The sequence below is a fragment of the Scyliorhinus torazame genome, chromosome 13, assembly GCF_047496885.1.
Source record: "Scyliorhinus torazame isolate Kashiwa2021f chromosome 13, sScyTor2.1, whole genome shotgun sequence".
Classification (NCBI taxonomy): domain Eukaryota; kingdom Metazoa; phylum Chordata; class Chondrichthyes; order Carcharhiniformes; family Scyliorhinidae; genus Scyliorhinus; species Scyliorhinus torazame.
Genome location: NC_092719.1, coordinates 82,569,368 through 83,722,800, shown reverse-complemented (window position 1 = coordinate 83,722,800; position 1,153,433 = coordinate 82,569,368). Strand labels below are relative to the sequence as shown.

Genomic DNA, 1,153,433 nt, shown 5'->3' with positions numbered 1-1,153,433 from the left:
ATCCACGCAGACACGGGGAGAACGCACAAACTCCACACAGACAGTGACCCAAGCCGAGAATCTAATCTGGGACCCTGGAGCTGTGACACAACAGTGTGAAGCAACTGTGCTACGGTGCTGCCCAGAAGGCTAAAGATCCGACAGAATGTGGGTCGTATAGGCCCATATCACTTTTGAATGTGGACGCAAAAGTATTGGCGAAGGTATTGGCGGGTAGGTTGGTGGAGTGCCCCCCGAAGGTGATAGGGGAAGCAGCTCTTTTCGAACATTAGGAGGGTATTGAACGTGGTTATGGCGCCAGTTGAGGGGTGGGGACAGAGGTGGTTGTGGCATTGGATGCTGAGAAGTAGAGTGGGGGTATTTGATGGCAGTTCTGGAGTGGTTTGGGATTGGCCCACAATTTGTAGATTGGGTAAGAAGGCTACTGCACAGGGAGCCGAGAGCGAGTATCCACACGAATAACATGAATTTGGGTTATTTTGTTCTGCACCATGGGAATGGTGCAGGGATGGACACAGGGATGTCCTATGTCCCCCCTGTAGTTCGCGCTTGCAATTGAGCCATTGGCCATCGCATTGAGGAGTTCGGAGGTGTGGAAGGGGATAGTGTGGGGGGTGGGGTTAGAGCATAGGGTATCTTTGTATGCGGAAGACTTGCTGTTGTATGTAGCGGAACGGAGTGTGTCAATGGGGGGCATATTGGAGCTGCTTCGAGTATTTGGATATTTTTCGGGATATAAACTAAATTTAGACAAGAGGAATATTGTGTGGTGTCTTGGCCATGGGTGGGGGCAGGGGTGGTGGTGGGGCGGGGGGGGGGGGCTGTGGGGAGTGGTGCTACCATTCCGTAGGGCGGGGACTCACTTTAGATATCTGGGCGTGCAAATGGCACGGGATTGGGGTGGGCTCCATAGGTATAACATTACTAGTCTGGTGGGAAGGGTGAAAGCGGATTTGGCGAGGTGGGATGGTCTCCCTCTGTCGCTGGCAGGTCGGGTACAGGCAATTAAAATGAGCGAATTGCCGCGATTCTTGCTTATTTTTCAGTGCCTGCCGATCTTCCTGCCAAAGACATTTTTCAAGGAGGTCAAAAAGATGATTACTTAGTTTATATGGGGGGGTGGAAGCTGGCTAGGATTAGGAGGTTGCTGTTGCAGAGAGGACGGCAGTCAGGGGGGTTGGGTCTTCCGAATTTACTGTATTATTACTGGGCTGCAAACGCGGAGAACCCAGTGAGTTAGAATGGAGGAGAGTCTGTGTAGGGGGTCGGGGCTGAGGGCGTTGGCAACAGCGGCACTCCCGATGGTCCCGAGGAAATACTCAGGGAGTCCGGTAGTAGTAGCGACATTGAAAATCTGGAGGCAGCACTTTAGGCTGGGGGGTGGGGGTCAAGGGAAATGACGATTCGGGGGAATCACAGATTTGTGCCAGGGTAGTGGGATGGGACTTTTTGGAGATGGGAGGTGAAGGGAGTCAGGGCATTAAAGGATTTCTTTCTAGGGGGCCAGTTTGCGGGATTGAAGGAGCTGGTGGCGAAATATGGGTTGGGGCAGGGGGAAATGTTTAGGTTTGTGCAGGTCCGAGATTTCGGTAAGAAGGAGTTACTGAGCTTTCTAGTGGCGTCAACCTCCACATTGTTGGAGGAGGTGCTGACGGCAGGGGGAATGGAGAAGGGGGTGGTGTCGGCGATTTATGGGGGAATTCTTGGAGAAGAGAAGGCACCGCTGCAGAGTATTAAGGCAAAGTGGGAGGAAGAGTTGGGAGAGAGCATGGAGGAGGGGTTGTGGTGTGAGGTGCTCTGGAGGGTAAATGCCTCAACTTTGTGCATGGGGTTGGGGCTGTGATATGCCATCAATCAAGATGGAGAACGCAGAGTGAATTAACTATGGCTTTAATTGGCTTACAACAGAACTGGCAGTGTGCCCCAGAATGAGGCAGTGTGAGAGGTCGGCAGCTTATATACACAGGCCCTGGGGGAGGAGCCACGGGCAGAGCCAAAACCGTACAACATGTAATATAGTGGCAATACTGTACAACACGTAATACTGTGGCAGCACAATACAACACAGTGGTTTCACCACAGGCTGATACAGCTGAAGGTGATGTATAGGGCGCACCTGACAAAGGCGAGGATGAGCCGACTCTTTGAGGGGGTGGAGGATGTTTGTGAGGGGGCCCGCAAACCACGTTCATATGTTTTGGTCCTGTCCAAAGCTGGGGGCGTAGGCAGCACTGTGGCGTAGTGGTTAGCATTGCAGCCTCATAGTGCCGAGGTCCCAGGTTCGATCCCGGCTCTGGGTCACTGTCCGTGTGGAGTTTGCACATTCTCCCCGTGTTTGCGTGGGTTTCACCCCCACAACCCGAAGATGTGCAGGTTAGGTCGATTGGACACGCTAAATTGTCCCTTAATTGGAAAAATGAATTGGGTACTCTAAATTTTTTTTAAAAGCTGGGGGGGGGGGGGGGGGGGGGGGTGGCGGGGTATTGGAGGGAGGTGTTCAGGGTAATTTCGAAGGTGGTACATGTGAGGCTTGAGCCGGGTCCTCTGAAGGCCATATTCGGAGTATCGGATCGGCTGGGGTTGGAAGCGGAGGCAGATGTTTTAACCTTCGCCTTGCTGATCGCCGGAAGGCTAATCCTGTTGGGTGGTGGTCAGTTGCTCCACCCTGTGCCCTGGCATGGCGGGGGGATCTGTTGGAGCTTTTAACACTCAAGAAGGTGAAGTTTAAGTTGAGGGGAAGGATGGAAGGGTTCTACAATTCATGGGTTTGTTTATTATGCACTTTCAAGAATTGGATGACATCGAACATTGGGCGGGGTTGGGCGTGGGGGGGAGGGGGCGGGTTGGACTGTGTATGTTGTTGGTGACTATGTATGGGTGGATGGTGGATTCCTGAATCATTTTCTTTGATGTTTGTATTTAAAATGTTGAGGGTTGTTTGGGGGTTGGTGGGAGGGAGGAATTGTTGGCCTGGGGATTTGACATTGTATTTGTTACCGTTGATTGTTTGTTCGTGGGTGTAAGTTCGGATGAAAATGTGAAAAAGGAGAATAAAAGTATTTTTTAAAAAACGTCTGGACCGCCCTTTCCGCCAAGCCATTGGATGAGGGCTGGTACGAATATAGTATTATAGAATTATAGAAAAGTTACAGCACAGAAGGAGGCCATTCAGCCCAGCATGTACATGTATAATATAACCTTTATTGTCACAAGTAGGCTTATATTAACACTGCAATGAAGTTACTGTGAAAATCCCCAAGTCGCGCCAGTTCGGGTACACAGAGGGAGAATTCAGAATGTCCAATTCACCTAACAGCACGTCTTTCGGGACTCGTGGAAGGAAACCGGAGCACCCGGAGGAAACCCACGCAGACACAGGGAGAACGTGCAGACTCCACACAGACAGTGACCCAAGCCGGGAATCGAACCCGAGACCCTCTAGCTGTGAAGCCACAGTGCTGACCACTGTGCTACCGTGCCGCCCATGCCAGCCCAAGGACACCCAGGTGTCCTTTCTATTATCGGTCCTTCCTGCACTCGGTCCATAGTCCTGTAGCTTACAGCACTTAAGGTGCAGATCCAGATACTTTTTAAAAGAGTTTAGGGTCTCTGTCTCCACCACCAACTCAGGCAGCGAATTCCAGACCCCCATTACCCTTGTGTAAAAACGTTGTTCCTCATATCCCTTCCACACCTTCTGCCACTTATCTTAAATCGATGTGCGGTATGCTGTTCCGTTTTGTAAACGTGGTGAACTCCTCACTCGTGAGGAGCTTCCCATTGTCCGTCACCAGGGTCTCAGGGATCCTATAGGTGTTGAATGGGCACCTGACCTTTTTTACAGTGGCCCAGGACATCATTGAGACCATCTTGTATATGTCAAGCAACTTTGAGTGGCCATTCTCAATGACAAGGAACAACGACCCCATGAAAGGCTCTCCGAAGTCCGCATGCAGCCGCACCCATGATGTCCCGTGGATGAAGGGAGCTTCTGATGCTCCTGGCATGCTGGGCAGCTGCTCAATGTCCCCATCAATGCCAGGCCACCAGATATAACTACAGCCAACACCTTCATCTAAGAGGTGCCCGGGTGATCACTTTGTAGGTCTCTCATTGGGGACCCCTGACCCTGCGGCGGCGGAATGACTACACAAGCTCCCCACAACATGACACCGTCCTCCACACTGAGCTCCGAGAGCTTCTGGGCAAAAGGCTATCGGGCTACAGGAAGGGTCCCCTCCATTCCACCGCTCAAATGTTCATGTGGTGGAGTTTCACCGGTCTTGAACCCCGCTGTGTCCAAGCTCGCAACGGAGTAGCCGTCACTGGCAAGATATCCATAAAATTAAGAATTGCAACTACTTCTTCCACCACTGGCAGGGATGGGGAACTCATGGGCGATGGTAGATGACTGAGAGCGTTGGCATTGTCAATTTGTGTAACCGGTCAGTGTTGAAACGAATATTCATAGGTGCTGAGTAGAAACACCTTAGGCTGAATCCTGGCTGATGCAATGGGTGGGATCCCTTTATCTTCCCTAAAAAAGTTGAGTAAGAGCTTGTGATCAGTCACAATGGAGAAGCACCTCCCTAAACATATTGGTGGAACTCTTGATCCCAAATATTACCCCAAGCCCTCCTTCTCGATTGGAGCATATTGTCGTTCTGCATTCGCCAGGGTCATTCAGGCAAAACGTTGGGGCGTTCCGTGCCATTGTCCCATCTGTGGGTCAGCACCGCCTCAATGCAGTAGGGGGAGGCATTGCATGTTAGGACTAGAGCTGGTTCATCATGCGTGAGGAGTTGTGTGGATGACAGACACTCTTATACCCGGGCAAAAGCTTTGCCTTGCATGCACCCCAAAAGTACTTCTGGTCCTTCTTCAACAGTATGTAGAGTGGAGCCAATATGGTGTCTGGTCCTTCTTCAACAGTATGTAGGGTGGAGCTGATATGGTGGCCAGGTTGGTGATGAAGTTTCTATAATAATTTACTAAGTCTAGGAATGACCAGAGTTCAGTGGCGTTCTTTGGGGTTGGGCCTCTTTTAGGCCCAAACCTTATCTTCCACTGGGTGTAGACCACTCCTGTTCACCCTGTATCCCAAGTAAGTCACCGCTCTACCGCGGAACACACACTTACATAGATACATAGATACATAGAATTTACAGTGCAGAAGGAGGCCATTCGGCCCATCGAGTCTGCACCGGCTCTTGGAAAGAGCACCCTACCCAAGTCCACACCTCCACCCCATCCCCATAACCCAGAAACCCCACCCAGCACTAAGGGCAATTTTGGACACTAAGGGCAATTTAGCATAGCCAATCCACCTAACCTGCACATCTTTGGACTGTGGGAGGAAACCGGAACACCCGGAGGAAACCCACGCAGACACGGGGAGAACGTGCAAACTCCGCACAGACAGTGACCCAGTGGGGAATCGAACCTGGGACCCTGGAGCTGTGAAGCAATTGTGCTAACCACCATGCTACCGTGCTGCCCTTTAGCCCACAAGGGGACAGCACCTGCACTCCTTGCAGGTTGTCCATATGGTCTTTCTCGGTGGCGCCCGTGATGAGCACGTCATCTAGTTAGACGGCCACCTTTGGCAGACCCTACAGGATACTTTCCATTACACGCTGGATCATCGCTGGAGCAAATGAGACCCCAAAAGAGACACGGGTATATTCAAATAACCCTCTATGGGTATTTATGGTCGCAAATTTCCTGGACGCTGGGTCTAGCTCCAGCTGTAAATAAACATGGTTCATGTCAAGCTTCGTAAAGGAACCTCCACTCTAGGCATTGGATACCGGTCCAGACGTGAAGCTCTGGTTAAAGTGACCTTGTAATCCCTGCAGAGTCAGACAGATTTGTTGGGCTTCATCCCCAGCACCATTGCTGCGGCCCACACTGCAAATTGTACATGGCATATAATCCCCAGATCCTTCAGGCATTAGAGCTCAGTGTCAATCTTGGCAAGCTTGGACTCGCCCGAAAGCATCAGGATCCATGTAGATATGGGCCTTGGCACCTTTTATCCTGCCTAGACCCTCCTGGAACACTTTGGGTATTTGCCAAGTACAAATTCCAACTGTACAGTTGATCCATAGTCAGAGGGACCTTTTTAGGATGGGTTTAACTTCAGAACACCATTTAACATTGGCCGTAAGACACCCCGCTAAGGCAAAGCAAATAGGAGAACTGATGAAAGAGGCCAAAGGGAAAAAAAGTAATGCATGAGATTTATATTGAAATAGATGGACAAAATTGCCTGATAGAATTTTATGGCAAACAGGAGGGCAGAGTGACTTGGGAAGAGGAGCAATGGCCCGCTACATTTGAAAGACAACAACCGCCCCGAAAGAGCCATCATTTATCATAGATTATCATAGAATTTACAGTGCAGAAGGAGGCCATTCGGCCCATCGAGTCTGCACCAGCTCTTGGAAAGAGCACCCTACCCAAGGTCAACACCTCCACCCTATCCCCATAACCCAGTAACCCTACCCAACACTAAGGACAATTTTGGACACTAAGGGCAATTTATCATGGCCAATCCACCTAACCTGCACATCTTTGGACTGTGGGAGGAAACCAGAGCACCCGGAGGAAACCCACGCACACACGGGGAGGATGTGCAGACTCCGCACAGACAGTGACCCAAGCCGGAATCGAACCTGGGACCCTGGAGCAGTGAAGCAATTGTGCTATCCACAATGCTACCATGCTGCCCATCAATCCCATTACTCCCTTCAATCCTGTCCCAGGTACTGGCACATCTATAGGCCCAACATAAAATTCATGTTGGAAAAGTACATTCTGCCCCAGTGCATAGGGTGCAGTTAAGAACATTGCCCTGCCTTGCTTAAAACAATACAGGTTGGCACCGGAAGCAGAAAAAGGGATAGATGGAGTGATCAATGCACTATTACAGCAAGGGGTGCTGAAGACAATACAAAGCCCCTGTAACACCTCTACTCCCCATTCAAAGGTAGGAAGACCCAACGAGCGGCGGTTTGTGCAAGATCTCAGAGCCATCAATAAAATAGCTATCCCTATTGCTCCATTTGTGCCGGACACAAATGTCATTTTGTCTTCTATACCACCAACAGTGGATACTTTCTCAGTCTTTTTGTCCATACCATTGCACCCGGAAAGTCAATATCTATTTGCCTTTACATATCGGAATCAACAGTATTTAATAGAGACTTGGACGAGTGCCAGTTGTCTGCAGGCTCAACATTCCCTCAATATGCTGACGACTTACTGATAGCCTCAGAGAGAGGGCTAGTTTGTCAACAGAATACCCTGTTGTTATTATCACATCTGGCAGAGAGAGGGCATAGAGTCTCAATGGACAAACTAAAACCAACTTTACCTACAAGCGAGCACCAGCTGTCAGCCCTGCTACACTCTTGCCCGCCCTCTCGGAAGTAGAGCATGTGTATGATCATGTCTGTTTATAATTGGTTGATGCCACCACAACCCCTCGACCCGATTTATTGAGCCATCCACTAGAAGTTCCAGAAATCATCTTTTTCACCGATGGCTGAGCAAACCGACCAAATGATATGACCCTTCTGACCGGCTACGCAATAGTAACTCCATTCGAGATAGTGGAAGTTTTTGCTCTGCCTTCGGGAAAGACTGCTCAAGCGGCCAAATAGTTTATCCTTCTAGCTGAAAGTAAAACAGTCAATATTTATACTGATTCTCGATATGCTTTTGGGGTAGTACATGATTTTGGCCAATTATGGAAAAACAGGGGATTCATAACTTCCTCCATCCAACCTATTAAACATGCTAAATTGGTTTTAAATTTACTCGATGCCATTCAGCTGCCCAGCAAGATAGCCGTTTTAAAGTGTGAAGCGCATACTACCGCAGACGATGAAGTCTCATGCGGCAATAGAATTGCTGATAGAATTGCGAAGGAAGTGGCTCTCAAACAGCAGCCACAACTGCAAGCGGCTGCAGTTGAACTTACGTCCACCATAACAGAACCAAAGTTAAAACAGGCACAGGAGCAAGCCTCCCTACAGGAGCATCGTTCTTGGCTAAAAGTGGGTTGCTATTAAGACAAACATCAAATGTGGATCCAGCCAGATACCCGAGCAGTATGCCCCAGAAGTCTGTTCTTGCCACTATGTCGCCTTGCCCATGGGCAGGCTCATGTGGGCAAAGGAGGGATGACACATGCCATATGTCAACACTGGTATGCTCCAGGTATTACGGTAACAATTGAAAAAGCAGCCTGCACATGTATGATTTGTCATAGGAATAATCGGGATAAAAACACCCGCTGTCTTTGGTCATTTACCACAACCCAAAATGCCTTTGGAAAATTTGCAGGTAGATTTTGCACACATGCCAATGGCTAAAGGATTCAAATACATGCTGGTGATAGTGGACATGTTTTCACGGTGGGTAGAGGCTTTTCCAACCAAAAGAGATGATGCTAGAGCAGTGGTAAATATTCTGTTAAAGGAAATACTGCTTAGTATTTTGGACTCGGCCTTATTAAGATAATAAGTTGTTCTTCCGAAGGACAACAAAATGTATACTCGAATTGTTTTTAAATCAAGGGCAAAACATTCATATTTCCTCTTGCGTATGTTCCCAAGGTTTATCTCTTCAAAGTTGTTTATTTCACACTATAAATATAATGGTTTTCTAGTGTATAACAGAGTGCTGTGGAATGGCTATGCAGCCAGACCACTCCCCCTCCGCAAATATTTGTGTCATAAGAACTAGGAGCAGGAGTAGGCCATCTGGCCCCTCGAGCCTGCTCCACCATTCAATGAGATCATGGCTGATCTTTTGTGGACTCAGCTCCACTTTCCAGCCCGAACACCATAACCCTTAATCCCTTTATTCTTAAAAAAACTATCTATGTTTATCTTAAAAACATTTAATGAAGGAGCCTCTACTGCTTCACTGGGCAAGGAATTCCATAGATTCACAACCCTTTGGGTGAAGAAGTTCCTCCTAAACTCAGTCCTAAATCTACTTCCCCTTATTTTGAGGCTATGCCCCCTAGTTCTGCTTTCACCCGCCAGTGGAAACAACCTGCCCGCATCTATCCTATCTATTCCCTTCATAATCTTATATGTTTCTATAAGATCCCCCCTCATCCTTCTAAATTCCAACGAGTACAGTCCCAGTCTACTCAACCTCTCCTCGTAATCCAACCCCTTCAGCTCTGGGATTAACCTAGTGAATTTCCTCTGCACACCCTCCAGTGCCAGTACGTCCTTTCTCAAGTAAGGAGACCAAAACTGAACACAATACTCCAGGTGTGGCCTCACTAACACCTTATACAATTGCAGCAGAACCTCACTAGTCTTAAACTCCACCCCTCTAACAATGAAGGACAAAATTCCATTTGCCTTCTTAATCACCTGTTGCACCTGAAAACCAACTTTTTGCGTCTCATGCACTAGCACACCCAGGTCTCTCTGCACAGCAGCATGTTTTAATATTTTATCATTTAAATAATAATCCCTTTTGCTGTTATTCCTACCAAAATAGATAACCTCACATTTGTCAACATTGTATTCCATCTGCCAGACCCTAGCCCATTCACTTAGCCTATCCAAATCCCTCTGCAGACTTCCAGTATCCTCTGCACTTTTTGCTTTACCACTTATCTTAGTGTCGTCTGCAAACTTGGACACATTGCCCTTGGTCCCCAACTCCAAATCATCCATGTAAATTGTGAACAGTTGTGGGCCCAACACTGATCCCTGAGGAACACCACTAGCTACTGATTGCCAACCAGAGAAACACCCATTAATCCCCACTCTTTGCTTTCTATTAATTAACCAATCCTCTATCCATGCTACTACTTTCCCCTTAATGCCATGCATCTTTATCTTATGCATCAACCTTTTGTGTGGCTCCTTGTCAAAGGCTTTCTGGAAATCCAGATATACCACATCCATTGGCTCCCCGTTATCTACCGCACTGTTAATGTCCTCAAAAAATTCCACTAAATTAGTTAGGCACGACCTGCCCTTTATGAACCCATGCTGCGTCTGTCCAATGGGACAATTTCCATCCAGATGCCTCGCTATTTCTTCCTTGATGATAGATTCCAGCATCTTCCCTACTACTGAAGTTAAGCTCACTGGCCTATAATTACCCGCTTTCTGCCTACCTCCTTTTTTAAACAGTGGTGTCACGTTTGCTAATTTCCAATCCTCCTGGACCACCCCAGAGTCTAGTGAATTTTGGTAAATTATCACTAATGCATTTGCAATTTCCATAGCCATCTCTTTTAGCACACTGGGATGCATTCCATCAGGTCCAGGAGACTTGTCTACCTTTAGCCCCATTAGCTTGCCCATCACTACCTCCTTGGTGATAACAATCCTCTCAAGGTCCTCACCTGTCAGAGCCTCATTTCCATCAGTCACTGGCATGTTATTTGTGTCTTCCACTGTGAAGACCGACCCAAAACACCTGTTCAGTTCCTCAGCCATTTCCTCATCTCCCATTATTAAATCTCCCTTCTCATCCTCTAAAGGACCAATATTTACCTTAGCCATTCTTTTTTGTTTTATGTATTTGTAGAAACTTTTACTATCTGTTTTTATATTCTGAGCAAGTTTACTCTCATAATCTATCTTACTCTTCTTTATAGCTTTTTTAGTAGCTTTCTGTTGCCCCCTATAGATTTCCCAGTCCTCTAGCCTCCCACTAATCTTTGCTACTTTGTATGTTTTTTCCTTCAATTTGATACTCTCCCTTATTTCCTTAGATATCCACGGTCGATTTTCCCTCTTTTTACCGTCCTTCCTTTTTGTTGGTATAAACCTTTGCTGAGCACTGTGAAAAATCACTTGGAAGGTTCTCCACTGTTCCTCAACTGTTTCACCATAAAGTCTTTGCTCCCAGTCTACCTTAGCTAGTTCTTCTCTCATCCCATTGTAATCTCCTTTGTTTAAGCACAAAACACTAGTGCTTGATTTTACCTTCTCACCCTCCATCTGTATTTTAAATTCCACCATATTGTGATCGCTCCTTCCGAGAGGATCCCTAACTATGAGATCCTGAATCAATCCTGTCTCATTACACAGGACCAGATCTAGGACCGCTTGTTCCCTCGTAGGTTCCATTACATACTGTTCTAGGAAACTATTGCGGATACATTCTATAAACACCTCCTCAAGGCTGCCTTGACCGACCTGGTTAAACCAATCAACATGTAGATTAAAATCCCCATGATAACTGCTGTACCATTTCTACATGCATCTGTTATTTCTTTGTTTATTGCCTGCCCCACCATAATGTTACTGTTTGGTGGCCTATAGATTACTCCTATCAGTGACTTTTTCACCTTACTATTCCTGATTTCCACCCAAATGGATTCAACCTTATCCTCCATAGCACCGATGTCATCCCTTACTGTAGCCCAGATGTCATCCTTAAATAACAGAGCTACACCACCTCCCTTACCATCCACTCTGTCCTTCCGAAAAGTTTGATACCCTCGGATATTTAACTCCCAGTCGTGACCATCCTTTAACCATGTTTCAGTAATGGCCACTAAATCATAGTCATTCACGATGATTTGCGTCATCAACTCATTTACCTTATTCCGAATACTACGAGCATTCAGGTAAAGTACACTTATGTTGGCTTTTTTTACCTCTGTTCTTAATCTTAACACCTCGATCAGTAACCTCTCCTAAGTTATATTTCCTCTTAACCTTTCTCCTAATTTTCCTTGTCGTCGAACCCATATCTTCCTGTAACAACCTGCCGCTTACCATTAATGTTTTCACTTCCCGTTTTATTTCTTTTAGTATTCCTGGTCCTATTCACTGAGCTCCCCTCAGTCACTGTACCTTGTACTGTCGCCCTTTTTGATTTTTGACTGTGGCTTCTCTGCCTTACACTTTCCCCCTTACTGCCTTTTATTTCTGTCCCTGTTTTACTACCTTCCAACTTCCTGCATCGGTTCCCATCCCCCTGCCACATTAGTTTAAATTCTCCCCCACAGCTCTAGCAAACACCCCCCCAGGACATCGGTTCCAGTCCTGCCCAGGTGCAGACCGTCCGATTTGTACTGGTCCCACCTCCCCCAGAACCGGTTCCAATGTCCCAGGAATTTGAATCCCTCCCTCTTGCACCATCTCTCGAGCCACGTATTCATCCTCTCTATCCTGACATTCCTACTCTGACTAGCCCGTGGCACTGGTAGAAATCCTGAGATTACTACCTTTGAGGTCCTACTTTTTAGTTTAACTCCTAGCTCCCTAAATTCAGCTTGTAGGACCTCATCCCGTTTTTTACCTATATCGTTGGTACCTATGTGCACCACGACAGCTGGCTGTTCACCCTCCCCCACCAGAATGTCCTGCAGCCGCTCCGAGACATCCTTGACCCTTGCACCAGGGAGGCAACATACCATCCTGGTGTCTCGATTGCGTCCGCAGAACCGCCTGTCTATTCCCCTTACAATTGAGTCCCCTATCACTATAGCCCTGCCATTCTTCTTCCTGCCCAGCTGCGCAGCAGAGCCAGCCACGGTGCCATGAACCTGGCTGCTGCTGCCTTCCCCTGGTGAGCCATCTCCCTCAACAGTATCCAAAGCGGTATATCTGTTTTGCAGGGAGATGACCGCAGAGGACACCTGCACTGCCTTCCTACTCTTGCTCTGTCTTTTGGTCACCCATTTACTATCTCCCTCAGTACCTTTCACCTGCGGTGTGACCAACTCGCTAAACGTGCTATCCACGACGTCCTCAGCATCGCGGATGCTCCAAAGTGAGTCCATCCGCAGCTCCAGAGCCGTCAAGCGTCAGGAGCTGCAACTGGACACACTTCTTGCACGCGAAGGAGCCAGGGACAGTGGACGTGTCCCTGAGCTCCCACATCGCACACGAGGAGCATGACACGGGTCTGAGATCTCCTGCCATGTCTTAAACCTTTGGTTAACTTCAACAATTTCAATTTCCCCCCCAAAAAATTTAAATAAATAAATAAACAACGAAGAAAAAAAAAAATAAATATACCAATGCAAAGAAACAGAAAAACAGAAACACTACTTACCAGTCACAAAAAGCACTTCCTCCCCACCCAGCTTCCAATTCCCACCTCGATTCAAATTCCCAAACTCACTCTTTGCTGTCTCACTCCTGGCTGTCTCCTCTCTGGCTCACTGGGAGAACTCACTGGGCGTGAGTTTACAAGTGGCTCTTTTTAAACTGTCCTGAATTGACTCCCCTCCCCCACCTGCTTTTAGATCAAATAAATTTCCTTAATCGAACCTTGAAGAATTTGTCTTTATTATAATTTCCACAACGAAATGTCCTGCATCCATCCTTTGCCTTCATAATTCATATGGAACCTTCGCCAGCATCTTGGCATCTACGTTTAGCAACATAATCGGCCTGTAAGACCCACACTGCAGGGGATCTTTGTCCCGCTTCAGGATCAGGGAAATCAGTGCCCGGTACATCGTCGGGAGCAAAGCCCCCCCCCCCCCCTCCATTGCCTCATTGAAGGTCCTAACTGTCAACGGGCCCAACAGGTCCATATATTTTTTATAGAATTCCTCCGGGAAACCGTCTGGCCCCGGTGCCTTCCCCGCCTGCATGCTCCCTATCCCTTTGGCCAGCTCCTCCAGCCCAATCGGGGCCCCCAATCCCGCCACCCGTCCCTCCTCCACCTTCGGAAACCTCAATTGGTCCAGAAAGCGGCCCAACCCTCCCTCCTCCAGTGGGGGCTCGGACCGATACAATTCCTCATGAAAGTCCCCGAAGACCCTATTGATGCCAACCCCACTCCGCACCATACTCCCTCCCCTGTCCTTAACTCCCCCAATCTCCCGAGCTGCGTCCCGCTTCCGAAGCTGATGCGCCAGCATCCGGCTTGCCTTGTCCCCATACTCGTAAATCGCCCCCTGGGCCTTCCTCCACTGCACCACCGCCTTCCTCATGGCCACCAGGTCGAATTCGGCCTGGAGGCTGGGCCTCTTCCTCAACAGTCCTTCCTCGGGCACCTCCGCATACCTCCTGTCTACCCTCACCATCTCCCCCACCAGCCTCTCCCTCGACTCCCTCCTCTCCTTGTGGGCCCTAATGGACATCAGCTCTCCCCTAACCACCGCCTTCAGCGCCTCCCATACCATCCCCACTCGGACCTCCCCAGCATTGTTGGCCTCCAGGTACCTCTCTATGCTTCCTCGGACCCGCTCACTCACCTCCTCATCCGCCAACAGCCCCACCTCCAAGCGCCACAACGGGCGCTGGTCCCTCTCCTCCCCCAGCTCTAAGTCCACCCAATGCAGGGCGTGATCCTAAATGGCTATCGCTGAGTACTCGGTTTCCTCTACTCTCGCTATCAGCGCCCTGCTCAAAGTAAAAACGTCGTTCCGGGAATAAGCCTTATAGACATGTGAGAAGAATGAAAATTCCCTAGCCCCAGGCCCTGCAAATCTCCAAGGGTCCACCCCTCCCATCTGGTCCATAAACCCCCTCAGCACTTTAGCCGCCGCTGGCTTCCTACCCGTCCTAGACCTGGAGCGATCCAGTGCCAGATCCAACACCGTGTTAAAGTCTCCCCCCATTATCAGGCCCCACACTTCCAAGTCTGGGATCCGACCTAACATGCGCCGCATAAAACCCGCATTGTCCCAGTTCGGGGCATACACATTGACCAGTACCACCCTCTCTCCCTGTAACTTACCACTTACCATTACGTACCTACCGCCATTGTCTGCCACAATGCTCGACGCCTCGAATGACACCTTCTTTCCCACCAAGATCGCCACCCCTCGATTTTTGGCATCCAGCCCCGAATGAAACACCTGACCTACCCACCCTTTCCTCAATCTTACCTGGTCTGCCACCTTCAGGTGTGTCTCCTGGAGCATAACCACATCCGCCTTGAGCCCCTTCAGGTGCGCGAACATGCGGGCCCCCTTAACCGGCCCGTTCAGTCCCCTTACATTCCAGGTTATCAGCCGGATCAGGGGTCTACCCGCCCCCCTCCCCCACCGACTAGCCATAACCCCTCCTCGGCCAGCCACGCGCCCGCACCCCACGCCCAGCCCGTTCCCCACGGCGGCAGACCCCCGTCTCGACTCCCCCCCACTCGTCCAGCTTCCCCTTGACCATAGCAGCAGCAACTCGATCCCCCCCCGGCTAGGACCCATCCTAGCTGCTTTACTCCCCCCATTGCACTCCCGCAAGTTAGCTGACACCTGCTGACCCCGGCCACTCCCGCCTCTCCTTCGACTCCTCCCATTGTGTGACACACCCTCCTCTTCCATTCCCCATCCGCAGGCTCTCCACCTCCCCCTTCCATCCCGAGCGCGGGAAACAACCCTCGCTTCTCTGCCCCGGCCCCACCCCCTCCAGTCTTCAGCGCGGGAAAAAGCCCGCGCTTTCCACCTACCCGGCCTCGCCACCTCTGACACAGCTCCTTTTACAGGCCCAGTCCTCTCACCCCCGACTCGGGCCTCCCCCTCCCTCGCGGGGCCCCATCTCACTGCCGGCCATCCACCCCTGTTCCATTTGCTTACCCCCTCCAAGAGCCCCCCCCGACCAACCCAACCAAAACAGTGCCCAACCCGCCCTGACCACCCTCACCCAACCAGAAAGAGAAAAAATAAAAAATAAAAATAATTCATATGGATATATTAACAGAAGAAGCCATTTCTCACTTCCAGAATCAGAGGAGGTACCATCAGTGTTGCTGTTCTCACTCTTGTGATCACTGGAATTTCTTGTTTGCGGATGTTGACTGCTCGTGCCATGATCCTGTGATGATTGAAGTGACAGATTATAGCAGCATTGCTGCTCTCCTTGTTGGATTTAAAGGATGCCAGTGCCAATAAAGATCCATAATCATCACCCAATGATTTGAACTCCAGTGATGTTAAGAGGGCTTTTCACTCATGGACTATCTGGAGACTTCAAATATTCCACATCAAAATGACCTTCTCTCAATGGTGGCACTAAAACTAGCTAGCATCACCACTCCAGTTACTCCAATCACAAGAACCCTCAGTCTAGCCCTTGCTGCTCCTGCAATCATAGATTCTGGGCTGGATTCTCTGTTTCTGAGGATTAGTGCCGATGCCAACAGAGAATCTGTGGTGTTCCATGGGGGGAAAATCGGCGTGAATCCTTCACCGATTCCAGTACCGGTGAGGAACTAGCACCGGCACCGTGTGGAACACCCCCGTATTGCGTGAAGAATGGCCGGCCAATTGCCGGAAAAGCTACAGCCGTGCATGTCTTTTCCCCCACCGATCGCGCCGGCAAACATGGCGCCAGCCGTGCTGGACCATGTACCCGCCCACCCCCACCCCATCCCCTGGCCACCCTCCACCACTCCCCCGGGCTTAGCAAAAGCCCCCCGGGCAGAGGCACAGATGTCGGCTGAGTGTGGCAGCGCCGGGCACTGTCTGCAGCCGGCATGCCAGGCTCCCAACAGCTGGGTCCACAAATGGCCAGCGCTGTCAGGAGCAAGGCCCACCAGAAGCGGAGCATCACAGGTGGGCCGGCTGATTACGCACCAACGGCATTGCGGCTGCGAGCAGCGCGCGTCCTGATGATGCCGATTTGGAGGTGGCAGAGCATTGCGAAGCAGCGTCAAACTGGCACCTGCCCTGATTCTGTGCAGAAGCCATTCTACGCCCAATCGCCGTTCCTGATTTCAGCATTGGGCTACGGAGAATCCAACCTTCTATCTCTGGAGGAGAACAAGTGTGATCGAAAGAGAGCCTGTGATGGGAAAAGCCAGAGCAGTGAGCATGAGGTGACTTTTCTCTCATTGGATGCCCCCAAGAATGATTTGTTTGTGCGTTTCTTGGGGTTTTCGAAGGTGAATTCACTCACTACCCCTGTGTATTTCTAACCCTGGCCTGTATACCCAATTGTCGTAGCGCCACCCACTGCAGAGACAGGCCCAGTCAGAGGGTCATACAGGAAACAAGAGGCCCTTCGGCCCATCGAGCCTGCACCCAAAAAAACTACACTGAATCAACACTAATCCCACTTTCCAGCACTTGGCTGTAGCCACCTGGGTTGGGCAACTCCCGACGTAAAATGGATAACAGCAAAGGCTGAAGGGAAATTCAGCCAACACAGGCAGAAACTAGCAGGTGCAGGTTTACTGTGTATTAAACTCTGCAAAATCCCAGACAGCATCGATACAAGCAGCCACCTGCATAATAATGTAGCAGCCATCTACATACTAATGAGCGATCCCCGGGAACAATCGAAACATTTGAGATAAACAAGGCCAAGACAAACTCCTCGGCGCCAGCAGGAGCCAACACAAAAGAGATTAACGGACACCTCAAGACCGCCCATCGATCAGGAACCGCTCCAGTATTGGAGAAATCGAACCAAGCGATTGGAACAAAGTCCAATCACTTGAAACTAGGTACGGTGTCCGCCCCGAAAGGTGGGAAGCACCTGGGGACTATAAAGTAAGGCCCCCAAGTTCAAATCATCCTTCTTGACAGGGTCACTCAGCAACGCGAACCAACCCTTGACAGTGACCTGTTCAGCTGCGGCCAAAAGACCATAAGTCTCAAGTCAACGCACGCTACGAGATAGGCACTCCTAGCTACCAGTCCATACCAGCTTTTGAATCCCGCAGACTCAGGACCTGAACGAAAGGCCATTTGTTCCCCTGACCTGGTGGGCCAGTCTGAAGCTAAGTATAGGCCTGTTAGTTGTAGAAATAGCTTAGAAGTAGAGTTTATGCATGAGTAGATTTGACTGTGTGTAAATAAATGTGCTTTGATTTGAATCTTACTAATTGGTGTATTGAGTTATTGATCATTACTTGAACTTGAACCTCATGGCGGTATCATAAAGATACCTGGTGACTCGAGAGCAAAGGTTATAAAACAGAGCCAATTGAAACAACCAAAAGTTAGCAACATATTACTGGCGACATCTGACGGGACCCGATCTAGAAGTGGCTTAACCACTCCGGGAGAACCCAAAAATTTGAATTAGGGCAGTGTTACAAAAGAACAGGACAGCATTCGCGACCCACAAACACGACTGTGGCCGGATGACTGGTTCAGTACAAATCACAGGACCTGACTCTAGACCCCAAAAGCAATATGGATTTTCCCAAGAGGCAGAGGGAGAAAACGCAAAAGTAATCGACAGCTTATTAGAGCAGGGCGTACTCAGATCAGTAGCCTCCACTAATAATGCCCCGATTTGGCCAGTGAGAAAGCCCGATGGATCATTACCGGGAACTCAACAAAATCACCCCCGCAGCAGCCCCCACAGTAGCCACAAGTCCCGAGACCATGCTCAAGCAGAGACTCAATTCCCGATACTTTACGGTTTTGGATATCAGTAATGGATTCTGGGACATTCCATTGGCAAAGGCGTGCCAGTACAAATTTGCCTTCACCTTCAAAAACCAACAGTACACGTGGACATGCCTTCCACAAGGATTCCACAACCCCCCCCCCATTTTCCACCGACAGCTGGCAAATGGTTTAGCCAAATTCTCTCGCCCCGAATGTCTGGTCCAGTACGCAGACGACCTACGACTGCAGACAGACACCAAGGAAGAGCACATCAAGCTTCTGACCGAACTCCTGGAACTCCTACAAGCAATTGGATGTAAAGTTAACCCTAAAAAGGCCCAGATTTTGGAAAACAAGGGATATATTTGGAAACAATTATCACGCACGGTAAGCGCGAGATCGAGCATAAAATGATTGACTCGATTGCTAAATTGCCCCTTCCCCAGAATGTTTCAGCCCTCCGGTCGTTTTTAGGACTGGTTGGCTACTGCCGAAACCACATTGACGGTTTCGCCAGCAAGGCAGCGCCCCTCTCGGAACTCCTAAAGAAAAGAGCCCCCTGGGAATGGCTTCCTCAGCATACGGATGCTGTGGACTCGTTGAAAAGAGCACTCATAGCAGCCCCGCACTACAAGTTCCAGACCCGCTTTCCCCTTACGCTATAGAGGTAGCACGCACAGACCGCACCCTTTCGGCTGTGCTCCTCCAGGAACGGCACGAACTGTTAAGGCCCGTAGCTTACGCCTCCAGAGTTTTAGATGCTGTGCAGCAGGGATTTTCAGCCTGTGAAAGGCACCTGCTCGCAGTTTTTTGGGCAGTACAGTATTTTTCTTACATTACCGGACTAAACCCCATCACAATCCTGACGGAACACACCCTCACCCAACTTTTACTGGACGGACGACTCAAGGACGGTACAGTTAGTCAGATAAGAGCAGCCAGATGGACCCTTCTTTTGCAGGGACGGGATATCACTGTTAAAAGGACAAAGACCCACACTTTTTTAGCCGATAACCTACAGTATCCTGGAGCCCCCCATGAATGTGAAATTATCTCTCCACACCACAACACAGGCCCCTTTATTGCTAAAACACCCCCCAGAAAGATAGGTAGTTCAACCCAGAGCCCCAAGCACACAGACACGTGCGAACCCATTAGGATATATGTGGATGGTTCTTGCACAGTATTAGAAGGGAAGCTCATAACAGGATGCGGCATTTACGTTGAGGACGCGCAGGGACGCGCCCTAGAAGAAATAGCAATAAAACTTCCAGGACACTTAGGCGCACAGGCAGCAGAACTTGCGGCCATCGCATACATAGTGGAACACCCAGATTCCTTCCCCAGCCCAGCAGACATATATTCGGACAGCCTCTATGTCTACAACAGCCTTACGGAATTCCTACCCCTGTGGAAAGCAAGAGGATTTGTTTCCGCAGACGGAAAACCCCTCCCCTCAGCCCCATTACTCCGCCACATTTTAGAAAGAGCACAGAACAGGACCTTTGGAATCATCAAAGTTCGTAGTCACCATCGTTCCTCCCCCCCAGGAAATGTAAAAGCCGACGCACTGGCAAAAGCAGGTTCCAGGCACAGATATTTTTGGACACCCCCTGAAAGCGCACCAGTGAATGCAGTTCAGGTCTCGCAGACTAATATTGAGGATTTAGTGCAGGCCCAGAAGCAGGATAGCAATCTCAGGGAGATTTTAAAAGGAAACTATCCAGCCCCCTATGATAGATTTAAAAATGCTCTGACCACACATGACGGTGTGGTGTTAAAAGACACCCTTTATGTGGTTCCTGAACAGGACAGGAATCAGCTCATTTATTTGTTCCATGACAGTCATGGACATCAGGGAATTGATCCCACTACAGCCCACCTCAGGCAGTCTGTTGGTGGCCAAGTTTAAAAGACGATGTAACTCACTACATTGAGAATTGCCTTATCTGTGCCCAGAACAACCCGGACAGATACACCAAAAAGGCTCAGCTCAGTCACACCCGACCCGTTAATGGCCCCTGGACTAACCTCCAGATTGACTTTATAGGACCATTGCCCTCTTGCAGGAATGGTTATAAATATGTACTCGTGGTGATAGACACGTTTACAAAATGGGTGGAAGCATTCCCATCCAGAACAAACACGGCAAAGACCACAGCCAAGATTTTAACCCACCACATCTTTACGAGATGGGGACTCCCCCGCAGCATTGAATCCGACCAAGGTTCCCATTTTACGGGACGTGTCATGAAGAACATCCTCACGATATTTGGCATTACCCAAAAATTCCACATTGCATACCACCCACAGTCGAGTGGTATCGTGGAGCGTAAGAATCGGACCCTAAAATCCACCCTCAGAAAAATGGTCCAGCAGAACAACACCACTTGGGATTCAGTCTTCCCTTTGCGCTGATGCTTTTGCGAAAAACAGTTTCAACATCCACAGGTTACACCCCACACACTTTCATGACTAGACACTCCATGAAAGGCACAGAATTTTTATTAGGATTAGATTTGACCAGCCCCGAAGTGACAGCCCTCACACACGAGAAAGCAGTAGAACAATTAATGGAGAATGTTAAAACGGCTCAGCTAGCAGCCACAGTGAAATTGGGCACAAGAAAGAAACAGAGCAAGGCCTGTTTCGATAAGACAGTGCATGCGACTGAGTTCAGTGTAGGACAGCAAGTCATGCACTCTGTATACAACCCCAGTACACTCCTGTCACCTAAGTATTCGGGTCCGTACTCCATTGTGGACAAAGTAAGCCCTTCCGTCTACAAAATAAAGTACCCCAATGGAAAGACTGCGTGGTTCCATATCAACCAGCTGAAGGCATATGGAACACAGTCTAACCACGCACATCACGTCATGCTCGACGCAGCAGACCATGCCCCGCCCACAGCCAACATAACCCTACCCTCCCCCAACACGTCCAGCCCAGCCACGGACTCAAACTCGACTCCACCCCTGAAATATACACACTGCCCCGGAACGCCCAGACAACAGCAGCAGCAACAACGACTGTGACTCGGACAATAGCCACAGCACACCTCCCTACTATCCCCATGCAACAGGACCCACACCCAGCGAATCTGACCACGATTCGAGTGATCCCTTCATGATCACTTTCCTAAATAAACCCCACCACCGACCACCGACCTACAATGACGACCCCGATTCCGTCCCCACAGAACTAGACACCACCTTTTGGCACCGAGATAATTCATACAGACTCGTCCGGAATGACGAGAGCGATCCCAAATCACACCATGCAGCCCTATCAGCCCTGATACACTCGAGAGTCTGGCATCCGGGTGAAGATGACGACTTTGAGTCTGACTCCCAAAACAAGAACCCCTTTGCGACCCTGTTCGCAACCGATAACTGAGGTGTCCAGATGATGTTTTTAAAGGAACCGCTTGGGAGAAAATGGTATCCTTTCTGATGGAACCTGCAGCATGTTTAATGTTGTTTGTACTAGTACTGTTAAATGTTGTATGTTAGCCTGGAAATTTTTTTCCACGGCCCCACGCTACCACCCTTCCGATGCCCACTGGCAATCAGAGAAACTAATTTGTCCAGACGCTAGTTCAGAGGAACTAGTTTGTCCGCAGAGACTTGTTAATGTCCCAGACGCCAATTCAGAGGAACCCGTCTGTCGACAGATACAAAGACCCCCGTTCATAACTGCCCTTCTAGTTCAAAGGAAGAACCAATTCGGCAGCCCCCCACGATGATTACATTTCTTGCCCGTTCTTGTTGGTTGCTCAGGCAGTGGAGAAACGGCATTGGGACCCGCCCTGCCTGGGAACCCCCCCTCTGGTCAGCTACGCTCGGGTAGGGCACACTCGGCATTGGTCGCCATCCTACCCGGGGACTCCACCCAAATCTTACCCATCGCGGCCCATACGCACCTCATTTCGGCAAGTTTTGTTCAAAAAGTTTTGTTTTGTTTTCAGGTAACCCTTAGGTTGCCAACCCTCTGCTATTTACATCCTGAAACATTTGGATGGTAAATCGCACAGTCTGCGAGACGGCTCGCACTGGTTCAGTATTTGTAAGTGTGTCTTGTCGTGAAATTCAGTTTTGGGGGAAAAGAAAAATGAGGGAGTCACACATAGTGACCAATTATAAAGGGAGTAATTGGCACTAAAGGACAGACAGGCTATCGTACGAGATATTAAACCAAGATAGTAACAGACACTATGCTTGATCTCATAGAACCCCAGAAGCTCCAGGACCAGAGAAGAGAAAAGAGAGAAGAAGAACCATGAGGACATCCTCCGTGTTGCTCATCACCATAATGAACATTTGGTTGCGCGCGAATGCGAACCCCCTGACCTCAACCCCCCCCCCTCCCCCAGCCGTTAATGATTCACTTCCCCACAGCACCCAGAGCCCAGTCACAAGCGTCACCACACCATCTTGGTGTGACAGGTTTATGACCTGGTACTCCCTGTCCTACTTGATAGAATCCCTATTGATATTGCTGCATCGTGCAGACTATTCGTCTGAGGAAATGGAGAAGGAGAGCCTACCGCGCTCGCACCCTGGTATATAGGATAAGATCCCCTATTTTCGGATATGACCAGACCCCCGACCCCCGTGATCTATAATAAAGAACATTCTTTGCGTTTTTTGTGAATAAAGAAATGTTTCATGAGCGATTGTACAATCCTGAGCTTGACTGCCAAGCCAGAAAAAAAAATGTGTATAATGCTGCTATGATTTTGTGTGTATTATTTAGGAAGTTAGTAGGATTGAATGTTTGAGTGAGTGTAGTTTATTGAGGAAACTTAGAGGTACCGTTTTTCTTATTTTGTAATGCATGTCCCTGTTTTGACATAGCACCAGTTAGAATTGTCAGTTAAAAATTTCTTGCATAGTTATGGTCAGTGTAGAGGCCACAAAAGAGTGCTCGCCGGGTCAGGGAATGAAGAACAACGCAGTTATGTGATCCTTCACGCTTCGCGTTAGGATCACAAGGAAGGAGTGTAGCCACCTGGGTTGGCCAACTCCTGACATAAAATGGAGAACAGCAAAGGCTGAAGGGAAATTCAGCCAACACAGGCAGAAATTAGCAGGTGCAAGTTTGCTGTGTATTAAACTCTACAAAAGCCCAGACAGCATCGATACAAGCAGCCATCTGCATAGTAATGTAGCAGCCATCTACATACTAATGAGCGATCCCCGGGAACAATCGAAACATTTGAGATAAATAAGGCCAAGCCAGACTCCTCGCTGCCAGCAGGAGCCAACACAAAAGAGGTTAACGGACACCTCAAGACCGCCCATTGATCAGGGAACCGCTCCAGTATTGGAGAAATCGAACCAAGCGATTGGAACAAAGTCCAATCACTTGAAACCAGGTACGGGGTCTGCCCCGAAAGGCGGGAAGCCCCTGGGGAGGCCACCAAGTTCAAATCATCCTTCTTGACAGGGTCACTCAGCAACGCGAACCAACCCTTGACAGTAAACTGTTCAGCTGCCACCAAAAGACCGTAAGTCTCAAGTCAACGCTCGCTATGAGATAGGCACTCCTAGTTACCAGTCCATACCAGCTTTTGAATCCCGCAGACTCAGAACCCAAACGAAAGGCCATTTGTTCCCCTGACCTGGTGGGCCAGTCCGAAGCTAAGTATTGGCCCGTTAGTTGTAGAAATAGCTTAGAAGTAGATTTTATGCATGAGTAGATTTGACTGCGTGTAAATAAATGTGCTTTGATTTGAATCTTACTAATTGGTGTATTGAGTCATTGTTCATTACTTGAACTTGAACCTCGTGGCGGTATCATAAAGATACCCGGCGACTCGAGAGCAAAGGTTAAACAAACAGTGCAAATTACAAATTAAGAGCAAAGGTTATAAAACAGAGCCAATTGAACCAACCAAAAGTTAGCAACATGGCCCGTAGCCTTAAATGTTTTGACATTTCAAGTGCTCATCCACGTACTTTTTAAAGGTTGTGAGGTTTCCCGTCTCTCCTACCCTCCCAGGCATTGCATTCCACCCTCTGGGTAAAAAAATGTCTCCTCAAATCCCCTCTAAACTTCCTGCCCCTCACAAATGCTCCTACATTTCACCCCAAAGGGAACATGTTGGGCCTATACTCTCCCGATTTCCTTTATGAATGCCCCCCCGCCACTGCTCTGCTGTAGATTTTCCCACAAGAAGCTGTTCCCAGTCTACCTTGACCAAATCCTGCCTTATTTTAATAAAATCTGCTCCCACAATCAAAAACTGCTTTTTTGCAGACCATCTTTTTCCTTTTCCAGAACAAACTTAAATTGTACTGTGTTGTGGTCGCTATTACTAAAATGCTCCCCCACTACCACCTCGAACGTCTGTCCAGCTTTGTTCCCCAGAATTTCATCCAGCACTGCACCGTCCCTTGTTGGGCCTTCTACATATTTTCATAAAATCTCTCCCAAATACATTTCAAGAAATCTACCCCCTCTAAACACTTTGCACAATGACTATCCCAATTAATGTTGGGGAAGTTGAAATCCCCTAATATAATTGCCCTATTATTATTATTTTTATGCACCTCAGTGAATTGTCTACATAACTGCTCCTCTATTGCCCACTGACTGTTTGGGGTGTAGCCACCTGGGTTGGCTACTTCCCGACTTAAAATGGAGAACCGCAAAGGCTGAAGGGAAATTCAGCCAACACAGGCAAAGACTAGCAAGCACAGAAATCATGTGTATTGAAACCTGCAAAAAAACAGACAGCACTGAAATCAGCAGCCATCTGAATAGTAATGAGCAATTCCAAGGCACAATTGCAACAGTTAAGGTGAATAAAGCCAAGCCAGACTCCTCAGCGCCAGCAGGAGCCAAGACAAAGGAAGGCCAACGGACATTTAGGGACTGCCCAGCTATCAGGGAACCGCTCCAGCATTGGAGAAATCGATCCAAGTGATTGGAAAGTAGTCTTATCACTTGGAACCAGGTACGGGGTCCGCCCCGAAGGACGGGAAGCCCCTGGGGACTATAAAGTATAGCCCCCAAGCTCAAATCGTCCTTCTTGGCAGGGTCACTCAGCAACGCGAAGCAACCCTTGACAGTGACCTATCCAGCTGCCATACCAAGTAAGTAAGTCTCCAGTCAACGCTCCTAGCTACAAGTCCATACCAGCTTTTGAATCCTGCAGACTCAGGACCTGAACAAAATGCCATTTGTTCCCCTGACCCGGTGGGCCAGTCCGAAGCTAAGTATAGGCCTTTTAGTGATAGAAATAGCCTAGAAAGTAGAGTTATATTAATAAGTAGGGACTTACTGTATATAATAAATGTTATAGCTAGTGACATCGAAACAAACCTGTTGGACTTTAACCTGGTGTTGTAAGACTTCGTACTGTGCTCACCCCAGTCCAACGCCGGCATCTCCACATCATTATAATAAATGTGTTTTAATTTGAATCTTACTAATTGGTGTGTTAGGTTATTGATCATTACTTGAACTTGAACCTCGTGGCGGTATCATAAAGATACCTGGCGACTCTAGAGCAAAGGTTAAACAAACAGTGCAAATTACAAATTAAGAGCCAACCAAAAGTTAGCAACATATTACTGGCGACATCCTGACGGGACCCGACTTAGAAGTGGCTTAACCACTCAGGGAGAACCCAAAATTTGAATTAGAAATCCAATTGGGAACAGAAAAACCACAAGTGTTCAAGCAGTTCTGATCAATCCTCATAATTCGTAAGTGTGTTAATGCATGCGTAACTAACAGGGCTATAAGGTAACACTGATAGATTTTGTTGCGAAAAACTGTCGGGAGTTTGTAGTTCGGAAAATAGTGAAAGCCGTACCCGTAATTACAGCACCGCCTTAGTACCCCTCGTTCCAAATTTTAAGAGAAGTATTTAGAGAGGAAAGATAGCAATGCAGACAATGCAACGCCTCATGAACCCTGAGGAATTTGTGGTCGCAGCGACCAACAGCAGAGTAGGACAATGTCCCGTTTGGAAGAGGAAATCAGAAAGTACCTCAAAGGGAAAGGATGGCCCCTTTGGAGCAAATTCTGTGACAATGAGGAAACAGGACCCGGAGTATAGGACAAACCAGGTGGGAGAATCTGTCAGAAATTCATAAGAAAAGCTTGGGAAAAGCTCGCAAGCCGATGGCAATCGTGTCCAGAGGAGGTCGTTCAGACGCTCCGTAAAGAGATAGAAGGAGTACATCGAATGAGCAAGGTCGATGTAAGTGAGGTTGAGAAAGAGAACGTAGAACTAAGAAGGAAGTTAGCAGCAAAGGACTGAGAGGTGGATGATGCCAAGATGGCACACCAGTCTTGTCTGGCGCATTTAAGCAGCTTCCAGACACAGTATGAAAAGGCCTATCAGGACACGCAACGTGCAGTCCTGGTAAGAGAGGAAACAGAGAAACATGTAGAGGCATTGCAAAGGCAGTGTAGCGACCTGAAAGCAGCATTACGAGCACTCCATGCTACCACCACGGAGCAGAGAAAAAGCTCATTAGATAATGCGAAGTGCAGGAAGCAGATTGCAGAACTGCAGTCTTTGCTTTCAGTTCAGAATGGATTCCAGAGCACCTTTGGATCCTAGTTAGATACAGAAGACGGCCCGGATTGGGAAGAATTAAATGAGACCGCGCATAGATATGTTCAGGGAACATGTGCGCAAGGAAAGCCCCAGAAGAGAAAAGCTCCCCAACCCCCCACAGAGCAGATAGTTCAGGCACCAATGAATCCAGTAACCACCAGTAACCACAGTCACATCGGATGGAGATACAGAATTTCTTTATACCACCCCCTTAACCGTGACCCAATTACGGGACGCGTGCGAGAAAATCACACCGTTCCTCCCCACCTCAGACCCCCACCACTTCTTTGCAGCAGGCGACTATGTACAGCCTGGATGAGCGTGAGCACATGAAACTCACAGTTTTGAGTTTAGACCCTTCGGTCGTAGCAGCCCTTCCCGACCCACAAAATGTAGGAGGAGGCACCCTTGCAGAAATGCACGCAGCGATCCTCGATGTGATCGGCTACAACAGAGGTGGCCCGGTAGAAGGCCTGAATAAGTGCAGGCAGAAAAAGACGGAACACCCCACAGCGTTTGCTGGACGCCTGAGGATCCATTTCACAGCAGTTTTCGGAAATTTAGAACGCGCCCATTTGTCCCAAGACGGTATGGCCAAATGGACCCGCACCCTTATCTCCCATGCCACAGAGGCAGGACAAAAAGCCTGTACGAATTATGACCCCTCAGAGGAAGCCCACAATGAGAAATGGGTTTTAAAAAGATTGTTCCGCGCCTGGGAGCGGTCTGTACAAAACAAACCCGCAGTTAGGAAACCCGAGGAACAGCAGGCAGAAGCAGACATCCACGCAGTGAGGACGCACCGAACCCCGCATGGGTAAATGAGGGAAATAGCCCACAGCAGCCTAAATCCCAGGAATGCTACAATTGTGGACAGTTAGGACGTCACGCACGAGAATGTCAAGCCCCCCTGGAACAGCAACGGAATCAGCCCACCAATGCCCCCCGAACCAGCAAAGACACCAACAGCCCCCACCCCCCACCCAGGGAACCATACCCAAGGGAGCAATACCCCAGATAGCCTGCTCCACCTTACGTGCCCCAGGGGTCATGTTACAACTGTGGGCAGTCAGGATACTTCGCCCGAGATTGCAGGAGACCCCCACCAGCTAGACTAGCCCCCAGATATGAAAGAGAACACCACCCACAGCAGCTACAAGGTCCCAGCTGCCCCATGCAAACTGTGAGCGCTTACCCACCACTTCCCCTGGCAGGGACACCTCAGCAAGGCCACTTCATTTTTGTTTCACTCCTCCTTCCACTCTTCTTCGGCCACACTACACTGCCTCCATATGCTAGTTACACCCTAGTCCAAATGTGATTTACGATGTCCTTTCTGATGGAACCTGCAGCATGTTGTTTAATGTTGTTTGTTACTGTGATTGTTAAGTGTTGTATGTAAGATCGGAATTTTTTTTTTCCATGGCCCCACGCCTTATTTGTCTGCAGAAACCTATGAGAACTTGCCAGCATGCTCATCGGCAGAAACCGCTGAGAGCTTGCCAGACCCCCGTTCATAACTGCTCTTCTGGTTCGAAGGTAGGACCAATACGGCAACCCCCCACAATTACTACATTTCTTGCCCGTTCTTGCCGGTTGCTCAGGCAGTGGAGAAAGGGCATTCGTCACCGCCCTGCCTGAGGACCTCCCTCTGGTCAACTACGCTCGGGTAGAGCGCATACGGCATTGATCACTGTCCTACCCAGGGATTCCATCCAATTCTTACCCGTCGTGGCCCATACACACCTCATTTCGGCACTTTTGGTTCAAAAAGTTTTGATTTGTTTTCAGGCGACCCTTAGGTTGCCATCCCTATGCTATTTACATCCTCAAACATTCGGATGGTAAATCGCACAGCCTGTGAGACGGCTCGCACTGTTTCAGTGTTTTTAAGGGTGTCATGTCCTGAGTATTCAGTTAAAAATAAATAAATGAGGGAGTCACACATGGTGACAAATTATAAAGGGAGAATTGGCACTAAAGGACAGACATACTAACAGACGAGATATTAACCAAGATAGTAACAGACACTATGTTTGATCCCACAGAACTCCAGAAGCCCCAAGGAAAGAAAAGAAGAGAAGAGAAAGAAGAACAATGAGGACATCCTCCGTGTTGATCACCACCATTATAATATGTATTTGGTTGCTCGCGAACGTGAACCCCCCTGACCCCAACCCACCCGGCCGTAAATGATTCACTTCCGCATAGCACCCAGAGCCCAGTAACAGGCAACACCACACCATCATGGTGTGATAAGCTCATAACATGGTACTCCCTTTCCTACGTAGTTGAATCCCTATTAGTGTTGGCGATACTCTGCAGCATCGTGCAGACTATCCGCATGAGGAAATGGAGGAGAGCCTACCGCGCTCGCACCCCGGTATACAGGATAAAATCTCTTATGTTCAGTTATCCCCAGGACCCCGAATCCCTCGATCTATAATAAAGGACATTCGTTTGCGTTCTTTTGTAAATAAAGAAATGAAAATATTGTACACCCCTGTGCTTGACTGCCAAGCCAGGAAAAATGTGAATGCTGCATTTATTTTTGTACTGATAGTGTGAAGATTTTGTGTGTATTATTTAGGAAGTTAGTAGGATTGAATGTTTTAGTGAGTGTAGTGTATTGAGGACAGTTAGAGGTACCGTTCTTTTAAATTTTGTAATGCATGCCCCTTTATGACATAGCGCCACTTAGAAAATGTTAGTTAAAGTTTTTACTGCATAGTTATGGTCATGAAAGAGTGCTCGCCGGGTCAGGGAATGAAGACAACGCAGTTATGTGATCCTTCACGCTTCACGTTAGGGATCACAAGGAGGGTGTGTAGCCACCTGGGTTGGCCACTTCCCGACATAAAATGGAGAACCGCAAAGGCTGAAGGGAAATTCAGCCAACACAGGCAAAGACTAATAAGTACAGAAATCATGTGTATTGAAACCTGCAAAAAACCAGACAGCACTGAAACCAGCAGCCATCTGCATAGTAATGAGCAATTGCAACAGTTAAGGTGAATGAAGCCAAGCCAGACTCCTCAGCGCCAGCAGGAGCCAAGACAAAGGAAGGCCAACGGACATTTAGGGACCGTCCAGCTATCAGGGAACCGCTCCAGCATTGGAGAAATCGATCCAAGTGATTGGAAAGTAGTCTTATCACTTGGAACCAGGTACGGGGTCCGCCCCGAAGGACGGGAAGCCCCTGGGGACTATAAAGTAAAGCCCCCAAGTTCAAATCGTCCTTCTTGGCAGGGTCACTCAGCAACGCGAAGCAACCCTTGACAGTGACCTATCCAGCTGCCATACCAAGTAAGTAAGTCTCCAGTCAACGCTCCTAGCTACAAGTCCATACCAGCTTTTGAATCATGCAGACTCAGGACCTGAACAAAATGCCATTTGTTCCCCTGACCCGGTGGGCCAGTCCGAAGCTAAGTATAGGCCTTTTAGTGATAGAAATAGCCTGGAAAGTAGAGTTATATGCATAAGTAAGGACTTACTGTATATAATAAATGCGTTTTGATTTGAATCTTACTAATTGGTGTGTTGAGTTATTGATCATTACTTGAACTTGAACCTCGTGGCGGTATCATAAAGATACCTGGCGACTCTAGAGCAAAGGTTAAACAAACAGAGCAAATTACAAATTAAGAACCAACCAAAAGTTAGCAACAGGGGGCCTATAATACACTTCCAGCAATGTCACTGCCAGCAATGTCACTGCCCCCATGTTATTCCTATGTTCCATCCACAAAGCCTCATTTGGAGACCCTTCCAAGATATCATCCCTTGTTACTGCAGTAACTGACTCCTTAATTTATAATGTGACACCACCTCTTCTTTTGCAACCTACCCTCTCTCACCTGAAGATCCTACACCCCAGAAATTTGAGTTGCCAGTCCTGCCTCTCCCTCACCCAAATCACTGTGATGGCAACAATATCATAATTCCACGTGCCAATCCATGCCCTTAACTCATCAGTCTTGCCTGTAATGCTCCTCGCATTAAAGTAGAGGCCATGCAGCCTTACCTTACTCCCTTGGAACTCAACAGGGCTGAACTCTCTCCGCTTTGTTTCCTTCACTATAGTATGCTGTGTCCCTATTATACAAACATTCTATGTCCCCTCCATCTACCAAACTAGCTTAAACTCCTCCCAACAGCACTAGCAAACCCAGCCGCAAGGATGTCGGTCCCATTCTGGTTCAGATGCAGACCGTCCCCCACTTGTACATGTCGCACCTTCCCCAGAAATGGTCCCAGTGATCCATGAATCTAAAACCCTCCCTCCTGCACCAGCTCTTGAGCCATGCATTCAGCGGCCCTATTCGGTACTCGCTAGCACGTGGCACCATGAATAATCTAGAGCAGTGGTTCCCAACCTTTTACATGTCATTGCACACCTCTATGCGATAAAAAAAATGTTAATGCACATCTCCAATTTTATCTGCCTTCTACCCTTAACTGGGCACTTCATTTTTAACTTCTCCCTGTCCTCTCTCCTGTTGCTTTTTGTGCCCTTTTTGAACTTTTGCTTTTTGTGGAGCCGCATGGGACCTTTTTCTTCAGCTCCAAGTCCTGTTGGCCATGCGCATGGGCGTGACCAACTAATAAGATCTAAACCACACATGTGCGGCTCTCTCCCAGCTGGAGCATGTGCGGGAGGCCCAAGATTTATCGGGTCTTGGAGATGCCAACCACAGAGCTGAAGAGAGTGGTTAGTTTTAGTTTAGTTAGATGAATTTTGAATCATTTTTACTCTTTTTTTTCCTCAGCACACTTGGGGGTTCTTCACAGCACACGCGGTTCACTGGTTGGGAAAGACTGATATAGAGATCACAACCTTTGAGGTCCTGCTTTTTAATCTGCTGCCCAGCTCCTTGAATTGTGGATACAAGACCTCACCCTTCACAACACAGTGCTGTGAGGGACATGCTGCTATCCACCCTCAGGTTTATGGTAGGGGTGGGAAGGTCCTCCATGAGCCTTCCCATCATGGACTGAATTGATGCCTTTTCGCCCCCCCCCCCCCCACCTGACTAAAGGGAGGAAGGTGGTGGTTGGTCCAGGGCTGGTGACCATTTGCTGTCTTTAGCTCACACTTTGTGAAATTTGACCATTGCCAGCTGCTAGCAGCCAGCACCGAGAGGTCAACATGGGTCAGCCTGGCGGCAGAGCAGCCTTCCCTCAGTGGGACAGAGCATGCTTCATCATCAGCAGCAGCAGCACACAACACCTGTTAAGCCAGCCCAGTCCAGCCGGGTCAGCCTTGGAACTGGAACTAAAACACACTGTCACCCGGGCAACAGGGAGACGCCGCGACACTGCGGGAGAGTCCGCCTCAGAGCCGACTCCCAGCAACATGAGCCGGAGCTGTTGCGACAATCCCCAGCCCAGCCCTCACTGAGACCATCCCCTGGCCGGCAGCACACATCCCAGAAGGGGGAAAGCCCAGCACCCAGCTCCGGCCTTTATGTCCTTTGAGGTTTGAAACGGGGCGGAGGAGGGAGGGGGGTGTCAAACCTGGCAAACTTTTTTTTACAGTACCTCCTGGTACAGCTCCTTCATTTCTGGTGGGAACGCTCAGCGCAGACCCGAGGGAGTTCTGATGAAAACTCACAGACCCGAGTAGTTAACTCACTGTCTCTCTGTCTGGAGCTGAGTGTTGTTGCAGCATTTTCTGTGTTTATTTCAGATTCCCATCATTTACAGAATTGCTTGTGTGTGTGTATGTATGGGGAGGGAGGGAGTTGTATAAATGTGATTGTGTGTTCATGTGTGATTGCGCAAGTGTGTATTTGAGTGTGTGTTTGTGTTTGCCACCAACTGTGTTAGGTGGTTATTATTCATTGTTTGCTTTTAGGTATCTATGTGTGTGTGTGCTTGTGTGCGTTGGTCCATTGAGTCAGTGTGTGTTTCTATTTATTCCTTCTTGAGATGTGCATCGCTGATAAAACCAGAATTTATTGCCCATCCCTAATTGCCCTCAGAAGGTGGTGGGGTGGCGGCCTTTGGGGGGGGGGGGGGGGGAGAGAGAGGTGGGTCCGACCCCGGAAGGGGCCTCCGATGTGGCCTGGCGTGCGATCGGGGACCACCGATCGACGGGCCGGCCTCTGTGGCTGGGGGCCTCCTTTCCTACGCGCCGGCCCCTGTAGTCCTGCGCCATGTTGTGCCGGGGCCGGCGCACTGAAGGAGGCCACTGCGCATGCATGCGTTGGTGCGGCACCACTGCGCATGCCCGCAGCTGGAAGGGGTCATGCCACATGACTCCCATCTCTCCCCTTTGGCTTTGACAAAGGATGTGTGCCCTTTTGTTTGGGCTTCTGAGATTGTTAATGTTCCAACTATTAAGTCTTAAAGGGAGGTTGAGGGTTCTTTGTCCTAGCAGGCAAATCGGCCCCCATTGGCCAAACCTGGCTTATGAAATGTAGGTGGCCGTTGTATAGTTCACATGGAATTTGGTCTCTTCAACCCCCAGGGAGCTGTTAAGAGCTTCTTCAGAGATAACAATATTAGCTAGTGTTGTTCAAGTGACACAAACAGACATAGCTTCAGCCATTTTAAAAAGAATATTTGACTGTTTCTCAAAAAAAATTGAAATTAACCATGTATAGCTTATATATTTTGATTGAAAATGTGATGTCTTACTTCCCCCAGTTACCGTCGAGCTTGGTCTTATTTCTTGTTCCTTATTTCAATCAGGATTTGAATTGCAAGTCCAAGTTTCAATTGACCTCTTTCTAAGGCCATTAAGGCTCTGCAGTTTCTCCTTTTAGTCCTGGCCTGTCTCAATCCTGTACAATCTTGGTTGTTGAGCTTTTTGGATTAATAATAATAATAATAATAATACATTGTTTCTGTAGATTTTGTACCCATTCCCTCTTCCCGAGCTTCAGTACGGATAAATCTTGTGCTCTAAGCCTGAAGTTAAAGCAATTAGTCCTGTTTGTGTCTCTGTTCTTCCCAGTACTGTTTTACCCACTCATTCAGGGTAATATTAGCTTTTAGTTTCTGTTGCAGAGCTGGCAGTTGTGTGCTCAATCATCTTCTTATTAACAACCCTAATGGTGAGAAACCATTCTGTAGCAGTGAGGTTCGATAACTCAGAAGGGCTAAATGAAGATATTTATTCTTCTTCATCAAGTCTTTGATGATTCGCACACTTCTCTCAGCTTTTCCATTTCCTTGAGGATAATGAGGTGAGCTGGTTACGTGAATAAATCCATATTGCATAGGAACATTTTGGACTAATTCGTTAGTCGATTACGGACCATTGTCTGACACAACAATGTCTGGAATGCCATGTGTTGCACGAGTTCTCTACAGTAATTGAACAACTGCTTCTGCTGTGATGCTGTGTATTCTTTTCACTTCAATCTACCTTCGGTAGTAACAAATGACAACAAGGAATATCGTGTTTTAAAAATAAAATCAATACATTTCCAGGCGCTACCACAGCTTTGATGGAAAAGTAGAAGGTTCCAATTACTCTTAGCTGTTTACTGTACATGTAAGAAAACTAGAAATAAGTTATTCTATAGATTGAGTGATGTCTGGCCACCAGACTGTTTTCTGGGCATTCACTCAAGATTTTGCTATGCCTGAGTGACCTCGGTGAAGTATTTGAAGAATATCAAGCCAAAGTGTTCTTGGAATGACGATTCTGTCATTAAACGCTAGATCATCAATGACTGTGAGATGCTTTCTCTGTTTGAAATGCTGCTATAGTACTGGATTGTTTGAAGTTTAGTGTGACCACAAGTCAGGAGTCGCAAAAAGTTGGTTTACAGGTGTAACAGGTGATTAAGAAGGCAAATGGAATTTTGTCCTTCATTGCTAGAGGGATGGAGTTTAAGACAAGGGAGGTTATGCTGCAATTGTATAAGGTGTTACTGAGGCCACACCTGGAGTATTGTGTTCAGTTTTGGTCTCCTTACTTGAGAAAGACGTACTGGCACTGGAGGGTGTGCAGAGGAGATTCACTAGGTTAATCCCAGAGCTGAAGGGGTTGGATTACGAGGAGAGGTTGAGTAGACTGGAACTGTGCTCGTTGGAATTTAGAAGGATGAGGGGGGATCTTATAGAAACATATAAAATTATGAAGGGAATAGATAGGATAGATGCGGGCAGGTTGTTTCCACTGGCGGGTGAAAGCAGAACTAGGGGGCATAGCCTCAAAATAAGGGGAAGTAGATTTAGGACTGAGTTTAGGAGGAATTTCTTCACCCAAAGGGTTGTGAATCTATGGAATTCCTTGCCCAGTGAAGCAGTAGAGGCTCCTTCATTAAATGTTTTTAAGATAAAGATAGATAGTTTTTTGAAGAATAAAGGGATTAAGGGTTATGGTGTTCGGGCCGGAAAGTGGAGCTGAGTCCACAAAAGATCAGCCATGATCTCATTGAATGGCGGAGCAGGCTCAAGGGGCCAGATGGCCTACTCCTAATTCTTATGTTCTTATATCCTTCCAGACAGTATTCCTTTATCTGGACGCATTTGTCATCTTGCTGCTGTGCTTATTATAGCTCCTGCAACTTCTTTACAGTAGCTAGGTGTTGAGTAATGAGAGAAAAAATGCTTCCACCTCCTCAATGACATGCCAATCCTCTAGATTGTTTTCTTCAATAAGGATTCGTGATTCTGCTATCATCTGGTACTATCCTTGAATGTACTCTGTTATGGATTCATATCTCATTAATCTTAATCTGAACTGTTGGAACCTTGGAGACATCTTTGCAACCCCTTTCAGATTCAGAAGAGTGTCTCAGAGTCTATATTATTTTTCAATTTTGAACTGTAATCCCATCATGCCCAAGAATTTCTCATACACCCTTATTGCTGCTGATGGTTCCCTCGCAATTGCAGAATACCTTTTCTCTGTGGTCAGAATTTTACCCTCTCCAGCAGGTGAAAAATAGGACTATAAATAGAGACAGCTGCAACAGTTGGGTGTGGAGAAGCATTAGGAAGTTGTCATGCTACTGAGCTGTGCAAAGAATAAACTTGCTGAAGGTAAAGAGAAGCTCCTGAATTGTCCCTCCACCATGTACTACTATTAGAATTAACAGCCCTTGCCCCTAAATGTCAATTCCCCTTTTGTGTTGCCTGCCCTCCAAAGTCTGACCCCCCCCCCCCCCCCCCACCCCCCACCCCCACCCCCACCCACCCACCCACCCGAACCACCACCATGCTTCTCTGGTCTCCAGGATCTTTACCTGCCCTATAACCCCAGGACTTACCTTTCTGGGAGAGCCACTCATCTTCATTGTCCTTTCTGCAGTCCTGGTAGAACCCACAACTGAATTCTGGGACTTCTGGAGCTGCTGTTTAATCAGATTGGTTGGCAGGTCTTGAGGGCAGGACTTCCTCTCACTGAGCAGTGGGAATCCCGCTTTCAAGCCTCAACCACTTTAGTAGACGAAGCAGCCCTCCCATCTGAGAAAAAACAGACCTACATGTCTAGGTCTGAAGAGTAGGATTTTTAAACTGCAAAATGACTGGCAGTATAGAACAGAGAGTGCTACCACTGAATCAAAGGTGTACTCTCAAAACCACAAACCCATACAAGAAACGCCAAGGCTAGCACCAGAGCCCAAGCGACAGGTGTAAATCCCTCACAGGAGCATGTTAAGTGTAATTGCATTTTTTCTGAACCTGCCTACACAGAGTTTCCTTGGGGTAGAATAGGATTAATAGTGAGTGGAAAGAACGGGATCCATGGTATTCAAGTTGGTGCAGAGGCCAGTGCTGGTTCGGGGGAGGGTTGTGTATTTGGCAGCAGAAAGAAGAGAGTGATAATTGGATGGAGAGGGGCACATGGGCCAAGTATCAGTCAGCCAATTTGTAACAAGTCCTAAGTTTCTGGCTTTTCATTTTGATGAGTGAAAGGTGAGTTTCCTGCCAATCGACACTCCAATTCACACTCCTGCCAAAGCAAGATCCCACAGTGGGAATAGAAGCTCTGCAATTAAAGGTCTTTCTTGTCTCGTGTGTCAAGAAAACTTAAATAGGGTTTTTATGAGCATAATAAAATATGAATTGACTGGTTTTGACATGTGTTTTGTCTGAACAGGTGACTGCAGTGCATTCAGGCAATCTTAAACAATGCCTCTGATTGCACAGGATTTGTATTTTTTTGATCAGGTAAGGAAATGGCAGCTTCTTTAAATTCAATTAAACAATCAATAGAGAATCGATAGTAAGAATTCAATTCAATTCTATCTCAACAGGCAAGTTTTAGAAACTTTAAAAAACCACGGAAGCAGATACCAGAAAGCACAGGTCCTCAACTGGCTTCTCCAGGCAAGGGTCCACAAGTGGTTAAATCAGCTCTTAGGTAAGATAACCAATGATCACTAGTCAATGCATTCATTCAATACATCCAGTTTCAGCGCACAGAAAAGCAGTACAGCATTAAGGATCCAAACTTGTTTAGATCTCCTTTATCTGAACCGTGAACGTCTGACATTGCACATGTCAGTGGTTGGTGATGCAATGACTTTCCCCGGAATTTTCCAAGTCCCTCCTGTGACGGGGCTGGCTTGCCATTAAAATCTCCGTCCACATAGGCGGGAATAGAAGATCCTGCTGGCATGAGGGGCTGGAAGATTCCGCCCTTTGAGCGCAGATCATCCTGACAAATGTCCCCTCTCAGCTGTGTGGGTGCACAGCAACTGGAATGTAACACACACGGGGCAGACGGACCACAAACAACTGGGGCGGGATTCTTTGACCCCTCTGCCGGGTGGGAGAATCGCCGGGGGTCGGCGTGAATCCCACCCCTGCCGTCTTCCCAATTCTCCCGCACCCCCAAAAACCGGCCCGGCGTGAGTCACGCCGCCCGCCTCGGAGAATGGCGGGGTCCGGTGCGACTCAATGGGCGCCGGGGCTGCCTGAATTCTCCGGCCCGCGATGGGCCGAAGTCCCGCCCTCCTGTAGCCAGTCCCGCCGGCGTAAATCAGAGTAGGTCCCTTACCGGCGGGACCTGGCGGAAATTTGGAAAATCACATTTGAAAAATCATAATCTAACCAAGCAGAGTAAGCATGGCTTCATGAAAGCAAAATTGTGTCTGACTAATTCATCAGAGTTTTTCGTGGAAGTAAATCAGAGTATATCCCTTACCGGCAGGACCTGGCGGCGTGGCGGTCTCCGGGGTTCCTGGGGGGTCGCAGGGGGATCTTGCCCCGGGAGGTGCTCCCACGGTGGCTTGGCCCGCGGTTGGGGCCCACCGATCCGCGGGCGGGCCTGTGCCGTGGGGGCACTCTATTCCTTCCGCATCGGCCGTTGTGGTCCTCCGCGATGGCCGATACGCAAGTGAATCCCTGTGCGCATGCACGGGGATGACGGCAGCATGCGCTGGCGCTCCCGCACATGCGCCGACTCGCGCCGGCCGGCGGAGGCCCTTCGGCGCCAGTTGGCGTGGCGCCAGGCCCCTATCCCGCACCTTTTGGGGCGGCCCGATGTCGAGTGGTTCACGCCACTCCGTCCTGCCGGGATCCCCTGCCCCGCCAGGTACGGGAGAATCCCGCCCCTGATGTTCCCTTTCAGATGCATACAGGCACACACAAGCAGCAATCTTAAAGGGTCGAGGCAAGCTGGCCATCCATAATGAAGGGAAATTATAGGGAATTTTTACTCCTTCCAGATTTGTTTTTATTCATTTGTAGCAGGCAATTGTTTAGTGAGGGATTGCCAGAGTCCAAAACCATAAATATAGAGAATCACCAATAAACAATTTGTGGGAAATGTATTTAGTCTGAGATAGTTTAGAATGAGGAACCTGTGAGGTGAAGATGATTGTTTTTTTCCTTACTTGTTTGGTAGAACTTTAGTGTTGCTGAGAAAATACATTTTGTTGAAGCTTTAGGTCTTGCACTCATCGGGACAATCATAAGAATACCAATGTCAGGGGAAACAACAACCTCTGTGAGAAGAGAGCGCTGATTAGTTCGCAGGTAGACTCTGATTAGCCTAACATCTATGGTTGGAAAAATGTTGAAATCGATTATGAAGGAAATTTGGAAAATCACATTTGGAAAATCATAATCTAACCAAGCAGAGTAAACATGGCTTCATGAAAGGAAAATTGTGTCTGACTAATTCATCAGTTTTTCGAGGAAGTCTGAACAAGAGTGGAGAGAGGGGAACCAGTAGATGTGTTGTATTTGGACTTCCTGAAGACGTTTGACAAAGTAGCTCAAAAAAAGGTTAAGTCATAAGATAAGAGGTGTTGGAGGTAGTATATTAGATAGAAAATTGGCTAATGGGCAGCAAGCAGCGAGTGGGGATAAGGGATTATTTTTCACGTTGGCCACCTGTAACGAGTGGGATCCCACAGTCCTTACAACTGTTTACAATATACATTATTGATTTGGCAGAAGGAAGCAAATGTACTGTAGCCAAATTTGTAGATGACACAAAAAAGATGGAAAGGCAAATTACAAGTGGGATACAAACAGTTTGCAAAAATATATTGATAGGTTAGGTAAGCGAGCAAAAAGTTGGCAAATGATGTATAATGTGGGAAAATGTGAAGTTGTTCATTTTGGAAGGGAGACCAAAGTAGAGTATTGTTTAAATGGAGAAAAACTGCAGAAGGCTGCAACACAAAAGGAGGCGATTCAGAGATGGTTCACGAGGATGATCCCCAGTATGGAGGGATTGTCTTCTGAGCAAAGGTTAAACAGGCTGGCTTTCTATACTCATTGGAATTTAGAAGAATGAGAAGTGATCCCATTCAATCATACAGGATTCTTCAATGGCTTGACAGGGTAAATGCTGAGAGGATGTTTCACCTCATAGGAGAGTCTGAGATGAGGAGGAATTTCTTCTCAGAGGATTGTGAGTCCTTGGAACTCCTTGCCACAGAGAGCAGTAAGGGCAGAGTCTGAGATAAGGCTGAGATAGATAAATTTTTGATCAGTGAGGAGATCAATGGTTACAGGGAACGGGCAGGAAAGTGGACACGAGGAATGTCTGATCAGCCATGATCCTAAGGAATGGTGGAACAGGCCCGTGGGGCCGAATGGCCGACTCCTGTTTCTGTTTCTTATGGTCTTATGGTCTTATGGTGGAGGCATTGCCATGGAGAGTGCACCAGTTGTTGATGACAGACAGTTAACTGCGAAGCATTGTTTGAAAATTTAAACCTGGCAGCTTAATTCTGATTGGTTAAGGCATTGCCCTGAGGAAAAAAACTAGTGAATGATTATCACCTATTTTATTCAGCTGAAACAGGCGCAATCTGTATGTGTCTTTTCTGTCCGCAAAGAACATGGCCCTGTGTCTCAATATCTGCAGTTTCTGGTACACGTAACTGCGCCACACTGCAATCCTGACTGACCATCTTAAATTGGTTGTCAGTGTAATATTTTTTTTAAATAAATTTAGAGTACCCAATTCATTTTTTCCAATTAAGGGGCAATTTAGCATGGCCAATCCACCTACGCTGCACATCTTTGGGTTGTGGAAGCGAAACTCACACAAACACGGGGAGAATGTGCAAACTCCACACAGACAGTGACCCAGAGCCGGGATCGAACCTGGGACCTCGGCGCCGTGAGGCAGCAGTGCTAACCACCGCCACCGTATTACCCTTGTCAGTGTAATATTTAGCCCACTGAGGATTTTTCTTTATTTTTTTCATGGGTTATGTATGTTGCTGATAAGGACAGCATTTATTGCTCATCCCAAATTGTCCTTGAACTGAGTTACCATTTCAGAGGAGCAATTAAGTGTCAACCACATTTCTGTGGCTCTGGAGTGACATGTAGGCCAGACCAGGTAAGCACAGCAGATTTTCATCCATAAAGGACATCAGTGACCCACATGGGTTTTTACAACAATCGATGATCGTTTCATGGTTACCATCGCTGAGATTAACCTTTAATTCCAGATTTTATTAATTGAATTTAAATTCCACCAGCTGCCTTGAGTATTAATAATAATAATAATAATAACCTTTTATTGTCCTAAGTATGAAGTTACTGTGAAAACCCCTAGTCGCCACATTCCGGCGCCTGTTTGGGTAAGCTGGTATGGGAATTGAACCCGCGCTGCTGGTCTTGTTCTGCATTACAAACCAGCTGTCTAGCCCACTGAGCTAAACCAGCTAGCCTGGGCCTCTGGCAGTCTAGCAGCATTGCCACTGCACCACCATTAAGCATGTAGGTCCAGCGGGCGGGAAAGAAGGCAAATAGTATGTTGGCTTTCATTGCGAGAGGATTTGAATACAGGAGCAGGGATGTCTTGCTACAGTTATACAGGGTGAGATCACACTTGGAATATTGTGTGCAGTTTTGGTCTCCTTACCTGAGGAAACATGTTCTTGCTATAGAGGGAGTGCAGCAAGGTTGACCAGACGGATTCTGGGATGTCGGACTGACATATGAGGAGAGATTGAGTCAATTAGGATTATTTTTGCTGGAATTTTGAGGAATGAAGAAGGATCTCCTAGAAACCTATAAAATTCTAACAGGACTAGACAGGGTAGATGCAGGAAGGATGTTTCCGAAGATGGGGGAGTTCAGAACCAGGAGCCACAGTCTGAGGATACAGGGCAGACTATTTAGGACAGAGATGAGGAGAAAATTCTTCGCCCAGAGAGTGGCGAGCCTGTGGAATTTGCTACCACAGAAAGCAGTTGAGGCCAAAACATTGTGGGCGTGATCTACCAGCAACATCGCGCCCAGACGGGAGGGTGACGTGGCCGGTAGATGCTGGGTGAAGCCTCCCGCAGGCTTCCTCGCAGCCACTATGCCTCGCGGGATTCATCCAAGTCCTGCGAGGCGGCACGACCAGAATCCAACCCACAATGGGCGGGACCAAGCCCTACTCGCTTAAGGAGGTGTTAAAACTACTAAGGCCTACTCACACAGGATTTACAGGCCTCCTGGCATCTAACCCCATCCCCCACCGCCCAGATCACTGAGTTCAGCTCCCCATGATGAAAATCATTCGAAGTGTGGGCTAAACCAGTGAGAAACTCGACAGGGCCCCAAAAAGGGACTAATGGGTATAATCTACCAGCCTCATCGCACTTTTGCTTAAGCGCAATGCGGTCGTTAAAATTATGGGAGAGGACTTCCGGTTGCGGCATGCACAGCTAAGCCGCACGTTTCGGCACCTCCCGTTTCAACGGACTTTTGGGCTCTTATCGGGAGCCCCAACGGAAATTTTTTATGGCCAAACCTAGTGTGAGGTGACAAAGGAAGGAGTCCCCCCGGGTGTGGATGGAAAGGAGCGACAGTAGTGGCCAGATTGCGGAGGATCCTCTGGAGCAGCGGCAGAGAAGAGAAGGGAGAAGCAAGATGGCGGCCGAGGGAGCCCAGATGGTATGGGGCCCAGAACAGCAGGAGTTCCTCCGACGATGTGTGGAGGAGCTCAAGAAAGAGGTGCTGGCGCCGATGTTACTGGCAATCGAGGGATTAAAGGAAACACAAAAGGTCCAGGCGACGGAGCTCGGTGGAGTGAAGGCAAAGGCAGCCGAGAACGAAGACGAGATACAGGGCCTGGTGGTAAAAACGGAGACGCACGAGGCACTACATAAGAGGTGCATAGAAAGGCTGGAAGCCCTGGAGAACAGGTCGAGGAGGAAGAACCTAAGGATTTTAGGTCTCCCCGAAGGAACAGAGGGAGCTGATGCTGGGGCGTAAGTGAGTATGATGCTCCATACTCTAATGGGAGCTGAGGCCCCAACGGGCTCCCTGGAAGTGGAGGGCGCGTACCGGGTCCTCGTGAGAAGACCAAAGGCAGGGGAAACACCAAGAGCAATAGTGGTGATGTTCCATCGCTACAGGAACAGGGAGATGGTCCTGAGTTGGGCTAAGAAGACACGGAGTAGCAAGTGGGAGAACGCGGTGATACGCGTATATCAAGACTGGAGTGCGGAGGTGGCGAGAAGGAGGGCGAGTTTCAAACGGGCCAAGGCGGTGCTCCATAGGAAGAAAGTCAAATTTGGGATGCTGCAGCCGGCGAGATTGTGGGTCACACATTAGGGCAAACACCACTACTTCGAGACGGCGGAGGAGGCATGGACATTCATTCAGGAAGAGAAATTGGACTAGACTTGAGAAATTGATGTCCGGAGCGAGGTGGTGGCACAGAAATGTAAAGTGGGGAGAGGGGAGGGCTAATATATAATAATGTTTGACGGGGAATTTTTCTCTCCCCCCCCCCCCCCCCCCCCCGAGGGGGAGGACACGAAGAAATGTGGGCGCTGGTGGAAAAGGGGACAGGGGAGGGGAATGAGGGAACTGCGCCATTAGGGGCGGGGCCGAGAGGAAAGCGCGGGTTTTTTCCCGCGCTATGGAAATTATGGCGGGAAAAAGGGCGCAGGAAGGAAGGGAGCCTCACACGCAGGGAGGTCAAAGGATGAACGGGGGAAGCCGAGGTCAGCCAGAGTTAGCTGACTCCCGGAAGCAATATGGGGGGAGTAATCAAGCTAGAGGGGGATCTAGCGGGGGAGGGGGGGGATTAACTGGGTTGCTGCTGCTGAGGGTAAGGGGGAGCTGATACGAGACAAGGTGGTCGGGACGGGAGGGCGCCGTCTGGGGGACAGACGGGTGCATGAGACCTGGGTGAGGAGATGGCTTAAAAAAGGGGATGGCTAGTCGACGAGGGGGGGGGGGTAAATGGCCCCCAACCCGGCTGATCACGTGGAATGTGAGAGGTTTAAATGGGCCGATTAAGAGGGCAAGGGTGTTTGCGCACTTAAAGAGACTGAAGACGGATGTAGTTATGCTCCAGGAGACGCACCTGAAGTTGGCGGATCAGGTTGGACTAAGGAAAGGATGGGTGGGACAGGTATTCCACTCAGGGTTAGATGCGAAAAACAGAGGGGTGGCAATACTGGTGGGGAAACGTGTATCGTTCGAGGCTAAGACCATAGTGGTGGATAGTGGGGGCAGGTATGTGATTGGTGAGTGGCAGATTGCAGGGTGAGGCGGTTGTGCTGGTGAACGTATATGCCCCGAACTGGGATGACGCGGGATTCATGAAGCGAATGCTGGGACGTATCCCGGACCTGGAGGTGGGAAACCTGTTAATGGGGGAGGGCTTTAACACAGTGCTTGACCCAGGGCTGGACCGGTCCAGATCCAGGACCGGGAGAAGGCCGGCAGCGGCCAAGGTGCTTAAGGGATTCATGGAGCAGATGGGGGGAGTAGATCCGTGGAGATTTGCCAGACCGATGGGTAAAGAGTTTTCCTTTTTCTCCCACGTCCATAAGGTATACTCCCGGATAGACTTTTTTGTCTTGGGAAGGGCGCTGATCCCGAAAGTGGCAGGAACGGAGTACTCGGCCCAAGCCGTTTCAGATCACGCCCCGCATTGGGTGGATCTGGAACTAGGAGAGGAAAGGGAGCAGCACTCTGGCGATTAGACATGGGACTACTGGCGGACGAGGGGGTATGCGGAAGGGTGAGGGGATGTATCGAAAGATACCTGGAGGTCAATGATGATGGGGAGGTCAAGGTGGGGGTAGTATGGGAAGCGCTGAAGGCGGTGGTTAGAGGAGAGCTGATTTCCATCAGAGCCCACAAGGGGAAACAAGAGGGTAAAGAAAGAGAGATTAGTTGGGGAAATTCTGAGGGTGGATAGGAAGTATGCGGAGGCCCCAGACGAAGGGCTATACAGGGAAAGACGAAGATTACAGACGGAGTTTGACCTGCTGACCATGGGAAAGGCAGAGACACAGTGGAGGAAGGCACAGGGGATACAATATGAATATGGGGAAAAGGCGAGCCGGCTGCTGGCCCAACAACTTCGGAAGAGGGGAGCGGCGAGAGAGATCGGAGGAGTTAGGGACGAAATGGGAAAGATGGAGCAGAGAGCAGGGAAAGTGAACGAGGTGTTTAAGACATTTTATGAGAGGCTGTATAAGTCCCAACCCCCGGAGGGGAAAGAGGGAATGTTACACTTTTTGGACCAGCTGGAGGTCCCGAGGGTGGATGAGCAGGAGGTGGCAGGTCTGGGGGCGCAGATTGAGGTGGAGGAGGTGATCAAAGGAATTGGGAACATGCAAGCAGGGAAGGCCCCGGGACCAGATGGGTTCCCGGTGGAATTTTATAGGAAGTATATGGACCTGCTGGCCCCGCTTCTGGCGAGAACCTTTAATGAGGCTAAGGAAAGGGGGACATTACCCCCGACAATGTCGGAGGCGACGATATCGTTAATTCTGAAACGAGACAAAGACCCGCTGCAGTGCGGGTCATACAGGCCCATCTCCCTCCTAAACGTAGACGCCAAGCTGCTGGCCAAAGTGATGGCGACAAGGATAGAGGATTGTGTCCCAGGGGTGGTACATGACGACCAGACAGGGTTTGTTAAAGGGAGACAATTGAATGCCAATATACAAAGGTTGCTGGGGGTGATGATGATGTCCCCACTGGAGGGGGAGGCAGAGATAGTGGTGGCGATGGATGCAGAGAAGGCATTCGATAGGGTGGAGTGGGACTATCTGTGGGAGGTGCTGAAGAGATTTGGGTTCGGGGAGGGGTTCATTAGATGGGTTAGATTCCTGTACGGGGCCCCGGTGGCAAGCGTCGTTACAAACAGGCAAAGATCGGGATACTTTCGATTACATAGGGCTACAAGAGAGGGGTGCCCCCTGTCCCCGTTACTGTTCGCGTTGGCAATTGAACCATTGGCCATAGCGCTGAGGGACTCTAAGAAGTGGAGGGCGGTGCTTAGAGGGGGAGAGGAACATCGAGTGTCATTATATGCAGACGATTTACTGCTATATGTGGCGGACCCGGTAGAGGGGATGCCAGAGGTAATGCAGATACTCAGGGAGTTTGGAGAGTTCTCGGGATACAAATTAAATATGGGAAAGAGCGAACTTTTTGTGATGCACCCCGGGGAACAGGGCAGGGGGATAGATGCTCTGCCGCTGAGGAGAGTAGCAAGGAATTTTCGATACCTGGGGATTCAGGTGGCCAGGAACTAGGGAACCCTACATAAACTTAACTTGACGCGACTGGTAGAGCAGATGGAGGAGGACTTTAAGAGGTGGGATATGGTGCCCCTGTCATTGGCGGGCAGAGTACAGGCAGTTAAAATGGTGGTCCTCCCGAGGTTTCTTTTCGTGTTTCAGTGCCTCCCCATCCTGATTACAAAGGCCTTTTTCAAAAAAATAGACAGGAGCATTATGAGCTTTGTGTGGGCGGGAAAGACCCCGAGGGTAAAGAGGGGGTTCCTGCAGCGCAGTAGGGACAGAGGGGGATTGGCACTGCCGAGTCTGAGTGACTACTATTGGGCCGCCAATGTGTCGATGGTCTGTAAGTGGATGAGGGAAGAAGAAGGTGCGGCGTGGAAAAGGCTGGAGATGGCGTCCTGTAAGGGAACGAGCCTAAAAGCGCTGGCGACGGCGCCGCTACCGTTCTCCCCGAAAAGGTACACCACAAACACAGTGGTGGTGGCGACCTTGAAGATCTGGGGGCAGTGGAGACGACACAGGGGAGTGACGGGTGCCTCGGTGTGGTCCCCAATAAGGAATAACCACAGGTTCGTTCCGGGGAGGATAGATGGGGGATTTCAATGTTGGCAGCGAGCAGGAATTAAGAAGCTGAAGGACCTGTTTGTGGACGGGACGTTTGCGAGTCTGGGAGCATTGGAAGAAAAATATAAGTTGCCACCAGGGAATGCTTTCCGATACATGCAAGTGAGGGCATTTACGAGGCAACAGGTGAGGGAATTTCCGCAGCTCCCGACGCAGGGGATCCAGGATAGAGTGATTTCGGGGGCATGGGTTGGAGAAGACAAAGTGTCCGAAATATACAGGGAGATGAGAGATGAGGGGGAGGCGATGGTAGAGGAGCTGAAGGGAAAATGGGAAGAGGAGCTGGGGGAAGAGATTGAGGAGGGGCTGTGGGCAGATGCCCTAAGTAGGGTAAATTCTTCGTCCTCGTGTGCCAGGCTTAGCCTGATTCAATATAAGGTTCTACACAGAGCGCATATGACGGGAGCAAGACTGAGCAGGTTTTTTGGGGTGGAGGACAGGTGTGGGAGGTGCTCGGGAAGCTCGGCGAACCACACTCACATGTTCTGGTCGTGTCCGGCACTGCATGAGTTCTGGGAGGGTGTGGCAAGAGTGATCTCAAAGGTGGTGGGGGTCCGGGTCAAACCAAGCTGGGGGTTAGCTATATTTGGGGTTGCAGAAGAACCGGGAGTGCAGGAGGCGAAAGAGGCCGACGTCTTGGCCTTTGCGTCCCTAGTAGCCCGGCGAAGGATTCTACTTATGTGGAAAAAAGCGAAGCCCCCGGGCGTGGAGACCTGGATAAACGACATGGCAGGGTTCATAAGACTGGAACGAATAAAATATGCGTTAAGAGGATCGGCTCAGGGGTTCACCAGGCGGTGGCAACCGTTCCTTGACTATCTCGCAGAACGATAATGGAAAAACAGAAAAGACAGCAGCAGCAACCCAGGGGGGAGGGGGGAGAGGGGGGGGGTGGGGGTACCATTCCGTGTTTTTGTTTTTTCTTTGCTAGTTGTTGATATTTGCTTCTTATTTATTTCTTTTTTTTTCATGTTGTTGTTAGTTTAATATATTATTTAAATACCGTTTAATGTATATTTCTTTATTAAGTTGTAAAAACTGAAAATTTTTGTTTGAAAAACTTCAATAAAATATATTTTAAAAATTTTTTTAAAAAATGATGGGAGAGGCCAACATTGGGAACCGTGCTGGGCGCCGATCAGTTTGCAATCTAACCTGCCCGCTCCTGTTGGCAAAATCAGGATCGTGCCACGGCCTGGCAAGAAATCAATTATCACCAACTAAAGCCAATCTCCATAGAATGTATGGGAACAAACCCATGGGGGGGTGGTGCCCTGGTGCCTGTGGATCCACCATGTCACCCACTGGATTGTCTGTACCCATAACGGGGGGGCAACTCTGGCTACTGCCTATCTGTCCCACTGATCACCCATGACCCCCACTGACTGTGGTGACCTCCGGGAGGCCCACAGCTGAAGGCCATTGCTAATAAAGAATTGGCAATTGTTGTAATGTGAGCACTTTGCAGCCCCAAGTGGATTCCAGTGGGTACATGTGCCATGTAGCAGGAGAGAATTACTGCCTCGCATCCCAACCAGACTGTCAGGCCTGGACACTTTGCCTGAACACCGGAGGCTTCAACACCACAGAGCAGAAGGCAACATCCAAATACCCAAGAGCTGGGCCTCAGCACTGGGGACGTGCCTGCAACCAGAGGGTGGGTGGGTGTGTGCACTGGGGAGCTAATCAGTGCCCGGTTCAGGCTACGTTACCAGAGGGTGTCTGGGGTGCAAACACGGCACCCGTGGCTTCACAGATGAACTTATGGGCTGTTGGGAGATGCCACACAAATCCTCGCTTGAGCCCTGGAATGATCCTGAGGCGTAAAAGTTCAGTGCTGTGGTGACTTTGACGACCACCGGGAGGGGGTATCCTCCTTCATGTGGGGCCAAGTCCACAAGGAGCTGGGCCCCAGCACTGGGGATATCCCCACACCCAGAGGGTGGGTATGTGTACCAGGGAGGTAACCGGTGCCCGGGTCAGGTAACGTTACCAGGGGTGCCTGGGGTGCAGGCTCTAGTGCCCAGGGGCACCCACTGTGGCAAGGGTGCGTATGCATGGTGTGTTGGGTACCGGGCTGTAAGCCATCGCTGATTAACTGTCCCTCACTCTTGTCAATTCCTTACAAATATTACATGGGATGGATGATTTCTTGGATCCTGCGAAAGCTGGACTCAAAGTCCAGGCAGCCAGAGGCCGGAGAAGGCAGCGGCAGCAGCGTTGACAGAGGCTCGAGGTGGCAGCCCATGTGCAGGGCCCTGCCCCACACCCTGGGGACCCGGCTGCCCACCAGGCCAGGAAAGGACCCAGAGGGGGAGGCCAATGACGGCACAAGGTGTACAGACGTCGCTGAATGTTCAAATAGATGACGGACAGTGTGTGCCGCAGGAGGCTCTGCCTCAACAAGGGGTTGCTGTGGCACCTGAGCCATGTCCTTGAGGACATGGCATCACATGGACGAGGATACCTGCTCCCGGTGGTCGTCAAGGTCAATGCAGCATTGAACCTTTACGCCTCAGGATCATTCCAGGACTCAAGCGAGGATTTGTGTGGCAACAGATGCCCTGTTTGCCTGGGCAGTGAACTGTATAAACTTTGACCTGGACCAAGCCCAAAAGGTTGCCCGGGCAGCAGGATTCTCTGCCATCGCTGGATGCCCCAGGTCCAGGGGGTAATAGATGGCACAAATGTCACCTTGCATGCACCGGGACATCAGGGAGGGGTTCCACTCCCTGAACGTCCAACTTGCGTGCGACCACCACATGAAGATCATGTGCGTGTGCGCATGCTTCCCAGGGAGTGTGCGCATGCTTCCCAGCTACATCCTGGTACACTCGGAGATCCCCGGCATCTTCGAGGGGCACCCCAGGGTGGCTCTTGGGGGATTAGGGATACCCGCTTAGGACCTGGCTAATGACACCAGTACAGAGGCCGGTGACTGATGCCAAGACCCGATATAATGGGGCCCATGAGGTGAGCACCATTGCTGGGCATGGATTGGGTGGAACGTGGCATGGTGCTGGATGTGGGCGGTGCTAGGCACATGGTTGTTGTGGGGGTGGGGGGGATGGGGAGAGCAGGGATGACAGGCAGGACCAGTGCCAGGGGCCGATGCCAACTCACCCGTGCGGCCTGGTGGGTGGTCATTTGTCTTTTGTAGCACTGTGTGACGATCCTCCAGGTTGCGCTCCCCGTGCTGATGGCCGCTGCCACTTCCTCCCAGGTGGTACTGGCTGTTCTGTGGCTGACCTGCCAAGCCCCTTGGGGTATCAGGTACAATGTTGAGACTCCACCACGTCCAGCAGGTGGGTCCAGGTCGGTATGGGTGTCACGGTAGCACAGTGGTTAGCACAGTTGCTTCACAGTGCCAGGGTGCTGGGTTTGATTCCCAGTTTGGGTCACTGTCTGTGTGGAGTCTGCACCTTCTCCCCGTGTCTGCGTGGGTTTCCTCCGGGTGCTCCGGTTTCCTCCCATAGTCCAAAGATGTGCACGTTAGGTGGATTGGCCTTGCTAAATTGCACTTCGTGTCTAAAAAGGTTGGGAGGGTTACTGGGTTACGGGAATATGGTGGCTGGTCCAAAGGCTGGTGCAGACCCGATGGGCCGAATGGCCTCACTCTGCACTGTAAATCCAATGAATTCTATACCCGAATCTTGGAGCCGGTCTCCTTGGTGGCATGGCTGCGGCTGTAGGATTACTTCTGCGGTAACAGTTTAAGTGCTGCTCCCCTTCGTTAGCGGGGGGGCAGTGAGCACGGTCCCAGCGAATCAGCCTGTGGGACAGTCATTTGCGGTGTGAAGCCTGTGGGGCCTCGTTAAGTGGACCAATTAACGTTTGATAGTGGTAACGACCCCTCCGGGTCGACCGTTGGGGAGCTGGTGGCAGTACCCGCTCGCTACCATACTTAGAAGATTTTCTGTTAAATCGCGCCCGAAGTGTCGTTAGATAGCGGTGGGGAACTTGCCGGCAGAGCCGGTGGGAAGCTCCTAGCAAAATCCGCCACAAATGACACTTAGAAACCTTTCTGTTGGATCTCGGCCTGTATGTTTTCAAGAAGGAGTTAGATATAGCTCTTGGGCTTAAAGGGATCAAAGGATATGAAATGAAAATCACTTATTGTCACAAGTAGGCTTCAAATGAAGTTACTGTGAAAAGCCCCCAGTCATCATATTCCGGCGTCTGTTCGGAAGCGGGAATTCCCTCACCTGCCGCCTCACAAATGCCCTCACTTGCATGTACCTGAAAGCATTTCCCGGGGGTAGCCCAAACTTCTCCTCCAGCGCCCCTAGGCTCGCAAACGTCCCATCGATGAACAGGTCCCCCATTCTTCTAATCCCTGGCCGATGCCAGCTCCGAAACCCCCCATCCATCCTTCCCGGGATGAACCGATGGTTCTCCCGAATCGGGGATCAAACTGAGGCTCCCACCTCACCCCTGTGTTGCCTCCAATGCCCCCAGATCTTCAGCATCGCCGCCACCACCGGACCCGTGGTGTACCTTGTCGGCGAGAGCGGCAGCGATGCTGTCACCAGCGCCCTCAGGCTCGTGGCCACACAGGACGCCATGTCTAGCCGCTAGCCTCGCCCCCTCTCCCTCCATTACCCACTTACGGATCATCGCCACATTGGCTGCCCAATAATAGCCACACAAATTCAGCAGCGCCAGCCCCCCACTGTCCCTGCCACGCTCCAGAAACACCCTCTTTACCCTCGGGGTCTTATTCGCCCACACAAATCCTATGATGCTCCTGCTTACCCGTTTGAAAAAGTCCTTGGGGATCAAAATGGGAAGGCACTGGAACACAAAGAGAAACCTCGGAAGGACCGTCATTTTGACCGACTGCACCCTACCCGCTAGTGAGAGTGGCAGCATATCCCATCTTTTAAAATTCTCCTCCACCTGCTCCACCAACCACGTCAAATTGAGCTTGTGCAGGGCCCCCCAACTTCTAGCTACTTGGATCCCCAGGTTCCGAAAGCTCCTTTCCGCCCTCTTCAGCGGTAGCTCGTCTATCCCCCTTCCCTGGTCCCCTGAATGCACCACAAAGAGCTCACTCTTCCCCACGTTGAGTTTATACCCCGAAAAGTCCCCAAACTTCCGAAGGATCCGCATGACCTCCGCCATCCCCTCCACTGGATCCGCAACATACAACAGGTCATCGGCATACAACGACACCCGGTGTTCCTCTCCCCCCCGAACCAATCCCCTCCACTTCCTGAACTCCCTCAGTGCCATGGCCAGTGGCTCAATTGCCAGTGCAAACAACAAGGGGGATAAGGGACACCCCTGCCTCGTCCCCCGGTACAGCCGAAAGTACTCCGACCTCCGCCGGTTCGTAGCCACACTCGCCACCGGGGCTCTATACAGCAGCCTGACCCAACTGATGAACCCCTCCCCGAACCCAAACCTCCGCAACATTTCCCAAAGATACTCCCACTCCACCCGATCAAAGGCCTTCTCCGCGTCCATAGCTGCCACTACCACCGCTTCCCCCTCCACCGAGGGCATCATAATCACATTGAGGAGCCTCCGCACATTTGTATTTAACTGCCTACCCTTCACAAATCCCGTCAGGACCTCATGAATCACCCCCGGGACACAGTCCTCAATTCTTGTAGCCAGCACCTTCGCCAGCAACTTAGCATCAACATTGAGGAACGAGATCGGTCTATACGACCCACATTACAATGGATCCTTGTCCCGCTTCAAGATCAAAGAAATCAGTGCCCTGGACATTGTCGGGGGCAAGGTCCCCCCTCCTTCGCCTTATTAAAAGTCCTCACTAGCAACGGGCCAAGCAGGTCCACGTATTTCCTGTAAAATTCAACCGGGAACCCATCTGGCCCCGGGGCCTTCCCCGCCAGCATGTTCCCCAATCCTTTAACCAGCTCCTCCAGCCCAATCGGCGCCCCCAAACCAGCCACCTGCTCCTCCTCCACCCTCAGGAACCTCAGCTGATCTAGGAATCGTCGCATCCCCTCCTCCCCCGCTGGGGGCTCAGACCTGTACAGATCCCCATAGAAGTCCCTAAATACCTCGTTTATTCTCACCGCACTCCTCACCGTATTCCCCCCTCTATCCCTAACACCACCAATCTCCCTCGCTGCCTCCCTCTTACGAAGCTGATTTGCCAGCATTCGACTCGCCTTCTCCCCATACTCATACGTCGCCCCCTGCGCTTTCCTCCACTGTGCCTCTGCTTTCGCCGTGGCCAACAGGTCGAATTCCGTCTGGAGGTTATGTCGATCCCTAAGCAGCCCCTCCTCGGGGGCCTCTGTATACCTCCTGTCTACCCTTAAAATCCCCCCCCACCAACCTCTCCCTCTCCCTCCTCTCTCTCCTCTCCCTGTGGGCCCTAATGTAGATTAGCTCTCCCCTGACCACCGCCTTCAACGCCTCCCAGACTACCCCCACCTGCACCTCCCCATTGTCGTTGGCCTCCAAATATCTTTCAATACATCCCTGCACACCCCCACATCCGCCAACAGTCCCACATCCAGGCGCCACAGTGGCCGCTGGTCCCTCCCCTCCCCCAACTCCAGCTCCACCCAATGCGGGGCTTGGTCCGAAATGGTTATGGACGAATATTCCGTTCCCTCCACTTTCGGGATTAGCGCCCTACTCAAAATGAAAAAATCTATCCGGGAGTAGGCTCTATGGAGTTGGGAAAAGAAGGAAAATTCCCTGGCCTGCGGCCTGGCAAACCTCCATGGGTCCACTCCTCCCATCTGGTCCATAAACCCCCTGAGCACCTTGGCCGCAGCCGGCCTCTTACCCGTCCTGGACCTAGAACGGTCCAGTGCTGGGTCCAGCACCGTGTTGAAGTCCCCCCCCATTATCAAGCTTCCTACCTCCTGATCCGGAATCCGACCCAGATGTGTTTCATAAATCCGGCATCATCCCAATTTGGGGCATATAGGTTCACCAGTACCGCCCGCACCCCCTGCAACCTACCACTCACCATCACATATCGACCTCCATTATCCTCTACAATATTCTGTGCCTCGAAAGACACCCGCTTCCCCACCAATATTGCAGCCCCTCTGTTCTTCGCATCCAGCCCTGAATGAAAGACCTGCCCTACCCATCCCTTTCTCAGCCTAACCTGATCTGCCACCTTCAGATGTGTCTCCTGGAGCATAACCACGTCTGCCTTCAGTCCCTTTAAGTGCGCGAACACCCGGGCCCTCTTGACTGGCCCATTCAGGCCCCTCACATTCCACGTTATCAGCCGGATCAGGGGGCTACTCGCCGCCCCCCTCCCCATGCCGACTAGCCATCTCCTTTTCTAGGCCAGCCACGTGTCCGCGCCTCTCGCACCCTCCAGTCCCCCAGGCGGCGGACCCCCGCCCCGACTACCTCTCCTACTTCCAGCTCCCCTTTGGCCAATGCAGCAGCAACCCAGTACCGCCCCCCCCCCCCCCCCCCCCCCCCACCAGCTAGATCCTCATCTAGCCATTTTGCTCCCCCCCATGACACTCCCGTAAGTCAGCTGACTCCTGCTGACCCCGGCCTCCCCCGCCATTCCATCGGCCCCCCAGTGTGAGAATCCCCCCACCCGTTGGCAGTCAGTGTGCGCTCCTCTCCAGCACCGCCCTTCCCTCCCGGCCTCACCCCCATCCTTCCCTAACGTCTGAGCCGGCCCCGCCCCCTCTGTCGCAGCTCCTTTTTGCGGCCTTACCCCAACCCCCCATCCTCGGGCCTCCAACCCCCCTCTTCCTCCGCGGGGCCCTGCCCCTCCAACACCGACGCCCACACTCTCCCACAGCCCCCACATCAAATCCATTCACCCATCCCCACCCAGCACGAAAACAAAAAGAACATTCCCCAAACGCAGTAAACACAGTAAACATCCCCCCACGACAAACCCTCAGTTTGAGACCAACTTTTCAGACTGGATAAAGTTCCATGCCTCATCAGGCGTTTCAAAATAGTGGTGCCGATCTTGGAACGTGACCCACAATCACGTTGGCTGCAGCATCCCAAACTTCACCCCCTTCCAATGGAGAACTGCCTTAGCCCGGTTAAAACCAGCCCTCTTCTTAGCCATCTCCGCACTCCAGTCCTGGTAAATTCGGATCTCCGTGTTCTCCCACCTGCTGCTCCGTTCTTTTTTGACCCATCTCAGGACACACTCTCTGTCCATAAAGCGGTGGAACCTCACCACTACAGCCCTTGGTGGCTCGTTGGCCTTGGGTCTCCTTGCCAGGACCCGATGAGCCCCATCCAGCTCCAGGGGCCTCGGGAAAGCTCCCGCGCCCATCAGCGAATTGAGCATCGTGCTCATATATGCCCTGGCATCGGGCCCCTCCACTCCTTCAGGGAGACCCAGAATCCGAAGATTCTTCCTCCTCGACCTATTCGCCAGGTCCTCAAATTTTTCCTGCCACCTCTCGTGCGCCTCCACCTTCACCGCCAGGCCCAAGATCTCGTCCTCGTTCTCCGAGGCTTTTTGCTGCACCTCCCGGATTGCTGCCTCTTGGGCCTTCTGTGTCTCCACAAGCTTCTCAATCGCCGCCTTCATTGGCGCCAGCATTTCTGTCCTCAGCTCCGCAAAACAGCGTTTAAGGAACTCCTGCTGCTCCTGCGACCACGCTGCTTGGTCTCCACCCGCCCTCATCTTGCTTTTCCTCCCTCGCACTGTCCGCTGCTCCAGTATCACTTTTTATCCCCCCCCCGTAACAAAGAAAGAAAGAAAGCTCGCATAGCAAGACATGAACATGGCAAGTCAATATGATACAGAACTTTGTACATTGGATTCCTCCCGTACATGTCAGTTGTCCGGGTCATTCATGTGTTTGCTTGCTCAAATGCCCCCCAGAAAAAAACACCCTTCCCCCCGCCCACCCCCCCCCCCCCGGCCCCAACTAAAGATATTCCCCCCCCTCCCCCCCTGGGTTGCTGTTGCTGCTGTCCGACCTTCATCTAACTCTCCGCGAGATAGTCTAGGAACGGTTGCCACCACCTGTAGAACCCCTGCGCAGACCCTCTCAAGGCAAACTTTATCCTCTCCAACTTGATAATCCCTGCCATATCATTTATCCAGGCCTCCACGCTGGGGGGCTTCGCCTCTTTCCACATTAACAAGCTCCTTCGCCGGGTTACTAGGGACGCAAGGGCCAGAATGCCGGCCTCTTTCGCCTCCTGCACTCCCGGCTCGTCCACTACTCCAAATAGTGCTAGCCCCCAGCTTGGCTTGACCCGGACTTTCACCACCTTAGATACTGTTCCCGCAACTCCCCTCCAGAAACCCTCCAGTGCCGGGCATGACCAAATCATATGGACATGATTCGCCGGACTTCCTGAGCACCTCCCACATCTGTCCTCCACCCCAAAGAACCTACTCAGCCTCGCCTCCGTCATATGCGCTCTGTGAACTACCTTAAACTTCCTCGTGTGCTAAGCCTGGCACACGAGGAAGAGGAATTAACCCTACCTAGGGCATCAGCCCACAGCCCCTCCTCAATCTCCTCCCCTAGCTCCTCTTCCCATTTACCTTTCAGCTCCTCTTCCAAAGCCTCCCCCTCTTCTTTCATCTCCTGGTATATCGTCGACACCTTGCCCTCCCCGACCCATATGACCGAAATCACCCTGTCTTGAATCCCCTGTGCCGTGAGCAGTGGGAATTCTCTCACCTGCCGCCTCACAAACGCCCTCACTTGCATGTACCTGAAGGCATTTCCCGGGGGTAGTCCAAATTTCTCCTCCAGCGCCCCTAAGCTCGCAAACGTCCCATCGATGAACAGGTCCCCCATTCTTCTAATCCCTGCCCGATGCCAGCTCTGAAACCCCCCGTCCATCCTTCCTGGGACAAACCGATGGTTATCCCTGATCGAGGACCACACCGAGGCTCCCATCGCTCCCCTGTGTCGTTCCACTGCCCCCAGATCTTTAGCGTTGCCGCCACCACCGGGCTCGTGGTGTACCTTGTCGGCGAGAGCGGCAGCGGTGCCATCACCAGCGCCCCCAGGCTCGTTCCTTTGCAGGACGCCATCTCCAACCTCTTCCACGCCGCCCCCTCTCCCTCCATCACCCACTTACGGATCATCGCCACGTTGGCTGCCCAGTAGTAGCCACCCAAATTCGGCAACGCCAACCCTCCTCTATCTCTGCTACGCTCCAGGAACCCCCTCATTGCCCTCGGGGTCTTGCTCGCCCACACAAATCCCATAATGCTCCTGCTTACCCTCTTAAAGAAGGCCTTTGTAATCATAATTGGGAGGCATTGGAATACAAAACGAAACCTCGGGAAGACCACCATTTTAATGGAGTGTACCCTGCCCGCCAGCAAGAGTGGCAACATGTCCCACCTTTTAAAATCCTCCTCCGTCTGTTCCACCAGCCGCGACAAATTAAGTTTGTGCAGTGCCCCCCAGCTCCTAGCTACCTGAATCCAGTATCACTTTTTTAACCGCTCCACTCCTGGTCCAATCCTTTAGTGTCGGGGGAACCTTGCTGTCACCTTCCCACACTGGGAGCCGTCGAACAATTGACGTTGGGGCCCCTCTGAAGTGCCCAAAAGTCCGTTCCCGGCGGGAGCTGTCGAACGTGCGACCTACCTAGGCATAGCCGCAACCAGAAGTCCCTGTTTGGTCACCTTCTCAAAGAACTCAATAAGGTTTGTGAGGCACGACCTACCCTTCACAAAACCGTGTTGACTATCCCTAATCAAATTATTCCTTTCTAGATGATTATAAATCCTATCTCTTATAAACCTTTCCAAGACTTTGCCCACAACAGAAGTAAGGCTCACTGGTCTATAGTTACCGGGGTTGTCTCTACTCCCCTTCTTGAACAAGGGGACAATATTTGCTATCCTCCAGTCTTCTGGCACTATTCCTGTAGACAATGACGACACAAAGATCAAAGCCAAAGGCTCAGCAATCTCCTCCCTAGCTTCCCAGAGAATCCTAGGATAAATCCCATCCGGCCCAGGGGACTTATCTATTTTCACACTTTCCAGAATTGCTAACACCTCCTCCTTATGAACCTCAAGCCCGTCTAGTCTAGTAGCCTGTATCTCAGTATTCTCCTCAACAATATTGTCTTTTTCCTGTGTGAATACTGACGAAAAATATTCATTTAGCTCCTCTCCTATCTCCTCAGACTCGACGCACAACTTCCCACTACTGTCCTTGACTGGCCCTACTCTTACCCTAGTCATTCTTTTATTCCTGACATACCTATAGAAAGCTTTAGGGTTATCCTTGATCCTACCTGCCAAAGACTTCTCATGTCCCCTCCTGGCTCTTCTTAGCTCTCTCTTTAGGTCCTTCCTAGCTAACTTGTAACTCTCGAGCACCCTAACTGAACCTTCACGTCTCACCTTTACAAAAGCCTCCTTCTTCCTCTTGACAAGTGATTCAACTACTTTAGTAAACCACTGTTCCCTCGCTCGACCACTTCCTCCCTGCCTGACAGGTACATACTTATCAAGGACACGCAGTAGCTGTTCCTTGAACAAGCTCCACACTTCAATTGTGCCCATCCCCTGCAGTTTCCTTCCCCATGCTATGCATCCTAAGTCTTGCCTCATCGCATCATAATTGCCTTTCCCCCAGCTATAACTCTTGTCCTGCTGTACATACCAATCCCTTTCCATCGCTAAAGTAAACGTAACCGAATTGTGGTCACTATCACCAAAGTGTTCACCTACCTCCAAATCCAACACCTGGCCTGGTTCATGACCCAGTACCAAATCCAATGTGGCCTCGCCTCTTGTTGGCCTATCTACATACTGTGTCAGGAAACCCTCCTGCACACATTGGACAAAAACAGACCCATTTAAAGCACTCGGACTATAGCGTTTCCAGTCAATATTTGGAAAGTTAAAGTCCCCCATAACAACTACCCTGTTACTTTCGCTCCTATCCAGAATCATCTTTGCAATCCTTTCCTCCACATCTCTGGAACTTTTCGGAGGCCTATAAAAAACTCCCAACAGAGTGACCTCTCCTTTCCTGTTTCTAACCTCAGCCCATACTACCTCAGTAGACGAGTCCTCATCAAACGTCCTTTCTGCCACCATAATACTGTCCTTGACTAACAATGCCACACCTCCCCCTCTTTTGCCACCTTCCCTGAGCTTACTGAAATATCTAAACCCCGGAACTTGCAACAACCATTCCTGTCCCTGCTCTATCCATGTCTCTGAAATGGCCACAACATCGAAGTCCCAGGTACAAACCCATGCTGCAAGTTCACCCACCTTATTCCGGATGCTCCTGGCATTGAAGTAGACACACTTTAAACCACCTTCCTGCCTGCCAGTACCCTCCTGCAACCTTGAAACCTTACTCATGACCTCACTACTCTTAGCCTCCTGCATACTGGAGCTACAATTCAGGTTCCCAACCCCCTGCTGAATTAGTTTAAACCCTCCCGAAGAGCATTAGCAAATTTCCCCCCCAGGATATTGGTACCCCTCTGGTCCAGGTGTAGACCATCCTGTTTGTAGAGGTCCCACCTGCCCCAGAATGAGCCCCAATTATCCAGGTATGTGAAACCCTCCCTCCTGCACCATCCCTGTAGCCACGTGTTCAACTGTTCTCTCTCCCTATTCCTCATCTCGCTAGCACGTGGCACGGGTAACAACCCAGAGATAATAACTCTGTTTGTTCTAGCTCTAAGTTTCCACCCGAGCTCCCTGAATTCCTGCCTTACATCCCTATCCCTTTCCCTACCTATGTCGTTGGTGCTTATGTGGACCACAACTTGGGGCTGCTCCCCCTCCCCCTTAAAGATCCCGAAAACACGATCCGAGACATCACGGACCCTGGTACCTGGGAGGCAACACACCAACCGCGAGTCTCTCTCGTTCCCACAGAATCTCCTATTGATCCCCCTAACTATTGAGTCTCCAATGACTAATACTCTACTCCTCTCCCCCCTTCCCTTCTGAGCAACAGGGACAGACTCTGTGCCAGAGACCTGTACCCCATGGCTTAACCCTGGTAAGTCGATCCCCCCACCAGTATCCAAAGCGGTATATTTGTTAGTAAGGGGAACGACCATAGGGGATCCCTGTACTGACTGCTTCCTCCTAGCCCCTCTCAATGTCACCCATCTATCTTCATTCTTCGGAGTAACTACATCCCTGAAGCTTCTACTTATGACCACCTCTGCCTCCCAAATGATCCGAAGTTTATCCAACTCCAGCTCCAGTTCCCTAACGCGGTTTCTGAGGTGCTGGAGATGGGTGCACTTCCCACAGGTGAAATCAGCAGGGACACTGACGGCGTCCCTCAGGGCGGTGAGTGACTTGGAGAGGAACCTCCAGCTGGTGTGGTTCCCAGGTATCTGATGCTCTTGTTCTTCGAGATGGCAGTAGTCGTCGGTTTGGAAGGTGTTGTCTGCTGTTTTAAATCTGGGACATTAATTTATTCCAGTTTGTCTCTTCCATTATTTTCAGGCGACCTAAGAGAAAAAGGCTATCCTCGTCCATCATTGCTAAACATAGGAGATCCGTTACTACTGAGTTATCCGAGCGACATGGTGCAGCTGTCGTTGGGCTTAATGTCTTTATTTCTGCATATGCTGATGAAATCGAGCATATGTATTATTTTGAGAAACTGAAAAATTCTGCCTCTTCTCTGCTGACCGAGATTGATGGGATGATTCTTCACTGTAAGGTTGCTGGAATCCCATTTCCGCGGGGTCTGGAGAACATTTTGAACTACTGCTGGAAGGATTTCGTCAATGAGGTGTCCTATAGCAGGAAGAGATGGCCAACTGCAGCCTGCCGATACATTTGTGAGTCAAGGAGAGCCTCGTCAAAAATGGCTAGGCCTGCTGGTAATCTGTCACCTGAAAGCGCTGAATCCGACAAGACCAGAAACAGGTCCAAGTCTGTCTCGATGTCAGATGAGGTGACAGAAACCGTAACTGTGAAAGTAGAGCAGGAACCCGTTTCACTTACTGCAGTCAATCGTAAGTAAATCTCAGGCAATGATTCACCTGCCTATTGTACTACTTCAGAGACTTGCATTTGTAGAGCGCAGTTCACAGCCTCCGAGCATCCCAAAGTGCTTCACTGCCAATGACGTACCTTTTAAAATGTAGGAAACGTGACAGCCAATTTTGACACAGCAAGCTCCCACAAACAGCAACTAAATAAATGACCAAGTCTTCTGTTTAGGTGCTGGTTGAGGAAGAAATATTGGGCAAGAGGCGAGGGAGAATTCCAGTGTTCTTCAAAATAGTGCCGGAGGGGATCTTTTATGTCCATGTGAGGGAGCAGACGGGGCCTCTAATTCATATCTCACCCAAAAAGCGACACAACCAACAGTCCTCAGTTTCCAGCCTCACCGTCGGGGATGCAGCGGATCAGCCAACAGTCCATTGACTTTCGATGGGACTGGAAGATCCCCAGTGGGTTTGGGGGAGGTGGGGGACGGTGTGTGCGTGTGTGTGGGGGGGGGGGGGGGGGGGGGAGGGGGGGGGGGGGGGAGATGGAGATGGTGCTGGTAGGCAGAGCTGAAAAATCCTGGCCATAGATAGGAAAATTAGACAGAAAGGAGAGATTTCTTCAATGATTGAGGTGAGAAAGAAAGTTGAACATGTGTATATTTGGGGAGGGAGGGTGGGCAGAGAGAGAGAGAGAAAGGAAAGGAGAGAGAAAGAGTCAGAAGACTGTTGGATTGTTAATTTCTTGACTCCACAGGAGATCAATAATTTTGATGTTCTCTTCTAATATATTCCAATATTTACAAACTCCTGTATTCTTAGGGTTCTGTTCGCTTTTCATGTACCAGTAAAAAAATTGAAGGAATGTGCAAAGTCAGCAAATGTCCAATACCTCCCTATCTCTTGAACCAAATGTCATAAGTTCAACTCTATATTACCTTTCATCCTGCTATTACTGTGTATGACTGGCTTCATGTTCAATGTCTTGGATTTAGCATTTAGAGTAACTAGAACTCCCTCCCTAACAGCACTATGGTGTAGTTAGACACAGATTGCAGTAGTTTAAGAAGGTGCCTCATCACCAGTTCTTCTAGGGCAACCAGGGATGGGTACTAAATACTGGCCTTACAAGTGATATGCTTGCATCCCATGCAAGAGTTAGAAGAAAATGTTTTCTGTGCATAATTTAGAATTGCTGCTTTATATGTCCTGGTTTAGACTTTGAGGGGGGATTTTATATTCAGAAATCGGGTGCGCTGCCCTCCCAAGCATGCATAAAGTCCGGTGTGATGACATCGGGTCACTAACCTTATCAGTGTTCCCTGTTATGGTGTACATTGAACAACAACTTCCACAGTCTGCACACACAAAGTTAAGCATAGAAATCTGGAAGTTCCTGTCTGAGTTAACCTGTTAAGCTATAACAATGCCCTGCTGATAGATTCACCATCAAAATCAATGTACAGGTGTGAAGTTGCTGTACTCCTTATCCATTACCAAATAGAAAAGATTAGGTCTGGTGCATTCAGATGTAAATGAAATTAATTTTAATGGTGTGATAAGTCATAATCACCGCCACGTAACCTCTCTGGCCCTGAAAGTGTAATGGTATTGGTATTGGTGTGTCCTGTCTTCCAAACTTGCGTAGTCGCCGGAGCACAGCTGCCTTTTGATTTGAGGATTATGTCTACTCGTGTTTGCGAGTTTCTACCATGGGTTTTCATGTGACTGAACAGGCCGATTCTCAACCCACACATCTTAAGGCAGATGGGGCAGGATGTCCCATGGGGCAGGCAGTGGGATCTGGAGTGCAGGATTTGCTTCTTTTTCTTTCCTTCTCGATCGTCGCTCTGCCTCATCATTGAGACCCGGTGACTCAGCACAGTGCAACTTGATGGACAAGTTGTTGCCATTTTAAAAAATTAATTAAAAAAAAATGTTTTTATTGGGTTTTCACATCTTATATTTCACAACTCATAAGTTACATATTACAAAACTGCACAGGAAAGGAAAATAAAGAAGACAAACAGAAACCAGGAGGTGGGGCAGAAAATAAATCAGGAGATAGAAAAGGCATGTAAAAAAAGGCAATATTACAATGATCACGGGGAACTTCAATATGCAGGTGGACTGGGAAAATCAGGTTGGTAGTGGATCCCAAGAAAAGGAAATTGTGGAATGTCTAAGAGATGTTTTTTTGGAGCAGCTTGTGACAGAGCCTACTAGGGAACAGGCAATTCTGGATTTAGTGATGTGTAATGAGGCAGACATGATTAGGGAACTTAAGGTGAAGGAACCCTTAGGGAGCAGTGACCACAATATAATAGAATTTACCCTGCAGTTTGAGAGGGAGATGGTATTACAATTAAATAAGGGTAACTACAAAGACATGAGGGAGGAGCTGATCAGAGTTGATTGGAAAAGGAGCCTAGCAGGGAAGACAGTGGAACAGCAATGGCAGGAGATTTTGGGGGTTATTAGGGAGGCACTACAGAAATTTTACCCAAGGAGGAGGAAACATGCTAAGGGTAGGACAAGGCATCCATGGCTGACAAGGGAAGTCAAGGACAGCATAAAAGCTAAAGTAAAAGCATACAAAGTGGCGAGAATTAGTGGGAAGCCAGAGGATTGGGAAGCCTTTAAAAGCGAGCAGAGGACATCTAAAAAGCAATAACGGGGGAGAAGATGAAGTATGAGTGCAAGCTAGCTAGTAAAAGAAAGGAAGATAGGAAGAGTTTTTTTCAATACACAAAAGGTAAGAGAGAGGCAAAAATAGACATTGGACCACTGGAAAATGTGGCTGGAGAAGTAATAATAGGAAACAAAGAAATGGCAGAGGAACTAAACAGTTACTTTGCATCAGTCTTCACGGTGGAAGACACCAGTGGGATGCCAGAGCTCCAGGAGAACCAGAGGGCAGAAGTGAGTGCAGTGACCATTACTAAGGAGAAGGTTCTGGGGAAACTGAAAGGTCTGAAGGTGGATAAATCACCTGGACCGGATGGACTACACCCCAGGGTTCTAAAAGAGATGGCTCAGAAGATTGTGGAGGCATGGGTGATGATCTTTCAGGAATCACTGGAGGCAGGAAGGGCCCCAGAGGACTGGACAGTGGCTAATGTGACACCGCTGTTTAAGAAGGGAGGGAGGCAGAAGATGGGAAATTATAGACTGGTTCACCTGACTTCGGTCATTGGTAAGATTTTAGAGTCCATTATTAAAGATGAGATTGCAGAGTACTTGGAAGTGCATGATAAATAGGACTGAGTCAGCACGCCTTCGTCAAGGGGAGGTCATGTCTGACAAATCTGTTAGATTTCTTTGAGGTTGTAACAAGGAAGTTAGACAAAGGAGAACCAGTGAACGTGATTTATTTAGATTTCCAGACGCCTTTGACAAGGTGCCGCATAGGAGACTGTTAAATAAGTTAAGAGCCCATGGAGTTAAGGGTAGGATCCTGGTATGGATAGAGGATTGGCTGACTGGCAGAAGGCAGAGAGTGGGGATAAAGGGGTCTTTTTCAGGATGGCAGCCGGTGACTAGTGGTGTACCTCAGGGGTCGGTACTGGGACCACAACATTTTACAATATACATTAATGACCTGGAAGAAGGAACTGAAGGCACTGTTGCTAAGTTTGCAGATGATACAAAGATCTGTAGAGGGGCAGGTAGTATTGAGGAAGCAGGCAGGCATCAGAAGGACTTGGACAGGCTAGGAGAGTGGGCAAAGAAGTGGCAGATGGAATACAATGTGGAAAAGTATGAGGTTATGCACTTTGGAAGGAGAAATGGAGGCATAGACTATTTTCTAAATAGTAAGATGCTTAGGAAATCTGAAGCAGAAAGGGACTTGGGAGTCCTTGTTCACGATTCTCTTACGGTTAACGTGCAGATTCAGCGGCAGTTAGGAAGGCAAATGCAATGTTAGCATTCATGCCGAGAGGGCTAGCGTACAGGAGCAGGGATGTACTTCTGAGGTAATATAATGTTCTGGTCAGACCCCATTTGGAGTATTGTGAGCAGTTTTGGGCCCCGTATCTAAGAAAGGATGTGCTGACCTTGGAAAGGGTCCAAAGGAGGTTCACAAGAATGATCCCTGGAATGTAGAGCTTGTCGTATGAGGAACAGTTGAGGACTCTGGGTCTGTATTCGTTGGAATTTAGAAGGATGAGGGAGGATCATATTGAAACTTACAGGATACTACATGGCCTGGATAGCGTGGACGTGGAGAGAATGAAAGGGGCTTTGGGCTGGGTGTCCAAGGCGCAGCTGGAATTTTGTGTACAGTCCTGGTCACCACATTACAGGAAGGACTTCAATGCTCTGGATAGAACGCAGAGGAGATTCACAAGAATGTTGGCAGGGCTTGAAAATTGCAGCGACGAGGAGAGATTGGATAGGCTAGGAATGTTTTCTTTAGAACATAGCAGGCTGAGGGGGTGACCTTGAGGTGTACAAAATTATGAGAGGCCTAGATAGGGTAGACAAGAAAGATGTGTTTTCCTTAGCTAAGGGGTCGATTACCAAGGAGCACAGATTAAAGTGATTGGTGGAAGGATTAGAGGGGACATGAGGAAAAACTTTCAACCCAAAGGGCGATGGATGTCACTGTCTAAATTGGTGGTTGAGGCTGAAATGCTCAGCTTATTTAAAAGGTACCTGGATCTGTATCTAAAATGCTGTAATCTGAAAGGCTATAGACCAGGTGCTGGAAAATGGGATTTAAATGAGTGGCTAGTTTCTTCTTTCTCTTTTCTGGCTGGTGCAGACATGATGGGGTGAATTGCCGCCTTCTGCACAGTGACGTTTCTATAGTTCACCTGTTAAGTTTCAGGCGATAGGTTATTGGAATCTGACCCTGATCGCTATTTAAGATTGGACGGACTGGAACCTGCACCATGCTTACTCCATCCAGTTTCACAAGTGATGGAGCCGAAATGACCAGAAACTGGACACTAAATAAAATGTTACTCAGCTGGGGTGAAACAATTGTTATTCATTGCATGAAAAAGTGGTGACCGAGTTGAGGCAATTAGAGGATTTGGGCATCATCAAGCTCATACAATTTACAGAGTAGGCAGCACCCTTTGTACCTGTAGTCAAAGCTGACAAGACCATTTGTATCTGCGGAGACTGCAAGTTGACCAGGCAGCGAAATTAGACAGCTATACAATTTCCAAAATAATAATAATCTTTATTGTCACAAGTAGGCTTACATTAACACTGCAATGAAGTTACTGTGAAAGTCCCCAGTTGCCACATTCCGGCGCCTGCTCGGATACACAGAGGGAGAATTCAGAATGTCCAAATTACCTAACAGCATGTCTTTCAGGACTTGTAGGAGGAAATCAGAGCACCTGGAGGAAACCCACGCAGCCACGGGGAGAACATGCAGACTCTGCACGGACAGTGACCTAAGCCGGGAATTGAACCTGGGACCCATGAATCATGCATACCAGCATCTGAACTGGATGATGCTTCCAGAGAATTTGTTACCATTAATACGCACAAGGGGCTATATCATTATATTCGTTCACCATTTGGGGTCTCGCTGGTTTGTGCCATTTTTAATGTACTATGGACAGTCTGCTGCAAGATTTACCAAAAGTAATCATTTACTTTGTCAACGTATTGATAACGGGAGCCACAGAAGAGAACCAGTTATCCAACCTGGAGGAAGTTGTATAAAGATTCCAGAAAGCTGGAGTGTGGTCGAAGAGAGAGAAGTGCACCTTTCAAGTGAATGAGGTGGCTTATCTAGGTTATAGAGTGGATGCACAAGGCTTACATCCAACAGGAGATAAAGTAAGACCTATCAAGTAAGCACCAGCCCAAGGAATACATCCGAGCTAAATTCTTTTCTCAGAATTGTAAATTACTATGGGCAGTTCATTCCCAATTTCTTAACAATGCTAGCACCCCTGCATGCACTATTTAAAAAACACCAGAAATGGTACTGGAAATAATAATTTTAAAAAATCTTCACTTGCAATGTGCCTCCATATGGCGTTGGCGTTGTTTTGTCACATACAATGAATGATGGGACAGAACGATCCATTGGGCTGGATTCTCTGTTTTTGGGACTATGTCCCCATGCCGTCGTAAAAACTGTGGCCTTTCACGCCAGAAAAACTGGCGTGAAATGAATGAAATGAAATGAAAATCGCTTATTGTCACAAATAGGCTTCAAATGAAGTTACTGTGAAAAGCCCCTAGTCACCACATTCCAGCGCCTGTTCAGGGAGGCCAGTACGGGAATTGAACGGTGCTGCTGGCCTGCCTTGGTCTGCTTTCAAAGCCAGCGATTTAGCCCTGGGCCACATATTCATAGCCCTGCAGGGGGCCAGCAGTGAACCTTTGTGAAACTAACAGCTTTTACTGCAGGTACGGGCCCCCACACTTCCAGGTCGGAGGCCGCACATGCGCACGGCGGCAGCCTCCAGCGACCGCGCCATGCTCCATGGCAGACTCAGACCGGCAGAGCTGGACCCTCCAAATAGTGCCCCGATCAGCCGCACGCCCGACCTGGACTCTTCGCCCAAAATTAGCCCGGTGCTGTATAAGGCACCCCCCCTCCTGCCCTCCGACCGGCCCGCCCCAGACCAGGGCTACCGCAGACTGAGTTTGCAGCCGCCACGCTAGTATCCTGACCGGCAGGACCATGTTAGATCTCCGCCATCGGGACTTCAGCCGGTCGGAGGCTGAGAATGGCCGCAGGTAGGCGATACGCAGCATACTCTCCAAGTACGCCGCTTTTCGGGGCCCACAGAATCGGTGAACCGGTGGCGGTCCCGATTCCATGTGGGAAACTGGAATCTCAGCACCGGCAGCGAATTTGGAGTTGGGGTGCGGAGTATTCAGCCCCTTGTCTTTGTTTCAAGGACCCTGACTGATGCAGACAGGATAGTCACAAATCGAGGAGGGCCTAGGCGTCATCTTTGGTATCAGAAAGTTTTGCCAGTACGTTTATAGAAGGCACTTCACATTCATCACCTTTACTTTGCCTTTTCAAGGAAGATAAATTAATCGGCCCAATCGCTTCTGTAAGGATTCAGCATTGGGCTTTATCATTGGCTGTTTACAAATACAATGTCCAACACCGACCAGGGCACAAATCTTCCATTCCCAGAAAGTATGCCATCCCCATCAGTGCCTCAGGAAATCGTCTTAAATTTTCTTGTTACATTATCTGTATCTGCACAACAGATAAAGTACTCGACCCAGAGAGAGATCCGATATTGTCAAAAGTCAAGCATATGACTCTACATGGCTGGCGTTACGCCAGGATGTCACAACATAAGACCATAAGACATAGGAGCAGAATTAGGCCAATTGGCCCATCGAGTCTGCACCGCCATTCATGGCTGATATTTTCTCATCCCCATTCTCCTACCTTCTCCCCATAACCCCTGATCCCCTTATTAATCAAGAACCTATCTATCTCTGTCTTGAAGACACTCAATGATTTGGCCCCCACAGCCTTCTGCGGCAAAGAGTTCCACAGATTCACCACCCTCTGGTTGAAACAATTCCTCCTCAGCTCTGTTTTATAGGATCGTCCCTTTAATCTGAGATGGTGTCCTCTGGTTCTAGATTTTCTTACAAGTGGAAACATCCTCTCCACGTCCACTCCATCCAGGCCTCGCAGTATCTTGTATGTTTCAATAAGATCCCCTCTCATCCTTCTAAACTTCAACGAGTACAGACCCAGAGTCCTCAAACGTTCCTCATACGACAAGTTCTTCATTCCAGGGATCATTCTTGTGAACCTCCTCTGGACCCTTTCCAAGGCCAGCACATCCTTCCTTAGATATGGGGCCCACAACTGCTCACAATACTCCAAATGGGGTCTGACCAGAGCCTTATACAGCCTCAGAAGTGCATTCCTGGCCTTGTATTCTAGCCCTCTTGACATGAATGCTAACATTGCATTTGCCTTCTTAACTGCCGACTGAACCTGCACATTATCCTTAAGAGAATCGTGAACAAGGACTCCCAAGTCCCTTTGTGTTTCTGCTTTCCGAAGCATTTCCCCATTTAGAAAATAGTCAATGCTTAGATTCCTCCTTCCAGAGTGCATAACCTCACACTTTTTCACATTGTATTTCATTTGTCACTTCATTGCTCACTATCCTAGCCTGTCCAAGTCCTTCTGCAGCCCCCTTGCTTCCTCAATACTATCCATCCCCCTACAGATCTGCAAACTTAGCAACAGTGCCTTCAGTACTTTCTTCCATATCATTAATGTATATTGTAAAAAGTTGTGGTCCCAGCACAGACCCCCGAGGCACACCAGCTGCCATCCTGAAATAGACCCCTTTATCCCCACTCTTTGCCTTCTGCCAATCAGCCAATCCTCTGTCCATGCCAGGATCTTACCCTTAACACCATGGGCTTTTAACTTATTTAACAGTCTCCTATGCGGCACCTTGTCAAAAGCCTTCTGGAAATCTAAATAAATCACGTCCACTGATTCTCCTTTGTCTAACTTGCTTGTTACCTCCTCAAAGAACTCTAACAGATTTGTTAGACACGACCTTCGACAAAGCCAATTCTGACTCAGTCCTATTTTACCATGCACTTCCGAGTGCTTCGCGATCTCATCTTTAATAATGGACTCTAAAATCTTACCAATGACCGAAGTCAGGCTAACCGGCCTATAATTTCCTGTCTTCAGCCTCCCTCCCTTCTTAAACAGTGGTGTTACATTAGCCACCTTCCAGTCCTCTGGGACCCTTCCAGCCTCCAGTTATTCCTGAAGGATCATCACTAATACCTCCACAATTTCCTCAGCTATCTCTTTTAGGACCCTGGGGTGTAGTCCATCCGGTCCAGGTGACTTATCCACCTTCAGACCTTTCAGTTTCCCCAGAAACTTCTCCTTAATAATGGTCACTGCACTCACCCCTGCCCTTGGTTCTCCTGGAGCTCTGGCATCCCACTGGTGTCTTCCACTGTGAAGACTGATGCAAAGTAACTATTCAGTTCGTCTGCCATTTCTTTGTTTACTATTATTACTTCTCCAACCACATTTTCTAGTGGTCCAATGTCTATTTTTGCCTCTCTCTTACCTTTTATATGTTGAAAAAAATCTCTTCTTATCTGCCTTTATATTACTAGCTAGCTTGCTCTCCTACTTCATCTTCTCCCCCGTTATTTATTTTTTAGTTGTCCTCTGCTCACTTTTAAAGGCTTCCCAATCCTCTGGTTTCCCACTAATTCTCACCACTTTGTATTCTTTTTCCTTAGCCTTTATGCTGTCCTTGACATCCCTCATCAGCCATGGATGCCTTGTCCTCCACTTAGTATGTTTCCTCCTCCTTGGGATGAATTTCTGTTGTGCCTCCCTAATAACTCCCAAAAACTCCTGCCATTGCTGTTGCACTGTCTTCCCTGCTACGCTCCTTCTCCAATCAACTCTGGCCAGCTCCTCCCTCATGTCTTTGTAGTTGCCCTTATTTTAGTGTAATACTGTTACATCTGATTGCAGCTTCTCCCTCTCAAACCTCAGAGTAAATTCTATCATATAGAATCATAGAATTTACAGTACAGAAGGAGGCCATTCGGCCCATCGACTTTGCACTGGCTCTTGGAAAGAGCACCCTACCCAGGCCCACATCTCCACCCTATCCCCATAACCCAGGAACCCCACCCAACACTAAGGGCAATTTTGGACACTAAGGGCAATTTAGCATGGCCAATCCACCTAACCAGCACATCTTTGGACTATGGGAAAAAACCGGAGCACACAGATGAAACCCACGCACACACGGGGAGAACGTGCAGACACAGAACAGAATAATAGCTTGTCACAAGTAGGCTTCAATGAAGTTACTGTGAAAAGCCCCTAGTCGCCACATTCCGGCTCCTGTTCGGGGAGGCTGATATGGGAATTGAACCCGCGCTGCTGGCCTTGTTCTGCATTACAAGCCAGCGGTTTAGCCCAATGTGGTGAGTGTTGTGGTCACTGCTCCCTAAGGGTTCCTTCACCTTAAGTTCCCTAATCAAATCTGCCTCATTACACATCACCAAATCCAGAATTGCCTGTTCCCTATGTTATGGGGGAGGCGTTTCAAGAACCCCAAAATGTATCATGGAGTTCAACCAACCTTTCCCTTTAATGGATTTGTTGCTTTTCCGAGGACACGGATTTTTCCCTAGGTGTGGAATTACAATTATGGACATGTGGGTTTTTAAACACAAAACACTGTTTATTCCATGAACTCAACTTAACATCTTAAATAAACATTGCTTCTCTTAACACCCCTTACTTCAAAGATAACACAGAAAATATTGCAACAGTAAATAACTCCTTAAAATGTTCCTTCAAACTTCCAAGAGACTTAACACCTTTAAACAGTATCACATCAGGTTAAATATATATTTTCTGTAGAATGGCAGAGATTTATTAGCTTGGTTGATTTCAGCTCCAGCACCTTTCTTTCTTCTTGCAGCTCTCTGGACACACACAGACACACACAAACTGCTTTTTCCATCTGGCTTTCTCCCTCCAAGCAACTCACAGAAAACCAGAACTTCTCAAGCTGCTGTCTCCAACTGGCTTTCTCCTTTTAATCAGTTCATAGCAAAACAGCCAGGCACTTTTAAACTGCTCTCAACAAAACCAGCCAGGCATTTTTCAAAACTGAAACTAAAAACCTGCAAAATGGTTGACCTGAGCTGAGCTCCACCCACTCTATGACATCCCTGTTTTCTTAAAGGTACATTGCTTAAACATCCAGTTCTTAAAGGCACTCTTGCATGACACCTAGTAGGCTTTGTCACAAGCTGCTCCCAAAAAACATCTCTTAGACATTCCACAAATTCCATTTCTTGGGATCCACTACCAACCTGATTTTCCCAGTCCACCTGCATATTGAAGTCCCCCATGATTATTGTAATATTGCCTTTTTTACATGCCTTTTCTATCTCCTGATTTATTTTCTGCCCTGCATCCTGACCACTGCTAGGGGGCCTGTACATAACTCACACCAGGGTCTTTTTACCTCTGTGATTCCTCAACTCTACCCACAGAGATTCTATGCCTTCTGATCCTATATCGCTCCTTGCTATCGATTTAACTTAATTCCTTACTAACAATGCAACCCCTCCCCCTTTGCCCATCTGCCTGTCCTTTCGATAGGACATATATCCTTGGATATTTAGATCCCAGCCCAGATCCCCTTGCAGCAACGTCTCTGTGATGCCCACAACATCGTACCGGCCAATTTCAATGTGCGCAACAAGCTCATTTACCTTGTTCCGTATACTGCGCGTATTTACGTACAACGCCCTCAATCCTGCATTAGCCACCTCCCTTTTCACACTCTCCTCAGGCACTGTACCCTGTACTGTGGCCCTTTTTGATTTTTGACTATGGCTTCTCTGCCTTACACTTTCCCCCTTACTGCTTTTTGTTTCTGGCCCTGTTTTACATCTGTCCGACTTCCTACATTGGATCCCATCCCCCTGCCACATTAGTTTAAACCATCCCCAACAGCTCTAGCAAACCCCCCCCCTAGGATATTGGTTCCAGTCCTGCCCAGGTGCAGACCGTCCGGTTTGTACTGGTCCCACCTCCCCAGAACCGGTTCCAATGCCCCAGGAACTTGAATCCCTCCCTCTTGCACCATCTCGCGAGCCACGCATTCATCCTGACATTTGAAGTTTGACGTTTTATCAAACAAGGAGATGTACTTAGCTGCAAGGACGGTATCCTCCTGTGGAGAGTGAGCATGGTCATCTCCATACCTGGAAGAAAGCTATTACTTGATGGGTTGCACAGTGGCCACCCTGGAATGTCAAAGATGAAACTGTTGGCTTGTAGTTACATTTGGTGGTTCGGGGTAGACACAGATATCGAAGGAATGGTAAAACAGTGCATCCAATGCCAACTGCAGCAGAAATTACTAACTGCAGCCACAATGCATCTTTGGGAATGGTTAGGTTAGCCTTCGGTGAGAACCATGTTGATTATGTAGGCCCATTCATGAGTACAATGTTCCTACTATTAGTGGACGCGCATTCAGAGTGGTTGGACATTTCCGAGGTGATGTCTACCACTGCCTGTGCTATAGTGGAGAAGCTACATCACTGCTTTGTTCTTCAGGGTCTTCCAGAGGTACTAGCAGACAATGGGACAACATTTATCAGTGCTCAGTTCCAACACTTCATGTCACCAAATGGGATCAAACACATACGTACCGCGCCATAGCACCACTCCTCGAATGGACTCACTGAATGTGCTGTACAGACCTTTAAAGCAGCCATGAAAAAAAACACCATCAACATTTCCTCATTACTTACAGAACCATGCCACCCATGACCACTGGACTAACGCCTGCTGAGTAAATTATAGGTTGTCTGTTAAGAACCAGGTTGGATCTGGTGTTTCCAACTTTGGCAGGGAGGGTCGAGACAAAGTGTTCAGAAGAAGAATGGCGATGCATCAAGTGGTGAGAGGGCATTCGAAGTAGACGATCCAGTGTTTGCCAAAGATTTTGGAAGTGGAACACGTTGGGTCCCAGGTGTTGTGGTGGCCAGAACGGACCCGGTATCATCTGATATGGAGGTAAAGGACAAAATCCAGAAAAAGCATGTGGATTATTTGAGGAGACGGGAGTCACTTTGAGAACCGGTCGGGCAGTCCGCTCTGAGTGTACCTGCCAGTAATGTGGCTGTTAATGAATTGAAGAGGTGGGTCAGCCTGAAGAAGGCCCAATACTGTTCCAGTGGGAAGAAATAAGGAGTACTACTGCATCCGGGCAAGAAAAAAGCCAGGTTTCTGAGAATTTCTGAGGCGACCTCTACTCTGAGACATGACCTATTCAGCTACTTTGCTCCCAGAGGAAGGGTAAATCACCAGATAAACTGAGTTTATAATGAACTGTATTATTAATATTGTCCTGTAAATAATTTAAATTTTTATTGTTATGTTGTAGGACGAGACTTCGGGGGGGGGGGGGGGCGGGTGGAGGGGGGGGGGCGGGTGGAGGGGGGGGGGGTGGAGGGGGGGGGTGGAGGGGGGGTGGTGGTGGAGGGGGGTGGTGGTGGAGGGGGGGGGGGGTGGAGGGGGGGGGGGGGTGTAGTCGTGGGCTCCTTGACGGCTGAGCTTTCAAAGTTTCATGTGACCCAATCGGCCATTTGGGCCATAACGCGCGGATCCTAGGGGCTGAGTGCAGGCTTTCCCAGTCAAAATCAATCCTGGAGCTGTAGAAGCCGGTCGCACATCCTGTTGCTCTGCATGTAATGGACGGGATTCTCTAATCCTGAGGCTAAGTGTTGACGCCGTCGTAAACGCCGTCGCATTTTACAACGGTGACAACAGGCCCCTAGGAGCAGCGATCCTGCGCCACACAGTGCCGCACGACACTGGAGAGCCTCACGCTGCTCCAGCTGCCAATACCGGTGTCAGAATGGGCGCAGCGGGTCCACGCATGCCCGCTATGGCCGGCGCGAGCTCGCACATGTGTGTTGTGTTGGGTGCTCTGCTACACAGACGAACCAACACGGTTGCAGATGGTACAACTCTGTTTTATTACTAACAATAACAACATCTGTAAACTGGTTACTGCGGTTCGTTCATTACCCTCTAACCTGTGGACCCAGCCCTAACACTATCTTAGAGAGGCACTCAGCACATGGTGAATGTCTGAGTGGCTTGCTGTGAGCTCTGTACCCTGAGCTGTCTCCTGCTGGAATGAGCGGGAAGTGTGGTGTTCCCCGTTTTATAATGTGTCTGCTCTTGCTTGTGATTGGCTGTGATGTTGCGTGTGTGTTGATTGGTCCGTTGATCTGTCCATCAGTGTGTATGTGTGTTTGCACCATGATGTTTATCTGAATATCATGACATCCCCCCCTTTTTTACAAGAAAATGTGCCTATGTGGTAATAAATATAGATGTGTACTGAGTGCAGCTGAGTGTGTGTGTGCAATATCTACAACATGTACATGAGGCTAAACTATATACATAGGAAGTATGCAACATAGCAACGAGGTTGTACCATAAACAAAACAAGTGTAAACATCAAGCATCAAAACGAACTCCTGTAACGACAAAAAGAGAAACATATTAACATTGTGGCATAATACTTCAGTGAATCCAATGTTCAAACAGGCTCATAAGTCCAGCCTAGGAGGTGGGCGACGAATTCAGGTTGACCGCCTCAAGGGTGGGTCAGGATCCATCGGCTGAGGAATGGGCCTGGCCACAGGCGACAGAGGAATGGGCATGGTGGCAGGAAGCTCCACAAAGTCGACATCAGGAACAACAGGAGGGCGTGGCACCGGTGTATGATCACGTAGCGAGCGCGGAAGCAGGCGAAGAGCCCGGCGATTGCGCCGGTGAATGGAGCCATCAGGCATGCGAACCAGGAACGAGCGGAGAGCCACGCGTCGGAGAACTTCGGCAGTTGCCGACCAGCCACCTTCTGGTAGGTGGATGCGGACGGTGTCTCCAGGCGCCAAAGCAGGAAGATCAGTTCCCGAGTGTCATGTGCCACCTTCTGCAGAGCACGCTGCTGTCGCATCCTTTGCAGTACTGGAGCATAGTTGAGTGTAGGGACAAGAATGGATGGCACAGTGGTCCTGAGGGCGCGACCCATCAACAGCTGGGCTGGTGAGAGGCCAGTGGCTAGTGGGGCCGAGCGATAGGCCAGCAGGGCTAAGCAGAAATCCGATCCGGCATCAGCAGCCTTGCAGAGGAGCCGCTTGACGATATGAACGCCCTTTTCCGCCTTGCCATTTGACTGGGGATGCAGAGGGCTGGACGTCACGTGTGTGAAGCCATACGAAGCAGCAAAAGAAGAGATACCTCGCGAAGCTCTCATTTACCTCGACGCTGAAGTGTTGTTCGAGTTTAAGAAGGACTGTCTTGTACTTCGTCTTGTCCTCACCTTCCGCGAACACCAGGGAGTTGTAGATGTGGATGTCGTGTTGCCCTGCCGTGGAGAGGAGGAGGGCGATTTTCCTGGTTTCCGAAGCATTCTCCCTCCCTGTGGCTTCTAGGAAGAACTGGAAGTGCTGTTTAAACAGCTTCCAGCTGACGCCGAGGTTTCCAGCGATTTGGAGCGGCTGCGGCGGGATGATGGTGTCCATGACGCAGGATGGCGGATTCCTGAAGATGTGTAGGTAGGTCTCACAGTTGCTGGGTTCCAAACCTGGTACTATGTTGTGTTGGGTGCTCTGCCCAACACGGTTGTAGATGGTACAACTCTGTTTTATTACTAACAATAAAACATCTGTAAACTGGTTACTGTGGTTCGCTCATTACCCTTTAACCTGTGGACCCAGCCCTCACACTATCTTAGAGAGGCACTCAGCACATGGTGAATGTCTGAGTGGCTTGCTGTGAGCTCTGTGCCCTGAGCTCACTCTGTGTCCATCAGCGTGTATGTGTTTGCACCATGATGTTTATCTGAATATCATGACAATGTGCACTAGTTGCCTTCTCCGCGCCAACCCCGACGCAACATGGCAGAGAGCTACAGGGGCCCGGCGCGGTGGAACATGTGTCCCCACCAGGATAAGCCCGCCCGCCGATCGGTAGGCCCCGATCACAGCCAGGCCTTCATGGAGGGCACCCCCCCGGGGTCGGATCCCCCTACCCTCCATCAGGCCGCCTCCCGCAACATGAACGCCGAGGTCCCGCCGGGTAGGACCACACGTGAACGGCACTGGCGGGGCTCGCCTAACCCGGCAGGCACCCGCCCCATCGCGCACAGAGAATCGTCGAGGGTCTGCGAAGAGCCGCCCCCGACCTGTGCCGCGCCGGCGCCAAAGGCTCTGATTCTCCAGTTACCGGAGTATCGGCGGACCGGCATCGGAGCAGCGTCATGTGAATCGTGCCCGCCCTCAGCGATTCTCCGACCCGACACGGGGTCGGAGAATCCCGCCCAATAATCTTATAATAATCGTTCATTAGTGTCACAAGTAGGTTTACATTAACACTGCAATGAAGTTACTGTGAAAATCCCCTAGTCGCCACATTCCAGCGCCTGTTCGGGTACACTGAGGGAGAATTCAGAATAGTCCAATTCACCCAACAAGCACCTCTTTCGGGATTTGTGGGACGAAACAGGAGCACCCAAAGGAAACCCACACAGACATGGGGAGAGCATGCAAACTTCATCAGACAGTGACCCAAGCGGGAATCAAACCCGGGACCCTTGTGCTGTGAAGCAACAGTGCTAACCACTGTGCTATCATGCGTTATAGTTATTCTAATAAATTGTTGGTTGTTTAAACCGGTTGGTTACCAATCACACCGATATGACACCAAATATTACATTTGCCAATGAAGTTATTTGCAAATAAATGAGATCCTATTTTAACGCATACGTCATCATGTGCGACGGGTTCCAAAGGTTAACAGCTAGGCCTCGCTTTATGACACTGGGTGCACAGGCCTGCAGCATGTAAACCCGAGAGAAAGAAACTAACTTGAAGCTGAAGTCCAATCAGAGACACTTGCATCATCCCTCAGTAATGCAGCACAAACTGTGCAGGAATCTAGAGCTGTCGTCCTTTAACCATCCAAAGAGTGAGAGGTGGGAAAATGACAGGATACTATAGTGAATACCAGCTGCTTCCTAAATTTTATACTGACAGTAATGCCAGCTCTCGAAGTAGTCATCGAGTCCCAGAGGGAGATTTGTATTGAAACCTGCAGCACTAGGTTAGTGGTGCAACAATCAACTTTATGTTGCAGCATTGTGGCTGGTGATGGTTCTTGGAGTATTGTAGCACTGGATTAATGTTTTCCTGTACAAGAGGACACCTGGGGTAACTGCCCATTCTGGGCTGCTATACTTCCTGACCACAGACAGGCTAGATTATGTTTCAGGAGTGACTTTCACAGCACTGGGATGAGTGGGACCTATCCTAGTCAGCAAGGAAGATCCATGGACAGATACCATTTTTAAAAATTCCCAATTCCAACTTTTAACCCATTCTGCATTGACAGTTATGAGCAAATGCAACGTCAGTGCACTGAGATTCATTTTGCAACGTAGATGGGATGGTTTGCAGAGAAACCAGACCCAGTACGTGACAAGTGCTGGATTCAGGGAACGAGATAGAGGGAACAGTCAGCTCCGCTCTCGGTAACACTCTAGTCTAGGTTTTCAATTGGACCATAGCAGTCTGTCTGAATCAACTGTTTCTGCAAAAATCACCACTCAACAATTTTTTCAACAGTGAAACTCCAAATCGAAATAAGTAATGGAATACAGTCTGTGTGGTGTTTGCATGTTCTCCCCGTGTCTGCGTGTGTTTCCTCTGAGTGCTCCAGTTTCCTCCCATAGTGCAAAGGTGTGCAGGTTAGGTGGATTGGCTATGCTAAATTGCCTCTAGATGGGGCTCTGGGGATAGGGTGGGGGATTGGGCCTAGATAGGATGCTCTTTCAGAAGGTCGGTGTAGACTCGACGGGCCAAATGGCCTCCTTCTGCACTGTAGAGATTCTATGAAAGAAAAGATATAAATTGCATTTGTAAAGTGCTTTTCACAACCTCTAGACTCCAAAGACCTTCACGGTACTCCTGAAGTGGAGTTCTTGTTGTAAGCTGGGCAACCATGGCAGCCAAATTTCACACAGCAAGATCCCACAAAACAGTAATGAGTTCAATGACCGGTCGATCGAATTGGTGTTATTGGCTGAGGGATAAATAATGGTCATGACAGTGGGAGAACTCTCCTGCTCTTCAATAATGTAATGGCATCATTTGTGATATATGTACCTGAGCGACAACACTCCCACAGTGCAGCACTGATGCTGGATTATGTGCTCAAGTGTCTGGAGTGGGACTTGAACACATAACCTTCTGCCTGAGGGGTGAATGTGCAACCCACTGAACCATGACTAACACCTATAATGACCATAGAAGATACTATTGTATTAATCGATAGATTTAAATATTTTCTATCTAGTGGGCATTGTGGTGTCAATACTGTTAATGGTATTGTGGTGATGTGTATCACTGTAAATAGACAAGGGATTAACATAAAGACACTACACCTAGCTAGACACTCGAGGGAGCACCAGAATCATGACACACAGACATTCAATCAATAGGTCAGTAAGATAGGGCACGACCAATGGGCAGTCAAGACACACCCAGAGGTGACACTACCACAAGGGGGCTACCCATATAAAAGGACACAGCACACATGATCTTTCTCTTTCCACTGGAGACACTTAGTGAGTACAGACAGGGTTGATTGAAACACATCACACCACCACGCAGACTGGTCAGTTAGTCTGAGTAGCTATAGCAGGATTAACAGGAGAGTCGAATCCAAGTAGGAGAATCGTTAACAGTTTAATAAATGTGTTAAAGCTATCTCCAAGTCTGAACCTTCCTTTGTCAGAAGCAGCTTATACTACTCCAAGAGCATAACAAAACAGGTGTCACACCTTGGAGGTATTACACATTGCGGGGCAAACTACTGTGCTTGGCAAACCAAGTAATTTAGTCCCACAATTTTCTTTTAATTCGGCTATTCATGAACTGCAAATAAGAAAAACAAAACTGACCAACCGATGCTTCAGATAGTTTCATTTTACTGTTTAGGATCATCATTTTCGAACAGGCCAGTGAACAGGGTTTGCCGCTTTGTAATTGTACAAATATAAAAGTTGCTTATTGTTTGTTTCACAGACTAATGGTCTGTGATGGATGTAGGAATTTCAGACATATTGTATTATAGGTATTTGGTGCAGTAAGGGTTAAAGCCTGGGTTAGTGTGTGCGTGTGTGACTGCTGCAATCATGTTTTAAAATAAATCCTAGTTTGAAAAGCAAGTATATATTGGGAGCCAGGGGTGCAATTAAACCATTGTAAAAGACTTGGACTAATGCAGTTTTGTTTGGATTAAGGGGATTCCATGTGGAGCTAACTAGATTTCAGCTTGGTAAGATGATGTAATTACAGGGTGGAGCAAAGGTATCAGGCATTTTGCAGGGAAAGCAGGTCAGTGGAGTTTTAGATGAAGCTGTGAACAGAAATCAAGCAGTTTGCTCTCTGCAGTTCAGTTAAAGATAAGTCTGTAGACTGATTAGCAATGTGTTTGGAAAGGTGAACAAACCAGCTGAAACAGTGTCTGAAGAAATACAGTCAGAGTTTCTGCATGTGTCTGACAGGTCGGATCTTTTCTGTAAAGAACATCTCTGAAAAGCTAGTATTCCTGAGTGCCAGTGGTATTTAATAATGGATTGAGAGCTGAGATGTTTTTTTCTCTCTTGTTATTTGAGTGGGAATAAAGATAGCAGTCAAGGGGGTTGCATTCATTATATTGAGTAGTATTGCTTAAGGGATATTCTGGTGCCCAACGTGGTGCATCAACAGATGACACAGACAAATTTAATACTCACTGCCAATTGAATTAATACAATTTTATTATTTCTCTAAGACTTTCGGTATGTGTTTATTTAAACGATCAAATAAGTGTCAAGACTCACAACTTGAACAAAAATACTACCCGCTAGAGAGAACCTGGCCAGGCTCGCTCTGGAGGGTATGAGCTTCAAACTCGGGTCTGTCTTGGGAATGTTGACCCCGGAGTTATCATCCTCTCAAATCTCAGAAGTGCATGCTTTTAAAAGTTTTTAGATTGTTGTTTGTAGTTCATTCATATAAACAATCCGTTAGCACACATAGGCCTTACTCGTCCTTGAAAGAGCCTTGTTCTCGCTGTACCTAAACAAAGTGTTGTCAGCAAAATGCCTGGTTGTAAGCCGCCGTTCTGTCTGTTCCCATGAAAGTCATTCTGCTTACCTGCAGTTTCCACACACACAAATCTGTTGGCTTTTTTTACCATCATGCCTCACGGCACAATGTTAGCCATCTTTCCTACTTTGATCCACTGAATTGAGCAAATTGGGCAGACATTCAAGTCCAAGCTCTGTTACAACTGTTCATAACTACTTAAAGCAATTACATGAGTGTGCATATGTATATAATTATTCATTGGCATATAATTTTCTCATCAATCGTTCTTGTTTTTCCAAAAACAATTCCATGTCTAATTTCTTTTCCATCTTAACTTTCCAGTACTTTAACATATTCATAATATACGTTTGATACAATAAAATAATAAGCATGGCTATTATTATTAAATGAGATATAATTTTGTTTCCATGGGTAAACCTGGACATTTGTTCCCCAGTTCCAAATATCACCAACTAAATTCATAATTTCATTTATGTCAGTTTTGATTACACTTACTTCTTGTGATACTTTCTGATATATTATATGAGCATATATAAGGCACTTTTTAATATTTCTTAAAATTTCTGGCAGCAGTTGTGTATTTGTCACATTATTTTCCCAATAACCCTTGAATTCAGATTTAATTTATTTCGTGACATCTATTCTCTCTTTTTTTCATTCATGAATAACAACCAACTTAATTTCACTAATTCTAGGTGAAACCTGGGGTTTTATGCAAAATGTGTATTTCTCAACAGGGCACATTCTAGTCCCATACCAATATCTTCTCAGTGAGGTGGTAACACAATACTCTCCTTTACCCACATGAGCCACCCTTGTGATCTCTGCTTCTAGGTCTCTAACTTTTAGGGTACAAGTTATATTCTCATTTGTCTTAAATCCACACTCTGCTTGATTGGAGGAGTATATTGGATATGGAACGATTATAATTTCGCTGGTGTTGCTAACTTTGCCTTGGTTCAATTACTCTGTTTTATTACCTTTGCTCATGAGTTGCCAGGTATCTTTATGATACCGCCACGTGGTTCCAAGTCTGAGTAATGATCCAATAATCCAATACACCGATTAGTAAGATTTAAATCAAAGCATATTTATTATACACAGTAATCGCTACTCACGCACAAATTCTACGTCTAAGCTACTTCTACAACTAACAGGCCTATACTTAACTTGGAACTGGCCCACCAGGTCACGGAAGCAAATGGCCTTTCGTTCGGGTTCTGAGCACCTATCTCGTAGCGAGCGTTGAATTAAGACTTACAGGTTCGATCAGCTGCTGAAGTGTGAAGAGCTGGAGGCGAGCGGTGGAGAAGAGCTAGAGAAGAGCTGGAGAAGAGCTGGAGAAGAGAGCGATTTAAACTTGGGGCTCAATTCTTATAGTCCCCAGGGGCTTCCCGCTTTTCAGGGCAGACCCTGTACCTGGTCCCAAGTGATTGGACTTTGTCCCAATCGCTTGGTTTGATTTTCTCCAATACTGGAGCGATTCCCTGATCGATGGGCGGTCTTGAGGTGCTCGTTCACCTCCCTTTTGTGTAGGCTCCTGCTGGCGCCGAAGAGTCTGGTTTTGCTTTGTGTGTCTAAATGTTGCTTATTGTTCCTGGGGGTTGCTCATTAGTATGCAGATGGCTGGTGTTTTGTTATGCTGATGGTTGCCGGTATCGATCTTGTCTGGCCTTTCCAGAGGTAAATACACAGCCAACCTGCAGCTGCTCGTTTTTGTCTGTTGGCTGACTTTCCCATCAGCCTTTGCCGCCCCCCGTCATTCCCTACTGGGCCTAACAATATTTTAGTCTGTCGATTATATAATCTCTTGATCTGGGGAGAACACCAATTCTGGAGTCCTAATTTTGCAATATTTATAACTACTGGTACTAATCCATGGTGTACATCATCATGTTTCAAACTATGTTTCTCCAATATTCTTCAGGACAATACCATTTTCAGATCCTTTACAGTTCTCAGGGTCTATTAATTTTTGTTGAAGTTTCCCCATTGGACACTGTTTCATGCTTTCCTGGTTACCGCTTCGGGAGTTCCGGATATCGTGACCAAATTTTCATAGATGTCTATCTCTGTTAATACTATGGGTCTGCCAGTCCCAAGAGTCACAACACTTTTAATCACCAAGTATGTTTTCCAGTCCATCTTTATGTACCTGTTAGTGAGATCAAGATAGTATATGCTCTTATTTATAGTTTCAATCTTGCTAGCCACTCGGCACAAGTTTCTTCTTCACTAGGATCTCATCGGAAGAATTATTTTGTTGCGCAGATTTCCAAATCATGCTTTTCAGAGTTAGTTTCATTCTTTCCACTAAACTGCTCGACTCTGGAGGATAGGCTATTTGGACAAGGAGGCCCCATCTAGTGAACACCTGCACATTGGCTGCTACTTTTGTCATGTTCGTCCTGGTAGGGAATACTTCAACCCATTTACTAAAGATATCAATGATGACAAAAAGGTATTTGTAAAACCCCTGTTACATGGGGCCCACGTCAGGTGCGAATCTCCCAAAAGTCTCCTCGCGAGCGAGTTTAGCTACGTGATTTATGGCGGTCGCAGTGGTTATTCAGCGCGACTCGTGTTGCATAAGGGGCCTGAATGGGGATCGCATGGCCGAGGCCGCACATAGCCCCATTTTGTACAGTGGGGAGCTCCGCTCACCGGAACTCCCCAGTGTAGTTAGCGATTGGGATGCCATATTTAAATGGTGTCCCGATATCCGAGGCCCCCCCCACCCCCAGGGTCTCCCGGCTTTTATTGGCCACGCTGTGCTGCGGCAGGCTGCTTTTTGGGGGCAGCGCGACCGTTGGATCATGCCCATAGAGTATTTGTAAATTCTTCCATGGCCCATTTACCGTCCTGGTGTGTCTAATCCCTCCATTCTAAGCATAGTGCTCTGGATACCCGTCCTTTACCTCTGTATTAGTTTTTCATTAGTTATAAAATGCCAGAAACACTCCATCTCTGATCTGTTCTAAACCCTCATCTGCCTTCTGTGTCTTGAAAATAAATTTTAAGAGTGGGGCAAGCAGCTCTGGCCGGCCCGGGCCTTGGTGCTCCAGGCTTCACGCCTTTTTGTTTTGCGATGAACGGCCCCTTGGGATCATTCGCTGTCAAGACCTGACGTTCATGCTGTTCCCCTTCGTAACTGGGATTGTCTGCGAGAGGGTAGGTGTTCTGATGCTCTTAACTGTAGTGTCATAGCCTTAGAATGTTGGAATGTTAGTGTTCACAGGCGGTTAGCAAAGGACTCCTTTCTCCGATCCTTTGCTTGCACTTATTCGGAATTTCTACGGATCCTCTCTGCTGTATCCCACATAGAGGATAACCGTTTTGATTTCCTCATGTTTCCCAAAGTCATCTGGTTCTTTTGCACCTCTGTAAATAAATCTGATTTTGCAGCTTTCAACTCTTGTTTTAATTTTTTTAATCTCCATGTCTTTATTATGTTCTTTTTAAGTTTACTTTAAAACTCTGGGTCGGTTTATTATCAAAGCTTGTTTGTAACCTAGCTAGAAATTGTCTGTTCTTTTAAAAGGCAAATAACCTTGGCTGGGGAGTTTTATTGAATGAAATGCCTGTCCCAAGCATGGTAATCCCATGTACAATTTAGTACAAGTGCCTGTTTTGGGGGCTGTGTGAGATAGTTCTTGTTCCTCACCCCATTCTAGATGGTCTAGTGAAGCTTTCCCCCCTTTGGTTAAGGCAAAAGCAACACATTCACACATCTGTAAATTTCAAACTGTTGATTCTCTAGTATCTAGAGGACCTTAAAGACAGAACACTGCAAACTCACAACCCCTTACTACCAAATTTAGGCAATTTCCAATGTTTGCTACTTTGTCCTACGAACAAAATCCCGTACCTGGAAGTACCTAAACGTATCTACCCCCCACCAGTCCTGCTTTCTCCTCCATGGGATGTGGGTGTGGCTGGCAAGTCCAGCTTTTGTTGCCCATCCCTAATTGCCCTTGAGCTAAGTGACTTTCTTGGCTATTTCAGAGGGCAGTTCAGAATCACCATAAAAGTTAAATTTTTGGGAAGTGTGGGTATTGCGTGGGTCTGGAGTTACATGTAGGCCAGGCCAGGTAAGGATGGCTGATTTCCTTCCCTAAAGCTGAACCAGATGCACATGTGTTCATCTTACTCAGTGCAATATACAACACAAAGACGATGATGAAGATTGGATGGAATTCTTTTTTACATTTTATTTGCGAAATTAAGGACTGCTGAACATTGTGACACACATTTGGAAGTTCTGAACGAATAAATAAGAATTTTTGAGGACCTTTGAGAGATTTAAAAGCTTTGCTCCATGTGTGCACATTGCATTCAGTCACACAGTGGGTCAGCTGATATATAATTGGAAAAATGGCACTGACACCCATTTGGGGACAATGGGGGAATTCAACCCAAATAAAGAGGACTGATGTAATTACGAGTGAAGGTTATACATTCTGCTGAAAGTAAATAAAGTCAGAGATAACGATAAGAGTAAGTATTTTCCTCACCATGATGGGGCCAGATGCTTTTGAGTCGGTGTCTATTCAGTGTTTCTCATGAGACCCCAGGACTATGGACTATTTTAAAATTAATGAGATTGTGGCTCAACTAAGAACGAGGTGAGACTGAAAGTTGTATTCCATGAGAGGAAGCATTTGCCGAGTGATACTACTGCCAATTACATTCTCAAATTAAAGAAACTCTCTCCTCATGGTGGGTATGGCGCAAATGTAGAAATCAGCTTCAGAAAAATGTTCCTGTGGGTTGAAGAATGATCAAATACAGGCCAGGCGTTTGAGAAAATTCAATAAGCTGACATGGGAAGGGACTGTGATGAGACCACAGCCAAGGAAATTGCAGAAACAGTTAGCTTCAAATTACAAGGGAGTTCCTTTCCTGAGCTGGTGGTGGGGGGGGGGGGGGCGATTTCAGTGAGATCCAGGCAGTAGGCAGGTTCTCAGTCTCAGAGCCAGAAATGTAGATGCTACTGTTGCTATGGTAGCCACCAACCATTTAAATGCCCCCTCTGCAGTCAAAGGACTTCATGCCTTTGGGAAAGTCAGTCATATTCAGAGAAAATAGTCGTGCTCCAGATCGCGGTAAAGCTCCAGGTTAATAGCCATGCACAAGGTTGCGGCCACAGAATTTCACAGAATTTACAGTGCAGAGGGAGGCCATTCGGCCCATCGAGTCTGCACCGGCTTTTGGAAAGAGCACTCTACCCAAGGTCAACACCTCCACCCTATCCCCATAACCCAGTAACCCCACCCAACACTAAGGGCAATTTTGGACACCAAGGGCAATTTATCATGGCCAATCCACCTAACCTGCACATCTTTGGCCTGTGGGAGGAAACCGGAGCACCCGGAGGAAACCCACGCACACACGGGGAGGATGTGCAGACTCCGCATAGACAGTGACCCAAGCCGGAATCGAATCTGGGACCCTGGAGCTGTGATCATTAGCTCAACTTCATTTCCCAGCCTTTGATTCATATCCCTTGATACTCAGTATGTAGATTGTCCGACCAGAGGAGGGGCAATATTGGATTTAGTACTTGGTAATGAACCAGGGCAAGTGATAGATTTGTTAGTGGGGGAGCATTTTGGAGATAGTGACCACAATTCTGTGACTTTCACTTTAGTAATGGAGAGGGATAGGTGCGTGCAACAGGGCAAGGTTTACAATTGGGGGAAGGGTAAATAAAATGTTGTCAGACAAGAATTGAAGTGCATAAGTTGGGAACATAGGCTGTCAGGGAAGGACACAAGTGAAATGTGGAACTTGTTCAAGGAACAGGTACTACGTGTCCTTGATATGTATGTCCCTGTCAGGCAGGGAAGAGATGGTCGAGTGAGGGAACCATGGTTGACAAGAGAGGTTGAATGTCTTGTTAAGAGGAAAGAGGAGACTTATGTAAGGCTGAGGAAACAAGGTTCAGACAGGGCATTGGAGGGATACAAGATAGCCAGGAGGGAACTGAAGAAAGGGATTAGGAGAGCTAAGAGAGGGCATGAACAATCTTTGGCGGGTAGGATCAAGGAAAACCCCAAGGCCTTTTACACATATGTGAGAAATATGAGAATGACTAGAGCGAGGGTAGGTCCGATCAAGGACAGTAGCGGGAGATTGTGTATTGAGTCTGAAGAGATAGGAGAGGTCTTGAACGAGTACTTTTCTTCAGTATTTACAAATGAGAGGGGCCATATTGTTGGAGAGGACAGTGTGAAACAGACTGGTAAGCTCGAGGAAATACTTGTTAGGAAGGAAGATGTGTTGGGCATTTTGAAAAACTTGAGGATAGACAAGTCCCCCGGGCCTGACGGGATATATCCAAGGATTCTATGGGAAGCAAGAGATGAAATTGCAGAGCCGTTGGCAATGATCTTTTCGTCCTCACTGTCAACAGGGGTGGTACCCGGGGATTGGAGAGTGGCGAATGTCGTGCCCCTGTTCAAAAAAGGGGCTAGGGATAACCCTGGGAATTACAGGCTTACTTCGGTGGTAGGCAAAGTAATGGAAAGGGTACTGAAGGATAGGATTTCTGAGCATCTGGAAAGACACTGCTTGATTAGGGATAGTCAGCACGGATTTGTGAGGGGTAGGTCTTGCCTTACAAATCTTATTGAATTCTTTGAGGAGGTGACCAAGCATGTGGATGAAGGTAAAGCAGTGGATGTAGTGTACATGGATTTTAGTAAGGCATTTGATAAGGTTCCCCATGGTAGGCTTATGCAGAAAGTAAGGAGGCATGGGATAGTGGGAAATTTGGCCAGTTGGATAACAAACTGGCTAACCGATAGAAGTCAGAGAGTGGTGGTGGATGGCAAATATTCAGCCTGGATCCCAGTTACCAGTGGCGTACCGCAGGGATCAGTTCTGGGTCCTCTGCTGTTTGTGATTTTCATTAATGACTTGGATGAGGGAGTTGAAGGGTGGGTCAGTAAATTTGCAGACGATACGAAGATTGGTGGAGTTGTGGATAGTAAGGAGGGCTGTTGTCGGCTGCAAAGAGACATAGATAGGATGCAGAGCTGGGCTGAGAAGTGGCAGATGGAGTTTAACCCTGAAAAGTGTGAGGTTGTCCATTTTGGAAGGACAAATATGAATGCGGAATACAGGGTTAACGGTAGCGTTCTTGGCAATGTGGAGGAGCAGAGAGATCTTGGGGTCTACGTTCATACATCTTTGAAAGTTGCCACTCAAGTGGATAGAGCTGTGAAGAAGGCCTATGGTGTGCTCGCGTTCATTAACAGAGGGATTGAATTTAAGAGCCGTGAGGTGATGATGCAGCTGTACAAAACTTTGGTAAGGCCACATTTGGAGTACTGTGTACAGTTCTGGTCACCACATTTTAGGAAGGATGTGGAAGCTTTGGAAAAGGTGCAAAGAAGATTTACCAGGATGTTGCCTGGAATGGAGAGTAGGTCTTACGAGGAAAGGTTGAGGGTGCTAGGCCTTTTCTCATTAGAACGGAGAAGGATGAGGGGCGACTTGATAGAGGTTTATCAGATGATCAGGGGAATAGATAGAGTAGACAGTCAGAGACTTTTTCCCCGGGTGGAACAAACCATTACAAGGGGACATAAATTTAAGGTGAAAGGTGGAAGATATAGGAGGGATATCAGAGGTAGGTTCTTTACCCAGAGAGTAGTGGGGGCATGGAATGCACTGCCTGTGGAAGTAGTTGAGTCGGAAACATTAGGGACCTTCAAGCAGCTATTGGATAGGTACATGGATTACAGTAAAATGATATAGTGTAGATTTATTTGTTCTTAAGGGCAGCACGGTAGCATTGTGGATAGCACAATTGCTTCACAGCTCCAGGGTCCCAGGTTCGATTCCGGCTTGGGTCACTGTCTGTGCGGAGTCTGCACGTCCTCCCCGTGTCTGCGTGGGTTTCCTCCGGGTGCTCCGGTTTCCTCCCACAGTCCAAAGATGTGCAGGGTAGGTGGATTGGCCATGATAAATTGCCCTTAGTGTCCAAAATTGCCCTTGGTGTTGGGTGGAGGTGTTGAGTTTGGATGGGGTGCTCTTTCCAAGAGCCGATGCAGACTCAGGGGGCCGAATGGCCTCCTTCTGCACTGTAAATTCAATGATAATTTATGATTAATCTAGGACAAAGGTTCGGCACAACATCGTGGGCCGAAGGGCCTGTTCTGTGCTGTATTTTCTATGTTCTATGTTCTCTTAATGAATAAAAGATGGTTCCCAGTCCTTAAAAAAAATCAGTTGTGCCCAGCATCCTCAATCCTTTGAAGGAGACAGTTCCTGATTTCCATTACCCGAGTGTGAAAAGTGTTTCCTGGTTTCACTCTTAAATGGTTGTGCTCGCCTTAGAAAAGGTGAGTGTCTCTTTTGAGACATGGACCTGTATTTCATAAATGCAAAACAAAGACGCTCAAAGAAAGCTACCAATAAAGATCTAGCTACCTCTATGATGTGGATTACCTGTTTCTCAATGTCAGTTTGAATATGGTGCTATGTCAAGATCTCAAAGGTATCCAACTGTGATGTCATCAAACCGCATAAGCAGCTAATTACATCGACATATTCTCACAGAACGCAAACCAGGAAGTAAAATGAATTGAATGTTTTCATTTTAAATTAAACCTTCCCATAGAGTGAAATAATTGTGACATACACTTGGGATGAAGGTAGAATCTGAAATATCAAACAAGCTATATTTTGTAATATAAACTTGAAAGTAGAATTTTAAATATCATCAGTTTCTGCAAAGAAGTCGAAGAACGGTTGCCACCTCTGGGCGAACCCTAACAGTGAACCTCTCAAGGCGAACTTGATTTTCTCCAAACAGAGAAAGCTAGCCATGTCCGATAGCCAGTCCTCCAACTTCGGCGGCTTTGAGTCCCTCCAAGCTAATAATATCCGTCTCCGGCCCACCAGGGGAGCAAAGGCCAGAACGTTTGCCTCTTTCTCCTCCTGGATTCCCGGACCTTCCGACACCCCAAAAATCGCCACCTCCGGACTCGGTGCCACCCTTGTTTTTAACACTGTGGACATGACGTCTGCAAACCCCTGCCAGAATCCCCTGAGCTTTGAGCATGTCCAAAACATGTGGACATGGTTCGCTTGCCCCCCCGCACACCTTGCACATCTAGCTTCTACACCAAAGAAATTGCTCATCCGGGCCACTGTCATGTGAGCCCGGTGAACGACCTTGAACTGTATCAGGCTGAGCCTGGCGCATGTTGTGGACGCGTTGACTACTCAACGCTTCCGCCCAGAGACCATCCTCTATCTCTCCTCCTAACTCCTCCTCCCACTTGCGCTTCAGCTCCTCAGTCTGCATGTCCTCTGACCGCATGAGCTCCTTCTCGATGTCGGGAACCTTCCCTTCTGCCACCTACTCTCTGGAAACTACCCTATCCTGAATCTCCCTTGGTGGTAGGAGCGGGAAGGTTGAGACCTGTCTACGTAGGAAGTCCTGCACCTGCAGGTACGTAAATTCGTTTCCTCCCGTCAATCCAAATTTCTCCTCCAGCTCCCTCAAGCTAGGAAGGCTCCCTTCTATAAACATATCCCCCATCCTCTCAATTCCTGCTCTCTGCCATCTCCAAAACCCCCCTTCCATCCCTCCCGCGGCAAACCGGTGATTATTACAAATTGGAGACCAGACCGAAGCTCCCTCCGCTCCCACATGCTTCCTCCATTGCCCCCAGACTCTGAGGGCTGCCACCACCACGGGGCTGGTGGGGTACCGTGCCGACAGGGTCGGCAGAGGCGCCGTTATCAATGCCCCCAAACTAGTGCCCTTACATGAGGCCGCCTCCATACGCTCCCATGCCTACACTCCCCCCACCACCCACTTCCTGATCATGGCTATATTCGCCACCCAATAATAGTTACTGAAGTTTGGCAGCGCCAGCCCACCCTCTCCCCGGCTCCGCTCAATCATCCCCTTTTTTACTCGCCCACCCATACGGAGCTCGTGATAACTTTGTTAACTCGTTTAAAAAAGGTCCGCGGAATAAAGATGGGGAGACACTGGAACACAAACAGGAATCTCGGAAGGACCGTCATCTTCACCGTCTGGACCCTCCCATCTAGCGACAACGGGAGCGCGTTCCACCTCCGAAAATCGTCCTTCATTTGGTCCACCAGACGGGCCAGATTAAGTTTGTGCAATCGTTCCCATTCCCGCGCCACTTGGATGCCGAGATACCTAAACCTTCCTCCTACCACTCTAAACGGCAGTTCCCCCAGTCGTCTCTCCTGTCCCCTTGCCCGAATTGCAAACATCGCACTTTTCCCCATATTTAGTTTGTACCCCGAAAACCGACCAAATTCCCCCAGAATCCTCATGATTTCTTCCATCCCCTCCACTGGGTCCGATATATACAGGAGCAGGTCGTCTGCGTAAAGTGAGACTCTGTGTTCCACTCCCCCCAGACCAACCCCTTCCAGCCCCTTGAGGCTCTCAGTTTGCAAAGATGATTCTGGATTGGAGCGAAAGCAACAGGGTAGTTATGACTTTAACTTTCCAAATATTGACTGGAAACGCTATAGTCCAATGTGTGCAGGAGGGTTTCCTGACACAGTATGGAGATAGGCCAACGAGAGGCAAGGCCATATTGGATTTGGTACTGGGTAATGAACCAGGACAGGTGTTAGATTTGGAGGTAGGTGAGCACTTTGGTGATAGTGACCACAATTCGATTAAGTTTACTTTAGTGATGGAAAGGGATAGGTATATACCGCAGGGCAAGACTTATATATGGGGGAAAGGCAATTATGATGCGATGAGGCATGACTTAGGATGCATCGGATGGAGAGGAAAACTGCAGGGGATGGGCACAATGGAAATGTGGAGCTTGTTCAAGGAACAGCTACTGCGTGTCCTTGATAAGTATGTACCTGTCAGGCAGGGAGGAAGTGGTCGAGCGAGGGAACCGTGGTTTATTAAAGCAGTCGAAACATTTGTCAAGAGGAAGAAGGAGGCTTATGTAAAGATGAGACATGAAGGTTCAGTTAGGGCGATCGAGAGTTACAAGTTAGCTAGGAAGGACCTAAAGAGAGAGCTAAGAAGAGCCAGGAGGGGACATGAGAAGCCTTTGGCAGGTAGGATCAAGGATAACCCTAAAGTTTTCTATAGGTATGTCAGGAATAAAAGAATGACTAGGGTAAGAGTAGGGCCAGTCAAGGACAGTAGTGGGAAGTTGTGCTTGGAGTCTGAGGAGATAGGAGTGGTGCTAAATGAATATTTTTCGTCAGTATTCACACAGGAAAAAGACAATGTTGTCGAGGAGAATACTTAGATTCAGGCTACTAGACTAGCAGGGCTTGAGGTTCATAAGGAGAAAGTGTTAGCAATTCTGGAAAGTGTGAAAATAGATAAGTCCCCTGGGCTGGATGGGATTTATCCTAGGATTCTCTGGGAAGCTAGGGAGGAGATTGCTGAGCCTTTGGCTTTGATCTTTAAGTCATCTTTGTCTACAGGAATAGTCGGTAGATCTAAAGTTATTTCAGTGGCCTGGAAATCGTCAAATGCCCACATGATAGATCTGGAAACAGAAGGTGATGTAATTGAGCAGTGCGCCCGGCAGAGAAACAGGGAAAGCAGCTCATGGAGTATGAGAGTAAAACGGCTGAAAATAAAATTCCAGCGGCCACAGTAGAAATGAGAGTCAGAGACCCATAACTTACTTTTGTTGTTGTTACAGCTGCAGCAGTGTCTGACATCGCGGAAGGAGAGTACAAGAAATACCCAAGTCACACTGCCCTACTCAAAACTGGTGTGAAACTGACTGGTTCTTCCAAAAACAGTGGTAGGAGAAGTTAGACTTAGAGTGGAACATAATGATCCACCCTATTACTTGCTATTGGCGGTAGTTGGAGGGAATAGAGATTCCTTGATGGGGAGGAATTGGTTTAAGAAAATAAAGTAAAGTCGCCATAGTCCCAAAGGCTGCTTTCCTCTTTGGCGGGGGAGAGCTGTCTGGTGGTGATTTAATCTGAGAATCGCGACATCTCAGGCAGAAAGCAAGGTTGAGAATCCCGTGCAGGTGTTACTGTTAACCAGCACACTGGTTAGCACTGCTGCCTCATAGCGCCAGGGATCGGGTTCAATTCCGGCATTGGGTAACTGTCTATGTGGAGTTTGCACATTCTCCCTGTGTCTTCGTGGGTTTGCTCTGCGTGCTCCAGTTTTCTCCCACAGTCCAAAGATGTGCAGGTTAGATTGATTGGACATGCCCCTTTGTGTCCAAAAAAGTTTTAAAAATAAATTTAGAGTACCCAATTCTTTCTTTCCAATTAAGGGGCACTTTAGCATGGCCAATCTACCTACCCTGCACACCTTCGGGTTTACGGGGTTGAGACCCTCACAGCCACTGAGAGAATGTGCAAATTCCACTCGGGCAGTGACCCAGGCCAGGATCGAACCCAGGTCCTCAGCACCATGAGGCAGCAGTGATGACCATTGTGCCGTCCACCAAAAAAGGGGTTACGGGGATAGGATGGGGGTGTGGGCCTAAGTAGGATGCCCAAGCACAGGGTTTCGCCATTGCTATATATTTCGGACCCATTGAGGGGCATTGGCAGAATTATGGGGATTTTGGAGGACTTTGGTCGGCTTCTCCATTACAAGTTGAACATGGGAAAGAACGAGGTGTTCCTGATTGAGACCAGAGGGCAGGAAAGGAGGTTGGGGGAGCAGCTGTTCAAGGTGGTGGGTGCGAGTTTCAGGTATTTGGGCATTCAGGTGGTGCGGGGTTGGGCACAGCTGCTTAAGTTGAATTTGGCTCGTTGGTGCATCCCACAGGTCAAGAGGGTGATTTTGGAGTGGGGCGAGGAGGGAGTGCGGGGGCCGGCACTGCCGAACATATTGAATTATTACTGGGCGGCTTACATTGCTATGGTTAGGAAATAGGCAGTGGGGGAAGGGTCGGTATGGGAGCGGATGGAGGCAGCGTCTTGCAGGTGTTATGGGCCACGGTTTAGAGAACCCCAAAGTGTATCATGGAGTTCACCTGACCCACAACTTTTAATAGATTGTGGTATGGGGAGCACACGGCTCACTCTACAGGTATGGTACAGCAGAAAATAGACCAGTGGTTTTTAAAACAAAACAATGTTTATTCTATGAACTCAAGTTAACCTTTTTAAAACAAACAGTGAATATCTTAGCAACCAGTAAATCAAATACACCCCCCACAAAGAATACAGCACTAAGTAATCTGTATGCTGTCCTTTTAACATCCAAAAGGCTTAACAAACCTTCAAACAGGAGCACATTAGGGTTTACATTCAAGGCTGAAAACATTTACAATTCTTCTAAATTCACCAAATGATCCATAGATAGTCTTTTGATGGCAGAGATCAACAGCAGTGCAGCTCACTTTTAACTTCAGATTCAGCTCACTGGAAAACACAGATACACTCAAGCTTTCTCAAACTGAAACTAAAAAGCAGAACCAGAGCTCAGCTCCACCCACACTCTGACATCACTCCAGTAACACGAGCAGCTCCATTTCTTAGAGGTACATTTCTTAAACACCCATTTCTTAAAGGGTACTCTCACATGACACCGCCCCCCAAGAAAAAAAATAATCCATCAACTTCAAGATGGTTTCATTTTTCACCTTTTCACCATCCTTTAAGAAATGCACACAGTAAATATACTTTTCGTTTAAAAAAAACACGCAAAAACACACGCAAACAGGTACAATAATATAGTCCATTTTTTCCTTCTTCCTCCAACTGAAATTCGTCTCGATTAACAGTCTCTTTGCACAAGAAGGTCTCTGCATGATCTGTCCATTGCTCTACACCTCGGCATTTCTCTTTAAAGTCAGATAATTTAGTTCAATCTGATCATAGAGTCCCTTGAAATTCTCCAACACAGGAGCATTGGTTATCACAGTTTTCAGGCAGTCAAATGCCTGTTGAAAGTCCGCTGTCCATTGAAATTTTCGACAATTCTTATGCAAGTCCATCAGTGGAGCAATCACGCTACAAAACCTTTGCACAAATATTCGATCAAATCCACTCGTGCCAAGAAATCGCATGATTTTCCTTCGTCTCGAGGGTATCGAAAACTCTTCAAGGAAAGTGATTTGGGCTTTTCCAAATTCACTTTTGGCTAGATTTATCGCCAAACCCGCCTCCTGAAGTCGATCGAATAACTCCATCAGATGTTTTAACTGTTCTTTCTATGTTGGGCTGAAAATTATCAGATCGTCGATGTATACCGCACAATTGGGTAATCCTGAAACAACTTTGTTCGTTAACCGTTGAAATGTGGCTGGGGGGCTTTTCATGCCAAATGGCATAACTTTGAATTGGTATATACCATCTGGAGTCACAAAAACTGAAAACTCCTTCGCCCTTTCAGATAAAGGTACCTGCCAGTAACCTTTAAGTAAATCCAGTTTGAAAATAAAAACTGATTGTCCCACTTTCTCAATGCAATCCTCCAAACATGGGATAGGATAAGAGTCCGTTCTTGTAACAGCATTAACCTTTCTATAGTACACACACAACCGTTGGGTACCGTCTGGTTTTGGTACCATCACTATGGGTGAGCTCCATTGGCTGCAACCCACTTCAATTATGCCATTTTTAAGCAAAATCTCAATCTCTTTGTTAACCTGTGCCAATTTTAAAGGGTTCAGTCTATATGGATGTTGTTTGAGCGGAACAGCATTTCCCACATCTACATCATGTATAGTTATTTTAGTACTTCCCAATTTATCTCCACAAACATGCCCATGTGATATCAATGTGATATCTTTCAGGCCAGTTCGTTTTTCCTCTGGAAGGTAACTCAACAATTTATCTCAATTTTTAAGAACATCCTCATTTTCCAATTTAATTTGAGGTATGTCGAAATCACAGTCATCTGGATTTGGTTCGTCACTTTGAGTGAGAATCATTAAAACCTCCTTTTTCTCTCCTTCCTTGTCAGAGTACCTTTTAAGCATATTCAGATGACACACTTGGTGAGTCTTCCTTCTATCTGATGTTTTTACCACATAATTTACCTCACTTAATTTCCTTTCAATCTGATAAGGTCCACAAGTCCTTGCTTTTAAAGGTTCACCTACCACTGGTAACAATACTAAAACTTTATCTCCACTGGCAAAACTACGAACTTTGGATTTCTTGTCCACTACCCGTTTCATCACATTTTGTGCAACTTTCAAATGTTGTCTAGCCAATTCACCTGCTCTATTTTATCATTCCTAAAATTTGACACGTAATCCAATAATGTGATTTCCGATTTCTCACTCACCAATTTTTCCTTAATCAATTTAAGTGGTCCTCTTACCTCATGACCAAAGATTAGTTCAAAAGGACTAAATTTGGTTGACTCATTCGGTGCATCCCTAATTGCAAACAGTACGAATGGAATTCCTTTATCCCAATCCTCTGGATAATCTTGACAATACGCCCTCAACATTGTCTTTAATGTCTGATGCCACCTTTCTAACGCTCCCTGCGATTCTGGATGTTGCGCAGTTGATTTAAATTGTTTTATTCTGAAGCTATCCATTACTTCTTTGAATAACCTCGAGGTAAAATTTGATCCTTGATCCGATTGTATTTCTGTGGGTAGTCCATATATAGTAAAGAATTTAAGTAACTCCTCCACAATCTTTTTAGCTGTAATATTACGTACTGGAATGGCCTCTGGTAACCTAGTAGACACATCCATTATAGTCAAAAGATATTGATTCCCAATTTTTGTTTTCGGAAGCGGTCCTACGCAATCAATTAGGACCCTTGCAGAAGGTTCTTCAAATGCTGGAATGGGTATTAAGGGTGCTGGTTTTATCACTGCCTGAGGTTTCCCTATCACTTGATATGTGTGACATGATTGACAAAATTTAACTACATCTTTATGTAGTCCAGGCCAATAAAAATGTTTCTGGATTTTAGCTTGAGTTTTCCTTATCCCCAAATGACCTCATGTGCAACACCTCCTTTCTATACTGTAAAAGTAATGTCTTGATGAACTTCTGCCCACTTTTCATCCGCCTGCATATGTAAAGGTCTCCATTTTCTCATCAAGACCTTACTTTTACCGTAATAACACTCTGGTATACACTCAGATTCCTCTTCCTTGTACGCTTTCTGATCCATCCGTTTTATTTCTATATCTTTTTGTTGCAACTCCGCCAATTATCCTGAAGTAAAAATATCCGTCTCATCCTCCACCTGTTCTTGTTTTTCAACCATCTGATCAAAAATCGTTTCTGATAATTGCACTTCAACTTCATCTTCACTCTTTGATTTCTCCACTTGTCTTAACCTGTGACTTTGCGACCTTGTTACTACACAATCCGGAAGAATCACAGGATATTCGTCCTTCAACACTTCAGTTGTTTGATTTCCCACTGGCTTAGCATCCACACGAAGCATCACTCCCACCTGCGATCCAGCTATATCATTACCCAAGATAAAACTGTATTCCTGGACAAGATAGTTTCTCTATTAATCCTACTACCACTTCACCACTCTTCACTGGACTTTCCAACCTTACCTTATATAATGGAACGCTACTCCTCTCACCCTGAATTCCACATATTACCACCTTTTCTGGCACCATTCTTCCCAACCTGCATAACTCCTCATCTCTTACCATTAAAGATTGACTAGCTCCCGTATCTCTTAAAATTGTGACTTCGTTACCTACTCCTCCTGATACACATGAGTAAACTTTACCCACACAAATAAATTCTTTAATGTGATCTGGCACCTTCTTATCAATCACCTCTTGATCAGGCTGTACAATCTTTTGCACTTCCTTCGCTTCACTTGGGCTTTCCTTTACCACTCTAACAAACCCCACTGTCTTATCCTGTTTTACCACATCAGCCTTCTCAGTGCTTTTCTTCAACCACCAACTCTGTGACTTTACATGGCCTAGTTTATTACAGTGAAAACATTTGAAACTTTTCATTCCTTTTCCACCCTCCTGGATTTCTTTTTTAATTGGAGATGCACTCTCCTTATTATCATCCATCAGATCACCTTTACCTTTACCACTTGAGTATTTCTCATGTCCCCAGTTTCTATCCCTCACAGGCGGAAACTGATGTCGGAAACCAAGCTTTGATTTATGAACTAATTCACAATCATCTGCCATTTCTGCTGCTAATCTCGCAGTTTTAACCCTCTGCTCTTCTATATGAGTTCTCACTACATCAGGAATTGAAATTTTAAACTCCTCCAAAAGTATAATTTCTCTGAGAGCTTCATACGTTTGGTCTATTTTCAAAGCCCTTATCCACCTATCAAAATTACTCTGTTTGATCCTTTCAAACTCCATGTATGTTTGACCAAATTCTTGCCTTAAATTTCTAAACCTTTGTCTGTAGGCTTCAGGCACTAGTTCATATGCACCCAAGGTGGATTTTTCACCTCCTCATACGTCCCAGATACCTCCTCTGATAGTGATGCAAAGACTTCACTAGCTCTACCTACCAACGTTGTTTGAATCAGTAATACCCACATGTCCTGTGGCCATTTCATTTGTTTAGCTACCTTCTCAAATGAAATGAAAAAGGCTTCCACTTCCTTCTCGTCAAACCGTGGCAATGCTTGGACATATTTAAATAGATTCCCACCAAGCCTTTGCCTTTGACGCTCTTTCTCACTATCCTCATCACTATCTTCCAACTGTACGTTTCTCTTTACGTCTGCCAATTTTAACTGACTGTCATGTTTCATGGCCGTTTTCTGAAGTTCAAACTCTCTCTCCTTATCTTTTTCCCTGATCTGTATCTCCCTTTCTCTCTCTTTTCGTTCTGCTAGGGCTATTCTTTCTTTTCTCCTTTCTTCTCTCTCCTTTTCTTTTTCCTCTCTCTCTCTTTTTCCTCTCTCTCTCTTTCTTTTTCCTCTCTATCTCTTTTGTATTCAAGCTGCTTTGGTTCTTTTTCATATTCAAGTTGCTCAATCTGCAACTGGATCTTTGCCATTTCTAATGAGTCAGACTGTATCTCGGGAAACTTTAAATGCTTAGCCACCGCCATAATTACCTCATCTTTTCGCATTTTGTCAGGTAATGTTAACTGCAGTGTTTTTGCCAAATCTAACAGTCTGCTTTTAGTCTCTGTCCATAAGGAACTGCATGTGACTGTCTCCACCCCCAAAGAATTCTGAGCCTCTGAAAGAGCCATTGTCCACAACACACTCCCCACTTAAACTAAAATACCACACCTGAAAAGCAACCACAATATGCTCACCCCTCACTGTCTTTAAGTTCACTAAGCCAATCCAATAGATCAACTTTTATCCCTCTCGAGCCCCCAATTGTTATGGGCCAGGGTTTAGAGAACCCCAAAGTGTATCATGGAGTTCACCTGACACACAACTTTTACTAGATTGTGGTATGGGGAGCACATGGCTCACTCTACAGGTATGGTACAGCAGAAAATGGACCAGTGGTCTTTAAAACAAAACAATGTTTATTCTATGAACTCAAGTTAACCTTTTTAAAACAAACAGTGAATATCTTAGCAACCAGTAAATCAAATACACCCCCCAAAGAATACAACACCAAGTAATCTGTATGCTGTCCTTTTAACATCCAAAAGGCTTAACAAACCTTCAAACAGGAGCACATTAGGGTTTACATTCAAGACTGAAAACATTTATAATTCTTCTAAATTCACCAAATGATCCATAGATAGTCTTTTGATGGCAGAGATCAACAGCAGTGTAGCTCACTTTTAACTTCAGATTCAGCTCACTGAAAAACAGACACACCCAAGCTCTCTCAAACTGAAACCCAAAAAGCAGAACTAGAGGTCAGCTCCACCCACACTCTGACATCACTCCAGTAACACGAGCAGCTCCATTTCTTAAAGGTACATTTCTTAAACACCCATTTCGTAAAGGGTACTCTCACATGACACAGCAAAACGAGTTTAGGGGCATTGTTGACTGACCCTCTGCCATTCTCACCGGCCAGGTACTCCGAGAGCCCAGTGGTGGTGTTGGCCTTGAGGGCAGTGGAGGCAGCATTTGAGATTGGAGGGTGCCTCGGTGTTGGCACTGATGTGTGACAACCATAGGTTTGCACCAGGGGGGCTGGACGCATGATTTCAGGGGTGGCGGCAGGTGGGGATTGAGCAGTTTGAGGAATTGTTCGTAGGGGGCAGTTTTGAGAGCTTAGAGGACCTGGAGGAAGAATATGAGTTGCTCAGCGGGAATGGGTTTTGGTACTTACAGGTCCGGGACTTTGTGACAAGGCAGGTGCCACCTTTCCTGGGTTGCCGCCCAGGGGCTGCAAGATAAGGTGCTGTTGAGAGAGGGAGTAGGGGAGGGAAGGTGTCCGAGTTGTATAAGGAGCTGTTGGAATGGGTGGGAGCCCCGATCGGAGATGTTAGGTGGAAATGGGAGGAGGAGCTACGGGGGAGGTGGAGGCCGGGATGTGGGAAGAAGCCCTGCGGAGGGTGAATGCATTCTTGTGTGTAAGGCTCAGCCTTGTTCAGTTTAAAGTTGTTCACAGGGCGCATAAGACGGTGGCGAGGATGAGTAGGTTCTTTGAGGGAGTGGAGGACAGGTGTGGATGGTGCGCGGGCAGGCCTGTGAACCATGTCCATGTTTTGGGCATGTCCGAAACTGAAGGAGTTCTGGCAGGGGTTTATGGAAGTTATGTCCAAGGTGTTGGGGTAAAGGTGGTCCTGAGCCCAGAGATAACGATATTTGGGGTGTCGGAAGACCCGGTAGTCCAGGGGGCGAGAGAGGCCGATGGTATTGGCCTTTGCCTCCCTGATAGCCTGGGGACGGATTTTGCTTTGGTGGAGGGACTCAAAGTCACCAAAAGCGGGGTGGTGGGTGACTGACCTGGCCAAATTCCTGAGGTTGGAAAAGATTAAAATCATCTTGAAAAGGTCAGTTGATGGGTTCGCATGGGGTGGAAACCGTTCATTGATTTCTTTAAGGAAGATTGAGGTGTCAGCAGAGGAGAGGGAGAAGGGGGGGAGGGGGGATAAGGGGGTTTAAATGGGGAAGGCAGGACGGCAGGAGGGGAAGGGCGGGGGGGGTGTTATTTATTATACTGTACACATTTACATTTGCTCTTATTTGTGTGTTTGTTGTGTGTTTGTTCATATAAATGTTTCAATAAAATATTTGAAAAAGATAGGGTGCTCCTTCGGAGAGTCGAGGCAGACTTGATGGGCTGAACGGCCTCCTTCTTCACTTCAGGTATTCTATGATTTATGAATAACCTCAGCCTATACGGGAATTGGCCTCGCTCTGCATCATAAACCAGCTGTCCAGCCAACTGAGCTAATGTAGTCCCCAGTCAGATAAATCTAGACAAGTTATTTACAATAGGGTTTAGAAAGGAAATGCCTGTCACTGAGGAAATGCTAAGCGAGAGCACAAAGCGGTCTCTGAACAAGGAGGATAAAATGATAAAACTTAAGGCATTGTTGCTCTTTTTAGCCTTAGTTTTATTAGCTCTGATTATGTCACCTTTGCTCACGAGTCGGCAGGTATCTTTCTGATACCGCCACGTGGTTCAAGCTCGAGTTATGATTAATAAGTCAGCACACCGCTTAGTAAGATTGAAATCAACGGTCATTTATTATGTACAGCAATCAATACTTACACAATAATCCTACTATCTATATCAAAACCTACCACTACTGGCCAATACTTAACTTTAGGAGATGGCCCACCAGGTCAGGGAAACGAATAGTTTATCGAATTGGATCTGGCCTACGGGATTCAAAAGGCTGATACGGGTCGATGGCTAGGAATCTCTATTGGGTAGCGATCGCTGGATTCAGACTTACGGTTCTTTGTTGAAGGTTCTTGCGAAGGTTGCGAGCAGGTGACGAAGAGAGAGAGAGAGAGATCTGAATTTGGCCCCTCACTTTATAGGGCCCAGGGGCTTCCTGCCTCTCGGGGCGGCCCTTGACCCTGAGTCCCAAGTGATTGGACTTGTTCCCAATCACTGGGTTCGATATGCTCCAATAACGGGACGATTCCTCGATCGGGGGGTGGTCGTTCACCTGTCTTTGTTTCGGCCACTGCAGGCGCCGACAGGTCTGGCCCGGCATTCAATTGCTAATATGTTGCAATTGTTCCCGGGGATAGCCGAATAAACGGCAGATGTCTGTGTTGATGTGCTGCTAATAGTCTTGAGTATCGATCTGGGCCGACTTCCCCAGAGCCGAATACGCTATTCTGTCTGCAGCTGTCCGTTTGTGTCCTGTTGGCTGCTTCCCCCATCAGCCTTTTCGGTTAGCCATTTTAAATCGGGTTTTGGCCAAATTAATAGGGAATCAGCCATTTTAGGTGGCTACAGACCCTCCTTGTGATCCTTACGCGAAGCGTGAAGGATCACATAAATTTTGTCCTTTCCGGTCCCTAACCGGGCGGGGGGGGGGGGGACTCCTCCTACATGGCCACTACTCTGACCCTAGCTATGCACAAAAATTTACCAAAACAATTCTTGAGGGCGCTATGTCAGGCAGGGGCATGCATCTAAAAAAATAAAAACTTGGAACCTCTAAATTTACCTAAATACACTCATCAAGCATTGCATCATCCTATCTCACTAAAACATACAACAACAATCATAACATTCCATATATTCTTTCCTGGCTTGGCAGTCAAGCTCAGGATCATACATTTTTTGTTACTGGCAGTTTGTACATCTTTTATTTACAGAAAAACGCTAATAGTGTTTCAATGACGTACGACAGGGAGTACCAGGTTATGAACTTGGCACACCAGGATAATGCAGCGTGGCTGGTGACTGGGCCCTCGGTACTGCGGGGCAGTGAAACATTAACGGCAGAGGGGTTTGGAGTAATGGGGTCCGCGTTCCCGCGCAACCAAATGTTCAGTATAAAAATCTTGATCACGATGAAAGAAGTCCTCATGGCTGTCCTCTTTCTTTTTCTTGCTTTGTGTTCTCTGTTTTCTCCGGTCCTGGAGCTTCTGGAGTTCTGTAAAACAAGCATAGTCTCTGTAACTACCTTGGTATAATATCCGGTATGTTAGTGTGTCTGTCCTTCTTGGGGCCAATTAAACCCTTATAATTGGTCACTACATTTTTGCCCGTTCTTGTCAGTTGCTCAGGCAGTGGAGAAACGGCGTGAGACCCGCCCTGCCTGGGGACCCCCCCCGCTGGTCAAAAACGCTCGGGTAGGGGACATACGGTATTGGTAGCTGTCCTACCCGGGGACTCCATCCAAATCTTACCCATCTTCCCCCCCCATTCTTCACCCACCCATGTGACTTCCCCCCCATTTTTTTTTTCTCAAAACAAATGTTAGGACACGGCACACTTCCCAATGGTGAACCAGTGCTAAGTTTATCATCCAAATGTTCCTGGATGTAAATAGCATGAGGCAGCAACCCAAGGGTCGCCTAAATAAATAAAACTGTTTTGAAAGGAAAAGGTCGAATGAGGTGCGTATGGGCCGCGACGGGTAAGATTTGGATGGAGTCCCCGGGTTGGACGGCTACCAATACCGTATGTCCCCTACCCGAGCATTTTTGACCAGCGGGGGGTCCCCAGGCAGGGCGGGTCTCACGCCGTTTCTCCATTGCCTGAGCAACCGACAAGAACAGGCAAAAATGTAGTCATCATGGTGGGGTTGCTGCTGTGATTCTCCCGTCAAATCAGAACAGGCGTCTGTCCTTGAACCAGTACCAGCTGAAAAGCGCGTGCTGTGCTTCTACCCTCGAATCAGAACGGGCGTCTGGCACTTGGACCAGTACCAGCTGAAAAGCTAGTTCCTCTGAACGAGCGTGTGGTCTGCTGACCAGGTATCTGCAGATAAGTTGGTACCATTGTGGTATCTGTGGACAAGTTGGTACCGCTGAACAAGCGTCTGGCCGCGGTGGGGGATTTGGAAAGAGCTAAAAAGTTTCAGGTGAATGGGTGTGTGGCGGTGAGAAAATTCTCCTGTCGGACGAACAACATTTAAACAAACATACAAACAACGCAAAACATCCTGCAGGTTCCATCAGGAAGGACAACACTTTTCACCAAGTGTCTCCCTTAAATCATCATGTGGACACCTCAGTTCTCTGTTGTGAACAGGGTCGCAAAGGGGTTGGCGGATTGGGGGTCTGACTCGGGGTTGTCCCCTTCTCCCGGGTGCCAAATTCTGGAGTGAATTAATGTTGAGAGGGCTGCGTGGTATGAGTTGGGGTTGCTCTCGTCGTTGCGGACGAGTCTGTAGGAGTTGTCGTGGTGCCAATGGCGTTTGTCAAGTTGTGTGGGGATAAAGTCGGGATCGTCCGTGTGGTTCGGTGGTCGGTGGTGTGGTTTGTTTAAGAAAGTGATGAGGAAGGGATCACTGGAGTCGAACTCGTAGTCGCTGGGTGTGGGTCTAGGATAGTAGGGAGGTGTGCTGTGGCTGCCGTCACAGTCACAGTCGCTGTCTCTGCTGCTGCAGTCTGTGGGCGTTTCGGGGCGGAGTGTAAAGTTTGTGGGTGGAGTCGGGGGCGAGTCCGTGTCTGGGCTGGACGTGGAGGGGGTTGGTGTGGTCACGTTGGCTGTGGGCGGGGTTTGGTCTGCTGCGTCAAGCATGGCGTGGTGGGCGTGGTTTGACTGTGCTCCATAAGCCTTTAGCTGGTTTCTGTGAAACCACGCAGTCTTACCATTTTGGTATTTGATTTTGTATACCGATGGGCTTACTTTATCCGTAATGGAGTACGGACCCGAGTATTTCGGAGACAGAAATGTGCTGGGGTTATACACAGACAACATCACTTGTTGTCCTATATTCTACTCGGTTGCATGTACTGCCTTATCAAAACAGGCCTTGCTCTGTTTCTTTTTAATGCCCAATTTAACAGCGGCTGCTAACTGAGCCGTTTTTACATTTACAAGTAATTGTTCAACGGCTTTCTCGTGGGTGAGTGCCGTAACTTCAGGGCTGGTCAGGTCCAAACCCAACAAGTACTCTGTCCCTTTCATGGGGCGTCCGGTCATGAGGGTGTGTGGGGTGTAGCCTGTGGAGGTGGAAACAGTGTTACGCAAAAACATCAGCGCAAAGGGGAGGACAGAATCCCAAGTGGTGTTGTTTTGCTGGACCATTTTTCTAAGGGTGGTTTTTAGGGTCCGATTCATGCGCTCCACTATACCACTCGATTGAGGGTGGTACGCAATATGAAATTTTTGGGTTATGCCAAATATCGTGAGGACGTTCTGCATGACCCGTCCCGTAAAGTGAGAACCTTGGTCCGATTCAATACTGCGGGGGAGTCCCCATCTTGTAAAAATGTGGTGGGTTAGGATTTTGGCTGTGGTTTTCGCGGTGTTGGTGCGGGCTGGAAATGCTTCCACCCACTTTGTAAAAGTGTCTATGACCACCAGAACATATTTACAGCCATTCCTGCAAGGGGGTAATGGACCTATAAAATCGATCTGGAGGTTAGTCCAGGGGCCGTTAACGGGTCGGGTGTGGCTGAGATGTGCCTTTTTGGCATACCTATCTGGGTTGTTCTGTGCGCAGATGAGGCAATTCTTAATGTAATGGGATACATCCTCTTTGAGATTTGGCCACCAACAAAGCTGTTTGAGGTGGGCTGCGGTGGGATCGATTCCCTGGTGTCCATGACCATCATGGAATAAACAGATTAGTTGGTTCCGATCCTGCTTCGGAACTATATAAAGGGTGTCTTTCAACACCACACCGTCATGTGTGGTTATCATATTTCTGTACCTCTCATATGAGGCTGGGAACTTCCCTTTCACAATCTCAGTGAGAGCGCTATCCTGCTTCTGGGCCTCTACTAGATCTTCGATCCTAGTCTGCGTGACCTGAACTGCACTCACTGGCACACTCACTGGGGCGCTTTCGGGGGGCTTCCAAAAATACCCATGCCTGGATCCTGCCTTAGCCAGTGCGTCGGCTTTAACATTTCCAGGGGGGGAGGAACGATGGTGGCTGCGGACTTTTATGATGCCAAAAGTCCTGTTCTTGGCTTTTTCCAGAATATGGCGGAGTAATGGGGCTGAGGGGAGGGGTTTCCCATCCGCGGAAACAAAACCTCTTGTTTCCCAGAGGGGTAGAAATTCGGTGAGGCTGTTGCAAACGTATAGACTGTCCGAATATATGTCTGCTGGGCTGGGGAAGGAATCTGGGTGCTCTATAATGTAAGCGATGGCCGCAATCTCTGCTGCCTGCGCGCCTAAGTGTCCGGGTCATTTTAATGCGATTTCCTCGAGGGCGCGTCCCTGCGCGTCCTCCACATAAATCCCACAACCTGTTATGCGTTGCCCATCCAGGACTGTGGAAGATCCATCCACATAAATCCTAATGGGGTCACACATGTCCGGGTGAGGGGGGCTTTGAGATGGAGTGGCTAGTTTTCTGGGGGGTGTTTTCACGATAAAGGGGCCTGTATTATGATGGGGTGAGATGATTTCGCACTCATGGGGGGTTCCGGGGTACTGTAGATTGTCCGCTAAGTATGTGTGTGTTTTGGTCCGTTTGACTGTGATGTCCCGTCCTCGTAAGAGAAGGGTCCATCTAGCAGCGCGGATTTGGCTGACGGTACCGTCTTTAAGTCGTCCGTCCAGTAAAAGTTGGGTGGGGGTGTGCTCGGTCAAAATGGTGATGGGGTTCAGTCCGGTAATGTATGAAAAGTACTGGACTGCCCAGAAAACTGCGAGCAGGTGCCTCTCACAGGCTGAAAATCCCTGCTCCACAGCATCTAAAAGTCGGGAGGCATAAGCCACGGGTCTTAGATGGTCGTGCCGTTCCTGCAGGAGCACGGCTGAAAGGGTGCGGTCTGTGGTCGCTATCTCTATTGCGTAAGGGGAAAGCGGGTTGGGAACTTGTAGTGCGGGGGCGGCTATGAGCGCCTGTTTTAATGATTCCACAGCCTCCGTATGCTGGGGAAGCCATTCCCAGGGGGCTCCTTTCTTTAGGAGGTCTGAGAGGGGCGCTGCCTTGCTGGCGAAACCGTCGATGTGGTTGCGGCAGTAGCCAACCAGTCCTAAAAATGACCGGAGGGCTGAAACGTTTTGGGGAAGGGGCAATTTAGCGATCGAGTCAATTCTTTTGTGCTCGATCTCGCATTTGCCGTGTGTGATGATAGTACCCAAATATATCACCTTATCTTACAATATCTGGGCCTTTTTGGGGTTGACTTTACAGCCAATGGAATGTAGTAATTCCAGGAGTTCGGACAGAAGCTCAATGTGCTCTTCCTTTCTGTCTGTCTGCAGTAGTAGATCATCTACATACTGTACCAGACATTCGGGGCGAGATATTTCGCTAGTCCATTTGCCAGCTGTCGGTGGAAAATGGAGGGGGAGTTGTGGAAGCCTTGTGAAGGGGAGGTCGTGTCTCACTAACTTGATAGAGTTTTTCGAGGAGGTCACTAAGATGATTGATGCAGGTAGGGCAGTGGATGTTGTCTATATGGACTTCAGTAAGGCCTTTGACAAGGTCACTCATGGTAGACTAGTACAAAAGGTGAAGTCACACGGGATCAGGGGTGAGCTGGCAAGGTGGATACAGAACTGGCTAGGCCATAGAAGGCAGAGAGTAGCAATGGAAGGATGCTTTTCTAATTGGAGGGCTGTGACCAGTGGTGTTCCACAGAGATCAGTGCTGGGACCTTTGCTCTTTGTAGTATATATAAATGATTTGGAGGAAAATGTAACTGGTCTGATTAGTAAGTTTGCAGACGACACAAAGGTTGGTGGAATTGCGGATAGCAATGAGGACTGTCGGAGGATACAGCAGGATTTAGATTGTTTGGAGACTTGGGCAGAGAGATGGCAGATGGAGTTTAATCCGGACAAATGTGAGGTAATGCATTTTGGAAGGTCTAATGCAGGCAGGGAATATACAGTGAATGGTAGAACCCTCAAGAGTATTGAAAGTCAAAGAGATCTAGGAGTACAGGTACACAGGTCATTGAAAGGGGCAACACAGGTGGAGAAGGTAGTCAAGAAGGCATACGGCATGCTTGCCTTCATTGGCCGGGGCATTGAGTATAAGAATTGGCAAGTCATGTTGCAGCTGTATAGAACCTTAGTTAGGCCACACTTGGAGTATAGTGTTCAATTCTGGTCGCCACACTACCAGAAGGATGTGGAGGCTTTAGAGAGGGTGCAGAAGAGATTTACCAGAATGTTGCCTGGTATGGAGGGCATTAGCTATGAGGAGCGGTTGAATAAACTCGGTTTGTTCTCACTGGAACGAAGGAGGTTGAGGGGAGACCTGATAGAGGTATACAAAATTATGAGGGGCATAGACAGAGTGGATAGTCAGAGGCTTTTCCCCAGGGTAGAGGGGTCAATTACTAGGGGGCATAGGTTTAAGGTGAGAGGGGCAAGGTTTAGAGTAGATGTACGAGGCAAGTTTTTTACGCAGAGGGTAGTGGGTGCCTGGAACTCGCTACCGGAGGAGGTGGTGGAAGCAGGGACGATAGTGACATTTAAGGGGCATCTTGACAAATACATGAATAGGATGGGAATAGAGGGATACGGACCCAGGAAGTGTAGAAGATTGTAGTTTAGTCGGGCAGCATGGTCGGCACGGGCTTGGAGGGCCGAAGGGCCTGTTCCTGTGCTGTACATTTCTTTGTTCTTTGTTCTTGTTCTTTGTTGTGGCAGGCATGTCCACGTGTATTGCTGCGCTCGGAAAGTGAAGGCAAATTTGTAGTGGCACGCCTTTGCCAATGGAATGGACCAGAATCCATTACTGACGACCAAAACTGTGAACTATTGGGCATGGAGTCCCTGTTTGAGCATGGTCTCGGGACTTGTTGCAACAGTGGGTGCTGCTACGGGGGTGACTTTATTGAGCTCCCGATAATCTATGGTCAAGCGCCATGATCTGTCGGGCTTCCTTACTGGCCAAATCGGGGCATTATTAGTTGAGGCTACCGATCTTAGGACGCCCTGCTCTAATAAACTTTCTATAACCTTGAGGATTTCTCCCTCTGCTCCTAGGGGAAATCCGTACTGCTTTTGGGGTCTAGGGTCCGGTCCTGTTATTTGTACGGAACAAGTCATCCGTCCACAGTCGTGTTTGTGGGTCGCGAATGCGGCCCTGTTTTTTTGCAGGACTGCCCTAACCCGTCGGTCCGTGCTGAGTGTGGTGGGGTTGAACCAAAACTCGCCTACTGCGCTAATATTGTTCATATAATCCCCTATTGAGGCTCTAGCGGGGCTCTAGCGGATTTCGCCATCTTCCAGACACACTGGTTGACTGGATCGAAAGAGAGGTGGTGAGAATTCATGAAGTCGATCCCCAGAATGTGCTCTGCTGTTGGGGGCAGGTCGACTAAAACTACGGGGTGTTTTGTGTTTATGGTTCCGATTTGGATGGGTACAGGGGTTGTGATGTGTCCCTGCTGTGAGTGGCCTGTAAAGCCGCTGAGGGTGATAGTGGCTGTAGTGGGCCACGTGTCCTTACCAAGGGTGGAGGAATTTAAGGTGGTGCGGGACCCTCCTGTGTCCCAGAGAAGCTCGATCGGCTGTCCCCTAACTTTCGCTGCGACTACGGGTCGTCCTGACCTATCCCAAAGGGTATCGCAGACCCAACTGGGGGAGCCTGTACACCGTCAGTCCGTTCCGGTCAAGTCTGTCTGATCCGACTGGGCGCTAACGCTATGTATGGGCTCTGCCTTTTTCTTATTGAGAGTGCCTGTCTGTTGGGCTCTCTGTGGCTTTTTAGGGCCATTGCATTCTTTGGCAAAATGTCCCAACTGTCTGCAATTGTAGCATTCTTGCGGTTTTGCTGGGGGGCTGCTCTTTCCCTCGTTTACCCAGGCGGGGTTGTGAAGAGTGGTTCTTACTGCCTGCACGTCTGCGGCGGCTTGTTTTTCCTCGGGGGTTCTAGCGGCGGGTTTATTGTGAGCCGACTGTTCCCAAATGCGGGACAATCTTTTGACTACCCACTTCTCATAATTACTACGGGCATTCTGTCCTGCTTCCGTGGCATGGGAGATAAGGGTGCGGGTCCATTTGGCCACATTGTCTGCGGACAAATGGGCACGGCCTACGTTTCCGAAAACCGCTTCAAAGTAAATCCACAAGCGTCCTGCGAACGCTGTGGGGTGCTCAGACTTTTTCTGTCTGCACTTATTTAGGCCATCTATGGGGTCGACCCGGTTATACCCGATCGCATCCAGGATTGCGGTATGCATTTCTGCAAGGGTGCCTCCTCCTACATTCTGTGGGTCGGGAAGGGCTGCTGCGACCGATGGGTCTAAGCTGAGGACCGTGAGTTTTACCTGCTCTTTCTCATCCAGGCCGTACAAGGTCGCCTGGTGTTTGACGGTGGCAAAGAAATGGTGTGGGTCTGAAGCGGGGAGGAACGGTGTGATTTTAGCACACGCGTCCCGTAATTGGGTCACTGTGAGGGGGGTGGAATATAAGACTTCCGCCTCGTCTGCTGTGGCTGTGCGGTGGGTTGTTACAGGGTTCATGGGAGCCTGTATTACCTGCTGTGTGGGGGGGTGGGGGTGCTTTCCTCCTTTGGGGCTTTCTCTGCGCACATGTTCCCTGAACATATCCCTGCGCTGTCTCTTGCAGTTCTTCCCAATCAGGGCCGTCTTCCTGTTCTAAACTTTCCCCAAAGGTGTCTTGGAATCCCTTTTGGACAGAAAGCATTGATTGCAGGTCTGCAATTTGCTTTCGGCACTTCGCATGGTCTAAGGTACTCTGCCTTTGTTCCGTGGTTGCAGCGTGGAGCGCTCTCAAGGCTGCCTTGAGATCACTACATTGCTTCTGTAGCATCTCCACCTGCTTCTCTGTCTCTTTCTTAACCTGGACTGCACGCTGCGCGTCTTGATAAGCCTTCTCATACTGGGATTGAAAACTGCTTAAATGCGCCAGACAAGACTGGTGACCCCGTTTGGCGTCAGCCACCTCTTCGTCCTTGGCTTCTAGCTGCCTTTTCAATTCCAGGTTCTCTTTTTCCATCTCGCATACATCGATTTTATTCATTCGATGTATGCCTTCTATTTCTTTTCGGAGCGTCCTGACGACCTCCTCTGTGCCTCGCAATTGTGCCATGCAGGACACGATTGCCATCGGCTTGCGCGCTTTTGCTAAGCTTTTCTTATGAATTTCACTCATGTTCTCCCACTAAGTATGCCCTATATTTCCGGGACCTGAGTCGTCATTATTACAGAAACCGCTCCACACGGATCCTTTGCCTTGTAGAAATTTCCGAATTTCCACTTCCCAAATGGGACACTGTCCCACTTTAATGCTGCTGATCGGTGCGACCGCAAATTCTTCGGGGTTCATGAGGCGTTGCATTGCCTGCATTGCCATCTCTCTTATCTGCTCGCTACGTTCAAATTTGGAACAGGGGGCTAAGGTGGTGTCGTAGATGCGGGTACGGCTTGCGCTAATTTCCGAAAATACCGACTTCCGACAGTTTTGACGCAACAAAAATCTATCAGTTTTATCTTATAACCCTGTTAGTTACGCATGCATACACACACTTCCGAATTGTGAATTATTAACCAGAACCGCTTGAACACTTGTGGGTTTTTTTGTTTTTGTTTCCAATTGGATTCTATTCAAATTTCTGGGGTTCTCCCAGAGTGGTTTGCCACTTCTATGTCGGGTCCCACCAGAGTCGCCAATTATGTTGCTCTTTTTAGCCTTAGTTTTATTAGCTCTGATTTTGTCACCTTTGCTCACGAGTCGCCAGGTATCTTTCTGATAGCGCCACGTGGTTCAAGCTCGAGTTATGATTAATAAGTCAACACACCGCTTAGTAAGATTGAAATCAACGGTCATTTATTATATACAACAATTAATGCTTACACAATAATCCTACTATCTATATCGAAACCTACCACTACTGGCCAATACTTAACTTTAGGAAGGGCCCACCAGGTCAGGGAAACGAATGGCTTATCGAATCGGACCTGGCCCACGGGATTCAAAAGGCTGATACGGGTCGTTGGCTAGGAGTCTTTATCGGGTAGCGATCGCTGGAGTCAAACTTACAGTTTCTGGTCGATGTTCTTGCGAAGGTCGCGAGCAGGAGAAGAAGGTAGAGAGAGAGAGATCTGAACTTGGCCCCTCACTTTATAGGGCCCAGGGGCTTCCTGCCTCTCGGGGCGGCCCTTGACCCTGAGTCCCAAGTGATTGGACTTGTTCCCAATCACTGGGTTCGATATGTCCAATAACGGGGCGATTCCTCGATCAGGGGGTGGTCGTTCACCTGTCTTTGTTTCGGCCACTGCAGGCGCCGACAGGTCTGGCCCGGCATTCAATTGCTAATATGTTGCAATTGTTCCCGGGGATAGCCAATTAAACTGCAGATGTCTGGGTTGATGTGCTGCTAATAGTCTTGAGTATCGATCTGTGCCGACTTCCCCAGAGCCGAATACGCTATTCTGTCTGCAGCTGTCCGTTTGTGTCCTGTTGGCTGCTTTTCCCATCAGCCTTTTCGGTTAGCCATTTTAAATCGGGTTTTGGCCAAATTAATAGGGAATCAGCCATTTTAGGTGGCTACAACATGAAGAGGCCAAAGTCAAGATAAAGGGCAATGTACAGGTGACATTTTGCAAGATTAGGTCTGTACTTTATGCACAGTTAGAAGCAGTCAGTAAATAGATGGTGATTCTAAACTAATGGTAAATAAGGTGATCGAGAATGATACTTAACCACTGCCTACCAGTGAAGATTTGTTTTCTAATTGAGCCAATGGGAAAGTGTTCAGTAAGATAGATTTGCCAAATGTATATCTACAATTCAATTTCATCAAATTAGAATTGACCTTTGGGGTGGTGACTGCTCTCTGTTCCAGAGTATCATGGATCAGGCACTAAGTGGGATGAAGGGAGTGTGCTGCTTCTTGGGTAACATTCTGACCTCTAAGAGAGAGAACACATTGTAAGGTTGAACAAAGCCCTAAATCAACTTGAAGAGTGTGGCATCAAAGCTAGAAAGCACAAGTGTTACTTCATGGGGTCAAGTGTAACATTCCAGGGTCACCAAATAGATAGCGAAGGTATTCATCAGGAGGAGCTTGAAGGGATTTTGAAAGCCAAGAGATGCGAGAACAAAGCAGAACTTAGAACATTCACAGGAATTGTTGTGTGCTATTTCAAGTTCATCCCCAACTTGGCCAATACACTTACTCCACTGTATCAACTGCTCAAAGATGGACTAGATCGGGAGCAGCTTGGGAGTGTCAGAAAGCATTTGAAGAAGCAAAGAAGGTACTGACTAGTGATGCTATTTAGACCAAACAATTGTTTTTTGAGTGAAATGAATCACCACAAGGTGTTATTAACTCACACAATGGAAGACAATGGCGAGGTTAGTAGCATATTCTTCATGCACTTTAACAAAGAGTAAAATTACTCATATGAAACAAGAGACAGCGGTGATTAAATATGGTGTTACTAAACTAAGGGTACGATCTACCGACTGTTCATGTTGGTGAGATATTCCGGTCCCATGCCAGTGCACGGGTGCAGTCAATGGGGTGGAGTCCCTGGAAAATCCCATTAACAACGGTGGGGTCGGTAAACCATGCTGGTGGGCTGCCTCCGCCACCGAAAAACAGGTGGCAGGTTAGTCGGTAAATCCTGCCCTAAGTTTCACAAATATTTGTACAGTAGGAAGTTCACTTTGTTAACTGACCACCTAAGGGAGGTCTTTGGGTTTACAACCATCATTCATCTGATGAACACGTCCGAACCAACACGGACATTGACTTAGCAATGAGTGATTACTGATGGAATTAGCAGGCTCCAGGACCTCTGAGTTGGTGACCTTGCCTGCCAGGAGATATCTTTATTAGTCTTTATTAGTGTCACAAGTAGGCTTACATTAACAGTGCAACAAAGTCATTGTGAAAATCCCCGAGTCTCCACACTCCGACACCTGTTCGGGTAAACAGAGGGAGAATTCAGAATGTCCAATTCTTTTGAGACTTGTGGGAGGAAACCGGAGCACACGGAGGAAACCCATGCAGACACTCAAGCTGAGAATTGAACCCGGGAACTTGGCACTGTGAAGCAACAGTGCTAACCACTGTGCTACCGTGCTGCCCGAGGATGTGTCTGAGACAGTGAAGGTGGAAACTGTTCAGCCTTTTCTTCGGCCTAGCGTATGTTGTCAGGATCTCCCCATTATGGAGGAGCACACTGAGGGCACAGGCTTTATAGACTCTCAGTTTGGTGTTCTAAGTCAGGTTGCTGTTGTTCCATAATCTCTTACTCAGCTTGGACAGAACAGCTGCAACTTTTGTGATGTGTGTTTTGATTTCAGCATCAAGTGACAGATTACTGGTGATTGTGGAGCCGAAATATGTGAAGCTGTCAATAACCTCCATTGTGACATTGTTAATTCTGATAGATAGCGGTACGTCAACATCCTGGACCATGACATTTATCTACCCACCGAACCCCTCAATTAGATTCCAGTCTGTAACTCACTCTTGGGTATCTGTTATTCTGCATATAAACCTCCCGAACCCTTTGATTAAATTCCAGTCTGATACTGGTGATCAAACCAAACTCTTTACAGGTGTGAGAAAATCTGTCCATTTGCGGCTACAGGTGTTCCTCAGTATAGAATGCTAGTATTGCATCATCAGCGTACAGCAACACTCTGATGAGGACTTAGCATACCCTTGTCTGGGATCTCAGATGAGCAAAGTTGACCAGCTTTCCGTCAGTTCTGGTATGTAAATAGATAACTGTCGATAACCTGAAAGCATCTGACGGTAGCAACAAGAAGAATACGCCAAAAAATGTTGGTGCCAGAACACAGCCCTGTTTCACCCAACTGCGGATCTCAAAGCTGACCATATCATTGGCTGATATGTTTACACACCACAGTACACAGTGAGCAGCTCTTGCACAATGGGTAAACCCTATGCTCCACCTTCATTCTATCACCCTGTGGTCTTACCTTCACTGCAACTGCCAAGGATTGAGAGGTTGTGCCTTTCTCAGCAATTCTCAGGTTAGTTTATCACAGGATTGTTACAGTTCCAAAGGAAGCCATTAGGCCCATCACGTCTGCGCCGGTTCACGAGTGAGAAATTTACTTAGTGCCATTTAAATAGTGCGAGGTATCACTGGGAAGGCTTCTTGTATAGCAGAAGGGTTTATTGGAAACAACATTGAGGTTTAACTATATATATCTCATACAGGTCTTTACTCCTTGACACACACGCCCACTCTGCCCCTGCTCCCAGGGCCCTGTGCTTTTACCCCATTGGTCGAGGTTTGCACGCTCCCACGTGATAGGCCTCATGCGGGTCATGTGGCCTGTGAAAAATCGCTACATTACCAAGCCATCCTCCTGCCTTCTCCCACGGTAACCCTACACATTCTTTCTTTTGAAACAAGTCTAATTCTCTTTTGAATGTTTGATTCCTCCACCACACTCTCGAGTAGCGTATCATAGAACCATGGAGTTTTACAGCACAAAAAGAGGCCCCTCAGCCCATCGTGTCGGCACGGCCATCAAGCACCTATCAATTTGAATCCTATTTTCCAGCACTTGGTCCGTAGCCTTGTATGCTACGGCATTTCAAGTGCTCATCTAAATGCTTCATAAATATTGTGAGGGTCCTGCTACCACCACTCTTTCAGGCAGTGAGTTCCAGACTGCCACCACCCTCGAGGTAATGCCCCCTGATTATTAATCCCTCTATTATGTCCCTAAAAATATTGTACACGTCGATCAGATCCTCCCTCAGCCTTCTCTGCCCTAAGTAATACAATCCCAGCCTAACAAGCCTCCCTTCATAGCTGAAACGCTCCAGCTCCAGCTGTGGCCTAACAACCTTCCATGCTCTTATATTCTATGCCTTGTCTAATAAAGGCAAGCATCCCATATTCCTTCTTAACCACTTTATTTACCTGTCCTGCTGCCTTCAATGATCTATGGACATGTAGTCCATGTAGACTACATCAGTTGCACAACCCTCACCTACACACCTAGTCACCTCTTCAAAAAATGTAATCAAATTTAGTTAGACACGATCTCCCCATGAAAAAGCCATGCTGACTATTCTTGAGACACAAACGCTAAGATATTAGTTGGAACTTCCATGCTCCCAAATCATTAGTAACCAATCAAATTGAATTTTAACCTCTGCTGCCCGACATGAATGGGCATCCTGTTCCTGCTGGAGTTGCCCATCCGTCAATATCTCAACTTTGACTTTGATAGTCATGATCCCCTCCTGCCTCAAGTGACAACCTCATCAGTGTGTACTATTGGAGGTCCGATGATATCCTGAGACCCCTGTGGCATTTTAATGGCCTATTTCCAGGGAAGAAGAGGTGGCTCCTCCAAGGTAAGTCCAAAAATGTTTTTGTTGGAACCAGGAGCTCCTCCAGACCCCAGGTTCCACAAACCCATCCTCTCCTTGGCCACCGCCTGTTTGAAGTTGGTCAGCTCCCTCTTTCTGCATGTTTCGGTTGAGCAGCTTGTTACGAGAATAGAAAGGAAGACTGGCTGCTAAAATCGGTCGGGATCTGTTACAGAGGCTCTCGAGTGGGAAGGCAGGTTTCTCCACTGATGCTTCCCCTCCCATTGTCATTAAAGCCCCTCCACCCTAACCATTCCTTGCTGTGTACAGATACTGACTGGGCTGCTGTGTATGCCCAACATTTGTACTTCTCCATGGAATCCATTCTTATTTGACAACCCCACTAATTGATTACCTGCTGAATTCCATGATTTTAAAATTAATTAAAATACTTGTTGCCCGGGCTGAGGACCTGGGTTAGATCCTGGTCCTGGGTCACTGTCCATATGGCGTTTGCACATTCTCCTCGTGTCTGCATGGGTTTCACCCCCACAACCCAAAGATGTGCAGGTTAGGTGGATTGGCCATGCTAAATTGCCCCTTAATTGGAAAAAAATAATTGGATACTCAAAAACTTTTTAAAAAAAAATCCTTGTTGCCCTTAAAATTAGTTTAACGTTCCATGTTTTGAAACTATTTTTAAACATAGCTCGTTCTCAGGTCATGAATGTTGGCAACAAGGCCACATTTAATGTTGTCCTTAGTAACTTAGTAACTTTATTCTTGAAACCCTATTTACACTGGCGGTCATGATTGATCGATTTACTCATTGATGGCTTCTCAAGGTCTGAATAGTTTTTCTTTTACTTGACTTTTTTTTATTTGCCACAAACCCATCGATGATTGTTTCCAGACCGAATCCCTGCCAATTGTTTCCTCTGGCCCAAATTCTTGTTGATAATTGTTTCCTTTTTATTTTCCACATTTGCATCAAACAAATAACAAAGGAAAAACAAACAAAGCAACAACCCCCCCAAAAACAGCCCCATCAATATAGAGTTTGATACATCAACTCATACATTCCAAACATCATTTTACAACAGAACAGAGAAAAATAAATCCAATCCCTCCCCTTCCACCCCCCCCCCCCCCCCCCCACTGTTCAATGGGAACAAGTTCCCGAAAGTGCATGATAAACAATCCCCATGAATTGTAGAACTCCTCATTTGCCCCTCTTTGCTCAAATTTCACCTTCACCAGGGTCAAGAATTCCAGTAGGTTCCCCCACCATGCCAAGGCGCAGTGTGGAGAAGCTGACCTCCACCCCAACCCGCCTTCGGGCGAAGGCTAAAACATCTGCCCCCGCACCTGCCTGCAGCTCGGGCTGGTCCGACACTCCGAAAATAGCCTCTAAAGGACCCGGTTCCAAGTCCACATGTAGTACCCCCGAGATGATGCTAAATACCTCCCTCCACTACCTCTCCAGCTTCGGGCAGGACCACAACATATGTACATGGTTTGCCGGGTCCTCCCACACCGCTTACAGACATCCTCCACCCTCTCAAAGAGCCATCTCATCCTCACCCTCGTGAGGTGCGCCCTATACATGACCTTCGGTTGTATCAGCCCCAGCCTAGCGCATGAGGTTGAGGCATTCACCTTTTGTAGCACCTCACACCACATACCTTCTTCCATTACCTCCCCCAACTCTTCTTCCCATTTGGCTTAAATCCCTTCCATGGGAACCCTCCAGAATCTTCCCGTAATTCAGCTACACCACTCCTTTCTCCAATCCCCCTGCCGACAATACCTCCTCCAACAACGAGGGGGCCGGGAAGTTCGGAAACACCTTCCTTACAAAGCCTCGGAGCGGCAGATACCTAAACCCTTCCCCTTGCTCCAACCCATTATTCGTCCCCAACTCCTCCAATCTCGCAAAATGTCCCCCCAGGAACAGGTCTTTTAATACCCTGATACCCCTCACCTCCCATCTCCAAAACGTCCCATCTAACCTCCCCGGCTCAAACCTATGATTCCCCCTGCTCGGCATCTCCCTTGACCCTTCCCCCAAGTGCTGCCTCAACTGCCTCCAAATCTTCAGTGTTGCCACCACCACCAGACTCCCAGTGTTCTTGCCTGGCGCTATCGGGAGTGGCACCTTTGCCAGGACCCTCAACCCTGGCTTCCTGCACAAACCTTCCTCCATCCTAACCACCGGGACCCCCTCAACGAGCCAACCCTGCACCTTCTCCACGTTTGCCACCTAGGGCCCCCTGCTTTTTGCCCTCTTTGCAGGACCATCTTCCTGACCCTGGCTACCTTTCCCCTCCAGATGAACGAAGTGACCACTTTTCCACTTCCTTAAAAAAATGACTTGGGTAAAAAGACCGGCTGGCACTGGAACAGAAACAAAAATCGAGCAACACATTCATTTTAATCGCCTGCATCCGGCCCGCCAGTGACAAAGGGAGATTGCCCCACCTTGCCAAGTCGGCCTTCACCCTTTCCACCAAGCTAATGAGATTGTACCTGTGGAGCAGCCCCCGCCCCCCCCCCCCCCCCCCCCCCCCCCCATTCCCTCGACACCTGCATCCCAAATACTTGAAGTGGGTTGCCGCCCTGTGAAATACCAGACCCCCCACACCCACCCCCACTCCTGGCTGGGACACCATAAAATACTCACTCTTCTCTAAATTCAGTTTACACTGTGAAAACAACCCGAATCTTTGGACAGCCCCATTATGTTCCCCACCGACGTACTCGGCTCTGAAATGTACAGCAATAAATCGTCGTGTACAAAGATACCCTATCCCCCCACGCACTATTCCTTTCCACAGTCCCAAACTCCTTAGAGCGATGGCCAATGGCTCTATCACTAATGTAAATAGCAGGGGGGACATAGGACACCCCTGCCTAGTACCCAGGTGCAGAGCAAAGTATCTCAATCTCATATTATTTGTGCGGACACTCACCATCGGTTCCCTATACAGTGGCCGTGCCCGTTCCGTTAATCTCAGTCTAATCCCAAATCTCTCTATGATCACTCTACCCGATCAAACACCTTTCCGCCTCGAATGCCATCACTACCTCCATCTCCTTTCCCTCTGCCAGCGTCATGATCACGTTTAATAACCTTTTGACATTCAAAAATAGTTGCCTTCCTTTCACAAACCCTGATTGGTCCTCCCCTATCACCTTCGGGAGGCACCCCTCCAGCCTAGTCTCCAGCACCTTCACCAGTATCTTGGCGTCTACATTCAATAAAGGGTCAGCACGATAGCATATTGGTTAGCACAATTGCTTCACAGCTCCAGGTTCCCAGGTTCGATTCCCGGCTTGGGTCACTGTCTGTGCGGAGTCTGCGTGTGTGCGTGGGTTTTCTCCGGGTGCTCCGGTTTCCTCCCACTGTCCAAAGATGTGCAGGTTAGTTGGATTGGCCATGTTAAATTGCCCTTTGTGTCCAAAATTGCCCTTAGTGTTGGGTGGGGTTACTGGATTATGGGGATAGGGTGGAGGTGTGGGCTTGGGTAGGGTGCTCTTTCCAAGAGTCGGTGCAGACTTGATGGGCCGAATGGCCTCCTTCTGCACTGTAAATTCTATGAAATCTATGAAATAAATATATGGGCCTATACGACCCACACTCCTTCGGGTCCTTGTCTTCTTTAACAGCAGGGAGATCGAAGCCTGTCCCGCACCTGGACTATCTCCCTCGCCGCCACCTCCCTCTGAAGCTGGCCTGCCAACATACACCCTGCCTTCTTCCCATGTTCATAAACCGCTCCCCTTACCCGCCTCAGTTGGCGCACCATCCTTCCCATAGACAACCGGTCAAAACTAACCGGGAGCTCCTTCCTCCTGTCCATTAGGGTTGGATTTGCATCTCCTGCATATTTCCTGTCCACCTCTAACATCTCCTCCGCCAACCTTTGACACTCCTTCCTCTCCTCTTTATCCAACTTGGCCTGAAACAATATGACCTCCCCCCTCACTACGCCTTTTGGGCCTCCCACACTACCGCCTGTGATTATTCCCCTGTACATCCCCTAATCCCACCCAGTAATGCCTTCCCTACCACAAAAAAGTCTATCCTCAAATATACTTTGTCTACCGGGGAAAAAAACGAATACTCCCACTCCCTTGGACGCAAAAGCCTCCAGGGGTCCACCCCTCCCATCTCCTTCATAAACCCGGTCAGCACTTTCATTCTCCCAACTGGGCCAGAGAGCGAGGCTGTGACCTGTCCATCCTCGGCTCATGTACCATATTCAAATCCCCTCCCACTATTAGCTTGTGTGTGTCCAAGTCTGGGAAGGCCCCCCCAGCACCTTCCTCACAAACCCTGCATCAAAGAACAAAGAACAAAGAAATGTACAGCACAGGAACAGGCCCTTCTGCCCTCCAAGCCCATGCCGACCATGCTGCCCGACTAAGCTACAATCTTCTCCACTTCCTGGGTCCGTATCCCTCTATTCCCATCCTATTCATGTATTTGTCAAGATGCCCCATAAATGTCACTATCGTCCCTGCTTCCACCACCTCCTCCGGTAGTGAGTTCCAGGCACCCACTACCCGCTGCGTAAAAAACTTGCCTCGTACATCTACTCTAAACCTTGCCTCTCTCACCTTAAACCTATGCCCCCTAGTAATTGACCCCTCTACCCCGGGGAAAAGCCTCTGACTATCCACTCTGTCTATGCCCCTCATAATTTTGTAGACCTCTATCAGGTCGCCCCGCAACCTCCTTCGTTCCAGTGAGAACAAACCGAGTTTATTCAACCGCTCCTCATAGCTAATGCCCTCCATACCAGGCAACATTCTGGTAAATCTCTTCTGCACCCTCTCTAAAGCCTCCACATCCTTCTGGTAGTGTGGCGACCAGAATTGAACACTATACTCCAAGTGTGGCCTAACTAAGGTTCTATACAGCTGCAACATGACTTGCCAATTCTTATACTCAATGCCCCGGCCAATCAAGGCAAGCATGCCGTTTGCCTTCTTGACTACCTTCTCCACCTGTGTTGCCCCTTTCAGTGACCTGTGGACCTGTACTCCTAGATCTCTTTGACTTTCAATACTCTTGAGGGTTCTACCATTCACTGTATATTCCCTACCTGCATTAGACCTTCCAAAATGCATTACCTCACATTTGTCCGGATTAAACTCCATCTGCCATCTCTCCGCCCAAGTCTCCAAACAATCTAAATCCTGCTGTATCCTCTGACAGTCCTCATCGCTATCCGCAATTCCACCAACCTTTGTGATGTCTGCAAACTTACTAATCAGACCAGTTACATTTTCCTCCAAATCATTTATATATACTACAAAGAGCAAAGGTCCCAGCACTGATCCCTGTGGAACACCACTGGTCACAAACCTCCAATTAGAAAAGCATCCTTCCATTGTTACTCTCTGCCTTCTATGACCTAGCCAGTTCTGTATCCACCTTGCCAGCTCACCCCTGATCCCGTGTGACATCACCTTTTGTACTAGTCTACCATGAGGGACCTTGTCAAAGGCCTTACTGAAGTCCATATAGACAACATCCACTGCCCTACCTGCATCAATCATCTTAGTGACCTCCTCGAAAAACTCTATCAAGTTAGTGAGACACGACCTCCCCTTCACAAAACCATGCTGCCTCTCACTAATACGTCCATTTGCTTCCAAATGGGAGTAGATCCTATCTCGAAGAATTCTCTCCAGTAATTTCCCTACCACTGAAGTAAGGCTCACCAGCCTGTAGTTCCCTGGATTATCCTTGCTACCCTTCTTAAACAGAGGAACAACATTGGCTATTCTCCAGACCTCCAGGACATCACCTGAAGACAGTGAGGATCCAAAGATTTCTGTCAAGGCCTCAGCAATTTCCTCTCCAGCCTCCTTCAGTATTCTGGGGTAGATCCCATCAGGCCCTGGGGACTTGTCTACCTTAATATTTTTTAAGACACCCAACACCTCGTCTTTTTGGATCTCAGTGTGACCCAGGCTATCTACACACCCTTCTCCAGACTCAACATCTACCAATTTCTTCCCTTTGGTGAATACTGATGCATAGTATTAATTTAGTACCTCGCCCATTTCCTCTGGCTCCACACATAGATTCCCTTGCCTATCCTTCAGTGGGCCAACCCTTTCCCTGGCTACCCTCTTGCTTTTTATGTACATGTAAAAAGCCTTGGGATTTTCCTTAACCCTATTTGCCAATGACTTTTCGTGACGCCTTCTAGCCCTCCTGACTCCTTGCTTAAGTTCCTTCCTACTTTCCTTATGTTCCACACAGGCTTCGTCTGTTCCCAGCCTTTTAGCCCTGACAAATGCCTCCTTTTTCTTTTTGACGAGGCCTACAATATCTCTCGTTATCCAAGGTTCCCGAAAATTGCCGTATTTATCCTTCTTCCTCACAGGAACATGCCGGTCCTGAATTCCTTTCAACTGACACTTGAAAGCCTCCCACATGTCAGATGTTGATTTGGCCTCAAACATCTACCCCCAATCTATGTTATTCAATTCCCACCTAATATTGTTACAATTAGCCTTCCCCCAATTTAGCACATTCATCCTAGGACCACTCTTATCCTTGTCCACCAGCACTTTAAAACTTACTGAATTGTGGTCACTGTTCCCGAAATGCTCCCCCACTGAAACATCTACCACCTGGCCAGGCTCATTCCCCAATACCAGGTCCAGTACCGCCCCTTCCCTAGTTGGACTGTCCACATATTGTTTTAAGAAGCCCTCCTGGATGCTCCTTACAAACTCCGCCCTGTCTAAGCCCCTGGCACGAAGTGAGTCCCAGTCAATATTGGGGAAGTTGAAGTCTCCCATCACCACAACCCTGTTGCTTTTACTCTTTTCCAAAATCTGTCTACCTATCTGCTCCTCTATCTCCCGCTGGCTGTTGGGAGGCCTGTAGTAAACCCCCAACATTGTGACTGCACCCTTCTTATTCATGGTCTCTACCCATATAGCCTCACTGCCCTCTGAGGTGTCCTCCCGCAGTACGGCTGTGATATTCTCCCTAACCAGTAGCGCAACTCCGCCACCCCTTTTACATCCCCCTCTATCCCGCCTGAAACATCTAAATCCTGGAACGTTTAGCTGCCAATCCGGCCCTTCTCTCAACCAGGTCTGTGTAATGGCAACAACATCATAGTTCCAAGTACTAATCCAAGCTCTAAGTTCATCTGCCTTACCCTTAATACTTCTTGCATTAAAACATATGCACTTCAGGCCACCAGACCCGCTGTGTTCAGCAACTTCTCCCTGTCTGCTCTGCCTCAGAGCTCCACTGTCCCTATTCCCTAGTTCTCCCTCAATGCTCTCACCTTCTGACCTATTGCTCCCGTGCCCACCCCCCTGCCATACTAGTTTAAACCCTCCCGTGTGACACTAGCAAACCTCGCGGCCAGGATATTTATGCCTCTCCGGTTTAGATGCAACCCGTCCTTCTTATATAGGTCACACCTGCCCCGGAAGAGCTCCCAGTGGTCCAGATAACGGAAACCGTCCCTCCTACACCAGCTGTTTAGCCACGTGTTTAGCTGCTCTATCTTCCTATTTCTAGCCTCACTGGCACGTGGCACAGGGAGTAATCCCGAGATTACAACCCTAGAGGTCCTGTCTTTTAGCTTTCTGCCTAGCTCCCTGAACTCCTGCTGCAGGACCTCTTGCCCCTTCCTGCCTATGTCGTTAGTACCAATATGTACAACGACCTCTGCCTGTTTGCCCTCCCCCTTCAGGATGCCCTCTACCTGTTCAGAGACATCCTGGACCCTGGCACCAGGGAGGCAACATACCATCCTGGAGTCTCTTTCACGTCCACAGAAGCACCTATCTGTGCCCCTGACTATAGAGTCCCCTATTATTATTGCTCTTCTGTGCTTTGACCCTCCCTTTTGAACATCAGAGCCAGCCGTGGTGCCACTGCTCTGGCTGTTGCTGTTTTCCCCTGATAGGCTATCCCCCCCGACAGTACCCAAAGGGGTATACCTGTTCGAGAGGGGGACAACTACAGGGGATTCCTGCACTGACTGCCTGCCCTTTCTGGTGGTCACCCATTTCTCTGCCTGCACCTTGGGTGTGACCACATTTATATAACTGCGATCTATGACGCTTTCCACCACCTGCATGCTCCTAAGTGCATCCAATTTGAGTCGATTTCGGCGGGAGAACAGCTGGTGAGTGGTGAGTCAGTTTCAGCGGGAGCATTGCGGAAGGAGGTTGCTGGGAGGTAAGTCAACCTTTAAAAGCACTTGTCTTTGCAGGGGCAGGCCAGTCGATTTCGGCGGCGTGAGAACAGCTGGTGAGTGGTGAGTCAGTTTCAGCGGGAGCATTGCGGAAGGAGGTTGCTGGGAGGTAAGTCAACCTTTAAAAGCACTTGTCTTTGCAGGGGCAGGCCAGTCGATTTCGGCGGCGTGAGAACAGCTGGTGAGTGGTGAGTCAGTTTCAGCGGGAGCATTGCGGAAGGAGGTTGCTGGGAGGTAAGTCAACCTTTAAAAGCACTTGTCTTTGCAGGGGCAGGCCAGTCGATTTCGGCGGCGTGAGAACAGCTGGTGAGTGGTGAGTCAGTTTCAGCGGGAGCATTGCGGAAGGAGGTTGCTGGGAGGTAAGTCAACCTTTAAAAGCACTTGTCTTTGCAGGGGCAGGCCAGTCGATTTCGGCGGGAGAACAGCTGGTGAGTGGTGAGTCAGTTTCAGCGGGAGCATTGCGGAAGGAGGTTGCTGGGAGGTAAGTCAACCTTTAAAAGCACTTGTCTTTGCAGGGGCAGGCCAGTCGATTTCGGCGGCGTGAGAACAGCTGGTGAGTGGTGAGTCAGTTTCAGCGGGAGCATTGCGGAAGGAGGTTGCTGGGAGGTAAGTCAACCTTTAAAAGCACTTGTCTTTGCAGGGGCAGGCCAGTCGATTTCGGCGGCGTGAGAACAGCTGGTGAGTGGTGAGTCAGTTTCAGCGGGAGCATTGCGGAAGGAGGTTGCTGGGAGGTAAGTCAACCTTTAAAAGCACTTGTCTTTGCAGGGGCAGGCCAGTCGATTTCGGCGGGAGAACAGCTGGTGAGTGGTGAGTCAGTTTCAGCGGGAGCATTGCGGAAGGAGGTTGCTGGGAGGTAAGTCAACCTTTAAAAGCACTTGTCTTTGCAGGGGCAGGCCAGTCGATTTCGGCGGGAGAACAGCTGGTGAGTGGTGAGTCAGTTTCAGCGGGAGCATTGCGGAAGGAGGTTGCTGGGAGGTAAGTCAACCTTTAAAAGCACTTGTCTTTGCAGGGGCAGGCCAGTCGATTTCGGCGGCGTGAGAACAGCTGGCTGGTTAGTCAATTTCAGCAGGAGCTGAGAATTTTTATTTTTTTTTATTTTAAATTAGTTTTTTAGGCGGGAACAGGAAGTCGACCCGCGGACGTCTGGGAAGACCCTCCCCAATAAATTCTGGTGGAGAGGAAACCCGAGACACTACACGTGTAGTGTCTCCCACCCGCCCTCCTCCTCTAACCTAATAATAAAACCCATTGGTCTGAGGTAAGTACCATATTTTATTATATTATTATTATTTTTTAGCCAGATCTTGGTAGAAAGTTAGAGGAATGGCAGGGAAGGGAGTGCAATGTTCCTCCTGCAGGATGTTTGAGGTGAGGGATGCAGTTAGTGTCCCTGCTGATTTTACCTGCAGGAAGTGCTGCCATCTCCAGCTCCTCCAAGACCGAGTTAGGGAACTGGAGCTGGAGTTGGAAGAACTTCGGATCATTCGGGAGGCAGAAGGGGTCATAGATAGCAGCTTCAGGGAATTAGTTACACCAAAGATTGGAGATAGGTGGGTAACTGTAAGAGGGACTGGGAAAAAACAGTCAGTGCAGGGATCCCCTGCGGTCGTACCCCTGAGAAACAAGTATACCGCTTTGGATACTTGTGGGGGGGACGACTTACCAGGGGTAAGCCATGGGGTACGGGCCTCTGGCACGGAGTCTGTCCCTGTTGCTCAGAAGGGAAGGGGGGAGAGGAGCAGAGCATTAGTAATTGGGGACTCTATAGTCAGGGGCACAGATAGGAGATTTTGTGGGAGCGTGAGAGACTCACGTTTGGTATGTTGCCTCCCAGGTGCAAGGGTACGTGATGTCTCGGATCGTGTTTTCCGGGTCCTTAGGGGGGAGGGGGAGCAGCCCCAAGTCGTGGTCCACATTGGCACCAACGACATAGGTAGGAAAGGGGACAAGGATGTCAGGCAGGCTTTCAGGGAGCTAGGATGGAAGCTCAGAACTAGAACAAACAGAGTTGTTATCTCTGGGTTGTTGCCCGTGCCACGTGATAGTGAGATGAGGAATAAGGAGAGAGAGCATTTAAACACGTGGCTACAGGGATGGTGCAGGCGAGAGGGATTCAGATTTTTGGATAACTGGGGCTCTTTCTGGGGAAGGTGGGACCTCTACAGACAGGATGGTCTACATCTGAACCTGAGGGGCACAAATATCCTGGGGGGGAGATTTGTTAGTGCTCTTTGGGGGGGTTTAAACTAATGCAGCAGGGGCATGGGAACCTGGATTGTAGTTTTAGGGTAAGGGAGAATGAGAGTATAGAGGTCAGGAGCACAGATTTGACGTCGCAGGAGGGGGCCAGTGTTCAGGTAGGTGGTTTGAAGTGTGTCTACTTCAATGCCAGGAGTATACGAAACAAGGTAGGGGAACTGGCAGCGTGGGTTGGTACCTGGGACTTCGATGTTGTGGCCATTTCGGAGACATGGATAGAGCAGGGACAGGAATGGATGTTGCAGGTTCCGGGGTTTAGGTGTTTTAGTAAGCTCAGAGAAGGAGGCAAAAGAGGGGGAGGTGTGGCGCTGCTAGTCAAGAGCAGTATTACGGTGGCGGAGAGGATGCTAGATGGGGACTCTTCTGCCGAGGTAGTATGGGCTGAAGTTAGAAACAGGAAAGGAGAGGTCACCCTGTTGGGAGTTTTTTATAGGCCTCCTAATAGTTCTAGGGATGTAGAGGAAAGGATGGCGAAGATGATTCTGGATATGAGCGAAAGTAACAGGGTAGTTATTATGGGAGATTTTAACTTTCCAAATATTGACTGGAAAAGATATAGTTTGAGTACAATAGATGGGTCGTTTTTTGTACAGTGTGTGCAGGAGGGTTTCCTGAAACAATATGTTGACAGGCCAACAAGAGGCGAGGCCACGTTGGATTTGGTTTTGGGTAATGAACCAGGCCAGGTGTTGGATTTGGAGGTAGGAGAGCACTTTGGGGACAGTGACCACAATTCGGTGACGTTTACGTTAATGATGGAAAGGGATAAGTATACACCGCAGGGCAAGAGTTATAGCTGGGGGAAGGGCAATTATGATGCCATTAGACGTGACTTGGGGGGGATAAGGTGGAGAGGTAGGCTGCAAGTGTTGGGCACACTGGATAAGTGGGGCTTGTTCAAGGATCAGCTACTGCGTGTTCTTGATAAGTATGTACCGGTCAGACAGGGAGGAAGGCGTCGAGCGAGGGAACCGTGGTTTACCAAGGAAGTGGAATCTCTTGTTAAGAGGAAGAAGGAGGCCTATGTGAAGATGAAGTGTGAAGTTTTGGTTGGGGCGATGGATAGTTACAAGGTAGCGAGGAAGGATCTAAAGAGAGAGCTAAGATGAGCAAGGAGGGGACATGAGAAGTATTTGGCAGGAAGGATCAAGGAAAACCCAAAAGCTTTCTATAGGTATGTCAGGAATAAGCGAATGACTAGGGAAAGAGTAGGACCAGTCAAGGACAGGGATGGGAAATTGTGTGTGGAGTCTGAAGAGATAGGCGAGATACTAAATGAATATTTTTCGTCAGTATTCACTCAGGAAAAAGATAATGTTGTGGAGGAGAATGCTGAGCCCCAGGCTAATAGAATAGATGGCATTGAGGTACGTAGGGAAGAGGTGTTGGCAATTCTGGACAGGCTGAAAATAGATAAGTCCCCGGGACCTGATGGGATTTATCCTAGGATTCTATGGGAGGCCAGGGAAGAGATTGCTGGACCTTTGGCTTTGATTTTTATGTCATCATTGGCTACAGGAATAGTGCCAGAGGACTGGAGGACAGCAAATGTGGTCCCTTTGTTCAAAAAGGGGAGCAGAGACAACCCCGGCAACTATAGGCCGGTGAGCCTCACGTCTGTAGTGGGTAAAGTCTTGGAGGGGATTATAAGAGACAAGATTTATAATCATCTAGATAGGAATAATATGATCAGGGATAGTCAGCATGGCTTTGTGAAGGGTAGGTCATGCCTCACAAACCTTATTGAGTTCTTTGAGAAGGTGACTGAACAGGTAGACGAGGGTAGAGCAGTTGATGTGGTGTATGTGGATTTCAGCAAAGCGTTTGATAAGGTTCCCCACGGTAGGCTATTGCAAAAAATACGGAGGCTGGGGATTGAGGGTGATTTAGAGATGTGGATCAGAAATTGGCTAGCTGAAAGAAGACAGAGGGTGGTGGTTGATGGGAAATGTTCAGAATGGAGTACAGTCACAAGTGGAGTACCACAAGGATCTGTTCTGGGGCCGTTGCTGTTTGTCATTTTTATCAATGATCTAGAGGAAGGCGCAGAAGGGTGGGTGAGTAAATTTGCAGACGATACTAAAGTCGGTGGTGTTGTCGATAGTGTGGAAGGATGTAGCAGATTACAGAGGGATATAGATAAGCTGCAGAGCTGGGCCGAGAGGTGGCAAATGGAGTTTAACGTAGAGAAGTGTGAGGTGATTCACTTTGGAAGGAATAACAGGAATGCGGAATATTTGGCTAATGGTAAAGTTCTTGAAAGTGTGGATGAGCAGAGGGATCTAGGTGTCCATGTACATAGATCCCTGAAAGTTGCCACCCAGGTTGATAGGGTTGTGAAGAAGGCCTATGGAGTGTTGGCCTTTATTGGTAGAGGGATTGAGTTCCGGAGTCGGGAGGTCATGTTGCAGCTGTACAGAACTCTGGTACGGCCGCATTTGGAGTATTGCGTACAGTTCTGGTCACCGCATTATAGGAAGGACGTGGAGGCTTTGGAGCGGGTGCGGAGGAGATTTACCAGGATGTTGCCTGGTATGGAGGGAAAATCTTATGAGGAAAGGCTGATGGACTTGAGGTTGTTTTCGTTGGAGAGAAGAAGGTTAAGAGGAGACTTAATAGAGGCATACAAAATGATCAGGGGGTTGGATAGGGTGGACAGTGAGAGCCTTCTCCCGCGGATGGATATGGCTGGCACGAGGGGACATAACTTTAAACTGAGGGGTAATAGATATAGGACAGAGGTCAGAGGTAGGTTCTTTACGCAAAGAGTAGTGAGGCTGTGGAATGCCCTACCTGCTACAGTGGTGAACTCGCCAACATTGAGGGCATTTAAAAGTTTATTGGATAAACATATGGATGATAATGGCATAGTGTAGGTTGGATGGCTTTTGTTTCGGTGCAACATCGTGGGCCGAAGGGCCTGTACTGCGCTGTATTGTTCTATGTTCTATGTTCAATTGCTGCTCCAACCGAACGATGCGGTCTGTGAGGAGCTCCAGTTGGGTGCACTTTCTGCAGATGAAGCCATCCGGGATGCTAGAAGCCTCCCGGACCTGCCACATCTCACAGTCAGAGCACTGCACCCCTCTAACTGATATTGCGTCAATTAATTAAAATTAAAAGTTTAAATTTTTAAAAAATATATTTACATTTTTTTTTTTTAAAGTTACTGTTAACTATCTGTTTCCTAGCACTAGATTTCTAATATAAATGCGAAAGCTAAATATAGTACTCTCTGATCTCTGGCTTAGATACCCCTCTAAATTATAATTAAGTAATTATGTTTAATTAGTTACCAATGCTTAATTTTTTTAATTTAGTGTAGATTCCCAACCAGCCACTCACGTCACAGCTTTTCTGTGATGTCACTTCAGTTTCCCCCCAACACACACAATTTGAAAAAGGTATAAAAGTAAAAATGTGTAAAAATCACTTACTTACCTTCTTACCTTCTGATGGTCTTAGATGTTCTCAGATTCTCCCCCTGACAGAGACTGCTCCTCCTCCTCCGAACGGCTCCCGAAACTAGGCCGCGATCTTTTAAAATCTCATCATCCTAGTTAGGGTCATATACACTCGCCAGTGCCACCAACCTCCCCTCCAATGCCCCTGTTACAATCACATAACTACCCCCCTGGTCCACTACCACCTTCTCCACCTGGAACCTCATCCTCGCCCACCAACATTGCTACCCCCGAGCCCTACTATCGAATCCAGAATGGAACACCTGACTCACCAGCCCTTCCTGGGCCTCACCTGGTCCTTCACCCTCAGTTGGGTCTCCCGCAACATAAGTAAATCGGGCTTTAAGCTTTTTAGGTACGCAAGCACCCTCAACCTCTTCACCGGCCCCTCCAAACCCCTCACGTTCCACATTACTATTGTGACCGGCGTCTCTCACGCCGCATCCCCCCCGCCCCTCCTATCCGCCACCATCATAACTCTGGGCTCTGCCGAATAGGCCTGGCCCGCCTCGTCCCCTTGTTACCACCCCCCACCCCCAGAAACTCTCATCCACGTCCTCTCAAAAACACCTCTCCCAGTATCGATCCCAGCACTCCACTTTTCACACCTCCCTGGCCCATCAAAACCTATTCGACCAGGTTCCATTGTCAGTGGCCCCTCCCCCACCACACTGCCTTTCACTAGCCAGCTTGCTAGTGTGAAGGTCCCTGCCCAGGCCCCCCTCCTCTCAATCCCTTCCCCATGCCAAGTCCCTGAAAACAAAATACCCATCAGATAAACAGCTAAACTAACCCAGTGCAAACACACAAACCCTAGAAAACTGCCATCGTGAAAAATCCCAACTCCTACCCTTCCCAAACAGGCAACTTAACACCCTTATGCCACTAATAAAAAACAAGAAACAAAACCAAACACAACCTTCCACCACCCTACCCTCAGTCCAAGACAAGATCGCAGTCCCATTTCTCATTTCTGCCCCATTCCTTCAGCCTTCACAAAAGCCTCCACCGCCTCCACCGTCTTAAAGTAAAAATTCTTTGAGTTGCAGGTCACCCTCAACTTCGCTGGATACACCACTGCTGTACAGTGCCGCCTTCACTCAGCCGAAGGCCGCCCGCCTTCTCGCTAGCTCCACGATTAAGTTCTGGTATATACGTATACCACCTCCTGTCCATTGCACCTCCCGCTTCTGTTTTGCCCAACTCAGGACCTTCTCCTTCTCATGGTTCCTGTGGAAACAAATTATTACCGCCCTTGGCAATTCATTTGTCTTCAGTTTAGGCTTCAACGTCCGATGAGCCCGATCCAGTTCATACCAGGAGGGATCTTCCCCCTTCCCCAGCAGCTCCACCAACATCTTGGCAAAGTACTCAGTCAGCCTCGGGCTCTCCACCCCTTCAAGCAGATCCACAATTCTTACGTTCTGCCACCTAGATCTATTCTCCAGGCCCTCCACCTTCGCTCTCAGTCCTTTGTTGGCCTCCATCACCCTCCGCAGCTTTCACTCACTGAGGTGAACTGGTCACTATGCTGCGACAAAGCCTCCTCCACCCCTTCAGCTTTTCTCCTTGCTCCCACAGCTCGGCCAATGTCTTCAACACCGCCACCTTCACCGGGGCAATCGCCTCCTCCACCAATACTGTCATTGCTGCCATCATTTCCTACCTCATCACCTCCTTGTGTTTGGTGAAATGCTTCTCAAACTCTCGGCCATCACCTCGGTCATCTTCTCTACTGTGAAGGGCGCAGACCCCACCCAGCGATTCAGCATCCGCCATCTTTCCTGCTGCCGGGCTGACATGTTCGCTCAACGGCTTTCTTCTGGTTTTTAGACATCCTCCTACTCCCTTTTGTCTTCCTGCACCTGCTCATTCAAAAATTGCCCCTGGGACTGGGCATTAAATTCCAAAAAACCAAGCCTCGAGCAGGAGCTAGCCAATATGCGACTTCCACCTACGTGCCGCGACCGGAAGTCTTTGATGATTGTTTCTGGCTCGAATCTTCATTGATGGTTTTCTCTGGCCCAAATCTTCATCGATGGTTGTTTATGCTCTGAATCCTCATTGCCAGATTTCTCTTCAGTTATATATTTGTTGCTGCTGCAAAGAGAAAAAGATGTAGAGGTGTCACGCTCTAAGTTCATAAACACAGCGCAGGGTTTATGAAGAGAGTTACTTCTACAGGGTAAGATGGTGAACACTCCAAAGTCCATGCAAATGCTCCGCTAATATCATTACAGATCACGTAATGTTTCACCAGTAGGCAGTGGCACTTGAATACATAACACTTTTTTAAACAGTTCTTGTCCTGATCAATAAACTCCCATCATACAAAAGTACAGTGAGGTGCCTCCTCCCCCCCCCTCCCCAAAAAGGTTGGCTTGAGTTTTCAGTGCTGTCAATTCTTCAAATGTACACATCCTGCGAGTTGCTCAGTCACAATAAACATGGTGTAAAACTTCTCAACAGTCCTATCTCCCGCCAGTGGCAGATCTCTGGTTTCACCAGTTTGTGGGGCCATTTGAAATTACTCTCCTTCCTGCCTTCATCTGCCATTTGGAAAACAAGGTTAATGTCTCACAAGTTGACGTTAACAGCAAGTTTTCCAAAATAACTTTTCCCCCACTGTTTTCCCCTACCATGGTAGGGAGAAACAGCTTGTTCCATTTAGCAGCTTCATCTTCAGCCAGCTCAGAATTTTTATATCTACAAGATATAAGGTTTAACCCTCTGCCCAGTCTTCCACGTTTTAAGGAAAAAAAATGCAAAGATATAGGGGAAAAGTGAAGAAGCGGGATTAAATAGATTGCTCTTTGAAAGATCAAGTGTGGATTTGAGGAGTTGAATGGCCTCTTTCTGCCTGTGATTCAATCAACTGAGTGGCTTGCTAGGCCACTTCAAAGAGCAGTTTCGAGCTAACCACATTAATATTGAAGTCACATACAGTCCACCTTCAGCCTTCTTTGGCGGTCCTGCGGGATTGAGGATAAATTGCTTTCACCCCTGTTTGACGCGTTCTGAGATAGCTGATGTTGTGTTTGGTCCTTTGTGCTTCACGAAGGAACTCACCAAACACTTCGACTTGTCCAAACCAGAATCTTTTATTGAGTCTCATGTGGTAAGATAGCAATCTGATACAGAGCACATTATCATGGCGTCTGCTAACTACTCTGGAACTTGCACCTAGCACTGACCGTTCACATGTATGTCTTATTACCCTCTCAATCTTCCTCTGAGGATGTGTCTCCCCTTATATCGGGGTCGTGGGTCACATGACCTTAGTCTAGAGACCGCATGGTGTTTCTGTACCACCACCTGCTGGTTGGAGGTCGCACACCTTCCAATTATGATAGAGCCCATAGGCATATCACCACAGCTGATAAGTCCAATGTGCGATTGGTAGATTCTGTCACATGTAGGGCAGTTGGTGCTTGAATGGTTTCGTAGATGGGTGTTCGGAGGTTTGTGCACTTCCCTCCGATAGCTCTATCTTGCCTCTGCAGGTTTCCCGATATAGTCTCTCAATGTGTTAAGCGCCCTCCCGGATTAGCTTACACCATTTTGGTCGGTCCCAAGCCAAGGACTCCCGGTGAGGTGTTGAGGATGTTTGACCTCCTCAAAGATGTCTTGAGGATATCCCTAAAGCATTTCCACTGTCTTCCTTGGTGTCTTGCTATAATTAGCTTTCAAGTAGAAAGTTTGCTTCAGGAGTCTGGTGTCAGGTCTATGAACAACATACCTGCCCAATGGAGCAGATTTTGAGTGATTTGAGCTGTAATAGTCGGCAATGGGCCTACGGGGTGGGAATGATTATCTCCCTCATGGTCCTTGCAGAGTCCGAGCACCCCCAGGGGTGGGGGATCTCTATTAACTGCTGTATAAAAGGTTGGCCAGTAAGGCACCAACCAGAATAGGGACCTGGTAGGGATCTACCAGGTAGTGTATATCATGTTGTAAATAAACCTAAGTTTCTTTATTTTACTTGGTGTGAATTCCCTGTGTCCCTATTAAAAGCAACACGGTGGCACAGTGGTGAGCACTGCTGCCTCACAGCGCCAGGGACCCGGGTTCAATTCCAACCTAGGGTGATTGTCTGTGTGGAGTTTGCACTTTCTCCCAGTGTCTGCTTGGGTTTCCTCCAGGTCCTCCGGTTTCGTCCCACAGTCCAAAGATGTGCAGGTTAGGTGAAGTTACGGGATAGGGCGGAGGAGTGGGCCTAGGTAGGGTGCTCTTTCAGAGGGTCGGTGCAGAATCGACGGCTAAATGGCCTCATTCTGCACTGTAGGGATTCGACTCTATTCTATAATGCTGGGAATGTTGTCCAGGTAAGGATGGCTGTCTGCCTCCTGTGAAGCATATTAGTGAACCAGTGAGGTTTTTACAACAATCTGACATCTTTCATGGGCACCTTGTTAGGTGCATGGTGTTTATTTACAAAACATTTTAAAACTGGAATTAAATTCTGAAACTGCTGTGATAGGATTCGAGCTCCAATTCTCTAGACTACGGGTCCAGGAGCAGAACTAAGACATCCCACCCCATTGCCTTCCGTATCCGTTCTGCTGTCTTTCCTTGACTGTATTATGTCCATGATGTGGAGATGCCGGCGTTGGACTGGGGTGAGCACAGTACGAAGTCTTACAACAGCAGGTTAAAGTCCAACAGGTTTGTTTCGATGTCACTAGCTTTCGGAGCGCTGCTCCTTCCTCAGGTGAATGAAGAGGTATGTTCCAGAAACACATATATAGACAAATTCAAAGATGCCAAACAATGCTTGGAATGTGACCATTAGCAGGTGATTAAATCTTTACAGATCCAGAGATGGGGTAACCCCAGGTTAAAGAGGTGTGAATTGTATCAAGCCAGGACAGTTGGTAGGATTTCGCAGGCCAGATGGTGGGGGATGAATGTAATGCGACATGAATCCCAGGTCCCGGTTGAGGTATTATGTCCCAGTGTTGAACAATTGAGTGTTGTTCTGGCAAAATGTCATGTTTATTCTGCCCCTTCTGTTTATAGTCAGCAACATGAAGAGCTTTGCAGCCCGAGGAACACCTGGGGCTGGATTCTCCAGTCCCCCAGATGCATGTTTCTCACTGGCGCGCCGCTTGCTAACGACGGAATTCTCTCTTCCCACCGCCTCTCAATTGGATTTCCCATTAAAGCCATCCCACACCACCGGGAAACCAGACCATCATACTACAGACAGGACCTCACTTTAATGTCTATCTAAAAGTTGGCACTACTGACATCGGAGCACCCACTGAGTGCAGCACTAAAGTGCCAGCCTAGATTTAATGCCCAAATCCCTGGAGCGAGGTCCATGTTGCCGTCTCAAGAGGCGAGAGTGTGAACAACTAGCCACAGCAGACAGTGAATGAGACAGACAAGTGGAGAAGATCAAGAGATAAGAGGGACAAAGAGGGTTGGACGGGTTATGATGTTTCTGATTTACACTGTTCCTGCCAATTCTTCTTTTTTGACCATTCAATGAATTGTGATTGTTTTTGTGCTACTTAAGCTGTGAAGAAATCTAAATCTCCGGAAAAGACTGCACTGAGTAAACTTCGACGTTTAGCAGGTACAGAGTTCCTTCATATTAATACAGTGTTCAGACGGGCATTTTGTTATCCTGTTAATTAATTACTATTTTATAGTTTGTTTTATATATTTCTAAAAATTAATTACTGTTTTATACATCATGACAAATGGACGAGGGATTTTCTTTGTAATATCTGTAGGCTTGTAGACATCCCATAATGACACAAAGCCAATTAATTATTTCTGAACTGTAGTTACTCTTATAAACATGGCAGCTATTTCACACAAAGCAAGATCCCTCAGACAGGAAGTGAGATGATTGACACATTGCATTTTTTTTGGTATGTTGGTTGAGGGAGGAATGTGAAGCACACCAGTAGACCCTCTGTCACTGTGTTTTTAACACCCACCTGCACAGATATACAAGGCAGGGACAGCCTGACTTTCACATCTCATGTAAAGGACATTACCTCCAATGGTGGCGCACCCGCTTAGTACTGCACTGGGGTTAATGTCTGAACCCATAAACTTCTAACACTGAAACAAGAGTGTGGTCCACTGAAGCAAACAATGGCTTTTGCTCAGTTTTAATCCTTGTTATGCATCAATATTGTCGTGCTATTTGAAATAAAGAAGAACCAGAACAAGTATTTTATTGTCAATCAATATCTATAATAGCAATGTGGGGCATTGAAACCCTCCTCCCCCCAGGCCAGACAGGAGAAAGGTACAAAGGGGATAAAAATTCAAAAATGGAAAATAAGACCCCAACTTGTCTCAAAAGAAGCTATTTAATATTTAACTGGATGCAGGATGGATGCAGAAGGTGGGGGGGGGGGGGGGGGGGGGGGGGGGGACTTGGTTTGAAGCCATTTGGGGGTGTTGGATTGAGGGACCACATTGGGGTCGGGGTTCACCTAGGGCTGGATTGGGGTATGGGAGACTAGTCTGCTCTCCAGTGGTGCTCCCACTGTTAGTTATTTTAATGAGACCACATATTTCAAATCTTAGGGCAGTTTTACATATAACAGAAATCCGGCAGCTGGAGGGAGGTGGGAATGGCTGATCCAACAGGCAAGTGCTTTTCTGGCACTACTCTGGGCCAGGACTGTTTCTCCCCACATCGCCCCCATACCAAAGCTACCCTTCTCACTCTACTCTCTGTTGCAGCTTGGTATCACAGGTCTACTCATCAAATGAGCCTCTCAATCCTGCTGGTCACTGACTGAGAAACAGAGGAAATGAATTTAGATGTGGAGTTCCCATTACATCATACCATAACTGTAATTCCAGATTTCCTTGCCATCTCATTGTGGAAATGTCGGGGCTGATCACAAAGGAATGAACTTCATGGTTGGATTTTAACTGGTTGGCTTTGTGTGAAACTTGATGTTGGCGATTACTCAGTGCACAGCACCAAATTTTGTTTTCAATTGATTTCAATAATCCTCACCTCCAGATTACAGTGGGATTGCCAACCCTCCCAAATCGTCCCCGGAGGGCTCCTAAAATTAAAGATTAATCTGCAGGATGTACTGTGGGGAAACCCAGGACAAGAATCAGGAAGATTTGAGCAGAATTCTATTTATTTTTTAACCCTTCCATTTGTTAATTGTGGAAATATGGGGCTGGATTTTATTTTATTTATTTTTTTTTAAAAATAAATTTAGAGTAGCCAATTATTATTTTTTCCAATTTAGGGGCAATTTAGCATGGCCAATCCACCTAACCTGCACATCTTTGGGTTGTGGGGGTGAAACCCACACAGACATGGGGAAAATGTGCAAACTCCACACGGACAGTGACCCAGGGCCAGGATTCGAACCCGGGTCCTCAGTGCTGCAGTCCAAGTACTAACCACTGCGCCACATGCCGCCGACCTATTGAAGCCCATGGACACAGGCAAGGGCTTCATCTCACCCTAGCTGCTATTTTACCCTTGGCTGAGGGAGGCTCATGACAGGTGGGTAGCCTGCCACATTTTACGTCATTTTGTGTCAGGCAAGAAGGGAGGGAGGACCTCCTTTGAGGGAGGAGGGGCGGCTCTATCAATAGCTTGGATTATCGTACGTCCGGCTTCCATAACCTCTCATCTTTGGGTTCTGGCTGCAGTCCCAGCAGTGATCACCACTCGAACCTGGCGCTGCTGGGACTACAGAGCTGCCGGCCAATCGGATTGGGTGACAATTCTATAAGATGGGACCCCCCCTCCTCAGAGGAGGTCTGAGCCAATTAACAGCCTTCCGACTATAAAATGGCTGCGAGGCAGCCAGCTGTTTTGTGGGTGGGATCCTGACTGACATTTGAGTTGGTGACGGGAGGGGGCGGGGAATACTAAGCTCCCTAAACTCTACCACACAGATATGGGGAAGACGTTTCCTGAGACAGCCAAGGTTAGTCCAGAGAGAGTTAGTTTTCCAATTGCCAATGAGAAGGCAATGTGCCTTGAGGATGGAGCAGTGGTGGGAATATGGGGGAGTGGTGAAGTGGTTGAAACCTCTTGGCATATACCCGACTAGAATTGGCAAACGTGTCGGTGAAAATTACTCCCAGTGTAACAATAATCTAACCTACCTTGAGACCAATTCCCTTCTGTCAAATTATTCCATAAATCCAAAGGTGTGCGGGTTAAATGGAGTGGCCATGCTAAATTGCCCCTAAGTGTCCAAAGGATATCAGCGGCTACGAGGATAGGGTGGGACATTGGGCTTGGTCGGGTGCAGACCCGATGGACCATATGGCCTCCTTCTGCACTGTTGAGATTCTATGATTCTAAGTTTCACATTATTAATCCTTCCATGAGTCAAGATCCCCATTTTAGGATTTTGGGGATTTGAATTAGAAGTTAGAAAGCAGCCTGTTCTTTTAATGTTGATCTTCATCAATATTACTTTATAGCTTTAAAACCTGGGCCAAGGTGTGACTTGCTGGTGTGATCTCGATATACATCAACCAACAACAACTTGTAGCAAGTTCAGAGAAAGCATAGAATGGGAACCCATCTAAGAACTTAGGAACAGGAGGATACCATTCAGCCCCTCCAATCTTGATCTCGTTTGTAAAGGGCAAAGGTGGAATGAATTATTGAAATAAAAACAAAATGCTGGAAAATCTCAGCAGATCTGACAGTATCTGTGGAGAGACAAACAGAGTTACCGTTTTGAGCCGGAATTGGACTATTGTTTGGGATTCCTGGGCCAATATTTTACACTCCCACCCCCCCTCTCCCTGACCCGACTACAAACACTTACCTTTTCTTCTCCCATTCCCAGAACTTCGGCTCAGGAAGGTTCGTGGAGCTCTTCCGGCCAGTGCAGCACTGTTCCTGGAGGGACTGGAGAGCTGCTGAATAATCAGATTGGGCGGGAGCTCCCCAAGGCGGGACTTGTGCCTGAGTGAGGGGTGGAAGTCCTACCTAATGCAAATCAACAGGGCAGGGCTGTACAAGTCGGCGGGAATGTGTTCCCCACCAACTCTTCGGGTGGCAGGGGCCAAGCTCACGACATCCTCAAAATTCAGGCCCGGAATTCCTGAAATGTATTCTCGAAAAATTTCTTGATCTGTGTGTTTCCAGCCGAACAAGGAAGGAAGCAGCACTGGATCTAACACTGGAGAATGAAGTGGGGCAAATGAACACATTTAGTGGAGAGCATTTGGGACATATTGAGCACAGTCTAATCAGGATCAGAAAAGTAATGGATAAGGACGAGAAAAATTCAAATGTGAAGATGCTGAACTGGAGCCGAGCAATCTTGAATTGTAAAGGAATCTGACCAGGGTGGATTGAAATGAAAGGTATTAGCCCCAAAATAATCCATCTATAATAAAATCAGAAAAATCTAGAAATACTCAGCAGGTCAGACAAGTCAGAAGAACAGGTTCTTCCCCAGGTCCTGCGAAATTTAACATGTTTTTGTCGAATGTTTGGTCATACAGGACTTAAATATTGTTGAAAAAAGAAACATGCTGTAGAAGTTTTTCATCTTGCACTCATCAGGACAGACACAAGAATGCCAATTTTCAAAGGGAGCACCAATTTATACTGCACGAGAAAAGGATGCTGATTGGTTGACAAGTGGGCTCTGATTGGTTGAGGCATTGACATGGAGAATGCACAGGGCAGCTATTGTCCCTCACGATTTTGGTTAATTCAATAAATCACAATGCCTAGGAAGACCGGCCAGCCATAGTTAAATTCAAAATGTTGGTTAAATATGGGGCACACAGCCTCATTATAATATTTAAATTGCCAACCCTCCTCCTGCAAGCAGGTTGGTTGACACACACGCCTGAAAATGAGTGAGTTGGAGGTGGATTGGTCAGGATTCAGATTTTTAGAATGTTTATATTTCACCAGACCCAAATTCCCCCATTCTGGAGTTAAAGCTCCCCCAGAGTTAACATTTCAGGTCAAATTACCAGATTTCACGATCTCAGACTTGAAGACTTTCTCCCAGCACCAGAACCTTTTGGGAGAGAACATTCCAGATTTCCATTATCCTTTGGGTGTTAAGGGCTTCTGGATTTCTCTCCCGATCGGGCTCGCTCTCAGTTTAAAATTGTGCTTCCTGGTTCTGAGAGGAAGGCAGCAACAGTCAGTCCGGAATGCACTGGGTTTGAAATGTTGTTTCTGTTTGATTACTAGGATTTACAATAAATTTTGCAGTGTCATCAAAAGCCTGTTTGGACCAAGGTAAGACTTTTTGTTAAAGAGTAAGAGAGCTCTCACAGATTATTTTATCCTTTGTTTTGAATCAGTGAAGCAGAATGGACTTTTTGTTGTCGAGATGATTTGGCAACAGTGAGAGGCCTCTCCGTGTCATGACCTCCCATTGCATATCAGTTAGATAGTTGCCTAGCTGCGACATTTGGAGTGATTCCACTCCCCAAGCATTGGGGGAGGGGCAGGTACAATCACTCAGGTTACCTGGAGTCTCCTGGAGCTGAACGTTTCCGTTTTTCACCTGGTCAACGGAGCAGGCAGCGGGAACATCTGCCTAAACCCTTCACAGATGCACGTTGGGTTCTGATGATGCCGCTGGGAAATGGCAACTGCGATTTTAACTCAATGATATGGCCATTGGGGCTTTCCCTGCCAGATGGATGAGGACCAAGACCCAAAAAGATCCAAGCAGGTAACTGAGAGCCGGTGCAGATATGAACATTACAAACAAGGAGCAGGAGTAGGCCATTCATCAAGCCTGCTCCACCATTTAATAAGATCATGGCTGATCTGATAGTAACCTCAAATCTGGATCCTACCTACCCTGGACCACCTATCACCCCCTGGTTTACCAAGAATCTATCCACCTCTGCCTTAAAAATGTTCAAAGTAAGAGGGTAGCCAGGGAAAGGGTTGGCCCACTGAAGGATAGGCAAGGGAATCTATGTGTGGAGCCAGAGGAAATGGGCGAGGTACTAAATGAATACTTTGCATCAGTATTCACCAAAGAGAAGAAATTGGTAGATGTTGACTCTGGAGAAGGGTGTGTAGATAGCCTGGGCCACATTGAGATCCAAAAAGACGAGGTGTTGGGTGTCTTAAAAAATATTAAGGTAGATATGTCCCCAGGGCCTGATGGGATCTACCCCAGAATACTGAAGGAGGCTGGAGAGGAAATTGCTGAGGCCTTGACAGAAATCTTTGGATCCTCACTGTCTTCAGGGGATGTCCCGGAGGACTGGAGAATAGCCAATGTTGTTCCTCTGTTTAAGAAGGGTAGCAAGGATAATCCAGGGAACTACAGGCCGGTGAGCCTTACTTCAGTGGTAGGGAAATTACTGGAAAGAATTCTTCGAGACTGGATCTACTCCAATTTGGAAGCAAATGGACGTATTAGTGAGAGGCAGCATGGTTTTATGAAGGGGAGGTCGTGTCTCACTAACTTGATAGAGTTTTTCGAGGAGGTCACTAAGATGATTGATGCAGGTAGGGCAGTGGATGTTGTCTATATGGACTTCAGTAAGGCCTTTGACAAGGTCCCTCATGGTAGACTAGTACAAAAGGTGAAGTCACACGGGATCAGGGGTGAGCTGGCAAGGTGGATACAGAACTGGCTAGGCCATAGAAGGCAGAGAGTGGCAATGGAAGGATGCTTTTCTAATTGGAGGGCTGTGACCAGTGGTGTTCCACAGGGATCAGTGCTGGGACCTTTGCTCTTTGTAGTATATATAAATGATTTGGAGGAAAATGTAACTGGTCTGATTAGTAAGTTTGCAGACGACACAAAGGTTGGCGGAATTGCGGATAGCGATGAGGACTGTCAGAGGATACAGCAGGATTTAGATTGTTTGGAGACTTGGGCGGAGAGATGGCAGATGGAATGTTCACTGTATATTTTTCATGAACTCTATAATGTAAAAGCCATTCTTTTAAAAAATATATTTTATAGAATTTTTTTTCCAAACAACAATTTTTCCCTCTTACAAAGCAAACGAAACAATAACAAAACAGAAATGTTTAACAATACACAGGTAACAAAACCCCATTGTCTATTGACCTAAACTAAACTAAACCCCCCACCCCGCCGCCGCCCCCCCCCCCGGGTTGCTGCTGCTGGTCATCTGTCTTCCCTCTAACGTTCCCCTGGTAGTCGAGAAATGGCTGCCACCGCCTGGTGAACCCTTGGTAAAAGCCATTCTAAACGACACATTGGACATACCAATATAATGTGAATCACGGTGTTTATTTGTGCTATCCACAAATAATCAATGCAATAGGAGCAGTTAAATCATTCTTAGGTGCTGGTTTAGCACAGCAGGCTAAACAGCTGGCTTGTAATGCAGAACAATGCAGCAGTGCAGGTTCAATTCTCGTACCAGCAGCCCTGACAGGTGCTGGAATGTGGCGACTAGGGGCTTTTCACAGTAACTTAATTGAAGCCTACTTGTGACAATAAGCGATTATTATTATCTTTGGTGAACACTTCTCCCAACGTCATAGCATGTCTGCCGGAGAAAATAGGTAGACTTGTGTATTGGTCAGGCAGCAATGTTGCGGATGTAGAATTACAGACTAGTCCGTGTGGTGAAAGTGTGTGAGGATTTATCCATAGAATCCCAAAATGCAGAAGGAGGCCATTCAGCCCATCGAGTCTGCACCGATCCTTTGATCGCTCTACCTAGGCTCACATCTCCTTCCGTATCCCCATAACCCCATGTATTTGTCATGACCAATCCACCTAACCTACATGTCTTTGGACTGTGGAAGGAAACCAGACCACCCAGAGGAAGCCCACATCGACTCAAGGAGAATGTGCAAACTCCACACAGTCATCCAAGATCGGAATCAAACCCAGGTCACTGTGAGGCCGCAGTGTGCCACCATCCCGCCCCAACTGAAGATCCAGATGGGATTTCATTGGAAGCTACATTTTGTATCCTTAAATGATGATGAAACGTAGAAGACAATTTAAAAAAAAAAAATATTTTATTGAGGTATTTGAAAATTTTTATAACTGTAACATAAACAATGACATCAACGTGGTTAAAAAAAACATTTTCCTCCCCAGCCCAATCTTCACACACCTCAACCATACAACAACAATCCTCCCCTCCTTGGAATACTGCATCTGCTGACATTTTAATTTTCCCCGAGAAAGTCAACGAACGGCTGCCACCTCCGGATGAACCCTAATATTGACCCTCTTAAGGCTTTATTTTCTCGAGACTGAGAAACCCAGCCATGTCACTAACCCAGGTCTCTACACTCGGGGGCTTCGAGTCCCTCCACATTAACAAGATCCGTCTCCGGGCTACCAGGGAGGCAAAGGCCAAGATGTTGGCCTCTTTCGCCCCCTGAACTCCCGGATCTTCCGACACTCCAAAGATCGCTACCTCCGGACTCGGCACCACCTGTGTTTTTATCACCTTGGACATTGCCTTAGCAAAATCCTGCCAAAACCCTCTAAGCTTCGGGCATGCCCAAAACATGTGGACATGATTTGCTGGGCTTCCCGCGCACCTCGCACACCAATCCTCTACCCCGAAGAACTTATTCATCCTAGCCGCAGTCATGTGTGCCCAGTACCTTAAATTGTATCAGGCTAAGCCTGGCACATGATGAGGAGGTACTAACCCTGCTTAGGGCATCCGCCCATAGACCCGCCTCTATTCTGCTCCTAGCTCGTCCTCCCACTTGCCCTTAAGCTCCTCCACTGGGATTTCCTCCGCCTCCGAAAACTCCTGGTAAATATACAATACCTTCCCCTCTCCCACCCAGGTACTGGAAACTACTCTATCCTGTATCCCCCATGACGGCAGCAGCGGAAAGGCCAACACCAGTTTCCTCAGGAAGTATCGCACCTGCAAATACCTAAAACCATTCCCTACTGGTCATTTAAATATATCCTCCAAGGCTTTCAAGCTGGGAAAGCTCCCGTCTATCAATAGATCCCCATCCTTCTAATTCATGCCCTCTGCCAACTCCGGAACCCGCCATCTAGCCTACCCGGTACAAACCTGTGGTTATTATAAATCGGGGTCCAAATCGATGCTCCCTCCACTCTCTTGTATCTCCTCCATTGCCCCCAAATCCTCAGAGCACCACTACCACCGGACTTGTGGAGTATCGGGCCGGCGAGAATGGCAGAGGTGCCATTAGCGGTGCTCCCAAACCGGTGTCTTTACATGACGCCGCCTCCATCTGCTCCCATGCCGACCCCACCCCCACTACCCACTTCCTAATCATGGCTATATTAGCCACCCAGTAGTAATTGCAGAAGTTCAGCAGCGCCAACCCACCCTCCCCCTGACTGCGCTCCAGAAACACTTTCTTCACTCGCAGGGTTTTACTCGCCCACACAAAGCCCAAAATAACCTTATTCACCCGCTTGTAAAAGGCCTTAGGGATGAAGATGGGGACGCACTGAAAGACAAACAGAAATCAAGGAAGAACCGTCATTTTCACGGTCCGTACCCTCCCTGCCAATGATAGCGGGAGCATGTCCTACCTCTTAAAGTCCCCTTACATTTGTTCTACCAATCGGGATAGGTTTAACTTGTGCAGTACCTCCCATTCCCGGGCCACCTGGATTCCCAGATATCGAAAGCTCTTCCCTACCATTCTAAGCGGCAGCTCTCCCAGTCTCTTCTCCTGTCCTCCTGCCTGGATCGCAAACATCTCGCTTTTCCCCATGTTCAATTTATACCCCAAAAAATTGCCAAATTCCCCCAAGATTCGCATTACTTCCCCCATCCCCTCCAGCAGGTCTGAAATGTACAAGAGCAGGTCATCTGCGTAGAGCGAGACCCGGTGTCCCCCCCACCCGAACCAGCCCTTTCCAGTTCCTAGAGGCTCTTAACGCCATGGCCAATGGTTCTACGGCCCAAGGAAACAGTAACAGGGAGAGGGGGCACCCTTGCTTCGTCCCTCGGTGTAGTTTAAAATACCCCGACCTCAGCCGGTTCGTACGCACACTCGCTACTGGTGCCTGACAGAGCAACCGCACCCAGTCAATAAAGCCCTCACCAAACCCAAACCTTCCCAGCGCCTCCCAAAGGTAATTCCATTTCACCAATTCAAAAGCCTTCTCCGCATCCATCGCTACCACCACCTCTGCCTCCTCTCCTTCTGAGGGCATCATAATAACATTTAGAAGCCTTCGAGCATTGGCCTTGAGTTGCCTGCCCTTAACAAATCCCGCCTGATCTTCCCCTATCACCCCCAGGACACAGTCCTCTATCCTCGTGGCCAGTATCTTAGCCAGCAGTTTGGCATCCACATTCAGTAGAGAAATCAGCTTGTATGACCCGCATTGCTCCGGATCCTTCTCCCATTTCAGGATCAATGAAATCGAGGCCTGCGACATTGTTGGTGGGAGGACTCCCTTTTCTCTTGTTTCATTAAATGTCCTCACCAGCAGTGAGCTCAATGTCTCTGAAAACTTCTTATAGAATTCCACCGGGTAGCCGTCAGGCCCAGGGGCCTTGCCCGACTGCATGGCATCTAGCCCCTTGATTATTTCCTCAATCTCAGTTGGAGCTCACAGCCATTCCACCAGGTCCTCCTCCACCGTCAGGAACCTCAACTGACTCAAAAACTGCCTCATCCCCTCCACCCCAGCCGGGGGTTCCAACTCATATAATTTACTGTAAAAGTCCTTAAACACCTCGTTTACCCCCGCTGGGTCCAGGACAGTATTACCGTCTCTACTCTTTACTTTACCTATCTCCCTGGCCGCCTCTCTTTTCCTGAGCTGGTGCGCCAACATTCTGCTTGCCTTTTCCCCGTACTCACAGATCGCACCCCTTGCCTTCCTCAACTGTTGCCCAAACTCCACCTGTAACCTCCGCCGCTCCCTCGGTAGCCCCACTTCCGGGGCCTCCGAGTATCTCCTGTCCACCTGGGAGTATCTCCTCCACTAATCTATCTGTGTCGTCTCCCCACGGCCCTGCTGCCCCGCCATGCTCTCCCGTGTTACCAGCTCTGCTTGCGTCTCCCTTATAGGACTTTGTCTTCTCACACGGCCACTTCTGGTCCAATTCTCCATACACTGGAGGGGGATTTCTCCTCACTGTCTCACTCTTCACCGGTTTATCCCATAAAATCCGGAAAATACCGGGGGAAAAAGGTCCAAAAGTCCGTTACAGGTGGGAGCTATCAAATATACGACCTACTCCTCCATGGCTGCCACCGGAAGTCTGAATCTGGAAGACAATTGATAATGAATTGAATACATGAGACTCGGAGAAGGATAGATACAGCATATATTTACAAAGGTGTAAAGTATATACACTGAGTGAACATCCATGCCACTAGTGTGCATTGGATAGGTCTTAATTTTCCGAACCCCACCACTACATCTAGGTGCAGCCCTGATAGCCACAACAGAGATGGAGGCAGTCTGCTGACTGCTCTGCCCTGTTGGGAGAAGGCAGCCCTCCCTGATTACACCGGCATGGGAGGAGATCGCAGGGTCGGCCTTATCAAGCACGGTAGATGGGGTAAAGGGTGGTGGGTACACATGTTTGAGGAGAAAGACACTTTTGTGAAAGATTGCTGATATGATGGAGACAGAGAAACTGGAAGAACAGATTGGAGTCCCTACAGGAAGCAGGGTGTGAGGAAGTGTCGTTGGGGTAACTGTGAGAGTCTCTGGTGAATATTTATTGATAACCTATCCCCAGAAATGGAGACAGAGAAGGTGAGGAAGGGAAGGGACGAGTTGGAGACGTACCACGGGAAGGTGAGAGAAGGGTAGAAATTGGAAACAAAGGCTGGGATTTTCCGTTGCGAGTCCGCCCCGCTACCGCTGCTAGCGAGAAGGGAGAATTTGGCTCTCAGCCAAATCTCCCATTTACTGCAGCGGAACCGGAGAATCCCGCTGCCGTGAACTGATGGGGAATCCCGCCCAAAGTTAATGAGATTTTCCAGGTCTGGCAAAGAGCAGGAGGCAGCACGAATACAGCCATCAATGTACTAGAAAATAGAGATGAGGGAGGGGGCCTGAGTAGAACTGGAACAAGGAATATTCCACATATACCACAATAAGGCCGGCATAGCGAGGACCTGTATGGGGGGATCTTATTGAAACTTACAGAATACTGCGAGGCCTGGATAGAGTAGATGTGGAGAGGATGTTTCCACTTGTAGGAGAAACTAGAACCAGAGGACACAATCTCAGACTAAAGGGACGATCCTTTAAAACAGAGATGAGGGGCTGGTTTAGTACAGTGGGCTAAACAGCTGACTAACAATGCCAGCAGTGCGGGTTCAATTCCCGTACCGGCCTCCCCGAACAGGAGCCGGAATGTGAGGACTAGGGGCTTTTCACAGTAACTTAATTGAAGCCTACTTGTGACAGTAAGCGATTGTTATTACTATTAGGAGGAATTAGTTTTCAGCCGGAGGATGGTGAATCTGGAATTCTTTGCCGCAGAAGGCTGTGGAGGCCAAATCACTGAGTGTCTTTAAGACAGAGATAGATAGGTTCTTGATTAATAAGGGGATCAAGGGTTATGGGGAAAAGGGAGGAGAATGGGAATGAGAAAAATATCAGCCATAATTGAATGGCGGAGCAGATTCGATGGGCCTAATTGTGCTCCTATGTCTTATGGTCACTAGAGCAACACCTTTTAATTGGAGGCAATGAGGGGAGTTAAAGGAGAAGTTGTTCAATGTGAGAACAAACTCAGCCAAAGAGAAGGATGGTGGACAGGGACCGGTTGGGAGATGGGGGTGTAAAGAGATCGGGCATCCATAGTGAAAGAAGTCAGTTTGGGCCAGGGATCTGGAAACTGGACAAAGGGGATCAGAAGAGAAACAGGTATAGGTGAGGAGAGACTGGACAAAGAGGGGAAAAAATAAGAGTTGAGATTGGAAGAGATGAGTTCAGTGGGGCAGGAGCAGACTAAAATAATAAGTCCACCAGGACAGTCCTGTTTGTGGATGTTGGGAAGGAGGTTGAAGCAAATTGTGCAGGGTTGGAGGGCTGAGGTTGGAAGCTGCAGAGGGAAGATCTACAGAACAGATGATGTTAGTGGCAGACCTGGAAATGATGGCTTGATGTTTGGTGGTGGAGTCATGGTCCGGGGGAGGGAGGATATAGTGATTGACTCCGAATTGACCGAGTGTGGTGGTATGTATTAAGGGTAATAAGGTACACCATGAATGCCGAGGAGCCATTGGAGGACAGATGCTGGATCCCGATTGGATCCGCCGCCTACTGGGCTCCACCCAGATAGGTGGGGTATAAGAACCTGGGTTAATCCCCGCAGCTGCATTCTGTGACTGAGCTGCTGGGGAACGAGTCTGAACAAGTCTGCTCAATAAAGCCTCGATTGAAGTTCTTTACGTCTCGCCTCGTGTGTGATCGATGGTGCTACACCGAGCAAGCCATTCAGTCACATTAAATCGCTACCATCTGCACGTTACAAAAGCCCCTCATACCCACCACTTCAGGAGCATCTGGGACCGGCTGGTTTAGCTCACTGGGATAAATCGCTGGCTTTTAAAGCAGACCAAGGCAGGCCAGCAGCACGGTTCAATTCCTGTACCAGCCTCCCCGAACAGGCGCCGGAATGTGGCGACTAGGGGCTTTTCACAGTAACTTAATTGAAGCCTACTTGTGACAATAAGCGATTTTCATTTCATTTCATTTCAATAAATGTCAGCCTGGACCGAGCCACTCTTATCCAGTGAATTAATTTTTTAAAACGCTTACTGCCACCACATTAACTATCTTCCTTTGGTTGTTTACTAGGATGGATCATTAAGCCACGCGATGAAACTATTGAAAATCTGAACTGGGAGGAGGTCTGCATTATGGTGTTGGATAGAATTCAAGCTGAAAACGCAAGGATGTAAATATTTAAAATGGAATCATTTCTTAACATTATAATATGTAACCAGATGTCATGGGAGATTTAACAGAAGGGTATGGAGTGGAGGCGTGGCGAGGTTTGAGAGACTTCTGTCTTGTGGAGAGACTGGAGAAACTGAGCTTTTATCCTTGCAGCAAGGATAATGGGGGTGTTCAAAATGATGTGGGGTTTTGATAGAGTCAGCAAAGACAAAATTCTGTCCATTGGCAGACAGTCAGTAACCGCAGGACTCGGGTTTAAAATAATTAATTAGCCTAACAACCAGAGTCTGAATGAGGAGCAATGTTTAGACTCGAGGGTCAGGGGAGGGGGGAGGGTGAATGTGGGGGTTAGGGAGCAAGGGGACATGGGCTTAGTCACCTGCCCTGACTTAAATCCCCTGTGAGGCCAGGTGAGGATCCTAGCATTGTCCTGCCCACTTCTGGGTCTCACCCCGGTAGATTTGTATGCGTACAGGGAGCTGTGAAGTAAGGTATTTAGATATTGAAATAGATCTCTAACTGCTGCTTTGATGACCCATTCTGGCTTTAATCGAATTGTGGGGAAATCACCAGGGTCACTGAAGGGAGTGCACAGTGGCAGCACGATAGCACAATGGTCATCACAGTTGCTTCACAGCTCCAGAGTCCCAGGTTCGATTCCCGGCTGGGTCACTGTCTGTGCGGAGTCTGCACGTTCTCCCCGTGTCTGCGTGGGTTTCCCCCGGGTGCTCCGGCGTCCTCCCACAGTCCAAAGATGTGCAGGTTAGGTGGATTGGCTATACTAAATTGCCCTTAGTGTCCAAAAAGATTAGCTGGGGTTACTGGATTACGGGGATAGGGTGGCGGCGTGGGCTTAAGTGGGGTGTTCTTTCAAAGGGCCGGTGCAGACTCGATGGGCCGAATGGCCTCCTTCTGCACTGTAAGTGTTATAATTCTTATGATTCTCTGATTCAGTGAAACTGACAGACTGGGGCGTCTTTGATCAGTGAAACTGAAGAGCTGCAGCCAAGGCCAGAATCCGACGTCTCTCGGGACTTCGGAGAATCTTGCGAGGCGTGGAGCTTGTCAGGAGCCTCACTGTAGACCTCTCCCAGCATTCTCCGGCCGCGTTGTGCTCTCGTTTGAGTGCAACACGCCCGGAGAATTGCGCCCTATAGGTGAGTGAAGTACAGAGGGATCTCAGTGTTCTAGTGCATGAATCACAAAATGATAGCAGGCAGGTCCAACAAGTAGTTAAGAAGGCAACCGGTATTTTGGCCTTTATTGCAAAGGGGTTGGAGGTGTTTTCATGAGTGAGGTCATATAAAACTGAGGTGTATAGCAATTTCTTCTCGTAGAGGGTGGTGAATCTCTGGAATTCTCTAGCCCGGGAGGGTGATCATTAGAAGTATTTAAAGTGGAGGTGGATAAATATTTGATGGATTGAGGAATAGAGGGCTATGGGGGAATGGCACAGAAAAGCGGATGAGGCCAGCATAGATCAGCAATTATCATATTAAATTGGGGGGCAGGCTTGAAGGCTACTCCTTCTATTTCTTGTGTTCTTGTATGTTCATGTGGAGCTGTAAGGGGTGTTGTTCTGAGAACTGCTGTGCTGGAGAATGCTGAGGAAGTCAGAGTGTGGGGCTTGGCACCTGCTAACATGATTCGACTTTCCTGCTGCCTTGCTGAGATCCTGGATCCTCATTGCATTTTCTCCAAGCTAGAGGAGCACACTCCTACTGCTGACTTCCTCAGAGCTTCCATCCACCCGTGCTTGGTTGGAGAGGCCTTGGTAGATCCCTCAGACCCCAGCACCAGGAGCCCGAGGAAAGATTGAGAGACCGGGGGGGGGGGGGGGGATTCGATGGGAGCCAGGTGTGGGGTGGGAGCGTGGAGAGCAGCCAGTCCAGGTCTCCTCTGGTCCCATTCCAGTGGTTGCTGTAGTCTCAAAGATCCATGTCCAATGGACCCATTCTGACCCAGGTCACATTCCCTGCATTAAAAAAATCCTTCCTTTGTCAGAATCATCATCTAATTGGCCAGAGAGGGGGATGCCCATGTCATGGTTCAGTCAAAGAGCCACCGAGTGCACCGGGTTTGCACGCTGCTAATTGTCCTGCGGTTTCAGCAGAGAGCTAGTTGAACAATCTGCCCAAAGAGTTGTTGTGATCTGGGAGGCAATGCTGAAAGGGTGCTGGAAGCAGATTCAATAATAACTTTCAAAAGACAACTGGACAGATACTTGAAAAGGAGATACAGGGGGGGGAAGAGCTATGAACGAGAATAATTGAATAGCTATTTCAAAGAACCAAACAGGCACAATGGGCCGAATGGCCTCCTTTAATGCTATAACATTCGATGATTCGATATTTTTAGAGCTGGTTCTTTTCCACTCACTTAAACTGTCTCTCTTTTGGCTTTGTGTTGACTGATTCCCAGGGAAGCTGACATTCAAGCAGTCCACACTAATCCAGAGTGGGATCCTGACAGGATTACTGGGTGCTGCAATGGATGAATCTCCTGGAACAATAGACCATTGCCTGGTTGATCCTGGGTACAAGTATTTGCCGCACCCCCCCCCGCCCGCTTTATAATTGATGCAAACTCATAAAAGTTATTTTCAAATATTGTTCAGTACATATTAAGTACAGATTCCCCAAACCTTTTAAAAAACAACAAATGTTTCTTTTTATACTGCATCTGGGTCAAAGGTCACCACAGGATCTGGATTCTGCAACAACTATAGGGAACTTGTGGTGAATGTATTCACCATAATGCATGCATGATACCATAACCTGTGACCTATGACCTGGAAGTGGTGATATGAACTGCTTCCGGGTACTGTTCTGTAACCCCGGTATGGCTCCGCCTCTGGCTCCGCCCACACTGGGGCATATATAGGCCGGCCTCTTGTGGGCGGCATTCATCTGTACTACTGACTCTGGCTAGGCAAGTTCATGACTAATAAAGCCTCAAGTTCACTCGCTCTTGCTGCCTCTCTGTGGATTGAAGGTACATCAGAACCTATTCCAACACACAAAGCATTCAAACCCTTCCCACCCCCACAATAACAACCAATTTTCCCTTTTACTCTCCATTCAGAAACTTTGAAAAAATGAATATGATGAAATATGGATTTGACAAGCCAGTTATTCTCCTGCATTATGAAGAAGCCAAAATAGAACCTACATCCAAGTTCAGGAAGTTCATCCTCGTGCCTGAGGTGCCAACTGTAAAAGACGGGAAGCCTCATATCCCAAACCTAAAGGTGGAGAACCCGGCATTGAGTAAAATGTATTATGCATTGACTGATGGATCCGGCATCATTTAGTATCCTTGAAACATCAATCCCAGTATATTTACCTAAGATGCAGTGACACTGGGCATTGTGCCATGTCTGAAAAGGGGATGTTCATATATAATGAAGGGAGTGACTAGGCTGCACAATGAATTGGCCACCACGAGCCTGGGTTCAGGTCCTGCCCATACTGCAAAGCATAATATTAAGATAGTCAGGGAATAGATCGAAAGGTCAACTTTAACTCCAGCTGTCCAACAGGTGGGCAGTTAAAGTTGAGCAGGTAATGTGACCAATGATGGTGGTGGGAGGGAGATGTGGAGGATAAGGGTGACGGTGAGAGTGAGTGTGATATGGGCTGTGAGGGTGATGGGGTGTGTGACGGTGATGAGGAGGGTGAGGGTGATGGGGAGGGTGATGGGGAGGGTGATGGGAAGGGTGAGGGTGATGGGGAGGGTGATGGGGAGGGTGAGGGTGATGGGGAGGGTGAGGGTGATGGGGAGTATGAGGGTGATGGGGAGGGAGATGGGAAGGGTGATGGGGAGGGTGAGGGTGATGGGGAGGGTGATGGGGAGGGTGATGGTGAGGGTGAGGGTGATGGGGAGGGTGAGGGTGATGGGGAGGGTGATGGGGAGGGTGATGGGGAGGGTGAGGGTGATGGGGAGGGTGATGGAGAGGGGGAGGGTGATGGGGAGGGTGAGGGTGATGGGGAGGGTGAGGGTGATGGGGAGGGTGAGGGTGATGGGGAGGGTGATGGGGAGGGTGAGGGTGATGGGAAGGGTGATGGGGAGGGTGAGGGTGATGGGGAGGGTGATGGGGAGGGTGAGGGTGATGGGAAGGGTGATGGGGAGGGTGAGGGTGATGGGGAGGGTGATGGGAAGGGTGAGGGTGATGGGGAGGGTGAGGGTGATGGTGAGGGTGGTGGGGAGGGTGTTGGGGAGGGTGAGGGTGATGGGGATGGTGATGGGGAGGGTGAGGGTGATGGGGAGGGTGAGGGTGATGGGGAGGGTGATGGGGAGGGGGAGGGTGATGGGGAGGGTGAGGGTGATGGGGAGGGTGAGGGTGATGGGGAGGGTGATGGGGAGGGTGAGGGTGATGGGGAGGGTGAGGGTGATGGGGAGGGTGATGGGGTGTGTGAGGGTGATGGGGAGGGTGATGGGGAGGGTGATGGAGCGGGTGAGGGTGATGGGTAGGATGATGGGTGAGGGTGATGGGGAGGGTGATGGGAAGGGTGAGGGTGATGGGGAGGGTGAGGGTGATGGGGAGGGTAAGGGTGATGGGGAGGATGATGGGGAGGGTGAGAGTGATGGGGAGGGTGATGGGGAGGGTGATGGGGAGGGTGATGGGAGGGTGATGGGGAGGGTGATGGGGAGGGTGAGGGTGATGGGGAGGGTGAGGGTGATGGGGAGGGTGATGGGGAGGGTGATGGGGAGGGTGAGGGTGACGGGGAGGGTGATGGGGAGTGTGAGGGTGATGGGGAGGGTTCGGGTGTTGGGGAGGGTGAGGGTGATGGGGAGGGTGATGGGGAGGGTGAGGGTGATGGGGAGGGTGATGGGGAGGGTGAGGATGATGGGGAGGGTGAGAGTGTAGGGAGGGTGATGGGGAGGGTGATGGGGAGGGTGATGGGGAGAGTGAGGGTGATGGGGAGTGTGAGGGTGATGGGGAGGGTGATGGGGAGTGTGAGGGTGATGGGGAGGGTTCGGGTGTTGGGGAGGGTGAGGGTGATGGGGAGGGTGATGGGGAGGGTGAGGGTGATGGGGAGGGTGATGGGGAGGGTGAGGATGATGGGGAGGGTGAGAGTGATGGGGCGGGTGATGGGGAGGGTGATGGGGAGGGTGATGGGGAGGGTGAGGGTGATGTGGAGGGTGATGGGGAGAGTGAGGGTGATGGGGAGGGTGATGGGGAGGGTGAGGGTGATGGGGAGGGTGGTGGGGAGGGTGGTGGGGAGGGTGAGGGCGATGGGAAGGGGTAGGGTGATGGGGAGGGCGATGGCGAGGGTGAGGTGGAGGGTGAGGGTGATGGGGAGGGTGAGTGTGATGGGGAGGGTGAGGGTGATGGGGAAGGTGATGGGGAGGGTGAGGGGGAAGGTGATGGGGAGGGTGAGGGGGGTGGGTGAGGGTGATGGGGAGGGCGATGGGGAGGATGAGGGTGATGGGGAGGGTGAGGGTGATGGGGAGGGAGAGGGTGATGGGGAGTGCGAGGGTGATGGGGAGGGTGATGGGAAGGGTGAGGGTGATGGGGAGGGTGATGGGGAGGGTGAGGCTGATTGGGAGGGTGAGGGTGATGGGGAGGGTGATGGGGAGGGTGAGGGTGATGGGGAGGGTGAGGGGGAGGGTGATGGGGAGGGTGAGGGTGATGGGGAGGGTGAGGGTGATGGGGAGGGTGAGGGTGATGGGGAAGGCGATGGGGAGGGTGATGGGGAGGTTGAGGGTGATGGGGAGGGTGACGGGGAGGGTGATGGGGAGGGTGAGGGTGATGGGGAGGGTGAGGGGGAGGGTGAGGGCGATGGGGAGCGTAAGGGGGAGGGTGATGGGGAGGGTGAGGGTGATGGGGAGGGTGAGGGTGATGGGAAGGGTGATGGGGAGGGTGAGGGTGATGGGGAGGGTGATGGGGAGGGTGATTGGGAGGGTGAGGGTGATGGGGAGGGTGATGGGGAGGGTGAGGGCGATGGGGAGGGTGATGGGAAGGGTGAGGGTGATGGGGAGGGTGAGGGTGATGGGGAGGGGGAGGGTGATGGGGAGGGTGTTGGGGAGGGTGAGGGTGATGGGGATGGTGATGGGGAGGGTGAGGTTGATGGGGAGGTGAGGGTGATGGGGAGGGTGATGGGGAGGGGGAGGGTGATGGGGAGGGTGAGGGTGATGCGGAGGGTGAGGGTGATGGGGAGGGTGATGGGGAGGGTGAGGGTGATGGGGAGGGTGAGGGTGATGGGGAGGGTGATGGGGTGTGTGAGGGTGATGGGGAGGGTGATGGGGAGGGTGATGGGGAGGGTGAGGGTGATGGGTAGGATGATGGGGAGGGTGATGGGAAGGGTGAGGGTGATGGGGAGGGTGAGGGTGATGGGGAGGGTGAGGGTGATGGGGAGGATGATGGGGAGGGTGAGAGTGATGGGGAGGGTGATGGGGAGGGTGATGGGAGGGTGATGGGGAGGGTGATGGGGAGGGTGATGGGGAGGGTGAGGGTGATGGGGAGGGTGAGGGTGATGGGGAGAGTGATGGGGAGGGTGATGGGGAGGGTGATGGGGAGGGTGATGGGGAGGGTGAGGGTGACGGGGAGGGTGATGGGGAAGGTGATGGGGAGGGTGATGGGGAGGGTGATGGGGAGAGTGAGGGTGATGGGGAGTGTGAGGGTGATGGGGAGGGTGATGGGGAGTGTGAGGGTGATGGGGAGGGTTCGGGTGTTGGGGAGGGTGAGGTTGATGGGGAGGGTGATGGGGAGGGTGAGGGTGATGGGGAGGGTGATGGGGAGGGTGAGGGTGATGGGGAGGGTGAGGATGATGGGGAGGGTGAGAGTGATGGGGAGGGTGATGGGGAGGGTGATGGGGAGGGTGATGGGGAGGGTGAGGGGGAGGGAGAGGGTGATGGGGAGGGTGAGGGTGATGGGGAGGGTGATGGGGAAGGTGATGGGGAGGGTGATGGTGAGGGTGATGGGGAGGGTGATGGGGAGGGTGAGGGTGATGGGGAGGGTGATGGGGAGAGTGAGGGTGATGGGGAGGGTGATGGGGAGGGTGAGGATGATGGGGAGGGTGGTGGGGAGGGTGGTGGGGAGGGTGAGGGCGATGGGAAGGGGGAGGGTGATGGGGAGGGCGATGGCGAGGGTGATGGGGAGGGTGAGGGTGATGGGGAGGGTGAGGGTGATGGGGAGGGTGAGGGTGATGGGGAAGGTGATGGGGAGGGTGAGGGGGAAGGTGATGGGGAGGGTGAGGGTGATGGGGAGGGCGATGGGGTGGGTGAGAGTGATGGGGAGGGCGAGGGTGATGGGGAGGGAGAGGGTGATGGGGAGGGCGAGGGTGATGGGGAGGGTGAGGGTGATGGGGAGGGTGAGGGTGATGGGGAAGGTGATGGGGAGGGTGAGGGGGAGGGTGATGGGGAGGGTGAGGGTGATGGGGAGGGTGAGGCTGATGGGGAGGGTGAGGGTGATGGGGAGGGTGATGGGGAGGGTGAGGGTGATGGGGAGGGTGAGGGGGAGGGTGATGGGGAGGGTGAGGGTGATGGGGAGGGTGAGGGTGATGGGGAGGGTGAGAGTGATGGGGAGGGCGAGGGTGATGGGGAGGGAGAGGGTGTTGGGGAGGGCGAGGGTGATGGGGAGGGTGAGGGGGAGGGTGATGGGGAGGGTGAGGGTGATGGGGAGGGTGAGGCTGATGGGGAGGGTGAGGGTGATGGGGAGGGTGATGGGGAGGGTGAGGGTGATGGGGAGGGTGAGGGGGAGGGTGATGGGGAGGGTGAGGGTGATGGGGAGGGTGAGGGTGATGGGGAGGGTGAGGGTGATGGGGAAGGCGATGGGGAGGGTGATGGGGAGGGTGAGGGTGATGGGGAGGGTGACGGGGAGGGTGATGGGGAGGGTGAGGGTGATGGGGAGGGTGAGGGGGAGGGTGAGGGCGATGGGGAGCGTGAGGGTGAGGGGGAGGGTGATGGGGAGGGTGATGGGGAGAGTGAGAGTGATGGGGAGGGTGATGGGGAGGGTGAGGGTGATGGGGAGGGTGGTGGGGAGGGAGATGGGGAGGGTGATGGTGAGGGTGAGGGTGATGGGGAGGGCGATGGGGAGGGTGAGGGGGAGGGTGAGGGGGAGGGTGATGGGGAGGGCGATGGGGAGGGTGACGGGGAGGGTGAGGGTGATGCGGAGGGTGATGGGGCAGGTGAGGGTGATGGTGAGGGTGAGGATGATGGGGAGGGTGATGGGGAGGGTGATGGGGAGGGTGAGGGTGATGGTGAGGGTGATGGGGAGGGTGATGGGGAGTGCGATGGGGAGGGTGATGGGGAGGGTGAGGGTGATGGGGAGGGTGAGCGGGAGGGTGATGGGGGGTGAGGGTGATGGGGAGGGTGAGGGTGATGGGGAGGGTGAGGGGGGGGTGACGGGGAGGAGGTGGGTGATGGGGATGGTGAGGGTGAGGGTGAGGTTGATGGGGAGGGTGATGGGTAGAGTGAGAGTGATGGGGAGGGTGATGGGGAGGGTGAGGGTGATGGGGAGGGTGATGGAGAGGGTGAGGGTGATGGGGAGGGTGAGGGTGATGGGGAGGGTGATGGTGAGGGTGATGGGGAGGGTGATGGGAGGGTGAGGGTGATGGGGAGGGTGATGGGGAGGGTGATGGGGAGGGTGAGGGTGATGGGGAGGGTGATGGGGAGGGTGATGGGGAGGTTGAGGGAGAAGGGGAGAGTGAGGGTGATGGGGAGTGTGATGGGGAGGGTGATGGGGAGGGTGAGGGTGATGGGGAGTGTGAGGGTGATGGGGAGGGTGAGGGTGATGGGGAGGTTGATGGGGAGGGTGAGGGTGATGGGGAGGGTAATGGTGAGGGCGAGGGGGAGGGTGATGTGGTGGGTGATGGGGAGGGAGAGTGATGGGGAGGGAGGGTGATGGGGAGGGGGAGGGAGAGTGATGGGGAGGGAGGGTGATGGGGAGGGACGGTGATGGGGAGGGAGGGTTATGGGGAGGGTGAGGGGGAGGGAGAGTGATGGGGAGGGAGAGTGATGGGGAGGGAGGGTGCTGGGGAGGGAGGGTGATGGGGAGGGAGAGTGATGGGGAGGGAGAGTGATGGGGAGGGAGAGGGGGAGGGAGAGTGATGGGGAGGGAGGGTGATGGGGAGGGTGAGGGGTAGGGTGATGTGGAAAGTGAGGGTGATGGGGAGTGAGAGTGATGGGGAGGGAGAGTGATGGGGAGGGTGAGGGGGAGGGAGAGTGATGGGGAGGGAGGGTGATGGGGAGGGTGAGGGGGAGGGAGCGTGATGGGGAGGGAGGGTGATGGGGAGGGTGAGGGGTAGGGTGATGTGGAGAGTGAGGGTGATGGGGAGGGAGAGTGATGGGGAGGGTGAGGGTGAGGGAGAGTGATGGGGAAGGAGGCTGATGGGGAGGGTGAGGGGGAGGGTGATGTGGGGAGTGAGGGTGATGGGGAGTGAGAGTGATGGGGAGGGAGAGTGATGGGGAGGGGGAGGGTGATGGGGAGGGTGAGGGTGAGGGTGATGGGGAGGGTGAGGGGGAGGGTGAGGGGAGTGTGAGGGTAATTGGGAGGGTGATGGGGAGGGGGTGGGTGACAGCAGGGATGAAAAGTGACTTCCCTAGACTCGTGGCGGGGGTGTGGTGGGGATGTGGCTGTGGGCGAGGTACACCAGACCGCCTGAACACAATTGTGTTCTTGAGTGTCAACAACACTCAAGAAACTCACCTCACCAGTCTGATGGTGGTCCTCCAAGACAAAAAAACAGAGACATGGTGCGATCTTGGGAAGGAGTGGTTTGGGGGAGAGGGGTGACTCACTGCCAGAGGGACATCATTTTGGATTAAGTGCTCACTGGATGGATGCATGTCAACCTCCACCTTGGAGATAGCTCTCTCCTTGATCTCTCCGGTTAACTCTAGTGCCCTTTGCTCCATGAGGGACAGTGGCTCCGAGGTCCAGGACACCCTCTCTCCGGTTTTCTCTCGCTCCCCTTGATTATGGGCTGCCTTTTCCTAGGGGACACATAAAGGGCATGGTGAGACGCATGGAGGCGAGTTTTACCGGAGCGGGGGTGGGGGGGTGGGGGGGGGCGGGGGGTGGGCGTTGTAGCTGGTAGCATGTGTGTAGAAGGCACCTGGCCAAAGAGGACAGTACAGGTTTTGGGGTTTAGTGCAGGGTGGGATGTGAGGGAAATACAAACAGGTGGGTTTTGGTTGGCCTCTAGGGAAGTGGGGTTGAGTGGAGTGTGGGTCTGGAGTGATGCCAGGGGAACAGAGATGGTGACTCACCAGAGCTATTCTAAGGAGGTTGTTTATCTTCTGACACTGTGTGATGGTCCTCCTGGTCAAGCTGCCAGGACTGACTGCCTCTACCACCTACTCCCAGTTCAGGGTGACAGATTTGAGCCCCCTGCATACCCTGGGAAAGAGGGTGTCCCGCCTCTCCTCCACTGCGCCCAGCATCCTGACACTATCTAGCTCACTCTCAAGAAAGCGGGGGGAGGGGGGCTGGGGGGGGCGGGTGACAGGTCTCTTTGCCATCTTCTTGGCTGGAATCAGAGTGTATGGAGAGTGGAGTGCTTATAAGCAGCTCTAGCTTGCCAAGCTCTCCAGCACCAATTCCGGCCCCAGCGAACCAGTCGCTGGCGGGAATGGGAATTGGTCTAGATTCACATGGGCAGTGTTGGCCCCTTAGCATGTCCTGAATTACTCCTTGATTAGTGCCCCCAACGGGAACACAAAACTGCAGCTCCAACAACACTCAAGAAGCTTGACACCATCCAGGACAAAGCCGCCCACTTGTTTGCTACCCTTTCCACAAAATTCAATCCCTCCACCACTGACACACAGTGACAGCTGTGTGTACCATCTGTAAGATACAGTGCAGGAACTCACCAAGGCTCCTTAGGCAGCACCTTCCAAACCCACAACTGCTACCATCTAGAAGTACAATGGCAGCAGATACCTGGGAACACTACCACCTAGAAACTCCTCGCCAAGCTACCCGCTGTCCTGACTTGGAAATACATAGTTGTTCCTTAACTGTCACTGAGTCAAAATCCTGGAAATTCCTCCCTGACAGCATATTGGGTGTATCTGCACCTCATGGACTGCAGCGGTTCAAGAAGACGGCTTACCACCACCTTCTCAAGGGCAATTAGGGATGGGCAATAAATGCTGGCCTAGTCAGCGACGCCCACATCCAACGAATGAATAAAAAAATGTTCCCACCACAAAATATATTCCTTCACCACCAACTCCATCTCTCTCGTAACAGTCTGAAGCTGAACCAGATGGTTCATACCTTTCAGTGTTAAGTTCAATGAGCCTCTGACCCACTCCACCACCAAGACTGCTTTTTCCACCTTTATTACTCAACTCTGCTCCTGTCGCCACTCACTGGCTGCTGAAGCCCTGATCTTTGTCTTTCTCATCTCTTGACTATTTGTACTCTCCCTGACCAGCTTCCCATCCAAATCTCTGCTGCCCGTATCCTACCTCTCACTAGGGCCTGTGCCCCCATCACTCCTATGTTCACTGACCTACACTCGCACCCAGTTCAACAACACCTCCATTTTAATATCTTCATCCTTGTTTTCAAATCTCTCTGCGGCCTCAACCACTCCCAATCTCCGTAATCTCTTCCAGCGCGAAACACTCTGAGATCTTTGCAAGTCACTCACCGTCCTGACTTGGAAATATATCGGCTGTTCCTTCACTGTCGCTGGGTCCAAATCCTGGAACTCCCTCCCTATCAGCACAGTGGGTGTACCTACACCACATGGACTGCAGTGGTTCAAGAAGGCAGCTCACCACCACCTTCTTAAAAGCAATCAGGGATGGGCAATAAATGCTGGACTAACCAATGACTCCCACACCCGTTAAATTAATAATATTCAAAGATCTCAATTCTGGCATCATATATATCCCCAACTTTTATCGTGTTACCGTTTGTAGTTGTACCTTTAGTTGCCCGGGCCCTAGGCTCTGAAATACTCTCCTTACACCTCTTCATCTCTCTGCCTCACTTTAAGACGCTTCTTAAAACCTACATCTTTGACCAAGCGTGTGGTCATTTGCCCAAATCTCTCTTTATGTGGCTCAGTGTGAATTTTATTTGATTGGCAATGGCCTTTCTTGTTAAGTGCCTTTAACTGCATTAAAGATGATATATATATATATATATACACACACAAGTCATTGTTGTGAGGTTGAGGGTGAGTTTGATGGTGAGGTTAAGGTTAGGGAGGTGGGGAGACGGTTTGTGTAGGTAGGGATGAGGATGCAGTGGGAGTGAGGTTTATCGCTGAAGGTTAGGGTTAGGGGTGAGGGTGGTGGGTGAGGGTGCGGAGAGGTTGACAACTAACCAACGATATTGTGCGACATTTTGAACTATTCCTGTGTGAGAGTGATAACGTTATCAATGAAATCTTTCCCTCTGAGTTACTCCTTAACTTTAGGTTCAGTTACCCTTCAGGTAATATTGCCGTCTCTCGCAGTCACGCTGGACTTTCCTGTCGAGGCGCGTTTTACACCAATATCTTCAATGATTCAGCACTACAACCTGTTTTACTGGCCAGTTTCACACCATTTGGTCATGGAAGTGTTTTCTTAACGGGCGAGTAAGTCAAGTAGTAAAAAATGTGAGAATATTGCTAAACTTGAACTTAGTTAAGTAACTTTAATTCTCTAAACACACTGAGTGGTGTCAAGTTTGGCCCCTCATGTTTATGAAATTATAATTTTGAAATTATAGTTTTGCTCATCCTAACACGGCTGAAAAGTATCTTTTAAAGGTGCGATATAAACAGGAATTTGAATATTGCTAAAAATGGAAACATGTTGCCGAATCTTTTCATCTTGCACACATCCGGACAAACTTAAGAATGACAAATTTAAATGATCACAATAATTTATACCACAGATGAAACGGGTGCTGATTGGTTGGCAGGTGGACTCTGATTGGCTGTGGTGTTGCCATGGAGAAAGCAACTGGGATCTTTAGGCTCCCCAAACTCCCTGAGTAATTCAATAGAGGTTCAAGGCTTGAACATATTCCTTTTGTCTGCAGAGTCTGTGTCCCTGTGTATGAATGTAAATGAGCCAAGTACGAGCTCAACTAATCATCTTATATTGGTTAGTAGTCCAGCTGTTATCACACTCAGTATTGTTGAACAAGTGCTGCCAGTCACAGAATCACATCGAACTGTGGACATTTTGTTTTAGGTTTTGTGAGGGTGAGCTGGTTGAGTATGATCTGTACTCCACCTATTACGAACGACATGCCATTTGATTCGATCAGCCTATCGTAAGTTATTGTTGTTGATTGCCTACACTTCTGTTGCTCAATTGGATACTGTTTCGTTTGAGCAGGGTCTCACTCCCAGTAACACACAGTTAAGCACTGGGAAAACTTTTTACAAAGTTTCTATTTACAGTCCTGAAAGCATTCACTGTTGCCAGGAGACCACAGGAAGTGACACCCCTCCACCCTGCCCCCCACCCCCAGCCCCCAAACCCCAGTATATTTCCAAAGTGATGCTTGGCTCTGTGGTAACATGCTTGTTGCTGAATGAGAAGGGTGCGGTTCCACACAAAATCCAGGCTGACATTCCAGTGGAGCACTTTTCGGGCAAGGGGCTGGATTCTTCGCTGGCGGAATTCTCCGTTGCGTCAGCAGTGAGCCTACACCCGGGGATTTCCCAACGGTATGGGGCTGCCCACAATGGGAAATCCGATTGGCTGGCCGGCGAGAAGGAGAATCCCACCGCTGGCGGGGGCGTGTGCACCGGAACACTGGTGCAGCAGGATGGAGATTCCCGCCCAAGATGTTTAACAGAGGCCGCATCTACTTGCTCTGGTAGATGTAAAAGACACCATGGCCATTATTCTGAAGAACAGCAAGGGTGTTCATCCTGGTGACCTGGCCAATATTTATGTCACAGAAACAAATTAAGTTGTCCTCATCACATCGCTGATGTGGGTTCTTGCTGTGCACAAATTTGTCGTTGCGTTTCCTACATGACAGCAGAGACTACATTTCAAATCTACTTCATTAACTATAAAGTGCTTTGGAATGATTTGTGGTTTGAAAGACGCTGTAGAAATGTAAGTCTTTCTTCACGAGATGTTGGACCTATCCCACTGTTGAAGTGGCTATAAATCATTCCGCAGCCTCTACTGAAGAAAAGCGAGGGCAGCAAGAGGATTTGGCCAACATTCATCCCTCAGTCCACATTCAGCCTAACACTCATGACACCTCTGGCAGTGCAGCACTCCTCAGGCACTGCACTGGATGATGTGCTCAAGTCTCTGCTGCCCATGTTAATACAGTAAGAAGTCTTACAACACCAGGTTAAAGTCCAACAGGTTTGTTTCAATGTCACTAGCTTTCGGAGCGCTGCTCCTTCCTCACCTGAGTGTTGTAAGACTTCTTACTGTGCTCACCCCAGTCCAACGCTGGCATCTCCACATCATGTTAATACAGGTAAACAAAGACGGGAGGCAGATGACCCACTTGATTGGCCAGGTGCAGTTGGGCTCCTACCTAAGAGCTGCTGTCACAATTCATTCAATCAGCCCTCTTTATAAAAGGTCATCGAGCCCACATCACTGCTCCCTCCTTTCTGGGTACCTTGATGGCCCTGGGATCAAGTATATTAAAGCATCCAGATCGGTTTGTAGGGTAGGAACACCATACTTCATCAGAATATCTTCTGCACTGTAAATTCTGTGATTCTATGACACTGACACCTGGGCTTTACTTGCTTTTTCATCTAACCACTGCAGTCCCTTGATGGCCTGTGGTTTGTGACACAAATGTTCAAACTTTATACAATTCACAGGGAAAAGACAGTTACTGAGGTTTTCCGCTCGCACCCACTGCAGGACCGGAAAATCCCATCCTCTGTTTACATTTTACAATCGTGTGTTCTGTGTTTGAACTTCATCAAACGGTTTTTCCTATCAGAGGCATGGTTATATGTGAGAAGCCTGGGCCTTGAGTTGGTAGTCCACTCTCATTGCTATTGGTGGTGTAAAAGCAGGCAGTGACAGACACCCAGGTGAGCCAATCAACATACAGAACAGAACACAATCAATCACCAGACAGAACACCAGAGGGGGGCTTCCAACTATAAAACACACAAGGCATCAGCACTCTGCCTATTTCCACTGGTGACAACCATAGTGACAGTCAGGGTGTACAAATCATTCAACACCTTCTACATGTGGATCAGAGCTAGCCTGGTCTAGATAGTTAGAGTTAGTTTACTTAGAGTAGTAGAGTCAACTCACAGGCAGCTGTGTGCTTTGTTACTGAAGTTCAATAAATCTTATTGAACCAACGCCTACGTTTGGTGTATGCTTTATCGTTTATCTGCATCGTGTTGCAGTCCGTGTTACCCCAGGGTGAATAACACAACATGATACCAGGAGTGGCTACTTCTTCTAAGTAATTTACCGTCGGAAATTCACTGATGACTAGCAACTGCCTTCCAGCGGCATGGAAAAGATCCAGGCACCGCCACAGCTCCAGATCTCCGGAAATCTTGGAGCCAACTGGCGGGTCTTCAAGCAGAAATTCAGTCTATACATTGAGGCCTTGGGCCTCGAAAGTGTGATGATGCCCGAAAAAGTGCGCTGCTACTATCGACTGCGGGGGACCAGGCCATCCAAATCTTTAATTCGCTCACTTTTGCCGATGGTGAGGACAAGACCAAGCTCCAGACCATCTTAGCCAAATTCGACAGTCATTGTGAAGTCGAAACGAACGAAAGCTTCGAGCGTTATGTCATCCAGCAGCACCTTCAGGGTAAGGATGAGCCTTTCCAGTCTTTTCTCACTCATCTTTGCATTCTAGCGCAATTCTGCAACTACGGTGACACCGCTGACTCCCTCATCAGGGATCAGATCGTGTTTGGCGTCCACTCCGCACCCTGCTGGAGCAGCTCCTAAAAATAAAAAATATGACCCTGCCAGTAGCCATCGAGACGTGCAAAGTCAATGAACAAGCGAAAAGTCGCTATTCCCGCCTTATGTCGGCAGAGCAGGACCAACTTGCCTCCCACGAGGCTGAGAGTGTACAGACCATCGCCCGAATGCGGCACCTGAGCATCGACGAAGGCGGCCATTTCGCGCGCTTTTCCAGAGGTCCCACGCATGCGCACCACGGTCGGGAGAACAAAGCGCCGGCTGACCGCACTGCGCATGTGCAACGACGCATGGAGCGTCACAACATCGATGTGATGACGTGCCCCAACTGCGGCACCGCCCATTTAAAGCGGCAATGCCCTGCAAGTAGCAGGCGATGTCTCAACTGCAAGAAGCCTGGTCATTATGCGGCTTTGTGCAGGTCTGCACCTCCGATAGGGGGCCAGCGATCCCAGTTCCAACGCAGACGCAAGGGCTGCTGGATTTGGAACCTGATCCCGCCACGGATCCAGCGGACGACTGCCCGGAGTCCCCATATTGAGTGGGCATCATCACCATGCATGACAAGGCCTCCTCGAATTCAGCAACACACACACCCATCCTCAATGTGGATTATGCGGACGAGTGGCGTGCCACAGTACAAGTCAACGATTGTAGCATCCGGTTCAAGCTGGACACCGGTGCTTCGGCCAATCTAATATCCCAAGCAGATCTTGCTCGTATCCAAAGGCAGCCAACAATTCTTCCGCCGGCCTGCCAGCTGCTTGACTATAATGGCAATGCCATCACTGCGTTAGGGTCCTGTCACCTGCATGTGTCTAACAAGGCCATCAAGGCCACTTTGCGGTTTGAGATCGTCAAGCGTGGCAAGGCTTCTCTGCTTGGTGCCCATGCATGCAAGCTACTCCATCTGGTCCAGCGTGTACATGCCATGTCCTCTGCCCAACACCACTCTTCAGGCCGACATTGATGAGCTACTATTGCAATACCCAGATGTGTTCAGTGGGATGGGCACACTGCCCTACCGCTATATAATTTTACTCAGGCTTGATGCCACGCCTGTAATCCATGCGCCACGCCGGGTGCCGGTGCCTCTAAAGGACCGTCTAAAGGTGCAGCTGCAGGAGCTCCAAGATCAAGGTATAATATCCAAGATGCCGGAACCAACTGACTGTGTCAGCTTGATGGTCTGTGTCAAGAAGCCCTCTGGAGAACTGCGCATTTGTATCGATCCCAAGGATCTGAACCGTAACATTATGCGGGAACACTACCCGATCCCGAAGCGGGAGGAGCTGACAAGTGAGATGGCACATGCCAAATTCTTTACAAAGCTGGATGCATTGCGTGGCTTCTGGCAGATACAACTGGACGAGTCCAGCAGGAAGCTCTGCACATTTAATACACCTTTCGGAAGGTATTGCTACAACCGCATGCCGTTTGGTATTGTTTCGGCCTCTGAAATCTTTCACAGAATAATGGAACAAATGCTAGAGGGCATTGAGGGTGTGCGGGTTTATGTTGATGATGTCATCATCTGGTCCACGACCCCGGAAGAACATATTTCTCGTCTGCAACAAGTCTTCAGACGCATACATGCCAACGGCCTGAAGCTAAACAAAACCAAATGCTCCTTTGGCATGTCGTCAATTAAATTTTTGGGTGATCAGATATCCCAGCAGGGCGTGCAACCGGACTCGGACAAAGTAAAGGCCATCAACACAATGAAGACCCCAGAGGACAAAAAGGCGGTCCTCCGCTTCCTGGGTATGGTAATTTTTGGGGGAAGTTCATTCCCAACCTCACCTCACACACCACGTCTCTCAGGCATCTGGTGAAGAAGTCCACCACTTTCCAGTGGCTACCCGCACATCAAGCAGAGTGGCTTGAGTTGAAAGCGAAGCTAACCACCGCTCCTGTTCTAGCATTTTTTGACCCAGCGAGGGAGACTAAAATCTCCACAGATGCCAGCTAGGACAGCATTGGGACAATGCCCCTTCAGAAGGACAACACCTCGTCCTGGGTTCCAGTGGCCTACGCATCAAGGGCCATGACCCCCACTGAGTAACGATATGCTCATATAGAGAAAGAATGCCTGGGCCTTCTCACGGAAATTGTGAAATTCCATGATTATGTCTATGGTCTCCCAACCTTTACAGTAGAGACGGACCACAGACCCCGAGTGCACATTATACACAAGGACTTAAATGACATGACGCCCAGGCTCCAGCGCATTCTCCTTCGACTCCGCAGGGATGATTTCGAACTGGTTTACTCACCTGGAAAGGAGCTGATCATCGCAGATGCCCTGTCACGCGCCATCACCTCGCCATGTGAGCAGGTAGACTTCATACATGACATTGAGGCACAGGTGCAACTGTGTGCCAGCACCCTCCCGACATCTGACGAACGTCTTGTCATCATTCGAGAAGAGACCGCCAAGGACCCTCTTCTGCTGCGGGTCATACATCACCTCACGAATGGCTGGCAGAAAGGGCAATGCCCCCAGGACTATAATGTAAAGGATGACCTAACAGTTGTCGAGGGGATCCGCCTTAAATTGGATCGCATCGTCATTCCTCGCAGCATCCAGAGCTTGGTGCTCACGAGGGACACCTCGGTATTGAGAAGTGCAGGCGCAGGGCCCAGCAGGCTATCTATTGGTCCGGCATCAATGAGGATATATCAAACGTCGTCCTCAATTGCGCGACCGGCCAGCGCTTCCAGCCTGCTCAGCCCAAAGAAACGCTCCAGCAGCACGAGATTGTGACCTCCCCATGGTCTAAGGTAGGAGTTGACCTCTTTCATGCCAATGGGCGTGACTAAGTCCTTATAATTGATTACTTCTCCAGTTACCCTGAGGTAGTGAAACTGTCCGACCTAACAACCAGGACTGTCATAAAGGTCTGCAAGGAGACATTTGCCAGGCATGGTATCCCGCTCACGGTTATGAGCGACAACGGTCCCTGTTTTTATAGTCAAGAATAAGAACATAAGAACATAAGACCTAGAAGCAGGAGTAGGCCTTCTGGCCCCTCGAGCCTGCTCCACCATTCAATGAGATCATGACTGATCTTTTGTGGACTCAGCTCCACTTTCCGGCCCGAACGCCATAACCCTTAATCCCTTTATTCTTCAAAAAACTATCTATCTTTATCTTAAAAACATTTAATGAAGGAGCCTCTACTGCTTTCCTGGGCAAGGAATTCCATAGATTCACAACCCTATAGGTGAAGAAGTTCCTCCTAAACTCAGTCCTAAATCTACTTCCCCTTATTTTGAGGCTATGCCCCCTAGCTTTGCTTTCACCCGCCAGTGGAAACAACCTGCCCGCATCTATCCTATCTATTCCCTTCATAATTTTATATGTTTCAATAAGATCCTCCCTCATCCTTCTAAATTCCAACGAGTACAGTCCCAGTCTACTCAACCTCTCCTCGTAATCCAACCCCTTCAGCTCTGGGATTAACCTAGTGAATCTCCTCTGCACACCCTCCAGTGCCAGTACGTCCTTTCTCAAGTAAGGAGACCAAAACTGAACACAATACTCCAGGTGTGGCCTCACTAACACCTGATACAATTGCAGCATAACCTCCCTAGTCTTAAACTCCATCCCTCTAGCAATGAAGGACAAAATTCCATTTGCCTTCTTAATCACCTGTTGTACCTGTAAACCAACTTTTTGTGACTCATGCACTAGCACACCCAGGTCTCTCTGCACAGCAGCATGTTTCAATATTTTATCATTTAAATAATAATCCCTTTTGCTGTTATTCCTACCAAAATGGATAACCTCACATTTGTCAACATTGTATTCCATCTGCCAGACCCAAGCCCATTCACTTAGCCTATCCAAATCCCTCTGCAGACTGCCGGTATCCTCTGCACTTTTTGCTTTACCACTTGTCTTAGTGTCGTCTGCAAACGTGGACACAGTGCCCTTGGTCCCCAACTCCAAATCATCTATGTAAATTGTGAACAGTTGTGGGCCCAACACTGATCCCTGACGGACACCACTAGCTACTGATTTCCAACCAGAGAAACATTCATTAATCCCCACTCTTTGCTTTCTATTAATTAACCAATCCTCTATCCATGCTACTACTTTCCCCTTAATGCCATGCATCTTTATCTTATGCAGCAACCTTTTGTGTGGCACCTTGTCAAAAGCTTTCTGGAAATCCAGATATACCACATCCATTGGCTCCCCGTTATCTACCGCACTGGTAATGTCCTCAAAAAATTCCACTAAATTAGTTAGGCACGACCTGCCCTTTATGGACCCATGCTGCGTCTGCCCAATGGGACAATTTCCATCCAGATGCCTCGCTATTTCTTCCTTGATGATAGATTCCAGCATCTTCCCTACTACCGAAGTTAAGCTCACTGGCCTATAATTACCCGCTTTCTGCCTACCTCCTTTTTTAAACAGTGGTGTCACGTTTGCTAATTTCCAATCCGCCGGGACCACCCCAGAGTCGAGTGAATTTTGGTAAATTATCACTAATGCATTTGCAATTTCCCTAGCCATCTCTTTTAGAACTCTGGGATGCATTCCATCAGGTCCAGGAGACTTGTCTACCTTTAGCCCCATTAGCTTGCCCATCACTACCTCCTTGGTGATAACAATCCTCTCAAGGTCCTCATCTGTCATAGCCTCATTTCCATCAGTCATTGGCATGTTATTTGTGTCTTCCACTGTGAAGACCGACCCAAAAAATCTGTTCAGTTCCTCAGCCATTTCCTCATCTCCCATTATTAAATCTCCCTTCTGATCCTCTAAAGGACCAATATTTACCTTAGCCACTCTTTTTTGTTTTATATATTTGTAGAAACTTTTACTATCTGTTTTTATATTCAGAGCAAGTTTACTCTCATAATCTACCTTACTCTTCTTTTTAGCTTTTTTAGTAGCTTTCTGTTACCCCCTAAAGATTTCCCAGTCCTCTAGTCTCCCACTAATCTTTGCTACTTTGTATGCTTTTTCCTTCAATTTGATACTCTCCCTTATTTCCTTAGATATCCACGGTCGATTTTCCCTTTTTCTACCGTCCTTCCTTTTTGTTGGTATAAACCTTTGCTGAGCACTGTGAAAAATTGCTTGGAAGGTTCTCCACTGTTCCTCAACTGTTTCACCAGAAAGTCTTTGCTCCCAGTCTACCTTAGTTAGTTCTTCTCTCATCCCATTGTAATCTCCTTTGTTTAAGCACAAAACACTAGTGCTTGATTTTACCTTCTCACCCTCCATCTGTATTTTAAATTCCACCATATTGTGATCGCTCCTTCCGACAGGATCCCTAACTATGAGATCCTGAATCAATCCTATCTCATTACACAGGACCAGATCTAGGACCGCTTGTTCCCTCGTAGGTTCCATTACATACTGTTCTAGGAAACTATCGCGGATACATTCTATAAACTCCTCCTCAAGGCTGCCTTGACCGACCTGGTTAAACCAATCGACATGTAGGTTAAAATCCCCCATGATAACTGCTGTACCATTTCTACATGCATCAGTTATTTCTTTGTTTATTGCCTGCCCCACCATAATGTTACTATTTGGTGGCCTATAGACTACTCCTATCAGTGACTTTTTCGCCTTACTATTCCTGATTTCCACCCAAATGGATTCAACCTTATCCTCCATAGCACCGATGTTATCCCTTACTGTTGCCCGGATGTCATCCTTAAATAACAGCGCTACACCACCTCCCTTACCATCCACTCTGTCCTTCCGAATAGTTTGATACCCTCGGATATTTAACTCCCAGTCATGACCATCCTTTAACCATGTTTCAGTAATGGCCACTAAATCATAGTCATTCACGATGATTTGCGCCATCAACTCATTTACCTTATTCCGAATACTACGAGCATTCAGGTAAAGTACACTTATGTTGGCTTTTTTACCTCTGTTCTGAATCTTAACACCTCGATCAGTAACCTCTCCTAAGTTATATTTCCTCTTAACCTTTCTCCTAATTTTCCTTCTCATTGAACCCGTATCTTCATGTAATAACCTGCCGCGTCGCTTACCATTAATGTTTTCACTTCCCATTTTATTCCTTTTAGTATTCCTGGCCCTATTCCCTGAGCTCCCCTCAGTCACTGTACCTTGTACTGTCGCCCTTTTTGATTTTTGACTATGACCTCTCTGCCTTACACTTTCCCCCTTACTGCCTTTTGTTTCTGTCCCTGTTTTACTACCTTCCAACTTCCTGCATCGGGTCCCATCCCCCTGCCACATTAGTTTAAACTCTCCCCAACAGCTCTAGCAAACAACCCCCCCCCAGGACATCGGTTCCAGTCCTGCCCAGCTGCAGACTGTCCGGTTTGTACTGGTCCCACCTCCCCCAGAACCGGTTCCAATGCCCCAGAAATTTGAATCCCTCCCTCTTGCACCATCTCTCGAGCCACGCATTCATCCTATCTATCCTGACATTCCTACTCTGACTAGCTCGTGGCACTGGTAGCAATCCTGAGATTACTACCTTTGAGGTCCTCCTTTTTAGTTTAACTCCTAACTCCCTGAATTCAGCTTGTAGAACCTCATCCCGTTTTTTACCGATATCATTGGTGCCTATGTGCACCACGACAGCTGGCTGTTCACCCTCCCCCCCCAGAATGTCCTGCAGCCGCTCCGAGACATCCTTGACCCTTGCACCAGGGAGGCAACATACCATCCTGGAGTCTCGATTGCGTCCGCAGAACCGCCTGTCTATTCCCCTGACAATTGAGTCCCTTATCACTAAAGCCCTGCCATTCTTCTTCCTGCCCAGCTGTGCAGCAGAGCCAGCCACGGTGCCATGAACCTGGCTGCTGCTGCCTTCCCCTGGTGAGCCATCTCCCTCAACAGTATCCAAAGCGGTATATCTGTTTTGCAGGGAGATGACCGCAGTGGACACCTGCCCTGCCTTCCTACTCTTGCTCTGTCTTTTGGTCACCCATTTTCTATCTCCCTCAGTACCTTTACCTGTGGTGTGACCAACTCGCTAAACGTGCTATCCACGACGTCCTCAGCATCGCGGATGCTCCAAAGTGAGTCCATCCGCAGCTCCAGAGCCGTCAAGCGGTCTAACAGGAGCTGCAACTGGACACACTTCTTGCACGTGAAGGAGCCAGGGACAGTGGACGTGTCCCTGAGCTCCCACATCGCACACGAGGAGCATGACACGGGTCTGAGATCTCCTGCCATGTCTTAAACCTTCGGTTAACTTCAACAATTACAATTTCCCAAAAAATAAATAAATAAATAAACAACGAAGAAAAAAATAAATAAATATACCAATGAAAAGAAAAAGAAAACAGAAACACTATTTACCAGTCACTTACCAGGGATAAAAAGCACTTCCTCCCCACCTAGATTCAAATTCCCAAACTCACTCTTGGTTCTGTCTCACTCTAGCTGTGTCCTCTCTGGATCACTGGGAGAACTCACTGGGAGTGAGTTACAAGTTGCTCTTTTTAAATTGTCCTGAGTTGACTCCCCTCCCCCACCTGCTTTTAGATCAAGGTAAATTTAAGTGACTGACACTTAACTGCCAACCAGTTATGTGAGTGGGTGGAGTAGCCCTTATTAACCCACACTGCACAATTCTAGCTTAATTTAAATTAATTTAAACTCCTGAAATTTGAAAGGAACTGCCTTACTGATTTGATTCAATTCCCACCCAGATTCAAATTCCCAAACTCACTCTTGGTTCTGTCTCACTCTGGCTGTGTCTTCTCTGGCTCACTGGGAGAACTTAGCAAGGCAATACCAGTTCCAGCACACATCACCTCGAGCCCGCATTACCCGTAATCTAATGGGAAGGTCGAAAAAGGGGTCCATATCGTGAAGCAAATGCTCTGCAAGGCTGCGGACTCAACTTCTCACTTTAACCTTGCGCTGCTGGCATACAGGGCAACCCCTCTGTCCAGCGGTATGTCCCTGGCACAGCTCCTTATGAATCGTAACTTGCGGACGACTGTCCCGGCCATTCATTTACCTGACCTGGATCACCTTCCAGTGCTGCAAAAGATGCAGCAAATCAGAACCCAGCAAAAGCTGACATATGATGCTCATGCTACTGATCTGTCCGTGCTCTCTCCGAAGGATGCTTTTCGCATCAAGTTGGCAGGTGGAGGCTGGTCAGCTCCAGCTGTTGTTTTTAAAAAAGATTTAGAGTACCCAATTTATTTTTTCCAATTAAGGGGCAATTTAGCATGGCCAATCCACCTAGCTTGCACATTTTTGGGTTGTGGGGGTGAAATCCACGCAAACACGGGGAGAATGTGCAAACTCCACACGGACAGTGACCCAGAGCCGGGATCGAACCTGGGACCTCGGCACCGTGAGGTCGCAGTGCTAACCCACTGCGCCACCATGCTGCCCTTGCTCCAGCTGTTGTTGTTTGACAGTCTGCTCCCAGATAGTTTGCAGTTCGCATGGCTGATGGATCATTTATCAGGCGCAACAGAAGGGCACTACGCAAACTTGCCTGCCCACCACCGTATCTCACGTTCCCAGATGTCGTTATGCCTTATCCAGACACCTCGCTCCACGAGGCCACCAATCTGGCTGCGTGCCAGCCTGTCAAGATGCCATCATCCCCACCTCCACCTCTCAGGCGGTCCACAAGAATCCGACGACAGCTCCAACGACTGGACTTATAAATAATTCCTTTGTATATATACTGTTATGTTTCTGCACGCTAGACACCTTACATATACATATGTATTCACTCACCAATTGCTGTAAATAGTTACTTCTGTAAGTATGTCGTATATGCTATAAGCAACCAACAATTTTTTTTTAAAAGGGGGGGATGTCATAATATGCGCCCATGCATATCATGAGGTAAAAGCAGGCAGTGACAGACACCCAGGGAGCCAATCAACATACAGAACAGAACACAATCAATCACCAGACAGAACACCAGAGGGGGGCTTCCAACTATAAAACACACAAGGCATCAGCACTCTGCCTCTTTCCACTGGTGACAACTGTAGTGACAGTCAGGGTGTACAAATCATTCAACACCTTCTACATGTGGATCAGAGCTAGCCTGGTCTGGATAGTTAGAGTTAGTTTACTTAGAGTAGTAGAGTCAACTCACAGGCAGCTGTGTGCTTTGTTACTGAAGTTCAATAAATCTTTTTTTTTTTAGAACAATACAGCGCAGTACAGGCCCTTCGGCCCACGATGTTGCACCGAAACAAAAGCCATCTAACCTACACTATGCCATTATCATCCATATGTTTATCCAATAAACTTTTAAATGCCCTCAATGTTGGCGAGTTCACTACTGTAGCAGGTAGGCCATTCCACGGCCTCACTACTCTTTGCGTAAAGAACCTACCTCTGACCTCTGTCCTATATCTATTACCCCTCAGTTTAAAGTTATGTCCCCTCGTGCCAGCCATATCCATCCGCGGGAGAAGGCTCTCACTGTCTACCCTATCCAACCCCCTGATCATTTTGTATGCCTCTATTAAGTCTCCTCTTAACCTTCTTCTCTCCAACAAAAACAACCTCAAGTCCATCAGCCTTTCCTCATAAGATTTTCCCTCCATACCAGGCAACATCCTGGTAAATCTCCTCTGCACCCGCTCCAAAGCCTCCACGTCCTTCCTATAATGCGGTGACCAGAACTGTACGCAATACTCCAAATGCGGCCGTACCAGAGTTCTGTACAGCTGCAACATGACCTCCCGACTCCGGAACTCAATCCCTCTACCAATAAAGGCCAACACTCCATAGGCCTTCTTCACAACCCTATCAACCTCGGTGGCAACTTTCAGGGATCTATGTACATGGACACCTAGATCCCTCTGCTCATCCACACTTTCAAGAACTTTACCATTAGCCAAATATTCCGCATTCCTGTTATTCCTTCCAAAGTGAATCACCTCACACTTCTCTACATTAAACTCCATTTGCCACCTCTCAGCCCAGCTCTGCAGCTTATCTATATCCCTCTGTAACCTGCTACATCCTTCCACACTATCGACAACACCACCGACTTTAGTATCGTCTGCAAATTTACTCACCCACCCTTCTGCGCCTTCCTCTAGGTCATTGATAAAAATGACAAACAGCAACGGCCCCAGAACAGATCCTTGTGGTACTCCACTTGTGACTGTACTCCATTCTGAACATTTCCCATCAACCACCACCCTCTGTCTTCTTTCAGCTAGCCAATTTCTGATCCACATCTCTAAATCACCCTCAATCCCCAGCCTCCGTATTTTTTGCAATAGCCTACCGTGGGGAACCTTATCAAACGCTTTGCTGAAATCCATATACACCACATCAACTGCTCTACCCTCGTCTACCTGTTCAGTCACCTTCTCAAAGAACTCAATAAGGTTTGTGAGGCATGACCTACCCTTCACAAAGCCATGCTGACTATCCCTGATCATATTATTCCTATCTAGATGATTATAAATCTTGTCTCTTATAATCCCCTCCAAGACTTTACCCACTACAGACGTGAGGCTCACCGGTCTATAGTTGCCGGGGTTGTCTCTGCTCCCCTTTTTGAACAAAGGGACCACATTTGCTGTCCTCCAGTCTCCTGTAGCCAATGATGACATAAAAATCAAAGCCAAAGGTCCAGCAATCTCTTCCCTGGCCTCCCAGAGAATCCTAGGATAAATCCCATCAGGTCCCGGGGACTTATCTATTTTCAGCCCGTCCAGAATTGCCAACACCTCTTCCCTACGTACCTCAATGCCATCTATTCTATTAGCCTGGGGCTCAGCATTCTCCTCCACAACATTATCTTTTTCCTGAGTGAATACTGACGAAAAATATTCATTTAGTATCTCGCCTATCTCTTCAGACTCCACACACAATTTCCCATCCCTGTCCTTGACTGATCCTACTCTTTCCCTAGTCATTCGCTTATTCCTGACATACCTATAGAAAGCTTTTGGGTTTTCCTTGATCCTTCCCGCCAAATACTTCTCATGTCCCCTCCTTGCTCGTCTTAGCTCTCTCTTTAGATCCTTCCTCGCTACCTTGTAACTATCCATCGCCCCAACCGAAACTTCACACTTCATCTTCACATAGGCCTCCTTCTTCCTCTTAACAAGAGATTCCACTTCCTTGGTAAACCACGGTTCCCTCGTTCGACGCCTTCCTCCCTGTCTGACCGGTACATACTTATCAAGAACATGCAGTAGCTGATCCTTGAACAAGCCCCACTTATCCAGTGTGCCCAACACTTGCAGCCTACTTCTCCACCTTATCCCCCCCAAGTCACGTCTAATGGCATCATAATTGCCCTTCCCCCAGCTATAACTCTTGCCCTGCGGTGTATACTTATCCCTTTCCATCATTAACGTAAACGTCACCGAATTGTGGTCACTGTCCCCAAAGTGCTCTCCTACCTCCAAATCCAACACCTGGCCTGGTTCATTACCCAAAACCAAATCCAACGTGGCCTCGCCTCTTGTTGGCCTGTCAACATATTGTTTCAGGAAACCCTCCTGCACACACTGTACAAAAAACGACCCATCTATTGTACTCGAACTATATATTTTCCAGTCAATATTTGGAAAGTTAAAGTCTCCCATAATAACTACCCTGTTACTTTCGCTCATATCCAGAATCATCTTCGCCATCCTTTCCTCTACATCCCTAGAACTATTAGGAGGCCTATAAAAAACTCCCAACAGGGTGACCTCTCCTTTCCTGTTTCTAACTTCAGCCCATACTACCTCGGAAGAAGAGTCCCCATCTAGCATCCTCTCCGCCACCGTAATACTGCTCTTGACTAGCAGCACCACACCTCCCCCTCTTTTGCCTCCTTCTCTGAGCTTACTAAAACACCTAAACCCCGGAACCTGCAACATCCATTCCTGTCCCTGCTCTATCCATGTCTCCGAAATGGCCACAACATCGAAGTCCCAGGTACCAACCCATGCTGCCAGTTCCCCTACCTTGTTTCGTATACCCCTGGCATTGACGTAGACACACTTCAAACCACCTACCTGAACACTGGCCCCCTCCTGCGACGTCAAATCTGTGCTCCTGACCTCTATACTCTCATTCTCCCTTACCCTAAAACTACAATCCAGGTTCCCATGCCCCTGCTGCATTAGTTTAAACCCCCCCAAAGAGCACTAACAAATCTCCCCCCCAGGATATTTGTGCCCCGCAGGTTCAGATGTAGACCATCCTGTCTGTAGAGGTCCCACCTTCCCCAGAAAGAGCCCCAGTTATCCAGAAATCTGAATCCCTCCCGCCTGCACCATCCCTGTAGCCACGTGTTTAAATGCTCTCTCTCCCTATTCCTCATCTCACTATCACGTGGCACGGGCAACAACCCAGAGATAACAACTCTGTTTGTTCTAGTTCTGAGCTTCCATCCTAGCTCCCTGAAAGCCTGCCTGACATCCTTGTCCCCTTTCCTACCTATGTCGTTAGTGCCAATGTGGACCACGACTTGGGGCTGCTCCCCCTCCCCCTAAGGACCCGGAAAACACGATCCGAGACATCACGTACCCTTGCACCTGGGAGGCAACATACCAAACGTGAGTCTCTCACGCTCCCACAAAATCTCCTATCTGTGCCCCTGACTATAGAGTCCCCAATTACTAATGCTCTGCTCCTCTCCCCCCTTCCCTTCTGAGCAACAGGGACAGACTCCGTGCCAGAGGCCCGTACCCCATGGCTTACCCCTGGTAAGTCCCCCCCCCCCACAAGTATCCAAAACGGTATACTTGTTTCTCAGGGGAACGACTGCAGGGGATCCCTGCACTGACTGCTTCTTCCCAGTCCCTCTTACAGTTACCCATCTATCTCCAATCTTTGGTGTAACTAATTCCCTGAAGCTGCTATCTATGACCCCTTCTGCCTCCCGAATGATCCGAAGTTCTTCCAACTCCAGCTCCAGTTCTCTAACTCGGTCTTGGAGGAGCTGGAGATGGCAGCACTTCCTGCAGGTAAAATCAGCAGGGACACTAACTGCATCCCTCACCTCAAACATCCTGCAGGAGGAACATTGCACTCCCTTCCCTGCCATTCCTCTAACTTTCTACCAAGATCTGGCTAACAACTAAATTAAATTTTTATAAAAAATAATAATAATATAATAAAATATGGTACTTACCTCAGACCAATGGGTTTAATTATTAGGTTAGAGGAGGAGGGCGGGTGGGAGACACTACACGTGTAGTGTCTCGGGTTTCCTCTCCACCAGAATCTATTGGTGAGGGTCTTCCCAGACGTCCGCGGGTCGACTTCCTGTTCCCGCCTAAAAAACTAATTTAAAAAAATGAAAAATTCTCAGCTCCTGCTGAAATTGACTAACCAGCCAGCTCCACTCCCGCCGAAATCGACTGGCCTGCCCCTGCAAAGACAAGTGCTTTTAAAGGACAGACGTACCTCCCAGCAACCACTTCCGCAATGCTTCCGCTGAAACTGACTCACCAGCTGTTATCACGCCGAAATCAACTGGCCTGCCCCTGCAAAGACAAGTGCTTTTAAAGGACAGACTTACCTCCCAGCAACCACTTCCGCAATGCTCCCGCTGAAACTGACTCACCAGCTGTTCTCACGCCAAAATCGACTGGCCTGCCCCTGCAAAGACAAGTGCTTTTAAAGGTTGACTTACCTCCCAGCAGCCACTTCCGCAATGCTCCCGCTGAAACTGACTCACCAGCTGTTTTCCCGCCGAAATCGACTGGCCTGCCCCTGCAAAGACAAGTGCTTTTAAAGGACAGACTTACCTCCCAGCAACCACTTCCGCAATGCTCCCGCTGAAACTGACTCACCAGCTGTTCTCCCGCCGAAATCGACTGGCCTGCCCCTGCAAAGACAAGTGCTTTTAAAGGACAGACTTACCTCCCAGCAACCACTTCCGCAATGCTCCCGCTGAAACTGACTCACCAGCTGTTCTCATGCCGAAATCGACTGGCCTGCCCCTGCAAAGACAAGTGCTTTTAAAGGACAGACTTACCTCCCAGCAACCACTTCCGCAATGCTCCCGCTGAAACTGACTCACCAGCTGTTCTCCCGCCGAAATCGACTGGCCTGCCCCTGCAAAGACAAGTGCTTTTAAAGGACAGACTTACCTCCCAGCAACCACTTCCGCAATGCTCCCGCTGAAACTGACTCACCAGCTGTTCTCCCGCCGAAATCGACTGGCCTGCCCCTGCAAAGACAAGTGCTTTTAAAGGACTGACTTACCTCCCAGCAACCACTTCCGCAATGCTCCCGCTGAAACTGACTCACCAGCTGTTCTCACGCCGAAATCTTATTGAACCAACGCCTACGTTTGGTGTATGCTTTATCGTTTATCTGCATCGTGTTGCAGTCCATGTTACCCCAGGGTGAATAACACAACATGATACCAGGTGGATCATACCAGGGAGCCATTTAAGAGTGAGCCACATTGCTGGGGTCTGGGGTCACATCTCGGCCAGAGGTCACATCTCGGCCAGACCGGGTGAGGATGACAGATTTCCCTCCCTAAAGGACATTCCTGAACCAGATGGATTATTACGACAATCAGAGATAGTCTTATGGTCACCATTACTGAGGCTATCATTAAATATGAATTCATAGATTTCATAGAATTTACAGTGCAGAAGGAGGCCATTCGGCCCATCGAGACTGCACCGGCTCTTGGAAAGAGCACCCTACCCAAGGTCAACACCTCCACCCTATCCCCATAACCCAGTAACCCCACCCAACACTAAGGGCAATTTTGGACACTAATGGGCAATTTATCATGGCCAATCCACCTAACCTGCATATCTTTGGACTGTGGGAGGAAACCGGAGCACCCGGAGGAAACCCACGGACACACGGGGAGGATGTGCAGACTCCGCATAGACAGTGGCCCAAGCCGGAATCGAACCTGGGACCCTGGAGCTGTGAAGCAATTGTGCTATCCACAATGCTACCATGCTGCCCTAATTAAAAAGTCTAGTAATGACCATGAAACCATTGGCAGTAGGTTGTAAAAACCCAACTGGTTCACTATATCTGCCATTGTTACCTGGTCTGGTGGCACGGTGGCACAGTGGTTAGCACTATTGCTTCACACCCCCAGAGACCCAGGTTCGATTCCTGGCTTGGGTCACAATCTGTGCGGAGTCTGCGCGTTCTCCCTGTGTCTGCATGGGTTTCCTCCGAGTCACCCGGTTTCCTCCCACAAGTGCCGAAAGACATGCTGTTAGATGAATTGGACATTCTGAAATCTCCCTCAGTGTACCTGAACAGGCGCCGGAATATGGCGATTAGGGGCTTTTCACAGGAGCTTCATTGCAGCGTTAATGTAAGCCTACTTGTGACACTAATATAGATTATTACATGTGTCTCCAGACACACAGCAATATGGTTGACCCCTAAATGCTCTCTGAAATGCCCTAGCAAGCCACCCTGTTCGGGGGCAATTAGGGATGGAAACAATTGCTGGTCTTGCCAGCGATGCCCACATCCCATGAATAATTTTTTTTTTCCCAGAATAATTAACTGAATTCAAATTCCATCAGCTGCCATGGTGGGATTTGAACCCGTGTCTCCAGAGCCTGGGCCTTTGGATGACTACTCCAGCAACAGAATCATAGAATAATACAGTGCAGAAGAGGCCCTTTGGCACATTGAGTCTGCACTGATGCATGAAAGACATATGACCTGCCTACCTAATCCCATTTGCCGGCACTTGGCCTTGAACATTATGCCAAGTGCTCATCCAGGTACTTTTTAAAGGATGTGAGGCAACCCACCTTTACCACCCTCCCAGGCAGTGCATAAACCTCCTGCCCCTTACCTTGACCTTGTGTCCCCTCGTAACTGACCCTTCAACTAAGGGGAACAGCTGCTCCCTATCCACCCTGTCTATGTCCTTTATAATCCTGTACATCTCAATCAGGTCCCCCCCACCCCCAGTCTTCTCTGCTCCAGCAAAAACCACCCAAGCCTATCCAACCTTTCTTTATAACTTAAATGTTCCATCCCAGGCAACATCCTGGTGAATCGCCTCTGGACCCCCTCCAGTGCAATCACATCCTTCCTATAATGTGGTGACTAGAGCTGCACACAGTACTCTAGCTGTGGCCTGATCAAAGTTAACATAAGAACATAAGAACAGGAGTGGGCCATCTGGCCCCTCAAGCCTGCTCCACCATTCAATAAGATCATGGCTGATCTTTTTGTGGACTCAGCTCCAGTTACTCGCCCGCTCACCATAACCCTTAATTCCTTTGCTGTTCAAAAATCTATCCATCCTTGCCTTCAAAACATTCAACGAGGTGGCCCCAACTGCTTCACTGGCCAGAGAATGCCACAGATTCACAATCCTTGGGTGAAGAACTTCCTCCTCAACTCAGCCCTAAATCTGCTCCCTCTTACTTTGAGGCTATGCATCATGGCCACAACTTTCCTGCTCTGGTCCTTGGCCGTTACATAAGACTTATTGAGAGCACAAAGGGTGTTTTTCAAATTTAAATTTCACTTGTAAATATTTCACAAACATTGGTTTCATTTTATACATGTGTACATCATCATTATTTGTAAGACTAGCTTAGTCAAAGAGCTAAATGTACTGGCACACATTGATCACAAGGGAGTTAATGACATTTCTTTATTGTGGAAGAAACAATGTTGTGTTTTTTTGTTCACTCTTTATTGAATGTTCATGTCAGTGTCCAGTGATGTGTTGCTCTGTGGGACATGGCTGAACTTGCCGGCTCAGCTGGTCCTCCCTTCTCTGCATTGTAAAGGACATTTTCCGAGATTACTATCAGTGGGAATATCACCTCCCCATCACACCCAGGACACCAGACCATTTCCATTTCTCTCTTCTGTGCCGCTGATCACACTCTCTGCCTACTCTTTCATACACCCAATCTCCAACCTTTCAAACTCGATCCCACTCCTGCTTTATCCATGACTCACTCTTGCCAGTCCCAAGACGCTATACAAGCTGGCATGCTCCTGCTCCCCTCTCTGTGCCACAGAGTTCAACCAAGAAAACTGCTGACTTCAGTGACAACTGCACAAAGCCGACTGGTACATACCACCTTTAAATCAATGTGAACCGGGGCTGTGAGAGTCTCGCGTGCCTCTGACCTTCTCTCAAAGGTAGTATTTTGATCCCAGACCAGACCCCAACAGTTGCTAGAATACGGACAGAAAGTCAAATAATTTATTTAATTTGTAAGAAAAGGATACTTCACTCCAAGAGTGATTCCATGCACAAATAGAGATATGGCATATTCATACAAATTTTATTATTAACACAGGATTAAACTGACTTTAACATCATAAAATAAATAGCTTACAATTACCAGTTAAACAATGCCTAACAATAAAATGAAACACTTTAACTCCTAACTGAAGTCTTTTTATCTCCAATCAAGCAAAACACATTTCAGGTCAAAGTCCACTTTTAACTAGAGGAAGCAAACACAGGATTAATACTAAACATTGGATAAAGATCTTTTGAGATTGCCTGAGGAGAGAGACCTGACACATGTCAGAACAATGCAGAATCTCTGGCTGTATTCTTCACAAACTGCTTGTCAGCTTGCCTTCCAGCCAAAAACTCAAACTGAAAACGCCACACCTGGCTGCTTCAATCCCTGGCTCCATCCATCAACTCTACCATCTCTAGTCCACTAACTGGGTTATGGCCATCTTACTAAGGCTAAACACAATGGGCGCGATTCTCCGCAACAATTTCTAAGTGTAGTAGCGAGCGGGAAGTGCCATGAGCTTCCTGGCACTTGTCCCGGCGAGGCAGGGACCGCCATTCAATGTTAATTGCTCCCGTTAACGAGGCTCCATAGGCTTCACATCGCAAATGAAGGCCCGCCAGCTGATTCGTCGGGACAGTGCACGCCAGAAACCCCTATAACAAGGTCGCAAAGCACTTAAACAACTTTTGCACAGCCAACCCCACTCAGCTCACAGCCATGGCACTGAGACAAATGACCATAACGTTTGGAGATGCAGACTCCTAGATGCGGTCGAGGCCAGGAAGGATGTTCTGTTCCACCGAGGGTCTCGGAGGATGAGCCACAGAGCACCCAGTGCCGCCTGGGACGAAGTGACTGTCATAATATCCACTCATGTATATAATGAGATGCAGACAGGCAGTGATTGAAGCACAGGATGACCAGTAAGCACACACAGTGCAGCCAATCACCAGACAGGACACTACCACTATAAAGCCAGAGGGCACTAGGTTTCCCGCTCTCTCGGGACCCAGCCACTGAGACAGTCAGAGTCCACGAACTAGCAAGTGCAAGCACCATGCGTTAGCTAGTAAGTCTGGTCAGGCTACTACAAGGTCTCCAGTCAGTTCAGTATAGTGTCGACCCACAGCTGAATATATATATCAGTTCTATCATTGAATAAAACAGTGTTGGATCTTCTCCAGTGTTAGACGTCTGTTTCTAGCTTCCCTGTTTCGAGTGCAGTCCACATCGAACCTACCTGCCTAACACATCATGGTACCAGAGTGATACTGATCTTGACGGACCTACCTCGAGTGAATCAGCATTGACCAGCAAGCAGCCATCTGGTGAAATGGAAAACATCCAGCCTCCTCCGCAGCTCCGCATCTCTGGCAACCTCGGCGCCAATTGGAAAATTTTCAAGCAAAAGTTCCTCTTGTACATCGAGGCCTCCGACCTTGAAGCAGCATCGGATGCCAGGAAGATCGCGCTATTTCTCTCCACTGAAGGCGAAGACAAAACAAAATTCAAAACAATCCTGCTGAAATTCGACAGCCACTGCGACATTGAGGTGAATGAGAGCTTTGAAATGTACGTTTTCCAGCAGAGGCTTCAGGGTAAGGATGAACCTTTTCAGTCCTTCGCGACCCATTTCCGCATCCTCGCGCAGTCATGTAACTATGACTCGACGGCTGATTCCATGATCCGGGATCAGATCGTTTTCGGGGTCCACTCCGACTCCCTTTGGCAGCAGCTCCTGAAAGTCAAACAGTTGACCCTTTCTGTCGCTATCAAGACGTGCGTTGTCCATGAGCATGCTAAGAATCGTTACTCGCACATCAGGGCGGCAGAAACTGCAAAGCTGGCCTCCCACGAGGCGGAATGGGTGCAGGCCATTGCACAAATGCAGGGCCTGAGCATCGAGGAGAGTGGCCATTTTGCGCACTTTTCCCGGGTCCCTGCGCATGCGCGCCACGACTGCGCAGGTGTGTACGTCGACCGACCGCACAGGTGCATCGTCGACCGACCGCACTGCGCATGTGCGATGGCGCAGGGAATATGCTGAAGTCGGCGTCATGACGTGTCCGAATTGTGGCTCCACCCATTTAAAGCGGCAATGTCCGGCAAAAGGACACCGATGTCTACAGTGTGGCAAGTTTGACCACCACGCAGCCCTTTGCAGATCCGCTCCACCGCTCAGCAGCCAGCGATCCCAGCTGCGACGCAGAAGTGTCCGCTCGATACAAGGCATGCCAGATTCCGATCCCGACAGCCCAACAGACCCTGATGCTGAGTGCCTCAAGTCCCCATACCGGGTGGGCATCATAACTACACATGCGCTGCCTTCCACCATACCTACGCGACGCCTCTCGATCCTCAGTGTGGATCCCGACGACGAGTGGTGTGTTGTCCTCACAGTTAACAAGGCTCGCATCCGATTTAAACTGGATACCGGCGGATCAGCAAACCTCATCTCAAAATCCGACCTCGACACCATCCGCGCCAGACCAAGCATTCTTCCACCGGCCTGCCAGCTCTTTGACTACAATGGCAGTGCCATAGCTGCCAGTGGCCCCTGTCAAGTAGGGGTATCCAACAAGGCGATCAAGGCAACACTGCAGTTTGAAATCGTCGGGCCTGACAGAGCGTCCCTGCTCGGTGCTCGAGCCTGCAAGCTCCTGAACCTGGTTCAGCGAATCCACACCATGTCATCATCACCAGCGACGGCCTCGCCTGATGGGAACTTGCAAGCCGACATAGATGACATTATCACGCAGTACCACAGTGTATTCTATGGAATGGGCACACTCCCATACCGATATAAAATCCTGCTCAAGCCGAGCGCCACCCCAGTAAGTCATGCACCACGCCGGGTGCCGGAACCCCTCAAGGATCATCTGAAGAAGCAATTACAGGACCTCCAAGACCAGGGCATCATATCAAAGGTCACAGAGCCAACAGTCTGGGTCAGCTCCATGGTCTGCGTAAAGAAGCCGTAGGGGAGCTTCGCATTTGCATTGACCCTAAGGATCTAAACCACAACATCATGCGGGAGCATTTCCTGATACCAAAACGTGAAGAGTTGACCAGTGAGATGGCTCATGCCAAAATCTCTAAGCTGGACACCTCCAAGGGTTTTTGGCAAATACAGCTGGTCGCGTCCAGTCTCAAGCTGTGCACGTTCAACACCCCGTTCGGCCGCTACTGCTACAACCGGATGCCTTTTGGGATCATATCTGCCTCCGAAGTATTTCACCGCATCATGGAGCAGATGATGGAGGGCATCGAGGGGGTGCGAGTATACATTGACGACGTAATTATCTGGTCCACAGTGCCCCAGGAACACATCGCTCGCCTCAAGAAGGTATTCCAGAGAATTCATGAACATGGTCTCCAGCTCAACAGGGCCAAGTGCTCATTTGGTAAATCGGATATAAAGTTCCTGGGTGACCACATCTCGCAGCAGGGCGTGCAGCCAGATGCCGACAAGGTCTCGGCGATCAACACCATGAAGACTCCGGAGGACTAGAAGGCGGTCCTCCGCTTCCTCGGGATGGTCAACTTCCTCGGGAAATTCATTCCCCATATGGCATCCCACACCACGGCCCTCCGCCATCTCGTCAAGAAGTCAACGGAATTCCAGTGGCTGCCCATGCATGAAGAGGAATGGCATGAGCTGAAAGCAAAGCTCACCACAGCCCGGTTCTAGCGTTCTTCGACCCAACCAAGGAAACCAAGATATCGACTGATGCAAGCCAGGACGGAATTGGGGCGGTGCTCCTTCAGCGAGATGACTCCTCGTCCTTTGCTCCAGTGGCGTATGCCTCCAGGGCCATGACGCCCACTGAGCAACGGTACGCTCAGATTGAGAAGGAGTGTCTGGGCCTCCTGACAGGGATAGTCAAGTTTCACGACCATTTTTACGGCCTGCTAAAATTCACGGTAGAAACGGACCACAGGCCTCTAGTCCATATAATCCAGAAGGATTTAAATGACATGACACCTCGGTTACAGCGAATTCTTCTTAAGGTACGCCGCTACGACTTCGAACTTGTCTACACGCCAGGCAAAGAGCTGATCGTTGCAGATGCCCTATCCAGGTCCATTACGACAACATGTGAACAAAATGACTTCATCTGCCACATAGAAGCGCAAGTGCAGTTGTGTGCCACCAATCTTCCGGCCTCTGACGACCGGGTGGTCCACATTTGTGAGGAGACGGCCAAGGATCCTCTGCTGCAGCGTGTGATGCAGCACCTTACCAATGGCTGGCAGAAGGGACAATGTCCCCAGTTCTATAACGTAATGGACGACCACGGTGGTGGAGGGAATCCTTCTGAAACTCGACAGGATCGTAATTCCTCAGAGTATGCGTGCTATGGTGCTGGGCCAACTCCATGAGGGTCACCTTGGGGTCGAGAAATGCTGACGCAGAGCTCGGGAGGCGGTCTATTGGCCGGGCATCAGCCAGAACATTGCCGACACAGTTCTCAACTTACCTACCTGTCAGAAATTTCAACCAGCTCAACCCAAGGAAACGCTGCAACAACACGAGATCGTGACCTCTCCGTGGTCCAAAGTAGGTGTAGACCTTTTCCACGCCAAGGGGTGTGACTACGTACTCCTGGTCGACTACTTCTCCAGTTACCCAGAAGTGGTGAAACTGTCCGACCTCACGTCGAAGGCGGTAATTAAAGCCTGCAAAGAACCGTTCGCCAGGCATGGGATTCCGCTCACGCTAATGAGCGACAATGGTCCTTGCTTTTACAGCCAGGAATGGTCTGATTTTGCACAGTCCTACAACTTCCGTTGTAACCCCCAGTCCCCACAACCCGCAGTCAAACGGGAAGGCCGAGAAAGGGGTCCATATTGTAAAGCAGTTGCTGTGCAAAGCTGCAGACTCAGGCTCCGACTTCAACCTGGCGATGCTGGCATACAGAGCAACCCCACTGTCCACTGGGTTGTCTCCAGCGCAGATGCTCATGAATCGCACTCTGAGGACCACAGTTCCAGCCATCCATGTTCCAGACCTTACCACCTCACGGTCTTACAGAAAATGCAGCAGTCACGGGCCCAACAGAAGGCCACATACGATGCTCATGCCACGGATCTACCCGAGCTGGCCCCAACTGATCCTGAGGGCGGCTGGTCAGCCACAGCTGTTGTGATCAAACAAGTGGCCCCAAGATCGTTCCTTGTCCGCATGGCTGATGGCTCCCTGCTACGGCGCAATAGACGGGCACTGCGAAGAGTTCCACGCCCGCTACCTGACCGAAGTGCCCTGCTGCCTATGATGCTTCCTCCGGACGTACCCTGCCACGAGGCCACCGATCTACCAGCAATCCTGCCGGCCCATGCGACCACCGCGATGGCAGCGATCCCGCCTATCCACGCGCAGGCGGCTCCAGATCCACCTCTGCGGCGACCGCAGGGGAGATGTCATAATATCCACTCATGTATATAATGAGATGCAGACAGGCAGTGATTGACACACAGGATGACCAGTAGGCACACAACACAGTGCAGCCAATCACCAGACAGGACACTACCACTATAAAGCCAGAGGGCACTAGGTTTCCCACTCTCTCGGGACCCAACCACTGAGTCCACGAGCTAGCAAGTGCACAAGCACCATGCGTTAGCTAGTAAGTCTGGTCAGGCTACTACAAGGTCTCCAGTCAGTTCAGTATAGTGTCGACCCACAGCTGATTATGTATATCAGTTCTATCATTGAATAAAACAGTGTTGGTTCTTCTCCAGTGTTACACGTCTGTTTCTAGTTTCTCTGCATCGAGTGCAGTCCACATCGAACCTACCTGCCTAACACATCAGTGACGGCGGCCGTCAGCTGACCAGGAGGACTGGCCTCCAGGACCGCAAGAAGGTCAGCGGCCTCCTCTGGGCAGCATGGGTGAGTTGACTGACCCATCCCTCCCACTGACCTCGGGTGTTCATTCTCCCGCAGGTTCTCCAGCCGATGGCGCCGGCCCATCAGGGGTGGCCCCCTCCCCTGCTTCCCATGAGACCTCCTCAGAGGAGAGCTCCTAGGCTGCCACAATCAACATGTCACAGCTGTCATTCCCACCCTCCACCAGTGCAGAGACACAGACCTTGGTGGGAAACATAATGGTCAGGCTTCTGGGACACAATCTAGTGAGCACCAGACCGTTGCTGATGTACATCAGCTGGAAGCGGTAACGCCGAGGTGAGACAGCAGTTGCAGGCCTGCTGGATCCCAGGACCCAGCTGGGTCCCAGCCAGATGCTTCGCCTATGGACCAGGCTATTCCAGGGAGCAGCCGGGACATTCAAAGGGAGATGTCACCAATACTCCAGCGGGTCCATAGCTGATTGGAAGAGTCCCAGAGGCTAAGGCGCAGGAGATGTTGCCGGCAATGCGAGGCAACACTGCTTGGGAGGCGACCACAGTGGAGAGCCTGGTGCACGACATCAGCAGCATTAGTGAAAGTGTCCAAGGCATGGCACAGTCAGTGACGGCCACAACTGAGAACATCGGCAGAATGTCTGACTTGCTGGGGGCCATGATCCAGTACCAGGCCGACCTCGATGCGGTTCTGCGGGTCATGTCCCACTCTCAGATGGGCATAGCTGAGGCACTGTGGAGCTTGTCCCAGTCGCAGGTAGGCATTGCCGCCGCACTGCAGAGCATGGCCCAGTCATTGAGGAGCATCGCCAAGGTTGTCAACATGATGGTGCAGACATCGGGGAGCCGCAAGGGTTGGCAGAGCCAGATGATGTAGGAGCAGCCGGGGCTTGAACCAGCTGCCCATTCGCCCTGAGGTGACCCCAGGATCCTATGGGTGCCAACCCAGCTCCGTCCCATGGAGTGGCGTGTTGGCCACCAGCTCCCCCCTCTGATGAGCCCGGGCGCAGGCAGCACATGGGACAGGGCGGCACAGTTGTGCATGTGATGCCGACAAGTGTGCTGGGCTCTCCGGCCTCAGAGACCCTGAGAACTCCCGCCAGGGGCATCGAAAGCCATGGGATGTGGTAAGCAGCTGGCAGCCTCCACCTCAGATGTGCATCCTGGAGAGACACCTAGAAATAGCTGTCGAGCAAGGAAGGTAAAGCACATCGAGGAACACTGAGGAAGTGGGGAGAGGGCAGGGGGAATGGAGGGGCAAGGGATGATAGGGGATGAGGGGGTGGTGTAGAGCGTGGCGTGGCACCATCGGGAGAGTGAGCATTGTTGGACACCTGTGGAACATTAAAAACCCTTCACCACAATCAGTATGATGCCTCCATCACTTTCTTCCTCAATGCAGGTCGACTGCCAAACCCTTGGCCTATTTCCTCCGGAATGCACCCCGGGCACACTGCGTGCAGGGATGGGTGTGAGTGAGCATTCCAGTGAGTGGATTATCATCACCCCCTGCCCTCGATAGTGATCCACTGACGGTGCCGACACAGTCCCAGCACCCTGGAGTGATGTGACACATACCGGGGGGGGGGGAGTGATGGCGGACCAGGCCACGTCCTAAGTGAAGTTGGCGAGTATGAGGGCCTCCCTGGCCCTTCGGGCTTGCTGGACCCTCGCTGCTGCCGCCTGTCCTGCATTCTCTGGCTGGTCCTCCGGTTCATCCCCAGGATCAGTCTCCAGTCCCTGCTGGTCTGTCGCCCTCCTCATCATCCTGGTCCTCAGTCCTCCTCCTCTTCCTCGGAGATGGCCACATTTTCCTCATCCCCCACCTCCAGCACATCACCCTGCTGCTATGCCAGATTGTTGAGAAGGAACGTCCTGTGGCACGCTCTGTTTTTCATTTGTTCCAATGACCAGCGACGCCTGTAGACTCTGGGCCTTTGTGGGCCTCCCCTCTGTGTCTCACCCTGGCCTGATGGGCAGCCAGTTCCTCGGTGTGGGGCGGGATCTGGCACTTGGGCCACCCCCTCCATTCCCCCATTGATCCCTCCGCCCCCCCCCCCCTCCCCCACAACCAGCAGGCCCTGCCCAAGGAGCGGGCCACCCTTAATGGACCCCAGACCCTGTACCTCAGGCACCCACATTTAACTTCACCTGGACCAGGGGATGGTCCCCTCCCCATAGCGCTAACCCACCCTCCAGGCGTGGACATATCCCCGGAGCTGTGTCCCATCCCCTGGTTTTTCGGATGTTGGCTGCTGCGTGTGTTGTGTTGCCTCCCGCAGTGTAAGTGTGAAGTGCTCACTTAACTACGATTGTCAGTTCAGCAATAGCCTTCAGCCGCATGGCCAGAGGTCTCGGCAGTCGGTGGGGTTTATGGGTGGTCGGTGGGGCAGACGGATAGGGACATGGGTTGCCCCTGGAAAGGGTACACATGATCCAGGGGTTGGCATGGTGGAGCCGCGCGCGGCTGCCTTCCCAGTGGCCTCCCCCTCCACCTTCCCATGGCGGCCCACCCCAGCCGACTGTGCCCCCGAGCCCCCGCTGAGCACTGGGACAGCAAGATCAGTGCCCCCAGGCTCTTTGCCTGTGAGCAAAGATGGCTACTCACCTGGGCTCCCAGCAGAAGCCCTTCTGCCAGTTTCATGTTTTTAAAAAGGAGTACTAATTGGCACCAGCGTGACTACTTGATGGGGAGGCCGCTGAATCACGGGAGGCCGTTGGTATGGGGTGGCTCCCATTAATTGTATGGAAGTGGGGCTTAAGTGATATACTTGGCTTCTCGTGACGGGATCCTGATTGCAACTACAGGAGCAGATCGGTTGCATCACAAACTGTTTGACGCCTAGCAATGTTCTCCTTTTCAGCCTCTCCCGCTATTCACCGGCCTCGTTGCACTCGAACGAAAGCACAACGAGGCCAGAGATTCATGCTCAATGTCTCTAATTAGCTACTTCCCAGGAAACCTTCTTTCTATAAACAAAAATCCATTAAGCCTATTTTGGTAAACAATATACATGATTGAAATGAATTTATGATCTTACTTTTACGACCACTTAATTACCTTCAGCAGCCACATTGTCTGTCTGTCTTTTAAACCAGGATTTTAAAAAACATTGCTGCAGCAGATACATACATAAACAACTAACTCAGGCTTTTACCCATTACTGCACCAGGTACATATAATACAACATATATCTGAAATTCTTACATTAATTACAGTAGGATGTAATTTATTTAAAATTACTTTAATGACCGTTTGTGACGTGCAAATGTATGCCGAACATGAACCTCCATCCCCACAAGCTGGCATGAGGGCCGACATGCCACAGGCACGCCTCTTACTTTATCTGTGCATCTCAACCTATCCCGTCTCATTCAGTCACACCGTGTTTCGTATCCTTGTGGATTCCATTAAAATCCCCGCCAATTATTCTGAGTTTAAAGGGTAATTGTCTTTAATTGATTGCTCTGTTATTAGAGATGGAATAGTCCTGCAGTTCCATGAGGAGGGTGGCGTAATGATAGATGAGAAGGAAACTACAATGAAGAAATGGCAATGGCCAAGACGGGGAAAGCTTGCTGAACCGATTTGGGTCAAGGTTTGTGTCTACACACTCTCAATCAATCAGGGCTATGAATAGTTATGAATCCTGGCTTGGGGTTGGAAAGGGACCACCACCTGTCACTCCAAGCAAACTGTCAGGTGGGGCATTAAAGTTGCCAACTGCATGAGGAAGCATTGCTGGAGATTTGATCATGTGATGTTTTGAGTACATGACCTCTGACCAGGTGATGCCTTGATCTTTGCATGATTTCTAAAACTGTCATTGCATTTGCCATTTAAAGATTTGCTCCCCTGTAGTGGAGAATCTATACTGATGGGTTCACATTCACACTTGCTCTGAGTGAGGTTCCTGGAATAAGGAGGCCACAGGAAAGCAAAAGATGAGGGGAGACCGAGGGCAGGGGACGAGGGGAGACCAAGGCTGGGAGAGGGGGGAAACAGAGGTGAGGGGAGGAGATGAAATGAAGGGAGGCAAGAGGAGGAACAGAAGATAAGGGGAAATGTATGTTAGTGGAGGAAGGGAATGAAGAGGGAAAACTGAGGGCAGGGCAGGGTAATGTAATGAACATGGATGTTTAAAGTGATTTTGCAACTCATTGATACTCTACATGTAACTGGTAGTAATAAATATAAACTTGTATATCATATCTTTTAACTAGAAGTAATCTGTTAACTGCAGATGTTCACTCTGATATTCTCTCCAAAACGACCTAGTTTTCATTTCTCTTGTTCTAATTCCTGCTCCAGAGGGAATTTATTTTAATTTGCAGGTCATTTGGAACCACAAGAACGGGTGGGTAGGAAGGTAATACATTTAAAATTCTCAAATTCAACTCTTATCCACCTCTAACAAAAGTTGTTTGAATGAGACCAACCCCCTCTCAGGAGGCCCGTTGGCAACTGAAATGTTTTCAAAGAGGCTGCGTGTCTCAAATTTAACAATATTTTGATCTTTAACAAGTTGAGCCTGGGTTTCCTGGTTCTCAGGAATCTCAGCAAGTTAAAGAAGGTGAGGAAGGCCAGGCCCATGACAAACATGCCTTTAGTCCCGGACCAACAAGAATATGACCGTGCCTCCCCATCCCCACCCCCACCTCCCGATGTCCAAAAGTCCCACCTTAATATTCGCAGCCCTCACATCCCCACCCCCAATGACACTCCCATCCCAATATTCACACCCCTCCCATTCCCCCCCCGATGTCCAACACCCTCATCCCCAATATTCACACCCCACCCTCACATCCCCACCTCCACGATGTCCAACACCCCCACCCCAATATCCATACCCCTCCCATCACCACCCCCTGATGACCGAAACCTCCACCACCAATATTCACACCGTTCCCACCTCCACCCTCGATGTCTGACATCCCCTGCCCCCTGATGTCAATCAAGCTGGTTTGGCAGGGGTAGGAGACCTGTTGAATAAATGTTTTACTTGATTTAGGTTTTAAATTGAATGGTTAATTGCTATCTGGGAAATCTGCAAGTTGGCAAACTGTAACTAGTGGAGTGTCAGCGGGATCAGTGCTGGGGCCTCAACTTTACTATCTATAAACATGACTTGAATAAATGGAAAGGCTGTATTGAAGTCTAAGCCCACGCCTCCACCCTATCCCCGTAACCCAGAAAACCTTTTGCTCACTAAGGGACAATTTAACATGGCCAATCCACCTAATCTCCACATCTTTAGACTGTGGGAGGTAAGCAAAGCACCCAGAAAAACCCACACAGACACAGGGAGTAAGTACAAACGCCACACAGACAGTCACCTGAGGCAGGAATTGAACACGGGACCCTGGAGGTGCGAGGCAGCAATGCTAACCACTGCGCCACCGTGCAGCCTCAAAATGCCGTCCTATAAAATCCTATTAAATCATTTGTAGTCTTCAATTCGATCCCCTCTCAATTCTCAGAACAAGAGTCTGCAGCCCAAGTTTATGCAATCTGTCCTGCTATCCTAGCTAACCTGTTACTACTGTGATGTATGATTTGCATTCCATGTCTCCAGATAAATGAATACATCACTATCCGGATTGTAGGCCAGTATTCCATCTACTTCACCTTCAAGTGGAACTATGAGATCATTCGCTTTCCTCTCTCCCCTTTGCCAGATATTGTTCCACCCAAGGCAGGTGAAATGGTAAGTGCTGATCATCGTGTGTGATGCTCAGCGATAGTCAGTATCGTCTCTGTCTGAAGTTCCTTTGTCTGTGAATGAATGTGTTTGCAAGCCTTCAAACAATATAGTAAGCATTGCAGAGTCTTATAGGGACTTAGGAAGAGGTGGAAGCCATTCAGCCTCTTAAGCCCTCTCCAGTTGGTTGCAGCAGTCTCTTTGACTTCTGGTAACCCCACCCCACCAGTCCAGGGAAAACCTGCAGCCTTGGCAACCAAGGGTGAAAAATGAAGCAAGTGATGAAAACCACTTGCCCATCTCCCTCCTCACAAGCGGAAGCATTTTTTCTGTCAGCGTGGCTCAGTGGGGAGGTAGCACATTCACTTCTGAGGCAGAAGTTCAGGCCCCACTGCAGAGACTTGAGCACAAAAATCTAGGTTGGCACTTGAGTGCACTACTGAGGGAGTGCTTCACTGTCAGAGAGGAGATGTAAAACTGAGGCCTCGTCGGGTCTCTCAGGCAGATCTACATCCATCCATGGCGTGGTTCTGGTGGAATTCTCCCCAGTGTCCTGGCCAATACTTACCCTAAACCAATATTACCAAACTAAAGTGCCAGACTATTATCATGTTGCTGTCCCTGGGATCTTGCCATGACCAAGTTGGCTCCTGCGTTTCCTACATTATAGCAGTGACTACAACCTTTTGATGTGCGTCATTGACTATAAACTCGATGGAACCTTCAGAGGATGTGAACAGCACTATATAAATGCAGGATTTTCACTATTTATAAGTGCTAAATTCAACAATTGGGCACTATGTTCGGTGCTCAGGGGGTTAAAGGTTTGGGAGCTCTGTTTTCAGCCATTACCATATATGGTTATACTGCCCCTTTCACAAACGAACGAACATGGGCATAAAATGAAAGGAGTAAACGTATATAATGATCAGCCCACTCTCCCTCTTAAATTAATGTTGATCGATCTAATCCAATTAATTCAATGATTTAGTGCAATAAAAACTCTGATTGAATGATTGGGAAGTGTCTGAATGACAGGATGATGGGAGCTGAACAGATAATCAGCTCACAGCCAACAGAGTAAACGAGGGAGATTCAGTGTCCGTGGATCTCGTGCTGTGTTAATGTGAGCCGACTTGTGACAATAAAAATTATTTAATTTTAATTTCATTAACTTGTTTCCTATTTTGGATAAATCAGATAGCCAATTAAATGAAATCAAATAAACTGAGGGACAAATTAAAGGGGCAGCCTCTTAACGGAATACTGCCTTAAACAAAAATGAATCACAAATAAAACTGTGCCCACGATGCCCACCGGGCAGAGATGGCCTCGGTGGTGCCTGTAGACACCGCATGCTCTTTCTCCAGCCATGATGGAACTTGTTTCAGACTAGCAGAAGATTGATACTAAACCTGAAGATAAATTATCCCTCCGGTGTCATCATTTAAAGATTGATGATCACTCATTTATCTGGTTTAGATAACATAATATAATAATCTTTATTGTCTTACATTAACACTGCAATGAAGTTACCGTGAAAAGCCCCTAGTCGCCACATTCTTTTTTTTAAATTTAGAGTACCCAATTATTTTTTTTCAATTGAAGACAATTCAACGTGGCCAATCTACCTAATCTGCACACCTTTGGGTTGTGGGGGGGAAACCCACGCAGACATGGGGATAGTCGCCACATTCTTGCGCCTGTTCGGGTACACGGAAGGAGAATTGAGAATGTCCAAATTACCTTATGGCACGTCTTTCGGGACCTGTGGGAGGAAACTGGAGCATCCGGAGGAAATCCACGCAGACACAAGAGAACGTGCAGAGTCCGCACTGATAGTGACCCAAGCCGGGAATCGAACCTGGGACCCTGGAGCTGTGAAGCAACTGTGCAAACCACTGTGCTACTGTGCCACCCATGTTAACCAGTGTTAGCCAGTAAAGAAAACCACTGACTCCTCACTGGTGTGCTACTGGTGACACAGTTATTACCACATGCAGTCATTTTAGTCAAAAACACCTCGCACAACACAAGAAAACATTTGTATGTTTACTTTTTTAAAAAGGTCTTGTGGAGAGTATTCCTGCCTCTGAGCTGGAAGCTCCAGGTTCATGTCCTGTCCCAGACCTGATGGTTGAGGAAGGTACGTTCGCAACATGGCCAAACAGAGTAAAAGTACACCAAAAGTAAAACTTTCCAACAGGTGCCACTGGTAGACATTAAAGGGTTGGTGAGATTCCTGGTGCACCATGTGATAGAAAGAAGGTTGTAGGCTGTACCATTCCTCTCGCAACTCTGACTAATCGAGGGAACTGTGGCACTCAAACATATTTACTTAATAGTATCTCCCACCATTCAGTGACCAAGGAAGTAAATCACTCACACTAATTATAAACACACCAACAATCTGCTTTTCCCCTCAGCAGTTTGCAGACATTTACATGACAAGGTTAAAGATCACTTACTTCTGTCATGCAAATATGGTTATTGAGATCACATGACCGACGGCGGTATACATTACTCACATCTAGATTCCCAATCAGCCACATGTTAGGGGTGGCTGAAGGAGTGTACAGCATCATGTTAGTGCTGTGGTAAGTCAAGGAAGGAACTAATATCTGGTGAACATTGGACCGTGACTCATCGTTAGCGGATACCAGTCAGTTGTAGCACAGAGTTAGACGTACCAGGAGTGCAGCCTTTGACCTGTGCCTCAATTAGCTGGGAGTGGTCCAATTGCCCCCATATGCCTCATTACTTAATGGCTTGTTTTTACAGTGTCCATTGTGTGACACCCAAAGCAATGCAGTCCTGTTACTGCTGGGAATTACTTCAGTATTTTCTTGCTTAATGCCAATGTTAAAATATAACAATAGATGAGGTTATATCCATACTGAGATGTAAATGAGGAGTGCTTTTCAATATTTTAGGCCCAATAAATTCCATATTAATGCAATATTTTAGGGTGAGCTACAGACTCAAATGGCATTTACATCGGCAACAGCCAAGCTTTTCGTGAAAGTGAGAGGATCAAAGCTAAAGAATAGAGAAGGGCTCAGAAAGACCAGCAAACCAGGATCAGTAAGTAGTTACCTAACACTGGAGGAGGAAAGGAGATGATACACAATGCTCCATGTGTGCGCAATGTCCAGTGGAGAGTAAACACACACTTGACACAGGAACATAGGACTTAAATGGAGGAGTTGACCACTCGGCCCTTCGAGCTTGCTCCTCCATTCAAGATCAGGACTGATCTGGTTGTGGTCTCAATTCAACTTCCTGTCCCCTTTCTCACTGCTCCCCTTTCTCACTGTTTCCCCTTTCTCATTGTGCCAATTTGTCTTTTACATTTCTCACTGCTCCCCATTTCTCACTGCCCCCTTTCTCCTGCTCCCCTTTCTCACCGCTCCCCCCTTCTCACCGCTCCCCCTTTCTCACTGCTCCCCCTTTCTCACCGCTCCCCCTTTCTCACTGCTCCCCCTTTCTCCTGCTCCCCTTTCTCACCGCTCCCCCCTTCTCACCGCTCCCCCTTTCTCACTGCTCCCCCTTTCTCCTGCTCCCCTTTCTCACCGCTCCCCCCTTCTCACCGCTCCCCTTTCTCACTGTTTCCCCTTTCTCATTGTGCCAATTTGTCTTTTACATTTCTCACTGCTCCCCATTTCTCACTGCCCCCTTTCTCCTGCTCCCCTTTCTCACCGCTCCCCCCTTCTCACCGCTCCCCCTTTCTCACTGCTCCCCCTTTCTCACCGCTCCCCCTTTCTCACTGCTCCCCCTTTCTCCTGCTCCCCTTTCTCACCGCTCCCCCCTTCTCACCGCTCCCCCTTTCTCACAGCTCCCCCTTTCTCACTGCTCCCCTTTCTCACCATCCCCTTTCTCACTGCCCCCCTTTTCACCACACTCCCTTTCTCACCGTGCCTCCTTTCTCACTGCCCCCTTTCTCACTGCTCCCCCTTTCTCACCGCACCCCCATTCTCACTGCCCCCCTTTCTCACTGCTCCTCATTTCTCATTGTTCCCCCTTTCTCACTGCCCCCCTTTCTCACTGCTCCCCCTTTCTCACCGCTCCCCCTTTCTCACCACACCCCCTTCTCACTGCCCCTCTTTCTCACTGCCCCTCTTTCTCACTGCTCCTCATTTCTCACTGCCCCCTTTCTCACTGCCCCCCTTTCTCACCGTGCCTCTTTTCTCACTGCCCCCTTTCTCACTGCTTCCCCTTTCTCACCGCACCCCCTTTCTCACTGCTCCTCATTTGTCACTGCCCCCTTTTCTCACTGCTCCCCCTTTCTCACTGCCCCTCTTTCTCACTGCTCCCCATTTCTCACTGTTCCCCCTTTCTCACTGCCTCTCTTTCTCACTGCTCCCCATTTCTCACTGTTCCCCCTTTCTCACTGCCTCTCTTTCTCACTGCTCCCCATTTCTCACTGCCTCTCTTTCTCACTGCTCCCCATTTCTCACTGCCTCTCTTTCTCCCTGCTCCCCATTTCTCACTGCCTCTCTTTCTCACTGTTCCCCCTTTCTCACTGCCTCTCTTTCTCACTGCTCCCCATTTCTCACTGTTCCCCCTTTCTCACTGCCCCTCTTTCTCACTGCTCCCCATTTCTCACTGCTCCCCCTTTCTCACTGCCTCTCTTTCTCACTGCTCCCCATTTCTCACTGTTCCCCCTTCCTCACTGTTTGCCCTTTCTCACCATCCCCTTTCTCACTGCTCTCCTAGCTCACGGCACCGCCTTTTTCATTGTTCCCCCTTTCTCACTGCTCCCCATCTCTCATAGCTCCCCATCTCTCACAGCTCCCCCTTTCTCACTACACCCATTTTGTCTTTTCCATTAACTTCAAGGAGTTTGGGTTTTTAAAACAAATTTTTGTTAATTTTTTCCAATTAAGGAGCAATTTAGCATACCAATCCACCTATCCTGCACATCTTTGTGGGGTGAGACCCACACAGACACAGGGAGAATGTCCAAACTCCACGCAGACAGTGACCCGGGATCGAACACGGGTTCTTGGCGCCATTAGGCAGCAGTGCTAACCACTGCGCCATGTGTCACCCGTATTTTGCCATCTCTTAAAAACAATTTTACTCCCACAATCATTCAGCATTTCCATTGATAAAGCCATTTTTGAGCACGGGTCTGATGTGGGGCCAATGTATTGCAGACCCTGATGCTCCAAAATAATGGGAGGCAAGAGCATATAGCCACAATGTTGAGACCATTTAACCCTTTGAACCTGTTCTGCCGATAAATGAAATAATCGCTGATTTGTGACCTAACCCCATATTCATTTTTAAAAACAATTTTCAATTAAGGGCAATTTAGTGTGGCAAATTTACCTACCCTGCACATATTTTTGGGTTGTGGGGGTGAGACCCATGCAGACACAGGGGGCGGAATTCTCCCCCCCTCCCCACGCCGGATGGGAGATTCGCGGGGGCGCCGCGCGTGACCCGCCACGCCGCCCCGACACCCGCACTCGATTCTCCCACCCCCCCTCAAACCGGCACGGCAAGAATCATGGCTGGCCGCTGGGAGAATCGCCGCTCGCTGTTTGCAACGGGCGATTCTCCTGCCCGGATGGGCCGAGCAGCCTGCCCAATACGACGGGTTCCCGCCGGCGCCGTCCACACCTGGTCACTGCCGGCGGGAACGCTGGGGGGGGGGAGGCCTGTGGGGGGGAGGGAGGGGGATTCCTGCACCGGGGGGGGGGGGGGGGGGCCTCAAATGGGGTCTGGCCCGCGATCAGTGCCCCGCAAGATCCATCCGACATCTTCTTGCGGGGCGGCCTCGGGGAGGACGGCAACCGCGCATGCGTGGGTGACGTCATTTACGCGGCACCGCTTTTACGCGGAGCCAAGGCCCGGCGCGCGTAAATGATGCGACGCCGCTCCTAGCTCCCCCGGGGCAGGAGAATAGGCGACTGGGAGCGGGCTCCGTCGCCGGGGTGAAACACTCCGGTTTTCACTCCGGCGTCGGCACTTAGACTCCCGATGGGAGAATTGTGCCCAGGGAGAATGTGCAACTAACCCCATCTTCCTGCCCTTTTCCCAGATCCCTTAATGCCTTTGGGTAACCAGATTTAAAATTAACCCAACATTCATTGTCACCTGAGAGAGTAGCGAATTCTATACTTCCACCACCTTTTTTTGTGTAGAAGTATTTCTTAATTTCATAACTGAAAGGTCTGGATATAAATTTTAACCTAATTGATTTTAATCTTTGTTGGGATGTGGGCGTCGCTGGCAAGACCAATGTTTGTTGCCCATCCACAATTGCCCTTGAAATGTGTAGTTTGCTAAGCTATTTCAGAGGGCAGTTAAGACACACCCACATTGCTGTGGGTCTGGAGTCACATGTAGGCCAGACCAGATAAGGACGATAGATTTCCTTCCCGAAAGGGGCATTAGTGACGCAATGGGTTTTGCAACAACTGTGCCATGGTCATGGTCACCATTATTGAGACTAGCTTCATCTTCCAGATTTATTAATTGAATTTAAATTCCACCAGCTGCTGTGGTGAGATTTGAACCCTTGTGTCAGAGTGTTAACCTGGGCCTTTAGATTACAAGTTTCATGACATTACCATTATGCCACCAATTATTTCCTCAGCTTGGTCTTAACCCAAGTTTCCCGACCAGTGGAAATAATTTCTCTCGCTATCTTATCAGTTCCCGTTAGTGTGATGATAACTTTAATTTAATCACTTACTAACTTTCTAAATCCGGAGCCTACAACCCTAGTTTGTGTAATCTCTCCTTGTACCTTAAACCCTGGAGTCCAGCTATTATTTTAGTAAACCTTCTATCCACTCCCTCTATCCTTTCTAAAGGGTGGTACATGGAACTGCTCCTAGTAACTCCACGTGTGGTTTAACCAGGGCTTGGTACCAGCTGCTGAGGAAATAATTGGTGGCATAATGGTAATGTCATGAAACTTGCAATCTAGAGGCCCAGGTTAACACTCTGACACAAAGGTTCAAATTTCACCACAGCAGCTGGTGAGAGTGTCAAATTGAAGGAAAAAGCATACAAAGTGGCAAAAATTAGTGGGAGACTAGAGGACTGGGAAATCTTTAGGGGGCAACAGAAAGCTACTAAATAAGCTATAAAGAAGAGTAAGATAGATTATGAGAGTAAACTTGCTCAGAATATAATAGTAAAAGTTTCTACAAATATATAAAACAAAAAAGAGTGGCTAAGGTAAATATTGGTCCTTTAGAGGATCAGAAGGGAGATTTAATAATGGGAGATGAGGAAATGGCTGAGGAACTGAACAGGTTTTTTGGGTCGGTCTTCACAGTGGAAGACACAAATAACATGCCAGTGACTGATGGAAATGAGGCTATGACAGGTGAGGACCTTGAGACGATTGTTATCACTAAGGAGGTAGTGATGGGCAAGCTAATGGGCTAATGGTAGACAAGTCTCCTGGCCCTGATGGAATGCATCCCAGAGTGCTAAAAGAGATGGCTAGGGTAATTGCAAATGCACTAGTGATAATTTACCAAAATTCACTAGACTCTAGGGTGGTCCCAGCGGATTGGAAATTAGCAAACGTGACACCATGGTTTAAAAAAGGAGGTAGGCAGACAGCGGGTAATTATAGGCCAGTTAGCTTAACTTCGGTAGTAAGGAAGATGCTGGAATCTATCACCAAGGAAGAAATAGCGAGGCATTTGGACGGAAATTGACCCATTGGGCAGACGCAGCATGGGTTCATAAAGGGCAGGTCGTGCCTAACTAATTTAGTGGAATTTTTGAGGACATTACCAGTTCAGTAGATAATGGGGAGCCAATGGATGTAGTATATCTGGATTTCCAGAAAGCTTTTGACAAGGTGCCACACAAAAGGTTGCTGCATAAGATAAAGATGCATGGCATTAAGGGTAAAGTAGCAGCTTGGATAGAGGATTGGTTAATTAATAGAAAGCAAAGAGTGGGGATTAATGGGCATTTCTCTGGTTGGCAATCAGTAGCTAGTGGTGTCCCTCAGGGATCAGTGTTGGGCCCACAATTGTTCACAATTTACATCGATGATTTGGAGTTGGGGACCAAGTGCAATGTGTCCAAGTTTGCAGACGACACTAAGATGAGTGGTAAAGCAAAAAGTGCAGAGGATACCGGACGTCTGCAGAGGGATTTGGATAGGTTAAGTGAATGGGCTAGGGTCTGGCAGATGGAATACAATGTTGACAAATGTTAGGTTATCCATTTTGGTAGGAATAACAGCAAAAGGGATTATTATTTAAATGATAAAATATGAAAACATGCTGCTGTGCAGAGAGACCTGGGTGTGCTAGTGCATGAGTCGCAAAAAGTTGGTTTACAGGTGCAACAGGTGATGAAGAAGGCAAATGGAATTTTGTCCTTCATTGCTAGAGGGATGGACTTCAAGACTAGGGAGGTGATGCTGCAATTGTATAAGGTGTTAGTGAGGCCACACCTGGAGTATTGTGTTCAGTTTTGGTCTCCTTACCTGAGAAAGGAAGTACTGGTGCTGGAGAGTGTGCAGAGGAGATTCACGAGGTTAATCCCAGAGTTGAGGGGGTTGGATTACGAGGAGCGGTTGAGTAGACTGGGACTGTACTCGTTGGAATTTAGAAGGATGCAGGGGACCTTATAGAAACATATATAATTATGAAGGGAATATATAGGATAGATGCGGGCAGGTTGTTTCCACTGGCGGATGAAAGCAGAACTAGGGGGCATAGCCTCAAAATAAAAGGAAGTAGATTTGGGACTGAGCTTAGGAGGAACTTCTTCACCCAAAGGGTTGTGAATCTATGGAATTCCTTGCCCAGTAAAGCAGTTGAGGCTCCTTCATTAAATGTTTTTAAGATATAGATAGATAGTTTTTTTGAAGAATAAAGGGATTAAGGGTTATGGTGTTCGGGCCGGAAAGTGGAGCTGAGTCCACAAAAGATCAGCCATGATCTCATTGAATGGCAGGGCAGGCTCAAGGGGCCAGATGGCCTACTCCTGCTCCTAGTTCTTATGTCCTTATGGTACAGCTGAAGTGCGACTCTTACTGTCTTAGTCCTCTTGATATAAAGGCCAGCATTCCATTTACCTTTTTCATCAATTTCTCGATCTGTCCGTGCCACTTCTATAATGATAAGCCTCTCTGATCAGCTGAGAATTTCACACTTTCAACCTAGTCTTAACCACATCTAGGGCGAACACTTTAAACATCTTGTTGTGGGATGAGCAAATATGTAATTCCACGTTGGAGTCTGGCACTCAGACAGACATTTTGGAGGAAATGTGAGGTGCTGTGAAACATCTGGCAAGAGAGTAATGGAACAAGAGACTTGTTTGCCTGAGTGGCTGTGAGAGTAGTCTCCTTGCACTCATGTCAGTCTTGGTTCAGCTGCTAATCCTCTTGCCTCATAATTGGAAGGTTCTGGCTTGAGGTCCCATCCGAAGGCTGGAGCACATAATTCAAGCTAACACTTCCAGGGCGACCCTATGGGAGGTGTCGTCATTTGGATGGGATGTGCCCTCTCAGGTGGATGTAGAAGATTCCACAGCACTTTCAGAGAAGAACAGTGCAGTTATCCCCGGGTGTCCTGGCCCTCAACTAAATAAAACAGGCCATCTGCTCTTTTAGCTTATTGTTGTTTGTTTGTGAAATCTTGCCATGTGCAGATCTCCCACCACACAGCCAACACTACAATGGTGACAACCCTTCAAAAGTACTTCATCCGGCTATAAGGACATTTTGTGATAGGCGCTATTTAAATGCAAGTCCTTTGCTTTCTCATAGACAGCTCAAGAGCATCAGGTGTCAACTATTGAGGCTATGCATCCTCCTATAGATTTTGCCATTGATATTAATGATGGAAATGGGAATACTTGGATCCTGATTCCATCCCGCCATCCCAACCCCCAAGCCAACCCCTCCAACCTAACAAGTAATTGGACTTGAAAAGCATAAGACCATAAGAAATTGGACCAGGAGTAGTCCATTCATCCCATCGAGCCTGCTCCGCTATTCAGTACGAACGTGGCTGATCTTGGGCTTCATCTCCATTTTCCTGGCCACTCCCATTTCCTTTAATTCCCTGAGGCACCAGGGAAGTCGACCCCAGTCTTAAATGCACTCATCAATGGAGCATCCACAACCCTCTGGGGTAGAGAATTCCAAAGGTTCACAACACTTTGAAGTAATTTCTCCTGTCTCCCAATGTTTTCAACTCCCCAAGTTGAAACAGTCTCCCAGCATCCATCCTGTCGGGACCCCTCAGAATCTTGTGTGTTTCAATGAGGTCACCTCTCACTCTTCAGCCTCTCATCATCGGACAGCCCCCTCATTCCAGGGACCAATCTAGGGAACCTTGCTGTACCAACTCCAGGATTTTTACCCAGTGACAGTGAAGGAATGGTGACATATTTCCAAGTCAGGGTGGTGTGTTTTGCGGGGAGGGGGAACTTGCGGGTGGTGGTGTTCCCATGTGCCTGCTGCCATTATCCCTCTAAGTGGTGCAGTGGAGACTGCAAATTGAGGGAGGGGAAAGAGGGGGATGTAGATGAATAAAAACTCATTCTACTTTCTGTCTTCGTAGTTTCGTAGTCAGCGTTCCAGTATACAGAAAACAGTGATTTCTGCTGAGTCTTCGCAGGTTTTTAAGGAAATCACCATTCAGTCGCTGCAGCAGTTGCACAAGAAGATAAAGACCATCACCAATAAATGGATGGAGTATTACAGAAGTGAAACTGGTAAGTTATTAGCAGGTAAACCCCAGACACAATTGCGTTTAAACTATGTTGTCTCTACATTGCTGTAGGCTGCTTTTGTGGGCTGGATTGTGACTTTCATAGAATTTACAGTGCAGAAGGAGGCCATTCGGCCCATCGAGTCTGCACCGGCTCTTGGAAAGAGCACCCTACCCAAGTTCAGCACCTCCACCCTATCCCCATAACCCAGTAACCCCACCCAACACTAAGGGCAATTTTGGACACTAAGGGCAATTTATCATGACCAATCCACCTAACCCGCACATCTTTGGACTGTGGGAGGAAACCGGAGCACCCGGAGGAAACACACGCACACACGGGGAGGATGTGCAGACTCCGCACAGACAGTGACCCAAGCCGGAATCGAACCTGGGACCCTGGAGCTGTGAAGCAATTGTGCTATCCACAATGCTACCGTGCTGCCCACTTTGTGTGATGGTCTACTATGGGTGATGCCCTGTTTCACTACTCACCCCTTTGAAGTCAATGGAAGTAATGGCATTAAGAAATAGGAGCACGATTCGGCCATTTGGCCCATTGATACTGCCCTGTCACTCAATAAATCATGGCTGATCACATCTGATGAGAGATGTAACCTGTGCTGCCAACTCACCATTGCCTGTTTCGCATGGTTGCGCAAAGTTATGCATCTGTATAACAAACAAAATGGTGCGGATGCTGAAACCTGAAGAAAGAACAGAGAATTCTGTAAAAACCTAGCAGGTCTCTGGCAGTATCTGTAAGGAGACAGAAAGAGTCAACATTTCAAGTTATTTTGTTCTGACGAAGAACTAAAAGGATTCAAAACGTTAATTCTGCTTTCTCTCATGGCTGATCGGTGAAGGGGGAGGGCAACGAGCCCCCCAACTAGGCTGATCGCCTGGAATGTTCGAGGGTTAAATGGGCCGGTCAAGAGGGCACGTGTGTTCACGCATCTTAGTGGACTGAAGGCGGACGTGGTAATGTTGTAGAAGACGCATCTTAGAGTAATGGACCAGGCTAGACTGAGGAACGGCTGGGTCAGTCAGGTCTTTCACTCGGGACTAGACTCAAAGACTAGAGGGGTCGCGATCCTGATCAATAAGCGGGTAGAATAGTCTCGGACGTGGGAGGTCGGTACATTATAGTCAGTGGGAAGCTGGAGGGGGAGCAGGTGGTATTAGTAAATGTGTATGCGCCAAATTGGGATGATGTGGAGTTTATAAAGAGGATGGTGGGGAAGATACCGTACCTGGGCTCGCACAGGTTGGTCATGGGAGGGGACTTCAACACAGTTATTGACCCTGGCTTGGACTGGTCAAGCTCGAAAACGGGCAGGGTGCCAGCAATGGCCAAGGAACTAAAAGGGTTCATGGAGCAGATGGGGGGGGGGGTGAACCCATGGAGATTTGGGCAGCCGAGGGTGAAGGAGTTCTCCTTCTACTCACATGTGCATAAAGTGTATTCCTGGATTGATTTCTTTATTTTGAGCAGGGCCTTACTGACGGGGGTGGTGGACACGGGGTACTCGGCGATTACAATCTCAGACCATGTTCCGCACTGGGTTGACCTGCAGGTTAGTAAAGACAGTAACAAGTGCCCGCACTGGAGGTTAGATGTGGGACTTTTGGCTGACGAAGGGGTGTGCAAGCGGCTGAGGAAATGTATTCAGAACTACCTGGAAGTCAACGACACGGGGAAATTTCAGCAGCGATAGTCTGGGAAGCACTGAAGGTGGTGGTCAGAGGGGAGCTGATCTCGATACGGACCCAAAGGGAGAAGGTGGACAGGGCAGAGACGAACCGACTGGTAAAGGAGATACTACAGATCGATAGGAGGTGTATAGAGACCCCACAGGCAGGGCTTTTAAGTGAGTGGCGGAGGCTACAGGCGGAGTTCGGTTTGTTAACCACAGGGAGGGCACTGGAGCAGCTGAGAAAGACGAGGGGGGGGATCTATGATCCTAGAGAGGAGGCCAGCAGAATGCTTGCACAGCAGCTTAGAAAGAGGGAGGCAGCCAGGAAGATAGGGAAAGTAAATGACGGAGATGGGAACTGGTTGGAGATTCAGCAGGGGTGAATAAGGCGCTTAGGGATTTCTACAGTAGGCTGTATAGGTCGGAACCCCCTACGGGACTGGAGGGGATGAGGCACTTCTTGGAGGGGCTGAATTTCCCAAAGGTGGATGGGGAGCTGGTAGAAGGGCTGGGGGCCCGGATCGAGTTGGAAGAGATAGTGAAGGCCATATAGTCGGGTAAAGCCCCGGGGCCGGACGGGTACCCAGTGGAGTTTTATAAAACTTTCTCTGGGATATTGGTACCGGTGTTGATGAGGATGTTCAATGAGGCAAGGGAAAGAGGAGTGCTGCCCCCGACGATGTCACAGGCCACGATTTCGCTGATTCTGAAGCGGGACAAGAACCCGGAGCTTTGTGCGTCCTACAGGTCGATATCCCTGTTGAATGTGGATTCCAAATTGCTGGCCAAAATTTTGTGCTCCAGGATTGAGGTTTGTGTTCCGGACGTTATTGGGGAGGACCAGACGGAGTTTGTTAAGGGTAGGCAGTTGGAGGCCAATGTAAGAAAGTTGTCAAACGTGATCATGATGCCCCTGGAAGGTAGGGAGGTGGAGGTAGTGATCGCAATGGATGCAGAAAAGGCTTTTGATCGGGTAGAATGGGATTATCTGTGGGAGGTACTGGGACGGTTCGGAAGGACAGTTCGGGTTTGGGCGGGAGCTTTATTGACTGGGTTAGGTTGCTGTATCAGGCTCTTGTGGCAAGCATACGGACGAATAGGACAACATAGGGCTATTTTAGACTGTACCGGGGCACAAGACAGGGATGACCCACTGTTGTTCGCGCTAGCTATAGAGCCGTTGGCAATTGCTCTGAGAGCCTCAAGGGGCTGGAAGGGGCTGGTCTGGGGTGGGGGGAGGGGGGTGGGGCGGTGGAGCACAGAGTCTCGCTCTATGCAAACGACCTGCTTCTGTATGTATTGGACCAAATAGAGGAGATGGAAGAAATCATGAGGATTTTAAGGGAATTTGGCCGGTTTTCGGGGTATAAGCTAAATATGGGGAAAAGTGAGATGTTTGCGGTCCAGGCGAGGGGACAGGAGAGGCGATTGGGGGTGCTGCCGTTTAGATTAATAGGGGGACGCTTTAGGTACCTAGGCATTCAAGTGGCGCGGGAATGGGACCGGCTGCATAAATTCAATCTGGCCCGACTAGTAGACCAAATGAAGGACTATTTTCGGAGATGCGCTTCCGTTGTCACTGGCTGGGAGGGTACAGACGGTGAAGATGACGGTCCTCCCGAGATTCCTGTTTGTATTTCAGTGTCTCGCCATCTTTATTCCGCGGTCCTTTTTTAAACCGGTCAACAAAGTGATCACTGGCTTTGTTTGGGCGGGCAAGACCCCACAAGTAAGGAAGGTAATGCTTGAGCGGAGTCGGGGAGAGTGCGGGCTGACCCTGCCAAATTTTAGTAACTATTACTGGGCGGAAAATATAGCCATGATCAGGAAGTGGGTGGTGGGGGAGGGGTTGGCGTGGGAGCGTTTGGAGACGGTTTCATGCAAGGGCACCAGTCTGGAGGCGTTGGTAACTGCGCCTCTGCCGTTCCCGCCGGCACGGTACTCCACCAGCCCCATGGTGGTGGCGGTCCTGAGAGTCTGGGGGCAATGGAGGAGACACGTGGGAGCAGAGGGAGCATCGGTCTGGTCCCCAATCTGTAATAATCACCGGATGGGGGGGGTATGGATGGGGGGTTCCGGATATGGTGGAGAGCAGGGATTGAGAGGATGGGGGACATGTTTATAGAGGGGAGCTTTCCGAGTATGAGGGCGCTGGAGGAGAAGTTTGGGTTGGCGAGGGGAAACAAATTCAGGTATCTGCAGGTGCGTGACTTCCTATGTAAACAAGTGTCATCCTTCCCGCTCCTACTGCTAAGGGGCATTCAGGACAGGGTAGTTTCCAGAGGGTGGGTAGGAGAAGGGAGCGTCTCTGACGTTTACAAGGAACTTATGGGGTCAGAGGAGACGCAGATGGAGGAGCTGAAGCGCAAGTGGGAGGAGGAGCTGGGAGAAGAGATAGAGGATGGTCTATGGGCAGACGCGTTAAGTAGAGTCAATGCGTCTGCAACATGTGCCAGGCTCAGCCTGATACAATTTAAGGTCGTTCACCGGGCTCACATGACAGTGTCCCGGATGAGCAGATTCTTTGGGGTGGAGGACAGGTGCGCAAAATGTGCGGGAGGACCAGCGAACCATGTCCACATGTTCTGGGCATGTCCGAAGCTTAGGGGATTTTGGCAGGGGTTTGTGGACATCATGTCCACGATATTAAAAACAAAGGTGGCACTGAGTCCAGAGGTGGCGATTTTCGGGGTGTCGGAAGACCCAGGAATCCAGGAGGAGAAAGAGGCAGACGTTCTAGCCTTTGCTTCCCTGGTAGCCCGGAGACAGATACTACTAGCTTGGAGGGACTCAAAGCCCCCGAAGTCGGAGACCTGGCTATCGGACATGGCTAGCTTTCTTTGTTTAAAGAAAATCAAGATCGAATTAAGAGGGTCACTGTTAGGGTTCGCCCGGAGGTGGCAACCGTTCGTCGACTTCTTCGCGGAAAATTAATCATCAGCAGAAGGGGGGGGGGATTAGTTTAGCTTAGAACAGGGGGTTAATAAAGGTGGGACCTGTAAGGAAGGGAGACGGCTTTTGCACTATGTTCATAGTTTCATGTACATTGTTTATTTTGTTGTTGTTGCAATACCAAAAATACCACAATAAAATGTTTATTAAAAAAAAACTCTGCTTTCTCTCTCCTTTCAGATGCTGCCAGAGACCCGCTGAGTTTTCCCAAAATTCTTTATTCTTGTTTATGGGGCAATTCTCTGGAGCCGTTAGCCCCAGGCGGGTATCGTGATGGCCCGTTGAATCGGGCGTGAGGGCCAAAACAGGATTCTCGCCGGACGTCAAACTCATTGCGAGTACCCTGACCCATTCTGCCGGCCCCAATCAGGTTCTCACCCACAGCGGGCGAAACACACTAACCACTCACTTTCATTTAAATTGTAATTATTGGGCAAGAAGCCCAATCACCGGCTCCCTTGGATGTTCTAGCCCCTCCAGCCGGGGGTCCCATGGGCATGAATTGCAGCTGGTCCTGACAAGCAGGGAGCTATGCCTTGGACTCTGGGGGCCTGTGCAACGATGTGAATACCCTCTCTACACTTATCTCCAAGGTGCTGAGGGAGAGGTGGGGTTGGGTGGGTCTTGGGCTAGGCTGAAGAGGGTCAGATTGGGGGAAATTCCCTGGATGGGGGTCGTGTGGTAGGTCTTCCCACTGTAGCTTTAAAAGTCTTTAAACTTTCAGCATGGCAAGTTGTATTTTTAAAAATTCGCTCTGATGTGTTGGAAACTGTTGCTGTCTCTCCCAACATGTCAAATTCAAAGACCTGTCAGATGAAGGTGAAAGTGCTCCCTTTCATTTGTTGGAAACATTTGAATTGCTTTTTTCACAGTTGCTTTCATTCCTTTTTAAGGTTTTCAAATCTCTGGGTATGCTGATAAGCCCAAAAGATTTGAACTGCATTTTTAACATTCAATTTCACAGTCCATTATCTTTTACAAGCCTCTTGATTGACAAGTGCAGGATATTTCCAAGGAGGGCTTTGTGGTTTTTTTATGTCTCTTCATGGTCCATTAACTCTAAAGTACTTCCTCCTTGAGCAGGTGTTCTTTCTGACTGCATCTTTTTTAGTGGCTGGTTTAGCACACTGGGCTAAATCGCTGGCTTTTAAAGCAGACCAAGGCAGGCCAGCAGCACGGTTCAATTCCCGTCCCAGCCTCCCCGAACAGGCGCGGGGCGATCTGACCCCGGGGGGTGCCCCCACGGTGGCCTGGCCCGCGATCGGGGCCCACCGATCCGCGGGCGGGCCTGTGCCGTGGGGGCACTCTTTCCCTTCCTCCTCCGCAACGGTCTCCACCATGGCGGAGGCGGAAGAGACTCTCCCCACTGCGCATGCGCGGGAAACTGTCAGCGGCCGCTGACGCTCCCGCGCATGCGCCACCCCGACATGTCATTTCCGCGCCAGCTGGCGGGGCAACAAAGGCCGTTTCCGCCAGCTGGCGGGGCGGAAATCCCTCCGGCGCCGGCCTAGCCCCTCAATGTTGGGGCTCGGCCCCCAAAGATGCGGAGCATTCCGCACCTTTGGGGCGGCGCGATGCCCGTCTGATTGGCGCTGCTTTGGGCGCCAGTTGGCGGACATCGCGCCGTTTGGGGAGAATTTCGCCCCTTATAACCAAAAGCTGCACTCAGCAATAACTTGCTCACCAATGCTCATTTTGGTTGCACCAGGGCCATTGAACTTTAAACTTCATTACAGCCTTGGTCCAAACATGGGCAGAAGAGTTGAATGTGGTGAGAGCGATGGCCCTTGACATTTATGTGTTGCATCAAGGAGCCCTGGTAGAATTGAAGTCAGTGGGAATTAAGGGGAAAAGCTCTCTGCTGGTTGGAGTCATACTAGCACAAAGGAAGATGGTTGTGATTGTCGGAGGTCAAGCTGCTTAATCCCAGAACATTGCTGCAACATTTTCAGTGAAGCGGGATCAAATCTTACTCCAAAACGCCATCCAGACTGATGCAGCCCAAGGTGCTCCCCACCTGTCCCTCCCTTCATACAGAACCCGAACCACCAATCCACCACTTTCCATTGCATTATGGAGGGTCAACTGATTGAACGTGATATGGGAATACATTTTTAAGAAAAGCATCTGTGTGGTGGGAAGTGGGAGGGGGCGGGATGGAATCAATAAACGCTGACAAGAAATTATGGTTTAATTAAACAAAACTTTTAGAGGTGTTCGGCAACACTCTGCTCTTCTGCGTTCTCTTCATACATCCTTGTTCTGATCAGATTTCCTTGCTACTTATTTACACAGGCCTCAGCAAATATAACCCAGGCAAGACTCTTGAGACTGAAAAGGTTATCAAAAATGTGCACCTGGGGATAGAACAAATAGATTCCCGTGTCCCCGCAAACCGAATTATTTCACAGCCGTCAGATTATATTCGCTTCCTATCGGCTCAAGAAAAGACCAAGTGTCTGCCTCAGAGTTGCACCTTTACCAGGTAAGCCAGTGATGGGTTGCTTCAGATCTTGAAAATACACACCAGGTCTAAAAGGTATGCGAGTTATTCAGATCAATTTATCCAGTATAGGATGGCAAGTTGGTAGGAGTTGTATGAGGTAACAGCATAGTCGGAATGATCCCGCTCCACTGGGTGTCCAACTGAATTAGGGGCAAGTATACCCTTTTTAAAAAATAGTATTTTTATTGAAGTTTTTCATTGTAACAAAATAACGCAACAAAACCGCAGGAATGATACAGCTCGGCGAGATAAAAGAAGTGTTAACATACGTGGATACCTGGGAGAAATTGGAAAACAGCAATATAATTGTCTCAATATCAGCATGAGACTCAACTTGTCGCCTCCATAGGCATCACCAAATAACAAGGGAGAAAAGGATAAGGCCATAAAAACATGGTAAAATGGTGCACACTTTTCCACACAGTGACTGCTCACACTGGCCACAAGAGTTCAAAATAAATATTTCAGGCCATGTTCAGGCACGCACCACCACGTAGGAACATAAGAACATAGGAACAGGAGTAGGCCATTCAGCCCCTCGAGCCTGTCCCACCATTTAATGGGCTCATGGCTGATCTGTGGCTTAACTCCATATACCTTAACATCTTTGCTTAACAAAAACCTATCTATCTCAGAATTAAAATTAACAACTGTTCCGGCTTCAACTGCTGTTTGTGAGATGGATTCCAAACCTCTATCACCCTTTGAGTGAAGAAGTTCTTCCTAACAGCTCTCTTGAATGGTCTAGTCCTAATTTTTGGACTATGCCCCTAGTGCTAGAATCTTCAACTCGTGGAAATAGTTTATCGTTATCTACCCTGTCTTTTCCTGTTAATATCGTGATTACTTGAATCAGATCACCCCTTAACCTTCTACCATCTCCCTCAACCCAGCAGCACCAGAGGCATCAATGACCTATTGTGCCCCCTCCCTCTGATGTCAGACTCGTCTGTACCCCTGCAGGAGCCAATCACGGATTCTTAAACCCCACCCTAACAGAAATAGTAAAATACAAAGAAAATCTGCAAGAATTCCAATTCTAACCCTAACTCTAACATAATCCCAACCTCAGGCACAGTACAGAACGATCATCATTCCACATATTTATTCGGATTATGGCCAGTGTCATCAGCACTTCCCAACATATTAAAAGTTTCCCGATTTTAATAAAATAAAATGGATTTTGCTGCTGAATCTGAATCATGCCTTAACTCCCACATCGAACATGATTTATATCTGACTTGTTTCCCTGTAATTAAAAAATCCACACTTGTAGACTCACATTTGCACACATTGGCTCGCATAGCCGACTCACAGAAAGGCAGCCAATTACTTTTGAGTAAATAGTATTGAACAATTAAAATGGGTAGGATTCAGCCGGAGCAAGGAGCAATCCAGAGCAACCAACAACTAGGCATAGACACTGCTGGGAGGGTGGCGAACCAAAGGATGCAGATTTAAGATCATTGGCAGAAGAAGCAATGGCGACATGAGGAAAAACCTTTTCCACACAGCAGGAGGTTAGGATCCAGAATAAGACCAAAAGACATAAGAGCGGAATGAGGCCATTCGGCCCATCGACTCTTCTCCTCCGTTCAAGCATGGCTGACATAATGCGCTGCCAGAGAGGGTGGTGAAAGCAGGTTCAAGCGATGTAATCAAGAGGATTTGGGATTATTACATGAAAGAGGGAGTGGCACTAGGTTCCTTGCTCATTCAGGGAGCCGGAGCAGAAATGATGGGCCGAATGGCCTCCTTCTGTGCTGTAAGAATTCTGTGAATGCAATCCAAATGGTAAAATTGCTCAAAATACATTCTTCAAAAGCACTTTCTACCATACTGTCAGGTGCCAAAAAAAAATTCTAATTTACCAACAGAACATTGATATTCACAGCAGCCTCATTAAATGTACCTGCAAATTGTGTTAGGCAATTGTGTTTTGGAAGCGAGTGGCAGTGTCCCACAGCACTCTAATCTGGGTACCCCACTTCTGTTCACTGCGAACTGCAACGAGAACTGTGGGGGAGGAGTGATGTCCGAGTTTGCGGATGATATTTTTAAAAAATTAAATAGGGGACAAGATAACTAATTCTGAGAAGAAAAAGAAGCTGTACGGAGCTACTGATGCTCAATAAGAATGGTCAAAAAACTAGCAGGTAGAATTCAGCATCAGTAAATGTGAGGTGGCAGAGTGGTTAGCTGCTCCATCACAGCGCCAGGGACCCAGGTTTGATTCCGATCTCGGGTGACTGTGTGGTATTTGCTTTTCTCCCCATGTCTGCGTGGGTTTCCTCCGGTGCTCCGGTTTCCTCCCACAGTCCAAAGATGTGAAGGTTAGGTGGATTGGCCATGCTAAATTGCCCCTTAGTGTCCAGGTTAGGTTGTGGGGATAGGCGGAGGTGGACGGTGTGTGGCCTGGGTGGGGTGCTCTTTCAGAGGGTCGGTGCAGACTCGATGAGCCAAATGGCCTTCTTCTGTGCCCAAGGAATTCTATGATTCTTTCTAAAGTAATGGAATCTTGGATTTTGTGATCGGTGGAGAATATAAAAGTTAAAATGTAATACTAAATCTGTATAAAATATAAGTAATCCCATAGATTTGGGCTCTGCATTATAGGATGAAGAATACCACCAGGTATTTGCAAATACAAATTCAAAGGGGTGCATTTTTGCAGAGTCAAGATGACTCTGGAGCCATTTTAAAATGTATGATGAGGCCTAATTCCAGGATTCCCACATCCATTCCCAATGCAGATAAGGGTGCACTTCTGACCTGGCTGGCTCCATTGCTGGGTGGGCATCTCTTAGGCCCCTGTAATTTTCATGGAGTTGGGTCATTGCCTTCATGGCTCCCTTCAGAGGAGCTGTGAACTATAATCTGGTTATGGGAACTTGCTTAAAAGTTTGGTTCAAAAGATCATAGGGGCTGATTTAGCACACTGGGCTAAATCGCTGGCTTTTAAAGCAGACCAAGGCAGGCCAGCAGCACGGATCGATTCCCGTACCAGCCTCCCTGAACAGGCGCCGGAATGTAGCGACTAGGGGCTTTTCACAGTAACTTCATTGAAGCCTTCTTGTGACAATAAGCGATTTTCTTTTCATTTCATTTCATACCCACCCCATGGCTCCTCAAATCCTCTGTGCCAACTCCATGTTTTAACTAATGAGCCATATCACAAAGGCAAGTGTGAAATTGCTAAGAAAAGAACACCCATTGAGAAATATTCTTTGAAAAAGTACTGATGTTCCTGCAATCCCACAAATGTCAATCTAGCAAAGTTCTGAAGAAGTCATACGAACTTGAAATATTAATTCTATTTCTCTCTCCACACATTTGACACACCTGCTGAGTTTTTTTTAAAGCAGTTTCTGATTTATTTCCTATAAAAGTGTCAATCAGGAAGACCGTCAAAGCATCAGTAACAGTAGCTTCAACTAATTCACATCTCTTAATCTTGTCCGGATAAACAATGAGCCTTTTACAAAAGGGATCACAGAAAGAACAATTTATTACAACCACTTAAAACTGTCAATCAAGCAAAGTCAACAGTTCTCTTCACTTGTCAAAATAGAACTCCTTCTGAGCTCATATTGGGTTTGGCTCTCAGCCAAGCATACATAATAAGGACAAGGCCACTTGGGTTTCCATCTAATACAATAGCATCAACAAATTATTTATATTGCATCTTTAATTGAATAAAACATCCCAAAACACTTCACAGGAGTATCATTAAACAAAGTATGACACCAAGCCGCACATTAGGTCAGGTGACCAAAATCTTGATTGAAATGTATTTTATTCTAAACTTATTAAAACAGTTACAAAACATAAACAATCTGGGGAACATACTCCCCAACACAGTTATGCAGTTTGTACAAATGTTTTCCTCATTTTCACCCCTCCCCCTCCACAACAAACTCCTCAAACATGGCCACGAACATCCCCCACCTTGCCTCAAAGTGCTCCGCTGAACCCCTCAGTTCGTATTTAATCTTTTCCAGACGAAGAACATTTCTATAAGTCTCCCAGCTAGGCTGCTACCCTTGGTGGCATTGCCTACCGCCATTCCAATAAGATCCTTTGGTGGGCAATCAGAGAGGCGAAGGCCATGACATGTCTTTCTTCCCTCCATCATATCCGGCTTCTCCCATACCCCGAATATCGCCACCAAAGGGTCTCGCCCAAACGCCTCCCCCGTGATCCTTGTTAGTGTCGCAAACACTCCCGCCCTGTATCTCTCTAGCTTCTCGCAGCCCCAAAACATATATGTGTGGTTTGCTGATTCCTGCCCACACTTCTTGCACTCACCTGCCACTCCCTGGAAGGACCTGCTCATTCTTGCCCGATCCATACGCACCCTATGTACCACCTTGAACTATATCAGGTTCATCCCCGGGCACGAGGAAGTGGCGTTTACCCTGCGTAGCCCCTCACTCCACACTCCCCAATTTATCTTCCCTCCTAGCTCCTCCTCCCACTTCTCCTTAATCTTCATCTCGCCTCCCTGCTACCCATATATGTCTCTGATCCTGCCCTTTCCTTCCACGTCCAGAAGCAGCAGTCACTCCAGCAGGGCATACTTCGTTAGCTTGGAGAACTTTTCCCAAACCTTCCAAAAGAAGTCCCTTACCTGTTCCTCTATACTGGCAAACCTCTCTTCCAGGTACAGATCCCTCACCTTAACCAGCCCCACTTCTCTCCACTTCCTATACATACCGTCTGTCCCTGTGGTTTTCGCACAGCGGCGTTAACATCGACATTCCCTCTTTTCTAAAGTACCTACTCAACTGGTTCTAAACCTTCACTGTGGATTGCACCACTGGGCTCTCCGTGTATTTCCTTGGCGCCAGTGGCAATGCCGCCATCATCATAGCCATCAGGCTGGACCCCTTACAGGATTCTTCCTCCATCCTAACCCATTCTGCCCCCTCTCCTTCCCACCACCACCTCACATTCCCCACGTTTGCCACCCAATAATAATGCAGCACGTTTGGCAATGCCAACCCCCCCTTCTGCCTTTGCCTCTTTACCCTTGGTACCCATCCTGCCCACACAAACTCTGAGATAATCGTATCCGGCTTCCGGAAAAAGGCATTTGGTATGAAAATGGGCACCGTCTGGAATATGAATAGAAACTTTAGCAGGACATTCATCTTCACCACTTGGACCTTCCCTGTTAGAGTCAGATGCAGCATTTCCCACCTCTTCAGATCCTCCCTAACCTCCTCCACCAACTTTGTTAAATTCCATTTATGCAACGTCACCCACTCTCCTGCTACCTGAATCCCCAGGAATCTGAACCTATCTCTGGCTACTTTGAAGGGTAGCCCCCCCCAGGTTGCCTCTCTGATCCAACTCGTTCACCGGGAACACTTCACTTTTCCCAACGTTCAACTTGTATCCTGAGATTGCCCCAAACTCCCCTCAAAGGCCCATAATCCTCCCCATGCTCTCCAGAGGGTCCGACACATACAGTGACAGGTCGTCCACATGTAGCGACACCCGATGCTCCCTACTCCCCCTCGAAATCCCTTGCCACTCTGCCGGCCCCTTGAGGGCCATTGACAGAGGCTCTATAGCCAGCGCAAACAGCAGCGGCGACAGCGGGCACCCCTGCCTTGTTCGCCTGTGTAACCCGAATCTAGACCAGAAAGCAATGATAATGGCAATGCGACCTTCGGCAGTGCGTGCCGCATCATGTAGGTGTTCCAGCAACAGGTATCCTCCACTTTAAAGGTGCCACACAGTCGAATTAGGGGGAATTACACTGATCCCATAAATCACTCGCAATGCTTTCTCAAAATCTTTTCATTTGCTTTTTTTCCTCAGAAACTGAAATTCTAAAATCCATAATAATGGTTATAATTAATATGAAATTATATTTTGAACAACAAAGTGATTTATTTTATCTGTTGAATATTCCTCATCGCCCTTTAATAACTTCAATACGTTTATGGTTGAAATTGTGCATTCTGAACGTGTTCAGTGTATCTGTCTCACAGAGCGTAAAACCAGCTAAACAAAGGGATTTTTCTCTATTTCTGATCACATCACGTCCAATAAATCATCTTAAAATCATTTGAAAGTAGGGACCGAGAAGGGTTGGCGCTGCCAAACCTGGGGAGCTACTACTGGGCAGCAAATGTGGCGATGATCCGCAAGTGGGTTATGGAGGGAGAGGGGGCGGCATGGAAGAGGATGGAGATGGCGTCCTGTAAAGGAACGAGCCTGGGGGCATTGGTGGCGGCACCGCTGCCGCTCTCGCCAACAAAGTATACCACGAGCCCGGTGGTGGCGGCAACGCTAAGGATCTGGGGCCAGTGGAGATGGCACCGGGGTGCAATGGGAGCATCGGTGTGGTCCCCGATCAGGGGTAACCACCGGTTTGTCCCGGGGAAGGTGGACGGGGGGTTCCAGAGCTGGCATCGGGCGGGGATTGGAAGAATGGGGGACCTGTTCATCGATGGGACGTTAGCGAGCCTAGGGGCACTGGAGGAGAAGTTCGAGTTACCCCCGGGAAATGCCTTTAGAACATAGAACATAGAAAATACAGCACAGCACAGGCCCTTCGGCCCACGATGTTGTGCCGAACCTTTGTCCTAGATTAATCATAGATTATCATTGAATCCACAGTGCAGAAGGAGGCCATTCGGCTCCCCGAGTCTGCACCGGCTCCCGGAAAGAGCACCCCACCCAAACCCAACACCTCCACCCAACACCAAGGGCAATTTTGGACACTAAGGGCAATTTATCATGGCCAATCCACCTAACCTGCACATCTTTGGACTGTGGGAGGAAACCGGAGCACCCGGAGGAAACCCACGCAGACACAGGGAGGACGTGCAGACTCCGCACAGACAGTGACCCAAGCCGGAATCGAACCTGGGACCCTGGAGCTGTGAAGCAATTGTGCTATCCACAATGCTACCGTGCTGCCCTTAAGAACAAATAAATCGACACTATATCATTTTACCGTAATCCATGTACCTATCCAATAGCTGCTTGAAGGTCCCTAATGTTTCCGACTCAACTACTTCCACAGGCAGTGCATTCCATGCCCCCACTACTCTCTGTGTAAAGGACCTACCTCTGATATCCCTCCTACATCTTCCACCTTTCACCTTAAATTTATGTCCCCTTGTAATGGTTTGTTCCACCCGGGGAAAAAGTCTCTGACTGTCTACTCTATCTATTCCCCTGATCATCTGATAAACCTCTATCAAGTTGCCCCTCATCCTTCTCCGTTCTAATGAGAAAAGGCCTAGCACCCTCAACCTTTCCTCGTAAGACCTACTCTCCATTCCAGGCAACATCCTGGTAAATCTTCTTTGCACCTTTTCCAAAGCTTCCACATCCTTCCTAAAATGAGGCGACCAGAACTGTACACAGTACTCCAAATGTGGCCTTACCAAAGTTTTGTACAGCTGCATCATCACCTCACGGCTCTTAAATTCAATCCCTCTGTTAATGAACACGAGTACACCATAGGCCTTCTTCACAGCTCTATCCATTTGAGTGGCAACTTTCAAAGATGTATGAACATAGACCCCAAGATCTCTCTGCTCCTCCACATTGCCAAGAACTCTACTGTTAACCCTGTATTCTGCATTCATATTTGTCCTTCCAAAATGGACAACCTCACACTTTTCAGGGTTAAACTCCATCTGCCACTTCTCAGCCCAGCTCTGCATCCTATCTATGTCTCGTTGCAGCCGACAACAGCCCTCCTTACTATCCACAACTCCACCAATCTTCGTATCGTCTGCAAATTTACTGACCCACCCTACAACTCCCTCATCCAAGTCATTAATGAAAATCACAAACAGCAGAGGACCCAGAACTGATCCCTGCGGTACGCCATTGGTAACTGGGATCCAGGCTGAATATTTGCCATCCACCACCACTCTCTGACTTCTATCGGTTAGCCAGTTCGTTATCCAACTGGCCAAATTTCCCACTATCCCATGCCTCCTTACTTTCTGCAGAAGCCTACCATGGGGAACCTTCTCAAATGCCTTACTAAAATCCATGTACACTACATCCACTGCTTTACCTTCATCCACATGCTTGGTCACCACCTCAAAAAATTCAATAAGACTTGTAAGGCAAGACCTACCCCTCACAAATTAGGGATAGGGCAGCACGGTAGCATAGCGGTTAGCGCAATTGCTTCACAGCTCCAGGGTCCCAGGTTCGATTCCCGGCTGGGTCACTGTCTGTGCGGAGTCTGCACGTTCTCCCCGTGCGTGTGTGCGTGGGTTTCCTCCGGGTGCTCCGGTTTCCTCCCACAGTCCAAAGATGTGCAGGTTAGGTGGATTGGCCATGCTAAATTGCCCTTAGTGTCCAAAATTGCCCTTAGTGTTGGTTGAGTGGGGTTACTGGGTTATGGGGATAGGGTGGTGTGGGCTTGGGTAGGGTGCTCTTTCCAAGAGCCGGTGCAGACTCGATGGGCCGAATGGCCTCCTTCTGCACTGTAAATTCTATGAAATCTATGAAATCCGTGCTGACTATCCCTAATCAAGCAGTGTCTTTCCAGATGCTCAGAAATCCTATCCTTCAGTACCCTTCCATTACTTTGCCTACCACCGAAGTAAGACTAACTGGCCTGTAATTCCCAGGGTTACCCTAGTCCCTTTTTTGAACAGGGGCACGACATTCGCCACTCTCCAATCCCCTAGTATCACCCCTGTTGACAGTGAGGACGAAAAGATCATTTCCAACGGCTCTGCAATTTCATCTCTTGCTTCCCATAGAATCCTTGGATATATCCCGTCAGGCCCGGGGGACTTGTCTATCCTCAAGTTTTTCAAAATGCCAACACATCTTCCTTCCTAACAAGTATTTCCTCGAGCTTACCAATCTGTTTCACACTGTCCTCTCCAACAATATGGCCCCTCTCATTTGTAAATACTGAAGAAAAGTATTCGTTCAAGACCTCTCCTATCTCTTCAGACTCAATACACAATCTCCCGCTACTGTCCTTGATCGGACCTACCCTCGCTCTAGTCATTCTCATATTTCTCACATATGTGTAAAAGGCCTTGGGGTTTTCCTTGATCCTACCCGCCAAAGATTGTTCATGCCCTCTCTTAGCTCTCCTAATCCCTTTCTTCAGTTCCCTCCTGGCTATCTTGTATCCCTCCAATGCCCTGTCTGAACCTTGTTTCCTCAGCCATAAGTCTCATTTTTCCTCTTTTAAAAAAAAAATATATTTTATTCAAATTTTTTCTGGTCAAACAAAACAATACAAAGGTTTACCTTTTTACAACAATAAAACAATATAAATAACAGTGACCGTTTTAACAAATAAATAAATAATATATAAACTAAATGGCAACTGCCATAACAAAAATAATAACTCTCCAGAGATAAAATCAAACAATCCAATATACATAACCAAGTACAAATATCTATACAAAAAACACCCCTGAGGACCTGCCCAAGCCCTCCCCGCCCCCCCCCCCTCCCCCCTGGGTTGCTGCTGTTGCCTTCCCATTTCCTTTATCGTTCTGCGAGGTAGTCAATGAACGCTTGCCACCGCCTGGTGAACCCTTGAGCCGAACCCCTTAGTGCGAACTTTATCCTTTCCAGTTTTATAAACCCTGCCATGTCATTTATCCAGGTCTCCACGCCCGGGGGTTTGGCTTCCTTCCACATAAGCAATATCCTTCACCGGGCTACTAGGGACGCAAAGGCCAAGACATCAGCCTCTTTCGCCTCCTGCACTCCCGGCTCTTCTGCAACCCCAAATATAGCCAACCCCCAGCCTGGCTCGACCCGGACCCCCACCACCTTCGAAAGCACCTTTGCCACCCCCACCCAGAACCCCTGCAGTGCCGGGCATCCTTTTTCCTCTTAACAAGACACTCAACCTCTCTCGTCAACCATGGTTCCATCACTCGACCATCTCTTCCCTGCCTGACAGGGACATACATATCAAGGACATGTAGTACCTGTTCCTTGAACAAGTTCCACATTTCACTTGTGTCCTTCCCTGACAGCCTATGTTCCCAACTTATGCACTTCAATTCTTGTCTGACAACATCGTATTTACCCTTCCCCCAATTGTAAACCTTGCCCTGTTGCACGCACCTATCCCTCTCCATTACTAAAGTGAAAGTCACAGAATTGTGGTCACTATCTCCAAAATGCTCCCCCACTAACAAATCTATCACTTGCCCTGGTTCATTACCAAGTACTATATCCAATATTGCCCCTCCTCTGGTCGGACAATCTACATACTGTGTTAGAAAAGCTTCCTGGACACTCTGCACAAACACCACCCCATCCAAACTATTTGATCTAAAGAGTTTCCACTCGATATTTGGGAAGTTAACGTCACCCATGACCACTACCCTGTGACTTCTGCACCTTTCCAAAATCTGTTTCCCAATCTGTTCCTCCACATCTCTGCTACTATTGGGGGGGCCTATAGAAAACTCCTAACAAGGCGACTGCTCCTTTCCTATTTCTGACTTCAACCCATACTACCTCATGAGGGTGATACTCCTCGAACTGCCTTTCTGCAGCTGTTATACTATCTCTAATTAACAATGCCACCTCCCCACCTCTTTTACCACCCTCCCTAATCTTATTGAAACATCTATAACCAGGGACCTCCAACACCATTTCTGCCCCTCTTCTATCCAAGTTTCCGTGATGGCCACCACATCGTAGTCCCAAGTACCGATCCATGCCTTAGGTTCACCCACCTTATTCCTGATGCTTCTTGTGTTGAAGTATACACACTTCAACCCATCTCCGTGCCTGCAAGTACTCTCCTGTGTCAGTGTTCCCTTCCCCACTGCCTCATTACACGCTTTGGCATCCTGAATATCGGCTACCTTAGTTGCTGGACTACAAATCCGGTTCCTATTCCCCTGCCAAATTAGTTTAAACCCTCCCGAAGAGTACTAGAAAACCTCCCTCCCAGGATATTGGTGCCCCTCTGGTTCAGATGCAACCCGTCCTGCTTGTACAGGTGCCACCTTCCCCAGAATGCGCTCCAATTATCCAAATACCTGAAGCCCTCCCTCCTACACCATTCCTGCAGCCACGTGTTCAACTGCACTCTCTCCCTATTCCTAGCCTCGCTATCACGTGGCACCGGCAACAAACCAGAGATGACAACTCTGTCTGTCCTGGCTTTTAACTTCCAGCCTAACTCTCTAAATTTGTTTATTACCTCCACACCCCTTTTCCTACCTATGTCGTTGGTACCAATGTGCACCACGACTTCTGGCTGCTCACCCTCCTTAAGGATCCTGAAGACACGATCCGAGACATCCCTGGCCCTGGCACCCGGGAGGCAACATACCTTCCGGGAGTCTCGCTCGCGACCACAGAATCTCCTATCTATTCCCCTAACCATATTCTCCTACTACTATTGCTTTTCTATTCTCCCCCCTTCCCTTCTGAGCCCCAGAGCCAGGCTCAGTGCCAGAGACATGGCCGCTAGGGCCTTCCCCCGGTAGGTCAACCCCCCAACAGCATCCAAAATGGTATACTTGTTTTGAAGATATATGCAGGTGAGGGCTTTTATGAGGCGACAGGTGAGGGAATTCCCGTTGCTCCCGGCACAAGAAGTTCAAGATAGGGTGATCTCGGGTGTATGGGTCGGGGAGGGCAAGGTGTCGGAAATACACCAGGAGTTGAAAGAAGAGGGGGAAGCGCTGGTAGAAGAGTTGAAGGGTAAATGGGAGGAGGAGCTGGGGGAGGAGATCGAGGAAGGCTGATGCCCTAGGTAGGGTTAATTCCTCCTCCTCGTGTGCCAGGCTCAGCCTGATACAATTTAAGGTGGTCCACAGAACGCACTTGACGGGGGCGAGGTTGAGTAGGTTCTTTGGGGTAGAGGACAGATGTGGAAGGTGCTCAGGGAACCCGGCGAACCATGTCCATATGTTTTGGTCATGCCCGGCACTGGAGGGGTTCTGGAGAGGAGTGGCGGGAGCAATATCTCAGGTGGTGAAAGTCCGGGTCAAGCCAAGCTGGGGGCTAGCAATATTTGGAATAGTGGACGAACCGGGAGTGCAGGAGGCGAAAGAGGCCGGCATTCTGGCCTTTGCGTCCCTAGTAACCCGGCGAAGGATCTTGCTAATGTGGAAGGAGGCGAAGCCCCCCAGCGTGGAGGCCTGGATAAACGACATGGCTGGGTTCATAAAGTTGGAGAGGATTAAGTTCACCTTGAGAGGGTCTGCGCAGGGGTTCTACAGGCGGTGGCAACCGTTCCTAGACTATCTTGCATTGCGTTAGAGGAAGGTCGGTCAGCAGCAGCAACCTTGGGGGGGGGGGGGGGGGGGGGGTGTCCTGGGGGGGGGGGGCGGGAAAGGGGGGACTGCCTGGGAGGGTGGATGAGCAAGAGATAACATGAAGTGTTGGGGAAACTGGCACGTACGGGTGAGGGCCAGTGTACAAAGCTGTGTAAATATGTTACGAGGTGGGGGGGGTGGGGGGGGGGTGGTTATTGTTTGTAAGGGAGAAAAATTGTGTTAAAAAACTTTAATAAATATATATTTTTTTAAAAATCATTTGAAAGGCAAAAAGGCAATTTGAAAAGACTTGCTGAGTTTAAAGAAACAGAAAAGTTATTTTGCAGTATGTGCGTACCTCTATCAGAGCATACCCTCAATCTGAGTTGCTCCAATGAAACATGTTGCAAGGTTGTTTAGTCTCTCATTAAGGGGTCTGGGGGCCTGTCTGGATGAACATGAATGGTGGAATCTTACCAGTATTTGGTAAAGTGTCAGGCTCAGACTGAAAACTGGCGTGTAGCTCTCCAGTTACACAAACTGATTTTATCTCCAGATCTTGAGCCACTTTAAAGAAGAAAAATCAGTGGTCACTCTGGTGGGGTGGGGCCTGATAGAGATGGCAACCAGCTCCACCAAGATTGGGGCATCATCTTTAAAGGGTGTCCTGGTCTGCACTAAAACCTAACGACCCCCAGCCCCCACAACGGAGGTACCCTCCTCACCACTGACAATCATTGCCAGCATTCCCCCCCCCTCCCCCACCCTCCTCCCCCTGCGCCACCACCATTTAGTGAGGGGGGGGATGACCGCAAGGGGCCCGTTTATGATATTTGCATCCATTAAAATCTATTTAAATGAGATTCATGTCCTTTGTGGGCATAAACATCGCGATGCCTCTGGCGAGGGGTTGGGAAAAATCAAGAAACGCAATCTCCCCGGAGGGAATAATTTTTCCTGATTCTCTCCGGATTTTCCGCCCGTGTCGCTGATCCCTCGCACAGCCAGTGCAGGCTCAGAATTGTCCCCAAACTGTTTAATGGTAACTAATAATTATATACATCTCCAAGATGCAGCCCTGCCCAGGTGCTGTCTCCATGCTGACTCCTTCCAGACTCTTCTACACACAAGGTCTACCATCATGTGACTCTCGACATCACACTGTGGGCAGTACTGTTTCCCAGCCCCACATTAACCTCTGCTCTATCCAAACACCCTTCTGCTACAAAAACTGTCCAAACTTTTTAAAACTCTGTGTATTTGTATTTATATCAGTAATGTCGCTGGCTTAGTAATACAGAGGCCCAGGCTTCAGGGACACGGGTTCAAATCCCACCACGGCAACAGGTGGAAATTCAATTCAATTTAGTAAATCTGGAATATAAATATGATGATCATGAAACTATTATCGATTGTTGTAAAAACTCATCTGGTTCACTAATGCACTTTAGGGAAAGACATCTGCTGTCCTTACCTGGTCTGGCCCACATGTGACGCCAGACCCACTCTTAACAGCCCTGTCTATCTGCTCTAAGGTGAGTGAAGTGAAATACAGCCTCTCACAGGTTCTCACCTGTGGTGCTGGGAGGAATCCAGTATTGAGCGTATTGTTGAAGCACAACAATTTGACCATATGCATGCCTCTCTTAATGGAGTGGACAGACTAACCTGTCTTACAAACACGTGGGTGAGGTGGATTATTACTGACCGGGGCCCCCCACCTCTTCTGCCGTTGACAGTGATAGTTTTCATTTCTAATTTAATTTGTTTCCCTTGTTAAAATGGACCTTGGTGTGTTTCCCAAACCTGGAATTATGAGGTTGAATGTTAAAAATAACCCCACAGAAAATTCCTTAAGGTGAAATAAAACTAGAATTTATTAACACAATGAAAAACCGAGAGATGGATCACGAGTATACAAGGTAGAAAGGCAGAGAAAGAAAGGGAAAGAGTTTAGAGGGGTCACCCTTATAGCACAGAGATGAGGAGAATTTGTTTCCCTGAGAGGGTTGTGTGACTTTGGAACTCTCTGCCTCAGAAGGGGTGGAGGCAGGGGGCGGGATTCTCCACTCCCACGCCGAAGTGGCCGCGCCGTCGTGAACGGCGTTGAGGTTCACGACGGCGCGGAACGGCCCCGGTCCCGACCGATTCAGGCCCTGACAATGGGCCAGTATCGGGGCCGCGTCTTCTACGCGTAAAAGCGGCGCCGCATAGATGACGCGGCCGGCGCCGCATAACGGACATCATCCGCGCATGCGTGGTTGCCGTCCTCTCTAAGTCCGCCCCGCAAGAAGATGGGGGACGGATCTTGCGGGGCCGCAGAAGGAAGGAGGTACCACATCTGAGGTACCCCCCGGTGCAGGATCCCCCCCTCGCCCCCCCACAGGCCGTCCCCCCAGCGTTCACGCACCGCCCACGACTGCAGCGACCAGGTGTGGACGGTGCCGGGGGGAACCCGCCGTTTTGGCCTGGCCGCTCGGCCCATCCGGGCCTCAGAATAGTGGGGGTGCTGGAGAATCGCCATTTTGGGTGTCTCCGGCGATTCTACGGCCTGCAGCCCGCGAAACTCGACCGGGCCGTTCCCGCCGCTTGGGAGAATCGCGGGAGGGCGTCGGACCGGCGTCACCGGAAATTTTGGCGGCCCAGGCGATTCTCCCAACCGGCGTGGGAGTGGAGAATCGCGCCCAGGGTCACTGAATATTTTTAAGACAGGAGTAGATAGATTCTTGTTCGGCAAGGAGATCAAAGGCAAAAGGGGGAAGAAGGGGATTTGGAACTCAAAGCACAAATAAATCAGCCATGATCTCATTGATTGGCGGAGCAGGCTTGAGGAGCCGAATGGCCTACTTCTCCTCCTATTTCATATGTTAGAAGTTAAAGACAGGGCTGTAAGGTACAGACCTGGAATAACATGGGCAGGCGAGAGGCCAAAAATCCAATGAGGCCCGAAGACTCTTTACTACGGAGCTGTGAAGCTGTGGTGTTCTGTTGGCATGGCTAGGCATCAGAGCAGAGAGATTCCATGCAAGGCAAAGCTTGAATGCCCATGATGACCCAGGGCAGAGGAACATCAGAAGGAGAGGTTGAAACCCTGGAGATGGATCCTTGGTAAAATAATCCAGGAGAAAGTGTTGTTTGGGATTCCAAGACGTGCTCTTCGAGAGCGGAATTTGGAAACCCTCCTGTGAAAGAAATAGTTCCAGTGAGACCAGTTGGTTCACAGTGTAACAAGCATCTGGAGAGAATTGATGAGAAATCTGCAGAAGTTGTTTAAGTGACATCTGCCACATATTCTCTGAGTTTGATGTGTCTAACCGCAATTTGCCTGTTGGGTTACATGGCCTGTGTATTTACTGAGAACATTAGCATATAAGATAGATCTTGTAACTTGTGTTAGACTTACAAATATGTAAATATCTGTAAATGTGTCATTGGGGTAAAGGAGTCATGTAATACAGGGCTTTTCAAGTCACGGGAGGGTGTCAGGAGAGTTACGGAGTGATCAGTCGGGGCATTCCCGATCACGGGAGAAAGGGCCGCCGGCCATGGCCGGCTTTTAAATGTGAACAATGCAGTCTACCCGCTAGAAGCAGCGGCAGAGAGAAGGCCAGACGCCCGGCACCTACACTGACGTCACGCGCCCAGTACATCCATGCTTTTGGTGTGAAATCACGAGGAAGAGATTCCCCATTTTCTAGCTGCGAGCAAGCAAGGCAACAGGACTGTGTAGAACTGAAGATAGATCGTTTTGTTATAAGGAAGAGAGAGCCAGAGATACAAGCAGGCCAGGAACTCAGAACTGAATCTGTTGGAGAGACTGCCCAGGAGAGTCCAGCGCAGGACAAAGCAGTGCTAGTACGAGCTATATACAGAGCTCCAGGGCCTCTGGTGAACAGTCGACTGAGAAGAATCTGAAATCAGGAACAAAGCAGTATAAAGATGACTTCTTGAGATATGACTCTGTTATTGTGCCAATGGAGGATGCAAAGCACCTGGGCTGGATTCTCCGGTCGCCGACGGCAAAATCGCGTTCGGTGATCGGCCGGAGAATCAAAGTTCCCGACCGAATAGGAGGCGGCGCTTTCGCGATGCTCCACCCCCTCCATATTGACTGCCTCAGGACATTGCCTGCCCCCCGATGCTCCGCCCCCAACCGGCCGAGCTCCCGACTGCATCGGTCGCGTGTGGTCTCATCTGTTGGGAACACGGCGTAGCGGCTGCAGACTCAGTCCAGCGCCACCACAGTCAGGGGAGTGCCGATCCATGGGCAGGGGGGTACTTTATCAGGGACTAGGGGCACTGTGAGGGGGGTTGTCTGGGGCATGCGAGCCGGCCAAAGGGGAGCTCTATTTTACGGGCAGGGTCCACGAGGGGCCTCCGGCCCAGCTCAGTGGGCTAGGCAGCTGGTTTGTGATGCAGAACAAGGCCAGCAGCGCGGGTTCAATTCCCGTACCAGCTGAGAATTCTGAATTCTCCCTCTGTGTACCCGAACAGGCGCCGGAATGTGGTGACTAGGGGCGTTTCACAGTAACTTCATTGCAGTGTTAATGTGAGCCTACTTGTGACAATAAAAGATTATTATTTTGTAGCATGGCGCGACTGCTGCAGGCCGCCGCTGTGCGCATGCGTGGCCACGGACCCGGCAATTCTCCAGGCATTATCAGCAGCTAGAGCCGGGTGCTCTACGCTGCCGGCATGCTAGCCCCCAGCCAAACGGAGGATCGGTGGCCGTTTTAAGCCAGTTGTTCTGGCATAAAACACCACTGTTTTCATGTCAGCGTGGGGACATAGCCTCAAAATTGGAGAATCCAATGTTATATGCAGGGCTGTACTGGCAAATGAGAGTTGGATGCTAACTATGTCTTACCTTGCAGACATCTTTTCAATTCTAAACAAATTGAACCTCAAATTGCAAGGGAAGGATGATGATTGCTTTCAGCACTGTAAAGAAATAGATGCTTTCCAAAAGTCATTCAAAGTTTGGCAAGTGTGAATACAAAGTCAAAACACACTGCTACAACACATTGAAGAAAACAGTGTCAGTATGGGAACTGTAATTAGACTGGCAAGCCTTATTCAGTCGCATCTGGCTCCGCTGATCAACAGTTTTGTCACTTCTTTCCAGAAGATAAGTTTCAGATTTTGAAACAGAAGAGGTGGGTGAAAAATCCTTTGGAGTTCGAAACTCCAGAGTCAATTATTAACTTACAGCTGACTCTAAATGAAGAGACTGAACATCTGCACCTCACCTGTGACAGCATATTAATAACATGCCACAATTCCATGAGGGTCAGTATTCTGGAGTAGCGTCTCCGAGGAGTATCCAGTGCAGAACTCTGAACTCTGCACCTGATATGTGCATAGCCCTCTCCTCCTGCCAACCTGATTGGAGTGAGATCATGACGGCCAAGTAGGATCAGCATGGGTCGCGAAGGTTGGCTGGTTGGTAAAATGGAGTCCCGGGAAAAAAGTTTGGAAAACACTGATGTGATATAGTTCTTTTCTTGTTTCATAAATGTTTTATTCGATTGTTAAAAGTACATCAGCAGACTCCTGGGACTTTGTTTATTCGCTGTTCTCCATGTTTCTAAACAAAATATAAGAGTTAGGATCTATCAGGCCCTGTTTCACTCTGGGATCTGAATTTGTAGGAGTAACATCAACTGGGATCATAGGGCAATTAGGGATGGGCAATAAATGCTGTCTAGCCACTGACGCCCACATCCCATGAAAGACGAACAAAATTAGACCTGTAGCAGTTTAGGAAAAGATGTTTGAGCTCTATCAGAAACAGGTTCAACTGCTCTTTATACACATATTGCCCTGAGATTCTTGCTGTTTTGAAAGCTGTGCAAATTCACTAATATTTTAAAATGCAACAATTAAATATAACTCTATCTCAAAACCTGTCCCACCAAGAGGGAAGAAAATGATGAACAATTTTTAAATGTGGCAGGCTGACATGTAAATTCACTATGGTTCCTTAGACTTTGCTATTTTGTTATTAATTATCAATCCTCTCATTCTAGGGATTTGGCTTCGATAATTGCCAGAGAAGGCAATATCAGCTTGCTTTTGGCCAGCAGACGTGGATCTTTCATCCATGCCGATGTCAAACAGGGGTAAGTGGGAGCCTAAACACACACTGAATTTGAATGAATTTAAATGCTAATGAACACATGGATATTGTTTGACACTTTTTAAATGCCAGTCCTGTAGAACTGCTTGAACTATCACATGTTTGCATCTTAACAAGCACCAAAATTCAGGATATCTGCCCAAGGACTGGATAGGTGCTGCAATTAGCCTGTACACCAGAGGAGAGCGCTGCAGAATGGACTTACCCATCAGGCTTCTCTGTGAAGCTGGCTTTAACTCTGGGATCAGAGGGACAAGTGTTTCCCCACAAAGTGGAGGGTACACATGAGAACTAAGTGAAGTATTCGGGGATTCCCACCGGAAGGTCAAATTCTCTGAAGGTTGAAACCCTTTTGGATTCTGAGAAAGTGTGTTGTGTTTCAATTTCTGGAATGTCATTGTTTGAATTCTGTGGAGCACAGACAGGGCTGAGTATTCTGAACAAAGTAAAGGATGTGGCAAGATGTGGTGCAGGTCTCCAATGCAGAGAGAATGGAAAATGAAACTCCTGACAATCATCTTACTGCTACAACTTGCTGCCTTCCAATTCCAGTTCTCCTCCCGTACCTAGTGATGCACTAAGGCAGACATTCGTCTGTCTCCATAGTTAGTAATTCCTAGAACAGTTCACTAGTCTGTCACCAGGGGCTTATAGCTTGAGGGGGCGCCTGTCCACATCAAACGTGGCTGACCAGGAGTCTCCCCCACTCTTACCGCCAGCCATTAGCGTGTTTGGAAGGATTTGCAGGTTTAGACACTCAACCTGTTTCGCTGCATTATGAGCGCACCTAACTTTTTGCATATAAAAGAGCGGTACGGTAGCACAGTGGTTAGCACTGTTGCATCATAATGCCAGGGTCCCAGGTTCAATTCCCAGCTTGGGTCACTGTCTGTGGGGAGTCTGCACGTTCTCCCCATGTCTGCTTGCGTTTCCTCCGGGTGCTCCGGTTTCCTCCCACAAGCCCCAAAATACATGCTTGTTAGGTGAATTGGACATTCTGACTTCTCCCTCAGTGTACCCGAACAGGCGCTGGAGTGTGGCGACTCGGGGCTTTTCACAGTAACTTCATTGCAGTGTTAATGTAAGCCTACTTGTGACATTAATAAAGATTATTATTATTATTATTATTTTTATTAAATAAGCTTTTGGACATTGAAAACCTCCACTCTCCCTCCTCCAGAGAGTTTCACTGATCTCTAGAGGACAATGTGATGTAAATTGACTTGTCTTGCTCTTCAGTACTGAGACAGCTTCGCAGTGTGGTTGCTGGGAGATGATTCTGTCAATGTGGAACATTACTGGATGTGAGGGATGTACAAAATTGTGCCATATCTGAGCCTTTGCACTGAGAGTGGATCCCTTGCCAATTCTTTCATTTAAATTGTTTTTTAAAGTGTCTTTTTATTAGAGTTCTTCCATTTTTACAAACAATACAACACACCCTCAAAACTGGTGCAGCGTGATCAATGTCAGGAGGAAACGAACGCAGTTGGTTCAGTAAACCCCGCGCTTCTCCATTTACAAAACGTAGAGAGGTCAAGTAATGGGGTTGGGGGAGAAAGGATGAAAACATTGCAAAGTGGTGCACACCCTCGCGCATACGACATTAGAGGCAGAATTACATAACGTACAGGGTGACTGGGGTGACCCCTTGTAGGAGGACCTCAGATGCTACGGAGCATGAGTATTTGAGATGGGGGCCCCATACTTTTTGGAATGTATCCGATTTGGATCAGAGTATACAGATTAGGAATTCTATTGAGATGCAATTCATAATAATTTTATACCACTTCTGGAGAGAAGGAGGCTTATCGCTAATCCAGAAACAAAGGATATCCTTCTGTGCTGCAAATGTAAGGATATTGTACAGTCTTTTCTCATTGGCGTCAATTATCTTTTTTGTCTGGGAGCCCCAGAGCCAAGGACAAAGGATCAACCTCTAAGGCCGTCTCAAATATCTTCTCAAGCTCTTTAAGTATGTTCAACCAGTAGGATTCCGTTTTGACACAAGACCAGACACAATGGGCGGGATTCTCCGTTAGCCGATGGCGAAATTGGGAAATGCGATTGGGTGGAGAATAGCTTCCGATCCCAAAATCGCGGCAGGTGCCAATTTGGCGCCAAATTGTGTTCTTTGTCACCTCGAAAAGGCATCAATGCGTTTCACTCCGCACGTACAGTAGACACTGGCTGCATATCTGAGGGCGGGGGGGGAGGGGAACAGGCCGAGTGACTGGTGTGACCCTTCCCCCAGGGGACGGGCGATGCCCAGGCATGGGCCGCCATTACGGCGGTCACCTTGCTGCGCACCCACTGACTACCCACCTTGGTCCTTGGTTCTGACCTGTGTCCGCCACCACCCACCGGCAGCCCATCCAGGGCAACACCCACAGTAGCCTCTGGTGAGGGCAGTGCCAGCCAACGCTACCCCTGCCATCAGGGATGGGCCACCGATGGGGCCAGGGGTGAGGGGATTGGGGGGGGGGGGGGGGGAAGATGCGAGGCGGATCCCGCAGTGCCAACCGAGGCCACCATGTAGCCTGGTGGACCTGGTTGGCCACGGAGGTATACACCATGCTAACACGTCGACCTTTCACCCCCTGCAGACAATGGATATCTGAATTCAACCAGCAATGGTGGCCTTTCTGCTAGTCGCTGTAGCCCTGGGGGGTGCTCTGCGGCTGTACGAGCTGCAGCTGCTTGAAGAGGAGGAGGTGGAAGCTGCAGCAGCGGTGTGAGCAGCGACATAAAGGTTCAGGGCGACCGTCACCTTGGCAGTCACTGGGAGCGGGTGTCCTCCCCCATAACCCCGTAGTGCCAGGTGTGCCATATCTGGCAGATGTGGCGCACTGTCTCTCTGCTCAGCCGGAGACTTCGATGCCATGCCAGATCAATACATCTACTTTGATTGTGGACCGAGCCCACCAGGCTGCCCGGGCAGCGGGGTTCGCCGCATCGCCGGGATGTCCCGAGTCCAGGGGGTGATTGACGGGATGCATGTCCCCCACGAGCACCTGCACAAACCTAAAGGGGTTCCACTTGATGAACATGCAGCTGGTGTGTGACCATCAACCGCGCATCATACACGCCTGAGCCCGAAACTCGGGCAGTGTGCATTACGTCTTCACCCTGGCACACTCAACGATTCCTGACATGTTTCAGACGCATCCCCGGCTGAGGGGTTGGCTCCTGGGTGACAGGGGCTATCTGCTGCAGTCATGGCTGCGACCAGGGGTGTGATCGAATGGTGCTTCGGCCTCCTGAAGATGCGGTTCAGGTCCCTGGACCGCTCTGGAGGGGCCCTCCACTATGATGCTGAGAGAGCCACCCGCATCGTGGTGGCCTGCTGCATCCTCCACAACATTGCACAGCAGAGGAGTGATGTGTTGGAGAAGGAGGATGAACGGCAAGCCTCGTCCAACGAGGAGGATGCCGGGGGGGGGAGGGTGGTCAGGACATGGAGTTCATCAGGCACGGGAGGCCGCATGACGTGTGCATCAGGGCCGACGTGCACGGGACGTGCTGATCACGTCCAGGTTCACTGACCCGGGGGGGGGGGGGGATTGACCAGTGGCAAGGACACTGCATTACAACCCCACACCCCCTCATTTCCCATCCAGGCCACCCCCCGTCCTGCAACACCCTCTGTGATACATACCTGCCACATCACGGGGTGGGGGCCCTGGGTTGGCAGTAACACTGGGTCTGGTCCATGGGATGGAGGATGATGTCAGCCTGCTCTGCGATGAGCTCTGCTGGTCCGCATCGTTTGACACCGTCTGAGTCCTGACACGGTAGCACTTCCCACCGTCCACCTGGGTGATCCCTGCATGCGAACTGCCCATTCCATCATTCGGTCCCATCAAATCCCTGGGGTGGCAGTGGTGGGGAAGGCCGGGAGGTGGGAGGAGGATGCGGAGCACGGGCGACCCACAGGGTCCGCACCATGCACCTGCCTCCCTCCCCGCAACGTCCGCCCATTCCCCCCCGGCCAGCCCAGATCCAGCCCACCCCTCACATCCATCAGACGGAGCGCCGAGGCAGGTTGTAACAGTGGTAACATGCATTTATTGTGAACAAATACATTCAGGTTTGCACCCTAGCCCCTATAACTAAACTGTGCCCTGAGGAGGGCGTGCAGTTTATTCCGGCACTGCTGGCCAGTGTGGACCACGTTGCCCACAGCGCTGATCAGCTCTGCCACCTGCGTCCATACACAGAAATTGGCGGCGGCTGGCAGCCTCCTTTCCGGGTCAGGGTACAGGGTCATCCTCCTTTCCTCTACGGTGCCCTAGAGGGTCTTTAGCTCTGCGTCTGCGAATATTGGTACCGTCTCCTTACAGCCATCTTGTTGGCTGGGATGTGGTGGTGAGAGGGGGGGGGAGAATTGTTTATATATGGCTGCAGCTTGTAAGCCTTTGAATGTCAATCACGGATCCAGCGAATCTGGCACCATTTCCCATTAGGATCGATTGTGTTCCACGTGGCGCCGGTGCTAGGCCCTTAACGGTAGCGGAAAAGTCCACGGATTCTCCATTAGCGTCAACACTTAGTCTCAGAAACAGAGAATCCCGCCCATTGTGTATAACCTCCACTCACTAGTTTGCTTTTCACAGTGAGGATGTAGCAGGGTCTGTCCTGTGTCTTACAATTGGTGTAACATGCAGCTCGTACAATATTTTAAGTCGGGTCTCCTTCGTTCCCTTACAGACTGAGATTCTATGACATTTTCCCATATAGTGCCCAGGTCTCCTCATCAATATTCACTGCCAGATCTTTTTCCCAAGACCACAGAGTCACTAACACATTTGTACAGGGTCTAGACTATAACGTGTCACTAAACCTGGTAATTTACTGCTTTGGTTCCATAGATATCAGGATTCTTTCCACTGGGGAGACACTAGCATCATGTTGCAAAGATCTCTCACATTTCTAAGTTATAGATGTCTGGAAAAGGGGTATTTCGGTACATCTTGTGACACAGTTGCTCAAAAGATAACAAGGAATACCCCAAAACATTTCTGCTCGCTTAATAGGTCCACTAATCTTCCAAATATCAAAACCATGGTCTATAACACCTGGTGGGAAATCTGGGTTACCCTGAATGGGAGAGAGCGTGGAAGTCAAATTACGTCTACCTTCAACTCACAGGCCGTCCTCCATGCTCTCAGAAAGTTGATGATAATTGGATTCTCACACTTCTTCGGCACAGCCCTAAAATCCTGAAGAAACAGTGCTTGGAAAGAGTATTCAGACTGGCAAGTTTCAATATCAAGCCAAATAGAGGTGTGGTCCACTCCTACACATTCTCGCATAAACTTGAGGTGGAGCTAATTGATAAATCTTAATATTCGGCACCCCCAGACCCCTCTTTGAGCTAGAAAGCTGCAAATTGGATGATTTTAAGCGAGATCTCTTTTTGTTCCACATAAAGGAGCTAAGGAGCCCATTAATTAATTTCCCTTAAGACCTTACAGAAAGTAAAATTGGTAGAAACTGTAAAGTATATAACAACCTAGGCAACATATTCATCTTAATCAATTTCCCTCCTGCCCAGCCACGATATCGGTAAGGAGGACCAACAATGCGGGTGCCACTTTAAAAACGCGAGTAAGTGGGGGGGAGAAGTTTGCCTTATATAGCTGCTGAAATAAAGGGGGAATAGAAATACCCAAAAACGGCTCTTTAGGCTGGGGGTGGCGTCAAGGAAATGGCCGATTCGGGAGAAACAGATTTGAGCCAGGGAAGTGAGATGGGAGCTTTTGGAGATGGGAGGAGAAGGGAGTCAGGGCATTAAAGAATTTGGTTCTAGGGGGCCGGTTTGCAGGATTGAAGGAGCATGGGGCGAAATATGGGTTGGGGCAAGGGGAAATGCTTCGGCTATGCAGGCCCAAGATTTCGCTAAGAAGGAGATATAGAGCTTTCCGGTGGCGCCAGTCCCCACACTGTAGGAGGAGGTGCTGACGGCAGGGGGAATGGAGAAGGGGGTAGTGCCCGCGATTTAAAAGTCGATTCTGGGAGAAGAGAAGGCATCTGAAAGGAGATGAAGGCAAAGTGGGAGGAAGAGTTGGGAGAGAGCATGGAGGAGGGTTTGTGGTGTGAGGTGCTCCGGAGGGTAAATGCCTCAACTTTGTGCGTGAGGTTGGGGCTGATACAGCTGAAGGTGATGTATAGGGCGCACGTCACAAAGGCAAGAATGAGCCGACTCTTTGAGGGGGTAGAGGATGTTTGTGAACGTTGTGGGGGGGCCACAAACCACGTTCATATGTTTTGGTCCTGTCCAAAGCTGGAGGGGTATTGGAGGGAGGTGTTCGGGGTAATTTAGAAGGTGGTACATGTGAGGTTTGAGCCGGGTCCTCTGGAGGCCATAATCGGGGTATTGGATCAGCCGGGGTTGGAAGCGGGTGCGGAGGCAGAAGTTTTAGCCTTCGCCTCACTGATCGCCCAATGACGGATCCTGTTGGGGTGGAGGTCAGTTGCTCCACCCTGTTCCCTGGCATGGCGGGGGGGGATCTGTTGGACTTTTTAACACTTGAGAAGGTGAAGTTTGATTTGAGGGGAAGGATGGAAGGGTTCTGCAATTCATGGGCTTTGTTTATTATGCACTTTCAAGAATTAGATGACATCTAAATAATATTTAATAATTTCCTCACATTATTACATGGATTTCAGACTTTTATGAACCCAGCCTAATCACCGCGGATAATCAGGGGCAGGATTTATTCTAGACGCAACACCAGTATTTTAGACAACAATCTCAAGTCAACATTCAAGAATGAAATCAGCCTATAGGATGCACACTCCTTGGGGTTTTTGTCTGCCTTCAAAATGAAGGAGATATTCGCTCCTCGAAGCAACTGAGGCAACTTGCTTCGAATGAATAATTATTCAGACCAATCAGAGGATCTATTCGCAAGTCTTAAAATTCTTTATTAATTTCACTTCCCAAACCATCAGGCCCTGGAGTCCGACCAGGCCTACCCTCAAGGCAAATATCACTTCTCCATGGAACTAGGAGCACTTAGGATCCACCTTTGATCCTCAGAAATTGTTGGGAAGAAGGAAGAGAGAAAAACACTCCTAGAGCAAAGTAAAATAAGAGTCCCAGATGACCATAGGTTGCTTTCCCTTTTGAGGGGGCAAGCTGACTGAACAAAGAACAATACAGCACAGGAACAGGCCCTTCGGCCCTCCAAGCCTGTACCGGTCATGATACCAATCTTTGCCAAAACCCTCAGCACTTCCTTGTGCCGTATCCCTCTATACCCATCCTATCCATGTGTTTGTCAAGATGCCTTTTGAACGCCATTAATGTATCTGCTTCCACAACCTACCCTGGCACTCACATCTCCTCTAAACTTTGCCCCACGGACCTTAAACCTATGCCCCCTGTTGACTGACCCCTCCACCCTGGGAAAGAATGCCTGCTCATCCACTCTATCCATGCCCCTCATAATCTTGTAGATCTCTATCAGGTCACTCCTCAACCTCCGTATTTCTAATGAAAACATTCCGAGTCTTCAGCCTCTCCACATAGCTACTGCAGATCAGGCAATATGCTGGTTAACCTCCTCTGCACCCTCTCCAAAGCCTCCACATCCTTCTGGTAGTGTGACGACCAGAATTGTGCGCAATATCCCAAGTGCGGCCTTACCAAGATTCTATATAACTGTAGCATGACATGCCAGTTTTTATAATCAATGCCCCGTCCAATGAAGGCAAGCATTCCGTATGCTTTCTTGACTACCTTGTCCACTTGTGTTGCCACCTTCAAAGATCTGTGGACCTGCACGCTCAGATCTCTCTGACTTTCTATATTCCAAAGAATTTTACCATTTACAGTATATTTTCCCTCCATGTTAGACCTACCAAAATGCATCACCTCACATTTGTCCACATTAAACTGGTGGTGATTTAACCTGAGGATCAGCACACCTCAAGCGAGGAGCAAGGTTGAGAAGGTGGAGCCTTCATGAATAACCTCAGCCTCTGTGGGAATTGAACCCACGCTGTTGGCCTTGCTCTGCGTCACAAGCCAGCCATCTAGAGCAAGGCCCCACTACTTCTAGTTGCGTCCAATACTCTTTAGCAATCCTTGAAGTCATGAAAACAGATAATTACAGGCCGGGGTCGGTGGATTGTCCCTCGGCCTCAGAGACAGTATACAATGTTCCCTTTCTAATTTAATGGCCCCACCTTTTGTTTCTAAATTAAGAAGATGTGTTTGCCAGCTCTCAAAGGATTTAACTGGGAGCTTACCCTCAGCTGCTTCTGGCAAACCGACAATCCAGACATTCTTACTCTGGCCTCGGTTTTCCAGGTCGGCAAGGAATTCTGACAGACAACGCAGCTGCTTTTCCAAGGATTGTAAGTGGGCCTCTACTGAGGAAGCATTTTCAACAGTACTAATTTTCTCCTCCGCTCAGTCAAGCCTTTTACCCATATTCTGTAGCTCTATAGTATGAGCACTGATATTTTGTGCTAACAGACCTGGTTTCTTGTCAATGATCTTGATAATATTAGCAGCCATCAGTTATAATGCCTTTGAGGGTGCCGGAACGAGAGCCTGTTCACTCACTAAGTCACCATGTTGAGCAGGCGGTTCCAAACCAGTCACTTCTGGCTGCTCTTTTTTGCCAAGGATTTTCTTAATATTTCTTGACATTTTGTCACCAACGTTTAGCCAGAAATCTTCCAGGGACATAATATGGAGTTCTCACTCCCTGATTATTAAAAAATAAATAAATAGAATAACCAGTTCTTTTTTTTCCAATTAAGGGGCAATTTAGCGTGCCCAATCCACCTAGCCTGCACACCTCTCTGGGTTGTGGGGCTGAGACCCACGCAGACACTGGGAGAATGTGCAAACTCCACGCGGACAGTGACCTGGGGCCGGCATCGAACCCGGGTCCTCAGCGCGAAGAGGCAGCTGTGCTAACCACCGTGCCACCAGTATTCCCGGATTAGTTAAGCACGAGCTGTGTGAGCACGATAAATGAAAGGATTCTCGGCTGAGTAGTGCCTGAGCTCACGGAAACACAGCTATTCCGGCACTTGCATCAGTGATCTCCCTCCCCCTATTTGAAATGTAATCGTGAGGTGTGGGTGTTGTTAGTGCTGTTGGCATGCATTGTACATCCCATGTGTTTTAATGGGTGTGTGATCCTTTTCATCGTGAACCTCAATCCTGCCAACTTTCAGGTGACTGCTTTGTAGCCCTCACTATCATGGTGAAGTAGCGATGAGGAGGAGGTTGTTGATGGAGGGAAACAGTATCGTCAGAATTGAACACTTGACTCCTGAACGGTTAAATTTGGAAGGTTACAAAGCAGAAGTTTGGAACACGAGAAGTTGTTTTGAGCCATCAAGGCTGTTTGTGCTCCAGGTTGTGTACCTCCAATTTTATTCTGGCACCAGTTGAATCTCTTGAGGAATATTTTCCACATTGGGAGAGGTAGTGAGGGGTTACATCCTGGGCTTGTTACTGGTTTGCTTTCTGTTGGAGGTAAAGGAGCAAACAAGTAGGCAAGGGCGGGTGGATGTTGGGTCGATTTGAAGTTGGATTAGCCAGGAGACTGTGCACTAACTGTCGGGGAAGGAGGAAGTTCAGAGACTGCTCATGGTTAGTCGCTCGGCATCTGCTGAGCTTTATGTGTCCTCAAGTGACTCTGCTCACCAATCCTTTGGTTACAGTAGCAGGAGTTGCCCTGAGGGTATGGGGAAAGTTCTCTGGAGTTAAGGGCCTCTTCTTTCTCCTTCCACTTTTGTCATTTCTCCGCAGCAGAGTTTACACAGTCACTTTGCGACTGTATTGTGGCTTGTTGGGTGCATGACATGCTGCTGCCTGACAAGGTTAGCGGCAAGCAGCACTGATGTTAATTTGTCCCCTTCTCAATGGGCCTTCAGAGTCCTTAAACCATTTGCCCTGTCCCCCTTGGGATCGGGATCCATCCTTAAGTTGTGCAAAGAGGATCTGCCTCAAGAGCTGATTATGTGACATTTCCATACAGTGTCCAGAGTTTTCAGTGAGGATGCTGACATTCATTTGAGTTTGAATACCCTGCGGAGACTCTGCTGGTGGAAGTTCCCCAGTGACTGAACGTGCCTTTGGTCAGTGTCTCACGTCTCAAATGTCTCAATCTACAGACTGGAATAAATTATTAGAGTACGAATGCCTGGAGGAGAAGGGATTCCTTTTCAATGCAGGAATTCGAAAGTCAAATGGTGACACAGAATAGGAATAAGGGACGAAATTCTCCGGTATCGGCGCGATGTCCGCCGACTGGCGCCCCAAATGGCGCAAACCAGTCGGGCATCGCGCCGCCCCAAAGGTGCGGAATCCTCTGCACCTTTGGGGGCCGAGCCCCAACCTTAAGGGGCTAGGCCCGCGCCAGATGAATTTTCAGCTGGCGGAAAAGGCCTTTGGTGCCCCGCCAGCTGGCGCGGAAATGACATCTCCGGGCGGCGCATGCGCGGGAGCGTTAGCGGCCGCTGACGGCATTCCTGCGCATGCGCAGTGGAGGGAGTCTCTTCCGCCTCCACCATGGTGGAGACCGTGGCGAAGGCGGAAGGGAAAGAGTGCCCCCATGGCACAGGCCCGCCCGCGGATCGGTGGGCCCCGATCGCGGGCCAGATCGCCCAGTGCCCCCCCCCAGGACCCCGGAGGCCGCCCGCGCCACCCTGTCCCGCCGGTAAGGTAGGTGGTTTAATCTACGCCGGCGGGACAGGCATTTTAGCAGCGGGACTTCGGCCCATCCGGGCCGGAGAATCGCGGGGGTGGGGGGGGGGACCCACAAACCAGCGCGGCACGATTCCCGCCCCCGCCGAATATCCGGTGCCGGAGAATTCGGCAACCAGCGGGGGCGGGATTCACGCCAGCCCCGGCGATTCTCCAACCGTCGGAGAATCTCGCCCAAGGTGTTGATCACGTAAGATGGAGAATTGTTGAAGTCTGCAGGCCCAGTAGGAGACACATACTGGATAAATATGGGGCGAAATTCTCCCCCAACGGCAGGGTGTCCGCCGACTGGCGCCAAAGCCGGCGCCAATCAGACGGGCATTGCGCCGGCCCAAAGGTGCGGAAGGCTCCGCATCTTTGGCGGCCTAGCCCCAACATTGAGGGGCTAGGCCGACGCCGGAGGGATTTCCGCCCCACCAGCTGGCGGAAATGGCGTTTGTTTCCCCGCCAGCTGGCGCGGAAATGCGGCGCATGCGCGGGAGCGTCAGCGGCCGCTGTCAGTTTCCCAGCGCATGCGCGGGAGCGTCAGCGGCCGCTGTCAGTTTCCCGCGCATGCGCAGTGGGGAGAGTCTCTTCCGCCTCCGCCATGGTGGAGGCCGTAGCGGAGGCGGAAGGGAAAGAGTGCCCCCACGGCACAGGCCCGCCCGCGGATCGGTGGGCCCCGATCGCGGGCCAGGCCACCGTGGGGGCACCCCCCGGGGTCAGATCGTCCCGCGCCCCCCCCCAGGACCCCGGAGCCTGCCCACGCCGCCTGGTCCCGCCGGTAAATACCAGGTTTGATTTACGTCGGCGGGACAGGCAATTCCTGGGCGGGACTTCGGCCCATCCGGGCCGGAGAATCCAGCAGGGGGTCCCGCCAACCGGCGCGGCCGGATTCCCGCCCCCGCCCAATCTCCGGGAGCGGAGACTTCGGCGGGGGCGGGGGCGGGATTCACGGCGGCCAACGGACATTCTCCTATATGGAGAATGACGCCCATGATGCTAAGACTAGTTTGACATGTAGACTAAAGTTTGGGATTATGGATTCATGGAACATGAAAACAACATACCGACCTCATCATTTACAATATCCTTGCTTAGCACATTGAGTTGCTTCCATAGGGCAAATAGCTCACTAACCATCAATTGCAAAGGTGCCTCCTTTAAGTGCACCAAATATATCAGGCATTTCTTTTTTTTAAATTTAAAGTACCCAATTTTTTTTTTCTCCCAATTAAGGGGCAATTTAGCGTGGCTAATTCACCTACCCTGCACATCTTTGGGTTGTGGCGGTGAGACCCACACAGACACGGGGAGAATGTCCACACGGACAGTGACCCGGGGCCGTGAAGCAGCAGTGCTAGCCACTGTGCCACCGTGCCACCCCATATATCAGGCATTTCTTGAATTTAACCCTCTACTTACCCATTTAAACTTGATGGATTCTTCCATCACTTTGATCGATGAGTGTTCAGCAAAAAAAGACGGTTTAGAGTTTACATTAATGTCATCTTGTGTGATGTTAGAGCAAGTCTCGATTTGCATAACTGATTGTAAAGACTGCACATGAAGTCAGAGTTGGAGGGATGGATGGAGTCATTGGCTTTGTGTAGCACTCACTAGTCCAGAGGGTGCGCTGAGAGGACGGATCTGTCACCCAGCCCTTCAATAGTTCCATGCACAGCTGACCCTTCTGACCCATCTCTATGTATTGCTGCCTTGTCATCATGCATTTCTGCCCACCTCCATGCATTGCTGCCCACCTCCATGCATTGCTGTCCCACCTGATACCACCCATGCATTGTTGCCCCATCTGGAAGCAGATCCATGCACTGTTGCCCCCTCTGCCACAGTTCCATGCATTGCTGCCACATTATGCGACAGCTCCATGCATTCTACTCCATCTCACACAGTTCCACACTTGCTGCCCCTGTGACAGAGATCCATGCATTGCTGTCCCTGTGGTGATATGCATCACTGCATATACACAAGGGGTTAATGTAAATACACTACAACTAAATAAACACTAGAGGGAGCACCAGAGATGTCATGATATGCAAACATGCAGCTAATGAACACTTAGAATAGGACACAACCAATGAGCAGTCAAGACACACAGAGGTGGCATTACCACAAGGGGGCATTACACAGCCCATATAAAAGGACAGGGCACACATGCTCTATCTCTTTCCACAGACAAACATGTAGAGAGTACATCAGGGTTGATCAGAAGCATCACACCCAGCACGTGGCTTAGAGCAGACTGGTTAGTTAGACTGAGTTACTACAGTTAGATTAGCAGGAGAGTCGAACTCAAGTAGGAGAATTGTTAACTGTTCAATAAATGTGTTAAATCTATCTCCGAGTCGGGAGCTTCCTTTGTCAAAGTATACATCAAGGAAGCAGCTTATGCTACACGAAGAAGCATTACACAACAGTCCCCTTCGACATAGTTCCATGCATTGCTCCCCCCGACAGCTTCTTGCATTGCTGACCCCATCCCATAGCTCCATCTATAATGGCCTCCTCTGACACAGCTCCATACATCAGTAACAGCCTGCTGCAGTGGAGCTACTTTAAAGCACTCACAGTATAGGCTCACACAGTTAGAATAGCCATTTGTCTAGGGTGCAGAGGAGTGGGGCGGGAGATGGGGCTGATGATCAAGGACAGAGGGGCACAATCAAAAGGGGGAAATATATACAAATGGAAGATGTAGATATATGTAATGTGGGTGCTTGGATATGTATATAAAACCTAGATATCTATATTCACTGTGGTTTTGTGTGTGTGTATATACATATGGAAAGGTGGATGATGTACTTTCCCTTGACTTGTTCCGGTCATTGCCTCCTTCCTATAGGTTCCGGTTTCCTAGAGTTCAGAAGGAGGACAAACCTTGGCTCCATATGCACACTCCCTGTCCAGTCGCACTGCGGAATGCAATGCTTGGTGAAGATTTGAAATCCTGTAGGTGTAGCACAAAAAAGGTCCCCAATATCACAGATCTGGAATTCGACACCTTCATCCAGAGGTCAAGAGCGGACTGTCAGCACGTCATCGTTGTCTGTGTGGTGATATCCCAGCAGCAGAAGCTCCCAGCCTACGAGACGATGATTCAGGACTTTTATGAGCAGAATAACAGAAACAGAAACCAGCCATGTTTGGAGGTAGGGTCATCCATTGTCCTTCCCCCATCTCGGGCGAGGATTTCTGGTTGTAGGATAAAGCCCATGCTCCCACTGAAGCCAGCAGCTCCCTGTGGTAGTCTAACGCACTGTGCTTATTAATCCATTGCGTAGTCTTTTGTGACCTCCCATTTCCTGAGAACAGGGCAATGGACATCAAAAAAACTATGAGGGAGATCTTTACAGCCCTTTCCTGCCTTTACTATGGCTTTTGTCGGGGAACTCCCAAAACTAGACCGCCACCTGAAGCAAGGGCATGGCCAATTTAAGCATTTAAAACAGGGCTCCCCCATGCCATTTTAGGATTCAACTGGACATGGGGCTGCCAAGCAGTATTAATTGGAGGTTTCCTCACGTGACTTGCCCCCACGCTCCAACCAATAGTCTGCTAAAAACCATCCTGTGAAGAACGGCATTCCTATGGCAGTTGGAAAGCAATAAAACCAAATTATCCAATTGAATGATGCTTCACTCTCAGCCAAACAGCCTCTTTTACCTCCCATTTAAAATATTGTTTATAACTGGTAAAGAGAGATGTTGACAGTGTGTGCCAAGCACACTGTGTCCATGCCACCACTCCCGGGTGTCCAATTCTCACAGAGAAAAGGAAGTGGCACTGGCCTAGGGTTGCCACCCTTCCAATTTATTATGTGATAATAAACATTGTGTTGGCCTCCAGTGAATATGGTTAGGATTTACTGCCTCTTTTGTCTCAGCCTCATGGGTAAAGCATGTAAAAATAGCGAAGGAAAGACAATTTCTGCAAACAGAAACCTTCTTTTACTTTAAAAAAAAATGTTTTTATTCTCCATTTTAACATTTTCCTTCAAACTTTACACCCCACCCACGGGACAGTAAACGGTAACAAGTACAAAATCAATCCCCTTAACTATAACAACGATCCCATCCTCCCACCACCCCAAACGACGGCCCACCTGTCCAATAAAACAAACCCTCCCACGGTGGAAACAAAAAACAAAGGAGAAAAAGAAAAAGGAGTAAACCCCCCCGAACTTGTAAAAAAAATAAAATGGATAAAATAAATGAAAAAAAGGAATAAAACTCCCCCGAACTTGTAAAAAAAATAAAGTGAATTAAATAAATGAAAAAAAAAATTAAATGAATAAAATAAATGAATAAAAACCATGACAGAACTTGTAAAACAAAAAGCTGCAACCGTTTAAAAAAATAGCGGCCGCACTGCGCATGCGTGCCCGATTATCGGCGCGCATGCGCATGTGCGATCATCGTGCGTGCTTGCGCAATGCGGGCAATTTTTTTTTTAACATCTCGCGGCCGCTTGCAGCCGGCGTTATGAAAAGCCGGCTGCTGCGTGGGGATTTGCGCGATCGGGAGCGCCGGGGACAACGGCTCCGCGGCCCTCCCGACACCCGCCCGCGACCCACCCGCGGGTCGCGCCCCCGACTTTGAAGAACACTGCCGTACATGATACCCAAGAGTTGTAAATCCCCCCCCCCTCTCCAACTCCTCCCGTCCACTGCCTCTTGTAAAACCCCTCCCCCAACCTCGGTTCCTTCCCCCCAACTTTCCACCCCGGCTAGACCACTCGGACCCCGTTCTGCCAGGCTCCGATGGCCGCAGCCCCTCCCCCACCTCACTCCCGTTCACTGGCCGGCTTAAACCGGCCAACGTGGAGGCCCCCGCCCTGGTCCCTTTCCCCCTTGCCCGGCCCTAGGAAAGCCCAGAAATCCCCCTTTTAGCACACAAACCCCGCATATCCACCTACACCCCAAAGAGCCCTCATTTCGAGTGAAAGTCCCATCACTTCCCTTGTCCAAATATATCCAACATTGGCTCCTTTAGCCCATACACCCGCACGCAGTGAAACAAAAAAGAAGAAAATACAGTCATGAGGTTACATCAGCACATGGCCATTTCTCATTTTCTCAGTTCTGCCACAGTCCTTCTGCCTTCGCAAACTCCTCCGCTGCTTCCGCCGTTCCAAAATAAAAGTCTTTGAGCTTTTAAATCACCCTCAGCTTCGCTGGATATACAATGCCGCACTGCACCTTGCTAATATACAGTGCCCTCTTCATCCGGTTGAAGGCAGCCCGCCTCCTCGCCAGCTCCACCGTAAAGTCCTGGTATACATGTATACCAGCTCCAGCCCACTGCACCACCCGCTTCTGCTTGGCCCAGCTCAGGACCTTCTCCTTCACACTGTACCTACGGAAGCACAGTGTCACTACCCTTGGCCTTTAGTACAGGCCTCCACGACCGATGAGCCCGATCCAGGTCATTTCGGGAGGGATCCTCCCCCTCCCCCAATAGTTTCGCCAGCATTGTGGCAAAATACTCAGTCAGCCTCGGTCCTGCAACTCCTTCGGGCAGCCCCACAATCCTCAAATTCTGTCACCTGGATCTGTTTTCCAGGTCTTCCATTTTTCCTCGCAGATCCTTGTTAACCTCCATCACCTTCCGCATCTCCTTCCCCATTGAGGTAAGTTGATCACTGTGCTGCAATAATGTCTCCTCCACTTCCTTCAGCGCCTCCCCTTGCTCTCGCACCTCCGCCTCTGCTCTCGCCACCTCCGTCCTCACCGGGGAAACCGCCTCCTCCACCAGCACACTCAAAACCTCCCTCATCTCCTTCCTCATTGTCTCCATGTATCTTGTAAACTGCCTTTCGAATTCCGCAGCCATCACCTTAGTTATTTCTTTAGCCATAAGCAATGCGGCCTCCCCTGATGCTCCAGCCTCCATTTTCCTTGGTGACCCCGCGGTGACCTTTCCACTCCCCGATGGACCTTCAGCTTTTATTTTACTGCCGTTTTTTTGCTCACCCTCAACATTTTCCTTTACTGTGCTTTCACTGTGCCTTCTCCCTGCTTATACCACCTCTGTGGACCCTGGGACCGGACTTAAAGCCCCGTAAATGCCGTTCCCGAACGGGAGCCCTCATTGTGCGGCTGCCTCCCGCCTGGTGTCACCGGAAGTCAACCTTCTTTTACTTAATAGTTCTGTAAGAAGTTGTTCCCTCACCATTCCAACTCCCTTTGTTCTCTTTTTTTTTTAAATAATATTTTATTGAAAATTTTTGGTCAACCAACACAGTACATTGTGCATCCTTTACACAACATTGTAACAATACAGATGATAATGACCTTTTTAAATTTAAACAAAAACAACAACAAATAAATAAATATTAAATAACAAAAAATAAAAACTAGCCCTAATTGGCAACTGCCTTGTCTCAGGCCACACCCCCCCCCCACCCCCCCCCCCCCACCCCCATCCCTCCCCCCCCCCCCCCCCCAAGTCCTGGGCCACTGCTGCTGCCTTCTTTGTTCTCCCCTATCTATCTTTCCGCAAGATATTCGACGAACGGTTGCCACCGCCTAGTGAACCCTTGAGCCGACCCCCTTAGGACGAACTTAATCCGCTCTAACTTTATGAACCCCGCCATATCATTTATCCAGGTCTCCACCCCCGGGGGCTTGGCTTCTTTCCACATTAGCAATATTCTGCGCCGGGCTACTAGGGACGCAAAGGCCAAAACATCGGCCTCTTTCGCCTCCTGCACTCCCGGCTCTTGTGCAACCCCAAATATAGCCAGCCCCCAGCTTGGTTCGACCCGGACTCCTACTACTTTCGAAAGCACCTTTGTCACCCCCATCCAAAACCCCTGTAGTGCCGGGCATGACCAAAACATATGGGTATGATTCGCTGGGCTTCTCGAGCACCTCGCACACCTATCCTCCACCCCAAAAAATTTACTGAGCCGTGTTCCAGTCATATGTGCCCTGTGTAATACCTTAAACTGAATCAGGCTTAGCCTGGCGCACGAGGACGACGAGTTTACCCTGTTTAGGGCATCTGCCCACATCCCCTCCTCAATCTCCTCCCCTAGCTCTTCTTCCCATTTCCCTTTTAGTTCGTCCATCATAGTCTCCCCTTCGTCTCTCATTTCCCTATATATATCCGACACCTTACCGTCCCCCACCCATTTCTTTGAGATGACTCTGTCCTGCACCTCTTGTGTCGGGAGCTGCGGGAACTCCCTCACCTGTTGCCTCGCAAAAGCCCTCAATTGCATGTACCTGAATGCATTCCCTTGGGGCAACCCATATTTCTCGGTCAGCGCTCCCAGACTCGCGAACTTCCCATCCACAAATAGATCTTTCAGTTGCGTTATTCCTGCTCTTTGCTACATTCCATATCCCCCATCCATTCCCCCCGGGGCAAACCTATGGTTGTTTCTTATCGGGGACCCCCCCAGTGCTCCGGTCTTTCCCCTATGTCGTCTCCACTGTCCCCAAATCTTCAGTGTAGCTACCACCACCGGACTCGTGGTATAGTTCCTTGGTGAGAACGGCAATGGGGCTGTCACCATAGCCTGCAGGCTGGTCCCCCTACAGGACGCCCTCTCTAATCTCTTCCACGCCGCTCCTTCCTCCTCTCCCATCCACTTACTCACCATTGAAATATTAGCGGCCCAATAATACTCACTTAGGCTCGGTAGTGCCAGCCCCCCCCTATCTCTACTACGCTGTAAGAATCCCTTCCTCACTCTCGGAGTCTTCCCGGCCCAAACAAAACCCATGATACTCTTTTCTATCCTTTTGAAAAAAGCCTTCGTGATCACCACCGGGAGACACTGAAACACAAAGAGGAATCTCGGGAGGACCACCATCTTAACCGCCTGTACCCTCCCTGCCATTGACAATGCTACCATATCCCATCTCTTGAAATCTTCCTCCATCTGTTCCACCAACCGCGTCAAATTTAGCCTGTGCAATGTGCCCCAATTCTTAGCTATCTGGATCCCCAGGTAACGAAAGTCTCTTGTTACCTTCCTCAACGGTAGGTCTTCTATTTCTCTACTCTGCTCCCCTGGATGCACCACAAACAGCTCACTCTTCCCCATGTTCAATTTATACCCTGAAAAATCCCCAAACTCCCCAAGTATCCGCATTATTTCTGGCATCCCCTCCGCTGGATCCGCCACATATAGTAGCAGATCATCCGCATATAAAGATACCCGGTGTTCTTCTCCTCCCCTAAGTATTCCCCTCCATCCCTTGGAACCTCTCAGCGCTATCGCCAGGGGCTCAATCGCCAGTGCAAACAGTAATGGGGACAGAGGACATCCCTGCCTTGTCCCTCTATGGAGCCGAAAATATGCCGATCCCCGTCCATTCGTGACCACACTCGCCACTGGGGCCCTATACAACAGCTGCACCCATCTAACATACCCCTCTCCGAACCCAAATCTCCTCAACACCTCCCACAGATAATCCCACTCCACTCTATCAAATGCTTTCTCGGCATCCATCGCCACTACTATCTCCGTTTCACCCTCTGGTGGGGCCATCATCATTACCCCTAACAACCTCCGTATGTTCGTGTTCAGCTGTCTCCCCTTCACAAACCCAGTTTGGTCCTCATGAACCACCCCCGGGACACATTCCTCTATTCTCATTGCCATTACCTTGGCCAAGACCTTGGCATCTACATTGAGGAGGGAGATTGGTCTGTAGGACCCGCATTGTAGCGGATCCTTTTCCTTCTTTAAAAGAAGCGATATCGTTGCTTCTGACATAGTCGGGGGCAGTTGTCCCCTTTCCTTTGCCTCGTTAAAGGTCCTCGTCAGTAGCGGGGCGAGCAAGTCCAAATATTTTCTGTAAAATTCAACTGGGAACCCGTCCGGTCCCGGGGCCTTTCCCGTCTGCATGTTCCTAATTCCTTTCACCACTTCTTCTACCGTGATCTGTGCTCCCAATCCCATCCTTTCCTGCTCTTCCACCTTGGGAATTTCCAGCCGATCCAAAAACTCCATCATTCTCTCCCTCCCATCCGGGGGTTGAGCTTCATACAATTTTTTATAAAATGTCTTAAACACTTCATTCACTCTCTCCGCTCCCCGCTCCGTCTCTCCATCTTCGTCTCTCACCCCCCCTATTTCCCTCGCTGCTCCCATTTTCCTCAATTGGTGTACCAGCAATCTGCTCGCCTTCTCTCCATATTCATACTGTACACCCTGCGCCTTCCTCCATTGTGCCTCTGCAGTGCCTGTGGTCAGCAAGTCAAATTCCACATGCAGCCTTTGCCTTTCCCTATACAGTCCCTCCTCCGGTGCTTCCGCATACTGTCTGTCCACCCTCAAAAGTTCTTGCAACAACCGCTCCCGTTCCTTACTCTCCTGCTTCCCTTTATGTGTCCTTATTGATATCAGCTCCCCCCTAACCACCGCCTTCAACGCCTCCCAGACCACTCCCACCTGAACCTCCCCATTGTCATTGAGTTCCAAGTACTTTTCAATGCATCCCCTCACCCTTAAGCACACCCCCTCATCCGCCATTAGTCCCATGTCCATTCTCCAGGGTGGACGCCCTCTTGTTTCCTCCCCTATCTCCAAGTCTACCCAGTGTGGGGCATGATCCGAAATGGCTATAGCCGTATATTCCGTTCCCCTCACCCTCGGGATCAATGCCCTACCCAACACAAAAAAGTCTATGCGTGAATAGACTTTATGGACATAGGAGAAAAACGAGAACTCCTTACTCCTAGGTCTACTGAATCTCCACGGGTCCACCCCTCCCATCTGCTCCATAAAATCCTTAAGCACCTTGGCTGCTGCCGGCCTCCTACCAGTCCTGGACTTCGACCTATCCAGCCTTGGTTCCAACACCGTGTTAAAGTCTCCCCCCATTATCAGCTTTCCGGTCTCTAGGTCTGGGATGCGTCCTAGCATTCGCCTCATAAAATTGGCATCGTCCCAATTCGGGGCATACACGTTTACCAACACCACCATCTCTCCCTGTAATTTGCCACTCACCATCACGTATCTGCCCCCATTATCCGCCACTATAGTCTTTGCCTCGAACATTACCCGCTTCCCCACTAATATAGCCACCCCCCCTGTTTTTCGCATCCAGCCCCGAATGGAACACCTGCCCTACCCATCCTTTGCGCAACCTAACCTGATCTATCAGTTTCAGGTGCGTTTCCTGTAACATGACCACATCTGCTTTAAGTTTCTTAAGGTGTGCGAGTACTCGTGCCCTCTTTATCGGCCCGTTAAGCCCCCTCACGTTCCACGTGATCAGCCGAGTTGGGGGGCTTCCCACCCCCCCTTGCCGGTTAGCCATCATCTTTTTCCAGATTCTCGCCCAGTTCCCACGCAGCTGTATTTCTCCCAGACGGTGCCCCCCCGCCCATCCTTTCACGTACCCACTCCCCCCTTTCCCCAGCAGCAGCAACCCAGTAATTCCCCCCTCCCCCCCCCCCCCCCCCGCTAGACCCCCCGCTAGCGTAATTACTCCCCCCATGTTGCTCCCAGAAGTCAGCAAACTCTGGCTGACCTCGGCTTCCCCCCGTGATCACGGCTCGCCCCGTGCGGCGCCCCCTCCTTCCTGCTTCTCTATTCCCGCCATAATTATCATAGCGCGGGAACCAAGCCCGCGCCTCTCCCTCGGCCCCGCCTCCCATGACCAACGCCCCATCTCCTCTCCCTCCCCACCTCCCCCCATCACCACCTGTGGGAGAAAGAAAAGTTACCATACCGCAGGATTAATCATACAATCCCTCTTCGCCCCCCCCCCCACTCGTCCCACCACTTTGTCCAAACGTTCATTTTCGTAGTCCAATCATTCCAATTTTTCTTCTACAATAAAAGTCCACGCTTCATCCGCCGTCTCAAAGTAGTGGTGCCTCCCTTGATATGTGACCCACAGTCTTGCCGGTTGCAGCATTCCAAACTTTATCTTTTTTTTGTGAAGTACCGCTTTGGCCCGATTAAAGCTCGCCCTCCTTCTCGCCACCTCCGCACTCCAATCTTGATAGACGCGGATCACCGCGTTCTCCCATTTACTACACCGAGTTTTCTTCGCCCATCTAAGGACCATTTCTCTATCCTTAAAACGGAGAAATCTCACCACTATGGCTCTGGGAGCTTCTCCTGCTCTCGATCCTCGCACCATAACTCGGTATGCTCCCTCCACCTCCAACGGACCGGTCGGGGCCTCCACTCCCATTAACGAGTGCAACATCGTGCTCACATATGCCCCGACGTCCACCCCCTCCACACCTTCAGGAAGGCCAAGAATCCTCAAGTTGTTCCTCCTTGCGTTATTTTCCAGTGCCTCCAACCTCTCCACAGATCGTTTCTGGTGTGCCTCCTGTATCTCCGACTTCACCACCAGGCCCTGTATATCGTTTTCATTCTCTGCTGCTTTCGCCTTCACGACCCGAAGCTCCTGCTCCTGGGTCTTTTGTTCCTCTTTCAGCCCTTCAATCGCCTGTAATATCGGGGCCAACAACTCTTTCTTCATTTCCTTTTTTATCTCCTCCACGCAGCGTTTCAAAAACTCTTGTTGTTCAGGGCCCCATATGAAACTGCCACCTTCCGACGCCATCTTGGTTTCTGCTTGCCTTCCTTGCCGTTGTTCCAAAGGATCCGCTGCAATCCGGCCACTTTCCTCTCCTTTTTCCATCCGTGTCCAGGGGGAACACCCTTCTGGTTTACCGCACGGTGTTTTCAGCCGTTAAAATTGCCGTTGGGGCTCCTATCAAGAGCCCAAAAGTCCGTTTCACAGGGAGCTGCCGAAACGTGCGACTCAGCTGGTCATCGCCGCACCCGGAAGTCCTCCCTTTGTTCTCTTAAACACCAAGAAGGATTGAAGCATTCACAGAGTTTAACAGATTAATCACATCAGTAAGCCAATTCCTGGTCGTAAATCAGTGCAGTTCAAATCCCTTGATTGTTCCCCTAATTGTTTAAATGTGAGTTATCAATCAGATTGCAATTGGCTGAAGGAAGGGTGAGGGGTCTGGACGGAGAACGGGTTGGAACGATGAGGGGTCGGGGAAAGGTGAGAGGTCTTGGAAATGTGAGAGGTCACAGGTGGGGATGAGGGAGAAGAGTGAGGAGTCAGGGGGAGGCGTCGGGATGGGTGAAGGGTTATAGAAGGGTCAGGGAGAAGGATGAGAGGTCGGACATACGGCTCAGGGAAGGGTCAGGGACTAGAGTGAGAGGTCGGGCATAAGGGTGGAGGGCAGGGGAAGGGTGTGGGGATGGGGAGAACGGTGAGACGTCAGGCGTAAGGACAAGGGGTCAGGGGGAGGGTGCGAGGGAAGTGAGCCTCTTTGAGGGAAGGAAAATCCTCTTCATTCTCCCTCTTCACATATTCGAGCATATTCAGGAAGCTACAGGCCAGTCAGTCTAACCTCAGTGGTGGGGAAACTATTAGAAGCAATTCTGGGAGAAAGAATTAATCTGCATTTGAGAAGCAAGGATTAATCAAGAACAGTCAGCATGGTTACTAATGACCATAGCCCCTAGATTGGTCAAACACAACTCATGTATCTCCACTTCTCCTCCCTTCCCAGTCACATGGACAGGATGTTTACTCACTATTACCCTAATCTCTGAACGTCCTTCCCTAAACCTCCCAACCTCTTCTCCATCTTTAAGAACTTCCTGAAACCTCATCTCTTTAATCCAACCTCTTCTTCCTTAGCTTTGTGTCCATTTCCTTTAGCTAAAGGTCCCAGGGCTGTTTGTCAAGATCTTATGTAAATGCAAATTGCTGTTGATAATATTATCATCCCAGGATGTCCAGCTGTTTAACTCCTGCACTGTTGGAAGATGCTGTATATTTACTGACAAACAGCGAGGCTAATGGTATTTCCTGTTTACAATTAGTCTCAAAGAGACTCATTCCGGCTACTAAAGTACAACATCAGCACAGCCAACGAATACACAGCTCAAAGCCCAGCGCTACTGGTGGAGCGACACAACGCAACTCCCGGCATGTTCCTGGTAAGAGAGAAAGTTTGGTGCGTGGCAACTGAAAGAATGAAACTATCAAATAGTTGTACAAAAATTGAACATTGTTAAATAGAGACGTGCTGTTGAAGCTTTTCATCTTGCACTTGTCAGGACAGATTTGTAAGAGTACCAACTCTCAAAAGGAAAAACTATTTATAGTGCCTAAGAAAAGAAGGGGTGATTGCTTAATTTATTCATTGACCAATCAGAGCCCACCTGCCAGCCAATCAGCACCCATTTTCTCATGCAGTATAAATGATTGTTTCTGTTGAGATTTGGTATTCTTTCACCTGCCCTGATGAGTGCAAGAGGAAAAGCTTTGACAGGATGTCTGTTTTTCAGCAATAATGAATTTATCAGAAAATCTCTGCTTATTCTGAACTAAAAATGCAAATACTACTCCATGGAGGTTTCTCAGCACTTTTGACTGCACTGTGAATGGAGGAGAACTGGTCTGCAATCACCAACTCTGGATGTATTCTACAAGGGTTCATCAGGTGACCACCATTTACCACACCCCTCACACTTCCACAATTGGTTGACTGACATGTCAATCATTGTAGGTCAATTAGATAATTCTTTGTTCCCAAACTCCAACATTGTAATGAACAAAGAAGATTAAAACAAAAAGCATTTTTTAAGTCTCTCCTGTGATTTTTCTCTTGGTGTTGCTTGACTGGGAATTGGGAATTAATCTTTAATTCCTGGAGAGTCTGAAACAACTCTGGAGGGTTGGAAACTACCGCATTGTCTTTAGTTAATGTCAGCACCTTGTATATTTGAACTCATTCTGTGATTGGACCATGACTCTTGCTGTAGGACAGTCATATTAATGCATATGGGGGACACAGCAACAGGAGGAGGCCATTTAACTCCTTGAGCCTGTTCCATTGGTAAGTGAGGTCATGGCTGATCTGTCACCAAACTCCACATATACCCCAGCCCTTAATACCTTTGGTTAACAAAAAATATATCAATCTCAGATTTAAAGTTAACAATTGACCCTTCATCTCCAGTTCCAATATATCCTTCCAAAGGTTGTGTTTCCCAGAACTGCTCTCTCTGCTCCATGTGTGGTTTGTATCGTTGAAGAATGACCACTTTTATTCTAGTTCTCTTGATATAAAAGCCAGTGTTCCATTAGCCTTTTTGATTATCTTCTGAACTTGTTCTTGACATTTTAATAATCCTTGTACCTGGACTTCCCAAGTCTCTTTCGACCTCCACTGTTTCTAGTTTTTCACCATTGACACGAGTAAACGTTTTCTTTCCTTTTTAGAAACAGTGGATGATCTCACATTTTCTGATAGTGAACCCAATTTGCTAGTTTTGCCCATTGATTTAATTGATAAATGTCGCTTTGAAATTTTACATTCCTTACAGTTCTACTTTCTTTGTGTCATCAGCACATTTGGATATGTGTCTATCTCTTCATCTAAGTTATTACTACAGATATTGGATCTCCAGCTCTCTTACAATCTGTATGTGGTTCTGGAATTTATGTTTGAAAATTATATTTTTCATGGCCAATTACATTTATCTAGAACATAGAACATAGAACAATACAGCGCAGTACAGGCCCTTCGGCCCACGATGTTGCATCGAAACAAAAGCCATCTAACCTACACTATACCATTATCATCCATATGTTTATCCAATAAACTTTTAAATGCCCTCAATGTTGGCGAGTTCACTACTGTAGCAGGTAGGGCATTCCACGGCCTCACTACTCTTTGCGTAAAGAACCTACCTCTGACCTCTGTCCTATATCTATTACCCCTCAGTTTAAAGTTATGTCCCCTCGTGCCAGCCATTTCCATCCGCGGGAGAAGGCTCTCACTGTCCACCCTATCCAACCCCCTAATCATTTTGTATGCCTCTATTAAGTCTCCTCTTAACCTTCTTCTCTCCAACGAAAACAACCTCGAGTCCATCAGCCTTTCCTCATAAGATTTTCCCTCCATACCAGGCAACATCCTGGTAAATCTCCTCTGCACCCGCTCCAAAGCCTCCACGTCCTTCCTATAATGCGGTGACCAGAACTGTACGCAATACTCCAAATGCGGCCGTACCAGAGTTCTGTACAGCTGCAACATGACCTCCGGAACTCAATCCCTCTACCAATAAAGGCCAACACTCCATAGGCCTTCTTCACCATCCTATCAACCTGGGTGGCAACTTTCAGGGATCTATGTACATGGACACCTAGATCCCTCTGCTCATCCACACTTTCAAGAACTTTTCCATTAGCCAAATATTCCACATTCCTGTTATTCCTTCCAAAGTGAATCACCTCACACTTCTCTACATTAAACTCCATTTGCCACCTCTCAGCCCAGCTCTGCAGCTTATCTATATCCCTCTGTAACCTGCTACTTCCTTCCACACTATCGACAACACCACCGACTTTAGTATCGTCTGCAAATTTACTCACCCACCCTTCTGCGCCTTCCTCTAGGTCATTGATAAAAATGACAAACAGCAACGGCCCCAGAACAGATCCTTGTGGTACTCCACTTGTGACTGAACTCCATTCTGAACATTTCCCATCAACCACCACCCTCTGTCTTCTTTCAGCTAGCCAATTTCTGATCCACATCTCTAAATCACCCTCAATCCCCAGCCGTATTTTCTGCAATAGCCTACCGTGGGGAACCTTATCAAACGCTTTGCTGAAATCCATATACACCACATCAACTGCTCTACCCTCGTCTACCTGTTCAGTCACCTTCTCAAAGAACTCAATAAGGTTTGTGAGGCATGACCTACCCTTCACAAAGCCATGCTGACTATCCCTGATCATATTATTCCTATCTAGATGATTATAAATCTTGTCTCTTATAATCCCCTCCAAGACTTTACCCACTACAGACGTGAGGCTCACCGGTCTATAGTTGCCGGGGTTGTCTCTGCTCCCCTTTTTGAACAAAGGGACCACATTTGCTATCCTCCAGTCCTCTGGCACTATTCCTGTAGCCAATGATGACATAAAAATCAAAGCCAATGGTCCAGCAATCTCTTCCCTGGCCTCCCAGAGAATCCTAGGATAAATCCCATCAGGTCCCGGGGACTTATCTATTTTCAGCCCGTCCAGAATTGCCAACACCTCTTCCCTACGTACCTCAATGCCATCTAATCTATTTACCTGGAGCTCAGCATTCTCCTCCACAACATTATCTTTTTCCTGAGTGAATACTGACGAAAAATATTCATTTAGTATCTCGCCTATCTCTTCAGACTCTACACACAACTTCCCATCCCTGTCCTTGACTGATCCTACTCTTTCCCTAGTCATTCGCTTATTCCTGACATACCTATAGAAAGCTTTTGGGTTTTCCTTGATCCTTTCTGCCAAATACTTCTCATGTCCCCTCCTTGCTCGTCTTAGCTCTCTCTTTAGATCCTTCCTCGCTACCTTGTAACTATCCATCGCCCCAACTGAAACTTCACACCTCATCTTCACATATGCCTCCTTCTTCCTCTTAACAAGAGATTCCACTTCTTTGGTAAACCACGGTTCCCTCGCTCGGCACCTTCCTCCCTGCCTGACCGGTACATACTTATCAAGAACACGCAGTAGCTGATCCTTGAACAAGCTCCACTTATCCAGTGTGTCCAACACTTGCAGCCTACTTCTCCACCTTAACCCCCCAAGTCACGTCTAATGGCATCATAATTTCCCTTCCCCCAGCTATAACTCTTGCCCTGCGGTGTATACTTATCCCTTTCTATCCTTAACGTAAACGTCACCGAATTGTGGTCACTGTCCCCAAAGTGCTCACCTACCTCCAAATCCAACACCTGGCCTGGTTCATTACCCAAAACCAAATCCAATGTGGCCTCGCCTCTTGTTGGCCTGTCAACAAACTGTGTCAGGAAACCCTCCTGCACACACTGTACAAAAAACGACCCATCTAATGTACTCGAACTATATCTTTTCCAGTCAATATTTGGAAAGTTAAAGTCTCCCATAATAACTACCCTGTTACTTTCGCTCTTATCCAGGATCATCCTCGCCATCCTTTCCTCTACATCCCTAGAACTATTTGGAGGCCTATAGAAGACTCCCAACAGTGTGACCTCTCCTTTCATGTTTCTAACCTCAGCCCATACTACCTCGGAAGATGAGTCCCCATCTAGCATCCTCTCCGCCACCGTAATACTGCTCTTGACTAGCAGCGCCACACCTCCCCCTCTTTTGCCTTCTTCTCTGAGCTTACTGAAACACCTAAACCCCGGAACCTGCAACATCCATTCCTGTCCCTGCTCTATCCATGTCTCCGAAATGGCCACAACATCGAAGTCCCAGGTACCAACCCATGCTGCCAGTTCCCCTACCTTATTTCGTATACTCCTGGCATTGAAGTAGACACACTTCAAACCACCTACCTGAACACTGGCTCCCTCCTGCGACGTCAAATCTGAGCTCCTGACCTCTATACTCTCATTCTCCCTTACCCTAAAACTACAATCCAGGTTCCCATGCCCCTGCTGCATTAGTTTAAACCCCCCCAAAGAGCACTAACAAATCTCCCCCCCAGGATATTTGTGCCCCGCAGGTTCAGATGTAGACCATCCTGTCTGTAGAGGTCCCACCTTCCCCAGAAAGAGCCCCAGTTATCCAGAAATCTGAATCCCTCCCGCCTGCACCATCCCTGTAGCCATGTGTTTAATTGCTCTCTCTCCCTATTCCTCATCTCACTATCATGTGGTACGGGCAACAACCCAGAGATAACAACTCTGTTTGTTCTAGTTCTGAGCTTCCATCCTAGCTCCCTGAAAGCCTGCCTGACATCCTTATCCCCTTTCCTACCTATGTCGTTAGTGCCAATGTGGACCACGACTTGGGGCTGCTCCCCCTCCCCCTTAAGGTCCCGGAAAACACGATCCGAGACATCACGTACCCTTGCACCTGGGAGGCAACATACCAAATGTGAGTCTCTCACGCTCCCACAAAATCTCCTATCTGTGCCCCTGACTATCGAGTCCCCAATTACTAATGCTCTGCTCCTCTCCCCCCTTCCCTTCTGAGCAACAGGGACAGACTCCGTGCCAGAGGCCCGTACCCCATGGCTTACCCCTGGTAAGTCCCCCCCCCCACAAGTATCCAAAGCGGTATACTTGTTTCTCAGGGGAACGACCGCGGGGGATCCCTGCACTGACTGTTTTTTCCCAGTCCCTCTTACAGTTACCCATCTATCTCCAATCTTTGGTGTAACTAATTCCCTGAAGCTGCTATCTATGACCCCCTCTGCCTCCCGAATGATCCAAAGTTCTTCCAACTCCAGCTCCAGTTCCCTAACTCGGTCTTGGAGGAGCTGGAGATGGCAGCACTTCCTGCAGCCATTGAGAAGCCTCAGCCATTGAGTATACTGAGGGGTAGTGAGGTATCTGCTTTCTAATTTAGGATAGTGAGGGAGATGCTATCCAACTGAGGATATTGAGGGAACTGCTTTCTAATTGAGGATAGCGAGGGAGATGCTATCTAACTGAAGATAGTGAAGGATAGTGGGTGGCACGATAGCACAGTGGGTAGCAATTGCTTTAAAGCTCCAGGGTCCCAGGTTCGATTCCCGGCTTGGGTCACAGTCTGTGCGGAGTCTGCACGTTCTTCCCGTGTCTGCGTGGGTTTCCTCCGGGTGCTTTGGTTTCCTCCCACAAGTCCCGAAAAACGCGCTGTTAGGTGAATTGGACATTCTGAATTCTCCAAAGAGAAAATGCTGGAAAATCTCAGCAGGCCTGGCAGCAACTATAGGGAGAGAAAAGAGCTAACATTTCGAGTCCAGGTGACCCTTTGTCAAAGCTCGAAATGTTAACTCTTTTCTCTCCCTACAGATGCTGCCAGACCTGCTGAGATTTTCCTGCATTTTCTCTTTTGTTTCAGATTCCAGCATCCGCAGTAATCTGCTTTCATCATTCTGAATTCTCCCTCTGTCTACCTGAACATACGCCGGAATGTGGCGGCTAGGGGCATTTCACAGTAACTTCATTGCAGTCTTAATGTAAGCCTACTTGTGACAATAAAGATTTATTTTTAAAAAAAAGATTATTATTATAACTGAGGATAGTGAGGGTCCTGCTTTCTAATTGACGGATAGTGAGGAAGCTGCTTTCTAATTGAGGATAGTGAGAGAGCTGTTTGAAACTTGAGGGATAGTGAGGGAGCTTCTTTCTAATTGAGGGATTGTGAGGGTTCGGGATAGTGACTCTTAAATGCCCTGTGAAATTACTTAGCAAGCCACCCAGTTGCATTCAATGTAGTGAATGTAGAATGTAGCTGTGATGAATGTAGGAATTCTTGTATAATATTTTATATTCTGTTGCAGTAATGCTATTAAAAGTCTGGATTAAGATAAATATTTGTTGTAGTGATACTATTAACGAGCCAAGGTTAAGGTATCCAGACTGTGTGCCTGCTAAAGCTGCAACTAAGGAGTCATAAAAGAGTAAGGTGATTATTGACTTTAACCACTTATTTGGTTACAGATAAAGGGCTCATGGAATTGCAGTTTAATTGCTGGAGATTCCCTGGAGTATAGATAATTTATGGGGAGAGTGGTGTTTAGTCCCAGCTAAGCTGGTCATGGAACGTAGTGGGATACAGATACTGTAATTAATGGAAAGAGCCAGTTCTGTTATAGGATTTTAAACTGAACAGCAGTTTTGCCAAATGCTGTAAGGTTGAGTAGAAGTGTACTGAATCTGCTCTTGAAAGGAACGATCTACAAAGGTCTGCACAGATAAGCAAGTAAACATGTTTTGTTAACTGTATTTATAAGTGGCATTTGAACTGTATTGGGTTGCATAATTGGAGTTAGTAGAAGGTACAAATAGTAAGTTTAAGTATTTTCTTGTGTTAACTGAAAATTGTAACGCTATTTCTTTGATTTTTAAAACATGTATTTTATTCCAAACATATTCAAAAGTACAAAAACATGAATAGTAACATTATCAACATCCCCACAGTTCACAGTTTGTGCAGTTTTACCCCTTTTCACCCTCCCCCCTCCCGCGATAAACAATTCCCCAAACATTGTCATGAACAGTTTCTACCATGTCTCAAAGCCCTCCGCTGATCCCTTCAACTTGAACTTGGCGCAAACCTATGGCCACGCTCCACCAGAAAAGCAATTCGCTGCGGCGCAACGTGGCCATTGAAAGCCGGGAGACCTGGTCTACCCGGCTCGTAACGCCTTGCGGAATTCAACGTTATGAGGTGAATCCTGTCCACAATGGCGGTCCAATTTAAAAATGTCGTCCCGATCTCTCGCTACAATGGGGAGATCCGGCGAGCGGAGCTCCCCATTGTAAAAAACGGGGCTTTGTGCAGCCTCAACCGTGCGTTCCCCATTCAGGCCCCTTATTCAAAGTGAGTCGCGTTGAATAGTCATGTATTTTTCGGCACTGGCTAAACGCGTCCGCCCAGGGACCTTGTTCACTTTTGGGAAGACCGAGCCCTTGATCTTTTCCAGCCGAAGGAAGTCATATGGTCCCCCAACCAGGCTGCCACTCCTGATGTCGTTGCCAATCGCAAATCCAACAATATCCTTTGCCGGGTAATCAGAAAGGCGAAGGTCACGACATCAGCCCTCCTCCTCTCCATCAGCAGCGGCATTTCCGATGCCCCAAAGATTGCCACCATTATGTCCAGCCCAACCTGTACACCCATAACCTTTGAGGGGCAGCACGGTAGCCTTGTGGATAGCACAATTGCTTCACAGCTCCAGGGTCCCAGGTTCAATTCTGGCTTGGGTCACTGTCTGTGCGGAGTCTGCACATCCTCCCCGTGTGTGCGTGGGTTTCCTCTGGGTGCTCCGGTTTCCTCCCACAGTCCAAAGATGTGCGGGTTAGGTGGATTGGCCATGATAAATTGCCCTTAGTGTCCAAAATTGCCCTTAGTGTTGGGTGGGGTTACTGGGTTATGGGGATAGGGTGGCGGTCTTGACCTTGGGTAGGGTGCTCTTTCCAAGAGCCGGTGCAGACTCGATGGGCTGAATGGCCTCCTTCTGCTCTGTAAATTCTGTGATAATCTATGATAACATCCCAAATACCACCTCCCAGTATCTCTCCAACTTCTCATAGCCTCACAACATGTGCATGTGATTTGCTGGTCCTCGTCCACACTTCTCACACTCGTCATCCATCCCCTGAAAAACCCATACATCCTTGCTGAATTATGTGCATCCTGTGCACCACCTTCAATTGAATCAAACTCATCCTCGTGCACAAGGTCGAATTTGCTCCACGCATCACCTCACGCCACACTCCCCATCCTATCTCCCCCCCCCCCCCCCCCCAGCTCCTCCTCCCATTTAGTCTTGATCCTCACCACCTGCGCTCCCCCTTGCTCCCAGCCAACCATATATATCACCAATCCTGCCCGTCCCCTTCACATCTAGGAGCAGCAACCGCTCCAACAGGGTATACTCCGGCAGCTTGGGAACCCCTCTTCATTCCTTCCATGCAAAGTCCCTCAGATGCTCTTCCAGACAATCCTAAGTGGCACGGTAGCACAGAGGTAGCACTGTTGCTTCACAGTTCCAGGGACCCGGGTTTAATTCCCGGCTTGGGTCACTGTCTGTGCGTAGTCTGCACGTTCTCCCCGTGTCTGCGTGGGTTTCCTCCGGGTGCTCCGGTTTCCTCCTACAAGTTCCGAAAGATGAGCTGTTAGATAATTTGGACATTCTGAATTCTCCCTCTGTGTACCCGAACAGGCGCCGGAGTGTGGCGACTAGGGGCTTATTACAGTAACTTCATTGCAGTGTTAATGTAAGCCTACTTGTGAAAATAAAGATTATTATTATTATAATCAAGTGTCTCCTCAACTGTTTCCACACCCTAATCATGGACTGCACCACCGTGTACCTCACTGGTGCTAGCGGAAGCAAAGTCTGTCACCTTGGCCTTCAGGCTGGACCCTCTGTAGGACTCCTCCTTCATCCTCACCCTTCTCCTTCCCACCACTGTCTCACCTTCTCCACATTTGCTATCCAGTAGTAATGCAGCAGGTTTGGTAGTGCCAACCCCCCTTTCTGCCTCTTTAACAGGGCCCTCTTTACCCTTGGTACCTTCCCCACCCATATAAACTCCTGAGATTGCTGTGCCCAATTTCCGGAAAAAGGCCTTCGGGATAAAGAATACCAACAAGAAACTTGGTAACATGTTCATCTTAACCACCTGGACCCCCCCACCCCCGCCAATGTCAGGTGCAGAGTATCCCACCTCCTAAAATCCCCCTAACCTCCTCCACCAACGTTGTCAGGTTCCACTTGTGCATCGGCAACCACTCCACCGTCACCTGGACCCCCAGGAACCTGTCCCTGGCTACTTTAAATGGCGACATCCCCAGATTGGCTCCCTGATCCGTGTCATTCACCGGAAACACCTCACTCTTTCCGGTATTCAACTTATATCCCGAGAAGGCCCCGAACCTCTCCAGTATGCCCATAATTCTCCACATACTCTGCAGCGGGTCCGACACGAACACCAACAGGTCGTCTGCATATGGCGACACCTGGTGTTCCCAACATAATCCCCAGCCACTCTACTGACCGACTAAAGGCAATCGCCAGGGGCTCTATCGCCAGTGCGAACAGCAGCAGCGACAAAGGACAACCCTGCCTCGTTCCCCTGTGCAACCTAAAACTCCGTGAACTCATCTCATTTGTCCATACACTCGCCACTGGTGCCACGTACAACAGACACACCCATGCCACAAACTTCAGGCCAAATAGGTACCGCTACTCTGCCCAGCCGAAAGCCTTCTCCACATCCTTAGATATCGCTACTTGTGGTATCCGTCCATTTGACGGGGTCATAATCACGTTTAATAGCCTCCTGATGTTACTGGACCTGCCCTTTCCAAAACTTGTTTGGTCCTTGGCAATCACTCCTCGAACACAACCCATTTAAAGTGGCCATTGACAGGTTCCTGGGGGTCCAGGTGATGGTGGAGTGGTTGCCGATGCACAAGTGGATGCACAACCCTCTACCCTCCCCGTCACCAACTTGGCCAACACTTTCATAGAATCATACGTGTTTAGCAGTGAAATGTGCCTATATGACCCACACTCCAACAGATCCTTCCCCCTTCTTCGGGTTTAGCATGACCGATGCCTGAGCCAATGGGCACGATTCGCCAGAAAGATTTCCAAGTGTTGTAACGAGCGGGAATTGCCGCGAGCTTCTCGGCGCTCGGCCCTGCGAGGCCGACAATGCTATTCAGCGTTAATTGGTCCACTTAACGGGGCCTCACGGGCTTCTTGTCGCAAATTAAGGCTCGCCAGCTGCTTAGCGGGCACCGCGCTCGGCAGCCCGCCACGCTAACCAGGTCGAGCAGCACTTGCTCAGCCAACGTCAGCCAGCTCGCATCAATGGCGCCAAGGAAACCAGCCCCAAGATTCGGGGTGCTGACCTGGGCAGGCTCCTATACACACTGGAGGCCAGGATGGATGTCCTGTTTCCTCCTAGTATCCCGGAGGGTGAGCCACAAGGCAGCCAGTGCTGCCTGGGATGAGGTGGCGGCAGCTGTGAGCGCTGGGAGTGTGACCAGGAGAACTGGTCTCCAGTGCCGACAAAAGGTCAATGGCCTACACCGGGCAGCACGAGTGAGTAGACACCAATGCCCCCCCACCTCCCCCAAGGGAGCATCCACCCCCATCTCCCATGCGACCCTCCAATCCTCCCTCTATCCCGTCCCCATTCAACCCCACCCCAACCCTCCCTTCACACCGCACCTCCCAGCACTGTGAACTACTCGAGTGGCTAACAATGCCTCCTCTGTGTCTCCTTAGGAAAAGCTCTTCCATAATCGTTGGGAGAGGGCTCAGACTGGCGGAGGAGTGGGCCCTGGAGGTGACCAGTGTGGCTGAGGCCAGGGTGGTCATCAACGCGGAGGCTGGCGGATGCCGCAGAGGTGAGGAACCACCAGGCTCCACCCGGAGGACCTGTCAAACGTGAGTTGTTATTACCGTACTGGCTGACCCATTCCTACCACTGACCACATGTCTATTTTTCATTAGTTCCGCCAGCCAACGGTGCCGGCCCATCCCGGGCGGCCCCCCTCTCCCGCCTCCCAGGAGAACACCTCGGAGGAGAGCTCCGAGGATGCAACCATTATAGTTGCGGCACAGCTGTCATCCCCACCCTACACCAGCGCAGATACACACACCTTGGTGGGACATGTTAGTGAACAAGCTTCTGGGGCACAATCTGGTGAGCACCACACTGCTGCTGATGTACATCATGTGGAGGTAGGAACATCCAGCTGAGACAGCACTCGGAGGTCTGCTGGATCCCAGAACCCAGCTGGGTCCCAACCTGATGCTGAGCCTGTAGTACAGGGTTACCCGGAGCTGATGGAGACGATAGGGAGAAGCCGGGATATTCAGAAGCAGATGTCAGCGTCACTCCGGCAGATCCATAGCCACTTGGAGGAGTCCCAGAGGGTACGGGCACAGGAGATGGCGTCGGCAATGAGTGAGACCGAGGCCAACACTGCTAGGCAGGCGACTGCAGTGGAGAGCCTGGTGCACGACGTCGGCACGATTAGTGAACGTATCCAAGGCGTCACGCAGTCGGTGTCTCGAGGGTCCGAGGGTCTCGACAGAATGTCCGCCTCGCTGGGGGATGTCACCCAGTACCAGGCTCATCTTGATGAGGCTGTGCGGGACATGTCCCACCCTCAGATGTGCATTGCCGAGGCGCTGCACAGCTTGTCCCAGTTGCAGGTGGACACTGCCGAAGCGCTGCAGAGCATGTCCCAGTCACTGAGGAGCATCGGCGAGCGCATTGACACAAGGGTGCAGAATTTGGGGAACCGCCAGATGAAGGGGCAGCCGGAGCTTGAACCAGCTGCCCCTCCATCCCAAGGTGAATCTCAGGGCTTTATGGGCACCGAGAGGGAGGAGTGAGTCCCATGGAGTGGCGACGGTGGCCACAAGCTCCCCAGAGTTCCACCCCTCTGATGAGGCCAAGTCTTGAAGTCAGCACACAGGACAGGGTGGCACGGTTGGTGGGGGTGGTGGCACATCCTTGCTTGACTCCAGTCTTGACCTCGAAGACTTCTGTCTTATTTCTATTGCTGTGGACTGTCACCGACGTCTTTTTGTGGAGAAATCGAAAGATGTTGCTGAATTTCTCTGGACAGCCGGCCTCTGACAGAGTCTTCCATAGCACTTCCCAATTGACCAAGTTGAAAGCCTTGGTTAGATTGATAAAGGCCATGTAGAGTGGTTGATGTTGCTCCTGGCATTTCTCTTAGACATTGCTGAGCAGTGAAAATCATGTTCGCTATTCCACAGTTTGGTCGGAAATCACACTGGCTTTTCAGAAGGATTTCTTCAGAGACTGGGAGAAGGCGGCTAACGAGGATTTGGGCGATGATCTTCCCAGCGATGGTGAGTCGGGAAATTCCTCGATAGTTCCCACAGTCTGCTTTGATGCCTTGCTTGAAGAAGGCGGTGATGAGGTCGGCAGGAATTTCTTCTTTGTCCCAGATTTTCAGCAACAGCTGATGGAGATGACGGGTGATCTCATCTCCTCCAAGATTGAAAATCTCCGCTGGGATCCCAACCATCATTGCGTTTTTTCCATTCTTCATGTGTTTAATGGTGGCTTCAGCTTTGGCCACGCTTGGTGGAAGTCCAAGGTCATCTTTGATGGGGCGTTGGGAGATTTCCTCAAACATGTCCTCATCTATGGCTGTATCACAGTTCTTTGAAGTATTCTCTCCATCAAAGGCCAATGTTTTCTCTGTCTCTCAAGAGGGTTCCATCCTTACTGCACATTGGTTTGAAGCCTAGGGTATTGGGACCATGTATTGCCCTGGTGGCACTGAAGAAGCCCCTGATGTCATGCTTGTCAGTGAGGAGTTGCAGCTCCTTAACTTTCTCTGTCCACCATTGGTTCTTGATTTCTCTAGTTCTTGTATGTACCTCCACCTTGGCTAAGTGATGAGCTCTCCTCTTTGCCTTGCCGGTTATGTTGTTTTGCCAGATGAAGAAAGCTTTCCTCTACTTGTCTCTGAGATCTTTGAAGGTGTGGTCGTTCTCGCTGATGCAATATATAACAGTGACAGTCAGATTACCAGTACAGGTTCTCATACCAGCCAAAGTATTACAATCCTGGACAGACCTCAACAGTTGCTAGGATTAGACAGAAATCCCAAAGTTTTATTCAATTTGTAAGATTGTGAGAAAAGGATACTTCGCTCCAGTGATATGTCATATTAAAACAAACTTTATTATTAACATTAACATCATACCAGGAATAGTTTACAATTACCAGTTAAACAATACTTTTTTTAACTTAGAGTACCCAATTATATTTTTTTCCAATTTAGCGTGGCCAACCCACCTAGCCTGCACATCTTTGGGTTGTGGGGCTGAGAGCCACGCAAACACAGGGAGAATGTGCAAACTCAACACAGACAGTGAACCAAGGCAAGGATCGAACCCAGGTCCTCAGCCCCGTGAGACAGCAGTGCTAACCACTGTGCCACCAGTCCAGTTAAACAATACTTAACAATAAAATGAAACACTATCTCCTAATTGCTATCTTTTCATCTCCAATCAAGCAATCTCCATCTCAGGTCAAAGCCCACATTTAAATACAGTTAGCAGGCCCAGGAATACTTGCTGTATAGAGAGGTTTTGGAGAAACTGCTTTGAGAGAGAGATAGATCCTTCAGGAATCAGCTTGCGGATTCTTGCCTGTGTCAAACTACTGTTTAACTTCCCAGCATCTGGCAAAAAGCTGCTAGTCTGTTCACATCCCAATCTAAACTAAACTCAACACCTGACTGCTTCAGCCCCTCTCTCCACCAATTAACCAGATCATCTCTAACTCTTTGAGGCCGCATTCACCTTGTGCCAGGGAGTCACCGGCCGCATCGGCATGGCCTCAACCGAGCGCTGATTAGTACTGGTCTATATAAGCGGAGACCATGTGTGATGGCCACTTCAGGGTTCTCCCAGGCCATTAGAGCCCCCTGGGTATCAGGGGCAGGGCAGTACCCTGAATGGGCTAAATAAAGATTTGGAAGGGTTGGTGGAGCCTGAAAGGGGGGTTCCCTTAGTGACCCCATAGTGGGGTGCACTCACCTGGGGGGGGGGGGGTATTGCCCATCTCAGCAGGAAGTGCCATTGTCCATGGGTAGGGGGGGGGAGGGGTGAGGGACCCTCAAGCTCACTTAGGGATCGAGCACCCTTTCAAAACGGCGGCCCGATCTCTGAGGAGCCAATCTTGCCGGCGGGTTCAGTTCCCCACTGCTGAAAAAAAAATTCTAAGTGTGGGCTAGACCCCATAGCTCAAATTAATGACTGAGTGTGGGTGAATCCAGATCTGGATCTCCCCCAAAAAGACGACTGGAAACACCCTGCCAAACGCGCTCAAAATTACACTTAATTATTTTGGGGGGAAATCGCGCCCAGAGTCTCTAATTATCTTCTCCCCAGGGAACCTTCTTTCTATAAACAAAATTCCATTATTCCTACTTTGGCAAACAAACAATATCCATGACTGGAATGAATCTGTGGAATTCGCTACCGCAGAGTGCAATGGATGGTGGGATAGTGAGTAAATCTAAGGAGTTAGACAGATTTTTAATTGGTGATGGGTTGAAGGGTTATGGAGAACGGGCAGCAGGGTGGAGTTGAGGCCAGGATGAGATCAGCCATGATCGAATGGCGGAGCGGGCTCAATGGGCTGCTCCTATATCTTATGACTTTTAAAATATTTTTTTTAAATCCTGGTTTGAAAGGCAGCTAGACTTTGGGGCTACAAAGGTGCAATTAAAATACTGTAAAAGTAAAATCCTAATTGCACCTTTGTAGCCCCAAAGTCTAGCTGCCTTTCAAACCAGGATTTAAAAAAATATTTCTGAAGCAGTCAGATAGATACACACCCTAACCCAAACATTTAACCATTACTGCACCAGATACATATAATAGAATATATATCTGAAATTCCTACATCTATCACAAAAGTCTAATCCAAATCATGATTTTCGTAGAGTCCTAGGTCAGCAACAAATGCACACAGCAAATTCTTTACTCTCCAAGGCGCCTTCCTTGGATTCACCAAGTTGCCCCCCCCCCCCCCCGCCCTAGCAGGCCTCAGCGCTCTACCTATCTAGCAAGTCTAGCAGAGCCACACAACTGAACCCCCATGCACTGATTCCTGATAGGGATTTTCAATCGGTCTACCATGTGACTTCCGGGTTGACTTCCTGTGGCCTTCTTGGTCGGGAAAACCACTGTCAAGAAACTGAAGAATCTTATGAGAAAAGCACCAGTCTTCCAGCACACAGCCCCGGTGACACCACAATGTATAATACGTGTATCTATCTGGCAGGATTATTGGCTTTCAAATCTGTGGAATTCGCTACGAATACACTAAGACATTCGCAACAGACACCAAAGGAAGTAGAATGAACATTGGAAAAACTAGCTTTATAAAGCATAGGCTACAGTTTCCCACAGGTTTCTGGTAGGAATCGTTTTTATTATGGGAAGGAAAAACTGCTCCCATAATCACCAGCTCAGAGCCAGGCGGCTATTGTTGCTGTTGAGTGCCACACCCTAAACCCATTGCAAGATAGAGTTTCTCCCAGCTGTTTGAACCTTGTTCCCAGCAGCTCGAGAGATCGGCAGCAAATCCAAAGTAGCAAAAGATTTTTCTCTTCTGTAAGTTTCATGTTTTTGTTTTACTCCGGACTTTTTGTGCTCAAAGTCAGGAACGTAGGTGTGTCCTGGGAATTGGACATTCTTCCACGTTGGCACAACTCTCAAAGCTCTCTGTCCTACATATGGACGAAGCACATTGTAAAAATACCACCTCCTGCAGCATCAGCATGACTAATCCCATTCCCACTCAGCAATTTGGCTCCCTGACCAACACTTTGTTCAATTCTGGGTAGCTTCGAACTTTAACGAGCTAGAGGATATTGTACGAGCGTGAGGGTGATGTTCTAGCTCCGTCTCTCACACAATCACCCTCACACACATCCATCTCACACAAATGCACCCTCATTCAGACACATGCACCCTATCACACACACATACCCTGTTGTGCATGCACCGCCACGCACAACCTGTCACAAACACACACTCCCTTACACACATGCACTCACATATGCACCCTATCTCACATACACTTTCTCTCACACATACGCACATGTGCTCCCTCACATGCATTCTTACACACACGCTCACACACACATGCATGCTCTCACACACATACACACACACACACGTGCTCCACACACCCACTCTCACACACTGCACTCTCACTCACACACATCTTCTCTTACACACACTCTCTCACACTCATGCATGCACGCACCCTTCCTCACACAAACACTCATTGAAATGAGGTCTTGGGTGAACATTGACTTTATTCATTGACAGGGGAAGGACTGCATATTTAAGAGGAATGATTGTCGGGGGCGTCAGGATCATAGCGATGCAGCTGGTTTACAAAGGTCAGCTGCTACTGTAGACATTGCAATTGCTTCCTGCCATATGTGAAGTCCAGCTTCTTTCAGTGGCTTTGGCAGTCCTTCAGCTGGTGAGTAAACAGAACCTCAGCTCCACACTGAGGAAAACAAGTTTCAAATGACAGCCTTGTACATGTGTTTCCGTTCTGTGCGAAAATAATCAGAAGTAAGTGGGTTTATATTCAGCAGTTCACCAGTAACACACAGGACAGCAATCAAATCCTACAGTTGACAAAGGTCAGAACACAGCCTGATCCCAGAGAGTGGAACTGGGCTGAGCTACTGTTCATTTTTCACAATACAATTATAATCTTAATCTGAGACCCATGTTAGTAGAACAACACATAGAGCTTTGTACAGGAGGTGGGACCTGTATAAACTGGACAGGTTACACCTGGGCAGGACTGGAACTGATGTCCTAGGGGGACTATTTGCAAGAGCAGTTGGAGAGGGTTCAAACTAATATGCCAGGGGGTGGGAACCTACGCAAGGAGTCAAAGAAAGAGGGAGCAAGGACAAAATCAAAATGTAGAAAAGTGAATAAGAAAAGTGATAGGTGGAGAATCCAAGGACAAAATTCAAACAGGGCAGTAGAGAAAAATATTGGGAGCAACACAAACATTGTGAAAAAGACAAACTTAAAGGCTCTGTGCCTTAATGCATGGAGCATTTGCAATAAAATGGATGAATTAATCACGCAGATAGATATAAATGGGTACGATATAATTGGGATTACGGAGACATGGCTGCAGGGTGACCAGGGATGGGAACTCAATGTCCCAGGGTTCTCAGTATTTAGGAAGGACTGGCATAAAAGAAAAGGTGGTGGCGTGGCACTGCTGGTTAAAGAGGAAATTAACACAGTAGTGGGAAAGGATATTAGCTCTGACAATGTGGAATCTGTATGGGTAGAGTTGAGAAATACCAAGGGGCAAAAAACATTAGTGGGTGTCATTAGAGGGTGACCCCCAAACTGCACTGGTGAGGTTGGGAATGGCATTAAACACAAAATTAGAGATGCATGTAATAAGGGAATATCGGTGATCATGGGTGATTTTAATCTTCACATAGATTGGGCAAATCAAATTAGCCACAATGCCGTAGAGAAGGAATTCCTGGAGTGTATACGGATGGGTTTTTTGACCAATATGTGGAGGAACCAACTAGAGAGCAGGCCATCTTAGACTGGGTACTGTGTAATGAGAAGGGAATCATTGCCAATCTGGCTGCACGAGACCCGTTGGGGATGAGCGACCATAACATGATAGAATTTTTTATCAAGATGGAGCGTGAAGTAGTTGATTCGGAAACTAGGGTGCTGAATCTTAATAACGGGAACTATGAAGCTATGAGGCATGAGTTGGCCTTGATAGTTTGTGGAGAGTTACTTGAAGGGATGACAGTGGATAGACAATAGCAAATATTCAAGGAATTTATGGGGGAATTACAGCAACTGTTCATTCCTGTCTGGCAGCAAAGCAAAGGGGTAAGAGGGCCAATCCATGGCTTACAAAGGAAATTAGAAATAGTATCCGATCCAAGGAAGAAGCATACAGATTGGCCAAGAAAAATAGTAGGTCTGAGGATTGAGAGCAGTTTTTGGGGGGTTGGATTTTAACACGGTTCTTGAGCCGAAATTGGATCGGTCAAGTCCGAGTTCGGGGAGGGTATCAGCGGTGGTGAGGGAACTGAAAGGGTTTATGGAGCGTATGGGAGGAGTGGACTAGTGGAGGTTTGGGAGGTCGAGGGCACAGGAATTTACGTTTTTCTCCCATTGTACATACGGTGTACTTCCGGATCGACTATTTTGTGATGGATAGGATGTTGTTGACGGGGGTGGTCGGTTCGGAGTACTCGGCGATCGCGGTTTCAGATCACGCGCTGCATTGGGTGGACGTGCAGGTGAATCAGGGGATTGGGGGGCGGGTGGAATGACGAGGTTAGTGGATGAGATTCTGCAGGTGGATAGGAGGTATTCGGGGTTGTTGAGGGAGCGACAGAAACTTCAGATGGAGTTTGGACTGATGTTCACTTGTAAGGCGGTAAGGCAGAGGAGGACTAGGATAGGCGGTCTATGAATATGGGCACATCAATTGAGGCGGCGAGGGAGATTGGAAAGGTGAAGGATAGAAGGGAGAATACCGTCTTGGACCCGGTGGCAGTGAATGGGGTGTTCGGGGAATTTTATAAGGGACTGCATGAGTCAGAACCCCCTGCCGGGGTGGAGGGAATAAGGTGTTTTTTGGATGGGTTTGAGTTCCCTAGGGTGGCGGAGAACCTGGTGGATGGACTGGGAGCCCCCATTGGGCTGGTGGAGGTCTTGGAAGGTATGGGGGCGATGCAGGCGGGGAAGGCCCCAGACCCGAACGGGTTCCCGGTGGAATTATACAAGATATTTTCTGGGGACTTGGGGCCCCTGCTGTTAAGGGCGTTCAATGAGGCAAGGGAGCAGGGGGTGCTCCTCCCTCAATTCTCACAAGCCTCGATCTCCTTAATTTTAAAAAGGGATAAGGATTCCCACAGTCCAAAGATGTGCAGGGGTAGGTGGATTGGCTATGCTAAATTGCCCTTAGTGTCCAAAAAAGGTAAGGTGGGGTTACGGGTTAGGGTGGGGATAGGGTGAAGGTGTGGGCTTAGGTAGGGTGTTCTTTTCAAGGACTGGTGCAGACTCGATGGGCCGAATGGCCTCCTTCTGCACTGTAAATTCTGTGAAATTCATCAAAGAAGGACGAAAGGATTAATTAAGAAGGGGAAAGTACAGTACAAAAGGAAGCTTGCAGGAAACATTAAGACTGACACTAAGAGTTTCTCTGGATATGTGAAGAGAAAGAGATTGGTAAAGAGAAATGTAGGCCCCCTAAAGACAGAAACAGGGGAATGCATAATAAGGGACAAAGAAATGGCTGAGAAATTGAATACATACTTTGGTTCTGTCTTCACAAAAGAGGACACAAATCAGATACCAGAAATGCTGGAAAATGAAAGGTTTAGTGAGAGGGAAGAACTGAGGGAGATCAACATTAGTAGAGAAATGGTGCTGGGAAAATTGATGGGATTGAAAGGGGATAAATCCCCAGGGCCTGAGAATTTGTATCCCAGAGTGCTTAAGGAAGTGGCTCTAGACATATTGGACGCATTGGTGGTCATCTTCCGGGATTCTATAGACTCTGGAACAGTCCCTGCAGATTGAGGGTAGCTCACGTCACTCTGATATTCAAAAAGTGAGATAGAGAGAATGCAGGGAATTATAGACCAGTAAGCCTAACATCGGCAATCTCTTCTTTTCGGGGTGTGGAAAGCGGAATACTTGGCTACAGACGTCTCAGACTATGTTCCTCATTTTGTAGACTTAGTGCTGGAGGAGGGCCCAATGCAGCACACAGGATGGAGGTTTCGAGAGCATAAATAAATACTTGGAGTTCAATGCGAACGGGATGGTTTCACCCCCTATTCTATGGGAGGCATCAAAGGCAGTGATGAGGGAAGATTATATCGCCCAAGGCACATATGGACAGGAAGTCTAGGAAGGAGCACTAGAAGTTAATTGATGACATTTTGGAAGTGGATGGTAGACACTCGAGTGTCCCAACCCTGGAACTCATGGCAAGCAGGAAAAAGCTGCAAATAAAGTTTGACCTGCTGTTTACTGATAGGGCAGTGTTCCAGTTGCGGTGCCTGACGGGGGTTACCTATGAATATGGGGAGAAAGCCAGCCGTCTCTTGGCTCACCAGCTAAGGTGGCAGGCGGCCTCTCGGGAGATTATCCAGATTAGGAACTCGGGAGGCAGGCTGGTTCTGCCCCCGATAAAGTGAACAGGACATTTCAGACCTTTTATGAGAGGCGTTACCGGTTGGAGCCGCCAGAGGAAGAGACAGAGAAGATAGAGTTTTAGAGGGCTTGGAATTCCCCGAGTTGGAGGAGGAAATGCGGGAAGGGCTGGAGGCACCATTGGGTCCGGAGGAGACCCAAACAGCGATAGGACAGATGCAAGCAGGGAAGACACTGTGGCCTAACAGGTTCCCAGTGGAATTTTACAAGAGGTTCACGGACCATCTGGTTCCGCTACTGATGGCGATATTCAATGACTCTTTTGCCTGGAGTTCCCTTCCTGCAACTCTTGGGCAGGCATTATCTCCCTTCTCCTGAAAAAGGACAAGGATCCCACAGAATGCGGATCGCACTGTGCTATATCACTGCTTAACGTAGACGCTAAGCTGTTAGCTAATGCTGTAGCATTTAGGTTGAAACCTTGTCTCCCAGAGGTAGTTGGGGAGGACCAGATGGGGTTTGTAAAGGGATGAAGACTCATCCAATGTGCGGCGACTGCTCAATGTGGTTTTCCCCCCAGCGGCCGGCAATAACTGCGTCATTACAAAGAATGTTTGTTATCGTTCATGTCTTTTATATTCTTTTGTATGAAAGGTTAAAACTTTAATAAAAATCATTTCCCCCCAAAAAATTGTGTCATTAGATGCAGAAAAGGCTTTTGATAAGGTAAAGGAATTTTATAAGTTTGGTTTGTGTCGTAGGTATGTCTGCTGTTCAAGGCCCCTTTGGCCATTGTTCCTACAAATCCCATGAGTTCGGGATTTTTTTCAGTTGCACAGGGGGACAAGGCAGGGGTGTCCTATGTCTCCCCTCCTGTTTGCATTAGCGATTGAACCATCGGCCATTCCCCTGAGGGCTTCGGACAAGTAGAGAGGGATAGTTAGGATGTGGAGTGGACCATAAGGTGTCCCTGTATGCAGATGATCTTTAGTTATCTGTGAAGGACCCGGTGCCCACAATGGGGGACATAATGAAGATACTAAAGAGCTTTGGGTCCTTTTCCAGATACAAATTAAATCTGGAGAAGAGCAAGTATTTTCTGGTCAGCACCCCGGGGAATGGAACCGGTCTGGGGGTACTTTCCTTTCGCTTGGCCAGGTCCAGCTTCCAGTATCTGGGGGTCCAGGTGGCTCGAGATTGGGCCTGACTCCGTAAACTGAATTATACCAGCCTGGTGAATAGGGTAAAATCTGACCTTAGTTTGAGGTCACGTACCAACCGACTCAGGAACAGCTTCCTCCCTGCTGCCATCAGACTTCTGAATGGACCTACCTCGTATTAAGTTGATCTTTTCTCTACACCCAGTTATGTAACATTACATTCTGTAGTCTCTCCTTCCTTCCCTATGTACGGTATGCGTCATCTGTACAGCATGCAAGAAACAACTTTTCACTGTATATTAATACATGTGACAATAATAAATCAAATCAAATCAAATCAAAACCTCTCAAAGGCAGGTAGGGTCCAGTCAATTAAGATCAATATTTTGCCAAAATTTCTGTTTCTATTCCAATGTCTTCCAGTCTTTCTTTCCAAATAATTCCTTGGGAGGGTGGAACGGTTAAGATCAGCAGGCAAATCTACGATAATTTGGAGGGTTGTTCTTCAGAGGGATAGACAATTGGGGGTGGGGGGGGGGGGGGGGGGGGGGGGGGTTTGCACTGCCAAACCGGATATTTAATTGCTGGGCTGCTAATGCAGAGAAGGTGTTGGGATGGTGTGGGGACCTGGGGTCTACCTAGGTGCAAATGGAGTCTGAGTCATTCAGAGGGTTCCAGTTTGGATGCACTGGTGATAGTTTCTCTTCCGTTCACGGAGATAAAGTACTCGTCACACCCGGTGGTTGCCTCCACTTTAAAAATATAGAGGAAACTCCATCAGCATTTCAAACTGGGGTCGGTGTCTAGGCTGGCCGCCATTTGTGCTAACCACCTGATCAAGCTGGCAAGGTTGGATGCCACATTTGCAGTGTGGAAGGGGAAGGGACCTATTCCTGGAGGGGCGGTTTGCCACCCTGGAGGAATTGAAAGAGAGGTTTGGACTCTCAGGCTTGGATTCATTTAGGTGCCTTCAGGTACGACATTTTGTTAGACGAGCATTCCCGGCATTCCCAGAGGAGCCACCATCTTCCTTGATAGAGAGGATCCTTTTGTGCGTAGCATCGGAAGATAGTACGATCGTGTATATGGGCGGTTTCTGGCGGAGGACTCTGTCTCAGTGGTGGGGGTGAATGCCAAGTGGGAGGAGGAGCTGGGGTCTGCCTTGGAGGAGGAGGTGTGGAGTGAGGCCCTTCGCAGAGTGAGCGTTACGTCCTCGTGTGCGAGGCTGAGCTTGATTCAGCTTAAGATGGCGTTTAGGGTGCACCTGACCAGAGCTAGAATGAGTCACTTCTTTGCAGAGGTTGTGGACAAATGTGAGCACTGTTCAAGGAGGCCAGTTAACCACACGCACATGTTTTGGTCTTGTTCTAAACATGTGGGTTTTTGGGTCTCCCTTTTCAACATCATTTCAGCGATTCTGAACATTGAGTGGGAACCCTGTCCCTTAGTGGCCATATTCAGGGTATAGGATCTCCCGGAGTGGGAGGAAACCGGAGCACCCGGAGGAAACCCACGCAGACACGGGGAGAACGTGCAGACTCCGCACAGACAGTGACCCAGCAGGGAATCGAACCTGGGACCCTGGCGCTGTGAAGCTATCCACTTGTGCTACCCCGTGTGGTAAGATAGCAATCTGATACGTAGCACGTAATCATGGAATCTGCTGACTTTCTCCTCTGGAACTTGCACCTAGCACTGACCATTCACATGTACATCTTATTACACTCTCAATCTTTTTCTCCAGATGGCTGGATGTGTCTCACTTTATATCCCAATCACAGGTCACATGACCTTGGTCTAGAGACCGCATGGTGTGCCTGTACCATCACCTGCTGGTTGGACGTCACACACCATCCAACTATGATATAGCCCATAGGCATATCACCACAGATGTGTTTTTCTCTACATTGAGAGACCAGACACAGACCCCTTTGTAGAACACCTCCACTCAGTCTGCAAGCATGACCCTGAGTTTCTGGGTGCTTGTCATTTCGATTCTCCACCTTGCTCCCACTCTGACCTTTCACTCCTCAGCCTGCTACATTGTTCCAATGGGGTCAATGCAAGCTAGAGGACAGCAGGGTGTCTTTCGACTGGACACTTTACAGCCTCTGGACACAGCACTGAGTTCAATCATTTTCGATCATAAACTTGGCCCCCATTTTAGTTTGTGTGTGTTTTTTCTTCCTTACTGAATTACCTTGTGTTCAGACGGGTTATGCTGCCAGTCACACCTCCTCTAGATGCATTACTTGTCGCATTGCCACTCCCTTTGCACGATGACAATCTGTGTTATTTCATATCTCCTCCACTACCCCCCCCCCCCAACAATTCCTTGGGCGGGATTCTCCATCAGCTGACACTGAAATCGGGAAACATGATTGGACGGAGAGAATCAGTTCCGACACCGAAATTGCAGCAGGCACGATTTGATGCCAAATCGCATTTTTCTCCGTCACCTCAAAACAGTGTCAATGTGTTCCGGAATGCCTGTGTAGTAAACCACGTTTGCATATCATTAGCGGGCCCCACACGGCATTCTCCGGGGTCTCCGCGATTCTCAGCCTCCAATGGGCTGAATTCACGATGGCATAGTTCACTTAAAAATCATGAAACCGGCGTTGTAGCTGATGAGGGAGAGCGATAGTGTAGGACATTGATTTGTTCTGTTCTAGGTGTAACATAAGCGGCTTCCTTGTGGCGCACTTGACAAAGGAAGGTTCAGGCGTGGAGATAACTTCAACACATTTATTAAACTATTTACACTTCTATTACTCGGGTTCGACACTACTGCTAATCCTACTATAGCTACCCAGACTGACTAACCAGTTGCTGCAATCCACGTGGTGGGAGTGATATTGAATCAGCCTTGTGTCTATACTCACTGACTGTCTCCACTGGAAAGAGGCAGGTCATGTGTGTGGTGTCCTTTATATATGGGTTGATATAATGCCCTCCTGTGGTGGTGTCACCTTTGTGTGTATCGTGAATGTCCATTAGTCGTGTCCTATCTAACTGATCTATTGGCTGAGTGTGTGTGTGTGATGTCTCTTGTGCTCCCTCTAGTGTATAGCTAGCCTACATGCATTTACATTGATGCACATCACCACAGACATGGAGAGGCGCAACTGTGGGCTACCGGGGCGGGGCGGGGGGGTGCGGAGTGCCTGCCAGGGCCGGGGGGCGTAACGGGAGAACAGACCATGTGGCCGGGTCGACCCCCCAAGGAACTGGGGCGGTGTCCAGGCATGGAATGCCATTGCCACGATCTGCAAGGCAGCCATCTTGCTGCGCACCCCACTGACCACCCACTTTGGCCCTTGATTCTGCAGACAGCCACCGGCGGTATGGGTGTTCCCATCCTCTGCCATATCCCCACCACCCAACTAGCCGCCACATATCAGCGGGACATCAGGCGGCCCATCCAAGGATAGCATCCACTGTAGCCCTTACGGGCGGCAAGTGGGCCACTGAGCAAGGGCAGCATCAGCTGACAGAACCTCTGGCAGCAGGAATGGGCACCAGGGCTAGAGTCCCCATGGTGCCAGACATCAAGAGGGCCAGTGGTGCGGGGATGAGGGGGGCAGATATGCGGGGGTAGAACTGCAGTGCCAACCGGGGACACCGCGTAGCCCATTGGACCTGGTTGGGCACGAGGGACGCACCATGCTAACATGTCGGCATTTCACCCCCTGCAGACAATGGATATCGGATTTCAACCAGCAATGGTGGCCTGCCTGCTAGTCGCCACCGCCCTGGCTGTGGGATGCCCTGCTGCTGTAAGAGCTGGAGATGCTCGAGGAGGAGGACCCTGCAGCAGAGCATGCAGCAGCAGAGCATGCCCCAGGGGAATAGGAGGCAGCCACCCAGGATTCAGGGCCGGAGGTGCAAAGGAGCCGCCGTATGAGTCCTTATGTGATGGTCGCCCTGAACCTTTACGCCACAGGGTCTTTCCAGGCGCCTAGTGGGGACCTGTCCGGGATCTCACACAGCTCGGTGCACAGGTGCATTCGTGCCGTCACAGAGGCCCTATATGCCCAGTCAGCACAATACAATGTGGATCGAGCCCATTGATATGCCAATGGAATGCATGTTCCCCTACGAGCACCTGCAGATGAAAGGTGGCTCTACACAAACCGAAAGGGGTTCCACTCGATGAACCTGCGGCTGATTTGTGACCATAAGATGTGCATCATGCATGTCTGCGGCTGATAGCCGGGCAGTGTGCACGACACCGTCATCCTTGCACACTCAACGCTTCCTGACATGTTGGAGACCCCCCCCCCCCCCGACTGGGAGGTTGGGCACCTGCGTGACAGGGGTTATTCATTGTGGTCGTGGCTGATGACGACTATCCGGAGGCCACAGAAAGACGCTGAGAGCCGCTACAAAGACGCCCATACAGCAACGAGGGGTGTGATCAAGCAATGCCTAAACATTCTGAAGATGCGGTTTAGGTGCCTGGACCGCTCTGGAGGGGCCCTCCAGTACAAGGCTGAGAGGGTCGCCCGCATCATTGCAGACTGCTGCGTCCTCCATAACATCACGCAGCAGAGGGGTGACATGCTGGAGGAGGAGGATGAACACCAGTCTAACTGGTGTCTAACTTTGTGGCCTTACGGACTCTAACGCTGCGTCAAGGTAGATCCCAGGACAGTACATCAGGATTGGAGGCAGCCCTGCTGTGCTTCCCTTCCTGTGACCTGAGTCCCCATTGGTGGCTGTCTTCTGGGACAACCGGGCCTGGATGGGCCCAGCTGCTGCTCGGGTGTGGTGCGCCCTGTTCGACCTCCTGTGCCTCGGACAGGAGGGAGGGGGGGAGGGGCGGAGTGGTATTATGGGCCAGGGTTTAGAGAACCCCAAAGTGTATCATGGAGTTCACCTGACCCACAACCTTTAATAGATTATGGTATGGGGAGCACACGGCCCACTCTACAGCTGTGGTACAGCAGAAATGGAAAAGTATTTTTAAAGCAAAACAATGTTTATTCTATGAACTCAAGTTAACCTTTTAAAAACATACAGTGAACATCTTAGCAACCATCAATTCAAATACAACCCCCAAAGAATACAACACTAAGTAATCCTGAATAACTTCCCAAACAACATCCAGAAGACAAAAGAAACACCTTTTAACAGAACCACATTAGGTTTACATTCACTACTGAGAACATTTATAATTCTGAATTCACCAAATGATCAAGAGATAGTCTTTTCATGCAGAGAGATCAACAATACACCTGCTCTGTCTGGCTTCAGCTCCAACACTAAAAATGAAACTAAAACACACCCTGCAGCAAACAGTCTAAAACGAAAGTACAAAGCTGACAGACAGCCCAGTTCCACCCACACTCTGACATCACTGATAAACACCCATTTCTGAAAGGTACATTTCTTAAACACACATTTCTTAAAGGTACTCTCATATGACACCTCTCCCCCAAGAAAAAAAAATAAACCATCAACTTCAAGATGGTTTCATTTTTCACCTTTTCACTATCCTTTAAGAAATGCCTCTTTAAAGTCAGATACTTTAGTTCAATCTGATCACAGAGTGCCGTGTAATTTTCCAACACAGGAGCATTGGTTTGCACAGCTTTCAGGCCGTCAAATGTCTGTTGAAACTCCGCTGTCCATTGAAACTTTTGACTTTTCTTCAGCAAATCCATCAGTGGAGCAATCACGCTACAAAACGTTTGCACAAATATTCGATGAAATCCACTCATGCCAAGAAATCGCATTATTTCCCTTTGTCTTGAGGGTATTGAAAACTCCTCAATAACTGTTGGTTTCACATCCCGTGGGACCATTCGACCCTGTCCGATTCTATGGCCAAGGAAAGTGACTTGGGCTTTTCCAAATTCACTTTTGGTTAGGTTTATCACTAAACCAGCCTCCTGAAGTCGATCGAATAACTCCATCAGATGTTTTAAATGTTCTGTCCATGTCTGGCTGAAAATGACCAGATCGTCGATGTATACCGCATAATTGGGTAATCCTGAAACAAATTTGTTAGTTAACCGTTGAAATGTGGCTGGTGCGTTTTTCATGCCAAATGGCATAACTTTGAATTGGTATATACCATCTGGAGTCACAAAAGCTGAAATCGCCTTCGCCCTTTCAGATAAAAGTACCTGCCAGTAACCTTAAAGTAAATCCAGTTTGGAAATAAAAGCTGATTGTCCCACTTTCGCAATGCAATCCGCCAAACGTGGGACAGGATAAGAGTCCGTTCTTGTAACTGCATTAACCTTTCTATAGTCCACACACAACCATTGGGTACCATCTGGTTTAGGTACCAGCACTATTGGTGAGCTCCATTGGCTGCAACCCACTTCAATTATGCCATTCTTAAGCATATTCTCAATCTCTATGTTAACCTGTGCCAATTTTAAAGGGTTAAGTCTGTATGGATGTTGTTTGATTGAAACAGCATTTCCCACATCCTGTATCATGTATAGCCATTTTAGTATTTCGCAATTTATCTCTACAAACTTGCCCACGTGATATCAATAACTCTTTCAGGTCAGTTCGTTTTTCCTCTGGAAGGTAACTCAACAATTTATCACAATTTTTAAGAACATCCTCATTTTCCAATTTAATTTGAGGTATGTCAAATTCACAGTCATTTGGATTTGGTTCGTCACTTTGAGTTACAATCATTAAAACCTCCTTTTTCTCTCCTTCCTTACAAAGTACCTTTTAAGCATATTCACATGACACACTCGATGAGTCTTCTGGTGTTTTTACCACATAATTAACCTCACTTAATTTCCTTTCAATCTGATAAGGTCCACAAAACCTTGCTTTTAAAGGTTCACCTACCACTGGTAACAATACTAAAATTTTATCTCCACTGGCAAAACTACAAACTTTGGATTTCTTGTCCGCTACCCGTTTCATCACATTTTGTGCAACTTTTAAATGTTGTCTAGCCAATTCACCTGCTCTAATTAATCGTTCCCTAAAATTTGACACGTAATCCAATAATGGAATTTGTGATTTCTCACTCAACAATTTTTCCTTCAATTTAAGTGGTCCTCTTACCTCATGACCAAAAATTAGTTCAAAAGGACTGAATTTAGTTGACTCATTAGGTGCATCCCTAATTGAAAACAGTACGAATGGAATCCCTTTATCCGAATCCTCTGGATAATCTTGACAATAAGCCCTCAACGTTGTCTTTAATGTCTGATGCCACCTTTCTAACGCTCCCTGCGATTCTGGATGGTACGCAGTTGATATAAATTGTTTTATTCCTAAGCTGTCCATAACTTCTTTGAATAACCTTAAGGTAAAATTTGATCCGATTGAATTTCTGTGGGTAGTCCATATCTAGTAAAGAATTTAAGTAACTCCTCCACAATCTTTTGAGTTGTAATATTACATACTGGAATGGCCTTTGGAAACCTAGTAGACACATCCATTATCGTCAAAAGGTATTGATTCCCATTTTTTGTTTTAGGAAGTGGTCCTACGCAATCAATTAGGATCCTTGTAAAAGGTTCCTCAAATGCTGGATTGGGCATTAAAGGCACTGGTTTTATCACTGCTGCAGGTTTCCCTATCACTTGACATGTGTGACATGATTGACAAAATTTAACTACATCTTTTGTAGTCCAGGCCAATAAAAATGTTTTTGTATTTTAGCTTGAATTTTCCTTATTCCCAAATGACCTCCCACTGGTACCTCATGTGCAACTCGCAACATCTCCTTTCTATACCCTACTGGCAATACTACTTGATAAACTTCTGCCCACTTTTCATCCGCCTGCATATGTAAAGGTCTCCATTTTCTCATCAAGACATTACTTTTATGGTAATAACAGTCTGGTGTACATTCAGATTCCTCTTCCGTATATGCTTTCTGATACATCCGTTTTATTTCTATATCTTTCTGTTGCAACTCCACCAATTTTCCTGAACTAAAAGTATCCGCCTCATCCTCCACCTGTTCTTGTTCTTTTTCAACCATCTGATCAAAAATCGTTTCTGATACTGGGGAAGATTTTAAGGGTGGACAGGGAATTTGCAGAGACCCCGGAGGAGGAGCTGTACAGGGAGAGGAGACGACTCCAGACCGAGTTTGACCTTCTGACCACCAGAAAGGCGGAGGTACTGTGGAGGAAGGCACAGGGGAGGAGGTATGAATATGGGGAAAAGGCTAGTCGCCTGTTGGCACACCAACTGCGAAAGAGGGCAGCAGCGAGGGAGATAGGAGGAATTAGGGATGAAAGGGGAGACACTGTGCGAGGGGCAGGAAAGATAAATGAGGTGTTTAAGACCTTTAATGAGGAACTGTATAGGTCTCAGCCCCCAGAGGGAGAGGAGGGGATGCGGCAGTTCCTGGACCAATTGAGGTTCCCGAAAGTGGAGGAGCAGGCGGTGGCAGGCCTCGGGGCGCTGATTGAGGTGGACGAGGTTATTAAGGGACTGGGAAGCATGCAAGCAGGGAAGGCCCTGGGGCCGGACGGGTTCCCGGTGGAATTCTACAGAAAATATGTGGACTTGTTGGCCCCGTTGTTGGCGAGGACGTTCAATGAGGCCAGGGAAGGGGGGACTCTACCCCCGACGATGTCGGAGGCGACGATATCGCTAATTTTGAAGAGGGACAAAGATCCGTTGCAGTGTGGGTCCTATAGACCTATTTCACTATTGAACGTGGACGCCAAATTGCTGGCAAAGGTGCTGGCATCGAGGATAGAGGACTGTGTCCCGGGGGTGGTGCACGAAGACCAGACAAGGTTCGTAAAAGGGAGACAATTGAATGTTAACGTGCGACGACTATTAGGGGTGATAATGATGCCCTCAGTGGAGGGGGAGGCAGAGATAGTGGCGGCAATGGACGCAGAGAAGGCATTTGATAGGGTGGAGTGGGAGTATTTATGGGAAGTGTTAAGGAGGTTTGGGTTTGGGAACGGGTTTATTCGCTGGGTTAGACTACTTTATGGGGCACCAACGGCAAGCGTAGTTACAGGTCGACATAGATCGGAGTATTTCCGATTATATAGGGGAACAAGACAGGGATGCCCGCTGTCTCCATTGTTGTTTGCATTGGCAATTGAACCTCTGGCCATGGCGTTGAGAGACTCCAGGAAATGGAGAGGGGTGACTAGAGGGGGAGAAGAACACCGAGTCTCGTTATACGCGGATGACCTATTGTTATACGTGTCGGACCCAGCGGGGGGGGGGGGGGGGGATGATAGAGGTTATGCGAATTTTGAGGAGGTTCGGGGAATTTTCGGGGTATAGGTTAAACATGGGGAAGAGTGAATTATATGTGATACATCCAGGGGACCAGAGTAGAGAGATAGAAGGCTTACCGCTAAGGAAAGTGGAAAGAAACTTCCGATACTTGGGGATTCAGATCGCTAGGAGCTGGGGAACCTTGCACAGACTTAATCTGACACGGCTGGTAGAACAAATGGAGGAGGACTTTAAGAGGTGGGACATGCAGCCTTTATCGCTGGCGGGCAGGGTGCAAGCAATTAAGATGATGGTCCTCCCGAGGTTCTTATTTGTATTTCAATGTCTCCCTATTTTAATCACCAGGACCTTTTTTAATAAAATAGATAGGAGCATTACGAGCTTTGTGTGGGCAGGGAAAGTTCCGAGAGTAAGGAGGGGGTTCCTTCAGCGCAGTAGGGACAGAGGAGGACTGGCACTACCGAACTTGGGAGATTATTATTGGGCCGCCAATGTGGCAATGATACGTAGATGGATGATGGAGGGTGAGGGAGCGGCGTGGAAAAGGCTGGAGAGAAGGTCCTGTAAAGGGACGAGTCTAGAGGCGCTGGTGACGGCACCGCTACCGCTCTCACCTAAAAGGTACACCACGAACCCGGTGGTGGCGGCAACACTGAACATATGGGGACAGTGGAGGCGACAGAGAGGGGTGCGGGGAGCCCTGGTGGGGTCCCCTATCAGGAACAACCATAGGTTCGCCCCAGGAAGAATGGATGGAGGATTTCAGAGCTGGTACCAGTTGGGAATTAGGAAGGTGGGAGATTTATTCATAGACGGGACTTTTGCGAGCTTGAGAGCACTGGAGGAAAAGTATAAGTTACCCGGGAAATTTCTTGAGATATATGCAGGTGAGGGCGTTTACTAGACAACAGGTGAGGAATTTCCGCGGCTCCCGACACAGGGGATACAGGACAGGGTGCTTTCAGGGGTGTGGGTCGGAGAGGGCAAGGTGTCAGAGATTTACAGAGAGATGAGGGAAGAGGGGGAGGAGTCGGTGGGCAAACTAAAAGGAAAGTGGGAAGAAGAACTAGGGGAGGAGATAGAGGAGGGTGTGTGGGCTGATGCCCTAAGCAGGGTAAACTCCTCTTCCTCATGCGCCAGGCTTAGCCTGATTCAATTTAAGGTGCTACATAGAGCACACATAACGGGGGCAAGATTGAGCAGGTTCTTTGGAGTGGAGGACAAATGTGGGAGGTGTGGCGGGAGCCCGGCAAACCATGCACATATGTTTTGGGCGTGCCCGGCACTGGAAGGGTATTGGAAGGGAGTGACGGGAGTGATCTCGCAGGTGGTGAATGCCCGGGTCAAACCAAGCTGGGGGTTAGCTCTATTTGGAGTTGCGGAAGAGCCGGGAGTGCAGGAGGCGAAAGAGGCCAATGTCGTGGCCTTTGCGTCCCTCGTAGCCCGGCGCAGGATCCTACTCATGTGGAAGGAGGCGAAACCCCCCGGACTGGAGGCCTGGGTAAACGATATGGCGGGGTTTATTAAACTGGAGCAGATAAAGTTTGCCCTGAGAGGATCGGCTCAAGGGTTCACCAGGCGGTGGCAGCCATTTCTCGACTACCTAGGGGAACGTTAGAGGGAAGACAGATGACCAGCAGCAGCAACCCAGGGGGGAGGGGGGGGGGGAGGAGGGGGGGGAGGAGGTTTAGTTGAGAATAGGTCAATAGAGTATGAGGTTTTGTTACTTGTGTATTATTATTATTATTATTATTGTTAAAAAGTTAAAAATTTCTGTTTTGTTATGGTTATCGTTTCGTTTGTTTTGTAAGTGGGAAAAATGTTGCTCAGAGGAAAAAAAATTTCAATAAAATATATATTTTTTTAAAAATCGTTTCTGATAATTGCACTTCAACTTCATCTTCACTCTTTGATTTCCCCTCTTGTCTTAACCTGTGACTTTGCGACCTTGTTACCACACAATCCGGAAAAATCCCAGGCTTTTCGTCCTTCAACACTTCAGTTGTCTGATTTTCCACTGGCTTATCAACCACAGTAGGCATCACTCCCACCTGCGATCCCACGATATCATTGCTCAAGATAAAATGTATTCCTGGACAAGATAGTTTCTCTAATACTCCTACGACCACTTCACCACTCTTCACTGGACTTTCCAACCTTACCTTATATAATGGAACACTACTCCTCTCACCCTGAATTCCACATATTACCACCTTTTCTGGCAACATTCTTCCCAAACTACATAACTCCTCATCTCTTACCATTAAGGATTGACTAGCTCCCGTTTCTCTTAAAATTGTGACTTCTTTACCTGCTCCCCCTGATACACATGAGTAAACTTTACCCACACAAGTAAATTCTTTAAAGAGATCTGGCACCTTTTTGTCAATCACCTCTTGATCAATCTTTTGCACCTCCTTCGCTTCACTTGGGCTTTCCTTTCCCACTTTAACAAACCCCACTGTCTTATCCTGTTTTACCACACCAGCCTTCCCAGTGCTTTTCTTCAACCACCAACACTGTGACTTTCCATGGCCTAGTTTATGACAGTGAAAACATTTGAAACTTTTCATTTCTTTTCCACCATCCTGGATTTCTTTTTTAATCTGAGGTACACTCTCCTTATTATCTCCCATCAGTTCACCTTTGCCTCTACCACGTGAGTATTTCTCATGTCCCCAGTTTCTATCCCTCACAGGCTGAAACTGGTGTCGGAAACCAAGCTTTGATTTATGAACTAATTCATAACCATCTGCCATTTCTGCTGCTAACCTCGCAGTCTTAACCCTCTGCTCTTCAACATGAGTTCCACTACATCAGGAATTGAATTTTTAAACTCCTCCAAAAGTATAATTTGTCTGAGAGCTTCATACGTTTGGTCTATTTTCAAAGCCCTTATCCACCTGTCAAAATTACTCTGTTTGAGCCTTTCAAACTCCATGTACGTTTGACCAAATTCTTGCCTTAAATTTCTAAACCTGTGTCTGTAGGCTTCATGCACCAGTTCATATGCACCTACGGTGGATTTTTTCACCTCCTCATACGTCCCAGATACCTCCTCCGGTAGTGATGCAAACACTTCACTAGCCCTACCAGTAATTGAATCAGTAATACCAACATTCCTGTGGCCATTTCATTTGTTGAGCTACCTTCACAAATGAAATGAAAAAGGCTTCTCGTCAATGGCAATGCTTGGACATATTTAAATAGATCCACACCAAGCCTTCGACTATGACGCTCTTTCTCACTATCCTCATCACTGTCATCCAACTGTACGTTTCCCTTTACATAGAACATAGAAAAATACAGCACAGAACAGGCCCTTCGGTCCACGATGTTGTGCCGAACCTTTGTCCTAGATTAATCAGAGAATTTACAGTGCAGAAAGAGGCCATTCGGCCCATCGCGTCTGCACCGGCTCTTGGAAAGAGCACCCTACCCAAGGTCAACACCTCCACCCTATCCCCATAACCCAGTAACCCCACCCAATACTAAGGGCAATTTTGGACACTGAGGGCAATTTATCATGGCCAATCCACCTAACCTGCACATCTTTGGACTGTGGGAGGAAACCGGAGCACCCGGAGGAAACCCACGCACACACGGGGAGGATGTGCAGATTCCGCACAGACAGTGACCCAAGCCAGAATCAAACCTGAGACCCTGGAGCTGTGAAGCAATTGTGTTATCCAATATGCTACCGTGCTGCCCTTAAGAACAAATTAATCTACACTATATCATTCTACCGTAATTCATGTACCTATCCAATAGCTGCTTGAAGGTCCCTAATGTTTCCGACTCAACTACTTCCACAGGCAGTGCATTCCATGCCCTCACTACTCTCTGGGTAAAGAGCCTACCTCTGACATCCCCCCTATATCTTCCATCATTCACCTTAAATTTATGTCCCGTGGTAATGGTTTGTTCCACTCGGGGAAAAAGCCTCTGACTGTCTACTCTATCTATTCCCCTGATCATCTTATAAACCTCTATCAAGTCGCCCCTCATCCTTCTCTGTTCTAATGAGAAAAGGCCTAGCACCCTCAACCTTTCCTCATAAGACCTACTCTCCATTCCAGGCAACATTGTGGTAAATCTCCTTTGCACCTTTTCCAAAGCTTCCACGTCCTTCCTAAAACGAGGCGACCAGAACTGCACACAGTACTCCAAATGTGGCCTTACCAAGGTTTTGTACAGCTGCATCATCACCTCACGGCTCTTAAATTCAATCCCTCTGTTAATGAACGCTAGCACACCATAGGTCTTCTTTAGAGCTCTATCCAGTTGAGTGGCAACTTTCAAAGATGTATGAACATAGACCCCAAGATCTCTCTGCTCCTCCACATTGCCAAGAACCCAACCGTTAACTCTGTATTCCGCATTCATATTTGTCCTTCCAAAATGGACAACCTCACACTTTTCAGGGTTAAACTCCATCTGCCACTTCTCAGCCCAGCTCCGCATCCTATCTATGTCTCTTTGCAGCCGACAACAGCCCTCCTCACTATCCACAACTCCACCAATCTTCGTATCATCTGCAAATTTACTGACCCACCCTTCAATTCCCTCATCCAAGTCATTCATGAAAATCACAAACAGCAGAGGACCCAGAACTGATCCCTGCGGTACGCCACTGGTAACTGGGATCCAGGCTGAATATTTGCCATCCTCCACCACTCTCTGATTTCTATCGGTTAGCCAGTTCTTTATCCAACTGGCCAAATTCCCCACAATCCCATGCCTCCTTACTTTCTGCATAAGCCTACCATGGGGAACCTTATCAAATACCTTACTAAAATCCATGTACACTACATCCACTGCTTTACCTTCATCCGCATGCTTGGTCACCTCCTCAAAGAATTCAATAAAACTTGTAAGGCAAGACCTACCCCTCACAAAGCCGTGCTAACTATCTCTAATCAAGCAGTGTCTTTCCAGATGTTCAGAAATCCTATCCCTCAGTACCCTTTCTATTACTTTGCCTACCACCGAAGTAAGACCTGTAATTCCCAGGGTTATCCCTATTCCCTTTTTTGAACAGGGGCACGACATTCGCCACTCTCCAATCCCCTGGTACCACCCCTGTTGACTGTGAAGACGAAAAGATCATTGCCAACGGCTCTACAATTTCATCTCTTGCTTCCCATAGAATCTTTGGATATATCCCGTCAGGCCCGGGGGACTTGTCTATCCTCAAGTTTTTCAAAATGCCTAACACATCTTCCTTCCTAACAAGTATTTCCTCGAGCTTATCAGTCTGTTTCACACTGTCCTCTCCAACAATATGGCCCCTCTCATTTGTAAATACTGAAGAAAAGTATTTGTTCAAGACCTTTCCTATCTCTTCAGACTCAATACACAATCTACCGCTACTGTCCTTGATCAGACCTACCCTCGCTCTAGTCATTCTCATATTTCTCACATATTTGTAAAAGGCCTTGGGGTTTTCCTTGATCCTACCTGCCAAAGATTGTTCATGCCCTCTCTTCACTCTCCCAATCCCTTTCTTCAGTTCCCTCCTGGCTATCTTGTATCCCTCCAGCGCCCTGTCTGAACCTTGTTTCCTCAGCTTTACATGAGTCTCCTTCTTCCTCTTAACAAGACATTCAACCTCTCTTGTCAACCATGGTTCCCTCACTCGACCATCTCTTCCCTGCCTGACAGGGACATACATATCAAGGACATGTTGTACCTGTTCCTTGAACAAGTTCCACATTTCACTTGTGTCCTTCCCTGACAGCCTATGTTCCCAACTTATGCACTTCAATTCTTGTCTGACAACATCGTATTTACCCTTCCCCCAATTGTAAACCTTGCCCTGTTGCACGCACCTATCCCTCTCCATTACTAAAGTGAAAGTCACAGAATTGTGGTCACTATCTCCAAAATGCTCCCCCACTAACAAATCTATCACTTGCCCTGGTTCATTACCAAGTACGAAATCCAATATGGCCTCCCCTCTGGTCAGACAATCTACATACTGTGTTAGAAAAGCTTCCTGGACACACTGCACAAACACCACCCCATCCAAACTATTTGATCTAAAGAGTTTCTACTCACTGTTTGGGAAGTTGAAGTCACCCATGACTACTATCCTGTGACTTCTGCACATTTTCAAAATCTGTTTCCCAATCTGTTCCTCCACATCTCTGCTACTATTGGGGGGTCTATAGAAAACTCCCAACAAGGTGACTGCTCCTTTCCTATTTCTGACTTCAACCCATACTACCTCAGTAGGCATATACTCCTCGAACTGCCTTTCTGCAGCTGTTATATTATCTCTAATTAACAATGCCACCCCCCCCCCACCTCTTTTACCACCCTCCCTAATCTTATTGAAACATCTATAACCAGGGACCTCCAACAACCATTTCTGCCCCTCTTCTCTCCAAATTTCCGTGATGGCCACCACATCGTAGTCCCAAGTACCGATCCATGCCTTAAGTTCACCCACCTTATTCCTGATGCTTCTTGTGTTGAAGTATACACACTTCAACCCATCTCCGTGCCTGCAAGTACTCTCCTTTGTCAGTGTTCCCTTCCCCACTGCCTCACTACACGCTTTGGCGTCCTGAATATCGGCTACCTTAGTTGCTGGACTACAAATCCGGTTCCCATTCCCCTGCCAAATTAGTTTAAACCCTCCCGAAGAGTACTAGAAAACCTCCCTCCCAGGATATTGGTTCCCCTCTGGTTCAGATGCAACCCGTCCTGCTTGTACAGGTCCCACCTTCCCCAGAATGCGCTACAATTATCCAAATACCTGAAGCCTTCCCTCCTACACCATTCCTGCAGCCACGTGTTCAACTGCACTCTCTCCCTATTCCTAGCTTTGCTATCACGTGGCACCGGCAACAAACCAGAGATGACAACTCTGTCTGTCCTGGCTTTTAACTTCCAGCCAAACACCCTAAACTCGTTTGTTACCTCCACACCCCTTTTCCTACCTACGTCGTTGGTACCAATGTGCACCACGACTTCTGGCTGCTCCCCCTCCCCCTTAAGGATCCTGAAGACACGATCCGAGACATCCCTGGCCCTGGCACCCGGGAGGCAACATCCCTTCCGGGAGTCTCGCTCGCGACCACAGAATCTCCTATCTGTTCCCCTAACCTTTGAATCTCCTATTACTATTGCTTTTCTATTCTCCCCCCTTCCCTTCTGAGCCCCAGAGCCAGACTCAGTGCCAGAGGCCTGGCCGCTAGGGCCTTCCCCCGGTAGGTCATCCCCTCCAACAGCATCCAAAACGGTATACTTGTTTTGAAGGGGAACGGCCACGAGGGATTCCTGCACTGCCTGCCTGTTTGTTTTCTTTCCCCTGACTGTAACCCAGCTACTCTTGTCCTGTACCTTGGGTGTGGTTACCTCCCTGTAACTCTCCTCTATAACCCCCTATGCCTCCCGGATGATCCGAAGTTCATCCAGCTGCAGCTCCAGTTCCCTAACACGGTCTCTGAGGAGCTGGATTTGGGTGCACTTCCCACAGGTATAGTCAGCGGGGACACCGGTGGTATCCCTCACCACCCACATCCTACAGGAGGAGCATGCAACTGGCATAGTCTTACCTTACAGAATATAGCCGCCCTGTGGACCAACTGGACCTCCGCCCTCCGACTCTGCTCCCAGTCAGCTGTACTCTCTGTAAACTCCTGGCTCCCTTCTCGCTCTTTTCGGAAATGAAAGGAGCACCTTGCTCCCTCCTCACCTAACTCCCTCAGTCACCAAACTCTCACTATAGCACTTAAATGCACCAAATTCAGCACTCCCTCAGTCACCAAACTCTCACTACAGCACTTAAATGCACCAAATTCAGCACTCCCTCAGTCACCAAACTCTCACTATAACACTCAAATGCACCAAATTCAGCACTCCCTCAGTCACCAAACTCTCACTATAGCACTGAAATGCACCAAATTCAGCACTCCCTCAGTCACCAAACTCTCACTATAGCACTCAAATGCACCAAATTCAGCACTCAGTGCAGACAAAGTATGCCAACTTTAACTGACTGTTATGTTTCATGACCATTTTCCGAAGTTCAAACTCTCTCACTTTATCTTTCCCTGATCTGTATCTCCCTTTCTCTTTCTTTTTGTTCTGCTAGCGCTATTCCTTCTTTTCTTCTTGCTCCTTTCCTTTTTCCTCTCTATCTCTTTCTCTTTCCGCTCTCTCTCTTTCTTTATCCTCTCTTTCGTATTCAAGCTGCTTTAATTCTTTCTCATGTTCAAGTTGCTTAATCTGTACCTGGATCTTTGCCATTTCTAATGAGTCAGACTGTATCTCAGGCAACTTTAAATGCTTAGCCACTGCCATAATTACCTCATCTTTTTGCATTTTGTCAGGTAATGTTAACTGCAATGTTTTTGCCAAATCTAACAGTCTGCTTTTAGTCTCTGTTCGTAAGGCAGTGTGTGTGACCTTCTCCACCCCCAAAAACTTCAGAGCCTCTGAAAGAGTTATATCTGGGGGAAAGGCAATTATGATGCGATGAGGCATGACTTAGGATGCATCGGATGGAGAGAAAAACTGCAGGGGATGGGCACAATGGAAATGTGGAGCTTGTTCAAGGAACAGCTACTGCGTGTCCTTGATAAGTATGTACCTGTCAGGCAGGGAGGAAGTGGTCGAGCAAGGGAACCGTGGTTTACTAAAGCAGTCGAAACACTTGTCAAGAGGAAGAAGGAGGCTTATGTAAAGATGAGACATGAAGGTTCAGTTAGGGCGCTCGAGAGTTACAAGTTAGCTAGGAAGGACCTAAAGAGAGAGCTAAGAAGAGCCAGGAGGGGACATGAGAAGTCTTTGGCAGGTAGGATCAAGGATAACCCTAAAGCTTTCTATAGATATGTCAGGAATAAAAGAATGACTAGGGTAAGAGTAGGGCCAGTCAAGGACAGTAGTGGGAAGTTGTGCTTAGAGTCCGAGGAGATAGGAGAGGTGCTAAATGAATATTTTTCGTCAGTATTCACACAGGAAAAAGACAATGTTGTCGAGGAGAATACTGAGATTCAGGCTACTAGACTAGAAGGGCTTGAGGTTCATAAGGAGGAGGTGTTAGCAATTCTGGAAAGTGTGAAAATAGATAAGTCCCCTGGGCCGGATGGGATTTATCCTAGGATTCTCTGAGAAGCTAGCGAGGAGATTGCTGAGCCTTTGGCTTTGATCTTTAAGTCATCTTTGTCTACAGGAATAGTGCCAGAAGACTGGAGGATAACAAATGTTGTCCCCTTGTTCAAGAAGGGGAGTAGAGACAACCCCGGTAACTATAGACCAGTGAGCCTTACTTCTGTTGTGGGCAAAATCTTGGAAAGGTTTATAAGAGATAGGGTGTATAATCATCTGGAAAGGAATAATTTGATTAGAGATAGTCAACACGGTTTTGTGAAGGGTAGGTCGTGCCTCACAAACCTTATTAAGTTCTTTGAGAAGGTGACCAAACAGGTGGATGAGGGTAAAGCGTTTTGAGGGTAAAGATGTGGTGTATATGGATTTCAGTAAAGCGTTTGATAAGGTTCCCCACGGTAGGCTACTGCAGAAAATACGGAGGCATGGGATTCAGAGAGATTTAGCAATTTGGATCAGAAATTGACTAGCTGGGAGACTTCCGGTGACGGCGGGCGGGAGGCGGCCGCACAGTGGAGGGCTCCCGTTCGGGAACGGCATTTTCGGGGCTTTAAGCCCGGTCCCAGGGTCCACGGAGGCGGCAGAAGCAGGGAGAAGGCACGGAGGAGGCACAGTGTAGACACAGGAGGAAAAAAAAACAAAGAAAAATGTCGAGGGTGAGCAAAAAAACTGCCGGAAAAAAAACAGCTGAAGGTCCGTCGCGGAGTGGAAAGGTCACCGCGGGGTCACCAGGGAAAATGGAGGCTGGAGCACCAGGGAAGGCCGCACTGCTTACGGCTGAAGAAACAACTAAGGTGATGGCTGCGGAATTTGAAAAGCAGTTGGCGCAGATTGCGAAATGCATGGAGAGGGTGAGGAAGGAGATGAGGGAGGTTTTGAGTGTGCTGGTGGAGGGGGCGGTTTCCCCGGTGAGGACGGAGGTGGCGAGCGCAGTGACGGAGGTGCGAGAGCAAGGGGAGGCGCTGAAGGAAGTGGAGGAGACGTTATTGCAGCACGGTGATCAACTTGCCTCGATGGGGAAAGAGATGCGGAAGGTGATGGACACTAACAAGGATCTGCGAGGAAAAATGGAAGGCCTGGAAAACAGACTTTTATTTTGGAACGGCGGAAGCAGCGGAGGAGTTTGCGAAAGCAGAAGGATTGTGGCAGAACTGACAAATTGAGGAATGGCCATGTGCCGATGTAACCTCATAACTGTATTTTCTTCTATTTTGTATCACTGCGCGCGGGTGTAGAGGCTAAAGGAGCCAATGTGGTATATATTTGGACAAGGGAAGGGATGGGACTTTCACTCGAAATGAGAGTTCTTTGGGGTGTAGGTGGATATGCGGGGTTTGTGTGCTAAAAGGGGATCTTTGGGCTTTCCTAGGGCCGGGCAAGTGGGAAAGGGACCCGGGCGGGGGCCTCCAGAGCCGGCCAGTGAACGGGAGTGAGGTGGGGGGAGGGGCTGCGACCATCGGAGCCTGGCAAAACAGGGTCCGAGTGGTCTAGCCGGGGTGGAAAGTTGGGGGGAAGGAACCGAGGTTGGGACGAGGAGTTTTACAAGAGGCAGTGGACGGGAGGAGCTGGAGACCTGGGGTGGGGGGGGGGGGGGGGGGGCGGGGAGCTGTGTAAGATTAAGGGTGACTACGGGTAATCCCTGATTCCTTTTTGTCATTTATTTATGTAAACATGCGGGTTGAGGTTCGGGGGTTGGTGTTGTAGATGGGATCGTTGTTATTATGGGGACTGATATAGACAAAGGGTGGTGGTTGATGGGAAGTGTTCAGACTGGAGTCCAGTTACTAGTGGTGTACCACAAGGATCTGTTTTGGGTCCACTGCTGTTTGTCATTTTTATAAATGACCTGGAGGAGGGCGTAGAATGATGGGCGAGTAAATTTGCAGATGACACTAACGTCGGTGGAGTTGTGGACAGTGCGGAAGGATGTTACAAGTTACAGAGGGACATAGATAAGCTGCAGCGCTGGGCTGAGAGGTGGCAAATGGAGTTTAATGCAGATAAGTGAGGTGATTGTACGTAGATCCTTGAAAGTTGCCACTCAGGTTGAGTGGGTTGTTAAGAAGGCGTACGGTGTGTTAGCTTTTATTGGTAGAGGGATTGAGTTTCGGAGCCATGAGGTCATGTTGCAGCTGTACAAAACTCTGGTGCGGCCGCATTTGGAGTATTGCGTGCAATTCTGGTCGCCGCATTATAGGAAGGATATGGAAGCATTGGAAAGGGTGCAGAGGAGATTTACCAGAATGTTGCCTGGTATGGAGGGAAGATCTTATGAGGAAAGGCTGAGGGACTTGAGGCTGTTTTCGTTAGAGAGAAGGTTAAGAGGTGACTTAATTGAGGCATACAAGATGATCAGAGGATTGGATAGGGTGGACAGTGAGAGCCTTTTTCCTCAGATGGTGATGTCTGGCACGAGGGGACATAGCTTTAAATTGAGGGGAGATAGACATAAGACAAATGTCAGAGGTAGGTTCTTTACTCAGAGAGTAGTAAGGGCGTGGAATGCCCTGCCTGCAACAGTAGTGGACTCACCAACACTAAGGGCATTCAAATGGTCATTGGATAGACATATGGACGATAAGGGAATAGTGTAGATGGGCTTTAGAGTGGTTTCACAGGTCGGCGCAACATCGAGGGCCGAACGGCCTGTACTGCGCTGTAATGTTCTATGTTCTATATATGGGGAGCACACGGCCCACTCTGCAGGTGTGGTACAGCAGAAATGGAAAAGTATTTTTTGAAGCAAAACAATGTTTATTCTATGAACTCAAGTTAACCTTTTTAAAACATACAGTGAACATCTTAGCAACCATCAATTCAAATACAACCCCTAAAGAATACAACACAAAGTAATCCTTAATATCTTCCCAACAACATCCAGAAGACAAAAGAAACACCTTTTAACAGAAGCACATTAGGTTTACATTCGCTACTGAGAACATTTATAATTCTGAATTCACCAAATGATCAAGAGATAGTCTTTTCATGGCAGAGAGAACAGCAGTACAGCTGCTCTGTCTGGCTTCAGCTCCAACACTGAAAATGAAACTACAACACACCCTGCAGCAAACAGCCTAAAACAAAAGTAAAAAGCTGACAGACAGCCCAGCTCCACCCACACTCTGACATCACTGATAAACACCCATTTCTTAAAGGTACATTTCTTAAGCACCCATTTCTTAAAGGTGCTCTCACATGACAGTGGTAGGGAGTTCAAGGTGCTGCGGTGTACCGGCACCTCCCCTGCGGGAGTCCCCGGCACGGGCCCCATCCCCTCCTCCCTCGTGGTGCCTGACTGCCCCCTGGCTTTTCCATGGGATGGGGGTGCGAGCGTAGATATCCCCTGAGGCTTCCCCACCACCTGGTGCTGCCAGTCTTGGAGGCCCGCTCCGGTCTCGACCAGGGTCTGCATGCTTGTGGGCCATGGAGCACAGGAAGTGGACCATAACCTCTGGGTCTGTGTCACCTCAGCCAGTACTGCACCATCTCCCTCTAGAATTGGGCCACCTCCCTTTGTGTCTGCGCCACGTCAGCAAGCGTCAGGGCATTGCGACTTTCCCAGCCACGGCATGCTGTGACTGTGCCATGCTCAGAAGCGCCGCTGCAATTTCCAGGTGGCTCTGGCACAGGGCAGCATGGTTGTACAGTGGTTAGCACTGTTGCTTCACAGCGCTTTGGAGGTGTACCTATGGGCTATATCGAAGATGGACGGTGTGCGTCCTCCAACCAGCAGATGGCGGTGCAGACAAACTGGGCTGGATTCACTGCTTTTGAGACTAAATGTTGACGCCAGCAGAGGAACTGTGCCGTTTTACGATGGAAAAATTGGTGCCGAACCCTCACCCATCTTGCGACTGGGTGAGGGGCTGGCAGCTGGGGTGAGTAAAACTCCCAGCTCCCATGACAGAAACGGCTGGAGAATGTCCGATTTGGAATCAAACCGGCACTGCTGTTGGAGGCTATTCTCCGCCCAATCGCGTTTTGCGATTTTAGGATTCTAATGTGAATCCAGCCCATTATGTGGTCTCTAGATCAAGGTCATGCGACCAGTGACTCCCATATAAGGGAAGACACATACAGCCATCTACAGAAGAAGATTGAGGGTGTAATAAGACATACAAGTGAATGGTCGGTGCTAGGTGCAGATTCCAGAGCAGTAATAAGCTATATTCCCACACGAGACTCAATAAAAGATTCTGGTTTGGACAAGGCAATGTGTTTGGTGGACTCCTTCGTATGGTATAAAGGTCCAAACACAACAAGCGCCAGGGTCCCAGGTTCGATTCCCACTTGGGTCACTGACAGTGTGGAGTCTGCACGTTCTCCCTATGTCTGCATGGGTTTCCTCCGGGTGCTCCGGTTTCCTCCCACAAGTCCCGAAGATGTGATTGTTCGGTGAATTGGTCATTTTTAAATTTTTTGAAAAATATGTGTATTCAAAGTTTTTCCAACAAAAATGTTCAACCAATTAAACCCCCCCCCCCCGTAACAGAAAAGAAAAAGAGAAGGAACCGAACAAGACATAAACATATCAATCCAACATAATACAGAACTTGTACAATGGGTTCCTCCCGCACATATTGACTCTCCCATATGTTTATGTTTTTCCTTTTTCAAGTGCCCTTAGGAAAACCGTCTTCCCCGCCCACCCATATACCCCCCCCACCCCCCGAAAGAGACCCCCCCCCTCCCCTCTCCACCACTCCCCCCCCCCCCCCCCCCCCCCCCACCCCCCTCCCTCCCTGGGTTGCTGCTGCTGCTGACCGACCTCCTTCTAACGCTCCGCGAGATAATCTAGGAACAGTTGCCACCGCCTGAAGAACCCCTGCGCAGACCCTCTCAAGGCAAACTTTATCCTCTCCAGCTTCACGAACCCTGCCATGTCATTTATCCAGGCTTGCACACTGGGGGGCTTTGCGTCTTTCCATAATAGCAAGATCCTCCGCCGGGCTACCAGGGACGCAAAGGCCAGAATACAGGCCTTTTTCACTTCCTGCACTCCCGGCTCGTCCGCCACCCCAAATAATGCCAGCTCCCAACTTGGCTTGACCTGGACTTTCACCACCTTAGACATAGTCCTCGCGAAACCCCTCCAGAACCCATCCAGTGCCGGGCACGACCAGAACATATGGCCGTGATTCGCCGGGCTTCCTGAGCACCTCCCACATCTGTCCTCCACCCCAAAGAACCTACTCAGCCTCGCCCCTGTCATATGCGCTCTGTGAATAACCTTAAACTGTATCAGGCTAAGCCTGGCACACAAGGAAGAAGAATTAACCCTACTCAGGGCATCAGCCCACAGACCCTCTTCAATCTCCTCCCCCAATTCCTCCTCCCATTTGCCCTTCAGCTCCTCTACCAAAGCCTCCTCCTCTTCTTTCATCTCCTGATATATCGCCGAAACCTTGCCTTCTCCGACCCATACACCCGAATTGGACATTTTAAATTCTTCCTCTGTCTACTCAAAGTGGCGCTGGAGTGTGGCGACTGGGGATTTTTACAGTAACTTCATTGCAGTGTTTTTTTTAATCAAATATTTTATTGAAAATTTTTGGTCAACCAACACAGCACATTGTGCATCCTTTACACAACATTATAACCACACAAATAACAATGACCTATTTTATAAACAAAAAAAAAAAATGAATAAATAATAAATAACAAAAATGAAAACTAGCCCTAATTGGCAACTGCCTTGTCACAAGTAACACTCTCCAAAAATACAATTCAACAGTCCAACATACAATTATCCGTAGCAAAGACCCATACATACCATACAGTATACACTAACAACCCTGAGAGTCCTTCTGGTTCCTCCTCCCCCATCCCCCCCACCCCTCCCCTCCCCCCCCCTCCCCCCCCACCCCTCCCCGCCCCCACCCCCACCCCTCCCCCCCCCCCCCGATCCTGGGCTGCTGCTGCTGCCTTCTTTTTCCCATTCCGTCTATCTTTCTGCGAGGTATTCGACGAACGGTTGCCACCGCCTGGTGAACCCTTGAGCCGACCCCCTTAGGACGAACTTAATCCGCTCTAGCTTTATAAACCCCGCCATGTCATTTATCCAGGTCTCCACCCCCGGGGGCTTGGCTTCTTTCCACATTAGCAATATCCTGCGCCGGGCTACTAGGGACGCAAAGGCCAAAACATCGGCCTCTCTCGCCTCCTGCACTCCCGGCTCTTGTGCAACCCCAAATATAGCCAACCCCCAGCTTGGTTCGACCCGGACTCCTACTACTTTTGAAAGCACCTTTGTCACCCCCATCCAAAACCTCTGTAGTGCCGGGCATGACCAAAACATATGGGTATGATTCGCTGGGCTTCTCGAGCACCTCGCACACCTATCCTCCACCCCAAAAAATTTACTGAGCCGTGCTCCAGTCATATGTGCCCTGTGTAATACCTTAAACTGAATCAGGCTTAGCCTGGCACACGAGGACGACGAGTTTACCCTGCTTAGGGCATCTGCCCACAGCCCCTCCTCGATCTCCTCCCCCAGCTCTTCTTCCCATTTCCCTTTTAGTTCATCTACCATAGTCTCCCCTTCGTCCCTCATTTCCCTATATATATCTGACACCTTACCATCCCCCACCCATGTCTTTGAGATCACTCTGTCCTGCACCTCTTGTGTCGGGAGCTGCGGGAATTCCCTCACCTGTTGCCTCGCAAAAGCCCTCAGTTGCATATACCTGAATGCATTCCCTTGGGGCAACCCATATTTCTCGGTCAGCGCTCCCAGACTCGCGAACTTCCCATCCACAAACAGATCTTTCAGTTGCGTTATTCCTGCTCTTTGCCACATTCCATATCCCCCATCCATTCCCCCCGGGGCAAACCTATGGTTGTTTCTTATCGGGGACCCCCCCAAGGCTCCAGTCTTTCCCCTATGCCGTCTCCACTGTCCCCAAATCTTCAGTGTAGCCACCACCACCGGGCTTGTGGTGTAGTTCCTCGGTGAGAACGGCAATGGGGCTGTCACCATAGCCTGTAGGCTAGTCCCCCTACAGGACGCCCTCTCTAATCTCTTCCACGCCGCTCCCTCCTCCTCTCCCATCCACTTACTCACCATTGAAATATTAGCGGCCCAATAATACTCACTTAGGCTCGGTAGTGCCAGCCCCCCCCTATCCCTGCTACGCTGTAAGAATCCCTTCCTCACTCTCGGGGTCTTCCCGGCCCACACAAAACCCATGATGCTCTTTTCAATCCTTTTAAAAAAAGCCTTCGTGATCACCACCGGGAGGCACTGAAACACAAAGAGGAATCTCGGGAGGACCACCATCTTAACCGCCTGCACCCTCCCTGCCATTGACAGGGATACCATATCCCATCTCTTGAAATCCTCCTCCATCTGTTCCACCAACCGCGTTAAATTTAACCTATGCAATGTGCCCCAATTCTTAGCTATCTGGATCCCCAGGTAACGAAAGTCCCTTGTTACCTTCCTCAACGGTAGGTCCTCTATTTCTCTACTCTGCTCCCCTGGATGCACCACAAACAACTCACTTTTCCCCATGTTCAATTTATACCCTGAAAAATCCCCAAACTCCCCAAGTATCCGCATTATTTCTGGCATCCCCTCCGCCGGGTCCGCCACGTATAGTAGCAAATCGTCCGCATACAAAGATACCCGGTGCTCTTCTCCTCCCCTAAGTACTCCCCTCCACTTCTTGGAACCCCTCAACGCTATCGCCAGGGGCTCAATCGCCAGTGCAAACAATAATGGGGACAGAGGGCATCCCTGCCTTGTCCCTCTATGGAGCCGAAAATATGCAGATCCCCGTCCATTCGTGACCACGCTCGCCACTGGGGCCCTATACAACAGCTGCACCCATCTAACATACCCCTCTCCAAAGCCAAATCTCCTCAACACCTCCCACAAATAATCCCACTCCACTCTATCAAATGCTTTCTCGGCATCCATCGCCACTACTATCTCCGTTTCTCCCTCTGGTGGGGCCATCATCATTACCCCTAGCAACCTCCGTATATTCGTGTTCAGCTGTCTCCCCTTCACAAACCCAGTTTGGTCCTCGTGGACCACCCCCGGGACACATTCCTCTATTCTCATTGCTATTACCTTGGCCAGGACCTTGGCATCTACATTTAGGAGGGAAATAGGTCTATAGGACCCGCATTGTAGCGGGTCCTTTTCCTTCTTTAAGAGAAGCGATATCGTTGCTTCAGACATAGTCGGGGGCAGTTGTCCCCTTTCCTTTGCCTCATTAAAGGTCCTCGTCAGTACCGGGGCGAGCAAGTCCACATATTTTCTATAGAATTCGACTGGGAATCCATCCGGTCCCGGGGTCTTTCCCGCCTGCATGCTCCTAATTCCTTTCACCACTTCTTCTACCTCGATCTGTGCTCCCAGTCCCACTCTTTCCTGCTCTTCCACCTTGGGAAATTCCAGCCGATCCAAGAAGCCCATCATTCTCTCCCTCCCATCCGGGGGTTGAGCTTCATATAATTTTTTATAAAATGTCTTGAACACTCCATTCACTCTCTCCGCTCCCCGCTCCATCTCTCCTTCCTCATCCCTCACTCCCCCTATTTCCCTCGCTGCTCCCCTTTTCCTCAATTGGTGTGCCAGCAACCTGCTCGCCTTCTCCCCATATTCGTACTGTACACCCTGTGCCTTCCTCCATTGTGCCTCTGCAGTGCCTGTAGTCAGCAAGTCAAATTCTACATGTAGCCTTTGCCTTTCCCTGTACAGTCCCTCCTCCGGTGCTTCCGCATATTGTCTGTCCACCCTCAAAAGTTCTTGCAGCAACCGCTCCCGTTCCTTACTCTCCTGCTTCCCTTTATGTGCCCTTATTGATATCAGCTCCCCTCTAACCACCGCCTTCAACGCCTCCCAGACCACTCCCACCTGGACCTCCCCATTATCATTGAGTTCCAAGTACTTTTCAATGCACCCCCTCACCCTTAGACACACCCCCTCATCTGCCATTAGTCCCATGTCCATTCTCCAGGGTGGGCGCCCTCCTGTTTCCTCCCCTATCTCCAAGTCCACCCAGTGTGGAGCGTGATCCGAAATGGCTATAGCCGTATACTCCGTTCCCCTCACCTTCGGGATCAATGCCCTACCCAGCACAAAAAAGTCTATTCGCGAGTAGACTTTATGGACATAGGAGAAAAACGAGAACTCCTTACTCCTAGGTCTGCTAAATCTCCACGGGTCTACACCTCCCATCTGCTCCATAAAATCTTTAAGTACCTTGGCTGCTGCCGGCCTCCTTCCAGTCCTGGACTTCGACCTATCCAGCCCTGGTTCCAACACCGTATTAAAATCTCCCCCCATTATCAGCTTTCCCATCTCTAGGTCCGGAATGCGTCCTAGCATCCGCCTCATAAAATTGGCATCATCCCAGTTCGGGGCATATACGTTTACCAAAACCACCGTCTCCCCCTGTAGTTTGCCACTCACCATCACGTATCTGCCCCCGTTATCCGCCACTATAGTCTTTGCCTCGAACATTACCCGCTTCCCCACTAATATAGCCACCCCCCTGTTTTTCGCATCTAGCCCCGAATGGAACACCTGCCCCACCCATCCTTTGCGTAGCCTAACCTGGTCTATCAGTTTCAGGTGCGTTTCCTGTAACATAACCACATCTGCCTTAAGTTTCTTAAGGTGTGCGAGTACCCGTGCCCTCTTTATCGGCCCGTTCAGCCCTCTCACGTTCCACGTGATCAGCCGAGTTGGGGGGCTTCCTACCCCCCCCCCCCCCTTGTCGATTAGCCATCACCTTTTTCCAGCTCCTCACCCGGTTCCCACGCAGCTGTATCTCCCCCAGGCGGTGCCCCCCCGCCCATCCTCTCCCATACCAGCTCCCCCCTCTCCCCAGCAGCAGCAACCCAGTAATTCCCCCCTCCCACCCCCCCGCTAGCGTAATTACTCCCCCCATGTTGCTCCCAGAAGTCAGCAAACTCTGGCTGACCTCGGCTTCCCCCCGTGACCTCGGCTCGCACCGTGCGACGCCCCCTCCTTCCTGCTTCTCTATTCCCGCCATGAATATCATAGCGCGGGAACCAAGCCCGCGCTTCTCCCTTGGCCCCGCCCCCAATGGCCAACGCCCCATCTCCTCCACCTCCCCTCCCCCCCCCATCACCACCTGTGGGAGAGAGAAAAGTTACCACATCGCAGGATTAGTACATAAAACCCCTCTTTGCCCCCCACATTCGCCCCACCACTTTGTTCGAACGTTCTTTTTAATAACCCGCTCATTCCAGTTTTTCTTCCACAATAAAAGTCCATGCTTCATCCGCCGTCTCAAAGTAGTGGTGCCTCCCTCGATATGTGACCCACAGTCTTGCCGGTTGCAGCATTCCAAATTTTATCTTCTTTTTATGAAGCACCGCCTTGGCCCGATTAAAGCTCGCCCTCCTTCTCGCCACCTCCGCACTCCAGTCTTGATAAACGTGGATCACCGCGTTCTCCCATTTACTGCTCCGAGTTTTCTTCGCCCATCTAAGGACCATTTCTCTATCCTTAAAACGGAGGAATCTCACCACTATGGCTCTGGGAATTTCTCCTGCTCTCGGTCCTCGCGCCATCACTCGGTATGCTCCCTCCACCTCCAACGGACCCGCCGGGGCCTCCGCTCCCATTAACGAGTGCAGCATCGTGCTCACATATGCCCCGACGTCCGCTCCCTCCACACCTTCAGGAAGACCAAGAATCCTCAGGTTGTTCCTCCTTGCGTTGTTTTCCAGTGCCTCCAACCTTTCCACACATCGTTTCTGATGTGCCTCCTGCGTCTCCGTCTTCACCACCAGGCCCTGTATATCGTCCTCATTCTCGGCTGCCTTTGCCTTCACGACCCGAAGCTCCCGCTCCTGGGTCTTTTGTTCCTCCTTTAGCCCTTCGATCGCCTGTAGTATCGGGGCCAACAGCTCTTTCTTCATTTCCTTTTTGATCTCTTCCACACAGCATTTCAAGAACTCTTGTTGTTCAGGGCCCCATGTTAAACTGCCACCTTCCGACGCCATCTTGGTTTTTGCTTGCCTTCCTTGCCGCTGTTCTAAAGGATCCACTGCAATCTGGCCACTCTCTCCTCCTTTTTCCATCCGTATCCAGGGTGGATTCCCTTCTGGTTTACCGCACAGTGTTTTTAGCCGTCAAAATTGCCGTTGGGGCTCCTATCAAGAGCCCAAAAGTCCGTTTCACAGGGAGCTGCCGAAACGTGCGACTTAGCTGGTCATCGCCGCACCCGGAAGTCGTCCATTGCAGTGTTAATGGACGCCTACTTGTGACAATAATGGTTAATATATATTATTATTATACTTCCAGAATGCACAGTGAGAAAAAACTGATTATAGAATCACTCAGTGTGTGTCATAATTTAAAAAAATAATATGTATATATATTTTTTTTAATGTTTTCATTCAAGGTTTTTCAATAATTTTTACAAAACACTCCAAAAAGGAAAATAATACAAAGAAAACAGGGCAATATGCCAGCAAAACAAAACAACTTAACCCTCTAAACGATTAACAATTTAACACCCATCTCAAAGCAAAATGGGGCATGCGGCCCTTCCAAAAAGAAAAATAAATCAGCCCCCCTCCCTCCCCCTCCCTCCCTCCCTCACCCCCTCCTCCCTCCTCCCTCCCCCCTCCCTCCCCCCTCCCTCCCTTCTCCTCCCCCTCCCCCTTCTTCTCCCCCCCCTCCAAATCTCTTGAGTGTAATGAAGATTAAATATTCATAGATCACAATAAAACTTTGTTACTTACTGTTTTATCTGCAGTAAAAGTAATTGGTGAATAAATAATTTTCTTAAGTTAAAGAAATATTTCATTGTGTAACTGCTTGTGCACCTTGCCATTCAAAACAGAAGGAAAATCTGCAGAGTTCCCAATGCCACGATTACAGGAACAGGGGCCAGCACAACTCACAGATGTGATTTGTCATCTGAAGTACAGTGAAAAATATGCTTTGAAATGTTTGCATTCTGCAGCTTTCCAGTCTGCATCTATTAGGTTACACCGAGTAGCTGGGGACATATTTGGGAGGTTAAGGAATACAAGATCACGGTGCAGATAGGAAAATGGTAATGTCATTGACTAGTAATTGAGATGCCCAAACTAATGCTCTGGGGACATGGGTTAGAAGCCTCTCATGATAGCTTGTGGGATTTAAATTCAATTAATAAATGTAATGAATTAATGAAAAAGAACGTGAAATTGGAAACTAAACTGCAATGGGAACTATCATTGTATGTCATAAAAACCCATCTGGTTCACTCATGTCCTTTAGGGAAGGAAATCTCCCGTCCTTACCTGGTTTGGCCTACATGTGACTCCAGATCCACAGCAATGTGGCTGACTCTTAACTGCTTTCCAGGGCAATTAGGGCTGGCAGAAAATTCTGGCCTTGCCAGTGATGCCACATTCCATAAAAATATGAAATAAAATCATGTCCAGAGTCAACAACATTTGCCTTCTCGTCCCTCGCTGCTGACTGACAGACAAACCCTCTCCTTGTTGCCAACAGATGTACATTGGAGGCAAGTTGCTGTTTGCAGACCACATTTTTAATGGGTACAGTAACACCATAAAGAATCTGAAGAAGCAAATTGCCATGACATATGATGACTACCTAATGGGCCGCCACCTGCTGTATGACTTCAGGTTCAGGTATTTTATTCCCTGTCTTATGTCAACTCTCATTTATGATACTCACTGTTCCTAGATGACCTTTGATACTCTCATTTATGATACTCACTGTTCCTAGATGACCTTTGCATCTGTCACATTGAAAAAAAAATGAAGCACCTGATTGAATATTAACTTCTGTCAGACACCCATTTGGTAATAATGCCACCACATAGGAATTCTGAAAAGATTTGTATAGGTAGCATAACAAATGCAGCAATTCCTGTAGTTACGTCAGCAGTTCCCAGAGATACAGCACTGCACTCCAATCACTGACTGTTCCAGAGGACCCAGAGATTCATCGTTGCTCACTAAGGATACACTGGCAATTCCAGGAGTTCCATTGATACAACGCTGCTGACTTAGACACAATCTGGCTGTTCCAGGGACCCAGGATTACAGTGCTACTCACTAACACACTCACTGGCTGTTCCAGGGACCCAGCATTACAGTGCTACTCACCAACACACTCACTGGCTGTTCCAGGGACCCAGCATTACATTGCTACTCACCAACACACTCACTGGCTGTTCCAGGGACCCAGCATTACATTGCTACTCACTAACACACTCACTGGCTGTTCCAGGGACCCAGCATTACAGTGCTACTCACTAACACACTCACTGGCTGTTCCAGGGACCCAGCATTACATTGCTACTCACTAACACACTCACTGGCTGTACCAGGGAACCCAGCTATACAGCGCAACTCACCAACACACTCACTGGCTGTTCCAGGGACCCAGCATTACATTGCTACTCACTAACACACTCACTGGCTGTTCCAGGGACCCAGCATTACAGTGCTACTCACTAACGCACTCACTGGCTGTTCCAGGGACCCAGCATTACATTGCTACTCACTAACACACTCACTGGCTGTACCAGGGAACCCAGCTATACAGCGCAACTCACCAACACACTCACTGGCTGTTCCAGGGGTCCCAGTGATACAGCACTGCTCTCTAACTCACTCACTGGCTGTACCAGGGGTCCCAGTGATACAGCACTGCTCTCTAACTCACTCACTGGCTGTACCAGGGGTCCCAGTGATACAGCACTGCTCTCCAACTCACTCACTGGCTGTACCAGGGGTCCCAGTGATACAGCACTGCTCCCTAACACACTCACTGGCTGTTCCATGGGTCCCAGTGATACAGTGCTACTCACCAACACACTCACTGGCTGTTCCAGGGGTCCCAGTGATACAGTGCTGGTCTCTAATACACTCACTGGCTGTTTCAGCGGTCCCAGTGATACAACACTGCTCTCTAGCTCACTCACTGGCTGTTCCAGGGGTCCCAGTGATACACCACTGCTCTCTAACACACTTACTGGCTGTTCCAGGGGTCCCAGTGATACAGCACTGCTCCCTAACACACTCACGGGCTGTTCCAGGGGTCCCAGTGATACAGCACTGCTCCCTAACACACTCACGGCTATTCCAGGGGTCCCAGTGATACAGCACTGCTCTCTAACACACTCACTGGCTGTACCAGGGGTCCCAGTGATACAGTGCTGCTCTCTAACACACTCACTGGCTGTTCCAGGGGTCCCAGTGATACGGCAGGGCTCTCTAACACACTCACTGGCTGTTCCAAAGAACAAAGAACAAAGAAATGTACAGCACAGGAACAGGCCCTTCGGCCCTCCAAGCCCGTGCCGACCATGCTGCCCGACTAAACTACAATCTTCTCCACTTCCTGGGTCCGTATCCCTCTATTCCCATCCTATTCATGTATTTGTCAAGATGCCCCTTAAATGTCACTATCGTCCCTGCTTCCACCACCTCCTCCGGTAGCGAGTTCCAGGCACCCACTACCCTCTGCGTAAAAAACTTGCCTCGTACATCTACTCTAAACCTTGCCCCTCTCACCTTAAACCTATGCCCCCTAGTAATTGACCCCTCAACCCTGGGGAAAAGCCTCTGATTATCCACTCTGTCTATGCCCCTCATAATTTTGTATACCTCTATCAGGTCTCCCCTCAACCTCCTTCGTTCCAGTGAGAACAAACCGAGTTTATTCAACCGCTCCTCATAGCTAATGCCCTCCATACCAGGCAACATTCTGGTAAATCTCTTCTGCACCCTCTCTAAAGCCTCCACATCCTTCTGGTAGTGTGGCGACCAGAATTGAACACTATACTCCAAGTGTGGCCTAACTAAGATTCTATACAGCTGTAACATGACTTGCCAATTCTTATACTCAATGCCCCGGCCAATGAAGGCAAGCATGCCGTATGCCTTCTTGACTACCTTCTCCACCTGTGTTGCCCCTTTCAATGACCTGTGGACCTGTACTCCTAGATCTCTTTGACTTTTAATACTCTTGAGGGTTCTACCATTCACTGTATATTCCCTACCTGCATTAGACCTTCCAAAATGCATTACCTCACATTTGTCCAGATTAAACTCCATCTGCCATCTCTCCGCCCAAGTCTCCAAACAATCTAAATCCTGCTGTATCCTCTGACAGTCCTCATCGCTATCCGCAATTCCACCAACCTTTGTGTCGTCTGCAAACTTACTAATCAGGCCAGTTACATTTTCCTCCAAATCATTTATATATACTACAAAGAGCAAAGGTCCCAGCACTGATCCCTGTGGAACACCACTGGTCACAGCCCTCCAATTAGAAAAGCATCCTTCCATTGCTACTCTCTGCCTTCTATGACCTAGCCAGTTCTGTATCCACCTTGCCAGCTCACCCCTGATCCCGTGTGACTTCACCTTTTGTACTAGTCTACCATGAGGGACCTTGTCAAAGGCCTTACTTAAGTCCATATAGACAACATCCACTGCCCTACCTGCATCAATCATCTTAGTGACCTCCTCGAAAAACTCTATCAAGTTAGTGAGACACGACCTTCCCTTCACAAAACCGTGCTGCCTCTCACTAATACGTCCATTTCCTTCCAAATGGGAGTAGATCCTGTCTCGAAGAATTCTCTCCAGTAATTTCCGTACCACTGAAGTAAGGCTCACTGGCCTGTAGTTCCCGGGATTATCCTTGCTACCCTTCTTAAACAGAGGAACAACATTGGCTATTCTCCAGTCCTCCGGGACATCCCCTGAAGACAGTGAGGATCCAAAGATTTCTGTCAAGGCCTCAGCAATTTCCTCTCCAGCCTCCTTCAGTATTCTGGGGTAGATCCCATCAGGCCCTGGGGACTTATCTACCTTAATATTTTTTAAGACACCCAATACCTCGTCTTTTTGGATCTCAATGTGACCCAGGCTATCTACACACCCTTCTCCAGACTCAACATCTACCAATTCCTTCTCTTTGGTGAATACTGATGCAAAGTATTCATTTAGTACCTCGCCCATTTCCTCTGGCTTCCCACATAGATTCCCTTGCCTATCCTTCAGTGGGCCAACCCTTTCCCTGGCTACCCTCTTGCTTTTTATGTACATGTAAAAAGCCTTGGGATTTTCCTTAACCCTATTTGCCAATGACTTTTCGTGACCCCTTCTAGCCCTCCTGACTCCTTGCTTAAGTTCCTTCCTACTTTCCTTATATTCAACGCAGGCTTCGTCTGTTCCCAGCCTTTTAGCCCTGACAAATGCCTCCTTTTTCTTTTTGACGAGGCCTACAATATCTCTCGTTATCCAAGGTTCCCGAAAATTGCCGTATTTATCCTTCTTCCTCACATGCCGGTCCTGAATTCCTTTCAACTGCCACTTGAAAGCCTCCCACATGTCAGATGTTGATTTGCCCTCAAACATCCGCCCCCAATCTATGTTCTTCAGTTCCCGCCTAATATTGTTATAATTAGCCTTCCCCCAATTTAGCACATTCATCCTAGGGCCACTCTTATCCTTGTCCACCAGTACTTTAAAACTTACTGAATTGTGGTCACTGTTACCGAAATGCTCCCCTACTGAAACATCTACCACCTGGCCGGGCTCATTCCCCAATACCAGGTCCAGTACCACCCCTTCCCTAGTTGGACTGTCTACATATTGTTTTAAGAAGCCCTCCTGGATGTTACTTACAAACTCCGCCTCGTCTAAGCCCCTGGCACTAAGTGAGTCCCAGTCAATATTGGGGAAGTTGAAGTCTCCCATCACCACAACCCTGTTGTTTTTACTCTTTTCCAAAATCTGTCTACCTATCTGCTCCTCTATCTCCCGCTGGCTGTTGGGAGGCCTGTAGTAAACCCCCAACATTGTGACTGCACCCTTCTTATTCCTGATCTCTACCCATATAGCCTCACTGCCCTCTGAGGTGTCCTCCCGCAGTACAGCTGTGATATTCTCCCGAACCAGTAGCGCAACTCCGCCTCCCCTTTTACATCCCCCTCTATCCTGCCTGAAACATATAAATCCTGGAACGTTTAGCTGCCAATCCTGCCCTTCCCTCAACCAGGTCTCTGTAATGGCAACAACATCATAGTTCCAAGTACTAATCCAAGCTCTAAGTTCATCTGCCTTACCCATAATACTTCTTGCATTAAAACATATGCACTTCAGGCCACCAGACCCGCTGTGTTCAGCAACTTCTCCCTGTCTGCTCTGCCTCAGAGCCACTGTCCCTATTCCCTAGTTCTCCCTCAATGCTCTCACCTTCTGACCTATTGCTCCCGTGCCCACCCCCCTGCCATACTAGTTTAAACCCTCCCGTGTGACACTAGCAAACCTCGCGGCCAGGATATTTATGCCTCTCCGGTTTAGATGCAACCTGTCCTTCTTATACAGGTCACACCTGCCCCGGAAGAGCTCCCAGTGGTCCAGATAACAGAAACCCTCCCTCCTACACCAGCTGTTTAGCCACGTGTTTAGCTGCTCTATCTTCCTATTTCTAGCCTCACTGGCACGTGGCACAGGGAGTAATCCCGAGATTACAACCCTCGAGGTCCTGCCTTTTAACTTTCTGCCTAGCTCCCTGAACTCCTGCTGCAGGACCTCATGCCCCTTCCTGCCTATGTCGTTAGTACCAATATGTACAACGACCTCTGCCTGTTTGCCCTCCCCCTTCAGGATGCCCTCTACCCGTTCGGAGACATCCTGGACCCTGGCACCAGGGAGGCAACATACCATCCTGGAGTCTCTTTCACGTCCACAGAAGCGCCTATCTGTGCCCCTGACTATAGAGTCCCCTATTACTATTACTCTTCTGCGCTTTGACCCTCCCTTCTGAACATCAGAGCCAGCTGTGGTGCCACTGCTCTGGCTGCTGCTGTTTTCCCCTGATAGGCTATCCCCCCGACAGTATCCAAAGGGGTATACCTGTTCGAGAGGGGGACAACCACAGGGGATTCCTGCACTGACTGCCTGCCCTTTCTGGTGGTCACCCATTTCTCTGCCTGCACCTTGGGTGTGACCACATTTATATAACTGCGATCTATGACGCTTTCCGCCACCTGCATGCTCCTAAGTGCATCCAATTGCTGCTCCAACTGAACCATGCGGTCTGTGAGGAGCTCCAGTTGGGTGCACTTTCTGCAGATGAAGCCATCCGGGACGCTGGAAGCCTCCCGGACCTGCCACATCTCACAGACAGAGCACTGCACCCCTCTAACTGACATTGCGTCAATTAATTAAAATTAAAATTAAAATTTTTAAAAAAATATATATATATATTTTTTTTTTAAATTCAAAGTTACTGTTAACTATCTGTTTCCTAGCACTCGATTTCTAATAGAAATGCGAAAGCTAAATATAGTACTCTCCGATCTCTGGCTTAGATATCCCTCTAAATTATAATTAAGTAATTATGTTTAATTAGTTACCAATGCTTAATTTTTAAATTTAGTGTAGATTCCCAACCAGCCACTCAGGCCACAGCTTTTCTGTGATGTCACTTCAGTTTCCTCCCGACACACACAATTTGAAAAAGGTATAAAAGTAAAAATGAGTAAAAATCACTTACTTACCTTCTTACCCTCTGAGTGTCTTAGATGTTCTCAGGTTCTCTCCCTGACAGAGACTGCTCCTCCTCCTCCAAACGGCTCCCGAAACTAGACCGCGATCTTTTAAAATCCAGGGGTCCCAGTGATACAGTGCGGCTCTCTAAAACACTCACTGGCTGTTCCAGGGCTCCCAGTGATGCAGTGCTGCTCTCTAACACACTCACTGGCTGTTCCAGCAGTCCCAGTGATACGACACTGCTCTCTAACTCACTCACTGGCTGTACCAGGGGTCCCAGTGATACAGCACTGCTCTCTAACTCACTCACTGGCTGTACCAGGGGTCCCAGTGATACAGCACTGCTCTTTAACTCACTCACTGGTTGTTCCAGGGGTCCCAGTGATATGGCACTGCTCTCTAACACACTCACTGGCTGTTCCAGGGGTCCCAGTGATACAGCACTGCTCTCTAACACACTCACTGGCTGTTCCAGCGGTCCCAGTGATAGGGCACTGCTCTCTAACACACTCACTGGCTGTTCCAGGGGTCCCAGTGATACAGTGCGGCTCTCTAAAACACTCACTGGCTGTTCCAGGGGTCCCAGTGATACAGCACTGCTCTCTAACACACTCACTGGCTGTTCCAGCGGTGCCAGTGATACAGCACTGTTCTCTAACACACTCACTGGCTGTTCCAGGGGTCCCAGTGATACGGCACTGCTCTCTAACACACTCACTGGCTGTTCCAGCGGTCCCAGTGATACGGCACTGCTCTCTAACTCACTCACTGGCTGTTCCAGGGGTCCCAGTGATACAGCACTGCTCTCTAACACACATATTGGCTGTACCAGGGGTCCCAGTGATACAGCGCTGCTCTCTAACACACTCACTGGCTGTTCCAGGGGTCCCAGTGATGCAGTGCTGCTCTCTAACTCACTCACTGGCTGTACCAGGGGTCCCAGTGATACAGCACTGCTCCCTAACACACTCACTGGCTGTTCCAGGGGTCCCAGTGATACAGCACTGCTCTCTAACACACTCACTGGCATTTCCAGCAGTCCCAGTGATACGGCACTGCTCTCTAACTCACTCACTGGCTGTACCAGGGGTCCCAGTGATACAGCACTGCTCTCTAACTCACTCACTGGCTGTACCAGGGGTCCCAGTGATACAGCACTGCTCTCTAACTCACTCACTGGCTGTTCCAGTGGTCCCAGCATTACAGTGCTACTCACTAACACACTCACTGGCTGTACCAGGGTACCCAGCTATACAGTGCTACTCACCAACACACTCACTGGCTGTACCAGGGGTCCCAGTGATACAGCGCTGCTCTCTAACACACTCACTGGCTGTTCCAGGGCTCCCAGTGATACGGTGCTGCTCTCTAACACACTCACTGGCTGTTCCAGGGGTCCCAGTGATACAGCACTGCTCTCTAACTCACTCACTGGCTGTTCAAGGAGTCCCAGTGATACGGCACTGCTCCCTAACACACTCACTGGCTGTTCCAGGGGTCCCAGTGATGCAGTGCTGCTCTCTAACTCACTCACTGGCTGTACCAGGGGTCCCAGTGATAGAGCACTGCTCCCTAACACACTCACTGGCTGTTCCAGGGGTCCCAGTGGTACAGCACTGCTCTCTAACTCACTCACTGGCTGTACCAGGGGTCCCATTATACAGCACTGCTCTCTAACACACTCACTTGCTGTTCCAGCGGTCCCAGTGATACAGCACTGCTCTCTAACACACTCACTGGCTGTTCCAGGGGTCCCAGTGATACAGCACAGCTCTCTAACACACTCACCCGCTGTTCCAGGGGTCCCAGTGATACAGCACTGCTCTCTAACACATTCACTGGCTGTTCCAGCGGTCCCAGTGATACAGCACTGCTCTCTAACACACCCACTGGCTGTTCCAGGGGTCCCAGTGATGCAGTGCAGCTCTCTAACTCACTCACTGGCTGTTCCAGTGGTCCAAGTGATACAGTGCTACTCACCAACACACTCACTGGCTGTTCCAGGGACCCAGCATTACAGTGCTACTCACTAACACACTCACTGGCTGTTCCAGGGGTCCCAGTGATACAGCACTGCTCTCTAACTCACTCACTGGCTGTTCCAGGGGTCCCAGTGATACAGCACAGCTCCCTAACACACTCACTGGCTGTTCCAGGGGTCCCAGTGATACAATGCTACTCACCTACACACTCACTGGCTGTTCCAGGGGTCCCAGTGATACAGTGCTACTCACCAACACACTCACTGGCTGTTCCAGGGGTCCCAGTGATACAGCACTGCTCCCTAACACACTCACGGGCTGTTCCAGGGGTCCCAGTGATACAGCACTGTTCTCTAACACACTCACTGGCTGTTCCAGGGGTCCCAGTGATACAGCACTGCTCTCTAATACACTCACTGGCTATTTCCGCGGTCCCAGTGATACGACACTGCTCTCTAACTCACTCACTGCCTGTTCCAGGGGTCCCAGTGATATGGCACTGCTCTCTACTACACTCACTGGCTGTTCCAGGGGTCCCAGTGATACAGCGCTGCTCTCTAACACACTCACTGGCTGTTCCAGGGGTCCCAGTGATACAGCACTGCTCTCTAACTCACTCACTGGCTGTTCCAGGGGTCCCAGTGATAGGGCACTGCTCTCTAACACACTCACTGGCTGTTCCAGCGGTCCCAGTGATACAGCGCTGCTCTCTAACACACTCACTGGCTGTTCCAGGGGTCCCAGTGATACAGCGCTGCTCTCTAACACACTCACTGGCTGTTCCAGGGGTCCCAGTGATACGGCACTGCTCTCTAACACACTCACTGGCTGTTCCAGCGGTCCCAGTGATACAGCACTGCTCTCTACCACACTCACTGGCTGTTCCAGGGGTCCCAGTGATACAGCGCTGCTCTCTAACACACTCACTGGCTGTTCCAGGGGTCCCAGTGATACGGCACTGCTCTCTAACACACTTACTGGCTGTTCCAGGGGTCCCAGTGATACAGCACTGCTCTCTAACTCACTCACTGGCTGTTCCAGGGGTCCCAGTGATGCAGTGCTGCTCTCTAACTCACTCACTGGCTGTACCAGGGGTCCCAGTGATACAGCACTGCTCTCTAACTCACTCACTGGCTGTTCCAGAGGTCCCAATGATACAGTGCTGCTCTCTAACACACTCACTGGCTGTTCCAGGTGTCCCAGTGATGCAGTGCTGCTCGCTAACACACTCACTGGCTGTTCCAGGGGTCCCAGTGATACAGTGCTGCTCTCTAACACACTCACAGGCTGTTCCAGGGCTCCCAGTGATGCAGTGCTGCTCTCTAACACACTCACTGGCTGTTCCAGCAGTCCAAGTGATACGACACTGCTCTCTAACACACTCACTGGCTGTACCAGGGGTCCCAGTGATACAGCACTGCTCTCTAACACACTCACTGGCTGTTCCAGGGGTCCCAGTGATACAGCACTGCTCTCTAACACACTCACTGGCTGTTCCAGCGGTCCCAGTGATACAGCACTGCTCTCTAACTCACTCACTGGCTGTACCAGGGGTCCCAGTGATACAGTGCTGCTCTCTAACACACTCACTGGCTGTTCCAGGGGTCCCAGTGATACAGCACTGCTCTCTAACACACTCACTGGCTGTTCCAGCGGTCCCAGTGATACAGCACTGCTCTCTAACTCACTCACTGGCTGTACCAGGGGTCCCAGTGATACAGTGCTGCTCTCTAACACACTCACTGGCTGTTCCAGGGGTCTCAGTGATACAGCACTGCTCTCTCACTCACTCACTGGCTGTACCAGGGGTCCCAGTGATACAGCACTGCTCTCTAACACACTCACTGGCTGTTCCAGGGGTCCCAGTGATACAGTGCTGCTCTCTAACACACTCACTGGCTGTACCAGGGGTCCCAGTGATACAGTGCTGCTCTCTAACACACTCACTGGCTGTACTAGGGGTCCCAGTGATACAGTGCTGCTCTCTAACACATTCACTGGCTGTTCCAGGGGTCCCAGTGATACAGCACTGCTCTCTAACTCACTCACTGGCTGTACCAGGGGTCCCAGTGATACAGCACTGCTCTCTAACACACATACTGGCTGTACTAGGGGTCCCAGTGATGCACTGCTGCTCTCTAACACACTCACTGGCTGTTCCAGGGGTCCCAGTGATACAGTGCTGCTCTCCAACTCACTCACTGGCTGTTCCAGGGGTCCCAGTGATACGGCACTGCTCTCTAACACACTCACTGGCTGTTCTAGCGGTCCCAGTGATACAGCACTGATCTCTAACACACTCACTGGCTGTTCCAGGGGTCCCAGTGATACAGCACTGCTCTCTAACACACTCACTGGCTGTTCCAGGGGTCCCAGTGATACAGCACTGCTCTCTAACACACTCACTGGCTGTTCCAGGGGTCCCAGTGATACAGCACTGCTCTCTAACTCACTCACTGGCTGTTCCAGGGGTCCCATTGATACAGCACTGCTCTCTAACTCACACACTGGCTGTTCCAGGGGTCCCAGTGATACAGCACTGCTCTCTAACTCACTCACTGGCTGTTCCAGGGGTCCCAGTGATACAGCACTGCTCTGTAACTCACTCACTGGCTGTACCAGGGGTCCCAGTGATACAGCACTGCTCTCTAACACACTCACTGGCTGTTCCAGCGGTGCCAGTGATACAGTGCTGCTCTGTAACACAGTCACTGGCTATTCAAGTGGTCCCAGTTATAAAGAACAAAGAACAAAGAAAAGTACAGCACAGGAACAGGCCCTTTGACCCTCCAAGCCTGCGCTGACCATGCTGCCGGTCTGAACTAAAATCTTCTACACTTCCAGGGTCCGTATCCCTCTCTTCCCATCCTACTCATGTATTTGTCAAGATGCCCCTTAAATGTCACTATCGTCCCTGCTTCCACCACCTCCTCCGGCAGCGAGTTCCAGGCACCCACTACCCTCTGTGTAAATAAACTTGCCTCGCACATCTCCTCTAAACCTTGCCCCTCGCACCTTAAACCTATGCCCTCTAGTAATTGACCCCTCCACCCTGGGGAAAAGCCTCTGACTATCCACTCTGTCTATGCCCCTCATAATTTTGTAGACCTCTATCAGGTCGCCCCTCAACCTTCTTCATTCCAGTGAGAACAAACCGAGTTTATTCGACCTCTCCTCATAGCTAATGCCCTCCATACCAGGCAACATCCTGGTAAATCTCTTCTGCACCCTCTCTAAAACCTCCACATCCTTCTGGTAGTGTGGCGACCAGAATTGAACACTATACTCCAAGTGTGGCTTAATTAAGGTTCTATACAGCTGCAACATGACTTGCCAATTTTTATACTCAATGCCCCGGCCAATGAAGGCAAGCATGCCGTTTGCCTTCTTGACTACCTTCTCCACCTGTGTTTCCTCTTTCAGCGACCTGTGGACCTGTACACCAAGATCTCTCTCTCTGTCAATGCTCTTGAGGGTTCTACCATTCACTGTATATTCCCTACCTGCATTAGACCTTCCAAAATGCATTACCTCACATTTGTCCGAATCAAACTCCATCTGCCATCTCGCTGGCCAACTCTCCAAACGATCTAAATCCTGCTGTATCCTCGGACAGTCCTCATCGCTATCCGCAATTGTCGTCCGCAAACTTACTAATCAGACCAGTTACATTTTCCTCCAAATCATTTATATATACAACAAACAGCAAAGGTCCCAGCACTGATCCCTGCGGAACACCACTAGTCACAGCCCTCCAATCAGAAAAGCATCCTTCCATTGGTACTCTCTGCCTTCTATGACCTAGCCAGTTCTGTATCCATCTTGCCAACTCACCTCCGATCCCGTGTGACTTCACCTTTTGTACCAATCTGCCATGAGGGACCTTGTCAAAGGCCTTACTGAAGTCCATATAGACAACATCCACTGCCCTACCTGCATCAATCATCTTTGTGACCTCCTCGAAAAACTCTATCAAGTTAGTAAGACACGACCTCCCGTTCACAAAACCGTGCTGCCTCTCGCTAATACGACCCCTTGCTTCCAAATGGGAGTAGACCCTGTCTCGAAGAATTCTCTCCAATAATTTCCCTACCACTGATGTAAGGCTCACCGGCCTGTAGTTCCCTGGATTATCCTTGCTACCCTTCTTAAACAGAGGAACAACATTGGCTATTCTCCAGTCCTCCGGGACATTACCTGAAGACAGTGAGAATCTAAGGTAAACCCTAACCCCAACCCTTGACCATTCAAGGCCCTCAGGTTACATGGTCACCCTGAGTTGTACAGTTGCGCCACCCTTTCCCCCTCCCCCAGCCCTTCGAGATGATGTAGCCCACACTGCACCCCTGTCACCATCAGTGAATGGCACATTGTCTGTGATATGGGGAGCCTCTATCCTCACCACTCATCCCTGCCAACTGGGATTTGTGGGGCTGCCGCAACCAGTGTTAGCAATGGGCTGCATGGTCCCTGTCCTCTTTCTCCCAGCAGGGTCTACTGTGAGTCTCCTTACTGGGTGAGCCTTGTGCTGTCCCGCCAGAAGGGTGGCAACTGGTTGTATGGTGGAGATGTGCATACTATGCAAGCATGCGGTTCAATGCTAAGATCCTGGTGTGCGGGCAGTTCCTATGAATGGGGTGAGCGAGGGATGTGTGCGTTTTCTGGGACCTTAACTGCAGTGTGATGTGGCGCCTGGTTTTACACACAGGTTGTTCAGGTTTCCTGGCTGGGGGCGGGATGGATGGGGTGAGGGGCGCGGTGGCAGGGAGGACTTGAAGACACATTGTGATCCTCAGGGATGGGCTAGCTGATGGTATTACTGGCAAGTCTTTTACTCTGAGAGGGGCTGCATACCAGGGAGGGCTCCAGCGGCAATAGTGCATGTGTCCGTTGTTTGGAGTGAGCTCAGCTAATCCCTTCCTCTGTGCTTCTAAGGAATGCACTGAGGAGTGCCAGCACTTGGTGGGCCGGCGATTGAGCAGGCAAATCGTGGTTTTGCATGGTGCCGCCGGCATGGGGTGGGTGGGTAACTTGCTGCCACTGGCGTCGAACTGGAGCATTGCAACGGGTTTGACGCCTGATGCCAATCCCATTTTTCAGGTGCCACTCCATTGTCTGACCGTTCAGGAATCCAGATACTGGCGTCAGGCAATTGAGAATCCACCCTTTTGGAAGAAAACTAGGCCACACTAGTCTTCAATAAATGGTGCTGGAGTAACTAGAAATGAAGACGAAACAGACTCAATGCTCAGAAATCCAATCGCTGTAGTGCAGCGGTCAACAAAGCAAACTGCACGCTGATGTAGCCAAGTCAGGAGCAAACATGTTAGAAGGAGCACGCACTGTAGAGTTTTGGTCAGACCTCACTCCAATTATCTGCTGCAAGGTCTGATCTATAATAGAACCATTCAAACCCTGAAGGTGGTGCAGACGAATATACTCATCCTTAAATGTCATACAAGTAAATTGCGAGGAAAATACTGGAGAAATTTGACTATTTCAGTCCTGCTTTTAGAGGTGACATTGCTGAGATTATACAGAATGGAAAATGGTAAAGATAAGATAGATCTGAACATGACTTCAAAACAATAGAGACTATGGTTTCTGGGTAGTTAAAGGCACACGTAGAAGGAAGTGTTGCAAGGAATAACCGGCACATGGAATTGCCAGGTCAGGGCTGGGAGGACCAATCCTGTTCCTCCTCACTCAGAAATGCCATTGTGTAAACGTGCCTTGCCTTTTCTGTTAAGTCAGCTTCTCCCTTTGGTTTTGGATGTGCATCCAGCTCCAAGCCAGACACCCTCCTGCACCATGTTAGGATCATGCTGACAGCAGTGGCCACCTGCTCTATACTGGAGGCTCGGCTGAGCAGATGAAATGGAACGACAGGGAGGGGGAGGGGGAGGCACAGGGAGCAGAGTGACCTCAGGCTAGAATGAACATTCACCACTCACCTCACTGCCCCCAACCTTGCCACTCAACCTCGCCCACCCTTTTGACCCCCCCAACCTCGCCATTCCATCTCCCGATCCCCCCCACCCCCCGGTCTGGTCCCTCCATCAGGACCCCCCCCCCGGGGGTCTGGTCCCTGCGTTCCCACTGAATTCTGGGGAAAATTTAAATCACATTACCAACTTTAGGTGAAAGAACTAAAGTGAGAACCTCCATCTAAAGAACAGCCAGTGGGTGTGTTAGAGAGCAGTGCTGTATAAGGCGGGAACTGAAGAACATAGATTGGGGGCGGATGTTTGAGGGTAAATCAACATCTGACATGTGGGAGGCTTTCAAATGTCAGTTGAAAGGAATTCAGGATCGGCATGTTCCTGTGAGGAAGAAGTATAAATATGGCAAATTTCATGATCCTTGGATAACAAGAGATATTGTAGGCCTCATCCAAAAGAATAAGGAGGCATTTGTCAGGGCTAAAAGGCTGGGAACAGACAAAATCTGTGTGGAATATAAGGAAAGTAGGAAGGAACTTAAGCAAGGAGTCAGGAGGGCTAAAAGGGGTCACGAAAAGTCATTGGCAAATAGGGTTAAGGAAAATCCCAAGATTTTTACATGTACATAAAAAGCAAGAGGGTAGCCAGGGAAAGGGTTGGCCCACTGAAGGATAGGCAAGGGAATCTATGTGTGGAGCCAGAGGAAATGGGCGAGGTACTAAATGAATACTTTGTATCAGTACTCACCAAAGAGATGGAATTAGTGGATGTTGAGTCTGGCGAAGGGTGTGTAGATAACCTGGGTCACATTGAGATCCAAAAAGACGAGGTGTTGGGCGTCTTGAAAAATATTAAGGTGGATAAGTCCCCAGGGCCTAATGGGATCTACCTCAGAATGCTGACGGAAGCTGGAGAGGAAATTGCTGAGGCCTTGACAGAAATCTTTGGACCTGACATTCTCGCAGCGGAATTCACCGTAGGTGGGATCCTCCGTTCCTCCGGCAGTGCACCAACACCCGCCTGTTTCCAGACAGCGTGAGGTGGCCACAATACAAAACCCCTCTGGGCGGCTGCGGGAACGGAGAATCCCACTGCTGGCAGGGGCGCGACTTGTCGGTAAACGCGGCTGGTGGACCGGAGAATCCCGCCCTGTCTCTCCGTCCCTCCCCTCCGCAGAGCCATGGATTTCAGATTACACCCAGCAGTGCTCATTATCTATGTGGCCGCTGCTGCTGCTGTTCCAGATGGACAAGGCAAGAGCACCAGGGCCAATCCAGGAAGCACCCTGCGCAAGAGGAGCCTGCCCATGAACAACAGGGGCCAGCCGGTGAGGCTCAAGTGCTGTATGTCCACCAGGCCGAGGAAGAGGTGCGATGGTGGCGCCACATCAGGCCACGTGCATAGCATCGGCACCTGTCCTTCAAGGAGCTGCCAGACCACGTCAACTCTGGCTCACCAGAGAGACCGTGCCAGATGGTCGCGCACTCCCCCCCTCCCCCCCACTTCAACACCCAATTCCCCCCACCCAAAATCCACCTTCCTCTGAGCCTCTCTTCCTCAGCCTTTCCACCCCGTCTGGCTCTGCTTCTGGATCTGAACATCTTTTCCAGAAACGCAACATCTGACTGGGCAACAGCTGTTTCCTGGGATCAGCTGCCCTCTGACCGTCTGCTCTCTTTACAGTCCCTGCCTCCACTTGATGTACTTCAGCATGCGTGTGGTGCTCACCAGAGGGTGACCCAGGAGCCTGTTTGCTAACATTATTCACCGAGGTGATAGTCTCTGTGATGGTAGATGGTGCAAGTGAAAGCAGTGCTGAGACGTCGGTGCCCGGGTGTTCTGAGGGTCTGGATGGGGGACAGCGACCCTGGACAGCCTCGCTTCGTGTGCCACCTCATTCTAGCCCTCATTCAGTATAGCGGGTTTGTGTCTCCTGCCTACCCTGGGGAAGAGGGTGTTCCTCTTCTCCTCAACAGTGTCCAGCATGTGTCCAATGTCAGCATCCAGGAACGTTGGTGCTCGTCTTTTAGCAGTCTCCACCACATTTTCCGAACCACTCATTGTGTGAATAATTTTTTTCTCACATCACATTTGCTTATTTTGCACTTCACTTTAAATCTGTGCCCTCTCGTTCTTAATCCTTTTTACGAGGGGGAACAGTTTCTCCCCGTCTACTCTGTCATGTCTACTCATTGCCCCTTTTTCAACTGAACCAAAGCTGAGTGAACAGTCATTCCCTGGTTCATTCCGGTGGGGAATGACTTCATAGATCATAGAATTTACAGTGCAGAAGGAGGCCATTCGGCCCATCGAGTCTGCACCAGCCCATGGAAAGATCACCCTATCTAAGCCCACATCTCCACCCTATCCCGGAACGATTTAACCCCATCTAACCTATTTGGACACGGAGGGCAATTTGGCATGGCCAATCCACCTAACCTGCACATCTTTGGACTGTGGGAGGAAACCAGAGCACCCGGAGGAAACCCACGCAGACACAGGGAGAACGTGCGGACTTCGCACAGACAGTGATCCAAGCCGGGAATCGAACCTGGGACCCTGGAGCTGTGAAGCAACTGTTTTAACCACTGTGTTACTGTGCCGCCGTGACCAGTCAACTTGCCTGGTTTGAATTTGAACAAAGCTGGACAGTCACTGTTCCATGCTGCCTTCTCCATGACAATACCGCCATCAGAGTCCACTTGCCAACCAATCAGCAGTCTCTTATGCAGCATAATTGTTGTTACCATGCTACAGTTAGTAATTTCTTGTGAGCAATCTGATGAGTGAAAGAATGAAAGCTTTGATAGCTGAACTCTTTGTTCAGCAATACTCAAGCTCTGTATTACCAACAACCATTTTGATTATATTGCTCCACCTCATTCTTCAATCCAAAATACATTACATTATACATTAAATTTCATCTGCCCCAGGCTCTCTCGTCCTCTGAAGTCTGTTATGTTGGTTAGCACATGGACGGCTGGTTCGTGATGCGGAGCCATGTCATCAGTCCGGGTTCCAGTACCAACTGAGGTTATTCATGAAGGCACCGCCTTCCCAACCTTTCCCCCCTGCCGGAGGTGTGGTGACCCTCAGGTTAAATTACCACCGGTCAACTCCCTCTTTCAAAAAGGAGGGGGCAGCCTATTGTCCATGGGGACTATGGCGACTTTCATTTCAATCATTCATTCATTTGCTATCCACAACAACAGCAACATATTTATTGAGCCCATTAATGCAGTAAAATGTCTAATGGTGCTTCACAGGAGTGACCATCAAACAATACAATTTGAAAGTGAACCACAAAATATTAGATTGGCCAAACAGGTAGATTTCAGGAAGGGCCATTAAAGAAGAAAGTGAGGTAGAGAGGCGGAGTGATTTAGGTAGGGAATTCCAGAGCTTCGGACTTCTGTAGCTTAAGGCACAGCAACCAATGACGAAGCGATTGAAATTAAGGATGTACGCTTGGACCCTTGTGGAGTTTTATGTATGGAACTCTATCAAATGGTTTTTGTGAGTCAAAGTACATCAATTCTGTAAGACTTTGCATGAATCACTTGAGATGTCATATCCTCAATTGCAACAGTTGCCGTTAATGTTGCTCCAAGACTGGTGTCATGAAGGGGTTCCTTTATGCAGTGTAAAACTGATCTAGACAGGTTCGTCTTTGCCCATTTTGGAACGTTTCCCCACCATGCAGTGCTGTATAATACTACAACTAAGAAGCAACCAGCATGGCTCAACAATTACTTTTAGGTTGTTGACTCTCTTGACAGCTCTTTGACTGGGTTCTTAACATTTTGTAAGCACAACTAGCAACTGCTCTTAAAGTTAGCAGCACTCAGGATATCAACCACGCAAGTCTCTGTAATGATAATGAACAACGCGCCTAAAACAAGTGTCAAAACCCTGGAAGATGTGGAGTTGAGAGGAAGACCAGCTCGGAGCAATGGCAAAATAACAATCCAGATAGAGAAGGGACTTGGGAGCTATCCAATTGCAGAACAGTGGAAAACTGGTTCATTGTGGCCTGATGTTAATCAACCAATGTGAAGGTGAATTTCTCAGGCAGTAGCAACACTGAACAAAGCAGGAGGAAGTGGCAAAGGAGGAATTTTTGAAAGCATCAAACAAACAACTGGGCAAAGGAATAGAAACACAGAGGAGATATTTAACAGAAGGTCAGATATTGAAGAGCTCACTCTCACAGCCATCAACTGATGTGAGAGACCCTCACATAGCCCCTGACTGTACAACATCATCAATTCCTCCCATCTGGTTAGTTAGAGGATGTTAACATTATATATTTAATACGAGGGAATTATTTGCTGAGGAGGCAGTAGGGGCCTTGGTTTAACATCCCATCCAAATGATGGCACCATTGACAGCGCAGAACTCCCTCAGTCCTGCACTGACGTGTCATCCTAGATTTAGTTATCAAGTGGGACTTGAACCCTCAACCGTTTAAATCAGAGATGCGAATGCTACTAACGTGAGCTCCAGCTGACACACTATGTGACATGTGGTATCTATGAGGGAAATATCTGTTTAATGTACTGTGAAATTGCCACTGAATGGATAGAATGACCAATCCATAAGGTATGTGATTGATCAGAATTCAGAATCAATTCTGAAATTTGGGGCTAAGTGTTTTAACATTTATAAATCCTTCTGCAATTTTTTTCACAATTCAGAATAGTCGTTCACATGGCAATAATTAATTGTCCAACCAGTCTTAAATTAACTGAGGAGAATGTCAGTTTATTGTTTGTAACATGAAATATGGCACCACTTTTCAAAGACTTGCTGAATCAAATCATTAACCTGTTTCAAATTATTGAAAAGCCTTTCTACTTTCCCCAGTACCCTTGAATCTGAGCTGCCAAGCACTGCGCAGGGTGAGAGGTCCTGGAAAAGTCTGCCTGAGTGGAGTGCGAGACCCAAATCTGAAGCCTCTATTCAGCCGGGCACATGCATCGTTAAGTCTTCCAACAGGTGAGAAGAATAAAACCCAGGGGTAGGTCAATATGTATACACACTGCCTGCTGCAGTATTGAGCGTGGCAGATCGGTCTCAGCATTGGTTCCTGGTCTCCTGAATTAGTTATGTCAGCTATGCAGATTAATGGCGAGGTTCGACGTAATTAGTTTCATTACCTTATGTTCACCAAGGGAAAGATCATGACGTTCCCTGACTGTTAGCCATCTAATGACTTTGACAGCTCACGTGGAAAATAGAACCAGAGATTTACAGCAAAAAGGGAGACCATTTGACTCATCATGTGCAGGCTCTTCTCCAGCACAATTCAAAACCAATCCCATTGCTCTGCATTCTCACTATGATCCTGCCCCACAGCGCCAGGTACCCAGGTTCAATTATGGCCTTGGGTGACTATCTGTGTGGAGTTTTCACGCTCCCCCAGTGTCTGTTTGAGTTTCCTCCAGGTGCTCTGATTTCCTCCCACAGTCCAAAGATGTGCAAGTTATGTGGGGCTACGGGGATAAGGTGGGGAAATGGGCCTGGGTAGGATGCTCTTTCAGAGGGTCGGTGCAGACCCGATGGGCCGAATGGCCTTCTTCTGCACTGTAGGGATTTTCTGAATCTGCCTCACCAGTTCACTGTAGCAAAAATTCCCAGGCCCAACAACCTTCTACATAACCCTCTCTCCTCATGCACAGTAACAATTTTAACCTGATATCACCTTTGTTACGAAAATCCCAACCACAGGATACAACCTTTCCCTCTGAACTCAGTCCTAAATATTTTAAAATAATTTTTAAAATATTTCTTACATTTCCTCAGATGTCTGTGCTCCATTAGGAATAACCCCAGTATAGAACATAGAAGAATACAGCACAGAACAGGCCCTTTGGCCTACGATGTTGTGCTGAACTTTTGTCCCAGATTAAGAACAAATTAATCTACACCCCATCATTCTACCGTAATCCATGTACCTAACCAATAGCTGCTTGAAGGTCCCTAATGTTTCTGACTCAACTACTTCCACAGGCTGTGCATTCCATGCCCCCACTACTCTCTGTGTAAAGGACCTACCTCTGACATCCCCCCTATATCTTCCAACATTCACCTTAAATTTATGTCCCCTTGTAATGGTTTGTTCCACCCGGGTGGTATCTCAGGTCTCTCCTCATAACAATAGCTCCCATCCCTGAATTTATAGTTAATTGATGCTGTACCCTCTTCAGTGGCTTTTTTGTCCTTTCTATAATCAATGCACCAAACTGCTGTGCTGTAACTGCGATCTAACCTATATTTTGCATTAATTTACTTACGGTTTTATAAAGTGGGGAAAAAGTACCAAAGTGCTCACTTCATTTTACTGGCTCTTGCACTTTGGGAGAATAAATTGGGGAAATGTTATCCTTATAATCCACCCTTGGAAACAATTGAAGTGTTCTACATACTGCTGACTTCCTTGCCCATTCCTTCTCCCATCCTCGTTTTTTCTATTTGTTTATTTTTTAAATTTATTTTTTATTTTTTAATAAATTTAGAGTGTCCAATTCTTACTTTTATCCAACCAAGGGTCAATTTAGCATGGGCAATCCACCTACCCTGCACATCTTTGGGTTGTGGGGGTGAGACCCATGCAGACACAGGAAGAATGTGCAAACTCTACATGGACAGTGACCCAGGGCCAGGATTGACCCGGGTCCTCGGCGCCGTGAGGCAGCAGTGCTAACCACTGCGCCACCGTGCCGCCCCTTTTCTATTCATTTATGGGATATTGGAGTCACTGGCTTTCCCACCCCCAGTTTTCCTTGAGAAGGCGGTCAGTTGCTTCCTTGGATCGCTGCAGTGCATGTGGTGTAGGTACATAAGGGGCGAGAGTCTCCACTCCCACGCCGGATGGGAGATAGCCTGGGCCGCTAACATTTCCCGGGACGCCGGTCTGAAGCCCTCCCGCGATTCTCCCAAGCGGCGGGAACGGCCCCGTCGAGTTCCGCAGGCCGGAGAACTGCCGGAGACACCCAAAATGGCGATTCTCCGGCATCCCCGCTATTCTCAGGCCCGGATGGACCGAGCGGCCAGGCCAAAACGGCGGGTTCCCCCCGGCGCTGTCCACACCTGGTCGCTGCCGTCGGGAACAGCGCGTGAACGCTGGGGGGGCGGCCTGCGGGGGGGGATCCTGCACCAGGGGGTACCTCAAATGTGGCATGGCCCGCGATCGGTGCCCACTGATCGTCGGGTCGTCCTCTCTGAAGGAGGACCTCCTTCCTTCCGCGGCCCCGCAAGATCCGTCCGCCATCTTCTTGCAGGGTGGACTCAGAGAGGACGGCAACCACGCATGCGCCGGTGACGTCAGTTATGCGGCACCGGCCGCGTCATCTATGCGATGCCGCCTTTACGCGGCGACAAGGCCTGCGCATGTAGATGACGTGGCCCCGATCCTAGCCCATTGTCGGGGCCTGAATCGGTCGGGATCGGGGCCGTCACGACGGCGTGGGCACTTCGGCGCGGGAGTGGAGAATCCCGCCCAAGGTTAGGGAGGGTGTTCCAGTATTTTGACTCAGTGACAGTGAAGGAATAATGCTATATTTCCAAGTCAGGATGGTGAGTGTCTTGGAGGGGAAAGTCCAGGTTTCTGCTACCCCTGTCCTTCCAGATGGTAGTGTTGTAGGTTTGGAAAGTGCTGTCTCAGGAGTCTTGGTGAGTTTAGCTTCCCAATCCTGAGACTTCTGTGGGAACGTTACAAGATGCATCAGGTTTATCTTTGAATAGCTGGTCCACGCCAATTAGGCAGCTTGGGGGCTAATCCGTGCTCTGCTCCATGAGCAAATATGGACTTGGACTAGTGGTTCAAATGGGTATCTGCCATGGGATAGGGAAGAGGAAGTGTGTGTGTTGTTACCAGGTGAGTACTGAGATAGCCCTGCCCCAACCACCATTCCCCCCTACCCATCCTCCATCCCCATTAATGACAAGTGGATCGTCGACTCCAACGCACCCCTCCCTGATGAGCTCAATGCATTCTATGCCCGCTTTGGGCAAGAGATCAGCGAGAGTGAGCCCGCCACCCCAGAAGCCGCGGATGAACTTGTATCTGAGATTACCTCTGCAGACGTCAGAGCAGCCTTCTCGAAGGTCAACCCATGGAAAGCCACTGGCCCGGATGGGGTACCAGGACGAGCACTCAGGTCTTGCGCGGATCAGCTGGCGGGGGTATTCGCAGACATCTTCAACCTCCCTTTACAACAATCTGAGGTCCCTATCTGCTTCAAGAAGACGACCATCATCCCTGTACCAAAAAAAGTCCAGCAGCGTGCCTTAATGACCATCGTCCAGTGGCTCTGACATCCATCATCATGAAGTGCTTCGAAAGGTTAGTCATGGCACGAACCAACTCCAGCCTCCCGGATTGCCTTGATCCACTACAGTTCGCCTACCGCTGCAACAGGTCCACAGCAGGCGCCATCTCCATGGCCCTGCACTCTACCCTGGAACACCTAGATAACAAAGACACCTATATCAGACTCCTACTTATTGACTGCAGCTCAGCCTTCAACACCATCGTTCCTACGAAACTCATCTCCAAACTCCGTGGCCTTGGCCTCGGCTCCTCCCTCTGAAATGAAATGAAATGAAAATCGCTTATTGTCACAAGTAGGCTTCAAATGAAGTTACTGTGAAAAACCCCTAGTCGCCACATTCCGGCGCCTGTTTGGGGAGGCTGTTACGGGAATTGAACCGTGCTGCTGGCCTGCCTTGGTCTGCTTTCAAAGCCAGCGATTTAGCCCTGTGCTAAACAGCCTCTGCGACTGGATCCTGAACTTTCTAACCCACAGGCCACAATCAGTAAAGAAAGGCAACAACAACACCTCCACGATCATCCTCAACACCGGTGCCCCACAAGGCTGTGTCCTCAGCCCCCTACAATACTCCTTATACACCTATAACTGTGTAGCCAAATTCCCCTCCAACTCGATTTTCAAATTTGTGATGACACCACCATAGTGGGTCAGATTTAAAACAATGACGAGACAGAGTAATGCGATAGAGAATCTGGTGAACTGGTGCAACGACAATAATCTCTCCCTCGATGTCAACAAAACGAAGGAGATTGTCATCGACTTCAGGAAGCGTAGTGGAGAACATGCCCCTGTTCTCAATCAATGGGAACGAAGTAGAATGGGTTGAGAGCTTCAAGGTGTCCAGATTACCAACAACCTGACCTGGTCCCCCCATGCCGACACCATAGTTAAGAAAGCCCACCAACGACTCTACCTTCCCAGAAGACTAAGGAAATTTGGCATGTCAGCTACGACCCGCACCAACTTCTACAGATGCGCCATAGAAAGCATTCTTTCTGGTTGTATCGCAGCTTGGTATGGAGCCTGCTCTGCCCAAGACCTCAGGAAACTACAAAAGGTCTTGAATGTAGCCCAGTCCATCACGCAAACCAGCCTCCCATCCATTGACTCTATCTATAATTCCTGCTGCCTCAGAAAGGCAGCCAGCATAATTAAGGAGCCCACGCACCCCGGACATACTCTCTTCCACCTTTTTCCGTCAGGAAAAAGATACCAACGTTTGAGGTCACGTACCAACCGACTCAAGAACAGCTTCTTCCCTGCTGCCATCAGACTTTTGAATGGACCTACCTCATATTAAGTTGATCTTTTCTCTACACCTTGCTATAACTGTAACATTATATTCTGCAGTCTCTCCTTCCTTATGTACGGTATGCATTGTTTGTACAGCATGCACGAAACAATACTTTTCACTGTATAATAATACATATGACAATAAATCAAATCAAAAAAGGGTACCCTATACTCCAAGTTAGTTGTTCAAGTGGAGGTAGATGGGTGACTGGTAGTAACAAGAGTGTGCAGTAATGGCCCAGAATAAGACACAATCTTTCTTTTCTTTTCCAGAGCTGCGACCATTCAGGAATACATCGCATTTAGCTTGGCCCAAAGAAATGTCTGTTGTACCAAAAGCATAACTCAAGCGGAACTTGTATCTTTGGAAACCTTTGCGAAAAGCTGTGCCTCTAAACCTGACTGATAGCCACAAGGGGCAGGAGCAGTGTATATTGTATATTGTAGATAGACTATGCCATGCTAGTGTAATTTCTACAGCTGATGAAAGCCACTGTATAACATTGTTAGTAAGCTGTAAGAAAGGATCATGTTATACTTTCAAATGCTTTCAAGATTGCTGTGACCACTTTCAAAATCCAGGAGCTGAGGGAGCAGCTAAAGTTGGCTTTTCCAGGGAACTGCCTGAGAACCGGCATTAAAAATGCATTTGCCTACAGATCGTCACTTAATATATATGCACCCAAGGACTGTGATTAAGTTTATTTGGATTTCTGCAGCTTTAATTCAGAATACATTGGTGTTAGAGCAATGCATTTCACTGGACCACAAACCATTAATGGCCACTCCAGGATTCTTGGTACGGGCATGTACATGTATACTGTTTTATTCTATATTAATACATGCCAAATTACTTCCATAGTCATAATGTAATCTGCTAAATCCAATGATCCCTATGACAGTCCTGGAACATATTTGTCTCACGTCATACTCTCACTTACAGGTTTTCTCCTCATCACAGCATTAAAACCACAAAGTGTAAAGTCACTGATGATGTGTCTGACACTCACCATCCTTCCTCCATCTCACCTCTGCCTCCGACATAAGTCAACCGCACTCCCTTCCTGCCTTACACCACAAATGGCTTCTCTTCCTCTGTTGGCTGCCGTTATTATCCATCCAGTCTACTATATATGTTGCTCGAGACTTGGTCCCCGACAGTAAGGAGACAAAACGCAGACTGGGTGGCTGCTTTGCAGTTCACAAGCGTGAACCTGAGTTTCCAGTTACCATCTTAATGCTCTACCCCACTTCCATTCTGACCTCGGATTCCTGTTCTGTAACTCAATTTACGCTCAAGAAACATTACCTGTACCTCATCTTTTTCACCTGATGAAGGAGCTGCGCTCTGAAAGCTAGTGATTTGAAACAAACCTGTTGGACTTTAAACTGGTGTTGTAAGACTTCTTACTGTGCCCATTCCCAGTCCAATGCCGGCATCTCCACATCATTACCTAATCTTTTGATTCGGCACTTCGCAGTCTTCTGGACCCAGCACAGTCCAATACTTTCAGAATGTAAACTCTGTAAAATGGTTTCCCTTTTTTTGTAGTTCTTGATGTTACCTTTTTTTTGCTTTCTGACAGCAGCTGTTAGTTATTCGGCCATTTGCACCTCCTTCTAGACGCATCTTTTGTTTCTTTACTTAACCCATTACCACTCTCTTTGGCCTTGCGCCACCAACACGTTTTCATTTTATCTCTCCTGTTGCTTTTACCATTTGCCCCCCTTTCACTAGCTTAAAACCAAGGGCATTGCTAACTTTTCCCAGTTCTAATGAAGTTATTGACTCCACCGATGCTGCCTGGTCTTCTGAGAATTTCCAGTATTTTCTGTTATTATTTTAGATTTTCAGCATCTGCAGTATTTTTTTTTTGTATCATCGTTGGCCTTCTCCTCTTCATTAACTACACACTAACTCAAAGCAATGTTATGCAGAATCAGATTAGCACATCAACTGAAAAGAAAGAATTTGCATTCATATAATACCTTCCAATGTCCTCAGAATGTATCATCACTAAAACTACCTTGTTCCATCACTAAAACTACCCAGTTCCATCGCTGTAACATTGCCTGACTCCAACACTGCCTCAGCTCATCTGTTACAGAAACTCCTATTCATATCTTTGCTATCTCTCGACTTGACTATTCAAAAACTGTACTGGGTAGAATCCCATCTTCCATAAAACTCTATTTAAAGCTCTACTTACTCACACCGTCCCATTCACCCATCACCTTGCGCTTTCCCAGTTAAACAACGCCTCAATTAAAACATTTTCATCCTTGTTTCCAAATCCCTCCATGGTCTCACCTCTCTCTATCTCTATGAACTCTTTCAGGCCTGACAGCCCCCTTAGATTTCTGCATTCCTCCAATTCTAGCCTCTTGAAGTATCACCGATTTGAATCATTTCACCATTGGTGATTGTGCCAAGGCCCTAAGTTCTAGAATTCCTTTCCTGCACTTCTCTAGCGGCTGCTGTAAATGATTTGTAAACATAGACTCCGAGATCTCTCTGTTCCTGCACCCCCTTTAAAATTGCACAGTGAAGTCTCTTCCGCTTTCTTCCTACCAAAATGTACCACTTCTCATCTGTGTTAAATTACAGCTGTTAGGTTTCTGACCAGTTCACCAGTTTATCTAGGTTCTCCTCAAGTTTGTTCTTATCTACTTCATTGTTTGCTACATTCTTGGATTCTGTGTCATCTGCAAACTTTAAAATTATGTTCTGTATACCCAAGTTCAAGACATTAATATATATCAAAAACATCTTCCGAACAGGAGCCCTGGGGAACAACACGATATACTTCCAGCCAGTCTGAAAACAACCATTTGCCACTACTCTATCCTTTTTAGGTCCAAAGTGGATGATCTCACAATTGCCTCCACAAAATCCACAGCTTTGCCCATTCACTTTATCTGTTAATATTATCTCTGTGTTTTGAAGCTTCCATCTATATTGCTCACATGGACCCTGATTGTGGCTGAAGTCTCTGGAATTTTCACCCTTCCTGCAGTAAACCAGGATGGATTCCACCCAAACAAGGTTGACATTTGTACTTTGAAGCCTGCCAACCTTTTAAGTGCATCACAGAATCGTTATAGCACAGATGGAGGCCATTCAGCCCAGAATGCCTGTGCCGGCTCTCTTGCAAGAGCCGCTTATCTAGTCCCACTACCCTGCCTTTTCCCCCTGGGCAAAATTTATTCTATACACCAAGGCCCTGTACAATTGCAGAATTCCTTTTGAAAGCCACAATTGAATTGGCCTCCACCACACTCTCAGGCAGTACATCCCAGATCCTAAACATTCATTGTGTCAAAGTTTTTCCTCATATTGCCATTGGGTTTTTTGCAAGTCACCTTAAATCAGTGCCCTCTAGTTCGCGATCCTTCTTCTGATGGGAATATTTTCTCCCAATCCGCTTTCTCCAGCCCCCCCATGATTTTGAATACCTGCATCAAACCTCCTCTCAACCCTCTCCCTATTTTGATCTTATCGGGACTTCCGGTGGCGGCCATGGTGTGAGTGGTTGCACATTTGGTGGCTCCCGCTTGTGGCGGTTTTTTCAGACCTTGTCCTGGTTAACAGGTGGATGTGAGGTGGAAAAAGGTGCAGGAGAATGAGTGGAAGAGATTGACCCTCTGGTGTATGGAGCTGAGGGCCAGAAGCGGTCAAAAAAGAGGGAATCAGTTGGTTGGAGCTGGTGCAGCGCCTGCAACACACGTGGAGATGGCGGAGGGGCAGGGAACGGCCCTGCCGGCTCAGTGGTCGACGGACCAGCTGGTGAGCTTCCTGAAAGAGAAGTTCACCCAACAACGGAAGGAGAGTCTGGGGAACCTGGCCCGGGTGATGGATTTGATCAAGGCGGTGGTCGACCGTGTGGAAATGAAGCTGGCGGCCCAGGGTCAGGCGATCCACAAGATGGAGGAGGTGGTGGTGGGGGAACACGAGGAGCAGTTCGCCTCGACGGCAGCGGAGGTGGGGCTGATGTGAGATCAGCAGAGGCGGCTCCAGGAGAAAGTCATGTAGCGATTCTGGCCCGCAAAAGAAGCCAGCACCGGCGCGGCGAGAAGTGGGGTGGGAGCGGCCCCAGACCGGCGCCAGATGGGCACGAAGCATCAATGACGCCGGAAAAGTGTCGCTAAAGGTGCGCGAGCGGCGTGGAGTCTCGAGACACGCAATATGGCCGCCGCCCGCCGTGCCGCCGCGAGGTTCAGGGACCACGACCTGGACACGCTGCTGGACGCGGTCGAGCAGAGGAGGGTGATCCTGTGCCCCAGGCATGGACACCACCTCCCGCGCAGCACCGTCCGGCGTATGTGGAGGGAGGTGGGCAATGCCGTCAGCGTGTGGGGCACACCCCACGTACCGGCGACCAGTGCTGCAATAAGATGCACGACCTCACGTGGGCATGCAGGGTGAGTACACCGTGACGTGCCCCTGGCACCACCCCCGCATACCACCCCCCAGGGGGACGGCACAACCCCCTACCTGACACACATGTGCTGCACCCACCCATGCCAGGCGCTTTGGCCGGGTGCCCCGAGCTGCCATGCTATCATATACCCAACACCTAAGCTGCCTGCATCGGACCGCCGAACACTGATGTTTATTTCCGCTCCCCCCCCCCGCCCCGGAGAAGACTGCCCACAACCACAGGGAGCGGGAGAGAACCGGAGGGGGTCAACCTGTACTGCACCCGCTCATCATCCATGACCAGAGGACATTGGACCTCGCAGGCGGAGCCGAGGACTGGGATGTTGCCGGCTGTCAGGTCGGAGGCGAACCAGCAAGTAAGACTCTCCCGCCTGTCTCCATCCCCCCCATCACCCCCCATGCCCCACTGCACTCCATGCTCCACTGCACCCCTCACCCCATGCCCCACTGCACTTAACATCGGTAGTGGGGAAAATACTTGAATCCATTATCAAGGACTTTATAGCGGAACATTTAGAAAGCAGTGACAGGATCAGTCAGAGTCAGCGTGGATTTATGAAGGGAAAATCATGCTTGACAAATCTGTTGGAATTCTTTGAAGAGGCAACCAATACAGTCGACAAGGGGGAGCCAGTCGATGTGGTATATTTGCATTTTCAGAAGGCGTTTGACAAAGTCCCGCATAAGAGATTATTGTGCAAAATTTAAGCGCATGGGATTGGGGGAAATGTATTGATGTGGATAGAAAACGGATTGGCAGAGAGGAAACAAAGAGTAGGGATTAATGGGTCTTTTTCAAATTGGCAGGCAGTAACCAGTGGGGTACCACAGGGATCGGTGCTGGGACCCCAGCTATTAGCAATATATATTAATGATTTTGATGAGGGAACAAAATGTAACATCTCAAAGTTTGCAGATGATACCAAATTAGGTGGGAGGGTGAATTGTGATGAGGCTGCAGAGATCCTACAGCAAGATCTAGACAGGTTGGGCGAGTGGGCAAACCAATGGCAGATGCAGTATAATTTAGATAAGTGCGAGGTTACTCATTTTGGAAGCAAAAACAGGAAGGCAGATTACTAACTGAATGGTTGTAAATTGGGAGAGGGGAGTGTGCAGCGGGACCTGGGTGTCCTTGTGCACCATTCGCTGAAGGTAAGCATGCAGGTGGTAAAGAAGGCTAATGGTATGTTGGCCTTCATTGCAAGAGGTTTTGAGTATAGATGCAGGGATGTGTTGCTGCAATTGTACAGGGCCTTGGTGAGGCCACACTTGGAGTATTGTGTGCAGTTTTGGTCTCCTTCTCTGAGGAAGGATGTTCTTGCTCTCGAGGGAGTGAAACAAAGGTTTACCAGACTGATTACAGGGATGGCGGGATTGTCATATGAGGAGAGATTGACTAGGTTGGGATTGTTCTCGCTGGATTTCAGAAGAATGAGGGGGGATCTTACAGAGACTTATAAAATTCTAACAGGATTAGACAGGGTAGATGCAGGGAAGATGTTACCAATAATGGGTGTCCAGAACAAGGGGTCACAGATTGAGGATTCAGGGTAAATCATTTCGGACAGAGAAGAGGAGACATTTCTTCACCCAAAGAGTGGTGAGCCTGTGGAATTCATTACCACAGGAAGTAGATGATGCTAAAACATTGAATATATTCAAGAGGCGGCTGGATATAGCACTTGGGGAGAATGGGATCAAAGGTTATGGGGAGAAAGCAGGATTAGGCCATTGAGTTGGATGATCAGCCATGATCGGGATGAATGGCGGAGCAGGCTCGAATGGCCAAAAGGCCTCCTCCTGTTCCTAGCTTCTATGTATCTATGTATATGTATGCACCCCCTCATCCCTTGCCCCACTGCACCCCCACCCCATGCCCCATTACACCCCCCTCACTCCCATGCCCCACTGCACCCCCTCACCTTCACCCTATGCCCCGCTGCACCCCCCTCACCCCATGCTCCACTGCACTCCCTCACCCCCACCCCATGCACCACTGCACCCCCTCACCCCATGCCCCACTGCATCCCCTCTCCCCCACCCCATGCCCCAATGCACACCCTCATCCCATACCCCACTGCACCCCCTCACCCCATGCCCCACTGCATCCCCTCTCCCCCACCCCATGCCCCAATGCACACCCTCATCCCATACCCCACTGCACCCCCTCGCTCCCACCCGATACCCCACTGCACCCCGTCACCCCATGCCCCACTGCAACCCTCTCCCCGCCGGCCACCTGTCTAATGATACATGCTGTCTTGTGTCTTAGAGGAGCAACCCCCTCACCCCCACCCATGCCCCACTGCACCCCCACCCCATGCCCCATTACACCCCCCTCACTCCCATGCCCCACTGCACCCCCTCACCCCCACCCCATGCCCCACTGCACCCCCACCCCATGCCCCATTACACCCCCCTCACTCCATGCCCCACTGCACCCCCCTCACTCCATGTCTCACTGCACCCCTCACCCCTTGCCCCACTGCACCCCTCACCCCATGCCCCACTGCACCCCCCTCACCCCATGCCCCACTGCACCCTCTCACCCCATGCCCCACTGCACCCCTCGCCCCACTGCACCCCTCTCACCCCATGCCCCACTGCACCCCCCTCACCCCATGCCCCACTGCACCCCCCTCACACCATGCCCCACTGCACCCCTCTCACCCTATGCCCCACTGCACCCACCTCACCCCATGCCCCACTGCACCCTCCTCACCCCATGCCCCACTGCACCCACCTCACCCCATGCCCCACTGCACCCCCTCACCTTCACCCCACGCCCCACTGCACCCCCTCACCCCATGCCCCACTGCACTCCCTCACCCCCACCCCATGCACCACTGCACCCCCTCACCCCATGCCCCACTGCATCCCCTCTCCCCCACCCCATGCCCCAATGCACACCCTCATCCCATACCCCACTGCACCCCCTCGCTCCCATCCGATACCCCACTGCACCCCGTCACCCCATGCCCCACTGCAACCCTCTCTCCGCCGGCCACCTGTCTAATGATACATGCTGTCTTGTGTCTTAGAGGAGCAGCCGCCAGCGTTCCACGCCTACGGCCTGTGCCAGGCCCAGTGGCCCCCAGGGACGCAGGCCATGGCGGGGAGGCCAGACGCTATGGAAGCCCGTCCACTAACACGGAGACCCAGGAGACAGAGACACAGAGGACAGACACCGAAGGCCAGGATACGGGCACCCAGTTCCCAGATGCACATGACACCGAGGACACTGACACCCAGGACACTGACACACAGAGGACTGACACCAAGGACACTGACACACAGAGGACTGACACCAAGGACACTGACACACAGAGGACCAACACACAGAGGACGGCAACCTAGAGGACTGACAGACCTGACAGTGACACGCAGACGGGTGCGACTCAGGGCCCATCGGGCCAGGAGGCGACGCAGGAGACCCCGGACTTTGGCTCCGATGGCGACCTTGACTTCTCAGCATTGCTGTCTCCCAAATCCTCCACCATCGCAAAGACTATCACCTCGGTTGGGCACTTTAGTGATGAGGCTTCTGGGACACTGACTGGTGCGCACCACACAGCCGTACCGGAGGTAGGGGCAGCCGAGGGGCCGGACAGTCGGAGGGCAGCCCAGACCCAGCAACCAGCTGCCGCCCAGATGGTTCCCGAGTTCCTGGACTTACCAGACCCACCCATACACCTGATGCAGTTAGACACCCAGGGACTAGACAACGGGATGACGGTCGGCTTCCAGCAGCTGAAGACGCAGGTGGAGGAGTCCATCCGTGTCCAGGAGCAGGGAGTGGTGCCGGTCATGGCTGACAGCCAGGCCGACACCGCACGGGTGGCATCCGCGGTGGATGCAATGGGGGCAACGGTGTCGGCCATGGGTCAGGTTATGCAAGGCTTGGGGCTTCATGTGCACCCGTCATCAGTGGCCCAGGACAGGGCTGCCCTCTCATCCATGTGCCAGAGCCAGCTGGGCATTGCAGCCGCACTCCTCAGTCTTGCCGAGTCTCAGCAGGCCATGGCCCAGTCTCAGCAGGCCATAGCTCAGTCTCAGCAGACCATCGCTGAGAGCACGGCGGCCTTGCTCACGTGTTGGATGGCGTTGCACAGGCCCAGAGGGAGGTGGCGCAGTCCCAGAAGGAGATGGCCCACTCCCTGAGCTCCATCGTTCAGACCCTGGTTGATACCACAGCGGGCCTCCAGGACTGGGGCTCGCGCTCAGCCAGTGCCCAGAGTCGGTGCCCATCAGCCTGGCCGTCGTAATGGTGGACGTGGCGTAGGTACTGCCATGGCAGCCCGTTCCCCACCGGCGGTGCTGTCCTGCCCATTCCCCCCCCAAACCTGTAGGCCGTCCCCCTGTTGCCCCCCCAGCCATGCCTGTGCGCGTCCTGCCACCCGCAGGTCCCCCCACGCCGACCCCCTCATAGAACATAGAAAATACAGCACAGAACTGGCCCTTCGGCCCACGATGTTGTTCCGAACTTTTGTTCTAGATTAAGAACAAATTAATCAACTCCCCATCATTCTACCGTAATCCATGTACCTATCCAATAGCCGCTTGAAGTTCCCTAATATTTCTGACTCAACTACTTCTACAGGCAGTGCATTCCATGCCCCCACTACTCTTTGGGTAAAGAACCTACCTCTGACATCCCCCCTACATCTTCCACCATTCACCTTAAATTTATGTCCCCTTGTAATCGTTTGTTCTACCCGGGGAAAAAGTCTCTGACTGTCTACTCTTATCTATTCCCCTGATCATCTTATAAACCTCTATCAAGTCGCCCCTCATCCTTCTCCGTTCTAATGAGAAAAAGCCGAGCACCCTCAACCTTTCCTCGTAAGACCAACTCTCCATTCCAGGCAACATCCTGATAAATCTCCTTTGCACCTTTTCCAAAGCTTCCACATCCTTCCTAAAATGAGGTGACCAGAACTGCACACAGTGCTCCAAATGTGGCTTTACCAAGGCTTTGTACAGCTGCATCATCACCTCACGGCATTTAAATTCAATCCCTCTGTTAATGAACGCGAGCACACCAAAGGCCTTCTTCACAGCTCTATCCACTTGAGTGGCAACTTTCAAAGATGTATGAACATAGACCCCAAGATCTCTCTGCTCCTCCACATTGCCAAGAACTCTACCGTTAACCCTGTATTCCGCATTCATATTTGTCCTTCCAAAATGGACAACCTCACACTTTTCAGGGTTAAACTCCGTCTCCCAATTCTCAGCCTAGCGGGCATCCTATCTATGTCTCTTTGCAGCCGACAACAGCCCTCCTCACTATCCACAACTCCTCCAATCTTCATATCGTCTGCAAATTTACTGATCCAGGGGCTGGTTTAGCACACAGTTAAATCGCTGGCTTTGAAAGCAGACCAAGGCAAGCCAGCAGCATGGTTCAATTCCCGTACCAGCCTCCCCGAACAGGCGCCAGAATGTGGTGACTAGGGGCTTTTCACAGTAACTTCATTGAAGCCTACTTGTGACAATAAGCAATTTTCATTTTCATTTCAACTCCCTCATCCAAGTCATTAATGAAAATCACAAACAGCAGAGGACCCAGAACTGACCCCTGCAGTACGCCACTGGTAACTGGGCTCCAGGCTGAATATTTGCCATCCACCACCACTCTCTGACTTCTATCGGTTAGCCAGTTCGTTATCCAACTGGCCAAATTTCCCACTATCCCATGCCTCCTTACGTTTTGCATAAGCCTACCATGGGGAACCTTATCAAACGCCTGACTAAAATCCATATACACTACATCCACTGATTTACCTTCATCCACGTGCTTGGTCACCTCCTCAAAGAATTCAATAAGACTTGTGAGGCAAGATCTACCCCTCACAAATCCATGCTGACTATCCCTAATCAAGCAGTGTCTTTCCAGATGCTCAGAAATCCTATCCCTCAGTACCCTTTCCATTACTTTGCCTACCACCGAAGAAAGACTAACTGGCCTGTAATTCCCAGGGTTATCCCTATTCCCTTTTTTGAACAGGGGCACGACATTCACCACTCTCCAATCCCCTGGTACCACCCCTGTTGACAGTGAGGATGAAAAGATCATTGCCAACGGCTCTGCAATTTCATCTCTTGCTTCCCATAGAATCCTTGGATATATCCAGTCAGGCCCGGGGGACTTGTCTATCCTCAAGTTTTTCAAAATGCCCAACACTTCGTCCTTTCTAACAAGTATCTCCTCGAGCTTACTAGTCTGTTTCACACTGTCCTTTCCAACAATATGGCCCCTCTCATTCGTAAATACTGAAGAAAAGTACTCGTTCAAGACTTCTCCTATCTCTTCAGACTCAATACACAATCTCCCGCTACTGTCCTTGATCGGACCTACCCTCGGTCTAGTCATTCTCATATTTCTCACATATGTGTAAAAGGCCTTGGGGTTTTCCTTGATCCTACCCGCCAAAGATTGTTCATGCCCTCCCGTAGCTCTCCTAATCCCTTTCTTCAGTTTCTTCCTGGCTATCTTGTATCTCTCCAGCGTCCTGTCTGAACCTCCTCTCACTTCCTGCTTCCGGACTGGCTCACGATTTTTAAAGGCAGGTTAGAACGGCACCGGCGTGACCGGGGGTCATGCCGTCGGGAATTCAGCCCATGCGGGCCGCAGAATCGTCGGGGCCCCGGAGAATCGCTAAACGGAGCTTATCCGGTGATTCTCTGGGCCGCTCGGCGGCGATCACGACTGCGCCTTTGGGCGTGTTGGCAGAATCGCGAAACGGCGTCGCGCAAAAACCGGCGGGAACGGGGATTCTCCCAACCGACGGGCTCAGAGAATTCCGCCCAAGGATCGTGGGCCTCCAGGAGGGATGTGAAGGAGCCGATGCTGGTGCTTATGTGGGAAGGGTGCTGGAGAAGTTGCTCGGAGATGTTGTGTTTGCACGGCCTTTGGAGGTGGACTGACGCACAGGGCGCTAATGAGGAAGTCCCAGGGGAACGAGCGGTCAAGGGCGATGGTGGTGTGATTGTACCGGTTCCTGAACAAGGAGCAAATTCTGAGGTGGGCCAGGCAGCCGAGGTGCTGCACCTGGGAGGGCAGGGAAATCTGAGTGTACCAGGACCTGGGTGCAGAGCTGGCCAAGAGAGCGAGTTACAAGGTCAAGGCAATCAAGGTACAAGAACAGTACCCAGCACGTCTGTGGGTGACCTACGAAGGCTGGGAATTGTACTTTGGTTCAGCGGAGGAATTTGTCTAAGACAATGGACTGGAAAGAGAAGGTGGACTTTGAACTTTGGTGGAGATGCTGTGATGATGCTGCTGTTAACTTATGTTTGGGGCCATTTCTTTCTTTCTCGGCTTCAGGTTTGTTCTTTGTTGGGGATGGGGGCGTTTGTCGCTTTGTTTGGGCTTGTGGAGGGGTTGTTTTTGCTTGTTTGCACTAATGTTCGAGTGGGGGAGGGGAACCATGGGATGCTAGGCACCATGGGCGGGCGCTGCCAGGCTAGCTGGGCGGACTAGTTCATGGAAGCGCAATGGGGATGAGTGGAAGGTCAGTGGGGGGGATGGGGGAAGTACTGCTGACAAGGGTAGGCTTTTAAAGTGTAAGGGGAGGAGGCTAGATGATGGCCTGAGGGCGGGCCTGGGGAGGTGCAGGACAAGGGCCAGAGGCTGGCCCAAGAGGAACTATGGTTGATCGTCGGGGGGGGGGGGGGGGGGAGAGCATAGTAGGGTGCCTCCCGACCAAGTTGGTCACGTGGAACGTGGGAGGATTGAATGGGCCAGACAAGAGGGCCGTGTGTTTGCATACGGTTATGGGCCAGGGTTTAGAGAACCCTAAAGTCTATCATGGGGTTCACCTGACCCACAACTTTTAATAGATTGTGGTATGGGGAGCACACGCCCACTCTACAGGTGTGGTACAGCAGAAATGGAAAAGTAGTTTTTAAAGCAAAACAATGTTTAGTCTATGAACTCAAGTTAACCTTTTTAAAACATTCAGTGAACATCTTAGCAACCATTAATTCAAATACAACCCCCAAAGACTACAACACTAAGTAATCCTTTAAGCTTTCCTTTTAACATCCAAAAGACTTAAAACACCTTTTACCAGAAGCACATCAGGTTAACATCACTACGGTTATTAGTTTTAATTCACCAGGATCGATTTACAGTCTTTAGATTACAGAGAGAGATTCATACACCTTCTGGCTGTGACTGCAGCATTCCAGCTCTGAAAACGAAACTAAAACACACCCTGCACCCTAAAACACTGCCTAAAACAAAAGTAAAAAGCTGACAGACAGCCCAGCTCCACCCACTCTCTGACATCACTGCAGTAGTAAACACCCATTTCTAAAAGGTACTCTCACTACAGATATTTATATACATAACCATTTATAAAAACCCATTTCTTAAAGGTACTCTCACATAAGAACATAAGAACTAGGAACAGGAGTAGGCCATCTGGCCCCTCGAGCCTGCTCCGTCATTTAATGAGATCATGGCTGATCTTTGTGGACTCAGGTCCACTCTCCGGCCCGTACACCATATCCCCAAATCCCTTTATTCTTTAGAAAGGCATCTATCTTTTTCTTAAAAATGTTTAAAGAAGTAGCCTCAACTGCTTCACTGGGCAAGGAATTCCAGAGATTCACAACCCCTTGGGTGAAGAAGTTCCTCCTACACTCCGTCCTAAATCTACCTCTTATTTTGAGGCTATGCCCCCTAGTTCTGCTTTCCCCGACCAGTTGAAGCAACCTATCTATCTATTCCCTATCAATCCTATCTATTCCCTTCATAATTTTATATGTCTCAATAAGATCCCCCCGCATCCTTCTAAACTCCAATGAGTACAGTCCCAGTCTACTCAACCGCTCGTCATAATCTAATCCCCTCAACTCTGGGATCAACCTAGTGAATCTCCTCTGCACTCCCTCCAGTGCCAATATGTCCTTTCTCAGGTAAGGAGACCAAAACTGAACACAATACACTTGCAGCATAACCTCACTAGTCTTGAACTCCATCCCTCTAGCAATGAAAGACAAAACTCGATTAGCCTTCTTAATCACCTGTTGCACCTGCACACCAACTTTTTGCGACTCGTGCACCAGCACACCCAGGTCCCTCTGCATAGCAGCATGTTTTAACATCTTACCGTTTAAATAATAATCCATTCTGCTGTTATTCCTCCCAAAATGGATAGCCTCACACTTGGCAACATTGAATTCCATCTGCCAGACCCTCGCCCATTCACCTAACCTATCCAAATCCTTCTGCAGACTTCCGGTATCCTCTGCCCTTTTTGCTTTACCACTCATCTTAGTGTCGTCTGCAAACATGACACCTCCCCCAAGAAAAAAAAAACCCAGCAACTTCAAGATTGATACTTATATACATACCCATTTATAAACACCCATTTCTTAAAGGTACTCTCACATGACACCTCCCCCCAAGAAAAATAAATAAACCAGCAACTTCAAGTTGGTTTCGTTTTTCACCTTTTCACCATCCTTTAAGAAATGCACATAGTAAATATACTTTTTCGTTCCAAAAAAAAAAACCAACACACGCAAACAGGTACAACAATATTGTCCATTTTATGTTTTTCCTCCAACTGGAATCTTTCTCAATTGACAGTCTCTTTGAACAAGAAGGTCTCTGCACAATCCGTCCGTTCCTCTACGCCTTGGCATTTCTCTTTAAGATCAGATACTTTTGTTCAATCTGATCGCAGAGTCCCTTGTAATTCTCCAACACAGGAGCATTGGTTATCACAGCTATCAGGCCGTCAAATGCCTGTTGAAAGTCCGCTGTCCACTTAAATTTTCGACGTTTCATCACCAAGTCCATCAGTGGAGCAATCATGCTATAAAATCTTTGCACAAATGTTCGATCAAATCCACTCATGCCAAGAAATCGCACTATTTCCCTTTGTCTTGAGGGTATCGGAAACTCCTCAATAACTGTTGGTTTCACATCCCGTGTGACCATTCGACCCTGTCCGATTGTATGGCCAAGGAAAGTGACTTGGGCTTTTCCAAATTCATTTTTCACCAGGTTTATCACCAAACCCGCCTCCTGAAGTCGATCGAATAACCCCATCAGATGTTTTAAATGTTCTGTCCATGTCTGGCTGAAAATTACCAAATTGTCGATGTATACCGCACAATTGGGCAATCTTGAAACAAATTTGTTAGTTAACCGTTGAAATGTGGCTGGTGCGTTTTTCATGCCAAATGGCATAACTTTGAATTGGCATATACCATCTGGAGTCACAAAAGCTGAAATCCCCCTCGCCCTTTCAGATAAAGGTACCTGCCAGTAATCTTTAAGTAAATCCAGTTTGGAATTAAAAGCTGATTGTCCCACTTTCTCAATGCAATCCCCCATACGTGGGATAGGGTAAGAGTCCGTTCTTGTAACTGCATTAACCTTTTTGTAGTCCACACACAACCGTTGGGTACCATCTGGTTTTGGTACCATCACTATGGGAGAGCTCCATTGGCTGCAACCCACTTCAATGATGCCATTTTTAAGCATACTCTCAATCACTTTGTGCCAATTTTAAAGAGTTAAGTCTGTATGGATGTTGTTTGATTGGAACAGCATTTCCCACATCTACATCATGTCTAGCCATATTAGTACTTCCCAATTCATCTCCACAAACTTGCCCATGTAATATCAATAACTCTTTCAGATAAGTCCGTTTTTCCTCTGGAAGGTAACTCAATAATTTATCCCAATTTTTAAGAACATTCTCGTTTTCCAATTTAATTTGAGGTATGTCAAATTCACAGTCATCTGGATTTGGTTCGTCACTTTCAGTTAGAATCCTTAAAACGTCCTCCTTTTTCTCTCCTTCCCTTTCAAAGTACCTTTTAAGCATATTCACATGACACACTCAGTGAGTCTTCCTTCTATCTGGTGTTTTTACCACATAATTAACCTCACTTAATTTCCGTTCAATCTGATACGGTCCACAAAACCTAGCTTTAAAAGTTTCACCTACCACTGGTAACAACACTAAAACTGTATCTCCACTGGCAAAACTACGAACTTTGGATTTCTTGTCCGCTACCCGTTTCATCACATTTTGTGCAACATTTAAATGTTGTCTAGCCAATTCACCTGCTCTATTTAATCGTTCCCTAAAATTTGACACGTAATCCAATAATATAATTTGTGATTTCTCACTCACCAATTTTTCCTTAATCAATTTAAGTGGTCCTCTTACCATGACCAAAAATTAGTTCAAAAGGACTAAATTTGGTTGACTCTTTCGGTGCATTCCTAATTGCATACAGTACGAATGGAATTCCTTTATCCCAATCCTCTGGATAATCGTGACAATAAGCCCTCAATATTGTCTTTAATGTCTGATGTCACCTTTCTAACGTTCCCTGCAATTCTGGATGGTACGCAGTTGATATAAATTGTTTTATTCCGAAGCTATCCATAACTTCTTTGAATAACCTTGAGATAAAATTCGATCCTTGATCCGATTGTATTTGTGTGGGTAGTCCATATCTAGTGAAGAATTTAAGTAACTCCTCCACAATCTTTTTAGCTGTAATATTACGTACTGGAATGGCCTTTGGAAACCTAGTAGACACATCCATTATCGTCAAAAGATATTGATTCCCACTTTTTGTTTTAGGAAGCGGTCCTACGCAATCAATTAGGACCCTTGTAAAAGGTTCCTCAAATGCTGGAATGGGTATTAAGGGCGCTGGTTTTATCACTGCTTGAGGTTTCCCTATCACTTGACATGTGTGTCATGATTGACAACATTTAAGTACATCTTTATGTAGTCCAGGCCAATAAAAATGTTTCTGGATTTTAGCTTGAGTTTTTTTATTCCCAAATGACCTCCCACTGGTACCTCATGTGCAACACCACCTTTCTGTACCCTACCGGCAATACTACTTGATGAACTTCTGCCCACTTTTCAGCCGCCTGCATATGTAAAGGTCTCCATTTTTTCATCAAGACATTACTTTTACAGTGATAACACTGGTATACACACAGATTCCTCTTCTGTATATGCTTTCTGATACATACATTTTATTTCTATATCTTTTTGTTGCAACTCCGCCAATTTTCCTGAACTAAAAATATCCGCCTCATCCTCCACCTGTTCTTGTTCTTTTTCAACCATCTGATCAAAAATTGTTTCTGATAATTGCACTTCAACTTCACTCTTTGATTTCTCCTCTTGTCTTAACCTGTGACTTTGCGACCTTGTTACCACATAATCTGGAAAAATCCCAGGATATTCATTCTTCAACACTTCAATTGTCTGATTTTCCACTGGTTTATCAACCACCATAGGCATCACTCCCACCTGCGATCCAGCTATATCATTACCCAAGATAAACTGTATTGCTGGACAAGATAGTTTCTCTATTACTCCTACTACCACTTCACCATTCTTCACTGGACTTTCCAATCTTACCTTATATAATTGAACACTACTCCTCTCACCCTTAATTCCACATATTACCACCTTTTCTGGCAACATTCTTCCCAAACTACAGAACTCCTCATCTCGTACCATTAAAGATTGACTAGCTCCCGTATCTCTTAAAATTGTGACTTCTTTACCGCTCCTCCTGATACACGAGTAAACTTTACCCACAGAAGTAAATTCATTAAAGAGATCTGGCACCTTCTTATCAATCACCTCTTGATTAGGCTGTACAATCTTTTGCCCTCCTTCGCTTCACTTCGGCTTTCCTTTACCACTTTAACAAACCCCATTGCCTTATCCTGTTTTACCACATCAGCCTTCCCAGTGCTTTTCTTCAACCACCAACACTGTGACGTTACATGGCCTAGTTTATTACAGTGAAAACATTTGAAACTTTTCTTTTCCACCCTCCTGGATTTCTTTTTTAGTCTGATGTGCACTCTCCTTATTATCTCCCATCAGATCACCTTTACCTTACCACTTGAGTATTTCTCATATCCCCAGTTTCTATCCCTCACAGGCTAAAACTGATGTCGGAAACCAAGCTTTGATTTATGAACCAATTCATAATCATCTGCCATTTCTGCTGCTAATCTCGCAGTCTTAACTCTCTGCTCTTCCACAGGAGTTCTCACTACATCAGGAATTGAATTTTTAAACTCCTCCAAAAGCATAATTAGCTGTGGTGTTTCATGGCCATTTTCTGAAGTTCAAACTCTCTCTCTTTATCTTTTTCCCTGATCTGTATCTCCCTCTCTCTTTCTTTCTTTTTCTTCTGCTAGGACTATTCTTTCTGTTTTCCTTTCTTCTCTCTCTTTTTCCACTCTCTCTCTTTCTCTTTCCCCTCTCTCTCTTTCCATCTGTCTCTTTCGTATTCAAGCTGCTTTAATTCTTTCTCATGTTCCATTTGTTTAATTTGCAACTGAATTTGTGCTATTTCCAATGAGTCAAACTGTATCTCAGGCAACTTTAAATGCTTTGCCACCGCCACAATTACCTCATCTTTTCGCATTTTGTCAGGTAATGTTAACTGCAATGTTTCTGCCAAATCTAACAGTCTGCTTTTAGTCTCTGTCCGTAAGGTACTGCGTGTGACCGTCTCCACCCCCAAAATCTTCTGAGTCTCTGAAAGAGCCATTGTCCACAACACACTCCCTACTTAAACTAAAATATCAAACCTGAAAAGCAACCACAATATTCTCACCCCTCACTGTCTTTAAGTTCACAAAGTCAATCCAATAGACTTTTATCCCCCTCGAGCCCCCAATTTGTTATGGGCCAGGGTTTAGAGAACCCCAAAGTGTATCATGGAGTTCACCTGACCCACCACTTCTAATAGATTGTGGTAAGGGGAGCACACGGCCCACTCTACAGGTGTGATACAGCAGAAATGGAAAAGTATTTTTTAAAGTAAAACAATGTTTATTCTATGAACTCAAGTTAACCTTTTTAAAACACACAGTGAACATCTCAAATACAACCCCCAAAGACTACAACACTAAGCAATCCTTTAAGCTTTCCTTTTAACATCCATAACACTTAAAACACCTTTTACCAGAAGCACATGAGGTTAAAGGCACTACGGTTATTAGTTTTAAATCACCAGGATTGATTTACAGTCTTTAGATTACAGAAAGAAATTCATACACCTTCTGGCTGTGACTGCAGCTATCCAGCTCTGAAAATGAAACGAAAACACACCCTGCAGCAAACAACCTAAAACGAAAGTAAAAAGCTGACAGACAGCCCAGCTCCACCCACTCTCTTACATCACTGCAATAGTAAACACCCATTTCTTAAAGGTACTCTCACTGCAGATACATATTATACACACCCATTTATAACCATCCATTTCTTAAAGGTACTCTCACATGACAATACTTAAAGTGATTGAAGGCAGATGTAGCCATGCTACAAGAGACTCACCTGAAGGTGGGGGTTGAGCAAGTATTTCATTTGGGATTGGACTTTAAAACAAAGGGGGGTAGCGAGTTTGGTCAATAAGCGGGTGACATTCGAGGTGGGAAATATAGTGGCTGACTCTAGGGAAAGGTATTGGAAGCGGGAAACTGGAGGGGTTGCTGGTGGTGTTAGTAAACATCTATGCCCCGAACTGGGACAATGTGGAATTTATGAGGCGGGTACTGGGGAGGATTCCTGACCTGGAATCTCATCGGCTGATTATGGGGGGCAGACTTTAATACGGTCCCAGATCCGAGGCTGGACCGGTCAAGCTTGAGGGTGTTAGCTACAGCTAAGGAGCTTCAAGGGTGGGGGGTGGATCCGTGGAGCACATGGTGGGGGGTGGATCCGTGGAGATTTGGGAGGCCGAAGGTAAAAGAATTCTCGCTTTGCTCCCATGTGCTCCCGAATTGATTTCTTTGTGGTGGCTAAGACGTTGTTGGTAGGGGTGGTGGATGTTGAATATTCGGCAATAGTGGTGTCGGACCCGCACTGCGTGGATCTACAAGTGAACAAAGTGGGGGTGTCCAGTGCCCGCAATGGAGGCTGCTGAAGCAGACTGGGGGGGGGGGGGGGGGGGGGGCTCTGGCTCTTCCAAATTTCATTAATTATTACTGTGCGGCGAATATTGTGATTGTCAGGAAGTGGGTTGTGGGGGAGGGGTCGGTATGGGAGCAGGTGGAGGCGGCTTCATGTAAGGACACAAGTTTGGGGTCATTGTTAACTGCATCTCTGCTGTTCTCGCCGGCTCAGTACTCCACAAGCTTGGTGGTAGTGGCAGCCCCGAGGGTGCGGGGACAGTGGAGGTAGCACATGGGGTTGGAGGAGGCGTTGGTGTGGACACTGATATGTGATAACCACCGGTTCGCCATGGGGGGCTGGATGGGGGGCTTCGGAGGTGGCAACGCACAGGGACCAAGAGATTTGGGGATCGGTTTGTTGCTACTTGGAAGGGGGTGGTCCTGAAAGTGTGGGGGGAGAGAGATCTGGGTAGTTGATCAAAATGGCGTTGCAATTTGCATTCAGCCTCTAAATGCACCCTCGGCGGTATTACGGACGCCAGGCCAGCTCTCAACAGAGGCTATGGACTGGACCTGATGCCATGCTTTTTTAGGTTTTAAGGCGGTGCGGAAAGATCGATTCGTTCCAGGAATGATGATAAGAAATAGGGCTTGGTTATTTTATGAATAAAAGTAAAGAAAACAATATTTAAACCTTTATTGCAGTTCTAACTCTAACAGATTACATGCAGTTTCTTCACCTTAGCACATTAGTTTATGTTAGACAACACGTCTAATAAACATACAGCTCTCGTTCCACTTATATAGACAGGCAAAGATGATACTTGTATTTACAAAGCAATTCTCTGCTGTAAGTCAAGTTCTTTTAGAATCCTTTTAGAAAGTCTGTATCTGGAGCAGCTTCGTTCATGATCTCTCTGGGTAACCTTGACTGTCTTCTGCTGTAATTATTCAAAAAAAGCAATTCTTCCTTTCTCTCTCTCAAAGCTCCACCCACCCCCTCAAACAAAGGTTCTCCCCCGAGGTGGACAGACTTGGGTCCCTTATCTGATCTTGGTTGATTGCCTACTCCTGTTTATACAAAAGAACAGAGCTATGCTAGTCATATGCAACTAACCTTCCATTGATGGACAAATAGGTCATCAGATTCTGTGATAGGCTGAATACTGTTCAAACAAGGTTGCCCCGAATGACAATGAATCTTTAGTGGATCATCCTGGATGAACTGGGATGTCTTGTGTATTCTCAGACTTAATGAGGTTAAGTCTGAATGGAAGAAGATAACTCAGGCTGTAGGCGTATCCCTCCAACTGTTGACAGCAGTCTTTTTACCCCCTAAATTGCCTGCTTCATCTTGGACGACATTCCGGGACTCAGGTTCTTAATATCCCCCTATCATGATAGCGCAGATAAACTCCCTGAGGCCCCAAAAAAAGGGCAAAGTGCCATTCAATAGCAGGGTGTTTCTTAGCGCTGCAGCCTCCCGGAAACACCCCGTTAAACGTGCCTTACAGCAGACTTAGTTTGAAGTTTGCTAGATCACGCCTATGGTTTTTTTATCCCAGTTGGAAAATGGGATGTTGTTGTTTATTGCAAAGGAAACAGAATGTAAGTAAGGATGTTTTGCTATAGTTGCACAGGGCGTTGGTGAGGCCACATCTGGAGTACTGTGGATAGTTTTGGTCTCTTCATTTAAGAAAGGATACAAGGGAATTACAAGCAGTTCAATGAAGGTTCACTTGACTGATACCTGGGATTGAGTGGGGAGGGGTGTTATGTTATGAGAGAAGTTTGGACAGGCTACACCTGTATCCATTGGAGTTTAGAAGATCGAGAGGTGATGTTATAGAAATATATAAGATCCTGAGGGGACTTGACAGGGTGGATGCTGAAAGGATGTTTCCTCTTGTTGGAGAGACTAGAACTCGGGGACATCATTTAAAAACAAGGGATTTCCCATTTCAGATGGTGACGAGGACAATATTTTCCCTGAAGGTCTTAAATCTTTGGAACTCTCTTCCCCAGAAAATGGTGAAGCCAGGGTCAGTGAGTATTTTTAAGACAGAGGTAGATAGATTCCTGACTATCAAGGGAGACAGAAGTTATTGGGGCTAGGCAGGAACGTAGAGTTGATCATCAGCCATGATCTTATTGAGCTGAGTAGGCTTGAGGGGTTGAATGGCCTACTACTCCTAATTCACAGGTTTGTGCATATACATATAATTATAGTAACTTTAATTCCAGTAACTAAATTGCTATGCAAGCTGCATTGAATCTAGTTCAACAAGATCTAGTTAACACCTTTCGCACTGTATGCTGCTAAGCACTGCTTTTTATTTTAAATTATTTCATATCGCAAATCCAGCTTGAGCCAACTGCAGAAGAGCAGTTAAAAACTTAAATGACAGATACAAAGGCAGTAATAATAAAGGAAGAATACTGATGCTATTATTAAATTCACATCTGTCAGCGCAGCAGCAACAATGACAAAGGAAAGGAAATAATAGGCTTGATGGTTTGGTAAAACTGGATCATTACATGTTATGCATGAAAACTCACCATAACTCACCTCATGGAAAATTTTGGAAACGTGGGTGTTCCAGATGAATTACTAAGCATGGTACTTTGTTGAAAGCATCAATCAAAATATGTTGTTGGAACAACACACATTTAAAATTTCTAGGATGCCAGCTCTGCAAATAAATTGGGCTCTTAGCATTGGACTATTTGATTGTGGCATCGGATGATGACCTCTCTCCTTTAAGGCCCTATTTAAAATCTACTTTTTTGATTAAACAATTTTTTGTTGCTCCTGATATCTCCTCCATTGGCAACGATTGTCTGGTTACTCTCTGACGCCTCACCTCGGGATATTTTCCCATGTTATAGGTGATGCATGAATGCAAGTTGATGTGGAAAACACATATCGATTTGTTGTCCCAAAACAAAGTGAAAGTGAAACTAAGGCTATAAGATCTCACTGAGTGAACATCTCAAGGTGCTGTATAAGCAATATAAATACAAGATGGGTTTAGTAGTAAGGGGAACTTGTACCTTCCCTTCGGCTTTTTATGTATGGTATTGACCTGCTTTTCAGTGGGCCCAAGTGTTGGGTCACTATTTTTGGGAGTTCAGAGAAGATGGTCATTGTCTGACACTTGTGTGGCGTGAATGTCACTTGTCAGCTCAAGCCTGGATATTTTCCAGGTCTTGCTGCATTTGGACATCGACTTCTTAAGTATTGTGAATAGTGCCGAACATTGTTCAGTCATCAGCGAAAATCAATACTTCTGACTTTATAATGGAAGGAAGGTCATAGATGAAGCAGCTGAAGATGGTTGGGCTTAAACACTATCCTGAGGAACTCCTGCAGTGATGTCCGACAGCTGAGATGATTGACTCCAACCAGAACCATCTTTTTTTGTGCCAGGTATGACTCCAATCAGCGGATGGTTTTTCCCGATTCCCATTGACTCCAGTTTTTCTAGGGTTCCTTGATGCCATACTGCTCAAGTGCTACCTTGATGTCAAAGGCGGCCACTCTCACCTCACTGCTGGAGTTTGGCCCTTTTGTCCATGTTGGATTGATTCCAGTGGAACCCAAATTGAATATGTATGAGCAAGTTAGTGCTAAGTGCTGCTTGATAGCACTACTAATGACCTCTTCCATCACTTTACTGATGATCAAGAGTAAACTGATCAAGAGTGATAATTGGCTGGGTTGAATTTGTCCTGCTTTTGGTGTACAGGACACACCTGTGCAATTTTCCACATTGCCGGGTGGATGCCAGTTGTAGGTGTACTAGAACAGCTTTGGTAAGGGTGCGGCAAGTTCTGGAGTACAAGTCTTCAGTACTATTACTGGAATATTGTCAGTGCCCCTTCATTCCATGAGCTATAACTTTGCTTCCTAGTCTGTTGTGCAGCACAGAGTCAAGTGCCTTTTGCAAGTTCAAGTACACCACAGCAACAGCATTGCTCTCACCAACCCTCTGTTACCTCATCAAAACATTTCACCAAGTTTGTTAACCACAATTGCTTTTAACAAATCTGTGTTGGCTTTCCTTAATTAACCCATATGTACCCAAGTGACCATTAATTTTGTCCCAGGTTATCTTTTCTAAAAGCTTCCTCACTACTGAGGTTAAATTGACTGGCCTGTAGTACATGGGCTTATCTTTACATCCCTTTTTGAACAAGGCTATAAAGTTTGCAATACTCCAGTCCTCAGGCAGCATCCCTGAGTCTAAGGTGGGCTGAAATATTATGAGTGCCTCTGCAATTTCCACTCTCACTTCCCTCAGTATCCTTGGATATATCTTATCCGGTCCTCATACGTCATCAACTTACAGTACAGACAGCCAGCCTATCCAATTCCTGCTCATCAATTTTAAACCGTTCAGGTGTCTGAATTACCTCTTTTTTTCACCATGATCTGCACAGCATTTTCTTCTTTGGTAAAGACAGATGCAAAGTATTCATTTTATACCCCAGCCGTGACCCCTTCCTCCATGTGTAAATCACTTTAGATTCCTAGTCGGCCCTATTCCTTTTACGATTTATATGCCTACAGTAGACTTTAGGATTCCCTTTTATATTAGCTGCCAGTCTCTTTTCATGCTCCCTCATTTGCTTTTTTAATTTCTCCTTAAAATCCTCTATATTTAGCCTAGTTTTCAGTTGCATTATCTACCCGAGGTCTGTCAAAAGCACCTTTTTTCTTCTTCACTTTAATCCATATATTTTGTCATCCAGGGAGCTCTGGATTGGCTTGCCCTACCTTACCCCTTTGTGGGAACATACCTTGATTGTGCCCAAACTATCTTTACTTTAAAGATAGCCCAAGGTTCAGTTATTACCTTGCCTGCCGACCTTTGATTCCAATTTATCTGGATTAGATCCCTTCTTACCTCATTGAAATTGGCTTTCCGCCAGTTAAGTATTTTTATTCTGGATCATTCCTTGTCCTTTACCATTGCCATCTTAAACATTATGAGACAATGATCTCTGTCCCCTAAATGTTCCTCTACTGATACTTGGGCCGCTTGGCCCACCTCATTTAGAAGAATCAGGTCTAACAGTTCTTATTGAACTGGAAACATATTGCTGCAGAAAGTTCTCCTGAATACACTCTTGCCTCTCTCTGCCCTTTAAAATACTATTATTCCAGTCTTATTTTGGATAATTAAACTCCTCCATTACAACTACTTTATAATTCTTGTACCTCTAATTTCCTTGTAAATTTGTCACTTTCTGGAACATTCCATGGTGAATTACACTTGACCAACTAGTCCAAGAGAACTTAATGTTACACCTTTTTCAGACAGAGATACTTCAAAGTAAGAATTGCAATGCACAATATTGAACTGAATCTCCTGTGGTGATAATGGAGGCTATTTACCATCTCAGCAGAGACTATCTCCTGAGAGTTATATCAGAGACTGCGGGCATGATGTAAGTAGAAAGAAAGCAGTTTCTGGCCGAAAGACATGTTTGCGTTTTTCCCTTTCTAGGAATACACAAGAAAAGGGGTTAAAAGCACAGTAGCACAGTCGCTTCACAGCTCCAGGGTCCCAGGTTTGATTCCCGGCTTGGGTCACTGTCAGTGCGGAGTCTGCACATTCTCCCCGTGTGTGCGTGGGTTTCCTTCGGGTGCTCTGGTTACCTCCCACAGTCCAAAGATGTGCAGGTTAGGTGGATTGGACATGCTAAATTGCCCTTATGGGCGAAAAGGGTTAAGTGGGGTTATTGGGTTATGGGGTTAGGGTGGAGGTGTGGGTGCTCTTTCCAAGGGCGGATGCAGGCTCAATGGAACCAATGGTCTCCTCCTCCACTGTAAATTCTATGATTCTATGAAAAGCCAACTGCAACTGTGTGCTTCTCTGGTGTGCTAGTTCCACTGTGCTAGTATGTGATGTGAAGGTCACAGCTGAGGAACATCCACTAGACATCCCTGTGCTTACAGGTAAAATAGTTTCTCTCTGTTGGAAACAAGTCACAAGTAAGCAAAGCCACAGTCGCAAAGGGAACAGGACAACTCATTTCAGCTAGCGTGCAGGACCAAGAATCTCCAAACCAGCTGCTCAAATCAGAGCTACTGGAATCACCTAACTTAACGGCCAAAACCTTTCACCATCTACTCCTCATGTGCAACCCAAAGACAAATTCATATATAGAACATAGAGTGCAGGAGGAGGCCATTTGGCCCATCGAGTCTGCTTAAGCCCTCACTTCCACCCTATCCCCGTAACCCAATAACCACATCTAACTTTTTTGTGTCACTAAGGGCAATTTACCATGGCCAATCCACCTAACCTGCACGTCTTTGACCTGAAAGTATCGCTGAGCTCCGGGGTTACAGTTAACATTCCACTCAATGTGCAATGGAATAGGCCCAGCATTGAACCCCTTGTACAATTTCATTCATAAAGCACCTTCCAGATAAACAGATGGGTGTGAATTGTCCTCCCACTTCCTGGTGACATAATTAGAAATCTGGATAATTAAATTGGGCAGTGTTTTTAAATGTAAATATTGAAGATTCTGAGTGAAGGGCTTGAATGATACTCAAGAACCAGCCAATGGACTTCTGGTTGCGGCTATGCCTAGGTAGGTCGCACATTTGGCAGCTCCCGCCGGGAACGGACTTTTGGTCTCTTCAGAGGGGCCCCAACAGCAATTGTTCGACGGCTTCCAGTGTGGGAAGGTGACAGCAAGGTCCCCCCGACATTATATGGATTGGACCAGGAGTGGAGCGGTTAGAAAAGGGATCCTGGTGCAGCGAAAAGTACGAGGGAGGAAAAGCAAGATGGCAGCGGGTGGAGGCCGAGCAGCGTGGGTGCAGTGGTCGCAGGAGCAGCAGGAGTTTCTTAAACGCTGCTTTGAGGAGCTGAGGACAGAAATGCTGGCGCCAATGAAGGCGGTGATTGAGAAGCTTGTGGAGACCCAGAAGGCCCAAGGGGCGGCGATCCGGGAGGTGCGGCAAAAAGCTTCGGAGAACGAGGACGAGATCTTGGGCGTGGCGGTGAAGGTGGAGGCGCATGAGGCGCTGCACAAGAGGTGGGCGTAAAAATTTGAGGACCTGGAGAATAGGTCGAGGAGGAAGAATCTTCCGATTCTGGGTCTCCCTGATGGAGAGGAGGGGCCCGATGCCGGGGCATATATGAGCATGATGCTCAATTCGCTGATGGGCGCGGGAGCTTTCCCGAGGCCCCTGGAGCTGGATGGGGCTCATCGGGTCCTGGCAAGGAGACCCAAAGCCAACGAGCCGTCAAGGGCTGTAGTGGTGAGGTTCCACCGCTTTATGGACAGAGTGTGTCCTGAGATGGGCCAAAAAAGAGCGGAGCAGCAGTTGGGAGAACATGGAGATCCTGGATTTATCAGGACTGGAGTGTGGAGGTGGCTAAGAAGAGGGCTAAGGCGGTGCTCCATCGGAAGGTGGTGAAGTTCGGGATGCTGCAGCCAGCGTGATTGTGGGTCACGTTCCAAGATCGGCACCACTATTTTGAAACACCTGGTGAGGCATGGAACTTTATCCAGTCTGAAAAATTGGACTCAAATTGAGGGTTTGTCGTGGGGGGATGTTTACTGTGTTTACCGCGTTTGGGGAATGTTCTTTTTGTTTGAGTGCTGGGTGAGGATGGGTGAATGGATTTGATATGGGGGCTGTGGGAGAGTGTGGGCGTCGGTGTTGGAGGGGCAGGGCCCCACGGAGGAAGAGGGGGGGTGGAGGCCCGGGGATGGGAGTTGGGGTAAGGCCGCAAAAAGGAGCTGCGCCAGAGGGGGCGGGGCTGGCTCAGGAAAGCGCGGGCTTTTTCCCGTGTGAGGGAAGGGCGGTGCTGGAGAGGAGCGCACACTGACTGCCAAGGTGTGGGGGGATTCTCACACTGGGGGGGTCGATGGAATGGCGGGAGACGCCGGGGTCAGCAGGAGTCAGCTGACTTACGGGAGTGTCATGGGGGGAGCTAAATGGCTAGATGAGGATCTAGCCGGGGGGAAAGGGGGGGGGGGGAGGAGGAGGGGGGAACTGGGTTGCTGCTGCATTGGTCAAAGGGGAGCTGGAAGTAGGAGAGGTAGTTGGGGCGGGAGTCCACCGCCTGGGGGACTGGAGGGTGCGGGAGGCGTGGGCACGTGGCTGGCCTAGAAAAGGAGATGGCTAGTCGGCAGGGGGAGGGGGGACGAGTAGCCCCCCCCATCCGGCTGATAACTTGGAATGTGAGGGGCCTGAATGGGCCGGTCAAGAGGGCCCGGGTGTTCGCGCACTTAAAGGGACTGAAGGCAGACGTGGTTATGCTCCAGGAGACACATCTGAAGGTGGCAGATCAGGTTAGGCTGAGGAAGGGATGGGTAGGGCAGGTCTTTCATTCAGGGCTGGATGCGAAGAACAGAGGGGCTGCAATACTGGAGGGGAAGCGAGTGTCGTTCGAGGCACTGAATATTGTAGTGGATAATGGAGGTCGATATGTGATGGTGAGTGGTAGGTTGCAGGGGGTGCGGGTATACTGGTGAACGTATATGCCCCAAATTGGGATGATGCCGGATTTATGAAACGCATGCTGGGTCGGATTCCGGATCTGGAGGTAGGACGCTTGATAAGGGGTGGGGGGGGTTACTTCAACACGGTGCTGGACCCAGCACTGGACTGTTCTAGGTGTAGGACGGGTAAGAGGCCAGCTGCGGCCAAGGTGCTCAGGAGGTTTATGGACCAGATGCGGGGAGTGGATCCATGGGGGGTTGCCAGGCCACTGGCCAGGGAAATTTCCTTTTTTTCCCACGTCCATAGGGCCTACTCCCGGATAGATTTTTTCATTTTGAGTAGGGCGCTAATCCTGAAAGTGGAGGGAATGGAATATTTGGCCATAGCCATCTCGGACCACGCCCCGCACTGGGTGGAGCTGGAGTTGGGGGAGGAGAGGGACCAGCGCCCGCTGTGGCACCTCGATGTGGGACTGTTGGCGGATGAGGGGGTGTATTGAAAGATATTTGGAGGCCAACGACAATGGGGAGGTGCAGGTGGGGGTAGTCTGGGAGACGTTGAAGGCGGTGGTCAGGGGAGAGCTAATCTCCATTAGGGCCCATAGGGAGAAGAGAGAGGGGAGGGAGAGGGAGAGGTTGGTGGGGGAGATTTTAAGGGTAGACAGGAGGTATGCAGAGGCCCCCGAGGAGGGGCTACTTAGGGATTGATAGAACCTCCAGACGGAATTCGACCTGTTGGCCACGGCGAAAGCAGAGGCACAGTGGAGGAAAGCGCAGGGGGCGACATATGAGTATGGGGAGAAGGCGAGTCGGATGCTGGCAAATCTGCTTCGTAAGAGGGAGGCAGCGAGGGAGATTGGTGGAGTTAAGGATAGAGGGGGGAATACGGTGCGGAGTGCGGTGAGAATAAATGAGGTATTTAGGGACTTCTATGGGGATCTGTACAGGTCTGAGCCCCCAGCAGGGGAGGAGGGGATGCGACGATTCCTAGATCAGCTGAGGTTCCTGAGGGTGGAGGAGAAGGAGGTGGCTGGTTTGGGGGGCGCCGATTGGGCTGGAGGAGCTGGTTAAAGGATTGGGGAGCATGCAGGTGGGGAAGGCCCCGGGGCCGAATGGGTTCCCGGTTGAATTCTACAGGAAATACGTGGACCTGCTGGGCCCGTTGCTAGTGAGGACTTTTAATAAGGCAAGGGAGGGGGGGGACCTTGCCCCCGACAATGTCCAGGGCGCTGATTTCTTGATCTTGAAGCGGGACAAGGATCCATTGCAATGTGGGTCGTATAGACTGATCTGGTCATCTGATGGTTTAGCTGGTTTAGGGGGCTGGTTCAGCACACTGGGCTAAATCGCTGGCTTTTAAAGCAGACCAAGGCAGGCCAGCAGCACGGTTCGATTCCCGTACCAGCCTCCCCGAACAGGCGCCGGAATGTGGCGACTCGGGCTTTTCACAGTATCTTCATTTGAAGCCTACTTGTGAAAAGCGATTTTCATTTCATTTTCATTTCATTCATCTCGCTCCTCAATGTTGACGCTAAGTTGCCGGCGAAGGTGCTGGCTACGAGAATTGAGGACTGTGTCCCGGGGGTGATTCATGAGGACCAGAAGGGATTTGTGAAGGGTAGGCAGCTGAACACAAATGTGTGGAGGCTCCTCAATGTGATTATGATGCCCTCGGTGGAGGGGGAAGTGGAGGTAGTGGCTATGGACGCAGAGAAGGCCTTTGATCGGGTGGAGTGGGAGTATCTTTGGGAAGTGTTGCGGAGGTTTTGGTTGGGGGAGGGGTTCATCAGCTGGGTCAGGCTGCTATATAGAGCTCCAGTGGCGAGTGTGGCTACGAACCGGCGGAGGTCGGAGTACTTTCGGCTGTAACAGGGGACGAGGCAGTGGTGCCCCTTATCCCCCTTGTTGTTTGGCAATTGAGCCGCTGGCCATGGCACTGAGGGAGTCCAAGAAATGGAGGGGACTGGTCCGGTGGGGGGGGGGGGGGGGGGGGGGAAAGAGAGGGACACCGGGTGTCATTGTATGCCGACGACCTGTTGATGTATATGGCGCATCCAGTGGAGGAGATGGCAGAGGTCATGCGGATCCTCAGGGAGTTTGGGAACTTTTTGGGGTATAAACTCAACGTAGGGAAGAGGAGCTTTCGGTACCTAGGGATCCAAGTAGCTAGGAGTTGGGGGGCCCTGCACAAGCTCAATTTGACGCGGTTGGTGGAGCAGGATTTTAAATGATGGGATATGCTGCCACTCTCACTAGCGGGTAGGGTGCAGTCGGTCAAAATGACGGTCCTCCCGAGGTTTCTCTTTGTGTTCCAGTGCCTTCCCATTATGATCCCCAAGGCCTTTTTCAAACGGATAAGCAGGAGCATCATGGGATTTGTGTGGGCGAATAAGACCCCGAGGGTGAAGAGAGTGTTTCTGGAGTGTAGCAGGGGCAGGGACAGGGGGGGGGGGGGGGGGGGGGATGGCGCTGCTGAATTTGTGTGGCTATTATTGGGCAGCCAATGTGGTGATGATCCGTAAGTGGGTAATGGAGGGAGAGGGGGCGGCATGGAAGAGGCTAGAGATGGCATCCTGTGTGGGCACGAGCCTGAGGGCGCTGGTCATGGCACCGCTGCCGCTCTCGCCGACAAGGTACACCACGAGTCCGGTGGTGGCGGCGATGCTGAAGATCTGGGGGCAGTGGAGGCGACACAGGGGTGAGGTGGGAGTCTCAGTTTGGTCCCCGATTCGGGAGAATCATCGGTTCGTCCCGGGAAGGATGGATGGGGGGTTTCGGAGCTGGCATCGGGCAGGGATTAGAAGAATGGGGGACCTGTTCATCGATGGGACGTTTGCGAGCCTAGGGGTGTTTGGGCGAGAAGTTTGGGCTACCCCCGGGAAACACTTTCAGGTACATGCAAGTGAGGGCGTTTGTGAGGTGGTAGGTGAGGGAATTCCCGCTGCTTCCGGTACGTGGGATTCAGGACAGGGTGATTTCGGGTGTATACGTTGGAGAAGGCAAGGTTTTGGCGATTTACCAGGAGCTGCAGGAAGAGGCGGCGGCCTCGGTGGAGGAGTTAAAGGGCAAGTGGGAGGAGGAGCTGGGGGAGGAGATAGATGAGGGTCTGTGGGCTGATGCCCTGAGTAGGGTTAGCTCTTCCTCCTCTTGCGCCAGGCTCAGACTCATACAGTTCAAAGTTACTCACAGAGCGCATATGACAGGGGCGAGGTTGAGTAGGTTCTTTGGGGCGGAGGACAGATGTGGGAGGTGCTCGGGGAGCCCGGCAAATCACGTCCATATGTTCTGCTCATGCCCGGCGCTGGATGGGTTTTGGAGGGTTTTGCGAGGACTATGTCCAAGGTGGTGTACGCCCGGGTCAAGCCGAGCTGGGGATTGGCATTATTTGGGGTATCGGACGAGCCGGGAGTGCAGGAGGTGAAAGGGGCCGGTATTCTGGCCTTTGCGTCCCTGGTAGCCTGGCAGAGGATTTTGCTACTATGGAAAGATGCGAAGCCCCCTAGTGTGGAAGCTTGGATCAATGACATGGCAGGGTTCATCAAGCTGGAGAGGATAAAGTTTGCCTTGCGAGGGTCTGTGCAAGGGTTCCTCAGGCGGTGGCAACCGTTCCTAGACTATCGCGCGGAGTGTTAGGAGGAGGTCAGCAGCAGCAGCAGCCCAAGGGCAGGGGGGGGGGGGGGGGGGGGAAGAGGGAGGGGTTCTTTTGGGGTGGCGTTTGGGTGAAGGTGTTTTTTTTTTCCCCCTATCTGTGTTTTTAAATGTTATATGGGAGGGTTATTGTATATGGGGGAAATCCAATGTATAATTTCTGATTGTTGTGTTCTTGTTTCTTTCTTTTTGTTGGGGGGGGGGGGGTTGTTGAAAATTTGTTGAAAAATTTGAATAAATATATATTTTTTAAAAACAGCCAATCGGTGCAGTTTCCCAATCAGTGTGGCAAGACAGTGCCCCACAAGGATGTCAGCTGTGCAGTGGCAGAAGCAGAGGTGTCGGGTGACTGGAGGTGGGAGGATAATGTGATGATTTCCTTCAGAAATGTTTCAGACAAGAGTTGACAACCCAATGGGTGGGCACACTGGTTGCTTTGCTGCATTCTGACTCGGGAAGTATTGGAAGCCCACATGTGCTTCCTGATGGAGGCATTCAGTGAGGCCTCCACTGTCATCAACAAACCCTTAAGAAAGCAGGGACATCTATTCAACAACTCTCCTTATTGGAGAATCAACAAAATGGAGTGTGGCAGGGAAGAGCGACAAAATCCACCCCTGCACGTGTTGCCCTGTTTGCTTCACTTCAGTAAGACTCGAGGAGAAATCATTTACTCCTGAAAATAAACAAATGATAGGAGTGTAATTTATTATTTTCTCAAATTTCAGCAATCAGAAATCTCAAGCAATTTTCCCTTTCCATAACTGTTGTTGCTGTGCCAGTGACGAATTGAATGGCAGTGGGTCTCTTGTTGGGTGGCATGATAGCACAGTGGTTATCACTGTTGCTTCACAGCGCCAGCGGCCCGGGTTCGATTCCAGACCTGGGTCACTGTCTGTGCGGAATCTGCACATTCTCCCCGTGTCTGCGTGGGTCTCCCTCAGGTCCTCCGGTCTCCTCCCACAAGTCTGAAAGATTTGTTAGGTGAATTGAACATTCTGAATTCTCCCTCCCTGAATATGGCAACTATGGCTTTTCACAGTAACTTCACTGCAGTGTTAATGTAAGTGTACTTGTGACACTATTAAAGATTATTATTCTTTGAGGTGGTGATTGGCAGGGCATCAATGTGGTTTGTCAATTAGGCTCAGAGTGCTGCCACCCACTGTAATGAGATTTCAGGAGCCAGAGGTGCTTTAAGTTGTGTGTGCCACAACACCAAGTCTACTTTGCTCCCTATCTTAATTTCTCTCCCAGGGGCACTGCCAGAGTGCCAGACTGCACTGCCAAAGTGCCAAGCTGGCATTTTTAGCGGTGGGGATCAGGTTGGGAGGGAGGGGGGGGGAAGGTGCTCTGCACGAGTGTGGGGGGATCCCAAGGATCCCCTCATAGTGAGATGGAGCTTGGAGGGGCCTCAGGAGTCGCATCGTGGGCTCAAGAGATTGGGACACCACTTCCTGCACTGAGGAGTTCCGGCGAGCAGAGCTCTTCAATGCAGGGAACGGTGCTAAGTGAGGCCTCGGCCACACATTCCCCGCTGAAGCTCCCTATCTACCCGGATAGGCGTCAGATAGCAACACCCGACTAGTCGTGCACTGTGGGACTCTGTCCCTATTTGGGGAGATTGCGTCCTTCAAGTGTCATTTCAGGCGGGTTTGATTGGGAGTTTCTCCCCGGCTCTGTTGGCGATTTCCCATCGCTATCTAACCACACGTAGTCATTTTTTGAAGCCCTAGGAGCTAGTCCTCACTTATGGGGCAAGATACAGCGACCACCCCGCCGTGTGTTTGTGGCAGCGGAGGTGACCTGCCAGCAGGATTTACGGTCTGCACACCTCGTTGCCGGGAAACCCGCGTGCCGGCGGTGGGCCCAGAATAAATCGCCAGTGTGAACAGCTGGTAAATTCCGCCCAGAATATTTTTAATCACTGGGGAGCAGACCTCGCTGGCCAGACCGACTCCTCAGAGATTGGGCCACCATTTTGAAAGAGTGTCCCGATCACTAAGTAAGCTTGAGGTTCCTCCACACCCCCCCACCCATGGACAATGTCACTCTCCACACATATAACCCTCACACACAGTACCCCCCCAAGTGAGGGTGGCTGAGGGCCCCCTTTTCAGGCCTTCATAAGCCCCAATTCAGACCTCCCCACTTCCAGGACCCTCACCCTTCACCCCCCCAATCTTCTGGAGGCCCCTTCATACCCCCCCTCACCACCACACCCTTCATACCCCCCATACCATCCTTTTCATGGGCATGGCCCCCTTGGGCCCTGACTCTTAGCCTTGTCACCCTGACGCACGGGCAGCCTGGCACCGCCACCCTGGTGCCCTGGCAGTGCACCTACCTGTTGTGTTATGTACTCTGGGATAACACAGGCTGCAACGCGATGCAGCTTTGACCAAAAGATACTCCAGCCTTTGAAGTAAGTTCAATGTGATTTATTGAACCATTAGCACAGTTCTCTATGAGTTCGACTCTCCTGCTAATCTTGCTATAGTAACTCAGTCTAACTAACCAGTCTGCTCTAAGCCACGTGGTGGGTGTATGCTTCTGATCTGCCCCTGTCCTACTCTCTAAGTGTTGCCTGTGGAAAGAGCCAGAGTGTGAGTGCCTCGTGCCTTCCATAGTGAGATACCACCCCTGAGTGTCCTGCCTGCCCATTGGTCATGTCCTGTTCCCCATGTTCATTAGCTGCATGTCTATGCCTGTCTGCATATCACTATACCTGCATGTCTGCATATCATGACACTACCAGCCTGACAGTGTTGCCCAGACACCTTGGCAGTGCCATTCTGGGACTGTGAAGGTGCCAGTCTGGCAGTGCGAAGGTGCCAGTGTGCCACCCTGCCCTGTCCCCAGGTGCCGCTCCAAATGGTGTACATTTATGTGGACCAGTACTAATCGGCGCCTGGCTGGTGTCTCCTTGGGGAGGCCGATAGATTCCGGGAGCAGATTAGATTGGCATTAGCAAGGTTAAGTGGGTGCTGTCGGGGATCCTAGGATAGGCCTCTCTCAGCATTTACCGGCCATCTTGAAAAATATTAAGGTGATAAGTCCCCACGGCCTGATGGGATCTACCTCAGAATACTGAAGGAGGCTAGAGAGGAAATTGCTGAGGCCTTGACAGAAATCTTTGAATCCTCACTGTCTTCAGATGATGTCCTGGAGGACCGGAGAATAGCCAATGTTGTTCCTTTGTTTAAGAAGGGTAGCAAGGATAATCCAGGGAACTATAGGCCGGTGAGCCTTACGTCAGTGGTAGGGAAATTACTGGAGAGAATTCTTCGAGCCAGGATCTACTCCCATTTGGAAGCAAATGGACGTATTAATGAGAGGAAGCATGGTTTTGTGAAGGGGAGGTCGTGTCTCACTAACTTGATAAGAGTTTTTCGAGGAGGTCACAAAGATGATTGATGCAGGGAGGGCAGTGGATGTTGTCTATATGGACTTCAGTAAGGCCTATGACAAGGTCCCTCATGGTAGACTAGTACAAAAGGTGAAGTCACACGGGATCAGGGGTGAGCTGGCAAGGTGGATACAGAACTGGCCAGGTCATAGAAGGCAAAGAGTAGCAATGGAAGGGTGCTTTTCTAATTGGAGGGCTGTGACTAGTGGTGTTCCGCAGGGATCAGTGGTGGGACCTTTGCTGTTCGTAGTATATATAAATGATTTGGTGGAAAATGTAACTGGTCTGTTTAGTAAGTTTGCAGACGACACAAAGGTTGGTGGAATTGCGGATAGCGATGAGGACTGTCAGGATTTAGATTGTTTGGAGACTTGGGCGGAGAGATGGCAGATGGAGTTTAATCCGGACAAATGTGAGGTAATGCATTTTGGAAGGTCTAATGCAGGTAGGGAATATACAGTGAATGGTAGAACCCTCAAGAGTATTGAAAGTCAGAGAGGTCTAGGTGTACAGGTCCACAGGTCGCTGAAAGAGGCAACACAGGGGGAGAAGGTAGTCAAGAAGGCATACGGTATGCTTGCCTTCATTGGCCGGGGCATTGAGTATAAAAATTGGCAAGTCATGTTGCAGCTGTATAGAACCTTAATTAGGCCACACTTGGAGTATAGTGTTCAATTCTGGTCGCCCCACTACCAGAAGGATGTGGAGGCTTTAGAGAGGGTGCAGAAGAGATTCACCAGAATGTTGCCTGGTATGGAGGGCATTAGCTATGAGGAGCGGTTGAATAAACTCGGTTTGTTCTCACTGGAACGACGGAGGTTGAGGGGCGACCTCATAGAGGTCTACAAAATTATGAGGGGCATAGACAGAGTGGATAATCAGAGGCTTTTCCCCAGGGTTGAGGGGTCAATTACTAGGGGGCATAGGTTTAAGGTGCGAGGGACAAGGTTGAGGAAATGTACGAGGCAAGTTTTTTTTTTTACACAGAGGGTAGTGGGTGTCTGGAACTCGCTGGCGGAGGAGGTGGTGGAAGCAGGGACAATAGTGACATTTAAGGGGCATCTTGACAAATACATGAATAGGATGGGAATAGAGGGATACAGACCCAGGAAGTGTAGAAGATTATAGTTTAGTCGGGCAGCATGGTCGGCACGGGCTTGGAGGGCCTGTGCTGTACTTTTCTTTGTTCTTTGTTATTCTTCAAACGAAGGAAGATCCACCCCTTGAGAAAGCCACCCAGATTGTAGGCAATCTGAAATCCATTTACACTACAAATCTATATCAAGGGGAGAAAGTAAACTGTGGTACAAAGTAAACCTCAGTGTTCAGTTAGTGAAACAATACAGAAACAGGGACACTCCAGGCTCAGGGAGCAATACCCTAACTGATCGGTATAGTGACAATGCCAGAGCTGTGGCGTAAAGGGCCCTGACAGGCATGATCAATATTTGGCAATTTCGGCCCAATGCTTTGAGTGTTATCGACTAAACACTTTGGGAAACTGTGCAAAGTCAAAACATCGAGAAGATCCCAAGAGGATTCTCAATCAAGACAGCACACTAAGAGCACCCACAGCCATGCTTCTTGGGTGAGGTCAAAGATTCTGGATTTTCATTCAAAATGTGGATAACTCAGCTAATGGCCATTTCACAAACTTTAAGTTGGACACTGGAGCCAGTGTTATTGCCTTTGGATGTGGAACCGTGGCTGAGACATATCTGGCAATGAGCACCAGACACCCAACTCCACGGGCCCGAGGAAAGTGAATTCCAGTCGGCTATGAACAACAGATACACAACTCCATGGGCCTGGAGGAAAGCAACTTGCAGACATAGTCATGAACCTGGAGCCATTGAGGAATGGCAGCAAACAAATCTTCGAGCTGATTTACAGTATCCGTAACTAGTCTTTTTCTCTCATGTGTAGCTCTGAATCTCCCGAAAACGTCAGAAATGTCAAGACAACCACTTTCGTAAATTATACATACTGCAAGTTCCCTAGAGCTCAAAAAAGAAAGATTCCTGTGACTGGGACTTCAGCTCTAAATTCACTTCTCTCTCTCTGCAGAGCAGGTTTGCCACTCAGGTGGTTACCATGACACCTTGAGTCGATGACAGTTAAGAAAGAAACCAGCAATGAAGGCAACCTTCACCTTTGGCTCTGACCTTTGTCAGAGAGATAAACCCCAATTCCTGGGGCATTGGAACCGGTTCTGGGGGAGGTGGGACCAGTACAAATCGGACGGTCTGCACCTGGGCAGGACTGGAGCCGATGTCCTGGGGGGGGGGGGGGTTGCTAGAGCTGTTGGGGAGGGTTTAAACTAATGTGGCAGGGGGATGGGAACTGATGCAGGAAGTTGGAAGGTAGTAAAACAGGGACAGAAATAAAAGGCAGTAAGGGGGAAAGTGTAAGGCAGAGAAGCCATAGTCAAAAATCAAAAAGGGTGACATTACAAGGTACAGTGACTGAGGGGTGCTCAGTGAATAGGACCAGGAATACTAAAAGGAATAAAACGGGAAGTAAAAACATTAATGGTAAGCAACGCGGCAGGTTGTTACATGAACATATGGGTTCAACGACAAGGAAAACTAGGAGAAAGGTTAAGAGGAAATATAACTTAGGAGAGGTTACTGATCGAGGTGTTAAGATTCAGAACAGAGGTAAAAAAACCAAGTGTACTTTACCTGAATGCTCATAGTATTCGGAATAAGGTAAATGAGTTGATGGCGCATATCATCGTGAATGACTATGATTTAGTGGCCATTACTGAAACATGGTTAAAGGATGGTCACGACTGGGAGTTAAATATCCGAGGGTATCAAACTATTCGAAAGGACAGAGTGGATGGTAAGGGAGGTGGTGTAGCTCTGTTAATTAAGGATGACATCCGGGCAACAGTAAGGGATGACATCAGTGCTATGGAGGATAAGGTTGAATCCATTTGGGTGGAAATCAGGAATAGTAAGGCGAAAAAGTCACTGATAGGAGTAGTCTATAGGCCACCAAATAGTAACATTATGGTGGGGCAGGCAATAAACAAAGAAATCACTGATGCATGTAGAAATGGTACAGCAGTTATCATGGGGGATTTTAATCTACATGTCGATTGGTTTAACCAGGTCGGCCAGGGCAGCCTTGAGGAGGAGTTTATAGAATGTATCCGCGATAGTTTCCTAGAACAGTATGTAATGGAACCTACGAGTGAACAAGCGGTCCTAGATCTGGTCCTGTGTAATGAGACAGGATTGATTAATGATCTCATAGTTAGGGATCCTCTCGGAAGGAGCGATCACAATATGGTGGAATTTAAAATACAGATGGAGGGTGAGAAGGTAAAATCAAACACTAGTGTTTTGTGCTGAAACAAAGGAGATTACGATGGGATGAGAGAAGAACTAGCTAAGGTAGACTGGGAGCAAAGACTTTATGGTGAAACAGTTGAGGAACAGTGGAGAGCCTTCCAAGCGATTTTTCACAGTGCTCAGCAAAGGTTTATACCAACAAAAAGGAAGGACGGTAGAAGGAGGGAAAATCGACCGTGGATATCTAAGGAAATAAGGGAGAGTATCAAATTGAAGGAAAAAGCATACAAAGTAGCAAAGATTAGTGGGAGACTAGATGACTGGGAAATCTTTAGGGGGCAACAGAAAGCTACTAAAAAAGCTATAAAGAAGAGTAAGATAGATTATGAGAGTAAACTTGCTCAGAATATAAAAACAGATAGTAAAAGTTTCCACAAATATATAAAGCAAAAAAGAGTGGCTCAGGTAAATATTGGTCCTTTAGAGGACGAGAAGGGAGATTTAATAATGGGAGATGAGGAAATGGCTGAGGAACTGAACAGGTTTTTTGGGTCGGTCTTCACAGTGGAAGACACAAATAACATGCCAGTGACTGATGGAAATGGGGCTATGACAGGTGAGGACCTTGAGAGGATTGTTATCACTAAGGAGGTAGTAATGGGCAAGCTAATGGGGCTAAAGGTAGACAAGTCTCCTGGCCCTGGTGGAATGCATCCCAGAGTGCTAAAAGAGATGGCTAGGGAAATTGCAAATGCACTCGTGATAATTTACCAAAATTCACTAGACTCTGGGGTGGTCCCGCGGATTGGAAATTAGCAAACGTGACACAACGGTTTAAAAAAGGAGGTTGGCAGAAAGCGTGTAATTATAGGCCAGTGAGCTTAACTTCGGTAGTAGGGAAGATGCTGGAATCTATAATCAAGGAAGAAATAGCGAGGCATCTGGATGGAAATTGTCCCATTGGGCAGACGCAGCATGGGTTCATAAAGGGCAGGTCGTGCCTAAGTAATTTAGTGGAATTTCTTGAGGACATTACCATTGCGGTAGATAATGGGGAGCCAATGGATGTGGTATATCTGGATTTCCAGAAAGCCTTTGACAAGGTGCCACACAAAAGGTTGCTGCATAAGATAAAGATCCATGGCATTAAGGGGAAAGTAGTAGCATGGATAGAGGATTGGTTAATTAATAGAAAGCAGAGTGGGGATTAATGGGTGTTTCTCTGGTTGGCAATCAGTAGCTAGTGGTGTCCCTCAGGGATCAGTGTTGGGCCCACAATTGTTCACAATTTACATAGATGATTTGGAGTTGGGGACCAAGGGCAATGTGTCCAAGTTTGCAGATGACACTAAGATGAGTGGTAAAGCAAAAAGTGCAGAGGATACTGGAAGTCTGCAGAGGGATTTGGATAGGCTAAGTGAATGGGCTAGGGTCTGGCAGATGGAATACAATGTTGACAAATGTGATGTGGAGATGCCGGCGTTGGACTGGGGTGAGCACAGTACGAAGTCTTACAACACCAGGTTAAAGTCCAACAGGTTTGTTTCGATGTCACTAGCTTTCGGAGCGCTGCTCCTTCCTCAGGTGAATGAAGAGGTGTGTTCCAGAAACACATATAAAGCCAGATTCAAAGATGCCAAACAATGCTTGGAATGCAACCATTAGCAGGTGATTAAATCTTTACAGATCCAGAGATGGGGTAACCCCAGGTTAAAGAGGTGTGAATTGTGTCAAGCCAGGACAGTTGGTAGGATTTCGCAGGCCAGATGGTGGGGGATGAATGTAATGCGACATGAATCCCAGGTCCCGGTTGAGGCCGCACTCATGTGTGCGGAACTTGGCTATAAGTTTCTGCTCGGCGATTCTGCGTTGTCGCGCGTCAACAAATGTGAGGTTATCGATTTTGGTAGGAATAACAGCAAAAGAGATTATTATTTAAATGATAAAATATTAAAACATGCTGCTGTGCAGAGAGACCTGGGTGTGCTAGTGCATGAGTCGCAAAAAGTTGGTTTACAGGTGCAACAGGTGATTAAGAAGACAAATGGAATTTTGTCCTTCATTGCTAGAGGGATGGAGTTTAAGACTAGGGAGGTTATGCTGCAATTGTATAAGGTGTTAGTGAGGCCACACCTGGAGTATTGTGTTCAGTTTTGGTCTCCTTACTTGAGAAAGGACGTACTGGCACTGGAGGGTGTGCAGAAGAGATTCACTAGGTTAATCCCAGAGCTGAAGGGGTTGGATTACGAGGAGAGGTTGAGTAGACTGGGACTGTACTCGTTGGAATTTAGAAGGATGAGGGGGGATCTTATAGAAACATCTAAAATTATGAAGGGAATAGATAGGATAGATGCAGGCAGGTTGTTTCCACTGGTGGATGAAAGCAGAACTAGGGGGCATAGCCTCAAAATAAGGGGAAGTAGATTTAGGACTGAGTTTAGGAGGAACGTCTTCACCCAAAGGGTTGTGAATCTATGGAATTCCTTGCCCAGTGAAGCAGTAGAGGCTCCTTCATTAAATGTTTTTAAGATAAAGATAGATAGTTTTTTGAAGAATAAAGGGATTAAGGGTTATGGTGTTCGGGCCGGAAAGTGGAGCTGAGTCCACAAAAGATAAGCCATGATCTCATTGAATGGTGGGGCAGGCTCGAGGGGCCAGATGGCCTACTCCTGCTCCTAGTTCTTATGTTATGTTCTTATTACAGAGCTGACACTGCAGTCCCCAGCCAGCATGACAGTGCCACCAACGATGCTGGAACCAAGTAACAGCCATCCTTTGACAACAGCATAACACACAGTCAAACGCAAAGGTGAGCGGACTACCAGTCACACCCCCACACAACAGGAACTTCCATCCCAGCGTGTGTCATGCGAGCTGCATGAAGGAAGAAGAGATGAAAAACACTAGAGACAAGCCCAGAGTTCCCCTGCTCTGTAAAGAGCAAGCTTATCCGATGATATTGAGAACAGGATATGAAAGGATTATAAGCCTTGACTTGGGGCCCCCAGCATCTACATCTGTCGCAGCTTATCCTCTGATTTTAGTTTCTCTGCTGTTTGGCCTTTCACACCTTTTATTCTCTCTGGGGATTGCTATTAGCTCTCTTTTCCATTGGTTTCTGTAGCTATGACTCATTTTTCATTCCTTCACCCCGACAGTATAAATATCTCCCACTTTCTATGCCTTTTAACTTTGACAAAGGGTCACCTGGACTCAAAACATTAGCTTTTTTCTCTCCTTACAGATGCTGCCAGTCCTGCCTAGATTTTCCAGCATTTTCTCTTTTGGTTTCAGATTCCAGCATCCGCAATAATTTGCTTTTATCCAATACATCCTGGTACCTGTCACCCGTTAGTGTGACATGTGATCCTTGGAATTGTAAGTTACAAAATCTCTTCTCTGCTATGTGAGTAAAGTTATTTAATGTGTGCTTTTAGATATAGATTAGCTGAAGATGAACTTGAAATTAAGGATCACTCTTTATACTGTATATAGATGGCAAATTTGCCCAGCTGGTTGCATAAATAGCATAATCTTCATTTTCCCTCAAGACTAAAAAGTAGCTATTATGAACAATTCAAGGACAATGTGTGACTACAATGTGTAGCAAGATGCCTGAAGCCATTTATTAGAACCAAATTTTCATAGCCACAGAATGTAAAGCACTTTAAAATACTTTTGAAATGCAGTCACTGTAATAATGTAGGAAAGTTGCAGCCAATTTGCACGCAATAAGCTCCCACAAACAGCAATAAACTAATGACCATATACCTGTTTTAGGGGTGTTGGTTGAGCAACAAATATTGTCCAGGACATGACAGAGATTGCGTTTGTTCTTCTTCAAACACTGCGGTACGATGTTTTACATCTGCCCGAGCATGCAGCTTGGAGTTTCAGCCTAGATTTTTGTGCTCTAGTCTTTGGAGTGGGACTTGGAACCTATGACATTCTGACTCAGTGGCGAGAGTGCTATCTACTGTGCCACACCAGAAGACACTGAAGTCACAGTTTACCTCCACGATGGTTTGGCTCAGATGAGATCAGGAGTTTGGGAACTGTGGGCACGTACTGATGGAGTGAGCTGCAATGTGTAGAGCTGAGGGCTCCGAAAGGGCTGATGGGTTGGGGAATGATTGCGGACAGGAAGTGGAAGACAAGAGGGAAAAGAGGAGCAAAGGGAGCGGAGAGGGTATAAAGGACTGGAGGAGGTCATAAAGTTAGGGATTTGTACAAGATTTTAAAAGTGGATGCATTTGCGTAGAGGGAGCCGCTAGGGTTCAGCGTGGATTGGAATAATGGACGAGCATTCAGTGGCAGTTCCACTTTAAACAAGTTCAGAATTTATTAAGAATTTATGGAAGAGCAGCAAGGAGGCACTGGAGGAAAGGAGTCAAGAGATGAGAAAACCAATAGTGCTAATCCTTTGCCCCTATCCCTGCAGCTTAAGAGGGCACAATTTTTTGATGATTCCTGTCACCCCACAAACATACACACAAGCACACCAACCTTCAAGCACACTTCGCTGCAGAGTGCTCAGGAGTAGAAATCCTGACTGATTTATTTTTAAAACAATCTCTTGCCGAGGGACAATGAGGTCAATTGTGAAACCTCATCAAACACTACACTGAGTGAAGTCAATTAGCTCCGCAGACACCATGGGTTAAAAATATTCCTATTCATTCCATTCCTATTCAGTATTGTCTCGTACCACATCAGACTATACAATACAGTGGGCCATGAAATTGGAAACTCTACGAAAACTATCTGTAGCCCAGACAGCATTATCATTCAATTTCAGTTTGTTGTAATGGGATATATGAGTTCTCAAACTCTTCTGGGGGTTCAACTGAGAACCATCTTTAACACACTGATTAGGCTTGTGTAAATTCCCCGCACATGCTATTTAAAGAATCATTAACCAATTTACTTGTGAGGGAAAGATGTTATAAATAACACCCAGCGGAATTTTAGACATAAATGGCACTTAGTGGAATTCAATCCCCTGTTCTGTATAAGCAGAAACATATTGCCCCTGAAACTAAAAGTTAATTTACTTGCTTATTTTACAGGGGCCTTGGTGTGTTGTTGCAGTGAAACTTTTAGATGGTACAAACTGCTGCCACTGCGTGTCAGTGGTGTTTCTTTTTGTATTTTTAAAAACTCTTTCAGTATGGTCGACCTAAACAGAGTTGGTATACTGGGTGACGGCTTTTGTGCCCTCGGAGATGGCGTGTGTGTGGCCAGTTCTCCCATGAGGCGGATGGTACTCTTGGTCTCCTAGGCCGAGATGGTGTGCCACTTGTAGTAAATCAGGTGCAAGGCCTTGGACGCAATGTACTCCAAAATGTCGACCACAAAGGAGATCATTGTGCTCTTGGCATTGGACGAGATCCAAGTGGAAGGGTGCACCTGGGTCAGCACCAGGTACACGAAGGTGGAGTATCTCTGCTTGCGGCTTTTCCTCCGCTTCTTTGGCAGCTTCTTGGTGACTTTAGACAGCAACTGCTTGGATGCCTTGAAAGACTCCACGCCCTTAGGCACAGCTGCCAGCTCAGGCATTCCAGTCCAGGAAGGAGTGAATGTTTAAGGTGTGTGTAATCTGCCAATTAAGCAGGGCTGCTTTGCCCTGGATGGTGTTGAGCTGCTTAAGCATTGTGGGAGCTGCACTTATCCAGAGAAGTGGAGAGCATTCCATCACACTGCTGACTGGTGCCTCGTAGATGGTGGACAAGATTTGGGGAGTCAGAAGGTGGGTTATTTGCTGCAAAATGACCAATCTTTGACCTGGCTCTTGTAGCTAGTCCAGTTCAATTTCTGGACAATGGTAACCCCCAGGATGTTGATAGAAGGAGTCAGTGATGGTAATGCTGTTGAATGTCAAGGGGCGATGGTTAGATACTCTCTTGCTAGAGATGGATCAAATGTTACTTGTCACTAATCAGCCCAAGCCAGGATATAGTCCAGGTCTTGCTGGTCTGCAGTATCTGAGGAGTCACAAATGTTGTTGAACATGGTGCAATCATCAGCGACCATTCCCACTTCTGCTCTTATGACGGAGGGAAGGTAATTGATGAAGCAGCTGAAGGTGGTTGGGCCTATGGCCCTACCCTGAGGAACTCCTGCAGTGATGTCCTCGGCTATGATGAATAGCTTCCACCAACTACTACAAGGGCGGGCTGGCCCTAGTTGCGTCCTTTGAGAAAACCATAGTCAAAGTCACAGATTGTGATCAAAAGAAGCTAATGGGACTCTAAAAGTCGAGCTCTACTGTGATAAGGGTCCAGTGGGTTTTGGAGATTTGTCAGAGGAAAGAGGTGGCGATAATGGCTGCAAGATTGTCTTTCCTTAGGCTTGGGGCTCTAACAGCTGAGCTCCTGTAAAATGTCATTGTTCCATGTTTGCCCAGCTGATGTTCTGCCTTCGAGCAGTAGTGAGCGAGATGGGGTGGGGAGAGGGGGGAACCACACAGGGGACTGTGATTACAGAGTGTGCTCACATTCATAAGTACAGTGCACAGAGTGAAGCCCGCAGGCCTTCAATCTGGCTGAGAGAATTGATGAGGTACTTTGTGACTTTAAAACAGTAAACAGTGCAATGCTGGAGGCCAAATCAGTTCATACTTATTTTTGAAAAGGATAAAACTAAACAAAGCTTTTATAATCATAGAATCATAGATAATCTTGATGGTGAGAAGGTAAGATGAAGCAGAATCATCTTTTAAAAAAAATATATATTCTTGGGATTGTTCACTGGTGTGACTTGCAGTTATTCCCATCATGTAACCAACTCTTTCAGAAAGCACAGCAATACGTTCACTTTCACAGTCACTTTTACTGATACCTGATTTTGATTTTATTTCCAGAGTTTTAAAATGGAATTCAAACCCTCAAACTGCCAGAGTGGTCTTTGAATTAGCCTGGGTAAGTCATCCAGTAACATAATTACTCTTAGAGGTATTGTGGTGTCAGCTGCTGTACTCAACACTTTTTTCACTTGGTACACCATCACTTTTCAAATGCAGCGTGATGAGGAGTATTTTGTATCATTGGGATTATGTAGAGTAGCGTGCCTGCCCCTTAGGAGGCTCATACATCGGTCCAAAGGAATTATAACTTACTTCTCTAGAATCTGTCAGTCAAATCCTTCACTGGAAGTAGGGGCACAGGGACTAAGGAGAAACAATGCAAGTAGTTGCTGAACAGGTCATTCTATGTTTCAGTAGCAGCCAAGTGTTCCATTCACCATAGAGAACCCTCATTGTTTAGAGTGAAAATTCACACAGCGCAGTAGAAGTTATACACTTTGCTAAACAAAATGTTTCACTGCCCTTGTTACAGCGAGTACTTTCTGCATCACAGCACTGACCTGCTTTTAAATAATAAATAAGGCTTTCCGTGCTCCAGTCACTCTGTATTTACTGAGTTCCAGGATTTACACTTTCAATGTCTTTATCTGTAGTAGCATCATCATCCTCTTCTCCCTCCTCATCATCATCCCCAAAAGTCTGTTCTGGTAAGCAAACAAAGCTGTGTGAAAGAGCGGCAACCTGTGCTGCCAGCGCTGAGGTAAGGTGGAGGGAGACTGTCTCATGTCCTTCGGTAAGTCTCAGTTTAACAGTTGTCTGCAGCTGCTCAGACACAGCTGAATGTGAATTTTCTTGCTCTTCTACGGAACGGTCTGCTGTCTCTGAGCAGCAAGCCAATCTACCGACCCCAGCAATTCCAGTTGCGTCACTTGAATCGGTGTCTTTGCTATGATTCGGAAGTACATCTATGCAGTCCGGTCCTATTGATGGGCAACACTCTTTGCTCTCCTTGAAGATGTGTACCCGATTGACATCTGTCTGATGGAAGCTGTCTTCACAAGCCTTCTGACCTTGCTCATTTGCATTCACCTCCTGCCATTCCACTGGGACTCTCTCCAGCTGTGTTAAGTCCACAGATGAAATAGTTTTCAGGGCAGCTATAAAAAAAGTTTTGAAGCGCGACACGGTTAGATAGATTATCAGGTTAAAAGATGACAAAGCCCATTCTTAATGAACACAGCATGTTGGTTATTTTATGTTAACTCTGAAAAATGCAGCTGTCTTGTTCATTTGTCACATCCCTTTCCTTCTTTTTAATTATTCACATTACAACCCTCGCATTCTTTTAGCTTAAGCAATGACAGCTTTAGAAATGACTGGAGCCTACTGCTAGAAATGGAAATTAGATCCCAAATAACAGAATTGAGAGCTGGTAAAACAGCTTATCCACCTGCTTGGGTTTTCTTCACTATTCAAATGAAACAACATCAGCTGTGGCTCAGGGGGAAGACACTCTTGCCTCTGAACCCGAGGGTCAAGGGTTCAAGCCCCACCCCCGAAAGTTGAGCACGCACTCCAGGTTGCCACTTCACCGCAATATTGAGAGTGTGCAGCACTATCCAAAATGCTATTGTTTGGATCCAAACATACTAGTTTGGAGCAAGAGTAGGCCATTTGGCCTCTCGAGTCTGCTCTGCCGTTCAATAAGATCATGGCTGATCTGATTGTAATCTCAACCCCACGTTTCTGCCCACCCCCGATAAACTTTCACTCCCTTGTTAATCAAGAATCTATCCAGCTCTGCCTTAAAAATATTCAAAGATTCTGCTCCCACTGCCGTTTGAGGCAGAGTTCCAGAGACTCACGACCTCAGAGAAAAAAACATTTCTCATCGCTGTCTGAAATGGGTTATTTTTAAACAGTGACCCCCTCACACTTGATTCTCCCACAAGAAGAAATATTCTTTACACATCCACCCTGTCAAGACCCCATAGGGCTTTAATCAAATCGCCTCTTTCTCTTCTCAACTCCAGCGGCTACCAGCCTGGTCTGTCCAACCTTCCTGAATAAAACAACCCCCCCCCTTTCCAGGAGTTAATCCGGTAAATCTGAAACACTAAACCCTTTTTTTCATTCATGGGCTGTGGGCATTGCTAGCTAGACCAGCATTTATTGCCCAACCCCAAGTGCCCTTGGGAAGGTGGTGGTGAGCTGTCTTCTTGAACCGCTGCAGTTCCTGTGGTGTAAGTACATCCAGAATCAGAAACTGGGGGATTCTGATCACCCAGTGACAATGAACTAACAGTGATGTATCCTGATACAGGATGAGACACTAAATCAAGGATATCCCCTCTCAGATGCAAGGATCCCACAGAAGAGTTCTCCCTAGCGTCTCACAGCTAACCTTACTAAAAGTGAAGATAAATAAATTAACTTGGGCTGGGGGCAGTGGAGAGTCCTGCGTGGGTGGGGGGTGTTCCAGTCTAGGTCTTTCCAACAGTTACCCAGAAGTTAGAAGAGGTTTAATTCTTCTAACTTTTTCTGAGTAACTATTTGTGTAACCCTGTCAGAATCATCTGAAGTTTGCAACTTAAATCGCATTTTCGGCTGGTTCCCAGCACAGCGCAATTGTCCAGAGAAAGTTTGCACTTCTGGGCGATTGGTGTACATAACCTTACCTGTGAAGTTCCAAGGTGGTGGGGTCCCAACTGTATATTTGGGGTAACCCGGGTACTGGGGAACTCGGAAGTTACGGTTCATTGTTACTCACACTTGCATTAGAATGATATAGCACTGGGGGTCATAGAGGATCCTGTTTACTCTGGCTTTTTGAATGATAAATTCTATTTGTCCTATTCTCTGCTCATTCCTCACTACTTTCCTTTCCTGTCATAATGCTAGTTGCTCCAATACTACATTTTTCTATCAAAAAGGGCATTTGCCTAGTTCCCAGGTGGGAGCACCATCACAAGGACCGCGGTTAGTGGAGGAGGCTCACCATCACCTTCTCAGGGCAAAGTAGTGGCAGTAACTGCAGCTGTGCCAGCATCATCTGTGACTAATTATTATGATCCCAGTTGATGTTATAACTGCGGGACGATCCCAGAAGGGACCCCTGGCTCAAATAACTTTAAAAAAATAAAACATGGAGGAAGATAGTCACAGGACCGCTAATTAGTTTTAACAACAAGAAAAAAAAACATTAAACATGAAAAAAGTGGATGATTCAATATGCTTTTACTCATCCCCCCCACAAGTTTAACAATTACACACAGGTTTTGGGATTAACGTGGATTGCAAAGTATATCTTAAGTCCCTTTTAAGCACACAAGATGACTGTGGGCAAATACCCAAGTGATCCCCAAGTGTATGTTTGTGGGTGGCTCCTCAGAACCCCCAAGATGATTGTCATGTGAAAGTTTCCAAACTCCACTCTCAAAAACATGCTTTAAAATCTTTGCTCTTAATTATGCTTTCCCTTAGTGGTTTATATTCCAAAATCCAGACCACATTTTCCAAATTACACTGTTAAACCAAGCTTCCGCACCACTTCTAACAGCTAATCTAGTCCAGGATTTTACACCAACCTCTTTAAGATTTATTTGTCTTTACTGCTGTGCAAACTGCTCACAATTGCTTTAACTCTCGATTCCCAGACTGTATTAAAATGGCAGCAGGCATTTGATTTAACTTTGAAGGCTGCCGTCCCACTTAAAATCTGCTTACTACAATTGTCCCTATAACTCAGAACACTGTGTTTATTCTTCCTTTAATTCTTTTTTAAAAAAAAAATATTTTTATTAAGATGTTTGAACATTTTTATAAAAATAACATAAAACAATGACATCAACATGGTATAATAAACATTCCCCCCCCCATCTCAATCTTCCCACACCCCAACCATAAAACATCAATCTGCCCCCCCCCACCCCCCCCGCAATACTGCATCTGCTGACATTTTAATTTCCCCCGAGAAAGTCGACAAACGGCTGCCACGTCCGGGTGAACCCGACCATTGACCCTCTAAAGGCAAACTTTATTTTCTCGAGACTGAGAAATCCAGGTATGTCACTAACCCAGGTCTCTACACTCAGGGGCTTCGAGTCCCTCCACATTAACAAGATCCATCTCCGGGCTACCAGGGAGGCAAAGGCCAAGACGGCAGCCTCTTTTGCCCCCTGAACTCCCGGCTCTTCCGACATTCCAAAGATCGCTACCTCCGGACTCGGCACCACCCGTGTTTTTAGCTCCGTGGACATTGCCTTAGCAAAACCCTGCCAAAACCCTCTAAGCTTCGGGCATGCCCAAAACATGTGGACATGATTTGCTGGGCTTCCACTGCACCTCGCACACCTATCTTCTACCCCGAAAAACCTGCCGCTGTCATGTGTGCCCTGTGGACTACCTTAAATTGTATCAGGCTGAGCCTGGCACATGATGAGGAGGTATTAACCCTGCTGAGAGCTTGCGCCCATAGACCCGCCTCTATCTCTCCACCTAGCTCATCCTCCCACTTGCCCTTAAGCTCCTCCACCGGAGTTTCCTCCGCCTCCGGAAGCTGCTGGTAAATATCTGAAACCTTCCCCTCTCCCACCCAGGTACTGGAGACTACTCTATCCTGTATCCCCCGTGGCAGCAGCAGCGGAAAGGCCAGCACCTGTTTTCTCAGGAAGTTTCGCACCTGCAAATACCTAAACCCTTTCCCTCCTGGCAATTCAAATTTATCCTCCAAGGCTTTCAAGCTGCGAAAGCTCCCATCTATAAATAGATCCCCAATCCTTCTAATTCCTGTCCTTTGCCATCTCCGGAACCCACCATCCAGCCTACCTGGTACAAACCGATGATTATTATAAATCGGGGTCCAAACCGATGCTCCCTACACTCTCTTATATCTCCTCCATTGCCCCCAGATTCTCAGAGCCGCCACCACCACCGGACTTGTGGAATATCGGGCCGGCGAGAATGGAAGAGGTGCCGTTATCAGTGCTCCCAAACTGGTATCTTTGCATCCGCCCCCATGCCGACCCCTCCCCCACTACCCGCTTCCTAATCATGGCTATATTAGCCGCCCAGTAGTAATTGCAGAAGTTCGGCAGCGCCAACCCACCCTCCCCCCCGACTGCACTCCAACAACACTTTCTTCACTCGCAGGGTTTTACCCGCCCACACAAAGCCCGAAATAACCTTATTCACCCGCTTGAAAAAGGCTTTTGGGATGAAGATGGTGAGGCACTGAAAGACAAACAGAAATCTGGGGAGGGTCTGTACCCTCCACGCCAGTGATAGCGGGAGCATGTCCCATCTCTCAAAGTCTCCTTCCATTTGTTCTACCAACCGGGATAGGTTTAACTTGTGCAATGCCTCTCATTCCCGGGCCACCTGAATTCCCAGATATCGAAAGCTCTTCCCTACCATTCTAAGTGGCAGCTCTCCCAGTCTCTTCTCCTGTCCTCTTGCCTGGATCGCGAACATCTCGCTTTTCCCCATGTTCAATGTATACCCTGAAAAATTGCCAAATTCCCCCAGGATTCGCATTACTTCCCCCATGTCCACAAACGGGTCTGAAATATACAAGAGCAGGTCATCCATGTAAAGCGAGACCCGGTGCTCCACCCCCCCCCGACCCAGCCCTTTCCAGTTCCTAGAGGCTCTTAACGCCATGGCCAATGGCACTATGGGCATTGGCACAATAGCACAAACAATAATGGGGAGAGGGGGCACCCTTGCCTCGTCCCTCGGTGTAGTTTCAAATACCCCAACCTCAGCTGGTTCGTACGCACACTCGCTACTGGTGCCTGATTAGAGCAACCGCACCCAGTCAATAAAGTCCTCACCAAATCCAAACCTTCCCTGCGCCTCCCACAGGTAATTTCACTCCACCCAATCAAAAGCCTTCTCCGCATCCATCGCTACCACCACTTCCACCTCCTCTCCTTCTGAGGGCATCATCATAACATTTAAAAGCCTTCGAACATTGGCCTTGAGTTACCTTTAATTCTTTTGATCAATAACTTGGTCTCTGTTCTCTTAACACCAATAGTCCTAAACATTATTTTTGTCCTTATTCCCAGGTTCTCTGGACTGTAACTTGTACTTTAGGGAACCTGCCTCTTTGTAGCTCCTGTCCTGCCCAGTCTTTCTTCTGGCAGAGTTGAAAGATGTTCACTCCCTGAGGTCCTGACTCCAGCTGCTCACAAATTCAGCTAAAGCTTAAAAGCTTCTGTACCTTACAAGGCCCCAGTTGCGAATCAACACCCACATGCTTATGCCTTTTATTCATTCTTCATATTGTAGCCTTCTCGAAGCACAATAAAAACACAGTTGGAACTTAACCAATCTCCACACACACATACACAAACACCTTTGTCCTGCATGAATCTAACTATAGGTTTACCCTTCCAGTCACAGAAACATTAAATTAACCCACTCAGAACTATACCTTCTTTCTAATGTTTACCAAATATAAATCCCTTAAAACTATCTTTGTTTTCCTAACATTATCGTAGAGTCAAAATCCCCCGCATTCTCTCCCTAACAGCACTGTGTGTGCACCTACACCAGATGGGCTGCAACAGTTCAAGAAGGCAGCTGCTACCACCTTCTCAAGGCAATTAGGGATAGGCAATAAATGCGATCCCTAGAACCTAGGGAGTGATGCCGACATCCCTTAAATTAATTTTTTTAAAATCTCATAAACACTGATAAAAGCCTACCAACTCGACAGGGGTAACGCTATTGCTCACCGTGGTCATTGAACAGTAGCTGTTTCCACTTTTGCCTCTCCAGCTCGGAGGCTTTGAATCCCAACACACTTTTCAGTTCCTGAAGCATTCTCCTGGATTCCTCCTTCTCTCGCTTATCCTTTTCTCGTGCTTCTGGTGACAAGTAGTTAAAGATGCCCCCTCCGAACTCTCCACCCGAGTCAGATTCTTCGACGTAAGCCTCAAGTTCCTAGAGAGAGAGAGAGAGAGAGAAATCAACAGTATGTCTCAGCTGGCAGATTTAAACATGATGTAATATCAACCAGACTAGCCACAGTTTAGTAAAATAAAATATATATTCCATCTTCACTGGCCTAGGTGTTGGGAAGAAATTTGGCTCTTGTCTGCAAATGTAAAAGTTGCAAATCTAGAGAAATTGGCATATGAAAGATGGCAGGTTTAGTCTGCTCTGAAATTTCCTGATTGTGGACTGTAGGTAGCAAAGATACTGCCAGGATCCAATGTATGAAAATGGAATTACATTGCTGTTCCCAGTCTGCTTGCCTCCTGTTTTTCTGGTTGACTTGCCTTCTCTTCAGCTGTTCTAAAAATAATCTACAATGAGCTGGGGCAAGAGTTTGAAAGAAACGCCACATGTACTGGCACATAACATGCAGTGCATATTGAGATATCTGTCCGTTTACTACTCCAGAAAGATTCTAGGTTCACACCATGAAGGGAAGTTTCTGATCCGGGGTTCTTCAAGCTGCGAGTGCCTCACCTGACAACTGGCAAGCAAAATCAAAATAAATACTCTCACTTCAGAGTATTTTTGTACATTCGGAATTTGTATTTGTATATCTGTCCTACTCTTGCTCCTAAGTCTCCATACATTAGAGGTAAAAGCAATATGATTTGTGTCTAGTTGAGTTGCTGGTGATGAGATATTAATTGTATTCTTTAAAGTTGCCAACAAAGCAACTTATAATTAACAACATCAGATTTCACTTTCAGCTATAGCAGAGATCCGGATATGAATAAACAAACTTTGAATCAAAATTCCATAATTCAAACTTTGGACAGGAATGTCCTTCGAGTCCCTCTGCACCATAATCCACAGGATGGGAGATGTAAGCAGAGTTTCCACTACACTTTCAGAACAGTGACAGTAGTGGCGTAGGCATCTGATCTTCAGGAAATGAGTCTGTGCATACATGTTCTTACCTGCTCTTCAGGGATTGGATCCTGATCTTCTATTTGCACAACAGATTTTGCTGAGGCTTTCCAGGTTGGAGGCAAATTACAGTCTTGTGCCACAGGTTTGCCTACAACAGCAACAAAATAAATATCAGTGGAAAAAACTAGTACTTGCTATGACACCCTGGGAAAGTGTGTGGTTAATTCCAGCCCCACTCGGCCTGGAGTCACAACACAAGTAAATTAACCAATAATTCTTATAAAAATACCCAAAGTCTTTGGCCCTTGGCTGCCCAATAATTACAGTCACCAGGTTTGTTCGTTTAAACACAATTACTGTTTATTTATAACAGGAGCTATCATGAAATATGCAATAAATACAACTGCATAACAACAAGCTAATACCGACTACCCACTTTAACTGCCTTACCCTCTATCCACACACAAGGCAGACAAACAGAGGTGGGTGGAAAGGGATAAAAATAATAAGGATGATAGTCAAAAGAGAAGTCTTTGCTTCAGATGATGGATCTTCAGCACACTTTCTTCACAGCATATTTACTGGTTTACGTCTCTGGTTTGCAGCCGGTATTAGTCTTCTTTGTAGAGTCATTCATTCAGGGTCCTTGTAGTTTGGAAAATGCAGTACACACAGGCAGCAGGCTTTCTGGAGAGACACTTTATTTCTCATTAAACTGGGCCTTCAGCTTGAGATTCGCCTTATGGCCTATATCTTTATGGGGAGACACTTTATTTTATATTAAACCTGGCTTTCAGCTCATGGTTTGACTTCAGCCTCTGCAGTATCAAGAGTACATCACCCAGACTTGCTTGAGCCCCACAGTGACCTTCTGGAGAGGATTAGTTAGATCCTTTTGGCGAGAGCTAGTTAGATTTCTTCGTACAGACTGCCAGAATCAAAACTGAAACCAAATTGGAAGCTTGTGACTCTGAAAACATTCCAGTGGGATCAGATCCAATCACCACCCGTTAACGGGCAGAGCACAGCCTTTTGGGCCAATTGATTGGCCACCAGCCAAATCTAACAAACCGGGTCATCACTGAGGACACAGAGGACACAATCACAGACTAAAGGGACGATCCTTTAAAACAGAGATGAGGAGGAATTTCTTCAGCCAGAGAGTGGTGAATCTGTGGAACTCTTTGCCGCAGAAGGCTGTAGAGGCCAAATCGCTGACTGTCTTTAAGACAGAGATAGATAGGTTATTGATTAATAAGGGCATCTGGGGTTATGGGTAGAAGGCAGGAGAATGGGGATGAGAAAATTATCAGCCATGATTGAATGGCGGAGCAGACTCGGTGGGCCGAGTGGCCGAATTCTGCTCCTATATCTTATGGTTTTATGATGCCGGCCAGCCCTCAATCATCAGTCTAAATCAGCATAGCCTTCTGGATTCTTCTGTTTGAATTAAAGGCACACGCCACGGCTTCCTTCTGCTTGAATTAAAGATACAGGCTGTCTAAAAGACACATGCCCATAAATCAAATGTAACAGCAAAAATAAAAGAAAGGGGAAATAAAGAGAATAAACAAGAACCACCCTTACATACTTTTTAACATTTCATCAGCACCCAGATTTGCAGAAGGCCATGTTAAGAAATGATTGCAAAACCATAGCATGTTGAGTTTTAGATTGTATGATTTTACATTGCCTTTTAAAAAAAAAGTATTAAGTTTATGTCAGTTAAAATAGATCAGTGACGCCTCCAGTTAAGCATTGTTAATGAAACTGCATCTACAAAGTGTTGGTGATCACATTCAACAGGAGGGCAATGAGAAACCTCAGAACTCCATACTGCTTTAATACTGAACATAAACAAATACCAGAATGTTAAATATTTGTGATAATACTTTTTACAGTTTCCTATATATAATACATTCAGGTAAAGTCATAAAATTCTAAGACTAAACATGACCGTCCAAGATTTTTAACATACTGACTATGTAGCCTAGAAAACATACTACTGAGAACAAAGAGTGTACTGTACAGACGGATAGGCACTGATCTTCTGGTTTAGTTTGCTTTTAGTGGGCACCAAATGGGGAGTACTGATGAAACACAGATGAGTGTCTGCAGAGGAAATGTAAAACTCGGTTCATACTACACTGCTCTTGCTGTTAGCGGATTGAAAAAAATAACATACAAACATACTTGAAGGATAAATATTTCACTTCGCATTCCAGAAGCAATGTAGTTCTGTAATTTAAAAAAATTCCATGTGGACACTGCAAGGCCAGCATCCCTAGTTGCTCCGAGAAGCAGCTGATGCAGCGGAGTATTTCCAGTTGGCTTTACCCTATTTTATGCACCACTCTGTATACCTCATGTCCAACACTGCACATAGATAAGACTGACATGTTGTGTGCATTTTACATCTCACACATACTCCTGAAAACAAAATTATACTTTATACATCATTATTACTGTGGATGCTGACACTCCAATTATTTGTTATATTGCCAGACAGAATCCAGAGGCATAACTACCAGCATTTGCCAATTTAAGGCAGAAGACAAACCCAAACAAAGCAGGATCTTTAATTAGTTGAGTGTAACTGCTGCCCCAGACAATAAATCTTAAACAACACTTCCAATTGTCCATTATCCTTCAGCACAGACTGGGTACTTATCTTTCTCACAGTTTCCTCTGTACAGTATTCTTTATTGTTGATTTCCTTAAGAGACTTACAAATAGGGAATGTCTGGGGAAAATGATTGCCCTTTCACCTCTGGAGACCAAGGTTCAAATCCAGCCCAGACTTCTGGGATGAAAGTTTTCCCTCTCTTGAAAACTCTAAAGATTTTAAGTGAACATGGGACAGCCTCAACCCAGTTCCTGTCGGGTGCAAGTCTAAGGAATGCATAGATATTTGCCAACAAACTATTAGTCTCATTCAGATACACTGAAGAGATGTGGGCACAGAAGAATCGCACTGCTTCTTATAGGATAGCCTTCTGAGACTGGTGTTGAGATATCATGAAGGGACAACCCAACTTTACCACCAGTACTAGATGAAGAAACTGACTTACAAATGCGAAAGGGTGCTTCATTCCCCAAACACTGACTCCTCCCATCTCAATAAACATGAAAGTCACCCAAATGATTACTACTAATTTCAGGGGTTGGATACTCCGCCACGCCACATTTCTGTTTTACCCCGCCAGTGGGATGCTCCATTAGCCGGCTGATCAATGGGGTTTCCCATTGTGGGGCAGCCCCACACCGCCAGGAAACCCCCGGGCTGCTGGCAAAATGGAGCACCCCACTGGCGGAGAATCCAGCCCCCAATATCCAAGTGAGATAAATCCAACATTGGATTCAAAAGACCCTATTCTAACTCATCATGATGGTTCTACAAGTTTGCCCAAAAGGTTAAAAACTCCTAGCATTAATTTAACTTAAAACTGTAAGAGCAGAACATTGTCTCAAGTTCAAACTGGCAGAAGGCCAATTTAGGAGTAGACAATCCAGAGTGATCAACCCATGTACCGGAATCCCCAAGATGGTGGTGGTGAAAACCTTGGATTCTTTTAAGATCAATTTGGATACTTTACTGGTTGGGGGAGGGTGTTGGGGGAGGGTGAAGAGGACTTTTGGGAATATAATAGATGTATTAGTTTCTCAGTGGTTGACATCTTAACTTAAAGATCCCGTAGATTTCAGCAAAGCCTTTGACAAGGTCCCACATGGGAGACTTAAAAGGCAAATGCACATGGGATACAGGGTAATTTGAGAAGGTGGATTCAAAATTGGCTTAGTTTAGGAGATAGAGGATGGTGGCTGACGGCTGTTTTAGTGACTGAAAACCTGTGACCAGTGGTATACCACAGGGACCTGGGCTGGGTCACCTATTATTCGTCATTATATCAATGACATAAATGACTATGTGGGACGTAGGATCAGTAAGTTTGACACAAAGACTGGCCGAGTGGTTAACAGTGAGGTTAACCACTCACTGTGTCTTGGGTGACAGGAAGATATTAATGGGATGGGCAAATGGGCAGAAAGGTGGCAGCTGAAATTTAACCCTAATAAATGTGAGGTTATATACTTTGGAAGGAGTAATCTGACAAGGAAGTATTCAATGAACGGCATGACACTAGGACATTCTGAGGAACAAAGGGACCTTGGCATGATGGTCCATAGATCTCTGGAGGCAGAAGGGCAGGGTAAAAGACATATGGGACACTTGCCATTATCAATTGAGGCACAGATTACAAAAACAGCAAAAACATGTTGGAGTTGTATAGAACTTTGGTACTGTGTGCAGCTCTGGTCGCCACATTATAGGAAGGATGTGATTGCACTAGAGGGGGTGAAGAGGTGGTTCACCAGGCTGTTGCCTGGAATGGAACATTTAAGTTATGAAGAGAGGTTGGATGGGCTTGGGTTGCTTTCATTGGAGCAGAGAAGACTGAGGGGTGACCTGATCGAGGTGTACAAGATTATGTGGGGCATGGACAGGATGGATAAGGAGTAGCTGTTCCCCTTGGTTGAATGGTCAGTCACAAGGGGACACAGGTTCAAGGTGAGGGGCAGGAGGGATGGAGGAATTTGAGGTAAAACCTTTTTACCCAGAGGGTGATGACGGTCTGGAATGTACTGCCTGGGAGGGTGGTAGAGGCGGATTGCCGTATATCTTTTAAAAAGTACCTGGGTGAGCACTTGGCACATCCTAACATTCAAGGCTATAGGCCAAGTGTTGGTAAATGGGATTAGGTAGGTAGGTCAGGTGTTTTTCACGTGCCAGAGCAGACTCAGTGGGCCTCTTCTGCACTGTGATTCTGTGAATTGCATTCAGAAGCAACCTAGTAAGCTACTCAGTTATATAAAATCATTTGCAGACTGTGGCAGTTCAAGAAGGCGACTCAGCACCACTTTCCCAGGGCAACACATTAAGTGCTGGCCTTGCCAATAACGCCCACATCCCGAGAATATATATATATATTTTTAAATCAACCTCTCTTTAAACAATGTAGCACATTCTTCCCCCAGTTCCGAAAAAAAATTCTTATCATTTTGACATGTATGCATCAACGGAGGCAAGATAAACAAAACAGTACTCACACAACACCATTGGGAGAACTGGGTGGAAGTTTGCCAACATTTTTTTGAAAGGCTTTCCCTTGCCAACATTTGCAATTGAGAAAATGGGTTGCTTTAAGTCTGGTGGGAAAAGTCTGAAAAGTCCCATATTCATTCTCTGTACAAATGCCTCAGTACAAATATTCCGCTCAGGTTGTGGATTTTCTTCTGCTTCTTGCTATTCATTAGAAATGTCATGTTTATACAGGTTTACTGCTCTATGACCCAGAAGTTGACAAAATTGAATCCAGCAGCCAAACTGTGTCTACATGTCTCTGAATTGGGCCCAGCTGGAAACCACACTGTAAGCGTCACAGTGACCCAAGCCACTTATGGGTGGCCTGTTCAGGTTGTTTCCCAATGGAAACAGGGAATAGAATATTTTGACTGTTTCCACTTCTGTTTGTCATTATAAACTAGATAAGGCCTCCTCCATGCCATGCCTTGATTCTGGCCCACACATTAATAAATGAGGGAAAACAAATACACAAACAAAGCATGTGCCAGAAAGAAATCTAGGGGGATAGATAGGAACACAAGAACAGGAGGCCATTCAGCTCCCAAGCTAACATGAGATCATTGTTGTTCTTATCTCAACTTAATTCACCACATGATTAAATATCTGTTGAAATCCTTGCCTAAGAAAATCTACTAATCTTCAGTGAGAACATTTTCTACTGACTCCCAACCTCAACTGTACTTTTTGGGAGTTGGGTGGGAGATGGAAAAGAGAGGTCCAGACAAGTGCGAAATGTTACCTGGCATCATTTCTGAATGACCGTGTTCTAATTTTAAGGTTTAGCCCAACCAAAGGAAATAGTTCCCCTTTGTCTACCATATCAAATCCATTATCAACTTAAGTACAAGTCGAGTCAATGCAAACTGTCTTCATAATTTAACGTTGGCAGCATCATTCTGCTGAACCACTACGGCACGGTAGCACAGTGGGTAGCACTGTTGCTTCACAGCTCCAGGGTCCCAGGTTTGATTCCCGGCTTGGGTCACTGGCTGTGCGGAGTTTGCACGTTCTCTCTGTGTTGTGGGTTTTCTCCAGATGCTCCCGTTTCCTCCCAGAAGTCCCGAAACACACTCTATTAGATAAATTGGACATTCTGAATTCTCCCTCTGTGTACTCGAACAGGCGCCGGAATGTGGCGACTAGGGCTTTTCACAGTAACTTCATTGCAGGCTTATATTAATGTAAGCCTACTTGTGACAATAAAGATTATTCTTATGTATTTTCGACATATTGGGGATGACTGTCGGGTGTTACCAACTCTTCACCAGACTTACAAGCCACTCTTGGTCTGTTCAATTCTGCATACAAGAATTCTGATCTTGAGTGTTGCCTAAACAAAACTCATAGTAACCCACACCCGGCCAGACAAATATTCCACCTCCCATCCATGTTGAAGGAGACACTCTGGAATGTGATGAACACTTTCCATACCTCTCTCAGAAAGTCACCAATGGCCAACCGTGGTAGTTCAGTCTACTAAAAACTACAGCAGTATTTGATAACAAAGACAAGTCAACTAAGGTCCTTGAGTACAGAACAGTTGTCTTCAGCACACTCCTGTACTGCAGTGAGACCTGGACTGTGAACTAGCGACACAGAGCACTGGAGAAATTCTATCAGCAATGACCTATGGGTCGAGAATCAGCCTGTTCAGTCATGTGAAGATCCATGGCAGAAACCAATGTACCTGACTGAATATCATCCTCAATTCGAGCAACAATGACGACCCAGAACTGAACACAATTGGGAAGACAGATCAAGTCTAACCAGAGCTTTGGAGAACAGATAAAGGAGGAAGTGGATGAGACACAAGGAAAAGTTAATCAAGACATTATAAGGTAAAAGAGTGGTGACATAGATTCAGAAAACAGTTGGAGGGAACTAATAGGAGAAAGAACAATAATATAGAAGCACTAGTTTTTATAATTTTTAAAAAACCTTTTAACCAATTCTGCTTCCATTCAACATCTATATTTCTTCCAAAAAATTTCTTCTGCTTACTATTTACACAATAATGGTCTGTACACGATTATATTTTATTGACCAACCAGTTGTATTCAATCAAAGCCATTGAAAGCGGCACACCATTGGTGAGCCCCTGGACAAAGCAAATGGCTGTTGGAGATTTAAGGGTGCTTTACCAGTTTTCTGTACATCAATTCTGGCCGACGTAAAGCATTGTCATCACCAGCATGCAAAGCTAATGGATTAGTGAGCAGGTATGATTCACCAACATGGGACATGGTTGTATTTTTTCTCAAGGTTTTTTAGCCTATAAATCCCCATAGTTGAAGAATTGAGGTATAGTGTCCATGTCCAGTTTGAAAGTGGTTGAAACGTTCTCAACCACAATTTGGGCAGCTAAATTCTGGTTGGCAGGTTGTAGAGTTGGAGATGATAGAGTAATTTATTGAAGCAAGGCTGCCCAGGCTTCATGTCATCAGATTGGAAAGGAAGAAGCCAAAGGAATCAGGAAAGATTGATCATATTGGTTGTCTCACAGGGAGATGCCCTATTTTGGACAGAACAAACCAAGTGGTTCCAGAGTGTTGTCACTAATGGATAGAAAAGTGCACGCACAGTACCCGTGATTCTCCTCTGAGTCTCCCGTTTCATCCAAGATCCTACCTGATGCAGTGGAGTCTATTATTAGCATGTGATTAACTTAAATAGGTTTTCAGAATTTAAAGAGGAATTCAGAACAACGAGGAGAGAATATGTTTATTGGTATTTTTCAACTGCTGCTATGATTTTTTAAAATCCTTCGAAAAATCCTTGTTTCCAATTTTGCTAATTTGTCTCTAATTAACTTTAACAATGGGAGACGAGAAAGGAACTGTGACAGACAGGGCAGTTGCAATGAAGTGGTGCCCAGACACAGGGTGAGGATGAAGATAGTTTCAACTTTTAAAATGTGGAAGCTTCTTTCAGACAGTCGCTTTCCAATGATTTGAGTTCATGCTGAATGTTAAAGTACTTTACAACTGAAATGCCTTTAGTTCAATAAAAATCTAACTTAGGGGCTGCACCTCACTGGCACTGAAAGAACTATCAGTAGCTGAAGTGGTATGACGTGAATTCTGTTGTTTAACAGACAAGCAAGGATCATGACACATGCTGCAGTCACACATGCCTAGTATTGTAATTTTAAATTAACCATCAAGGAGATTAAATGGGATTTCAGTCAAAGTTCATTTGGAAGCCATCATTCATTCCTATTAACTTGGCAAACACATTACATGCTCTATTGTAGAATATTACAAATGGTTTAGAAAAAATTGCAAGTTACTCATTCTAAACATCAGCTTCCTGCTCTGTTTCACTCTGTGCAGAAACACTTTCCTATTTCAGGAACAATTTGCATTTATACAGTGCCTTCAACAAAGAAAAGCCCCAAAACGAACTGCACAAATAGGCAGAAGGAAATGTATAGTGAGCCAGGAAGGGAGAAATCAAGATGGTAATTGAATTTTGATTGAGGAGGTGTGCTTTGAGAAGGTTTATTAGTGGAGAGGGGGGAGCAGTTTTGGCAGGAAGTGTCCGAGTGCTGAGACTTCTGCCTTATTCTACACATATTAAATACATAGCCACCCTTGCAGTTCAGGCTTCTTTTTGTAATATTACCTTTGTTGCCGACAGTCTTGTGCATTAGTTTGTCCACGAGATTCCTTGTCTCATCCCAGCAGTTCATACTTGCCTCCATGTGTGGCTGGATCGATTTGAGCTTCTGATCCAAACCACTGCACACTTCCTGTGTTGTTTCATGCTGTTCCTGGGATTCAAAGAGTTTTTCCAGATAATCCTCTAAAGTAATGACCCTGTGTGTCAAGAAGGCATTGGATGTATTTTGTTACATATTTACAAATCACAAAACAGCTCATGAGATAATAAAACAATTAACTATTATGTTGTTGAGTAAAGAAACTTGGTTTACAGGCAGCTTGTTTCTTATTTTGAATTGTTTAAGATACCAGCATATATGAACTGAACTAATAGTTGCAAGCTTACTCTTTCCTAATATGTTTTAAATCCTGATCAAACAATAATTTTAAAGAAACAACAACTTTAGAGTGCCCAATTCATTTTTTCCAATTAAGGGCCAATTTAGCGTGGCAAATCCATCTACCCTACACATCTTTGGGTTGTGGGGGCAAAACCCACGCAAACATGGGGAGAATGTGCAAACTCCACACGGACAGTGACCCAGAGCCGGGATCGAACCTGGGACCTCGGTGCCGTGAGAACATAAGAACATAAGAACTAGGAGCAGGAGTAGGCCATCAAGCCCCTCGAGCCTGCTCCACCATTCAATGAGATCATGGCTGATCTTTTTTGGACTCAGCTCCACTTTCCGGCCCGAAAACCATAACCCTTAATCCCTTTATTCTTCAAAAAACTATCTATCTTTATCTTAAAAACATTTAATGAAGGAGCCTCTACTGCTTCACTGGGCAAGGAATTCCATAGATTCACAACCCTTTGGGTGAAGAAGTTCCGCCTAAGCTCAGTCCTAAATCTACTTCTCCTTATTTTGAGGCTATGCCCCTAGTTCTGCTTTCACCCGCCAGTGGAAACAACCTGCCTGCATCTATCCTATCTATTCCCTTCATAATTGTATAAGTTTCTATAAGATCCCCCCCGCATCCTTCTAAATTCCAACGAGTACAGTCCCAGTCTACTCAACCTCTCCTCATAATCCAACCACTTCAGCTCTGGGATTAACCTAGTGAATCTCCTCTGCACACCCTCCAGCGCCAGTACGTCCGTTCTCAGGTAAGGAGACCAAAACTGAACACAATACTCCCGGTGTGGCCTGACTAACACCTTATACAATTGCAGCATAACCTCCCTAGTCTTAAACTCCATCCCTCTAGCGATGAAGGACAAGATTCCATTTGCCTTCTTAATCACCTGTTGCACCTGTAAACCAACTTTTTGCGACTCTTGCTCTAGCACACACAGGTCTCTCTGCACAGCAGCATGTTTTAATATTTTATCATTTAAATAATAATCCCGTTTGCTATTATTCCTACCAAAATGGATAACCTCACATTTGTCAACATTGTATTCCATCTGCCAGACCCTAGCCCATTCACTTAGCCTATCCAAATCCCTCTGCAGACTTCCAGTATCCTCTGCACTTTTTGCTTTACCACTCATCTTAGTGTCATCTGCAAACTTGGACACATTGCCCTTGGTCCCCAACTCCAAATCATCTATGTAAATTGTGAACAATTGTGGGCCCAACACTGATCCCTGAGGGACACCACTAGCTACTGATTGCCAACCAGAGAAGCACCCATTAATCCCCACTCTTTGCTTTCTATTAATTAACCAATCCTCTATCCATGCTGCTACTTTACCCTTAATGCCATGCATCTTTATCTTATGCAGCAATCTTTTGTGTGGCACCTTGTCAAAAGCTTTCTGGAAATCCAGATATACCACATCCATTGGCTCCCCGTTATCTACTGCACTGATAATGCCCTCAAAAAATTCCACGAAATTAGTTAGGCATGACCTGCCCTTTATGAACCCATGCTGCGTCTGCCCAATGGGACAATTTCCATCCAGATGCCTCGCTATTTCTTCCTTGATGATAGATTCCAGCATCTTTCCTACTACCGAAGTCAAGCTAACTGGCCTATAATTACCTGCTTTCTGCCTACCTCCTTTTTTAAATAGTGGTGTCAAGTTTGCTAATTTCCAATCCGCCGGGACCACCCCAGGGTCTAGTGAATTTTGGTAAATTATCACTAGTGCATTTGCAATTTCCCTAGCCATCTCTTTTAGCACTCTGGGATGCATTCCATCAGGTCCAGGAGACTTGTCTACCTTTAGCCCCATTAGCTTGCCCATCTACTTCCTTAGTGATAACAATCATCTCAAGACTTCTGGTTGCGGCTATGCGGAGCTAAGCAGCACGATTCGGCAGCTCCTGCGATCCCGGACTTTCGGGCTCGCTAGAGGAGCCCCAACGGAATTTGTTTCACAGACAACCCGTGGGGAAGAGAAGAGAGAGTTCCCCTACCAACTTTTATGGACCGGACCCAAGTGCAACGGCCAAAAAAGCGGCATTGGAGAAGCGAGGGAAAAAAAGCAAAATGGCGGCGGCTGGGGACAAAGAGGAGATGCAGGAATTCATCAAGCGCTGCTTCGAGGAGCTGCATAAGGAGATGCTGGCGCCTATGGTGGCGGTAATTGAAGGACTAGGGATAACCCAGAAGGCCCACGAGGTGAAGATCCAGGAGGTCCAGAAAAGAGTGAGTGAGAATGAGGACGAGCTCTTGGGCCTGGCGGTGAGAGTGGAGCGGCACGAGGCACTACACAAGAAGTGGGCGGGAAGACTCGAAGACCTGGAGAACAGGTCGAGGAGGAATAATCTGAGAATCCTGGGTCTCCCAGAAGGAGTGGAGGGGTCCGATGCCGCGGCATACGTGGGCACGAAGATCGGGGCGATGATGGGCGTGGAGGCCCCTTCGAGGTCGCTGGAACTGGACGGGGTGCACCGGGTGCTGGCGAGGAAGCCCAAGGCAAATGAGCCGCCAAGGGCGATGGTGGTGAGATTTCACCGGTTTACGGACATAGAGAGGGTCCTGAAATGGGGCAAGAAGGAGCGGAGCAGCAGGTGGGACAATGCAGAGATCCGAATATACCCGGACTGGAGTATGGAGGTTACTAAGCAAAGAGCGGGTTTCAACCGGGCCAAAGCGATGCTGCATCGGAAAGGAGTGAAATTTGGAATGCTGCAGCCAGCGCGACTGTGGGTTACATACAAGGACCAACACTACTACTTTATACAAACTGAAAAGTTGGACTCTAACTGAGGGTTTGTGAGGGTGGGGGGTGTTTGAGGGTTGAAGTATGATGGTTGTTGTATATAGAAGGTCAATCACGCGCAGGAAATGTTATATGGGCTGGGGGAGAGAGACAAGGCCGCGACAGGAGCTGCGGCAGAGGGGGCGGGGCAGGCTTTGGAAAGCGCGGGTTTTTTTCCCCGCGCGCGGGAAGGGGAACAAAGGAACGTATATTGATTGGGAGACTCCCACACGGGGGGGTCAAAGGGACAGCGGGGGAAGCCGGGGTCAGCAGGTGTCAGCTGACTTACGGAAGTGATATGGGCGGAGCAAAAAAGCTAGACAGGGGGCTAGCGGGGGGAGGGGAGGGGGGGAAGGGGGTGGAAAAAGGGTTGCTGCTGCACTGGCCGAAAGGGAATGGGACACAGAAGAGGTGGTCGGGACGGAGGACTCCCGGCTGGGGGACTGGAGGGCGAGGGAGACGCGGACACGGGACTGGCCCAGAAAAGGAGATGGCTAGTCGGCGGGAGGCGAACTGGGATGATGCTGGATTCATGAAGCGCATGTTGGGGCGCATTCCGGACCTGGAGGTAGGAGGCCTGATAATGGGAGGGGACTTCAATACAGTGCTGGACCCAGCACTGGACCGCTCCAGATCAAGGACGGGAAAGAGGCCGGCGGCGGCCAAGGTGCTCAGGGGGTTTATGGATCAGATGGGGGGAGTGGACCCATGGAGGTTTGCAAGACCGCAGGCCAGAGAATTTTCTTTCTTCTCCCACATGCACAAAGCCTACTCTCGGATAGATTTCTTTGTTCTGGGCAGGGCGCTCATCCCGAGGGTGGAGGGGACGGATTATTCGGCCATTGCCGTTTCGGACCACGCCCTGTACTGGGTGGAAATGGGGCTGGGAGAGGAGAGGGACCAACGCCCGCTGTGGCGGCTGGATGTGGGACTGCTGGCAGATGGGTGGTGTGTGGGAAGGTGAGGGGGTGTATCGAAAGGTACTTGGTGGCCAACGACAACGGGGAGGTGCGAGTGGGGGTGGTATGGGAGGCGTTGAAGGCGGTGATCAGGGGAGAGCTAATCTCCATCAGGGCTCATAGGGAGAAGACAGAGGGCATGGAAAGGGAGAGGTTAGTGGAGGTTTGAGAGTGGACAGGAGATACGCAGAGGCCCCGGAGGAAAGATTACTGGGGGAAAGATGACGGCTCCAGACGGAGTTTGACCTGTTGACCACGGGGAAGGCGGAGGCACAGTGGAGGAAGGCGCAGGGGGCGACCTACGAGTATGGGGAAAAGGCTAGTCGGGTGCTGGCACATCAGCTCCGTAAGAGGACGGCATTGAGGGAAATAGGGGGAATCAAAGATGGAAGGGGAGTCACGTTTCGGAGTGTAACGAAAATAAACAAGGTATTCAAGGCCTTCTATGAAGAGCTGTACAGATCCCAGCCCCCAGGGGGGGGAAAGAGGGGATGAGACGATTCCTAGACCAACTAAGGTTCCCGAGGGTGGAGGAGCAAGAGGTGGCTGGTTTGGGGGCACCAATCGGATTGGAGGAGCTGACCAAGGGTTTGGGGAGTATGCAGGCGGGGAAGGCCCCGGGGCTGGACGGGTTCCCGGTGGAGTTCTACAGAAAGTACGTAGACCTGTTGGCCCCGCTACTAGTGAGGACCTTTAACGAGGCAAGAGAGGAGGGGACCCTGCCCCCGACAATGTCGGAGGCGACAATTTCCTTGATTCTAAAGCGATACAAGGACCCACTGCAATGTGGATCGTACAGGCCGATTTCGCTCCTCAATGTGGACGCTAAGTTATTGGCAAAAGTGCTGGCCACGAGGATTGAGGACTGTGTCCCGGGGGTGATTCATGAGGACCAGACTGGATTCGAAAAGGGCAGGCAATTAAACACTAATGTGCTGCGGCTCTTAAACGTGATAATGATGCCATCGGAGGAGGGAGAGGCGGAGATAGTGGCAGCTATGGACGCGGAAAAGGCCTTTGATCAAGTAGAGTGGGAGTACCTCTGGGAGGTGCTGCGTAGGTTTGGGTTCGGGGGAGGGTTTATCAGCTGGGTTAAGCTCCTTTACAGAGCCGCGGTGGCGAGTGTAGTGACGAACCGGCGGAGGTCGGAGTACTTTCGGCTGTACTGAGGAACAAGGCAGGGGTGCCCCCTGTCCCCCCTGTTGTTTGCATTGGCGATCGAACCCTTGGCCATATCACTGAGGGAGTCTAATAAATGGAGGGGGTGGTCCGAGGGGGAGAAGAGCATCGGGTGTCGCTATACGCGGATGACCTGTTGCTGTATGTGGCGGACCCAATGGAGGGGATGGTAGAGGTCATGCAGACTCTGAGGGAGTTTGTGGGAGTTCTCGGGCTATAAGCTCAATGAAGGGAAGAGTGAGCTTTTTGTATTACAGGCAGGGGACCAAGAAAGAGGGATAGGGGACCTACCGCTGAGGGGGGCGGTGGGGAGTTTTTGGTATCTGGGGATCCAGATAGCCAGGAGTTGGGGGGCCCTACATAAACTGAATCTGACGAGGTTGGTGGACCAAATGAAGGAGGACTTCAAAAGATGGGACATGTTACCGCTCTCGCTGGCGGGTAGAGTGCAGTCGGTCAAAATGGTGGTCCTTCCGAGGTTTTTGTTTGTGTTTCAGTGCCTTCCCATCGTGATCACCAAGGGCTTTTTTAAGAGAGTAGGTAGGAGTATTATGAGGTTTGTGTGGGCGAATAAGACCCCGAGGGTAAGGAGAGGGTTCCTGGAACGCAGTAGGGACCGAGGAGGGTTGACGCTGCCAAACCTAGGGAGCTACTACTGGGCAGCAAATGTGGCGATGATCCGCAAATGGGTTATGGAGGGAGAGGAGGCGGCATGGAAGAGGATGGAGATGGCGTCCTGTAAAGGAACGAGCTTTGGGGAGTTTGTGACGGCACCGCTGCCGTTCTCGCCATCAAAGTATACCACGAGCCCGGTGGTGGCGGCAACATTAAGGGTCTGGGGCCAGTGGAGACGGCACAGGGGTACAGTGGGAGCCTCGGTGTGGTCCCCGATCAGGGGTAACCACCGGTTTGTCCCGGGGAAGCTGGACGGGGGGGGTTCCAGGGCTGGCATCGGGCGGGGATTAGAAGAATGGGGGACCTGTTCATTGACGGGACATTTGCGAGCCTCGGGGCACTGGAGAAGTTTGAGTTACCCCCGGGAAATGCATTTAGATATATGCAGGCGAGGGCTTTTGTGAGGCGACAGGTCAGGGAATTCCTGTTGCTCCCGGTACAAGAAATTCAAGACAGGGTGATCTCGGGTGTATGGGTCGGGGAGGGCAAGGTTTCGGCAATACACCAAGAGATGAAAGAAGAGGGGGAAGCGCTAACAGAAGAGTTGAAGGGTAAATGGGCGGAGGAGCTGGGGGAGGAGATCGAGGAAGGTTTGTGGGCTGATGCCCTGGGTAGGGTTAATTCCTCCTCCTCATGTGCCAGGCTCAGCCTGATACAATTTAAGGTGGTTCACAGAGCGCACGTGACGGGGGCGAGGTTGAGTAGGTTCTTTGGGGTAGAGGACAGATGTGGAAGGTGTTCAGGGAGTCCGGTGAACCATGTCCATATGTTTTGGTCATGCCCGGCATTGGAGGGGTTCTGGAGAGGAGTGGCGGGAGCAATATCTCAGGTGGTGAAAGTCCGGGTCAAGCCAAGCTGGGGGCTAGCAATATTTGGAGTAGTGGACGAGCCGGGAGTGCAGGAGGCGAAAGAGGCCGGCATTCTGGCCTTTGCGTCCCTAGTAGCCCGGCGAAGGATCTTGCTAATGTGGAAAGAGGCGAAGCCCCCTAGCCTGGAGGCCTGGATAAACGACATGGCTGGGTTCATAAAGCTGGAGAGGATTAAGTTTGCCTTGAGGGGTGTAGCGCACAAAGACTCCGAGAGACGAATAGAGTGAAGTCGATGAGGCTTTATTAAGCGTGACTGTTTCCCCCGCAGTTCAGTAGTAGACTGCCTGCGGGGGAGGGCTCCAGGTACTTATACTCCGCCTTCAGGGCGGAGCTAGAGGTCAACGTCCAACCAGGACCCGGGATCTGTCAGCCAATGACATCATGGCTTCACAGTCCCACATGACCCCTAATGCATACTACCACATTCACCCCTTGTTAAAAATGAACCCGGCGGGGTGATGCTTCGCATGGTGGTAAGGGTTTACAAGGCTGGTACTGGGAGGGAAACTTTCAAATGTTATAACAGTATGTACAAGGTTTTTTTTTGTTTCAAACTATTTATAGTAATCGTCAGGAAAAGACAAAATGTTCTCGTTAAAAGTCCACATTGTACTGTTAGATCGACGCCACGAGTCGGTCGGGCGGTCTGGTCGTCCGTGTCGATCGCCTCGGCCCCGGTGGTGGTGGTGGTGCTTGTTCCGGTGTTGTCTTCTCCGGGAGCCTTACGGTTTCAGATTGGGCTTCATTCCTGGTCGGGCCTGGGAGGACTGATCCTCCTGGGAAGGGGGCGGTCGCGGGGTGCGGCGGTGGCAGGAAGGGGGGGGGGGGGTGGGTTGGGTGATTGGTGTCGGGGGGTGTGTGTGTTGCCGGCGGGCGCCAGATCTCGCAGAGAGACCGTGCCCTGTCGGCCGTCGGGGTACTCCACGTAAGCGTACTGCGGGTTCGCGTGAAGGAGGTGAACCCTTTCGACCAACGGGTCCGACTTGTGCGCCCGCACGTGCTTTCGGAGCAAGATGGGTCCTGGGGCTGCCAGCCAGGTCGGCAGCGACGTTCCAGAGGACGACTTCCTGGGGAAGACAAGGAGGCGCTCATGAGGCGTTTGGTTAGTGCTAGTACACAGTAGTGACCGGATGGAGTGGAGGGCGTCCGGAAGGACCTCCTGCCACCGTGAAACTGGGAGGTCCCTGGACCGTAGGGCCAGTAGGACGGTCTTCCAGACCGTGCCGTTCTCCCTCTCTACTTGCCTGTTCCCCCGGGGGTTGTAGCTGGTCGTCCTGCTCGAGGCTATCCCGTTGCTGAGCAGGAACTGGCGCAGCTCGTCACTCATGAAGGAGGACCCCCTGTCGCTGTGGACGTATGCGGGGCAACCGAACAGTGTGAATATGGTGTTCAGGGCTTTAATGACTGTGGCCGCGGTCATGTCAGAACAGGGGATGGCGAATGGGAAGCGGGAGTACTCGTCCACCACATTAAGGAAGTATATGTTGCGGTCGGTGGAGGGGAGGGGTCCTTTGAAATCCAGACTAAGGCGTTCAAAGGGGCGGGAAGCCTTAATCAGGTGCGCACCATCCGGCCTGACAAAATGCGGTTTGCACTCTGCGCAGATGTGGCAGTTCCTTGTGACTGTACGGACCTCCTCTAAGGAGTATGGGAGGTTGCGGGACTTGATAAAGTGGTAAAACCGAGTGACCCCCGGGTGGCAGAGGTCCTCGTGGAGGGTTTGGAGGCGGTTAATTTGTGCGTTGGCACATGTGCCGCGGGATAGGGCATCGGGCGGCTTGTTCAGCTTTCCGGGACGATACAAGATCTCGTAGTTGAAGGTGGAGAGCTTGATCCTCCACCTTAAGATCTTGTCGTTTTTGATTTTGCCCCGCTGTGCATTATCGAACATGAAGGCTACCGACCGTTGGTCCGTGAGGAGAGTGAATCTCCTGCCGGCCAGGTAATGCCTCCAATGTCGCACAGCTTCCACTATGGCTTGGGCTTCCTTTTCCACTGAGGAGTGGCGGATTTCTTAAGCGTGGAGGGTTCGGGAGAAAAAGGCCACGGGTCTGCCCGCTTGGTTAAGGGTGGCCGCTAGGGCTACAATAGAGGCGTCGCTCTCGACCTGGAAGGGTAGGGACTCGTCGATGGCGCGCATCGTGGCCTTTGCGATATCCACTTTGATGCGGCTGAAGGCCTGGCAAGCCTCTGTCGACAGAGGGAAGGTCGTGGTCTGTATTAGGGGGCGGGCCTTGTCTGCGTACTGGGGGACCCACTGGGCGTAGTATGAAAAAAACCCCAGGAAGCGTTTCAGGGCTTTTGAGCAGTGCGGGAGGGGAAATTCCATGAGGGCGCGCATACGTTCGGGGTCGGGGCCTATTATCCCATTGCGCACTACGTAGCCCAGGATGGCTAGCCGGTTGGTGCTAAAAACGCACTTGTCCTCGTTGTACGTGAGGTTCAAGGCTTTAGCGGTCTGGAGGAATTTTTGGAGGTTGGCGTCGTGGTCCTGCTGATCGTGGCCGCAGATGGTTACATTGTCGAGATACGGGAACGTGGCCCGCAACCCGTGTTGATCAACCATGCGATCCATCTCTCGTTGGAAGACCGAGACCCCGTTTGTGACGCCAAATGGGACCCTTAGGAAATGGTATAATCGCCCGTCTGCCTCGAAGGCTGTGTACTTGCGGTCACTTGGGCGGATGGGGAGCTGGTGGTAGGCGGACTTGAGGTCCACGGTGGAGAAGACTTTATATTGGGCAATCCGATTGACCATGTCGGATATGCGGGGGAGAGGGTACGCGTCTAGTTGTGTGTACCTGTTGATGGTCTGGCTATAGTCTATGACCATCCTTTGCTTCTCCCCTGTCTTTACTACTACCACCTGTGCTCTCCAGGGACTATTGCTGGCCTGGATTATGCCTTCCTTTAGTAGCCGCTGGACTTCGGACCGAATGAAGGTCCGGTCCTGGGCGCTGTACCGTCTGCTCCTAGTGGCGACGGGTTTGCAATCCGGGGTGAGGTTTGCAAACAAGGACGGGGGTTGCACCTTGAGGGTTGCGAGGCCGCAAATAGTGAGTGGGGGTATTGGGCCGCCGAATTTGAAGGTAAGGCTCTGTAGATTGCACTGGAAGTCTAATCCCAGTAATGTGGAGGCGCCGAGTTGGGGAAGGACGTAGAGCCTGTAGTTTTTGAACTCCCTCCCCTGCACCGTTAGGGTAACTATGCAGAAGCCTTTGATCTGTACGGAGTGGGATCCTGCAGCTAGGGAAATCTTTTGTGCGCTGGGATGGGTGGTCAAATAACAGCGTCTTACCGTGTCAGGGTGGATAAAGCTCTCCGTGCTCCCGGAGTCGACTAGGCATGGTGTCTCGTGCCCGTTTATCAGCACCGTTGTCGTCGTCGTCTGGAGTGTCCGGGGCCGAGCTTGGTCCAGCGTTATTGAAGCGAGACGTGGTTGTAGTAGTTGAGCGTCTTCTTCGAACCCCGTGGAGCCGTCGACACTGGGGTCCGTTGTTGCCGTCCAAGATGGCGTCGGGGTGAACAAAATGGCTGCCCCCATGCATCGCACATGGCTGGGGGGTCACAAGATGGCGGCGGGGGTGGACAAAATGGCCACCCCCATGCGTCGTACAGGTCTGAGGTGGTCCAAGATGGCGGCGCCCTTCCTCCCCTCGTGGTGGCCGGGACCCAAAATGGCTGCGCCTGCGGGTCGCACATGGGTGCTGGGGGGGTTGGGGAGCGTTAGGAACGCGCGGGGCTCCCTCATCTCTGGGGACAGCGGTGGTCGGGACCCAAATTGGTAGCTCCGGCGGGTCATACGTGGGGCACGGGGGGGGGGGGGTTTGGGGGGCGTTGGAGCCGCGCAGAACTCCCTCTTCTCCGGGGAGAGCGGTGGTCGGGACCCAAAGTGGTAGCGCCGGCGGGTCATACATGGGGCGGGGGGGGGAGGGGGTTGGGGAGCGTAAGCGGCATGCAGGGCTCCCTGTTCTCCCGGGACCGCGGTGGTCGGGACCCAGAGTGGCTGCGCCTGCGGGTCGTACATGGGGCGCAGGGGGGGTTGGGGAGCGTAAGCGGCGTGCAGGGCTCCCTGTTCTCCCGGGACAGCGGCGACCTCGCGGGACCGGCACACAACCGCGAAATGGCCCTTTTTCCCGCAGCTCCAGGGCAGCGCTGCCGGGGGTGTTTCGCCTGGCCGCAGAAATAGCAGCGGGTGCCCCCGGTGCGACTTGGTGTTTGGACCGCGCAAGCCTGTGGGGTGTCCGGGGGGGGGGTGTGGGTTTGTCGCGACGGGTACGTACGGAGCCCAATGGGCTGCCGCGCGGTCGGGGCCGTAGGCGCGGGTATTTCGCGCGGCCACGTCTAGGGAGGCTGCTGGGGCCCGTGCCTCTGAGAGTCCTAGCGACTCTTTTTCTAGATGTCTTTGGTGGATTTGGGAGGAGATCATACCTGCCACAAAAGCATCGCGCATTAACATGTCCGTGTGTTCATTTGCGTTCACCGATGGGCAGCTGCAGGCTCGTCCCAAAATTAGTAGCGCGGCGTAGAATTCATCTATCGATTCTCCGGGACTTTGCCGTCTCGTTGCGAGTTGATAGCGAGCGTAGATCTGGTTTACTGGGCGGACATAGAGACTTTTTAGTGCTGCGAACGCCGTCTGGAAATCCTCTGCGTCTTCGATGAAAGAGAAAATCTCCGTGCTTAACCTCGAGTGCAGGACCTGTAGTTTTTGGTCTTCTGTGACCCGGCCGGTGGCCGTTCTGAGGTAGGCCTCAAAACAAGTCTGCCAATGCTTGAAAGCTGCTGCCGCGTTCACTGCGTGGGGGCTGATCCTCAGGCATTCCGGGATGATCCTGAGCTCCATAGTCCTTTTTAGTCACGCTTAATAAATTGTAGCGCACAAAGACTCCGAGAGACGAATAGAGTGAAGTCGATGAGGCTTTATTAAGCGTGACTGTTTCCCCCGCAGTTCAGTAGTAGACTGCCTGCGGGGGAGGACTCCAGGTACTTATACTCCGCCTTCAGGGCGGAGCTAGAGGTCAACGTCCAACCAGGACCCGGGATCTGTCAGCCAATGACATCATGGCTTCACAGTCCCACATGACCCCTAATGCATACTACCACAAGGGGGTCTGCGCAGGGGTTCTACAGGCGGTGGCAACCGTTCCTCGACTATCTCGCGGAGCGTTAGAGGAAGATCGGTCAGCAGCAGCAGCAGCAACCCTGGGGGGGGGGGGGGATGGGGGATTGCTTGGGGGGATGGATGAGCAGGAGATAACATGAAGGGCGGGGGAAACTGGTACGTGCGGGAGAGCCAGCGTATAAAGCTATGTAAATATACCATTTTGCCATGTATATATCTTGCTCAGTGCGATTTTGTGTTATTTTGTTACGGGGGGGGGGGGGGGTTATTGTTTGTAAGGAGAAAAAATTGTGTTGGTAAAAAACTTTAATAAATATATATATTTTTTAAAACAATCATTTCAAGGTCCTCATTTCCACCAGCCACTGGCATGTTATTTGTGTCTTCCACTGAGAAGATCGACCCAAAAAACCTGTTCAGTTCCTCAGCCATTTCCTCATCTCCCATTATTAAATCTCCTTTCTCATCCTCTAAAGGACCAATATTTACCTTAGCCACTCTTTTTTGTTTTATATATTTGTCGAAACTTTTACTGTCTATTTTAAGATTCTGAGCAAGTTTACTCTCATAATCTATCTTGCTCTTCTTTATAGCTTTTTTAGTAGCTTTCTGTTGCCCCCAAAGATTTCCCAGTCCTCTAGTCCCCCACTTATCTTTGCCACGTTGTATGCTTTTTCCTTCAATTTGATAGTCTCCCTTATTTTCTTAGATATCCACGGTCAATTTTCCCTCTTTCTATCGTCCTTCATTTTTGTTGGTGTAAACCTTTGCTGAGCACTGTGAAAAATCGCTTGGAAGGTTCTCCACTGTTCCTCAACTGTTTCACCATAAAGTCTTTGCTCCCAGTCGACCTTAGCTAGCTCTTCTCTCATCCCATTGTAATCTCCTTTAAGCACAAAACACTAGTGTTTGATTTTACCTTCTCACCCTCCATCTGTATTTTAAGTTCCACCATATTATGATCGCTCCTTCAGAGAGGATCCCTAACTATGAGATCATTAATCAATCCTGTCTCATTACATAGGACCAGATCTAGGACCGCTTGTTCCCTCATAGGTTCCATTACATACTGTTCTAGGACACTATCGCGGATACATTCTATAAACTCCTCCTCAAGGCTGCCTTGATCGACCTGGTTAAACCAATCGACATGTAGATTAAAATCCCCCATTATAACTGCTGTACCATTTCTACATGCATCAGTTATTTCTTTGCTTATTGCCTGCCCCACCATAATGTTACTATTTGGTGGCCTATAGACTGCTCCTATCAGTGACTTTTTCGCCTTACTATTCCTGATTTCCACCCAAATGGATTCAACCTTATCCTCCATAGCACCGATGTCATCCCTTACTATTGCCCGGATGTCATCCTTAAATAAGAGCTACAACACCTCCTTTTGCAGCAGTACTAACCACTGCACCGCCGTGCTGCCCTCAAACAATTTTTAATGTTGAATCACCTGAGATTCTATTATTGTTGCATTATACTGCTTCAAGTTAATCAGCACAGACCTGTAATCAGACATAGTGATACCAAATAATAATAGCACAAGAGTATTTCTGTTAAATGCATGTACTTACTCGTTTAATAGTGCTTTAAGGTGGAGCTGCAGACTCCGCACTACAGTATATACATTCTTCATCTCCCTTGATTGTTGTTTGGTCTTAGTTGGGACTTCCAAATTAGAATGGTGCTGTGCCTGCAAGTATCTATGGAAGTCATAGCTGCGTTTCAACTCTTCAAGGCAAGTAGTGAGAACATGGGGTACATCGTGGGTTACTTCTGCAAACACATGATGTGCCAAGTGCTCTGGATTAATATGAGGCCTGTGTGGGGCCTGGGTTGGAGACAGTAACAAAGCCAGGCGTCTGAAGAACTCTGAGCTTTGACCCACCCAAAGCTGAAACAGTACCTGTATGCAGAAAGAATTGTACCTTTGTGATAAACTTTTATTAAACATGAAAGGACCCATTAAAATTAATATTATTTCCTGGTCTGTATATCCAAATTATTTTTCCAAGGACTCTCATACAACAGGGGATAATCGTTTAAACAGGGCAGTCGTCTCATAATCACTAGAAGAGTTTTTGTCTATCCCCTATTTCTTCCAATTGCAAATCGGTCCTGCACCATCATGTATTTAAAACATTTCATTAATAATGAAAATAAGGAAGGGTTGAGCTTATCCCATTTGTGGCCTTTATAATTCATCTTCTGCACATATATAAAGCATCCATACAAAATGGTTCATCAGGAAATGCACTGCTGCTTCCCATCCTTTATTATACTTGTGGGAAGTTATTTTATGGTGTTTTTCTCCTTCTCTTTCCTCTCTGAGTGGATGACAGAAAGATTGAGCATGTGTGCCTCCTCTTCTGATTCTCCCTTCCTACAGGTTAATTACTTGCCCTTTTATTGGCTTTTTTTATTGTTGTCACCAGGGAAACTTGGGACAGACAAACCTCTGCTTTGCAACTTTACAGCACAGGCTGCTGGGAGCTCCACTGTAGCCTTCAAGGCATTTATATATGAGTAGATGGGAACGTCACTTGCTGAAATCACACACAGTTGGTTGTGCAGAAAGATAAGTGCAACTGAAAGCAGTGCCTGTGGGGGAAGGAGTACCACTGATAAAGCCCTATCTGCGGTATTAAAGATGCTTCCACTTTGGGAATAAAATGCTCAATTCTCCATTAAAGTTCATCTATTTAGAAATATTAGATGGCACATTATGTTGTTTTCATGAACCTTTGATTGGAAGACACATCTCCATATTACATTGTGTACACAGCACAGGAAAACCATTTGGATTCTGGAGTTTATCTCCACATGAGCCTTACTTAATCTAACTTCACCAGCGTATCCTTCTGTTCCTTTCTCCCTCATGTACTTACACAAAATCTCCTAAAATGCAGAATTTGCATTTAATAAACGTTAATTTCTAAATGTTCTATTTTGCTCAAGTACAAATTCCCTTTTCTATCTTGTATTGCAATGCTCCACACCTTTAAGGGTCTGAGACGGTAACCATCAGTCAGTTCCTGAATCTCCTCATCAGATACGACTTCCTCGCCGAGTCCCATGCCAAGCTCTTTTAATGGGATTGCGGAAAGGTAATTGGTCACATTATCAACTTCAGAGTTCAGAGGATAGGTTTAACAATAATTAAGGCATCATAATATTGAGTCAATGGCAGGCTGTTTGCATGCAACAGTGCTTTCTCTGAACTATATTCATGTCATACCAGATTAAAGAAACAAATCATAGCAACATATTCTGATTTAGCTCATATAGATCGATTTATATACGATGCTTTATTTGAAAAAACATGCAAGTATAATGGGCGGGATGCTCTGTCCAGCGACGCCGGAATTGCGAAATGCAATGGAGAATGGTGCGTGAGCCGAATATCAAGGCCGGTGCCAGGTGTCCAACGGAATGCCATGCTCCAGTGCCTCAACAGCAACGTGGGCATCCAAATTGTACAGTAAACAGTGTTGGCATATTAACGGGCATGCCCCGGTATTCTCCGGGCCTCCCACGAATACTCCACCTTCGCCAGAAGTAAATATCGAGGGCGAAGTTCACTTGTGATATTTAAAATTGGGAAACAGGTGCTGTGGCTGCTGAGAAGAGGAGCTAGGTCATGTTCCCAGAGGCACGACCGTGGACTGTCGGCCCTGCCGCTGGCCGGGGGTGGAGGAGGGTATCTGCCAGGGCCGGGAGGAGTAGTGGAGGGGAGGGGGTGTGTATGTGTGTGTGAGTGAACAGGGGATGGGCCAAGGGGACCCCTGGGACTGGGGTGTCCAGGCACGGACTTCCATTGCTGCGACCTGCAAGGCAGCCATCTTGTGTGCTCCTCACTGACCGCCCACCATGGCCCATGGTTGTGCACAGCGACACCGGCCGTATGGGTGGCCCCCCTCAAACCTGTCATCCCCTCCACCCCAGCCAAGAGTCAGAAAGAACAAAGAGTGAGCACCATATTTAGTAAACCAGGGCACAAGGTTTCAGGGCAAATAACTGCAATTTTTACAGGGCATTGTAGCAACATGGAACAATATTACTCCTAAAACAGGAAAATGCCTGTCTTTTCCCCCCTTCTATGGTTAGTAACTGAAGGAATACATGGCTTTCAAATCCTCGATTTTTTAGATGCATTTATTTTATTTGTCTCCACATTTAAATACCCACAAAGAACAACTTTAGTCTGCAGATGTAGCTCAAATGTTGAAATGAAAACAGTAACTGCTGGAAATTCTCAGCAGTAGCATCCATGGAAACAGACAGAATTAAAGTTTCAGGTTGATGATCTTTCCTTCAGCATTTTCTGTTTTTATTTCAGCATCTGCAGCACTTTGTCTCAAAGGGTGAATTGAATGAGAGAGTTAATTACTTCAAATCAATTCAGTTAAAATGAGTACAGCAGTAGTGTAGAAATTCAGCTCTCCAGGAAGTAACAAACCAGTTCGTCTTTTAATTGGTAACAACGTAAAATGAGTGAATCTCTATGTAATGTGAACACTACGGTTGAGCTTTTTAGGAGCTCAACAAAGGGTAAACAGGTTTATTTTCCTTTAGTCCTCCAGTCACAATATTATCAGCTCATCTGACACAGTTTCTGGTGGGCTTTCATTAACCCCAATAAGGTGTAAAGTAATGGGGTTATGCCTCCTTGGTATAGTTAGTTGCTGATAACAAGAGTGGCAAAATCTTTGAAACACGGAAACAAAAAAAAATCTGTTTTTTGGTTATGCAATATACTAATGAATTTGGCATCCACAATTTTGAAGGAATTTCTTTTCAAGCTGAATCATCTTTTCCAATTGATAGATATGAACATATGAATTAGGAGGAGTAGGCCATTCGTCCACTCAAGCCTCTTCCGCCCTTCAATAAGATCACGGCTGATCTGATGGTGGCCTCAACTCCACATTCTGCCTACCCCCGATAACCTTTGACTCCCTTGTTAAATCAAGAATCTATCTACCTCTACTTTAAAAATATTCCCATACCCTGTCTCCATTGCTCTCTAGGGAAGAGTTTTCACGATCCTCAGAGAAAAATTTATTCTCATCTCCATCTAAATTGGAGATCCCTTATTTTTAAACTGTGTCCCCTAGTTTCAGTCTCTCCCACGAGGGAAAACATCTTTCCAGCATCCACCCTATCAAGTCCCCTCATGATCCTAAATGTTTCAGTAAGATCACCTCTTGCAATCTTCTAAACTCCAATAGGTACAGGCCCCGCTTGCCAACCTTTTCTCATAGATAACTCTCTGTGTCATCACAGCGATCAGTCAAGTGAACCTTCTCTGACAGCAGATGATTTATTTTTTACAATTGGCCCAATTGCCTGTTGTTAAAATTGTGATAATTTACAGCTCAACATTGGCCATCTAAATTTTTTGAAAATCCTGGAGCTGAACAAGAGTATAAGATGAAGAGGATTTTCAGAAAATTAAAAATCCCAAGCAGGCAGATACTGTGTTGTACAACTAAACAGAAATATGCATAGCAAAATCAATGAAAATTTGACACTCCAACTGATCTGCTACTGCATGACTGAGATAACTACAAGTCGTTGGACTTAACTTTAAAGCACACTCATGCTACTTGGCAATAAGAACTCTGTCAAGACCTTGCTGCTATCTGGAATATTGAACATTATCAATATAGAACTAGAATATGGTGATTAATAGTAAGGTTTTAGATGTTGTAGAACCCTGAATTTACTTTCATGTCTTTGAGGTCTTCCAAGCAGGTTAATAGAAAACATTTGCAACACTGTGTTATATTTGCAATAACCACTAACAATGACAATATAATTGAGTTAGTTTAAGAACAACCTCTATTCAACCCAATGATATCAAAGGCAAAAATATAATTTGCCAGACACAAATGGCAAATTCTAATTCAATTCTTCCTATTAGATTTTTGATTCTCTACTCTTTAAGGCCCATACTGTAAGGCTGGGTGCTAACGATGGTAACTGTAGTTCTAAACAGCATCGTCTTTGTCAAAATCCTGGTATTGCTGACTTAATACTATGCTGAGAACTGAATTGAAAGTCTGACAGGAAAAATTAGATTTTGATTTCTCGTCTACGTGATGGATTATAAATTTGATGCTGCTGGGTTCGGGAAACTGTCACAGCCTGTGGTTAATGGTTAAATGTCTGCAGCAGTTCAAAGAGAAAGCTCTCACCTGACTCCATCACTTTCAGGGCAACTAGGAGGGCCAATAAGTGTGACTTTGTCATGTCATCCACATACTGAGTAGAAAATAATTTTAAAATTGTGTATAATGGATCTCAGGGGCTTGTTTAGCACACTGGGCTAAATAGCTGGTTTTTAAAGCAGACCAAGGCAGGCCAGCAGCACGGTTCAATTCCCGTACCAGGCTCCCCGAACAGGTGCCGGAATGTGGCGACTAGGGGCTTTTCACAGTAACTTAATTGAAGCCTACTTCAATGATAATAAGTGATTTTCATTTCATTAGTCAAGATAATAATCTTATTATTATTACAACATTTTTATTAAGATACCAAAATTTCATTTATTTGCAGATATTTTGCCAAGATTGGATTGGATTGGATTTGTTTATTGTCACGTGTACCGTGGTACAGTGAAAAGTATTTTTCTGCGAGCAGCTCAACAGATCATTAAGTACATGAGAAGAAAAGGGAATAAAAGAAAATACATAATAGGGCAACACAACATATACAATGTAACTACATAAGCACTGGCATAGGATGAAGCATACAGGGTGTAGTGTTAATGAGGTCAGTCCATAAGAGGGTCATTTAGGAGTCTGGTGACAGTGGGGAAGAAGCTGTTTTTGAGTCTGTTCGTGCGTGTTCTCAGACTTCTGTATCTCCTGCCCGATGGAAGAAGTTGGAAGAGTGAGTAAGCCGGGTGGGAGGGATCTTTGATTATAGTGCCCGCTTTCCCCAGGCAGCGGGAGGTGTAGATGGAGTCAATGAATGGGAGGCAGGTTTGTGTGATGGACTGGGCGGTGTTCACGACTCTCTGAAGTTTCTTGTGGTCCTGGACCGAGCAGTTGCCATACCAGGCTGTGATGCAGCCAGATAGGATGCTTTCTATGGTGCATCTGTAAAAGTTGGTAAGAGTCAATGTGGACATGCCGAATTTCCTTAGTTTCCTGAGGAAGTATAGGCGCTGTTGCTGTTATGCTTTCTTGGTGGTAGCGTCGATGTGGGTGGACCAGGACAGATTTTTGGAGATGTGCACTCCTAGGAATTTGAAACAGCTAACCATCTCCACCTCGGCCCCGTTGATGCTGACAGGGGTGTGTACAGTACTTTGCTTCCTGAAGTCAATTACCAGCTCTTTAGTTTTGCTGGCATTGAGGAAGAGATTGTTGTCGCTACACCACTCCACTAGGTTCTCTATCTCCCTCCTGTATTCGGACTCATCGTTATTCGAGATCCGGCCCACTATGGTCGTATCGTCAGCAAACATGTAGATGGAGTTGGAACCAAGTTTTGCCACGCAGTCGTGTGTGTACAGGGAGTAGAGTAGGGGGCTAAGTACGCAGCCTTGCTGGTACTTGACTTCATCCGGTGTTGAGGATTATTGTGGAGGAGGTGTTGTTGTTCATTCTTACTGATTGTGGTCGGTTGGTCAGAAAATCGAGGATCCAGTTGCAGAGTGGGGAGCCAAGTCCTGGGTTTTGGAGTTTTGATACGAGCTTGGCTAGGATTATGGTGTTGAAGGCGGAGCTGTAGTCAATAAATAGGAGTCTAATGTAGGAGTCCTTGTTTTCGAGATGCTCGAGGGATGAGTGTAGGGGAGGGAAATGGTGTCTGATGTGGACCGGTTGCAGAGGTATGCGAATTGCAGTGGATCAAGGCGTTCTGGGAGTATGGAGGTGATGCGTTTCATGATCAACCTCTCGAAGCACTTCATTACGACTGAAGTCAGGGCCACTGGTTGGTAGTCATTGAGGCACGTTGCCTGGTTCTTCTTTGGTACCGGTATGATGGTGGTCTTCTTGAAGCAGGTGGGGACCTCGGAGTGGAATAGGGACAGGTTAAAGATATCCGTGAGTACCTCTGCCAGCTGGTCCACGCAGGCTCTGAGTGCACGACCAGGGATCCCGTCTGGGCCCCGTCACCTTCCGAGGGTTCACATTCAGGAAGGCCAATCTGACTTCGGAAGCTGTGATGGTGGGTATGGGTGAATTATGGGCTGCTGGGGCACTCGCCAGCGGATTGTTGGTTACCTGCTCGAACCGAGCATAGAATGCATTGAGTTCATCGGGGAGGGGTGCGCTGCTGCCGGAGATACTGTTCGGCTTCGCTTTGTAGCCCGTTATGTTGTTTAGTCCTTGCCACAACCGCCGAGAGTCTGTCTGTGACTCTAGCTTGGTTTGATATTCTCTCTTGGCATTCCGGATGGCTTTGCGGAGGTCGTACCCCGGATTTCTTGTATAGGTCAGGATCGTCTGCCTTGAACACCTCAGATCTGTCCTTCAGTAGGGAGTCAATCTCGCGATTGAGCCATGGTTTCCGGTTGGGGAACGCACGTACTGCTTTCTTTAGCATGCAGTCGTCCACACATTTGCTGATGAAGTCTGTGACGATGGTGGCATACTCATTTAAGTTGGTCGCTGAGTTCTTAAATATGGACCACTCCACTGTCTCTAAGCAATCACGTAAGAGCTCTTCTGTCTCCTCGGACCAGCACTGCACAACCTTCTTAGCTGGATTCTCCCGCTTGAGTTTCTGCTTGTGTACCGGGAGAAGGAGCACTGTCTTATGGTCTGATTTCCCAAAGTGCGGTCAGGGGATGGTACGGTAGACGCCCTTGATTTTTGAGTAGCAGTGGTCAAGAGTGTTGTCGCCCCTGGTGGGACAGGAGATGGGCTGGTGGAATTTTGGCAGTACACTCTTGAGGTTGGCCTTGTTGAAGTCTCCGGCCAAGATGAACAAGGCCTCCGGGTGTTCTGTTTCGTAGTTGTTTATTACTGTGTATAGTTCGTCCAGCGCCTTCCTCACTACTGCCTGGGGTGGGATGTAGACCGATGTGATAATGGCTGAAGTGAACTCACGTGGAAGATAATATGGGCGGCACTTCACGGTCAGGTATTCCAGGTCTGGGGAGCAGTAGGTCGCCAGAGTCGCCACATCCAAGCACCAGGAGGAGTTGATGAGGAGGCAATCCCCTCCACCCGTCGCTTTGCCTAAAGATGCCGTGCAGTCTGCCCGGTGAATTGAGAAGCCTTCAGGTTGTATGACACAGTCCGGTGAGGCAGGGGTGAGCCATGTCTCTGTGAAACAGAGCACACAGCAGTCTCTTATTTCCCTCTGAGAGGTAAGTCTGGCGTTAAGTTCATCCAGCTTGTTTTCGATCGCTTGGATGTTTGCCAGGAGTATGCTGGGGAGAGGGGTCTTGAAACCCCGTTGCTTCAGTCTAACCTGCAGACCGCCGCGTTTCCCTCGCTTCCTCAGTCGGCGGCTGCTACTGGATGATCCTGGGATCCGATGGCAGATGTCAGCTCTTGTGGAAGGTAAGTGGTCGCGTCTGGCGGGGTCCAGGGCGCTGGCGGGGAACAGGGCGCTGTTTACGTATCTGGGGTCGCGTCTGGCAGGGTCCCGGGCACTGGTTGAGGTAGAGGGATTGCTAGCGGGGCATGTTTGCGGTCAGGATGGGTCCCGGCATTCTGCGGGCGCGGGAATACCTTGCAGCGCGTTCGGGTCCTCGTGCGCGGTCTCTGCCGTTTCGGGGGTCCTGGGCAGGGGCTTCCTGAGGCAGGTTGGGCTGGGTCCTGTGGTCAGCTAATTTTAATTAATCTGATTTATTGTTCATTTTAAATGCAGGGACATTAATTAAGCAATCTTGATGAGATTAAGAAACATTGCTTTTGGTAGCATGGAACTTGAGCATTGGCGTAAAAAAGACACATATGGTTAAAGATTTTCATCTTGCACACATCAAGGCAGATGCAAGAATGCCAAATTTAAAAAGGAACAACTTGTACTGCATGAGAAAGAGGTGCTGACTGGTTGGCAAGTTAGCTCTGGCTGGTCAAGGTGTTGCCACGGCAAATTTATTTTAAAAAGTGCAATCTCTGGACCTGCTCATTTTGCCTACACAGGACAGGTCAACTAATCAGCAATAGTTTAAGATACAGTTGCTCTCAATTTTCCCAACATTAGATTATGAAGAGGAATTACAAAAATTAAGCTTGCATTCCCTGAAATATGGATGGTTGAGGGTGGTTTGATTGGGTTTTTTGGGATTTTGAAGGCAGGTAATAGATTAGAGAGAATTTACAATGTCCTTGGAATTTGGGACAAGGGAATTTAAATTTCAAAATGAGAACTACGCCATTCAGAAGAGCAGTAACAAAACACTCCTTCCCACTAAAGGCAAAGCTACTCGTACAATTAAGAATTCTAAACCGGAGATCAATAGATTTTTGCGAGACAATGGTATAAAAGGACAAGTTGTGAAGGCAGATGGATGCAGTTAAGACACAGTTCAATGATTTCAATGGGTTGAAGTTCAGGCTTGAGTGGCTAAATAATGTACTCTTCATCTGTACTTTAAATTTATCAATGCAATTTGGAAACAGGATAGTTGGAGACTGGTTTGTGAGGAAATCCAAGACCAAAGGATATGATTTCAACATCTGGCAGGTAGCCACTCGAGAAGCTCGATAGGCTGACCGTACTAATCTGTACACTGCCTTCCTAAGGCCAATTAGCTGCTGATCTTGCTGTTGCCAGGAGTGCCCCAGCTTACTGGCAGGACATGCAGCAGTCACCCTGGAAAACAAACAGGCAGCTCTAAATAGTGCACAGATCACTCTGTAAGGCTGGTTATAATTAAAGCGCAGTTTGCGATTCTTTTTTTGAACAATACCGTTGGAAGAATAAATAACAGGAGAGGAAAAGCATCAAATTCCCTATATAATTCTTTATCAAAACTCATTATTCAAGTAATTATTATTTTAAATGCATGAATAAAAGGATACGGTCTTGTAACTCTTGAAGCACATTTTCATCATATGAATTGCGCCTAGTTATACAGGAAAATATAGATTTAATTTTAAGCACAGCTAAGATTAGCAAAACAATGGCAGTAAATGGATCAAGTAAACGTTTGAGACATTATTCAGGGTAGGCAAAGCTGAAAGTGAAATATCAAAGTGGTGATAAAAGATGTTCAAGAAAGTCTATGCAATATAATACTTCAAACAATCTTTATTTCCTCTTCTCTATTGGTTTAATCAGACAATTTCACGCTGATGACCTGCATGCTTGAGGACTTTGTATGAAGTTATCTCACACAGCCTTATAGGGGATTGGTTGAGGATTAATGTCATTTATTACAGGATATGATTTCACCATGTGGCAGGAAGCCAACCAAGATGCCCGACAGACAACATTCAGAGATCTGTGTGATGTTTTCCCTTAATCATTAGCTGTCATTGTAATCTTGTTTTCTTTTGGCAATATGATGTAAAGCACTGCGCCAAACCTCAGAAGGCAGCAGGTTTATTAATCAGATGAAAATTCCATTTCCTTTGGTGACAATTTCCTTTATCTGTATGCTCTATATATTATTCTCATATACCTTGTTTGTTTGCATTTACAAAATTCTTTTTTAATAAACATTTTATTGAGTTTTTTTGGTATTGTAACAACAACACAATAAACAATGTACATGAAACTATAAACATAGTGCAAAAGCCGTCTCCCTCCCTTACAGGTCCCACCTTTATTAACCCCCGACTTCAAGCTAAACTAACCACCCCCCCCCCCTTCTGCTGACGATTAATTTTCCACAAAGAAGTCGCGAATGGTTGCCACCTCCGGGCGAACCCTAACAGTGACCCTCTCAAGGCGAACTTGATTTTCTCCAAACAGGGAAAGCTAGCTATGTCAGATATCCAGGTCTCCGACTTCGGGGGCTTTGAGTCCCTCCAAGCTAATAGTATCCGTCTCTGGGCTATCAGGGCAGCAAAGGCCAGAACGTCTGCCTCTTTCTCCTCCTGGATTCCCGGGTCTTCTGACACCCTGAAAATCGCCACCACTGGACTCAGCGCCACCCTTGTTTTTAACACCGTGGACATGACATCTGCAAACCCCTGCCAAAATCCCCTAAGCTTCGGACATGCCCAGAACATGTGGACGTGGTTCGCTGGTCCTCCCGGACATTTTGCGCATCATTTTGACCATCCTCTATCTCTCCTCCCAGATCCTCCTTTCCACTTGCGCTTCAGCTCCTCGGTCTACGTCTCCTCTGACCCCATAAGTTCCTTGTAAATGCCTGAGACGCTCCCATCTCTACCCACCCTCTGGAAACTATCCTGTCCTGATTCCCCCTTAGCGGTAGGAGCGGGAAGGTTGACACCTGTTTACGTAGGAAGTCCCGTACCTGCAGATACCTGAATTTGTTTCCCCTCGCCAACCCAAATTTCTCCTCCAGCACCCTCATACTAGGAATGCTCCCCGCTATAAACGTATCCCCCATCCTCTCAATCCCTGCTCTCCGCAATATCCGGAACCCTCCATCCATACTTCCCGGGGCAAACCGGTGATTATTACAGATTGGGGACCAGACCGATGCTCCCTCTGCTCCCACATGTCTCCTCTATTGCCCCCAGACTCTCAGTACCGCCACAACCACAGGGCTGGTGGAGTACCGTACCGGCGGGAACAGCAGAGGCGCAGTTATCAATGCCCCCAAACTGGTGCCCTTACATGAAGCCGCCTCCATATGCTCCCATGCCGACCCCTCCCCCACCACCCACTTCCTGATCATAGCTATATTCGCCACCCAGTAATAGTTACTAAAATTTGCCAGTGCCAGCCCGCCCTCTCCCGACTCCGCTCAAGCATTATCGTCCTTACTCGTGGGGTCTTGCCCGCCCAAACAAAGCCAGAGATCACTTTGTTGACCCGTTTAAAAAAGGACCGCGGAATAAAGATGGGGAGACATTGAAATACGAACCGGAATCTCGGGAGGACCGTCATCTTCACCATCTGCACCCTCCCAGCTAATGACAACGGGAGGGCGTCCCATCTCCGAAAATCATCCTTCATTTGGTCTACTAGCCGTGCCAGATTTAATTTATGCAGCCGATCCCATTCCCACGCCACTTGAACGCCTAGGTACCTAAAGCTTCTCTCTACTAATCTAAACGGCAGCTTCCCCATTCGCCTCTCCTGTCCCCCCGAAAACTGGCCAAATTCCCTAGAATCCTCATGATTTCTTCCATCCCTTCTAATGGGTCCGATACATACAGAAGCAGGTTGCCTGCATAGAGCGAGACTCTGTGCTCCAACCCCCCCCCCCCCCCCCCCCCCCCCCCCCCCGCAGCAAAGTTCAAAAGTTCTTAGTCCACCAGCAGTCCTTTCCTTTTCATGAAGTCCAGCACATCCTCAGGCGACTCGAAATTAAAGTGCTGTTCCTCATACATGACCCAGAGACAGGCTGGATACAACAGGCCGAACTTCCCCTTTTTCTTAAAAAGAATCGACCTAACCTGGCTGAAGCCTGCTCTGCTCCTGGCCACCTCCACACCCAGGTCTTGGTAGACCCGCAGGGTACTATTGACTCACTTACAGCTCCGTGTCTGCTTGGCCCACTGTAGAATGCGCTCCTTATCCAAGTACCTGTGGAATCTCACCACCATTGACCTCGGGGGGGGGGGGGGGGGGGGGGGGGGGGGCGGTCTCCCTTTTGCGGCTTCCTCGCGAGTGCTCTGTGAGCCCTGTCCACCTCCAAGGGTCGGGAGAATGCCTCATCCCCAGCAGCTTCTCAAACCCATCCCCCAGCAGCTTCTCGAACATATCTGCGATGTATGCCCCAGCATCCGCTCCTTCGGACCCCTCCAATATTCTCTAGGTCCTCCACCTTCTCCAGGACCTTCTTCTGCTGGTCTCTCAGCATCCCCACCTCCAACTCCACCGCAGTTTGATGTTCCTCCTGCTCAGCCAACGCCTTCTCCACCTTCTGGATCACCTGATCTTGGGCGTCCAATCTGAACTCCAGCCGCTCAATCGACTCTTTTATCGGGTCCAAGCAGTCCCGTTTCTGCTTAGCAAAGCCTTCCTGAATAACTTGCATCAGCTGCTCCGTTGACCACTGGTCGACAAACCAGAGGTCCGGTCCTCCGCCATGTTGTCTCCCGCTGCAGCTTCAGCCCAAGCCTTCTCTGTCTTTCTATTTCTGCCTTCACAGGTCGGCGCAACATCGAGGGCTGAAGGGCCTGTACTGCGCTGTAATGTTCTATGTTTACGAGCATTTCTCGTCCTTCTCTCCATTCACCGATGTGGGAATTCGGTACACAATTGCCTCTGTCTTCAGTTTTATAGTTCAAGTCCGGTACAAAATTGGGGGAAAAGGTCCAAAAGTCCGACCCGAGTGGGAGCCACCAAATGTGCGACTTACTCCTTCATAGCCGCCACCGGGAATCCCATTTACAACATTTTAATCGAACAAAATGATGCCATCTCCAATAGATCAAGGAATTTTACACATCAGAACAAAAATGAGATGAAAAATAAATTAACTTCAATTGCTGGAGATACTGAAATTAAATAAAGCAATATTTGCATAAAATGACTTACAACATGAATCCTCTTGAAATTACTTCGGTCTCCTGAATTTGTCGGAGGCATTTTCGCACAAGACTGGCGAAGGCGTGGCTATTCGCCACGGTATTTTCCAGACATACGCTGCATTTCCTTATGGATCGCTGGAACCTTGTTGTTCTCCATAAACTGAAGCTTCTGAAAATCATATAAATACTGAGCCCAAAAAGGCTCATTCCGACTACAACCCAAGGGACAGCATCACTGAGATTTGAAATCGTGATTAAGGCACTAGCAAGGACAGCCAATAGCGAAACATCCCTAATATGCAAGAAGAAACACAATATTAGTACTCTGCAAATTTCTTCTTTCTTCCGTAAGATACAAGAACAATAAAATGGAACCAAAGTAAATATCCCAAAACTGCCACCAATTTTGACCCTCATTAAGAACTCACTTGTATTTCCATCACTACAAAGCTGCAATTTACTTTTGCTCTGATCACTTATCTCTCTTCATCCTCGTTAGAAGCTATAGATTTCTCCTTGGGATGTTGGTCCCTTTATGGCAATTTGCTCAAGCAGCAATCTTCTTAGACAATGTCAATAACAGCTTGCATTCATATAGCATCTTTAACATGGTGAAATGTCTTGAGATGTCTCAGGGGCATGATCAAACAAAAACTGACAGCAGCCTAAGGAGGCATCGGGTCATTAAAGGCTCAAGATGTAGGTTTTAATTAGACTAGTCATTCACAGGTCCACAAGCAGCATGGTTGAAACAATTTGGACTAGGGCAGCACGGTAGCATTGTGGATAGCACAAATGCTTCACAGCTCCAGGGTCCCAGGTTCGATTCCGGCTTGGGTCACTGTCTGTGCGGAGTCTGCACATCCTCCCCGTGTGTGCGTGGGTTTCCTCCGGGTGCTCCGGTTTCCTCCCACAGTCCAAAGATGTGCGGGTTAGGTGGATTGGCCATGCTAAATTGCCCATAGTGTCCAAAATTGCCCTTAGTGTTGGGTGGGGTTACTGGGTTATGGGGATAGGGTGGAGGTGTGGACCTTGGGTGGGGTGCTCTTTCCAAGAGCCGGTGCAGACTCGATGGGCCGAATGGCCTCCTTCTGCACTGTAAATTCTATACTTTACCCAACATTGATATGGTACAGTGACAGAAGGGAGCAAGAGCCCTGTTTATATTACTCAGCTCATTGAGACCAATAATAATAATAGAACATATGATTTGGAGGAAGCTATAGGTGGTCTGATTAGCAAGTTTGCAGATGACACTAAAATTGGTGGAGTAGCAGATAGTGAAGGGGACTGTCAGAGAATACAGCAGAATTATAGGTAGATTGGAGAGTTGGGCGGAGAAATGGCAGATGGAGTTCAATCCGGGCAAATGCGAGGTGATGCATTTTGGAAGATCCAATTCAAGAGCGAACTATACGGTAAATGAAAAAGCCCTGGGGAAAATTGATGTAGAGAGAGATCTGGGAGTTCAGGTCCATTGTACCCTGAAGGTGGCTGCGCAGGTTGACAGAGTGGTCAAGAAGGCATACGGCATGCTTTCCTTCATCGGAAGGGGCATTGAGTACAAGAGTTGGCAGGTCATGTTACAGTTGTATAAGACTTTGGTTCGGCCACATTTGGAATACTGCGTACAGTTCTGGTCGCCACATTACCAAAAGGATGTGGATGGTTTGGAGAAGGTGCAGAGGAGGTTCACCAAGATGTTGCCTGGTATGGAGGGCCCTAGCTATGAAGAGAGGTTGAGTAGATTAGGATTATTTTCAATAGAAAGACGGAGATTGAGGGGGGACCTCATTGAGGTCTACAAAATCATGAGAGATATAGACAGGGTGGACAGCAAGAAGCATTTTCCCAGAGTAGGGGACTCAAACTAGGGGTCACGAGTACAAGGTGAGAGGGGAAAAGTTTAAGGGAGATATGTGTGGAAAGTTCTTTACGCAGAAGGTGGTGGGTGCCTGGAACGCATTGCCAGCGGAGGTGGTAGAGGCGGGCACGGTAGCATCATTTACGATGTATCTATGCGACAGTTTTAGATAGAGGATCTGGCGGCGCAGGCCTGGAGGGCCGAAAGGCCTGTTCCTGTGCTGTAATTTTTCTTTGTTCTATACAGTGCAGAAGGAGGCCATTCGGCCCATCGAGTCTGCACCCACCCACTTCAGCCCTCACTTCCACCCTATCCCCGTAACCCAATAATCCCACCTAACCTTTTTGGACAATAAGGACAATTTAGCATGGCCAATCTACCTAACCTGCACGTCTTTGGACTGTGGGAGGAAACCGGAGCACCCAGAGGGAACCCACGCAGACACGGGGAGAACGTGCAGACTCCTCATAGACAGTGACCCAGCAGGGAATTGAACCTGGGACCCTGGCGCTGTGAAGTCATAGTGCTGGCCACTTGTGCTACCGTGCAGCCCAATAATCGCTTGTCACAAGTAGGCTTCAATGAAGTTACTGCGAAAAGCCCCTAGTCGCCACATTTCGGCGCCTGTTCGGGGAGGCAGGTACGGGTATTGAACCTGCGCTGCTGCCTTTCTTCTGCATTACAAGCCAGCTGTTTAGCCCACTGTGCTAAACCAGCTCCTATCCCAATTGCAATACCTCTGTAAAGATCAGGTTTGTGCCCAGTACACGCAAAGTCTGAATGATTTAGATACACACTGTCATGCTCCACTGAACCACTTAGAAATGCAGCATAGTCAGTGAATCTGAGGAAGAGAGATTCAGATGCACAGATTCAGAGATCTTTAAAGGGTTACAAGGCGTATTTTGTTATAAAAAATGATTTCATGGCTTCCGGGTGCGGCGATGACCAGCTGAGTCGCACGTTTCGGCAGCTCCCGGTGAAACGGACTTTTGGGCTCTTGATAGGAGCCCCAACGGCAATTTTGACGGCTAAAAACACTGTGCGGTAAACCAGAAGGGAATCCCCCCTGGACACGGATGGAAAAAGGAGGAGAAAGTGGCCGGATTGCAGTGGATCCTTTAGAACAGCGGCAAGGAAGGCAAGCAAAAACCAAGATGGCGTCGGAAGGTGGCAGTTTAACATGGGGCCCTGAACAACAAGAGTTCTTGAAATGCTGTGTGGAAGAGCTCAAAAAGGAAATGAAGAAAGAGCTGTTGGCCCCGATATTACAGGCGATTGAAGGGCTAAAGGAGGAACAAAAAACCCAGGAGCGGGAGCTTCGGGTCGTGAAGGCAAAGGCAGCCGAGAATGAGGACGACATACAGGGCCTGGTGGTGAAGACGGAGACGCATGAGGCACATCAGAAACGATGTGTGGAAAGGTTGGAGGCACTGGAGAACAACGCAAGGAGGAACAACCTGAGGATTCTTGGTCTTCCTGAAGGTGTGGAGGGAGCGGACGTCGGGGCATATGTGAGCACGATGCTGCACTCGTTAATGGGAGCGGAGGCCCCGGCGGGTCCGTTGGAGGTGGAGGGAGCATACCGAGTGATGGCGCGAGGGCCGAGAGCAGGAGAAATTCCCAGAGCCATAGTGGTGAGATTCCTCCGTTTTAAGGATAGAGAAATGGTCCTTAGATGGGCAAAGAAAACTCGGAGCAGTAAATGGGAGAACGCGGTGATCCGCGTTTATCAAGACTGGAGTGCGGAGGTGGCGAGAAGGAGGGCTAGCTTTAATCGGGCCAAGGCGGTGCTTCATAAAAAGAAGATAAAATTTGGAATGCTGCAACCGGCAAGACTGTGGGTCACATATCGAGGGAGGCACCACTACTTTGAGACGGCGGATGAAGCGTGGACTTTTATTGTGGAAGAAAAACTGGAATGAGCGGGTTATTAAAAAGAACGTTTGAACAAAGTGGTGGGGCGAATGTGGGGGGCAAAGAGGGGGGTTAAAAAGGGGGGAAAGAGGAGTTTTATGTACTAATCCTGCGATGTGGTAACTTTTCTCTCCCCCACAGGTGGTGATGGGGGGAGGAGGGGAGGTGGAGGAGACGGGGCGTTGGCCATTGGGGCGGGGCCAAGGGAGAAGCGCGGGCTTGGTTCCCGCGCTATCATAATCATGGCGGGAATAGAGAAGCAGGAAGGAGGGGGCGTCGCACGGTGCGAGCCGAGGTCACGGGGGGGGGAAGCCGAGGTCGGCCAGAGTTTGCTGACTTCTGGGAGCAACATGGGGGGAGTAATTACGCTAGCGGGGGATCTAGCGGGGGGGGTGGGAGGGGGGAATTACTGGGTTGCTGCTGCTGGGGAGAGGGGGGAGCTGATATGGGAGGGGATGGGCGGGGGGGCACCGCCTGGGGGAGATACAGCTGTGTGGGAACCGGGTGAGGAGCTGGAAAAAGGTGATGGCTAATCGACAAGGGGGGGGGGGGGGGTTGGAAGCCCCCCAACCCGGCTGATCACGTGGAACGAGAGAGGGCTGAACGGGCCGATAAAGAGGGCACGGGTACTTGCACACCTTAAGAAACTTAAGGCAGATGTGGTTATGTTACAGGAAACGCACCTGAAACTGATAGACCAGGTTAGGCTACGCAAAGGATGGGTGGGGCAGGTGTTCCATTCGGGGCTAGATGCGAAAAACAGGGGGGTGGCTATATTAGTGGGGAAGCGGGTAATGTTCGAGGCAAAGACTATAATGGCGGATAACGGGGGCAGATACGTGATGGTGAGTGGCAAACTACAGGGGGAGACGGTGGTTTTGGTAAACTTATATGCCCCGAACTGGGATGATGCCAATTTTATGAGGCGGATGCTAGGACGCATTCTGGACCTAGAGATGGGAAAGCTGATAATGGGGGGAGATTTTAATACGGTGTTGGAACCAGGGCTGGATAGGTCGAAGTCTAGGACTGGAAGGAGGCCGGCAGCAGCCAAGGTACTTAAAGATTTTATGGAGCAGATGGGAGGTGTAGACCCGTGGAGATTTAGCAGACCTAGGAGTAAGGAGTTCTCGTTTTTCTCCTATGTCCATAAAGTCTACTCGCGAATAGACTTTTTTGTGCTGGGAAGGGCGTTGATCCCGAAGGTGAGGGGAACGGAGTATACGGCTATAGCCATTTCGGATCACGCTCCACACTGGGTAGACTTGGAGATAGGGGAGGAAACAGGAGGGCGCCCACCCTGGAGAATGGACATGGGACTAATGGCAGATGAGGGGGTGTGTCTAAGGGTGAGGGGGTGCATTGAAAAGTACTTGGAACTCAATGATAATGGGGAGGTCCAGGTGGGAGTGGTCTGGGAGGCGTTGAAGGCGGTGGTTAGAGGGGAGCTGATATCAATAAGGGCACATAAAGGGAAGCAGGAGAGTAAGGAACGGGAGCGGTTGCTGCAAGAACTTTTGAGGGTGGACAGACAATATGCGGAAGTACCGGAGGAGGGACTGTACAGGGAAAGGCAAAGGCTACATGTAGAATTTGACTTGCTGACTACGGGCACTGCAGAGGCACAATGGAGGAAGGCACAGGGTGTACAGTACGAATATGGGGAGAAGGCGAGCAGGTTGCTGGCACACCAATTGAGGAAAAGGGGAGCAGCGAGGGAAATAGTGGGAGTGAGGGATGAGGAAGGAGAGATGGAGCGGGGAGCGGAGAGAGTGAATGGAGTGTTCAAGACATTTTATAAAAAATTATATGAAGCTCAACCCCCGGATGGGAGGGAGAGAATGATGGGCTTCTTGGATCGGCTGGAATTTCCCAAGGTGGAAGAGCAGGAAAGGGTGGGACTGGGAGCACAGATCGAGGTAGAAGAAGTGGTGAAAGGAATTAGGAGCATGCAGGCGGGAAAGGCCCCGGGACCGGATGGATTCCCAGTCGAATTCTATAGAAAATATGTGGACTTGCTCGCCCCGGTATTGACAAGGACCTTTAATGAGGCAAAGGAAAGGGGACAACTGCCCCCGACTATGTCTGAAGCAACAATATCGCTTCTCTTAAAGAAGGAAAAGGACCCGCTACAATGCGGGTCCTATAGACCTATTTCCCTCCTAAATGTAGATGCCAAGATCCTGGCCAAGGTAATGGCAATGAGAATAGAGGAATGTGTCCCGGGGGTGGTCCACGAGGACCAAACTGGGTTTGTGAAGGGGAGACAGCTGAACACAAATATACGGAGGCTGTTAGGGGTAATGATGATGGCCCCACCAGAGGGGGAAACGGAGATAGTAGTGGCAATGGATGCCGAGAAAGCATTTGATAGAGTGGAGTGGGATTATTTGTGGGAGGTGTTGAGGAGATTTGGTTTTGGAGAGGGGTATGTTAGATGGGTGCAGCTGTTGTATAGGGCCCCAATGGCGAGCGTGGTCACGAATGGACGGGGATCTGCATATTTTCGGCTCCATAGAGGGACAAGGCAGGGATGCCCTCTGTCCCCATTATTGTTTGCACTGGCGATTGAGCCCCTGGCGATAGCGTTGAGGGGTTCCAAGAAGTGGAGGGGAGTATTTAGAGGAGGAGAAGAACACCAGGTATCTTTGTATGCGGACGATTTGCTACTATACGTGGCAGACCCGGCGGAGGGGATGCCAGAAATAATGCGGATACTTGGGGAGTTTGGGGGTTTTTCAGGGTATTAATTGAACATGGGGAAAAGTGAGTTGTTTGTGGTGCATCCAGGGGAGCAGAGTAGAGAAATAGAGGACCTACCGTTGAGGAAGGTAACAAGGGACTTTCGTTACCTGGGGATCCAGATAGCCAAGAATTGGGGCACATTGCATAGGTTAAATTTAACACGGTTGGTGGAACAAATGGAGGAGGATTTCAAGAGATGGGATATGGTATCCCTGTCACTGGCAGGGAGGGTGCAGGCGGTTAAGATGGTGGTCCTCCCGAGATTCCTCTTTGTGTTTCAGTGCCTCCCGGTGGTGATCACGAAGGCTTTTTTCAAAAGGATTGAAAAGAGCATCATGGGTTTTGTGTGGGCCGGGAAGACCCCGAGAGTGAGGAAGGGATTCTTACAGCGTAGCAGGGATAGGGGGGGGGCTGGCACTACCGAGCCTAAGTGAGTATTATTGGGCCGCTAATATTTCAATGGTGAGTAAGTGGATGGGAGAGGAGGAGGGAGCGGCGTGGAAGAGATTAGAGAGGGCGTCCTGTAGGGGGACTAGCCTACAGGCTATGGTGACAGCCCCATTGCCGTTCTCACTGAGGAACTACACCACAAGCCCGGTGGTGGTGGCTACACTGAAGATTTGGGGACAGTGGAGACGGCATAGGGGAAAGACTGGAGCCTTGGGGGGGTCCCCGATAAGAAACAACCATAGGTTTGCCCCGGGGGGAATGGATGGGGGATATGGAATGTGGCAAAGAGCAGGAATAACGCAACTGAAAGATCTGTTTGTGGATGGGAAGTTCGCGAGTCTGGGAGCGCTGACCGAGAAATATGGGTTGCCCCAAGGGAATGCATTCAGGTATATGCAACTGAGGGCTTTTGCGAGGCAACAGGTGAGGGAATTCCCGCAGCTCCCGACACAAGAGGTGCAGGACAGAGTGATCTCAAAGACATGGGTGGGGGATGGTAAGGTGTCAGATATATATAGGGAAATGAGGGACGAAGGGGAGACTATGGTAGATGAACTAAAAGGGAAATGGGAAGAAGAGCTGGGGGAGGAGATCGAGGAGGGGCTGTGGGCAGATGCCCTAAGCAGGGTAAACTCGTCGTCCTCGTGTGCCAGGCTAAGCCTGATTCAGTTTAAGGTATTACACAGGGCGCATATGACTGGAGCACGGCTCAGTAAATTTTTTGGGGTGGAGGATAGGTATGCGAGGTGCTCGAGAAGCCCAGCGAATCATACCCATATGTTTTGGTCATGCCCGGCACTACAGGGGTTTTGGATGGGGGTGACAAAGGTGCTTTCAAAAGTAGTGGGGGTCCGGGTCGAACCAAGCTGGGGGTTGGCTATATTTGGGGTTGCACAAGAGCCGGGAGTGCAGGAGGCGAGAGAGGCCGATGTCTTGGCCTTTGCGTCCCTAGTAGCCCGGCGCAGGATATTGCTAATGTGGAAAGAAGCCAAGCCCCCGGGGGTGGAGACCTGGATAAATGACATGGCGGGGTTTATAAAGCTAGAGCGGATTAAGTTCGTCCTAAGGGGGTCGGCTCAAGGGTTCACCAGGCGGTGGCAACCGTTCGTCGAATACCTCGCAGAAAGATAGATGGAATGGAAAAAAGAAGGCAGCAGCAGCAGCCCAGGATCTGGGGGGGGGGGGGGGAAGGAGGAGCCAAAAGGAGTCTCAGGGTTGTTAATATATACTGTATAATATGTATAGGTCGTTGCTACAGATAATTATATATTGGACTGTTAAATTATATTTTTGGAGAGTGTTACTTGTGATAAGGCAGTTGCCAATTAGGGTTAGTTTTCATTTTTGTTATTTATTATTTATTCATTTTTTGTTTATAAAATAGGTCATTGTTATTTGTGTTGTTATAATATTGTGTAAAGGATGCACAATGTACTGTGTTGGTTGACCAAACATTTTCAATAAAGTATTTATTTAAAAAAAAATGATTTCATGGGATGCGGGTGTCGCAGGTTAGTCCGGCATTTATTGCCCATCCATAACTGCCCTTGAGAAGGTGGTGGTGAGCTGCCTTCTTGAACCACTGCAGCCGACGTGGTGTAGGAATTCCTCAGTGTAGTGTCCTCTGCCCAACCATCTTCAGCTGCTTCATCAATGACCTCACTTCCATCATAAGGTCAGAAGTGGGGTTGTTTGCGGATAACTGCAAAAAGTTCAGCACCATTTGCAACTCCTCAGGTAATTAAGCAGTCCATGTCCAAATGCAGCAAGACCTGGACAATATCCAGGCTTGGGCTGTGTAGCCATCTGGGATGGCCACTTTCAGTATACAAAATGGACACTCGCAGAGCCTATAGGGAAAAATGGACAATACAAAGCAACAAGCAGGCACAGAGCCTTAATGTATATTTGGAAGGCAATCTGCAGACGGAACCGAAACTCTGGGTCGATTTACATATTGATGGCCCATCTCCGGGAAACAAAGAACGAGCGCTCAGGTAACCGATACTGTCCCAGATAGTCCGGCGCCACTACCCCAGCAAGAAGACACAAACAAAGCAAGGCCAACGGCCACTTAGGACACGCCCAGCCATCAAGGCACCCGCCCCTTTATTGGCTTAGTTCGTGGCAGCACGGTAGCATGGTGGTTAGCACAATTGCTTCACAGCTCCAGGGTCCCAGGTTTGATTCCCGGCGTGGGTCACTGTCTGTGCGGAGTCTGCACATCCTCCCAGTGTGTGCGTGGGTTTCCTCCGGGTGCTCCGGTTTCCTCCCACAGTCCAAAGATGTGCAGGTTAGGTGGATTGGCCATGCTAAATTGTCTTAGTGTCTAAAATTGCCCTTAGTGTTGGGTGGAGTTACTGGGTTATGGGGATAGGGTGGAGGTGTGGACTTGGGGAGGGTGCTCTTTCAAAGAGTCGGTGCAGACTTGATGGGCTGAATGGCCTCTTTCTGCACTGTAATTTCTATGATTCTATGATGACAATGATCAAGAAGTGGCCCAATTAATTGGGACCAAGTTTAGGCCCGCCTAAAAGCGCGCAAAGTCCCTCCAAGTATAAGAAGGAACCATGCGAAAGGTTTGCTCTCTTGGATTTGGCTCTCAAGCGGAGAGACCCTTCCACCAGCACCACCAGAAGCAAGTAACTTCAAGTTCAACGCTCGCTACCAGACGGACGACCTTAGCTGTACTCCTATTACCTCTTCGAACCCCACAGCTTCAGATCCGAACAACGGCCATTGTTCCTCTGACCTAGGTGGGCACCCAAAGTTAAATATAGATGTTAGTGATAGATATAGTTTAGCCTGTAGTGTTATTGTGCATGAGTAAATCATACTGTGTGTAAATAAAGTAGTATTGACTTTGAACTAACTAACTGGTGTATTGGCTCTTTGATCGGTATTCGGGTTGGACCTTGTGGCGGTATCGAGAGATGCCTGGCGACTCTGAAAGCATACTCATACTTAGAATTAAGAAAGGCGACCTTATTAACCGGCATATTTATAGCAAGTAAACAGAGCAACAGCTGGCAAGTGGCAAGTTACATTCACTCCACACAAGTGCCAAGCAATGACCATCCCTCCAAGAGAGGATCTAACCCCCGCCCCTTGACATTCAATGACTGAATCCCCCACAATCAACAGCCTGGGGGTTACCATTGATCAGAAACTGAACTAGCCATATTAAAACTGTGGCTACCAGGGCAGGTCAAAAGCTAGGAATCCCAGAGTGAGTAACTCACCTCATGACCCCCCAAAGCCTGACCACCATCTACAAGCCACAAGTCAGGAGTGTAAATGGAATACCCTCCATTTGCCTGGCTGAGTGCAGCTCGAACAACACTGAAGAAACTCAACACCATCAAGGACAGAGCAGCCTGCTTGATTGTTCCCCCTTGCACAAACATTCAAACCCTCCACCGCCGATAAACAGTGGCAGCCGTGTGTACCATCTACAAGATGCACTGCAGTAACTCACCAAGGTTCCTTAGACGGCACCTTCCAAACCCATGACCACTACCATCTAGAAGGACAAGAGCAGCAGATGCCTGGAAGCCCCACCATCTGGAGGTTCCCCTTCAAGTCACTCACCGCCATGACTTGGAAATATATCGCCGTTCCTTCTCTGTCGCTGGGACAACACCCTGGAACTCCCTCCCTAATAACACAGCAGGCAACGCCCCACCACCTTCTGAACGGCATCTAGGGATTGGCAATAAATGCTGGGCTAACCAGCGACGCCCACATCCCATAAATTAATTTTTAAAAAGGTACATCCACAGTAATGCTCAGGAGGAGAGTTAGTCGTGCTAGAATTCCCAGGCTCTGACTAGTTCTTGTAGTCAATATTTATGTGGCTGGTCCTGTTCATAGAAACTTGGAAAAATAGGATCAGTCAGCCATTCGGCCCTTTGAGCCTGTTGCTCCATTCAATATGCTGGCTGATCCTGCATCTCAATACCATATCCCCCGCCCTATCTCCATACCCCTTGACATCTTTAGAGTCTAGAAATCTATCTATTTGCTTCCTAAATATATTCAGTGACTCAGCCTCCAACAGCCTTCTGTGGTCGAGAATTCCACAGATTCACCACCCTCTGAGTGAAGATGTTTGTCTTTATACCAGTCCTCTGGTAAATTGGTAGCTCCCAAGATGGTGTTCATCGTTGGGAAATTGCATTCAAAAGCAAGAAGTTGCTACATGCGTACAAAACCCTGATTAAGTCAACTTACTGCAGTCATGAAATAAGTACACCCTAGGTTCCTCAGATTGATACCTGGGATAAGAGGATAACCACTCATGAGAACAGAGAAGACTGGGTACACTGGAGCAGGAAACGATAAAAGATGTCAAGTAGAAATGTTAACATTTTTAAAAGGGATAAAGAAGATTATTTCCACTAGTTTCATAGAATTTACAGTGCAGAAGAAGGCCATTCAGCCCATCGAGTCTGTACCGGCTCTTGGAAAGAGCACCCTACCCAAGGTCACCTCCACCCTATCCCCACAATCCAGTAACCCCACCCAAACTCAGGGCAATTTTGGACACTATGGGCAATTTAGCATGGCCAATCCACCTAACCCGCACATCTTTGGACTGTGGGAGGAAACCGGAGCACCCGGAGGAAACCCACGCACACACGGGGAGAATGTGCAGACTCCGCACAGACAGTGACCCAAGCCGGGAATCGAACCTGGGACCCTGGAGCTGTGAAGCAATTGTGCTATCCACAATGCTACCGTGCTGCCCTTAGTTGACTAAGCTGTTTCAAGGAGCAAGTCAACATGATTTCCCTCAAAGGAAATCTGTTTGACAAATGTAAAAGTTTTTTGAGGATGTAACGAGTAAGGTAAATAAACGGAGACCAGTAAATGTAGTATACAGGGATTTCCAACAGGCATTCAATAAGATGCCATGCAAAAGGTTAATAGGCAAAATAAGGGTTGAGAAGTTGGGTAATTTATTAGAAAGGATAGAGGATTGGAGAACGGATAGGAAACAGTGTTGGCAAAAATAGGGCTTTAAGTTGGCAGGCAGTGAATAGTGCTGGGACCTCAGTTTTTTTACAGTCTATATTTATGATTAGGTGAAGAGACAGCGGATAATGTATCTAAGTTTGCTGATGATACCAAACTAGGTGGAAAGGCAAGTTGTGACACACACACACTATAGGAAGTGCGAAGTTATGCACTTTGGCCGTTTTAAAGGTGAGAAATTTGTGAATGTTGATATTCAAAGAAATTTCGGTATGTTTGTACAAGGAATGCAGAAAGCTCGCATGCGGGTGCAGCAAGCAATTAGAAAGGCATATGGCACATTGGCCTTTATTGCAAGGAGATTGAAGGACAAGAACAAACAAGTCTTGCTACAGGTGTACAGGGTGTTGGTGAGACTGCATTTGAAGTGCTGTGCACAGTTTTGGTCTTCACATTTAAGAAAGAATTGCATTGGAGCGGTACAGTGAACGTTGACTAGATTGATCTCTGGGATGAGGAATTGTCCTATGATGAGAGTTTTAAAAAAAAGCCAACATTTATTGTCAATCCCTAACTGCCCTTTACCGAGTGCCTTGATAGGCCATTTGGGGGTATTTACAAGTCAACCGCATTGCTGTGGGTTTGGAGACACATGTAGGTGGCCAGACCAGGTGAGGGTGGCACAGTGAACCGGATGGGTTTTTACAACAATCAACTTAGACTTTTAATGAATTGGTGGTGGGATTCAAACCTTAGTCCTCAGAAAATTACCTGGGGTCTCTGGATGTCCGGTCCAGTGACAATGGCACTACCTCCCGCTGATTAAACTGGCCTTATATTTTCTGAATATTGGGTGGCATGGCGGCACAGTGGTTAGCACTGCTGCCTCACAGTACCAGGGACCCATGTTTGATTCTGATCTTGGGTGACTGTCCATGTGGAGTCTGCACCTTCTCCCTGTGTCTGCATGGGTTTCCTCCCACGGTCCAAAGATGTGCAGTTTAGGTGGATAGGGCATGATAAATTGCACCTTGGTGCCCAAAGGTTGGGTGGGGTTATGGGGATGGGGTGGGGAAGTGGGCCTAGGTGAAGTGCTCTTTCAGAGGGTCAGTGCAGACTTGATGGGCTGGGTGGCCTCCATCTGTACTGTAGGAATTCTATGGAATTTAGAAGAATGAGGGGCGATTCACTGAAAGCTACAAAACTCTGAAGAGACTTGATAGGGTGGACACAGAGGTTGTTTCCATTTGTCGGGAATCTAAAACAATTGGGGGGGGGGGGGGGGGGGGGGGAGGAGTTGGTACACAGTTTCAGGATGAGGGACCGATTATTTAGGACTGAGATAATGATAAATTACTTCACTCAAAGGCTCAAAGGGTCCCCAGAGGATAGTGGTGCTCCATTCTTAAATATATTTAAGGCTGGGTTAGACAGATTTTTGGTCTCTCAGGGAATTAAGGGATATGGGCAGTGGGTGCGAGCATGGAGTTGAAGTCCAAGATCAGCCATGTTCGTACTGAATGGCAGAGCAGGCTTGATGGGCCGAATGGATTGCTCCTGCTCCGATTTCTTATGTTCCTAAAGGGGGAAGATTAGACTAAACTTTTACATGCATTACAATACAAGCAGTATACAACACACGTGACTACCGGTCCCCTCGGGAAGAAAGTAACCACTTGAATAAGAAAAGTTACAGTGAAAGAGCAGGGGAATTTGGGGTTTGTGTAGATGGCTAAATGTGGAGCTAGCACCAGCACAGAACTATTAGCCTTTTTCTTGTGTGTAAATTCTTTTGAATTCCATGATTCTAGAGATATCACAATGAAGAGGTTTGGAAATTTATCCTCACATACTGTACAATCTCATCGGTTGATGTCTCTCACACAGACAGCAACATTTAACATGAATGGGTGCTTTTAATTGAAGCCGCTCAGCTCCCAGATTGTTCTCTGGTAATAACGCATTTCAAAAGTATTCGCTCATCGGGTATCTCTGTCGAACCTTATTTCGATTAATTTGCCAAAATTAATTTTAGAAACTTACAAACTTTACTTTTCAGCAATTTGCTCCACATTTTAAATATTGCACTTAGCACATGCAGCAGTCTGTATTCTGGACAATCCAGAATATTGAAACAATAAACATCAGCACACAGGCAAATAACGTTTGCACTTCAGAACAAAGGGACAGAAGTACAAGATAATCACCAATAAGTCAAATAAAGAATTTAGGAGGAATTTCTTTCCACAGACTGGAGTCATATGAAGTTGTTGAAGCAGGTGGCACTGATATATTTAAGGGGTGCTCTGATGCACTTGTGAGGGAGTGGGATATATGAGGTAACTGGAGTTGGTCAATACTAGTTTAGAGTAATGAACACCAGCAGAGAGAAGTTGGACCGAATGGCCTGTTTCTGTTATGTAGATTCTATGCAATTTACTTCCCTCATGGCCTAGTACTAAACCACGCCAGCCAGAAGGTCCAAAGTCTGATTCTTATCCTACAGTGAATTGGCTGGTCACAGTTAGGGCAGCAGTAATGGTGCTACAATTGGTCTTAAATATCCCTAAACAACGAAGGGAGAAAAAGTAAATTCAGCCTCAATTTACTAGCCCTGACAGCTATCAGGTGACCCATTGCAAACTGCACATGTTAGGACATGGGCCGAGAACAGGGTCAGCTTTAGGTGCTATATCTCCCAAGGTTACATAACCTCCCAATGGTTTCCATCTAAGCTCATACATGAAGAATGGCCATTAGGTTAAAGCCTGAGAGAACTGCCGATGAATGGAATTTTATTTTGCAAAAGTCTAGGGGAGGAGTGGTAAAAGGGGCAGGAAATAAATAGTGCAAATAAAAAATGCATAGTGGCAGATTCTAGAAGTCTGAAACAAGATAGAAGTAACACTCCCTTCTGAACCTAAGGCAATGGAACACCATTCAGAGTAGGACTGGGAGGGAGGCACCATTCAGAATAGGGTGGAGGCAAAATATGTACCATTCAAAGTTGTGAGTCGGGGCGTCGGCAGCACCAAGTGGTGAACACAAGCGAGAATGGGTGCCTGGTGATGGTCGCAGAGTTGCCCATGGTGATGGGAAACAGATATGCAAAAGAAAGTTTATCAAATTCAAAATTAAACCCGGGACCATGATGGTGGCAGGCCCAGAGGTGGAATTAGAGGTGGAGCTGAGCAGCATGAATTGCAAGGAAAATGAAATAACTGCCCCCTCTTCAACAAATAGTGCCAAGTGATCTTCAACCTTAACATGAATCACTGGAAATGGGGATGTGACTTCAGGTTAACATCTGATCTGAAGGACAGAATGGACATTTAAACCTCCTTTTCCTCACAGTACAAGTGACAATGCAGTTTCACCCCATCTGCAGACAGATTAGTATTAATCCATGATTTTCAACCATTAACTAAAATGATATGGGCCGGAATTCTCCCATATTTCTTCAGAGTGTCAGGCTCTGACTGAAAACCGGTGCGTACCTCTCTAGTTGCACAGCCGAGTTTTTATCCAGATTTTCAGGCATTCATTACTTTAGAACATGTGGACCCCGTAGGCAGGGTTCATGCTGTCACTCTGGCAGGGCGGGGCATGATAGAAGCAGGAAGGCAGGCTCCAGAGAGATTGGGCTGCCATCTTTAAAGGGCATCCCTATCAGCACAGAAAGTAAGCGGCCCTCAGCACCCCGCCCGCAAACATGGAGGACCCCCTCCCATACATTGGTGTTCCCCACCCACGGCACCAACATCAGGGCCTTTGCGTGCCTGAGGGGACTTCCTCGACTGATTCATGCCTTTAAATAGCTGTTGTAAATCTCGCCGACATGATATGAACATTCAGTGAGAGGGATCATATGGTGGGGGGGGCTCGTTAATTATGTGCAAGTACATTGAAATGTATTACAATGAGGACATCGCCCTTTATGGGCGGAAACCTTGTTACATCATCGGTGAAAGGCGTGGGAAGTCGGGAAACACTATCGCGCTGGCGAGAATAGTGCTTCCCTTCTCTCTTAATATCTTGCGTCCGCGTTGCTGTTCTCGCTGATGGCTAAAATGGGCACACAATCGCCCCCGTGGTTTCCTATTCAGCTGGCATTCTTCATTCATTCAAAATATAGGTAACAATATTGAGAAAACAAATATTTGAAAAGGAGAGGAAATACTAGATGAAGACAATCTCAAAAAGGCACAATCTCTGGATTTAGAAGAGAGAAATAATTATTTCAGGAGATAAATGTTAAAAAAAAATTTTTTTTTTAATAAACATTTTATTGAGGTATTTTTGGTTTTACAACAACAACAAAATAAACAGTGTACATGAGTTTAGTAACATAGTGCAAAAGCCGTCTTCCTCCCTTACAGGTCCCACCTTTATTAACCCCCTACACTAAACTAAGCTAATCCCCCCCCTCTCCTGCTGACAATTAATTTTCCGCAAAGAAGTCGATGAACGGTTGCCACCTCCGGGCGAACCCTAACATTGACCCTCTCAAGGCGAACTTGATTTTCTCCAAACAGCGAAAGCTAGCCATGTCAGATAGCCAGGTCTCCGACTTTGGGGGCTTTGAGTCCCTCCAAGCTAATAATATCCGTCTGCGGGCTACCAGTGAAGCAAAAGCCAGAACGTCTGCCGCTTTCTCCTCCTGGATTCCAGATCCTCCGACACCCTAAAAATCGCCACCTCTGGACTCGGTGCCACCCTTGTTTTAAACACCGTGGACATAACATCTGCAAATTCCTGCCAGAATCCCCCAAGCTTTGGGCATGTCCAGAACATGTGGACATGCTTCGCTGGTCCTCCCGCACACCTTGCACACCTATCCTCTACGCCAAAGAACCTGCTCATCCGGGCCACTGTCATGTGAGCCCGGTGAACAACCTTAAACTGTATCAGGCTGAGACTGGCACATGTTGTGGATGTGTTGACTCTACTCAGCGTGTCCGCCCAGAGACCATCCTCTATCTCTCCGCCCAACTCCTCTTTCCACTTACGCTTCAGCTTCTCCGTCTGCGTCCCCTCTGACCCCATGAGTTCCCTGTAGATGTCAGAGTCCTTCCCTCCTCCTACCCACACTCTGGAAACTACCCTGCCCTGTATCCCCCTTGGTGGTAGGAGCGGGAAGGTTGAAACCTGCCTACGTAGGAAGTCCTGCACCTGCAGGTACCTAAACTCATTTCCTCTCGCCAATCCAAATTTCTCCTGCAGCTCCCTCAGGCTAGGAAAGCTCCCCTCTACAAACATATCTCCCATCCGCTCAATCCCTGCTCTCTGCCATCGCCGAAACCCCCTTTTCATCCTTCCCGGGGCAAACCGGTGATTATTACAGATTGGAGACCAGACCGATGCTCCCATGATCACGTTTAACAACTTCTTACGTTGGCCATCAACTGCCTTGCATTAACAAACCCCGTCTGGTCCTCCCCAATAACTTCCGGCGCACAGTCCTCAATCCTAGAGGACAAAAGTGTGGCCAGCAGTTTGGCGTCCACATTCAATAGGGATATCGGCCTGTAGGACTCACACAGCTCCGGGTCCTTGGCCCGCTTCAGGATCTGCGAAATTGTGGCCTGTGACATCGTCGGGGGAAACACCCCTTGCCTCATTGAATGTCCTCATCAACAGCGGCCCCAAAATCCATGAGAATATTTTATAGAACTCCACTGGGTACCCGTCCGGCCCCGGGGCTTTACTCGACTACATGGCCTTCAGACCCTCCCTTATCTCTTCCATCCTGATCGGGGCCCCCAGCCCTTCTACCAGCTCCCTGTCCACTTTCGGGAAATTCAGCATCCCTAGGAAGTTCCTCATCCCCTCCGGCCCAGCTGGGGGTTCCGGCCCATACAGCCTACTATAAAACTCCTTAAACACCTTATTCACCCCTGCTGAGTCTCCAAACAGGCTCCCGTCCCCATCCTTTACTTTCCCTATCTCCCTGGCTGCCCCCCTCTTTCTAAGCTGCTGTGCAAGCATTCTGCTTGCCTTCTCTCCATGCTCATAAATCGCCCCTCTTGCCTTTCTCAGCTGCTCTACCGCCCTCCTTGGTGTTAAGAAGCCAAACTCCGCTTGTAGCCTCCGCTGTTCCCTTAAAAGCCCTGCCTCTGGGGTCTCCGCATACCTCCTGTCGACCTGTAGTATCTCCTTTATCAGTCGGTCCATCTCTGCTCTGTCCACCTTCTCCCTGTGGGCCCGTATCGAGATCAGCTCCTCTCTTACCACCGCCTTCAATGCCTCTCAGACCACCGCTGCCGAAACTTCCCGTGTCGTTGACTTCCAGGTAGTTCTGAATACATTTCCTCAGCCGCCGCACACCTCTTCGTTAGCTAAAAGTCCCACAGAGATAAATTTATTTTTGATCCTTGACATGATTTGGCTGCCAGGCTGGTACAAAGTGACAGCTCCCACTAATGGGATTATTCTGGGACAAGTGTAGATCCTTCTACAGCACTAGAGACGTTTGGGAGCAGAAACGCAAAACACTAGGTTTCCATGAAACTGAAAACATTGAACAAAAATCAGAACACATCCCAGGTGCGGGATTCTCCATTTTGGGGACTAAGTCCCCACGCCCGCCGGAAAACAGGCGAGAATCACTCCGGACTTTTTCCTCGAAAGTCCGGGGTGATTCCCCGTTTTCCAGGGGGCTAGCAGGGCCCCGGTGTGCATCCCGCAGCTCTGGCTGCCGGCGGGGCTCTGCTGTCCAGACCGCTTGGCCGCGCGGCGGCCCACTTCGGCACGGGCGCTGCCTACATGGCGGACCCACATAGCGGGCCCGCACAGAGAAAGGTAGGTCCCCCCCCCGATCGTGATGAGTGGCTCCCGATCGCTGCTTGGCCATCGCTGAGGCCCCACCCCTCCCGGAGTCAGATTCCCCCCGCCCCCCCATCAGGACCGCCACTGCGGGTCCAAGCTCCCGCCGGGTGGTACCAGATGTGAACCACGCCGGCGGGAGTTCGGCCGGTCGCCCGCAGAGAATCGGCGCGGGGGCCTCTTTCAGCGGCCCTTGACCGCCGCAGCCTCGACCGCGCGCACGCGACTGGCAGGTTCGCGGAAGCGCCGTCGCGCTGGATTTCCGGCTTGAACTGCTATTCTCCGCCCCCTCGTCGGGCGCGATTCCGGCTTGGAGGGTCGGAGAATCCTGCCCCACATTTCTTTCTAACAGGCAGTTAGAAATGCTCAGGTAAATAGAGAGCAGAGCACAGCCCCAAATACTGGGGTAATTATCCAGCAAAGCTCGTAGTTGTATCTGGTGGGTGTGGAAAGCTCCCAATTGTTAAGGGTAGGTGTGGCTCTTTAACTTTAGTTACAGTCCACCTGGAAGGCAAAAAACTCAGAGGAAAGCAGTAGGAAATCACCTCAGATACTCTTAAGTGGTTGAAACATCTCAGGTGTGTTACTCAAATTAGTGCCTACCCCAGATGGAACACATCATTTGTACTTGCAAAAACTTTATCTTTATGGATATTTGATATACAAGGTTGTTTTATTTTAAATGAAAAACTGTTAGAAAGTGTCAGAGAAGTATTATAGGCAGCATACCAAATGTTAGGAGTTCCCCACAACCATTGGGCTGGCAGGTAGCCATTTTCCTGTTGCTGGGTCTGTGTTGATCGCAGGATGCTGGGGTCGAGTAGCTCGATTAGCTCCATATCCTCTTGCAGGAGCACTTCCTGTTCCAGGATAGTGCGCAGAGAGTGCAGTCGAAATCCAATATCCTTGTCAAGCAGGGAATAATGGGTTACTATTTTTATAAATTACATACAGGATGAAAAACACGTAGACAGCATACTGTGCATAGGTAGCTTTAAGGCAACTGATGCACATTTGAAATAATAATCTTTATTATTGTCACAAGTAGGCTTACATTAACACTGCAATGAAGTTACTGTGAAAATCTTCTAGTCGCCACGCTCCAGTGCTTGTTCAGGTACACAGAGGGAGAATTCAGAATGTCCAATTCACCTAACAATGTCAAATTTACCTAACAAGCACGTCTTTCGGGACTTGTGTGAGGAAACTGGAGCGCCCAGAAGAAACCCACGCAGACACTGTGCAGACTCCCACAGACAGTGACCTAAGTGGGATTTGAACCTGGGATCCTGGCGCTGTGAAACAACAGTGCTAACCGCTGTGCTATCAGTTTGCATAGATACTTTGGCATGTCACATGCCTCAGTAATTTGTGTGACAGTAACATTACATAACAGGGCACCATGCCACCTACAACCCCCTGCTGCCAGCCCATGGCTTCCTTTGTCGCGATTTTACAAATGGTGGGGGAAAGAGTCAGATGAGCAGCCTGCCCCACACCCAATTGAGGTCTTTATGGCCTCATCCCACTCCCACTCAGATTTAATAGATGGCAGAAGCCTGCGCCCAATGTACCATCAGACAAGTTTACCCCTCTGGGCGGCTAGCCAGTGAAGGGAGTGGGTATCTACTTTCCAGATCTCCTGTGCCAATTAGAGGCAACCCAACTTCAAATTTCCCTTCCCATGTACTCTCTCCTCTCCTGCCCCCAAAACTGTCCAACATGCCCCCCCCCCCACCCTTCTCACCAGGGCCTACACAAGATCCCTGGAGGTCCGGCTCCATGGCTGATTGCCTCCTCTATGGTCTAACTGCAGTGCATGCATTGGTCATTGCTGGGACTGTACTACAGAGTTTCCAGCCTCCAATTAACCGGCAAGCTCTAAGAGGTGGGACTTCCTCCTGGGAAGGGGTGGTGGTCTTGCCTCAATGGAAAAATGGGTGGGGTGACTCAGCCGCAGAGGTGTGCTTGCCCCCAACATTTATCCTGAGGTATGGGGAGCCCACCCTGAGCGAGCAATTCAGCTCAACATATTCAAAATGATAGATTTTGAGAGCTATGAAGATAGGACAAGAAATTCCAAAAGGTGTTAAAAGTAACGGTGCAGCTATGTAGCACCTATTATTTCTGATTTCAGTATGTCCCAAAATGCGAAACAGCCAGTGTTTACTGTTAAAGTATAGTAACACAAGAGTGCAAGAGAAATTCCATCCACTATGCCTTTGCCTCATCCTCAGGGTTCAATGGGAGGGCTGTCGAACAAACACTAGTGTCCTTTTTAAAGCCAGCTCCACAAGCATTCAGGCAAAGCTCCTGCAAAATCCACTTTGATGTACGGGACACTATGTCTGGGTGACCTAAAAGTATCTCCCTCACCAGGTCCTGTTTTTCCAACACTCAATGCCCAATGTTTCAGTGGAAGACAGGTAAACACTGTTAAAACACTCTGGGCGCGATTCTCTCAAAGGGAGACAAAGTCCAGACGCCGGAGTGAAAACCGGAGTGTTTCACTCCGGCGTCGGAGCCCGCTCCCAGCCCTCTATTCTCCCGCCCCCAGGGGGCTAGGAGCGGGGTTGCGTATTTTACGTGTGCTGGCCTTACGCGGCGTCGCGTAAATGACGCTTCCGGCTGCGCATGCGCGGTTGCCGTCCTCCCCGAGGCACCCCGCAAGAAGATGGCGGAAGGATCTTGCAGGGCGGTGGAGGAAAGCAGGTCCTCCTTTAGAGAGGTCGGCCCGCCGATCAGTGGGCCCCGATCGGCGGGCCAGACCCCATCGGAGGTCCCTTCCGGTGAAGGGACCCCCCCCCCCCCCCCCCCCCCCCGCCTCCACAGCGTTCCCGCACAGTTCCCAGGTGTGGCCGTTCGGCCCATCCGGGCCGGAGAATAGCGGGGGTACCGGAGAATCCCCGTTGTGAGTGTCTCAGGTGATTCTCCGGCTGGCGCGGCACAGAACTCGACGGGGCCGTTTTCCGCCGGTTGGGGAATGGTGGGACGGCGTCGTGCGATGTAATGGCGCGGCCGGCGATTCTCCCAACCGGCACGGCCTCGGAGAATCGCGCCCTCCTGAATCTCCCCTTGTAGTGCACAGCATTGACATTAATGACTGGGAGGAATTTGCTACCATTCAAAATGGCGACAACTTGTTCATCAAGCAACATTATGCATTGAGTCCAAAATTTCTCATGATGAGGCAGAGGAGCGTTAGAGAAGGAAAGAAAAGGAAGCAAATCCTGCACTCTGGATCCCACTGTCTTGTGGGATGTCCTGCTCCACATGCTTAAAGATCTGTGGGTTGAGAATCGATCTGTTCAGTCACATGAAGATCCATGGCAGAAACTCGCGGCCCTAAGTAGAAGTCATCCTCAAATTGATGGACAGCCAATGCCACTTCTGATTGTTGTAATGCAGGAAACATAGAAGCCAATTTTCAGATGACAATATCCAACAAACAACAATGAGATAATGACCAAAGGAATCAATATTGGCCAGGACACCAAGGAGAACTTGTCTGCTTTTCCGCCATGGGATCTTTTATATCCATCTACCAAACTGAGCCTTGGTTTAACATCTCATTTGAAAGACACCTCGAATATAACACTGGATTGCTGCCCATGGCTATATGCTCACATCTTGGGAATATGATGGAATGCACAATTTTCTGATTCAGAGACAAAATTGTTACCCAGTCACGGCTGACACCCGAGTAGGTTGGTATGTAAGGTTGGAAAGGGTTGAAGAGAGGAACTGCCTCTAACGTCATGGCACCAAGGAGCCCAAGTGAAACTGAGGATGACTGGAGTCGAGGGGAAAATAATCCAGTGGCTGTACTCACGCCTGCTACAAACAAAGATGACAATTGAAGTTTGATGCCATTCGTTGCTGCCCCAGGATATTACAGGAACTTCCAGCACAAGAACCCTCAGCTCCTTTGTCAATGATCTTCTCTCAGCAATAAAGTCAGCACTGGGGCTTCTCACTGATGATTACAACTCATTTGTCACAGAAGCAGCCCATTCCTCCCTCCAGCAGATTCTAGACAACATTTTTAGGCTTAGGTTCACTAGCGGCAGCTACACTTTGCCTCACTTAAATGCCAGACATTGACTATTTCAATTAGAATAGGCCTAACCACCACCCTGCTGATCTTTAAAGGCATTGCCTTGACCAAGTTTGCCACCATCAAAATCTTAGGGGAGTCACCACTGACCATATGAGTAGGACACGATGGCACAGTGGTTCATACTTTAGCTTCACAGCGCCAGGGGCCCGGGTTCGATTCCAGCCCTGGCTGATGTATGTGTGGAGTTTGCACTTTCTCACCGTGTCTGCTTGGATTTCCTCTGGGTGCTCCGGTTTATCCCCACAGTTCAAAGATGTGCAGGTTAGGTAGACTGGCCATGCTAAATTTCCCCTTAGTTCTAAAGATGTGCAGGTTAGGTAAGGTTGTGGGAATAGGGTGGGGGAGTGGGCCTAGGGTTCTCTTTCTGAGAGTCAGTGCAGACTAGATGAGCTGAATAGTCTCATTCTGGACTATAGGGATTTAACTATAGGGATAGCCATCCCAGATACCTCAAAAGCTCTGTACTTAGTTCACATCAATGGTTTATGGATTGCCCAACACCATTCTGTATGCATACAGCTGTAATAACACTGAAGAAGCTTGAAACAGTCAAAGATTGCATTCCTTCGTCGTCCAAATCAATAGTCTGGAATTCCCGATCGAACTACCTTGGGAGAGTATCAGCACAAGGACAGCAATGATTCAAAAAGGCCCACCAGCACTTTCTCAGGGCCATTAGGGCAGGCAATATTTGTGACCTTGCCAGTATCATCTACTTCGTGAAGATGAGGACAGGGGGCTGAGTGCACAAGGGTGAATATACACCCCCTCAGAACCCCCAGGGTAAATAAACAAAAATAAAATAGAATCCCCCCCACCCCGGGTTGCTGCTGCTGACCATTGTCTACCGTTAAGTCCAAGAACGGTTGCCACCGCCTAAAGAACCCTTGTACCGATCCCCTTAAGGCGAATTTCACCCTCTCCAATTTAATAAACCCCGCCATATTGTTGATCCAGGATTCCACGCTTGGGGGCCTCGCATCCCTCCACTGAAAAAGAATCCTTTGCCGGGCTACCAGAATACCGGCCTCCTTCGCCTCCTGCACTCCCGGCTCCCCTGCAACCCCAAATATTGTGAACCCCCAGCCCGGTTTGACCCTGGATCCTACCACCCTCGACACCGCCCTCGCTACGCCCTTCCAAAATTCCTCCAGCGCTGGTCACGCCCAGAACATATGGGTGTGGTTTGCTGGGCTCCCTGAGCACCAAACACACATGTCCTCACCCCCAAAGAACCGGCTCATCCTTGTCCCGGTCATGTGTGCCCTGTGCAGCACCTTAAACTGTTTGAGGCTGAACCTCGTGCAGGAAGAGGAAGAGTTCACCCTCCCTAGGGCATCTGCCCACGTCCCCTCTTCGATCTCCTCTCCCAACTCCTCTTCCCACTTACTTTTGAACTCCACCGAGGCCACCTCCTCCTCCTGCATCACCCCCCCCCCCCCCCCCCCCCCCCGAGAGCACCCTGTGCGTGGAGACAGCCGCGGGAATTCCACCACTGGAATCCACCAAACATGGGGAGGCACTGGAACAGGAACAAAAACCTTGGGAGCACCGTCATCTTAACTGACTGCACCCTACCCGCCAGGAACAGCGGCAGCGCGTCCCACCTCTTGAACTCCTCCTCCATTTGTTCCACCAGCCTCGTGTAATTAAGTCTATGCAGGACCACCCAGCTCCTGGCCACCTGGACCCCCAAATACCTGAAGCTCCTCTCCGCCCTTTTTAGTGGGAGCTCACCAATCCCCTCTCCTGGTCCCCTGGGTGAACCACAAACAATTCGCTCTTCCCCATGTTGAGCTTGTACCCTGAGAAATCCCCGAACTCCCTGAGGATCCTCATTACCTCCGGCATTCCCCCCACCGGGTCCGCCACATATAGCAGCAAGTCGTCCGCATAGAGCGACACCCGATGCTCCTCCCCACCCCGCACCAACCCCCTCCAGTTCCTCGACTCCCTCAGTGCCATAGCCAGGGGTTCAATCGCCAGTGCAAAGAGCAGGGGGGACAGGGGACACCCCTGCCTCGTCCCTCGATGCAATCGAAGGTACTCAGGCCTCCTCTTGTTCGTGGCCACACTCGCCATCGGGACCTCGTACAACAGCCTAACCCACCTGACAAACCCCTCCCCAAATCCGAACCTCTTCAGCACCTCCCACAAGTACCCGCATTCTACCCTATCGAAGGCCTTCTCAGCGTCCATCGCCACCACTATCTCCGCCTCCCCCTCCCTCGCCGGCATCATAACGTTCAGGAGCCTCCGCACATTCGTGTTCAACTGCCTCCCCTTCACGAACCCCGTCTGGTCTTCGTGGATCACCTGCGGCACACAATCCTCAATCCTCGTGGCTAAGACCTTCGCCAGCACCGTGGCATCTATATTTAACAACGAAATTGGCCTGCAAGACCCACACTGCAGGGGATCCTTGTCCCGCTTCAGGATCAAGGAGATCAGTGCCCGGGACATCGGCGGGGGCAAAGCCCCCCCCCTCCCTTGCCTCATTGAAGGTCCTAACCAGCAACGGGCCCAACAGGTCCACATATTTCGTGTTGAATTCGACCGGGAAACCGTCCGGCCCCAGTGCCTTCCCCGCCTGCATGCTCCCTATCCCTCTGACCAGCTCCTCCAGCCCAATCGGGGCCCCCAATCCCGCCACCCGTCCCTCCTCCACCTTCGGAAACCTCAATTGGTCCAGAAAGCGGCCCATCCCTCCCTCCTCCAGAGGGGGCCCGGACCGATAGAATTCCTCATAAAAGTCCCTGAAGACCCCATTGATGCCAGCCCCACTCCGCACCACACTCCCTCCCCTATCCTTAACTCCCCTGATCTCCCTAGCTGCGTCCCGCTTCTGAAGCTGATGCGCCAGCATCTGACTTGCCTTTTCCCCATACTCATAAATCGCCCCCTGGGCCTTCCTCCAGTGCACCTCCGCCTTCCTGGTGGTCAACAGGTCGAATTCGGCTTGGAGGCTACGCCTCTTCCTCAACAGTCCCTCCTCAGGCACCTCCGCATACCTCCTGTCTACCCTCACCAGCTCCCCCACCAGCCTCTCACTCTCCTCTCCTTGTGGGCCCTAATGGAGATCAGCTCTCCCCTAACCACCGCCTTCAGCGCCTCCCATACCATCCCCACTCGGACCTCCCAGTTATTGTTGGCCTCCAGGTATCTCTCTATACTTCCTCGGACCTGCTCACTCACCTCCTCGTCCGCCAACAGCCCCACCTCCAAGCGCCACAACGGGCGCTGGTCAATCTCCTCCCCCAGCTCGAGGTCTACCCAATGCGGGGCGTGATCCAAAATGGCTATCGCCGAGTACTCGGTATCCTCTACTCTCGCTATCTCATAATAAAAAAGTAGATCCGGGAATAAGCCTTATGGACATGTGAGAAGAATGAAAATTCCCTAGTCCCCGGCCTTGCAAATCTCCAAGGGTCCACCCCTCCCATCTGGTCCATAAACCGCCTCAGCACCTTAGCCGCCACCGGCTTCCTACCCGTCCTAGACCTGGAGCGATCCAGTGCCGGATCCAACACCGTATTAAAGTCCCCCCCCATTATCAGGCCCCCCACTTCCAAGTCCGGGATCCGACCCAACATGCGCCACATAAAACCCGCATCGCCCCAGTTCGGGGCGTACACGTTGACCAGCACCACCCTCTCCCCTTGCAGCTTACCACTTACCATTACGTACCTGCCACCATTGTCTGTCACAATGCTCGACGCCTCGAAAGACACCCTCTTTCCCACCAAGATCGCCATCCCCCGATTTTTGGCATCCAGCCCCGAATGAAACACCTGACCTACCCACCCCTTCCTCAATCTTACCTGGTCTACCACCTTCAGGCGTGTCTCCTGGAGCATGACCACATCCGCCTTCCGCCCCTTCAGGTGCGCGAACACCCGGGCCTGCTTGACCGGCCCGTTCAGTCCACTTACATTCCAAGTTATCAGCTGGTTCAGGGGGCTACCCACCCCCCTCCCCCGCCGACTAGCCATAATCCCTCCTTGGCCAGCCACGTGCCCACACCCCACACCCGCCCCTTTCCCCACGGCGGCAGACCCCCGTCCCAACCCCCTCTACTCGCTCCAGCTCCCCCTTGACCATAGCAGCACCAACCCGGTGCCCCCCCCCCCGCAACAACTAGGACCCCTCCTAGCTGCTTTACTCCCCCCATTGCACTCCCGCAAGTCAGCTGACTCCTGCTGACCCCGGCTATTCCCGCCTCTCCTTCGACTCCTCCCATTGTGGGACATACCCTCCTCCTGCATTACCCAGCCACAGACTCTCTGCCACCCCCTCCATCCCAAGCGTGGGAAACAACCCTCGCAACCCCGCCCCAGCCCCGCCCCCTCCAGCGCGGGAAAAAGCCTGCGCTTTCCACCTGCCCGGTCCCACCACCTCTGATGCCGCTCCTTTTACAGGCCCAGTCCCCTCACCCCCGACTCGGGCCTCCCCCTCCCCCGCGGGGCCCCATCCCCCCCTACCGGCCATCCACCCCTACTCCATTTACTTACCCCCCTCCACGAGCCCACCCGACAGACCCAACCAAAACAGTGTACAACCCACCCTAATTGAACCAAAAAGCAATAAGAGCAAAGAACCCCCCTCAAAGTGTAACACCCCAACAGCAATCCCCGACCACCCATCCCGACCCTCAGTTTGTGTCCAGCTTCTCGGCCTGGACAAAGGCCCACGCCTCCTCCGGAGACTCAAAATAATGGTGCCGGTCCTTGTAGGTGACCCACAGTCGCGCCGGCTGCGGCATGCCAAACTTCACCCCCTTCCTGTGCAGCACCGCCTTTGCCCGATTGTACCCGGCCTTCTTCTTCGCCACCTCCGCACTCCAGTCCTGGTATATTCAAACCTCTGCGTTCTCCCACCTGCTGCTCCTCGCTTTCTTGGCCCACCTGAGCACGCACTCCCGATCAGCGAACCGATGAAACCGCACTAGCACCGCCCGTGGGTGGCTCGTTAGCCTTGGGCCTCCTCGCCAGCACTCACACTTCCAGCTCCAGGGGCCCCTGGAGGGACCCCGCTCCCATCAGCGAGTTTAACATGGTGACCACATAGACCCCCACGTCCGACCACTCCAGCCCCTCCGGGAGGCCCAGAATCCGCAAATTCTTCCGCCTCGACCGATTCTCCATCTCCTCGAACCAGTCCTGCCATTTCTTGTGGAGCGCCTCGTGCGCCTCCACCTTTACCGCAAGGCCGAAGATCTCGTCCTCGGAGATCTTTTGTCGGACCTCGCGGATCGCCACCCCCCTGGGCCGTCTGGGTCTCCAGCTGCTTGTCAATAGAAGCCTTCATTGGCTCCAGCAGGTCCGCTTTGATCTCCCTGAAGCAGCGCTGGATAACCTCCTGCTGCTCCTGCGCCCACTGAATCCACGCTGCCTGGTCCCCCCATTTTACTCTTCTTCCCTTGCATCTTCTTAGGGTTCACCACCACATTTTTAGTCGCCCCACTCCTGCTCCAAGCCATACACTGTCGGGGAACTATTGCAATCTCCTTCCCACACCGGGAAACGTCGATAAAATGTCGTTGGGGGCCCTGAAAAGAGCCCAAAAGTCCGTTTTTAGCGGGAGCTGACGAATGTGCGACTCGGCTCCGCATAGCCGCAACCGGAAGTCCCGATTGAGAACTAGTTAACGGACGGGGTGGCAGGCTATGACTAGTGGGGCACCAGAGGATTAGTGCTTGGACCCCAGCTATTCGCAATCTATATCAATGATTTGAAAGTGGGGATTAAATGTAATATTTCCAAGTTTGCAGGTGACATAAAACTAGGTGGAAGTGAGAGTTGTGAGGAGGATGCAAAGAGTTTCATGGGGATTTGGACAGGTTAAGCGAGTGGGGAAAAATTTGGAAGATGGAATATAATGTGGAGAAATGTGATGTTATCCACTTTGGTAGGAAAAACAAAAATATAGAGCAGTGCTTGGGTGAGAGCCTGGGAAGTGTAGAACTTCAAAGGGACTTGGGTGTGCTTGTTCATGGGTTAGCAAGCAATTAAGGCGGCAAATTACAAAAGGATCGGAGTATAGAAATAAAGATGTCTTACTGCAGTTACATAAAGCCTTGGTGTGGCTACACTTGGGAGTACTGTGTGCAGTTTTTGTCTCCTTTTCTAAGAAAAGACATACTTGCCATGGAGGCAGTGCAACAAATGTTCAGTAAATTAATTACTGGGATGGAGGGATTATCCTTTGAAGAAAGATTAAATAGATTGAGATTTATTCTCTGGAGTTTAGAAGAATGAGAGGTGATTTAGAACCTACAGTGCAGAAGGAGGCCATTCAGCCCATCGAGTCTGCACCGACCCACTTCAGTCCTCACTTCCACCCTATCCCCGTAACCCAATAACCCCATCTAACCTTTTTTTTTTGGACACCAAGAGCAATTAAGCATGGCCAATCCACCTAACCTGCACGTCTTTGGACTGTGGGAGGAAACCGGAGCACCCGGAGGAAACCCACGCAGACACGGGGAGAACGTGCAGACTCCGCATAGACAGTGACCCAGCAGGGAATCGAACCTGGAACCCTGGCGCTGTGAAGCTTCAGTGCTATCCACTTATGCTACCATGCTGCCCAAATGTAATTCAAATATACCACAGGGTATGTGTAGAAAGGATGTTTCACCTAACTAGGAGGGTCTAGAGCCAAGGTCCACGGTCTCAGAATAAGAGGCAGACCACTTATGATTGTGATGAGGAGGAATTTCTTTACTCACAGGGCGGTGAACCTTTGGAATTCTCTGCCCCAAAGGGCTGTGGAGGCTCAGTCAATAAGCATGTTCAAGACTGAGATCAACAGATTTCTTCACATTAAAAACATCAAAGAATACGTGGGTCGTGCAGGAATTGAAGCAAAAAAAAAAAAAAATCAGACATGATCTCACTCAATGGCAAAACCGGGTTGAAGGGCTGTATGACCTACTCCTGCCTCTATTTCTTATGTTCTGTCATCTGCGGTTTAGGACAAAATCAGAAGCAATATTTTTGGTCTTGCCAATGTTGAGTTGGTGTAAGTTTTGCATCACCTGTGCCCTGACATTAGACATGGACAGCTAGCATAGTGGCAATTATTTAGCTGACTGTACTGGAGGGGGGAGAAGCAGAGTTGTCAGCATGCATAAGAAAGCTGATTCAGTGCCTATGAATAATGCCCTCCAACATGCTGTAGAGCAAGTTTATCCAAGGTATGGCCCGCCAGCAGGTTTGCAGCCACCCCCCCCCCCCCCCCCCCCGCCGCATGCAAAACATGTAGACAACATACAGTGCGTTGTAGGTGCGTTGTAGGTAGCTTTAAGGCAACCGATGCTCATTTGAAATAATAATAATCTTTATTGTCACAAGCAGGCTTACACTGTGATGAAGTCACTGTGAAAATCCCCTTGTCGCCACACTATAGCGCCTGTTTGGGTGCACAGAGGGAGAATTCAGAATGTCTAGTTCACCTAACAAGCACGTCAGGACAGGATCGAGTTCTTGTGCACGCAAAAAACATGGGTAGATAGGTCACTGAATCTGCACTCAATGGGCGAAGGTGAGGTGGTAAATGAGTCTTCTTCTCTGAAGCCTTTTTGTAAAGGCGCCGACTATTATTTGGATTCACGGCACGATATATAATGTCACCGATCTAATTCTGTTTCCTTTTCTTCCCAAAATGTACACACCTGCCCCTGTGACCGAGGAAAGAATGGAAATGTGGTCCCACACACAAAGAGGTTGGATACAGCATTAGGATCACCCCTGAGAGACGGGTAGCAGATCTGGGACATTCCATGGCACTGCATCAGGTGCATGGGCAGGCATCGAGGTCTTGTGCATGGGAGAAATATCAAGTCAATGCCTCACTGAATCAGTGCGGAATGTGGTGATGTAATAAGTTAGTTTCCTCATCTGCAGCTTTGCAGTAATAGAGAGATTTCCATTCCTCTGGGCCTGTTTTCCTTTCTTCCCAAAACTTGTGCTTCAGCCCGAGTGAGTGAAAATCCAAAAAGTGGCCCCCACCCAGAGCGAAAAAGTTGACAAGACTGCTGTAGAAGAAGCAGTTATTCAAGGCAGCAGAATAGAAACTAATATCCAGGGGTCGTGGGTTCAAATCTCACCATAGCAGCTGGTGAAATTTAAATTAAATTAATAAATTTGGAATATAAAACTAGTCTCAGTAACGGTGACCACAGAAAACATTACTGATTGTTGTAAAAACCCATCTGGTTCAGTAATGTCCTTCAGGGAAGGAAATCTGTCATTCTTACCCGGTCTGGCCTACGTGCGACTCCAGAACCACAGAAATGTGGTTGACTTAACTGCCCTCTGAATTGGAATTGCAAGCCACTCAGTTCAAGGGCAATTAGGGATGGGCAAGAAATTCTGGCCCAGCCAGTGAGTGACACTCACATCCCTTGAAAGAATTGGAGGAAAGAAAGAATCTGCTAATTATTTTGCCTGAGGCTCCAAATTTATCAGTATTTGAGTTGTGTTTGGGAATTCTCTTGGGAGCAATGTGCTGTGTGTTTCAATAGGCCCCTTGGGCGGCATTCTCTGACCCCCCGCCGGGTCGGAGAATCGGCGGGGGCTGGCGTGAATCCCGCCCCCGCTGGTTGCCGAATTCTCCGGCACCGGATATTCGGCGGGGGTGGGAATCGCGCCGCGCCGCTTGGCGGGCCCCCCCCCCCGGCCCACGATGGGCTGAAGTCCCGCTGCTGGAATGCATGTCCCGCCGGCGAGAATCAAACCACCTCTCTTACCGGCGGGACAAGGCGGCGCGGGCGGGCTCCGGGGTCCTGGGGGGGGGGGCGATCTGGCCCCGGGGGTGCCCCCACTGTGGCCTGGCCCGCGATCGGGGCCCACTGATCCGCGGGCGGGCCTGTGCCTTGGCGGTACTCTTTTCCTTCCGCCTTCGCCATGGTCTCCACTATGGCGGAGGCGAAGAGACCCCCTCCACTGCGCATGCGTGGGGATGCCGTGAACGGCCGCTGACGCTCCCGCACATGTGCCGCACGGCAAAGTCATTTCCGCGTCAGCTGGCAGGGCACCAAAGGCCTTTCCTGCCAGCTGGCGGGGCTGAAATCAGTCCGGCGCGGGCCTAGCCCCTCAAGGTGAGGGCTCGGCCCCTCAAGCTGCGGAGAATTCCGCACCTTTGGGGCGGTGCGATGCCGGACTGATTCGCGCCGTTTTTGGCGCCGGTCGGTGGACATCGCGCCAATTGCGGAGAATCCCGCCCCAGATGTTCAGGAATGTGTCTATACTGTTCAATATCCAAGGACAGAATTGCATAACCCCATGGGGTACAAACTCGATGTAGTATCACAAATGCTTCTCTAATCTTTTCCACTGCGGTCTGAGAAACACTTTTGTGAGATTAGGCTGGGTACAATTTATTTGACTGTTTTGTTTAATAGCTAGGAAGCTCACTCAGACACTTCTGAATCAAAATTCTAATTCTGATCAGCTCAGGGCTTAAGAAAAGCAATTTTCCCTTCACCAGTTCAGGCTCCCTTCCCACATAACTGGCTGGCAGGCTGGCTGCCCATTTATTCTATAGAACGAGTGTTCACAGGAAATGGAAGGGCAAGGCTCTGACTCCCTGCCTGTTCAGGGATTAATCATGGAGCCTGTCCATTAAACAAACTGCCGTCCATCTTGCATTCTAAGAGCACATTTTTAGTACATACATCATGTAGATGTGGGTATTTCAACAGGCCATCAGAGACGAGCGGGTGATTAATCTACCCCGCTGGGTGGGAAATGAATGGCGTCAGATGAGCTGCCCTTTTTACACACAACTCAATTTTACTTTATGGATTCGATGGAAAATAAATTGAAGCAGCGTGTAAAATCCAGTGGTGAGTATCACTGTACCAGCTTCACACCGAGCAGGTTAAGTTAAAATTGCCCAATGATACCTGAATGCTTCGGGTCAATGTAGACAACAATAAGATAGTTGACTAATATATTATTTAAGAAATAGCAGACCCGAGACCCCACCTCAGTGCTACAGACGATACATTTAAAACAAAAAATTCGATAAATTAATTTTTAAAAAAAAATGCTTAAATATAACTCATTCCCAAATCCTCTCAGTGAAAACAGAAATTCCGGACCATGATTCAAGTGTTTCAGTCAGCTGTGAAGCATCAAATAAGATGAATTTCACAGCTGACTGAGGTGTCAGCTGACTGAATAGTGGCCCTAACCAGATGGATTAAATTGGTCGGCCTGATAAACCAATGGCTGTATACATTTGGAAATTGTAAAGCCAAGTCTGCTCCCAGCTGGCTATTCCGATAAAACAGATGTCTTCGTCTCACATTTAAGTGCACTCTATTGTCCTGGAGTGACTTCTGAACACAGCACTGTATTTTACTGTGGAGCCAGCTCAGCAAAAGCTCCAGCTGCCTTCACCCCCGAAGGGATGACATTTCATTTGTGCTTTGCAATGGAACAAGTAGAACAGTCCTTCAGAGAACAGACTAATCAAATATATGTGGTGGGGGAGGGAGAAACGAAGGGATCAACATAAAATAATATTTGTTTTCTTGCCAATATGTTGTGAGTGTGCAGAGAGATCAGTTATAGAAAATGAAAAGTATTAATTCAGATCGCAATTCACACCCTCAAGACATGCAACAAGTCCTGTACAAATGTTCTAAAGTTAGCTGTTTGGAGTGAAAATCCTGTACAGCTTACAACAAAAGGCCGTTTGTAAACAATTAAATCAATTGGATCAAGCCTCTCCGTTTTAGGCATAGAAAAATCACAAAACATGGGTATGCATGACATCAAACATGGTCAGGGATATTACGAAACACGTCCCTCGAGGTACAAATGAATGAAATGAAAATGAAATGAAAATCGCTTATTGTCACAAGTAGGCTTCAATGAAGTTACTGTGAAAAGCCCCTAGTCGCCATATTCTGGCACCCGTTCGGGGAGGCTGGTACGGGAATTAGCTACTATATCACAACTGAAATACAAATCTGGAATATAATCCTGGTCTCAGTAATGGTGACCACAAAGCCATCATTGATTGTTCTAAAAATTGATCTGGTTTACCAATACCCTTTAGGGAAGGAAATCTGCCACTCTGGCCTACATCTGACAGTGCTGTGGGTCTGGAGTTCCATGCAGGCCAGACCATGTAAGGATGACAGATTTCTTTCCTTGAAGGGTATTATAAACCAGATGGATTTTTACAACGATCGATGATAGTTTATTGAGACTAGATTTGTATTCTTGATTTATTAATCAAATTCAAATGCCAACAGCTTCCATGGTGGGATTCAAACCTGTGTTGCCAGAGCATTAGCCTGGGGCTCTTGGTCATTCATCCAGTGTCATTACCACTATGCCACCGTCCCTCTGTCGCTGACATGGTCAAGCAAGGCAGTCAGTTCAAAGGCACCTAGGATGGCTTTGCCAGCAACGGGCTAATCCCATGCAAGAATATGTATTTCAAACATTGCTTCTCCAATCTTTTCAATGGTCCACTGAGAAACACTTTTGTGCGATTAGGCCAGGGAAAATTCATTAAACTGCTTTGTTTGTGTCAGAAAGCTAGCAGGCGCTGTTCGTAGTTCAGCTAGGGGACCAGGAGAGGGGGATTGGCGAGCTCCCACTAAAAAGGGCGGAGAGGAGCTTCAGATATTTGGGGGTCCAGGTGGCCAGGAGCTGGGGGGGCCCTGCATAGGTTTAACTTTACAAGGCTGGTGGAGCAAATGGAGGAGGAGTTCAAGAGGTGGGACGCATTGCCGCTGTCCCTGGCGGGTAGGGTGCAGTCAATCAAAATGACGGTGCTCCCAAGGTTTTTGTTCCTGTTCCAGTGCCTCCCCGTGTTTATCCCGAAGGCTTTTTTCTGGCGGGTTAACAGGAGTATAATGGGGTTTGTGTGGGCGCGAGGGATTCCGAGGGTGAGAAGGGTGTTCCTGGAGCGGAGTAGAGATAGGGGGGGGCGGGCGCTGCCCAACCTCTGTGGGTACTACTGGGCTGCCAATGCGACAATGGTGCGCAAGTGGGTGATGGAGGGGGAGGGGGCTGCATGGAAGAGGCTGGAGACGGCGTCCTGTGTGGGTACGAGTCTGGGGGCGTTGGCAACGGCGCCGCTGCCGCTCCCTCCAAGGAGGTATACCACGAGCCCGGTGGTGGTGGCGGCCCTCAAAATTTGGGGGCAGTGGAGGCGGCATAGGGGGGGAAGTTAGGGCCTCGGCGTGGACCCCATTATGGGGGAACCACGAGTTCGCCCCAGGAAGAACAAGTGGAGGGTTTTCGGGGTGGCACAGGGCAGGGACACGAAGGTTGGGGGACCTGTTTGTGGACGGGAAGTTCGTGAGCTTGGGTGAGCTGGAGGAGAAGTATGGGTCCCCCCGGGGAACACCTTCAGGTACTTACAGGTAAGGGTGTTTGCCAGACGGCAGGTGGCGGAATTCCCACGGCTACTGCCACACACAGTACAGGACAGGGTGCTCTCGGGGTGGGGGGGGGGGGGGGGGGTGGGTGGGAGTGGGGAAGATCTTGGAAACTTACCAGGTGATGCAGGAGGAGGAGGAGGCCTCGGTGGTGGAGTTGAAAGGTAAGTGGGATGAGGAGTTGGGAGAGGAGATCAAGGAGGGGATGTGGGCAGATGCCCTAGGGAGGGTGAACTCTTCCTCTTCCTGCGCGAGGCTCAGCCTCATACAGTTTAAGGTGCTGCACAGGGCACACATGACCGGGACAAGGATGAGCCGGTTCTTTGGGGGTGAGGACAGGTGTGTTAGGTGCTCAGGGAGCCCAGCAAATCACACCCATATGTTCTGGGCATGCCCAGCACTGGAGGAATTTTGGAAAGGCGTAGCGAGGACGGTGTCGAGGGTGGTAGGATCCAGGGTCAAACCGGGCTGGGGGCTCGCAATATTTGGGGTGGCAGAGGAGCCGGGAGTACAGGAGGCGAAAGAGGCCGGAATTCTGGCCTTTGCGTCCCTGGTAGCCCGGCGAAGGATTCTCCTTCAGTGGAAAGATGTGAGGCCCCCAAGCGTGGAATCCTGGATCAGCGTTATGGCAGGGTTCATTAAATTGGAGAGGGTGAAATTCGCCTTGAGAGGGTCGGTACAAGGGTTCTTTAGGCGGTGGCAACCGTTCTTAGACTTTCTGGCAGAACGATAGACATTGGTCAATGGCAGCAGCAGCTCAGGGCGGGAGGGCTTACTTTATTTTTGTTTATGTTATTTACACTGAAAGGGTCTGAGGGGATGTATACACCTGGTGTCTTAAGTTGGGGTGTTAAATGTTAATTTATTATTTAGGTACAGGGTGGGGGGGGGGGGCTGCTTTTTTAGATTGTGTTTTGTACTTAACCCTGTTGGGTTCTTTTTTCTTTCTCATTTTGTTATTGATATTTTATGAAAACCTTTAATAAAAATCATTTAAAAAAAAAAAAGAAAGCTAGCAGGCTCATTTAAACCCTTATCCCATAGAATTGCCACATTGCAGAAGGGGGCCGTTTGGCCCATAAAGTCTGCACCAACCCTCTGAAAGAGCACCTTACCTAGACCCACAGTCCCACCCTATCCCCACCCAACCAGCACATCATTGGACTGTGGGAGGAAACCGGAGCACCCAGAGGAAACCCATGCAGACACGGACATGGAGAGAACGTGCAAATTCTACACAGATAGACACGCAAGGTCGGAATTGAATCCAGGTCCCTCGTGCTGTGAGGCAGCAGCGCCAACCACTGTGCCACCGTGTCGTTTCTGAAGTTGTAAATTTAAACATTTCTTAAATATATTGGCAAGGGCAATTTTCTGACAAAATAGACGTGGTTATTTATTGCAGGATAAAAACGTTGCAAGGTGGCTGCGCAAAAACTTACCAGTGATTCCAAATCTACTCTTTGGGTTCCAGTGAATGGATTCCATTTCTGAAGGACATCAACACTCTTCAGTAAAACGCTTCTCTGCATTATGAAGAAAAAAGACTAAATAAACTGTTGTTTTCCAGTCAGAGAGCCTACAAATCAGCCAAGAAATGCCAATCAAAATACTTACATGGTATGTATTCATGATGGTAAACAATTTTGGTTCATTAAGCTCTCCTCTGTGGGTCTCACAAGGCAGGATTTTAAATGAAACTTGGTCTTTGTCATTCTAGCATTTTTCATATACTAGCAATTTGTCCAAACTTGGTCAATCCTGTAGAATAATCATTGGGACACCACCTGGGTCTTGGTGCCAGTGTGAGGCACAATATAGTGGAAGGGGCTGTTGGCAACCCCATCTGCCATTCCAGCTGATCTAATGGGAGGTTTCATAACCACCTTTGGCTAACATAAGCTCACCAACTTCTGCTTTTAAATTTAAAATTATCTATTATTAATTGTTAGTTGGAGAAGAGCTCCAGCTTCTACCACCCTTTACATGAAGAAATGTTTCCTAATTTCACTCCCCAAAGGTCTGGCTCGAACCTTTCGACGATGCCCTGAAGTTTCACACACACCCGACTAAAAGAATATACCTCAATCTACCCTATCTGTTCCCTATTATTTTTTAAAATAAATTTAGAGTGCCCAATTCATTTTTTCCAATTAAGGGGCAATTTAGCGTGGCCAATCCAGCTACTTACACATCTTTGGGTTGTGGGAGCGAAACCCACGGAAACACGGGGAGAATGTGCAAACTCCACACGGACAGTGACCCAGAGCCAGGATCGAACTTGGGACCTCGGTGCCGTGAGGCCACAGGGCTAACCCACTGCGCCACCTTGCTGCCCTCTGTTCACTATTTTGGGTAAAAAGAATATACCCCTATCTGCACTACTTTGGATACTTCAACTAAATCATCCTTAACATCTAAACTCCAGGGTATACAACTCTTTTAGAAGAGGTCACACAATGAGCAGTAAATACTCTAACCTAAATTGAAAAAAGGTCAAGTAATTTGTTTGGGGCTTTGGGCAATAAGAGAGGAGATAAAAGGTGTTGCATTTCCTACCTGTGCATGGAAAGGTGCTGTATGAAAAGAGGATAATTCAGGAACAGACCAGGATATGGTGGAGGGAATGATCCCTTTGGAATGCTGAAGGGGGAGGTCAGTAGAAGCGATATTTGGTAGTGGCATCACGCTGGAGCTGGCGGGAATTGCGGAAGATGATACATTAAATACGGAAGCTGCTGAGGTGGAAGGTGAGGAGAAACAAGGGGAACCCAAGCATATGGAGAAGGATTACAAGCAGAATTACATGAAATGGAATAGATACAGTCGAAGGCCCCGTGAAAATAGTGTGACAAATCCATTGAACCTATTATAAAAAGATTATAAAAGCTATTTAAACTCTCGTAGCTTAGCACTTAGATTGTGATATTCATCATAATTATGGCTTCCTTTGTCTTCTTTCTCCCCAGATAGAGTTCAGCACTTGGTTTGTGAGCCTTGGATTCAGATAATTAGGAAAGGTTTCCCTTTTCATAGACAAATTGGATTTAGAATAATGAAATAGGAATGGGCCATTCACTCACCAAACCTGTACTGCTGTTCAATTGGATTATGGTTGATCTGCATTTTATCTCTCTGTAAAACAGGACATCAGTAAGACCACATCTCGAATAGTGTGTGCAGTTCTGGTCTCCTTATTTAAGGAAGGATGCAAAAGTGTTAGAGGTGGTCCAGAGAAGGTTTCTTAGATAGATACCTGGAATGAGTAAGTTGACTTATGAGAAACGTGAGGCAGACTTGGCTTGCTTCCACTGGAGTTTAGAAGAATGAGCAAGTTGATTGACGTACAAAAGATCCTGAATGGCCATCAGAAGGTGGAAAGGATGTTTCCTCTTATGGGTGAATCCCAGGGGGCACTGTTTTTAAAATTAGGGATCACTCTGTTAGGACAGACATGAAGAAACATTTTTTTTTTCTCAGAGGGTTGTGTGACTTTAGAATACCCTGCCTCAGAAGGTGATGGAGGTGGTGGAGGGGGGCGGGGGGGGGGGGGGGGGGGGGCACTGAATATTTTTAAGGTGCAGGTAGGTAGATTCTTTTTCGGCAAGGGAATCAAAGGCTGGCAAGGGAATCAAAAGCTATTGGGGGTAGATGGGAATATGGAACTTGACACAATCAGATCAGCCATGATCGTAAAAAATGGTGGAGCAGGCTTGAATGACCTATTTCTGCTGCTATTTCACCCGAATTCTATTTGCGCCCCGCTCCCTTGATAATCACACCTCACAAAATTTTATTGATCACAGTCTGGAAGATTCCAACTGACCAAGCATCTCGAAAGACATGCTGCAGATGAAGTTTACCTGAACAGGAGCTGTAGTGTGGCAACTAGGGGATTTTCACAGTAACTTCATTGCGGTGTTAATGTAAGCCTACTTGTGACACTAATAAAGATTATTATCCATCCACACCATATTTCCACCACCCCTTTTATGTGGAAAAGTGCTTCCTAATTTCACACTTAAATGGCCTAGCTGTAATTTTAGAATTGTGTCCATTATTCTGGATTCTCACACCAGAGGAAATAGTTCCTCTGCAACTGCCTTCTGAAATCCAACACCCCCATTAGATCAGCTGTCCACTTTCCAAACTCAATGAAACAATGCAAGCCAAGATTATCAACGATTTTCAGAATTTAACTATTTAAGCCCAACATGATTCTTGTGAACCTCTCTGCTGCATCCCCTTCATAACCAATGTATCTTCCTAGAGGTTAGCTATGCATATACCGTACTCCTAACACGGTATGCCTGATTAGATCTGCCAAAGGCGTTGTACAACGGAAACATAACTTTCTCTCCAGGCCCCCTTGGCATGGAGACTGACATTCTATGTCTTTTTTTAAAAACTTATGCACTGATTTACAGACACTGGAGTCCATGGACATCCGAGTTATTTTGCTGCTACTTAGCTTCTAGCCTCTCACCCGTAAGAAAATGTTGTGATTTGTCGGCCCATGATCCAAATGAACTCACATTGAACTCCATCAGCCATGGCTTTATCTACTCAGTGTTTGCTGCTTCATAATTTTTTGCTCCAACATGATTTTGTATATACCTTGGTGTGAAGGTACAACTCATTCTTCCTTAATCCCAGCTTTCCTCTTCTACCTCCCAACCAATTAGCAGTCACAAGGTTACCTACAATTCAGTTTTTTTTTGCTATTAATCTCCTGTGCGGAACATTATCAAATCACTTCTGGACGTTCTTGCAGACACTCCTTTATCCACCGTATTAGTGACCTCCTCAAAATAGTCAACCATATCAATCAGAAATGACCAACCTGGGACTTCCGGTAGCGGCCATGTCCGAATAGGTCGCATACACGGCAGCTCCCGCCGGGATCGGGGTTTCGGGCCTTTAAACGGGCCGGCAACGGCACTTGGAAGGTGAACACCGGCGTGGGAAAGGACGCTGGAGAGGTTCCCCCCACTGCTGTATGGAGGGAGCCAGGAGCGGGGCCGTTAAACGAGTGATTGTGGAGAAGAGAGCGGAGTGGGTCCGGGAGGACAAAATGGCGGCCGGTGCGGACCAAGAAGAGTGGGCCCAGTGGTCAAGAGAGCAGCAAGACTTTCTGAGGAGCTGCTTCGCAGAGCTGAAGACGGAGATGCTGGCCCCTAAGAAGGCCTCCATGGAAAAGATGATGGAGGTTCAGAAGCTACAGGAGAAGACGATCAAAGAGGTGGAGAGGAACGTATCTGAGAATGAGGACGAGATCCTGGGCCTGGCGATCAGGGTGGAGGTGCACGAGGCCCTACACAAGAGATGGCAGGAGAGGCTGGATGACCTCGAATATAGGTCTTGAAGTCACAACCTGCGGATCCTGGGCCTCCCTGAAGGTGCGGAGGGGGCGGACGCGAGCACGTATGTGACTACAATGCTGGGGACGCTGATGGGCGCGGGGGCCTTCCCGCGGCCCTTGGAACTGGCGAGGAAGCAGAGGGCGAATGAACCACCGAGGGCGATGGTGATAAGGTTCCACCGCTTTACAGACAGGGAGCGTGTCCTGCGTTGGGCAAAGAAGGAGCGGAGCAGTAAGTGGGAGAACGGCGAGATTCGCATATACAAGGACTTGGGAGCTGAACTGGCGAGGAGGCGTGCGGGTTTCAACCGGGCCAAGGCGGTCCTTCACAGCAAAGGGGCGAAGTTCATGCTCCTACATCCGGCGAGACTTTGGGTAACATACCAGGTCAGGCACCATTATTTTGATACGCCGGATGAGGTGTGGACATTCATTAAGCACGAAAAGCTGGACTTGAACTAAGGGGCAGCTGCACGTGGGTGAAACGCGCTGGCGGAGATGTGCAACCGGGTGTTGGCCTGGTGTAAGATTGTTAGTAGAATTTATGTTTGTTTGCTTTCCTCTTTCTGTTTTTTTGTTTCAGGGGGTGGGGTAACGCCTGGGTTGTGTTGTCCGATGCACGGGAAGGATCCGGATGGCACTTACCCTCTTAGCCTGTGGGGGAGAGAGGGGTTGGGGGCCCGAAGGAGGAGACAAAAGTAAGTTTGGAGATAGAGGCGGGAGCTGCCGGGGTCAGCATGGGTCAGCTGACTTACGGAAGCGCAATGGAGGGGGAAATCAGTGCTAAGCGGGTGCTTGGCATGGGGGGTTGGGATTGGGGGGTTGGGGAAAGGGGTGCTGCTCTGCTGACTGAAGGGGAGCCAACTGTTGGGGATAGATGGAGAATCGGGTTGGGGGGCCTCTGGTGGGAGGGCTGGAGCGAGCGTGGGGCGCGGTCACGTGGCTGGCCAAGAAAGGGAGATGGCTAGTCGGCGATGTGGGGGGGGTCAACCCCCCCCCGTCTAGGCTGATCACGTGGAATGTGAGGGGCCTGAACGGGCTGGTTAAGAGGTCCCACGTGTTCTTGCATTTAAAGGGGTTGAAGGCACTTAAAACACGCTGACCAAACGAGGTTAAGGAGGGGATGGGTGGGCCAGGTGTTTTACTCGGGGCTAGACTCAAAGACCAGAGGGGTGGCAATTCTGGTTAGTAAACGGGTGGCATTTGAGGCAGAGAGCATTGTGGCAGATAAGGGGGGCAGGTACATAATGGTGAGTGGCAAGCTACAGGGGGCCGGGGTGGTGTAGGTGAACGTGTATGTTCCGAACTGGGGTGATGTGGAATTCATGAGGCGCATGTTGGGTAAAATCTCGGACTTGGAGTCAAGTAACTTGATTATGGGGGGGGACGGACTTTAATACGGGCTTGGATCCGCGCTAGACCGGTCTAAGTCCAGGTCGAGAAAGAGACTGGTGGGAGTTCATGGATCAGATGGGGGGCGTGGACCCGTGGAGATTCGCGCGGCCAAGGGCGAGGAGTTCTCTTTTTTTCTCCCACGTCCATAAAGTCTACTCGCAGATTGACTTTTTTGTGTTGAGCAGGGCGTTAATCCCAAGGGTGGAGGGGGTTGAGTATTCGGCCATTGCGGTCTCGGACCATGCCCCGCACTGGGTGGACCTGCGACTGGGGGCGGAGCGGGGGCAGCACCCTCTCTGGAGACTGGATGTGGGGCTGCTGGCGGATGAAGAGGTGTGTGGGCGGATAAGGAGGAGCATTCAGAACGATGTGATAACGAATGACACAGGGGAGGTAACAGCAGCAGCTGTTTGGGAGGCTATGAAGGCGGTCATCAGAGGGGAGTTAATCTCTATTAGGTCCCACAGAGAGAAGAGGGAGAGGGCGGAGAGGGAGAGGCTGGTGGGAGAGATGCTTAGGGTAGACAGGAAGTACACGGAGGCCCTCGAGGAGGGGCTGCTAAAGGAGCGCCGGAGATTACAGGCGGAGTTCGATTTGCTGACCACAGGGAAGGCGGAGGCACAGCTGAGGAAGGTGAAAGGGGCAGTCTACGAGTATGGGGAGAAAGCAAATAGGATGCTGGCGCACCAACTTCGCAGGAGAGAGGCAGCCAAGGACATTGGGGGAGTGAGGGAGGTGGTGAGCCCAGAGAGGATTAATGAAGTCTTCAAGGAGTTTTATGGGAAGCTGTACGAGTCAGAAACCCCGAGGGGTGGGGAAGGGATGAAGCAATTTATGGATCGATTGAGGTTCCCAAGGGTGGACGAGGATCGGATGGTGGGACTGGGGGCCCCGATGGAGTTGGAGGAGATAGTTCAGGGACTGGCAAGTATGCAGTCGGGCAAGGCCCAGGGTCCGGACGGCTTCCCTGTAGAATTTTATAAGAAGTTCTCGGAGCTACTGAGCCCGCTCCTGCTAAGAACCTTTAACGAGGCAAAGGAGAGAGGAACCCTCCCCCCGACGATGTCGCAGGCATTGATCTCGCTCATTTTGAAGAGGGAGAAGGATCCATTTCAATGTGGGTCCTACAGACCGATATCGCTCCTGAATATAGATGCCAAATTGCTGGCAAAACTTCTGGCCACCAGAATAGAGGACTGCGTCCCGGGAGTGATCGAGGAGGACCAGACGGGTTTCGTCAAGGGCAGGCAACTGAACACAAATGTGAGGAGGCTCCTGAATATTATTCTAATGCCCTCGGAGGGAGGGGGTGCAGAAGTAGTGGCTGCCATGGATGCGGAGAAGGCCTTTGACAGGGTGGAGCACCTGTGGGAAGTGTTAAGTAGGTTTGGATTCGGGGAGGGATTCATAGGGTGGCTCAAGCTACTGTATCAAGCCCCCGTAGCGAGTGTGTCCACGAACTGGTTGAGGTTGGAGTATTTCAGGCTGCACCGAGGGACGAGGCAGTGGTGCCCCCAATCCTAGTTACTATTTGCCCTGGCAATTGAGCCGTTGGCCATAGCGCTGAGGACTTCGAGGAACTGGAGGGGGCTGGTCCGGGAGGGGGGGGGGGGGGAAGGAGCACCGGGTTTCCCTCTATGCGGATGACCTGCTATTGTATATTTCGGACCCGCTAGAGGGGATGGGGGACGTCATGCGGGTCCTGGGGGACTTTGGGAGCTTCTCAGGGTACAAGTTGAACACGAGGAAAAGTGAGCTGTTTGTAATCCACGCTAGGGGTCAGGAGGAGAGACTGGGGGAGCTCCCGCTCAAGATGGTGGAGAGGAGCTTTTGTTATTTAGGTATACAGGTGGCTAGGAACTGGGATGCCCTACACAGGCTCAATTTATCTCGGCTTGTAGAGCAGATGGAGGGAGACTTTAAAAGGTGGGACATGCTCCCGCTTTCCCTGGCAGGAAGAGTGCAGACTGTGAAGATGACGGTTCTTCCCAGATTCCTGTTCGTTTTTCAGTGCCTCCCCATTTTCATCCCCAAATCCTTCTTCAAGCGGGTGAACAGGATTATCATGGGATTTGTGTGGGCAAACAAGACCCTGCAAGTCAAAAGACTGTTCTTGGAGCGTAGCCGGTGGGGGGCGGGGGGGGGCAGGAAGGAGGAGACGGCCTCAGTTTGGACCCCGATACGGAACAACCATAGATTTGCTCCGGGCAAGATAGACGGGGGGGGGGTTTCAAGGCGGGTATAGGGCAGGTATTGGAAGGATGGGAGACCTGTTTATAGAGGGGACTTTCCCTAGCTTGAAGGAGCTGGAGGAGAAGGTCAGCCTGCCCCCGGGAAATGCTTTCAGATACCTCCAGGTCCGGGACTTTATCAAAAAACTGGTGGGGACATTTCCGCTGCTACCGCCTGGAAGGATACAGGACAGGGTAGTGTCTGGCATCTGGGTAGGAGAGGGGAAGATGTCAGACATATATCAGGAGCTGCAGGAGGCGGAGGAAGCCTCAGTGGAGGAGCTGAAGGGCAAGTGGGAGGAGGAGCTGGGCGAGGAGCTAGATGAGGGCCTGTGGGCTGATGCCCTGGGCAGTGTGAATTCGTCCGCATCATGTGCCAGGCTCAGTTTAATTCAGGTTAAGGTGGTGCATCGGGCACACATGACGACGGTGAGAATGAGCAAGTTCTTTGAGGTGGAGGACAGGTGCGCAAGATGTGCAGGGAGTCCGGCGAACCATGTCCATATGTTTTGGGCATACCGGGCGCTTAAAGAATTCTGGCAGGGCTTTGCGAGGGCTATGTCCAGGATTTTGGACACGCGGGTGAAGTCGAGTCCAACAATAGCGATATTTGGGGTGTCGGAGGATCTGGGAGTGCAGGAAGCGAAAGAGGCCGAGGTACTGGCCTTTGCCTCCCTGGTAGCCCGGAGACAGATCTTGTTAATGTGGAGGGACTCGAAACCCCCGAGTGTGGAGACCTGGGTTTGTGATATGGCTGGGTTTCTCAGCCTGGAGCGAATAAAGTTTGCCTTGAGAGGGTCCTTGTTGGGGTTCTCCAGGCGGTGGCAACCTTTCCTTGACTTTCTAGGGGAGCGGTAAAATGTCAGCAACAGCAGCAACTGGGAGGGGGGGGGGGGGGGGGCTCAACTCAAGTGGGGGGAATTGTCTATTTAATGTATATTTGCGTTTTGTATAATGATAACAGCCACCTAGTTTTGTTAAATATTTTTCGTTTATTTTTCTGTTACGTAAAAATTCTGGTTGAAAAAAGCTTTAATAAAAACAATTTAAAAATGACCAACCCATCAGAAATCAATCCCGGCCATGTTGATTCAGCTCATTCTAATCCAGGTTTTCAGTTACTCTTAATTACCTGGTTTTTCAATCTCTTATTTCTTAAATAATGAAGTTATTTTTCCTATTTTTTAATCCAAACATACAATTTCCAAATCTAAAGGTCTTTGGAAGATTACAACAAACATAAATTAAATATCCTCACCTATTTATTTTAATCAAGAAGTCTTACAACATCAGGTTAAAGTCCAACAGATTTGTTTCAGACACTAGCTTTCGGAGAACTGCTCCTTCCTCAGGGTGAATGAAGAGATATGTTCCAGAAACATATATATATATATATATATATATAAAGTCAAAGATGCAAGACAATGCATTGAATGCGAGCATTTGCAGGTAAATAAGTCTTTACAGATCCAGAGATAGGGGTAACCCCAGGTTGAAGAGGTGAATTGTCCCAAACCAGGACAGTTGGTAGGATTTCTCAAGCCCAGGCCAGATGTTGGGGGATGAATGTAATGCGACATAAATCCAAGGTCCCGGTTGAGGCCGTACTCATGTGTGCGGAACTTGGCTATAAGTTTCTGCTCGGCGATTTTGCGTTGTCGCGTGTCCTTAAGGCCGCCTTGGAGAACGCTTACCCGGAGATCAGAGGCTGAATGCCCTTGACTGCTGAAGTGTTCCCCGACTGGAAGGGAACATTCCTGCCTGGCGATTGTCGCGCGATGTCCGTTCATCCGTTGTCGGAGGATCTGCATGGTCTCGTCAATGTACCACGTTTCAGGACATCCTTTCCTGCAACGTATGAGATAGACAACGTTGGCCGAGTCGCACGAGTATGTACTGCGTACCTGGTGGGTGGTGTTCTCACGTGTAATGGTGGTACCCATGGAAGGTTCATAAGGAGGAGGTGTTAGCAATTCTGGAAAGTGTGAAAATAGATAAGTCCCCTGGGCCGGATGGGATTTATCCAAGGATTCTCTGGGAAGCTAGGGAGGAGATTGCTGAGCCTTCGGCTTTGATCTTTAAGTCAACTTTGTCTACAGGAATAGTGCCAGAAGACTGGAGGATAGCAAATGTTGTCGCCTTGTTCAAGAAGGGGAGTAGAGACAACCCCGGTAACTATAGACCAGTGAGCTTTACTTCTGTTGTGGGCAAAATCTTGGAAAGGTTTATAAGAGATAGGATGTATAATCATCTGGAAAGGAATAATTTGATTAGAGATAGTCAACACGGTTTTGTGAAGGGTAGGTCGTGCCTGACAAACCTTATTGAGTTCTTTGAGAAGGAGACCAAAAAGGTGGATGAGGATAAAGCAGTTGATGTGGTGTATATGGATTTCAGTAAAGCGTTTGATAAGGTTCCCCACGGTAGGCTACTGCAGAAAATACGGAGGCATGGGATTCAGGGTGATTTAGCAGTTTGGATCAGAAATTGGCTAGCTGGAAGAAGACAAAGGGTGGTGGTTGATGGGAAATGTTCAGACTGGAGTCCAGTTACTAGTGGTGTACCACAAGGATCTGTTTTGGGGCCACTGCTGTTTGTCATTTTTATAAATGACTTGGAGGAGGGCGTAGAAGGATGTGTGAGTAAATTTGCAGATGACACTAAAGTTGGTGGAGTTGTGGACAGTGCGGACGGATGTTACAAGTTACAGAGGGACATAGATAAGTTGCAGCGCTGGGCTGAAAGGTGGCAAATGGAGTTTAATGCAGAAAAGTGTAAGGTGGTTCATTTTGGAAGGAACAACAGGAAGACAGAGTACTGGGCTAATGGTAAGATTCTTGGCAGTGTGGATGAGCAGAGAGATCTCGGTGTCCATGTACATAGATCCCTGAAAGTTGCCACCCAGGTTGAGAGGGTTGTTAAGAAGGTGTACGGTGTGTTAGCTTTTATTGGTAGAGGGATTGAGTTTCGGAGCCATGAGGTCATGTTGCAGCTGTACAAAACTCTGGTGCGGCCGCATTTGGAGTAGTGTGTGCAATTCTGGTCGTCGCATTATAGGAAGGATGTGGAAGCATTGGAAAGGGTGCAGAGGAGATTTTACCAGAATGTTGCCTGGTATGGAGGGAAGATGTTATGAGGAAAGGCTGAGGGACTTGAGGCTGTTTTTGTTAGAGAGAAGAAGGTTAAGAGGTGACTTAATTGAGGCATACAAGATGATCAGAGGATTGGATAAGGTGGACAGTGAGAGCCTTCTTCCTCGGATGGTGATGTCTAGCACGAGGGGACATAGCTTTAAATTGAGGGGAGATAGATATAAGACAGATGTCAGAGGTAGGTTCTTTACTCAGAGAGTAGTAAGGGCATGGAATGCCCTGCCTGCAACAGTAGTGGACTCGCCAACACTAAGGACATTCAAATGGTCATTGGATAGACATATGGATAATAAGGGAATAGTGTAGATGGGCTTTAGAGTGGTTTCACAGGTCGGCACAACATCGAGGGCCGAAGGGCCTGTACTGCACTGTAATGTTCTATGTTCTATGTCGATGATCTGGCACGTCCTGCAGAGATTGCCATGGCAGGGTTGTGTGGTGTCATGGTCGCTGTTCTGAAGGCTGGGTTGTTTGCTGCAAACAATGGTTTGTTTGAGGTTGCGCGGTTGTTTGAAGGCAAGTAGTGGGGGTGTGGGGACGACCGTGGCAAGATGTTCATCTTCATCGATGACGCGTTGAAGGCTGCGAAGAAGATGTCATAGTTTCTCCGCTCCAGGGAAGTATTGGACGACGAAGTGTACTCTGTCGGTTGTGTCCAGTGTTTGTCTTCTGAGGAGGTCGGTGCCCCCCCCCCCTACTTGCCTTCAAAAAACCGCGCAACCTCAAACAAACCATTGTTTGCAGCAAACTACCCAGCCTTCAGAACAGCGACCACGACACCACACAACCCAGCCATGGCAATCTTTGCAAAACGTGCCAGATCATCGGCATGGATACCACCATTACACGTGAGAACACGACCCACCAGGTATATGGTACATACTCGTGCAACTCGGCCAACATTGTCTGCCTCATACGTTGCAGGAAAGGATGTCCTGAAGCGTGGTATATTGGCAAGACCATGCAGATCCTCCGACAACAGATGAACGGACATCGCATGACAATCGCCAGGCAGGAATGTTCCCTTCCAGTCGGGGAACACTTCAGCAGTCAAGGGCATTCAGCATCTGAGCTCCTGGTAAGCGTCCTCCAAGGCAGCCTTCAGGATGCGCGACAACGCAAAATCGCCGAGCAGAAACTTACAGCCAAGTTCCGCACATATGAGTACGGCCTCAACCGGGATCTTGGATTCGTGTCGCATTACATTCATCCCCCACCGTCTGGCCTGGGCTTGTGAAATCCTACCAACTGTCCTGGCTTGAGACAATTCACACCTCTTCAACCAGGGATTACCCCTGTCTCTGGATCTGTAAAGACTTAATTACCTGCAAATGCTCGCATTCAAAGCATAGTCTTGCATCTTTGACTTTTGTCTATATATATGTTTCTGGAACATACCTCTTCATTCACCTGAGGAAGGAGCAGTGCTCCGAAAGCTGGTGCTGAAACAAACCTGTTGGACTTTAACCGGGTATAAGACTTCTTATTGTGCTCACCCCAGTCCAATGCCAGCATTGCCTTATCATATTTATTTTAATACTCTTGTGATGGGAACCATCAGGTTCTAGGGATTTGTCTATTCTAGGTCCCATTAGTTGCTTCATTTTTACACACATTACATCCACTCAGTTCTCCCTACCCTTGACTTATTGTTGATTCTCTGGTACCAATGGTGTTTTGTGCTCTTCCCCATTGCAAAAAGTATTAATTTAACAAGTCTGTCATTTACTCATTGTCCACTGTTGTCCCCATGCTTGCCACTCTCTTTCTCCAATTTATTGATAAAATCTTTTACTTAGACTTAGATATCCCTTGTAAATTTTTGTATTCTTCATTTCTTGCTTTTTTTGCTTTTAATATCTCCCCCGTGTCTTTCCATTAGCTTCATATTGGGTCGTACCTCATTTGTTGACCAAGGTTTATTTTTTAAGAGTACCCAATAATTTTTTCCCCCAATGAAGTGGAAATTTAGCATGGCCAATCCACCTAATCTGCACATCTTTGTGTTGTGGGAGTGAAACCCAGGCAGACACGGGGAGAATGTGCAAAATCTACACGGGCAGTGACCCGAGGCCGGGATCGAACCTGGGACCTCAGAGTCGTAGGCAGCAGTGCTAACCTATGTGCCACCGTGCCGCCCGACCCTGGGTTCTTAACTGCACAAGTCACACGGGATCAGAGGTGAGCTGGCAAGATGGATACAGAACTGGCTAGGTCATAGAAGGCAGAAAGTAGCAATGAAAGGGTGCTTTTCTGATTGGAGGGCTGTGACGAGTGGTGTTCCGCAGGGATCAGTGCTGGGACCTTTGCTGTTTGTAGTCTATATGAATGATTTGGAGGAAAATGTAACTGGTCTGATTAGTAAGTCTGCAGACGACACAAAGGTTGGTGGAATTGCGGATATCAATGAGGACTGTCAGAGGATACAGCAGGATTTAGATCATTTGGAGACTTGGGCGGCGAGATGGCAGATGGAGTTTAATTCGGACAAATGTGAGGTGATGCATTTTGGAAGGTCTAATGCAGGCAGGGACTATACAGTGAATGGTAGAGCCCTCAAGAGTATTGACAGTCAGAGAGATCTTGGTGTACAGATCCACAGGTCACTGAAAGGGGCAACACAGGTGGAGAAGGTAGTCAAGAAGGCGTACGGCATGCTTGCCTTCATTGGCCAGGGCATTGAGTATAAAAATTGGCAAGTCATGTTGCAGCTGTATAGAACCTTAGTTAGGCCACACTTGGAGTATAGTGTTCAATTCTGGTCGCCACACTACCAGAAGGATGTGGAGGCTTTAGAGAGGGTGCAGAAGAGATTTACCAGGATGTTGCCTGGTATGGAGGGCTTTAGCTATGAGAGGTTGAATAAACTTGGTTTGTTCTCACTGGAACGACGGAGGTTGAGGGGCTACCTGATAGAGGTCTACAAAATTATGAAGGGCATAGACAGGGTGGATAGTCAGAGACTTTTTCCCAGGGTAGAGGGGTCAATTATTAGGGGGCATAGGTTTAAAGTGCGAGGGGCAAGGTTTAGAGGAGATGTGCGAGGCAAGTTTATTTACACAGAGGGTAGTAGGTGCCTGGAACTCGCTGCCGGAGGAGGTGGTTGAAGCAAGGACGATAGTGACGTTTAAGGGGCATCTTAACAAATACATGAATAGGATGGGAATAGAGGGATACGGACCCAGGAAGTGTAGAGGATTTTAGTTTAGACGGGCAGCATGGTTGGCACAGGCTTGGAGGGCCGAAGGGCCTGTTCCTGTGCTGAATTTTTCTTTGTTCTAAGTGAAGCTTTTGTCTCTGTAGTCATGTACTAGATTTACATTTCACTAATTATTTATTTGAATATTTACCAGTGTTTGCATACATACAGCATAGAGAGGAAAATCAAAGGGAACTAAATGCCCAGAAGGGAGCTCATTCAATTAGGTCCCTTAACCCTCTATTTTAATATTGCTGGTTCCCAAGATCCTCCTCTACAGATCCTGGGAATCCAACATTGCTCAGAAGCTCCTAAACCATATTTCCAGTGCTCCTTAGCCAAGGAATTGCTACCAGACCGTAAGACCCACCGTTACAATGTCCACAGGATCCCTGTGTTTACAGAATCCTGGCACTATCCCCGAATGTCTTTCCAAACCAAGGCAGCCTCCTCAAAACATTACTAAACCTAAAACCCTACCCAGTGCTGTCAAGGCTCTGGCCTCCTTCCCATGTCAAACCCAGTAGTTCTGACAGTAACAATTGCTTGCATTTATCCTGAAAATTATAAATATTCAAAGCACTCCAGGAAATACCATGCATAAATCTTCTCTTTTTACCAGTCATAAACAGCTATTTACCTCTAGCCTAGCCTATCAGGGCAGTCGCTGGCAATAAACAGCTCCGTAACCAAACGGTTCAATTGAGAAATCATCAAAAAGTACAAAAGCTGTTTATTATCTCCTAATCTTTCAGGGCACGTTATTACTTGATTCTGCTGATGATTATGGAGAGAAAATTCTCCCTAAGAACATGAAATTGATATTTCTGCTGTAACTTCCAGGTGAAATGCATGTTTTGCATCTTATACGGGAACAGATACAAATCACACCAAATGAGCCCCAACTTGTTTGATAACATTTTTCTGTTAGTTTGGATGTTAATTAGTAAGATTACTTTTCAGTGAGTCATCTGTTACTGGAATGTCACCATTCATCTGTGTTTGTGTGATTTGTTTAAATATAGGGTACACCGTCATTTTAATTCTCTAAATTGCCTCTTGAACTTTGTCATGATATGCAGGCACTCACACACGCATAATGATATACAGACAAGCAGCTGACGGACACAGAGAACAGAACATGACCAATAAGCAGGAAGGACACTCAGGGGTGGGATCTGACTATAAAAGACATGAGGCACTCACACTCCGCCTCTTTCCACTGATGAACATCCAGGGAGTCAGTCAAGGGTGTTGTTACAAGTACACGCATCTCCACCACATGGCTAAGAGCTAGTCTGGTTCAGTCAGACAGAGTAACCACACTTAGATTAGCAGAGAGTCGAACTCAGAGAACTGTGCTAACTGTGCTATTAGTTCAATAAACCTGATTGAACTAACTTCAAGGTAGAGTAACTTTCTGGTCTAAACTGCATCCAGTTGCAGCCAGTGTTAGACCAGTATACCTAACACGACATGATACCAGGAGACTTCTAATTTAAGGTGGCTTACCTCAGTCCGTTCCGTGACGACCAGCAATGTATCCCGGCACCATGGAGAAGATTCAGGCTCCTCACCAGCTCAGGACCTCCGGCAATCTCAGTGCCAACTGGCGGATATTCAAGCAAAAGTTTCTGCTGTACATCGAAGCCTCAGACCTCGAAGGTGCGTCATATACAAGGAAGATCGGGCTTCTCCTCTCAACAGCGGGTGATCAAGCCATCAAACTCTTTAACTCGTTTAACTTCACCGAAGGCCAGGACAAGACAAAGTTTCAGACCATCCTGAACAAGTTCGATAGTCACTGTGAAGTGGACACCAATGAAATCTTCGAGTGCTACATATTCAAACAACATCTTCAAGGTAAAGATGAATCTTTCAATGTCTTCTTAACTAGCCTCCGCCTGCTGGCGCTGTCCTGCATCTTTGGTGATATTGCTGACTCCATGATCAGAGACCAAATTGTGTTTGGAGTTCACTCTGATCCTCTGAGAGAGCAGTTCTTAAAAATCAAGCATATGACCCTGCCAGTTGCGACTGAAACATGTACAGTGCATGAGCACGCAAAAAAATCGGTATGCCCAATACAGATCGGCAGAAAAAGAGAAACTTGCCTCCCATGAGGCAGAGTGTGTGCAGGCCATCTCCCGGATGCAGCGCCTCAGCATTGAAGACAGCGGCCATCTCGCACGCTTTTCCTGGGGCCCCACGCATGCGCAATGCGAACGGGATAACGAAGTGGCTGACACCCACACTGCGCAGGTGCAGACGTCTGCCGACCGCACTGTGCATGTGCGACAACGTACACCGCGTCACGGTGTCGACGTCATGAAGTGCCCGAACTGTGGCAACGCCCACTTAAAGGGACACTACCCTGTAAGAGGCAGGCGATGTTTAAACTGCGGGAAGCCTGGACACTATGCAGCCTTGTGCAGGTCTGCACCACCAGTCAGAGGCCAGCGCTCCCAATTCCGACAACGGCACGTCCAGAATGTGCAACGATGATTACAGTATTCTGATCCTGGCAGTACAATGGATCCAGAAGACGAGAGCCTGGAGTCCGCCTACCGAGTGGGCATCATTACCACACGTGAACAAGCCACACCTAACTCATCTCACATTCAGTCCATCCTCGCTGTGGATTTGGAGGACGAATGGCGTGCGGTGATGCAGGTCAACCGCTGCTCCATCCAGTTCAAGCTGCACACAGGTGCTTCTGCCAACCTCTTCACAGGCAGACTTCAAACGCATCAAGAAACCTCCCAAGGTTCTTCCAGCAGCCTGCCAGCTCCTGGGCGCGCATGCCTGCAAAACGCTAAACCCGGTGAAGCGGATTTATTCCACGACATCCTCCAACGTGGATCTTCAAGCTGGCATTGACGACATCCTTGCTCAGTATCCAAATGTGTTTGACGGGATGGGCACTTTGCCATATCGGTACAAGATCCTACTGCGACCTGATGCCAAGCCAGTTGTCCATGCACCACGCCGGGTCCCGGCTCCGCTGAAGGAGCGCCTGAAGGAACAGCTCAAGGAGCTGCAGCAGCAGGGGATCATTTCCAGGGTAACCAAACCGACTGACTGGGTCAGCTCGATGGTGGGGGTTAAAAAACCTCTGGAGACCTGCGCATCTGTATTGATCCCAAGGATCTCAACCAGAATATAATGCGTGAACACTACCCCATCCCGAAGCGGGAGGAACTCACCATTGAGATGGCACATGCACGGTTTTTCACGAACATAGAACAATACAGCGCAGTACAGGCCCTTCGGCCCACGATGTTGCACTGAAACAAAAGCCATCTAACCTACACTATGCCATTATCATCCATATGTTTATCAAATAAGCTTTTAAATGCCCTCAATGTTGGCGAGTTCACTACTGTAGCAGGTAGGGCATTCCAAGGCCTCACTACTCTACTTCACTACACGAAGTTAGATGCGTCACATGGATTCTGGCAAATCCAGCTGGATGAGTCCAGCAGAAGGCTCTGCACCTTCAACACACCGTTTGGCAGGTACTGCTATAACCATATGCCGTTTGGCATCGTCTCGGCATCGGACATATTTCATCGCATCATGGAGCAGATGATGGAGGGCATCGAAGGGGTACTTGTGTACGTGGACAACGTCATCATGTGGTCCACGACCCCTGAGGAGCATGTTTCCCGTCTCCAGCAGGTATTCCGCCGTGTCCACGCCAATGGCCTGAAGCTGAACAGGACCAAATGTCGCTTTGGCATGTCGACATTCAAGTTCCTAGGACACCAGATCTCTCTGGAGGGCGCGTGCCCCGACACAGACAAGGTCAAGGCCATTGCAGCCATGAAGGTCCCAGAAGATAAGAAGGCGGTATTGCGCTTCCTGTGCATGGTCAATTTTCTGGGAAGGTTCATCCGAAACATGGCCTCGCACACCACAGCCCTAGTGAAGAAGTCCACTGCCTTTGAGTGGAAGGCGGCCCATCAGGCAGTGGTTGGAGCTGAAAGCCAAGCTGCTCACTGCACCCATATTGGCATTTTTCGACCCAGACAGGGAAACAAAAATCTCAACAGATGCGAGCCAGGATGGCATCGGTGCGGTCCTGCTGCAACGCGATGACACTTCATCCTGGGTACCGGTTGCCTACGCATCAAGGGCAATGACGGCCACCAAACAAAGGTATGCACAAATTGAGAAGGAATGCCTGGGCCTTCTCACTGGCATTCTCAAGTTTCACGACTATGTCTACGGCCTGCCGACATTCACAGTCGAGACGGATCACAGGCCCCTGGTCCACATTATCCACAAGGACCTTAATGTCATGACGCCTCGATTGCAGCGCATCCTCCTCAAACTCAGGAGGTACGACTTTGACCTGGTCTACATGCCTGGCAAGGAGCTCATCATTGCTGATACACTGTCCCGCTCCATCACCGTGCCTAGTGAACCACCGAACGTCAACCGGCAAATTGAGTCACAGGTCGAGGCACAGGTGCAGCTGTGTGCTAGTATCCTCCCGGCACCTGATGAGAAGGTGATTCGTATCCGTGAGGAGACAGCCAAAGACCCCCTCTTGCAGCGTGCAATGCAACACCTAGCCAATGGCTGGCAAAAAGGGCAGTGCCCTCAATTTTCAATGTAAAGGACGACCTGACGGTATCCTCCTTAAACTGGACCTGATTGTAATTCCACACAGTCCCCAGAGCTTGGTGCTCCATTAAATTCATGAGGGCCACCTGGGTGTGGAAAAGTGCAGACGCAAAGCCAGGCAGGCTGTCTACTGGCCCGGCATCAGCCAGGACATCGCGAACATGGTCCTTAACTGTGCGACCTGTCAACGCTTCCAGCCAGCGCAGAGTAAGGAGACACTTCCGCAGCATGAAATCGAAACCTCTCCGTGGTCCAAGGTTGGCATCGACCTCTTTCATACAAATGGTCATGATTACGTGATAATCATTGATTACTTTTACAATTACCCTGAAGTCGTTAAGCTCTCAGACCTCACATCTCGGACCATCATCAAGGCCTGTAAGGAGGCGTTCTCCAGGCATGGTATCCCACTCACTGTCATGAGTGACAATGGCCCGTGCTTCAGCAGCCATGAATGGTCTCTGTTTGCCCAGTCGTATCAGTTCAAACACGTCACTTCCAGCCCACACTATCCGCAGTCAAACGGAAAAGTTGTGAAAGGGGTGCACATAGAACAAAGAACAAAGAAATGTACAGCACAGGAACAGGCCCTTCGGCCCTCCAAGCCCGTGCCGACCATACTGCCCGACTAAACTACAATCTTCTACACTTCCTGGGTCCGTATCCTTCTATTCCCATCCTATTCATATATTTGTCAAGATGCCCCTTAAATGTCCCATGGTAAAGCAGCTCTCCTGCAAGTCCACGGATTCAGCGTCTGACATTCACCTTGGGCTGCTTGCGTACAGGGCGACCCCACTGTCCACTGGCATGTCGCCGGCTCAACTCCTTATGAACAGGGACCTGCTAAGGACACGTCCAGCCATACACGTGCCCAACCTGGATCACCTCCCGGTGCTGCAGAAGGTGCAGCAACTCCGAGACCGGCAAATACAGGGCTATGATGCTCATGAGCCGATTTGCCAGTGTTATCCCCGTCCGACACTGTTCGGGTCAAGATCCCTGATGGCGGCTGGTCAGCTCCAGCTGTCGTTGTTCGACAGGCTGCCCCCCGCTCGTATGTTGTGCATCTGGCTGATGGTTCTGTTGTGCGACAAAACAGATGGGCACTGCGCAAAGTTGCCTGCCCGCAACCACATTCTTCTCCGTTTCCTTTTGTTGTTTTGACACCTCCTGATACCTCAGCTCACGAAGCCACCAGTCAGGCTTCCATCCCGCCCATCAAGGCACTGTCGTTCCCACCACCACCTCTCCGGCGGTCGACCAGGATCAGACGCAAGCCACAGAGACTAGACTTATGAACATTTGTTCGGTTTGCTATGTTCTGTGTTCTCGCATTAGACAGCTGTTTTCACATGTACACATGTTCACATCCACTGCATGTATATATGTTAATATTGGCCTATTCATGTAAATACACTCACATATGTCATCCAAACATTAAAAAAAAGGGGAGATGTCATGATATGCAGTCACTCACACACGCATAATGATATACAGACAAGCAGCTGACGGACACAGAGAACAGGACATGACCAATAAGCAGGAAGGACACTCAGGGGTGGGATCTGACTATAAAAGACATGAGGCACTCACACTCCGCCTCTTTCCACTGATGAACATCCAGGGAGTCAGTCAAGGGTGTTGTTACAATCACACACACCTCCATCACATGGCTAAGAGCTAGTCTGGTTCCGTCAGACAGAATAACCACACTTAAGTTAGCAGAGAGTCGAACTCACAGAGACGGTGCTAACTGTGCTACTAGTTCAATAAACCTGATTGAACTAACTTCAAGGTCCGGAGTATCTTTCTGATCTAAACTGCATCCAGTTGCAGCCAGTGTTAGACCAATGTACCTAACACGACAAACTTTGGCAAATAATTATTCTAGATCAACAAGTTTTGTTGTCTAATCAATTACATCCGATGATTCATCATGAAAGTATTGTCCACAGACAGAGGAAACTGCACAAATCCTCATAATGGTTTCCTTTGCACAAGCAGAATATAACACACAAACGGTAAATTTCATCTGTAAGTTTTTTTGTGTAGTTAAAGTCTAAAAGATAAACTTTCTTGGTCCAAATGTTACTTTTATTTACTATAGGTAGTCTTTCTGTGCAAGAGTATGACCCAGATTTGTTAAGGCACTTGTTATTCGAGCACATGGAATTCCAATGCTGACTGTTCCTCATTCCTTACTGTCTTAAAAAATTATCACAATCCAAAGCCCAAAGATTCTTTCACATGAAGTCATTTTTGTTGCCATGTATTCACTTTCTGGTCAAGTTTTATCTCTTCATGGGGCGGCACGGTGGCGCAATGGTTAGCACTGCTGTCTCACGGCACAGAGGACCCGGGTTCGATCCCGGTCCAGGGTCACTGTCCGTGTGGAGTTTGCACATTCTCCCCGTGTCTGCGTGGGCCTCACCCTCACAGCCCAAAGATGTACAGGGTAGGTGAATTGGCCACGCTAAATTGCCCCTTAATAGGAAAAAGAGAATTGGGTTGTTATAACCTGCCTGCTTACCACTGGCTGGGGACTAATGGCAATCCCACAATCCTTTGGGAGTATGAGCTTCACAATGAGGGGGGTGGAGAAATCATTAGCAGATTCCCTGCATAAATATAGCTGGCCAGTTTGGAACCAGCTGGAGAGGAGTGAGCAGCAAGGGAGTTGCTGCTGCTGTTATAATATATATATATATATATATATATATATATATATATATATATATATATAGAGTAAATAAATGTTATTTCTTTCCATCCTTCAACTCGTGCTGGATTCCTCGTGGCCCTCACAAAACTGGTGATGAGGGTTAAAGTGGATAGCTATCTTCGCTGCTGAAGCCACCTCCCTGGATTTTTGTTCGATACAGGTTGGAAGCTTTTTTTCTGTTACACCATGCCTCTATATGGACGTTTGGATGTTTTTGATGGAAAGTTGGAACCAGTATGCGCAACGGATGCGTTACTATTTCCAGGCAAACAACATCACCGAAAGCGAGTGCCAGGTGGTCATTTTGCTCACTGCCTGTGGCCCGCATTAATTTGGGTTGATTAGGAGCCTTGCGTACCCAGTTGCGCCGGGCACCAAGGCGTTTGATGAACTTGTGAACTTCTTGGGCAACATTTTAACCCAACCCCGTCCACAATAGTCCACATTACCGGTTTAATACCGTCGAGAGGACCCCAGGAGAATCCCTTCCAGAGTTTTTAATCCAGGCTACGCAGGATTGCGGAGTACTGTGACTATAGTGAGACCTTGTCAGAAATGTTATGCGACTGTTCGGTTTGCGGTATTAACAATGCGGCCACCCAGAGAAAGTTGTTAGCTGAGCCAACATTGACTTTTCAACAGGCTATTCAAATAGTATTGTCCCGAGAGAGCGCAGAGCGAGGAGTGCAAGGGCTGCAGGAAATGGAGGTGCGCGCCTTGGGGCGCAACCTCTTCCGTCCAAAAGTGTCTTCCCGCACCCCTGCGGTACCTTGGGCGAGGCGACGTCCGGATCGACGGTGGTCTTTGCGGTGGTCTTTGCAGTGAAACGCTTTCACCAGTACGTGTATGGCCGCCATTTCACTATTGTGACTGATCATAAGCCTCTGCTGGGACTTTTCCAAGAGGATAAGCCAATACCGCCCATTGCTTCCACACGGATCCAGCGCTGGGCTTTGTTGCTCGCTGCCTACGTGTATTCTCTGGAGCATAAACCAGGAACCCAGATAGCGAATGCCGATGCACTGATCCGATTGCCTTTGTCGACCGGCCCCATGTCGACCCCACAACCGGTGAGGTGGTTGCAACCCTAAATTTTACGGACTCCTTGCCTGTCACGGCATCACAGATCTGTGAGTGGACCCAGACGGAGCCAGTCCTGTCTGGTGGGCAGCATAGACAGCTCCCAGGCGAGTTGCGGGCATTTTTCTCCAAGCTGTCAGAATTTAGCGTGGAAGACGGTATCCTCTTGTGCGGGACGCGTGTGATAGTCCCAGAAAAAGGACAGGAGCTGATACTAAGGGACTTGCAAAATGGGCATCCGGGTGTGACCAAATTGAAAATGTTGGCCCGGAGTTATGTCTGGTGGCCAGGCCTCGACATTGACATTGAGAAGGTGGCCCAAAACTGCTCCATTTGCCAGGAGCATCAGAAGCTTCCACCGGCCGCGCCCTTACATCACTGGGAAGGGCCAGGGCAACCTTGGGCGCGCTTGCATGCGGATTTCAAGGATCCATGTTCCTTCTATTTATCGATGCCCAGTCTAAATGGTTAGAGGTGCATAAGATGGTAGGCACAATGTCCTGCGCAACAATCGAAGTTGCGTTTGTCTTTCAGTATAGATGGCCTCCCCGAAGTGCTGGTCACAGACAACGGCACTCCGTTCACAAGTGGGAAGTTTGTGAGGTTCATGAAGATGAACGGCATACGCCATATCCGCACCGCTCCATACCACCCGGCTTCCAATGGGTTGGCGGAGCGCGCTGTACAGACATTGAAACAAGGCCTAAAGAAGCAGTCTTCAGGGTCTATGGACACGAGACTGGTTCGTTTTTTGTTTTCATACAGGATCACTCCACATTAGCATGGTTTTCTCGGACATTGGCGCAAAGGTACGCCGCACTCCAGAACGGCAGGGACATGGTTTTTCTCGGCATCAGCCGATTCGGCAGTTTGCGCCCGGTGACCCAGTTTTCGTTCGAAATTTTGCTGGGGGTGCCAGTGGGTCCCAGGCATTATCTTTCGCCGAACGGGCCCCATCTCTTACCAGGTGCAAACCCAGGGTAGTGTCCAGTGCAAGCACGTAGACCATTCGTTCAGTCCAGAAGACCATCCAAAGATTCCCTGCTCCCGGAGCTCATTTCTACAGCCACAGAGACCAGACACAGTGGAGAGTATTCCTCACAATCTTCCACTGGTACCGCAGTCAAATTCTGCGCAGGTCGTTGCAGAACCGCGTGGAGATAGAGACGCCGAGATGACGGAGGCAGTGGACTCCTACTCCGAGATGGAGACACAGGACACCTCAGAGGGGGAAGTCCTCAGGCCCATGGGCCGTGGATGTACAACCGTTACGCCGTTCATCATGGAAGCGCCATTCTCCGTCTCGTTACACGCCGCCCGATCCAGCGCCTCGTGCAAATGGTGTCCGGCCTGCGGCAAAACGAGTCCGACGCCCTCCTTCGCCAGGGTCTTTGGTGGATTCCTTAGACCTTGGGGGGGTGGCGGATGTTATAACCTGCCTGCTTACCATTGGCTGAGGACTAATGGCAATCCCACAATCCTTTGGGTGCATGAGCTTCCCCAATGAGGGGGGCCGAGAAATCATTAGCAGATTCCCTGCATAAATAAAGCTGGCCAGTTTGGAACCAGCTAGAGACAAGTGAGCAGCAAGGGAGTTGCTGCTGCTGTTGTGTGTGTATATATATGTTATTGTAAACAAATGTTATTTCTTTCTATCCTTCAACTCGTGCTGGATTCTTCGTGGCCCTCACAAAATGGGTACTCTAAATTTAATTTTTTAAAAGTTTTATCTCTTCACAAAGGACTACACAAATAACGTACCAGAAATGTTGGGAAACATAGGGTTTAATGTGAGGGAGGAACTTAAGGAAATGGGGTTGGGGAAATTGATATTGAATTCCGATATATTCCCAGGGCCTCTAATTTACATCCCAGAGTTTTTAAGGAAGTGGCAGTAGAAAAATAGTGGATGCATTGGTGGGCATCTTCCAAGGTTCTACAGACTCTGCAACAATTCCTATAGATTGGAGGGTAGCTAATATAACCCCACTATTTAAACTGGGAGGTAGAGAGAAAACAGGAAATTATAGGCCAGTCAGCCTGACGTTGGTAGTGGGGAAAAAGCTCGAGTACATTATTAAAGATAAAATAGCAGACTACTTGGAAAACAGTGGCAGAATTGGACATAGTCAGCATGGAGTTACGAAAGGACAATCATGCTGGACAAATCTGCTGGAATTCTTTGAGAATGTAACTAGTAGAGTTGATGACAGGGAGCCAGTAGATGTGGTTTATTTGGACTTTCAGAAGGCTTTCAACAAGGTCACACGTAAGAGATTAGCGTGTAAAATTAAAGTGCATGGGATTGACGATTGTGTATTGAGATGAATAGAAAACTGGTTAGCAGACAGGAAACGAAGAGTAGGAATAAATGGGTATTTTCCAAATAGCAGGCACTGACTAGTAGAGTACCACAGGTATAATTGCTAGGACCCCAGCTATTTACACTATATAATATTGATTTTGGTGAGGAAACTACATGTGACGGTATGGTAGCACAGTGGTTACCACTGCAGCTTACCCGGGTTCAATTCTGACCTTGGTTGACTGTCTGTGTGGAGTTTGTAACTTCTCTCCGCGTCTGCGTGGGTTTCCTCCGGGTGCTCCAGTTTCTTCCCACAGCCCAAAAATGTGCAGGTTAGGTGGACTGGCCACGCTAAATTGCCCCTTAGTGTCCAAAGGTTCGGTGGTGTTAAGGTGTTGCGGGGATAGGGCGGGAGAGTTCGCCTAGGTAGGGTGCTCTTTCAGAGGGTCAGTGCAGACTTGATGGGCCAAATGATCTCCTGCTACACTGTAGAGATTCGCTGATTCTATGAATATCTTCAAATTTGCAGATAACACAAAACTGGGTGGAGGGTGAGCTGCGAGGAGGATGCAGTGTGATTTAGACAAGTTGAGTGAGCGGACAAATGCATGACAGATGCAGTATAATGTAGATAAATAGGGGGTTGTTCACTTTGGTCGCAAAAACAGGAAGGCAGATTATTGTCTGAAGGGCAATAGATTGAGAGGGGAATGACACTGAAGGTAAGCATGCAAGTGCAGAAGACAGTAAAGACGGCAAATGGTATGTTGGCCTTCATAGCAAGAGGATTAGAGTACAGGAGCAGGGATGTCTTACTGCAAATATACAGGGCCTTGGCGAGACCACACCTGGAATATTGTATGCAGATTTGGTCTCCTTATCTGAGGAAGGACGTTCTTGCTATAGAAGGAGTGCAGTACTAGACTGATTCATGGGATGGCGGGTCTGGCATTCAAGGAGAGATTGAGTCGGTTAGGCTTATATTTGCTAGAGTTTTAAAAAAAATGAGGAAGGATCTCATAGAAATCTATAAAATTCTAACAGGACTAGATAGGATAGATGCAGGAAGAATGCTCTCAATGTCAGGGAAATCCAGAACCACGGGTCACACAGTCTAAGGATACAGGGTAAACCATTTAGGACTGAGGTTTAGGACTCACTCATTTAAATAATATTTTGAAAAATACAACTCTACATTTTATAAGATCAAAGTTTTTACTCATTCATGAGATGTGAGCATTGATTAGGCCAGCATTTGTTGTCCATCTCTAATTACCCTTGAGAAGGTAGTGGAGAGCTGCCTGCTTTAATCCGTCAGGAATGTGGGAAGTTAACGAGATTAACAGTGAATTTGAGATGAAAATAAAATACCAAACGAGTAACAAGATTAGGAGTCCAGAGACATTGAGGTGCAAATGGCCATATCTGAATCATTGTTTGCCTGATTAGTGGGGCTTTCCAAATGAGAACTTCTGAAGGCAAGGAATTTGAATAAGGGAAATAGCAGAATCCCACAGACAGGAATATCGAAGAGATTGAACAGTATAACTGTTGGCCCCTCCATTGAAGAGGGGATGCAAGTTTCCATCCATCAGCCCGACAGGCCAGTTCCATCCATGATCTGAGCCATGGAGGCCTGTTCTACCATTTAAAGCCACAGCAGGTTGCAGAGATTCTCCTAAAAGATGCAGACTCATGCTTTCGCATGGAAGAGATGTTTTCCCAGACTTATTAACTATTAATTGGATTTTACCTATAGAGTTACAAAAATAGGGGGCGGGATTCTCCAATTCCGTGGCAGTGTCCACGCCATTGTAAACGCCGTTGTGTATTACGACGGCGTGAACGGGCCGCTGCTGGGGCTAATTCTGGCCCCTACAGGGGGCCAGCACGGCGCTGGAGCAGTTTGCTCCTCTCCAGCTGCCGATCCCGGCGTGAACTGTATGCCGCGGGATCCGCGCATGCGCAGTGGAGCCGGCGCCAACACGCGCATGCTACAGGGGTCGGCGCGAAGGAAAGGAGGACCCCAGCCAGAGACACCGGCCCGCCGATCGGTGGGCCCCGATCGTGGGCCAGGCCACATCAGAGGCCTCCCTAGGATCAGACAGCGCGCCCCCCCCCTCACAGGCCCGACCCTTCCTCGCCGAGTTCCCGCCGGCTGAGAGCAGGTTAGAATGACGCCGGCGGGACTCAGGTTTTTTTTCACAGCCGCTCGGCCCATCCAGGCCGGAGAATCGGCGGGCCGGCTGCATGGAGCAGCCTGCGACCAGCGCCGTGCCAACCACGCCGGCACCGATAATCCGCTCTGCGGAGAATCGCGTGCTGGCATCGGGGTGGCGTGGCCTGGTCGTGGGAATTCTCTGGCCCGGCCCAGAGCTGGGCGAATCCCGCCCAGGATATTGTTTGGGAAAAGGGGTGTGCATATTTTGGGAAGAGTTAACTTCAGATAAAATTGTGTTTAACTATTCCTACACGCATGCCATAGAGTATGTTAGTTTTTTGTTGTGGTTTTTATTTTATTTTAATAAATATTCTTTATTAATTGTTTACACAATTGGACTAGTTCCTCACTGGGTTGTACATTGTTTCCTCACATTAATTCCAAACAAATATACACCACTAAGAATTAGTGTTTCAAGTTTTCCTTTTGGGGTTTTGAGAAACTTTAGAGGGTGACATCGTGGGGTTCTTAAAATTGCTGCAGCCCGGATAGTGCAAGTACACCCACAGCGCTGTTGGAGAGAGAGAGAGTTCCAAGATTTTGTGACAGCAAGACTCCCACATAACTTGCTACTGTAAGTACGCATTTCTAACAAGACATCAAACAAAGACTACATCATAAAGAGGGAGGAGAAACAGTGAAGTCACATGGACAATTAACACAACCTCGAGCCATTGATTAATTATAAATTCCATTCAATGAGTGTGTCTAACAATTAGCTGTTCCTTTTTAATGGAAATGTTTTTAAATTTAGAGTACCCAATTCTTTTTTTCCAATTAAGGGGCAATTTAGCGTGGCCAATCCACCTACCCTGCACATCTTTGGGTTGTGGAGGCGAAACCCACGCAAACACGGGGAGAATGTGCAAACCCCACATGGACAGTGACCCAGAGCCGGGATCGAACCTGGGACTTCGGCGCCGTGAGACAGCAGTGCTAGCCACTGCGCCACCGTGCTGCCCTAATAGAAGTTTTTTAATTGTATATTTACAGATTCGTTTAATGAAGTGTTTACAGCTATCCAAACAAATCTAAGAAGGTAAAATCACAAATAATTTTATTTCATAATGTTTTAAAACAAGAATTTAAAGTGAAGTTCAAATAAAGTGCAAGTCTAACGTTTAGAGTTAGGTTGGTGAACAGGGCATCAGGCCTTGGCTGTGCATCAAAGTGGGCAAAAGACTCTTGCTTTACCACAGTAGAAGAGGCGATAACTGACCAGAGAAGTTGTCACCTCCCAAATGTTGAGTCACTGAGTGATAAAGATAGATGCATTGGGGCAAGCTGCTGGTCTTCTGGCATGTACAAGGAGTGATTGGGTGGTGGGGGATATTGGATGAATATTAAATATACAAATCTCTAGAGTTGTGCCAACCTCAGTGGTAGATCTTGCTTTTTGTCATTGGTCATGGGTTCAAACCCCACTCCAGAGATTCGAGCACATGATTTTTTAAAAATTCATTTACGGGATGTGGGCGTCGCTGATTAGGTCAGCATTTATTGCCCATCCCTAGTTGCCCTTCAGAAGGTGGTGGTGAGTTGCCTTCTTGAACCGCTGCAGTCCTTGAGATGTAGGTACACCCACTGTGCTATTAGGGAGGGAGTTCCAGGATGTTACATGCTCGGAGCCCTCCTCTGATGTGTTCTCCTCGAAGTCAGGAGAGGGTGCCACCATATTTGATAACATGGACAACTTGGAGATCAGAGGCTCCAATTTAACCCAAGAAATCAAAGTATATATCAAGATTCAACATCAGAAAAGCTGACTCCGAGATCTTACCTGTAAATTGGATTAATCTGTACATAATATTACCCCAACATAAAGAGCAATATGGAGTATCTATCTCTCTGGTGTGGAAGACTCTCCAAAAACATATCCCTAAGGATCATTGATACTAAATATACCTGGACATTTAGAACCCCAAAAAAAGAGAATAGAAGAGATGTAACACTCTGACCCTGATCTTGTAGGTGTGATTAAAAGTTTGAGATTGATGAAGGCTAACACTGGAGGGACTGTTTGAAACATCAAACCTATGCCACAATAGCAGAAAAGCACTGCAACAGATCGAATGGTCCTTGCGAAAATTCAACAGGGGTTTTCCTGGAAGACGTCACGGATAAGGCACCGGAGTTACAAAAAGGCTGGATGAAAGGAAGTGTTCTCTCCAACTGAGACGGTTCAGAGGACCTTGACGGAGCACTGGCCACCATTTGCAAGCTGAACATTTGGGGACAACAATCAAAACATGTTGCCAGTCTCTCCCAGCCCGACTTATCCTAAAGGATGAACAAATTAGCTCATAGAAAACAAGACAAAACAAATCGTCAAGCAGGAACTCTATCCTCCCCTCAGACACAGCAGCTTTGACAATCAGGAACTCCGCATAAAGGAGATAAAAAATAACCATGAATACCTGAAATGCAGACATGCAGCTGGATTCAATGATATATGCAGCAAACTATTACTGACCTCGAGGGCAATGATATTATGTTCCCCGTGGGATCCTTAAACCAAAATAGCCAAATTCCTAAATGAAGAAAGCACCAACAAGGTTCTACTTTTTGCAACTTTTACCTTTAACATACATTAGAATCAAAATAAATTAATGGACAAATTGTGGTTGGTATAAACTATAAATTCAACATGGAACAGCAAATAAAACAAGGACTATTTCACAAATGTAGTAACACTTCACTCCATCTCTGTGGTCCCAGGTCCAGCCACACAGTTCATCCCAGAATTCCAGTCTCTTTTCTTCAAGGAGTTAACTATTTCTCCACGGGCAGCAGCTTCAGTGTAAGCAGGGTTCTGTACTGTGCAATCCTCCACACAACGGCATACTACTTTTCAGAATTTCTCAACTCATCAGTCGAAGTGTGTGGATCAGCTGGAACCATGTTTCCTGTCTATCTGCCACACAACAGATATAATTTTAACTTCCCTTCCAGTTGATACTGATTCCAGGTCAAGGATTTCCAGGTCCCATGGACCAGTGTTTATAATTATCCCCAAATTACAAATTACAAAATCCCAATCTGAACATTTTAAAAAACAATAAAGGTTCCTCAAATATGTTAACGTAATTAAAATTTGCCCGGTCAAAGGCCATCACACTTCAATAGGTTGCTGTTTGAGTTTCTCCTCCCATGGCAACTGGACCTCATGGACATGCCTCCGAGATTGTGAGATCATAACAAATAGGAGATAGGAGAAGTACCTCAAACCTGCTCTGTCATTCAATAAGATCACGGCTGGTCTGATTGTGGCCTTACCTCCACTTTCTTGCCTGCGTACCCCTCCCCCCAACCCCCACCCCCAAATACCCTGACTCCCCTGTCAATTAAAAATCTGCTTGACTCAGTCTTGGAAACTTTCAATGACCCAGCTGTCATGATATTCAAACATACACATCATGATAGACACACCAACAGACAAATCAGAACACACAACACCACAACCAATGACAGAAAGATATAAAAGCACAGACACGACCCCCGGTGGTCAGTATTAGCTGCAGAGCAGGACCAGGACACATCTGCCACCAAACACATTCAGGGAGACAGCACGTGCAGAGTATCCAGAACGAACTGTATTATAAGAGTTAAAATAAAATAGAGTTGTACCACATACAACTGTGTTGGCTCATCTGTGCACCAGAGCACCCAACACCACATGGTACAGGAGTGGATCGATACCTGCCGGCATACCTCAGTGTACACAGACAACCAGCAGTGCCCAGGCAAAATGATAGAGCTCCCGGTTCCGCAGCCGCTCCAGTGCCACGGCGACCTCCGCGAAAACTGGCGGCGATTCCGGCAAATGTTCGAATTGTTCCTGGTGGCAGCTGAACTCCAAGACCTGGATGATAGCAAAAAAATTGAATTTCTCCTCACCATCGCCGGTGCAAGGGCAAGAGAAATATTCACAAGGTTCAGGTTCTTCAGGAGGCAGCAAAGGTACGATTACCAGGCAGTCCTGGACAAATTCTCCAAGTACTGTGAAGAAAACTCAATCCAATCGGCAAATAAAGGTAAGAAAAGCTGCAGTACTCACCTCGTGGCTGGGATCCCGGAGCCCGAATTCCCAGAGGCCGAAATCCCGGGCCTGAGAGAGGGCTGGGTCGAGGTCGGCGGCCATCTTGCTAAAGGTATCACGCTAGCACAGTTGCGCGAGCAGTGCGCAGAACCGGAAGTATCGTTTGCGCATGCGCGAGATGCTGCGCATGCGCAGTCAAGAAAACGGCCATCGGTAAAGGAACAGCGATCTGAGCATGCGCAGTCGCTTCCTACGTGCTACATACCGAGCGTCAGGATGTTAGAGGCCCCAGACTGCACCAATTTAAAGGGGAAACGTCCCAAATCCAATTTAAAAGGGAAACGTCCCAAATCAAAAAAACAAAAATCTGTTAAAGCTGTAAAACAACCTTCCCTCACCTGGAATGACAGCACAGTGCCGCAAATTGACCCAGGAGATGAATTTGACCTCCGAAGAACCCTCCGACAAGCAGTTACCTACGCACAAGCCGATGATTCCGACCTCGAATACTTCGATGACGATCTTTACAGTGTTTCCGGACCTCGCGAGCCCAATGATAGCTCCGTGGTCCTATACGACTATGACTCGGACGAACCTTTCGTGTTGCACATTGGCGGCCCCCACATTGAATCCGACGCAGATGCGGATTCATTTTTCGGATTTTCGGATCTTCAATCCAGCAGATATGACGTTCCAACTTATCAGTACCGGATGATGCTGCAGCCTGACATTAACAGACAGGGAGCGGTGCAAGCACACGGAGAGCGCCCTGCTGCCACACAGAGCGTGGTCCACGTCCCGCTCAACGTTCCCGACTCTATGAAAGAAGACATGCAAGACTCCAGAGCGCAGTCCTCGCATGAACCAGAAGTGACTCCAGTGTCACAAGCCTCCACAGCAAGCTCGTGGACAGACTCCACAATTGCAGAAATGCAAGACTCCAGAGCGCAGTCCTTGCACGGACAAGAAGTGACTCCAGTGTCACAAGCCTCCACAGAGAGCTCGTGGACAGCCTCCACGATAGAAGCAACGCAAGACTCCAATGTGCAGTCCTTGCAGGAACAAGACCATGAGGGTCCAGCAACCTCTCCTGACCAACCAGCGATAGATGATGCAAGTCTGCCATGCTCACGTGAACAGCAAGAAGGCTATAACAGCCTACCATGCTCCACTACACAGCAGCATGACCATGAAGGTCTCTCATGCTACAATGAAGGGCACAGCGCTGATGACTGTTCAAGCCCAACTGAAGACAAGCCAAAGGAATCGCCTCGTCCAAGCCCGAAGAAAAAAGGTTTATGCGCTGACCTTCAGGATCATTATAGCCGAACAGAGATTAATAATGCTGCACGGCCACAGAAGGATGCTGAGGATTTGCTAAAGAAATTTATTGAATGTTTAACTTGCAAGGAGCAGACTGAGAATTGCCAGTGTTTTAGTACGGATCGAAAAAATGGACAAGACATTGATCCTCAGGTAATGGAAATAACACAACCTGAATCATATCTACAGCAGGGACAAATGTCTCCCTTCAACACAACGCCGCAAAATCCCAACTTCGGAGACCAGCAGTTAGTCAGTAATGACTCTTCAAACCTTGAGGGGAACATTAATTGCATTGAACCTATACACACTCCACTGATAAATGAGCAGAACATTGGAGCAAGAATCCTGAGGACACCGACATCGAGTAGCCAGATAACGAATTTAAAACCCACAGCAGTTTCAAGTGAACCAAGTGTGCTTTCCACTAATGGTGAAGATGCAGATAAGGTCGACCCGATTATCCATTGTACCACACTAACCCCAGTGATTAAGCAGTTATGTATGGGGAGTATAATGTGGGCAATTGAGAACAGTAAAAGAGAGACTGTGACCATGCCAGTCCCAGCAAAATCAGACCCAGAGACCATGAAGGCATGTACATTAGACAAAGATACATATGAGGTACCTGAGAAGAAAAGTGAAACGGAATGTTCTTTGGAAAATAGTACAATGTCGATAGAAACATTGGATCCTATATTCGAGACCATACATATGGGAGAATTTGGGGGTAATAAACAAGGTTCTGCAATGTCTGGGGGAAGATTTAAAATTCCAAAGAAGAAAAGCCCAAATGAAGGACAACGGCAAGACAATGACAGTCCACCGACATGGTGTGCACCACCAGATGAAAACTCTGACAATTTATCCAACCCTAGTGAACAGCAAGCTGCTAATGAGGATCTATCCACGGGATGTGAGACGAGTGACGACAGCATCCCACTTCCCATGCAAAAGGTGCAAGGTGACAGACCTCGCCTAGTGCGTACCGAGGCACTCGACGATCACGGTGGGACCACTGACGACTGCGGTGGCGGCGCACCGCTTCCACCCTCGATGGCTCGAGCCTCTCCACTGGTTGGTGCATTCCTGCATGTTCCGACTCCAGAAGTGCAGCTTCAGGGAATCTCGGCTGCCTCCAGTGAACCTGTTGGGACTCCGGACGGGGGGCATCGACGGAAGGCAGACCGGACTCCAGATGGGGAGCAGCCAAGCGCCGACTCTGATTTGCGCACGCCAGACCTTGCTCCGGACGGGCGGTGTCGCGGCCTCGGTGATGGCACGCTCAGGGTGACGGCGGATGCCACGGCGACAGGGAATGGATCGCGTGGCAGTCCCACTGGGTCGGCAGTGGCAACCAGCACCGGCGGTCCAAGATGGACACACCAATTCGCGCCATCGCCAGATGTTGATGCGAGCAACAATTCTCTCTCCAAGGCGACATGCTTCGACGTTTCTCTGCGGAGTCGCCCTTCCGGCACAGCAGGTGGCCGGAACCAGCGTGCACGGTCTCGGCCAACTTCCACATCTGGCACAGTCATCGCCTTGCATGATATTAGTGATGGTGCTACTTCGATGGCAACGACCCATCGGTTACAAGATGCCGTCCACCACAAACATAAAAAGAAAAAAGACTCCACCTTGTTCCTGGCATGCAGGGCGGATGGATTGGTGCGTAGGCGCAATCAGCGAGCTTTGCGCCGCCTTCCACGCTCGCAACTGAACCGTACGCACACGCCGGATCCTCCACTGGTTCCCAAGGATGACTTCGTGGAGATGCCACGGATCATGCCCCTTCCATCGCCACCAGAACCAAACCACAGCCAAGGCACCACTAACAAAGATGTTGAATGTTATATTTGCACGAATGAAAAAAACCAAGCACTGCACGAAGTACAACAAATGGTAAAGTAGAGACTTCGGCAACAGCATCACCTCCCAACAGTCCAAGGTGAACCAGTGTGACCCCAAATCTCCACAGCTGAACCGGCTTGAGGACCAGCCCATTCTTGAGGCGGTCACCCATTAGACTGGACTTATAACGCTGTTCATACGTTCAAAAAGTCAAACACTTCTGTATTATAACCTGTTGTTGTTTATTGTTCCAGATATCGTCTGACCAGACCAATGTTCACGTTTTTTTTTTTCTCTCGTATCCAAGTTTTGTTATGGTACAACCTTGTTAGTGTGACGCACCCGACATCGCCCCATGTAAATAGTTACGTCATATACACACGCTGTACACAACACACACACACACTCTTAGATGCACGCACGACACACTTATATTTATAACCATGTAGGCACATATCTTTGTAAAAAGGGGGGATGTCATGATATTCAAACATACACATCATGATAGACACACCAACAGACAAATCAGAACACACAACACCACAACCAATGACAGAAAGATATAAAAGCACAGACACGACCCCCGGTGGTCAGTATTAGCTGCAGAGCAGGACCAGGACACATCTGCCACCAAACACATTCAGGGAGACAGCACGTGCAGAGTATCCAGAACGAACTGTATTATAAGAGTTAAAATAAAATAGAGTTGTACCACATACAACTGTGTTGGCTCATCTGTGCACCAGAGCACCCAACACCACACCAGCCGTCAATGCTCGCTGAGGAAGAGAATTCCAAATTCAAACTCAGAGAAAGATTCCTCTATATTTCCATCTTCAATTGGAGGCACTTTATTTTTAAACTGTGCACCTGAATTCTGGAACCTCACAAGGGGAAACATCCGCCCAGCCTTGCCAAATCCCCTCAGAATTTTATCTTTCAATAAAATTATCTCTCATTCTTCGAAGCTCCATTGGCTTAACCAATCGTTCCTCATAAGATAACCCCTTCATCCCAGGAATCAGCCGAGTGAACCTTCTCTGAACGGCCTCCAATGCAATTATGTCCTTCCTTAAGTAAGGAGACCAAAACTATACACAGTCCTTCAACTGCAGTCTCAGCAATGTCCCGTACAGCTGTAACAACTCTGACATTTTCATCTGGAGTTCTGTTTTACTTCGAGTTCAAGGTACAGTTCCAAAACAGATCCGTCTTCCAAGGTTCTGTGTTCATGACAGTATAGAAGTGGCAACTTGGCTTTTTATAACTTGTGGGGCGACAACAGAGACACTGAGGCTGCTCAGACAGGCCAATGTGGTTGATTTTATACATTTGTGTTTTCTTGCCATCTCTCCACATCCTTTTACACATTGTCAAATAACTACCATATTGTTAAATAACTAAAAAGAACAATGATCACATTGAAAAGCATCCCACATTCCAATAATGCTTTACGTTAAAATATTTCTTCTAATCTCACTCTTCCCATTACTAAATGTCTCTCGCTGTCCAAAGCCTAAAAATGCACAGATGTTGCCTAAAGGGGTTTTTGTGAACAGTCATCTTGGCCTCCTTGGCTTTTGTTTTCAATCCTTTGCAATGTTATTTCCAAAATTTCATTTAATTGCTATTTTACTCCGGAGAAATATTTAAAATTATGTTAATTTTAATCAGAGTTGTATTTTTTCTAGATTAAACTACAATAAGAGATGGCATTAATTGGCTGCGCCATTTGTGTGTAAGGTTATATCAAACAAACACATTTCACACGTACAGTAAGGTAAAACTGCTTTTTACCAATGTCTGAGAGATGTCTTCACTGGTGAAGAATTCACTTTGAAAAGGTCAATTATTCACCCCCCCCCCCACCCCACTGCCCCAGTTATTGTTTTAAGTGGTTTGCTACAGAAAACGCCAGATCCTTTCAAGGCTAATTCCAATTCATGAACCATTGAATTAAAATTGTTCTACCCAATTGTAAGTGATTTAAAAATTCAGATCCCATATGCAAGACTGAGGAGCAGGAATAGGCCATTCGGCCCCCGAGTCTGCTCCGCGATTGATAAGATGGCTCATCTGGTTGTGATCTAAACTCTACTTTCCTGTCTATCCCACCTCATTACCCTGGAGTCGCTTGTTGATCAAACATTTAAATAATTCAGCCTTGAATAAAATTTAACCACACAGCCTGCTTTCTGAGGAAGAGAATTTCACAGACTAACGATCTTCTGAGAGGAGAAATTCCCCCTCAGTCTTAAATGGGAGATCGCTATTTTTTTAAACTCTAAGACTTCTTCACAAGGGGAAGCATCCTCTCAAGATCCACCCTATCAAAGATCCTCAGGATCTTATACGTTTTAATATAATTCTCCTAAATTCTCATAGGTATAGGCTGAAACCTTTTTTACCAACAACACTTCGGAAGCTTGACACCATCTAAGAAAAAACAGCCCTCTCGATTGGCACTGTATGTACCACATTCACTCCCTTCAACCCGGCAGACTGAGGCATCAGCGTGTACCATCTACTACAAGATGCACTTCATCTTGTAACCCACCAAGGTTCCTTTGACAGCACCTTCCAAACCCGCAAACTCTACGACCAAGGACAAGGGTTGGCAATGCAGGAGTTCCCCTCCAAGCCACACAACATCCTGACTTGGAAATATATCGCTGTTCCTTCACTGTCAAGGAGTCAAAATCCTGGAACTCCCTCCCTAACAGCACTGTGGATGTTCTGAAAACACATGATTGCAGCAGTTCACAGCACACCACCAATTTCTAAAGGGAAATTAGGAATGGGTAATAAATGCTGGCCGAGTCAGTGATGCCTACATCCCATGAATGAATAATTAAAAACCTGTTCAACCTTTCCACACGAGATAACCTCTTCACCCCAGGAATTAGTAGAGTGAACCTTTTCTGAACTGTACCAGTCGAGTGAACCTTTCCTGAATGTGGTATTTTTAAACCTGGCTTGCATGGATACCAATACAGTAAAATAAGTAAACTAACTGGTGGATATAGTAGAGAGAAATTTTGTGCAACAACATCAAACATTTTTTAAAAAGATATATTTTATTACAAACGTGTAAAAAGAACAAACAGTAATATACACAACACTCAACAACCTCACCATCTATAATTTTTACGCCCTACCCTCTTCCTCCTCACCCGCAACGAACAATTCATCAAACATCGTCATGCACAACTCCCACCGTGTCTCAAAGCAAACCCCGCTCTTTTGTTCAACAAAATGGCTATCCTCCACGGCTTCCAGTCAAACCCCGAGTGTAATATTTGTCCCACCCATCCCTTCCTCAACCTAACCTGGTCCTTCACGCAGAGGTGCGTCTCCTGCAAGACCACCTCCGCCTTCAACTCCTCAGGTGCACAAAAACCTGAGAGCACTTAACCCGAACGTTCCACGTTGATTTGATTTGATTTATTGTCACATGCATCGAAGTACAGCGAAAAGTATTTTTCTGCTGCCAAGGGAATGTACACAGTACGTACATAGTGGACAAAAAAGAATAATCAACAGAGTACATCGACAAATGGTACATCGACAAACCGTGATTGGTTACAGTGCGGAACAAGGGACCAAACAAAGCAAATACATGAGCAAGAGCAGCAAAGGGCATCGTGAATAGTGTTCCTACATGGAACGGATTAGTCCGAGGGAGAGTCGCTGAGGAGTTACAATTCTTACTGGAGGCTTACGTCTCCACTCCTCTGTACCGTCCGCCATCATCCCATTCACAGTCTCGCTTCTCCCTGGCCCATCGCAAGGTCTTTTCCTTTTGCATTTGCACAATCACCGCCCGCGGCGGCGCCCCACTCTCAACCTCTGTCTTAAATGACCTGTGGGCCCTGTCCACCTCTGGGGCCTTGTCCAGCACTCTCTGCTCCACCAGCCTGGTAAAATCCTTGACACGTATTTTGTGGCACTCGTTTCTTCCACACATTTTGGCAGTCCCACAATCCGTAGGTTCTGCCGCCTGAACTGTTTTCTTGCTCCTCCACATTCACCTTCCACAGGTCCCACAGGGCCCCCACCTCCGCCTCCAGGGACATGATCTGGTTGCCCTGGTCAGACACCACCTGTCGAATCTTCGTCCCTTGTGCTTCTCTACTCAGTCCATCGAACCGCAGAGGTGCTACTGCTCCCTCGATGGCCTTCGGCAAGTGCCAATGCATCTCCTTACTTTGCTGGCAAAATTCATCTTTAATGAAAGCCATCAACTGTTCCATCTGGGCCTTTCCCACTGGCGCCGGCCCTTCCCCCTCCATCATTTTTGCAATTGTGGCTGCGCCACAGGTCCCCTCCAATTCCTTAGCCAGGTCTTTAACTGTTTTTTTGCCAGGTCTGGTAGACAGTAGATATACCAATCTTGGGGACAACCTCTCCCTCTACACCTTTTGCAACATTTCCTGCCAGAGTTACCCCACTAACGGGTATAAAAAGGTCAAACCAATGCCTTTGAGCCAGAGCTGCCTTGTGTGCGACCACTCACTCCATGGCCACCACCAGAAGTTGTCAACATAAAATATTTTCTCCAAACTGGTGATGGTTGGTGTTTTTTTGTCGTGGTAATGTCACCTCACTAGTAATCAAGAGGTCCAGGCTAATGCTCTGTGTCCCCGAGTTCAAATCCCATAACAGCAACTAGTGGAAATTCAATTCAATTAATAAATCTGGAATTAAGAACCTAGTCTCGATCGTCATAAAAGCTAGTTGATTAATGCCCTTCTGGGTTGGAAGTCCGTGACTCCAGACCCACAGCAATATGGTCAACTCTTGAATGCCCTCTGAAATGGCCTTAAAAACAAATTGGTTGTATCAAACTGCTATAAAGTCGACACAAAAAAAATGAAATCAGACTGATCAGCTGGCAATAACCAAAGCACTGGAAAAGACAACGGCAAATCCAGCTCTGTCAATCCTACAAAGTCCACTAATATCTGGGGCTTGTGTCAAAATTGGGAGAGTTGCCCAGATTAGTCGAGCAACAGGCTGACACTGACTGTAAGGTATGGTTCGGTAAATAAGACTATGTTGCAGACACCGCCATTGCCATCCCTGGGTATGTCCTGTTCCATCGACAGAACAGACCCACCAGAGGTGGCAGCGGCATGGTGGTACACATTCAGGAGGGAGTTGACCTGCAGTTCTCAACACTGACTCTGGGCCCCATGAGGTCTCATGGCACTAGGTCAAACATGGGCAAGGAAATCTCCTGCTGATTGACACCAACCACACTCCCTCAGTTGATGAATCATGTTAATCCTCCATGTTGAACACCACTTGGGAGAAGCGCTGAGGGTGATCCAGAAGGTACTCTGGGCGGGGGACTTCAGTGCCCATCACCAAGAGTGGCTTGGTAGCACCGCTACTGACTGAGCTGGCCATGTCCTAAAGGACATAACTGCTAGACTGAGCTTGTGACAGGTGGTAAGGGAACCAACTCGAGCGAAGAAAAATGCTTAACCCCGTTATCACCAATTTACCTGCTGCAGATGCATTTGACCGCGACAGTATTGATAGGAGGGACCACTGTACATTCCTTATGGAGAAAAAGCCTTGACTTCACATTGCGGATACCCTCCATCACGTTGCGTGGTACTACCACCGTGCTAAATGGGATAGACTTCGAACCGATCTAGCAACTCAAGATTGGCCATCAGCAGCAGCAGCAGAACTGTACTCAATCTCAGCCCGTAACCTCATGGCCCGGCATTTCCCACACTCTACGATTACCATCAAACCAGGGATCGGCCCTGGTTCAATGAGGCACTACCACCAGGGTAGGAGATGTATGGGAACCACCACTTTCAAGTTCCCCTCCAAGCCATACACCATCATGGCTTTGAACTATATCACTGTTCTTTCACTGTCGTTGGGTCAAATTCCTGGAACTCCTTTCCTAACAGCACCAAGGACGTACTTACACCACATGGATCTCAGTAGTTTATGAAGGCATCTTACCCTCACCTTCTCAAGAGCAATTAGGGATGGGAAATAAAAATGCTGGCTTAGCCAGCGATGCTCACATCATGTGGAAGAATAAAAATAACTAAAAATGTTTTCTTGACAGATCCATGAAACATTAAAACAAAAATATCTAACATTTTTTAGTAAGTACAAAAGAATAAAGCAAGAAAAACAAACCCAAATGACAACACCCCTCAGAACCTCGCCCCCCAACAGCTGATGGTGACTAGCTCTTTAAAGTACAGAATAAACGGCTGCCATCTTTTGTAGAACCCCTCAATTGCATCCCTTATGGTGTACTTAATTTTCAAGGTGAAGATCCCCACAGCCATACTGAGGCATTAGGTGGAGAAACTGGCCTCCACTCCAACAGAACCCGCTAGCGAGCAATCAGCGAGGCAAAGGCTAAGATATCCGCCCCCGCACCTGTTTGCAGCTCCGGCAGGTCTGACACCCCAAATATGGCCGCTCGGGGACAAGGCTCCAATTCCATTTGTAGAATCGCTCACATGGTGCAGAAGAAGGAGACCAAGAATCTCACCAGTTCAGGACATGCCCAAAGCATATGCACATGGTTTGCCTGGCCTTTCCCACAGTGCTCACACTTATCCTCCACCCCCTCAAACAGCCAACTCATCCTAACCCTTGTTGAATGTGCCCGGAGTACCACCATTAACTGTATAAGCCCAAGTCTCAGGCACAATGATGTGGCATTCACCCTTCGCAGGACTTCACACCACACCCCCTCCTCTAATTCTGCCCCCAACTCCCAGTCCCACTTGGCTTTAAAACCCTCCAAGGATGCAGCATCATCTGTCAAGATCCTCCCATAAATTCCAGACGTACTCCCCTCCTCCGTCCCGAGTGACCAAACCCTTTCCAAAAGCGACGTTGGCGGCACCACTGCGAAAGACAGGAAAATCTTCCTCGCGAAGTCCAGAACATGCAGACACCTAAAGTTTTCTGACTACGAAAGCCCAAACTTCTCTGACAGCTCCCCTAAACTCGCAAACTGCCCCTCCAGAAACAAATCCCTATTCCTTCCACCCCCTTGTCCTCCCAGCCTCTAAACCTGGCATTCAATCTTGCCGACTCGAACATGTGGTTAGCACAAATCGGCGCCATCATCGACACCGCTCCTAATTTAAAGTGCTGCCAAAATTGTCTCCATATTTTCAATGTAGGGACGACCACCGGATTATCCGAATATTTTACTGCAGCCCTGACATGGACCTGACTCCATCTTCACCTAAACTGCCCAACACCGTCTCCGCATTCGCAGTCCAATAATAATATATCAGGCTAAACGTGCAACTCCCCCACCACCACCACCACCTCCCCCTCCAAAAACTCACCCTCTGGTGGTTCTGACCTCTACAACCTTTCATAGAATACTTCAAATGCTCCATTCACCTTGTCTGGTGCGGCCATCAGCCCACCTCCCATATCCCACACCTGGACCATCCTTCGCAGGCTGCCTGCCGCCTCAGCTGGCCAGCCAACAACCGACTGGTCTTCTCCCATATTCATACATCGCCCCCTTTGCCTGCTGCAGCTGACACATCGCCTTATCTGTGAACAGCAGATTAAGCTGCGTCTGTAGTTTCTTCCTGTTGGCCAGGAGCTCTGGAGTGGGGTCCTCTGAGTACTTACTGTCCACCTCCAAAAATTCATCCACCACCCGAGCCTTCCATTTGAAAAAAATAAATTTAGAGTACCCAATTATTTTTTGTTCCAATTGAGGGGCAATTTAGCGTGGCCAATCCACCTACCCTGCACATCTTTGGGTTCTGGGGGGTGAAACCCACGCAGACACGGGGGGAATGTGCAAACTCCACACGGACAGTGACCCAGAGCCACTATCGAACCCGGGTCCTCAGCGCTGTAGTCCCAGTACTAACCACTGCGCCACGTGCCGCCCCCCCCCTCCCGAACCTTCCTATCAATCGGTGCCTAATATGAAATTATCTCTCCTCTCAACATCGCCTTGAAGGCTTCCCAGAGCACCAAAGGCGAAACATTTTTATTAAACCCTACATATTCATCAATCGCGCTTGCAACCCTCATACGAAACCCCAAATCTGCTAACAGCCCATGTCTAAACTCCATGCCGGCTCTTGGGCCGGCCCCCTCTCCAAAACCATATCCACCAGGTGCGGAGCATGGTACGAGATACCAATTGCTAAATATTCTGCTTTCTTCACCTCCGGCAACAGAGACCTCCCTATTATAAAGAAATATTAGTTTTGAACGGTCCATCTTCGGATCCAAGACCGTGTTCCAGTCTCCTCCCAAAATCAACTGGTGCATACCCATATCCGGAATAGCCGCCACCATTGTCTTCATAAAATCAACATCATTCCAATTTGGAGCATATATGTTTACCAAAACCACCGACTTACCCTCCAGCACCCCCGTGACCACGACATATCTGCCTCCCTGATCAGCCACCACATCTGAAATCAGATTCCTTCGTTAATCAGGATTGCTAACCCCCGGGCCCTACTGTCAAAACCAGAGTGAAACACCTGCCCTAACCCAACGTTTGCAGATCCTCACCAGGTCCTTCACCTGCAAGAGCACCACATCAGCTCTCAAACTTTCCCGAGCCCCCCCAGCCCCTGCACATTCCATGTCACCAAATGGATCGGGGGTCTCTTCTCCCCCCCCCCTCCCCCCTTGACTCAGGCTTCACCCCATGCGGGAAGCTCCCATCCCACCACCATTCGCCCAAAACCAGCGTCCACCCAAGATGACGCCCAGCCCCACCCATTGGATGGGACAAAGAACATCCCCGCCCCTTTCCCAACCACTTCCACGTGAATGAACACCTTTCTCCACTGTCACCATCCCCCCACCATTCATATCTCCTAGGCGTGCCGAAACCTGCCTAAACATGTTCAGCAGGCCGCAACCCCTCCCCCACCTCACTCTAGTTGACTAGTGAACTGCAGTTTGCGAGCAGAGTGGCCCCCACCAGAGCCCCCCTCCCCACAATGACCAACAAAGAAACAATAAACCCTCCACACTCAACCCATCCACCTTAAAGTATCCAACGCACCACCCACCCCCCGCCTCCACTTCTCCCAGCAACTACTAATCTCCTCTCCATTTCCATATGCCCAGGCCAACCCCTTGAACCCCCAGAATAGGAGAGAAGCAACTCAAAACAAAGGGAACCATCCCCCAAATCTATTTTCAATTAACAATAACTACATACAGAAGTTGCCCCAACACCCCCCTCCCAATAACCCCCCCAAAGTCACACTTCCACCATTCTCAGTTCAGTTCAAGTCTTTCTGCCTTAATAAGCGCCTCCGCTTCCTCCGCTGTAACAAAGAAGTGATCCCTGGACTTGTGACCCCCAGCGTTGCCAGCTTGACCACTCCCAAAACGCACACCGCTCCTGTAAAGTGCCGCCTTCACCCTGTTGAAGGGCGGTCACCTTCTTGCCAGCTCCACCATGACATCTTGGTGTATCTAAATACCACTACCATCCCACCTCACTTCACGATTCTGCTTGGTCCATCACAGCACCTTCTAATTAATTTTGTAGTTCTGAAAGCAGGCTATCACAGCTCTTGATCACTCCTTCGCCCGTGGCTTTGGCCAGAGTGGCTCCACCCTCACAACTTTGGACATTGCCTCGAAGAAGACTGTCCAGGACCAGACAAGTCTGGGGCAAGCGAGAGTGGGAGTGTACTATGAAAAGGTCTGACTCTGGGAAGTTCAAAAGAACAAAGGGATCTTGACGTGTTTGTCCATTTATCTCTGAAGACAGAAGGGCAGGTTAATAGGTGATGAAAAAGGCATCTGCGGCACTCGCTTTTATCAATCGGGGCATAGATTAGAAAAGCAGGGAGGTCATGATGGAGTTGTATAGAACTTTGGTGAGGCCACCTCACAATACTGGCGCAATACTGGTCGCCACATTATAGGAAGGATATAATTGCACTGGAGGGGGTGTAGAGACGATTCACCGGAATGTTGCCTGGGATGGAACATTTAAGTTATAAAGAGAGGTTGGAAATGCTCGAGTTATTTTATCTGGAGCAGAGACGACTGAGGGCATGGACAGAGTAGATAGGGAGCAGCTGTTCTCCTTAGTTGAAGGGTCCGATATGAGGAGACACATGTTCAAACTGAGGTGTAGGGAGTGTTTGAGAAAAAGCCTTTTTACCCAGAGAGTGGTGATGGTTTGGAATGCACTGCCTGGGAGGGTGGTAGAGGCGGAATGCCTCACATCCTTTACAAAGTACCTGGATAATTACTTGGCACACCATAACATTTAAGGCTATGGGCCAAGTGTTGGCAAATGGGATTAGGTGGGCAGGTCAGGGCCTTTCATGCATTGGTGCAGACTCGATGGGTCGAAGGGCCTCTTCTGCACTGTAGTATTCTGTGACCCACATTCTGATGAGGCTTTGTCCTTTTTTGGTATCAGCGAGATTGCGGCTTGTGCTAGCGTAGGCGGCAGGGTGCCCCTTGCCACCGAGTCCGTGAACATCTACCACAGGTGCAGGACCAGTGCCATTGCGAATTGTTTGTAGATGTCTGCCGGGAATCCATTTGGTCCCGGTACCTTCCCCGCCTCCATGGAGCTGGTGTTCTCCATGACTTCCCCCAGTACTAATGATGCTTCCAGCCCCTGTTTTCTATTTCTCCAATGACTGGCATGTCCAATCCATTGAGGAACTGCTTCATCCGCACAGCCCGCTTCCAAACTGACGTTCATGCAGTGTGGAGCGTGGTCAGTGATTATGATCGCGGAGTATTCCGCTCTTAATATCCTTGGAAGCACCAATTTCACCACTACAAAGAAGTCAATCCGGGTGTATACGTTATCCACCTGAGAGAAGAAGGAGAATTCTTTCTTCCCTAGGTGTGTGAACCTCCATGGGTCCATGCCCCCATCTGTTCCATGAATGTGCCGAGTTCTGTGTCTATGTCGGGGATTTTAGCCAGGGTCTTCTTTATAAACTCTGTGTTGTCCCAGTTGGCAGTGGGCAAGTTGACCAGTACATCTGTTACCCCGTCCAGGACACCACTGACCATGATGCACCGTCCCCATGGGTCCGTAACCTTCCTCGTTGCAGTAAACACCATCCTCTATTTCATCAGTATGGCTACCCCCCTAGCTCTCATCCCATAGCAAGAATGGTAGGTCTGTCCCACGCAGCCCTTCCTTACCCGCAGTCGGTCATTCTCCCTCAGGTGCGTCACTTGGAGGAAGACTATGTCAGCTTTCATACTTTTCAAGTGGGTGAAGACTCTGGATCTTTTCACTGGGCCGTTAAGTCCCCTGACGTCCAGGTGACTGTGATATCAACCAGAATTACCTTAAGGATGTGCCCCTGCATACCGGAGTTTCCCTTTGTTAGGAGGCCATCCAAAATGGCCACGGTCATCGTACTTACCATGAGGCCGGGCCCCTGTGCTCTGGGATTCCCTTTGTCCAGGCCATCCAACATGGCTGCCAACTATGTACGCCATGTGGCTGTGCCCCTGCACTCCGGGGTTTCCCTTTGTTTAGGGACCCTCCAAAATGGCTATGTGCGGAACCATCTTGTTCCTTGTTGCCATGTGTGGCCTGTTGTAACCAGTCTAGAGCCCTTCCCCCCCCTGTTCCTCCTATGGTTCTGCACTTTTCCCCCCCTCTTCTCCCCCTCCCCTTTTGCTCTTTTCCCCCTCTTCTTTTCCCCAGTTTGTCTGCCTTGCTGTGATGTTTACCCCCTCCCCACCCACTCGCCAGGTGCTCTCCCCCTCATGGAAGATGTGCCGCCAGCCCCCTTTTCTCTCCTACCTCCTTGGATTGAATTGGTTTGTTTATTGTCACGTGTACCGAAGTACAGTGAAAAGTATTGTTCTGCATACAGTCTAGACAGATCGTTCCATACATGAAAAGAAAATACATAGGGCAAACATAAAATACGTCAATGTAAATACATAGACACAGGCATCGGGTGAAGCATACAAGAGTGCAGTACTACTCGATAGAGAAGATGTGTGAAGAGATCAGATCAGTCTATAAGTGGATTGTTTAGGAGTCTGGTAACAGCGGGGAAGCAGCTGTTTTTGAATCTGTTCATGCGTGTTCTCAGACTTTTGTATCTCCTGCCCAATGGAAGAAGTTGGAAGAGTGAATAAGCTGGGTGGGAGGGGTCTTTGATTATGCTGCCTGCTTTTCCAAGGCAGCATGAGGTGCAGACAGAGTAAATGGATGGGAGGTGGGTTTGTGTGATGGACTGGGCTGGGTTCACGACTTTTTGTAGTTTCTTACGGGCTTGGGTCGAGCAGTTGTCATACCAGGCTGTGTTGCAGCCAGATAGGACTTCCTGCTAGTGTAGTGGTCCCCCTCCCGAGGTTGGTCTGAGTTTCCCCTTGCCCACTGTTTTTCTTCCCTTTCCCCTCTTCCTTTCTCCCCTTGTTTCTGCGCCCTTGGCTCTCACCCCCCTCTTCCCAATGCCTTAGCGTTTGGTTTTAAAATGAGGCGATACAGTCCTGCGCAAATTGTCTTTCAGTTTCTCAGTCTTTCCAGGGTGATGGTTTCACTTCTGCTTTTGCTGCTGCTTTCCCAGCCCGTTCTTTTGGACGAACTCTTCCGCTTCTGCAGGGTCTGTAAGGTAGTGCTCCTTGTGCTGGTAGATTACCCAAACCTTGGCTGGGTAAAGCATCCCAAACTTTGAACAGGGTCACCTTCGCTCTGTTGAATTCAGCCCGGCGCTTGGCCAGGTCTGCCCCAATGTCCTGATACATTCTTATCTGGTGTCCTACCCAGTGGCAGGTTTTCCTCTGCCTGGCCCATCTTAGTATCCTTTCCTGGTCTTGGTACCTGTGCATTTTCGCAATTATTGCCCTCGGTTGCTCAAGGGCCCTGGGTTTGGGTCGGAGTGATCTGTGTGCCTGGTCCATCTCTGGTGGGTTGGGGAAGCTGTCCCTTCCCATGAGGTTTCCCAACATCTGGGCCACATAGTCCTGGGGGTTTCTGCCTATTCTAAGGTTTGGCGCTTCAACCGATTTTCTTGGTCCTCCACCTTCCCCTTTATGCTCCCCTGGGTCACCACCAACCTTGCTATGTCTGCTTCTAGGGCGACAATCTAGTCACTTTGATCCGCGGAGGCCTTTTCTAGTTCTCTGATTGTGTTCTCCTGAGCTTCTAGTCAGCTCTCCATTTTGTCGAGGGTCACCTGCATGGTGGCCAGTGCTTCCTTCTCAGCTACCTTGACCACTGCCTGGGTCTCGAGCCTCATGCCCTCTTTGAGCTCCTTCAGCTCTCCAGCCGTCATCTGGTGAGGGGGAATTTATTGCACGGCTCGTTGGCCTCTCTCTTTCTGGTGTGGCCAGGGTTTCCTCACCTCGTGGGTCCGTTGTCTCGCCTGTTGGCTTTCGTCTCCTTACGGCCTCTGCTGCTTGGCATTTCTACTGTTGGCCTGTGTCTTCTTTAGTGGGTTGAAGTGGGTGATGAGGGAGTGCTTTTTTCCCCTGGATCTGGCGGGCTAATTTTAGGTAAAATTGCCTAAATTCGATTTCCTAGGAAAAGAGCCGCCTTCCGTGAATCCACTCAGCACATCCCTGTTATCAGAAGTCCTTGAATGAAAACATGGGTTGAATGTTGAGAGAGTAAAACTCCCACCAGAGGCCAAACCTAGCCAACATTCGGATAAAATGTCAGTTGTTTCAACAGCCATAGAAATGTCTCAGAACAAAACCCAAGGAAAGTTACCTTGTAGAAATATAGCTTTCTTTTCTTGTATGTCATCGTATATGTTTTTTTAATAAACATTTTATGGAGGTATTTTTGGTATTGCAACAATAACAAAATAAACAATGTACATGAAACTATAAACATAGTGCAAAAGCCGTCTCCCTTCCTTACAGGTCCCACCTTTATTAACCCCCTACTCCTAAGCTAAACTAACACCCCCCCCCCCCACCCCTTCTGCTGATGATTAATTTTCTGTGAAGAAGTCGATGAACGGTTGCCACCTCCGGGCGAACCCCAACAGTGACCCTCTCAAGGCGAAGTTGATTTTCTCCAAACAGAGAAAGCTAGCCATGTCCGATAGCCAGGTCTCCGACTTCGGGGGCTTGGAGTCCCTCCAAGCTAGTAGTATCCGTCTCCGGGCTACCAGGGAAGCAAAGGCCAGAACGTCGACCTCTTTCTCCTCCTGGATTCCCGTGTCTCCCGACACCCCGAAAATCACCACCTCTGGATTCAGTGCCACCCTTGTTTTTAACACCGTGGACATGACATGGTTCGCTGGTCCTCCCGCACATTTTGCACACCTGTCTTCCGGAACCCCCCCCCAAATCCGGTGATTATTACAGATTGGGGACCAGACCGATGCTCCCTCTGCTCCCACATGTCTCCTCCATTGCCCCCAGACTCTCACGGCCGCCACCACCACGGGGCTGGTGGAGTACCGTGCTGGCGGGACCGGCAGAGGCGCAATTACCAATGCCCCCAGACTGGTGTCCTTGCATGAAGCCGCCTCCATACGCTCCCATGCCGACCCCTCCACCCACTTCCTGATCATGGCTATATTCGCCCCCAAGTAATAGTTACTAAAATTTGGCAGCGCCAGCCCGCCGCCCTCTCCCTGACTCCGCTCAAGCATTACCTTCCTTACTCCCGGGATCTTGCCCGCCCTAACAAAGCCAGTGATCACTTTGTTGACCCGTTTAAAAAAGGACCGCGGAATAAAGATGGCGAGACACTGAAATACAAACAGGAATCTCGGGAGGACCGTCATCTTCACCATCTGCACCCTCCGCACAGTGACAACAGAAGCGCATCCCATCTCTGAAAATCGTCCTTCATTTGGTCTACTAGCCGGGCCAGATTTAATTTATGCAGCCGGTCCCATTCCCGTGCCACTTGAATGCCTAGGTACCTAAAGCTTCCCCCTACTAATCTAAACGGCAGCTCCCCCAATCGCCTCTCCTGTCCCCTTGCCTGAACCGCAAACATCTCACTTTTCCCCATATTTAGCTTATACCCCGAAAACCGGACAAATTCCCCCAAAATCCTCATGATTTCTTCCATCCCCTCTATTGAGTCCAATACATACGGAAGCAGGTCGTCTGCATAGAGCTCCACCCCCCACCCCCAGATCAGCCGCTTGAGGCTCTCAGTGCAATTGCCAACGGCTCCATAGCAAGTGCGAACAACAGTGGGGAGAGGGGGCATCCCTGTCTCATCCCCCGGTGCAGTCTAAACTAGTCCGATGTTGTCCTATTCGTCTGTACGCTTGCCACAGGAGCCTGTTACAGCAACCTGACCCAGTCAATAAAGCCCCGCCCAAATCCAAACCGTCCCAGTACCTCCCACAGATAATCCCATTCTACCCGATCAAAAGCCTTCTCTGCATCCATTGCGATCACTACCTACACCTCCCTACCTTCCGGGGGCATCATGATCACATTTAACAGCCTTCTTACATTGCCCACCAACTGCCTACCATTAACAAACCCCGTCTGGTCCTCCCCAATAACGTCAGGAACACAATCCTTAATCCTGGAGGACAAAATTTTGGCCAGCAATTTGGCATCCACATTCAACAGGGATATCGGCCTGTAGGACCCACACAGCTCCGGGTTTTGATCCCGTTTCAGAATCAGCGAAATCGTGGCCTGTGCCATCGTCGGGGGCAGTACCCCTCTTTCCCTTGCCTCATTGAACATCCTCATCAACACCGGCCACAATATCCCAGAGAACCTTTTATAAATCTCCACTGGGTACCCATCCGGCCCCGGGGCTTTACCCGACTGCATGGCCTTCAGACCCTCCACTATCTCTTCCAACTCGATCCGGGCCCCCAGCCCTTCTACCAGCTCCCCGTCCACCTTTGGGAAATTCAGCCCCTCCAAGAAGTGCCTCACCCCCTCCGGCCCCGTAGGGGATTCCGACCTGTACAGCCTGCTGTAGAAATCCCTAAACGCCTTATTCATCCCTGCTGAAGCTCCAACCAGGTTCCCATCTCCGTCATTTACTTTCCCTATCTCCCTGGCTGCCTCCCTCTTTCTAAGCTGCTGTGCAAGCATTCTGATGGCCTCCTCTCCAGGATCATAGATCCCCCCCCTCGTCTTTCTCAGCTGCTCCAGTGCCCTCCCTGTGGTTAACAAACCGAACTCCGCCTGTAGCCTCCGCCACTCCCTTAAAAGCCCTGCCTGTGGGGTCTCTATACACCTCCTATCGATCTGTAGTATCTCCTTTACCAGTCGGTTCGTCTCTGCCCTGTCCACCTTCTCCCTTTGGGTCCGTATCGAGATCAGCTCCCCTCTGACCACCGCCTTCAGTGCTTCCCAGACCATCGCTGCTGAAATTTCCCCCCGTGTCATTGACCTGCAGGTAGTTCTGAATACATTTCCTCAGCTGCTCACACACCCCTTTGTCAGTCGAAAGTCCCACATCTAACCTCCAGTGCGGGCGTTGGTTACTGTCTTTACTAACCTGCAGGTTAGCCCAGTGCGGAGCATGGTCTGAGATTGTGATCGCTGAGTACCCAGTATCCACCACCCCTGCCAGTAAGGCCCTGCTCAAAATAAAGAAATCGATCCGGGAGTACACTTTATGCACGTGTGAATAGAAGGAGAACTCCTTCACCCTCGGCTGCCCAAATCTCCATGGATCCAACCCCCCCCATCTGCTCCATGAACCCTTTTAGTTCCTTTGCCATTGCTGGCACCCTGCCCATTTTCGAGCTTGACCGGTAGAAGCCAGGGTCAATAACTGTGTTGAAGTCCCCTCCCATGACCAACTGTGCAAGTCCAGGTCCGGTATCTTCCCCAGCATCCTCTTTATAAACTCCACATCATCCCAATTTGGCGCATACACATTTACTAATACCACCAGCATCCCCTCCAGCTTCCCACCGACCATAATGTACCGACCTCCCACATCCGCCTCAAACATCACCTGCTTATTGATCAGGGTCGCGACCCCTCTAGTCTTTGAGTCGAGTCCCGAGTGAAAGACCTGACTGACCCAGCCTTTCCTCAATCTAATCTGGTCAGTTACAAGGTGCGACTCCTGCAGCATTACCACGTCCGCCTTCAGTCCCCGAAGATGCGTGAACACACGTGCCCTCTTGACCAGCCCATTTAACCCTCAAACATTCCAGGTGATCAGCCTAGTTGGGGGGCTCATTCCCCCCCGCCGATCAGCCACCCCTTTTTTGGGCCCGCCCCAGCCCATGCTCCGCGCCTCCACCGGTCCACCGCCAGACAGCCTTCGCCCACAACCTCCTCCCTGTCCATTAGCCCAAGTCCCTCCCTAGTCAGCAGAACATTTACCCCTACCCCCCTAGTAACAATACTCTGTAACCCAATCCCTTTCCTAAATCAAACATATGCACACCCCCCAACTGCGCTTCCGAGAGCTAGCCCACCCAGCCAGCTTGGTGGCCCCCATCCCTGGCGCCGGATAATTTCCCACCTATTGTTTCCTCCCCACCCTCCCCCCGCTCATACAAACAAACTCCAACATCAAACAATCCCCACACAATTGTCCGACAGAAAAACACCAAGATCTAAACAAGCACACCTCCATCCCCCAACAGTGCAAATGAAAACCTTAACTTACTCAGCTCTACCTCTGGTCCCAAATCAATGCAAAAGGCATTACAAACAGCTTCCACAAGATGAAAAATGAGAAACTTTAAAAAAAAGAACAGAAAAAAAAAAAAACATGAACGTTGCAGCAAAGTTCAAAAGTTCTCAGTCCACCAGCAGTCCTTTCCTTTTCGCGAAGTCCAGCGCGTCCTCAGGCGATTCGAAATAAAAGTGCTGTTCCTCGTGCATGACCCAGAGACGGGCCGGATACAACAGTCCGAACTTCACCTTTTTCTTAAAAAGGATCGACCTAGCCTGGTTGAAGCCTGCTCTTCTCCTGGCCACCTCCACACTCAGGTCTTGGTAAACCCACAGGATACTGTAGTCCCACTCACAGCTCCGTGTCTGCTTGGCCCACTATAGAATACGCTCCTTATCCAAGTACCTGTGGAATCTCACCACCATTGCCCTCGGGGGTCTCCCATTCGCGACTTCTTCACGAGTGCTCTGTGAGCCCTGTCCACCTCTAAGGGCCAGGAGAATGCCCCATCCCCCAGCAGCTTCTCAAACATGCCCGCTATGTATGCCCCAGCGTTCGCTCCTTCGGACCCCTCTGGGAGCCCAACGATTCTCAAGTTCTGCCAGCGGGACCTATTCTCCAGGTCCTCCACCTTCTCCAGGAGCTTCTTCTGCTGGTCCCTCAGCATCCCCACCTCCAGCTCCACCGCAGTTTGATGTTCCTCCTGCTCAGCCAACGCCTTCTCCACCTTCTGGATCACCTGATCTTGGGCATCCAATCTGAACTCCAGCCTCTCAATCGACTTCTTTATCGGGTCCAAGCAGTCCCGTTTCTGCTTAGCAAAGCCTTCCTGAATAACTTGCATCAGCTGCTCCGTTGACCGCTGGGTCGACAAACCAGAGGTCCGGTCCTCCGCCATGTTGTCTCCCGCTGCAGCTTCAGTCCAGCCTTCTCTGTCTTTCGGTTTCTGCCTTTACGAGCACTTCTAACCCTTCTCTCCATGCACCGATGTGGGAATTCAGTACACAATTACCTCTGTCATCAGTTTTACAATTCAAGTCCGGTAGAAAATTGGGGGGGAAAAGATCCAAAAGTCCGACCAGAGTGGGAGCCATCAAATGTGCGACTTACTCCTTCATAGCCGCCACCGGAAGATCTCATGTCATTGTATATTTAATCTACCATCTATTCTTGCCAATTTGAAATCATTTCCCACCCCACCCGAGGTTAACTGCGGTAGTCAAATCAAACAGTTTAAATTAACATGGCCAGCTTTAAAAATGTTTAAAGTGCAAACAAAATTCAAAATGATCAATTAATTCAAAACAACTTGAGAAGACACAATACAATACAAGATTTGAATAGTTAAGCAACATTCCTGCAGTTTTTGCCTGATAGAAATAACAGTCAACATTCTTAGTTAGAAACATGGGGACATTAAGGACAGGAGGAATCCATTCAGTCCCTCGGGCATACTCCAACATCCAATTATATCATGATTATTGGCACCTGAAGTCCATTTACTCACCGTTTGTCCACATTCCTTGATATTCTTTACCTAACAACAACCTACTAGTCCTGAAAGCGCCAACTGCCCCAGATCCCGTCTGCATTTGACTTGAAAAATTGGTTCCTTGCGGCAATTAAAAAATTTTGTCCCCTTATTCTCATTTCTCCATATCTGCACTTTCAAATCTCTTCAACATTGTAAACATCTTGGTTGAATCTTCCCTCGACTTTCTACACTCAAGGAAATACAAGCCAAGTTCATAATTTTTCACTGTTATAACCCCTTGTATAATCTGTGCTGCAATCCCACCAAGGCCAACATATCTTTCCTAATTCGTGGTGCCCAAAACCGATCACAGCTTTAGAATTAAACCGCGTAGTCCCAAAATAGATTATGCCCGAGTTCACGTCAATCACCAGAGGTTGTGGTATTAAGAGCTGCATCACAATGGTGTAATTTACTTTTGCGCGTACAGTTTTTGCAGAACATTTTCTTTGATATAGAAATGAATCTTTGGCCATTACGAAGTACAGGAATAGCCAACTGTTGCAATAAAGTACATATTTGCAAGATAACATTTCCATATCATTCTCAGATTTAAAACAATGCAGCTTTCAAAGTAATCCAAGATGTTCCATATTATTCAGACTCCTTTCAAAAAGTAAATTGACTTGATCCTTCTAATTCCCATATTAATATGCAAGTGCAAACTGAGTTTAAGAGTTAGAGAATAAACCATCTGTAAGGGTGGCACGGTGGTTAGCATTGCTGCCTCACAGCTCCAGGGACCCGGGTTCAATTCCGGCCTCGGGTGACGGTCTGTGTGGAGTTTGCACCTTTTCCCCTCGTCTGCGTGGGTTACCGCCCGGTACTCTGGTTTCCTCCCACAGTCCAAAGATGTGCTGGTTAGGTGGATTGGTCATGCTAAATTGCCCATTAATGTTCAAAAAGGTTAGGCGGGGTTACTGGGATTGGGTGGAGGCGTGGGCTTAAGTCTGTGCTCTTTCCAACGGCTCAATGGGCCGAATGGCCTCCTTCTGCATTGTAAATTCTATGATTCTATGATACTTGAAAGAAAAAAACACTTGCATGTCAATTACAAATTATGCTAAAGCTGGCAGAATTGTTAAGCAAGGTATGTAAATTTATCTGGAGGAGATTCTTCTGATCTGATACAACACTCCGGTATGCAAGTATCCTTATGTGATATATTTCAGTGTGCTGAACAGAATGATTAACTTTTGTAAGTGACGGTTACTCTGCCAAAGAAATAAACTACTGTATACAGTACAACTTGATACTCTATACAATTGCATAAAATGCAAATAGGTTCAATAACATGGTTTGAATTCAGATCGATTGTACCTCTTGATTCTTATTCCTTTGAGGGCAACTTGGAAAATGTACTTGGCTAAAAGCCTATTCGCGATTAATTCATAGAATTTATTTATTTCTTCCTTCCAGCACGGTGGCATAGTGGGTAGCGCTGCTGCCTCACAGCGCCAGGCACCGGTGTTCAAATACATCCTTTGTGTGACTGTGTGGAGTTTGCACGTTCTCCTAGTGTCTGCATGGTTTTCCTCCAGGTGCTCCGGTTTACACCCAGTCCAAAGATGTGCAGGTTAGGTGGATTGCTATGATCAATGTGCGGGGTTATAGGAATAGGGTGGGGGAGTGGGGTAGGTAGAGTGCTCTTTTGAAAGGTCAGTGCAGACTTGATGGACCGAATGGCCTCCTTTTGTAGGGAATCTATGATTCCTCCCCAATTTTCTCCCCTCTTTTATTTGCAATGTTTATTTTTATATTTTTATGTTTCTTTGCAATCTTGGAGGATCAGCATCCAGGAGCTGCTGAAATTTCTTGTTGTGGTGCTTAACCTAGTTCCTGCTATTGTCATTCCTCTACTATTAGACGACATAAGAAATAGGAAGAGTCTGCCATATGGTTCATCGAGCCTGCTCCACCATTCAATAGTCATGACTGATCTTCACAAGAGGGTGTTTCTGGAGCGTAGCAGGGACGGGGTGGCTGGCGCTGCCGAATTTGTGTGGCTATTATTGGGCAGCCAATGTGGCGATGATCCGTAAGTGGGTAATGGAGGGAAAGGGGGCTGCATGGAAGAGGCTAGAGATGGCATCCTGTGTGGGCACGAGCCTGAGGGCGCTGGTGACGGCACCGCTGGCGCTCTCGCCGACAAGGTACACCACGAGTCCGGTGGTGGCGACGACGCTGAAGATCTGGGGGCAGTGGAGGTGACACAGGGGCAAGGTGGGAGCCTCGGTTTGGTCCCCGATTCGGGAGAATCATTGGTTCGTCCCGGGAAGAATGGATGGGGGGGGTTTCGGAGCTGGCATCGGGCAGGGATTAGAAGAATGGGGGACCTGTTCATCGATGGGACGTTTGCGACCCTAGGGGCGGTGGAGGAGAAGTTTGGGCTACCCCCGGGAAACGCTTTCAGGTACATGCAAGTGAGGGCATTTGTGAGGCGGCAGGTGAGGGAATTCCCGCTGCTTCCGGCACATGGGATTCAGGACAGGGTGATTTCAGGTGTATGGGTTGGAGAAGGCATGGTTTCGGCAATTACCAGAAGTTGAAGGAAGGGGAGGCGGCCTCGGTGGAGGAGTTAAAGGGCAAGTGGGAGGAGGAGCTTGGGGAGGAAATAGATGAGGGTCTGTGGGCTGATGCCCAGAGTAGGGTTAATTCTTCCTCCTCTTGCGCCAGGCTCAGCCTAATACAGTTCAAAGTTACTCACAGAGCGCATATGACAGGGGCGAGGTTGAGTAGGTTCTTTGGGGCGGAGGACAGATGTGGGAGGTGCTCAGGGAGCCCGGCAAATCACGTCCATATGTTCTGGTCGTGCCCGGTGCTGGATGGGTTTTGGAGGGGTTTTGCGAGGACTATGTCCAAGGTGGTGAACGCCCGGGTCAAGCCGAGCTGGGGATTGGCATTATTTGGGGTATCGGACGAGCCGGGAGTGCAGGAGGCGAAAGAGGCCGGTATTCTGGCCTTTGCGTCCCTGGTAGCCTGGCGGAGGATTTTGCTACTATGGAAAGATGTGAAGTCCCCTAGTGTGGAAGCTTGGATCAATGACATGGCGGGGTTCATCAAGCTGGAGAGGATAAAGTTTGCCTTGCGAGGGTCTGTGCAGGGGTTCCTCAGGCGGTGGCAACCGTTCCTAGACTATCTCGCGGAGCATTAGGAGGAGGTCAGCAGCAGCCAAGGGCGGGGAGGGGGGTTCTTTTGAGGTGGCGTTTGGGTGAAGGTGGTTTTTCCCCCCCCTATTTGTGCTTTTAAATGTTATATGGGGGGTTATTGTATATGGGGGAAATCCAATGTATAATTTCTGATTGTTGTGTTCTTGTTTCTTTCTTTTTGTTGGGGGGGGGTTTGTTGAAAATTTGTTGAAAAATTTGAATAAATATATATATATTTTAAAAATGACTGATCTTCATGCAGTTGTTTAGAAGCCACTGAGATACAGCAACACGGTATGTTTAAGGCTGATGATTACATAAAAATAATTAGAAGCAGACTTGAACAGAATCCCAAAGATAGGAATTTCTCCTCAGATTGCTTTTGAATAATTTGCATTTGACAGAAAGAATATTTTCAGATTTTTTTATTTGATAGGATTTTAACAATTGCAACTTCCTTCCCCGTAAGAAATTGGTTGTTAATTCTTTCATTATTTTCAAGGTGAGGGAAATCAGTTGTGGCAAATGAAACATTCAATTTTTGGCACTCAGTCAGAAGCAATCAGTCAACTTCAACCTCACCCAGATTAGATAAAACACAATTGCGATAATATACCCTAATCTCAAGATCACAACAGTTCTCTCCCATTTTCTGAGTGTGAAATATTCAATTTACCAACAACAGCCTCTGCAAATGCGAGGCACATTTTTTTCAAAATGAAAATATCAGTATGTGTATAAACCAGAAAAATATACTGAATTACAGATGAAATTTAATCAGAGGTTGAGATTAAATTCGGAGTAGAAATCAGCATATTTTCAGTAAATGACAGACCTTATTAAGACGCTGGTAATAAGTCACAGAAAATCTTTAAGGCAGGTAAACTATTTCTTAATGCATTAGTCGAAATAAAGGATTCACGAGGGGACACACCAATTCTTACGGTACTTGACAGCATTGATCAAGAAGAAATGCTGCTCTATGACTGAATTAAGGTGACAGCAATAATATTTGAAGGCTGGAAAGAAAGTCGACTTTCATATCATGAAATAAATCAACAAAAAGATCTTTTTCATCTTCCTCACCCACAGATGACCCTACTTGCAGATCTATATATTCTCATGTTCAAATTTTTCCATAGCCTAGTCTCTTCCTACTTATATAACCTCCAAGCTCACAACACTTCAGAAAATCTCTGGAATTACATCCCTAAAAGGCCTCCATCTCTGCCTATTTCTTCTCTGCAAAATCCACAACTTGGACCAAGATTCTGGACATCTCGTTTAATATCACCTTGTTTGGTTTGGTGTAAAATGCTGCCTTATAATGTTCTTGTGAAACACCTCGGGATATTTCCCACATTAAAGCCTCCATAAAAGTGCAACTTGTTGTTTAATGGGTTATTTTAAATTAACTCTAAACATGGCTCAAAGATAAACTGAAAAGTTTGATGTGCTACACAGAATTCTGACTGAAATTTCTCGAGGGTTTTGCTTTGATGCAAAAGGCAAAATACATGGCTATTTTTTGCAAATATTAACTGAAACGATACTGTATCTTTAATATGAGGAGAGTCTCCTTATTTTCAAGATTCTAAGCACTCACTATTGGCATGGTAGGGATTTCCAGTTTATTTGGTTCCTCCTTTGATGAGCATTCTTCCGCCCGTGATGAAGCTGGACAGAATTCAAAGTCAGTGTGTCCCACATCCTGCAAGTACTGGTACAAAGGAGAGTTCTGACAGATAAAAGGAAATTTAAAAAACGGCATGTTAGGCAAGGGATTAAAAAAAGAGCATCACACACCAAGTTAGCTTTCATGCTCGCAAGAGATCTGCAATTTTAACAAAAGAAAACTACTAATTCTTCTTTAAGACCATAAAATCTATTTCATAAGCAAATGTGGACTCAATGTGGCACTCAATTGTACAGCCCGAAGGGTCCAGGTTTAATTGGTAAATACAGGAGTTAATCAAGCTCAGCTGGGATGGCAGGAGAGGAACTTAAATTGGCTCCAGTATTTTGTGTTAAGGAGTGAATAAACAATGGCAGAGCTGCTCCTCCTGATCCCCATAGAGTGATTCATGCATATAAATGAATACGAGGCAAGGACAAAGTTGGACACGGATGTGATGGTTTGCAAGGATGCTCACTGCACAATTTCCAGTAAAAACTAAACATTTTGGTTGTATCCTGAAAAGTAACCGCACCCACTGAACCTTCACATATTGCTGCCTTCAGGAAGCAAGGCAAGAAAATGGACGCGGGGAGGAAACCGAGACTTTGTTTTGAAGTGAAGCAATTTTTTGGCTTTTTTTTTTAAAAAAAGACAAAACAATTTTTAAATATTTAACAACAACTTGCAATTTCAGAACACTTGCCCCAATGAAGCATCCACACAGCCTTACCAGAAGGCAGTTTTATCGGAACCTAACATTAAAAAAATATATGTTTATTAAGAATTTTTAAACAAAATTTTCAACCATACAAACCCCCCCCCCCGTAACAAAAAAGAAAGAAAGCTTGCATAGCAAGACATGAACATGGCAAGTCAATATGATACAGAACTTTGATTCCTCCCGTACATGTCAGTTTTCCAGATCATTCATGTGTTTTCTTGCTCAAATGCCCCCCAGAAAAAAAACCCTTCCCCCCCCCTCCCCACAAAAGATATCCCCCCCTCGCCCCCTGGGTTGCTGTTGCTGCTGTCCGACCTTCATCTAACGCTCCGCGAGATAGTCTAGGAACGGTTGCCACCGCCTGTAGAACCCCTGCGCAGACCCTCTCAAGGCAAACCTCATCCTCTCCAACTTGATAAACCCTGCCATATCGTTTATCCAGGCCTCCACGCTGGGGGGTCATCAGAACCCAACATTAACAACAATATTGGTGAATATTGGTAAATGCCTCAAAACACAATCAAAACATTAGGCTTTGAGGAGGCTTCTGAAGGTAGTGTAAAGTGGAAAGACAAGTAGCGAGGGAAAGGGGTTCGAGGAGAAGGATGCTTACTGCAGGCTGTGCCATCGAAGGGCTTGTGAGGGACAGGGGGTGAAAAGTAGACCAGAATCAGAGGAATGGACACTGTATGCTGAGATGTGGGATTGGAGAGGAAGGAGCAAGGCAGTAATGGGATTTTGAAAATAACCATGACTTTCAAGCAAATGCATTGAAGAGCAGTGGCCCAGTGGAGATCGGCAAGCAATCGGGATGGTGGGTAGGAAACAAGCAAAAAGAATTCTGGAGCAGCTGAGGTTTGTGTAGAAAGCAGCTGAAGTGACCATAAAAGAGAAGGCAAGCAAGACCTGATAAGAGCCAGTAGACAGATAGCTGATATAGATAGGCTATGTTCATGAGGCTGAAGTGTGAAATCGTAACGATGAACTGGAAATAGGGTTCAAAGTTCAGCTCAGGCTATGTGCCATAATTTTTTAGTTCAAGTGACCAGACAGGAAGGAGGATGGGACTGGCAATCCAGAATCCCTACAGTGCAGAAGGAAGCCATTTGGCCCTTAAAAATTGCACTGGCCCTCCAAAAGAGCACCCTACCTAGGCCCACTCTCCCACCCGATTCCCACAACCTTACCTAACCTGCACATCTTTGGACACAAAGGGGCAATTTAGCATGACCAATCCACCAAACCTGCACATCTTTGGACTGTGTGAGGAAACCAGAGCACCCGGATGAAACCCAAGCAAACACAGAGTAAAAGTGAAAACTCAACACTTATCCATGGCCGGAATCAAACCCGGGTCCCTGGCGCTGTGAGGCAGCAGTGTTAATCACTGTGCCACCGTGCCACACAGTTACTGGCACCAACTGAAGGTGCAAGACCTCGGTTCGATTCTGACCTTGGGTGACTGCCTCTGTAGAGGGACGTTCTCCCAGTGTCTGCGTGGGTTTCCTCCGGGTGCTTTTGACTCAGTGGCAGGACTTCCAATTGAGTAACAATTGGCACAGTCGGGCAATAGGTTACGTGTAGGTCAGACTAGGTGGGGAGGGCACAGGCGCAGGCTCTCTGCCTTGAAAGGATTAATGAACTCATGCTTTTATAACAATCCAGCAACTTTTAGTCAATAGGAAAATGCTATGGTTCCTGAAATTTTGAAATAAAAACAATATATGCTGAAAACACTTGGCAGTGCAGATTGTGTAGCATTTGGGAGAGAGTAAAACACAGGATTAACAGAACTGTAGCTTCTCACGGTCATTTTATCTCGTGCTGGTCAACAAATGATCAGATTTTCAAGATAGTTCTATTTTAGGATAAAGTGTGACTTGGAGGGGAACTTGCAGTGGTGGTTTCCCATATGCCAGCTGTGCTTGGCCTTCCAGCTGGTAGAGGTCATGGGTTTGGTGTCCCAGGAGCCTTGGCTGTATTGGATCTTATAAGTGGTACACGCTGCTGCCACTGTGTGTCAGTGATGGAGGGAGTGATTGCTTCACTTGATGAATCAGGTGATCAGGAGGGGGTACTTTGTTCTGGATAATGCTGAGCTTCTAGAGTATAGTTGGAGCTGTACTCATCCATGCAAGTGGAGAGTATTCCATCACATTTCTGATTTATGCCTTGTAAATGGTGGACAGGCTTTGGAGAGTCAGGAGGAGAGTAACTCGCTGCAGAATTCACAGCCTTTGGCCTGCACTTGTGGTCAGAGTATTTATATGGCTAGTCCAGTTCAGTTTCTGGTCAATGAGCAAGATTCAATTGGTCTGAATACGCTGCGTTGGGGAGCTCGTCCGGAGGACTAACACAGGTCATTATTTTTTATTTTTTTTAATAAATATATTTGATTCAAAATTTTTGGCCAACCATAACAGTACATTGTGTATATTTTACACAGTAATATAACAATATAAATAACAATGGCCAGTTTTTTAAACAAGAAATAAATAATATATAAACATCAAAATTAAAAAACAAAACTAAATGGCAACTGCCTTGTCCCAAATAAATACCCTCCAAAAATACAATTCAGCAGTCCAGAATACAATTACCTATAACAACAACCTATACATATTATACTTATACACTAACATCCCTGAGAGTCCTTCTGGTTCCTCCCCCTCCACCCACCCCTGGGTTGCTGCTGCTGTCTTCTTCTTTTCCATTCCCTCTATCTTTCTGTGAGGTATTCGACGAACGGTTGCCACCGCCTGGTGAACCCTTGAGCCGATCCCCTTAGGACGAACTTAATCCGTTCCAGCTTTATAAACCCTGCCATGTCATTTATCCAGGTCTCCACACCCGGGGGCTTGGCTTCCTTCCACATCAACAGTATCCTGCGCCGGGCTACTAGGGACGCAAAGGCCAAAACATCAGCCTCTCTCGCCTCCTGCACTCCCGGCTCTTCTGCAACCCCAAATATAGCCAACCCCCAGCTTGGTTCGACCTGGACACATACCGCCTTCGAAAGCATCTTTGTCACCCCCACCCAAAACCCCTGTAGTGCCGGACATGACCAGAACATGTGGGTGTGATTCGCTGGGCTTCTCGAGCATCTCGCACACCTATCCTCTACTCCAAAAAATTTACTGAGCCGTGCTCCAGTCATATGCGCCCTGTGTAACACCTTAAATTGTATCAGGCTTAGCCTGGCACACGAGGACGATGAGTTTACCCTACTTAGGGCATCAGCCCACAGCCCCTCCTCAATCTCCTCCCCCAGCTCTTCTTCCCATTTCCCTTTTAGCTCATCTACCATAATCTCCCCCTCATCCCTCATTTCCCTATATATGTCTGATACCTTACCGTCCCCCACCCATGTCTTTGAGATCACTCTGTCCTGCACCTCCTGCGTCGGGAGCTGCGGGAATTCCCTCACCTGTTGCCTCGCAAAAGCCCTCAGTTGCATATACCGGAATGCATTCCCTTGGGGCAACCCATATTTTTCGGTCAGCGCTCCCAGACTTGCAAACGTCCCATCTACAAACAGATCTCTCAATTGTGTTACCCCTGCTCTTTGCCATGTTCCAAATCCCCCATCCATTCTCCCCGGAGCAAACCTATGGTTATTTCTTATCGGGGACCACACCGAGGCTCCCGGCTTTCCCCTATGCCGTCTCCACTGCCCCCAAATTTTCAGAGTAGCCACCACCACCGGGCTTGTGGTGTATTTCTTCGGTGAGAACTGCAACGGCGCCGTCACCATAGCTTGTAGGCTAGTCCCCCTGCAGGACGCCCTCTCCAATCTCTTCCACGCCGCTCCCTCCTCTTCTCCCATCCACTTACATACCATTGAGATATTGGCGGCCCAGTAGTACTCACTTAGGCTCGGTAGTGCCAGCCCCCCCCTATCCCTACTACGCTGCAAAAATCCCTTCCTCACTCTCGGGGTCTTCCCGGTCCACACAAAACTCATGAACTCTTCTCAATCCTTTTGAAAAAAGCCTTCGTGATCACCACCGGGAGGCACTGAAACACAAAGAGGAATCTCGGGAGGACCACCATTTTTACCGCCTGCACCCTCCCTGCCAGTGACAGGGATACCATGTCCCATCTCTTGAAGTCCTCCTCCATCTGTTCCACCAACCGCGTTAAATTTAACCTATGCAATGTACCCCAATTCTTGGCTATCTGGATCCCCAAGTAGCGAAAGTCCCTTGTTACCTTCCTCAGCGGTAAGTCCTCTATTTCTCTGCTCTACTCCCCTGGATGCACCACAAACAACTCACTTTTCTCCATGTTCAGTTTATATCCTGAAAATTCTCCAAACTCCCCAAGTATCCGCATTATCTCTGGCATCCCCTCCGCCGGGTCCGCCACATACAACAACAAATCGTCCGCATACAGAAGTACCCGGTGTTCTTCTCCTCCCCTGAGTACTCCCCTCCACTTCCTGGAACCCCTCAATGCTATTGCCAGGGGCTCAATCGCCAGTGCAAACAATAATGGGGACAGAGGACATCCCTGCCTCGTCCCTCTATGGAGCCGAAAATACGCAGACCCCCGTCCATTCGTGACCACGCTCGCCATCGGGGCCCTATACAGCAGCTGTACCCATCTAATATACTCATCTCCAAAGCCAAATCTCCTCAACACCTCCCACAAATAATCCCACTCCACTCTATCAAATGCTTTCTCGGCATCCATCGCCACCACTATCTCCGCTTCCCCCTCTGGTGGGGGCATCATCATTACCCCTAGCAGCCTCCGTATATTCGTATTCAGCTGTCTCCCCTTCACAAACCCAGTTTGGTCCTCATGGACCACCCCCGGGACACAATCCTCTATACTCATTGCCATTACCTTGGCCAGAATCTTAGCGTCCACGTTCAGGAGGGAAATAGGCCTATAGGACCCGCATTGCAGCGGGTCTTTTTCCTTCTTTAGGAGAAGCGATATCGTTGCCTCTGACATAGTCGGGGGCAGCTGTCCCCTTTCCCTCGCCTCATTAAAGGTTCTCATCAGTAGCGGGGCGAGCAAGTCCACATATTTCCTGTAAAATTCAACTGGGAATCCATCCGGTCCCGGGGCCTTCCCCGCCTGCATGCTCCTAATTCCTTTCACTACTTCCTCCATTTCGATCTGTGCTCCCAGTCCCACCCTCTCCTGCTCCTCCACCTTAGGAAATTCCAGCTGGTCCAGAAAACACATCATTCTCTCCTTCCCATCCGGGGGCTGAGCTTCATATAATCTTTCATAGAATGCCTTGAACACTCCATTCACTCTCTCCGCTCCCCGCTCCATCTCTCCCTCCTCATCCCTCACTCCCCCTATTTCCCTCGCTGCTCCCCTTTTCCTCAATTGGTGGGCCAGCAACCTGCTCGCCTTCTCCCCATATTCGTACTGTACACCCTGTGCCTTCCTCCACTGTGCCTCTGCAGTACCCGTTGTCAGCAAATCAAATTCTACGTGTAGCCTTTGCCTTTCCCTGTACAGTCCCTCCTCCGGTGCCTCCGCATATTGCCTGTCGACCCTCAGAATTTCTTGCAGCAACCGCTCCCGTTCCCTACTCTCCTGCTTTCCTTTATGTGCCCTGATTGGTATCAGCTCCCCTCTAACCACTGCCTTCAGCGCCTCCCAGACCACTCCCACCTGGACCTCCCCATTATCATTGAGTTCCAAGTACTTTTCAATACACCCCCTCACCCTTAGACACACACCCTCATCCACCATTAGTCCCATGTCCATTCTCCAGGGTGGACGCCGTTCTTTTTCCTCCCCTATCTCCAAGTCAACCCAGTGTGGAGCGTGATCCGAAATAGCTATAGCCGTATACTCCGTCCCCCTCACCTTCGGGATCAACGCCCTTCCCAAAACAAAAAAAGTCTATTCGCGAATAAACTTTGTGGACATAGGAGAAAAACGAAAACTCCTTACTCCTAGGTCTGCTAAATCTCCATGGGTCTACTCCTCCCATCTGCTCCATAAAGTCTTTAAGCACCTTGGCTGCTGCCGGCCTCCTTCCAGTCCTGGACCTCGATCTGTCCAGCCCTGGTTCCAGCACCGTGTTAAAATCTCCACCCATTACCAACTTCCCCACCTCTAGGTCCGGGATATGTCCTAACATGCGCCTCATAAAGTTGGCATCATCCCAGTTCGGGGCATATACGTTCACTAAGACCACCGCCTCCCCCTGTAATTTGCCACTCACCATCACGTATCTGCCCCCACTATCCGCCACTATGGTCTTTGCCTCAAACATTACCCGCTTCCCCACTAGTATAGCCACCCCCCTGTTTTTCGCATCTAGCCCTGAATCAAACACCTGCCCCACCCATCCTTTGCGTAGTCTAACCTGGTCTATCAGTTTCAGATGCGTCTCCTGTAACATAACCACATCTGCCTTAAGTTTCTTAAGGTGTGCGAGTACCCGTGCCCTCTTTATCGGCCCGTTCAGCCCTCTCACATTCCACGTGATCAGCCGGGTTGGGGGGCTCTTTACCCCCCCCCCCACTTGTCGATTAGCCATCCCCTTTTATCCAGCTCCTCACCCGGTTCCCACGCAGCTGTGTCCCCCCCAGGCGGTGCCCTCCCGCCCCGCCCACCCCATACCAGCTCCCCCTTCTCCCCAGCAGCAGCAACCCAGTAAATCCCCCCTCCCACACCCCCCGCTAGATCCCCCACTAGCGTAGTTACACCCCCCATGTTGCTCCCAGAAGTCAGCAACCTCTGGCCGACCTCGGCTTCCCCCCGTGACCTCGGCTCGCACCGTGCGACGCCCCCTCCTTCCTGCTTCCCTATTCCCGCCATAATTATCATAGCGCGGGAACAAAGCCCGCGCTTCCCTTTTGGCCCCGCCCCCAATGGCCAACGCCCCCAGCTCCTCCACCTCCCTTCCTCCCTCCCCCACAACCTGTGGAAGAGAGAAAAATTACCGGGTCGCAGGATTAACAACATAAAAATCATCTCTCCCCCCTTTTTCCCCTCCTCTTCGCCCCCCATATTCGCCCCACCACTTTGTCTCAAACGTTCTTTTTTAATAACCCGCTTATTCCAATTTCGCTTCAACAATAAATGTCCACACCTCATCCGCCGTTTCAAAGTAGTGGTGCTTCCCTTGATATGTGACCCACAGTCTTGCCAGCTGCAGCATTCCAAATTTAATCTTCTTTTTATGAAGCACCGCCTTGGCCCGATTAAAGCTCCTTCTCGCCACCTCCGCACTCCAGTCTTGATATACGCGGATCACCGCGTTCTCCCACCTACTGCTCCGAGTCTTCTTCGCCCATCTGAGGACCATCTCTTTGTCATTATATCGGAGAAATCTCACCACTATGGCTCGAGGTATTTCTCCAGCCCTCGGTCTTCGCGTCATAACTCGATAAGCTCCCTCCACCTCCAACGGGCCCGTCGAGGCCTCTGATCCCATTAACGAGTGAAGCATCGTGCTCACATATGCCCCGACGTCCGCCCCTTCTGCACCTTCAGGAAGACCAAGAATCCTTAAATTCTTCCTCCTCGCATTATTCTCCAGCACCTCCAGCCTTTCCACACATCGTTTATGGTGTGCCTCGTGCATCTCCGTCTTCACCACCAGGCCCTGTATATCGTCCTCGTTCTCGGCAGCCTTTGCCTTCACGAGCCGAAGCTCCCGCTCCTGGGTCTTTTGCTCATCTTTTAGCCCTTCAATCGCCTGTAATATCGGGGCCAACAGCTCCTTCTTCATCTCCTTATTAAGCTCTTCCACGCAGCGTTTCAAAAACTCGTGTTGTTCAGGGCCCCATATTAAACTGCCACCTTCCGACGCCATCTTGGTTTTTGCTTGCCTTCCTTGCCGCTGCTCTAAAGGATCCACCGCAATCCGGCCACTTTCCTCTCCTTTTTCCATCCGCATCCAGGGGGGATTCCCTTCTGGTTTACCGCACAGTGCTTTTAGCCGTTAAAATTGCCGTTGGGGCTCTTATTAAGAGCCCAAAAGTCCGTTCCACCGGGAGCTGCCGAAACGTGCGACTTAGCTGGTCATCGCCACACCCGGAAGTCCACAGGTCATTATTTTTAAGAGACGTTGTTGCACTCTGAGCTGCATAATTTTTTAAAAAAAAATTTAGAGGACTCAATTTTTTTCCCTCCAATTTTAGGAGCAATTTAGCATGGCCAATCCACCTAACCTGCACATCTTTGGGTTGTGGGTGTGAAACCCATGCAGACATGGGTAGAATGTGCAAACTCCACATGGACAGTGACCCAGGGCCGGGATTCGAACCCAGGTCCTTAGCACCGCAGTCCCAGTGCTAACCATGCCACATGCCACCCTGAGTTGCATAAATTTAGGTAACAGTGCTCACCAATCACGCTCAGCTTTTATCTGTGACTACTATATATACCATGGTAGAAAATTAAAGATTCCGCTGCGTCAACAAATTTCACAATATCACAAGAATTCAAAAAATTGTTGCGGCATTAACTAGAATGAATAAAAACAAAGCAACATCAGACATTTTTGCTTCAAACCGCAGATGTCTCAACTCGCAGAACGAAAAAGAGCAGCTTTTATAGTGCAGAGTTCTTGTTCTGGGTCACTGTTCATCAAAATTGAGTCCATTTAAATCACGCGGCCCAGTGGTTAGCCTCATAGGGCAAGGGATCCAGGTGCTCCTGTTTCCTCCCACAGTTCAAAGATGTGCAGGTTAGGTGGATTGGCCAAGCTAAAATTGGCCTTTAGCATCCAAGGATATGCAGGTTAAGTTACGGGGTTATGAGGATAGGGCAGGGTGATACGAAATCAGAGGAAAGACATTGGAGCAGTACATTGGGACAAAATATATCAAAGATTGTGGAGGTGTTGCGCAGCATATGGTGGGATAACGCACCACAGTCACAGATGGTGAGAGTTTTGAGGTTTTCTGCAACAGTTACGCTGAAATCTATCCCATGGAGTTGTGAAAACAAGGATGGGAGCCATGTTGCAGGCGAGGGGTGCAAATGACCAAAGTGGAAAGAGTAAAGATATTACCCGGGATGATAGCATTAAAGGTGGAGAAGTAGCAGTATTTGAGTTCATTTAGAAATGAAATTGTAAAGATCCATGTAGTACAAATAAGACCATAAGACATAGGAGCAGAATTAGGTCACTCGGCCCGTCGAGTCTGCTCCGCCATTCAATCATGGCTGATATTTTTCTCACCCCATTTTCCTGCCTTCTACCTATAAACCATGATCCCCTTATTAATCAAGAATCTATCTATCTCGGTCTTAAAGACACTCAGTGATTTGGCCTTCACAGCCTGCTGCGGCAAAGAGTTCCACAGATTCACCACCCACTGGCTGAAGAAAGTCCTCCTCATCTCTGTTTTAAAGGATCGTTCCTTTAGTCTGAGAGAGGGTCTTTGATTATGCTGCCCGCTTTCCCAAGGCAGTGGGAGGTGTAGACAGAGTTAATGGATGGGAGGCGGGTTTGCATAATGGATTGGGCAGTGTTCATGACTCTCTGTAGTTTCATACGGTCTGGGACTTCCCGCTAGTGGGATGGTTCCCCTTCCCGGGTTGGTCTGAGTCAATGGATGGGAGGCGGTTTCACGTGAGGGACTGGGCTGTGTTCACGACTCTCTGAAGAGAATCTCCCTGGAGGGGAGAGTGAAGACGATAAAAATGAACGCACTGCTATAGGAATACTTCCTATTCAGATCCCTCCCGATTTTCATCCCCAAGGCCTTCTTCACAATCGTAGAAAAACTAATAATGGCATTTATGCGTGCGTGTGCTGGGGGAAGGAGGGGGGGGGGGGGCGAAGACCCCAGTGATCAGGAAGAATGTGTGACAAAGAAGAAGGAACATGGGAGACCTGGCCCTCCGAAACCTCCTATTCTACCACCGGGCAGCTATCACAGAAAGAGTACAGGGATGGGGAGAGGAGCCGGGCACAGACTGGATCAAATGGAGGATTCCTGCATGGAGACATCCCTTCGAGCACCGGCCACGGGCCCACTCCCATTCCCCCCAGTCAGATACACAAGCCGCCCAGTGGTAGTGGCCACACTGAGATCATGGAACAAAGTGAGTCACCACTTCGGTCGGAAGGCAATGTCCACCATGGCCCCATCTACAAGAACCACAAGATTCCCTCCGTGACTGTGGGTGCCTTCTTTAAAAGATGGAGAGAGGATGAAAAGGTACTGATAGTAGGGTACTTATACATAGACGGTAGAATAGCTATCTTAGGTGAACTCACGGAAAACCCCAGCTGCCGAAAGGGAATGAACTACGATACATACGAATAAGGAACTTCCACCAAAAGGAAACTGCAACGTTCCCCCAGCGCTCAGGACACTCCCAACTGGACAGACTTCTGTCCACGGGTGAACTAGGGGATGGCAACTGTGTGGGCATGTACGGACGGCTACTAGAGGAGGTACGGTCACCACTGGACGAGATGCAGGAGAAGGAGTTAGGTCTAGAGTTAGGGGAAGGACTCTCAATTTACATCCCTGCACAGGGCAATCTCCATCTCCTCATGTTCCGGGCTGAGTTTCATGCAGTTCAAAGTGGTGCACAGGGCACACCTAACCAGAACACGAATGAGCAGGTTCTTCCCAGAGGTGGAGGACAAATGTGAACGGTGACAGGGAACCCCAGCCAACCACATCCACATGTTCTAGCCTTGCCCCAGACTGGTCGGGTACGGGACAGCTTTATTTGAGGCAATGTCCAAGGTTGTGAGAATGAGGGTGGAGCCATGCCCGCTTGTGGCAGTCTTCGGGGTTTCAGAGCAGCCAGAGCTCTTTATGGGGAGAGGGGCAGACGCCCCTAGCCTTTGCCTCCATTATTGCTTGCCGAAGATTCCTGCTCAGCTGGCGAGCAGCAGCACCCAAGGCTGCAGACTGGCTGTCCAAGAAAAACATGTAAAAAAGAAATCTGTTCTAAAAGGTGGAGCCACCTGGGTTGGCCCCTTCCGGACTTAAAATGGAGAACCGCAAAGACTGAAAGGAAATTCAGCCAACACAGGCAAAGACTGGCAAGTGCAGAAATCATGTGTATTGAAACTTGCAAAGACCAGACAGCACTGAAACCAGCAGCCATCTGCGTAGTAATGAGCGATTCCAAGGCACAATCGCAACACTTAAGGTGAACAAAGCCAAGTCAGACTCCTCGGCGCCAGCAGGAGCCAAGACAAAGGGAACAACTCCAGTATTGGATAAATCGATCCAAATGATCGGAACGCAGTCCAATCATTTGGAACCAGGTACGGGGTCCGCCCCGAAGGGCGGGAAGCCCCTGGGGACTATAAAGTAAAGCCCCCAAGTTCAAATCGTCCTTCTTTGGCAAGGTCACTCAGCAACTTGAATCAACCCGAGAGTGACCTGTCCAAGCGGCCACATCAACCAAGTAAGTCTCCAGTCAACACTCGCTATGAGATAGGCGCTCCTAGCTACTAGTCCATACCAGCTTTTGAATCCTGCAGACTCAGGACCTGAACAAAAGGCCATTTGTTCCCCTGACCTGGTGGGCCAATTCCGAAGCTATGTATAGGCCTTTTAGTGATAGGAATAGTCTAGAAAGTAGAGTTTATGCATGAATAGTGATTTACTGTGTATAATAAACGTGTTTTGATTTGAATCTTACTAAATGGTGTGTTGAGTTATTGATCATTACTTGAACTTGAACCTCGTGGCGGTATCATAAAGATACCTGGCGACTCTAGAGCAAAGGTTAAACAAACAGGGCAAATTACGAATTAAGAGCCAACCAAAAGTTAGCAACAAAGGGCAACGCTTCATTTTAAAACAGTGCCCTTGCAAGAGGTAGAGAGACCTGCGGAGGCGGAATTCGCTCCCTGGTGGGTCGAGTGCAGATGATCAAAATGAACATACTGTCTGCGTTCCTCTTCCTGTTCAGATCCTGCGTTCCTCTTCCTGTTCAGATCCCTCCCAATCTTCATCCTCAAGGTCCTCTTTACAACATAGACAAACTAATCATGGCATGTGTGTGTGTGGGGAGGGGGAGGAGCGAAGACCCCAAGGATCAGAAAGAATGTGCTACAAAGAAGGAGGAACATGGGAGACCTGGCTCTCCTGAACCACCTATTCAACCACCGGGTAGCTACCGCAGAAAGAGTACAGGAATGGGGAGAACAGACTGGGTCAAAATGGAGGAGAATTCCTGATTAGGGACATCCTTCCGAGCACTGGCCACAGCCCCACTCCCATTCCCCACACTCACATACATGGAAGACCTGGCCCTTCCGAACCTCCTATTCTACCTCTGGGCAGCAACCACAGAAAGGGTCCGCCTGGTTGAGATTGTTTGGGATCTTATATCCTTCAATCAAGTCACCCTTCTACACTCCAGTGGAAACAAGCTCAGCATGTCCACCCTTTCCTCATAAGACAACTTGCTCATTCGAACTATCAATCTAATAAACCTCCTCCGAACTTCTTCCCAATGTACTTAATCTCCTTAATTAAGGAGACCAACACTGCACACAATAGTCAAAATGTGGGCCGGGATTCTCCCGCAATTGGCGGGACGGCTTGGCACTGGCTCCAAGTGCGGCGCGAAACACTCTGGCGTCGGGCCACCCGGAAGTTGCGTAATCCTCCGCAGTTCTGGGGGCTAGACTGGTGCGAAGGGCCGCCGTGGGCCGGCACGAGTTGGCGCATGCACAGAACCGCCGGCGTGTTTCCTGCGTGCGCGCAGGAGGTTTCTTCTCCACGCCGGCCATGGCGGAGCCTTACAGAGGCCGGCGCGGAGGGAAAGAGTGCCCCCACGGCACAGGCCCACCCTCAGATCGGTGGGCTCCAATCGCAGGCCAGGCCACCGTGCCCCCCCCCCCCCCGGATCCCCCTGCGCCCACCCAAGGACTCCGCTAGCTGCCCTCCAAGCCAGGTCCCGCCGGGATGGATTCACGCCGGCGGTACTGGCCAGGAACGGGCGGCCGGTAGGCCCATCGCGGCCAGGAGAATTGCCGGGGGGGCGCTGCCAACGGCCCCCAACCGGCGCAGCATGATCCTGCCCCCGCCCGAAAACCAGCGGCGGGGCGGGATTCACGCCGTCCACCGGCGATTCTCCGACCTGACGGGGGGGTTGGAGAATCCCGCCCGTGGTCTCACCAATGCAATGTATAACTGAAACATAACATTCTTACTTTTATGTTCAATTCCTCTCGCAATAAACAAGAGCATCCATTAGCCTTCTTAATTACTTGCTGTACCTGTATGTTAACCTTTTGTGACTCATGCATTAGAATGTATAGACCTATCTGCACCCCAGAATTGTGAAGCAGTTTAAGTAGCAATCTGCATTTTTGTTCTTCCTGCCAAAGTGAACAACTTCACATTTTCCCACATATACTCCATTGGCCGTTTTTTGCCCATCACTCAACCTACATCTATCTGCAACCTCCTTATGTCCACTTCACAACATGCTGTCCTACATTTTTGTGTCATCTGCAAATTTAGCTACCATGCCTTAACACCCCTCATCTAAGACATTGACATAAATTGTAAAAGGTTGAGGACCAAGCACAGGGCTCCACTTCTTGTCACATTCCACCAATTAGAAAAAGACCCACTTATGCAAACTTACCAAATGCCGTCAAGATATCCAAGTACAGCACATCCACAGACTCCCCTTAATCTACAGCGCATGTTATTCCTTCAAAGAACCCAATAAATTAATTAAACAATATTACCCTTCCACAAAACCATGTTGACTTTTCCTGATTACCTTGAGTTTCTCTAACTGCCCAGCTATAACCTCCTTAATTATCGATTCTAATATCTTCCCATGAGAGGTTTCAAGCTATCTGGCCTACAGTTTCATGATTTCTGCCTCTATCCCTTCTTGAATAGAGGGATTATATTTGCTACTTTCCAGTCTGAAGGAACCTTTCCAGAATATAATGCATTTTGGAAAATTACCAATGCACTACCACATTACCTACCTCTTTTAAGACCCTAAATAGATGTCCATAGGACCCGGAGATTTAACAGCCCGCAGTTCCATCAGTTTGCTCAATACCACTTCCCTAGTGATTTTAATTTCACCAAGTACCCCTCTCCCTTCCATCTCTTGGTTTGCAGCTATTAGTGGAATGTTTTTTGTATCTTTTATAGTAAGTACAGAAGTAAAATATTTGTTCATTTAATCCATCATTTCCTTATCATCTGCTATCAACTCCCCATTGTCCCTCTCTAGGGGACCAATGCAAACTTTACTTACCCTTTTCCTGTTTAAATATCTGTAGAAACTCTTGCTATCAGTTTTAAAGTTCTAGCTAGCTTCCACGTGCACTCTAATTTCTTTCTCCTGATTAATCTTTTCGTCATTCTCTTCTATTCTTTATATTCTGACCAAGCTTTTGGTCACCTGACCTAATATTTCTTTATTTGGCAGCTAGTCAATTTTACTGTATGATGATGCTCTTATGAAGTGCCTTCGTCATTTTACTACATTTAAAGGTGTAATTACAAATACACATGCTGTTATTTTTGGACAGAAGTACAAAATATTATGCGATGGTTGGGGACCCTAACAGTGCTTCAAATGAAAGGCACTCAGTGACTGCATTACCATTGAAACAGTTTTGCCAGTCACAACAGCTGTTGCTACAAAAGTGAACCAAGCAGAGACGTAAACGTCCTGCACAAAGTACTATGTTTACCGTACAAACAAACCAATCACAACAGGTGTTGAAGTTTTAATGCCTTTGATGTGTCCAGTGTTGAAAAATTACAACTGCTTTTCTACTTTCAAATAATTGTCTTCCAGTTTGAGTCTTGTGGTTGTCTTTTCTAGCTTTCATTCCATCTTTGAAAGCACGTCAATAAAGGAAGTTAACAGATGGAAGTTTACAAATCCATATGCAAACTCTGAAGATATAGAACAGGATCAGAAGCTCATCAATTGCAGGGATGTTAAATTTCAAAGAGTTGTTAGAGGCCCTCTGTTAACCTTGCAAGGCATCAATTGGAGCCTTCATCTCATTTAACAGCAGACAGCAAGAGAACAAACAGATTGGTTTACCGGTTTCTCCATTAGCTGGTCTTAAAAATTATCCTTTTGACCAGACACACTTGTGAACTTTGAAACTTACAGTAAGAATGCAAACATCAACCGTCAACTATCATCGTAATAATGGACAAGGCAATGGTACAGGTCTTTATTTCCTGCACATTTTCAAGTTGCCAGAAAAATCCACTGAAGTATTACAAACTAATAGGCTCAGGAAACAGCTCGATGGATTTCCAGACAGAGGAATAAATTGAGGGACTGGTGGCAAGCTAGGCAAGTGGGGGTTCACATCAGTCAAAAACAAACAATTTACTGTTCCTAAAAACTCAACTTGCAAATGATGAAAATTCACAAATGATATTGCTGGGAACCTTACTGGGAAGATTTCCAGTTACAAATGTAGGAAATTTGATCATATGTAACTGGCACACACAATAAATGTGGTATGGGAAATGAGTAGCAATTGTGCACAGACAAGGAATTAAGTTAGGCTCTGCCATCAGTGTATGGATGGTATTATTTCGGAGCAACCAGGGAGACCCTGAGAAATAACCCCTATTTTATGCTGCAAAAACCAACATTGGTCTTTATAGAATAATAATCTTTATTGTCACAGGTAGGCATACATCAAGTAGGCATCACACAAGCTTGCCACCCCCACATTGATTCTGTATACACCTCCCGCTGCCTCAGGAAGGCAGACAGCATTATCAGAGACCCCTCTCACCCAGGCATTGCCTTCTTCCAGACCCTTCTATCAGGCAAAAGGTACAGAAATCTGAAGACTCGCACATCCAGACATAGGAACAGCTTCTTCCCCACAGCTACAAGACTCCTCAACGACTCCCCCTCGGACTGATCTGTTCCCTGTAAGAACACTATTCACGCCACCCTATGCTGCTCTTGCTCGTGTATTTGCTTTGTTTGGCCCCTTGTTCCGCATTGTAACCAATCACTGTTTGTTGATGTATCATTTGTCAATGTTCTCTGTTGATTATTCTTTTTGTCTACTCTGTACGTACTGTGTACGTTCCCTCAGCCGCAGAAAAATACTTTTCACTGTACTTCGGTTCATGTGACAATAAATCAAATCAAATCAAATCATACATTAACACTGCAATGAGGTTACTGTGAAAAGCCCCTAGTCACCACATTCCAGCGCCTGTTCGGGTACACCGAGGGAGAATTCAGAACATCCAATTCACCTAACAAGCATGTCTTTCGGGACTTTTGGGAAGAAACCGGAGCACTTGGAGGAAACCCACACAGACGCAGGGAGAATGTGAAGATTCCACACAGGCAATGACCCAAGCAGGGAATCAAATCTCGGACCCTGGAGCTGTGAAGCCACAGTGCTAACCACTATGCTACCGTGCCACCCACAGAGCGAGAGGATGAGAGTTTTGCTGCAATTATACAGGGCCTTGGTGAGATGACGCCTGGACTATTGTGCCCAGTTTTGGCCTCCTTATCGGAAGGAGGATGTTCTTGCTATCTCTAGTGCAGCAAATGGTTTACCAGGCTTATTCCTGGGATGTTAGTCTCTGGAAATAGTGGATGCATTGGTGGTCATCTTCCGGGATTCTATAGCATCTGGAACTGTTCCTGCGGATTGGAGGGTAGCTCACGTCACTCCGATATTCAAAAAGGGAGGTAGAGAGAAAGCAAGGAATTATAGACCAGTAAGCCGAACATCAGTAGTGAGGAAAATGCTTGAATCCATTATCAAAGACTTTATAGCGGAACATTTAGAAGGCAGTGACAGGATCAGTCAGAGTCAGCATGGATTTATGAAGGGAAAACCATGCTTGACAAATCTGTTGGAATTCTTTGAAACGGTAACCAGTACAGTAGACAAGGGGGAGCCAGATGATGTGGTATATTTGGACTTTCAGAAGGCGTTTCACAAAGTCCCGCATAAGAGATTATTGTGCAAAATTAAAGCGCATGGAATTGGGGGAAATGTATTGAAGTGGATAGAAAACTGGTTGGCAGAAAGGAAACAAAGAGTCCTTTTCGGTCCTTTTCAAATTGGCAGGCAGTAACCAGTAGGATACCACAGGGATCGGTGCTGGGACCCCAGATATTCACAATATATATTAATGATTTGGATGAGGGAACAAAATGTAACATCTCAAAATTAGCAGATGCTACCAAATTAGGTGGGAGGGTGAACTGTGACGAGGATGCAGGGATCCTACAGCAAGATCTGGATAGGTTGGGCGAGTGGGCAAACCAATGGCAGATGCAGTATAATTTGGATAAGTGTGAGGTTACTCATTTTGGAAGCAATAACAGGAAGGCAGATTACTACCTGAATGGTTGTAAATTGGGAGAGGGGAATGTGCAGCGGGACCTGGGTGGCCTTGTGCACCATTCGCTGAAGGTAAGCATGCAGGTGCAGCAGGCGGTAAAGAAGGTAATGGTATGTTGGCCTTCATTGCAAGAGGTTTCGATTATAGAAGCAGGGATGTGTTGCTGCAATTGTACAGTGCCTTGGTGAGGCCACACTTGGGAGTATTGTGTGCAGTTTTGGTCTCCTTCTCTGAGGAAGGATGTTCTTGCTCTCGAGGGAGTGCAGCGAAGATTTACCAGACTGATTCCAGGGATGGCGGGACTGTCATATGAGGAGAGATTGATTAGCTTGGGATTGTTCTTGCTGGAGTTCAGAAGAATGAGGGGGGAATCTCATAGAGACTTATAAAATTCTAACAGGACTAGACAGGGTAGATGCAGGGAAGATGTTACCAATGATAGGTCCAGAACCAGGGATCACAGCCTGAGGATTCAGGGTAAACCATTTCAGAGAGATAAGGAGACACTTCTTCACACAAAGAGCGGTGAGCCTGTGGAATTTTTTACCACAGGAAGTAGTTGGTGCTAAAACTTTGAATATATTCTTTTTTTTAAATATATTTTATTCAAGGTTTTTTGGCCAAACATAACAGTACATAGTTTTTCTTTTAAACAACAATAAAGCAAAATAAATAACAGTGGCCAGTTTTAAACAAGTAAATAAATATATAAACAGAAACAAAAACAAAACTAAATGGCAACTGCCTTGTCAAAAATAGTTACTCTCCAAAGATACAATCCAACAGTCCAATATACATTACCTATAACAAATGTCTATACATATACAATGACATCCCTAAGAGCCCGCCCGGATCCTCCCCCCCCCCTCCCCCCTGGGTTGCTGCTGTTGTCTTTCTTTCTTTTTTTTCATTCCCTCTATCGTTCTGTGAGGTAGTCGATGAACGGTTGCCACCGCCTGGTGAACCCTTGAGCCGAACCCCTTAATACGAACTTGATCCGTTCTAACTTTATAAACCCTGCCATGTCGTTTATCCAGGTCTCCACGCCCGGGGGTTTGGCTGCCGGGCTACTAGGGACGCAAAGGCCAAAACATCAGCCTCTCTCGCCTCCTGCACTCCCGGCTCTTCTGCAACCCCGAATATAGCCAACCCCCAGCCTGGCTCAACCCGGACCCCCACCACTTTCGAAAGCACCTTCGCCCAGAACCCCTGTAATGCCGGACATGACCAGAACATGTGGGTGTGATTCGCTGGGCTTCTCGAGCATCTCCCACACCTATTCCCTACCCCAAAAAATTTACTGAGCCGTGCTCCAGTCATATGCGCCCTGTGTAGAACCTTGAATTGTATCAGGCTTAGCCTGGCACACGAGGACGACGAGTTTACCCTACGTCGGGCATCAGCCCACAGCCCCTCCTCAATCTCCTCCCCCAGCTCTTCTTCCCATTTCCCTTTCAGCTCATCTACCATGATCTCCCCCTCGTCCCTCATTTCCCTGTATATGTCCGACACCCTACCATCCCCCACCCATGTATCTGAGATCACTCTATCCTGCACCTCCTGCGTCGGGAGCTGCGGGAATTCCCTCACCTGTTGCCTCACAAAAGCCCTCAGTTGCATATACCGAAATGCATTCCCTTGGGGCAACCCATATTTTTCCGTCAGCGCTCCCAGACTCGCAAACGTCCCATCTACGAACAGATCTCTCAATTGTACTACCCCAGCTCTTTGCCATGCTCCAAATCCCCCATCCATTCTCCCAGGAAGAAAACCTATGGTTATTTCTTATCGGGGACCGCACCGAGGCTCTCGTCCTTCCCCTATGCCGTCTCCACTGCCCCCAAATTTTTAATGTTGCCACCACCACCGGGCTTGTAGTGTATTTCTTCGGTGAGAACGGCAACGGTGCCGTCACCATTGCTTGTAAGCTGGTCCTCTTGCAGGACGCCCTCTCCAATCTCTTCCACGCCGCTCCCTCCCCTTCTCCCATCCACTTACACACCATTGAAATATTGACGGCCCAGTAATAATCATTTAAGCTCGGTAGTGCCAGCCCCCCCTATCCCTACTACGCTGCAAGAACCCCCTCCTCACTCTCGGGGTCTTCCCGGCCCACACAAAACTCATAATGCTTTTCTCGATTCTCTTAAAAAAAGCCTTTGTGACCATCACCGGGAGGCACTGAAACACAAAGAGGAATCTCGGGAGAACCACCATTTTAACCACCTGCACCCTACCTGCCAGTGACAAGGACACCATGTCCCATCTCTTGAAGTCCTCCTCCATCTGTTCCACCAATCGTGTTAAATTAAGCCGGTGTAAGGTTCCCCAATTCTTGGCTATCTGAATCCCCAAGTACCGGAAGTCTCTTGTTACCTTCCTCAGCGGTAAATCCTCTATTTCCCTGCTCTGCTCCCCCGGATGCACCACAAACAACTCACTTTTCCCCACGTTCAATTTATACCCCGAAAAATCCCCAAACTCCCCAAGTATCCGCATTATCTCTGGCATCCCCTCCACCGGGTCCGCCACATACAACAACAAATCATCCGCATACAAAGATACCTGGTGTTCTTCTCCTCCCCTAAACACTCCCCTCCACTTCCTGGAACCCCTCAGTGCTATGGCCAGGGGCTCAATCGCCAATGCAAACAATAACGGAGACAGGGGACACCCCTGCCTCGTCCCTCTGTAAAGCCGGAAATAATCAGACCCCCGTCCATTCGTAACCACACTCGCCATAGGTGCCCTATACAGCAACTGTACCCATCCGATATACCCATCTCCAAAGCCAAATCTCCGCAGCACCTCCCACAGATAATCCCACTCCACTATCAAATGCTTTCTCGGCATCCATCGCCACCACTATCTCCGCTTCCCCCTCTGGCGGGGGCATCATCATTACCCCTAGCAACCTCCGTATGTTCGTGTTCAGCTGTCTCCCCTTCACAAACCCAGTTTGGTCCTCATGAACCACCCCCGGGACACAGTCCTCTATCCTCGTCGCCATTACCTTGGCCAGAATCTTAGCATCCATATTTAAAAGAGAAATGGGCCTATAGGACCCGCATTGCAGCGGGTCTTTTTCCTTCTTTAGGAGGAGCGATATTGTTGCCTCTGACATAGTCGGGGGCAACTGCCCCCTTTCCCTAGCCTCATTAAAGCCTCTCGTCAGAAGCGGGGCCAGCAAGTCCATATACTTCCTATAAAATTCCACTGGGAATCCGTCTAGTCCCGGGGCCTTCCCCGCCTGCATGCTCCCAATCCCTTTCACTACCTCCTCCATCTCAATCTGTGCTCCCAGTCCCGCCCTCTCCTGCTCCTCCACCTTAGGGAATTCCAGCTGATCCAGAAAGCACATCATTCTCTCCTTCCCTTCCGGGGGCTGAGCTTTATATAATCTTTCGTAGAATGCCTTGAACACCCCATTCACGCTCTCCGCTCCCCGCTCCATCTCTCCCTGCTCATCTCTCACCCCCCCTATCTCCCTCGCTGCTCCACTCTTCCTCAATTGGTGGACCAGCAACCGGCTCGCCTTCTCCCCATATTCGTACTGTACACCCTGTGCCTTCCTCCATTGTGCCTCTGCATTACCCGTAGTCAACAAGTCAAATTCTACATGTAGCCTTTGCCTTTCCCTGTACAGTCCCACCTCCGGTGCCTCCGCATATTGTCTGTCCACCCTCAAAAGTTCTTTCAGCAACCGCTCCCTTTCCCTACCCTCCTGCTTTCCTTTATGTGCCCTGATAGATATCAGCTCCCCTCTAACCACTGCCTTCAACGCCTCCCAGACCACTCCCACCGGAACCTCCCCATTGTCATTAAGCTCCAAGTACCTTTCAATACACCCCCTCACCCTTAAACATGCCCCCTCAACTGCCAATAATCCCATGTTCATTCTCCAGGGCGGGTGCTGTTCTTTTTCCTCCCCTATCTCCAGGTCCACCCAATGTGGAGCGTGGTCCGAGATAGCTATAGCCGTGTACTCCGTCCCTGTCACCTTCGGGATCAGCGCCCTTCCCAAAACAAAAAAGTCTATCCGTGAATATACTTTATGGACATAGGAGAAAAACGAGAACTCCTTACTCCTAGGCCTGCTAATTCTCCAGGGGTCTACTCCTCCCATCTGCTCCATAAAGTCCTTGAGCACCCTAGCTGCAGCCGGCCTCCTCCCGGTCCTGGACCTCGATCTGTCCAGCCCTGGGTCCAGCACCGTATTGAAGTCTCCCCCCATTACCAACTTTCCCGCCTCTAGGTCCGGGATACGTCCCAACATACGCCTCATAAAATTGGCATCATCCCAGTTCGGGGCATATACGTTCACTAGAACCACAGCCTCCCCTTGCAATCTGCCACTCACCATCACGTATCTACCCCCACTATCCGCCACTATGGTCTTTACCTCAAACAGTACCCGTTTCCCCACTAATATAGCCGCCCCCCTGTTCTTTGCGTCTAACCCCGAATGAAACACCTGCCCCACCCATCCTTTGCGTAGTCTGACCTGGTCTATCAGTTTCAAATGCGTCTCCTGCAACATAACCACATCTGCCTTTAATTTCTTTAGGTGTGCGAGTACCCGTGCCCTTTTAAATCGGCCTGTTCAGCCCTCTCACATTCCACATGATCAGCCGGGTTGGGGGGCTCTTTACCCCCCCTCCCCCCCCCCCCTTGTCGACTAGCCACCCCCTTTTTTAATCCAGCTCCTCACCCGGTTCCCACGTAGCCGTATCTCCCCCCCGACGGCGCCCTCCCGCCTCGACCACCCCACCCCGTACCAGCTCCCCCTTCTCCCCAGCACCAGCAACCCAGTTGACCCCCCCCCCCTCGATCCTTTTCTAGTGTAATTGCACCCCCCATGTTGCTCCCAGAAGTCAGCAAACTCTGGCTGACCTCGGCCCCCACTGTGCGAGGCCCCCTCCTTCCTGCTTCCCTGTTCCCGCCATGATTACAATAGCGCGGGAACAAAGCCCGCGTTTCCCACTTGGCCCCACCCCTAATGGCCGGCGCCCACAATTCCTCATCCTCCCTCCCCCCTCTCCCCCACGACATGGGGAAGAGAGAAAAGTTACAGGGTCGCAAGATTAACAACTTGAGAGATCATCCCTTCCCCCTTTTTTCCCCCCCTTCACCCCACGTAATCACCCCACCACTTTGTCCCAAACGTTCTTTTTCTGGCCCGCCTATTCCAGCTTCTCCTCCACAATAAATGTCCACGCCTCTTCTGCTGTCTCAAAGTAGTGGTGCTTCCCTTGGTGTGTGACCCACAGTCTCGCCGGTTGCAACATTCCGAATTTGACCTTCTTTTTGTGAAGCACCGCCTTGGCCCGATTAAAACTTGCCCTCCTTCTCGCCACCTCCGCACTCCAGTCTTGATACACGCGGATCACGACGTTCTCCCACCTACTGCTCAGAGTCTTCTTCGCCCATCTGAGGACCATCTCTTTGTCATTATATCGGAGAAATCTCACCACTATGGCTCGAGGTATTTCTCCAGCCCTCGGTCTTCGCGGCATAACTCGATAAGCTCCCTCCACCTCCAACGGGCCCGTCGAGGCCTCCGATCCCATTAACGAGTGAAGCATCGTGCTCACATATGCCCCGACGTCCGCCCCTTCTGCACCTTCGGGAAGACCAAGAATCCTTAAATTCTTCCTCCTCACATTATTCTCCAGCACCTCCAGCCTTTCCACACACCTTTTGTGTTGTATCTCGTGCATCTCAGTCTTCACCACCAGGCCCTGTATTTCGTCTTCATTTTCAGCGGCCTTTGCCTTCACGACCCGAAGCTCCTGCTCCTGGGTCTTTTGCTCCTCCTTTAGCCCTTCAATCGCCTGTAATATCGGGGCCTTCTTCATCTCCTTTTTAAGTTCTTCCACACAGCGCCGCAGGGACTCTTGTTGGTCAGGGCCCCATACTAGACGGCCACCTTGCTTTGTGCTTGCCTTCCTTGCCGCTGCTCTAGAGGATCCTCCGCAATCCGGCCACTTTCCTCTCCTTTTTCCATCCGTGTCCAGGGGGAATTCCCTTCTGGTTTACCGCACAGTGTTTTTAGCTGTTAAAATTGCCGTTGGGGCTCCTATTAAGAGCCCAAAAGTCCGTTCCACCGGGAGCTGCCGAAACGTGCGACTTAGCTGGTCATCGCCGCACCCGGAAGTCCCCAAAACTTTGAATATATTCAAGAGACGGCTGGATATAGCACTTAGGGAGAATGGGATCGAAGGCTATGGGGAGAAAGCAGGATTAGGCTATTCAGTTGGATGATCAGCCATGGTCGTGATGAATGGTGGAGCAGGCTTCAAGGGCCAAAAGGCCTCCACCTATTCCTATCTTCTATGTATCTATGTTGGAACTGACATATGAGAAGAGATTTGAGATTATACTTGCTAGTGTTTAGAAGAATTAAGCAGTATCTCACAGAAATCTATAAAATTCTAACAGGACTAGACAAGGTAGATGCAGGAAGAATGTTCCCGATAGCAGGGAAGTCCAGAACCAGTGCTCACAGGCTAATGTTGCAGAGTAGACCATTTAGGACTGAGATGAGGAGAAATTTATTACCACAGAGAGTTGTGAACCGACAGAGTTAGTTACCACAGAAAGCAGTTGAGGCCAAAATATTGTATAATTTCAAGGAGTTAGATATAGCTCTTGGGACTAAAGGGATCAAAATATGGGGGGGGGGGGGGGGGGAGAATGCAGGATCAAGTTAAAGTAGGATGAACATCCATTGAATGGTGCAGCAGGGTCTAGGGGCCAAATGGGCTGCTGCTATTTTCTATGTTTCTATTTGCTGGGCCTGGTACAATTCCCCAAAACATCACCAGGGTAAAGGTGTAGGACAGGAAACCAAATTGTAAGAAATCCTGATTGCCAGCTAATATTCTATTGCCAATAGGAAAATATGTATGTGGATATTAGGGAGAACTAACTAGATTCAGCTTGTCATAGATAATCATAGAATTTACAGTGCAGGAGGCCATTCGGCCCATCGCGTCTGCACCGGCCCTTGGAAAGAGCACCCTACCTAAGCCCACACCTCCACCCTTTCCCCATAACCCAGCAACCCCACCTAACCTTTTTGGACAAAGGGCTATTTAGCATGGCCAATCCACCTAACCTGCTCATCTTTGAACTGTGGGAGGAAACTGGAGCACCTGGAGGAAACCCACGCAGACATGGGGAGAATGTGCAGACTCCGCACAGTGACCCAAGCCGGAAATCGAACCTGCGACCCTGGAGCTGTGACGCAATAGTGCTAACCACTGTGCTAAAGTGCTGCTCCACCTGGTTAAATAGTTGACCAACATTTGTTGCCCGAGAGGAGAATTACCTTCTGTGGCATTACCGACATATTGGTTTTCAAAGGAAATAGCAGCTTGCACAAAGTATCAAAATACATTTACACATTTTCTGGGTCCATCTTTTAATTCTTTATTTGTCCCGTTACCACTCACTTTGGCCTTGCACCATTTTCACTCCTGCCCCCTCCATTAATCATCACCCCAACCTCTCTACTCACCCAATCCCTGCCACCACTGTTACAGTCAGGAGATGTTAGGAAATTGGCTCAAATATGACATGGGCAATTTAGGGGTTAACAGACGGACAGTAAAACTGCTAACATGGAGTCAGAGGTATATAGCCACACGTGGCCCGAGTTACATTGTCCCATTCAGACTTAAACTCATTAATGGGAGCAAACAGGATACCCCTGTTCAGCCCGGGTGAATCACTCAAGAAAGCGACTGAGAGAGGTCATGAAACGTTGCCACCAAGAGAGGCTTTCAGAAAGTGGTCCAAAAGAGCTTCACTACCAGCACGAATATGTTGTGAATGCAAGTATCAAGCTTGCCTGCGAGTGCAAATGGAGCAGAGAGCAGTATGTCATGTTACGTGCTGTTTAATGGGAAATTGTGTGTTCGGGTTAAAAGGTACAAGTAAGCGTCTCGACAATTGCTATTGTATATTCTCTTTTTGCACTATGTTAATGTTCACTATATTTTGCTGTGTTAGGATTATTACTATTTATTATGAAAAACTTTGCAAAACTTTAATTTAAAAAATATATTTTTTAAAAGGTACAAGTTGTTCTTTTTTAAAAATAATTTTATTCAAGACTTTTTACATACATGCATAAAAATATCATCAGACCAAAAACATCAACATGAACAGAAACCACATGCCCTCAACCTCCCCAGATACCAACACCCTACCGCATCCGGTCTTCTTAACCTTTCTCCCTTACTTCCTCCCTCCCACCCCTGCTGACCCTCAATCCATTTTGAAGAAATCAATGAACAGTTTCGTCCTCCAGGTGAAATCCTCCTCCGACCCCCGGAAAGTGAACTTGACCTTCTCTATCACAGGAATTCTGCCAGGTCGCTCATCCATACCCCCGCCATCGGCAGCTCCGATCCCTGCCATAAGACAGCGGAGCAGAATTAGGCCATCGAGTCTGCTCTACCATTCAATCATACCTTCGCACTTCGCCTCCCAAACCTCCACAGGTCTGCACCCCCCACACCGCCCTAATGCGGTCCATAAACCCTCAACTCCCTAGCCACCGCCGACACCCTCGACGCCTTAGGACTCAACCAGTTTAATCTCGGATCCAGGCCCGTATTGAAATCACCTCCCATGATCAGCCTATGAGTGTCCTCATCCGGGATCCTCCCGAGCACCCACCTCAAAGTCCACTAGTCACAATTTGGTGCGTAAACATTCACCAAGACTACTGGCAGCCCCTCCAGTTTCCCACTGATCATCACATATCTACCCCCCTGGATCGGCCACAATGTTCCCCACCTTAAAACACCACTTTATTAACCAACACCGCCGCCCCTCTTGACTTCATGTCTAACCCAGAGTGGAAAACACGTCCCTTCCTCAGCCTCGTCTGATTCCCCCAACTTCAATTGTGTCTTCTGCAAGAACACAACGTCCGTCTTCAAACTCTGCTTTGGTGAGTCAAAATAAAATTCCTGCTTTTGATGCATCACCCACAAGCAGGCAGGGTACAACACCCTGAACTTCACTACCTTCTTGTTGAGGGCGGCTTATATCAGATTATACCTGGCTCTCTGCTTGACCAGCTCCGCATCAAGGTCTTGGTAAACCTGCAGCTCACTCCCTTCCCAGGTGCACTTCTTGGTCTGCCTTGTCCACCTCAAGATCTCTTTATGCAGGAACTCATCCAGCCTTCCGCCATCGCAATCAACGGCTCCCCCACCTACAGCCTCCTCCTTAGCATCCTGTGCACCCAATCCACTTTCCCCATCAGCTTCTCCAACATATTCGTCACAAACCTGGCAGCCTCTGCACCTTCAATGTCTTTGGGCAACCCCACGATCCTGCCTCCTGGAGCGGTTCTCATGGTCCTCCAACTTCTCTCAGCCTTTTCTGGCTGCTCATCACTATCCTGCCTCCGCTTCCAGCGAGGTCAGCCGATCCTCATACGCCGCCACTGACTGCTCCACCTTCTGGATCGCCAGGGCCCGAATCTCATGCCTCTGTCCCACCTGATGGACCGCCGCCCTAAGCGGCTCCACCACCTTGGCCAAATCTTCCAAGGCCTCCTTCCTCTGCTGCTGGAATTTGCCATTTAGGAACTCCACCAGCTGCTCCGTCGTTCACTGGGAGAGCAGCCCTGCCCGTTAGCCCTCCTTTGTTGCACCAGAAAACCTTTCCTGCTCCAACTGCTCTCTCTTCTTCGTGGCACTCCTCGTCCAATGAGCCATACACCAGCCTCACCAGAGGAGTATTACATACTGGACACTCATGCACCATTTGCCAACAAAAACATCACATGTAGGGAAGGACCGAGAAAATCCACCTCGAGCGGGAGCCACTAAATGTGCGACCACTCACTCCATGGCCGCCACCGGAAGTTCCAAGTAAGCTGTTCTTGTTAAATTTGAAGTTTAAAATTGTTTTCTTTAGTTTTAATGAAGTTTGGCTTGTAAAAATGACCGAACCCTATTTCTTATGCAATCACTCCTGGTGCGAATCGATCTTTCTGCACAGTCTTAAAAATGTTTCCCTCACTGTGTTTGCTTAAAAGGTGTTAATCTTATTTTACATTCTGAATAAAAAGACATTGATTGAAATTTTAACTCTTTCCTTCTCCACAGATACTGCCTGTCTTGTATTTCCAGGATTTTCTATTATTTGAGTTCTTGGCATCTGCAGTATTTTGCTTTTGTATCAAAATACATTGTCTACAATTTCTAATCAAAAAGATTTTGAAGGTTCAAATTTCCAAATATCTACCCCAGTCCTTGGACTTAAAGAATACAATGAAAAAGCTAAAATGATTGTAGAGATTGCAAAAATACTTTTTCATTGTTGCCTATCCCCAATTGCCCTAAAGAAAGTGTTGGTGAGCTGTGTTCTTGAACTGCAGTCCACCTGGTGTAGGTACGCGCACAGTGCTGTTTTGAAGGGAGTTTCTGGCTTTGACCCAATGATATTGAAGAAATGGCAAATAGTTCCAAGGCAGGCTGGTCTGAGGCTTGGAGGGGACCTTGCAGGTGGTGGTGTTTATATGCATCTTCTGTCCTCATTCTAGGTGGAAGAGGTCACAGGTTCCAGTGCACACTGTATATTGGTGGTGGAGGGAGTGGGTGTTTAAGGCAGTGGATGGGGTGCAAATCAAATGGACTCAAAGAATAAAATAGAATCTCTACAGTGCAGAAGGAGGCCACTCCGCCCATCGTGTGCACCGACCCTTGGAAAGACTACATGATTTAGTCCCACACCCTGACCCTATCCCCGTAACCCAGTAACCCCACCCAATCTTTTGGACATCAAGGGGAAATTTAGCACGGCCAATCTACCTAACCTGTGCATCTTTGGACTGTGGGAGGAAACTCCGGAACACCTGGAGGAAACCCACGCAGATAAGGGGCGAAAGTGCCAACTCCACACAGACAGTCACCCGCGGCCGGAATTTAACCCGGGTACTTGATACTGAGAGGCAGCAGTGCTAACTGCTGTGTCACTGTGCCGCCCCTGTTTTTCCTGGATAGTATTGAGCTTCTTGAATGTTGTTAGGAGCTGCAGTCATCCAGGCAAGTGGAGAGTGTTCCATTCACTCCTGACTTATGCCTTTTAATGTTGGCAGGTTTTGGAGACCCAGGTGGCAAGTCACTCGCAGCAGAATTCCTAACCTCTGACCTATTCTTGTAGCCACAGAATTAACATGGCTGGTCCAGTAAAATTTGTGGTCAATGGTAACCTCTAGGATGTTGATGATGGTGGTATTCAGTGATAGCAATGTTGTTGAACGTCAAGGGGATATGGTTCGATTCTTTGGTGTTGAAAACAGTCATTGCTTAGTAATTGTGTGGTGCAAATTTTGGCAGATCGAATCAGGCCAGGACCTACTCAGTTAATGGTATGGCGTTGGGGAGAGTTATAGAACAAAGAGATCTAGGAGTACAGGTTCATAGCTCCTTGAAGGTGGAGTCGCAGGTGGACAGGGTGGTGAAGAAGGCATTCGGGATGCTTGGTTTCATTGGGCAGAACATTGAATACAGGAGTTGGGACGTCTTGTTGAAGTTGTACAAGACATTGGTACGGCCACATTTGGAATACTGTGTGCAGTTCTTGTCACCCTATTATAGAAAGGATATTATTAAACTAGAAAGAGTGCAGAAAAGATTTACTAGGATGTTGCCGGGACTTGATGGTTTGAGTTATAAGGAGAGGCTGGATAGACTGGGACTTTTTTCCCTGGAGCGTAGGAGGCTTAGGGGTGATCTTATAGAGGTCTATAAAATAATGAGGGGCATCGATAAGGTAGATAGTCAACATCTTTTCCCAAAGGTAGGGGAGTCTAAAACTAGAGGGCATAGGTTTAAGGTGAGAGGGGAGAGATTCAGAAGGGCCCAAAGGGGCAATTTCTTCACTCAGAGGGTAGTGAGTGTCTGGAATGGGCTGCCAGAGGTAGTAGTAAAGGCGGGTACAATTGTGTCTTTTAAAATGCATTTAGATAGTTACATGGGTAAGATGGGTATAGAGGGTTATGGGCCAAGTGCGGGCAACTGGGACTAGCTTAATGGTAAAAACTGGGCGGCATGGACTGGTTGGGCCGAAGGGCCTGTTTCCATGCTGTAAACTTCTATGATTCTATGAAATGTTACTTTCCTCTCACAAGCCCAACCCTGAAAGTTGTCCAGGTCTTGCTGCATGCAGGCATGGACAGCAAGATATCTTTTGAAGTGAATTGGATTGGCTGAAGATTTTGCTGGGGACCTCACAAGGAGACCGAGATGGATCATCTACTTGGTGCTTCTGGTTTAAGATGACTACAAATTCTTCCACGACTAGATATGATAGGACTGTAGAAATTTAATCTGATCCATTGGTTGTGGCATTGTTTACCTCTGTCTACATGCTACTTTCACTGTTTGACATGCAAGTGGTCTTGTGTTGTAGCTTCACCAGATTTCCACCTTATATGCATGTAACCCTGAAATGGCAGCATTGTGGCACTGTTGCTTCACAGCGCCAGGGACCCAGGTTCGATTCACGGCTTGGGTCACTGTATGTGCGAAGTCTGCACCTTCTCCCCATGTCTGCGTGGGTTTCCTCCGGTGCTCCGGTTTAACCCGAAAGATGTGCTGGTTGGGTGAATTGGACATTCTGAATTCTCCCTCAAGTAGCACAGTGGTTAGCACAGTTGCTTCACAGCTCGGGTTCGATTGCACTTTCTCCTCATGTCTGCGAGGATTTCCCGGGTGCTCCAGCTTCCTCCCACAGTCCAAAGATGCGCAGATTAGGTGAATTGGCCATGCTAAATGAAAAATTAAAAGAAAATCGCTTATTGTCACAAGTAGGCTTCAAATGAAGTTACTGTGTAAAGCCCTGCGTCCCCACATTCCGGCACCTGTTCGAGGATGCTGGTACGGGAATTAAACAGTGCTGCTGGCCTGCCTTGGTCTGCTTTAAAAGCCATTGCCCTTAAGTGTCCAAAAAAAGGTTAGGTGGGGTTACTGGGTTGAGGGAATAGGGTGGAGGTGTGGGCTTAGATAGGGCGCTCTTTCCAAAGGCCGGTGCAGACTCGTAGGGCCAAATGGCCTCCTTCTGCACTGTAAATTCTATGATTCTAAGTAATAATAATAATCTTTATTGTCACAAGTGGGCTTACATCAACACTGCAATGAAGTTACTGTGTAAAGCCCCTAGTCGCCACATTCGGATACACTGAGGGAGAATTTAGAATGGAGAATTTAGAATGCCCAATTCACATAACAGCATGTCTTTCGGGACTTGTGGGAGAAAACCAGAGCACCCGGAGGAAGCCCACGCAGACACAGGCAGAACTTGCAGATGCCGCACAGACTGGGACCCAAGCCGGGAATCGGACTTGGGACCCTGGCACTGTGAAGCAACTGTGCTACTGCAAGTGTACCCGAACAGGCGCTGTAGTGTGACGACTGGGGGATTTTCACAGTAACTTCATTGCAATGTGCATGTAAGCCTACTTGTGAAACTAATAAAGATTATTATTAAAGCTGTTCTTGGCATGCTCTCCTACACGCTTCATTGAACCAAGCTCAATCCCCTGGTTTGATAGTACTGGTAGAGCGATGGATATGCCAGGCTATGACATGACAGCTCGAGGTCGAATACAATTCTGCTGCTGCTAGTCCATAGGGCTTCATGGATGCCCTGCTGGGGGGACAAAACGGCCGGGGGGGGGGGGGGGGGGGGGGCGAAGGTCTCCAGACTGGCTTCAACAGGCCACTCGTGGAAACAGAAAACAAGATGGAACCACAGGAAACCACTCTGGAGAGTCCCTGGACAAAGGGAAACTCCGGAGTACAGGGGCTCACCCACATGGCTTAGATACAGTTGGTGCTCATATTGGGTGGACCCTGAACAAAGTGAAACATGGGGTGCAGGGGCCCAGGCTCATGGTGAGAACGGTGACCGTGGCCATTTTGAATGGCCCTCTAACAAAGGGGAAGCCCAAAACTAACTGCGGGTAAGAAAGGGATGAGTGATACAGACTTTCCATTCATGCTATGGGACGAGAGCTGGGTCGCGGGGGTAGCCATACCACTTTGCAAGAGGCCAGTATTTAACACATCCAAGACAGTTACGGACCGTGGGGGGGATGGTATGCCTGGTCAGCAGCGATGGTCCTGGTCAACCTGGGGCACCGATGGTCCTGGTTAACCTGTACGCGCCCAACACGGAATTTGTAAAGAAGGCCATGGCAGAAATCCCGACATCGATATGCACCGCCTGGTCATGGTTGGGGGTGGGGGGGGACTTTAACTGTGTACAGGACCGACTGACGGACAGGTCAAACCCCAAAACGGGGAAAACGGCAAACATAGCTAGAGAACTGGGAACATTTATGGAGCAAATGCAGCAGTGGACCCATGGAGGTTCATGCACCCGGCGGAGAAGAAATTCTCATTTTTTTCACAAGTGCACAAGGTCTATACTCGTATCGACTTGTTTGTGGTGGGGAAATCGGTGCTTCCAGGGATAGTAAGGGAATACTCGGAGATCATAATCTTCGACTACGCTCCACATTACATGGACGGGAGGTCGGAGACGGGCCGTGTCCAACGCTCCCCATGGCGATTGGACATGACCCTCTTTGCCGACAAGGTCATCTGACAGAAAACATCAACTGGAACAGGGAGGCCTCACCATCCACGTTCTGAGAGGCGCTGAAGGCTGTGATCAGAGGGGAGATTATCGCCTCCAAGGCACGCAGGGACATGGAGGAGAGGGTTCAACTATAGAGCTTCTGGCGGAGAGGAAAAAGCTACTTGGACTTTAACCTGTCATCCACCAGGAAAGCAGTCCACCAACTCCGCCAGACATGGGGGACCTTCTATGAACACAGAGATAAAGCCAACCACCTCCTGGCTCACCAGCTGAGACAGCAGGCAGCCACGAGGGAGATAGCGCAGGTGAAGATTAGCAAAGGCGGACTGATAGCTGAACCAAAAAAGGTCACTGAAGCATTCGAGGCCTTGTACCACGGGTTGTACACTTCCGAGCACCCTGATGATGAAATAGTTCCTCGATGGACTGGACATGCCAGTCTTTGGGGATGATAGAGGGAGGGTGCTGGAAGCACCACAAACTGTGAGAGATCATGGAGAGCATCAGCTCCACGCAGGTGGGGACGCGCCTGCTACCCCTTATCCTAAGATTATGACCTCTTGTTCTAGAATGCCCCACAAGAAGAAGCATCCGCTCCACATCTACTTTATCCATACCATTTATCATCTTGTATACCTTAATTTGACCTCCCCTCATTCTTCTAAACTCGAGAGGGTACAGGCATAAACTGCTGAATCTCTCTTCATAAGACAAACCGCATAATCTCTGGAATTAATCTAGTGAACCTCCTCTGAACTGCCTTCAATGCCACTGCATCTTTCCTCAATCTAGTGGTCTGGTGTTCCCTCTTCGGGTCGTACACCCTGTTCCTGTTGGGATGGCGTAAAGCCGTGTATCTGGTTATGTGTTGGGCATGGATGGCTCCAGGCCTCTTTGTTCCCCCCACCCCCTCCCCTCTCTTTTTGTCTGTGTCCGTTGTTTTACTGTGCTTCCCTTCCCTCCCTCCCCCCCCCCCCCCCTCCTTCTGGCTTATTGGCTGCAAACAGGTCTTGGAACAACTGGGTGAATGGCTCCCACGTTTTGTGGAAGCCCTCTTCCAACTCCAGAATGGCAAATTTAATTTTCTCCATTTGGAGAAATTCAGACAGGTCTGACAGCCAGTCTGCAGCTTTGGGTGATGCAGGAATCTCCGGTGGGTGATTAGGGAGGCAAAGGCAAGGGCGTCGGCACTCCTCCCCAAAAGATATCTAGCAGTTCTGATACCCCGAAGATTGCCACTCTCGGGCATGGCTCCACCCTCGTCCCCGCCACCTTGGACATGTCCAGAACCCGACAAGTCTGGGGCAAGACTACAACATGTGGGCGTGGTTGGCCGGGCCTCCTTGGCACATTCACATTTGTCCTCCAGCTCTGGGAAGAATCTGCTCATTCGGGTTCTGGTTAAGTGAGCTTTGTGTACCATTTTCAGCTGCATTAGGCATAGCCTTGCACATGTGGATGTGGAGTTGACCCTGTGCAGTGGTTCGCTTCAGAGTCCCCGCCCTATTTGAAACCGTAGGTCTTCCTTCCACTTTTCCCTCTTCTCGTCCAATGGTCCGTGTACCCTTTCCAGTAGTCGCCGATACAGGACACTGCAGTTCCTTCTCCTCACAATGTCCGCATCCAGCAGGCCCTCTAACAGCGATTGTTGCAGTGGTCGTGGGTATGTCCTTGTTCCCCCGTTAGCTGGAACTTCTCGGTTAATTCCTCTAGTGTTGTCAGTCTGTTGTCTGTGTAAAAGTCCCTAACTGTCAGCATTCCCCCGTCCTGTCTCCACCTTTTGAAGGTGCCATCCATTTTTCAACACGGGCTCGTTATGTGTTTGGTCGGTGGGGATGACAGCGATGGCATGGCCAGCGCCCAGAGGGAGGTCCCTGTGCAAAAGCCCTCCCTGCATTCTCACTCATTCCATTTCTGTACCTTTTCAGCTGTTGCTGCCCAGTGGTGATATTGCAAGTTTGGGAGGGCAAGGCTCCCCATGCTTCTAGTTCTCTGCAGGACTTCTTGGGGATCCTAGGATTTTTTTCCCTTGCTCCATACCAAATACCATGATCAATTTTTCCACTGAGTTGAAGAAGGCCTTGGGGGATGTAGATCGGTATGGACCTGAAAAGGAAGAGGAACCTGGGCAGTACGTTCACCTTGATTGTCTGCACACTCCCTGTCATGGAGAGTGGGAGTGCGTCCCACCTCTGCAGGTCCTTTTTAGACCGAGAAGATCTTACTTTTGCTCAGGTTGAGTTTGTACCACGAGAAGGTTCTAAACTCTTTCAAGATCTCCATGATTTCCTCCATGCTGCTTTGCGGGTCCGAGATGTAGAGGAGCAGGCCATCCGCATAGAGCAAGAGTCTGTGTTCACTGTCTCCTCTCCGGATCCCCTTCCAATTCTTTGCCACCCAGAGTGCGGTCGCTAATGGTTCGATCGCTAGGGCTAACAGCTGCGGGGTTAGCAGGCATCCCCGCTTAATGAATCTGTGTCGCTGGAAGTACCTAGAACTGGTGGTGTTTGTCCATATGCTCGCTGTGGGAGTGCTGTACAGGAGCTTCACCCAGGCGGTGAAACCTGCTTCAAGCCTGGACCACTCCAGTACCTCTAGGAGTAACTTTTATTTGACTTGTCAAAGGCCTTTTCTGCGCCCTGGAGATGATCACCTCTGGTGATCTCTCCCTGGATGGGGTCATTGTCACGTTCAGCAGAGCCTGATGTTCGACGTTAGCTGCCCACCTTTGACAAAGCCCGTTTGGTCCTCTGCTACCACCTCCGGTACGCAGTTCTCCAGTCTCCTGGCTAGGATCTTGGCCAGTGTTTTCGTATCTACGTTTAGCAGTGAAATGGGTCTGTAGGACGCGCAGTCTGCTGGGTCTTTGTCTTTCTTGGGTATCAGCAGGATTGTGAGGTGTGCTAGCATAGGTGGCAGGGTGCCCCTCGCCAGCAAGTCTGAACATCTCCAACAAGTACGAGGCCAAAGTTGTTGCAAATTCTTTGTAGAAGTCCACAGGAAATCCATCTGGTCCTGCTGCCTTCCTTGCCTGGATGGAGTTGATGCTCTCCATGACTTCCCCCAGTTCTAATGGTACTTCCAGCACCCATATCCTCCCCCACAACTGGCATGTCCACTCCATCGGTGTATAGCCCCCAGCAGAAGGCTTCGAATGCCTCAATTACCCTTTTTTGGCTTCACTACTAGTTTGTCTCTGTTATCTCTAACCTGTGCTATTTCCCTCGTGACTGCCTGCTTTCTCAGCTGGTGAGCCAGCAGGCGGCTGGCTTTGTCTCCCGTGTTTGTGCAGGGTCACCGTGCCTGACAGAGTTGGTGCATTGCTTTCCCAGTGGAGAGCAGGTCAAAGTCCATTTGCAGTTTTTGCTTCTCTGCCAGGAGCTCGATGGTTGGAACCTTGGAGTATCGCGGGTCTGTCTCCAATATGGAGTCAACTAGCTGTTGCCTAGCTACCCTCTCTTCCCAATCTCTTTGCGCTTTGTAGGCAATAATTTCACCCCTGATCACAGTCTTCAGCACCTCCCAGAGCATGGAGGGCGAGCCTTTCCCGTTCCAGTTATTAGCAATATACTCGTTATGGCCAGTGATATTTCCTCACAGAAGGTCTTATCGGCCAGGGGAGCCATGCCCAATCTCCAAGGGGGGCATTGGGCATGGTTTGTCTCCAACCTTAGATCCATGTAATGTGGAGCGTGGTCGGAGATTACAATCACGGAGTATTCTTATGGACTGATCTGTTTAATACTACACTCCTGTATGCTTCACCCGATGCCGGTGTCTAGTTATTTACATTGTGTACCTTGTGTTGCCCTATAACGTATTTTCTTTTCATGTACTAAATGATCTGTTTGAGCTGAAGTAGAAAAATACTTTTCAATGTATCTCGGTACATGTGACAATAAACAAATTTAAATCGTATACAGTGTGTATCTGGAAGAAGAAGGAGAACTCCTTCACCCGTGGGTAGGTGAACTGCCATGGGTCCACTGCCCCCATCTGTTCCATGAATATGCGGAGTTCTTTCGCCATGTTAGAGGTCTTTCCCGTTTTGGGGTTCGACCTGTCTGTCCATGGATCCTGTACACATTTCAAGTCTCCCCCCACGCTAAGTCGCTGCGTGTCTACATCGGGGATTTCCATCATGGTCTTTTTTATAAACTCTGTCTCGTCCCAGTTGACAAGGACTACCAGTGCCCAGTCTAGGACATCACTGGCCATGACGTACCGTCCCTCTGGATCCCTAATCATCCTCATTGTAGTAAACATCGTCCTTTTATTTAACAGTATGGCTCCCCCCTGGCCCTTGTCCCATAGTAGGAAAGGTAGATCTGTCCCACACAGCCCTTCCTTACCCGCAGTCGGTCCTTCTCCCTCAGGTGCGTCTCTTGGAGGAAGGCTATGTCAGCTTTCATACTTTTCACTGGGCCGAAGTTCCCTGACATTCCCGGTGACAATTCTGATGCAGGGTTTCTGTGTGTCCCCCCACCTCCTGTGGGATCAACCATACTTACATTGTGGATGCGCCCCTCCATTCCGTGGTTTCCCTTTGTTAGGGGGCCATCCAAAATGGCCACGGCCACCGATTCTTTCCTGGTCAATTTGGTGATTATCGCCCTCAACTGCTCTCCAGCCTTGGGTCTTGGGTAGAGCAACCAGTGGGATCTATCTATTTCTGGCAGGTTGGGGAAGCAACCCTTCCCACCAGATTGCCCAGCATCTGGGCCACAGTCTTTGGAGTCCCTGCCTTCGATCCCTTCTGGCAGATCCACTATCCTTAAATCTGGCGGCATGACCGGTTCTCCTGATCCTCCATCTTCCCCCTCAGACTTCCGTGCATTGTGACCAACTTCGATAATTCTTTCTCCAGAATGGCGATCCAGTCACTCTGGTCTGTTGAGACCTTTTCTAATTCTTTTATGGCGATCCCGAGCCTCCAATCGCCTCTCTTGTCCAGGGCCACCTGCATGGTCGCCAGAGCCTCTGCAGCCGCCACCCTGACTGCAGCCTGGATATCGGTCTTCATCTCCTCTCTGTACTCTCTTAGTTACCTGGAAAGGAACATCCTCCATCAACCCTCTGGTGAGGAGGGGCTTAGTGTGCGGTGAGCCGGTCCTTTTCATCTTGGCGTGGCCAGCCCTTCATCGCTTTGTGCATCAGCCGGCTCGGCCACCTGCTTCTCCTGGCTTTTCCCACTTCTCGTATCTTTGCGGCCTCTGGAGTTGCTATTGTTCGTCATCTTAGTTCGTATTGTTGTTAGTTAGGGTACGGGATGTTTTTTTCCTCCTGTTTTAGCAGGCTTGTTAGAGTATAAGAGCCTATTTATGGATTCGTACTGCTCAGCACATCTCTTGTCGCTGGAATTCCTCCGGTGTGTCTTTCACTGTGTGTGTCCTTACCAATCTATTTCAAATAGCAGTTGAGAAATGCTGTGAGCCACATTTTGGCCAGACCAGCTAAGGATGGCACATTCCTATTCATAAAGGACATTGGTGAATCAATTTAAACAATCTGTTTGTTTCACGGTGATCATTTCTGATCCTAACATTTTTATTCCCGATTTATAATTGAATTTTAATTCTACCAGTAACTGTGATGGCTTTAAACTCTTGCCTCCGCTGCATTAGTTCAGCCCTCTGGATTACTAATCCAGTAACGTTGCCATTGCACTACTGCTCCCACTTGTCTAAAACGGTTGGCAGAAAAGGTCCAGTTCTGTGAAACTATTGTTATCATTATGTGGCTGGACACTATTTTGTTATAATAATAAAGCAGAATGTTGGCCTTCCCTCCATGTCAAATAGTTACTGTCTCAATAGATTACATGAAATAAATAAATAATCCAACGGACAGTGTTGAGATTCACAATTGAAGTGTTGTTAAATGGCTGAATTGCAACACGTTCCCTTATCACACCAGCGAACTCATTAAAAAATATTTTTTTTAACCCAAACACATTACTCGAGATGCATACACATTGTATCTATAATGTCAGAGCACAAGTTGCAATTAACAAAATGTATGCATCAACATGAAGTCATAATACAAACAGTGAAATCAAAACTTAGCATCAAAACTGTACATCATGAGACTCACAAGTATTTTTGTTTCATAATACCATGCTCCTCAAACACACACTTCAGCAACATTTAATAGCACAGGCATTCACAGATGCTATAAATGTATATTGCTACTAAAATAGTTTGACGTTATGTTGTGATCATTTCAATTTACATTATTTGACCCCATGAAAAGCTACCAACCACACACCCATTCTGTCACCAAGACTGCCTGCTTACACATCTGTTAATGGTCTAATGCCCCCAACTCCACACATCTTCTGCTGAAACCCTCATCCATGCCTTTCTTTCCTCGGGATTTGACAATTTCAATGCTATCCTGGCCAGACCCACATAAGACATAGGAGTGGAAGTAAGGCCATTCGGCCCATCGAGTCCACTCCACCATTCAATCATGGCGGATTTCAACTCCATTTACCCGCTCTCTCTCCATAGCCCTTAATTCCTCGAGAAATCAAGAATGTATCAACTTCTGTCTTAAAGACACTCAACGTCCCGGCCTCCACCGCCCTCTGTGGCAATGAATTCCACAGACCCACCACTCTATGGCTGAAGAAATTTCTCCTCAGCTCTGTTCTAAAGTGACTCCCTTTTATTCTAAGGCTGTGCCCCCGCGGGGGTCCTAGTCTCCCCTGTTAACGGAAACAACTTCCCTACATCCACCCTATCTAAGCCATTCATTATCTTGTAAGTTTCTATTAGATCTCCCCTCAACCTCCTAAACTCCAATGAATATAATCCCAGGATCCTCAGACGTTCATCGTATGTTAGGCCTACCATTCCTGGGATCATCCGTGTGAATCTCCGCTGGACCCGCTCCAGTGCCAGTATGTCCTTCCTGAGGTGTGGGGCCCAAAATTGCTCACAGTATTCTAAATGGGGCTTAACTAATGCTTTATAAAGCTTCAGAAGTACATCCCTGCTTTTATATTCCAAGCCTCTTGAGATGAATGACAACATTGCATTTGCTTTCTTAATTACGGACTCAACCTGCAAGTTTACCTTTAGAGAATCCTGGACTAGGACTCCCAAGTCCCTTTGCACTTCAGCATTATGAATTTTGTCACCGTTTAGAAAATAGTCCATGCCTCTATTCTTTTTTCCAAAGTGCAAGACCTCGCACTTGCCCACGTTGAATTTCATCAGCCATTTCTTGGACCACTCTCCTAAACTGTCTAAATCTTTCTGCAGCCTCCCCCCCTCCTCCATACTACCTGCCCCTCCACCTATCTTTGTATCATCGGCAAACTTAGCCAGAATGCCCTCAGTCCCGTCATCTAGATCGTTAATATATAAAGAGAACAGCTGTGGCCCCAACACTGAACCCTGCGTGACACCACTCGTCACCGGTTGCCATTCCGAAAAAGAACCTTTTATCCCAACTCTCTGCCTTCTGCCTGACAGCCAATCGTCAATCCATGTTAGTACCTTGCCTCGAATACCATGGGCCCTTATTTTACTCAGCAGTCTCCCGTGAGGCACCTTATCGAAGGCCTTTTGGAAGTCAAGATAGATAACATCCATTGGCTCTCCTTGGTCTAACCTATTTGTTATCTCTTCAAAGAACTCTAACAGGTTTGTCAGGCAAGACCTCCCCTTACTAAATCCATGCTGACTTGTCCTAATCCGACCCTGCACTTCCAAGAATTTAGAAATCTCATCCTTAACAATGGATTCTAGAATCTTGCCAACAACCGAGGTTAGGCTAATTGGCCTATAATTTTCCATCTTTTTCCTTGTTCCCTTCTTGAACAGGGGGGTTACAACAGCGATTTTCCAATCCTCTGGAACTTTTCCCTGACTCCAGTGACTGTTGAAACATCATCACCAACGCCTCCACTATTTCTTCAGCTATCTCCTTTAGGATGTAGCCCATCTGGGCCCGGAGATTTATCAATTTTTAAACCTCTTAGTTTCTCTAGCACTTTCTCCTTTGTGATGGCTACCATATTCAACTCTGTCCCCTGACTCTCCGGAATTGTTGGGATATTACACGTCTTCTACTGTGAAGACTGACGCAAAGTACTTATTCAGTTCCTCGGCTATTTCCTTGTCTCCCATCACAAAATTACCAGCGTCATTTTGGAGCGTCCAATGTCAACTTTTGCCTCCCGTTTGTTTTTAATGTATTTAAAGAAATAAATTTTTACTATCATTCCTAATGTTACTGGCTAGCCTACCTTCAAATTTGACCCTCTCTTTCCTTATTTCTCTCTTTGTTATCCTCTGTTTGTTTTTGTAGCCTTCCCAATCTTCTGACTTCCCACTACTCTTTGCCACATTATAGGCTTTCTCTTTTGCTTTGATGCATTCCCTAACTTCCTTTGTCAGCCATGGCTGCCTAATCCCCCCTCTGATAACCTTTCTTTTCTTTGGGATGAACCTCTGTACTGTGTCCTCAATTACTCCCAGAAACTCCTGCCATTGCTGTTTTACTGTCTTTCCCACTAGGCTCTGCTTCCAGTCGATTTTCGTCAGTTCCTCCCTCATGCCCCTGTAGTTACCTTTATTTAACTGTAACACCTTTACATCTGATTCTACCTTCTTTCTTTCAAATTGGAGATTGAATTCGACCAGATTATGATCACTGCCTCCTAAGTGCTCCCTTACTTTAAGATCTTTAATCAAGTCTGGCTCATTACATAACACTAAGTCCAGAATGGCCTGTTCCCTCGTGGGCTCCATCACAAGCTGTTCCAAAAAGCCCTCCTGTAAACATTCAATGAATTCCCTTTCCTTGGGTCCACTGGCAGAATTATTTACCCAGTCCACCTGCATATTAAAGTCCCCCATGATCACTGTGACCTTGCCTTTCTGACATGCACTTTCTATTTCGTGGTGCATCTTGTGCCCCTGGTCCTGACCACTGTTAGGGGGCCTGTACATAACTCCCATTGTGGTTTTTTGCCTTTGTGGTTACTCAACTCTACCCACACAGACTCCACATCATCTGACCCTATGTCGTTTAGTGCTATTGATTTAATTTCATTCCTAATTAACAAGGCAACCCCGCCCCCTCTGCCCACCTCTCTGTCTTTTCGATAGGTTGTGAATCCCTGGATGTTTAAATGCCAGTCCTGAACCCCCTGCAACCACGTCTCTGTGATGCCTACCACATCATACCTGCCAGTCACAATCTGGGCCACAAGCTCATCTACCTTGTTCCGTACACTGCGCGCATTTAAATATAGCACCTTTAATTCTCTATTGACCGTCCCTTTTTGTTTTCTTAGTGTGGTGGACCATGGTTTACTGAGCCTTTCCATACTGTGTCATATTTTGTGGGATGGGGACTATTGTAACCTCTCCTGAGTTCTGTCTTTTCATGCTTTTTTGTATTCCTAAGCAGCTACGCTTCCCACTGATTACTTCACCTCTTGGTTCCCTGACTTTCCCTTCCTCCCCAATCTTTAGTTTAAAGTCCGTCCTATTGACCATCCTATTTACTCTTTTCGCCAGAACACTGGTCCCAGCTCGGTTCAGGTGGAGACCATCCCAACGGTATAGGTCCCCCCTGTCCCAAAACTGATGCCAGTGTCCCATGAAAAGGAACCCCTCATTCCCACACCACTCTTTCAGCCACGTGTTAACTTCCCTTATTCTTGCCTCCCTATGCCAATTTGCACGTGGCTCAGGCAGTAATCCGGAGATTATGACCCTTGAGGACCTGTTTTTAAATTTGAATCCTAGCTCTTTATAATCTCTAAACAGGTCCTCTTTCCTAGACTTGCCTATGTTGTTGGTACCGACATGGACCACAACAACTGGATCCTCCCCCTCCCTCACCAGTATCCTTTCAAGCCGGTCAGAGTTGTCCCGCACCCTAGCACCGGGCAGGCAACATACCATGCGGGACTCTTTATCCTGCTCACAAAGGATACTATCTATCCCCCTGATAATAGAATCCCCTACAACTACAACTTGCCTATTTACTCCCTCCCCTTGAATGGCCTGCTGAACCATGGTGCCTTGGTCAGCTGACTCATCCTTCCTGCAACCCTGTTCGCCATCCACACAGGGAGCAAGTGCCTCATACCTGTTGGACAGAGTCAAGGGCTGAGGCTCCTGAGTTCCTGACTGCTGGTTCCCTTTACCTGCCTGACTTGCAGTCACACCCTGCTGTCCCTGGCCACTAGCAGGATTTAAAATACTTACTCTGACAGGTGTGACTGCCTCCTGAAACACAGTGTCCAGGTAAGTCTCCCCCTCCCGGATGTGCCTCAGTGTTTGAAGCTCAGACTCCAGCTCATCAACTCCGAGCCGGAGCTCTTCGAGCAGTCAACACTTACTGCAGATGTGGTCGCTGCAGCTCGCAATGGGATCTGCCAGCTCCCACATCAAGCAGCTCAAGCACATCACCTGACCAGCCAACACTAATTAATTAATTAGTTTAATTTAAGTTTATGGTGGGGGCAGCTTCAGCCAATCAGACACTACCCTGTACTTTTAACTGAAAAACAGCACAATTAGATTAACCACTTACCCTTCCTGGTTACCTTACTGCACCAAACTAGCAAATTCTCACTGTCTGTATCTCTCTCACTCCGGCTGTGTCTCCTTGACCTGCGCAATGCTAATAATATAATATAATAATGCCATTAATAATATAATATGGCACTTACCTCACACCAATGGGTCTTATTATTAGGTTAGAGGAGGAGGGCGGGTGGGAGACACTACACGTGTAGTGTCTCGGGTTTCCTCTCCACCAGAATTTATTGGTTTGGGGGGGGGGGGGTCTTCCCAGAAGTCCGTGGGTCGAAAAAAATAAAACAGAAAAGAAGTGTTTTTTTTTTTTTAAAGGAGAAACTTACCTCCCAGAAATCACTTGCGCACCGCTCCCGCTGAAATCGACTGGCCTGCTCCTGTGAAGGCAAGTGTTTTTAAAGGAGAAACTTACCTCCCAGAAATCACTTGCGCACCGCCCCCGCTGAAATCGACTGGCCTGCTCCTGTGAAGGCAAGTGTTTTTAAAGGAGAAACTTACCTCCCAGAAATCACTTGCGCACCGCTCCCGCTGAAATCGACTGGCCTGCTCCTGTGAAGGCAAGTGTTTTTAAAGGAGAAACTTACCTCCCAGAAATCACTTGCGCACCGCCCCCGCTGAAATCGACTGGCCTGCTCCTGTGAAGGCAAGTGTTTTTAAAGGAGAAACTTACCTCCCAGAAATCACTTGCGCACCGCCCCCGCTGAAATCGACTGGCCTGCTCCTGTGAAGGTAAGTGTTTTTAAAAGGAGAAACTTACCTCCCAGAAATCACTTGCGCACCGCTCCCGCTGAAATCGACTTCAGCTCGTGCAAAAAGCTTTGGCCTAACTCTCACCAAGTCCATTCACTCATCACCACTTTATTTGCTGACGTGCATTAGCACCCATTCCAGCAATGCCTTGATTTTAAAATTCTAATCCTGGTCTTCAAATCCCGAGATAGCATCACCCTTCCCATCTCGTAACTTCCTCCAAACCTGTGAGACCTTGGGAGTTCCTCCAATTCTGGTCTCTAGCATATTGCAATTTTAAATGCTCTATCAGTGGCAGCCATGCCTTTTGCTGCCTAGGATCTTAACTCAGGATCTCCCTCTGCAATGCTGTCCATCACTTTCTTTACCTTGAAGATGTTTGTTAAAATCTACCTCTTAGCCAAGCTTTTGTCATTTGTTCTAAAATCTCTTTGTGTGGCTAAGTTTCAAATAACGGGTACAGCACAGAGGAGGGAATTCAGCCCATTATGTCCATGCCTGGCAGCATCTATAGGGAGAGAAAAGAGCTGACATTTCGAGTCCGATGACTCTTTGTCAAAGACAAAAGAGAAAATGCTGGAAAATCTCAGCAAGTCTGGCAGCGTCTGTAGGGAGAGAAAAGAGCTAACATTTCGAGTCCGATGACTCTTTGTCAAAGCTCCATGCCAGCTCTCTTCAAGAACATAGAGAGAAATTTCTCTCTTCGGGTACTTACGCAATTTTGTTTTGAATGCACCGACTGTATCAGCCTACACCACACTCACAGATACTGCTTTGCAGATCCTAACCACTCACTGCATAAAAAGGTTTTATTTAATTTCACCATTGGCTCCTTTGCCAGATTAACATTCCTGTGAAGCATCTTGGGTTTCATGATGTTTATATAATCGCAAGTTTTGTTTAGAATTGCCATTGAGACCACAATAGTGATGTCCATGAAACTTCCATTTTCAACTTCAGAAGCTGAAGTTATAGATTAATTTTTACTAGCTTTCTAGATGTTGGCGGCTCTAATGTTTTGCATTGATTTTTTAAAACAAAAGCTAACAAATTCTGTGCTTTAAAATGGACATAAAATCTGTTTTTAATATAATTAGTGAGTTATGTTTGGCTTACAAGAGTTCAGCAAAACTCATGAGTAGAATGAAAAGTGTGTAGTAACTGAACTCCTCACACTATCAGTTGAACTGACATGTTCATACATTGTGACACAGTTTACAAGTAAATGAAATAACCATCAGACTAAACAAGTTGACAGATCAGATGAATCAAAGCTATCATTTTGGTAAGTTAGGATATTGTACAGCAGCCCAAGAATTTGAATTAACAGCTATCATTTGGACGATAAAGCAAAGACAAAATAAAGCAAGGTCCACATGAAAAAGGAGCAGTAGGCCATTTGGTCCCTCACGCCTGATCCACCATCTGATAAATTATGGCTGAATTGATTGCAGCCTCAATTCCACTATACTGCTGACCCTTAACCACTTTGATTCCTTTGTTAGTCAAGAATATATCTATCTCTATCTTAAAAGATTTTCAATAAACCTGCCTCCACCATGCTTTGGGGAAAGAGTGTTCCACACACTCACAACCCTCGAAGAGAATTTGGCCTGGTGTGTTACTGGAAGCCCTCTTATTTTTAAACTGTGTCCCTTAGTTTAGATTACCCATGAGAAGAAATATCCTCTCAGCATCCACTTTGTCAAGAAACTTATACGTCTCAATAAGTTCACTTTTCATTTTTCTAAATTCCAATGGATATAGACCCAGCATGTCCAACCTTTGCTCATAAAATAATTCATTCATCCCAGGAATCAGCTCAGTGACCTTCGCTTCGCTGCTTCTAATGCAATAACATATTTTCTTAAGTAAAGAGACCAAAACTGTAAACAGATGTAAACCCTGTACAACTGTGGTAAAACTGCTCTACTTTTATATGGAATGTAATAACAAGTCTTCCTAATTCCTTGCTGTACTTGCAGATTAACGTTTTGTGATTCATGTCCAAGACACACAGATCCCTCTGTAATCTCTCTCCATGCAGATAATACAGTACTTTTCTATTCTTCCTGACAGAGTAGTAACACTTACTTCCAGCACTAGCTCCTCATCAAACCCTTCACCATCCGCCATTGAAGTGAATGGAGACGGCGCCGGGGAGAACCGCGCTCGGACTGTGGGAATTGTAGTCCAGCTGACCGGCTGAACCCCGGGAACCGTGCGGAGAGAGGAGCCCGAAAGAACTACAGATATCCCGTGAAGCTTCGAAGCGATGACACAGAAAGGGGGGGGGGGAGGAGACCCAAACGCAATGTGCTGCTTTCGGCTTTTGCGCACTGGGGCGGTGACGTCAGGAGGAGAGCGTGCGCGCTGGGGCTGTGTCGTCAAGAGGACCGTGCGCGCGCCCTGCAAGGGTTAGCGGTTGATCTGTAGGGCGCGCACGTACGTGTGTGCCCGTGCGCAAGAACGAGCAGAGGCTCGAGCCAGGCGGAGGTGGAGAGCCAGAGCGTTCACCTCGGGTGGGGGAAAAACACCTCCACGTGATCTATAAACTTTATTACTATACAGTCCGCTCCCCAAACTCTGTCGTGGTGAGGTGTTTGTTCGAAAGAAGTCCGTAGAGCCGGAGATGGGGCGCTAGAAGAGCGCACGGCGTCCTCCCCTCACACAGTATGAGCGCAGGTGAGTTCGTTCCGCCAACTTTCCGCCGGTCCGGTTTTCGATCGGGGGCTCCGGACTTTGCGTCCGTGTTTGCAGCCGTCGAGTTGCTGCTTCCCTCAGTCCGGAGTGAAGGTGCCGTGATTTCAGAGGCTTCACTGCTCCCGGCTCCCTGATTGTCTTTATGTACAGAAGCTGCTGGGTCAGGTTTCCTCTGAGCGCCTCCACCCCCTCCACACATTAGATTGTTGTTGTTCACGCTGAGAGTTATCTGGTAAAGCGACAGAAAATCTCTTGGTCAAGGAAACTCTTCCTTCTCACCCCCCCCCCCCCCCCCCCCAAACAAATATTTCAATCCATGATTATCTTTATTATCTTTCATTATCTTTGACAGGATAAATTGAAGTTTTTTTTCCTCTTTTTTTTTTTAACTGTTGCAAGCTTGTAATGTTGACGGTTTGTTCGATCACTTTGATGATCGGGCTCTCCCAAAGCTCGACTTTGACCTGCAGATATTTCCTCTGGGATAAGGGTTGCAAGGAGGTGTAACGGATGATTGATTTGCATCTTCCCATTGACCACACCACTTCCCATCTGTCGCCTTTCTCCTTTTGAGGGCATCAGCTCTGTCCAAGCTTGCTTTTCGGAGGCTTCGGCAGGCAGCGCAGTACATTCCAACCGACATCGACTGCACATAATCCTTTTGTGTCAGTGTCACGTACATTCTCGTATCCAGTTTACACCTTTTGACTGGATTATGTAAGGAAAATAACGTTGCCCTTTTTTCCCCTGTTCAGAGGTTCGGGATCTCAAAGTTTTCTTGGAGTAATTGATGCAAAATAAGGGTTTTCTTTAATAACTTTACCACTTACAAGACTGCAGTGCGATCCAAGTTAATCGGAGAAGTTTATTGATGTGCCATTGTCAATATCGGTACAATTATTGAGATTAGTATTTTAAAGGAAATTGAATTGTAAAAATGATTAGATATATTGCAATGGCACTAAATTACGGGGGTTTCTATAGCCAGCATTTTGTAACTTAAAGTCTTGATTTCTTTAGCTTTGAATTACATTGTTCCTTTTGTGTGTGTGGGATCTGGTTTGTATTTTGAAACTCTTTAACAACTATGGGTATTGCTTGGGAATTCTTGTGATTTTTCAGTGGCTGCACTAAAGTACTAATTGTTTTAATTTTTCAGAGAGCAGATGTGTCTTTGGCACTTGTAATTGTCTAGCTATTGACCCTCAAACTTCAGATGCTTCCTTCCTTTTGCTGTGACCACCAGGTTTAACGCCTGGTTGGAGCTGACACTGATACCCATTCTTCAGAGCTTTGTCTGCTCTGAGGGGCAATTCTTAATCTCAAATCTCACTGAAAGCCCCGAAACAGATTTGAACGAATAAAGGGTTGAATTGAGGATCTTGAATTACAAAAAAAGACTCATCTTAAAAAGTCGTTGTTTTCAATATGCATTATAGACTGAGTAGTGCTGCTGGTGAGGATGGTAATGATTAATTCTTTGTGTTTTGCTTATCTGCTGATCCAGCATGAAATTCCTTTAGCATTTCTCTAATAGCTTGAACGGGTAAGATAGTAAACTATGCCAGGAAGACTGGGAAGGTTTCATTTTTTTGTTTCTGTTTTTTGATTACCCGCTGATCCGGCTGGTCAGTGGAAGGACTACGACAGGTTAGTTTTGGACTTCTTGGAAATGAAATAGCAAATTGGTTGGAGTCGCTCCTTCTGATTTCTATCCAATAACTCCGGTATGGACAGGATTGGCCCTGTTTGTCTTGTAGTTTGCCATGTGTAAGAATGATCACCTGGGTATGGTGAAACAAAGTGATCAGCACCCATGGAACCCAAAATACATCATAGAATTTCAACAAAATCCTTTGACATTAGCGCAAAGGTGACAAAACAGCAGAAATTAACTTTTTGTTCGTGGTCAGGAAGCAGCTTGTCAATTTAAGAGTTAAATATTCCAATGCGGCTTTCTAGGAATGCAATTGATAAAAATCCAATTTGGCTACTTTCTCACAATGTCCCTGAATCATTTCTCTCTAAATTGGCTTTTGAACCTGTTCATGCTTTTCTGCTTGAATGACTGGTAACTTTTCACAACTCTTGATGCTCTTTAGGTACAGTAGTTCCAGATTCTTCTCTTCCTGCTGTTAATTCAGAATGTTTAATTTGTGTTTCTTGTTTTTTGAGCAACTATTATGAATCGATTTTGTCAATTCTCTTCATAATGTTAAATTTCAACTAGATTATCACTGTTCTTTTTTCTAAAGGAAACAGCCAATTTCTTTAAAGCTTCTTTATAGCTTTAATTTCCTCAGTCATCTCGATGAGACTTGGTCAGTGATTAATATACCAACACTATAACTTTAAATAAACTAGAAAATATTGGAAATGCACAATTAGTTAGTCAGTTACTGTTCATCAGAACATTAAATCTTGACGGACCTATTGCACAATTCCAACATAGATTCTCATTTCATTTCGAGCATTTACCTATTTTCTATTATGAATGACCCTAATCTTTTGGTTTGAAATTTGTTTAATAAAGGTAGTTAATAAAATTGTGTAGAAGATGTAGCTTCAGGAAATGAGCTAGATTTGGGCATATAAATTTAAATTTTGCATAAACAATAATATGTAAGCTGTCAGTCTGTTAAATTTTTAACTTGCACTTGAGAAAAGTATCAGCGTACAGTATCATATTTTAACTGGTTGCTCGGAAGTGATTGAGAGTGCTCTTGATAACTCATTTTTGTTTAAAGCTACCTCTTTGTGGGGAACACCTGGTTTTTGCTCGTTGCCTTCTCATTCACGGTTTATCCACAATATCATGAATATGGCTTTGAGGTAACAGTGAATATTACTTTGAGGTAACAGTTCCCTGTACAGCCAATAAGTTAAATATAGAATAATAATTTACTCTGTGTGCTTTGTATGCAGCAAAAATCTGTATACTTGAGTGGATTGGCCAAGCGAAATTGCCTTTCGTGTCCAGAAATTTAGATGGGGTTGCGGGGGAGTGGGCCTGGATGGGGTTCTCTTTCGGAGGGTCGGTGGTGTGATGGGTTGAATGGCCTCTTCTGTACTGTAGGGATTCCATGATTCTATGATATGTAATTTCTAAGGCTTAAAGTTTCAGTGTAAAATCTTGGATGGCAATATTTTATTTCTGTAGGGAAACTGGTTTTCAACTTAATTTGCAGTTGGTTGGTATTCCAATCACTGCTTACGTTACAAAAATCAACCACACTTGTAAATACTAAGCTTTTTTTAAACCTGTGAAACATCGACATTTGTTAATCTTACTTTCTTTTTCCGCAGTTGTTGCTACGATGAATAGTTTTGGCTGCTGTGTAAGTTCCTGTGATGTTCGTTTATGTTTTTAGATTGCTACCTGAGTGCAATTGATGTTCCATGTTCATGAACTTTTATTGGCACCTGGAAGTAGATACTTTGTGTTACTGTATATTTCAATTCTTATGATAACATGGCCACATTTTCCTTTTGACAATTATGTAGTTGATACTTGTAGATCAGAAAGTTGTTCGTCATCATAAATGCCTTTGAGAATGATGTACGAAAAAATGTCTGCCTGATGTTTGATTCATATTCTGAGTATCAAAGATTTAATTACTGAGGTTTATCCACTGCCATTGAGTGGTCACATCTTGATTATTCTTTCTCGTATCTATGTCTTGTCTGACTGAAGTGCACAATTGTCTGATCTGACACGTGCATTTGATTTGTATGCTTTGTCTAGCTCTAGTTTATCTGCTTCCCCCCCCCCCCCCCCCCATGTTTGTAAATATCTATTATAGGCTGTCATTGGATAGGTCACAAGGCCTACTTATATCTGTTCTGGCTTTCTAGCTGTTTGAAAGAATATTGATACTTGGCCACATACCTTTTGGCTGTAACCCTGGAAGTTTCTGATATTCAACTGCTTCTCCAACTTCCTTTAGAATCGGCTTCCATCAATTTTTCATGTAGAGTCTTTCAGATCCTGAGAGCGCTCTCATTGGATACATTTCTCCTTATCGCCTGTCTGAATATTTTGCCAATGATTTTATATCTGGGAAATCTAGTTATTGACCCAACCATCAGTTTTTCTTTTTCTACTCCATCAAATCCCCTCATCATATGGAAAACCTTAATGAGGGTCACCTCTCAACTTTACCTTCTAAAGAGAACAGACTTAACTTCTGAAACATTTCCTCATATTTGAAATCCCTCATTTGATAACATTCTAGTAAACTTCGTCTGTACTCTTAAGGCACTTGCGTCTTTCCTGTAGTGTGATGCCGAGAATTGTCTGTGATTCACCAACTAAAGCTTAATCATTGATTTATAGAACTCTACCATTGTATATTTACCTTTATGTCTGTATTTATAATAAATCCATATGTTCTTTTAGCCATCTTATTCACTTGTCCTCCATCAACTCTATCTCCTCTTCCTGCCCTCTCCATAACATCCCTGGTTTCGCTCTCGCCCTGTGTGCTCTGATTAATACACATCCTTGTTACCATGTTTAGTCATTTACTTTCTCTTGCCTTTGTGTGATTGTGCTTTCTCTCCATTCCCTACGTGTTTGGTCTCTAATTAACTTGCATCCTAGCTCTGTTTCATCCTTCTCCCTGATTCTGTCTTACAAGATGTAAGAGAATCAAGAGGACGCCACAGCGGTTAGCATTGCTGCCTCACAGCGCAAGGGTCCCAGGTTCAATTCCGGTCTCTGTCTGTGTGGAGTTTTTACATTCTCTCCCTGGCTGCGTGGGTTTTGACAGGGTGCTCCAATTTCCTCCCACAATCCAAAGATGTGCAGGTTAGATGGATTGGCCATGCTAAATTGCCCCTTAATGTCCAGGTTCAGAGTTATGGGGATAGGGTGGGTAGATGGGGGAGTGTAAATGGGTAGAGTATTCATTCGGTGCAGACTCGATGGGACGAATGGCCTCCTGCACTGTCGGGATTCTGGAGGGATTCCATGTCCACTTGCGCTGCAATTGGAAGTTGGCTGTCACTAGTTTTCTATGTCACAAAACAGTGCCATTGTTCCAATATCATACCATCATATTTCAAGTTACTGTAATTGTTTCAGTAATATGCATGTTTGTGCTGTAACTTAGTCCATATATTTAGCAATATGCTAATTTAAAAAGCCATTTGTTGTCCGTTTATGTCTCATCTAAACTATAGAAATACAAGTTTTTTTTTAATGTGTGTCTTTTTCCCATAGAAATTAAGAAGCCACCAGTGGCCCCTAAACCCCGATTTGTTTTGGGAAAGAAGCCACCTCCTCCTCCAGTTGCACCAAAACCTGACATCATCAGATTTGAACCATTGTCAACACACAGAGGACCAAAACCAGCATTAGCACCAAAACCAACATTGTCAAAAATTACACCTGTGGCTGAAGTAAAGCCAACACCACTACGAAATAATAAATGCTCAGAGGGATTTAAGCGAGAAGTGAGTGAAAATGTGAAGTGTCCAGCTTGCCAAGATTTTGGTGACGGAATGCAAAAGAGAGGCTATGAATTGACTCCTCATTGCATTAAATCAAACTGCTCATGTAAAACTGAAAATGAATATAAATACATAAATGGTGAAAATACATATAAAACACACATTGTTGTTGACCATTTGTCCAAACTGGAGGCTTTGGAAAAGAACAAGAAATGTGACCAAACACATTATTCCTCAAGGATACAGCACAGGCCAGAAACTCCGTGTGGCAAAACAGTTAACAGGTACCAGACAATTAGCAAAACTGGTTTCCCAGAGCAGAAATTTAAAGATGTCCTAACTCAGGTTGTATCGCCAAACAATTATCTTCCAAAACAAAAAGATGTGTATTGTGATGCAGATGTCAAATTGCACAGTTTCAACAATGGACAAAGTGAACTATTTAATACTGACCAAACCTTTCAAAATATAAGAAATTGTAAAAGAAATCCAGGAGAGCCAATTATTGATGGGAAGAAAGACCATGAGGTTAAAAATGATGCTGATCAATCAGAAAAAGTGATGAGAAATGGAAAGAATTGCGACTCTACTGGCATTGATCACAAAGAGAGGGTGACTAACAGTCAGCCGAAAGCGAAATTGACCATTCAGGATACTAAATCTTTACTTGCCACTTCAACATCCACTTCAGTGCCTTGCACCAAACCAGCTCCTATGCCAAAACCAAAGAAAGCACGCTTAATTGGTCTCAGCAGGCAAAACTGTATAGACAACAGTGCGGAAGATGCTGTGGATCCAAGTGTGAAATGCAATGATTCTCACTTCAAGGCTCCAGGTGGAACTATTGTAGATTTCAAGGAGTCATTTGGTTCTATCGATGCTAGTGGTGTCTCTAGGTGTAACAATGAAAGTTCATATCAGACTGTCAAGATGCATAATGCATTCTTACTAGGTAATATTACTGAGCCAAATCAGGCAAAAGATTATTGTAATCAAAGTGTCTTGTCCACCAAAAAGCCAGTTCTGGATGCTGCCTCCAAAATCAAAATCACTTCAGACTTGCAAAATAGAAGTAAAATAGAACAAATAAAGAAAAATTTGGAAAGCAGTAACAGAACATTGCCAGCAGACAACAAGGGCAGTTTTATTAGAAGTAGTTCTCTCTCCATGAGTTTGCCCAAGTACCTCGGTTTGTCATATGATCCAAAAGTGCCTGCATTAAAAAATGAGACTGGTTCAGATTTTGAGAGAGTAACTAGCAATGAAGAAATGTCCACTAAGTCGGACATTTCTCCAAAGACTGTTCCAGAAAAGCCACAGCGTCACAGCCTGCCTGCATCTGTTATAGTTAAGAGGGATTTGTCAATAGGCAATGACATGGGTGCAAGTGGTTCAATGGAAAATGATTCCGAACAAGGACTTGGCAGCTTATCCAGCAGAGAGACTAATAGTAATGAACACAAAGCAATTTATCTGAGTGAGAAACCTATATGGAAATTGCCACATCCTATTTTGCCTTTTCTGGGGACTCCCAACAGTGTGACACTAGCAAGTACTTCACAAAATAATGAAGCTAAGATCACAAAACCAAGAGCTAAATCCTTGTCATCTGCTGATTCTGAAAAACTGGAAAGGTCACCAAAAGAGCCTTCAAAGAAAAATTCACTTAAGAGGATTCTTGGTTTAAAACTCTCTGCTAAAATGAAAACTGATTTTCAGAAATTTTTGACAAAAGGTAGCTATTCACTAGACAGTGCACCAGATGGACTTCCATCTGTGGAAAATAAAGACAATAATCACTACATTCCAGAGTCTCTGAAAGGCAATCAAAAGAATAAACCTGTGAAAGCGCATTCTGTGGATTCCTACAACCAAAATGCAAAGAAAGACCGTATACTCAAAAGCTCCTCTGATTTTCCAAATAACTTTCCTGCTGAACAGGAATCTCTTACTGACCTGCATAAAGAATATCCACCGAATTCTAAAACACAACTGATTGAGCCACAGTCTCTCTCTCCTAAATATGAAAACATCAGTGCCAATTTTGATTGGAAAAGTTCTTCCAATATTGAAGACTGTGACGCTATTTATGAGATACAACCCTATGCAGTGTCAAGCTGCTATCAAAAATACAGAGACATACAGAAGCACCAGGGTACCAGGTAATTATGAGAATGCTTGTAGATTATAGGCATGTAGTGAACTTAATAGTTGTATGGCAGAACCTGATTATCTGAAATAAAAGCAGAAAACGCTGGGAATATCTGGTCTGGCCGCATCTGTGGAGTAAGAAAGAGCTAATGTTTCAGATCTGTGACCTTTGTCAGAGTTCTGATAAACAGACCCAAGACAACTCCATTTCTTTCACAGATGCTGCCAGACCAGCTGCGTATTTCTAGCTTTATTTAAAACTTCCAGCATTTGAAATATTTCGCTTCTGATTATCCTAAACTTGACTGTTCATGGTCAAAATGACTGTCTTAATTCATTTGCAGTGTGACTGAATGAAATAACACTTTATAATGTATTTGTTTATAAAGGATAACCACTAGACTACATAACAGGGCCTTTCCATTGTTGCTGTTAACATGATTTGTAAGCTAAACTAAACTCTCGATCACACTAGCTTCTAATTGTATATGTAAATTTAAGTAGAAAAGATTCAGTCTGTGCATTGCTTTAAAGTGAGTGCATTTTAAAGCAATATACAGATTGAATCTTTTCTACTTCATTTATGTATACAATTAGAAACCAATGTAACATTGAGGTCATGAGGTTATATTGAACTCAATCTGACTCCCAGTGTAAACCCCCAATGTTACATTATATATAAATATCGACATAAACAGAATGCTTGATCGGGTAACAGCAATATAAGTGGAACTGCTCACTTCTTAAATTTGTTTTCACAGGATGTGGACTTTGCTGGCTTGGCCAGCGTTTATTGCCCTTGAGAAGGTGGTTAGCTGCCTTCTTGAACGGCTGCAGTCCATGTGGTGTAGGTGCACACATAGTGCTGTTAGGAAAGGAATGCCAGGATTTTGACCCAGCGACCGTGAAGGAACGGCGATATATTTCCAAGTCATCTTGGTGTGTGGTTTGGAGGGAAACTTGCAGGTGCTGATGTTCCCATGCATCTGCAACCCTTGTTTTCGGAGGTGGTTGAAATCGCAGTTATGGAAGTGCTGTTGAAGGAGCCTTAGCAAATTGCTGCAGTGTATCTTGTAGATGGTACACACTGCTGCCAATGAATGTTGGTGGTGGAGGGAGTGAATGTTGAAGTTCGTGGATGGGGTGCCAATCAAGCAAACTGCTTTGTGCTGAATGGTGTTGAGCTGCTTGCATATTGGAGCTGGACTCATCCAAGCAAGTCGAGAGTATTCTTTCACCGTACTGACTTGTGCCAGTGACAGTCTTTGGGAAGTCAGGAAGTGAGTTACACTCCACAGAATTCCCAGAATATGGCATTCTCCTGCAGATAGGCACAGTATTTATCTGGTTGGTTTAGTTCGGTTTCTGGTCAATAGGGTGTTGATAGTGGGGGATTCAGCAGACATGGTTGCATTCTACCCTGTTGGAGATGGTCACTGCCTGGCACATGTGTGGGGCAAATGGCTCAACAGCTCAAGGACTTAATGTTGTCCAGGTCTTTCTGCATATGGTTACGGACTGCTTCAGCATCTAAGGAGTTGTGAATGGTGCTGAACATCGTGTGATCATCAGTCAACAACCACACTTCTGACCATATGATGGAAGGAAGGTCATTGGTGAAACAACTGAAGGTGTTTTAGCCTGGCCCTCAGGAATTCCTTCAGTGATGTCCTGGGACTGAGATGATTAACTTCCAACAACCACAACCATCTTCCTGTAGATCAGAAGACTATAAGATGTAGGCCACTCAGTCCATTGAGTCTGCTGCACCATTCAATGAGATCATGGCTGATCTGATAATCCTCAACTCCACTTTCCCGTCTTATCCCCATAACCCTTGATTCCTTTAATTACAAATCTGTCTTTCTCAGCCTTGAACATAATGACCCAGCCTCCACAGCTCTCTGTGTTAACAAATCCACAGATTTACTACCCTCTGAGAGAAGAAATTCCTACTCACCTGTGTCGTAAATGAACGACCCCTAACTCTGAGAGATTATGCCCGCTGGTCCTAGACTCGCCCACAAGAAGAAACATTCTCTGAGCATCTACCCTGTCAAGCTCTCTGAGAATCCTGTATGTCTCGATAAACTCGCCTCTCATTCTTCTAAGGGGCTGGTTTAGCACCGTGGGCTTAACAGCTGGCTTGTAATGCAGAACAATGCCAGCGACGCGGGTTCAATTCCCGTACCGGCCTCCCCGAACAGGCGCCGGAATGTGGCGACTAGGGGCTTTTCACAGTAACGTCATTGAAGCCTACTTGTGACCATAAGCTATTATTATTATTATTATTATTATTACTATTACTATTACTATTACTATTACTATTACTATTATTATTATTATTACTATTATTATTATTATTACTATTATTATTATTATTACTATTATTATTATTACTATTATAATAAATTCCAATGAGTACAGGCCCAATCTACTCAACCTCTCATAAGAAAATCCCTCCATACCCGGGATTAACCTCTTAAACCTCTGGACTGCCTCCGTTGTCAGTATATCTTTCCTTAAATAAGGGGACTAAAACTGTTCACAGTATTCTAGGTGTGGTTTATCTAGGAAGTATTTGTAAGGGCTAAAAGGCTGGATACGGGCAAATCCTGTGAGGAATATAAGGAAAGTAGGAAGCAACTTAAGCAAGGAATCGGGAGGGCTAAAAGGGGTCACGGAAATTCATTGGCAAACAGAATTAAGGAAAATCCCAAGGCTTTTTACACATGTATATAAAGGGCAAGTGGGTAGCCAGAGATAGGGTTGGCTCACTCAAGGACAGGGGAGGGAATCTATGTGTGGAACCAGAGCAAATGGATGAGGTACTTAATGACTCTTTTCCATCAGTATTCACCAAAGAAAAGGACTTGGTGGATGATGAGTCTGGGGAAGGATGTGTATATATTGTGGATCACATTGATCAAAAAGGCGGAGGTGTTGGGCGTCTTCAAATACATTAAGGTAGATAAGTCCCCAGGGACTGATGAGATCTACCCCAGAGTACCGAAGGAGTCGAGGAAGGAAATTGCTGGAATTAGTGGAATTGTGGATAGCGATGAGGACTGTCGGAGGATATAGCAGGATATAGATCGGTTGGAGGCTTGGGCGGAGAAATGCAGATGGAGTTTAATCAGGACAAATGTGAGGTACTGCATTTTGGAAGCTCTAATACAGGTGGGAATTATACAGTAAGTGCAGAACCCTTAGGAGTATTGACAGGCAGAGGGATCTGGGTGTACAGGTCCACAGGTCACAAAGTGGCAACACAGGTGGATAAGGTAGTCGAGAAGGCATGCGGCATGCTTGCCTTCATCGGCCGGGGCATGAAGTATAAAAATTGGCAAGTCATGCTGCAGCTGTATAGAACCTTAGTTAGGCCACACTTCGAATATAGTGTTCAATTCTGGTTGCCACACTACCAGAAGGATGAGGAGGCTTTGGAGAGATTTACAAGGATGTTGCCTGGTATGAAGAGAGGTTGGATAATTTCGGTTTGTTCGCACTGGAACGATGGCAGTTGAGGGGCGGATCTGATAGAAGTCTACAAAATTATGAGGGGCGTGGTCAGAGAGGATCGTCCAAAGCTTTTTCCCAGGGTGGAAGAGTCAATTACTAGGGGACATAGGTTTAAGGTGCAAGCCGCAAAGTTTAGAGGAGATGAGCGAGGGAAGATTTTTACACAGAGGCTAGTGAGTGTCTGGAACTTGCTGTCAGTGGATGTGGTGGATGCAGGGAAGGTAGTGACGTTTAAGGGGCGTCTTGACAAATACATAAATGGAGTGGGATTAGAGGGATACAAACCCCGGAAATGTAGAAACCTTTGGGTTAGACAGGCAGCTTGGTCGGTGCAGGCTTGGAGGGCCGAAGGGCCTGTTCCTGTACTGTACTGTTCTTTGTGAGTGCCTTGTATAGTTTTATCAGGACTTATCTATTGTTATGTTCTATTCCTTTTGAAATAAAGTCCAACATTCTATTTACCTTCCCAATTACCTGCTGAATCTGAATGCTAGCTTTTTGTGATTAATGCATAAGGACCCCTAAATGCCTCTGTGCTGCAGTTTTCTACCGTCTTCCACTGTTTAAATAATATTCAGCTTCTTTCTTTTTCCTACCAAAGTGAATAACTTCACATTTTCCCACATTATATTCCATCTGTCAAATCTTTGCCCACTCACTTAACCTGTCTATACTTCTGTAGACTTTGTGTCGTCCTCATCACTTGCCTTTCCATCTATTTTTGTCTAATTCGCAAACTTGGCAATAATGCATTTACATCCCTCGCCCAAATCATTAACATATATTGTGAATAATTGTGGCCCCAGCACGGATCCCTGTGGCACTCCACTAGTTACAGATTGCCATCCTAAAAAAGCTCCTTTTATCCCAACTCTCTCTCGCCTATCAGTTAGCCAATCTTCTGTCCATGTAAACATACTACCCCAAGACCATGGACTCTTATCTTATGTAGTAGCCTTTTGTGCGGTATCTTGTCGAATGCTTTTTGGCAATCCAAGCATATTGCATCTACTGGTTCCCCTTTATCCTCGTTACCTCCTCAAATAATTCTAATAATTTGTCAGGCATGATTTGCCTCTCATGATTCCATGCTGACTCTGCTTGATTATATTCGTCATTTCTAAATGCCCTGCTATTACACCTTTATAATGGACTCTAACATTTTCCCAGTGTTAGAGGTTAAGCTAAATGATAGTTACTTGCTTTTTGTCTCCCTCATTTTTTGAATAAAGGTGTTACATTGGCATTTTCCAGTCCTCTGGGACTTCTCCAGAATTTAAGGATTCTTGGAAGATTGCTACCAGTGCAACCAATATATCTGTAGTTACTTACTTTAGTATTCTGGGATGCAACCCATCAGGTCCAAGGCCTCTATCCTGTTATAATGAAATGAAAATCGCTTATTGTCACAAGTAGGCTTCAAATGAAGTTACTGTGAAAAGCCCCTAGTCGCCACATTCCGATGTCTGTTCGGGGAAGCTGGTACGGGAATGGAACCGTGCTGCTGGCCTGCCTTGGTCTGCTTTAAAAGCCAGCTCTTTAGCCTTGTGCTAAACCAGCCCCTTGGGGCTTTTCACAGTGACTTAATTGAAGCCTACTTGTGACAATAAGTGATTATTATTATTATTATTTATTATTAACCCGCACAGGTCTTTTGGGAATGATTAACTACCCTGTGGACCTTGCAGAATACAAGCTCCCCCGTTAAGGGTCAGGGGCTCTCGAAGAATGTCTGGCTATGTATAAATCGGCCAGTAAGGTACCGATGAAGGAAGATCCAGTAGGGAACTACTGGAACTGTAAATTAACTAAGTTTTCGTTACTACAAAAGTCGTTGAGACTCTTTGTGGCCTTATAAAACTAGATAGCTATAGACGCTGCTTGGCCACTTCCCAGTCTCTATCGGATACATGTTGGAAATTTTATTTTATCATGCCTCATGTCAGACATTTGGATGTGTTTGATGCCAGCTTGGAAGATTGGAATCAGTATGCACAGAGGATGCGTTACTTTTTCCGTGCCAACAATATCGTGGAGAACGGCCACCAGGTAGTCCTATTGCTCACTGCCTGTGGCACGCACACGCTCGGAGTGATATGGAGCCTTGCATACCCAGCGGCCCCAGACACTAAAACATTCGAATAGCTTGTCGCCTTGAAGCCTTGATCGGCCAGCACTTTAATCCAACTCCGTCCGTCATAATACAGCGGTATCATTTTAACACCGCAGAAAGGACCCGGGTGAGTTTCTCGCAGAGTTTTTGCCTAGGTTAGAGAAAATTGCGGCATTCTGTGATTACAGCACTCTCCTATCTGAATTGCTGCACAACCACCTGCTTTGCAGCATTAACAAAGCGGCCTCGCAGAAGAAACACATAGCTGAACCTTCCTTGACCCGACAGCAAGCCATTCAGATTGTGCTGTCCCGGGAAATCGTTACAGCAAGGGGTGCAGGAGATATAGGGGATGGAGGTGAACGCCCTGGAGTGTGCCCTCCCCGCCCAGGAGTTCCGTCCCAGACCGCTGCCCTCAACCGAGCGGCGTAAAGACCTGACCCGTTGGCTGAAGGAAGAGTCTTCCTGGTGGGAGACTTTCCCCGAGTCTGTAGGAGGGGAGCCTGCTCGTTGTGGGGCTTATGGTCACCGACCCCGACATGAGCGTAGGCTGAGAGTGACTCAGAGGTCCAGATGCCTCGAAAGAGGTAGACGTTAGCCCAGGGCACGGACGTTCCACTTGGATGAACCAAACGCTTTGCGTGGCAGCTGCTCTGAGTGCCCCTGGAAAGATTGCAGTGCAAGTTTACGTGCATTTGCTCAATGTAGATTAGGACACTGGTGCAGCCGACTCCGTGGTTGAAAAGAAGACGTTTGACTGAATTAAGCAATGTATTTAGATCTTGTATTTAATTGACACCCAGGGCAGGCTGGCCACCTATACGGGAGAATAGTCTCTAGCTGGTATTACTTTGACCCTGGTGGTTTATGGGCACCAGGCGGTGCCCCTCCCAATTTATTGTGGTAAATGGCCAAGGCCCCAGCCTGTTGGACCGTGATTGGTTGCGCCATCTGCAGCTGTGTTGGTAGCACATCCTCCGGATCAGTCTGGAGGCCAGGGCAAGGTGTTGGGCAAGTATCCTGAGATGTTTCAACGTGGTCTGAAGAAGATAAAAAGGGCCTTAGCCCGCATAACAGGTAGACCCGGAAGCCCCACTACGGTATTTCTGGGCCCAACCGGTCCTCTATGCCTTGCTGGAAAAGGTAGAATCCAAGCTCTGTCGATTGCAGACCTTTGGTATCATCGAGCCCGTAAGGTTCGCTGATTGGGCAGCGCCAGTGGTACTGGTAATGGAACTGGACAAAAAGGTCAGTTTATGCAGAGATTAAAAATTGACAGTGAACACGGCTTCGCAGTTGGACTGCTATCCCATTTCCCACATTGAGGATCTCTACTCTAAGCCTGCTTGTGGGCTTTCGTTCACAAAGCTCGATATAAGCCATGCATAGCTGCAGCTTGAGTTGGATCCGGCCTCCCGCAAATATGTTACCATCAATACGCGGTTGCCTTTAGGAGTGTCTTCCGCCCGTGCGATATTTCAGCGCCTGATGGAGAACATCCTGCATGGACTGCCATGTGTGGCGGTATACTTAGATGACATGCTGGTCACTGGAGCCGCAGCTGGAGCACTTGGACAACCTGGAGGCATTGTTGAAAAGGTTTTCTGAGACTGATGCCTGCCTAACCCGGGCGAAGTGCGTTGTCCATGCAAAGGAGGTTGTCTACCTCGGCTATCTGGTGGACCGCGAAGGCTTGCACATCGTCATGGAGAAGATATGTGCCATCCAACAGGCCCCCACCTCGACAGACCCAAAGGAACTTTGCACTTTTCTCAGACTCGTTAGCTATTACAGAATGTTTATCTTTAATCTTGAGACCATATTGGCCCCCTTGTACTTCCCTCTGAAGAAGAATCACATGTGGGCAAGGGGCCAGCTGCAGGAAAAAGCGTTTTGGCAGGTGAAGAAGCAGTTGCCTTCTTCAGGGTTATTGACCCATTACGATCCCGCCAAGCCGTTGCTCATCATACGTGATGCTTCTGCCGACGGGATTGGGGCCGTTGTGTCCCAGCGGATGGAGAATGGAAGGGAAAGACCGGTCGCCTTCACCCATTGGCTATAGCGGAATGAAAGTACGCACAGATCAAGAAAGAAGGTCTTTGCTGTAAAACATTTTAACCAATATGTCTACAGACGCCAATTCACTATTATTACGGACCATAAACCTTTGCTCGGACTTTTCAAAGGGGATAAGGCAATTCCGCCACTTTCCTAATCGCAGATCCAGTACTGGGCCCTATTATTAGCTGACTGAATATTCTTTTTAGCATAGGCCGGGGTCACATCCCAAATGCCACGCACTGGGCCATTTGCCTTTATCGACTGGCCCCTCATCAACTCCCAGGACGGTCGAGGTAGTTGCAACTTTGAATTTCATGGACTCCTTGCCTGTCATGGCATCCGGGATTGTGAATGGATCCAGACAGGATCTATCAAAAGTTTGGCACATGGTGCTATATGAAGGGAAGCAGCAACAGCTTCTAGGCGAATTATAGGCAATTTTGTCCAAGCTGTCAGAGTTCAGTATGGAGGATTGTATCCTGCTGTGGGGTCAGGAGTTGATCTTGAAGGACCTCTACAACGGACATCCAGGCTTGTCGAAGATGTAAATGCTGGCACAAAGTTATTTATGGTGGCTGGGTCTTCACGAGGACATTGAGAAAATGGCCCAATGATGCTTTGAATGCTAAGATGTGGAGGTGCCGGCGTTGGACTGGGGTGAGCACAGTAAGAAGTCATACAAGTCCAACAGGTTGGTTTCAAATCACTAGCTTTCAGAGCACTGCTCCTTCCTCCAGAAAGCTCCGAAAGCTAGTGATTTGAAACAAACCTGTTGGACTCTAACCAGGTGTTGTAAGACATCTGACTGTTGATTGCCAAGAGATTAGAAGCTCACACCAGCCGTGACCCTACATCATTGGGAATGGGTAGGATGGCTTGGGTGCGGTTGCATGCCGACTTTTTAAAAAAAATCTTTATTATCACAAGTACGCTTACATTAACACTGCAGTGAAGTTACTGTGAAAATCCTCTAGTCGCCACACTATAGCGCCCGTTCGGGTACACTGAGGGAGAATTCAGAATGTCCAAATCACCTAATAGCACAACTTTTGGAACTTGTGGGAGGATACCGGGTGAGCACCCGGAGGAAACCCACGCAGACACTGGGAGAACGTGCAGACTCCGCACAGACAGTGACCCAAGCCTGGAATCGAACCTGGGACCCTGGCACTGTGAAGCAACAGTGCTAACCACTGTGCTTCCATGCACCTACGAGTCTGTTTCAATGATCCGTGTTCCTCTTGTTTGCTTTTTTAAATTAAATTTGGAGTACCCAATTATTTTTTCCAATTATGGGGCAATTCGCCTACCCTGCACATCTTTGGGTTCTGGGGGTGAAACCCATGCAGACACAGGGAGAATGTGCAAACTCCACACGGACAGTGACCAGGGCCGGGATTCGCACCCGGGTCCTCAGCGCTGTAGGCAGCAGTGCTAACCACTGTGCCGCCCATGTTCCTCTTGTTGATTACCGTCCAATTGAAGTGGCTAGGGATGCACAAGATGGCAGCGACCACATCCCGGGCTACCATTGAGAAATTACGTACATCGTTTTGCATGCAGGGCATCCCCAAAGTGTTTGTCACCAAAAATGGCACTTGGTGTATGAGTGAGGAGTTCCCTGGGTTTATGAAAGCAAATGGGTTGTGACATATTCATACTGCTCCATACCACCCAGCTTCTAATAGCCTTGTGGCGCTTGCGGCGCAACATTTAAGCGATGCCTTAAAACAATCTGGACAAGCTGTCTCATTTCTTGCTTTGCTACAGGACCACGCCGCACATTGTAGCTGGAGTGGCCCTAGCTGAATTGCTGATGGGCTGGAGACTTTGTACCCGCCTCAGTATGATTTTTCTAAACGCGGGAAGTGCACCATAACCAGGAGCAGCAAGATCGTTGCCCCATTCAACGTCAAGCTCTCCCGATAAGGGGATGGGGACCTCTAACAATGTTTTGCTATGTATAGGCACTGATGAAGGAAGACGAGGGTGGGAACTACTGGAGCTGTACATAATAGTATTTGTAAATAAAGCAAGTTTTTGTTCCTACAAAACTCGCTGTGGACTCTTTGTGGCCTTATAAAATAGCCCTATTAATTTCCCTGGTACTTTCCTCCCCCAATATTGTCATTGTATTTATTCCACCCCCCCTCCGCCCGACTTGATGATTTATTTTTGGATTGTTATTAGTGTCTTACACCATGAAGACTGATACACCGTATTGGTTTAACTACCTTGCCATTTCCTGGCTCCCCATTATTATTTCCCCAGTCTCATTCTCTTTTAAAAAAAAATATTTTGTTTTAAAGTTTTACATTTTTACACTGTAGATGCGACCGTTACAATTTAAAAATTATCCTTTTCGGGTATACCACCCCTCCCACCTCCCTCCTTTTGCTGTTTCAGGATCCTTTCCTTGGTCCTTTACTTCACGATGGGCGGCTGTTTTGTGTTTATATGTAGGCAGTGCCCTCCCTCCCTGTCGCTTAGCCTTCCCTCCTTTCTTCCATCCTCTTCCCATCCAGGCTGTTGCCAGCCTGCTCTGGTTGGTTCTCTTTCGTGTGGCTGTGTGTTGGGCTCTCTAGTTTGTGTCAGCCGACTTCTGGCCTCCCCTTGTTATTTCCTCTGGTTCACCCCCCCCTCATTTCTGTCTGGACCTGATGGCTCCCTTAAACCCCGCCCCCTGCCTCCCCACTCTATTCGTTGTTGGCTTCAAACAGGTCTTAGAACAAGTTGGTGAATGGCCTTTCACACTTTGTGGAAGCCATCCTCTGACCCCTGGATGGTGAGCTTAATCTTCCCCAGGTGGTGAAATTCGATAGGTCTGCCAGCCAGTCTGCAGCTGTGGGTGGTGTTGCTGATCGCCAGCGAGCAGGATTCCCTGGCGACGCTTAGGGAAGCAAAGGCAAGGGCATCAGCCCTCTTCCCCATATGTAATTATGGCTGGTCCGATATCCCGAAGACTGCCATTCTTGGCTCCACCCTCACCCCAACAACCTTGGACATTGCCTCGAAGAAGGCTGTCCAAAACTCGAAGTCTGGGGCATGCCCAGAATGTGGGTGTGGTTGGCTGGGCCTCCTCAGCACCGTTCATTTATCCTCCTTCGGGAAGAGGCAGCTCATTCGGGTTCATGAAAGTTATGCTCTGTGCACCACTTTTAGCTGCATGAGGCTTAGCCTTGTGCAGGAGGAGGTAGAGTGCCTGTTCAGTGCTTCGCTCCAGAGTCCCCACCCTTTTTCTGTCCCTAGCTCTTTGTCCCATTTTTCCCTTGTTTCGTTAAGTGGGGAGTGTGTCCTTTCTAAACAGCGTCCATATATGTCCCTGCAGTTTCCCTTCCCCAGACTGTCTGCGTCCAGTAACTCCTCCAACATTTGTGTTTTGTTGGGATCCTTGGGTACTTGTCGTCACCTTGCAGAGAACGCTTTTGACTTGCAGATGTCGGAGTTTATTTCCGTTCGGTTGTTCCAATCTCTCCATCAGTTCGTCTAAGGTTGCTAATAATAAAATGATTCTTTCTAGCGATTTTACAAGGAATCACTACTCTTTTCATTGATTTAAGGATATTATCATCCCCAAATCTGAAATTCACAGAGCTTCCAAATTCCTTAACCTTGTTCCGATCTTTGTCACTTGGGTTCAGGTAACATTTCAACCAGTATATTCCACATACTGTACATCTGCAGTCTAATATGGCACAACTGAAGGACTATGCAATTCACACGTTCATCACAGGGACTGACACTACCCATTAATAAGACAATGCGTTCTCTTTGGTCAATATCTTCCTTTTCTTCAGAGTCTTCTGTCTCATGTTATTGTGTGTTAATTTATTTTCTAAATTAATTTAAAATAGCTTTAAACTGAGGGCTAATAGATATAGGACAGAGGTCAGAGGTAGGTTCTTTACGCAAAGAGCAGTGAGGCCGTGGAATGCCCTACCTGTAACAGTAGTGAATTCGCCAACATTGAGGGCATTTAAAAGTTTATTGGATAAACATATGGATGATAATGGCAGTGTAGGTTAGATGGCTTTTGTTTCGGTGCAACATCGTGGGCCGAAGGGCCTGTACTGCGCTGTATCGTTCTATGTTCTATGTTCTAGTCTGTCCCCCGTGTAAAACTCCCTAACTACCAGTGTATGTTTCCACCCCCCCCCCCCCCCCCCCCCCCCACCCCCAGATCTCCCGTCATATCTCCACCTATTAAAGGTGGCGTCAAGCATGGCTGGTGGAAACCGTTGGTTGACGCAGATGGGGGCCCTGGTGGACACCTTGGTTCAGACCGAAGTGCGTGCCCCCCCCCTTCCCCGCATAATCATTCTCCCCCCCCCCCCCCCCACCCCCGCGCGCATATTCATTTTTTCCACTGTTTGGAAAAAGGTCTTGAGAATGTAGATCGGTATAGATTTGAGCAAGAAGAGGCACCTGGGCAGCACGTTCATCTTGATCGTCCGCACCCTCCCAACCAGGTAAAGTGGGAGTGCATCTCATCTCAGTAGGTCTTTTTTAACTTCCTCCACCAGACTGGTCAGGTTCCACTTGTGGATCCGTGTCCAGTCATGGGCTATCTGTATTCCCAGGTAGCGGAATATGCTTCGTGCTATTTTAAATGGTAGGTCCTCGGGCTCTGCCCCTACACCTCTCGGGTTCACCAGGAATACTTTATTCTTGCTCAGGTTGAGTTTGTAGCCCGTGAAGGCTCCAAACTCTCCCAGGAGCTTTGTGATTTCTTTCATTCCGTTTTGCGGGTCCAAGATGTAGAGGAGCAGGCCATCCGCATAGAGTGAGATTCTATGCTCTCTGCCTCCTCTCCAGGTTCCCTTCCAGCCTCTCGCAGGGCGATCACCAGGGGCCCAAATGCCAGGGTGAACAAGAGTGGGGTCAGCAGGCATCCCTGCCTTATGCTTCTGTGCATCTGGAAGTATTCAGAGCTAGTGGTGTTGGTCCGAACGCTCCCTTTGGATGTTTACAGGAGTTTCACCAATGAGGTGAACCCTGTACCTAGCACAAACCACTCTAGTAGCTCAATGAGGTACTTCTACTCGCCCCAAAGCAGGAATGATAGGTCTGTACCACCCAGCCCTTCCTTACCCACAGTCGGTCCTTCTCCCTTAGTGCGTCTCTTGGAGGAAGACTTTGTCAGCTCTCATACTTTTTCAGGTGGGCGAAGACTCTGGATCTTTTCACTGGGCCATTAAGTCCCCTAACACTCCAGGTGACTATTCCAGGGGTGAGGTTTTTGTCTCTTTCTGCCCCCCCCCCGCCTTTCCTGCGGGATCAACCATACTTATTTGGCAGATGCACCCCTACACTCCGGTTTTCCCTTTGTTAGGGGGCCATCCAAAATGGCCACAGTCACTGCTCTCACCATGAGGCCAGGCCAGTCCCCTGTGCTCCAGGGTTTCCCTTTGTCCAGGGGCCAGCCAACATGGCGACCAACTGTGTGTACGCCATGTGGGTGAGCCCCTGCACTCTGGGGTTTCCTTTTGTTTAGGGACCCTGCAATATGGCTGCTTACGGTGCCATCTTACACTCTCACTCTCTCTCTCTCTCTCTCTCTCTCTCTCTCTCTCTCTCTCTCTCTCTCTCTCTCTCTCTCTCTCTCTCTCTCTCTCTCTCCATTATCCTGGCTACAGAGAACATTTTCTATTCTAATTATATTATCTACGATTACATTTCTTTTTTCACCCATACCTGAATGGCTCCCTGTACCATGGTGCTATGGTCAGTTTGCTTATCCTCCCTGTAGTTCCAGGTCTCGTTCACATGGAGCAAGAATCTCAAACCTGTTGGCCAAAGGCAGGGGCTGAGACTCCTGCAGTGCTACCTCTGGCCTGCCTCACATGTAGTCACACGCTTCTGTCCCTGACCACTGAACAAACTCAAGGTAGATATATAAGGGGTGGGACCGCCTCCTAAAACACACCACCTAGGTAACTCTTTCCCCCTTCTTGATGTGTTGCAATGTCTGAAGCCCAGACTTCAATTCATTAACTCAGCCGAAGTTCCTCGAGCAACCAACATTTGCTACAGGTATGGTCGTTGTGAACCACAATGGGGTCCACCATCTCCCACATTCTGCAGCGACAGAACATCGCCTGGCTCTCTACCCCTATTTTATGTAATTAGACTTTCAATCTGTTAATTTTACTTCTGATCTTTACACGCTATAACTTTTTCTACCTAGTCTTTCATCTCCGAGCAAGTTTGAGAAGGTGAAAGAGCAAAATATACTCACCAACCAAACTCTTACTTGTAATATTATGTGGGCGTGTTCACTCAAATATGTAGGACCACTGCAACATGCCCCCCAGCTCTTCAACCTTGGTCTGCTCCTGCCCCACTGACCTGTGGACATAGTAAGACTCGGAAACAAGACTAAGTTGACTCCAACCAGTGGAATGTTTTCCACTAATTCTCATTGACACTAATTTTGCTGGAGTTCCTTGATGCCACACACTGTCAAATACTGCCATGATATGAAGGGCAGTCACACTCACTTCACCTCTTGAGCTCAGCTCTTTTAGAGCCATAGAATCCCTACAGTGCAGAAGAAGGTCATTTGGCCCATTCAACAAAGAACAAAGAAAAGTACAGCACAGGAACAGGCCCTTCGGCCCTCCAAGTCCGTGCCGACCATGCTGCCCAACTAAATTACAATCTTCTACACTTCCTGGGTCCGTATCCCTCTATTCCCATCCTATTCATGTATTTGTCAAGATGCCCCTTAAATGTCACTATCGTCCCTGCTTCCACCACCACCTCCGGTAGCGAGTTCCAGGCACCCACTACCCTCTGTGTAGAAAGACTTGCCTCGTACATCTACTCTAAACCTTGCCCCTCTCACCTTAAACCTATGCCCCCGAGTAATTGACCCCTCTACCCTGGGGAAAAGCCTCTGACTATCCACTCTGTCTATGCCCCTTATAATTTTGTAGACCTCTATGAGGTCGTCCCTCAACCTCCGTCGTTCCAGTGAGAACAAATCGAATTTATTCAACCGCACTTCATAGCTAATGCTCTCCATACCAGGCAACATTCTGGTAAATCTCTTCTGCACCCTCTCTAAAGCCTCCACATCCTTCTGGTAGTGTGGCGACCAGAATTGAACACTATACTCAAAGTGTGGCCTAACTAAGGTTCTATACAGCTGCAACATGACTTGCCAATTCTTATACTCAATGCCCCGGCCAATGAAGACAAGCATGCCGTATGCCTTCTTGACTACCTTCTCCACCTGTGTTGCCTCTTTCAGCGGCCTGTGGACCTGTACACCTAGACCTCTCTGACTTTCAATACTCTTGAGGGTTCTACCATTTACTGTATATTCCCTACCTGCATTAGACCTTCCAAAATGTATTACCTCACATTTGTCCGGATTAAACCCCATCTGCCATCTCTCCGCCCAAGTCTCCAAACAATCTAAATCCTGCTGTATCCTCTGACAGTCCTCATTGATATCCGCAATTCCACCAAACTTTTGTGTCGTCTGCAAACTTACTAATCAGACCAGTTACATTTTCCTCCAAATCATGTATATATACTACAAGCAGCAAAGGTCCCAGCACTGATCCCTGTGGAACACCACTAGTCACAGCCCTCCAATTAGAAAAGCATCCTTCCATTGCTATTCTCAGCCTTCTATGACCTAGCCAGTTCTGTATCCACCTTGCCATCTCACCCCTGATCCTGTGTGACTTCACCTTTTGTACTAGTCTACCACGAGGGACCTTGTCAAAGGCCTTACTGAAGTCCATATAGACAACATCCACTGCCCTACCTGCATCAATCTTTGTGACCTCTTCGAAAAACTCTTATCAAGTTAGTGAGACATGACCTCCCCTTCACAAAACCATGCTGCCTCTCACTAATACGTCCATTTGCTTCCAAATGGGAGTAGATCCTGTCTCAAAGAACTCTCTCCAGTAATTTCCCTACCACTGACGTAAGGCTCACCGGCCTGTTGTTCCCTGGATTATCCTTGCTACCCTTCTTAAACAGAGGAACAACATTAGCTATTCTGCAGTCCTCTGGGACATCACCTGAGGACAGTGAGGATCCAAAGATTTCTGTCAAGGCCTCAGCAATTTCCTCTCTAGCCTCCTTCAGTATTCTGGGGTAGATCCCATCAGGCCCTGGGGACTTATCTACCTTAATATTTTTCAAGACGCCCAACACCTCGTCTTTTTGGACTTCAATGTGATCCAGGCTATCTCACACCCTTCTCCAGACTCAACATCCACCAATTCCTTCTCTTTGGTGAATACTGATGCAAAGTATTCATTTAGTACCTTGCCCATTTCCTCTGGCTCCACACATAGATTCCCTTGCCTATCCTTCAGTGAGCCAACCCTTTCCCTGGCTACCCTCTTGCTTTTTATGTACGTGTAAAAAGCCTTGGGATTTTCCTTAACCCTATTTGCCAATGACTTTTCGTGACCCCTTCTAGCCCTCCTGACTCCTTGCTTAAGTTCCTTCCTACTTTCCTTATATTCCACACAGGCTTTGTCTGTTCCCAGCCTTTTAGCCCTGACAAATGCCTCCTTTTTCTTTTTGACGAGGCCTACAGTATTCCTCGTTATCCAACGTTCCCGAAAATTGCCGTATTTATCCTTCTTCCTCACAGGAACATGCCGGTCCTGAATTCCTTTCAACTGACACTTGAAAGCCTCCCACATGTCAGATGTTGATTTTCCCTCAAACATCCACCCCCAATCTAGGTTCTTCAGTTCCCACCTAATATTGTTATAATTAGCCTTCCCCCAATTTAGCACATTCACCCTAGGACCACTCTTATCCTTGTCCACCAGCACTTTAAAACTTACTGAATTGTGGTCACTGTTCCCGAAATGCTCCCCTACTGAAACTTCTACCACCTGGCCGGGCTCATTCCCCAATACCAGGTCCAGTACAGCCCCTTCCCTAGTTGGACTGTCTACATATTGTTTTAAGAAGCCCTCCTGGATGCTCCTTACAAACTCTGCCCCGTCTAAGCCCCTGGCACTAAGTGAGTCCCAGTCAATATTGGGGAAGTTGAAGTCTCCCATCACAACAACCCTGTTGTGTTTACTCTCTTCCAAAATCGGTCTACCTATCTGCTCCTCTATCTCCTGCTGGCTGTTGGGAGGCCTGTGGTAAACCCCCAACATTGTGACTGCACCCTTCTTATTCCTGATGTCTAGCCATATAGCCTCACTGACCTCTGAGGTGTCCTCCCGTAGTACAGCTGTGATATTCTCCCTAACCAGTAGCGCAACTCCGCCACCCCTTTTACATCCCCCTCTATCCCGCCTGAAACATCTAAATTCTGGAACGTTTAGCTGCCAATCCTGCCCTTCCCTCAACCAGGTCTCTGTAATGGCAACAACGTCATAGTTCCAAGTACTAATCCAAGCTCTAAGTTCATCTGCCTTACCCGTAATACATTTTGCATTAAAACATATGCACTTCAGGCCACCAGACCCGCTGTGTTCAGCAACTTCTCCCTTTCTGCTCTGCCTCAGATCCATACTGGCCCTATTCCCTAGTTCTCCCTCAATGCTCTCACCTTCTGACCTATTGCTCCCGTGCCCACCCCCCCTGCCATACTAGTTTAAACCCTCCCATGTGACACTAGCAAACCTCGCAGCCAGGCTATTTATGCCTCTCCAGTTTACATGCAACCCATCTTATACAGGTCACACCTGCCCCGGAAGAGCTCCCAGTGGTTCAGATAACGGAAACCCTCCCTCCTACACCAGCTGTTTAGCTGCTCTATCTTCCTATTTCTAGCCTCACTGGCACGTGGCACAGGGAGTAATCCCGAGATTACAACCCGAGAGGTCCTGTCTTTTAACTTTCTGCCTAGCTCCCTGAACTCCTGCTGCAGGACCTCGTGTCCCTTCCTGCCTATGTCGTTAGTACCAATATGTACAACGACCTCTGCCTGTTTGCCCTCCCCCTTCAGGATGCCCTCTACCCGTTCGGAGACATCCTGGAGCGTGGCACCAGGGAGGCAACATACCATCCTGGAGTCTCTTTCACGTCCACAGAAGCGCCTATCTGTGCCCCTGACTATAGAGTCCCCTATGACTATTGCTCTTCTGCGCTTTGACCCTCCCTTCTGAACATCAGAGCCAGCCGTGGTGCCACTGCTCTGGCTGCTGTTGTTTTCCCCTGATAGGCTATCCCCCCCGACAGTATCCAAAGGGGTATACCTGTTTGAGAGGGGGACAACTACAGGGGATTCCTGCACTGACTGCCTGCCCTTTCTGGTGGTCACCTATTTCTCTGCCTGCACCTTGGGTGTGACCACATTTATATAACTGCGATCTATGACGCTTTCCACCACCTGCATGCTCCTAAGTGCATCCAACTGCTGCTCCAACCGAACCATGCAGTCTGTGAGGAGCTCCAGTTGGGTGCACTTGCTGCAGATGAAGCCATCCGGGATGTTGGAAGCCTCCCGGACCTGCCACATCTAACAGTCAGAGCACTGCACCCCTCTAATTGACATTGCGTCAGTTAATTAGTAAATTAAATTTAAGAGTTTTAAATAAAAATTACTGTTAACTATCTGTTTCCTAGCACTAGATTTCTACTATAAATGTGAAAGCTAAATATAGTACTCTCCGATCTCTGGTTTAGATACCCCACTAAATTACAATTAAATAATTATGTTTAATTAGTTTACCAATGCTCAATTTTTAAAATTTAATGTAGATTCCCAACCAGCCAATCATTCACAGCTTTTCTGTGATGTTTCTTCAGTTTCCAACCCCCCCCCCCCCCCCAATTTGAAAAGGTAATAAAAGTAAAAATGAATAAAAATCACTTACTTACCTTCCGAGGGTCTCAGACTCTCTCTGGTTCTCTCCTTGCTGATTAAAAGTTACAGGCCAGAAGAAAGAGCGAGAACAAAACAGTAGGGGAAAAGCACCTTCCTCCACTCTGCACCGAATTACCTCACTGCACCAAATTACCAAGTTCCCAATTCCCACTCTGGATGTGTCTCACTCAGGCTGTGTCTCTTTGACCTGCGCAAAGTTTACTGAGTGCACTTTCTGTCTGTCTTTCATACAGACTTCAGCTGACCAGGGTGACTCACACAACTTAAATTTCAAAGAGAAGAATACAATGTGCACCTTTGTGCCCCTAAACAGGCCTCAGGTGACTGACAGATAACTGTCTCTCAGCAATTAGGGTGGGGGCAGCTTCAGCCAATCAGTCACTAATCTACACACTGCACTTTTGACTGAAAAACAGTAGAATTAGACTTGCCACTCACCTTTCCTGATTACTGCACTGCACCAAATTACCAAGTTCCCAATTCCCACTCTGGATGTGTCTCACTCAGGCTGTGTCTCTTTGACCTGCGCAAAGCTATTGAGTCTGCACCGACCCTCTGAAAGAGCACTCTACCTAGGCCTGCTCCCCATGCTCTATCCCTGTAACCTCTTAACCCCACCTAACCTGCACATCTTTGTGACGTCAAGGGGAAATTTAGCATAGCCAATCCACCTAACCTGCGCATCATCCGACTATGGGAGGAAACCGGAGCACCCGGAAGAATCCCATGCAGACACTGGGAAAATGTGAAAACTCCACACACAGTCACCCAAGGCTGTAATCGAACCTGAATATCTGGTGCTGTCATGTGTCGCAATGTCTGAAGCCCAGATTTCAGCTCATTAACTCTGAGCCGAAGTTCCTCGAGCAACCAACATTTGCTACAGATATTGGTCGTTATGAACCACAGTGGGGTCCACCATTTCCCACATTCTGCAGCTACACCCCTATTTTATGTAATTAGATTTTCAATCTGTTAATTTTACTACTGAGCTTTAATTTACACGCTATAACTTTTTCTACCTAGTCTTTAATCTCAGAGCAAGTTTGAGAAGGTAGAAGAGTGAAATACTCACCAACCAAATTCAGCAAATTATGACTCAGTGCACTGCCTGAAAGGATTTGGTGGTGACTTTCAAAAGGAAATTGAATATATACTTGAGAAGGAAAAATTTTGCAGGGGTATGGAGAAAGAGCAAGGGAGTGAGACTCTATAGAGTTGTTTTTTAAAAAAATATGTTTATTCAAATTTTTCCAACAAAACTTTTTAACAAACAAACCCCCCACCCTTAACAAAAAGAAGAAAGAACACAAACACCACAATCAAAAATAATAAACTACTTATACATTGGGTTTCTACCGCATATATTAACTCCCCCATATGACATTCAAAAGTACCCTTGGGGAACCCCCCCCCCACCCACCCAAATCCCCCCCCCCCGACAGAGACCCCCCCCCCTGGTTGCTACTGCTGCTGACCTCCTCCTAGCGCTCCGCGAGATAGTCTAGGAACGGTGGCCACCGCCTGAAGAACCCCTGCACAGACCCTCTCAAGGCAAACTTTATCCTCTCCAGCTTAATGAACCCTGCCATGTCATTTATCCAGGCTTCCACACTGGGGGGCTTCGCGTCTTTCCACAATAGCAAGATCCTCCGCCGGGCTACCAGGGACGCAAAGGCCAGAATACCGGCCTCTTTCGCCTCCTGCACTCCCGGTTCGTCCGTTACCCTAAATCATGCCAACCCCCAGCTCGGCTTGACCTGGATTTTCACCACCTTGGACAGAGACCTTGTGAAACCCCTCCAGAACCCATCCAGTGCAGGGCACGACCAGAACATGTGGGCGTGATTCGCCGGGTTTCCCGAGCACCTCCCACACCTGTCCTCCATCCCACCAAAGAACCTACTCAACCTCGCCCTGTCATATGCGCTCTGAGTAACCTTAAATTGTATTAAGCTGAGCTGGCGCAAGGGGAAGAGGAGTTAACCCTACTCAGGGCATCAGCCCACAGACCCTCATCAATCTCCTCCCCAAGCTCCTCCTCCCACTTGCCCTTTAGCTCCTCTACCGAAACCTCCTCCTCTTTTTAAAAAAAATATATATTTATTAAAGTTTTTAACAAAACAAAACAATTTTTTTCCCCCTTACAAACAATAACTCTCCCCCCCCCCCCCCCCCCGTAACAAAATAACACAAAATCACCCTGAGCAAGATATATACATGGTAAGATGATATATTGACATAGCTTTATGCACTGACTCTCGCCCATTCGTGCCAGTTTCCCCCACCCTCCATGTTATCCCCCGCTCATCCGTCCCCTCAAGCAATCTCTCGTTGGTTGCTGCTGCTGCTGACCGACCTTCCTCTAACGCTCCGCGAGGTAGTCTAGGAACGGTTGCCACCGCCTGTAGAACCCCTGCGCAGACCCCCTTAAGGCAAACTTAATCCTCTCCAACTTTAAGAACCCAGCCATGTCATTTGTCCAGGCCTCCACACTAGGGGGCTTCGTCTCCTTCCACATTATTTCTTCCACGTATCCTTCCACAGCGGCAGCGTGCTGGGGGCAGCATGGTAGCATTGTGGATAGCACAATTGCTTCACAGCTACAGGGTCCCAGGTTCGATTCCGGCTTGGGTCACTGTCTGTACGGAGTCTGCACATCCTCCCCGTGTGTGCGTGGGTTTCCTCCAGGTGCTCCAGTTTCCTCCCACAGTCCAAAGATGTGCAGGTTAGGTGGATTGGCCATGATAAATTGCCCTTAGTGTCCAAAAGTGCCCTTGGTGTTGGGTGGGGTTGCTGGGTTATGGGGATGGGGTGGAGGTGTTGACCTTGGGTGTGGTGCTCTTTCCAAGAGCCGGTGCAGACTCGATGGGCCGAATGGCCTCCTTCTGCACTGTAAATTCTATGATTAGCAAGATCCTTCACCGGGCTACCAGTGACGCAAAGGCCAGAATGCCGGCCTCTTTCGCCTCCTGCACTCCTGGCTCGTCCACTACTCCAAATATTGCTAGCCCCCGGGTCAGCTTGGCTTGACCCGGACTTTCACCACCTGAGATATTGCTCCCGCCACTCCTCTCCAGAACCCCTCCAGTGCCGGACATGTCCAGAACATGTGGACATGGTTCGCCGGGCTCCCTGAACATCTTCCGCATCTGTCCTCTACCCCAAAGAACCTACTCAACCTCGCCCCCGTCAGGTGCGCTCTGTGAACCACCTTAAATTGTATCCGGCTGAGCCTGGCACATGAGGAGGAGGAATTAACCCTACCCAGGGCGTCAGCCCACAAACCTTCCTCGATCTCCTCCCCCAGCTCCTCCTCCCATTTACCCTTCAACTCTTCTGCTAGCGCTTCCCCCTCTTCTTTCATCTCTTGGTGTATTGCCGAAACCTTGCCCACCTCGACCCATACACCCGAGATCACCCTATCTTGAATTTCCTGTGTCAGGAGCAGCGGGAATTCCCTGACCTGTCGCCTCACAAAAGCCCTCACCTGCATATATCTGAATGCATTTCCCGGGGGTAGCTCAAACTTCTCCTCCAGTGCCCCTAGGCTCGCAAATGTCCCGTCGATGAACAGGTCCCCCATTCTTCTAATCCCTGCCCGGTGCCAGCCCTGGAACCCCCTGTCCATCTTCCCAGGGACAAACCGGTGGTTACCCCTGATCGGGGACCACACCGAGGCTCCCACTGCACCCCTATGCCGTCTCCACTGGCCCCAGATCCTTAACGTTGCCGCCACCACCGGGCTCGTGGTGTACTTTGATGACGAGAGCGGCAGCGGCGCCGTCACCAGCGCCCCCAAGCTCGTTCCTTTGCAGGACGCCATCTCCATCCTCTTCCATGCCGCCCCCTCTCCCTCCATAACCCACTTACGGATCATCACCACGTTTGCTGCCCAGTAGTAGCTCCCTAGGTTTGGCAGCGCCAGCCCTCCTCGGTCCCTACTGCGTTCCAGGAACCCTCTCCTTACCCTCGGGGTTTTGTTCGCCCACACAAACCCCATAATACTCCTACCTACTCTCTTGAAAAAGCCTTTGGTGATCACGATGGGGAGGCACTGGAACACAAACAAAAACCTCGGAAGGACCACCATTTTTACCGACTGCACTCTACCCGCCAACGAGAGCGGCAACATGTCCCATCTTTTGAAGTCCACCTCCATTTGGTCCACCAACCTCGTCAGATTCAGTTTGTGTAGGGCCCCCCCAACTCCTGGATCCCCAGATACCGAAAAACCCCCTCCGCCCTCCTCAGCGGTAGGTCCCCTATCCCTCTTTCTTGGTCCCCTGCCTGTAGTACAAAAAGCTCGCTCTTCCTTACATTGAGCTTATAGCCCGAGAACTCCCCAAACTCCCTCAGAGTCTGCATGACCTCCACCATCCCCTCCATTGGGTCCGCCACGTACAGCAGCAGGTCATCCGCGTATAGCGACATCCGATGCTCTTCTCCCCCGCGGACCACCCCGCTCCATTTATTAGACTCCCTCAGTGATATGGCCAAGGGTTCGATCGCCAATGCAAACAACAGGGGGGACAGAGGGCACCCCTGCCTCGTTCCTCGGTACAGCCGAAAGTACTCCGACCTCCGTCGGTTCGTCACCACACTTGCCACCGGGGCGCTGTAAAGGAGCTTAACCCAGCTAATAAACCCTCCCCCGAACCCATACCTACGCAACACCTCCCAGAGGTACTCCCACTCTACTCGGTCAAAGGCCTTTTCTGCGTCCGTGGCTGCCACTATCTCCGCCTCTCCCTCCTCCGATGGCATCATTATCACGTTTAAGAGCCGCCGCACATTCTTATTTAATTGCCTGCCCTTTACAAATCCCGTCTGGTCCTCATGTATCACCCCCGGGACACAGTCCTCAATCCTCGTGGCCAGCACTTTTGCCAATAGCTTAGCGTCCACATTAAGGAGCGAAATCGGCCTGTACGATCCACATTGCAGTGGGTCCTTGTCTCGCTTCAGAATCAAGGAAATTGTCGCCTCCGACATTGTCGGGGGCAGGGTCCCCTCCTCTCTTGCCTCGTTAAAGGTCCTCACTAGCAGCGGGGCCAACAGGTCCGCATACTTTCTATAGAACTCCACCGGGAACCCGTCTTGCCCCGGGGCCTTCCGCGCCTGCATGCTCCCCAAACTCTTTATCAGCTCCTCTAACCCGATTGGTGCCCCCAAACCAGCCACCTCTTGCTCCTCCACCCTCGGGAACCGCAGTTGGTCCAGGAATCTTCCCATCCCCTCTTTTTCCCCCCCCCCCCCTGGGGGCTGGTATCTGTACAGCTCTTCATAGAAGGCCTTGAATACCTTGTTTATTTCCGTTGCACTCTGGGCCATGGCTCCCCCACCATCTTTGACTCCCCCTATTTCCCTCGCTGCCACCCTCTTACGGAGCTGATGTGCCAGCATCCGACTGGCCTTTTCCCCGTACTCGTAGGTCGCCCCCTGCGCCTTCCTCCACTGTGCCTCCGCCTTCCCTGTGGTCAACAGGTCAAACTCCGTCTGGAGCCATCGCCTTTCCCCAAGTAATCTTTCCTCCGGGGCCTCTGCGTATCTCCTGTCCACTCGCAAAATCTCCCCCACTAACCTCTCCCTTTCCCTGCCCTCTGTCTTCTCCCTATGAGCCCTGATGGAGATTAGCTCTCCCCTGATCACCGCCTTCAACGCCTCCCATACCACCCCCACTCGCACCTCCCCGTTGTCGTTGGCCTCCAGGTACCTTTCAATACACCCCCTTACCTTACCACACACCACCTCATCTGCCAACAGTCCCACATCCAACCGCCACAGCGTGCGTTGGTCCCTCTCCTCTCCGGGCGTTGGTCCCTCTCCTCTCAACCTCCTCCTCTTCTTTCGTCTCTTGATAGATTGTCGAAACCTTGCCTTCTCCGACCCATACACCCAAAATCACCCTGTCCTGAATCCTCTGTGCCGGGAGCAACGGGAATTCCCTCACCTGCCGCCTCACAAACGCCCTCACTTGCATATACCTGAACGCATTTCCCGGGGGTAGCCCAAACTTCTCCTCAAGTGCCCCTAGACTCGCAAACGTCCCATCTATAAACAGGTCCCCCATTCTTCTGATCCCTGCCCGATACCAGCTCCGAAACCCCCCATCCATCCCTCCCGGGACGAACCGATGGTTCTCCCGAATCGGGGACCAAACCGAGGTTCCCATCTCGCCTCTATGCCGTCTCCACTGCCCCCAGATCTTCAACGTTGCCGCCACCACCGGACTCGTCGTGTAACGTGTCGGCGAGAGCGGCAGCGGTGCCGTCACCATCGCCCTCCGGCTCGTGCCCCTGCAGGACGCCATCTCCAACCTCTTCCACGCCGCCCCCTCTTCCTCTATTACCCACTTACGGATCATCGCCACGTTGGCTGCCCAATAGTAGCCGCACAGATTCGGCAGCGCCAGCCCTCCCCTGTCCCTGCTACGCTCCAGAAACACCCTCTTTAATCTTGGGGTCTTATTTGCCCACACAAAACCCATGATGCTCCTACCTACCCGTTTGAAAAAGTCCTTGGGACTCATAATGGGAAGGCACTGGAGCACAAAGAGAAACCTCGGGAGGACCATCATTTTAACCGACTGCACCCTGCCCGCTAGCGAGAGTGGCAGCACATCCCATCTTTTGAAATCCTCCATCTGCTCCACCAACAGCGTCAAATTGAGCTTGTGCAGGGCCCCCCAGCTCCCAGCCACCTGGACCCCCAAGTACGGAAAGTTCCTTTCCGCCCTCTTCAATGGTAGGTTGTCTATCCCCCTTCCCTGGTCCCCTGGATGCACCACAAAGAGCTCACTTTTCCCTACGTTGGGCTTATAGCCCGAGAAGTCCCCAAACTCCCTTAGGATCCGCATGACCTCCACCATCCCCTCCACTGGATCTGCCACATATAGCAACAGGTCGTCCGCATACAGCAACACCCAATGTTCCTCTCCCCCTCGGACCAACTCCCTCCATTTCCTGGACTCCCTTAGTGCCATGACCAAAGGCTCAATTGCCAATGCAAACAACAAGGGGGACAGGGGGCACCCCTGCCTCGTCCCTCGGTACAGCCAAAAGTACTCCGACCTCCGCCGATTCGTAGCCACACTCGCCACCGGGGCTCTATATAGGAGCCTGACCCAACTGATAAACCCCTCCCCGAACCCAAACCTCCGCAACACTTCCCACAGATACTCCCACTCCACCCGGTCGAAGGCCTTCTCCGCGTCCATAGCTGCCACTACCTCCGCCTCTCCCTCCACCGATGGCATCATAATCACGTTGAGGAGCCTCCGCTGCCTGCCCTTTACAAATCCCGTCTGGTCCTCATGAATCACCCCAGGGACATGGTCCTCAATTCTCGTAGCCAGCACTTTTGCCAGCAACTTAGCATCCACATTAAGGAGTAAGATCGGTCTATACGACCCACATTGCAGTGGTTCCTTCTCCTGCTTCAGAATCAGCGAGATCAGCGCCCCAGACATTGTCGGGGGCAGGCTCCCCCTCTCCCTTACCTCATTGAAAGTCCTCACTAACAACAGGCCTAGCAGGTCCACATATTTCCTATAAAACTCGACCGGGAACCCATCTGGCCCTGGGGCCTTCCCCGTCTGCATGTTCCCCAATCCTTTAACCAGCTCCTCTAACCCAATTGGCGCCCCTAAACCAGCCACCTCCTGCTCCTCCACCCTCGGGAACCTCAGTTGATCCAAATATCGTCGCATCCCCTCTTCCACCGCTGGGGGCTCAGATCTGTACAGCTCCTCATAGAAGTCCTTAAATACCTCATTTACCCTCACCGCCCTCCGCACCGTATTCCCCCTGTGATCCTTAACTCCACCTATCTCCTTCGCTGCCACCCTCTTACGGAGCTGGTGTGTCAGCATCCGGCTCGCCTTCTCCCCATACTCGTACGTCGCCCCCTGTGCTTTCCTCCACTGTGCTTCTGTTTTCCCTGTGGTCAACAGGTCAAACTCCGTCTGGAGGCTTCGCCGCTCCCTAAGTAGTCCCTCCTCGGGGGGCCTCTGCATATCTCCTGTCCACCCTTAAGATCTCCCCCACCAACCTCTCCCTCTCCTTGCCCTCTCCCTTCTCCCTGTGGGCCCTAATGGAGATTAACTCTCCCCTGACCACCGCCTTCAACGCCTCCCAGACTACCCCCACCTGCACCTCTCCGTTGTCATTGGCCTCCAAGTATCTCTCAATGCACGCCCGCACCCTCCCGCACACCACCTCATCCGCCAGTGATCCCACATCAAGATGCCACAGCGGGCGCTGGTCCCTCTCCTCTCCTAACTCCAGCTCCACCCAGTGCGGGGCGTGGTCTGAGATGGCTATGGCCGAATACTCCGTTCCTTCCACTTTCGGGATTAGCACCCTACTCAAAACAAAAACATCTATCCGGGAGTAGGCTCTATGTACATGGGAAAAGAATGAGAATTCCCTGGCCAGGGGCCTATCAAACCTCCATGGATCCACTCCCCCCATCTGGTCCATAAACCCCCTAAGCACCTTGGCCGCAGCCGGCCTCTTCCCCGTCTTGGATCTGGAGCGATCTAATGCTGGATCCAGCACCGTGTTGAAATCCCCCCCCCCCCCCCATTATCAAGCTTCCTGCCTCCAGGTCCGGAATCCGCCCCAGCATGTGCTTCATAAATCCTGCATCATCCCAGTTCGGGGCGTATATGTTTACCAGTACCACCCACACCCCCTGCAATCTACCGCTCACCATCACGTATCGACCTCCATTATCCACTACAATATTCTTGGCCTCAAACCACACCCGCTTCCCCACCAGTATTGCAACCCCTCTATTCTTTGCATCCAGCCCCGAATGGAATACCTGTCCTACCCATCCCTTTCTCAACCTGACCTGGTCTGCCACCTTCAAATGTGTCTCCTGAAGCATGACCACGTCTGCCTTCAGTCCCTTTAAGTGTGCGAACACTCGGGCCCTCTTTATCGGCCCATTCAGGCCCCTCACATTCCAAGTTATCAGCCGGATTGGGGGGCTCTTTCCCCCCCCCCCCGGACCACCTCTCCCAGGCGGCGGACCCCCGCCCCGACCACCTCTCCTATTTCCAGTTCCCCACTGGCCAATGCAGCAGCAACCCTATACCCGCCCCCACCGCTAGATCCATATCTAGCTCTTTTGCTCCCCCCATAACACTCGCGTAAGTCAGCCGGCTCCTGCTGACCCCGACCTCTCCCGCCTTCCCATCGACCCCCCCCAGTGTGGGAATCCCCCCTCCCCCCTCCCTAGCAGTCAGTGTGCGCTCCTCCGACCCCCACCGCCGTCCTTCCCTAGCGCGGGAAAAAGCTTGTGCTTTCCTGATCCGGCCCCGCCCCCTCTGGCGCAGCTCCTTTTGTGGCCTTATCTCAATTCCCCCATCCCCGGGCCTCCCCTCCCTTCAACACCGGCGCCCACACTCTCCCACAGTCTCCCCATCAAATCCCTTCACCCATCCCCATCCAGCACCCAACCAAGGGAACATTCCCTACACGCAGTTAAAACCATATATACAGCAGACATCCCCCCCACAACCACAGACCCTCAATTTGAGTCCAACTTTTCAGTCTGTATAAAGCTCCAATCCTCCTCGGGCGTTTCAAAATAGTGGTGCCGATCTTGGAATGTGATCCACAATCGCGCTGGCTGCAGCATCCCGAACTTCACCCCCTTCCGATGGAGCACCGCCTTGGCCCGATTAAAGCCAGCTCTCTTCTTGGCCACCTCTGCACTCCAGTCCTGGTAGATTCGGATCTCCGTGTTCTCCCACCTGCTGCTCCGCTCTTTCTTGGCCCATCTCAAGACACACTCTCTATTCATAAAGCGGTGAAATCTCACCACTACAGCCCTTGGAGGCTCGTTGGCCTTGGGTCTCCTTGCCAGGCCCCGATGAGCCCCATCTAGCTCCAGCGGGCTCGGGAAGGCTCCCCCACCCATCAGTGAATTGAGCATCGTGCTCACATATGCCCCAGCATCGGGCCCCTCAACTCCTTCAGGGAGACCCAGAATCCGAAGATTCTTCCTCCTCGACCTATTCTCCAGGTCCTCAAATCTTTCTGCCCACCTCTTGTGCAGCACCTCGTGTGCCTCCACCTTCACCCCCAGGCCCAAGATCTCATCCTCGTTCTCCGAGGCTTTCTGTCGCACCTCCCGGATCGCCGACCCTGGGCCCTCTGGGTCTCCACTAGCTTCTCAATCGCCGCCTTCATTGGCGCCAGCATTTCTGTCTTCAGCTCCTCAAAGCAGCGTTTAAGAAACGCCTGCTGCTCCTGCGACCACTGCGCCCATGCTGCTTGGTCTCCACCCGCCGCCATCTTGCTTTTTCTCCCTCTCACTTTTCGCTGCTCCAAGATCCCTTTTTTCACTGCTCCACTCCTGGTCCAATCCATATACTGTCGGGGGGACCTTGCTGTCACCTTCCCACACTGGAAGTCGTCGAACAAGTGTCGTTGGGGCCCCTCTAGAGAGCCCTAAAGTCCATTCCCGGCGGGAGCTGCCGAACTTGCGACCTATTCAGGCATGGTCGCAACCGGAAGTCATCATAGAGAGGTATTTTAAGGATCTGCCGCAAACATAATACACTGGTCTTCAGTATTGTTTTACTCTGTAATTTTAGGAATAAGGTTTTACTGAAAACAATTTTAGCACAATTCAGGCTTGTCTGTCAGCCTGCCTTGATGTTGACTCTCCCAACTTCTGCATCAGAAGAGTTCAGAATGTAGTTCAGGACCTCAGCATATTATCTAAGCTATGTGTTCAGTGAGAGGGAAAGTTGCACTGCAGGATTTAACTACCTGCTGTGTTTGCGTATGTAACAAGTCACCACAAGTCGGTGTCATTCAAAGTTTTGAAGTTAACATTAGAACATAGAAAAATACAGCACAGAACAGGCCCTTCGGCCCACGATGTTGTGCAGAACTTTTCTCCTAGATAAAGAACAGATTAATCTACACCCCTCATTGTATCGTAATCCATGTACCTATCCAATAGCCATTTGAAGGTCCCTAATGTTTCCGACTCAACTACTTCCACAGGCAGTGCATTCCATGCCCCCACTACTCTCTGGGTAAAGAACCTACTTCTGACATCCCCCCCATATATCTTCCACCATTCACCTTAAATTCATGTCCCCTTGTAATGGTTTGTTCCACCCGGGGAAAAAGTCTCTGACTGTCTATCTATTCCCCTGATCATCTTATAAACCTCTATCAAGTCGTCCCTCATCCTTCTCCATTCTAATGAGAAAAGGCCTAGCACCCTCAACCTTTCCTCGTAAGTCTTACTCTCCATTCCAGGCAACATCCTGGTGAATCTCCTTTGCAACTTTTCCAAAGCTTCCACATCCTTCCTAAAATGAGGCGACCAGAACTGTACACAGTACTCCAAATGTGGCCGTACCAAAGTTTTGAACAGCTGCATCTTCACCTCACGGCTCTTAAATTCAATCCCTCTGCTAATGAACGTTAGCACACCATAGGCCTTCTTCACAGCGCTATCCATTTGAGTGGCAACTTTCAAAGATCTATGAATATAGACCCCAAGATATCTCTGCTCCTCCACATTGCCAAGAACCCTACCATTAACCCTGTATTCTGCATTTATATTTGTCCTTCCAAAATGGACAACCTCACACATTTCGGGGTTAAACTTCATCTGCCACTTCTCAGCCCAGCTCTCGATCCTATCTATGTCTCTTTGCAGCCGACAACAGCCCTCCTCACTATCCACAACTCCACCAATCTTCGTATCGTCTGCAAATTTACTGACCCACCCTTCAACTCCCTCATCCAAGTCATTAATGAAAATCACATTGTTGCTTCACAGCGCCAGGGTCCCAGGTTTAATTCCCGGCTTGGGTCGCAGCCTGTGTGGAGTCTGCACGTTCTCCCCACGTCTGCGTGGGTTTCCTCCAGGTGCTCCGGTTTCCTCCCACAAGTCCCAAAAGACGTGTTCATAGATGAATTGGACATTCTGAATTCTCCCTCACTGTACCTGAACAGGCGCCGGAGTGTCGCGATTAGGGGATTTTCACAGTAACTTCATTGCAGTCTGAATGAAAGCCTACTTGTGACAATACTAAATATTATTATTGTTATTGTGAGATGCAAACTCCTGATTATGCTTTTGTGTTATCTAATTGGTATTATTATCGATTTGAGCGAAATGATTTCAATTTAGATAAATCAAAATGCAAAATTATATTTCAATACCAGCACCTTGGGCGAGATTCTCCACTCCCACGCCGAAGTGGCCGCGCCGTCGTGAACGCCGTTGAGGTTCACGACGGCGCGGAACGGCCCCGGTCCCGACCGATTCAGGCCCTGACAATGGGCCAGGATCGGGGCCGCGTCATCTACACACGCCAGGCCTTGTCGCCCGCGTAAAAGCGGCGCCGCATAGATGACGCGGCCGGCGCCGCATAACGGGCGTCATCCGCGCATGCGTGGTTGTCGTCCTCTCTAAATCCGCCCCGCAAGAAGATGGGGGACGGATCTTGCGGGGCCGCGGAAGGAAGGAGGTCCTCCTTCAGAGAGAACGGCCCGACGATCGGTGGGCACCGATCGCGGGCCACCCCACATTCCAGGTGAAGCCCGGTGCAGGATCCCCCCTCGCCCGCCCCACAGGCTGCCCTCCCAGCGTTCACGCACCGCCCACGACTGCAGCGACCAGGTGTGGACGGCGCCGGGGGGAACCCGCCGTTTTGGCCTGGCTGCTCGGCCCATCCGGGCCTCAGAATAGCGGGGGTGCCGGAGAATCGCCATTTTGGGTGTCTCCGGCGATTCTCCGGCCTGCGGCCCGCAAAACCCGACCGGGCCGTTCCCGCCGCTTGGGAGAATCGTGGGAGGGCATCGGACCGGCGACCCCGGTAATTCTGGCAGCCCAGGCGAATCTCCCAACCGGCGTGGGAGTGGAGAATCGTGCCCCTTGTTTCTGTTGGAACCACAAAATACATGAATGTTCATGTTTCGTAATGTTTAGTAATGCATGAAACTCGGCAACATCATTTTGTCAGTTTACTTGAACATTTTCATTCATTTCACTCAGCGACCATAAAGTAACCAACGCCATTAAAAATAAATTCACCCACCTTTTATATCATTGCTATTTGTGGAAAATATTATGCAAGAAACCTAATATAAGCTAACAGTTCTGTGCAGTTCTAAGAAAGCATTGTATTGTTGAAGGCACCATCTGTTTGTTCCTTGGTGTCAGTCAAAGATTCAACGGTACTAATTTAAAGTGTTCTGGTGGCCTGGCCAACATTTCTCTCTAACCAATACTATCAAAAGCAAATTAACTTGTTTATGAAATCTTATGTAGATAGTAACTGCCATGTTCACCTATTGCCTGGTTACTGCACTTCAAGTAATACATTGAATATAAATTTATTATTAGAAAGTATGAGATCAACAATTAGCCTTGTTTATTTGTTGAAGTGATTTATGGAATGCATTTTACTTCTTTAAATGCTAGTTAATTTATTTGTTTCAGTATCATGATAAGGCCACACTTTCCATTTTCTTTCATTGTAAAGAAGATGGAATTAGATAACTGGCTAAAATAATGCTGCAATTTAACTGGATTAATGACACTATGGCTGCTGTGGAAAGCCAAATTGATATAATTTACCATTAATAAGTCAAATGCTATTCATATTGGCTATTAAGAGGCTATTCTAGCCAAGTTCTGCTCACATGAGTACGGCCTCAACCGGGACCTTGGATTCATGGCGCACTACATTCACCCCCTACCATCTGGCCTGGGCTTGCAAAGTCCTACCAACTGACCTGGCTTGAGACAATTCACACCTCTTTTAAAAAATATATTTTTATTCTCCTTTTTCACATTTTCCCCCATATTTACACCCATCAACAATAAACAATAATCAGCAAGATATGTCAATCCCCATAATAACAACGATCCCATCCGCCCATCAACCCCCAAACATCAGCCCGCATGTTTACATAAACAAATGACAAAAAGGAATCAGGAAATACCCGTAGTCACCCTTAATCTACACAGCCCCCCCCCACCCCCAACTAATGTTCGATGTTATCCAGTTCTTGAAAGTGCACAATAAATAGTGCCCATGACTTGTAGAATCCCTCCGAGCTTCCCCTCAGTTCGAACTTAACCTTCTCAAGGGTCAAGTATTCCAACAGGTCCCCCCGCCACGCCAGGGCACTGGGTGGAGAGGCTGCTCTCCATCCCAGCAGGATCCGCCTTCGGGCGATCAACGAGGCGAAGGCTATGATATCTGCCTCCGCTCCCGCTTCCAACCCTGGCTGGTCCGACATCCTGAATATGGCCTCCTGGGGTCCCGGGTCCAGTTTCACATGCACCACCTTGGAAATTACCCTAAACACCTCCTTCAAGTACTCCCCTAGCTTTGGACAGGACCAAAACATATGATCGTGATTCGTGGCCCCCCCCCCCCCCCCCCCCGGCAATGCTCACACACATCTTCTACTCCTTCAAAAAAATCGGCTCATCCTCGCCCTCGTGAGCTGCGCTCTATATACCACCTTCAGCTGTATCAGCCCCAACCTCGCACATGAGGTGGAGGCTCCGGAGCACCTCACACCAGACCCCCCCCTCAAAAACCTCTCCCAGCTCCTCCTCCCACTTTGCTTTGATCCCTTCCAGTGGTGCCTTATCCTCTTCCAAAATAGCTCCGTACACCGCTGACACTGCCCCCTTCTCCAGTCCCCTTGTCGTCAACACCTCCTCCAGCAATGTGGAGGCCGGTTCCTCTGGGAAGCTCTGTATCTCCTTCCTGGCAAAATCCCGAACCTGCATGTACCTAAACACTTCTCCCTGCTCTAGCCCATACTTCGCTTCCAGCTCCCTCCATCCTGCAAACCGACCCCGAAGAAACAAATCTTTTAGCGTCTTAATCCCCTTCTCTTCCCATTTCCGAAAACTTCCATCCCACCTCCCTGGCTCAAATCTGTGGTTCCCCCGAATCGGCATTTCCCTTGATCCTAAACTCAACCCGAAGTGTTGGCGAAACTGCCTCCAGATTTTCAATGAAGCTATTATTACCGGACTCCCTGAATATTTCCCCGGAGCTATCTGGAGCAGCGCTGTTGCAAGTGCCTTCAGCCCCGACCCCCTGCACAAACTCTCCACCATTCTGACCCACTGAGAATCAACCCCTCTGACCCAGCTCCACACTTTCTCCACATTCGCCGCCCAGTAGTAGTACAAGAGGTTCGGGAGACCCACACCCCCTGCCTGCCTTCCCCTCTGTAGCAGCACCTTTCTCACTCTGGCCACCTTCCCGCCCCATATGAATGAGGTAATCCTTCCCTCAATCTCTCTGAAAAATGACTTTGGCAGGAAAATCAGTAGGCATTGAAAAATAAACCGGAATCGCGGCAACACATTCATTTTTACCGCCTGTACCTGACCCGCCAGTGACAGAGGCAGGCCATCCCACCTTGCCAGATCGGCTTTCACTCTCCCCACCAAACTAGTGACGTCGTACCTGTGAAGCCTCCCCCACTCCCGGGCAACGTGCACCCCCAGATACCTAAAATGAGTCCCTGCTCTACGGAATGGCAGCCCCCCCACCCCCGGCCGAGACACCACAAAGTACTCACTCTTGTCCAGGTTCAACTTGTACCCCGAGAAAGACCCAAATACCCGCAGTAGCTCCAGTATTTCTCCTATCGACGCACTCTGCTCCAACACATACAGCAGCAAGTCGTCGGCATATAAGGACACCCTATGCTCTATTCCCCCCCCCCCCCACTCCCCCCGGGTTGCTGCTGCTGCTGACCTTCATCTAACGCTCCGCAAGATAGTCTAGGAACGGTTGCCACCGCCTGTAGAATCCCTGCGCAGACCCTCTCAAGGCAAACTTTATCCTCTCCAACTTGATAAACCCTGCCATATCATTTATCCAGGCCTCCATGCTGGGGGCTTCGCCTCCTTCCACATTAGCAAGATCCCTCGCCGGGCTACTAGGGACGCAAAGGCCAGAATGCCGGCCTCTTTTGCCTCCTGCACTCCCGGCTCGTCCACTACTCCAAATAGTGCTAGCCCCCAGCTTGAGTGCTAGCCCCCAGCTTGGTTTGACCCGGACTTTCACAACCTTAGATACTGTTCCCGCCACTCCCCTCCAGAACACCTCCAGTACTGGGCATGACCAAAACATATGGACATGGTTTGCCGGACTTCCTGAGCACCTCCCACATGTGTCCTCTACCCCAAAGAACCTACTCAGCCTCGCCCCCGTCATGTACGCTCTATGAACCACCTTAAATTGTATCAGGCTAAGCCTGGCACACGAAGAAGAGGAATTAACCCTACTTAGGGCATCAGCCCATGGCCCCTCCTCAATCTCCTCCCCCAGCTCCTCCTCCCATTTACCCTTCAGCTCCTCTACCAATGCCTCCCCCTCTTTCATCTCCTGGTATATCGCCGACACCTTGCCCTCTCCGACCCATACACCTGAGATCACCCTGTCTTGAATCTCCTGTGCCGGGAGCAACGGGAATTCCCTCACCTGTCGCCTCACAAACGCCCTCACCTGCATGTATCTGAAAGCATTTCCCGGGGGTAGCCCAAACTTCTCCTCCAGTGCCCCTAGGCTCGCAAACGTCCGATCAATGAACAGGTCCCCCATTCTTCTAATCCCTGCTCGATGCCAGCTGTGAAACCCCCCGTCCATCCTCCCTGGGACAAACTGATGGTTACCCCTGATCGGGGACCACACCGAGGCTCCCATTGCACCCTTGTACCGTCTCCACTGGCCCCAGATCTTTAGCGTTGCCGCCACCACCGGACTCGTGGTGTACCTTGTCGGCGAGAGCGGCAGCGGTGCCGTCACCAGCGCCCCCAGGCTCGTTTCCTTGCAGGACGCCATCTCCAACCTCTTCCATGCCGCCCCTTCTCCCTCCATCACCCACTTTTGGATCATCGTCACATTTGCTGCCCAGTAGCAGCCACCCAGATTCAGCAGCGCCAACCCTCCTCGGTCCCTACTGCGCTCCAGAAACCCTCTCCTTACCCTTGGGGTCTTATGCGCCCACACAAAACCCATAATACTCCTGCCTACCCTCTTAAAAAAAGGCCTTGGTGATTACAATTGGAAGGCACTGGAACACAAAAAGAAACCTCGAGAGGACCACCATTTTGACCGACTGCACTCTTCCCGCTAGCGAGAGCGGCAACATGTCCCATCGTTTGAAGTCCTCCTCCATCTGCTCCACCAGCCTCGTCAGATTAAGTTTATGTAGGGCCCCCCAACTCCTAGCTATTTGGATCCCCAGGTACCGAAAGCTCCTTTCCGCCCTCCTCAGCGGTAGATCGGCGATCACCCTTTCCTGGTCTCCTGCCTGTACTACAAAGAGCTCACTCTTCCCTACATTAAGCTTATAGCCCGAAAAATCCCCAAACTCCCTTAGAGTCTGCATGACCTCCACCATCCCCTCCACTGGATCCGCCACATACAGCAACAGTTTGTCTGCATAAAGCGACACTCGATGCTCCTCTCCCCCTCGGACTACCACCCTCCATTTCCTAGACTCCCTTAATGACATGGCCAAGGGTTCAATTGCTAATGCAAACAACAGGGGGGACAGGGGGCACTCCTGCCTCGTCCCACGATACAGCCGAAAATACTCCGACCTCCGCCGATTCGTAACCACACTCGCCAACGGGGCTCTGTGTAGGAGCTTAACCCAACTAATAAACCCTCCCCCGAACCCAAACCTACGCAGCACTTCCCAGAGGTACTCTCACTCTACTCGGTCAAAGGCCTTCTCCGCGTCCATAGCCGCCACTATCTCCGCCTCTCCCTCCACCGATGGCATCATTATCACGTTTAGGAGCCGCCGCACATTGGTGTTTAGCTGCCTACCCTTTACAAATCCCGTCTGGTCCTCGTGAATCACCCCCGGGACACAGTCCTCGATCCTCGTAGCCAGCACTTTTGCCAGCAACTTAGCATCCACGTTGAGGAGCGAGATTGGCCTGTACGACCCACACTGCAGTGGGTCCTTGTCCCGCTTCAGGATCAAAGAGATCGTCGCCTCCCTCCCTTGCCTCATTAAAAGTCCTCACTAGCAACGGGGCTAACAGGTCTACGTACTTCCTGTAGAACTCAACCGGGAACCCATCCGGTCCCGGGGCCTTCCCTGCCTGCATACTCCCCAGACCTTTGATCAGCTCCTCCAACCCAATTGGTGCCCCCAAACCAGCCACCTCCTGCTCCTCCACCCTCGGGAACCTCAGTTGGTCTAAGAATCGTCGCATCCCCCTTCCCCCGCTGGGGGCTGGGATCTGTACAGCTCCTCATAGAAGGCCTTGAATGCCTCATTTGCTTTCGTCGCACTCCGCACCGTAGCTCCCCTTCCATCCTTGACTCCACCTATTTCCCTCGCTGCCATCCTCTTACGGAGCTGGTGTGCCAGCATCCGGCTCGCCTTCTCCCCATACTCCTACGTCGCCCCCTGCGCTTTCCTCCACTGTGCCTCTGCCTTCCCTGTGGTCAACAGGTCAAACTCCGTCTGGAGACGTCGCCTTTCCCTAAGTAGTCCCTCTTCAGGGGCCTCTGCATATCTCCTGTCCACTCTTAAAATCTCCCCCACTAGCCTCTCCCTTATCATGCCCTCTATTTTCTCCCTATGAGCCCTGATGGAGATTAGCTCACCCCTGATCACTGCCTTCAGCGCCTCCCATACCACCGCCACCTGCACCTCCCCGTTGTCGTTGGCCTCCAAGTACCTTTTCAATACACCCCCTCACCCTCCCACACACCGCCTCATCTGCCAGCAGTCCCACATCTAACCGCCACAGCGGGCGTTGATCCCTCTCCTCTCCCAACTCCAGTTCCACCCAGTGCGGGGCGTGATCTGAAATGGCTATGGCCGAAGACTCCGTTCCCTCCACTTTCGGGATCAGCGCCCTGCCCAGAACAAAAAAATCTATTCGTGAGTAGGTTTTGTGCACGTGGGATAAAAAAGAAAATTCCCTGGCCTGCGGCCTGACTAACCTCCACGGGTCCACTACCCCCCCCCCCCCCCCCCCCCCCCCCCCCCCAATCTGATCCATAAACCCCCTAAACACCTTGGCCGCAGCCAGCCTCTTTCCGGTCCTAGATCTGAGCGATCCAGTGCTGGGCCCAACACTGTATTAAAATCCCCACCCATTATCAAGCTTCCTACCTCCAGGTCCGAAATGCACCCCAACATGCGCTTCGTGAATCCGGCATCATCCCAGTTCGGGGCGTATACATTTACCAATACCACCCACGTCCCCTGCAACTTACCGCTCACCATTGTTGCTCTTTTTAGCCTTAGTCTATTGGCTCTGATTACGTCAACTTTGCTCACGAGTCGACAGGTATCTTTATGATACCGCCACGTGGTTCAAATTCAGGTTATGATTAATAATACAGCACACCGCTTAGTAAGGATTAAAACAACGGTCATTTATTATATACAACAAGCAATATTAATACCCTAATACTACTTTCTATATAATACCTATCACTACTGGCCAATACTTAACTTAGGAAGAGCCCACCAGGTCAGGGAAACGAATGGCTTGTCCAATCAGATCTGGCCCGCGGGATTCAAAAGGCTGCTACAGGTCGGTGGCTAGGTGTCTCTACCGGATAGCGATCGCTGGATTCAAACTTACAGTTGCCGGTTGCTGGTCTTGCAAAGGTCTCGAGCAGGCGAAGAGGAGAGAGAGAGAGAGAGATCTGAACTTTGCCCCTCACTTTTATAGGGCCATGGGGCTTCCCGCCTCCCGGGGCGGCCCTTGACCCTGAGTCCCAAGTGATTGGATTTGTCCCCAATCCCTGGGGTCGAGGTGTCCAATGGTGAGGCGATTGCTCGATCGGGGGGTGGTCGTTCACCTGTCTTTGTTTCGGCCACTGCAGGCGCCGACAGGTCTGGCCCGGTATTCAATTGCTAATATGTTGCAATTGTTCCCGGGGATAGCCGATTTAACTGCAGATGCCTGGATAAATGGGCTGCAAACAGTCCTGAATGTAACTGCAAATACCTGGGTTGATGGGCTGTTGATAGCCCTGAGTATCGATCTGGGCTAACTTCCCCAGAGCCGAATATGCAATACTGTCTGCAGCTGCCTGCTTGTGTCTTGGTAGCTGCTTTTCCCAGCAGTCTTTCGGGTTAGCCATTTCAAACTGGGTTTTGGCCAGATTAATCGGACCACAGCCATTTTACATGGCTACACCATCACGTATCGACCTCCATTGTCCGTTACGACATTCTTGGCCTCAAACGACACCCGCTTCCCCACCAATATTGCCACCCCTCTGTTCTTCGCATCCAGCCCCGAATGGAATACCTGTCCTACCCATCCCTTTCTTAACCTGACCTGATCCGCCACCTTCAAATGTGTCTCCTGGAGCATGACCACGTCTGCCTTCAGTCCCTTTAAGTGCGCAAACACTCGGGCCCTCTTTACCGGCCCATTCAGGCCCCTCACATTCCACGTTATCAGCCGGATTGGGGGGCTCCCCCCCCCCCCCCCCCCCCTGCCGACTAGCCATCTCCTTTTCTAGGCCAGTCCCGTGCCCGCACCACCCTCACCCTCCAGTCCCCCAGACGGGGAACCCCCGCCCCGACCACCTCTTCTGTGTCCAATTCCCCTTCGGCCAGTGCAGCAGCAACCCTATTTCTTCCCCCGCCGTCCCATTTATCCCGCCGTGTGGGAATCTCCCAATCAGTGTGCGCTCCTCCATTCCCTCCCCCTCCGTCCGCTGGCTGCAGCATTCCGAATCTCACTCCTTTCCGATGCAGCACCGCCTTGGCCCGGTTGAAACCCGCTCTCCTCTTTGCTCCCTCCGTGCTCCAGTCCGGGTATATTCGGATCTCCGCATTCTCCCAGCTGCTGCTCCGCTCTTTCTTGGCCCATTTCAAGACCCTCTCTCTGTCTGTGAAACGGTGAAACCTCACCACAATCGCCCTTGGCGGCTCATTAGCCTTGGGCCTCCTCGCCAGCACCCGGTGTGCCCCATCCAGCTCCAAAGGCCTCGGAGGGGCCTCCGCGCCCATCATCGACTCAAGCATCGTGCTCGCATATGCTCCGGCATCGGTCCCCTCCACTCCTTCAGGGAGAACCAGGATCCGAAGATTCTTTCTCCTCGACCTGTTCTCCAGATCTTCGAATCTTCCCGCCCACCTCTTGTGCAGCGCCTTGTGCGCCTCCACCCTCACCGCCAGGCCCAAGATGTCATCCTCGTTCTCATTAACTTTTTTCAGCACCTTCTGGATCTTTACCTCGTGGGCCTTCTGGGCCATCCCTAATCCTTCAATCGCCGACAGCATAGGCGCCAGCATCTCTTTCCGCAGCTCCTCAAAACAGCGCTTAATGAACTCTTGCAGCTCCGGCCCGCCTTCCACTTTATCTCCGGCCGCCGCCATCTTGTTTTCCTTCCCTCGCTTCTCCCGCTGCTCCAACGTCGCTTTTTTGGCCGTTTCACTTCTTGTCCGATCCATAAACAGTTAAGGGGGACGTCACTCTCCCCTTCCCACACGGAACGTCTTCAAAAAATTCCCGTTGGGGCTCTACTAGAGAGCCCGAAAGTCCGTGATCGCGGGAGCTGCCGAATCGTGCGGCTTAGCTCCGCATCGCCGCAACCGGAAGTCCAAAACCCTCCTAATGTTCGAAAACAGCTGCCTTCCTTTCACGAACCCCGTCTGATCCTCCCCTATCACCTTCGGCAGGCACTCCTCCAGCCTACCCGCCAGTACCTTCGCCAACACTTTTACGTCCACATTCAGAAGTGATATGGGCCGATACGACCCACACTCCGTCGGATCCTTATCTTTTTTTAGTAGCAGGGAAATCGATGCCTGCCCCAAGGTTTGCGGCAACACCCCCTTCCCTATCGCCTCCTCAAACATCCCCACCATCAGGGGTGCCAACATATAATATTCCACCGGAATCCCATCCGGCCCTGCCACCTTCCCCGACTGCATCCTCTCAATCGCATCCTTTATCTCCTGCTACACTCTTGCTCCTTCTAATGTAGCCCTGTCCCCCTCCCCTAGCCTCGGGTACTGCAACCCATCTAGAAATTCCTGCATCTCACGGTCTCCCCCGGGTGGCTCTGACTTGTACAACCTCTCATAAAACTCCTCAAAAACCTTGTTAATCAGCACTGGGGCCACCACCAACCTCACTGCCCTATCCTTCACCTGAAGAATTTCCCTTGCCGCTGCCTCCCTCCGGAGCTGACCTGCTAACATACTCATCTCCATGTTCATAAACTGTACCCCTTGCTCGTCTCAGTTGGCGCACCGCCTTCCTGGTGGACAGTTCCTTCCTCTTTTCCAGCTTCGCTGGGTCCCCATCCTCTGCATACCTCCTATCTACCTCCAACATCTCATCTATTACCCTCTGCCGCTCCAACCTATCTTTATCCCCCCTGGCCTTCAGCGAAATTACCTCACCTCTCACCACCGCCTTTAGAGCCTCCCAGACGGCTACATCGGCTTTCAAACTTTTAAGATGTGCAAGCACCCTTGACCTCTTGACCGGACCTCCTAGCCCTCTCACGTTCCACGTGATTATCCTTACTGGGGGTCTCTCACCCCCCCCCACCTTTCTTATCCACCATCACCATACCACCGGGCCCTGCCCCATAAGCCTGACCTGCCCCTGTCCATTGTTAACATCGAACCCCTTTCCCCCCCCCTCCCAAGAACCCCCCCCTACAAAAAGATCCCCCAACATCCATCCCTGCACCCCCTCTTGCACGCCTCGTAGGCCCATTGAAGCCTGCTATCCAGGCTCCAACGTCCGCAGTCCTCCTCTCACCTCACCCCCGTTCACTAACTGACTTTAGTTAGCTAGCGCGGGTGGCTCCCCCCGCCAAGTCCTCTCGCCCCCTTCCGCCCAGTCCCAGAGAAAGAAACACCAAAACAAACCCAACAATCCAACCCCTACAATTCACTAACATAACATTTAACCGTCTCAACACAGAACGCCATTAACTTGAACTCTGTAACAATGCAAAGAGAAGTAAATTTCAATACAAATCAGTAAAAAGAAAGTTGTAACATTTGTACACTTTCCAGCCGCTCAAACACAGTCCACAGTCTCTCTTCCAGTTCCACTCTTCACGTCTGTCCTAAGCCTTCTGCCCTCACGAACGCCTCAGCCCCCTCCGCTGTCTCAAAATAAAAGTCTTTGGCGTTATATGTTACTCTCAACTTCGCCGGGTACACCAGACCAAATCGCAGCCCCTTCTTGTACAAAGCCGCCTTCACTCGCCCAAACGTCGCTCGTCTTTTTGCCAACTCCACCGTCCAGTCCTGGTAGATCCGAACCGCAGTACCATCCCACAGCACCTCACGCTCCTGCTTCGCCCAGCTTAATACTTTCTCCTTCATGCAAAACTTATGGAAGCAGATAATTACTGCCCTTGGCGGCTCGTTCACTTTGGGCTTCGGCCTTAATGACCGATGAGCTCGGTCTAGCTCGTACAGGGCGGGGCTCTCGCCCTCCCCCATCAGCTCTGCCAACTTCTTAGCGAAGTATTGCGTTGGCCTTGGGCCCTCTGTCCCTTCTCAAATTGTGCCGCCTTGAAAGGTTTTCCAAGTCTTCCAGCTTTGCTCAGAGTCCTCTGTTAACCTCCACCACCAGCTCGTCCCCCATCGAGGTGACCTGGTCGCTGTGTCGTGACACGGCCTCCTCCACCTCCTTCATCTTCTCACCCTGCTCTCTCTCACCTCGGCCAATGCCTTTGCCACCTCTACCCTCATCGGGCCGATTGCCTCCTCCAACAGTGACCTCAACACGACCACCATCTCTTTTCTCAGGACCTCCATGTGCCTCACCAAACGTTTTTCCAGCTCCACCACCATCACCTCGGTCATCTTCTCCACCGTAAGTAGTGTGGCCCCGCCTTGCAGTTCGGCTTCCGCCATCCTGTCAACACTTTTGCTTTTGCTCGTCTTCTCCTTCGACGGCGAACCCGGGTTTCCCCCTTTCTTCGACGCTGCTTTTTGCATCCTTTAGAGGCTTATTGTTTTTTATCTTCTTCCCTTTCTCCTCTCTCCCCCTTCACCCTCCTGCCCTTCATCAATCTGACATTCTTCTTTTTTGAAAAAAAAAACTTTCACCAAACTTCCTTAAATCTTCGTTCTTTATCCTCTACATTCACTTGGGACCAGGTTTCAACCTTCTTTCTTCCTAGGTGGGAGCCATCCGACGTGGAGCACCTTCCCTACATGGCGCCCTGGCCTCGGGCCTGCCGCCTCGGCCTCCTTGTAGCTCCGCCCCCGCTGCTCTGATCTACCAGGCCCGGCGCCTCAGCCCCGCTGGCTGCTCGTGGTGGCCCCAAAGGCCAACGATAGTCGGGGAGTGCGTGAGGACTCGGGGATTTCCCGAAAATCGCCGCGAATCGCGGCCACCGGCGGGAGCTCTTGTTATTGCGGCCGCCCTGCTCACCCATGCCACCGGAAGTCAATTCACACCTCTTTAACCTGTGATTATCCCTCTCTCTCGTTGCTCCGTCTGGACCTGCAAGGACTTAATTACCTACAAAGACTCTCATTCAAAGTATCGTCTTCCATCATTGACTTTGTCTATATATATATATTATATGCTTCTGGAACCCACCTCTTCATTCACCTGAGGAAGGAGCTGTGCTGCGAAAGCTAGTGATTCGAAACAAACCTGTTGGACTTTAACCTGGTGTTGTAAGACTTCTTACTGTGCTCACCCCAGTCCAACAGCGGCATCTCCACATCTTAGAAAAGAGTACCACGAAGGTTCATCAGATTGATTCCTGGGATGGCAGGATTGTCATATGAGGAGAGTTTGTGTTCGCTAGGCCTGTAATCACTGGAGTTTAGAAGAAAGAGAGGGGATCTAATTGAAAGGTATAACATTCTGACTGGACTGGACAGACTGGATGCTGAAGTGATTTTTCCTTGAGCTGAGGAAGGGGGAGCAGGATACGGAGTAAGCCATTTAGCACTGAGATGAGGAGAAACTTGTTTACTGAGGGTACTGAGCCTGTGGTATTCTCTGCCACAGGACGCTGTGGAGGCTAAGTCATTGAATATATTTAAGGATATAGATGCTAGGCACTAAAAACATCAAGGGGTAATGGGAGAGCACGGGAGTATGGAGTATCGCGGAACAGGCTCGAAGAGCCGAATGACATACTCCTCCTATTTTCTATGTGAATACAGTGTTGATGGCTGAATGTGAGGACACAGACAGCAGTATTTTGGGTGAGCTGACTTTTCCGGAAAGTTCAGTTTGAGAATTCAGCAGAGCATAGAAGTTTCAGGTTTTAAAAAAATATACATTTATGGGATGTGGGTGTCGCTTGACTTTTGACCTTATAATGGAAGGAAGATTATTTATGAAGCAGCTGAAGATGGTTAGGCCTGGACACTGAAGAGCTCCTAGAGTGATGTCCTGGAGCTGAAATGATAGACCTCCAACCACCACAACCATCTTCCTTTGTGCCATGTATGACTCCAACCGGTGGGAATGTGTTTCCCCAGATTCCCATTGTGACAATCCAAGAACTGAAATGTTTGGCCTCCAACAACTGCAACCATCTTCCTTTGAGCTTGATATGTCTCCAGACAGTGGAGAGTATTCCTCTGATTCCCATTAACTCTATTTTTGCTAGGGCTCCTTGATGCCAGGGTCAGTCAAGTGCTGCCTTGATGTCAAGTGCAGCCACTCCCGGATTCAGCACTTTTGTTCATTTATGGGCAAATGTGTAATGAAGTCAGGAGCTGAGGGGTGTCAGAACCCAAACTGAGCATTAGTGAGTAGGCTATTGCTATAAATGCTGCTTGATAGCACTGTCAACAACACCTTCTATCACTTAGCTGATGGGTGGTAACTGACCGGATTAGATTTGTCCTGTAATTGTGGACAGAGCATATCTGGGCAATTCATTGAGTATGACTATGTAAGACTGTTTGTTGATCAGGACAAACAAAGAACAATACAGCACAGGAATAGGCCCTTCGGCCCTCGAAGTCTGCGCCGATCACGTGTCCTATCTAGACCAACCACCTATACCCCGTCTGTTCATGTACCTATCCAGATAAGTCTTAAAGGTCGCTAACGTATCTGCCTCAACCCACCTCACTTGGCAGTGCATTCCAGGACACCATCACCCTCTGTAAAAAAAAAAAAAAAAAAAAAAATCTTCCCCTGCACATCTCCACTGAACCTTTCCCCCCTCACCTTGAATGTGTATCCCCTTGTAATTGTCAGTTCCTCTGGGAAAAGGCCAACGGTTCACCCTATCTATACCCCTAATAATTTTATAACTTCTATCAGGTCGCTCCTCAGCCTCCGTCTCTCTAGGAGGAACAATCCCAGTTTATTCAATCTCTCCTCATAGCTAATACCCTCCATACCAGGCAACATCCTGGTAAACCTTTTCTGTACTCTCTCCAAAGCCTCCACGTCCTTCTGGTAGTGCGGTGACCAGAATTGGACACAGTATTCCAAATGTGGCCTAACCAACGTTCTATATAACTGTATCATAATTTTTGAGCTTTTATACTCGATACCCCATCCATATGCTTTCTTTACCACCATTTCCACCTGGGCTGCCACTTTTAAGGATTTGTGGACCTGCACACCCAGATGTCTGTGTCTCTATGCTCCTGATGGTTCTGCCATTTATTTTTTAGCCCCCACCTGAAGTGGATCTACCAAAATGCATCACCTCGCATTTGTCCGGGTTAAATCCCATCTGCCATTTCTCTGCCCAATTTTGCAGTCTATCTATATCCTGTTGTATTCTCTGACTGTCTTCATCACTATCCGCAACTCCTGCAATCTTAGTATCACCCGCAAACTTGCTAATGAGACCCGCTACATTTTCTTCCAAGTCATTTATATATAGTACAAAGAGCAGATGTCTCAGTACTGATCCCTGCGGAACACCAATAGTTACAGACCTCCATTCGAAGAAACACCTTTCCACTGCTACCCTCTGTCTTCTATGACCATGCCAGTTCTGGATCCATCCAGCTCGTTCACCCCGACCCCATGTGATCTAATCTTTTGCACCAGCTTGCCATGAGGGATCTTATCAAATGCTCTACTAAAGTCCATGTAGACAACATTAACAGCCCTTCCATCTTCAATCATTTTTGTGATGTCCTCAAAAAATTCAATCAAATTAGTGAGACATGACCTCCCTCGTACAAAACCATGCTGTCTGCCGCTAATAAGACCATTCACTTCCCAATGTGCATAGATCCTATCTCTGAGAATCTTTTCCAACAATTTCACTATCACTGGCGTATAATTACCCGGATTATCCTTGCAACCCGCCTTAAATAACAGTACAACATTGGCTATCCTCCAATCCTCTGGGATCCTGCCTGTGGTCAATGAGAACACAAAAGATTTCTGTCAAGTGTCCCAGCGATTTCATCTCTTGTCTCCCTCAGTAATCTGGGATAGATGCCATCTGGCCCTGGGGATTTGTCTACTTTTGATGCTTTTTAACACACCTAACACTTTTTCCCTCGTAATAACGACCTGTTCTAAAGTGTTTACACCTCCCTCTGAGACACCACCAATGAACGTGTCCCTCTTCTTTGTGAATACCGATTCAAAATACTCATTAAGGACCTCACCTACTTCCTTTGGTTCTACACATAATTTCCCTCCTTTGTCCTTGAGTGGACCAACTCTTTCTCTAGCTACCCACTTGTTCATAATATACGTATAAAATGCCTTGGGACGAGTTTGTGGGATAGCCCTCCTACTTTTGGTAGAGTCCCCAGATGTTAGTAAGGAAGACTTTGCAGGGATGGGTGAGCAGTTGTCACTTCTGGCACTGAGGTCGAGGTTCGGTGATCCATCTGATTTCATTCCTTTCAGACTTCATAGCAGTTTGATACAACTGAATGTTTGGCTAGGCCATTTCAGGGGACAGTTAAGGGTCAACCATGTTTCTATGGGTGTGGACTCAGGTTGACAGATCAGGTCAGGATGACAGATTTCCTTCCCTAAAAGACATTAATGATAGGTTTTTATGACAAGTTATGATGGTTTCAACCACTACTGCGACTAGCTTTCAGTTAATTAATTTAATTTATAATTAATTGAATTCAAATTCCACCAATGCACCAGCTATATTGGTAGGATTGGAATCAATGTCCCCAGTGCATCAGCCTTGGCCTCTGGATTACGAATCTAGTGACGGTACTATTATGTTCCCGTCACCTCGAAAGAGTGCTTACAAGTTCAAAATTCTGCAAGCAGAATTTGAGTTTCTGTGCATAGCGGTTATCACTCAACAATTCTGAGGAAAGCAAAAATAGCTCAATTTATATTTAGCCTCCTCATCCTGAGTTATAAATAACAGATATCCTATTCCATCAACTATAGTGCCAGTGATAAACAGGAAATTTACTTAGGCCTCCTTCTGCAGTTTATCTAAAATAGGAAGCTTTTGCATACTATTAATTCCATTACCATGAAAATGGTTCTGAAGGACTCTTGACCACAAAATGCTGCGGAGCAAAGCAATTCCAGACTGAGTAAAATTAAAAAGATGTGTCCATGTTTTTTTTTTTTTTTAACAGCTACACTAAAGTCTTCCTAGTAAATCTTTTATATTGATTGAACAACTATGCCAGTTGTCTGAACTGGTCATCGAAGTCACAGCCTGGCTATTATTTTAACAGATCCCATAAATCTCTGCCTTCTGGCCATCCTGATTAAATCAAATGTCTGTGTCAGACATCTGTTAAGAAATGTTTTGGTTTAATAAACAACCCAACCACATCTTCATTTCAAATTGCAAAATCACTGATCCAGGGAGTAAATCAGTTTTATCTGGCTAAATTGAAGCCAACCTCTGCACTGGAATACTCACAAACGTTGTTAATAACTCATGGCTCAAGTCCCCTCTTCATCTTGGCAACATCATTCAAAGGTATGGAGCGAGTTTGCACAATCACACTGACACAGCACTGTCTCCCCATTGCCTCTCTCAATGCTTCCACTGCGTTGAATACAGTCAGACTGCTTACCAACAACCAATCTGGGTTAAGCCATAATTTCCTCTGCTAAACATTGGAAAGACAAAGCCATTGTGTTTGGTCTCCACCACAAATTTTGTGTCCACTCGAGTTCCACTTTTTTCCCTGAGACCAAGTCAGACTCGTGTTGAGCTTTTAAAACCCACATACCGTTGGTGAGAGTGACTGCCCTTGACTTCAAGTAAGACTGAGTAGAGACTTCCAGTGGCGGTGATGTGCTAAGCGGACGCAGATCAGGCGTCTCTCCTCCCAACAAGAACCAAAAAATACAATTTGAGACGGATTTTGCCTGAAAAATCAATAATATAAAAAACCCCGTCGGAAGACAAGGAACATCGGGCGGAGGGAAATGCCAGCTAACGGGAGCTCAAGAAGCCGAAGAGATGGCAGAAGTGGCGGAAAGGGCCGCGAACAATGAGCGGACGAACCGGCAGACCCACGAGGCGAAGAGACCCCGGTCGCCCAAGAAAGAGGAAGACCTTTGACCCAAGCATCCGCCTCCCCTTCGCCACTAGGAGGCGGATGGAGGACCTTCCTCAAGAAGGAGCAGGCCGCCATGAAGGAGGCGATTAGAATCAAAATCCAGGTAGCAGTGAACGTGGTGATGACAGAGGCAATGGTTTCCCTACAAAGATCGATCGACGGACTGGGAAAGAAAGTGAAGGTGCAGGAGAGGACGACTCAAGGCCTCGAGAGAGAGAGAGAGAGAGAGAGAGAGAGAGAGAGAGAGAGAGAGAGAGAGAGAGAGTGTCGACAGACCAGAGTGACAGGATCGTCACTCTGGAAGCAGAGGCGAAAAGGTTGGTGGCTTCCCAGGGAAGATTGAAGAGGAGAAGGGAGAGAACCATGAAAACAAGTCCCGACGGCCGAACGTGGGGATCGTGGGCCTGCCGGAAGGCATCGAGGGCAGACACCCGATAGACTACATCCCCCAAATGCTGGGCAACCTAGTCAGGAGGGACAGCTTCCACAATCCCCCCAGTACTCGACAGGGCACGCATGTCACTCAGACTGAAGCCCAAGGCGAGGGAGTAGCCGAGAGCGATTTATCGCGAAGCTGCATCAATACCAGGAGCCGAGAGGATCCTGGAATGGGCTAGACAGACTAAAGCAAGCACATGGGAAGGACATAGAATCTGTATTTATCAGGGCAGACCTGGCAAAATAAAAAAGGGCCGAGTTTAATCAGGCAAAGTCGGCGCTTTATAAAAGCGGGGTGTGATTGTTCCCAGCTAGACTCTGGGTCACGCACCAGAGCAAGGAGTACTATTTCCATGTCTGGCGGGGGCAAACGACTTTGTACGGGCCAACGGCCTGGACAAAGGATAGGCAAGGCAGCAATGAAGACGGCGCGGAGGAAGATCACTGAAAGGAACCGGAACAGAGACTGATGGACAATGTTACATGTTTGCATGGGACTGTGCTGCCTCATTCTGATCAGAAAGACCGGTCACCTGAGAGAGCGAGGAAAGGGAAACGCAGGTGATGGGGCAGGCAGTCAGCGGGCATAGGCAAAGGGCTACTGCGACACACCTCCCTGCATGGAGGGAGCGCTTGGCCAGAGGAAGGGAGGGGGGGGTGTACAAGGAATATGTAGGAAAGGAAAAAAGAGTTGGCTCTCGGATTGGCTTTGGAAGGCAGGGAGCAGGCTGATGAAACAAGATAGCGCTGCAAGCAACGAAACGAAGCAAGCTCCCGAAACAAAGGGAGACCCCGAGGTGCAAGGGCACAACCAGGTGCCTTACACATAGTTGGCGGCCATGTTGGGTTCTCCCGGGACAAAGGGAACCCCAGACTGCAGGGGCCCGGCCTCATGGTGAGAACAGCGACCATGGCCATTTTGCATGGCCCCCTAACAAACGGTAAACTCCCAGAGTGCAGGGGTGCATCCACCAGGTTAATATGGTTGACCCCGCAGGAACGGGGGGGGACAGAAACCCCCATCAGGATCCTCACCTGGAATGTTAGGGGACGTAATGGCCCAGTGAAAAGATCCAGAGTCTTTGCCCACTCAAGAAGCCTGAACGCCAACATAATCTTTCTGCAGGAGATACACCTGAGGGAGAAGGACCAACGGCGGTTAAGAACGGGCTGGTTTGGATAGACCATTCATGCTACGGGACGAGTTCCAGGGGAGTAACCATACTGATTAACAAGAGGATGAAGTTCGACCTCCCGTTGCGGCTATGCCTGGATAGGTCGCACGTTCGGCAGCTCCCACCGTGAACGGACTTTTGGGCCCTTTTAAGGAGCCCCAGCAGCACTTGGACGGCGATTCCCGGTGTGGGAAGGCAGCAGTGAGATTCTCCCAGCACTGTATGGAGTGGACCAGGAGCGGAGTGATCAAAAAAGCGGCACTGGAAAAGAGAGGAGAGCGAGGGCGTAAAAGCAAGATGGCGGCGGGTGGAGACCAGGCAGCGTGGGCTCTGGTCTCGGGAGCAGCAGGAATTTTTGAAAAGCTGCTTTGCGGAGTTGAAGGCGGCGATGTTGGCCCCTATGAAGGCGTCGATCGAGAGGCTGGTGGAGACCCAGAGGCACAGGGGACGGCGATTAAAGAGGTGCAGCAGAAAACCTCTGATAACGAGGTTGAGATCCTGGGCCTGGCGGTGAAAGTGGAGGTCCTGCACAAAAAGTGGCAGGAGATGTTCGAGGACCTGGAGAACAGGTCGAGGAGGAAGAATCTGCTGATTATGGGTCTCCCTGAAGGCATGGAGGGGTCGGATGTCGGGGCGTATGTAGCCACGATGCGGGGCACGCTAATGGGCGCGGGAGCCTTCCCGAGGCTCCTGGAGCTGGATGGGGCTCACAGAGTCCTGGCAAGGAGGCCGAGGGTGAATAAGCCGCCGCGGGCTGTGGTGGTGCGGTTTCACTGTTTTACTGACAGAGGGTGTGTCCTGAGGTGGGCGAAGAAGGAGCGGAGCAGCAGGTGGGAGAACACTGAAATCCGCATCTACCAGGACTGGAGTGCAGAGCTGGCCAAGAAGAGGACAGGATTCAACCGGGCCAAGGCGGTTCTCCATCAAAAGGGGGTGAATTTGGGCTGCTGCAGCCAGCGTGGCTGTGGGTCACTTTTCAGGACCGACCCCATTATTTTGATACACCGGACGAGGCGTGGACCTTTATCCAAAATGAAAAGCTGGACTCAAATTAATGATTTGCTGCAGGTTGTGGGGTTGCTGGGGAGTGGGAAGGGGTGATTTGATTTGAGGTGTGTGTTTTCTGGGCATGTGTATCGGTTTGGAGGGGCTGTTCCCTGTGCTGAAAGGGGGAGGGGGGGCCGGAGGCCCTGGGCCGTTGGGAATTGGGGAGAGGCTGCAGGAGAAAGGAGCTGCGCCACGGGGCGGGGCCGGCCCAGGCAGAAAACGCGGGCTTTTTCCCCACGCAAAAAGGGGGGGGCCGTGGCCCGACATGGATGGCGGTGCCGGATGGTAGCCCGCACTGACCCGTAGGGGGAGGAGGGGGGGGGATTTCGAGGGGGAATTCAATTAGAGGATCGTCGGCAGAAGCGGCTGACTTAAGGGAGTGCAATGGGTGGAGCAAAGGGGTTAGTCAACTGCCTGGCCGGGGAGGGGAACTGGGTTCCTGCTGTACTGACTGAGGGGTGCTGGAGGTAAGAGGGAGAGTCGGGGCGGGGTGCCCCCGCCTCGGGGGTTGGAGAGTGCAGGAGGCATGGACACGTGGCTGGCCTAAGAAAGGAGATGACTAGTCGGCGGTGGGGGGGGGGGGGGGGGGGGGGGGGGGAGTGGGGCGGGGGCGGGGTGGGGGGAGTTGGGGGGGGGAGTGGGGCGGGGGCGGGGTGGGGGGAGTGGGGCGGGGGAGTGGGGCGGGTGGGTGGTCCCCCGGTCCGGCTGATCACTTGGAACGTGAGAGGCCTCAATGGGCCAGTCAAGAGGGCCAGGGTGTTCGCGCACTTAAAGGGACTGAAGGCAGACGGCGCTATGTTGCAGGAGACGCATCTGAAGGTAGCAGATCAGACCAGGCTGAGGAAGGGATGGGTGGGGCAGGTCTTTCACTCTGGGCTGGATGCGAAGAATAGGGGGTTGAAATCCTGGTGAGCAAGCGGGTGACGTTCGAGGCGATGAGTATTATGGCGGATAATGGGGGCCGATATGTGATGGTGAGTGGTAGACTGCAGGGGACACAGGTGGTGCTGGTGAATGTATATGCCCCGAACTGGGGCGATGCAGAGTTCATGAAGCGCATGCTGAGCCGGATCCTGGATGTAGAGGCGGGGAATCTGATAATGGAGGGGGGAAACTTCAATACGGTACTGGACCCGGCACTGGATCGATCTAGGTCGAGGTCGGGCAAGAGGCCAGCTGCGGCCAAGGTTCTGAGGGGGTTTATGGATCAGATGGGGGGGGGGGGGGGGGGAGTGGACCCGTGGAGGTTTGCCAGGCCAGCGGCGAGAGAGTTCTCCTTTTCCCATGTGCACAAGGCCTATTCACGGATAGACTTCTTCGTGGTGAGTAGGGCGTTGATCCCAAGAGTGGAGGGGACGGAGTACTCGGCCATAGCGATTTCGGACCACGCCCCGCACTGGGTGCAGCGGGAGTTGGGGGAGGAGAGGGGCCAGCGCCCGCTGTGGCGCATGGATGTGGGACTGCTGGCGGATGAGGAGGTCTGTGGGCGGGTCCGGGGGTGCATTCAAAGGTACATAGAGGCCAATGATAATGGGGAGGGACCGGTTAGTGTGGTTTGGGAGGCGCTGAAGGCGGTGGTCAGGGGAGAGCTAATCTCAATCAGGGCTCACAGTGAGAGGATGGAGAGGGAGAGATTGGTGGGGGAGATACTGATGGTGGATAGCAGATATGCGGATTCCCCTGAAGAGGGGCTGCTGAAGGAGCGCCGGAGCCTCCAAACGGAGTTTGATTTGCTGACTACGGGGAAAGCCGAGGCCCAGTGGAGGAAGGTGCAGGGGACAGCGTACGAGTATGGGGAGAAGGCGAGCCGGATGCTGGCACATCAGCTACATAGGAGGGAGGCGGCGAGGGAAATTGGAGGAATCCGGGATAGAGAGGGGAACACGGTGCGGAGTCCAGCCAAAATAAATTAGATCTTCAGGGATTTCTACGGGAACCTGAACAAGTCAGAACCTCCGGAGGGGGGCGGGATGCGCCAGTTCCTGGACCAATTGAGGTTCCCGAGGGTGGAGGAGGGACAGGTTGAAGGTTTGGGGGGCCCTATCGGGATGGAGGAGCTGGTTAAGGGGTTGGGGAGTATGCAGGCGGGCAAGGCCCCGGGGCCGGATGGGTTCCCGGTCGAATTCTATAGGAAGTTTGTGGAACTGTTGGGTCCATTGTTGGTGAGAACCTTCAACGAGCCGAAGGAGGAAGGGATTCTTCCCCCGACGATGTCTCGGGCGCTGATCTCGCTTATCCTCAAGCGGGACAAGGACCCGCTGCAGTGTGGCTCATATAGGCCGATTTCGCTCCTTAATGTGGATGCCAAGGTGTTGGCGAAGGTCCTGGCCACTAGGATTGAGGATTGTGTCCCGGGAGTGATACATGAGGATCAGACAGGGTTTGTGAAGGGCAGGCAGTTGAATGCAAACGTGCGGAGGCTCCTGAATGTGATCATGATGCCCTTGGAGGGGGGGGGGGGGGGGGGAAGTGGTGGCGGCAATGGACGCTGAGAAAGCCTTCGATCGGGTGGAGTGGGAGTACCTGTGGGAAGTGCTGGGCAGGTTTGGGTTCGGGGAGGGGTTCATAGGATGGGTCAAATTGTTATACCAGGCCCCGGTGGCGAGCGTATCGACAAATCGGCGGAGGTCAGAGTACTTCAGACTGTACCGTGGGATGAGACAGGGGTGCCCCCTGTCCCCCCTGTTGTTTGCCCTGGCAATTGAGCCGCTGGCTATGGCACTAAGGGAGTCTAGAAACTGGAGGGGATTGGTCCGGGGAGGGGAGGAGCATCGGGTCTCATTATATGCGGATGACCTGCTTTTGTATATTGCAGATCTAGTGGAGGGGATGGCAGAGGTCATGCAGACCCTTGGGGAGTTTGGAGACTTCTGAGGATACAAGCTCAATGTTGGGAAGAGTGAGCTCTTTGTGGTGCATGCGAGGGGTTAGGAGAGGAGGCTGGAGGAGCTGCCGCTCAAGAGGGTGGAGAGGAGTTTCTGGGATATGGGTATCCAGGTGGCCAGGAGTTGGGGGTGGGGGGGGGGGGTCCTGCACAAACTCAACTTGGCGCGGTTGGTAGACCAGATGGAGGAGGACTTTAGGAGATGGGCCATGTTGCCACTCTCCCTGGCGGGTAGGGTGCAGTCCGTTAAGATGACGGTCCTCCCTAGGTTCTTGTTCGTGTTCCAGTGCCTGCCTGTTCTTATGCCTAAGGCCTTTTTCATGCGAGTGAGCAAGAGCATTATGGGGTTGGTATGGGCAAGTAGGACCCTGAGGGTTAAGAGACTGTTCTTGAAGCGCAGTGGGGGGGTGGGGGGGTCATGTTGGATGTTCCGATATACAAACGAACCAACACGGTTGTAGATGGTACAACTCTATTTTATTATTCTGTTTTATTATTCCGTATAATAACAACTGTTAACTTCTGGCTGTGGTTCATACTTCACCAGTTAACCTGTGGACCCAGCCCTAGCACTATCTTAGAGAGGCACTCAGCACATGGCGTATGTCTGAGTGGCACGCTGTGAGCTCTGTGCCCGGAGCTGTCTCCTGGTGGAATGAGCGGGAACTGTGGTGTTCCCTGTTTTATAGTGCGTGTGCTCTCACTGGTGATTGGTTGTGATGTTGCGTGTATGTTGATTGGTCCGTCGACCTGTCCATCAGTGTGTGTGTGTGATTGCACCATGATATGTTAATATGGATATCATGACGGGGGGGATCTATGTAGCTACTACTGGGCAGCTAATGTGTCAATGATTCGGAAATGGGTAATGGAGGGAGAGGGGGCGGCGTGGAAAAGACTCGAGGTGGCGTCATGTGTGGGTACTAACCTGGGGGCACTGGTGACAGTGACGTTACCGCTGACGCGGTACACCACGAGCCCGGTGGTGGCGGCGACACTGAGGATCTGGGGGCAGTGGAGATGGCACAGGGGGGTGGTGGGGGCCTCGGTTTGGTCCCCGATACGGAACAACCATAGGTTTGCACCGGGCTGGATGGATGGCGGATTTCTAAGCTGGCATCGGGCGGGAATTAAAAAGTTGGGGGACCTAGTCATTGACGGACTTTTGTCAGTCTGAGGGCGCTGGAGGAGAAATTTGGGCTACCCCAGGTATATGCAGGTCAGGACGTTTGTGAGGAAGCAGGTAGGGGAATCTCTGCTGCTGCCTGCCCGGAGGATACAGGACAGGGTGATTTCGGGTGTGTGGGTCGGAGAGGGTAAGTTCTCGGCGATTTACCAGGAGCTGCAGGAGGCGGAGGAATCCTCGGCGGAGGAGCTGAAGGGCAAGTGGGAGGAGGAACTGGGGGAGGAGCTGGATGAGGGCCTGTGGGCTGACACCCTGGGCAGGATTAATTCCTCCTCGTCTTGTGCCAGGCTCAGCCTGATCCAGTTTAAAGTGGTGCACAGGGGCGAGGATGTGTAAGTTTTTTGGGGTAGAGGACAGGTGTGTGAGGTGTTCGGGGAGCCCAGCGAATCATGCCCATATGTTCTGGGCGTGTCTGGCGCTTGAGGGGTTTTGGAGGGGCTTCACAAAGGCTATGTCCAGAGTCTTGGATACTCAGGTAAAACCGAGCTGGGGGATAGCAATATTTGGGGTGTCAGACGAGCCGGGGGTGCAGGAGCCGAAAAAGGCTGGAGTTCTGGCCTTTGCCTCTTTGGTAGCCCGGAGAAGGATCTTACTAATGTGGAGGGACGCAAAGTCCCCAATTGTGGAGGTTTGGATCAATGACATGGCGGGGTTCTCAGGTTGGAGAGGATAAAGTTTGCCTTGAGAGGGTCTGTGCAGGGATTCTCCAGGCGGTGGCAACCGTTCCTAGACTTTCTGGCGGAACGTTCGGTGGAGGTCAATGCAGCAGCAACCCGGGGGGGGGGGGGGGTTCTTTTGGTTTATGTAAGGGGCGTTTGCCCCATTTTTGTTCTTGATTTGTTAGATAGTTTAATGGTTAGAGGATTAAGTTGCTTTGTGTGTTGGCGTAATGCTGCCCTTTGTCGGAGACGAGGACAGTTACGGACCGGGTTGGGTGCGGTGCGTCATGGTCAGTGGTGTCCTAGATGGGGCACTGGTTGTACTGGCGAATGTGTACGCGCCCAGCTGGGAGACACAAACTTTATGAAGAAGACCATGTTGGACATCTCCGACATTGACACACACCAACTGATCATGGGGGGTGACTTTTACTGCTTACAGGACCCATTAACTGACCGACTAAACCCCAGAACAGGGAAAAAGACCGGCATTGCCAAGGAGCTGGGAACATTCATGGAGGCGATGGACCCATGACTGCTCCTGCACCCCGGTGAGAGGGAATTCTCGTTCTTCTCACCGATCCACAAGGTATCCACCCGATCGACTTCTTTGCAGTGGGGAAAGTGGTGCTTGCAGGAATAATAAGAGTGGAATACTCCACGATAGTCATCTCCAACCACGCTCCACATTACATGCATGTGAGGTTGTAGATGGGTCCTGCCCAGTGCCCCAGTTGGGGAGGGGGGTATGGGAGCTCTGCTGTGGCGAGAGCCCAAAGGGTCCTTCCCTTGCAGGAAGACTCCTCCATCCTCACCCATTCCATGGTGGGTTCAGGTATCCATCCCCTCACTCTCTCCACCTTAGCTGCCCAGTGGCAGTATTGTAGATTCGGCAGTGCCAGACCGCCCATAACTTTCCTCCTTTGCAGTGTTGATTTGGGAATTCTTGGATTCTTACCCAACCCCCTCCCCACACAAATGCCACGATCATTTTATTTATGCTGTGGAAGGTGGCCTTAGGGATGAAGATCGATATGGATCTGAACAGGAAGAGGAACCTCGGCAGTACGTTCATTTTGATCATCTGCACCCTCCCCGTCAGGGAGAGTGGGAGCATATCCCATCTCTGTAGGTCCTTTTTAACTTCCCCTGCCAGACTGGTCAGATTCTACTTGTGGATCCATGTCTTGGGGTATTGGAACAGCCAGAACTACACATGAGGAAGGGGGCCGACACCCTTGCTTTCGCTTCCCTAATCACACTCAGAAGAATCCTGCTCTGCTGGCGATCAGCAGCACCACCCACAGTTGCAGAAGGGCTGGCAAGCTTGGCAGAATACCTCCACCTGGAGAAGATAAAGTACACCATCTGAGGGTCGGAAGAGGGCTTCCTCAAAACGTGGCGGCAATTCGTCAGCCTGTTCCAAGACCTGTTTGAGGCCAACAGTGACTAGGGAAAGAGGGAGAGACGGGGAAGAGCAGAGAACAACACACAACACTAGGAGGTAGAAAGGGGGAAGGAGGAGGAAGCCCAGGAGCACCACAGGGAGAAGCATGGGGGGAGAGGGGGCAGGAAGGCTCCTCCCCACCGAACCCACAAGGCCTGCAGCAAAAACCACAGGAGGGGGGAGAAAAGGGGAGCGGTGGAGAAAAAGAACGGGAGCTCAGCAATAGAACACCCAGGGCGGAAGAGGGGGATAACAGGGAGGGGGGAGGGCGAGAAGATATATCAAGAAAGACATACGTACATAGGAAACTGTATAAATTGTAAATATCGGACACTAAAGTTTCACTCTCAAATTGAAAATGCCAATAAAGTCATTTCAAAAAAAAGTTAAGACTGAGTATGGCAGCGAGAAGCCCGAGCAAAGCGGAGTCAATGGGAATCGTCAGTGACCTTTTCTCCATTGTAAGGTCAGAAGTGGGTATTCGCTGATGACTGCACAATGTTCAGCACCATTCGTGCCTCTTCAGATGATGAAGCAGTCCATGACCATATGTAGCAACCTGGATAACATTTAGGCTTAAGACGTAACATTAGTGTCAAACAAGGGCCCAGCAATGACCATCCCCAACAAGAGAGAATTCTAACCCTCACCCCTTGACATCCAATGGCAGAACATTTCCCGAATACTGGCCTTGCCAGCGACACTCGCATTCCCTAAAAATCATTTAACAATTACATATCCACTTATGCATATCAAAGACCACTATTGTTATTTCTCAGTACCATGTTTTCTTAGCTAGGTGAGAAATGCTGCTGTGAATAGTTCCACATTTACTGTCAATATTGCTATGTGGCATACTCAAGTGCCCTTCATTTTATCTCTTGCCAGTAGAAAAGGCTGTTTTCACAGCCAATTACATAATTTGTTTGAAGTCATCATGCAAGATGTTATGCTCAAGTTTTTAAAATCTATATTTTTATTGAAGTTTTTCCATTTTAACAAATAACGCAACAAAACCTCAGGATTGGTACAGTACAGCAAAAAATGTCTTGGCAGACATAATACAGAAGAGCACATGAAAACAACAAGACAATTACTTCAGTGTGATCACTAAACTTGGTGCCTCCAGATGTATCAATAGATAAACTAGAGAATGAGGGAGAGGAGGATAAAAAATGAAAATTAAAATTGCTTATTGTCATAAGTAGGCTTCAAATGAAGTTACTGTGAAAAGCCCCTAGTCGCCATATTCCGGCGCCTGCTCGGGGAGGCTGGTACCATGTCAGCATGGTAAAATGGTGCACATGATTGCTCGCATCGCCCATGAGAATTCGTCATGTTTGGGAGCGCACCAGAACATTTGCCTCATCTCCAGTCATACCACTGGCATCAATGACACATTGTGACATCCTTTTCTCAGATAAGAAACCTGTCTGTACCTTGGCAGGAACCAGTTACTGATTCTTGAACCCCACAATAACAGAAATAAAAAATTACAGAAAAAATTTACAAGGGCACGAGTTTGAAAAAGATACTTTACATGTAACCATCAGATGCAGCAAAACCCCAAACTCCTGCACAGTACAGAACGAGGATCATTCCACACATTAAAACAGAGAAGACCAGCAAATATTTACACAGTTGGTTCAGATTATAATCAATGCGGTCAGTGCCTCCCAACACTAACCGTGACGTGATAAAAAAGGAAACCTACCAGGAGCAAAAGGTCTCAGGATATTAGAGACCAGGATACAGCCATGAGCACATGAACCTCTGGCATATGCCCCCCAGCACAAGACCAAAAATAGAGGGAGAAAGTTGCTCATTTGAACGTCATTCAAGCCTCTACGGACATCCTGGTCAAGAAGGAACATCCCTAGGATAATGGGGCAATAGGATATCAACCACCACACGATCTGGCCCGGCCCTGTATACTCTTGCACATAGGAGTCAGTCAACCAAGGATACCCACGCCATGCCAAGACTCACTACACAACCAGCCTCACTCCCCTCTAATGGCGTCCAAGGGAGCGCATCAGCCCGCTAACACTCAACCGAGGAGAACACCATCAAGGAGAAGAGGAGTCATAAAGACATCCAACATCTGGACATCTCTGTGACCCCCCTCCCGCCTCGAGACACAACCAACCAAATCGGGACCTGCTACAGAATACTACTTAGCCAAGTACAGAGCAGAAATCCCCATAAGAGAGGAACACCAGGATTAGCCAAAGAACGCCAGACAGGACCAGTGTCGATACCATTACCAAAAAGATACGAGGGGCAGAGCAGTGTAGCCTCATCAGAGACAAAAACACTGCCTCCCCAGGGGACACCAGACTTCAACCCTGGTCTGCACAGGCTACTACCTCATCCGTGGAACTCCATCTCAAGAATGGGAACAGACCAGGAGCCCCCAAAAGCGGACAACTCTGAGAGGGGAGGGGAAATTTAGTGCAGTTACTCCTGCCCTGACCCATCCAGTTAAGCGACCACAGCCACCACCCATACAGCCAAGAGAATATTGAGGAAGACCAGTAAGGCACGGATTAATCAACCACACCCAGGCGTGCACCATCGCAAATGTCCCCCTACTCCCAGAGATGCCAACCACAAAGAGGAGTCACAAGAAACCTATAGCACAGTCGTGAGCACTGTTGCTTCACAGCCCCAGGGACATGGTTCAATTCCCGCCTTGGGTCACTGTGTGTGCGGAGACTCCACGTTCTCCCCGTACCTGCGTGGATTTCCTCCGGGTGCTCCGGTTTCCTCTCTCAAGTTCCGAAAGACGTGCTTGTTAGGTGAATTCTGAATTCTCCCTCAGTGTACCCGGACAGGCAGGAGTGTGGCGACTAGGGTATTTTCACAGTAACTTCATTGCAGTGTTAATGAAAGCTTACTTGAGACAACAATAAAGATGATGATGATTATTATTATTACTATTATTATTATTACATACATAGAAAATAGAAGCAGGAGGAGACTGGGCGGCCCTTAAAGCCTGCTCTGCCATTCATTATAATCATGGCTGATTATTCATCGAGTTCAATACCCTGATCCCACTTTCCCCTCATATCCCTTGATCCCTTTATCCCAAAGAGGTATATCTAATTCCTTCTTGAAATTCCGTAGTGTTTTCACCTCAACTACGTTTTGTTGCAGTGAATTCCAGATTCACCACTTTCTGGGTGAAGAAATTTCTCCTCACCTCGGTCCTAAAAGGTTTACCCCATATCCTCAAACTATGACCCCTAGATCTGGCCTCCCCCACTTTTGCGAACGTTCTTTCTGAATCTACCCTATCCAATACATTTTCAGTTTCTACGAGAACCCCCTCACTCTTCTAAACTCCAATGAATATAATCCTAACCAATTTAGTCTCTCCTCATATGACAGTCTCGCCATTTCCTGGAATATGCCTGGTTCACCTTCACTGCACTCCCTCCATAGCAATAAAATCCTTCCACAGATAAGGACACAAAATTGCACACACCACTCCAGGTGTGGTCTCACCAATGCCCTATACAATTGTAGTAAAACATCCCTATTCTTATACCCTAATTTTGTCGTTATGAAGGTCAACATGCCATTTGTCTTCTTTACTGCCTGCTGTACCTGCGTACTTACTTTTAGCGACTGATACTGACACCAAAGTCTCGCTGAGAATCCACCTCACTCAATTTTCACCCATTTAAGTAATAATCTACCTTCCTAATTTTGCTACCAAAGTGGATAACCTCACATTTATTTACATGATCCTGCATCTGCCATGCATATGCCCACTCACTCAGCCTGTTCAAACCCAGCTGAAGCATCTCGGCATCCTCCTCACAATTTACTCTCCCACTCAACTTTGTATCATCTGCAAATTTGGAAACTACATCTAGTTCCCTCGTCCAAATCATTGATATATGATGTGAACATTTGGGGTCCTAGCACAGATTCCTGCAGTACCCCACTAGTCCCTGCCTGCCAAACGAAAAAAGACCTTTTGCTTCCTGTTTGCGAAACAGCTTTCTATCCATCTCAAGATACTACCAGCAATCCCATGCGCTTTAACTTTATATAGTAATCTGTTATGTGAGATCTTGTCGAAATCCTTCTAAAAGTTTAAATAAACCACATCCACCGGGTCTCCCTGGTCAATTTTGCCAGTTACATCTTCAAAGAATTCCAATAGATTTGTCAAGCATGATTTCCCCTTCAAAAATCCATGCTGACTTTGTCTAATTATAACACTGTTTTCCAAATGCTGTGCTATGAAATCATTGATAATGGACTCCAGCGACTTCCCTACTACCGATCTTAGAACAAAGAACAATACAACACAGGAACAGGCCCTTCAGCCCTCCAAGCCTGTACCAGCCATGATACCAACCTTTGCCCAAAACCCTCAGCACTTCCTTTTGCCGTATCCCTCTATACCCATCCCATCCATTTGTCAAGATGCCTTTTGAATGCTGTTAATGTATCTGCTTCCACAACCTCCCCTGGCAACGCATTCCAGGCACTCGCCACCCTCTGCGTAAAACACCTGCCTTGCACATCTCCTCTAAACATTGTCCCACGGACCTTAAACCTATGCCCCCTGGGAAAGAGTGTCTGCCCATCCACTCTATCCATGTCCCTCATAATCTTGTAGACCTCTAGCAGGTCACTCCTCAACCTCTGTCTTTCTAATGAAAATAGTCCACGTCGATTCAGCTTCTCCACATAGCTAACACCTTCCAGACCAGGCAACATCCTGGCAAACCTCCTCTGCACCCGCTCCAAACCCTCCGCATCCTTCTGGTAGTGTGGCAACCAGAATTGTGCACAATATTCCAAGTGCAGCCTTAGCAAGATTCGATACAACTGTAGCATGACTTGCCAGTTTTTATACTGTGTCCCATCCAATGAAGGCAAGCATTCCGTATGCTTTCTTGACTACCTTGTCCACGTGTGTTGCCACCTTCAAAGATCTGTGAGGCTCGCTGGTCTATAGTTCCCTGTTTTCTTTTACCTCCCTTTTTTAATAGGGTTACGTTAGCAACCCTCCAATCTGTAGGAACCATTCAGGAATCCAAAGAATTTTGAAAATGACCGCCAATTAATCTACTATTTCTAGGGCTACTTTCTTAAGTGCTTAAGATCCCATTTTACTGAATGGGAGCGGCCTTCAATCCCATTAATTTCCCTAAAACCATTTCTCTACTAATACTAATTTCCTTCAGCTCCTCACTAAAACTCAAAACTCGTGTTTCTCTGAACCTCTGGTACATTATTCATGTCTTTCTTTGTGAAGGCTGAAGCAAAGTTCGAATTTAGTTCCCTTATCACTTCTTTGTTCCCCATACATGATCTGCTTGGACTTTCATAGGAGATCAGCACTGATTCCCTCAACCCAAAGTAACAGAAATACAAAAGAAAACCCAACACCAATAATTCTAACTGGGGGATTTCCTCAACCATAGTGAGGACTTGCACAGCCTTACCACCCACCACCCTGCCATAGCTCTGCTCATCTTCTCTATAAACTAGGTGAGGGGTATCTAAAATGCACTCCCTCTTTGTAAATGCAAGGATTATAGCACAAGGAAACAAAAGGCAAGACTATGCACAGACCTCATGTCACACTACCAACATGGTATGCTTTATACCGTAACAGGATAATAAGCAACCATTGCCTCTGTGCTCATATATCATCCAACTTTATCAGGAAAAAAAGACAATAACATGAAAGCAACAGCATAGTCACAAAGGAATACAGTTCAAGAGTATTGATGACAACTGCAGGATAATAGCACCAATTATGGAGCTTGGGAAGGCACAAACCATGAACAGGATCATCGAGCAAGATTCAGGATCTCTCAAGTTCCATCGAACAAAGTGCCTTCACCTCTGCCATGAGGTCCCCCTGACACACCCAGGCAGCAAGAAACCTAAGCTCGGCAGGAGGCAACAACCCAAAGTGTCCACCACTTCCAACACCCCTTGGCGAGCATCAAGGACAAGACAACGCAAGATCAGTGGTCAGGGTCTTCAACTGACAGCAGGCCTCGAAGACCAGATCCATTGAACTTAATCTCATTTGCGAAAGTATGGTAGCCAACTCTGAGGACTGAAGGTGATCTTTTGTGCAGTGCTTTGATTGATGTGGGCAGGCAGCGCCTGGTTGCCATGAGGGGTGGGATAGCTGAGGGTGTCACTGGTGGGACGTCTGCCCTGTGAGGGGCAGTGTGCCAGGGTGGGTGCTGACAGACACGGTACATGTGTCCACCGGTCAGGGCACGCTCCGTTGCAGCGGGGCAGCGCCTCTGGGGTGTGCCAGCACCTTGTGGACCAAGGGCTGCGCTGGGCCACGCCGATCCGTTGATGGGTTGACTGGGTTGTGTGGGTTCCGGGAGGGGAGGAGGGGCCATATGGCCAGCGGAGCTCTGCTTATCTATGGGCCACAATGGACAGTCAGTGGGGTGTGCAGCCAGATGGCTGCCTTATGGGGCAGCACAATGGTCCTGTGGTTAGCCCTGCTGCCTCACAGCGCCAGGGACGCGGGTTCAATTCTGATTTGCGTGACTGTCTGATTAGAGTTTGTACACTCTCCCTGTGTCTCCATAGGTTTCCCCTGGGTTCCCACGGTCCAAAGATGTGCAGGTTAGGTGGATTGGCCGTGCTAAATTGCTCCGAGTGACCAAAAAGGTTAGGTTGGGTTACTGATTTATGGTGATGGGGTTGCCCTGGGTTGGGTGTTTTTTAAAAAGGGACGGCATGGTGCACAGTGGTTAACCCTGCTGCCTCACAGAGCCAGGCACCCGGGTTCAATTCTAGCCTTGGGTGACTGTCTGTGTGGAGTTTGCACTTTCTCCCTCGGTCTGCATGGGTTTCTCCGGGTGCTCTGGTTTCCTCCCACAGTCCAAAGATGTGCAGATTAGGAGGATTGACCATGTTAAATTGCCCTTAGTGTCTAGTGTATAGGTTAGATTAATGGGTTATTGGGATAGGGCAGGGAGGTGGACTTCGGTGGAGTGCTCTTTAGGCCGGTGCAGACTTGATGGGCCGAATGGCCTCCTGCACTGTAGGGATTCTAATGGCGGTCCATGCTCAGCCCCCCCACCCCCCTTCCCTGACAGACGCCCTGGCCAGGGGCACAACTGGCAGCCCACCATTGCGCCTTTCATAACTTAGCTTACCTCCTCTCTTTCCCTCATCGGCCATGGCACCTGTTTCCTGAATGCCGGGTCAGTCCCGTTCATGATATGCTAATAGCTGTTACTGTACAACTTGCATGTCTACGCCGATGCTCACATCGCTATTGAGGCGCTGGAGCATTATGTTCCATTGGGCACCCAGCGCTAACCTCGATTTTCAGCTGAAGTGTGATTCACTGCCCGATCAAAAATTATCACAAGTAGTGGCAAATAACAGAAAAAATAAATCACTGTGGTTTACTTAATTTACAAAATCTGTCTAAAGTAACTAAACTTCATAGGACTTTGATAATAATTTGGTGTGTCAAGGAAGTGTGGATTGAAAACATGGTGTTGATTTTTTTAACCATTTCTATTTTGATTTCTGACAACCCTTGACTGAAATGAATTTGGCCTACGTCAACTCAATTGTTAGTAAGAAAATGTTCATGCTACAGATTACTTTATATTTCCAGTATAAGCACAGAGTGATAAGTGGAGGAGGGGGAAGAAAATTAAAATGCACCATTGAAGTGATTATGGCAGAACATAGTAAACTTGCATTGCTTTTGGCGTGTGCTATAACTGTCTGTGAGGGTTAAAGGTTTCATTCATCACACTGCCATTTTTTGATCAGTGCAAAAGAAGCCCCACCCAGCCAAAAAGAATCTCTATGTTCAATATCAGCTGAAATAGTAAGACTCTGCCTTGCTCTGATTAACTTGTTTTTAGCCCTCTACAGGATCAGGATAACCATTCTTCAGAAATGGACATCAACTCCGATGAAGAAGTCATTTTTAGCTCCGATGAGGAAGATACCAGTTCAGATACAAGTAAAGGAGAACTGGATCAGCAAGACGAGAAGCAGGTATCTTGTTACACTCAGTCTGGTTCTTAAGACAGAAATTTATTTCCTTTAATCTAATTCTAGTAAATCACCTGTGGTATGACTCAACAACAGGGATCATTATACCATGTAGCAAACATCATTAGGGCCATTGATTTTTAGTGGCTGCATGAAATAAACCCAATTTATTAAATGCCGTTCCTTTAACTATTTGTTTAATCTTTATCTGGCGCCAGTTTTAAAACTATGAATATGCTTTTGTTGGGGGAAGAGGGGAGGTGAAATTGAGATTAAGATTATTCATTGTACTGCATAGCAGTATATAAAGCAATTTTGTAACTCCTGATTTTACAGGAGAGTATAAGTCAAGAATAAACAGTGCATATTTGTGCAATGGGTTTACATACCTTCAGATCCATGTGCTCAATGGAAGGGTTAGACACACATAGTTGCAAAGAGATATACTGTCTCTTTTAGGCAATGTTGTGCAGCAGGGACCATGTGATGGTGTGTTCTTACCTGCTGCCTTATCTTAATTTATTTGTTTCTTTGCATGAATGTGTGGTAATTGAGTGTTTCTATGGGATTGCAGAACTGGGGGTTGGTGGTGAGGCGTGGGCCAAACTGCTTTGTGATTTCCTATGCTATTGGAGGTCAGACATCACATGCTCTACCCAACACGTGTATGTAAAGAGTGATACTAATGTAAGGCTTGCACTTCCTGCCCACAGACATTACCTAAAGTCACAACCTCCGTATACATTTTGGCATTAACATTTAGAACTTTAAATTGCAATATCAACATATCCTGTTCAATTTTCCAACTATCACAATATAGTTGGAAGCTCTAGCAATTTGATGACTCCAGAGAGCATCTGAAGTCTTTCCAAACACTGTTGCTATCTTAAATATAGAAAAAAGGAGCAGGAGTAGGTCATTTGGGCCTTTAAGCCTGCTCCGCCGTTCAATATGATCATGGCTGATCCTCTATCTCAACACCATTCTCCCGTGCTCACACCATACCCCATGACTCCTCTTGGGTCTAGAAATCTTGTCTATTCCCATCTTAAATATATTCAGTCACTTGGCCTCCACAACCTTCTGTGGTAGAGAAATCCACAGATTCGTCACCCTCTGTGTGAAGAGGTTTCTCCTCAACTCAGTCCTAAATAACCTACCCTATATCCCAATGCAACAAAATTTCACATACACAAAAAACACTTAAATATAATGCAAACAACTTGTCATTTTTTGCTTTTACATACTAACTATAATAACCCCAAGACCCTCAGTTGGTGGTGACGAACAGATTTTTGAAGAAGGCGATAAATGGCTTCCATCTGGAGTAAAATCCTTCCTCTGACCCCCAATGGCATATTTAATTTTTTCTAAGAGAAATTCTGCCAAGTCCCCCAGCTATGCTGAGGTCCCAGGTGGTGCCTCCAACCTCCCTTCCAAGCAGGACTCGTCACTGGGCTGCAAGAGAGGCAAAGGCCAAGACATCAGCCCCCTTTCCCTCAAGAAGCTCCAGCAGGTCAGACACCCCAAAAATCACCTCCAATGGACATGGTTCAAACCCAATCTCCAACATGGTCTAAAAGAACGAGACCCAAAACTCTACCAATTTTGAGCAGGACCAGAACATGCGTGAGTGGTTCGCCGGCCCCCTTAAACACAGTTCACATCTGTCTTCTACAGCAGAGAAGAAACCAATCATGTGCACTCTAGTCAGGTGCGCTTATGGACCTAAGTTTGCCCTCTACAAAATCTCACTTCAGACCCCTTCCTCCAGACCCAGGCCCAATTCCTCTTCCCACTTCCCCTTTATTTCTTCAAATGGAGCTTTCTCATTTTCCAGCAAAGACCTATATATGTCAGAGATCCCTTCTCCCAAGTCCATCAGTGAAGGTCTTGGTAACTGGGGGAACGAAGAGAATTATTTGAGAACAAAGTCCTGCGCTTTCAGATACTTAAACGTGCTCCCCCTCGGGAATTAATATTTTTCCATCATCTCCTCCAGTCCTGCGAACCTACCCTCAACAAACTGATCCCTATACCTCTCGGCCCCCTCCCTCTCCCAAATCTTGTACATTGCATCTATTCCAGACGGTGGAAACCTATTGTTACCACAAATTAGTGACAATAATGACATGCCCCCCCACCCCCCAAAATCTAAAATGTTGCCTTAATTGGTTCCAGGATTTTAGAGATGTCACCACTGGGCTCGTTGTGAATCTGACCGGAGAGAATGGGAGAAGGGCAGTAACTACATAGGATATCATAGAATTCATAGAATTTACAGTGCAGAAGGAGGCCATTCGGCCCATCGAGTCTGCACCGGCTCTTGGAAAGAGCACCCTACCCAAGGTCAACACCGCCACCCTATCCCCATAACCCAGCAACCCCATCCAACACTAAGGGCAATTTATCATGGCCAATCCACCTAACCTGCACATCTTTGGACTGTGGGAGGAAACCGGAGCACCCGGAGGAAACCCACGCACACACTGGGAGGATGTGCAGACTCCGCACAGACAGTGACCCAAGCTGGAATCGAACCTGGGACCCTGGAGCTGTGAAGCAATTGTGCTATCCACAAGGCTACCGTGCTGCCCCAAACAAGAGGCCCATAGGAGGCCTCTTCCATCTGCCCCCACCCTGATCCCAGCTCCCCAAACCACCGTCGCTCGAATGTCGTCCCCTCTGCAGAAAGGTTGTTTAAAAAAAAAAGACTTCTGGTGACAGGGATGTGTTGTTTAAAAAAAACAAAAAAACTTCTGGTGACAGGGATGTGTTGTTTTAAAAAAAAAAGACTGATGTGCTGAGTAGTCGTACATCAGGTAGCTCTCTCCTGAAAGGCAGAAAAATAGGCACTATTGACCGAATTTAGCTGCAAAATCGGACTAAAACATCCCCTCACCTTCAACGACAAGATATGTAGTAAAAATACCAGGAAGCAGCAGCTCAAAAGGCCGCAGGGATGATAAGCACTGCGGCAAGGGACGAGCGCTAAACAAGCAGGTCAGCAGACCCATGAGGCAAGGGGTTGGCCACCCCCGAGAGAGGGAGACCGGTGGCCCAGCTTTCACTGGGCCAGTCACATGAAGGCATGCAACTGGGAGGGACATAAAATCAGACTCTACCAGGGCATTGGGGCGGACCTGGCAAAGCACAGGGCCGAATTTAATTAGGCAAAATCGATCCTATACAAGAACAAAATTCGGGATGCTGTACCCAGTCAGGCTCTGGGTAACATATCAGGGCAAGGAACATTACTTTACTATCCCTGCAGTGACGGGCGAGTTCATCCGTACGAACGGTTTGGATAGCCAGCAAGGGAAACAGCGATAAGGAAGGCACAGAGGAGGCGGAGGAAACAATGGACAATTTGCGATTGAAAGCCTCATTATGATCAGGGGAACAAGTTCACTGAAAGAAGGGGGCGAGTGCAGTAGAGCACAGGAGAGGGGACACCGGCAGACCAACCCCAGGAGCGGGGTTCGCACTAGCGGGATAGCTAGCGTCAGGAGGTATGAGTGAGAGGGGGGCCATGGCGCATCTCCCATTTGGCCAGGTTTGCGGCGGAGGGGGGGGGGGGGGGGGGGGGCTGAACAAAACTTCGGCTGGGCCTCTTTAAGGAGGATAAGGGGACCCCCCCCCCAATAGTCACAGACCGAATTCAGCCGCTGGGCACGCCTGCTCTCAGCAAAAGAATATACTTTTCAACATCGCCCAGATAACCCACGCTGACGCCCCCAGTCGTCTCCCGCTGCCTGTAAATCCCCTGTCTCCACCAGTGGCGAATAAAGTCATGGCAACTTTGAACAGTGCAGACACGACCGTACAAATATATGCGTAGAAGTAGAATTATCCCAGATTGGTGAAGCTCTGCCTCATGTTGTATCGCAGATTGCAGGTGAACCTCCCAGCAGTCCTACACCCCAAAGCAACAGGAGCTATGTGTGGAAGATGGCATCCTCCTGTGGGGAGCCCGAGTGGTCAACCCTCCACCGGGCCATGAATTGATCCTGAAGGACTTGCATAGTGGTCACCCAGGAGCTTCAAAAATGAAGATGCTGGCACAAAGCTACGTCTGGTGGCCTGGGACCAATAGGGCATCGAGCGAGTCGTGCATAGTTGCCTGGTGTCAGGAACATCAAAAACTCCCACTTGTGCCTCCCTTCACCCCTGGGACTGGCCAGGGTGTCCCTTGGTAAAGCTGTGTGCAGATTCCGCCAGGCCTTTTATGGGGTCCATGTTTCTAATCCTTGTCGACGCTCATTCCAAATAGCTCTGTAAGATAGCCTCCACCACATTGAGGGCCACCATTGAGTAAGTAATGTGCTTATTTAGCACTCATGGCATTCCTGAAGTCCTGGCCCTGACAGTGGTACACCGTTCACAAGTGAAGAGTTTGCTACATTCAAACGTATGAATGAAATCAGATATAGCCAAACCACCCGTTATCCAATGGCCTGGCTAAACAGGCAGTCCTGACATGAGAGGCATGCAGAAGCAGACTGCAAGCTCCCTGGACATGCGACTGATGAGATTTATTTTTAACTGTAGGACCACGCCGTATGTCACTACAGGGGTAGGGCCACCAGAGCTGCTGATGGGCTAATGCCTCAGAATTCGCTTGACTGTTCTAAGCTACCCGACCCAGACCCACCACAAGCGTAAGCGCAGCCACGCGTGAAGTGGCGCAGAAGGCCTCCTCCTCCGATATTTGCAGAGGGAGGATCGATTGGACTTCATAACCCCTGCAAGGTCCACGGGGAATTGTAATTAATCTCCCCATGGGGCTTATGTAATACAGGCTTCCCCACTAGTAGGCAAAGCCCATGCAGTTGGGGCTCGTAAGATTGAGCATAAAAGCCGCCCGAGCAGGGACCGACATGTTGGTTGTCTCAACGGGGACTGTGAAGTGTAAATAATTTGATGCCATAGGCAGACTTTATATTGCTGTAAATAAATTCTATGTTCTTCTTAAAGCTGCCTTCCAGGTCATTAAAGCAAGTATATCCTTTCTTGGATAAGGAGACCAGAACTGCACCCAATACTCCACATAATACTTTAGGTGTTGTCTCACAAAGGCCCTGTACAGCTGCAGTATGACATCCTTGCCTCTGTTCTCAAGTTCTCTAGCAATGAAGGCCAACATACCAATTGCCTTCCTAACTGCTTCTTGCACTTGCATACTTGCTTTCAGTGACTGGTGTATGAGGACACCCAGGTCCCTTTGTATGCCAAACTTTCCCAATCTATTATACTTTAAGTAGTACTCTGCCATTCAGTTTCTCTGTCCGAAGTGAATAACTTCACATTTATCCACATTATACTGCATGTGCCATGTATTTGCCCACTTGTTCAACTGGTCTAAATCACCTTAAAGCCTCTTAACATATCACCACTCATATTCCATCCAAGTTTTGTGATGGCAGCAAACTTGGAAATGTTACTTTTAGTTCCCTCATCCAAATCATTAATGTATTTAATATGTTTGTTCCTTAAATATTAGCCATTGCCTACCCACCATCATGCATTTTAATCAGGTTCCGCAATATATCATAGCCAACTCACACCTCATATCTTCATAGTTTCCTTTGTTTAGATTTCAGATTGGACTTCACTTTCACCTTGTTGCTTCTTAGCTTCACCCAGACTGAATGTGCATCTAGAGTGTTTGAGCCGATATCCTCTCACTCTTGCACTGATTTCATCCTTAACTAACAACACCACCTCTTTTTCCTTTTAAAAAAAATATATTTTATTAAAGTTTTTCGATCAAACAAAAATTTCCCATTTTACAACTTTGTAATAATATATACATTGATCGTTTTTTAAATAAATAATATGCTAACTAACGGCAACTGCCAACAACAAAATAAGAAACAACAGAAATAGTAACTAAAATAGTAACTTCGTAACATCTAATATAAATAACTAACATATAAACACACACATAAAACCCCTGAGGACCCAAATGACCCGGACCCCCACCACTTTTGAAATCACTTTTGCCACACCCACCCAGAACCCATGCAATACTCCCGGACATGACCAAAACATGTGGGTGTGGTTCGCCGGGCTTCCCGCGCATCTCCCGCACCTATCCTCCACTCCAAAAAAATCTACTCAGCCTTGCTCCAGTCATATGCGCCCTGTGTAGAACCTTGAATTGTATCAGGCTGAGCCTGGCACACGAGGACTATATAGTCGGAAGTGGCCAGATCGTTGCCTATTTGTAATCACACTTGCCACCGGGGCCCTGTACAGGAGCTGAACCCATCTAATGAACCCCTCTCCAAATCCAAATCTCCTCAGTACTTCCCACAGGTAGTCCCACTCTACTCTATCAAATGCTTTCTCTGCATCCATCGCCACCACTATCTCTGCCTCCCCCTCCGGTGGGGGCGGCATCATCACCCCCAGCAGCCTCCGTATATTAGCATTCAATTGCCTCCCTTTAACAAACCCCGTTTGATCATCATGCACCACCCCAGGGACACAGTCCTCTATCCTCGTCGCCATCATCTTGGCCAAATGCTTGGCATCTACGTTCAAGAGGGAAATAGACCTGTATGACCCGCACTGCAGCGGGTCTTTGTCTCTTTTCAGGATCAGCGATATCGTCGCCTCCGACATCGTCGGGGGTAGTGTCCCCCTTTCCCTAGCCTCATTAAAGGTTCTCGTCAGAAGTGGGGCCAGCAGGTCCACGTATTTCCTACAGAACTCCACCGTGAACCCATCCGGTCCCGGGGCCTTCCCTGCCTGCATGTTCCCAATTCCTTTTACCACCTCCTCCACCTCAATCTGCGCTCCCAGTCCTATCATCTCCTGTTCCTCAACCTTCGGGAACTCCAGCTGGTCTAGGAAACGCATCATTCCCTCTTTCCCTTCCGGGGGTTGAGCCTTATATAGCCTCTCGTAAAATACCTTAAACATCCCGTTCACCCTCTCCGCTCCCCGTTCCATCTTTCCCTCCTCGTCTCTAACCCCTCTGATCTCTCTCGCCGCCCCCCTCGTCCTAAGTTGTTGGGCCAGCAGCCGGCTCGCCTTCTCTCCATATTCATACTGCACTCCCTGTGCCTTCCTCCATTGTGCCTCCGCCTTACCCGTGGTCAACAAGTCAAAGTCCGTGTGCAATCTCCGTCTTTCCCTGTATAGCCCTTCATCTGGAGTCTCCGCATATTGCCTATCCACCCTCAAAATCTCCCTCAACAATCTCTCCCTTTCTTTACCCTCTTGTTTCCCCTTATGGGCCCTTATGGAGATCAGCTCCTCTCTAACCACCGCCTTCAGCACCTCCCAGACCACTCCCACCTGGACCTCTCCGTCATCATTAATCTCTAGGTACCTTTCAATACATTCCCTCACCCTTACACATACCCCCTTGTCCGCCAACAGTCCCATATCTAATCTCCAGAGTGGGCGCTGTTCCTTTTCCTCTCCTACTTCCAGATCTACCCAATGTGGGGCATGATCTGAAATGGCTATAGCCGAATACTCCGTTCCTACCACCTTCGGGATCAGCGCCCTTCCCAGGACAAAGAAGTCTATCCAGGAGTACACTTTGTGGACATGGGAGAAGAAGGAAAACTCTTTACTCCTTGGCCTAGTAAATCTCCAGGGATCCACTCCTCCCATCTGCTCCATAAAGCCCTTAAGCACCTTGGCCGCTGCCGGCCTCCTCCCGGTCCTAGATCTGGACCGGTCCAGCCCTGGGTCCAGCACCGTGTTGAAGTTCCCCCCCCATTACCAACTTTCCCATCTCCAGGTCCGGGATGCGCCCCAACATACGCTTCATAAAGTTCGCGTCATCCTAGTTCGGGGCATATACATTCACCAGCACCACCGCCTCACCTTGCAATCTGCCACTCACCATCACGTATCTACCCACACTGTCCGCCACTATGGTCTTCGCCTCAAACAATACCCGTTTCCCCACCAGTATTGCCACCCCTCTATTTTTCGCATCCAAGCCCGAGTGGAATACCTGTCCCACCCATCCTTTTCTTAATCTGACCTGATCCGCCAGTTTCAGGTGCGTCTCCTGAAGCATGACCACGTCTGCCTTTAGCATCTTTAGGTGCGCAAGTACCCTTGCCCTCTTAATCGGCTCATTCAACCCTCTCGCGTTCCACGTGATCAAGCGGGTTGGGGGGCTCTTTACCCCCCCCCCCCCCCCCCCCCGCTCGTCGACTAGCCATCCCCTTTTTTAAACCAGCTCCTCACCCGGTTCCCACGCACCCGCTTATCCCCCCGACGGCGCCCTCCCGTCCTGACCATCCCATCCCGTAACAGCTCCCCCTTCCCCTTAGCAGCAGCCACCCAGTTAACCCCCACCCCCGCTAGATCCCTCTCTAGCTTAGTTGCACCCCCCATATTGCTTCTGGAAGTCAGCAAACTCTGGCTGACCTCGGCTTCCCCGTTTATCCTTAGCCTCCCATTATGTGAGGCCCCCTCCTTCCTGCGCCCCCTTTTCCCGCCACAATTTCCATAGCGCGGGAACAAAGCCCGCGCTTCCTTCCCGGCCCCGCCTCTGATGGCGCAGCTCCCTCTCTCCTCCCCCCCTCCCCTTCCCCACCGGCGCCCACATTTCTTCGTGTCCCCCCCCCTCCGAGGGGAAAGAAAATTTTCCCCCGTCTGATTCACAGTCCCTTGCCACCACCTTACTACTTCATTTCAAACACTCTTTCTCCAATCTAGTCCAACTTCTCCTCTTCAATAAATGTCCACGCCTCTTCTGCCGTCTCGAAGTAGTAGTGTTTACCCTTGTGTGTAACCCACAGTCTTGCCGGCTGCAACATTCCGAACTCCACTTTCCTCTTGTGGAGCACCGCCTTGGCCCGATTGAAACTCGCCCTCCTTCTCGCCACCTCCGCACTCCAATCCTGATACACGCGGATCACCGCGTTCTCCCACCTGCTGCTTCGTGCCTTTTTCGCCCATCTCAGGACCATCTCCCTGTCCTTGTAGCGGTGGAACCTCACCACTATTGCTCGAGGTATTTCTCCTGCCTTTGGTCTTCTCACGAGGACTCGATACGCTCCCTCCACTTCCAGGAGGCCCGTCGGGGCCTCAGCTCCCATTAAGGTATGGAGCATCGTGCTCACATACGCCCCAACGTCTGCTCCCTCTGCCCCTTCGGGAAGACCCAAAACTCTTAAGTCCTTCCTCCTCGAGCTATTTTCCAGGGCTTCCAGTCTCTCCATACACCTCTTATGCAGTGCCTCGTGCATCTCCGTCTTCACCACAAGCCCTGTATCTCGTCCTCATTTTCGGCAGCTTTTGCCTTCACTCCACGGAGCTCCATCTCTTGGGTCTACTGCGCCTCCTTTAACCCCTCAATCGCCTGCAGCATCGGCGCCAGCACCTCCATCTTGAGCCCCTCCACACATCGCCAGAGGAACTCTGCTGTTCCAGGCCCCATACCAACTGGCCTCCTTCCGCCGCCATCTTGCTTCTCACTTCCCTTCTTTGCCGCTGCTCCAGAGGATCCTCCGTAATCTGGCCACTATTATCTCTTCTGTCCATTCACATCCGGGGGGGACTCCCTTCTATGTCGCCGCACCCGGAAGTCTCTCTTTTTCCTTTTTAACCAACCTTCCTAAATATCGAATACCCTTTGACATTCAACGTCGGTCACCCTGCAGCCATGACTCTATAATTGTGCCTGTGCGTATCAATTACCCACCCCTTGTTTCTTCTGCCTTCCACTTTTGCTTTCTGCTTTTCAATCTTTCAATTCTATCTTAGTTTCCCTCTCTTGTGTCTCAGATTCCCATCCTCCTGCCACTCTAGTTTAGCTAAGCAACGACCTCATGCTTGTCATCAAACCCTCCGACAGGAGTGGGGCTGTTGTCTGGTGTACGGACCTCTACCCCATAGAGGCTGAATGCCAACTCTCAAACACTTCCTCCTACCTCCCCCTGGGCCATGACCCCACCTCCGAGCATCAAGCCATTGTTTCCAGGACTGTCATTGACGTCATCTCCTCTGGAGATCGTCCCTCTACAGCTTCCAAATTCATAATCTACCAACCCTGGACAGCCTGCTTCCAACTCCTCCCAAAAATCCACAAACAGGCTGTCCTAGTAGGCCCATCATGTCAGCCAGTTCCTGCCCCACCTAACTCATTTCATCCTATCTTGACTCCATAATCTCTCCTGTTGTCCAGTCCGTTCCCACCTACATTTATAATTCCTCCAATGCCCTATATCATATTAATAACTTCCAGCTCCCCAGCCCTAACCGCATTCCCTTTACCATGGATGTCCAATCCCTCTATACCTCCATCTCCACCAGGATGGTCTGAGGGCTCTCCGCTTCTTCCTTGAACAGAGGCCTGAAGAATCCCCATCCACCACCACTCTCCGTCTGGCTGAACTTGTTCTCTCACTCGACAATTTCTCCTTTAACATGCCTCATTTCCTCGAAATCATCAAAGGTGTGGCTATGGCTACCCGCATGGGTCCCAGTTTTGCCTGTCTCTTTATGGGGTTTGTGGAACATTGCTTGTTCCAGTCCTACGCCAGCCCCATCCCACAACTCTTCTATCGGTACATCGATGGCTCTTTCGGTGCTGCTTCATGTTCCCGTCTGGACTTGAAATGTATTAATTTTGCTTCCAATTCTCTTTCCCCCTCCCCCTAATCATCTTAACATGGTCCTTCTCCGACACTTCACTCCCCTTCCCTTCCTTGACCTTTTCTATTTCAATTTCTGGGGATAGATTATCAACTAATATCCATTACAAACTCACTGACTCCCACAGCTACCTCGACTACAGCTCTTCACACCCCACATCATGTAAGGACTCCATCCCATACCATTCTCCCAGTTCCCTTGCCTCCATCATATCTGTTCCGATTATGCCATTTTCCAAAACAGTGCTGTTGACATGTCTTCATTCTTCCTTAATCGTGGTTTCCTGCCCACTGTGAGTGACAGGGCTCTCAATGTCGAACCCATCTCCCGCACTTCTGCTCTCACCCCGTCCCCTCCCTCCCAGAACCAGGATAGGGTTCCCCTTGTCCTCGCTTTTCACCCCACCTGCCTCAGCATTCAATGAATCATCCTCCTCTAGTTCTGCCAATTCCAGCATGATTCCATCACCAAACATATCTCCCTCTCACTCCCCCATCAGCGTTTTGCAGGGACCGTCCCCTCTGGGATACCCTAGTCCACTCCTCCATCACCCCCAACATCTCATCCTCTTCCCACGGCACCTTCCCATTCAATCACAGATGGTGTAACACCTGCCCCTTTACCTCCTCTGTGCTCACCATCCCAGGGCCTAAACACTCTTTTCAAATGAGGCATGCACCTCCTTCAATCTGGTCTATTACATTTGCTGCTCTTAATGCAGTCAATTCTACATTGGAGAGTCTAAAAGCAGACTGGGTGACCACTTTGCAGAACACCTCTGGTTTGTCTGCAAGCAGGACCCCCGGACCTTCCTGTCGCTTGCAATTTCAACTCACCGTCTGTTCTCATGTCCACATGTCCGTCCTTGGCCTGTTGCAGTGTTCCAGTGAAGCCCAGTGCAAACTGGAGGAACAGCACCTCATCTTCCAATGAGGCATGTTACAGCCTTCCAGACTTTGAGTTCAACAACTTCAGACTCTGAACTTCCTCCTCCAACTTTACCCCATTTTTATTTGTATCCATTTATTTTCATTTCTTCTATTGATCAGTTTTCCCCTCACCATTGTCTCTCTCTCTCTCTCTCTCTCTCTCTCTCTCTCTCTCTCTCTCTCTCTCTCTCTCTCTTCCCCCCCACCCCCCCCCCCCCCACACCACTTGGGCCATCAGTTCCCAGTTGCCCTCTGACACACCGCTCACCTTTATTCTGCCATTCACACATTCTAATCTTTGTGTCACTATTAACACTGTGCTTAGCCTTAATCACACCCATTTACCATAAGACATAGGAGCAGAATTAGGCCATTCGGCCCATCGAGTCTGCTCTGCCATTCAATCATGGCTGATGTTTCTCATCCCTATTCTCCTGCCTAGCTGTGCGGAGTCTGCACATTCTCTGTGCGGAGTCTGCCCATTCTCTGTGCGGAGTCTGTACGTTCTCCCTGTGTCTGTGTGGGTTTCCTCCGGGTACTCCACAGTCCAAAGACGTGCAGGTTAGGTGGATTGGCCGCTCTAAATTGCTTTTAGTGTCCAAAAAGGTTAGATGGGATTATTGGGTTATGGGGATGGGGTGGAAGTGAGGGCTTAAGTGGGTCGGTGCAGACTTGATGGGCTGAATGGCTGCCTTCTGCACTGTATGTTCTATCTTCTTCCCATAACCCCTGATCACCTCTTCAATCAGGAACCTATCTATCTCTGTCTTTAAGACATTCCGTGATTTGGCCTCCACAGCTTTCTGTGACTGTCAGTTCCATCGATTCACCATCCTCTGGCTGAAGAAAATCCTCCTCATCTCTGTTTTATAGGATCGTTCCTTCAGCCTGAGTCTGTGACCTAGGGTTCTAGTTTTTCCTACCAGTGGAAACATCCTCTCCTAGTCCACTCTATCCAGGCCTCGCAGAATCCTATAAGTTTCAATAAGATCCCCCCTCATCTTTCTAAACTCCAAGTACAGACCCAGAGTCCTCAACCACTCCTCGTATGACAAGCTCCTCATTCCAGGGATCATTTTTGTGAACCTCCTCTGGACCCTTTCCAAGGCCAGAATATCCTTCCTTATATACGGGGCCAAAACTCCTCACAATTCTCCAAATGGGGTTTGACCAGAGTTTTATACAGGATTAGAGGTCCATCCCTGCCCTTGTATTCTAGCCCTCTTGACATGAATGCGCACATTGCATTTGCCTTCCTAACTGCCGACTGAACCCTGAATGTTAACCTTAAGAAAATCTTCAACAAGGACTCTGAAGCCCCTTTGTGCTTCTGATTTCCCAAGAATTTTCCCATTTAGAAAATGGTCTATGCCTCTATTCTTCCTACCAAAGTGCACAATCTCACACATTGTATTCCATCTGCCACTTCTTTGCCCACTCTCCTAGCCTTTCCAAGTCCTTTTGCAGCGCCCCTGCTTCCTCAATACTACCTGTTTTTCTGCATATCTTTGTTTCATCTGCACACTTACAACAGTGCCCTCAGTTTTTCTTCCAGATCATTAATGTATATTGTGAAAAGTTGTGGTCGCAACACCGACCCCTGAGGCACACCACTAGTCACAGGTTGCCATCCTGAAAAAGATCCCTTGATACTCACTGTCTGCCTTCTGCCAATCAGCTAATCCTCTATCCATGCCAGTATCTTAACTTTAATACCATGGCTCTTAACTTATTTAACTGCCTCCTAAATTACACCTTGTCAAAGGCCTTCTCGAAATCTAAATAGATCACATCCACTGGCTCACCTTTGTCAAACTTCCTTGTTACATCCTCAAAGAATTCTCATTTGTCAGACATGACCTCCCCTTAAAGTCGTGCTGACTCAGTCCTTTTTTACCATGTGCTTTCAGGTACTCCGCAATCTCATCTTTAATAATGGACTCAAAAATCGTACCGATTATGGGTGGCACGATAGCACAGTGGTTAGCACTGTCACTTCACAGTACCTGGGATCCGGGTTTGATTCCTGGCTTGGGTCACTGTCTGTGCGGAGTCTGCACGTTCTCCCTGTGTCTGCATGGGTTTCCTCTGGGTGCTTCTGTTGCCTCCCACAAGTGCCAAAAGATGTGCTGTTAGGTAATTTGGACATTCTGATTTCCCCCTCGGTGTACCCAAACCGAAAAGGCACCGGAATGTGGTGACTAGGGGCTTTCCAGAGTAACTTTAAAGATAAAGATTATTAGCAGTGTTGATGAAAGCCTACGTGTGACAATAAAGATTATATTATTATTATTATTATTATTATACAATTACCAAAGTCAGGCTAACCGGCCTATAATTTCTCATCTTCTGCCTCCCTCCCTTTTTTTAAAAATATATTTTATTCAAAAATTTTTGGCCAAACAAAACAATACAAAGGTTTTCCTTTTTACAACAGTAAAACAGTATAAATAACAGTGGCCGTTTTTAACAAATAAATAAATAATATATAAACTAAATGGCAACTGCCCTATCAAAAATAATAACTCTCCAAAAATAAAATCAAACAATCCAATATACATAGCCTAATACAAATATTTATACAAAAACAACCCTGAGGACCCCCCCCCCCCCATGGGTTGCTGCTGTTACCTTCCCATTTCCTTTATTGTTCTGCGAGGTAGTCAATGAACGGTTGCCACTGCCTGGTGAACCCTTGAGCCGAACCCCTTAGTGCAAACTTTATCCGTTCTAGTTTTATAAACCCTGCCATGTCATTTATCCAGGTCTCCACGCCCGGGGGTTTGGCTTCCTTCCACATAAGCAATATCCTTCGCTGGGCTACTAGGGACGCAAAGGCCAAGACATCAGCCTCTTTCGCCTCCTGCACTCCCGGCTCTTCTGCAACCCCGAATATAGCCAACTCCCAGCTAGGCTCGACCCGGACCCCCACCACCTTCGAAAGCACCTTTGCCACCCCCACCCAGAACCCCTGTAGCGCCGGACATGACCAAAACATGTGGGTGTGGTTTGCAGGGCTTCTCGAGCATCTCCCACACCTATCCTCTACCCCGAAAAATTTACTGAGCCGTGCTCTGGTCATATGCGCCCTGTGTAAAACCTTGAATTGTATCAGGCTTAGCCTGGCGCACGAGGACGACGAGTTTACCCTACGTAGGGCATCAGCCCTCAGCCCCTCCTCAATCTCTTCCCCCAGCTCTTCTTCCCATTTCCCCTTCAGCTCATCCACCATGATCTCCCTCTCGTCCCTCATTTCCCTGTATATATCCGACACCCTACCATCCCCCACCCATGTCCCTGAGATCACTCTATCCTGAACCTCCTGCATCGGGAGCTGCGGGAATTCCCTCACCTGTTGCCTCGCAAAAGCCCTCAGTTGCATGTACCGAAATGCATTCCCTTGGGGCACCCCATATTTTTCCGTCAGCGCTCCCAGACTCGCAAACGTCCCGTCTACGAACAGATCTCTCAGTTGCACAACCCCAGCTCTTTGCCATGCTCCAAATCCCCCATCCATTCTCCCCGGGACAAACCTATGGTTATTTCTTATCGGGGACCGCACCGAGGCTCCCGTCCTTCCCCTATGTCGTCTCCACTGCCCCCAAATTTTTAGTGTTGCCACCACCACTGGACTTGTGGTGTATTTCTTCGGGGAGTACGGCAACGGCGCCGTCACCATTGCTTGTAGGCTGGTTCCCTTGCAGGACGCCATCTCCAATCTCTTCCACGCCGCTCCCTCCCCTTCTCCCATCCACTTACACACCAATGAGATATTGGCGGCCCAGTAGTATTCACTTAGGCTCGGTAGTGCCAGCCCCCCCCTATCCCTGCTACGCTGCAAGAACCCCCTCCTCACTCTCGGGGTCTTCCCGGCCCACACAAAACTCATGACACTTTTCTTAATGCTCTTGAAAAAAGCCTTCGTGACCATCACCGGAAGGCACTGAAACACAAAGAGGAATCTCGGGAGGACTACCATTTTAACTGCCTGCACCCTACCCACCAGTGACAGGGGCACCATGTCCCATCTCTTAAAATCCTCCTCCATCTGTTCCACCAATCTTGTTAGATTAAGCCGGTGTAAGGTTCCCCAACTCCTGGCTATCTGAATCCCTAAGTACCGGAAATCTCTTGTCACCTTCCTCAGTGGTAAGTCATCTATTCCCCTGCTCTGCTCCCCCGGATGCACCACAAACAGCTCACTCTTACCCATATTCAATTTGTACCCCGAAAATTCCCCAAACTCCCTGAGTGTCTGCATTATCTCAGGCATCCCCTCCACTGGGTCCGCAACATACAGCAATAAATCATCTGCATACAAGGATACCCGGTGTTCTTCTCCTCCCCTGAGCACTCCCCTCCGCCTCCCTCCCTTCTTAAGTAGGAGTGTTACATTTGCCACCTTCCAGTCCTCTGGACCGTCCCGACCTCCAGTGATTCCTGAAAGATCACCACCAATGCCTCACAATCTCCCCAGCTATATTTCCTTTAGAACCCTGTGGTACAGTCCATCTGGTCCAGATTTATCCACCTTCAGAGCTTTCAGTTTCCCCAGAACCTTCTCCTTAGTGATGACCACTACACTCTGTCCCCCTGATTCTCCTGAAGCTCTGGTACCCCACTGGTGTCTGATGCAAAGTCACTATTCAGTTCCTCTGCCATATCTTTGTTTCCTATTGCGACTTCTCCACGACATCTTTGTCAATCTCCTCCACCTATCACTGGCCTCTATCCATCCTCACCGCTCCACGCACCCTCACAATAGTATATTTCCAGTTCTCTCTAGCTTTGATAAAAGATTGTGGGTAGCACAGTGGGTGGCACAGTTGCTTCACAGCTCCAGGGTCCCAAGTTCGATTCCCGGCTTGGGTCAATGTCTGTGCGGAGTCTGCACGTTCTCCCCGTGTGTGCGTGGGTTTCCTCCGGGTGCTCCGGTTTCCTCCCACAGTCCAAAGACGTGCAGGTTAGGTGGATTGTCCATGCTAAATTGCTCTGGGCAATCCACCTAAACCGCACTAAATTGCCCTTTGTGTCCAAAAAGGTTAAGTGTGGGTTACTGGGTTCCGGGGATAGGGTGCAGGCGTGGGCTTGAGCAGGGTTCTCTTTCCAAGGGCCAGTGCAGACTCACTGGCCCGAATGGCCTCCTTCGGCACTGTAAATTCCATGATTCTATTCCGGACTTGAAACATTAGCTCCCTTCTCTCCCTACAGATGCTTTCCGACCTGCTGTGATTGTCCAGCATTTTCTGTTTTTCATTCAGATTCCAGCATCTACAGTCATTTGACCTCGTGCTTCTGTTAGATTTCATTTACACTTCACACCATAACCTCTCTAAGCACAGTAGAGCACAATTTGAAATCCAAAGCTCCCACGCAAACTAACACCTTTGTCCGCATGAATCTAACTATAGGCTTACCCTAAATTAAACCCATTTAAAACCATACCTTATTGCTAATAAAATATAAATCCCTTAATATTGCCTTTGTTTTCTAACATTACATTATTTAAACCTGACATTGTTTAAAAACTTGTTTTCAATACCCTCTTCATAACCCCCTTACAGGTATTTATTTATTCTTGAATATTTTGTTGTGGGCTGCTGTCCAAATCAATGCTTTAAGCTTCAGCAGCCAAGTAATAATCTTATCCTTCAGCCAAGAATATTTTGTGAGGCGTCTTATCAAATATTCTCTTCAGATTGTAGTCTGTAATATCAAATGTCTTCCAATGCACTTATTTTCAAATAATTAAAATAAACATTAGATAACACATGACAGAAAGCCATGTTTCTGATTTTAATAACATGTAAATATAATTAAAGTTTCAGTCTGTTAGTGACATAGCTGTGCTCTATGTTTATGCTTAAATTTATGCCAAAGCTTTTCTTGTTCTACCTTTATTAACTTGCAAATAAAATGGAACACTTGTGTGCCTCGAGTTGTCATTTCTGCATCATATCTAATTCTATCCTCTGCGTATGAGAACCATTTTGTTTTATTTTCTCAGCTTTTCCCACTTAAAATAGCAATCTGTTAACTTTTTTTCTGTAACATTTATCCCTTTACTGCAGTATATGTTGTGAGATAGCTAGTTGATCAAAGTTCACTGTCACACCTGTTGATTTTTAGGGACAATACAGACTCTTATTTCAGTGTAAAATCTCCTGCCCTATAATGCTCAGACCTACATGATAGCTGATTTGTAAAGATTCCAATACTGAATCCCTAAGAAAACACAATTGCTGCCGTTGGTTGCTTGGGTAGCATGTGTGCTCATTGGTAGATTGTATTTTTATTCACTATCAGAAGGATTTGGAGGCTTTGGAGGGAGTACAGAAGAGGTTTACCAGGATGTTGCATGGACAGAGTGGATAGTCAGAAGCTTTTTGCCAGTGTGGAAAAGTCAATTACTAGGGGACATAGGTTTAAGGTGCGAGGGGGAAAGCTTAGAGGAGATGTGCGAGGCAGTTATTTAACACCAAGGGTGGTGAGTTCCTGAAACTCCTGAGGAAAGGTGGTGGAAGCAGGCACGACAACAACGTTTAAGAGGCATCTTGACAAATACATGAATAGGATGGGAATAGAGGGATATGGACATCGGAAATGCAGAATGTTTTAGTTTAGACAGGCATCAGGCTTGGATGGCCAAAGGATCTGTTCCTGTGCTGTTCTTTGTTCTGTTTGTATTCCTTTTCCTGGCTATTTACCTTGGCTTGTCCACAAAGTTCAAAGTCCAACAGTTTCAAAGTTTAAGGAAAACAGTTAACTTTGTTGGGATTTAAACTCTATACTAAACCCCACAGTAAGAAAATTATTAAAGACTGACCTTATTGACAAAAAGGACAATCACTAATACAAACTAGCAAGGTTTATTGGAAAAGAAAGATTAATATCTAACATTCCACGGGACTAAGCATGTCTTTCCTGTGGATTCCAGGACTTCTGGGGACTTCTCTCGGTCCCTTAGACCTAATCGCTTGACTCAAAAGTCTTGAGGATTCTACATTAATTAATTTAATTCTTTTTTTTTTAATAAGGTATTTTATTGAGGTATTTTCGGTATAGTAACAACAACAAAATAAACAATATACATGAAACCATAAGACCATAAGACATCGGAGCGGAAGTAAGGCCATTCGGCTCATCGAGTCCACTCCACCATTCAATCATGGCTGATTTCAACTCCATTTACCCGCTCTCTCTCCATAGCCCTTAATTCCTCGAGAAATCAAGAATTTATCAACTTCTGTTTTAAAGACACTCAACGTCCCGGCCTCCACTGCCCTCTGTGGCAATGAATTCCACAGACCCACCACTCTCTGGCTGAAGAAATTTCTCCTCATCTCTGTTCTAAAGTGACTCCCTTTTATTCTAAGGCTGTGCCCCCGGGTCCTAGTCTCTCCTGCTAATGGAAACAACTTCCCTACATCCACCCAATCTAAGCCATTCATTATCTTGTAAGTTTCTATTAGATCTCCCCTCAACCTCCTAAACTCCAATGAATATAATCCCAGGATTATATTCCCAGGATCCTCAGACATTCATCGTACAGGTCCCACCCTTATTGACCCCCTACTCTAATCTAATTGACCCCCCCCCCCCGTCTGCTGACGATTGGTTTCCCGCAAAGAAGTCGACGAACGGTCGCCACCTCCGGGTGAACCCTAACAGTGACCCTCTCAAGGCGAACGTGATTTTCTCCAAACAGAGAAAGCTAGCCATGTCCGATAGCCAGGTCTCCGACTTCGGGGGCTTTGAGTCCTTCCATGCTAATGGCATCCGTCTACCAGGGAAGCAAAGGCCAGAACGTCTGCCTCTTTCTCCTCCTGGATTCTCTGGTCTTCTGACACCCCGAAAATCGTCACCTCTGGACTATTGTTTTTAACACTGTGAACACGACGTCCGCAAACCCCTGCCAAAATCCCCTAAGCTTTGGACATGTCCAAAACATGTGGACATGGTTCGCCGGTCCTCCCGCACATTTTGCGCACCTGTCCTCCACCCCAAAGAATCTGCTCATCTGGGCCACTGTCATGTGAGCCCGGTGATCAGGCTGAGCCTGCCATAGGTTGCGGACACGTTGACTCTACTTAACGCGTCCGCCCATAAACCGTTCTCTATCTCGCCTCCAGCCCCTCCTCCCCCCTGCGCTTCTCCTCGGTTTGCATCTCCTCTGACCCCATAAGTTCCTTGTAAATGTCCGAGATGCTCCCTGCTACTGCCCACCCTCTGGAAATTACCCTGTTCTGATCCCCCTTAGCGGTAGGAGCGGGAAGGTTGGCACCTGTTTACGTAGGAAGTCCCGCACCTGCAAATACCTGAATTTGTTTCCCCTCGCCAACTCAAACTTTTCCTCCAACGCCCTCACACTCTGAAAGCTCCCCTGTATGAACATATCCCCCATCCTCTCAATCCCCGCTCTCTGCCATAGACGGAACCCCCCGTCCATACTCCCCGGCAAACCGGTGATTATCACCGATTGCGGCCCAAACCAATGCTCCCACATGCCGCCTCCACTGGCTCCAAACTCTCATGGCCGTCGCCACCATTGGACTGGTGGAGTACCGTGCCGGCGAGAACAGCAGAGGCGCAGTTACCAACTGGTGCCCTTACATGAAACCGCCTCCGTGTGCACCCATGCCGACTCCTCCCCCACCACCCACTTCCTGATCATGGCTATATTAGCCGCCCAGTAATAGTTGCTAAAATTTGGCAGCGCCAGCCGGCCCTCTCCCCGACTCCGCTCAAACATTGCCTTCCTTACTCGCGGGATCTTTCCCGCCCAGACAAAGCCCATGATCACTCTGTTGACCCACTTAAAAAAGGACCGCAGAATAAAAATGGGGAGTCACTGAAATACAAATAGGAATCTCGGAAGGACCGTCATCTTCACCGTTTGCACCCTCCCAGCCAGAGACGACGGAAGCGCGTCCCATCTCCGAAAATCGTCCTTCATTTGGTCCATCAGCCGGGCCAGATGCAATTTATGCAGCTGGTCCCATTCCTGCGTCACTTGGATACCTAGGTACCTAAAGCTTCCCTTTACTAACCTAAACGGCAGCTCTCCCAGTCGCCTCTCCTGTCCCCTCGCCTGGACCACAAACATCTCACTCTTTCCCATAGTAAGCTTATACCCTGAAAACCGGCCAAATTCCCCTAAAGCCCTCATGATTTAATTAACTTAATTCTATTGTGCATCCAAACCCCCTTTCCCAGTCTATTTCTCTCACAACCATTTGCTGAATGCTTTCTCTTTCTCTCTCTACAATTGCTGCTGAATGCTGAAGGCAGCTTTCACTTTCTTCAAAAGTAACTACCAACAAACTCTCATATTGAATTCTAATACTGATCTAGCACTGACACTTGGATCTCTTGAGACAAATCCCTAGCCTTCTGGATTCTTATGGTTTCTTGTAGCAAACCCCAAACTTTGCCTGTTGACTGGCCTAACTACTCGCTCTTAATTCACTACCAGCCAGAGCCCCCTTTTAGCAAGCCTGCAGCTACCCCCTGACAAATGCAAAGATTCCTGTTCTTACATCCTTTCTCGGGCAGCTTTTGCAAAATTCAGTCCAAGTCTGAGCACCTATACAACTAATAACTTTCCCCAAATATTTGGGGCGGCATTCTGGCAAAGTGGTCAGCACTGCTTCCTGACAGTGCCAGGGACCCGGGTTCAATTCGAACCTCGGGTGATTGTGGAGTTCGCACATTCTCCCCGTCTCTGTGGGTTTGTTCCGGGTGCTCCGGTTTCCTCCCACAGTCCAAAGATGTGCAGATTAGTTAGATTGGCCATGCTAAATTGCCCTTTGGTACCCAAAAGGTTAGGTGGGGTTACTGGATTGGGGGGGTGGGCCCAAGTAGAGAGTTCATTCAGAGGGTCAGTGCAGACTCGATGAGCTGAATGGCCTCCTTCGGCACTGTAGGGATTCAATGATTTATAACTCCTGAGCATAAGACCATAAAATGTAGGAGCAGTAGTAGGCCATTCGGCCCACCGAGTCTGGTCCACCATTCAATGTGATCATGACTGATCTGATGTAATCCTCAACTCCATTTTCCCACCTTATCCCCATAACCCTTGATTCCCTTACTGATTAGAAATCTGTCTATCTCTGCCTTGAACACACTTCACAACCCAGTCTCCACAGCTCTCTGTGGTAAAGAATTCCACAGAATCACTATCCTCTGAGAGAAGAAATTCCTCCTCATCTCTGTCTTACTCTGAGATTATGCCCTCTGGTCCTAGACTCCCAGAAGGGGAAACAAGTTCTCAACATCTATACAGTCAAGCTTCCCTGAGAATCCTGTGTGTCTCAATAAGATCGCCTTCCATTCTTCTAAACTGCGGTGAGTACAGGCCCACCCTACTTGATCTCTCCTCATAAGAAAATCCCTCCATACCCGAGATCAACCTGGTGAACCTTCTCTGGACATCCTCCAATGCCAGTATTTCTTTCCTTGGGTAAGGGCACCAAAACTGTTCGCAGTATTCCAGGTGTGGTCTAACTAGTACCTAGTATAGATTTAGCAGGATTTCCCTATTATTATACACCATTTCCTTTGAAGTAAAGGCCAACATTCCATTTACCTTCCCAATTATCTGCTGAACTTGCAGGTTAGCTTTTTGTGATTTATGCACGACGACTCCCAAATCCCTCTGTATTGGAGTTTCCTGCAATCTTTCTCAATTTAAATAATATTCAGGTCCTTTATTTTTCCTACATTATATTCCATCTGCCAAGTATTTGCTTACTCACTTAACCTGCCCATATCCCTCTGTAGACTCCTTGTATCATCCTCACCACTTGCCTTCTGATCTATTTTTGTGTCATCTGCAAACTTGGCAATAGTGCATTCACTTCCCTTGCCCAAGTCATTAATATATATTGTAAATAATTGTGGCCCTAGCACCACTACTACTATTGTATGCACTGATGAACAACTAGATGTCAAATTTGAAATTGTTCAGCCAGTTGGCAGCCTACTCAGGGCAATAGCCTGGTGCAGGGCAATGAGACTGCCACTGAAGTAGAGGTCAGGGCACTGGTTGATTTATGCCCCACGGTTTTCGCTTCGCCACAGTTGCATAGGGGTGAGTCACTGTGTTCCCAACAGAAGAGGTTGTTGCAGCAGGGTCCGACTCCAGTGCAAAGTTTGTTCAGTTTGACCCATTGGCCATGCAAGAGGTAGAAGCCAGGATCAACCAATGTGCTGATTCTGTGCTGTGTTGTTGGAGTTGTGTCACTGGTGCTTCCACAGGTCCATAGCAAAACTGCCTAGCTCGGGCAAGTGGGTCCAGATTGGCCCCCTTGAGATGAGGAGTTTGGGTGGTAAGAGATGTCTTCTACCAGTGACAGATCTGGATTTTTGTGCACTCTTTCTAGCAATTTTGCTGTGCTAACTACATGAAGCATTTGTGGCATGATCACAGCACTGATGCCTGTGGCATTCCGCTAGTTACAGGTTGCCATTCTGAAAATGCCCCTCTTAATCCACCTCTGCCTTCTTTCAATCTTCTATCCATGCTAATATGCTACCCCAACACAATCTATTAAGTTTACTTTTGTTATGAAATGCTTTTTGGAAATTCAAATATATTACATCTACTGGTTCCCCTTTACCTATCCTGTTCGTTACCACCTCAAAAAATGCTTTTTTTATAAATTTAGAGTTCCCAATTCTCTTTTTTCACAGTAACTTCATTGCAGTGTTAATGTAAGCCTACTTGTGATATTAATAAAGATTATTATTATTTTTCCAATTTAGAGTGGCCAATCTACCTATCCCACACATCTTTGGGTTTGTGGGGGTGAGACCCATACAGACACAGGGAAAATGTACAAACTCCACACGGACAATGACCCGGGGTCAGGATCGAACCCAGTTCCTCAGCACTGTGAAGCAGCAGTGCTAACCACTGGACCGCCATGCTGCCCCAATCTCAAAAAATTCTAATATATTTTTCAGGCGTGATTTCCCCTACATGAAGCCATCCTGACTCTGGTTGATTATATTATGTATTTCTAAATGCTCACTTATTACATCCTTTACCATGGACTCAACATTTTGCCAATGACAGAAGTTGCGCTAATTGGCCTATCGTTACCTGTTGTTGTCTTCCTCCCTGTTTGAATAAAGATTACATCAGCAGTTTTCCGGTCCTCCAGAATTTAAGGATTCATGGAAGATTACATCCAGTGTATCCATTATCTCTGTAGCTACTTACTTTAATATCCTGGGATGCAACCCATTAGGTCTAGTGGATTTATCGGCCTTTAGCCCCCTTAGGTTTCCTCATACTTTTTCTGTTGTGATTGTTATTGTATTTATTCCCTTTCCCTCTCTGCCCCTTGATTATTTAATGGTTTTGGAATGTTATTCATCCACCGTGAAGCCTGCGTGAAGTATTTGTTTAACTCCACAATTTCCTGGTTCCCCATTATTATTTTCCAATCTCATTGTGTAAGGGACCTATGTTCAATTTGGCCTCTCTCTTTCTTTTTATATTTCTAAAGAAGCTCTTGCCAGCTGTTTTTATATCACTTGCTAGTTTTACTTCATAGTTTATCTTCTCCCTCTTTATTTTTATTTTGGTCATATTTTGTTGTTTTTTAAAACTTGCCCAATCCTCTGGCTTACCACTAATCTTTGCCACATTGTATGTTTATTCTTTCAGTTTAATATTTATCTTTCGTTACTTTATCCGTTTCCCAGAACCTTCCTCATTGGAATATATCTTTGTTATGAGTCATGAACTATTTTCATAAACGTCTGCCATTGTTGATTCCTTCCTTCTAAACCCCTTTCTCAATCCACTCCAGCCAACACAGCCCTCATTCCTTTATAATTACCCTCATTTCAGTGTAGCACAGTTGTTTCTGACCCAATTTCTCGCTCTCAAATTGAATACAAAATTCTACCATGTTATGGTCACTGTTTCCTTGGGGATCTTTTACTTTAAGATTGTTTATAAATCCTGCCTCATTACACAATACAGGATCTAAAATAGCCTGATCCCTGGTTGGATCCGCAACATATTGTTCTAAGAAACTGTTCTAAATTCTTCCTCATGGCTACTGCTGCCAATTCACCCATGATTAAAGTACTGCCTTTTTTGTAACACGCCCTAATTAACTCCTGATTCATTCTCCATCCTACAGTATAGCTACTGTTAGGGAGCCGATAGACTGTGCCCACCAGTGTCGTCTTCCCCTTTTATTACTTATCTCCACCCATATGGATTCTACATCTTCCGATCCAAGCTCATTTCTTGCTATTGTACTTATTCCATCTCGTGCTAACAAAGCTATTCACCACCTTTTCCTTCCTGCCTGCCCTTAGGAAAAGTCACATACACCTGAATATTTAGTTTCCAGTTTTGATCCCCCTGTAAACACATCTGTCAAAGCTATAAGATCATACCAATTAACCTCAACTTGTGCCATTAAGTCATTTATTTTTGTGCTGAATACTATGTGCATTTAAGTGAAGAACCATTAATTTTGCCTTGTTACAATCTTTCTCTTTTTTGACCCTATTTTGCATTTTTTTTTAAATGGCTGTACACTCTGTCCTTTCCTGTCACACTGTGGGTATCATTATCTAAACAACTGCCTTGCAATTCTACCATTTCCTTTTGCTTTCCAAACCTTGCATGTCCTATCTCCACAACCGTTCTATTTAGTTTAAAGCCCTCACTACCTCCCTGGTGAGTGTTGACTCACCTGATGAAGGAGCTATGCTCTGAAAGCTCGTGAATCCAAATAAATCCGTTGGACTTTAACCTGGTGTTGTAAAACTTCTTAATGTACCAATGTCATCCTCAATTAATAGAACTATCTCTCCACCTTTTCATAACTGATAGAGCATAATAATGACCTGGACATGAATATACAGGATATAACTTCAGAGTTCCAAATAGTACAAAACATGGAAATATAATAAACAATGGGGCAGATAGTGTCAGATTTCAGGAAGTCACACTATGAAATGGGCAGACACAGATGGCATTCTATGTTGCTAAGTATGAAGTGTTACATTTTATAGGAAAAATGAAACTAAGCAATATAAACTCTGGTACAATTTTAAGAGGGTGCAGAAACAGAGACATGTGGAGACACGCAGACACAAATCTTTGAAGGTGGTGGAACAAGTTGAGATGTCTGTTTTAGCCAAGAATTCCACTTTTAAAAAAAATCAACAAATAACTAGATTAGACGAGAAATCGGAGCAGGAGTGGACCCGTTACTTGTCCGATTCTGCTTCACATCTAATAAGATCGGAGGGAGATAAATCACTTGGTTGCATGGTGTACCGAAAACAACCTCTCTCTAAATGTTGGAAAGACCAAGGAACTGTTCATCGACTTCAGGACGCGTAGCACGACACCATTTGAGGCCCCCCCCCCCCGGTGCACATACTCCTGTCTGCATCGATGGCTCCGAAGTGGAGATGGTCGATAGCTTTAAGTTCCCTGGGGGTCACCATCACCAACAGTCTGTCCTGTTCCACTCACGTTGATGCAACAGTCAAGAAAGCCCAACAACGTCTCTACTTCCTACGGAAGCTAAACACTGCATCGACTCTCTCAAACTTCTACAGATGTGCTTTAGAGAGCATCCTATCCGGTTGCATCACAGGCTGGTATGGCAACTGCTCGGTCCAAGATCGTAAGAAACTGCAGAGTGTGGTGAACTCAGCTCATCGCATCACACAAGCTTGCCACTCCCACATTGATTCTGTATACACCTCCCGCTGCCTCAGGAAGGCAGACCGCATTATCGGAGACCACTCACACCCAGGCATTGCCTTCTTCCAGACCCTTCCATCAGGCAGAAGGTACAGAAGTCTGAAGACTCGCATATCCAGACGTAGGACCAGCTTCTTCCCCACAGCTACAAGACTCCTCAACGACCCCCCCTCGGACTGATCTGTTCTCTGTAAGAACACTATTCATGACGCCCTATGCTGCTCTTGCTCATGTATTTGCTTTGTTTGGCCCCTTGTTCCGCATTGTAACCAATTACTGTTTGTCGATGTACCATTTGTCAATGTTCTCTGTTGATTATTCTTTTGTCTACTATGTACGTACTGTGTACATTCCCTCGGCCGCAGAAAAATACTTTTCACTGTACTTCGGTACATGTGACAATAAATAAAATAAAATCGTAGTTGACCTACCTCAACTCTACCTTCCCCAATACCTCAAATCCTTTTGTTCCAGTGGTATCCAAAATTCTATTGATCTGTCTTTAATGCACTCAACAACGTGAACATCTATGGATCTCTGTAGTAGAGAATTCCAAAGGTTCACAACTCTGAGTAAATAACTTTGTCTTAATTTGACCCATTATTCTGAGACTGTGATTCCCATGTTCTGGACTTCCCAGCCAGAAAGGAAATCCTCACAGCATTTACCACATAGATGCTGATATAATGAGAATTATACATGTTACAAAAAGCTGACCTCTCATTCTTCAAAATGCTTCTCATAGGTTAATCCCATCATCTCAGGAATTTGTTTAGTGAACATAAATTGCACTGCCTCAGAGGTACAGATATTTTTCCTTAGGAAGAGAGAGTAAAACTGTACACACTACTCCAGGTGGGGTCTCGTCAAAGCCCTATGTAATTACAGCAAGGCTTCCCTACCCTTATACTCTAACTCCCTTGCATTAAAGGCTAGCATACAATTTGCCTTCGTAATTGCTTCCTGTACCTGCATGTTAACTTTATGATTAGTGTACAAGGACCCAGGTGCCTGTGAGCACTAACATTTCTATACCAACAATAATAAAACATTGGGCGCAATTCTCCGATGCGCCTGGGGCGCCATTTTTTCAAGCGACGCCGGTCCGACGCCCTCCCGCGATTCACCCAAGCGGCGAGATCGGCACTATCGAGTTCTGCGCGACGCAGTCCGGTGAATCACCCGAGACACCCAAAATGGCGATTCTCCGCTATCCTCGCTATTCTCCGGCCCGGATGGGCCGAGCGGCCTGCCCAATACGACCGGTTCCCACCGGCGCCGTCCACACCTGGTCGCTGCCGGCGGGAACAGCGCGGGAACGCTGGGGGGACGGCCTGTGGGGGGAGGGGGTGGGGGATTCCTGCACCGGGGGGGGGGCCACAAATGGGGTCTGGCCCGCGATCGGTGTCCACTGATCGGCGGGTCGGCCTCTCTGAAGGAGGACCTCCTTTCCTCCGTGCGTCGCAAGATCCATCCGACATCTTCTTGCGGGGCGGCCTCAGGGAGGACGGCAACCACGCATGCGCGGGTGACGCCAGTTACACGGCGCCGGCCGCATCATTTACGCGGCGCCAATGCCCGTCGCGTGCTGACGACGCTGCTTTCGCGACACGCCCCCCGAGTTTCTCACGGCCCGCCCCCGAGTTTCTCGCGACCCCGATCTTAGCCCATTTTCGGGCCCTGAGTCGGTCGAGATCGGGGCCGTTTCGCGCCGTCGTGAACCTCAACGCCGTTCACGACGGCGTGGGCACTTAGTCGCGGGAGCGGAGAATCGCGCCCATTGTTTCTGTATTCTTTTTGCCAAAGTAGATTACCACATTTCTTTGTTATCTTTCATCTGACACCATGCATTTCATCTGTTTTATATCCCTTTGCAGGCTCTTTGCAATATCTTGTAAGATCAATTTCCCACTTAGCTTCGTATTACCAGCAAACGTGGACACGCTATACTCAGTCCCCTCATTTAAGATTGATACAGATTGTAAATAGCTAAGACTGAAATACTTATTCTTGCTGTAGCCCACAAGCTAAAGTCTGCCAACTTGAAAATGAACATTTATTCCTGCAGTACAAAAACAATGAAGTTATGCTAAACCTTTATAAACACTGATTGGGCACCACACTCTAGGAAGGATGTTAAGACTTCAGAAAGGATGGCAAAGAGATTAATTAGGAATATACACAGGATTATGGTTATGGTGGCTAGACCGGAAAAGCTGGAATTGTTTTTCTTAGAGTACAGAGGATTAGAAGGAAATTTGATAGAGGTATTTAAAATCATGAATAATTTTGATAAATAAGGAGGAACTAAAGTGTGACAGATAGGTCAGTAACCAGAGAAAATAGATTTAAAGTGATTGCAAAAGAACCAGAAGTGACATGAAGAAATGTTTTTTAAAACCTTTAGTTGTCTTCTGCAATTCACTGTCTGGATGGGTAAAAGCAGATTTCTGACAGTAATTTTCAAAATGGAAATGGATGTATAAACTTGAAGTAAAAACGATGCAGAGCTATGGAGAAAGAGCAGGGGATTCTGTATCTCTACTGAAGATCTGGCACAGGCACAGTTGATCTATTGGCCACCTTTTATGCTGTGTCATTCTGTGAATTTATAAGAATGTTCCTTTTAAAGCAAGCCCTTTCACTTGTCTCTTTGTGCAACAGCAAATCAGCAAACTAATGTATGGAAACCAAACCATTTTGAGAGCAAATTTAAGAGCTGTTCCTCACATTTGGCAACTCTAAAGACTCTCCGCAATATAGGCAGGGTAATTTCTAGAACCAGACCCCTTGTTTGAAAATATATCCCGCTGAATCTGACATTTCTTTTTACCAAATAATACGTATCCCTTAGTCAACATCACAAATATCGCACTGCTGTTGTGAGAATTTACTGTGTGCAAATTGGCTGATGTGTTTCCTATGTTAATGACTACATTTCAAAAATACTTAATTGGCTATAAAGTGCTTGGAGACGTCTGGCAGTTGTGCAATGTGTATATAATGTGTATACTCCAGCGATTTTCATTTCATTTTTCATTTCAATTGGATGAAATTGTTCAACAAGAGAACAAATTCAGCTAGGCAGGGGAGGGTGATGGTCAATGAAAAATGGTTGAGTCCCAATCAAGGAAAAAGTGAAGGCTGTATGGAATCTTAGTTAGGCCACACTTGCAGTATAGTGTTCAATTCTGGTCGCCACACTACCAGAAGGATGTGGAGGCTTTAGAGAGGGTGCAGAAGAGATTTACCAGAATGTTGCCTGGTATGGAGGGCATTAGCTATGAGGAGCGGTTGAATAAACTCGGATTGTTCTCACTGGAACGGCGGAGGTTGAGGGGCGACCTGATAGAGGTCTACAAAATTATGAGGGGCATAGACAGAGTGGATAGTCAGAAGCTTTTCCCCGGGGTAGAGGGGTCAATTACTAGGGGGCATAGGTTTAAGGTGAGAGGGGCAAGGTTTAGAGTAGATGTACGAGGCAAGTTTTTTACACAGAGGGTAGTGGGTGCCTGGAACTCGTTACCGGAGGAGGTGGTGGAAGCAGGGACGATAGTGACATTTAAGGGGCATCTTGACAAATACATGAATAGGATGGGAATAGAGGGTTACGGACCCAGGAAGTGTAGAAGATTGTAATTTAGTCGGGCGGCACGGGCTTGGAGGGCCGAAGGGCCTGTTCCTGTGCTGTACATTTCTTTGTTCTTTGTTGGAATTGGACCATCCTGGTGCGGCTGGAGATGTAGAGAGATTGGGCATCCATTGTGATGCGATGGTTGGGGCCAGGATATTGGAAACCTTGGTCAAAAGGAGGAGAAAGAGATAGAATGGTGCCGGTTCTTTATTTTAATGTTTGGTGCTTGTAATATTGCATTATCCTATGGAGATAATTAAGTGGTTTAAGCACATGGTTGACTTCAGCTCCATAATATTATATATACCTAATGCATTAGGTTAGGATGCCATCCTGTCATTGAGTTTACACCAGGAGGACAGACATTTTCTCTTTTCTAGTTGTAAGGACTCTACCAGAAATATGAGACATGCAAGTTCAACAAGAGAGCATCAGTCATCGCCCCTTGACATTCAGTGGCATTACCACCTTTGAATCCTCCACTATCATCAGTATCCTGGGAGCTACTACTGACCAGAAACTCAACCAGAACAGACATATAACTATGCCTACAAGGTCAGAGGCTGATGTTTCTGCAGCAAGTAACTCAGCTACTGACTCCCAAAGCCTGACCACCATCTTCAAGGCACAAGTCAGGAGTGAGATAAAATACTCTCCACTTGCCTGGATGCATGTAAGCTCAACCCTATCCAGGAAAAAGCAGCCACTGACTGACACCCCATCCATCACCTCCAATATCCACTCCCTCCAATCCCGAGACCGCTACCACCCAGAAAGGCAAAGGCATCAGATGCATGGGAACACCATCCCCTGCAGGTTCCCCTCCAAGCCACACATCATCCTGACTTGGAACTATATTGCCGTTCCTTCACTGTTGCTGGGTCAAAATCCTGGAACACCCTCCCAAACAGCACTGTGGGTGTATCTACACCACCTGAACTGCAGTGGTTGAAGAAGGGAGCTCACTACCATCTTTTCAAGGGCAATTGGGGATGAGCAAAAAATACTGTCCTCACCAGCAATGACGGTGAAAGAATTTTTAAAAATCAACTTAGTTCCTATTCATAAAGGCCTTCAGCACAAAGATTCTCCAATTGACATACAAGTCGGCAACTTCAGGGAGGTGTCACAGTGTGAGAAATGGTGTCAAATAGCTGCAGAAGATGCCCTTATGCTAAACTATATGCCTGGGGTAGAAGAGCAGGAGCTCCACTTTAAGTGATGTTGATACTGGACAACTTTCAAGCCCAGCATTTCATTTCTAAACTTATTGACTATACAAGTTCCTCAAGACTTGAGTATATATGCCTCTCTTGCTTCAATATAGAATCATTGAGTGTTCAATGCATTTGACCAATATACTTGATCTATCTTGAGACTGAGGTATGTTATCACATTGCTGTGATGTTTCCCCATGCTCTTTGATTTTGTTTCAAGTGACTTATCCCTTCTTGAATGTCATTAGTGGATCAGATTCAAACCACTTGTAATTGAAAAATGAAAATCGCTTATTGTCACAAGTAGGCTTCAAATTAAGTTACTGTGAAAAGCCCCTAGTTGCCACATTCCGGTGCCTGTTCGGGGAGGCTGGTCTGGGAATTGATCCGTGCTGCTGGCCTGCCTTGGTCTGCTTTCAAAGCCAGCGATTTAGCCCTGTGCTAAACAGCCCCTCATTGTAATTGAGAGGCTGGGAATTCTGAGCTCACCTTCAGACTCTCAAAAGCCTATCCACCTACTTGGCATAAGTCAGCCTGGAAAAGTACATTTTCAACAACAGTCAAGAAGCTCGTCACCATTCCAGGTAAAGCAGCGAACTTAATTGGTACCCTGTCACCACCTTAAGTATTCACTCCCTCCGCCTATGGCATACTGTGCCTTCATTTTTTTAGTGTGGTCAATCTACCTATCCTGCACATCTTTGGGTTGTGGGGTTGAGACCGACGCAGACACGGGGCGAATGTGCAAACTCCACAGGACGGTTACCTGGGGCCGGATCAAACCGGTCTTGGGTGTCGTGAGGCAGCAGAGCTAAGTACTGTGCCACTGTGCTGCCCACACTGTGCCTTCATGTGTATCTATATATTATAATCTTTATTGTCACAAGTAGTCTTATATTAACACTGCAATGAAGTTACTGTGAAAATCCCCTAGTCGCCACATTCTGGCACCTATTCGGATACACTGATGGGGAATTCAGAATGTCCAAATCACCTAATAGCACGTCTTTCGGGACTTGTGGGAGGAAACCGGAGCACCCGGAAGAAACCCACGCAGACACGGGGAGAACATGCAGACTCCGCATAGACAGTGGAATCGAACTCCGTTCACTGGCACTGTGAAGCAACAATGCTAACCACTGTGCTACCGTGCTAACCCTTATACGTTCTAACCATTAATAGTTGCCTGATAACAGGTATTGAACCCCTTTAATTAGAACTACCAATGCTTCCATGCATTTCAATTCCAACCTTTGAGCTGAGGTGAGAGTCCTATGCATGACTTGAAATGAATCCCCAGGGTTTCCTGGTACTCGTGGGCTTTTTTCCCCCAAAAAGGGGGAAAAGTCAATACTGCATCTTCTGAACCTAGAACTATTGTTTGATCAGAAAAGGGAAATTTAAACCCAACTTGTGCCATTGGTGGCCTCTTCCTATCTCTTTGAAACGCGCTACCCGCCCCCATGTTTGATGTCACTGAAACTAGGAGTATAGAATCAGGATGGCTTTGTGATGCAGCTGATTTAAGTACTCGTCTCCCAATGAGAAGATTGTGTGTTTTGTTTCAGCTGTCTGCTTCCAATGCTTCTCTACCTTTGATTGGATAAATTATCTGTTCTCAACCAAATAAAATATTGCAGAAAGTTGAGTTTTGCTCCTTTATTGTGGTGTGAGGCATGGAAACAAACATTGTCTAAAATGAAATCACAAAATTTAGCTTTGATTCTCAAGTATATTTAGGGCGCAAATACTCAGGGAGTCCGATAGTAGCAGCGTCGTTGAAAATCTGGAGGCATTTGCGCCAGCACTTTAGGCTGGTGTCGGTGATTCTGGGAGAAGAGAAGGCACCGCTGGAGGGCATTAAGGCAAAGCGGGAGGAAGAGTTGAGAGTGAGCATGGAGGAGGGGTTGTGGTGTGAGGTGTTCCGGAGGCGGAATGTTTTGACTTTGTGCGCGAGGTTGGGGTTGACACAACTGAAGGTGGTGTATCGTCACAAAGGGCGCACGTCACAAAGGCCAGGCTGAGCCGACTCTTCGAGGGGGTAGAGGATGTTTGTGAACGTTGCGGGGGGGCCCCGCAAACCACGTTCATGTGTTTTGGTCCTGTCCAAAGCTGGACGGGTATTGTCCAGCAAGAGCACAACACGGCCGTAGAATTGCGCCCTTCGTCTCCTAGGAGGAAGGTGCTTTTTACTTTCCACATTGGTCTTTTTTTTAAGCTTGTTGAGCATTCATTTTATTTTCCTACACCATATTCTCAGCAAGGCACCTACTACAATCTATAATTCTTAAGTTAAATTATTTAAATGTTCAGTTTCTTTGTACTAAATTTCCACCTTGTTAATTAGATTGCTTAACTAAAATTAATTCGTTAATGTAAAACTTTTGGTAGCTGGGAAAATAATTTCAACTTCAGGAGTAAACTATTCTTATGAAAGCCTAGTGACTATGGGTTGCAGTTTATAGGCTAACGAGGCAAATAATTACTTGGTAATTCAATGTTTGAGATTTTTATATTATTTTGGAGTTTTTCAGTTTATTTTGCGTAATGATGCTGCAATATTTTATTTTGATGTAAATGGTGATGTACTTTCTAATGCTTCCCTTTAACACTCTCCACAGAATGACAAAGGGAAGAAAACCAAAGTCTATCATATTGCCAGAGAAATCATGAGCTCAGAGAAAGTGTATGTATAGTGTTGATTTTGGTATTTAAAATGTACGGCAGAATTTGAATAATCTTAATTCCTATATAAAAGAATAATGCTATGGATGTTTTCGTCAACAGATTTGTGGATGTTTTGAAGCTTTTGCACATTGTAAGTAACTGATTTTCTCCTTTTCTAATGCGAGTCTTTTATGCTCTTTGAAATCAGTAGGTGAAAGAACATGGTCAGAACAGGTGGCCCATATAAGAATGTATTATACACAAAGTGTCTGCAATAGGATCCCCTTATGAAGTGTAATGCTTTGGTGTCACCATAAGAAATTAACTTAAATAGTCTTTGGATAACATTCTAGCTTTCTACTTTTGAAAAACAGCTTTTGGTATGTGCTGGCCAGCTGTCACATATTTGAAGAAACGTGTGGTTTCCCATGAACAACAGTGAAAAGGATTTAATATACATTTCAGACATGTGTGAGGGTAGTAGCTGGCCACCTGTCAATACCTTCCATTTCTCTGTTACTGTGTCATCTGGTAGCCTTTAATCACACGCTCCTTCTCGATGCCATTAAAATAAACCATTACCTTTCTAGCGGGCAGAATGCAAGCAGATATCGTTGCTACACTTGAGTGTAAAACAGCTGGGGCCAAAATAAGTTTGCCTTTTACTATGAGAGGTTATATATTGCTTGGGTCAGCAGTTCAGAATTGTGTGGTTGCTTTCTTTAATAAAATGTTTTGAATAGTTAGTCATTCAGACAGTGGTTTTTTGCAGTCTGGTTATAGTGCTGGAAGAATAGTAATTTGTATGATGCAATGTCAGCCAGTTCAAAACCGTTCAAAATCTCTGTTCTTAAAAGTATTTATGTTGTCATGAATTGTGATTTTCACAATATTTAAAAAGTTTATTATCATGGTTACACAAAATAAGAGCAAGTTAGCAAGTTTACATACTGTGGGAGCAGTTTTGTACATTAATAAGTAGATATGAACTTGATGTTAGATAACACAGTAAATTCAGTTCCATGAGCTGGAGTTTGGCAGTGCTCCACTCATCACAGAAATGTGGATGCATTTTCTGTGAAAACTTGAGTAAGTGATGAGAAATGTTGCTCTGATCAGATTTCCTTCTTGACCTTTGTTCGTCTAGAACTTGACAAAGTTCTGAACCCAATGACCAAAGTGCATGCTCGCATATCTCCCAGTATTGATCAAGTCATGTTCATATAACTCATTTTCGTACATGTGTATCCATGTCATAGAGTATTTCCACATGTTTTAATATGTGATATTTTAAATAATTGCTTTAACATAGCCTTCAGGAGATGGGAGGTGGGGAGTCTGTGTGATGGAATAAGAATTGCAGCCAATTTGGGAAGGGAGAAAGTGACACTTCCAAGTTGTTCTCTATGGATACATATCCAATATTGACCCACGTGATGTCTACCCCATGGTGGCAAGTCAGGGTTATGCTGGCCCATGCATGTCTGCCATCAGCACTCTCTGCTGTCAGCATTTTGGTAGCCTGCTCTGTGTGTCAACATTCACTGCCAAAAATCAGCATGAAATGGGTCTCCTTTCCTCAGCACTGCTTCTGATCATAATGATAGAGATTCTGCCTAAAACTTGCAGTAGTCCTTATCATGGCCAGAAACAAGATGAAGGTGGGGGTGGGTGAGAGGAAAGGGCAAAAAAAAAGAGAGAACATAGATGGTGGTATGAAAAAGAGAACCAAGCAAAAGCTGGGATTGGTGGCTTGTAGTGGTGGAGCAGTGAATTCCAGCAATATCCGAGGTAGAAAGGTGAAAACCCAGAGTAAATTCCAGCAATATCCGAGGTAGAAAGGTGAAAACCCAGAGTGTGGAGGGACAAAAGAGTGTAAATGTTACCAAATGGAAGTGGTGAAGAAGTTTAAGAAATAGGAGCAGGAGTAGACAATATAGCACCATGGTCTGCTCAGCCATTCAGTAAGCTCATTCTGCTCTTTTTCCTCAACTTCATTTTACCATCTAATCTCCGGATGCCTTGGTTCCCTGAGAAAATAAAAAATAGTCCATCTCAGCCCAATTTACTCCGCCTCTCATCATAGAGAAACCCTTTAGTCTCAGAAGCCAATCTTGTAAATCTTAGCTATACTGCCTCAAAATGCATTCTTTCTCGGATAAGGAGATTAAAATTGCATACAAAGCTTCAGATGTGGACTCACCAAAGTATTTGTAGGACTTCTAAGTTCTGTTATTCAACAAATACTTCCACGTCTTACGTTTTGTCATTTTTAATGGGACCACCCAGACTCTCATCCATACTTACTCACCCTCCTCTCACCCCCGCCCCCCAAATGTGAAAGAATCCAAAGTTGCACACAATTTGAATGCAAAAATTTCCAGTCCCAATTTTGAATTTTGAGCCATTTTGTTTATGTTACTTGTAGTTGCAAACGCCTCCATCCATTCTAAAACCTATATGGAAATTTTCCTCTACCTATGCCCTGGGAATTGGTTTTCTTCAGGCATTAGTTAAAGGAAAACATGTCAGGTCTTTGCTCTTCTGTATCCCATTAAGATTCCTGTGGTTTCTCCACAGGATGGAAATAGGTCTGCGTATGTACTAGGCTCACTATTTTAATAACAAGAAGAAACGTGTTTTTGACTGACTATGTCACTGCCGGCTCCAGCACAGGGATGCTCATATATGACACTTCTGCTTTCTCACAGACATCCCAAGGGAACTCCAAAGATCAGACAGAAGAAATAACTTTCTTAGCCCTCTCCCAACAGCAGTGAGATCGTTCTATTTTTAGCAAGAGTAGATTTCATCTGGCAGTTGGTTTTGAATTGTCTCCGGTGATTTTTTTTTTCTATACCATTTTCTATACCATTGCATCTAACGTGTTAAGTAAGCTGGTAATTCACCTTACACTTGTAATTTTGTATGGCCTTGCCCGACTTTTATTTATTTGCTTGTGTCATCAACCCATTGATGGAACTGTTTCTGCAATTACTACTGGCAGTGTAATTAAGCACCATTTTAGAGCGAGTTTTCTGTTCAAAATAATAATAATGAACTTAAACTTACTACTATAATCCTTAAGATGAGCAAAATCAAAAAAGCATAGAAATACATGAGATAGAAATGCATAAAAAGACAACTATCTGCATTTACCTTCCATGCAAACAATAGGTTCGAATTACATTTACCCATCCTCATTATCTCAACCCTTTTCTTTAATCTAATCTTGAATCGTGACAGCTTCTGTTTCAACCACTAATCCTGGTATTATGCTTTATAGCCTCATAACTCTGTGCAAAGAAGATTATCTATTCTAAACCTAGCATTTAATCTTGTATTTGTGACCCCTCATTCTTGGTCCCTCCACAGTTTGTATTAGTCGCATATTTATCATAACCCATCCTTTCAGTATTTAAAACGCTTCATCATATTCCCTTCCAATAAAGAAGACCCAATTTTTGCAACTTTCTTTACATGTACAAGGCAGGTTAAATCTGAAAATTCAGGCTTTACATATTCCTTCAATTAGGTTCCAATTTTGTAACTGCTTATCTGTATGTTTATGATAAATTATACTAATAAATAAAGAAATGAAAATGAAAATCGCTTATTGTCACAAGTAGGCTTCAATGAAGTTACTGTGAAAAGCCCCTAGTCGCCACATTCCGGCGCCTGTTCGGGGAGGCTGTTACGGGAATTGAACCGTGCTGCTGGCCTGCCTTGGTCTGTTTTCAAAGCCAGCAATTTAGCCCTGTGCTAAACAGCCCCTAAGAGATTTAAATATTGAAGACAGCTTTATGTTTGTTCCCAAAGAGAAAATGCTGGAAAATATCAGCAGGTCTGGCAGCATCTGTAGGGAGAGAAAAGAGCTAACGTTTTGAGTCCAGATGACCCTTTGCTCTTTTCTCTCCCTACAGATGCTACCAGACCTGCTGAGATTTTCCAGCATTTGCTCTTTGGTTTCAGATTCCAGCATCCGCAGTAATTTGCTTTTATTTTATGTTTGTTCTGTTCATCTGGATTCCAACAGGATTTCCGGGATTCAGTGATCCAATCTTCAAGACAGTATGGAAAACAAGTGATTGAAGATAAGATCTTGAACCAGATCCTGTACTACCTGCCACAGCTGTATGAACTAAATCGGGGTCTGCTGCGAGAACTAGAAGAGAGAATGGCTCACTGGTAATGAATCTTTAAACATTATGTTTGGCTTGGTAAAATCTATTTCTTAACTGGCATAAACCTTTGCATCAAATCTATAACATAACAGGAATGAATTATTAAGAAAGATGGAGAAATATATGTTTCTTAGCCTTGAAAGGAGGTCATTTGCCAGGGTCCCGGGTTCAATTCCTGCTTGGGTCATTGTCTGTGTGGAGTCTGCACGTTCTCCTCGTGTCTGCGTGGGTTTCCCCTGGGCCCTCCGGTCTCCTCCCACAAGTCCCGAAAGACTTGCTGTTAGGAGAATTGGACATTCTGAATTCTCCCTCTGTGTGACCCAACAGGTGCTCCCGGAGTCTGGCAGCTAGGGGATTTTCACAGTAACTTCATTGCAGTGTTAATGTAAGCCTTCTTGTGACAATAATAAAGATTATTATTATTTGAGAGGTGACAATGTAAGGTAGTAATCCAGAACATTTCAAAGTAAACAATGATAGTAAGACGAGGAGTACTAGTGAGAGAGGGGATAGTAGTAATGTCAACAGACTAATAATCCAGAAGCCCAGGTAATGCTCAACGACTGGTGGAATTTGAATTCAGTTAATAAATCTGGAATTATAAAGCTAGCCTCAGTAATGGTGACCATGAAACCATTGTCGTCTGTTGTAAAAAGCCATCTAGTTCACGAATGTCGTCCTTACCTGGTGTGACCTACCTGTGACCCCAGATCCACAGCAATGTAGTTGATTCTTAACTGCCCTCGGAAATAGTGCAACATGCTACTCCATTCAAGGGCAGTTAGGAATGAGCAACACCTTGCCAGCGCTGCCCACATCCCATGAAAGAATAAAGAAAAAAAACAACTCAAGCCAGTGTAAAGATCATTTAGCACTGCTCTTGGTCAATGTTCAGACGCCATCAATGTACGAGGTAATAATGTTCCTCTTACGATTTGGTAGATTAGTGGGAGAAGAAGGCCATGGTTATTTTATAGTGTGTGAAATACAAAAATTGGGGCTATGTAAACCCAGGTTCTGTAGACATTTGAACTTAGCCACTGTGAACAAAAATTTTAGTTCTCAGCTGGGTCATTCTGCAAGTCTACAAGGAGCAGCCCACGCGAGCTGCGCAATTCTAAAACATTCACAGTGACTATAAGGTGGTTTTCCGATAGTTAAGTGCAGGCAAAACCTTGGAGTGATTTAACCTATTATAACACTCAAGCCCTCGCAATTCAGTCTTCAATACCTAGACATGTATCTTACTTAGGGGCAGCACGATGGCGCAGGGTTAGCACTGCTGCCTGCGGCGCCAAGAACCCGGGTCACTATCTGCGTGGAGTTTGCATGTTCTCCCCATGTCTGAGTGGGTCTCACCCCCGCAAACCAAAGATGTGCAGGTTAGGTGGATTGGCCACACTAAAGTGCCCCTTAATTGGAAAAAATGAATTGGGTACTCTAAATTTATATTTAAACATTTTTTTTTATTGAATCACAAGGTGATAAATGTTATCAAGGACCTCCAAAACCTCAGTCAAGCAGCCAATATTCATGTGTGCATAATGCCTGTACAATTCTGCGATATTCACAGCTGAGTCTGACCTTGTAATTAATTATCTGGCATCTGTGGCACACAATTACAGCGGCAGTTGCTGAACAGCAAGAGTGGAATTCCTTTCCAGTTTTGAACTGGCTTAAATATCTCCATTGCTACCATTGCTGAGATTGGCTTGCTCAATATACTAGAGGCTAAACTTGGCATCTGTTTTGATTATATGATGCAGTGCTTCTTCACAGGATGCTTTTATTCACTGAATCATGGAGCAGAGACAGAAGCAACCACTTTCTATGTATCAACTTCAGATTATGTCAACATTACCAATTTTGTACGTTTTAAATTAATTAATTGATTTTATTTCTGTTCCACATTACTCAAATAATTATGAAGGGATGAGCATCAGAGAATAGCTGATATCTTCATGGAGAAGGGGCCATACCTCAAGATGTACTCAACCTATATCAAAGAGTTTGACAAGAACATTTGTTTGTTGGATGAACAGTGCAAGAAGAACCCCACCTTTGCTGCTGTAGTTAGAGAATTTGAGGTAATAAGCATTTATTAATATCAGTATCAAATTTATAATTTATATGTTGTAGGCACGTGTGAAGACTCAAAAGCTTGTGGTGTCTCCAAAATGCATCATTCAAAATGCTGAGATAATTTTACAGCTATCATTAACTGGTTTATGAATCTTGTCTAGAAATGTTCAGGTTTCTGTTTTCTTTCAGATGAGTTCTCGCTGCGCAAACCTGGCACTCAAACATTACTTGTTAAAACCTGTCCAGAGGATTCCACAATACAAGCTGCTCCTGACAGGTAGTGTTACTTCATTATTCCTGATATGTCTGTTAGTGATTAAATATTTAAAATATGTTCCTGCTATTTGATGGAAGACTGCTTACTTAAGCATACATTAGACATTGACTGTGTGTTTATATAGCACTGAAATTGGTTACTGGCAGATTACAGTTATAGTTTGATTTGTTACATGATGTTAAATAAGTTTACCTCTGTTAAAGAGAAGCATTTAAAAATATTTTCTAAATGCTTCATTTTTGCCTTTCTGTTTATTTACAATATAATGAATGTAATTCAATTTCTTCTCGAGTTAAATTAACTAGGCACACTACTGTACACAACAGTCTTTGAAGTGAATCTTGTCAGTCCATAGTAATTTTGTGCACTAGGGTAGCCAGCATTGTAAATACGGAAATTATGGCACGATTTTCCGGAAAGATATCTAAATGTGGTAGTGAGTGAAAACTGCCGCGAGCTTCCCAGCGCTAGGCCCAGCGAGGCCGGCAACGCTATTCAACATTAATTAGTCCACTTAACGAGGCCTCACGGGCTTCTCGCTGCGAATGAAGACTTGCCAGCTGATTCGCCAGCACCGTGCTCGCCAGCCCCCTCTAAAAAGGTCGAGCAGCACTTAAACAGCTCTTGCTCAGCCAACAGCAGCCAGCTCGCAACAATGGCGCCCAGGAAACCGGTCCCAAGACTTGGGAATGCAGATCTGGCCAAGCTCCTAGACGCAGTGGAGGCCAGGAGGGATGTCTTGTTTCACTGAGGGTCCCAGAGGGTAGCCAGTGCTGCCTGAGACGAGGTGGCGGAAATAGGTCAACGATCGACACCGGGCAGCATGAGTGAGTAGACACCCATGGACCTTCCTCACCCCACTGAGACCTTTCTGCTCCCACGCGAGCATTCGCCCCCAACTCACCATGCAACCCCCAACCCTCCCTCCATACCTCTCTCCCGTAAGCCCCCCAACCCTTCCTTCACACTACCCCCTCCCAGAACTGTGAACCACATGTGTGGCTAATGATGCCCTCTCTGTGTCTCCTCAGGAAAAGCACTCCCGCAATCGCCGGGAGAGGGCCAAGACTGGCGGTGGGGGGGGGGGGCCGGACATAAAAATACCTCCTTCAAGGGGTGGGCCCTGGAGGTGACTAGGGTGGCCGAGGACAGATCGGTAGAGCTAGGAAGACAAAGCACATTGAGGGTAACTGAGGGCACTGGGGAAGGGGGGAACGGGGTGGGGGGGTGGGGGGGGGGGGGGGGGGCGGGGGGGGCGGTAGATAGGGAAGAGGGAGTGTAGGGGGAGTGGGCAGCACCATCGGGAGAATGGTGAATTGTTATACACAATAAACACCCTTGTACACATTCAGTATGCTGCCTCTGTCACTTACTTCTGCAAATCGGCCAACCTCCGAACCAATGGCCCATCTCCCAAGGCATCTCCACCCTCCCCGTAGCATTCACCCACCCTCTGGCCATGGACGTATCCCCGGGGCTCTGTCCCATCCCCTGGATGTTCGGATGTTGGCTGCTGTGTGTGCGGTGTTGCCTCCAGCAGTGTTCAGGCACAGAGTCCATGCATCAAGGTGTAATTGGGATGCTAAGCAATGACTCCCACATACTACATGCCCAGCCTACCCACAGGAATCCACTCGGGTTGTGTGAAGTGTTCACTTAACCACTACTGGCAATTCCCTATTAGCAATAGCCTTCAGCCGCACGGCCAGAGGCCTCGACAGTCAGTTGTGGTTATGGTGGTCGGTGGGGCCCAAACAGGGACACACAATCCAGGGGTTGGCAAGGTGGTGTCGAGCATGGTTGCCCCCGATTGCCTCCCCTCCTCCCAGCAAGGTGGCGCCGCACATGGTTCCCCCCCCCTCCTCCCCAACGTTTACCCCCAACTGCCCTCCCATGGCGGCCCATCCCTCTGGAGGGTGCCCCACCCCCAGCGAAGGATCCTCCCACCTCCCCGCTCAGCACTGGGGTGGCAAGCCCAGCACTCCCGGGCTCTTTGCCTGTGAGCAACGATGGCTACTCACCTCCTCAGCTCCCCAAAGAAGCCCTTCTGTCAGGTTCATGTTTTTCAAATGGAGTACTAATCGGTGCCAGCGTGACCACTTGCTGGGGTGGCCGCTGAATGACGGGAGGCCATTGGATATGGGGTCGCTCCCGTTAATTATATGGAAATTGAGCTTAAGTGATGATAATTGGTTTCTCGCCACGCTACGGCGAGATCCTGATTTCACGCGAGGGAGCGGGACGGTTGCATCGTAAACTGTTGGGCTTTTCACCGGCCTCGTTTTGCTCGAGCGAGAACGCAACGAGGCCGGAGAATTGAGCCCTGTATTTGCTGCATACGAAGTTAGGTAAATTTGTAGTTTGAAATATAGCCTTTGTCATTCTCTAATTAACTTTTAATGAGAGTTTCATATTTCCAGATTGTAACGCATCGAAGCTATGATGAATAATGGAAATTTGAAAGTAGTATTGACCTCAGTTTGAATTAAAGGTATTGACCTCAGTTTGAATTAAAGTTCAAAATTATACCTTGAATTTTATCTACTTTGTCAAACTACAGAACTGAATCTTTTTATTATTTATGAAGTGGCAACACGAGGATTGAGGACTGTGTCCCGGGGGTGATACATGAGGACCAGACGGGATTTGTAAAGGGCAGGCAATTAAATACGAATGTGCGGCGGCTCTTAAACGTGATAATGATGCCATCGGAGGAGGGAGAGGCGGAGATAGTGGCAGCCATGGACGCGGAAAAGGCCTTTGACCGAGTTGAGTGGGAGTACCTCTGGGAGGTGTTGCGTAGGTTCGGGGGAGGGTTTATTAGCTGGGTTAAGCTCCTTTACAGCGCCCCGGTGGCGAGTGTGGTGACGAACCGGCAGAGGTCGGAGTACTTTCGGCTGTACCGAGGAATGAGGCAGGGGTGCCCTTTGTCCCCCCTGCTGTTTGCATTGGCGATCGAACCCTTGGCCATATCAATGAGGGAGTCTAAGAAATGGAGGGGGGTGGTCCGCGGGGGGAGGGGGGGGGGGGGGGGGAGAGCATCGGGTGTCGCTATACACGGACGACCTGCTACTGTATGTGGCGGACCCAATGGAGTGGATGGTGGAGGTCATGCAGACTTTGAGGGAGTTTGGGGAGTTCTCGGGCTATAAGCTCAATGTAGGGAAGAGGGAGCTTTTTGTATTACAGGCAGGGGACCGAGAAAGAGCGATAGCGGACCTACCGCTGAGGAGGGCGGAGGGGAGTTTTCGGTATCTAGTGATCCAGATAGCCAGGAGCTTAGGGGCCCTACACAAACTGAATCTGACGAGGTTGGTGGACCAAATGGAGGTGGACTTCAAAAGATGGGACATGTTGCCGCTCTCGTTGGCGGGTAGAGTGCAGTCGGTAAAAATGGTGGTCCTTCCAAGGTTTTTGTTTGTGTTCCAGTGCCTCCCCATCGTGATCACCAAGGGCTTTTTCAAGAGAGTAGGTAGGAGTATTATGGGGTTTGTGTGGGCGAACAAAACCCCGAGGGTAAGGAGAGGGTACCTGGAGCGCAGTAGGGAGCGAGGAAGGCTGGCGCTGCCAAACCTAGGGAGCTACTACTGGGCAGCAAACGTGGCGATGATCCGTAAGTGGGCTATGGAGGGAGAGGGGGCGGCATGGAAGAGGATGGAGATGGCGTCCTGCAAAGGAACGAGCTTGGGGGCGCTGGTGACGGCGCCGTTGCCGCTCTCGCCATCAAAGTACACCACGAGCCCGGTGGTGGCGGCAACGTTAAGGATCTGGGGCCAGTGGAGACGGCATAGGGGTGCAGTGGGAGCCTCGGTGTGGTCCCCGATCAGGGGTAACCACCGGTTTGTCCCGGGGAAGATGGACAGGGGGTCCCAGGGCTGGCACCGGGCGGGGATTCGAAGAATGGGGGACCTGTTCATCGACGGGACATTTGCGAGCCTAGGGGCACTGGAGGAGAAGTTTGAGCTACCCCTGGAAAATGCATTCCGATATATGCAGGTGAGGCTAAGGGGCTGTTTAGCACAGGGCTAAATCGCTGGCTTTGAAAGCAGACCAAGGCAGACCAGCAGCATGGTTCGATTCCCGTAACAGCCTCCCCGAACAGGCGCCGGAATGTGGCGACTAGGGGCTTTTCACAGTAACTTCATTTGAAGCCTACTTGTGACAATAAGCAATTTTCATTTCATTTCATTTTGTGAGGCGACAGGCCAGGGAATTCCCGCTGCTCCCGACACAGGAAATTCAAGACAGGGTGATCTCGGGTGTATGGGTCGGGGAGGGCAAGGTTTCGGCAATACACCAAGAGATGAAAGAAGAGGGGGAAGCGCTAGCAGAAGAGTTGAAGGGTAAATGGGAGGAGGAGTTGGGGGAGGAGATCGAGGAAGGTTTGTGGGCTGATGCCCTGGGTAGGGTCAATTCCTCCTCCTCATGTGCCAGGCTCAGCCTGATACAATTTAAGGTGGTTCACAGAGCGCACATGACGGGGGCGAGGTTGAGTAGGTTCTTTGGGGTAGAGGACAGATGTGGAAGGTGTTCAGGGAGTCCGGCGAACCATGTCCATATGTTATGGTCATGCCCGGCACTGGAGGGGTTCTGGAGAGGAGTGGCGGGAGCAGTATCTCAGGTGGTGAAAGTCCGGGTCAAGCCAAGCTGGGGGCTAGCAATATTTGGAGTAGTGGACGAGCCGGGAGTGCAGGAGGCGAAAGAGGCCGGTATTCTGGCCTTTGCGTCCCTAGTAGCCCGGAGAAGGATCTTGCTAATGTGGAAGGAGGCGAAGCCCCATAGCGTGGAGGCCTGGACAAACGACATGGCTGGGTTCATAAAGTTGGAAAGGATTAAGTTTGCCTTAAGGGGGTCTGCGCAGGGGTTCTACAGGCGGTGGCAACCGTTCCTAGACTACCTCGCGGAGCGTTAGAGGAAGGTCGTCAGCAGCAGCAGCAACCCTGGGGGGGGGGGAACGAGAGATTGTTTGAGGGGACGGACGAGCGGGGGATAACATGGAGGGTGGGGGAAACTGACACGAACGGGCGAGAGCCAGTGTATAAAGCTCTGTAAATATATCATCTTACCATGTATATATCTTGCTCAGGGCGATTTTGCGTTTTATTTTGTTACGGGGGGGGGGGGCGGTTATTGTTTGTAAGGGGAAAAAATTGTTTTGTTTTGTTAAAAAACTTTAATAAATATATATTTTTTTTAATACAAATTTATGAAGTGGGATCTTCTCTACTGATCTGAGCAGGATCTGAGTGCACTCCGGCAGGACCCATTGTTTGAACTGCTTGAAGCAATTATTTCTTGGTCAACATAAATATGTACTATCTCACAGCCAAATTATACTTGTTATGGAATAGGCTGAGTCTGTATGGAGACTTGGGGTGAATGAACAGAAAATCATAAGAAATAGGAGTTGGACCATGCAACCTGCACCATCATTGCTAATCTAATTGTGGTCTAACTCTACTTTCCCCATTACCCATAATGCCATTGCAGATCTGAAATCCGTTTAACTCAACCTTGCATATACTCAATGCCACAGCCTCCAAAGCTCTCTGGATTTGTTTATTGTCACATGTCACGTATACCAAGATACAGTGAAAAATATTTTTCTGCAAGCAGCTCAAACAGATCATTTAGTACATGAAAAGAAAATAATTTTTTAAAAAAATACATACTAGGGCAATACTAGGTACACAATGTATTCTAAAGACTAATGACCTTCTGAGAGAAAGAATTCTCCCTAATCTTCATCTAAATGGGAGACCCCTTATTTTTAAACTGTCCCTGATCCCCATGATAGAAAACATCCATTGAATCTCTCCAGTGCAAAAGGAAACCATTCAGCCCATCGAGTCTGCACTGTCCATCTGAAAGAGCACTCGACCTAGCCCTCTCCCCCATCCTATCCCCATAACCTTGCGCATCTATCATGGCCAACCCCCCTAACCTGCGCATCTTTGAACTGGGAGGAAATCGGAGCACCCGGAGGTAGCCCACGCAGTCACTGGGAGAACGTGCAAACTCCACAAAGTCATCCAAGGCCGGAATTGAACCTAGGTTCCTGTCGTTGGGAGGCATCAGTGCTAACCATCATGTCGCCCCTCTCAGCATCTATCTGTCAAGCTGTCTCAGAATCATACATGTTTCAATAAGATAATCTCTCATTCTTCTAAACTCCAGTGAGTATAAGATCCAAATTATTTTACTCTTTAATGAGATATTGGCATTGCTGGCAAGACCGATATTTATTTCCCAATCCTGATTACCCTTGAGAAGTTAGTGGTGAGTTGCCTTATGAACATGCATACAAACCTTGAAATTAGGAGCAGGGTTAGGCCAGTCGGTCCCTCAATCTATTCTGCCATTCAATAAGATCATGGCCTATCTGATAATTACCTCAACTCCACATGCCCACCTAACCCTGATAACCTTTCACCCCCTTGTTAATCAAGAAGCCAATTTGCTCTACTTTTGAAATTTTCAAAAATTCTTCTTCCACTGCCTTTTGAGGAAGAGAGTTCCAAAGTCTTTGTCTTTGCCTTAAATTAACAACTCCTTATTTTTAAACAGTGACTCCCTAATTCTACATTCTCACACAAGAGGAAACATCTCTCTATATCAATTCTGCCAAGACCCCATAGGATTTTAAATCAAGTCACCTCTAACACTTCTAAACTCCAGTGGATGCAAGTCCAGCCTGTCCAGTCTTTCCTTATAAGTAGATTATAAGGAAATGGTGGATGAAACAAAAAGATATTTTGCTTTTGTATTGTTGCTCTTTTTAGCCTTAGTCTATTGGCTCTGATTACGTCACCTTTGCTCACGAGTCACCAGGTATCTTTCTGATACCGCCACGTGGTTCAAGTTCAGGTTATGATCAATAAGTCAGCACACCGCTTAGTAAGATTGAAATCAACGGTCATTTATTATATACAAGTAATGTTTACACAATAATCCTACTATCTGTATAATAAACCTATCACTACTGGCCAATACTTAACTTTAGGAAGAGCCAACCAGGTCAGGGAAACGAATGGCTTATCCAATCGGATCTGGCCCGCGGGATTCAAAAGGCTGCTACAGGTCGATGGCTAGGAGTCTTTATCAGATAGCGATCGCTGGACTCAAACTTACGGTTGCCGGTTGCTGTTCTTGTGGAGGTCTCGAGCAGGCGAAGAAGGGAGAGAGAGAGAGATCTGAACTTGGCCCCTCACTTTATAGGGCCCATGGGCTTCCCGCCTCCCGGGGCGGCCCTTGACCCTGAGTCCCAAGTGATTGGACCTGTTCCCAATCACTGTGGTCGATACGTCCAATTGCGAGGCGATTCCCCGATCGGGGGGTGGTCGTTCACCTGCCTTTGTTTCGGCCACTGCAGGCGCCGACAGGTCTGGCCCGGTATTCAATTGCTAATATGTTGCAATTGTTCCCGGGGATAGCTGATTAGACTGCAGATGTCTGGGTGGATGGGCTGTTAAGAGCCCTGAGTATCGATCTGGGCCAACTTCCCCAGAGCCGAATATGCTATTCTGTCTGCAGCTGTCCGTTTCTGTCTTGTTACCTGCTTTTCCCAGCAGCCTTTCCGGTTAGCCATTTTAAGTCGGGTTTTGGCCAAATTAATCGGGATGCAGCCATTTTACGTGGCTACAATCCCGCCTTGTGATCCTAACGCGAAGCGTGAAGGATCACATAAATTTTGTCCTTTCCGTTCCCTGACTGGGGGTGGGGGGGGCACCTCCTACATGGCCACTACTCTGACCCTAGCTATGCACAAAAATTTACCTAAACAATTCTTGAGGGTGCTATGTCAGGCAGGGGCATGTATCAAAAAATAAAACTGGGAACCTCTAATTCTACCTCAATACTCTATACTGACTAAACATTGCATTATCCTATCTTCCTAAACATACAACAACAATCACAACTTTTAATATACTCTTTCCTGGCTTGGCAGTCAAGCTCAGGATCATACTTTTTTTTTTTTGCAAACTGTTTGTACATTTCTTTATTTACAGTAATAACGCAAGTTTTATTCTTTATAGGTCGCGGGGGTCTGGGGTCTGGTCATAGCCGAATATCAGGGATCGGATCCGAGCGCGGTACGCTCTCCTTTTCCATTTGCGGAGGCGCATGGTCTGTACTGCACAGCAGAGTATGGCCAATGCTAACAGTGCCTCAATGACGTACGATAAGGAGTACCAAGTTATGAACTTGGCACACCAGGATAATGCAGCGTGGCTGGTGACTGGGCCCTCGGTACTGCGGGGCAGTGAAACATTAGCGGCAGGGGGGTTTGGAGTAATGGGGTCCGCGTTCCCGCGCAACCAAAAGTCCAAAACAATGTTGAGCACGATGACCGAAGTCCTCATGGTTGTCCTCTTTTCTTTTTCTGTGTTCTCTGGTTTTCTCCGGTCTTGGAGCTTCTGGAGTTCTGTAAGACAAGCATAGTATCTGTAACTACCTTGGTTTAATATCCGGTGTGTTAGTGTGTCTGTCCTTCTTGGGGCCAATTAAACCCTTATAATTGGTCACAATAAGTGACTGCTCCCCCATTTTTTTTTTTTCAAAACAAATGTTAGGACACGGCACACTTCCCAATGGTGGACCAGTGCTAAGTTTAGCATCCAAATGTTCTAGGATGTAAATAGCATTTGGCAGCGACCCAAAGGTTGCCTAAATAAATAAAACTGTTTTTGAAAGGAAAAGGTCGAATGAGGTGCGTATGGGCCGCGACGGGTAAGATTTGGATGGAGTCCCCGGGTAGGACGGCTACCAATACCGTATGTCCCCTACCCGAGCGTTTTTGACCAACGGGGGGGTCCCCAGGCAGGGCGGGTCTCACGCCGTTTGTCCACTGCCTGAGCAACCGACAAGAACGGACAAAAATGTAGTCATCATGGTGGGGTTGCTGTTCTGACTCTTCCGTCAAATCAGAAGAGCAGTTACGATCGGGTGTCTGAGGCAAGTCCTCAGAGGTATCAGCCGAATGGGCGTGTGGCCGCGGTGGGTGTCAGTGGGGAAAAGTTAAAAAGTTCAGGTGAATGGGTATGTGGCAGTGAGAACGTTCTCCTGTTGGACGAACAACATTAAACAAACATACAAACAACGGAAACCATTCTGCAGGTTCCATCAGGAAGGGCAACACTTTTCACCAAGTGTCCCCTCTAAATCATCATGTGGACACCTCAGTTCTCTGTTGCGAACAGGGTCGCAAAGGGGTTGGCGGCTTGGGAGTCAGACCCGAGGTCGTCACCTTCTCCTGGGTGCCAAACTCTGGAGTGAATTAGGGCGGAAAGGGCTGCATGGTGTGAGTTGGGGTCGTCCTCGTCGTTGCGGACGAGTCTGCAGGAGTTGTCGCGGTGCCAATGAGTGGGGTCGAGTTGGGTGGGGACAAAGTCGGGGTCGTCCGTGTGGTTTGGTGGTCGGTGGTGTGGTTTATTTAAGTAAGTGATGAGGAAGGGGTCACTGGAGTCGAAGTCGGAGTTGCTGAGTGTGGGACCAGGATAGTAGGGAGGTGTGCTGTGGCTGTCGTTAGAGTCACAGTCGCTGTCTGTGCTGCTGCAGTCTGTGGGCGTTCCGGGGCGGAGCGTAAAGTTAGTGGGTGGAGTCGGGGGCGCGTCCGTGTCTGGGTTGGACGTGGAAGGGGTGGGTGTGGTTACGTTGGCTGTGGACGGGGTTTGGTCTGCTGCGTCAAGCATGACGTGGTGGGAGTGGTTTGACTGTGCTCCATAAACCTTTAGCTGGTTTATGTGAAACCATGCAGTCTTACCATTTTGGTATTTAATTTTATATACCGACGGGCTTATTTTATCCGTAATGGAGTACGGACCCGAGTACTTCGGAGACAGAAATGTGCTGGGGTTATACACGGACAACATCACTTGTTGTCCTATATTATACTCCGTCGCATGCACTGCCTTAGCAAAACAGGCCTTGCTCTGTTTTCTTTTAGTACCCAGTTTAACAGCGGCTGCTAACTGAGCCGTTTTTACATTTGTAAGTAAGTGTTCAACGGCTTTCTCATGGGTGAGGGCCGCAACTTCAGGGCTGGTCAGGTCTAAACCCAACAAGTACTCTGTCCCTTTCATGGAGCGTCCGGTCATGAGGGTGTGTGGGGTGAAACCTGTGGAGGTGGAAACAGTGTTACGCAAAAACATCAGCGCAAAGGGGAGGACCGAATCCCAAGTGGTGTTGTTTTGCTGGACCATTTTTCCAAGGGTGGTTTTTAGGGTCCGATTCATGCGCCCCACTATACCACTCGACTGAGGGTGGTACGCAATGTGAAATTTTTGGGTTATGCCAAATATCGTGAGGACGTTCTGCATGACCCGTCCCGTAAAGTGAGAACCTTGGTCCGACTCAGTACTGCGGGGGAGTCCCCATCTTGTAAAGATGTGGTGGGTTAGGATTTTGGCGGTGGTTTTCGCGGTGTTGGTGCGGGCTGGAAATGCTTCCACCCACTTTGTAAAAGTGTCAATGACCACCAGAACATATTTATAGCCATTCCTGCAAGGGGGCAATGGACCTATAAAATCGATCTGGAGGTTAGTCCAGGGGCCGTTAACGGCTCGGGTGTGGCTGAGATGTGCCTTTTTGGCATATCTATCTGGGTTGTTCTGAGCGCAGATGAGGCAATTCTCGATGTAATGGGATACATCCTCTTTAAGATTAGGCCACCAACAAAGCTGTTTGAGGTGGGCTGCGGTGGGTTCGATTCCCTGGTGTCCATGACCATCATGGAATAAACAGATCATTTGATTCCTATCCTGCTCAGGAACTACATAAAGGGTGCCTTTAGCACCACACCGTCATGTGTGGTTATGGTATTTCTGTACCTCTCGTATGAGGCTGGAAACTTCCCTTTCACGATTTCAGTGAGGGCGCTATCCTGCTTCTGGGCCTCTACTAGATCTTCGATCCTAGTCTGCGCGACCTGAACTGCACTCACTGGCACACTCACTGGGGCGCTCTTGGGGGGCTTCCAAAAGTACCCATGCCTGGATCCTGCCTTAGCCAGCGCGTCGGCTTTTACATTTCCAGGGGGGGAGGAACGATGGTGGCTGCGGACTTTTATAATGCCAAAAGTCCTGTTCTTGGCTTTTTCCAGAATATGGCGGAGTAATGGGGCTGAGGGGAGGGGTTTCCCATCCGCGGAAACAAATCCTCTTGTTTCCCAGAGGGGCAGAAATTCAGTGAGGCTGTTGCAGACGTATAGACTGTCCGAATATATGTCTGCTGGGCTGGGGAAGGAATCTGGGTGCTCTACAATGTAAGCGATGGCCGCAAGCTCTGCTGCCTGCGCGCCTAAGTGTCCGGGTAATTTTAATGCGATTTCCTCGAGGGCGCGTCCCTGCGCGTCCTCCACATAAATCCCACAACCTGTTATGTGTTGCCCATCCAGGATCGTGGAAGATCCATCCACATAGATCCTAATGGGGTCACACGTGTCCGGGTGAGGGGGGTTCTGAGATGGAGTGGCTAGTTTTCTGGGGGGTGTTTTGGCTATAAAGGGTGGGGCGAGATGATTTCACACTCATGGGGGGTTCCGGGGTACTGTAGATTGTCCGCTAAGTATGTGTGAGTCTTTGTCCGTTTTACTGTGATGTCCCATCCTTGTAAGAGAAGGGTCCACCTAGCAGCGCGGATTTGGCTGACGGTACCGTCTTTAAGTCGTCCGTCTAGTAAAAGTTGGGTGGGGGTGTGCTCGGTCAAAATGGTGATGGGGTTCAGTCCGGTAATGTAGGAAAAATACTGGACTGCCCAGAAAACCGCGAGCAGGTGCCTCTCACAGGCTGAGAATCCCTGCTGCACAGCATCTAAAATTTGGGAGGCATAAGCTACGGGTCTTAGCTGGTCGTGCCACTCCTGCAGGAGCACGGCTCACCACAGGGAAAGGGTGCGGTCTGTGGTCGCTACCTCTATGGCGTAAGGGGAAAGCGGGTCGGGAACTTGTAGTGCGGGGTCGGCTATGAGCGCCTGTTTTAATGATTCCACAGCCTCCGTATGCTGCGGAAGCCATTCCCAGGGGGCTCCTTTCTTTAGGAGGTCTGAGAGGGACGCTGCCTTGCTGGCGAAACTGTCAATGTGGTTTCGGCAGTAGCCAACCAGTCCTAAAAACGACCGGAGGGCTGAAACGTGTTGGGGAAGGGGCAATTTAGCGATCGAGTCAATTCTTTTGTGCTCGATCTCGTGTTTGCCGTGTGTGACGATAGTACCCAAATATATCACCTTTTCTTCCAATATTTGGGCCTTTTTGGGGTTGACTTTACACCCAATGGAGTGTAGTAATTCCAGGAGTTTGGACAGAAGCTCAATGTGCTCTTCCTTTGTGTCTGTCTGCAGTAGTAGATCGTCTACGTACTGTACCAGACATTTGGGGCGAGAATATTTTGCTAGTCCATTTGCCAGCTGTCGGTGGAAAATGGAGGGGGAGTTGTGGAAGCCTTGTGGCAGGCATGTCCACGTGTATTGCTGCGCTCTGAAAGTGAAGGCAAATTTATACTGGCACGCCTTTGCCAATGGAATGGACCAGAACCCATTACTGACGTCCAAAACCGTGAAATATCGGGCATGGAGTCCCTGTTTGAGCATGGTCTCGGGACTTGTTGCAACGGTGGGGGCTGCTGCGGGGGCGACTTTATTGAGTTCCCGATAATCAATGGTCAAGCGCCATGATCCGTCGGGTTTCCTTATGGCCAAATCGAGGCATTATTAGTCGAGGCTACCGATCTTAGGACGCCCTGCTCTAATAAGCTTTCTATGACCTTTAGGATTTCTCCCTCTGCTTCTAGGGGAAATACGTACTGTTTTTGGGGTCTTGGGTCCGGTCCGGTTATCTGTACGGAACCGGTCATCCGTCCACAGTCGTGTTTGTGGGTTGCAAATGCTGCCCTGTTCTTCTGCAGGACTGCCCTAACCTGTCGGTCCGTGCTGAGTGTGGTGGGGTTGAACCAAAACTCGCCTACTGCGCTAATCTTGTTCATGTAATCCCCTATATTGAGTGTTGCAGGGGCTCTAGCGGATTTCGCCATCTTCCAGACACACTGGTTGACTGGATCGAAAGAGAGGTGGTGAGAGTTCATAAAATCGATCCCTAGAATGTGCTCTGCTGATGGGGGCAGGTCGACTAACACTACGGGGTGTTTCATGTTAATAGTTCCGATCTGGATGGGTTCAGGGGTCGTGATATGTCCCTGTTGTGAGTGGCCTGTGAAGCCGCTGAGGGTGATAGTGGCTGTGGTGGGCCACGTGTCCTTACCAAGGGTGGAGGAATTTAAGGTTGTGCGGGACCCTACTGTGTCCCAGAGAAGCTCGATCGGCTGTCCCCTAACCTTTGCTGCGACTACGGGTCGTCCTGACCTATCCCAAAGGGTATCGCAGACCCAGCTGGGGGAGCCTGTACACTGTCAGTCCGTTCCGGTCAAGTCTGTCTAATCGGACTGGGCGCTAACGCTATGTATGGGCTCTGCCTTTTTCTTATTGAGAGCGCCTGTCGGGCTCTCTGTGGTTTTTTAGGGGCCTTGCATTCTTTGGCAAAATGTCCCAACTGTCCGCAATTGTAGCATTCTTGCGGTTTTGCTGGGGGGGCTGCTCTTTCCCTCGTTTACCCAGGCGGGGTTGTGGAGAGTGGTTCTTACTGCCTGCACGTCTGCGGCGGCTTGGTTTTCCTCGGGGGTTCTAGCTGCTGGTTTACCGTGAGCCGCTTGTTCCCAAACGCGGGACAATCTTTTGACCACCCACTTCTCATTATGAGCCTCCTCCGAGGGGTCATAATTACTACAGGCATTCTGTCCTGCATCCGTGGCGTGGGAGATAAGGGTGCGGGTCCATTTAGCTATATTGTCTGCGGACAAATGGGCACGGTCTACGTTGCCGAAAATGGCTTCAAAGTGAAGCCACAAGCGTCCTGCGAACGCTGTGGGGTGTTCAGACTTTTTCTGTCTACATTTATTCAAACCGTCTACGGGGTCGTCCCGGTTGTACCCGATCGCATCCAGGATCGCGGTATGCATTTCTGCAAGGGTGCCTCATCCTACATTCTGTGGGTCGGGAAGGGCTGCTGCGACTGATGGGTCTAAGCTGAGGACCGTGAGCTTTACCTGCTCCTTTTCATCCAGGCCGTACATGGTCACCTGGTGTTTGACGGTGGCAAAGAAATGGTGTGGGTCTGAAGCAGGGAGGAACGGTGTGATTTTCGCACACGCGTCCCGTAATTGGGTCACTGTGAGGGGGGTGGAATATAAGACCTCCGCCTCGTCTGCTGTGGCGGTGCGGTGGGTTGTTACAGGGTTCATGGGAGCCTGTATTATCTGCTGTGTGGGGGGGGGTGGGGGTGCTCTCCTCCTTTGGGGTTTTCCCTGCGCACATGCTCCCTGAACATATCTCTGCGCTGTCTCTTGCAGTTCTTCCCAATCAGGGCCGTCTTCCTTGTCTAAACCTTCCCCAAAGGTGTCTTGGAATCCCTTTTGCACAGAAAGCATTGCTTGCAGGTCTGCAATTTGCTTTCTGCACTTTGCATGGTCCAAGGTACTCTGCCTTTGTTCCATTGTTGCAGCGTGGAGCGCTCTCAAGGCTGCCTTGAGATCACTGCATTGTTTCTGGAGCGTCTCTACCTGCTTTTCCGTTTCTTTCTTTACCAGGACTGCACGCTGCGTGTCCTGATAAGCCTTTTCATACTGGGACTGGAAACTACTCAAGTGCGCCAGACAAGACTGGTGACCTCGTTTGGCATCAGCCACCTCTTCGTCCTTTGCTGCTAATTTCCCTTTTAATTCCAAGTTCTCTTTCTCCATTTCGCATACATCGATTTTACTCATACGATGTATGCCTTCTGTTTCTTTGCGGAGCGTCCTGACGACCTCCTCTGTGCCTCGCAATTGTGCCAGACAGGACACAATTGCCATCGGCTTGCGCGCTTTTGCTAAACTCTTTTTATGGATCTCACTCGGGTTCACCCACCAAGTATGCCCTATGCTTCCGGGACCTGAATCATCATTATTGCAGAAATCATTCCACATGGGCCATCCTTTGCCCTGTAGAAATTTGCAAATTTCCACTTCCCAAATGGGACACTGTCCCACTCTAACGCTGCTGATCGATGCGACCGCAAATTCTTCGGGGTTCATGAGGCGCTGCATTGCCTGCATGGCTATCTCTCTTATCTGCTCGTTACGTTCAAATTTGGAACAGGGGGCTAAGGTGGTGTCGTAGATGCGGGTACGGCTTGCGCTAATTTCCGAAAATACAGACTTCCGACAGTTTTGACGCAACAAAATCTATCAGTTTTACCTTATAACCCTGTTAGTTACGCATGCATACACACACTTCCGAATTGTGAATTATTAACCGGAACCGCTTGAACACTTGTGGGTTTTTTTTGTTTATTGTTTTCGATTGGATTCTAATTCAAATTGTTGGGGTTCTCCCGGAGTGGTTTTCCACTTCTGTGTCGGGTCCCACCAGAGTCGCCAATTATGTTGCTCTTTTTAGCCTTAGTCTATTGGCTCTGATTACGTCACCTTTGCTCACGAGTCACCAGGTATCTTTCTGATACCGCCACGTGGTTCAAGTTCAAGTTATGATCAATAAGTCAGCACACCGCTTAGTAAGATTGAAATCAACGGTCGTTTATTATATACAACAAGTAATGTTTACACAATAATCCTACTATCTATATAATAAACCTATCACTACTGGCCAATACTTAACTTTAGGAAGAGCCCACCAGGTCAGGGAAACGAATGGCTTATCCAATCGGATCTGGCCCGCGGGATTCAAAAGGCTGCTACAGGTCGATGGCTAGGAGTCTTTATCAGATAGCGATCGCTGGACTCAAACTTACGGTTGCTGGTTGCTGTTCTTGCGGAGGTCTCGAGCAGGCGGAGAAGGGAGAGAGAGAGAGACCTGAACTTGGCCCCTCACTTTATAGGGCCCAGGGGCTTCCCGCCTCCCGGGGCGGCCCTTGACCCTGAGTCCCAAGTGATTGGACCTGTTCCTAATCACTGGGGTCGCTACGTCCAATTGCGAGGCGATTCCCCGATCGGGGGGTGGTTGTTCACCTGCCTTTGTTTCGGCCACTGCAGGCGCCGACAGGTCTGGCCCGGTATTCAATTGCTAATATGTTGCAATTGTTCCCGGGGATAGCTGATTAGACTGCAGATGTCTGGGTGGATGGGCTGTTAATAGCCCTGAGTATCGATCTGGGCCAATTTCCCCAGAGCCGAGTATGCTATTCTGTCTGCAGCTGTCCGTTTCTGTCTTGTTACCTGCTTTTCCCAGCAGCCTTTCCGGTTAGCCATTTTAAGTCGGGTTTTGGCCAAATTAATCGGGACGCAGCCATTTTACATGGCTATAGTATTCACTATGGAAGATACAAGAAACATTCCAGTAATAGCTGTAAATCGGGAGGTGGCGAGGGAGAGAAACTTGGTGAAATTGCAATCACTAGGAAAGCAGCACTGAGCAAACGGGAGCTATGGGTTGATCAGTCTCCAGGTCCTGATGGACTTCACCCAAGGATCTTAAAAGTGGGTCCTAAATAGTTGTTGCATTGGTGTTAGTTTTCCAAAATTCATTCACTTTTGAAAATGTTCCATCAAACTGGAAAGTAGCAAACGTGACCCCTCTATTCAGAAGGGAGGGAGGCAGAAAACCACCAATTATCGGCCAGTTAGCTTGACAACTGTCATGCGGAAGGTGTTCGAATCGATCATTAAAGAGGTTATAGCTGCTCACTTAGACCAACTCTTGGTAATTGGGAAGAGCCAGCAAAGTTTTAGAACAAAGAACAAAGAAAATTACAGCACAGGAACAGGCCCTTCGTCACTCCCAGCCTGCGCCGATCCAGATCCTTTATCTAAACCTGTCACCTATTTTCCAAGGATCTACTTCCCTCTGTTCCCCGCCCGTTCATATATCTGTCGAGATGCATCTTAAATGATGCTACTGTGCCCGCCTCTCCCACCTTCACTGGAAATGGAAATTATATTTAACCAATTTACAAGAGTTCTTTGAAGGAATAACATATGCTGTGGATAGATGGGAGCCTGTAGACGTACTGTAGACTTGGATTTCCAGAAAACATTTGATAAGATGCCATATCAAAGGTTATAGCAAAAATTAAAGGTTCATGGTGTATGTAACTTTTAGCCTGGATTGAAAATGTCTGGTTCTTTGTCTGGTTGGCAGGATGTGCTGAGTGGGAGGCATCAGTGCTAACCATCATGCCGCCCCTCTCAGCATCTATCTGTCAAGCTGTCTCAGAATCATACATGTTTCAATAAGATAATCTCTCATTCTTCTAAGCTCCGTGCTGGACTTTGCTGGGATCTCAACTTTTGCAACTTACATCAATGACTTAGATGAGGGGAATAAAAGCATGGTCGCTAAGTTGCAGACAACACAAAGATGGGCAGGAAAATATGCTATGAAGTAAACATACGGAGTTTGTGGACATAGATAGATTGAGCGAATGGACAATTTCACATTTTCCTACATTATACTCCATTTACCAACTCACTTAACCTTTCTCTGACTATTTGTAGCCTCCTGGTGCCCTCTTCACACCTTACTTTCCTATCTATCATTGTGTCATCAGCAAATTTAGCAAACATACCTTTGGTCCATTCAACCAAATCATTTATGGAAATTGTAAAATGTTGAGGCCTCGGCACTGATCCCTGTGGTACACCGCTCATTACATCCTGTAAACCAGAAAAAGTTCAATTTATGCTAATCTGTTTCCTGTTAGCTAGCCAATCATTTATCCATGCCAGTATTTTACCCCCTGCACCATGAGCTTCTATTTTTTGCACTTACTTTGATGTAGTACCGTATCAAATGCCTCTTAGAAATCCAAGTACAGAAAATCTACCGGTTCCTCTTTATCCAAAATTCATGTGACTTCTTCAAAGAAGTCCAATTGTGGGCGGCAGGGTAGCACAGTGGTTAGCATTGTTGCTTCACAGTGCCAGAGTCCCAGGTTCGATTCCCGGCTTGGGTCACTGTCTGTGCAGAGTCTGCACGTTCTCCCAAAGTCTGCGTGGGTTTCCTCCGGGTGCTCCGGTTTCCTGCCACAAGTCCCGAAAGACGTGTTGTTAGGTGAATTCTCCCTCGCTATACCCGAACAGGCACCGGAATGTGGCGACTAGGAGCTTTTCACAGTTACTTCATTGCAGTGTTATTGTATGCCTACGTGTGACAATAAAAGATTATTTTTTTAAAGTTGGTTAAATATGATTTCCCTTTCACAAAACCATGACTGCAATGAAGTACTGAGACTGAGATGACTGGTCTCAATCGACCAAAACTTCTTCCTTTGTGCTAGGTCCGACTCCAACCAGCGGAGGGGTTCCCTCTGATTTCCATTAACTTCAATTTTACTAAGGTTCTATTATGCCACACCCGGTCAAATGCTACCTGGACGTCAAGGACAGTAACTCATCTCACCTCTTGAGTTCAGATCTTTTTTATTTCTATTTTTGGACCAATGCTGTAATGAAGACATGAACCAAGTAGTTCTGGCAGAACCCAGACTGAGCATCAGAGAGCAGGTTATTGCTGTGCAAGTGCTGCTTGATAACGCTGTTGAAGACAACTTCCATTACTTGCTGAAGATTGAGAGTAGACTTGTAGGACAATAAGTGGCCAGGTTGGATCTGTCTTGCTTTTGTCAACAGAACATAATCTGGGCAATCTTTGATCTTATTGGGTAGATGCCAATGATGTAGTTGGACTGGAAACAGCTTGTCTATGGATGCAGATAGTTCTGGAATACAAGCCTTCAGTACTAGATAATAGAATTTACGGTGCAGAAGGAGGCCATCCGGCCCATCGAGTTTGCACCGGCCCTTGGAAAGTGCACCCTACTTAAGCCCACACCTCCACCCTATCCCCGTAACCCAGTCTAACCTTTTTGGACATTAAGGGCAATTTAGCATGGCCAATCCACCTAACCTGCACATCTTTGGACTGTAGGAGGAAACCAGGGCACCTGGAGAAAACCCACGCAAACATGGGGACAGCATGCAGACTCCGCACAGACGGTGAAGCCGGGAATCGAACTTGGGACCCTGGAGCTGTGAAGCAACAGTGCCAACCACTGTGCTACTGTGCCGCTATTATTTCCAGGATTTTCGCAGAGCCCATTGCCTTTGTATTATCCAGTGCTTTTAGTCATTTCTTGATGTCTTACCTTGTGACCTGTTTTCACATTCCATTTTAGCCAACACTGAGGATGTTCATATGCTTGTAATTGCTTTTATATATGTTTAAGACACTAGTTTCAGACCCAAATTTCTCACCTTCAAATTGAATGTGAAATACCATCATGTTATGATCACTCCTACCAAAAGAATCGTTTGGTGTGATGTCATTAATTAATCCTGTCTCATTACACCTTACCAGAGAACTGGCTATTTTAGACCTACTAGGTTCAAAACATATGCTCTGAAAAACTGTCCCAAAGGCACTCTATGAACTTATCCTCCAGGATTTTCTAATTTGACTAATCCAATCTATGTGAAGGTTAAAATCTCCCACGATAATTGCAGTATCTTTTTTACAATCCCCTTTTATTTCTTGATTTGTACTCTGTCCTATACTGTAGCTACTATTAGGAGGCGTTATAAACCAGTGACTTCCTTTCTTTGCTGTTTCACATCTTCACCAAACTGATTCTACATCTTGATTTTCCAAACTAAGATCATGGGCTGGATTCGCCACCCCATCGCGCCACATTTCTGTTTCACCCGGCAGGTGGGATGCTCCGTTACGCCGGCCGGTCAATGGGGTTTTTCATTGTAGAGCTGCCCCACGCCATCGGGAAACCCCTGGGCTGCCGGTAAAATGGACCATCCTGCCACCGGAGAATCCAGCCCCATTTCTCACTACTGCACTGATCCTGTTTTATTAACGGGGCTACCACAAACTCCTTCTGAAATGTTAAATATCTTTGAATATTCAGGACCCAGCTGTGGTCACTTATAAACATGTTTCTGTAATGGCTATTATATTGTCCTCATCTACTTCTATTTATGGTATCAATTAGGGGCAGCATGGTGGCACAGTGTTTAGCACTGCTGCCTCAGTGCCAGAGACCCGGGTTCGATTCCGACCTTTGGCAACTGTCTGTGTGGAGTTTGTACGTATTCCCCATGTCTGAGTGGGTTTTGTCCGGGTGCTCCACTCTTCTTTCCCCCCCACCCCACCCCCAGTCCAAAATGTGCAAGTTAGGTGGATTGGCTACACTAAATTGCCCCTAGGTGGGGTTACGGGGATAGGGTGGGCGATTGGACCTGGGTAGGGTGACTTACAGAGGGCAAGTGCAGACGCGACAGGCCAAATTGCCTCCTTTTGTACTGTAGGAATTCTATGAGAATTCATCCATCTTGTTACGAATGTTGCATGCATTCCGTCAAAGAGGCTTTTAAAGTTGTCATTTACCATTTTCCCAACTCTGACCTAACCTGCTGCACTGTTCTGTTTGTATTCTGTCCCTTCCTGTCTCACACTATCGTTACCCTTATCACAACCCTGTACTACACACTTGTCCTTTGTCTTTAACTTTCCAAATATCCCCTCTGTGAACACACCTCTCCCACAATTTATTCTGAAGCCTTCTCTACAGCCTGTTATACAATTCCCCAGGACACTGGTCCTGATGCGGTTCAGGTTTGATCTGATCCTTACTAAATTGGTAAAACCAGGAAAGAGTGAAAAAACTGAGTCATTAGATGTTGCAGCCTGCTGAATGCTTGAAAATTCTGCCCGAGAATGACATAGATAAGAATTTCAGAAAAGTGTAGTGTTATCACTTGAGATCAGATATTCTCCAGTTGCGAAAAATGTTGCCAAATATACTACATGCTGAGTGCTGGATGAGTGTCTAATTGGAGTCGGAACAAACAAGGCACAGAAGTGAGAGCCACTGAAATGTATGGCATTGCATATTGAATGTGAGGTGCATGATGTTGAGATTCACAACATGTAAAATAGAGTAAGACAGTTCCTTGCATCTCTGTAAAATGTTGTTTACCAGGAGGATGGAAGTGGTCAGTGACCATGATTAGTGTCCTGGATAGCTAAAGATAAATGAAGTGTGATGAATAGTGTAGAATGGAACTGTATCTTGTAAATTTAATGTAAATAGATGGGATTGTGTTCACACACGAACATCTCAAGACACGGAACATCTTAAATTGCTTAAATTTCATTTCTGGTTTGTGATGTTGGTACGTTGCCAGATGGTAACCTTTCTACATTTCTATTATCTTGCAGATCTACATTGTAATCTATAAATTAAAGTAAATGAGAACGTGTTTGAATAACTGCCAAATTCAGCATGTTAAATTTGGCGTAGTATGAATTGCAGAGATTAGATGTGATGCAGTAAAATTATGAAAATGAAATGAACTCACTTGATTACTAACACAAAAAGTAGCAAAGTAATGTTCAAAACTCAGTATTCTTTCTCTGTTCCATGGCTTTAGTTTAATCTACAGAAAGCATGTTACATCAGACCTTCTGTTTGACCATGCAGCAAAGGATTGATACATAGCTATCAGAAGATTGCTGAAAAGAGACATATTGCCAAAGCTTTTCATCTTGCACTCATCAGGACAAACAGGAGAATACCAAATTTAAATGATCACAACAATTTATACTACAGGAGAAAAAGGTGCTGATAATTTGGCAAGCCAAGTCTGGCTGAGGCATTGCCATGGAAAAAGCAACGGGAAGCTATGGACTTCCCAAAACTCCGGGTAGTTCAAAGGTGGTTTAAGGCTTGAACATATTTTTTTTATTTACAGAGAGCAGGTCCCTGGATATGAACATATATTGCTTCCAAAAAGCATAAATAAGCATGTTATGAGCTTGACTGATTATCTTAAATTAGTTGTAATTATTAGTGCACACAGGATTTTTCAGTGGAATGACATCTAACAGTAGACATTTTGAATTTTGCGAGTGCTGCTGGTTGAGTACAGTCAGCACGCTGCCTGTTACAAACTAGCAAAGGAACATGTTGTTTGGTTCAATCAGCCCGAAAATCGGGCACTGAAATTCTTACATGATGGTGCTCAATTGTGAGGTGGACAGACATCTTTTTGGAAAGATGGTTGCATCCCGTTATTGGGAAATACCACTCGTGTAACAGTACTAAACAGCTTGCTTAATCTCTTGTTCAAAGTTTTGAGGTACTTTGCCTTTCCAGGGCAATTGAAGGTAGACCGGGCAGTTTTCAGGTCCAAAAGTGGCAACCTTTGACCCATTTGTGAGTTTACATGATAACATAGTCACACTGATCCGATCAGGATATCCCTTTTCCCAAGGGATAGTTTTGGTGTGCTCTATCAAGCTTGAAGGGTGAGCAATTGGCTAGTGCCTTATTCACATTTTTGTTGATAATTCCAATCATATCTCACGTGAAGGTGTATGGTTTCCAACCTGTTTATTGACTGGTGAAGGTAGGCTCGCAGTAGACAGTAGTGGAGAATTCCACCACATGCGGGGATTTCTCAACTCGCACATTGAGGAAAGGGAGTGAATTAGACTGCAACTCCTCAAAAGTAAATTTGAGTGTGGGATGAGCATATTATTGCGTGTAAGAAAATCTATACACCCAGTTGCAGACTCAAAGTTTGCAAACATATAATTTAGGATCGGAAATATGTGCTGGATAGGAGGTTAAGGCGCATTCCATCAAAAATGCTTTTCTTATAGAAACCAACAAACATGTTCGTGATGTGAACCCAGAGGAGATCCCATGGCTACACCATCTATTTGGGCACACGTAGTGTCATTAAAGCTAAATTTGACTGCGCAAGTTGCTAATTTCATAAGTTCAAACAATGGAGACTCAGAAAATGGCAGTGCATATGTATTGCTGTGATCGCGGTGGCATAGTGACATTGTCACTGGACTAGTATTCCAGAGACCCAAGGTAATGCTCTGGGGACCCGGGTTTCGAATCCCACCACGACATGTGGTGGAATTTGAATTCATTGAAAATTTGGAATTAAAAGTCTAATGATGACCATGAAATCATTGTTGATTGTCGCAAAAACCCATCTGGTTCACGAATGTCCTTTAAGGAAGGAAATGTGCAGTTCTTACCTGGTCTGGCCTACCTGTGACTCCAGACCCACAAACACCCTCTGAAAAAAGCACGCCAGTCAAATCAAGGGCAATTAGGGATGGCCAAATAAATGCTGCCCAGCCAGCGTCACCCACATCCCATGAAGATATTTCAAATAAGAAAGAGAAGATGTCTCAAAATTGTATTCTGCAGTTCATTAGTGCTGATTTTGGATTTAATGGAAAATCAAGAAAACTAGATGATTTTTAGTAGAACTTTTCAAAAACACCTCTGCCTTTCCATGTGGAATTATTGTGGAATGCCACTAATGTCATTTTACAAAAGTCTAGAACTAAGTAAAAGAATAACATGAGCAGCAAGCATGTTATTTTTATTTTATTTACTTTTTGGATATGAAGATTTGGGGAATCTTCATTTCATATCATTTCAACTCAGAATAGTATGATTGGTGCAGTCAGACTTTATCTAATTTTCTCTCACCTGGAGGGCAGGGTAGTGCCTAGTTTCCACATGCCACATCAGTAACATGCTGTGTCAATGGTTTGATAAACCACATTCAAGCTAGTTTGTATCTTCCAATGCTACATCTTAAATTGGTCGCTGCAGTATGCGTTTAGGCATGCAGTGTCCTGTTTTGAACTGCCTGATTGGAACTCTAATCTTTCTGCCCAGAATAAATCAGTGCATGTGTGGTTCTACATAGTCGCACAGCTCCTATCCAGCAGGTAAAATGTAGATGATAGTTTTGGCATTATCTAAACATCTAAATTAACTCAATGGTCTTAATTATAGTCTTATGGTCTAACTTCAGACAGATCTAAAACATGCATGAGATCCATTTTCCTCAGGCACTTCTTAAGTCCAATTTGATGGTGTACTAGAGTCAAATTCAATGCCAAATTAAAAGAGTGACAACCCTTCCCCCTCATGTCTCCTTTTCTTCCAGTTCAGTTGGGCCCAGGATCCAGATTTGAACAACAGCTTTAGCATTGGTGCAAAATTAATGGTGCTTTCTGTGAGATTGAAAGTGTAGGATAATTGCACCCAAAGTCTTGTCATTAAAAACACTTAAGTGTATTTAAGGCTTTTAGAAAATCCATTGTGGAAGTAACTTTTTTTTTAATGCTAGTTACACCTAATTAGTGTAATCTAGTGAGGTGTTCCTCACCTGTACTTTGCCCTGCCAAACATACAGGTAAAAGTTCATGTTGTAACACTCATGGTTCAATTCTTCTGTTGATTCTGCCACAGCTGAATAAAATTTTCTTATAATGAAGTTGATGTGCAAGTGATTATAATTGGTTAAGGACTGATCAGAATCAACATGTTAAACAATGAAGGTTTAGCTAATAATTTGGGCAGCACGGTAGCAATGTGGATAGCACATTTGCTTCACAGCTCCAGGGTCCCAGGTTCGATTCCGGCTTGGGTCACTGTCTGTGCGGAGTCTGCACATCCTCCCCGTGTGTGCGTGGGTTTCCTCCGGGTGCTCCGGTTTCCTCCCACAGTCCAAAGATGTGCAGGTTAGGTTGATTGGCCGTGATAAATTGCCCTTAGTGTCCAAAATTGCCTTTAGTGTTGGGTGGGGTTACTGGGTTATGGGGATAGGGTGGAGGTGTTGACCTTGGGTAGGATGCTCTTTCCAGGAGCCGGTGCAGACTCGATGGGCCGGGTGGCCTCCTTCTGTACTGTAAATCTATGATAATCTATGAATTTGTGCTTGGAGTAAGATACTGCATCCATCAGGATTGCCTTATATGGGAAGGTCAGTGTGTTGGAATTCTACGCTTGGATTTGATATTAAATTACTTGACACCTACTGTTCCTGTAATGCACTGCCATCTTGTGATAATCTCCAAAACTTAACTTTCTTAAAACATTGTTGGATCACATTTTGCAGTGTCCCTTCTCACTATTGTGAGGTAAGGGAGAGCTCTCAATGCCAATACAGCCCAAGTGCCTGGTGTGGCAAGAGGGGAATTAGGCAGGGAAAAAAAATGTTAACTATTGTGATATTATAATCCGTAGATGCCATTTGATTTGTATTCAATTAAAACATCTTTCTGACCTTCAGCAAATTGCTACTAAAAATTGGAACAATAATTTGCATTTATGTAGTACTTCAATGTAATTAACGGTCCCAAGATGTTTCACATGGGTTTTCAGACAAAATTTGACAAGAGCCACATGAAAAAAGTATGAGAATTTAAAATCAAGGCAAAGTGCAGGGGTGCTAAGTGAGTGGAGTTAAGAAACGAGCAGTTCATTTTTGGATAAACATCAGTTAGTGTAGGGTGCAAGTTTGAGAGGTCAGCAAAGAATGCATGGGAATAGTCAAATCTAAAGCTTAGCACACTGTATGGACGAGGGTTTTAGCAACCAGCAAGCTAATGCAGGAAGGGAGTTGGAGGCGGGAGTAACAATCTTAGTGGTGCAAAGGATATGTGGTCAGAAGCTCATCTTGGGGTTAAATACATCTCCAAGCTCTGTGTCAGCCTCAGAGGGTTGTCAAGGAGAGGGCTGCAGTCAGTTTAGAGATAGATTATAAGGAGGTAAGGGAGGTAGAGGGGTACAGAGGTTTTGAAAGGTAATTCCACAGGTTAAGGCCCGGTTGAAGACACAGCTGCCAATGGTGGAACAGTTAAAATCAGAAAAGTGAAAGAGACCAGAATTGAACAAGCAGAGCGAGTTGAGTTTGTGGTAACGGGGGTAGGCTGAAGGCAATGGTTTCAGTGTTCCCAGTACCTTCTGTCTTCTGCCTTTTCAGCTGTTCAGTCTCACTTTTGCAGTTCAGTCTTTGGTTAAGCAAATAGCTGTGCAGTCTGTTTCCAAATTTCTGTCATTGCAGTAAAACTAAGAACAAGAAATGCATGAGAGCAATCTGAGGTGGTTGTCACTGTAAATATTTTATGCACACCATTTATTTTCTGTTGAGGAATCTAGCCTTGCCTCCACTTGATTGCCTCTTAGAGTCTGGGCTGCCTCAATATTGTGAATCGCAAGTATTGTGTACAGGAGCACTATTTGGAAAATACTTGAAAATTGGAGTAATTAAACATTTTAAGGCTTACAAAACTGTAATTCCATTAGTGAGAATAACCATTGGACTCTATGATATTTATATGCAACTTTTAAAACTGAAATCAAATTATATGTCCAGCATTAAGAATAGATACCAATATTGTAGGTTTTTTTTCTTCATTCTCTGGATGGAGATATCAGTGGCAGGACTAGCTTTTATTGCCCGTCACTGGTTTCCCCTGAGGTGAGCTTGGGTGCTACTTCTTTAACTTCTTTCTTTGTAACCATTTGATTCAACTGATGTATTGCTGGGCCACTTCAGAGGGCAGGTAGGAGTCAACCACGTTGGTGTAGGTAGGCCAAATTATTTCCCTGAAGGTCATTACTTGGGTTATGTTCCTTTGTTAGTGTGATCTTAACCCAAAATTCTAAAATAAATAACCCTTAAGAATGACAGGCTTGTAAACACTGAATGCAATTTATTTTAGAGCTACAGTGGTTCCAGTTTCCACAGAGAGTTACCAATAATTATCCATTATATGGAGCTGCATAAGTAAATTTAAACCTGATGTGCTGAAGACTTGCATGTTGTCAAATCCTTTCATCTTCCACTGATCAGAATGAACTGGCTTAAGCCGAGCAGTGTGACTAACAATGCCCCCAAACATGTAATGAATTTGTCAGATCATGTACCTTCTGAAAGTGAAGAGAGTCCTTGAAAGTGTGCCAAACAGATCTAGCGTCTGCATATTATTGACTTGTCTCAACCACCCTGCACTTGCAAAACCCAAAACAAAACATCTACTGTTAAATGTGATAGCATGATTGGGCATCATTTGTTGAACAACCCTGAATCCGGTAATATCTACACTATAACCAATTTAAGATGATCAGTTGAGCTTGTAACGTTATTTAGATGTTTTGTAGAGTTTTTTCAAAGTTGAAACTTTTGTGACAAGCAAATGCATTTTCCCCATCTCTTTCCCCTTTTCACTTCTCACAGCTTCAAGGTCCCTAGGTATTAGCATTGCAGAATTTTAAAATTCATTCATAGGATCTATATGTCACTGTCAATGCCAGCGTTCCTGATTGCCCCAAGACGTAAGCCTTAATTGTGAGTATAGACAATTGAGCTTGACCCCATTCTTTAAAAAATCCAATAGCCATGCGCGCACTCCCAGCGGGGCCTTTGGGTGACATTTACCTACTCAGTAAATATCTGATTTGATCATGATAGTTCATTCACCCACTGAATAAAGCCACTCACATCAAGGGAGCAAATTCACACTCTTCCATATATATAAGGTGCTCTCTGACTTAAACATTTTCAAAATCTTTATATTGCAGATTATGTGAAGAACCTGTCTAGAGATTGTGCTGATTATGAAGATACTCAAGGTACTGAATGATCTTTACTATCTATAAAATGCTGGATTTTTGTCTTCAATATATTCAGATAATAATTCTCTATTTTTATATTGTCAGCTGCACTTGCCATTGTTGTAGAAGTAGCGAACCATGCAAATGACATAATGAAACAAGGAGTAAGTAAACCAGTTTAGCTAGCTACTATGTTGATGCATTGCCGCATTTGCTTGTTTTTTTAAAAACTAGTTGTAATCTTAATGTTGTGTTTTTATTTCTCCCCTGCCTCCAGGATAACTTCCAGAAGCTGATGCAGATTCAGTATAGCCTAAATGGACAACAAGAAATTGTACAGCCTGGAAGGGTGATTATTGCTGACTGTCAACTGAAACTTTTATTTAAAAGAGAATTGAATTGTTTGGTAGACTGTTGACTGCAGACAAGGGGATATAAATTTCATTGAAATACTGGTAGCTAAATTCCTATTCTAGCATATTTCGTTAATTTTATACAGAATTGTGTTGGCAAATTATTTGTCTTTCTTGTAAGACCTGAAATGCAATTTTCTTTTATTGATGCTGGCTCAACTTTTTAAAATTGATAAGTGCAAATGTGATTTGGGTCTAGAAACAGGGGTCACAGTTTTGCATATGGGGTAGGCCATAGAAAGCTGTGGAGGATAAGTCACTGAATATCTTTAAGGATATGGATGTCTAGGCTCTAAAGGCATCGTGGAGTATATGGGTGGGGGGGGAAGAAAAACCAAAAAGAAAATGCTGGAAAATCTCAGCAGGTCTGGCAGCATCTGTAGGGAGAGAAAAGAGCTAACATTTCGAGTCCAGGTGACCCTTTGTCAAAGCTTTGACAAAGGGTCATCTGGACTCGAAACATTCCTTGGTTACTTTGTTTTACATCTCTGATGTAACCACATTGCTCTCACCCCCCTGCTTATTTAGTTAAACCCTCCCAATATCACTATCAAACAACCTTGCATGGACATTGGTCCCAGTTCTGTTCAAGCGCAACACATCTTGCCTGCACACGTACCAATGCTCCAGGAACATCAAGCCCCCCATCCTGCACCATCTCCTCAGTTACGCATTCATCTGCCCTATAGTTCTGATTTTATACTTACCTGTAAGTTTGTAAAACGTAAAAGCACAGAACAATGGTGTTTTACATTTCAACTCAGACACAGGTTTTAATAGATTAGTGCTTCTCCAGAATGAAGTGTTGCGTAGAAACACAGAGAAAAGGAGGAATAGGTAATTTCCTTTGAGCCTGCTCTGCCATGAAATATGGACACAGAGCTGTGATTTGTTTGCCTTTTTCTTACCTGAGAAATTATTATTAGGTGGGGTCAGAATAAGACTATAAGACATCGGAGCAGAATTAGGCCACTCGGCCCATCGAGTCTGCTTCGCCATTCAATCATGGTTGATAAGAGAGAATGTAATAAAGTTTAAATTAGGTTTACAGTGCATCTCTGTGAATGCATAATGTGGAAAATAAGGTTGGTGAGCTGCAGGCACTGATGAGCACGTGGGAGTATGATGTGGCAATAATGGGAGACCTGGCTCACAAAAGGTCAAGAAGTGGGTATTAAATATTCCTGGATACATGATGTTCAGGAAAGATAAGGAAGGAAATAAATAATATGGGGTGACAATATTGATTTCAGGATAATATTACAGTGTTGGGGCGAGAGGATGTCTTAGGGGGGTCAAAGACAGAATCTATTTAATTAGAGCTAAGAAACATTAGCATTACACTACTGAGTGTAGGTTTCCAACTCGTGGGCAAAATATAGAGGAATAAATCTGAAAAAAATATAGTTATGAAATGGGCCTTTGAGTCTCCTAATATCAAAGGATAGTCATAGTGGAAAAGGCAGATGGGGGAGGAGTTTCTAGTCTGTATTCAGGAGAATTTAAATGAAAATCGCTTATTGTCACGAGTAGGCTTCAATGAAGTTACTGTGAAAAGCCCCTAGTCGCCACATTCCGGTGCCTGTTCAGGGAGGCTGGTACGGGCCATTTACAATATCAGTATGTTTCCAATTCAATGAGGAAGAAGGCACTGCTGGCTCTGGTTCGGGGAATGAGATGAGCCAAGTGGATCATGTATGAGGAGGCGAAGGAATCAATGATTGTTGTATCATGAGGTTTAAGTTGGCTGTAGAAAAGGACAAAAAGAAATCCAGAGTAAAAATAATTAATTGGGTGAGGGCCACTTACAATGAAGTAAGAGTGGACCTGCCTCTGGTAAACTGGTATCCAAGATTAGCAGGCAAAACTGTAATTAAACAATGGGCTGCCTTTAAAGAGGAAATCGTTTAGGTACATTCCCAGGAGGTGAAGGGGAAGGACAAACAAATCATAGCTCTGTGTGATGAAACAGGTTGAAAGTAAGAAGCAGGAACAGAGTGCCGATGACAAATAACACCTTGATAATATAAATGAGACCTAGGATGAATGTACAAAGTTCTGATGGGAATTGAAGGAAAAAAATAAGAGCAGCACAGAGAATATGAGAAGAAACTGGCAGCCTATATAAAAGGGAATCAATATAAATAATAAAAGGGAAAATCGAGGACCAAAAAATGGATTTATACATGAAGGGAGAGGTCATGGCTGAGGCACCAAATTACATCTGTCTTTACCAAGGAAGACGGTACTGTTGAGTCATAGTGAAGGAGGAGGTAGTTGAGACACTGGAGAGACTAAAAGTTGATAGTGGAGGTGTTTAAAACGCTTGACTGTACCTAAAGTTGATCAGTCAGTAGGGCATCCGAGGTTACTGAGGGAAGTAACAGTGGAAATTGTGGAGTCACTGACCATGATCTTCCAATCTTCTCTAGATAAAAGGGTGATACCAGAGGGCTGGAAAATTACAAATATTACATGCCTGTTTAAAAAAGAATAAGAATAAATCCACCCGCTAAACGCCAGTCAGTTTAACCTAGGTGCTGGCAAAGCTATTAGAAATGATAATCCGGGACAAAATTAACAAGTCACCTCACAAAATCTCAGAATTGTCACAACAAAGAAGGGGACCCTGTGGCCCATCATTTCTGCTCTCCTAATAAGCATTTCAATTAGTGTCATTCTCCTTTTCCCGTAACCTTGCACTGTTCCTTTTCAAATAACAGTCTAATTCCCTTTAGATTGCTGGATTGAACCTGCTGCCACCATACTCTCGGGCAGTACTGAACAAATTGGATGGATTAAGGAAAGCCAGCACAAACTTGTAAAGGACAAATCATGTTTAACTATTTTGATGAAGTAATAGAGTTAATGAGGGTATACCAGTGATGGGCAACCTAGGCTAGTGAGTGGGCCGCAGGAGTGGTCCCCCTCCAACTCTGGGACACAAGATTGAAATTGGGTATGTTCATTAACTATGACCTGAAGTAAAAACCCCACCACTATTCTTAGAATTCCCCCTATACCAAAAAAGGATCAATAAGATATTTTAAATGGTGAACTGGGATTCCCTTTCCCTGACTCCTATGCAGACTTATCGGGTCAAACTAGTGTTTCAAGTTATCCCCCGGTATAACCCATATCTTCATAGAAGATTCTGTATACTTACCACTTAGTAGCTTCTATCACAGGACCAGCTTTTCTAAGTTGAGTAAAGTAAACTTTCTAATAACCACTTTTTCAGGATATCAATTTAAATTAGTTTTATTTTCAAATTAAAAGATAAAATCACTGTTTTCATAGAAAGGTAAAAAGATCTTGGGCGGGATTCTCCGTAATCGACGCGATGTCCGCCGACCGGCGCCAAAAATGGCGCGAATCAGTCCGGCATCGCGCCACCCCAAAGGTGCGGAATTCTCCGCATCTTGAGGGGCCGAGCCCTCACCTTGAGGGGCTAGACCCGCGCCGGAGTGATTTCCGCCCCGCCGGCTGCCGGGAAAGGCCTTTGGCGCCCCGCCAGCTGGCACGGAAATGACTTTGCCATGCAACGCATGCGCGGGAGCGTCAGCGGCCGCTCACGGCATCCCTGCGCATGCTCAGTGGAGGGGGGTCTCTTCCGCCTCCGCCATAGTGAAGACCATGGCGAAGGCGGAAGGAAAAGAGTGCTCCCACGGCACAGGCCCGCCCGCGGATCGGTGGGCCCCAATCGTGGGCCCCACCATGGGGACACCCCCCGGGGCCAGATCGCCCCGGGCCCCCCCCTGGAACCCGGAGCCCGCCTGCGCCGCCTTGTCCCGCCGTTCGAAAGGTGGTTCAATCCACGCCGGCTGGCGTGGGTTGACAGCGGCGGGACTTCGGCCCATCGCGGACCAGAGAATCGCCGGGGGTGGGCCCGCCGACCGGCGCGATTTCCGCCGACCGGCGCGATTCCCGACCCTGCCGAATCTCTGGTGGCGGAGAATTCGGGACACGGCGGGGGCGGGATTCACACCAGCCCCCGGCGATTCTCCGACCCGGTGGGGGGTTCGGAGAATCGCGCCCCTGTTCTTTGGATCCTCCTGGTCAGTTGTTAGACCTTCAGGTCTGCCTTGACAATCTTTCTTCTTTAACTTTTGGTCGTCTTCAGATGGATTCGCTGTGGTGCTTTGCTTACGAATGTCCTTCCCATAGATGACGCTGCTGACTGTCAGAATTTCAGGGTTTATATTGCCCTTTTAGCAGTCCAAGTGATTACATGACCTTATTGAAAGTAACTCTCTTTCGCTGGCAGGTTGGTTCATTGTCGAATACAATCTTTAGTTACAGACCCTAATCGCATTTAGTCTTTGAACTATCGGGTTCTGCGTGACAGGTAATAAATTTGGTTGACAGTTAATCAATTCGGATCCTGCTTCGTCAGCAAATGTTCTGATATCAAACCCAAGTGTTATCTTTTTAACCTCAATATTTGACCATAACTTGTGTTCAGTGAAGCAGCCTTCCTCTGCATCTCTGCATTCAACTGGCATCAGTATGTCACACATGTATTCTAACCTTATCTAAATTGGGATGTAAATTCTGACCCTTCTAAGTCGACTGCTTGCTAAAAAGGTTTAACTTCTAAAAATGTGTAAATTATCAATGTAAATTAAAGTATAAAGATACTATAATTGTAACTATAACCCTTTGCTACCTTGTAAGTACCACTTCATGTGTTACCAAAACTTAATTCACTCAAGTTTCTTTAACAGGATAGGAGTTGTCTCAAGCTTGTTGTATTCCAAACTGCTTGTCCTGCTGTTAACCCTTCGTGTGACTTTTTCCCTTACCTTAAAATCTCAGGTTTTCCAGACTTCCATGGGTCAAATGACATATTTTCCCATTTACCTTTACAGACCCCATGAAAAAGATTAAATGCATTTAACTTATACCGAGTATTTAAAATTAGTAATAAAAAATGCTGAATCGTTCATATGTTTAAATAATAATACTAATAAGCTTTTATTGTCACAAGTATGAAGTTACTGTGAAAAGCCCCTAATTGCCACATTCCGGCACCTGTTCGGGCAAGCCAGTACGGGAATTAAACACGTGGTGCTGGCTTTGTTCTGCATTACAAACCAGCTGTCTAGCCCAATGAGCTAAACTGGCCCTAAAGAACTTCAAATGATGAAAACAAAAGAAATATTTACATTTGGAGGCAGAGGGAACGCACGGCTCTCACAGTCAATGGTCTGAGCAACCAGCACACCCCTTACTTCACTTGCCCTTGCCTCACCTGCGTATTGGTTCAGACATGCCAGTCAGAAAAAAATTAGGAAATCAGCAGTATGTGGCAACCCTGAGCATAGGCACCAATCAACAAAATGTGTTGTGGGCTGCACTCAGAGCAATAGTACCTTGCAATAGAGCCTTGTGCTCCAGAATATGCCGCACCCATCGCCAAGCTGTTCCAGCACAGCTACAACATTGGCATTGCCCAGGTGTGCCCTGGACACAAGAAACAGGACAAATCCAACACAGCCAATTACCACCCTATCAGTCTAGAGCATAGAACATACAGTGCAGAAGGAGGCCATTCGACCCATCGAGTCTGCACCGACCCACTTAAGCCCTCACTTCCACCCTATCCCCGTAACCCAATAACCCCTCCTAACCTTTTTGGTCACTAAGGGCAATTTAGCATGGCTAATCCACCTAACCTGCACATTTTTGGACTGTGGGAGGAAACAGGAGCACCCGGAGGAAACCCACGCAGATAAGGGGAGAACGTGCAGACTCCGCACAGACAGTGACCCAGCGGGGAATCGAACCTGGGACCCTTACGCTGTGAAGCCACAGTGCTATCCACTTGTGCTACCGTGCTGCCCTACTCGCCATCATCAGCAGAGTGTTGGAAGGAGTCATCAACAGTGCTATCAAGCGGCACTTACTTGGCAATAACCTGCTCATGGATGCTCAGTTTGGGTTCTGCCAGGTTCATTCAGCTCCTGACCTCATTACAGCCTTGTTTCAAACATGAACAAAAGCACTGAATGCCAGGTGAGGTGAGAGTGACTGCATAAGCTGGATCAATGGGAACCAGGGGAAACTCTCCGCTGGTTGGAGTCATACCTGGCACAAAGGAACATGGTTGTGGTTGACGGTCAATCGTCCCAGCTCCAGGACATCACTGCAGGAGTTCCTCAGGGTAATGTCCTTGGCCCAACCATCTTCTGCTGCTTCATTAATGGCCTCCCTTCCATCATAAGGTCAGAAATGGGGATGTTTGCGGATGACTGCACTTGGTCAGCATCATTCGCGACTCCTCAGATAATGAAACAGTCTATGTGCAAATGCAGCAAGACCTGGACAAAATCCAGGGCTGACAAGTGGCAAGTTACATTCGCGCCACACAAGTGCCAGGTAATGACTATCTCCTACAAGAGAGGATCTAACCATCGCCCCATGACATTCAATGGCATTAACATCACTGAATCCCCTGCAATCAACATCCTGGGGGTTACCATTGATCTGAAACTGAACTGGACTAGCCACATTAATACTGTGGCTACCAGGGCAGGTAAATGGCTGGGAATCCTACGGCGAGTAACTCACCTCCTGACTCCCCAAAGCCTGTCAACCGTCTACAAGGTACAAGTCAGGAGTGTAATGGAATACTCTCCACTTGCCTGGGTGAGTGCAGCGCTAACAGCACTCAAGAGGGTCAACACCATCCAGGACAAAGCCCGCTTGATTGCTCCTCAATCCACAAACATTCAAACCCTTCACCAACGATGAACAGTGCAACCTTGTGTACCATCTACAAGATGCACTGCAGTAACTCGCCAAGGTTCCTTAGAAAATACCTTCCAAACCCATGACCACTACCATCAAGAAGGACAAGTGCAGCAGATACCTGGGAATTCCACCACCTGGAGCTCTGCCCCAAGTAATTCACCACCCTGACTTGGAAATATATCGCCGTTCCTTCGCCGTCGCAGGTACAAAATCCTGCAACTCCCTACCGAACAGCACAGTGGGTGTACCTACACCTGAAAGACTGCAGCATTTCAAAAAGGCAACTCACCACCACCTCTGAAGGGCAACTAGGAATGGGCAATAAATGTTGGCCTAACCACATCCCATAAATGATTTTTTTAATTTTAAATTATTCCTTAATTCCAAAACTCTATAGACCTCCAGCTTGAAAATATTCAAGGTCTGCGTTAACCAATCTTAATTTAAGCACCTTCTAAATTTATAACTTGATGTAAGAATAGTCTTATACATCCATGAATTATTTTGATGGATAACTTTGGTGGATGCAACATAAGGAGTATGCTTTTACCAAATACATTTGAATCCAGCTGAATTGAACAATTCTAACATATGGCACGAATTGTTAATTCTTTATTTCGGTTTTGTTTTTCTTTTTGGTATGAAACATTGATTAAAATATGTAGCTCAAAACAATAACTTTGAGAAATTACCAGGAAACCAACATGCATAAAATGTGAAAACTTGTGCCAATCTAAAAGCTCTTTGATTATTTATGTTTTCTTAAAAAATCTCATGATCAGCTTTCACTTCTTTTCTTCTAGCCTAACTGGTGGTCTCACAAAGCTTTATTTTTATTTTCCACTTCTTGTGGCACAGTGGTTAGCACTGGTGCCTCACAGTGCCATGACCCAGGTTTAATTCCGGCCTCGGGTGACCATCTGTGTGGAGTTTGCACTTTCTCCCAGTGTCTGCGTGGGTTTCCTCCCATAGTTCAAAGATGTGTAGGTTAGGTGGATTGGCCATACAAAAATGTCCCTTTGTATCCAAACGTTTAGGTGGGATTCCTGGGTTACGGGGATAGGATGGGGGCCTGACCCTAGGTAGGGTGTTCTTGCAGAGGGTCGGTGCAGACTCGATGGGCTGAATGGCCTTCTTCTGCATTGTAATGATTCTATGAACATTTCAGCCCCAGACCTTTCCATTGTATTCCTGTACAACGTGATTTGCACTTGTGAAATAGTTAAGTACAATGTTTCCAAAAAAATTGATCATGCCTGCTTTATTCAGAGCAACTGACAGCATTATTTTGTTGCTTGTCTCTTTGCCTAGGTCTTTTTGAAGGAAGGAACTTTGATGAAGTTGTCCAGGAAGGTTATGCAACCACGAATGTTCTTTTTGGTAGGTATTTCATGTTTAAATCCATAATTAGCCATAGTCCACAAGGGGCAACAAGTATATCACTCTGTTCACTGCGGTTCTGCGTGCCCCTGACCACCCATCCAGTCTTTCTCCGACCGGGCCTGTTCTCCCTTTGTCCTGCTTTCTATTGTCGCCAACACCTCATCCCTTCTTTTCCAGTGATTCAAATTTTCAATTTCCACTTCTGAACTTCAGCTAAAAGTTCATAAGATCTGTGACTCCAATTTTCCTTCTGACAAAGTCATTGGTTCTTCACTCTGTCCAGCTGACTCTAAGGACCCTTTCAAAAGCTGAAATCCTCTATGTGGTGATATGCATCACTGTAATGCAAATACATTAAGACTAGATAAACATTAGAGGGAGCACCGTAGACATCATGGCACACAGACATTTAACCAATAGGTCAGTAAGATCGGACACGACCAATGGCAGTCAAGACACACACACAGGTGACACCACCACAAGGGGGCTACCCATATAGAACATAGAACATTACAATGCAGTACAGGCCCTTCAGCCCTTGATGTTGCGCCGACCTGTGAAACCAATCTAAAGCCCATCTACACTATTCCCTTATCATCCATATGTTTATCCAATGACCATTTAAATGCCCTTAATGTTGGCTAAAAGGACACAGCACACATGATCTTTCTCTTTCCAGTGGAGACACTTAGTGAGTTCAGACAGGGTTGATGGAAACGCATCACACCCACTACGTGGATTGTAGCAGACTGGTTAGTTAGTCTAAGTAGCTATAGCAGGATTAACGGGAGAGTCGAATCCAAGTACGAGAATCGTTAACAGTTTAATAAATGTGTTAAAGCTATCTCCAAGTCTGAACCTTCCTTTGTCAGAGTGTACATCAAGGAAGCAGCTTATGCTACGTCAAGAGCATAACAAAACATGGTACCAAGGAATGACTGTTTAAATCCATATAGTTTCAACTCAGCAAACCGTGACGACCAGCAACAGCACCCAGGCAAGATGATTTGAGATTCCAGTTCCATAGCAGCTCAGGTGCCACGGCAATCTCAGTGCAAACTGGCGTGCATTCAGGCAAAGGTTTGAGATCTTCCTGGTAGCAGCCGACGTACAGGACGTGACCAATGCTGAAAAGACAGAACTTCTGCTCACAATTGCGGGTGCAAATGCAGAACAAATCTTCAAAACCTTCAAGTACTCCAGAGGGCAAGAAAAGAGAGACTTCCAGACTGTCCTGGAGAAGTTCGAACAATACTATGAGGAAAACACAAAGAAACCAACAGAAAACGGTAAAAGAGGCACCAATATTAACCACGAGGCTGAGGGAGGCGAGCAACGAACGACAATTTTGATTGGTGGCCATCTTGGAAAAGGTGCCGCACATGCGCACTTGAGAGAAGGGCGCAAAGTAAAGGAACAGTGATCTGCGCAGCGCAATCCATTCCTACGCTCTACGTCACAAGCATCATGAGGTCAGAGGCCCCGGGCCACGCCCACTTAAAGGGGAAATGTCCCAAAACACGAAAAAAAAAGTTTTAAAGACGTAAAACCCGATTCTTTCACCTGGAACGACAGCACAATGCCTGAAATTCGACCAGTAGCCTGAAAGTAACCTCCGCAGAACCCTGCAACATGCAGTAAGCACCGCCCTGGAAGATGATATGGTCTTGGAAGACGACGATTCAGACAAAGATTTCATCTTGGGAGGTGGCTACCCCAGTACCAAATCCGAACCGCAACTAGAGGTGTTGAAGACCCCGACGACAAGTTCTTCGGATTGGGGAATCCTCAGCCCAGCATATATGACATCCCGACTCGTGAGTGCAGGATTATGCTGCGGCTTGACGCCAAGAGACAGAGAGCGGTACAAGCCCACAGAGAGCGGCCTGCTGCCACACTGAGAGTGGTCCACGCACCGCGAAGAGTCCCCGACTCCACACAGAGAGTGGCTCACGCACCACAAAGGGTCCCAGCCTCCACACAGAAAGCGATGAAAGACTCCACAGCGAGACAACTGCATGTCTCCGCACAGAAAGTGAATCCAGTGACACAAGCCTCCACAGCGAGCTCGTGGACAGACTCCACAATAGAAGCAATGCAAGTCTCCAGAGCGTAGTCCTTGCATGAACAAGAAGTGATGACAGTCTCCACAGCGAGACCAATGCACGATTCCATACAAGGAGCGCTGCAAGATTCCACAGAGGGTGTAACACAAGCCTCCACAGCGAGCTCGTGGACAGACTCCACGATGGAAGGAACGCAAGACTCCAGAGCGCAGTCCTTGCATGACCAAGACCATGAGTGTCGAGCAACCTCCTCTGAGCAACCAGCAGCAGACGATGCAAGTCTGCCACGCTCAAGTGAACAGCAAGCAGACTATGACAGTCTACTCAGCTCAAGTGAACAAAAAGAAGACACTGAGGCTCTACCCACTGTATGCGACAAGTGACGACGGCTTCCCACTTCCCATACAAGATGTGCAACGTGACAGACCTCAGCTAGTGTGTACAGAGGCACTTGACAATCACAGTGAGACTACTGGTGACTCCGGTGACAACACGTTACTTCATACCTCATTCGCTCGAGCCTCTCCACAAGCAAATGCATTCCTGGATGTTTTGACTCCGGACGTGGAGCATCAAGAAACCTCAGAAGATGCAAGTGAACCTGCAATGACTCCGGACGGGGAGCGTCAAGAAACCAAAGCTGATTCAGGTGAACCAGAAAGTGCTCCAGACGGGGAGCATCGACAAGCCAAAACTGACTCAGGTGAAACAGACCGTACTCCAGATGGGGGAGCATCGACAAGCCAAAGCTGATTCAAGTAAGCCGGACATGATTCCAGACGGGGAGCACAACGGAATCAGTGACGGCACACTCAAGGAAACAGCAGATGCCACAAGGAACGCTGACATGAGTAACTGTGTGAAGGACTCGTATTATCCACAGAGTGTGGTCCTTGAGCGCAGCAAACACAACAACAAAACTAACCAACACAACCTATGAACACCACATCAAAGACAATAACAAGAAGCGTACCAAAGGCAACAACGTCGACAACAAGCACGACAAAAACAACAATAATGGAACTTCGACTGGTACGACATGGTACAACTCTGCAAATGCTGGACACTGTTACTGCTCAGCTCAATGCAATGACATACCATGGCAGGTGGCAGGACGACACAGATTGCATACATCGCCACCACAAGCATCAAAAGAAAAAAAGAGTCCACATCAGACAACAAAGTGATTTGGCCACTTCTTGGTTCCTTACGCACAGGGACACTGACGGCGTTTATAAAGCAATGCCACCATCAACATCACCACCTCACCAACCAAACAAGAAAGACACTCGACCAGAATAATTAATGAACTTTAGACTCATACATATGATTTGGACTTATTGGGTAATCATCCCTCATCATGATTTGTACATGTCATCACGTATCTACCTATTTTGTTCAATTTTTTTTCACACTGTACAGAAAATATGTAACACGAAAAAAGGGGGGATGTGGTGATATGCATCACTGTAAATACACAGGGGCTTAATGCAAGTACACACAGATAAACACTAGAGGGAGCACCAGAGACATCATGACACAGATATTCAACCAATAGGTCAGTAAGATCGGACACGACCAATGGGCAGTCAAGACACACACACAGGTGACACCACCACAAGGGGGCTACCCATATAAAAGGACACAGCACACATGATCTTTCTCTTTCCAGTGGAGACACTTAGTGAGTACAGATAGGGTTGATGGAAACACATCACACCCACCACATGGATTGTAGCAGACTGGTTAGTTAGTCTGAGTTGCCAAAGCAGGATTAACAGGAGAGTCGAATCCAAGTAGGAGAATTGTTGATAGTTTAATAAATGTGTTAAAGCTATCTCCAAGTCTGAACCTTCCTTTGTCAGAGTGTACGTCAAGGAAGCAGCTTATGTTACGTCACGAGCATAACAAAACACTCTTCTCATCAATCTCATCGAGGGCCAAGCTCTCACTCCCTTCCAGAACAATGCTCTATACCAAGGATTTTGCAAGTTTAAAAAAAAATTTTTTATGAAAGGTTTTCATAAAATATCAATAACAAAATGAGAAAGAAAAAAGAACCCAACAGGGTTAAGTACAAAACACAATCTAAAAAAGCAACCCCCCAAACCCCTCCCCCCCCCCCCCCCCTGTACATAAATAATAAATTAACATTAACACCCCGACTTAACACATCAGGTGTATACACCCCCTCAGAAATAACATAAACAAAAATAAAGTAAACCCCCCCCCCCGAGCTGCTGCTGCCATTAACCAATGTCTATTGTTCTGCCAGAAAGTCTAAGAACGGTTGCCACCGCCTAAAGATCCCTTGTACCGACCCTCTCAAGGCGAATTTCACCCTCTCCAATTTAATGAACCCTGCCATATCGCTGATCCAGGATTCCACGCTTGGGGGCCTCGCATCTTTCCACTGAAGGAGAATCCTTTGCCGGACTACCAGGGACGCAAAGGCCAGAATTCCGGCCTCTTTCACCTCCTGCACTCCCGGCTCCTCTGCCACCCCAGATATTGCGAGCCCCCAGCCCGGTCTGACCCTGGATCCTACCACCCTCGACACCGTCCTCGCTATGCCCTTCCAAAATTCCTCCAGCGCTGGGCATGCCCAGAACATATGGGTGTGATTTGCTGGGCTCCCTGAGCACCTAACACACCTGTCCTCACCCCCAAAGAACCGGCTCATCCTTGTGCCGGTCATGTGTGCCCTGTGCAGCACCTTAAACTGTATGAGGCTGAGCCTCGCGCACGAAGAGGAAGAGTTCACCCGCCCTAGGGCATCTGCCCACGTCCCCTCTTCGATCTCCTCTCCCAACTCCTCCTCCCACTTACCTTTCAACTCCACCGCCGAGGCCTCCTCCTCTTCCTGCATCACCTGGTACGTTTCCGAGATGTTCCCCACTCCCACCCACCCCCCCGAGAGCACCTTGTCCTGTACTGTGTGTGGCAGTAGCCGTGGGAATTCCACCACCTGCCGTCTGGCAAACGCCCTTACCTGTAAGTACCTGAAGGTGTTCCCCAGGGGGAGCCCGTACCTCTCCTCCAGCTCACCCAAGCTCGCGAACGTCCCATCCACAAACAGGTCCCCCAACCTTCGTATCACTGCCCTGTGCCACCCCGAAAACCCTCCACCTGTTCTTCCTGGGGCGAACCGGTGGTTCCCCCGTAATGGGGTCCACACCGAGGCCCCAACTTCCCCCCCTATGCCGCCTCCACTGCCCCCAAATTTTGAGGGCTGCCACCACCACCGGGCTCGTGGTATACCTCCCTGGAGGGAGCGGCAGCGGCGCCGTTGCCAGCGCCCTCAGACTCGTGCCCACACAGGACGCCGTCTCCAGCCTCTTCCATGCAGCCCCCTCCATCACCCACTTGCGCACCATCGTCGCATTGGCGGCCCAGTAGTACCCACAGATGTTGGGCAGCGCCAGCCCCCCCCCCATATCTCTACTCCGCTCCAGGAACACCCTTCTCACCCTCGGAGTCCCTCGCGCCCACACAAACCCCATTATACTTTGGGGCAGCACGGTAGCATTGTTGATAGCACAATTGCTTCACAGCTCCAGGGTCCCAGGTTCGATTCCGGCCTGGGTCACTGTCTGTGTGGAGTCTGCACATCCTCCCCGTGTGTGCGTGGGTTTCCTCCGGGTGCTCCGGTTTCCTCCCACAGTCCAAAGATGTGCAGGTTAGGTGGATTGACCATGCTAAATTGCCCTTGCAGTGTCCAAAATTGCCCTTAGTGTTGGGTGGGGTTACTGGGTTATGGGGATAGGGTAGAGGTGTTGACCTGGGGTAGGGCGCTCTTTCCAAGAGCCGGTGCAGACTCGATGGGCCGAATGGCCTCCTTCTGCACTGTAAATTCTATGATAATCTATACTCCTGTTAACCCGCCTGATAAAAGCCTTCGGGATAAACACGGGGAGGCACTGGACCAGGAACAAAAACCTTGGGAGCACCGTCATTTTGATTGACTGCACCCTACCTGCCAAGGACAGCGGCAACGCGTCCCACCTCTTGAACTCCTCCTCCATTTGCTCCACCAGCCTTGTAAAGTTAAGCCTATGCAGGGCCCCCCAGCTCCTGGTCGCCTGGACCCCCAAATATCTGAAGCTCCTCTCCGCCCTTTTTAGTGGGAGCTCGCCAATCCCCCTCTCCTGGTTCCCTAGCTAAACTACGAACAGCTCGCTCTTCCCCATATTGAGCTTGTACCCCGAAGAGTCCCCGAATTCCCTAAGGATCCTCATTACCTCTGGCATTCCTCCCACCGGGTCCGCCACATACAGCAGCAGGTCGTCCACATAAAGCGACACCCTATGCTCCTCCCCACCCCGCACCAACCCCCTCCAGTTCCTCGACTCTCTCAGTGCCATAGCCAGGGGTTCAATCGCCAGTGCGAAGAGCAGGGGGAACAGGGGACACCCCTGTCTCGTCCCTCGGTGCAACCGAAAGTACTCGGACCTCCTCCTATTTGTGGCCACACTCGCCATCGGGACCTCATACAACAGCCTAACCTGACAAACCCCTCCCCAAACCCGAACCTCTTCACCTCCCACAGGTACCCCCACTCTTCTCTATCGAAGGCTTTCTCAGCGTCCATCGCCACCACTATCTCCGCCTCCCCCTCCCTCGCCGGCATCATGATAACGTTCAAAGGCCTCCGCACATTCGCGTTCAACTGTCTCCCCTTCACAAACCCCGCCTGATCTTCATGGATGACCTGCGGCACACAATCCTCAATCCTCGTGGCTAAGACCTTCGCCAGCACCTTGGCATCTACATTTAGCAAGGAAATCGGTCTGTAAGACCCACATTGCAGGGGATCCTTGTCCCGCTTCAGGATCAAGGAGATCAGTGCCCGGGACATCGTCGGGGGTAAAGCCCCCCCCTCCCTTGCCTCATTAAAGGTCCTAACTAACAGCGGGCCAAACAGGTCCATATATTTTTTGTAGAATTCGACCAGGAAACCGTCCCGCCCCGGTGCCTTCCCCGCCTGCATGCTTCCTATCCCTTTGAGGATTTTGCAAGTTGCTGAGTGCATACTCTCCATGCTTCATTCTGTACTATTAAGGCCACAAATTGCACCCAAAGACAAATCCTGGGGTCAACAAGAGGATAAGTACCATTGATTGAGGAAGTTTCTCAAGACTGATCTCCTCCCTTGGGGAGAAACCAGATTATTAAGGAAGCAGAAATCAGCATTAAAATGGTACTGGCTTTTTTAAGTACAGTACTGGTACTTAGTGAGATTTAGTAACCTGTTTTTGAGTGGATTCTATTCCAGTTTTTGAGCTAGCTGCCAGATATATTAAGCTACAACACAAGCTGTCATTCTTCATTTATCTTTCCCGAAGTATGTAAAAAGGGAATGTTTGGCTGAGACAAATTGGGTCCATTTTCGGCAGAGTCTAGAGAATTTATAATGGGGAATAGCGAAATGGCAGAGAAGCTAAATTATTACTTTTTGTCTGTCTTCATTGAAGAAGATTCAAAGATCTCCCAAAATTATAAATCCAAGGCACTTGAGATTTCTGGGGAGAATGTGAAATTGAAGGAAATTAGGTTGTATTGGAGAAATTAATGAGACTGGAGGTTGTTAAATCCCCAGGACCTGATATTCTCCATCCCAGAGTGTTGAAAGAGGTAGCTGTGGAAATATTGGATGCACTGGCGATCATCTTCCAAAATTCTATAGATTCTGGAATGGTTGCTGCAGTTTGGAAGGTAGAAAATATCACCACTCTAGTTAAGAAGGGAGGGAGAGAGGAAACTACAGACCTGTAGTAAGGTAAAAGGGAACCCACTGAGGACTGAAATGAGACTCTTTTCACTCCGAGGGCTGTGAACCATTGGAATTCTCTATCCCAGAAGGTTGTGGAAGCTCAGCTATTGAGTATGTTTAAAGCAGTGGCTTGCTCTTCTATGTTCCTAAATAATGTTCATAAAAAGCAGGACAAATAAACCCCTACCAGTTTCTGCCTACACTCGATCATCAGCAGAATAATGGAGGCATCACAACAGTGCTGTGAAGCGTCAGCTGTGAAGGCCACTCAGCTCCTGTCTTTGTTGTAGCCTTGGTCCAAACATGGACAAAAGAGCTGAACCCCAGAGCGGAGAGTGACTGCCCTTGACATCAAGGCAACATTTGACCAAGTGTGACATCAAAGAGCCCAAGCAAAATTGAAGTCAATAGGAATGGGGGGAGCTCCCCAGTGGTTTGAGTCAAACCTCGCACAAAGAATGATGGTTGTGTTTGTTGGATGTCAGTCATCTAATTCAAGGACATTACTGCAGGAGTCCCTCACGGTAGTTTCCTAGGTCCAACCATCTTCAGTTACTTCATCAGTGACCTTCCTTCCATCAAAAGATGTACTGCAGCAACTCTTCAAACCTCCTTTCACAGCATCTTCCAATTCCGGGACCTTTAATACCTCTAATAAGAAGGGTAAGGGCAACAGATGCATGGGAACACCACCACCTGCAAGTCCCCCATCCGGAACCAGACACTATCCTGACTTGGAACTATAAAACCATTCCTTTACTATCAATAGGTCAAAAATCCTGGAAGTTCTGTCCTACTAGCACTGGGTGTACCTGAAACACAAGGCAGCTGACCACCACTTCTCAAGGGCAATTAATAATAATCGCTTATTGTCACAAGTAGGCTTCAATGAAGTTACTGTGAAAAGCCTCTAGTCGCCACATTCCGGCGCCTGTTCGGGCAGGCCGGTACGGGAATTGAACCTGCTGGCATTGTTCTGCATTACAAGCCAGCTGTTTAGCCCACTGTCCTAAACTAGCAAATAGAGATGGGCAACAAATGCTGGCCTAGCCATTGACGCCCACATTCCATGAAATATTTTTTTAGCTTACAATGGAATTGTCTGGCATTCAGTCAGTGCTCCCCATTGTTGAGATCAAGATCTCATCATATGACGTTTTAAAGGCACAGAAAATATGACGCAGGATTGCTTATTACATGTTGAGCTATCTGGTTCGGGAACTCTCTTTAAACCAATGTAGAGACAACATAGAGTTTTGCAGCTTGATCTTGAATTATTGCTGTGAATTCACAATTCGTATATAATGGTTTCCTTTGTAGCTGAATGACGTGTTACTGTACACTACGCCGGTACAATCTGGAATGTACAAGCTGAACAACATGCTTTCTCTAGCAGGTATGAAGGTAAGTGATATTTTCCCCCTCATCACTCTTTATGGATTATGTTGTTGAAGTGTAGTAAATCCTGTAAATACTACAGTAAGTTTTATTTTTTACAAAATTTGATTTGCACAGCTATGAAGATGTACAATTGAGAAAATATTGGAATTAAACTAGGTGGATTATTGATTCTCTGTGTAGCCTCGTTAAGCAGGTATTGGGAGAACTCAACATTGTGGCTCCATTGAGAAATAAACTAATTTTAATTACGACAAAGAAAGTCACTTGAGTATTGAAAAAAAAGACATACTGTTGAAGTTTAGACACGCAAGAATGCCACGTTTCGAAGGGAGCAACAATTTCTACTGCATGGGCAAAGGGTTGGTTGACATTTACAGCACAGAAGGAGGTCATTTGGCTGATTGTATCCATGCCGGTCAACAAAGATCTGACTACACTAATCCCATTTTCCAGCATTTAGCCCATAGCCCTGTAGGTTATGGCAGCGCAAGTGAATATCTAAATATGTCTTAAATGTTACTAGGGTTTCTGACTCAACCACCCTTTCAGGCAGTGAGTTCCAGACTCCCACCACCCTCTGGGTGAAAATATTTCTCCTCAACTCCCCTCCTAGCTTTCTACCTAAAATCCATGCCCCCTGGTTATTGGCCCCTCTACTAATGGAAAAAGTGCCTTCCTATTCACCCTATCTTTGCCCCTCATAATCTTGTACACCTCTATCAAGTCCCCTCTCAAATTTTGCTTCTCCAAGGAAAATAACCTAAATCTATCTAATCTTTCCTCGTAGCCTGGACCCTCCAGCCCAGGCAGCCTTCTGATAAATATCCTCTGCACACTCTCCAGTGCAATCACACCTTTCCTATAATGTGGTGACCAGAACTGCATGCAATACTCCAGTTATGGCCGCACAAGCATTTTATACAATTGCAGCATGATCTTCCTGCTCAAGTATGCTCAAGTATTCTATGCCTCTATTAATAGGGGAAAGTATCCCAGGTGCCTTGTTAACCACCTTATCTACCTGCCCTACCACCTTCTAGAATCTGTGGATAGGCATTCCAAGGTCCATCTGATCTTCAGTACTTTCCAGGGTCCTTCCATTCATAGTGTAATCCTTTAGCTTGTTAGCCCTCCCCAAGTGCATTACCTCACATTTTTCCAGATTGAATTCCATTTGCCACTGCTCTGCCCACCTGACTAGTCCATTGATATCCTCCGCAAATAGCAAGGGTCGCAGCACCGAGCCCTGCCGAACTGCAATGGAAAGAGACTTCCAGTCATAGAAACATCTCTCTACCATCGCCCTCTGCTTCCTGCCTCTCGTGGCAAGAGTCATGTTGACTCTGGTCAAAGCGTTGCCATGAAGAATGCACCAGATAGTGTACACAGAAGGTGGAGGGAAGTGGGCTGGCCAAGGTGAGGGATCTGTATTTGGAGGAAGGGTTCGCCAGGCTGGAGGAGCTAAGAGAGAGGATAGAGCTGTCGAGGGGCTGAGAGTTCAGGTATCTGCAGGTTAGGGACTTTGCGCAAAAGATCTGGAGAGATTTCCTTACATTGCCGGGATATACTCTGCTGGATCGACTGGCTTCCGGATGTGGAAAGGGAGGGAAGAATTGGAGATATATACAAGTGGCTTGGGGGGGGGGGGGGGGGGGGCAGGGAGACGAGGGGTGGTGAATATCAAGGCGAAATGGGAAGCGGAGTTGGGAGGGGAGATCAATTGGGGAATACGGAGTGAGGCACTGCATAGGGTAAACAAGACCTCCTGTTGTGCAAGGATGAGCCTGAGACAGTTGAAGGTGGTGCACAGGGTGCATATGACTCGGGTGAGAATGAGTGGGTTTTTTCAGGGGGTAGCAGATGAGTGTGAGAGGTATGGGCAGGGGTCAGCGAATCACACAAACATGTTTTGTGGTTGCGAAAAATTGGGAAGGTTCTGGGCGGAAGTGTTTGCGGTCTTAGCCAGGATAGTGGAGAAGGAGTTGGACGCGGGCCCTTTGGTGGCGCTATTTGGGGTTTCAGCGAAGCCGGAGCTCATGGAGAGGAAGACTGATGTTGTGGCCTTCGCCTCTCTGATTACATGGTGGCGAATTTTACTGGAGTGGCGGTCGGGCATCACCACTGGGGGTAGCGGCTTGGTTGGGTGACCTGTACAACTTCCTGCGGTTGGAGAAGATAAAATGTGAGTTAAGGAGCTCTGCAGAGGTGTTTGAGAAAAGGTGGGTGGATGTTTTTGACCATGTTGAGGCGGGGGGGGGGGGGGGGGGGGGGTGAGGGCGAGGGCGAAAAAGTGAGAAAACATTTGTATAGACTGTATAGTTGATTGCTGGGAAGTATGTTTCACGGGGTGTTTGTGTTGTGACCTGTTTTGATACATGTTGGTAATAAAATACATTTATAAAAAAATTAAGAATGCACCAGGATAATTAAAGTAAATTACTGCAGATGCTGGAATCTGAAACAAAAACAGAAAATACTGGATAATCACAGCAAGTCTGACTGTACATGTGGAGAGAGAAGGGAGCCAACATTTTGAGTCTGGATGACTCTCGCTTTGACAAAGAGTCATCCAGACTCAAAACGTTAGCTCCTTTCTCTCTTCACATCTGCTGTCAAACCTGATGTGATTGGCCAGAATGTACCAGGGTCTTGGCTCACTTATACTTGCTAGAAGCAGCATATATTCAAGGACCTATTCTCTGCAGGCGAAAGGAATATGTCCAGCATTGCATCTTTTGGGGATTTAAAAGTATGAGGGACAATAGGTCCCTGGTGCATTCTCCACAGAAATCTTTGAGCAATCAGAGATGACTTGCCTACCAATCGGCACCCTTTTCTCATGCGTATAAATTGTTGCCGTTTTGAAATTTGACATTCTTCCATCTGTCCTGATGAATGGACAACATCATGTTTCTTTTTCAGCAATACTCAAAAGTCTATTGAGCTACTGTAATTCAGAATGACAGGCCCGCAGTTCCTGTTGCTAGTTTGGAAATCCACTATGAAATACAGCATTTAAAGTTTAAGCATGATGTGGCGATACCGCCGCTGGACTGGGGTGGGCACAGTAGGAAGTTTTGGGGCAGTAGAGATCTCCAACACGGGGAATTACCAAGCAGAAACTGGTTAGCCAAGGTCCGCACACATGAGGACGGCTTCAACCGGGATCTTGGGTTAATTCCACATTACATGTAATCCCCACCATACTGCCTGGGTTTGCAGAACCCTACTAACTGTTCTGGGTTGAGACAATTCACACCTCGATTACCTGTGATTATCAATCACTCCACTCACACTGTTTGTTCTTGTAAAGACTCACATTTCAACCATTCTTCACATTCCAATCTGTAATTATCTTGCTATTGTGTCTCTCCTATATATGCTGTGATTGTGAACCTCCCTCCTCTTCACCTGATGATAGAGCAGTGCTCCGAAAGCTTGTGATTTCAAATAAACCTGTTGGACTTTAACCTGGTGTTGTGAGACTTCTTAAAGTTTAACCAAATGGGAAATATTTGAAGTTTCAAAAGAATGGGTATTACAGCATGGGCAATCTATAGCTTCTGTAGCCATCTGGGATAGCCACTTAAAATAAGGAACAGGGAAGGTCGCAAAGCATAACGGGAAAAATGGACAATGCGAGATTCAGGCAGGCTCAGAGCCTGAATGTATATTTGTGAGCGAGGAATCCAGACAGTATCGAAACCCCCAACCGATTAGCATTTTGATGGCCCATCTCCGCCAGACAAAGGACTGATACTTGAGTGACCAATACAATCCCAGACATTTTGGCGTCACTCCCTGTACCCAGAAAGCGTAAACAACAGGATCAATGACCGCTTAGGATACGCCCAGCCATGAAGGCACCCGCCCCTTTATTGGTTCGAATCGAACACGGTGATCAAGAATTACCTAATTAGTGGGGTCCAAACTGAAGGATCGCCCAAAAGAGCGCGAAAACTCCCAAGGATAAAAAGAGAGACCACCATGTGTTCGTCCTCTCTTGGACCTGGTGCTCCAGCAACGTCTACTTCCAAGTGCAGCACCACTGGAAGCAAGTTCAAGTTCAACGCCCGCTACCAGACGGATGAGCCCAGCTGAGCAGCAGGTACTTCTACAGACCTGATAGACCCAGAATCGAACAACGGCCACTGTTCCTCTGACCTAAGCCAGGTGCCTGAAGTTAAGTACAGGATGTCATAGTTGATAGGTGTAGTTTAACTAGTAGTGTTTATGTTGCATGATAATTGTGTGTGTAAATAAAGTACCCTTGATCTTGAACTAACTAACTGGTGTTTGGCTCTTTGATTGATATCCGGTTGAACCTTGTGGCCATTTGATACCTGGCGACTCTGAGCAACATAATATTGATATCCAAAGAAAGAAGGGCAACCTCATTGATTGCCATATTTACAGTAGGTAAAAAAAGGTAACAGTTATTGGTGACTCTGGTGGGAGTCGACCCAGACGGGACTGTGTCACTCCGAGAGAACCCACAAAACGATTGAATTAGAAGTCCAAATTGGCAAAGTAAAAGAAACCACAAGCGAAACCAGTATCGATCAAACCTTCAAATTCGGAAGTGTGTAATTTGCATGCGTACTAATAAAGGGATATAAGGTAACCTCGATCGATTTTGTTGCGTGAAACTTTCGGGAGTTGCGTAAACCGGAAAATAGCTTGAGCCGTACCCGTGTTTGCACCACCGCTTTATTCCCCCTTGTCCCAAATTCCCGGTAGAAACAGAGATAATCGTAGGGGTGGCGATGAAGGCAATGGAACGCCTCATGCATCCACAAGAGCCCGAGGTCGCAGCGACCAACAGAGCAGAACAGTGTCCCATATGGGAAGAAGAGATTAGGAAATACCTAAAGGAGAAAGGATGGCCCCTATGGTCGGAATTTTGTGCGAATGAGGAAACTGGTCCTGGCAGCATAGGACAAACTTGGTGGGACAGCCTGACCGAGATCCACAAGAAGAATTAGAGTTCGTAAACCGATGGTAATCGTGTCCTGCTTGGCACAATTGCGAGGCACAGAGGACAGCTTGAGGAGAAAGAGAGGAGTAGAGAGGGAAATGTTAGCGAGTGTGAGAAATTAAACGAGCAACTCCAAGAGCAGCTAGCGGCGAAGGACAAGGAGGTGGCTGATGTCAAGATGGCGCACCAATATTGTCTCGCCCACCTAAGCAGCTTTTAGATTCACTACAATAAGGCCTACCAGGACACGCAACGTGCGGTGTTGGTAAGAGAGGAAACGGAGAACCAAGCAGAACAGTTGAGAAAACAATGTGAGGATTTAAAGGCAGCCCTACGAGCACTCCACAGTTCCACCACGGAACAGAGGCAGAGTTCGGTGGATCATGCAAAGTGCAGGCAGCAAATTGCAAGATTGCAATCACTGCTATCCGTTCCGAACGGGTTCAGAGATACCTTGGCCCACAATTAGATCAGGAAGATGGCCCCGATTGGCAGGAACTTAGTGAAACGGCCCAACGGTACGTGACCGAGACAGAAAATCAGAATAGAGCCCCCAGGCCCCGAAAAGGAAAGCACCCGCACCACCGACTGCACAGGCAGCACCCAACCCAATGAATCCCATCACCACGCAGCGTAGAGTAACAGCAGAAGACCAATCCGATTTTGTGTACACCACCCCACTAACCATTACCCAGTTAAGAGATGCCCGCGATAAAATTGAGACTTTTCACCCCACGTCAGACCCACTTTTCCGAACGTGTTAGGCAGCAATGTACGGTCTGGACGAGCAGGAAGAAGTAAAGCTCATAGTGATGAGCCTTGACCCGTCGGTTAGTTCAGCCCTTCCTGACCCACAAAATGTAGGAGGAGATTATAAATGATTTGGAGGAAAATGTAACTGGTCTGATTAGTAAGTTTGCAGACGACACAAAGGTTAGTGGAATTGCGGATAGCGATGAGGACTGTCAGAGGATACAGCAGGATTTAGATTGTTTGGAGACTTGGGCGGAGAGATGGCAGATGGAGTTTAATCCGGACAAATGTGAGGTAATGCATTTTGGAAGGTCTAATGCAGGTAGGGAATATGCAGTGAATGGTAGAACCCTCAAGAGTATTGAAAGTCAGAGAGATCTAGGTGTACAGGTCCACAGGTCGCTGAAAGGGGCAACACAGGTGGAGAAGGTAGTCAAGAAGGCATACGGCATGCTTGCCTTCATTGGCCGGGGCATTGAGTATAAGAATTGGCAAGTCATGTTGCAGCTGTATAGAACCTTAGTTAGGCCACATTTGGAGTATATTGTTCAATTCTGGTCGCCACACTACCAGAAGGATGTGGAGGCTTTAGAGAGCGTGCAGAAGACATTTACCAGAATGTTGCCTGGTATGGAGGGCATTAGCTCTGAGGAGCGGTTGAATTAACTCGATTTGTTCTCACTGGAACAACGGAGGTTGAGGAGCGACCTGATAGAGGTCTACAAAATTATGAGGGGCATAGACAGAGTGGATAGTCAGAGGCTTTTCCCCAGGGTAGCGGGGTCAATTACTAGGGGGCATAGGTTTAAGGTGCGAGGGGCAAGGTTTAGATGAGATGTACGAGGCAAGTTTTTTACGCAGAGGGTAGTGGGTGCCTGGAACTCGCTACCGGAGGAGGTGGTGGAAGCAGGGACGATAGTGACATTTAAGGGGCATCTTGACAAATACATGAATAGGATAGGAATAGAGGGATACGGACCCAGGAAGTGTAGAAGATTGTAGTTTAGTCGGGCAGCATGGTAGGCACGGGCTTGGAGGGCCGAAGGGCCTGTTCCTGTGCTGTACATTTCTTTGTTCTTTGAGGTATCCTCCAAGATATGAAAACAGCCATTTTAGAAGCCATTGGCTACAATAGACGCGATCCAGTAGAAGGACTCAACCAGTGCAGACAGAAAAGGGGAGCGCATTTTGCTGGACGCCTCTGGATCCACTTTACCGCTGTATTCGGTGATTTAGCCGCGCCCATTTATCGATAGACAATACGGCCAAATGGACCCGTATTCTAGTCTCCGACGCCACGGAGGCAGGACAAAAGGCATGTGCCAACTACGACCCCTCAGACCTGGCACACAATGAAGTGTGGGTGAAGTGATTATCTAGAGCTTGGGAACAGTTCCTACAGAAAAAGACAGACCAAGAAAGAGTAGATGCCAACATGAACCCAGTAAGGGCACACCAAGACCCCGCATGGGTAAATGAAGGCAGAAGTAACACACAGCACCGTAAAGTGCAGGAATGTTACAATTGTGGACAGAAAGGACATTATGCACGAGAATGCCAAGACCCCTGAAACAGCAACGGCATCAGCCCACAAATGCAGACAATGCATAGAAACAATGCCAGACCCATCCACAGCGTTAGCGCCCGAGCAGATAATTTGGCCATAAATGGAACCGATTGACGGTGTTCGGACTCCCCAACTTAGGTCTGCGACACACTTTGGGATAAACCCGGAAGACCGGTAGTTGCAGGCACAGTCTGGGGATACCCAGTAGAGTTCCTTTGGGACACAGGAGGATCCTGAACCACGTTAAACTCCTCCACGATGTACCAGCGAGATATATGGCCCACTACAGACACCATTACCCTTAGTGGCTTTACAGGTCACCTCCAGCAGGGACACATTACAGCCCCTGTGGATATCCAGATCGGCAACATTAACACAAAACACTCAGTCGTTTTGGTAGATTTACCCCAGACAGCAGAACACATCTTGGGAATAGATTTTATGAGTTCACACAACCTTTCTTTCGACGTCATAAATAAATGTGTGTGGAAAATGGCCAGAGCAGCACGAGCCACGCTCACAGTAGGAGACAATGCACACAGCATTAGCTCAGTGGGAGAGTACTGGTTCGATCCACAAACCATTACCACAGACAAAACAGTTAGAGAAGTCTTGAAAAGACATAAAGCATCATTTGCCCAACACAAGCACGACTGCGGTAAGATCCCAGGAGTGGGAGGGCATAGCCTCAAAATAAGGGGAAGTAGATTTAGGACTGAGTTTAGGAGGAACTTCTTCACCCAAAGGGTTGTGAATCTATGGAATTCCTTGACCAGTGAAGCAGTAGAGGCTCCTTCATTAAATGTTTTTAAGATAAAGATAGATAGTTTTTTGAAGAATAAAGGGATTAAGGGTTATGGTGTTCGGGCCGGAAAGTGGAGCTGAGTCCACAAAAGATCAGCCATGATCTCATTGAATGGCGGAGCAGGCTCGAGGGGCCAGATGGCCTACTCCTGCTCCTAGTTCTTATGTTCTTATTACAGGTCCCGATCCTAAGCCCCAGAAACAATACGGCTTTCCACAGCAAGCCGAGGGAGAGATAGTCAAAGTAATCCAGAGTTTATTGGACCAAGGAGTAATTCGGCCCGTAGCATCAACGAACAATGCCCCAATCTGGCCCATAAGAAAACCAGATGGTTCATGGCGACTGACCATCGATTATGAGGAATTAAACAAAGTGACTCCGTTAGCAGTCCCCACCGTTGCCACAAGTCCCGAGACCATGTTAAAACAGGGACTCCAGTCAAAATGTTTCACGGTTTTGGACATTAGCAGTGGCTTTTGGTCCATTCCATTGGATAAAAAGTGCCAGTACAAATTTACGTTCACTTTCCAGGGACAGCAGTACACGTGGACGTGCCTTTCACAAGGCTTCCACAACCCCCCCCCCCCCCATTTTTCACAGACAATTGGCGAACGAATTATCAAAATTTTCCCGACGTGAATGTCTCGTTCAGTATGTGGACTACTTGCTCCTACAGACTGACACCAAGGAAGAGCACATTTTGCTGCTTTCGGAACTATTAGGACTCCTCAAAGAAATTGGATGCAAAATTAACCCCATAAAAAAGCCCAAATTCTCCAGGAAAAAAAATCACTTATTTGGGTACGGTCATCACGCATGGTAAGTGTGAGATAGAACAGAAATGGATAGATTCGATTGTAAAATTGCCCTTGCCCCAAAATGTTACAGCACTCCGGTCATTTTAGGACTGGTCGGTTATTGCAGGAACCGCATAGACTGTTTCGCCACAAAAGCAGCCCCACTTTCTGAGCTCCTTAAGAAACAGGCCCCATGGAAATGGCTTCCACAGCACACGGATGCCGTAGATACATTGAAACGCGCCCTAAGCACAGCCCCTGCTTTGCAGGCCCTAGATCCACACTCCCCATACGCAATAGAGGTAGCGACTGAACCCTTTCGGCCGTACTCCTACAGGAAAGGCACGATCGTTTAGGACCCGTAGCCTATGCCTCACGTGTTTTAGACCCCGTAGAGCAGGGATTTTCAGCCTGCGAAAGGCACATGCTCGCAGTTTTCTGGGCGGTACAGTACTTCTCATATACAACAGGACTCAACCCTGTAACCATTTTGATCGAGCATACCCTGACACCGCTTTTATTAGACGGTAGATTAAAAGACGGCACAGTAAGCCAAATTCGCGCAGCGCACTGGACCCTACTCCTACAAGGATGTGACATTACGGTAAAACGGACAAAGACGCACACGTTTCTCGCCGACAATTTACACTATGCAGGAACCCCACATAAGTGCGAGATCATTGCACCCAAGCACAGCACAAGCCACTTTGTTCCCAAATCGGTACCGAAAAAGACAGGCATCTGACCACAGACGACCCAGCCTACAGACAAAGCTCTAAACATTTATGTAGATGGCTCCTCCACAGTTCTTGATGGAAAAAGAATCACAGGATGTGGAATTTATGTAGAGGACGCGAAGGGACGCGCTTTAGAAGAAATCTCATTAAAATTGCCTGGACATTTAGGTTCACAGGTAGCTGAGTTAGCAGCCATTGCTTACATTGTGCAGCACCCAGATTCGTTCCCGACCCCAGCAGACATATATTCAGACAGTTTGTACGTCTGCAACAGCTTGACAGAATTCCTACCCCTGTGGGAATCTAGAGGATTTATATCCGCCAACGGAAAACCCCTACCCTCAGCGCCATTACTCAAACACATTCTCCAGACAGCGAAAGGTAGAAAATACGGAATCGTTAAAGTTAGAAGCCACCATCGTTCCACCCCACTTGGTAATGTGAAAGCAGACGCCCTAGCGAAAGCAGGCTCACGACATAGCCACTTTTAGCAACCCCCCGAGAGTGCCCCAGTACACGCGGTCCAGGTCTCACAGACCAACATTCAAGACTTAGCCCAAGCACAAAAAGAAGATGAGACACTAAAGGAAATTTTAAAAGGTGACTTCCCAGCTCCCTATGCTAAGTTTAAGGAGACTTTGACGATCCATGAGGGAATCGTTTTACAGGATGGTATTTATGTGGTCCCCACCCAGGATAGGAACCAGATTATTTGCAAATTCCGTGACCGACACGGACACCAAGGGATAGAATCCACCCTTGCCCACCTTTGGCCCGATTTAAAAACGTAACCCATTACATTGAGAATTGTTTGATTTGTGCCCAGAACAACCCGGACAGATATGCAAAGAAAGGTCAGCTCAGACACACCCGCCCTGTTAATGGCCCATGGACGAACTTGCAGTTAGACTATATTGGTCCCCTCCCCCCCTTCAGAAATGGATACAAATATGTGTTGGTCGTCATCGACACAGTCACAAAATGTGTAGAAGTATTCCCTTCAAGAACGAATACGGCCAAAGCTACGGCAAAAATTCTAAAGCACATTTTCACTAGATGGGGACTCCCCCGTAGTATTGATTTGGACCAAGGTTCGCACTTCACAGGCAGAGTTATGAAAAATGTCCTGACGATTTTTGGCATAAAACATAGAACATAAAACAGATGTTTCACATTGCCTATCACCCGCAGTCCAGCGGCATTGTGAAACTAATGAATCGGACACTAAAGGCAACACTTAGGAAGATGGTACAGCAGCATAATACGACATGGGACACAGTGCTCCCATTCATACTAATGTTTATTAGAAACACGATGTGAGTTCGACAGGTTACACCCCCCATACCCTCATGACCGGACGACCCATGAAGGGTACCGAGTATTTATTTGGACTTGATTTGGCCAGCCCCGCAATCACCGCCCTTACCAACGAAAAAGCGGTCCAAAACATGTTGGAGAATATTGAAGCAGCACAGCTCGTTGCAGCTGTTCGACTAGGCGCTAGACGAAAGCAGAGTAAGGCCTGCTTTGATAAGACCGTACACCCGACAGAGTATACGGTCGGACAGCAAGTCACGATCTCCCTGTACAATCTTAGTTCATTCCTCTTCCCTAAATTTGCAGGACCTTACTCAATTTCCGATAGTTTACAAGATCACATATCCTAATGGAAAATCAGTATGGTTCCATATGAACCAGCTTAAGGTTTGTGGAACGCAGTGCAGCCACTCATACCACCTCTCATTGGCAATGGCAGACAGCGGAGACCCGCCCACTGGCAACCCAATCCAGCCCTCCCCCAGCCAGGACAGCACGTCCACAGACATGACCCTGACCCGCCCCTGAGTCGAATTTCACCCTAACACTGGATTCGGCTGCTAGCGACAGCGATAGCACAACGGAGGCCCTTGATGGACCCGGGCAATGGAAACACAGACCAGGCCCCAGTCCTTACAGCCCCAGAGACACCGACCACGATATGATCGGCCCCTCGGACACAATCTATTTGCCGTTACCAGAATCTGACCCACCACCCGACGATAGCGACACCCCCATTGCCCCTACCGCCCGACAGAATACGAAAGATTGGCACCACGACAATTCCTATCTTCTGACACGGAACGACGAGATGGACCCCACATCGGCCCACGCCGCATTGGCACTGAAACTCCAGGCACGAGTTTGGCACCCGGGAGATGGTGATGACTCAGAGTCTGACTCCCACCATGCTAACCACTTTGAGACCCTTTTTGGAATGGAACCTTGAGGTGTCCAGATGATGAGAGAAAGGAACCGATTGAGATTTATGGTGTCCTATTCCCTGATGGAACCTGCCCGCTTTCTTCTTTAGTTTTTAAAAAATGTTGAATGTTCTCTCTCTTGTACGACTTTGTGTGTTGACCCCAGACACATTTCTTGATACAGTTGTGACTACTCCTCTGACGCCACATGGCAGTTAAAGGCACAAGTTTGCTGAAGTCCATATATGCTCAAAGTCTTACCGCTCTTGGAAGGCCGCACAGGCAGTGGAGTAACGGCACTGATCCCTGCCCTGCCTGAGGACCCCCTATATTTGGTCAGCCAAGCTCGGGTAGTGGAGCAACGGCACTGATCACCGCCCTACCCGGGGATTCCACCCATTCTTGCCCTGCCGCGGCTCATACGCACCCCTTTCGGATAATTATTTTCGAAACTCTTTTGCTGTTTTTACAACTGTGGTTTAAAGAATGCACTTTTGCCACAACTTTTGTCCCCTCTCGGGTGACCCTTCGGTTGCTATCCCCCACCAGCTATTTACATGTTCAAAACACTTGGTTGAAACGAGTTTACACTGGACTGAGAAATTGTCAACCCACTCAGCCCATCAAACACAGGCTGCGAGAGTGCTCGCACTGCGACAGAAATTTTTTCAGATGTCTTGTCTCTCAAATGGTTGTTTTAAAAAGAAAATGAGGGTGTCACATATGGGGAGGATTCTAAATGGGAAATTGGCAAGGAGAAACATACAGACAAACAAGATATTAAGCAACAAGATAATAACAGATATTATGCTTGTACCCCCAGGAAGATACGGATATACCAGAAGACAAAGGAAGATACAGACAAGATGAGGACAAACCTGATGATCTGCACCATGATCGTCGTTGGATCAATACAGTTGTGCACGTTACCTGCCCCTACACCCCATACCACACAGGCCCTACCCAACACGACACCCCTAGCCCGGACACTACACCACACTCAGACACAGCCACTGATACCCCCACATGGTATGATAATATCATAAAATGGTACTCCCTTTCGTACACAATAGAAGCCCTACTGGTTATAGCTATACTTCAGTGTCATCCAGACGATCCGACTTCGGAAATGGCGAAGGAGAGCCTCCCGCCCTCCAGTATACACACTCCAAGCCCCTTTCCTCGGACTCCAGCAAACCTCACACCCTTTCTGAATCCTTCCTCCCTAATAAATCCTGACGTTGTTTTTTTCAATAAAGTTACTTTCTTTGTATATGGACATTAGTGTTAAGTAGGAATGTGATGCTGCTATTGTGTATTTTGTATTGTAATATAAGTTATTCGGTTATTAGATAGCAGCATGAGTGTAGTTTAGTTAAGGACAGTTAGAGGTTCCCTTTTTTTTTGTGTAAAAAGACTGAAATTGATGTTTGAATGTTATAGTGCCCCCTTAGAATTTTTAGAGATATGTGTTATATTAGGGAAAACTTAGGTAAATATTTCGACCCATAGGACACAGTAGGGTAGAACCTGTCCTTGATTGAAGGTACCCGGCATGTCAGAGAACAGGAGAAGATCCAGTAGTGTGATCCTTCACGCCTCGCGTTGAGGATCAAGAGCACGGACTGTAGCCATCTGGGATGGCCACTTACAATAAGGAACAGGGAAGGTCACAAAGCGTAACGGGAAAAATGGACAATGCGAGATTCAGGCAGGCTCAGAGCCTGAATGTATAGTTGTGAGCGAGGAATCCAGACAGTATCGAAACCCCCAACCGATTAGTATTTTGATGGCCCATCTCCGCCAGACAAAGGACTGATACTTGAGTGACCAATACAATCCCAGACATTTTGGCGCCACTCCCTGTACCCAGGAAATGTAAACAACAGGGTCAATGATCGCTTAGGACACGCCCAGCCATGACGGCACCCGCCCCTTTATTGGTTCGAATCGAACACGGTGATCAAGAATTACCTAATTAGTGGGGTCCAAACTGAAGAACCGCCCAAAACCGCAAAAACTCCCAAGGATAAAAAGAGAGACCACCATGTGTTCGTCCTCTCTTGGACCTGGTGCTCCAGCAACGTCTACTTCCAAGTGCAGCACCACCGGAAGCAAGTTCAAGTTCAACGCCACTACCAGACGGATGAGCCCAGCTGAGCAGCAGTTTCTTCTACAGACCCGATAGACCCAGAATCGAACAACGGCCACTGTTCCTCTGACCTAAGCCAGGTGCCTGAAGTTAAGTACAGGTTGTCATAGTTGATAGGTGTAGTTTAACGAGTAGTGTTTATATTGCATGATAATTGTCTGTGCAAATAAAGTACCCTTGATCTTGAACTAACTAACTGGTGTTTGGCTCTTTGATCGATATCCGGTTGAACCTTGTGGTGGTATCATTCGATACCTGGCGACGCTGAGCAATATAATATTGATATCCAAAGAAAGAAGGGCAACCTCATTGATTTCCATATTTACAGTAGGTTAAAAAAAGGCAACACTTCCTATGCCAAAATGAAAATGTGTGTTTTTTTGTTGACCGGTTTGACTGATTGAAATGTGTTGTTTATCTTGAAGGTCAGTAAGCCATCTCAAGAAGCTTATCAGAATGAACTGAACATAGAGAGTGTGGAACGGTCATTCATTCTATCAGCAAGGTAATATCGCAGCCAGATCTGACTCAAATTGATACAGCATCACCAATCTTACATTAAGGGTTGCAACATCAGTTTATTAGGGAGGGACTATCACTTCAATGGAAATACAGTGCATGTAAAACAACAGATCTAACCACCGTGCCGCCGATATATTGTTATAATTAGTTAACGGCTTCTGTACCTTTACCGTATGCAACTAGCAGACTAGTACAAGGGAAACTAGATGGATGGTGGTTTCTTTTTATCCAGGATTTCCAATGCTCCTATACTCTTAAATGCATATTGTATGGTGATGCACATAATCTTGGTTAAGAGCAGAAGTGAGGTTGCAAAAGCAATAAATATTGGAGGCCGGAAAATAAGATTGGAGAATGTGGTTGTTGGACGATCAGTGGTTGTTCATTAATTTTATAGATTATATTGGTCATTGCTTCCTCATTGTACTAATTCTTGTTGGGAGAAAATCCTGTTTCCAATGTTATATATTTTTAAAGTAATTTTGCACAGGTCCAGCTCATGCAATAAGTTTATCTAATATCAGCAATTGATCAAAAATCCTTTTTGTCAAATACAGATGAAGGCGGCCAGTAGCCTATTCAAACAAGAATGTGCCTCTCTATTACAGCTTTCAACTGTATTTTTGAATATAGTTTCACGGATTTTGCCTCCACTAGACAATCCAGAAGTTATTTCCATTTGTTTATTCTGGGCATAAATTACAACTTTGCCTTCTGCCAAGTTACATATGTATTATCATGTATTACAGTCATAGTTTAGCTACTAATATTCTGACTTGCCTTGTTTGGAACATTTACTATCTTAAATTCTGCAACAAGGTCCATCTTAGTCACCAGCTTTAAAAGCCAAAAAGCTTACAGGCAAAATTCTTCACCTCGAAACGCCGCAAGCATGAACTACGATCGGGTGTCCGGCCAAAATTGAAGTCTGCACCCAGCGCCGATTCAGGCGCCATGCTCTAGTCCTTCATTGGTGGCGATAACAAGGTTTGCGGCCTGCGCAAGGGGGAGCGGGAGGTTCAAAAAACACTGAAAAAACATTGAAAACTGTCGGACTTTCTGGGGGATGGCTGCCTGAGCTGGGAGCAGTAGCAGGTAGTGACTTGATGCCAAGTCCGTGGACTTGGGGCGCCCCTCGGGATCAGGGTGGCCTGGCTCAGATAACCGTTGCTGCAGTCTGTCTTTTAAACGCAATCCTTTGGTTCTACAGACTCCTGGCTGCTCACACTGCTGAGTGCTGCCTGTGACCTTTAAATGCTCAGAAGGCCTCTGATCATCTGGGAGCCAACCCAGGCCACCCCTCCGGACACCCTGATACCCCAGCTGTACCTTCATAGGCCAAGCTCAATCAGTAGCCCACCTGGTATTGGCTGTCCTCATAAACGCTGCCCCATTACAGAGGAAGCAGCGGATCAGCAGAGCTCACCCCCAACTATAGGACACCTGCGCCATAGCCTTTGGAACCCTCCCAGGTTCTCTGCCCTCTCAGGGCAGAGGACTCACAAGTGACTCCCACTCCTCCAGATAACCAGCTGTCATCTCCTGGTGAGACAGACAGCACTGACTGCCTCTGCCGCCACCTTATTGGTAGTGTTCAGAGGGTAGGCTTGAGTCTGTGTCCACCCTGGAGAAGAGGGTGCCCCTCCACTCCTCACTGGCATGGAGCTGTGGGTCCTCCTCGGACTCCCGACCTTAGGGGGCAGGTCTTCTCGGAGCCACCTTGGTGGCGGCAGTGAGGGTGTAGTAAGCGGAGTGCTTAAGAACAGCTCCAGCTGCTAGGCTGTTTGGTGCTAACTCTGGCCCCAGTGGTTAGAACCCCGCTGTGTCGGGAATTGTTTGGAATTCACGGCAGCAGAGTGCTGGCCCACTAGCATGCCCTGAATTGCTGCCCGAAAAGCGCCACCAACGGGAATGTGAACCGCACAGAATTCAGTCCCGCTGTCAACACTTAGTCTCCCAAAGGGAGAATTTCGCCCTACATTTCTCCAATGTTTCCTCATAACAGAATAGTTTGAGTGGGATTGTCCAAAGGTTCTAAGGCTAAAGGACCTCCAGGATTTGAATGCCTCTTGTGTCTTGAGGGGAAGAATGAGCACAATTTTCACGGTGCAGTATGACCAGAGAACGTGTGTGGTTTTGTCACAATATCACCTTCATTGCTCAGTAATCTATTTTCTTCACTTGTAATTTTCCAATAATTTGAAATGTAAGTGCACTAAAAATCTTTGGTCATTTTCAATGTCACCTATAGCTATTTCTAAATCGTTGGAGTAAATATGTTGCATTTTTATCTTCCCGAGGTGCAGTATTATTTATTGGCTTAGTCATTAATCATTTATGTATTTTATTGAACTTATTTTGTAGATCATTGGAAGCTACCAAAGGAAGGCCATGAACATTTGGCATTGCACTCAGATCTTTTTCTCTCCAGCATCACATTCTTCATCAATACCTGCTGCTTACTCTTCGATCAATTTCTTATCCCTTTTTCTTGAATTTCTGCTGCTCTCCCTGTATGTGCTTTCTTAAATTGTTTTGTTTTGCTTTGCATATGTGTTTGTGTGTCTCTGTGTTTGTATGTCTGAGTGGTTTTCTCAGTGTGTACACTCTTCTATCCACTTTTCTCTATGTTCAGGGATTTATTTTTTCATATTAGTGCTGCTAAGTTAGGAGCAGCAGTGAGATGGGAAAAAAGAACCCCCTAATAATATATGGTTAACCCCCACAGACTCTTACTTAAAGGGTAGAGTGTTAATTACGTAATGTTTTGATAGTTTTTGTTATAAACCTCTTCAGGTTCATACAAGGCAATAGAGAAAAATATTAATATGGGAAATGATAGACAGTGACAGGAAGGGAAAGAGGGTACAAATCTAAGAGTAAATCGGCAGATAAGGATGGAGGCTACAATATAATATAAGGACAAAACTAATATCTTGTGGCTCTATCTTGGTGTCACTTGTGGGAGTGGTGCGCGGGCCCCCAAACAGTAACCCACAGTAGAATGGTGTAAAAAGGAAGAAATAATGGGAGCTTGTCTGAAATAAAATAATATCACTTATTGTCACAAGTAGGCTTCAAATGAAGTTACTGTGAAAAGCCCCTAGAGGCTACAAAGGTAGAATGATAATCATAGGGGATTTTAATCTACATATAGACTGGAAAAATGAGATGGACAAAAGTTATTGACATGAGGAATTCATAAATGTTTTCAGGATAGTTTCCTGAATGACCAGAGAACGTGTGTGGTTTTGTCACAATATCACCTTCATTGCTCAGTAATCTATTTTCTTCACTTGTAATTTTCCAATAATTTGAAATGTAAGTGCACTAAAAATCTTTGGTAATTTTCAATGCACAAAGAACAAAGAAAGGTACAGCACAGGAACCGGCCCTCCAAGCCTGCGCCGACCATGCTGCCGTCTAAACTAAAATCTTCTACATTTCCGGGGTCCGTATCCCTCTATTCCCATCCTGGTGCACATTCTGCACCAAACTGAGGGGAGACTATCTGACACCTGGTACTGCGCAATGAGACAGAATTAATTAATGCCCATAGTGAAGGCACCCCTAGGTAGTAGCGATCATAACATGATTGAATTTTACATTCAATTTGAGGGAGAAAAAAAGTGGGCCTAAGACTAGAATTTTAATCTTGAATAAGGGCAATTATGAGAATGTGAAAGCAGAGCTGGCTAAAGTAAAATGGCAAATTAGGTGAAGGGAAAGGTCAATTGAGATGCAGTAGCAGACATTGAAGGGAATATTTCACAATACACATTCCAACGAGAAAAAAATTCCAAGGGGAGGACCAACCACCCCTGGCTAAGTAAATATAAAGGCCCAGGCAAACGACCATTCAGAAACGATGCCTGTAAGAAACTCATATTTATTATATTACACCTCCTACTCCCCGAAGGGTCTCCCATCCCCGGCCAACACTTGGGCCAGGGCATTTATTTGTTTATTTTATTCATTTATGGGATGTGGATCACTGGTTAGGCCAGCATTTATTGCCCATCCCGAGTTGCCCTTCAGAAGGTGATGATGAGATGCCTTCTTGAACCGCTACAGTCCTTATAATAGTAATAATAATCTGTATTAGTGTCACATGTAGGCTTACATTAACACTGTAATGAACTTACTATGAAAATCCCCCAGTCGCCACACTCCGCTGCCCAGGTACACTGAGGGAGAATTCAGAATGTCCAATTCACCTAACAAGCACGGCTTTCGGGACTTGTGGAAAGAAACCAGAGCACGCGGAGGAAACACACGCAGACACGGGGAGTACGTGCAGACTCCGCAGCGACAGTGTCCCAAACCAGGAATCAAACCCGGGACACTGCCGCTGTGAGGCAACAGTGCTAACCATTGTGCTACTGTGCGGCCCCTTAAGGTGTAGCTACACCCGCTGTGCTGTTAGGAAGGGAGTTCCAGGAATTTGCCCCAGCTTCAGTGAAGGAGCGGCGATGTATTTCCCAAGTCAGGATGGTGAGTGATTCAGAGGGGAACCTCCATATGGAACTTCTTCAGCCAGAGCTTTGCGCAGGTGAAGGAGAGACAGCCTGAGTGAGTGAGACACATCCAGAGTGGGAATTGGAACTTGGTAATTTGGGCAGTGTGGTAATTCGGCGCGGAGCGGGAGGAGGTGCTGTTTCCCTTTTTGTTCTGTTTTTTCGTTTGGCTTTGTAACTGGTAATCCGCAGGGAGAGATCCAGAGTACATTCTGGGAAGCAGGGACAAAACCAGGGAGCTCCCTGGGAAGGTAGGTGATATAAAATCTTACCCCCAGGTTCCAGCGGCCTTCATTTTCGGGAGAGAGAGAGCCGGGGAGCAGCTTGGGAACAGGTCAGTGATAGATATTCTGCTATTCTGAGTGCTCCGGCTGGGGGGGCTGAAAAATGACATCACAGGACAGCTGTGACCTGATTGGCTGGTAGGGAATCAGCACTAAATTTAAAAATTAAACATTGTTAAATTAATTAAACATAATAAATTACTTAATCATAATTTAGAGGGGTATCTAAGCCAGAGATCGGAGAGTACTGTATTTAGCATTTAAATTTATAGTAGAAATCTAGTGTTGGGAAACATATAGTTAACAGTAACTTTAAAAAAATATATATTTTTTATTTTAATTTACTAATGAATTAACGCAATGTCAATTAGAGGGGTGCAGTGCTCTGACTGTGAGATGTGGCAGTTCCGGGAGGTTTCCAGCATCCCGGATGGCTACATCTGCAGAAAGTGCATCCAACTGGGGCGCCTCACAGACCACATGGTTCGGTTGGAGCAGCAGTTGGATGCACTTAGGAGCATGCAGGTGGCAGAAAGCGTCATAGATAGCAGTTATATAAATGTGGTCACACCCAAGGTGCAGGCAGAGAAATGGGTGGCCACCAGAAGAGGCAGGCAGTCAGTGCAGGAATCCCCTGTGGTTGTCCCCCTCTCGAACAGGTATACCCTTTGGTTACTGTCGGGGGGAATAGCCTATCAGGGGAAAACAGCAGAGGCCAGAGCAGTGGCACCTCGGCTGGCTCTGATGTTCAGCAGGGAGGGTCAAAGCGCAGAAGAACAATAGTCATAGGGGACTCTATAGTCAGGGGCACAAATAGGCGCTTCTGTAGACGTGAAAGAGACTCCAGAATGGTATGTTGCCTCCCTGGTGCCAGGGTCCAGGATGTCTCAGAACGGGTAGCGGGCATCCTGAAGGGGGAGGGCAAACAGGCAGAGATCGTGGTGCATATTGGTACTAATGACATAGGCAGGAAGGGGGATGAGGTCCTACAGCAGGAGTTCAGGGAGCTAGGCAGAAAATTAAAAGACAGGACCTCTATGTTCTATGTTCAAGGATTGTAATCTCGGGATTACTCCCTGTGCCACGTGCCAGTGAGGCTAGAAATAGAAAGATAAAGCAGCTAAACACGTGGCTAAACAGCTGGTGTAGTAGGGAGGGGTTCAGTTATCTGGACCACTGGGATCTCTTCCGGGGCAGCTGTGACCTGTATAAGAAGGACGGGTTGCATCTAAACTGGAGAGGCATAAATATCCTGGCCGCGAGGTTTGCTAGTGTCGCACGGGAGGGTTTAAACTAGTATGGCAGGGGGGTGGGTACCGGAGCAATAGGTCAGAAGGTGAAAAAATTGAGGGAGAACTAGGAAATAAGGCCAGTATGGCTCTGAGGAAGAGCAGACAGGGAGATGTTGCTGAAAACAGCGGGACTGGTGGCCTGAAGTGCATTTGTTTCAATGTAAGAAGTATAACAGGTAAGGCAGATGAACTTAGAGCTTGGATTAGTACTTGGAACTATGATGTTGTTGCCATTACAGAGACCTGGTTGAGGGAAGGACTGGATTGGCAGCTAAACATTTCAGGATTTAGATGTTTCAGGCGGGATGGAAAGGGAGGTAATAGGGGTGGAGGAGTTGCGCTACTGGTTAGGGAGAATATCACAGCTGTACTGCAGGAGGATACCTCAGAGGGCAGCGAGGCTATATGGGTAGAGATCAGGAATAAGAAGGGTGCAGTCATAATGTTGGGGGTTTACTCCAGGCCTCCCAACAGCCATCGGGAAATAGAGGAGCAGATAGGTAGACAGATTTTGGAAAGGAGTAAAAGCAACAGGGTTGTTGTGATGGGAGACTTTAACTTCCCCAATATTGATTGGGACTCACTTAGTGCTAGGGGCTTGGACGGGGCAGAGTTTGTAAGGAGCATCCAGGAGGGCTTCTTAAAACAATTTGTAGATAGTCCAACTAGGGAAGGGGCTGTACTGGACCTGGTATTGGGGAATGAGCCCGGCCAGGTGGTAGAAGTTTCAATAGGGTAGCATTTCGGGAACAGTGACCACAATTCAGTAAGTTTTAAAGTGCTGGTGGACAAGGATAAGAGTTGTCCTAAGGTGAATGTGCTAAATTGGGGGAAGGCTAATTATAACAATATTATCGGGAACTGAAGAGCATAGATTGGGGGCGGATGTTTGAGGGTAAATCAACATCTGACGTGTGGGAGGCTTTCAAATGTCAGTTGAAAGGAATTCAGGACCGACATGGTCCTGTGAGGAAGAAGGATGAATATGGCAAATTTCACGATCCTTGGATAACGAGGGATTTTGTAGGCTTTGTCAAAAAGAAAAAGGAGGCATGTGTCAGGGCTAGGAGGCTGGGAACATACAAAGCCTGTATGAAATATAACGAATGTAGGAAGGAAGTTAAGCAAGGAGTCAGGAGGGCTAAAAGGGGTCACGAAAAGTCATTGGCAAATAGGGTTAAGGAAAATCCCAAGGCTTTTTACTCATACAACAAAAGCAAGAGGGTAGCCAGGGAAAGGGTTGACCCACTGAAGGACAGGGGAGGGAATCTATGTGTGGAGCCAGAGGAAATGGGCAAGGTACTAAATGAATACTTTGCATCAGTATTCACCAAAGAGAAGGAATTGGTAGATGTTGAGTCTGCAGAAGGGTGTGTAGATAGCCTGGGATCCAAAAAGACAAGGTGTTGGGCGTCTTGAAAAATTTTAAGGTGGATAAGTCCCCAGGCCTGATGGGATCTACCCCAGAATACTGAAGGAGGCAAGAGAGGAAATTGATGAGGCCTTGACAGAAATCTTTGGATCCTCACTGTCTTCAGGTGATGTCCTGGTGGACTGGAGAGTAGCCAATGTTGTTCCTTTGTTTAAGAAGGGTAGCAAGGATAATCCAGGAAACTATAGGCCGGTGAGCCTTACGTCAGTGGTGGGGAAATTTCTGGAGAGAAATCTTCGAGACAGGATCTACTCTCATTTGGAAGCAAGGGGTCGTATTAGTGAGAGGCAGCACGGCTTTGTGAAGGGGAGGTCGTGTCTCACTAACTTGATAGAGTTTTTCGAGGAGGTCACTAAGATGATTGATGCAGGTAGGGCAGTGGATGTTGTCTATATGGACTTCAGTAAGACCTTTGATAAGGTCCCTCATGGCAGATTGGTACAGAAGGTGAAGTCACACGGGATCAAAGGTGAGCTGGCAAGATGGATACAGAATTGGCTAGGTCATAGAAGGCAGAGAGTAGCAATGGCTGTTCCCGTAACAGCCTCCCCGAACAGGCGCCGGAATGTGGCGACTAGGGGCTTTTCACAGTAGCTTCATTGAAGCTTACTTGTGACAATAAGCCATTTTCATTTTCATTTCATGGAAGGGTGCTTTTCTGATTGGAGGGCTGTGACAAGTGTTCCACAGATTTCAGTGCTGGGACCTTTGCTGTTCGTAGTATATATAAATGATTTGGAGGAAAATGTAACTGCTCTGATTAGTAAGTTTGCGGACGACACAAAGGTTGGTGGAATTGCAGATAGCGATGAGGACTGTCCGAGAATACAGCAGGATTTAGATCGTTTGGAGACTTGGGCGGCGAGATGGCAGATGGAATTTAATCCGGACAAATGTGAGGTAATGCATTTTGGAAGGTTTAATACAGGTAGGGAATATACAGTGAATGGTAGAACCCTCAACAGTATTTTTTTTTTTATAAATGTTTTATTGAAAATTTTTTCCCTAACAACAATTTTTCCCCTCTTACAAAGCAAACGCAACAATAACAATACAGAAATTTTAAACAATACACAAGTAACAAAACCCCTTTATCTTTGACCTAAACTAACCCCCCCCCCCCCCCCCCCTCCCCCTGGGTTGCTGCTGCTGGTCATCTGTCTTCCCTCTAACGTTCCCCTAGGTAGTCGAGAAATGGCTGCCACCGCCTGGTGAACCCTTGAGCCGATCCTCTCAGGGCAAACTTTATCTGCTCCAGTTTAATGAACCCCGCCATATCATTTACCCAGGCCTCCAGCCCGGGGGGAACCCTCAACAGTATTTTTTTTTTTTAAATAATATTTTATTGAAAATTTTTGGTCAACCAACACAGTACATTGTGCATCCTTTACACAACATTATAACAGTACAGATAATAATGACCTTTTTTATTTAAACAAGAACAAAAGAAAACAACAACAAATAAATAAATATTAAATAACAAAAAATAAAAACTAGCCCTAATTGGCAACTGCCTTGTCTCAGGCCACCCCCCCCCCCCCCCACCCCCCACCCCCCAAGTCCTGGGCTGCTGCTGCTGCCTTCTTTGTTCTCCCCTATCTATCTTTCCGCAAGATATTCGACGAACGGTTGCCACCGCCTAGTAAACCCTTGAGCCGACCCCCTTAGGACGAACTTAATCCGCTCTAACTTTATGAACCCCGCCATATCATTTATCCAGGTCTCCACCCCCGGGGGCTTGGCTTCTTTCCACATTAGCAATATTCTGCGCCGGGCTACTAGGGACGCAAAGGCCAAAACATCGGCCTCTTTCGCCTCCTGCACTCCCGGCTCTTGTGCAACCCCAAATATAGCCAACCCCCAGCTTGGTTCGACCCGGACTCCTACTACTTTCGAAAGCACCTTTGTCACCCCCATCCAAAACCCCTGTAGTGCCGGGCATGACCAAAACATATGGGTATGATTCGCTGGGCCTCTCGAGCACCTCGCACACCTATCCTCCACCCCAAAAAATTTACTGAGCCGTGTTCCAGTCATATGTGCCCTGTGTAATACCTTAAACTGAATCAGGCTTAGCCTTGCGCACGAGGACGACGAGTTTACCCTGTTTAGGGCATCAGCCCACATTCCCTCCTCAATCTCCTCCCCTAGCTCTTCTTCCCATTTCCCTTTTAGTTCGTCCATCATAGTCTCCCCTTCATCTCTCATTTCCCTATATATATCCGACACCTTACCGTCCCCCACCCATTTCTTTGAGATGACTCTGTCCTGCACCTCTTGTGTCGGGAGCTGCGGGAATTCCCTCACCTGCTGCCTCGCAAAAGCCCTCAATTGCATGTACCTGAATGCATTCCCTTGGGGCAACCCATATTTCTCGGTCAGCGCTCCCAGACTCGCAAACTTCCCATCCACAAATAGATCTTTCAATTGCGTTATACCTGCTCTTTGCCACATTCCATATCCCCCATCCATTCCCCCCGGGGCAAACCTATGGTTGTTTCTTATCGGGGACCCCCCCAGTGCTCCTGTCCTTCCCCTATGTCGTCTCCACTGTCCCCAAATCTTCAGTGTAGCTACCACCACCGGACTCGTGGTATAGTTCCTTGGTGAGAACGGCAATGGGGCTGTCACCATAGCCTGCAGGCTGGTCCCCCTACAGGACGCCCTCTCTAATCTCTTCCACGCCGCTCCTTCCTCCTCTCCCATCCACTTACTCACCATTGAAATATTAGCGGCCCAATAATACTCACTTAGGCTCGGTAGTGCCAGCCCCCCCCTATCCCTACTACGCTGTAAGAATCCCTTCCTCACTCTCGGAGTCTTCCCGGCCCAAACAAAACCCATAATACTCTTTTCTATCCTTTTGAAAAAAGCCCTCGTGATCACCACCGGGAGACACTGAAACACAAAAAGGAATCTCGGGAGGACCACCATCTTAACTGCCTGCACCCTCCCTGCCATTGACAATGCTACCATGTCCCATCTCTTGAAATCTTCCTCCATCTGTTCCACCAACCGCGTCAAATTTAGCCTGTGCAATGTGCCCCAATTCTTAGCTATCTGGATCCCCAGGTAACGAAAGTCTCTTGTTACCTTCCTCAACGGTAGGTCTTCTATTTCTCTACTCTGCTCCCCTGGATGCACCACAAACAGCTCACTCTTTCCCATGTTCAATTTATACCCTGAAAAATCCCCAAACTCCCCAAGTATCCGCATTATTTCTGGCATCCCCTCCGCTGGATCCGCCACATATAGTAGCAGATCATCCGCATATAAAGATACCCGGTGTTCCTCTCCTCCCCTAAGTATTCCCCTCCATCCCTTGGAACCTCTCAGCGCTATCGCCAGGGGCTCAATCGCCAGTGCAAACAGTAATGGGGACAGAGGACATCCCTGCCTTGTCCCTCTATGGAGCCGAAAATATGCCGATCCCCGTCCATTCGTGACCACACTCGCCACTGGGGCCCTATACAACAGCTGCACCCATCTAACATACCCCTCTCCGAACCCAAATCTCCTCAACACCTCCCACAGATAATCCCACTCCACTCTATCAAATGCTTTCTCGGCATCCATCGCCACTACTATCTCCGTTTCACCCTCTGGTGGGGCCATCATCATTACCCCTAACAACCTCCGTATGTTCGTGTTCAGCTGTCTCCCCTTCACAAACCCAGTTTGGTCCTCATGAACCACCCCCGGGACACATTCCTCTATTCTCATTGCCATTACCTTGGCCAAGACCTTGGCATCTACATTGAGGAGGGAGATTGGTCTGTAGGACCCGCATTGTAGCGGATCCTTTTCCTTCTTTAAAAGAAGCGATATCGTTGCTTCTGACATAGTCGGGGGCAGTTGTCCCCTTTCCTTTGCCTCGTTGAAGGTCCTCGTCAGTAGCGGGGCGAGCAAGTCCAAATATTTTCTGTAAAATTCAACTGGGAATCCGTCCGGTCCCGGGGCCTTTCCCGTCTGCATGTTCCTAATTCCTTTCACCACTTCTTCTACCGTGATCTGTGCTCCCAATCCCATCCTTTCCTGCTCTTCCACCTTGGGAATTTCCAGCCGATCCAAAAACTCCATCATTCTCTCCCTCCCATCCGGGGGTTGAGCTTCATACAATTTTTTATAAAATGTCTTAAACACTTCATTCACTCTCTCCGCTCCCCGCTCCGTCTCTCCATCTTCGTCTCTCACCCCCCCTATTTCCCTCGCTGCTCCCCTTTTCCTCAATTGGTGTGCCAGCAATCTGCTCGCCTTCTCCCCATATTCATACTGTACACCCTGTGCCTTCCTCCATTGTGCCTCTGCAGTGCCTGTGGTCAGCAAGTCAAATTCCACATGCAGCCTTTGCCTTTCCCTATACAGTCCCTCCTCCGGTGCTTCCGCATACTGTCTGTCCACCCTCAAAAGTTCTTGCAGCAACCGCTCCCGTTCCTTACTCTCCTGCTTCCCTTTATGTGTCCTTATTGATATCAGCTCCCCCCTAACCACCGCCTTCAACGCCTCCCAGACCACTCCCACCTGAACCTCCCCATTGTCATTGAGTTCCAAGTACTTTTCAATGCATCCCCTCACCCTTAAGCACACCCCCTCATCCGCCATTAGTCCCATATCCATTCTCCAGGGTGGACGCCCTCTTGTTTCCTCCCCTATCTCCAAGTCTACCCAGTGTGGGGCATGATCCGAAATGGCTATAGCCGTATATTCCGTTCCCCTCACCCTCGGGATCAATGCCCTACCCAACACAAAAAAGTCTATGCGTGAATAGACTTTATGGACATAGGAGAAAAACGAGAACTCCTTACTCCTAGGTCTACTGAATCTCCACGGGTCCACCCCTCCCATCTGCTCCATAAAATCCTTAAGCACCTTGGCTGCTGCCGGCCTCCTACCAGTCCTGGACTTCGACCTATCCAGCCTTGGTTCCAACACCGTGTTAAAGTCTCCCCCCATTATCAGCTTTCCGGTCTCTAGGTCTGGGATGCGTCCTAGCATTCGCCTCATAAAATTGGCATCGTCCCAATTCGGGGCATACACGTTTACCAACACCACCATCTCTCCCTGTAATTTGCCACTCACCATCACGTATCTGCCCCCGTTATCCGCCACTATAGTCTTTGCCTCGAACATTATCCGCTTCCCCACTAATATAGCCACCCCCCTGTTTTTCGCATCCAGCCCCGAATGGAACACCTGCCCTACCCATCCTTTGCGCAACCTAACCTGATCTATCAGTTTCAGGTGCGTTTCCTGTAACATGACCACATCTGCTTTAAGTTTCTTAAGGTGTGCGAGTACTCGTGCCCTCTTTATCGGCCCGTTAAGCCCCCTCACGTTCCACGTGATCAGCCGAGTTGGGGGGCTTCCCACCCCCCCCCCTTGCCGGTTAGCCATCATCTTTTTCCAGCTTCTCGCCCAGTTCCCACGCGGCCGTATTTCTCCCAGACGGTGCCCCCCCCGCCCATCCTTTCCCGCACCCACTCCCCCCTTTCCCCAGCAGCAGCAACCCAGTAATTCCCCCCTCCCCCCCCCCCCCCCCCCCGCTAGACCCCCCGCTAGCGTAATTACTCCCCCCATGTTGCTCCCAGAAGTCAGCAAACTCTGGCTGACCTCGGCTTCCCCCCGTGATCACGGCTCGCCCCGTGCGGCGCCCCCTCCTTCCTGCTTCTCTATTCCCGCCATAATTATCATAGCGCGGGAACCAAGCCCGCGCCTCTCCCTCGGCCCCGCCTCCCATGGCCAACGCCCCATCTCCTCTCCCTCCCCACCTCCCCCCATCACCACCTGTGGGAGAAAGAAAAGTTACCATACCGCAGGATTAATCATACAATCCCTCTTCGCCCCCCCCCCCCCCACTCGTCCCACCACTTTGTCCAAACGTTCATTTTCGTAGTCCAATCATTCCAATTTTTCTTCTACAATAAAAGTCCACGCTTCATCCGCCGTCTCAAAGTAGTGGTGCCTCCCTTGATATGTGACCCACAGTCTTGCCGGTTGTAGCATTCCAAACTTTATCTTTTTTTTGTGAAGTACCGCTTTGGCCCGATTAAAGCTCGCCCTCCTTCTCGCCACCTCCGCACTCCAATCTTGATAGACGCGGATCACCGCGTTCTCCCATTTACTACACCGAGTTTTCTTCGCCCATCTAAGGACCATTTCTCTATCCTTAAAACGGAGAAATCTCACCACTGTGGCTCTGGGAGCTTCTCCTGCTCTCGGTCCTCGCACCATAACTCGGTATGCTCCCTCCACCTCCAACGGACCCGTCGGGGCCTCCGCTCCCATTAACGAGTGCAGCATCGTGCTCACATATGCCCCGACGTCCGCCCCCTCCACACCTTCAGGAAGGCCAAGAATCCTCAAGTTGTTCCTCCTTGCGTTATTTTCCAGCGCCTCCAACCTCTCCACAGATCGTTTCTGGTGTGCCTCCTGTATCTCCGACTTCACCACCAGGCCCTGTATGTCGTTTTCATTCTCTGCTGCTTTCGCCTTCACGACCCGAAGCTCCTGCTCCTGGGTCTTTTGTTCCTCTTTCAGCCCTTCAATCGCCTGTAATATCGGGGCCAACAACTCTTTCTTCATTTCCTTTTTTATCTCCTCCACGCAGCGTTTCAAAAACTCTTGTTGTTCAGGGCCCCATATGAAACTGCCACCTTCCGACGCCATCTTGGTTTCTGCTTGCCTTCCTTGCCGTTGTTCCAAAGGATCCGCTGCAATCCGGCCACTTTCCTCTCCTTTTTTCATCCGTGTCCAGGGGGAACACCCTTCTGGTTTACCGCACGGTGTTTTCAGCCGTTAAAATTGCCGTTGGGGCTCCTATCAAGAGCCCAAAAGTCCGTTCCACCGGGAGCTGCCGAAACGTGCGACTTAGCTGGTCATCGCCGCACCCGGAAGTCAACCCTCAACAGTATTGACAGTCAGAGAGATCTTGCTGTACAGGTCCACAGGCCACTGAAAGGGGCAATACAGGTGGAGAAAGTAGTCGAGAAGGCATACGGCATGCTTGCCTTCATTGGCCGGGGCATTGAGTATAAAAATTGGCAAGTCATGTTGCAGCTGTTTAGAACCTTAGTTAGGCCACACTTGGAGTATAGTGTTCAATTCTGGTCGCCACACTACCAGAAGGATGTGGAGGCTTTGGAGAGGGTGCAAAAGAGTTTTATCAGGATGTTGCCTGGTATGGAGGGCATTAGCTACGAGGAGAGGTTGAATAAACTTGGTTTGTTCTCACTGGAACGAAGGAGGTTGAGGGTGGACCTGATAGAGGTCTACAAAATTATGAGGGGCATAGACAGAATGGATAGTCAGAGACTTTTTCCCAGGGTAGAGGGGTCAATTACTAGGGGGCATAGATTTAAGGTGCGAGGGGCAAGATTTAGAGATGTACGAGGCAAGTTTTTTTACACAGAGGGCAGTGGGTGCGTGGACACGCTGCCGGAGGAGGTGGTGGAAGCAGGGGTGAGAGTGACATTTCAGGGGCATCTTGATAAATACATGAATAGGATGGGAATAGAGGGATACGGACCCCGGAAGTGTAGAAGATTGTAGTTTAGATGGGCAGCATGGTCGGCGCAGGGCTTGGAGGGCCGAAGGGCCTATTCCTGTGCTGTACATTTCTTTGTTCTTTGTTCGGAGGGTGGTGAATCTGTAGAACTCAATGCCGCAGAAGGCTGTGGAGGCCAAATCTCTTTAAGACAGAGATAGATAGGTTTTTTATCAATAAGGGGCTATAGGGTTATGGGGAGAAAGCAGGAGAATGGGGATGAGAAAAATATCAGCCATGATTGAATGGCAGAGCAGACTTGATGGGCCAAGTGGCCTAATTCTGCTCCTGTGTCTTATGGTCTTATACTAGGGTCCCAGGCTCTTGTCCTTCTAGATGATAGTGGTCGTGGGTTTGGAAGGTGATGTCTAAGGAGCCTTGGCAAGTTACTGCAGTGCATCCTGTAGATGGTACACACGGTTGCAGTGTTCATCGGTGGTGGAGGGTTTGAATGTTGTGGAAGGAGGAGCAATCAAGCGGGCTACTTTGTCCTGGATGGTGCCAAGCTTCTTGAGTGTTGTTGGAGCTGCATTCATCCTGGCAAGTGGAGAGTATTCCATTACACTCCTGACTTGTACCTTGGTGGGTCAGGTGGTGAGTTACTCATCATATGATTCCTAGCCTTTGACCTACCCTGGTAGTCACAGTATTAATGTGACTTGTCCAGTTCAGTTTCTGATCAATGGTAACCCTCTGAGGAATCGCGAATGGAGCTGAACATTGTGCAGTCATCTGCGAACATCCCCACTTCTAATCTTATGATGGAAGGGAGGTAGTGGTACTGGGATAGGTTGACTAAGTGTGCAGCAAGTTCTGGAGTAGAAGTCTTCAGTACTATTGCTGGAATATTGTCAGGGCCCATAGCCTTTGCAGTGTCCAGTGCCTTCAGCCGTTTTTTGACATCATGTGGATTGAATCGTATTGGTTGAAGACTGACATTTGTGATTCTGGGGACCTCCGGAGGACACCGAGACGGATCATCCACTCGGCACTTCTGTCTGAAGATTGTTGCGTATGCTTCAGCCTTGTCTTTTGCACATATGTGCTGGGCTCCTTCATCATTAAGGATGGGGATATTTGTGGTGCCTCCTCCTCCAGTGAGTTGTTTAATTGTCCACCACCATTCACGGCTGGATGTGGCAGGACTGCAGAGCTTAGATCTGATGTGTTCATTGTGGAATCGCTTAGCTCTGTCTATTACTTGCTGCTTATGCTGTTTGGCACACAAGTAGTCCTGTGTTGTAGCTTCACCAGGTTGACACCTCATTTCTCGGTATGCCTGATGTTGCTCCTGGCATGCTCACCTGCACTCTCCATTGAACCAGGGTTGATCATCTGGCTTGGTGATTATGGTAGAGTGGGGGATGTGCTGGGCCAAGGGGTTGCAGATTGTGATTGAATGTCCCAGAGGCCCCTGGATTAAGGGGGTAGCTCTGTCCCCTCATCTAGGTAGTCGTACTCAGGTGAGTCCCAAAGGACTGAGGTTGCAGATTACTTGGCCTGCTGTAGGGTTATAACACCCTTCCCCCTTCCAAGTGCAATACGTCTTTTATTTCAATGGCAGGAGGGGGAAGATTCTTTGCCCTCTTTGCTCGCGGTTATCTTCCGAATGCCTGCTGATCCGGAATGGTATAACAAATCGGTGAATGCCATTTGGGCCGAACGCTTGGGTGGTTCTGCTGTGCTTGGCCCGGCAGACGCTACTGGACCCGTTTCGCCTGCTGTAGGCAAAGTCTCCATGTCAGAGTCTGGGTTGGATGAATTGACCTCCTGCATCTCTGACTCATCAGTGACTGCTCCGGTGAAGGGGGCACCACCAATCATGAGGACTGTGGTCTGTCGTTGTGGACGTGCAAGGCTCGGGTGTGGAGGTAGTCAACGTGCCTGCTTGATACTTTACCCTGTATCCGTACAGAGTATGAGTCCGCCCTGATTGCTTTACTATCATCCCTGGGATCCACAGCGTTCCATCGACAAAGTTCTGGACGCAAACAGCATCACCAGCTAAAATCCCCTTTTGGGTCTGTCCCAACATGTTCCTGCTGGCTGCGGATCTTCTCCTGATGCTCCAGCAGCCCAAGACACACCCATACCCACCGTCACAGCTTCCAAACTCACAGCTTCCATTTGTTATTAAAGAAGGGCCAACGGGGTTTTGTCACCCGCCGCAACAGATGGCTTTCGAAGATCTCCTCTGTGGTCTGCTCTATATCGGAGAGACCAAACGTGTAGACTAGGTGATAGCTTTGCTGAGCACCTTCAGTCAGTGCGCATTCAGGACCCTGACCTTCCTGATGCTTGCCATTTTAATACAAGACCCTGCTCCCATGCCCACATGTCTGTCCTTGACCTACTGCAATGCTCCAGTGAAGCTCAACACAAACTAGAGGAACAGCATCTCATCTTCCGGTTAAGCACACTACAGCCTTCCGGTCTCAACATCGAATTTCACAACTTCAGATGATTAGCTCTACTCCACCTCGACCCCTTTGTTTTCATTCTATTTCATTTTAACTGTCTTTTACATTTTATTTATTTCTTGACTTCCTTATATATTCCCCTCTCTCCCTATCTTATCCCCCCCCCCTATCCTTACCTTTTCGCCCCTTTGCTTCCCCCTCCCCTCCTACATCTGTCACAGCTTACCCTCTGATGTTAGTCTCTCTGCTGTTTGGCCTTTCACACATTTTATTCTCTCTGGGGATTGCCATTAGCTCTCTTTTCCCTTGGTTTCTGTGGCTATTAGCACTCTTTTCGCGTGGTTTCTGTGGCTCTGACTCATCTTTCATTCCCTCACCCCACAGTATAAATATCTCCCACTTTCTATAAAATTGCAACAGTACTTCTCTACTTTTATACTCTAGTCCTTTTGCAATAAATGCTGTGTAGGCAAACCGTTTATCCAGACGGTCACCTGAATGAGCGCCACCCACGGTGCCGATATACAGTAAAGTTGGAGGGGCTCCTCTGCCTGGTCGTCCACGAAATGAGTCTTCCCCCTGGGAAGGTCATCGGGGGTGTGGTTGCCGAGAAGGCTTTTGATCGGGTAGAATGGGACTATTTTATTTGCGGTGTTGGAACGGTTTGGGATAGTGCCTAAACTCGTAGCGTGGGTCCGGTTTCTACACAAGGCATCTAAGGCCAATGCCCGTACAAATAATGTTAGTTTGGGATATTTTCAGTTACACAGGGGAATGAGGCAGGGTTGCCCTATGTCCCCCCCCCTCTTGTTTGCGTTCGCAATTGAGCCTTTGGCCATTGCCCCGAGGGCCTCGTATAAGTGGAAAGGGATAATGCAGGGGGTGGAACACAAGGTGTCCTTGTACGCCAATGATCATTTGTATGTGACAGATGACAGATCCGATCCGATCCAATGGGTGATATCATGGCGCTGCAGGGACTTTTTCACAGTATGAATTGAATTGGGAGAAAAGTGAGTGTTTTCCGGTCACTCCGCTGGGGAGGGGAGCAAATCTGAGTGTATTACCATTCCGCTTAGCAGGATCCCATTTTAGGTATCTGGGGGTGCAGGTAGCTCGGGATTGGGCCCGGCGTAGGAATTTTTTTTTTAGAAAATATTTTATTGAAGCATTTCTAATTTTCAGTTTAACACACTAACATTTCTTAAATAACCACAAGGGCCGACACACGCAAACCACCTGAAAGAACAAAAAACAGAAACAACGTACCCTACTACCCCCCCCCTATTCCTTAATTACACGTATACTAAGTTCCCTGTCCTTATTTAACATTGCCATGCCTCCTGTCCCACCCCCCCCTCCCTTGCTGCTGATGTTCAATTTTCCTTGAAGAAATCGATGTACGGTTGCCATCTCTGGGCGAACCCCTGAATTGATCCTCTCGAGGCGAACTTGATTTTTTTCCAGGCTGAGAAACCCTGCCATATCGCTGACCCACACACCTGACTTCGGGGGCTCCGAGTCCCTCCATCCCAGCAAAATCCGTCTCTGGGCCACCAGGGAGGAGAAGGCCAGGACATCGGCCTCCCTTCCCCCCCCTTGGACTCCGGATCTTCCGATACCCCAAATATTGCCAGTTCTGGACTCAGAGTTACCCTCCCTTCCAGGACTTCTGACATAACGTCTGCAAATCCCTGCCAGAATCCCCTCAATTTCGAACATGCCCAAACCATATGTACATGGTTCGCCGAGCTACCCCCACACCGCCCACATCTGTCCTCCACCTCCTCAAACAACTTGCTCTTCCGGGATGCTGTCATGTGGTCCCTGGGTACACCTTGAACTGGATCAAGCTAAGTCTGGCACATGACGAGGATGAATTGACTCTTTTCAAGGCTTTTTCCCACAGTTCAATTTCCAGCTCTCCTCCCAGCTCCTCTTCCCACTTCCTCTTCACCGCTCTGATAGGGGCCCCTTCCCACTCCATCAACTCCTTGTATATCTCAAAAATCCTCCCCTCTCCAACCCCTGTTTTTGACATCACCTTGTCTTGTAGTCCCCTCGGGGAGGCGAGGAAAGCTTGGAACCTGCCTTCGTACAAAGTCCCGCACCTGAAGGTACCAAAACCCGTTCCCACCCTGCAACTCAAACTCCTCCTCTAGTCCCTCCAAGGTCGGAAAGCCCTCCTGGATGAATAGGCCCCATCTCTCAATCCCTACCCACTGCCACCTCTTAAAGCCCCATCCAGCCCCCCCGTGGCAAACGGTGGTTGTCACAAATCGGTGACCACACTGACGCCCCCTCCAATCTCATGTGATGCCTCCATTGCCCCCACACCTTGGGGCTTGTAGAGTACCGAGCCGGCGAGAACGGCAGAGGCGCCGTTAGTAAAGCCTCCAAACTCGTACCCTTGCAGTATGACGCTTCCACTTGCTCCCATACCGACCCCTCCCCCACTACCCACTTCCTAACCATCGATATGTTGGCTGCTCAGTAATAGTTAATAAAGCTCGGGAGGGCCGGCTTTGGAATTTGAACTTCATGAGTTTGGTGAACAGGGTTAAGGCTGACTTAGAGGTGGAACAGCGTCCCTCTGTCCTTGGCGGGCAGAATACAGTCGTAATGTTTTGCCGCGGTTCCTTTTCTGTCCTATTGTTTGCCGGTCTTTCTGCCAAAATCCTTCTTTGGGGGGGTAGAGAGATTGATTTCATCCTTTATTTGGTCAGGTAAAGTGGCTAGGGCTCAGAAGACGGTTCTCCAAAGGGACCGACACTCAAGGGACTTGGCAAGCCTGATATATTATTATCGGGCGACGAATGCAGAGGAGGTGCTGGGATGGTGTGGGGATCTGAAGGCTGTGTGGGTGCGGATGGAGTTAAGGTGGTGTAGGGGTTAAGGGCACTAGTGATGGCCTTGCTGCTGTTTTCTCTGGGGAAATTTCAGCGAATCTGGTGGTGATCTCCATGTTGAAGATATGGAGGCAATTTCGGGAACGCTTTAAATTGAGGGCGATATTGAAGTTGGAGCTGATCTGTGCTAACCATTTGTTTGAGCCAGTGAGGTTGGATGCTAGGTTTAGAGGATGGAAGGACAAGGGGGTGGAAGGGATGAGAGACTGGTTTTTAGAGGGACGATTTGCAAGTATGGCGAAGTTGTCGGAGAAATTTGGGCTTTTACAGGCAGATGGTTTCAGTAGCCACAGGTTCACAACTTCATAATAAAGGTCTTCCCGACATTCCCTTTGGTGCCTCCTTCCTTGTTGTTCGAGCGGGTTTTGTCATTGGTAGGGACAGAGGAGTGGAGCACGTCGGGGCTATATGGCAGGATTATGACAGAAGAGACAGTGTCTTTGGAGGGGATGAAGGAGGGGGGGGGGAGGAGGAAGTGGGGTTGGAGATGGATGTGGTGTGGTGCAAGGCTCTGTGTAGGGTAAATGCAACACCGACCTGTACGAGGTTAAGATTGTGCACAGGGCCCATTTGACCAAATCTAGGATGAGCAGGTTATTTGCGGGTGTGAAGGACGAGTATGAGCGGTGTGGGAGGGGCCGACTGATCATGTGCACGTGTTCTGGCCGTGTCCTAAGCTGGTGGGATTCGATATCCTTCTTCAGCACCATGTTGGCGATTCTACAAATTGCATTGAAGCCCTGTCCCTTAGGGCCACATTTGGAGTATCAGAGCTGCAGACTGGGGCAGGTGATGTCTTGGCCTTCACCTCGCTGATTGCTCGAAGGCGGGTGCTGCTGGGTTGGAGGTTAGCTTCTCCACCCAGTGCCTTAGTATGGCTGGGGTATCTTATGGAATTTTTATATCTTGAGAAAGTTAAGTACACCATGAGGGGGAAATTGAGGGGTTCTACCGGAGGTGGCAGTCATTCATTCTGTACTGTAAAGAGCTGGTCACTGTTAAAGTGGATTTGAGACCAGGAAGAGAGCAGCCATGATCTGATTGAATGGTGGAGATGGCTTGAGGATGTGAATAAAATTACTTCGAAAAATAATGTGGGAAAATGTGAAATTGCGCATTTTTAAAGGAAGAATAAGAAAGAAGGTCATTGCCTAAATGGTGAGAGATTGCAGAGCTCTGAGATGCAGAGAGATCTGGGTATCCTAGTGCATGAATCGCAGAAGGTTAGTGCGCATGTACAGCAAGTAATGAGGAAAGCTAATAGAATGTTATCGTTTATCGCAAGAGGAGTTGATTACAGAAGTAGGGAGGTTATGCTTCAGTTTTACAGGGCGTTGTTGAAACGACATCTGGAATACTGTGCACGGTATTGGTTTCCATATTTAAGGAACAATATAAATTCATTGGAAGCAGGTCAGAGAATGTTTACAGGCTAATACCTGGAATGGGCAGCTTGTATTGTGCGGCAGGGTAGGCGTTTATCCACGAGGGTTTAGAAGATTAAGAGGCAATTTGTCAATTTGATGTCGCGGCCCCATGGCAACGGAGGCACCCGAGGGCGCCCCGTGTGTACCGGCCCCGGCAGTCATACCAGGACCTCACGGACCGGGAATGCAGGAGGAGACTCCGGATGAGGCGGGAAACCGTGGCACACATCTGCCACCTGCTGGCACACCTGTCACCGCGTGGCACTGGCGGGGGACACCCTCTCCCCGTGTCCGTCAAGGTTACGGTGGCCCTGAACTTTTATGCAACGGGGTCATTCCAGGCACCGAGTGGGGACCTGTCTGGCATATCGCGTGCATTGGTGCATCCGGGCAGTGACAGATGCCCTATATGCCATGGCGCACCGCTACATCCGCTTCCCCGTGGACCGGGCCAGCCAAGATGCCCGGGCCGTGGGGCTTCTCTGCCGTGGCCGGCTTCCCCATGGTCCAGGGCGCAATCGATGGGATGCACGTCGCCGTGCGGCCACCTGCAGATAACAGGGCCGTGTTCACCAATAGGAAGGGGACCTATTCGATGAACATACAGGTGGTCTGCGACCACCGCATGATGATCCTGCACGTCTGCGCCCGTTACCCAGGCAGTGTACACGACTCATACGTGTTGTCGCGGTCATCCATCCCCGGCATGTACGAGGGACGCCATCCCCGGCTGAGGGGCTGGTTGCTGGGCGACGGGCTACCCATTGCGATCGTGGCTGATGACGCCTATACGGAGGCCACGCAATGAGGCGGAGAACCACTACAATGATGCCCATGTAGCGACAAGGGGAGTGATAGAGAGGTGCTTTGGCGTGCTGAAGATGCGTTTCAGGTGCCTGGACCTCTCTGGGGGCGCCCTCCAGTATCGGTCAGATAGGGTCGGCCGCATCATTGTGGTGTGCTGCGTCCTGCACAACATAGCCCAGCAGAGGGGCGATGTGCCGCAGGCAGAGGAGGGCGGAGTGGAGGAGCAGCAGGAAGAGGCGCAGTCCTCCCCAGATGAGGGGGATGGGGGTAATGGTCAGGGCAGACGGGGTAGACACAGGCGGGTGGCTGTCCACCGTTACCGGCTGGCCCAGCGGGCACGGGACAGACTGATAGCCGCCCGCTTCACTGACTAGATGGGCGTGGGAATTGGGTAGTATGGCCACAGACCACACACCATGGCAACAGCCGACCACCCACACCCCCCACCCCTCCACCCACCCAGCACCCTCACCCCCCTCCCCAACACCACTCACCCCACCCGCATGTACACCACCCCCCCCCCCCCATTGCCGATCCACCTGCGGCACAACAGGCCGGGCTCACACAGTTGCGGGTGGACGCGTGTCTATTGCAGGCCATGGAGGATGATGACAACCCGCCCTGCGGTGAGCTCCTGGCTCTACATCGTTGGACTATGTCTGACCCATGGCCACAGTACCACCATCCACCCGGACCATCCCTGCATGCGGCTGTGACACTGCAGCGCACGGTCCCGTCCTCTGCCCGGGTTGATGGTGGCCCAGCGGGAACGGGGCAGACTCACTTGGGGCTGAGGTAAGACCACCCCTCACACACACACTTGCGCTCAACGTACATGACACCCCCGCACGCTTTGGACAGAGCACAAAGGCAGCTTCTGTAGGTGTAACATTGACTTTAATAACCAAAGGAGTTCATGCACGTGCCCTAGCCCCTAAAACTCATCTGTGCCCTGCACCCGTGCCAACTTACTCAGTGTCTAATTGTTTGGCCTTACGGGCCCTTTGACTACGTCTACGTGGTTCCCCAGACGGTAGAGCAGAACTGGAGGTGGACTCCTGTGATTCCTGCCCTCTGACACTGGATCCCTTTGGCGGCCGTTTCCTGGGGCGTCCTGGCCTAGATGGGCCAGGCTGCGGCCCGGGCGACTGGGATGGCGAGCTGCCAGCCTGTCCTGCCCGTTGCCCACCCGATGCACCTGGGATGGAAGGGGGGGAGTCCGAGGTGTCGCGGTGTACCGGGACCTCCCCTACAGGGGGAGCCGGGACGGACCACACCACCTCCTCCTCCCTCGGGGTGCCCGATGGCCCCCAGGCCTCTACATGGGTGGGGGATGCGAACGGACTGGCCATCCGACGCCCCCCCGACATCTGGCGCTGCCAGTCCTGGAGGCCTGTGCTGGTATCGACAGGGGTCTGCAGGTTTGCAGCCATGGAGCCCAGGGGGTTGGCAAACCCTGTCTGTGACAGTGCGACGCCGGCTCGCACATGGCCACTGGTGCCGATGCCCTCAGCGATGGCCTGCAGAGACTGGGCCATGGCCTGCTGAGACTGGGCCATGGCCTGCAGAGACTGGGCTATGGCGTTGAGCGCCTCTGCCATCTGGCGCTGGCACTGGCTCATGGCCTCCTGTGAGAGGGCAGCCATTTCCTGGGCCACAGACGCCGCCTGCACGGAAAGCCCCAGGCCTCGCAAACCGTTCCCCATGTCTGACACCGTCGCACCCATTGCCTCCACCGCGGACGCCACCCGTGCGGTGTCAGCTTGGGTGGCACGCATGACCGGCACCACTCCCAGCTCCTGGACGCGGGTGGACTCCTCCACCTGCGACTGCAGCCGCCGCAAGCCGCCCGTCACCCTCTTCGCTCGTCTCCGGGTCGGTGGTTGCATCGGATCTATGTGTGGGTGTGGTAACTCCAGGAACCCGGGATCCATCTGGGCGGCAGATGTTCGCTTGGGCTGGGCTGCCCTCCGACCACCCGGCCCCTCTGCTGCTCCTACCTCCACCTGCTGTACCGGGACGGCTGTGTTGTGCGCACCAGTGAGTGTACCAGACGCCTCATCACTAAAGTGCCCAACCGAGGTGAGTGTTTCTGCGATGGTGGAGGATGTTGGTGACAGCAGTGGCGTTGTGTCGTGCTCTTCGTCCCACTCTGAGTCCATGGCACTTTGGGGTGGGGGTTGGTCTCCACCCATCCACTCTGAGTCACTGTCCGGTATTTCGTCTTCCTGGGTAGTGCTGTCCCGGGTAGGGGTGTCCTGGGCAGTGCTGTCCTGGGCAGTGCTGTCCCGGGTAGTGGTGTCCCGGGTAGTGGTGTCCCGGGTAGTGGTGTCCCGGGTAGTGGTGTCCCGGGTAGTGGTGTCCCGGGTAGTGGTGTCCCGGGTAGTGGTGTCCCGGGTAGTGGTGTCCCGGGTAGTGGTGTCCCGGGTAGTGGTGTCCTGGCTCGGATGTGACGGGGGCCTGTGGCTGCCCCCCTCGTCGCTGGGTGGTCGCTCCCGCACGTGACGGGGGTGTCATCTCCCTGTTGCTCCAGGTCTCTCCGTCTCCCGTGGCCTCCGAGGGGCATCCTGCGGGCGTCGCATGCTGGAGGGTGCGGGTCTCTCTGTCTCCCGTGGTGTGTGAGGGGCATCCTGCGGGCGTCGCATGCTGGAGGGTGCGGGTCTCTCCGTCTCCCGTGGTGTGCGAGGGGCATCCTGCGGGCGTCGCATGCTGGAGGGTCCGGGTCTCTCCGTCTCCCGTGGCCTCCGAGGGGCATCCTGCGGGCGGTCTGCATCTGCGGGGATGGGTGCCTGGACGTTTGGTCCTGCGATACACAATGAAGCATGCATGGTTAGACATCAGGCAGTGATCAGGTGATATGGGGGAGGGGGATATAGGGGAGGGGGGATATGGGGACGAGCTGTCGGTGGCTCACTTGCTACTATGCCCCCGACCTCTGCATCAGCAAACTCCCGGTCCTCAGGTCCGCCAGCCAGTTCCAGGGCCCTTTCCTCGTGTTCGGTCAGTGGCCTCTCATCAGCGGGGCCTCCTCCAGTCCTCACATGCTCCCTATTGTTGTGTGCGCGCTTATCCTGTGGGGTGGGGGGGGGGGGGGGGTGGCAGGGTAAAAGGCAACACTGTTAGGCAGGTATATGAATGCATGCCATCGGTTGCGCGTGCATTGCAGAGGTTAAGGTTAGGGCTGGATTCACTTGGGGATATGGGGACATTGGGGACATGGGGGATATGGGGACATGGGGGATATGGGGGTGGGGGGATATGGAGGAGGGGGGGATATGGAGGAGGGGGGGATATGGAGGAGGGGGGGATATGGGGGAGGGGGGATATGGGGGAGGGGGGATATGTGGGAGGGGGGATATGGGGAGGCTCACCCTGCCTGCTCTGACGAGGTCGTTCACCTTCTTGTGGCACTGGGTGCCTGTCCGTGGTTTCAGGGCCGCAGCGGTGACGGCCTCTGCCACTTCCCTCCACAGACGCCGGCTGTGGCGTGGGGCAACTCTGCGACCGTGCCCGGGATACAGGGTGTCCCTCCTCTGTTCCACCGCGTCCAGGAGCGCCTCCACATCCCGTGACTCGAACATCGGGGCTGAGCGGCGGCCAGCCATCCAGTCGGGTGTTGCGGTTGGGTGTTCCGGTCGGGTGGGGGGAGCAGCGCGGCCTTATGAGCCGTCACGCCGTGCAGCGCGTATGACGCTGCACGGCGTGAACCACTGCGCAAGCGCGGATCCCGTTACGTCGCTGCTAGCCCATTTCGGGCCGGAGACTTTCGAACCATTTTTCCTTTGTGACGCAAGTCGGATTTGCGCCTTTTCTTGCGCCGATCGGCGGACTTTCCGCCGATAACGGAGAATTTCGCCACAGATTTCTGCAAATAAAAGAAAGATATCATAGAATTTACAGTGTAGAAGGAGGCCATTCGGCCCATTGAGTCTGCACCGGCTCTTGGAAAGAGCACCCTACCCAATGTCCACATCTCCACCCTACCCCATAACCCAGTAACCCCACCCAACAATAAGGGCAATTTTGGACACAAAGGGCAATTTAGCATGGCCAATCCACCTAACATGCACATCTTTGGACTGTGGGAGGAAACCGGAGCACCCGGAGAAAACCCACGCACACATGGGGAGAACGTGCAGACTCCGCACAGACAGTGACCCAAGCCGGGAATCGAACCTGGGACCCTGGAGCTGTGAAGCAATTGTGCTATCCACAATGCTACCGTGCTGCCCATAAAAGATGTTAAAGCCTTGGGCCTATCTTGAATTATCCAGGAGCTTGGAGAATCAATAGTTCCCCGTTGCTTTCTCCATGCAACACGTTGGCCAAATCAGTCTTGACTTGCTAACCAATCAGTACTCTTTTCTCCTGTTGTATAAATTGTCGTGATCATATGAAATTTGGCATTCTTGCGTTTGTCCAGATGAGTGTGAGATGAAAAACTTTGGCAACATATCTTTTTTTCAGAAATATATATTATTACCCCATACTAGATCATTTGTAACCAATGAAACCCCCAACACATTTTTCTATTCAGGGTGTTGAGTTTATTTCTGCTTTCGTCCTTTTCCCTCTGCTGTGAGGGAAGGCATTCAGCTTATTCATCAACCTCCATGAATAATGTTCCAAACTGAGCATGAGCGGCAATATATGTTCTGATTATGAAACTACTGCTTTCACCTGAAGATAAACATGTGTTTTGACTGTCCTGCTATTAGAATTTGCCTGAATGTTTGCTTACAATTGTTCCCTTTGCTTTGGTTTCATCTATTATTGCACTTGTTTGCCTCTACAGTCTGTTTGGGAGTCAGATCTTTTTTAAATTCTCATTTTGGACTGACAAACTGGATGAATATGGTGATTTGTTGTTTCAGCTTTAAGTCTAAAAATCTAACATTGTATGCAACCTATGATTATACATGGCAAAAGCAACAGTTGCACATTAACTCCACTCTAATGTTAACTATTAAGAACAGTGAAATATTGGCCGAAGTTGTCTCTAAACCAGTGTTCTTCAAACTTTTTTTCCGGGGGCCCATTTTTACCAACTGGCCAACCTTCGGGATCCAACCCAGCCGACCTTCGTGACCCACGCCGGCCGATCCTCGCGACCCATGCCGGCCGACCTTCGGACCCACCATTTCCTCTTATCGTTAATGCGGGATGTGAGCCTGCTTGGTCCTCACTCCAATCAGGTTCACAGGAAGAGAGGGCTATGCGCATATCGGGTGAAGGATTCAGCCGGTTCCTTTGTGGCGTCTTCATCTTTGTGAGGACAGAAAATCCAACCTCGTACATGTAGGTCGTTTTGTGAAGGGCAAGAGCAACAAAATGCTTGTTTTACTCGCTCCGGATACTCCTCCGAGATGCTACTCCAGAATGCTGACAGCCTCATTGACTTGTGCCGTGTTTTTAATATGCTGTCACAGCTGAGACACACAAGCTCAATTTCTTCTTTTGGAGGCAGCTGCAAGTTGAGAACTGATTCTGGGGTCTCAAACTCAAAGGGATTATTCACCCACCTCCTCTCTCTCAGAATCTTAAACTTCGCCTCTGGAAAGTAGCGACCAAAATTGTCGATCAGGGCAGCCAGATGCAACTCAATAAGGCTTGCCAATCCATTTACAGTTTCCTTACTAATGCTGTTTTCTTCAATGTGTCGTAGCAGTGTGGGAAACATGTAGTAGTTTTGGCTTCGCACTCGCAATTGCCAAACTTTCAATATCTTTTGGAAAGCTTTGATTTCTTCAGAGTGCCGAAAGCAATCATCATCCTTTCCTTGCAATTTGAGGTTCAGTTCATTTAGAATTGAAAACATGTCTGCAAGGTAAGACATTGCTAGCATCCAAGTTTCATCAGCAAACGAATCAGCCAGAGGGGACAATTTCTCGAGGAGGAAAGCGTGGATTCCGTACCTCAGTTCGTAAACTCTGAGTAGCACCCGACCCTTTGAAAGCCAACGTACTTCTGTGTGGAACAATAAATGTGTGTGCTCAGCCCCCATATCGGAACACAAGAGTGTCAAAAAGTCTGGTATTGAGTGGGCTGCGTTTAATGAAATTCACAACTTTCACTATTCCTTTCAACACCACTTCAAGATTGGATGGAATTCCTTTCGATGCCAGTGCCTCACGGTGAATAAAACAATAATTCCAAACAATGTCCTGACCAGCTGCCTCCTTAATCCTTTCTATAACTCCGCTATTTTTCCCAGTCATGTTGGCTGCTCCATTACTTGTGATTCCTCTGCAATTACCCCAGTCGAGTCCGCACTTTCCAACCACAAAACTATTCAAAACTTCAAAAATTTCTGCACCAGTCGTGTGGGTTGCTAAAGTCAGGTAGCACAGCAAATCTTCAACAAATTCATTGTGCCAAACATACCTAACGTATACGAACAAGGTTGCACAATCTGAAATGTCTGTACTTTCATCCAGTTGTATTGAGAATGCCTGCGTGATTTTAAATGAGAAATAAGCTGGGCTTCTAAATTCTCAGCAATATCAGAAATTCGGCGATCCACTGTGCTATCACTAAGTGGGATGTATTTCACTTTTTCAACGAACCTCTCATCTATGACTGTACAAACTATATCTAATGCTGCAGGGAGAATTAATCTCTCTGCTATAGTGAGGGGCATTTTCTCTTTAGCTACACGGTAAGCTATCATGGAAGAGGCTAATTGTACTTTGTCGTTCAATGTAACATTTCTGCTGAGGACTTCAGCCGACGATTTAAGTTCTCGTTGCATCCTTTGAAAAAAATCAAGAGGTTTGTCCTCTAACTCGCCATGCTTAGTCTTCAAATGCCTTTGAAGTTTTGAGGGTTTTAAACTTTCATTTGCCAGCACTTCCCTGCATATAACGCACATGGGCCTTGCATCCTGATTTGCATTGGCACAATTAATAAATCCATACCTTAAAAAATCATCTTTATACTGCTTTGTGCCTGATTTCAGTTTCTTCTTAATGGGCTGTTCAACAGAGGCCCTGAAGCTCACACCAGCACTGCTTTGTCTTGGTGTGGACCCTCCTGAACAGCTCACACCAACACTGCTTTGTCCTGCTGTGGACTCTTCTGAACAGCTCACACCAACACTGCTTTGTCCTGCTGTGGATTCTCCTGAGCCACCCTCTTCAGCAGGTTTAGTTGTGAGATCCTGGCCTGTTTGTGTCTCTGGTCCTCTCTTCCTTATAGCAAAACAATCCATTTTAAATTTTACTGTCCTGTTGCTTGTTGGCTGCGAACAAAATGGAGAAATCGCAATCGCGCCCAAATCACATGATGTCGACATTCGGGGTGTGTGACCTGCCCTCTGCCTCCCTTTAGGCAGGAAGATTAGATAGATTAGGTAAAAAAATCTTCTGTGTCTCTGCAGCAGCCGGCTTTTAATAACGCCGGCTGCAAGCGGCTTTCAAAATGGCCACGAACATATTTTTTTTAATCGGCCGCATTGCGCATGCGCGCCCGATCATTGGGGCGCATGCGCAAAACTATATAGTTTTGCGCATTAGCACCGATGATCGGACGCGCATGCGCAATGCGGCAGAATTTTAAAAATATGTTCGCGGCCATTTTGAAAGCCGCTTGCAGCCGCCGTTATTAAAATCCGGCTGATTCGCGCAATCGGGAACAATGCGAAGGACGGCTCCGCGACCCTCCCGACACCCGCCCGCGACCCACCCACGGGTCGCGCCCCCAAGTTTGAAGAACACTGCGCTAAGCAGTCCTTATGTTAGTGGACTGATATATTTCCTTTATTCTACATGAAGCAGTTTTTTTTAATACAGTCCTTTACAACTATCTTTGTAATTTCTCACATCAGGATGTCTGCAGTGCACTGATAAGGCACAGCAGGAAACTAGGATACAATTGTTTTCATTACAGATGGTAGTGACATGATTGACGTTAAACTGCTACTTGTCTGGAAGTGAAAACTGTGGGAACAATCGAAGAGGAAGGGAAGCTTTGAATCAGTACTTTTCAATGGAAGAGTATTTTTGCTATACTGCTAATTTATTGATAGTTACGAGTGCCTTGGATAGGATCTCCCTGTTAGGTCACTCCAGTAATGTAACTGATGGAGAAACCCCTGCGTGTCTGCAACAGCATATTAAACAACTAAGATATCTGGATTAATTGCCCCAGAAAATTCTAGGACAGGTACTGGGCTGCCTTGAAATTGAGCCCCCTGCTGGTTCTTGAAAATAAGGGGACAATCTTGGTGCTGATATCACTGGAGTGGCCTGGTAGAAAGGCTCTCCCATGTTTACAGGTTTTACATTTTTAAGGGTTGTTAATGCTGGCTATGAATATTTTCCTTTTATAAAAAGAGGAAATACTTTGAGGAACAAGTACTGCCCCTTGTAGTTTCAATGTTCTCTGTTCAGCAATAATTCATTCCACCTGTTTCATGTATTAAAATGTTCGTGACTGAGCTGATTGTATGTGTTATAATTATAATTGGGCGGTACGGTAACACAGTGGGTAGCACTGTTGCTTCACAGCTCCAGGATTCCAGGTTCGATTCCCAGCTTGGGTCAGTCTGTGCGGAGTCTCCACGTTCTCCCTTTGTCTGCGTGGGTTTCCTCCGGCTACTCCGGTTTCCACCCACAAGCCCCGAAAGACGTGCTGTTAGGTAATTTGGACATTCTGAATTCTCCCTCTGTGTACCCAAACAGGTGGCGGAATGTGGCGGTTAGGGGCTATTCACAGTAACTTCATTGCAGTGTTAATGTAAGCCTACTTGTGGCAATAAAGATTAGTATTAGCAGGCACTCCTTTGTGTGAATTTCGTGGTACAGCCTCTGAAGTGCCTTCTCCAAATTGTGGCACTCCTCCGTCAGACGCTGCATCACTCTGCTTGAGGTTTCATTCTCGCTGTATTCACCCTCGCGTTTTAGGTCTTATTTCTGGAATGCAACTTCAATACTATCTAGTTGAAGCTGTTACTCCTAAGGATTCCCAAAAGGGTTCTCATACTTTAAGAACATATCAAATTTAGCCTTTAGGGTTGGGTTTTTAAGCAAAGCCAGGTTGTGGTAATTCTTTTTGCTGTCGACATGTTCATTGGACTTCAGATGCTGCTGTGCAGCGTGAAATAGGAAAGGAATGTTGGTGTTGCAGACTGCACTCTGAGCAGCTCCAACTCTTAATTCGGTCATCTGGAGCAACTCTCATCCAAACATCCCTCATGAATTTCTGTGCTGGCTCCTTTTGTTCTTGTTGTTGCTACTGTTTACTATCAGCAATGTTTTTATTCTTGTTGACCATTGATGCATAAAGGAAGTCGACTCTTTTTCAAAACTGAATGTTCTTTCCAATGAAGTCAAGCTTTTCCTTATGGTCAGGCATTTCGAGATTCGCCTCTTGTTCCTCTGTGGTTCAGAATTTATAAAGGGAGCATCCTGGATCACTTCGACAAATTTTTCAGTATACTTTTAACATTCATTTTTGCCAAAGCATTCACATGCATCTACCGTAAGCTCTTCACCCTTTGTTTTTTTTGATCCTGAACCACATTTGTTTCAGTATGCTGAGCCTTTGGGTTCTTGACCCCAGCACTACTAGCCTAAACCTTCACCCGTAGCTGCTTTTAGAATTTTTTCTGCAGCTGCTACTTTATGTTCCTTTAGGCTTTTGGTTGAGCCTGCTTCAGCATCTGATATGATCTACCTTGGTCCAGTTTAGCTTGATTCTCTCCAGCCACGTTCTTCCCATTAGGGCTGGATAGTTACCTTTAACAACATGTAAGTACAAGTCTGCTCTCTGTCCGTTTAGCTGCACATTTACATTGATACGGCCCCTCAACGGAACCACTTCTCTGGTATAGGTTTTGAGTATTATCTTTGAGGGTTTCAAGGCGGTATATCATAGTTTCTCTTTATAAAAATTCTGGGACCAGTGAACTGGCTGCGCCAGTGGCCAATGTACATCTGTATTTTCACCGGTTGTCTGTCCAGTAAAGAAGTGACCTATTAATGGTTTATTGCGCCCACAATGGCCAACGACATTTTGTCATCTAACTGACTCTAGTCCCTTTTCGCGCTCTTTCCGTGTCACATGGATACTCTTCCCACTATTCCATTTTTCCCATGATGTATTTGGTTCTTTCTTTTTTGTTTGAAACTTGTTGTTTCTTCCCCCAATAAACACGTTCAATGTGTCCCTTTTTACCACAGTTCTTGCATTTTGCATCTTTAGCCCAGCAATCAGTTGCTGTGTGCCCAGTTTTTGCACATCGATGGCAATTTTGAACCTGTGTCAGTGTTCAGGTTTCAGTCAATATCTTATGAATTTTAGTACTCGAGTTTAATTGTTGCACTTCCTTAGCTGCAAGTTCCATAGAGATCGTGACTTTTAAAGCTTTCTTTAGGCCCAAGTTGCTTTGTTAAAGCCTTTTCTGGATATCTTCGCTTCTTAACCCACACAAGTTTGCCTCTAATGGTGTCGTTCAACACATGTCCAAATTCACAACTCAGCTAATTTCTTTAAAGTAGCTACAAATTGTGTGATTGATTCACCTTCTTTATGGCTACGCTTGTGGAACCTGAACCCCTCGGTGATGACTAAGGGTTTTGATGAGAAATGGGCTTGCAAATTTCCACTATTTCGCCATATGTGGTCCCATGGTGCCAAAAGCTCCCACCATTTTTATTATGGGAAGGCTTACATAAGCACAATGTGCCATGAAGTTTTTAGCACAAGATCGCTTTTTTTTCTTTTCAATCAAGATAACCCTGAGCACAGCCTGTTCCTTTTCGAGATTTTCAAAAACTACCCCAGCTCTCAATTAATTGTTGCAGGGTATTTGTTACTTTACTTGCTACTCAATATAAAGGGAGCACTGTTTCAGAACTTGCCGAGAAGAGCACGTGGCAAGCTCCTTTTGATTCACCAAAATCTTTGTTTAAATTTTGGTTCCTTCAATGTTTGCTGCTATTATTTGCCTCCCCGCTGTTTCCTGCTTTGGTGTAGCAATGTTTTTATCTTAATCCTTTTTGGAAGGCTGCAACCTGGATTAACAATTTTTCTTACTCCACCAGATTTCTTCTGTTCTTTTTGGGTGTTTGCAGTGTGGATCAACCACCTTGTCCCCAGTTTCTTTGTGGTATTTTAAAAGTACAGGTTGCAGACCACAAAGATACAAAACAAACAAGAGCTTTATGAGAAAGATGTTTTCTCACAGACTGTTAGAATAGACTGACTGTTAGCCCATCCAAACTGCTGATAATGCAATTAATACATCATGTGATCAAACTCTTAAAGTGACCTTGTTCCAACTAGGAATAATCATGAATACACAACATGATGGAATGCACTTCACTTGTCTGGGTGAGTGCAGCTTCGTCAACATTCAAGAAGTGCAACAGCATCCAGGACAAACTATTCCGCTTGATTGGCAGCCCATCCACCACTCAAACATCCACTCCCTCCACCACCGAAGAGTGGCAGCTGTGTGTACCATCAGCAGAATACACTGCAGAAATTCACCAAGGTTCATTCAAAAGCACCTTCCAATCATGCATTCTCCACCACCTAGAAGGCCAAGAGCAGCAAATGCAAGGGAAGACCACCATTTGCAAGTTCCCCTCCAAGCTACATATCATCCTGACTTGGAAATATATCACCTTTCCTTCACTGTCGCTGGGTCAAAATCCTGGAACTCCATATCTAACAGCACAGTAGGTGTACCTACACCAAATGGACTGCAGCTGTTAAAGAAGATGCTTACCACTGCCTTCTCAAGGGCAATTAGGGATGGGCAATTCAAAATGTTCGCCTAGCCAGTGACACACACATCCCATGAAAGAATTAAAGAAAATTATGTATCTGACCGAGGTGGCAATCTTCATTTGGAAAAAAAATCAGTAAACTGGGATTGGGCTACTTCACAGCTCCATTCAGGTGGGCGGCTTGGAAGCACAGTAGTTAGCACTGTTGCTTCACACCTCCAGGGTCCCAGTTTCGATTCCCGGCTTGGGTCATTGTCTATGCGGAGTCTGCATGTTCTCCCTGTGTCTGCGTGGGTTTTCTCCAGGTGCTCTGGTTTCCTCCCACAGTCTAAAGGTGTGCAGGTTAGGTGGATTGGCCATGCTAAATTGCCTTTAGTGTCCAAAAAGGTTAGGTAGGGTTACTGGGTTACAGGGATAAGATGGAGGTATCTGCTTAAGTATGGTGCTCTTTCGAGTGCAGACTCGATCGCCCAAATGGCCTCCTTCTGCACTGTAAATTCTATGATTCTATGATTTAGAGAAGTAAGGTTGGAGATTTTTCCTCTCCCACCATCCAATGGGAGCTGATGAAATCCATCACATAAAATATTGGAATCTAAGAAAAGTAAATCTTTCACAAAGGTGTCAAAGCATTCGGTTGAAACAAGAACTGCGAATGCTGGTAACACATGATGTCAGTTTTCATATTAGGTTTTCTTAGTCCTATCTATATCAGTTCTGTTTAACGTGCCTTATCTTTGTACTAATTCCAAACTTTGGTCCTTTCCAATATACAGTTCAGCGGCAGAAAGAGATGAATGGTTAGAAGCCATTTCCAAGGCCATTGAAGACTATACAAAAAAAAGGATAACATTCACTGCAAGCAAAAGTCTTGAGGTATGTTGATACTAAAACCTCTTGTTTGAAGTCGAGCTCAGGGAACAGTAAACAGGTAAAATATGCTCAAACCAGAAGCTGTGCATTTATTAGGCCAATATTTTGGCAAGATAGCTATTGAAACTCGTAGGACAGTGTTCTTAGGACACTAATATTTTGATTTAAAAAGTTGTGAATAATTGACATCTATTTCATATGATCAGGAAGATCACATGTTTTGAACTGGGTTTCACTGAAATGCATCAATAATCTGCTGCAGGCAATGTCGATTTGCAATTCTTAACAAACATTGTATGTTGCCATGTTTAGGCCTGCGTGTTTGTACATAGTGAATATACTAAGAATTTAACAGCCATTGCCTTTGTTATACAGATTTGACCTCTCAAAGTTATAAAAATTAACCATTGTTAATATATCAGTTAGTTACAACTTTGGAATAGCTGGAGCCTGTGTGGAGATAAAATGCAATGCCATGGGTAAACTATCTACATAGTTCCAAGAAACAGTATAACTGATGCAGGTCAGACAGCCTCCAAGCAAATTTTTTGAAGTAATGGGGCTGATTCACTTGTCTGCTTAACCTTTTCATGAACTACTTCAATGGTTTTTTTTTTCAAATTAAGGGGCAATTTGGCGTGGCCAATTCACCTCCCCTGCACATCTTTGGATTGTGGGGGTGAGATCCATGCAGACACGGGGAGAATGTGCAAACTTCACACGGACAGTGACCCGGAGCCGGGATCGAACCTGGGTCCTCGGTGAAGTCAGTGCTAACGACTGCGTCACCGTGCCACACAACTGCTTAAATGTTTTGTTTTATTCGTGCATGGGATGTGAGTGTCACTGGCTAGGCCAGCATTTATTGCCCATCCCTAATTGGCAAACGGACATTTAAGAGTCAACCACATTGCCTTGGGTCTGGAGTTACATGTAGGCCAGACCAGTTAAGGATGGCAGATTTCCTTCCCTAAAGGACATTAGTAAACCAGACGGGTTTTCATAACAAAAGGTAATGGTTTTGTGGTCATCAGTGGATTTTTTTTAAAAATTCCAGATTTTTATTGAATTCGAATTTCACCATCCACCACAGTGGGATTTGAACCCGGGTCCCCAGAGCATTACCCCAGGTTTCTGGATTACTAGTCCACTGACAATACCACAATGCCACCGTCTTACCGGTGGGTGTATGGGCTGGCTTCATCACCATGCGGTTACTGCCTGCTGCTTTAAATTACTCTTTCTAAGCCTGCCTCTTTGCTTAATTTGCTATCAAAAGTGTTTGGTATGCTTGCTATTTGTTGCTTCTCAAATGACACAGATGCATAATGGAAATCCTAAATAAGTTTATTGTTCACCTCGGGTGTGCTATCCTAGATTACTTTGTGCGTGCAGTCTCAATCCTTAATCATAGAATTTACAGTGCAGAAGGAGGGCATTCGGCCAATCGAGTCTGCACCTGCCCTTGGAAAGCAGGCCCTACTTAAGCCCATGCCTCCACCCTATCCTCGTAACCCAGTGACCCCACCTAACCTTTTGGACACGAAGGGGCAATTTAGTATGGCCAATCCACATGCACACCTTTGGACCATGAGGTGAAACCAGTGTACCCGGAGGAAACCCACGCAGACACGGGGAGAAAGTGCAAACTCCACAGTCACCCAAGGCCGGAATTAAACCCGGGTCCCTGGAGCTGTGAGGCAGCAGTGCTAACCACTGTGCCAACATGCCAACAGTTAATAGGAAGTGCCAGCTTGCCTATGAGAGATCAGTTTTCAGTTTGCCACAAGAAAAATGATTCAGAAAGCTAGCTGAACTCAAAGCCATGAAGGATGTTCTGGCATGAGCAACATGAACACAAACTTGTCTGATTGGTCAATCACCAGTAACGTAACAGTTGTTAAGTGATGAATAACTGGTCAGAAGTGAGAGCTACATCGTTTCAGCAAAAACTCCTCATCTCCCCTAATTATTGCTAGTCCTTACTAGTGTCAGCTGGGGGAAAACCTCAATCTTTTTGACCTCACATTTTTGAAGTGGGATTCAAGTTTCCTTTTCAACACAGATGGTAACAAATTCATAGTATGAAAGAGATGGAGCAGCTAAAATAATGTTGTTGAATATTTGGCACACCAAATACTCCATTTTGCTTCTGTAAATCAATGGCATCAATGATTAAGGTGATAGTTTCAATACTAAAACTAAACAAAGGAAGGTCAAGTGTGAATTCTTTTTCCAAGAACTCTGTGTTTCCTTGAAGGTCAAGTATCACAATTTGAAATGTGTTGGTCATAATGCTCAGCTTCCAATCCTTTTCAAAAAAATCAACATTGAGAACTGTGAGTTCATTTGACCATCTTTACATGTTCAATTGATTCAATGTAGTACATGTAACTTAATCAGGCCATTGGTCCAACTGGTGTTGCAGTATAATAATCTTTATTTAATAATCTTTATTGTCACAAGACTTAGATTAACACTGCACTGAAGTTACTGTGAAAAGCCCCTAGTCGCCACATACTGGCGCCTGTTCGGGTACACGGAGAATTCAGAATGTCCAATTCGCCAAACAGGCATGTCTTTCGAGACATGTGGGAGAAAACCGGACCACAGACATGGGGAGAATGTGCAGACTCCGCATAGACAGTGACCCAAGCCGAGAATCGAACCTCTACCCAGTAGGAGCTTCCACTCATGAACAACCTCTTCCCTCCCTGATGCCATTTCCCTCTAATCCCTGCTCCATCTCCTCTGCAAAATATGTCCATGACATCTACTTATCGAATTTAGTCAAACCTGATAAAGGACTTTGTGCAGATCCTTTATTCTTTTGATATGTGTAGAACTCACTGTTTCTCCCTTTGTTTAAAGACTCTGAAACTTACTGGGGTACAATTTGTCATGATATGCAGACATGCAGATAATGATATACAGACAGGCACAGACAGGTAGCTAATGAACACAGAGAACAGGACATGACCAATGAGAAGGCAGGACACTCGGGGGTGGTACCTCACTATAAAAGGCACGAGGCACTCACACTCCGCCTCTTTCCACTGATGAACATTTACAGAGTGAGTCAGGGTGTATTTACAGGATCACACCTCCAGCACGTGGCTAAGAGCTAGTCTGGTTCAGTCAGACAGAGTAACCACACTTAGGTTAGCAGAGAGTCGAACTCATAGTGAACTGTGCTACTGGTTCAATAAATCAGATTGAACTAACTTCAAGCTCTGGATTTTGCTTTTGGTTAAAGCTGCATCCAGTTGCAGTCGGTGTTATCCCAGAGTACACAACACGTCATGCTACCAGGAGACTGCTTAATCTAGGTGGTTTACCTCAGTCCGTTCCGTGACGACCAGCGAATGTATCCCGGCACCATGGAGAAGATTCAGGCTCCTCACCTGCTCTGGACCTCTGGCAATCTCAGTTCCAACTGGCGGATATTCAAACAAAAGTTTCTGATGTACATCGAAGCTTCGTGGGTGAGTCTGATGCAAGGAAGATCGGGCTTCTCCTCTCAACAGCGGGTGATCAAGCCATCAAACTCTTCAACTCTTTTCACTTCACCGAAGGCCAGGACAAGACAAAGTTTCAGACCATCCTGAACAAGTTTGACAGTCACTGTGAAGTGGACACCAATGAAATCTTCGAGCGCTACATATTCAAACAGCGTCTACAAGGTAAAGATGAATCTTTCAACTCCTTCTTAATTAACCTCCACCTGCTAGCGCTGTCCTGCAACTTTGGTGATATTACTGGCTCCATAATCAGAGACCAAATCGTTTTTGGAGTTCACTCTGATCCTCTGAGAGAGCAGCTACTGAAAATCAAGCATGTGACCCTGCCAGTCGCGATTGAAACATGCACAGTGCATGAGCACGCCAAAAGTTGCTATGCCCAGTACAAATCGGCTGAAAATGAGAAACTTGCCTCCCACGAGGCAGAGAGTGTGCAGGCCATCTCCTAGATGCAGCGCCTCAGCATTGATGAAAGCGGCCATTTTGCGCGCTTTTCCCAGGAACCCAAGCGATGCGAACGGGATAACGAGGCGTCCGACACCCGCACTGCGCATGTGCGACGACGTGCAGAGCGTCAGGACGCCGACGTCATGACGTGCTCGAACTGCGGCAACGCCCACTTAAAGAAACACTGCCCTGCAAGAGGCAGGCGATGTTTAAACTGCGGGAAGCCTGGACACTATGCAGCCTTGTGCAGGTCTGCACCACCAGTCAGGGGCCAGCGCTCCCAATTCCGACGACGGCGCGTTCAGAGTGTGCAACAAGGATTACAGGATTCTGATCCTGGCAGCACAACGGATCCAGAGGAAGAATGCCTGGACTCCGCCTACTGTGTGGGCATCATTACCAAATGTGAATATGCCACATCCAACTCCTCACATATTCAATCCATCCTCGCTGTGGATTCTGCGGACGAATGGCGTGCGGTGATGCAGGTCAACCACTGCTCCATCCAGTTTAAGCTGGACACAGGTGCTTCTGCCAACCTCCTCTCACAGGCAGATTTCAAACGCATCAAGAAGCCCCCCAAGGTCCTTCCAGCAAAATGCAGGCTCCTGGGCTACAATGGAAATGCCATCACGGCACTGGGATCCTGCCATCTACTCGTCTCCAACCGGAGCACCCATGCACGGTTACGTTTTGAAATTGTCAAGCCAGACAGGGCATCCCTACTTGGCGCGCATGTCTGCAAGCAGCTGAACCTCGTGCAGCGGGTTTACACAACGACATCCTCCAATGTGGATCTTCAGGCCGGTATTGACGACATCCTCGCTCAGTATCCAGATGTGTTCGACGGGATGGGCACGCTGCCATATCGATACAAGATTCTGCTACGACCTGATGCCAAGCCAGTGGTCCACGCACCACGTGGGGTCCCGGCTCCGCTAAGGGAGCGCCTGAAGGCACAGCTCAAGGATCTTTAGCGACTGGGCATCATTTCCAAGGTAACCGAACCGACTGACTGGGTCAGCTCAATGGTATGTGTTAAAAAGCCTTCGGGAGACCTGCACATCTGCATTGATCCCAAAGATCTCAATAAGAATATAATGCGTGAACACTACCCCATCCCGAAGCGGGAGGAACTCACCAGTGAGATAGCACACGCACGTTTTTTCACCAAGTTAGATCTGTCACATGGATTTTGGCAAATCCAGCTGGATGAGTCCAGCAGAAGGCTCTGCACCTTCTTTTTTTTTTTTTTTAATATATTTTATTGAAATTTTTCAAACACAATTTTTTCCCTTTACAAATCAAACATAAAAACAAAAAGAAAAATTTAACAGTACATGTAACATGTTAACCACAGTCTAATAAAAAGTAACTAACCAACATGATAAACTAATCAATTAACATAAAATGAAACTTTCCCCTCCCCCTTCCCCCCCTCCCCCCTGGGTTGCTGCTGCTGATCATCTATCTTCCTTCTAACGTTCCGCTAGGTAGTCGAGGAATGGCTGCCACCGCCTGGTGAACCCTTGAGCCGATCCTCTCAGCGCAAACTTCATCTGCTGCAGTTTTATGAACCCCGCCATATCGTTTATCCAGGCCTCCAGTCCACATGAGTAAAATCCTACGCCGGGCTACTAGGGACGCAAAGGCCACGACATCGGCCTCTTTCGCCTCCTGCACTCCCGGCTCATCCGCAACTCCAAATAAAGCTAACCCCCAGCCTGGTTTGACCCGGACCTTCACCACCTTCGAAATCACTCCCGTCACTCCCCTCCAATACCCCTCCAGTGCCGGACACAACCAAAACATATGTGTGTGGTTCGCCGGGCTTCCCCCGCACCTCCCACACTTGTCCTCCACTCCGAAGAACCTGCTCAACCTTTCTCCCGTTATGTGTGCTCTATGTAGCACCTTAAATTGAATCAGGCTAAGCCTGGCGCACGAGGAAGAGGAATTTACCCTGCTTAGGGCATCAGCCCACAGACCCTCCTCTATCTCCTCCCCGAGCTCTTCTTCCCACTTTCCTTTTAGTTCGCCCACCAGCTCCTCCCCCTCTTCTCTCATCTCTTGGTATATCTCTGACACCTTGCCCTCCCCGACCCACACCCCCGAGAGCATTCTATCCTGGATCCCCTGTGTCGGGAGCAATGGAAATTCCCTCACCTGTTGTCTTGTGAACGCCCTCACCTGCATATACCTAAAGAAATTTCCCCGGGGCAGCTTATACTTTTCCTCCAACGCTCCCAAGCTCGCAAACGTCCCATCTATAAATAAATCTCCCACCCTCCTAATTCCCAACTGGTGCCAGCTCTGGAATCCTCCATCTATCCTCCCTGGGGCAAACCTATGGTTGTTCCTGGTTGGGGACCCCACCAGGGCTCCCAGCACACCTCTCTGTCGCCTCCATTGACCCCAGATATTTAATGTTGCCGCCACCACTGGGTTCGTGGTAAATTTTTTTGGTGAGAGCGGTAGTGGCGCCGTCACCAGCGCCTCTAGACTCGTCCCTTTACAGGACTTTCTCTCTCGTCTTTTCCACGCCGCTCCCTCTCCCTCTATCATCCATTTACGGATCATCGCCACATTGGCGGCCCAACAGTAGTCGCCCAAATTCGACAGCGCCAGTCCCCCTCTGTCTCTGCTACGTTGTAAGAACCCCCTCCTTACCCTCGGGATTTTCCCTGCCCACACGAAGCTCGTGATGCTCCTGTCTATTTTTTTAAAGAAGGCCTTAGTGATCAGTATAGGGAGACATTGGAATACAAATAGGAACCTCGGGAGGACCATCATCTTAGTTGCCTGCACTCTGCCCGCCAGTGACAGTGGCTGCATGTCCCACCTCTTGAAGTCCTCTTCCATTTGTTCTACCAGTCGTGTCAGATTAAGTCTGTGCAAGGTTCCCCAGCTCCTGGCTATCTGAATCCCCAGGTATCGGAAGTTTCTTTCCACTTTCCTTAGAGGCAGGCCTTCTATCTCTACTCTGGTCCCCAGGGTGTATCACGAAAAGTTCACTCTTCCCCATGTTAAGCCTATATCCCGAGAAATCTCCGAACTCCCTCAATATCTGCATGACCTCTGTCATCCCCCCCACTGGGTCCGTCACATACAACAGTAGATCATCCGCGTAGAGTGACACTCGGTGTTCTTCTCCCCATCTAATCACCCCCCTCCATTTCCTGGAGTCTCTTAGCGCCATGGCCAGTGGTTCAATTGCCAACGCGAACAGTAATGGAGATAGCGGGCATCCCTGTCTTGTTCCCCTGTATAGTCGGAAATACTCCGATCTTTGCCAACCCGTGACCACGCTTGCCGTTGGGGCCCCATAAAGGAGTTTGACCCAGCTAATAAACCCGAACCTCCTTAGCACCTCCCATAGGTACTCCCACTCCACCCTGTCAAATGCCTTCTCTGCATCCATTGCCGCCACTATCTCTGCCTCCCCCTCTACTGGGGGCATCATTATCACCCCTAGTAGCCGTCGCACGTTGACATTTAGTTGTCTCCCCTTTACAAATCCTGTCTGGTCTTCGTGCACCACCCCCGGGGCACAGTCCTCTATCCTCGATGCCAGCACCTTTGCTAGCAATTTGGCGTCCACATTTAATAGTGAAATAGGCCTATAGGACCCGCACTGCAGCGGACCTTTATCCCGCTTCAAAATTAGCGATATCGTCGCCTCCGACATTGTCGGGGGTAGAGTCCCTCCTTCCCTAGCCTCGTTAAAAGTCCTCACCAACAGCGGGGCCAGCAGGTCCACATATTTTCTATAAAATTCCACCGGGAACCCATCTGGTCCCGGAGCCTTCCCTGCCTGCATATTCCCCAGCCCCTTGGTAACCTCGTCCACCCCAATTGGTGCCCCCAGGCCTTCCGCCTCCTGCTCCTCCACCCTCGGGAACCTTAATTGGTCCAGGAACTGCCGCATCTCCTCTTTTCCCTCCGGGAGTTGGGACCTATAAAGTATTTCGTAAAAGGTCTTAAACACCCCGTTTATCTTCCCTGCTCTCCGCAACGTAGCTCCCTTTTCGTCTCTAATTCCCCCTATCTCCCTCGCCGCTGTCCTCTTTCGCAGCTGATGGGCCAACAGGCGACTAGCCTTTTCCCCATACTCATACCTCACCCCCTGTGCCTTCCTCCACAGCACCTCCGCCCTCCTGGTGGTCAGAAGGTCGAACTCCGTCTGGAGTCGTCGTCTCTCCCTGTACAGTCCCTCCTCCGGGGTCTCCGCAAATTCCCTGTCCACCGTTAAGATCTCCCCCAGTAGTCTTTCCCTTTCCTTGGCCTCTGTTTTCCCTTTGTGGGCCCTGATGGAGATCAGCTCTCCTCTGACCACCGCCTTTAGTGCTTCCCATACCACCCCCACTCGGACCTCCCCGTCGTCATTGGCCTCCAGGTACCTCTCGATACATCCTCGCACTCTTCCACACACTCCCTCATCCGCCAACAATCCCACATCTAATCGCCAGAGTGCTCGCTGCTCCCTCTCCTCTCCTAGTTCCAGGTCCACCCAATGTGGGGCATGATCCGAGATAGCTATGGCTGAATACTCAGTTTCTTCCACCCTCGAGATCAACGACCTTCGCAAAACAAAAAAATCTATCCGGGAGTACACCTTATGAACATGGGAGAAGAAGGAGAACTCCCTGGCCCTTGGTCTAAGAAATTGCCATGGATCCACTCCCCCCATTTGGTCCATAAACCCCTTAAGCACCTTGGCCGCTGCCGGCCTTCTTCCGGTCTTAGATCTGGATCTATCTAACCCTGGGTCCAGCACGGTGTTGAAGTCTCCCCCCATTATCAAGTTTCCTACCTCCAGGTCCGGTATACGTCCCAGCATCCGCCTCATAAATCCCGCATCGTCCCAATTCGGGGCATATACGTTAACCAACACAACCTCCATTCCCTCCAGCCTGCCACTCACCATTACATATCTGCCTCCACTATCTGCTACAGTGCACCTTGCTTCGAATTATACCCGTTTCCCCACCAGTATGGCCACCCCTTTTTCTTTGCATCTAGCCCCGAATGGAACACCTGTCCCACCCAACCTTTCCTTAACCTAACTTGGTCCGCCACCTTCAGGTGCGTCTCCTGGAGCATAGCCACGTCTGCCCTCAGTCCTTTCAAGTGCGTGAGCACTCGGGCCCTTTTAATCGGTCCATTTAGGTCTCTCACGTTCCACGTGATCAGCCTCACTAGGGGGCTACCTGCCCCCTTCCCGTGTCGACTAGCCATCACCCTCTCTAGGCCAGTCCCACGTCCCGATTCCGGGCTCCCACTCGTTCCCCAGGTGTCGCATTCCAGCCCCGACCACCCTTTCTTTAGCCAGTTCCTCTTTGATTTCTGCAGCAGCAACCCAGTTATCTCCCCCCCCCCCCCCCCCCCCGCTAGATCCCCCTCTAGCGTGATTTCTCCCCCCATATTACTTCCGTAAGTCAGCTGACTTCAACTGACCCCGGCTTCTCCTGCTCACTCCTTGACCCCCCCCGTGTGGGGAACTCCCATCTACCTTGCGCCTATCTTCCCGCCATTATCTTTCTGGCGCGGGAACATCTCTGTAGCTGACCCGCCCCTTGTGGCGCAGCTCCCTCTCCCACCCCACTCCCATTCCTCATCCTCCGCCTATGTCTCTTCTTTCCCCCCCCCACCGGCGCCCACATTTCTTAGTGTCTCCCCCCTTCCCAATTTACATCTCTTATATACATCGACAGTGACATTTCCCTGTAATATCAGTCCCTCAGTTCCGATCCAATTTCTCATCTTTAATAAAGGTCCATGCTTCTTCCGCCGTTTGGAAGTAGTGATGTCTCTCCTGGTACGTAACCCATAGTCGCGCCGGCTGCAGCATCCCGAACTTCACCTTCTTCTTGTGTAACACCTCCTTGGCTCGATTAAAACTCGCCCTCCTTCTCGCCACCTCCGCACTCCAATCCTGGTACACCCGTACCACTGCATTCTCCCATCTACTACTCCGTACCTTTTTGGCCCATCTCAGAACCACTTCTCTATCATTAAAGCGGTGAAATTGCACGATTGTCGCCCTAGGTGGTTCTCCCGCCTTTGGTCTCCTCGCAGGGACCCGGTGAGCCCCTTCCACTTCCAAGGGGCCCGAAGGGGCCTCAGCTCCCATCAGCGAGCTTAGCATCGTGCTCACGTAAGCCCGCAGTCCACTCCTTCCACTCCCTCAGGGAGACCCAGGATCCGAAGGTTCTTCCTTCGTGCTCTGTTTTCTAGGGCCTCGATCCTTTCAATGCACTTTTTGTGGAGCGCCTCGTGCGCCTGTGTTTTGACCGCCAGGCCCAGGATCTCGTCCTCATTATCCGTCACCTTCTGCTCCACCACGCGGAGCTCTGTCTCCTGGGTCCTTTGTGCCTCCTTAAGCCCCTCAATTGCCTGTAGCATCGGGGTCAGCACCTCCTTCTTTAGTAGCTCCACACACCGTCTTAAAAATTTGTCTTGATCGGGCCCCCATGTCGCCTGGGCTTTCTCCGCCGCCATCTTGCTTCTTTTTCCTTTCTGTCCCTATCATCGAGGATTCCTCGCGATGTAGCCGCCGCCGCCGATAATTTCCTCTTTCGTTGGGGGGGACTCCCTATTAACTCACCCTACACCGGGTTTCGTTGTGCGAAAAATTCCCGTTGGGGCTCTTAAAAGAGCCCAAAGGTCCGTTGGAGCTGGAGCCGCCGAAACGTGCGGCTTAGCTGGTCATCGCCGCAACCGGAAGTCGACGGCTCTGCACCTTCAACACACCGTTTGGCAGATACTGCTATAATCGCATGCCATTTGGCATGGTCTCGGCATCGGAGATCTTCCATCGCATCATGGAGCAGATGATGGAGAGCATTGAAGGGGTTCGTGTGTACGTGGACGACATCATATGGTCCACGATCCCTGAAGAGCATGTTTCCCGTCTACAGCAGGTATTCCGCCGTGTCCATGCCAATGGCCTGAAGCTGAACAGGTCCAAATGTTGCTTTGGCATGTCGACACTCAAGTTCCTAGCTGACCAGATCTCTCAGCAGGGCGTGCGCCCGGACACAGACAAGGTCAAGACCATCAAAGCCATGAAGGTCCCTGAAGACAAGAAGGACGTGTTGCGCTTCCTGGGCATGGTCAGTTTTCTGGGCAAGTTCATCCCAAACCTGGCCTCTCACACCACGGCCCTACGAAACCTGGTGAAAAAGTCCACTGCCTTTGAGTGGAAGGCAGCACACCAGGCAGAGTGGTTGGAGCTGAAAGCCAAGCTCGCCACTGCACCCGTCTTGGCATTTTTCGACCCAGTCAGGAAGACTAAGATCTCGACAGATGCGAGCCAGGATGGCATCAGTGCGGTGCTGCTTCAATGCAATGATACTTCATCCTGGGCACCGGTAGCCTACGCATCGAGGGCCATGACGCCCACCGAAACAAGGTATGCGCAAATAGAGAAGGAATGCCTGGGTCTTCTCACTGGCATTCTGAAGTTTCACGACTTTGTTTACGGCCTGCCGACATTCACTCTCGAGACGGATCATAGGCCTCTGGTCCACATTATCCACAAGGACCTGAACGACATGACGCCTCGGTTGCAGCGCATCCTCCTCAAATTCAGAAGGTACGACTTTGACTTCGTGTACACGCCTGGCAAGGAGCTCATCATCGCTGATGCATTGTCCCGCTCCATCACATTGCCTAGTGAACCGCTGGAAATCATCCGGCAGATTGAATCACAGGTGCAGCTGTGTGCTAGCACCCTCCCAGCGTCTGATGAGAAGGTGGTTCGTATCCACGAGGAGACAGCCAAAGACCCCCTATTGCAGCGTGTCATGCACCACCTCGCCAATGGCTGGCAGAAAGGGCAGTGCCCTTAATTTTACAATGTAAAGGACGACCTGACGGTGATTGATGGTATCCTCCTCAAGCTGGACCGGATTGTCATTCCCCTCCAGCTCCAGAGCTGGGTGCTCCGCCAAATCCATGAGGGACACCTGGGCGTCGAGAAGTGCAGACGCAGAGCCAGGCAGGCTATCTACTGGCCCGGTATTAGCCAGGACATCTCCAACATGGTCCTCAACTGTGCGACCTGTCAACGCTTCCAGCCAGCGCAGAGCAAGGAGACGCTCCAGCAGCATGAAATTGAGACCTCCCCAAGGTCCAAGGATGGCATTGACCTCTTTCGTGCAAATGGTCGTCACCAAGTGTTGATTATTGACTATTTCTCCAATTACCCTGACGTCGTGAAGCTCTCGGACCGTCATCAAGGCCTGTAAGGAGATGTTCTCCAAGCATGGTATCCCACTCGCTGTCATTTTAAAAAAATAAAAAATTTTATTGAAGGTTTTCATAAAATATCAATAACAAAATGAGAAAGAAAAAAGAACCCAACAGGGTTAAGTACAAAACACAATCTTAAAAAAAAAACCAACCCCCCCTGTCCATAAATAATAAATTAACATTAACACCCCGACTTAACACAACAGGGTGTATACGCCCCCTCAGACCAACCAGTGTAAATAACATAAACAAAAATAAAGTAAAACCCCCCCCCCCCCCGAGCTGCTGCTGCCATTGACCAATGTCTATCGTTCTGCCAGAAAGTCTAAGAACGGTTGCCACCGCCTAAAGAACCCTTGTACCGACCCTCTCAAGGCGAATTTCACCCCCTCCAATTTAATGAAACCTGCCATATCGCTGATCCAGGATTCCACGCTTGGGGGCCTCGCATCTTTCCACTGAAGGAGAATCCTTCGCCGGGCTACCAGGGACGCAAAGACCAGAATTTCGGCCTCTTTCGCCTCCTGCACTCCCGGCTCCTCTGCCACCCCAAATATTGCGAGCCCCCAGCTCGGTTTGACCCTGGATCCTACCACCCTCGACACCATCCTCCAAAATTCCTCCAGCGCTGGGCATGCCCAGAACATATGGGTGTGATTTGCTGGGCTCCCTGAGCACCTAACACACCTGTCCTCACCCCCAAAGAACCAGCTCATCCTTGTCCCGGTCATGTGTGCCCTGTGCAGCACCTTAAACTGTATGAGGCTGAGCCTCGCGCAGGAAGAGGAAGAGTTCACCCTCCCTAGGGCATCTGCCCACATCCCCTCCTTGATCTCCTCTCCCAACTCCTCATCCCACTTACCTTTCAACTCCACCACCAAGGCCTCCTCCTCCTCCTGCATCACCTGGTAAGTTTCCGAGATCTTCCCCACTCCCACCCACCCCCCTGAGAGCACCCTGTCCTGTACTGTGTGTGGCAGTAGCCGCGGGAATTCCACCACCTGCCGTCTGGCAAACGCCCTTACCTGTAAGTACCTGAAGGTGTTCCCCGGGGGGGGGGGGGAGCCCGTACTTCTCCTCCAGCTCACCCAAGCTCGCGAACTTCCCGTCCACAAACAGGTCCCCCAACGTTTGTATCCCTGCCCTGTGCCACCCCGAAAACCCTCCACCTGTTCTTCCTGGGGTGAACCGGTGGTTCCCCCGTAATGGGGTCCACGCCGAGGCCCCAACCTCCCCCCTCCCACTCACTGTCATAAGTGACAATGGCCCGTGCTTCAACAGCCACGAGTGGTCTATGTTTGCCAAGTCATACCATTTCAAACATGCCACTTCCAGCCCACACTATGTGCAGTCCAATGGGAAGGTTGAAAAAGGGGTGCACATTGTGAAACAGCTCATCTGCAAGGCCGCAAATTCTGCTTCTGACATCTACCTCGCGCTGCTTGCGTACAGGCCGACCCCACTGTCCACTGGCATGTCGCCGGCTCAACTCCTGATGAACAGGGACCTGCGGACTACACTTCCAGCCATACACTTGCCCAACCTGGATCACCTCCCGGTGTTGCAGAAGGTGCAGCAGCTCTGAAACCAACAAAAGCAGGGCTATGATACTCATGCCACCGATTTGCCCATGTTATCCCCGGCAGACACTGTCAGGATTAAGATACCGGATGGTGGCTGGTCTGCTCCAGCTGTCGTTGTTCATATGAAGTACATATGGCTGATGGTTCTGTTGTGCGACAAAACAGACGGGCACTGTGCAAAGCTGCCTGCCCGCAACCGCTTTCTTCTCCGTTTCTGTCCATTGTTTTGCCACCTCCTGATACCTCTAACTACGAGGCCACCAGTCAGGCTTCCGTCCCGCCTGTCAAGGCGCCGTCGTCCCCACCACCACCTCTCCGGCGGTCGACAAGGATCAGACGCAAGTCCCAGAGACTGGACTTATGAACACTTTGTTTTGTTTGCTATGTTCTGTTTTCTCACATTAGACAGCTGTCTTCACGTGTAAACATGTTCACATATGCCATCGCTTGTAAATATGTTAATATATGCCACCACATGTAAGTACGTTCCCATATGCCACAAAACATTAAAAAATGGGGAGATGTCATGATATACAGACAGGCAGCTAATGAACACAGAGAACAGGACATGACCAATGAGAAGGCAGGACAGTCGGGGTGGTACCTCACTATAAAAGGCACGAGGCACTCACACTCCGCCTCTTTCCACTGATGAACATCTACAGAGTGAGTCAGGGTGTATTTACAGTAGCACACCTCCAGCACGTGGCTAAGAGCTAGTCTGGTTCAGTCAGACAGAGTAACCACACTTAGGTTAGCAGAGAGTCGAACTCCTAGAGAACTGTGCTACTGGTTCAATAAATCAGATTGAACTAACTTCAAGGTCAAGAGTATCTTTTGGTTAAAGCTGCATCCAGTTGCAACCTATGTTATCCCAGAGTGCATAACACGACACAATTCATTGATAGTAGTAGTTTGCTGGTTCCTGAACCTGTTGACCATCTTCATTTCAATGGTGTTTGGCAGACTATCCAACTAAAGTACTCGCAGAGGAGTCCAATGCAACCCATATATGTACATTTGCAGGGATGAGAAATTTCGCTTATAGTGGATAGTGGAATTTTGACTTTTCAGTTATAGAATTCCACGTTTGAAGTATTTTTCTGATCTCTGACACCCCCTCTCCATAGCCCTTTGTTTCCCTTTGTAAAAGTAACTCTTGTTTGAGGGGCATCCTTAAAGCACACTTTGATTTTAGTGTGCTTGTTGGGCATACTCGGACCTTTTTTAAAAAAAAAACATTTGTGCTCACTCCTGATCCTTCCATTCGCCGCTTCCCTTCCTTGACCCCTTGCTCACAGGACAGCAAGTGTTCAATAGAGGGGATCAGTGCACAGGAGGGTCAGGAGAGAGAAATGGTGAATGGGAAGATCAGGGGAGGGAAACGTGAGCATAAGGATCAGGGAGGGAAATGCGAGCGGGGGAATCAGGAGAGAGAAACTACGAGCAAGAGAATCATAGAACATAGAACATTACAGCGCAGTACAGGCCCTTCGGCCCTCGATGTTGCGCCGACCTGTGAAACCACTCTAAAGCCCATCTACACTATTCCCTTATTGTCCATATGTCTATCCAATGACTATTTGAATGCCCTTAGTGTTGGCGAGTCCACTACTGTTGCAGGCAGGGCATTCCACGCCCTTACTACTCTCTGAGTAAAGAACTTACCTCTGACATCTGTCTTATATCTATCTCCCCTCAATTTAAAGCTATGTCCCCTCGTGCGAGACATCACCATCCGAGGAAGAAGGCTCTCACTGTCCACCTTATCCAATCCTCTGATCATCTTGTATGCCTCAATTAAGTCACCTCTTAACCTTCTTCTCTCTAACAAAAACAGCCTCAAGTCCCTCAGCCTTTCCTCATAACATCTTCCCTCCATACCAGGCAACATTCTGGTAAATCTCCTCTGCACCCTTTCCAATGCTTCCACATCCTTCCTATAATGCGGCGACCAGAATTGCACGCAATACTCCAAATGCTGCCGCACCAGAGTTTTGTACAGCTGCAACATGACTTCATGGCTCTGAAACTCAATCCCTCTACCAATAAAAGCCAATACACCGTACGCCTTCTTAACAACCCTCTCAACATGGGTGGCAACTTTCAGGGATCTATGTACAGATCTCTCTGCTCATCCACACTGCCAAGAATCTTACCATTAGCCCAGTACTCTGTCTTCCTGTTATTCCTTCCAAAATGAATCACCTCACACTTTTCTGCATTAAACTCCATTTGCCACCTCTCAGCCCAGCTCTGCAGCTTATCTATGTCCCTCTGTAACTTGTGACATCCTTCCGCACTGTCCATAACTCCACCGACTTTAGTGTCATCTGCAAATTTACTCACCCATCCTTCTACGCCCTCCTCCAGGTCATTTATAAAAACGACAAACCGCAGTGGCCCCAAAACAGATTCTTGTGGTATACCACTAGTAACTGGACTCCAGTCTGAACATTTCCCATCAACCACCACCCTTTGTCTTCTTCCAGCTAGCCAATTTCTGATCCAAACTGCTAAATCACCCTGTATCGGATGCCTCCGTATTTTCTGTAGTAGCCTACCGTGGGGAACCTTATCAAACGCTTTACTGAAATCCATATACACCACATCAACTGCTTTACCCTCATCCATCTGTTTGGTCACCTTCTCAAAGAACTCAATAAGGTTTGTGAGGCACGACCTACCCTTCACAAAACCGTGTTGACTATCTCTAATCAAATTATTCCTTTCTAGATGATTATACATCCTATCTGTTATAAATCTTTCCAAGATTTTGCCCACAACAGAAGTAAGGCTCACTGATCTATCGTTACCTGGGTTGTCTCTACTCCCCTTCTTGAACAAGGGGACAACATTTGCTATCCTCCAGTCTTCTGGCACTATTCCTGTAGACAAAGATGACTTAAAGATCAAAGCCAAAGGCTCAGCAATCTTCTCCCTAGCTTCCCAGAGAATCCTAGGACAAATCCCATCCGGCCCAGGGGACTTATCTATTTTCACACTTTCCAGAATTGCTAACATCTCCTCCTTATGAACCTCAAGCCCTTCTAGTCTAGTAGCCTGAATCTCAGAGTTCTCCTGGACAACATTGTCTTTTTCCTGTGTGAATACTGACGGAAAATATTCATTCAGCACCTCTCCTATCTCCTCGGACTCCAAGCACAACTTCCCACTACTGTCCTTGACTGGCCCTACTCTTCCCTATCCTACTCAGGATAGGGAAACTACGAGTGGGAAGACAAGGAGAGGCAGAGAGGGAACGTGGGGAGCAGGAGGTAATTAGAAAGAGTTCCTAAGTTATGTAAGTATCATAACCTGCACGCGACCTACGGGGTTGGAGCAATCAGTCTCCCCCACTAAGGAGACAGGGAGCCCTTGATCATTCATGGTTAAGATCTGTATAAAGTTGGCCAGCTATGGGACTGACAAAGCAGATCCAGCTAGGATCTGATGTATATTGTAGATATAATTGCTGTGCAACCAACCAAGTTTTCTTTTTACTAGCTCGGTTCAGACTCATTTGTGGTCTACAAAATTGGATTACTGTCGACACTGCTACTGATGAACCTCCTAGCAGAATAAATGTTGGAGATTTTTTTTAACGAATATGTCTTTGTTTGGAAGATTGGACACGTTCAATGCAAGCTTAGAAGATTGGACACAGTATGCAGAACGCATGCCTTACTTTTTCCGGGCAAACACGATCAGATACTGATCGACAGACAGTAATATTGCTGACTGCCTGAGGAGCACATACTTATGGAGTGATAGAAAGCCATACATATCCTGCAGCTCTGGACACTAAAGCTTTTGAACAATTGTTAACCCTAGTGGCGCAACACTTCAACCCTAAACCATCTGTTATAGTGCAGAGATACCATTTTAATACAGCAGAGAGGACTCCTGGAGTCTCCCTAACTCCAGGAGTCTTCTCTGCTGTATTAAAATGGTTTTTGATAAGGCTACGACAACTAGCCGAATATTGTGAATACGGAACTTCTCTTTCCGAAATGCTGTCCGACCTTTTGCCCTGTGGCGTAAAATAATATGGTTACTCAAAAAACGAAGTTGCTAGATAAACCGTCCCTAGATCTTCAGGCCGTACAAATTTTGTTTTCCCATGAAAGCACCTGGAGAGGGGTGCAAGAAATCCAGGGAACGGGGTAAACACCCTAGGATGCACCTTCCTCCTGGCAAGCAGCCCCCTCAGGACTGATACCCCGCCCTGGACCAAGTACTGTAGGAGCCAGGTGCGTTGGTTAAGGACCGAGTCATCCCGACGGGGTACTTCCCCGGAGTCTGTAAGAGGGACAGCCCAGATGTTGTACAGCATGTGGACGCAGGGACCAAAGGGAGTGTAAGGCACAGGTCAGGCAGAGATCCAGGTGCCCTGTTCGAGGCAGGCACCCAGCAAGGGTTCACACTTGCTACCTGGACCAACAAGAAGAGGAGTGTATGCAGCTGAATTGTGTTATAGCGTTCCAAGTGGCCCCATCAAGATAACTGCGAAAGTTAATGGGCATCCATTAGACATGGAGCTGGGCATGGGAGCTGCAGTTTCCATTATTGGAAAGCAGACTTGTGAAAAGATAAAGTCGGGGGTTCAGCAGATAAATCTGCGGGATACAGAGGCAAGATTAGCAACGTAGACCGGCGAACCATTAGCCATTGCTGGAACCACAATCACCCCTGTAGTTTACAAACATAGTCCCTTGACAATAGTGCGACTCCCATTGATCATAGTCAAGAGACACGGCCCTCGCCTGCTAGGCTGCGATTGGCTAAAGCGGCTGCACCTGGACTGGCAGCATATTTTCCAAATGGGATCCAAGGGCCTGTACGAAGTGCTAGGAAAATACCCTGAGGTTTTCTAACCTGGACTGGGGGAAATAAAAGGGGCCATGGCAAAAATTCAGGTCGACTCAGACGCACAGCCAAGGTATTTCAGAGCTCACCATTGGGGCTTTTTAGCAAACGTTGAGGCCAAACTCAGCCGGCTCAAAGGCCTTGGAATGATTAGGCAGGTAGATTTTGTCGATTGGGTGCTCAAACCTGATAAAGCGGTCAGATTGTGTGGGGTCTATAAATTAACGGTCAACAGGGCCTCCCGTTGGATCCTTACCTGATGCCCTGCATCGACGACCTATACGCAAAACTGGCCGGTGGGCACTCATTTAACAAGCTCGAATTGTGCCATGCGTATTTGCAGTTAAAATTGGACTCTGCCACCTGTAAATACATCACTATAAACACCCATTGAAGTCTGTACATATACACCAGACAACCCTTTGGAGTGTCGTCAGTATTTGCCATATTCCAGGGGGTAATGGCAAACGTACTGCAAGGTTTTCCACGAGAAGCAGTATTTCTGGATGACGTGTTGGTCACGGGCAACCAAACAGGAACATTTAAGTAATTTGGGCGAGGTGCTCTGTTGTTACTTGGAGTAGGGTGTTTGCTTGCGGAGAGAAAAATGCGTTTTCCAAGCGAGGGTAGTGGTGTACCTGGACTACCGAGTGGACTGTGAGGGGTTACACCTGGTCGCGGAGAAGGTACAGGCTTTTCAGCAGGCTCTTATACTTGAAAACCCCTGAAAGAGAAAGGTCTTTTTCGCGGGTTGGTGAATTATTGTGGCAACTTCATTCCAGGCCTCGCAACAATTTTAGGCCCCCGCATCTCCTTTTGAAAAAGAACTGGAATGGGCGTGGAGGAAGTAACAGGAAGCAGCATTCACGCAAGTAAAAAAACAATTGACTTCCTCCGGCTTGTTAACACATTATGATCCTGCCAAACAGCTAATTGCCTGGTGTGATGCGACACTGAACAGCATTGCTGCCCTTTATTATATCACATGGAGGATGGCAGCGGGAGGCCAATCGCATCCGCTTCCCAGACACTAGCCATGGCCAAGCGCAATTATGCGCAAATCGAGAAAGAAGGTTTGGCAGCTGTCTTCGCTGTGAAGAAATTCCATCAATACGTGTATGTTCGATGGTTCACAATCATCATGGACCACAAGCCACAGCTCAATTATTTTAAAGAAGACAAGGCAATCCCGCCCATTGCTTCCGCCAGGATCTAGCATGTGCCCTCCTGCTTGCCGTCCCGGTGTCCAAATTGCAACTGCGGATGCATTAAACCAACTGCCTTTGCCAACGTGCCCAGCTCCTCCCAGGATGGCCAAGGTAGTGGCCACGCTCAACTTTATGGATTTGTTGCCTGTTACAGCGTTCCAAATCTGTGGGTGGACACAGACTTCCCCAGTCCTTTCGAAGGTTCGACACATAGTCCTATTTGGGGGTCAGCATAGACAGCTACCAGATGAGTTGCAGGCATTCTCGACGAAGATGTCCGAGTCTAGGGCGGGAAATGGCATTTTGTTATGGGGTATGCGCGACATCATCCCAGGCAAGGGTCAGGACCTGCTCCTGAGGGATTTGCACAACGGGTACCCAGGGGTGTCCAAAATGAAAATGCTAGCACGTAGCTATGTTTTGGTGGCTGGGCCTAAACACTGAGATAGAGGTAGTAGCCTAGCAGTGCAGGGAATGTCAGGAGCACTAGAAGCTACTGTCAGCTGTGCCCCTTCACCCATGGGAATGGCTGGGGCGGCTGTGGGTGCCGTTACACACATGGCGATGGGCAGCACAGTGGTTAGCACTGTTGCTTCACAGCACCAGGGACCCGGTTTTGATTCCTCGCTTGCGGCACTGTGTGGAGTTTGCACGTTCTCCCGTGTCTGCGTGGGTTCCCTTGGGTTGCTCTGGTTTCCTTCCACAAGTCCCGAAAGACGTGCTTGTTAGGTGAATTGGACATTCTGAATTCTCCCTCAGTGTAACTGAACAGGTGCCGTACTGTGGCGACTGGGGGATTTTCACAGTAACTTCATTGCAGTATTAATGTAAGCCTACTTGTGACACTAATAAAGATTATCATTACGTGCCAACTTTGCCAGCCCTTTTCAAGGCTCGATGCTCTTACCCCAATAGATGCCCACTCTAAGTCCATAGAATGTCGGTGATCACCTCTAAAGTAACCATTGAAAAATTGTGCTTGTCCTTCAATACACACCATATCCCAGAGGTGTTGGGTACTGTCAATGGAACATTTTTTGCAAGTGAGGAGTTCTCGGGCTTCCTGAAGGCTAACAGGAAAGGGCTAATCTGTATGGCTTCAAACTGGCAAGAAAGGGCGGTACAAACGTTCAAAAGGTGACTAAAAAAAGCATACTTCGGGGTCGATGGACATGAGACTGGCCAGGTTCTCGTTCTGCCCAAGGACCATTCCACATGCTGCAACTAGGTTGGTGTTGTCTGAATTGCTAATGAGCTGGAGGCTTCAAGCCCATTTTAGTCTGGTTTTCCTGATATAGGCGGGAAAATACGTCACAGCCAGGAGCTGCAAGGGCGTTGCCCTGTCTGATTAAAAAAAACGGCCAGACTATTTGTACCAGGTGATGCAGTGTTCAAAACTTTGCAGGTAGCGCCCAGTGGATCTCCAGGACACTTGTCTGCCAGACAGGGCCAGTATATTATCACGTTCAAGCACAAGGTCGCGTCATGAAAAAAACCCTCGATCACATGCGGTCCAGACCAGTTTTACGCAAAATTCCACGGGAGAGAAAAGTTGCAGTCTAATCAAATCCAATGTCCGAAGAGGCTCAAGCATTACCCCAAGCGGATCATGACTCCGAAATGAGAGAGGTTGTTGATACATGATTCTGACATGGAAATCCAGGCGTCGGAGGTCTCTGAGGAGCAAGCAGTGCAACAGACTCAGACAGTGCATCCACCACGACCTTCCCGTTGGAAGTAGCATTCGATGTTCGATCCTACGCCACCAGATCCAGTGAGTGCAGGAAGCTCAGCCAAGTGCGATGAGAGTCCAGTAAGTTCCTACTCAGCAGTCTTCGAAGGGTCTCCAGGCTTTGGGGAGGGGGAGAGATGTTATAACCCACCCGAGACCTATTGGGGTTGGAACAATCGGTCTCCCTGTGAGTCTTGCCGAATACAAGCTCCCCCGCTAAGGGGGCAGGGATCTTTTATGATTGAGATCTGTATTAAGTCGGCCAGGCATGGAACCGATAGATCAGGCTGGAATCTGATGTATATTGCAAATATAATTGCTTGCAATAATCCAAGTTTTCTTTTTATTAATTCGGATCGGACTCATTTGTGGCCTTCAAATGTAAGTTGTTAGGAATTCTTGAGTTATGAATTAAGAACTCTTAAATTCTTAAGTGTTATGAGTCCAAAGCCAAATAAGGTTGTTTTGGATTGTCTCTTCAAGTTAAAATGAACAGAGAGTCATGTGATCTTCTATAAGCTCTGCTTGATAATAGGCTTTAGTGGCTTAGTTACCATCAGGATCAGGTCCTGTGCTATTAAAATGCAGATGTCGGGTTTAACAGCTGAAAACAAAAGCAAAAGCAAATTTTCTTATTATTGTAGACTTTCTGTTTCAAAGACTTCGAACAGGAATAAAGAGAGAAAGCTGATGAAGAGTATTAGCCGTTGCAGAGGGACAAGGCTGCTTTCTCTGTTAGTTGCCAGATAGAATACTGGGTAAAGCTTGTCAATTGGTTGAAGAGGACGAACGAGGGCAGCACGGTGGCCCAGTGGTTCGCATTGCTGCCTCACGGCGCCGCGGTCCCAGGTTCGACCCCGGCTCTGGGTCACTGTCCGTGTGGAGTTTGCACGTTCTCCCCGTGTTTGCGTGGGTTTCGACCCCACAACCCAAAGATGTGCAAGGTAGGTGGATTGGCCACGCTAAATTGCCCCTTAAATGAATTGGGTACTCTAAATTTATATTTACAAAAAGAAGAGGATGAGCGCACAGTGATTTAAGGACACGAAAAGATTTTCTCTGGCAAGCCAGGAAAATAAATTACTGGAGAGGGCCTTACTGCTGAAAATCTGTTCAGGACTTTCCCAGGGCCTAAGGTAGTGGGCCTACGACAGTCACTGAGTGATATAACTCAACAAAACGGGGAGATGTGAAACTGTTAGAACCTGGGAGCGACTTTAGATAGTTTCCTGAAAAGACTGCAATTCTGTGGAAAGTATTCTGGTAAACTATGTAGCCGAGAGTATTAGTTGCTAACTCAGTCGTGTTTAGTCAAAGCTGCATTTAGCTTGTTGTAATACAAATCTTAAAACTTGATTTTGTCAAGTCACTAGGAATTCAAATATCTTGCTAAAAGCTCTAAAAGTTAAAGGTTCACACGGGGGCAAGATCCGAATCCAGAGGCAGGAAATGAGTACCTTAGAATTTGTTAGATTTTATACAAATAAGATTTTATGGTTAACCTTTGCTGTAATCAGTGAAAGGTTAACATAGCTACTTCTATTGCTGAAGCAAATCTCAAAAAGAAGGACCTGTCCGTAAATGCCTTACAACAGTTAAAAAAATATATTTTGAAAGCAGTTGCGGATAAATGGGGAACAGAGTTAAAAGATGCAATGAAGGCAAACATTGTTGAAGTATTGGCTCAACACCTGAACCTTAAGGAAGAAAAGATATTGCATGCATGTTGAGTTAGCTAGACTTCAATTCCCAATTAAATGACTTGAATCTGTGAAAAAGAGTGAAATGAAAAAGCTTTCATTCGAAGAGAGGAAAGAGGAAAAATGAAGGGGAAATGCAAAATTTGAATTAGAATTTCATAGTGAAGAAAAACATAGAATTACCAAGAGAGAAAATCAAGAAATTTGAACTGGACAGAGAAAAGCTTTGATTATGTGAACAGGGGGTGGAAGGCAAATTTGACAATGATTTAACTTCTATTTTAAAACCTGATTTTGTCAAGTCACTAGGAATTCAAGTATCTTGCTGAAAGTTCTAAAGGTTGAAGGTTCACATGGGGGCAAGATCCGAATCCAGAGGCAGGAAATAAGTAGCTTGTAATTTGTTACAGTTTATACAAATAAGATTTCATGGTTAACCTTTGCTGTAATATATGTAATCTTGAAAGCATTAGCTGATAAATGGGGAATAGAGTTAAAAGATACAAAGAAGGCAAACATTGTTTTAGTATTGGCTCAACACCTGCACCTTGAGGAAGAATATTTCCCTACTGTCAAAATTCAGTGAGGCAGTTGAAATGTATTTTGTATTGTTCGAGAAAATTGCCACAAAGCTGCAATGGCTGCAGGAAAGTTGGACAATTTTATTGCAAAGTGTGTTCGTGGGGAAACCGTTAGAAGTGTACTCACTTTGTGATATACAATTTGGTGATTATGATGCAATAAAGAATGCTGTTCTTAATAAGGGTGGGACCTGTACGAGAGGTAAATGGCTTTTGCACTATATTTATGGTTTCATGTATATTGTTTATTTTGTTGTTGTTACTGTACCGAAAATACCTCAATAAAATGTTTATTAAAAAAAAAGAATGCTGTTCTCATGATCTTGAGGGGCAAAAGTTTAGAAGAAGATGGAAGAAAATGTTGAGGGAAGAAACAGAATCAGAGTTTTGTGGAATTTATTTGAGAAAAGGAAATTATATTTGATTGATGGAATAGAACTATAAAAATTGAGCAAGATTCTAAAAAAATGTAATGTCCCACCTAGGGTCCCACCTAGAAGGGTATATTATTTCTAAGATGAGAGCTGTGCTGTAATGGCTGATGACTATGAATTGTCTCAACAGCAATTGAGTAGTAGCAGATCATTGTTGGAAAACCCAACCAGAAAGTGGAGCGGTCTGACAAATAACAGAATGTGAGGTACAGTGAGAAAAATAACATAAATGAAAAGACAGATACTCTTCAGAGTAATAAAAAATACAGTGTGGAGGATGAGTATGATTCAAGGGAACAAACATGTTATTTTTTCATGAGGATAAATGTTAAAGAAGAACATTGGAATGAAAAAAGCCAACGGTGTAGTATTTCTAGGGTGTGACATGTGACTGTAGGAATTGTTGTACCAGTAGATGGCACTTATGACAAACCAATAGTTTTGAATGTATTTACCATTGGGGAAAAAAAACTAGAACGTAAAGAATTGTAAAATTTAGTGTTCAAGGTTGAACACTAACCATCTGCACATTTTTCTCTGGTAAAGTAGGAAACCAACTTATTATACTTCGAGAAATGGTGTGAGCTCAATCACTGGTGGTAGGCAAAGGCCAATGTAGCAATGCTACAGGAGACTTACTTTTGGGTGAAGGACCTTTAGAAAATGAGCTTTTTCAGAATGTATTGATTATGGGGATTAATGTAGATTATCTTTACGCAATTGAGTGGTTAAGTGATGTAAAATCTGGTTTGATTATTCTGGTATTGTAATTGTGAGAATATTGTCGAAGTAGACCATTAATAGTGTTGACTTCACACAAGAAAATTACCTTGCTGGAGATAAAATGCTGCTGTATCCAGTAATGTCAGACAAATCTAGTGAAACTAGTGAAATTTAAAATGTACAAAATAAATCAAATGAGGCACAGAAAACCATGAATCTCAACGTTTTTTCGAGAGGAAGTGCAGGGGGGGATTCTGGGAGGGGGGAAAGGGTTCGATGTTAATAATGGATAGGGGCGTGTCAGGCTCATGGGGCAGGGCCCGGTGGTATGATTATGGTGGATAAGAAGAGTGGTGTGTGGGGGAGAGGGAGAGAGAGAGAGACCCCCAGTTAGGATAGACACGTGGAACGTGAAGGGGTTAGGAGGTCCTTTCAAGAGGTCATGGTTGCTTGCGCATCTTAAATGTTTGAAAGCCGACTTCCGGTGGCGGCTATGAGGGAGTAAGTCGCACATTTGGTGGCTCCCGCTCTGGCCAGACTTGTGGACCTTTTCCCCTGACTTTTTTGCGGTTTTGAGCACTGGCTTTGAAGGCGCAGACAATTTTGCATTGGATCCACACATTGGTGTATGGAACGACTATCCCCAAGGGATCGAAAAGGACAAAATAAGAAGATTAGCAAGGGCTGGGTGAAGGTTGCGGCTGAAGACAATATGGCTGATGTTCGGACCCCTGCTGCGACGGCTCAACCATCAACGGAGGAGCTGATGCAGGTCATCTAAGAGGGCTTTGCTAGGCAGAAACGGGACTGTCTTGACCCGATAAAGGAATCGATCGATCGGCTGGAGCGCAGGCTGGATGCCCAGGATCAGACGATTCGGAAGCTAGAGAAAGCACTGGCGGACCAGGAGGAGCACCAAATGGTGGTTGAACTGGAGGTGGAGATGCTGAAGGATCAGTAAAAAAGGCTGCTGGAGAAGGTAGAAGACCTGGCGAATAGAGCTCGCCGGCAGAACTTAAGAATTGTCGGTCTCCCCGAAGTGGCTGAGGGGGCTGATGCTGGCGCGTTTGTGGCGAGTATGTTTCAGAAGCTTCTGGGGGAGGGGGCTTTTCCCCGACCGTTCGAGGTGGACAGGGCGTACAGAGCGATGGCGAGGAAGCCGCGGCCGGGGGACCCCCCCCAAGGGCGATGGTGGTCCGGTTCCACAGGTTTTTGGACAGGGAGTGTGTTCTCCAGTGGGCCAAGCGTACGCAGAGCTGCAAATGGGACAATAGCATTTTGCGTGTTTATCAGGATCAGAGCGTGGAGGTGGCCAGAGGGAGGGCAGGCTTCAATCAAGTTAAGGCGATCTTGTTCAAGAAGAAGGTGAAATTTGGGTTGCTAAACCCGGCGCGTCTTTGGGTTACGCACGAGGTCCAGCACCATTATTTTGAGTCGCCCGAATACGTGATGGACTTTGCCAAGAAGAAAGGACTGGTGCTGAACTGAGAACTTTTTGTTTTAAGTTGTAACTTTTTTGAGTGATGTTTATACGTTTTGATTGTCGTTTCTCTTATGCATTTCAGTTTGGTTGAAGACGGGGGAAGTAAAAGTTATTCGGTTTCTACAGATTTTCGGTATTTTGGTGGGGGTGGCTGGTGGGGCTTTTTACTTTGTATTACTTTGATTTGCACTATTGGGGGGGTTCTTTGTGGGTTTTTCGTTTTGGGTTATCTTTTATGGTAATTGGGCGATTGTTTGAGGTCGGTTTGATGAGGGAAGTGGTTTCGATGGGGGGGGGGGGGGGGGGGGGAGTGAGGGAACAATAGGTGCGAGACTTCCTGGCGCCAGAGGCGAAGGCCACCAGGCTAGCTGGGTGAGCTGGTCTACGGAAGCACAGTGGGTGGTGTGCATATGATTAATATATGGCAGGGGTTAGGTTAAAAAGTGGTTGGGGGGGGTGGAAATACTCTGCTGACGAGGGAGGGACTTAGATTTCGGGACAGAGAGGAGGTCGGGGTTGGGGGCTGCCAGGAGGCGGGCCAATGGAGACGCGGTGCATGGGCTTGAAGCGGGCCCAGGAAAGGGTTGGCTGATCGGCGGAGGGGGGGGGGGGCACGATGCTCCCCAACTGGGCTGATCACCTGGAATGTCAGAGGGTTGAATGGGCCGGTCAAGTGGGCACGTGTTCGCGCATCTGAGTGCTCTGAAGGCGGACGTGGTAATGTTACAGGAGCCACACCTGAAAGTGGCGGATCAAGTCAGGCTAAGGAAGTGTTGGGTCAGTCAGGTCTTTCATTCGGGGCTGGACACCAAGACGAGAGGGATGGCGATTTTGATCAACAAGCGGGTGCAATTTCAGGTGGGCAGTATAGTCTCGGACGGAGGGGGGGGGGGCTTTATGACATGGTTAGCCGTAAGCTGGAGGGGAGGAAGGTAGTCTTGGTTAACGTGTACGCACTAAACTGGGACGATGTGGAATTTATAAAGATGGTGCTGGGGAAGATACCTGACCTGGACTCGCACAAGTTGGTTATGGGACTGGATTTTAATACAGTCATCGACTGCGGCCTGGACCGGTTGTGTTCGAAAACTGGGAGGGTGCCAGCAATGGCAAAGGAACTGATAGGGTTCATGGAGCAGATGGGAGGGGGGGTCGACCCATGGAGGTTTAGGCAGCCTATGGGGAGGAAGTTTTCTTTTTATTCGCATGTTCACAAGGTTTGAGCAGGGATTTCCCGCGGTCCTTTTTTAAGAGGGTTAACAAAATCATCCTCAGCTTTGTGTGGGCGGGTAAGTCCCCACGAGTGAAAAAGGTGATTCTCGAGCGGAATCGGGGGGCTGGGGGGGTTCTTGCCCTACTGAATTTCAGTAATTACTACTGGGCGGCTAACATAGCCGTGATAAGGAAGTGGGTGGTGGGGGCGGGGTCGGTTTAGGAGCGGATGGAGGCAGCTTCATGTGTGACACCAGTCTGGGGGCGTTGATAACGGCACCTCTGCTGTTCCCGCCGGCGAGGTACTCCACCAGCCCATGGTGGTGGCGGCCTTGAGGATCTGGGGTCAGTGGAGGAGGTACGTTGGAGCAGTGGGGGCATTGGTTTGGTCCCCAATATGTGACAATCACCGGTTTGCCCCCGGGAGCTTTGATGGGGGATTTCGAGTATGGCGAAGGGCGGGAATTGAGAGGATGGGGGACCTGTTCCTGGAAGGGAGCTTCCCTAGCTTGAGGGCGCTGGAGGAGAAGTTTGGGTTGGCAAGGGGGAACAAATTTAGATATTTACAGGTGCGGGACTTTCTGCGCAGGTAGGTATCATCCTTCCCACTCCTGCCACTAAGGGGGATCCAGGATAGGGTAGTGTCTAGGGGATGTGTGGGAGAGGAGAGCTTCTCGGACATCTACAAAGAACTCATGGGAGCGGAGGAGTCACAGACCAAGGAGCTGAAGCGTAAGTGGGAGGAGGAGCTTGGTGGTGAGATGGAGGATGCGTTAGGAAGGGTCAATGCGACCACAACATGCGCCAGGCTCAGCTTGATCCAATTCAAGGTGGTCCACCGGGCCCACATGGCAGTGACCCGGATGAGTAGATTCTTTGGGGTGGAGGACAGGTGTGTAAAATGTGCGGGAGGACCAGCGAACCATGTCCACATGTTCTGGGTGTGTCCAAAACTTAGGGGATATTGGCAGGGGTTTGCGGACGTCATGTCCAGAGTTTTGAAAACAAGGGTGGCAATGAGTCCAGAGGTGGCGATTTTTGGGGTGTCGGAAGACCCGGGAATCCAGGAGGAGAAAGAGCCAGATGTTCTGGCCTTTGCTTCCCTGGTAGCCCGGAGACGGATACTGCTAGCTTGGAGGGACTCAAAGCCCCCGAAGTCGGAGATCTGGCTAACTGGCATGGCAAGCTTTCTCGACCTAGAGAAGATTAAGTTCGCCTTTAGAGGGTCACGGTTAGGGTTCACCCGGAGGTGGCAACCATTCATCGACTTCTTCGCGGAGAATTAATCGTCAGCAGGGGGGGTGGGGAGGGGTGGTGGGAGGGGGGGTTAGGGTTGTGTAGAATAGGGGGTCAATTGGCGGGATGGGAGTCAATGATTGCACTTTGTTCTTTGCACATTGTTTTTATACTGTTGTTTGTAATGCCAAAAATACCTCATTAAAATTGTTGATTTTAAAAAAAAAAGTTTGAAATCCGATGTAGCAATGCTCAAGAAGACTCACTTGAGGGTGAAGGACCAGGTGAGACTTAAAAAGGGCTGGGTTAGCCAGGTGTTTCACTCTAGATTTGTCGGAAGGGCTCAAGGGGTAGCAGTAATGGTCAGCAAAAGAGTACGGTTCCAGATGGAGAATGTGGTTGCAGATCAGGGGGTAGATATGTGATTGTGACAGGGGCGCTGGAGGGGAGGTTAGTGGCGCTGGTAAGTGTATATGGTCCCAATTGGGACGATGTGGGATTCGCGAAGAAGGTGTTTGGGGCCATCCTCGACTTGGACACACATGAACTGATAGTGGGGGGAACTGGAACTTGGTGCAGGAGCCATGGTTGGACATGTCACGGCCGCGCTCGCTGGTCCCATCGGGGGGGGGGGGGGGGGGGGGGTGGCGAAGGTGTTGGCTGGGCTAATGGTGGAAATGGGAGGGGTGGACCCTTGAAGGTTTCTGCACCCGAGGGAGCAGGAGTACTCGTTTTCCTCGGCGGTCCATAAGGTGTACTCGTGGATCGACTTTTCCGTGGTGGGGAAGGCTTTGCTGGCTGGGGTTAAGGGTCGGAGTACTTGGCAATTGCAGTATCAGATCATGCTCAACATTAGGTGGATATGGTCCTGGAGAAGGGGGTAGTACAGAGGCAGGGTGGAAATTAGATGTGGGACTATTGGGGGACCGAGGATTCTGTGACAAAATTGAAAAAGTATTTGAGGAATATGTAGGTTTCAGCTCTACAGGTGAGGTGTCAAAGGCAGTTGTCTCGGAGGCTGTAAAGGCGGTGGTGAGGGTGAGGTGATCTCAATTAAGGCCAGGGTGGACAAAGAGGAGAGGTTGGAGAGGCAGAGGGTAATAGATGAGATGCTGGAGATAGATAGGAGTTATGCAGAAGATGGGGACCCAGTGAAGTTGGAAAAGAGGAAGGAACTACAGGCGAGCTTTGACCGACTATCTACCAGGAAGGCGGTGCGCCAACTGAGGCGAGCAAGGGGTGCAGTTTACGAGCATGGAGAGAAGGCGTATGTTAGCGGGTCAGCTTCGGAGGGAGGGGGCAGCAAGGTAAATTGTTCCGGAGCGGGACAGGGCAGGGAAGTTGCTGGAGGCGCCGGATCAGATTAACAAGGTCTTTAAGGAATTCTATGAGAGGTTGCACAGATCAGAGCCACCTGGGGGAGACCGAGAGATGCAGGAATTTCTAGATGGGCTGGAGTACCCGAGGTTAGGGGAGGGGGACAGGGCTACATTAGAAGGAGCGAAAGTGGAGCAGGAAATAAAGGATGCGATTGGGAGGATGCAGTCGGGAAGGTGGCAGGGCTGGATGGGTTTCCGGTGGAATATTATAAAAAATTCAAGGATAAGCTGGCACCCCTGATGATCATAGATCATAGAATTTTTCATAGAATTTACAGTGCAGGAGGAGGCCATTCGGCCCATCGAGTCTGCACTGGCTCTTGGAAAGAGCACCCCACCCAAGGTCAACACCTTCACCCTATCCCAATAATCCAGTAACCCCACCCAACACTAAGGGCAATTTAGCATGGCCAATCCACCTAACCTGCACACCTTTTGGACTGTGGGAGGAAACCGGAACACCCGGTGGAAATCCACGCACACACGTGGAGTATGTGCAGACTCCGCACAGACAGTGACCCAAGCCGAAATTGAACCTGGGACCCTGGAGCTGTGAAGCAATTGTGCTGTCCACAATGCTACCGTGCTGCCCGTAATGATGGGGATGTTTGAGGAGGCGATAGGGAAGTGGGTGTTACTACAAACTTTGGGGCAGGCAGCGATTTCCCTGGTGCTTAAAAAAGATAAGAATCCGAAGGAGTATGGGTCATATAGGCCCATATCACTTTTAAACGTGGATGCAAAAGTATTGGCGAAGGTACTGGCAGGGAGGCTGGAGGAGTACCTCCCGAAGGTGATAGGTGAAGATCAGACGGGGTTTCTGAGAGGGAGGCAGCTCTTTTCGAACGTTAGGAGGGTATTGAACGTGGTTATGGCACCGGCGGAGGGGAAGGAAACAGAGGTGGTTGTGGCATTGGACGCCAAGAAAGCGTTTGACCAGGTAGAATGAGGGTACTTGATGGCAATTCTGGAGCAGTTTGGGATTGGACCAAGATTTATGGACTGGGTAAAGTTACTATATAAGGAGCCGAGGGCGAGTGTCCGCACAAATAACATCAGCTCAAGATACTTTCAGCTCTCCACCGTGGGACTCGGCAGGGATGTCCTATGTCGCCACCTGCTGTTTGCACTCGCGATTGAGCCGTTGGCCATCGCGTTAAGAAGTTTGGGGGTATGGAAAGGGATAGTGCGGGGGAGGGATAGAGCATAGGGTGTCCTTGTATGCCGATGATTTGTTATCCGTGACGGAACCGAGTGTGTCAATAGGGGGAATATTGGAGCTACTTCGGATGTTTGGGTCTTGCTAGGGGTACAAATTAAATCTCGACAAGAGTGAGTATTTTGTGATGTCTCGGCCAGGGATGGGGACAGGGGCGGGGGGGGGGGGCTGACATTCCGTAGGGCAGGGACTCACTTTAGATACCTGGGGGTGCAGGTTGCTCGGGAGGGGGGGGGGGGCTCTGTAGATACAACATTTCTAGTTTGGTGGGGAGAGTGAAAGCTGATCTGGCAAGGTGGGATGGTCTCCCTCTGTCACCAGCGGGTCAGATACAGGCGGTTAAAATGAACGTGTTGCCGCGATTTTTGTTTGCTTTCCAACACCTGCCGATTTTCCTGCCAAAGGCATTTTTTTGTGAGATTGAAGGAATGATTATCTCGTTCATATGGGGAGGGAAGGTGGCCAGAGTTAGAAAGGTGCTGCTACAGAGAGGCAGGCAGGCAGGGGGTTTTGGTCTTCTAAACCTGATGTATTATTACTGGGCGGCGAATGTGGAGAAGGTACGGAGCTGGGTCAGAGGCGTTGATTCTCAGTGGGTTAGAACGGAGGAGAGTTTGTGTAGGAGGTTGGGATTGAAGGCACTAGCAACAGCGCTGCTCCTGATGGCCCCGGGGAAATACTCAGGGAGTGCTGTAATAATAGCTTCATTGAGAATTTGGAGGCAGTTTCACCAACACTTCGGGTTGGGGGCAGGGTCAAGGGAAATGCCGATTCGGGGGAACCACAGATTTGAGCCAGGGAAGTGGGACGGACATTTTCGGAAATGGGAGGAGAAGAGGATTAAGACACTAAAAGATTTGTTTCTTGGGGGTCGGTTCGCAGGATTGAAGGAGCTGGGAGCGAAGTATGGGCTGGAGCAGGGGGAAATGTTTAGATACATGCAGGTTCGAGATTTTGCCAGAAAGGAGATACAGAGCTTCCCGGTGGAGCCGCCCTCCGCATTGCTGGAAGAGGTGCTGACGACAGGGGGACTGGAGAAGGGGGTAGTGTTGGCGGTTTACGGGGCTATTTTAGAAGAGGAGAAGGCACCACTGGAAGGGATCAGAGCAAAGTGGGAGGAAGAGTTGGGAGAGGGTATGGAGGAGGGGCTCTGGTGTGAGGTGCTCCAAAGAGTGAACGCCTCCACCTCGTGCACGAGGCTGGGGCTGATACAGCTGAAGGTGGTATATAGAGCACACCTCAAGGGCGAGGATGTGCCGGCTCTTTGAGGGGGTAGAATACTTGTGTGAATGTTGGGGGGGGGTGGCGCAAATCACGTTCATATATTTTGGTCCTGTCCAAAGCTGGAGGATTACTGGAAGGAAGTTTTTATTATTTACTGCTTATTATTTATTGTTGGTGGATGTAAATTTGGTAGAAAATGTGAAAAAGGAGAATGAAAATATTTTTAAAAAGAAATACATGACTCTCTGTAAACCAAGTGTGAAAATCAATGTTTCAACAAAGGATGTGTTCAAAGAGTCAGAAGTTTCGGACAGATTCTAAACGAGAGGTTTCAAAACATACAGCAGCAGATCTCAAAGCTGATGATGAAATGAAAGAAGGCACTGCTATAAAATCAAACAACTTCACTATATTTAACACAAATACCATGGAGCTATGACAAAGGATTTGTGTTCTTGAACATAAATTAAAACTTTAAAATGACAGCATTTGCTCTTGTGAGAGAAGAATTGGAGAAAGTTTGCGCTGAGAACTCAAAATAATTTGTAAACTGACTAAAAAGAATTAAGATTTTTTATCTCTTACTTTGACATAACCGTGGCTTTTCAAGCAACTAAGGAGGATTTTACTCAGTGAAAGAATGAACTGCTTGCAAAGGAGGAGGCAATGTTAAACTTGCGTCTGCTGGAAAAGAACACTGAAAATTTAATTCATGCGTATGACCTTGAAGATAAAGATAATTCCGCATTTTAACCAGGAGGAAGACAACAGGAGCAGTTGTACAGTTGATTGAGATTGCCTTTACTGACATGGACATTAGAAAACCTCCAGCCATGAAAGAGAATGGAGATCAAGAGTTAAATCCTGAATCGAATAGTTCCAAGGCTGAGTTAAAAGGTCAGAAGCCTGATGATTGTGTAATGTATAAAATTAAAGGAGAACAGGGCGGCATGGTGGCGCAGTGGGTTAGCACTGCTGCCTCACGGTGCCGTGGACTCAGGTACGAATCTTGGCCCTGGGTCACTGTCCATGTGGACTTTGCACATTCTCCCTGTGTCTACGTGGGTCTCACCCCCACAACCCAAAAAGATGTGCAGGGTAGGTGGATTGGCCATGCTAAATTGCCCCTTAATTGGGAAAAAAAATAATTGGGTACTCTAAATTTACTTTTTTTTAAATTAAAGAAGAACAAAAGAAGTTGCTCAATCCAGTTGGAGTGTCTGAAATCAATGATGTTGTTCTTGACAAAGTTAATTAAGCCAAACCAACTAAACATTCTCTAACTCAGGACGTGGAAAAGCTGTAAATTCTACCCAAAATGACAAAGGAGACTGCAACGATTAGTGGAAAGTGAAGCCACCAGTAGTGAAATTAACTCTCGTTGGGAAGAAAGTTGGAAATACAAGAACTCGCATCTACTGAACTTTAAATCCTAATTGTCACACGAGATTGGGTGAGACAGGTTGAGCCTGAAAATGGTTCGTGGGGGGGGGGGGGGGGGGGTGACATGTTAGAGTGCAAGGTTTTATAGAATGATTATATTTTGGACTGTCTCTTTAATTTAAAGTAAAATGGAGTACATGTGATCTGTTTCCTTTGTTACCATGACGACTGGGGGGTCCAGGTCCTCTGCTACTGAAATGTGCATGCCAGGTGTAACACCTGAGAGTAAAGGCAGAAGCAGATGTTCTATTATTGTAAACTTTGTCTCGGGGACTGTGAACAAGAACAGCGAGTGAGGGAGAACCAAGGAAAAAGCATCCATTGTGATCTGCAGAGGGACAAGGCTGTTTTGTCTGTTAGCTACCAGCCTGGGAAAATTATCCACTACTCAAAGAGAGGAAACTCGCAGCAATTTGAGGACATTGGAAGATTTTCCCTAGTGAGGCCAAGAGAAGACATTACTGGAGTGAGGCTTGCTGCTGAAAGTCTGTTCAATAACTCTGATAGGATCTCCAACATTTGCCGGGTGTAACAACTTAATGAAACAGGGAGATGTGAATTCTTTTGTAAGCTTAAGACTCCAGTTATGTAGAAAGCATGCTGTAAAATATATATGCAGCGTGGGTTATTGGTTGCATTAAGATATTAATAAGGGTTATCTTTTCTGTAGTTTACAGTATTAGCTGCCTACTAAGTAATGTCCAGCCATTGCTTTTAGTTTTTTTGTTACGGTCAAAGTCTTAAAACTTGAAATCTTTGTCATGCAATTACTTGAAGTCAATCATTGAGAACTCCGATATCTTTTTTGAAGTTGTCAGTTCATGCAGGGAAGCTAACACAATGGTAAGAGTCCAGTAGTTAGTAAGAGGAGCCCTTAAGTTGATAGGAGTTCTTAAGAGGGCCTTTGGGCCAGTTAGATTCAAGGCGGCCAATAGGTTTTTAAAGTAAAATTTGCAGTTCAAGTGTATAAACTACCCTTTTCGTGTGAAAGTGATTTTCGTTTAGTGCTTTTTAAAAAACACTTTAGGGTAACAGCTAAAGTAGGGATGGCTGTATATAATCCAGCAAAGTCATGTTCTGCGTCTGTATGGGCTTTATCCTGTATTGCATACACTAACTGAACTGAATGCTGAGGCCACTTTGGTGATTTGATACAAGTGCATTGGTCCTTAATCTTGATGGTAATAGAAGGTAAATAAATGAAGAAAAACTGATGTTACTACCCACTTGAATTCCAATATTTCCACCCATTTGAATTGGCTTAGAATTATTTCCATTTAACTACAGATCATAAGAAGTGCTTCTTTTTTCCAGCCCCTCATGTTGCAGTAGTAATAATAATATAATCGCTTATTGTCACAAGTAGGCTTCAATGAAGTTACTGTAAAAAGCCCCTAGTCACCACATTCCGGCGCCGTGTTCTGCATTACAAGCCAGCTGTTTAGCACACTGTGCTAAACCAGCCAGTAACCTTTCTGCTTCGCGACATCATAGAATCCCAACAGTGCAAAAGGAGGCCACCCGGCCCACCAAGCCCGCACCAACCCACCGAAAGAGCACATCATCCAGCCCACCCCAACCCCGCAACTCCACCCAACCCCTGGACACCAAGGGACAATCCAGTATATCCAATCCACCTAACCTGCACAACTTTGGACAGTGCGAGGAAACCGGAGCACCTGGAGGAAGCCCATGCAGACACTGGGAGAACGTGCAAACTCCACACGGGCAATGACCCAAGGCTGGAATTGAACCCGGGTCCCTGGCGCTGTGAGACAGCAGTGCTCACCACTGTGCCACCATGTTACCCATAAAGTTCAAGAACTGCCATGAGATAAATGGCTCTATTTCATGAAGGCATTTAATAAGGTACGGTACAAAGATTATTAGTAAAAATGTGAGTGGACATAATTGGCTATGATGTTGTGATATGTGTCAGCAATTGGTTGGGGAACAGGGTAGAGATAAAGGAACATTTCCTGATGGACAGGATATAGCATGTGTTGTTTCCTGTTATTTTTCCTGAGGCACCAGCACTTCATTGTACTTATAAATATTGTACTTATAAATTACTTTGATAAAGGAATGGAGAATTGTACATGTAAGTTTACAGCTAACAAAGTTAAGAGGCACAATAAGCTATATCTATAGGGGCAGGAATAATTCAGGAATAAAAAAGTTTGTTTCAGCGATATTGACCAAGAAACCATTGTCATTTATAGTAAAAACCCATCTGGTTTAATAATGTATTTTCGGGACTTCAGGTGGCGGGTATGAGGGAGTAGGTCGCACATTTGGTGGCTTCCGTTTCGGTCGGACTTTTGGACCTGTTCCCCAGACTTTTTTGAGCTTTTGAGCACGGAACTTTAAAGCAATAGTACTCAGGCGCTGAACCCATACAGAGTTGTATGGACTTAAGAAGCCGGAGGGACCGTAAACAGCAGAAGTGGTCAAGCAAGGGCACGGTGGAGGCTGTGAGAGAGACAATATGGCCGATGTCCAGAGCAAGGCGCCGACAGCCCAGCCTGTAATGGAGAAGGTGCTACAGGCCATGCAGGAGGGCATTTTAGCTCTGAAGCGCGATAATTTGGAGCCACTTCAGAAGTCGATGGACCGATTGGGAGAAAAGACTGGATGATCAGGCTAAGAAGCTCCAGAAGCTGGAGAAGACGGTGGAGGAGCAGGCCAACTTTCAAACGGTGGCAGACGTGGAGATTCGGAGGTCGAGGGATCAGCAAAAAATGCTCCTGGAAAGGCTGGAGGACCTGGACAACAGATCACGCCGGCAGAATGTAAGAATCGTTGGCTTCCCGGATGGGGCTGAGGGGCTAGATGCTGCCGCGTATGTGGAAGGTATGTTTCAGAAGCTGCTGGGGAACGAGGTGTTCCCTTGTCCGCCGGTGGTGGACAAGGTACACAGAGTGCAGGTGAGGCAGCCGCGACGAGGGGGTCCCGCACGAGCGTTGGTGGTCCGGTTCCACAGGCACCTGGACAAGGAGCGGGGGTTCTGCAATGGGTCAAGAGCACACGAACCTGTACTTGGGACAATAGCACCCTGCGTGTTTACCAAGACCTGAGTACTGAGGTGGCCAGGAGGAGGGGAGGCTAGAGGCAGGTGAAGGAGATTTTGTATAAGAATAAGGTGAAGTTCGGGCTGCTTTTTCCGGCGTGACTGTGGGTTACGTCTGAGAGTCAGCACCACTATTTTGAGGAACCCGAGGAGGCGATGGACTTTGTTAATAAGCAAGGGCTGGCCCTGAGCTGAGGACTCTTGGACTCATGGTAGAACTTTTAAGTCTATTTTGTTTCTCTCTCGCTGTGAGAGATGCCTGCGTGCTTGGGACTGTTCTTTTTGTTTCTTTCGACCTTTGTAGGTTGATGGATTTTGGTTGCGATGTTTTTTTCTTGTTCTTTTTCGTGGTTTCCTTTTTTGGGTTACTTGTTTGGTTGGAGTTTTGGTAGGGGGAAAATATAAAAAAGAAAATAGTTAAAAAGGTGTGGTTATGATGGGGGTTTTGGGGAATCTTTTGCAATCTTTTTCTGTGTTTGGAGCGGAAGAGCTGAGAGTGCCTGGTACTTCTTATCTCCATTTGTTTGATTTAAATTGCACTATTGTTGGGGACGTTCCTGACTTCTATAGGGTATTTGTTTAAACAGGACTGGTTTGGGGAAGTGGTATGGATGGGCCCGGGGGAGGGGAGCCAGGGAACAATGGATGAAAGACGCGCTGGCGCCGAAGCTGGGAGCCACCAGGCTAGCTGGGTGGGCTAGTCAATGGAAGCCAGGTGGGGGGTGTTCATATAGTTAGATTAGAACAGGGGTTAAGTGGTAGGATGGTGTTGCTAGGGAGGGGAGTGGGGGGGGGAGTTGATCTGCTGACAAGGATGGAAATTGGACATGGCAACAATGGGGAGGTCATGGGTGGAGCCGGCCAGGAGGCGGGCTAGAGGATGCGCGACACATGGCTGGGGGGCTGGCCAAGGAAAGGGGATGGCTGATCGGCAAAGGGCGGGGGGGGGGCAAAGTGTCCCCCAACCAGGCTGATCACCTGGAATGTTAGAGGGCTAAACGGACCAGTGAAGAGAGCGCGTGTGTTCGCGCATTTGCGGGTTCTGAAGGCGGACGTAGTCATGCTGCAGGAGACGCACCTGAAAGTGGCAGACCTGGTTAGGCTAAGGAAGGGCTGGGTTAGTCAGGTCTTTCATTCGGGGCTTGACACTGAGACTAGGGGGGTTGCGATCCTGATTAATCATAGAATCATAGAATTTACAGTGCAGAAGGAGGCCATTTGGCCCATCGAGTCTGCACCGGCTCTTGGAAAGAGCACCCTACCCAAGGTCAACCCTATCCCCATAACCCAGTAACCCCACCCAACACTAAGGGCAATTTTGGACACTAAGGGCAATTTATCATGGCCAATCCACCTAACCTGCACATCTTTGGACTGTGGGAGGAAACCGGAGCACCCGGAGAAAACCCACGCACACACGCGGACGATGTGCAGACTCCGCACAGACAGTGACCCAAGCTGGAATCGAACCTGGGACCCTGGAGCTGTGAAGCAATTGTGCTATCCACAAGGCTACCGTGCTGCCCCTAATAAAAGGGTTCAATTTGAGGCGGAGGGTACAGTTGCGGATGGGGGCGGCAGATTTGTTATGGTTAGGGGTAAGCTCGAAGGGGTGAGAGTAGTCTTGGTTAGTGTGTATGCCCCTAATTGGGACAATGTGGATTTCATCAGGAGGTTGCTAGGGAAGATCCCCGACTTGGACTCGCGCAAACTGATCATGGGTGGGGACTTTAACACAGTCCTGGACCCGAGCCTGGATCGGTCGTGTTCAAAAATGGCCAGGTTGCCAGCGATGGCAAAGGAACTGTGAGGGTTCATGGAGCAAATGGGGGGAGCTGATCAGTGGAGATTTAGCCAGCCGTCGGCGAGGGAGTTTTCGTACTACCACGTACACAAGGTGTATTCCCAAATTGATTTCTTTGTCATGAGTAGGGACTTGCTGGCTGGGATGGTGGGGGCAGAATATTCGGCAATTGCCATATCAGACCATGCTCCCAGCGCCCACAATGGAGGCTGGAAGTTGGATTGCTAGCGGACGAGGTGGTGTGTGACAGACTCAGGAGATGCATGCAGAATTACCTGCAGGCAAATGATACCGGAGAAGTCTCAGCAGCGGTGCTCTGGGAGGCGCTGAAGGCAGTGGTGAGAGGGGAGCTGATCTCAATCCGGGCTCATAGGGACAGGACAGATAGGGCAGAAACGGACCGACTGGTTAAGGAAATTTTACGGATGTACAGGAGCTATGCGGGCTCCCCGAGGCCAGAGTTACTCAGGAAACGACAGGCTGCAGGCCAAGTTCGGGGTGCTGACTATAGGCAAGGCTGTACAGCAGCTTAGAAAGGCAAAAGGCGCGATATATGAGCATGGAGAGAAGGCCAGCAGAATGCTCGCGCAACAACTAATGAAGAGAGAAGCGGCTAAGGAGATAGGAAGGATAGCGGATGGGGAGGGAAATCTGGTGGGGACTCGGCAGCGCTGAACAAGGTGTTTAGGGACTTTTATAGGAAGCTGTACACTTCGGAACCCCCCCAGGGGACTGGAGGGGATGAGGCGATTCCTGGACTGACCTTCCCAAGATTGAGTAGGGGGGTGGTAGACGGACTGGGGGCCCTGGTCAGGATCAAAGAGGTATTGGGGGGCCTGAAGGTCATGCAGTCGGGTAAAGCCCCGGGGTCGGATGGGTATCCGATGGAGTTTTATAAAAGGTTTGCCGAGATAGTGGGGCCGGTGCTGGTCACGGTTTTTAACGAGGCAAGAGACAGAGGGGTTCTACCCCCGACGATGTCGCAGGCCACTTTTTCACTTATTCTGAAACGGGATAAAGACCCGGAGGCTTGTGGGTCTTACAGGCCAATCTCTTTGATCAACGTAGACGCTAAATTACTGGCCAAGATCTTGGCGACTAGAATTGAGGACTGTGTACCGGACGTAATTGCGGAGGACCAAACCGCGTTCGTAAAGGGTAGGCAACTGGTGGCCAATCTAAGGCTGCTTAATGTGATTATGATGCCCCCGGAGAGCAGGGAGGTAGAGATAGTGGTAGCTATGGATTCGGAAAAGGCTTTTGACCGGGTCGAGTGGGACTATCTGTGGGAGGTGCTGGGACAGTTTGGGTTCGGAGAGGGGTTCATTCCTGGGTTACGCTGTCATATCAGGCCTCAGAGGCTAGTGTAAGGACGAACAGGATGACATCAGATTATTTCCGACTGCACCGTGGGACAAGACAGGGTTGCCCTTTCTCCCCACTGCTGTTCGCGTTGGCCATAGAGCCCCTGGCAATTGCTCTGATAGCTTCAAGGGACTGGAAAGGGCTGGTCCGGGGGGGGGGAGTGGAACATAAAGTCACATTAAACACGGATGACCTGCTGTTATACGTATCAGACCCAATGGCGGGGATGGACTGTATCATGGAAACCCTGAGGGAATTTGGCCGGTTTTCAGGATATAAACTGAAGGTGGCTAAGAGCGAGTTGTTCGTAATTCAGGCGAGGGGGCAGGAGAGTAGGATGGTAGGAGAAAGCTTCAGATACTTGGGGATACAGGTGGCACGGGACTGGGGCAAGTTGCATAAGCTCAACCTGTCCCGACTGGTGGAACGAGTGAGGGAGGAGGTTTGGAGTTGGGATGCGCTCCCGCTGTCACTAGCGGGGAGGGTGCAGACTGTTAAGATGATGATTCCCTGAGATTCTTGTTCATATTTCAGTGTCTCCCCGTTTTCATCCCGAGGTCCTTCTTTAAGAGGCTGAATAAAATTATCCTGGGATTTGTCTGGGAGGGGAAGTCCTCGCGGGTGAGGAAGGTGATGCTCGAAAGGAACAGAGGGGAAGGGGGGCTGGCGTTGCCGAACTTCAGCAACTCCTACTTGGCGGCCAACATAGCGATGATAAGGAAATGGATGGTGGGTACGGGGTTGATTTAGGAGCAGATGGAGGCTGCTTCGTGCAGGGGCACCAGTTTGGCAGCCCTGGTTACGGCACCTCTGCCGCTCCCGCCGGCGCGGTACTCCACCAGCCCTATAGTGTTAGCGGCTCTTCGAATCTGCGGCCAGTGGAGGAGGCATATCGGGGAACTGAGAGCATCGGTGTGGACCCCAATCTGCGGCAATCACCAATTTGCCCCGGGGAACACGGACGGTGGGTATCGACTGTGGCGGAGGGCGGGGATTGCGAGGGAGGGTGATCTGTTCTTGGAAGGGAGCTTCCCGAGCATGAGGGCGTTGGAGGAAAAGTTTGGGCTCGCGGGAGGGAATGACTTTAGATACTTGCAGGTGCGGGATTTTGTGCGCAGGCTGGTGCCGTCCTTCCCACGCCTCCCGCCAAAGGGGAGGCAGGACAGGGTAGTATCGAGGGGAGAGGTAGGTGAGGGTAGAGTCTCAGATATTTACAAAGAACTAATGGGATCAGAGGATACACGGACTGAGGACCTGAAGCTTAAGTGGAAAGAGGAGCTCGGGGGGCGGGGGAGATGGAGGACGGTATCTGGGCAGAAGCCCTGAGCAGAGTAAACATGACCGTAACATGCGCCAGGCTCTGTCTGGTCCAGCTTAAGGTCATGCACCGGGCCCACATGACGGTGGCCCGGATGAGTAAATTCTTCGGGCTGGAGGACAAGTGTGCCAGATGCACCGGTGGGCCGGCTAATCACATGCACATGTTCTGGTCGTGACCTAGATTCGGGATACTGGCAGGGATTCGCGGACATCATGTCCCGGGTGTTGAAAACTGGGGTGGTAATGAGTCGTGCGGTGGCAATCTTTGGGGTGTCGGAGGACCTGGGAGTCCAGGAGGAGAAGGAGGCCAACGTCTTGGCCATTGCTTCCCTGGTAGCCTGGCGATGAAAGCAGTTGGCATGGAGGGACTCGAGACCCCCGAAGACCAAAGTATGGCTATCGGACATGGAGAGCTTTCTCGGTCTAGAGAAAGCTAAGTTCACCTTGAGAGGTTCACTATCGGGGTTCGCCCGGAGGTGGCAGCCATTCATTGACTTCTTCGCGGAGAATTAACCGTTAGCAGGGGGGGTGGGGGGGGGGGGCTAGGTTCGAGTGGAGTAGGGGGTGGTTTAGGCAGATCCTTGCGAGAATGGAGTTGTGGTTTGTGCTATGCGTTATTTGCTTTTCTTTTTTGTATAGTACTATACAATGTCATTGTTTTATATGCCAAAGATACCTCAATAAAATTGTTTATTTTTAAAAAAACTAATGTCTTTTCGAGAAGGATGTCTGCTGTCCTTGCTGGTCTGGCCTGCATGTGACTCCAGACCCACAGTAATGTGATTGGCTCTTAAATGCCCTCTGAAATGGCTGAGCAAGCCACTCGGGTGTATCAAATCACTACAAAGTGTACAAAAAGGAATGAAAACTTGGGGGTCACCTGGCATAGACCGAGGCACTGTAATTAACAGAAGCAAGCCAAGCCCTGTCAACCTTGCACAGTCCTCCTTACTAACATCTGAGAGCTTGTGCAAAAATGGAGAGAGCTGTCTCACAGACCAGTCAAGCAGCAGCCTGGCATAGTCATACTTAGACAATCATACCTTTTAAGGCAATATCCCAGACACCACCATCCCTGAATATGTCCTGTCCCACCAGGACAAACCTGATGCACCATCAATTACACACGAGGCAAGTTGTAGGAAACAAAGTAATGATGTAGCCTAAGATGTAGCCTGTCTGCTGCTGAATCCAGACTGGAGACAGGGCTACAGATAAGTCAACTATATACAACACCCAGTGGGGCGGAGCCATGGAAGAACAACAATATATAACACAGTGAGTAACAATGGAACAAACAGTAACAGAGAATATATACAGCGCTGTAAGTAACAGTGGAACTACAATAACAGTGGTTCACCACATTCACCCCCTGTTAAAAAAAAAAGGTCCAGTGGGGGTGAAGCAAACTTAGAGATTAAGTCTATCAGGAGCTTTAACCGTCCGCTGTGATCTTCTCAGTCCCGGCTGTGGTATGGACACTGGTGTCCTCCTCTTCTTCCAGAAGCGTCGACAGAGAGGGAGACGGTGTAAGCATGGGGGCGATAGTAATGGAGTTAGACGGTGGAGGGTCGGGTGGGGAACCAGCAGGTGCCAGGTCCCGGAGGGAGATTGTGTCCTGCCGCTCGTCCTGATGTGCCACGTAGGCATATTGTGGGTTAGCGTGGAGAAGCATAACTCGCTCGAACAGGGGATCGGTTTTGTGGTTCCTCACGTGCTTCTGGAGGAGGACAGGCCCTGTGGCTGTCAGCCAGGATGGGAGCGAGACCCCTGAGGTGGACTTCCTAGGGAAGGCAAACATACGTCCGTGAGGGGTCTCGTTGGTGACAGTACACAGAAGCGACCGGATAGAGTGGAGCACATCGGGAAGGACCTCCTGCCAGCGGGAGACTGGGAGACTTCTAGACTGTAGGGCCATGAGGGCGGCCTTCCAGACCGTCGAGTTCTCCCTCTCCACCTGTCCGTTTCCCCGAGGGTTGTAGCTGGTAGTCCTGCTTGAGGCGATGCCCTTGCAGAGCAGGAACTGACGCAGCTCATCACTCATGAACGAGGAGCCCGATCACTGTGGATGTAGGTGGGGAAACCGAACAAGGTGAAGAGGCTGTGCAGGGCCTTGATGACAGTGGCCGAGGTCATGTTATGGGCATGGGATGGCGAAGGGAAAACGTGAGTACTCATCAATGATGTTGAGGAAGCACACGTTACGGTCGGTGGAGGGGTGGGGCCCTTTGAAGTCGATGCTAAGGTGTTCAAAGGGGCGGAAAGCCTTCACCAGGTGCGCTCTGTCTGGCCGATAGAAGTGCGGTTTGCACTCCGCGCAGACCTGGCAGCCCCTGGTCATGGTCCTGACCTCCTTGATGGAATAAGGCAGGTTCCGGCCTTGACAAAATGAAAAAAACGGGTGACCCCCGGGTGACAGAGGTCATTGTGGAGGGTCCGAAGTATGTCTACTTGTGCGCTGGCACATGTACCATGAGACAGGGCATCTGGGGGCTCAATGAGCTTCCCAGGACGATACAATTGTAATTGTAGGTGGAGAGTTCGATCCTCCACCTCAGAATCTTGTCGTTCTTGATCTTGCCCCGTTGTGTATTATTGAATATGAAGGCAACCGACCGTTGGTCAGTGAGGAGAGTGAATCGCCTGCTGGCCAGGTAATGACTCCAATGTCGCATAGCTTCCACAATGGCCTAGGCTTCCTTTTCGACGGAGGAGTGTCGAATTTCGGAACCCTGGAGGGTACGGGAGAAGAAAGCCACGGACCTGCCCGCCTGGTTGAGGGTAGCGGCCAGAGCAAAGTCAGACGCATCACTCTCCACCTGGAACGGGATGGACTCGGCCACAGCATGCATCGTGGTCTTGGCAATGTCTGCCTTGATGCGGTTGAAGGCTAGGCGGGCCTCAGCCGACGGGAAAAAAGGTGGATTTGATGAGTGGGCGGGCCTTGTCCGCATAGTTGGGGACCCACTTGGCATAGTATGAGAAGAACCCCAGGCATCTCTTCAGGGCAGTGGGGAAGGGGAAGTTGCAGGAGGGGGCGCATGCGGTCGGGATCGGGCCCTAGGACTCCGTTTTCCACAACGTAGCCGAGGGTGGCTAGGTGGGTCGTGCGGAAAAAGCACTTCTCCTTATTATACATAATATTAAGAAGATTGGCAGTGTGAAGGAAACGCTGGAGGTTAGCGTCATGGTCCTGCTGGTCATGGCCGCAGATGGTGACATTATCCAGATACGGGAACGTGGCCCGCAGCCTGTACTGGTCAACCATTCGGTCCATCTCCTGTTGGAAGACCGAGACCCCATTGGTGACGCCGAAGGGGACCCTGAGGAAGTTGGAGAGGCGCCCATCTGCCTCGAAGGCAGTGTATTGGCGGTCCTCCGGTGGCTAGGGAGCTGGTGGTATGCGGACTTCATGTCTACCGTGGAGAAGACTCGGTACTGCGCAATCTGGTTGACCATGTCAGATATGCGGGGAAGGAGGTGCGTGGACTGGTTGATCGTCTGACTGTAGTCGACGACCATCCGGAGCTTCTCCCCAGTCTTAACGACCACCACTTGGGCTCTCCAGGGGCTGGTACTGGCCTCTTTGATCCCTTCCCGCAGGAGTCGCTGGACCTCTGACATGATAAAAGCCTTGTCCCCAGCACTGTATCGTCTGCTCCTGGCGGCGACGGGCTTACAGTCCGGGGTGAGGTTAGCGAAGAGCAGGGTGGGCGACCTTCAGGGTCGCAAGGCTACAGACAGTGAGAGTGAGAGGGGGCAGGTGTCCACCGAACGTTAAGGTCAGGTTTCGGAGATGGCATTGGAAGTCTAGGACTCATAAAAGGGGAGCGCGGAGATAGGGGAGGATGGAGAGTTTAAAGTTAACGTACTCTAGGTCATGTATCGCAAGAGCTGCGACACAGTACCCCCGGATCTCAACAGAGTGTGATCCGGAAGCCAGGAGATTGTCTGGGATGCAGGAAAAATTCGGAGGGAGCAGCGCCTTACTGTATCCGGATGGACGAAGCTGTCTGTGCTCCCAGAGTCGAATAAGCAGGTTGTCTTGTGCCCGTTGATCCGGACGGTCATCATGGAGTTCCAGGGAGTTTGCGAGCCGCACCGTGTCGTTTAGGTCGAGGGTATCCCCTTTGAGCAGGCGCTGACGGATGTAGTCAGACCTAACGTCGGCCACATAGGCGTCCCGGATCAGGAGCTCGGTATGTTGAACAGCCGTTACTGCCTGGCAGCTACAATTCCGGGCGAGTGCCCGCAGTTCACGAAGGAACTCGGCCAAAGGTTCTCCTGGGCGTGACGCCCCATGGCGAGGAGGTGCCGGGCGTACACCTCGTTTACCGCCCGCATGTACTGCCCTTTGAGGAGTGTAATCGTCTCGTCGTACGTGGCTGCGTCTCTGATGAGGGTAAATATTCGGTGGCTCACCCGGGGGTTGAGGACCCGAAGCTTGTGCTCCCCTGAGACGGCGTCAGTGGAAGAGTCGAGATGGGCCTCGAAACAGCTTAGCCAATGCTGGAAGATCGCGGTGGCGTTGGCTGCCTCTGGGTCCAGGTCCAAAAGCTGGAGGTTAGCGTCATGGTAAATAATGTCTTTTCGAGCATTTGATAGAGTGGAGTGGGATTATCTGTGGGAGGTGTTGAGGAGATTTGGGCTCGGAGAGGGGTATGTTAGATGGGTGCAGCTGTTGTATAGGGCCCCAGTGGCGAGTGTGGTCACGAATGGACGGGGATCGGCATATTTTCGGCTCCATAGAGGGACAAGGCAGGGATGTCCTCTGTCCCCATTACTGTTTGCACTGGCGATTGAGCCCCTGGCGATAGCGCTGAGAGGTTCCAAGGGATGGAGGGGAATACTTAGGGGAGGAGAAGAACACCGGGTATCTTTATATGCGGATGATCTGCTACTATATGTGGCGGATCCAGCGGAGGGGATGCCAGAAATAATGCGGATACTTGGGGAGTTTGGGGATTTTTCAGGGTATAAATTGAACATGGGAAAGAGTGAGCTGTTTGTGGTGCATCCAGGGGAGCAGAGTAGAGAAATAGAAGACCTACCGTTGAGGAAGGTAACAAGAGACTTTCGTTACCTGGGGATCCAGATAGCTAAGAATTGGGACACATTGCACAGGCTAAATTTGACGCGGTTGGTGGATCAGATGGAGGAAGATTTCAAGAGATGGGATATGGTAGCATTGTCAATGGCAGGGAGGGTGCAGGCAGTTAAGATGGTGGTCCTCCCGAGATTCCTTTTTGTGTTTCAGTGTCTCCCGGTGGTGATCACGAAGGCTTTTTTCAAAAGGATAGAAAAGAGTATCATGGGTTTTGTTTGGGCCGGGAAGACTCCGAGAGTGAGGAAGGGATTCTTACAGCGTGTAGGGATAGGGGGGGGCTGGCACTACCGAGCCTAAGTGAGTATTATTGGGCCGCTAATATTTCAATGGTGAGTAAGTGGATGGGAGAGGAGGAAGGAGCGGCGTGGAAGAGATTAGAGAGGGCGTCCTGTAGGGGGACCAGCCTGCAGGCTATGGTGACAGCCCCATTGCCGTTCTCACCAAGGAACTATACCACGAGTCCGGTGGTGGTAGCTACACTGAAGATTTGGGGACAGTGGAGACGACATAGGGGAAAGACCGGAGCACTGGGGGGGTCCCCGATAAGAAACAACCATAGGTTTGCCCCGGGGGGAATGGATGGGGGATATGGAATGTGGCAAAGAGCAGGTATAACGCAATTGAAAGATCTATTTGTGGACGGGAAGTTTGCGAGTCTGGGAGCGCTGACCGAGAAATATGGGTTGCCCCAAGGGAATGCATTCAGGTACATGCAATTGAGGGCTTTTGCGAGGCAGCAGGTGAGGGAATTCCCGCAGCTCCCGACACAAGAGGTGCAGGACAGAGTCATCTCAAAGAAATGGGTGGGGGACGGTAAGGTGTCGGATATATATAGGGAAATGAGAGACGAAGGGGAGACTATGATGGACGAACTAAAAGGGAAATGGGAAGAAGAGCTAGGGGAGGAGATTGAGGAGGGGATGTGGGCAGATGCCCTAAACAGGGTAAACTCGTCGTCCTCGTGCGCCAGGCTAAGCCTGATTCAGTTTAAGGTATTACACAGGGCACATATGACTGGAACACGGCTCAGTAAATTTTTTGGGGTGGAGGATAGGTGTGCGAGGTGCTCGAGAAGCCCAGCGAATCATACCCATATGTTTTGGTCATGCCCGGCACTACAGGGGTTTTGGATGGGGGTGACAAAGGTGCTTTCGAAAGTAGTAGGAGTCCGGGTCGAACCAAGATGGGGGTTGGCTATATTTGGGGTTGCACAAGAGCCGGGAGTGCAGGAGGCGAAAGAGGCCGATGTTTTGGCCTTTGCGTCCCTAGTAGCCCGGCGCAGAATATTGCTAATGTGGAAAGAAGCCAAGCCCCCGGGGGTGGAGACCTGGATAAATGATATGGCGGGGTTCATAAAGTTAGAGCGGATTAAGTTCGTCCTAAGGGGGTCGGCTCAAGGGTTTACTAGGCGGTGGCAACCGTTCGTCGAATATCTTGCGGAAAGATAGATAGGGGAGAACAAAGAAGGCAGCAGCAGCGGCCCAGGACTTGGGTGGGGGGGGGGGGGGGGGGGGTGGGGGGGGGGGGGGGGGGGGTGGGGGGGGGGGGGGGATGGGGGGGGGGTGGGGGGGGGGGGGGGGGATGGGGGGGGGGGTGTGGCCTGAGACAAGGCAGTTGCCAATTAGGGCTAGTTTTTATTTTTTGTTATTTAATATTTATTTATTTGTTGTTGTTTTTGTTTAAATTTAAAAAAGGTCATTACTATCTGTATTGTTACAATGTTGTGTAAAGGATGCACAATGTACTGTGTTGGTTGACCAAAAATTTTCAATAAAATATTATTTAAAAAAAAAAATAATGTCTTTTCGCGAAGGATGTCTGCTGTCCTTACTGGTCTGGCCTGCATGTGACTCCAGACCCACAGCAATGTGATTGGCTCTTAAATGCCCTCTGAAATGGCTGAGCAAGCCACTCGGGTGTATCAAATCACTACAAAGTGTACAAAAAGGAATGAAAACTTGGGGGTCACCTGGCATAGACCGAGGCACTGGAAATAACAAAAGCAAGCCAAGCCCTGTCAACCCTGCAAAGTCCTCCTTACTAACATCTGAGAGCTTGTGCAAAAATGGAGAGAGCTGTCTCACAGACCGGTCGAGCAGCAGCCTGGCATAGTCATACTTAGACAATCATACCTTTTAAGACAATATCCCAGACACCACCATCACCATCCCTGAGTATGTCCTGTCCCACCAGCAGGACAAACCCACATGAGATGGTGGCACCGTGGTATACAGTCGGGAGTGAGTTGCCCTTGGCATTCTCAACATCGACACTCGACCCCATGACATTTCATGTCCTCGGGTCAAACATGGGCAAGGAAATTTTCCTCAGCTGATGAATCAGTACTCCTCCATGTTGAACACCATTTGGAGGAAGGGCACAGAAATTTCATCTGGGTGGAGTACTTCAATGACCAGAGTGTCTCGGTGGCACCACTAATGACTGAGCAGGCCAAGTTCTAAAGGACATAACTGCAAGACTGGGTCTGTGACAAATGGTGAGGGAAAACCTACTTTTTTTTAATAAATGTTTTTATTAAGGATTTTTTATGTTATACAAAACAAAGGTAATCATGAACATACATTGAAAACAACAGAAAAGAAAAGATGAAATAAAAGAAAAAAAAAAAATATATATATATATATATATATATATATATATATATAAATACATTGGTTGTCTTTTGTTAAGGGAAAACCTACTTGATCTAGTCTACCAGTCGAAGATGCATCTGTCCATGACCATATTGATAGGAGTGTCACCGCACATTGCTTGTGGAGAAAAAGCCCTGCCTTCACATTGAGGATACTCTCCCATCGTGTTCATAGAATTTACAGTGCAGAAGGAGGCCATTTGGTCATCGAGTCTGCACCGGCCCTTGGAAAGAGCACTCTACTTAAGCCCACGCCTCCACCCTAACCCAGTAACCCCTCCTAACCTTTTGGACACTCAGGGCCAATCCACCTAACCTGCACATATTTGGACTGTGGGAGGAAACCGGAGCACCCGGAAGAAACCCACGCAGACACTGGGAGAAAGTGAAAACTCCACACAGACAGTCGCCCAAGGCTGGAATTGAACCCGGGATCTTGGAGCTGCGAGGCAGCAGTGCTAACGATTGAGCCACCGTACCGCCCTACCACCATGCTAAATAGAATAGATTTCGAACAAATCTAGCAACTCAAACTGGGCTTCTATGAGGTCTGTGAATAATTAGTAGCAACAGCATTGTATACAGCCACAATATGTAACCTCATGACCTGGAATATCCCTCACTCTACGATTAGCATCAAGCTGTGGGAACAGCCCCGGTTCAATGGAGAGTTCAGGAGGGAATTCCAGGAGCAGCACCAGGCATATCTAAATATGAAATTACTTGCATGCCAATCACCAAAAGCAGCGTCCTATGGACTTAGCTAAGAAATCCCACAACCAACAGATCAGATCTAAGCTCTGCCACATTCAGTCGGAAATGATGATGGACAATAACAACTAACTGGAGGAGGAGGCTCACAAATATCCCCCAACCTCAATGATGAGTGAGCCCCGCACATCAATACAAAAGACCGGGCTGAGGCTTTTGCAACCACTCAGTCAGAAGTGCCAAGTGGATGGTGAGGTCCCTAGCATCACAGGTGGCAGTCATCAGGCAATTAATTTCACTCCACCATATATCAGGAAACAGCTGAAAGCACTTGATACTGCAAAGGCTATAGCCCCTGACAGCATTCCAATAATAATACTGAAGACTTGTGCTCCAGGACTAGCTGACCGGAGTTTTCACTTTCTCCCAGTGTCTGCGTGTGTTTCCTCCGGGTGCTCCGGTTTCCGCCCACAGTCCAAACATGTGCAGGTTAGGTGGATTGGCCCTGAGTGTCCAAAAGGTTAGGAGGGGTTACTGGGTGACAGGGATAGGGTGGAGGCGTGGGCTTAAGTAGTGTGCTCTTTCCAAGGGCCGGTGCAGACTCAATGACCAAGCTGTTCCAACACAACTACAATACTGGCATCTACCCAGCAGTGTAGACAGATTAAGGGAGTGAAGAACAAAACTGCCAGGTGGAATTCCGTGTGGAGAAATATAAGTTCACGTACTTTGAATCTAAGAAAGACATCTCATTGCTTTCTCAATGGATATGGGGAGACTAGGAATTTTAGCAGAGCTAAGGGAAACCCACGTGTCAAAGGGTGTCGATCACTAAAAGCTGGTACACGGGAATACAAAGTAAAATGTAACCACTTGTCATTTTATGTCACTGTCGCACATCCACTCTGACGCTGCCTCCTACACTGTTCCGGTGAAACTCACTGGAAGCTTGAGGTACAGCACCTTACCTTTCAATTAGGCCTTTAGTCTCCGCATTGAGTAACCAGTGACAACCACTATAATAATAATAATCTTTATTGTCACAAGTAGGCTTACATTAACACTGCAATAAAGTTACTGTGAAAAGTCCCTAGTCGCCACATTCCGGCGCCTGTTTGGGTACACGGAGAGAGAATTCAGAATGTCCAATTCACCTAACAAGCACGTCTTTCAGGACCTGTGGGAGGAAACCGGTGCACCCAGAGGAAACCCACGCAGACACGGGGAGAATGTGCAGACTCCGCACAGACAGTGACCCAAGCCGGGAATCGAACCTGGGACTCTGGAGCTGTGAAGCAACTGTGCTAACCACTGTGCTACCATGCGATACTATACCCAGAAATATGTTTTTTTTAAAAAAAATATTTTATTCAAGTTTTTTGGCCAAACATAACAATACGTAGTGTTCCTTTTACACAACAATAAAGCAATATAAATAACCGTGGCCAGTTTTAAATAAATAAGTAATATATAAACAAAAACAAAACTAAATGGCAACTGCCTTGTCCAAAATAAATACTCTCCAAAAATACAATCCAACAATCCAATATACAATTACATATACCAAATACCTATACATATACAATAACATCCCTGAGAGTCCGTCCGATTTCCCCCCCCCCCCCCCCCCCCCCCCCCCTGGGTTGCTGCTGTTATCTACTTCTTTTCCATTCCCTCTATCTTTCTGTGAGGTAGTCGACGAACGGTTGCCACCGCCTGGTGAACCCCTGAGCCGAACCCCTTAACACGAACTTAATCCGTTCTAACTTTATGAACCCTGCCATATTGTTTATCCAGGTCTCCACACCCGGGGGTTTGGCTTCCTTCCACATTAACAATATCCTGCGCCGGGCTACAAGGGACGCAAAGGCCAACACGTCAGCCTCTCTCGCCTCCTGCACTCCCGGCTCTTCTGCAACCCCAAATATAGCCAGCCCCCAGCTTGGTTCGACCCGGACCCCCACCACCTTCGAAAGCACCTTTGCCACCCCCACCCAGAACCCCTGTAGTGCCGGGCATGACCAGAACATGTGGGTGTGATTTGCTGGGCCTCTCGAGCATCTCGCACACCTATCTTTTACCCCAAAAAATTTACTAAGCTGTGCTCCAGTCATATGCGCCCTGTGTAGCACCTTAAATTGTATCAGGCTTAGCCTGGCACACGAGGACGATGAGTTTACCCTACGTTGGGCATCAGCCCACAGCCCCTCCTCAATCTCCTCCCCCAGTTCTTCTTCCCATTTCCCTTTCAGCTCATCTAACATGATCTCCCCTTCGTCCCTCATCTCCCTGTATATGTCCGCCACCTTACCGTCCCCCACCCATGTCTCTGAGATCACTCTATCCTGCACTTCCTGCGTCGGGAGCTACGGGAATTCCCTCACCTGTTGCCTCACAAAAGCCCTCAATTGCATATACCGAAATGCATTCCCTTGGGGCAACCCATATTTCTCCGTCAGCGCTCCCAGACTCGCAAACGTCCCATCTACAAATAGATCTCTTAATTGTACTACCCCAGCTCTTTGCCATGCTCCAAATCCCCCATCCATTCTCCCCGGAACGAACCTATGATTGTTTCTTATCGGGGACTGCACCGAAGCTCCCGTCCCTCCCCTATGCCGTCTCCACTGCCCCCAAATTTTCAATGTAGCCACCACCACCGGTCTTGTGGTGTATTTCTTTGGTGAGAACGGCAACGGCGCTGTCACCATTGCTTACAGGCTAGTCCCCCTGCAGGACGCCCTCTCCAATCTCTTCCACGCCGCTCCCTCCCCTTCTCCCATCCAATTACATACCATTGAGATATTGGCGGCCCAGTAGTACTCACTTAGGCTCGGTAGTGCCAGGCCTCCCCTGTCCCTTCTGCGCTGCAAGAATCCCCGCCTCACTCTCGGGGTCTTCCCAGCCCACACAAAACTCATAATGCTCTTCTCAATTCTTTTGAAAAAGCCTTCGTGATCACCACCGGGAGGCACTGGAACACAAAAAGGAATCTCGGGAGGACCACCATTTTAACCGCCTGCACCCTACCTGCCAATGACAGGGACACCATGTCCCATCTCTTGAAATCCTCCTCCATCTGTTCCACCAACCATGTTAAATTAAGCCTATGTAATGTACCCCAATTCTTGGCTATCTGGATCCCCAGGTACCGGAAGTCCCTTGTTACCTTCCTCAATGGTAATTCCTCTATCTCTCTGCTCTGCTCCCCCGGATGCACCACAAATAACTCACTTTTCCCCATGTTCAGTTTATACCCTGAAAAATCCCCAAACTCCCCAAGTATCCGCATTATCTCTGGCATCCCCTCCGCCGGGTCCGCCACATATAGCAACAAATCATCCGCATACAGAGATACCCGGTGTTCTTCTCCCCCCCCCCCCTAAGTACTCCCCTCCACTTCCTGGAACCCCTCAGTGCCATGGCCAGGGGTTCAATCGCCAATGCAAACAATAACGGGGACAGAGGACATCCCTGCCTCGTCCCTCTATGGAGCCGAAAATAGTCAGACTCCCGTCCATTCGTGACCACGCTCACCATCGGGGCCCTATACAGCAACTGTACCCACCTGATATACCCGTCCCCAAAGCCAAATCTCCTCAACACCTCCCACAAATAATCCCACTCCACTCTATCAAATGCTTTCTCGGCATCCATCGCCACCACTATCTCCGCTTCCCCCTCTGGTGGGGGCATCATCATTACCCCTAGCAGCCTCCGTATATTTGTATTTAGCTGTCTCCCCTTCACAAACCCAGTTTGGTCCTCATGGACCACCCCCGGGACTCAATCCTCTATCCTCATTGCCATTACCTTGGCCAGAACCTTTGCATCCACATTCAGGAGGGAAATGGGCCTGTATGACCCGCATTGCAGCGGGTCTTTTTCCCTCTTTAGGAGGAGCGATATCGTTGCCTCTGACATAGTCGGGGGCAGCTGCCCCCTTTCCCTCGCCTCATTAAAGGTTCTCATCAGTAGCGGGGCCAGCAAGTCCAAATATTTCTTATAGAATTCAACTGGGAATCCGTCTGGTCCCGGGGCCTTCCCCGCCTGCATGCTTCCAATCCCTTTCACTACTTCCTCCGTCTCAATCTGTGCTCCCAGCCCCACTCTCTCCTGCTCCTCCACCTTAGGAAATTCCAGCTGATCCAGAAAGCACATCATTCTCTCCTTCCCGTCCGGGGGCTGCGCTTCATATAATCTTTCATAAAATGCCTTGAACACTCCATTCACTCTCTCCGCTCCCCGCTCCATCTCTCCCTCCTCATCTCTCACCCCCCCTATCTCCCTCGCTGCTCCCCTTTTCCTCAGTTGGTGGGCCAACAGCCTACTCGCCTTCTCCCCATATCCGTACTGAACACCCTGTGCCTTCCTCCATTGTGCCTCTGCCTTACCCGTAGTCAACAAGTCAAATTCTACATGTAGCCTTTGCCTTTCCCTGTATAGTCCCTCCTCCGGTGCCTCCGCGTATTGTCTGTCCACCCTTAGAAGTTCTTTCAACAACTGCTCCCTTTCCCTATCCTCCTGCTTTCCTTTATGTGTCCTAATAGATATCAGCTCCCCTCTAACCACTGCCTTCAGTGCCTCCCAGACCACTCCCACCTGTACCTTCCCATTATCATTAAGTTCCAAGTACGTTTCAATACACCCCCTCACCCTTAAACACACACCCTCATCTGCCAATAATCCCATGTCCATTCTCCAGGGTGGAAGCTGTTGTTTTTCTTCCCCTATCTCCAGGTCCACCCAGTGTGGAGCATGATCCGAGATGGCTATAGCCGTGTACTCCGTCCCCGTCACCTTTGGGATCAGTGCCCTTCCCAAAACAAAAAAATCTATTCGTGAAAATACTTTATGTACATAGGAGAAAAACGAAAACTCCTTACTCCTAGGTCTACTAAATCTCCAGGGATCTACTCCTCCCATCTGCACCATAAAATCCTTAAGCACCCTAGCTGCAGCCGGCCTCCTTCCGGTCCTGGACCTCGATCTGTCCAGCCCTGGGTCCAACACCGTATTAAAGTCTCCACCCATTACCAACTTCCCCACTTCTAGGTCCGGGATTCGTCCTAACATACGCCTCATAAAATTGGCATCATCCCAGTTCGGGGCATACATGTTCACTAATACCACCGCCTCCCCTTGCAGTTTGCCACTCACCATCACGTATCTGCCCCCACTATCCGCCACTATAGTCTTTGCCTCAAACATTACCCGCTTCCCCACTAGTATGGCCACCCCCCTGTTTATTGCATCTAGCCCCGAATGAAACACCTGCCCCACCCCTCCTTTGCGAAGTCTAACTTGGTCTGTCAGCTTCAGATGCGTCTCCTGAAGCATAACCACATCTGCCTTAAGTTTCTTTAGGTGTGCGAGTACCCGTGCCCTCTTAATCGGCCCGTTCAGCCCTCTCACATTCCACGTGATCAACCGGGTTGGGGGGGGGCTCTTAACCCCCCCCCCTTGACGACTAGCCATTTCCTTTTTCAATCCAGCTCCTCACCCGGTTCCCACGTAGCTGTATCCCCCCCAGGCGGCGCCCCCCCGCCTCGACCCCCCCCTCCCATACCAGCTCCCCCTTCTCCCCAGCAGCAGCAACCCAGTTAACCCCCCTCCCACCCCCCCCCCCCCCCCCGCTAGATCCCAAGCTAGCGTAATTGCACCCCCCATGTTGCTCCCAGAAGTCAGCAAACTCTGGCCGACCTCGGCTTCCCCCCGTGACCTCGGCTCACACTGTGCGAGGCCCCCTCCTTCCTGCTTCCCTGTTCCCGCCATGATTACTATAGCGCGGGAACAAAGCCCGCGCTTCCCCTTTTGGCCCCGCCCCCAATGGCCGGTGCCCACAACTCCTCATCCTCCCTCACCCCCTCCCCCACGACATGGGGAAGAGAGAGAAGTTACAGGGTCGCAGGTTTAACAACCTGGGAAGTCCTCGCTTTCCCCCTTTTCCCCCCTTCATCCCACAAATTCACCCCCCCACTTTTGTCCCAAACGTTCTTTTTCTGGCACGCTCAGTCCAGCTTCTCCTCGACAATAAAAGTCCACGCCTCGTCTGCCGTTTCGAAATAGTGGTGTTTCCCTAGATGTGTGACCCACAGTCTTGCCGGTTGCAACATTCCGAATTTGACCTTCCTTTTATGCAACACCACCTTGGCCCGATTAAACGTGCCCTCCTTCTCGCCACCTCCGCACTCCAATCTTGATACACGCGGATCACCGCATTCTCCCACCTACTGTTCCGAGTTTTCTTGGCCCATCTGAGGACCATCTCTCTGTCCTTGTATCGGAGAAATCTCACAACTATAGCTCGAGGAATTTCTCCAGCCCTCGGTCTTCGCGCCATAACCCGATAGGCTCCCTCCACCTCCAGCGGACCCGTCGGGGCCTCCAATCCCATTAACGAATGCAGCATCGTGCTCACATATGCCCCGATGTCTGCCCCTTCTGCACCTTCGGGAAGACCAAGAATCCTTAAGTTCTTCCTCCTCGCATTGTTCCCCAGCACCTCCAGCCTTTCCACACATCTTTTGTGTTGTGCCTCGTGGATCTCCGTTTTCACCACCAGGCCCTGTATGTCGTCCTCATTCTCAGCAGCCTTTGCCTTCACGACCCGAAGCTCCTGTTCCTGGGTCTTTTGCTCCTCCTTTAACCCCTCAATCGCTTGTAATATCGGGGCCAACAGCTCCTTCTTCATCTCCTTTTTTAGTTCATCTACGCAACGCCGCAGGAACACTTGTTGGTCAGGGCCCCATATTAAACTGCCTCCTTCCGACGCCATCTTGCTTTGTGCCTGCCTTCCTGGCCGCTGCTCTTGAGGATCCACCGCAATCCGGCTACTTTCCTCTCTTTTTTCCATCCGTGTCCAGGGGGGATTCCCTTTTGGATTACCGCACAGTGTTATTTGCCGTTAAAATTGCCGATGGGGCTCCTATCAAGAGCCCAAAAGTCCGTTCCACCGGGAGCTGCCGAAACGTGCGACTTAGCTGGTCATCGCCGCACCCGGAAGTCACCACCCATAAATATATGTTGATAGGATGAAATAAAGTAAATAGAATGGCAGAGGCTTGTGTGTGGCATGAACACTGACATTTGAGCCACATTGCCTATTTCTGTGCTGTAAAGATGGCATGGTAAACTGTCAGAGTGAGATCTGAATCTAGTTGCATACTTCACTCTTCAGTCAATAGGTCAAGTTGAGTGTACTTTAGAAGCAGTTTCCTTTGTTGAGCTATGCTGGAAGAAAAGCACAGGGTTCCTTAGTAATTATTTTGGACATTACAGTACTGAATATTAAAATTAACGGAACTAGAATTTGTTTCCTTATACCTTCGGTTCTCTTAACGAGTGTTAAATACAGGAGACTATATTGGGATGCTTGGTGTGATATAGTTTATCAATATTTTTTCTGAATTATTTATTTTTAACCCATGATGAGGATCACCCCTAAAAGATTGGAATTTTGAGAACTAAGACTTAATCATTTAAAGACTTGATCATTTATTTCTTGCCCCGTCCTGCCTTAATTGCAGTGATGTGGATATTTAATCAGTACTGAAGCTAAATTCATTTCTGGTCAAGGCAGATAGAGCAGAGCTGTCTGGTGCATAGCTGAAATCTAGTTCCTGAATTGAATTCTTATTTGCTCAGAATATCGGAAGAAGATCTTAGATTTTAATACCTTCTTTGATTTTCTTTCCTTCTGTGATTGATGATGCACTTAATTTCCACTTGGTACCTCATTCCTAAAATATGGACAGTTTTAAAAGGAGCAGAAAAATACATGTTATTTCATATTTAAATGTTGCTGCTTAATGCATGTTATACACATTGTTTAGATGCTTTATAGTTTCTGTGAACTTATTTTTCTACTAGGAAGAACCCGATAAACCAGAACTAAATACACCTTTAGGCACTAAAGCTCCCATATGGATCCCTGATCCTCGTGCTACCATGTGTATGATCTGCACATGTGACTTTACACTTACCTGGAGGCGGCATCATTGTCGAGCATGTGGAAAGGTTAGTTTATGGGTGCAACTTTTGTGTTCATTTTTCTTTGTTTACTATATGTCAAATAATGGTGACTTTAACTGGACTGAGTTTTCAAGGTTCCGGCAGTGCTTTAGAGGCCACACACTAATAATCTCTTTCAGTTCTTTCCTGATCGAGAGATTTGTAACCAAAATCTGGAGATAAATATGAGAAGCTTTCCCTCGTTCGTTTCCATTCAGTTCATGCAGTTCCAACAGGTGTACAGTTTGCTTTATTCATGCTATTTCATTAGCTTTCAAAGTTAAGCTGGTGCTTTGCATGTAGCAAGACTGAACATAGAGAAATGTAATTGTATAAAAACAGTGTCTGTGCGGAGTTTGCACATCCTCCCCGTGTGTGCGTGGGTTTCCTCCGGGTGCTCCGGTTTCCTCCCACAGTCCAGAGATGTGCGGGTTAGGTGGATTGGCCATGATAAATTGCCCTTTGTGTCCAAATTTGCCCTTAGTGTTGGGTGGGGTTACTGGGTTATGGGGATAGGGTGGCGGTGTTGACCTTGGGTAGGGTGCTCTTTCCAAGAGCCGGTGCAGTCTCGATGGGCCGAATGGCCTCCTCCTGTACTGTAAATTCTATAACTAAAAAAAGTTCAAAAATCTTAATCAAAGAAAAACACTGTGGATGCTGAAAATCTGAATTGAAAACAGAAAAGGCTAGAAATACTCAGCAGGTTTAGCAGCATTTGTGGAGAAAAAAATAAAGAGTTAATGTTTTGAGTCAGTGACCTTTCATCAGTGCTGGAAAGAGATCCACCCACCAGCCTGCACCTTCAATGGATTATCCTGTGTCATTTCAACCACCTGCAACAATATACCACCATCAAATGCATCTCCTCTCACCTTGTTGAGCATTCAGAAGGGTCTATTCCCTGAAAAGCAGATGCTGGAAATTTGATATAAAAATAGAAAATGCTGGGAATATTCAGATCAGGCAACACCTGTGGAGAGAAAAACAGGGTTAATGTTGACCTGTGATATTAACGATATGTTCCTTTGTGGGTGCTGCCTGACCTGCAAGTGTTTCCAGCATGGTTTTGATTTTATTTCAGATTTTCAGTATCCGCACCATTTTTTCCATGGAATATGGTCGACAGCCTATTCCTAGTAATAGTGATAGAGGATTCTTTCCACAATAATTCAAGAAGGCAGCTGTCTATGACCTTGCCAACAGCAATTATTGATGGGTCATAAATGCTGGTCTAGCCTGCAAAGCCCAAATCTCATGAATGCATCAAGATGAAAATTGAGGAAGATAAGAAAAAAGATGGATATATAAAGAATAGGATTGAATTTGGAAGCCAAGTTGAAGAGATTTTCCAGCTCAAAGCAAGAGCAGAGGGCAGCACCGCTAAAGTTATCAATGTGCTCAAAAAATAGATGAGAGAGGTCGGCCCGTGTAGGAATTGAAAAAGGAATGTTCAATGAATCCCATTGTGAGGTGGACCTAGCTAGGACCCATATAGATTCCCACAGCAGCACCTTTTATTTGGAGGGAGTGAGTGTCTTACAAAGTTTGCTGATGATACAAAGCTAGGTGTAAATGTAAGCTGTGAGGAGGGCACAGAGAGGCTGCAAAAACATTGAGACAGGTTAAGTGAATGGGCAACAGGTGGCAGAAGGTGCATAATGTGGGCAAGTTATTCACTTTGATCGTAAGATTGGAAAAACAGAATTTTTTAGAAACGGCATCAAACTTGTAAATGTTGATGTTTAGAGGAGTTTAATTGTACTCGTACAAGGGGCACAAAGTTTGCATTCAGATACAACAAACAATTAGGAAGACAGATGGCATATAGCCTTTATTGCAAGGGTATTAAAGTACAAGAATAAAGACGTCTTACTGGAGCTGTACAAGGTTTTGGTGAGGCAGCACCTGGTGTACTGTATGCAGTTTTGATCTCCATATTTAAGGAAAGATATACTTGCATTGGAGGCAGTACAACAAAGGTTCACGAGATTGGGCCCAGGGATGAGAGGGTTGTCCTAGTACAAGAGGCTGAGTAAATTGGGTCTATATTCTCTGGAATGTAGAAGATTGAAAGATGATTCATTGAAATATACAAAATTCTAAAGGGACTTCATTAGGTAGACACAAAGATTTTTTCCCTTGGCTGGGGAAAACACAAGGACACAGTCTCGGGATAAGGGGATTATTATTTAGGACTGAGATTAGAAGAAATTTCTTCACTCAGCACTGTAAAACTTTAGAATTCTCGATCAAAAAGGGTTGTGGATGCCCCATCTTTGAATATATTTAAAGCTGAGATACATTTTTGTTCTCTGAGAAGCAAGGGATTTGGGAAGTGGGTGGGAGAGTGAAATTGAAGTCAAAGATCAATGGTGATCGCATTGAATGGGGAAGCAGGGACAATCAGCTGTATGGTCTACTATTTATTAAGTTCTTAAAACTGGAAAAGTGGTACAGGGCATTAGTCTCAGATGTAGGTCAGAAGAGGAGAAAAATAGTGTGATGGAAAGATAATCAGTTCCAAGAACAGGCTGAAACAGTGGCTCTATCAGGACAGTCCTGCGTATGGATTTTGGGAAGGAGATGGGAGCAGGCAGTGTGAGAGTAGACAACTTTAATGTTTTTTTAAAAATTTAGAGTACCCAATTCATTTTTTCCAATTAATGGGCAATTTACCGTGGCCAATCCATCTAGCCTGCACATCTTTGGGTTGTGGGGGCGAAACCCACGCAAACACGGGGAGAATGTACAAACTCCACACGGACAGTGACCCAGAGCCGGGATCGAACCTGGGACCTTGGCGCCGTGAGGCAGCAGGGCTAACCCACTGCGCCACCGTGCTGCCCTCGACAACTTTAATGTTTGAGGCCATGTGGCAGGAGGAAGATCTCCCAAGGAAGAAAGGCCTGAGAAACGATGGTTTTATGTTCACTGATAGGTTTGTGAACCAGGGAGAGGTAGATTTGTGAATCAGGGAGAGGTAGACGGAGATTTCAAAGATTTGCTGTTCTATCTCTGAGGTAGAAATCTGTTAACCAAATAACAGCCTCCTTGTCAGTAGATTTAATGATTACGTCAGGATTGGACCTACAGATAAAAGAGCTTTATTTTGATTAATAGAAAACAGTTTAAACCAATAATGTAATGCAACTTACTGTTGATTTATTCTTGACTCACTATATTTTTAACACACATTGGGGTTTTTTAGTCTCAATTGTTTGATGATCCTGTTCACAAGGGATAATGGTGGGGACTGTTTTTCCTCCATTATCCTGCTAGAACTCAGCTGGGATGTTCTACAGAATGTTAGAAAATTCAGATAGCGAGACTAACTGCTAATTCACTGACCTGACCAGGGCCCTGCTCCCTCTGCCTGAATCATAGTTGGCCACTCCTGCTCTGGCCACAATATGATAATTGGGTCGGTGGGGATTTTCTTTCCACCCCAGTTATATTGCTTCCTGGGGTGAGTTGCCACGGGAAAGTATCAGCAGATCCAAGGAAGTGGTGGTGAAGACTCTTGAGTTCCCTCAGTGGAGGGAAAGGTCTCAAGCCAGCCAGAGAAAAAACTAGCCACTTGTTTTAATCACATTTCCCAGCACCTGGTACATAGCCTTGCAGGTTATATCACTTCAAATGCAAATCCAGATACATTTTTATATACCTGCAGAAGATCTTTATTGTGGCTGAGACCTTAATTAAGAGCCTTTCCTCTGATCTGTGCGATGCTACTTCTACTTTATGGTTCCCCCTTCACCTTTTCTGGTGCTGCAGTTGTGTCTCTGTTGCAGCAGTTTCAGTGTTTCCTTGCTTGCACTGCCAGGTTCCTCTTGATAGCCGGAAAATCTACCAAGAGCCAACCATACAAATACGATAATCCCTAACTAGGAAAATGGATCAATGTTGTTGTGGACGGAAGTCCCAACCACTGGAATTCTGCCCCAGATAATAGAATCCCCAGTGTCGCCCGTATTGAGTAGACCGTTTTACTTCCAGTATGCACTCTAATGGCATTATTTGTATATTCCTTTACCAATACAGTTACAAATATTTCATGTTTAAAGTTAAGTTTGAGTTCATAGGAAAAGAACAAGTGTTGATAATGGAAGCTAATCTTGTGAACATTAAAAATAATTTGTTGAGAAGTAGCCTAAATTGAAACATAAGTTACTTGATGGTTAAGAGTAGGAACAAGTAGTAATATTTATTGTGCACATGATTGTGCCGATTCAAGTATTAAAATCAGATACTAATGCCTAAAAACTTACAGTAGATTTGCTCATTTGGCAGTGCCAATTATATTTGAGAGATATTTGTGGCTACTGCTTTTGTAAATGTAAGTTTCAACAGATTTATTCTGTGCACCTCAGCCAAATAGTTATTTTGTTATTCAGTTTAATGTAGTACCCAGCTAGTTGAAGTTCTTGTTGAGCACATGTATAATATAAATTTATCTTTCAGATTGTTTGTCAGGCCTGCTCATCAAACAAATTTAACCTGGACTACCTTAAAAACCAACCTGCTAGAGTTTGTGATCACTGCTTTTCAGAACTGCAAAAGAGAGGTAAGGAAAAGATTAACATTAGAAAGGTTCATGCCCAAGGAGTATATTAATTATATTTCAGAAAATCCAGTAGAAATAACCATTCTTCCAACCCATGTAGACTCCCCATAGGGACAGAAATCTTTTTGTTGAATAATTTGTACAATTGCTCTACAATTCTTTTGGTACAGCCAAGAGCAGTAGAGAACAAAGGATATTTCCATGGTCTTCCCCCACCCTCACTCAGAATCCTCAAGTGGAGAAAAAAAAATTATAAAAAGCACAAAGCTTTTACATTCAATCACTGAATCATTAAAATCGCAAAACTCTTTAAACGTTTAGATGTGAAAAAGGGATCTTGCTGTTTCACTCATCCTCCAGGCCACCCCCACTCTTTTTTCCCAAACTACAGAAACCAGTTTGGTACTGGAAGGGTTCAAATTAGCTGCGTTTTTAAAAAAATCTTGTTTGGGATTTTAGTGCTAATATTAAAATTAATCCACTTGCCTCCGTTAATTAGAAGAACAGTCATCTGATACGAAGATGATGTCTCCGACTCACAGATCATCAAGTGCCCTCACCTCGGTTTTTCACAGCATTCAGCATTCTTCAGGACGGAAGCACAAGAAAATTCCTGCAGCACTGAAAGAAGTAAGTGAGGGCACTGAGCTTTAACTGATCTTCATCAAACTGTATTCCAGGTGCAACAAATATAAGACACCAAAGCAAGAATAAAATGCTCTGTACCCTTTTCTGGGACTTCCTGCCAGTGAGGAAAGTGGCCTCTCGGTCACACTACTGTGCAATGGGTACTGCCAGAGCTCTCCATGTGCACATTTCAATAAATGGAAAGGCTATTAGTTATTGTCTTGTCTCAAATATTGTACTAATGAAGAAAAGCTGACAGACACAATAACAGAAAATACTGGACAGTCTCAGCAGATCTGACAGCATCTGAGGAGAGAGAACAGAGCCAAAGTTTCGAGTCCGGATAAATCTTTGTCAAAGGTGACAGACAGTTGGCTATTATCAATTGGTAGAAAATAGAAAGAATGACTGTACAAATGACAGTCCAAGTGCTTACGCTTTGCACCATTACCAGTTATATTGATTCAAACCTTTTTTCTAGTTGATGATCTTTCTTACAAGAATATGGGCTTACAGCACTGTTCCATTTTTCTACTATTAATATCAAAAATGCATTGTATTGGGAATGTCACATTACTGCTTTTATGTACTCGGTCCTCCAAAGATTTATTGGTCTTTTTAAATAAAATATAAATTACTCCTGTATTGTGATCAAAGTTGGAATCTGCTTTTCCAGTGGTGTGTGAACCCTTGTACAGTTTGTTCTGGGTTTTTATTGCAATTCTTAAGGCTGTATATCGACTGTTGAAACATAGAAAATAGGAGCAGGAGTAGGCCAATCGCCCTTCGAACCTGTTGTGCCATCCATTATGATCATGGCTAATCATCCAACTCAGTAACCAGTTCCCACTTTCCCCCCCCATATCCTTTAATCGCTTTAACCCCAAGATCTGTTACCTCTAACTCCTTCTTAACAACATCAATGTTTTGGTCTCAACTGCTTTCTGTGGTAGCAAATTCCACAGGCCGACAACTCTCTGGGTGAAGAAATTTCTCCTCATCTCAGTCCTGGGACATATCCTGCTAATTCTGCTCTGACTAGCACGTGGCACTGATAGTAATCCTGAGATCACTACCTTTGAGGTTCTCCTTTTCAATTTACTTCTTTACTCCCTATATTCTGCTTTCATCCCTTTTGTTACCTATATAATTTGTACCACTGAATGTTCACCCACCCCTCCCAAATGTCTTGGTAGCCGCTCGACGACATCCTTGACCAGAGCACTAGGCAGGCAACATATCATCCTGGAGTCTCATTTACGCCCAAAGAAACGCCTCGCTCTTTCCCTTACAATTGAATCCCCTAAAACTATTGGATTCCCACCCATCGTACACCTCACCCGTGCAGTAGAGCCAACTGTGGTGCAATTAATTTAGCTGTTACTGCTTTACCCTGAGAGGTCATTACCCCCAACAGTATCCAAAGTGTTATATCGGTTTTGCAGGGGCATGGCCACAGGAGATCCTGTATTGCCTGTCAAGTCCTCTTGCTGTGCCCGGTGGTCACCCATTCCCTTCCTGCCTGTGGAGTATTGCCCTGCTGTGTGACAGCCTCTCTCTACATGCTATCCACAGTACTCTCTGCCGCATGGATGCCCCACAGTATCTCCAGCCACTGCTCCAGCTCTGAAACTCAGGCTGCCAGGAGTTGTAGCTGGAGACACTTCTTGCACACATGCTGGCCTCAGGCACTGGAAATATTCCTGGCCTCCTACATATAGTAGGAGGAGCACATAATGGCTTTGAGCTCTTCTGCCATGATTTACCCCATTAAATTAAACCCTTTAGAAGATACTTAATCAAATAATACCAATTACCATAGGGTCTTTCTTCCCTGGTCCTCGTTACTACAGAATATAGACCACAAAATATAGACCTTACAAACAATGAGCGATCGAAGTAGTAAATATTTCCCTGACTGTACTCGCCCAATAAGCTGGTTCCACTTGCTCCTTATCACTTTTGACTCCTGATGTCAGCTCAGGAGCTCCAAACTCCAAGCTAGCACTCTGATCTCAGTCTAGCTCTTTCTTGCGTTCTTTCATCCTCCTATGATTGTCATTCGGCTTGACAATATATGCTTTTTTTCCTTACTCCAGCACCACTTCTGATTCCTCTGGGTGATCTGCACTGGGTATGAATGTGAGTCTTTCTCCTCACATTTCACTATTAGGAAGCTCATGTTCCACTTTGTTTCCAGAAAGTTAAAACCACAACATATTGCCCTACCGTGACTTGATTTTTAATTCTGGTTTTCAGGGGGAAGGGGGAAATCCAAAAGTGGGTTACTATTTTGTTGAATTTGCTTTTATATTTTTGTTTTGTGTCCCTGGTTGTTTGTTCTTAAAGCATATTGTAATAGAAATTGCATTTGTATAGCATTTCTACATTTGCCTTTGACAAACAAAATGTTCCAAGGCCACAGGCGTGTGAAGAAGCAAAATTTGATTCACAATTTGATTAAGGTCGATAGCAAAAAGCTTGGTGAAAGATGCTTTTGGAGGAACGTCCTAAAAGAGGAAAGAGCAGTAGGGAGGCAAAAAGGTTTGACAGGAAAGGTAGGATTTAGGGCTTCAGCAATTGAGGACATGGCCACCATTGGTGGAGCAATCGGGGATTCTCAAGGAGACAGAAATAAATGGACAAAGGTACCTCGGAACATTGTAGGGCTGGAGGTAGTGAAGGATGAGGCCTTGAAGAGACTTTAAAACAAGGATAAGATTTGCAGTGGAGGTGTGCTTGACCAGGAGTCAATGTAAGTCGGTGAGCACAGGGATGGGTGGTGGTTCATTAGGACTTGATAGTGAATCAGGACACAGGTAGCAATGTTTGGATGGCTTTAAGATAACGGATGGTGCGAGGCCAGCCAGATGTGCATTAAGATGGCTGAGTCTGGTTCAGGAGTGCGTTATAATAGTCGTATTACAAGTACAAAAGATATGAATGAGGGTTCCGGTGGCAGATGAGCTGAGACGGGACTGATTCAGGCAATGTTCCGGAGATGGAAATAGGCGGTCTTGCTGATGGGCTTGGATAACAAAAGCGGCAGGGAGTAAGATAAAGCAGAAAAAGGGTGTAGTACAGATGTCAGGTTGATGATACAAATGAACCAGACTGAAGGTAGAAAGTTCAGAGAGGAAGTTAAAAGGTAAATAAGAACTGGTAACTAACATTAAGGAGAATCCAGAAGTCATCTCTGAGAGGAGGGCTGGGTCCAATTAGGAGATCTATGCATCGAGGCAGAGGGCATACCTGGGGTACTACTTTGCATTTGTTTTACCAAAAAGAAAATCGGCTCCAGGAGTATTTTGTCCAATTCTGGGCACCACAGCTAGAAAGGACTTGAAGGCTTTAGAGAGGTTACTGAAAAGATTCATATAAATGAGTAATAATACTGGGAGGATATTTCCTCTTGTGGGGAAACCAGAACTCGAGGGCATAGTTTAAGAATATGGCCTCGCCCTTTTAAGACAGAGATGAGAATGTTTTTTCTTGGAGGATCATTGGAGTGTGGGATTCTCTTGCCCAGAAGTAGCGAAGGCTGCATTTTTAAATCTATTAAACCCTGAGTTAGATAGAATTTTCTGAGACAAGGCAGAGTGGGTTATAGGAGCAGGCAGGAAAGTAAAGCTGAGACCACAAGTAGGTCAGATATGATCTTGATGAATGGTAGAGCGGGCTTGAATGGTTCCAAGGATGATGGATATCAGTTGCGAGGATATATTGGAGAAGCTGGGCTGTTCTCTTCTGAGAAGAGAAGGTTGAGAGGAGATTGGAGATGTTAAAAAATCACAAGTCGAGACAGTACATAGCGAGAAACCAACAGCGACGTGTGAAAAGTTCTCGTGCTGAGTGTGGTTGTGATCTGAAGTGCGCTGCTTATGAATGTGATGGGGGCAGATGGAATCGTGGTTTTCAAAAGGGAGTTGGATAAGCACTTGAAAGAGTTTTTTTAAAGTAGGGTTAAAAGAAAAGGGAGGGAAGTGCAACTGGCTGAATTGCTCTTGCAGAGAGCTGATGCAGACTGAACGGATGAAATGGCCTCCTTCTGTTCTGTAACTGTTCTATGATTCTAAGTGACTGGGAGTTCATCTCTGGTTCAAGTACGACACCATGGTTGCAAACAGTCTGGTTCAGCACCAGACAGTTGCCATAAAGTGGAAAGCTAGAGAACAAAATTTGTGGTGGGATCAATGGCTTCAGCCATTTAGAATTTAGTTCAGTTTTTAATTGGAGAAAATCTCTGCTCATCCAGTAGACTATGTTGGATATGCAGTATAATAATTTAGTGATAGTAGTGGAGTCAAGAGAAAGGGTGGTGAAGTTGAACAGGGTACCATTAGCATTTTAGTAAAAACACTGGTTTCAGATAACGTCGCCAGAAATAGCATGTATAACAAGACCCCATAAACAACAATGAATTGAAATCCTGATAATTGTCATTCAGATTGATTGAGTGAGGAAATTCATGTTGTATTTCTTCCATCTTTAACATTCATATTAATCACTGGAGCAGGTAGACAGGGAAACAATTCAATGTCTTATCTGGAAAGATCCCTTCTAAGGCCTGCATACTGCATATATACTGTGCTAGAGTATCAACATTGATTGTAAGACTAAGTCCTGGGTCTGGGCTTAGAAGTCTGTAAATCCTCTGTGGTCCAGAGGCAAAGGTGCAATCAATGGAGTGGAACTAACATGACTCATTTATTTCAGGTATCTGCTAACACTGGAGCTTCATCTATGAGTGGCTACCTTTATAGGTCTAAAGGGATTAAGAAACCATGGAAACGGCTCTGGTTTGTCATTCAGGATAAGGTGTTATATACTTATGCTGCCAGTGAGGTAAGGGTCTGTCCAACCACTGCATAGGTATATGCTTATCTGTCAGTTGAATGCCTGCAACTGTGAAACAAGTAACTGATGAAAACAGAAATATATTTGTAGTGCATTAAGTGCAGTTATTGGTTCTTGTATTAACACAGCACACTATCGCATTGTAATACATTTTTTATACTTGTTCTCCTGAGGTGGAATTCTCTTAATTGACTAGACTGTTGTGAACTCATCCAACAGATCAGTTTCTGATGATTCAATCATATGGGTAGATATGTGAGCAGAGATCTGGTTCACTTGTGTTGCCAGAATAACCTCCAATGCATTTACTTTTGGGAGGCGGTGGTGTATTGTTGCTGGACTAGTAATCCAGAGACCCAGGATAATGATCTGGGGACACAGGTTTGAATCCCACCAAGGCAGGTGATGAAATTTAAACTCAGTAAAACACCTGGAATTAGTTTAATGATAACCATGAAACCATTGTCAATTGTTGTAAAAACCCATCTGGTTCACTAATGTCCTTTAGGGAAGGAAATCTGCCATCCTTACCTGGTCTGGCCTACATGTGACTCCAGACCCACAGCAATGTGGTTGACTCATTAATGCCCTCTGAAATGGACTAGCAAGCCACTCAGTTGTATTCAACAGCTACGGAAACACAAAAAAGGAATGAAACCGGACGGACCACCCGAACTTGCCGCGCCACTAGCCACGCTGTTCCCATACAACTACAACACTGGCATTGCCCAGGTGTGTCCTATAGCTGTAACACTGGCATCTAGCCGGCAATGTGGAAAATTGCTCAAGTGTGTCCCGTACTCATGAAACAAGACAAATCCAACCTAGCCAATTACCACCCTACCAATCATCATCACCTATTCGCCATCATCATCAAAGTGGTGGAAGGAGTCAGCAAAGATGCTATCAAGTGGCACTTACTCAGCAGTAACCTGCTCATGGATGCTCAGTTTGGGCTCCGCCAGGTTCACTCGGCTCCTGACCTCATTACAGGCTTGGTTCAAGCATGGATAAAATAACTGAATGCCAGAGGTGAGGTGAGAGTGGCTGCCCTTGATATCAAGGCAGCATTTGACTGAGTATGGCATCAAGGAGTCCGAGCTAAACTGGAGTCAATGGGAATCAGGGGAGAAACCCTCTGCTAGTGGAGTCATACCTGGCACAAAGGAAGATGGTTGTGGTGGTTGGAGGTCAATCATCTCAGCTCCAGGAGACGTTCCTCAGGGTAGTGTTCTCGGCTCAACCATCTTCAACTGCTTCATCAATGACCTCCCTTCCATCATAAGGTCAGAACTGGGGATTTTCTCTTATGATTGCGCAATGTTCACCATTCTCAAGTCCTTGGACACTGAAACAGTCCATGTCCAAATGCAGCAAAACATGGACAATATCCAGGCTTGGGCTGACAAGTAGCAAGTTACATTCGCGCCACACAAGTGCCAGGTAATGACTATCTCCTACAAGAGAGGATCTAACTATCGCCCCTTGAAATTAAATGGTATTACCACCGCTGAATCCCCCACAATCAATATCCTGGGGGTTACCATTGATTAGAAACTGAACTGAACTAGCCATATTAATACTGTGTCTACCAGGGCAGATCAAAGGCTAGGAATCCTACGGTGAGTGACTCATCACCTGACCCCCCCCAAAGCCTGTCCACCATCTACAAGGCACAATTCAGGTGTAATGGAATACTCTCCCCTTGCCTGGATGAGTGCAGCTCCAACAACACTCAAGAAGCTTGACACCATACAGGACAAAGCAGTCCGCTTAATTGCTCCCCCTTCCACAAACAATCAAACCCTCCACCACCGATCAACAGTGAAAGACATGTGTGCCATCTACAAGATGCACTGCAGTAACTCGCCAAGGTTTCTTAGACAGCACCTTCCAAACCCAGGACCGCTACCATCAAGAAGGACAAGGGCAGCAGAAACCTGGGAACCCCACCACCTGGAGGTTCTCCTCCAAATCACGCACCACCGTGACTTGGAAATATGCCGCTCGGGTAAAATCCTGGAACTCCCTGCCTAACAGCACAGTGGGTGTACCTACACCTCAAGGACTGCAGCGGTTCAAAAAGACAACTCACCACCACCTTCTGAAGGGCAACTAGGGATGGGCAATAAATGCTGGCCTAACCAGCGACGTCCACATCCCGTAAAATTAATTTTAAAACTAAAAATAAACTTTCGAGGCTCATTCGTGGATAATTGCCAATTTGAAGACGTTGAATATTTGGAATGCCTTGTACTCGTAATATTTTAGACAAAGTAGCGGATGAGGGAAGGGAAGAAGCAGAAGATTTTAAAAATCTTAATCTCATAGGAGAGTATTGTTCAGTGATTTTTCTGTGATGTTTGAAATGCATTAAAATAGAAAGGACCACAGCTACCGCAGGTTGAGAGTCCAACTCTGTGGACCTGAGCCCTGCCAGTCTAGCCTTCAAGGCACAATTCTACTTGACATTTAGATTTTTTATTTGTTGATTAGCATCATTGAATTTGTGGATACGGAGGTTCAGAAAAAGGTGCTGCTTCACCAGTGGATAATTTTAAATCATTAGTATCAACAGCTCGTAATATGAAAATTAATGCAAGTATGGTTTTCAATGTTGCTTGTGAGGGCAGCACAGTGGCGCATTGGTTAACACTGTTGCCTCACGGCACTGAGGACCCGGGTTCAATCCCGGCCCTGGGTCACTGATTACTCATTCTCCCCGTGTCTGTGTGAGTCTCACCCCCTCAACCCAAAAGGTGTACAGGGTAGGTGGATTGGCCACACTAAATTGCCCCTTAATTGGAAAAACATTATTTTTTAACGTTATTTGTGACTGCCGCAGCTCCATACATGGACCAATGTGACCAAAAAAGACAATTTTAGATAACTTATTATAGATTACGTAACATTAGTTTTATTTAAAATGCTTGACATACTTAAAGCCTGTACAAACGTTTATCTCCAATGTCTGTTTTTTAAAGGATGTAGCTGCATCAGAGAGCCAACCATTGCTCGGATTCACAGTTTCTGAAGTCCAGGACGACCTTTCAGACCCCAAAGTGATTTTCCAGTTGCTTCATAAGAGAACACTGTTCTATGTGTTTAAAGCAGATGATTGTCATACTGCCCGGAGGTGAGTAAGACAAATTATACATTTCAAAGGCAAAAATGCTGTGGATGTTGTAAACAGAAAATGCTGAAAATACTCAGTCGATGAAGCAGCACCTGTTGAGAAAGAAAAATGGATTTAACATTTTGGGTTGATGACATTTCAACACTTGTAAATGTTGCAGATGTTAAACAAACAACGTCTCCTGTAGTCATCTAAAATCCCCCAAATAAATGGCATTGTAATGACAACTCGTGATGCCTATATTTTCATGGGGGTACATGGAATATTTTTTGATCTAGTCATAGACAAGAATACACCTTCACCTCTTTCTGGTACATTGATGGCCATTACTTCATGTATAATTATTTCTATTTGAACTGTTAATTCCTATATTTTATTGCAAATGCTACACACATTTGCTACAGCACGGTAGCATTGTGGATAGCACAATTGCTTCACAGCTCCAGGGTCCCAGGTTCAATTCCGGCTTGGGTCACTGTCTGTGCGGAGTCTGCACGTCCTCCCCGTGTGTGCGTGGGTTTCCTCCGGGTGCTCCGGTTTCCTCCCACAATCCAAAGATGTGCAGGTTAGGTGGATTGGCCATGATAAATTGCCCTTAGTGTCCAAAATTGCCCTGAGTGTTGGGTGGGGTTACTGGGTTATGGGGATAGGGTGGAGGTGTTGACCTTGGGTAGGGTGGTCTTTCCGGGAGCCGGTGCAGACTCGATGGGCCGAATGGCCTCCTTCTGCACTGTAAATTCTATGACATTCAGACAGCCTTTAGCTCTGACATTTTACTATTTTTGCAATCTCTAGCCTCATCTGCTGCCGCACTACTCTCTGTCCTTTCCTGCTGTGCTCGGATTATCATTTCCCTTATTTTTACTCTGTTCTCTTGCCTTGTCATCCCTTTAAATTTTCACATCTTTCCTCACTTGATCTCTCGCTCCCATTATTTGGAAATCCTGTTTGATAAACTTAGTGGAATTTTTAGAAGACATAATAAGCAGAATATATAAGAGAGCACCAGTGGATGTGGTGTATTTGGATTTTCAGAAAAATGTTGATAAGATCCCACATAAGTGGTTAGTATGCAAAATTAAAGCGCATGGGATTGGGGGCAGTACATTAGTATGGATTGAGAATTGGTGAGAGTAGGAATAAATGGGTCTTCTTCAGAGTGGCAGGCGGTGTGACCAGTGGGGTACCGCAGGTATCAGTGCTTGGGCACCAGCTATTCACTACGCAATGGTATGAATGAGGGAACCAAATGTTTCCAAGTTTGCTTGGAACTTGATGCGAATGTGAGTGGCGAGGATGTTAAGAAGGGCGATTTAGACAAGTTGAGTGAGTGGGCAAATTCATGGCAGATGTAGTATTGCGTAGATAAGTGTGAAGGTATCCACTTCAATACGACAAACAAAATGGCAGAGTATTATTTAAATGATGATAGATGGGGAAATGTTGATGGACAATGGGACCTGGGTGCCCTTGTAAACCAATCACTGAAAGCAAGCATGTAGGTGCTGCAAGCAGTTAAGAAGGCAAATGGTGGGTGGCAGGATGGCGCAGTGGTTAGCACTGCTGCCTCAAGGCACTGATGACCAGGGTTCAATCCTGGCCCTGGGTCATTGTCTGGAGTTTGCACATTTTCCCCGTGTCTTCCTGAGTCTCGCCCCCGCAACCCAAAGATGTGCAAGGTAGGTGGTTTGGCCACTCTAAATTGCCCCTTAATTGGATTTTTAAAAAGACAAATGGTTTATTGGCTTCCATTGCAAATAGGAATTGAGTACAGGAGCAAGGATGCCTTACTGCACCTGTACAGGGGCTTGGTGAGACCACACCTGGAGTATTGTGTGTGCAGTTGTGGTCTGTTTACCTGAGGAAGTATATACCTGTCACAGAGGGGGTGCAGTGAGGTTCACTTGACTGATTCCTGAGATGGTAGGATTGTCTTATGAGGAGAGATTGGGTTGACTAGGCCTTTATTCATTGGAGTTTAGAAGAATGAGAGGGGATCTCATCGAAACATAAAAGTCTGACAGGACTGGATGCAGGGATGTTGTTTCCTTTGCACAAGGATGCAGAGACTCAGGACATGAGAGACCATTTTGGACTGAGTTGAGGAGAAACATCTTCACTTAACGGGTGGTGAACCTGTGGGATTCTGTACTACAAAAGGCTGCGGAGTCCATGTCGCTGAATATATTTAAGAAGAAAATAGATTTCTAGACTAAAGGCGTCAAGAGGTCTGGGGAGAGCATGGGAGTATGGTCATGAGACAGTGTTGAGATAGAAGGTCAGACGTGATCATATTGAAAGACGGAGCAGACGCGAAGGGCCAAATGACCTAGTCCTCTATTTTCTATGTTTCTATGTAAAGCCCTCTCTACCATCCTAGTTATGCAACTTGCCAGAATACTGATCCAAGCAAGATTGAAATGCAGACCGTACCAATGATACAGCTCCCACATTTCCCAGTACTAGTGTCAGTGCCCCATGAATGAAAACCTATTCTGCCCACACCAAATTTAGAGCCACTCATTTATCTTGGTAACCTTATTGATCCTAGGATAATCTGCTAGTGACTTGGGTAATTATTCAGAGATAATTATCTTTGAGTTCTGCTTTTAAATTTAGCCCCTAGCGGCTCATATTCCCAAAGTAGAATCATTTCCTAGTCCTATCTATCTCACTGGTAACTCTGTGGACCACAAATACTGGATCCTTCCCCTCCCACTACAATTCCTCTCCTGCTCTTTGAAACTGGTCGACCGCTCTCCGTGGTCTTTTAATCTGGTCCCCCGCTCTTTTAAGCTGGTCTACCATTCTCCGTCCTCTTTTAAACTGGTCCACCACTCTCCTTGCTCTTTTAAACTGTCCACCGCTCTCCATGCTCTTGTAAACTAAAAGGTAAAGGACCTATTTACATGAACGGCCCTACTCAACAAATTCTCAAGTTCATACTCTGTAACTAGCTGCACTCATTGATGAGCTGTTATCTTCGTGGTTGCATACTTCAAGTGCTTAGCAAGGCTACCTATATTTAAATGAGCTGAAATTCTACAGAAATAAATCAGCAAGGCTGGCTAGAGAATCTTGTTCAAAGTAGCTATCTAATTAACTAACTGCAGCTGTCTCTCCTGTAGGAAGCTTTCACAGTAACTTCATTGCAGTGTTAATGTAAGCCTACTTGTGACAATAAAGATTATTATTATTATCCCTGTCTAAGACAGAAGGAAAATTAACTTGCTCTGACAGTAAATTGTAGTTAAATTCTAAATGCAAACTAGACTAGCTTTTAGAAGATTAATCCTTAAAATTAACCCTTAGAATTTCTTCACCCACCAAATTCCCACATTTACACTCAATAATTATCTACACTCATTGAGTGACCAGCTGCTTTATTTGTGCTTGTTAACTTCTTTTGCACCTTGTCAGGTCGGTGTTGGAACAGCTATGTAGGGGTGTGGCTAGTTCTGGAACACAATTCATAGTTGTATATTCTAGTCTCGAGTAAGCAAATGGGTAAAATACTGGCAAATAAATTTTAATATAGACAAATATTAGGTCCAAGATCATTGTTGAACCTAGAAGTATAAAACCAAATACTTCCAAAATGCTGAAAAGCCAGAAACAGTGGTGGCCGAAAGGTAATTTGGGATCCACTTATTGGAATGCTGGCCTTTACAGCGAGAGAATCAGAACACAAGAGGTTCTGCTGCAACGACACAAAGCCCTAGTTGGACAATATCTAAGAGTGTTGCAAAACGGGTTTAGGTTGGTTGGGTCTTCTGTGTTGAGGGTGGAAAGAGCTGGGAGGGATGATTAGCATATGTTTGGAAGGGTGAGGGAAAAGGGTGGGAGAGGTGTTGGGTGGACAGCTGAGGGAGGGGTGGTCAGGGGAATGGAAAGGTATTGAGGTGGGATGGTGAGAAACATAGGGTCCTTTATGCGGATAATTTGTTGTAGGTTTCTGATCCTCTCACAGGTATGGGAGAAATTATTGAACTGTTGAAAAAATATGGATCTTTTTCAGGGTATAGATTGAATATGAGCAAGATGTTCTCAGCAAATTCCTGGGGGAAGAGGTCAGATCTGGGAAGGTTGCCTTTTAAACTGGCCAAGACACAGTTTCGGTATTTAGGTATTCAGGTGGCGCATAATTGGACAATGTTACATAAGTTAAACCCTGACCGGTCTGGTGGAAGAGGTGAAGGGGGACCTGAAGAGCTGAGAGCTGGGATGTCCTCCCATTAACCTTGGCAGGTAGAGTACACACGGTCAAATTTAACGTTTTACTGCCTTTGTTTGGGTGGGAAAGACTCCCAGGATTAGAAGAGCTTTTCTGCAGAGAGGTGACAATCAGGTGGGTTGGCGCGGCCAAACCTGATGCTCTATTACTGGGCGGCGAACATTGGGAAAGTGCGAAGATGGTTTGAGGTGCACGGTGGGGTCGGATGGAGGAGGCCTCTTGCGTAGGGTTGTATCTAAGGACATTGGTTACGGCCCCTCTTCCATTCTCCCTGGCCAGACTCTCGAGGAACCCGGTGGTAGTGGCATCTTTGGGAGGGGGTGGAGGGGGGTGTGGATTGAGGCTCTTCATAGGGTTAACTTCACCTCCTCAAATGCAAGGTTACAGTTCAAGGTGCGCACCTGACCAGAGTGCTTATAGAACATAGAGCATAGAAAATACAGCACAGAACAGGCCCTTCGGCCCACGATGTTGTGCCGAACCTTTGTCCTAGATTAATCATAGATTATCATTGAATTTACAGTGCAGAAGGAGGCCATTCGGCCCTTTGAGTCTGCACCGGCTCTTGGAAAGAGCACCATACCCAAACTCAACACCTCCACCCAACACCAAGGGCAATTTGGACATTAAGGGCAATTTATCATTGGCCAATTCACCTAACCCGCACATCTTTGGATTGTGGGAGGAAACCGGAGCACCCGGAGGAAACCCACGCAGACACGGGGAGGACGTGCAGACTCCGCACAGACAATGACCCAAGCCGGAATCGAACCTGGGACCATGGAGCTGTGAAGCAATTGCGCTATCCACAATGCTACCGTGCTGCCCTGAAGAACAAATAAATCTACACTATATCATTTTACCGTCATCCATGTGGGTGGGTTCTTTCTCTGGGGTAGAAGACAGATGTGAGTGCTGCTCTAGGGGGCCGGCAAACCACACTCACATTTTAATTTTGTAACGCCAGTTAAATTTTGTGTCTCCTTTTTTGAAATTATGTCAAGGATTCTGGGTATTAAACTGGTGCAGTGCTCATTGGTGGCCATTTTTGGAGTTTTGGACTCGCCTGTGCTGCAGACAGGAACGAAGATAGATATCTTGGCTTTCATCTCGCTAATTACTCGGGAGCGAGTTCTGCTCAGGTGGAGGTCCCCGTGCTGCCTAAGACTTCCACCTGGTTAGGGGACCTGATGGAATTTCTGTACCTTGAGATGATCAAGTATACCATGAGGGGATCGGTGGATGATTTTTACTCAAGGTGGCAGCCATTCATTCCTTTTTCATTAAAAATCTTTTTTTAGAGTACCCAATTAATTTTTTCCAATTAAGGAGCAATTTAGCATGGCCAATCCACCTTGAGTGGCTGTACCTGCTCTCTCTTTCTCTGTTGCTGAGTGATGTTTCCAGTGCTGGCTACTGCTGAATTGACTGCAGGAAGGAGGGAGGGAAGGAAATACAACAACAAAAACAAGGTGGGAGTAAAGCCCCTTTGTCCTGTTTGTTTGCTGGGCCCCTCCCGGGCTGAGGGCCCGGCCCTGCCCAGTTCTCCCAACTGTCAGGCCTTCCTCATTCCATCTGGTGAGCTTGTTCCGGGTTGGGGATATCGAGTGGTTGCTGGGCCCACACACACCAGCAGGGAGATCAGTTTGGTTGGGTGATCGTATCAGGGTGGGAGCACAGACTGTATTTTGCTGAGCCCTACTTGGGCCGAAGACATCTTTAAACCAGCGTCCCTTACCTCAGTGTGGTGACCTAGGGTGGGAGCACGGACTGGGTTTTGCTGAGCCCTACTTGGGCCGACGATTTCTTCTTCAAACCAGCGTCGCTTATCAGAGTGTGGTGACCTAGGGTGGGAGCACGGACTGTGTTTTTTGCTGGACCCCCTTCTGGGCTAAAGATCCCGAATCCTCCCATCCTCCAGCTTTACCCAGAGTCTCATGAGCCTCTCACCTTGGGCACCATTCCATCTACGGTGCCCCACCCTCCTGTGTTGCTGACCTTCCCCACTTTATCTCTTCCCTTCCTTGCCTCACTCTCCCGTATACCTTTCTAGGGGAGAGTATGTCATTCTACCTCGCTCTTCCCCTAACACTCTTTTTCCCCCCCCCCCCCTTCCCACTATCTATTTTGTCAATTAAATTCCAATGCGACAAAGCTCACGTTGGGGTGGGCGTGGCACTTGCCCTGATGACTACTCCACCTACGCCAGTGGCGGGGCCAACCAGAGCCACCTATGCGGGGGCGGTGGCCTCTTCTGCCTCCACTGCTCCCGCAGCCCCGCCACATTTCCGGTTGCAGACCCGAAATGTGGGCGGAAAGTGCTACGCTCACCCCACCGTCACCATAGAGGTGTGCGTTCACGCAATGGCCGGGGTCCTCGGCCCTTCCGCTATTGTGGCCGCCTCTCGAATGTACGGGAAAGTCGTGTTCTTCCTGAGGGCGGTTCACCTCACCCTTGAAAAGGCATTTGTGGTGGGCGGGACCAAGCAGCGGTAGACCCTCTTGAGGCCACCGCTGAGAGGGTCATATTGTCCAATGTCCTCCCTACGGAGCTCCTCCTCCCCCACCTCTAATTACTGGGGGAGGTTTGTTCCGAGGTAGCGCCACTCCCTCTCGGCCTGAAGGACGCCCCCCTCAGGCACATCTACTTTTTCCGGCGCCAGGCTTTCATCCGCCTGTCCCAGGAGAATGTATTAGAGGGGGGATTTGAGGTCTCCTATCTATGGGAGAACTTCCGCATCTTCTGGTCTGCGGATGACATGAGGTGCCACGCCTGCAAGAAGGTGGGGCATGTACGCAAGAACTGCCCCGCTTACAAAGCCACCATTAACACCAAGGCTGCTGTGGGTGGCACCGCCGCCCGCTCTCCCTCCATTGGCATTACCAACCTGACCCCACAGGGGGACACCGTGCCGCCACCTACTGGCCGGTCGGCTGCCGGCGTGGAGGAGAGAGGGCATCCACCAGGCCGCAAGGCCGGAAAGAGGCAAGTCAGGTATCGGCTCCAAATACACCCAATCCCATCAGCCTAGAGACCCCTGCGCCTCAGAACTCCGACCTGGGGTCCACGGAAGACACTCAAGCACATCTCTAGCCCATTGACGCCTCAGCGTGGGGTACTGGGCCTGGCATTGTTTTGGCAGCAAGTGGGAGGGCAGTGATGCGCGTGCTCCCAGGCCGGCACGGAAGATGCCAACATCTCGAACCCGGGGGCAGAGTGTTGAGAGAAGGGGGGGAGGCGATCTGAGGATGGAGATTTCTTCGGCGCAGGCCAACCTCTGCAAGCGGCGCCACTTCTTGGAGGAGGGGTGGGGAGAGAAACATGATTTCCCCCCCCCGGTGCAGAGAGGGTGGCGCCCCGACCCCTGCCCCTCAACATTACACCGCACCCCCGGAAGAGATTAGACAAAGTCCATCATCTTTCGACCCCATGGTTGTTGCAGCCCCCCCGAGCAGGGCGCCTCGGGGTCGGGTGCGAGCGAGACCCCCGAGGGCTCGTTCCGCCCAGTGCTATTTTGCACCCCAGAGGCGTTCCTTTTCACAACGCCGGAGGGTTGCGGCGGCACCCTCAGGTTCATTGGGCGGTGATGGCGAGGAAAGTCCCCCGTCTTCATCCCAGCCTCCGGTGTCGGTCGTCCCCTTCTCCAAACCGGAGCTTTTTTCGGAACTGTTCCCGGGTTTATCCGGTGGCCCGGCGTCGCAAGAGGAGGGGGGCCTGAGCTGCCACCTCCCTCTGGCCTTCTATCCCGAGAGGAACCTGCGAGTGTTGACGATCTGGTGGGTAGGATCGAGGCAGACCCAGGGCTGGTTGGTGGGTCCCTGCCGTCCGCCGCACTCAATGTGGCAGAGGACTAGGTCCCAGAAGACAACTGCCCGGAGGAGGATGGCTACTTGGTGGGGGATGATTTTGGGTCTATCTGCAACGAGAGGGTGAACTCCCTCGTGCCTGACACTGAGTCGCCCCTCATCCCCCGAGGGGAGCTGTGCGATTTTCTGCGTGCAAATTGCGGTCACCGAAACTGAGTGCAGCTAGTCCCCGACCGGTGGTCGGACATGGCACTGCTCATCCGGTCTTTCCGCGCCCACGTTAAAGAGGCGGGAGATGCGGATGCCTCTGAGCAGCGCTGGCAGAAATCGTACCTAGCCTGCGCTCCTCTGCTCCTTCCGAGCACTGAAAAGGTGAAGATAGCACTTTACTACTGACATGGAGGTTACCATAGCCACCGTCAACATTAACGGCAGCAGGGACTCGCTCCGCAGGTTCCAGAACTTTTCGGTCCTCTGGGACGGGAAGTATGTGGCGTGCTTTCTGCAAGAAACCCACACCGCTCGGGGAGACAAAGCCACATGGCTCCTGGAGTGGTGAGCGAGGTCTACATGAGTCACCTAACCTCACGTTGAGGCGGGGTGACTATCTTGTTGGCCCCACATTTTCAGCCGGAGATCTTGGGGGTCAAGGAGCCAGTGCCAGGCCGGTTGCTGCACTTGAAGGTCCGCGAGGGGATCAAGGTACTTCACTTTGTAAATGTCTACGCTCCCCAGGCTGGCCAGCAGCAGACGACTTTCTTCGAACAAGTGTCCGCTCATTCTGGCACCATCGCCACAGGCGAGTGCATCGTCATGGGGGGGGGGTGGGATTTTAATTGCACCCTCAGGACAAAGGACCACCTTGGTACCCAGTGCAGCTCTCGTGTGGTGGTGAAGTTAAGGAACCTTGGTGGACGTCTGGCGGACTCTCCATCCTGACTCCAGCGCCTTCACCTTTGTGAGGCTTGGGGTCGGAGCGTCCAGAATCGACCGCCTCTACATTTCAAGGGCGTACCTGCCCCGTGTCCCGACAGCCTCTATGCAGCAGGTGCCGTGCTCGGACCACCGTCTGGTGTGGGCGGGGCTCGCCCTGTCTCACGCTCAGTCTTGGTCTGCGTACTGGCATTTTAACAACCTGCTGCTGGAGGACGAGCCGTTCCTGGGCTTGTTTTGTCACTTTTGAACCGGCTGGAGAAAGAAGTGGGGAGGCTTCCCCTCCTTGAGGCTATGGTGGGACGTGGGCAAGACTCATGTGCGCACCTTCTGTCAGGAGTATGCGACAAAGCGGCGGAAATATAGGGTCGAGGAGTTGGAGAAGGAGGTGCTCGACCTGGAGTCACATCTCGGTCAGTCCGATGAAGACCCGGCCCTGCAGCTGGCGTACAGAGAGACAAAGGGAGCGCTGTGGGACCTGCAACTTGTTGGGTCCCGGAGTGCGTATGTGAGGTCGCGGATCCAGATCCTCACGCGGCTCCCCCTTCTACTCGTTGGAAAAAAGGCGCATGGTCCGTTACCAGCTCCTTACGCTGCTGGCCGATGACGGGTCCCTCATCTCGGATCCAGAGGAGGTTCGGGCAAAATTCAAAGCTTCTACAATGCCCTCTTCTCAGGGGCTGGTTTAGCACACTGGGCTAAATTGCTGGCTTTTAAAGCAGACCAAGCAGGCCAGCAGCACGGTTCAATTCCCGTTCCAGCCCCGAATAGGCGCCGGAATGTGGCGATTAAGGGCTTTTCACAGTAACTTCATTGAAGCCTACTTGTGACAATAAGCGATTTTCATTTCATTTCATTTCATCCGTCCAGCGAGGTTGCTTGCAGAGTTTTGTGGGAGGACCTGCCTCAGGCCAGCCCGGAGGACGCCGGGAGGCTTGATCCCCTATAAGCCTGGAGGAGCTGACCGCCCCCCTCGACAGCCTGGCCAGAGGCAAAACCCGAGGGTTGGACTGACAGTGGAGTTCTTCAGGGCGTGCTGGGACGTCCTGGGGAGCGACTATGCAGGGGTCCTGGGGGAAAGTATCGCGACCACGGAGATGCCCCTCTCATGGCGCAGAGCCACCATTACCTTGCTGCCAAAAAGGGGGGATCTCCGCCATCTTAAAAACTGCCGTCTGGTCTCCCTCCTCAGCACGCATTACAAGATCTTCGCCAAGGTAATGTGTTTGCATCTTGGCACCGTGCTGGACCACATGATCCACCCTGACCAGTCCTACACGGTCCCGGGCCGCACTATCCACGACAACATCCATCGATCTGGTCCGGGACCTGGCCCATCATTCCCAGAGGGCTGGTATGTCAAGCGCCTTCCTGTCCCTTGATCAGGAGAACGCATTCGACAGGGTGGATCACGAATATTTGTTCGGGACTCTGCAAGCATTCGGGTGGCCAGGGATAGTGCAGGGTGGCTCTCTGGCCTTCCCACTGGAATGCTGGCACCTTGGCAATGCCAAGTCAGCAGGAGCAATGCCAAGTGGCAGTTCAAGGGCCCTGGTGGCAGATAGGGGCGGGGGGGTCACGGTGATCAGGACGTCATTTAAAAATGTAGCTCCTCAGCGTCCGCCGCTGCGAGTGCCTGGAAACATGCAGCTAAACACGTTAACTATGGGACTTTGTTTTCAATTAGTTGAACCGTGCCTCAAATGTTGTTAGATAGTGGTGGGAAACTCCCAGCAAACCCACCACAAATTACACTTAGAAACATTTCTGTTAAATCGCGCCCTCTGTCTCATAATAATAATCGCTTATTGTCACAAGTAGGCTTCAATGAAGTTACTGATAAAAGCCCGGTTAGGGGCAGCACGGTAGCATTGTGGATAGCACAATTGCTTCACAGCTCCAGCGTCCCAGGTTCGATTCCGGCTTGGGTCACTGTCTGTGCGGAGTCTGCACATCCTCCCCGTGTGTGCGTGGGTTTCCTCCGGGTGCTGCGGTTTCCTCCCACAGTCCAAAGATGTGCAGGTTAGGTGGATTGGCCATGATAAATTGCCCTTAGTGTCCAAAATTGCCCTTAGTGTTGGATGAGGTTACTGGGTTATGGGGATAGGGTGGAGGTGTTGACCTTGGGTAGGGTGCTCTTTCCAAAAGCCGGTGCAGACTCGATGGGATGAATGGCCTCCTTCTGCACTGTAAATTCTATGATAATCTAGTCGCCACATTCTGGCGCCTGTTCGGGGAGGCCAGTAAGGGAATTGAACCGGCGCTGCTGCCATTGTTCTGCATTACAAGCCAGCTGTTTAGCCCACTGCGCTAAACATTGCATTGAAGTCAGCTTCACCTAAATCTAGAATCTTAGTAGCTGTTTCATGTTTCTTCCCTACAGACACCACATTGAGCTTGCTCAAATCATTACTGTTAGATAAATGTTCATGTGATCTTGGCTATTAATGAAATCTGGCTCATTACTAAATCTAATATAGCCCCTTTTTTTGGTTCTGGGACAATTTGTTCACAAAACTACCCTGGTCCCACTCTAGTTATTTTCTTTTTTCTATAAATTTAGAATACCCAATCACTTTTTTCCAATTAAGGGGCAATTTAGGGTGGCCAATCCACCTAACCTGCACATCTTTGGGTTGTGGGGGTGAAACCCACGCAAACATGGGATCGAACTCGGGTCCTCAGCACCATATGCAGCAGTGCCAACCAGTGGACCATAGTGCCGCCCTCAGTTATTTTCAACCCTTCTGACAGATATTAGTTTGTTTGTACCAATCTATAAGAAAGTTACCCTGCCCATCCCTGTTAAAGCTATTCTCCCTTTGTATAAATGCAGAGATTAGACAAGCATTTACGGGCAGCACGGTAGCATAGCGGTTAGCGCAATTGCTTCACAGCTCCAGGGTCCCAGGTTCGATTCCCGGCTGGGTCACTGTCTGTGCGGAGTCTGCACGTTCTCCCCGTGTGTGCGTGGGTTTCCTCCGGGTGCTCCGGTTTCCTCCCACAGTCCAAAGATGTGCAGGTTAGGTGGATTAGCCATGCTAAATTGCCCGTAGTGTCCAAAATTGCCCTTAGTGTTGGTTGAGTGGGGTTACTGGGTTATGGGAATAGGGTGGTGTGGGCTTGGGTAGGGTGCTCTTTCCAAGAGCCGAATGGCCTCCTTCTGCACTGTAAATTCTATGAAATTCTATGAATTCTATGTAGTAACCTATCACTTGTCATCTGCTCTCAGGGATCTCTAATACAGTCTTGAATCCTGTTCTATTTCTTAATTCTACCCATAAAGCCTTAATTACCTTCTTGTCACTTATTGAAGTGATTTCATCCTTCATCACTGAGGTCGTAACCACTGATTTTTGACCATAATACTTCTCCAATTTTTCAGCACATCTCTAACCATTTCCAGATCTGACACAAGGTCATCAACCTGAAACATAAGTTTTGTTTTTCTCTCTCTGACCTGCTCAATATTTCCAGCATTTTTTGTCTTTGTTTGATAACTTAGCTGGAGAGATATAATGCAAAATTTCCTATTTTGCCCTTTCACACATGTGTATGTGCATTCGAAAGTGTGCATTATGTATTAATATATTTATATAAGACTATCTGCTGTCGCATTGCACATGGGAGTAGAATGTAAGAGTAGCCTTCAGGTGAAGTTGGAGTCAGAAGGGGTCGGATACCCAGATACATTTTCAGCATTATGTAAATGTTGCTCTTATATTTATGTTATACTTCGATTTCATATCTTTACCATTCAGTCTCTAGTGCAATTGTACATATCTGGAGTAATTGAACTCGGGTGTGTACATGTCAGGGAGTCCCCAACATAAGTTATAAAGCTTTTATACTTTACAAAACTTAAAGCAATTGATAATCAAATTACTCCATTTTGAACACCACTTGGAGCAAGCAGTAAGGGTGGGCTCGGGCACAGAATATTTTCTGGGTGAGGGAGCTTCAGTGTCCATCACCAAGAGTGGCTTTGTAAGACCACTACTGGCTGAGTCCTAAAAGGGCACGGCTGCTCGACTGGGTCTGTATCAGGTGGTGAGGGAACCAACAAGAGGGAAAAACCTACTTGACCTCGTCCTCACCAACCTGACTGCTGCAGATAACCGTATCGGTTGGGGTGACCATTGTGGATAAAGAGCAAAGTCGCACCTTTACATTGAGCATACCCTCCATGTTGTGTGGCGCTACATTCATGCTGAATGAGATAGATTTCAAACAAATCTAGTAACTCAAAACTGGTCATCCATGGGGGTAACTTGAGTGTGGGAGCAGCTGCATTTTCAAAAGTTCTGGCTCTGCTCCTCTAGTAATCCTTTATTTTATCCTGGTGCACAATTCATATTTGTCTTTTCATGGGATCTTGCGGTATGTCCCTAGAGAATCCTGATTTGTGTTTTACAAAGAGGAACTGAAACAAATAGTAGAAATCCTCTTTTGACCATGGTGGTTGGAGTGGGCTGGGGTGGGGCCCAGCTTGCAGTGGTGTTGTTGCTGGTGAGTGGGCTTTAGCTTCAAAGCTGCTGCGTGCATCCAGATGATGGCCATTGCGAATGTTGCTATGGATGAAGATCTCGGCTCTTTGGTGTGGGTCCTTAGAGCTCACTTTGAAGATTTGCAAGGTATCCTAGGGAGAATGGTGGAGGCGCATGAGAGTTTTTGCATTTGGAAGAGCACTTCCCCTGGTAAGGGCCCGCCTTCAAGATGTTAAGATCCCACTACTCAGCATGTCGTTTATCCTGAAGTGTTCAGGAGGTAGGTGCCAAGGTCCGTGAACCTGGACCCTGGTGAGAAGTGGGAGGTGAGTTCCCAATTGAGTTTGCTAATTGGCTGCCATGCTTTAGTAATCTTGATTTGGAGGTTGGGTGCTTTCGGTTCATCAGAACACAAAGTATCTGATCTTCCGAGGTCAAGGGTTGTTTCCACCTCCCCCCCCCCCCCCCTTCCCGGCCCCCCTCCCGACCACTTGATCTATTTTGCCCTATCATCAATGCTCGTTGCCAGGGGTTGGGGATTGGAAGTGGCCGAGTGAGTTATCCCTCTTAGCCAGGGCCTAGGCTGTGAGTTGCTTAGGCGCTGGAGTAGCGGCATGATGGAAGTGAAGTGCTTTGTTCATTGAAATCCTGGAGAGATCCTGAAGAGTGTTCGTTGATCCTGTCTTGGCAGGGCCTTCTTGAGCAACATAGATGATATTATCCTGCAATTCTTCTATAATCCTGGACATTACTCCCTTGTGATGTTAATTGTTTATTGTTGTATTTTCTGCTGCAAGGGCAGATCGAGATATGAGCACGGGGATGTGTGTTGTCTGCTATCCCGTTCTAGCAAACATCATAGTGAGTCAATTGTGTGAAATGTGGAGAGCGTACAGTTTTACTCATTTTTGTTATTGTGTTATAATCCTTGTGGTTAAAGGAGGTGTCATAGAGAGTCCCTTTAAGAAAAGTGTGTTTTATCAAATGGCTGCAGTGATGTCATTGTGTGGATGGAGCTGGAATGTGATTCTGTCTTTTATTTTGTTTTGAACTGGAAGCTGCTTTGTGTTTTACTTTCATTTTAGGTAGTTGGAGAGCTGCATTCAAAGCAGGAAGGTGTATTGATCTCTCTCTGCATACTAAAGAAGGTCTTCAGCTCACTTGATAATTTCAAAGTAATTCATGTTTCTGTAAGGAATGCAAACCTATTGTCTTTGTTAAAAAGAGTATTTGACTTATAGATGTTGCTAGGAAAGTTATTAAGGGTTACCTATAGAGTATTGTATCTGTGGGGATTATCAGTGTTGGTAGTTGATAAGATGTTTACTGTGTGTTTATAAAATGTTAACTGGATTCATAGAATAAACATTGTTTTTGTTTAAAAATACTTCAGATCTCTGTTGCATCACACCTGTAAAGTCGGCCCTTGTGCTCCCCATAACCAAAATCTATTAAAAGTTGTGGGTCAGGTATTGTATTGAATTGCATTCTTCTGTTTGAAGCTAAGTAGTGTGAGTCATCTTTGGTTAGTTGAGTTCTGTATCAAAGGCAAATACAAAGTGCACTCAGTACGCTTGCGCAGGGTGAAGTTGAGACATCCCGAGTGAGAGACAGCCAGAGTGGGGATTGGAACTTGGTAATTTGGTGCAGTGAGATAATTCGGTGCAGAGTGGGAGGAAGTGCTTTTTCCCTATCGTTTTGTTTTCTTTCTTTTGGCTTGTAATTGTTAATCTGCAGGAAAAGATCCAGAGAGCATCCCGGGAAGGTATGTGATTTTATTTTATTACCTTTTCAAATGGTGTGGGGGGGAAAAACTGAAATGACATCACAGTAAAGCTGTGACCTGGTTGGCTGGTTGGGAATCTGTTAAATTTGGAGAAAAAAATAATAATATTGCAAGACAAATCTAACTGATTAACTAGATAGTGGAGTAACTAAACCTGAGTGCAGAGATCGGAATTTAGCATTTAATTTTACAGTAAAAATCTAGCATCAGGGCCAGATAGTTAATTGTAACTCATTCTAACAATAATTCTAACATTAATTAACTAGTGCTTAAATGTCACTCAACGTGTGCAGTGCTCCAACTGTGAGATGTGGCAGATCTGTGACGCTGCCAGCGTTCCGGTTGACTACATCTGCAGCAAGTGCAACCAATGGCAGCTCCTCACAGACCCCGTGGTTCGGTTGGAGCAGCAATTGGATGCACTTAGGAGCATGCAGGTGGCGGAAAGTGTCATAGATAGGAGTTATAGAGATGTGGTCACCCCCAAGGTGCAGGCAGAGAGATGGGTGACCACCAGAAGGGGCAGGCAGGCAGTCAGTGCAGGAATCCCCTATGGTTGTCCCTCTCTCGAACAGGTATACTGCTTTGGATACTGTTGGGGGGAATAGCCTATCAGGGGAAATCAGCAGCAGCCAGAGCAGTGCACCACGGCTGGCTCTGATGTTCAGCAGGGAGGGTCAAAGCGCAGAAGAACAATAGTCATAGGGGACTCTATAGTCAGGGGCACAGATAGGCGCTTCTGTGGACGTGAAAGAAACTCCAGGATGGTATGTTGCCTCCCTGGTGCCAGGGTCCAGGATGTCTCAGCATGGGTAGTGGGCATCCTGAAAGGGAGGGCAAACAGGCAGAGGTCATGGTACATATTGGTACTAACGACATAGGCAGGAAGGGGGATGAAGTCCTGCAGCAGGAGATCAGGGAGCTAGGCAGAAAGTTAAAAGACAAGACCTCAAGGGTTGTAATCTCGGGATTACTCCCTGTGCCACGTGCCAGTGAGGCTAGAAATAGGAAGATAGAGCAGCTAAACACGTGGCTAAACAGCTGGTGTAGGAGGGAAGGTTTCTGGTTTCTGGACCACTGGGAGCCCTTCCTGGGCAGGTGTGACCTGTATAAGAAGGACAGGTTGCATCTAAACTGGAGAGGCATAAATATCCTGGCCGCGAGGTTTGCTGGTGTCACTCGGGAGGGTTTAAACTAGTATGGCAGGGGGGTGGGTACCGGAGCAATAGGTCAGAAGGTGAAAAAATTGAGGGAGAACTGGGAAATAGGGCCAGTATGGCTCTGAGGAAGAGCAGACAGGGAGATGTTGCTGAAAATAGCGGGACTGGTGGCCTGAAGTGCATATGTTTTAATGCAAAAAGTATAACAAGTAAGGCAGATGAACTTAGAGCTTGGATCAGTACTTGGAACTATGATGTTGTTGCCATTACAGAGACCTGGTTGGGGGAAGGACAGGATTGGCAACTAAACGTTCCAGGATTTAGATGTTTTAGGCGGGATAGAGGGGGATGTAAAAGGGGTCAGAGGCTTTTCCCCAGGGTAGAGGGGTCAATTACTAGGGGGCATAGGTTTAAGGTGAGAGGGGCAAAGTTTAGAGTAGATGTACGAGGCAAGTTTTTTACGCAGAGGGTAGTGGGTGCCTGGAACTCACTACCGGATCCGGGAGGTAGTGGAGGCAGGGACGATAGGGACATTTAAGGGGCATCTTGACAAATATATGAATAGGATGGGAATAGAAGGATACGGACCCAGGAAGTGTAGAAGATTGTAGTTTAGTCGGGCAGTATGGTCGGCACGGGCTTGGAGGGCCGAAGGGCCTGTTCCTGTGCTGTACATTTCTTTGTTCTTTGTTTTTGGGTGGAGGAGTTGCGCTACTAGTTAGGGAGAATATCACAGTTTTACTGCGGGAGGACACCTCAGAGGGCGGTGAGGCTATATGAGTAGAGATCAGGAATAAGAAGGGTGCAGTCACAATGTTGGGGGTTTACTAGAGGCCAGCCAACAGCCATCGGGAGATAGAGGAGCAGATAGGTAGACAGATTGTGGGAAGGAGTAAAAGCAACAGGGTTGTTGTGATGGGAGACATTAACTTCCCCAATATTGACTGGGACTCACTTACTGCTAGGGGCTTGGACGGGGCAGAATTTGTAAGGGGCATCCAAGAGGGCTTCTTAAAACAATATGTAGCCAGTCCAACTCGGGAAGGGGCTGTACTGGATCTGGTATTGGGGAATGAGCTCGGCCAGGTGGTAGAAGTTTCAGTAGGGGAGCATTTCGGGAACAGTGACCACAATTCAGTAAGTTTTAAAGTGCTGGTGGACAAGGATAAGAGTGGTCCTGGGGTGAATGTGCTAACTTGGGGAAGGCTAATTATAACAATATTAGGCGGGAAATGAAGAACCTAGATTGGGGGCGGATGTTTGAGGGTAAATCAACATCTGACATGTGGGAGGCTTTCAAATGTCAGTTGAAAGGAATTCAGGTCCGGCATGTTCCTGTGAGGAAGAAGGATAAATACGGCAAATTTCGGCAACCTTGGATAACGAGAGATAATGCTTCGTAAAAAGAAAAAGGAGGCATTTGTCAGGGCTAGAAGGCTGGGAACAGATAAAGCCTGTGTGGAATATAAGGAAAGTAGGAAGGAACTTAAGCAAGGAGTCAGAAGGGCTAAAACGGGTCACGAAAAGTCATTGGCAAATAGGGTTAAGGAAAATCCCAAGGCTTTTTATACGTATGTAAAAAGCAAGAGGGTAGGCAGGGAAAGGGTTGGCCCACTGAAGGACAGGGGAGGGAATCTGTGTGTGGAGCCAGACAAAATGGGCGAGGTACTAAATGAATACTTTGCATCAGTATTCAGCAAAGAGGAGGAATTGGTGGATGTTGAGTCTGGAGAAGGGTGCGGAGATAGCCTGGGTCACATTGAGATCCAAAAAGATGAGGTATTGGCGGTCTTGAAAAATATTAAGGTGGATAAATCCCCAGGGCCTAATGGAATCGACCCCAGAATACTGAAGGAGGCTAGAGAGGAAATTGCTGAGGCCTTGACAGAAATCTTTGGATCCTCACTGTCTTCAGGTCAGGTGAGAGGACTGGAGAATAGCCAATGTTGTTCCTTTGTTTAAGAAGGGGAGCAAGGATAATCCAGGGAACTACCGGCCGGTGATCCTTACGTCAGTGGTAGGGAAATTACTGGAGAGAATTCTTCGAGACTGGGTCTATTCCCATTTGGAAACAAGTAGCTGTATTAACGTGAGGCAGCACAGTTTTGTGAAGGGGAGGTCATGTCTCACTAACTTGATAGAGTTTTTCGAGGTGGTTACAAAAATGATTGATGCAGGTAGGGCTGTGGATGTTGTCCATATGGACTTCAGTACAGCCTTTGAAAGGTCCCTCATGGCAGACTGATACAAAAGGTGAAGTCACACGGGATCAGAGGTGAGCTGGCAAGATGGATACAGAACAGGCTAGGTCATAGAAGGCAGAGAGTAGCAATGGAAGAGTGCTTTTCTGATTGGGTGTGACTAGTGGTTTTCCGCAGGGATCAGTGCTGGGTCCTTTGCTGTTCGTAGTATATATAAATGATTTGGAGGAAAATGTAACTGGTCTGATTAGTAAGTTTGCGGACGACACAAAGGTTGGTGGAATTGCGGATAGTGATGAGGACTGTCAGAGGATACAGCAGGATTTAGATCGTCTGGAGACTTGGGCGGATAAATGACAGATGGAATTTAATCCGAACAAATGTGAGGTGGTGCATTTTGGAAGGTCTAATACAGGTAGGGAATATACAGTGAATGGTAGAACCCTCAAGAGTATTGACAGTCAGAGAGATCCAAGTGTACAGGTCCACAGGTCACTGAAAGGGACAACACAGGTGAAGAAGGTCGTCATGAAGGCATACGACATAGAACATAGAACGGTACAGCACAGAACAGGCCCTTTGGCCCTCGATGTTGTGCCGAGCTTTGTCCGAAACCAAGATCAAGCTATCCCACTCTCTGTCATTCTGGTGTGCTCCATGTGCAATAACTGCTTGAAAGTTCCTAAAGTGACCGACTCCACTATCACAGCAGGCAGTCCATTCCACACTCACCACTCTGAGTAAAGAACCTACCTTGGACATCCCTCCTATATCTCCCACCCCGAACCTTATAGTTATGCCCCCTTGTGACAGCTACATCCACTCGAGGAAATAGTCTCTGAACATCCACTCTATCTATCCCCCTCATCATCTCATAAACCTCTATTAAGTCGCCTCTCATCCTCCCTCGCTCCAATGAGAAAAGCCCTAGCTCCCTCAACCTTTCCTCATAAGACCTACCCCCCAATCCAGGCAGCATCCTGGTAAATCTCCTTTGCACCCTTTCCAATGCCTCCACATCCTTCTGTTGCTCTTATTAGCCTTAGTTTTATTAGCTCTAATTCTGTCACCTTTGCTCACGAGTCGCCAGGTATCTTTCTGATACCGCCACGTGGTTCAAGCTGTAGTTATGATTAATAAGACAGCACACCGCTTAGTAAGATTAATATCAACGGTCATTTATTATGTACAGCAATAAATACTTACACAATAATCCTACTTTCTATCTCACTACCTACCACTACTGGCCAATACTTAACTTTTGGGAATGGCCCACTAGGTCAGGGAAACAAATGGCTTATCGAATTGGGTCTGGCCTGCGGGATTCAAAGGCTGATACAGGTCGATGGCTAGGAGTCTCTATCGGGTAGCGATCGCTGGAGTCAAACTTACGGTTGCTGGTCGATGGTTCTTGCGAAGGTTGCGAGCAGAAGAAGGGAGAGAAGGGTCGATCTGAACTTGGCCCCTATCTTTTATAGGTCCCAGGGGCCTCCCGCCTCTCGGGGCGGACCTTGACCCTGGTCCCAAATGATTGGACTTGTTCCCAATCACTGGGTTCGATATGCTCCAATAATGGGGCGATTCCTTGATCGGGGGGTGGTCGTTCACCTTTCTTTGTCTCGGCCACTGCTGGCGCCGAGAGGTCTGGATCGGCATTCAATTGCTAATATGTTGCAATTGTTCCCGGGGATAGCCGATTAAACTGCAGATGTCTGGGTTGATGTGCTGCTAATGGTCGCAGGTATCGATCTGGGCCGCTTCTCCAGAGCCGAATACACTGTTCTGTCTGCAGCTGTCCGTTTGTGCCCTGTTGGCTGCTTTTCCCATCAGCCTTTTTGGTTAGCCATTTTACATCGGGTTTTGGCCGAATTAATCGGGAGTCAGCCATTTTAGGTGGCAACCTACAATGAGGTGACCAGAACTGCACACAATACTCCAAATGTGGTCTCACCAGGGTCCTGTACAGTTGCAGCATAACCCCACAGCTCTTAAACTCAAGCCCCCTGTTAATAAACGCTAACACATTATAGGCCTTCTTCACGGCTCTATCCACTTGAGTGGCAACCTTCAGAGATCTGTGGACATGAACCCCAAGATCTCTCTGTTCCTCTACATTCCTCAGGACCCTGCCGTTGACCCTGTAATCCGCATTCAGATTTTGTTCTACCAAAATGAATCACCTCGCACTTATCAGGGTTAAACTCCATCTGCCAATTAACGGCCCAGCTCTGCGTCCTATCAATGTCTCTTTGCAGCCTACAACAGCCCTCCACCTCATCCACTACTCCACCAATCTTGGTGTCATCAGCAAATTTACCTACCCACCCTTCAGCCCCCTCCTTCAAGTCATTTATAATATCACAAATAGCAGAGGACCCAGCACTGATCCCTGTGGTACACCGCTGATAACTGGTCTCCAGTCTGAAAATTTTCCATCCACCACCACCCTCTGTCTTCTATGTGATAGCCAGTTACTTATCCAAATGGCCACATTTCCCTCTATCCCACACCTCCTTACTTTCTTCATGAGCCGACCATGGGGAACCTTATCAAACGCCTTACTGAAATCCATGTATTCATCAACTGCTCTACCTTCATCTACATACTTAGTTACCTCCTCAAAAAATTCAATCAAATTTGTGAGGCAAGACTTACCCTTCACGAATCCGTGTTGACTATCCCGGATTAAGCTGCATCTTTCCAAATGGTCATTAATCCTATCCCTCAGGACCCTTTCCATTAACTTACCGACCATCGAAGTATGACTAACCGGCCTATAATTACTAGGGTCATTCCTATTCCCTTTCTTGAACAGAGGAACAACATTCGCCACTCTCCAGTCCTCTGGCACTATCCCCGTGGACAGTGAGGACCAAAAGATATAAGCCAAAGGCTCTGCAATCTCATCCCTTTTCCCCCCAAAGAATCCTAGGATATATCCCATCTGGCTCAGGGGACTTGACGACCCTCAGGGTTTTCAAAATTGCTAATACATCTTCCCTCAGAACAGCTACCTCCTCCAGCCTACCCGCCTGTATCTCACACTCATCCTCAAAAACATAGCCCCTCTCCTCGGTGAACACTGAAGAAAAGTATTCATTCAACGCCTCTCCAATCTCTTCTGACTCCATGCACAAGTTCCCACGACTGTCCTTGACCGACTCTAACCTCACCCTGGTCATTCTTTTACTTCTCACATAAGAGTAAAAAGCCTTGGGGTTTTCCTTGATCTGACCCGCCAAGGACTTCTCATGTCCCCTCCTAAGCCCTTTTTTTTTTTTTTAGCTCATTCCTTGCTACCTTGTCACCCTCGAGCGACCCAACTGAACCTTGTTTTCTCATCCTTACATACGCTTCCGTTTTGCTCTTGACAAGACATTCAACCTCTTTTGTGATCCATGGTTCCCTCACACGGCCATTTCCTCCCTGCCTGACAGGGCCATACCTATCAAGGACACGCAGTATTTGTTCCTTGAACAAGCTCCACTTTTCATTTGTGCCTTTCCCTGACAGTTTCTGTTCCCATCTTATGCTCCCTAATTCTTGCCTGATCGCATCGTAATTACCCATCCCCCAATTATAAACCTTGCCCTGCCGTATGGCCCTATCCCTCTCCATTGCAATAGTGAAAGACACCAAATTGTGGTCATGATCTCCAAAGTGCTCTCCCACAAACAAATCGAACACTTGGCCCGGTTCATTACCCAGTACCAAATCCAATGTGGCCCCACCTCTTGTCGGCCTATCCACATATTGTGTCAGGAAACCCTCCTGCATACACTGTGCAAAAACTGTCCCATCTGAACTGTTCGACCTATGGAGGTTCCAATCAATATTTGGAAAGTTAAAGTCACCCATGACAACTACTCTGAGACCTTCATACCTGTCCATAATCTGCTTTGCAATTTCTTCCTCCACATCTCTATTACTATTTGGGGGCCTATAGAAAACTCCTAACAACGTAACCGCTCCTTTCCTATTTCTACCTTCAGCCCATATTACCTCAGTAGGCAGATCCCCCTCGAACTGCCTTTCTGCAGCTGTTAAACTATCCTTGATTAACAATGCTACTCCTCCACCTCTTTTACCAAATCCCTACTCTTACTGAAACATCTATACCCCGGAACTTCCAACAACCATTCCTGTCCCTGTTCTAACCATGTCTCCATAATGGCCACAACATCGTAGTCCCAAGTACCAATCCACGCTCCAAGTTCACCTACCTTATTCCGGATGCTCCTTGCATTAAAGTAGACACACTTCAACCCACCTTCCTGCCTGCCGGTACACTCCTACAACCTTGATACCCTCCTCAGTACCTCACTACTCTCAACACTGGCTTCTGGACTACAGCTCATTTTCCCATCCCCCTGACAAATTAGTTTAAACCCCCCCCCCCCCCCCCCGAAGAGCCGTAGCAAATTTCCCTCCCAGGATATTGGTGCCCCTCTGGTTCAGGTGCAAACCGTCCTGTTTGTACAGGTCCCATCTTCCCCAGAATGTGCTCCAATTATCCACGTAACTGAAACCCTCCCTCGTACACCATCCCTGCAACCACGTGTTTTATCTGCACTCTCTTCCTGTTCCTCAACTCGCTAACACGTGGCACATGCAACAAACCAGAGATGACAACATGATTTATCCTGGCTCTCAGCTTCCACCCTAGCTCCCTAAATTCCTGTTTTAAATCCCCATCCCTACTCTTACCTATGTCGTTGGTACCGATGTGTGCCACGACTTGTGACTGTTCCGCCTCCCCCTTAAGGATTCTGAAAACATGGTCCGAGACGTCATAGACCCTGGCACCCGGGAGGCAACATACCATTCATGAGTCTCTTTCGTTGCCACAGAACCGTCTATCTGTCCCTCTAACTATCGAGTCCCCAATAACTATTGCTCTCCTGCTCTCCCCCTTCCTTTCTGAGCCACAGGGACGGACTCAGTGCTGGAGATCCGGTCACCGTGGCTCGTCCCCCCCACCAGTATCCAAAGCGGTATACTAGTTACTAAGGGGAACGACCACAAGGGATCCCTGTACTGACTGCTTCCTCCCAGCCCCTCTCACCGTCACCCATCTATCTTCATTCTTCGGAGTAACTACATCCCTGAAGCTACTAACTATGACCACCTCTGCCTCCCGAATGATCCGAAGTTCATCCAGCTCGAGCTCCAGTTCCCTAACGCAGTTTTTGAGGAGCTGGAGATGGGTGCACTTCCCACAGGTGAAATCAGCAGGGACAGTGACGGCGTCCCTCACCTCAAACATTCTGCAGGAGAAACATCCGCCCTAGATAACTTGCGGTAAAAACAAGAAAAAGAAAGAAAGAGCTTACCGCCCAACTTAAATACAGGTCAAAATAAAACACTTAACCAACAACCACTGTGTCTCCCGGCTGTCTCTCCTCTCTCTGTTTTCAATGTCGCGACTGTCTCTCCTCTCTCTGTTTTCAATGTCCCGGCTGTCTCTCCTCGCTGTTTTCACTCTCCCGGCTGTCTCTCCTCTCGTGCTGTTTTCAATGTCCTAGCTGTCTCTCCTCTCGCGCTGTTTTCACTCAATTGGCCTTCATTGGCCGGGGCATTGAGTATAAGAATTGGCAAGTCATGTTGCAGCTGTATAGAACATTAGTTAGGCCACACTTGGAGTATAGTGTTCAATTCTGGGCGCCACACTACCAGAAGGATGTGGAGGCTTTAGAGAGGGTGCAGAAGAGATTTCCCAGGATGTTGCCTGGTATGGAGGGCTGAGGAGCGGTTGAATAAACTCGGTTTGTTCTCACTGGAACGACGGAGGTTGAGGGGTGACCTGATAGAGGTCTACAAAATTATGAGGGGCATAGACAGAGTGGATAGTCAGAGGCTTTTTCCCAGGGTAGAGGGGTCAATTACAAGGGGGCATAGGTTTAAGGTGCGAGGGGCAAGGTTTAGAGGAGATGTACGAGGCAAGTTTTTTTACACAGAGGGTAGTGGGTGCCTGGAACTCGCTGCCAGAGGAGGTGGTGGAAGCAGGGATGATTGTGACGTTTAAGGGGCATCGTGACAAATACATGAATAGGATGGGAATAGAGTTGAGACTGGCAGCATGGTCGGCGCAGGCTTGGAGGGCTGAAGGGCCTGTTCCTGTGCTGTACTTTTCTTTGTTCTTTGTGATTGAACTCCATGATATACTTTGGTGTTCTCTAAACCCTGGCCCATAATTCTTTGACACTCCTTAACTTGTCTTTAATGAAGATGAGTGGAGCCAGGGCAGGGTGATGAGTGGATAGAGTTGGATGATAGGGTTAGTTAAGTCTTCATTGTAATTGTGGAGGATAGCCCCCCAGTTAGAGCTAACAGGCAAGGGTTTTTATTTTGAGTTTTTGTTATTTTGATTTTGATCCTTGCCTTTCTCCTCCATTGGCCTGGTCAGATTATGTATCCTGGGGAGTATTGGGTCTCTTTTGACTATTCCTTAAGGTTGCAGTTTTACCTTTTGGTCATTTTTTTGGGAGCTGGTGTAAGGGGAGGATATGAGTGATGGCACACACTGAGGTGGGTTTGGTTAATCCTTGACTGGTCTATTCAAGAGAGAGATTCTTCCTGTGATTTATTTTTTAAAAATATATTTTTTAATATAAGTACTTAATTCATTTTTCCAATTAAGGGGCAATTTGGCATGGCCAATCCACCTACCCTGCACATCATTGGGTTGTGGGGGCGAAACCGACGCAGACACGGAGAGAATGTGCAAACTCCACACGGATAGTGACCCAGAGCCGGGATCGAACCTGGTACCTCAGCGTTGTGAGGCTGCAGTGCTAACCACTGCGCCACCATGCTGTCCTTGATTCCTCCTGTGATGGCGGACAGTGATGGGCGATATCTTTAGATCAGTTAGAGTATTCTTACCTTATATTTTGTTTCCCCTCTCTTCACCCGGTTGAGCAGGGTGCTATCACTAATGCTGGTCTGGTGGTTTAAGGAAGGTTCCCCGGTTGTACCGAGAAGGAGGGAATTGACTCCCCCCTCCTTTTAGGGCGCAGAATTGTTGGGTGTCTTCACGATTCATCTTCTCTTCGGTGATACGGTCTCCTCTGCTGGGGCTGGATTATCATCCTTTTTTTCAGTAAAAATGGTGGGAAGTCCTGGGCTGGGCCAAGTCCAGTCCTGTGACTAGTATCCTGTTACCCCCTGGAGCACCTATTAGGGACGTCCTGAGAGGTTCGGTTTTACTTTTTCAGAGCACTGAGGCCTGGGGTTAAGCTGAGTCCTGTATTTCGTTGATATCCTGTTGCTCCCCCTGAGGGGTGGGACACTTTCTTGGTTGAATGAGCAGCTTGTTCTCTTTTTCATTAATAGGTGATCAGAGTGCGGCAGGAAAATATGGAAACAGGGTTGGGCCCTGATCCTTTGTTATCCTGTAGTCCATTCCTGGCAGCTGAAGCACTTTTTCCTCTCTGATTTTCTTAGGAGGCCCTTAACGCTTAATCATTAACTGAACATTTTGACTTCCGGTGGTGGCCTTGGAGTGAGTAGTCACACACACGGTGGCTCCTGCTTGAAAATGTTGTTTTTCGTCCTTTTACTTGAACTTTGGGGAATTTCGGCAGAAAGGTTGTGTGGAGAGTGAAGGGGGATTAGTTCTCCCCCAGATGGGCATGTCTGCAGGTTACCAAACACAACAGAAGATAGGGTGAGTCCTGGCTAAAGTGTTAAAGGAGACTCGTGGCGTAGCATCAATTGCAAAAATGGCGGAGGGGGAAGAATAGTTGTCAACTGGAAAGCTGCCAGCGAAGCAGTTGATGAACTTCATTAAGGATGAATTTCGGCAATTGAGGGGGCAGTGTCACCTCTTCGTGGGACTTTGGAACAAGTGGAGAAGAGACTGGAGGTGTAGGGGCGACTGTCCGGGAGGTGGAGAAGGCGGTATCTGATTGTAGCTATACCTCCGGAATTGTGAATCCGGGTTTATCAGGATATTGTTGCAGAGTTGGCCAAGAGACGAGCGGGGTTCAACAAGGCCAAGGCAGGTGCCGGATTCGGTTTGGGGTGCTGTACCCGGCCAGGAGTTTGGGTCACTTTTGAGGACCGGGAATATTATTTTGGGACGCCGGCGGAGGCAAATGACTTTATTAAGGAACATAAGTTGGGGGAGATCTCAAGGGGGAGCGTGGATGGAAGCTCTGTCTCCATTTGTTACCTGTTCGGTTTGCCGATTGGGACAAGTTGTTATGGGAGCGGTTGCACCCACCTTTTTTGTACTTTTGTATTGAAGTTAAATTGGTGCTTTTGTCAAGCGGGGGGGGCCTTCGGTGTTGGGGGTATAACTTTTAATTATATTGCACTCTGTTGGTTATGTCCTATGCAGTGGATGTGGGGTTGTTGTGGGCTGGGGTGGGGTGGCGGGGTATTTTGAGAATGCTCTGTATGGGGGCCATTTTGGGGTGATGTTTCTGGCATTGGGTTTGGTGTGGGGTATGAGGGGGAAGGGCCAGGGTGGAGATTTGGAGGATGCAGGTGGGATGGGTTGAGGAGGTGGGATGGTGTTTTTTTGGGTTAGGGCCTTCAGATGGGAGTCGCCACACGAGCAAGAAATGCTAGTGAATGGTAATGAAGTGTGGGGGGGGGGCTGCAGTGGTTAGCCAGTGTGTGGGAAGGTGTGGAAGGTGATGTGACAGTTGTGGAGCGTGAATTTGGTCATGAATGGGGTGGGGGGGGGAGGGGAATCTTCAGGGATGGGGCGGAGCCTAAGGGTCCTGATGGCAGACTCTCGGCGGGAGGGGAGGCGGAAGCCTCTGGTGAGAATCATGACATGGAATGTCCATGGGCTAAATGGGTCAGTTAAACAAAAAAAAAAGAAAAAGATTATCTGAAAATTTTGTTGCCAGTCCTTTCTGTACAAATGTATGGAATGATGTTGGTTCTGTACTGGACATGAGACGGGTTAAGTTGCATTGTGGTATATATATAACACCCCTTCAGAACTGGGGTTTTTGCATATTTTCTTTGTTTATTTTTGTATAAAGAATCCTTTATTGATTCCTGCATGGATGCAGACAGGTTTGGTATCAGAGGAGAGGTGGCTGTGGTGTGTTATTGGTGTTTTAAGTACTGTTAGAGTTGAGGGAGATATATATGGATGCATCCTAAACATGGCGCTGAAAGTTTTTACATAGAATCCTTACAGTGCAGAAGGAGTCCATCAAATCTGTGCCGACTCTGTGAAAGAGCACTCTACCTAGCCCCACTCCCAAGTCCTATCCCCGTAACCCCATGCATTGATCGTGGCCAATCCAACTAACCTACATCTTTGGACTGGGAGGAAACCCACACAAATACGGGGAGAATGTGCAAATTCCACACAGACACTCACCCAAGCTGGAATGGAACCTGGGTCTCTGTGCTGTCAGACAGCAGTGCTAACCGCTGTGCCACCCATCCACTGTGCTACTGTGCTGCTCAAAATTTATTCTGAACTATCATGGTAAGATGCGTCGTGGGAGTGTGCACCATGTTTTCATGGCTTCATCCTGTTTCTTCCTTGGTCTATAGTGGGGCTGTAAAGGCATCGAGCTACATCTAAGGATTGTATCGAGCCAGTTATAATGATTGTTCTTCTGTTCCTCTTTCTATTCATTTATGTTGCGCTGTTTTTTCTTTGCTTACTGTGATGAATTTTGTTGCGTTGTTGGCAAAAAATATAAAATCTTAACAAATGTACTTTTTTTTAAAAACTGGTCATCCATGAGGCGCTGTGGGCCATCAGCAGCAGCAGCAGAATTGTAATCTCCTGGCTTGGCATATCCCTCACTCTACCATCACTATCAAGTTGGGGATCAACGTTGGTACAATGAAGAGTGCAGGAGGGACCTGGAATACTGTGAACAGTTTTGGTCCCCTTATCTAAGGAAAGATATATTGGCATTGGAGGAAGGCCAGAGAATGTTCACTAGGTTGATCCCGGGAATGGAGAAATATTCTTATGAGAAGAGGTTGAATAGGTTGGGCCTGTACTCATTGGAGTTTAGAAGAATGAGAGGTGACCTTATTGAGACATATAGGATTCTCTGGGACTTGACATGCTACATTTTGAGAGGATGATTCCTCTTGTAGGAGAGTCTAGGACCAGAGGGCATAATCTCAGAATAACAGGTCACCCATTTAAAGAGATGAGGATTTTTTTCTACCAGGGGATAGTGAATCTGTTGTATTCTTTACCGTAGAGAGCTGTAGAGGTTCGGTCATTAACTTATGTTCAAGACTGAGATAGACAGATTACTAATCAGTAAGGGAATCAAGGGTTATGCAGATAAGGTGGGAAATCAGTCATGATCTCATTGAATAACGGAGCACATTTGATGGGTTAAATGCGTACTCTCCTGTATCCAATGGTCTGATGCATGCCAGAAGCAGCCCCAGGCATACCTAAAAATGAGGTGTCAATCTGGTGAAGCGACAGCACGGGATACTTGCAGGCCAAACAATGAAGCAGCATGCGATAGAGCGAAGTGATCCCATGACCAACAGTTCAGATTTAAGCTCTGCCATATCCAGTCATGAATGGTGGTGGACGGGATGGCATTGTGGCGCAATGATCAGCACTGCTGCCTCATGGCACTGAGGATCCAAGTTCGATCCCGGCCCCTGGGGAACTGTCGTGTGCAGTTTGCACATTCTCCCTATGTCTGCCTGGGTCTCACCCCCACAACCCAAAGATTTGCAGGTTAGGTAGATTGCCACGATAAATTGCTCCTGAACTGGAATTTTTTTTAAATTAATGGTGGTGGACAATTAAATAACTAACAGGATGAGGAAACTTCACAAATATACCCATCTTCAATGTTTGGAGGAACCCAGCACATCAATGACGAGGCTTAAGCATTTGCAACAATCTACAGCCAGAAGTGCCGAGAGAGTGATCCATCTCTGCCTGTTCCTGAGGTCCCCAGCATCACACTTGCCAGTCTTCAGCCAATTCGATTCACTCCACGTGATATCAAGAAACGGTTACGGCACTGGATACTACAAAACCACGGACCCTGACAACATTCCAGCAAAAGTACTGAAGACTTGTGCTGCAGAACATTCTGCGCCGCTAGCCAAGCTGTTCAAGTACAGCTACAACACTGGCACCTACCTGGCAATGTGGAAAACTGCCCAATCATGCCCTGTCCACAAAAAGAACAGTTCCAACCCAGCCAATTGCCATCCGATCAGTCTACTCTCGATCATAAGCAAAGTGATATAGAGGTGGTCAGCCAAAGTACTATCAAGTGGCACTTACTCATAAACAGCCTGCTCACTGACACTCAGTTGGGGTTCCACCAGAAATACTCAGCTTGTAACCTCATTACAGCCTTTGTCCAAACATGGCCAAAGGAGCTGAGCTAAAGAGGTGAGGTGGGAGTGATAGCCCTTGACGTCAAGATTGCATTTGACCAAGTGTGGCATCAAGGAGCTCTCGCAAAACTGGAGTCAACAGGAATCCACTGTAAAATTTTCCACTGGTTGGAGTCATACTTAGCACAAAGGAAAATGGTTCAGTTTGTGAGAGATCCATCATCTCAATCCCAGGGCATCACTGCAAGAGTCTTTCAGGCCACTGAGATGGGGGTCTTATTGCCCTGGTGCTTCCAAATATCCCAATGATGGATCCAAATGAAACTTATCATTTTTCTCCATATCCTGCAGCCTGTCTCTGGACCCCAAAGATACCCTGTTTTCTCCTCTTCCTCTTCATTCCCCGCCTGCCCCACCAGGTCTGAGGGAAGCCCATTAAGCTGCATTTCAATTGATGTCTATCTGATGTGGTGCTCATCAAGCATTAGGAGAGAAAGTTAAGGCCGAGAACACCACCTTACACCCCACTGAAGTGCCTTCAATGGGTCTGCTGCAAATGCAGGCCAGTTTTCATGTTGGGGGAGAGCCTGAGAGGATACAGCGAAGATAGAGATTTAATGAAACATGTCTCTATCTGTGCTCCCTATCCCCTAGGTACCAGAGAAAAGTCGTCTTTTTATGCATTCATTTCTACATACTTAGTGCACTGTTTTGTACATAGACATTAAGAGTTACAATAATTAACAAATGTTCCAATTTCTCCACAGGTGGGTAGAAGTTTTTCAAGAAGCTACTGTTTTATAACATTCCAAATATTGACACTATACAAGCGAAGGATTTCAAGAAGCAACTCCCATGAAAAATACACAATACTGAGAAGCTAGAGTGTGGTGTTGATGCTTCAAAATAGATTGAATACGACTGTTCATAGTCACATCTTAATCTCCTGTAACAAAAGATTCATTTTGGATTGCAGAATGAACTTCAAAGAAATTGCAACAAAAAACCCAAAACACTCTTCAGGTGCTCTTAGGTGTTATGTGAAAAAGGCCCTGAAGAAGAAAACTTGGCCAGTCGTGTAATTTTCTAATTTGAGTGATAACGAAAACAAGAATGAATTAAGCTCTATTTTGCCATTTTGGCTACTTACCCTGTACCTGGCCACCAAAAGGCTTAAGCGGTGATCTATTTTCGTGCTTCATGTTCAAGTGTGTTGATATCTTTGTATCATAAAACTGTGAACACCACATTATTATTGATAGAAAGGCCCACCGTAATCTCTCTGTTTTATTCATGGATTATGGAACTGACATTTTCTATCTCTGAAGATCTCCACATCTAAAAATGATTTGTGAACACGTCTAATTTTTCATGAGGTAAATTCAATACCTAGTATTAGATGATATTACGCTTTGCAAACCAGAAAGGTCAAGGTGGTGAATTTATAATTGATTTCATCTGGGGTCAGTAGTGCTACTGTTTGCCCGAGTGCCTCTGCTTTAGGGAAGAGAGGAATGAGCTCAGATTCCTATTAATGATCAATGCCCAGTGACTGGAATATAAAATCTCTGTGCATGAGCACCAAACAAAGACATTAGCATTGATTGTGATGCCACACATTGAATAGAGACTGACTTACTTGGGGATTACTAGTGCCAATGGAGCCACATCCAGCAGGAGCTTGTACTTCAGAAGAAAGAAAGGAAGAAAACTGGACAAAAAGGTGCTACCTGGTTCTTGACTTGTAAACTGTGATATCCATATTAAGTAGTTTGGAGGCCTGAGAATACTAGAAAAAATACATTTGAGCTGGTTTAATATTCATTTTATGAAAAATGAGAAACAAGTTGCCTTTAATGATTCCAACACTATTGTCAGGGTTTCACTGTATTGATATCAATACTAGATGGTTCGTGTGATTTTCCAGGTTTATCAGAATGTACATTTAAATCTTTCCAAAATTTATGGTGGAACAGGGCTGTTAAATGCTGCACCCAATTTTCCTGTATATTTTAACTTTTTTTTTAATTTAATGTTTGGCTTTTGTAAAAATATTTGAAGATACGATAGTTCAGCAAGGATTTATACATGCAGGCATGAGTTAGATTTATGTATTTATTTAACTATTGTAATGAGCATCTATGGTTCTTTATGGAATACAAGTCATCATGTAGAATTCAAAGTGCAAATTGATGTAAAATACACTTTTCTTAACTTTCTAATATTGTCTTTTTATAAATGTTTAGAAAGTTGAATGTAAATCAGCATTTACCACTAAGCATGATCTGGTGAATCTAAATACAGGGACTCTTGCTCTTCACACCAAGTAAGAGTCCTTTTGGTAGGTGAGGGAAACATTTACCCCTTTTTTAAACCTCTCCAAAGTACTTTCCCGATGGTGGCCAGCAATCTCTTCCAAATTACCAGATTTTAAATTGATTAATTCCAATTTCACAAGTTCCTATGAATATCGAACGAGTTTGCTCAGTGGGTACCATGCCTGCCTTTGAGTCAGAAAGTTGTGGGTTCAAACTCCACTTGAAAATTGAACATAGTATCGCGGCTATCCTGTCACTACAGTGCTCGAAGAGAGCTGTGTTGATGGAAATGCCATCTTTTTGTTAAGACAGTAAACTGAAGCTACCTCTAACTTAAGTGGGAGTGAAAAAAAGAATCTTGTGGCACTGTTTTGAAGAATTGCTGGCCCATCAGATACCAACACTAAATGATACATTAACTGGTCATTCATCTCATTTGCAGTTTGTGGGGTTGTGTGCGAACCGTATATCATGTTTGTCGATGTAAAAATCTTGATATCCGTAACCGAGGATATGATAAAGTGCAGTTTAAATGCAAACACGTTAGAAATAATTCCAGGGCATTTGCTTTGACGACCTTGCCTAGAAGTGCATTCCATATGTTGATCACTTGATGTGAAGAAAATATCAGTTATAAATTTGCCTTTTGCTAGTTTAAACTTGTGTTCACTACAGTCAAGATTTAGTTTTAATCTACCTTTTCTACACTTTGTTTTTGATTCTGCCTCTGTGAAGTGCCTTGAGACATTTTTCTACATTAAATGTGCTATATAAATGCAAGTTGTTTACTGTCTTAAATAGCTGTAAGGCCACCTCAGTCATCTCCTTTGGAACTAAAATATGATATTTCTCCAGTTCCACACCATAACCAGGAATATGTTTTTATTTCATATTGCCTCCAGAGCATAAATGTTTTAGTGTTTCTAACCAATATTGGATGTAGTCCTATGGCCATAACTGACCACAGCACCATTTTGTGTGAGAATTACTTCTCCAGCTTTGTACCTATTTTTTGCCTCAGTTTAATGATCCTTCATTTTTTTTTAATTTGATCATTTAATCGATAACAGTTCAGAAGGAGGCTAGTTAGTTTATTTGAAACTCAATGACACTGCTTGCAACTCAGCAAAACTCAAGGTCAAAGATTGGATGATCAGAGATTTCATTTCTTGAGTTGAGAGCACACTGTTGGAAAGCATAGTGTATATTTTTTAATATAAATTTAGAGTACCCAATTCATTTTTTCCAATTAAGGGGCAATTTAGCATGGCCAATCCACCTAGCCTGCACATCTGGGTGAGGGGGGAAACCCACGCAAACACGGGGAGAATATGCAAACTCCACACGGACAGTGACCCAGAGCCAGGATCGAACCTGGGACCTTGGCGCCGTAAGGCAGCAGGGCTAACCCATTGCGCCACCGTGCTGCCCCTGCATAGTGTATATTGTACTGTTAGCCAAACAGTGCGTGTGACAATACTTTAATAGCTTCTTAGAATGGGGGTTATTTCTACATAAAAGGTCTTTGTAATTTTCCACAAAAACCACTGCACAAGATCCCCATGATTCAGTATTGTTATTCTATTTGTCTTTATATGTTCATTTAGACCTTGGAAACTTGTCCAAACAAAGTTTGCAATGTTAAAGTGGCTACGTAAATACAAGAATCACCTGCTCTGAAGAAGTCATACAGATTCAATACGTTAACTCTGTTTCTTCCTCCACAGATGCTGCCAAACCTGCCGAGTTTATTCAGTATTTTGTGTTTTTATTCAGGAATCGCCTGTCTCCTGGTGTCCCCCAAGGCTCTGTCCTTTGCCCCGTCTTGTTTTGTACCATCATGCTGCCCCTCGGTAACACCATTTGAAAATACAATGCTGGTTTCCACATGTATGCTGATGGCAAAGCTATAACCCCCACCTCTTTCAAGCCCTTCACTGTCTGTAAAAAGTTTTCATCGTTTTTTTCAAATCATTCCTTGTATTCCCTTTCTCTGTAACCTCCTACAGCCTTGCACTCCTCCAAGAAATCCGTGCTGTTCCAATTCCGGCCTCTTACACATTATTGATTTTAATCGTTCCACCGTTTGGTGTCTGAGGCTGAGCTTTGGAATTCCCTCCCTAAACATCTCCACCTCTCTAACTCACTTCTTTTAAGACACTCATTGAAAATGGCCACTGACCTAATGTTTCCTTATCGGTTTGGTGTCCATATTACTGTGAAGCACCTTGGGACATTTTACTGTGTTCAAGTTTTGTTGTATGTAAGTTCATGTTGTCACCCTCATTGCTGTTATTTGGACAAGTTAAATTTGGTCTACATTTGACCTTGCAGTCCTTGAAACTGACGTGGTTCCCCGAAATAGAAGAAATGTTCTATATTTGAACACTGATACCCTACACCTAATAAACAAATCATGAAGCTGAAGTATCAGAACATTCTTTTTTAATGGATTTACATACTGGCCCTGGGAACTCCGATACTGTGCAGTTATCTGGCAGCAAAGAAAGATATGAGCAAAGTGAATGGCATATTCTGGCAATTGATATTCACATGCCATGATTACTAGACTTCATTATATACACCTTTTCCCTTATTGAACAAAGATCTGTGAAATGAACAGCTTTTATTAATTCACGGTATCTGAGCATTACTGGCAAAGCCTGCATTTATTGTCCATCCCTGCTTGCCTTAGGAAGGGGTGGTAGACTTAGCAGTTTGATACAACTGAGTTGTTTGTTAAACTACATTCAGAGAGCAGGTAATTTCCATGTTGGTGTGGGATTATAGGCCAGGCTGGCTAAGGACAGCAGGTTTAATTTCTTCAAGGACCAGTTTGCATAATTTACAACAAAAGTTTCACGGTCAAAATCATCTTAAACTGTATTCAAACCCTCAAACTGATGTACTGTAGTAGGAAATTGAACTTGAGTTCTCCTGGATTAATAGTCCTGTAACAATCACTGCAACACCTAATGTATCCAAGTCACTGCAAACATTTCTGTTGATTGTATTGACGTCTGACAATTTTTTATACTGCTGCCCAGCAGGTTTTTCCTGTAGAGCCATGAGCGAGTGCTACAAATGAGATGTATGTCAGAAATAGCTGCTTTTATATTCTCACCTGTTTCATCGTGGAATTTGACTAGAGTTCTACCAGAATATCTATAATGTAAGAGCACAGGTTGTAAGGTAACATCACTTGCATGAAAATGCAAATGTGCTACAATACGGAATCATAGAATCTTACAGCAAAGGGTGAGGCCATTTGGCCCATTGTGCGTCTGCTGGTTCTTCGGAGTAACTATCAAGTCAGTTTCACTCCCTTTTCCTAAAACCCTGTAAATGTTGCTTTTTTTAAACAAATAATCCAGTTTTCTGTTGAAAGTTACTATTGAATCTGCTCCTAGCACCCATTCAAGTAGTGCATTCCTGCTTATTAAAACTCACTGCTGAAATAAAGTTCACATCTCCCCTTCAGATTCTTTTGCCCGTACCCTTTAATGTTATGTAAAACCCTTATAATGCCAGCACTCAGCTTTACCACCCCAAAATACCAATATCTGGTGTAACCATCAAGTATTTAACCTAATAGTGGTTCACATGCTGTCTCCAACATAACCTAGTTAGTTTCTTCATTGTTCACAATTTCGCGAGTTACATAGAACATAGAATACAGCGCAGTACAGGCCCTTCGGCCCACGATGTTGCACCGAAACAAAAGCCATCTAACCTACACTATGCCATTATCATCCATATGTTTATCCAATAAACTTTTAAATGCCCTCAATGTTGGCGAGTTCACTACTGTAGCAGGTAGGGCATTTTGTCTTGTTTTCAACCGGTGTTTGTAGCATGACAGACTCTTGTGTCTGCAACAGCCACAGTCTTTGCCATTTGACCTTCTTTGTTTCTGGTTTTTGTTTATCAGTTTATTTTTATTCTGTTTAAATGGGTAATTGCTCCATTTAATTTTCTGTAGTCAGTTAGGATTCTTCGTTCATTAATTTCAGACCACTAATCGAGCTCTGATAGGAAGTGAAAACTGATTGCATTTGATCTTTCCCCTAAACTGATGTAAGTGGCACTCTTGCCTCTGAGTCAGAAGCTTATGAATTCATGTCTCACTCCAGAGAGTTTAGCATAAAATCTGCTGCAAGGTTAGGTGCCTTTTTTCAGATGAGACATTCAACTGAGGCTCAATGAGCTATGTGTGTCCTAGCCAATATTTATCCTTTAATTAACATCACTAACAAATTATCTTTGATTTGATTTGATTTATTGTCACTTGTACCAAGGTACAGTGAAATGTATTGTTCTGCGTACAGTCCAGACAGATCGTTCCTTACATGAAAAAAAGTAGGACATACATAAATACACAATGTAAATTCATAGACATAGGCATTGGGTAAAGCATACAGAGTGTAGTACTACTCGGTAGAGAAGATGTGTGAAGAGTACAGTTCAGTTCATAAGAGGGTCATTCAGGAGTCTGGTAACAGCGGGGAAGAAGCTGTTTTTGAACCTGTTAAGACTTTTGTATCTCCTGCCCACTGGAAGAGAGAATAACCCGGATGCATGGGGTCTTTGATTATTGCCGTGAGTTCCCCGGCATTCAGCCCAGCAAATCCGACAGCACAGTTCAACGTTAATTGGTCCACTTAACTAGGCCTCACGGGCTTTTCACCGCAAATAACGCCTCACCAGTTGATTTGCCGAGTCCGCGCTCGCCAGCCCTCCCGCTAGCAAGATCGGCAGCACTTAAACAGCCAACCCCAGCCAGCTCGCAACAATGGCGCCGAGGAGAGCAGCCCGAAGATTTGGGGACACTGACCTGGGGAGGCTCCTAGACACGGTAGAGGCCAGGAGGGATGTTCTGTTCCCCCAGGGGTACCGGAAGGTGAGCCACAAGGCAGCCGGGACTGCCTGGAATGAGGTGGATGTTAGTTCCAGCAGTATGACCAAGAGGACTGGGCAGCAATACAGGAAGAAGGTCAATGGCCTACACTGAGCAGCACGAGTGAACCGACACCAACACCATCTGCACCCCACCCCCCACCCAAGGGAGCATGCACTTCCACAACTCTCCAAGTGACCCACAGCAATCCCTCCCTCTTCCCCTCCCCCAACCCCACCTTCACATCCCCTCTCCCAACACTGAACCACACGTGTGGCTAACGATGCCCTCTCTTTGTCTCCTCGGGAAAAGCTCCCCCACAATTGGCGGGAGAGGGTCCAGGCCGACAGAGGGGTGCCGGACTTGAGAATCCTCACCTCCTTCGAGGATCGGGCCCTGGGAATGAGTATGGTGGCCGAGAACAGATCGCTCACCGAGGTGGAGGCTGGCAGATGCCGCAGAGATGAGGAACCACCGGGCTCCACCCGGGCAATCTGTCAAATATGAGTAATGATTTCCTTACTGACTGACCTATCACTCCCACTGACCACATATCCGTTCTCCTGCAGGTCCTCCAGTCAACGGCACCGTCCATCCCGGGTGGCTCCCTCTCCTGACTCAGAGGAAAACACCTCAGAGGAGAGCTCTGAGGATGCCACCGTGGTCGCGGCACAGCTGTCATCCCCATCCTCCACCAGCGCAGATACACACATCTTGGTGGGACATACATAGTGGTCAGGCTTCTGGGGCACAATCTGGTGAGCGCCACACTGCTGATGTACATCAGGTGGAGGCAGGATCCCCCAGTCGGAGGGCTGCTGGATCCCAAGAACCAGCTGGATCCCAGCTGATGCTGAGCCTGTGGTACAAAGGTTCCCGGAGCTGATGGAGACGTTAGGGAGCAGTCGGGACATTCAGAGAGTGATGTCAGCATCACTCCAGCAGATCCATAGCCACTTAGAGGAGTCCCAGAGATTACGGATGCAGGGGATGGCGCCGGCAATGAGTGGCACTGAAGCCAACACTAATAGGATGGCAACCGCAATAGAGAACCTGGTGCATGACGTTGGCACAAGTGAAGGTGTCCAGGGCATCGCACAGTCGGTGACAGCCATGGCTGAGGGTCTCGGCAGAATGTCCGACTCGCTAGTACCAGACCGACCTTGATGAGGTTCTGTGGGACATGTCCCACTCTCAAATGAGAATGGCCGAGGTGCTGAGGATCTTGTCCCAGTCGCAGGTGGGTATGCCTGAGGTACTGCAGAACATCTTCCAGTCACTGAGGGGCATCGCCGAGGGTGTCGACACCATGGTGTGGATCATGGGGAACCACCAGGGCTGGCAGAGCCAGATGATGCAGGAGCAGCCGGGGCCCGAAACGCCTGCTCATGGGCACTGAGTGGGAGGAGGGGGCACTGAGTGCCAGTCCAGACCCATCCCTAGGGCGGAAACGGTGGGTACCAGCTCCCCAGAGTTCTACCCCTCTGATGAGGCTGCATCTCAGGTTCAGCACATGGGCTGTGCATGTGCCACAGACAAGTGAGCCAGGGCCCTCCACCCCCCAGAGGACGCCCATCAGGGGCATCGAAGGCCAGAGGACGAGGTAAGCAGCTGGCTGCCTCCACCTCTGGTGTGCATCCTGGGGAAACACCAAGACGTTGTGCTAGAGCTAGGAGAGCCAAGCACGTTGAGAATCAATGAGGGCACTGGGGGAGGGGGTGGGGCACAGTAGATATGGGGTGGAGAAGGCGGGTTGCGGAGTGGGGGGGCAGCACTATCGGGAATGGGGTATTGTACAGCACATGAAACAACTTTTTGCACAACCATTATTATGCCTCTTGTCACTTTCTTCCGCAATGCTGGCCGACCCCCGGACACTTTGCCGATCTCTCCAGGCACCCCCCCCGCCCCCCCCCCCCCGACCCTCCGGCTGTTGACATGTCCCCAGAGCTGTGTCCCATCCCCTGGGTGTTTCCGATGTCGGCTGCTGCGTATGTGGTGTTGCCTCCCGCAGTGTTCAGGCACGTGTGATGGGATGCTGGGCAATGACTCCCACATGTTACAGGATGCGCTCACCCATGGGAAACCACTTGGCATGTGTGAAGTGCTCACTTACCCACGATTCGCAATTCCCTATCAGCAATAGCCTTCAGCCACGCAGCCAGAGTCCTCAGCAGTCGGTGGGGCAAGAACAAGGTTTGCCCCCAGAATGTGGTTAGGTTCCATGGGTTGGCATGGTGGTGCTGCGAGCGATTGCGCCCCCCCCCCCCCCCCCCACCATGGCGGCCCACCCCTGTGGAGGGTCCATCACGCTCCCCCCTCCGCCTCCCGCCGAGCACTGGGGTGGCAAGCCTAGCGCCCCCGGGCTCTTTGCCTGAGAGCAAAGATGGCTACTCACCTCCTTGGCTCCCCACAGAAGACCTTCTGCCAGGTTCACGTTTTTCAAAAGGAGTACTAATCACTTCCAGCAAGTACAGCGTGAGCACTTGCTAGCGATGCCGTTGGGTATGGGGTTGCTCTCGTTGATTGTATGGAAATAGGGTTTAAGTGGTGATAATTGGTTAGTCGTCACGCTACAGCGAGATCCCTATTTCGCCTACAGGAGCGGGCCGGTTGCATCGCAAACTGTTTGGCGCCCAGTGCTGATCCCATTTTTGGCCTCTCCCGCTATTCACCGGCTTCATTTGAGTGCGAGTGTAGCAAGGCTGGAAGATCATGCCCTCTGTCGTTTCTTCCAGTCTTGGGCCGAACAGTTGCATTACCAGGCTGTGATGCAGCCAGATAGGATGCTTTCTATGGTGCATCTGTAAAAATTGATGAGAGTTGATATGGACATGCTGAATGACCTTAGTTTCCTGAGGACATACAGGCTGTTGTGCTTTCTTCTTTTTAAATATTTTATTCAGGCATTTATATAAACAAGCAAAATAAATAAGAGCAGAAGCAAAATTGTACAACATAATAAATAACCAACACCACTCCCCCATCCTCTCCATAAACCTTTCAGCTCCTTCGCCACCGCCGACACTTTCCCTGATCTCGGGCTCGACCAGGCCAAACGTGGCTCGATAACTGTGTTAAAATCCACCCCCATGATCGACTGGTGCGAGTCTAGGTCAGGAATCTTCCCCAGCACCCACCTCATAAACTCCATATCATCGCAGTTTGGGGCATAGATTTTACCAGGACCATCAGCATTCCCTCCAGCTTCCCACTCACCATCGCGAACTTCCCCCCCAACTGAATCTGCCACAATGTTCCCCACCTCGAAGGCCACCCATTTATTTACCAGCACCACCCCCCCCGCCACGTCTTCATGTCTAATCTCGAATGGAACACCTCCCCACCCATCCTTTCCTCAGTCTTGTCTGATCCCCTATCTTTAAGTGGGTCTCTTGTAAAAAAAAAAGCCACGTCCGCCTTCAGATTCCTCAGGTGCGCGAGCACACATGACCATTGACCAGCCCATTCAGCCACCTCACGTTCCATGTGACCAGCCTGCTTTGGGTGCTCCCCGCCCCTTCCCTTGTCGATCAACCATATCCCTTTTTGGCCTGTGTCACACGACCCTCCAGGCCAACCCTCGGATGTCCACCGTCATCGCTCCCTTTTGAGCTGCGTGACCACAACCGCACCCTCGACAGCATTCCTCCCCCCCAAACCAACTAACCACCCACCCCACCCCCCTCCCCAACAACCTGACCACCCCCCATTGCACTCCCGTCAGCCCGCCCAGCTAGCATGGCAGTCCCCACCCAAGACCTCCAAACTCCAAACCTCCTACCCCCGCCCCCCCCCCCCCCCCCCGCACTTCCTCAGGAAACAAAGAACAGAAAAAGGTGCACTCACCCTTAATACTCGCCAAGCACCCCGCCACCAAGTCCACCAAAGCATCTCAACGGAGAAAAGACTCTCCAACAATCACCAAAAGAAAACACCTCCTCACACCTCCTTCAAAGTTCAATGTCCTCCTTCTTCTGCCAATCATTGTCTCTCAAAAACTCCATCACCACCTTTGGCGTTCCAAAATAGTATTCTCGATTCTGGAAAGTCACTCAGAGGCAAGTCGGGTACAGCACTCCAAACATCACTGCCTTCTTGAAGAGGACAATCTTGACCCGGTTGAACCCGGCTCCCCTCTTCGCCAGTTCTGCACCTGCAGCTTGTTCCCCTCCCAGGTCCATTTCCTCGTCTGCCTCGCCCACCGCAGGATCTTCTCCTTGTCCAGAAAGTGGTGTAATCGCTCCGCTATCACCCTTGGCGGTTCACCCGTCTGCGGCCTCCTCATCCGCATCCTGTGCGCTCGGTCGACCTCCAGAGGCTGATCAAAGGTCCCCTCCCCCATCAACTTCTCTAGCATTTTGGCCACATAAGTTCCAGCCTCCACACCTTCGATGTCTTCAGCATTACCAAGATCTGCAAGTTTTGACTTCTGGAAATGTTCTCCAGATCCTCCACCTTCTCCTTCAGCCCCTTTTGAGACTCCCGCATCACCCCCACCTCGGCCACCAACGAGATGAGCTGCTCCTCATACTCCCCACTTTCTGGACCGCCTGGCCCAGGGACTCCAGCCTTTGCTCCACATGATCAGTCCGTTTTAAGTGGCTCTTCCACTTGGCTAGGTCCTCCGGGACCTCCCTTCTCTGTTGGCTGAACTTCTCATTTAAGACATCCACCAGCTCGCCATTGATCACTGGGCGGGCAGAACAGGCCCTCCGCCCTCTGCCATCTTGACCTGTGGCGCATGACGATTCTCCTGCTCCACCAGCTCCCTTTTTCTCGACCCTCTCCTGGTCCATGGATCCATCCACCAACCACACCAGAGGAGTCACACTTTCTCCTGGCACTCCTACATCTTTTTCCATCCAAACTTCCACCCCACAAACAGCCAAAGGACCAAAACAATCCACCTTGAGTGGGAGCTATCAAATGTGCGACCGCTCATTCCATGGCCACCACCGGTAGTCCCGGCTGTTGTGCTTTCTTGGTCGTAGCATCGAAGTGGATGGACCAGGACCTATTGTTGCTCCTGCGTTTTGCTGACGTTGAGGGAGTGATTGTTGTCGTTACACCACACCACTAGGTTGCTATCTCCCTCCTGTACTTTGACTCATCGTTGTTCAAGGTCCGACCCACTACAGTCGTGTCATCAGCAAACTTGTAGATGGAGTTGGAGCCACATTTTGCCACAAAGCCGTGTGTGTATAGGGAGTATAGTAGGGGACTAGGTATGCCGCCTTGCGGAGCCCCGGTACTATCGTAGAGGAGGTGTTGTTTATCCTTACTGATTGTGGTCTATGGTCCTATTGTAGGAGACCTTGTTGTCGGGATGCTCCAGGGATGAGTGTAGAGCCAGGGAAATGGTGTCTGCTTGAAGATCGGTTGTGGCGGTATGCAAATTGCAGTGGATCAAGGTATTCTGGGAGTATGGAGTTGATGTGTCTCATGACCAACCTCTCGAAGCACTTCATAATGATGGATGTCAAGGCCATTGTACGGAAGTCATTGAGGCACCTGCCTGGTCTATCTAGTCATGATGACATTGCTGTTTGTAGGATCTTGCTGGGTGAAAATTGGCTGCCACATTTCCGACATAACAAGTGACCACACTTTGAAAGTACATCATTGACTCAAGAGCATTTTTAGATCCCCTGAAGTATGAAAAGTGCTGATCTTCTCTTTTATATTTGATATGTGACAGTGGTTATACACAATGCCATACTTGGCACTTGTAGCATGTATTAATAATGCAAGGTACCAACTACTCAGACTGGCAAAATGTTACAAAGTGCAATGAAAAATAAATGACCACGAACAAAGTGAAACAATCTTTTCAGCTTCTAAGACTTATTTAATAAAATAATCTTCCGCCATGTTTGTATTGACAATAGAATCTTTTTCCAAATGCAAACATCGATGCATCAACAATTTACTTCAAAAGATAAGGTAAATTAAAAACCTCACCTTGCACTCCGGAAACAATTTAAAAGTTGGAAAATCTGAATAACGACGCCACTTGAACAATAGTAAATATAAGTTAAATGTTTTCTTCATGAATTGCATGGCCTCTTTGTGCCCGCACTCTAAATATCTTTGATGAAGTTCACCCGATAAGATTTACTGGCTGCAGCCTATGGCGTGAGGTTTTCTTTCTTTTTTTTAAATAAAACATTTTATTGAAGTATTTGTGATTTTGTAACAATAACAGAAGAAACAGTGTACATACAAATATAAACATAGTGCAAAGGCCGTCTTCCTCCCTCACAGGTCCCACCTTTCTTACACACTAATCTAAACTAACCCCCCCTCTCTGCTGACAGTTAATTTTTGCTAAAGAAGTCAGCGAACGGCTGCCACCTCCAGACGAACCCTGACATTGACCCTCTCAGGGCGAACTTAATTTTCTCCAGACAGAGAAAACTAGCCATGTCAGTGAGCTAGGTCTCTGAGTTCGGGGGCTTTGAGTCCCACCAAGCTAGTAGTATCCGTCTCCGGCTACCAGGGAGGCAAAGGCCAGAACGTCTGCCTTTCTCCTCCTGGGTTCCCGGGTCTTCTGACACTCCGAAAATCGCCACCTCTGGACTCGGTGCCACCCTTGTTTTTAACACCTTGGACATGACATGCGCACGCCCCTGCGAGAATCCCCTAAGCTTCGGGCATGCCCAGAACATATGAACATGGTTTGCTGGTCCTCCCGCACACCGTGCACACCTGTCTTCTATCCCAAAGAACCAGCTCATCCGGGCCACTGTCATGTGTGCCCGGTGAACGACCTTAAATTGTATCAGGCTGCGCCTGGCGCATGATGTGGGCACGTTGACTCTACTCGATGCATCCGCCCAGAGAACATCCTCTATCTCTACTCCTAACCCCTCTTCCCATTTGTGTTTCAGCTCCTCGGTCTGTGTTTCCTCTGACCCCATGAATTCTTTATAGATGTCCGAAACCTTCCCCTCTCCCAACCATACTCTGGAAACTACCCTGTCCTGTATCTCCCTTGGTGAGAGGAGCGGGGAGGTTGAGACCTGCCTGCGTAGGAAGTCCCGCGCCTGCAGGTACCTAAACTCATTCCCTCCCGTCAATTCAAATTTCTCCTCCAACCCCCTCAGGCTGGGAAAGCCCCCCTCTATGAACAGATCTCCCATCCTCTCGATCCCTGCTCTCTGCCATCTCGGAAACCCTCCATCCAGCCTCCCTGGGGCAAATCAATGATTATTGCAGATTGGAGTCCAAACCGATGCTCCCTCTGCTCCCACGTTTCCTCCATTGCCCCCACGTTTCCTCCATTGCCCCCAAACTCTCAGGGCTGCCACCACGGGGCTGGTGGAGTACCGTGCCAAGGTTTTCTTTCTTTATTCGTTCATGAGACTTGGGCATCACCAGCATTTATTGTCCATCCCTAATTGCCCTTGAGGGGGCAGTTAAGAGTCAACTTAAGACTTAAGAGTTAAGTCGTCTGGAGTCACATGTAGGCCATACCAGGTAAGGATGGCAGATTTCCTTCCCTAAAGGACATTAATGAACCGGATGGGTTTTTAAGACAATCTGCAATTGTTTCATGTTATCATCAGATTTTTATTGAATTCAAATTTCACCATCTGCAGTGACAGGATTTGAACCTGGGAACCCAGAGCGTTACTCTGGGTCTCTGATTTTGTTTTTAAATTTAGAGTACCCGATTCATTTTTTCCAATTAAGGGGCAATTTAGCGTGGCCAATCCATTGAGCCTGCACATCTTTGGGTTGTGGGGGCGAAACCCACTCAAACACGGGGAGAATCTGCACACTCCACACGGACAGTGACCCAGAGCCGGGATCAAACCTGGGACCTCGGCGCCGTGAGGCCGCAGTGCTAACCCACTGCGCCACCATGCTGGCCTGGGTCTCTGGTTTACCAGTCCAGTGACAATACCACTACACCACCGTGCTGGCCTGGGTCTCTGGTTTACCAGTCCAGTGACAATACCACTACCCCACCGTGCTGGCCTGTGTCTCTGGTTTACCAGTCCAGTGACAATACCACAACACCACCGTGCTGGCCTGGGTCTCTGGTTTACCAGTCCAGTGATAATACCACTACACCACCGTGCTGGCCTGGGTCTCTGGTTTACTAGTCCAGTGACAATACCACTACACCACCGTGCTGGCCTGGGTCTCTGGTTTACCTGTCCAGTGACAATACCACTACACCACCGTGCTGGCCTGGGTCTCTGGTTTACTAGTCCAGTGACAATACCACTACACCACCGTGCTGGCCTGGGTCTCTGGTTTACCTGTCCAGTGACAATACCACTGCACCACCGCGCTGGCCTGGGTCTCTGGTTTACTAGTCCAGTGACAATACCACTACACCACCGTGCTGGCCTGGGTCTCTGGTTTACCAGTCCAGTGACAATACCACTACACCACCGTGCTGGCCTGGGTCTCTGGTTTACCAGTCCAGTGACAATACCACTACACCACCGTGCTGGCCTGGGTCTCTGGTTTACCAGTCCAGTGACAATACCATTACACCACCGTGCTGGCCTGGGTCTCTGGTTTACTAGTCCAGTGACAATACCACTACACCACCGTGCTGTCCTGAGTCTCTGGTTTACTAGTCCAGTGACAATACCACTACACCACCGTGCTGGCCTGGGTCTCTGGTTTACTAGTCCAGTGAAAATACCACTACACCACCATGCTGGCCTGGGTCTCTGGTTTACCAGTCCAGTGACAATACCACTACACCACCGTGCTGGCCTGGGTCTCTGGTTTACCAGTCCAGTGGCAATACCACTACACCACCGTGCTGGCCTGGGTCTCTGGTTTACCAGTCCAGTCACAATACCACAACACCACCGTGCTGGCCTGGGTCTCTGGATTACCAGTCCAGTGACAATACCACTACACCACCGTGCTGGCCTGGGTCTCTGGTTTACCAGTCCAGTGACAATACCACTACACCACCGTGCTGGCCTGGGTCTCTGGTTTACCAGTCCAGTGACAATACCACTACACCACCGTGCTGGCCTGGGTCTCTGGTTTACCAGTCCAGTGACAATACCACTACACCACCGTGCTGGCCTGGGTCTCTGGTTTACCAGTCCAGTGATAATACCACTACACCACCGTGCTGGCCTGGGTCTCTGGTTTACCAGTCCAGTGACAATACCACTACACCACCGTGCTGGCCTGGGTCTCTGGTTTACCAGTCCAGTGACAATACCACTACACCACCGTGCTGGCCTGAGTCTCTGGTTTACCAGTCCAGTGACAATATCACTACACCACCGTGCTGGCCTCGGTCTCTGGTTTACTAGTCCAGTGACAATACCACTACGCCACCGTGCTGGCCTGGGTCTCTGGTTTACAAGTCCAGTGACAATACCACTACGCCACCGTGCTGGCCTGGGTCTCTGGTTTACCAGTCCAGTGACAATACCACTACGCCACCGTGCTGGCCTGGGTCTCTGGTTTACGATTCCAGTGATAATACCACTACACCACCATGCTTGCCTCGGTCTCTGGTTTACCAGTACAGTGACAATACCACTACACCACCATGCTGGCCTGGGTCTCTGGTTTACTATTCCAGTGACAATATCACTACACCACCGTGCTGGCCTCGGTCTCTGGTTTACTAGTCCAGTGACAATACCACTACACCACCGTGCTGGCCTGGGTCTCTGGTTTACCAGTCCAGTGACAATACCACTACACCACCGTGCTGGCCTCGGTCTCTGGTTTACTAGTCCAGTGACAATACCACTACACCACCGTGCTGGCCTGGGTCTCTGGTTTACCAGTCCAGTGACAATACCACTACACCAGCGTGCTGGCCTGGGTCTCTGGTTTACTAGTCCAGTGACAATACCACTACACCAGCGTGCTGGCCTGGGTCTCTGGTTTACTAGTCCAGTGACAATACCACTACGCCACCGTGCTGGCCTGGGTCTCTGGTTTACAAGTCCAGTGACAATACCACTACGCCACCGTGCTGGCCTGGGTCTCTGGTTTACCAGTCCAGTGACAATACCACTACGCCACCGTGCTGGCCTGGGTCTCTGGTTTACGATTCCAGTGATAATACCACTACACCACCATGCTTGCCTCGGTCTCTGGTTTACCAGTACAGTGACAATACCACTACGCCACCGTGCTGGCCTGGGTCTCTGGTTTACCAGTCCAGTGACAATACCACTACACCACCGTGCTGGCCTGGGTCTCTGGTTTACTAGTCCAGTGACAATACCACTACACCACCGCGCTGTCCTGGGTCTTTGGTTTACCAGTCCAGTGACAATACCACTACACCACCGTGCTGGCCTGGGTCTCTGGTTTACCAGTACAGTGACAATACCACTACGCCACCGTGCTGGCCTGGGTCTCTGGTTTACTAGTCCAGTGTCAATACCACTACACCACCGTGCTGGCCTGGGTCTCTGGTTTACCAGTCCAGTGATAATACCACTACACCACCGTGCTGGCCTGGGTCTCTGGTTTACCAGTCCAGTGATAATACGACTACACCACCGTGCTGGCCTGTGTCTCTGGTTTACCAGTCCAGTGTCAATACCACTACACCACCGTGCTGGCCTGGGTCTCTGGTTTACCAGTCCAGTGATAATACCACTACACCACCGTGCTGGCCTGGGTCTCTGGTTTACCAGTCCAGTGATAATACCACTACACCACCATGCTGGCCTGGGTCTCTGGTTTACCAGTCCAGTGACAATACCACTACACCACCGTGCTGGCCTGGGTCTCTGGTTTACCAGTCCAGTGACAATACCACTACCCCACCGTGCTGGCCTGTGTCTCTGGTTTACCAGTCCAGTGACAATACCACAACACCACCGTGCTGGCCTGGGTCTCTGGTTTACCAGTCCAGTGACAATACCACTACACCACCGTGCTGGCCTGGGTCTCTGGTTTACCAGTCCAGTGACAATACCACTACACCACCGTGCTGGCCTGGGTCTCTGGTTTACTAGTCCAGTGACAATACCACTACACCACCTTGCTGGCCTGGGTCTCTGGTTTACCAGTCAAGTGACAATACCACTACACCAGCGTGCTGGCCTGGGTCTCTGGTTTACTAGTCCAGTGACAATACCACTACACCACCGTGCTGGCCTGGGTCTCTGGTTTACTATTCCAGTGACAATACAACTACACCACCGTGCTAGCCTGGGTCTCTGGTTTACCAGTCCAGTGACAATACCATTACACCACCGTGCTGGCCTGGGTCTCTGGTTTACCAGTCCAGTGATAATACCACTACACCACCGCACTGGCCTGGGTCCCTGGTTTACGAGTCCAGTGACAATACCACCACACCACCGTGCTGCCCTGGGTCTCTGGTTTACCAGTCCAGTGACAATACCACTACACCACCGTGCTGGCCTGGGTCTCTGGTTTACCAGTCCAGTGACAATACCACTACACCACCGTGCTGGCCTGGGTCTCTGGTTTACCAGTCCAGTGTCAATACCACTACACCACCGTGCTGGCCTGGGTCTCTGGTTTACCAGTCCAGTGACAATACCACTACACCACCGTGCTGGCCTGGGTCTCTGGTTTACCAGTCCAGTGACAATACCACTACACCACCGTGCTGGCCTGGGTCTCTGGTTTACTATTCCAGTGACAATACCACTACGCCACCGTGCTGGCCTGTGTCTCTGGTTTACCAGTCCAGTGACAATACCACTACACCACCGTGCTGGCCTGTGTCTCTGGTTTACCAGTCCAGTGACAATACCACTACACCACCGTGCTGGCCTGGGTCTCTGGTTTACCAGTACAGTGACAATACCACTACACCAGCGTGCTGGCCTGGGTCTCTGGTTTACCAGTCCAGTGACAATACCACTACACCACCGTGCTGGCCTGGATCTCTGGTTTACTAGTCCAGTGTCAATACCACTACACCACCGTGCTGGCCTGTGTCTCTGGTTTACCAGTCCAGTGACAATACCACTACACCACCGTGCTGGCCTGGGTCTCTGGTTTACCAGTACAGTGACAATACCACTACACCAGCGTGCTGGCCTGGGTCTCTGGTTTACCAGTCCAGTGACAATACCACTACACCACCATGCTGGCCTGGATCTCTGGTTTACTAGTCCAGTGACAATACCACTACACCACCGTGCTGGCCTGGGTCTCTGGTTTACCAGTACAGTGACAATACCACTACGCCACCGTGCTGGCCTGGGTCTCTGGTTTACCAGTCCAGTGACAATACCACTACACCACCGTGCTGGCCTGGGTCTCTGGTTTACTAGTCCAGTGACAATACCACTACACCACCGCGCTGTCCTGGGTCTTTGGTTTACCAGTCCAGTGACAATACCACTACACCACCGTGCTGGCCTGGGTCTCTGGTTTACTAGTCCAGTGTCAATACCACTACACCACCGCGCTGGCCTGGGTCTCTGGTTTACCAGTCCAGTGATAATACCACTACACCACCGTGCTGGCCTGGGTCTCTGGTTTACCAGTCCAGTGATAATACCACTACACCACCGCACTGGCCTGGGTCTCTGGTTTACTAGTCCAGTGACAATACCACTACACCACCGTGCTGACCTGTGTCTCTGGTTTACCAGTCCAGTGACAATACCACTACACCACCGTGCTGGCCTGGGTCTCTGGTTTACCAGTCCAGTGACAATACCACTACACCACCGTGCTGGCCTGGGTCTCTGGTTTACTAGTCCAGTGACAATACCACTACACCACCGTGCTGGCCTGGGTCTCTGGTTTACCAGTCAAGTGACAATACCACTACACCAGCGTGCTGGCCTGGGTCTCTGGTTTACTAGTCCAGTGACAATACCACTACACCACCGTGCTGGCCTGGGTCTCTGGTTTACTATTCCAGTGACAATACAACTACACCACCGTGCTAGCCTGGGTCTCTGGTTTACCAGTCCAGTGACAATACCACTACACCACCGCACTGGCTTGGGTCCCTGGTTTACGAGTCCAGTGACAATACCACTACACCACCGTGCTGCCCTGGGTCTCTGGTTTACCAGTCCAGTGATAATACCACTACACCACCGTGCTGGCCTGGGTCTCTGGTTTACTAGTCCAGTGACAATACCACTACACCACCGTGCTGGCCTGGGTCTCTGGTTTACCAGTCCAGTGACAATACCACTACACCACCGTGCTGGCCTGGGTCTCTGGTTTACCAGTCCAGTGACAATACCACTACACCACCGTGCTGGCCTGGGTCTCTGGTTTACTATTCCAGTGACAATACCACTACGCCACCGTGCTGGCCTGTGTCTCTGGTTTACCAGTCCAGTGACAATACCACTGCACCACCGTGCTGGCCTGGGTCTCTGGTTTACCAGTCCAGTGACAATACCACTACCCCACCGTGCTGGCCTGTGTCTCTGGTTTACCAGTCCAGTGACAATACCACTACACCACCGTGCTGGCCTGGGTCTTTGGTTTTTTAGTCCAGTGACAATACCACTACCCCACCGTGCTGGCCTGGGTCTCTGGTTTACCAGTCCAGTGACAATACCACAACACCACCGTGCTGGCCTGGGTCTCTGGTTTACCAGTCCAGTGACAATACCACTACACCACCGTGCTGGCCTCGGTCTCTGGTTTACCAGTCCAGTGACAATACCACTACACCACCGTGCTGGCCTGGGTCTCTGGTTTACTATTCCAGTGACAATACCACTACGCCACCGTGCTGGCCTGGGTCTCTGGTTTACCAGTCCAGTGACAATACCACTACACCACCGTGCTGGCCTGGGTCTCTGGTTTACTATTCCAGTGACAATACCACTACGCCACCGTGCTGGCCTGGGTCTCTGGTTTACCAGTCCAGTGTCAATACCACTACACCACCGTGCTGTCCTGAGTCTCTGGTTTACTATTCCAGTGACAATACCACTACACCACCGTGCTGGCCTGGGTCTCTGGTTTACCAGTCCAGTGTCAATACCACTACACCACCGTGCTGGCCTGGGTCTCTGGTTTACCAGTCCAGTGACAATACCACTACACCACCGTGCTGGCCTGGGTCTCTGGTTTACTATTCCAGTGACAATACCACTACACCACCGTGCTGGCCTGGGTCTCTGGTTTACCAGTCCAGTGTCAATACCACTACACCACCGTGCTGGCCTGGGTCTCTGGTTTACCAGTCCAGTGTCAATACCACTACACCACCGTGCTGGCCTGGGTCTCTGGTTTACCAGTCCAGTGACAATACCACTACACCACCGTGCTGGCCTGGGTCTCTGGTTTACTATTCCAGTGACAATACCACTACACCACCGTGCTGGCCTGGGTCTCTGGTTTACAAGTCCAGTGACAATACCACTACACCACCGCGCTGGCCTGGGTCTCTGGTTTACCAGTCCAGTGACAATACCACTACACCACCGCGCTGGCCTGGGTCTCTGGTTTACTAGTCCAGTGACAATACCACTACAGCACTGCCTCCCCATATGAATGATTTGCTTTAAAATGTAAAAATATTTGAAATGATCATGACTGGCCAATAAGATGGCTGAAAAGCAACATCAAGTTTTAAGTATATTTTGTAGAGCTCCAAAGGCATTGGGCGGGATTCTCCGCTTGCCAACGCCGATTTCGGAATCGGAATCGGCGATCGGGCAAAGAATCGCTTTTTACAACCGAATCGGGGACGGCGCCTGTTTTCGGATGCTCCGCCTCCTCCAAAACGGCACCATCGAGAAATATGCCGCATGCCATTAGGCCGGCCTCCCCCGATGCTCCGCCTCCGATGGGCCGAATTCTCGATCGCATGGTTGACTCATGGTCTCAGCGGTCTGGAATCCGGTGTGGCAGCTACGGACTGTGCCCAGCGCCGTCATGACACTTCCCTCAGACATAGCCTCAAAATCGGAGAATCCAGCTCATTGTTTACAAACCAAAAGAATGGGGCTGGACTCTCCATTGCAGAGACTAAGTGCTAATGCCGGGACTGAATAGGTGGTTTTCTATGACCATGCGCTGCCCACGTCCAACTGCCTAACACTGCACATTCTGTCGTTCCTCCCCCCCCCCCCCCCCCCCCAAGGAGAGGCGGCATATAACCACAAGGAGAAAGAGAGAAGACTGGAGGGGGCCGGCAGGACCTGCGGCCCCTCACCGTCGCTGGGGGGCGGGCACTGGACCTGGTCGGTGGGCCTCGGGAGAGGGCAGTACCACAGACGGAGGTCGGCATTGGGGAACCAAGTGAACCCCGCTGAGTTGCGGTGTCCCTATGACATGCATGGCACAACCCCACCATCCCACCTCCCCCACACCAGCCCACCAGCACCACACCACCCCAACCCGCGATCCAACCATGAGTCATGTCTTGCAGGATCACCTGGCGACGAGGTTGGCCCTTCTGGTGTCACCTGCCTCTGGCCACACCTCAGGACATGTCCAGCGATGAAGTGGCACCGGACAGCAATGCAAGCCCTTGAACGCCAGCCCATGACACCCCGGAGCACCAGTCCAGGGGCGACACCGACTTTCCGTCACAGCTGTCTCCAACACCCTTCACCATCCCAGAGACACATCTCAGTTGGGCACTTTAGTGAAGAGGTTCCTGAGGCACTATCTGGTGCGCACCGCACACATCAGGTGGAGATAGGAACCCCTGAGGGGTCGGAGGGCGGCCTGACCCAGGGACTAGCGACCATCCAGAAGGGTCTCGGGCTTCTGGAAACGCTAGTCCCATCAATGCCGGAGATGCAGACACAGAGCCAGAGACTACATGAGGGGTTGTCAGCAACCATCCACCACCTACAGGTGCAGCTGAAGGGGTCCAACTGCCTGTAGGGGCAGGAGGCGGTGCCGACCATGCGTGCCACCCAGGCCAACACCGTACGGATGGCATCTGTGGTGGAAGCTTGGGGGCGACGGTATCAGCCATGGGTCAGGATGTCCAAGGCCTGGTGCACTCTGTGAAGGTGGTGGTTGAGGCACAGGCAGCCATGTACCAGAGCCACCTGGACATTGCAGTGGCACTCCAGAGCTTGGCCCAGTCACAAGGGTCATGGCTGCAGGTGTCGACAGCATTGCCCAGGCGCTGGCTGACCTGAGCCAGTCACAGAGGGACCTGGCACAGTCCCAGAGGGAGGTGGCCCAGTCCCTGGGCTCCACAGCTGTGAGCATTGTGACCCTGGTCAAGACAAGAGCGGGCACCCCAGACTGGCTCGCTTCAGCCGCACGCCCATCAAATGGAGTAGCCCAGTGGCCATTGGGCACCCCGAGGGAGGAAGAGGTGATGGGGCCTATGCCGGTGACCCCTATAGGGGCGGGGCCAGAAGACCACAATGCCTCGGACCCCCCCTCTTGCCCGCATCCTGTCCCTGGCTCATCCGATGGGCAGTGGACAAATCAGAGTGGCACCACGCCACCTGGGACACTCGCGAGTGGGCCGGGCCTGTGGTGTTATTTGTGTTGCTTATTTCAGGATGGTTGGTATAGTGTCCACAAAGACCACAGAATCGTTTTTACTTAAACAAAGCTATAATTTTATTTACATTACTAAAACTGGGATTTAACACTTAGTCCTTAATAATACAGAACTGATCAATAACATCTAACTACACTAATCTACTGCTAATCTCACTACTGATATAAATTATAATCTAACCTCATCCACACTATCTGCTCCAGTTCACACCATCCTGCACACATTCCTCCCGCTAAGGTCTAGCATCACTGCCTTATATAGTTGTATCTGTAGCTCACTCTAGTGGCTACTCTCGACACTACATTAACCCTTGCAATGCTGATAGTTATAATACCACAGGGCCTGTCCAGGTTTGGTCGCTCCAGAGGACGGCTGCCAAAGGGGACCCAGGTCACAGGGTGGGTATCACAGCAGGCTGCCTCAACCCCTGATATACCCCCTGGGGATCCACCTAGACATAGCGTAAGGCCAAAAAATTAGACACCAGTTAAATTGGCATGCGTGCAGCACAAAGGATAGTGTGAGGGGCTAGGGCACAAACCTGTAGAAACATGTTTGTTCGCCTGTACACAATAAACACCTGTTCAAAACGTTTCAACCTGCCTCAGTGTCTGTCAGAAGGGTGTGAAAGATGGACTGTGCTGGCTGCAGAGAGGGTACTGGGGGGGGGGGGCAGGGGAGGTCCAGCCCTTGGAGGTGGGCACGGACCAAGGCCCACAGGTTAGCCACTGCTCACCACTTCCCTCCCCCTCTGCACATTATCCCACCTCCACCACTCCAACGGTTCAGTGGGACCGTGTGATGGAATGGCCAGCTCACATGCAGAGATCACCCAGGTGGAAAGTGCTACCAAGGGCAGGAGTCAGACGTCACCATACGATGTGGAGCACCAGAGCTCATCACAGAGCGGGTTGTCACCATGCCCCATCCCATGGACCAAACCTGCTGTTACTGCCAACCCAGGGCCCACACCCTGTATCGAGGCAGGTAGGAATCACAAAAAGGGTTACAAATGCAGAGGGATTTCTGCAGGGAGGCCAAGAGAGGGGGTGGTCAGCTGGGGGTAATGGGGTGGTGGCGGTGTGACGGATGTTTGTGCCGCCATTGGCCAGGTCTAGATTAGAGCGTCCTATGCACGCCGGCCCTGGTGGGCACGTTGTGCAGCCTTCTGTGCCTACCCCGGCCCCATGCCCTGATCATTTTGGCCCCTCCCCCGGATCCTCCTTGTCGGACAAGGCCTGCCGTTCATCCCCCTCCTCCAGCATGTTGCCCCTCTGCTGCGCAATGTTGTGGAGGACATAGTAAGCCACTACGATGTGGGAGACTCTCCTAGCGCTATACTGGAGGACCCCTCCAGAACAGTCCAGGCACCTAGAACAGCAATGTCAGGATGCCGATGCACTGCTTGACCAGGGCCCTGGTTGCTGTATGGGTGTCGTTGTAGCGGGTCTTACCATCGGTCTGTGGCCTCCGGATAGGAATCATCAGCCACGATTGCCGCGGATAACCCCTGTCGCACAGGAGTCAACCCCTCGCCCAGGGGTGCACATTGAAGGTGTTGGGAACCATCGAGTGTGTCAAGATGAAGGTGCCATGCACACTGACCAGGTATCGAGTGCAGACATGCATGATGCACATCTCAGACTCTCACACCAGCTGCACGTTCATGGAGTGGAACCCATTTTGATTTGTAAAGACCACCCACTCATGCGCCGGTGATCCCGTCGATCACCCCCTGGACCTGGGGCATCTCGGAATGGCAGCGAACCCCACTGCCTGGGCATCCTGGTGGGCTCTGTCCACATTGAATTTAATATAATGTGCCGAGCGGGCATACAGGGCTTCTGTGAAAACTGTGAAACGCGGATGCACCTGTGCACCGAGGTCTGCAAGATCCCTGACAGGTCCCCACGCGGAGCCTGGAAGGACCCCATGGCAAAATGTTCAGCTCAACCGTCACCTTGACGGCCACTGGGAGCGGGTCCTCTCCTATTCACCGCAGTTCCAGGTGTGCCATGATCCAGCAGATATGCCGTACGATCCCCCTGCTGAGCCAGAGTTGAGGTTGGATGGAGGGAGGGGTTGATGCACTCGTGTGGACGGTGTGACTCTACGCAACCATGGGCACGGTGGGTGGTCAGCGAGGTGCGCAGAAAGATGCCTACCTTTCAGACTGCGGCAATGGCAGTCCGCGCCTAGCCACCCCAGTGTCAGGGGTCACACAGACTCCACGCCCCATCCCGTGGTCATCCCCCACTACACCTCCCCATCCCGAATCTGGCAGACACCCCTCCCCACCCAGCCAGCCATATCAGCGGCAGGGCCAGAAGTCCATGGTCGCGCCGGGAACATGACCTACCTCTGCTCTCCTCCACAGCAGCCACGGCACCTGTTTCCCGGTTTTTAAAACCACAAGTGTACCTCGCCATTGGAAATTCCTCCTGTCGGAGGCAGAGCAACGCGGGAGGCCCTGAGAATACTGGGACGGGCCCATTAATGATATGCTAACGGCATTGACGGCATGTGCGGCGTAGAATGCATTGACGTCGCTGTCGAAGCACCGGAGCATGGCATTCTGTCGGGCGCTTGGCAACGGTCTGATTTTTAGCTGATGCGCTATTCTCCACCCGATTGCATTTCCAGATACCAGCGTTGGCCAATGGAGAACTTTAACTTTCTGCCTCCTTTTTTATGATTTTTCTGCTTAAGATCTACTACTGCCATCTACTGGAATGGAAACTCTTACTTATGGATTCTTTAGTCAATGCGCCCTGTTCAGTATCATAAAGGTTTCTGCATACCTTTTTGATCAAACTAAAAATGACTGTTGTCCAGCCTCGAGAATATGCAGAATATATGCATTCTCATTTTCTACAATGCCAGTTTATCCAATAAAAACAAAAAATGCTGAAAATACTCAGATCTTTCAACATTTGCATGTAATTTCTTTTTTAAATCCACCTACCCTGCATATCTTTAAGTTGTGGGGGTGAGACCAACAGACACGGGAAGAATGTTCAAATTCCACAGGGACAGTGACCTGGGGCTGGGCTCGAACCTGGGTCCTCAGCGCCGTGAGGCAGCAGTGCTAACCACTGCGCCACCATGCCGCCCGGTTTGACTATTCCTGACTTGGAAATAATTTCACAACCCACTGCCAAGCTCCTCAAGGAGTTCAATGGGGCATGATTGTAGACGAGCGCTCATCGTCCATCAACTCCACCTCCCTTTAAAAAGTTGCATCACATTCTGGGGTTGGGAACCAGTGACGCCTTCTGGGAATGCATGCCCACACCTCAGTAAAAAGGTGTCTCCTGCAACTTACAATTCAGCCCAGGCTTTCGCACACAACTTTTTGTCACATTGAAAAGTGAGCCAACATTTCTAGCCTGCAAAGAAGCTTCTAACGCAACAGATAATTTATTACAATTGATCTAAAGATATTACAGGAATTAGATTTGGCGCGCTTTGAATGACCAGCCAGGTTACAGAATTTACATGCTGTCAATCTCCTTACACGTGTGCCTACTGATGTTAGGTAATTAATAAATCTCACCATTTCCTGCTATTTTTTATGATACTGAGAATCTGAACTCTCCCAAGAGGGGGAGTTGAAAATTTACAAATGCTCTGCTTAGTAAATGCATGTCATATTCATATATTTTAATACATGAGCTATTCTAATTGTGGAATCTTCTGGAACGGACTACTTTTTAAAATGGACATGATGGGCTACAAAAGATGGCCACCAAGGGTCATCTAACTCTAAGTCTGTGGGTCAAAAGCTGCCAAACTGTCTCAAAAGGGCATATTCCAGACTTGAGGTGACACGACAATCTCCTGAAACCATCCAAAAAGGTATTTCCTGACTTGAATGGGTCTTTCTGAAACCAAGATGATGATTGTCTCAAACCCCCAGGGTGAATGTCTACAAGCAACAATCCAGGTTGTGGCTAATCAATGTAAGCCCAATGCCATATTTGAAAGGGAGCTGCAAGAGGCTACAAGATAAGACAGCTATGTTGGTCTCCTTATTTAAATGTTTAAGTGCTGACTGAACAACAACTACAAATTAACAGAAAGGGCAGCAACATCTATGTATAAACAGCTAAAGACTACAACATCGCAAGGTCTCCAAGCCGGTTCCTTTTCAAGTCTACCAACACAGCAAACTGACCTTGTAGTAACAATACTACAAGTAACTAACACCATGACTACAGAAAAATCATAGCAACGATTTGCCAGCCCCATTAGCTCCAGGTACAAATCCCACTGGGATGATGAATTTGGCGAGAAACCTGAAATGGGATTTGTGCCAGGCATTAATCAGATTGTGATGCTCCTGGCCCGCTGCAGTTAGCATGATCAGAAAGGGTGAAAACCTGTTCAGATCTTATTTCTGTTCATTTTAATCTAACTAGTGAGGTTAAAGTAGGATGCAGCGACCTCCTGGTATGCTCCCCACCCACCCCATCCCCCTGCCATGGGAAGTCATGCAGGCACAAATCATTATAGGTCCTTAAAAGTGGGGACCAGGTGCGATGCACTCCAGGGAGGACCAAGGTGTACTATCTGTACACTTACCTCTGGGCTGCCTATGGGCAAAGCAGTACACAGGGGGTGCTTCAAAGGGGTGGGGCTTGGGCTGGAGGGGTTCCGATCGGGCCGGCTTATCCCTGGGATGGGGGGTCATATGGCTATTTTTTTCTCTGTAGCTTTAAAAAGCTTTGAACTCTCTCCTAGCATGTCTATTTCAAACAGCTGTCTGGTTGAAGGTTAAGGTATTCTCTCTGTTGCCTTGAAAATCTTTGTTCACATTCCATTTCATGCCTCACTAATGTTTACAAACATCTGGGCTTGTTGAGATGCTAAAAACTTTGAATTGCATTGTTTACTATCAATTTCAAGTTCTATTAACTTTTACACGACTGACAACTGCAGGCTTTTTCAAAGGAGGGTTCAGCTTTGTTTTTATAGCACTTCACAATCCATTAACTCTGAAGTAGTTCCCCTTTTGATCAAGTGCTCTGACTGACCGCATTGTTCTCATGGAGGTTTTTTTTCAAGTTTGAAGTGCTTCCTAGAAAGAGCGGGTGTTCTGTCTGACTGCATTTTTTTCATAGTTGATCTATTTCAACCTCGCATGCCTGTATTGGAGTTAGCTTTCCGCCATAGAAGTAGCTGGCACAATTCAAGAGATTAAAGTCCAAGTGGTCCTCACTGAAGACCTTCTCACAGCCAATGTTGAATTCTGTGGATGGACATGATGACGTCAGGGGGCTCGGAGGCCATTGTAGCCCTCAGGTGGTCGTGGACATGGCTGGTAGTGCCAGGTTGGAACTGTCAGGGTGCCAGTGCCAGGTTGGCACAGCCAAAGGGCAGGACCTGAAATGGGGGGGGGGGGGGGGGGGCGCGGTGCAGGGCCTTTGGCAACCCCATTTTGGAGTGTTGCTCATTTGGGGAGGGGGAAGGATACCAGCAATTGGGGAGTATCTCATGCCAGCGGGTATGGGGGAGGGGGCTTGGATCACCCCGATACCTGCAGGTTGAGGGAGTGGAGATGACCGAAACATTTAGTGGTGGGTGGGGGCAGGTTGCCCCTCTGTGGTCAAGAGTTGGAGGTGCTCCCCTTGTCTGTGGGGGCATGATGTCTGTGGGGTGGTGGGCCTGGCACTTTACTTTCAGATTGAGGCACCATTTCTGAGGAGCTGGACTTCCTGGTGTTTTTAGGCCAGCCCTACTCAATACTGGTGCAAAACCTCTCCAAAAATATGACCAAGTGGGGGTGGATTGTGATCAGAATCAGCGCCGACCCAAGATTTTGGGAGAATTGCGGCCCATCTCTTAGAGAGCAGTCTATAATGACTCTGGTATTTGACTATGCTTGAATTCACCTAACTACACTTTGGGAGTTAAAACCTTATTCATCAGGCTTGCACCATGTGTTTTCCAAGACAAGTTAATATGTGGATTATGAACAAAGAACAAACAAAGAACAAAGAAAAGTACAGCACAAGAACTGGCCCTTCGGCCCTCCAAGCCTGCGCCGACCATGCTGCCCTTCTAAACTAAAATCTTCTACACTTCCGGGATCCGTATCCCTCTATGAATCCATTCTCTTGTTTCTAACTTGTATAAATGCACAATTTTCTTTAACTGTATTTTCCACAGGTGTGTGCATTTGAGAGAGAGCAGGTAAGTGAGTGACATATTGTTAGATTTTCCATGTTAACACGTGAATGAATAATCCTCTTTATTTTAAACCCACAAAAAGCTTGCTGCTGGTTATTCAAACTGTCCACATATTCAGGGATTTAAAAATACACACCTCTTCCTTTTCAAAAAATTGATCATGGACAGTAAGAGAAGGTAACACGCGGTTTCAGTTCTGTCTCATCCCTGTCCATACACAAGTATCTTCTAAACCAAAGAAACTTCCTTTGAAGAACAAGCCTCTAGCTGACATCTGATTTATCTATTTAGAGCACTTTCGTTTGAAGAATACATTTTGCAGCCTTAAAATATCAGCTTGTGTTGAACAGTTAAACTTAGTTGGATAAGTTTTTTTCCCTCTTAACAGAATCAAAATGCTAGTAATATGTCTGATAATTCACTTAATTTATTATTGACAAAACATGATTCTTAACTACCTGAAATACTCATACAGAATGGTGCACATTAGTTTCATGTCTAACATCAGGGTGACTAACTCCTGCTGAAAGGTTCAAGAAACAATTTGGCATGGTTGCAAATCTGTAAGAATGGGGGGTTGGGCAGTGCCCTATGCCTTTCCGCATCATAATGTTACTTCCTATTATTGCTTTTCTGAGCCATTGTTATAAACAATGTTCGCCTCATGTATTCCTGCTCTTTCACTATTCCCAGCTGTGATGAAAAGCTTGTGTTCGACCCCAAGAATTTGTTACCATCTATATTTCTCCACCTAGTTTATTTGTTTCTGTGCACCATCTTTAGAGTCTGGTGCCCTTGGGCCTGAATTTCAGCTTTTTCCAATGTTATTAACATTATTAAGGGAAAACGACAGGATTTTTGACTACGCAATTTAAATCAATTCCCTCCATATTGCTATCCTGTCTTTGGCAGAAATCGTTGTCTACTGTCCCTTGATTTGCGAATGACATCTAATCAAGGTTCAAGTTTCTGCCATGGGCTTTCATGTGACTGAACAGGCCCTTTCTCAACCCACAGATCTTTGAGCACATGTGGCAGGATGTCCCAAGAGATAGTGGGATCCAGAGTGCAGGATTTGCATATTTTTCTTTTCTCCACTGCCGCTTTGCCTCATCATTGTGAAAACAAGACCGGGTGGGGAGATGCTTTTTGGCCAGCTGGACACAGAGTCCGGTCCATCATAATTGATTTTGCAGGCGTTTTGCCTGAATGCTTGTGGAATCGGCTTCAATTTCAATAAGGGCACTAGCCTTTGTTCAACATTCCTGCCACTGAATCTGATGGAATTTCTCTAGCACTCTTATGTATTGCTGATACACAGTTCAGGTCTCGCTGCAGTACAGGAGAGTGGTGACAACAACTGCTTTGAACACAAAGCCTTTTGTTGACTTGTGGAAGTATTTTGTCGTCAAACACTTGCTGCTGTAGTTTGTAGAAGGCTGAACTGGTGCAGCTGATCCAATGTTGGATCTGATCAATGGTGGCCTTTTGAGAGTAGTGGATGCCTGAATATAGGAAGTGCTCAACATATTCTAGATTCTCTCCTTCAGCACAAATAGGAGACTAAAATTTGGCTGATTTAGATGTGGGTTGGTATTGGGAGAGGCTTGCAAAACTGGTGCAGAGCGGGATGCAACGCTAGTCATTCCCAAAATGTTGATCATGTATATCTGTGGTGGTCCATTTATTTTAGGCACAGAGGCAACGGAGGTTAAAGAGTTTTCCTTCTGGCAGAATTTAATACTGACACCAGAGGGCAGTTGATCTTTGATGAAGTCAATAGCCACTGTCAGATAGACTGTAAATAGTATGAGGGCTATAGGACAGCTTTGTTTGATCCTTGCCTGCATTCTGGAGGCATCTGTTTCGTATGTCCCACTCAAGACAGTTGCAGTCGTATCGTCTGAGAGCAATTGCAGAATTGCGATGAAGCTTCTTGGACATCCAAATCATTGAAGCACAATCCACAGAGCATGTGAGTCAAATGCTTTAGTCAGGTTGATGAAAATATTGAAGAATTCACTTCCGGTGGCGGCCATGGAGTGAGTGGTCGCTTATTTGGTAGCTCCCGCTCGTGGTGGACCTTTGGGACCTTTTTCCTCGACTTATGGGGGATTCGATCGGTAAAATAGGAGACTGGTGAGGTAGAGGAGAAGAATGCCATGCCAATTTATGGATTTGTGAAGACAGGAGTGGTTTGCAAAGGAGAGATCGTTGGGCAAAGAAGGGAGTGGAGTCTGCAGCACAGGAAAACATGGTGGAAGCTCAGGAACTGGGATTGTCGGCCCAGTGATCAACGGAGCAGCACGCGGAATTCCTTCAGGAGAGATTTGCTGAGCAAAGACAAGAGTACCTGGATCCGATTAAGACGGGGATTGACCGGGTGGAGCAAAGATTGGAAGCCCAGGGCCAAGGTGGCAGAGGCGATGGCTGAGCACGAGGACCAGCTAACCGCAATGGCGGCGGAGATGGGGCTGATGAGGGACCACCAGAAAAGACTGCAAGAGAAAGTGGAGGATCTGGAGTACAGGTCGCGCTGGTAGAACCTGAGGATCGTTGGCCACCCGGAGGGCAGCGAGGGATCGGACGCAGGGACATATATGGCACGTATGTTCGAGAGGCTGCTGGGGGAAGGTGCGTTTACTCGGCCCTTGGAGGTGGGCAGGGCACACAGAGCCCTTTATGACGAAGCTGCGGATGAATGAGCCACCGAGGGTGATGGTGGTACGAATGCACCGGTTCCTGGACAAGGAACAGATCTTGAGGTGGGCCAGGCAGACGAGGAGCTGCAAATGGGAAGATAACGTGCTGCGCATTTATCAGGACCTGGGTGCGGAGCTGGCCAAAAGAGCGAGTTTTAATAATGTGAAATCGGCCCTCTTTAAGGGGTGAAGTTCGGCATGTTGTACCCTGCTCGTTTGTGGGTCACTTACGAGGGTCAAGAACTTTATTTTGGATCGCTGGATGAGGCAATGAACTTTGTTAAGGGCAAGGAACTGGCAGGTGATGGAGGACATTGAACTTGGGGGCGAGTAACTCTGTACCTATGCTGCTAAATTTCTTTTTTCTTTGGGTTTTGTATGTATTGTTTTGTATGCGGGTGAACTCTTTGAAATGAGGGATGGTGGTGGAATTTTCTTCTTTGTGTTTGTTGGGGATTGTTATGTTTTGCATATGTATGTTTGAGCGGGGGGGAGATCAGTGGGGGGTAGGATGCGTGGCGCCATGGGCTAGCTGGGCGGGCTAGCTCACGGAAACGCAGTGGGGGGCGAGCAGGTGATCAGTTTGTTACGGGGGGGTTGGGATTGTTATTTTGTTATGGGGAGGGGGAATTGTTCTGCTGACAGGGGAGGGACTGGCGCTTGGAGACAAATTGGATGTCAATGACGGTGAACACCCAAGGGCGGGCATGAGGAGTCGCGGGATGCGGGCTGGAGGCTGGCCTAAGAAGGTTGATGGTTGATCGGCGGCAGCTGCGAGTGGAGGGGGTAGGGGGTTGCCCCCCGACCAGGCTGATCACATGGAACGAGAGAGGGCTGAATGGGTCGGTCAAGAGGGCTCGTGTGTTCGCGCATTTGAAGAGTTTGAAGGCGGATGTGGCAATGCTACAGGAGACACACCCGAGGGTAGTGGATCAGATTAGGGTTGGGCTGGTATTTCATTCGGGGCTGGACTCTAAAACTAGGGGGGTTGCGATCTTGATCATTAAGCAGGTGTCATTTGAGGTAGGGAGTATAGTGGCGGACTCAGGGGGTAGGTATGTTCTGCTAAGCAGGAAGCTGGAGGGGATGCCGGTAGTATTAGAGAATATTTCAGCACCAAACTGGGACGACGTGGAGTTTATGAGGCGGGTGTTGGGGAAGTTTCCAGACTTGGATTTGCATAGGTTGATCATGGGGACGGGGGGACCTTAATACGGTTATTGATCCGAGGTTGGATCGGTCGAGTTCAAAGACAGGGAGGGTGCCAGCTGCGGCGAAGAAACTAAAAGGGTTTATGGAGCAGATGGGAAGGGGTAGATCCGTGGAGGTTTGGACGGCCAAGAACGAAAGAGTTTTCTTTTTTCTCCCATGTTCGCAAAGTGTACTCCAGATTGATTTTTTCATTTTGAACAGGGTTTTGCTGGCTGGGGTGGTAGGTGCCGAGTATTCGGCGATTGTTGTGTCGGACCATGCCCCACACTGGGTGGATTTACGGGTGAGCAAGGAGGGGGGTCAACACTCGCAATGGAGATTGGATGTAGGATTATTAGCAGATGAGGGGTGTGCAGGCGGGTAAGAGAGACCATCTAGAATTATTTGGAGATAAATGACACGGGGGAAGTTTCGGCAGCAATGGTGTGGGAGGCGCTGAAGGCAGTGGTTAGGGGGAAGCTAATTTTGATACGGGCTCATATGGAGAAGGTGGAGCGGGCAGAGATGGATAGGCTGGTTAGGGAGATACTCCAGGTGGACAGAAGGTATTCTGAAGTCCCGGAGGCAGGATTGTTGAAGGAGCGGCAGAAGCTGCAGATGGAGTTTGGTTTGATATCCACAGGGAAGGCGGTGGGGCAGTTGAGGAAGGTGAGAGGAGCGATCTAGGAGTATGGGAAGAAGGCCAGTAGGATGTTAGCACATCAGCTCAGGAAAAGGGAGGCAGCCAGGGAGATAGGAAGAGTGAGGGAGAAACACGGTCTTGGACCCAGCGGGGGTGAACGGGATGTTCAAGGAGTTTTACAGTCGGCTGCATGAGTCGCAGCCACCAGCTAGGGTGGAGGGGATGAGGCAGTTTTTGGAAGAGTTGAAGTTTCCAAAGGTGGAGGAAGGATTGGTGGAAAGTTTGGGAGCCCCGATCGGGATTGTAGAAGTAGTAGAGGGATTGGAGGCCATGCAGTTGGGTAAGGCCCTGGGACCGGACGGCTATCCAGTGGAATTTTACAAGAGGTTTTCTGGGATGGTGGGCCCACTGCTGGTGAGGGCATTTAATGAGGCAAGGGAGCGGGATGTTTTCCCCCAACAATGTCACAGGCTTCAATCTCATTGATTCTGAAGCAGGAAAAGGACCCAGAGCAATGTGGGTCATACAGACCAATCTTCCTACTGAATGTCGATGCCAAATTGCTGGCCAAAACTCTGGCCTCGAGGATAGAGGATTGTGTTCCAGGGTTGATAGGAGAAGACCAGATGGGGTTTGTTGAAGGCAGGCAGCTAACGACCAATGTTAGAAGGCTCCTGAATGTAGTCATGATGCCCACCAGGGGGGGGGGGGGGGGGGGGGGGAGGCGTCGGAGGTGGTGGTCGCTAGGGTCGCAGAGAAGGCCTTTGACCGGGTGGAATGGAATTATTTGTGTGAAGTCCTGGAACGGTTTGGGTTTGAGCAGGGCTTTATTGACTCGGTTCAGCTGCTGTACCAGATACCGGTGGCGAAGGTGCAGATGAACCGGGTGATTTCGGACTACTTTAGACTACACCAGGGGATAAGGCAGGGAAGTCCCCTCTTGGCTACAGACCCATTGGCGATGGCGCTAAGAGCGTCAAAGGACTGGAAGGGGCTAGTCCGATGGGTGGGATGGTGGAACACAGGGTCTCGTTATATGCAGACAACCTACTCCTATATATATCTGACCCGTGAGCGGGGATGGGGGAGATTATGCAGATCTTAGAGGAATTGTGCCGGTTCTTGGGGTACAAATTGGAAAACAAACAAAAATCTCAGGAGAAACACGAATATGGGTAAGAGCGAGGTGTTTGTGATCCAGGCGAGGGAGCAGGAGAGGAGGCTGGGGGAGTTGCCATTTAAAGTTGTGGGAATTTTCGATACTTGGGAATCCAGGTGGCACGAGGATGGGAGAAGTTACATAACTTAAATTTGGCCCGGTTAGTTGAACAAATGAAGGAGGACTTTCGGAGGTGGGACATGCTCCCGTTGTCACTGACAGGGAACTACACTACAGACCGTTAAAATGATGTTTCTCCCGAGATTTTTGTTTGTTTTCCAGTGCCTCACTATTTGTATACTAAAGACCTTTCTTAAGCGGGTGAATACGGTGATCTCTGGGTTTGTGTGGGCGGGTAAAAACCCGCGAGGAAGGAAAGTGCTATTGGAGCGGAGCCGAGTAGGGGGGAGGACTGGCACTGTCGAACTTTAGGAACTACTACTGGGCAGCAAACTTAGCCATGATTAGTAAGTGGGTAGTGGTGGAGGGATCGGTGTGGGAGCAGGTGGAGGCAGCCTCATGTAAAGACATAAGTTTGGGGGCATTGGTAACGGCTCCTCTGCCGTTCTCACCAGCCCGATACTCCACAAGCCCAGTGGTACTGGCGGCCCTGAGAGTCTGGGGGCAGTGGCGGAAGCATCGGTGTGGGCTCCAATTTGTGGTAATCACCGGTTTGTACCTGGTAGGATGGATGGGGGGTTTCGGAGGTGGTAGAGAGCAGAGATTGAGAGGCTGGGTGACCTGTTTATTGATGGGAGCTTTCCATGTTGAGAGGATCTGGAGGTGGAGTTTGAATTGCCGGGAGGGAATGGGTTTCGGTATCTGCAGGTGAGGGATTTTGTGCGAAGGCAGGTTTCAACTTTTCCGCTTCTACTGCCACAAGGGATACAGGACAAGGTAGTCTCTAGAACGGGAGTGGGGGAGGAGAAGGTATCGGAAATCTATAAAGAACTTACGTGTGAGGAAACCCGGATAGGTGAGCTAAAGCATAAATGGGAAGATGAGTTGTGAAAGGAATTAGAGGCGGGTCTGTAGGAGGATGCTCTGAGCAGAGTCAACACATCCTCATCATGTGCCTGGTTCAGCCTGATACAATTCAAGATGGCTCACCAGGCCCACATGACAGTGGCCCAGATGAGCAGGTTTTCTGGGGTGGAGGACAGGCGTGTGCAGGTGGGCCCGCAAATCATGTCCACGTGTTTTGGGCATGTCTGAAGCTCAGGGGATTCTGGCAGGGATTTGCGGATGTCATGTCCACGCTACTAAAAACAAGGGTGGCCCGAGTCCAGAGGTGACGATTTATTGGAGTGTCGGAAGACCCGAGAGTCCAGGGGTGAGAAAGGTTGGCTTTTGCCTCCTTCGTGGCCCGGAGACAGACCTTACTAGTGTGGAGGGACCCGAAGCCCCCAAAATCAGGGGTATGGGTTAGCGACATGGCTGGGTTTCTCAGGCTTGAGAAAATTGTTTGCCCTGAGAGGATCAATGTTTGGGTTCGTTCGGAGGTGGAAGTTTATCGACTTCTTCGGGGAAAACTCAACTGTCAGCAGATTCAAAAACGGGAGGTGTAAGGGGGGTAGGGGGAGTTAGGCTATTTTTGTCCAGCTTAGACGGGAACAGTGAGAGATGGAGAGGTGTGTTACACACTGAATTGTTTACATTTGTATTTGTATCTTGTTGTTCTAAAACCATAAATGCCTTCGTAAAATGTTTGTTAACAAAAAAAATAATGAAGAATTCCTGGTGTTGTTTCCGATATTATTTTCATTTCTCTGGCAACAAAGACCCTGTTGCTTCTTTCTCTGGAAGATCAAAAGTCGCACCATGTTTTTGGGAGGATTTTCTCGGGGTATATGTCTTTTATCCCTACAGGAGCAGGCACCCCTCCAAACTCATGCTCAGGAGTCAGTGGTTGTTAGCACTGAGGCTAAAGGGGCTGGTTTAGCACAGAGCTAAATCGCTGGCTTAGCACAGAGCTAAATCGCTGGCTTTGAAAGCAGACCAAGGCAGGCCAGCAGCACGGTTCAATTCCCGTACCATCCTCCCCGAACAGGCGCCGGAATGTGGCGACTAGGGGCTTTTCACAGTAACTTCATTTGAAGCTTACTTGTGACAATAAGTGATTTTCATTTAATTTCATTTCAGTGGGAACAGATATCTATGGAAGTCAATGTTGCTTCAAATCTGGATGCCGTGGAGAGAAGAAGTTAGATGATCGCACACCCTCTGTGAATATATGCCCTACTGAAAGCCCTTTTAACTCTCCTCATCCCTTTCCTAATAACATGTCTTTCTCTGAATGGCTTCTGTCCACTTTGCTAGTCATGCTCAATTCTAAGAGGAAGATCCACATGTCTGGAAATCACTGGTTTTAGCACAACCCTTTAGATCGCCAAAACGTACCTCAGCACGAGGCAGACCAACACCTGTAGACGATTGAAACTAGACAGAACCTCCAACAACACAGAATTTACAATATCCAGAATAATCCAACAACTGACATGTAAGTATTCATGATCTCTTGATATAGCACTTCTCCTGAATCGCCTACTTCTGCGGCTGAGGAAATCCTCCCAAAGGCACGGTGTGGCTTTTGACCTTCCATAGAATCAGGTGGATGTACCTTTAAGAAATGGGTGTTTATCAAACAGCTGCAGTGATGTCAGTGTGTGGGTGGAACCGGGCTGTCTGTCTGTCTTTCACTTTCATTTTGAGCTGTAAAGCTGCTTTGTGGGTCTGTTTTTGGTTTCGTTTTCAGAGTTGGAGAGCTGTATTCAAAGAAGCAGATGTGTAAAATGGTCTTTCTCTCTACAAGCTAAAGAATGTCTTCAGCTCATTGATGAATTCAAAGTAATACCTGTTTCTGTAAGGAATGCAAACCTACTGTCTTTGTTAAAAAAAGTTTTTTTTGACTTATGGATGTTGTTTGAAAGGTATTAAGGGTTACCTATAGAGTACTGCATCTATGGGATTAGGTGTGTTGGTGGTTGATAAGATGTTTACTGCGTGTTTATAAAATGTTAACTCCATTCACAGAATAAACATTGTTTTGTTTTTAAAAATACTTACAGTCTCTGTTGCATAACACCTGGAGAGTGGGCCCTTGTGCACCCCATAACCAAAATCTATTAAAAGTCGTGGGTCAGGTGAACTCCATGATATACTTTGGAGTTTTCTATACCCTGCCCCATAACAAATTGGGGGCTCGTCCAGGATAAAAGTCTATCTTTCGTGATTGGGTTGGCTTAGTGAACTTAAAGACAGTGAGGGGTGAGCATATTTGTATTTGCTTTTCAGGTGTGGGATTCCAGTTTAAGTAGGAAGTGTGTTGTGGACAATGGCTCTTTCAGGGGCTCGGAAGTTTTTGGGGGTAGAGAAGGTCACACGCAGTACCTTATGAACAGAGACTAAAAAAAGGCTTTTAGATTTGGCAAAGACATTGCAGTTAACGTTACCGGACAGCATACGAAAAGACGAGGTACTTACGGCGGCGGCTGAGCATTTAAATTTGCCTCAGATACAGTCTTGACATATTAGAAGTGGCAAAAGTCCAGTTACAGATTAAACAACTGGATCATGAGAAAGAATTAAAGCAGCTTGAATATGCAATGAGGGACAAAGAAAAAGAGTGTTATGGGTCAGGGTTTAGAGAATCCCAAAGTGTATCATGGAGTTCACCTGACCTACAACTTTTAATAGATTGTGGTATGCTGAGCACATGGCTCACTCTACAGGTGTGGTCCAGCAGAAATGGAAAGTATTTTTTAAAGCAAAACAATGTTTATTCTATGAACTCAAGTTAACCTTTCTAAAACAAATTGTGAATATCTTAGCAACCATTAATTCAAAGATAACCCCCAAAGAATACAACACTAAGTAATCCTATAAGCTGTCATTTTAACATCCAAAAGACTTAACCTTTAAACAGAAGCACATCAGGGTTTACATTCAATGCTGAAAGCATTTAAATTTTTGAATTCACTAAATGATCAAGAGATAGTCCTTCATGGCAGAGAGAGATCAACAGTACAGCTGCTTTTTCTGACTTCAGCTGCAACACACTGAAAAACAAAACCAAAAAAAGACACAACCAAGCTTTTCTGAAAGTGAAACTAAAAAGCAGAACCAGAGCTCAGCTCCACCCACACTCTGTCATCACTGCAGTAATATGAGCAGCCAAACATTTCTTAAAGCGATATTCTCATGACACCTCCCCCCAAGAAAAAAAAAAATCCATCAACTTCAAGATGGTTTCATTTTTCCCTTTTCACGATCCTTTAAGAAATGCACACAGTAAATATACGTTATCGTTTTTGAAAAAACACACGCAAACAGGTATAATAATATAGTCCATTTTTTTTTGTTCTTCTTCCTCCAATTGAAACTCTTCATGATTGACAGTCTCTTTGAACAAGAAGGTCTCTGCACAATCTGTCCATTTCTCTATGCCTCGGCATTTCTCTTTAAAGTCAGATACTTTCATTCAATCTGATCACAGAGTACCTTGTAATTCTCCAACACAGGAGCATTGGTTATCACAGCTTTCAGGCAGTCAAATGCATATTGGAAGTTCGCTGTCCATTGAAATTTTTGACGTTTCTTCACCAAGTCCATCAGTGGAGCAATCACGCTACAAAACATTTGCACAAATGTTCAATCAAGTCCACTCGTGCCAAGAAATCGCATTATTTCCCTTTGTCTCGAGGGTATCGAAAACTCCTCAAGGAAAGTGACTTGGGCTTTTCCAAATTCACTTTTGGCCTGGTTTATCACTAAACCCGCCTCCTGAAGTTGATCGAATAACTCCATCAGATGTTTCAAATGTTCTGTCCATGTCGCGCTGAAAATTACCAGATCATCGATGTATACCGCACAATTGGGTAACCCTGAAAGGACTTTTAGTTTTAAAAAAAAATATTTTATTGAAAATTTTTGGTCAACCATCACAGTACATTGTGTATCCTTTACACAATAATATAACAGTATAAATAACAATGACCTGTTTTATAAACAAAGAATAAATAATATATAACAAAAACTAAAACTAAAACTAAATGACAACTGCCTTGTCTCAGATAAACACTCTCCAAAAATATGATTCAACAGTCCAATATACAATTATTTATAGCAACGACCTATACATATTATACATATATATTAATAACCCTGAGACTCCTTCTGGTTCCTCCCCCCCCCCCCCCCCCCCCCGGGCTGCTGCTGCTGCCTTCTTCTTTTCCATTCCCTCTATCTTTCTGTGAGGTATTCGACGAACGGTTGCCACCGCCTGGTGAACCTTTGAGCCAAACCCCTTAGGACGAACTTAATCCGTTCCAGCTTTATAAACCCTGCCATGTCATTTATCCAGGTCTCCACCCCCGGGGGCTTGGCTTCCTTCCACATCAACAGTATCCTGCGCCGGGCTACTAGGGACGCAAAGGCCAAAACATCGGCCTCTCTCGCCTCCTGCACTCCCGGCTCTTGTGCAACCCCAAATATAGCCAACCCCCAGCTTGGTTCGACCTGGACCCCCACTACTTTCGAAAGCACCTTTGTCACCCCCACCCAGAACCCCTGTAGTGCCGGACATGACCAGAACATGTGGGTGTGATTCGCTGGGCTTCTCGAGCATCTTGCACACCTATCCTCTACCCAAAAAAATTTACTGAGCCGTGCTCCAGTCATATGCGCCCTGTGTAACACCTTAAATTGAATCAGGCTTAGCCTGGCACACGAGGACGATGAGTTTACCCTACTTAGGGCATCCGCCCACAGCCACTCCTCAATCTTCTCCCCCAGCTCTTCTTCCCATTTCCCTTTCAGCTCATCTACCATAATCTCCCCCTCGTCCCTCATTTCCCTATATATATCTGACACCTTACCGTCCCCCACCCATGTCTTTGAGATTACTCTGTCCTGCACCTCATGCGTCGGGAGCTGCGGGAATTCCCTCACCTGCTGCCTCGCAAAAGCCCTCAGTTGCATATACCGGAATGCATTCCCTTGGGGCAACCCATATTTCTCAGTCAGCGCTCCCAGACTTGCGAACTTCCCATCCACAAACAGATCTTTCAGTTGCGTTACTCCTGCTCTTTGCCATATTCCAAATCCCCCATCCATTCTCCCCGGGGCAAACCTATGGTTATTTCTTATCGGGGACCCCACCAAGGCTCCCGTCTTTCCCCTATGCCGTCTCCACTGTCCCCAAATTTTCAAAGTCGCCACCACCACCGGGCTTGTGGTGTATTTCTTCGGTGAGAACAGCAATGGGGCCGTCACCATAGCTTGTAGGCTAGTCCCCCTACAGGACGCCCTCTCCAATCTCTTCCACGCCGCTCCCTCCTCTTCTCCCATCCACTTACTCACCATTGAGATATTGGCGGCCCAGTAGTACTCACTTAGGCTTGGTAGTGCCAGCCCCCCCTATCCCTACTACGCTGTAAGAATCCCTTCCTCACCCTCGGGGTCTTCCCGGCCCACACAAAACTCATGATACTCTTTTCGATCCTTTTGAAAAAAGCCTTCGTGATCACCACCGGGAGGCACTGAAATACAAAGAGGAATCTCGGGAGGACTACCATTTTAACCGCCTGCACCCTCCCTGCCAGTGACAGAGATACCATGTCCCATCTCTTGAAGTCCTCCTCCATTTGTTCCACCAATCGCGTTAAATTTAACCTATGCAATGTACCCCAATTCTTGGCTATCTGGATCCCCAAGTAACGAAAGTCCCTTGTTACCTTCCTCAGCGGAAAGTCCTCTATTTCTCTGCTCTGCTCCCCTGGATGCACCACAAACAACTCACTTTTCCCCATGTTCAGTTTATATCCTGAGAATTCTCCAAACTCCCGAAGTGTCCGCCTTATCTCTGGCATCCCCTCCGCCGGGTCGGCTACATATAACAACAAATCATCCGCATACAGAGATACCCGGTGTTCTTCTCCTCCTCTAAGTACTCCCCTCCACTTCTTGGAACCCCTCAATGCTATTGCCAGGGGCTCAATCGCCAGTGCAAACAGTAATGGGGACAGAGGGCATCCCTGCCTTGTCCCTCTATGGAGCCGAAAGTATGCAGATCCCCGTCCATTCGTGACCACACTCGCCACTGGGGCTCTATACAACAGCTGCACCCATCCAACATACTCATCTCCAAAACCAAATCTCCTCAGCACGTCCCACAAATAATCCCACTCCACTCTATCAAATGCTTTCTCGGCATCCATCGCCACCACTATCTCCGCTTCCCCCTCTGGTGGGGGCATCATCATTACCCCTAGCAGCCTCCGTACATTCGTATTCAGCTGTCTCCCCTTCACAAACCCAGTTTGGTCCTCATGGACCACCCTCGGGACACAATCCTCTATCCTCATTGCCATTACCTTGGCCAGAATCTTAGCGTCTACATTTAGGAGGGAAATAGGTCTATAGGACCCGCATTGCAGCGGGTCCTTTTCCTTCTTTAAGAGAAGCGATATCGTTGCCTCAGACATAGTCGGAGGCAGCTGTCCCCTTTCCTTTGCCTCATTAAAGGTCCTCATCAGTAGCGGGGCAAGCAAGTCCACATATTTCCTGTAAAATTCAACTGGGAATCCATCCGGTCCCGGAGCCTTCCCCGCCTGCATGCTCCTAATTCCTTTCACTACTTCCTCTATTTCAATCTGTGCTCCCAGTCCCACCCTTTCCTGCTCCTCCACCTTGGGAAATTCCAGCCGGTCCTTAAAGCCCATCATTCTCTCCCTCCCATCCGGGGGTTGAGCTTCGTATAATTTTTTACAAAATGCCTTGAACACTCCATTCACTCTCTCCGCTCCCCGCTCCATCTCTCCTTCCTCATCCCTCACTCCCCCTATTTCCCTCGCTGCTCCCCTTTTCCTCAATTGGTGGGCCAGCAACCTGCTCGCCTTCTCCCCATATTCGTGCTGTACACCCTGTGCCTTCCTCCACTGTGCCTCTGCAGTACCCGTTGTCAGCAAGTCAAATTCTATGTGTAGCCTTTGCCTTTCCCTGTAGTCCCTCCTCCGGTGCCTCCGCATATTGCCTGTCCACCCTCAGAAGTTCTTGCAGCAACCGCTCCCGTTCCCTACTCTCCTGCTTTCCTTTATGTGCCCTTATTGATATCAGCTCCCCTCTAACCACTGCCTTCAGCGCCTCACAGACCACTCCCAGCTGGACCTCCCCATTATCATTGAGTTCCAAGTACTTTTCAATGCACCCCCTCACCCTTAGACACACCCCCTCATCTGCCATTAGTCCCATGTCCATTCTCCAGGGTGGGCACCCTTCTGTTTCCTCCCCTATCTCCAAGTCCACCCAATGTGGAGCGTGATCCGAAATGGCTATAGCCGTATACTCCGTTCCCCTCATCTTCGGGATCAACGCCCTTCCCAAAACAAAAAAGTCTATTCGCGAATAGACTTTGTGGACATAGGAGAAAAACGAAAACTCCTTACTCCTCGGTCTGCTAAATCTCCACGGGTCTACTCCTCCCATCTGCTCCATAAAATCTTTAAGCACCTTGGCTGCTGCCAGCCTCCTTCCAGTCCTGGACCTCGACCTGTCCAGCCCTGGTTCCAACACCGTATTGAAATCTCCCCCCATTACCAACTTTCCCACCTCTAGGTCCGGGATGCGTCCTAGCATACGCCTCATAAAATTGGCATCATCCCAGTTCGGGGCATATACGTTTACCAAAACCACCGTCTCCCCCTGTAGTTTGCCACTCACCATCACGTATCTGCCCCCGCTATCCGCCACTATAGTCTTTGCCTCAAACATTACCCGCTTCCCCACTAATATAGCCACCCCCCTGTTTTTCGCATCTAGCCCCGAATGGAACACCTGCCCCACCCAACCTTTGCGCAGTCTCACCTGGTCTATCAGTTTCAAGTGCGTTTCCTGTAACATAACCACGTCTGCCTTAAGTTTTCTTAAGGTGTGCGAGTACCCGTGCCCTCTTTATCGGCCCGTTCAGCCCTCTCACGTTCCACGTGATCAGCCGGGTTGGGGGGCTTTTTACCCCCCCCCACTTGTCGATTAGCCATCCCCTTTTTCCAGCTCCTCACCCGGTTCCCACGCAGCTGTGTCCCCCCCAGGCGGTGCCCCCCCGCCCATCCCATCCCATACCAGCTCCCCCCTCTCCCCAGCAGCAGCAGCCCGATAACTCCCCCCCCACCCCCCGCTAGATCCCCCACTAGCGTAGTTACACCCCCCATGTTGCTCCCAGAAGTCAGCAAACTCTGGCCGACCTCGGCTTCCCCCCGTGACCTCGGCTCGCACCGTGCGACGCCCCCTCCTTCCTGCATCCCTATTCCCGCCATGATTATCATAGCGCGGGAACCGAGCCCGCGCTTCCCCCTTGGCCCCGCCCCCAATGGCCAACGCCCCATCTCTTCCACCTTTCCTCCCCCCACCACCTCCTGTGGAAGAGAGAAAAGTTACCACATCGCAGGATTAATAACATAAAACTCCTCTTTCCCCCCTTTTTACCTCCCTCTTCGCCCCCCCATACTCGCCCCACCACTTTGTTTCAAACGTTCTTTTTTTAATAACCCGCTCATTCCAATTTTTCTTCTACGATAAAAGTCCACGCCTCATCCACCGTCTCAAAGTAGTGGTGCCTCCCTTGATATGTGACCATCAGTCTTGCCGGTTGCAGCATTCCGAATTTTATCTTCTTTTTGTGAAGCACCGCCTTGGCCCGATTAAAGCTCGCCCTCCTTCTCGACACCTCTGGACTCCAGTCTTGGTATACGCGGAACACCGCGTTCTCCCACTTACTGCTCCGAGTTTTCTTTGCCCATCTAAGGACCATCTCTCTGTCCTTAAAACGGAGGATTCTCACCACTATTGCCTTCACGACCCGAAGCTCCCGCTCCTGGGTCTTTTGCTCCTCCTTTAGCCCTTCGATCGCCTGTAATATCGGGGCCAACAGCTCCTTCTTCATTTCCTTTTTGAGTTCTTCCACGCAGCGTTTCAAAAACTCGTGTTGTTCAGGGCCCCATATTAAACTGCCACCTTCTGACGCCATCTTGGTTTTTGCTTGCCTTCCTTGCCGCTGCTCTAAAGGATCCACCGCAATCCGGCCACATTCCACTCCTTTTTTCATCCGTATCCAGGGGGGATTCCATTCTGGTTCACCGCACAGTACTTTTAGCCATTAAAATTGCCGTTGGGGCTCTTATTAAGAGCCCAAAAGTCCGTTCCACCGGGAGCTGCCGAAACGTGCGACTCAGCTGGTCATCGCCGCACCCGGAAGTCAGGACTTTGTTAGTTAACCGTTGAAATGTAGCTGGTGCGTTCTTCATGCCAAATGGCATAACATTGAATTGGTATATACCATCTGGAGTCACAAAAGCTTAAATCTCCTTCGCCCTTTCGGATAAAGGTACCTGCCAGTAACCTTTAAGTAAATCCAGATTAGAAATAAAAGCTGATTGTCCCACTTTCTCAATGCAATCCTCCAAACGGGGGATAGGATAAGAGTCCGTTCTTGTAACTGCATTAACCTTTCTATAGTCCACACACAACTGATGGGTACCGTCTGGGTTTGGCACCATCACGATGGGTGAGCTCCATTGGCTGCAACCCACTTCAATTATGCCATTTTGAAGCATACTCTCAATCTCTTTATTAACCTGTGCCAATTTTAAAGGGTTAAGTCGAAATGGATGTTGTTTGATCAGAGCAGCATTTCCCACATCTACATCATGTATAGTTATTTTAGTACTTCCCAATTTATCTCCACAACTTGCCCATGTGATACCAATAACTCTTTCAGGTCAGTTCGTTTTTCCTCTGGAAGATAACAATTGATCCCAATTTTTAAGAACATCCTCATTTTCAAATTTAATTTGAGGTCTGTCAAATTCACAGTCATCTGAATTTGGTTCATCACTTTGAATTAGAATCATTAAAACCTCCTTTTTCTCTCCTTCCCTTTCAAAGTACCTTTTAAGCATATTCACATGGCACACTTGTTGAGTCTTCCTTCTATCTGGTATTTTTAACCACATAATTCACCTCACTTAATTTCCTTTCAATCTGATAAGATCCACAAAACTTAGCTTTTAAAGGCTCACCTACCACTGGTAACAACACTAAAACTTTATCTCCACTGGCAAAACTACGAACTTTGGATTTCTTGTCCGCGACCCGTTTCATCACATTTTGTGCAACTTTCAAATGTTGTCTAGCCAATTCAACTGCTCTATTTAATCATTTCCTAAAATTTGACACGTAATCCAATAATATAATTTCTGATTTCTCACCCACCAATTTTTCCTCAATCAATTTAAGTGGTCCTCTTACCTCATGACCAAAAATTTGTTCAAAAGGACTAAATTTGATTGGCTCATTAGGTGCATCCCGAATTGCAAACAGTACGAATGGAATTACTTTATCCCAATCCTCTGGAGAATCTTGACAATAAGCCCTCAACAATGTCTTTAATGTCTGATGCCACCTTTCTAATGCTCCCTGCGATTCTGGATGGTACGCAGTTGATTTAAATTGTTTTATTCCTAAGCTATCCGTAACTTCATTGAATAACTTTGAGGTAAAATTTGATCCTTGATCTGATTGTATTTCTGTGGGTAGTCCATATCGAGTAAAGAATTTAAATAACTCCTCCACAATCTTTTTAGCTGTAATATTACGTACTGGAATGGCCTCTGGAAACCTAGTCGGCACATCCATTATAGCCAAAAGATATTGATTCCCACTTTTTGTTTTAGGAAGCGGTCCTACGCAATCAATTGGGACCCTTGTAAAAGGTTCCTCAAAATGCTGGAATGGGTATTAAGGGCGCTGGTTTTATCACTGCTTGAGGTTTCCCTATCACTTGACATGTGTGACATGATTAACAGAATTTAACTACATTTTTATGTAGTCCAGGCCAATAAAAATGTTTTTGTATTTTAGCTTGAGATTTCCTTATTCCCAAATGACCTCCCACTGGTACCGCATGTGCAATTCACAACACCTCCTTTCTATACCCTCCCGGCAATACTACTTGATGAACTTCTGCCCACTTTTCATCCACCTGCATATGTAAAGGTCTCCATTTTCTCATCAAGACATCACTATTACGGTAATAACACTTTGGTATACACTCAGATTCCTCTTCCGTATATGCTTACTGATACATCCGTTTCATTTTTATATCTTTCTGTTGTAACTCCGCCAATTTTCCTGAACTAAAAATAGCCGCCTCATCCTCCACCTGTTCTTGTTCTTTTTCAACCATCTGATCAAAAATCGTTTCTGATAATTGCACTTCAACTTCATCTTCACTCTTTGATTTCTCCTCATCTTAACCTGTGACTTGGCGACCTTGTTACTACACAATCCGGAAAAATCCCAGGATAGACGCCCTTCAACAGTTCAGTTGTCTGATTTTCCACTGGCTTATCAACCACAGTAGGCATCACTCCCACTTGCGATCCAGCTATATCATTACCCAAGATAAACTGTATTCCTGGACAAGATAGTTTCTCTATTACTCCTACTACCACTTCACCATTCTTCACTGGACTTTCCAACCTTATCTTATATAATTGAACATTACTCCGCTCACCCTGAATTCCACTTATTACGACCTTTTCTGGCAACATTCTTCCCAACCTACATAACTCCTCATCTCTTACCATTAACTAGCTCCCGTATCTCTTAAAATTGTGACTTCTTTACCTGCTCCTCCTGATAGACATGAGTAAACTTTACCCACACAAGTAAATTCTTTAAAGACATCTGGCACCTTCTTAACAATCACCTCTTGAACAGTCTGTACAATCTTTTACACTTCCTTCGCTTCCCTTGGGCTTTCTTTTCCCACTCGAAGAAACCCCACTGTCTTATCCTGTTTTTTTAAAATATATTTATTAAAGTTTTTTAACACAATTTTTCTCCCTTACAAACAATAACCCCCCCACACCCCTCGTAACAAATAAAAACGAGAAATCGAGCAGAGCAAGATATATACATGGCAAAATGATATATTTACACATCTTTGTACACTGGCCCTCACCCGTATGTGCCAGTTTCCCCAACCCTTCATGTTATCTCTTGCTCATCCACCCTCCCAGGCAGTCCCCCCTTTCCCCCCCCCCCCTCCCAGGACGTCCCCTCCACACACCCCCCCCCAAGGTTGTTGCTGCTGCGGACCGACCTTCCTCTAACGCTCCGCGAGATAGTCGAGGAACGGTTGCCACCGCCTGTAGAACCCCTGCGCAGACCCTCTCAAGGCGAACTTAATCCTCTCCAACTTTATGAACCCAGCCATATCATTTATCCAGGCCTCCAGGCTGGGGGGCTTCGCCTCCTTCCACATTAGCAAGATCCTTCGCCGGGCTACTAGGGACGCAAAGGCCAGAATGCCTGCCTCTTTCGCCTCCTGCACTCCCGGTTCGTCCACTACTCCAAATATTGCTAGCCCCCAGCTTGGCTTGACCCGGACTTTCACCACCTGAGATATTGCTCCCGCCACTCCTCTCCAGAACCCCTCCAGTGCCGGGCATGACCAAAACATATGGACAGGGTTCACCGGACTCCCTGAGCACCTTCCACATCTGTCCTTACCCACCTATCATCTGTGGGCATCAGCCCACAGACCTTCCTCGATCTCCTCCCCCAGCTCCTCCTCCCATTTACCCTTCAACTCTTCTACCAGCGCTTCCCCCTCTTCTTTCAACTCCCGGTGTATTTCCGACACCTTGCCCTCCCCGACCCATACACCTGAGATCACCCTATCTTGAACTTCTTGTGCCGGGAGCAACGGGAATTCCCTCACCTGTCGCCTCACAAAAGCCCTCACCTGCATATATCTAAAGGCATTTCCCGGGGGTAACTCGAACTTCTCCTCCAGTGCCCCTAGGCTCGCAAACGTCCCGTCGATGAACAGGTCCCCCATTCTTCCAATCCCCGCCCGATGCCAGCTCTGGAACCCCCGTCCATCTTCCCTGGGACAAACCGGTGGTTACCCCTGATCGGGGACCACACCGATGCTCCCATTGCACCCCGGTGCCGTCTCCACTGGCCCCAGATCCTTAGCGTTGCCGCCACCACCGGGCTTGTGGTATACTTTGTCGGCGAGAGCGGCAGCGGTGCCGTCACCAACGCCCCCAGGCTTGTTCCTTTACAGGACGCCATCTCCATCCTCTTCCATGCCGCCCCCTCTCCCTCCATAACCCACTTGCGGATCATCGCCACATTTGCTGCTCAGTAGTAGCTCCCCAGGTTTGGCAGCGCCAACCCTCCTCAGTCCCTACTTCGTTCCAGGAACCCTCTCCTTACTCTCGGGGTCTTATTCGCCCACACAAACCCCATAATACTCCTGCCTACTCTCTTAAAAAAGGCCTTAGTGATCACGATGGGAAGGCACTGGTCTTATCCTGTTTTACCACATCAGCCTTCCCAGTGATTTTCTTCAACCACCAACACTGTGACTTTACATGGCCTAGTTTATTACAGTGAAAACATTTGGAACTTTTCATTTCTTTTCCACCCTCCTGGATTTCTTTTTTAATCTGAGGTACACTCTCCTTATTATCTCCCATCAGATCACCTTTACCTTTACCACTTGAGTATTTCTCATATCCCCAGTTTCTATCCCTCACAGGATGAAACTGATGTCGGAAAGCAAGCTTTGATTTATGAACTAATTCATAATCATCTGCCATTTCTGCTGCTAATCTCGCAGTTTTAACCCTCTGCTCTTCCACATGAGTTCTCACTACATCAGGAATTGAATTTTTAAACTCCTCCAAAAGTATAATTTCTCTGAGAGCTTCATACGTTTGGTCTATTTTCAAAGCCCTTATCCACCTATCAAAATTACTCTGTTTGAGCCTTTCAAACTCCATGTATGTTTGACCAAATTCTTTCCTTAAATTTCTAAACCTTTGTCTGTAGGCTTCAGGCACTAGTTCATATGTACCCAAGATGGATTTTTTTCACCTCCTGCTACGTCCCAGATACCTCCTCCGGTAGTGATGCAAACACTTCACTAGCTCTACCAACCAGCTTTGTTTGAATCAGTAATACCCACATGTCCTGTGGCCATTTCATTTGTTTAGCCACCTTCTCAAATGAAATGAAAAAGGCTTCTACCTCCTTCTCGTCAAACCTTGGCAATGCTTGGACATATTTAAATAGATCCCCACCAAACCTTCGACTTTGACGCACTTTCTCACTGTCCTCATCACTATCATCCAACTGTACGTTTCCCTTTACGTCTGCCAATTTTAACTGACTGTCATGTTTCATGGCAATTTTCTCAAGTTCAAACTCTCTCTCTCTTTTTCCCTGATCTGTATCTCCCTTTATTTTTGTTCTGCTAGGGCTATTCTTTCTTTCCTCCTTTCTTCTCTCTCCTTTTCTTTGTACTCTCTATCTCTCTTCTTTCTTTCTCCTCTCTTTCATATTCAAGCTGCTTTAATTCTTTCTCATGTTCCATTTGTTTAACCTGTAACTGAATTTTTGCCATTTCCAATGAGTCAAACTGTATCTCAGGCAACTTTAAATGCTTAGCCACCGCCATAATTACCTCATCTTTTTGCATTTTGTCAGGTAATGTTAACTGCAATGTTTTTGCCAAATCTAACAGTCTGCTTTTAGTCTCTGTCCGTAAGGTACTGCGTGTGACCGTCTCCACCCCCAAAAACACTGAGCCTCTGAAAGAGCCACTGTCCACAACACACTCCCCACTTAAACTAAAATACCACACCTGAAAAGCAACCACAATATGCTCAGCCCTCACTGTCTTTAGGTTCACTAAGCCAATCCAATAGATCAACTTTTATCCCCCTCAAGCCCCCAATTGTTATGGGCCAGGGTTTAGAGAATCCCAAAGTGTATCATGGAGTTCACCTGACCCACAACGTTTAATAGATTGTGGTATGGGGAGCACACGGCTCACTCTACAGGTATGGTACAGCAGAAATGGAAAGTATTTTTTAAAGCAAAGCAATGTTTATTCTATGAACTCCAGTTAACCTTTTTAAAACAAACAGTGAATATCTTAGCAACCATTAATTCAAAGATAACCCACAAAGAATACAACACTAAGTAATCCTTTAAGCTGTCCTTTTAACGTCCAAAAGACTTAACAACCTTTAAACAGAAGCACATCAGGGTTTACATTCAATGCTGAAAACATTTAAATTTCTGAATTCACCAAATGATCAAGAGATAGTCCTTCATGGCAGAGAGAGATCAACAGTGCAGCTGCTTTTTCTGACTTCAGCTGCAACACACTGAAAAACAAAACCAAAAAAAGACACACCCAAGCATTTCTCAAAGTGAAACTAAAAAGCAGAACCAGAGCTCAGCTCCACCCACACTCTGACATCACTGCAGTACCATGAGCAGCCAAACATTTCTTAAAGCGACATTCTCATGACAAGAGAAAGAGATAGAGAGGAAAAAGGACGAGAGAGAAAGTGAGAGAGGAAAGGGAAAAAGATAGAGAGGAAAGGGAAAAATAGAAAGAATTTGAACTTCGGAAAATGGCCATGAAACATGACAGTCAGTTAAAATTTGCGGATGTAAAGGGAAACGTACAGTCTGAGGAGAGTGATGAGGATAATGAGCCTCAGCGTCATAGTCGAAGGCTTGGTGGGGATCTATTTAAATATGTCAACACATTGCCAAGGTTTGATGAGAAGGAGGTAGAAGCTTTTTTCATTTCATTTGAGAAGGTAGCTAAACAAATGAAATGGCTAAAGGACATGTGGGTATTACTGATTCAAACAAAGTTGGTAGGTAGAGCTAGTGAAATGTTTGCATCACTACCAGAGGAAGTATCGGAGACGTGTGAGGTGAAAAAATCCATCTTAGGTGCATATGAACTAGTGCCTGAAGCCTCCAGACAGAGATTTAGGAATTTAAGGAAAGAACCTGGTCAAACATACATGGAGTTTGAAAGGATCAGTGTAATTTTGATAGGTGGATAAGGGCTTTGAAAATAAACCAAACATATGAAGCTCTCAGAGAAATTAAACTTTTGGAGGAGTTTAAAAATTCAATTCATTCTGATGGGAGATAACAAGGAGAGTGTACCCCGGGTTTTTAAAAAATCCAAGAGGGTGGAAGAGAAATGAAACGTTTCAAATGTTTTCACTGTAATAAACTAGGCCACGTAAAGTCACAGTGTTGGTGGTTGAAGAAAAGCATTGGAAGGCTGATGTGGTAAAACAGGATAAGACAGTGGGGTTTGTTAAAGTGGTAAAGGAAAGCCCAAGTGAAGCGAAGGAGGTGCAAAGGATTGTAAAGCCTGATCAAGAGGCGATTGATAAGAAGGTGCCAGATCTCTTTAAAGAATTTACTTGTGTGCGTAAAGTTTACTCATGTGTATTAGGAGGAGCAGGTAAAGAAATCACAATTTTAAGAGATACGGGAGCAAGTCAATCTTTGATGGTAAGAGATGAGGAGTTATGTAGTTTGGGAGGAATATTGCCAGAAAAGATGGTAATATGTGGAATTCAAGGTGAGCCTGAATTCAGGCTATTATATAAGGTACGGTTGGAAAGTCCAGTGAAGAGTGTTGAACTGGTAGTAGGAGTAATACAGAAACTATCTTGTCCAGGAATACAGTTTATCTTGGGTAATGATATAGCTGGATCGCAAGTGGGAGTGATGCCCACTGTGGTTGATAAGCCAGTGGAAAATAAGACAGCTGAAGTGTTGAAGGACGAATATCCTGGGATTTTTGTGTAGTAACAAGGTTGCAAAGTCACAGGTTAAGACAAGATTAGAAATCAAAGAGTGAAGATAAAGTTGAAGTGCAATTATCAGATGTTGTCTATATGGACTTCAGTAAGGCCTTTGACAAAGTCCCTCATGGTAGACTGGTACATGGGATCAGGGGTGAGCTGGCAAGGTGGATACAGAACTGGCTAGGTCACAGAAGGCAGAGAGTAGCAATGGAAGGGTGCTTTTCGAATTGGAGGGCTGTGACGAGTGGTGTACCGCAGGGATCAGTGCTGGGACCGTTGCTGTTCGTAGTATATATAAATGATTTGGAGGAAAATGTAACTGGTCTGATTAGTAAGTTTGCAGACGACACAAAGGTTGGTGGAACTGCGGATAGCGATGAGGACTGTCAGAGGATACAGCAGGATTTAGATCGTTTGGAGACTTGGACGGAGAGATGGCAGATGGGAGTTTAATCTGGACAAATGTGAGGTAATGCATTTTGGAAGGTCTAATACAGGTAGGGAATATACAGTGAATGGTAAAACCCTCAAGAGTATTGACAGTCAAAGAGATCTAGGTGTACAGGTCCACAGGTCACTGAAAGGGGCAACACAGGTGGAGAAGGTAGTCAAGAAGGCATACGGCATGCTTGCTTCATTGGCCGGGCATTGAGTATAAGAATTGGCAAGTCATGTTGCAGCTGTATAGAACCTTAGTTAGGCCACACTTGGGGTATAGTGTTCAATTCTGGTCGCCACACTACCAGAAGGATGTGGAGGCTTTAGAGAGGATGCAGAACAGGTTTACCAGGATGTTGCCTGGTATGGAGGGCATTAGCTTTGAGGAGCGGTTGAATAAACTTGGTTTGTTCTCACTGGAACGACGGAGGTTGAGGGGCGACCTGATAGAGGTCTACAAAATTATGAGGGGCAGAGACAGAGTGGATAGTCAGAGGCTTTTCCCCAGAGTAGAGGGGTCAATTACTAGGGGGCATAGGTTTAAGGTGCGAGGGGCAAGGTTTAGAGTAGATGTACGAAGCAAGTTTTTTTACACAGAGGGTAGAGGGTGCCTGGAACTCGCTGCCGGAGGAGGTGGTGGAAGCAGGGATGATAGTGATATTTAAGGGGCCTCTTGACAAATACATGAATAGGTTGGGAACAGAGGGATACGGACCCAGGAAGTGTAGAAGATTATAGTTTAGTCGGGCAGCATGGTCGGCACGGGCTTGGAGGGCCGAAGGGCCTATTCCTGTGCTGTACTTTTCTTTGTTCTTTGTTCTATTCCAGTACGCAATATTACAGCTCGGAAGATTGTGGAGGAGTTACTTAAATTCTTTACTAGATATGGATTACCCACAGAAATTCAATCGGATCAAGGATCAAATTTTACCTCAAGGTTATTCAAAGAAGTTAAGGATTAAAACAATTTAAATCAACTGCGTACCATCCAGATTCGCAGGGAGCGTTAGAAAGGTGGCATCAGACATTAAAGACAATGTTGAGGGCTTATTGTCAAAATTATCCAGAGGATTGGGATTAAAGGAATTCCATTCGTACTGTTTGCAATTAGGGATGCACCTAATAAGTCCACCAAATTCAGTCCTTTTGAACTAATTTTTGGTCATGCGGTAAGAGGACCACTTAAATTGATTAAGGAAAAATTGGTGAGTGAGCAGTTGGAACTTACATTATTAGGTTACATATCAAATTTTAGGGAACGATTGAATAGAGATGGGGAATTGGCTAGACAACATTTAAAGGTTGCACAGCATGTGATGAACCGGGTAGCAGACAAGAAAGCAAATGTTCGTAGTTTTGCCAGTGGAGATAAAGTTTTAGTATTGGTAGGTGGTAGGTGAACCTTTAAAAGCAAGGTTTTATGAACCTTATCAGATTGAAAGGAAATTAAATGAGGTGAATTATGTGGTCAGAACGCCAGATAGAAGGAAAACACACCAAGTGTGTCATGTGAATATGCTTAAAAGGTACTTTGAAAGGGAAGGAGAGCAAAAGGAGGAGGTTTTACTGATTCTAACTCAAAGTGAAGAACCGAATGCAGATGACTTTGAATTTGTCATTCCTCAAACTAAATTGGAAAACGAGGATATTCTTAAAAATTGGAATCAATTGTTGAGTTACCTTCCAGAGGAAAAACAAACCGAGCTGAAAGAGTTATTGATATCACATGGGCAAGTTTGTGGAGATAAATTGGGAAGTACTAAAATGGCTATATATGATGTAGATGTGGGAAATACTGTTCCAATTAAACAACATACATATGGACTTAACCCTTTAAAATATGCAGAGGTTAACAAGGAAATTGAAAGTATGCTTAAAATTACATAATTGAAGTGGGTTATGGCCAATGGAGCTCACCCATCGTGGTGGTACCAAAACCGGACAGTACCCAACGGTTGTGTGTGGACTATAGAAAGGTTAATGCAGTTACAAGAACGACTCTTATCCTATCCGACGCTTGGAGGATTGCATTGAGAAAGTGGGACAATCAGCTTTTATTTCCAAACTGGATTTACTTAAAGGTTACTGGTTACCTTTATCCGAAAGGGCGAAGGAGATTTCAGCTTTTGTGACTCCAGGTGGTATATACCAATTCCCGTAACAGCCTCCCCGAACAGGTGCCGGAATGTGGCGACTAGGGGCTTTTCACAGTAACTTCATTTGAAACCTACTTGTGACAATAAGCGATTTTCATTTCATTTCAAGTTATGCCATTTGGCATGAACGGCCACATTTCAACGGTTAACTAACAAAGTTGTTTCAGGATTACCCAATTGTGCGGTATACATCGACGATCTGGTCATTTTTAGCCAGACATGGAAAGAACATTTGAAGCATTTGATGGAGTTATTCGATCGACTTCAGGAGGCGGGTTTGGTAGTAAATCTAGCCAAAAGTGAATTTGGAAAAGCCCAAGTCACTTTCCTTGGCCATACAATCGGGCAGGGTAGAATGGTCCCATGGGTTGTGAATACAAAATTTATTGAGTAGTTTCCAATACCCTCGACACAAAGGGAAATAATGCGATTTCTTGGCATATAGGAGTGGATTTTATCGAAAGTTTGAGCCAAATTTTTGCAGCGTGGTTGCTCCACTGATGGACTTGCTGAAGAAGCGTTGCAAATTTCCGTGGACAGCGGAGTGTCAACAGGCATTTGACTGCCTGAAGGCTGTCTTAACCAATGCTACTGTATTGGAGAATTACAAGGGGCTCTGGATGGATCGTGCAGAGACTTTCTTGTCCAAAGAAACTGTCAATCAAGAAGGATTCCAGTTGGAGGAAGAACTAAAATGGATTATGTTATCATAAATGTTTGCGTGTCTTGTTTAAAAAAAACATATATTCACTGTCAATATTTCTTAAAGGAAAATGTAAAGGTGAAAAATGAAACCATCTTAAAGTTGATGGTTTTTTTTTCTTTGGGAGAGTTGTCAGGTGGATGTACCTTTACGAAATGGGTGTTTATCAAATAGCTGCAGTGATGTCAGTGTGTGGGTGGAGCCAGGCTGTCTGTCTGTCTTTCACTTTCATTTTGAGCTGTAAAACTGCTTTGTGGCTGTTTTTGGTTTTGTTTTCAGAGTTGGAGAGCTGTATTCAAAGCAAACATGTGTAAAATGATCTTTCTCTCTACAAGCTAAAGAATGTCTTCAGCTCATTGATGATTTCAAAGTAATACCAGTTTCTGTAAGGAATGCAAACCTATTGTCTTTGTTAAAAAAGTTATTTTTGACTTATGGAAGTTGTTTGAAAGGTATTAAGGGTTACCTATAGAGTACTGCATCTATGGGATTAGGTGTGTTGGTGGTTGATAAGGTGTTTACTGTGTGTTTATAAAATGTTAACTGGGTTCATAGAATAAACATTGTTTTGTTTTAAAAATACTTAAGGTCTCTGTTGCATAACACCTGGAGAGTGGACCCTTGTGCTCCCCATAACCAAAATCTATTAAAAGTCGTGGGTCAGGTGAACTCCATGATCTACTTTGGAGTTTTCTAAAACCTGGCCCATAACAATAGGCACATCCAACATGGTCTTTGTTGCGAGCAAAAGTTTTTCCATATGTCACATTTGCCTTGAAACTTTTGCCTGTCCTCAAACCTTTCACGAGTAGGAACAGTTTCTCCCTATATACTCTCCCCAGGCCATTCATGATTTTAAATACCTCTATCAAATCTCCTCTCAGCCTTCTCTTCTCCAAGGAAAACAGTCCCAACTTCACCAGTCTATCTAAAGTTCCTCACCCCAGGAACAGTTCTCATGAATATTTTCTGCACTCTCTCCAGTGCCTTCATATCTTTCCTAAATTGTGATGCCCAGAATTCCAGCTGAAGCAAACTAGTGCTTATACAAATTCAACATAACCTCCCTGTTTTTGTACTCTCTGCCCCTATTAATAAAGCCAAGGAGGGCAGCACGGTGGCACAATGGGTTAGCCCTGCTGCCTCATGGCACCGAGGTCCCAGGTTCGATCCCGGCTCTGGGTCACTGTCCGTGTGGAGTTTGCACATTCTCCCCCTGTTTGCGTGGGTTTTACCCCTACAACTCAAAGATGTACAGGCTAGGTGGATTGGATACGCTAAATTGCCCCTTAATTGGAAAAAATGAATTGGGTACTCTAAATATTTTGTTTTTTAAAATAAAGCCAAGAATTTGCATGCTTTATTAACTGCTCTCTTAACCCATCCTTCCACTTTCAATGAATTATGCTCTGAAACACCCAGGTCCCTTGCTCCTCCACCCCCTTTAGAGTTTTACCCCTTTGGGCAGCACGTGGCACAGTGGTTAGCATTGCTGCCTGTGGCACCGAGGACCCGGGTTTGAATCCCGGCCCTGGGTCACTGTCTGTGTGGAGTTTGCACATTCTCCCCATGTCTGCATGGGTTTCACCCCCACAACCCAAAGATGTGCAGGTTAGGAGGATTGGCCACGCTACATTGCCACTTAATTGGAACAAAAATAATTGGGTACTTTAAATTTTTTTTTTTTAAATATTCTTCCTACCAAAATGAATCACATCACATTTCTCCGCACTGAACTTCATCTGCCACTTGTGTGACCACTCCACCAACTTGTCTATGTCCTTTTGAAGTTCACAATGGTTTGTATCATCTGCAAATTTTGAAATTGATTTTTTTCATGATTTTTAATCAAATTTCCAGCAATTATTTCATAATTATTGTATTTTTTGTTATTGTTAATCTTGTTTTATTTTAATTTCAACTTTTCATATTTCATTTCCTTTTGCAAATTTCTAGAACTTTAATTTTCAGATATCTAGTTTTTTATTCAAAGTATTCAGATTTTAAAAATGTTGTATTCTTTATTTCAAATTTCCAAATTTTTTAGAAATGTTTTGAACAATGTTTTAACTATTTTACACCTTATATTTTAAATTTCAAGTACTTCTATATTTTAGTTCCCATAGTTACACGTCACATTTCTTATATTTTATATCAAATTTCTTGTATGTTTGATTTCAGGTTTCTTGTACGTTTAATTTTCCTTTTTTTTATGATTTCCTGTATTTTCTTATTCCAATGTTGCGGATGTTTTTTACTTTTAATTTTGGATATCTTATATTTTTATGTTTTTTGGTTCAAATTTATTTATTTTGTATTTGAGATGTTAAATATTTTATTGCTAATTTCTAATACAATTACAATTATTTGTTCTTTTGGCATTCTAATATTTTCCTTTCAAATTTCTTCTAGTTTTTATTTTTCTAGAAAGAAGTGAGGTTGGACAAGGAATATAATTCAGTGGGGATTCCAGAAAGTTATTAGAGATGGCCTTATTTATGATTGACAATCATTTGCATTTTTAATAGCATAATATCGTACAACCTCCCAAAGCTGTTCTCAGAAATGTTATGAAGACTGAGGTATACAGGATATTAGGCCTTGTTCAAAAAGATAGGTTTGAAGGAGTTTCTTAAAGGAGGGTAAAACACAGTTGCCAATGGTTAAATTATTAAAATTGAGGGTACACCAGAACTGGTAGAATGCGGCGACCTTAAAGGTTTACAGCGAGTGAGGTCAAGAGGGAATTTAGACCATGAGAAGATAATCAGCATACGATTTATGAGTTAGGAGAATGAGTAGAATTTTGTTTGAGTTCAGATTTACATAGGTTGGAAAATGGGACGGTTGGCATGATAGGAGTATAATAATAATATTTGTCACAAGTAGGCTGACATTGCAACGAAGGTACTGTGAAAAGCAGAGTAGGGTAGTTCAATGAGATGTATCCGGGCAGTTACATGGAGGGAAATGAGGCTAGGAAGGCATTGAACTCAGTAGGGAGAACACAATCGGTTGAATTTACTGAGTGTGATATGGTGCAGAAGCTGAAAGCAGTAAGAAAATCTTGCTGTGGTTCTTGGCTGGGTGGCATTGATCAAGTAGGTGGTGGGAAAAGGTGAGACACTCAACATTTCGGGTATCTTGTATTTTTAAAGGGAAATTTCCTATACGAGTTACTTTGCAGCATTTTTCAATTCAGAATGTTTTAATTTTAAATTTCTGGGCTGTTTATATTTCCTGGTCAATTTTAAGTGAAATAAAATGATTGAGCTGGATGTGAGCCAAGCCTGCCTTGTGAGTGGGGGTGGAGGTAGGAGGAGGCCCTGCAGAAAATGGGGGACGGACAGAGTTTCCTGAGGCGCCCAACCTGCGCGGAGGCGGGAGTCTGCTGACTAGAATATCACCTACGGCAGGGGCGTCCTTCACCGGCTGCGAGGTACTTCGGGCGGCGGGGAGGAGGAAGTAGGCCAGTCGAAACAGCAGCTTCCGCACCCCCTCGGGGACGTTCGACTTTTTGGCTGCGGTCCAGCAGCCGCCGCCATTTTGTGTCGTCGCGTTGGCGTGTGCGCATGCACCACCAGCCGAACCGAGGGAGAGGTCACGAACTCTGACCCGCGGCGGAGCCGAGAAACCGCGGGGGGGAGGGGGAGATTCGGGGCTTTATCGCCCGTTTGAAAATAACGTCTTCAGGTAAGAGGCGGGAACGGCGCTTGAACCGACCTGGGCCCGGCGCCCCACCCACGTCCACACCCAAATGGCGGCATCTTGCTGCCGCCGCCGAAACCACCCGATGAGACGCCGCCCCGCCGAGGCTCCGGGACGGAGGGGAATCCCGAGCTGAGCCCGCAGGCCTCGGGCCCTCCCTCTGCCCGGAGCGGCCGGCGGGTGTGGGTGAGGAGTTGGCCCGGACAGGGAGAGTGCCGGCCTCTCTTCCCCCGGCCTCAGGCCCCGCTCCTCCGGCCGCCCTTTCTGACGAAGGCGGTTCACCCCCTCCCGCTGACCTTTCACCCAGAGCAGCCGCAGCTCCGGCTCCGGCCTGCAGCCGCCGCGGCCTCTCCGCCCGGGGCCTGCACGGCGGCCTGGACTTCAAGTCGCACCCGAATGTCGAGTGCGACCTGCCCGCAGCAGTCCCCCCGCCTCAGAGCTCACTCCATCTCGGGAAGCTCCGGCTCCCTCCTGGAGGAGAGCGGTGGGGCTTATCTTTCAAATTTGCCAAATAACACCCGGTTGATCAGGACGCGCTGCAGCCCCATGTCCAAGACCCTGAGCGTAACCAGTGTAACCCTGGATACTGGACCACAAAACCGATTTCTATATCCTAACTTTGTGTGATAACGGGTGGAACGTGACCTTGTGTTTTATTGCTGTGAAGGATGTGAGGTTCTGTTGCGAACAGGGAAGAGGGCCTGGGGAACGGATAGCTTTCAAACAGTTGGCACATAAAAGATGGATTACGTTCTATGATTCCAGTTGCCTTCGTTCTACACCAGGGATATTGAAGCATTGCATAAAGAGCTGCCGGAATCGAGAGGACGCAATTGATAGGGAGAGAGTGATCAGGCTCCTCTGGATAAGAGTATGAAGGTTCGCTCGGGTGGATGTGGAGAAACTTGACAGTTGCTTGTAAATCTGCAGCAGGAGGACATAAACGTAATCTAGATCCTAACAGAAATGTTGAATTGAGGAAGATTTTATTCAGTTACAATTTGTAATACTCCACGTTAGGTGTTTGAAACAGATACCATTCACATTTTTAAGAGGAAGTTTGGTGATAGAGGAATATGGGGGCAGAGGTCAGTGGGAGGAGGCTCGTAAGTAAACACTAGCCAGATCAGTCGGGTGAATGGGCTGTATCTGTACTGTTGATAAATAATTTGATGGCAGTTTTCTTGGAACTTTCGTCTATCTAGCTCTTTTTAAAGGGAGTGTCATGATGGCGGCAGATTAGATACGTCATTTAATGTGCAATTGAATCACAGACTTGAGCTACAGTAATACTTTGCTGCATACTGTATAGGAACCGCATGCTTTCTGCTTGTGCATTGGTGTGTTTACACTGCAACTCCAGTGTTTATGTTAAATTATACCTGCTCTTGGGTCATAAATTTGAACAACATATCTGGAGTTACAAAAGTGTCCAAAGCTCTGTATGGCTGCAACTCCAGTGCAGTGATAACCTAAGATTTGGGGATGCTTTGGATATTTGGATACATATTAAACCTACTTTGTGTACATTTAAAGGTTTTGGCCATGGAGGTTCTGCCATGCACACTCCCTATATTTTGATTGTTGGGAGGGGAGCTCTCTGCTTGTGTCTGGTCCCAGGTGCAAAGGTCTCTAGAGCAGCAGAATTCTAGTACGTTAATGCAGTAGGTTATGAACGTCCAGGGTGCCGGCTGTAATGTCGCTATAGGCTGCAGAGAGTTGTTGGTATTAATGCATTGAGACCTCATATAACCGAAAGCTTCAGCTATTTATGTATAAATTTGCTGATGCAACCACCCTTGGAAAGTAATCTAGTAGTTGCTGGAGTCTGCGACTGGTGACCGTCATACTGATAATTGCAATAGCACGCCATCTTTAACCTCACTTTCCTCTCCAAAGTCCTCGAATATGTCGAATCCCAAATCTGCATCCATCCATCCAATCAAACCACCCCAGTCAGATTTCTGTCATAGTCATGATGCCGAGAAAGCTCTTATCAAAGTCACAAATTACATCCTATATCACCGACAATGGTAAACTATCCTCCCTTGTCCTTCTTTACCTGTCTGCAGCTTGTGATAAGGTTGACCACATCCTCCTCCTCAGCCTCTCTACCATTTATCCAGCTGGGTTTGACTGCTCGCCTGCTGCCATTTATCATAGTTAGCATATCACCTGCATAGCTTTGATCCTGTGCCTGCACCATTACCTCTGGTGTCCCTAATGGATCAATCCTTGACCCCCTCCTATTTCTCATCTACATTCTACTCTTTGATGAAGTCAAAGAAAATCTCAAAATTAATTCACGCACATATGCTGAGGACAACTCTACCTCACCACCCTGCCGTCTTCTTGTCTCTTGCCTTTTCTGGTCTCTCCTCTCATTCTTTCTCCCCCACCCCCCCCCCCCCCAAACCAATAACTGACCCCACCCCTCGAGTGTTCTGTCCTTGTGAATCCGCCCTCCCCTTCTCTTCACCTCACCATTCATAGTTGTGTCTTCAGTTGTGCTATCTAAGAATTCAACCCCATAAACTCCCAACAATTCTGCACCTCTAGCTCCTCTTTTAGGGCATTCTTTTAAAATCTATCTCTTTGTCCAATCGGTTCGTCATCCTTTGATGTCCCATTTTGCATGATTTTGCCTCTGAAATGTTTAGAGAAAATCTGTGTATTGAATCTGCCATTTGAATGCATGTTGAATATTGAAGTTGTTGGGTATTTGGAAGTTTTCAACGGATAATTCCTATGATGGGCCATTTTTATAAAAAAAATGTAAATATTTTCTTGTTTTTAAAAAATTTGAATATTATATTATTTGATAATAGGCTGGTCTGGGGATTGGTCATATATACTCAAGCACCTCTGAATGATTCTAATGCATTACAAAATGCTTTTTGAAGTGTAGTCACTGTTGTGGGAAATGTAACGGCCAACATGCGCAAAGCAAGCTCTAACAAACAGCAATTATGTAAATAACAAGGATTTCAGGTTTGTGAGATAAATATTAGCAAAGACAATCGGAGAACTTCCCTGCTTTTTGAGTACTGCTCTGTGGTATATGTTTATATGTTCACCAGAGGGTGCAGGTGACCTTGGTTTAAAGTCCCATCAGAAGGCATAATTCGCAACAGTGCAACAACCAAGAGCCAAGTTAGATGATATAATCAAGTTTATGGACTGGGAATCAGACCCATGACCATTGACTCCTAAGATGTAAATACTACAACTGAACCATGGCAGACATCTACATACTGCCTTGACATGCTGCCATTCTGCCCCTTCAGAAGATGACTGAAGAGCACTAATGACACAAGGTTGAATGTAAACCTACAAAATTACTTGTATTTGTTTTTAAGATCACTTGGAAGGTCAGCATTTATTTATTGCCCATCCTCAATTGTATGGTAGAAGGTGTTGAGACCTACATAAATGCAATTGGGTCAGTGGGTGGTGAGGACATTTCTAAGGGCAGTAAAGAATCAACCACATTGCTGTAAATCTGGAGTTGTGTGTAGGTCAAATGAGGTGACAGCAGATTTAATTCCCTATAGGCCATACTGAACCAGATGGTGTTTTATGATCTAGTAGTTTCATGGTCACCATTACTGAGACTACCTGTTTATTACAGATTTATTTCAATAAGAGAATGGGATGTGAGCAAATGTCGTGATCATTTTTCTGGACCTCTGGATTACTCACCCAGTAACCTAACCACAATACCAGTGTTTTTCAAATTAATTTCCTTGAGATTCATGCAGCCAACCTTTCGGACCCACAGCTCTGGGGGAGAAGAGGGCAGTGTGCATATCAGGTGCCGACATCAGCCAGTTCTTTTGTGCCGTCTGCATCTTTGTGATAATGGAAAATCCAACCTCGCTCGTGTAGGCCGTGGTGAAGGCCAAAGCAACAAAATGGTTACTCAGCACTTGATACACCTGTGGAGATGGTACTCCAGAATGCTGACATCCTCATGGGCCTTTAATGTGTTTTTAATGTGCTATCACAGGTCAGGTATAGCAACATAGTCTTTTCATTTGGAGTCAGCTGTCAACTCATAACCAACTGGCGTCTCAACCTTAAAAGGAATTTTTAACCCGCCACTTCTCTTTCAAAATCTGAAACTTTTCCCCACATTTGCCAGTACTTCCCTGCATATAACACACATGGGCTTTGCATCCTGGTTTGCATTGGTAGGATTGACAAAACCATACCTCCATAAATCATCTTTATACTGCTATTTCCCCCCCCCCCCCCCCCCCCAAAGTTAAGTTTCTTTTTCTTTGTAGACTGTTAACCAGAGGCCTTGGAGCTCTGTACAGAGCTAACGCTAGCACTGCTCTGCCCTACCCTGGACTCTCCAGAGCATCTTTTGCCAGCAGATTTACTTGTGACATCCTGGCCAGTAGGTACACTGTCGATTTGTCTCTGGCTGTCTCTTATTTGTGAGAAAACAATTTATCTTCACAATCCGCTTGCCAGCAGTTGGAAAATGGAAGAAACTCTCCTCTGTGATTTGGCGCCGACTGTATGTACATAGAGGGCATTTGATGTCGAGTGTACCTGCCGGGCGTGCGAATTGCCAGAAGTCAGCCTAATTTCCTTCTCATTAAAAGGCAGCAGTGGCTGCTATTCACAATTAAAATGCCAGTGGCGGCCGTTGGGCACTTCTCCCGCAATCGGGAGCACTGTGACCGATCACTCCACAATTCTTCCGACACCCGCCTTGGGTTGCTACCCACACTTTAAAAAAACTCTGCACTATGCTACTGCACCTCGTATTTCTTATGCTGTTGTCATGACACCCTGGGCTAGTGTGCGGTTAATTCCAGCTCCACTTGACCTGGAGTCGTAACATAGGTGAAATAAGATATTATTTAAAATGCCTAAGGTCCTTGGCTGATCCCAATAAACTACAGTCATCAGGTTTGTAACTTTAACACATGTAACCTTTCATTATGTACAGTGTTATAATTGGACAGAAAATGTAACAGACTAATATCCCTTTCCCAGCCCACCCCTTCCTAACTACCCTCACTTCTGTATGTACCCCACATACACACACAAATAATACTAAAGGATGTTGAGAAGCGAAAGAAAATATTAAAATAAAAGGATAAGTGTCTTTGATGTACTGGGATGACCTCTTCCTTCAAGGCTCAAGATGATTTTCTCTGGCAAGGTTGTCTATCTTCTCTGCAGACTCGGCGCCATTCCAAGTTCACAGCAAAGGATGGGCCAGGCATTCACTGCTTTCAGAACAATAAAGCAGTTCTTTAACTGAAGCAAGCAGGAGAGAGAGAACGAGCATTCCTTTTACTTCCCAAGATCTAAACGCTTATGCTCAGTTCTCTCAGAAGGCATCACAAAGGAACCAATCACTGACTGTTGTCAGGCAGAATAGTGTCCGTGGTCAACCTACCGGTTGCCAGCCAACTAATTGATCCAACTCCCTCCAAACCTGGCTTCTAACATCCATTTAGCTGAGGAGCCTGGCTGAAAACAAGGCCTGGGAACTCAGTGTCCTAACAAGGCGGGGTGATGGGGATAGGGATACAGGGGTATCCCTACAGGGATAGGGTGAGGGGGTGGGCCTAGGTAGAGTGCTCTTTCAGAGGGTCATGGCAGGCTCAATGGGCCGAAAGGCCTCCTGCACTGCAGCAATTCTAAGTTGGCTGCTTCAACCTTGAATCTTTTGCTTAAAGGCACATTCTGATTATGGGTCCACGGACCAAAATAACAAAATAAATGGGTACAAAGGAAATAAACAGGAAGGATTCTTACAGTATAAATCTATGACCAGACAGTATTCTAATAAGATCCATCTATTTAAATTACATAGCTTTGCCCTTTAATGCGAATGACCCACTTTACAAATCAACAGTCAATAACAAAACTGACAACCATTCCCTTGCAGGATTTATGCATTTATTTTATTACAATTAATAGTACTCAACAGTACTTGGGGTGGCGCAGTGGTTAGCACTGCTGCCTCACAGGGACCCGGGATCAATTCTGGCCTCGGGTGACTGTTAGTGTGAAGTTTGTGCTTTCTCCCTGTGTCTCCGTGGGTTTCCTCCCACAGCCCAAAGATGTGCCTGTTAGGTGGATTGGCCATGCTAAATTGCCCCTCAGTGTCCAAAAGGTTAGGTGGGGTTATGGGAATAGGGTCTAGGTAGGGTACTGTTTCCAAGGGTCGGTCCAGACTCGACGGGCCGAATGGCCGCCTGCACCGTGGCGATTCTATTCTACGATTCTAAGAAAAAAAGTGAGGTTTAAGCACATGCGGCTTCCTTCGGGTTCAGGTGATGATAAGAGCGGGTATCAGTCGAGGAGGCTGGGCTGGGTTCAGCTGTCATCAACTTTGAGCACCTTCCCGCCTGCTGCACATTCTCCACTCAGTGCATCTGTCAGCACGCTCCTCACTGCGTCTCCCTCTGGCTGACCAGAGAGTGGGTTCTCTTTGGCTCGCACTTCTCCAAAGAATGAGAAAAGCTAACATCTGGCCCCTCTCAATTCTGTGATCAGAATTGGTAAAGCTGGTTGTTGATTAAAGTGATCTCCTTGACTGAAAAGAAACTCTAGTGTAAGCTTCTTTCACCTATGGTGCTCGTTCAGCTAAGCCCATGGTGGGTGTTTTGAATAAAAACCTATGTCAGGACTGAAAAGAAACTCTAGTGTAGGCTTCTTTCACCTATGGTGCTCGTTCAGCTAAGCCCATGGTGGGTGTTTTGAATAAAAACCTATGCCAGCAACATTGTACAAACTGCTCTGGAATGTATTCAATTATGTTCTATTTCCTTAAAACTAAGTTAACATGCAAAACTCAGCAGCTTAAGGGTGGTGAGTGTAGTATTCAACATGGGTCCAAAGCTGACTGATTTCTAAATGGCATGTGCATCTCTGACACTTGCAGAATCTCGCTTCATAATAGCATAGTTAAAATTGAACCAGAACCCCTTCTCAGCCAAATGGTTGAAAGTTTCAAAATGTTAAGACCACCATTTTTTCCAAAAGTTTTTGTGGACTTTTGTCAGTGGGAGTAATAGCAGGAAAATAGGTTTATGGAGGCAATTCCAGAGCTTTGAGCCTCAGCAGCTGAAGGAATAATGGAGCAATTAACATGGTGGGGGGGGGGGGGGGGGAGGCACATATGAGGCCTGAATTGAAGGAGTGCAGAGAATTTGGAGGAATTCCAGAGAAGGGGAGGAACAAGGTCAAGGGGAGACTAGGATGACATTTTTTAAATGGAGATGTTCCTTAACTGGGAGCCAATGTAAGTCAGTGATCACTGGTAATAAGTGAACAGGACTGCAGCAGGCAGCAGAGTTTTGGGTGAGCCTCAGTTTATGTAGGGTGGAAGATGGGTGGCCGGCAGGGGAGCATAGAAAGATATGGATGACAGTTTCTGTGGCAAAGGAGTCAGGGGCAGGTGGACGTAGTAGCCTTGGTGATGGGGCAGGAATGTGAGCAGGTCTCATCTGAGGGTCAGATTGAACACCTTTGTTGCACATCGTCTGGTTCAGCCTCTGACAGGGAAAGTGATGTAATTGTTGACTAGCAAACTGGTTTGGAGCCAAAATGAAAGACATTGGCTTTGGTCTTGGATGGTGGCAATTTCTGCTCATTCCATAGTGGTTGTTGGACAAGCAGTGTAACACATCAGGGACAGTGACAGCTAAGCCACTCATTTAGTGGTTCATAAGCCTTCTGTCTTAAGTGAGTTTCTCTTTGTTCATTCACATGATGTGAATGTTACTGCCAAGGCCAGCATTTGTTGCCCACCCCTAATCACCCCTGAGAAGGTGGTGGTGAGCCAACACCATGAGTTGCTGCAATCTATATGCTGAATAGTGTTGTCCCAGGATTTTGATCCAGCAACAATGTAAGAAACAGTGATATATTTCCATGTCAGGATGGTGTGTGGTTTGGAAGTGGTACTGCCCTTGTTCTTCTAGACGTTAGAAGTTGCAGATTTAGGATGTGCTGCATAAGTAGCTTTAGCCATAGCAAGTTACTGCATTGCATCTCATAGACGCAATGCACCGCAGCCATGGTGCACCAGCGGTGGAGGGGGAGTGAACGTTTAACAACAGATTGTGTATTGCTGAAAAACAAGACAGCCTGACAAAGCTTTTCAACCAGTACACAGGGCTAGGACAGACAAACAAATGCAAAATTTCAAACCGAGCAACAATTTATACTACATGAAAAAAGGGCACTGATTGGTTGAGCAGTTGCCATGGAACATGACCCTCCCCCCCCCCCCCCCCCCCAAAGTGCTTTGTTTATTCAAAAAAGAAGCCATATCTGGACATATTTTTTTCACCTGCAGAGGGCAGGCCCCTGCATACGAGTATATGTAACTTCTTGTGAGTCCATCTGATAATCTTAAATTGGTTTTTAGCGCCACGCTGATTGATTTTATTGTCACATGTACCGAAGTACAGTGAAAAGTATTTTTCTGCGGCCAAGGGAACGTACACAGTACGTTCACAGTAGACAAAAAGAATAATCGACAAAGTACATTGACATCAACAACTCTTGGCACAATTGGGATTGTTCAGCAAGTGTTACCTAGTCATGGAATCGCATTTAACGTTTGGCATTATGTTCTGTGTTTTGCAAGCATGTGTTTGTTGGAAAATATCAGTACTCTGCCTGTTGTGAACAGTTGAAAGGACGTGCTGTTTGATACAAACTGCCAGTCATTGGGACATTCGGCCTAAAGACAAACGCCTAAAAAGAGTCTCAAAAAAGACCAAGACTCAAATGCACATTATCTGGAAACTAACAGGGGAGCCAATCCAAGCACTCTTCGTACTGCTAGCCTTGGTCTTGTTTACCCTTCAGTAGAATATTGTTTCCCTCCATGAATGCAGAGAGCAGCCACACAAAATGCTTGGGCACTGTCTTCAATGCAACAATGCGGGTAATTGGTATATTGAAATCAACATCCTGTACAATGCCTCCAAGTCCTGTTTAATATCCCATCTCCTGACATGCGCAGAAAGCAAAAACTCAAAAGTGTTAGATCGCATTGAAAGCAATCCAGGACTGCTAATCCACAAAGACCTTCAGAAGCTATTGAATGTGCGACTCAATTCACACACACCTATTTAGAGCTCTGCAAATTGTTTTGAGGATTTCAAGTTTTGCCCAAAAGGACAAATGACACAACCTATGGGGTGACGCCAACAAAGATCTGGTGAGTGTTGCGAAGACAGTAGAGCCTGCTGGGTTCCTCCAAATAATGATCTGTACTTGAGGATCATGCAAGGACATCACACCTCCTACCAGCATGCAACAGGTCACCCGGATCAGGCTGGTCATCAATCACATTGTGAATGAATGTGATAAAAAGTTACTGCAGGATTTCAAACAGTCTGCGTAACATCATAATGACGTGACTTGGCTTGGACTTCTAAAGTTACAAGATGTCATCTGCAAGAAGAAGATTTGAAGAGCAAAAAGAGTTTGTCCTGGTTCCTGGCAAATGTCTGCCTCAATCAATATCAGTAAAAACAGATTATCTAGTTTTACCTCATTGCTTTGTGGGACCTTGCTGCCTTGTTTCCTACTTTACAACTGTGACTAAAGTATTTCATTGATTGTAATATACTTAGAATGTTCCTGAAGGCACTATTTAAATGCAAGCATTTCCATATGTTTTGGAATGCTAGATGAGATAAAGTTTCCTTGCTTTTGGATATTACTATTGTTTAATTTTTCTTGCCTGAAACTCTTAGTACAAATCAAGTAGTTACTTAAGAGTTGAAATAGAGGAATCTTTTTGAGATGAAATCTGTTCAGGGCCTCACCCCTCCCTACCGAGGTAACTACAGTTAGCCCTACTACATCGGATGCATCCTATGCGTGAGCATACTCTCTCTTCTCTTACTCAGACACCCTCTGCGGTTGTCTTCTCCTGCAGTGGCAGAGCCTTTAGCTACCTCAACCCAATCTCTAGAATGTGCTCCCGAAATACTTTTGCGCTGCTACCGTCTTTCCCTTCCTTTAAAAGACACCTTTCTTTAAATAAATTTAGAGTGCCCAATTATTATTTTTCCAATCAAGGGGCAATTTAGCATGGCCAATCCATTTACCCTGCACATCTTTTTGGGTTGTGGGGGTGAGACCCACACAGGGAGAATGTGCAAACTCCACGCAGACAGTGACCCGGGGTCTGGATCGAACCCGGTCCTCAGCACCGTGAGGCAGCAGTGCTAACCACTGCACCACGATCAATTCCCTCTTGCTATGTTTTGACATCAGTTTTTGCTTCTGTAAGGTGCTTTGCAAAGATTTACTTCATTAATGTGCAAATTGTTTAGAGAAAGCCTTCCTGACAACCTATAAATGCACTAATGCAAAGAGCAGAATTTCCCAGTATCCTGAAAAATTGGTTTGTCTTGGGGAATATCTGGATGCCTGTGTATTTAACCAACACACATTCTTTTGCTGATTTTGTAGTCTGATTCCAGCGAAGCTTGCGTTCAAATATTTGTTTGTGGTCCTAGTGTGCATGAATTATATTGCAGAATCAGTAAATTGATTTTGACTATTTGTTAGGAAAACAAAGGCAGTTGAGGTGGCACGGTGGCTAGCACTGCTGTCTCATAGTGCCGAGGACCCGGGTTCGATCCTGGCCCCGGGTCACTGTTCGTGTGGAGTTTACACATTCTCCCCGTGTTTGTGTGGGTCTCACCACCACAACCCAAAGATGTGCAGGGGAGGTGGATTGGCCACGCTAAATTGCCATTTAATTGGTAAAAGAATAGAATTGGGTATTCTTAAATTTATTTAAAAAAGGAAAACAAAGGCCGTTTTAAGGGATTTGTATTGGTAAACATTAGAAATAAGGTATAGTTTTAAGTGTATTTAATGTTTCTGTACCTGAAATGGTAAAAACGTATAGCTGGATCCATGCTGGACAAAGCTGTGTGGGAGGTTGGTTTCAGTTCCCATTGTGATTCTATTGTGCTAAGAGAGGGTTACGGCATGAAAAGTAAATAGAAATTGTTGCTTAACAACAGGATGCCACTTGCCAGAGGCATTCTTAGTTTTTTCTTCTTTTTTAAATTTAGAGTACCCAATTCATTTATTCCAATTAAGGGGCAATTTATCATGGCCAACCCACCTACCCTGCACATCTTTGGGTTGTGGGGGTGAAACCCACGCAAACACGGGGAGAATGTGCAAACTCCACACGGACAGTGACCCAGGGTCGGGAACGAACCTGGGACCTCGGTGCCGTGAGGCAGCAGTGCTATGCACTACGCCACCATACTGCCCTCCTTCATTCTTAGTTTTAACTGGAAACCAGAGCACTTGGAGGCAGGAGCTTGAGGAGTGAACACCTCTCAACTCTGCCGGAAGAAAGACTGGACAGGATGGGTGCTGGAAAGAGGCAGGCTTCTGAAAGTACAAGTAATGGTCCTGATAACCAGGAAATTGGGACAGAAAGAATGTTTTAAGGTGACTGAAGTTACATGAACAGAGACCAAGGTATTATTCAGAAGAACTCAAAGAAGAGTAAACAAAGTGTTCTGCGTTAAAGAGACAGTTGCAATAACCAGATTTTAAGTGAGACAACAGCCTTCAAAGTTAAATCAAACACCTGATGCCAATTTTTTTTCAATCTGGGAATCGAGAGTTAAATTGTGAACAGTTTGCACAGCAATCAAGACAAAGTCTAATGGGGTTGGTGTAAAATCCTGAACTGGATTAGCTGTTAAAGGTGGAGCTTTGCTTAAGTGTCATTTAGAAAACCTGGTCTGGATTTTGGAATGCAAACAGCTAACGAAAAGCATAATTATGAAGGAAGATTTTAAAGTAGACTTTTGGGAGTGGAGTTTTCAAACACTAACCTGATTAAAATCGGGGGGGGGGATTCTGAGGAGGAAACCCCCTAACTTGGGTTTAGAGCGGAGTCTGTGTATTTGACCACAGCCAATCTGTATGCTTAAAGGGAACTTTGTTTGAGTGAGACCATTGCATCTTAAAATGTATTTAGTAATCCATGTTTATCTTTTAATCTGTGTACTTTTTAAGCTAAGGGGGGAGGAAAGGAGTACATCATTATCCAGTTTTTCTATGTTTATTTTTTTTATAGTTGTTGAGACTAATTAGCGGTCCTGTGACTGTTCCTCCACATTTTATCACAAAAGGGTAAAAGTTATGGTCTTTTGAGCCGTGTCCCATTCTGGATTCTTCCCGTCCAGTTATAAATCACCTTGGATCGTAGCATATTGATGTGCTTAGAAATGGGTCACTGAAAAATTACTGCTGTTGTGATTGTTCTGAGGTTTGAACAAATTGAAGGGTAACTTTTTACATTTCTTAATGGTGACATGCTAGTTGGCTGGACAGCTGGTTCATGATGCAGGGCGAGACCAACAGCGCAGGTTCAATTCCTAGACCGCCTCAGGTTATTTGTGAAGGCCCCGCCTTCTCAAACTTGCTCCTCACTTCAGGTGTGGTGACCCTCAGGTTAAATCACCGCCAGTCAGCCCTCGCCCCTCAATTTAGCATGGCCAATTCACCTACCCTGCACATCTTTGGGTTGTGGGGGTGAAACCCACACAAACACGGGGAGAATGTGCAAACTCCACACGGACAGTAACCCAGAGCCGGGATCGAACCTGGGACCTCGGTGCCGTGAGGCTGCAGTGCTAACCACTGTGCCGCCGTGCTGCTCCTCCTCCCTGTACTGTTTCTAATGCAATTATTGTCATGAAGCACACTGATGTTATCATAGATCATAGGATTTACAGTGCAGAAGGAGGCCGTTCGGCCAGTCGAGTCTGCACCAGCCCTTGGAAAGAGCACCCTACTCAAGCCCATGCCTCCACCCTATCCCTGTAACCCAGTAACCCCACTTAACCTTTATGGACATTAAGGGCAATTAAGCATGGCCAATCCACCTAAACCGCACAACTTTGGACTGTGGGAGGAATCCGGAGCACCCGGAGGAAACCCACGCAGACACTGGGAGAACGTGCAGACTCTGCACAGACAGTGGCCCAAGCCGGGAATCAAACCTGGGACCCTGGAGCTGTAAAGCAGCTGTGCTAATCACTGTGCTACCGTGCTGCCCACAGTTATCTGCGAGGGTATCCAAACTTGGAACACCAGTGTATAGTTTTATTTTGTTTTGGTGTGAGGAGGCAAGTGAAACCCAAATGAGAATAAATAGTTCAGTCATCGGGTAACATCTATTAAAGACTATTTACTAAAGTAAAGAAAAGACAAATACACACAAACAGAGCAATTCTACCCCCTCACAATTTATGAATTACTAAACAGACAGTTTTTATAGAACTTATCCCGTGTTACATAATATATCTACAATACCTGAACTCTGCAAGACTTCCCCTGTTCCCCAAACAACATCCGAATTGAGTAAACAGCTATAGTTACCACAGAATACAGGGATGATATTCAAATCCGGGACTGTCTTTTTCCTTGCCCAGCGAAGATATTTTAAAACTGTTCCAAAGATTTTCTGCATTGCCTTGGCTCTAAGACTTAGCTTGTTTGCTGGAAATCCGGCCTTCAGGCTTGGTGACTGGAGCCTTTCGTCTTTCTGAGACTGCTAGATGTTAATTGCCTCTCTTCCTTCTCAGGGTCTGGCCAATTATACCTTTGTTGTTCTTTGATTATGCCATCTGTGTTTTCGGCTGTCAGCCTACTTTAGCATATGTATATCTCAGGGATCTTCCCAATTGTCTATAATCTGTTTCTACTCCATAAGCTATTCACACTTGATTATTATCTAAACTGCCGCTTTAAACTCGTTACTGGGAGAGATGCATATCAATTGTAGCTACACTACTCCAGATGTGGTATCACCTTTCTCGATAACATCTGCCTTTCCATTCTCAGCTGTCCGTATCCCCGTTATTCAGCACCTCTCCCCTCACTAAACTGGCCAGTAAGACAGAAGACAGAATGACTCAGCATCTGGAACGTGGTTTGTAATTTATTGGGACAAACATGGTGATATCTCTATGCTTTGTTTGTCTCCCCTGTTTTAACTGTGGTTGAGACCTGTTGTCATAATGGTATGTTGGCCTTCATAGCGAGAAGTTTCGAGTACAGAAGCAGGGATGTGTTGCTGCAATTATACAGGGCCTACAGAAACTCAAAAAAGCAGAAGTGAGCTCAGCTCCCCCACCCACTTCAGTAACATGATCAGCTCCATTTCTTAAAGGTACATTGCTTAAACATCCATTTCTTAAAGGTACTGACATGACACCTCCCCTCCAAGAAAAAAAATAAACCAACTTCAAGATGGTTTCATTTTTCACCTTTGCACCATCAATTAAGAAATGCACACAGTAAAAGCACTTTACCGGTTCAAAAAAAACAACACCGCAAACAGGTGCAATAATGCGGTCCTTTTTTTTTTTTTTCGTTGTTCTTCCCCCAACCAAAATTCTTCTCGATTGACAGTCTCTTTGAACAAGAATGTCTCTGCACGATCCATCCATTCCTCTACGCCTCGGCATTTCTCTTTAAAGTTAGATACTTCAGTTCAATCTGATCACAGAGTCCCTTGCAATTCTCCAATACAGGAGTATCGGTTACCACAGCTTTCAGGCAGTCAAATGCATGTTGAAACTCCGCTGTCCATTGAAATTTTTTATACGCTTCTTCAGCAAGTCCGTCAGTGGAGCAATCGCGCTACAAAACTTTTGCACAAATGTTCGATCGATTCCACTCATGCCAAGAAATCACATTATTTCCCTTCGTCTTGAGGGTATCGAAAATTCCTCAGGGAAAGTGGCTTGGGCTTTTCCAAATTCACTTTTGGCTAGGTTTATCACCAAACCCGCCTCCTGAAGTCGATCGAATAACTCCATAAGATGTTTTAAATGTTCTTTCCATGTCTGGCTGAAAACTACCAGATCGTCAATATATATAACATCTGGAGTCACAGAAGCTGAAATCTCCTTCGCCCTTTTGGACAAAGGTACCTGCCAGTAACCTTTAAGTGAATCCAATTTGGAAATAAAAGCGGATTGTCCCACTTTCTCAATGCAATCCTCCAAACGTAGGATAGGATAAGAGTCCATTCTTGTAACTGTATTCACCTTTCTATAGTCCACACAGAACCGTTGGGTACCGTCTGGTTTAGGTACCATCACTATGGGTGAGCTCCATTGGCTGCAACCCACTTCAATAATGCCATTTTTAAGCATACTCTCAATCTCTTTGTTAACCTGTACCAATTTTAAAGGATTACGTCGATATGGATGTTGTTTGATATGAACAGCATTTCCCACATCTACATCATGTATAGCCATTTTAGTACTTCCCAATTTATCTCCACCGGCAAAACTACCAACTTTGGAGTTATTTCCCGCTACCCGTTTCATCACATTTTGTGCAACTTTCAAATGTTGTCTAGCCAATTCAACTGCTCTATTTAATCGTTCCCTAAAATTTGACACGTAATCCAATAGTGTAACTTCCGAATTCTCACTACCAATTTTTCCTTAATCAATTTAAGTGATCCTCTTACCTCATGACCAGAAATGAGTTCAAAAGGACTAAATTTGGTTGACTCATTAGGTGCATCCCTAATTGCAAACAGTACGAATGGAATTCCTTTATCCCAATCCTCTGGAGAATCTTGACAATAACCCCTCAACATTGTCTTTAATGTCTGATGCCACCTTTCTAACGCTCCCTGCTATTCTGGATGGTACACAGTTGATTTAAATTGTTTATTCCTAAACTATCCATAACTTCTTTGAATAACTTTGAGGTAAAAAGTGATCCTTGATCCGACTGTATTTCTGTGGGTAATCCATATCTAGTAAAGAATTTAAGTAACTCCTCCACAATCTTTTTAGCTGTAATATTACGTACTGGAATGGCCTCTGTAAACCTAGTAGACACATCCATTATAGTCAAAAGATACTGATTCCCACTTTTTGTTTTAGGAAGCGGTCCTACACAATCAATTACGACCCTTGTAAAAGGTTCCTCAAATGCTGGAATGGGTATTAAGGGCGCTGGTTTTATCACTGCTTGAGGTTTCCCTATCACTTGACATGTGTGACATGATTGACAAAATTTAACTACATCTTTATGTAGTCCAGGCCAATAAAAATGTTTCTGGATTTTAGCTTGAGATTTCCTTATTCCCAAATGACCTCCCACCGGTACCTCATGTGTCACTCGCAATACTTCCGTTCTATACCCTACCGGCAATACTACTTGATGAACTTCTGCCCACTTTTCATCAGCCTGCATATGTACAGGTCTCCATTTTCTCATCAAGACATCACTTTTACAGTAATAACACTCTGGTATACTCTCAGATTCCTCTTCCGTATATGCTTTCTGATACATCTATTTTAGTTCTAGATCTTTGTGTTGTAACTCCGCCAATTTTCCTGAACTAAAAATATCCCCCTCATCCTCCACCTGTTCTTGTTCTTTTTCAACCATCTGATCAAAAATTGTTTCTGATAATTGCACTTCAACTTCATCTTCACTCTTTGATTTCCCCTCTTGTCTTAACCTGTGACTTTGCGACCTTGTTACTACACAATCCGGAAAAATCCCATTCGTCCTTCAACACTTCAGTTGTCTGATTTTCCACTGGCTTATCAACCACAGGAGGCATCACTCCCACCTGCACTCCAGCTATATCATAACCCAAGATAAACTGTATTCCTGGACAAGATAGTTTCTCTATTACTCCTACTACCACTTCACCACTCTTCACTGGACTTTCCAACCTTACCTTGTATAATGGAACGCTACTCCTCAGCCTGAATTCCTCATATTACCACCTTTTTGGCAACATTCTTCCCAAACTACATAATTCCTCATCTCTTACCATTAAAGATTGACTAGCTCCTGTATCTCTTAAAATTGTGACTTCTTTACCTGCTCCTCCTGATACACGAGTAAACTTTACCCACACAAGTAAATTCTTTAAAGAGATCTGGCACCTTCTTATCAATCACCTCTTGATCAGGCTAGGCTGTACATTCTTTTGCACCTCCTTCGCTTCACTTGGGCTTTCCTTTACCACTTTAACAAACCCCACTGTCTTATTCTATTTTACAACATCAACCTTCCCAGTGCTTTTCTTCAACCACCAACACTGTGACTTTACATGGCCTAGTTTATTACAGTGAAAACATTTGAAACTTTTTATTTCTTTTCCACCCTCCTGGATCTCTTTTTTAATCTGAGGTACACTCTCCTTATTATCTCCCATCAGATCACCTTTACCTTTACCACTTGAGTATTTCTCATACCCACATGTCCTGTGGCCATTTCATTTGTTTAGCTACCTTCTCAAATGAAATGAAAAAAACTTCCACCTCCTCCTCGTCAAACCTTGGCAATGCTTGGACATATTTAAATAGATCCCCACCAAGACTTTGTCTTTGACGCTCTTTCTCACTATCCTCATCACTGTCATCCAACTGTACGTTTCCCTTTACGTCTGCCAATTTTAACTGACTGTCATGTTTCATGGCCATTTTCTGAAGTTCAAACTCTCTCTCTTTATCTTTTTCCCTGATTTGTATCTCACTTTCTCTTTCTTTTTGTTCTGCTTGGGCTATTCTTTCTTTTCTCATTTCTTCTCTCTCCTTTTCTTTTTCCTCTCTCTCTCTTTTTCCTCTCTACCTCTTTTGTATTCATGCTGCTTTAATTCTTTCTCATGTTCCTTTGTTTAATCTGCAACTGAATTTTTGCCATTTCCAATGAATCAAATGGTATCTCAGGCAACTCTAAATGCTTAACCACCGCCATAATTACCTCATCTTTTCGCATTTTGTCAGGTAATGTTAACTGCAATGATTTTGCCAAATCTAAAATCTGCTTTTAGTCTCTGTCCGTAAGGTACTGCGTGTGACCGTCTCCACCCCAAAAACATCTGAGCCTCTGAAAGAGCCATTGTCCACAACACACTCCCCACTTAAACTAAAATACTACACCTGAAAAGCAACCACAATATGCTCACCCCTCACTGTCTTTAAGTTCACTAAGCCAATCCAATAGATAGACTTTTATCTCCCTCAAGCCCCCAATTGTTATGGGTCCGGGTTTACAGAACCCCAAAGTATTTCATAAAGTTCAACCGACCCACAACTTTTAATAGATTGTGGTGTGGGCAACACACGGCGTACTCTCCAGGTGTGATACAGCAATTATGGACAAATGGTTTTTAAAACAAAACAATTTTTCTTCTATGAACTCAATTTAACCTTTTAAAAACAAACATTGAATATCTTAACACCCATTACTTCAAAGATAACCCCAAAAGACTACAACGCTAAATAATCCTTCAAACTGTTCCTTTAATCATCCAAAAGACTTCAAACCTTCAAAAACAGACATAAGGTTACATTCAATATATTTATAGTCTTTGGATTTGCAGACACCAACAGACCAGCTCTGTTTCTTCCTGCCGCTCTCAGCAAAACACACAGACACTCCCAGCTTTCTCCTCAAAACTGAAACCAAAAGCAGAAGTGAGCTCAACTTCCCCCACCCTCTGACATCACTTCAGTAATATGATCAGCTCCATTTCTTAAAGGTACATTGCTTAAGCATCCATTTCTTAAAGGTACTCTCACGTGACACTAACTTCAAGTTAGTGGGCAGTTTAAATGTTTATCTACACCAACTATAAATGATCAGTCGGGAGCTATATATTTGACATTTCTGGAGGGTTACCCTGTTGCCTCTTGCATTTGTATATTTAGTTGCTAGCATTGCAACTAAATGGGCAGCACGGTAGCACAAGTGGACAGCGCCACTGTCCCAGGTTCGATTCCCTGCTGGGTCACTATCTGTGCGGAGTCTGCACGTTCTCCCCATGCCTGCGTGGGTTTCCTCCGGGTCCTCCAGTTTCCTCCCACAGTCCAAAGATGTGCAGGCTAGGTGGATTGGCCATGATAAATTGCCCTTCGTGACCAAAAAGATTAGGAGGGGTTATTGGGTTACAGGGATAGGGTGGAAGTGAGGGCTTAAGTGGGTCGGTGCAGACTTGATGGGCCAAATGGCCTCCTTCTGCACTACATGTTCTGTAATTCTATAATTGCAACCATTGGTTGACTCCAGTGCCACAAGTCACCTCAAAACTGGCTCAGAGGCATTCTCTTATCCTTGCAAATGAGATTACTTATTCTATCCTGAATTTACATTTCACTGCAGTCTGCTGTGCAAATCCATTGCCCTCTTTTACTATTGCATTATTCAGGGTGGAGAATATGGCAACTTGTCTAAAAAGCTTGAAAATCACACCCGTTACTGGAGCCTGTTTAAAACTGTTTTCCTGAATTGTAATAAAACTTTTAACCACCGTTTTCTAAAATGTTAGAATGCCATGATTCGTAAAGGCTTGACTCTAGTTAATGTTTCGAGCTGATTAATATCATCAGCTGTTTTGTCAATGACTTTCTCACCATCATAAGGTCAGAGGCTGGGCTTTAATGATGGTTGCGGTGCTCTGTACTGTTTGGAATTCCTCGCAATACTGAGGCAGTCCATTTCCATATGCAGCAAGACTCTGATAGCATTCAGGCTTGAGCTGATAAGTGGAAAATAACATTCACGTCACACAAGTGCGAGGCAGTGTCTCTCCAACAAAAGAGAATCTATCCATTTTCCCTTGACATTCTCTGACATTACGATCACTAAATCCTTCACCATGGAGAAGGGGGTTAACCATTGACCAGAAACTGAACATGACCAGCTATATAAATACTGTTATTTCAAAGGCATCCTAGAGACTGGGAATTCTGTGTGAATAACTCATCTTATGACATCTAAAGCCTGTACATCATCCACAAGTCAGGCGTGTATGGAATACTCCCCACTTGCCTGGATAAGTACAGCTCCAACACTCAAGAAGCTCAACATCATCCAGAACAAAGCAGCCCAATTAATCAGCAACTTATTCACCACCATTAAACATTCAACCCCCCAGCAGCAGTTTGTACCGTCTATAAGATACACTCACCATGGCTCCTTCAATAGCACTTCCCAAAACCACAACTTCTATCACCTGGAAGGACAGGGGCAGCAGATGCATGGGAACACCATCACCTCCCAAGTTCCCCAACTCATCCTGACTTGGAAATATATAATTGAGACTGGATCAAAATCCTGGAACTCCCGTGGGTGTAACTCAACAATGTGGACTGCAGCGGTTCAAAAAGCTGGTTCACCACACTTTTTCAAAAGGCATTTGGGATGGGCAATAAATGCTGGCCTTGCTTGTAATGCTCGTGTATTATAGTGATGCTAATTGTTCCCATGTGATCTTCCACAGTTTTACTTGAGTTCATCTTTCGATGTGTTTTTGACACAATTGGAGTGCTGTGTGTTATGCAATTGTACAGTTCCCTCAACTGGCTCTTGCTTCTTTTAAAAAAATATATATTTTATTAAAGTTTTTCGATCAAACAAAAACAAAAATTTCCCATTTTACAACTTTGTAATAATATATACATTGATCGTTTTTTAAATAAATAATATGCTAACTATCAGCAACTGCCAACAACAAAATAAGAAACAACAGAAATAGTAACTTCGTAAAATCTAATATAAATAACTAATATATAAACACACACATAAAACCCCTGAGGACCCAAATGAGTCCTCTCTCTCTCTCTCTCTCTCTCTTTCCCCCCCCCCCCCGGGTTGCTGCTGCTACCTTTCCTATTTTCCCTTATCGCTCTGCGAGATAGTCGAGGAACGATTGCCACCGCCTGGTGAACCCTTGAGCCGAACCTCTTAGTGCGTACTTTATTCGCTCCTATTTTATGAACCCTGCCATGTTGTTTATCCAGGCCTCCATGCCCGGGGGTTTAGCTTCTTTCCACATAAGTAGAATCCTTCGCCGGGCTACTAGGGGCGCAAAGGCCAAAACATCGGCCTCTCTCACCTCCTGCACTGCCGGCTCATCTGCAACCCCAAACATAGCCAACCCCCAGCCTGGTTCGACCCGGACCCCCACCACCTTTGAAATCACTTTTGCCACACCCACCCAGAACCCATGCAATACCGGACATGTCCAGAACATGTGGGTGTGGTTCGCCGGGCTTCCCGCGCATCTGCCGCACCTATCCTCCACTCCAAAAAATCTACTCAGCCTTGCACGGTAGCATAGTGGTTAGCATAATTGCTTCACAGCTCCAGGGTCCCAGGTTCGATTCCCGGCTTGGGTCACTGTCTGTGCGGAGTCTGCACGTTCTCCCCGTGTGTGCGTGGGTTTCCTCCGGGTGCTCCGGTTTCCTCCCACAGTCCAAAGATGTGCAGGTTAGGTGGATTGGCCCTGCTAAATTGCCCTTAGTGTCCAAAATTGGCCTTAGGGCTGGTTGAATGGGGTTACTGGGTTATGGGGATTGGGTGGTGTGGGCCTCGGTAGGGTGCTCTTTCCAAGAGCCGGTGCAGACTCGATGGGCCGAATGGCCTCCTTCTGCACTGTAAATTCTATGATTCTATATGCGCCCTGTGTAGAACCTTGAATTGGATCAGGCTGAGCCTGGCACACGAGGACGAGGAATTTACCCTACTTAGGGCATCTGCCCACAGCCCCTCCTCTATCTCTTCCCCCAGCTCCTCCTCCCATTTTCCCTTCAGCTCCTCCACCATCGTCTCCCCCTCGCCTCTCATTTCCCTATATATATCTGACACCCTGCCATCGCCCACCCATGCCCCCGAAATCACTCTGTCCTGGATCTCTTGCGCCGGAAGCTGCGGAAATTCCCTCACCTGTTGCCTCACAAATGCCCTCACTTGCATATAGTGAAATGCATTCTCAGGTGGCAGCCCATATTTTTCTGTCAGTGCTCCCAGACTCGCAAACGTCCCGTCTAAGAACAAGTCCTTCAATTTCGCAATTCCTGCTCGCTGCCAAGATTTAAATCCCCCATCTATCCTTCCCGGGACGAACCTATGATTGTTCCTTATCGGGGACCACACTGAGGCACCCGTCACTCCCTTATGTCGTCTCCACTGCCCACAAATTTTCAGAGTTGCCACCACCACTGGGTTTGTGGTGTATTTTGTCGGGGAGAACGGCAACAGCGCCGTCGTCAGTGATGTTAGGCTAGTTCCCCTACAGGACGCCATCTCCAGTCTTTTCCACGCCGCTCCTTCCCCTTCCCTCATCCACTTGCATATCATTGACACGTTGGCGGCCCAATAATAATCACTTAGACTCGGCAGTGCCAGTCCCCCTCTGTCCCTACTGCGCTGCAGGAACCCCCTCTTTACTCTTGGGGTCTTTCCAGCCCACACAAAGCTCATAATACTCTTGTCCACCTTTTTAAAAAAGGCCTTTGTAATCAGTACAGGGAGGCACTGGAACACAAAAAGAAACCTTGGAAGAACCACCATTTTAACCGCCTGCACCCTGCCCGCCAATGACAGGGGCACCATGTCCCACCTCCTAAAGTCCTCTTCCATCTGCTCTACCAGTCGTACCAAGTTAAGCTTATGCAAGGTTCCCCAGTTCCTGGCCACCTGGATCCCCAAATACCGGAAATCCCTTGTTACCCTCCTCAACGGTAAATCGTCTATTGCCCTGCCCTGTTCCCCGGGGTGCATCACAAACAGTTCACTCTTCCCCATATTCAATTTATATCCTGAAAATTCTCCAAACTCCCTGAGTGTCTGCATTATCTCAGGCATCCCCTCCACTGGGTCCGCGACATACAACAACAAATCATCCGCGTATAATGACACCCGATGCTCTTCTCCTCCTCTAAGTACCCCCCTCCATTTCCTGGAGCCCCTCAGCGCTGTGGCCAGTGGCTCATTTGCCAACGCAAACCGTAACGGGGACATCCTATGTAGTCGGAAGTGGCCAGATCGTTGCCTATTTGTAATCACACTTGCCACCGGGGCCCTGTACAGGAGCTGAACCCATCTAATGAACCCCTCTCCAAATCCAAATCTCCTCAGTACTTCCCACAGGTAGTCCCACTCTACTCTATCAAATGCTTTCTCTGCATCCATCGCCACCACTATCTCCGCCTCCCCCTCCGGTGGGGGCATCATCATCACCCCCAGCAGCCTCCGTATATTAGCATTCAATTGCCTCCCTTTAACAAACCCCGTTTGATCATCATGCGCCACCCCAGGGACACAGTCCTCTATCCTCGTCGCCATCACCTTGGCCAAAAGCTTGGCATCTACGTTCAAGAGGGAAATAGGCCTGTATGACCCGCACTGCAGCGGGTCTTTGTCTCTTTTCAGGATCAGCGATATCGTCGCCTCTGACATCGTCGGGGGTAGTGTCCCCCTTTCCCTCGCCTCATTAAAGGTTCTCGTCAGAAGTGGGGCCAGCAGGTCCACGTATTTCCTATAGAACTCCACCGGGAACCCATCCGGTCCAGGGGCCTTCCCTGCCTGCATGTTCCCAATTCCTTTTACCACCTCCTCCACCTCAATCTGCGCTCCCAGTCCTGTCACCTCCTGTTCCTCAACCTTCGGGAACTCCAGCTAGTCTAGGAAACGCATCATTCCCTCTTTCCCTTCCAGGGGTTGAGCCTTATATAGCCTCTCGTAAAATACCTTAAACACCCCGTTCACCCTCTCCGCTCCCCGTTCCATCTTTCCCTCCTCGTCTCTAACCCCTCTGATCTCTCTCGCCGCCCCCCTCGTCCTAAGTTGTTGGGCCAGCAGCCGGCTCGCCTTCTCTCCATATTCATACTGCACTCCCTGTGCCTTCCTCCATTGTGCCTCCGCCTTACCCGTGGTCAACAAGTCAAAGTCCGTGTGCAATCTCCGTCTTTCCCTGTATAGCCCTTCATCTGGAGCCTCCGCATATTGCCTATCCAACCTCAAAATCTCCCTCAACAATCTCTCCCTTTCTTTACCCCCTTGTTTCCCCTTATGGGCCCTTATGGAGATCAGCTCCCCTCTAACCACCGCCTTCAACGCCTCCCAGACCACTCCCACCTAGACCTCTCCGTCATCATTAATCTCTAGGTACCTTTCAATACATCCCCTCACCCTTGCACATACCCCCTCGTCCGCCAACAGTCCCATATCTAATCTCCAGAGTGGGCGCTGTTCCTTTTCCTCTCCTACTTCCAGATCTACCCAATGTGGGGCATGATCTGAAATGGCTATAGCCGAATACTCCGTTCCTGCCACCTTCGGGATCAGCGCCCTTCCCAGGACAAAGAAGTCTATCCGGGAGTACACTTTGTGGACATGGGAGAAGAAGGAAAACTCTTTACTCCTTGGCCTAGTAAATCTCCAGGGATCCACTCCTCCCATCTGCTCCATAAAGCCCTTAAGCACCTTGGCCGCTTTTGGCCTCCTCCCGGTCCTAGATCTGGACCGGTCCAGCCCTGGGTCCAGCACCGTGTTGAAGTCCCCCCCCATTACCAACTTTCCCATCTCCACGTCCGGGATGCGCCCCAACATACGCTTCATAAAGTTTGCGTCATCCCAGTTCGGGGCATATACATTCACCAGCACCACCGCCTCACCTTGCAGTCTGCCACTCACCATCACGTATCTACCCCCACTGTCCGCCACTATGTTCTTCGCCTCAAACAATACCCGTTTCCCCACCAGTATTGCCACCCCTCTATTCTTCGCATCCAAGCCCGAGTGGAATACCTGTCCCACCCATCCTTTCCTTAATCTGACCTGATCCGCCAGTTTCAGGTGCGTCTCCTGAAGCATAACCACGTCTGCCTTTAGGTGCGCAAGTACCCTTGCCCTCTTAATCGGCCCGCTCAACCCTCTCACGTTCCACGTGATCAACCGGGTTGGGGGGCTCTTTACACCCCCCCCCCCCCCCCCCCTCGTCGACTAGCCATCCCCTTTTTTAGACCAGCTCCTCTCCCGGTTCCCACGCACCCGCTTTTCCCCCCGACGGCGCCCTCCCGTCCCGAACATCCCATCCCGTAACAGCTCCCCCTTCCCCTTAGCAGCAGCAACCCAGTTAACCCCCTCCCCCCCCCGCTCGATCCCTCTCTAGCTTAGTTGCTCCCCCCATATTGCTTCCGGAAGTCAGCAAACTCTGGCTGACCTCGGCTTCCCCCGTTTATCCTTAGCCTCCCATCGTGTGAGGCCCCCTCCTTCCTGCGCCCCCTTTTCCCGCCACAATTTCCATAGCGCGGGGACAAAGCCCGCGCTTCCCTCTCGGCCCCGCCCCTGATGGCGCAGCTCCCTCTCTCCTTCCCCCTCCCCTTCCCCACCGGCGCCCACATTTCTTTGTGTCCCCCCCCTTCGAGGGGAAAGAAATTCCCCCCCCCCCCCCCCCCCCATCTGATTCACAGTCCCTTGCCACCACCTCACTACTTCATTTCAAACACTCTTTCTCCAATCTGGTCCAACTTCTCCTCTTTGATAAATGTCCACGCCTCTTCTGCCGCCTCGAAGTAGTGGTGTTTACCCTGGTGTGTAACCCACAGTCTTGCCGGCTGCAACATTCCGAACTTCACTTTCCTCTTGTAGAGCACCGCCTTGGCCCGATTGAAACTCGCCCTCCTTCTCGCCACCTCCGCACTCCAATCCTGATACACGCGGATCACCGCGTTCTCCCACCTGCTGCTCCGTGTCTTTTTCGCCCATCTCAGGACCATCTCCCTGTCCTTGTAGCGGTGGAACCTCACCACTATTGCTCGAGGTATTTCTCCTTCCTTTGGTCTTCTCACGAGGACTCGATACGCTCCCTCCACTTCCAGGGGGCCCGTCGGGGCCTCAGCTCCCATTAAGGTATGGAGCATCGTGCTCACATACACCCCAACGTCCGCTCCCTCTGCCCCTTCGGGAAGACCCAAGATTCTTAAGTTCTTCCTCCTCGAGCTATTTTCCAGGGCTTCCAGTCTCTCCATACACCTCTTATGCAGTGCCTCGTGCGTCTCCATCTTCACCACCTAGCCCTGTATCTCGTCCTCATTTTCGGCAGCTTTTGCCTTCACTCCACGGAGCTCTACCTCTTGGGTCTTCTGCGCCTCCTTTAACCACTCAATCGCCTGCAGCATCGGCGCCAGCACCTCCTTCTTGAGCTCCTCCACACATCGCCGGAGGAACTCCTGCTGTTCCAGGCCCCATACCAACTGGCCTCCCTCCGCCGCCATCTTGCTTCTCACTTCCTTTCTTTGCCGCTGCTCCAGAGTATCCTCCGTAATCTGGCCACTATTATCTTTTCTGTCCATTCACATCCGGGGGGACTCCCTTCTATGTCGCCTCACTGTGGGTTAAGCCTTCGAAAATTGCCGTGGGGGCTCCCAATAGGAGCCCAAAAGTCCGTTAAAACGGGAGGTGCCGAAACGTGCGACTTAGCTGGTCATCGCTGCACCCGGAAGTCCCGGCTCTTGCTTCTTAACATCACCCCCTTAGGCCTTGTGACCTCAGAGAATCAAGGCTCACTGCACATTTTAGATACTTCTGCAGGTAACCAGGTCCCTTGGTGAGATGTCTGATTCGACCCTAAGTGCAGAATAAACACTTCCAAACCGGTGAGTTGGTCATGTGCAGTCTCAAGTCTCTCTTGTATTTTGAGGAATTTCTCCTGCATTCCTGGACAGGTCATGGTTTGACAAGGTTTTCCTAACCTGTCTTCAAAACATGATTTCCGCTTGTGACCGTAAGCCAATGTTCAAAGGTGTCGGTATCAGGTGGAACATGGCAATAGGGAGATCTTGCAGACCATTCACGTGGCAAGAGCATTGGACCTGGGATAGTTTGGTGAGGCTAGTTTATGCCGCATTTAGCAAACACATCCCTAAAAGGTCTGCCAGTATATTGTTGCCCATTATCTGATATTTCTTCAGGTATATAGAACTAAATGAATATTGTATTCATTGCACCCACCAAAATGCATTCGAGGCATCTTTAAATTGTCAGATGATTCGTAAATTTGGAAAAGTAATCCGTGATCAGGAGAATGTCGACTTCCGGTGACGGCGGGCGGGAGGCGGCCGCACAATGGAGGGCCCACGCTCGGGAACGGCAATTTCGGGGCTTTAAGCCCGGTCCCAGGGTCCGCGGAGGCGGCAGAAGAAGGGAGAAGGCACGGAGGAGGCACTGAGAAGACACAGGAGGGAAAAAAAACCCAAAGAAAAATGTCGAGGGTGAGCAGAAAAACGGCCAAAAAAAAACCAGCTGGAGGTCCGTCGGGGAGTGGAAAGGTCACCGCGGGGTCACCAGGAAAAATGGAGGCTGGAGCACGAGGGAAGGCCGCACTGCTTACGGCTGAAGAAATAACTAAGGTGATGGCTGCGGAATTTGAAAAGCAGTTGGCGCAGATTGCGAAATGCATGGAGACGGTGAGGAAGGAGATGAGGGAGGCTTTGAGTGTGCTGGTGGAGGATGCGGTTTCCCCGGTGAGGACGGAGGTGGCGAGCGCAGTGGCGGAGGTGCGAGAGCAAGGGGAGGCGCTGAAGGAAGTGAAGGAGGCGTTATTGCAGCACGGTGATCAACTTGCCTCTATCGGGAAAGAGATGTGGAAGGTGATGGATACTAACTAGGATCTGCGAGGAAAAATGGAAGACCTGGAAAATAGATCCAGGCGACAGAACTTGATGATTGTGGGGCTGCCCGAAGGAGTTGAAGGACCGAAGCCGACTGAGTATTTTGCCGCGATGCTGGCAAAACTACTGGGGGAGGGGGAGGACCCCTCCCGATATGAACTGGATCGGGCTCATCAGTCGTGGAGGCCTGTACCAAAGGCGAGTGAGCCGCCAAGGGCAGTGACTCTGTGCTTCCGTAAGTACAGGGTGAAGGAGAAGGTCCTGAGCTGAGCCAAGCAGAAGCGGGTGGTGCAGTGGGCTGGAGCTGGTATACGTGTATACCAGGACTTTACGGTGGAGCTGGCAAGGAGGCGGGCTGCCTTCAACCGGGTGAAGAGGGCACTGTACATTAGCAAGGTGCGGTGCGGCATTGTATATCCAGCAAAGCTGAGGGTGACTTACAAGCTCAGGGACTTTTATTTTGGAACGGCGGAAGCAGCGGAGGAGTTTGCGAAAGCAGAAGGACTGTGGCAGAACTGACAAACTGAGGAATGGCCATGTGCCGATGTAACCTCATGACTGTATTTTCTTCTTTTTTCTATCACTGCACGCGGGTGTAGAGATTAAAGGAGCCAAGGTGGTATATATTTGGACGAGGGAAGGGATGGGACTTTCACTCGAAATGAGAGTTATTTGGGGTGTAGGTGGATATGCAGGGTTTGTGTGCTAAACGGGGATCTTTGGGCTTTCCTGGGGCCGGGCAAGTGGGAAAGGGACCCGGGCGGGGGCCTCCACGCTGGCCGGTGTGTGACGGCCAGTGAATGGGAGTGAGGTGCGGGGAGGGGCTGTGGCCATCGGAGCCTGGCAGAACAGGGTCCGAGTGGTCTAGCCGGGGTGGAAAGTTGGGGGGGAAAGGAACCGAGGGTAGGGGGAGGAGTTTTACAAGAGGCAGTGGACGGGAGGAGCTGGAGGCCTGGGGTGGTGGGGGGGTGGGAGCTGTGTAAGATTAAGGGTGACTACGGGTAATCCCTGATTTATTTTTGCCATTTGTTTATGTAAACATGCGGGTTGAGGTTTGGGGGTTGGTGGGTAGATGGGATCTTGTTGTTATTATGGGGACTGACATATCTTGCTGATTATTGTTGATGGATGTAAATGTGGGAGAAAATGTGAAAATGGAGGAGAATAAAAAAAAATGTTTTTTTAAAAAGATCAGGTCTTTGCCACTGACCGCGAACAACTTTTTAAAAAATTTGTTTTATTTTCATTCTCCTTTTTCACATTTTCCCCCAAATTTACACCCAACAATAAACAATAATCAGTAACGAATGTAATGTCAATCCCCATATCAATAACAACGATCCCATTCTCCCACCAAACCCCAGACACTAGCTCGCATGTTAACATAAACAAATGACAAAAAGGAATCGGGAATCACCCACAGTCACCATTTCCCCCCCCCACCCCCCCCCCCCCCCCCCCCCCCAAATGTTCGATGTGATCCAATTCCCAAAAGTGCATAATGAATGACGCCCATGAATTGTAGAACCCCTCCATCCTTCCCCTCAGTTCAAATTTGACCTTTTCAAGCGTCAAGAATTCCAGCAGGTCCCCCTGTCACGCCAGAGCACAGGGTGGAGAGGTTGATCTCCACCCTAACAGGATCCGCCTTCGGGCGATCAACGAGGCGAAGGCTACAACATCTGACCGTGAACAACTTTGTTGTAATTTTGAATCGAGGGTACAATGAAACCTCATGAGGATGTAGCGTTTTAACGTTTTGATGTGGTTGGTGACCTGGCATGCTTCATACATCCTCACTTCCTACTCTATTGTTGTTCACCCCTGGCCAATACAGTTTCCCTTTCCAGCTGCTCTGTTGGAAGATGTAGGAGCAGAAGTAGGCCATTTGACCCATCAAGTCTGCCCTGCCATTCAATTAAATCATGACTGATCTGATAATGCTCAACTCCACTTTCCCGCCTTATCCCCATAACCTTTGATTCCCTTACTGATTAAAAATCTGTCTATCTCAGCCTTGAATATAGCTAATGACCCAGCCTCCACAGCGGTAAAGAATTCCACAGATTCACTACCCTCTGAGTGAAGAAATTTCTCCCGATCTCTGTCCATCATGCCCTCAGGTCCTAGACGCTCCCTCAAGGGGAAACCATCTCAGCATCTACCCTGTCAAACCCCATGTTCACCCTATGCCCATACTGTTATCATTTTGATCCATGGCTTAATGGACATATACCTTTTAGGTTGAGCAGGGGAAGAAAGAAACTCAAAAGTTATAAAACAGCACACTGCTAACGTTTGAACAGCAGAACTCAGATTTTTCGGCACCTGAGAGGTCGGTGGGACTCGGTTCGATTGGTTGGCTGGTGGCCAATGAATTGGCCAAAAGGCCGTATCCTGCCTATGAGGGATGCGTTCCTGACGCTCTCGCTCTCTCTTCCCCCTACTATACTCCCTGTACACACACGACTGCGTGGAAAAATTTGGTCACAACTCCATCTACAAGTTTGCTGACGATACGACCATAGCGGGCCGGATCCAAAATTACGACGAGTCAGAATACAGGAGGGATATTGAGAACCTAGTGGAGTGGTGCAAGACAACAATCTATCCCTCAATGGCAGCAAAACTAAAGAGCTGGTCATTGACTTCGGGAAGCAAAGTACTGTACACATCCCTGTCAGCATCAATGGGGCCGAGGTGGAGATGGTTAGCAGTTGCAAATTCCTAGGGGTACACATCTCCAAAAATCCACCCACGGCGACGCTACCACCAACAAAGCACAACAGCGCCTACACTTCCTCAGGAAACTAAGGAAATTCGGCATGACCACATTAACTCTTACCAACTTTTACAGATGCACCATAGAAAGCATCCTATCTGGTTGCATCACAGCCTGGTATGGCAGCTGCTCGGTCCAAGACCGCAAGAAACTTCAGAGAGTCGTGAACACAGCCCAGTCCATCATACAAACCTGCCTCCCATCCATTGACTCCGTCTACACCTCCCGCTGCCTGGGGAAAGCGGGCAGCATAATCAAAGACTCCTCCCACCCGGCTGACTCACTCTTCCAACTTCTTCCATTGGGCAGGAGATATAAAAGTCTAAGAACACGCACGAATAGACTCAAAAACAGCTTCCCCGCTGTTACCAGACTCCTAAACGACCTTCTTATGGACTGACCTCATTAACATTACACCCCTGTATGCTTCACCCAATACCGGTGTTATGTAGTTACATTGTGTACCTTGTGTTGCCCTATTTTGTATTTTCTTTTATTTCCTTTTCTTTTCATGTACTTAATGATCTGTTGAACTGCTCGCAGAACAATGCTTTTCACTGTACCTTGGTACACGTGACAAGAAACAAATCCAGTCAAATTGACCAGGGGGTCATAACACCTGGTTTATCTATGTACAGCCCAAAAAATATCTGAGGGTGTTCTGGCACTTGTAGCTTATCAGGCCAAATTTTGACAATTTGTCTTAATGCCTTCAGTCATGGTCATCAGATTGATATTGAATACATCTTCTACTTCCATGTTTAGCTATCTACATGCAAGTCTAGCAAAATATTTGTTGTGTTTTTTGCATTCGGTAACCTGTTCATTCAGTATGTTTGAAGTAATCATTATGCTTTGATAACCAACTTTGGAGCCGTTTCTCTGTATTTTTCTTAGAGTCATGTACTCTGGGCGATGCACTTGGCTTATGCCAAATCATCTCCAATGGTTGGTGGTCAGTTTCCACAATGAATTGTTTACCAAATAGCTATATGTAAAAACTTGTGGTATAGAATACCAGTGTAGGTGTCTGGCACTCTTGCATAATCAGATTACGCTTAGATGGACTTCTGGAGCCAAATGCAATTGGTTTTCCACCTTGCATGATGCACTTTCCTAAACCTGAGATACATCAACCTCGAGGACTGTCTCCTTTCTTGGATTGTATTATTGCAGAACACGCATCTCTTCTGACAATGTCTGTCTGTTTCAGTGACCCGAACACGTTGAATGTCCTCCTGCCATACACGAGGAACATCCTACCTGAACAGCTCTCTGATCTTTATCGGTAAATTTGGGTATGTATGGTGCCAAGAAGCTCAAAATCTGAGGCATCTTTGCCAGTCCTCTGTCCTGGGGAGTAGGCGTATTTTGCACACCTTCGAGTTTGGCTGGTTCAGGACGGATCCTGGAATTTGAATAAATAAGAACTGATTCACATCCATCTCACATTTCTTCCTGTTGAAATGGAGTCCTTCACTATGAATGTCTGCCATTAGAAAGTGTAAATTTTGGTCATGCTCTTCTTTGACATTGTGGTGATGGGTAAAACCATTGGCAAGCAAATGCATCCAGGAACATTTTCTGGAATTCTATCCATATGCTTCTGGAAACAACCCTGCCTAACTGATAAACCAAAATAATATCTGGAAGCAGTATCTTCTGAATTGTGTCCTGAAAGTAATGATTGATTGAGATCCCTCTTCCAAATAAACTGACCCAAAATAGCTTGCAACTTGGAGAAAAACTTTGTTCTTATGAATTTGAGATTCAATTGCTCTTAACATTAGAGTGAGATTTAGACGTCTTGGGTCAAGCATTTTTGGATATTGACATCTTGTTTCGGTACGCATGTGATAGAGCTGCACCAGTCGGTGTACTGATGCATGAGATGGGCAATGCCGTCGCAGACCATGTCATCCAACCTGCATTCTCCTGTATGTGCACGCTGCAAATTATGTGGCTTGCAAATGGAATCTCTGAAATTTTCTATAGCGTCAATCTGTCTGGGTATAAAGGTTGTAGGTCATGGACTGACTCAGTGTGATTATTCTTGTTGTGGAGAACATAGAAAAATGCCCCAACGATGCAGGAGAGAGTTCTCTCAGATTGGGGCATACTAATGGGGCTGTTTAGCACAGGGCTAAATCGCTAGCTTTGAAAGCAGACCAAGGCAGGCCAGCAGCACGGTTCAATTCCCGTAACAGCCTTCCCGAACAGGCGCTGGAATGTGGCGACTAGGGGCTTTTCACAGTAAGTTCATTTGAAGCCTACTTGTGACCATAAGCAATTTTCATTTCATGGGAGCTTTAACTTGCTGTTAAACTGTGCTCTCCAATCAACTTCACTCCAATGATTGTATTTTGTGACAGAATGAGTCTAATGCTAGTGTTTTACCTTAGATAGATTTATTCTTAAGACAGCTCAGCAGAGTAGCAGACTTTTTCAGTTTCCACATGCCACTGTTCCAGCTGTGTCAATTTATACTCTACTGAGCCTGTGCTTATCACCTGCCTTGAAAGATACAGTTGACTGTTGATGCCCAGAGATGCTTGATCCTGCTGGATCACCAAAAAGTGTTTGTGGCTTAACACCGGCTCCACTCTTGCCTTTAAGAGCATAAAATTCAACAAAGAAAGTCCAGAATTTGCAGTTGTATAAAGAGTGAGACCAGGGGGCGGGGGGGGGGGGGGGGGGGGGGGATAGAATTTTGCCATAGAGAGTGGTATCACCTGTTTGTTAGTGTATATCAAGTTATCAATTAAGCAGGGGGAGCATGGGCGAAGGTGCTAACAGTACCCTGTTGTAGAATGCAAGCAGCACTCCAAGTACCTGGACATGAACACCAGTGTTCCAGAAGGCTAGGCCTTTCAAGGGAGGCAGTAACTCCCATCTGTGACGTGATTACTCTGAGAGCAATTCAAATTGCCGGCCACGCAATATCTACAGCACTAAAAGTGTTGGCCCTCCTCCATCCCTGTGCACAAGTATCCTTTCAAGGATCAGTGGGGGAATAGGGTGGTACGGTGGCACAGTAGTTAGCACTGCTGCCTCACTGCACCAGGGACCCGGGTTCAATTCCCGCCTTGGGTGACTGTCTCTGTGGAGTTTGCACACTCTCACCATGTCTGCTGGGGTTTCCTCCGGTGCTCCAGTTTCCTGTGTAGGTCAGGTGGATTGGCCATGCTAAATTGGCCATTAGAGCCCTGGGACGTGTGCAGGTTAGGTTGGGGTGGGGGAGTGGGCATAGGTCAGATACTCTTTCAGAGGGTCGGTGCAGACTCAATGAGCCGGAAAACCACCTGCTGTACCATAGGGATTCTATGATTCTAAGCTTAATAGCGCAGGATGTATTCTAAATATGACCAAAAAAATACTTAACCCCAAGACTAACAGTCTGAACCTTGCATCCTGAAATTTAATGCTGGCCTGGTTGAACAGAAGCCATTGCAGTCACATGGTAATTAAATTACTTTTATGTTTTCTATAAATTCTATATCTACAATGCAAACTGTTTTCATCTGAAGCTTAGCAAGATTCCTACATCAAAAATGGATTAGGATTTTCAGATGGCACTTCGTCTGTCCCAATTTGATTTGTTTATTCTTACATTTGATTTGTACTCTCACTGTTCGTGTGTGAAGGGAAAAAGTAAACTGTTCACTATTATTCAATAATCCTAAAGTTGCAAAATGATGGAGACCGCAGGGTCACTTTTAGTACACTAATTTGCTGTGATGTATTATTCTGAGACTTTGTTAAGCCTTTTTTAATTAAAAATATATTTTGATCTATTAAGCGACATTAGAAACAGTGACAAATATCCTGTATTCGTCAATTCAGAGCCTATCCTTGGACCTGTTAAATGTTGTGCTGTGAGGAGATGCTTCACATTCTTGCTGTTGTCACATTTGGTATACACGCTGTGCCTGCGTGGGATGCCTGTCTGAATTCACTGGCTTTATAAATGATATGTTGAGTGGTGGGAATTTACACAATTTCAAGAGTCCCTATTGGCTAATCATTCAGTGAAAACATCCTGTTAACAAAAGTGTGATAGAACTGAGAATAGGGACTGTTTTGGACAAGTTTCTGTTGAGTATAAAGTTCTGAACTTATGGTGAGGTTGTGGCTTGCGATAAGGTTGGCATCGAGCTGAAGGTTACACCAGATGAATCAGAATATAAGAGATCTAAAATAGCTTAATTACCTGTGTAACATTTGACGTTCTGTTTTCGATGATAATTCTAAGTGCAAAGGACCTTCGAATTTCAAAGCAAGTTGCTGAAGCCTTCTTTGCACTCATCAAGACAACACAAGAATACCAAATTTCTAATGAGCAGAACAGTACACTACAGGAGCAAAGGGTGCTGATTGGTTGCCAGTTTAACACTGGCCGAGGCATTGCCATGGAGAAAGCAACTCTTGAATATGTTCAAGTCTTGCATCTTTTCTGAATTACCTGGGAGATCGTGGAGCCTATACTTACTTTTCTTGTTGCTTTGTTCACGGCAAAGCTTCACTCGGTCAGCATCCTTTTTGGAAAAGCTTCAACAAGATGTCTCTTATTTCAACCACATTCAAATTCTGTACTACCAAGCTACTGTAAAGTGTTCATCTAGACCATTGAGTGCCTTTGTAATAGTATGGTTTGTGTTTTTTTTAACTATTGTGTTTTTCCTTGCTCATCCAATAATAGTATTTGTGTACTTTCCATTCTCCCACCTGTGTTCACTCTGACATCTTCACTTTCCTCCCAACAACCATTCAAATCTTCCTCCTGAACCATGCATTGAAATTCCAGCATTTGTAGGTCCTGCAAAACCTTTTGCGTGAATATAGCCCACTTTGATCTCCTCATGAGAAGCATTCTAGAACTGATTGACATAACTCTTTCCCCCCCACCCCCACTCGAGTACTCTCCACTTGCTGAGCACCCTTCAACCAAGTAGTATTGGTGGCAGTTTCTCAGGATGATCTCTTCGCTGCATCTCCATATTAAAACATACTGACTTTTGCCACCTCTTCCGTCTCCGTTTAATGCTTTCTGACCTCAAGGTACCTCCCTTAATGTAGCCGCCCCAACATCAATTTGGGGCTGTTCAAAAGGTGACCATTAATGTTTTTATTCCCTTCCCTGTCTCCAAGACATTTTTTTTGAAGTCTCATCTCTTGAGCCCTCTGAATTCTGTGGCTTTGACATTATTAGCATAAGTGACTTTGCGGTCTCTTGTTAATGGGGACTCTACTTGACATTTGTGTTGTAATGATTGTGACTTATCATTGCTGCTAATGATTCTTGATCTTGTCCTTGCCTTTAACGGCATCCAAACTCTTTATTTTATAGGCAATTTTATGGTGTGCGCCTGCTTCAACAAAAACTTGATTGTCAAACTCAATTCAACCAGTAGAAAGAAGAGAATTTCATCCATCAATCTAATTTCAATTCGATTCAAATCCCAGAATTGCAAGGACAGTGTTCTCACCAACACTATAATTAGTTAATCTAGCTTCATGACCGTTGAAAATCCTTACATTGAGTTATGGTAGGCACTGCCTTCTTCACCACCAATACTGGGCATTGTGGTCATATAGAAGGTTCCTATGTTCATATAGGCAAGGAAATCAAAGGATCCAAGACAAAGAGGGTAGTCAGAAACTTTTTCCCAGGGTTGAAGAGTAATTTACTAGGAAACAATAGGTTTAAGGGGCGAGGGACAAAGTTTAGAGGAGATGTGCCAGGGAAGGGTTTTTTACACAGAGGGTAGTGGGTGCCTGGAACTCGCTGCTGGAGGAGGTGGTGGAAGCAGATACGATAGTGATGTTTAAGGGGCGTCTTCACAAATACCTGAATAGGATGGGAATAGAGGGATACAGGTCCTTGTAGTGTAAAAGCTTTTAGCTTAGATGGGCAGCATGGTCGGAGCAGGTTTGGAGGGCCAAAGGGCCTGTTAGTGCTGTACATTTCTTTGTTCTTTGCTTCCTATCCCTGTGATATGGAGGTTTGTTAGCTCAGTTGGCTAGATGGCTCGATCGTGATGTGGAGTTTCACCAACAGCGGGTGTTCAATTCCTGTACCAGCTGAGGTTATTCATGAAGGCCCTGCCGCCTCAACCTTGCCCTCACCTGAGGTGTGATGATACTCTGGTTAAATCATCACCAGTCAGTTCTCTCAAAAAGGGAGAGCAGCCCTATGCAGGTCTATGGTGACATTCATCCCTGTGATGGAGGCCTTTTGTGTTCTACTCATGCTTGTCACCATATCAGCACTACGTTGTCTCCCATGGATTCTTCCCTTCCCATACTTGATAATTTCAAGTTTAATTTAAAGGTCCATGCTTGGTACTGTCATGTGAGAGTACCCTTTAAGAAATGGATGTTTCAGCAATGTACTTTTAAGAAAACAGTGATGTCAGAGAGTGGGTGGAGCTGAGCTCAGTTCAGCCATTTTGCAGTTTAGTTTTGCAGCTGGAAAAGAGCTTGGTGTGTGTCTGTGTTTGCAGTGAGCTGTGACTATCTCTGGATCATTTGGGTGATTTAAACTCATAATAGTAAAGCCTTTAACCTGATGTGTTTCTGTTTAAAGGTGTTAAGTCTCTCTTGGATGTTGAAAGGAATAACTGAAGGATTATTTAGTGTTGCAATATTTTCGGGGTTATCTTTGAAGTAAGGGGGTGTTAAGAGAGCCAATGTTTATTTAAAAGGGTTAAGTTGAGTTTATGGAATAAACATTGTTTTGTGTTTAAAAAAAACCCACGTGTCCATAATTGTAATCTCACACCTAGGGAACAAGCCGTGTGCTCGGAAAAGCAACAAAAAGCATTAAAGGGGGAGGTTGGTTGAACTCCATGATACATTTTGGGGTTCTGAAAACGCCTCGCCCATAACAGTACCCTCTCCGTCATTTACATGCTTTTGCTTGGCATGGTTTTAGCGTACATGTTGAAGCTAACACTACTGCATTCTCTAACTGCCTATCTGACATTAAAATCTGGATGGACCAAAACTACCTCTGGCTGGACACAGGGATAGCTAGTGCTTTGGTTTCCATTCGTGCCCAAATGTCTCTGAACACAATCCTATAAATATTTACGCTGTGTCAAAGAAGGAAGCAATGCGATAGGTGATCAAATGCTTAGTTAAAGAGAGAGATTTTAGGGCGGCACGGTGGCGCAGTGGTTAGCACTGCTGCCTACAGCGCTGAGAACCCGGGTTTGATCCCGGCCCTGGGTCACTGTTGAGTTTGTATATTCTCCCCGTGTCTGCATGGGTTTCACCCCCACAACCCAAAGATGTTGCGGTTGGGTGGATTGGCAACACTAAATTGCCCCATAATTGGGGGGGGGGGGGGGGAGAAAATAATTGGGTACTCTAAATTTCTTTTAAAAGTTAAAGAGCGAGGTTTTGAGCACATATTAAATAAAGGACAATAGGGGTGGGCTGTTGAAAGGGTTTGGTGAGGCAATTCCTATCTAAGTGTGTATAACTTTACACACCATCACACCTGCTCCCTTCCCACTCAGTTTTACAATCTCATGTGAGAGCCAAAACCCAAGGTTAGGCATTTTAGAAGAAAAATAAATTCAAAGTTCCTCACCCAATTCCCTCCCCCAATGTAAACCCCAGACGACTGTCAGCTCGGTGATGGAACCTCCAGTGAACCAGCCTACCTTCTATATTTAGTTATGTTGGCCACTCTCTGGAACTTATCCAGCTCCATGCTGTAGAAAATCCGTTCCCAGTGCGGGGCTGCAGACTGAGTCAGTAGCCATTGCGGAGGTGATTCGAGGTAGTGTGGGCATATACTCAACCTGCATGCGCCTCACCTGCCTCTCCATGTGCCAGGCTTTGCCTACCAAATCAAACTGGCAAATGTTTTGTTTTCCACAAACTACAGTGAGAAGTTTCAAAAATTGCAGTTTGCAAGCACTTCTCTGAAACTACTTGGGTAATAGAGATTTGAAGAGCCCCAGTTTGGTTCTAAACAGAGAACTCTATGTCTTAATCCAAGTGCCTTGTATCTGACAAATCAAAAACTTATTATACTCCGTACCCAAGTGTTGCAATAATATTTGTAAGTAATTACCTAATTGTCACCCCACAGGTGCAGCAGAACAGAGTTTGACATACCTCTTAAATGACCAATCAAAACAATCTGGCCAGACAAAAACTGCACTGTAACTTTATTATAGATGTCTTTCCTAGAATCCCTACAGTACAGAAGGAGGCCATTCGACCCGTCAAATCTGAACCAACCCTCTGAAACCGCACCCTATCTAGGCGCACACTCCCATAACCCCACCTAACCTTTGGACACTAATAGAACATAGAACATTACAGCGCAATACAGGCCCTTCGGCCCTCGATGTTTCGCCGACCTGTAAAACCACACTAAAGCCCATCTACACTATTCCCTTATTGTCCATATGTCTATCCAATGACCATTTGAATGCCCTGAGTGTTGGCGAGTCCACTACTGTTGCAGGCAGGGCATTCCACGCCCTTACTACTCTCTGAGTAAAGAACTTACCTCTGACATCTGTCTTATATCTTATCTCCCCTCAATTTAAAGCTATGTCTCCTCATGCTAGACATCACCATCCGAGGAAAAAGGCTCTCACTGTCCACCCTATCCAATCCTCTGATCATCTTGTATGCTTCAATTAAATCACCTCTTAACCTTCTTCTCGCTAACGAAAACAGCCTCCAGTCCCTCGGCCTTTCCTCATAAGATCTTCCCTCCATACCAGGCAACATTCTGGTAAATCTCCTCTGCACCCTTTCCAATGCTTCCACATCCTTCCTATAATGCAGCGACCAGAATTGCATGCAATACTCCAAATGCGACCGCACCAGAGTTTTGTACAGCTGCAACATGACCTTATGGCTCCGTAACTCAATCCCTCTACCAATAAAAGCTAACACACCGTACGCCTTCTTAACAACCCTCTCAACCTGGGTGGCAACTTTAAGGGATCTATGTACATGGACACCGAGATCTCTCTGCTCATCCACACTGCCAAGAATCTTACCATTAGCCCAGTACTCTGTCTTCCTGTTATTCCTTCCAAAATGAATCACCTCACACTTTTCTGCATTAAACTCCATTTGCCACCTCTCAGCCCAGCGCTGCAGCTTATCTATGTCCCTCTGTAACTTATAACATCCTTCCGCACTGTCCACAACTCCACCGACTTTTGTGTCATCTGCAAATTTACTCACCCATCCTTCTACGTCCTCCTCCAGGTTATTTATAAAAATGACAAACAGCAGTGGCTCCAAAACAGATCCACCACTAGTAACTGGACTCCAGTCTGAACATTTCCCATCAACCACCACCCTTTGTCTTCTTCCAGCTAGCCAATTTCTGATCCAAACTGCTAAATCACCCTGAATCCCATCCTCCGTATTTTCTGCAGTAGCCTACCGTGGGGAACCTGATCAAACCCTTTACTGAAATCCATATACACCACATCAACTGCTTTACCCTCATCCACCTGTTTGGTCACCTTCTCAAAGAACTCAATAAGGTTTGTGAGGCACGACCTACTTGAGCAGAAACTGGATTCTACCAGCTACAATGGGATGTCGTTCCCGGAGATTAAAGACTGTCAAAATATCAGAAACTTTCCCTGCTGCTAACTACTGCCCCTGAATGTAAGCAAGTACTTAGAGACTGGCTCGTTGTTAACTGGGATACTCCCACGGTTGAACAGCCAGAAAACCCGCCAAAGGGGGAGATGCACCTGTCAGAAAATTTATGGGATTGGGTCAACCCTGCTTTCTACTGTCCACCCAACATTTACTCCCCATTGGAAGTAATGAATTAATATTGGGGTGAGGGGGGGGGGGGGGGGGGGGCTCTAAACTGACATTCCACCCAATTCCATTGGGTTCTTGCCGAGTCAATTGGGAAAAGAAATCACACCCATCCATCATCTATACTCACATATGGTGGCTTGGCTGGACTTGGGGAGATGTTGGCATAGTGCTAACGCTAACGTATTAGAGGAAAAAAACAATTTTGCATGGCAAATCCACCTTGCCTTGATCCACTGCAATTTGCATGCCCCCAGAATCAGTCCACAGCAGATGCCATCTCTCTGTAGCGTCTCAACAACAAGGGCTCCCATGTCAGACTCCTATTCATTGACTGCAGCTCCATCTTCAACACCATAATCCCAGCCAAGCTCACATCCAAACTCCAAAACCTAGGACTTGGCCCTTCCCTCTGCAACCAGATCCTCGACTTCCTGACCTATAGACCACAATCAGTAAGGATAAACAGCGATGCCTCCTCTACGATAATCCTCAACACCGGGGCCCCACAAGGCTGCATACAGCCCACTGCTATACTCCTTATACAATTAGACTCCAACTCCATTAGGGCAGCACAGTAACACTGGTTAGCACAGTTGCTTCACAGCTCCAGAGTCCCAGGTTTGATTCTTGGCTTGGGTCACTGTCTGCGGAGTCCGCACGTTCTCCCCGTGTCTGCGTGGGTTTTCTCAGGATGCTCCAGTTTCCTCCCACAGCCTAAACAGCGGGTTAAGTGGATTGGCCATGCTAAATTACCCTTTAGTGTCCAAAAAGGTTAAATGGGGTTACGGGGATAGGGTGGAGGTGTGGGCTTACGTAGGGTGCTCTTTCCAAGGGCCGGTGCAGACTCGATGGGCTGAATGGCCTCCTTCTGCACTGTAAATTCTATAATTCTATGAAGTCTGTGACGAGCTCTTTAGCTTTGCTGGCATGATGGAGAGATTGTTGGCATTGCACCATTCCAGTCGGTTCTCTATCTCCTTCCTGTACTCTGACTCATTGTTGTTTGAGATCTGACCCACTACGGTCGTGTCATCAGCAAACTTGTAGATAATAATATCCTTTATTGTCACAAGTAGGCTTACATTAACACTGCTCGCACTAATAGATTCAAAAACAGCTTTTCCCCGCTGTTACGAGTCTCCTGAATGACCCTCTTAAGCACTGAACTGATCTCTCTATGTATCTTCTCTACTGTTAGCACTCTCGTCCGTATGCTTCACCCAATGTCTATGTATTTACATTGTGTATTTATCGTATGTCCTATGTTTTTTTTTTTTTCATTTTTTTCAATAAATTTAGAGTACCCAATTCATTTTTCCCAATTAAGGGGCAATTTAGCGTGGCCAATCCACCTAGCCTGCACATCTTTTGGGTTGTGGGGCAAAACCCATGCAAACACGGGGGAATGTGCAAACTCCACACGGGCAGGGACCCAGAGCCGGGATCGAACCTCGGCACCATGAGGCAGCAGGGCTAACCCACTGCGCCACCGTGCTGCCTTCCTATGTTTTTTCATACATAGAATGATCTGCCTGGACTCTACGCAGAGCAGTATTTTTCACTGTACCTTGGTACGCGTCACAATAAATCTAAATCTAACCTGCACATCTTTGGACTGTGGGAGGAAACCTGAGCACGCGGAGGAAATCCACGCAGACACTGGGAGAACGTGCAAACCCCACAGTCACCCAAGATTGGAATTGATCCCGGGTCCCTGGCGCTGTGAGGCAGCAGTCCTAGCCACTGTGCCATCGTGCCACCTTTGTGGATGCAAGGAGTGATGCAGAAAAGGATATTCTTGAATATATTTGAAACTATGATCACAGACAATAAATGTCATCAGGTGATCAACTGTGGGGACATCTGCACCTGAAACTCTTCCTATTTTCACCTGAGATCCATATGCATTTTATGTTCCTGGGTATGCTTTCCCACATCACAGGTGGAAAGGAAAATCGTTTATTGTCACAAGTATTATGACAAATCGCTTATTGTCAAATGAAGTTACTGTGAAAAGCCCCTAGTCGCCACATTCCGGCGCCTGTTCGGGAAGGCTGGGACGGGAATTGAACCGTGCTGCTGGCCTGCCTTGGTCTGCTTTAAAAGCCAGCGATTTAGCCCAGTGTGCTCCATTTATCTCTTCCAGTCAATGCTGGCACACGTTTGCAGGACATTTGAATCAGTATTTCAGATCCTGCCACAAAGAGCCTAATCATGTAACAAAAATAAAATCCAGAGTGTTTCATTCAGCTTGACCAGATCACATATTGTGCAAGGAATTGAATTCACAATGAATCGGGAAGTTGTAAACAAATCATTTTCAACAAAAATTATTTGAAGGAAATACTGAATAGTGCATTCTCATTCTCCCTCATGGAAGCTCCGATAATGGCCACAAACCTGACTGCCTCTGAACATTGATGTATGTTATTAGTCTATCTCCTGTGGCGCTGCCCATTAGATCATGGGCATGTGTTCTTCAGCTGGGGTTCAATAAAAAATGCTGGGACCAGGGCATGCAGATGTAATTCAGTCCCCATTTGGAAGATTTACGTTTGCAGTCATGCACTAATTGCACACCCCCTGCCAGTAATGGTGCAACAGCACCTTCTCTCAAGGAGGGTACAATTGTATTATGACAAGTTCACATCAGTTTTTTAAATAGTCATAGGAATTTAACAATTTGTTCTAATATAATAGTAATATGGTTCATGTTGATTCAACTGAAACATACCATCATTTCCAAGCTTGGTTTGGAAATCTCAGTGCATTCTCTTTCTATTGCCACTCTTACAAAAGTGTAATAATACATTTTATCTTTGACCCTTTGGGATGTCCAGAGGGAGTTCTTGGGTGCAGTGATAGTGTCCCAGTCTTTAAGCCAGAAGCTCCAAGTTCGAGTTCCACTCCCAAGAATTGATCGCCATGGAAGGTGCAATCATAATGCGGCCAAGCAGGTTGATTGTCAACCTGCAGATCCTGCCATTACAGGAAGAAAGAGCTGGAGAGTCTATTGGTCAGTCATGCTTGAGTGGTCCTCAAGTGACAAAATTTGGCTGTGGGCTGGCAACCTGCTCCAGCAGCAACAAGTTACGGAAACAAATATAAATGTGTGCTTTTCTGCCTTCTATGTCTCTAGTTGTGAGAAGATGTCTGGGACTCCTCTTCAATCCTGGCAACTGGATGTAAAGCACAGGTTAAGTTTACTATTTCAGGAAGCATCAGTGATGTAGATCAGAAAGCAGTAAGCAGCAGATTACTTTTATCATTCTTGCAATATTCTTGTAAATACAAGGAAATTGAGCAGCTGGTAACGCAGACACTTGAGGCAGAATTTGAACTGAATGGACTTGCTTGCATTGGGGGAACCAGCAGCCATTGGGGAACCCGTTTGTAATTGAAGCTGACTCTTCGACTCCGCTACTGCCAGAGGGAAAAGGGAGCGAACGTTTCCAGTTGGATGACTCTGTCAAAGCTAGAGAGAACTGGAAATAGGGTCAGATTTATACTGTAATGGGGGAGGGGAGTGGAGCGGTGGGGCTAGATATGGGGGCCAGCGATAAGTGGAGATTGACAAAGCTGTCGAGGACAGAAGATAAAAGGAATGTAAATGGCGATGATTAAGGCTATGAAGGGTGCTGATAGTGGCACAAAAAGAGATAACAATGTGTGAATGGCAGAACAAAGGTGAGCAGTGTGTCATGCACTAAGAGGGAAATGGGAAGCAAAGAAGGTGGACAGGCCAAAACAGATGAACAGAAATCCAGCTTTGACGAAGAGTCATCCAGACTCGAAACGTTAGCTCCCTTTTCTCTCCACAATGCTGTCAGACCAGTGAGACTGTCCAGTATTTTCTGTTTTCTGCTTCAGATTCCAGCGTCCACACTAATTTGCTTTTATCAAACGGAAATCTTGTCGAAGAGAAGAGGGTACAGTCCAGCGCCTGCATCTCCACATTATGGTTCTTCAGGGTAGGCATTCCTGGAAGAGAAGTGGCAGTGAATTAAAAACGAAGATAAAAGCAAATTACTGCAGATGCTGGAATCTAAAATAAATACAAAAAATACTGGGCAACCCTTTTCGGGTTCAGAATGGCTGAACTGAACATTGAGTCTTGTGGATCCAACCCCAGGAATGGAAAGTAGACTTGGCAAGGCTTTCCCCACCACCCCCTCGACTCTGTGCTTTCTCTTTTTTTTAAAAATATGTTTATTAAGAGTTTTTCACAAAATTTTCAACCATACAAAACACCCCCCCGTAACACAAAAGAAGGAAAGCTCGCACAGCAAGACATGAACATGGCAAGTCAATGTGATACAGAGCTTTGTACATTGGATTCCTCCCATACGTATCAGTTTCCCGAATCGTTCATGTATTTTCTTGCTCAAATGCCCCCCAGAAAGGCCCCCGCCCCCAAGAAAGATGTTCCCCCCTCGTCCCCCCCTGGGTTGCTGCTGCTGCTGTCCGACCTTCCTCTAACGCTCCGTGAGATAGTCCAGGAACGGTTGCCACCGCCTATAGAACCCCTGCGCAGACCCCCTCAAGGCAAACTTTATCCTCTCCAAATGGATAAACCCTGCCATATCATTTCTCCAGGCTGGGGGGCTTCGCCTCTTTCCACATTAACAAGATCCTGCGCCGGGCTACTAGGGACGCAAAGGCCAGAATGCCGGCCTCTTTCGCCTCCTGCACTCCCGGCTCGTCCACTACCCCAAATAATGCTAGCCCCCAGCTTGGCTTGACCCAGACTTTCACCACCTTAGATACTGTTCCCGCAACTTCCCTCCAAAACCCCACCAGTGCCGGGCATGACCAAAACATATGGACATGGTTTGCCAGACTTCCTGAGCACCTCCCACATCTGTCCTCCACCCCAAAGAACCTACTCAGCCTCGCCCCCGTCATATGCGCTCTGTGAACTACCTTAAACTGTATCAGGCTAAGCCTGGCACACGAGGAAGAGGAATTAACCCTGCTTAGGCCATCAGCCCACAGTCCCTCCTCAATCTCCTCCCCTAGCTCCTCTTCCCATTTACCTTTTAGCTCCTCTACCAGAGCCACACCCTCTTCTTTCATCTCCTGGTATATCGCCGACACCTTGCCCTCCCCGACCCATACACCCAAAATCACCCTGTCTTGAATCCCCTGTGCCGGGAGCAGCGGGAATTCCCTCACCTGCCGCCTCACAAACGCCCTCACTTGCATATACCTGAAAGCATTTCCCGGGGGTAGTCCAAATTTCTCCTCCAGCGCCCCTAAGCTCGCAAACGTCCCGTCGATGAACAGGTCCCCCATTCTTCTAATCCCTGCCCGATGCCAGCTCTGAAACCCCCCGTCCATCCTTCCTGGGACAAGCCGATGGTTACCCCTGATCGGGGACCACACCGAGGCTCCTATCGCTCCCCTATGTTGTCTCCACTGCCCCCAGATCTTTAACGTTGCCGCCACCACCGGGCTCGTGGTGTACCTTGTCGGCGAGAGCGGCAGCGGTGCCGTCACCAGCGCCCCCAGGCTCGTTCCTTTGCAGGACGCCATCTCCAACCTCTTCCACGCCGCCCCCTCTCCCTCCATCACCCACTTACGGATCATCGCCACGTTGGCTGCCCAGTAGTAGCCACCCAGATTCGGCAACGCCAACCCTCCTCTATCTCTGCTATGCTCCAGGAACCCCCTCCTTGCCCTCGGGGTCTTGCTCGCCCACACAAATCCCATGATACTCCTGCTTACCCTCTTAAAAAAAGCCTTGGTAATCACTATTGGGAGGCATTGGAATACAAAAAGAAACCTCGGGCGAACCACCATTTTAATCGACTGTACCCTGCCCACCAGCGAGAGTGGCAACATGTCCCACCTTTTAAAGTCCTCCTCCATCTGTTCCACCAGCCGCGTCAAATTAGGTTTGTGCAGTGCCCCCCAGCTCCTAGCTACCTGAATCCCCAAGTATCGAAAGCTCCTTTCCGCCCTCCTCAACGGTAGGTCGTCTATCCCTCTTCCCTGATCCCCCGGCTGCACCACAAAGAGCTCACTCTTTCCCACATTGAGCTTATAGCCCGAAAAGTCTCCAAACTCCCTTAGGATCTGCATGACCTCAACCATCCCCTCCACTGGATCCGCCACATACAGCAACAAGTCGTCCGCGTACAGCGACACTCGATGTTCCTCTCCCCCTCGGACCACCCCCTTCCATTTCCCCGACTCCCTTAACGCCATGGCCAAAGGTTCAATTGCTAATGCAAACAGCAGAGGGGACAGGGGGCACCCGGCCTCGACCCTCGGTACAGCCGGAAATACTCCGACCTCCGCCGGTTCGTGACCACACTCGCCACCGGGGCTCTGTACAGGAGCTTAACCCAACTAATAAACCCTCCCACGAACCCAAACCTCCTCAACACTTCCCAGAGATACTCCCACTCTACTCGGTCAAAGGCCTTCTCCGCGTCCATAGCTGCCACAATCTCTGCCTCTCCCTCCACCGATGCCATCATTATCACATTTAGGAGCCTTCGCACATTGGTGTTTAGCTGCCTACCCTTTACGAATCCCGTCTGGTCCTCGTGAATCACCCCGGGACACAGTCCTCAATCCTCGTAGCCAACATTTTTGCCAGCAACTTAGCATCTACGTTGAGGAGTGAGATTGGTCTATATGACCCGCATTGCAGTGGGTCTTTATCCCGCTTCAAGATCAAAGAGATCGTCGCCTCCGACATTGTCGGGGGCAAAGTCCCCCCCTCCCTTGCTTCATTGAAGGTCCTTACCAGCAACGGGGCTAACAGGTCTACATACTTCCTACAAAACTCCACCGGGAACCCATCCGGCCCCGGGGCCTTCCCCGCTTGCATGCTCCCCAGTCCTTTAACCAGCTCCTCCACCCCAATGGGCGCCCCCAAACCAGCTACCTCCTGCTCCTCCACCCTCGGGAACCCCAGTTGGTCCAAGAATCGTCGCATCCCCTCATTTCCCCCTGGGGGCTGGGACCTATACAGCTCCTCGTAAAAGGCCGTAAATGCCTCATTCACTTTCACCGCACTCCGCACCGTAGTTCCCCTGCCATCCTTGACTCCACCTATTTCCCTCGCTGCCATCCTCTTACAGAGCTGATGTGCCAGCATCCGAGTCGCCTTTTCCCCATATTCATATATCGCCCCCTGTGCCTTCCTCCACTGTGCCTCTGCCTTCCCTGTGGTCAACAGGTCGAACTCCATCTGGAGACTTCGTCTCTCCCTGAGTAGTCCCTCATCCGGAGCCTCTGCATATCTCCTGTCCACCCTTAAAATCTCCCCCACGAACCTCTCCCTTTCCCTGCCCTCTCTCTTCATCCTATGAGCCCTGATGGAGATTAACTCTCCCCTGACCACCGCCTTCAGCGCCTCCCATACTACTCCTACCTGCACCTCCTCGTTGTCGTTGGCCTCTAGGTACCTTTCGATGCACCCCCGCACTCTCCCACACACCTCGTCTGCCAGCAGTCCCACGTCCAACCGCCACAACAGGCGTTGGTCCCTCTCCTCCCCCAGCTCTAGCTCCACCCAATGCGGGGCGTGGTCTGAAATGGCTATGGCCGAATACTCCGTTCCCTCCACTTTCGGGATCAATGCCCTGCCCAAAACAAAAAAATCTATTCGTGAGTAGGCCTTATGTACATGGGGAAAAAAAAGAAAATTCTCTGGCCAAAGGCCTGGCAAATCTACACGGATCCACTCCCCCCATCTGATCCATAAACCCCCTGAGCACTTTGGCCACCGCCGGCCTCTTCCCCGTCCTAGATCTGGAACGATCTAATGCTGGGTCCAACACCGTGTTGAAATTCCCACCCATTATCAAGCTCCCTACCTCCTAGTCTGGAATACACCCCAACATCCGTTTCATGCATCGTCCCAGTTCGGGGCGTATACATTTACCAATACATAGATTACATAGATTACATAGAACATACAGTGCAGAAGGAGGCCATTCGGCCCATCGAGTCTGCACCGACCCACATTAATCCCTCACTTCCACCTTATCCCCGCAACCCAATAACCCCTCCCAACCCTTATGGACACTACAGGTAATTTATCATGGCCAATCCACCTAACCTGCACGTCTTTGGACTGAGGGAGGAAACCGGAGCACCCGGAGGAAACCCACGCGGACACGGGGAGAACGTGCAAACTCCGCACAGACAGTGAACCAGCGGGGAATCGAACCTGGGACCCTGGCGCTGTGAAGCCACAGTGCTAGTCACTTGTGCTACCGTGCTGCCCTGTCCCCTCCGTCCACCTCCGTGGACCTCCGTCCCCTGCAATCTACCGCTCACCATCACGTATCGGCCTCCATTATCCACTACTATGTTCTTGGCCTCAAACGACACCCGCTTCCCCAACAGAATTGCCACCCCTCTATTCTTCGCATCCAGCCCCGAATGGAACACCTGTCCTACCCATCCCTTCCTTAACCTGACCTGATCTGCCACCTTCAGATGTGTCTCCTGAAGCATGACCACGTCTGCCTTCAGTCCCTTTAAGTGCGCGAACACTCGGGCCCTCTTAATTGGCCCATTTAGGCCTCTCACATTCCACGTGATCAGCCAGATTGGGGGGCTACCCCAACCCCCCCACCCCCCCCGACTAGCCATCTCCTATCTTAGGCCAGTCCAGTGCCCGCACCCTCCAGTCTCCCCGACGGGGAACCCCCGCCCCGACCACCTCTTCCATTTTCAGTTCCCCCTTGGCCAGTGCAGCAGCAACCCTATTGTCTCCCCCCCCGCCCCCCCCCGCTAGATCCGCATCTAGCTCTTTTGCTCCCCCCCCCCCATACTACTTCCGTGAGTCAGCTGACTTCTGCTGACACCGGCTTCCCCGCCTTCCCGTTGATCTCCCCGTGTGGGAGCCTCTCCTCCTCCTTACTTTCCTCCATCCCCCCCCTCCCTAGCGCGGAAAAAAGCCCGCGCTTTCCTGAGCCAGCCCCGCCCCTTGTGGCGCAGCTCCTGCTGCGGTCTTATCCCAGTTCCCCCATCCCCGAGTCTCGCCTCCCTCCAGCACCGACGCCCACACTTCCCACCATCTCTTCAACAGAAAACAAAGAATTTTTTTTTTTAAAACAAGAACTCTTCCCACATCCCCCTCCATCACCCCACCCATGAAACATTCTTTACCCATATTTACAACCCCGTATACAGTCAACATCCCCCCCCACAACCACAGCCCCTCAGTTCGAGTCCAGTTTTTCCATTTGGATAAAGGTCCAAGCCTCTTCTGGCGTTTCGAAATAGTGGTGTCGGTCCTGATAAGTGACCCACACTCACGCAGGCTGCAGCATTCCGAACCTGACTCTTTTTTTTATGCAGCATCGCCTTGGCCCGGTTGAAGCCAGCTCTCCTCTTTGCCACCTCCGCACTCCAGTCCTGGTAGACTCGGATCACTGCATTCTCCCATCTACTGCTCCGCACCTTCTTGGCCCATCTCAGGACACTTTCTTTGTCCGCGAAGCGATGGAACCTCGCCACTATCGCCCTTGGCGGCTCATCAGCCTTGGGTCTCCTCGCCAGGACCCAGTGAGCTCCTTCCAGCTCCAGGGTGCCCGGAGAAGCCCCGGCACCCATCAGTGAATGGAGTATCGTGCTCACTTACGCCCCGGAATCAGCTCCCTCCACTCCTTCGGGGAGACCCAGAATCCGGAGATTCTTCCTCCTCAACCTGTTCTCCAGCACCTCGAGTCTCTCGGCCCACCTCCTGTGCGCCGCCTCGTGCGCCTCCATCTTTACCGCCAGGCCCAGGATCTCTTCCTCGTTTTCATTAGTTTTATCTCTCACCTCACGGAGCTCCACCGCCTGGGCCTTCTGAGTCTCCTTCAGCCCCTCTATCGCTAGCAGCATTGGCGCCAGCACCTCCTTTTTGAGCTCCTCCACACAGCGCCTGAGGAATTCCTGCTGGTCCGGCCCCCAAGCTGCTCGATCTCCGCCCTCCGCCATCTTGTTTTTTTCACACTCGTTTTTGCCGCTGCTCCAAAGCCTTTTTCTCCGACGCTCCACCGCTAATCCCTGCCATACAATGTAAGGGGGACCTTCCTTCACCTTCCCACACGGGATTCGATCAAAAAATTTCCGTTGGGGCTCCTCTGGAGAACCCAAAAGTCCGTGATAGCGGGAGCTGCCGAGATGTGCGGCTTAGCTCCGCATCGCCGCAACCGGAAGTTACTCTGTGCTTTCTCACCTTGCAAGAGAATAGCACACACAAGTTCAGCTGGGAGGTGGGGTGGCCCTCCAGTGATCACCCCCTTAATAGATACTGACTATGCATGCCCTCCTGGTCCACTGGGAAAGTTGCTTTGGTCCAGGAGACTTTTTCAGGAAGTTAACCTCATACTTGCACTTGAGCCAGATTCCTCTTTGCAGTAAAAATTCTGTATGTAATCTGTAATCCTGTTTTTTGAAACAAGTACGTTATTTGTAAAGTTCTCTTTTTCGGTGTTAAACAGCACTCCAGTAGAAATACAGGTTGTAGGAGTGTGTGTGGCTGGAAGCATCTTCTAGCAAGTGTAAGTGAATTGCACAAATAGAAATTTTAAGATTCATTATCAAAGGTCACAATCAATTTTTAATATTATGATATGGGAGCTCTGTACAGGTGTTAACACACAGACACCCACAGTAAGCAGAACAAAGATAATCTGACTGCTCTAAGCCTCCACTGCTTTTTTAAAAATGCTACTCTTTAAGCATAACCATGTTTTTACCATTTTAAATTGAGGAGAGAGAGTGCTACCTGCAGTTGTGTTTAATTAGTTATGTTATGGGCCAGGGTTTAGAGAACCCCAAAGTGTATCATGGCGTTCACCTGACCCACAACCTTTAATAGATTGTGGTATGGGGAGCACAAGGCCCACTTTACAGGTGTGGTACAGCAGAGATCGAAAAGTATTTTTTGAAGCAAAACAATGTTTATTCTATGAACTCAAGTTAACCTTTTTAAAACATACAGTGAACATCTTAGCAACCATTAATTCAAATACAACCCCTAAAGACTACAACACTAAGTAATCCTTTAAGCTTTCCTTTTAACGTCCATAAGACTTAAAAACACCTTTTTACAGAGACATCAGGCTTAACTTCACTACTGAGAACAGTTACCACGTTGAAATCAGCAAATGGACACTCATAAACATGCAGAGATTCACACACATCCTGCTGTGATTGCAGCTTCTCCAAAACTAAAATGAAACAAAACCCACCCTGCAGCAAAAAGCCTAAAGTGAAAGTAAAAAGCTGACAGACAGCCCAGCTCCACCCACTCTGACATCACTGCAGTAATAAACACCCATTTCCTAAAGGTACTCTCACTACAGATATTTATGTACACACTCATTTATAAACACCCATTTCTTAAAGGTACTCTGACATGACAGTTATAACTTGAGTTATTGATTTGTTATGATTTCTCTTGGAATAATGATACTATTGACTGCTTTTATGGCAGGAACTGGTATACTATAGTTGTTTAAAGCAGCAAGCAGTCATAACCTGTCAGTTAGTTTAGCCTGTTACGGTTCTTGTTTTGAAGTACAGGTGCAGTGTACAGGTACAGGTGGAGAACCGGTGTTGTCCAAAGTTCAGACCGTTTTTTAAATGCCATACATGAATTTTAATTATTATTGGTGAATAAAATAACTTAACGGCTTCCTTGGCTGGGTGCAGCATTGGCACGGTGGTATGCTGACTAATCAATGCCTGTCTTTTTCCACATTAAGTGGTCTGAGCAACCTTTGACCTCAACCAACCTGGCTCTATCTGCCCAACTTGAAAACCAGTATGACACAGATTACTTCACAGACTCCATCCAACGGTTGCCGGTTTTGAGAAACGTTAACTTTTTTTAAAAAGTTGCACGTGAGATTAATCAAGTACCGGTGAGTTACATTTCACCAAGATTCAAATCTTCTTGTCTCTCACTGGCACTGTCAGGTATTGATATTTTATCCCATTTCCCCTTACCTTTATTTTCCACTTCAGGATTTGGGCATAAAATTCTGGGCTGACATTGCCGCAGGTGCTATCTTTGGGATGAGACATAACATTTTTTTTTTTTAATATTTTTTTATTAAGGTATTTTAACAACAAAATTTTTCCCCTTACAAACAGTAACCCCCCCCCCCCCGCGGTAACAAAAGAACGCAAAATCTCCCTGAGCAAGATATATACATGGCAAGATGGTATATTTACATAGCTTTATACACTGGCTCTTGGCCGCACGTACCGTTTCCCCCCACCCTCCATGCTATCTCCCACTCGTCCATCCTCTCAAACAATCTCTTGTCCCCCCCCCCCAGGGTTGCTGCTGCTACTGATCGACCTTCTAACGCTCCGTGAGATATTCTAGGATCGGTTGCCACCGCCTGTAAAACCCCTGTGCAGACCCTCTCAAAGCAAACTTAATTCTCTCTAATTTTATGAACCCCGCCATGTCATTAATCCAGGCCTCCAGGCTAGGGTGCTTTGCCTCCTTCCACAATAGCAAGACCCTTCGCCGGGCTACTAGGGACGCATAGGCCAGAATTCTGGCCTCTTTCGCCTCCTGCACTCCCGGTTCATCCACTACTCCAAATATTGCTAGTCCCCAGCTTGGCTTGACCCGGACTTTCACCACCTGAGATATTGCTCCCGCCACTCCTCTCCAGAACCCCTCCAATGCCGGGCATGACCAAAACATATGAACATGGCTCGCCGGGCTCCCAGAACATCTTTCACATCTATCCTCTACCCCAAAGAACCTACTCAGCCTCGCCCTCGTCAAATGCGCTCTGTGAACCACCTTAAATTGTATCAGACTGAGCCTGGCACACGAGGAGGAGGTATTAACCCTACCCAGGGCATCCGCCCATAGCCCTTCCTCAATCTCCTCCCCCAGCTCCTCCTCCCATTTACCTTTCAATTCTTCTACTAGCGCTTCCCCCTCTTTCATCTCTTGGTATATTTACGACACCTTGCCCTCCCCGACCCATGCCCCCGAGATCACCCTATCTTGAACTTCTTGTGCCGGGAGCAACGGAAATTCCCTCACCTGTCGCCTCACAAAAGCCCTCAGCTGCATATATCTAAATGCATTTCCCGGGGGTAACTCAAATTTCTCCTCCAGTGCCCCTCGGTTCGCAAATGTCCCGTCAATGAACAGGTCCCGCATTCTTCTTCTCCCCGCCCGATGCCAGCCTTGGAACCCCCCCGTCCATCTTCCCCGGCCCTGATCGGGGACCACACCGATGCTCCCATTGCACCCCTGTGTCTTCTCCACTGGCCCCAGATCCTTAGTGTTGCCGCCACCACCGGGCTTGTGGTGTATTTTGTCGGCGAGAGCGGCAGCGGTGCCGTTACCAACGCCCCCAGGCTCGTTCCTTTACAGGACGCCATCTCCATCCTCTTCCATGCCGCCCCCTCTCCCTCCATGACCCACTTGCGGATCATCGCCACGTTTGCTGCCCAGTAGTAACTCTCTAGGTTTGGCAAAGCCAACCCTCCTCGGTCCCTGTTGCGTTCCAAGAACCCTGTCCTAACCCTCGGGCTCTTATTTGCCCACACATACCCCATAATACTCCTACCTACTCTCTTGAAAAAGCCCTTGGTGATCACGATTGGGGAGGCACTGAAACACGAACAAAAACCTCGGAAGGACCACCATTTTGACCGACTGCACCCTACCCGCCAACGAGGGGGAGCATGTCACATCTTTTAAAATCCTCCTCCATTTGCTCCACCACCCTCGTCAAATTCAGTTTATGTAGGGCCCCGCAACTTCTGGCTATCTGGATCCCCAGATACCGAAAACCCTCCGCCCTCCTCAGCGGTAGGTCCCCTATCCCTCTTTCTTGGTCCCCTGCCTGTAATACAAAAAGCTCACTCTTCTCTACATTAAGCTTGTAGCCCGAGAACTCTCCAAACTCCTTCAGAGTCTGCATGACCTCCACCATCCCCTCCATTGGGTCCGCCACGTATAGCAGCAGGTCATCCGCATATAGCGATACCCGATGCTCCTCTCCCCCCCGGACTATCCCCCCCCCCATTTCTGAGACTCCCTAAGTGATATGGTCAAGGGTTCGATCGCCAATGCAAACAACAGGGGGGACAGGGGGCACCCCTGTCTCGTCCATCGGTACAGCCGAAAGTACTCCGACCTCCGCCGGTTCGTCACTACACTCGCCACCGGGGCACTGTAAAGGAGCTTAACCCATCTAATAAACCCTCCCCCGAACCCAAACCTGCGCAGTACCTCCCAGAGGTACTCCCACTCTACTCGGTCAAAGGCTTTTTCAGCGTCCATAGCTTCCACTATCTCCGCCTCTCCCTCCTCCGACGTCATCGTTATTACGTTTAAGAGCCGCCGCACATTGGTATTTAACTGCCTGCCCTTTACGAATCCCGTTTGGTCCTCGTGAATCACCCCCGGGACACAGTCCTCAATCCTAGTGGCCAGTACCTTCGCCAATAGCTTAGCATCCACATTGAGGAGCGAAATCGGCCTGTACGATCCACATTGCAGTGGATCCTTGTCTCGCTTTAGAATCAAGGAGATTGTCGCCGCCGACATTGTCTGGGGCAGGGTTCCCTCCTCTCTTGCCTCGTTGAAGGTCCTCACTAGTAGCGGGGCCAGCAGGTCCACATATTTTCCACCGGGAACCCGTCCGGCCCCGGGGCCTGCCCTGCCTGCATGCTCCCCAAACCCTTACTCAATTCCTCCAACCCAATTGGTGCCCCCAAACCAACCGCCTCCTTCACCCTCGGGAACCCCCGCTGGTCCAGGAATCGCCTCATCCCCCCCTTCCCCCCCCCCCCGGGGGCTGGGATCTGTACAGCTCTTCATAGAAGTCCTTAAATACCTTATTTATTTTCGTTGCACTTCGAACCGTGGCTCCCCTTCAATCTTTGATTCCCCCTATTTCCCTCGCCGCCGCCCTCTTACGGAGCTGGTGCGCCAGCATCCGACTAGCCTTTTCCCCGTACTCGTAAGTCGCCCCTTGCGCCTTCCTCCACTGTGCCTCCGCCTTGCCCGTGGTCAGCAGGTCAAACTCCGTCTGGAGCCGTCGCCTTTCCCCAAGTAATCTTTCCTCCGGGGCCTCTGCGTATCTCCTGTCCACTCGCAAGATCTCCCCCACTAACCTCTCCCTTTCCATTCCCTCTATCTTCTCCCTATGAGCCCTGATGGAGATCAGATCTCCCCTGATCACCGCCTTCAACGCCTCCCATACCACTTGGCCTCAAATGACACATGCTTTCCCACCAGAATTGCCACCCCTCTATTTTTTGCGTCCAATCCCGAGTGAAATACCTGTCCTACCCATCCCTTTCTTAACCTGACCTGGTCCGCCAGGTGTGTCTCTTGGAGCATTGCCACGTCTGCCTTCAGTCCCTTCAAGTGCGCGAACACTCGAGCCCGCTTCACCGGCCCATTCAGGCCCCTCACGTTCCACGTTATCAGCCGGATTGGAGGGACTCTCACCCCCTGCCGACTAGCCATCTCCTTTTCTGGGCCAGTCCCTTGTCCGCGTCTCCCTCACTCTCCAGTCCCCCAGCCGGGGGACCCCCGTCCCAGCCACCTCTTCTGTGTCCCGTTCTCTTTCGGCCAGTGCAGCAGCAACCCTCCCCCCCCCCCCCCCCCCCCCCCCCCCCCCCCCCCAGCTAAATCCCCGTCTAGCCTTTTTGCTCCCCCATATCCCTCCCAAAAGTCAGCTGACACCTGCTGACCCCGGCTTCCCCCGCCATCCCTTTAACCCCCCCGTGTGGGAATCTCCCAATCAATGTACATTCCTTTGTTCCCCTTCCCGCCTTTTTTGCCGCGCGCGGGAAAGACAACCCTGCGCTTTCCAAAGCCTGTCCCGCCCCCCATGGCGCAGCTCCTGTCGTGGCCTTGCCCCTCTCCCCCAGCCCATATAGCATTTCCTGCGCGTGGTTGACCCCCTATGTACAACAACCATCATACTTCAACCCTCAAACACCCCCCTCCCACACAAACCCTCAATAAGAGTCCAATTTTTCAGCTAGTGTAAAGGTCCACGCCTCTTCGGGCGTTTCGAAGTAGTGGTGTTGGCCATTATGTGTAACCCACAGTCGCGCTGGCTGCAACATTCCAAATTTCACTCCTTTCCGATGGAGCACCGCTTTGGCCCGGTTGAAACCCGCTCTCCGCTTAGCGACCTCTGCGCTCCAGTCCGGGTATATTCTGATCTCCGCATTGTCCCACTTGCTGCTCCGTTCCTTCTTGGCCCATTTCAGGACCCTCTCTCTGTCCGCAAACTGGTGAAATCTCACTACCATCGCCCTTGGCGGCTCTTTTGCCTTGGGCTTCCTCGCCAGCACTCAGTGCACCCCATCCAGCTCCAGCAATCTCGGGGGGGCCTCCACACCCATCAGCGTCTCAATCATTGTGCCCGCATATGCCGCGGCATCGGCCCCCTCCACTCCTCCTGGGAGACCCAGGATCCTCAAGTTGTTTCTCCTTGATCTGTTCTCCAGGTCTTCGAGTCTTCCTGCCCACGTCTTGTGCAGCGCCTCGTGCCGTTCCACTCTCTCCGCCAGGCCCACGAGCTCGTCGTCGTTCTCACTCACTTTTCCCTGGATCTCCTGGATATTCACCTCTTGGGCTTTCTAGGTTGCTCCAAGTCTTTCAACCATTGCCAGTATAGGCGCCACCATCTCCTTACGCAGCTCCCCGAAGCAGCACTTGATGAACTCTTTCATCTCCTCTCTGTCCGTGGGTGCCGCCATTTTGTTTTTTCCTTCTTTTTCTTCTTTCTTCTCCCGCTGCTCCAGGGCCGCTTTTTTTGCCGTTTCGCTGCGGGTCCGATCCATGCAGGTCTGTAGGGGACTTTCTCCTTCCTTCCTCACGGGTTGTTTGTTTTTTTCAAGTGCCGTTGGGGCTCCGTTATCGGGCCCAAAAGTCCGTTTTCGCGGGAGCTGCCGAATCGCGCGGCTTAGCTCCGCATCGCCGCAACCCGGCTGAGACATAAAATTGAGCCTTGTCTGTCCTCTCTGAAAATGAGAGATCCCATGGCATTGTTTCTCCTCCGTGTCCTGGCCAATATTTATCCCTCAATCAACATCACAAAAAACAGATTATCTGGTCATTCTGACATTGATGTTTATGGAAGCTTGGTGTGTAAATTAGCTGCCATGTTTTGCCATTAAGAAGTCTTACAACACCAGGTTAATCCAACAGGTTTGTTTCAAACACTAGCTTTCAGAGCACTGCTCCTTCCTCACCTGAGGAAGGAGCAGTGCTCCGAAAGCTAGTGTTTGAAACAAACCTGTTGGACTTTAACCTGGTGTTGTAAGACTTCTTACTGTGCTCATCCCAGTCCAACGCCAGCATCTCCACATCATGTTTTCCCATGTCATAGGAACAGTGACTGCACTTCAAAAGTATTTAATTGGAGGGCATCTCGCTGGCGCAGTGGTTAGCACTGCTGCCTCACGGTGCAGAGGACCCGGATTCGATCCTCGCCCCAGGTTACTGTGGAGTTTGCACATTCTCCCCGTGTCTGCGTGGGTCTTACCCCCCGATGAGCAAGGTAGGTGGATTGGCCACGCTAAATTGCCCCTTAATTGGGGAAAAAAAAGAATTGGGTACTCTAAATTTATTTTTTTTAAAGGAAAAAAGTATTTAATTGACTGCAAGTGTTCTGGGATGCCCTGGGTTCATGAAAGGTGCCACATAAACATATTATTTTTTCTGTTATCTCTCTGAGGCATGGGGGAAACGGGAGTCTGACCGCTGGAGTACCTCTGGTTACAGATTAGAATTGAGGAGGAGATAGTAGCAGATCTGGAGCTTAAGCTCCTTCCCGACCTGAACAGGTCCTTCGTACAATAGTTTGAAAGCTACTTGGGTAAGCCTCAAAATGGGAGACTTCCAGTGTACAGTATATTTTGCATGCTTAAATTTACTGGTAGTGTGAAATTGTTGGTAGTCTTGCATTGTGAAAATACTCTGTAATATAATTTCCGAATTTACATAGCAGAATTGTGGGTGCATTGTGTGTATTTAAAGTATTCTGCAATTAGGAGTGTAAAGGTTTTGAACATAGCTGTAATGATTGTACAATAATGAAGAATTAAATTAAATCAAAATATATCCATTGAATGGACAAATGTTACAAAGGCAGTGCGCCAAAATGGCAGCTATATTCCCTGCACTGATCTGTATACCTGGGCATAATTGTCTGAGATTCGCTTAGCAAGTTAATTGATTCCTCCTTTGTTTTCTTTTATTAGAATACGTTTCAGTTCCTTTAATACTTTTATTTTCTTATTAATTGTGCGATTGATATCAGCATGTTCCTCCTCCTTCCGTGAGGACAAAATGTAAATGTTTGGAAAGTTCTGACGGGCTGGTGTTACAATGTTGGTTTAAAACTTGTAAAGTAACAGAAACCCAGTTAAAGGACGTGCCCCCAATGCCTCTGCAGTTTTCATGAGGCTGCTGATTTAAGACACGATTCTTCTTGCTACAGTGGGTCTCATTTGAAATTGCATTTGTTGCTGATTTCACTGTGGGTCACCGTGACCTGTCATCAACATCACTCCCAAACAAATTATGGGTTTGGAAGAAATGTTATTTTTCTTGTTCAGTCTGTACTCAAATGTTTGGCAAATACACAACGTAACGCCAAGCTCTGCTGCATCTCCATACTGTTGAGGGCATAGCATACTTATTGTACTTCCTAATTGACTGCCATATTTCCCTACGTTACAGCAGTGACTACACTCTTGAGGTTTTAGGATACCCATTGTCATGAAAGGCGCTACATTAAGTTATTTCAACTTCTGGTGCACAGCATCACCCGAGTCCACCACACAGTGATGACATTCAGGATTTTAAAGCTGCAGCACTCTTCGAGATTGGTATTTTTGGGTGGCAAAATAAGGTGGTACATGTTCCAGGCTCCATTGCGCAGTGTTTGGTAGGATTTGTTGAGTATGGCAAAGGTGGCCTTTAAAAGATGATCTTTATTACTGTCACAAGTAGGCTTACATTAACACTGCAATGAAGATACTGTGAAAAGCCCCTAGTCTCCACAGTTCGGCACCTGTTTGGGTACACGGAGGGAGAATTCAGAATGTCCAATTCATCTAGCAAGCACGTCTTTCGGAACTTGTGGGAGGAAACTGGAGCACCCGGAGGAAACCCACACAGGCACAGGGAGAACGTGCAGTGTAGACTCCGCACAGACAGTGACCCAAGGCGGGAATCGAACCCGGGCCCCTGGCGTTGTGAAACAACAGTGCTAACCACTGTGCTACCATGAGGAAGGTTGGGGGATGTGGAAATTAAGCATCCGGCTTTTTTTTTTACAAAAAGGGGAATGAGATATTAACCTGGATAACACAAGTACAATACCAAAGATGACCAAGAATTTTGGTGAGGGAGGGAGAGGGGGGAGCGGCCAATGAGATGCTTGTTAATTCAGGAAGAGCAAAAGAGAGAAATTGGACATTCCAAATATTCCTCCTTTGCCAGTTCCAAAATAAGTAAATCAAAATTGTTGGGAAAGGTGCTTAAAATATTTTACTTACTTTTTATGAAACCTATTGTAGGCATCCAGCCTCCCTTAAAAGAGATGACTGATACCAACACTTTGCCACACTTGCCGTAAAGAAAATACTGGACAAAAGATTACCACCTCCTTAATCTCATTTTATGACCATATGTCTTGTCTGATCTCTGCCATGCCTATAATGATTCCTCTGCTTAAGCAGTGTTCTTGGTCCCCTCCTCATTCTTATCTGCTGCTTGCTGACATCATCCAAATAGAACATAGAAAATACAGCACAGAACAGGCCCTTCAGCCCACGATGTTGTACCGAACTTTTGTCCTAAATTAAGAACAAATTAATCTACGCCCCATCATTCTACCGTAATCCATGTACCTATCCAATAGCCGCTTGAAGGTCCCTAATGTTTCCGACTCCACTACTTCCACAGGCAGTGCATTCCATGCCCCCACTACTCTCTGGGTAAAGAACTTACCTCTGACACCCCCCTAAACTTCCACCATTCACCTTAAATTAATGTCCCCTTGTAATGGTTTGTTCTACCCGGGGGAAAAGCCTCTGACTGTCTATTCTATCTATTCCCCTGATCATCTTTTAAACCTCTATCAAGTCTCCCCTCATCCTTCTCCGTTCTAATGAGAAACGGCCCACCACCCTCAACCTTGACTCGTAAGACCTACTCTCCATTCCAGGCAACATCCTTTGCACCTTTGCAAAGCTTCGACATCCTTCCTAAAATGAGGCAACCCGAACTGCACACAGTACTCCAAATGTGGCCGTACCAAGGTTTTGTACAGCTGCATCATCACCTCACGGCTCTTAAATTCAATCCCTCTGTTAATGAACTCTAGCACACCATAGGCCTTCTTCACAGCTCTATCCACTTGAGTGGCTACTTTCAAAGATGTATGAACATAGACCCCAAGATCTTTCTGCTCCTCCACATTGCCAAGAACCCTACCGTTAACCCTGTATTCCGCATTCATATTTGTCCTTCCAAAATGGACAACCTCACACTTTTCAACCGCAAACTCCATCTGCCACTTCTCAGCCCAGCTCTGCATCCTATCTATGTCTCTTTGCAGCCAACAGCAGCCCTCCTCACTATCCACAACTCCACCAATCTTCGTATCGTCTGCAAATTTACTGACCCACCCTTCAACTCCCTCATCCAAGTCATTAATGAAAATCACAAACAGCAGAAGAAGCAAAAATGATCCCTGCGGTACACCACTGGTAACTGGGCTCCAGGCTGAATATTTACCATCCACCACCACTCTCTGACTTCTATCGGTTAGCCAGTTCGTTATCCAACGTGCCAAATTTCCCACTATCCCATGCCTCCTTACTTTCTGCATAAGCCTACCATGGGGAACCTTATCAAATGCCTTACTAAAATCCATGTATACTACATCCACTGCTTTACCTTCATCCATGTGCTTAGTCACCACTTCAAAGAATTCAATAAGACTTGTGAGGCAAGACCTACCCCTCACAAATCCGTGCTGACTATCCCAAATCGAGCAGTGTCTTTCCAGATGCTCAGAAATCCTATCCCTCAGTATCCTTTCCATTACTTTGCCTACCACCGAAGTAAGACTAACTGGCCTGTAATTCCCAGGGTTATCCCTATTCCCTTTTTTGAACAGGGGCACGACATTCGCCACTCTCCAATCCCATGGTACCACCCCTGTTGCCAGTGAGGACGAAAAGATCATTGCCAACGGCTCTGCAATTTCATCTCTTGCTTCCCATAGAATCCTTGTATGTATCCCGTTAGGCCCGGGGGACTTGTCTATCCTCAAGTTTTTCAAAATGCCCAACACATCTTCCTTCCTAACAAGTATCTCCTCGACCTTGCCAGTCTGTTTGACACTGTCCTCTCCAACAATATGGCCCCTCTCATTCGTAAATACTGAAGAAAAGTACTCGTTCAAGACCTCTCCTATCTCTTCAGACTCAATACACAATCTCCCGCCACTGTCCTAGATCGGACCTACCCTCGCTCTAGTCATTCTCATATTTCTCACGTGTAAAAGGCCTTGGGGTTTTCGTTGATCCTACCCGCCAAAGATTTTTCATGCCCTCTCTTAGCTCACCTAATCCCTTTCTTCAGTTCCCACCTGGCTATCTTGTATCCCTCCAGCGTCCTGTCTGAACCTTGTTTCCTCAGTCTTACGTAAGTCTCCTTCTTCCTCTTAACAAGTCATTCAACCTCTCTTGTCAACCCATGGTTCCCTCACTCGACCAGCTCTTCCCTGCCTGACAGGGACATACATATCAAGGACATGTAGTATCTGTTCCGTGAACAAGCTCCACATTTCAATTGTGTCCTTCCCTGACAGCCTATGTTCCCAACTTATGCACTTCAGTTCTTGTCTGACAGCATCTTATTTACCCTTCCCCCAATTGTAAACCCTGCCCTGTTGCACGCACCTATCCTTCTCCATTACTAAAGTGAAAGCCACAGAATTGTGGTCACTATCTCCAAAATGCTCCCCACACTAACAAACCTATCACTTGTCCTGGTTCAGTACCAAATCCAATATGGCCTCCCCTCTGGTCGGACAATCCACATACTGTGTTAGAAAAGCTTCCTGGACCCACTGCACAAACACCACCCCATCCACAAACACCACCCCGTCCAAACTATTTGATCTAAAGAGTTTCCACTCAATATTTGGGAAGTTGAAGTCACCCATGACTACTACTCTGTGACTTCTGCACCTTTCCAAAATCTGTTTCCCAATCTGTTCCTCCACATCTCTGCTGCTATTGGGGGGCCTATAGAAAACTCCCAACAAGGTGACTGCTCCTTTCATATTTCTGACTTCAACCCATAGTACCTCAGTAGGCAGATCCTCCTCGAACTGCCTTTCTGCAGCTGTTATACTATCTCTAATTAACAATGCTACCCCCCCACCTCTTTTACCACCCTCCCTAATCTTATTGAAACATCTATAACCAGGAACCTCCAACAACCAATTCTGCCCCTCTTCTATCCAAGTTTCGGTGATGGCCACAACATCGTAGTCCCAAGTACCGATCCATGCCTTAAGTTCACCCACCTTATTCCTGATGCTTCTTGCGTTGAAGTATACACACTTCAACCCATCTCTGTGCCTGCAAGTACTCTCCTTTGTCAGTGTTACCTTCCCCACTGCCTCACTACACGTTTTGATGTCCTGAACGTTGGCTACCTTAGTTGCTGGACTGCAAATCCACTTCCCATTCCCCTGCCAAATTAGTTTCAACCCTCCCGAAGAGTACTAAAAAACCTCCCTCCCAAGATATTGGTTCCCCTCTGGTTCAGATGCAATCCGTCCTGCTTGTACAGGTCCCACCTTCCCCAGAATGCGCTCCAATTATCCAAATACCTGAAGCCCTCCCTCCTACACCATTCCTGCAGCCACGTGTTCAACTGCACTCTCTCCCTATTCCTAGCCTCGCTATCACGTGGCACCGGCAACAAACCAGAGATGACAACTGTGTCTGTCCTGGCTTTTAACTTCCAGCCTAACTCCCTAAACTCGTTCATTACATCCACACCCCTTTTCCTACTTACGTCGTTGGTACCAATGTGCACCACGATATGTGGCTGCTCCCCCTCCCCCTTAAAGACCCTGAAGACACGATCCGAGACGTCATGGACCCTGGCACCCAGGACGCAACAAACCATCCGAGAGTCTCGCCCGTGCCCACAGAACCGCCTGCCTGTACCTCTAACTATTGAGTCCCCGATAACTAGTGCTCTCCTAATCTGGCCCCCTCCCTTCTGAGCCCCAGAGCCGGACCGAGTGCCAGAGACCCGGTCACTGCAGCCTACCCCTGCTAGGTAATTCTCTCTCTCTTTCTCTCCTCTACCCCCTCCCCCAAACAGTATCCAAAGCGGTATACGTATTGTTGAGAGGAACGGCCATAGGGGATCCCTGCACTGACTGCTTCCTCCTCTTCCCACCTCTAACTGTTACCCAGCTACCTTTGTTCTCAGGTGTAACTATGTCCCTGTAGCTTCTATCTATCACCCCCTCAGCTTCCCGAATGATCCTCAGTTCATCCAGCTCCAGTTCCCTAACACGGTCTGTGAGGAGCTGGAGATGGCTGCACTTCCCGCAGGTGAAGTTGGCAAGGACACCGGTGGTCTCCCTTACTTCGAACATTCATAAAATCATAGAATTTACAGTGCTGAGGAGGCCATTCGGCCCATCGAGTCTGCACCGGCTCTTGGAAAGAGCACCCCACCCAAGCCCACACGTCCACGCTATCCCCATTACCCAATAACCCCAACCAACACTAAGGGCAAGTTTGGACAATTTAGCATGGCCAATCCACCTATCCCGCACATCTTTGGACTGTGGGAGGAAACCGGAGCACCCGGAGGAAACCCACGCAAACACCAGGAGAACGTGCAGACTCCGCACAGACAGTGACCCAAGCCGGGAATCGAACCTGGGACCCTGGAGCTGTGAAGCAATTGTGCTAACCACAATGCTACCGTGCTGCCCGTAACTGCATTCTGCAGGAGGAACATTCCACTGCCCTAGCTGCCATCACCTCTACCTAGTCTCCCAGTAAAAAAGAAAGAAAAAGAAAAAAAGTAAATAGCTTACCTGCTCACAGCACTGAGTCTTTTTTTTTAGGTTAGAGGAGGAGGGAGGGTGGGAGACACATGTAGTGTCTCGGGTTTCCTCACCGTTCAAATTTATTGGGTAATACAAACCTTCCCAGGTCTCCCCACGGCTGACTTCCGGTTTCCTGCTGCTCTGAGAAAAAAAAAAGCTCTGAAAAAGTAAGTTTAAAAATCAAAAACTCAGCTTACTTTCCACTCTCCCCTCCAAAAACCGCTCCCCTCTCTGCCCACTCCGCTGGAAAAATGTACACTGATAACATGCAAGCTTGCCTTTCCATAATCCTCTGAACGACTGTATTCGACAAAGCTACTTATTACCTCAGATACCTATTGAAGCGTGAGTTGAATTGCCAAACCTGCACCCCCTCTCTCTGAGAGACACCTAACTCACCCCCAAGATAAAAGCAAATTACTGCAGATGCTGGAATCTGAAACAAAAATAGAAAATACTGGACAATCTCAGCAGGTCTGACAGCATCTGTGGAGAGAAAAGCGAGCTAACGTTTCGAGTATGGATGCTTTGTCAAAGCTTCTGGTGATTTATGGGAGGATTTTGGAAGAAGATAAGGTGGCTAACCAGACTGTCGCTTAAAAATTATTTTGATTCCATCCCCCCCACTAGAACCCGATTTTGACCAAATATTTGGGTCGTCCCCTCCTGCACTAGGTCTTGGCCTGTTTTTCTGAGACCTCGAGCATTTTAGGATGTTTTTCTACATTAAAGGTAAATGCCTATTTAAACATGAGGAAGGTTGCCGTAACTTTTTTTAACATAAATTTAGAGTACCCAATTCATTTTTTCCAATTAAGGGGCAATTTAGCGTGTCCAATCCCCCAAGCCTGACATTTTTGGGTTGCGGGGGTAAATGTGCAAACTCCACACTGACAGTGACCCAGAGCCGGGATCGAACCTGGGATCTTGGCGCCGTGAGGCAGCAGTACTAACCCACTGTGCCACCGTGCTGCCCGCCGTACCATTTTTAAAAAAAGAAGTATCTTTATTCAAGTATTTGACATTTTAGCATTTACAAAGCATTACAACATAAAATAAAATATACCCAGCACAAACCCACCACTCCACTCCCCCTAGCAGTTGTTGGTAACTAGTTCCCTGAAATGCAGAATAAACAAACACCATCTCTTGTGCAACCTCTCATTTGCCCCTCTTAGGGCAAACTTCACTTCTTTACATGCAGGAACACCGAGGCACATGGGTGAAGAAGCTGACCCCCGAACCCAACAGAACCCACCTGTGAGCGATCAGCTTGGAGAAGACTAAAACATCTGCCTTCACTCCAGCCTGCAACTCCGGCATGTCCGACACCCCGGATATGGCCCCTTTGTGACCTGACTCCAAGTCCATACGCAAGCCAGCCGACATGGTTTGTCCAACTTTGAGCAGGACCAGAACATATGTACATGGTTAGCTGGGTCCCCTCCCACACCGTTCACAAGTAACCCCTATCCCCTCAAACAGCCGGTTCATCCTCGACCTCACCAGGTGCGCCCAGTGTACCACCTTTTGCTGTATCAATCCCAGCCAGTCTCGTAAATGAGGTTGAGGCATTCACCCTCCGCAGCACCTCGCACCACAATCCCTCCTCCAGCGCCATCCCCAGCTCCTCCTCCCACTTAGCTTTCCTTATCTTCTTCCAAAATCCTCCCGTAAATTGCCAACCTCATTACCGCCAACACCACCTCCAGTAATGAGGCGGGAGATGCTCAAACCCATGATTTCTTCGTCAACCCTGCCCCTAGCCTATATTGCCGCCGATATTGCCTCCATATTTTCAGTGTGGCAATCATCACAGGACTCCCTGAATACCCCCTGGTGCAAACAGGAGTGGCGGTGTTGTCACCGCCCGCAACCCCAACCACCTAACAAGATCCTGCCTCCATCCTCTGTCCCCCTACTCCAACCCTGCACCTTCTTCACATTCTGTATACCAGTATTAGTACAACAGGTTCAGAAGGCCCCCCCCCCCCCCTTCTGAAGTACCGTCTTCCTAATCTTAGCCACATTACCTGCTCAGACAAACGATTAAATCAACCTATCCACACCCTTAAAAACACGATTTAGGAAAAAAAACTGGCAGGCACTGAAATAAAAATAAAAACCGTGGCAAAATACTCATCCTCACCCCCTGCACCTGACCTGCCACCGACAGGAGAAGACTATCCCACCTCAGTAGATCTACCTTAACCCTACCTACCAGGCTCGTAAAATTCAACTTAAGAAGCTGCGCCCAAGTGGACAGTTGTCACCCGAAATGACCCCCCGCCCCACACACACACTCCAAACCCGCCCCTGTAGAAGATGCCACAAAACACTCCCTTTTACCCAAGTTCAAGTTGTAGCCTGAAACACCCTATGCTCCTCTATCTCTCCTCTCTCTTCTCTCTCTCTCTCCTCTCTCTCTCTCCTCTCTCTCCCCCCCCCCCCCCCAGAATTCATTTAATTTGTTCGTGCACATGCCATTGGACTCTTGTATGACAATCTCACCCATGCCACAAACTTAGACCCAATCCCAAACCTCTCCAACACCGCAAACAGATAGCTCCCTCCATCTGATCAACCGCCTTCTCCGCATCCAGCGCCACTTCCAACTCCCTTCCGTCTGCCGGAGAAAACACCACATTCAATAGCTGCTGCACCTTTGGCAACAACTGCCTGCCCTTTGCGAACCCCGCCTGATCCTCCCCAATCTCCTTCAGAAGGCACATCTCCAACCTAAGCGTCAGCACCTTCGCCAATATCTCAGCATCCACATTTCAACAGAGTTATGGGCCTATACGTGGCACACAACTGGATCCTTGTCCTTTTTAAGCAGCAGTGAAATGGATGCCTGACCCATCATCTCTGGCAGTGCCGCCCTGACCATCGCGTCCTCATACCAACAGTAATGGGGTAACAACAATTTATACTCCAGTGAAAGAGAGTGCTGATTGGTTGCAATGGAGAATGCAGCATGGAAAAGTTAACTGCCCAGCTTTGGTCAAATTGAAACTGGGCAGATCAACTCTGGTCAAGGCATTGCCCTGAGAAATGGACCAGTGCATACCTGATCCCTAAGCTTTTGTTTAGATGATGCATTAGTGATTTCAATACACTGACTGCACAGGAAATATTCCCCAGAATTAGAACATTTAGTATGATTTGAAATCATAATCCCTCCAGCTGCATCCCATGGATCCAGGTGGATTAACATTGTTGAAGACAAGAAACGTTCTGTGAATAGTCTCCAAAATATTTTCTCTTCAGAGGATGCTTGTGTTTCTTGTGCAATATGCAAAATATTAACGTTAATTTCTTGTTCCTTAGCCCTGCCTTAATGATTTCGCGGTGAGGGATAAACTGGTCTCAAAGATGTTGCATCCTTCCTATTCCCTTTTGATTTTGAAGTGACCACTCCATACTCCTCATGGAGACGAAGTCCCATCTTCACATTGATGATACTGTCCTTCATGTTGTGTGGCACCACCACTGTTAGACAGGATAGATTTTGATTTGATCTATCGACTCAAAACTGGGCATCCACGAGGCTCTGTGGGCCATCAGCAGCAGTAGAATTGTGCGCAGCCACTATCTGTAACCTCATGGCCTTGCCTATCTCCCCTCTACCGTTACTATCAAGCAGGGGGATCAACCATGGTTCAATGAATATTCCAGTAGTAGCACTAGTGATGCCTAAAAATGAGGTGTCAACTTGGTGAAGTTACAACCCGGGTCGAGCAGGCTGAACAATGGAAGCAGCATGTGATAGACAGAGACAAGTGATTCCACAACCAACGGATTAGACCTGAGCCCTGCAATCCTGCTACATAAAGTTGTGATTGGTGGTGGACATTAAACAACTAACTGAAGGAGGACACTTTACAAATATCCCCATCCTCCGTAATGGGGGAGCCCAGCACATCTCTGTAAAAGACAAGGCTGAAGCATTTTCAGCAATCCTTAACTAGAAATGGAGTGGAAGATCCATCTCCATCTCCAGCTGAGGTCTGCAGCATTACAGATGCAAGTCTTCAGCTAATTCGATTCACTCCGGCTTTGGGCTCTGACATCGTTCTGGCAATGGTACTGAAGACTTGCTCCAGAACTAGCTGCCCTCTTAGCCAAGGTGTTCCAGTACAGCTATTACACTGGCATCTACCCGGCAATGTGGAAAATTGCCTACAAAAAGCAGGACAAATCCAACCTGGCCAATTCCCACCTCATTATTATATTCGCAGCTATCACCATGGTGATAGAAGGAGTCATTGACAGTGCTATCAACAATGCTTTGAAGCGGGATTGTCTTGTGAGGAGTGATTGTGAAAACTGGACCTGTATTCTCCAGAGTATTGAAAAATGCAGAGTGATATTCCTGGGCATGTCATCGTTGATGTATATAGGACCCTGGCTGGCAAGTCTAGAGCTACAGGGCACAGTTTCCTAGTAAGGGACTGACCATTTACGACTGAGATGAATAGTTTCTTCACTTGGTAGTGAATCGTGAGAGCTGCAGAAGCCCAATCATTTAGCGTGTTCAAGACAGTATCCAGAAATCTATCGCTTTCTGATGACATCAAGGGATATGGGGACAGAGCAGGCAAGTAGCTTTTAGGTAGATGATCAGCCAGGATCTAATTGACAGAGCAGTCTCAATGGGCCAAATGGCCTACTCCTGTGTTCCTATAAGAATACATGAGGACATGCAAGGATTGGTTTTAAGGAAGGAAAATAAAGTGCTGGAAAAACTCAGTTGTGGCAGCATCTGTGGAGGCAGAAAGAGTTGCTGTTTGAAGGCCAATATGACTCTTATTTGGATTTGTTTTAAGGACTGCCTCAAAGGAGCGAGAGAGGGAGTGAAGTTTAGTGAGAGAATTCCAGAATTTAGGACCTCAGCAGCTGAAGACACGGCTGTCAGATTGAAATTGGGAATATGCATGAGCAATCTCAAAGTTGTTGGGCTGGAGCAGGTTACAGAGATGGAGAGGCCATGGAAGGATTTGAAAACCAGGATGAGAATTTTAAATTGAGGCCTTGCTGGTTTGAGAGCTGGTGTAGGTCAGCAAGCCCAAGGTGATGGGTGATTGGAACTTAGTACAAATTATAACATGGGCAGTAGAGTTTGGATGAGCTCAGGTTTATGAAGGGTGCAAGATGAAAAGCGGCCCAGGACAACACTTCCATGGACGTTCCTGACAAAATAATTCAGTGCTTTGTTTATTAGTCTGCTTGAGGTTAATACAAGGAAGTTCCCAATTGTTAAAAAGGAAGTTCCCAATTGTGGTGTTGCCGTCGAAAGGCGTAATGTAAACATGTCATTTTGGGCTTTTTTTGTGCAAAAAAAGAAATTAGATTCAAATTTGTATTTGGAAATAGAGATGTGGAAATCTCGAGGTAGGTGAAACTGTGATAGAAAATTTAGAGCTGGAATTTTGAGCATGTTGTCAGATGTGGCTCGGTGGTAGTGCTGTGTTCTGAGCCTGTATGTCGTGGGTTTAACATCCACATAACCCAGGCTTAACACAACCATGAGGCAACCTGGTCGCCACACTACCAGAAGGATGTGGAGACTTTAGAGAGGGTGCAGAAGAAATTTACCAGAATGTTGCCTGGTATGGAGGGCATTAGTTATGAGGAGCGGTTGAGTAAACTCAGTTTGTTCTCACTGGAACGAAGGAGGTTGAGGGGAGACCTGATAGAGGTCTACAAAATTATGAGGGGCATAGACAGAGTGGATAGTCAGAGGCTTTTCCCCAGGGTAGAGGGGTCAATTACTAGGGGGCATTGGTTTAAGGTGCGAGGGCCAAGGTTTAGAGTAGATGTACGAGGCAAGTTTTTTACACAAGAGGGTGATAGTGACATTTAAGGGACATCTTGACAAATACATGAATAGGATGGGAACAGAGGGATACGGACCCAGGAAGTGTAGAAGATTGTAGTTTAGTTGGGCAGCATGGTCGGCATAGGCTTGGAGGGCCGAAGGGAAGGGCCTGTTCCTGTGCTGTACTTTTCTTTGTTCTTTGTTCATTGAGTAAGTGCTGTCTAATTAGAAGGGCTGTCTGTGGATAAATATTAAATGACTTGCCTGTTCAGGTGGATGTAAAAGATTGACAGAGAGCTGGGAGCTTTCCCACTCTCTTGGCCAACATTATTCCCTCAAATAGTACCACTGAAAGTGGGGGGTCTGGTGATTTATCTTGTTAATTGTGAAATCTTGCTGTGCACAAATTGGCCAGTCCATCTGTTTCCATTACAGCGGGTGTGATGGTCCAAAAGTAATCCATTGGTCCTGACGCCCATTGAGATGTCCGGAGGACATTAAAAATACACTGTGTAAATGCACTTTTGATGTTTGTATTGTACACTGATGGGATTTGGCAATTACATATTTGAAATGTTAGAAGTATTTGACTTTCTTAACTATTTTATCCAGCAGATTAACAAGCTGTCATTCATCTGAAGTGCGAGGCTGCAGAAGGAAGGATTTAAAAAAGGTAGGCAGCAGAGAATTGTGAATTAAACCAGTAGAATTGAAAGTATTCAGATAACTTAAATTTTTGCGGATGTATGAGCTGAGTTTGTACTGTTTAAATGTTGAGTGTTTGCAATTATTTCATGAAAATAGTGAAGTAAAGTCGCCATAGTCCCAGATGACATTAAGCTGCTTTCCCCTTTGAGGGGGAAAGATGACTGGTGGTGATTTAACCTGAGGATTAACACACCTCGGGTGAGGGGCAAGGTTGAGAAGTGGAGGGTGGGGCCTTCATCAATAACCTTAGCTGGTAGAGAAATTGAACCCACGCTGCTGGCCTTGCCATGCACAAACCAGCTGTCCAGCCAACTGAGCTAAACCAACCCCCAATAAGTAGTACAATATACATGTGGTGCAGACATGTGAACAGACATTGGTACAAAAAAGCTGATGGCCTAAAACTAGTTATGAAGACAACTTGAAATATTGGGCAGCACACGTTGCCAATTAGTTGCATGTGATGGGGTCATGTTAAAACATGGGTCGTGATGGCTGTAAAATATAAGGTAAATTAAAATGTTTAAAAGCTGAAAAAACTTAATTCTTGACTCTAAAGTTGATTATTTAAGAGAAGCATGAACAATCTCTACCAGATATCTTGTGGATTGAATATGCGGCTAAGTATTGTGTCCAGTTTTAGATTCCTTATTTGTGGAAGGTTTGGAGGTAGTTCAGAGGAGGTTTCACCAGATTGATTCCGGAGATGAAAAGGTTGACTAATGAGAAGAGATTGAACAGTTTGGGCTTATACTCGCTGGAGTTTAGAATAATGAGGAGATCTGTTCGAGATGTACAAAATACTAAGAGGGATTGATAAAGTTAACATCCATAGAATAGAATTTACAGTGCAGAAGGAGGCCATTCGGCCCATCGAGTCTGCACCGGCTCTTGGAAAGAGCACCCTACCCAAGGAACATAGACCAACTGTTCCCCCTTGTGAGGCAATCTAGAACGAGAGGTCACAGATGTAGGTTGAGAGGCGGTAGATTTAGAACTGCGATGAGGATGGTGAATTTGTGGAACTCACTGTCCCAAACTGCGGTGGAGTCGGCGTCATTAAATGGTTTGAAGAAGGAGATAGATATATTTCTGATTTTGAAAAAAAAACAGGTTAAAGGGATAGGCGGAACAGGTAGGGTGGTGGACCAGGAAGAGATCAGCCATGATCTGATTGAATGACGGAGCAGGCTAGACGGGCTGAATTGCCTACTTCTGCTCCAAATTCCTAATTGTGAAAGTGCTGCTGTGTGCCCCCCCCACCTGTTAGTAACACCATGCTTGTTTACTGTCATGAAGCTAATTGGAATTGATTTTGCTTTGTCCATTAGCTTGTGTAATACTGCCGCCTTTAACATATTGTTCCATTGAGTTGTATATATTTTTTAAATTTAGAGTATCCAATTATTTTTTTCCAATTTTAAGGGACAATTTAGCGTGGCCAATCCACCTACCCTGCACAACTTTGGGTTGTGCGGGCAAAACCCACGCAAACTTCCATTGAGTTATGTCATTTTACCACTGGTACCATTGTTTAACACTCTGTGACATGTGGCTGGATTGCTGCGTGTTGATGTATTCTATGTTACATATTTTATGGCGCTAATTCATGCATACACTTTGCTAATACTGAATCCTTTATCTTGGTTTATGTAATGAAAGTTGATTCTTCACCCAGAAAGGGGAAAAATTATAGTTCATATCGTGCTCTACCTGTGCATATCAAAATAGATTTTGCCCATTTGAATCCTAAGTTCGGAGTAAAATGGTTGTCCATTATGTTCCTCAATTATAAGTTTGTGTGGGTGCACAACAATGAGTTGATGTGTTAATTGGTTAATAATTCCAAGGAAGTTATTTTTTACAACCGTAAACATTTCATAGCATTGTCAGAGATGGCGGCATTGTCTTCCAGGAGTGCCATTGCAACATTTAACTGGTTATAGCTTTGATGTAGTCAAGTTGTGGAGCTAGATGCACCTCCTGAAAGGTCTCTGGTTATAATCAAAGGGGAGACCATCCACCCAGACGAGTGATTTGCATGCTTTTAAGGAAAATGGGCATGTCCCATGTTTGGCTGGTGGCCTCTGTGAATGACTGTTTAGTGAGCGGAGACGCCATTTTGTAAACTTCAACAATGTTTGGGAATTTGCACCAGCACCAAAAACTGTTTGTCCATAAGTGAGTGCTAGTTGAAGGATGAAGCTACTGTAAATGATTTTCTGTATATAGGGTCTGCATTTAGAGAGAAAGTGAGTAATTTGCGTACTACTTGTTTTTGTATCTTGAAGAATAGAAGTTGATATTCTGATTGAGAGTATTGTGTATTTTTCACATTGTTTATTTCATCTTGGAGTCCTTATCCAACTTTCCTTCTAATAAAGGGAGAATGATTTATGTGCTGGCATATCATTAATGCTAGTAGCTGCTATACAGAATAAGGATTACACTGCCTGGAACATGCTGTTTATCTAGACATTGGGTAGAAAAGGGTGTACTTTGATTAGCTTAATTTGTGCTCGGTTCTGAAAAATGACACATGGCAAATAGAGTGTCAGAAATTGCAGCCTCCCTGCCTATTTATTGCTGCCACACAAGCCCCCTCTAACCATCACCAAGTCACATCTTGGCTTCTTCGCCCACTCTGGAATCTGCAGTGGCAGTAAATGTGAGGTTGATGCATTCTGGGTGAGAAAAATAATTAACCAGACTAAGGATAGAAGTAGTTCAATGTACAGAAGAACAAAGGGATTTAAAGGCACTTGTTCACAGAACATTAAAGGCAGCATCTCTATTAAATAAGCATGTGACAAAAGCTAATACAGTTCCATATTTTATTATAACGGGTATAGAATATAAAAGCCAAAAATGAATGATATATAAAATCTTTTGCCTTCAGTTAGAATAGAGTTTGAGAGATTGGACTCCACAGTATAAGATGAATATTGAGGCTTTGAAGATTCGGATGCTGTCTGATATGAGGAAATACAAACCCAAAACGTCTTGAACAAGTTGGATCTTTGTCCATTGGAACATTGCAGTTTATGGGGCTGTGTGATATATGATGGGCTATGAAAGAAGGGACCAGGAAGGTGGAAGTAGGCTGTTTTCAACAGTTATGGGGTCAATATCCCAAGGGTCTGTAAATACAAGATTAAATGTACTCGAACAAGGGGACACAATTAAAAATAAGTGGTCTCCCATTTATGACGAAGATCAGAGGACATTTTTTTCAGGGTCCTGAATCTTTGGAACTGTTTTTTCCCCCCCAGAGAGCAGTGCAGGCAGGGTTTTTGAATGTTTTTAAAGCCGAGGTAGGTAGATTCTTGACGAGCCAAAGGTAGGCAAAATGTGTAAGTTGACTCCACAATCCAATCAGCCATGATCTTATTGAATAGAGGAGCAGGCTCAAGGGGCCAAGTGGCTTGTCCTAATGTGTATGTTTGTATGTAAATTTGGGAGAGAGGGCAGGAAAACCCAACATAATTACTGAGAAGTGAAATTCACTTCCAAGATTTGAGGTTGAAGCAGAAATGTGAACTTTGAGATTAGATTGGAAAGAGGTGAGTGATGAAATTTGGAGTGGATAAATGTTACGAAGACTGTTCTGCCTGTGCATATCGGGTAAATGGTTTGGTTGGGATGCGTAGCCTGTCTCCGTGTTGTAACTCTATGTACTTTTTCAATCACTTGCCGGTAGCACAGTGGTTAGCACTGTTGCTTCACAGCACCAAGGACCCCGGTTTGATTCCCGGCTTGGGTCACTGTGTGGAGTCTGCACGTTCTCCCCGTGTCTGCATGGGTTTCCTCCGGCTGCTCCGGATCTCCCCACAAGTCCCGAAAGACGTGCTTGTTAGGTGGATTGGACATTCTGGATTCTCCCTCATTCCAACCCTATCACTTTCTTTAAATTATCAGTCACCATCCTTACACCACTTGACTCAATTTCCCATTCCCTGGCCACAATCTCAGGTTGGACAGTCCCCTCATGACCTTGACATTCTGTTCAACCTTGAACCAAGATTCTAAACCTTTGTTCATATCCACAAGTGCTGGTTTACCAACCTGCCATCTTGATAAATCTTACTACTGCTGCCTGTATCCCCTTCTTTGAGGACTTCTGCTTGTTCCCAGTCCCCCAACATTTCATTTTAAATTACAGTGTTTAAATTCCATGTCCGCATCATCACCACCTCCACGTCATCACCATGCCCACCCCCCAGCAGTCCATTGAATACCTCTTGTGTACGTTGCCCCATCATTGGCATCCATGCTGTCAGCTGGCATGCCATCTCTTACCTTTAAAACCCGCTCCCAGAACAAACACAGATACCCCATCTGTTCTCTAGGTTTTAAATGGCATGAGACACATTTCTTTGTGAAATCTGACGTATAAATTCAAGTTGGAAGGAACACAGTGGTTATGTTACTGGGTGAACAGTCCAGGTTATGTTGCTGGGTGAACAGTCCCGGTTATGTTACTGGGTGAACCGTCCAGGTTATGTGACTGGGTGAACAGTCCAGGTTATGTGACTGGGTGAACAGTCCAGGTTATGTGACTGGGTGAACAGTCCAGGTTATGTGACTGGTGAACAGTCCAGGTTATGTGACTGGGTGAACCATCCAGGTTATGTTACTGGGTGAACCATCCAGGTTATGTTACTGGGTGAACCATCCAGGTTATGTGACTGGGTGAACAGTCCAGGTTATGTGACTGGGTGAACAGTCCAGGTTATGTTACTGGGTGAACCATCCAGGTTTTGCGACTGGGTGAACAGTCCAGGTTATGCAACTGGGTGAACCATCCAGGTTATGTTACTGGGTGAACAGTCCAGGTTATGTGACTGGGTGAACCATCCAGGTTATGTGACTGGGTGAACCGTCCAGGTTATGTGACTGGGTGAACAGTCCAGGTTATGTGACTGGGTGAACAGTCCAGGTTATGTGACTGGGTGAACAGTCCAGGTTATGTGACTGAGTGAACAGTCCAGGTTATGTGACTGGGTGAACAGTCCAGGTTATGTGACTGGGTGAACAGTCCAGCCAAAATAGTTTGAATCCCACAAATAGCACAAATGAGAATTTGAATTAAGCTTGAAAGAAATCCAGAAATAATAAACTGGTATCTGTAAATGAGACTCCAGGAGGAATCTTCCATTCTGAAGTCTAAATCCTGTGGTGGGCAGGAATGCCAGTGTGATTCCAGCTGGGTGGAGATGACTGAACACAGGCGATCGTCCGCAGTTCAGTTCAGTAATTAATCATCCACGAGGAGCACGGTAATTCCCATGATGGGGTGGGTAGGAAGTCGCCTGCCCTACAGTACCACATGGGGCTAAACGTCCTGCTGCCATATTTAAATGGCACTCGGACAGCCATCACTTAATTTGACCCAAGAGCTCCGCATTGTTCCTCGAGTGGTTGTGTGGATTTTGCACTTTCCCCCCCCCGTGTCTGCGTGGGTTTCCTACCACAATCCAAAGATGTGCAGGTTAGGTGGATTGACCATGCTAAATTGCCCCTTAGGGTGGGGTTGTAAGAATAGGACAGGGGATTGGGCCTAGGTAGGGTGGTCTTTCAAAGGGTCGGTGCAGACTCGATGGGCCGAATGGCCATCTTGTGTACTGTAGGGATTCTATTGAAGAGGTGCATGGTCCGATTCAGGAGAAGGTGGAGAAAATCAAACTCCAACTCTGGAGGGGACATCTGTTCATCACCCTTCCTCTGTTCTTTAAATGTTGGATAATCTGCCTTTGTCCTTGGCAGGCAGGGTTTCTGGGTTTTTTTTTCAATGTCATAGAACACACAGTGCAGAAGGAGGCCATTCGGCCGATCGAGTCTGCACCAACCCACATTAAGCCCTCACTTCCACCCTATTCCCGTAACCCAATAACCCCTCCTAACCTTTTTTGGACACTCAGGGCAATTTAGCATGGCCAATCCACCTAACCTGCACGTCTTTGGACTGTGGGAGGAAACCGGAGCACCCGGAGGAAACCCACGCAGACACTTGGAGAACGTGCAGACTCCTCACAGACAGTGACCCAGCGGGGAATCGAACCTGGGACCCTGGCGCTGTGAAGCCACAGTGCTAGCCACTTGTGCTACCGTGCTGCCCAGATGTCTTCCTGTCTTCTTCCCTAAATCCTTTTTTGGGAGGGTAAACAGACTGATAACATCTTTTATTTGGGCGGGCAAGAATCGTAGAATCTATGGCACGGAGATAGGCCTTCGGCTCAAACCGGTCCATGCCAACCAAAAAGCCCATCTAAGCTAACCCCATATCCCTCGAAACCTTTCCGATCCATGTGTCTGTCCAAATGCCTTATAGAATCATAGAACTCGGAGAATTCGTAGGACAGTTTTACAGAGGGACAGACAGTCCGGGAGCCTTGTGCTGCCTAATTTGCTTTTTTATTATTGGGCGGCCAACATAGGAAGGCTGCTGGGTGTTGGTGTAGTGACCCAGAGGCCGCTTGGGTACAAGTTGAGGCGAGGTCATGTAAGGGGTCTGGACTGGATGCGCTGGTGACAGCTTTGCTCCCGTTTTCACCGACAAGCTATTCTGCAAGTCCAGTGGTTATGCCCACTTTAAAAGTATGGAGGCAATTCAGACAGCATTTTAGACTGGGATCTTTGTCGAAGTTGGCTCATATTTGTACTAACCACCTGTTTGAGCCGACAAGACTGGATGCAATGTTTGGGGTGTGGGGAAGGAAGAGGTGTGAGAGAATAGGAGACTTGTTTTTGAGGGGGGCGATTCGTCAGCTTAGAGGAATTAACGAGCTATCGGGGTCAAACTCGTTTCGGTATCTCCAGGTTCGGAATTTAGTACAGAAGACTTTCCCAGAGATGCTGCCAGCATCACTAATGGAAAGGATCGGAATCTATGGGCGGACCCTATCAGAAAAAGTAAGCTTAGTGGATGGAGTGAAAGCGAAGTGGGAGGGGGATCGCGGGGCCGGTACTAGATGACGAGGTGCGGAGTGAGGCCGTTTGCAGGGTGAACTCCACTCCCTTGTGTGAGTCTGGTCTTGATTTAGTTTAATCTAGCATTTAGGGCACACCTATCCATGAAAAGATGAGTAGTTGTTTCCCTGGAGGTTGGCGATAGGTGTGAGCGGTGCTTTGGTGTCCCAGCCAACCACGCGCACATGTGTTCTGGTCCTGTCCCAAACTTGTGAGCTTTTGGGCCTCCTTCTTGAGCACCATGTCAGGGATTCTCACTCTCGAACTGTAGCCCTGTCCTTTGCTTGCTATGTTTGGGATGTCGGACTTGTTGAGGCTGCAGATGGGGGCGGAGGCAGATGTCCTTGCCTTCGCCTCATTGATTCCCGGAAGTGAGTCCTGCTGGGGTAGAGGTCTCCAGCCCCACCAAATACCCCGGCATTCTTCGTGGATTTAATGGGAGTTTTTACACCTAGAGAAGATTAAGTACACTGTGAGGGGATCGGTCACAGTCAGTTGCTAGGGGGGATTGGGGGGTGGGGGGTGGGATTGTGTTCTCTTTGTTTTTTTTAATATTTCCTGGGGTTTTAAAAAATGTATATGTTTTGTTGGATTTTGTAAAATTGAAAAAAAAATTAAACACTATTTCACTAATGGTGAAGCTCAATAGGATGCCCTGAGGTTGAAGAAGATGCTATAGAAAGTAGGTCCGTCCCAGTATTTTATTCTTTCTCATTTATTTGCCATAAAAAAGAAAATTACATTTGTTAAAACTTGGTGCTCAGTAATTGTAGATTCCGGATGTATTGAGTCCCAATATATTTCTTCAGCTGATGCAAATTTTATGATTTTCCTCCAACTTCAAGTATGCACTGGATAAATCCTATTTATTTCTTCCAGGAAGTGCCCATGCATAAACTGAATGGCAAGCAATATGGAGGAGTTGGCACAGATTGCTGAACATTAAATGGCTGAGGTATGCAGACATTGTTAAACCAGCTTTCTGAAAATTAATGATTTCAAAAGATGCTTAATGTGGGGTTTTTTATTTTAGTCATCGTTGGATACATTTCATTATAGTTTCACGGGATGATACTGGAGCGCACTGTATCCCGACTGGAAGAGGGAGATTGGGATAAGTGGGTGTGATGGGGAATGTCTAGCATCAAATCGAAGCTTGCATGTAGATTACCGGAAAACAAATTTAATGGAGCTGCCTCTTCAATTATCACAGGCAGTCATTGGCTTCATTAGATTTTGATAGTATTAATGTTGACTTTGCCAGGATGTAAAATATTGAAGTATAGTAGCATTTGGAGGAATCTCCAATTATTACGGAGGCTGATTTTCTAAACCGCAATTAAAATTTAACTTTAAGGAAACTTTAAGTGATGAACAGTTGGTGAACCATCAAGCTGTTACATCTCTGTTTCATTGTAAAATGTCCCATGGCTTGGAAAACATAATTTGTGGAACGAGTATCTGAGACATTTGCCCCTTAATGAGATTGGGTTATCAGACTACTTCAAAACTTGTTTGGTTAATAAGTAACATAAAATATCACTAGCCACATTAATACTGTGGCTACCAGGGCAGGTCAAAGGCTAGGAATCCTACGGCAAGTAACTCACCTCCTGAACACCCAAAGCCATTCACCATCTACATGGCATAAGTCAGGAGTGTAATGGAATACTCTCCACTTGCCTGGATGAGTGCAGCTCCAACGACACTCAAGAAACTTAACACCATCCAGGACAAAGCAACCCCTTCCACAAACATTCAAACCCTCCACCACCGACGAACAGTGGCAGCCCTGTGTATCATCTACAAGATACACTGCAGGAACTTGCCAAGGCCCCTTAGACAGCACCTTCCAAACCCATGACCACTACCATCTAGAAGGACAAGAGCAGCAGATACATGGGAACCCCACCACCTCGAGGTTCCCCCCCAAGTCACTCACCACCCTGACTTGGAAATATATCACCGTTCTTTCACTGTCGCTGGGCCAAAATCCTGCAACTCCCTGCCTACAGCACAGTGGGTGTACCTACACCTGAAGGACTGCAGCGGTTCAAGAAGGCAGCTCACCACCACCTTCTGAAGGATAACTAGGGATGGGCAATAAATGCTGGCCTAACCAGCGATGCCTGCATCCTGTTAATGGATTTTTTAAAGTGTGCATAATTTTTCATTGCAGCAAAAGTGAAAAACAACTAAACTTTTCATTTTGCAGTGTTTTGTCAGGTGGATATAATGTATTAATAATTTGAAAATGCATGGTCTAGAATTGGGATCAAATTTGGTTTTCAGTTATGTTTTTAGTTTTTATCAGTAACTATTCTTAGGTTTAGAGTCATCCACCATTCAACAAGGTGCTTGCAAATTCCTGCAAACCGAAGTGTGCCTTTACCTACTGACTATAATGTGGTGAGACTATGAAGCCTTGCAATAATAGTCTGGTCTATTAAAATAGATCACTGTCACCTGATCTCATTGACCAAGAAGATGGATCCTATCAAATTGTGCCTGAGCCTAAAAGCCAGCGAGCACATTTAGTTTATATTAAATAGTACTCAGCATGGTTACATAATCCATTGTTTTCCTTAATGTCCAAGGAACAAAAATACTTCTACTAACTCTGGACATAAACCTAATTCTTGAAGCAATGACTAATTTCTTGTTTTCAAATTGTTACTCCGGAGCCAATGTGCAGCCCTGGCTTCAGACTGACTCAGCTGAGACAAAATCAACTCCTGATATACTATGGAACATACGGTATAAAGCACTGTGTTCCTCATAACTGTATTCCAAAATGACCCATTGTCTTCGATTACATTGGATGTTGAATTGATTGAAGTGAATTGACTCATAGATCTGTGCCAAATACCTTGGCCGTTTAGATGAGTTCCCACCCAAGGACAATAATAAACCCTGTATATCAGGACCTTCCTGAACTGCACCTATCAATCCTTGCACTGTAAAAGATTCCAAAGAAGACAGAACCGTTATGGTGTGTAGTAATTACATTTTATTCAGTTAATAAGAACACATCATGGTTACAATTAGCTATCTTACTCACCAGCAAAGTATCATTCTTGGCGTTCAAGAATGGCCAATAAATCTAACAAGTTAAAGTGACTCATACAAAGTCATAATGTAACTTGATCCCATTGGGAGGAGTGGCCTCTGGAATCTTCCTTCTATACATCAAACGTGAACTTTTATTACGTTTTGTTGGACTGTTAAGTAAGAAATGAGCAGGACTCTGTCATTTAGCCCTTCAAATCTGTCCCGCATAAATATGCCCAAATTTTGCCTGTAAAAAACCAAGAGTGCAGGTGAAGCAATTCAGTGTATTTAACGGTTAGTCCTTCTTGTACCTTCAGGTTGTTTTCTTTTGAGTGAAACAATGAAAAGACAGAAGAAACCAACAATAATGCACCATAACCAAAGCAATACAATTTTTCACAAACCGAAGTACCATGATATAATCATGCAGAAAAGATATTTATGCCCCTGAGCTTGTAGATGGCACTGAAGGAGACCGGTTATGTTTAAGGCATATATGCAAATCTTTAAAAATAATATACAGACTATGTTTGTCCAGATTTTTCTGATTGGTTGGTGGGTAGAGGATTGGTGTGCTTGCGAGTCTCTGCTAGTTTAAAAATAATTTCTTCACATGTATAGTACCTTAGTTTCATTAAGATCTAAGTTTTACATAGTAATTCACTTGTTTAGTATACCATGGTTCCCATTATATTTGGCAGCTAACATTAACCTCCTCGAGACGGCTCACTATTCATGACACATTTACGTGACACATTAAGGCGGCACAGCAGTTAGCATTGCTGCCTCACAGCGCCAGGGACCTGGGTTCAATTCCGGCCTTGTGTGGAGTTTGCACTTTTTCCCTGTGCCCGCATGGGTTTCTCCGGGTGCTCGGGTTTCCTCCCACAGTCCAAAGATGTGCAGGTTAGGTGGATCGGCCATACTAAAGTTGTCCCTTAGAGTCCAAAGATATGCAGGTTAGGTGGGGTTGTAGGGATAGGGCGGAGGAGTGGGTTTAGGTAGGGTGTTCTTTTCAGAAGGTCATTGCTCACTCGCTGGGCCGAATGGACTCCTTCCGCACTGTAGCAATTCTACGATTTTAGGAAATGGAGTATATTCTCTTGTCTAACAAGACTTTTCTGTCATGTTTGGCTCTGACAGCTTTTTAATCCCTATTTTCCTGCCTTTCATCCAGATATATTAATATTCATCTTGCCACGAACCACGCTGATGTTATCTGCACAGATATCCCAACTTGACACACCGCAACCTCAACATAGGTTCTAATCATTTGGGCAACGAATCTTAAAATTCCCCCAACAGAATGATCTGTCTAATGGCATCATAAGTTTCTTCTATTTTCAATTATAGCACCCACCTATCAAAATGACTTTGTTTAACCCTTTTGAATTTAATGTAAGTTTATCCAGACTGTTTTCTTGCAGCTCAAAACATTTGTCTGTACTTCTCCAGCACCAGCTCATAACCCCCAATATAGCTTTCTTCATTTCTCTTGGTCCCCAGACTTTTCTCTGCCAAGAATGCATTATAGCCCTACCTACAAGTTTAGCCTGTAAGAGTAAGGTCCAAATGTCTTGTGGCCATTTCATCTGTTCAGCTGTTTTAGCACAAAAAATGCCTCAGCATCTCTTTCATTGAATTTTGCTAGAGCTTGTACATATCTGAACACTTCCCCACGAGTTTCCCATCTAGAACCACCTTCCTCTGCCATCTGCTCCAACCTTTTGTTGCTGCTACCTGTGTGCGAAGTTGGAAGTGTCTCTCTCTCTTTTTCTCTTCACTCTTGCTGCATGCTCCATTTCCCGTTTAAAGTTCTCCCTTTTTCTTCCTGTTCCTCTCTTCCCTCTCTTTTGCCTCTCTTTCCCATTGAAAAGCTCTCTCATTCTCTTTCCTCTCGAGCCCACTTTTTTTCCTGCATCTCGTAACTTCTATGCAACTTTTCTATGTCGCTTTGTAATTGAAGCTTCGCTAATTCATTATCCTTGCTTATCAAAATATTGGCACGGCTAAGCCCCTCATTTTTAAATGCGTTCTTATGCTTTCAATTTTCTCAGCCTTCTTTGCCCCTGTAGATAGTCATTATTAGTGTCCCAAGTAGGCTTACATTAACATTGCAATGAAGTTACTGTGAAAATCCGCTTGTTGCCTACTAGGGGATAAGACTACTAATTTATCTGCCAATTCCATCAATTTGGTTTTAAATACACTTTTCAAAATTGCTACTGTTACATTGTTTACTTTCAGATAAGATTGCACTACGGTAGTAATAGCTTCGTTGAGAATTGGAGGCAGTTTCGCCAACACTTTGGGTTGGGGGCAGGGTCAAGGGAAATGCCGATTCGGGAGAACCATAGATTTGAGCCAGGGAAGTGGGATGGAAATTTTTGGAGTTGGGAGGAATAAGCAATTAGGACACAAAAGGATTTGTTTCTTGGGGGTCGGTTTGCAGGATTGAAGGAGCTGGGAGTGAAGTATGGGCTGGAGCAGGGGGAAATATTTAGATACATGCAGGTTCGAGACTTTGCCAGAAAGGAGATACAGAGCTTCCCAGTAGAGCCGGCTTCCACATTGCTGGAGGAGGTGCTGTCGACAGGGGAAATGGAGAAGGGGGTAGTATCGGCGGTTTACCGGGCTATTTTGGAAGAGGACAAGGCATCCCTGGAAGGGATCAAGACAAAGTGGGAGGAAGAGTTGAGAGAGGGTATGGAGAAGAGGTTCTGCTGTGAGGTGCTCCGGAGGGTGAACGTCTCCACCTCGTGTGCGAGGTTGGGGTTGATACATCTGAAGGTGGTATATAGAGCACACCTTACAAGGGAGAGGGTGAGCCGGCTCTTTGAGGGGGTAGAAGATGTGTGTGAAAATTGAGGGGGGGGGCAGCAAACCACGTTCATATGTTTTGGTCCTGTCCAAAGCTGGAGGATTACTGGAAGGAGTTTTAGGGTAATCTCTAAAGTGGTGCACGTGAAGACGGACCCGGATTAGGTCATATTCGGGGTGTCGGACCAGCCGGGGTTGGAAACGGGTGCGGAGGCAGGTGTTGTAGCCTTCACCTTGCTGATCGCCCGAAGGCAGATCCTGTTAGGGTGGAGATCAACCCCTCCACCCTGTGCCTTGGCATGGCGGGAGGACCTGCTGGAATTCTTGACTCTTGAGGAAGTCAAATTTGAACTGAGGGGAAGGATGGAGGGGTTCTACAACTCATTGGTGTCATTCATTATGCACTTTCGAGAATTGGATTACATGAAATGAAAATAACTTATTGTCACGAGTAGGCTTCAATGAAGTTACTGTGAAAAGCCCCTAGTCGCCACATTCCGGCGCCTGTTTGGTGGCCTGCCTTGGTCTGCTTTAAAAGCCAGCGATTTAGCCCAGTGAGCCAAACCAGCCATTGAACATTTGGGGGGGGGGAGGGGGAACTGTGTGTGTTAATAGTGACTGGGTGATTCCTGATTCCTTTTTGTAATTTGTTTATGTTAACATGCAGGCTAATGTTTTGGGGGTTTGGTGGGAGGATGGGATTATTGCTATTGATATGAAGATTGACATTGCATTTGTTACTGATTGTTGCTTATTGTTGGGTGTAAATTTGGGAGAAAATGTGAAAAAGGAGAATTAAAAAAAAAATTTTTTAAAGGTAAGATTGAGCTAAATCAAGAGCCATTTTTTCAGCCTTCTTATTTTAAATAGCATGTTCTCACTTGTTTCCATTATTCCTCACTCTTGTTAGGTTCAAAATGTCAAAAAATCCCATCTCCCAAGGAATTGAGCTTTTTAAGATCCTGGACTTTGAGTCCCCAATTTTCTATCACGAACCACGCTGATGTTATCTGCGAGGATATCCCCAACTTGGAACACAGATTCAGGGGCGTATAATTTTGTTTTTGGAATGGTGTGAGGAGTCAAGTGAAACCCCAGTGAGAATAAACAGCCCAGTCGTCGTGTAACAATTATTAAAGACTATTTATTACTCGAACAGGATTATACTACGTTAAGACAATTAAGTAAAGTGGCGGCATGGTAGTACAGTGGTTAGCACTGTTGCCTCATAGCGGCAGGGACCCGGGTTTGATTCCCGGCTTGGGGCACTGTCTTTGCGGAGTCTGCACATTCTCCCCGTGTCTGCGTTTCCTCTGGGTGCTCCGGATTCCTCCCATAGTCGAAAGATTTTGTTAGGTGAATTGGACATTCTGAATTCTCCCTCGGTGTACCCAAACAGGTGCTGGAGTTTAGCAACTTGGGGATTTTCACTGTATTGCAGTGTTAATGTAAGCCTACTTGTGACACGAATAAAGATTATTCTTTTTTTTAAAAAATATTTTATTAAAGTTTTCAAACACAATTTTTCCACCTTACAAATCAACAAAAAAGATAACACAATAACTAATAGATAACATAATTTAAATAAAATAGTGATCTAACAAAGTAACACAAAAATAGTGCTTCCCCCCCCATCTACCCCAACCAGAGCAAAACAGGTTGCCTCCCCCCCTCTGGGCTGCTGCTGCTGACGATCTATTTTCTCTTAACGTTCCACGACATAGTCAAGGAACGGTTGCCACCACCTGGTGAACCCCTGAACCGATCCTCTCAGCGCAAACTTCATCCGTTCCAGTTTTATGAACCCTGCCATATCGTTTGTCCAGGCCTCCACGCCGGGGGGTTTTGCTTCCTTCCACATGAATAAGATCCTTTGCCGGGCTACCAAGGACGCCAAGGCCAGAATATCGGCCTCTTTCGCCTCCTGCACTCCTGGCTCATCCGCTACCCCAAATATAGCTAACCCCCAACCTGGTTTGACCCGGACCTTCACCACCTTTAAAATCACTCTTGCCACTCCCCTCCAGTACTCATCCAGTGCCGGACACGACCAAAACATATGTGTGTGGTTCGCCGGGCTTCCCAAGCACCTCCCGCACGTGTCCTCCACCCCGAAGAACCTGCTCAGCCTCGCTCCCGTCATGTGTGCTCTGTGTAGAACCTTGAATTGTATCAGGCTAAGCCTGGCACATGAGGAAGAGGAATTTACCCTACTTAGGGCATCAGCCCACAGACCCTCCTCAATCTCCTCCCCCAGCTCTTCTTCCCATTTTCCCTTCAGCTCCTCTACCAGCACCTCCCCTTCCTCTCTTATCTCCTGATATATTTCGGACACTTTGCCCTCCCCGACCCATATCCCCGAAATCACTCTATCCTGGATCCCCTGTGTCGGGAGCAGCGGAAATTCCCTCGCCTGTTGCCTCGTAAACGCCCTCACTTGCATGTATCTAAAGATATTCCCCGGGGGCAACTCATACTTTTCCTCCAGCGCTCCCAGGCTTGCAAACGTCCCGTCAATAAACAAATCTCCCAATCTCCTAATTCCTGCCCAATGCCAGCTCTGGAACCCTCCGTCCATCCTTCCTGGGACAAACCTACGGTTGTTCCTTATCGGGGACCACACAGAGGCACCCGTCACACCCCTATGTCGCCTCCATTGCCCCCAGATCCTTAAGGTTGCCTTTTCGGGGAGAGCGGTAGCGGCGCCGTCACCAGCGCCTTTAGACTCGTTCCTTTACAGGACGCCATCTCCAGCCTCTTCCACGCCGCCCCCTCTCCTTCCCTCATCCACTTGTGAACCATCGCCACATTGGCGGCACAGTAATAATCGTCCAGATTCGGCAACGCCAGTCCCCCTCTGTCCCTGCTGCGCTGCAGGAACCCCCTCCTTACCCTCGGGGTCTTCCCTGCCCACACAAAACTCATAACACTCCTATCTATTTTCTTTAAAAAGGCCTTAGTGATCAAAATGGGGAGACATTGAAGCACAAAAAGAAACCTTGGGAGGACCATCATCTTGACCGCCTGCACTCTGTCCGCCAATGAGAGCGGCAGCATATCCCACTTCTTGAAATCCTCCTCCATCTGCTCCACCAGCCGCGTCAGATTGAGTTTGTGTAAGGTTCCCCAGCTCCTGGCTACCTGAATCCCCAAATATCGGAAGCTCCTTTCCGCTCTCCTCAACGGCAGGTCGTCTATCCCTCTTCCCTGCTCCCCGGGATGTACTACAAAAAGCTCACTCTTCCCCATATTAAGCCTATATCCTGACAAATCTCCAAACTCCCTCAATATCTGCATAACCTCTGTCATCCCCTCCACAGGATCCGCCACATACAGCAGTAGGTCATCTGCGTAGAGTGACACTCGGTGTTCCTCTCCCCCTCTAACCACCCCCCTCCATTTCCTAGAGTCTCTCAACGCTATGGCCAGTGGTTCAATTGCCAGCGCGAACAGTAATGGGGACGGAGGGCACCCCTGCCTCGTTCCCTTGTGTAACTGAAAATACTCCGATCTCTGCCGATTTGTGACTACACTTGCCACTGGGGCCCCATAGAGGAGTTTAACCCAACTGACAAACCCCTCCCCGAACCCAAACCTCCTCAGCACCTCACATAAATACTCCCACTCTACCCTATCAAATGCCTTCTCTGCATCCATCGCTGCCACTATCTCTGCCTCCCCCTCCGCTGGGGGCATCATTATCACCCCTAACAGTCATCGCACGTTAACATTCAGTTGTCTCCCCTTTACAAACCCTGTCTGGTCTTCATGCACCACCCACGGGACACAATCCTCGATCCTCATCACCAGCACTTTTGCCAGCAACTTGGCGTCTACATTCAGGAGCGAGATAGGGCCATATGACCCGCATTGCAGCGGATCTCTATCTCGCTTCAGGATTAATGATATCATCGCCTCCGACATTGTCGGGGGTAGAGTCCCCCCTTCTCTCGCCTCGTTAAAGGTTCTTGCCAACAGTGGGGCCAACAAGTCCACGTACTTCCTATAAAATTCCACCGGGAACCCGTCTGGTCCCGGGGCCTTCCCTGCCTGCATGTTCCCCAGCCCTTTAGTCACCTCGTCCACCCCGATTGGCCCCCCAGACCTGCCACCTCCTGCTCCTCCGCCTTCGGGAACCTTAGTTGGTCCAAAAACTGTTGCATCCCCTCTTTTCCCTCCGGGGGTTGGGACCTATATAGCCTCTCATAAAAGGTCTTAAACACCTCATTTACCTTCCCTGCACTCCGCACCGTAGTTTCCGTTCCATCCCTAACTCCCCCTATTTCTCTCGCCGCTATCCTCTTACGAAGCTGGTGGGCCAACAGCCGACTCGCCTTGTCCCCATATTCGTATCTCATCCCCTGTGCCTTCCTCCACTGTGCCTCTGCCTTCCCTGTGGGCAGCAGGTCAAACTTCGTCTGAAGTCTTCGCCTCTCCCTATATAGTCCTTCATCCGGGGCCTCCGCATATCTTTTATCCACACTCAAAATCTCCCCCACGAATCTCTCCCTTTCTTTGCCCTCTTTTTTTCTCCTTGTAAGCCTGAATGGAGATCAACTCTCCCCTAACCACCGCCTTCAGCGCTTCCCATACTACCCCCACCTGGACCTCACCATCATCATTGGCCTCCAGGTACCTTTCAATACATCCCCGCACCCTTCCACAGACTCCCTCATCCGCCAATAGTCCCACATCCAGTGGGCGCTGTTCCCTCTCCTCTCCCAGTTCCAGATCCACCCAGTGCGGGGTATGATCTGAAACAGCTATGGCCGAGTACTCCGTTCCTTCCACCCTCGAAATCAGTGCCCTACTCAAAACAAAGAAATCTATCTGGGAGTAAGCCTTATGAACATGGGAGAAAAAGGAAAACTCTTTGGCCAACGGCCTAGCAAATCTCCACGGATCCACTCCCCCCATTTGCTCCATAAACCCCCTGAGCACCTTGGCCGCTGCCGGCCTTCTTCCGGTCCTGGATCTGGACCGCTCTAACCCTGGATCCAGCACAGAATTGAAATCCCCCCCATTACCAGGCTTCCTACCTCCAGGTCCGGGATACGTCCCAGCATCCGCTTCATAAATCCCGCATCATCCCAGTTCGGTGCATATATATTTACCAGCACGACCTCCATTCCCTGCAGTCTGCCACTCACCATCACATATCGGCCACCGTTGTCCACTACTATATTGCTAGCCTCAAACGACACCCGTTTCCCCACCAATATAGCCACCCCTCTATTTTTCGTGTCCAACCCTGAGTGGAACACCTGTCCCACCCATCCTTTCCTTAACCTCACCTGATCCGCCACCTTCAGATGCGTCTCCTGAAGCATGACCACGTCTGCCTTCAGTCCTTTTAAGTGCGCGAACACTCGGGCCCTCTTAATCGGCCCATTTAGGCCTCTCACATTCCACGTGATCAGCCGGATTGGGGGGCTGCCCCCCCCCCCCCGCCGACTAGCCATCACCTACTCTAGGCCAGTCCCACGTCCAGGTCCCGCGCACCCACCAGTCCCCCAGGCGGCGCACTCCCGTCCCGACCACCTCTTCCCTTGCCAGCTCCCTCTCGATCCCAGCAGCAACCCAGTTATCTCCCCCCCCCCCCCCCCCCCCCCCCCCGCTAGATCCCCATCTAGCATGGTTACTCCCCCCATAATGCTTCCGAAAGTCAGCTGACCCCGGCTTCCGCCGCGCTCTCCTTGACCCCCCCGTGTGTGGAACTCTCATCCTCCTTGCGCCTATCTTCCCGCCATCATCTCCCTAGCGCGGGGAAAAACCCGCGCTTTCCTAGATCAACCCCGCCCCCTATGGCGCAGCTCCCCCTACAGCCCAGTTCCCATTCCCCATCCCCCACCTATGTCCCTTTTTCCACCGGCGCCCACATTTCTCAGTGTCCCCCCCGTCAAAGAAAAAAGGGATTTTTCTCTTCCCTTTCCCCTCCCCATCTATCACCCCGATACGGTGAACCTCCCATTCCTCAATTTACAATTCTGTACATCAACATCATCATCTCCCCCACAGCATCAGTCCCTCAGTTCTGGTCCAATTTCTCTTTTTGGATGAAGGTCCATGCTTCTTCCGACGTTTCTAAATAATAGGCTCTATCTTGGTACGTGACCCACAATCGCGCCGGCTGCAGCATCCCAAACTTTACTTTCTTATTGTGAAGCGCCGCCTTGGCCCGATTAAAACTTGCTCTCCTTCTCGCCACCTCCGCGCTCCAGTCCTGATACACTCGTATCATCGCATTTTCCCACCTGCTACTCCGTACCTTCTTGGCCCAGCTCAAAACAGCCTCTCTGTCGGTGAAGCGGTGAAATCTCACCACTATCGCCCTTGGTGGTTCTCCAGCCTTGGGTCTCCTCGCAAGGACCCGGTGAGCCCTTTCCACCCCAGGGGGCCCGAGGGGTGATCCCCAGCTCCCATTAGCGAATGGAGCATCGTGCTCACATAAGCCCCAATGTCAGCTCCCTCCACTCCCTCGGGGAGACCCAGAATCCAGAGGTTCTTTCTCCTCGATCTGTTCTCCAGGACTTCGAGTCTTTCGATGCACCTCTTGTGTAGCGCCTCGTGCGTCTCCACTTTTACCGCTAGGCCCAGAATCTCATCCTCGTTCTCAGCTGCCTTCTCCTTCACCCCACGGAGCTCTATCACCTGGGCCTTTTGTGTTTCTTTTAGCCCTTCGATTGCCAGCAACATCGGCGCCAGCACCTCCTTTAATTCCTCCACACACCGTCTAAGGAATTCCTGCTGATCCGGCCCCCATGTTGTCTGGTCTCCATCCGTCGCCATCTTGCTTCTTCCTTCTCTTCTCTGCCGCTGCTCCAGAGGATCCTTCGCAATCTGGCCACTACCACCGATCTTTTCCATACACACTAGGGGGGACTCCTTACTTCGTCACCCCACACTGGGTTTGGTCCGAAAAAATTTCCGTTGGGGCTCCCAAAAAGAGCCCAAAAGTCCGTTAAAGCGGGAGCTGCCGAAACGTGCGGCTTAGCAGTGCATCGCCGCAACCGGAAGTCAATAAAGATTATTCTTAACACACACAGTTTATTCAGGGTGTACGCCTTGTTCCAAAGTATATACCATCCCTGAACTCCAGACTCTCTCTTTCCCCAAACAACACTCAGATTATATAGATCTACAAGTAAAAACCAATTTATAGTGACCACACAGGGATGATAACCAAGTCTGGAAGATGTCTTGCCTTGTCCTGGTCCAGTTAAAATATTTAAATCTGCTCTATGAAGGTTTCTGCATTACCTTGGATCTCAGACTTGGAGATTGTTAGATGTAAACTGGCCTCCACGCTGCTCGATGCAAACTGACATCTGAGGATGATGGCAGTTATACCATTGTTCCCCTTTGATTCTGCATTCTATGTATTGGGCTGTCTGTCTCTTTCAAATTCCTTGGATTCTTGCGCGTTTAGCCTGTGGAAACCTCCCTGATCTCCCAACCGACCTGGTAAACTGTTTCTTGTAATAGGCGATTCACACCTGATTCCATCTTCATAGAATCTAATCTGCTAATCTCGTTACTGGGAAAGACTCATCCGGTCTGCTGTCACTAGGCAGATTTGTACCTGTTGCTGGACAGATTGCATCCTATTATGCCTTGTTAGATTCATATTACTGCTGTTACTCGGCAAATCGATGACATACTCGGCAAATCGATGACCATCTCAAGTGGCAGCACGGTAGCATTGTGGATAGCACAATTGCTTCACAGCTCCAGGGTCCCAGGTTCGATTCCGGCTTGGGTCACTGTCTGTGCGGAGTCTGCACGTCTTCCCCGTGTGTGCGTGGGTTTCCTCCGGGTGCTCCGGTTTCCTCCCACAGTCCAAAGATGTGCAGGTTAGGTGGATTGGCCATGATAAATTGCCCTTAGTGTCCAAAATTGCCCTTAGTGTTGGGTGGCGTTACTGGGTTATGGGGATCGGGTGCTCTTTTCAAGAGCCGGTGCAGTCTCGATGGGCCGGATGGCCTCCTTCTACACTGTAAATTCTATGTTAATTATTTCCCAAGCAAACACCTCATTTGACTTTCTTCCAAGGTCTTCTGGATCAGCGTAATCCATATTCTCACGTTCCTGGGTGGGATAAGTTTATTTCTAGATTTATTTTTAACTTCTGTCAATGCTTTTGTTGCCTCCACATTTGATGATCCGATTGCTTTTCTGGCCATTCTCCCGTTTTTCAACTTCAGTGAACTCTAGTTCTTCAATTACTTTGTTCCCCAAATCCTAACCCACAGCAAATGCTATTTACCCATTATCCCTACATTGGTTCCCAGTTCACCGGTTCCTTTATTTTAATAACTCTCACCCCATGTTCAGATCCTTCCATGGACTCATCCTTCTCTTTTTTTTGTCGAGATATCCAGCTACCCAGGAATTTCATGTTCTTCCAGCTCAGGCCTCTTGTGTATCTTCCTTTGCCCAACCATTGGCAGCCATGCCTTCGGTAGTATTGAACCCTGATCTTTGGGATTCCCACCTTAAATGCGAGCACCATGTAGAGTTGGATATATAATGCTGTTCCTTATAATGTCTGTGCGGAGTCTGCACGTTCTCCCTGTGTCTGTGTGGGTTTCCTACGGGTGCTCCAGCTTCCTCCCAGTCCAAAGATGTGCAGGTTAGGTGGATTGGCCATGCTAAATTGCCTTTCGTGTCCAAAGAGGTTGGGTGGGGTTACTGGGTTGCGGGGATAGGGTGGAGGTGTGGGCTTGGGTAGGGTGCTCTTTCCAAGAGTTTGTGCAGACTCAAAGGGCCAGATGGCCTCCTTCTGCACTGTATATTCTATGACTCTATGACTCCTTCATCTTGACTGAATTGAAACCCAAGTTCCTCATCCAGCATGAGAGAAGGGTGGAGCAAATGCAGCCTGAAAACAAACTTTTAAAAACAATGTACATCACTTGCTATGAAGCCAAGTACCTTGGGCTTTTTGATAACCTTTTGAACTTCCTTTTAGTTTATACTCCTGCCATATTGTATCCAAAACTTGCTGTTTCCAAATTATGTAGTTTTCTCACACCGTTCTTGGTAATTGATTTATTCCTACTGTTTTCTTTGCTAGCTGACGTTCTTGTAATATAACCAACTGCAGTACTTGTATGTTTGTAGCCGCTGAGGTGAAAGTTTTAAGAACCTGCGAACACAACTAACGCTTTAATTGTTTTGACCTCATACAGATCCAAAAGAATTAGATTTCCTGAAAAGAAAATGAAATCTGTAACCTACTTGAGTAGGCAGAAACGGGAGAGAATTTGATTTCTGAATGCCCTACCAAAATTGGCCACTTTCCTCCTTAAGCACCGGCCATTTTCTGCCATTGAAAATTACTGACTTTATTAAAACATTTTTTTGGATGGTCAATATTATACATTAGCAATTTTTGAAACTTTTCTACATTTAGGTGTGTATTCATCTGTTTTATAAAACCATAAAACAATTATGTGTACGCTCCTATGGAAAATGTAAATTTGTTCGAAAGCAAAATATATAACGATGTTAATTTATAACCCCACATTCCCATGCATAATTATCAACAGTCACTGGACAACATGATTAGATGGTATCTCGGCTGCAACATTGGAATATATTGGCAAGCGTTTGTAGGCCTGGGAAATTAGCAATGTTTTGGCTGTATGCAGGGAGTCGGTTGGAGAGTTTATCAAAAAGGCAGCATCGACACATGGGGCCCCGGGGCGGGGGGGGGGGATTGGTTGGCAGGGGCGATGTGCTGAATGGCTCCCTTTGGTGCTGCAAGATTCCGTGAACTCAATGATCTTATTTTAATTAAAACATTCACCTGCACACAGCAACTGGGCCTTGGTTTAATACCACCATTTGGGTGAAAAATATGAGAAGATGAGTCGAGCAAAAGTGAAGAGCCAATTTGACAACTCTTGTGCTCCTAAAATGGGGCGTTAGTAACAAAGAAAATGGGCAAAACTTTTGCTGCTGGATCATCGTTCATTTGTTTCTAGGCATTAGAGGCTCCTGCTAACACAGGTATGAGCTTCATTTAAAATATTCTGATGTGGCAAAAGTCACATCACTTTGATGTTCTTTTCAGATTTCAACCTTTATGGGGCTTGACAGGATAGGTACTGAGATGATGTTTCCTCTCACGGGGGCATCTAGAACTAGGGCTCCTGGTTTAAAGATAAGTGGTTCCTCATTTAAGAATGAGATGAGGTGGAATTTCCTCTTTGAGGGCTGTAAGTCTTTGAAACTCTCTTACCCAGGAAACAGTGGAGCCTGGGTCATTAAATATATTAAACGCTGAGTTGAACAGATTTTTGTTCTACAAGGGAGGCAAGGGTTATGTGGGGCAGGCAGAAAATGAAGTTTAAGGCACCATCAGATCAGCCAAGATCTCATTGAATGACTGAGCTGGCTCGAGGAGGTAAATTTGCCTAGTCCTGCTCCTTTATCTTATGTTTGTTAGGCTTCAGGGCTATATTATGGGCGCCTGAGGTTGCTAGACAAAGCTTTTCTATATGGAGGTATTTAAATGAACTTTTGTATATGATTTTAACTTCATGTCTCCAGTTGTGTTTCTGTTGCTTTGACAGAAGCAACTACAGTTGAACAGGCTTGGTAGGATGGCTTTTGGGGCATATCTCTTGATAAAATGGGAGCATGCTTTGGTAATCCTTCATTATTGCAACGATAAAGAAGAGGAGCATAGGAAGATACCAGGCACATGACATTTCAGCACACTGAAGTGACCATCACTCTTATTTTAAATGCCAGCAGAGATAAAATTGCTGTGAATGGGCTGTGATTCGTTTAGGTGGAAGTGCCTGTTGAAGAGCAATTGAGCAATTTAGACCTATACACTCTCGAATTTAGAAAAATGAGAGGCGATCTAATTGAGGTATATAAGATGATAAATGGTAATGACAAAATAGACTTGGAGCAATGCTTTCTCTTGTGGGGCAATCGAGAACGAGAGGTCATTTTAGGATAAGAGGTAGCAGATTTAAAACCGATGAGGAGAAATTACTTCTCTCAAAGGGTCGTGAATATGTGGAATTCATTACCTCAGAGTGCAGTGGATGCTGGGACATAGAGTAAATTTAAAGAGGAGACGGACAGGTTTTTAATTAGTAATGGGTTGAAGGGTTATGGAGAATGGGCAGCAAAGTGAAGTTGAGGCCAAGAGGAGATGAGCCATGATCGTATTGAATGGCGGAGCGGGCTCAAGAGGCTGATTTACCTACTCCTCCTAATTCTTATGTTCTTATCCAGATTCCTGTTCAGACTGGAACCAGTGCACACTGGTTTAGTGCAGTCAATATGTATTGCTATTCTATGGGGAGGCAAAGTAGGGTACTACAAGAAGACCAAACTATTCTCGTACTCACCTTGGGTAAAATAACATTCACTCAGCCAGTCATGAAGCCTGATTTTGTTTTCCCAGTGCATCGGGTTTCCTTTGAATCGGAAGGGAGATATCTGAGCAAAAACTGTCATCAGTTTGAAGTGTTTCTTAAATCATTCTCCTCCTCACCCCCTTCCATACACTCACAACTGATATTATTTGCCTACCTAATTTGCTTTAATTACTGGGTATTGTGTATTTTAAATGTTATGCTATCAGCATAGACAATCTTACAATGCAGGGTAAAAACCCATTCAGTTTTGTCTTCTACAGCTTCATGATTGACATTTTATGATTGAATAGGTTGGGAATATTAATGTCTTCCTTTTGATAGATCTTTTCATACACCTGGTCATGAAGGAATATAATGTATGTTATTGCATTTGCTTGTCCCAGGTACTTTGGCTCAATGTGTAGCTCTGTTATGAGTTTCTCTTTCATCTGGAATGGACAGGTCTTGTCTTCCTCCCAAGGCTTACATTGTGATTGTGGCAATTGGAGTGTCTGTAGAGTCATTAAAACCTCTTCTGCTAATTTCAGGTTTCCCTGGTGCTTATGGATGTGAGCTTGAAGTCAAGCATGAGCCTAATCTCATGAGTTTAGGAGGAAAATGTTCTTTTTAAAAAATAAAAGCAAAGAATGCAACAAAGGAAGAAAGTGTACTGCTGTGATGCTCCCATATGATAATACCTGAATAATAATGCATTACTCAAAAGTAATTTCAATTCAAATACACATTTGAATTGATTGGTTGCTAATGTGATAATTTTACTCCTCCCTATTTTTAAAGCACTTTTTCTTTCACTCTTTAGGCAAGCTAAAGAGCAACAAGTAATTGAGTCATCAATAACGCTTTTGAATACAGTAGCATTTTTACTTCTGTAACAGCTGAGAGCATTGTGACGACAAGTAAAAGGTAAACCTTTCTGTCATTTTGAAAGTGGTATCAGGTCATTTGTTTACACTTTCATCACTCTGCTGGTGTGGTTATTACAGCTGTAAATCAATACAATGCACGCAGTCATGTAGCATGTTGCATTTTTAAAAATAAATTTAAAGTACCCAATCCATTTTTTTTTTCCAATTGAGGGGCAATTTAGTGTGGCTAATCTACCTACCCTGCACATCTTTGGGTTGTGGGGGTGAGACCCACACTGGCAAGGGGAGAACGTGCAAACTCCACACGGACAGTGACCCGGGGCCGGGATCGCACCCAAGTCCTTAGCGTCGTGAGGCAGCAGTCCTAACCACTGCGCCACCATGCGTCTGCATGTTGCATTTATACTGCAATTCAGACGCCACTATAATGCATCAGGACAGATTTGTGCAGCTTCATATTTATACCATTGGCTCTCAGAGCAGTGCAGCATGGGGGTATATATAACTTTTTACATAAACACTTGCATTTCTGCAATTTCTTTGTGCATTGAAAAATCCACAATTACATTATCTACCTCTGACATAATGGGGACAGAGAGCTGGGTTTACTTGAAAACTGGAACCTATTTGATGTGCTTAAGCATATTCATGTTTGAAAGGTTAATGGTAGGCAGATTTCTGATCATGCCCTAATTCCTGTTGTTAAGAAAGTGATCAAAGATGTTGGTTCTTGCATTTTCAAAGATCGCTTCAGATTTTTGACCTTCTTGCAGGAATCATTTTGTCTTGATTTGAATTAAAATGTATTTTCCATTCTCTTGGCAAGGTGGCAGTAAGTGATAGTTGGGAAACTGAAGTTTATTTTAATTGGGCATTTAAAACCTTCCCCACCTCCCCATATAATTCTACTGTAATATACAGTGCCATTGTAAGATCTTTCAAATACTAGATTATATTCTAGCAGCCGGGTGTAGAAGTTTAAAATATTCTTGAAAAATGCACCTAGCTCAATGATATGCCAAATATAAAAGTAAAATAATTTACCGTTTTTAAAAAAAAGAATTCTGCTTTTATGGGGTATAACTAATCAGGTAGTAGTCACACTTAAGCAAAATAGTACATTTATGCTAATTGGCTTATGTAGTTAATTAACCATCAGAGTTCCCCTGCTCAAAACAAATAATAATAATACTGTTCATGTTGTGGTAAATATGTTTGTCATTGCAAGATTGCAAATAGGAGAAGGAGGCATGCATCTGCCAAGGAGGGCTTTTGTCTCGCCTCTGCGAGAAATTGTGCTGCTTACGTCTGCCAGTCATCAACAAACTCCTGCAAGAAGCCCTTCATTTTTTCCAGCTCTGGATGTCAATTCTGAAGCTCCCAGGCAGGAACACTGTCCCGGCTGAACTCCTCATTTTGTTAAATCTCTGTTGGGACTTTCCCCATGCAGAAACTGCTGCCAAGGAGCCAGTTATTCTCAGCTGAGTGAATGAGGTGAGCTACAGACAGCCTGACAACTGCTGCTTCTGATGGAAGATGAAACACTTGGTGCAATATGATCCTGCTGCATTTGCCCCAGTCCTCCTAATGCTTCACTTAGCAGCCTGATGAAAGCAAAATGCTGAATCCTACTGCCGGCTAGAATAGATGTATGGAGGTGACGCATGATGATGGGACTCCAACCACCTATTTGGGAGACAGTCGATCGCCTAGCTATGCTGTACCAAATTGTTTGAATTTTTACCTTTTGGCAAAATCTAAAAGTTAGAGCTAGGCCATTTGGAGGAAAATCAAGAAGCAATTTTCCTATGTAATCTGAAATTCTCTTGCCCATAAAAGATTAAGATGCTGGGGCAAAATCTTCAAGACTGAGATATCTTTACCTAACTAAAGCTATCAAGGGCTGTGCAGGAAAAGCAAATAAATGGAGTTGAGGTACAGGTCAGATGTGATCTAATTGAGTGGCATAACAGCTTGAGAGGCTGAATGGTCGCCTCCTGTTTTATTTGCTAAACAACTGTTTTATGTCCACAACAGGTTCATATGCATCAAGTGTCTATGGCTGGAAGTCCACCAGTCTCCTTGGCTGAACAGGCTCAAGTAAAGCTCATCACAATTACTGATGATTTAGTTCAGCAGCTAGCTGAACAACAGGTATAGCTTATTTTGTTATAGCTATTTGCTGAAGGTGTTCCAAGTCAATTACAAGCATAGGCATTGTTACTGCTTTGTGCTTTTTGCCAATCAGATAAAATGTATAAGTTGTTGTTAAATGTTTTCTACAGTTCACCTCAATCAAGATTTATGTTAAGTTTTAGGATCCTTCGGTAGAAACATGTGTTCAGCTTTATTGCAAGCTGCTCTCCCACACAATGTTCAGCTTGAGAAAATTTTGAGCCAAGTCAATAGTCACCTAACCTTAAAGTGGACTCACCAAATGTTTTTCTTTTGATGGAACTCTACTGAAAGTATGAGATGTTAAATTGTGACCTGAACTTTGAATGTAAAAAGAAAAATGCATGCCTAACGTTGTCCTGCATGTAAATATTATAGGGGAACGCCAAACTGAAATAAATAGATACGCTGTTTCTCTGTACAGTCAAACCGACTTGTATGCAACCCTAAAACACACATTCTATTAATAGGTGCAATAATGTCAATACAAATTTTGCTTTGTATGTATGTGTGTCTTGGTGCCTTTTACATGAAACAGGAAATCCTCATTAGTGTTAGGTAGGCAACAAACATTAAAATGCAGTTTTCCACCTAATATTCCTTCATCCATAATGTATGAAACTATGTTACTCTTTTCAGATCCAATCCCTCAAAGTGTTGTTATATGCACAATCCAATTGGCTGTTTGGTCTTTATGCTCAGAGCTGTATTTAAAATCTACTCTGAGCAATGCTTGTCCACAGATATTTTCACCCAACAGATTAGATACTGATGACAGCAGTTGCTAAAGCAAAAACAGCAATCATCCCATCTTTAACCTGAGTTGCCTTTGAAGCAGTTTTCATGTCTTACTGCACATTGGGGCCTATTGATCCTTTGTGTGTTAGCTCCTTTTGGAGCAACCTCCAATGGAGCAACCTGAACAAGTAAGGCTTTATAAGCCTGAGGGCACTACTCAACGTTTAATAAATGTACATGTGAGAGACACAATTACATGTTGAGATTTTTACCTACTTTGCATAGATTTGATTTTCAGGTTAATATTCTGTTGCAATGACACAAAATTTATTTTGCAGGGGGCATGCCCCTTTGTGACGTACACATCAGTCAGAAATTTGATTCATGCCCCTCACTGGTGTACCAGATTGTAGTTAACAGAATTGTGTATCCTCACAAATTTGAGACGAGCAGGATGTTGTTTCCATATTCCAGAGAAATTTATGATATTGGATTAGTTTCATTCATTCATTCATCTCAGCAGAGGGCCTTGCTAAGCAGACATGAGAATTACCATGACTCCTCATTTGAGGTGCTAGTTTTGGTTAGTAGCAGAGCAAGCCATCTGCTAGAGAACTGAGAATTGCAGAGGCTTTTGACTTCCTCTCTCCATCTAAAAAGTCAGTCTGCACATTCGCATGGTGCTCCGGTTTCCTCCCACAGTGCAACGATGTGCGGATTACGTGGATTGACCATGCAAAAAAACGGCGCCTTAGTGTCCAAAGATATGCAGGTTTGGTGGGGGTACAGGGATAAGGTCATTGGGTGGATTTGGGGGTAGGGGTACGCTCTTTCAGAGGGCTGATGCAGACTCGATGGGCCAAATGGCCTCCTTTTGCCCTGTAGGGATTCTGTCATTCGGTATTCAGACTTTTGAGGCTTGCAATATTGAGGGGCAGAGCGGATCTGCTAGAAGATGTGTTTTTATTACTGCGGCCTAAGCCCTTGACTTCCCTAACTAACGTAGTGTTTATCCCAATCTTCCCCTTACTACCTTGAAAATTTCAAGTAAATTGCCATTAATCTTCTAAATTCGAGGAATGTAACCCTGGTTTGTGTAATCTTCATAATTTGTGTCATTCTGGTATATCTATCCTGTGCTTCCTCCAAGGCCGATATCTCCTTGCTGAGATTCACAATTACTTGAAATACCAGTATAGCTGAAACATGATTCCCGACCTGCCTTGTATTCTAGACCTCTAGATATAAAGGCCAGCATTGCATTTGCCTTTTTGACTACGCTCTATACCTGTTTATGACAATTTAGTGATCTATGCACTGGACCCCTAACCCTCTTTAGACCGCCACTGTTTCTAGCTTTTCACCTTTTAAAAAAACATTCTGTTCTAGCATATTCAGGTCCCAAGTGAATAACCTCACATTTGCCCATCTTGAAATCCATTGCCACAATTTTGCCTATTCATTAATCTGTCAATATCTCTTTGTAATTTTAGGCTTCCATCTACATTGCTTATACCATCTATGTGTCATCGGCAAACTTGGATATGTGGCTTTCTATCCCATCATCCAAAGATTAATGAATACAGTGAATAATAGGTTTCAACACTTGTTGTACACCACTTGGCACACCTAGCCAAGTCGATATCCTTACTCTGTTTCCTTCTGCCTGGTCAATTTCCTAACCAGGTCAAATATTTGCCATCAATTCCACAGATTCAACTTTAGCTAACAATTTTTTAATGCGGGACTTTATCAAATGCCTTCTGGGAGTCATAGTCATACAGTACAGAAGATGCCCTTTAGCCCATCGAGTCTAAACCGACAAAGCTAAATGAATTTTGCACTAATCCCACTTTCCAGCACTTGGCCCATAGCCTTGAATGTTATGATATTTAAGTGCCCATCCACGTACTTTCTAAAGGTTGTGAGGTTTCCACCTCTACTACCCTCCCAGGCAGAACAGACTCCCAGCAACCTCTGGGTGAAAATTATTTTTTTGCTCAATCCCCTCTAAACCTCCTGCCCCTCATTCTACAGATAAAGCTGCTTTTTGTCCATACCCCTCATAATCGTACGTACCTCAGCCTGGTCCTCCCTCAACCTTCTCTGCTCTAAAGAAAACATTCTGAGCCTATCCAGCCTCTCTTCATTACTCAAATGCTCCATCTCAGTGCATCACATCCTTCCTATAGTGAAGTGACCAGAACTGCACACAATAATCCAGCTGTGGCCTACACAAACTTTGTACCACTCCAACATAGTGTCCCTGCTCTTATAACTTGCACCACGACTAATAATGATGTGTCCCGAATGCCTTCTTAACTGTCCTATAAACCTATCCTGCTGCCTTCAGGTACCTGTGTACAAACATCCCAAGGTCTCTTTGTTCCTCTGAGCTTCCTAATGTCCTGTCATTTACTGAGTATTCCCTTGTCTTGCTGCTCCTTCCAAAGTGCATCACCTCACACTTTTCAGGGCTAAATTCCATCTGCCACGGATTTGCTCATTTGATCAACCCATCTATATCTTCCTGCAGCCTAAAATCTTCGTCCTCGCTATTAACCACCCTGCCAATCTTCATGTTATCCACAAACCTACTTACCATTCCCCCACATTCTCATCTATATATCTATATACTTTCTATATATCATGAACAATAAGGGACCTAGCGCTGATCCCTGTGGTATGCAACTGGACACCGGCCTCCAGTCACATAAATAACCTTCTCTGACACGTATCACTAAGCCAATTTTGGATCCAACCCTGGATCCTATGTGCTTTTATCTTCATAGAATTTACAGTGCAGAAGGAGGCCATTGAGCATCCCACTTAAGCCGACATCTCCACCCTATCCCCGCAAACCAGTAACCCCACCTAACCTAAGAGCAATGTTAGCATGGCCAATCCACCTAACCTGCACATCTTTGGACTGTGGGAGGAAACCGGACCACCCGGAGGAAACCCACACAGACACTGGGTGAACGTGCAGACTCCGCACAGACAGTGACCCAGCCAGGAATCGAACCTGGGACCTTGGAGTGTGAAGTCACTGTGCTACGGAGCTGCCCTCCTCTTCTTCATCTGTCTCCCATGTGGGACCTTGTCAAAGGCTTTGCTGAAATCCATATAAACTACATCAAGTGCACTACTGTCATCAACACACCTGCTCATCTCCCCGAAAAATGTAATCAAATTCGTTAGGCATGCCCCTCTCTGACAAAGCCGTGTTGACTATCCTGATCAAACCTTGCCTCTCGAAGTGGAGATTAGTTCTCTCCTTTAGAATTTTCTCCAATAGTTTCCCCACCACTGATGCCGGACGCACTGGTCTGTAATCCTCTGGTTTATCTCTACCACCCTTTTTGAAACGTGGAACACCACAATAGCTGTCCTTCAGTCCTCTGGCTCCTCCTTTGTCTCCCACAACAGCCTGGGATGCAACTCATCCAGACCTGGGGATTTGTGCGAAACCTCCAATACCTCCTCACTCCCCATGTGAAACTGTTCAAGAGCCTCATAGTCCCTCTCCCCAAATTCTGTACCTACATCCTCGTTCTCCTAAGTGAAGACAGATGTGAAGTATTTGTTTAATACGCTACCAATGTCTTCTGGCTCCATGCACAGAATGCCCCCTTGAACCCTATGGGACATCCCCCGACAACAAACTGTTCCCAGTCTACTTTGGCCAGATTCTACCTTATTTTAATAAAATGTGCCTTCTCCCAATCCAGATTTACACTTTGTGGGGCCCCCACGCTCACCTTCATTTCTGCACCGCCCCCCCATGACATCACACCCCTCCCAACCTCGTCCATCCTCGCCCCACAGAACGCAAGGCACAAGCCACCAAAACACACACATTGATCGCTGCTTTAGAGCTTTTAACTTGCAAAAACACGCCCGTATGAATAATTACTGAATTGAAATCCAGGCTTACCACTTGTCAGAATAACTGTAAAGATGATCAATATTGCGGTGTCTGTCTTCAGGCGAGGGAACATGTAACTTGCTGATGAGCAACGAGATGGAAAAATCAGCCGATTACATCACTGCAGCTCAGGCCAGTGCAGGACAGACTGAGCCAATCCAGTGCAGGAGCAAATACTCCGATCAACAAGATGCATATGCTACCTAGAAGTATATTTGAATCCCATCCAGTTTCAAAAGATAATTACTTCCTCTCTCAAAATCAAAATTGCCGTTAATTAGCGTGAGTGAAGTGCCCAGTGAGTCCAAGTCCAATATCAGTGGCTCTGTGGCAGGATTCCGTTCTTTGCTTTGATGAGACTTTCTGAAGGCCAACCTTGAGAGTGATGGTGATTAGAACTATCGGCATGTGACCAGCTGCAGCCATTATATCAGACCAACAATGGTCCATTTTGAAAAACAGAATATAGAAGGGGGACAGATTTTCTTGCTTCATCCCATGTTCGCATGGTAATTTAGATAGCTTTTTTTCTATATTTTCTCTTTACAAGATCAACAACAGAATCACCATAGGCAAAATATTGTAAAGGCGCATTTTCAGTTATCAATTTTGCTGAACTTGTCAAATGTTCCTGACTCATCGTACTTTGAAAATAAGTTTGATTTGATTTGTTATTGTCACATGTATTGGTATACAGTGAAAAGTATTGTTTCTTACATGCTGTACAAACAATGCATACCGTACATAGGGAAGGAAGGATCGACTGCAGAATATAATGTTACAGTTATAGCAAGGTGTAGAGAAAAGATCAACTTAATACGAGGTAGGTCCATTCAAACGTCTGATGGCAGTAGGGAAGAAGCTGTTCGAGTCGATTGGTACGTGACCTCAAACTTTGGTATCTTTTTCCTGACGGAAGAAGGTGGAAGAGAGTATGTCGAGGGTGCGTGGGGGTCCTTAATTATGCTGGCTGCCTTTCCGGGGCAGCGGGAATTGTAGACAGAGTCAATGGATGGTAGGCTCGTTTGCATGATGGATTGGGCTACATTCATGACCTTTTGTAATTTCCTGCGGTCTTGGGCAGAGCAGGGTCCAGACCAGGCTGTGATACAACCAGAAAGAATGCTTTCTATGGTGCATCTGTAGAAGTTGGTGAGAGTCGTAGGTGACATGCCAAATTTCCTTAGTCTTCTGAGAAAGTAGAGTCGTTGGTGGGCTTTTTTAGCAATAGTGTCGGCTTGGGGGGACCAGGACAGGTTGTTGCTAATCTGGAGACCTAAAAATTTGAAGCTCCCGACCCTTTCTACTTTGAACTCTTTCAATACCGAAAAAAGAACATTCACAGGAAGCACTTGTGACAGGTATTGTTTTTTAAAAAAAATAATAATAATTCAGAATGGTTTTCCATTATAAAGGTTGCCTGCAAACCATCACACACAAGTTTGTACAAATCAGCTGGTGATCTTGAAGCACAGAGCTCATTATTATCAAAGAAATGAATGAATTGTTTCACTACATCTTCAAAAATATTTGTGTCTATGTTCTCCTGGTAGAATTCACTTAATTTCTGACTGCAGTGGCTTTTAGCAACTTCATCCAAACTTCTTTCGAAAAGCACTTTAATAAATCAATCGTTTTCTTCAGCGATTCTCTTCTACTCTGCAATTGCACCATTATTGTGTCACAAATAACATCAGCAGTCTCAATGATCTTCTCTTTGCATATTAAAGTGATTTCATTGTCTCCAGTTTCATCAAAAAATAACTTCCTGCATCTTGTACACTTACCAACATCAGAGAGACCTGTATTTTTTTGTTAATGTTAGTACCACTGCTTCCACCGAGCTATCATCATTTCGAGCTCCCGTGACAAAACTTTTAACTGAGGTTAACAATTGTGCAACATTCAGTAAAGTTGTATCAATATTTTACAGTGATTTTTGACAGCATTAATTCTTTGAAGTAAACTGTTCCACAAAAGAATAAAAACAGCAATCTTGTACTTTTCAAACATCTCTGCTAAGGATTTTGCTTCAGCTTTCACACATGATTTTCTGAATTTTATGCGGGGCTATGTCTAATAAGGTGTCCTTTATGACAGCAAAGTTCATTTTCAAAGCTAAAACAGTATCTGCACGAGCGGACCTCCTGACTTCACAAATTCTTTTGACTGTCAAATATTTTCCATTTGCCTGCTCTAAGCATGATTGCAACATATTCCACCGATGCATGGAAACTGGGAAAAGAAGGCATACATGTTTTGAACAAAGTCAAAAAAATGTACAGCTCCCTCACAGGATTCAGCTGCAGATTAAATTCAAGGCGTCACTGGAACATGAGATGAATAATGCACAGGGACTTGCATTGTTCAGTTTTGCTTGTAGACCTGAATATTTTCCTGCTATATTTGCAGCATTATCGAAGCTCTGCCCACGACTATTTTGATGTCCAAAATTAAATTTACAATGTTTTACAAACCAGTTGTCGCCAGACACTCCGAAGTATGGGATTGTAGCTGGACAAAACTAAGAAATCACTCTACAACATCACCATTGCTGGTCACATATCTTAATGTTAATTGGTCCACATGACTCGCATCTGATGAAATGAAATGAAAATGAAAATCGCTTATTGTCACAAGTAGGCTTCAAATGAAGTTACTGTGAAACGCCCCTAGTCGCCACATTCCGGCGCCTGTTCGGGGAGGCTGGTACGGGAATTGAACCGTGCTGCTGGCCTGCCTTGGTCTGCTTTCAAAGCCAGCGATTTAGCCCTGTGCTAAATCAGCCCCTGATATAGAATCAACTATTATGGACTAGCATTTGGCATCATTGACTTCATTAGTGAATTAGTTTCTGAGCCGCTCTGCCATTACAGTGATTAAGTCATCGTAGGTTTAGTGCGTTAAAACGTTGGTCTACCCTGAGCCACAATATTGACAACTTTCCAAATGCTCTTTGGGAAGCTCGTCAAGTTTACTGAGATTCACAGCAGTCTAAAAAAATTACCTCTTCAAGTTGACAATAATGACTCATCATGTCCCCTTAGTGGTAGCCCCAAAGATGACAGCAGTTTGACTGTGGCAACAACATATCTCAGCCTCCAGTAAGAACACTCCTTTTCAAATTGAGCCAATAACCAGAATCAATTCTTCCAGATAATTTACATCTTTGAACAAATGCACATATAGCTTTAACATGAGCTTTGCAAGTCTCATGATCAACAATATCTCTTCCAACATTTCTCTAGTTAGAGTACCCATCACCTCATGCTTGTTTCCCTTTACTGGGATCAGCGAATAAGTTGAAAACATAACAGTAGACTGCCTTTGAGGTTTACGAAAAATATCAACCAATTTCTAATTTCCGTCATCCCATTTCTCTTCATCCTCAGAAAATGAGACTTATGAACTTCTACGCTGCTTTTGGCCTCCAACCGCAAACTCTTTTCTCAAATTTTCCATATTGCCTATGTTTTCTGGTTTATTTAGTACGAAGTATTCTAAAATACCCAGTGGAACAGATTTTGGCCATCCGGTAATGTCTTCAGGGCAGGTTTCTTCCCTCACTGCAACAGAAGAATCAGCAATATCTTATAGTTCCATTGGGGACTTCCGGTGACGGCGGACGGGAGGCAGCCGCACACTGGAGGGCTCCCGCTCGGGAATAGGAATTTTGGAGTTTTAACGCCCGGTCCGGGGGGCAACGGAGGCTGAAAAGGCTGTAAGAAGGCACAGGGAGGAGAAATGTCCAAGTTTGGGAGAAGAACGGGCGTGAAAAAGGGAGTTAACGAAAGTCCGCCGGTGAGTGAAAAAGTCAGCACAGGAACTGTAAGGAAAGTGGAAGCTGGAGCACCTGGGGAGGCCGCATCGCTCACAGCAGAAGAAATGACCACGGTGATGGCTGTGGAACTTGAAAAACAGTTCACAAAGCACATGGAAGCGATGAAGAAGGAGGTGGGGGCGGTATTGAAAGTGCTGGTGGAGGAGGCGATTGCCCCGATGAGGGTGGCGGTATCCAGCGCAGCGGCGGAGGTGCGGGAGCAAGGTGAGACACTGAAGGAAGTGGAAGAGGCATTATCGCCGCACAGTGATCAACTCACCTTGATGGGGAAGGAGTTGCGGAGGGTGATAGAGACCAACAAGGGTCTGCGAGCCAAAATGGAAAACCTGGAAAACAGATACAGGCGACAGAATCTGAGGATTGTGGGTCTGCCCGAAGGGGTGGAATGCCCGAGGCCGACGGAGTATTTTGCCACCATGTTGGTGAAGCTATTGGGGGAGGGGGACGATCCCTCCCGATATGAACTGGATTGGGCTAATTGGTCGTGGAGACCTAAAACCAAAGGCGAGTGAGCCGCCAAGAGTAGTAACTGCGTTTCCGTAGCTATAGCGTGAAGGAGAAAGTCCTGTGCTGGGCAAAGCAGAAGCGGGAGATGCAGTGGGCTGGAGCTGGTATATGTATATATCAGGACTTTACGGTGGAGCTGGCGAGGAGGCGGGGCTGCCTTCAGCCGGGTGAAGAAGGCACTGTACATCAGCAAGGTGCAGTGCGGCATAGGATATCCAGCTAAGTTGAGGGTGACCTACAATTCCAAGGACTTTTAGTTTGAGACGACGGAAGCAGCAGAGGAGTTTGCGAAGGCAGGACTGTGGCAGAATTGAGAATTGGTCGTGTACCGATGTAGCCTCATGTAACTTTATTTTTTCACTGCGTGTTGGTGTCTGTACTAAATGAGTCGACGATGTATATATTTGGACAAGGCAAGAGATGGGACTTTCATTTGCAATGATGGTTCTTTGGAGCTTGAGTGTGTATGCGGGGGTTGTGTGCTAAAGGGGATTTCTTGGTTTTCCTGGGACCAGGCAAGGGGGAAGGAGATCCGGGCGGAGGCCTTCCACGCTGTCTGGTTTAAGCCGGCCAGTGAACGGGAGTGAGGTGGGGGGAGGGGCTGCGGCCATCGCAGCCTGGTAGAACAGGTTCCGGTGAGTCTAGCCGGGGTGAAAAGTTGGGGGGAAGGAGCTGAGGTTGGGGGGAGGAGTTTACAAGAGGAAGTGGAGGGGGGAGGTGTCTGGGAAGGGGGGGTGGGGGGGGGCAGTGTCTACAATTCATGGGTGTCATTCACAGTACCCTTTCGGGGATTAGATGGCATTGAATATTGGGGGGGGGGGTGCTGTATATGTCAATGGTGACCAAAGGCGATTCCTTTTTCTTTCTCCTTTTCTTTATTTTCCCACCTTGGGGGGGTTTGTTTTATTTGATGCTTGTATGGTCAGGTGGGCCGTTGTTTGGGGTGGTGGGAGAATGGGATCGTTGTTGTTGACAAGGGGATTGACATTGTATTTGTTACCGTTTGCTGTTTGTTGGTGGGGTGTAAATTCTGAAGAAAATGTGAAAATGGAGAATAAAAATTTTTTTTTTTTTTGAAAAAAATATCTTCTAGTTCCAATGCTATTTCAGGGTCCACTCCTTGTTCAACATTTTCATTCTGGCTCAGGTTCAGACCGTCCAGTTTGTACATGGCACCCATTCCTCAAAGGTTCAATTGATCCAGAAATCTAAAACCCTCCCTCCTGCACCAACTTTTGAGCCGCGCATTCATCTGCCTATTCCTGTACTCGCTAGCATGTGGCACCGGGGGTAAGCCAGAGATTTCAACCTTTGAAGTCCTGCTTTGTAATCTACAGCCTAGCTCCCAGAATTCTTGATGCAAGATCTCATCCCTTATTCTACCTATACTGTTGGTACCAACGTGTATCATGACCTCTTCCTTTTCACCCTCCTCCTTTATTATGCCCTGTCGCCATTCAGTGACATCCCTGAACCTGGTCCCAGGGAGGCAGCACACCCATCCTGGAGTCATGACTGCAGCCACAGAAACGAATGTCTGTTTTCCCCCCCCCCCCCCCCCCAACTAATGAATCCCCTATCACTCCTGCTTCTTTCCTTCCTCCCTTCCTGTCCAGTCAGGCCGCTTGTAGAGCCAGAAGCTTACGTCTGATGGCACTCCCTTAGGGAATCAGTATCAACTTCCAAAATGAAAAACCGCTTTGAGAGACGGACCCCAGGCGACTCCTGCACTATCTGCCTGCTTGTCTTGGACTGCCTGGTGCTTTACTTGCAGATGCGCCACAGTATCTCTAGCCGCTACTCAAGTTTCTATGGTTGGGTGCACTTTCTGCACATGTGGTCACCTAGGATGCTGGTGTGGTCCTTGACTTTCCACATATGATGGGTTATACATTCCACTTCGCCGACCTCATCTGCCATGACTTAAACTTAAACGTACTTGGTCTTGCTAACTTCTCTGGTTACTTCTTTTACCGTCGCTTATCTCTCCTTGTCTAATTCTACTTTGGCCTACTTATGCTTGTATCACTTAATCTTATGCCAAGTAGAAAATTATTTGTTATTTTTAAAAAAGCTAGAACTCATCTCCCGCAGGTCCGCCTCTCTACTCCCGCGAGTATCTCCCGCAGGTCCGCTCCTCTGCTCCCGCGAGTATCTCCCGCAGGTCCGCTCCTCTGCTCCCGCGAGTATCTCCCGCAGGTCCGCTCCTCTGCTCGCGCGAGTATCTCCCGCAGGTCCGCTCCTCTGCTCCCGTGAGTATCTCCCGCAGGTCCGCCTCTCTGCTCCCGCGAGTATCTCCCGCAGGTCCGCCTCTCTGCTCCCGCGAGTATCTCCCGCAGGTCCGCCCCTCTGCTCCCGCGAGTATCTCCTGCAGGTCCGCCTCTCTGCTCCCGCGAGTTAGGTGGATTGGCCATGCTAAATTGCCCTTAGTGTCCAAAAAAGGTTAGGAGGGGTTATTGGGTTCGGGGGGTAGGGTGGAAGTGAGGGCTTAAGTGGGTCGGTGCAGACTCGATGGGCCGAATGGCCTCCTTCTGCACTGTATGTTCTATGTCCGCCTCTCTGCTCCCGCGAGTATCTCCCGCAGGTCCGCCTCTCTGCTCCCGCGAGTGTCTCCTGCAGGTCCGCCTCTCTGCTCCCGCGAGTATCTCCCGCAGGTCCGCCTCTCTGCTCCCGCGAGTGTCTCCCGCAGGTCTGCCCCTCTGCTCCCGTGAGTATCTCCTGTAGATCCTCCTCCTGAAGATAAGTCCATTTAAATAATATCCACAGGCATTCTCCTGTCCACTACTTAGTCACCTTTTTAAAAAATGATCAGATCCATCAGACACAACCTACCTCTTCCAAATCCATGCTGGCTCTCTGATCAGCTGAAAGATGTCAAGGTGTTCAGTCCCTACCTTTAATTCTAGACCCAAGTAGTTTTCTAATAACTGATGTTAGGCTAATACATCTCCAATCTCCTGGTTTCCCTTTGTTAACTTTCTTAAATAGTGAACAGTGCACACAATTTTTCAATCTAAAACATTAGTTCTCCAATCAAAAGAAATTTGGAAGATAACAGTTAGGGTATGTGCAATGTTCCCATCTTCTTCTAAAATCCCAAGATGAAAGCTATCTGGTCCCAGGGATTTATCGCTTCTTAGGGCCATCAGTGTTTTCCATCATAACTTGTGATTTTTGTTGCATCTCTTTTTTTTCATACACCCCTTTTGTATTCATCCTATCTCCTTTACTGGTGCTTGCAACTTTATTACTCACCAGGAGCTGTGCTATGTTTTGCATTGATTTGCAATTAATTCACTTTGTTCCTAACATTCTGTATGGCTGTATAAAGAATGTCTATTTGGTCCACCCACCCTAACCTGTCCTCTAATGTTCGACCCAAACATTTCCCATTTTTCTCTCTCCTGGTTTAATTACTGTATGTTTTCGTTTTCCCTTTACTAGCAGTGTCTAAGGTACAATTTTTGAATGTTACTTTATTTTCATAGAATCCATTCAGTGCAGAAGGAGGCCATTCAGACCATCAAATCTGCACTGACCCTCCGAAAGAGCACTCCACCCAGTCTCATTCCCCCGCCCTATCCCCGTAACCCCACTTAACATTTTGGACACCAAGGGGCAATTTAGCATAGCCAATCAACCTAACCACATCTTTTGTTTGTTTTTGAAATATTTGAAAAGTTACCTGTGGAACTTTCTGAGCCCTCCTCCCGATTTACGAGATTAAGGCCCTTGTGACTGCCCTGTTTATTCTTTCCCCAAGGCCCTGGCCTCAGCCGAGTTGAGGGGAAACCCATCCCAACAGCACGGTTCGTTCCTGTTTCTGTACCAGTGCCAGAGTGCCATGAAATGGAACCCTCTCTTTCCCACACCACTACTTCAGGCACATGTTCACCTTCCTAATCTGGGATGCCAAATTTGCACATGGTTTGGGTAATAATGCAGAGATTATAATAATTAAGTACTTATTAGCCTTTTATTTAATTTAAATCCTCTAATTTCTGTTGCTCTCTAATCTCCAAATGGGACCTAATACCTAATTCTTCCTATGATGTTCGTCCCAACATGGACCCCAAGTAATGGATTCTTCTCCTTCCTCTACCTCCCCAATATCCTTTTAGGCCAGGTCAAGATATCCCTCCTCCGAGCTTCAAGTAGGCAATATATCCTTTTTTTAAAATGAATTGTTTAAAATAAATTTAAAGTACCCAATTCATTTTATCCAATTAAGGGGCAATTTAGCGTGGCCAATTTACCTACCGTGCACATCTTTGGGTTGTAGGGGCGAGACCCCGCAACACAGGGAGAATGTGCAAACTCCACGCGGACAGTGACCCAGAGCCGGGATCAAACCTGGGACCGTGGCGCCGTGAGGCAGCAGTGCTAACCACTGTGCCACCATGCTGCCAGTAGGCAATATATCATGTGGGACTCTCACGCCTACTTACTAAGGATGTTATCTATCAATAACTTTGAGCTGGAGAGATTCAAACTGGTTTATGGATAGTGTATCCTCCACAGTCAGTTGGAGATGGTGCGAGATGATCCTCACTCACATCTTACAACACATGGATAGAAAATAAATTGGTCTGTAACTTCTTTCGTGTTTTTGCCAGGCTAGGGGATTGCAATGACTTTAGCTTTCGGCCAGATTTTTGGCAGTTGGATCATTGTGGTCAGCAATACAGTGAATCATTTTGTCACCATGGGGCCAAGGTGCTTCAGGAATTGAGTGTAGATTTGGTTGTAACCCGCAGTTTTGCCAGGTTTATTTACTGAATACTAATTGGACCTCATCTGTGTTCATGGCTTTGGTTGTTTAGCCTGGTGTTTGAGTTCTTTTCCCTCGCAACATTGCGCCAATAGCTCACTCTGGTGAAAGCTCTACCACCTTTGACTAGGTGACTGGCCACTGCACTCGGTGAGACGCAGCTCCAGTTGGACGTTGCAGGTTGCTGCTAGTTACTGGATCAGTCTCCAGCCTTTCTGGCTGGAGTGAGTGCAGTCCGGGTTGCTAGTGAGCTCTTCCCAGCAAGTATGGAGGTATATTTATTGAAGTTTTACATTTGAACAAATAATGCTGCAAAACCAAATGAATGGTACAGCTCAGCAACAAAAAAAAAATCGCAACATATATGGATGCAGATGGGTACAGGAGAACATCATATAACTGGATAAATGCAATCATTAGACTCAACTTGATGCCGCCATAGGCATCACCAGAGAACAAGGGAGAAAAGGATAAGGCCATATAACATGATACAATGGTGCACACCACCCCACGGCCACGAGATTCAGGATAAATTTTTCATCCCATGTTCAGGTGAGCACCAGCACACACCTCCCTCAACTCCAGCAGCACCAGCGGCATCAATGACACACCGCAACCTTCTCCCCTCAGATAACAGACCTGTCTGTACCCCAGGAGGAACCAATCACTGCTTCTTTATACCCACCATAACAAAAAAGGGAAAATGCAGAGAAAATACGTGAGCACCCCAGTTTTAGAAAGGTGTTTTACATATGCCATACAACACCACATAATCCCAACCTCAGACACACAACGAAAGGATCATCATTCCACATGTTTATACAGAGAAGACCAGCAGCTATAGATTCGGATTATGGTCAGCACCTCCCTTCAACCAATAATTGGGTGTCTTGTCTTGAAACGATGAGGGGAACCCCTCGTAACCCATTGAACCAAAACAGGGTTTATAACAGTACATTGCTCACCCAGGTGAAGAGAAAAAGAATGCCCCCTGAAGGAGGAACACCCGAGCTAGCCCAGGAATGTTAGCCACAGACCAGCACTGTATGCCATCATAAACAGGGTACTAGTGGACATGGCGGCATTGCCTCAACATAGACAGACACTGCCTCGCATGGAGGCACTGCCTCCCATGGAAGGCCCAACCACAATGAGGAGGTACCATGAGGGCAGCAAGGTGGCACAGTGGTTAGCACTGCTGCCTCACAGCTCCAGGATCCCAGGTTCAGTTCAGGCCTTGGGTGACTGTGTGGAGTTTCCACATTCTCCCCGTGTCTGCGTGGGTTTCCTCCAGGGGCTCCAGTTTCCTCCCACAGTCCAAAGATGTTCAGGTTTGGTGGATTGGCCATGCTAAATTGCCCCTTAGTTTCCAAAAGGTTAGTTGGGGTTACTGGGTTACAGGGATAGAGTGCAAGCCTGGGCTTAAGTAGAGTGCTGTTTCCAAGGCCCGGTGCAGACTCGATGGGCCAAATGGCTTCCTTCCGTACTGTAAATTCTATGATTCTATGACATTTACTTTATAAGACCACTTGGAATCCATAGAATCGCCCACAGTGCAGAAGAAGGCCATTTGGCCCATCGGGACTGCACCAGTCCTCCGAAAGAGCAACCTACGTGGGCACACTTCCTCCATTGATCATGGCCAATCTGCCTAACCTGCACATCTTTGGACTGTGGGAGGAAACCGGAGAACCTGGAGGAAACATACACAGACACCGAGAGAGTGTACAAACTTAGAGGAGGGCACTTAACTCCCATCAAGCTACCCCCAAACCAAAGAAAGGCTCCAACAATGTAGAGGCAGCGCATACAGACTCTCGCGTCAACAATTCGAACAAGGATTAGACAACCCCACCCCAGTGTGTACCCCTACTTATTTCTCCCTACTCTAATAGCTCTTTTTTTAATAAAAATACCAACCCAAAGGAAGAATCAGAAGGAATCCAGTCTTCTCGCAGATGAATGATCTGCAGGCCTTCAGATGAGACGAGCACAGATTCTCAAAATTCAAAGTAATAAAAAAAATTAAAACCTGATACAATTAGTTCTAACTGGGGGCTATCCTTGATCCTAGTCAGGGATTAACTAAATCTTCCACCCACCTCCACACCAACCATCCACCTGCTGTGGTTCCACTCATCTTCATTATAAACGAGATAAGGGGTGTCTAAAATGCACTCCCTTCTCATAACTGCGGATTTCAGCACATAAAAAAACACCAGGAGCAAGACTGCACATTACCAACTCAGTATGATTTTTGCTAAAACAGGATCACAAATGATCCTCACTCGTGCTCACACCTCACCCACCCTTGCTAGGAGAAAAGACAATAACAAGAAATCAACAGAGTAATCAAATGGGAGCAAAGTCCATGATTATTGATGAACTGCAGGATAAAGCAGCATCTATGTCACTTCGAAAGGCCAAAGTTATGACCGGATCGTCGAACAACCCTCAGGATCGCTTAAAAATTCCATCTAATGAAGTGCCTTCACCTCCACCGTGCCTTTGCCCCGACGCCCAGTCAACTAGAACTTATGTCCCAGCCAGGGGTCGTGGGGATACAACCAGCCACCTCCAACCCCTCATGACGAACATAGAGAACAAAATAATATAAGACCAGTGGCTGGGGGCCCCAACCGACCCCAGGCCTGGAAGACCCGGTACAATGTGCTTCATCGAACCTGATGTGCCCAACCTCCTAATCAAAATTAGAGGCAGCATAGTGGTTAGCACAAATGCTTCACAGCTCCAGGGTCCCAGGTTCGATTCCCGGCTTGGGTCACTGTCTGTGTGGAGTCTGCACGTTCTCCCCGTGTGCGCATGGGTTTCCTCCCACAGTCCAAAAATGTGCAGGTTAGGTGGATTGGCCATGCTAAATTGCCCTTACTGTCCAAATTGCCCTTAGTGTTAGGTGGGGTTACTGGGTTATGGGGAAAAGGTGGAGGTGTAGGCTTGGGTGGGGTGCTCTTTCCAAGAGCCGGTGTAGACTCGATGGGCCGAATGGCCTCCTTCTGCACTGTAAATTCTATGAAAGTTGCTAAAGCATGACAGCCAATTTTTTTTTAACTCAATCGGGAACTTGTCCATCCACGTTTCGCAAGGGACCGGGCTCACAAAAAGTCCTTGTCCGGCCCCTGCTTCCCAAGTCGGTCAGGGTAGACAACATACAATGCAGCAGGATTTCTACAAACCGATCACAATCAAGAGGGATACACACGCTTCACCAAGGCCTTCTTTAAAGTTGCTATGGCAAGCATTCACGTGGGTTTTGTCCAACGTATATTCCTTGCCTTGCCTGTGAATGCCAAAAACACAAAGAAGTTGAAGAATCTGGCGATCCAGATGGCGCAAACCATCTCATCAAAACACTAGACAATGAGAGGTCACGTGACGTGAGCACAGCACAGATTCTCAAAATTCAAAGTAATTTTAAAAATTAAAACCTGATATAATTAGTTCTAACTGGGGGCTATCCTTGATCCTAGTCAGGGATTAACAGGCCTTGGGTGACTCTGTGGAGTTTCCACATTCTCCCCGTGTCTGCGTGGGTTTCCTCCAGGGGCTCCAGTTTCCTCCCACAGTCCAAAGATGTTCAGGTTTGGTGGATTGGCCATGCTAAATTGCCCCTTAGTTTCCAAAAGGTTAGTTGGGGTTACTGGGTTACAGGGATAGAGTGCAAGCCTGGGCTTAAGTAGGGTGCTGTTGCCAAGGCCCGGTGCAGACTCGATGGGCCAAATGGCTTCCTTCTGTACTGTAAATTCTATGATTCTATGACATTTACTTTATAAGACCACTTGGAATCCATAGAATCGCCCACAGTGCAGAAGAAGGCCATTTGGCCCATCGAGACTGCACCCATCCTCCGAAAGAGCAACCTACGTGGGCACACTTCCTCCATTGATCAGTGCAGAAGAAGGCCATTTGGTCCATCGATTTCTACAAACCCCACCAGTTATATTGCTCAATCAAATACCAGGATTCTTTTCTGCACTACCACCAATTTCCTGTGGATATTTCATAGTTAGTCATAAAAGTGAGCACGGGGGGGTGGGGGCGGCATGTGGCACAGTGGGTAGCACTGAGGATTCGGGTTCGAATCCCGGCCTTGGGTCACTGTCCCTGTGGATTTTGCAGTCTCCCCGTGTCTGCGTGGATTTCACCCCCACAACCCAAAGATCTGCAGGGTAGGTGGATTGGCCATGCTAAATTGTCCCTTAATTGGAAAAAAATAAATAATTGGGTACTCTAAATTTATAAAAGAAAACCAAAATAAATAAATAAAAGTGAGCACCAAAGATCTGCACCCCGGAGCCGAGATCATCATCCAGAACATCATTGGGAATGGCAGCCATCATCCTGGTGCATCCAGCACTGCCGAGACATGGGCCCACTCACCAGAAAAACCGCCACTGCAAGCTGGACCCCACCCCAGCCACTTCCAGTTGCCTCAATCAAACAAGGGTATTCTCTCTGATTCAACATGACCCCTCATCACGAAACTCCAACCAGGATCATCCAGGGATATAGTGCAAGACATATATCCTCAAAAAAGATAATTATGGAATGTGCATTAGGATAAAGGATTAAAAGACAAGTGGAGCCAGAGCTCGCGAAAACACAGCCGCTCCCACGCTCACGTCACGTGACCTCTCATTGTCTAGTGTTTTGATGAGATGGTTTGCGCCATCTGGATCGCCAGATTCTTCAACTTCTTTGTGTTTTTGGCATTCACAGTCAAGGCAAGGAATATACGTTGGACAAAACCCACGTGAATGCTTGCCGTAGCAACTTTAAAGAAGGCCTTGGTGTGGTGAAGCGTGTGTATCCCTCTTGCTTGTGATCTGTTTGATCAGGATATAGTCAACAGACTTCTCTAGCTGGTCAGTGAACTGTTGTCAACATGCTTTGTGGAAATTCCACCTTGGCTTTGACCGGATAAGAGGTATATGGAGTCCAACCTGGAGAATTCTAGGCTGATGCTGACTTTTTGGTAAATAGTTAAGGACTTGGTATGTGGTTTGAAGGGGGTATCCATTGTTGGAGGTGACCCAACAGAGATCTGGTGAAAACCTGTGGAACAGAAGCTTATGCACATTGGTAATTCTGTAGTTTCTAACCATGATGGTGTCACAGATATTAGATGTTCATATAATTGATGGGACTGTGATGTTGGCGTGCATATATGTTGTTGTCCTGGAAAGTGACCATATCATAGTTGACAATTTTTAATCTGGAATTTTGGGCAGTGTCGCCGATGTGGGTTTCCTGGAGACAGATCATATCGATTTAGTGGGTTCTGCAGAGCACCTCGATGATCTCATGCACAACAGTTGACATCCCTTCAACATTAAGCTGAAGAATTTCAAGAGCAGAGTGGACATTTTTTAAAAATATATATATTTATTAAAGTTTTTTAACACAATTTTTCTCCCTTACAAACAATAACCCCCTCAGAGTGGACATCTTGAAAGATGTTGTCTGCTAGGGGCTGTTCAGACACGCGGTGATCAATGATGGTTGGGACGGGCTGGCTGGAGTAGAGGGTTCTCCACGATTACTGGTTCCCCACAAGGTTCTGGGTACTCCAGGGGTGCGACAAGAATGCTGATCCATTTGATAACTTAGTAACTAAGCTACTAAATACTCACTACTTCAACTTCCACTACAAGTAATTGGAAGTTTGAAAAACATAAAAAACAGTGCCACCCCCTGTACAGAGCTCCCACTTGCACTAAATTCCTGACTGTAGCACTCTGTTAATGATACACTCAATTCTATCAACATGCTGTGCAGTAAGAAATGCTGTTAACTCATTTAGGGGCCAGTTATTACTCAGTGCAATCTGGAATCCTGAAAATGACAAAAGTAGTGATTTTAAAATGCCAGTCGCAAAAGGTCCCTTTGAAATAGTGAGTAAATTAAACAACCTCAGTGTTCTGGTTTAAAAAGACCCATTTCCACAATCTGCTTTCTATTTGGTCCAAACCTTAGAAGAAACGCCCACTTTGAGCTCCGTAGGCACCTAATATCTAAAAACGGCTAAGCATATATGAATTAACACATCTTAGGTGATTGACAAGGAAAACATGCCAATATAACAAAGTTGAAAGAGAACCCAGTAAATATTTGCATGGAGGAGCAAGCAAAGATTTAATAGTTCTTGATCATCGCATCATTGGTCACTGAGACATTAGTAAATAGGAATGATACATCGGAATTTAAAAGAAATTAATTTATGGGATGTGGGCGTTGCTGGCTGGGACAGCATTTATTGCCCATCCCTAATTGCCTTAGATATTTTAATGAAATGGTAGCACTGTGAAAGAATCCAGGAACAGAAAACTGAGGTCATCTGCTTAAATTTATTTCTAATGTCACTGTGCAGCAAAGGGTGTTCTTGCCCCTGCATTACCACATACAGTGTTGCATTTGGCAATAGCACCAAGTTACTTGGCAAGTTGACGAGTATAGAAGCGCATTTTTGGAATACGACATGAAAAAGAATTAGAGTTAAAGAGCCAAAAGATCTAAGAAAAGATTGTTTTAATGTGACAAATGGACATTGGAATTGAAGAAGTGAACTGTGTAGATTATTAAGAAATGCCTATTTGTAAAGGAGGTAAAGAATCTTGATTGGAATATTGACTTAACATATGAGATATCCAGGCAGTCATTGCAAAATTGTCATCGGTCGGCACGATAGGACAGTGCTAGCACTGTTGCTTCACAGCACCAGGGACCCGGGTTCAATTCCCGGCTTGGGTCACTGTCAGTGCGGAGTCTGCACGTTATCCCCGTGTCTGCGTGGGTTTTCTCCGGGTGCTCCGGTTTCCACAAGTCCGAAAGACATGCTTGTTAGGTGAATTGGACATTCTAAATTCTCCTTCAGTGTACCCGAACAGGCGCCGTAGTGTGGCGACTAGGATTTTCATAGTATCTCCATTGCAGTGTTAATGTATGCCTAGTTGTGACACTAATAAAGATTATTATAAGCAAAGCTAATCAAGTACTGGGACATTTGGGTTCATACATACAACCATGCAGGTTTAAATATGTGATTGTTGGAGAGTATTTGGGTACTGTGTACACTTTTGATGGTCATACACCGAAAATAACATTGTGTTGGTGAGGAGCAACATGCTGGATTGGCAATATAAAGATCTAATTTACAAAGAGGCATGCAGAAATGAACTTTATCTTCTGGGCCGTGGGGTGGGGGGGGTTACGAATTTTTTAATTGCTGAGCGGTGTGGATACTGTGGGTACAAGTAGGATATTTATTTTGGATGATGAGTGTCGCATTAGAAAACTCAGCTCCAAGAATAATAAACATCAAGCATATGGAAATTATACATTTTATTGTGTGGTGCAGTAAATTTCTGGAACAGCTAAGAGAGCTGATATGCCTAATAAAGAAAGAACTGGTCATAGGGATGGAAGTAAGAGTTATGTCAAAGCTGTTTGTCATACAATTGGAATCTGCCTTGTTTAACAAACGTGCTGATTAACACAGGATATGTTTGGCAATATATCTCTTCACTTTCTTTCATAAAGTCAATGAAATTATTTTGATAGATGTAGCATTCATAGTCTTCGCTGATTTGAACTTGTGTTTTAGCCAGGAAGTAGTATAGGGCTCAACCTGGCTCCTGTTCACCTTCCTTGGCAGTATAAGCAACAATTACAACAGTGGAGCCATTTGAAATTCAGGCTATCTCACTCTCTCAGCTGAGCACGGACATGTAATAATAAGGCACCAGTGGGAAACTGAATAAAAGAGAGAAAGAATGTGGCGGAAATTAACTTAAATCATCTTAAAAGTTCATTTTAATTGCAATGGACAGGGTTGCTTTGCTAAAAAAATGTAGTTTGAAGTTAGATGTGCCTTTTTTATTTTTATTATTGTATATTTCCTGGCAACTTCCTCACAGGTCTCCCACTCTCAAGGGACATTATCTACTGTAGCTCCAGGAGCTGTAATAGGACGACCAATAATGACCAGTACCCCACAGAGGATTCAGATTGTTCCCGCAGACCCTGGTGTCACTGTAGCTCAGCGCATTCAGGTAGAATTTATCTTACTAAATTTGGTGAAAATAGCCTAACCGTTGCATGTACTCGAGCATTAAAACCTGCTCCACCCATCCTATTTTCAGCCTTTATAAAGGAATAGCTGTATGTAAGCAGATTTTAAAAGTCTGGCTTCCCTCATGTAGGTAGTTACTGGTCCATGTGGTGTCTGCCTCCTTACATTGTGTTGCCAGTATTTGTTTAAATACATTGTTGTTTGTCTCATTGGTTACTAATGTATTTTAATTATTGCAGACCTTTTATGAAAAAAAAAATAGGCAGCATTATATTTGGTTTATCCACTTCTTTCGTTTGACGAATGTCAACTACTAAATAGTACATTTTTGTTTGTAGATTGTTACTGATCAGCAGACGGGCCAGAAGATCCAAATCGTCACCTCAATGGATCATGGTGCGAGCAAACAATTCATTTTAACAAATTCAGATGGTACATCGTCAAACAAAGTGATTTTAGCCAGACCTGATTCAGGACAGGGAAAAGTGATCCTGGCCACACCTGACTCTGCAGGTCTCAACCAACTCATTTTTACATCTCCTGATGGATCAGCACAGCATATACAGGTACAGAAAGTGTACATTGGATGTGCACCGATTGTTGTAGCCTCTGTTATTAGAAAATTGCATGTGTGTGGCTGTCAGTGAATTAAAATAACGTATTTGTCCTCTTTTACTCTTAACTTTGCTCTTTTGTTGGACTTAGTTTTGGGATGAGTGTGTTCTGGCAAGGTCCACAGTTCTTGTCCATTCCAAGTTGCCTTCCAAAGGTGCTGGTGGGCTGCTTTCTTGACTCCATTAAAAAGCCATGGCAAAGAGTGCTCCAGAGTTCAATATGTTCCTGACGGTTAACTGTTTTCAGAAACCAAGTTGAGAAAACGTAACCTATAATGTTCAAAACTTCAAGTTTTGAGTTGGAATTTCTGCAGTGGTTTTCCCGATCGCCATGTCATAACTTTGACCAAAACTTCCATAGTTTTTCCAGATCGTCTGCTAAAATCATGGCACGAAATCTGGAGAGTGCCAACATAAAGCCTAACTCTTGATGCTTTTACTGTATTTAATTTATAGAGGGGAAAAAAGAACATGTATTTGTATTTCTTTCTTTGTAGATTGTGACTGATGCTGTTTCAGGAGAGCAAAGTGCAGTCAAACCGCCACTGGAGTTCTGTGTAGTTTGTGGGGACAGGGCTTCAGGTAAGAAAATGTCTTCTTTAATCTCTGACGAATATATCAAAATCTAGTTTGAGCTTGTTTTTGATGACACCGAAATAATACTTATAACTTGTGTTTCGTGACTATGAAATAGTTTTACGTGTGTACACAATTCTTTCTCTTAAGGCAGATGGGAGTGTGCCATTCTAAATCTGGAGACTTGCCTAGCTCTTCAGTTTGTTCATTTCTAACAGCCATATTGAAAATCTACAATGCAACTGTGTTCATAGTTGATCAGTGTTCCATCATTGTTCTGAGAGATCCGATTGGTCTTTCTGGCCCAATTTCTCTTATCACATTGGTCCCATTTTCTTCTTTGACAGGGCTGTGGACCAATGAGGTGGGGAATATAGTAACAGTCTTTGGGAAAGAGAGCATTCGGATTTGAGCTTGCATCTGTTGGCAGGCAGTCAGACCCCCTGAAGGAGTCAAATAGTCAACAACATTAAGTGTGCAAAGCAACAACAAATTATACAGTGCATCTAACGTAACAAAATGTCCCAATGTGCATTATAAAACTCAGTATGCCACCAAGTCACATAAGCAGATATTGGGTCAGACTTGGTTAAAGAGGTAGATTTTTAAGAAGTATCTTAAAGGAAAAAAGCAAGGTACAAAAGCAGAGGGAGGTAGATGGGGAATTCAAGAGCTATGTGCCTGGGCAAGTGAAGGCACGGCCACCAATGCTGGAGCACTTATAATTGGCAATGCACAAGAAGCCAGAATTAGACGGACTCGGGTATCTCGGAGGGTTGTGGAGTAGGAGGAGATTACAGAGAAGGGGAAGTGAATGGCCATGAAGGAATTTGAAAACAAGGGTGCGAATTTTGAAATCAAGACATTGTTTGACTGGGAACCAATGTAGATAGAAGAACAGGACTTGCTGCAAATTGAGCCACAAGCAGAAGGATCTTAGACATCCTCATGTTTACAGAGGTAGCATGTGAGAGTCTAGAGGAAACAATGGCACGGGTGAGGGTTTCAGCAGCAGATGAGCTGAGTCAGGGACAAAGTTGAATGACCTTGAGGAAATGGAAATGCCCGGTCTTCATGACAGTACGAATATGAGGTTCAAGCTCATTTCAGTATTTGATGTGCCACCCAAGGTTGCAAATGGACTGACTTAAATCTGGCTGTTGCCAGGGAGAGGGATGGAGTCAGTAGCTAGGAATGGACTTTGGAGCAATGGCTGAAAACAATAACTTTATTCTTTCCCAATATTTAATTAGAGGAAACACGAGAGGAAGGGGATTAGAGTGTGGAAGCAAAATGATAGGTTCCAAAGAATTAGAGTGGGGGAGAAAGGGGGTAACAATTGAAGGAACAGACTTTGTTTTTGGCTATTATGTTTTTCAGCTGTTTCAAGAGTATTGATTGCAGTACTGATTGTGTACTTTCAAGAACCCAGTGTAAATATAATTAGTTATCCAGATGATCTGCGGCTATCATTGACCTTTTTCTCTTTTTCAGCCTAGTAATCATAAAACTAAAGAGTCAAGTAAAATGTTTTTATTTGCTTGACACCTTATGCGTGGATCAACAGCTCCCTTTTCTTTAGAGCACTGTGCTTGGTGCCTCAGTTCTGCTTGAATTTAGCTTTATATTTATCTGAATCCAATTGAGGTGTTTAATGTGTACAATAATCATAAATCTCGACAATTCTTTTCCTGATATCTGCTTCAGTACTTTTTGTGGAAAATTGCAAATTGTTTGACATTTCTAATTACGTAGTAATTGTCTCTTAACCCCCTGATTTTGTACTGGATGCTAGTCTTTTGTTCTCTCCATACTTTATAGGACGCCACTATGGGGCAGTGAGCTGTGAAGGCTGTAAAGGCTTCTTCAAAAGAAGCATAAGGAAAAACTTGGTGTATCTCTGCAGAGGGTCGAAGGACTGTGTCATTAACAAACACCACCGAAACCGCTGCCAGTACTGCCGGCTGCAGAGGTGCCTGGCTCTAGGGATGAAGCAAGACTGTAAGTGAAGGACTGAGCTTCCAAATGATTTTAGCACGTGCACAGATTAAGAGTGGCTGTATAAACCTTTGTTATGCTGTTTGTTTTTTAAAAGCTGTTCAGTGTGAACGGAAACCGATTGAAGTTTCACGAGAAAAGTCTGCAAACTGTGCAGCCTCGACTGAAAAGATTTACATCAGGAAGGATTTGCGGAGTCCTTTAGCTGCAACACCCACCTTTGTAACAGACAAAGAAAGTGCAAGGTACCATTTCAATTATACAAACATATAAAGAGCATGGTGTTAATTGTGGAAAACGACAATAGTGGCAGCACCAGTCTAGGTTAGCCACTGAGAAGTCCAAATTTGGAGTGGGGGAGGGTTTCAGATTTCAAAAAATAATTGTGTCTTTATTAATATGTGTAATGCTTGAGGTTAGAGTGCTGCTTACATAAGAACTAGGAGCAGGAGTAGGCCATCTGGCCCCTCGAGCCTGCTCCGCCATTCAGTGAGATCATGGCTGATCTTTTGTGGACTCAGCTCCACTTTCCGGCCCGAACACCATAACTCTTAATCCCTTTATTCTTCAAAAAACTATCTATCTTTATCTTAAAAACATTTAATGAAGTAGCCTCTACTGCTTCACTGGGCAAGGAATTCCATAGATTCAAAACCCTTTGGCTGAAGAAGTTCCTCCTAAACTCAGTCCTAAATCTATTTCCCCTTATTTTGAGGCTATGCCCCCTAGTTCTGCTTTCACCTGCCAGTGGAAACAACCTGCCCGCATCTATCCTATCTATTCCCTTCATAATTTTATATGTTTCTATAAGATCCCCCTCATCCTTCTAAATTCCAACGAGTACAGTCCCAGTCTACTCAACCTCTTCTCATAATCCAACCCCTTCAGCTCTGGGATTAACCTAGTGAATCTCCTCTGCACACCCTCCAGTGCCAGTACGTCCTTTCTCAAGTAAGGAGACCAAAACTGAACACAATACTCCAGGTGTGGCCTCACTAACAACTTATACAATTGCAGCATAACCTCCCTAGTCTTAAACTCCATCCCTCTAGCAATGAAGGACAAAATTCCATTTGCCTTCTTAATCACCTGTTGCACCTGTAAACCAACTTTTTGCGACTCATGCACTAACACACCCAGGTCTCTCTGCACAGCAGCATGTTTTAATATTTTATCATTTAAATAATCATTTTGCTGTTATTCCCACCAAAATGGATAACCTCACATTTGTCAACATTGTATTCCATCTGCCAGACCCCAGCCCATTACTTAGCCTATCCAAATCCCTCTGCAGACTTCCAGTATCCTCTGCACTTTTTGCTTTACCACTCATCTTAGTGTCGTCTGCAAACTTGGACACATTGCCCTTGGTCCCCAACTCCAAATCATCTATGTACAGAATTGAAGATGATTCTATAGGAAAGACCACTTTAGGGAAGACATTTGTAATTAAACAGTCCATACAGAGACTTGCACAGGTTCGTTGTCCAGAAATATACACCTGCTACTGTTGATGTTCTTCCTGCACAAACCATGCATTAAATTCAAACAGTCAGCATCCAATTTTGAAACACACCATTGTAACAATCTTATTCTTATGCATGTTCAGAAGACCGATAACAGATCATTCATGAGATTGCTGTCAGAAACTAGCCAAAACTGGTCTGACCTACGTCAGACTGCTGTTCATAGACTACAGCTCTGCCTTCAACACCATTATCCCGACAAGACTAATAACCAAACTCTGCAATCTTGGACTTGACCCCTCCCTGTGCAGCTGGATCCTTGACTTCCTCACCAACAGACCACAATCTGTCAGGACCTCCTCAACACCAGTGCCCCACAAGGATGTGTGCTCAGTCCTCTATTGTACTCCCTATACACACACACGACTGTGTGGCAAGATTTAACTCCAATTCGATCTATAAATTGGCGGATGATACGACTGTGGTGGGTCGTATCTCAAACAACGATGAATTAGACTACAGAACGGAGATAGATCACTTGTTTGCACGGTGTACCGAAAACATCCTCTCTCTAAATGTTGGAAAAACTACCAAGGAACTGATCATCAACTTCACCCCCCCCCCCCCCCCCCCCCGGGTCTACATCAATGACTCCAAAGTGGAGATGGTCGATAGCTTTAAGTTCCTGGGGGTCACCATCAACCAACAGTCTGTCCTGGTCCACTCGCATTGATGCAACAGTCAAGTAAGTCTAACAACGTCTCTACTTCCTACGGAAGCCAAAGAAATTCAGCATGTCTGGATCGACTCTCTCAATCTTCTACAGATGTGCGATAGGGAGCATCCTATCTGGCTGCATCACAGCTTGGTATGGCAACTGCTCGGCCAAAGATCGCAAGCAACTGCAGTGTGGTAAACTCAGCCCAACGCATCACATGCTTGCCACCCTCCCATTGATTCTGTCTGCCCCTCCGCTGTCTCAGGAAGTCAGACAGCATTGTCAGAGACTTCCCACACCCAGGCTTTGCCCTTTTCCAGACCCTTCCATCAGGTTGAAGATACATAAGTCTGAAGACCCGCACATCCAGACATAGGAACAGCCTCTTCCCTACAGCTGCTAGATTCCTCAATGACTCCCCCTTGGACTGATCTGTTCCCTGTAAGAACACTATTCATGACGCCCTATGCTGCTCTTGCTCATGTATTACTTGTTTGGCCCTTGTTCCGCACTGTAACCAATCACTATTTGTTGATATACCATTTGTTAATGTACTCTGTTGATTATTTTTTTGTCTGCTGTGTACGTTCCCTTGGCCGCAGAAAATACTTTTCACTGTACTTCGGTACATGTGACAATAAATATCAATCAAATCAAATCAACTCATTCAGAGGTAGTAAAACCTTCAGAAAATGCTGGAATCATTCGGCAAGTCAGGTAGCATCACTGAAGAAAGGTCAACGACTTGTAATTTGAGATGCTGCCTGACCTGCTGTGTATTTCCAGAATTTCTGTTTCCATTTCAGATTTCCAGCATCCACAGTATGTTCTGTTACTTATTCAGAGAACCCAGCTGCCCAAGTGTTGGGGAGAGGGTACTGAATTCCCTGGTATTCGCTCTGGGGTCTGCAACTGCTGCTGATGACAGTGGAGCTCCAGTAATGGTAAAGTGGAGGTGATTATGCTTGGGAAGGAATTTAATAGATTGACTGGTGAAGGGGATTGGCGATGTAAGGGTTTATTGTTGTGCATGCAAATACTCACCCTTTTGTCTCAAACAGGCCTGCAGGTCTTCTGGAACCTGGAATGCTGGTTAACATTCAACAGCCACTGCTGAAGACAGAGAGTGCTATGTTACTTGCAGCTGAGAACAAGGTAGGATATTGGTCCCGTTTATTCTAAATTTCATGGTATCCTGTAAGTTAAATGTTCAGATCAGCAAATCTTCATAAACTGTCCTTTTCATTTCAGGCTGAAACCTGTCAAGGTGATTTAAGCACTCTTGCAAATGTTGTAACATCACTTGCACACTTAAGCAAATCCAAGGATCTGTCCCAAAGTAGTGCTGATTTATCAGGGATTGATGCCTTGAGTAATGGAGATGCTTCTTTATCAGAAATGCAACAAGATGATCAGTCTGCCAGTGATATTACAAGGTAACTATTTTCTGCTGAGTCGTAACAAATACTGAAGCTGTTTAAAAATAAAAGCAGAACATGCTGGAAATACTCCACAGGTTATGCACCATCAGTGGAGAGAAGCTGAGTTGCCGTTTCAGGTCCATAAGACCATAAGAGTGGAAGTAAGGCCATTCGGCCCATCGAGTCCACTCCACCATTCAATCATGGCTGATTTCAACTCCATTTACCCGCTCTCTCTCCATAGCCCTTAATTCCTCGAGAAATCAATAATTTATCAACTTCTGTCTTAAAGACACTCAACGTCCCGGCCTCCACCGCCCTCTGTGGCAATGAATTCCACAGACCCACCACTCTCTGGCTGAAGAAATTTCTCCTCATCTCTGTTCTAAAGTGACTCCCTTTTATTCTAAGGCTGTGCCCCCGGGTCCTAGTCTCCCCTGTTAATGGAAACAACTTCCCTACATCCACCCTATCTAAGCCATTCATTTTCTTGTAAGTTTCTATTAGATCTCCCCTCAACCTCCTAAACTCCAATGAATATAATCCCAGGATCCTCAGACGTTCATCGTATGTTAGGCCTACCATTCCTGGGATCATCCGTGTGACTCTCCGCTGGACCCGCTCCAGTGCCAGTATGTCCTTCCTGAGGTGTGGGGCCCAAAATTGCTCACAGTATTCTAAATGGGGCCTAACTAATTGCTTTATAAAGCTTCAGAAGTACATCCCTGCTTGGTCAATGTACTTTCATCAGAGCTGGAAGACTAACAACTTTCAAGCTAGTACAGAGGCAGCGTAAGTGTGGGAAGGGGAGGAAAGAACTCAAAGGGACTATCTGTGATATAGTGAAAGGTAGAAGAGATAAACTGACAAAAGGTATGATGATGCAAGACAAAAGGAGATGGTAATGAAATGAAAATCGTTTATTGTCACAAGTAGGCTTCAAATGAAGTTACTGTGAAAAGCCCCTAGTCGCCACATTCCAGCGCCTGTTTGGGGAGGCTGGTACGGGAATGGAACCCGCGCTGCTTGGCCTGATTGATCTGCTTTAAAAGCCAGCTATTTAGCCCTGTGCTAAACCAGCCCCTATGGTAGAGAGAAAGAATGGTAGAGAGAAAGAAACAATATATGGGTCTCGAGTTGTAAATGACAGCAACAGAATCATTTCTAATAGCTGATGAAGCATTTCTAACAGCTGCTGTCTACAAAAATGGTTATAAAAAGTGGCAATGACCTAAAACTATTGAACTCGTGTTGAGTCTGGCAGATTGTAAAGTACCTAATCAAAAGATTGAGAGGCTGTTCTATGAACTTTCCATAGAATCCCTACAGTGCAGAAGGAGGCCATTCAGTCCGTCGAGTCTGTACCGCCCCTCTGAAAGAGCTCTCTACCTAGGCCCACTCCCCTGCCCTAATACTGCATCCCCACCTAACCTGCACATCTTTGGACACCTAAGGGGCAATTTTAGCATGGCCAATCCTCCTAACGTGCACATGACCGCGGGAGGAAACAGGTGCACTCGGAGGAAACCCACGCATACACTGGGCGAACGTGCTAACTCCAGATAAGCAGTCACCAAAGAATTGAACCCGGGTCCCTGGCGCTGTTGCCTTGAATCTCATCAGACAAGCGTAAGGGTCAGAGGGGTCAGAATGTGATGCCTGTTTCATTTTGGAAATCCCGTTACTTTTTTTAAACTGCGTGTACAGTCCTGCTTTCTGTAGTTACCATTTTATTCACAGTTTGGTAATAACTTAAAAGTAGATCAAACCCATATGATTTCAGCCAGCTCACTCCGAGATTATTCTGTAGTATAATGGCTGTGGTTTGCAAAAGCACCTAGCAAAACTCCCCTTAGTTTCATTACAAACAAAAGGGCAGGATAACAATTAATTTTTTAATGTAAATGATCATTGGTGTTTGCCCTGGAAACAGCACAAAAAGAAACTATCCAGGATGTTTCTGTAAAATCTGCACCAAAGATCTTGCTGTCATGCTAATCTTCTGCTGGTCAAATAGTTATGAGAGTTAATTGAAACACTGGAACATCAGCCTTTTCAATCAATTGATTTATGCCAAGTCCTCCCTATTCTATATTAACTTCATGACATGCGAGTCATGGTGGTGGTGGTTAGCACTGCTGACTCATGGCGCCAAGGACCCCGGTTCGATTCCAACCCCAGGTCACTGTCCGTGTGGAGTTTGCACATCTCCCCATGTCTGCGTGGGTTTCACCCCCACAACCCAAAGATGTGCAGGGTAGGTGGATTGGCCACACTAAATTGCCCCTTAATTGGAAAAATTTAAAAAAACTTCACAACACCAGTAAAATTGAAGTGTGACTGGGAATGTTACTTCGATAAAACATGCCTGTGTTTTCTGACTGTTGGTATTTCAGGGCATTTGATACACTCGCAAAAGCACTAAACCCTGCAGAGGGGCAAGCTGTTCAGAACTCGGCAGAATGCATGGATACTTCTGGTGCCAATATCCAGCTAATTAGCGGAGAACAGTCCCTTCCTGTTGTCGAGATTGAGGGTCCTCTTCTCAGCGATGTACACGTCGCTTTCAAGGTATGGTTATGTGCATTCCATGTTCACGTTATTCTGACATGTGATAAATTTCTTTACACTTGCACAGCTTTCAATGTTTTACAAACTTCTAATGATTATGTTACAATCCATTTTCTGTATTGTTATGACATGCTGGGCTAGTGCGCAGTCAATTCCAGCCCCATTTGACCCGGAGTGGCAGCACAGTTGAAATTAACTCTTAATTTTAAAAATACTCAATCTTTGGTCTTTGGCTGCCTAATAACTACAGGCACCAGGTTTGTAAATTTAAACACAATTAACTTTTATTAATAACAATAACTGTAGTTAAATGTGCAGCAAATGCAACTGGTGAATCTAATGTATTTCCTAACCAGCCCCTCCCCATTAACCTGCCCCACCCTTTATACACACACATGGCAGACAAACACAGAGGGGAAGGAGGGGTGTAAAAACAAAAAGGATAAAAGTCTCTTTTTCAGATAGACGTCTTCCAGTTTGATTCTTTCAGCCTCGGCCTCCAGTTTAATGAGGTCTTTGCTTTCAGTCTGTAATGGTTTTCACTGTAGGTTCATTGGTGTCTCAAGACTTCTCTGCAAACTCAGAAACAGTAGACAGGAAACGTTTGAGAGAAAGAGAACAACACAAAGCCTCTCTTAGCATCCAGGAGCTTTCCCTGGCAGATTCTCTGAAAAAAACTCACCTGGCTGGACCCAATTGCTGTCTGTTGCCTGGCAGAATACTGCCCCTGGCCAATTCATTAGCCACCAGTCAACCAAATCCTTCCAATCTCTGGGATGCCATAAAGTCTGAGTCTTCTGTTCTACATCTTCACAGCACAGTGTGCTATTTTGCAACTTTAAAGTTCCTCACTTCCCTTTCTTGACTTAACGGTATCTTGCATTAAAGATCCATGGACCAAAACAATAACCATAAAGTAAAATAATTAGGAAATAAGAGAATCAACAGGAAGGGCCCTTACAGAATTATGTATGGAAATGTTATGATTTTCACAATGGAATTCAAAAACTATTTTTTCATAGTTCTGTGTCCTATTGTGCACTTTCATTTGAATGTGGTAATAAAGATGGAACTCACTCATGGATGGAGGGAAGTGTAAGCCTACTAGTGACAATAAAGATTATTATTATTAAGTGACTGAAAACAGATTCATTTTAGGGGAAGCTATATAAACACATGAGGAGGAAATATGCTGATGGGGTTAGATTAAGTAAGGTAGGAGGAGGCCGATGTGACCTGTCTCCATGTTGTAAATTTTAATGTAATTCTATGTGATGGTAAGAATAACTTGTATTTACATAGCACATTTAACATAGAAAAATGATCCAAGATCCTGTACAGAGCTGTAATGGGAAAGAAAATGGACACTGAGCCAAAGAAGGAGATTATGTGCTCGGGTCTCTATATTGGGACTTGAACCCACTTTCTGACTCAAACTCAAGAGTTCGACCATCGAGCCATGGCTAACTCTTAACGACTCATCTGAATTCTTGCCAGTTGAAAGCTCAAATCAATCGTACTTGAGCCCCCAGGAATGGCTCCAGTCATTTCCGCAGCAGCATTTTGAACCTGGAGCCCATGATTGCCTGAATGGTTAGGTGGGGCCATGCTAAATTGCCCCTTAGTGTTGTTGCTAACTTTTGGTTGGTTCAATTGGCTCTGTTTTATAACCTTTGCTCTCGAGACGCCAGGTATCTTTACGATACCGCCACGAGGTTTAAGTTCAAGTAATGATCAATAACTCAATACACCGATTAGTAAGATTCAAATTAAAGCACATTTATTATACACAGTAATCGCTACTCATGCATAAATTCTACTCCTAAGCTACTTCTACAACTAACAGGCCTAAACTTAGCTTCGGACTGGCCCACCAGGTCAGTGGAACAAATGGCCTTTCGTTCGGGTTCTGAGTCTGCGGGATTCGTAGTTGGTACGGATTGGTAGCTAGGAGCGCCTATCTCGTAGCGAGCGTTGACTTAAGAATTACTGGACATCGGCGGCAGCTGCACCAGTCACTGTCAAGGGTTGGTTCGCGTTGCTGAGTGACCCGGTCAAGAAGAACGATTTGAACTTGGGGGCTTAACTTTATAGTCCCCAGAGGCTTCCCGCCTTTCGGGGCGGACCCTGTACCTGGTTCCAAATGATTGGACTTCGTTCCAATTGCTTGGTTCGATTTCTCCAATACTGGAGCGGTTCCCTGATCGATGGGCGGTCTTGAGGTGACCGTTAACCTCTTTTGTGTTGGCTCCTGCTGGCGCCGGGGAGTCTGGCTTAGCTTTGTTTGTCCCAAATGTTGCGATTGTTCCTGGGGATCGCTTATTAGTATGTAGGTGGCTGCTACATTATTATGCAGATGGCTGCTTGTATCGATGCTGTCTGGGCTTTTGCAGAGTTTAATACACAGTAACTTGCACCTGCTGGTTTCTGCCTGTGTTGGCTGAATTTCCCTTCAGCCTTTGCTGTTCTCCATTTTAAATCGGGACTTGGCCAACCCAAGTGGCTACACACCCTCCTTGTGATCCTAATGCGAAGCGTGAAGGATCACATAACTGCGTTGTTTTTCATTCCCTGACCCAGTGAGCACTCTTCTATGGCCTCTACACTGACCATAACTATGCAAAAGTTTTTAACTGACAATTCTGAGGGGCGCTTTGTCAAACAGGGACATGCATTACAAAACTAGAAAATCAGAACCTCTACCTATCCTTAATAAACTACACTCACTCAAACATTTCATCACTCTAACTTCCTAAACCATACAACCAGGTTATAAACCTGTCACACCAAGATAGTGTGGTGTTGCTTGTGACTGGGCTCTTGGTACTGTGGGGAACTGAATCATTAACGGCTGGGGGGGGGGGGGGGGGGGGGGGGGGGTTGAGGTCAGGGGATTCGCATTCGCGTGCAACCAAATGTCCATTAGGGTTATGAGCCACGTGGAGGATTTCCTCATGGTTCTTCTTCTTTCACTTCTCTTCTCTGGTCCTGGAGCTTCTGGAGTTCTGTGGGATCAAGCATAGTGTCTGTTACTATCTTGGTTTAATATCTCGTATGATAGCCTGTCTGTCCTTTAGTGCCATTTACTCCCTTCATAATTGGTCACTATGTGTGACTCCCCCATTTTTTTTTTCTTTTCGAAAACCGAATTTCAGGACAAGACACACTTACAAATAATGAACCAGTGCGAGCCGTCTCGCAGACTGTGCGATTTACCATCCAAATGTTTGCGGATGTAAATAGCATAAGGTTTGCAGCCTAAGGGTCACCTGAAACAAAACAAAACTTTTTGAACAAAACTTGCTGAAATGAGGTGCGTATGGGCCGCGACGGGTACGATTTGGATGGAGTTCCTGGGTAGGACGGCGACCAATGCCGTGTGTGCTCTACCCGAACGTAGCTGACCAGAGGGGGGTTCTGTAGAAGCCAGGTATTTCGAATACAACTAGTATAGGTAAAAGATAGCTGTTTAAGTACTCATTTTAAAAATGAGAATTTCAGCGCACATAAATTCAGGACTTCAATATGATACATGAAACAGCATGAAATTCCATTATAAGATTATAACAGCACAGTTGCAAGACAATTTGACACTGCTTGTGCTAATTGTCAAGGCCAAGGACTGAGTTCCATGGCAACGAGGTGGCAAGAGTCCAATGCAGTTTGTAAGAGCATTGAATCATATATATTTTACTCAATCTTTCTCGATATGAAGTCTCAATTGTTACATTAGCCAAGCCAGCTTACAACTAGTCTATTGCTGTTAAAGATTAGCAGAATATCACATTCCATAACAGGTAGACATGAAACAATTAAAAAGCTGATGTTGCACATTGAAGATGGACGGCTTGCCATCAAATCAAATGTGTTTGAGTCTAACCCAAACCAATTAGGATTATATTGGGGTGTGATTAGATGATTTAAGATAGATATGAAAGTGTATAACTGAAAAGTTTCCGCCCGCCATTTTAGTGTTGTCTTTGTGTTGTCTTTCTGTTAGTTTAGTCAGTTTTGTCCTTAATAGTCTCCATTTTAAAGATGTCTTTTGGGGGTTCTGTCAGTCTGTGTCAGTGTTTGACTTTGAGTTTGAGTTTAGCTGAAGATTAGCTTTCTCTCTCTCTCCATGTTTCATTGCCAAACTTTGACCTTTTAAAAGTTACTTTCGAGCTGTCTGCCTAAGCAAAAAAGATAATGTCTGTAATTCTCTGAAAGCTTCGAATTGTCTACGAATTGCCTTTTAAATGACTTTCAAATTGTAATCAAGCGACTACAAATAAAACAATTCTTTTTGGTACCTGAGAAGTTTTAACTGCAAATTTCTGCTGAGTCCCAGTATTCGCAAAGTGCTACTGGTAACCGTATAGTGGAAATGATATAAATTCCTTCAACTTTACACAGTCGAATAATACAAGGAATCGAACAACTTGGCATAGTCCAGAAATAGTACAAATCTTACCACTTATCGTATTGCGCCTGGACTTTGATTCATCAACTAAGCTGCCCCCAAACTTGGCGTAGTTCGACAGGTTAAGATCCCATAAATTAAAGATTCCTATAGGTTCCCAGGCAGGGCGGGTCCCAATGCCGTTTCTCCATTGCCTGAGCAACCGACAAGAACGGGCAAGAAATGTAGTCATCGTGGGGGGTTGCCGTATTGGTTCTTCCTTCGAACCAGAAGGGCAGTTATGAACGGGGGTCTGTGTTTCCGTCGACAGACGAATTCCGCTGAACTGGCGTCTGGGACATTAACAAGTCTCTGCGGACAAGTTCTCAGAGGTTTCGGCCGATAAATAAGGCGTGGGGCTGTGGGAAAAAAAAACTCCGGTCTAACATACAACATTTAACAGTACAAGTACAAACAACATCAAACATGCTGCAGGTTCCATCAGAAAGGACACTGTTTTCTCCCAAGCGGTTCCTTTTAAAACATCATCTGGACACCTCAGTTATCGGTTGCGAACAGGGTCGCAAAGGGGTTCTCGTTTTGGGAGTCTGACTCCAAGTCGTCATCTTCACCCGGATGCCAGACTCTCAAGTGTATCAGGGCTGATAGGGCTGCATGGTGTGATTTGGGATCGCTCTCGTCATTCCGGACGAGTCTGTACGAATTATCTCAGTGCCAAAAGGTAGTGTCTAGTTCTGTGGGGACGGAATCGGGGTCGTCATTGTAGGTCGGTGGTCAGTGGTGGGATTTGTTTGGGAAAGTGATTGTGAAGGGATCACTCGAATCGTGCTCAGATTCGGTGGGTATGGGGCCTGTTGCATGGGGATAGTAGGGTGGCGTGCTGTGGCTATTGTCTGAGTCACAGTCGCTGTCGCTGCTGCTGCTGTCTGGCGTTCCGGGACGGAGTGTATATTTCGGGGGTGGAGTCGAGGTTGAGTCTGTGGCTGGGCTGGAAATGTTGGGGGAGGGTAGGGTTACGTTGGCTGTGGGCGGGGCGTGGTCTACTGCATCGAGCATGACGTGATGTGCGTGGTTAGACTGTGTTCCATATGCCTTCAGCTGGTTGATATGGAACCACGCAGTCTTTCCATTGGGATACTTTATTTTGTAGACGGAGAGGCTTACTTTGTCCGCAATGGAGTACGGATCCGAATACTTTGGTGACAGGATTGTGCTGGGGTTGTATACGGAGAGCATGACTTGCTGTCCTACACTGAACTCGGTCGCATGCACTGTCTTATCGAAACAGGCCTTGCTCTGTTTCTTTCTTGTGCCCAATTTCACTGCGGCTGCTAGCTGAACCGTTTTAACATTCTCCACTAATTGTTCTACTGCTTTCTCGTGTGTGAGGGCTGTCACTTCGGGGCTGGTCAAATCTAATCCTAATAAAAATTCTGTGCCTTTCATGGGGCATCCGGTCATGAGAGTGTGTGGGGTGTAACCTGTGGAAGTTGAAACTGTATTTCGCAAAAACATCAGCGCAAAAGGGAGGACTGAGTCCCAAGTGGTGTTGTTTTGCTGGACCATTTTTCTGAGGGAGGATTTTAGGGTCCGATTCATGCGCTCCACGATACCACTTGACTGGGGGTGGTATGCAATGTGGAATTTTTTGGTAATGCCAAATATCGTGAGGATGTTCTTCATGACACGTCCCGTAAAATGGGAGCCTTGGTCGGATTCAATGCTGCGGGGGAGTCCCCATCTCGTAAAGATGTGGTGGGTGAGGATCTTGGCTGTGGTCTTTGCCATGTTTGTTCTGGATGGGAATGCTTCCACCCATTTTGTAAACGTGTCTATCACTACAAGTGCATATTTATAACCATTACTGCAAGGGGGCAATGGTCCTATATAATCAATCTGGAGGTTAGTCCAGGGGCCATTAACGGGTCGGGTGTGACTGAGCTGAGCCTTTTTGGCGTATCTGTCCGGGTTGTTCTGGGCACAGATGAGGCAATTCTCAATGTAGCGATTTACATCGTCCTTTAAACTCGGCCACCAGCAGAGCTGCCTGAGGTGGGCTGTAGTGGGATCGATTCCCTGATGTCCATGACTGTCATGGAATAAACAAATCAGTTGATTCCTGTCCTGTTCAGGAAACACATAAAGGGTGTCTTTTAACACCACACCATCATGTGTGGTCAGAGCATTTTTAAACCTCTCATAGGGGGCTGGATAGTTTCCTTTCAAAATCTCCCTGAGTTTGCTGTCCTGCTTCTGGGCCTGCACTAAATCCTCGATATTAGTCTGTGAGACCTGAACTGCATTCACTGGTGCACTTTCGGGGGGTGTCCAAAAATATCCATGCCTGGAACCTGCTTTAGCCAGTGCGTCGGCTTTTCCAGGGCGGGAGGAACGATGGTGACTACGAACTTTGACTATCCCAAAAGTCCTGTTCTGTGCTCGCTCTAAAATGCGACGGAGCAATGGGGCTGAAGGGAGGGGTTTTCCGTCTGCGGAAACAAATCCTCTTGCTTTCCACAGGGGTACGAATTCCGTAAGGCTGTTGCAGACATAGAGGCTGTCCGAATATATGTCTGCTGTACTGGGGAAGGAATCTGGCTGTTCCACTATGTATTCGATGGCCGCACGTTCTGCTGCCTGCGCGCCTAAGTGTCCTGGAAGTTTTATTGCTATTTCTTCTAGGGCGCGTCCCTGCGCTTCCTTGACGTAAATACTGCATCCTGTTATGCGCTTCCCTTCTAATATTGTGGACAATCCATCCACATATATCTTTATGGGTTCGCACGTGTCTGTGTGCTTGGGGCTCTGGGGTGAACTACCTATCTTTCTGGGGGGTGTTTTAGCAATAAAGGGGCCTGTGTTGTGGTGTGGAGATATAATTTCACATTCATGGGGGGTTCCGGGTACTGTAGGTTGTCGGCTAAAAAAGTGTTGGTCTTTGTCCTTTTAACAGTGATGTCCCGTCCCTGCAAAAGAAGGGTCCATCTGGCTGCTCTTATCTGACTAACTGTACTGTCCTTGAGTCGTCTGTCCAGTAAAAGTTGGGTGGGGGTGTGTTCTGTGAGGATTGTGATGGGGTTCAGTCTGGTAATGTAAGAAAAATACTGTACTGCCCAAAAAACTGCGAGCAGGTGCCTTTCACAGGCTGAAAATCCCTGCTCCACAGCATCTAAAACTCTGGAGGCATAAGCCACGGGCCTTAACTGTTCGTGCCGTTCCTGAAGGAGCACGACCGAAAGGGTGCGGTCTGTGCTTGCTACCTCTATCGCATAGGGGGAAAGCGGGTCTGGAACTTGTAGTGCGGGGGCTGCTATGAGTGCTTGTTTCAAAGAGTCCACAGCATCCGTATGCTGCGGAAGCCATTCCCAGGGGGCTCCTTTCTTTAGGAGGTCTGAGAGGGGTGTTGCCTTGCTGGCAAAACCGTCAATGTGGTTTCGGCAGTAGCCAACCAGTCCTAAAAACGACCGGAGGGCTGAAACGTTCTGGGGAAGGGGCAATTTAGCAATCGAGTCAATCCTTTTGTGCTCGATCTCGCGTTTACCATGTGATAATTGTACCCAAATATATCACCTTATTTTCCAGAATCTGGGCCTTTTTGGGGTTAACTTTACATCCAATTGCTTGTAGGAGTTCCAGGAGTTCGGACAGAAGCTCAATGTGCTCTTCCTTGGTGTCTGCCTGCAGTAGTAGGTCGTCTACGTACTGGACCAGACATTCGGGGCGAGAAAATTTGGCTAAACCATTTGCCAGCTGTCGGTGGAAAATGGAGGGGGAGTTGTGGAATCCTTGTGGAAGGCATGTCCACGTGTACTGTTGATTTTTAAAGGTGAAGGCAAATTTGTACTGGCACGCCTTTCCCAATCGAATGGTCCAGAATCCATTACTGATATCCAAAACCGTAAAGTATCGGGAATTGAGTCCCTGCTTGAGCATGGTCTTGGGACTTGTGGCTACCATGGGGGCTGCTGCGGGGGTGATTTTGTTGAGTTCCCAGTAATCGATGGTCAGTCGCCATGATCCATCGGGCTTTCTCACTGGCCAAATTGGGGCATTATTAGTGGAGGCTACTGATCTAAGTACACCCTGCTCTAATAAGCTGTCGATTACTTTTGCGATTTCTCCCTCTGCCTCTTGGGGAAATCCATACTGCTTATGGGGTCTAGGGTCAGGTCCTGTGATTTGTACTGAACCAGTCATCCGTCCACAGTCGTGCTTGTGGGTTGCGAATGCTGTCCTGTTCTTCTGTAAAACTGCCCTAACCTGCTTGTCCGTGCTAATTGTCGTCGGGTTAAACCAAAATTCGCCTACTGCGCTAATTTTGTTGGCATATTCACCTATTGTGAGCGTTGCGGGGGCTCTTGCAGATTTTGCCATTTTCCAGACACACTGGTTGACTGGATCAAAGGATAGATTGTGGGAATTCATAAAGTCTATGCCCAAAATGTGTTCTGCTGTGTGGGGCAGATCGACTAAAACTATGGAGTGCTTGGTGGTGATGTTGCAGATTTGAATGGGTACAGGGGCTGTGATGTGTCCCTGCTGTGAGTGGCCTGTAAAGCCGCTGAGGGTGATAGTGGCTGTAGTGGGCCACGTGTCTTTTGGAACATGGTGGAGGAATTTGTTGTGGTGCGGGACCCTCCTGTGTCCCAGAGAAACTCGATGGGCTGTCCCCGTATTTTCGCTGCGACTACCGGTCGTCCGGACCTATCCCAAAGGGTGTCGCAGACCCAACTGGGGGAGCCCAAACACCGTCAGTCCGTTCCGTTCAGGTCCGTCTGATCTGAACGGCTGCTCACACTACGTATGGGCTCTGTCTTATTCTTACTTAGAGTGGGGGTCTGAGGTGGGGAGGAACGGTGTGATTTTCAAGCACGCGTCCCGTAATTGGGTCACTGTTATGGGGGTGTGTACAGAAATTCCGTATCGTCCGATGTGGCTGTGCGGTGGGTGGTGACTGGGTTCATTGGAGCCTGAACTATCTGCTCTGTAGGGGTTGGGGCGCTTTTCTCTTTTGGGGATTTCCCTGCGCACATGTTCCCTGAACATATCTCTGTACTGTCTCATTTAACTCTTCCCAATCAGGGCCGTCTTCCTCATCTAATTTTGCTCCAAAGGTTTCCTGGAATCCTTTTTGAACTGAAAGCAGAGATTGCAGCTCTGCAATCTGCTTCCGGCACTTTGCGTGGTCTAGTGAGCTTTGACTTTGCTCCGTGGTGGCATCATGGAGTGCTCTTAACGCTGCCTTCAGGTCACTACACTGCCTCTGCAATGCTTCTACCTGCTTCTTGGTTTCTTCTCGTACCAGGACTGCACGTTGCGTGTCCTGATGGGCCTTTTCATACTGGGACTGGAAGCTGCTTAGGTGCGCCAGACAAGACTGGTGTGCCCACTTGGCATCATCCACCTCTCCGTCCTTTGCTGCCAACTTCCTCCTTAACTCTACGTTCTCTCTTTCTACCTCACTAACATCGACCTTGCTCATTCGATGTATGCCTTCTATCTCTTTCAGGAGCGTCCTAACGACCTCCTCTGTGCCTCGCAATTGTGCCAAGCAGGACACGATTGCCATCGGCTTGCGAGTTTTCCCTAAGCTGCTCTTGTGAATCTCGCTCAGGTTCTCCCACCAAGTATGTCCTATACTCCCGGGACCTGTTTCCTCATTGCTACAGAATTCGCTCCAAAGGGGCCATCCTTTCCCTTTGAGGTACTTCCTGATTTCTTCTTCCCATACGGGACACTGTCCTACTCTACTGTTGCTGGTCGCTTTGACCGCAAATTCTTCTGGGTTCATGAGGTGCTGCATTGCCATCTTTCTTATCTTAATGCTTCTTTTAAATTTGGAACAAGGTTGCTAAGGCGGTGCTGTAAATACGGGTACGGCTTTCGCTAATTTCCGAAATACAAACACCCGACAGTTTTGTCGCAACAAAAAATCAATCAGTTTACCTTATAGCCCTGTTAGTTATGCATGCATTTAACACACTTTCAAATTATGAGGATTGATCAGAACTGCTTGAACACTTGTGGTTTTCTGTTCCCAATTGGATCTCTAATTCAAATTTTTGGGTTCTCCCGGAGTGGTTAAGCCACTTCTAGTTCGGATCCCGTCAGATATCGCCAGTAATATGTTGCTAACTTTTGGTTGGTTCAATTGGCTCTGTTTTATAACCTTTGTTCTCGAGTCGCCAGGTATCTTTATGATACCGCCACGAGATTCAAGTTCAAGTAATGATCAATAACTCAATACATCGATTAGTAAGATTCAAATCAAAGCACATTTATTATACACAGTAATCGCTACTCATGCATAAATTCTACTTCTAAGCTACTTCTACAACTAACAGGCCTAAACTTAGCTTCGGACTGGCCCACCAGGTCAGGGGAACAAATGGCCTTTCGTTCGGGTTCTGAGTCTGCGGGATTTGAAGTTGGTACGGATTGGTAGCTCGGAGCGCCTATCTCGTAGCGAGCGTTGACTTAAGACTTACTGGATATCGGCGGCGGCTGCACCGGTCACTGTCAAGGGTTGGTTCGTGTTGCTGAGTGACCCGGTCAAGAAGAACGATTTGAACTTGGGGGCTTAACTTTATAGTCCCCAGGGGCTTCCTGCCTTTCGGGGCGATTGGACATTGTTCCAATCGTTTGGTTCGATTTCTCCAATACTGGAGCGGTTCCCTGATCTATGGGCGGTCTTGAGGTGTCCGTTAACCTCTTTTGTGTTGGCTCCTGCTGGCGCCTGGGAGTCTGGCTTAGCTTTGTTTGTCCCAAATGATGCAATTGTTCCCGGGGATCGCTTATTAATATGTAGATGGCTGCTACGTTATTATGCAGATGGCTGCTTGTATCAATGCTGTCTGGGCTTTTGCAGAGTTTAATACACAGTAACTTGCACCTGCTGGTTTCTGCCTGTGTTGGCTGAATTTTCCTTCAGCCTTTGCTGTTCTCCATTTTAAATCGGGACTTGGCCAACCCAGGTGGCTAGGTGGGATTACAGAGATAGGGTGGTGGAGTGGGTCTAGTTGGGGTGCTCTTTCGGAGGGTCGATGCACACTCGATGGGCCGAATGGCCCCTTTCTGCCCTGTAGGAATTCTATAATTCTTCTAATTCTATGATTCTAATGTACCAGAGTTAAGCTCCCATTGGAGCCAAAAATCACAAAGAACCTCCAGGCTCCTTTGGTGGAACATGTATGGATGGATGCAGCTCCCCTTTCCTCCAGCCTGATTGCAATGAGCAACATTAATGTGCATTAACAGGTCCACTTGACCAAGTGTATTTAAAATTCCCATTCCCACCCCCCACTCTGAATTAGGGACAGAATTAGTGGCCACAGGAATCTGGGATTCGCAGTGGGTCAATCTTCTAGCAGTGGAACAGGGACACAGAAACTTCAGCACAGAAGCTCTAAGAACTCCTGAACTTTTACAATTCGCTAATCGTCAGAGAGAAAAAAATCTGGATATTGATGGTTTTGTAATCTGGTCATTCTTGCTGGATTTTCATCATGTGCACATTCTCTTTTTGGGTATAATAGGGACACTGTTTCCAGATTTAAATGGCCTCAGCTAGCTCCAAAGTTTAAAGTAGAAGATGTAAAAAAATGTTTCCACGTGTCATTAATTTGTGAATTACATGATCATTAGTCTTCTAATTTGTTATAATGGGAATAATCATCATCTTTTTGATTTAATTCACACCCACTTCTTATTTTGCCTCCTTGTATTTCATTTTTTTTAAAGTTTGGGTTTTCTATTCTAACCTAATGTTTCAGTTTAAATTTATTAGGCTGTTGGTAAAGTCCCCAAGGTAGTTTGAATTCCAGGGTAGTAGTTGCCAGCAATGAACCAGCAGTTTTGAAGTAATATTACTTGGATAATACCGAGTGCTGTGGGGTACAAGAGCTGGTCTGAAGGTGTCTGTTTACTGCCCAATATTAAAATCTGTCCTTGGCAGACAGGATTAAGGAGAATCCCAAGGCATTTTATACATATATTAGGAACAAGAGGGTAGCTGGAGAAAGAGTTGGTTCACTCAAGAACAAAGGAGGGAAATTATGTGTAGAACCAGAGGAAGGAGGAGAGGTCTTTAATGAGTATTTTGCATCGGTAGTCACAAAGAAGAGGAGGGACACATTGATTGGTGGTGTCTCAGAGGGATGTGTAAACACTTTTGAACAGGTCGTTATTACGAGGGAGGAAGTGTTCGGTGTGTTAAAAAGCATTAAAGTAAACAAATCCCCAGGGCCAGATGGCATCTATCCCAGATTACTGAGGGAGACAAGAGATGAAATCGCTGGGCCTCTGACAGATATCTTTGTGTTCTCATTGGCCACAGGTGAGATTCCAGAGGATTGGAAAATAGCCAATGTTGTACCGTTATTTAAGAAGGGTAGCACGCATAACCTGGTAATTATAGGCCAGTGAGCTTGCCGTCAGTGATAATGAAAAAGATTCTCAGAGATAGGATCTATGCACGTTTGGAAACTAATGGTCTTATTAGCGACAGACAGCATGGTTTTGTATGAGGGAGGACATGTTTCACTAATTTAATTGAATTTTTTGAGGAGGTGACAAAATGTTTGACGAGGGAAGAGCTGTGGAAGTTGTCTACATGGACTTTAGTAAAGCATTTGATAAGGTCCCCCATGGCAGGCTGGTGCAAAAGATTAGATCACATGGGGTCAGGGGTGAACTAGTTCGATGTATTCAGAACTGGCTTGGCCATAGAAGACAGAGGGTAGCAGTGGAAGGGTGTTTTTCCGTTGAGGTCTGTAACTAGTGTTCCGCAGGGATCAGTACTGGGACCTCATGCTCTTTGTAATATATATAAATGACTTTGAGGAAAACACGTAGCGGGTCTGATTAGCAAGTTTGCGGGTGATACTAAGATTGCAGGAGTTGCGGATAGTGATGAAGATTGTCAGAGAATACAACAGGATATAGATAGGCTGCAAAATTTGGCAGAGAAATGACAGAAGGAATTAAACCCGGACAAATGCGAGGTGATGCACTTTGGTAGATCCAATTCAGATGGGAGCTATAAAATAAATGGCAGATCCATCAGGAGCATAGAGACACCGAGAGATCTGGGCATACAGGTCCACAGATCCTTAAAAGTGGCAGCACAGGTTGAAATGGCGGTAAAGAAAGCATATGACATGCTTGACTTCATCGGATGGGGTATTGAGTATAAAAGCTTGAAAAGTATGTTACAGTTATATAGAACGTTGGTTAGGCCACATTTGGAATGCGGTGTCCAATTCTGGTCACCGCACTAGAAGGACGTGGAGGCTTTTGAGAGAGTACAGAATGTTGCCTGGTATGGGGGGGGGGGTATTAGCTATGAGGAGAGATTGAATAAACTGGGATTGTTCTCCCTAGAGAGACGGAGGCTGAGGGGCGACCTGATAGAAGTTTATAAAATTATTAGGGGTATGGATAGGGTGAACAGTTGGCTTTTTCCCAGGGCGGAACTTACAATTACAAGGGGATACAAGTTCAAGGTGAGGGGGAGAGGTTCAGTGGAGATGTGCGCGGGAAGCATTTTACATAGAGGGTGGTGGTGGCCTGGAATGCACTGCCAAGTGAGGTGGTTGAGGCAGATACGTTAGCGACCTTTAAGACTTATCTGGATAGGCACATGAACAGACGGGGTATAAAATGATAGAGGCAGTTGGTCTCGATAGGACACGTGATCGGCGCAGGTTTGGAGGGCTGAAGGGCCTGTTCCTGTGCTGTATTGTTCTTTGATTGTGAAGAAATTTGAATTGTCTCACAGCGATCATTAGTCTTCTGTTTTGTTATCCTTCCCTTGATGTCCCCAGCATCACTGATGCCAGTCTTCAGCCAATTCAATTCACTCCACGCGATATCGATAAATAGCTCAACGCAGTGGCTACAACAAAGACTATGGACCCTGACAACATCCCAGTAGTAGTACTGATGTTTTCTGCTCCAGAACTAGCTGCACCTATAGACAAGCTGTTCCAGTACATTTACAACACTGGCATCGATCCAACAATGAAAAATTACCCAGGCATGTCATGTCTCCAAAAAAGAGCATAAATTCAATTAATGCCTCATCAGTCCACTCACAGTCATCAGTACATTGATGGAAGGTGCCGTTGACAGTGCTATCAAGTGGACTGTTTGTGTTCCATCAGAACCACTCAGCTCCTCATCTCATTTAAAGCCAAACGTGGACAAAAGAGCTGAAGCAAAGAGTGAGGTGAGACTGAATGACCTTGACATTTGATCAAGTGACACCAAGGACTTGAAAAATTTAAGTCAGCGGGAATCTATCCATTAGTTTGAGTCATATCTATCACAAAAGAAGGTGGTTATGGTTGTCGGAGGCCATTGATTGTCATGCAAACCCATCTGGTTAATTAAAGACCTTTAGGGAAGGAAATCTGACAACCTTACCTGGTCTGGTCTACGTGTGACTCCAGACCAACAGCAATGTAGCTGACTCTTAACTCCCCGTTGAAATGGTCAGCAAGCCACTCGGTTACATCAAACTGCTGCAAAGTCTAAAAGGAATGAAACCAACGGACTAGCCAGCATTGACCTAGGCACTGGAAAAGACAACAGCAAACCCAAGTACTATCGGCCCTTCAAAGTCCTCTTTGCAAACATCTAGGAGCTTGTGCCAAAGATGGGAGATCTGTCCCACAAACCAAACAGCAGCCTGACACAGTCATACTCACTGACTACAGTCAATGATCCAAACAACACCACCCATTTCCAGTGATAAACTGACCACCAATATTAATTACAAGCCCACCGACTCCCATAGCTACCTCGACTACAGCTCCTCGCATCCTGCTTCCTGTAAGGACTTCATCCATTGAGTTTCTATGCCTCCTGTTCTGATGATGCCAACCTTGAAAATGACACTTGTGACATGTCTGTCTTTTTCCTTAACTGAGGTGCCACCCTGTGGTTTACAGGGCACTAAACCGAGTTTGACCGATTTCCCGCACCTCTGTCCTTACCCTTTCCCCTCCCTCCCAGAACCATGATTGGGACCCCCTTGTCCTCACTTTCCACCCACCTGCCTCCACATTCAAAGGATCATCCTCCACTATTTCCCCAATATGATGTTACCACGAAGCACATTCCCCACCCTTCCTCCCCAACAATCTGCAGGGACCACTCTCTCCGTGGTACCTTGCACTCCCCCATCACCGCGACCTCCTCATCCCATTCCCACGACACCTTCACTCGCAATCGCAGAAGGTGCGAAATCTGACCCTTTACCGCCTCAATCCTCACCATTCAAGGCCCTGGACGCTCCTTTCAGGTGAAGCAACATCTTGCCCTCATGCCACATATCTGTCCTTGGCCTGCTGCAATGGTCCAGTGAAGCCCAAAGCAAACCTCCCCCTCCCCTCTATCTGTCACTTGTTCTTTATTTTTGCTTTCACTGAACACTGACCTTTATTCTCCTATTCACATATTCTGATTTCTTACCTTTATGCAACTACTAGCACCTTCTCCTGTCATTAACACTTTCTCTGTATCATGACCTAAACATCTTTGTTGCCAGCTGCCACTAATCACTGACATTCTACCCTACTCTAGTGGCTCCATTCCCTCTTCTACAGTATATAACCCAGACTTTTCTCCCTCTCTTTAACTCTGAAGAAGAGTCATATGGACTAAAAGTTAACTTTATTGTCTCTCTCCACAGAATCAGCCAGACCTGAGTTTTTCCAGCATTTTGTTTTTGTTTCACTCCAGCATTCAGTGTTTTGCTTTTATATTAGCACCATCACTATCCCTGTCAGTGGAACAGGACATACCCACCAGAGGTGGTGGCACAGTAGTATACAGTCGGAAGCCCTGCCCCAGCTGATGGACCCTTCCATATTGAACATCAATTGGAAGAAGAACCAAGGATGGCAAGGCTATAAAACATACTCTGGATGGGGGACTTCCAAGTCCATTACCAAAAGTGACTCGGGAGGACCACTACCCACTGAGCTGCCCATGGTATAAAGGACATGACTGGGTCTGCAGCAATGGTGAGAGAACCAACAAGAGGGAAAAACTTCATTGCCCTTACTAATCTACCTATTGCAGATGCATCTGTCATGCAATAGACAGAGCTAAGCGATCATACAACCAACGAATCAGATCTAAGTTCCACAGCCCTGCCATACTCATGGGTAGGGTGGTGGACAATTAATCAACTAACAGGAGGAGGAGACTCAACAAATATCCCCATCCTCAAGTTTGAGGGAAACCGGCAGAACTGTGCAAATGACAAGCCTAAAGCATTTGCAACCTTTTTAAGCCAGAAGTGGCGAGTGGATGATCCATCTCTACCACCACCTGAGGCCCCAGCATCGTCTTCAGCCAAGTCGATTCACGACACATGATATCGAGAAACGATTGAAGGAACTGGATACTGAACAGGCTATGGGTTGCCCCTGACAGAATGGAGACCTGTGCTCCAGAACTAGCCACACCCCTAGTCAATCCATTTATAACTACAATGCTGGCTTCCACCCAGAAATGTGGAAAATTGCTCAGCTGTGTTCTGTCTAAAAAAACGAGATAAATCCAACCCGAGTGTGGTATCAAGGAGTCCTAGTAAAATTGAAGACTGAGAGTTGGGAAGAAAACTCTACTGGTTGGAGTCATATCTGGCACAAAGGACAATGGTTGTGGTTGTTGGAAGTCAAACATCTCAGCACCAGGACATCACTGCAGGTGTTCTGCAGGGTAGTTTCCGAGACCCAATCATTTTCAGATGCTGCATCAATGACCTTCACTCCATCATAAGGTCAGAACTGGGGATTTTCTCTTATGATTGCACAATGTTCATCATTCACAACTCCTCAGACACTGAAACAGCCCATGTCCAAGTGCAGCAAAACCTGGACAATATCCAGGCTTGGGCAGATAATTGGCAAGAAACCGTTGCACCACACAAGTGCCAGGCAATGACTGTCTCCAACAACAGAAATTTTAAGCAACTCCCCTTTACCTTCAAAGACATTGCCATCACTGAATCCCCCGCATTTAACATTCTGGGGGTTACCATTGACCAGAAACTGAACTGGACCAGCCATAAAAATACTCTGGCTACAAGAGCAAGCCAGAGGCTGATAACTCTGTGGCGAGTAATTCACGACCTGACTCCAAAGTCGGCCCAACATCTCCAAGACACAAGTCAAGGAGTGTGATGGAATGCTTTCCACTTGCCTGGCTGAGTGCAGCTCCAGCAACACTCAAGAAGCTCAATACCATGCAGGACAAAGCCACCTGCTTGATCAGCATTCCTTCCACCGCCTTAAACATTTGTTCCTTCCACCACCGATGCACGGTGGCAGCAGTATGTACCATCTACAAAATGCATTGTAGCACCTCATCTAAGCTCCTTCGACAGCATCTTCCATACCCTCAACCTCTACCACCTAGAAGTACAAGGGCAGCAAATGCATGGGAACACCACCAACTGCAGGGTCCCCACCAAGCTACATACCATCCTGACTTGGAACTATATTGCCGTTCCTCCATTGTCACTGGGTCAAAATCCTGAAATTCCCTCCCACACGGTACTGTGGGTGTACCTTCACCACTTGAACACCAGTGGTTCAAGAGGGCAGCTCACCGCCAGCTTCTCGAGGGCAATTAGGGATGGGCAACAAATGCTGGTCTTTCTAGCAACATTCACATCCCATGAAATAATGAAGAAAAGATCCTGAGACTGATTTCTTGTCTGTTATGTTTTGTGTACTTGTGGTTGTGTCACCTTCTAGGTAGTGCTCGGGAAAGGAAAGGAAAATAAAAACTAAAGGCTGTCAAAGAGAGATATAATGTGACTTGCATAAATGATGTTGATTTAAATGCCCATTCAAATATCTCATTGAGCAGTAAATTAAGCATAGACAGCAAGGATAGTATGATATCACCAACTGCAACTTCTACTTAACAAGGAAGCTTTTCCGACGATTTGTTTTCTTGATATTAATTAAGCGCTTTTCCCCTTGTTTTTTCCACCTGCAGCTAACTATGCCATCGCCTATGCCAGAATACCTGAACGTGCACTACATCTGCGAGTCTGCATCAAGATTATTGTTCCTCTCCATGCACTGGGCAAGGTCTATCCCAGCCTTCCAGGCTCTCGGGTTAGTGATTTATTTTTGACCACTGTTTGGCTTTGGGGGAAAAAAACGAGACTCGTGGGATGATGAAGAAGAGGCACAGACAAAAGGTTAAGTTGGCTTTTGGAGGTGGAACCCTGGAGAGAAGTCGGGGCAGAATTCTTGAGAGCCAGGCTGTAATATCGTATTGTGGCTACAAATGGTGCAGTGGAAGGAATAGAGAATAATTTGTACCAAGATGGTGCCGGAGCATGGTGACTCTGTGAGCTCTTCCAGACAGATCCTCTTTTTACATCTCTCATCCCTGTTATGTATTTTCTTTTCTTTTCATGTAATAAATGATCTGTTTGAGCTGCTCGCAGAAAAATATTTTTCACTGTACCTCGATACACGTGTCGGTAAACAAATCCAATATGTTGACTTCCGGGTGCGGCGATGACCAGCAAGGTCGCACGTTTCGGCAGCTCCCGTTGGAACGGACTTTTGGGCTCTTGATAGGAGCCCCAACGGCAATTTAAACGGCAAAAACACTGTGCGGTAAACCAGAAGGGAATCCGCCCCGGACACGCATGGAAAAGGGAGAGGATAGCGGCCGGATTGCGGAGGATCCTCTGGAGCAGCGGCTAGGAAGGGAAGCTCAAAGCAAGATGGCGTCGGAAGGTGGCCGTTTGTTATGGGGCCCGGAGCAACAAGAGTTCCTGCGGCGCTGTGTGGAAGAACTGAAGAAGGAGTTGAAGAAGGAGCTGTTGGCCCCGATATTGCAGGCGATTGAAGGACTAAAGGAGGAGCAGAGTACCCAAGAGCTGGAGCTTCGGGTCGTGAAGGCAAAGACTGCTGAAAACGAGGATGAAATACAGGGCCTGGTGGTGAAGGCAGAAACACACGAGGCACAGCACAAAAGGTATGTGGAGAGGTTGGAAGCACTGGAGAATAACTCGAGGAGGAAGAATTTAAGAATCCTGGGTCTTCCCGAAGGCGCAGAAGGGGCGGACGTCGGGACATATGTGAGCACGATGCTTCACTCGCTAATGGGATCGGAGGCCCCGGCGGGCCCTTTGGAGGTGGAGGGAGCTTATCGAGTTCTGGCGAGAAGACCAAAGGCTGGAGAAATACCTCAAGCTATAGTGGTGAGGTTTCTCCGCTACAATGACAGAGAGATGGTTCTCAGATGGGTGAAGAAAACTCGGAGCTGTAGGTGGGAGAACGCGGTGATCCGCATATACCAGGATTGGAGTGTGGAGGTGGCGAGAAGGAGGGCAAGTTTCAATCGGGCTAAGGCGGTGCTTCACAAAAAGGAGGTCCAGTTTGGAATGTTGCAACCGGCGAGATTGTGGGTCACACACCAAGGGAAGCACCACTACTTTGAGACGGCAGAAGAGGCGTGGACATTCATTGTGGACGAGAAGCTGGAATAGTCTGGCGAGAGAAAGAGCTTTTGGGACAAAGTGGTGGGGTGATTATGGAAGGGGAGGGGGGGGGGGGATGATTTTTCAATTTGTTAATTTTGTGATCCTGTAACTTTTCTCTCCCCCATGTTTGGGGGGGGGGGGGGAGGAGCATGAGGAACTGTGGGCGCCGGCCATTAGGGGCTGGGCCGAATGGGAAACGCGGGCTTTGTTCCCGCGCCATGGTAATTATGGCGGGAACAGGGACGCAGGAAGGGGGGGGCCTCGCACAGTGGAAGCCGAGGACAAGGGGGGAAGCCGAGGTCAGCCACAGTTTGCTGACTTCTGGGAGCAACATGGGGGGTGCAACTACGTTAGAGGGGGATCTAGCGGAGGGGGGGGGGTTAACTGGGTTGCTGCTGCTAAGGAGAAGGGGGAGCTGTTATGGGATGGGGTGGTCGAGGCGGGAGGGCACCGTCGGGGGGATATACGGGTACGTGGGAACCGGGTGAGGAGCTGGGTTAAAAAAGGGGATGGCTAGTCGACAAGGGGGGGGGGGGGGGTGGTAAAGAGCCCCCCAACCCGGCTGATCACGTGGAACGTGAGAGGGCCGAACGGGCCGATCAAAAGGGCACGGGTACTCGCACACCTAAAGAAATTAAAGGCAGATGTGGTTATGTTGCAGGAGGCGCATCTGAAACTGATAGATCAGGTCCGACTACGTAAAGGATGGGTGGGACAGGTGTTTCATTCGGGTTTAGATGCGAAGAATAGGGGGGGTGGCTATCTTAGTGGGGAAACGGGTACTGTTTGAGGCAAAGACCATAGTGGCGGATAGTGGGGGTAGATATGCGATGGTGAGTGGCAGATTGCAAGGGGAGGCGGTGGTTCTGGTGATCGCTTATGCCCTGAACTGGGATGATGCAAATTTTATGAGGCGTATGTTGGGACGTATCCCGGACCTGGAGGCGGGAAAGTTGGTAATGGGGGGAAACTTCAATACGGTGCTTGATCCAGGGCTGGACCGGTCGAGGAATTGAGGAAGAGGGGAGCAGAGAGGGAGATAGGTGGGGTGAGAGATGAGGAGGGAGAGATGGAACGGGGAGCGGAGAGAGTGAACGGGGTGTTCAAGGCATTCTATGAGAGGTTATATAAGGCTCAGCCCCCGGAAGGGAAGGAGGGAATGAGGTGTTTCCTGGATCAGCTGGAATTCCCGAAGGTGGAGGAGCAGGAGAGGGCGGGACTGGGAGCACAGATTGAGATGGAGGAGGTGGTAAAAGGGATTGGGAGCATGCAGGCGGGGAAGGCCCCGGGACCGGATGGATTCCCGGTGGAATTTTACAGGAAATATATGGACCTACTGGCCCCGCTTTTGACGAGAACCTTTAATGAGGCCAGGGAAAGGGGGCAGTTGCCCCTGACTATGTCGGAGACGACGATATCGCTCCTTTTGAAGAAGGAAAAAGACCCGCTGCAGTGTGGGTCCTACAGGCCCATTTCCCTTTTAAATGTAGATGCTAAGCTCCTGGCCAAGGTGATGGCGACGAGGATAGAGGACTGTGTCCCGGGTGTGGTCCACGAGGATCAAACTGGGTTCGTTAAGGGGAGACAGCTGAACACGAACATACGGAGGTTGCTAGGGATAATGATGATGCCCCCACCAGAGGGGGAGGCGGAGATAGTGGTGGCGATGGACGCCGTGAAAGCATTCGACCGAGTGGAGTGGGATTATCTGTGGGAGGTGCTGAGGAGATTTGGTTTTGGAGAAGGGTTCATTGGATGGTACAGCTGCTGTATAGGGCCCCGGTGGCGAGTGTGGTCACGAACAGGCAGAGGTCTGACTACTTCCGTCTTCATAGAGGGACGAGGCAGGGGTGTCCCCTGTCCCCGTTACTGTTTGCATTGGCGATTGAGCCCCTGGCCATAGCACTGAGGGGCTCCAGGAAGTGGAGGGGAGTACTCAGGGGAGGAGAAGAACACCGGGTATCTTTGTATGCAGATGATTTATTGCTGTATGTTGCGGACCCAGTGGAGGGGATGACTCAGGGAGTTTGGGGAATTTTCGGGGTACAAATTGAATATGGGGAACAGTGAGTTGTTTGTGGTGCATCCGGGGGAACAGAGCAGGGGAATAGATGATTTACCGCTGAGGAAGGTAACAAGAGATTTCCGGTACTTAGGGATTCAGATAGCCAGGAGTTGGGGAACCTTACATAGGCTTAATTTAACAAGATTGGTGGAACAGATGGAGGAGGATTTTAAGAGATGGGACATGGTGCCCCTGTCACTGGTGGGTAGGGTGCAGGCGGTCAAAATAGTGGTCCTCCCGAGATTCCTTTTTGTGTTTCAGTGCCTTCCGGTGATGGTTACGAAGGCTTTTTTCAAGAAAATTGAGAAAAGTGTCATGAGTTTTGTGTGGGCCGGGAAGACCCCGAGAGTGAGGAGGGGGTTCTTGCAGCGTAGCAGGGATGGGGGGGGGGGGGGGTGCTGGCACTACCGAGCCTAAGTGAATACTACTGGGCCGCAAATATCTCAATGGTGTGTAAGTGGATGGGAGAAGGGGAAGGAGCGGCGTGGAAGAGATTGGAGATGGCGTCCTGCAAAGGAACCAGCCTACAAGCACTGGTGACGGCACCGTTGCTGTTCTCCCCGAAGAAATACACCACAAGTCCAGTGGTGGTGGCAACGCTAAAAATTTGGGGGCAGTGGAGACGACATAGGGGAAGGACGGGAGCCTCGGTGCGGTCCCTGATAAGAAATAATCATAGGTTTGTCCCGGGGAGAATAGATGGGGGATTCGGAGCATGGCAGAGAGCTGGGGTTGTGCAACTGAGGGATCTGTTCGTAGACGGGATGTTTGCGAGTCTGGGAGCGCTGGCGGAAAAATATGGGTTGCCCCAAGGGAATGCATTTCGGTACATGCAACTGAGGGCATTTGAGAGGCAACAGGTGAGGGAATTCCCGCAGCTCCCGACGCAGGAGATTCAAGATAGAGTGATCCCAGGAACATGGGTGGGGGATGGTAGGGTGTCGGATATATACAGGGAAATGAGGGACGAGGGGGAGATCATGGTGGATGAGCTGAAGGGGAAATGGGAAGAAGAGCTGGGGGAAGAGATTGAGGAGGGGCTGTGGGCTGATGCCCTACGTAGGGTAAACTCGTCGTCCTCGTGCGCCAGGCTAAGCCTGATACAATTCAAGGTTTTGCACAGGGCGCATATGACCGGAGCAAGGCTCAGTAAACTTTTCGGGGTAGAGGATAGGTGTGGGAGATGCTCGAGAAGCCCAGCAAACCACACCCACATGTTTTGGTCATGCCCGGCACTGCAGGGGTTCTGGGTGGGGGTGGCAAAGGTGCTTTCAAAGGTGGTGGGGGTCCGGGTCGAGCCAGGCTGGGGGTTGACTATATTCGGGGTTGCAGAAGAGCCGGGAGTGCAGGAGGCGAAAGAGGCTGATGTCTTGGCCTTTGCGTCCCTAGTAGCCCGGCGAAGGATATTGCTTATGTGGAAGGAAGCCAAACCCCCGGACGTGGAGACCTGGATAAATGGCATGGCAGGGTTTATAAAACTAGAACGGATAAAGTTCGCACTAAGGGGTTCGGCTCAAGGGTTCACCAGGCGGTGGCAACCGTTCATTGACTACCTCGCAGAACGATAAAGGAAATGGGAAGGTAACAGCAGCAACCCGGGGGGGGGGGGCTCGGGTGGGTCCTCAGGGGTGTTTTTGTATAGATAGTTGTACTTGGATATGTATATTGGATTGATCTGGAGAGTTATTATTTTTGTTATGGTAGTTTCCATTTAATTTATATATTATTTATTTATTTGTGAAAACGGTCACTGTTATTTATATTGTTTTATTGTTGTAAAAAGGAAAACCTTTGTATTGTTTGGCCGAAAAATTTGAATAAAATATATTTTTTAAAAAACAAATCCAATATGTTGAAGTGTGACCTTGAACCAGTGATGCATGCTGGGATATTTCAATCTGTAAAGATCAGAGCTACGTTTGCCCAATGAGCCAACAAATTCAGGTTAACATTAATAATAAATTGTAGAAATTTATCAGTTCATTATGAAAAGGTTTTAGTTCTTTGTCATCGTTTTATTTTAGGTTTAAGAATCTATCTTGTTTCCACAGGCCAGACAATAATACTGCTTTGGTGCGCGCTTGTTGGAATGAACTCTTTACTCTTGGTCTGGCCCAGTGTTCCCAAGTGATGAATTTATCGACCATACTCACAGCAATTGTCAACCATCTGCAAACAAGTCTCCAGCAAGGTAGGCAGAGAGCTGTTCTTCAAACTTGATGTGGGCATGTGCGAGAATAATTTAGACACTTCATTTAATGTACCACTGAAGACTGTACTATATGGTCGTAAAGAAAATAAACATTTGCTTATAGAGTTAAATGTCTGCACAAATGCAAAGAATGATGGAAACTGAAACTCAAACTGAAGGAACAGAAAAGCAATAAAAAAATGTAGCAAGAGCCGCAAAAAGCAATTGAGAAAATAAATTTGCAAGAGACACCAAGGACACCAGAAACGGTTTCCACAAATGTTTTAAGGGAAAGCAGATAGCTGTGGCTAATGTGGCCCCTTTACAGCGCTTGTGATTTTGTAATTGGAAGTAAGGAAAAAGTCAACCTGCTAACTAATTACCTTGTATTGACCTTCACTAGAGGATGAGAATACAGTGCCACAGGTCTGAGTGGAAATAAAAATAAACTAAGGGAAGAACTTACTAGATTTACTGCTGAGCTTTTATAAAATGATAGTGGAGAAAATAATGAGATCTCCAGAACCTGATGGTTTCCAGTGTATTAAAAGAAGTAAGGAAGGAAATTGCAGATGCTTTAGTCATAATCATGATTTAGAAATTGTCTCCTTGGGTTGGAAAATTGCCCACATCATCCCATCATTTAAGAAGAGTAGGAGAGGTGAAGTGGGATTTTTTTAAGACCTATTAATCTAACAATAATCCACACATTTATATTGCTTCTTCAATGGTACTTCACAAGAACATTATCTTTTTTAAAATACATTGAGTACCCAATTATTTTTTTTCCCAATTAAGGGGCAATCTTTAGCATGGCCAATCCACCTAACCTGCACATCTTTGGGTTGTGGGGGCGAAACCCATACAGACACTGGGAGAATGTGCAAATTCCACACAGACAGTGACCCAGGGCCGGGATCGGACCTGGGTTCTCAGTGCCGTATGTAGCAGTGCTAGCCACTGTGCTGCCACCGACAGGAACATTATCAATTAAACTTTCACATTGAGCCAAATGAGATATTAGAACAGGTGACCAAAAGTTTAATCAAGGAGCTAGGTTTTAAAGAGCTGAAAGGAGGAGTGACTTAAGGAGCTAAGAGACTTAGAAATGGATTTCTGGAGCTTGTGACTGAGATGGCCAGTGGTAGCGTGATAATAATTGGGGATGCTCAAAAGACCAGAATTCGAGAAACTGAGTTCTTGGAGGGTGATAGGAGATGGGAAGGGATGAGACCATGGAGGGATTTAAAATGAAGGATGAGAATTTAAAATAGAGGCATTACTGGACCAGTAAGCCAATGAGCACAAGGATGATGGGTGAGTGGGACTTGGTGCAAGTTTGGATATGTGTGTTGTGGAGAAGTTACTGGAATCTGTTTTTAGTGATAGTGTAACTGAACATTTGGACAAATATGAACTGATCACGGACAGCCAGTATGGATTTGTAACAGATACGTCACGCTAACTTGAGCCTAGGTGAATCCTTCAAGGTTATTAAGGGAGTGCCTATGAATGTTACTTTTGTTGACTTTGAAACGGCATTCATAGAAACATAGAAAATAGGAGCGGGAGTAGTGCATTCGGCCCTTCAAGTTTGCTCTGCCATTCAATATGCTCGTGGCTGATCCTCTAACTCAAAACCAGACTCTCACGCTCTCTCTATACCCAATGACAACCTTTGAGTCTAGAAATCTATCTATTTCCTTCTTAAATATATTCTGTGACTTGACCTCCACAGCTTTCTGTGGTAGAGAATTCCACAGGTTCACCACCCTCTGAGTGAAGAGGCTTCTCCTTATCTCAGTCGTGAACAACCTATCCCATATCCTGAGATTGTGACCCCTTGTTCTTGATCCCCCCCAACCAGAGGAAACAACATTCCTGCATCCAATCTGTCCAGCCCTGTCCAAACTTTATACATTTCAATTAGATTCCCTCTCAGTGTTCTGAATACAGGCCCAGTCGACCCAATCTCTCCTCATAGAAAATCCTACCATCCCTGGAATTAATCTGGTGAACCTTCGCTGCCAGTTCCTCAATGGCCAGTATATCCTTTCTTCGATAAAGAGACCAAAACTGCACATAATGCTCCAGGTGTGGTCTCACCAAGGCCCTGTGTTGAATAAGAGACGGTTACCTAAACTGAGAACACGTGGAATTGGAGGAAATCCATTCATATGGGTCGGGAGGAGAGGGAGAGAGTAGGAATATTGGATATGTATTCCAGCATGTGAATAGTGGTGCCACCCAGGGAAATGTACTGGACCATAACTTTTCATTTCATTTATAATGAAAGGTTTCCTGCCTTCGCCTCGGTTTTAAAGCAATAGGGCAGAATTCGGGGACAGCAGGGAAACTCCAACAGGTAAACTCTAACAGGTCATCCTGCTCTGGCCTCAGACAGCGGAGACTGGGCTGCCTTCCTTGCTGCCCCCACTCACTGGAGCTCCCTCCCAGGCTCTCTCTCCAATTCCATTTCCTGCTGTGAGACTCTGGACTTAGCTGCTTGTCATCCCAACAGTGACACACACCATTCGCAATTGGCTAGCAGCCATCAGAGGCAGGAGGGGCGCACGTCTCCCCTCCAGCGAATTAACACTCAGGGCATTAAATGGCTGCGGGCAGTCAACTCTTTGGGTGATAGAGTGGCAATCACCACCACCCATTAAATTTTGGTAAAACTGGACTCAATGGGAATCCGAAAAACCTCCACTGGTTCAAGTTCTATTTTGTACAGAAATATGGTTATAGTTGCTGGAGGCTAGTCATCATGGCACTAAGATCCAAGTCTTGTAAATGGAGTTATAGTACAGGTTAGTCATGATCTAACTGACTGCGATGGCCTCGAGCAGCTGAATGCAAACTCCTATTCCTAAAGCTCATTTCACGACCTTAGAATCCCCCAAACCCCTTTGCAGCAAAATCATAAAATGCAGGTGCGCCCTGGAATGCTATATCGTGGAGTGATAGAGCACAGGTGTCCTGTCATTCACTATGCACTAACGTTTAAATAGATTTATCCTAGGTCATTCATAATGGCACTGGGAGAGGCCTGAGATCAGGAGATCTCCCCATTGTCTAATTCAGAGTGGGACTGGGAGACCTGAAGAGAAGGTGTTAATAATCAACCACATATTGTGGGACTTGAGTTACCTGTAGGGCAGAGCAGTAACTGTGGCAGGTCCTATTCCCCGAAGCACATGGTGAACCAACTGGGCTTTCACTAGAAAGTGCTCAACCCTGGCCCAAAATGTGAAAAATTCAAATTCACAACTTGCCAGGGTGGAGTTGAACCTACACCTGCTGAGTTGCTGGTCCACTGCTGTAGCCAGTGGGATATTGTAGCCATCTTAAATTAACGTGGAGAGGAGAGGGTGGATTGTGAGACAGAAACTGCTCGAGTTCCAATTAAATTAAGTCCAACAAATTAATTTTCACTTGTACAAAAGTGTTGATGAATCAGCTTCCTGGTGATTGGTTATCTCATCCTGCACGGTTTATTTTGGGAATCACTGGGAAACATTTAGTGTTGGTGCAGTGGTTTAACATTCCAGGGTGCTGCACCATATCGTAAATCTCAGACTCATGCCTATAATTTCTAACACTGAAAGCTTCCATTCTAAAGTAGGATAGACTGCAAGAGACTTAGGGGAATGGAGAGTGTTTCACAGGAGAGTGTAAATTCAGAACAATAATGGGGGCAGTGGTGAAACTTGGCCATCAATGAAAAATGTGCACTGGGGAAGACTGATCATCTCCATTTTGCAGTGAGGTTTCTGTTCTCCTTTCAGTTCAGTTTTAGGATGTGTCATGCTGATAAGAATATTGTTTGTTGTGCTGTTTTTTAATGAACAGATAAATTGTCAGCAGACCGTGTCAAAGTGGTGATGGAGCACATCTGGAAACTGCAGGAGTTCTGTAACAGCATGGTTAAACTATCCCTGGATGGATACGAGTATGCCTACCTGAAGGCAATTGTCCTCTTTAGCCCAGGTGAGGAAAGCTCAAGTCTATAAAAACGGTGCGATCAATGAGCGAGAGTGACTTTAACATACAAACATATGAACAAGGAACAGGAAAAGGACATTCGGCCCCTCGAGGCTGCTCTGCCATTTTAATAAGATCATGGCTGATCTGATAGTAACCTCAAATCTGCATCGCCCCGACCGACGAGAGCCTATCACCACTTGCTTACCAAGAATCTATCCAGCTCCGCCTTAAAAATATTCAAAGACTCTGATACCAGTATCTTTTCACAAAGAGAGTTGCAAAGATGTTTTAAATGAGTGACCCTTTATTTTTCAACAGTGATCCCTAGTCATAGATTCTCCCAAAAGAGGAAGCATCCTCTCAACATCCAACCTGTCAAGACTCCTCAGGATCTTGTATGTTGCAATCAAATCACCTCTTACTCTTCTAAACTCCAGCGGAAACGAGCCTAGCCTGTCCGACCTTTCCTCATAAGACAACTCATCCATTCCAGGTATTAGTCTAGCAACCTTCTCTGAACTGCTTCCAGTGCATTTGCATCCTTTCTTAAATAAGGAGGGCAATACTGTACACAGTACGCCAAATGTGGTCTCACCAGTGCCCTGTATAACTGGAGCATAATCTCCCTACTTTTGTATTCAATTCATAGAAACACAGAAAATAGAAACAAGAGCTATTCAGCCCTTCAAGCCTGCTCCGCCATTCATTATGATCATGGCTGATCATCCAACTCCGTAACCTGTTTTCCCTGGTTGGGGAATCTAGACCCAGGGGACACAGTCTCAGGATAATGGGTAGACCATTTCAGACTGAGATGAGGAAAAATGTCTTCACTTAGAGGATGGTGATCCTGTGGAATTCTATACCAAAGAAGGCTGTGGGAGCCAAGTCACTGAATGTATTTAAGAAAGAGATAGCTGCGCGGAATGGTGGTGCAGTGGTTAGCACTGCTGCCTCACAGAGCCGAGGACCAGGGTTCGATCCTGGCCCCGGATCACTGTCCGTGTGGAGTTTGCACATTCTCCCCATGTCTCTGTAGGTGTCACTCACACAACCCAAAGATGTGCAGGGTAGGTGGATTGACCACGCTAAATTACCTCTCAATTGGAATTTTTTTTTAAAAAGAGATAATGTTTTAGATTTTAATGATCAAGGGGTATGGGGATAAAGTGGGAATGAGGAATTAAGATTGAGGATCAGCCATGATTATATTGAATGGCGGAGAATGCTCGAAGGGCCGAATGGCCTACTTCTGCTCCTGGTTTCTATGTTTGTGGTTTTTTTTTTAACCTGTTCCTCTTTTTCCCCCCATATCCGTTGATCCATGTAATCCCAAGTGCTATATCTGACTCCTTGAAAACATGTAATGTTTTGGCCTCAACTGCTTTCTGTGGTCGCAAATTCCACAAGCTCACCACTCTCTGGGTGAAGAAATTTCTTCTCATCTCAGTCCTAAATGGTTTACCCCCTATCCTCAGGCCCTGGTTTTGGACTTCCCTGCCATCGGGAATATCTTTCCTGCATCTAGCCTGTCTAGTCCTGTTAGAGTTTTGACTTCTTGATCTGACAGCAAATTATTTTAATTCATTTCAAGGGAAAGTTTAAATTATTTAATCTGGTATAAATGTTCCTAATTACCATTTTTGTAAATTATTATATATGGATCAGTTTTATGAATTTGTAGCCTGAGCACAGATCTTCATGTACATGTAAAGCTAATCCGAATATTAACTTGCAAATCATAAATGTGCCATTTTGCTGCTCTTGGTGTGCTACTTTGTCACATTACCCCTTAATTGTCTTCATTCTTCATTTCCCATAGATATTTATGGATGCCAGTGCTGTCTGTAAAAAGTTCTCAATGGTTTATACCGGTGCGGGGTGGAGGGGGTACTCAATCGTTTGCTTTTCAGGATCCATCCCACATTATAAAAATTCAACAGATCCCTGAAATACTAGTACTTTTTTTCTGCATAAAAATTAGATATACAATCAAACGTGTATTTCTTATTGCTTCTCTGAATGTGAAATCTGCTGCTGAGCAGCAATTTTTTTCGGCTCTGGAGGTATCTTAGACAGCGTGTTTTGTTTGTCATGACCAGTGTTCATCCTTGGTTTTCATTGAGGACATTCCTATAAACTCACTTTTACTTGAGTACTGCAACATATTCAGTGCTGCAGAAGCAGTAGTACTGTATTCAGTTGCACCATAGCCAAGGTGACTCTGCCCTTTTACATTTCCCAGCAGGGATTGCTGGATGGCAATCTGGCGTGGAAATCTTGGCTGGCTTATTTTCCAACAGATGTTGGAGGAACACTTACTGGTATTCAACTTAGCAGGGGCCAGCGAACCACAGACCTAACTAGGCCACTAATATCCATGTGCTTGGGGTGTCGGATAGTCCCTTCTGCAGGTGTAAGCTGCATCCTACTCCATTGGATGGATAACTGCATATGGTCTGCGACATTCACCCAGCTCTCACCTGTGGCCCCATGGGCTGCTTGTGCATGGCAGCAACCAAACCCCAGTAACCGCGTTGGTTTGCAGACAAAGCCAGGTGAGGGTAGCATGTGAAGCAGACTCTCTATCTCCAATCACTCTTTTCCAAGTATACAGTAAGAGCAGTGTTGATGGATGTAGCAGAGGAAATGGTGCATACGCAAACCATCACAGCACAGCTATATGGACAGCTGTGAAGCTCATCAGCATGGGCACAAAAGGTGCAGCAGATCATCCATTGCAGTCAACAACATCTCCAATTGTCTTGAGTTGTTAAGCCACCGGGAGCAGATGTGCAAGACCGAGAGAATGGGACTAGCCAAGTGCAATCCATCTCCATTGTAATCAACTCATGTGCACATGTGTGAAAGCCTTACAGACTTCTTCACACACAATCCATTATATCCCGAAATGCACTCCTTTAGTATTCATCTACACACTACAGTATATCGTAGATGCGACAAAAAGAACATATAAATTCTACTTGATAAAGACAACAGTTCCCAACCCCAGCGCAGAACTGCTCTGGTTGGTGGGAGCTGTCACGATTCAATATTGACATTACTGCTTTTAGTGAAACCCAACTAATAGAGGCGGGCCAGCTGATAAAGCTATCAGCCGGCACCACATTCTTCTGGGTAGGCAATACAGAGTGAGAGACGCGAGGCAGGTGTCGTCTTTGCCAGCAAGTCTGGCGTAACAAAACGTTTGGACACTCTCCATAGAGGCATAAACAATCACCTCATGATTCTATGCCTATCTCTTGTGAACAAGTATGCAACAATTATCAGTCCAAATAATGAGGATAGCGAGAACACATTCTTTTTTAAACATTCATTCATGGGATGTGGCCATCGCTGGCTGGGCAAGCATTTATTGCTCATCCCTAATTGCCCTTGAACTGGGTGGCTTGATAGGCTCTTTCAGAAGAGCATTTAAGAATGAATCACATTGCTGTAGCTCTGGAGTCACATATCGGCCAGACCAGGTGAGGATGGCAGATTTCCTTCCTTAAAGGATATTAGTAAACCAGATGGGTTTTTACGACAGTTGACAATGGTTTCATGGTCGTCATCAGACTTAGGAACTGGACTGAGCTGTTGCAAATACTCCATAGGAGGATCAGTATTGTAATGGGGGACTTCAATGTAAGGGTAGGCACTGACTATCTGGCTTAGGGAGTAAAGGTGTGAAGAAATGCAACAGCAATGTTATATTTCTCCTGTCTTTGCACCCACTGGAATATGTCAATCAACAACCATCTTTCGACAGAAAACACAGTACAAAACACTTAGATGTACCCAAGATCTAAACACTGGCATCAGATTGACTTTATCATCACTTGGCAGAGCAACATAAAAGATGATCACATGGGTTATGAGAGGAACAGAGTGTCCTACAGACCACAGGATGCTATGCTTCAAGATGAAATTTGCTCCCACCAAAATGAAGACCAGCATGCACTAGACCCCAAAGAAAGCAAGATTTGCAGAAACTGGTGTCTGCAGAGTGCTGCGAACAATTCCAGCTCAAACTTGACGAAGCACTGTCCTCTAAAGAAAACCCAAGTGATGATGTTGATTCAGCATTGTCAACATTCAAATCGACAGTTCTGGAAGCTGTCGATGATGTCCTGGGAATACGGCAAAGAATTTATCAAGATTGGTTTGATGAAAACAGTGATCAGGTTAAGAAACTGCTATAGGAGAAAAGTGCAGCATGGCTGGGAAACAAAGATACACCTGCTACTAAAACATAGAAGCTGTGCAGGATACAAGACACACAGTAGGCCAGGCAAGCAAAGAGCTTCAAGTCTATGCTGATCACGACATGAGGAATTTCTAGCACTGAAGTTGTTACAGTCCTTCCTCACACAGCTACTCGCATGTTCTTGTGCTGACGGGAAATCTGTCCTGATGGACAGGACAGTTATCAAAGAGCACTTTAGGCGTGTGCTTAATGGCCCGCCCATTGTAAATGGCTAGCCATAGACCAGCTTCCAGACTGGCCCAATCATGAAAACCTGGGTCGCAAACCCTGGGTTATGGAAATTGACACAACCATTAGACTCCTACCCCCGAGGGAAGCTCCAGGCTCAGACAAGATCCGAGGAGAAATTTGCAAGCCCAGGGGAACCCCCCAGCTAGCCATGAAATTTGCCCAATGATCTTACAAAATTTGGGATCAGCAAACCATTCCTGAGGAGTTAAAATTTGCTTTGATTCTTCACTTGTACAAAAAAAGGACACAATCCTGTATGTGACAACCGCAGAATAATCTTGCTGTTTTAGATGGCTGGTAAGATTCTAGAAAACGTTCTACTGCACCGACTTGTAAGCCACATAGCAGGATGTGTATTGCCAGAAAGTCAATTAAAGTGGGTTTAGGGAAGGCAGAGGTACTTGGGACATAGTCTGCACCCTTCAGCAAATAGGAGAGCAATGCCACAAACAACAGATGGGATTTGCTGTGCCTTTGTTGACCTGACAAAGGCCTTTGAACAGTAAAAAAAATGAAGCCCCTTGTGGAAAGTTGATGGCCTGATAGAGTTGAAAATCTGATACAGCAGTTTCACACGGAATGATGGTCACTGACTGGTGAATATACTGACCGTTTGATGTAACAAGTGTGAAGCAAGGGTGTGTCATGGCCCCTGTGCTGTTCAGTATATTCTTTGCTGCTGTGCTTTCTGGAGCATTTAACGGAAATGTTGATGAAATGTATATCGAATTCAGAAAAGAAGGCAATTTCTTCATGCTGAGACAACTTAAATCTTCAACTAAAGCATCAGAGATGATGATCCAGGAATTGCTGTTTGCCAACGACTGTGCCTTCATGTCACTGAGAGCATGACCTTCAAAGGATCATGAGTGTTTTTCAAAAGTGGCTGATGACTATGGGTTAACCATATAGCTTAAGACAGATACTCTGCCAATCGCTATTAGATTCGGACTATAATCCACACTATTTAACTATCAATGACACAACCCTGAAAGCTGTGAATAACTTCAACTTGGAAGCCATAAATGTCTCCACTGAGAGCAAAATGTCAAAGAGCGAGCTCACTATTTACACAAGAGACTGCAGAGGAAGCAAGGTGTCAAACTTGCAACAAAACCTGCAATGTTAGAAAGCTGTAATAAGATCTACCCTCCTGTATAACTTTGAGACATGCACTACCTACTCCAGGTATATTCAGCAGTTGAATAGGTTGCACACAAGATGCAATCATGACATTCGGGGCATCAAATGAGGGGACAAAGTGCTCAACACTGAGGTATTTCAAAGAGCAAAAACGTCTGGAATCGAAGCACTCATCTTCGTAGTCCAGCTCAGATGGAATGGACATGTGATACACATGACTGACAAGTCCCTCAGGTGGCACGTATTCACAACTTTAACTTGGACACCACCTGTAAAGTAGGCTGAAATTAAGCTTCAAGGACTCCTTGAAGATGAAATGCAGGAGATGTGGCATGTCCACCACAGACTGGGAGAAAAATTCATATGAAAGAACAACCTGGGGAGCAATCTTGAGTGTTGTTTCCTTTGATCAGTGAAGAATACAAGCAAATAAGAATAATGGCAAGCTAGAAAAAAGTCCGTCCCAACAAAAACAGACAATTCATCCTTGCCCACACTGTGGAAAGACATGCAGCAATCCGACTCCACAGCCATGTTAGAATGCACCATGACTCTACACCGACAAGAAATGGCCATCTCCCATAATGCAGGGAAACCAAAAACAGACCAGCATTAGATAACATTGTCAATGTCGACATCCCATATAATAGGATATAATGCAAAACAATGCCTTGGTTATACTGCCAAAACACATCCGCTTTCATTTTTCTTGTGAAAATATGCAAAAATAGATGTCTAAATTGTCATGAAGACCGCACTTAACATCTTTAACTCAAAATTAAAACAGAATTCTGGAAAGGAACATATAATTAGCATTCCCGCGAAACATCTCAGTTCGGTGAAATGCCCACGTGATCCAGTTGCTATGTAGCGAATAATTCAAATGAAAACACATCTAAGTCAAGTGGCAATTATTAGTACCTTTCGCAGGATCTCACATAAAGAACAGCTGTGCTGAGATGCAGGCTGAGGAAATGGTCTTCGCTGTCCTGTAAGGATTATTGGAGATTCGAAATAAATTTCCGTATGGGGAAACCATTTTTCCAGAACCAACTGAACTAATTAAAGGAGTTGGATACTGGATTGTCAAGACTGTTGTGAGTTGAGGAAAGGGGGAGTTGTCGGCGTGCGCCTTTCTGATGATAATTGTATCCTGAAAAACTCTGGTGTTATGGACACTGGAAGTTTTGTTGTAGGAGGAGAAATGAATTTCTGCTGGAGAACTAGGAGTTACTTTGGGACTGTTCTTTAATGCTACATATCCGACAAAACCATGGAATAAAGTAAAAATGTTTCACAATGCTTATTCGGTTGCAATAGGCAATGTAAAAGTATCTTTTCTTTAGTCTGATGTATGTCTGTTAATTAATGTTCGACCTATGTTGACTTAGTTTGCTTGTTGCAGTGAAAGTCTTAAAAAGTGACATTTTTGTCCTTTGGTTATTTCCATTGGGAAATTTGTCTCTTTCTGAAAGTTATCGGTCTCAAAGAGACTCGCAACACTAACCTGCATGCACAATCGTGAACGAAAGCAAGTTAATTCAGAGTCATTTATATAGATTAACCATTAAGACTGGAGCTCCTATACCACATATGGCATTATTTATACCAGCAGTTGCCTTATCTATATTCCTCTACAAATATTTTCTATGTAGTCCAACTAGTTTTGTGGACACTCCTCAATGCAAATACAAACACACCAAGAACTTTAACTACTCGGGTGCTAAAGATTATGCTCTTTTTGGAGCCCCTGTATTTTGTTTTTCTTCTCACAAAGATAAATTCTGAAACGATATTCAGATTCTTATAACAGAAAAATCAGCGAAGATAAAACATTGAAACTTGTATTCAAAGATAACTGATATTAAAAATGTGATAATAGTTGGCAGCAAGCTGAATGAATGAATGAATAAAGGAAGGGAAAATTGCTTGTTTCTCTCCCAAAGAAAATTATTGATTAAAAACAGACAGGCTAAAAGCAAGTTTTACAAACTACTTAACCCTTTTTCATGCTTTTTAAAGAAGCCGAGAATTTGTTTTAATAAACTTCTCGCAAATGTAAGAAGCGGACAGTGAAAGGTTTGTGTTCAGAAAATGAAAACATTTGGAACAACATTGGTGAGGATACATCTGATGGTTGGAGAAAGGTCATCATGGGAATCTTACTTTAAATTGTTTTTGAAAAAATGATGCCTTCTTACAGGGAAGAGACATGTCACTGAGTAGCCAACTTTGTGACTCTTTTCATTTACAAGTGAGAATCTATAGCCTGTAATTATTAGCGGTGGACCCCTTGAAACTTTCTCTTTTTTTAACCTTTACTGAGTTACAAAGCCAGGGCTCAGAGTGTGGGTCAGGGGCAAACCCCTAATCCAGCTCCTCGCTTGCTCCAAAAAACTAATTCAAATTGAATCCAATTCTTGGTCCCCACAAGAGAGACATACCAGATCTGAACCAAAGGCTCAATCTACAGACACTTGATCTTAGCCAAAAGGCCGAGAAGCGATCCCTTGAAACTTTCTCATGGAGCCCTTAAGGGATTATAGGTCCCAGTTGAGAACCTTTGACATAATCAATCCTATCCTCGCTTGTGCCTTGAGTTCGTGGAGGAGAGAATGTTGGTGATTTATATTTTTCCTCATTACATTCTTCTTGGCTGAAAATTGAATATTTAAGGCTGTGAATGAGCATTTTTTAGATCATAAACCTGTGCAACATTTTAAGATTAGTTATTTTGTTTTCCTTAGATCATCCAGGCCTAATTAATGCAGCACAGATTGATAAATTTCAAGAGAAAGCATATATGGAACTTCAGGATTATGAAGCAAAAGCCTATCCAGATGATTCTTACAGGTATGATGGAGTCAATTTCTGTAATCTCATTTCAACTATTAAACTTGGACATACTATTGGACAGGGGTGTCAACTCACTTTTCTATCATGGGCCTACTCTGACTCCTTGGGATACATTTAGCAACATTATCTGGGCACACTGGAGTAGAAACATATATACATAAGGGCCAGAATTCTCCGGCCGTTGGGATTCTCTGTTTTATATCCAAGTTTGCCAGTGACATAAAGGTCGATAGCGTACTAAATAATGTTGGTAGCAACGTAAAATTAAGGACATTGATGGCTTAAGTGAACGGACAAAACTGATGGATTTCACTGGACCAACGTAGGGTAGATCCAAGCTTTTTTTTGAAATGGTGAAAAGCTAGGAACGGTGGAGATCAAAAAAGATGTAGGGGTCCATGTATACAGGTCACTACAATGTATTAAACATATAAAAATGAAAAAGGTTATTGGGAAGTTAGCCGTTATAACTTACTCCCATCCCCCTCCTTCAGCACAACCTTCTACTCCTTTCTCCCTCTATGTTTATCTTAGCTCGCTTGCCCATAAATGCATCTATGCTATTTGCCTCATGTATGCCTTGTGATAGCAAATTCCACATTCTAACTACTCTCTGTTTCTTCTGAATTCCTCACTGGAGACTAGCTTGCCTTGGATTGAAGCTTTTAGAAATTTAACAGGAATTGATTAGGCAGATAAGATTTTTTTTCTGCTAGTGAGGGCATCTAGGTCAAGACCCGAAGATGCAGCAGCAGAAGTAGGCCACTCGGCCAATCAAGTCTTCTCCGCCATTCAATGAGATCATGGCTGATCTGATATAATGCTCAAATCCACTTTCCCACCTTATCCCCATAACCCTTGATTCCCTTACTGATTAAAAAACTGCCTGTCTCAGTCTCGAATATAGTTAACGACCCAGCCTCTACAGCTCTCTGCTGTAAAGAATTCCACAGATTCACTACCCGTTGACAGCAAAAATTCCTCCTCATTTTTGTCTTAAATGGGTGACCCCTGAGTCTGAGAAATGCCCTCTGGTCCTAGACTTCGACAAGAGGAAATATCCTCTCAGCATCTCCCTGTCAAGCCTGCTGAGAATCCGACATGTCTCAATAAAGTCACCCCTCATTCTTCTAACCTCCAGTGAGTACAGGCCCAACCTACTTAACCTCTCCTCATAAGAAAATTCCTCCATATCTGGGACCATCCTAGTGACCCTTCTCTGGACTGCCTCCAATGCCAGTATATTTTTCCTTAGATAAGGGGACCAATGCTGTTCACAGTATTCCAGGTGTAGTCTAATTAGTGCCTTGTATAGATTTAGCAGGGCTTCCCCATTTTTATATTCCATTCCTTTTGAAATAAAGGCCAACAAGCAATTGTCTTCCCTATTGCCTGCTGAACCTGCATGTTCGCTTTGTGATTTATGCACAAGGACCCCCAAATCTCTCTATGCTGCAGTTTTCTGCAGCCTTTCTCCATTTGAATAATATTCCTCTCCTTTATTTTTCCAAAGTGCAGAATCAGCAAGGCCATTCAGGAAAGAAGATAGGAAACATTTTTTTCACACAAAGGGTGGTAGAAATGTGGAACTGTCTCCCACAAGATGCAATAAATCCTAGCTCAATTAATAATTTTAAATCTGTGATTGATTTTTGTGAGCCAGCACTACTGTGAGAAATGGCAGGTGGCGTTAGGATGCATGATCAGCCATGATCTGATGAATGGGGTAAGAGGCCAGAGGTCCATTCCAGTTCCTCTGTTGACATGCACTAGACAGGTGGGGTGGGAAGGGGGCGGGTAGCACGAGATCAATGATCCAATTTCACAGAACAGTTATGATTGAGCTGTTGCTATTGATTGTGAGGGGCAGTATTGAGTCGCGACAAGGTAGGTAACTTCCCGACTTGCTGTCTCACAAACAAAGTTAGCAATTAACTCCAAGACGTTGTATTTTTTTATGAACATCGCAACATTTCAGGCTTTTATTTTTCACCACCTGCTTTCCCAACTTCCATCATAAAATGAAATGCAATAAAACCAACAGCTTGTTCCTATTTGTTCAAAGCATTAGTGCAGTGAAAGCTGTGAGTATATTAAGTCAAACAAATGGTATGAAAAGGGAATCACTTGTGACAGAAAACAGTATTTACATCAGCACAATTAAATTCTCAAGAAATAGCCAATTTGTTAAAGTGCTTGTTGCGCTGAAGTTGTAGTTCTACAACATTAGAATTCTGGCTCCCTGTGAGTATTTCTATATACTGAGATCTTTGGAGACAAGAAGCAAACCAACAAAGGCAGGATATGTACATCAGGCCAAGTTCTGAGAAATGCTCTAACCTCAAAAAGTATTAACCTATTTCATCTTTTTCTCAATGCTCAGTTGTACTATTATCTGTTTTATCCCGGATCATATTGGTGAGGCCTAAAGGAACTGCAACTTATCCCAAGGTGCACCCCAAATTGGAGGAATGTTGTATTGTGCATGTGGCTTACTAAGAGCTAGAAGATTGTGCTTCAGGACTTGAGCACATATTCTAGTTTTTTTCAGTAATTTAAGATGAAAGGACTTAGTAGCCTACTCCTCCTATTTTCGATGTTTCTAAATCAAACCCATGTCTTCCCACATGACACAACTTGAGGAAGAGCAGCAAGTCTCCCAGTGACCATTTTTAATTCTTGCTAAACATCACTGCAACAGATTATCTAGTTAGTAATTTCACTGCTGTTTGTGAGACTTTGTGATGTGCAAATTGACATTGTTCCAATACTGGCTATGCTTCAAAAGGTCTATTTGGGAAATTAGTAATCCAGAGACCCAGAGTCATGATTTGGGGGTCCGGGTTCAAAACCAGCCATGGCAGATGGTAAAATTTTAATTAAATAAAAATCTGGAATTCGAAGTCTAAAGGTAAGCATGAAATCATTGTCAATTGTCGTTAAAAACCCATTGGTTCACTAATGTCCTTTAGGGAAGGAAATCTGTCGTCCTTACCCGGTCTGGCCTACATGTGACTCCAGATCCACAGCAATGTGGTTGACTCTTAAATGCCACCAGGGTGGGCAATAAATGCTGGCACAGCTAGCGACGCCCGCAATCCATGAATGAATTTTTTAAAAGCTTTTTTTTTCCTAAAGTGTATATTCAAAAGATGCCTTGCAGAAGCAGCAAACATATGTGACTTGAGGTGCCTTGGAACATGGATAATGACGGTTTTAGCTGACATAATTATAATTTAGTTTCTTTTTTTTTAGATTATCAAGACTTCTTCTTAGATTGCCTGCACTACGACTCATGAGTTCTGCTATCACTGAGGAACTGTTCTTTGCTGGACTAATAGGAAATGTGCAGATTGACAGTATAATACCGTACATATTGCGAATGGAAACTGCAGAGTACAACAGTCAGATCACAGGGTCTGCAGTGTGACTTAACACCTACGAACAATCGCAGTGCCCTGCTGGAAGCTTCTTCACCTTTTTCAGTAATGAGAGACAATTGCAGGTTGTTCATGTACAAAGAAATCTCGGGGTAGTCTTTATAAAAGAAGAGAACGAGAAAAAACAATTCATGGAGAGTAGACTGTGAATATTTTTCATTGATGAATTGTGCTTGGTAGCAGTTGTAATAAAAAAAAGTGACCATGAATGATCCCTTCCTTTTTTAAAAATTGTTAGTTTCTGCAGTTTGCAGAATGAGTGTACAGCTTGAGTTGAAAAACGCCATGATCATATATTTGTGTTTACCCCAATTTTTTAAAAATAATTTTTATAGGACTGTATTTGACTAGACAGTCAATTGAGAAATATGGGCTTATTTAATGTTTCATTAACATTGATAAAGCACTGATGTTGCATGTCTGAGACTGTTCCTATATATCGCATAGCATTTAGATGTGGATTCACACATTTTCGGGCAAATATTGGACAACTATATGACTAGCTGACAAATTTGTCTTTATCAAACAACTAATTGTATCTGGTAGCTTAATTTTACTGATGTATCTCGCATTCTGTATTCTTCTTAATGAATAAGAATATAAGGGAAAGCAGGAAAGCAAATTATATTTTGCAGTACTACCACGCCAAGCTAATGTTAGATTTTGTTGTCCTGTACATTGTAGAGTGACATATAATAGTAAGCGCACTGAAGCCTGTCTGATCTTCAGTGAATCCACAGCCGGGCCCAGCTGGTAAACATCCCAAGGAAACAGTCTCACTTTTGTATTGAAATCACGCACAGAAGTGCTAATTAGAAGAATATGGATTTGACTCGAGGAATTGGATGTGTTTAGAAAGCAGCTGTAAAAAGAAACCTACTGTAGCACTTTGGCTGTCGAGAAAACAATAATGCAAAGTTTTATTCTCATTATATATCCCAGTTCCTCGCCCCCCCCCCCCCCCCCCCCCCAATCCCAAAGCTGTTTGTTTTTCAACCATTTCCCTGATAAAAGTCCGGTAAGTGCAGAGCAATAATCTGTGATTTAGCAAGCAATGGACTGAGTCCATGAGAAAAATGGACTTCCCTTCCCCAGAAAAGAATATCAATGGCAGATACCATAAACCGTTCAATTTTAATACAATTTGCTATTTTCACATTTAAATTTGCTGGAAAAGTCCCTTTAGTGGGTACAAATCCTGGCAATCTTGGGCTGCACTCGTTTTCTTTGTGCTAATATTTCCTCAAACACAGTAACTGATTTCAAATTTATGTTCCAATAAAATGGAAATGGTTGATAGGTGTTTAGTCTGTACAGTTACAGGTTTAGCCAGTTTTTAGTGTTGCAGCAATGTTTCCTGCTGTGCGATAGTGGAAACTTTACCTGCATCAAAATGTTTGACGGAATGCCATTCGCAAATACATGTTTTCTGTACAAATTGTGGTTTACAGTATTCAACTTTAGAATTTTACAGAAAGTCCTGTTAGATACGTGGAAGTGAACGAAAGGCTAGTATTGAGGAACAAGAGATATGTGGCATGTTGTTTGTTGGTTGGCTTCCCTTCACTACTGACATTGGTTACATTGAAGGAAGCTTTTTTCATTCAGCATTCTTAACCTGCTGCAAATTTCCATCAACCAGAATCTGCATTGTGTGTTTTTCTTTGAAGGGGAGGACAGGGTTCTTTTTGGTTTGTGAAATGGGAGGGTGCGGGAGGGAGGATGGGTGGTAATAATTGAAGCGGTATCAAATGAAACTTCTGACTGTTGCTAGCTTTCTCACCAGCTTTTGCAGGATAACTTAAGTTGACTATTTTGTATAAAAAAATATATATAATTTAAAAACTCCTTTGTGTCTGATTCTTTAAGCCCCCCTCCCTCCCACTTCCCCGCTCCCATCCTGTGTAGTACACAATCGGGTCTCTTGCATGTTCCCAAAAGCAAGTTTATTCCCTTTCGGGGCATATTCTAAAACCACATAAAATTACATTAGGACAATGCAATTGTTAGTCTATATTAATGAAATGTGTTCCTTCCATAAAAGGTTTGACTAAGCACTTTGGCTGAGGAGGCAAACCACTGAAGCGAATGTCATTGATTTTAAATTGCACCGTTTGATTCACCAGTTGCTAACTGATCCCAAAAGCTAAACGATTCCATTACTTGAGAAACAGCTAGTAATGCAGGTAACAGAGGAAGCTCATCACCTCGTGATAATTATAGTTGTTGCCACGACAATCATGAATCGTTTTTATATTCCTGTGTTAGCCATAAAATTACGAATTGTCCAAGCTGTGTATAACGTTACTGTCACTTGTTATATATATATTATACACATTAATTGAGATGCAGCCTGAACCCTCTTGAGGATAGTGTACTCTCCAGTTTGAAGTGCTTTGTATTCCATATCTATATGTTATACACTAGTGATAGCTCAATCTTTATACCGTCAGTATCCCCCGCCTCTGACATTTCTCCCCGTCCCTGTCTCCTCTTCCCCCCCCCCCCCCCCCCCCCCAAACCGTGCTTTTTGTATAAATGCTCCTGTAAATGTCTTGAAATCAGACTACAAGTGTAAATTCTATTTTGGCTGTATTTTTTTAAAACAGATTGTAACTGATTTTATTAGGAAAGGAATCTGTGACGTTTTCTCTGTTTGTATATAGCTACATGTTAGGATGATGGCAATAAGATTCTGAGTATTAAAGCAGCAGCAAAAAATGAGTTGTGTGTACTTGTGAATGATAAAAAAAACATAGTAAACTAAAACTGGCATTTCTGTATTTTGTTAGTTTTGTTAGTGACTTTTCTTAGTGGCCTATGGCTATTGTACAAAGAGCAAAATACCATGGATGCTGGGAACAGCACTCACTGGGAACCCTCAACATGTGAGGCAGCACTTGTGGGGCAAGGAAGTACGGGTCGCTGTTTATGACCCTTCGTCAGGCACAGCAATCTAAAAGAATTTTATGTCTCCTGGTACAACATGTGGCATTGCTTGTGGTGAAATCGGTGCTCTGTATTTTATCTATACTGATGGATCTCGAAACATCTTGTGTTTATCTAATATCCCAAAGTGCTTCTTAGGAGCATTCTCAAACAAAATGACACCGAACCATATGAAGAGAATTTAGGAACGTACTGCATAGACTCATAGAATTTACAGTGCAGAAGGAGGCCTTTTGGCCGATTCAGTCTGCATCGGCCCTTGGCAAGAGCACCCGACTTAAGCCCAAGCTTCCACCGTATCCCGGTAACCCAGTATCCCAAACTACCTTTTGGACATTATGGGACAATTTAGCATGGCCAATCCTCCTAACCTGCACATCTTTGGACTGTGGGAGGAAACCGGAGCACCCGGAGGAAACCCACGCAGACACGGGGAGAAAATGCAAACTCCACACACAGTCGCCCGAGGTTGGAATTGAACCTGGGACCCTGAAACTGTGATGCAGTAGTGCTAACCCTTGAGCACAGAGGTAGGTTTTAAGGAGGCTAGATTGAGGGAGGGAATTCCAAATTTTGGGACATTGCTCAAGGTGAGTCCTGTGTTTCTTAACAATTACAGTGATCTATTATATAATCTAGATTATATTATGTTGCTGGTGGGGCCCCCTGTGGCATTCCCTGTGATAAGCTGCAGATTTTGCTGTGTATATTTGAACAATGTTCAGATCCATTCATTTTTCAAATGATGGAGCAATCCGTGAGCGCATACAGCATGTCCTGCACAACATCTCGGCTTGGGCTGGTAAGTGGAACTTAACATTTGCACTACACAAGTACCAGGCAACACTCATCAACAAGAGCATCTAACCTCTTCAGTTTTAATGGCATTCCCTTGGCTGAACCTCTCACCATCATCCCTTAGATAGGTTTTTGATAAATAAGGGGATCAGGGGTTACAGGGAGAACGCAGGAGAAGTGGGATGAGAAAAAATATCAGCCATGATTGAATGGCAGCGCAGACTAGATGGGCCAAGTGGCCTAATTCTGTTCCTATGTCTCATGGTCTTATCACCGACTTCTCAAGTACAATTAGGAATAACATAGTTTCTATAGTCCCTTCAACATAAAATGTCCCAGGTGCTGCATAGTGGTTAGCACTGCTGCCCCACAGTACCAGGGACTCAGGTTCAATTCCAGCCTTGAGTCACTGTCTGAGTGGAGTTTGCACTTTCTCCGGTGTCTGCGTGGGTTTCCTCCGGGTGCTCTGGTGTCCTCCCACAGTCGAAAGATGTGCAGGTTAGGTAGAATGGCCATGCAAATTGCCCCTTAGTATCCAAAGATGTGCTGTTTAGGTGGGGTTACAGGGATTGGGCTTTGGTAGACTGCTTTCAGAGGTGGGCGCAGACTCGATGGACAGAATGGCCTCCTGCACTGTAGGGATTCTATGGAAACAAGGACATTATGAAACAAAATATGACCACAAGCCATGGAAGATGTTAGGGAAGGAGGTCAAAGAGGTAGTTTTTAAGGCAATAAATGAGTTGGAGAGGTTAGGGAGGAAACTCAAGGCTTGGGGTCCAAGTAGCTGAAGAAACAAATTTGAATGGTGGAAAATCCCACCCAATGACTTGGGTTTTCCCCAATATGTAAGGAAATTTCTGCTCATCTAGTACTGAATATTGGATGAGCATTCACAATTTAAAGTCACCGAGAGTTGGTGATGAGTTGGTAAAGCCAAGAGAGTTGGTGATGAGGTAGAGCAAGATGTTGTCATTGTACATGTGGAAGCTTATGTGTTTTCAGATGTGGCCAAGGGACAGCATGTAAACAAGAAATAGATGGTTAAGGATAGATCCTTGGAGGATACCAGAGGTAGCTACAGGAGTGGGAAGAAAAACGATTGTAGGTGATTCTCTGGAAAGAATGGAATTGCTCAAATGCAATCTTACCTGGCGGAATGTCAGTGGAGAGGTGTTGGAGGAGGATGCTGTGAACAACCATGTCAAAGGCTGCAGACAGGCCACGGAGGGAAAGTTTACCTTTGTTCACAGCCATATAGGATATCATTAGTGACTTTGATGAGAGCTGTTTTGGAACTGACCCGAGCAGAAAGTTGATTGGAGGAATTTGAACATGCAGTTCTGGGAAAGATGGGAACAGACTTGGCCAGCAATACAGTTCAAGGGACTTTGCAAAGGAAGGAAGGTTGGAATTGTGCTGGTAGTTTTCAAGGACAGAGGAGTTAACAATTACTTGTTTTGAAGAGTGGGTTGATGACAGCAACCAGAATAAGCAGCTCCAACAACCCAAGAAGCTCAACACTGTAGCCACCTAAAATGGCTGATTCCCGATTAATTTGGCCAAAACCCGATGTAAAATGGCTAACCGAAAAGGCTGATGGGAAAAGCAGCCAACGGCACAAACGGACATCTGCAGACAGAACAGCTCTGGGGAAGTCGGCCCAGATCGATACCTGCGACCATTAGCAGCACATCAACCCAGACATCTGCAGTTTAATCGGCTATCCCCGGGAACAATTTGCAACATATTAGCAATTGAATCCCGATCCAGACCTCGGCACCAGCACTGGCCGAGACAAAGAAAGGTGAACGACCACCCCCGATCAAGGAATCGCCCCATTATTGGAGCATATCGAACCCAGTGATTGGGAACAAGTCCAATCATTTGGGACCAGGGTCAAGGTCCGCCCCGAGAGGCGGGAAGCTCCTGGGACCTATAAAAGATAGGGGCCAAGTTCAGATCGACCCTTCTCTCCCTTCTCCTGCTCGCAACCTTCGCAAGAACCATCGACCAGCAACCATAAGTTTGACTCCAGCGATCGCTACCCGATAGAGACTCCTAGCCATCGACTGTATCAGCCTTGAATCCCGCAGGCCAGACCCAATTCGATAAGCCATTTGTTTCCCTGACCTAGTGGCCATTCCCAAAAGTTAAGTATTGGCCAGTAGTGGTAGGTAGTATAGAAAGTAGGATTACTGTATAAGTATTTATTGCTGTATATAATAAATGACCGTTGATTTTAATCTTACTAAGCTGTCTTATTAATCATAACTCGAGCTTGAACCACGTGGCGGTATCAGAAAGATACCTGGCGACTCGTGAGCAAAGTGACATAATTAGAGCTAATAAAACTAAGGCTAATAAGAGCAACAACACTGTCTAGGACAACGCTTGGGGAACTATCTGATAGTTTTTTTCTTAATTCTCATGGATGTGGCATCACTGGAAAAGCATTCCTAATTACCCTTGAACGTAACATTACAGAGAGCAGTAGTCAACCACATTGCTGTGGGTCTGGAATCAAATGTAGGCCAGACTCTAAGGATGGCCGAGTTCCTTCCCTGAAGGATATTTGTGATCAATATGAATGTTTGGGTAGCTCACCGGAAACAGATTTAAGCATAAATGGGTCATTTTCTGGTTGGCAAGGTGTGATGAGCCATGGAAATCAGTCCTGGGACCTCTAACATTTTCTATAAATGACTTGGTGAAGTGACTCAAGATATGGTTGCTAAATTTGCTGACAACACAAAGATAGGAAAGTAAGTTGTGAGGACATGAGGCTACAAAGGGATATAGAAGGTTAAGTGAGTGGGCAAAGATCTGGCAAATGTGGGCAAGTAGGAAATTGTCCCAATTTGGAAGGAAGATTGAAAAAGCAGCATATTATCTAGGTTGCAAAAGGGATGCAGGAGGATCTGGGTGTTTGAGTGTGTGAATCATAAAGGTTAGTATTCAGGTACAGCAAGTAATTAGGAAAACTAATAGATATTTATTTCATGAGGAATTGAATGCAAAAGTATGGGGCATTGGTGAAACCACAGCTTGGGTATAGTATACAGTATTGATCACCTTATTTAAGGAAGAATGTAAATGCATTGGAAGCAATTCAGACAAGGTTTACTGGAATAATACCTGAAATGTGAGGAAAGGTTGACAGGTTAGGCTTCTATCCACTAGGGCAGTATTTTCCAAACTTTTTTTCCCGGGATCCACTTTTACCACCAGCCGACCTTCACGACCGACTCTGGTTGACCTTTGGGACACGCCATTATTGCTTTCCTTTAATGTGACAGCTGAGCCTGCTTTGTTCTCACGATCTCACTTGCTTTGTCATTCAATGTTACATTTCTGCTGAGGACTTCAACTCACGATTTTAGTTCTCATTGCATCCTTTGAAAAAAATCAAGAGGTTTGTCCTCGAACTCGCCATGCTTAGTCTTCAAATGCCTTTGAAGTTTTGAGGGTTAAACTCATTTGCCAGTACTTCACTGCATATAACACACATGGACTTTGTATCCTGATTTACATTGGTACAATTAGCAAAAACCATACCTCAAGAAATCATCTTTATTCTGCTTTGTTCCCGATTTCAGTTTTTTAATGGGTTGTTCACAGAGGCCCTGGAGCTCTGTATACAGCTCACACAGCACTGCTTTGTCCTGCCAAGGACTTTACTGAGGCAGCTCTCTCCAGCAGATTCAGTTGTGAGATCCTGGCCTGTTTGTGTCTCTGGCCCTCTCTTTGTGATTACAAAATAATCCATCTTCGGTTATTCACACAGTCCTGTTGCTTGCTTGCTGGCAGCTATAATATTGAGTAATCTCTCCTCTAATTTTGTACCCAAAGCTGGCATTCTTTTTTTTAAATCTTTGAAACTGTATTTCCAACACCTGATATTTCAAATTTATGACTTAACTTCTGAAAATTAAGGCAATTTCAGTTGAACATGCGCATCCTTACATTTACACACAAACTTTGTTTTAAATATATTCCCATCTCTTTAGAAATTTAAACAAGTAGAGAAAAAAGTTAAATCTTGTTTTTAATTTACAAACTATGACTTGAGACGAGATGAGATACATTGTCAAACACACACAATGTCAAAATAATTCTTATTGGGTTCCACTGTATTGACCTATCCAAACATTCAATTCATCTCTTTCTCCATTCTCAAGAAAAGCACTTACTTCTGGTTTCCAGAGAGTGGTGACACAAAGTGATGATTGTGTAGGTTTCTTCCAGTGTTGACATGTGTCAACTTATTGACTGTCGTCATCTGGCTTCCCTCTCACTGTCCAGAAGCTGTTTCTGTCATCAGATGCATCCACCTCTGCTGAGCACTTCCCGACCATTACTTCATATCATGGGAGTGCAAGCAGACATACTGGACCATTGAGCAGCTTGACAATGGAGCTGCAGGTCACATACTGCCGATTGGTGGCGGGGGATGAGCTGAGCAATGTGCAGAGGGCAAGCCCTAGAGCAATGCTCCAAAGCACAGTTGCGCCCACCTGGCTGCCTATCACCCCCTGCTCCCCCCACCCCTCATGCAAGGGGACCAGCACACAGCCCAGCCTTGACCCGTTCCCTTGAACACTGCCGGGTACTGTCCGTGGCCGGCATTCTAAAAGCTGGTCACAGCCGTTGGACACTTTTTCCCGGTGATCAGGAAAACCACGGTCGACCACTCCATGACCCTCCCGACACCCGCGGGTCGAGACTCTGACTTTGAAAATCCCTGCGCTAGAGGGGAAGATGACTTGATTGAAACATAAAAGATCCTGAGGGGCATTGACAGGGTAGATGTGGAGAGGATGTTTCCTTTTGTAGGAGAATCTAGAACTAGGTCACCGTTCAAAAATAAGGGATTGATGGCGGCGTGGTGGCGCAGAGGTTAGCACTGCTGCCTCACAGCGCTGAGGACCTGGGTTCGATTCCAGCCCTGGGCCACTGTCTGCGTGTAGTTTGCACATTCTCCCAATATCTGCGTGGATCTTGCCCCCATACTAAAAGATATGCAGGGTAGGGTGGATTGACCATGCTAAATTGCCCCTTAATTGGAAACATTTAAAAAAAGGATTGGTTCATTGAGTACTGGGATAAGGAAAATTGTTTTTCTCAGAGGGTCCTGAGTCTTTGGAGCTCGCTTCCTCAAAACTAGTGGAAACAGAGTCTTTGAATATGTTTAAGGCAGAGGAAGATAGATTCTTGATGAGCAAGGCATTAAAAGTTATTAGGGTTAGGCAGGAATCTGGAGTTGAGGTTACAGTCCGATCAGCTCTGATCATATTGAATGGAAGAGCAGGCTCAAGGGGCCTACTCTGTTTCTATTACTGAACTAGCTTTGTATTCAAATTTATTAATTGAATTTAAATTCCACTAACTACCATGGGGGTTTTTAACCCATTGGACTCACAACATTAGGCTGGACCTCTGATTGCTAGTTCAGTGAGTGACATTACCATTACACCACTATCTTCCCTGTTACAAGTTAACAATGTCAAGTAACATACAAGGCTTTAATGAAGTTACTGTGAAAACCCCCTAGTCGCCACATTCTGGCACTGTTCGGGGAGGCGGTACAGGAATTGAACCTGCACTGCTGGTCTTGTTCTGCATTACAAGCCAGCTGTTTACCCCACTGTGCTAAACCAGCCCCAGTAAAGGTCAAAAGGGAATTAGACTGTTATCTGAAAAGGAAGACTGTGCAGGGTTACAGGGAGAAGTGAAGGAACAAAACTAGGTGAATTGTTCATTTGGAGAGCTGGTGCAGATACCATGGACCATTTGGCTTCCTTCTGCACTGTGCCAATTCTGTGATTCTGATAAATTAAAGCCAGGCGGCACAGTGGTTCCCACCTCAGAGACGGTAAAACTATCCTCCTCATTAGAGATAGCCCTTCCAGAGCCTAAATGCTTTCCCCTCAGACCACGCAATTTCCTTGTGGGCGCTGGAGGCGCGACCATCACCTGAACCCGAGGGTGTCCCAGGCCCGTGCCGCACGGCTGCCGGCCCAACCTGGGGGGCCGCCTTGCTATTTCTGCGGTCAAAACCAGCACTCCAGGCAGCGTTGCCCAGCTCAGAACGCGACTGCGGCAAGAAAGGACATTTTGCCAAAGTCTGCTTGGCCCCGACCAAAGTTCCAAAATCGCAGGCCCGATTCACAGGCCCGCAGCGTGGGCTGCGTGCCTGCCGGTAACGCCCCCCTTCTGACGCATCATCCCACCTCCATGCTATCCGTGGGGGCCGCCATCTTTAACCCTAACCAACAGGTGCAACTCATAGGGGCTGCCATCTTGGCCACCATCTTCAACGCCACCCGACACGTGCGACCGACAGGGGGCCGGCCATCTTCAACGCCACCCGACACGTGCGACCGACAGGGGCCGCCATCTTCAACGCCATCTTCAACGCCGCCCGACACGTGCGACCGACGGGGGCCGCCATCTTGGCCGCCATCTTCAACGCCACCCGACACGTGCGACCGACAGGGGCCGCCATCTTGGCCGCCATCTTCAACGCCGCCCGACACGTGCGACCGATGGGGGCCGTCATCTTGGGACCACCCCACTACCACCGACCACACCGGCTACCCGAAGCTTGGCGCTGTCACTCTCGACCAGACACGGCCCAAGCACCTCAAGAACACCCATGATGACCGTCCGGGTCAATGGGCACGAAACGCCCTGTCTGTTTGACTCTGGGAGCAATGGAGAGCTTCATCCATCCGGACATGGTAAGGCGCTGTTCCCTCCAGATTTCCCCCACATCCCAAACAATCTTGCTTGCGTCCGGATCACATTCAGTGCAGATCCGGGGGTACTGTGTCGCGAATCTCGCGATACAGGGCGCTGAGTACGCTGATTTTAAATTCTATGTCCTCCCCCATCTCTGCGCTCCTCTCGTTAGGACTAGATTTCCAGTGCAACCTCAGAAGCCTGACCCTGAAGTTCAGCAGACCCCTACCCCTCTCACCGTATGTAGCCTTGCGACCCTTAAGGTCACCCCTCCCTCGCTCTTCATGAACCTCACCTCCGACTGTAAACCCGTCGCCACCAGGAACAGGCGGTACAGTGCCCAGGACAGGACTATTAACAAGTCAGAGGTCCAGCGGCTCTTGAGGGAAGGGATCATCGAGGCCAGTAATAGCCCCTGGAGAGCCCAAGTGGTGGTCGTCAGGACCGGGGAAAAGAACCAGATGGTTGTAGACTACAGCCAGACCATAAATCGTTCCAAGCAACTCGATGCGTACCCCCTTCCCCACATAGCGGACATGGTTAATCAGATTGCACACTACCGGGTTTTCTCCACGGTAGATCTGAAGTCCGCATACCACCAGCTTCCGATCCACCTGGAAGACCGCCACTACACTGCCTTTGAGGCAGACGGCCGCCTCTTCTACTTCCTCAGGGTCCCCTTCGGCGTCACCAATGGGGTCTCGGTATTCCAAAGAACGATGGACCGAATGGTTGACCAGTACGGGCTGCAGGCCACGTTCCCGTACTTGGATGTCACCATCTGCGGCCATGATCAGCAGGACCACGACGCTAACCTTCAGAAATTCCTCCAAACCGCCCAAGCCCTCAATCTCACCGACAAGGAGAAATGCGTTTTCTGCAACCCGACTAGCCATCCTCAGCTATGTCGTGGAAAACGTTGTCCTAGGGCCCGACCTCGACCGCATGCGTCCCCTTCTGCAACCTCCCCTTCCCTACTGCCCCAAGGCCCTGAAAAGATGCCTGGGGTTCTTTTCATATTATGCCCAGTGGGTCCCCAACTATGCGGACAAAGCCTGTCCACTTATCAAAGCCACCATCTTTCCCCTGACAACTGAGGCCCGCCTGACCTTCAGCCGCATCAAGGCAGACATTACCAAGGCCGTGATGCACGCGGTGGACCAGTCCATCCCCTTCCAGGTGGAGAGCGTCGCGCCGGATGTCGCCTTGGCCGCCATCCTTAACCAGGCAGGCCCGTGGCCTTCTGTTCCCGTACCCTCAATGCCTCAGAGATTCGACTCTCCTCTGTCGAAAAGGAAGCTCAAGCCATTGTGGAAGCTGTGCAGCATTGGAGGCACTAGCTGACCGGTAGGAGGTTCACCCTCCTCACCGACCAACAATCGGTAGCCTTTATTTCTGCACTATGGGAATTCTATGGTTTTAGGAGGTAAGAGCCACATTGGACTTTAAACATTTACTTTGTTCCTCCCCTCTGTAGATGCTACCAGCCCTGCTGAGTACTTCCAGCACTTTCTTCAGGTCTCCAGTATCGGCAGTTTGCTCTTATCAATAGACATCTCTATCATGTGCAGCATTAACACCGGCATAGATCTTTACTGTAAATTCTAATCTTTCCAATAATATTGCTCGTGTCAGCTGACCGCGGGTGGCGCAGTCGGATGGTCCTTTCAGCTGGCGGCGCTGTTGGGCTGTGCTGTCAGCTGGCCGCGGGTGGCGCTGTTGGGCTGTGCTGTCAGCTGGCCGCGGGTGGCGCTGTTGGGCTGTGTTGTCAGCTGATCGCGGGTGGCGCAGTCGGATGGTCCTTTCAGCTGGCGGCGCGGTTGGGCTGTGCTGTCAGCTGGCCGCGGGTGGCGCTGTTGGGCTGTGCTGTCAGCGAGTGGCACAATCGGGCCGCTGAAAAATGGCGGACATTCTCCCTGTGCTTAGACGGGGTTGGACTCAGTTTTGGGATCACGGTGGGATCCAAGGCGCCTTCTGGAAGCTCTTGAGGTGAGAACAGAGGAAGGGGAGAGACTGAGCTCGAAGCAGATGAGTTTTGATGCCTTGTAGGAACTTGGGGCGACGGTGGGATAGAGACAGTGTCACCCTGAGGTGGTGGGCGGGGGGAAAGAGAGGCAGGGTCACCCTGAGGTGGTGGGTGGGGGAAAGAGGGGCGAGGCAGGGCCGGGGGGGGGGGGGGGGAGAGAGGGGCCGGGGGGGGGGGGGGGGGGAGAGAGGGGCCGGGGGGGGGGGGGGGGGAGAGAGGGGCAGGGCCGGGGGGGAGAGAGGGGCAGGGCCGGGGGGGAGAGAGGGGCAGGGCCGGGGGGGGGGGGGAGGAGAGAGGGGCAGGGCCGGGGGGGGGGGGGGGGGAGAGAGGGGCAGGGCCGGGGGGGGTGGGGGGGGGGAGAGAGGGGCAGGGCCGGGGGGGGGGGGGGGGGAGAGAGGGGCAGGGCCGGGGGGGGGGGGGGGGGAGAGAGGGGCAGGGCCGGGGGGGGGGGGGGAGAGAGGGGCAGGGCCGGGGGGGGGGGGGGGAGAGAGGGGCAGGGCCGGGGGGGGGGGGGAGAGAGGGGCAGGGCCGGGGGGGGGGGAAAGAGGGTCATCCTGAGGTGAGGTGGAGATGGGGACTCCCTGAGGTGAGGTGGAGATGGGGACTCCCTGAGGTGAGGTGGAGATGGGGACTCCTGAGGTGAGGTGGAGATGGGGACTCCCTGAGGTGGAGGTGGAGATGGGGACTCCCTGAGGTGAGGTGGAGATGGGGGACTCCCTGAGGTGAGGTGGAGATGGGGACTCCCTGAGGTGAGGTGGAGATGGGGACTCCCTGAGGTGAGGTGGAGATGGGGACTCCCTGAGGTGAGGTGGAGATGGGGACTCCTGAGGTGAGGTGGAGATGGGGACTCCCTGAGGTGAGGTGGAGATGGGGACTCCCTGAGGTGAGGTGGAGATGGGGACTCCTGAGGTGAGGTGGAGATGGGGACTCCCTGAGGTGAGGTGGAGATGGGGACTCCCTGAGGTGAGGTGGAGATGGGGACTCCCTGAGGTGAGGTGGAGATGGGGACTCCCTGAGGTCGAGGTGGAGATGGGGACTCCCTGAGGTGAGGTGGAGATGGGGACTCCCTGAGGTGAGGTGGAGATGGGGACTCCTGAGGTGAGGTGGAGATGGGACTCCCTGAGGTGAGGTGGAGATGGGGACTCCCTGAGGTGAGGTGGAGATGGGGACTGAGCCACCCTGAGGTGAGGTGTGCGAGTCACTCAGCAATTGAGTTGAGGGAGAGACAGAAACAGCCGGAATACAGTGTGAGGAACGGGGAAGGGATAAAGGGAACACACAACAGAGAGACAGCGAGTACAAACTAATAAACAAGGAGAGGTTTGGATGGAAAGGACAGAAATAACACTGGCTTTCAGATGAGAACAAAGCTGAAACTCACAAAAGTGACGACGGTAATAGAAATATTCCAGAATCTCAAATTGGAAAGTGAAATTGAAGCATGAAAATTAACGTTCAAGAGTAAACGGATGAAGACATTTCGGTATCAAATATTTGCACATTTGAAACTGATGGAAAGTATTTCAAATCGAATTTCCTATCCAGGTGAAAACCTGGAACTCCCTCCATAACGCCGTGGGTGTACATGCACCACAGAATTGCATTGGGGTTCAAGGAAAAATATTGCCTCATCTTTCATTTTTCTTAATGTACAATGATTTGATTTGATTTGATTGTCACAAGTACCGAAGTACAGTGAAAAGTATTTTTCTGCGGCCAAGGGAACGTACACAGTACGTACATAGTGGACAAAAACAATAATCAACAGAGTATATTGACAAATGGTACATCGACAAACAGTGATTGGAACAAGGGGCTAAACAAAGCAAATATATGAGCAAGAGCAGCATAGGGCATCGTGAATAGAGTTCTTACAGATAACAGATCAGTCCGAGGAGGAGTCGTTGAGGAGTTTTGTAGCTGTGGGGAAGAAGCTATTCCTGTGTCTGGATGTGCGGGCCTTCAGACTTCTGTACCTTCTGCCTGATGGAAGGGTCTGGAAGAAGGCAATGCCTGGGTGGGAGGGGACTCTGATAATGCTGTCTGCCTTCCTGAGACAGCGGGAGGTGTTTCCAGAATCAGTGTGAGGGTGGCAAGCTTGTGTGATGCGTTGGGCTGAGTTCACCACACTCTGTAGTTTCTTGCAATCTTGGACTGAGCAGATGCCATACCAAGCTGTGATGCAGCCGGATGGGATGATCTCTATGCACATTTGCAGAAGTTTGTGAGAGTTGATGCAGACATGTCGAATTTCTTTAGCTACTGTAGGAAGTAGAGACGTTTGTTGGGCTTTCTTGACTGTTGCATCAACGTGAGTGGACCAGGCCAGACTGTTGGTGATGGTGACCCCCAGGCACTTAAAGCTATCGACCATCTCCACTTTGGAGCAATTGATGCAGACGGGAATGTGAGTCGTGCTATGCTTCCTGAAGTCGATGATCAGTTCCTTGGTCTTTCCGACATTTAGAGAGAGGTTGTTTTCGGTACACCATGCAACCAAGTGATTTATCTCCCGTCTGATTCGTCGTTGTTTGAGATACGGCCCACTACAGCCTGGTCATCCACAGACTTATAGATTGAATTGGAGTTAAATCTTGCCACACATTCATGTGTGTATAGGGAGTACAGTAGCGGACTGAGCACACATCCTTGCGGGGCCCTGGTGTTGAGGACACACCCATACCCACTATTACAGCCTCAGAGGTAAGAGCTGCCTTCTTGAAAGTGAATCCGCGGAAAGCGACGGGCCCCGACGGAGTCCCTGGGCGAGCACTCCGAGCCTGCACAGACCATCTGGTGAGTGTATTTGTAGATATCTTCAACACCTCACTCCTCCACTCAGATCCCCACCTCCTTCAAGAAGACCACCATAATGTTGCCTATCCTGACAGATTGCGATTTGTTGGTGAGGAAGTCAAGTATCCAGCTGTACAGGGGGGAGGGTCAAGTCCAAGATTGCAGAATTTGATTATTAGTCTTGTCGGGATAATGGTGTTGAAGGCGGAGCTGTAGTCTATGAACAGCAGTCTTACATAGGTGTCCTTGTTGTCGAGGTGTTCAAGTGTTGATTGTAGAGCCAGGGAGATAGTATCTGCTGTGGACCGGTTGCGGTGATAGGCAAACTGCAGTGGATCGAGACCGTCTGGGAGGCTGGCGTTGATCCATCTCATGACTAGCCGCTCGAAGCATTTCATGACAACAGACGTCAGGGCCATCAGTCGGTAGTCATTGAGGCAGGCTACCTTGTTCTTCTTTGATACTGGTATTATGGTGGTCGTCTTGAAGGAGGTGGGGATCTGAGTGGAGGAGTGAGGTGTTGAAGATATCTACAAATACACTCGCCAGATGGTCTGCGCAGGCTCGGAGTGCTCGACCAGGGACTCCGTCGGGGCCCGTCGCTTTCCGCGGATTCACTTCCAAGAAGGCAGCTCTTACCTCTGAGGCTGTAATAGTGGGTATGGGTGTGTCCAGGACTTGTGGGGCGGGTGGCACTGATGCATTGGCTGACTGCTCAAAGCAGGCATAGAACTTGTTCAGATCATTAGGTAGGGATGCTCCAGCCCCAAATATTCCGCCTGGCCTTGCTTTGTAGCCTGCGATCTTGTGTAGGCCCTGCCGTAGTCATCGTGGGTTACTGTCGTTGGCCTGGGACTCTAGTTTGATGTGGTATTGTCTTTTTGCAATGTACATGAATTTGCATCACCCATGATGTGATTAATTGAATATGGGGTGTAACATCAGTTCAGTTCACAAGCAGCTAATATCCCACTGCATTCTCATTGTAACCATTGCTTGTAGGTGTGGCACAGTGGTTAGCACTGCTGCCTCACAGCCCCAAGGACCCGGGTTCAATTCCGGCCTTGGGTGACTGTGTGGAGTCTGCACGTTCTCCACGTGGCTGCATGGGTTTCCTCTGGGTGCTCCGGTTTCCTCCCACAGTCCAAAAATGTACAGGTTAGATGAGGTTTGGGATTACAAGGATGAACCGGGTGGGAGGTGGGCCTAGGTGGAGTCTTTCGCAAGGTTGGTGCAGAATTGATGGGCCAAATGGCCTCCTTCTGCTCTGTAGGAATTCTATTCTGTGGATTGTATGTCATACACACGGTTTTCGTATTTTACAGGAAAGTCAACTGAATTATAGCATGTAATCACAAGAAGATAACAGTATAATTCCAGAAATCCAAGGTCATCTGAAGGACTTTCAGCCCCGAAGCCTCAATCACAGGGTTGTATTTAATTATTTGCCCCGTCAGATCCTTTTGGGGGAGGGGTGGTCCAGTATTTTTTAAAGCCTGTTTGCCAGCTTTTCAGGTGGCTGTACACTGGCATATCTAATTATAGAACAATTTGATAAGTTCCTCATGTCGTTAAATACCTGTGTGAATGTTGACACCTCTGCCATATATCATCAATGGGCTCCTCTTTTCCAGAACAAGTGAGCTCAAAACTGGGAAATATGTTGGTGAAGACAAGTATGGTAACAAATATTATGAAGACAAACGATACTTCTTTGGTAGGCACCAGTTTATTGATCAGTGAAGTTGGTGTTTAATTGCAGTAAATATCCTGTTTACATCAGTCTTGATTCAATAATGGCTTTTTTGCTTCTTGGTCAGCAGTCCCACTTCAGATATTTCAGCCCATAATCCAGGTTAACACTTCTCCAGTGCAGTGATGAGGGGGGAGTTCTGCACTGTCACTTTGTCCAGTTCACACTGTAATGTGAGGTCACTGTTCCGTTCACACTGTGTAATGTGAGGTCACTCTGTCCTGTTCACACTGTGAACTGTGAGGTCACTCTGTCCCTTTCACACTGTAATGGGAGTTCACACTGTGTAATGTGAGGTCACACTGTGTAATATGAGGTAACTGTCCTGTTCACTGTGTAATGTGAGGTCACTCTGTCCCTTTCACACTGTAATGTGAGTTCACACTGTGTAATGTGAGTTCACACTGTGTAATGTGAGTTCACACTGTGTAATGTGAGGTAACTCTGTCCTGTTCACACTGTGTACTGTGAGGTCACTCTGTCCCTTTCACACTGTAATGTGAGTTCACACTGTGTAATGTGAGGTCACACTGTGTAATGTGAGGTAACTCTGTCTTGTTCACACTGTGTACTGTGAGGTCAATGTCCCTTTCACACTGTGTAATGTGAGGTCACACTGTGTAATGTGAGGTCACACTGTGTAATGTGAGGTCACACTGTCCTGTTCACACTGTGTACTGTGAGGTCACTCTGTCCCTTTCACACTGTAATGTGAGGTCACCTGTCTCGGTCACACCGTGTAATGTGAAGTCAGTCTGTTCCGTCCACACTGCAATGTGAGGTCACTCTGTTCCGTTCGCACTGTAATGTGAAGTCACTCTGTCCCGTTCACCCTGTAATTTGAGGTCAATCTGTCCCCTTCACACTGTAATGTGAGTTCACACTGTGTAATGTGAGTTCACACTGTGTAATGTGAGGTAACTCTGTCCTGTTCACACTGTGTACTGTGAGGTCACTCTGTCCCTTTCACACTGTAATGTGAGTTCACACTGTGTAATGTGAGGTCACACTGTGTAATGTGAGGTAACTCTGTCTTGTTCACACTGTGTACTGTGAGGTCAATGTCCCTTTCACACTGTGTAATGTGAGGTCACACTGTGTAATGTGAGGTCACACTGTGTAATGTGAGGTCACACTGTCCTGTTCACACTGTGTACTGTGAGGTCACTCTGTCCCTTTCACACTGTAATGTGAGGTCACCTGTCTCGGTCACACCGTGTAATGTGAAGTCAGTCTGTTCCGTCCACACTGCAATGTGAGGTCACTCTGTTCCGTTCGCACTGTAATGTGAAGTCACTCTGTCCCGTTCACCCTGTAATTTGAGGTCAATCTGTCCCCTTCACACTGTAATGTGAGGTCACCTGTCCTGTTCACACTGTAATTTGAGGTCACTCTGTCCCCTTCACACTGTAATGTGAGGTCACTCTGTCCCATTTTTGGTCCTCACCTATCACCCACAGGACACAGTCCTCAAATTGTGAAGCCAACACCTTTGCCAACAACTTAGCATCCAGATCTAGCAACGATATCGGACGGTAGGATCCACGCTGCTCCAGATCCTTATTTTCCTTCAGTATCAGGGAGATGCACGCCTGCAATAGCGTGTGTGTGTGTGTGAGGGTGGGGGTGGGGTGGGGGGGTTGAGCGCTCCCCCTTCTCCCTAGCCTCATTATATGTCTTCACCAGCAGCAGCCCCAGATCTCCCCCCACCCCCCCCCAACGTTTTATAAAACTCCACTGGGAACGTGCACGGGGCCTTCCCTGCCCGCATCGCCCCTATACTCTCCATCACCCTCTTCAATCCAATGGGTGCCCCCAATCCCTGCACCAGCTGCTCGCCCACCCTGGGAAACTCCAACCGATCCAGGAATAGCCACATTCCCACACCCGCTCGCACACCTCCTCATCCGCCAGCAACCCCACATCCAGCCTCCACTGCAGGCGCTGCTCCTCCCCGCCCTGTCCACTCGCAAATCCACCCAGTGCGGTGCGTGGTCTGAAACCGCAATCTCCAAATACTCCGAGTCGACCAGCAGCTCCTTCGCCACCGCCGACACATTTCCCAACCTCGAACACGCCCGGTTCAATGACCATGTTAAAACCTTCCCCACCCTGGTGATCAGCCGGAGCAAGTCCATGTCAGGAATATTTCCCAGTACCCACCTCATAAACTCCACATCATCCCAGTTTGGGACATAAACGTTTACCAAAACCACCGGCATCCCCTCCAGCTTCCCACTCACCATCACAACCCTCCCCCCCGCCCGAATCTGTCACTATGTTCCCCATCTCTAATGCCACCCGCTTGTTTACCAGCACCGCCACCCCTTCATCTTCATGCCCCATCCGGAATGGAACACAGACCTACCCCTCCTTTCGTCAGCCTTATCTGATCCCCTATCTTCAAATGCGTCTCTTGTTGAAAAGCCACGTCTGCCTTCAGACTCCTCAGGTGCGTGAACACACGTGACCGTTTGACCAGGCCATCAGACCCCTCACGTTCCACGTGACCAGCCTGGTTGGGAGGCTCCCTATATCCCATTTTGGGCCGGCCCGTGTCACGTGACCCGACCCACCCTTGGTTGGCCACTGTCATAGCTCCTTTTCGAATAGCGCCACATGACCATATCTTTGTCAGCACGCCCCCCCCCCCCCCCCCCCCCAAACCAAACAACAACCCCAAGCCCCTGTCCTACACCAATCACTGCCCACTGAGCTCCCGTTAATTAACCCGCCCAGCTAGCATGGCAGCCCCCGCCCATGGCCTCACAACCTTCCAGCCCCTCTCCCCACCGTCCCTTGGGAAACAATGGAACAGAAAAAGGTGCACTCAGCCTTATAACTCCCCATGCACCTGTCCACCAAGCTCAACAAAGCATCTCAATGGAGAAAAGACCCTTCAAAAACCACCAAAAGGAAACACCTCCTCACACCACCTCCAAAGTTCAACGTCCTCCTCCTGCCAGTCCATTGTCTTTCAAAAATTCCATCGCCTCCTCTGCTGTACCAAAATAGTATTCTCAATTCTGGAGAGTCACTCAGAGGCAGGCCGGGTACAGCGCTCCAAACCTCACCCCCTCCTTGAAGAGGGCAGACTTGACCCGGTTAAACCCAGCCTACCTCCTCACCAGCTCTGCGTCCAGGTCCAGGTACACCTGCAGCTCGTTCCCTTTCCCGGTGTACTTCCTCGTCTGCCTCACCCACCACAGAATCTTCTCCTTGTCCAAGAAGCGGTGTAACCGCATCACCATCGCCCTCGGCGGCTTACCCGTCTGCGACCTCCTCATCAGCGTCCTGTGTGCTCGGTCGACCTCCAGAGGACAGTCAAAGGCCCCTCCCCCATCAACATTGCCAATCTTGGCCACGTACGTGCCGACCTCCGCTCCTTTGATGCCTTCAGGCATCCCCATGATCCGCAAGTTTTGCCTTCTGGTGTACTCAAGATCCTCCACCTTCACCTTCGGCCTCTTTGGGTCTCCCACATCACCCCCATCTCAGCTGCCAATGAGGCCAACTGCTCCCTGTGCTTCCCCCCTGCCTCCTCCACTTTTGGGACCGCCTGACTCTGGGACTCCAGCTTCTGCCCCACACGATCAATCCCTGCTTTGAGCGGCTCTACCACTTTGACTAGGTCCTCCAGGACTTCCCTTTGCTACTGGCTGAACTCATTTCAGAATCAGCTGCTCCATTGGCCACTGGGCGGGTCCTTTACCCTCCGCCATCTTGACCTGTGGCGCATGAAGATTCACCTGCCCCACCAGATCCCTTCTTCTCAACCCACTCCTGATCCGTGGATCCATTCACCAGCTGCACCAGACGAGTCACACTTTCTCCTGGTATTCCTACACCTTTTTCCATCCAAACTTCCATCCTACGAATGGGGAAAGGACCAAAGAAACCCACTTTGAGGGGGAGCTGCCAAATGTGTGACCGCTCACGCCATGGCTGCCACCAGAAGTCAGAGATTTACTGATTTTTGTCCCTAGTTTTGCAATATGCTGTCTTCCGTTTAATCCGCCTGTTTGTTTCCTTGCCTGCTGAACCTTTGTTGTGATGATTCTCAAGGGCAATGCAGCAGTGGTGATATCTTCTAGGGTCTCTAATCAATACTGTTGGGCTGTGAGGGAGAAATCTGCACATCGGGGTTGAATCAGTATATTCATCAATGATAGAGAAGGTTGATTAGTTTGTCTGTGATATTTTGTTGATGATATCAATGGTTTCAATTTCTAGGTCGACATAGATGGGTCGAATATACCAGTGAGATGAATGGGAAGAACACATTTTGGGAAGTAGATGGGAGTATGGTCCCTCCAGAATGGTAAACCTCATATTTAGGACTTGTTTTTGCAACTGTGGGAATGCTTACTTCAAAGTGCTTGCTTTGTTATCTAACATTGGGGTAGCTTGGTTGAATGATTCACTCACATCACACATACTTAACATACACACTCGCGCACACACAAACATTTGCTTGCTTGCACAAATGCTCAATCGCATGTGCCCCCTCACACTTAATCGTGCACGCCCGCTCAATCATGTGCACCAACACGATGAATCACACGCAATGTGCGCTGAATGGTTAAAATAAATAATTATATCAACCTTTTATGACACCTTAATTACACCTTTAGTAGACATACTGCCTGTATGTATTTTAAACCAGGCATTTTTAGTAATATTACTGCCACAAAAATACTGTTTCTAAATTCATCACACTTAATTTAGAGGCAGCTTTTAATCATCTTTGTACCTATACCCCAGGCTCTCACTGGTGAAGGCCAAGCTTCCTTTTTTTTCCTCTCTCTCTTTACCAAAATGTGCTATTTCACATTTGTCTATTGCATTCAACATCACTGCAAAGTATGTCACGTATCAGCTGTGATGCTTCTTATTTCTTCAGTTTGTATCTCTGCTGCTATTTTGCTGTTTGAACTAATTTGCCCAGCTTCAATCAACAACTTTCCATGATGGCGGATGCCCCTGCGGAACTTTGCACATGAGAAGATAAATAATAGAAGCAGGAGTAGGCCATTTGGCCTCTCGAGACAGCTCTACCATTTAATAAAATCCGCGGCTAATTTTCTGTCTCAACACCACCTACCCACACAATCCCCATATCCCTTCATTTCCTCAGTACTCAAAAATATATTGATCTTAACACATCTCATAATGGCACTTTGTATCTGTATGGGCACATGTAAATTTTTTTAATACTTTTCACTGTTAGGCCAATATGTGTATCGTCATTTGTTAAGATTGTGGATGCATGAAATGGTGATTTAGCAGATTCAATTGACGCTATTTCAATGAATCAGCACAAGGATAGGTTGAATGACCTCCTGTCTCTTTTTAGTAGTAATATTGCTTAAGCTGTTCATCTGTTACTCATCAGAACCAACACAAGAAGCCAAATTTTAAACCATCACAATAATTTATACTCCAAGAGAAAAAGGAGGAGCACAAATCCTAAATGACCAACCCCGTTATCCTGACACTGTACCCCTGTGTTCTATATTTCCCAGCCAGAGAAACCACTCTTCAGCGTCTTCCCTGTCAGGCACCCTTTGGAATCATACATGTTTCAATGAGGTCACCGCTCATTCTTCTAAACTCCAGAGAATATAGACCCATTTAACTCAGATTTTCATCATTAGGCAATTCTCTCACCCCAGAAACGCATCTATTGAACCTTCGCTGTACTGCATCCAGGATAAGTATATTCTCTTTTAGTGTGGGAATCAAGACTGCACTGCACTCTAAATATGGCCTCTTCAAAGGCCTAGACAATTTTAACAAGACCTCCTTATCCTTCTACTGCAATTGACTGCAGTAAAGGCCAACATGCCATTTGCCATCCTGATTGCTTGCTGTGTTTCCTGCATGCTAATTTTGTGTTCCTTGTGACAAGTGCACTCTGTCAAGATAGCAAAATAATTTTTAATAAATTCTGCTTTTCTATTCTTGCGACCAAGTGAATAACCTCTCACTTCCCCACATTTACTCCATCTGCCACCTTGTCTCCCACTCACTTAACCTGTCCATGTTTCTTTGCAGCCTCTGTGTCCTCCACATATCTTGCATTTGTATCTAGCTTTGTTGTTTAAAATATTAAATATAGATTGTAGCTAGCTGAGGCCCCAGCACTGATCCTTGTGGCACTCCAGTAGCCACAGTCTGAATATACTTCTTTTGGCAGTATTCTGTGCTTCCTGTCTGTTAAGCGATCCTTCATTGATCCCAATATATTACCTTCAAATCATGTATTTTGTGTGACACCTCATCAAATGCCTGTATACCACACCTCCTGGTTCCTCTTTATCTTGCCTACATTACATCGTCAAAGAACTCTTAATAGATCTGTCAAACACTATTTCCCTTTTGTAAATCCATGCTGACTTTGACCATACTGTGATTTTCCAAGTACATTGTTAAGACTTTCTTGTTAATAAGTTCAAATATTTTCCCAACCGCTGATAGGCCTATATTTCTCTGGATTCTCTCCCCCTCTCTCCTTTCTTGAATAGTGATGTTGCATCTGCTCACTTCCAATCCAATGGGACGATTCAGCTCCACACTATGGTGATTATGAAAGGAGTTAAACTGTACACGGGCTTAGGGACAATTTACCCTTGTTGGGTTGGATCATTTATCTTACCTTGGTAGGATGATGGTGATTCAATTGACTCTATGATGACGGTGATAACATCACAAGGTGGGTGCATTCACATTTCCATTCACAAAAGCCAGTGCTTTTGTTTTGTGATTTGGGGGTCTTGTATCTAGCTGTAGAATATGGTTGCTGATTGTTCTGTCCTTTCTGAAAATGAAATGAAATGAAAATCGCTTATTGTCACAAGTAGGCTTCAAATGAAGTTACTGTGAAAAGCCCCTAGTCGCCACATTCCGGCGCCTGTTCAGGGAGGCTGTTACGGGAATTGAACCGTGCTGCTGGCCTGCCTTGGTCTGCTTTCAAAGCCAACGATTTAGCCCTGTGCTAAACAGCCTCTAGGCTGTTTTCCACTTCTCTATGTGGAAACCACACCCAAGCACAGCTTAGTGTTTTTGAAGTTTCTGCGATGGTCATTTTGTTCTTTCTTATCCTCCATGACTACCTTAGGCATTGCTGGCTTCATTGCACTACTGAGAATCCTCCCAGCACACACCCTCCTGTCGACCGGAAATTTATCTGGAAGACTCATCAGTTTAACGTGAGTGGTACACCGGAGCAGTACGTACCTTACTCAACTACCCGCAAGAAGATTCACGAGTGGGTCCCACCACAAACCAGCGCAAATGAGTAGGCACTGGCGCAACCTTTACTGTAACTTATATTTTCCATTTTGACTTTCTCTGTATGGACAACGAACACCAATAAAATTATACAATGCATATTTTCCTTGAAATTATCATTTTACAGATTGGCATACGCCTGTTTTCATTAGAGTTTGTTTTAAAAACTGGGTGTGGTTATGCAGTCAGAACAAGGTAATATTTGGTCCATTGTAATTAAAAAATATATCTATTCCTAATATAATGGAGGTTTGTAACGCAGAACCTTTCACCTTAAGATGTCCCACAGCTAGTAAATGGTATTTACAGTGTAGTCACTGTTGAAATGTAGGAATATTTAGGCAGCCAATTTGCACAGCAAGCTCCCACGACCAGATAACATATTTTGGTGCTTGAGGAATGAATACTGACCAGGGTGGCACAGTGAGACAGTGGTTAGCACTGCTGCCTCACAGCGCAGGGATCCGGGTTCAATTCTGGCCTTGGGTCACTCTGTATTGGTTTCCTCCAGGGGCTCCCACAGTCCAAAGATGTGCAGATTAGGCGGATTGGCCATGCTAAATTGCCCCTTAGTACCCAAAATGTTAGATGGAGTTATGGGGTTGGGGTGGGGGCATGGGCCTAGGTAGAGAGTTCTTTCAGAGGGTCGGTGCAGACTCGATGGGCTGAATGGCCTCTCTGCACTGTAGGGATTCTAGGACAGCAGGGGAATTCACCCTGGTATCCCTGCCAATATTTACTGCTCACATCACAGAAACAGATCATTATCACTGTGAGAGTTTGCTGAGAGCAATTTGCCTGTCCTCTTACAACAGGGCTTGTGCAGACTCGATGGGTCAAATGGCCTCCTGCACTAGAGGGATTCTATTCTCTATGAACAGTGGATACAAAAAGTACTAAATTGGCTGTAAAGCACTTGAGATGTCTGGTGGTCATGAATAGTGCTACATAAATACAAGTCCTTTTGTTTTTTTTCAAAAGGTACCAAACCATCCCATCTACAAACTGAATATTATTTCTAGATGAATACGATTGAGAAAGAGAAGTTATGCAAAACTTGTACCGAGCCGAGTTCAGACCACACTTCCAAAATGACTGGCATAGTCAGCTCTTGTCACTATAATATAACAAGGATGTTTTTTTTAATTCATTCATGGAACGTTGGCATTGCTGGCTTTTATTACCCACCCCTAATTGCCATTGGACTGAGGCCAGTCCAGAGGACATTTAAGTGTCAACCACATTGCTGTGGATCTAGAGTCACATGTAAGGAGAGCAGACTTCCTTCCCTGTCGCAACAATTGTGGTAATATGCCTGTGGGCAATATCATAGATGGATGGTGTGCGACCTCCGACCAGTAGGTGGCAGTGCAGACGCACCATGCAGTATCAAGACCATGGTCATGTGACCAGCAACTCCCACATATGTGGAGACACATCGGGCCATCAACATATGGTAGTAAGACATACAGGTGAATAGTCGGTGCTAGGTGTAGTTCCAGAGGAGTAACAAGGAGACTTTATGATAACGTGCTCTGTAACAGATTGCTATCTTACCACACGAGACTCCATGAAGATCCTGGTTTGGACAAGTCAAGGTGTTAGATGGATTCCTTTGCAAGGTATTGAAGACCAAACGCAACAGCAATCTGCAGTGGTTTAGTGGTCATCATTAGACTTTTAAGGGGTGGCGCAGTGGTTAGCACTGCTGTCTCACGGTGCCGAGGACCCAGGTTCGATCCTGGCTCCGGGTCACTCTCCGTGTGGAGTTACACATTCTCCCTGAGTCTGCTTGGATCTCATCCCCACAACCCAAAGATGTGCAGGGTAGGTGGATTGGCCATGCTAAATTACCCCTTAATTGGAAAAACATTATTGGGTACTCTGAATTTTTTTTTTAAATAGACATTTAACTCCAGAGTTTTATTGAATTAAAATTTCACCATCTGCCATGGTGGGATTTAAACCTGGGTCCTAAGAACATTACCCTGGGTCTCTCAATTACTAGTCCAGTGAAGCTTAGACACTGGAGAGGGTGGAAAAACACTTTGTGCATGATACTATAACTGAGGTTCTACCAACAGGAAAGGTTGAAATTGCTGGGTTTGTTTTCTCAGGAAAACTGAGAGGTAACCTAATAAAGTTACAAAATGTTTTGCCATAGTTTTGTTTCCATTTGTGGGAGCTGCAAACTTGGCGATCATTATCGTCACCAAGAAATCAAATTTGTTGTGGCAAATCATACTGGTACAGTTAAGGGAACGCTCAATAAGCACATGGGGGCAAATGGATTAGAGAATTGCACTAATAAAGAGTTGGATGTAGAGGAGACCAGTGGAACTTAGATAGTGGTATGGACTGGTTGGACCATATACCCTGTTTCTGTATATATTTTATGAAATTCTATAATAACTGCAAAACACCAGCCAACTACTGAATTTACTCAAGTACCTTAAGCCACTGTGAGGTGCTTGCTGAACACAGTGTGTAGTGATGGGGGCTGGGAAGGACCCTCATGATGGTAGTTGCTGTCCCAGAGAGACTGGCTTCTGGCAGCTTGCTTTTGCAGGGCCAAAGAGTCCAAATCCATGCCTGATGCAAAGTTCGTGGGAGCCCTTAAGGCAGCAGGATAATTGCGCATACGTACGAACGAGGATAGGACATTGTGCAACTCTTATACGTTTTAGTGATGCACTCCACAGGCTGTGACTGACGCTCACTCTCAAGCTACTGTAGCTGACCAACAGTCCATTTCCGTAGCAGTGTGAGTGGCAATAGTGATTGAGGTGCTTGTGGGACTGACAATCTCTACATTTTGATCTTTTTTAACACTTGCAGTTGAATAAAAAGTTGCTTTTGCAGATGCAGATTAAGAACAGCAGAGGGTGCAAGTGATTTACATCTGTGTTTCCAAGCTCATGAACATTGTGAACCTCTCTGCGTCCTCTCAGTGACCCCCAATGATACACGGGGGGCATATCAGTTGAAATGGAGGCTGGTGTATTATATCAACTGTAATTTGAAGGGAAGCACGTCTGGTATGTATTGGGCGGACTTCCACAATTGCCTATAATTGAATAACCGATGACACATTGTGTTCTAGGTGCAATGAGTCACTGTGCTGTCACAGTGTCATACAATCATAGCATTTTACAGCACAGGAAGTTGTCATGATATTCAGATAAACATCATGGTGCAAACACACATACACACATAGACAGATCAACGGACCAATCAATACACATACAACATCACAGCCAATCACAAGCAAGAGCAGACACACTATAAAACAGGGAACACGACACTTCCGATTCATTCCAGCAGGAGACAGCTCAGGGCACAGAGCTCACAGCAAGCCACTCAGACATTCACCATGTGCTGAGTGCCTCTCCAAGATCGTGTTAGGGCTAGGTATTTTCAGGTCATACCAGGCAACATTCTGGCATTTACCAGAATGTTGCCTGGTATGGAGGGCATTAGCTATGAGGAGCGATTGAATAAACTCGGTTTGTTCTCACTGGAACGAAGGAGGTTGAGGGGAGACCTGATAGAGGTATACAACATTATGAGGGGCATAGACAGAGTGGATAGTCAGAGGCTTTTCCCCAGGGTAGAGGGGTCAATTACTAGGGGGCATAGGTTTAAGGTGAGAGGGGCAAGGTTTAGAGTAGATGTACGAGGCAAGTTTTTTACGCAGAGGGTAGTGGGTGCCTGGAACTCGCTACCGGAGGAGGTAGTGGAAGCAGGGACGATAGGGACATTTAAGGGGCATCTTGACAAATATATGAATAGGATGGGAATAGAAGGATACGGACCCAGGAAGTGTAGAAGATTGTAGTTTAGTCGGGCAGCATGGTCGGCATGGGCTTGGAGGGCCGAAGGGCCTGTTCCTGTGCTGTACATTTCTTTGTTCTTTGTTTGTTTAGGTCCACAGGTTAAAGGGTAATGAACGAACCACAGTAACCAGTTTACAAATGTTAATAATTGTAAGTAATAAAACTGAGTTGTACCTTCCGCAACCGTGTTAGTTCGTCTGTGTAGTAGAGCACCCAACACGACAGAAGTGGCCCTCTGGCCCATCGCGTCCACGCCAGCCATCAAGCACCTATTCTAATCCCGTTTTCCAGCACTTGTTCTGTAGCCTTGTATGGTGTAGCATCTTATTTTATTAGAGTTTTTCTTTTTATATGAAACAAAGATGAAAGTGAACATACACAGAAACTATATACATTAGTTACAATTCACATTGTCTTTTACAAGTGCCTAACTTTGACTTGGCCTCCTAATCCCAACACCCCCTTTCTTCCAGATTCCCCTCCCCTTGCTTTGGCGTTTGAAGTGCTTCTTAAATGTTGAGGGTTCCTGCCTCTACCACCCTTTCAGGCAGTGAGTTCCAGATTCCTGCCACTCTCTGGGTGAAAAGGTTTTTCCTCAAATCCCCTCTAAACTGACTAACCCTTCGGTAAAATCTAAGCACTCTGGTTATTGACCCCTCAACTAAAGGGAAAAGCTTCTCCCAATCTATATAATCTATGCCCCCTTTAATTTTGTGTACTTCAGTCACTTCCCTCCTCTCATCCTTCTCTGCTCAAAGGAAAACAACCCCAACCTGACCTGCCTCTCTTCACAGCTGAAACGCTCCAGCCCAGGCAACATCCTGGTGAATCTCCTCTGCACCCTCTCTAGTGCAGTCACATTCTTCCTATAGTGTGGTGACCAGAATTGCACACAGTATTCCAACTATGGCCCAACGAGCATTTTATACAGCTCGATCATAACCTCCCTGCTCGTATATTCTATGCGGCGGCTGATAAAGGCAAGTATCCCACATGTTTTCTTAACCACCTTTTCTACCTATCCTGCTGCCTTCAGGGATCTATCGACATGCATCCCAAGGTCCCTCTGGTCCTCTGTTCCTCCTGGCATCTTGCCTCTTAATTTCTCTGTAAATTGTGGGAGAACAAAATAAATTACAGAAAATCAGCTGCGTCTCTTTCCTGAGAATCATAGAGCGCAGAAGGCCATTCGGCCCATTTTGTCTATGGCAACTAAAACAGTCCAATGAGCTCAAAGGCAGGAAGAAAAGGGTAATGATCAGTGGGTGTTTTTGTGAGTGGAAGATTGTTTCCAGTGGGGTTCCGCAGAGCTCAGTACTGGATCCCTTGCTATTTGTCATATATATCAATGATTTAGACTTAAAGTTGGGGGATGATTAAGATTGCAAGTTATACAACAATTGTATAGTTGATTGTGACGAAAAAAGCTTTTTTTTCATTTGCAGGAAGTGGGTGTTGCTGGCTAGGCCAGCATTTATGGCCCACTTCTAATTGCCCTTGAGAAGGCAGTGGTGAGGGTGACATGCCTTCTTGAACCACTCCAGTCCACGTGATGTTGGTACACCCACAGTACTATTAGGGAGTTCCAGGATTTTGACCCAGCGACAGTGAAATAACAGCAATATATTTCCAAGTCAGGATGGTGAATGACTTGGAGGGGATTGCCCTGATGCTGATGTTCCCATGGATCTGTTGCCCTTATCCTTCTAGATGACAGTGGTCACAGGTTTGGGTGGTACTGCCAAAGGAGCCTTGGTGTGTTCCTGCAGTGCATCTTATAGATGGTACACATGGCTGCCATTGTGCGTCAATGGTGGAGGAAGTGAATGTTTATGGATGGGGTGCCAATAAAGCGGACTGTAATATTTTTTTCCATGCTAATGAAATAGAGAGGGAGGATAGGAAGAAAGCTATTTTGCTGACGGCATGTGGGACCCAGACGTATAACTTAGAACATAGAAAATACAGCACAGAACAGGCCCTTCGGCCCACGATGTTGTGCCGAACCTTTGTCCTAGATTAATCATAGATTATCATTGAATTTACAGTGCAGAAGGAGGCCATTCGGCCCCTTGAGTCTGCACCGGCTCTTGGAAAGAGCCCCCTACCCAAACTCAACACCTCCACCCAACACCAAGGGCAATTTTGGACACTAAGGGCAATTTATCATGGCCAATCCACCTAACCTGCACATCTTGTGGGAGGAAACCGGAGCACCCGGAGGAAACCCACGCAGACACAGGGAGGATGTGCAGACTCCGCACAGACAGTGATCCAAGCCGGAATCGAACCTGGGACCCTGGAGCTGTGAAGCAATTGTGCTATCCACAATGCTACCGTGCTGCCCTTAAGAACAAATTAATCTACACTATATCATTTTACCGTAATCCATGTACCTATTCAATAGCTGCTTGAAGGTCCCTAATGTTTCTGACTCAACTACTTCCACAGGCAGTGCATTCCATGCCCCCACTACTCTCTGGGTAAAGAACCTACCTCTGATATCCCTCCTATATCTTCCACCTTTCACCTTAAATTTATGTCCCCTCGTAATGGTTTGTTCCACCCGGGGAAAAAGTCTCTGACTGTCTACTCTATCTATTCCCCTGATCATCTTATAAACCTCTATCAAGTCGCCCCTCATCCTTCTCTGTTCTAATGAGAAAAGGCCTGGCACCCTCAACCTTTCCTCGTAAGACCTACTCTCCATTCCAGGCAACATCCTGGTAAATCTCCTTTGCACCTTTTCCAAAGCTTCCACATCCTTCCTAAAATGAGGTGACCAGAACTGTACACAGTACTCCAAATGTGGCCTTACCAAAGTTTTGTACAGCTGCATCATCACCTCACGGCTCTTAAATTCATTCCCTCTGTTAATGAACGCGAGCACACCATAGGCCTTCTTCACAGCTCTATCCACTTGAGTGGCAACTTTCAAAGATGAATGAACATAGACCCCAAGATCTCTCTGCTCCTCCACATTGCCAAGAACTCTACCGTTAACCGTGTATTCCGCATTCATATTTGTCCTTCCAAAATGGACAACCTCACACTTTTCAGGGTTAAACTCCATCTGCCACTTCTCAGCCCAGCTCTGCATCCTATCTATGTCTCTTTGCAGCCGACAACAGCCCTCCTTACTATCCACAACTCCACCAATCTTCATATCGTCTGCAAATTTACTGACCCACCCTTCAATTCCCTCATCCAAGTCATTAATGAAAATCACAAACAGCAGAGGACCCAGAACTGATCCCTGCGGTACGCCATTGGTAACTGGGATCCAGGTTGAATATTTGCCATCCACCACCACTCTCTGACTTCTATCGGTTAGCCAGTTCGTTATCCAACTGGCCAAATTTCCCACTATCCCATGCCCCCTTACTTTCTGCAGAAGCCTACCATGGGGAACCTTATCAAATGCCTTACTAAAATCCATGTACACTACATCCACTGCTTTACCTTCATCCACATGCTTGGTCACCTCCTCAAAGAATTCAATAAGACTTGTAAGGCAAGACCTACCCCTCACAAATCCGTGCTGACTATCCCTAATCAAGCAGTGTCTTTCCAGATGCTCAGAAATCCTATCCTTCAGTACCCTTTCCATTACTTTCCCTACCACCGAAGTAAGACTAACTGGCCTGTAATTCCCAGGGTTATCCCTAGTCCCTTTTTTGAACAGGGGCACGACATTCGCCACTCTCCAATCCCCTGGTACCACCCCTGTTGATAGGACGAAAAGATCATTGCCAACGGCTTTGCAATTTCATCTCTTGCTTCCCATAGAATCCTTGGATATATCCCGTCAGGCCCGGGGGACTTGTCTATCCTCAAGTTTTTCAAAATGCCCAACACATCTTCCTTCCTGACAAGTATTTCCTCGAGCTTACCAATCTGTTTCACACTGTCCTCTCCAACAATATCGCCCCTCTCATTTGTAAATACAGAAGAAAAGTACTCGTTCAAGACCTCTCCTATCTCTTCAGACTCAATACACAATCTCCCGCTACTGTCCTTGATCGGACCTACCCTCGCTCTAGTCATTCTCATATTTCTCACATATATGTAAAAGGCCTTGGGGTTTTCCTTGATCCTACCCGCCAAAGATTGTTCATGACCTCTCTTAGCTCTCCTAATCCCTTTCTTCAGTTCCCTCCTGGCTATCTTGTATCCCTCCAATGCCCTGTCTGAACCTTGTTTCCTCAGCCTTACATAAGTCTCCTTTTTCCTCTTAACAAGACATTCAACCTCTCTTGTCAACCATGGTTCCCTCACTCGACCATCTCTTCCCTGCCTGACAGGGACATACATATCAAGGACACGTAGTACCTGTTCCTTGAACAAGTTCCACATTTCACTTGTGTCCTTCCCTGACAGCCTATGTTCCCAACTTATGCACTTCAATTCTTGTCTGACAACATCGTATTTACCCTTCCCCCAATTGTAAACTTTGCCCTGTTGCACGCACCTATCCCTCTCCATTACTAAAGTGAAAGTCACAGAATTGTGGTCACTATCTCCAAAATGCTCCCCCACTAACAAATCTATCACTTGCCCTGGTTCATTACCAAGTACTAAATCCAATATTGCCCTTCCTCTGGTCGGACAATCTACATACTGTGTTAGAAAACCTTCCTGGACACACTGCACAAACACCACCCCATCCAAACTATTTGATCTAAAGAGTTTCCACTCAATATTTGGGAAGTTAAAGTCACCCATGACTACTACCCTGTGACTTCTGCACCTTTCCAAAATCTGTTTCCCAATCTGTTCCTCCACATCTCTGCTACTATTGGGGGGCCTATAGAAAACGCCTAACAAGGTGACTGCTCCTTTCCTATTTCTGACTTCTACCCACACTACCTCAGTAGGGTGATACTCCTCGAACTGCCTTTCTGCAGCTGTTATACTATCTCTAATTAACAATGCCACCCCCCCCCCACCTCTTTTACCACCCTCCCTAATCTTATTGAAACATCTATAACCAGGGACCTCCAACAACCATTTCTGCCCCTCTTCTATCCAAGTTTCCGTGATGGCCACCACATCGTAGTCCCAAGTACCGATCCATGCCTTAAGTTCACCCACCTTATTCCTGATGCTTCTTGCGTTGAAGTATACACATTTCAACCCATCTCCGTGCCTGCAGATACTCTCCTTTGTCAGTGTTCCCTTCCCCACTGCCTCATTACACGCTTTGGCGTCCTGAATATCGGCTTCCTTAGTTGCTGGACTACAAATCCGGTTCCCATTCCCCTGCCAAATTAGTTTAAACCCTCCCGAAGAGTACTAGAAAACCTCCCTCCCAGGATATTGGTGCCCCTCTGGTTCAGATGCAACCCGTCCTGCTTGTACAGGTCCCACCTTCCCCAGAATGCGCTCCAATTATCCAAATACCTGAACTTGATCAATTGAATGCGCTCCAATTATCCAAATAACTTGACGGAATGTAACGTCCCTGGATGTTCTCGACATATAGACATTTGCAGAGCTCATTCAGCAATCAATCATAGCATTTACAGGGCAGAAGGAGGCCATTCGGCCCTTTGAGTCTACACCGGCCCTTGGAAAGAGCATCCCACTTAAGCCCACACCTCCACCACATTACCGCAACCCAGCAACCCCACCCAACCCCTCAAAGGGGTATTATCACCCTGAGCTCTCGATAATATTACAAAGGGAGAAGCCTAGGGGAGACCATCGCAGTCTTTGTAGCAAGACTAAGACAAATCACAGAGCATTGCGATTTTCGATCAGTGTTGAATGAATTGCTAAAGGACCGATTGGTATGTGGTATAAACCATGCAGCTATACAGAGAAAATTGTTTGCTGAATCAGAAGGTGCTGAAAATGGTGTCAGTAATAGAGAGCACTGAGAAGGGTGCCCAGGAGCTGCAAAGTGCACAGAACAATGAGGTCCACCAGTTTGGGTGGGAAACTGCAAACAGTGGTGCTGCTAGGAGCGAAGGAGCTGGTTTAAGTAGAAGAAATAATACAGAAGCTGGAGGAGTCACAAGATAAGGAAGATTTAAACAACAAACTCCAGGAATAATAGAGTGCTATTAGTGCAGAGTAAGTCACTCCTCAGAAATGTGTAGGTTTAGATAAGCAGAGTGCTCTGCGTGTGGAAGGAAAGGACATTTAATGCACAGGTGCAAAAACAAGCCAGGCCTGTCCAGTACAAGCAGAGTAAATAATTAAGCCCCAGTGCATAGTATGGGGGATAGCCCAGTGGTGAACAGAATGTTTTGTCCCTGAATAATGTGAGAGCAAGCAAGTTAGCCCCCATCACAGCAGTGGTGTTCGTGTACAAGTAGACATCAGTTACTGTTGTGCGCAAACAGACCTTTAGCACACTGGGCTAAATCGCTGGCTTTGAAAGCAGGCCAGCAGCACGGTTCAATTCCCGTAACAGGCGCCGGAATGTGGCGACTATGGGCTTTTCACAGTAACTTCATTGAAGCCTACTTGTGACAATAAGCAATTTTCATTCATTTTTCACCAATATCTCCAAGAGATTCAACCCCTGGGGTTGCAGGGTACTGCAGCTAGACTGGCTACATGTACTGGTGAGGGCTTGAAAATAGTCAGGGTGACCATGATTCCAGTGGGCTACAGACAGCAGCTGCACAGCTACTGTTGTTAGTGATGTAGGGCTAAGGATCAAGCTTAATGATGGCGTGACTGGCTCCAGGAGATCAAGTTGAACTGGCTGGAAAATATTTTTAATTGAAACGGGGGGGTGCCTGCATGAAGTCAGAAAAAAAAAAACCAAGATGTGTTCCAATAAGGAATTAGGACAGATCTAAGGATTGCAAGCAATGATCCATGTGGACCCGGAAGCCCCCCCAAAGATTTTTAGATAAGATCTGTGCCCTACACATGAGTAGTGAAGGTAGAAACTGAATTAAAATGACTGGAAGATTTGGGCATCATTTAGGCCCAGACAATTTGCAGAGTGGGTGGGCAGCACCCATCATGCCAGTAGTCAAACCAGACAAGACCATCTGTATCTGCGGAGATTACAAGCTGATAGTAAATCAGTTCAGAAAACTGGATAGGTAACTTCTTCTCAAAATAGAGGGTCTATTAGCTGAGGGTTTGACATATACCAAGTTGGACATGAGCCACGCTTACCAATAGTTAGAGCTGGATGACTTATCAACAGGATATGTCGCCATAAATACTCTTAATTTATACCAATATACATGTCAATTTGGGGTTTCACCAGCTTGTGCCATCTTCCAGTGGACTATGGAGAGTTTTCTGCAAGGTTTGCCTAGGGTTGTTGTTTATTTGGATGATGTTTTAATAACAGGATCCACTGATGAGGAACAACTGGCCAACTTGGACAAAGTTTTGAAGAGGTTTCAGGAGGCGGGAGTGCACTTAAGAGAGAAGCGCACCTTCCAAGCAAATGAAGTGGTATATCTTGGTTATCAGCTGGACTCTCAGGGGTTACTCTTGTAGGAGACAAAGTGAAAGCAATTAAGGAGGCATCGGCCCCTAGGAACACATCAGAATTCATATCTTTTTTGGGGATAGTCAACGATTAAGGGTGATTCCTTCCAAATCTATCAACAGTGCCAGCATTGTTCCATGTGCTGTTAAGGAAGTGCCAGAGATGGGGTTGGAAAGCACTACAAGAAGAGGCTTTTAACTAAGTTACGTAGGCACTTCAGTCTTCATGCTTATTCATACATTTTAACCCCTCTAAGAAGATATCACTTACATGTGATGCATCACATAGATACATAGAAGATAGTATCTAGGAGGAGGCCTTTTGGCCCTTCGAGCCTGCTCCGCCATTTATCACAATCATGGATGATCATCCAACTCAATAGCCTAATTCTGCTTTCTCCCCATAGCCTTTGATCCCATTCTCCCCAAGTGCTATATCTGGCCGCCTCTTGAATATATTCAAAGTTTAACATCAATTAATTCCTGTGGTAATGAATTCCACAGGCTCACCACTCTTTGGGTGAAGAAATGTCTCCTCATCTCTGTCTGAAATGGTTTACCCTGAATCCTCAGGGTGTGACCCCTGGTCTGGACACACCCATCATTGGTAACATCTTTCCTGCATCTATCCTGTCTAGTCCTGTAAGAATTTTATAAGGCTCTATGAAATCCCCCCTCATTCTTCTGATCTCCAGTGAGAACAATCCCAACCTAGTCAATCTCTTCTCATATGACAGTCCCGCCATCCCTGGAATCAGTCTGGTAAACCTTTGCTGCACTCCCCCGAGAGCAAGAACATCCTTCCTCAGAGAAGGAAACCAAAACTGCACACAATATTCTAGGTGTGGACTCACCAAGGCCCTGTATAATTGCAACAACACATCCCTGAACCTGTACTAGAAACCTCTCACAATGAACCACAACATACCATTTGCCTTCTTTACCGCCTGCTGCACCTGCATGCTTACCTTTAGCGACTGGTGCACAAGGACACCCAGGTCCGCTGCACACGCCCCCTCTCCCAATTTACAACCATTCAGGTAGTAATCTGCCTTCCTGTTTTTGCTTCCAAAGCGAATAACCTCACACTTATCCAAATTATACTGCATCTGCCATTGATTTGTCCACACGCCCAACCTGTTCAGATCATGCTGTAGGATCTCTGCATCCTCGTCACAGTTCACCCTCCCACCCAACTTGGTATCATCTGCAAACTTTGAGATGTTGCATTTTGTTCCCTCATCCAAATCATTAATATATATTGTGAATAGCTGGGGTCTCAGCACCGATCCCTGCAGTACCCCACTAGTCACTGCCTGCCAATTTGAAAAGGACCCATTAATTCCTTCTCTTTGTTTCCTCTCTGCCAACTAATTTTCTATCCACCTCAATACATTTCCCCCAATCCCAAGCACTTTAACCTTGCACAGTAATCTCTTATGCAGGACATTGTCAAACACCTTCTGAAAGTCACCATATAGGTAGAGGCTGTGTTATCCCTAACAATGGAGAGACCCATTGGGTATGTATCAAAAACCCTAACAGACACCGGAAGAGAATACTCCCAAATAGAAAAAGAAGCCCTGGTTATTATCCACGGCATCAAGAAGTTTCATCAATACACATACGTGAAGCATTTTACTATCATCACAGACCACAAGCCACTTTTAGGGCTCTTCAAGGAAGGTAAAGTGATTCCACAAATTGCTTCTGCTAGGATGCAGTGTTGGGCGCTGTTCTTATCACCTATGAATATACTTTACAACTTGAGCCAGGAGCTCACACAGCCAATGCAGATGCCTTACGTCGCCTTCTGTTACCAGAAAGCATGCCGCTCCCTCTCATACCAGAAGATTGCAATGGCCTTAAACTTTCTGGACACCTTACCTGTGACAGTGCAGCAAATCAAGTCCTGGACTAATGGAGATCCATAGTTATTGAATGTTGAATATATGATATTGTGGGCAGCACGGTGGCGCAGTGGGTTAGCACTGCGGCCTCACGGCGCCGAGGTCCCAGGTTTGATCCCGGCTCTGGGTCATTGTCCGTGGGAGTTTGCACATTCTCCCCGTGGGTTTCGCCCCCACAACCAAAAAATGTGGCGGCTAGGTAGATTGGCTATGCTAAATTGCCCCTTAATTGGAAAAAATGAATTGGATACTCTAAATTTAAAAAAAAAAGAATATATGATATTCCACAGATGGAGGAGTGAAAAAGCTTCAGAGGAAATTAAGCTTTATCTGCTCAAGAAAGATGAATTTAGTTGCGAGAATGGTGTCATCCTTTGATGAAAGAGAGTGGTCATCCACATATCAGGAAGAGAATCTCTGCTTGAAGAATTATATAGCGCCCATTCGGGCGTGTCCAAGATGAAAATGCTAGCGAGAAGACTGCTGGCCTGGAATCAATGTAGATATAGAAAGGGTTGTGAAACAATGTGACCAAAGCCAGTTACACCAGAAGCTGTCAGCTGCAGCTCCCTTGCACCCCAGGGAATGGCCGGATCGACCATGGGTGAGGGTTCATGTAGATTGCATGGCCCATTCATGAGCATCATGCTCCTTTTGGCAGTGGACACCCATTCAAAATGGATGTAGGTGTCTGTAATGAAATTAACAACTTCACTTGCCACAGTCGAGACACTGCGCCAATGTTTCGCCACCCACAGTGTACCAGAAATGCTTGTCTCAGACACTGGAACTGCGTTTACAAGTGCGGAATTCCAACAATTCATGGCGTTTAATGGAATTAAACATATTCGGACCGCACCATATCACCATATGCACAGTTCAGACGTTCAAGATTGGCCTGAAGAAGCACAACTGTGTCATTAGGAACCAAGATAGCACAGTTCCTGTTAGCCTACAGAATCACCCCGTTTACCACTACTGGCATAGCTCCAGCTAATCTGCTGGTTCCTTGCTTGCGAACCAGGTTGAGTCTGGCAGGGAGAGTGGAGACAAGACAGAGTTGTCAGAAAAGGAACCGTGATTCAGCAAATGTGGAAAGGGCAATTGAGCATTTGAGATAGGTGATCCATTTTTGGTAAAGAATTTTATAAGTGGGCCAAGTTGGGTCCCTGAGTCATGGGGCCACTATCTTATGAAGTGAAAGTGCAAGACAGGTTTTTGAAGAAACACATAGGTCATTTACAAAGACAGGAACCGTCCCAAGGGCCAGTGTTCCTGCATGATCCCATTGTCCCAGCAAGTAGTGTTGTTTGTCCAGGGAGTGAAGCGGCTGATCAGCCAATGGCGGACTAAAGTGCTGCTCCCAGTGAGACCAAGGAAATAGTGGAAAGTGATATACTGTACCAGGAGAGGGTCCCACTGAAGTAAGTCCAGCCAAAGCTACCTCAACAGCGGAACCACAAGCATTTGAGCGATGTCGATTCCAGAGAAAGTCCACTGACAGATGGAGTTTCTGATGAACTGTGTTAAAAATTGTTCATTATTGCTGACGTTTTGAAAGTTGTATTAGTTATCTGTGTACTATGTAATAAGGGAGTTAAAGGGGGAAGGGCTGCAGTAGCTCGCCTCTTTAAGAGGGTGTGCATCAGAAGGGTCCTGTGAATTCGTCAGCCAATGGGAAATAAGCTTGGGGATCTCAATGCAGAGCGTGGGCTTTTGCAGCCAGTTGTGATCCTAGCACTGAGAATGAAGACATCAATTACAGTGATCTGTTTATAGTTTATTTGTTAATAAACCCTTCATTATTAGAAAAGACAACTGTAGTTAGCAGAGAAGAAACCCACACACTGTCAGTGTGACTCAGGGAATAGATTGTAACAGGATCTGTACAGCTGTGTAGTACACTGTATTGGGAGCTGTACACATGTGGAGTGCATTGTGTAGGGAGCTGTGCACATGTGGAGTACACTGGGTTAGGAGCTGTACACATGTGTAGTACACTATTAGGCCCTGTACAGGTGTCGTACTCTGCATTTGGAGCTGTACACATCTGTAGTGCACTATTAGGCCCTGTACACGTGTAGTAATCTGCATTAGGAGCTGTACACATGTGTAGTATTCTGTATTAGGAACTGTACATGTGTAGTGCTCTGTATTAGGAGCTGTACACATGTGGAGTCAACTGTGTTAGAAGTTGTACACATGTGGAGTACACTGTTAGGAGCTGTACACATGTGGAGTATGATGTGTTATCTGAGTTGGTTTAACATTGACTGCAACTGGATGCAGTGAGACTAGAAACAGGCTTCCGACACAGGAGATGGTCCAACACTGTTTTATTGAACCTGCTGGTTGCTGTACATAATCTGCTGTGGGTTGACACTCTATTAATCTAAACTGATAATCTCTGACTGGCTTGACCAGACTAGCTCTCTGTCACATGGAGACGGTGCTCACGGCCTTGTGCACTCTAACTATCTCTGTAGCTGTATCCTGTGAGAAGAGGGAGAGTCTTAATGCCTTGTGTGTTTTATGGTGGTAGTGTCCTGTCTGGTGATTGGTTGTTCTGTGTCGTGTGTGTTCATTGGTTATCCTGTGTGTCAATCACTGTCTGTCTGCATCTCATTATATACATGAGTGGATATTATGACAGAGTACACTGTGTTCGGAGCTGTTCACATGAGGAGTCCACTGTTTTAGGAGCCGTACAAACGTGGAGTACTCTAACAGGATTTGTACACATGTGTAGCCCTCTGTATTAGGAACTGTACATATGTGGAATACACTGTGTTAAGAGCTATACACATGTGGAGTACTCCGTATTAGGAACTGTACACATGTGCAGTACACTGGATTAGGAACTGTACACATGTGCAGTACTCTGGATTAGGAACTGTACCCATGTGCAGATCACTTCAGTGGGAAATGTACGTATGTGGTGGTGTATCGTTGGGCATGTACATCGACTCACCTTTGCCTCATGCCCCCTTATATCCCACCTAACAAACATCTATTGTTCCCTCTCGTTAAAGCTTTAATTGCCCCTCACCAACCAGTGTTTCCGAGGCGAGGGTTCCAGATTTCCACTGCCCTTCGTATGAAGCAGTGCTTTCTGATATCCCCCTCATAATAATACTAATCGCTTATTGTCACAAGTAGGCTTCAATGAAATTACTGTGAAAAGCCCCTAGTCGCCACTGTCGTGTTAGGTACACTGGTCTAACACTGGCTGCAAATGGATGCAGCTTAGATCAGAAAGATACTCCAGACATTGAAGTTAGTTCAATCAGGTTTATTGAACTAAGAGCACAGTTAGCACAGTTCTCTGTGAGTTCGACTCTCTGCTAACTGAAGTGTGGTTATTCTGTCTGACGGAACCAGACTAGCTCTTAGCCATGTGGTGGAGGTGTGAGATTGTTTTTTTTTTAGAAATATTTTAATTCAAAGTTTTACATATTTTCAACAAACCCCCTCCTTACAAAAAAAAGAAAAACACAACACATAAATAAACATCTTACAACTACATCACGAATTCCCCCAATATACAAACCCCCCATTAAGCAATAATAAACACAGTAGAAAACACAAAGTAGCCCCCCCCCCCCCCACCCCGGGTTGCTGCTGCTGACCACCTCCTAACGCCCCGCTAGAAAGTCTAGGAACGGTTGCCACTGCCTGAAGAACCCTTGCACAGACCCTCTCAAGGCAAATTTTACCCTCTCCAATTTAATGAACCCTGCCATTTCGCTGATCCAGGCTTCCACGCTCGGGGGCCTCGCATCCTTCCACTGTAGCAGAATCCTCCACCGGGCTACCAGGGACGCAAAGGCCAGAATACCGGCCTCTTTCGCCTCCGGCTCGTCCGATACCCAAAATAGTGCTAACACCCAGCTCGGCTTAACCTGGGTGTTCACCACCTTAGACACCGTCCTCGCAATACCCCTCCAAAACCCATCCAGTGCCGGGCACACCCAGAACATGTGGGTGTGATTTGCTGGGCTCCCCGAGCACCTCCCATACCTGTCTTCCAGCCCAAAGAACCTGCTCAGCCTCGCCCCTGTCATATGCGCTCTGTGAAGAACCTTAAATTGTATCAGGCTAAGCCTGGCGCAAGAGGAGGAAGAATTAACCCTACCCAGGGCGTCCGCCCACGCACCCTCGTCTAGCTCCTCCCCAAGCTCCTCCTCCCATTTACCCTTTAGCTCCTCCACCGAGGTCTCCTCCTCCACCTGCATCTCGTGGTAGATCGCCGAGACCCTGCCTTCTCCAACCCACACCCCCGAGAGCATCCTATCCTGGATCCTGAGTGCTGGAAGCAGCGGGAACTCCCTCACCTGCCGTCTTACAAATGCCCTTACCTGCATGTACCTGAAAGCATTTCCGGGGGGAAGCCCAAATCTTTCCTCCAGTGCCCCAAGGCTCGTAAACATCCCATCTAAAAACAGGTCCCCCCATCCTTCTAATTCCTGCCCTGTGCCAGCTCAGGAACCCTCCATCCATTCTCCCTGGGACAAAGCCTCTATCTCACCCCTGTGGCTCTGCCACTGCCCCAAAATTTTCAAAGTCGCCGCCACCACCGGACTCGTGGTGTACCTAGTCAGCGGGAGCGGCAGCGGTGCTGTCACCAGTGCTCCCAGACTCGTGCCCACACAGGACGCCTTCTCCAGCCTCTTCCATGCCGCCCCCTCCCCCTCCATTACCCATTTGCGTATTATCGCCACATTGGCAGCCCAGTAATACCCACACAGATTAGGGAACGCTAACCCTCCTCTGTCCCTACTCCGCTCCAGAAACACCCTTCTGACCCTCGGGGTCTTTTTCGCCCACACAAATCCCATGATGCTCCTACTGACCCGCTTAAAAAAGGCCTTAGGGATCAAGATGGGGAGGCACTGGAATATAAAAAGGAACCTCGGGAGCACCGTCATCTTCACCGACTGTACCCTACCCGCCAAGGAGAGTGGCAGCATATCCCACCTTTTAAACTCCTCCTCCATCTGCTCCACCAGCCTCGTCAAGTTGAGCTTGTGGAGGGCCCCCCAGCTCCTGGCCACCTGGATCCCCAGATACCGAAAACTCCTTTCCGTCCTCTTCAGTGGAAGCTCGTCTATCCCCCTTTCCTGGTCCCCTGGGTGTACCACGAAGAGCTCACTCTTCCCCACATTGAGCTTATACCCGGAAAAGTCCCCAAACTCCCTGAGGATCCGCATCACCTCCGGCATCCCCCCCACTGGGTCCGCCACATACAGTAACAGGTCATCAGCATACAACGAAACCCGGTGTTCCTCCCCCCCGCGGGGCAGCCCCCTCCAGTTCCTGAACTCCCTTAGAGCCATAGCCAAAGGCTCAGTTGCCAATGCAAATTGCAAGGGGGATAGGGGGCATCCCTGCCTCTGGTACAGCCAAAAGTATTCCGATCTCCTCCGATTCGTGGCCACACTCGCCACCGGGGCTTTGTAAAGCAGCCTAACCCAACTAATGAACCCCTCCCCGAACCTAAACCTCCTCAACACTTCCCAGAGGTACCCCCACTCCACCCTATCGAAGGCTTTCTCCGCGTCCATCGCCGCCACTATCTCTGCCTCCCCCTCCACTGTAGGCATCATGATTACGCTAAGGAGCTTCCGCACATTGGTATTCAGCTGCCTTCCCTTAACAAAACCCGTTTGGTCCTCGTGAATCACCCCGGGACACAGTCCACAATTCTGGTAGCCAACACCTTCGCTAACATCTTCGCATCCACTTTGAGGAGAGAGATTGGCCTATACGACCCACACTGTAATGGGTTCTTGTCCCGCTTCAAGATCAGCGAGATCAGCGCTCTGGACATCGTCGGGGGTAGGGCCCCACCCTCCCTCGTCTCATTGAAAGTTCTCATTAATAGAGGGTCCAGCAGGTCCATGTACTTCCGGTAAAATTCCACCGGGAACCCATCTGGCCCCGGTGCCTTCCCCGTCTGCATACTCCCCAGCCCCTTAGTCAGCTCCTCCAGCCCAGCCACCTGCTCCTCCTCCACCCTCGGGAACCTTAGTCAATCCCAAAATCAACGCATCCCCCCCTCCTCCGTCGGGGGCTCAGACCTATACAGCCCCTCATAAAAGTCTCTAAATACCCCATTTATTCCCACCGCACTCCGCACTGTGTTCCCTCCTTTATCCCTAACTCCCCCAATCTCCCTCGCTGCCTCCCGCTACCGAAGCTTGTGTGCCAACATCCGGCTAGGCTTCTCCCCGTACTCATACACCACCCCTTGCGCTTTCCTCCACTGCACCTCTGCTTTCTTGGTGGTCAACAGGTCGAACTCGGCCTGGAGGCTTCGTCGCTCCTTGAGTAGTCCCTCCTCGGGGACCTCTGCATACCTCCTATCCACCCTTAAAATCTCCCCCACCAATCTCTCCCTCTCTATCCTCTCCTTCTTCTCCTTGTGGGCCCTAGTGGAGATTAGCTCTCCCCTAATCACTGCCTTCAGCGCCTCCCAGACCACCCCCACCTGCACCTCCCCATTATCGTTAGCCTCTAGATAGCTTTCAATGCACCCCCGGATCTGCCCGCTCACCTCCTCATCCGCCAGCAAGCCCACATCCAGGCACCACAGCGGGCGCTGGTCCCTCCCCTCTCCTAGCTCCAGCTCCACCCAATGCGGGGCATGGTCTGAGATGGGTATGGCCGAATACTCCGTGTCCTCCACCCTCTGAATTAGTGCCCTGCTCATAACGAAGAAGTCTATCCGGGAGTAGGCTTTATGGACGTGGGAAAAAAAAGAACATTTCCTGAGCCCCTGCCTGTCAAACCTCCATGGGTCCACTCCTCGCATCTGGTCCATAAACCCCCTCAGCACCTTGGCCGCCGCCGGCCTCTTACCCGTCCTGGACCTGGAGCGGTCCAATGCTGGATCCAGTACCGTGTTGCAGTCCGCCCCCCATTACAAAGCTCCCTGCCTCCAGGTCCGGAATCCGGCCCAACATGCGCCGCATAAATCCGGCATCGTCCCAATTCGGGGCATATACATTCAGCAAGACCGCCCGCAACCCCTGCAGCTTACCGCTCACCATCGCATACCTACCTCCATTGCCTGCCACGATGCTCAGCGCCTCAAACGACACCCGCTTCCCCACCAAACTCGCCACCCCTCGATTCTTTGCGTCCAACCCCGAGTGGAAAACCTGCCCTACCCACCCCTTTCTCAGCCTAACCCGATCTGCCACCCTCAAATGCGTCTCCTGGAGCATAACCACATCTGCCTTCAGTCCCTTCCGGTGCGCGAACACACGGGCCCTCTTGACCGGCCTGTTCAGGTCTCTCACATTCCAAGTTATCAGCCGGATCAGGGGGCTTCCCCCCGCCGATTAGCCATCCCCTTTTCTAGGCCAGCCACGTGCCCGCGCCTCCCGCACTCTCCATTCCCCCCAGCGGCAGATCCCCGCCCCGACTCTCTCTCCGAGCTCCAGCTCATCTTTGGCCAATGCAGCAGCAACCCAGTTACCAGTTCCACCCCCCCCCCCCCCCAAGCTAGGTTCCCCCCCTAGCTGCGTTGCTCCCCCCATAGCACATCCGCAAGTCAGCTGACTCCTGCTGACCCCGGCTATTCCCGCCACTCCATCGACCCCCCAGTGTGGTAGTCCCCCCCCCCCCCCCCCCGTCCCCCCCCCCCTCCTGTCCATCAGCGGGCGCTCCTCTCCAACACCGCCCTTCCCCCCTGGCCCTGCCCCCTTCCTTCCCTAGCGCGGGAAAAAGCCCGCGCTTTCCATCAGACCGGCCCCGCCCTCTCTTGCCTAATCCCAGCTCCCCCACCTCAGGTCTCCCATCTCCCCTCCCCACAACGGGGCCCCGTCCTTCCAGCCACCGACGCGCACACACTCTCACAAAACCCCCCCTTCGAACCAATTCACCCTACCCTACCCAGCACCCAAGGAAACAATACAGAACAGAACAGAACATCCCCCAACATCCCCCAAAGCACAGTAACCACAGTAGCCCCCCCGCCACCTTCCCTTACAACCGACCCTCAGTCCGTGTCCAACTTTTCGGCCTGAATAAAGGTCCGCGCCTCCTCCGGCGTCTCAAAGTAATGGTGCCAGTCCTTAAACATGACCCACAGTCGCGCCGGCTGCAGCATCCCGAATTTCACCCCCTTCCGATGCAGAACCGCCTTAGCCCAATTGTACCCGGCCCTCTTCTTGGCCACCTCCGCGCTCCAGTCCTGGTATATATGGACCTCTGCATTCTCCCACCTGCTGCTCTGCTCCTTTTTTGCCCATCTTAGGACACACTTCCTGTCCATCAAGCGGTGGAACCGCACCAATACCGCCCGCGGCGGCTCGTTAGTCTTGGTCCTCCTCGCCAGGACTCGGTGGGCCCCATCCAGCTCCGGGGGCCTCAGGAAGCCACCCGCGCCCATCAATGTGTTCAGCACCGTGACCACATATGCTCCAGCATCCGACCTCTCCATTCCCTCCGGGAGACCCAGAATCCGCAGATTCTTCCTCCTCGACCGATTCTCCATGTCCTCAAACTTCTCCTGCCATTTCTTATGCAGCGCCTCGTGCACCTCCACCTTCGCCACCAGGCCCAATATCTCGTCCTCATTCTCCGAGGCCTTCTGCCGCACCTCCCGGATCGCCGCCCCTTGGGCCTTCTGGGTCTTGACCAGCTTGTCGATCGAAGCCTTCATCGGCTCCAGCAGCTCTGCTTTCAATTCCGAGAAGCAGCGCTTGAGAAACTCCTGCTGCTCTTGCGACCACTGCGCCGACGCTGCCTGGTCTCCACCCGCCGCCATCTTGGCTTTCCTCCCTCGCACTTTTCGCTGCACCAGAATTACTTTTTTCACCGCTCCACTCCTGGCCCAATCCATACAGTGCTGGGGAAATCGTACTGTCACCTTCCCACACTGGGAACCATCGAACAAATGCCGCTGGGGCTCCTCAAAAGAGCCCAAAAGTCCGTTTCTGGCGGGAGCTGCCGAACGTGCGACTTAGCTCAGCATAGCTGCAACCGGAAGTCGAGGTGTGAGATTGTAACAACACCCTTGATTGACTCTCTAGATGTTCATCAGTGGAAAGAGGCGGAGTGCCAGTACCTTGTGTCTTTTATAGTCAGATCCCACCCCTGAGTGTCCTGCCTGCTTATTGGTCATGTCCTGTTCTCTGTGTCAGAGATCAGAATCCTGCATGCCTTGTTATACGCAGTGGACATGTCTGCGCTGCAGCTGGGATCACTGGCTGTTGCTCTGTGTCCATTAGCTGCTTGTCTGTATATCATTATGTGTTTGTGTGCCTGCATATCATGACAGCCACATTCCGGCTGGGGAGGCTGGTACAGGAATTGAACCTGCGCTGCTGGCCTTGTTCTGCATTACAAGCCAGCTGTTTAGCCCACTGTGCTATACCAGCCCCTAGTAAGACTTGCCTCAAATTTGAAGATTGTTCCTCCTCATGCTACTTGATCACTACCACGTGTCCTACATTACACAACTTGAAAAGTACTTCCTTGCCTTTAAAGTTCTTTGAAAGACGAGGAGATTGTGTCAAAGAAATGGGAAAAAAAATTCTTATTTTGTGTTCACATCCTGAAGTCAGTTGAAAAAATAAGTGCCTCATCCAAAATGTGTGATCGCACTCTAAAACCAGGCAGGCCAGAGTGTCAAATTACTGCAGTGTACCTGAAACAGGCAAACTGGGATCATGGTGCCAAATTCAGGGCGGAATCACAACCTGCAGTTACGAAAAACAAATTCCCAAAGAGGAAATGGTGAAAGAGCTTGGAGCAAGAGTTACTCATGGTGTGTAGACGCCATCCTGATGTGAAACTAAACTGCCATTCTTCTTTGTCACAGGATCATAATCCTGCAACTCCTTGTGATATTCCTTGTATAGTTCTCCAAGATAGCTAAAAGTCATTGTGTTTAGAAAGAACATCAAGCTATGTATTTAAAACAAAGCTAGTTTATTTTACACTATAAATGGTTTGCACACTCTACTGAGTAATAGCTAACAAAATAACAGTGTTAGTTCTGCACACATGTGGAGTACACTGAGTTAGGAGCTGTACATATGTAGCGTACACTATATTAGGAGCTGAATCTATGTTCCAGTAATCTATCATGTCTCTCTAACACAACCAACACTATCTTAACCTCGCACTATCCTTCTCCATAAGCTTCTCCCAGAATGCTTAGAGACGCAGCCTTTTATAAGACTATTCAGTGAAGCCATCTAGTGTTGAGATACATGAACATCATCTTGTTAACCATTTGCTCTCTTTAGCTATCATTACACTCCTAACTAGGGTCTTGCTTGCCACACTTTTGGAAGATGAGAGTGGGGGCTGCAGGGTGGATGAACTGACTGATCATGTTAGTGTGGTACAGGAAGCCATTCAAGAGCGGGGAGCAGATTAGAGTGTAATGGTAGTAGAGTGCAATATAGTGAGGGGGACTGACACTTCTCTGTAGCAAGGAGTGAGAGTTCCAATGACTGTGTTGCCTCCCGGTACCAGGGCTATCTTTGATATCTAGATACCAACGACATAGGTAGAATGAGGAATGGGGTTCTGTATAGAGAGTTTGAGGAACTCGGCACTAAATTAAACAACAGAATCTCCAAGATTATGATCTCTGGATTATTACCTGAGCTGCGTGCAAATTGGCATAGGGTATGTAGAATTAGAGAGATGAATACATGGCTCAAAGACTGGGATGGGAGGAGTGGGTTTTGGTTCGTGGGGAACTGACATCAGTACTGGGGAAAGTGGGGGCTGTACATCTGAACTATGTTGGGACCAGTGTTCTTGCAAACCGCATAACTAGGAAAGTAGAGAGGGCTTTGAACTAAATAGAGAGGAGGATGGTTCTGGAGAGGGGATAGGTAGGCTTGCAAAGCAAAAGGATATGACAGCATTACAAGGCAGCTATTTAGATAATGATACCCAGAGTGAGACAGAAGGGGACAGGGTGTACAAACATAAAAAACAGCAACCAAGGGGGAAAAAGTAGTAAAAAAGCAAAATTAATGATTCTTTACTTAAATGCGCGTAGCATTCAGCACAAAATAAATGAATTAATAGCACAAATTGATGTTAATAAGACCATAAGACATAGAGACAGAATTAGGCCACTTGGCCCATCTAGTCTGCGCCGCCATTCAATCATGGCTGATATTTTCTCATCCCCATTCTCCTGCCTTCTCCCCATAACCCCTGATCTCCTTATCCATCTCTGTCTTTTTTTTTAAAAATTTATTCAAATGTTCACGAAATATCAACAACAAAATACAGAAAGAAAAGAACAACCCCCCCCCCCCCCCCCCCGTATACATAAATAATAAATTAACAGCCTTCATCCACACAAAGGCAAATATACACGCCCACTCAAGAAAAACAAACCAACCCCCCCCCCCCCCCCCCCCGAGGCCCCCCACCCCTCCTCCCGAGGCACCCCACCCCCCGAGCCCCCCCCCCCCCCCACCTGGGTTGCTGCCGCTACTGACCATCTTCTAACGTTCTGCCAGGAGTCTAGGAACGGTTGCCACCGCCTGAAGAACCCTTGTACCGATCCCCTTAAGGCGAATTTCACCCTTTCCAATTTAATAAACCCCGCCATATTGCTGATCCAGGATTCCACGCTTGGGGGCCTCGCATCTTTCCACTGAAGAAGAATCCTTCGCCGGGCTACCAGGGGCGCAAAGGCCAGAATACCAGCCTCTTTCGCCTCCTTCACTCCCGGCTCCTCTGCCACCCCAAATATTGCGAGCCCCCAGCCCGGCTTGACCCTGGATCCTACCACCCTTGACACCGTCCTCGCCACACCCTGCCAAAAGTCCTCCAGCGCTGGGCAAGCCCAGAACATGTGGGTGTGATTTGCTGGGCTCCCTGAGCGCCTAACACACCTGCCCTCGCACCCAAAGAACTGCCTTATCCTTGCCCCGGTCATGTGAGCCCTATGCAGCACCTTAAACTGTATGAGGCTGAGCCTCGCACAAGAGGAGGAAGAGTTCACTCTCCCCAGGGCATCCGCCCACATCCCCTCGTCAATCTCCTCACCCAACTCCTCCTCCCACTTACCCGTTAGCTCCTCCACCGAGGTCTCCTCCTCCTGCATCACCTGATACATTGCCGAGATCCTCCCCTCTCCAACACCCCCCCCCCCCCTCCCCCCCCCGACAGCACCCTGTCCTGGACCCCGCCTGACGGCAACAGTGGGTACTCCACCATCTGCCGCCGAACAAACGCCCTTACCTGTAAATATCTGAAGGTGTTCCCCGGGGGGAGCCCAAACTTCTCCTCCAGCTCACCCAGGCTCGCAAACTTCCTGTCCACAAACAGGTCCCCCATACGTCTAATGCCTACCCTGTGCCAGCTCAGAAACCCTCTGTCCATCCTCCCCGGGACAAACTGGTGGTTCCCCCGAATCGGGGACCACACCGAGGCCCCCACACCCCCTGTGACGTCTCCATTGCCCCCAAATGTTGAGGGTAGTCGCCACCACCGGGCTCGTGGTATACCTCGTTGGAAGAAGCGGCAGCGGCGCCGTCACCAGCGCCTCCAGACTCGTGCCCACACAGGACGCCTTCTCCAGCCTCTTCCATGCCGCCTCATCCCCCTCCATCCCCCACTTATGCACCATTGCCACGTTGGCGGCCCAGTAATACCCACAGAGGTTAGGCAGTGCCAACCGCCCCCCCCCCCATCCCTGCACCGCTCCAGGACCACCCTTCTCACCCTTGGGGTCTTCTGCGCCCATACAAACCCCATAATGCTCCTGTTAACCCACCTGAAGGCCCTAGGGATCAGAGTGGGTTAACAGGAGCATTATGGTCCTCCTCCATCTGCTCAACCAGTCTCATGAAGTTAAGCTTATGTAGGGCCCCCCAGCTCCTAGCCACCTGGACCCCCAGGTACCTGAAACTCCTCTCCGCCCTTTTTAGCGGGAGCTCACCAATCCCCCTCTCCTGGTCCCCCGGGTGCACTACGAACAACTCGCTCTTCCCCATATTAAGCTTGTACCCGGAGAAATCTCCAAACTCCCTAAGGATCCTCATCACCTCCGGCATTCCCCCCACCGGGTTTGCCACATACAGCAGCAAATCATCCACATAGAGAGACACCCGATGCTCCTCCCCACCCCGCACCAGCCCCCTCCAGTTCCTCGACTCCCTCAACGCCATGGCCAGGGGTTCAATCGCCAGCACAAAGAGCAGGGGGGACAGGGGACACCCCTGCCTCATCCCCCGGCGTAGCCAGAAATACTCTGACCTCCTTCTGTTCGTGACCACACTCGCCACCGGGGCCTCATACAACAGCCTCACCCACCTGACGAACGCCTTCCCAAACCCGAACCTTTTCAACACCTCCCACAGGTACCCCCACTCCACCCTATCAAAAGCCTTATCCCCATCCATCGCCGCCACTATCTCCGCCTCCCCTTCCATCGCCGGCATCATTATAACATTCAAGTACATTAATATTCAACTGCCTCCCTTTCACGAACCCCATCTGATCCTCGTGTATGACCTGCGGCACACAGTCCTCTATCCTCATGGCCAAAATCTTTGCCAGCAACTTTGCATCTACCTTTAAGAGTGAGATCGGCCTATGTGACCACACTGTAGGGGATCCTTGTCCCGCTTCAGGATCAGGGAAATCAGCGCTCTAGACATCGTCGGGGGCAGAGCCCCCCCCTTCCCTTGCCTCGTTGAAGGTCCTTACCAACAGCGGCCCAGCAGGTCCGCATGCTTCTTGTAAAATTCAACCGGGAACCCATCTGGCCCCGGCGCCTTCCCCGCCTGCATGTTCCCTATCCCTTTGACCAACTCCTCCAACCCAGCCGGCGCCCCCAACCCCGCCACCTGCCCCTCCTCCACCCAGCCAGTCCAGGAAGCGACCCATCCCTCCCTCTTCCAGTGGGGGCTCAGACCAGTACAGTTCCTCGTAGAAGTCCCTGAAGACCCCATTGATACCCACCGCACTTCGCACCATGCTCCCTCCTCCATCCCTAACTCCCCCGATCTCCCTAGCTGCCTCTCACTTCCAAAGCTGGTGCACCAGCATCCGGCTCGCCTTTTCTCCGTATTCATATACTGCCCCCTGCGCCTTCCTCCACAATGCCTCCGCCTTCCTGGTGGTCAACAAATCGAACTCAGCCTGGAGGCTACGCTGCTCCCTAAGCAATCCCTCCTCCGGGGCCTCCGCGTACCTCCTCTCCACCCTCACCATCTCCCCCACCAACCTCTCCCTCTCTCTCCTCTCCCCCCTCTCCTTGTGTGCCCTAATGGAGATCAGCTCTCCTCTGACCACCGCCTTCAGCGCCTCCCAGACCACCCCTACTTGCACCTCCCCATTGTCATTAGCCTCCAGGTACCTCTCTATACACTTCTGGACCAGCCCGCTCACCACCTCATCCGCCAGCAACCCCACCTCTAGGCACCTCAGCGGGCGCTGGTCACTCTCCTCCCCCAAGCCGAGGTCCACCCACTGCGGAGCATGATCAGAAATGGCTATCGCCGAGTACTCCGTATCCTCCACCCTCGGAATCAGCGCCCTGCTCATGACAAAAAAGTCAATCCGGGAGTAGGCCTTGGGGACATGGGAGATGAATTAAAATTCCCTGGCTCCCGGCCTCACAAGCCTCCTTGGATCCACCCCTCCCATCTGGTCCATGAACCCCCTCAGCACAATGGTCGCCACCGGCCTCCTGCCCGTCCTAGACCGAGAGTGATCCAATGTCGGATCCAGCACCATGTTGAAATCCCCCCCAGTATCAGGTCCCCTGTCTCCAGGTCCGGAATCCGGCCCAGCATACGCCGCATGAACCCCACATCGTCCCAATTCGGGGCAACACCACCCGCAGCCCCTGCAGCTTGCCACTTACCATCAGATACCTACCTCCATTGTCTGCCTCAATGCTTCACGCCTCGAACAACACTCTCTTCCCCACCAAGATCGCCACCCCCCCCGATTTTCTGCATCCAAACCCGAATGAAACACCTGCCCTACCCACCCCTTTCTGAACCTTACCTGATCCGCCACCCTCGGGTGTGTCTCCTGAAGCCTGGCCACATGCGCCTTCAGGCCCTTCAGGTGCGCGAACACCCAGGCCCACTTGACCGGCCCATTCAGTCCCCTTACATTCCAGGTTATCAGCCGGATCAGGGGGCTACTCACCCCCCTCCCCGCCGACTAACCATAGCCCTTCCTAGGCTAGCCACGTGCCCGCGCCCCCCCGCATGACCTGTTCCCCACAACGGCAGGCCCCCCGCCCCGACCTCCTCTACCAACTCCAGCTCCCCATTGGCCTTTCCAGCAGCAACCCGGTCCCCCCCCCCCCCCCCCCCCCCCAGCTAGGTCCCCCCCGCCAGCTGCATTGCTCCCCCCATTGCACTCCAGTAAGTCAGCTGACTCCTGCTGACCCCGGCCACTCCCGCCGCTCCTTCGACCCACCCAGTGTGGAACTTCCCCTCCCCCCCTTGTCCACCAGCAGGATCTCATCCATTCCACTCCCAGCCCGGGAGAAAAAGCCTGCGCTTCCCAGCTCTGGCCCCGCCCCTTCAGCCCTAAACGCGGGAAAAAGCCTGCGCTTTCCAGTCGCCCGGCCCCGCCTCCCCTGGCGTAGCTTCCTTTCCAGGCCCGGTCCCACTACCCCCAATCCAGGCCTCTTCCCCCCACGGGGGGGCCCCATCTCCACTACCGACCATCAACCCCCCAAGCAGTTTACCTAACCCCCCCCACGAGCCTGCCCGGCGGACCTAATCAAAACAATGCCCAATCAACCCCCAAAAAATAAAGAGCCCCCCCTCGAAACGCAACCCAACAATCCCCAACCATCCCTCCACCGTGACCCCTCATCCCCGACCCTTAGTCTGAGTCCAGTTTTTCGGCCTGAACAAAGGCCCATGCCTCCTCCGGGGACTCGAAATAATGGTGTCGATCCTTATAGGTGACCCACAGACGCGCCGGCTGCAGCATACTGAACTTCACCCCCTTCCTGTGCAGCAGTGCCTTCGCCCGGTTGTAACCAGCCCTCTTTTTCGCCATCTCCGCGCTCCAATCCTGGTAGATCCGGACCTCCGCGTTCTCCCACCTGCTGCTCCGCCCCTTCTTGGCCCACCTTAACACACACTCTCGATCAGCAAACCAGTGGAACCGCATCAGCACCGCCTGCGGTGGCTCGCTGGGCTTGGCCTCCTCGCCAGCGCTCGGTGGGCCCCCTCCAGCTCCAAGGGCCCCTGAAAGGCCCCCGCTCCCATCAGCAAATTCAGCATGGTGACCACGTAGGCCCCCACGTCCGATCCCTCAGCCCATCCGGGAGACCCAGGATCCGCAGGTTCTTCCGCCTCGACCGGTTCTCCATCTCCTCGAACCTCGCCTGCCATTTCTTGTGGAGAGCCTCGTGCGCCTCCACCTTCACCGCCAGGCACAGGATCTCATCCTCGTTCTCCGAGACCTTCTGCCGGACCTCCCGGATCGCCACCCCTTGGGCCGTCTGGGTCTCCAGCAGCTTATCGATTGAAGCCTACATTGGCTTCAGCAGCTCTGCTTACAGTTCCTTAAAACAGTGCTGGAGAAGCTCCTGCTGCTCTTGTGCCCACTGCCTCCACGCTGTCTGGTCTCCGCCCGCCGCCAGCTTGGTCCTCCTCCCTCGCACCTTTCTTTGCTTCAATGCCACTTTTTTAATCGCCCCGCTCCTGGTCCAATCCATACACTATCGGGGGAATGTTGCTGTCCCCTTCCCACACCAGGAAACGTCGAACAAGCGCCGTTACGGGCCCTAAAAAGAGCCCAAAAGTCAGTTTTTAGCGGGAGCTGTCGAACGTGCGACTTAGCGCCGCATAGCTGCAACCGGAAGTCTATCTATCTCTGTCTTAAAGACACTCAGTGATTTGGCCTCCACAGCCTTCTGCAGCAAAAGATTCCACAGATTCACCACCCTCTGGCTGAAGAAATTTAATCTGAGATTGTGTCCTCTGATTCTAGTTTTTCCTACTAGTAGAAACATCCTCTCCACATCCACTCTATCTAGGCATCGCAGTATCCTGTAAGTTGCAATAAGATCCCCCCTCATCCTTCTAAACTCCAACGAGTACAGACCCAGAGTCCTCAACCGTCTCTCATTCAACAAGCTCTTCATTCGAGGGATCATTCTTGTGAACCTCCTCCGGACCCTTTCCAAGATCAGCACATCCTTCCTTAGATACGGGGCCCAAAACTGCTCACAGTACTCCAAATTAGGTCTGACCAGAGCCTTATACAGCCTTAGAAGTACATTCCTGGTCTTGTATTCTGGCCCTCTTGACATGAATGCTAACATTGCATTTGCCTTCCTAACTGCCGACTGAATCTGCACGTTAACCTGAAGAGAATCTTGAACAAGGACTCCCAAGTCCCTTTGTGCTTCTGATTTCCGAAGCATTTAAATCACATCCACTGGTTCTCCTTTGTCTAACTGGGTATGATTTTGTAGCCATTGCAGAGACCAATTACAGGGAGATCAAAACTGGGAACTACATATTCATGGGTATATGACTTTTCGTAAGGCCAGGAAGGAATGAAAGGGTGGTGAGATGGAATAAGTATGATCGCAAAAAATTGTCTTGAATCAGAAGAGGTCGAATCCCTATGGATGGAGGTAAGGAATAACAAGGGGAAGAAGACACTGGTGGTCATAATCCAAAGGCCCCCAACCAGTAGCTGTGGACAGAGACTAAATCAGGAGATAATGAGGGCATGTGGGGAAAAAAGCAATATATTAGTCATGCATGACTTTAATCTTCATGTAGATTGGGAAAATCAAATTGGCTGAGGCAGCCATGAGGAAGAATTCATAGAGTGTATTTGGGACATTTTCCTAGAACAATATATTGTGGGTCCAACCAGGGATCAGGCTATTTTGGATCTGGTGTTGTGTATGAGGCAGGTTTAATAACGAATCTCAGAGTAAAAGATTCTCTTGGATATAGTGATCATAACATGGTATGAATTTAGCATTCAGTTTTTGAGAGTGAGAAACGTGGATCAGAAACAACTGTGCTAAACTTAAATAAGGGTAGTTTCAAAAGAATGAGCACATCGTTGTCTGAAGTGGAATGGGAAAGGAGTTTAGCAGAAAAGATGGTTGATCAGTAATGGTAGACGTTTATGAAAATAGTTCATGACTCACAACAAAGATATATCCCAATGAGGAAGAAGGTTTCTAGGAAGGGGATAAGTCAACCATGGTTAACCAATGACGTTAAGGATAGTATTAAACTGGACTTCCGGTGGCGGCTATGAGGGAGTGAGTCGGACATTCAGTGGCTCTCACTCCAGCTGGCTTTTTGGACCTGGTTTCCTGACTTTTCAGAACTTTTGAGCGCTTGAAAAGACGGCCACAAAGTTGCTGATTGAAGTGTGCGGTGCTGTATGGAAACAAAGAAGAGCAGAAAGCAGCGAAAGCAAGAAAAGAAGGGGCAGAGACAAAGTGGTGTGGGAGCTGACCCGGGACCAAAGATGGCTGACTGGACCGCGGACCAGACAATCCAAACAGCGCTGGAAAATATGCTGCAGGTCATAAAAGGATGTTTGAAGACATAAAGCGGGATAACTTAGAACCGCTGCAGAAAGCGGTGGAGCAAGTGAACCAAAAGT

At 47.9% G+C, this 1,153,433-nt stretch overlaps 5 protein-coding genes, 2 long non-coding RNA genes and 1 pseudogene across 28 annotated transcripts; 4 read left to right on the top strand and 4 right to left on the bottom strand.

The window, feature by feature from the left end:
• Positions 1 to 32,206: 32,206 nt before the first annotated feature.
• On the top strand, positions 32,207 to 329,156 carry LOC140388163 (uncharacterized). Of its 2 annotated transcripts, XM_072471911.1 has the most exons (21): positions 32,207 to 32,358; positions 36,943 to 37,013; positions 37,100 to 37,206; positions 59,841 to 60,358; positions 91,753 to 91,857; positions 134,775 to 134,834; positions 139,440 to 139,487; positions 147,997 to 148,096; positions 151,183 to 151,410; positions 160,491 to 160,646; positions 190,493 to 190,613; positions 192,591 to 192,722; positions 195,684 to 195,800; positions 203,279 to 203,432; positions 210,373 to 210,562; positions 228,861 to 228,953; positions 242,551 to 242,857; positions 252,543 to 252,659; positions 304,916 to 305,058; positions 323,738 to 323,869; positions 328,774 to 329,156. In XM_072471911.1, exons 2-21 carry the CDS (start codon positions 36,975 to 36,977, stop codon positions 328,904 to 328,906), a joined length of 3,000 nt encoding a protein of 999 aa, XP_072328012.1. In that variant the 5' UTR covers positions 32,207 to 32,358; positions 36,943 to 36,974; the 3' UTR covers positions 328,907 to 329,156. The 2 variants fall into 2 exon arrangements, with proteins under 2 accessions (XP_072328012.1, XP_072328013.1); XM_072471912.1 differs by lacking the exon at positions 195,684 to 195,800.
• A 41,144-nt stretch (positions 329,157 to 370,300) lies between these two features.
• vezt (vezatin, adherens junctions transmembrane protein) lies at positions 370,301 to 557,800 on the bottom strand. 5 transcript variants are annotated; one of them, XM_072471890.1, is made up of 12 exons: positions 557,606 to 557,731; positions 511,458 to 511,589; positions 453,506 to 453,589; positions 436,264 to 436,439; positions 416,764 to 417,048; positions 413,160 to 413,203; positions 405,162 to 405,289; positions 403,737 to 404,068; positions 390,152 to 390,345; positions 381,429 to 381,529; positions 380,247 to 380,454; positions 370,301 to 374,660 (listed from the first exon to the last, which is right to left on the bottom strand). In XM_072471890.1, the coding sequence occupies exons 1-12, from the start codon at positions 557,645 to 557,647 to the stop codon at positions 374,113 to 374,115; spliced, it is 2,274 nt and encodes a 757-aa protein (XP_072327991.1). In that variant the 5' UTR covers positions 557,648 to 557,731; the 3' UTR covers positions 370,301 to 374,112. The 5 variants fall into 5 exon arrangements, with proteins under 5 accessions (XP_072327991.1, XP_072327988.1, XP_072327989.1 ...); XM_072471887.1 differs by lacking the exon at positions 413,160 to 413,203 and adding an exon at positions 412,805 to 412,950 and having other exon boundaries at positions 405,162 to 405,310; XM_072471888.1 differs by lacking the exons at positions 413,160 to 413,203; positions 453,506 to 453,589 and adding an exon at positions 412,805 to 412,950 and having other exon boundaries at positions 405,162 to 405,310; positions 557,606 to 557,800.
• Positions 557,801 to 557,962: 162 nt separating this feature from the next.
• fgd6 (FYVE, RhoGEF and PH domain containing 6) lies at positions 557,963 to 870,677 on the top strand. Of its 3 annotated transcripts, XM_072471884.1 has the most exons (21): positions 557,966 to 558,196; positions 563,439 to 565,830; positions 630,594 to 630,729; positions 664,515 to 664,579; positions 664,681 to 664,711; positions 668,597 to 668,748; positions 670,675 to 670,831; positions 671,016 to 671,103; positions 698,564 to 698,614; positions 698,702 to 698,760; positions 698,874 to 698,945; positions 707,077 to 707,145; positions 716,308 to 716,391; positions 730,843 to 730,922; positions 766,082 to 766,181; positions 824,331 to 824,477; positions 828,933 to 829,035; positions 829,535 to 829,665; positions 834,379 to 834,507; positions 837,504 to 837,655; positions 868,347 to 870,677. In XM_072471884.1, exons 1-21 carry the CDS (start codon positions 558,187 to 558,189, stop codon positions 868,381 to 868,383), a joined length of 4,245 nt encoding a protein of 1,414 aa, XP_072327985.1. In that variant the 5' UTR covers positions 557,966 to 558,186; the 3' UTR covers positions 868,384 to 870,677. The 3 variants fall into 3 exon arrangements, with proteins under 3 accessions (XP_072327987.1, XP_072327985.1, XP_072327986.1); XM_072471885.1 differs by lacking the exon at positions 824,331 to 824,477; XM_072471886.1 differs by lacking the exons at positions 730,843 to 730,922; positions 766,082 to 766,181; positions 824,331 to 824,477; ... (3 more) ...; positions 837,504 to 837,655; positions 868,347 to 870,677 and adding an exon at positions 729,089 to 730,802 and having other exon boundaries at positions 557,963 to 558,196.
• Positions 822,450 to 825,442, bottom strand: LOC140388162 (uncharacterized). Its single transcript, XR_011934113.1, has 3 exons — positions 825,344 to 825,442; positions 824,137 to 824,200; positions 822,450 to 823,691 (listed from the first exon to the last, which is right to left on the bottom strand). It is a non-coding gene; the product is annotated as an uncharacterized lncRNA (long non-coding RNA).
• LOC140388161 (uncharacterized) lies at positions 837,411 to 927,682 on the bottom strand. Its single transcript, XR_011934112.1, has 2 exons — positions 927,551 to 927,682; positions 837,411 to 837,747 (listed from the first exon to the last, which is right to left on the bottom strand). It is a non-coding gene; the product is annotated as an uncharacterized lncRNA (long non-coding RNA).
• nr2c1 (nuclear receptor subfamily 2, group C, member 1) lies at positions 927,561 to 1,100,025 on the top strand. Of its 15 annotated transcripts, XM_072471905.1 has the most exons (19): positions 927,764 to 927,832; positions 959,331 to 959,415; positions 998,513 to 998,570; positions 1,006,454 to 1,006,529; positions 1,023,650 to 1,023,753; positions 1,025,754 to 1,025,870; positions 1,047,611 to 1,047,745; positions 1,048,104 to 1,048,331; positions 1,048,877 to 1,048,961; positions 1,050,777 to 1,050,956; positions 1,051,051 to 1,051,198; positions 1,054,199 to 1,054,292; positions 1,054,389 to 1,054,573; positions 1,056,955 to 1,057,129; positions 1,075,554 to 1,075,675; positions 1,081,177 to 1,081,316; positions 1,085,172 to 1,085,309; positions 1,093,698 to 1,093,803; positions 1,097,062 to 1,100,025. In XM_072471905.1, exons 6-19 carry the CDS (start codon positions 1,025,760 to 1,025,762, stop codon positions 1,097,234 to 1,097,236), a joined length of 2,022 nt encoding a protein of 673 aa, XP_072328006.1. In that variant the 5' UTR covers positions 927,764 to 927,832; positions 959,331 to 959,415; positions 998,513 to 998,570; positions 1,006,454 to 1,006,529; positions 1,023,650 to 1,023,753; positions 1,025,754 to 1,025,759; the 3' UTR covers positions 1,097,237 to 1,100,025. The 15 variants fall into 15 exon arrangements, with proteins under 15 accessions (XP_072327999.1, XP_072328004.1, XP_072328008.1 ...); XM_072471903.1 differs by lacking the exon at positions 959,331 to 959,415 and having other exon boundaries at positions 927,692 to 927,832; XM_072471904.1 differs by lacking the exon at positions 959,331 to 959,415 and having other exon boundaries at positions 927,701 to 927,832; positions 998,510 to 998,570.
• LOC140388705 (U2 spliceosomal RNA) lies at positions 1,093,246 to 1,093,457 on the bottom strand (annotated as a pseudogene).
• Positions 1,100,026 to 1,109,547: 9,522 nt separating the features above from the next.
• ndufa12 (NADH:ubiquinone oxidoreductase subunit A12) lies at positions 1,109,548 to 1,121,704 on the top strand. Its single transcript, XM_072471883.1, has 4 exons — positions 1,109,548 to 1,109,726; positions 1,114,194 to 1,114,276; positions 1,118,546 to 1,118,633; positions 1,121,433 to 1,121,704. The coding sequence occupies exons 1-4, from the start codon at positions 1,109,638 to 1,109,640 to the stop codon at positions 1,121,614 to 1,121,616; spliced, it is 444 nt and encodes a 147-aa protein (XP_072327984.1). The 5' UTR covers positions 1,109,548 to 1,109,637; the 3' UTR covers positions 1,121,617 to 1,121,704.
• Positions 1,121,705 to 1,153,433: the final 31,729 nt, after the last annotated feature.

Coding starts and splice junctions, on each gene's coding strand:
- nr2c1 (XM_072471898.1), top strand. Junction 1,048,962..1,050,776: donor TTGTGGGGACAGGGCTTCAG/GTAAGAAAATGT, acceptor CATACTTTATAG/GACGCCACTATGGGGCAGTG. Junction 1,051,199..1,054,198: donor ACAGACAAAGAAAGTGCAAG/GTACCATTTCAA, acceptor TGTCTCAAACAG/GCCTGCAGGTCTTCTGGAAC.
- fgd6 (XM_072471884.1), top strand. Junction 630,730..664,514: donor ATCAGCAAGACGAGAAGCAG/GTATCTTGTTAC, acceptor CACTCTCCACAG/AATGACAAAGGGAAGAAAAC. Junction 698,615..698,701: donor TGATTATGAAGATACTCAAG/GTACTGAATGAT, acceptor TTATATTGTCAG/CTGCACTTGCCATTGTTGTA.
- ndufa12 (XM_072471883.1), top strand. CDS start 1,109,638: ATGGCGGACATTCTCCCTGTGCTTAGACGGGGTTGGACTCAGTTTTGG. Junction 1,109,727..1,114,193: donor GCCTTCTGGAAGCTCTTGAG/GTGAGAACAGAG, acceptor CCTCTTTTCCAG/AACAAGTGAGCTCAAAACTG. Junction 1,118,634..1,121,432: donor AGTATGGTCCCTCCAGAATG/GTAAACCTCATA, acceptor TGACTACCTTAG/GCATTGCTGGCTTCATTGCA.
- LOC140388163 (XM_072471911.1), top strand. CDS start 36,975: ATGCCTCTGATTGCACAGGATTTGTATTTTTTTGATCAG. Junction 60,359..91,752: donor TTCACTTACTGCAGTCAATC/GTAAGTAAATCT, acceptor TTGTTGTTACAG/CTGCAGCAGTGTCTGACATC. Junction 228,954..242,550: donor CATGCCGATGTCAAACAGGG/GTAAGTGGGAGC, acceptor TCCTTCCTATAG/GTTCCGGTTTCCTAGAGTTC.
- vezt (XM_072471887.1), bottom strand. CDS start 557,647: ATGGCGGATGGTGAAGGGTTTGATGAGGAGCTAGTGCTGGAA. Junction 436,440..453,505: donor GAGTAGATTTGGAATCACTG/GTAAGTTTTTGC, acceptor CTGCTTGACAAG/GATATTGGATTTCGACTGCA. Junction 390,346..403,736: donor CTTAAAGCACTATTAAACGA/GTAAGTACATGC, acceptor CTTGACACACAG/GGTCATTACTTTAGAGGATT.